The sequence below is a fragment of the Bos javanicus genome, chromosome 6, assembly GCF_032452875.1.
Source record: "Bos javanicus breed banteng chromosome 6, ARS-OSU_banteng_1.0, whole genome shotgun sequence".
NCBI lineage: Eukaryota > Metazoa > Chordata > Mammalia > Artiodactyla > Bovidae > Bos > Bos javanicus.
Window position 1 is genome coordinate 65,505,145 of NC_083873.1, and position 919,645 is coordinate 66,424,789.

The following is a 919,645-nucleotide window of genomic DNA, read 5'->3' on the forward strand; positions in this document are numbered from 1 at the left end:
GAGTGAATGAACTGAACTAAACTGAACTGAATAGAAATCAATATAATAAAACTGCTTGTAAGTTTGAGAACACATTGGTATATTGAATTAATAAACAGTACATTGTGGAATAAAAGCTATGACAAAACCCATACAAGCATATGGTTCTTCTATGACTTTCAACTTCTTCAAATGTGTACATAGCCCTATTCATTTAAGCTTCTCTATTGTTTTTATTTTTTATTTTTATTTTTTTTATTCATAAAGCTCTATTTATTCATTTTATATTTACATAAACAATCCATTAAATGGTACTTTGGGGGAGCCTTTCTTGATTGCCTGCCCTTACCTTATTTTATTAACCATAGGGCCTTATAGAAAATAGAAATTTTATTTATAGCACTTGTTCCACTTTATGTATTTACTTGCTTTGTAAATGTTACTCTCTATACAAAATTAGAAAAAATAGTTAACTTTACAACATTGTATTGGTTTTGCCATATATCAAAACGAATCTGCCACAGGTATACATGTGTTCCCTTCTCTCTTGTTCAAACTTTCCAAATGCTTAAAAAAAAAAAATTGTATCCTTCAAAAAAAAATTTTTTTTTTAAGTGTAAAAAAAATTGTTAAAGATCATTTAATAAATACTTAATGTGTGTTCAGTATTTCCCAGGTACTGGGGATTCAATGACAAATTTGACAAATTAGATTCCAGTTCTTTCCACTATTGGGGCTTTGAATTTATGGTCCCTATCTAACAGGAAGGGAATTAGTCTGCTCTTCATTTGTCTGCCCCTTCATCATTCAGTTCTCACTTAAAGTATATTTCCTGCTCTTTTTCGTGGTGCCTCGGAGGCTGTTGGCCACTTCAGAATGAAGCTGAACATCTCTTTCCTGGCCACTGGCTGCCAGAAGCCCATTGAAGTGGATGATGAATGAAAACTTCGTACCTTTCTTCAAGAAGTGTATGGCCACAGAAGTTGATGCTGACGCTCTGGGTGAAGAATGGAAGGGTTCGGTGGTCCGAATCAGTGGCGGGAACGATAAGCAGGGTTTCCCCATGAAGTAGGATGTCTTGACCCATGGCCGAGTTTGCCTGCTACTGAGTAAGGGGCATTCCTGTTACAGACCAAGGAGGACTGGACAAAGTGCAAATTTGTACGGGGTTGCATTATGGATGCCAATCTGAGTTTTCTCAATTTGGTCATCGTGAAAAAAGGGGAGAAGGATATTCCTGGACTCACTGATACTATAGTGCTTCATCGCCTGGGTCCCAAAAGAGCTAGCAGAATCCACAAAACGTTTCAATCTCTCTAAAAGAAGATGATGTCCACCAGTATGTTATGCGAAAGCCCCTAAACAAAGACGGTAAGAAACCTAGGACTAAAGCACCCAAGATTCAGCGTCTGGTGACTCCACGAGTTCTGCAACACAAACACCGGCATATTGCTCTGAAGAAACAGCGTACTAAGAAAAATAAAGACGAGGCTGCAGAATATGCTAAACTTTTGGCCAAGAGAATGAAGGAGGCCAAAGAAAAACGGCAGGAACAGATTGCCAAGAGATGGAGGCTGTCCTCTCTGAGAGCTTCTACTTCTAAGTCTGCGGCTAAGTCAGTTCAGTCGTGTCCGACTCTGTGCGACCCCATAGACAGCAGCCCACCAGGCTCCCCGTCCCTGGGATTCTCTAGGCAAGAACACTGGAGTGGGTTGCCATTTCCTTCTAAGTCTGCTGCTGCTGCTGCTAAGTCGCTTCAGTCGTGTCCGACTCTGTGCGACCCCATAGACGGCTGCCCACCAGGCTCCGCCGTCCCTGGGACTCTCCAGGCAAGAACACTGGAGTGGGTTGCCATTTCCTTCTCCAAGTCTGAGTCCAGTCAAAAATGAGATGTTCTAAGAGTAACAAATAAATAAGATCAGACATCAAAAAATAAATAAATAAAGTATATTTCCTTAGGCCCTCTGTGATCATCCTCTTTGATGGGCCACTACTCCATCCCCAATTTCGTATCACAAAACTGTGCTTGAATTTCATTACTTTTTGAAATTATTTTATTCACATTTTTGCTTACTTTTTTCTTACTTTTCTATCCAAGTAGAATGAAAGTCCCACAGAGTATACCTTTATGGTACCTCCAGTAATGCAGATTATACTTTGTGCATGGTAGAGTTTCAATTAATATTTCTTAAATTAATTAATCAATAAGAAAATAAATAAGTAAATGTTCCTGACAATATGAAGTTAACTTCTGTTGGGGGCTTTCATTCTAAGGAATGATTCATTTACAAAGGCTATCTTAAGATGCAGTGGCATGCAAACCATAGGAACAGAGAACTGACTGAATCCATTGGTCGAACAGAGCTTGTTGTTGTTCAGTCGCTCAGTCATGACCAACTCTTTACAACCCAATGGACTGTAGCACACCAGGCTTCTCTGTCCTTCACCATCTCCCAGAACTTGCTCAAACTCATGTCTATTGAGTCAATGATGCCATCCAACTATCTCGTCCTCTGTTACCCCCTTCTCTTCCTGCCTTCAATCTTTCCCAGCATCAGGGTCTTTTCTAATGAGTCAACTCTTCATATAAAGTGGCCAAAGTATTGGAGCTTCAGCTTCAGCATCAGTCCTTCCAATAAATATTCAGAACTAATTTCCTTTAGGATTGACTAGTTTGATATCTTTGCAGTCCAAGAGTCAAGAGTCTTCTCCATCACCACAGTTCAAAAGCATCAATTCTTCGGCTCTCAGCTTTCTTCATGGTCCAACTCTCACATCTATACATGACTACTGGAAAAGCCATAGCTTTGATTATACAGATCTTTGCCAAAAAGTAATGTCTCTGCTTTTTAATATGCTGTCTAGATTTGTCATAACTTTTCTTCCAAGGAGCAAGTATCTTTTAATTTCATGGCTACAGTTACCATCTGCAGTGATTTTGGAGCCCAGGAAAATAGAATCTGTCACTGTTTCCATTATTTCCCCATCTATTTGCCATGATGGAGATGGAAATGGAAACCCACTCCAATATTCTTGCCTGGAGAATTCCACGGATGAATGAGTCTGGTGGGCTATAGTCCTAGGTGTCACAAAGAGTCAGACCTGACTAACTAACACAACACACACAATTTGCCATGAAGTGGTGGGACTGGATGCCATGATCTTAGTTTTTTGAATGTTGAGTTTTAAGCCAGCTTATTCACTCTCCTTTTTTACCTTCATCAAGATGCTCTTTAGTTCCTCTTTGCTTTCTGCCATAAGGGTGATGTCATCTGCATATCTGAGGTTATTGATATTTCTCCGAGCAATCTTTATTCCAGCTTGTGCTTCATCCAGCCCAGCATTTCTCATGATGTATCCTGCATATATAAGAATTCTAGCCTTTTTTTCCTGACCACTATTTCCACAAGTGACCCTATAAAGAAAAATAACTATGTACAATCAGTTATTATCTAGCAGTCCTCATTCTTCTGAGTTTACTTCTGCCATTAAATAAGTTTCTCCATTCATTCTCTCAAAGAATGTAATTTTTGTGTGAGTTTGATATTGTGTAATAGGAGATAACTGTGGGATGACTTAAGATCGTAGGTTCAAATTGTATCCCATTTGTATCCCTCTCTCTAAGTTGTGGTCCATTATTCCTTCCTGCATGCGTGAGTGCTCACTCTCCAAGTTGTATGAACTCTTTGGAATTCATGTAACCCTTCAGACTCCTCTGCCCATGGAATTTTCCAGGCAAGAATACTGGAGTGAGTTGCCATTTCCTACTGCAGGGTATCTTCCTGACCTAGGGATTGAACCCACATCTCCTGTATCTCTGGCATTGGCAGGCAGATTTTTGATCACTGTGCCACCTGAGAAGCTCTTTTTCCCTCCTGCCTCTAACTTTTCCCAGTGATCTTATTTAAATGGTAAAGTAATAGATACCAAATGAAAACACGGGAAATGATTGCTTAATAGGCAACTTACAATATCTAGTATACTTGTGAAAGAATTAGCAGTTTCAGATAAACTCAAACTACTTCTACCATAATAAGCACTCACAAATTTCTCTGTAAGGTAATGAGTCTGCCCTGCCATTTGCAAGTTTATATACATTAGTGAAATATTACCTAAAAAGAATAAAAGTGGGCCATTTTCAACTTTACTTTGCCACTTTTAGTCTTTGAATTTTTATGGTTTCCTAATGTCTTCTGCAGTTGCTTAATTTCTTCACACTTCAGCAGTCATGGTTAATTCATGTCACATAGCTGTTGGGAATGGACTGACCTGAAAACTGCCCAAGTCATTTAATGAAGAGTAATTCTGTAAAGACAATTAAATATCAGAGAACTTTTCTCAGAGAGGGTTGAGTTAAGGTCTTCTACAGTGTCCTTGTAAGTTTAACTGTTCTTGGCATTCCAATGTCACCTAACTTGAAATGTGATGAGGTGTAGAAACTCTTTCCTGTGTGCACTGTATTTACATTGTTTTTCAAAACCATCCTTATAAATCTAATATGCTCTGTTTGGAGGGCTTAGCCATAGTTCTGTTGGTAAATTATTTGCAAAATATTTTTCTTATCTGTAAAATATTTAGGTGGCACAAGAGCCTCATGAAGTTCTAACATCCTGCCAGAGCACAGGTTGCTAAAACATGACAATCATCCTATTACTCCTACTTAAGAATCCGGCTTCCAGGTACCTGTGGTACAAGATGAAATCCCTTTATTTGTATCTCAAGATTCTCCACCTTCTACAGTTGCTCTTCCTCATGTTAACGCTCATATCTCTGATACACACACATGATCCACACTCACGGGGTGGTTCAGCATTTGGTTTACCTTTCAGGAATCATAACTAAATGACACTCAAAATGTGGCCCATGTTCCTGGGCTGATCCATGAACCATCTCTTATAGGCTGTGACAGTATAAGTTGAGGGACAAAAAGGGATTCAGACGTTTTTACAGTAATTTGGCGTGGCCATGACATTCAAGCATATGATCAGTGCATTTCTTTTTGCAGTTTTCTTACTTCCAAACTGGCTCTGTGGGTAGTATAAAGCAGGACATGCAGGCTGGTCACACTCACTCAAACCACATTACAGTCTGTAACTGAGTTTGACCAAATTTATAGAAATATGTGAGAACATCTCAATGTATATTTATATTTTTGACATTTTTAGAATTGTTTTAATTTTTAATCAAATCTGGTTTCAGATTTCAGTTTAATATTCTTAGCTAAATTAGGGAAGAAAATTTTCTGTTATTTTAAATTCTAATTTAATTATGGGGATGTAGGACATCAGACATTTTTGTCAAGAAACACCTTTTCAAAATACAGCAACAGTCATAAACTAAATTACGATTGTGAAGAAATGAAGATCAAAATTATTTATATTATACTATATATATTATTATATTATACTATATAGGATACTATATACTGTATTATAAAGCCTGTTTAATATCCATAATTGATGATGAAGTTCCAACATTAATATGTTCTACCTAATGTGTTGGCTAAAGGGGCAAGGGAAACAATGAAACTTAAATAGCTTTTAAACTCAAAACATAAAGAAAGATTAAAAACCAAAAGTGCTCTATAAAAAAAGAAATAGTATTGAGTTAAAAAGGTGATGGAAAGAATGTTTAATATTTTATATGTAACCATTAGTATGTTGTGAGTTTATTATAAGTAGCTCTGTGAATTGCTAACATTAAAAGCATATGTATACTTAACTGCTGAATTTTTAATGCAAGACCACTCCTCAGGCATTAGCATGAAAAACAGTGGGTGGAACTTCAGCAAAGAAGATAGTTCAGTACAAATTTTCAGTGACACTATACATCAACTTAAGAAACAAACTAATGACATGGAATACTAACTCAGAGGATAAGTAAAGCTAGTAAAGTACTTTTTAATGCAATTTTAAAAATCCAGAGATATTCTTAGCATTGGCAGTCTTTTCAGTATAAGTGCAATTTGCCCGAACACTTTTTAGCTTCATTGTTAAAAAAACACAACTATACATGAAGTGCATAAAAATAGTTTGGAGTTCAAATCTTGTGTAGGAATATGCTCTTGCTACAGTTCCAAAGCCAAGGAAGCATTCTGGAGTGATTAGCCAGTTTTTCTGGTTCTGGAGTATTAATCCCCACAACTGCCTTACTTCATTGGAATGTTTTGATAGTAAAAGAAAAATGTTAACTCCACTAAATAATGTGTTTGCATGTGTGCATGCTAAATCACTTCCGTCATGTCTGACTCTTTGAGACCTCACGGACTGTAGCCCTTGAAGCTCCTCTGTCCGTGGAATTCTCCAGGCAAGGATACTAGAGTGGGTTGCCCTGCCCTCCTCCAGTGGATCCTCCCAACCCAGGATTCGAACCCACGTTTCTTATTCTTCTGCATTGGCAGGTGGGTTCTTTACCACTAGTGCCACCTGAAGCCTTAGTAATGTGTTTAGGATGTAGTAAAAAATTATGATATTAGAAACTGAAATTTCACATTTCAGATTATTTTCTTTATTAGGAAATAATATGAAAGCTGATCACAAAGTATTGTTGCATTTTTCAAGTACAATGGCCATCAAGGAGAAAAGTTCTGTAGAAAATATTTGGATGACAGAAAGAAACAGTATACGGTATGGAAAAAAAATTTAATGTCAATATATTCAAATCATAAATTGAGCCTCAGGACATGTTACTTGTTTGGAATTTGGAGCTTTTAGTGATCTTAATACATTCATGCAATGGAAAAATGCAATATGTTTTTCATGGCAGATAAGTCTTACAGGTAAAAATCAAAGGTGAGAATCTTTGAGAAAAAAGTGTTATTATGTGGTCCAGCATTTAATAACAATTATTAAGCAAGCAGGTAATGATCTTGATAAATTTTATCTGTGGAAAGTTATCATCAATAAGGACCTTATGAATTTGATAGAATGATATAAATTAATTTTCCAGCAAAAGAATATTCACTTCTCAGTCGTATCCGACTCTTTGCGACCCCATGGACTGTGGCCTATCAGCCTCCTCCGTCCATGGGATTTTCCAGGCAAGAGTGCTGGAGTGGATTGCCATTTCCTTCTCCAGGGGATCTTCCTGAGCCAGGAATCGAACCAGGGTCTCCCGCATTGCAGGCAGACGCTTTACCATTTGAGCCACCAGGGAAGCCCTATCATATATTAATGGAATCTAAAATCAGTTTCTTTCATCATAAGTTAAATTAAGTTTTGCAATAACTTGCAGTATAAAATGTTGGCACTAGCTGCTGATGAAGCATTGAAGATGAGTTTTGAAAATATAGCATCCTGGATAAAAGTTAAAAATGAATACCTTGAACTTGCTGAAATTACTTTAAAACCACTTTCACTGCCATCAACATATTGTTGTGAGTCTGATTTCTCCACAGTTAGTTTATTTATTTATTTATTTTATTGATTGATTGATCAATTTTTGCTGCCCTGTGTGGCTTGTGGGATCTTATTTCCCTGACCAGGAATAGAACCTGAATCCCCAGCAATGGAAGGGCAGAGTCCTAACAACAGGACTATCAGGTAATTTCATTTATAATGAGTTGATAAAAAACTGAAATAGTTTATATATGTCATTCTCTATAAATAAGAGTTGTTTTTGAGAGAACCTATATTCAATAAATTAATAAGCAAGGAACAAATTTATTGTTACTTTAAAAATGTTATATTTTGATGTGTAGGATATTTCTTCAAAGGGTGAAATAGGTTCTCAATATACAGAGAATTTCTATTTTACTCATAACTTTTAATTTCTGTTATGACACTACAGGTTCAAGTGTAATAGTGATTTTCTATCTGAATCACAGTGATGCAATTTTCAACGAACAATGTACATATTTTTAATTTTTTTCCTTGTAATGCATTTTTATTGTATTTGTTAAATGTAATTTTTCTCTTGAATATAATAACAACTTGGCTTGTATTGGTTTTAATTTCATTTTCCTAGTAATTTATTTTATTGAATTTTAGAAAAGTATAAGTTTGCAACAGAAATGCAATTTTTCAAAAAATGAATTTTTTTGCTCTAAATAATTGAGCAGTGTCCTATATTTCTCTTCTTATCATGAATGATACAGCACTGGGAACACAGGAAATGCTCAGCAAATAACTGTATATATATAGATTTATATCAATCAATTGGGTTATATTTTCTAAAGGGAATAATTCCCCCTAGTGGATAACTGTACTATAGAGAGATTCTTTTTCTCTGCCAGTTTCCAGCACTAGGAATCATTAAAGTACACAGCAGGAATCTTACCACTGTCCCTGCTCTATTCTAATGCTTCAGCAATGTCAGCTATCTATTCCTTTCTGGAGAAAGTACCTAAGGCAAGCCACAGCATCAGGCTTCAAGCAAGTGGGAAGAACAGTATTTGGTAACCTCTTAATAGGGACATGGACAGGTGTACCTGGCCAATAATATCTTAACTGTGATATTGACCAACAAATGTCAACTCTGGATCCATGTAAGGGTTTGGCTCTTTAAGATACCCTATCAAATGAAAATAACTCTGAACATTTAGCTTGTCATTGTTTTATGATTTATGTAACTGTAAGGGTGAAGGGGGAAGTAGGGTTTTAGAGATAGGATTCATCAGCTCCATAATTTCTTTGTGAAAGTATATTACCTCCCACAGAATCATATGGCCCGATCTCATCTCCTAGTTCTATCTGTACTACACAATGAGAGGGGAGTTCCCTGTTTCTTTTTACAGCTGCCTCAATTATTTGTGTGTATCTCCTAGTTAAAACCAAAACAGAACTATCAGGATAAATTATATACATAGATACATGTATATATGCATGTGCATGCTCAGTTGCTTCCGTGTGTCTGACTCTTTGTGAACCTATGGACTACTGCCCACCAGGCTCCTCTGTCCATGGAGATTCCCCAGGCAAGAATACTGGAATGGGTTGCATGCTCTCCTCCAGGTGATATTCCCCACCCAGGGATCAACCCATGACTTCTGCAATGCAGGCAGATTCTTTACCACTGAGTCATCTGAAACAACTGTAAAAAATAAACAATCAAATAACAGTAAATTTCTGATACTCATGATAAACCTTAAACCTGAACAAAACTCATATTTGTACTTATTTTTCTTTTAGATTTTAAGCATCATATTAAATACGAACATGCTGTATTTCATATTAGTCTGATGTTAGACAAAGATTCATTCTCCTTCATAGTAAATTTTCACCTTTCTTCTTGAAGAATTGATTTCTTCCCCAGTGTTTTGTAATATTTTCCTACAAGTTGGAAACTTGGACCATGTGAAAATATTCTTATGAAAATTTGGGATTTCCTATATTCATGAATTTAATTCAGCTTTGCTAAATTTAAGAGAAAAACTTTTGTTCTTATTACCATGGACCAATTCCTGGGTTATTTAAGAGCTGGGTAGCTTTTGCCTTGAGAGACTATAATATTGGTATAAATTTTCCAATTTTTGCCATGTCCTATAACATACTTGACATCAGAAGTCACTGTCTATTTTTACTGCCAACCAAGATGCAATACTGGAAATTGTAATACCAAGGCAGATGTAGTAAAAGATACCAGTGTGTGAATAAATCTCAGAAAACTAGGTTCCTTTTAACCCTCTGGTGAGCAAGGCAGAGTACTTCTAGGCAAAGGAGTGGGATCTGCAAGGATAATGTGGTTAATTCTTCATAAATTCAAAACTGTGAATGAGCATGATGTCAAAGCAAACTGTACAAAGTTCCATATTCCTCTGAATAAAGCAAGCACAATTTCCTCTTTTTTCTAAATCCGTGTGCAACTAAAGCAATACCATAGAATATCTGAAAAGTATCAAAGACTGTGATGTGATCAGAACATTTCTTAAGAAGAATAAAAGCATGTAAGAATTCTGCTGCCTTTTGTATTTGAAGATTTAATGTTAGGAAACCAGTCAAGCTGGGATTTTGCTTGACCAAAGGTAAACAAAAGAATATTCATGAAAGGGCAAAATGAAACAATATTCCATCTCTGCATTTAATTGTTAGTTTCATCCAGAAATATAAAGTCAAGGTATCCTTATGGAAGTTCATCAGGGAAATGGCAAAAGCAAACTGAAACAGCTAATGGTCCTTGATCTCCTCTTTAATACCTGTATTACATATAATGTCTATACTCCAGTATTTGGGAGTTAGAGAAAACTTTTGCTTTAGACATTTTTGTGTGTGAAATCAGTCTTAGAGAAATCACTTTATGGTCTAGTCCAAATAAGAATTACTTTTTGTCTTTAAGACTTTAAGTGACTAGAACAATTATATTGCATAACATTTTAATCAAAGTCAGCTCTTTTACATAAAACTTGCAATCAAAGTCTTGATGTGTTCGACACCCTTGGGTTATTTCAGGGCTCCTATAAAGAACAATTGAGCGTGCTCATTTCCTTCCTGAAGTGACAAGGTAGATGCCATTACTATTTCATAGATTTCTTACCTTTCTTTTCCAATTGCATGAACCAAGTATGCACTTTCGGAGAAGGCAATGGCACCCCACTCCAGTACTCTTGCCTGGAAAATCCCATGGACGGAGGGGCCTGGTGCACTGCAGTCTATGGGGTCGCTAGGAGTTGGACACGACTAAGCAATTTCACTTTCACTTTTCACTTTCATGCATTGGAGAAGGAAACGGCAACCCACTCCAGTGTTCTTGCCTGGAGAATCCCAGGGACAGGGAAGCCTGGTGGGCTGCCATCTCTGGGGTCGCACAGAGTCGGACATGACTGAAGCGACTTAGCAGCAGCAGCAGCAGCAAGTATGCACTTTTTCTCTAAATGTGAATACTTATTACAGTTAATTTATTTGCGTATGTGTATAAGTGAATTACACATGGTTTTCAATAACCTACCAATAATATTCCTTAGGGAATGGCATTCGTTTTCTTAATTGTTCTGTTCAGTTCAGTTCAGTTCATTCACTCAGTCGTGTCTGACCCTTTGCAACCCGCAGCACGCCAGGCCTCCCTGTCCATCACCAACTCCCAGAGTCCATCCAAACCCATGTCCATAGAGTCAGTGATGCCATCCAACCATCTAATCCTCTGTCGTCCCCTTCTCCTCCTGCCCTCAATCTTTCCCAGCATCAAGGTCTTTTCCAATGAGTCAGCTCTTCGTATCAGGTGACCAAAGTATTGGACTTTCAGCGTCAACATCAGTCCCTCCAGTGAATACCCAGGAATAATCTCTTTTAGGATAGATTGCTTGGATCTCCTTGCAGTCCAAGGGACGCTCAAGAGTCTTCTCCAACACCACAGTTCAAAAGCATCAATTCTTCACCACTCAGCTTTCCTAATAGTCCAACTCTCACATCCATACATGACCACTGAAAAAACCATAGCCCTGACTAGACGGAACTTTGTTGACAAAGTAATGTCTCTACTTTTTAATATGCTGTCTAGGTTGGTCATAACTTTCCTTGCAAGGAGTAAGCGTCTTTTAATTTCATGGCTGCAATCACCATCTGCAGTGATTTTGGAGCCAAGAAAAATAGTCAACCACTGTTTCATCTATTTCCCATGAAGTGATGGGACCAGATGCCATGATCTTCGTTTTCTGAATGTTGAGCTTTAAGCCAACTTTTTCACTCTCCTCTTTCACTTTCATCAAGAGGCTTTTAGTTCTTCTTCACTTTCTGCCATAAGGGTGGTGTCATCTGCATATGTGAGGTTATTGATATTTCTCCCGGCAATCTTGATTCCACCTTCTGCTTCCTCCAGCCCAGCGTTTCTCATGATGTACTCTGCATATAAGTTAAATAAAGCAGGGTGACAATATACAGCCTTGATATACTCCTTTTCCTATTTGTAACCAGTCTGTTGTTCCATGTCCAGTTCTAACTGTTGCTTCCTGATCTGCATACAGGTTTCTCAAGAGGCAGGTCAGGTGGTCTGTATTCCCATCTCTTTCAGAAGTTTTCACAGTTTATTGTGATCCACACAGTCAAAGGCTTTGGCATAGTCACTAAACCTGAAATAGATGTTTTTCTGGAACTCTCTTGCTTTTTCCATGATCCAGTGTTTGTTGGCAATTTGATCTCTGGTTCCTCTGCCTTTTGTAAAACCAGCTTGAACATCTGGAGGTTCACGGTTCACGTATTGCTGAACCCTGGCTTGGAGAATTTTGAGCATTACTTTCCTAGCGTGTGAGATGAGCGCAATTGTATATTAGTGTTAATCACTATATAGAACCTGCCAATATTATCTATTATCATGTTAAGGTTAATGGAAAAGAGAAACAGGATAGGACAATTTAGATATAGAAAAGTGTTTCTATAAGAAACTCTGGAGAGTTTTGACTGAGAGAAGACACAGTGGCCTCTTTCCTCAGCAAGTAGATCCTTTTTAGATAAGTCTCATGTTTTAGCAAACTTTATAGTTTAATATCCTCTTTCATCACCTCCAGCAGCACTCCTCTGTAGTCTAATAACTGAAGTCCTTCTGAGGCAGGAGGCAGATGGACCCTCCCAGGGTAAAGTGATTGCAGATTCATTTCCTATGGACAAAAACTCCAAGACAAGACTAGCAGAACAATTAAGATGAGGAGGCTGGGCCCTGCCCAGACCACAAATTTTTTGTTCTGAAATCAAGAAACCTCTGAGACCACACATGCACAGAAAAAGGTTCCTTGCAGGCCAAACAGGGAACAATGATAAGGGATGCTATATCCAGATGCCTTTTTGGTAAAATCCATCTTGGCTAAGAGATGCATGTGCACACAAAGGAGGATCCTACGATATACCAAAAAGATCTGTGAACCAGGCAAATCAAAATGATTGGCCAAAGGAAACATGGACAAAATACCCCATAAAAGTCATTGAAACTGCCACAAGGATGCAACTCAGTGACTCTCTCTACCTCATGGTCTATCCACATGTACTGTACTTTTTTCCCCTCTTAATAAATACTTTACCTTCTTCACTACTTCCTTCTTTGGGGAAGTTCTTTTCTGTAAAGCCAAAGGCTTTCACTTGACACTTTCCCTTGTCACTGATCACTGGTCTAGTGGCTAAGATCTGGAACTATCACCACCTCAGTCTCTTGCTGGAAACCCAAGCCCTGCTCCAGCCATTGCAGGCTGAGGCCACCCAAGATCACTTCTAAAGAGGGTGTTATTTGGGGGCATGTGAAATGCTTTTTTATATCTAAGACTCTTAGTAACAACAACAAAATGTTTTCAATTAATCCAGACTATTGGATAAAGAGTGGGGCAAAATTCATTGTGCTAACATTACTTCCACATAATAAACCCATTCTCGATCCTTATCAATTCAAATTACCAAAAACAAAGAGTTAAATTATTTTAGACAATGCAAAAAGAAAATGTCTTGGCAATATTTAGAAAGAAATGTATCTATATTTACTGAAATGCCTAAGAGAATTTATGAAATTTATACACAACTTTTACTGAAAAATAATTGGATGCCACCCACAGTATACTATAAAAATTCTAATTTTCCAGTCTTTTTCATTCTGAAACCATTAGCATTCTTCAGTAACACAGAAATTGAAAAACAACAGTTCTTGCCTAATGTTTGACAAAACAGAATTCTGTTACATTATAAATTCTTATTTCTATTCTCTGAAAATAATCTAAGATTTCTTTTAAATAGCTAAATTTTAAAAATTCTCTTATTCATTTTATACTTTCAAAGACCATCCAAAACTAACATCAATCCATACCTTCCTATAAGTCAACACAATTTGAATATTTAGAGGCCATCATATGTCACTGGGCCACAATTTTCAACATATAAGCAGTTAAATCATAGTTATATATCCTATGGTCCTACTACTGAGAACAAAATTAAAAAATTATCAGGAAACAATATGAATTTGTTAATTAATCAAATGAATATGTATATTCCTTTCTCAACCAAAAATCTGATGTACTCTTGCAAATTACCAGTCCCTTAAGCATACTTAGGGTATATTGAAAATCTAGTTTATTATATTCTTTATTAAAATTATTGACTTGTCAAAATATGTGGTACGTAGTTCAGTATTAGGAAATATTATCTAAAACAAAATCCAGAAAGAGGAAGAGAGAACTCTTTTCTCTTATGACAAAGTTGTGGCTGTTCAGTTGCTAAGTCATGTCCGACTCTTTGCAATCCCATGGACTGCCGCATGCTAGGCTCCCCTGTGCTTCACTATCTCTTGGAGTTTGCTCAGACTTACATCTATTGAGTCAATGATGCCATCCAACCATCATCAACCCCTTCTCCTGCTGCCTTCAATCTTTCAAAATAGGAAGAATAATCACTATACTTTTAATTATTTCCTTCTCTGAACTAAATTATTTAGATTTCTCTTACCTGACAGACTAGATGCAAATGTTTGGTACTTTATAATAATTCCTCCAGTGTCCTTCAATTTGATTTCTGAGCAGATTTAGATATTTTCTTTTTTCTTACTTTGTAACAGAGCAGGAAGCTGTGCATTTCCCTACAGACAATTCATGGACAACAGCCTAGCTTGTGGCTCACTTTAGTCCTTATCCATCTGAATTGAAAATGCTCTCACAAGATTTCTTCTCAATCACCAAAACTAAGTTGTTTTCTCTCCACATTTCTACTGCCACTTACTCTGTACTTTGATGCTACAATACCAATTCAAACTTACTCCTCTGTTCCTACGCCTAATGAAAAAGATTCATCTATCAGTAAAATTGATAAAATCTGTCAGCAAAATGAGTATGGTCTTTCATCTTAATTTTTAAAAGAAATGAATCATAAATGAAACATTTGGATTTGGTTTATCATTTTCATTTTGAAAGAAAGTAACGTATTTGCTATTTACCACTTAAGAATAGGTTTAATATTCACACAAGAATTTTCATATAAAAGTGAATTATTTTAAGTGATATTTATGTCAATGTGAAAAAATAGAATGTTTACCAGAGGCAATAATTTGGAAGAGACCAATCTCCAAATATATTTGTAAGTGGATTGAGAGTTTTGTAATTAGAGTTCCCAGATCACAATGTTATTGGGAAGTTTCCATAGAAATCAATATTTCCACTTCAAGTCAATCAGATTACGTTGTCCACTGGCAAAATAATTACATTTGTCTTACACATGTTAGCTAGAGATAAAGTTTCTGAAACTTTAAAATAATAGTCACTCAAAATAGTATCATTTTATATTGGAATACTTCCATTAAAAAGTTAAAACTAGAAAAAAAAGAGACCAAATAAAAATAACAAAACACATAAACATATTTAGAGATTGTGATTTCTTAAAAACCCTGTCACGAATAGTAATTATATCTTAAAAAAAATTTTAATGCTTTTGGTTGATTTAAATGCAGCTTTCCTGTTTTTAAACTGAATTGACTTAATTGTGTGGTTATATCTATACATTTTCCTGCCACATATCATATTTAATTATATCCCAATCCACGTACTGGATTACATTTAGCCTGTATCTCTCTGTAAATAATGCCACAGCCATTTATTTCTGTGCCAGTATTTGGCCCTTGGGAAGATTTGTGAAAAGGAGAGAAGTGGTGAGCTACCCTCTTATTTTATCTTTTAAAGATTTTAATATCTATTTAGTGCAATGTGAGGACAATGCAACTATCCTTAAGGCTACAGTTCAGTTCAGTTGCTTAGTCGTGTTGGACTCTTTGCAGCCCCATGGACTGCAGCATGCCGGGTTTCCTTGTCCATCACCAACTCCCAGAACTTGCTCAAACTCATGTCCATTGAGTCGGTGATGCCATCGAACCATCTCATCCTCTGTCGTCCTCTTCTCTTCCTTTCTTCAATCTTTCCCAGCATCAGAGTCTTTTCAAATGAGTCAGTTCTTCACATCAGGTGGCCAAAGTATTGGAGTTTCAGCTTCAGCATCAATCCTTCCAATGAATATTCAGGACTGATTTCCTTTAGGATGTACTGGTTGGATCTCCTTGCAGTCCAGGGGACTCTCAAGAGTCTTCTCCAACACCACAGTCCAAAAGCATCAGTTCTTCAGTGCTCAGCTTTCTTTATAGTCCAACTCTCACATCCATACATGACTACTAGAAAAAACCATAGCTTTGACTTATACAGACATTTGTTGGCAAAGTCATGTCACTCACTGTTTTTTAATATGCTGTCTAGGTTCCTCATATCTTTTCTTCCAAGGAACAAGGGTCTTTTAACTTCATGGCTGCAGTCACCATCTGCAGTGATTTTGGAGTCCAAAAAAATTAAGTGTCTCGCTGTTTACATTGTATCCTCATCTATTTGCCTTGAAGTGATGGGACCAAATGCCATGATCTTAGTTTTCTGAACGTTGAGCTTTAAGCCAACTTTTTCACTGTCCTCTTTCACTTTCATCAAGAGGCTGTTTAGCTCCTCTTCGTTTTCTGCCATAAGGGTGGTGTCTCATCTGCATATCTGAGGTTATTGATATTTCTCCTGGCAATCTTGATTCCAGCTTGTGCTTCATCCAGCCTGCCATTTCACAGGATGTACTCTGCTTATAAGTTAAATAAGCAGGGTGACAATACACAGCCTTGACGTACTCTTTTCCCAATTTGGAACAAGTCTGTTTTCCATGTCCAGTTCTAACTGTTTCTTCTTTACCTAAATACATATTTCTCAAGAGGCAGGTCAGGTGGTCTGGTATTCCCATCTCTTTAAAATTTTCCACAGTTTGTTGTGATCCACACTTTCAAAGGCTTTGGTGTAGTCAATAAAGCAGTAGATATTTTTCTGGAACTCTCTTGCTTTTTCAATGATCCAATGGGTGTTGGCGATTTGATCTCTGGTTCCTCTGCCTTTTCTAAATCCAGCTTGAACATCTGGAAGTTCACAGTTTATGTACTGTTGAAGCCTGGCTTGGAGAATTTGGGGCATTACTTTGCTGGAGTGTGAGATAAGTGCAATTGTGTGGTAGTTTGAACATTCTTTGGCATTGCCTTTCTTTGGGCTGCAGTTAACTATTGCTAATTGTTGCTGGTATGATGCAGATCATGTTTTCTCTTTTGAATGCCAACTTTATGGTTCAAAAATTCAACGCAAGCTATATTTACTCTTACCAGTTCAAGTCTTAACTCTTCAGATCTACCATCAATCTTCATCCCTGTGCTAAAAATTGGTTTCAAAATATATAATTGATAAAATATAACTATGGATTTTTGGTCCAATCCTCCTGGATCTCTCTAAAAATTTTGGTTTTCACTAACCAGATTCTTAAAACAATTTCTTCTTTAGCTCTGTTTTAGTTCATTTTTGCAATTCCTTAATATTTTTTGTTGTTGTTGTATGTATGTTTCTGCATCATAAAAATTGACATTTTCTGGTCTTGTTCTTAATTTCCACATAGATTACTCCAAACAATTTTATCGCTTAAATTGCTGTTTTAGTGTAAATGATACAAATCTTTTCCTAAAGCTTCCTGATCACCAGATTAGTTACTCCATTTTATGACAATATATTTATTCACCCTTATTTTTTATTATTTTTTGTTAAGTATATTTCTGTTAATCCCCCTGACTTGCTATCCTTTCTCTTCCTTAACTCATTCTGTTGATATATCTATCCAAGATTTGTCACAAATGTCTTCATGTTAATGAAAAACACTTCTTGATTCTTCAAAATGAATATGATTATTTCTTCTGTATGAGTTTTGTTTTTTTCTTTTTTAATGGCACTTGTCTTACTCTACCTGTGCTTTTTTCCCCCCCTTATTATCTACTTGATTGTTTAATCCTGTCGGTAAAATTATAATCTTTTGTATGTGTCTTAGCTTGTCAAATATCCCCTTTGGTGTCTTAACTTTTGTTTTGCTAAAACTAAACACCATAGACTGGGAGGCTTATAAACAAAGGGAATTTATTGCTGTGAGTTGTAGAGGCTAGGAAGTGCAAGATCACAGGGTCCAGTTCTGGTGAAGGTCACTTCACAGTTTATAGCTGGCACTTTCTCTGTGTGTCCTCATGTGATGAAATTCAGAGTGAAGCTCTCTGAGGTCTCTCTTAAAATATCACTAATCCCATTCATGAAGGCTCCACCCTCACTGACCTAATTACCTGCCAAAGGCCCCACCTTCTAATACTATCATCTTTGAGGATTAGGATTTTAACATATAGATTTGGGGGAGGGCACAGACAAGAGCTTCCCTGTAGCTCAAATGGTAAAGAATCTGCCTGCAATGCAGGAGACTTGTGTTTGATCCCTGGGTTGGGAAGATCTTCTGGAGAAGGGAATGGCAGTCCACTCCACTGTCTTGCCTGGGGAATCACATGGACAGAGGAGCCTGGTGAACTACAGTTCATGAGATTGCAAAGAGCCAGACATGACTGAGCAACTAACACCACCACTACCACACCACAGACATTCAAGTCTACAGCAGCAGGAATCATGAGATACCCAAGTGGCACAGTGGTAAAGAACTTGCTTGCCAATGCAGGAGACACAAGACGGGGGTTCAATCCCTGGGTCATGGCAACTCACTCCAGTATTCTTGCCTGGAGAATCCCATGGACAGAGGAGCCTGGCAGTCTACTATCCATAGATTTACAATGTCGAACAGGACTGAGCATGCCACACCATGCAGTGAGGATGAGATCTAATATCTTAATGCCCTTGTTTTTCCTGCAAAGTCTAGGATATAGTGCCTTCAACATATTGAGTAGATAACTGAATTTAGTGTTTCCACCTTCTCACAATTTTCATTTGGAGATTTAAAAAAAGTCTCATAAAATAATCCATTAGACAGTTGTTTTTTATTTATTTATTTTTATCTTTGGTCTGGGCCATATGGCATGTGGGATCCTAGTTCCTCTACCAGGGATTGAACTTGCACTCCCAGCACTGGAAGCATGGAGCCTTAAACACTGGATTCCCAGTGAAGTCCCTATAATACAGTTGTGGAAGAAGGAAGAAGTTAGATAGCAGATGTGATCTACATTTGAAATAATTGGAAAAGAAAGCAAAGACATGCATCCAGCTGAGACAAAGAGGTAATTGGAGAGTTCAGCTTGCAATACATTGATACCAAGAAAATATTCATGATGAAACTAGAAAGGAGTATGGACGCCCCATACAGATATATGGCAACCTTTGACCTCTACAATATGATAAAATCTTTAGGACCAATTTTTCCCTACATAAAATATGTTTATCAGAATTAGTTGATTATATACCTTGATTTGCCCTGGGATAGTCCAGGTTTTCACTATTATCTTTAAACAATTCACTGACTCCTTTATCTCTCAAAAATGTACCAGTTTGAATGATGAATTACATGGTCATTTAACTAAAGCAATATACATACACACTATCATATATGAAATAGATAACCAAAAAGGATATACTGTATAACACAGGGAACTATGATATATTCAATATCTTGTAATAATCTATAAGTGAAAAAAATCTGAAAAAGAATAAATATATTTACCTATAACTGAATTATTTTACTGTACACCTGAAACTAGAACAACATTGTTAATCAACTATACTTCAATAAAAATAAGCAAAATTTAAAAAAATAATAAAAAATACACAAAGCTGGGTAGTTTGTCTAATCTATATCTCTATGGTTACCAATCTGTATCTTAAAAATTCACACATTGGTCACATTTCCAGCAAAATTATTTATACTGAATTTGACATGACTGGCATACTAATTAATTATAAATTAATGAAAGGCAAGAATAACTGTGTTCTTTCCTTCACTGTGCCTAACAGGGCCTTGCACTTTATTGGCTCTTCCTTGGGTTTTATGAAATTGGACACATGTTCTACCAGGCAGGTATTAAAAGCTCTCATTGAGAGTCATTGGTATCAAGGGCTCTTGATTAAGTCAGACACAATACTTTTTCAGGTGATTTTGTATGCTAGCAAACTGGATAGAGCTTTGTAAAACTAACAAACATATTAAAAAGAATCTACATGCCTAACTGAAAGCAGATTTGTCATTGACTCATAATAGAAGCCGGAGAAGGCAATGGCACCCCACTCCAGTACTCTTGCCTGGAAAATCCCATGGACGGAGGAGCCTGGAGGCTGCAGTCCATGGGGTCGCTGAGGGTCGGACACGACTGAGCGACTTCACTTTCACTTTTCACTTTCATGGATTGGAGAAGGAAATGGCAACCCACTCCAGTGTTCTTGCCTGGAGAATCTCAGGGACGGGGGAGCCTAGTGGGCTGCTGTCTATGGGGTCACACAGAGTCGGACACTACTGAAGTGACTTTGCAGCAGCAGCAGCATAATAGAAGCTACTTATTTGGGGGGAAAAAAGTGTTGAAAATAGTGATGTTTTTTCCAAAAGTCACATTTAACACCTTTCAAACCAACCCCAACCCAATAAGAGCTCATTTGAAACACAATATTCAGAATGTACAAGCCAGATTTTTTTTCGTTTAATTATTTGGATATTGAAGATTCAACTCATAGAATTGAAGCTGCTGAGACAAAATTAATGCATAGAAGAATAGAATTCTTTGGACTCTACTATCTTTCTCCTCCCTTTGAATAATTTTTGATACATCAAAGGGTGAAAATTTGAAAATTTTCTGCTTGCTTCATTTCAACTTTATCATCCACCTATTTCTTAGCCACACACACACAAAAAAATGTTTTTTCCTTAGAGAAAAGAAAAAGGCAGCAACTCTTTCCCATCCACCATAATTTTTAAGATCTCATTAAATAAAAACATAGATGTCATATTGAGTGTGCAAAATTAAAGCTACTCTGCTACCAAGTCCATTAACATCTCCAAGAGGACTCTCTGATGTTATATTTGATGGACAGGGAAACCTGGCATGCTACAGTCCATTGGGTCACGCAAACACCCTGTGAAGAAGATAAATGAAGGTGAGAACAGAGAAATGATAGAAGAAAAGAGAATTTGACATTTTCCTTCTAATCTGCAGCCCTGGGATTTCCTGGAAAATAAACACACAATCAGGCATGTCAATTAATCCACACTACACCAATCCCCAGCCAACGAATGGCAATCTCAGATGAGGGGAACAGAGGTATGAAGAGCATCAGTTCAGTTCAGTTCAGTCACTCAGTCATGTCTGACTCTTTGTGACCCCATGGACTGTAGCACGCCAGGTTTCCCTGTCCATCACCAACTCCCGGAACTTGCTCAAACTCATGTCCATTGAGTCGGTGATGCCATCAAACCATCTTATCCTCTGTCGTCCTCTTCTCTTCCTTTCCTCAATCTTTCCCAGCATCAGAGTCTTTTCAAATGAGTCAGTTCTTCACATCAGGTGGCCAAGGTATTGGAGTTTCAGCTTCAGCATCAATCCTTCCAATGAATATTCAGGACTGATTTCCTTTAGGATGTACTGGTTGGATCTCCTTGCAGTCCAAGGGACTCTCAAGAGTCTTCTCCAACACCACAGTCCAAAAGCATCAGTTCTTCAGCACTCAGCTTTCTTTAAAGTCCAACTCTCACTTCCATACATGACTACTGGAAAAACCATAGCTTTGATTATACAGACGTTTGTTGGCAAAGTAATGTCACTGCTTTTTAATATGCTGTCTAGGTTCCTCATAGCTTTTCTTCCAAGGAACAAGGGTCTTTTAATTTCATGGCTACAATCACCATCTGCAGTGAGTTTGGAGCCCCCCAAAAAATGAAGTTTGTCACTGTTTCTATTGTTTCCCCATCTATTTGTCATGAAGTGATGGGACCAAATGCCATGATCTTAGGTTTCTGAATGTTGAGTTTTAAGCCAACATTTTCACTCTCCTCTTTCACTTTCATCAAGAGGCTTTTTAGTTCTTCTTTGCTTTCTGCCATAAGGGTGGTGTCATCTGTATATCTGAGGTTATTGATATATCTCCCAGCAATCTTGATTCCAGCTTGTGTTAGAATCGAAATGTATACTTCTTCCAGAATTATGAATTATGAATATCTGGAAAAGACATAGCAACTTATGTCTCAGTCAGTAGTTAAAATGATATTCTCCTAGAATTCAAGATTAGCATCCAACCTAAACAGCTGATACTCATGCTGACCTCTTATTAAATATTTTGAATGCTACTTGTGGCCAGTGGTGTGTATCTACTTCAAGTTTATAAAGAACAAGTAAACACTAAGTATGTCTTAGTCCAAATAGTCCCTATACTCCATTCTTCCACAATACCAAGATCACCAAAATTATCTCCAATATATTCTTATAGTACTTGTATAACTTTACCTCTTTAAGTTTAGATTTTGATCCATTTTATGCTAATTAATTTTGTATATCTGTATGAGCCTATGTATCAAAGTCCTTTTTTTGTTTGTTTTTGATTACTGACATTTTGATATCCAATGTTTCTAGCACCAGTTGCTAAAAAAGATTCTTCTATATTGAATTACGTACAAAACTATTGCTCACTTTGCTTTAGATCTTTGCTATGGCTCATGATAAAGTAAAAATACCATATATTGTGTGCTAGCCATAAAAACATTTTTGATATAATATTTCACAGACATAAACTAAAGAGAGATAGTTATTTGCCTAACTGTCATTCTTGAAGAATTAAAGATATGCAAAAACAGCACATTGTCAGAGTGACCTCCTCTTTGCTCTTATGTATATTTTATAGTTCTGCCCTAACTGGTAAACTACACATTTGGGACAAATTGAAAAATAAAGTATGATAGATAAAAGAGACTAGAGTGCAGTAGTCTGTATGTGTTCTGTCCAATATAATCTCAACCTTACTAAGTAACTCTATTAGCAATTTGGAGATCTATGGTACACTGGAGAAAATAGCACAATTTAACTGAACAGGGGAAGGAAAATTTTCTTTGACATTTTCTAAGGGTTATTTCCCATTATATTAAGAAAATGTGGCAGCATTTTATTGTAACAACAAAAGAGGTAAATTTTTGCATGAAACCCCAATCTCTGGTCCCAGAAAGGTCTTTATTATTTAGCCTTCAAGAGAATGAAAGTGACATTGCAATTGTCAGTAGATACTGACTGCCTTTATGTTCCCCTACTCTTCTTATTCCCAATAGGATACGGAACTGATTACACTCTGACTCCAGAATGTGAAACCAAGAAGTTTCATAACCACGTGGGTGACTTTAGCACCCATGGTTGCCATGGAGATCAGAATTTCTTGAACTTGACATTATAATCTGCATTATCGTCTCTCAAAATGGTTAAATAGCTGTAATATCAGAAAACTGATAATTCCAGTTGTATGTTTCAAATCCTATAATTCACCCAGATTTTCAATCTTCTTAAATTTGGTTGGCTGTTTCTGTTTATTGCTACAGTATTCATTAGAGCAGGCATATGAGTGTCAATCTCATTGTCTATGTTAATAGATCAGCAAATAATTTTTTATGGGTTTTATCGTTCAATTCAGAGGATTCTAAACCAGAAATAGCTGGTATCAGCTTAACTAAAAAATTAGCAATACGTCAGGCAAAAGTTATGGGACACTCTTAAATGAAGACTTATTCATGCTTGAGGGCATTTCTTTCTTTTTCCTTCTCATGCTTAATTCAACAACGAAATCATATTAGTACTCTACTTCCTATCTATTTCTGGAGATTTCAGTTGGAGAGCTTTAGCACCTCAGTGCCCCTGAGGTTAATTTTGACAAGTGCTTTCAAGCACACTTTCCCAAGATCATTCGGTCAGTCAGGTAGGCATCTAAGGGATATGTAAGCATACTGTATTTGACCCTGGGATAAACAGTCACAGTACACCTAGCTGTGAAGTTACTCATTAAAAATCTGTACCTTCCACCCTAATCAACATCATGACTCTTCTTTGTAGCTTTTTGTGTGCTTAACTCTACATGCAGATAAGAAAGTTTTAACATAATAGGGGGGTTCTTTTGAAGATGCTTGGGTTGACCAGGGTTATAGTTTTACTACACAAATATAGGATCCTTTGATTTTCAGAAGAAAAATCATATTTAAAAGCCATTTCTAATCAACTGATTATGACTGTCCACTGATCTACTTCTATATCCAGCTCTCTGTTCTCATGGTATAACTGTGTCAGATTAGTTTTTTCACATGATTACTCTTCATTTTTATTTCCTGTCTAGATTCATAAGTTCTGTATCCTTACTATTTACTTTATCCTTTAGTGAAAAAATATATCAGGAAGCACAAGAAACTTCTCTATTTCTTGCTTTTCTTTCTGTACACACCATTTTCTGAATGGAAAGACAGGAAGCCACATTTCAAATACATGTCCAACTGTAGAGTACAAACATTTTAGGTCATAGTATTTTAAGGTTTCCATGATGTCTTTACTCAGATTCATTCCATTTGGTTCATAATTGGTATTATGCATCTTTAAAAAACTTTACTGAAATTTGGATGCAAGTGGGCCTTCGAGCTTCAGTGATGACTTTGTTTGTTCTGTCATGTATTGCTATGCTTGAATCTTCAGTATTGATTGCTTAATGACAAAGACAGGGGAAATTATGGGAAGGATAAGACTGACTAAAATGGATCTTGCTAAAATCTTTATTTCTTATGTTTTTATTCCAGTAGCAACTTCTGGAAGACCTAGAAGTTCCAGGGCATAACAAGTAAAGAGTTTTAGAAGCATAGGTAGTGATTTTAACAAAATTACCAGAAATTCCCCTGAACATATTGGGACTATGTCCTTATATTCCAGGTACACGGGAATATTATTTTATGTTCAGATGGGAAAATATTCTGACTCTAGTTGCCTGGAGCTATGTGTTGCAAATGAGGCTAAGACTTCAAGTAGAAGTGTGCTCCACTGGTTCTCAAAGTTTTGTCACTGATCAACTTGTTCGAAATGCAGATTCCTGTTGCACCTTCAGGCTATCAAATCAGAAACTCTGGCACTGGAGACAGCAATCTGTGTTTTAACAGGCTCTCCAGATTTCCCATACATCCTAAGCTTCGACAAACACTGCTCTAACCCATTCATTATTTCTGCTATGTGTGTGTGTGATGATAAACCAAAAGTCATTTGCGTGTCTGGGTTGGAAGAAATAAAAACAGTGACACAGTAAAGAATCTCTTAGCCACTGAAGTTTTAAAAAATGTGAAATGTTTCACCATCAGGAGCCTCACATTGTGATAGTCAGTGAATTTTAAATGAAATTTTAAAAAAGCTAGAGCAATAACTAGTGAATGCAGTAGAGCATTTACTCTTGTCCACACTCTCTTCTTTCTTAGAACAAGCCCTCCCTATGCTGTAATTCTACTGAGGCTGTCATTTGGGGCCCAACTATTTTAAAAATTGGTACCTGGAACACACTATCCAAAGAGATAGACAATTAAATAGACAAGTTGCATTGATACAGAGCCCCATTTTCCTGGCTGAAATTTGACAAAGCTTTCTTAAGTGGCAGCAAAAACTGCATAATGTTTTATCTGTTATATAAGATCCAAGCTCTGTGCCTATGAATGGCATACTTTCAGAAGGCTTAGCAGAAACACATGAGTATTAGAGTGTGCTGTTAACTTCTTGCAGACATCAAGAGGATTTTAGGAGAAGACTAAATTATTTTATCTAAGGTGGGAAATTTTTAAACAGAGAGTGTAGCATGCAGCTTGTTGGATGAGGTAATTGTCTTCCTATAGTTAGGGATGGCTGATGGTGAGGATTCAGATAGTCATGTATTTTGTGAAATCTCAATTTCCAGTAAAAGTTAATGCCAGCAAAGTCCAGTAAATGGGAATGTTTGGTTAGCAATAGTGGAAACCAGGGTCTTCACTTAGAAAGCTCATTCCCTAGATGTTTGTCTATTCTACCCTTCCTCTCCACACTCTGACTCAAATGCCAGCCTCCCAGTTAGGCCCACTGAGATTGTCCCATTTATAATTCCATCAACCCTAGACCCCCATCACCTCTTATTCCCACTTAGCCTGCTCTGTTGTTTTCCATATCACTTAACACTTTCTAACCTGCAATAAAATTTACTTGTTTATTGTATCTACTATTTTTGTCTATTTTGTCTGTGTTTCCCAGAGAGAATGTAACTTCTGTAACAGCAATGGGGTTTATCTGTTTTATTAATTTATGTATCCCCCAAGCCTAGAAGTGTATATGATACATAGTTGGTGCTCGCTAAGTAGTTGTTGAATAAAAGAAACCTGTGTCCATCTATTACAGGACCCTCAAATTGCTTTACAATAGCTTTGGAACTCTGACCTCATTAAGAAGTATAATACACCTTTAAAAATGTATTTGGCTTATATATATTGTATAAAAACACTATGTCTGATACAGGGATATGAGCTGTAGATTTCTTTCAAATATTACCAAGAAAGTTGGTATTATGGGTTGAATTGTGTACCCCACAGATTGTGACAATATTTGGAATTAGGGTTTTTGCAGAGGTAATTATGTTAAAATGGGATCATTTGAGTAGATTCCAATCCAATCTTACCCATGTCCTTAGAAGAAGAAATTAGGGCACAGACATGCATAGACAATGTTGGTCGTGTTTGATTCTTTGTGATCCCATGGACTGTAGCCCACCAGGCTCCTCTGTCCATAGAATTCTCCAGGCAAGAATACTGGAGTGGGTTGCCATTCCCTTCTCCAGAGAATCTTCCCAACCCAGGGATCGAACCCAGATCTCCCACATTGCAGCACATTCTTTACCAGCGAGCTACCAGGGAAGCCCTTAAAAGAAGATATTAGGGCACAGACATGTATAGTCAATGTCAAGACACAGGAAGTAGACAACCAACTACAGGCCAAGGGGAGAGGCTTAGAGCAGATCCCTTCCACGTGGTCCTCAGAAAAATTCGTCTTCCCAGCAACTTGTCCAGACTTCATATTTCTGAGAAAATAATTTTCTGGGTGCTTAATTCAACCAGTATGAAGTGTTTTGTTACAGCAGCCCTAGCAAATTAATATAGCAAGTTTACATATAGCATTAGAACTGGGGAAGATTGATAGATCTGCCCAGGATAGAACATATTTTGTTTTTACACAACAACGTTAGAGAAAATATTGATTGGTACATAACGCTTCTGTTTAGAGTTCTCCCGTGTGTGAATTTTTGTCTCTAAGGTCTACGTTCAGATTCTGCTGTTCTGAGGCCCACACCTTTCTAATAGAAATCCTAAATCACCCATAAGAGGAAAACTTTAGCAGGAGCTCAGTGTTCATAAGTTGAATTATGAACTGGCTTTGACCTTCCCCACATGCATTCAAACTCTGCTTGTACCTAGAGAGTAGTTGTTATGGGTCACCTAGGACAGTACTAATTGTAATGGTTCTTGTTAACCATAATAAGAGCAATCAATAAGAATGATGGTACAACAGTTACAACAAGCAAACATAAAACATATTAGTGGTATTGGGCTAATAATTAACCTACGTTTACGGTTCAGTTATCAAGGAGAGTAAATGAGTAGGCTACACACATTATTGAGAGTGTCTGCAGATTGGTTTACTTGTACTTGCATTTATATGGATTAAACAGGCTGAAAATTCAGTGGATTGGTTAACAACTGACCAAAGGGTCTTTCCCTTAACAAAACCAAAAGGCACCCTTGCTGATTTGGTAAGATTTTACCAAGATTTACCAAGATTTTACCACTCACTAAGTCTTAGCAGCCAAATAGAGAAAACATCTCTGCTAGAGCAAAGACCTTTGGCGATGGAAAGGATTTTCACCTCAACTACACCATATTAGCTCATTTGTAAACTAAGCATCTTCATCTCAAGCTCAAATATGTCTCAACTTTCCCTGACAACAATGGATCAAGAAGATATATGACAAAGGAAGGGATCTACTCAAGAGTCCTTGACTTAATCAAGAGGATTCTAAGAAGAAAGTTACTTGGAGATACTTCATCCATATTCATATTGATGTGCTGCTCTGCCTGGCAAAGTGCCAAGAGGGCCCCTTGAACAGGTATTTGTGTGACTTACACTGCTGGTGCAACTGAACAACGACCACAACAAACAGCAACTGAACAGCAACACACACTGTCAGTGCAGTAAGATGAGTGCATGGGTGTCTAAACACTTATGCTGCTGCTGCTAAGTCGTTTCAGTCGTGTCCGACTCTGTGCGACCCCATAGACAGCAGCCCATCAGGCTCCCCCGTCCCTGGGATTCTCCAGGCAAGAACACTGGAGTGGGTTGCCATTTCCTTCTCCAATGCATGAAAGTGGAAAGTGAAAGTGAAGTCGCTCAGTCGTGTCCGACTCTTAGTGACCCCATGGATTGTAGCCAACCAGGCTCCTCTGTCCAAGGGATTTACTAGTCAAGAGTACTGGAGTGGGGTGCCATTGCCTTCTCCGATAAACATCTATAAGGGTTGTTATATGTGAGTGCATATGTGAATAACATTGGATATGTATTCTCTTGAATATTAGTTTTATCTGTTCAGTGGTATGTAGTTTTATCTGTTTAGTGGTATGTATGAATTTAAGCTTTTTTCTAAGCACTCTCCATTATAAAACTATTTCTCTCTTTTTAAAAAAAATAATTTTATTTCTCTCACACATGGAAAAAGACCAAATGTATGTATTCAGAGCTGTTGAATGTTCCTTGGTCATCAAGTTTTTTTGTTGTTTGGTTGGTTGGTTGGGTGTTTCTTTTTTTTTTTTTTTTTGGCAAGGGCTGGGGGGCATGTGGCATGCTTTGTGGGATCTCAGTTCCCCACCAACGATCAAACCTGTGCCTCCTAAAGTGGAAGGGCAGAGTCTTAACCACTGGACCACCAGGGAAGTCCCAAAACTTTTATTTCACATAGCTCCTTACTTTGTGTCTTGGGTTGTCCATTTGCTTTAACCTTCCAGATTTCCTTCTCTGGCTCTGGCTTTCTGTTCATTTAATACATAATTTGCTCATAGCCTGATGTATTTTTGGTAAATATATTTCATCAACTTAGCATGTCCCCACTCTCATTGTTACTGTCAGTTATTAGCCCTGTAGAAAATTTCATTATATAAAAGAAGTCTCTCTCATTTTTATACCTAGGTTCAAGGCCTTAAAAAAATTTTATCTCTAAAAATAGACATCTATATATAATCTTTTCATTATTATTGACATTAGATATATGGAAAGGTAGCTAAGTAATGAGGTAGGTAGTGTGAAAAAAATCACATACACACATATATAAAATACAAATTAGAAAAAGTATTTCATATTTGTTTGTGTGTTGAACATTTTTGTAATTTTTGTATGGAGACTTTATCAAGAGCTAGAAGAATAGATCAAGAAAGGGATTCAGATATAACCTGAACTCAGCATACTGTACTCTCTGGATATTTGCCTCAGTCTAGCAAAGACACAGGCAAATGGTAATGGCTCCAAAGGACTCATTGGTGGTGATGCTAGCAGTGCGTTTTTAAGAAAAGCAGTCAGGGTTCATTATCGACGCATTATCATGCTAATCCACAAAGACCAATTGGAATTGCTATTGCTCTATGCTTTATCATCATGAGTACTGCTGCCTAACACTCTGCCAAATGGGAGAAATTTAAAAAGCGAGGAGGAGGGAGGGGAAAGTAATAAGCCAGGTTAAGAATTTGAAATAAACAAATAAGCCTTCAAGTGATGGTGTGAAAGCTATAAATATGCAATAGAAGGAGAAAAAAAATCATTATCCTATTTCCTATCCTCCCCCTTCAATAAATCTATACTTCAACAAGGAGATAAATAAATTGACAGCTACCAATAAATCTACCCATAAGTACAGAAGATTTAAGTAAAGGCTTCTAAAAACTTTTACCATTTGCTGATTACCTATGAAAGAAAGAAAGTGAAATTCACTCAGTGGTGTCTGACTCTTTGGGACCCCATGGACTATATAGTCCATGGAATTCTCCAGGCCAAAATACTGGACTGGGTAGCCTTTCCCTTCTCCAGGTGATCTTCCGAACCCAGGGATCAAACCCAGGTCTCCCACACTGCAGGCAGGTTCTTTACCAACTGAGCCACAAGGGAAATCCAAGAATACTGGAGTGCATAGCCTATCCCTTCTCCAGGGATTTTGTCCAGCGGGTCTTACTGACCCAGGAATCAAACCAGGGTCTCTTGCATTGCAGGCAGATTCTTTACCAACTGAGTTATGAGGGAAGCCCTAAAATCTTACAGGACTTTCTTTTCTTTATTCCTTATGATGTTTGAAACATTTTCTAAGTCATAGTTTCCAAGTCTAAACTCACTGTAATACATGCTTTCAATTCTTCTGGGCCTATAAGCAGAATATACTGTTGTGTTGATCTCATCCATCTCAGTGGCTTTAAATACTATCTATATACTCGTTCATTTATATAGTGATATAAATGAATCCAAAATTTATATCACTAGCCCCTACTATTTCTTGGGATACCAGTGATATATACACACAAATGCTTATTATTTATTTATCATCCATATTTAGATGTTGAACAGGCACCACACACTTAATGCCCCAAATTGAGTTGTTGATTTTAACTTGCTCTATTTTCAGTGTTCCTTATATCCGCAAATGTCATCACTAGATCCCTAAGATCAAAACTTTCACTTTGTCTCACATAGAAAATCCAGTTCACTGCAAATCCTATCGAGTCTCTTGATTCTACATTCAAAATGTGTCCCCCTCAATAGCTAGTCTCCTAGTTCACAATTCCTGACCTAATTGATCTCCTTGCTTTCACTCTTTTCCCCACTACAGTTTGTTCTCTAAACAGCATCAGCAGAAATCTTTTTATTTTTAATATTTATTTATTTATTTGGCTGTGCCAAATCTTAGTTGTGACATGGGGGATTCTGTTCCCTGACCAGAGATCGAAACTGGGCATTGCGGTCTTAGCTTCTGGGTCACCAGGGAAGTCACATGAAATCTTTTTAAAACATAAGTCTAATTATGCACTTCCCAGCTAGTAGCTCTACATTTGCTTCTTATCCTACTCAAATCAAAGTTAGAAACCTTACAGAGGCCCGCAGAGTCCTATATGATCTGGCCCCTGGCTACCTCGCCAGTTTCCCTTCTGTCCCTCATGCTGCGCCCCAGTCACACGGGCCTCTGCTTTTCCTTAGACACACACATGTGCATCCACCTCAAGACGTTTGCCTCTGTGGTTTCTACTGTTTCCAGTACTAGCACAGTTCATGCATCCTATTCTGGTTTTGCAAACGTCACTCCTTCACAGAGTCCTTTCTTGACCACCTCATCTAAAATAGAACCCTGCTGATCTTTAGTCTTATTCTAAAATATGGTGTATTAAGGTAATAGAGAGGCCAACAGATCAGGAGACAATTACCCGTGAAAAGATGGTTTACCACTCATAGTTCCCATGAGAGGGCATGCCATGAAATGGGTGGGCTGGCACACGGAGAGGCACCAGGGTTGGTCAGGAAACCAAGGGAACAGGTTGGGGGAACTGTGGGCAAATGCCTTTACTGTGGTTTTCTCAGGAAGGAACAGGTGAGACAGGGTAAGCAGGTCTAGGATTGCCTACTTTGAATAATTTCAGCATCTCTGGGTCACAAGGGCTGTTCCTAGCTGCCTGGTACTGGCCCTGAGCTGATTAGGGCAGGTGGATAATGGTCCAGAATGAGAACCTCATAGAGAAAGTACTTGAGGGTGAGACTCTCACCGTTTAGGTTGCATTTAAAAACACACTTTCTGGCAAGTTGTTTATACCACTAGGAACTGGCTACCCCTAGGAAGGACAATCACTCCAGGGTCAGAAATTCTCAGATGTGAAGATATTAGAATGCAGAAAATGAAAGACATTATTAAAATAATCCTCATACCAACTTTATTTTCTTCATATCATCTCTCACTACCTTACCTTATATTATGGATTACTTTATTTATTTATTCTATATTTATTCTTCCATAATAGAAGCTTTGTTAAGGTAGAGTCTTTTTTGTTTCATTCATTGCTGTATTCCTAGTGCTAGAATAGTGCCAGACATGGAGTAAACATTCAATATCATTTTTAAGTTGGTTGACAAATGAATGGATGGAAGTAGTATGTCAGATTCTCCATCAGGGTGATTTTATTTCCTAGGGACATTTGGCAATATTTGGATATAATTTTCATTGTCACACTAGGGGAAGAGGAGCCCTACTGGCATAGACAGGTAGAAGGTAGGTATTATGCTAGCGTTCTACATTGTAAAGAGAGCACCTCCCAATTTCATGAGTATCAAGGCTAAATATTGTGCTGTAGATAAACCACATTGCTTTGATGAATCTCAAAACCTATATCTTTTTGAAACCATAGCAATCAGATCAGATCAGATCAGTTGCTCAGTCGTGTCCGACTCTTTGCGACCCCATGAATCGCAGCACGCCAGGCCTCCCTGTCCATCACCAACTCCAGGAGTTCACTCAGACTCACGTCCATCGAGTCAGTGATGCCATCCAGCCATCTCATCCTCTGTTGTCCCCTTCTCCTGCTGCCCCCAATCCCTCCCAGCATCAGAGTCTTTTCCAATGAGTCATCTCTTCGCATGAGGTGGCCAAAGTACTGGAGTTTCAGCTTTAGCATCATTCCTTCCAAAGAAATCCCAGGGCTGATCTCCTTCAGAATGGACTGGTTGGATCTCCTTGCAGTCCAAGGGACTCTCAAGAGTCTTCTCCAACACCACAATTCAAAAGCATCAATTCTTTGGCGCTCAGCCTTCTTCACAGTCCAACTCTCACATCCATACATGACCACAGGAAAAACCATAGCCTTAACTAGACAACCTTTGTTGGCAAAGTAATGTCTCTGCTTTTGAACATGCTATCTAGGTTGGTCATAACTTTCCTTCCAAGGAGTAAGCGTCTTTTAATTTCATGGCTGCAGTCACCATCTATAGTGATTTTGGAGCCCAGAAAAATTAAGTCTGACACTGTTTCCACTGTTTCCCCATCTATTTCCCATGAAGTTGTGGGACCAGATGCCATGATCTTCGTTTTCTGAACGTTGAGCTTTAAGCCAACTTTTTCACTCTCCACTTTCACTTTCATCAAGAGGCTTTTTAGTTCCTCTTCACTTTCTGCCATAAGGGTGGTGTCATCTGCATATCTGAGGTTATTGACATAAGGTCAGTTTTCATTCCAATCCCAAAGAAAGGCAATGCCAAAGAATGCTCAAACTACCACACAATTGCACTCATCTCACACGCTAGTAAAGTAATGCTCAAAATTCTCCAAGCCAGGCTTCAGCAATATGTGAACCGTGAACTTCCTGATGTTCAAGCTGGTTTTAGAAAAGGCAGAGGAACCAGAGATCAAATTGCCAACATCCGCTGGATCATAGAAAAAGCAAGAGAGTTCCAGAAAAGCCATAGCAATAACTGTCAGAATTTAATGACTATGGTCACAGGAATATTTAATTCAGAACAAATCTTTCTCATGCAATCATTATGTTCATAAACTTTTATTAAATAGGTAAACATAATCATTAACTGCTGTTACTACTTATTGTATTTCAACAAAAATTAAACAATGAAAAGCAATTCATTCATTTGTTAATTATTTATTTGTATTCTACTTCACTCAGTAAAACAAAGAAGACTTGTAAGAACATCTTCTTGCTATGTTCTCACGTGGCAGAAGGGGCAAAGGAGCTTTCAGTTCAGTTCAGTTCAGCCCAGTCGCTCAGTCGTGTCTGACTCTTTGCAACCCCATGGACTGCAGCACACCAGGCCTCCCTGTCCATCACCAACTCCCAGAGTTTACACAAACTCATGTCCATTGAGTTGGTGATGCCATTCAACCATCTTATCCTCTGTTGTCCCTTTTTCCTCCAGCTTCAATCTTTCCCAGCATCAGGGTCTTTTCAAATGAGTCAGTTCTTTGCACCAGGTGGCCAAAGTATTGGAGTTTCAGCTTCAGCATCAGTCCTTCCTATGAATATTCAGGACTGATTTCCCTTAGGATGGACTAGTTGGATCTCCTTGCAGTCCAAGGGACTCTCAAGAGTCTTCTCCAACGTCATAGTTCAAAAGCATCAATTCTTTGGCGCTTTTGGAGTCCAACTCTCACATCCATAATCCATCTAGATGGATGACTACTGGAAAAACAATAGCCTCGACAATACAGACTTTTGTTGGCAAAATAATGTCTCTGCTTTTTAATATGCTGTCTAGGTTGGTCCTAACTTTTCTTCCAAGGAGTAAGTGTCTTTTAATTTCATGGCTGCAGTCACCATCTGCAGTGATTTTGGAGCCCCCCAAAATAAAGTCTGTCACTGTCTCCATTGTTTCCCCATCTATTTGCTGTGAAGCGATGGGTCCAGATGCCATGACCTTAGTTTTCTGAATGTTGAGTTTTAAGCCAACTTTTTCACTCTCCTCTTTCACTGTCATCAAGAGGCTTTTTAGTTCTTCGCTTTCTGCCATAAAGGTGGTGTCATCGGCATATCTGAGGTTATTGATATTTCTCCCAGTAATCTTGATTCCAGCTTGTGCTTCATCCAGCCCAGCATTTGTAATGATGTACTCTGCATAGAAGTTAAATAAGCAGGGTGATAATATACAGGCTTGATGTACTCCTTTCCCAATTTGGAACCAGTCTGTTGTTCCCTGTCCAGTTCTAACTGTTGCTATCTGACCTGCATGCAGATTTCTTAAGAGGCAGGTAAGGTGGTCTGGTATTCCCATCTCTTTCAGAATTTTCTACAGTTTATTGTGATCCACACAGTCAAAGGCTTTGGCATAGTCAATAAAGCAGAAATAGATGTTTTTTTCGAACTATCTTGCTTTTTCAATGATCCAGCAGATGCTGGCAATTTGATCTCTGGTTCCTCTGCCTTTTCCAAATCCAGCTTTTTCAATGATCCAGCAGATGCTGGCAATTTGATCTCTGGTTCCTCTGCCTTTTCCAAATCCAGCTTTAATAACTTCACGGTTCACGTACTGTTGAAGCCTGGCTTGGAGAATTTTGAGCATTACTTTACTAGCATGTGAGATGAGAGCAGTTGTACAGTAGTCTGAGCCTTCTTTGGCATTGCCGTTCTTTAAAATTGACCTTTTCCAGTCCTGTGGCCACTGCTGAGTTTTCCAAATTTGCTGGCATATTGAGTGCAATCCTTTCACAGCATCATCTTTTAGGATTTGAAATAGCTCAACTGGAAAGGAGCTTTATCTCTTTTATAAGGGTATTAATCTCTTCCCAGATGTCCTACCTCCAAATATCATCTCATTTGGAATTAGGTATCAAAATATGAATTTTGAAGCAATACATTCAATCTATTACAACACTCATTTCTGTCTTAAAGGGAAATAATTCAAAGCACCATTTAGTTACTGAACCCAGCTTGAAGTCTAGGCTTTTTAGGTAGTACAGTATCTTTTTTGAAGTCTTCTGTGTTTCCCTGTGGGAGTCACAATGTACAAACTAAAATGACAAACTTGCTGCATCTCTAAGTAATTAAACCAGCCAATATACAATGAGGGAGCAGGGGCAGAGTATGCCTGGAACAAGGACAGGGTGTGCCCAGTAAAAACTTCAGATCGACAAAGTGAAAATGGGAGACACACAGCAGTTACTGATCTATGGCAAAGACAGAATTCTGCTGAGCAAGCAGTTTGAAGAATCCTCCGCTGCTCTTTGCTTAGACTTGGATTGGTTACCTTGAAGGAACCAACTGTTCATTGTACTCAGTAATGCTTAGTCCTGCTCACTGAGCATGCAGGAGAGTTGGCCTTAGTTACTTAGGGAGTTGTGGAAAGTTTAGCTTTTTTATTCTACTTCCTAACAGGGTAAGTTAGAAGTGTGGCCTAAGAGTTGGCTCAAAGTCACCAGTTATTTTTGGCTGGGATCATAGTATCCTTAGCAGTATGGTTTTGGCAAAAAAAGAACTTCCCTGGTGGCTCAGACAAAAGAATCTGCCTGCAATGCAGGAGACCCAGGTTCAATCCCTGGGTCAGGAAGATCCTACCATATTGAGGCCTGCTGGCATAGACTGAAAGTCAATCCCTTTAATTTTATATGGTCTGAAACAACAGTTAGAACTGGACATGAAGCAACAGACTGGTTCCAAATAGGAAAAGTAGTACGTCAAGGATGTATATTGTCACCCTGCTTATTTAACTTATATGCTGAGTGCATCATGAAAAATGCTGGGCTGGAGGAAGGACAAGCTGGAATCAAGATTGCCAGGAGAAATATCAATACCCCACATATGCAGATGACATCATCCTTATGGCAGGAAGCGAAGAAGAACTAAAGAGCCTTTTGATGAAAGTGAAAGAGGAAAGTGGAAAAGTTGGCTTAAAACTCAACATTCAGAAAACGAAGATCACGGCATCTGGACCCATCACTTCATGGGAAATACATGGGGAAACAGTGGAAATAGTGACAGACTTTATTTTTCTTGGCTCCAAAATCACTGCAGACGGTGACTGCAGCTATGAAATTAAAAGACACTTAGTCCTTAGAAGTAAAGTTAGGACCAACCTATACAGCATATTAAAATGCAGAGACATTACTTTGCCAACAAAGGTCTGTCTAGTCAAAGCTATGGTTTTTCCAGTAGTCATGTATGGATGTGAGAGTTGGACTATAAAGAAAGCTGAGTGCCGAAGAATTGATGCTTTTGAATTGTGATGTTGGAGAAGACTCTTGAGAGTCCCTTGGACTGCAAGGAGATCCAACCAGTCCTTTAGAGGAAATCAGTCCTAAATGTTCATTGGAAGGACTGAAGCTGAAACTCCAATACTTTGGCCACCTGATGTGAAGAACTGATTCATTTGAAAAGACCCTGATGCTGCGAAAGATTGAAGTTGGGAGAAGAGGACGACAGAGGGTGAGATAGTTGGATGGCATCACTGATTCAATGGACATGAGTTTGAGTAAACTCCGGGAGTTGGTGACAGACAGGGAGGCCTGGAGTGCCGCAGTCCATGGGGTCGCAAAGAGTTGAACATGACTGAGCCACTGAACTGAACTGATGCCTCAATTACATTTTTTTCACCTGAGAGGCCTAGATGGTCTTTATGCCCTCAATGCCTTTTCAGTCTTATTTTCTATTACTTGAACTCCAGAAACTATTAGCTTTTATCATGATGTGAAATCAATGTGTTAGATTTTCCACTTGAAAGCTAGTCAATTACTATTTTAGAAGGAATTAACCAAAATATTCTAACTATCTGGATGGTTCTGACAGCTTTCCTAAGAGCTACCAGCTTAGTAGGCACTTGATCTACCTTCTAGGTCATCCAAGGTGACAATTTTATCAAATGTTTGCCATGGTAAACAAAGATCTCCAGTTCTCTAGCCACCTCTATTTGCTGCCCACAACCAGACTGCTAAGCCAGTTCAACAGATTTTAGTGTTTTTTCACTAGTAGCACTCCACTTCTGGTATAAATTTCTGTATTAGTTTGGGTGACCTAGCTGCAGTTATAAACAAGAACCAAATTTCAGAGACTTAACAGAATGTAAAAGTATTTCACAACTGCATAGCAGTTCTGCACAGACATTCCCGTTGCTTTCTTCTACATGATGAGTCAGGAGTCTGGTTGCTTCCATGTCATGGCTCTGCCTCTTTGCAGGCCTTGGAGTCCTCTGTATCAAGTTTATGGATAAAAAAGGAGTATGAGAACTGTGCATAGGAGGACAAAGAGGTCAGCTCTTTAACTTCTTGGAATTATTGATAACAGTAAATATCATAGTTGTCATGATTATAATTTTTATAGAAGTTTCTCTTCATACTAAATTCCTGAATTATATTTTACCCTATTTGTTATTGATGTTACTTGTTTTCCTGTTGAGGAATAAAGCAAGTTAAACATTAAGCTGTAAGTGTTGATCTTGATGACTTAAAACCATGATTCAAGAAAACATCTGACTCTGAGCTTTCCAATGTGGTTCTCCTTTCTCTGTGCCTTACTTTGATATCAGCTGCTACTGGCCTACTTTTACTAAAGCTTGGCAACTCTCCTATATACTTAGTGCCCAGTTTGTCTTATCCTAGACTCTTTATTTTTACACTGTGTGAAACCCTGCATCTGTATTTAACTTTGCTATCTTTATGTTAGGGATCATTTTGGTTCAGTTCAGTTCAGTCGCTCAGTCGTGTCCGACTCTTTGCGACCCCATGAACCACAGCACGCCAGGCCTCTCTGTCCATCACCAACTCCCGGAGTTCACTCAGACTCACGTCCATTGAGTCGGTGATGCCGTCCAGCCATCTCATCCTCTGTTGTCTCCTTTTCCTCCTGGCCCCAATCCCTCCCAGCATCAGAGTCTTTTCCAATGAGTCAACTCTTTGCATGAGGTGGCCAAAGTACTGGAGTCTCAGCTTTAGCATCATTCCTTCCAAAGAACACCCAGGGCTGATCTCCTTTAGAATGGACTGGTTGGATCTCCTTGCAGTCCAAGGGACTCTCAAGAGTCTTCTCCAACACCACAGTTCAAAAGCATCAATTCTTTGGCACTCAGCTTTCTTCATAGTCCAACTCTCACATCCATACATGACCACAGGAAAAACCATAGCCTTGACTAGACGGACCTTTGTTGGCAAAGTAATGTCTCTGCTTTTGAATATGCTATCTAGGTTGGTCATAACTTTCCTTCCAAGGAGTAAGCGTCTTTTAATTTCATGGCTGCAGTCACCATCTGCAGTGATTTTGGAGCCCCCCCAAAAAAAGTCTGACACTGTTTCCACTGTTTCCCCATCTATTTCCCATGAAGTGATGGGACCAGATGCCATATGATAGGGATATCATCTAACAATAAGTCTATCTCATTATAAAACATAATAGATGATAGTCCTTCAAACCAATCACTTTTGATCAACAGCTTTTTAATAATGTTTCCTATTCTATCACATTTGGCAACTTATTCTGAGTCTATTTGATCTAGCAAGAAATCATTAATTAGCATCATCCCAGCTATACTAGAGAAAAAACTTTTATAATTTATGCAAATAGAACTTTAAAAATTTAATAATCAGAAAATTAAAGAATGCCACTTAAGAAGGAAGAAATATGAAAACCTAAATATGCCATTGTTCCTTTGAGCCATAAGCCACATTTCAGATTCCCTGGTACCCCAATGGAAATGTTGTGAAAACTAATATTTTAGCAAGGGTTTATATACTCTTGAGTAAATTGCCTCCCCTTCCAATGATCTGGATGAGCATTTACAGCATCCTTCAATGCCTAACATCTTCACTGGGAGCATTTCAGAGCAGTAAATCTTAATCTTTTCAGAAATGTGAACTGGTTCAGATCCAATCACCAAAGTATCAGCTCTGAAAGAATACAGAATGTAAGCACACTTAAAGAATTTAGAGGCTCACCTCCATTTTCTTGCCTAGTGAATCCCATGGACAGAGGAGCCTAGCAAGCTACAATCCATGGGATTGCAAGAGTCAGACATTACTTAGCAACTAATCTACCACCACCACCATCACCTCCATTTAACCAATATGATTCAGAGCCTTATTACTCTAAGTGTAGCCCACAGACAAAAGCATCTGGGAATCATTAAAAATACCAAGTTGGAGGCCTCACTATATGCCTATGGAACAGGAATCTCATACCTATGGAACAGGAATCTCATACCTTTTGAACAGGAATCTGCATCTCCATAACATAATGGATGATTTATAGGATAGCAAAGTTTAAGAAACACTAGCCTAATAAAATATATACTCCAGTTCAAGGTCCAACAGCTAGTGTCAGAGACTATCCAAGACCCAATCTTTATGTCTCTTTTCAAAACATTTCCCATCATGGTCTACCCACCCACACAATGGCTCCTGGGTCCTCCCTTTCTACCACATTAGGTTTGTGCAAGATCCAGAATCACTGGTAGGCTCCATGCTGGGAGGCCACACCTTTTCAGAGAAACTAAAACAATGTTCCAGAGCACAGCTTGGTGAAGTTATTATAAACCAGCTTGAAAGGAAGCATAAGACTTTCCCATTGCTATCCAGATAGCCCCTAAACACAGGATTTTAAATAGTCAAGATGTCAAGGATATATAACGCTTTGAATAAGTTGACCTCTCTTTGTTAAAAAGGCCCTAGTTAATGGCACAGAAACCATTAAAGGACAGAAACAATATGGGCTTAACAGAGGCTAAAGATATTAAGAAGAGGTGGCGAGAACACACAGAAGAACTATACAAAGAAGATCTTAGTGATGGAGATAGCCACAGTGGTGTAATCACTCATCTAGAGGCAGACATCCTAGAGTGAGAAGTCAAGTGGGCCTTAGGAAGCATCATTATGAACAAAGCAAGTGGTGGTGATGGAATTCTACCTGAGCTATTTCACATCCTAAAAAATGATGCTGTAACAGTTCTGCATTTAATATGCCAGAAAATTTGGAAAACTCAGCCATGACCACAGGACTGGAAAAGATCAGTTTTCATTCCAATACCAAAGAAAGGCAATGCCAAAGAATGTTCAAACTACTCCACAATTGAACTCATTTCACATGCTAGCTAGCAAAGTAATGCTCAAAATTCTTCAAGCTAGGCTTCACCAGTGTGTGAACAGAGAAATTCCAGATGTTCAAGCTTGATTTGGAAAAGGCGGAGGAACCAGAGATCAAATTGCCAACATCCGTTGGATCATAGAAAAAGCAAGAGAATTCCAGAAGAACATTTACTTCTGCTTCATTGTCTATCCTAAAGCCTTTGACTGTTTCGAACACAGCAAACTGTGGAAAATTCTTAAAGAGATGGGAATGCCAGACCAACTTACCTGCCTCCAGAGAAATCTGTATGAAGATCAAGAAGCAACAGTTAGAAGTGGACATAGAGCAACAGACTGGTTGCAAATTGGGAAAGGAGTATGTCAAGGCTGTATTTTGTCATGCTGCTTATTTAATTTATGTGCAGAGTATATCATGTAAAATGCCAGGCTGGATGAAGCACAAGATGGAATCAAGATTGCTGGAAGAAAAGTCAATAACCTCAGATATGCAGATGACACCACCCTTATGGCAGAAAGTGAAGAGGAACTAAAGAGCCTCTTGTTGAAGGTGAATGAGGAGAGTGAAAAAGATGGCTTAAAACAACATTCAAGAAACTAAGATCATGGTATCTTGTCCCATCACTTCATGGCAAATAGAAGGGGAAACAATGGAAACAGTGACAGACTTTATTTTGGGGGGCTCCAAAATCACTGCAGATGGTGACTATAGCCATAAAATTAAAAGATACTTGCTCCTTGCAAGTAAAGCTATAACAAACCTAGACATAATACTAAAAAAGCAGAGACATTACTTCGCTGACTAAGATCCATCTATGGTCAAGCTATGTTTTTCCAGTTGTCATGTATGGACGTGAGAGCTGGACCATAAAGAAGGCTGAACACTGAAGAATTGATGCTTTTGAACTGTGGTATTGGAAAAGACTCTTGAGAGTCCCTTGGACTGCAAGGAAATCCAACCAGTCCATCCTAAAAGAAATCAGTCCTGAATATTCATTGGAATGACTGATGCTGAAGCTGAAACTCCAATACTTTAATCACCTGATGGGAAGAACTGACTCATTAGAAAAGACCCTGATGCTGGGAAAGATTGAAGGCAGGAGAAGAAGGGGACGACAGAGGATGAGATGGTTGGATGGCATCACCAACTCCATGGACATGAGTTTGAGTAAGCTCTGGGAGTTGGTGATGGACAGGGAAGCCTGGCATGCTGTAGTCCATGGTGTCACAGTCTTACATGACTGAGCGGCTGAACTGAACTGATCTGCATTGTACTGAAAAAATTAATGATGGGACATGTGCAAAGAACAGTCAATGCCTTGAGGGAAAAGTCCAGTTGAGGGAAAATGTAGAATAAAGCATTCTAGGGATTCTACCAGGAAAAGAGGTAGGTCAAAAATAGATCCAGATACAATGTGTGCTAAGTTAGTTCAGTCTTGTCCAACTCTTTGTGACTCTATGGACTATAGCCTGTCAGGCTCCTCTGTCCATGGGATTACCTAGGCAAGAATACTGGAGTGGGTTGCCATTTCCTCCTCCAAGGAAGCTTCCCAACCTAGGAATCGAACCCAGGTCTCCTGCATTGGTAGGTGTGTTCTTTACTACTAGTGCCACCCGGGAAGCCCCTCCTGGTACAATAGACCCTGAATATAGGTAACAATTGATTGAAAGGCAATAGGCATTCATAAACAAATTCAGTGGATGAATTAACTGTAAAATCTAGAGTTCAATTGAGTAGGACTGAGAACTGTTCCTGTTCTCTGACATGTTCAAAATAAATCACATAGCAAAAAACAGAAAAAAAAATTATGGACTTTGTGGCAGTATCAGAGTTCAGGAAGATAGCACTTAGTTTGATACAGCAGCAACAGACTCTGCTTTGATTGTTAGTTGTCCTGGTTTGTAGGTTTGCTGCTACTGCTGCTACTAAGTCGCTTCAGTCGTGTCCAACTCTGTCCGACCCCAGAGACGGCAGCCCACCAGGCTCCCCCATCCCTGGGATTCTCCAGGCAAGAACACTGGAGTGGGTTGCCATTTCCTCCTGCAATGCATGAAAGTGAAAAGTGAAAGTGAAGTCGCTCAGTCGTGTCCGACTCTTAGCGACCCCTTGGACTGCAGCCCACCAGGCTCCTCCATCCATGGAACTTTCCAGGCAAGAGTACTGGAGTGGGGTGTACGTTTGAGATGATACTAAAGACAGTTTTCAACATCTTCCAACATTGTTCAAGATCTGGTTGTTTTTTTGTTCTGTGCCTCTTCTATCCTTATTAATTTTTTTTTATCATAATAGATGCAAATCTTCCTATGTGCCTGGTTCTATAAAGGTCTATCAGGAAAAGCTTAAAACTTCTAAACCTTCTTTCCAGTTTTAGCATCCTCATATCTACAACAGACTGTGTATAGACATAAAGAAAGTTATACAAAAAATGTTTTTGTGTTTCTCAGTATAAAACATTCTACACACTGAAAGTATTATGGAATCCAAAATTTTGAAGCATCTGAACAAGTGATCAGCTCTGACATGATCTTTTTCCTCATGAGTTTAATGTTCTATTTTTAATAGAAACAAGAAATATACTTGTTTTTCATTCTATATTCAGCTGAGCAAGTATTAGACCATTTTTCTCTCACTTCAATAATGCATGCAATGTTTTATAGTTCCACCCATACAGAGCAGTCTTAAAATACAGTAAAGAAGGAAATTGCATGTGTTCATCATCATATAGTATGCATACTGTTTGTGCCAACTTGTGGGCACACATTAAATTGAAATTATTTTTTTAAGTTGCCTTTTACAGAAGCATCATTTTTCTTATTTTCCTTGAAGTAAGCCAGATTCTAGCTTTTTGAAATTAAAAATGAATTTTCTCATCCTTCCTTTTCAATAGCCCTTAAACAATAACTGTTGAACCTTCTTTTTACTCAATTACCCCAGGGGTTTAACAATATATTTAATATTTCTTGTGGAACCCTTATCTCTCTTCTACATTTTAAACAATACAAAATTCACATTTTGCATTCCCTGTAATGCTGTTTAAGTTTTTATTCAATTGTTTATTTCAAATGTAGCTTTTCTTTTGTAATAGCTAAACACTTGGAAATTGTTCACAATTACTTCCTTAATAATTTCAAACCCCAAATGATTGCTTTTTGCCTCCCAAATGCATTTCAAAATTTGCTATGTGTTAATGTGTTGAGTGAGTCAGACTACTGTAAGATAATTGACTAGACCTTTGCATAAACACATGATTTTTGTAATTAGAAATTTAATTCCACTTTCCCCTTGTCGTTATCCCCCAACTGCAATACATTTTTATTATTTCATAACCCTTGTCCCAAGGGATGAAGCCATTATCTCAAATTCTATCTAATTTTTTTTTACTGCTAAAATGTCATTGTTTTTCCTTTTCTTCATGTTAAATTCTATCACTGTTATTTATTTTCTTTTTAGAAATATATATCCAAGGACATTTGTCTTAAGCCTAACAATTCTGTGTTCCAGCTACATAATATAGTTTTTAGGAAGTCCATTAGTGACGGCCTCTTTTTCAGTGTTCTAGCTCTCCTCAGACCATTGTTTCTGAAAAATTTAGCTCCTTCAATTCTGCCTCTCCCTTTGTGGAAGTCATATTATACATCTCAGACAATCTGTGGTTTCTCTATCAAAGCACAGAGTGACTGACATGTCATCTTCTATTCTTGTTGATTATTTCTTCACATCACAAAAGTGGCAACATCTTTTTATGTGCCTGGTTTCAATATAATTCTATCAGAAAGAGGACATCATTGAAATCTTCTCTTTAGTTTTAGTTTCATGATTCTTCGTAGTTTGTATCTTTGGGAACACGGCTCAGAGATCTACCTGATTCCCAAAATATCTTCTTGGGGCACTCAAAGTAATGTCATTTTGAGCCTCACATAAAATATGCTGTGAGGTGTATTATTGCAGCATTTATTGGGTTTCCAAAACCAGAATGAACCTTTTGGCCAGCCCAATAATTTTCTTTTCTTGACCTAAAACAAATGGTCTATCAGATATCTCCCAGATATCTCTGCAGTAAAGATGATTTTTTTTTGGGGGGGGGGCGGCGGATAGGGATCACGAGAGAATTGCAATCTTGCACCTGCATGTGAGTGCCTGGCGAAGGAAGGAGGGCACTTTATAAAAGGGAAAGGAACTTGGGAGGGCTATAGGAAACAGAGTCCATGGGTTTTCATTTGGCAGAGTTATTGCCAGGAAAAAGGAAAGTCTTTCTTCTTCCTTTTGGACTCTGCTATCAATACAGTGGGGGAAAGCTACCACTTCCAGTCTCCCAGCTCTATTTAATTTGGGTTTCTATTAATTTTTTATACTTTTCAGAGTCTTAGAATGCAATGTTTTCTATCAAAGTGAAATAACAGTTTAAGAGAAACTAACCACATGATAGACAAAACCACTGGCTTTGGGTAATCTTCAATCACAATAATTAAATAAATTAAATATATCTATGTCTTATATTTTACACCAGATAATTGGAAGTTTCCTAATCATCATGTATCTTTAGGTAAATGAGAACCAACTGCTCACAGCAAATGCACAAATGGAGTTTTCTAGTACTAGTTTGAGACTTTGAGGAGTAAGGACTCATGTCTTATTCACTTCTATATTAGTTCTTACCAGAGTGCCTGGCATCCAAAAATACATTTATTGATTCAAACCAACGTTACTTATGTCTTTAAACTGATGATCCCTTAAGTTCAATGGTATGATTTTTGCAGATATTATGTTTAGAATTTTGTACTATAGTTGCTGCATATAATTCTCAGTTGTTTTAATGTTATAAATCATTATGTAAGTAAGATAGCAATGAAGAGAGAGAAATACGGAGCAGATGTTTTGCTTAATAGTTCTTGACTTGACTTGACAAATAAAGAAAGGTATCATAAGTGAAATCTTAAAAATATGAAACTAGCTGTATATGACTTTTAAAACATTACATTCAACTGAAAGTTCAGCATTCAGCAAAAATTGTATTTATTTTTTGTCTTCAAATTACTTATTTTTTATTTTTTAGAAAGAGTATTTTTAAGAGCAGTTTTAGGTTTTACAATAAAACTGAGAAGAAGGTACAGAGATTTCCTTTATGGCCCCTGTTCTCCACAAGCACTTACCAGAATGGCACGTTTATGACCAAGGATGAACCTATGCTGACACATCACCACCCCAGGTCCACAGCTGACTTTGGGTTTCACTTTTGTTGTTGCACATTCTACGACTTTGGACAAAGTATAATGACATATATTCATCATTATAATATTATACAAAGTATTTTCACTGCCCCAAACTCTTCTGTTCACCTCCCATCACCCTGCTTTTTCCTAGCAACCACAGATCTTTATATTGTTTCCACAGTTCTGCCTTTTCCAGAAAGTCATATAGTTGGAATCATATGGTATGTGGCCTTTTCATATTGGCTTCTCACTTAGTAATATTTTTGTTAACATGGTAAATCCTTATAAGAAGTTATTACAGTAATATTGTCTTTTCTTTTCAGTCATTCTTATGTGTTTTTACCTCAATATATTTTAGATTTCACATGAAACACCTGCTGTGGCATTTGAGCATGCTTGCAAAGCCTCAGGGACATTTCTCAGTGATTTTTAAAATACTCCAGAAGAATGGAAATCTTTCATTTCAGCAGTTTGAATGATGCAGCAATAACAGTCTCCATGGGAGAGTTAAAGAAGCAACAAACTGCAAAGTACGAACTCAGTTGGATCTAGAAATCAAAAGGGGTCAGCTTTGAAATGTAATATATCTGCTCATATTCCAATTCAAATAAAAACGTAGAAAGTCTGACTTACTAGACATTTATTAATTAAATGGCACGCAGCACAATTACTCATAGAAGTACTCTCAATGCTGGGTTACTTTAGAAGTTACCTCATTTAATAATCTCTAAACTGGGAAGCAACCATAGTTCAAGTAGGTTAAATAATTTGATCAAAGGCACCTAGCCAGTGATAACAAGAGGTGAGATATAATTGTAGACCTAATTAAAAAATGAAGCTGTTTATCATGTGTCATGCTATCTCTCAATTAGGACATATGCAATTGTCATAATTTTTGCCTTTTTTAACTCCCTATAAAAGCCCAGGACTGAACTCAAGAACTCTGAATTGCAGTAAGCCCTCTGCTAGAATTTGCTTGATGTTGAGCAAGTTAGTTCACAGCTTATTGTTTCCTCACCTGAAAAGTGAAAGCCTGAACTTTACAAGGACTTTAAAGATTTTTCCACCTTCAACAAGATGTATTGTAACTTTGGAGAGGTGAGGCAAAAATCAATAAGGACAGAAGAAAAAAAAAAAGGATACTTTTATAATGCAATTGAAGATCAACTATTTTCAGGAAAAAACATAAATATTTAATTTTATTCACTAATCTCAAAACTCAAAAAAATTTCCTTTAAGCATTTAAAACATGTTCTTTAATATGTATGCCCATAATTAAGGAATTCATAGTTATTATAAAAAATAGAAATTCAATACAAGATCTTCATGACATCAACTTACTCATTTCCTCAATTGTTTATAAAGCGTATTAAGAGGAAGTTTCCCTAAAAGTATAATAATAATACAAGTCTATAACGACGAACTGAGTGTTCCCTCTTTTAGACCTTCCTAGGATGTACATGCACTTTATCCATAGGAAGTGAATTTTAGGATTGCAAAAAGAACATAATGTTCATTACCAGAATTACCTGTGTCAGATGTACTGCTACTGCTGCTAAGTCACTTCTGTCGTGTTCAACTCTGTGCGGCCCCATAGACAGCAGCCCACCAGGCTCCCTCATCCCTGGGATTCTCCAGGCAAGAATACTGGAGGAGGTTGCCATTTCCTTCTCTTACCATAATTATAATCAAGCACTCTTGCCTTTGTCCCAGGGTCTTGAAAAGCAATCTCTTAAACTCTTGGAATTTCTCAAGTGGTAAGAATGTTTTTGTTATGTATGGTGAGCCCCTTGGATCACACCTGATAATTTATGCTAAATATTAGGTGACTAATGACAGGAAGTAACCCAGTCCAGTACTCTTGCCTGGCAAATCCCATGGACGGAGGAGCCTGGTAGGCTGCAGTCCATGGGGTCGCTAGGAGTTGGACAGGACTGAGCGACTTCACTTTCACTTTTCACTTTCATGCATTGGAGAAGGAAATGGCAACCCACTCCAGTGTTCTTGCCTGGAGAATCCCAGGGATGGCGGAGCCTGGTGGGCTGCAGTCTATGGGGTCGCACAGAGTCGGACACGACTGAAGCGACTTAGCAGCAGCAGCAGCAGCAGCAGCAATGACATGAAGTAAAGCAGCATTTATATATAACTTTTATGACTCTGCCTTAAATTAATTTTTCAATCTATTGACTGTCTCTGGTCATGAGTGTATCAAATAATAAAGTTTCCACTCCATACAAATCCATCCCTTCTCCAAAAATTAAGAAAAAAAGAAAGAAAACCACTATAATTCCAATATCGAGAGAAAAGCACCTTAACATTTGGATAGAGAAAGAGAGACACAGAGGAATTAATTTGCATATTTTAATTTAAATATAGAATATAGCCCAGTATTTTAATGGATGTACTAAATTTATAATAACACATCAGTGATCTCATGCGTTGAATGCTATATGAAAGACAGTTCCTTTGACATCTGGGGATTTTGAAGATGAGTAGTATACAGTACCTCACTTTGAAAAACAAATCAAATTTGAGAACAAGCATGTTTTGTTCACCTAATCACCGCAGGTAGGACAATAAAACAAGACCAACAGACACGATCCTCACACTCACACTTTATTTTACTGGATGAAATCAACAAGAAATATAAGTAAACAAGAATAATTTTCATAGTGGTTAATATTATGAAGACAAATATAACAAAAATAAATAGTGCACTATGAAAGAGAGTGACTGGCTTGCTACTATAGATTGAATGATGAGAGAGGGTATGGGGGGTAGAATTTGCTACCCCAAAATGTACCTCTTTGGCATAAAGATTATTTTTAGCTGCTGATTTTTAATAAATGACAGGCACTAGAGAAGAACTGAAAACCAAGAGGCAAGTTACTGTTTGTAAGAGATGTTTATGTTTGTAAGGGAAATCTTTGTTTGTAAGGGTGTCTCACTCACTGTGCCAGGAAGCGGGGGATGATTCAATCTCTAGAAACTCATGTCAGTGGAGAAGGCAAAGGCTTCAATCCATGTACACCTGTGAGGGTTACTTTAATGCTGACTTTCAGATGATAAGTAGCTAGCAGCCAGGCCAGTTATTTGTGAGGAATATTCCAGATATAATAGATAACTAGGAAAAGTACCATAATGTAGGAACAAACTTAATGTGTTTGATAAAAAGAAAGTCAGTTAGGCTAGAGTATTAACAACTGATAGTAGAATATATGAGATGAAGCCTGAGAAATAAGAGAACCTGATCAAATAGAGAGCTCAGCTTTTAAATGTGATGGGAGCCATTCAGGGCATGAAGAGCATGGTGTTTCAGTAGCTTTTAAAATTGTCCCACAGTTTTTTGAGTGTTCTGTTCTGGGTGTATTATTGGTTTATATTTGCATTTCAGTTTGGAAATGTCCTATCTTGAAGCTCACTAATTCTTTCCTTAACTATGTCAGTTTACTGATGAGCTCATCTAAAAGTATAATTTGTTTCTTTTATTGTGTTTTTGATTTATGACATTTCCTTTTGCTTCTTTATTGAGCCCATCTTTGCATGAAATGTTCCCTTGGTATCTCTAATTTTCTTGAAGAGATCTCTGCTGCTGTTGCTAAGTCACATCAGTCGTGTCCGACTCTGTGCGACCCCATAGACGGCAGCCCACAAGGCTCCCCCATCCCTGGGATTCTCCAGGCAAGAACACTGGAGTGGGTTGCCATTTCCTTTTCCAATGCATGAAAGTGAAAAGTGAAAGTGAAGTCGCTCAGTCGTGTCCAACCCTTAGCGACCCCATGGACTGCAGCCTACCAGGTTCCTCCGTCCATGGGATTTTCTAGGCAAGAGTACTGGAATGGGGTGCCATTGCCTTCTCCGTGAAGAGATCTCTAGTATTTCCCATTCTGTTGTTTTCTTCTATTTCTTTGCATTGATCAACGAGAAAGGCTTTCTTATCTCTTCTTGCTATTCTTTGGAACTCTACATTCAGATGCTTATATCTTTCCTTTTCTTCTTTGCTTTCACTTCTCTTCTTTTCACAGCTATTTGTAGGGCCTCCTCAGACAGACATTTTGCTTTTTTTTTTTTGCATTTCTTTTCCATGGGTATGGTCTTGATCCCTGTCTCCTGTACAATGTCATGAACCTCCGTCTATAGTTCATCAGGCACTCTATCAAATCTAGTCCCTTAAATCTATTTCTCACTTCCACTGTATAATCATAAGGGATTTGATTTGGGTCATACCTGAATGGTCAAGTGGTTTTCCCTACTTTCTTCAAGTCTGAATTTGGCAAAAAGGAGTTCATGATCTGAGCCACAGTCAGTTCCCGGTCTTGTTTTTGCTGACTGTATAGAGCTTTTCCATCTTTGGCTGCAAAGAATATAATCAATATGATTTCGGTGTTGACCATCTGGTGACGTCCATGTGTAGAGTCTTCTCTTGTGTTGTTGGAAGAGGGTGTTTGCTATGACCAGTGCGTTCTCTTGGCAAAACTCTATTAGCCTTTGCCCTGCTTGGGCTCGATAAAGGACAGAAATGGTATGGACCTAACAGAAGCAGAAGATATTAAGAAGAGGTGGCAAGAATACACAGAAGAACTGTACAAAAAAGATCTTCACAACACAGATAATCACGATGCTGTGATCACTGACCTAGAGCCAGACATCCTGGAATGTGAAGTCAAGTGGGCCTTAGAAAGCATCACTACGAACAAAGCTAGTGGAGGTGATGGAATTCCAGTTGAGCTATTCCAAATCCTGAAAGATGATGCTGTGACAGTGCTGCACTCAATATGCCAGCAAATTTGGAAAACTCAGCAGTGGCCTCAGGACTGGAAAAGGTCAGTTTTCATTCCAATCCCAAAGAAAGGAAATGCCAAAGAATGCTCTAACTACCACACAATTGCACTCATCTCACACGCTAGTAAAGTAATGCTCAAAATTCTGCAAGCCAGGCTTTAGCAGTACGTGAACCGTGAACCTCCAGATGTACAAGCTGGTTTTAGAAAAGGCAGAAGAATCAGAGATCAAATTGCCAACATCCGCTGGATCATGGAAAAAGCAAGAGAGTTCCAGAAAAACATCTATTTCTGCTTTATTGACTATGCCAAAGCCTCTGACTGTGTGGATCACAATAAACTGTGGAAAATTCTTCAAGAGATGGGAATACCAGACCACCTGAACTGCCTCTTGAGAAATCTATATGCAGGTCAGGAAGCAAGAGTTAGAACTGGTCATAGAACAACAGACTGGTTCCAAATAGGAAAAGGAGTACATCAAGGTTGTATATTGTCACCCTACTTATTTAACTTATATGCAGAGTACATCATGAGAAATGCTGGACTGGAAGAAACACAAGCTGGAATCAAGATTGCCAGGAGAAATATCAATAACCTCAGATATGCAGATGACACCACCCTTATGGCAGAAAGTGAAGTGGAACTAAAAAGCTTCTTGATGAAGGTGAAAGAGGAGAGTGAAAAAGTTGGCTTAAAACTCAACATTCAGAAAATGAAGATCATGGCATTTGGTCCCATCATTTCATGGGAAATAGATGGGGAAAGAGTGGAAACAGTGTCAGACTTGATTTTTTTGGGCTCCAAAATCACTGCAGATGGTGACTGCAGCCATGAAATTAAAAGATGCTTACTCTTTGGAAGGAAAGTTCTGACCAACCTAGATACCATATTCAAAAGCAGAGACATTACTTTGCCAACAAAGGTCCATCTAGTCAAGCCTATGGTTTTTCCAGTAGTCATGTATGGATGTGAGAGTTGGACTGTGAAGAAAGCTGAGCACTGAAGAATTGATGCTTTTGAACTGTGGTGTTGAAGAAGACTCTTAAGGGTCCCTTGGACGGCAAGGAAATCCAACCGGTCCATTCTGAAGGAGATCAGCCCTGGGTGTTCTTTGGAAGGAATGATGCTAATGCTGAAACTCCAGTACTTTGGCCACTTCATGCAAAGAGTTGACTCATTGGAAAAGACTCTGATGCTTTCAGAGGGAGGGATTGGGGGCAGGAGGAGAAGGGGACGACAGAGGATGAGATGGCTGGATGGCATCACTGACTCGATGGACGTGAGTCTGAGTGAACTCTGAGAGTTGTGATGGACAGGGAGGCCTGGAGTGCTGCAATTCATGGGGTCGCAAAGAGTCAGACATGACTGAGCAACTGGACTGAACTGAACTTTTGCTTCTTTGTTAGAATTTCCATATCTATACTTATTTCTCATCTATTCTTGCATGTTGTCTACTTTTTCCTTGAGAGTCCTTAGCATATTAATTATAGATATATAAATTCATAATTTGCTAGTTCAAATACCTATGTCATATCTGAGGCTGGTTCTGATAATTGTTTGTCTCTTCAATTCTTCTTTTCTTTTTGTCTTTTGCAGTCCTTGGACATAGCCATTCTTGTTGAAAACTGGATGCCTTGTACACAGCCATTCTTGTTGAAAACTGGATGCCTTGTACACAATAATAGGAACTAAGATAAATATGCCTTTATGTTAATCTGGCTAGGAATTTGTTGTTGTTCAGTCCCTCAGTCGTGTGCAACTCCATGCAACCCCATAGACTGCAGTACTCCAGGCTTCCCTGTCCTTCACTATCTCCCAGAGCTTGGCTCAAACTCACATCCATTGAATCGATGATTCCACCAACCATTTCATCCTCAGTCTCCCCCTTCTCCTCCTGTCCTCAGTCTTTCCCAGCATTAGGGTCATTTCCAATGAGTTAGAAGTATAGAAGAGTCTTGAGTTTGAGGAGTACCCTGCCTCTAGCGGAGATAAATCACTGGTAAATGCTTTTCCTCCTGAGGGAAACCTTTGTTATGGAGAAAGCTCTAGATATTTCACAGTGATTGCTCTTGTAGGCCCCTTAGCAGAGCTGGGAGGGGATCTTCTCCAACTCTTCAATACGAGAGCTTGATGGATTACTACAGGTTAAAACATGAAAATCAGAGGGTCCTTTAAGACAGAAGCTCCCATAGTTTCTCACTCTCTTGCTTGTTGTTGTTCGGTCACTCAGTCATGTCCAACTCTTTACGACCCCATGGACCACAGCATGCTAGGCTTCCCTGTCCTTCACTGTCTCCCAGAGTGTGCTCAAATTCATGTCCATTGAGTCGGTGATGCCATCCAACCATCTCATCCTCTGTCGTCCCCTTCTCCTCCTGCCCTCAATCTTCCCCATCATCAGGGTCTTTTCCAGTCAGTTGGACAGGACCTAGCAACTAAACAACTGATACCAAAAGCTCTGTCTCTGTACACCAATGTCAAATCAAATCTCACAGAGTTTTGGGTGAACTAGAAAAGAATACCTTTATTGCTTTGCCAGGCACTGGGGGACACAGCAGGCTCTGCCTCTCAAAAACTATGTGTCCCAACCTGGGAGGACTTGAGGAAGGGTTTTATAGCAAGGATTCAAGAGTGGGGTAAGATGAGGCTGTGTGCAGGTCTCTGCTCCTCTTCTCTGGTCTCTGGTGACCAGAGCTTCTTGATGAGTTACTCTAATTCCTTTCATGTAGACTAAGGTGGTCTTTCTCTGGTATGAAGAAGGCTAACATCTTAAAGAGACCTTAGGACATTTTTATCCTTGAAGTGGAACCAGGACCCTGGCCAAGGCTACACTATTGCTTCCTGGGCTGCCTCTCCCTTTTCTTTGCATCCCTTCCCTTCCAGGAGTATTGTTGTTGTTCAGTCACTCAGTCATGTCCAACTCTTTATGACATCACAGACTGCAACACGTCAGGCTTCCCTGTCCTTCACCATCTCTGGGAGCTTGCTCAAACTCATGTCAAGTCTATAATGCCATGCAACCATCTCATCCTCTGTTGTCCCCTTACACTCCTGCCTTCAATCTTTACCAGCATCAGGGTCTTTTTTAATGAGTTGGCTCTTTGCATCAGGTGGCCAAAGTATTGGAGCTTCAGCTACAGCATCAGTCCTTCCAATGAATATTCAGGGTTGATTTCCATTGTTTAAATCTGTCCTTTGGAACTCAGGGCAGATCATGGAGGCTGGAGTAAAAAACCTGGGGACAGAAAGGCTTCTGTGCCCAGGAGTCCTACAGAGTCCTGCTTGGTTTCACTACTAGTTTATGGCTCTAGTGGTTTCCACCTCATGTAAGGAGAGTTTGTCTGTGACTCTCTAGTTACACCTGTCCACCCAGATTTTGGGGGAGAAATTTACCTTACAACTTCAGCCTTGTGATGAATTTTAAAAAATTATTGACTTTTCATCTGTTCAGTTGTTTTCTTATTGGAAAGAAAAATAATCACTTCCAAGCTATTTTCATTTCAGAACCAAAATTGGAAGTCAAGAAGTTTCACAACAGACTGTTAATAAATTCTTTTAAATATGATGCTGACTAAAGAATTTAGCTAACCTAAAAAGGAAAGAGCAAACTCCTCAAAATTAAAAAGAGTGATCCTTTTTATCTGATTTCATATTATAGAATCCTTAACTAAATGAGAAACATTTGCATAAAGAGAAATGGAAATTTGGAAGAATAATTCTTCAAGACTCAAATGTCAAAATTCACACCATCAGCCCTTACTGCTTTATCTTGGCTCTCCACCCTTTCTCCTCCTTTGCTCCTCTTGCTTCTTCCTGAGGACCAGAATGAGCTGGTACTTCTAGATGTAACTTGATCCACACTGGGTGTTTCCTGTCTTGATTAAATGCCATCAATATCTTCAGTCATTGCGCTTCAAAGTAGAGATACTTCTTTATAACTTTCCTAAATGTCTATGCCAAACTTGTCACTAAGCTCTTTTGTAGCATTCTGATTCCATTTTTTGTGTTTGACCACTGACAGTTTTCAAGCCCCATCTATTTCTGTCTCTTGCCCCACAGCTAAGAAAGTCAGTAAGAAAGACTTCACCCACCTTTCCTTGGCACCAGCAGGACTTTGACCTATGCAAACCCAGTCCACACAGAAACTCTTACTCTAGACTTCATACTCTAACTGAAATAAAAACAGAAGTCCCTCCCTTTGCTCAAGTTATTGTACTTGACTACTATCAACAGATAGACCCATTATATGCACTAAACCTTTTCATAACTTCTTAGCACATGTGATATCACCAATTTAGACATATTAACCAATTTTGTTGGGGGCATGGATGGGTAACTACAAAAAAAAATATCTTTCCTTTTTCCATTTTCATATTCTTCCTTGTATTATCTAATATTTCCTCTTGGCTCTTTTAAAATAAAACTCTTCACTGTTCCAATTCGTCTACTCCCATTATCCCTTGAATGCAATTCAGAAATACTTTCACTCCACCTCCACACAGAATCTCTTCTTGTGAAGGTCAGCAAAGATCTCATTATTATTTAATCCAAAGGTCAGTTTTTAGAATTCTTGCTTGAAATACCAGCTGTGTTTGATTCAGTTGATTACTCTTCCAACTTTGAAAAAATTTCTTCTCCTGGCTTTTAAGACATTGTAATCTCTTAAGTTTCCTCCTATCTCACTCGTGCTGATTTTCAGTCTCTTTGTTCCTCCTTGTCTACCTTATGGCTTCCCAGGTGGCACCAGTGACAAAAAACACTTGCCTGCCAATGCAGGAGGCTCAAGAGACTCAGTTTCCATCCCAGGGTGGGAAGATTCACTGGAGAAGGAAATGTCTTGTTTTTAAAATGCTCCAAATGTCAGTCCCTAGGATGCTTCTCTTCTCTCTCAAGACTTTTTCCTTAGTGATCTCATCTATGGAACTGAGAACTGCCAAATTTCTATCTCAAGGCTTGACCTTTCAAACTCCAAAATTATAGGATTCAACCTCTTACTCAACATCTTTACTTTGATGCCTTAATATCCATTTCAAATGTAACCATGTCAAAATTAGACCCCTGATATTCTTCCCTCCAATTTTTTCCACCTGCAGTTTAACTCTTCTCTTTTAATAACCATTCCATCTTTCCCTGAAGACATCTTTAAGTCCTCCTTATCATTCATATATCACATCCAATTGTCAGAAACTTTGGTTGTCCGTATCTTCAGAATAGTTTAAGAAACTGATAATTCAAATTATTTCCATTGCTGTCACACTGTCCAAAATATCACTATATGAAACTGGGTTAATGCAATATCCTTCTAACTAGTCTTTCTCTTTCTTCCATCAACACTGTCACCGAGTCTATTGAAACAGCAGTCAGATTTATCTTATTGATACATAAAGCACAATGTGTCTTTCCATTTCTCAAAGCCCTTCTTGGTTTTCTATCACAGTCAAGAGCAAAAGACAAAGTTCTTATAAGAAACTACAGAGTTCTAAATATCAGGCACCCCACTGTTCATCTCACCTAACACTCTACTCCTCTCCCCATTACCTCTATTCCAGCTACAGTATCACGCTTTGCTGTTTCTAGGACACTTCCATGCTTTGATCTTTCTATTGATATGTTGCTCTCTGTCAGGAATGACTTTCACCAGATAACTACTTGGCTTGAAACTTCACCTCCTTCAAATTTATTTAAAATATCACTGTATCAGTAAAACCATCCCAAATCATCTTATTTAACCCCTCTCTCCACCTGGCACTGTATGTCCCCTTCACTGCTTTTTTTCCTCATAGCACCTAATCTGTCTATCTCTGTAAGTAATATGTTTATTTTATGTCTTATAGCAATAGAATATAACCTCCACAAGAGTAAAAAAAAATTTTTCTGTTTTTCTTTTTGCTGTATTCACAATACCTAGAACAATACCTGCTTATAGTAAGCATTTGGTAAATATTTATTGTGGAGAAGGCAATGGCACCCCACTCCAGTACTCTTGCCTGGAAAATCTCATGGACGGAGGAGCCTGGTAGGCTGCAGTCCATGGGGTCGCTAAGAGTCGGGAACGACTGAGCGACTTCACTTTCACTTTTCACTTTCATGCACTGGAGAAGGAAATGGCAACCCACTCCAGTATTCTTGCCTGGAAAATCCCAGGGAAGGAGAAGCCTAGTGGGGTGCCGTCTCTGGGGTCGCATAGAGTCGGACACGACTGAAGCGACTTAGCAGCAGCAGCAGCAAATATTTATTGAACCATTGAGTCTTCCTTGTCCTTCCAATTCTCATGCCATCGTCCCAACTTTGACCCTCATTAACTCTTTCTTGGCCATTTGCAATCATCTCCTAACTTGTTTCTCTGTGTTAAGTCCCAGATTTCACAAACCTATTTTTTCCTAAAGTAATCTTTCTGAAACATATCTCTGCTTAATACTTCTGTGCTCAAAACCCTTCATTGACTCTCCACTGCCAAAGATAGTTTCTTCCAAATACTGAAGTGCAACATCATCAGTTGATTCTTCAAATTACAGATTCCAAGGTCTCATCCAAAATCTTTTGAATAAGAATATTTACAAGAAGAACAAGAAACCTTAAAAAATTAAATAAAGTAAAATGTGAGGCACAACAGATTTCAAGGATCACAGGGCCAGAAATCCTAAGAATGCCTCCAAAATAATACAGAAATTTGACCTCAGCCTTACCTTTCCAATCTTATTTTTCTTTCTCTCTTCCATGTTATCCACCCTGTGCAAGTATAAGTAGCCAAGCAATGCGTGGCTTTGAATTATAGGTAGAGATTTTTACATATAGTAAAAAAAAAAAAAAAAGTAAATAAACTATAGAAGCAAATTAAATTTTTTTTTAAAAAACAGGAAAGTGAAGCTTGTTTTCTGAGAATAGAAAAGCATACATGATCTTCAATATTTATTTTGTCTAACTAATTCACTAAGTCCAAAGGGATAATTAGATGAAAAAAAATCCTGGTGATAAAAGCATGTTTTCATTAAAAACTATGATCATGGTCAATATTAAGGATTGGTAAAAATCAAATTACTTTAAAACTACACACATAAAAAGTTTTCTTTAGTAAGAGAGTTCTATTCTTTGATGTGAGTACCCTGATCCTGGGAAAGATTGAGGGCAGGAGGAGAAAGGGATGACAGAGGATGAGATGGTTGGATGGCATCACTGACTCAATGGACATGGGTTTTGGTGGACTCCGGGAGTTGGTGATGGACAAGGAGGCCTGGCGTGCTGCAGTTCATGGGTTCGAAAAGAGTCAGACACGACTGAGTGACTGAACTGAACTGAACTGAATCACTCTCAACCATAAACCACTAAATAGTTCAATTTTAGATGGTGAAAAGCAGAAGTGGCAAGGTATGCAATCATTTGTTCCTCCCATTGTTAAAAAGTGGTTAGAAAGGTAAATTTAAAACTTAATTTTAATATAGGAAAATCTATATATTTCTAAATTTGAAGTTTCCTATAGTAAACATAAAAGCACCTAACAAGAGATTTGTAATTGGGCCAAACAAGATGATATTAGTAAGCTTACATATGGGGGATTTCAATTTTTTATTCTATGAAAGAATTATTGAAGTTATAACACAATGTTACTATGAAGTCTGAAGATAAGATATTCATCATAAGACCAGTGAGGAAACAAAATTTGGCACCCTAAAATGTCTCTTTGGCAAGAAGACTAATTTAGCTGATTATCTTTGAGAAACAGAAGACCCAGGAAATCTTTTTTTGTCTACATAATTTAGATGAAGGGTCTCTTTCAGAATAGAGCCATCACCAGAGATACCTGCAAAGAATGTGGTCTAGATGTAGTGGAGGAGACTTGGCAGGGTTTAAAGATCAGAGTCCACTCCCTTTCTCATTGCCTCTGTATGGACCAACAAACATTGATTCACCAAATATGTGCTTTTCCATCTTCATATCAATTGCCTTCCTCCCTTCTGAAGTCTCAAAACACCTTCTGCAACATCCTCTTTTCTCTTTGGCTGAAGACAGTAAATAAGGTGAGAATTTTGGCTATTTGGGTGAGTAACCCAGTTTTCCTGGGTCTTTCCTGCAAATAAACGCTATGAAACTTTTACTTTATTTTCTCCATTAACCTCATGTCAATTTAACTCTTAGATCTCATGTCAATTTAATTCTTAGATCAGCCCAAAGAACTTAGACTGAGTGAAAGTCATTCAGTCGTGTTCACCTGTTTGGAGAATTCCATGGAATTCTCTAGGCCAGAATACTGGAGTGGGTACCTTTCCCTTCTCCAGGGGATCTTCCCAACCCATGGATCAAACCCAGGTCTCCTGCATTGCAGGCAGATTCTTCACCAACTAAGCCACCAGGGAAGCAACTTAGAAGGGTAGAGGAAATTTTTTTCTCTCCAACAGACCCAAGACACTTCTAATGTACTGAGTATGTATGATTTCTCCTGGGTAGTCCTGTCTACTTCTTTCCTTATGACATACTACCTCACTGCAGGAGGCATTTTGCTCCCTCCATGGGTTCTACATTTTGCTTCCTGTTACTTGCAATTTCATTAATTTATGTTTAAATTTCAATCCCATTCTCAAGAGGCCATTTATTTCCCTTCTGGCATTCCCTCTGTAATCTGGGTGCTTTGTCAGTACATGAATCACCAGCTCTGTTTAGGATGTTGTGCCTCAGCCAATCTGGCTTCTTCTAAAAATGCTTCATTTGACTATAGTATCCACCCAACCTTTATATTTTAACTCAACTATGCAAGAATCCCTGATGAGGGCCTTTCCATGTAGCATGTGCCCATATATTATCTAACCATAGATGAACAACTAGCAAACCATTGGCCCGAGAAGATTTTATCCACAGGCTAGTCTACCCATTAGATTTCTTTCCTTGGAATTTGAAGTTTGAATATTTAGAGACACTGAGACATCAGTTTCCTAACATCCCTTAGGAAAACAGCGGTGGGGGATGCAGATTCAGTAAGTAGAGATAAGTGAACATGAAGTCAAAGAAACCAGAATGAAGGCCCACAAAATCTAGTTGATGGGCTCCTGGAGCTATCCCATTTTTTCTTTTATTATATAAGGCCTATTTTTTCAGCATTTGCGTATTTTTGTGAAGATGCAACCTCCCCCTTCATTTGAGTAAGCTTGAGTAGACATCTGTTCCTTATCAACCAGAGATCAACTGAAGGATCCAAAGAACCTAAATTATCACCTGTTGTGTTGTGTTTGTGTGTGTGATGTGTGGATTTTTTTTGCTATATATTTTTGTATATTTTGAATATTTCTATACCTTACAAAAATAAAATTATTATATTTATATTTAATTAAATGAGCAGAAATAGCAAATAGTACAATCACTGTAATAAATAATAAAATTTTACTGTTTATTTTTGTTGTTGCTCTGGGGTTTTTGTTCATTAGTTTATTTTTTTGCTTTAAAAATATAGTGTCATTTGGTACCTTTTATAGCATACTAAAATATTTTTCAGAAAGCCTGAGCTTCTCCTAAATTGACAGAATAGAGTTTGTTTTATATGTCAATTCTTTTGTGTTTTATTGATACTTATCTCTTAAGTAATCAATGGCTAGAAACAACCTAACCGCAAAGCCTGCACCACCCTAAACAGGCGTAGGTGATGGCCTATAATTGAAATCATAGTAATTTAAAAATGATAAAAGGAAAAAGAGATGTCTTATAACCAAATCCTAAAGTCAACAATTTCCTGATATCTATAAACCTTGAGCAGTTTCTTTTAAAACAAGAATATTCTGAAGCAAATATCTTTGGGTATCATAGGATCTGTCAGTCTGACTTGTTTTTAAATTATTATTTCAACATTTCAATTAAAAATACAATCTCACTCCCAGTAAGTTCATGTAAATACATCTGTGTCAAAAGTAAAATGTAGAGTAATCAAAGCAATTGTCTACTCGATGCCATATATTTGGATACCTAAAGTTAGGTATAGACAACATCTACCAAATAACCAACATTGTCACTTTATATTCAGAGTGTTATATAAAAGTATCTCCATGTATACTGAAATTGTAAAAAAAAAATCAGTATAAATGTAATTCTACTGCTTATCTCATTTAGTCACTGGTATATTATTTCAACAATTACTATAATGAAAGAGATTCTCAGTGTGTGGTCCTTGGACCAACTGAATCAGTATCACTTAAAAACTAGTTCAAGATAAAAATTCTGTCTCTACCTCAAACTTAACTGAAGTAGAAACTATGGGGTCAGAGTTCAGAAATCCTTTTTTTTTTTTAAACAAGCCTTTCAAAGATTACAATGTCGCCAACATTTGCGAGGCATTGCTCTTGGAGAAAGATTGCTGAGTAATGCATATTGTACCAAAATATAGAAAATCAAATAATTTACAATATAATATATAATCAAACTAAAAGGTAGTATGAGGTCATCTTCCCGCAGAAAAACTCATTTTTTGGAGTTCATTTGGTGTTTTTAGATTGAGTGCTGCTCTGATGATGTACAGCTGCCCTTCACATCATGATCTGTGTGACTGGTCCCTCCACAGATGTAGAGATGGCACAGTTCAAATGACAAAACACTGAACCTGGTGTGAGCAGCACTTCATGAGCTCCATTCTTCACCTCTCTGAGTGAGGCACAGTATTAAACAACAACAAACTGTGATACACAGATGTGACATCATGTCATGTAATCAGTTTATTCTTTTTCAAAAATTTAATGCTAAGCCTGCTTCATGTTGGACTTCCCTGATAGCTCAGATGGTAAAGAATCCACCTGCAATGCAGGAGACCTCGTGTTTTTCTTTTTTTAATATAAATTTATTTATTTTAATTGGAGGTTAATTACTTTACAATATTGTATTGGTTTTGCCATACATCAACATGAATCTGCCACGGGTGTACACGTGTTCCCCATCCTGAACACCCCTCCCACCTCCCTCCCCGTACCATCCCTCTGGGTCATCCCAGCGCACCAGCCCCAAGCATCCTCTATCAGGCATCGAACCTGGACTGGCGATTCATTTTCACATATGATAATATACATGTTTCAATGCCATTCTCCCAAATCATCCCCCCCTCGCCCTCTCCCACAGAGTCCAAAAGACTGTTCTATACATCTGTGTCTATTTTGCTGTCTTGCATACAGGGTTATTGTTACCATCTTTCTAAATTCCATATATATGCGTTAGTATACTGTATTGGTGTTTTTCCTTCTGGCTTACTTCACTCTGTATAATAGGCTCCAGTTTCATCCACCTCATTAGAACTGATCCAAATGTATTCTTTTTAATGGCTGAGTAATACTCCATTGTGTATATGTACCACAGCGTTCTTATCCATTCATCTGCTGATGGACATAGAGGTTGCTTCCATGTCCTGACTATTATAAACAGTGCTGCAATGAACATTGGGGTACACGTGTCTCTCAATTCTGGTTTCCTCGGTGTGTATGCCTAGCAGTGGGATTGCTGGGTCGTATGGCAGTTCTATTTCCAGTTTTTTAAGGAATAGGAGACCCCATTTTGATTCCTTGGTCAGGAAGATCCCCTGGAGAAGGAATAGGCTACCCATGTCAGTATTCTTGGGCTTCCCTTGTGGCTCAGCTGGTAAAAAAATCCACCTACAATGTGGGAGACCTAGGTTCAATCCCTGGATTGGGAAGATCTCCTGGAGATCTTTGCTACCCACTCCAATATTCTGGCCTGGAGATTCCACGGACTATATATGCCACGGGGTCGCAAAGAGTTGGACACGACTTAGGTCTTTCATTTTGAATCTATACACTCTTTCACTCTGGATCCATACATGTTAATTTGTGTTCAACTATCAGGTATATATGCTGTGTGTGTCTGTGATGTATGTATGTTCCTTATGTATGGATTTACTGAAAGTTCTTTTCTGTCTTAAACACTTGGTAAGATAAAAAGAAATACTTCATGTGACTTTTCATTGTTTCTGTTTTGAGGATATTTTAGAATAATAATCAATTTAAGGGAGTGGCTGAGTACATTACAATAATCTATAATAGCATTCAAATAAGTCTTGGAATTTCTACTTTCTCTCAATAACAGTTTGGTGAGGACAGGATTTGGCTGCAGACTCCAACACTCCATATGTTTGATTTAGAATATTTTCCATGTTGTCACTATTTTTTCACAGATGCACAGATGAAAGGCAAAGTAGATTAAGCTGCCATAAAATACTAAGCTGTATTTTACAACAACCACACAATGACTACCAATGAATCCCTGCTCAAAATTGTTACAGATAGGCCCTTCCTTTTTGGCTATTTTGGTAGCATAGAAAGAAAGTGTTGGCAGCCACCCAGAGAACTTTTTCAGCATCTTATCCTATCTCTAATAAAGCCTATACTTTGATCAACTAGACAAGAAAGTTAACTTATGCTTTTGCTTTGAAGTACACAAAAAGTAAAACTTGACAACATTCCAGTTCAAAAGTACTTCATTTGCTTTCACACATATTGTTTGCCTCTGCTGGATTTGTACAAAGGAACTGAAGTCATGGTCCTTGTTCTTAAAAATCTTATAAGGGTCCCAAATCAAAGTAAGAACAATGAATGCCAAATGCTTTATACATTAAAGGGAGCTTCACAACAATCCTGTAAGATAGGTGTTATTATTACCCTCATTTTAGAGAAGAGAAAATTAATTTTCCTAAATATACATAACTAACTTTACAGAGTTGATATTTCTATCCAAGTATTCCCATTTTAAGGCTCATTCTTTTTCCTCTACTCTACATTTCAACTTAACTGATACCATCACTCTCCCTGTTTTTCACAGCACCAAAGATGAGCAGTGAGTTGGGTCTGGATACCAGCATGAGGTAGTAATAGTTCTTGGGTATGTCTGACTCTCCAAATGTGACTTCTGGAGGCACAGAGTCTAAAATATTCAATGAAAACATATACAATTATATAACTCAAGCATGATCTAATCCAGTCTACCTCCTGAACTCACAGCAGACGTTGTAATCAAGCCCAGCTTAATTAACTAGATGGGAAGACTTCTTTCACAAAGAATGCATGTTTCAAATCATGATGTGCACTTTAAATTGTTCATCAAGTGTACCTCAAAAAAGTTTTAAAAAATCCAGAAATTTATATCCTCAAATCTGTAATTCACAAAGAGATAATGGTGGTCTTTACCAGAGCTTCCAGGTTAACATACGAAATGAAAACTGCTATGCTTAGTCTAGTCTAAACCTTATGTCCCCAGGTTTATGGTTAAACTGGGCTTCTCTGGTGGCTCAAATGGTAAAGAATCTGTCTGCAATACAGGAGAACCAGGTTTGATCTCTGGGTCCAAAAGATCCCCTGAAGAAGGAAATGATAACCCACTCCAGTATTCTTTCCTGGGAAATCCCATGGACAGAGGAGCCTGGTGGGCTACATACAGTCCATGGGGTCACAAAGAGTCAGACACAGCTGAGGGACTAACTCTTCACTTCATAGTTAAACTGAGTACACTACAAATCCATGGTACAGCCTTTAGTATTATATGAATATTAAGTTACATGGCCTCTAGAATTTATTATCAACTCACAGCTTCTTTGTTTTGTTATAGAAGAAAATAATAATGGTATCATAAAATAAATTATTTATGAGAATTTCCAAAAATAAGTCCTCCTCTGATTCAAGTAAACTTCCATCCTTCCTTGTCTTAGAGTGGATAATTTCAACAAGAGATTAGAAGCAGAATTTAGGCCTCATCAGATTGAGCCACAAGTCATGGTTTTGGGGATAGAAGTATTGAGTATGGACAATATTATTCTATTTAGATACTTTAATCAGAAACTCTATTTGGAGGTGAACACCCACAAAACAGGTGTGAGTTTATCCAAGAATAATCAAATGTAAGAAATGTCACATTTTGAAACAAATTACCCTGGCTCACCGCCTTCCACAGGCATTTTGCAGCTATCCCCCACTGAAATCCTGCCAAATTACAGAGTATATTTGCATATAGGAAACTGATCTCAACATCCTTTAATCCTCACAGTCCAAGAATCTCATTATTTTGCCTAGATCAGGCTATCCTCCTCTCTCATCTCTTTGCCTACAACCTAGTGCTGTGCTGTGTAGTACAATGACCATGATCTCCATACAAATATTAAGTGCTGGTATGAATTAGGTGTTCTGTAAGAACAAACAAACAAAGAAGTTAAAAAAAAAACAAACCTGCATTAACCTGCACTTAAGAAATTAGTCTTAAGTATGTCATTAAAAATTTTATATTGATTACATGTGGAAGCAATAATATTTTTGATATATCAAGTTAACTGAAATCTATTATTAAAATTATGTTTATTCCTTCTCTTTATTTTTTTAAAAAGATTGTCACTGAAGTATTTAAAAGTACCTGCGTGATTCACATTACATTTCTGTTGGACAATGCTGCTCTAAGATAATTTCAGCTAAATTGTTGAAGAACTTGTAATACCCTGGATTATTATTCATTTTAGAGTGTTACACCACACAAAGAGAATCAACTATCACACATCCTCTCACCCCTAGAAGAACATAGAAAGACACAATTTCAGCTGTCCCAGGAGAGACAAAGAGAGAAAAACACTTATCTTTTTTTCTTGAAGAACTGAGAGAAGTACACAGGATTTCTCAGAAGTGTCTCAGAACTATCAGCAACACTGTAAGACTGAAACATGGATCCAAGGTAAGAAAACTAGTTTCTCCCTGTGTTACAATAAATTATGTGGCTTAGCATTTCTGTTCCGAGTGACTGTGGGTTTCCATTTCCATGTCTCAAACATGGAACAAGTCGTTAAGCTGTTTCCTGTCCAGATCTCCTATATTCAACGATTTTCTCCATGACTTTAAACAGAGAAATAATCATACGGTCATAAAGAGAACCAGGTTTTAATCTTATAACCTTGAAGAAAGTTTAACTTTCTATCCTATTTCTAACAAGTTACCACATACCATATCTAGATATATTGGGTAGGTGGATTATGGCAAAACTAAAGTACTAGATGATTGGTCATGACCCAGTTGGTTTCATCATCCAGAAAAGGCTTCCTTCTGTTTCATTTATGTTTTAATCTCCTTCACATAGAAGAGGGCTCTGCTTTGTACCTGACTCATTGGGTATCATTTCAATCCAGTGATCTTCACATCTCCGGTTCTACCTGTGAATTCTGTGCCCTCTTGGGTCTCACAGGAGAAGGCAATGGCACCCCACTCCAGTACTCTTGCCTGGAAAATCCCATGGACAGAGGAGTTTGGAAGGCTGCAGTCCATGGGGTCGCTAAGAGTCAGACATGACTGAACGACTTCACTTTCACTTTTCACTTTCATGCATTGGGGAAGGAAATGGCAACCCACTCCAGTGTTCTTGCCTGGAGAATCCCAGGGAAGGCGGGGCCTGGTGGGCTGCCATCTATGCGGTCACATGAGTTGGACACGACTTAAGCGACTTAGCAGCAGCAGCAGCAGCTTGGGTCTCATAAAAGGTAGGATGTTTGTGATCTGGGTGTTGAGAAGCACAATGTTATGATCTGTGCCAAAGTTAAATAGTATGGAAAATGACTCTTTCCTGAGATGGATGCTTTTCTTTACAACTAAGTCTGATGATAATTTTAATTGCCATCAATATAAAGTCAATACTCACTTTTTGAAAAACAAATAGAAATGGCTTTTCATTATAATTAGAAATGCTTGAAAAGTTTGATCTTAACTGATGTCTATAGTCTTTTAACTTATGCCTGAAACAATATGCTAGAAACCAATATCTTGACTACATTTCATAAGATCCAGGTAAAGGTTTTGATTTTAATTTGTTTTTAGTGCTTAATTTTCCAGAAAACATTACATTTTTAAACTGATATCCCATATTGAAAACTGAACCAAAATTGACATGACTTAGCTGCAATTCAAAAAAGATGCTATCCAAAAATTTCCTACTCAGGAGCTCTACAAAAGATATATGGCTCTCCATTAAATTAAACTGTCTTTTTTTTCTTCTGGCAAGTTTTTATAACTGGATAGTTGCATTAGTTTGTTTATTCATGCTTGATTTATCAACTCTAATGTAAATTTAATTCTAAAGATGTTTATTTTTAGATATTGGCATTTTTTTATTAAAATATTAAGGTCAGAGGTTATTAGTATTTCATAATAAAGAGAAGTAACACAAGAAAAATCTTCAATTTTGAGGGACTAATATAATCTTGAAAAAACTCTTCTGTCTTGGAGTTATATTAGAGAATAGGAGTGATTATACAAAGGCCTCCTCTAGCTATATTTAAGAATCAGGTGGGTTATGGGTTTAAGAATAATCTTGAAGAAAAATATTTTAAATCTGTCCTGCATTGCTTCACATTCCAAAGTTTTTTAATATCAAAAATATGAAAAATATACTATGCTGTGTCCGAACAAAAATGAACTAAACAGTATTTTAGTCAATAGATTGATGAATTATGCAGTTTTATCTGAAACAAATAATATATTTATTAAAGCTTCTAAATAGAATAATCTCTACTTTCTACTCAATATTTACCAACTGTTGCATCTGCCCCTAATCCTCTGATGAAATTATTTACAAGACCACCAAGTCACCATGACAGAGGTCTGGCTGCTCTTGATCCCCTTAAAGGTAGTATTCCCTACAGAAATATCAACAAGGTGACTTCCTCTAGCTTCCTAACAATAAAGTTTAGAATGCCTTAGAATCTTAATAATTGCCAAAGCTTCTGGAAAAGTATTGCATCCCCAAATTCCTGAGCACTGGAGCTATTTTTAATTTTACTTCTCCAGAAAATAAGAAAGCCATGCTGCTTCCACAACATTCTAAAATCATGAGCTACTCTAAGAGTATACCTGCTACCAGTATAAATACTGGCAGTTTTGTCTTCGCCTGTGTTCAGTTCAGTTCAGTGGCTCAGTCGTGTCTGACTCTTTGCAACCCCATGAATCACAGCACACCAGGCCTCCCTGTCCATCACCAACTCCTGGAGTTCACTCAGAATCATGTCAATCGAGTCAGTGATGCCATCCAGCCAACTCATTCTCTGTTGTCCCCTTCTCCTCCTGCCCCCAATCCCTCCCAGCATCAGAGTCTCTTCCAATGAGTCAACTCTTTGCATGAGGTGGCCAAAGTACTAGAGTTTCAGCTTTAGCATCATTCCTTCCTAAGAAATCCCAGGGCTGATCTCCTTCAGAATGGACTGGTTGGATCTCCTTGCAGTCCAAGGGACTCTCAAGAGTCTTCTCCAACACCATAATTCAAAAGCATCAATTCTTCAGCACTCAGCCTTCTTCACAGTCCAACTCTCACATCCATACAAGACCACTGGAAAAACCATAGCCTTGACTAGACGGACCTTTGTTGGCAAAGTAATGTCTCTGCTTTTGAATATGCTATCTAGGTTGGTCATAACTTTCCTTCCAAGGAGTAAGTGTCTTTTAATTTCGTGGCTGCAGTCACCATCTGCGGTGATTTTGGAGCCCAGAAAAATAAAGTTTGACACTGTCTCCACTCTTTCCCCATCTATTTCCCATGAAGTGATGGGACTGGATGCCATGATCATCTTTTTCTGAATGTTGAGCTTTAAGCCAACTTTTTCACTCTCCACTTTCACTTTCATCAAGAGGCTTTTTAGTTCCTCTTCACAAAAGAGTCCGAAATGCAGTACGTGGATGCAATCTCAAAAACGACAGAATGATCTCTATTCGTTTCCAAGAAAAACCATTCAATATCACAGTAATCCAAGTCTATGCCCCAACCAGTAACGCTGAAGAAGCTGAAGTTGAATGGTTCTGTGAAGACCTACAAGATCTTTTAGCACTAACGCCCAAAAAGATGTCCTTTTCATTATAGGGGACTGGAATGCAAAAGTAGGAAGTCAAAAAACACCTGGTGTAACAGGCAAATTTGGCCTTAGAATACAGAATGAAGCAGGGCAAAGACTAATAGAGTTTTGCCAAGAAAATGCACTGGTCATAACAAACATCCTCTTCCAACAACACAAGAGAAGACTCTACACATGGACATCACCAGATGGTCAACACCGAAATCAGATTGATTATATTCTTTGCAGTCAAAGATGGAGAAGCTCTATACAGTCAGCAAAAACAAGACCAGGAGCTGACTGTGGCTGAGACCATGAACTCCTTATTGCCAAATACAGACTTAAATTGAAGAAAGTAGGGAAAACCACTAGACCATTCAGGTATGACCTAAATCAAATCCCTTATGATTATACAGTGGAAGTGAGAAATAGATTTAAGGGCCTAGATCTGATAGAGTGCCTGATGAACTATGGAATGAGGTTCATGATATTGTACAGGAGAGAGGGATCAAGACCATTCCCATAGAAAAGAAATGCAAAAAAGCAAAATGGCTGTCTGGGGAGGCCTTACAAATGGCTGTGAAAAGAAGAGAAGTGAAAAGCAAAGGAGAAAAGGAAAGATATAAGTATCTGAATGCAGAGTTCCAAAGAATAGCAAGAAGAGATAAGAAAGCCTTCTTCAGCAATCAATGCAAAAAAATAGAGGAAAACAACAGAATGGGAAAGACTAGAGATCTCTTCAAGAAAACCAGAGATACAAAAGGAACATTTCATGCAAAGATGGGCTCGATAAGGACAGAAATGGTATGGACTTAACAGAAGCAGAAGATATTAAGAAAAGGTGGCAAGAATACACAGAAGAACTGTACAAAAAAGATCTTCATGACCCAGATAATCACGATGGTGTGATCACTGACCTAGAGCCAGACATCCTGGAATGTGAAGTCAAGTAGGCCTTAGAAAGCATCACTATGAACAAAGCTAGTGGAGGTGATGGAATTCCAGTTGAGCTCTTTCAAATCCTGAAAGATGATGCTGTGAAAGGGCTGCACTCAATATGCCAGCAAATTTGGAAAACTCAGCAGTGGCCACAGGACTGGAAAAGGTCAGTTTTCATTCCAATCCCAAAGAAAGGCAGTGCCAAAGAATGCTCAAACTACCGCACAATTGCACTCATCTCACACACTAGTAAAGTAATACTCAAAATTCTCCAAGCCAGGCTTCAGCAATACATGAACCGTGAACTTCCTGATGTTCAAGCTGGTTTTAGAAAAGGCAGAAGAACCAGAGATCAAATTGCCAACATCCACTGGATCATAGAAAAAGCAAAAGAGTTCCAGAAACACATCTATTTCTGCTTTATTGACTATGCCAAAGCCTTTGACTGTGTGGATCACAGTAACCTGTGGAAAATTCTTCAAGAGATGGGAATACCAGAACACCTGATCTGCCTCTTGAGAAATTTGTATGCAGGTCAGGAAGCAAGAGTTAGAACTGGACATGGAACAACAGACTGGTTCCAAATAGGAAAAGGAGTTCGTCAAGGCTGTATACTGTCACCCTGTTTATTTAACTTATATGCAGAGTACATCATGAGAAACGGTGGACTGGAAGAAACACAAGCTGGAATCAAGATTGCCGGGAGAAATATCAATAACCTCAGATATGCAGATGACACCACCCTTATGGCAGAAAGTGAAGAGGAACTCAAAAGCCTCTTGATGAAAGTGAAAGAGGAGAGTGAAAAAGTTGCTTAAAGCTCAACATTCAGAAAACGAAGATCATGGCATCCGGTCCCACCACTTCATGGGAAATAGATGGGAAACAGTGGAAACAGTGTCAGACTTTATTTTTCTGGGCTCCAAAATCACTACAGATGGTGACTGCAGCCATGAAATTAAAAGACGCTTACTCCTTGGAAGGAAAGTTATGACCAACCTAGATAGCATATTGAAAAGCAGAGACATCACTTTGCCAACAAAGGTTCGTCTAGTCAAGCCTATGGTTTTTCCTATGGTCATGTATGGATGTGAGAGTTGGACTGTGAAGAAGGCTGAGCGCCGAAGAATTGATGCTTTTGAACTGTGGTGTTGGAGAAGACTCTTGAGAGTCCCTTAGACTGCAAGGAGACCCAACCTGTCCATTCTGAAGGAGATCAGCCCTGGGATTTCTTTGGAAGGAATGATGTTGAAGCTGAAACTCCAGTACTTTGGCCACCTCATGCAAAGAGTTGACTCACTGTAAAAGACTCTGATGCTGGGAGAGATTGGGGGCAAGAGGAGAAGGGGACGACAGAGGATGAGATGGCGGATGGCATCACTGACTCGATGGACGTGAGTCTGAGTGAACTCCAGGAGTTGGTGATGGACAGGGAGGCCTGGTGTGCTGTGATTCATGGGGTCACAAAGAGTCAGACACGACTGAGCGACTGATCTGATCTGATCTGATCTGATATTTTTCTGCCATAAGAGTGGTGTCATCTGCATATCTGAGGTTATTGATATTTCTCCCAGCAATCTTGATTCAGGCTTGTGTTTCTTCCAGTCCAGCGTTTCTCATGATGTACTCTGCATATAAGTTAAAGAAGCAGGGTGACAATATACAGCCTTGATGTACTCCTTTTCCTATTTGGAACCAGTCTGTTGTTCCATGTCCAGTTCTAACTGTTGCTTCCTGACCTGCATACGGGTTTGTCAAGAGGCAGGTCAGGTGGTCTGGTATTCCCATCTCTTTCAGAATTTTCCACAGTTTATTGTGATCCACACAGTCAAAGGCTTTGACATAGTCAATAAAGCATAAATAGATGTTTTTCTGGAACTCTCTTGCTTTTTCCATGATCCAGCGGATGGTGGCAATTTGATCTCTGGTTCCTCTGCCTTTTCTAAAGTGTATAATTCAACCTGTTGAACCTTTATCTATGGCTTTATCTAGCCATAGATAAAGATGTTGCCTCAACAACAATATCAAAAGAATTTACAATAGTACACCCAGTACAATATTGCCATTTTCACTTTTTGAATAACAACCATCAGTGAACAATGAGAAGTCAACTTTACCAAATGAAATTTCCTGTAGATCATTATGAGGAGTCAGGAAGTGATCCACCAGATTTAAGCAGTTGTAATATACTCCTTTGGTGGCAGAGGAGAGAAAAGTAGCCAAGCTGAGGTTATTAAAATGTAAAATAGTTATCTGAGGGTCAGTTAATAAGAAAAACTTCATGCGAGGTAAAGTGGCTGGCTGAGAAATGTTGAGTATGTTGAAAATTCTGGAGAGTTTCTACTGCATGAGGTACAAAAATGATTAAAGGGGACAGCAATTTTCTCTTTGGTCTTAACCAAAAGGGCAGTGGCTGTAATGTCTCTACAGTAAGTGGAGTATCCCTGTACTACAGCTCCCAGTGATTGACTATAATACCGTATGGGCTGATGGTGGTCTCCTTTGTTTGAGGGTATGTACCCAAAGGTATTCCCTTTCTTTTCACATATAAAACGGGAAAAGGTATCTAATAATGGGGATACCCAGGACAAGTGGATTCATCAAACTCTCCTTTAAGGCCCTGTAGGCTATGTCATTCAATTCTTCCCATAAAATTGGATCAGACTTGTTATTGTTGAGTAAAACATATAGAGGTTTAACTGTAAGAGAAAAATTTGGAATCTAATTTTGGCAATAACCTACTAGCCTAACAAAAACTCACAGTTGGCATTGTTTTGAGTTTGGGGAAACAGGACACCATGAAGTCTCTCTGGATCTAGGTGTAGACTTTGTTCTAAATTTGCCCTAAACATCAAACTTGGGTTTGGGCAAATAGCAATTTTTCCTTGGTGGTGTTATAATTTTTAAGATTAAAAGTTAGCAAGTGGATGCAGCCTTGTTCAATAGTTGAGACGTGTTCGACTGTTTGCAACCCCATGCACTACAGCATGCCAGAAGAAGTTTGAGAAGGAAAGCAAAAAAGCAAATCATCCATATACCACAACAAAGTAGAACCTCTAAAGAACTCTTTGTCATCTGGGTTAGCCTTCAGGATTTGCAAGAAATAAGAACTCTCAGTAAAACCCTGAGGCATTACTGTTTCCTTCCAAAATGAAAGCAAAAAGGTACTGTCTAGATTCATCAACTGGAATACTAAAGACTGTGCTGCATGAATCAATTTAAAGAATTTACTTCCAGTAGGAATGCGTATTAGTAACACATAAGGATTAGGAACAACAGGCTATCAAAGGATAACAGTGTTACTCATTGCTTAGAGGTCCTGGACAAACCTCCATTATCAGCCCTTAGGTTTTCTCACTGGTAAAATGAGAGAGTGTGCGTGTGCAGGTGGGCAGTGGTTTCATTTCGGAGCCTTCATTTATTGGAGTTGAAGAAAAAATATTTTTGTGATTTTCTTTGGCAATAACTCACTTAAAGCTCCAATAGATGCAAACAGCCGACTCACTGGAAAAGGCCCTGATGCTGGGAAAGATTGACGGCAAGAGGAAAAGGGGGTGACAGAGGATGACATCACTGTCTCAATAGACATGAGATTGAGCAAACTCCAGAAGATAGCGAAGGACAGGGAAGCCTGGCGTGCTGTAGTGCATGGGGTCGCAAACAGTCGAACACGTCTCAACTATTGAACAACAACAACATCTAAAGTACAAGAGCGTTAGTTTACCAGATGAACTAAACCTGAAGTGGACATAATTTCCCATTTTACCCTGGTCCTCTTCACTAGAGGGGAAAGGCCCCAGTCCATTTCATTAATAAATATAGAGTTGAAAGTTACTTGGGTGGAATCAGCATTTGAAGCAAGATCAGAATTTTCTTCAAAAATAAACTGAAGTCAATTGTAACAATCATGACTATATTCATCAGACTTTTGTGTGCAGGCCTGAATTTTGTCCCAATTACCATGCTTTGGAAAAGCTCTAGAAATTTATTGATGAAATCACTCAGTGCTTGCTTAAGCCTGATTTTATAAGTTAGTCAGCTGGCCTCCCAGTTTTAATTCCAGAGACCTTTCAGAACTTTCCCAATTAGTGGTTTTCATTAAGTGCTAGGCTTGGTCTTACAGACTAGTGTATGAATTAGCTGATATAAGTCTGAGAAAAGAAACTGATAAGTTTGAGTGACTGTGTTAAATTCCTCAGAAATCTGTGAGAATCTCCTATTACTTTGGGAAAATCTTTGACTATGGCTTATAGTTCAGCTTTAGTCTGGGGAATATAAGAAATTAAGAGTTTAGTCTCTGGAGCCTCAAAAGGATTAACTTTAAATGAATAAGTTCTGACAATTCAGAGGAAAAGGGAATGGGGCAAGCTCCAAGAAAAGGGGGAAATAGTTTGGAAGTTTTTATGGGAGAACAATGGAGCCACAGGCGGTGTAGAAGGAAAGGAAGAAGATGGTGTCAGTGATGGTTCCAGGCCAAGAGAGAGACAAGATGCTGCTGGAGACAGAGCCTGAGACAAAGAAGCCAGGAAAGGCCAATCTGAGGCTTCAGGACTCATTTTACCTTTTTTTAATCATTTGTTTGCCTCAGTTAATATTAACACCTTATTTTGCAAAGAGGCAATTTTAGACTCTTGATAATGTTAGGAAGTCTCAAAATACCAATCACAATAAGCATTCCACTCAGTTCTGGAAATTTTTGAGTTTCTGTGGTTCAATTTAGTATTGAGGAAATTAAGTTTGGGGATTACAAAATTCCCCGTAATGACCAGTGATATTCTAAATTGCATTTGGTCAGGTTGGTCCATTTAGATAGTAATGCACATAAGGAAGGATCGTGGTTTTTAAGCATAATATTAGCCAATATTAGACTTTGTGGTGGGATGGATGGTTGGGGTTCTCCAATATTTAGATAACTGGGGCTCCATTTTCAGGGTTTTTTTCTTCTAGAGTAAAAACAATTTTCAAAAGCTCAAACAGCTTACAGCACAAATGATTCAGTTCAAACAGCTTGCAAGTCAACCCCAGCCAGTCCTAAGAAGACAGCTTGGTCCAGGAAGAGCCAAGGCAAAAGCTTTCTTTTTTCTCAGTCTGCAGAGAATAGTCTTTCCAAAGGAATAGTCTGAAAGCTAAAAAGCTCAGCACAGTTTCTTTTGAAGCAGTTCCTTCCTAAAAGAATTGGGCCAACAGCAATTCCAACCACTATCAGTTCAAACAGTCTGATTTCAAAGTCAGATGGAAATGCCAAACCAGTACTAGGACACAGAACAAGGTCTTAACCAGAAAGTCAAAACCCTTAAATAGACCCCAAACAACACCTGGAGAGCTTCAAACACAAACAGGTTGTAAACTTAGATCCAGGAGAAACGCATACATTTGAACCCCAGGGTTGGTAAGAAAAGCAATGAGTGACAGAGGGTTCAGATCTGCTCACCTGTCTCAGGGCCCTCAGGGGTCTTCTCTAGTTCCCAAATAGGTCACCAAAATGCTGACCTGAAACAAATAGACTGCCAGATATTTCCCCAGCAATGGGGAGTTTATTCAGGATCAGCAGAAAATTGTAATTCAGGTTCTGCAATGTGGCAAGCCACGTACATGTTCCCACAGGGCAAGGGAAGGAGTACACTTTTACAGAGGGAAAGAGGAAGTTCAGACAGCTCTAGTAAATAGTCTGTGATTTTCATTGGCTGAGTCCTTGCCAGGAAAGAAGATGAGTCTTTCTTTTCCCTGTTGGGCTTTGCTTTCACAGCACATGAGAGCTCCCCCTTCTGCTTTTTTGACTCTGTTTAGTGAAGGTCCGTGAGGTGCCTGGTAGGCTACAGTCCATGGGGTCGCACAGACTCAGACACGACTGAAGCGACACAGCAGCAGCAGCGGCAGCAGTGAAGGTTTCTCATTATTATTATTATTATTTTGTTTTTATTTTCTTTCTTTCCTTCATTTTATTTAACAGCAGACAGAAAATCACAGATTTCTGGTTAAAGTTAACAGAATCAAAGAAAGAAAGTGAAGTCGCTCAGTTGTGTCCAACTCTTTGGGACCTCATGGACTGTAGCCTACCAGGCGCCTCCATCCATGGGATTTTCCAGGCAAGAGTACTGGAGCGGGTTGCCATTTCCTTCTCCCTGAGATCTTCCCGAATCAGGTATTGAACCTGGGTCTCCCACATTGTAGGCAGATGCTTTACCATCTGAGCCACCAGGGAAGTCCCTTATAAACACACACACACACACACACACACACACACACACTACTCTACTATTCATTTATCCCTAGAAATAAAGTACTGTCAAATTGGAAGCTCTATACATATATATAAACTACTAAATTTTGAGTTGCCAAACTTTTCTAATTTGATAGTTAAAGAGTGGAATTTCATGTTAATGTTCATTTTGGAGTAAGGTTAAACACTATAGTTGTTTTTTTTTTTTCCTGTAAAATATTTACTGGCTTACTTTTCCATGTTTGAAAAGAGTTGTACTCCTTCTTATGAAAACATTTCATGATTAAATAAACCTTGTCAATTATGTTGGAAACACTACATTCTGCCTGTTACCAGAATGAATCACTAGTTTTTTCTTACATATTCTTTCAGAAATCTTCTATCCATATAGAGCCAAATCCGTGTGTGCCAATTTCATGAGATATATACTCTTTAATATACAGAGGAGCTTACAATTCTTCAGTATTTGCTTATATCATTAAAAAAATTTTTCATTTATAATATATTTTCAGAATATTTTTCCTTGTCGATACATATTGAAATCACTCTTTTTAAAGGCTGATAACTTTGTCTTTGTATGTATGTAATATTTCATTTTAAAGGTTCCTTTACCCCTGATTGTTTGTTTCTGGTCTTTTAATATTGTACATATCACACTGTACTTATATTTTTTAAATGTATACAAGACATCTGTAGGAAATTATTGGGTTGAAAGATATGTACAGTTAGACTCTTGAGAGTTCTTATCAAGTGGTTAATCAAATAAAAAGTGCCAATTTACATTCCATTAATGGTAAGGGAGTACCCGTGTTAATCAAACATTTTCATTTTTGCCAACATAATAGACCAAAAATGGAACATCATTGTAATGTTAATTTGCTCATCTTTGATTATGACTGAAGTTGGGCATGTTTCAAATTTTCATCAGGCATTTGTGTTTCTTTTCTTATAGACTATCTGTACATAAACTTTGCTGGTTTTATGTATATTTGTGTATAGGTATGTGTATTTCTATAAAATATATGTTATAGTTTTATTTACATCTTTCATATTTCAAAACTTCTGTTCACTTGATCTTTTGTGGTGTGAGAAATGTAGACAGATCAAAGGAACAGAATGGGGAGCACAGAAATAGAAGCAAATGCATATGGGGATTTAGCAAATAGCTAAATGTGGCATTTCACTTCAATAGGAAAAAGATGGATTATTTTTCTTTCTTAAAGTGTTCAGAATGACTGCTAGTCACTAGGAACAAATAGAGCTATATTTCAACATTATCATTTTAAACAAAATATACTTTAGATATATCAAAGTAGAAAATATGAATATATCATAGGAGATAGAAAAAGATGAGCATATTTATTCATTATATTAGAGTTGGTTATGACTTTCTTCATGAGAAACACTAGAGAGGAAAGGACTACAAAGGAAAATATTGTTAAATATTTTAATAATATTTAACAATTTAGAGAAAGCTATAGAGGAAAATGGGTTCCCTGGTGGCTCAGATGATAAAGAATCTGCCTACAATGCAGGAGACCTGGGTTTGATCCCTGGGTCAGAAAGGTCCCCTGGAGAAGGGAATGGCTACCCATTAGAGTATTCTTGCCTGGAGAATTCCATGGATAGAAGAGCCTGGTGGATTACAGTCCATGGGGTCGCAAAGAGTCAGACACATCTGAGTGACTAACACTTTCATAGAGGAAAATGTTGTTAAAGTTGTATATAACAAAATTATTAAATATCAGTCCAGGAAAAATATTATGAAAAGATAAACACAGCAAGTGATAAACTAAAAATAGGGCTATGTTTCCTAAAGATATAAAACATTTCTATACATTAGAAGAAAAACTCAATAACCCTACAGATACATGTATAGATTATATAAAGAAGAAACACCACCAATTTACAAACCTCTTTCATAATCAATAGGATGCACTTTAAAACAAAAATTTGATGCCATCATTATCTTCCAAGATTAAAAAAGTGAAAATATTTATGAACATTCATCTAAAAATTTCAAATCCTGGTGAAAATTGGCTATGTCTCTTTGGAGAACAATTTGGCAATCACAAAATTTTAAGGGCAGATATTTTCTGATTTAGAAATTTTACTTCTTGGAATATATTCTTACGTATACATGTGCACACAAATGTATGCACTGACATTAATTAACAATGTTGTTTTCTTTCAATATGTTGTTAGTGAGGAAATTAAAACATTGATCAATAGGCAGGGAAGGTTCCTGTTTGTGTTGATATGTGGGACCCAGACCTAAAGTGGAATGGAAAACTTCTTTCATTGCACATGTGTTCAAATGTTACCATTTGAATTTATTTAATTATCAATAATGCAGGTAATAATAGGACTTTTACTTTTTAATCCTGGTAATTCATATTATGATGGGATTTCACCAGTATCAGTTGGATTGATAATCCAGGAGTACTGAAATTTTAACCTACACTATATCGCCCTTCTCATGAGGCTATACACAATGAACAATGACAAATGGGAGAAAGAAGCTTTGGGCAAAAGCTATATTTGTCCCTAAACCTCAAAGCTTATAATCATTTTATATTGAGACTTCTGAAGTTTAACCTGTCACCTTCTCTATTTCAAACTCTCCTCCCACACATACCTCCTCAACCTAAGGCAGATTTTCAGTATTATCACATTCTAATTTCATGGCAGGAAGATGTAGAAGATATTCAAAGAAAGAAAAAGAAAGTAAAGTAGGCTCCAAGGTTGTTGAAATGGCCAAGTTCCTGAACTCCGAGTCGAGGAGGCATGAGAGAGATTTCAAAGGGAGCTGGCCATTTAATCCACAGATTAACTTCACTCATTGCTTGTTATGGCCTTTTCAGTATCTGACATCTGATACGCAGATTTCTCCTCTAGAAGAAAAAGAAGAGTGTGAGAGTAGAATTGTGAAATCTTCTTTTTCCCCCAGAAACTACAAAGCTAACAGCTCTTAAGTCTATATTGCAGATTCATTCCCATATTCAGAGGCCCAGACTACATTTCTAACTCAGCTAAATTTCTTAGTTTGACTATCCCACCATCTCAAAATTAACTTGTCCCAAACTGAACCTATAATTTTCTCCTAAGTCTGCTCCTCTTGCTATGATAATCCCTATCCTGGTTAAGAACCCACCAGAAGCCTAGACATTTAAGGTAAAATTTCACGGTGGTCCTCCAAGCATCACTGAACCAAGGCAAGAGAAACATCTATTCTGATCCATCCACTCCAGTATTCTTGCCTGGAAAATTCCATGGACAGCAGAGCCTAGTGGGCTACAGTCCATAGGGTCACAAAAAGTCAGACATGACTGAGCAACTGAATACACACATCTTTAAAAAAAATTCTGGGTTCTCTCTCTCATGCACAAACTCTCTCTCTCTCTCTCAAGGAAGTCATGGGCATCTCTGACTTTCTGGGTCTGGCACTCAGATTGGCACAAGGTGAACTGTGCCACTAATATCTTTTCTCTTGGCTAGTACCCTTCAGTTTCCACGACAACATTTCACATATCTTTTGCCCTATATTCTTGAAATCAAAGGGAATTACTTCTGAATGATGGGAAGGTGTGAGAACTGTGTCACTAATAACTTCAGAAAGGGGTCTTGCCAAAGAGAACGATGAGGATTTAAGCTGTGGATGTGTTAAGGTAAATGAAAAGACATATTAATGAACTTATCAAAATGTTCCTTCAGCAGGCATGGGTACAATGGATTCTTGCAATAACTTCTCGGGCTAAGCATCCATTTTCATGTTCTCTTCATGTTCCAATTTGTAGTTCCAGAGGTGCTCAAGCATTAGTATCGTGTTGCTAACTGTTCAGTGGAGACTGTGGAACATTTATCAATGTTAAGAATTCTTAATATTAAATTTGTATGAGCTAAAGTCTGGAGGAAACAGGCATGAAGTATGATACCAATTCTTCATATTGGCAACCAGGTAGACATTAAATGCTAGAATTGATCTTAAATAGAATATTCTTTATAATTTACATTTCGCGTCTTAATTTTAATAGATGATTGGGTTGCTTTAGGTGAAAAAAATCCTTCCCCAAAATATTAAAAGTAATTTTTTAAGTTTATAATTTTATCAAAAATATATTTAATTAAATATACTTTGAGCACAATTATATTTTAGCTTTTAATCCCTTAAGCCATTATTTTCATGAAAAAATGCTGACAAAAACATTCAGATATGCACTATATAGTAACTAAATTAATTATCATTGATATTTTACCAACATTGTTATATAAAAATCATAGATTAACCCTATAGTTAATCTGTCATTACAGATTTATATTTTTCAAGATGGGAGGAGAGGATGTGTTTTAATTACTGGATTGTCAACTTAAATAAATTTTTAAAACTTGTGATTATGTTGACCTACACTGACTCATGCACTGGGACCTAAAGGTCAGAGGCCAGTCTGCTCTTTCTAGTCCCCTCCTATTCTCTCACTAACCCCTCACCAAGTCTTGCGGGTCCAACTCCTTATTGCTTCTTGAATCCTTCCCCTCTCTTTGTCTACACACTCATGAATTTAACTTGGATGATAATAACAGTTCTCTAACTTATTTCATTTCTGCTACTCTCATCCTAATCAAATCCATTTTTCCCAATACCAAGAGTGTCTTTTCCACATACATATCAAATAAGTGGTGTCACTACTTTGCTTTAAGTATTTAAACACCTTAAGAACATTATGCTAAGTGAGATGTCAGGTGAAGAAAGACAAATACTGTATGATATCACTTACACATGGCACCTAAAACAGCTGACCTTGTAAAAACACAGTAGAATAGTGGTGACCAGGGGTTGGGGAGTGGGGGAATTGGAGGGATGCTGCTTAAGGGTACATACTTGCAACTTGTGAACAAATGGGTCCTAGAGATCTAATGCACAGCATAGTGATTACAGATAACAACGTTGGTGGTGGTGGTGGTGGTGGTGGTGTTTAGTTGCTAAGAATGCTGGAGTGGGTTGCACTCTAGAGCCTGGGAGCCGTAATTACCAAGCCCACCTGCCACAACTACTGAAGCCTGACTGCCCATGCACCTTGACTAGATAAAAGCCCACACAGCAACAAAGATCCAACACAGTGAAAAATAAATAAAATGCAAAAATAAATAAAATTAAGTTAGTAAACCTTTTTAAAAGACATCATGATTACTAGGAATCAGGTGCAAATAGATGTAAGAAAAAAATATGACAAACCTGTGTGGCGTGGCGTGGTGTGCTCTGTCATGTCCGTATCTGTGCAACCCCATGGACTGCAGCCCGCCAGGCTTCTCTGTCCATGGAATTCTCCAGGCAAGTATACTGGAGTGGGTTGCCATTTCCTACTCCAGAGGATCTTCCTGATACAGGGATTGGGCCCGTGTCTCTTTCATCTCTTGCATTGGCAGATGGATTGTTTACCACTGTACCACATGGGAATCCCATGACAAACATAGACAATGTATTAAAAAACAAAGACATCACTTTGCCAGCAAAGGTCCACATAATCATAGCTATGGTTTTTCCAATAGTCATGTATAGATGTGAGTATTGAACCATAAAGAAAACTGAGCACCAAAGAACTGATGCTTTCTAATTGTGGTGTTGGAGAAGATTCTTGAGAGTCCCTTGGACTGCACGGAGATCAAACCAGTCAATCCTTAAGGAAAGCACCACTGAATATTCATTGGAAGGACTGATTCTGAAGCTGAAGATTGAGGGCAGGAGGCGAAGGGGGTGACAGAGGATGATATGGTTGGATGGCATCATTGACTCAATGCACATGAGTTTAAGCAAACTCCAGGAGATAGCGAAGGACAGGAAGCCTGGCATGCTGCACGCCATGGGTCATAAAGAGTCAGTCATGACTTAGCAACTGAACAACAACAAACCAATTTCCACTGTAGCAGTTGTGGTTGTGGTCATAGTGGATGATGGAACTATCTTCTGTCATTTTTCTCATATTCATTATTCTTGATAATGCTAGATTCTGCCCCCAACCCCCAAAGGCTCTATTTTTTACAACAGTTTAGTTTCACAGCAAAGTTGAGCAGAAAGTACATTTCCTATATACTCCCTGACCACACACATGCATAGCCTCCCTAGTTATCAACAACCCTCACCAGAGTGGTACATTTGTTATAGTCACTGAACCTACATTGATATATTATTACCACCCAAAGTCCATAGTTTACATGAGAGCTCACTCTTGGTGTTGTACATTCTAGGAGCTTTACAAACATACAATGAGAAGTATCCAGCTTTCTAGTATCGTACTAGAGTACGATACTAGAGTAATTTCATTATCTAAAAATCCTGTGCTTTGTCTACTCTACACTGTCTCTTCCCTAATCCCTGGCAATAACTGATCTTTTTACTCTCTGCATTGCTTTGCCATTATAGAATGTCATACAGTTGAAATCATACAGTATGTAGCCTTTTCTGATTGGATTTTTTCATTTAGTAATATGTATTTAAGGTTCCTACATGTCTTTTCATGGCTTGATTTCTTATTTCCTTTTTAGTCCTGAAAAGTATTCCATTTTATAGATTTACCATAGTTTATAATCTGCCTGCAATGCAGGAGACCTGGGTTCGATTCCTGGGCTGGGAAGATTTCCCTAGAGAAGGGAAAGGCTACCCACTCCAGTATTCTGTCCTAGAGAATCCCATGGATGGTATAGTCCATGGGGTCACAAAGAGTCAGACACAACTGAATGACTTTCACTCACCATAGTTTATTTATCCATTCACTTACTGAAAGACATTTTGGCTACTCCCAGGTTGCGACAACTGTGAATAATGCTGCTATAAACATTTGTGTGCAAGTTTTTGTGAGCATGTTGTCATCTCATGTGGGCAATAACCAAGGGATTGTGACTTCTGAATCATATGGTCACAGTAAGTTTAATGTAAGGTCCCCCCTAAGTCTGGGTCTCCTTTAGTTTTTAAAGCTCAGGCTTGCCTACACTGAAACTCTAGCATTTTGTCAATTACAGTTTAGATTTCTGCTCTAGTAAACTGTGATTTTCTGTGTCTTCTTGTCTATCCTTCTAATTTGGGGGGGAACAATTTGCCCTATGACTTCAGTTCTCTGATGGATCTAAGAGTAGTGGATATTCAGTTTGTTCAGCTTTTTATTTGTTTTTAGAACAGAGTGACAACTTCCCTGCCCCTCAAATGCATTGATTTTCATAATGTGTCCTAGTATCTCTCTTACCTCTATGCCTTTATCCAAGTTCCACTATACATCTGGGCTTCTGTGCACTCACTGCTAACATCTGCATTAATCTGCACTGGGTGACAAGAGTTTCTTTTTTGTTGTTGTTCATTTCACTTGAAGATGGAATCTACATACTCAGAGTCTGCATAATGCATCAGGACACAGTTCTTTAACAACAACAACAACAAAACAGAAACCCAATCCCAATTAGCTTAAGCTAAAACAGAAACCTATTGACTCATTTAATAAGAAACTATATGTTGTTCTTGCTTTGGACTTGGCTGGATCCAAAGGTTCAAATATTATCAAGAAGCTGCCATCATTTCATTCTCAAATGGACTATTCATATCTCAACAAAGATGCATGGTCTGGGTTTGCTGTCTCCTTATACCAAACATTCCTGCCACAGAAATAGAATATTCCCTATACTATTAACATCTATATTAATCCTTTGAAAAGTTTTGGAGTAGTTAATATTCCTAACAGTACGGGCTATTCTTACAGGTCAACCTGGATTATTTTTTTCTTCTGTAGCCAGGAGAGGAGGTTAGAGAAGAGGAACTCACCCAAAGGAAGGAATATAGGCAAGATATAAAGGTCACAGATAAATTCCATGGTTTGTAACAAAGAGAGTCTCAAAAAATATTTATATAAAGACTTTTGGTAATAAAAATATCTGACTGAAATGATCCCTAACTTCATTTTTTAATTTAGTTTTTGCACATAGAGTTCAAATTCACTAAAAATTTATTTTCTCATACCTAGTTTGAAGTGTCTACAACAGCTTCTAGCAAATACATATCCCATTAACAGTTAGGAAAATGGAATGTAAATTAACAACAGGTGCACTTGAAGCAATTTTCCCTGAATTATCTTTAATATGATTCTGATATAGTTTTTACAATTAAAAAGTTTCAAAGGAAAAAATTCTTGCCAAAACAGAATAACTTTAAAGCATTATGAAGGTTGTTTTATTGCTATAGAAACAATCATAACACCTGCTATTTAAAGAAACACTAACTTTTGCAAGCCTATCTGTCTTGAATATGAATTAATACTCTTTCCATTATGTATGATATCTTGATAAGAACTGCTTGTATTTGCCTAATTCTGTTTTAAAGCGTTCAGACCACTTTTGAAAACATTATCAATAAATGCATCACCTTGGAGTGTTGTGGATATGATTATTTTCAGCAGTATAGAAAAACTGGAACAAAAGAATTCCTTATCAGCCTTTATATTTATCAAACCATAGAAAAGACTGTAAGGAGGAAGAGATGCCATCACCAGATGTGTCTTCAGTCCTCTGCTTGGCCATACTTCCCTGACTCATTCATTCACCAAATACGTATGTGGGGACAGCCTCTAAGCAGGCACTACAGTAGATACTACACTTCTCTGCATACTTTGCAATTGTCTTCCCTATTTCTCCTGAGCTAATAATATAACTGGGCTTCTCTAATGGCTCAGGGGTAAAGTATCTGCCTGCAGTGCAGGAGATGTGGGTTCAATCCTTGGGTCAGGAAGATCCCCTGCAGAAGGAAATGGCAACCCACAGTGGTACTGTGCCTGGGACATCCCATGGACTTGGCAGGAGCTTGGCAGGCTACAGTCCTTGGTGTTGCCAGGTGACATGACTTAGAGACTAAACAACATTAATAATAAAACTATTACTATCCTTGCCACAATTTTCTTTCCTTTATGCTTCTATTGTGTTTATGATTGAGTTTTAAAATTTGGCAACATGCAAAAGCATAAGTAGATAATTACAGTATTCATAGAAAGCTAAAAGTTGACTGAACATTCTAGGCATGGTCTACACTACAAAATTTCTAAAACAAAACTATTGGCATATAGAAGTAGCTTTTATATGGAACACATCTTGATTTATTACAAAATTCTAAAATGCAACCATTACATATCATGATTTCAAAAATCAGCAAAGGATCCAAGCAGATAACTTATGAAAAAAGAAACAAAAATAGACAAATAAAATTTTAAAAATTCAACCTTGTTAATGATGAAAGGAAAGCCAAGTAAAATAAGATGCAGCTTATATGTACGAAATTGGCATTTACTAAAAGTTAATATCATGTTATTTGGAGACAATGGTGTGATAGGTCTCTTATATACTGCTGACGAACACATTTTTTGGTAAAACAATTTGGCACATGAATTTTGAAATTTAATATTTTTATAGACTTTGATTCAGAATTTTTACTATGAAGATGAAATCCCAAGGAAACAATGAGGAATAGGGGCAAAGATTATGTAAAGAATTCTCAGTGTAGCATTATTACAATAGTGATTAAGGTGAAGGCATTTTAACTGTAACCATGAGGGAATAGTAAATTATATTATGATATATTCATGTACACAATGGAGAATTTTTTCCCTCAAAATTTGTTTATGAGTAATTATCATGTACATGAAAAATCCTTACCATACAATATTGTGATCAAAACTGGACCAAAGCTATAGTACAGCTATAGATACAGAAGTAAAAATATAGATTTGCAAAAAAAGTAGCAAAATGTCATTATAATTAATAATGAGATGATTCTTTATGGTTACTTCCTTCTTTATATGTTCCTGAGTATTACAAGTTTTCTTTAATGATTGCTGTTGTTGTTCAATTGCTAAGTCATGTCCAACTCTCCCTGTCCTTCACTATTTTCCAGAGTTGCTCAAACTCATGTACATTGTGTAAATGATGCCGTCCAACCATCTCATCTTCTGTTGCCCTCACTCTTTCCCAGCATAAGGGTCTTTTCGAAAGGGTTGCGTCTTTGCTTCAGGTGGCCAAAGTATTGGACCTTCAGCTTCGGCATCAGCCCTTCCAATGAATATTCAGGGTTGATTTCCTGTAAGATTAATTGGTTTGGTCTCCTTGTAGTCGAAGAGATTTTCAAGAGTCTTCTCCAGCACCACAATTTGAAAGCATCAATTCTTCAGCTCTTCTTTATGGTCCACCTCTCACACCCATACATGACAGGAAAATCCATAGCTTTGACCGTTTGGACCTTTGTTGGCAAATGATGTGCGTGTGTTAATTGCTCAATTACATCCGACTCTTTGCAACCCCATGAACTGTAGTTACATTATATTCCTCTGTCCTTGGAATTCTCCAGGCAAGAATACTGGAGTGGGTGGCTATTCCCTTCTCCAGGGGATCATCCTAACTTTGGTATCAAACCAGGGTATCCTGGACTGCAGGCATATTCTTTACCATCTGAGCCACAGTGCTTCCAAAGTGTGTTGGCAAAGTGATGTCTCTGCTTTTCAATACACTGTCTAGGTTTGTCATGGTGCTTCTTCCAAGTAACAAGTGCCTTTCAATATCATGGCTGCAGTCATCATCTGCAGTGATTTTGGATCCCAAGAAAATATAATGTACCACTGTTTCCATTTCCATTGTTTCCCCATCTATTTGCCAAGAAGTGATGGGATTGAATGCCACAAGCTTAGTTTTTTGAATGTTGAGTTTTAAGCCAGCTTTTTCTTCAATGATTATATATTTGTTTTTAAAATAAAATGCAGTAAAATTTATTTTAAAAAGTAACATGATTTCTGGTTCAGGACAGCTGATAAAATGCAAACACTTTTCTTCTCTTACCTTAAGATCGTCAACAAAGGCCAATAAAGAGTAAAAAATATATCAGTTCAGTTCAGTTCAGTCACTCAGTCATGTGCGCCTCTTTGCGACCTCATGTATCACAGCACGCCAGGCCTCCCTGTCCATCACCAACTCCTGGAGTTCACTCAGACTCACGTCCACCGAGTCAGTGATACCACCCAGCCATCTCATCCTCTGTCGTCCCCTTCTCCTCCTGCCCCCAATCCCTCCCAGCATCAGAGTCTTTTCCAATGAGTCAACTCTTCGCATGAGGTGGCCAAAGTACTGGAGTTTCAGCCTTAGCATCATTCCTTCCAAAGAAATCCCAGGACTGATCTCCTTCAGAATGGACTGGTTGCATCTCCTTGCAGTCCAAGAGACTCTCAAGAGTCTTCTCCAACACCATAGTTCAAAAGCATCAATTCTTCGGCGCTCAGCTTTCTTCACAGTCCAACTCTCACATCCATACATGACCACTGGAAAAACCATAGCCTTGACTAGACCAACCTTTGTTGGCAAAGTAATGTCTCTGCTTTTGAATATGCTATCTAGGTTGGTCACAACTTTCCTTCCAAGGAGTAAGCATCTTTTAATTTTATGGCTGCAGTACCATCTGCAGTGATTTTTGGAGCCCCCAAAAATAAAGTCTGACACTGTTTCCACTGTTTCCCCATCTATTTCCCATGAAGTGATGGGACCAGATGCCATAATTTTCGTTTTCTGAATGTTGAGTTTTAAGCCAACTTTTTCACTCTCCTCTTTCACCTTCATCAAGACGCTTTTTAATTCTTCTTCACTTTCTGCCATAAGGGTGGTGTCATCTGCATATCTGAGGTTATTGATATTTCTCCTGGCAATCTTGATTCCAGCTTGTGCTTTTTCCAGCCCAGCATTTCTCATGATGTACTCTGCATATAAGTTAAATAAGCAGGGTGACAATATACAGCCTTGACATACTCCTTTTCCTATTTGGAACCAGTCTGTTGTTCCATGTCCAGTTCTAACTCTTGCTTCCTGATCTGCATATAGGTTTCTCAAGAGGCAGGTCAGGTGATCTGGTATTCCCATCTCTTTGAGAATTTTCCACAGTTTATTGTGATTCACACAGTCAAAGGCTCTGGCATAGTCAATAAAGCAGAAATAGATGTTTTTCTGGAACTCTCTTGCTTTTTTGATGATCCAGCGATGTTGGCAATTTGGTCTCTGGTTCCTCTGCCTTTTCTAAAACCAGCTTGAAGAACTGGAAGTTCACAGTTCATGTATTGCTGAAGCCTAGCTTCAGCAATACGTGAACTTCCAAGAAGCTGTGGCTGCGCGGGTGCAGGAGGGCCTAGAGGAGCTATTCTGCGTTCAAGGTCAGAAGGGGCAGCCGTGAGGAGATACCCCTCGTTGAAGGTAAGGAGCAGTGGCTGCGCTTTGCTGGAGCAGCTGTGAAAAGATACCCCACATCCAAGGTAAGAGAAACCCAAGTAAGACGGTAGGTGTTGCAAGAGGGCATCAGAGGGCAGAAACACTGAAACCATACTCACAGAAAACTAGTCAATCTAATCACACTATGACCACAGTCTTGTCTAACTCAATGAAACTAAGCCATGCCCATGGGGCCACACAAGACGGGCGGGTCATGGTGGAGAGGTCTGACAGAATGTGGTCCACTGGAGAAGGCAATGGCAAACCACTTCAGTATTCTTGCCTTGAGAACCCCATGAACAGTATGAAAAGGAAAAATGACAGGATACTGAAAGAGGAATTCCCCAGGTCAGTAGGTGCCCAATATGCTACTTGAGAAATAACTCCAAAAAGAATGAAGGGATGGAGCCAAAGCAAAAACAATACCCAGCTGTGGATGTGACTGGTGATAGAAGCAAGGTCCGATGCTGTAAAGAGCAATATTGCATAGGAACCTGGAATGTCAGGTCCATGAATCAAGGCAAATTGGAAGTGGTCAAACAAGAGATGGCAAGAGTGAACATCAACATTCTAGGAATCAATGAACTAAAATGGACTAGAATGGGTGAATTTAACTCACATGACCATTATATCTACTACTGCGGGCAGGAATCCCTCAGAAGAAATGGAGTAGCCATCATGGTCAACAAAAGAGTTCAAAATGCAGTACTTGGATACAATCTCAAAAACAACAGAATGATCTCTATTCATTTCCAAGGCAAACCATTCAATATCACAGTAATCCAAGTCTATACCCCAACCAGTAATGCTGAAGAAGCTGAAGTTGAACGGTTCTATGAAGACCCACAAGACCTTTTAGAACTAACACCCAAAAAAGATGTCCTTTTCATTATAGGGGACTGGAATACAAAAGTAGGAAGTCAAGAAACACCTGGAGTAACAGGCAAATTTGGCCTTGGAATACAGAATGAAGCAAGGCAAAGACTAATAGAGTTTTGCCAAGAAAATGCACTGGTCAGAGCAAACACCCTCTTCCAACAACACAAGAGAAGTCTCTACACATAGACATTACCAGATGGTCAACACCGAAATCAGATTGATTATATTCTTTGCAGCCAAAGATGGAGAAGCTCTACACAGTCACCACTTCAGTACTCTTGCCTGGAAAATACCATGGATGGAGGAGCCTGGTAGGCTGCAGTCCATGGGGTCGCGAAGAGTCGGATACGACTGAGCGACTTCACTTTCACTTTTCACTTTCCTACATTGGAGAAGGAAATGGCAACCCACTGCAGTGTTCTTGCCTGGAGAATCCCAGGGACAAGGGAACCTGATGGGCTGCCGTCTATGGGGTCACACAGAGTCAGACATGACTGAAGTGACTTAGCAGCATACAGTCAACAAAAACAAGACCAGGAGCTGACTGTGGCTCAGATCATGAACTCCTTATTGCCAAATTCAGACTTAAATTGAAGAAAGTAGGGAAAATCACTAGACCATTCAGGTATGACCTCCATCAAATCCCTTATGATTATACAGTGGAAGTGAGAAATAGATTAAAGGGACTAGATCTGATAGATAGAGTGCCTGATGAACTATGGAATGAGGTTTGTGACATTGTACAGGAAACAGGGATCAAGACCATCCCCATGGAAAAGAAATGCAAAAAAGCAAAATGGCTGTCTGGGGAGGCCTTACAAATAGCTGTGAAAAGAAGAGAAGCGAAAAGCAAAGGAGAAAAGGAAAGATATAAGTATCTGAATGCAGAGTTCCAAAGAATAGCAAGAAGAGATAAAAAAGCCTTCCTCAGTGATCAATGCAAAAAAATAGAGGAAAACAACAGATTGGGAAAGACTAGAGATCTCTTCAAGAAAACCAGAGATACCAAAGGAACGTTTCATGCAAAGATGGGCTTGATAAAGGACAGAAATGGTATGGACCTAACAGAAGTAGAAGATATTAAGAAGTGGTGGCAAGTAGACACAGAAGAACTGTACAAAAAAGATCTTCATGACCCAGATAATCATGATGGTGTGATCACTGACCTAGAGCCAGACATCCTGGAATGTGAAGTCAAGTAGGCCTTAGAAAGCATCACTACGAACAAAGCTAGTGGAGGTGATGGAATTCCAGTTGAGCTATTTCAAATTCTGAAAGATGATGCTGTGAAAGTGCTGCACTCAAAATGCCAGCAAATTTGAAAAACTCAGCAGTGGCCACAGGACTAGAAAAGGTCAGATTTTATTCCAATCCCAAAGAAAGGCAATGCCAAAGAATGCTCAAACTATTGCACAATTGCACTCATCTCATACGCTAGTAAAGTAATGCTCAAAAAATATATAGATGACTATACTAAAATGAGATAAGAGCTTCAGCAGATTTACCAAACATGGACAAACAGAAGAGGACCCACCCACCCTAGAATTTAAGGAAGAACCCAGAAAAGCAGGGAGCTGACCTTCTAAATACAACACCTTAGTGTTAATTTTTAGAAAAGTCAGAACAGTCCCCATTTATCCTGACTTGTAAATAAAGCAAAATCACCCAAAGTGTTGGGGTTAGGAGGAAGAGGACTTCATTCTAATGAAACTTAAATGTCTGTGGACAAACTGAGATAAGTGGGTATTTGCCTCAAAAGCAAAAATTTTCAAATTCTACTATTCAGAAAAATTCCAGTTCCCTGCTCAATTATTCAAAACGAAGCCTGCCAGTTCACAGGCCCCAAGCACACACCTTACATTGACAGTCATTCTCACTATGAAAGAAATATGCTAGAAACTGAAGAAAAATCTGTAGCAAGGGAAAGATCAAGCTAAACAAATTTGAAAAAGTTACCAAAGGAAAAAGATCAATTATCAGGGAATTGAAGTGAGCTTTTTAAAAAACAAAGAATTTTAACCCTAGTACACAGATTTGAAAAGATTTTCTAATCCCCAAAATAAGAACAGAAAATTTTGCTAAATACTTATTTATCATTCCCAGGTGACTTAGGGGTGAGGAATCCACCTGCCAATGCAGGAGACGCAGGAGATGTGGGTTTGATCCCTGGGGCGGGATGATCCTCTGAAGGAGGAAGTGACAACCCACTCCAGGATTCTTGTCTGGAAAATCCCATGGGCAGAGGAGCCTGGTGGGCTACAGTCCATGGGGTCACAAAGAGTTTGGGATGACTGGACATGCACAGCATCCATCATACAAAGATATGCAGAGACAAAGGCTGAAATAAATTAATCAAGAAATATCAATGCCAGTTTATGATGTAGAGCTACAATAAAAATTAGCAAACAGAAAAACAATTAGAAAATGGTAAAAAGGTTATAATGAGAGAGAAACTGAAGATGGAAGGAAATTGTGTGGGAGACTAATTTTTTTTTAAGCCTTCTATATTGCTAGAGTTTAAAAAACCATGTACTTGTACTACTTTGTTACAAATAAAAAATAATGTTAAAAATGGGAAGAAATCTGTTTCAAAATGTTCCTTCTCAAAATAAGATTTCCAAACAAAAGTCAGGTTTCTAAATTCACACTTGCTTTAACTCTCATTCTGAGTAGTGAAAACAGAAACGGAGAATCATCTCTGAAGTTTTAATGGGAATGATTAATTTTGTTGCCATCACTGAAATTCTTTAGTCAAGTATGTACTTGATGTGAGTTTATTCAAAAGCAGAGACATTACTTTGCCAACAAAGGTCTGTCTAGTCAAGGCTATGGTTTTCCATTGGTCATGTATGGATGTGAGAGTTGGACTGTGAAGAAAGCTGAGCACCGAATAATTGATGCTTTTGCATCAGCCCTGGGATTTCTTTGAAAGGAATGATGCTAAAGCTGAAACTCCAGTATGTTGGCCACCTCATGCGAAGAGTTGACTCATTGGAAAAGACTCTGATGCTGGGAGGGATTGGGGGCAGGAGGAGAAGGGGACGATAGAGGATGAGATGGCTGGATGGCATCACTGACTCGATGGACGTGAGTCTGAGTGAACTCCGGGAGTTGGTGATGGACAGGGAGGCCTGGCATGCTGCGATTCATGGGGTCGTGAAGAGTCGGACATGACTGAGCGACTGAACTGAACTGAACTGAACTTTGGAATTTCAGTGCTTTAGATAAAGCTATGTCCCGGAATGAAAATCTCCAAGCATCTTGCTAAATATCTCCTATGCCATCATTAAAGACATGGTATGTGGTGGCGTCTGGCTGCTCCCTGCTCAAAATGCCAATAAACAGGCCAAGTTGGTTGAAACAAAAGTTTGCTTTATTTCAAGTGCTGGCAACTCAGTGGGGAGGGGGAGGGCCAACATCTGTCTAAAGGCTGCGGGGGCCGCATGCAGAAACAGCACAGTCATCTGTAATAGTCATCTTCCAGTTGGTCATCAGCTGTCTGACCAGTGTCATCTTCGTGTTAGGGACAGTCAATCTTCAGTTCCAGGGTCTATCTGTTCCCATTTCTTGTGGCCAATTCTCAGAATTGTGGCAGCTCATGTCCTGGGTATAGTCTAGTCAACATGTAGTTAACTTCTCCATCTGGTGTTTTAGTATCTACAGGATAGCTCACAGGATATGGTTCAGAATATTATCTAAAGGTCTTTGACTATGCTTAATGACTACATTATTATTATTTAGTCTCCTTTGACTGTTTTCCTTTGTTTCCTCATTTCTCACTTATCTGATTAAACTTTTTCTTTGACTGGTTTACCACAGACAAAAGGAAGACAGAAGACATGGGGCAGGTTAGAGGGGCAAGGACCACAGGATCCTGCTCCATTTCAGCAATGCCAACAAAAATTAAAACTTGCTTCGAAAATGTTGATTTTTTTCAATTATTTCTCCTCTGTCTTTTCTACTAAGGACCTATTTGCATCCAAACCAAGTGTTCACACTGAAAGGCATTGGTGATGCTCTCCTCTCAAGCTGCCTTCCATAGCCTTTACACTAATAATGCTCCTTGGCTCAACTCCAGAAACTTCCTGCTGAGATCAGGTACTTTGACAGCCAGGATTCTTCAACCAATTCAGACTACAAAACAGCCTTAGAACAAGTTGGTCCAGCTCTGCACTGCCTAGAGAGCAGGTGTTACAACAATGTTTTCCCAGCCTAAACTGGAAAAGAGCTTGACAGAGTCAAGGTTCTGAAAGGAAGTCAGTTGACTAGAGCATTTGGGGGCAAAGGGGAGAATAATGGCTCAAAACCTAACCAATTAGTGCACAAGTCTGTGAATGTTTCTCTGATGTGATCCCCAAAGACTGTCCAAGTGAAAAAGCTCATTGGAAAAGGTAAAAGGAAATGATTGATTAAATGATTAAATGATCAAAATTGGAAAAAATCAATTGATTAAATGATTAAATGATCAAAATTGGAAAAAATCACCTGTCAGAAATATCGTGAACAAATATAAAGAGCAAACACTAAAGTAAGAAAATATTTGCAGGACATATGACTGAAAATAACTGGTATTTTATGATTATCAGAAGTCTTAGAATTTAAAAAGATAAGAATGTCAGTCAAACAAACAGAGGCTTCCCTGGTAGCTGGGTGGTAAAGCATCTTTCTGTCCATGCAGGAGACATGGGTTCCATCCCTCATCTGGGAAGATCCCTCGTGCTGAGGAGCAGTTAATTGCATATGCCACAACTACTGAGCCTGTGTGCTACAGCCCAAGAGCCACATCTGCTGAGCCCACAGGCAGCAAATACTGCTGGATCCACAACAGGAGAAGCCACCATAACAAGAAGCCCACACACCATGAGTAGAGAGCAGTCCCTGCTCGCTGCAACTAGAGAAAAGCCCATGCAGCAACTAAGACTCAGCATGACCAAAAATAAACAAATCTTCATATAAAAAAACAGATGAAGGAAACTAATGGACAATACACATATACACATAGTCACATTACACATATACACAATATACACATTACACATATACACAAGTCACACACAAAAAATACACAATACACATATACACATAGTCACATTACACATATACACAATATACACATTACACATATACACAATACACATATACACAAGTCACACAAAATTATCTTACTTCAAAATGTCTTATACTATTAACAATCAAAGAAATGAAAATTAACATACAAATTGCATGAAACCTCTCAGGTTTCAACTGTGCTTTTTAAAAAATGAGATTACTAAGCGAAACTCAAGTGTACTGAACTCCACATAATACTGGAACTGTTATGTAAAACTGGTGGAAGCTGACAAAGTTTTTCTGAAAGGGATTATTAATCAATATACATATCAATATATAAAGTTTCAAATGTTTATACCTAGTAAATTTTTTCTCTTAAGATTCTTCTTAAAAATACCAAAAGTGAAGCTTCAAGATTTGTGTATAAGACTTCCTCATACAGTATTATTTCTAATAGGAACAAATGAGGAATTTATAGGTCTAACACAAGATAAATGTTTAAATAGATTCTGCATAGGAGACCCCGAAATCACACAAGCTTTCCAAGCATGATAAAATGCATTTAGCTAATAAAAGTTTTACTTCTTAGAATAGTCAAAGGTGTCAAATAAATACTCAAAGTCCTTAGAACAGTGCCTGGTACATAATGATAACAGACAACCAGTATTATTTAATAATTATTAAACATTAATATTAAAAGAACTTATTCACTGACAAACTTGAAACTGAAATTTTTACTACCTTTTACCACTAATTAGATAGAATGGCAGAGACGCAAATAGTTGTGAAGATACAGGTTTTGAAATCAGGCAAAATGGAAATACTTTTACAAAAATAAGTATTCCACATATTAACTGGGGAAATTTAAAGAAATAAAGCATTTAAAGTACATTTAAGCATCACAGTTCTCAAATGAAATGTTCATTGTCATTATATTAATCACTATGATTATCAGCAAAAATACTACAAATAAACATACTAAATTATTTACTTTTAATTTTGAAAAATGTAAAAAGTAATATATAAATATACAAATAGAATAAGAAAATGAACTCCTATGCACACAATTCTAAGTTTTAATAGTTTTCAACAAGTGACCATTTTCATTTCATTTATGCTTCCCTGCTCCCAACATGCACACTGGATTATTTTGAAGCAAGTTCTAGGTAGCAGTTTACTTAAAAGTGTCTCAGGGTATATTTCTAAAATACGAACATTCTCTTACTTGCAACACAACCAAAATATCATTGTTATATCTAAAACAAAATTCCTTAAAATCATCACGTTCAGGCCAGTGTTCAAATTCCCAATTGTCTCGTATATATTTTGTTTGAATCAAAATCCAAGGAAGGTCCATACATTGCAATTTGCAATTATTTTGTTTCAAGTTTCACTTTATATGTTCCCACCCATTCCCTCTTTTTTTTCTCTGTCTCTCTCTCTCTTTTTTTTTTTTTTTTTTCCTTGCCAATTATTTGCAGAGGAAACTGGATATTTGTCCAAGAGTTTCCCAGACTTGATTTTGCTTAGCGCATCTCCAAGGTGTTGTCAAAAATGTTTCTCTCTCTCATTATTTCCTGTAAATCGGTAGTTAGAATGACATTCAACTCTGGGAATTCTTTTGGTAAGAGTGGTCCAGAAATAGTCTCTGTATTCTCACCAGTAGGTATATATTGTCTGATTTTCTCTTTTCTGTGTGATATAGTGATAGTGATAATGAAGTCATTCAGTCGTATCCGACTCTTTGCGACCCCACGGACAGTAGCCAACCAAGCTCCTCTGTCCATGGGATTTTCTAGGCAAGAACACTGGAGTGGGTTGCCATTTCCTTCTCCAGGGGATCTTCCTGACCCAGGGATTGAACCCGGGTCTCCCGCATTGTAGGCAGACGCTTTACCATCTGAGCCACCAGGGAAGGATATCAGATCAGATCAGATCAGTCGCTCAGTCGTGTCCAACTCTTTGCGACCCCATGAATCACAGCACACCAGGCCTCCCTGTCCATCACCAACTCCCGGAGTTCACCCAAACTCATGTCCATCCAGTCAGTGATGCCATCCAGCCATCTCATCCTCTGTCGTCCCCTTCTCCTCTTGCCCCCAATCCCTCCCAGCGTCAGAGTCTTTTCCAATGAGTCAACTCTTCGCATCTGGTGGCCAAAGTACTGGAGTTTCAGCTTTAGCATCCTTCCTTCCGAAGAAATCCCAGGGCTGATCTCCTTCCAAATGGACCAGTTGGATCTCCTTGCAGTCCAAGGGACTCTCAAGAGTCTTCTCCAACACCACAGTTCAAAAGCATCAATTTTTCGGCTCTCAGCCTTCTTCACAGTCCAACTCTCACATCCATACATGACCACAGGAAAAACCATAGGCTTGAATAGATGAACCTTTGTTGGCAAAGTAATGTCTCTGCTTTTGAATATGCTATCTAGGTTGGTCATAACTTTCCTTCCAAGGAGTAAGCATCTTTTTAATATCATGGCTGCAGTCACCATCTGCAGTGATTTTGGAGCCCAGAAAAATAAAGTCTGAAACTCTTTCCACTGTTTCCCCATCTATTTCCCATGAAGTGATGGGACCAGATGCCATGATCTTCGTTTTCTGAATGTTGAGCTTTAAGTCAACTTTGTCACTGTCCACTTTCACTTTCATCAAGAGGCTTTTGAGTTCCTCTTCACTTTCTGCCATAAGGGTGGTGTCATCTACATATCTGAGGTTATTGATATTTCTCCTGGCAATCTTGATTCCAGCTTGTGTTTCTTCCAGTCCAGCATTTCTCATGATGTACTCTGCATATAAGTTAAATAAACAAGGTGACAATATACAGCCTTGATGTACTCCTTTTCCTATTTGGAACCAGTCTGTTGTTCCATGTCCAGTTCTAACTCTTGCTTCCTGACCTGCATACAAATTTCTCAAGAGGCAGATCAGGTGGTCTGGTTTTCCCATCTCTTTCAGAATTTTCCACAGTTTATTGTGATCCACACAGTCAAAGGCTTTGGCATAGTCAATAAAGCAGAAATAGATGTTTTTCTGGAACTCTCTTGCTTTTTCCATGATCCAGTGGATGTTGGCAATTTGATCTCTGGTTCCTCTGCCTTTTCTAAAACCAGCTTGAACATCAGGAAGTTCACAGTTCACATATTGCTGAAGCCTGGCTTGGAGAATTTTGAGCATTACTTTACTAGCATGTGAGATGAGTGCAATTGTGAGTAGTCACTAATTTGGAGAAGGCAATGGCACCCCACTCCAGTACTCTTGCCTGGAAAATCCAATGGACGGAGGAGCCTGGTAGGCTGCAGTCCATGGGGTCGCTAAGAGTCGGACACGACTGAGAGACTTCACTTTCACGCATTGGAGAAGGAAATGGCAACCCACTCCAGTGTTCTTGCCTGGAGAATCCCAGGGATGGGTGAGCCTGGTGGGCTGCCGTTGGGTCGCACAGAGTCTGACATGACTGAAGCGACTTAGCAGCAGCAGCAGTCACTAGTTACTTTGCTTAGATCCATTCTTTCCTGGTTATATTCTAACTCGTTTTATTCTTATTCATTAGCTAGAATAATATGAAAAGAGACTTCTTGCCATTTGTTTATCCGTTAGTTGAGTTCATAGAGAAGAGGCAGGATGAATACTAAAATTTTTTATTCCAGTCTTTGGAAAAAATGAGATGGTTTCCTAAATTCTCCAAAGGGAGCATTTGATTCCATTTTAGAGGTTCTAATTCTCATAGAGCAGCACATACCTGCTGATCTCCCCTCATTGGAGGTCTGGATGCCAGCTCCACAGGACTCGAAGATCAAAGACGCCAGTGCCATCCAAGTAGTGCCCTTCCTTTAGAGGTCTAAGTACCAGTTCTGCTACTTCCCTTTTCAGGCTTTCAAGTTCTCATAACTGCAGATTATTCACCCCTTTGTTTCCCCGGTCATTGGTTCAGTTCAGTTCAGTCACTCAGTCGTGTCTGACTCTTTACGACCCCATGAATTGCAGCACCCCAGGCCTCCCTGTCCATCACCAACTCCCGGAGTTCACTCAGACTCACGTCCATCAAGTCAGTGATGCCATCCAGCCATCTCACCCTCTGTCGTCCCCTTCTCCTCCTGCCCCCAATCCCTCCCAGCATCAGAGTCTTTTCCAATGAGTCAACTCTTCTCATGAGGTGGCCAAAGTACTGGAGTTTCAGCTTTAGCATCATTCCTTCCAAAGAACACCCAGGGCTGATCTCCTTTAGAATGGACTGGTTGGATCTCCTTGCAGTCCAAGGGACTCTCAAGAGTCTTCTCCAATACCACAGTTCAGAAGCATCAATTCTTCAGAGCTCAGTTTTCTTCACAGTCCAACTCTCACATCCATACATGACTACTGGAAAAACCATAGCCTTGACTAGATGGACCTTTGTTGGCAAAGTAATGTCTCTGCTTTTGAATATGCTATCTAGTCATAGGTTTTTTTTTCTCTGTAGTTACTACCTGTGTGACCCATAAGTGTTCCCATTTTCATCTAGTTATACAATTTCATTTTTAAAATATTTAAATCTCAGAACCATCTGGAATCAAACCTGTGGAGAAGGTCATAAATAAAATCAGTTTTATCTATTGTTCCTGTGGTTAACCAGCTAGTCCAACACAATTTAGTAAAAAGTCCAGGTTTTCCTGGATATTATTTGTTCTTCCAAATGAACTGTATTACCAACAAGTTAAGCTTCAGACAAAGCATTTACTATGTGATAAAGGCAGCATTTAAATCACTGGGGAACAAGTTCTTGTTGTTGGAGTGAAGAAATATTGCTGTTGTGACACTCAAAGAAACTGAAGGCAAATCATCCTTTAGATGTTTTGGAAAAGTTAGCATTCTTTATTTCCTTTTCTGAGTTTCTGTTTGTTATAGTGTCCCCTGCAGGCAGAGACTAACAGAAGCCATGGAGCAAACAGAACTGTGGACAATAGAGCCAGACTGCAAATCTGGTCAGTTATACACGTGTGGATTTTGAAGCTGAAAATAAATAAATAAGCGTTCAATAACAGGCTATTTTTTTTTCTCTTTCAAAACCGTTGCCATGAATAGCATGCTGTTTATACTTTTTCATGTATTTGTCAGTGCATTTTGAGATCCATTTCTAGAAATGAGATATCTGGATCAAAAGATAAATGGAAAATATAGCTAAATTCTCCTTCAGGAAATGTTACCATTTTCCATTCCCAATAGTAATCTATGAAAGTGCTTGTTTTCCCTCAACCTCATCAACGTTTCCCTCAACCAAACGTTGATGAGGTTGAGGGATTTTTGTCAATCTGATTGATGAGAAACAGTATCTCAGCTTAGCTGTAATTAGCACATTTCTCTTATGGAAAGTTGTGAATATTTTCATATATAAGAACTATTTGCATTTCTTCTGTGAACTATCTGTTCATATCTCTTTTGTAAATTGGCCTTTTATCTCTCTACTTTCAGAAGACTTTTATTTTTTAACTTTTTATATTGAAATATAGTTGATTAACAATGTTGTGTTAGTTTCAAGTATACAGCAAAGCGATTCAGTTGTATGTACACATGTATATATTCTTTTTCAAATTATTTTCCCACTCTGCTCAATATTATGTAACAACCTAAGTGAGCATAAGGCTTTTTTAGGGATAATAACTCTTTAAAATGACATAATTTTCAAACACTTTTCTCCTAATTGTCATTGTAATTTTTACTTTATTGGATTGTTTTGCAATGTAAAAGTTATTTCTTTATATCATTAAATTTATCAGCATTTTTTCTCATTGTATATTGATTTTGACTTATAATTATGAAACTTTTGTCACTCAAAAAAAATTTTCTCCAGATCCAAACCAGTTGGAATTTATTCTGTATTAAGTGTCAGAAGTAGACACAATTTTATTTATTTTCCTTGTGAGTGACTAGTTATCCCAACACTATTCATTAAAAATGCATCTTCTCCCCACTGTTTAAATGCTACCTTTGTCATATATTAAATTTCCACATAAAAAATCTATTTATGGGTTCCCTATTCCATTATATTGGTCTGGCTTCTATTTATACATGATGGCACACTGCTTTAGAAATTAAGATTATGAAAAATGTTTCAATAACTAAGAGAGACAGTCACTACCTTCCAGGATATTCATGTGTCCAGATTATTATCTGCTCTGCTAAATGAATTTTATAATTAACTTGCCAAGTCCTAAAGAAAAACAGTTTACTAATATTTCCTAGAAAAGCTTTAATGCTAAAATTATCTCAGGGAAGATTAAACTCTATGACACTGAAGTTCTCTGTCCAAGACCATGGCATGTGTTTTCATTCGTTCATATAGACACACATACACATGCTGTACATTTTTCTACATATAGCTGTTCTATGTGCTCATTATTTTTCCTTGGTAAGTGGAACTGTCTCAACCACATTATCTTTTCAAATGTTGACTCTATGATTTTATAATCTGATCTCACCTGGAATTCTTTTATTGTTTGTAGTTACTCCATCAGTTTTTTTTTTTTTCCCCCCATTTTCCACATACACAATTCTGTCATCTGCAAATAGGAGTTAACTCTTTCCAACTCCTACGCTTCTAATTGCATTTTTACTGACTAATTGTATATGCTACTTCCTGTAAATTAAAATTTTAAATAATAATAGAAGCTGAGAACATATGTGCTTTTTGCTTTATTTTAATCAGAGTCCCCAGTGCTTTTCCATTACATAAGATGCTGACTTTGGGATCAACGGTTGTAGGAGTGTGTGTGTCTGTGCGTGTGTATGTTCACACACATGAATATTTTTAAAATGAAAAAAAATTTATACATTGTTAAATATCATTATACATCTTTGAACCTGAGGATATCATTTACCTCCCTAGTTCCATTGATATAATGGGTTATGTAAATGTCAATATTTAACTATCATTGCATTCCTGGAATAAATCCACATGATCATTGTGTATTATTCCCACATTGATATTGAGATTGAATTTTAATTTAGGTACATTCTTTTTAATTTGAGGGTCTATAACTCATTTATTTCCTAAAATAAATTTGGAATTTTCATTTTTTCCTGTTCTATAATAGTTTAAATAGATTGAGGATTTTCTTTGAAAAGTTAGGCCAAATTCTCAACTGGGCCTATTCAGGGTTTTCTTTTCTTTTTTTTTATTGGAGTCATCTCTTTATTCTTAGGTAATTGGTATATTTATATATCCTTTAGAATAAATGAGCTTTGATAAATTATATTTTGCTAGAAAATTATTCATTTCATCTAGATTTTTAAATATATTGAATATATATAAATGTAAATAATATATATAAACAGAATATGAATAATCTGTTATATTTTTTCAGTTTGAATAAAACATTGCCATTTCTAAATTTCAGTATATGTGTCCTCTCCCACACATTTTTTAAAATTAATATGATTATTTATTGATTAGTGCTCTCTTATTGTGTTGATCATTTCAAATGAGTGAGTTCACCTTTGGATTATTAGTTAGTTCTTAATGATGTTTCATTATGTTTCAGTTTTAGAGTTGATTTAAATCTTCTGATTTGAGTTTTATATAATTCTTTCTAAAGTTTCTTGTTTACTGAGCTGCGAGGTGTTTAATTCACTTTTCACTTTTATTTTTATAAATATTTAATCTAAAAATTGTCATCTAATACCTAATTTAGCTGTATCTCATCAATTCTGATACATTGTGTTCTCTTGAATTTTGAGGAAGGTCTGAACTTTTGGACTCTACTTCCTCTTGAAACTGAGCAGGACCCTATGATCCTTGCCCCCCCATCCCACCGCCCCCCACTATGTCCTCGGCCTGCCTTTGCCTGTGGAAACCTTTAGTCAAAGAATAAGTTTAATCAGAGAATTGAGAAATACTGAAACAAAGGAAAACAGTCAAAAGGGGTTAAATAACAAACATAACATAAACAAAGTCACTAAACATCATCAGGGACCTTTAGTTCTTTCTCAAGGGTTGTAGGTAATATTCTGAATCATATTCTGTGAGCTGTCTTATAGATACCAAAACACCAGGTGGAGAAGTTAACTATGAGGACCAGGCTGTAGCCAGGGCATGAGCGGCCACAATTCAGAGAATTGACCGCAAAGAAATGGGAGCAAATGGACCCTGGAACCGAAGATTATTTAACTGTACCTAAAACAATAAAGATGATGCTGGTCAGACCACCGATGACCAATTTGAAGATGATGTTAGAGATGACAGTGCTGTGTACTTCCCCTCCACTCTGTCTATAAAAGCTGACACCCCCTGCTTATCAGGGGCGAGTCTGCCTTTGGACAGATGTCTGCCACCCTCCCCGACCCCCACCCCAGTTGCCAGCATCTGAAATAAAGCAAATGTTCCTTTCCACCAACCTGACATGTTCATTGGCTTTTAAGCAGTGAGCAGCCAGACCCCAAACACATACTCTTTCAGTAACACTCTTTGACCCATGAGCTGTGTGACAGTTAATTTCATGTGCCCATATATTTGGTCAAGTAGCATTACGGTAGGTCTGAGATGGTGTTTTAGAGTGAGATTAACATTTGAAATTCGAAATTCATACATTGAATAAAATTGACTGCCCTCCCTAATGTGTGTGCCCTCATCAAATCAGTTGAAAGTGTGAAAAGAATAAAAAGCTGACCTTCCTGCAAATAAAAAATCCTCTTGTTGTTTGAGCTGGGACACTGGCCCCTGGAATCAGACTGAAATATCTGCTCACCTTGGGTCTAGAGCCTGCCTGACTTTCAGACTGGAAATTACATCATTAGCTCTGCTGGTTCTCAGGCTGCTGGAATTTGACAGGAATTACACTTTTGTTTCCTGGATCTCCAGCTTGCCCACTCACCCTTCAGATCTTGGAACTTAGCCTTCATCATTGCATGAGCCAAACTATTCAGTTCAGTTCAGTTGCTCATTCGTGTCTGACTCTTTGTGACCCCATGTACTGCCTCACGCCAGGTTTGGCTGCCTATCACCAACTTCCATAGCCTACTCAAACTCATGTCCATTGAGTCTGTGATGCCATCCAACCATCTCATCCTCTGTCGTCCCCTTCTCCTCCCAACTTCAATCTTTCCCAGCATCAGGGTCTTTTCAAATGAATCAGTTCTTCACATCAGGTGGCCAAAGTTTGGTGTTTCAGCTTCACCATCAGTCCTTCCAATGAATATTCAGGAATGATTTCCTTTAGGATGGACTGGTTGGATCTCCTTGTTATACCAAGGAACTAATCTATACCTGATAATGAAATGCATATATATATATATATATATATATATACACATACCTATATATACATACATACATACACACACACACACCAAGTGGGCAGGGCTTTCTGTTTTAAAATTTGGGGAGTTTTTGTTTGTTTTGGTTGTAATTGCAGTATGGTCATAGAATTTATTACTACAATCATGCACACATACACACACAACCTTTCTGTTTCTATAACCATACTATTTTAGAGAAAACAGGGAACCTGCACTGCTTTGGTGTAAGAGGTGTGTTAATCTCCTTCTTACTGTGAATGCTTCCTATTTGTCCTTGAATTTCCAGTGGCTTCTGCTGTTGCTATGGTGTTGCTTAATGCCCTAAACGGTTCACCTGCACAGAACTGCTAAATCAGAAAGAAATAAATTTCAACTTTAAGCTTAGCCTTATTTTATCTAACTAACTACAGACAAATTGACCAAGTTTATAAAGTTTATCTCTGAAGAGACATTGGCTTAGTGACAGGTAACTTTACAAAACGGTCAGTTCCAACTAATACAAATAAAGTGTGGCATGCGTTTTGGACTAACTCATAAAAGAAGATACTTCTTTTTGTTACTTTGCCACTCTCTTTCCCACAATCATTTCAAATGCTAATAATTCTGTCCTACAGACTATTTAATTATATTGTATTCTGAGGAGATTTATAATACAACCCAATAAATTAATAATTTTGAATGAGTAAAATATACAAAACATTTGTCTTGGTATATTCAGGCTACTATAACAGAATCCCAGAGACTGAGTGGCTTATAAACAGCAGCAATGCATCTCTCACAGTTCTGGAGGCTGAGATGTCTGAAATCAAGCTGCTGTCAAATTCAGCGTCTGATGAAATCCTGCTTTCTGATTTAAATATAGGTTCTTCTGATTAAGTTCTCACATGTCAGAAAGGCAAGTAAACTCTTTGGGATCTCTTCTAAGGGCACTAACCCCATTCACGAGGGCTTCATCATCATAATCTAATCATTTCCCCAAGATCCCATTGCCAAATACCATTACATTGGGAATTAAGTTTCAAAATGAATTTTGGAGAGATACAAACATTCTCTATGATAGCAGTCTATTAATTAAAGAACTATCACAGTCTTGTTATGGCAAAGAAGCTTGTATAATGCAATGAAGCTATGAGCCATGCTGTGCAGGGCCACCCAAGACAAACTAGTCATAGGGGAGAGTTTTGACAAAATGTGGTACACTGGAGAAAACAGCAAACCACTTCAGTATTCTTACCAAGAGAATCCCATGAACAGTATGAACACAGAAAAGGATATGACACCAGAAGTTGAGCTCCCCAGGTTGGAAGATGTCCAATATGCTACTGGGGAAGAGTGAGAGACAATAACCAATAGCTCCAGAAAGAATGAAGCAGTTGGGTCAAAGTGGAAATGACACTTGGCTATAGATGTATCTGGTGGTAAAAGTAAAGTCTGATGCTGCAAAGAACAATACTGTATAGGAACCTGGAATGTTAGGACTATGAATCAAGGTAACTTGAATGTGGTCAGGCAGGAGATGGCAAGAGTGAACATCAAAATAAGTGAACTAAAATGTACAGGAGAGGGCAAATTTAATTCAGATGACCACTATATATACTACTGAGGGGAAGAATCCCGAAGAAGAAATAAGAGTAGCCATCATAGTCAACAAAAGAATCTGAAATACAGTACTTGGGTGCAATCCAAAAATGACAATGATCTTGGTTCACTTCCAAGGAAAACCATTCAACATCACAGTAATAGGTCTCCAGGCAAGAACACTGAAGTGACTTGCCATGCCCTCCTCCAGGGGATCTTGCAGACTCAGGGATGGGACTCATATCTCTTACATCTCTTGCCTTATAGGCAGATTCTTTACCTGTTGAGCATCAGGGAAGCCCATAAGATCATTTAGAACTAACACACACAAAGATATACTTTTAATCATAGAGGACTGGAATGCAAGAGTAGAAAATCAAGAGATACCTGGAGTATTGAGGCAAGATTGAGTTTGGAGCACAAAATGAAGCAGGAAAAAGGCTAACAGGGTTTTTTCAAAAGAAGACACCGGTCACAGCAAACACCATTTTCCAACAATATAAGAGAGGACTCTACACATGGACATCACTAGATGGTCAACACCAAAATCAGATTAATTATATTTTTTGCAGCCAAAGATGGAGAAGCTCTATACAGTCTGCAAAAACAAGACCGGGAGCTGACCGTGCTCAGATCATGAACTCCTTATTGCCAAATTCAGACTTAAATTGAAGAGAGTAGGGGAAACCACTAGACCATTCAGTTATGATCTAAATAAATCCCTATGAGTATACAGTGGAAGTGACAAATAAATTCAAGGGATTAGATCTGCTAAACAGAGTGCCTGAAAATATGGATGGAAGCTCATAATGTTGCACAGGAGGCAGTGACCAAAACAATCTCAAAGATAAAGAAATGCAAGAAGGCAAAGTGGCTGTCTGAGGAGGCTTTAAAATAGCTGAGAAAAGAAGAGAAGCAAAAGGCAAGGGGAAAAGGGAAAGATACACCCAACTGAATGCAGAGTTCCAGAGAATAATAAGGAGAGACAAGAAAGCCTTCTTAAATAAACAATGCAAAGAAATAGAGGAAAATAACATAATGGGAAAAGCTATAGATCTCAAGAAAATTGGCACTATCAAGGGACTATTTCATGAAAGAATAGGCATGATAAAGGACAAAAATGGTAAGGACCTAAGAAAAACAGAAGAGATTAGGAAGAGATGCAAGAATAAACAAACAAACAAAACTATACAAAAAAGGTCTTAATGACCCAGATAACCATGATGGTGTGGTTACTCACCTAGAGCCAGATGTCCTACAGTGTGAAGTCCAGTGGGCCTTAGGAAGCATTTAAACAAATAAAGCTAGTGGAAGTGATGGAATTTCAGCTGTGCTATGTCAAATCCTAAAAGATGTGCTGCTAAAGTGATGCACTGAATATGTCAGCAAATTTTGAACCCTCAGTAGTGGCCACAGAACTGGAAAATGTGTTTTCATTCCAATCTCAAAGAAGGGCAATGCCCAAAACGTTCAAACTACCATAAAATTGCACCTGTTTCACATGCCAGTAGGGTTATTCTCAAAATTCTTCAAGCTAGTCTTCAGCAGCATGTGAAATAAGAACTTCCAGATGTACAAGCCTGGTTTTGAAGAGGCAGAGGAGCCAGAGATCAAATTGCCAACACATATTGGATCATAGAGAAAGCAAGAGAATTCCAGAAAAACATCTCCTTCTGCTTCATTTACTATATGAAAGCCTTTGACTGTGTGGATCACAATAAACTATGGAAAATTCTTAAAAAGATTGGAATACCAGAACACCTAACCAGTCTCCTGAGAAACTTGTATGCTGGTCAAGAAGCAATAGTTAGAACCAGACATGGAACAACAGACTGATTTAAAATTTGGAAAGGAGTATGTTAAGGCTGTATATTGTCACCCTGTTAATTTAACTTATATGCAGAGTATTTCATGTGAAATACTGGGCTGGAGGAAGCACAAGCTGGAATCAAGATTGCCAAGAGAATATCAACCTCACATATGCAGATGATACCACTCTAATGGGAGAAAGCAAAGAGGAACTAAAGAGCTTCTTGATGAAGATGAAAGAAGAGAGTGAAAAAGCCGACTTAAGACTCAGTATTCAAAAAACTAAGATCATGGCATCCAGTCCCACCACCTCATAGCAAATAAATGGGGAAAAAGTGGAAGCAGTAGTAGACTTTATTTTCTTGGGCTCCAAAATCATTGGATGGCAATTGTAGCCATGAAATAAAAAGATACTTGCTTCTTAGAAGGAAAGCTATGACAAACCTAGACAGCGTATTAAAAAGCAGAGACATCACTGTACCAACAAAGGTCCATGTAGTCAAAGCTATGATTTTTCCAGTAGTCATGTATGGATGAGAGAATTGGACCATAAAGAAGGCTGAGCACCAAAGAATTTACGCTTTCGAGCCGTGGTGCTGGAGAAGACTCTTGAGAGTCTCTTGGACAGCAAGGAGATCAGACCAGTCAATCCTAAGGAAATCAACCCTGAGTATTCATTGGAAGGACTGATGCTGAAGTTGAAGCACCAATATTTTGGCCACATGATGTGATGAGCCAACTCGTTGGGAAAGACCCTGTTGCTGGGCAAGTTTGAAGACAAAATGGGAAGAGGGTGGTGGTGGATGAGATAGTTGGATAGCATCACCTACTCAATGGACTTGAATTTGATCAAACTCTGGGAGATAGTGAAGGACAGGGAAGCCTGGCATGTTGCAGTCTATGGGGTAGCAAAGAGTCAGACACAGCTTAGTGACTGTACAATAACAACAACAACATAATTATGTGACATAATTAAAGACAAAGCAAATAATCTTGCTTAAAATTTTTATGTAATATACCAGAATAGTTGTATAAAATATAAAATTCCTCTTTGCCCAATTCTCTTGGAAACTGACTTTTAAAGGCTACTAATAGCATTTTTTTTTTCATTTTACAGAAGCAAAAAGTGAAAGTATTAGTTGCTCAGTCCTGTCCAACTCTGTGATCCCATGGACTGTAGCCTGCCAGGCTCCTCTATCCATGAGATTCTCCAGACAAGAATACTGGAGTGGGCTGCCATTTCCTTCTCCAGGGGATCTTCCCGACCCAGAGATCAAACACAGGTCTCCTGCATTGCAGGCAGACACTTTACCGTCCGAGCTACCTGGTTTCTTCACTTGTGAGGTAATAACTCAAAAACTGAACACTGAAGTTGGATAATATTTAGCAAATAAAGAAACTCTATTTTTTTCTTGTTAGTCTGATTCTTTAATTAGTCAAGTTGTAATGCTGTTTGTCCCAACACAGTAAAGCTAAATTATTATTATTTTTAAATTTATGGAATAATTATCATGCTCAACAAATCATTCTATGTCGTCAGATTAGGAAAATAAAACATTTATTTGTATTTAAGTTATAATAAAGGAGTACATCGAGGCTGTATATTGTCACCCTGCTCATTTAACTTATATGCAGAATACATCATGAGAAATGCTGGGCTGGAAGAAGCACAAGCTGGAATCAAGATTGCTGGGAGAAATATCAATGACAGATGACACCACCTTTATGGCAGAAAGTGAAGAGGAACTCAAAAGCCTCTTGATGAAAGTGAAAGAGGAGAGTGAAAAAGTTGGCTTAAAGCTCAACATTCAGAAAACGAAGATCATGGCATCCGGTCCCATCACTTCATGGCAAAGAGATGGGGAAACAGTGGCAACAGTGTCAGACTTTATTTTTCTGGGCTCCAAAATCACTGCAGATGGTGACTGCAGCCATGAAATTAAAAGACGCTTACTCCTTGGAAGGAAAGTTATGACCAACCTAGATAGCATATTCAAAAGCAGAGACACTACTTTGCCAACAAAGGTCCGTCTAGTCAAGGCTATGGTTTTTCCAGTGGTCATGTATGGATGTGAGAGTTGGACTCTGAAGAAAGCTGAGTGCCAAAGAATTGATGCTTTTGAACTGTGGTGTTGGAGAAGACTCTTGAGAGTCCCTTGGACTGCAAGGAGATCCAACCAGTCCATCCTAAAGGAAATCAGTCCTGGGTGTTCATTGGAAGGACTGATCAGTTTCAGCTGAAGCTGAAACTCCAATACTTTGGCCACTTCATGTGAAGAGTTGACTCATTGGAAAAGACTGTGATGGTGGGAGGGATTGGGGGCAGGAGGAGAAGGGGACGACAGAGGATGAGATGGCTGGATGGCATCACCGACTCAGTGGACGTGAGTTTGGGTGAACTCTGGGAGTTGGTGATGGACAGGGAGGCCTGGCGTGCTGCAATTCATGGGGTCGCAAAGAATCAGACACTTCTGAGCGACTGAACTGAACTGACTGTGAAAATACACTGAAGATTAATTTTCATTCATATATGAAGTGGGTAGTTTCTTACTTATAAATTTAATTTATAAGTAACTTTTTAAAAATAAGTGTACAGTCAGTGGGCTCCCCTGGTGGTTCAGAGGTAAGGAATCCACCTGCAGTGCAGAAGATGCAAGAGATGCAGGTTCAATCCCTGGGTCAGGAAGACCCCCTGGAGAAGGGCATGGCAACCCAGTCCAGGATTCTTGCTGGGAAAATCCCATAGACACAGGAGCCTGGCAGGCTACTGTAAACATGGTTGCAAAGAGTCAGACATAACTGAAGCAACTGGGTATTCACTTATGGTCATAAGCCATTCTATTTCACTGGGGATAACAGCTTTTAGAGCTTTTCAGTATCATTAGAGGGTAATTTTTAGAGCTATCAGAACATTTTCTTGATATCACAATTTAGAGAATGCATGAAGTAAACAAACTTTGGCAGGATGTCATATAATCCTAGCCAGCATTCTCATTAAGTGATGTAAAAATTATAATGTCTTTATTGCTAAAGTCCTAAGAGTTAAAAACTCAGATTCACAAATTATTTAGTAGGTAGGTGAGGTAGATATATAAAGAAAAGGAAAGAAATTGGAGTAGTTTAAGGTTTTCCTATCATATGCCTTTTACACATATTAACATGTGAATTTATTTCATTGAGATAAAAAGGTGTGTGGTCAAAGGTAATGCACTGGAAATTGTAACATAACTGAAATCCTATCTTAACCTAAAGTAAGCAAAAAATTTTAAATGTAGGTCTTTAATGTACATGCTGTTGCTGCTTCTAAGTTGCTTCAGTCATGTCCAACTCTGTGCAACCCCATAGACGGCAGCCCACCAGGCTCCTCTGTCCTTGGGATTCTCCAGGCAAGAATACTGGAGTGGGTTGCCATGTCCTTCTCCATATTATACAGCTTATGCATGTTTAGTTATTTCCTTAGAAAGTTTGATCATTCTATAATCAATGAAATTGTGTGTGTTTAAAATACTTTTATGCATATCCATGACTTCTTAACTGACTTAACATGCATGTTCCTTTAGCGTTCCTTATTTTTGGAAAAATAAAAATCTGAAATCACCCATAGAAGTTTGTTTTATATCACTCAGCATGTGTTGCATGTGTTGCTGCTTAATTTTAATATTGCTTCCATGGTAATATAGTGGAGTCATATCATATATGTGTTTGATTTAATCAGATCAGCTTACAGGCTTGGAGACAAACAGGAGGACACAAAAATGGAAAGAGGCATGGGGAGAGATTAAAGAGACTGGAACACAGATACAGAATGACAGACACACACAAAAATATAGTGAATACACAATCTGTTTATTGTTCTGCTCAGTAAGCCTACGTGTTTCTGAGTGTTTTTTTTGGTTTCACTTTGCTCTCATAAAAGGACATGCCCTCACACTCTATGGAGGTATATTGTATATTTGTCATGTATATGTCTTGGTTAATATGTGTTACTGTGTATATTCTTTATATAACAGATCACATTTAATGGATACTGAATTTTACATGCAATTTAAGATACTTTTGAAAATATGATTTTTACCTTATGGGCTTATTTTAGGGCTCACTCCTATAATATGATGAAGTCCCTTCTCCACTCCATTCATATGACCCAAACTCCAAACAGCAATCTTAAAAATAAACTTTTGGAGATTATTCAAATTTTGAATTAGGAATAATCATTGTATTATTAGAATTAAATCATTGTCAAAACTCTTGACATTCCTATTTGGTCTCTTTCACCTATTTAGTCTCTTTTCACCTTTCATCTCTTAACCATTCAATAAAAGGCTGATATAATCCTCCTTCTCACCCTTATCAATACTTCCATCACTCATTTATTCATTTAACCAGTTAAAAATTCATAATTGCTTATTAAGCATTTGGCATAACCCATTAGCAAAGAAAACCTGTAAATCAGGTATTATTTTCCTCAACTTTATAATAAAAAAATTAGGAGTCAGAAGCCAGACAGCTAAGGGGCAGAGTTACGCTGTGAATACAGATCTTTCTGAATTCGAAGTCCATACTATTTTAGGAAGTTGCCTTTTATGCAAAAATCTAGAAAGAAAAATATTTAAATAGAGTGACAGAACATTGTTTTCAAAACTGTATTTTTATTTCTGTAGTTGGTATCACACTTACCATTTAAATGTCCTCATTTATGAAGTAGTTATAAAACTCTTCCAAATGTATTATCTAATAAAAATATCCGTGTACTTTTTGTTGGTGGTGGTATATTTGTCAGACACCCATCAGTTATGGTTGTGTCTGATTGGAATATCTTTCATTTCAAGAAAATGTGAAATGTTTCCATGGAGATCAGCTTGAGATAGCCCAGTGACGAACTTCTTTGCTGTAATTTCGCATTGGTTTCTATGGTTTCCAGATAGGAGAAGAAAACGAAGTTACAGATATTTTTTTTCTTTGTAATGTAAAAGGTTATTGGCAAATAACAGATAACTGCTCAAATTAATATACCTCCCAACTAAGGAAAGCAACTGCAGTTATTGCAAAACATGAAAGATTTTATGATGTAGGTCAAACGTCTATGCTATTTTCTATGCTTGTAACAAATGAAGAACTAACATGATACTTAAACAGTTCTAAATTTAGCAGAAATTTCCCTTAAAAGGGGGAATTTTCTACTGAAATCTGTTTTAACAATGGCTGTTAAGAACTAGCTTGTCATCTCCACTTCATTTTTCTTACGTCACATCTTTGAAGATGGCACACATTGCATCTGTTACATCAATTAATGATGTGAGTGAAAAACTTAGCACAGAGATATCTCTTTACTTATTGTTCATACTTTTTGGATAGCTTCTGTCATTTTTATTAATTAGTAAATGCTGGACCTCATATTCAAATCACATTAAAGTGGGTGCATGCACATAAATTAGACTGATCACACACACACACACACACCACCCTTTCAGTCCTGTTCTCCAGCCTGACTCTAACTTACCTATTTTCCCAATAGCTGGCATGCAGCCACTCCAGTTATTTATCAATTTACCATCATCCCAAGGGATGAGATCAGGGTTGTCTTTTCTTAGAAGCATGTGAAATTCTAATGAGACAGTAGACCAACGGCCAAGAGATGTGGGTTCTATCTCTATCTTTAATTTTGGATGACATGCAAACTTAACCAACCCATGGCTAATCACGGATATACATTTATTCAATAGGATACATGACAAGCTTACGTACTCTATAAATTTCAAATAAGAAAAATATTCAATGCTTCAACAACTAAAAGAGCATATAGAAATAGAAAGCTTTAATTATTCTATCTTCACTTATTATTCATACTTAAGCCCAGTATCAAAGTGTAGCCTTACTAGCCCAGTTTTTCAAAATAAATAGAGAATGTGTCAGAATGAAGTTCTCCTTCTTTGATGGCAGCAAGCAAATATATTCAGTAATTTCCAAGTAATATTTTCCTCATAATGATATATACAAGATGGTGGAGTAGAAGAATGTGTGCTCATATTCTCCTGTGAGAACACAAAAATTGCAACTAGCTGCTGAACAGCCATCAATAGGAAGATGTTGCAACCCACCAAAAAAAGATACCCCATGTCCAAAGACAAATGAGAAGTCACAATGAGACAGTAGGAATCACATTAAAAGGATGTTAAAATCAAACCCCATATCCACCAGAGTCTCTTGGAGGACACAAACAAACCTCATTCACACCAAGACCCAGGGGAAATGAGAAGTAACTGCCACAAAAGACTGAGCCAGGCTTGCCTTTAAGTGTTTGAAGGTTCCCTGTGGAGGCATGGGTCAGCAGTGGTCTGCCGCAGCACAGGAGAACTGGCAACAGCAGTGCTAGGAGGGTCGGTGTGTTGGCATAAGTCCTTTCAGGGGAGGGCGCCATTAGCCCTACCATAGAGCCTGAAGCGCTATCATAGAGGTGCCAGGTGGGAGACTCATAAACTAGAGAACAATTATACTAAAGATATTGTCACATACCTGGAGTAACAGGCAAGCTGGCCTTGGATTATAAAATGAAGCAGAGTAAGGGTTAACAGAGTTTTGTCAAGAGAATACCCTGGTCATAGCAAACACGCACTTCCAACAACACGAGAGCTGATTCTGCACATGGACATCATCAGATGGTCAATACTGAAATCAGATTGCTTATTATCTTTGTAGCCGAAAATGGAAAAGCTCCATACAGTCAGCAAAAAACAAGACCTGGAGCTGGCTGTGGCTCAGATCATGAGCTCCTTGTTGTAAAATTCAGACTTAAATTGAAGAAAGTAGCAAAAACCACTAGGCTATTCAGGTATGATCTATATCAGATCATTTATGATCATACAGTGGAGATGATAAATAGATTCAGGGGATTAGATCTGATAGACAGGAGTGCCTGAAGAACTATGGACAGAGGTTCATAACATTCTAAAGGAGGCAGTGACCAAAACTATCACAAAGAAAAAGAAATGCAAGAAGGCAAAATGGTTGTCTGAGGAGGTCTTAAAAATAGCTGAGAAAAAGAAGTAAGGCAAAGGAGAAAGGGAAAGATATACTCAACTGAATGCAGCATTCGGGAGATAAGTAAGAAAAGATAAGAAAGCCTTCTTTGGTGAATAGTGAAAAGAAATAGAGCAAAATAACAGAAGGGAAAAGACCTAGACAGAAATAGCAAGGATTTAACAGAAGCAGAAGAGATCAAGAAGTGCAAGAATACATAGAACTATACAAAAAGGTCTTAATGACCCAGATAACCACAGTGGTGTGGTCACTCACCTAAAGCCAGCCATCCTGGAGTGTGAAGTCAAGTGGGCCTTAGGAAGCATTATTATGAACAAAGCTAATGGAGTGATGGAATTCCAGCTGAGCTATTTCAAATCACAAAAGATGATGCTGTTAAAGTGTTGCACTCAATATGCCAGCAAATTTGGAAAATTTGGAAAACTCAGCAGTGGCCACAATACTGGAAAAAGTCAGTTTTCATTCCAATCTCAAAGAAAAACAATGCCAAAGAATGTGCAAGTGCAAGTGAAAGTCGCTCAGTCATGTCTGACTCTGCAACCCCATGGACTGCCAGGACAGAGAGCTGTCCATGGAATCTTCCATGCAGGAATACCAGAGTGGGTAGTATATCCCTTCTCCAGGGGATCTTCCCCACCCAGGAATTGAACCCAGGTCTCTTGTATTGCAGGCAGATTTTGTTATCATTTGAGCTACCAGGGAAGCCTAACAATACTGGAGGGGGGAGTATATCCCTTATCCAGGGGAATCTTCCCAACCTAGGATTTGAACTAGGGTCTCCTGCATTGCAGACAGATTCTTTACCAGCTGAGCTACCAAGAATGTTCAATCTACATTACAACTGTGCTCATTTTACATGCTAGCAAGATAATGCTCAAAATTCTTTAAGTTAGGTTTCAACAGTAGGTGAACCAAGAACTTCCAGATGTACAAGCTGGATTTAGAACAGGCAGAGAACAAATTGCCAACATCTGTTGGATTGCAAGAAAAGCAAAGGAATTCCAGAAAAAAATTAACTTCTGTTTCATTGGCTATACTAAAGCCTTTAACTGTGTGGATCACAATAAACTCTGGGAAATTCTTAAAGAGATGGTAATAGCAGTCCACCTTACCTGCCTCCAGAGAAACCTGTATGTAGGCCAAGAAGCAACAGTTAGAACAGACATGGAACAACAACAGACTGGTTCAAAATTGGGAAAGGAGTTTGTTAAGGTTGTATATTTTCACACTGCTTATTCAACTTCTATGTAGAGTACATCATATGAAGCGCCAGGCTGGATGAATCACAAGCTGGAATGAAGACTGTCAGGAGAAATATCAAAAACCTCAGATATATAGATGATACCACTCTAATGGCAGAAAGCAGAGAGGAACTAAAGAGCCTTTTATGAGGGTGAAAGTGAAAGTATTAGTCTGACTCTTTGCAACTCCATGGACTGTAGCCTGCCATTGTCCTTCGTCCATGGAATTCTCTGGGCAAGAATACTGGAGTGAGTAGCCATTCATTTCTCCAGGGGATCTTCCCAAGCCAGGGATCGAACCCAGGTCTACCATGTTGCAGGCAGATTCTTTACCGTGTGAGCCATCAAAGAGGAGAGTGAAGAAGCTTATTTAAAACTCAACATTCAAAAAACTAAGGTCATGGCATTCGGTTCTATCACTTCATGCAAATAGATGGGGAAAAAATAATAACAGTGGCTGATTTTATTTTGTTGGATTCCAAAATCACTGTGTATGCTGATTGCAGCCATGAAATTAAAAGACGCTTTCTCCATGGAACAAAGCTATGACAAACCCAGACAGCATATTAAAAAGCAGAGGTAGCACTTTGCTGATGGAAGTCCATACAGTCAAGCTATGGTTTTCCAGTAATCATGTATGGATGTGAGAGGTGGACCATAAAGAAGGCTGAGTGCCAAAGAATTGATGTTTCTGAATTGTGGTTCTGAAGAGGACTCCAAGAGTCCCTTGTACAGCAAAGAGATCAAACCAGTCAATCCTAAAGGAAATCAACCCTGACTATTCATTGGGAGCCCTGATGTTGAAGCTGAAGCTCTAATACTTTGGCCAACTGATGTGGAGAGCTGACTCATTGGAAAAGACCCTGATGCAGGAAAGATGGAAGGGAAGAGGAGAAGAAAGCAGCAGAGGATGAGATGGTTGGATGGCCTCACTGATTCAATGGACGTGAGTTTGAGCAAACTCTGTAAGACAGTGAAGGACAGGGAAGCCTGGAGTGCTTCAGTCCATGGGGTCTCAAAGAGTTGGACATGACTTAGCAACTGAACAAAAACAGTGACATTTTAATAATATAAATTAATCTTCCAAGAAGTGTATGAGATACTATAAAAAATTACATTGTGGCTGAAAATTTGATAAATGTATTCAAAAGTTAGTTTTAGGACACATGGAAAATAATAAAACAGCCTGAATTTGATGTTTTATGTCTGATCATATTATAATAATAATAACCAGATTTATTTCTGGGGGCTCCAAAATCACTGCAGATGGTGACTGCAGCCATGAAATTAAAAGACGCTTACTCCTTGGAAGGAAAGTTATGACCAACCTAGATAGCATATTCAAAAGCAGAGACATTACTTTGCCAACAAAGGTCCGTCTAGTCAAGGCTATGGTTTTTCCAGTAGTCATGTATAGATGTGAGAGTTGGACTGTGAAAAAAGCTGAGGGCCAAAGAATTGATGCTTTTGAACTGTGGTGTTGGAGAAGACTCTTGAGAGTCCCTTGGACTGCAAGGAGATCCAACAAGTCCATTCTAAAGGAGATCAGTCCTGGGTTTTCTTTGGAAGGAATGATGCTGAAGCTGAAGCTCCAGTACTTTGGCCATCTCATGAGAAGAGCTAACTCATTGGAAAAGACTCTGAAGCTGGGAGGGATTGGAGGCAGGAGTAAAAGGGGACGACAGAGGATGAGATGGCTGGATGGCATCACCGACTCGATGGACGTGAGTTTGCGTGAACTCCAGGAGTTGGTGATGGACAGGGAGGCCTGGCGTGCTGCAATTCATGGAGTTGCAACGAGTTGGACACGACTGAGCGACTGAACTGAACTGAGATTACAATCCAGTGGGAAAAGACAGAAATAGCAAAAAATTCAGTATTTCAATTTCTTGTAAGAGACCAGTGGTCACAAATTTTAATATGACTGAGCGACTTCACTTTCACTTTTCACTTTCATGCATTGGAGAAGGAAATGGCAGCCCACTCCAGAGTTCTTGCCTGGAGAATCCCAGGGACGAGGGAGCCTGGTGAGCTGCCGTCTATGTGATCGCACGGAGTTGGACTCAACTGAAGTGACTCAGCAGCAAAGCTTATTTATATGTATGAAAGTGAAAGTGAAGTTGCTCAGTCGTGTCCAACTCTTTGCGATGCTATGAATGGTAAGCCTACCAGGCTCCTTCATCCATGGGATTTTCCAGGCAAGAACACTGGAGTGGGTTGCCATTTCCTTCTCCAAGGGATCTTCCTGACCTAGGGATTGAACCCGGGTCTCCTGCATTGTAGGCAGACACTTTACCATCTGAGCCACCAGGGAAGTCCATTTATGTGTATAGACATTCCTTGAAATAAATTTTAAAAATATGTATACATCTGTGTATATCGATATAGATGTGTCTATATCTGTATACCTAAATATGCACACTCCACACCCCCCCACACACATACACATTCCCATTTATGCATGCCCATACTTACATATGCATATATAAGCCTAAAGAGATAGGCTTTCATTCTCATTTCAAATTAGAAAATATTCAAGGTGAACATAAAATAATAGTATTCATTGCATACCTCATGTATTCCTTATACCTGCTTCCTTGTTGATATGTGTGTGTGTTTGTGTTGATACATGTTTTGGACACTCAGTTATGTCCAACTCTTTGTGACCCCATGGACTGTAGCCCACCTGGCTCCTCTGTCCATGGAATTCTCCAAGCAAGAATACTGGATACTGGAGTGGGTTCCCATTTCCTCCTCCACCTTGTTGATATACTCTCTTGATAATGTTTTTCACCCCCTTGGTTTTCACAACAATCTATGATAACTCCCTATCTTCTCTAGCTCCAGCTTGAGTCCTTCTCTGGAACGTCCAAGCCGTACACTAAGAAACACTGAGAGACAGTGTAACTTGGAAGTAAAATAACAATTCTAAAGTTTGACTCCAGGTTCCACTGTTTACACATTGTAGGTTTGGGAAAGTCTCATGTCACTTCAAAATCTAGGATTTATAGGTTCATAAGCCATTTGAATGAGGAATAAAGAATTCAGATCTGGTTCTACAAAATATGCTGGCCCTACCTGAAAGCAGACAGCTTCAGCAATATAGTTTAATTACCAATTGTCCCTGAAGAAGGGAAATCTTGGTAGGCAGTACATGAAATAGTACACAGAGTTGTTGCTTAGTTGGAGGTACAACCGTACACCCGGTCATGGATACCACCTAATGGTTTGGTAAGCTGGTCAGGGAATTAGAAGCAACACTACTGGAAAATTGGTGACAAGTCTGGGAATGGATTATGTAACAGATTTCTCTAAATGAGTACAGAATAGGAAGATATTCAGACCCATATAAATGCTCACCAAAGGAAACTTATCAGAAGTGTATCTATCTTAATGCTCAGGTGGACAAGATGATCCCTTCTTGCGGCTATCACACTCAGCCACCCTGTACTTTCACCGTGGCTCAGAGACAAAGTCATCATGACAGCAGGTAGGGAGATTGTCTGTGCTCAACAACGTGGACTTGCAGTCATCAAGGTTAGTCTGGCTGTAGTCACTGTTGAGTACCCAATCTATCAAATGAATAGACCAACACTACACCTTTACTGGACACTAATTTCTTAGAGGAAAGGAAGGAGTCAGCTAGCTATCAGTGCTAGGTTGATTTCATTAGACATCTTCATCATGGAACAGGCAACATTTTGTTCTCATTCGAATACACACTTACTAACAAGGTCAATTTACCTCTTCTCTCTGTGACTTTTCTGTGAATACCATCATCCATTAATTTACAAAGTGTCTTACTTAGTACCATGGTATGTAACACAGCACTGATACTGACAAAGAAGCTTAATTTATAGCAAATGTAGTATAGTAATAGGTTTATGCTTCTCAGAGTCACTAATATTACCACATTTCCCATCACTTATGAAATGGTAATGGGACATTTTTGAAGTGTTAGTGACTGCAACAACTGGGCAACACTACCTTGCCAGCTGAAGTAATGTCTCCCAAGATGCTGGACTTGCTTTAAATAACCAATAAATATATGGTGCTATTTCCCAGAACTGAGCTTCACAGGCCTGGAAATCAAGAGGCGGAGATTAGAGTTGCTTTTCCACAATCACCCCTAGCATTACACTAGAGAAGCATTTGTTTCCTGTCCCTGTAACTTTAGAGTTTTGCTGGTCTAGAGGTCTAAGTTTCCAGTAGAGGTCACAGCAACGGTTCCACTAAACTGGCCCTGCCACAGATAAAGGGTCTTTGTGGTGTCCTCTTTTGAGGATAGGATTAGAGTATTAGTTTTAAAAGAGACAGTTGCATTGTGTTAGGTGAAAGCTAATTTTTGCTACTGTCTTTATTTCAAATTCAAGTACTGGCATGGATGGCAAGTTGACAAGTGGTGGATTACTGTAGCTTTTTAAATGTCAACTTAGCTAGGATTGAACTTTTTCCAGAATTCCCTCCCCTCTATGGTTTCAGGTTAGGACTGGCCACAGGAGAGAGAGATGCATGAGATAGGGATAGTAGACATGAACCAGCATCCATTTTACACTTGGAAGATTGGTGTAGAGCAAATCCTGAAAGATGATGCTGTGAAAGTGCTGCACTCAGTATGCCAGCTAATTTGGAAAACTCAGCAGTGGCTGAGCAAAATGGCTGTCTGAGGAGGCCTTACAAATGGCTGTGAAAAGAAGAGAAGCGAAAAGCAAAGGAGAAAAGGAAAGATATAAGCATCTGAATGCAGAGTTCCAAAGAATAGCAAGGAGAGATAAAGCCTTCCTCAACAATCAATGCAAAGAAATAGAGGAAAACAACAGAATGGGAAAAACTAGAGACCTCTAATTAGAGATACCAAAGGAACATTTCATGCAAAGATAGGCTCAATAAAGGACACAAATGGTATGGACCTAACAAAGCAGAAGATATTAAGAAGAGGTGGCAAGAATACACAGAACTATACAAAAAAGATCTTCACAACCAAGATAATCACGACGGTGTGATCACTCACCTAGAGCCAGACATCCTGGAATGTGAAGTCAAGTGGGCCTTAGAAAACATCACTGCAAACAAAGCTAGTGGAGGTGATGGAATTCCAGTTGAGCTATTTCAAATCCTAGAAGACAGTGCTGTGAAAGCGCTGCACTCAATATGCCAGCAAATTTGGCAAACTCAGCAGTGGCCAAAGGACTGGAAAAGGGCAGTTTTCATTCCAATCCCAAAGAAAGGCAATGCCAAAGAATGCTCAAACTACTGCACAATTGCACTCATCTCACACGCTAGTAAGGTAATGCTCAAAATTCTCCAAGCCGGGCTTCAGCAATACGTGAACTATGAACTTTCAGATGTTCAAGCTGGTTTTAGAAAAGACAGAGGAACCAGAGATCAAATTGCCAATATCCGCTGGATCATCAAAAAAGGAAGAGTTGCAGAAAAATATCTATTTCTGCACACTGTGCCAAAGCCTTTGCCTGTGTGCATCACAACAAACTGTGGGAAATTCTCAAAGAGATAAGAATACCAGACCACCTGACCTGCCTCCTGAGAAACCTATATGGTCAGGAAGCAACAGAACTGGGCATGGAACAATGGACTGGTTCCAAAGAGGAAAAGGAGTACGTCAAGGCTGTATATTGTCACCCTGCTTATTTAACTTATATGCAGAGTACATCATGAGAAACACTGGGCTGGATGAAGCACAAGGTGGAATCAAGATTGCTGGGAGAAATATCAATAACCTCAGATGTGCAGATGACACCACCCTTATGGCAGAAAGTGAAGAAGAACTAAAGAGACTCTTGATGAAAGTGAAAGAGGAGAGTGAAAAAGTTGGCTTAAAACTCAACATTCATAAAACTAAGATCATGGCATCCAGTCCCATCACTTCATGGCAAATAGATGGGCAAACAGCGGAAACAATGGCTGACTTTATTTTTCTGGGCTCTAAAATCACTGCAAATGGTGACTGCAGCCATGAAATTAAAAGACGCTTACTCCTTGGAAGGAAAGTTATGACCAACCTAGATAGCAACCTAGATAGCAAAGCAGTCATTACTTTGCCAACAAAGGTCCATGTAGTCAAGGCTATGGTTTTTCCAGTGGTCATGTATAAATGTGAGAGTTGGACTATAAAGAAAGCTGAGCACCAAAGCATTGATGCTTTTGAACTGTGGTGCTGGAGAAGACTCTTGAGAGAGTCCCTTGGACTGCAAGGAGACCCAACAAGTCCATCCTAAAGGAAATCAGTCCTGGGTATTCATTGGAGGGACTGATGTTGAAGCTGAAACTCCAGTACTTTGGCCACCTGATGCGAAGAGCTGACTCATTTGAAAAGACCCTGATCTAGGAAAGATTGAGGGCAGGAGAGGAGAACTGGTCGACAAGAGGAGATGGTTGGATGGCATTACCAACTCAATGGATATGGGTTTGGGTGGACCCCGGGAGTTGGTGATGGACAGGGAGGCCTGGCGTGCTGTGGTTCATGGGGTTGCTAAGGGTCGGACATGACTGAGCAACTGAATTGAACTGAAGTGGCCCTGCACTGTGGCAGCTTGCGTATGCTGTTACCGATCTTCTGGCTTGATTGATAAGAAATAGCACCTGGGCCTGTAACTGCTTAAATGCCTGTTTTTCTCCAGCTCTTTTGAGTCCTGAGCCAGGTTAATGTGCAGTTCCACTGTGAAGGGCTCTAGCTTCTCCCATAAGGCATCCTTGTCATCTCAATTAAGAGACAGTGAGAAAGAGGCATAGTTTCCAGTTTATAGCCATGGTTCAGTGCATCCTTCTCAATTCCTGTTGGCCCCAGCACTCCCTTTATTGATGTTCAGCTTTCTTCCTTTACTGAGAACTTGTTCAGTACCAAAGACAACAGCCTTGTAAAAACTTCTCTTCTAGCTCTAGAGTCTATACTATTCACACAGCTTCTGTCTCTCTGATTCAATCCTGACTGATATAATCATTAATAGTATGAAGAATATACAAAATTTTCTGCATGATTAAGGTAAATAATAAAAAAAATGGCAAAAAGGAACATATAGAAAGTTCACATACACAAAAAAATCCCAAACACAAAAAGCTAACACAAGATGTTTGACCTCATAAATTATCAGGAAAACAAAGTATGAGTTATGATTTCATGCTCATTAAAGTAGAAAATATTAAAATGTATGAAAACTCTTAAGAGTGAGTTTGGATGTGAAACAAGAAGTTGTACATATCATTGCTTAGGGATGATTTGGGAGAATGGCGTTGAAATATGTATAATATCATATATGAAATGAGTCGCCAGTCCAGGTTCGATGCACAATATTGGATGCTTGAGGCTGGTGCACTGGGACGACCCAGAGGGATGGTATGGGGAGGGAGGAGGGAGGAGGGTTCAGGATGGGGAATACATGTATACCTGCAGCAGATTCATTTTGATATATGGCAAAATCAATACAATATTGTAAAGTTAAATAAAATAAAAATTAAAAAAAAAAGGATGTAAACTAACCACTTTGGGGAATAACTTAGTAATACTAACAGAACTGAAAATGGGCATTCCTCAAAGACCTACAAATAACACACCTCAGAAAGATTCTAAAAAACCCTCAAATAGTAATAATAGGGAGGAATGTGTCCTTTACCCAGAGAATAATTATAAGAATATGTATTTGAGCTTGAGAACAGTACACTTACCTTGAAATTGATCATCCAGAAGTAGGAGGTGGTCTAGTCACTCTAGTAAGAGAGAGTAAGTCTCTCTCATAAGAGTTCCAGTGATCCTTGCCTTAAGGCAATCATGCCCTTGTAAATTTCCCTCCCCTTTTGCAGGACCTTGATTTAGTGTTTCACTTCTAATAAACAAAATATGGTGCAGGTGATGGAATGTTACTTACAAGATTAGGTTACAAAAAGACTGAAGCTTCTGTCCTGGACACCCTCTCTTATTCTGTTACATTATAAGCTCTATGGTGAGACCGACATGACAAGAAACTGATGTGTCCAGCCACAATCCAGTCAGGCCCTCAGACTAGTCAACAGCCATGTGAGTGAATTTAGATATGGATCCTCCCTCAGTTTGTCTTAAAATAACAGCAGCCCTGTCTGATACTTTGAAGAAGTCCTGGACCTGAGATATCCAGCTAGGTCATACCCAGATTCTTGACCCACAGCAACTGTGAGATAATAAATGTTTGTCATTTCAAATCACTAAATTTTAAGGCACTTTGTAAAGTAGCAACAGATACTAATAAAATCTCCAGTAATCACTGCAAACCCACCGTGGTAAACAAATGTATTATTTTCAGACTAAGAAGGACAACTGTGAATTATCTCAAATCAGTCATTAATTCATTAATTCAACCAGTAATTACTGAAGACCTAATTTATCAGGCCCTGTTGTAGGGATAAAGTTATGAAAAAAAAATACACAGACAATAAATAATAAAATATATCCTATGTGTCAGATGATGAAAATCCTATAGAGAAAAATAAAGCAAGTAGACAGGATAAACAAAGCTTGGTCTAAGCAGGGTTTGCAATTTTCGAAAGTGTAGTTAGAGACCTTCTCTGAAAAGACAGTATGCAAACAAGACCAAGAAAATGTGTGATGGAGTGAGTCATACAGGGTCTGGAGGAAATGCATTCCAGGAAGAGAGAAGGTACTCTGGAGGGAAGGGGGAGCTGCAGGGTTTTGAAGAAAGGAGTAAAATCACTGTGTTCTGCTTGTCGCTCAGTCATGTCTGACTCTTTGCGACTCCATGGTCTGCAGCCTGCCAGGCTCCGCCATCCATGGGGATTCTCCAGGCAAGAATATTGGAGTAGGTTGCCATGCCCTTCTCCAGGAGAGATTCTTGACCCGGGGATTGAACCCAGGTCTCCTGCACTGAAGACAGATTCTTTACTGTCTGAGCCACCACGGAAGCCCAACTAGACTAATGTTTTGAAATGATCATTCTTGCTGTTGTCCTTAAAATAGTGTGTGACTGGGTTGGGGGGTGTGGGGCAGGCTTGGGGGTCATCAAGTGTAAAGAAAAGGAGACAGGCTAGGAAGTTTTTATAATAATCCCAGTGAAAGTATGTTGGTTCAGATTGGGGAAGGAAAAATGGTCAATTATGAATTGTTTTAAAGTAAGATTTAATAGGATTTGCCAGACAAAAATTTGTAAAATTTGTAAACAGTATGTGTGTGCTCAGATGCTCATTCATGTCCTACTCTTTTGCGACCCCATGGACTATAGCCCAGCAGGCTTCTCTGTCCATGACATTCTTCCAGCAAGAATATGGGAGTGGGTTGCCATTTCTTCTTCCAGGGATCTTCCAGACTCAGGGATGAAACCCAAGTCTCCTGCAGCTCCTGGATTTGGCAGGGAGATTCTTTACCACTAGTGCCACCTAGGAAGCCCCTTTGTAAAGTACCTATGTATGTATATCTGCTGAAGGATATGTAAATTATTAAACCAGAAAAGTACATGTTTCATTAATTCTACTTTCACATATTTATTCTTCATAATGCCCTGGAATCTATACATACCACTACTGCCTTGCTTTCACGCACAATAATGACTATTTTCAATGACTTTTCAACAGTTTCACATGCATTTTATTTCTTCAATTATGCTATAGTTTAATGAGCAGCAGAGTGCTTAAAGAACAAATTGACCTTGAAACAATTCTGTTTTACAGTAACTGTGATGGCTACTCTTCATTCCACTCTTGTGGGGTGACTCTGCCAACAGGGGAACGGCCCCACTGTATGCCAATCTGTGTGACTAGAAATACCCATGTAACAAGACAGAAAGAGGTTCCACTGGCTAGTAGGATATCACCGTATTTGTCATGAAAATCTGGTGAGTGTTTCAAGTGACTCTGTCTAATTTGTTGAATCCTTCGGATCCTGAGACTACTTAGTGCATTTCTGACCAAGGGAAACATCATGAAGGTATGACAGAACTGAAGTTGATTGAAGCTGCTGGTCTATTTCCTTGTGAAGAAACCTGCAAAAACAAAAAATGGGCAATGACATCTGACCTACATTTAGTTCTTCCCAGTTTGAAGGTTTTACCCACACCATCTCCTGCAGTGTGGTCAGGCAGCTGAGTTTTCATGATGTCTGGATCTGAGTCTTAGCTCTGCCACTGACCAGCTATATGAACTTGGGCAGTTCATATAGTTCTTTTTGCCTTAATTTCTTCAATGGCAAACTGAGACAAAAATGTCCAGCTGATAAAATGGCTTAGATTTCCAACATGCCACACTAGTCCAATGACCTGCCTATGTCTACAGTAAAACTCTAATTTCAGTCAGAATTAAAAGGCATTCACAAGTATGTCATATCTCTTTTTTTTCTTGCTCCTTTCTTCCCTTCGAAACCTCCTCATTTCTTCTCCTCTACCTGTAATTCTTGCCTTGCACTTTGCTACAGGGCAACTTCTATTTACCTTTAAATCCTGGTCTAAAGGCCATCGGTTCTATGAAGTCTTCTTGAAACCCCTCTAGGCTGAATAAGCCCTTCTTCTCTGGGCTTCTACACTTCTTACAACCCTTCTTTCACACCATCTGGCATGATGCATTGGTTTAATCATTTTTAAAACAAACTTAAGTTCTTTAGTTTTAGATTCACAAAAAATTGAATAGAAAGTATAAAGTCTCCATATAACCTGTGCCTTTACCATCCTGCACCAGCATAGCACATTTGTTAGATTTGTTGCAATGAATCTACAGTCTTTTATCATATATGTCTTTTGCAAATATTTTCTTACAGCCGATGGCTTGTCTTGTCATTCTCTTAAAGAATTATCTTTATATTCTCCTCCAGTAATCTGAAAATCTTCAAGAACAAAGAATGTAATTTTGCATACCCAGTAGCTGACATGAAAATTAAGAAAGAACATTTTTGAGTCAATCTGAAATATAAATAAACATTGGTATTCTCATAAGAAGTTAAAACCAACTGAGAACAAGACCCCAAATCATGAAATCAGATGTACATGACCATAATAGCCCTAATAATTCTAATTTTTCAAACAGATAGTTACACTGAAAAGAGGTATAGAAGCAGAAATGCATGGAGGAGTCCCTTCTATTAATTTCTCTTCTCTGTGCAAGCTGTCAAACAGTGCTCAGTCTCTAGCAATGACATACGTTAACTGAACCCCAAATGCAGGCAACATGGATACAAAAGGGCCTGAGGTCAGTACTTGTGAACTTTCAACTGTTCACTGAGATTTTCCAACTCAAATTATTTTATTCCCAACTTAGAAAACAAGACCCTAAGGTTCTCTTTTATTTCCTACCAGATGGTAAAGTGGTACTCTTCATGACTGTGACAAACAGGGTAAAAACAGAACCAAATGCATTTCCTCTGATGTTTCAAGTATTCATAGCTTTTTTTTTTTTTTTTTCCTGTTAGTCATGACTCTCTTCACCAAAAAGCACTGCAGTTTTAGTCTGAGTGGCGTTCAGAGAGTTGGTTGAAGGTGAAATGGATCAGAGTATGACAGGTGCAGCCTTAATACAATACAAAAGCGCTTGCGCCACAGAGCTTTCAGTCTCTAAGAAGGCACGGAACCAGAGAATAATTCGTGATAATAGGCATCTCCTGTGGGTCATCAACTCATGCCTGCTGCTCTATGACAAATTGGTTTCACTATTCCTATCCTCTCAATGTTAAGTTGAAACTCAAATACTTTGTCTCTAGTGACACTTGGTTGTATCCCTCTGCTGCTTAGTTCATCCTCTGGCTATCACCAGATCTGTGACACTTTTTTCCATCTAGTTTGAATTTTCTTGTACCAATAAGTGTCCATTATTAAGAATTTCATATTAGGAATGCTTTCTGTAGCTTTATGTAGTTACAGTCATTTCATTCTATAATAAAAAAACTGCCACCTTTTCATTCTTTTTTTGTTTTTCCTTGTAAGCATCAGCTAAATCAGAATCAGTTGCTTTCATATCTACCTTTGATCTATTTTTGTTTACAAAACACATGTAAGAGCTGGGAACCTACTGATTAGAGAAATTTTCCATCTTGCTGAACTCCACATGACTTACTTTTACAATAAATTTTGTGTTATCTAAGAGCCTTAAGTCTATTACCCAAAGAACTGAAGCTATAGATTCTCATAACTGTATGAAAGCATAAAAAAGGAAAATTCAAAAATACAATGCTGGTAAAGAGAATGCTTCTCAAAGTAGATGCTTTTTGATGAAAATGGACTACAAAGAGAAGGAAGAAGACAGATTTTTCTAGGTAATAAGAACAAAGTAGAGGTTCTCTCATGCCTGTGGCAATAAAAGAAAAAAATATGTTCTGAATAAATATAAATAGTTACAGGGAGTGAGGTATCCTGTGAGGATGAAAAGGAAAGATGGATTGTCCCATCTATTTTATACAGTAAAGCAGAAGCACAGTGCAGGAAAATGTAACTAACAGTGGTCCTCAATCTAACTGTAATAAGGAGGTATATAAATCTGAAACTTCACTGGTAACAATAACAATTTTAAATACCTACAGCCCATAAAAAGAAGTAAAGCAATAACATAGGAAAGAAATGAACATTTATTGCATATATGCCTGTTTGCCAAATATTATGCCAAAATTTTGCACATCCGCAAAAAGAGTGTGAGATGGTGATTATCTCCATCTTACACACAAGAATAAATGACAGGGCAAGATGTGAAATCAAGTCCTTTGATTTTAAATACTGTGCATTTTCAACTATGCCATGTTTTCTTAAAGTACATTCAATTCTGAGCATTGGAAACAAACATACATACAAAGAAACAAAAGCTAGCCTGGTTACCAGAGATGGGTCTTCAGTTTAAAATGGGTCACTTCAGCTTACTATACATACATGCATACATGCATGCATATATTTCTGCAGTGATTCCTGGTATGACAGGACCTGGGCTAGTGGCACCATCCCTACTCTTACTGTAGCTCTGATAGAGGGAGGTGATGGACAGAGCACTGTCACAAGGGAGGAGACAGTTTAGGGAAGGTCACTGGGTACCCTTAATCCACAGAGGAGAGGTACATTTCACCCCGGGGTTCTAGAAATGGTTTTAGAGGAAAAGATATCTAGGCTTGATCTGAACGATGATTAAGAAACATAAAAAACAAAACTGGTAGGAAAAAAATGTAGACCAAGTACCACAAGCAAAAGCACAGAGAGGTGAAATAATATGGCAGCAAGGCAGTCTGATGAGCTCTGTAACACTAAGTAATAAGTACTAAAACAGCAAATACCATGGATGAGCCTGGAGGGATGAAAAAAGAACAGCAGTGGATACTGAAGACTTTACATGCCTTGCTGTGGCATCTGGACTCACTTCTATAGGTCAGTCTTTCCCACTGTTGAGGAAACAGTGCTCAAACACAAAGCCTTTCTGTAATTTACAAGAATTCTTAATTCTGTGATTTTTCCCTTTATAATAATACAATATAAATAAATACAAGAAAATAATATGAGAACTGGCTGATGTATCAATTTCTAGTACCTGTGTTTATCCTTGTTTTGCATTTCAATTGCACTAGTGTACATTTATCTGTCCTGGGCTAATATGAAAAGAATAGAGGCAGGTTTTATATTTAAATAATGCACTGATTTCAGGGACAGAATAAAGAATTAGATGAACAGTCACACCACAGCTTACCATATAGCACAGGCACTTGAAAATAACGAACACAAGGCCACTGAAAGCAATGCTTTAGTTTCAAGACAATATTAACTGTCTTACTGAGTTATATTGCAAATTTGAATTTTATTTGTTGAATAGTTTGGTTCATTTTTAATTTGAAAATTTGTTTTGGTTTCATAGTTGTGTTAAACGTTAAACATAAAGAAGAATTTGATTTTATGTTTATACATAAATACATGTGATATTACAATCAAATTAAGTAGATATCAGCTGAGATAAAATGATTTCTTTCCTCTTTATAAAGATTCCATATGTAATCCACAATTGAGAAACATTCTACTGATGGGGAGAAACTACCTATTGGTTTAATCAGGAAAATTTTAAGGTGGGGGAAAATCTGGAGGAAAAAGCACTTTACAAATTAGATTAGGTGAAAAAATGGTAAGAAAACAGCAAAAGTGGCAGAAAAGTTAAGAGGTTAGTTAAGTGTTTCTTTCAATGGTTTACTAAAAAGATGATGAGTATCTGAATTAAGTACTGAGGACAGAGAGGAGATAAAATTGAGACATATTAGGGGAAAAAATCATACTGATTTGAAAATAAGTTACTCTAAGTAAATTTGTATTCTATTCACTTTAGCCTTTAGGTTAAGATTATGCCCCAAACTGTCTCAATTTCTGTTAAAACTCAGCAGACATTGACACTGTAGCTTTTAGCTGATCCCATGGAATTAGAATTTGGGTGATCTAGATACAGAATGCAGAAAGGTCAAAGCAGACATAATTGAGGTGTACTAGGAATGACAGGTCTAGATATTTGAGTAGACGAAAGACGAAGAATCCTAAAAGGATTTTACTGTATCGTCCTAAAATTAAAAAAAAAAAAAGAAGAATTTCACCCAGCCTAAGAATAGCCTGACATGGGTCAATAAATGACCTGCTTAACTTTGGTATAAGACTTTCTATCTAATTTCAGGAAGAAAATTGGAAACTGTATCCTACTTCTCAAATGTGCCCAGATAGGCCTATTAAGTATCTCAAAGGGAGATAATGCTCAAGAAGCAATTAATACCAGGGTTTCCCAACTTGGACACTATTGACACTGTGGTCCACGTAATTCTTTGCTGTAGGAGGATGTCTTGTGTGTGGCAGTGTGTTTAGTAGCATCTCTGTCTCTATACACTACATACGAGTAGTACCTCTTTTTCTTTAGCTGTGACACCAAAGTGTATCTCCAGACATTGCCAAATGTCACCTGTGGGGCAAAATCATTCTTGAGAACCACTGTCGTATGCAGTCAAGTGTCTTCCATCACTACTGTCACAATCTTCTAAACAGCACTGTTCTATTCAATAAAGAAGGCTTAAATTTTAAGAAAATACATTTTCTACTATGAGATGCATGTAAGTTGCCCATCACAACTTTTTTCCTGAAATAATCTCAATTTTTCAAAATATTCTGTGCAGTATAATTTAGATGAATCATTTAATCTATCTAGGCATCTGCTTCTTCATCCATAAAATTAAAAAGTGGAACTAATTTGGCTTTTCCCAAACCCGCCTTAGTTATTTGGAATCTTCATCACAAAATGTAGATTCCTGGGCCCCATGTCAAATATATTGTAACAGAGTATCCAGGGAAGAAGCCTGAGAATCTATATTTTTGAAAACAAGTTCTCAGGAGAATCTTGTCATCATACAAGTTTATGGAACACTGAATCAGATCATCTCTAAGGTCCTATTCAGCCCTAACACTCTAGACCTTTCCAAAGAGAAAAACATTTTAGGAAGACCATTTATTCTTTTAGGCCACTGAAAGAGTACAGCAGTAATTGAATTCACCACCACGGTAATTTAGAAAGCAGTACCTGAGTGACCTGAAAGAGTTATACGGAACCTCTGGGAATAGGTTAGTCAACGAAACATTTGGTAGCATTTAAAAACATTAAAAGCACTAGTAACACGGGTGTTCTGCTGTATAACGAATAATATGCTTTCAAAGCTAAGGCTCCTAGACTCCATTACTCAACTGCAACACTTTTATTTCCACCTTTTATTTCTACTCTTCTACTCTTCGTCAACAACTTCAGAACATTGACGCAAAATAAGAAACAGTAAAAAGGTAATCGTCTTGAAATGAAAATGCACCAAATCGGCAGTGTCTTTGTTCATTTATGTATTTCTCAGAAAATTAGGCTGCTCAAGGAGGGATTAAGTGTACACGATGTGGTGTCACCCATCACAATTAAGCCTTCAGCCTTTTTCTAACAGATCTGGGAACCCTGCATGAAGCAGTGCCCCTGATGGAAATGTTGAACAATAGTCTACTTCATATGTAATGATATCGCCTCCTGAGTTACTCAATCGATGGATGGTGCAGCCATTTGTTTAAGGGTGTGGATTATGTCACTTTATTAAGCCTAAAAGTGACACAAATGAATGTCACCTGAACAAACACAAAGGCAGATTACAGTGGTGGATTATTGTGCCAGGAGGGAGAAATGACAGACTGGACAACTTGCCAGCCAATGCCCTCAAATGGCAAATGGTGCTTGAAGAGTGAAGGGATAGAACGTATATATTCTCCCTCAGGTACTTCTCACAGCCAAAGTGAGCAGACTATTTCTATCTTATATAGAATGCTGAAAGGATTCAATTCTATCCATCCTCAGACTAACCATGGTGTTCATTCAGGCAATTCCTTTTATGTAACTGATTACATTAATGTGCTTCTCTCCTGAAGTGCCCATTATATTTTCTTTAGTCACAAAGCACTCTCAACTATCCTCATTTTCTCCCTTTCTGATAGTTACGTATAACAGAACAAAACTGTTACACAGAGGTTGGGGGCTCTTCTCCACGCCATACTACAAGTCAATGGCATGACTGTTTTCTGTTAAACTTTATCTTGTTTTATTAAACTTTAGTGGGTTGCGATTTCCTCCTCCAGGGGATCTTCCCAACCCGGGGATCAAATCTAAGTATGCCACATTGCAGGCAGATTCTTTACTGCTGAGCCACCAGGGAAGCCCTTAAACTCTAGTAGATCCAGCAAAGTTCCATGTTATTTTTACCTTACGATCCATTTCAAACATTGGAAATAAGTGACCTTGTTATTTTAGGCAATGTATTAATGTCAGAAAGGAAGCTGCTGTGCTTACTCCCAAAAGATTTTATATTAAGTGCATTCCAAGGCTTGTAGGTTGTTGTAGAGTCAGGTCCAGCTAAAAGAGTCTATGGATTCAGTAAACTGAAACATCTGGAGAAATGTGTAGCATTTATCCAACTTAATCTTGGAAAGGAAAGAGTGGTTTCTTTTTAAAGAAAAAGAATGTGGTTTTAATAAATTCCAGAAATTTTGAAAATTTTATCTAGAAAATGAGCCATTGAGAGACATTAGGAACATGAGTTATGGGGTCAACATTGCACCTTAGACATTACTCTGGTGTGGGGAAGAGTTTGCAAGGGAATAATGCAAATGCTAATGATGAATGATTAGAACTTGGACAGTTCACCCAATCAAGATCTTAAAACATGCCAGTCCCTTGTTTCTGCAGTCTTCAAATTTCTGTATCCAGTCCTTTGCTCTGCAGCACTAGACCACAGTTCTTTTGGTTGCCATGGCATGTAAAGATGAGCATCCACCTCATGACAATGGAACTCTCAGAACTTGACATAGAAACCGGAATGTGAGAATTTATTTTCTAAACTTTAAAAGAATAATATCCCAATCCAGTGACTGGAATACATAATATATCTTTTAACTTGCCTGACACTGATTTCAGTAGTAAAGTAACCTTCTATCAGCATTTCCCTAAAGATATGCCTATTTCAGTATCTCTGTTTGATGCTAGTGAGTGTTATTTATTTAAACGACTTCAGTGTCATCTAAATTTGGTAAATATGCAGGTAATAAAGTCGAACTCTTTTTTACTGAAGTATTTCCCAAACCTGTATGGTGCTAACGCATACAGTGATTCTCTGAGAGGAACGCCATGTGGAGATTTCCAAACTTAGTTGAGCCAGCACGCTTTCTTCCTCTGGAGCGTATTTCCATATTAGTGTTTTCCAGAACGCACTTTGGGGAACACCAAAGGATGTCTCTGGTTCTCAATGCTGTTACATCACTGTACTCATTTTAAATAGTTTAATAGCTCCAGGAGGCATCTTGCAAACCAAATCACTTCCTTGTAGGGACTTGCAACATATGACTCAGGGAGTATAGAGTGTGTGGTAAGCCTGGGGGTATCTTAACACTCTCAGCAATTAACTCTAGCCTTCACTATGTGAATCTGACTTCTACAGTTTTAATATTTTGTGTGTATGTTTTTCCCTATCTACCTTTTTATTCATTAAACACTCTATGAGCAGAAAGATTGTATGATTCTTAAATGGCCATTAGAGTTGCATCAATGACCCCTCTTTGCATAATGTGAAACTTTCATTTAAATCTTGAAATAAAAGCGTGCAAGGTATTCCTGTCTTTAAGTATTTATTCATATTCACGTAAAAGTAGAGAAAAATTAAAATATTAATATTTAACTTTTAGATATCAACCACATTTTAATTTTGAAAGTGTCTCTACTTTTCATGAAAATTGTTTTCAGCTACTGGTCAAAAATTAGGGCAGTAATGGTCTATTCCAGAAGTTAATTCGGATCAAATCCACATTTAGATTGGAATATTGAGTGCTGCAGAATAATCCTTTCATCCTTGTTTCTGAAAAATCCAGATTTTATTTCCTACTTGGACTATCTCTGTCCTGCTAAACTCTGTTCAAAATATATCTGCAAATAAAACCTTTCAGAATAAGACTTTTGTTATTGCCATCACCTGGGCAACTTATGGAGCATTTGCAGAGAAATATCATTTGATGAGATGAGCACTTCACAGCCCTCAAGTAGTAACTGTGATCACTTTGCAAGTTGTTTTTTACCAGTTCTTTCAGTACAATTTATTTTTTTATTTTTGCTTTCATAAAATTTTGGAAACTTTTAACAAGATGCTGGTATTCTACTCCTTTTTCCTTTCCATTTAGAATTCATTATTTGGAAGTAAGAAAGACTTTGGCCAGAGGGGCTGACTTTAGTAAACTGATTTTTTTTTCCCTTGCAGATGCCTCAGAAGACACAGTAAGACAGGATGCATTTTGCCAAACCTTGGGGCAGGGTGCCTGCTTTAGTGAACTGATATTTCGTTTTAGTTTTTCTTTTAAATCCTTGAGGGAAAGAGGCTAAAGAAGAAAGCAAGTCTGAGGGAGGTTACCCATCCAAGCACATGCAACAGAAATTCAGAACACAGATTCTTGTTTTGAAATCTTAAGGTTTCCAATTAGAATTCTGGTTTCAAAGAGGTTACTTTCACGTTCTTTTTCTTTAATCTAACGGAGTCTAACATTTCACAGACTAAATGGGCATTCTTAAACTAACCTGGCATAATTTAAATTATTTTGAACATTTGTTAACTTGAAAAGTAAGATTAATATGCAAATAGGCCATAATTTGATTATACATATAACTTATGTGGGCTTCCCTTGTGGCTAAGCTAGCAAAGAGTCTGCCTGCAATGCGGGAGACCTGGGTTCGATTCCTGGGTTGAGAAGATCCCCTGGAGAAGGGAAAGATTACCCACTCCAGAATTCTGGCCTGGAGAATTCCATGAACTCTATAGTCCATGGGTCGCAAAGAGTCAGACAGGACTGAGTGACTTTCACTTTCACAATTTATATATAGCTTAGAACCTAGCTGATGAGGATCTGTGGGGCTTCTTATATAGACTATGTATTTTATCACATTCATTGAATCCAAACCATAAGATCTGAAAGACCCAGACATCACTTTAAATTGATAATTAATGCTTATAGTCAGCTTTTGGTGATTGGTCATTCATGACTTAGTACTATAAATAAATGTTGAGGAAAAACATGGGTAGAAATAGGAAGACAGAGTAGAGTAAATACAGAGATTAAACTACTCCTTTCCTGAATTCACATTCTAACTGAGGGAAAATCAAACACATGTATGTATTTTTCTAATATAAGTGAAGTTGCTCAGTCGTGTCTGACTCTTTGTGACCCCATGGACTGCAGCCCACCAGGCTCCTCGGTCCATGAGATTTTCCAGGCATGAATACTGGAGTGGATTGCCATTTCCTTCTCCATGTAATGTAAGCTAGTTACAAAAGAGGCACAAAGATCAAAGTATAGAAACAGGTATGAATCCTTTGCCCTCCCTTAGATCAGGACACTGAATAAGCAATGGGTTACTGTTACCAGAAGAAGGTGGAATGCATACTGAATGGGCAAGGGCAAACCAAAACAACAAACAAACAAAACCAAAACCAAAAAATATCTCCACTATACTGAGAGAAAAAGCTGATCCAAATGCAAGTCCATTGGAAAGGGAGTGGAAACACAGCAATGCAGTCATTAAATGACAGGGATCCATGGACTAGATTCTCTCCAGCTTTTTCCATCTATAACATTTTATTTCTATTATCAAAAGTTTCAAATAAATATGCTGCACTGGCAGAGAGAAATCAGTAAAAGGAGCAATTGAGACTGTGAGGATGGGAGCATGTACACTCTTCTTTCTGCCGCTTATTTACAGAACTGAAAATTTCCATTTCAAGATTTTTGCATAATGAAATGATCCTCTAGAAAATCCTAAATAGTATTATGACTATTCTATGCTTAAATATGATTCAGTTAAGCTCCTATTATGTGACCGCAGCCTGCTACACACTGGAGTTACAAAAATGGATCAGAAAGGTCCATTCTTTCCAAGAACGCTCAGTGGGAAAGACAGATAATGATAAGGTTTCAATATGAAAAGTTCTATAACAGATATGATCAAGATGCTAAGCCACCAAAAAAAAAAGGCATCTATGCCAGCCAAAGAGCTCAGTAAAAGCTTCCTGGAGTAATGGATGAGTGAGCTAAAATTCATAAATAAGCTCAACCAGATGTAAAGGAATGGTGGTGGAAAGCTTTATTGAGGGTTTTTCTCCAACTAGCAAAACTAAAATTTAGTTTTCAAACATTTCCTCTTTAAAGGTGATCTTCAGGTCTGATGATGTACAGATTAAGAGGTCTCCTTTAATGTCAAATTTATAACAACAGCACCGGTAATGGGAGCACATAAACATCATACCGGAATGAAGCTCCTTCTGACTTTTTGCCAATTCTATAATACATTTTCATCTAGACTGAACATCATATTGTAATCATCATAAAAACTTGTTAATGTTTCTGAGAAATAATAGCAGATAAGCCTGAGAGACTTGAGAACAAATACAGGCAATTTATAAGACTGGACAGACACAAAATAATTAGAATTAAGACTGTTAGAATCTAATTGTGTTTTGAATTAATAATATCCAAAGTGAAGCAAGCTCCTGCTTTTACTTCATAGTTCATGATTTTACAGGGTCACCTATAACTTCATAATTTATATTAAAGAGCCAGAAAGAATAACTAAGAAAATCTTGCAATTGATACCAGGATAATAAATGATAGCCATGTTTCATAGGCACTTGCTTCATCCAGGACTGAATTTAAGCTAGATTGTGAAGGTATTCCCTTTAAGTATGCCTAACATCCAAAGTCACACATTAGGTGAGTGCTTACAAATGGTATTTGTCAAAATATGAGGAAAATCCAAAATTACTGATACAACATAAACCCAGCAGCTAGATGATGCTGGGGATTTCCTACATAAAACATTCATTTATTTGACTGTAGAAAACAGTCCCAGAACAACAACAAAATGTGCTATGCTTAGTTGCTGAGTCATGTCCAAGTCTTTCTGATCCCACAGACTATAGCTTGCCAGGCTCCTCTGACCATGGGGATTCTCCAGGCAAAAATACTGGAGTGGGTTGCCACGCCGTCCTCCAGGGGATCTTCCCAACCCAGGGATTGAACCTAGGTCTCCCACATTGCAGGAAGATTATTTACCGTCTGAGTCACCAGGGAAGCCTTAAGCCAAAACAGCGATTTACATTATGTGAACTGTAGATATATGTGAAGGGCTTCCAAGGTGGTGCTGTGGTGTGCTGTGCTTTAGTGGTTCAGTCGTATCCAACTCTTTGTGACCCCATGGGTTGTTAGCCTGCCAGGCTCCTCTATCCATGGAATCCTCCAGGCAAGAATACTGGAGTGGGTAGCCATTCACTTCTCCAGGGGATGTTCCCAACCCAGGGATCAAACCCAGGTCTCCCACATTGCAGGTGGATTCTTTACAGTCTGAGCCAACAGGGAAGCCCACCTGCCAATGCAGGAGACATAAGTGATGTGGGTTCGATCTCTGGGTCAGGAAGATTCCCTGGAGGAGGGCATGGCAACCCACTCCAGTATTCTTGCCTGGAGAGTCCCATGGACAGAGGAGCCTGATGGGCTACAGTCCATAGGGGTGCACAGAGTTGGACATGACTGAAGCAACTTAGCATACATGCATGCACACAATGTAAGAATGTATAGAAGGACACAATTCCATGGAAGAGAGATCTAGTTTCAAACAATTAATGAACCCTGAAAATTTCCTGAGTTTCCAGTTTTTTTCCCTTGCACCCCATCTGGTTTACCCTCATTCAATATAAATAGATATTACAAAGAGCAATAATGGCTCTTCTGTCTCTAAAATGATATAGTAAATCCCTTTTCTTGACTTTTCTGCTACAATAAAATCCAATGATGCACCCCTCTTCTGAATACCTTCTCTTCCATTAGCTTCTATAATATCTCTTAAGTTTTCTATTTCTATGGCTATTTCTTCTTTACAAACTCGTTGTTCTCTAATAGGTCCTTTGTGAAGGAGTACTTCAAGGATATATATGCTTTCTCTCTCGCTAGGTACTCCTAGGCACACTAATAAACATACCATCAATGGGCAATTAGATGACTCCCAAATTATGTCTCCACATATAAGCTATCTTCTTAGATACAGGGCAATACATTAAACTGCCTTCTTAACATCTCTAAGATAATTCTAATTCAAAGATATTATGAAATAATCCAAAATAATTTGATGTCTACAAAATCAACAGGTCTAAGTGTATTTATTCCCTTCCACACTCAAACCTGGTCTTTATTAATGCTTCCTAACGTAGCAAAGATTACTTCCACACACATGGTGGAGTAACTTAAAACTTACAAATGATTCTTGACACCTTCAACTCCCTTGAAACATTTAATACAGCACTGGATTCTTTTACATTTTCATCCTAAAAACATCTCAAATCCATTAATTTTTTTCTATCCAAACTGCCTCTATCATAGCTCAACTTTTCCTCATAAATGGTGAATGATTTCCATAAATGGTGCCTCTGCCATCCCACATTCTCTATCTATTCTCCCAACTGCTCATAAGTGATTTCTTTTTGCTTGAGATTTTTGTGATTTTGTCTCCCCCAGTTTTATTGAGGTATAAATGACATATGGCATTGCATACATTTAAGTTACATAGTGTGACAATTTGATGTATGTGTACTTCGCGAAATGAACTACAACAATGAAGGTTGTTAACACATCCATCACCTCACATAGTTGTCATTGTGTGTGTGAGAGAGGGAGGGAGAGACAGGAAAAGAGAGATGAGGGCATTTAAGATCTACTTTCAAATTTCAGCTTTACAGTACAGAATTGTTAGTATACACAACAAGCTATCAATTAGAGTTTCAAAACTTATAACTGGAAATTTGCATCCTTGAATACACATCTCTCAATTTCCCCCATCCCCTGTGCCTGACAACTACCAATCTACTCTCTGCTGCTATGAGTTCAGTTGTGTTTGTGTGTTTTTTTCCAGTTTCCACTTATAAATAAGATTATGGAGTATTTGTTTTTCTCTCTCTGACTTTTTCATTCAGCATAATGCAGTCTAGGTTAATCCATGTTGGCCCAAATGGCAGAATTTCCCTTTTTGTTATAGCTGAACATATGCCACATTTTACTTACCTATTTGTCAACAGAAGGATTATTTCCACATTTTTGGCTATTGTGAATAATGCTACAATAAACATAGGGGTACAAATCTCTCTTCAAAACACAAATTTTGTTTCCTTTGGATGTATACCCAGAAATGGGATTTACTGGATCATATAATATTTCTATTTTTATTTTTTGAGGAACCTCTATAGTGTTTTCCAGCCCAATTTATATTCCCACCATCAGTGCATTAGTGTTCCCTTTTCTCCATATCTTCCAAGACACTTGGTATCTGCTGCCTTTTTGATAGTAGCCATCCTAACATGGGGCTTCCCTTGTGGCTCAGACGGTAAAGCATCCGCTTACAATGCAGGAGATCTGGGTTCGATCCCTGGGTCAGGAAGATCCCCTGGAGAAGGCAATGGCACCCCACTCCAGTACTCTTGCCTGGAAAATCCCATGGATGGAGGAGCCAGGTGGGCTGCAGTCCATGGGGTCGCTAAGAGTCAGACACGACTGAGCAACTTCACTTTCACTTTTCACTTTCATGCATTGGAGAAGGAAACGGCAACCCACTCCAGTGTTCTTGCCTGGAGAATCCCAGGGACGGGGCAGCCTGGTGGGCTGCCGTCTATGGGGCTGCACAGAGTCGGACATGACTGAAGTGACTTAGCACCAGTACTCTTGCCTGGAAAATACACATTGATGGAAAATCCGATGGATGGAGAATCCTGGTAGGCTACAGTCCATGGGGTCGCAAAGAGTCAGACATGACTGAGTGACTTTGCTCTCATCCTAACATATGTGAGGTGATAATTCATTATGGTTTTGATTTGCATTTTCCTGAGTGGCGACCTTGAACACGTTTTCATGTACCTACTGACCATCTGTACATCTTCTTTGGATAAATGTCTTTTCCGATTCTTTGCCCATTTTTTAACTGGGTTATTTATTTGCTATTGAATTGCATAAATTCTTTATATATCCTGTATATTAATCCCTTATCCTGTATATTACCTCTTATATATATCCCTTAGATATATGGTTCCCAAATATTTTTCTCCCATTCCACAACTAGCCTTTTCATTTTGTTCCTTTTGCTTTACAGAATCTTTTTACTTTGATATAGCTCTATTTTTTTTGTTGTTGTTGTTGCCTGTGGCTTGGTCTCAAAATTTAAAAAATCATTGCCAAGACCAACAACTTGGAGCTTCTTCCATATGCTTTCTTATAGGAGAGTTTCATGATTTCAGGTCTTACATTTAAGTCTGTAATCCATTTCAAGTTAAATTTTACGAGTGATATAAAATCAGGTTCTAGTTTAATTCTTTAGCATGTGAATATACAATTTTCCCAATACCATTTATTGAAGAGATTATCTTTTCCCCAGTGTGTGTTTTTTGTGCTCTTGTTAAAATTATTTGACGATATATGCGTAGGTATATTTCTGGCTTCTCTGCTCAGTTCCCCTGGTCTTATGTGTCTGTTTTTATGCCAGTACATATTGTTTTGATTACTATTTATAATACAGTTTGAAATAAGTGAGTGTGATGCATCCAGTTTTGTTCTTTCTCAAGATTGCTTTTGGTAATTATGGTCCTTATAGTTCCATAAAAATGTTAAGATTATTTTTCTATTTTTTTGAAAAATACTATTGGTATTTGGGAAAATTGCATAGACTATATATATCACTTGGTAGTGTGGACATTTTTATAATATTAAGTTCTTCCAATCCATAAATATGTGATATCTTTCATCTGTGTCTCCCTCAATTTCTTTCATCACTGTCACAGTTTTCAGAGGTCTTTCACTTCTTTAGTTAAATTTATTCCTAGATATTTTATTGTTTTTAATGATATTGTAAATGGAATTGTTTTCTTTTATAGATAGTTCATTATTAATATATAGAAATGTAATTTATTTTTGTATGTTGATTTCATATTCTGCAACTTTACTGAAAAAAAAATTAGGGGGGATTCTACAGAATTTTCTACATGAAGTACCATGTTATCTGAAAATAGAGACAATTTTACTTCTTGGTTTCCAACTTGTGCCTTTAATTTATTTACATTTCCTGTCAGATTGCTTTGGTTAGGACTTCTAATACTATGTTAAATAAAAGTGGCAAAAGAGTGCACCCTTGAATTGTTCCTGATCATGGAGGAAAAACTTTCAGCTTTTCACCTTTGAGTATGATAGTTCTGGGCTTCTCATACATGGTCTCTATTATTTTGAGAAAGTTATGACCAACCTAGATAGCATATTAAAAAGCAGAGACATTACTTTGCCAACAAAGGTCCATCTAGTCAAGGCTATGGTTTTTCCAGTGGTCATGTATGGATATGAGAGTTGGGCTGTGAACAAACCTGAGCGCCAAAGAATTGATGCTTTTGAACTGTGGTGTTGGAGAAGACTCTTGAGAGTCCCTTGGACTGCAAGGAGATCCAACCAGTCCATTCTAAAGGAGATCAGTCCTGGGTGTTCACTGGAAGGACTGATGCTAAAGCTGAAACTGCAATAGTCTGGCCACCACATGTGAAGAATTGACTCATTGGAAAATACTCTGATGCTGGAAGGGATTGGGGGCAGGAGAAGGGGACAACAGAGGACGAGATGGCTGGATGGCATCACCGACTCGAAGGACATGAATTTGAATAAACTCCGGGAGTTGGTGATGGACAGGGAGGCCTGGAGTGCTGCGATTCATGGGGTTGCAGGGAGTTGGACACGACTGAGCGACTGAACTGAACTGATGCTATACTCAAATGTTTTGAGAGTTTTTGTCATAAAATGATTTCAAATTTTGTCAAATGCCTTTTCTGCATCTATTGAGGTGATCATATGATTTTCATCTTTCATTTTGTTAATGTTCTGTATCACATTTTTTTGACTTGTATATGTTGAACCCTCCTTCATAAGCAATCTAAAAGCAGAAACATGACTGTATCACATCCACACTGACAAATCTTTATGAGACTCTCAGATGACTTACTGTTGAAACGTTTAAATAAAAATAGTATAATATATATGTAAATGATTTAACCTCAGTTAATATCCTAGGGGATGTTAGCATTTGAATTTTATTAATCAGAAATGCATGGGCTTCCTAGGTGGCACTAGTGGTAAAGAATCCACCTACCAATACAGGGGACATAAGACACGTGGGTTCGATCCCTGGGTTGCAAAGATTCCCCAGGGGAGGACATGGCAATCTGCTCCAGTATTCCCGCCTGGAAAATCCCATGGACAGTGGAGCCTGGCAGGCTATACAGTCCATAGGGTCACAAAGAGTCAGACACGACAGAAGTGGCTTAGCATGCATGCAGTCAGAAATGCACATTTCAGGAATAATTACATATGCACACAGCACATAACCATAGAAATATATATCAGAGGGCTTATTTAGAATAAAATATATTAGAAATAATTTTTCAATGAAAATATGAGTTAGACAGTGACTGCTGCCATGAAATTAAAAGACACTTGCTCCTAAGAAAAGGTATGACAAACCCAGACAGTGTATTAAAAAGCAGAGACATCACTTTGCCAACAAAGGCCTGCAGAGTCAAAGCTATAGTTTCCCCAGTAGTCATGTACAGATGTGAGACTTGGACCAGAAAGAAGGCTGAGTGCCAAAGAATTAATGCTTTTGAACTGTGCTACTGGAGAAGACTCTTGAGAATCCCTTGGACAGCAAGGAGATCAAACCAGTCAACCTTAAAGGAAACCAACCCTGATTACTCACTGGAAGGACTGATGCTGAAGCTAAAGTTCCAATACTTTGGTCACCTGATGCGAAGAACTTACTCATTGGAAAAGAACCTGATGCTGGGAAAGATGGAGGGCAGGAGGAGAAGGGGGTGATACAAGGTGAGATGGTTGGATGGAATAACCAACTCAATGGACATGAATTTGAGTAAACTCCAGGAGATGGTGAAGGACAAGAAAGCCTGGCATGCTGCAGTCCATGGGGTCTCAAAATGTTAGACACAACTTAACAACTGAACCACAACAACAAGATACATGGTTCACTAGAAATGTTACATTAGGTCTAATAATACTCTTGCACTGATGAAGAACGAAATTTTGGCGCACACAGTAGCCTGATAAACTGGAGATAGTACTTTCATTTTACAGTTCAACTTGTCCTGACTCTATCTACTGTAGGTCTCTATGAAGACCTATAAGACCTTTTAGAACTAACACCCAAAAAGATGTCCTTTTCATTATAGGGGACTGGAATGCAAAAGTAGGAAGTCAAGAAACAGCTGGAGTAACAGGCAAATTTGGCCTTGGAATACGGAGTGAAGCAGGGCAAAGACTAATAGAGTTTTGCCAAGAAAATGCACTGGTCATAACAAACACTCTCTTCCAACAACACAAGAGAAGACTCTATACATGGACATTACCAGATGGTCAACACCAAAATCCGATTAATTATATTCTTTGCAGCCAAAGATGGAAAAGCTCTATACAGTCAGCAAAAACAAGACCAGGAACTGACTGTGGCTCAGACCATGAACTCCTTATTGCCAAATTCAGCCTGAAATTGAAGAAAGTAAGGAAAACCACTAGACCATTCAGGAATGACCTAAATCAAATCCCTTATGATTATACAGTGGAAGTGAGAAATAGATTTAAGAGCCTAGATCTGATAGATAGAGTGCCTGATCTACTATGGAATGAGGTTCGTGACATTGTACAGGAGACAGGGATCAAGACCATTCCCATGGAAAAGAAATGCAAAAAAGCAAAATGGCTGTCTGGGGAGGCCTTACAAATAGCTGTGAAAAGAAGAGAAGTGAAAAGCAAAGGAGAAAAGGAAAGATATAAACATCTGAATGCAGAGTTCCAAAGAATAGCAAGAAGAGATAAGAAAGCCTTCTTCAGTGATCAATGCAAAGAAATAGAGGAAAACAACAGAATGGGAAAGACTAGAGATCTCTTCAAGAAAATCAGAGATACCAAAGGAACATTTCATGCAAAGATGGGCTCGATAAAGGACAGAAATGGTATGGACCTAACAGAAGCAGAAGATATTAAGAAGAGATGGCAAGAATACACAGAAGAACTGTACAAAAAAGATCTTCACGACCCAGATAATCACGATGGTGTGATCACCGACCTAGAGCCAGACATCCTGGAATGTGAAGTCAAGTGGGCCTTAGAAAGCATCACTGCGAACAAAGCTAGTGGAGGTGATGGAATTCCAATTGAGCTCTTTCAAATCCTAAAAGATGATGCTGTGAAAGTGCTGCACTCAATATGCCAGCAAATTTGGAAAACTCAGCAGTGGCCAAAGGACTGGAAAAGGTCAGTTTTCACTCCAATCCCAAAGAAAGGCAATGCCAAAGAATGCTCAAACTACCACACAATTGCACTCATCTCACACGCTAGTAAAATAATGCTCAAAATTCTCCAAGCCAGGCTTCAGCAATATGTGAACCGTGAACTTCTTGATGTTCAAGCTGGTTTTAGAAAAGGCAGAGGAACCAGAGATCAAATTGCCAACATCCACTGGATCATGGAAAAAGCAAGAGAGTTCCAGAAAAGCATCTGTTTCTGCTTTATTGACTATGCCAAAGCCTTTGACTATGTGTATCACAATAAACTGTGGAAAATTCTGAAAGAGATGGAAATACCAGAATACCTGATCTGCCTCTTGAGAAATTTGTATGCAGGTCAGGAAGCAAGAGTTAGAACTGGACATGGAACAACAGACTGGTTCCAAATAGGAAAAGGAGTACATCAAGGCTGTATATCGTCACCTTGTTTATTTAACTTATGTGCAGAGTACATCATGAGAAACGCTGGGCTGGAAGAAGCACAAGCTGGAATCAAGATTGCCGGGAGAAATATCAATAACCTTAGATGTGGAGATGACAGCACCCTTATGGCAGAAGGTGAAGAGGAACTAAAAAGCCTCTTGATGAAAGTGAAACAGGAGAGTGAAAAAGTTGGCTTAAAGCTCAACATTCAGAAAACTAAGATCATGGCATATAGTCCCATCACTTCATGGCAATAGATGGGAAACAGTGGAAACAGTGTCAGACTTTATTTTTCTGGGCTCCAAAATCACTGCAGATGGTGATTGCAGCCATGAAATTAAAAGACGCTTACTCCTTGGAATGAAAGTCTTGACCAACCTAGACAGCATATTAAAAAGCAGAGACATTACGTTGTCCACAAAGGTCTGTCTATTCAAGGCTATGGTTTTTCCAGTGGTCATGCATGGATGTGAGAGTTGGACTATAAAGAAAGCTGAGTGCTGAAGAATTTATTCTTTTGAGCTGTGGTGTTGGAGAAGACTCTTGAGAGTCCCTTGGACTGCAAGGAGATACAACCAGTCCATCCTAAAGGAGATCAGTCCTGGGTGTTCACTGGTAGGACTGATGTTGAAGCTGAAACTCCAATACTTTGGCCACCTGATGCGAACAGCTGACTCATTTGAAAAGACCCTGATGCTGGCAAAGATTGAAGGCAGGAAGAGAAAGGGTCGAAAGAGGATGAGATGGTTGGATGGCATCACCAACTCAATGGGCATGGGTCTGGGTGGACTCCAGGAGTTGGTGATGGACAGGGAGGCCTGGCGTGCTGCAGTTCATGGGGTCGCAAAGAGTAGGACAAAACTGAGCGACTGAACTGAACTGAACTGTAGCTCAGCTCGTAAAGAATCCTCCCACAATGCAAGAGACCTAGGTTCGATCCCTGGGTTGGAACAATCCCCTGGAGAAGGAAAAGACTACTCACTCTAGTATTCTGGCCTGGAGAATTCCATGGACTATGGTCCATGAAGTCACAAAGAGTTGGAAATGACTGAGCGACTTTCACTTTTTTTTTTTTTTTAAGTGACTAGAAACAGCTTTAAAAAGAACACTATGCCAACAGAAGCCAGAGGTCCCTGAAAAATAGCCCTTCCTTCTATTTGCACAACTTGCTTGTCAGCAGAACCAGTAGCAGGGGACCACCTAAATGGTAGCATCTGGAGTGCAATATAGTTCCCTGCAGTTTTCATGCGGCCATGGTACCCATTAAAGATCTGGCACAGCTACCAGAGGCACATTAGAAACGGCCTTTACCAAATACAGTCTCCTCTTCCTTCCACATATAGATTACATTGTGTTCTCCTGGTCCGAAAGGTGGGAGAGAGATGAACTGTTCCTCTTTGCGTTTTCGTATCACTGCTTCTTGCTGAGAAAGTATGAATAGAATTAAGGCTGAGAATGCATTTTTCAGAGACTATTAGTTCCTTTTAGTTTTACGTCTGAAATCAGAATGCTTGGACTCAATATCCCAAGCAGTTTGAAACTCAAAGGTTCATTGCTTTGCCCCAGGGAAATATGGATCTCTGCTGGCCAACATGATGAATTGCTTTCTGTTATGCCCTTCTCAGACCTTTGGAAACATTCGGGATTAAAAATCAAGAGCACCCAGGAGAGATCAGAAATTCTAACTATAGGTCAAAGTTGTTGAGAAGAGTGAAATATAAAAGACCTAAAAATTCCATCATTTATTAAGGCACCTTACTGATACCTTTAATCATGACTGTCATATATTTATCTACTATTTTTTTAGACTATCTTGCTGAGACTGCACATAACCACATGAATAGTATGATCCTGGGTGAAGGATTCAGGAATTTCTAGTCTCAACTCTGCAACTTTAGTAACTATGTGACCTTGGGCAGGTTGTAAACTTTCCTTGCTTAATTTTCCTAATATATAAGTAAGGATAATAATAACTATTGCAGTCTTAGGGGAAATAGTTTATAAAAGGTTTAATCAGCGTAGAAATAGGTGACAATGAAATACAGTGTCCAACACAGAACAAGAAGGCTCTTAGCACTATAGTTATACATTCTAAACTTTATTAATAAGGCCTGCCATCTGATATTTTCCCACTTAATAATAAACTTACTAAAAATAGGTAGTTTTCAACTCATTTTAATTACTCGCACCTACAGAGTATCTTGAATATAAAAGTTCTCAATAAATCCTTGCTGAGTGAATAAATTCTGATAGAGTTAAGTCAGTAAGTGTCCAACTATAGCACCTTAACAGAGATGCCAAGGAAGTGGGGATGTATACATTACAGTTTTCATGCCACCTCAGGAAAATGGAAACATACACATATAGACATATATAACAGCTGGCTTCAGTTTCCTTTTCTATAAAGGTTATAATTTCATGAGCTTAAAAAACATGTCCCATTTCCCCCTTTTTGTGCATATGTGATCCTTTCCATTAAATGGTCTTAGAGTAGACCCAAGGACAGAATCTTATTCTTACCAACAGTGACTCAGGTGGTCTAGTTGGACTTCAAACTGTCTTTGATATATTTTCTAAAGGACTACAACATTTAAATCTTCAAGCACAAAATAAGGTCTTTGATCCTGCTCCTGACCATTTCTACCAGAGTTCATGAACATGATCTTAATTCAACGAAATTTCACACTAACTTAATCAGACTCTATGTGTACCTCAGTAATTATGTCTCCACCCCTGCCAAATCATAGGAACTTAAGAGGCAAGAAATCCAGCCCAAGGCAGGAACGAGGTGTACACTCTATATGATTTCTTAAATGGAAAATCAACCTTTCAATTATATGAACTAAACATGAAGCCATCAGAGAATTCAAATGTCATATACCCATATATGGGTTTATAGATAAAATATATTAATATATGCATATACACATAGAAACAAAATATGTTTTTTTCACTTAAAGAAATGTCAAGGAATAGAATAGCAGTCAGCTATATTATGTGCTTAAGTGGAGTAATCACAATCCAGTACCTCATTTTCATTTGCACAGAAGGTCTTTTTTCTTTCCAACAACGTATGCAGATTGTTTAGGTTTCAGATGTTCAGGATGATTTATTGCCAGCGCCTCCTTAGTGCACTATTTAGAGTACCTGACTCAAGGACACCGAAATTACCTAATGACTCTGTGTCGTGAACTTTAAGTAAGATTGTTTTTTAAAACTTTGGACTATTGAGACCACTACACAAGGCATAGACTTAAACGTCCACAGAAGCTAGAAACATAATGGAAACATGGCAAAGGGTCTAAAGATTTTCATACGAATTAGGCAGAACATTTTTACATTTCAACAAAAATAACGTGGTGGTGGTGGTGGTTTAGTCGACTCTTGCAACCCCATGGACTGAAGCCCGCCAGGCTCCTCTGTCCATGAGATTTCCCAGGCAATAATACTGGAATGGGTTGCCATTTCCTTCTCCAAGGGATCGTCCCTACCCAGGGATCAAACCCGTGTCTCCTGCATTGCAGGTGGATTCTTTACCACTGAACCACGAGGGAAGCCCCCCAATACATGTATTCTCCATTTCCTTGTAACATATGAAATATGTTGATTTTTACACTGATTAGATTTTCCATTCTAGATAGAGATGTGGGCACAGAAAAATATTTCTATACTGTTACAAAGAAAATCCATGGTGTAAGCATGATTCAAATTCAGAACTGACACCCAGTTTTAGTGCTGGGGAAAAATAGGCTATGTTGGAAACCATGGTAAAGTAATGAAATCAAATCCTTTCCACAAATGGAAACTTTATTTCACTGTTGCCTTGTTAGGACTTGAGATGGTTTTCCAGATCTCATTTTTTTAAAGAGAAGCTGAACATCCAGATTATGAATGTGAAATATTCTGACTTTCAAGAGTAGGTTTAATTTTAAAAAATAAGGTGTAGGGCAAACAAAACACATTTGAGGGCCATATTCAGTCTATGGAGTGCCTCTGTAAGACCTTATCTAGAGGAATGTTGCTATTGTCTATATGCTTGCCTCCCCCAAAATTTCATGTTGAAATCCTAACCCCCAAATGTAACAGTATTAGAAGATGGAGCATTTTGGAGGTACTTAAATCATGAAAGTGGAGCCCTCATGAATGGGATTGCTGCTACTGCTGCTAAGTCGCTTCAGTCATGTCAGACTCTGTGCGACCCCAGAGACGGCAGCCCACCAGGCTCTCCGTCCCTGGGATTCTCCAGGCAAGAACACTGGAGTGGGTTGCCATTTCCTTCTCCAATGCATAAAAGTGAAAAGTGAAAGTGAAGTCGCTCAGTCGTGTCCGACTCCTAGCGACCCCATGGACTGCAGCCTACCAGGCCCCTCTGTCCATGGGATTTTCCAAGCAAGAGTACTAGTACCTTATAAAAGAGGCTCCAGAGAGATCCTCAACCCTTTCAGTACTTGAGGACATAGCACAAGAAGCTTGCAGTCTGCAATGCAGAAGAAGGCCCTTACCCAAAAATGCTTGTACCCTGATCTCTTACTTTCGACCTCTATAACTGTGAGAAATAAATCTCAGAACTTCTGATCTCTAGAACTATTGTTTATAAGCTACTCCATGTGTGGCACTTTGTTATAGCAACCCGAATGGACTGAGATGGATGTTTCAGTCAGACAATGAGTAAACTTAATTTCATGATCCTGAGAAGGCTGTATTGCCTATAGTAACTGGAAACATATAGCCTCCTAATTCCCTCATCCAGTTTTTCTCTTTAAACTGACCTGGATATTTGCTCTTAAGCATTGCTCTTTCAGGAATCTAGCCCATTAACAGTTTCTAAACAGTCTGTTACAGATTTGGTTAGGTTATGTTTTTCATAGCTGTTTTTCAGTTAAGGCTTTCACCTTTTATTGTTTTCAACAGTTCAAATAGCCAATAATCCCTTCTTGAAAGATGCCTCCAATTTTTGCAGATGATTTTACAGATGCATCCTTCCTTACTTGCATTGGCTAGCCATACAATTATAATTCATTATTTTAGAACTCAATTCTATTGAGTAGCTCAATATGGCTACTTTCAAAGATTCTGCCCTGGATTTTAAATTTGCCTGACCATGTCGTCATATGCAGAGAAATTATACTAACTCCCCATTAGTCTATGCAGTACTGCTCCAGTGCTTTAGTTTTATTAATTTTTCATGCCTATCACCAATTTTCCACTCTAAATCTTTTGTGGATAGTCTTATTGCTGCTACTGCTGCTAAGTTGCTTCAGTCATGTCAGACTCTGTGCAACCCCATAGACGGCAGCCCACCAGGCTCCCCCATCCCTGGGATTCTCCAGGCAAGAACACTGGAGGGGGTTGCCATTTCCTTCTCCAATGCGTGAAAGTGAAGTCACTCAGTCGTGTCTGACTCTTCTCGACCCCATGGACTGCAGCCTACAAGGCTCCTTCGTCCATGGGATTTTCCAGGCAAGAGTACTGGAGTGGGTTGCCAGTGCCTTCTCCAGATCGTCTTATTATGTTGGCACAAAATGGAATACTTGACTTTAGGAGGAAGGTGATGTCTATCTTACTCTTTTTCCATTGGTAGACTATTATCTGTTTCTCCAAATTCCATGTGAACTATGGTTTGCTGGACTGATTGGCTATAGAGAGTTATCGATGACTTTTCTTTCCTCCTTCTTTGTTATATACCCTACTTTCACATCTCCATCTATTTTGAAAGCTCCATTTTCACCAGAGCCTCTCCTCTTCTCAAATCTTATCACTGGTGAGTAAAAACAGTAGCTGATAACAAACTCTCTAGAGAGCAGTGAAGGGACTACTTTTCCTAAGGTTGATCTTGACTCCAAAAGGAGAACAGTTAAATGCATCAGAGATTTAACTACATGTAAAATTTACACTTTGACTATTCAATTCACACAGCAAGTTATTCACTCAGAAACACAAGGCATTAAATAATAAGACAGGTTATTTTTACTTGGAAATATAAATAAAGAGGTATCATTTACTGTCAAATATGCAATGATGTTTCTGCATCTTTGAAATAAAATTAGACTTCTGAAACTTTTAATATTCTGATTTGTTACCTCAATTACATAATTAGCCCTGCTCTAGACAGAAGGAAATGGCAACCCACTCCAGTGTTCTTGCCTGGAGAATCCCAGGGATGGGGGAGCCTGACGGGCTGCCGTCTATGGGGTCGCACAGAGTCGGACATGACTGAAGTGACTTAACCTTAACCTAGATATTATATGTGATACTGCTTGATACTTAAAAATATCATTTTGATATTTGGCAAAACTAATACAATTATGTAAAGTTTAAAAATAAAATAAAATTTTAAATATATATATATATATATATATATATATATATATATATATATATACAGCAAATATACAGGGTTTGCTAGTCATTCTTTATTACTATTAAAGAAAATGACTAAGAAAAGACAAGCTATATTCTTTATAGAAAAGTAAAAGAGGACTTCCAGTATGTTATGCAAAGCCTATCTTACAAGACTGTATTTTGCAAACCAGAGTATTGGGCCCTCTGGAGCCAAATTTTAGCACTATAGTCATGTATTGTTAAAGGGATCATCTCTATTCAGTTTGGTGCTCTAATGCGATTGCAAAAAGTCACTGTACTTTAGGATGACTTTAAATCTTTCATCATAGAAATCATAATGTCCACTTTTTAGAATCTTACATTTCCCTCAAATAGATTGCACATAACTGTGCACTATTTTTATTAGCTTAATATCTTACTGTTCAGTGATAAATATGTTATTTAAATGCTTTTTTCTAATTGGGTCATATTGCAATGAACCACGCCCTGCATTATGTATTGATGTATAATACGAAGCTCCTGAATAATGTCATTTTCTCCACATACAAAGTAAAATCTGTTATAGCAGCAAGATATATAGACAGCCAAAACCTTCCATTATTTATGAGGTCTGCAAAAACAGTAGATGGGGTTCAAAGGGGAAAAAGTAAGACAAATTAGAACAGAACTTTAGAGATAGATTTTGGCTCAACACAAGGAAGAGAATTATAAACATTAAAGCTATCTTTTGAGGAAACAAGAACCTTTGGAGGTAGTGAGATCCCTGTTTTCCGAGGTGTTAAAAGAAGCCTGAAGTTGATAGAAAATCCAAGCACTAAACAGGACAATGGCTATCATTATTTCCAAGTTGTTGGCAAAAGACTAGATGCAATTATTGGCAATTTTAGAAAAGACAGTAGAATGTTTATTTTAACTGGAGAAAATTTATCCAAAGATATATTTACTTTCCGTTAGGAATTCTCCTGTGCCCTGAAGATAAAACAGTGCTACAAGAGAAAAGAATGTGAAACCTTGCTGCAAGAACACAAAGAATGAGTGAGTGAGTGCAATAGTATAGTTTATCACAGATTATATATTTGTATTTAAAAATCAAGACTAGATGAGATCATCAAATGAGTATAGCAGCAAAAGAAGTAAAATTATTAGGAACTGAGCCCAGGCTCATTTTATCATTAGAAGGACGACCAGATGAAGAAAAACTGATAAGCGACTGAGAAAAAGCTACCACTAAATAACAAAACAGAAGAGTGTATTCAACTGGAAACTAAGTATAGAAGGAATTTCAAGGAGAAGAGAGTTATTATTTGTGCCAAATGTCAATAATAAGCGAATGGGAACTGACAAATGACACCTGGATTTAGGAATTCAGAAGCCTTTGGACTTAAGGAAACTTCAGTGTGAAATAAGAGTGATAGCTTGCATGTGATGGTTTTAAGAAAATGTGGAAGAAGTGCAATTGAATACAACCAGTATGGATTACTCATGAGAAATTCTGCTTTTAACAAAGAACAGATAAGTGAGTCAGTAACTGAAGGGTAAACTGAGGTAAAGAGAATGTGTGCCCATGTGCATGCATGCACAAGTGTTTTAAATAACAGAAAATAATAGAATTTATGTCTTCTAATTGGGAATGATCCAGTAGATCTAGAGAGAGAGTGAGAGAGGAAAATACTAATGCAGGAAAGAAAGGGGAAATTTGCTAGAACAAGGTCCTTAACTAGACAAGAGCAGAGGGATCCTGGGTACAAACGGAGGAAGTGGCTCCAGAATGGCACACAGAAAATTCATCTGTATCATTAGAATGAAGACAGACTATGTGGATAACAGATGCTGCCAGGGACAAACTTCTGTTTTCTCAAGAAATGAACAGGGCTGTAAAGAAAGAAGCAGTAGACTAGGAAAAACAGAATATCATGGTAGAGCAAGACACTGCAGGGCTTTAGTTCCTGGGTTCAGTCCTAAAATAGCCATTGCCTAAAAGATATGCAGAGTACATCATGCAAAACACTGGGCTGGATGAAGCACAAGCTGGAGTCAAGATCGCCAGGAGAAATATCAATAATCTCAGGTATGCAGATGACACCACCCATACGGCTGAAAGCGAAGAAGAACTAAAGAGCTTCTTGGTGTTCATATGTGCGTGGATTTATCTCTGGGCTTTCTATTTTGTTCCATTGATCTATATTTCTGTCTTTGTGCCAGTACCATACTGTCTTGATAACTGTGGCTTTGTAGTAGAGCCTGAAGTCAGGTAGGTTGATTCCTCCAGTTCCATTCTTCTTTCTCAAGATTGCTTTGGCTATTCGAGGTTTTTTGTATTTCCATACAAATTGTGAAATTATTTGTTCTAGCTCTGTGAAGAATACTGTTGGTAGCTTGATAGGGATTGCATTGAATCTATAAATTGCTTTGGGTAGTATACTCATTTTCACTATATTGATTCTTCCAATCCATGAACATGGTATATTTCTCCATCTATTAGTGTCCTCTTTGATTTCTTTCACCAGTGTTTTATAGTTTTCTATATATAGGTCTTTAGTTTCTTTAGGTAGATATATTCCTAAGTATTTTATTCTTTCCGTTGCAATGGTGAATGGAATTGTTTCCTTAATTTCTCTTTCTGTTTTCTCATTATTAGTGTATAGGAATGCAAGGGATTTCTGTGTGTTGATTTTATATCTTGCAACTTTACTATAGTCATTGATTAGTTCTAGTAATTTTCTGGTGGAGTCTTTAGGGTTTTCTATGTAGAGGATCATGTCATCTGCAAACAGTGAGAGTTTTACTTCTTCTTTTCCAATTTGGATTCCTTTTATTTCTTTTTCTGCTCTGATTGCTGTGGCCAAAACTTCCAAAACTATGTTGAATAGTAATGGTGAAAGTGGGCACCCTTGTCTTGTTCCTGACTTTAGAGGAAATGCTTTCAATTTTTCACCATTGAGGATAATGTTTGCTGTGGGTTTGTCATATATAGCTTTTATTATGTTGAGGTATGTTCCTTCTATTCCTGCTTTCTGGAGAGTTTTTATCATAAATGGGTGTTGAATTTTGTCAAAGGCTTTCTCTGCATCTTTTGAGATAATCATATGGTTTTTATTTTTCAATTTGTTAATGTGGTGTATTACATTGATTGATTTGTGGATATTGAAGAATCCTTGCATCCCTGGGATAAAGCCCACTTGGTCATGGTGTATGATCTTTTTAATGTGTTGTTGGATTCTGATTGCTAGAATTTTGTTAAGGATTTTTTCATCTATGTTCATCAGTGATATTGGCCTGTAGTTTTTTTTTTTTTTTGTGGGATCTTTGTCAGGTTTTGGTATTAGGGTGATGGTGGCCTCATAGAATGAGTTTGGAAGTTTACCTTCCTCTGCAATTTTCTGGAAGAGTTTGAGCAGGATAGGTGTTAGCTCTTCTCTAAATTTTTGGTAGAATTCAGCTGTGAAGCCATCTGGACCTGGGCTTTTGTTTGCTGGAAGATTTTTGATTACAGTTTCAATTTCTGTGCTTGTGATGGGTCTGTTAAGATTTTCTATTTCTTCCTGGTCGAGTTTTGGAAAGTTGTACTTTTCTAAGAATTTGTCCATTTCTTCCACGTTGTCCATTTTATTGGCATATAATTGTTGATAGTAGTCTCTTATGATCCTTTGTATTTCTGTGTTGTCTGTTGTGATCTCTCCATTTTCATTTCTAATTTTATGGATTTGATTTTTCTCCCTTTGTTTCTTGATGAGTCTGGCTAATGGCTTGTCAATTTTATTTATCCTTTCAAAGAACCAGCTTTTGGTTTTGTTGATTTTTGCTATGGTCTCTTTTGTTTCTTTTGCATTTATTTCTGCTCTAAATTTTAAGATTTCACGCACATATGGACACCTTATCTTTGACAAAGGAGGCAAGAATATACAATGGATTAAAGACAATCTCTTTAACAAGTGGTGCTGGGAAAACTGGTCAACCACTTGTAAAAGAATGAAACTAGAACACTTTCTAACACCATACACAAAAATAAACTCAAAATGGATTAAAGATCTAAACATAAGACCAGAAACTATAAAACTCCTAGAGGAGAACATAGGCAAAACACTCTCTGACATATATCACAGCAGGATCCTCTATGACCCACCTCCCAGAATATCGGAAATAAAAGCAAAAATAAACAAATGGGACCTAATTAACCTTAAAAGCTTCTGCACATCAAAGGAAACTATCAGCAAGGTGAAAAGACAGCCTTCAGAATGGGAGAAAATAATAGCAAATGAAGCAACTGACAAACAACTAATCTCAAAAATATACAAGCAACTCCTACAGCTCAACTCCAGAAAAATAAATGACCCAATCAAAAAATGGGCCAAAGAACTAAATATAGACATTTCTCCAAAGAAGACATACAGATGGTTAACAAACACATGAAAAGATGCTCAACATCACTCATTATCAGAGAAATGCAAATCAAAACCACAATTCACACCAGTCAGAATGGCTGCGATCCAAAAGTCTACAAATAGTAAATGTTGGAGAGGGTGTGGAGAAAAGGGAACCCTCTTACACTGTTGGTGGGAATGCAAACTAGTACAGCCACTATGGACAACAGTGTGGAGATTCCTTAAAAAACTGGAAATAGAACTGCCTTATGATCCAGTAATCCCACTGCTGGGCATACACACTGAGGAAACAAGAAGGGAAAGAGACATGTGTACCCCAATGTTCATCGCAGCACTGTTTATAATAGCCAGGACATGGAAGCAACCTAGATGTCCATCAGCAGATGAATGGACAAGAATGCTGTGGTACATATACACAATGGAGTATTACTCAGCCATTAAAAAGAATTCATTTGACTCAGTTCTAATGAGGTGGATGAAACTGGAGCCTATTATACAGAGTGAAGTAAGCCAGAAGGAAAAACACCAATACAGTATACTAACACATATATACGGAATTTAGAAAGATGATAACAATAACCCTGTGTTCGAGACAGCAAAAGAGACACTGATGTATGGAACAGTCTTATGGACTCTGTGGGAGAGGGAGAGGGTGGGAAAATTTGGGAGAATGGCATTGAAACATGTAAAATATCATGTATGAAATGAGATGCCAGTCCAGGTTCAATGCACGATACTGGATGCTTGGGGCTAGTGCACTGGGACGACCCAGAGGGATGGTATGGGGAGGGAGGAGGGTTCAGGATGGGGAGCACATGTATACCTGTGATGGATTCATTTTGATATTTGGCAAAACTAATACAATTATGTAAAGTTTAAAAATAAAATAAAATTAAAAATAAATAAATAAATAAAGAGCTTCTTGATGAAAGTGAAAGAAGAGAGTAAAAAAATTGGCTTAAGACTCAACATTCAGAAAACTGAGATAATGGCATTTGGTCCCATTACTTCATGGCAAATAGATGGGGAAACGGTGACAGACGTTACTTTTGGGGGCTCCCAAATCACTGCAGATGGTGATTGTAGCCATGAAATTAAAAGACACTTGCTCGTTGGAAGAAACGTCATGACCAACCCACACAGCATACTAAAAAGCAGAGACACTACTTTGCCAACAAAGGTCCATCTAGTCAAAGCTATGGTTTTTCCAGTAGTCATGTATGGATGTTGAGAGTTGGACTCTAAAGAAAGCTGAGTGCCAAAGAATTGATGCTTTTGAACTGTGGTGTTGGAGAAGACTCTTGAGAGTCCCTTGGACCGCAAGGAGATCCAACCAGTCCATGCTAAAGGAAATCAGTCCTGAATATTCATTGGAAGGATTGATGTTGAAGCTGAGATCCCAATACTTTGGCCACCTGATGCGAAGAGCTGACTCATTTGAAAAGACCCTGATGCTGGGAAAGATTGAAGGCAGGAGGAGAAGGGGAGGACAGAGGATGAGATAGTTGGATGGTATCACCGACTCAATGGATATGAGTTTGAGTAAACCCCAGGAGTTGGCAATGGACAGGGAGGCCTGGTGTGCTGCAGTCCATGGGGTCGCAAAGAGTTGGATACAACTGAGCGACTGGACCAAACTGAACTGTAAAGCAAATTAACAAAGTGTTAGTCTTGCCATCATTCCTACTCTTTGGGACCCCATAGAACAACTACAGGCCCACCAGGCTCCTCTGTTCATAGAAATCTCCAGGGTAGAATATTGGAATGGGTAGCTATTCCTTTGTCCAAGAGGTCTTCCTGACCCAGGGATCAAGCCTGGGTCTCCTGCATTGCAGGAAGATTCTTTACAATCTGAGCCACAGCATTGTGGGTTTCTTTTAAACCTCCATTTCTTCAATGGTAGATGAAGATAATACTGGAACCAAATGAATAAAGCGGAAAAGGATTAAATAACACAGCAATCTATTTTTCAATATATTCTCAACAAAATATAAGCTCTGACATGAATTTCCATCATTTTTCCTATTTTATGTTATATTCCTAGTTCTTAAATGTCCAAGACTTAGTAGGCACAGAACTAATAATGAATAAATAACACCTGAAAAGTGGTTACATAGTACCTGACACAGAATAAGTATTCAAAAAGGGTGACTTATTAGTATTACCACCAGTTACTAATTTTAACACTATCCTCATTGATTCAGAGTGAAATGATTCCTTCCCACAACAAAGACAAGACCTTCCCTGTGGTTAAAGTGGCTATGAGGTGAGGGGAGAGCAGGTGTGAGAGACATGATCTAAAAATCAAATTCTGTAATACATTGAAAAGGTCCAGATTCTTTCTCGGGAGTATCCAGAACAAGGCTAAAACCCTTCGTATCACTATCCTTACTGTTTGTATTTCTTCTAAAGGGATTTACAAAATCTGCTATTTTCATTAATTTTTCTCTCTCAATATAAAGTAACTATGATAATAACATGCATTTGGCAAAACAAGTTGTATTCTGAATTCTCTATGCTATCAGTATTTTCTCCTAGTAATACCATAGTTACAGGTAAATGCATGCAGATCTTAAGTTTCATTATTTTTCATGACTACCCTACCAAAATATTTGTTTACTAGCAGAACAAGAAAAATAAGCACTATATATCAATTGCAATTATGAATGACATACTTAAACAGCTTGCCACTGTTACACTCAAATTTAAAAATGTGTGGTGTTAATGTGTGAGATGAAGCATATAGAATTAGTAGACATTTTAAAATATCACTTACATCTTGCATATTTAATCACATCAGCTGACGATCCACTGAATAGTTTGATATATCAATTAGCTCCATCAGCATTAAGATATTTGCTAGTATTTATAGCATCTGTTAATTCAGCTAGCAGAATAATCAATGAAACCAAACTTTCACTGTAGTAGTTCAATGGTCCCTGTGCCTATTTTATTCAATTACAAGACTCATTCTTCTTATGTAACAATATTTTGTGCAGTAGGTATGTGTTCTTACTCAATAACACTGCATTTTTATAACTGCATACATTCAAAAATACTATATCAAACACAAGATAATACTCTTGCATTGGAGATACCGGAAATATTTACATTCATTGATATAATTTTTTAGACAAAAAAAAAAACAGCTTTTACCAAGAAGAATTAAATAACCATTCACTTAAGAAGCCAAAAATATTTATTGGATAACCAATGCTACTAACTATATTTCATCTAAAATTTATGTCAAAACTGTGATTAGGAATTTATTTACATTATCACACCTAATTCTTACATTACCCAAAGAGGCAATGTTATTCCCAGATCACATATAAAAATGTAATAAGCATGATTAGGGTCAACAATTTACTCCTGGTTACATGGCTCGAACTTGGTAAATCCAATAATCAAACACCTTTCACTAAAGCCAAAACTCATGTGTTATGTCTGTGACCATTATGTTCTGTGTTGTCATGTTCTGAACTAAAGAGTAGATTATGAGATATAGAAATGAATGACAGTCTCTGCCTCACCGTGTGATATGGGGACAAAGAACATAAAACCAAAAATTTCAGAACCAATATAATAAGTTACTCTAAGGAAAAAGTACAGAATTATTCAGGCATACAATCTCTGGCAGGATTTGGTTGGTTCCCTAAGAATTAAAACATCAGATCTGTGATTACCTATATCTGAAACATAAATACAACCCTAATTGTCTTGACTTTTTTTCTTTGTCTTCAGGTTAGCATGCTTACACTCTTTTGCTCCAATTTATCATCTAGTTGAACAACTGCAAAATCTTTTGTTTATACATTATAAGTAATTTGGAGGCAATCCATACTCATCTTCTCTATAAAATTAATAAAATTAAAATAGTGCTGCTGCTGCTAAGTCGCTTCAGTCATGTCCGACTCTGTGCGACCCCAGAGACGGAAGCCAACCAGGCTCCCCTGTCCTTGGGATTCTCCAGGAAAGAACACTGGAGTGGGTTGCCACTTCCTTCTCCAATGAATGAAAGTGGAAAGTGAAAGGGAAGTCGCTCAGTCGTGTCCGACTCTTAGCGACCCCATGGACTACAGCCTACCAGGCTCCTCTATCCATGGGATTTTCCAGGCAAGAGTACTGGAGTGGGGTGCCACTGCCTTCTCCGTAAAATAGTGCATTACTCCACAACTCCATATCATTTTTATTATGTGAAGTCAATGTCTTCATTTATTACACCTAGGAAAATAAACTTATAAACCATATGAAAATATTTTTAACTGTAAATTATCCTTGCAAAAGAGATTTTATAGCTTATGATGAATTTCAATATGATAGACAAAGAATGACTATTATCCTTTTGAAATTAGAAACAGTCACCACAGTAACAGCTAGATTTGCTTATCAATAGCTCAGATCATATGTTCAACCATATAGCTAGGAGAACAAACTTTCTATTATTAAATGGTGGGCAGCAGGGAAAAGAGGGAGACACAAAGGAAACATCCTGAGGAAGCAAAAGTAATAGCTACTACAGTCCAGTCCTTGGATGCCTAATATTTAATATACTTCTTTCTCCCCACATTTATCACAGAAGTAAGCACAGACCCAAACTAAGCCAACCAGATTCTCCGCTCCAGAAATGATAGTGTCTGGAAAAACACACACACAGAGAAACCAAAATTAGAGCTGAGATTCTGATGACAGTGCCTTAGAGATTCAGTCAGCATCATCTACTGTAGACAAAAACAGAACTGCTCTAGTTTCTGAACACCTCAAGGCTTGGTTTTCAAGTCTTCCCTTCAATCCTTTCCTACATATTCTGTGTTCAGTTCAGTCACTTGGTCGTTTCTGACTCTTTGTGACCACATGGACTACAGCATGCCAGGCTTCCCTGTCCATCCCCAGTTCTATGTTCAACTTAGTTCTTTTTGCACTACTGAAACAGTTATAAATTCTAACCTGGTACCTCAAGTGGGATTCATGAAAAGTCTAGGGAACCCAAGGCCTTGGTCCACTACATCCCTTGTTCCACTGTGAAGTCAAACAGAATATGAAAAGATGGTTTGTGTGGAATATTTTGACAATATTAGAACATTCAGGAAATTGATGAATAATGGCTCTGACAGAAACATTACAGGTAAGAAAACAAAACCAAATTCAAAATATGTATTTTTGAGGTTGTAGACTGTTGGCATTTTAAAATGAAAGAAATTCAATGTAGTTGACCCATAACTAGGTAGTTGGCTGATCTCCTAGAAATATCATTTCATATTAGGTGATGTTTGTCAACAATTTGGGAAAATTAGGCACTCTCGGTGGATGTAGCCAGGTCAGTCTTGGTATGGGGGAAGTCCATTTTATTGAGCACACCAGCATCTCCATACTCATTCTATTTTTCCACTTTGTAAATGAGCCTACTGAATAAACCCCAAATTGACAAAGGAAGCAGAATGACTGCATCTATAAAGTAGGTCATTCTATTTACCTTTCTTTGAAGTAGGGTCTTACTAATGAAAAGTCACATATACTGGGCATAAGCTTGGTGGCTCAGATGGTAAAGTGTTTGCTTACAATGCGGGAGACCGGGTTCAGTCCCTGGGTTGGGAAGATTCCCTGGAGAAGAAAATGGCAACCTACTCCAGTACCCTTGCCTGGAAAATCCCATGGATGGAGGAGCCTGGTAGGCTACAGTCCATGGGGTCGCAAAGAGTCGGACACGACTAAGCGACTTCACTTCAATGAGGTCACTCACATTTTGTATGCAAATAATATGAAACAAGCTAAAAAATAAATTACCAATTTACTTAACTGGGAAGGTTAGAAATGCTACCTATAACAGACATAGAGTGATAAGATAGAAATGCCAGGTCTCAGAATTTGTTAGCTTTCCTTTTCCTCATTCTTTATCTTTTCTACTAATGGTTGGAATCCTCTCTTTGGCAGAGGACATGACTGAGACAATATCATAACTTTTCTTCTATTTCCCAGTGTTTGTATATAGTATTTCATTCAGTGTTAAAAATGTCCTCATTGTAATCACAGCCAGATCTCCAGTACCTTACAAGCCTCCTACACTATCAAATTACCTTGGAGAATGGCAGTCCCCTCAGAACCTCATGGAAGAGAGGAGTGGTAAAGTCCAAAGAAGTTGGTACTAGTATTAGCAAGATTGATACTCGGTAGACAAAAATTGAACAGTGGATTAAAAAACATACTACACTGCAAAGTATAAAGTACCATATAAATTTAGCCTTACTCTCACACCCATCCATGACTACTGAAAAAGCCATAGCTTTGACTATACAGACCTTTATTGACAATAGATGTCTCTGCTTTTTAATACACTGTTAAGTTTTGTCATAGCTATTCTTCCAGGGAGCAAGCGTCTTTTAATTTTGTGGCTGCAGTCACTGTCCATGTTGATTTTGGAGGCCAAGAAAATGAAATGTGGAAGGACTGATGCTGAAGCTGAACCCCAATACTTTGGCCACCAGATGAGATAAGCTGACTCACTGGAAAAAAACCCTGATGCTGGGAAAGATTGAAATTAAGAGAAGAAGTGGGCAATAGAGAATGAGATGGTTGGATGGCATCACTGTTGTTGTTGTGAACAACAACAGCCATATAAATTCAGGCTTAGGTCGTAAAGATGGTTAGAATCACTAACTCAATGGGCATGAATCTGAGGAAACTCCAGTAAATAGTGGAGGACAGAGGAGCTGCTGTGCTGCAGTCCATGGAGTTGCAAAGAGTCAGACACAGCTTAGCAACTGAACAACAACAGTAAAGACTAAATAGACTTATACAAATAAAACGAGCTATGTGAATCAAGTGAATGACCTATTTCTATATACTAAAAACCAACTGGAGTGAAATTTTCAACTCCAAGATCTACGTTAGATATATAAGGATCAGTTAGGCCATGACAGGTTGTAATTCTCATGACTCAATGGGTATCTTATCCATATGCATTCCCTTCTCCAGGGGATCTTCCTGACCCAGGGATCGAACCCAGGTCTCCTGCACTGCAGGCAGTTTTTTTACCATCTGAGCCACCAGAGAAGCCCAATATAATATGCTTATTTAGGTACATGAAAAGAATTTGGCATAAAATTGTAAATATAAAAGAAATTTAAAATATTGCAATACATTTTCAGAATCTATTACTCTGATTTTTAAAAATATATTTCAGTAGCATTAAAAATCATCAGTTAAGGCACATATTTTATCACTTTATGTCTCATTGCTTGTGCAGCTTTTTGATTCTCCAATTAGTAGAGCTTCACTTACATGCCCATTAAATTAGTGGATGATACACTGTTAAGCAAAGTTATAGCCATCACTGAAATGGAAAATACTACCAAAGATGTAGAACTAACACAATGCTGCTTTCCTGAGAAATCTATCCCCTTGCTGGGAAACAAACATACATGAATTCCATAAAATCTAATGCAGCCATTTGTGTGGAAATTCCTCCACAGTTAAATTTTTAAAAATCAGATTTCTTCTTCTTACTCCATACTTAAAGTCCCTTCATCACCACATTTTATCCAAATCACAGCAAGTATGTTAAGATAATAATCATAGAGAAAGGAATAAAGAAAGCCATGGGTGGAGGGTTCTTCTTCACTTAATCACATGGATGGAGCAGAAGGGGGGTGGCCTGTGAGAAAAGAGCCTGTTACTATACAGCAACCCTGCCGAGAAGGAAACAGGGCTTTCCCATCTACCAATCTGATTAACACTTCCTCTTCTAGAAACAAATAAAGGAAATAAATAGGAAAAAATTCCATTTTATACCAATTCTTAACACTGGGGAGAAAAATAGAAATAATGTATGTAAAGTGCCTACCAAAGTGACCACACACAATAAACACTTACTAGATGGAAGCAGTTAGATCTTTTTGAAATTCAAAATTGTTCATTAGTTTTATTTTCATGGTTAAGAGACAATACACATTTCTTGGAGAAAAATTTTAAAATGCAAGAGAACAAAAAGAATAAAGCCGAAAACTGTTGAATTCCCACTAAATGGACTACTTAGTCATAACCACTGGTATAACATGGGTATGTATCTTGTTAATCATATTTTTGTAAACTGTATTTTGCATATAAATATATATTAATTTTCTAATGTCAATATCACCATCATTTAAATGCCCATGTACCCTTGCATGAACTACATCCTTTTACAGATGTAACTTTATTTGAACACTTTATTTGAATACTCTCATTACTGAGCACTAATATCTATGTCTTTTTTTCTAATAAGTGACTCTGTGATAGGCATGCCAAGCCATGCATGCTAAGTCTCTTCAGCTGTGTCCCACTCTTTGTGACACTGTTCATGGGACTTCCAGGCAAGACTACTGGAGTGGGTTGGTGATAGACATCAGTTCAGTTCAGTTCAGTTCAGTTGCTCAGTCCGACTCTTAGCGACCCCACGGACTGTAGCACGCCAGGCCTCCCTGTCCATCACCAACTCCCAGAATTCACTCAAACTCACGTCCATCGAGTCGGTGATCCCATCCAGCCATCTCATCCCTCTGTCGTCCCCTTCTCCTCCTGCTCCCAATCCCTCCCAGCAGCAGAGCATTTTCCAATGAGTCAACTCTTCGCATGAGGTGGCCAAAGTACTGGAGTTTCAGCTTTAGCACCCAGGGCTGATCTCCTTTAGAATGGACTGGTTGGATCTCCTTGCAGTCCAAGGGACTCTCAAGAGTCTTCTCCAACACCACAGCAGTTCAAAAGCATCAATTCTTCAGCGCTCAGCTTTCTTCACAGTCCAACTCTCATATCCATACATGACTACTGGAAAAACCATAGCCTTGACTAGATGGACCTTTGGTGACAAAGTAATGTCTCTGCTTTTGAACATGCTAGACATGCTAAGTCACTTCAGTCATGTCCAACTCTGTGCGACCCCATAGACGGCAGCCCACCAGGCTTTGCTGTCCCTGGGATTCTCCAAGCAAGAACACTGGAGTAGGTTGCCATTTCCTTCTCGAACGCATGAAAGTGAAAAGTAAAAATGAAGTCGCTCAGTCGTGTCTGACTCTTCGCAACCCCATGGACTGAAGCCTACCAGGCTCCTGCGTCCGTGGGATTTTCCAGGCAAGAGTACTGGAGTGGGTTGCCATTTCCTTCGCCAATGCTAGACATAAAGGTAACTTAATACTAGTGTGTTTGACTGTTTGGGGGAAATAAATCCTCCAAATTTATTAGGTAGCTAACGGTTCTATGAAGACCTACAAGACCTTTTAGAACTAACACCCCCAAAAAATGTCCTTTTCATTATAGGGGACTAGAATGCAAAAGTAGGAAGTCAAGAAACACCTGGAGTAACAGGCAAATTTGGCCTTGGAATATGGAATGAAGCAGGGCAAAGACTAAAAGAGGTCTGCTAAGAAAACGCACTGGTCATAACAAACACCCTCTTCCAACAACACAAGAGAAGACTCTATACATGGACATCACCAGATGGTCAACACCAAAATCAGATTGATTATATTCTTTGCAGCCAAAGATGGAAAAGCTCTATACAGTCAGCAAAAACAAGACCAGGAGCTGACTGTGGCTTAGATCATAAAATCCTTATTGCCAAATTCATACTGAAATTGAAGAAAGTAGGGAAAACCACTAGACCCTTCAGGTATGACCTAAATCAAATCCCTTATGATTATACAGAGGAAGTGAGAAATAGATTTAAGGGCTTAGATCTGATAGATAGAGTGCCTGATCTACTATGGAATGAGGTTCGTGACCTTGTACAGGATACAGGGATCAAGACCATCCCCATGGAAAAGAAACGCAAAAAAGCAAAATGGCTGTCTGGGAAGGCCTTACAAATAGCTGTGAAAAGAAGAGAAGCAAAAAGCAAAGGAGAAAAGGAAAGATATAAACATCTGAATGCAGAGTTCCAAAGAACAGCAAGAAGAGATAAGAAAGCCTTCTTCAGTGATCAATGTAAAGAAATAGAGGAAAACAACAGAATGGGAAAGACTAGAGATCTCTTCAAGAAAATCAGAGATACCAAAGGAACATTTCATGCAAAGATGGGCTCGATAAAGGACAGAAATGGTATGGACCTAACAGAAGCAGAAGATATTAAGTAGAGATGGCAAGAATACACAGAAGAACTGTACAAAAAAGATCTTCACGACCCAGATAATCATGATGGTGTGATCACTGACCTAGAGCCAGACATCCTGGAATGTGAAGTCAAGTGGGCCTTAGAAAGCATCACTACGAACAAAGCTAGTGGAGGTGATGGAATTCCAGTTGAGCTCTTTCAAATCCTGAAAGATGATGCTGTGAAAGGGCTGCACTCAATATGCCAGCAAATTTGGAAAACTCAGCAGTGGCCACAGGACTGGAAAAGGTCAGTTTTCATTCCAATCCCAAAGAAAGGCAATGCCAAAGAATGCTCAAACTACCGCACAATTGCACTCATCTCACACGCTAGTAAAGTAATGCTCAAAATTCTCCAAGCCAGGCTTCAGCAATCTGTGAACCGTGAACTTCCTGATGTTCAAGCTGGTTTTAGAAAGGGCAGAGGAACCAGAGATCAAATTGCCAGCATCTGCTGGATCATGGAAAAAGCAAGAGAGTTCCAGAAAAACATCTATTTATGCTTTATTGACTATGCCAAAGCCTTTGACTGTGTGGATCACAATAAACTGTGGAAAACTCTGAAAGAGATGGAAATACTAGACCACCTGATCTGCCTCTTGAGAAATTTGTATGCAGGTCAGGAAGCAACAGTTAGAACTGCACATGGAACAACAGACTGGTTCCAAATAGGAAAAGGAGTTCTTCAAGGCTATATATTGTCACCCTGCTTATTTAACTTATATGCAGAGTACATCATGAGAAACACTGGACTGGAAGAAACACAAACTGGAATCAAGATCGCTGGGAGAAATATCAATAACCTCAGATATGCAGATGACACCACCCTTATGACAGAAAGTGAAGAGGAACTCAGAAGCCTCTTGATGAAAGGGAAAGAGGAGAGTGAAAAAGCTGGCTTAAAGCTCAACGTTCAGAAAACGAAGATCACGGCATCCGGTCCCACAACTTCATGGGAAATAGATGGGGAAACATTGGAAACAGTGTCAGACTTTATTTTTCTGGGCTCCAAAATCACTACAGATGGTGACTGCAGCCATGAAATTAAAAGACGCTTACTCCTTGGAAGGAAAGTTCTCACCAAACTAGATAGCATATTCAAAAGCAGAGACGTTACTTTGCCAACAAAGGTTCGTCTAGTCAAGGCTATGGTTTTTCCTGTGGTCACGTAAGGATGTGAGAGTTGGACTGTGAAGAAGGCTGAGCACCGAAGAATCGATGCTTTTGAACTGTGGTGTTGGAGAAGACCTTTGAGAGTCCCTTGGACTGCAAGGAGATTCAACCAGTCCATTCTGAAGAAGATCGGCCCTGGGATTTCTTTGGAAGGAATGATGCTAAAGCTGAAACTCCAGTACTTTGGCCACCTCATGTGGAGAGTTGACTCATTGGAAAAGACTGTGATGGTGGGAGGGATTGGGGGCAGGAGGAGAAGGGGACGACAGAGGATGAGATGGCTGGATGGCATCACTGACTCGATGGATGTGAGTCTGAGTGAACTCTGGGAATTGGTGATGGACAGGGAGGCCTGGCGTGCTGCGATTCATGGGGTCACAAAGAGTTGGACATGACTGAGTGACTTATCTGATCTGATAACTATAATTATTTTTCTCATCTATAATAGTCATTTGTTCAATATCTGTCTGGGAAGTAAATTTTTGAGAACTTCAGCTATATTTTCTCTTTTCCCTTCCCCCATTTTACTGAGATAATCTGGCTTCGTAATTCTTCCCCTCGGGGTTTACAGCTGGGTAGAAAGCAGAAGCAACCTAAGAAGCATGTCCTTTTTAAAAAGCATAAAATCATTCAGAAAACTATATGAGATACCCTAGGGTGGAAAACATTAAGGTAAGGATACCTGCTTGTAGAAAAAGCTGTCTGTAGCCATGAAATTAAAAGACGCTTGCTCCTTGGAAGAAAAGCTATGACCAACCTAGACAGCATATTAAAAAGCAGAGACATTGCAAACAAAGGCCCATCTAGTCAAGGCTATGGTTTTCCAGTAGTCATGTATGGATGTGACAGCTGGACTCCAGAAAGCTGAGTGCCGAAGAATTGATGCTTTTGAACTGTGGTGTTGGAGAAGACTCTTGAGAGTCCCTTGGACTGCAAGGAGATCCAACGGGTCCTTCCTAAAGGAAATCAGTCCTGAATATTCATTGGAAGGACTGATGCTGAAGCTGAAACTCCAATCCTTTGGGCACCTGATGTGAAGAACTGACTCCTTGGAAAAGACTCTGATGCTGGGAAAGATTAAAGGCAGGAAGAGAAGGGGAGGACAGAGGATGAGATGGTTGGATGGCATCACCAACTCAATGGACATGAGTCTGAGTAAACTCCAGGAGTTGGAGATGGACAGGGTGACCTGGCGTGCTACAGTCCATGGGGTTGCAAATAGTTGGACATGACTGAGTGATGAGGTACCTCTGGTATTATAGACCATAGTTGGTCCCCAAGGTGGCCATATCTAAGAGAGTATCATTGCAGGATAGCATACCTTAGAAACTTGAATCCTCATAAAATATATGAAAACAGATAAAGTTTCTGGATTTCAAGTGTTTCTGTGGGTTTGGAAAAGATGATGATACTAACAATCATGACAAAGAGACCAGTCAGAAATCTTCTTCCATTTTCTAATAAGTGCAAATTCTCCTTTTTGATGTTAGGAGGGAACAATGTGCATGCGTACTCAGTCATGTCCAACTCTGTGATCTTATGGACCCTGGCCCACCAGGCTCCTCTGTCCATGGGATTCTCCAGGCAAGAATACTGGAGTGGGGTGCCATTTCCTCCTCCCAGGGATCAAATGTCTCCTACATGGCAGACGGATTCTTTACCACTGAATCATCTGGGAAGCCTTAGGAGGAAATGGGAGACCAATAAAAAATGACAAGGTATTTCCCAGCAGAATGTCTGAAACACTGTAGCCACTCAATATTTATTAAACTGAATTAGAAAGTAAAAATACAATGGGAATATTGGTGGAGTATTGAGGGGATATATTAATTGTAGCTTTGGGGATACCAAAGAGAGTGCATCGAAGAGAAACCATCTGAGATGAAAATCCTAGAAGGCAGTGTCTGGCTGAGCCAGACCTCAAAATAAGTAGAACTCAGTGCCTGCTCAGTAGGACTTCATTAAACTGCAGGGAAGCTAGAAATAAATTCTGAAATTACTTTCACACCCTGCATTGGCTCTATGTACTTGGTGTTCTCCTTATTTTCTTTCCCAGGATTTTAGTTTACTCTAGTTTTAGTGGCTTCAACCTAGCCAGTTCCTGACCACCCAGGTAATTCCATCACTCGAAGTGTATCCTTCTCTCTCCAAGACTCTTGAATGGCTTTTTAGTCCTGACATGTGTGACCTGTGATCCGCAATTCCTTTTTTATTAAAACTCTCTCCCTTCTGCTTTTTAAAAACTACTGTGCTAAGAATATTTAACATGAGATCTATCCTCTTAACACATCTATAAAGTGTACCATATTGTTTAAATATGACATCAACTCTATTCTACAGCTATCTCTCTTGTAGCTTAGGACTTACGAGACAAGGCTTTCAACAAACTGAGCTGGGCACTTGGACTTAAGAGAGAATACGTCCAAATTGTGAAAACAGCACAAACAAAAGCCCAGGAAAGAAAAGTAAAGGAAAAGTTATAGAACAACATTGTAGAACAAGGTATCCAATAAGAGAGAAGCCCCCAATTCCATAGTTTAACATGTTCCATATTCTTGGTCACCTACATTCAGTCTAGTTATATTTACATCAATATAAATGAAACCAAGCAAGGCTGGATAGTACATAATAAAAACTGAAATGAAAAACCAATTTTATTTGTCATACAATAAAAACATTATACATAACAGGATAACAAGAGGCAAAAGTTGCCTTTTGAGAGTTTTGATGAGATTAATGTGTCCTTGAAAAAATTTCTCTATTTTTTAATGCTGTTTTTTAAATACCAAAGAGTCATTTCTTAGCTAAAAAATCCATATCAAGTGAAATGGCTGTTTTTAAGGAGTCAAAAATCTAAAATAAGGAGTCAGAATTTCGAAACAGAATTTCCAACCAGCATGCTTTGACCTAAATGATACTTTTTAGGATCCTAAGAATCACCAGGATTGATTGATTCTTGTGTTAATTAATAAAACTTTCTAACAAAGTCACAAAAAATAATAGTAATCTATTAATAAATTCATATTGTTCCAATATGATCTAAATTCCAAATTGATCCAGTATGTTCCAACTCTAATAATAAATTCATATTGTTCTAATTTACTGAAATGATGCTTCCCCCCCTAAAAAAAATAATGCGTCCATGGAGAACATGATTTTGCCTATTCCCAGGTGGTGCTAGTGGTAAAGAACCCGCAACCAATGCAAGAGAGATGTAAGAAATTTGGGTTCGATCCCTGGGTCTGGAAGATCCCCTGGAGGAGGAAATGGCAACCCACTCCAGGATTCTTGCCTGGAGAATCCCAGGGACAGAGAAGTCTGGTGGGCTACAGTCCATCAGGTAGCAAAGAGTCGGACACGACTGAAGTGATTTAGCACACATGCAAGTGGAAAGCAGAGAAAAGTGTTGACCTACATCAGCCCATGAATGATCCACGGAAGAAAATTATTTATCCTCAGGATTGTAGAGACTTCAGTGTGGAGGCTACCATTTCTAATAAGCACTGCGATGACTCAGCTAGTTTCCCCAAATACCTGCTTTTCTATTTTCTGTTTTGGGTCCTAAGTCATCTCTGGTGTGTTCTTAGTATTCGATTTCTGAACTTCACAAAGTTTGTTACTGGGAAGCAAAAATAAGTTGAAGTTTAGTTAGAAAAACTTTACAGGACTCTATTTCACGCCTTGTGAATCCAATCAATTCTCAAAAATTAGGTGGATGATTAGCTAGTGTATGGATTATCAAAGCCGTTTACCTCTCTTCCTCTGCTTGCCTCTCCTTTAACTATTCAATTGTCTACTTGCATTTCTACCAGATAAGACGAAAATACAGAAAGGTCCAAAATAAGTAAACAAGACAACTGAATCAAAAAACAGATCAATACTGTGCCTCTCCTACCTGTATGTAACTACTGTTAAAAACAATCATTACAAAAAGCAAAATCTCACAACAGAAAAACAGGTTTAAAAACTGCATTCTCTTGGAATGTTGAAATTGTTTACTGAATAAGAACACCCTTTTGAATTATCTGTCAATTTCATTGATCTAACACTGTTTATCATTACTCTGAAAATTCTAGAATGAACTATTGCCAGTGGGCATATATTACTGTTCACAGCTTTAATAATGTCATGATCCTGAAACACTGGGGAAAACTACATAAAAAGAAATAAAACACATTGTTTTATTTCTTTATTTTATATAATCCAAGGAAGGAAAAAATTGTCATTCAGATGAACCCCTGAAGCTTAACCCCACTTTTTCCTCTAAATATTAAGCTGAGCAAAGGAAGACTTGCCGTTTTTCAGTGTTGTTATTGTTTTTTCCTCTCTCTCTGTAAACCCTGAACTGGTTTCTGTAAACTGGTTGTAACTATACTCTAGGGGAATTGCTTTCATAGATCCAATTAAAGGGCATCCTACTAGTACAAGTTCAGGTTTAGCAAGTGTAAAAGTGACACTTCTTGGAATTTTAAAGAAACATGAGGTAAGTGAGACCCTCTGTGGAACTGTCTCTTAGTAACTAAAATAAACTAAGGTTATCATATATTTTGCATCTAAAAACTATTTTTTAGGTTTGTTTTAAAAGAGGTAGCAATAATATATATTGGTTTGAACCAATACTATATCTTAAAATCAGGTATACTTTTGGTGAAAAGATGTAATGTCTTTAACTTTTACGTCTGTCATCTAAGCATACCTTTATACATTGTCTACTTAAAATCAGGAAACATTGGGACATTTGAGGCAGAAACAGAGTAAACAATTTATCTGTCTTCAGATCAGATCAGTCGCTGAGTCGTGTCCGACTCTTTGCGACCCCATGAATCGCAGCACGCCAGGCCTCCCTGTCCATCACCAACTCCTGGAGTTCACTCAGACTCACGTCCATCGAGTCAGTGATGCCATCCAGCCATCTCATCCTCTGTCGACCCCTTCTCCTCCTGCCCCCAATCCCTCCCAGCATCACAGTCTTTTCCAATGAGTCAACTCTTCGCATGAGGTGGCCAAAGTACTGGAGTTTCAGCTTTAGCATCATTCCTTCCAAAGAAATCCCAGGGCTGATCTCCTTCAGAATGGACTGGTTGGATCTCCTTGCAGTCCAAGGGACTCTCAAGGGTCTTCTCCAACACCACAGTTCAAAAGCATCAATTCTTCGGTGCTCAGCCTTCTTCACAGTCCAACTCTCACATCCATACATGACCACAGGAAAAACCATAGCCTTGACTAGACGAACCTTTGTTGGCAAAGTAGGTGTGCTCTTTGCAATTCTATTAACTTACTCAGCGAATATTTATTAAGCCCTGGCCTAAGGCTAAGCTCTATAGATGACTCATAGTTTGTACCCTAAATGTGTGGGTTTATTTCATTTGGAGGGGGCAGCTAAATAGCCCTTAAAGAGCCAGATTCCTGAGTCTTCAAGGTATGTATCTAACATTTGTAGTGTTTTGAATAATATTTTGATCAGCAGTTTGGTGACCTCATGTTCAAAATTCATATTACATATATATTATTTTATTATTGCTATGCCTGTCTTATTTTTGCTCCTCTTTCACTGTCACTACTTGATCCCAGATCAAGACTGTGCCATTTCAGACAAAGACAAACAAGGTCACCCCAAACTATATTCTCTGCCTTTGGTATCCCACTTCCCAATACATTTTAATTATTTTCAGCCCATGTCTGTTCTAGTTCCCTATATCCTCCTGGAATTTCTAATAAGCTCAGACTCTTACTATTCCTAACAAATCTGTCCAAAGAAAGCAATGCATTATCAGTCTCAATAGGGTCTGCTGAGACAAAGTCTACCAGATGAGCTCTGGGCACATGCCTGACCATCTATTATGGTTCCATCTACCATGTGGAACCATCTATTATGCCCCAACTCTGTTTATTAAAACACCCTATTTTTGTGTGGGAGACCTGGGTTTAATCCCTGGGTTTGGAAGATCCCCTGGAGAAGGGAAAGGCTACCCACTCCAGTATTCTGGCCTGGAGAATCCTATGGACTGTATAGTTGCAAGGAGTCAGACATGACTGAACGACTTTCACTTCTCACTGTCATTCTTGTTGCTTATTAAGCATCAAGCCCTAGCTTATTCTCATTTTTCTGTTCTTTTTTTTCCCTGAATGTCCTCAGTGAGAGTGAAATTCCATTGTACAAAAAAAGTTAAGTTTGCTCCGGAAGGATACTTCATCTCACCCTCAGTCCAATGGGGAAAAAAAAGAGAAAAGTGTTAGTCTCTCAGCTGTGTGAAACTCTATACTATATATTAATTAATCACCGAGCTTTTTGAGTAAAAATGCTTCCCCAGTGGCTCAGCAGTAAAGAATCTGCCTGCAATGCAGGAGACACAAGAGACGTTGGTCTGATCCCTGCATGGGGAGGATCCCCTGAAGTAGGAAGTGGTAACCCATTGCAGTATTCTTACTGGGAAAATCCCACAGAGTTTAGAGAGCTACAGTCCATGGAGTCACTAAGAGTCTGACAAACTGTGTGACTGAGCACTTTTTCAAGTGGAAACAGTATCAGGAAACACATATAATATTTTATAATTCTAACAAAATGATACTATTTTGAACAAGAGTGGTGGATTTTAAGTAGATTTATAGGTGAGTCTTGACTAACCTGCAGATATACATTTGTCTCTTTTACTTTGTGTTAGATAGGATAATCTAGTGAATGACACTGGGAGGTTCCTCTAGACTGCTTTGCAGTTAGGTAGCTAGGACCAAGTAGCTCTCCTTTTTCCAAATTAAAACTCCCAAGGGGACCAGGAGCTTCCTAGATCCCACAGGGCTGGGCATCTGGCTTTCTAACACTCAAATGCCCAGCACCTAAGCCCAAATTGTCCATTTCTTCCCATGCAAAGCTGTTCTCACATTTGCCCTACTGAAAGAAAACAACAGCTGTTAAGAGTCCCTCTCCTGGAATCCAAACCCACAGAGCATTATAGCTGCCCTCATACCCAAGCATTCCTTTCCACGGGACTCTGAAAGAACAAGGGACCTCTCTATCTGCTGACCCTCCTGCCTGAATTCCAGCTTGCACCCAGGAATGGTTATTGGTATCACCCAAGTCTTTAGACACTGCATGAAAAGATGATATGACAATTAACAGCTGTTTTCAACTCTGACTTTAGAACACACCAATGAAATGCAATAACACTGTTCAAATGCATACAAAGAGCACCTCAAATTCCCCCAATATTTCAGCTATCACAAAGATCCAGTGAAACATGCCTGATTAACTTCCAGAAGTAGGTTTCAACATGAGAGGCAGAACTCCTATGTGTGCTTGATAGATCAGGGATCCTTTAGGAGGGCAAATACTTTGCTTAGAATCTTCCAGTTTCCCAATCAGATTGCCTAAGACTGTGACCTTCAGATACTTAAACAAGAATCTAGTTAAAGGTCTTGAATCTATACTGACCCAGAGGAGATGTCATTGAAGTTGCTTCTATATTTTTTGAACCAGGTGATTTTGTAAGACATTCCCAAGACCTATTGTTCCTATCCCAGATTCTAAGAAGCCAAAGAGAATATGATTTATTAGACACTGTAATCTTTAATATATTGCATGCATGCATGGTATGCATGTATGATAAGTCACTTCAGTCATGTCTGACTCTTCACAGCCCCATGCACTGTAGCCTGCCAGGCTCCACTGTCCATGGGATTCTCCAGGCAAGAATACTGGAGTGTGTTGCCATTTCCTCCTCCAGGGGATTTTCCCATCCAGGGATCAAACCCACATCTCTTACATCTCCTGCATTGGCAGGCAGGTTCTTTACCACTAGTATCACCTGGGAAGCCCCATGTTTTAATATATCACGTAACCCAAATGAAGCATTTGGCACAGCCATCACACAAATCAGATTTTAAATACTCTAGCATCCATTGCTCTGCTGCTGCTGCTGCTGCTGCTGCTAAGTCGCTTCAGTCGTGTCCGACTCTGTGCGACCCCAGAGATGGCAGCACATCAGGCTCCCCCGTCCCTGGGATTCTCCAGGCAAGAACACTGGAGTGAGTTGCCATTTCCTTCTCCAATGCATGAAAGTGAAAAGTGAGAGTGAAGTCGCTCAGTCGTGTCCGACCCCCCGCGACCCCATGGACTGCAGCCCTCCAGGCTCCTCCATCCATGGGATTCTCCAGGCAAGAGTACTGGAGTGGGGTGCCATATAGCAGATATCAATGAGTTAAGAGTCATTTTGGAAGTTTAGTGAATTTTCTAACCTTCACCATCCCATCTGACATAGTCAGTTGAGAAGGCTGAGGAACAACCCAGGCCCTAAATTAAGTACTTAGTACTTTCGTTGCCTCTGAGTTCCCCATTTGTTTTCTTAACATAAAAGTATTGGGGCCTTTGCCAAGAAGATCAAAGAACTCATACAAAATTTGCCTCAGGAAGCTCTGAATATATCCCTTGTATGCACAGGTCTTTAGAGCTTAGAGCAGATATATTTATTTTAAGCACTGTGAGTTCCATACATGATGTTAACAGAGACAGCCCTTTATAGTTCTTTCCTACTTTAAGGGGACCTCTCAATAGAAAACAACCAGCATAGGAGTTACCTCTGTATTAGAGTTGAGAGTTCAGTTTAAGATGGTTTCCATTCATTTGGTTAGAACAAACCAGGCAGATATGTCAGTCTAAAGAGCCAGTGCTTAGATGAAGACGAGAATCCCAAGAGCTCAAATGATTGTTGTTGCTGTTTAATCGCTAAGGTCGTGTCCAACTCTTTTGTGACCCCCATGAACTATATAGCCTGCCAGTTTCTTCCGTCCATGAAATTTCCCAGGCAAGAATTCTGGAGTGGGTTGAGATTTTCTTCTCCAGGGGATCTTCTTAACCCAGGGATCAAATCTGCTTCTCTTATATGCAGGCAGATTCTTTACTACTGAGCCACCAGGGAAGCTCAAAGGATTGTTAGGGTTATAGTAAGTGATTTTGGCTACATGTTACACGGATAAGTCTATTAGTTTAAAGGAGATATGCAGGAGTAGACAAGGGAATTAGGTTGAATGTGCATGAAACATCTTGGAAGGTGTCCTTCAATATGACAAAAACTTGCTAATTTTAGCTAATTTCTATGGCTTCTTTCATGGAATGAGTAAAATGGTTTTATGGAAGTGCTGACATTGAAAAAATCACGCATAATAGAAAATTTTGCAGGATATTTTAAAATGTCCTTTTTCGGGGTACATGGCTTTAATTATAAGTCAAATATTCACCCCACCCTCATGCCCAGCAACATTACTATCATTTTATATGTTATTCAAGCAACAAAAAATGAATTACAGTTTGCAATCTATTGAACGGAGAAGGGAATGGCAACCCACTCCAGTATTCTTGCCTGGGAAATTCCATGGACAGAAGAGCCTGGTGGGCTACAGTCCATGGGGATGCAAAGTGTTGGACACAACTTAGTGACTGAACAACAACAAACTATTTAAGAGATTTCTTCTTTGAGTTAGTTCTTCAAAGGTTAGCCACAAGAGCTTCTAACCCCAGGAGAGGCTGAAAACTAGGCTGTCACATTTACAGAATGTCCCACGCTTGGGTTATTTTGTAAAGTTGTGGAAAAGGAAACTGGGGGGAAATGGGACTTGCTTAAATTATCCCCACAACTATCTGTAGTGAAATTACTGGAACTTCAGGGATCGATGAGCTGAAAAACTTAGTCCTATAAAACTGTGAAGGGATTATACGTCAGGGGAATTCTGGTAAGGCTTAAAAATAGGCTTCCAGAGCAAAAATGTACCTGGAGAAGTTTATCTTCCATTCCCACAAGCACAAGGATGAATTTTAAATGGTTTTGAATCACCTACAATAAAGGAGAATCCATAAACTTTCTTAGCAACCAATAACTGTGGCAAACAACTTTCTACATCATTATGTTCTGTCTTGGAGAAGCCAAATCATTCATTTTCCTCTTAAAATTAAGGACTTATCCAGATTTCACATAGGAGTTCCTTTCAATTTTGTGATTCTATGGATTCTAACTTAATAATCTTGAGAAAACCCCTGGAGTCAAGTCTGTAAGTAGTGTTGGGCTGTGCTGTGCTGGTAATTTCTTTCTTTCCTATTCCTTGTATAATAAGAGAGCAGGAAAAATTGACCCAGAGAGTCATTGGGGAAAAAAATTTCTAGAAGAAGGCTTTCTAGATAAAATATCTTATATATACTTATACTAAAAAATTATTCATTGTTTATCTAAAATTCACATTTAACCAGGTGTCCTGTATTTTGGGAGCTTCCCAGATGGCTCAGTGGTAAAGAATCTGTCTGCCAAGCAGGAGACACAGGTTGGGAAGATTCCCTGGAGAAGGAAATGGGAACCTCCTCCAGTATTCTTGCCTGGGAAACCCTACGGACAGAAGAGCTTGGAGGGCTACAGTCTATGGGGCCACAAAGAGTCAGACATGACTGAGCGAGTGAACATAACAAACTACTTCAACTTAAGTTCCACTCAATAATGATATAACGATGTGACCTTTACTTGAATACTTCTAGAGATGGAAGTTTCACTACCTTCTAGGCTAGACCATCAGATTTTCAGTTACTGAAAATTTATACCATGTTCCACCTTTCATGGCACCTCTTTTGAGGTAACTTTTCTACTGGTTCTAAATATGCTGTGTGGAGAAAAAGGATTCTATGTTTCAACCACTTCCTCTTTATAGGAGAAGATGGAATTCAAATAAAACCATGGTGTTATGACTTCTTGCTTCAGGTGCTAACACCATGACATCCATACCTAGAGTTAGAATCCTGTCCAACTTTCCTTAATCACAAATAAAATTTCCTGCTTCTTGAATTTAGCACTTTTCTCAAATTGTAGCTCAATCTGAGCTCTGTTTGGTATTCTTTCACAATGCTGTGGGGTTAACTGAGCCTCTTTTCATCTTTTCTCTGGATCTTTTTTAAAAATATGAGTTCAATTACAGTTCCTTGTCCAGTTACCATGCTTCCCATTTCTTCATCAAATACTTTATTTCATTAGATTCAATAATTTTAAGATTCTCATCTGACTTGAGCCAGTGTTCCTTTAAGAATCTGAGACAATGCAATTTCTTTACATTTTCTCCCACTACCCCCTACTCCAAATGTTTAGCATTTATAAATATAGTACAAATCTTTATTCTCAGATAAATTGGACACTTTCTTTCCATTTTCTTTCTTTCCTCAGTGCTTTCAAATCACAATCATTCTTGCTCTTTGTCCAAAAATTAAACCTCATTTACTTCATTGCTTTCTCTACTTTGTAACACATAAAGCTGTCCACAAAGTCAAGTATTCATTATAGTTTACACCCCCCTCATTAAAAAAAAAAAAAATCAGAATGAGACTTTCGTAAGCTATGTTCCCTATGAATCTTGCCTTTGTGTTACCTTGGAGGTCTCTGTTAGGAAAATATCACTACACTCCTTCCAAAAAAACTCAAGATGTTACATGTTAACCAAACAATATACTCCAAAACGTATGTACGTAAGACTATGTTATAGGTTGTAAAGTTCTTTCACACCCATTATCCTGTTTCACCTTCATTACAATCCTACAAGATAAATACATCAAGAATTCTGGTTTCTTTTTCACAAATAGGACTACTAAAATTAAGAATGGTGAAATCAAAGGTTATATGTCCAACAAATGGAAGGTGTAGGGGCTAAGCCTAGGTTTTTTAAGACTTCAAATATTATAATGGGATATTACTCAGCCCCCAAAGAAGAATGAAATAATGCCATTTGTTGCAACATGGATGGACCTAGGGATTACCATACTAAGTGAAGTGATCCAGACAGAGAAAGACAAATATCATATGATATGCTTATATGTGGAATCTAAAAAAGATAATACAAATAAACTTATTTACAAAATAGAAATAAGACTCATAGACACAGAAAACAAACCACGGTTACTAAAGGAGAGGGTGGGACAAATTAGGAGTTTGGGATTAAAAGATACACACTACTACATATAAAATAGATGAAAATCAACAAGGACCTACTGCATAGCAAGGGGAATGACACTCAATATCTTGTAATAACCTGTAATGGGGAAAGAAAGTAAAAAAAGGAATATATATATATACATATAATTAACTTGGTGTACCCCTGAAACTAACACCTGAAATATGGCTGTAAAACAACTATATTTCAATATTTTTTAATTTAAAAGACTTCAAATATAATATTTTAATGATGTCATTTGTTTCCTTCTGTCATTTCATGCTATCTTCATTTATCTTCTTGCAATGTCCTCTTTCCCCCCATATTTCCAGCCACTTTGTAGATTTTCATAGGTAAATAAGATCTTTTATGTTTTTACTCTTTATGCTTCTATTTGATGTTGTTTCAAAAAAATAAAATAAAATAAAAACCTTCCATGTCTTCATGTAATCTTTAAATATTTGAAGGAATGGGAAGATACAAGCTCTTTACCAGATGTCTTGAATAGCCTTATGTTTTGATCACCTGGAGTCCTGATCTTTTTCTTCCGCTTCCTTTATGTTTCTAATTCTTCATACAGCATATATGCTTAATCAATTCGGACAGGTAGGTGCAAGCATGCACATATCCACGTGTACATACATGCACACACACACATCTCAAGAGGCACTGTCTCTGCCTTTCTAATTTGCCTCATAAGAAATACTTGTTTGGTTCAATTTCAATCTTCCTGTCATTGTGTATTCATCTTATTTCTTTGCTGCTATTTTAGGTTACATGGGTTTCTGCTGGTCCTTAATGTACTGGCCCTAACTATGCCCTTACAATCATTCTCCTTTTATTCATCTCAATTGTAACAGATTATCTATATTTTAATACACCATTTTAATATGTTCTAATAACCAACCAAGTCAAATGACAAGAAGCATGGCTTAGGGCCTTAATTGGAAAAATAAAATCACAATGCTAATAACTGACTTTCCCTATCATGAAAAATAAAAGTAAGAGGAATACCCTTCCATACTTTCATGTAACCATCATCGGTTAGATCTGTTTGTTGTTGCTGTTGTTGCTCCTTTTAATAAATATGGACTTAAACTGTGCGGCTCCCCTAGCTTCAGTACTGAACCGAATAATATTCTATTTAATTACTACAATACATATTTATATGAGTTAGGATAGTCTAATGGTTATAACAAATATACTCCAAAATATAGTATGAGTGAAGCATATTAGAAATTTGTTTCTTGTTCACATAAAAGCATTAGATGGGTAAACAGTAGAGCTGACTTCCCATGCAAAATGGAGTCTCAATTCCAGGCTGTTGAAAAGAGTCATAAACAGGGAAGCACAAACATGAGAAGTTTAATTTCATTTTCAAGTGAGTAAGTGGCATGTTTTACTTTTGCTCCCATTCCACTTGGTGGCACTCAGTCACATGGCATGCCTATTCACAAGAAAGTTTGGCAAGCACTACCAGTGTGACTAGAAAGACAATTAAAACATGGATTTTGATCAGCAACCAGCAATGTCTATAATAGTACTATTAGCTACATGTGAATTTTGAGGTTAATTTGATGATACTTCTTTAAGCATATGACAAACTTTTTAAAATATTTCTTATTTGCCTAAACTATTAGTCTGTCATAAGATATTGTAGCCTTGCAGATTTCAGAAGGAAACTTCCACTTTGCTTTCTGTAGTTCACCAGAGAAGTTGCCATGTGCAAAGAAATACATCATCTGTTTTCCTTTAGTTGGCTCAACCTCAGGAAGTGACATGTAATATGTATCTTTAAGTGTATCCTTCCTGGACAGAATCATCTTCCTACTGAAAAATTACTACTAAAAATATATAGTTGATTTCAGTGCAAATTATGGAGTATTTTTAAAATAATATGTTTCTTTTAGGAAATGAACTAAGCCTACAGTGATTATTCAAAAAAAGCAACTTTAAGAGAGTCCTTCTTTAAAGGTATGTATATGTAAAGTTCAGTTCAGTTCAGTTCAGTTCAGTCGCTCAGTCGTGCCTGACTCTCTGTAACTCAATGGACTGTAGAATGCCAGGCTTCCCTGTCCATCACCAACTCCTAGAGTTTACTCAAACTCATATCCATTGAGTCAGTGACGCCATCCAACCACCTCATCCTTTGTTGTACCCTACTCTTCCCACGCTCAATCTTTCCCATCATCAGGGTCCTTTCAAATGAGTCAGTTCTTTGCATCAGGTAGCCAAAGTATTGGAGATTCAGCTTCAACATCAGTCCTTCCAATGAATATTCAGGACTGACTTCCTTTAAGATGGACCAGTGGGATCTCCCTGCAGTCCAAGGGACTCTCAGGAGTCTTCTCCAACACCACAGTTCAAAAGCATTGATTCTTCGGTGGTCAGCTTTCTTTATAGTCCAACTTTCACATCCATACATGACTACCAGAAAAACGATAGCTTTGACTAGATGGACCTTTGTTGGCAAAGTAACGTCTCTGCTTTTGAATATGCTATCTAGGTTGGTCATAACATTTCTTCCAAGGAGCAAGCGTTTTTTAATTTCATGGCTGCAGTCACCATCTACATTGATTTTGGGGCCCAAAAAAAAATAAAGTCTGCCACTGTTTCTTCTGTTTTCTCATCTATTTCCCATGAAGTGATGGGACCAGATGCCATGATCTTGTTTTTCTGAATGTTGAGCTTTAAGCCAACTTTTTCACAATCCTCGTTCACTTTTATCAAGAGACTCTTTAGTTCTTCTTCACTTTCTGCCATAACGGTGGTGTCTGTCATCTGCATATCTGAAGTTATTGATATTTCTCCCAACAATCTTGATTCCAGCTTGTGCTTCATCCAGCCTAGTGTTTCTCATGATGTACTCTTCATAGAAGTTAAATAAGCAGGGTGACAATATACAGTCTTGACGTACTCCTTTCCTATTTGAAACCAGTCTGTTGTTCCATGTCCAGTTCTAACTGTTGCTTCCTGACCTGCAAAGAGATTTCTCAAGAGGTAGGTCAGGTGTCTGGTATTGACATATCCTTCAGAATTTTCCACAGTTTGTTGTGATCCACACAGTCAAAGGCTTTGGCATAGTCAATAAAGCAGAAATAGATGTTTTTCTGGAACTCTCTTGGTTTTTAGATGATCCAACGATGTTAGCAATTTGATCTCTGGTTTTTCTGCCTATTCTAAAACCAGTTTGAACATCTGGAAGTTCACAGTTCACATACTGTTGAACTTCCTGGCTTGGAGAATTTTGAGCATTACTTTGCTAGCGTGTGAGATGAGTGTTCGTGCAGTAGTTTGAGCATTCTTTGGCACTGTCTTTCTTTCGGACTGGAATGAAAACTGATCTTTTTCAGTCCTGTGGCCACTGCTAAGTTTTCCAAATTTGCTGGCATATTGAGTGCAGCACTTTCACAGCATCATCTTTCAGGATTTGGAATAGCTCAACTGGAATTCCATCACCTCCACTAGCTTTGTTCATAGTGATGCTTCCTGAAGCCCACTTGACTTCACATTCCAGGATGAGTGATCACATCATTGTGATTATCTTGGTCATGAAGATCTTTTTTGTATAGTTCTTCTGTGTATTCTTGCCACCTCTTCTTAATATCTTCTGCTTTGTTAGGTCCATACTATTTCTATCCTTTATTGAGCCCATCTTTGCATGAAATGTTCCCTTGGTGTCTCTAATTTTCTTGAAGAGATCTCTAGTCTTTCCCATTCTATTGTTTTCCTCTATTTATTTGCACTGATGACTGAGGAAGGCTTTTTTTTTTATCTCTCCTTCCTATTCTTTGGAACTCTGCATTCAAATGGGTATATCTTTCCTTTTCTCCTTTGCTTTTCACTGCTTTTCACAGGTATTTGTAAGGCCTCCTCAGACAACCATTTTTTTTTTGCATTTGCTTTTGCATTTGCATTGCTTTTTTAATTTCTTTTTTGGGGCATGGTCTTGCTCCCTGTCTCCTGTACAATGTCACAAACCTCCGTCCATAGTTCATGAGGCACCTCTCTATCATATCTAGTCCCTTAAATCTATTTCTCACTTCTACTGTATAATCATAAGGGATTTGATTTAGGTCATACCTGAATGGTCTAGTGGTTTTCCCTACTTTCTTCAATTTAAGTCTGAATTTGGCAATAAGGAATTCACGATCTGAGCCACAGGCAGCTCCCTGTCTTGTTCTGCTGGCTGTATAGTTTCTCCATTTTTTGCTGCAAAGAATATAATCAATCTGATTTCGGTATTAACCATCTGGTGATGTCCATGTGTCACAGCAAACACCCTCTTTGCTATGTGAAGTCATAGTTATACTAACGAATGGTGATATGTTACGAGGTTGTTGGCAATGAATGATTTCAAAGATTGTATTATAAGTTTTGACAGTCTTTTTTTAAAACTGTGTGTTACTGATGTACTGACTGCCATTGGATTCTTTCAATGAAGAGATATCAGCATGAGTTATGATTTCCTACAGTAGTTATATTTTAGACGTTAGGGAATTTGGATGCATTGGTAAAACCAAATCTGCCAATCCTATCATTCTTCTATTTATTAGTATACAAATTTGGTTTTTAAAAATGTCATTGAGAGGCATATAAATTATTCAGATAGTGAGTAAAAATTATTTCCAGTTGGGCTAAGGGTAGACTCTTCTTTTAAATGATAAACAAATGGTCAATTGATGTAGAATGAGTGAATTTATGCCTATTAAAGTAAAATTATGCAGACTCTATTTAGATATCAATAGAAACCATGATAGTCACATTATGGCTTCCAATGTGATCATTAACAATCCTACTTGCTAGCAATTCTAATACAGCCTTTCCCTATTTATAGTGTACCTTTTGTACATCTTAGATCTGACTTCCCCATGCAACTCTTCAGTGCTAACCAAGAAAATTTCAGAGCTTAGCCTTTGAAATTAAAGACTGCCCTGACTCTAGTAAAAGAAATCTCAGCAAAGTAAGAAAATGGACACATTCTGCCTTCACTTACAACTGCAGAAATGCAGATTCAGTTCTGCTTAAACAGTGAATCAAGAACTTAAAATTTTTACTTTCTTGTTTAGGTGAGAGGAAGTAATCATGTTCTTCTCTAAATTCTCATAGTATGTTACTAGAAACTTTAAAATGATCTAGTCTGGCTTATAATTACTTAATAGTTATCCTGTTACTATACTGTAATCACCTTGAAATCATGTTTGGTATCTGGACTTTTTTTTTCTCTGTGAAATATCCTGTACATGGCAGAAATGCAAATCAAATGTTGAAAATATTATTTAATTTTAAGAAATATTTAATTTCAAAATAATATATTATTTCCATTAGGATGATTTTCCACAACAAGAAAAATTATTTTGCATAATAAAAATTCATGAAATAGCACAGTATTCACTTTCACTAGAATACTTCATATCTCACTGATTCATTTTCACCATAACCCTGGTTATGTGTGGGCTAGAAGTGGACCTTCATACAAGGCATCTAGTGTATTATTTGCTGTGTTGTGGTCAATTTACTGGCATCCTACTTTGAATAGCTTACAGCTTTTTTTGAGCCTCTGAGAATTTTGTTTTTCAAATGGGGGTTAGATTCAAGATTTTGCTTCATTTTGCCTTTTAGATTTTGTATGGAGAGAGAGAGAGTGATAAAACCTTAGCAGCACATATGGACACCTTATCTTTGACAAAGGAGGCAAGAACATACAATGGATTACAGACAATCTCTTTAACAAGTGGTGCTGGGAAATCTGGTCAACCACTTGTAAAAGAATGAAACGAGAGCACTTTCTAACACCATACACAAAAATAAACTCAAAATGGATTAAAGATCTCAACGTAAGACCAGAAACTATAAAACTCCTAGAGGAGAACATAGGCAAAACACTCTCCGACACACATCACAGCAGGATCCTCTATGACCCACCTCCCAGAATATTGGAAATAAAAGCAAAAATAAACAAATGGGACCTAATTAACCTTAAAAGCTTCTGCACAACAAAGGAAACTATTAGAAAGGTGAAAAGACAGCCTTCAGAATGGGAGAAAATAATAGCAAATGAAGCAACTGACAAACAACTAATCTCAAAAATATACAAGCAACTCTTACAGCTCAATTCCAGAAAAATAAACGACCCAATCAAAAAATGGGCCAAAGAACTAAATAGACATTTCTCCAAAGAAGACATACAGATGGCTAACAAACACATGAAAAGATGCTCAACATCACTCATTATCAGAGAAATGCAAATCAAAACCACTATGAGGTACCATTTCACACCAGTCAGAATGGCTGCAATCCAAAAGTCTACAAATAATAAATGCTGGAGAGGGTGTAGAGAAAAGGGAACCCTCTTACACTGTTGGTGGGAATGCAAACTAGTACAGCCACTATGGAGAACAGTGTGGAGGTTCCTTAAAAAACTGGAAATAGAACTGCCTTATGATCCAGCAATCCCACTGCTGGGCATACACTCTGAGGAAACCAGAAGGGAAAGAGACACGTGTACCCCAATGTTCATCGCAGCACTGTTTATAATAGCCAGGACATGGAAGCAATCTAGATGTCCATCAGCAGGTGAATGGATAAGAAAGCTGTGGTACATATACACAATGGAGTATTACTCAGCCATTAAGAAGAATACATTTGAATCAGTTCTAATGAGGTGGATGAAACTGGAGCCTATTATACACAGTGAAGTAAGCCAGAAAGAAAAACACCAATACAGTATACTAACACATATATATGGAATTTAGAAAGATGGCAACAATAACCCTGTATACGAGACAGCAAAAGAGACACTGATGTATAGAACAGTCTTATGAACTCTGTGGGAGAGGGAGAGGGTGGGAGGATTTGGGAGAATGGCATTGAAACATGTATAATATCATGTATGAAACAAGTCGCCAGTCCAGGTTTGATGCACGATACTGGATGCTTGGGGCTGGTGCACTGGGACGACCCAGAGGGATGGTATGGGGAGGGAGGAGGGAGGAGGGTTCAGGATGGGGAACACATGTATATCTGTGGCGGATTCATTTCGATATTTGGCAAAACCAATACAATATTGCAAAGTTTAAAAATAAAATAAATAAAAATTTAAAAAAAATAAAACCTTAGCTCAAGGCTTTAAGCTCATAACATAAATGGGAAATTAAAATGAGACAAGAAAGGGGATAGAAGGGAAGCAAGTAAATTTCAAACCTCAACTACACAGATTAAGTGGTTAACTAATAACATGTCATCAGTCTTTGCTAGAGTCTGTCTGTGTGTGGAAGGAAGAAAGGCAAAGTAAGAATCAGAGAAAAGTTAACACATTAGATATTAACAAGAGCCAGACATTCTGCTGAGTGATTTACATGAATTATTTTATTCCTTTCTAACATCTGATAGAATCATTTTCCTTCTTTTCATTGTTGAAGAAACTGAGGCACTAGGGATTTAAGTATACCTACAAGGTAAGTAGACAAGCCAGGTTCACAGTTCATCCCATCAGTTCCTCAGTTTATGATCTCTCTACTATAGTATGCTGAAAAAATCAAGTACAATCTGAATATTGACATTTTCACTGTCACTGTGCTTTTTCTATTAATTCTCTCTGACATTCTTTAATTGGGTGACTCTAATTCACTAACTACAAGCTCTAAATATTCTGAATAATCACATAATCAAAGCATAATCCTAGGTCACAGAGTAAAAAGCACTTTCTGAAATACTTTCCCATCTTGAGGAAACAGGATAAAGTTAAAGAAGCCTCAAAGAGGATTAGGGTCTGGTTGCAGAGTCAGGCTCAATGAAATTTAAAGAAAACCAGGAGACAGGGGGAAAAGCCTCAAACTGGGGCAGCTGAAAAAGCCTAGACACACTAATCATCTCAGTAGATTAGAGTTTAGGTAGTGAGCAGAGTTGGAGGGTCACCTTATTGAAACCCTCTTCAAACACATTTTATCCCTCAACTTCAGAACTTGCTTTGCACACGAGATGTCTGAATAACTCTTTGAACCTACGCATTTCTCAGTAGAACAAAGAAAAAGAACTGATTAGAAATTTAAATTTCAGAAAAATTCAAAATTGAAGAAGATAGACTTCTTCCCAAAATAGTGTACAGTGGCTTCCAGTGTCTTATTAAGCCCCTTACAAAGGATAACTGCACTGGTACCTGTGCCAGAATGGACTGTTTGAAAACATCCAGAAAGTTGTACAAGTGAGAATAAAGAGAAAAATTATGTCATTCTCAAATTATTCAATGATCTTGTATATACTCAGTAACCTTCTCCATGTGATCTTCCCGACTCAGGGACTGAACTTGCATCTCCTGCATTGGCAGGAGGATTCTTTACCACTTAGCCACCCTTGTGAAAAATACAAGAGCATAAGGCTCAGCAGTAAAGAATCTGCCTGCAGTGCAGGAGCCACAGGAGACATGAGTTTGATCCCTGGATCGGAAAGATCCCCTTAGTAACTAAACAATACCAACATTCTCTATGAAGTTCACTGGAATACTCTGAATAGAGTGGAACTCCAATAAAACAAACAAAAGCAAAACAAAACAAAAAACCAAACTGACCCTTCTTACCTTCTGCTGGAAGTACAAAGGATTAATAAGACAGTAAATTCAATAAAGGTTACTGAGTACTACAAGATCATTGAATAATTTGAGAATCGACGTAATTTCTCTCTCTATTTATTCTCACTTGCACAACTTTCTGGATGTTTTCAAACAGTCCATTCTGGCATGGACCAGTGCAGGAGAAACCACATGGACACAGGAGACTGGTGGGGTTGCAAAGAGTCAGACATGACTGAAGTAACTTAGCAAAGCATGGCAGACTTTAAGCATCTTTCAGTGTAATGGAAAACCAAGTAACAAAAATGTTCTCATTACTGTAAGTAGTTCTCTTAGACATGGCATACATATGTGTTATCATCTGTGTGAAGCAGACCACAGATTCCATATCTGTCTTATCTATGCCATAAATTTGGAGGCTCTGTTCTGTGATACTTCAGATATCTCAATGTTGCAGAAAGCCCCTCCTTTGTTTTACCTACTCATTTGGCTGTCTTTCTTCCTCCAAACACCGTAAGCTTCAAAAACGAAGTGACCATTATTTCTACCTATTAATTTACCTATTCTACCTATTAATTAATTTACCTGTAAATTAATATAAGTGCTCAAAACTACTTATATAAGTGCTCAAAAGCTATTTTTTAATGAATGACTGAATAAAATGAATACATCTTCAGTGTCACTTTCACATGTTCACAATCACTTCAAATTTTGCCCTTTTTAAAACAAAGTCTTTTTTCCCTAGCATGTTAGCTTCTCTTGGCTGACAAGTGACAAGAGTTCCTCGCATAATAGGGATTACTGAGTATTTTTGATAGAAAAAAAATGCAAAATTAGGTCAAATTTGATTTGGAAAACTTCTTGATTGAACTTTTCATCAAAAATGCCTTTGGTGGTATCATTTCATAGTCACACCTCATTCATTCTTTCTACATATGGAATTAAAGCTCCCATCCTAAGGGCTGAAAGGAAAACAGTAACAAATACCTCACTCTCAGGAATTTTACAATCCACAGGTATAGAAATAAATTAAAGCAACAAATAAGTGTTACAAACCATAATTAAATGCTAAAGTAAAACCGAGCAGTGACAGGAAATTCTGGTCTAGTCCCAGATAGAAACTAGATCAGGGTAGAATTCCAGATCTTTCCACTGTCTGCATTTCAAAAGGCAATTGCACTGTTTCTGCAAGATTGGTTGCTAGCTATTCAGCTTAATATAATTCTCTATCTAATCTGATGACTTGCTTTTTGCTTACTTGCTTTTGGCTTATACATAAGAGTAAGTTAGGTAGCACATCTCTAAAGGGTAAAAATTTAGATGCAACAGCCCATCACAGAAAGCCAACCAGAATTACTATAGTTGAAGGCTAGGAATCTGAATTTTAATTTAGGTCTGTCAATTAAGTTTTCCACATACTAAAATTAGATCCACTACCATATGCTGACTTAAAAATCAACTCTGAGTTTCATACCTAGTTGTTCTTGTTGAGGTTCTTCTGCTCTGACTTCAACTCAAATATGGATTTCTAATTATTCTTTAACAAGATGTCATAAATACAACAGGAAAATGTGAAGTCAAAGTCATGAGAGGCACTTTGAAAACTGTACCAGACAGAATTCAGTCACTCTCATCAAGAAAGTAATATCAGTTAGCATAGATAATTCCTTCTGACAGAAATTATTTTCCAGAAGAAAATATGAACTGTATTTAGCAGAAACATTCTTTGAAGTTTTCAGTGAATCCTTAAGTATTTTTGACTCCATGTTACAGCCTGTATGTAAACTGACAAATTAAGACACAACATAAACAGCCAAGAAGGGTGATCACATGCAGCAGTCTTTTTAGCAATAGCAGGACTGGGTTTGGAATATTAAGATCTGGTGGTTGCTCTACCATTCACTTTTTTATATTAGGGAGATCATTTAATCCCATCAGCATCAGATTCTCTAATCTTAGATACACAGACAACAGTATCTTAGCTCACACTTGCAGAAAAGAGAATCAACTGAATGTATAAGTAGTATAAAACCTGAAGTATTATTTAAATATAGAAGCTGAATAATCATCACTCTCACAAATATTTATTATCAAGGTCAAATACTTAGGATGATAATGGAATATGGAGGGATCTCTGTTGATTAACCACATGTGTGTGTGCCAAGTCGCTTCAGTCATTTCCGACTCTGTGATCCTATGGACCATAGTCTGCCAGGCTCCTCTATCCAGGGGATTTTCCAGGCAAGAATACTGGAGTGAGCTGTCGTGCCTTCCTCTAGGGGATCATCCCAACCCAGGGATAGAATCCACATCTCCTGCATTGGCAGGCAGGTTCTTTACCATTAGTGCCACCCGGGAAGTCTATAAACTAAGCCTGCTGCTGCTGCTGCTGCTAAGTCGCTTCAGTCTTGTCCGACTCTGTGCGACCCCAAAGACGGCTCCTCCGCCCATGGGATTTTCCAGGCAAGAGTACTGGAGTGGGGTGCCATTGCCTTCTCCGATAAACTAAGCCTAGGAAACAGAAATCATGAAGTATGTCTCTCTAACACTGCCAAAATAGATGTCAAGTGTTTAATATACTTTAAGAACTCAGTTTCTTCTATTTTTAAATAGAAATTATGAGAGATTCTGTCTTTCAACGAAAAGGCCACTAACATGAACTAGATCCTGTCCACAAAAACAACACGGGATATGCTTCAAAAATGACAAGGAAGGATGAAAAGAGCCCAGAATATAGCATGAAAACTACAAGAAACATCTAGAGAGACAAAAGATAACATGAAGGAGGTGCAGGTGGAGAGAGGACTATGGAGGGATAGGGGAAAATATCTATTTATGTGTTATTTTTCTTCCTTATGATGTAACTTTTGCCCAACCCCATCATAGGCAGGAAAACAGAAGCACTGTGCAAAATTGGAACAAAAATAGAAAAACTTACACAAAATGAAATTAAAGGAATGTCTTCCAACAATTTTAAAAATCCTAGATTTTCCACAATCATATTGTTTTTTATTTTTTAATTTATTTTACTTTACAATATTGTATTGGTTTTGCCATACATCAACATGCATCTGCCACAGGTGTACACGTGTTCCCCATCCTGAACCCCCCTCCCACCTCCCTCCATATTGTTTTTAAAAACAGTTAATATCTATGTCACATAAATTCTTACAGAAAAAAATGATTCTACCAACTTATATTATGGAAAGAACTGCAGCCATAAAATTAAAAGATGCTTGCTCCTTGGGATAATAGATATGACCAACCTAGACAGCATGTTAAAAAACAGAGACATTACTTTGCTAACAAAAGTCCAGCTAATCAAAGCTATGGTTTTTCCCTTAGTCATGTATGCAAGTAAGAGTTGGGCTACAAAGAAAGCTGAGCACTGAAGAATTGATGCTTTTGAACTATGGTATTGGAGAAGACTCTTGAGAGTCCACTGGACAGCAAGGAGATCCAACCAATCAATCCTAAAGGAAATCAGTCCTGAATATTCATTGGAAGGATTGATGCTGAAGCTGAAGCTTCAATACTTTGACCACCTGATGCAAAGGACTGACTCATTGGAGTAGACCCTGATGCTGGGAAAGATTGAAGGCAGGAGAAGGGGACAACAGAGGATGAGGTGGTTGGATAGCATCACCGACTTGATGGACATGAGTTTGAGCAAGCTCTGGGAGTTGATTAGGGACAGTGAAGCCTGGCACACTGCAGTCCATGGGGTTGCAAGGAGTCAGACACAACTGAACGGCTGAACTGAACTGACAATACATATTCTAAAACAGGATAAGGAAAGTATTTATGAAAGCAAACATAGATTACTAGATAACAATCAGTTCAGTTCAGTTGCTTCCATTGTTTCCACATCTATTTGCCATGAAGTGATGGGACTGGATGCCACAATCTTAGTTTTCTGAAGTTAAGTTTTAAGCCAACCTTTTCACTCTCCTCTTTCACTTTCCTCAAGAGGTTCTTTAGTTCTTCTTTGCTTTCTGCCATAAAGGTGGTGTCATCTGCATATCCGAGGTCATAAATATTTCTCTGGGCAATCTTGACTCCAGCTTGTGCTTCATCCAGCCCAGTATTTCGCATGATATCCTCTGCATATAAGTTAAATAACCAGGATGATAACATACAGCCTTGACGTACTCTTTCCCAATTTGGAACCAGTCTGTTGTTCCATGCCAGTTCTAACTGTTGCTTCCTGACCTGCATACAGGTTTCTCAGTAGGCAGGTCAGGTGGTCTGGTATTCCCATCTCTTGAAGAATTTTCCAGTTTGTTGTGATCCCCACAGTCAAAGGCTTTGGCATAGACAATAAAGCAGAAGTAAATGTTTTTCTGGAACTTTCTTGCTTTTTCTATGATCCAACAGATGTTGGATCTCTGGTGGTTCTGCCTTTTTTAAATCCAGCTTGAACATCTGGAAGCCCACAGTTCACACACTGTATAATATACTAGTACATTAAAAATAATAGTTTAGAGTTCAATAGAACTAGAAAGAGCCTCACTCCTAATTTACATGACAGAAACAAAAATAAGACAAACAGCAAATTAAAAATTATCTTTAATACACCAAAGAACTGAGGTCTCAACACAAACAGTTACAGGAATACTTCAAATATATTGATGGTTTGGATCCAGACCACCAGGCAAGCAAGATGACAATAGAGTGATATCTTTCTTGTGTTAAGAGAAAACAACACAAGCAGACAAAAACTTGCCAACAAAGAATTCTATACCAAACAAAAATATCACATTACAAGTGAAGTCACATACTGTAAGTCCATGGGCTTATATCTGGGTTTTTTATCCTGTTCCATTGAGCTATATAATGTATCTGTTTTTGCACCAGTACCATACTTTCTTGATTACTATAGGTTTGTAGTATAGTCTGAAGTTGGGAAGCTTGACTCTTGCAGCTCTATTCTTTTTTCCCAAGACTGTTTTGGTTATTTGCAGTCTTCTGTGTTTCCACAGAAATTGTAAATTTTTTCTTCTAGTTCTATAAAAAATGCCTTTGAAGCAAAAAGAGCACTCGTTTATTGAGAGTGGGAATTCAAAATGATACAGCCACTTTGGAAAATGGCTTGGCATGTTCTCATAAAGTTAAACATATATTTACCATATGATCCCACAAGTGTTAGACTAAACAAAACAGAATATTACTAACAATATACAAATTTTGAATGACACTATTAATAAACTGGGCTTCCCTGGTGGCTCAGAGGGTAAACATTATGCCTGCAATGCATACCTGGATTTGAACCCTGGGTTGGGAAGATCCCCTGGAGGAGGGCATGGCAACCCACTACAGTAGTCTTGCCTGGAGAATTCCATGGGCAGAGAAGCCTGGCAGGCTACAATCCAAGGGATCACAAAGAGTCAGACATGACTGAGAAAATTTCACTTGATCTAGATGACATTTATGAAACTTTATACCTAATCATTTTTTAAAAAATCATATACCATAAAACTAGTCATTTAAAGGGTTCATATCAAAAATATTATAGTCAGTTCAGTCCTTCAGTCGCATCTGACTCTTTGTGACCCATGGACTATAGCACTGAGGGATTCTCTGTCCATCACCAACTTCCAAAGCTTACTCAAACTCATATCCATCAAATCGGTGATGCCATCCAACCATCTCATCCTCTGTCATCCCTTTCTTCTCCTGCCTTCAATCTTTCCCAGCATCAGGGTCTTTTCCAAGGAGTCAGTTCTTTGCATCAGGTGACCCAAGTACTGGAGCTTCAGCTTCAGCATCAGTCCTTCCAATGAATATTCAGGACTGATTTCCTTTAATTGACTGATTTGATCACCTTTCAGTCCAAGGGACTCTCAGGAGTCTCTCCAACACGACAGCTCAAAGGCATTAATTCTTTGGTGTTCAGCCTTCTTTATGGCCCAACTCTCATATCCATACATGACTACTGGAAAAACCACAGCTTTGACTACATGGACCTTTGTCAGCAAAGTAATGTCTCCGCTTTTTAATATTCTTTGTCATAGCTTTTCTTTATAGGGTTTTCATAGCTTTTCTTTCAAGGAGCAAGTGTCTTTTAATTTCATGGCTGCAGTCACCATCTGCAGTGATTTTGGAACCCAAAACATAAAGTCTCTCACTGTTTCCATTGTTTTCCCATCTATTTGTCATGAAGTGATGGGACTGGATGCCATGATCTTCATTTTTTGAATGCTGAGTTTTAAGCCAGCTTTTCCACTCTCCTCTTTCGCTTTCCTCAAGAAGGTCTTTAAATCCTCTTCGCTTTCTGCCATAAATGTGGTGTCATCTGCATATCTGAGGTTACTGATGCTTCTCCTGGCAATGTTGATTCCAGCTTGTGCTTCATCCAGTCCAGCATTTTGCATGATGTACTCTGCATATAAGTTAAATAAGCAGGGTGACAATATACAGGCTTGACATACTCCTTTCCCAATCTGGAACCAGTCTGTTGTTCTATGTCCAGTTCTAACTGTTGCTTCTTGACCTGCATACAGATTTCTCAGGAGGCTGGAAAGGTGGTCTGGTATTCCCATCTCTTGAAGAGTTTTCCACAGTTTGTTATGATCCACATAACCAAAGGCTTTGGTGTAGTCAATAAAGCAGAAGTAGATGTTTTTCTAGAACTCTTGTGCTTTTTCCATGATCCAATGGATATTGGCAATTTGAGCTCTGGTTCCTCATGACTACAATACAATTAACTCAAAAATTATCGTAAAATTAAATAGCTCTATATATACTAGGGAAATTGCATTTGTAACTTAATAACTCCCCACAAAGACTACTATAGGATAAACTGCTTTACTGACAGTTTTACCAAACACATAAAAAAAAAAAAACAAAAAAAAACAGAAACCCTGCCAAAGCAATATTACAATGAGAGGAAGAAATAAATCTCTGCTCATTTTTTGACTCCAGAATTATCTTGAAATCAAAAGTAGATTAAGACATTATTAGAGGAAAAAAAACTACATAAAAATCAACATTAATACTTTAACAATATCAATCAAATCTAGAAATATATAAAAAGGGAAACAAATCATATATAAATTGATTTTATATTTGAAACTAACCAATGTAATGCACAATTATAAGATAATAAAGTAAAAAAATTATGTCAATAACTAAAGACAAAGCAAACAGACTGGTAAAAAGCTAACAGAGCCCCAGAATCTGAGTATAAACTCTGCACATAAGATATTTGATTAATTGCTAAACTTCATGCTCAGGTTAGAGCTGGGAGGCTAGACAAAAAGAGGGAAAAAGAAACATGAAGAGAAAAGGAAGAAGAACAAGGAGAGAATAGGAGGACAAAGAGGCAGTAGCAACAGCCAGAAGCTAAGAAAAAATCAGATGCTGATGAACATTGAAGGAGAAATAAGATTTCAAAATTTGATTCCAAACAAATTAACTTATAAGGGCTTTCTCCATTTTTTCTGATGAACAAAGTCATAATCACCATCACCATCATCATCAGGGGAAGAAAAAAAGGAGTTTCTGAGTCATTAAAGCATATTACTTACAATGTCTACTTTTCTACCAAAAATTAGTAGGCAAGCAATAAAATAACAATAAAAGCAGGAAACTGTGACCCCTGTTCATGAAATATTCATTTTAATATAACCTGACTTTGAACAGGCACAGGTGCTAGACATACCAGGCAAAGAATTCAAGGCAGCTATTACAAACATGTTCAAAGAATTAAAGAGAGATATGGTAAAGAATTCACCTTCCAATGAAGGAGAAGTGGAGCACACAGGTTTGATGCCTGGGTGGGGAAGATCCCCTGGAGAAGGAAATGGCAACCCATTCCAGCATTCTTGCCTGGGCAATCCCATGGACAGAAGAGTCTGGCAGGCTACAGTCCATGAGGTCACAATGAGTCAGACAGGACTTAGTGACTAAACATCACCATTCAAAACTTAAAGGAAAACACTTCAATGTGTGAACAGATATGGAATCTTAGCAGAGAAATAGAAACTATAAAAAGAATGAGATGGAAATTCTGGATTGAAAAGTAAACTGAAATTTAAATTTTACTAAATGCGGTCAATACTAGTTGAAGAAGAATCAATGAATTTGAAAGTAGATCATTAGAATGAATAGAATTTGAAGAGACAAAAACTTTAGAAAATAAATAAAGGCTCAGAGACTCTGAGTACTCACTCAGAAAGTGAAAAGTCACTCAGTCGTATCTGGCTCTTTGTGACCCCAAGGACTGTAGCCCACTGGGCTCCTTTGTCCATGGAATTCTCAAGGCAAGAATACTGGAGTGTATGGCCATTCCCTTCTCCAGGATCTTCCCAACCCAGGGATCAAACCCAGGTCTTCTGCATTGCAGGCAGATCCTTTACTGTCTGAGCCATCAGGGAAGCCCCAGAAACTCTGGGGTAACATCAAATGATTCAATGTACCAGGAGAATAGAGGCAACAAATGAAAGAGAAATATTTCAAGAAATAAGGGCTGTAATCTTCATAAACGTAATATAAAGGAAAAAAGAAAGAAAAAAGTATTATTAACTTACATATCCAAGAAGTTTAACAAACTCCCAGTGGGGTAAACACAAAGAAAATCACACTCAGGTACTGCACAGTCAACTTCTGAAAGCTACAGATTAAAAAAAAAAAGCTCTGGAAGCAGGGGAAAAATTGACATATTACATAGATGTCGATAGTGATTCAATCAACAATGGATTTTATATCAAAAACAGTGGATTCCAGAAGAGAATGATGTGTCCGTAGCACAAATGAAAAAACAATTCAGCTAAGAACTAATCTATATCGAGTGAAACTACTCTCCCAAAATAAAGTTGAAAAACATTTTTAATGAGTTAGCAGAGGTTCACTAAAAGAAATGCTAAAGGAAGTCTGAAGGATTAAAAAGAAATGATATATAAGATACACAAGAAGAAATATAAACTGTACATATATGTATAGTATATATACATCTAACTGTGTATGCGTACACATATACGTATGCATGCATATATGTGTATGTGTATGTATGTAGAGATACATTTTCTCCTTTTAATTTCTTTAAAAAACATGTTGAGTATAAGAAGTGAAAAAGAATGTTCACACTGCATGATCCCATTTATATGATATTTTAGAAAAAGCAAAACTAATCTTTAACAACAGAAAAGAGAACATTAGTTGTCTGGGGCTGGAGACAAAAGGAAGAAATTGACTGCAAAGGGTCACAAGGGTAGTTTCTGGTGTGATGGAAATTTTCTGTATCTTCATTGTGATGGTAAGCACACAGATGTATATACTTGTCAAAATTTTCATACTGTATCCTCAGCATAAGTGCATTTTACTGTATATAAATTACACCTTATTAACTTTGATTAAGATATATATAAAGCAAAAAACTACTAAATTTGACAAAACATGCAGAATTTCTGTTCAGTGAAGAGTACTATAAGCAAAATTAAAAGATATTAAAGACTAGATGTTGCAAAGTATTAATCGAGAATATATAAGAAGCTCCTAAAAATTGTCAAGGAAAACACAAGAAACCCAAAAGAATGAACAAAGGCTACATATGTGAAAAAGAGGCTCATCTTCACTACTAAGTAATACAAATTTCAAAATACCAATTTTCAAAGTGACAAAAATCAGGAAGTTGCATAGTACAAATGTTAGAAAATATAAGAGTGAAGTTAAGCTTCCAGGTTTTACTGTTAGGCCTATAAACTATTTCAGAAAAGCAATCAAGAAGGACTTAGTAAAATTATATCCACATGTGACCTATAGAATCCTCTTGGTAATACAAAGTGTCAATCATAAGAGATAAGATGAGTAAAATATGGTATATGCATGAGACGAACTCAAGGGAACAATCAGAAGAATAAAATTAGATGAATACTATTAAGAGAATTAATAAATCACAAGAAAAAACAGGGCTGATCAGAAAACCTATTAAATAGAATAAGTAAGTGAAAGTCATTCAGTCATGTCCAACTCTTTGCAACCCCATGGACTGAGTGACTGACTTTCATTTATTCTCTAGGCCAGAATACTGGAGTGGGTAGTCTTTCCCTTCATCCAGGAAATCTTCCCAACCCAGCCATCAGACCCAGTCTCCAACACTGCAGGCGGATTCTTCACCAGTTGAGCCACAAGGGAAGCCCAAGAATACTGGAGTGGGAAGCCTATCCCTCCTCCAGCGGATCTTCCTGATCCAGCAATTGAACTGGGGTGTCCTGCACTGCAGGCGGATTCTTTACCAGCTGAGCCATCCGGGAAGCCCACTGGTCATAATTTATGTAAACTAAAAACACATGAACACATACATGCAGAGTAACACTATACAATTTTCAAATATACATTCAACTCAAATCTAACATGAGTAAGAGTGGAGAGGAATGCCAATGGAGACAAGGAATCAAGTAAAGGTAGTAAAAGAAGAAAGATCTTACACATCTTGCTACTTTAAAGTTAATTAATTTGTAATTACCTAATTGATGAACTTGTTTCTTTCCTACCTGATGCTAAAGCGACCTAGAATGGTTCTGACAGTTTGTATCTTAAGCACTTCATTTCTTTTTCTTAACTCATAAAATTATTTTTTTGTTACATTTGAAACCTATTTATAAAATCATATTTTAAAAAAATCAAATGTTTTTTTAAAATAGGTTTACGAGATAAAACATAAGTCTTCTACTGTTTCTGCCCTGTTCCTGATTCTCACTCCTCTGAATACACTATTTTGATAATTCTAGTGCTTATTTTTTTATCTTTTCCATGCTTTTAATTTAGCATTTTATTTCTGAGAGTTCTATTAAGTTTTCATTTTATTTCTTCAAGTTTTAGAACAAGCTTAACTAACAACAGCAATAATAATAATAAATACAATTATGTTCCAGTTGATAATAGAGCAATTTTGTTTGCTATTGCTCTGAACACTCAAATCCACATACAAACACACAAACTCATGTCATTTTCACAAATACATTAATTTTCTAGGCTGTTACGGAAACCAGACTATATATATTATATAGCAATGAGATTTTATATGTGTATGCTTATGTGTATACACACTTAACTCAATGCCCAGCACAAAATAAGTACTATAGATAGAGCTCCATTTAAACCTCCATTAATTTTAAAAAGTAGTGTGCAGAATCAGGATACATCTTTAAATATTTTAGACTATATCAATCTCCTAAATCCTGTTTTACAAAATTCTTTCTCTAAATTAATGACTATTATGATGAATAAACACCTTTAACAGCTAAGATTTAAAAGTTTTTTCAAAAAAAATAAATAAATAAATAAAAAATAAATAAAAGTTCTTTCAATAAAATCATTAACTTGAATTATTTATCTATAATTCTCTATATTCCATTAATAACATAATGTGACAAATCACACAAAGGTAATGTCAGAGAGTCCCATTACAAACACTTATGGCTCTTAATCCTCATCCCTTGATAGTACTGTGGAATGAGAACTATGCTTCAGGGTAAAGTTTCCAAAAGCAAACAATTCAATTCTGATTACCTTAAGGGAGAGCAGATAAGGATAACATTTTACTGATGATAAAGTTGTCAGCAATGACTGAGTCACAAAGGACATTCAGCTCAACTTTTATCAAAGATCCAATTAAATTAGAACAATGTCTCTCTAGGCATTCTGCTTAACTACGTTTTTCCATATTTAAATTTAGCTATAGGATGTATCTGCACTACATTTTCCAAACATTCTGTTTCCTAATGGATCATCTTTTCTGTAATGCCTACTATTGGTCATTTGGTTACATTCTTTATTGAGGCAGCTCTAAGTTTAGTAGTCAACTTTAGTTAGAAAAAGGTATTTAAATTTTCAATTTGTTTCTGGCTTCCAATTCATACCATTAAATCTGTTCAGGCCACTGTAACACAAAATACATAGACTGGATTGCTTGAACAATACAATTTCTCACTTCTGGAGGCTGCAAAGTTTAAGATCAAAGTGCTGGCAGATTTGGTTCCTGGTGAGAGCTCTCTTCCTGGCTTGCAGTGTATCATAGATCACTGTGTCCTCACAGAGAGCTCTAGTCTCTTCCCCTTCTTATATTAATTATATTGATAATCCTCTAACATCTAACACTGTTCCCACTATGGGGTCTCCACTCTCATGACTTCATCTAAACTAAGGAACTCCGAAAGGCTCCACCTCCTAATACCATCAAATGAATTTTGATGAATGAATGAATTCTGGGGAAACACAAACATTCAGTCCACAACACATACTTTGCAATTATATTTAATTTGAAATCAACACAGAAACCTTAAACATATTTTTAAGTATATTCTCATTATAATAGTTTTCACTCTGCATTTATTGAGTATTTTAGAATGTTCTTATAATACTGGTGTGCATCAGACTTACCTGGGGAAGCCTGTGCAACATATAAGTGAGATCCAACCCAAACATACAAGTAGAGGCACAAATAAATGAAAACATTACCTTTGGTTTTCTATAGGTGAAAACTCTTGAAAGAAAAAAATATCTTCCTATATAAATAATCTAAGGAAGATACTGAGAAGTTAAAAACAAAATGCCTCTTTAAATAAAACTTCTTTGCAAATTCGTAATTAATTCCTGATTATTATATGACCTTGATCTCTTTTGGAAATCTAACGTAATTGTCAAGTTATATTCATCAAATATTAATGACTCACTATAATCATAACCTTGTTTATCAAAATCAGGAATATATTATTTGGAGATAGGTTTCATCAACAGGAAGAGACAGTGCTCTCAGAAAAGTAATGATGATTATATATCCACCAAGAGTTTTTTATAACATTCTCTTTTTTGTGTTTCTATATAGCCTCATGGGCTTCCCAGGTGGCTCAGTGTTAAAGACTCCACCTGACAATGCAGCTAATGCAGCAGATTCAGGTTTGATCCCTGGGTCAGGAAGATTCCCTGAAGGAGGCAATGGCAACCCACTCCAATATTCTTGCCTGGAAAATCCCATGTATAAAGGAGCCTGGCAGGCTGTAGTCCATGGGGTCACAAAAAATCAGATATGACTGAGCAACTGAGCATGTATGCACACATACAGCCTCATGCTGTTTGCTACATTTCAGAAATACTAAAAAGGAAGGTAAGGTTTGGTTAAGGACAATAATAGTAATAAACCATAGAACAGATTTATAAATGAAAAGACACCAAAGACCAAAAAGGTCAAAACTCCTCATTCTGAGACTGAGGTTGAAATAACTGAAGCTACTTCAAAAAGAGAAGACATGAATAAAGTGAACATAGGCATTTACTGAATTCTGGATGCCTAGAACATAAATCTAGAAAACAGTATACTCTTTGAAAGCACATTAGTGTTTCACAGATGAAGCAAAGCAGCCTGCCAACTACAAGCAAAATAGTTCCTAGAAAATTTAGATGAATTTGCATATTCTAGATAAGCATCAAATTATGAAGAAAAGGTAAAAGGTATTTAGGTCAAACCCTTATTCTGTGGCATTTGACATCATGCAAAATAATCATGCTTCCTCAGAGGCAGCAAGCACTTTAAAAGCTATTAAAAAAAAAAAATGAATGAACTATCTATATGTCTTACATTAGAAATAATTTAATTTGTAATAAATGATTTAATATATTTCAGATATAAAAATATATAAAATGAAATATATATATATACACACACACGAGAAAATCACTCTTGATCAAATTCCATTTTAACAAGGTAATTAGCATCCTTCATTAGATGAAGAATGCAGATGCAATATGGTCATAGAAGCCAAAATATCTCTTTATTTTTGTTAGTTATCCTCTTTTTTCTTTTTCAGGAAGACTGGAACTGTACCACAGAAAAGTGTCTATAATTTTCTATCAGACCCTGGGAGTCATCTATCAAAGCATAACTTGGTCCATTAATCCTGAGTAGAGCAAAAGTATGGAGTATTCTGTGATCACACAACATGTCTTGTTGCCTGATTGGTATTCATAGCTTCTCTCAAGTGTGTGGGAGACTAGAGATGGCCAGTCCTTATTATTCAAACCTGGATCACTGGCAGCTTTCCTCTCATTCATCTTCTGGGAAAACCCTGTGTCACAGTTAAAAGAAATAGTAACGTGCTCAAATTTCCTTCTGTAGTTTAGCCCAAGACCTGAGAATTCTGAATGGCATTTGGCCCAAGCCCAGAAATTTTATTCCACATTGATTTTTGCCTTTCCTGAACATTTTTTCATTTCAAAATCTGTACCAAAAAAACATCACTTCAAGATCAAGCACTGAAATCAATGCCAATGTCCCTGGACTCTCTTTTTGAAGCAAGTTCTTTGAATGTTTAGTGCTTTTCAAAACATTGACTGATTAAAATTTTTATGCTCTATTTTGAGACCGTTTTCTCATTTTAACTCCTTTGAGTGGCTGTAATTTTATAAATAGTGTCCTTATTATGATCTGTTTCTGGCTTTCCTCACAGACTTTGCCGAGAGTCCCGGAGAAGAGCAGCCTATTTTTGTGCTCTCTTGAGGAGGCTTGTTCCCTAGCCCTCCCTCATTGTGAGTTTGTTCCGGGCTGTTGGCTGCCTGATGTTTTGATGTCTCTCTCCATTAACTAACTCTTGCCTTTCAACCACCGAGCTTCAGTTCCTTGTTTACTGCCATCCTTGTCACAGCTCTTGGCTTACTATTCTGTGTCAATAGAATCCTTGGCAACTTCCTGTGTCATTTCTTGCCACTCCTTCTCCACAGATTGCTTTTCACCAATTTGACTTTCCAAAGATAGCCTGTCAGCAATTCAAAGTGTAGATTTTTATCTCTGGTTTCAGAGACTGTGTTCATTTTAATTATTAGTGAGAGTCAGAAGACAGACCCATAAAGGTAAATAACCACCCACACTGTCCTGTCCAAGGTGCCTGAAATCCCAGAAAAGAGGTTCATTTCTCTGATTTCAAAAATTGCAGCTTTGTTTTTAGGAGAGCTTGATCAAATTGTAAATACTGTCTTCTGTACACACTTAGGCTTTTTACATATACTGCTGAAGTGTTTACCATATTATATATTCTATTTCATATTCTATTGTCATAATTCATCATAGTTCATATATAATATCACAATTAATTTTATGTTTATATGCATCTATGGGACTGTAAGCCATCTACATAGGAATGGTGTTCTAGACCTTATACGTTAGTGTCTAGTGTAGTATATGATGACAATAGGTCTAAATACATGGCTGTTGAGTTACCAGATACAAAACACTTGGAACAGGTGAAAAACTTATACCACTAACTTCCAAGGCATTCATTTCAACTGTAAGAAGTATCAATTTGGGAACCGAGTCAGTTGATGCAACAGAAAATTCAAATAACAATGACTTAAACACAAAATGGTGACACTTGTCTCGCATAATAAGTTCAAGGGAAGAAGATTACTGATATTGATTTGGAAGTTCAAGTAAGTCATGGCTAAAATTTCAGCAATATTCCTAATCTTTCAAAGTAGCAAGGTTCCAGTCATCATGAGCACCTTCCAGGAACAAGAAAGAAAAGGCCAGAAGGAAAACAAGAAAATCAACATCAAGAATGCAGAAATTTCCCAGGAATTTCATCGGATTTTTGTTTATATTTCATTAGACAGAATTATGGCAGATTGTCTCCCATAGCAACAAGGAGAATGAGATAATGGGGAATTTGTGGGGTTTTTTTTCTTTCTCTTGACTCCACAAGTAAGAAGAAGAGAATGAGTACAGAACAAGTCACAAGAAATTGCTGTCACACAGGGGTACTGAGAAGTGCATGACTGCTGGGAAAAAGTCAATTTAAGTGAAAATGTAAAAGATTCAATGTAAATGAAAGAGAGCATATAAAGTCAGCTGATGGCTGCTTCACTATCCTGCCCAGCTGACAGAAATCAATCAGATCCACAAGCCTGACTGAGGCATGGGATCTTCATGGGAATCCTAACACAATATTTATTTTTCATCAAGCCTCTTTATGGGCTTTATAAATAAAGTAGTCCTGAGCATTTTCTAAATATCTGGCTCTGTGGTATGTTGAATAACATAACACAATATTTGCTTTAAAGCTGCCCTCCTTAATTTAAACTTTGTAACAACAGAAGTGAGCACAGGATCTTGCAATTGTCCACTAAAGAAGCACTTAGACTCTCTATGTGCTTGTGGGGTGAGTTTTGAGAGGGAAGGACTGACTGTCAGAGAAGAAAAAGTGGAGCTTACCAGATGAAATGCAGAAGGATGTTACCAGCATAAAGGCAAATGCATTAGTGCATAAAGGCTCAGGAAGACAAAGAAAGTGAAAAGCATTCTGGGATGTGTAACGTATTCAGTAGTGCAAAGCACAGAATTCAAAGAGTAAAGACAACGGTAGTGAGGCAAATCAGAAGACAGGTAAGCAAGAATCAAAGAGTCTTTTTGAACAATGAGACAATGAATAATTTTAAGCTGTTACTAGCTCTAAGTTTTCAGAAAATTATTCTGGTGCTACCGGGGACAATTTATAGAAGACAGGTAACACTGGAGGGAGAATTCAGTTAAAGGAGTATTCCGACTGCTCCAATGAAAAATATGATTGTTTCCATGAAAAATATGATTGTTCCAATGAAAAATATGAAAAATAAAGGAGTATTCCAATTGTTACAATGAAAAATATAGGATTTGGGGAAAAAAAGAGACTGGATTCCATGAACATTAAACAAGTCAAAGAATAAACTCACCAAATGCTGTGTGTGTATGTGTATGTAATGGGTAGGCAGGAGACTAAGTTCAGAAATGGGACAGAAATGAGGGTAGAAAACTAAAACAACTCCCATTTCTTCACTCATTCATGGATTCAATAATGATGATTTTCCTAGAGATAGTGTTCCAAAAGAACAAGCCTGTTCACACCGTTTCCTTACTGAGTTGTTTAGTAGTCTTCAAAACAACTTATTAGCAGAAAGAGAAACTTATATTAGCTTCTGTAGCAATTAAAGAATAAAATCTGGTATCTAAAACATGAGGGAAAATTCTTAAACCATAAGGAAAATGATGTAGCCTTCACAAAGCCATTCCTAGTAATTAGATACTTAAATACTAATAAGAACAATAAGGCACAAAGGAATAGATTATGGTTCCAGCTCCAGAGAAAACCAGCAGAAATGGTGAGTTGGAAGCATGATTAGCATTTATTACTTTATAGTATGCATAAACGTACCTCAAAGTTCACTAACCCAATAGTCCTTGTCACTACTATCAGCTCAACCATGCTAATAACCTCTTAATGCGTTGCCTGGTTTGAAAAAATTGTGTAGAAGAATAAATCCCCAAAGTAATTCTGATTTCCAAATATAAAGAGCATCCATATTAAAAGATCCAGCTCTTCTTTTTCAAAAGATTGGGTTCTTGTACGTTTGTATATTGGGAGATGATTTGACCTTAAGGACAATAAAATCAATGAATTAACAGAAATGAGTAAGTATGATTTAAACAAATACAAAGCATAGTGTTTATAAGCTCATTTTAAATCAGAAAGACAACAATAGAAATCTTGGCCTAAGCCTCATCAATAACACAGAACAGCACCCACTTCACAGAATTATTTTGAGAATGAAATGCTCACAAGGCATCCAGCCTTAAATCTGGCAGATAGTAAATCTTAAATGCATATTAATATAAATGACGAATTAACAATATTCTGCAAAGTAGCAATTTGCATTCCCCTTTTACAGAGAGATTAAGTCTCTGAGATGGATACTGATTTATTCAAGGTCACAATGCTAGTAAATTTCAACAACAGATTCAAATACAGGTCAACTATCATAGGTTCACTGTTCTGATTTTTTTAATTCTATATTTTAGAAAATATCCTTTTAACAGGCCAGGACATAATATAAATCCTGTGCTGAACTTCTAACTTCAGAATTCAATGAAAGAGGTACCATATAGAAGAAAATGAAAGTAAAACCAGTTTACTCCAAAGAGTTCAGTGTGATAGCCCTATAAATGATCATGTTTAGAACCTAAAAGAAATTGTTAAAATCATCATGATAATTTAAGTTTGGAGAAGAGACAGTAGAGGGAATATAACTGCAATTACCAAATTTACAGAAATGTAGTTTAGAATAATATACACATTTTCAGTTTGCAAGGATGGTTTAATTACACCCCAAGGACTAAATATTAAATGCAAGGGAAAATGAAGTTATAAAATAGACAATCTGTTGCCACATTTGAATGATAATTTACAGGAGTGAGGGTGATTTCAGGGGGTGGGTAAGAGTTCTGTTTATGATTCAAGGATGAATTATTATGTTTATATTTGGAATTTCTGTAGTTATAGGAGGGTACTAGAATATAAAAAAAAAACTTAGAACTTAAGATCAATTTTTTCACACAATGAATATTTCAAAAGTAAAATGTGATGTCTTAATTCTCATATTTAATTATTAAAATGTTCATGAGTTTACCAAAAAGAAACTGTTTATAGAACTAATCTCAAAAATATACAAGCAACTCCTACAGCTCAACTCCAGAAAAATAAACGACCCAATCAAAAAATGGGCCAAAGAACTAAATAGACATTTCTCCAAAAAAGACATACAGATGGCTAACAAACACATGAAAAGATGCTCAACATCACTCATTATCAGAGAAATGCAAATCAAAACCACTATGAGGTACCATTTCACACCAGTCAGAATGGCTGCGATCCAAAAGTCTACAAATAATAAATGCTGGAGAGGGTGTGGAGAAAAGGGAACCCTCTTACACTGTTGGTGGGAATGCAAACTAGTACAGCCACTATGGAGAACAGTGTGGAGATTCCTTAAAAAACTGGAAATAGAACTGCCTTATGATCCAGCAACCCCACTGCTGGGCATACACACTGAGGAAACCAGAAGGGAAAGAGACACGTGTACCCCAATGTTCATCGCAGCACTGTTTATAATAGCCAAGACATGGAAGCAACCTAGATGTCCATCAGTAGATGAATGGATAAGAAAGCTGTGGTACATATACACAATGGAGTATTACTCAGCCATTAAAAAGAATACTTTTGAATCAGTTCTAATGAGGTGGATGAAACTGGAGCCTATTATACAGAGTGAAGTAAGCCAGAAGGAAAAACATAAATACAGTATTCTAACGCATATATATGGAATTTAGAAAGATGGTAACAATAACCCGGTGTACGAGACAACAAAAGAGACACTGATGTATAGAACAGTCTTATGGACTCTGTGGGAGAGGGAGAGGGTGGGAAGATTTGGGAGAATGGCAATGAAACATGTAAAATATCATGTAGGAAACGAGTTGCCAGTCCAGGTTCGATGCATGATGCTGGATGCTTGGGGCTGGTGCACTGGGACGGCCCAGAGGGATGGTGTGGGGAGGGAGGAGGGAGGAGGGTTCGGGATGGGGAACACATGTATACCTGTGGCGGATTCATTTTGATATGTGGCAAAACTAATACAATTATGTAAAGTTTAAAAATAAAATAAAATTGGAAGATTTAAAAAAAAAAAAAAAAGAAATTTGGCACTGAACAAAGCTATCACCATCAAAGAATTTTATTACCCTGTAAAATTTTATCTCAGTATATAATTTAATATTTACCAAAGCATATATTACTGATCATTAACTTTAACTTAAGGAGTTTACGGCTTAGTATTCCCAAATTCTACATTCAGGTTCACCACTGATTCCAGATATAAAAATGGATAAGGGCAAGGAAAAAATTTCTTCAGATAGTTACACATCATACTGGTCTGGCTGGCGTAGCAGGAAAAGAAGTCCTATCACCATATAATAGAAAAATGAAAAAAAAAAAAGAAAAATGAGATTTAAAAAACAGTATATAAAAAAGGTAACAAAGGATATTGTACAGGACACAGAATTTTAAGTTTTATCTTTTAATAACTTATAATGGAGTATAATATACAAAGATTCTGAATCACTGTACTGTATACTTGAAGTTAAGATAATATTAAAAATCAACTATATGTATCAATAAAAGAGTACTCAATAAAAATGTTTTAAAATGAAAACGGATAGTGCCTAAATTTCTCATAAGCATGATTATACAATCACACCAGGGGGCGCTCTTAACACTGAAATGATGGATGGCATTTTAAAACAAATGGTGGTCTTAGCTAGCTAAAAAAATGATCTTTCTAAGCCTGTACAGTACTTGCAATAAGTGTTTACCTCTCCAAAATGTTTGCTGGCAATAAACACATTTTATTTTTCATCCAACTGCTTTCATTTTAAGATTATCAAATTAATCTCTCAAATAAAACATTTTTGACAGATAAGAATTAATCTTATTTTGGAAACATTTACCTATTTACATATGCCCCCCATTCTTTCTGTGGTGGGACTAATTCTGAATAATAAATACATTGCTTAGAAGTACATACAACTTTTCACCCCGACTTTGTTGTTAATTTTATTTGTTTATAATTTCTTACTAGCACTTTAGCTTTTTTTTTCCCCCCCATAAAAAAATGGGTTCCTTAAAATTATCTAAAATTGACACTCATAGTGAAATTCTAATCGTGGCGCTATGGGCCTTTTCCATATCTTATCATTACCTGACAGGAACACTGAAGCTCAGATGTTCTCCTCACAAAGTTCAAGATTCAGATTCCTAAAAATATAATTAGAGAATTAGTATGAGGTTTCAAGGAAACAGAAAAAGGCAAAAAGTAAAGAGTGAGCTATATTATCCAGAAAATCACCATAGAACTACTCCACCAACAACAAAATATTTTACACAAGCAACACCTGATTAAACAAACCTGAAGAAATAAAGTACAAAGAAAAGAATTGCAAAGCATATGAAAGGAAGGGGACATGGTTCCTGCCTTCCTATGGAGATACAGAAGGGAGTCTGTAAAATTTTCTAAACCCATGTAGTAGAGACCACACTCTTTTATCTGTCAGCTGCCTCCATGAGTCACCATTTACCTGTGTCCAAGCCCAAATAGGCAGAGTTCTGATCAAGGTTCACCTGATATGTACAAATATAGGCAGCTACCTCATCCATGCGAGTTCAAGGAAACAATTATGAACGTCTCTACTGTTTGTGCCCTAAATCCACTTTAATGCCTCAAATTCTAGTCACAGGAACACTTTTTTTCTATTCTATAAAAACACACCTGGAGAAAATGATATATTTATTCAATACTTTCAACCAAAGTGTAAATGGATGATGGGAAGCCCTACCTAACCAGAAACAGATAATAACAGTTTTCCAAAATGTGGGTATGAAAGAAAAACAAAAAGAATAATGGAAGAAAAGCAGGAAGGCCCAAGAAGAGAAAACCCTGAAGACAGAGTATATTAAGACAGGAGGTATGTGACTCCCATTACCTGCACCTCCTACTCTGTACTGAGAGGTTCATTAAGGCAAAAGCAGACCTGTTTGCTGAGAGGCAACTCTGGCACATTGTAAAATCACAAGAGTTTCCATCAGCAGCAAAGTCAGAAAGCTGAGGGGTTGGAGTGTCACGTGGTCCATCCCGGTAGAAGCAGGCGCTGAGCTGGCTGGTAGAAAACAGATAGAGGTTACTTCTCATTACGACTCCAGTTGCCAGAGTCGCCAAGGGACCTATATTTTAGATCAGGTCCCAGTGCTACCTGAACATAAGGATCAGGTCCAACTATTTGTGACCCCATGAACCACATCACATCAGGCTTTCCTACCCATCACCAACTCCTGAAGCTTGCTCAAATTCATATCCATCAAGTCAGTGATGCCATCCAACCATCTCATCCTCTGTTGTCCCCTTTGCCTCTTGCCTTCAGTCTTTCCCAGCACCAGGGTCTTTTCCAATGAATCAGTTCTTTGCATCAGGTGGTCAAAGTATTGGAGCTTCAGCTTCAGCATCAGCCCTTCCAATGAATATTCAAGACTGATTTCCTTTAGGACTGACTTGTTTGATCTCCTTACAGTGCAAGGACACTCAAAAGTCAAAAGACTCTTCTCAACACCACAGTTCAAAAGCATCGAACTTCAGTGCTCAGCTTTCTTTATGGTCCAAATCTCACATCCACACATGACCACTGTCAGCAAAGTATATCTCTGCTTTTTGATATGTTAGGCTTGTCACAGCTTTTCTTCGAAGGAGCAAGCGTCTCTTAATTTCATGGCTGCAGTCACCATCTGCACTGATTTTGGTGCCCAAGAAAATAAAATCTCTGTTTCCATTGTTTCCCCATCTATTTACCATGAAGTGATGGGACTGGATGCCATGATCTCAGTTTTTTGAATGTTGAGTTTTTAAGCCAGCTCTTTCACCCTCCTCTTTCATCAAGAGGCTCTTTAGTTCCTTTGCACTTTCTGCCATAAATGTGGTGTCATCTGCATATCTGAGGTTACTGATATTTCACCCTGCAATCTTGATTCCAGTTTGTGATTCATCACAAACTGGATTGTGATTCATCAAGTCTAGCATTTCACATGATGTGCTCTGAATATAAGTTAAATAAGCAAGATGACAATATACAGCCTTGATCTACTCCTTTCCCTATTTGGAATCAGTCTGTTATTACATGTCCGGTTCTAATTGTTGCTTCTTGACCTGCATACAGATTTCTCAGGAGGCAGCTAAGACTGTCTGGTATTCCCATCTGTTTAAGAATTTTCCACAGTTTCTTATGATCCACACAGTCAAAGGTTTAGAATAGTCAATGAAGCAGATGTTTTTCTTGAATTCTCTTGCTTTTTCTATGATCTAACAGATGTTGGCAATTTGATCTCCGGTTTCTCTGTCTTTTCTAAATCCAATTCGAATATCTGGAAATTCTCAGTTCACGTACTGTTGAAGCCTAGGTTGGGGAATTTTGAGCATTAATTTGCTAGCATGTGAGATGAGTGCAATTGTGTGGTAGTTTGAACATTCTCTGGCATTGTGCTACTTTGGGATTGGAATGAAAACTGACCTTTTCCAGTCCTGTGGCCACTGCTGAGTTTTCCAAATTTGCTGGCATATTGAGTGCGGCACTTTCACAGAATCATCTTTTAGGATCTGAAATAGCTCACTTGGAATTCGATCACCTCCACTAGCTTTGTTCGTAGTGATGCTTCCTAAGGCCCACTTGACTTTGCACTCCAGGATGTCTGGCTCTAGGTGAGTGATCACACCATTGTGGTTATCTGGGTCATGAAGATCTTTTTTGTATAGTTCTTCTGTGTATTCTTGCCACCTTTTCTCAATATCTTCTGCTTCTGTTAGGTCAATACTGTTTTTGTCCTTTATTGTGCCCATCATTGCATGAAATACTCCCTTGGTATCTCTAATTTTCTTGAAGAGATCTCGTCTTTCCCATTCTACTGTTTTCCTAAATTTCTTTACATTGATAAGCATAATCAAGAAACGACTAATTAAAAAGTAAGAGATTTAATAACTTGGGTCTTCGATAAGACAGAAGAAGAGTCAAGAATGACACAAGTTTCTTGATCTCAGGAACTGAAAGCATAGAATATAGCTGCCATTTAGTGGGACTGTGAAACCACTGGTAAAGCAATTATTTTTACTATTAGGGGAAACAATTATTTTGACTTTCCATATTTGAATTTTTTAGATATCTATCAGACATACTCAAAAGAAACAATATAAAGAATGCAGCGTCTTATCAGTGTGGAGTTTACAGAAGGATTTGTATGTGCTTGTGTATGCCAACTCAGTCACATTTGTCTCTTGTGACCACACAGACTGTTAGCCTATCGGTCTTCTCTGTCCATGAGATTTTTCCTGGTGAGAACACTGGATTCTTTACTGCTGAGCTACAGAGGAAGCCCCTTACAGAAGGATATCAAGTTTTAAATATAAAACAGGGTTGTAAACTCATTGATAGTATAAAGACATGAGATACAAGAGGAAGTGAGTACAGACAGAGAAGAAAGATGACAGAGACCAGCCTTAGGGGTGAGTAGATTCTTAAGGTGCCTCACTCCTTCCTGCCTCCTGGGTATCATGCTCTTGTTTGATTCCCATTCCCTAGAATGTGGGCAGGACCTGTAACTTGCTTCTAACCAACAGAATACATGACAGCATGCACATGATTGACACTGTGAGCACAGTATTACAATAAAGTATATAGTGCCCACAGTTGGAGATTTTCCCTTGCTAGCTGATTTCTGTGAAGCAAGAGCCATGTTGGGGAACCCACTAGGCAAAGAACCGGGGGCAGCCTCTATCTGGCTTCCTGTAATGTCTCTGAACTTCAGCCAAGAAATGAAGCCCTCACTTCTATTGCCTTAAGAAAATGTATTTTGCCAACAACCTGTTTAGCTTGGAAATATATTCTTCTCTAGTAAAGATTCAGATGTTACCTCCACACCAGCTGACACCTTGTCTGCAGTCCTTCAGAAGACTTACTTAAGCTGCATCTAGACTTTTGACCCAAAGAAACTGTGAGATAATATATGTGTGCTGTTTAAAACAATTGGAAAGTGTCAGTTGCTCAGTTTTTTCTGATTCTTTGTGACACAAAGACCAAAGACCCCAAGCAGGGACCACCACGCTCCTCTGCCCATAGAGTTCTCCAGGCAAAAATACTGGAATGGGTAGCCGTTCCCTTCTCAAGAGGATCTCCCCCACCTGGGGATTGAACCTGGGTTTCCTGCATTGCAGGCAGATTCTTTACCATCTGAGCCAACTTTGATGTAATTTTTTTATGCATCAGTAGAAATTTATGCAAGTCCTGAGCTACTACAAAATTTAGAGGCTAAGGAATTATGAAAAAGCCAGGGAAAAGACGAACGAAGAGAGACTAGTGAGGTAGGAGGAAAACCAAGAGAAAAGCATTGCTCCAAGAGAAATTTCTCCAGATTCTTCAGACAAATCTGACACAGAGATAAACAGCAAAGAGAAAGTTGAGTCCTCTGACCTACTAGGGGCACAGGGGGTAATCACCAATTACAGGAACAAGGAAACCAGGGGAGCCATCTCCATTCCAGCCTTGGAATCCTCTACTTAACACCTTGCTGGCAGAAAGGTAAGAGGCAGTGATTCTGCGTGGACATTGGTAGAAGCCAGTAAGCATTCAGTTCCTTCTGCCTTAGGAGGTCATTCACTAATACTACTAGTCCTTTCAATGAAAGACTAAGTTTTTTAAGCAATGATGAGTGTCCCTGCAGATGTTTCTGTGAAGAGGTGGGTCTTAGTGTTCTAGCCAGCTTATAGGTGATCATCATTGGAAGGGACACAAGAAGCAAAGTCCCAGCCGCCTTCACTCCAGCCTCCTTCTGAGGAGAAAGCACTAAGTAGCATTCCTAAGTAAAAGACATTCAGCCTTATTAGGCTCCCAGGAAGACCCAATTAGTGCCACAGTTGTGCTACTTCACTGTTTATAAGGCTTTCAAAGTTGGTATTTCAAAACTGGTTAACACTTAATATTAATCAAAGTCAGTTCATTTTAATTACTAAGTGGCTAACAACTTATTTTTAAACTTTTGTTTTTAGACATGCTCAGATTAGCTTTTAATGTGCATTTTTTAAAAATTAATACAACTAAATCTAATGAGCATGTATTATGTGAAAGGCCCTGAATTAACTAGGTATGTCTCAGTGAAAGAAACTGCCCTGCCACTTTTTGAACATCTATAATTTGTAAGCAAACTTATACTATTTATAAAACACTGTCACATAATCAAAACCTATGTTGTGCCCTAGTATCATTAATATTCAGCTTTTATCTACATTTATCTACAGTGAGCATCCTATTTTCCTATAATGCTTTGAAAGCAGTTTCTTTCTTGTTCATTTATTCACTGAAGATATATTGAGCACTTACTTAGTTAAATAGAGAGGCAAACTGTATAAAAGATACACAAGTATTCATTATTCCTGTTCTATTAGAAAACAATACTATCCAAAACGTGCAAAATGTTTCCCTTTTATTTTACATATGCAATATGTGGTATCTATATATATATATATATGTGTGTATACATGTGTTATATGTGTGTGTATATTATACAGAGTTGACTCTTTTAATCAACACAGGAGTTAGGGTGACAACCATCAGCACATATAAAAATTCTTCTATACCTTTACAGTCTGCCTTCTGAATTAATGGTTCCACCATATTCTCAATTCCACATCTGTGGATTCAACCAAACTCACATTAGGTAGTATTATAGCATTTACTATAGAAAGAAATCTGCCTATAAGTGGATCTATGCAGTTGAAATCTGTGTTGTTCAAGGGTCAATTATATCTGTAAACATATACATTATATACGCATTTACTCTGCCTAACACATATATATGCATATATATATATATATATAAATATATTTTATGTGGGTATATACATATGTATGTGTGTATATATATACTTATAGTATATTTCTCTATAGATATTCTGCTAAGCTAGCAATGCAACTCTCCATCTTGCACCATCAGCTCTTCCCAAGGTTTTACTCCATTATTAATGCTAAAAGTTAAATCAATTGCTGATATACTTCATTTTGTTTGGGTTAGCAGGTTTCATTATTCTCAGTAATGTCCTTGGCACCATGAAGCAAGGGGAATTATATCGTGGCATGGAGGCGTTTTCAACTTATTTTATTACTAACAGTTTTCCTAATTTTCTTTGTCCAATCCTCACTAGAATATATATCCCTCCACAGTATTTACTCCTATTAGCTTTTCACTGAAGTACTTTTGAACCCACAGTATGTGCTCGATAAGATTTACCTGACTGGAAAACTACTTTTCCAAATGACTGAGGTGGCTTGCATGAAAATGGAAATATGCATTTACACAATCAAATGGAAATACACCATTAGATAAACATATACAAACTACAGCTAAATATAAGGGCCTACAAAATGCTTAACCCATAGTTTTGTTCACTCAATAATTTGTCTAATGAAGACAATAATTGTTTTGAAAAATATGCCCATATAATTGTTTTGAAAATTAAATCCAGCCCTGTGCTTTCTCACAGCTATTACAAAGACAGAAATACAAGTTCTGTAACCTTATTTCCAACAAAAATAAGTATTTCATTTTATGAAAGAAAACATTTTTCCCTAGGTGATTAATTCCAAGAATTTATTGCAAAGATAATTAAAAATCAGAGCATGTCTTCCTTAATGATCTAAAGAAAGATGGATAAATGGACACAGCATTGTTAAAATGAAGATGTTGAATTGAGTGAGGTATACAGCTCTTTCCAGAAATTCTATCAACTGTGTGATTCTATCAACTATCATTCTTAGTGTTAATTATTCCTACATCCAGGGATAATTATTATTTATTAGAACAAGTTAGTGAGCATTTTCAAGAAAAAGAAACAGATTGCTAAATGAACATAAGTATCTTGTAAATTTCCCAAATACAGAATAATATGTATAGTATAGATATCACACATGGAAAACATATCTTAAGATCCATTTTCTATTCCCCTAAAATGTAATATGAAGTATCACATGAAATTATATAAGTGAACACAATTTTAGCCTATGAAACACTGCAGAAATGTAAATTAATTACTAACATTGTAAAAAAAAAAAAAAAAAGTATAGTTATTTACCAAGTCATATATTAGTGAGAATAAATTGCTGTTCTCCATAGGCCAAATGCATTGCTTGCCAGTACCATAGCAGGCTGCTGAAACCATTATTCCTGATGAGTGCAATTATTAGGCAGCCAGGCTTTGTACCACATTTCCATGTCCCCATAGAAACAGAAGTCAGTCATCTTGGGCTAGGCATCTAATCCAAGGACAGTGAATTCATTGGGTTGGCTTGTGACAATAAATGAGAACTGGTTCAAGTTTAAAAAATGCTGGAGCCAATGTACTTCTTTCTCTTTGGATTCAAACTAAGAAATGACAAGGAAATTGAGCAGTGATGGAATTGAAAATGACAGAGGAATAAAGAGGCAATAAATGTTACTTGGGAATATAGGCATTGAGGATAGTAGAGTTGCCATTGGAGGTGTTTTGGTTTATGACAGGATCCAACAAAGTAGGTAACCCCCAAGAGCACCTGCGTTGCAGTTCAGTACAAATTCATCTGTGTTCTAATAAGAAGATGCCTTTTTTCTCCCAGCTTTAGTGAGATATAATTGACATATAACAAAGGGTAAGTTTAATGGCTACAATGTGCCAATTTGGTAGATATTGCAAGCCTGGTGTGTGCAGAGTTGGAGATGACTGAGGGACTGAACAACAACAATATATTGCAAAATATTACCAGAGTAAGGCCAGTTAACACAGCCATCACCTCTCACAGTTACATGTGTTGAGGGCAGTGTGGGTGTGGGTGCATAAGAACATTTAAGATACACTCTCAGCAATTTTCAAGCACACAATACATTATATCCCCCTAATTTACTCATTTTATAACTGGAAGTGTGTACCTTTTGACCATTATCACCCAATTTCCCTCTCCCCACTGCAACTCTGTTTCTGAGTTTATTTTTTTTTGATTTCACATATAAATGAGATCATTCAGTACTTTCTCTGACTTAAGTCACTTAGCCCTCAAGATCCATCCTTGTTGTTTGAAATTGAATTTTCTTCTATTTATGGTTGAATAAGTTTATATTATTTAGAAAATATTATATAATAATTATATTACACAATGTTTATATATTAGTTATGAGTATCAATAATCAACATACTATATTAGTGCATACTGGGTGGTAAGTCGCTTCAGTTGTGTCCAACTCTATGCAACCCTATAGATTGTAGCCCACCAGGCTCCTCGGTCCATGGGATTCTCCAGGCAAGAATACTGAAGTGGGTTGTTATGCCCTCCTCCAGGAGATACATATCCTCCAGGATATATAGAATCCTGCTTTTTCAAAGGTTTGCTTTACACCAGTTGGCTTTTAGTACCAGTTTTTGTTAGTTAAAAGAAATCCAGAGAAGACTTTTCACATATATGAAAACAGGCAAAAAGTGAAAATAGCATTCAGCATCTGTTTTAGAGTGGCGCCACCAAGCTTCTTCCCCATTAACTACACTCAGTATCTTAGCATAAACTCATCATAGTTTGAACTGTGTGTGAGCATATGTGCTTTATCTAGATTTATTTCATGCATCTGTTAGTGAGATGTGTGTATCATAAGGTAACTGCTGCTTCACTTTAGGCCATTTCAGCTTAAGAAAGGTTTCATAGGAACATTCTGCTTTCAAGTAGTGTGAGAAACCTGTACAGGATATTTTCCTTATCCATTCACCCATCAACAGATACTTATTTCCATACCTTGGCTATTGTAAATAATGAAACAATGAACAGGAGGGTGCAGCTATCTTTCCCTATGGAAATGACTTCATTCCTTTAGGATATACACCTAGAAGTGAGTTGCTGGATTATGAAATGAAGTGAAGTTGCTCAGTCGTGTCCGACTCTCTGCGACCTCATCAACTGTAGCCTACCAGGCTTCTCTGTCCATGGGATTTTCCAGGCAAGAGGATTGGAGTGGGTTGCCATCTCCTTCTCCACGGGATCTTCCCAATCCAGGGATCAATTTTTAATTTTTTGAGGAATCGCCAAACCTTTTCCATATGGCTACACCATATACAAAAATAAACTCAAAATGGATTAAAGACCTAAATGTAAGACCAGAAGCTATAAAATTCCTAAAAGAAAACATAGGCAGAACATTCAGTGACAAAAATTTCCATAATATTTTTTTGGATCCACCTCCTAAGGCAAAGAAAACAAAAGCAAATATAAACAAATGGGACCTAATTAAACTTAAAAGCTTTTACACAGCAAAGGAAAACATCAACACAACAAAAAGACAAACTACTGAATGGGAGAAAATATTTGCAAATTATATGATTGATAGGGATTAACATCTAAAACATACAAACAACTCATGCAACTCAATACCAAATATAAACAGAATAAAAATTGGCAGAAGAACAGACTAGACATTTTTTTCAAAGAAAACATGCAGATGGCCAACCAGCACATGAAAAGATGCACAACATCACTAATCATCAGAGAAATCAAATAAAACCACAGTGAGGTATCACCTCACACCTGTCAGAATGGTTATCATCAAAAAGAATACAAATAACAAATATCAGCTATGACACGGAGATAAGGGAACCCTAAAACACTGTTTGTGGGAATATAAATTGGTGTAGCTACTATGGAAAATAGTATGGAGGTTCCTCAAAATTTATCTACCATAAAAATGTAGCTATCGTATGACCCAGCAATTCCACTAATACATATGTACTTGAAGGAAATGAAAACACTAATTCAAAAAGATATATGCACTCCAATGTTCTTACCAGCATTATTTGCAATTTCCACCATATGAAAGCAAGCAACCTCAGTTTCCACCAACAGATGAATGTATAAAGAAGATATGAGAGATATATAATGAAATATTATTCAGCCATAAAAAATAAAATTTTGCCATTTATAATACGGATGAAACTGGAGGGCATTAGGCGCAATGAAATATGTCAAGAAAGAAAGATAAGTATTATATCATTTATATGTGGAATCTAAAAAATAAAAAAAATAAATGAATACAGAAACACAAAACAGAAACAAAGTTACAGATAGAGAGAACTAGTGGTTACCAACAGGGAGAGAGAAAGGGGAAAGGGGCAAGACAGAGATATAGGACTAAGTACAAACTATTATCTACAAAGTAGGATACAAGGATATGATGTATAGCACAGCACATACAGCCATTATAATAATTTTAAATGGAGTATAATCTATAAAATTATTCAATCACTATGTTATACAATTAAAACTAATATAATATTATAAATCAACTATACTTCAATTAAAAAATGAAGAGAGAAGATGTAATAGCAGAATAACAATACACTAATCATCACAGAAGAAAACACGACAAATGCATTAAAACATCCTTTTGAGCAATACTAAACGTATGCAAACTAGTCATGCATTTCATGCTCCTCTGAGTTCTGGGCTAAGTGAGAAAAAGTGAACTAAAAATAAACAAATTGTACATAAACAATACGATCCTAAATTTGTTGAACATATATAATATAAAGGCAACAAAGAGATGTTTAAACAGTTAAGCACATAGACCTGGAAAAATAGAAAATTAACTGTTTACAATGGATTTCTCTGGGTGTTGGATGACAATATTTTTCTTCATACTTTTTTATAGTTTCTAAATATTCACAGTTAAGTCTGGTTTTGTTTTCTAGTCAGAAAAATAAAGTGTTACAAAAAAGATAGCCCAGAATCTTACTTATGTGCCTCCTCCAATTTCTTACAGATCAGTGAGAAATGAAAGCCAGGCAGAGGATATGACTACAGAACCAGAACGGGATGGTACTTTTTTCCAAAGCCCTTGATTAACATCACCTGACTCAATTGTGCTTTATTTCACATACTCTCTTTAGCTCAGCACTAGAGGACTAGAACACTGACTTTCACTGCTCAGGGTCACCTTATATGGATTTAAGTTATTTAACCAATTGTTCATATGTTTTAATTCTCAACTGTGAAGTCCAACTTCCAATCTTTGGTCTCCTACATAGTGCCTCATCCAGCACTGGATATAGCTTCTGTAAAAATGAAGACATTAACAAGTTGAATGAAAAACCCTCTCTTGAATAGAAAGTACACAGCTTTTCATCCCATCAGGCACTCTTTACATAAAAAGGGTGAAACTGAAAATTGAAGACCAAAATTATTTCTATGGGAAATGAGATTTTTTTGAGCAATCGAGAAAAGGCTTGAGGCATACTTATTAAAAGAATTATTTTGCTCATCCAAAGTCATCATACCTAAAGTGTTTTTGTTTGCTTGTTTTTAAAGTGGCAAACATCAGCAGAGGTATTTGCAGAGGAAGAAAATCACCACTATAGCAATTTCAGAATTTCACAGATAGGTGAAATGGTGAATCAGAACAGTAGCGATACAGTTTGATAGAACTGTGTAATGAAGGTAGAAATTTTTAACTTTAGAAGTTAACATTCAAACAATCACAGATAGACTGAAAACTTTGTCAACGTTGTATCAGTTCTTACACATGGACATGACAAATGCAAGACAGAATAGAGAAAATAAGCACATGATGACAAAGCGGGTGGCCTAAGTGGTTACAGACATGGAAGCTGAAGTCTGATGGCCAGAGTGGAAATCTCACATCCACCATCACTAGCTTTCTAACTCTCAAAAAGTCACTCAGATTTCCCTGCGGTAAGATGAGACAATAACAGTACATATCCCACACAGCTCTTGTGAAAATAAAATAAAACTACATACTAAGTTTAATAAATACTAGTTGATTTAGATTATGAGGTTGAAAACATAACTATTTCAGTGAAATCCATTTTATTTGCTTCACATCATCATAAAAAGCTGAATTACTATTTAAAATTTAAACACTGGTTGGAACAGGAGTAATGTATGCTAGGCCCTACTTGAGGTTCTTCAATCTAGAGGTGAGCTGTGGACATTTTCTTTCCAGAGCCCCAGTGGTGTCATGAGGAGGTCTGCTGGATAAGGTTTATATTCTCTGGCTGCTTTCAAATTCCTATGATCTATACAGCTGAGAGGGAAAAAAAAAAAGTGCTTTAATACTGCTGCTTACAAAATATTTTCACAGTAGGAATTGAAATAATGGATCATTTCAACATATTTATGTAACAGCTAAATTAAACAAAGAACAAGTAAAATTTCCCAGTGGGAGAGCTACAGAAGTAAAAACTGATCAAAACAAAGAATTTTCAGAATGTATGCGTACTAAAGTTTCAGTGAACAGAATAAAAACCCTGAAAAACCAATCCTGATGCTGAAAAGAAAAAAATAAATAAGTTTTTTCCCCCTCTGCATGTATCCTCCTTCATAGTTTCACAGAGAGATGGAAGGTACACTGATGATAGATAAAATTAACTCCACGGACACATTACATCTTTACACCTTTTAACCTTATACTATAATTTAACCAGTATTTATTAACTTATGATGTGACATAACAACCAGAAGCTGGTAGAGTTTTGAAGATTTTTTAAAATCTCATATGTGCCATCTAGGAATTTATTTATATATGTCTGTGTGCTAGTCACTCAGTAGTGTCCGATTCTTTGCAACCCCATGGACTGTAGCCTGCCAGGCTCCTCTGCCCATGGGATTCTCCAGGTAAGAATATTGGAGTGGATTGCATTCCCTTCTCCAGAGGATTTTCCCGACCCAGGGATCGAACCCTGGGTCTCCTGTATCACAGGCAGATTCTCTACCATTTTAGCTACAGGGAAGTCCTTAAACTTGCTCAGTCATGTCTGACTCTTTGCAACCCCATGAACTGTACACTCCATGAAATTCTCCAGGCCAGAATACCAGAGTGGGTAGCCATTCCCTCCTCCAGGGGATCTTCCCAACCTGGGATCGAACCCAGGTCTCCCACACTGCAGGCAGATACTTTAGCAGCTGAACCACAAGGGAAGCCCAGGAATACTGGAGTGGGTGGGTAGCCTATCCCTTCTCCATTGGTCTTCCCAACCCAGGAATCAAACCAGGGTCTCCTGCATTGCAGGTGGATTCTTTACCAATGAAGCTATCAGGGTAGCCCCATTTATATGTTTATAACATATAATAGAATAAGGCATACAATATACATTATATATAAAACAAGGTACATTAAAATACATGGTATTTTTAAACACTATAGACTATGATGGGCATCGCCAGTGGCTCAGCAGTAAAGAATCTGCCTGCAATACAGGAGACCAGGGTTCAATCCCTGGACCGGGAAGATCCCCCAGAGAAGGAAATGGCAATCCACTCAAGAATTCTTGCCTGGGAAAACCCATGGACAGAGAAGCATGGTGAGCTACAATTCATAGGACTGCAAAGAGTCGGACATGACTGAGCAATTGAGCATGCATGCACAGACTATGAAATATATATATACACATATAGTAAAAGACGAAAGGTAGAATATATTCAAATACAAAAATAAATGGCTTAACACTAGGATAGCAAATTCAAATGATAATCAGACCCAAGAAAGGCAAATAAGTGCACGCAATGGGCAAAGTAGATACTGAGCCACACTGAAACATGTTTTCTCAGAAAAGCTACCCATGGATTGCTGCCATTTAGTAACAGAGGTCGAGGGTTCCCAGATCTTCAAATTTTCTAAACAGAAACAAGAGTTTAGAGGCTTATTTAAAATATCAATATTTTTCTAGTGCTGGAAATTAATGTAAACATTTTAAAACATGGGTAAATCAAACAGACACAAGTTTGAGGCTTATGCATCTTGTGAGCTGCTACTTTGGATTATTAAATGCTAGAGAAAATATGTTAACACTTTATGAATCTTCAGATGTTTAGCATGTTGTAACATTTTTCTTATAAAAAGTGAGGCAATTATTACACCAACTTTATGATTTTATGGGGAAATGGAGGATCAGGAAAGCTAAAATTGTCTACACAGTCACATAAATAAGCAGACTTGGTTTCAAAACCAAGTTTCTGTTCAGCTCAGTCGTGTCCAAATCTTTGTGACTCCATGGACTGCAACATGCCAGGCTTCCCTGTCTATCACCAACTCCCGGAGCTTACTCAAACTGTCCATTGAGTCGGTGACGCCATCCAACCATCTCATCCTCTGTCATCCCCTTCTCCTCCTGCCTTCAACCCTTCCTAGCATCAGGGTCTTTTCCAATGAATCAGCTCTTCACATCAGGTGGCCAAAGTATTGGGAGTTTCAGCTTCAGCATTAGTCCTTCCAATGAATACCCAGGACTGATTTCCTTTAGGATGGACTGATTGGATCTCCTTGCTGTCCAAGGGATTCTCAAGAGTCTTCTCCAACACCACAGTTCAAAAGCACCAATTCTTCAGTGCTCACATTTCTTTATAGTCCAACTCTCACATCCACACATGACTACTGGAAAAACCATAGCCTTGACTACAAAGTAATGTCTCTGCTTTTTAATATGCTGTCTAGGTTGGTCATAACTTTTCTTCCAAGGAGCAAGTTTTAATTTCATGGTTGCAGTCACCATCTGAAGTGATTTTGGAGCCCCCCAAAATAAAGTCTGTCACTGTTTCCACTGTTTCCCCATTTATTTCCCATGAAGTGATAGGACCAGGCGCCATGATCTTAGTTTTCTGAATGTTGAGTTTTAAGCCAACTTTTTCACTCTCCTCTTTAACTTTCATCAAGAGGCTCTTTAGTTCTTCTTTGCTTTCTCCCATAAGTGTGGTGTCATCTGCATATCTGAGGTTATTAATATTTCTCCCAGCAATCTTGATTCCAAGCTTGTGCTTCATCCAGCCTAGCATTTCTCATGATGTACTCTACTCATGATGTACTTTAACATATAAGTTAAATGAGCAGGGTGACAATATACAGCCTTGACATCCTCCTTTCCCGATTTGGAACCAGTCTGTTGTTCCTTTTCCAGTTCTAACTGTTGCTTCTTTACTTGCATACAGATTTCTCAGGAGTTTGTCTACCTCTCAAGTCCCTATCCTTTCTAATAGGCAATACTTTTTGATTTAAAAAAAAAAAAAAAAGATGCATGAAAAAAGAGAACTTTATTTTAGACCCTGGAGGGTAGGAAAGATCTGGGTATCCAAAGGGGAGATATGAAATGGTTTTAGTTATAGGCAATATGCGAATACTGGAGGAAGGAATGAGCATGGTATTTTTAGAGATAAACTTGGAAACTGGACTGGTAGACATTTCATAGTTGGAACTAGGAAAAATCTATTATATATAATACATAGATAATATTTAATTTAACATTTGACACAAAACAGAACATCAAAAGCTAGGAAACTTAAATTATTCTTTTCTATTCCTGCTAATCTTCAGTGTCAAATAATGATCAACAACTTTTAATGTTATTATTATTTTAAAGTTACATTTCTTAATTTCATCTAGAGATTACCCAGTCTCCCCACAAAGTGTCTGACAATGGTATTGCAAGAGAGTATGATCTGTCCCCAGCCAAAAGTTTAAGAACTGCCTTGATCACAATGAAACTAGTCTACTTTCTTAAACAAATAATGTTAATTTCAAAACCACAAAAAGAAGGCACTGATCCCTTTTAAATTTGATTTAAAATAAAATTATACTATCTTCCTTAAAATTACCTAAGCTTTGTGGGAAAATCTAAAATAATATTCTCATGAGTAAGGTTATTTATCTCAGATCTAGCCTTGGAGAGATAGTCCAGTGTTGTTAGAACTTTTGATATTCTTTAAAAAAAAAAAAAAAAAACTGGAAAGCAGGGGTTTTTTAATGTAAAGTCTCAATTTTTAAAATCTTGGCTCAGTTAAGAAAATAACTTATAAGGTTAGAAAAATAAAAATCCAGAAGTCTGCAGACCCCCTAAAGGAAATTCAGAAATTAGCCATGATTGGGTCAGAGCAGGGAAGATAAGGAGTAATGTTCAAGCACTGCTCTAAGAAACTTTGTGTAGGAATGGCTTATGCAAAGGTGAGGAGGAAAGAGACTGCTAATTACATTTGGGAAACAGAAAAATCACTTGTTAAGTTTCTTTAGTACAATATTCTTTGTTCCCCTTACCCAATTTTCCATCAAAATGAAGAAAATATTGTAGCATCACTTAGATTTTAATATATTTTAATAAGCCAGCCCAAGCAGCATGTGGGTTTCTGGAAATTTTTCATTCATAAAAAGATTATCTCTGTATTAATACATTTAAAACAGAGAAAGAGAAAAGATATAGACATTATTCTAGAGATTTAAAATACTTCATCATGAATACAAAAGCAAGATTCATACATATGATGTCTCCAAGAGACCCACTTCAAGCTTAGAAACACATACAGACTGAAAGTAAGGGAACAGAAAAAGATATTCAATTCAAATGGAAGTCAAAAGAAAGCTGGAGAAGCAATACTCATATCAGACAAAATAGACTTTAAAATAAAGACTACTGTAAGAGACAAGAAAGGACACTACATTATGATCAAGGGATCAAACCAAGAGGAAGATCTAACAATTATAAATATATATGGATCCAACACAGGAGCACATCAATATATAAGACAAATGCTAACAGCCATAAAAGGGGCATCGACATTTATATAAATGGAAAGACCAACCAGACAGGAACTTAATAAGGAAATGCAAGCCTTAAATGATACATTAGATCAGATAGACTTAATTGATGTTTATAGGACATTCCATCTGAAAGTGGCAGAATACACTTTCTTCTCAAGTGCACATGGAACATTCTCCAGGACAAATCACATCTCCAGGGTAGGTCACAAATCATGTCTTGGTAAATTTAAGAAAACTGAAATTGTATCAAGCATCTTTTCTGACCACAATGCTGAGATTAGAAATCAATTATAGGGGGAAAAAACTGGAAAAAACACAAATACATGGAGACAAAACAATATCTGATTTAATGATCAATGGATCACTGAAGAAATCAAAGAGGAAATCAAAAAGTACCTAGATATGAATGACAATAAAAACATGACAACTCAAAACCTATGGGGCACAGGAAAAGCAGTCTTAAGAGGCAAGTTTACTGCAATACAATCTTACCTCCAGAAATAAGAATAGCAAATAAACAACCTATCCTTACACCTAAAGCAACTAAAGAAAGAATAGCAACAACAAAAATCCAAAGTTAGTAGAAGGAAAGAAATCAGAGATCAGAGCAAAACTACAATGAAACCGAGATCAAGAAAACAACAGCAAAGATCAATGAAATTAAAAGCTGATTCCTTGAGACAATAAATAAAATTGATGAACCTTTAGCCAGACTCATCAAGAAAAAAAGGGAGAGAATCCAAATCAATAAAATTAGAAATGAAAAAGGAGAAGTCACAACAGACACCACAGACATACAAAGAATCATAAGAGATTACTATAAGCAACTATATGCCAATAAAATGGACAACCTAGAATAAATGGACAAATCTTAAAAAGATACAACTTTTCAAGACTGAACCAGGAAGAAACAGAAAATATGAATACATTCAATCACAAATATGAAATTGAAACTGCAATTAAAAATCATCCAACAGGAGGTTCCCTGGTAGCTCAGTGATAAAAAAAATCTGCCTGCCAATGCAGAAGATACAGGTTTAGTCCTTGATTTGGGAAGATCCCACATGCTGTGGAGCAACTAGGTCTGTGTGCTACAACTACTGAGCCCTGTGCTCTAGAACCCAGGAGCCGCAACTACTGAGCTCATGTACCACAAAGTACTGAAGGCCATGTGCCTAGAGCCCATGCTCTGCCACAAGAGAAGCCTGGGCAATGAAAAGCCCACACCACACAACTAGAGAGCAGCCCCCACCCACCACAATGAGAGAAAAGCCCATGCAGCAACGAAAACCCAGCACAGCCAAAAATAAATCAATAAAAGTATTTTTAAAATCTTCCAACAAACAAAAGTTCAGGATTAGATGACTGGTACAGGACTAGATGGAATCACAGGCAAATTCTATCAAACATTTAGAGAAGTTAACATCTACCCTTCTGAAACTCTTTCAAAAAACTGCAGAGGAGGGAACACTTCCAAGCTTATTCAACAAGACCACCTTTTGCCCTGATACCAATACCAGACAGAGAAATCACAAAAAAATAAATTTACAGGCCAATGTTACTAATGAACATAGATGCAAGAATCCTCAACAAAATGCTAGCAAACTGAATACTCTGGTCTCCCATATTTCAGGCAGATTCTTTACCATCTGCTGCTGCTGCTAAGTCGCTTCAGTCATGTCCGACTCTGTGCGACCCCATAGACAGCAGCCCACCAGGCTCCCCTGTCCCTGGGATTCTCCAGGCAAGAACACTGGAATGGGTTGCCATTTCCTTCTCCAATGCATGAAAGTGAAAAGTGAATGTGAAGTCGCTCAGTCATGTCCGACTCTTCATGACCCCATGGACTGAAGCCTACCAGGCTCCTCTATCTATGGGACTTTCCAGGCAAGAGTACTGGAGTGGGGTGCCATTGCCTTCTACATTTGACCATCTGAGCCACTATCAAAGCCCAATTGAATCCAACAACACATTAAAAGGATCAAGTGGGATTTATCCTAGTGATGCAAGGATTCTTCAACATGCACAAATCAATGTGATACACCACATTAACAAAGAATATGGTACTGGTACAAAAACAATAGAACAGGATAGAAAGGCCAGAGATAAATACATGCAATTATTATCACCTAATACAAGACAAAGGAGACAAGAATATACTGTGGAGAAAAGACAGTCTCTTCAAAAGGTGGTGCTGGACTGGATAGCTACATGTAAATGAACGAAATTAGAACACATCCTAACACCATATACAAAAATAAACTCAAAATGAATTAAAGACTATATAACACTTTTAGAGGAAAACATAGAGAAAACACTCTCAGATATAAGTCACAGCAAGATCTTTCTCAATCCACCTCCTAGAATAATGAAAAAAACAAAAATAACAAATGGGACCTAATAAAACTTAAAAGCTTTTGCGTGACGAAGGAAACCATAAACAAAATGAAATGAGAACCCTCAGAATGGGAGAAAGCATTTGCAAACAAAGGAACTGGCAAGGGATTAACCTCCAAAATATACAAACACCTCAAGTAACTCAATATCAAAGCAACAAACAAAACAATCAAAAATAGGTGGAAAATCTAAATAGCCATTTCTCCAAATAAGATACACAGATAGTTAAAAAGTATATGAAAAGATGCTCAACATCACTAATTATTAGAGAAATGGCAATCAAAACTACAGTGAGGTATCACCTTACACAAGTCACCTTATATATCCAAAAATCTACAATGAAAGCTGGAGTGGATGTGGAGAAAAGTGGACCCTCCCACACTGTCGGTGGGAACGCACTGTTACAGCACTATGGAGAACAGTACGGAGGTTCCTTTTTGTTGTTCAGTCGCTCAGTTGTGTCCAACTCTTTGCAACCCCATGGACTGCAGCAGGCCAGGCTACCCTGTCCTTCACCATCTGCCAGACTTTGTTCAAACTTTCATGTCCATTGAGTCAGTGATGCCATCCAACTATCTCATCCTCTGTCATCCCTTTCTCTTCCTGCCCACAATCTTTCCCAGGATTAAGATCTCTAATGAGTCAGCTCTTCACATCAGGCAGCCAAAGTATTGAGCTTCAGCTTCAGCATCAGTCTTTTCAATAAATATTCAGGGTTGATTTACTTTAGGATTGACTGATTTGGACTGATACAGTCCAAGGGACTCTCAGGAGTTTTCTCCAGCATTACAGCTTGAAAGCACTGAGTCTTTGGCACTCAGCCTTCTTTATGGTCCAGCTCTCACATCCATACATGACTACTGGAAAAACCATAGCTTAGACTATGGCTATAGTTAAACCAAGTTAAACTATAGCTTAGACTATACAAACCTTTGTCAGCAAAGTAATGTCTCTGTCGTTTAATATGCTGTCAAGGTTTGTCATGGCTTTTCTACCAAGGAACAAGTGTCTTTTAATTTCACGGCTGCAGTCACGGTCCACAGTGATTTTGGAGCCCAAGAAAAAAATGTCTGCCACTGTTTTCATGTTTCCTCATCTATTTTCCATGAAGTGATGGGACCAGATGCCATGATCTTAATATTTTGAATGTTGAGTTTTAAGCCAGCTTTTTTCACTCTCCTCTTTCACCTTCATCAAAAGGCTCTTTAATTCCTTTTTGCCTTCTGCCATAAGGGTAGTGTTATCTGCATATCTGAGGTTATTGATATTTCTCCTGGCAATCTTGATTCCAGCCTGTGCTTCCTTCATCCCAGTGTTCTGCATGATGTACTCTGCATATAAGTTAAATAAGCAGAGTGACAATATACAGCCTTGACATACTCCTTTCCCAGTTTGGAAGCAGCCATCATTCCATGCCCATTTCTAACTGTTGCTTCTTGATCAGCATACATATTTCTCAGGAGAAAGGTAAGGTGGTCTGGTATTCCCATCTGTTTGAGAATTTTCCATGGTTTGTTGTAATCCACAGGAAGTCTTTAGTGTAGTCAATGAAGCAGAAATAGAGGTTTTTCTGGAATTCCTTTGCTTTTTCTATGATACAATGGAGTCGGCAATTTGATCTCTGGTTCCTCTGCCTTTTCTAAATCCAGCTTGTACATCTGGAAGTTCTCAGTTCAAACAGCTAAAAACAGAACTACCATAAGGAGTTGGCAACACACACCAGTATTCTTTCCTGGAGAATTCCACGGCCAGAGGAGCCCAGTGTGTTTGCAGAGTCCATGGGTTTGCAGAGTCAGACATGACTTAGCCATTATGACCTAGAAATCTCACTCCTGGGCATATACTCAGAGAAAAACCATAATCTGAAAAAATACATGCACTCCAATACTCACTGCAGCACTATTTACATTAGCCAGGACAGGGAAGCAACCTAAATATCCATCAACAGAAAGAAAGAGAAGTCGCTCAGTCGTATCTGACTCTTTGCGACGCCGTGGACTGTGGCTGACCATGCTCCTTTGTCCGTGGGATTTTCCAGACAAGAATACTGGAGTGGGTTGCCATTTCCTTCTCCAAGGACCTTCCCAATCCAGGGATCAAAAGGGGTTTCCCACACTTCAGGCAGACTCTTTACTATCTGAGCCACCAGAGAAGCCCCCATCCAACAGAAGAAAGGATAAAGAAGACATGGTACATATGTACATATGATGGAATATTATTCAGCCATAAAAAAGAACAAAGTAATGCCATATGCAGCAACATGGATATGCCTAGAGATTCTCATACTGAGTGAAGTCAGTCAGATAAAGACAAATATCACATGACACAACTCAGATGTGGAGTCTTAAAAAAAGGCTACAAATGAACTTTCCCATAAAACACTAACAGAGTCAAAGATGTAGAAAATAAGCTTATGGTTACCAGAGTTACAGTAGGCACTGATAAACTGAAAGACTAGGATTGACACATACACATTACTATATATAAAATAGGTAACTATTAAGGACCTACTGTATAGCACATGGAACTCTATTCAATACTCTGTTATGGCCTATACGGGAAAAGAATCTAAAAAAGAGTGGATGTATTTATTTGAGTAACAGATTCACTTAGCTGTACACCTGAGACTAACACAACATTGTAAATCAATTATACCCCAGTAAAAATTTAAGAAAATATAGAACTAAGAAAATAAATAAAATAAAATACTACATTTCAAAGTTATCTAATTATTTGGTTTGGTATAGTTAGATATGCTGTGCTTAGTCACTCAGTCATGTCCGACTCTCTTGCGACCCCATGGACTATAGCCGGCCAGGCTCCTCTGTCAATGGGGATTCTCTAGGCAAGAATACTGGAGTGGGTTGCCATGCCCTCCTCCAAGGATTGAACCCAAGTCTCCCGCAGGCAGCACTATTTACATTAGCCAGGACACGGAAGCAACCTAAATATCCATCAACAGAAAGAAAGAGAAGTCGCTCAGTCGTATCTGACTCTTTGCGACGCCGTGGACTGTGGCTGACCATGCTCCTTTGTCCGTGGGATTTTCCAGACAAGAATACTGGAGTGGGTTGCCATTTCCTTCTCCAAGGATCTTCCCAATCCAGGGATCAAACCTGAACCACCAGGGAATCCCACAGTTAGACATACCCAAGAGTAATACCTAAGAATTTCCTGGGACCAGGAGATTTTACCAAACAATACAGCTCTGTTTCCCTCAATTCTTAAAAGATTCTGATGGGTACCGTGTGTGTGTGTGTGTGTGTGTGTGTGTGTGTGTGTGTGTACCTTTGTTTGGGTTCTGGAGGTTGTAAGGATTGACAATCACTGTCCTAGACTTAAGCTAGTCATGACAGCAACTAACAGGTATGACACACTGACCACTTTCCTAAAGTCATTTCACAAACATCATTGATTGCTCCTTACTTCAACCTTGGAAGATGAATGCTGAAAAGTGTGTGTTTATGATATTCCGCATCATTATACAGTAGCTGGCAGATTCAGAACCTCGTCTTATATTTGCTGACTTAGGGTGGAAAAAACACTCATAGAGAGTGTCATAGAGAGTGTATTGTATTTAAAACATGTGGATGGATATGTTGAGAAATGCATGGTTAGATGAATTAGCCCTCGCACTGGACTCTATAAAAGGGTGAGATTACTAAAAGCCCCTGTCTCACCAGAAATATCTCTTCCTGCCAATGAGGTTGTCTCCAACCTAACAATCCATATTTCAGATCTACCAACTTCCTCCTTTTCCTTACTGCCCTTGCCACAGATATAGCATTTTATATTTTTCCTAAATCTTTATTCAGCTCCCTTTTATTTGGACTCACAGGTTCCTATTAAAAGGAACACAGATTTCTGGAGTCAGAGATCTGTGTTTAAATTCTGAATCTGACATTTACAAGCTCTGTGATACTGAAGAAGGTATATAATGTATCTGAGTTCTAGTTTCCTCATCTGGAAAATGGTGCTTGGGAAAGAAAATAAGTAAAAAGCTCTTACGTATGACAACCTAAGAAGTATGTCTAGTAGCTATTGCTATTATATTCTATGTCTTTAATGACATTTTGTATCCTCAAGTTATCTGATTCTAGGTAATACATATCTGTGTTTCTTATTTCTATCTCAGAAAGGTAATTCTTCACAAATTATGTCAAACAGAGAAGTTCTATAGCATGAGAAAAGGAAATGAACTCAAAGGTCAGAATGTCAGAGTTTCTGTCTTCACCTGCTCCTAGCTGTGGAAACTTGGACAATTTACTGACTCACTCTGTGCCTAGAATAGCAACAGCAATGCTACCCACTTCATAGAGTTGTGGTGTTAATTTAATTAAATAGAAAATAGAAAGCACTTAAATTATGATAAGAATTCAATAAATTTTGTTATTATTTGTTAGTAGAGATATTATTTCCTTGTTTATTTAAACCTCAGCCACATCTTTTTGGTCAGATTATCAGGAGACTGATACCCAGTTGGTAAATAAATTAAAATATTATAAAATATAAAGAGAAAAAAATATATTTTCCTTTCAGATTACATTTACTTTGTGTCCCAACTCAAACAGAAGCAAGTCTTTTCTTAGTTTGGAAACTGTAGCTTATCCATCTATTTTGTTGCTTTAAAAAAAAAATTTTTTTTGGCTCACGTTTCAGAGAAAACTAAATTCAGTGCATAATTTACAACCTACAACCAAAAGCCAACATTTAATTTTGTTTTATTCAAGTAAGAGCAACATACTTGGGGGGGGGGGGAGTTGGAATTTGCTTACATTTGAGATACTTTTAGGATTCACAAAATATACTTAAAGCAAATTTGAGGTTATTTTAGTTGCAGTCAAGATACAATAAGAACCAAATGAAATGCAGCAGTGAGTAGAATTTCACCCCTAATACCTTCACTGAGAATATATTTTTTTCAGTTGCAACATTCAATATATATATAACTAAAAAACAACTGAAAAGTAACTAGCCTTCATTTTATGTTTCATTTTATAACTACCAAATAATACATGGCCCATCACATTGATTCTTTGGGTATTATTTTTGTTCCAAGAATAGAATGTATTTTCATCTATATTAATATTTCAAAATAAACATTATGCTTTGATAAGTAGGTTGTATATAGTCCCTGATGCCCTCTGAAGCCACAGTATTTTTTCTCTATGTAGACTTCTATTCGAAGCTTAAAAGAAAAAAAAAAAAGAGAAAATTGTAAACTTGGCTGAATAGCTGCAAATGAAGATGTTTCCTAGATTTTCTCTCAACACTGATATTTTTCTGTATTTTCTAAGACTGACACATGCAATTCTATGCTGGTTGCTTCTCTTCTGTTGTGTGTTTGTTTGTACACAGATATAATCATATTACCATTTACCAAAGGGCTCCCAATCTGATATATCAGCTGGTCTCCTAAGTATTCTCTGAAAATTATGGGTTCAATCCCGCCTCCAAATGCTTATTAAAAATATTTCAAATCTCCCATCTGCTTCCAAGACTATGGCTGGGAACTAAAGCTGCCTAACACGTACCTCCTGTGGGTAACTGCTACACTGCATAAAGATATAACTTCTGTTCATGTATGTGTTTTGGATCATTCGTTACCAATTCTTTTTAATTTTCCTATTTTGCTTTTTAAAATCAACATTCTGCAGATTTTCTGGAAAGTCATGGATTAAAATAATTACTAAACAAGGAAGTTAAAGAAAAGCATTTAAATCCAATAGCAAGTGCAAAATGTTAGATGTTAATGTTTCTTCCAGAGGATGCAATGTCCGCTCATTTTGCCTGATGTCTTCCGAAGCCACTCTTTACCCTTCATTTTTCGGTTTGTTTCACTGTGTCCTCAGTTGTTCTTGAAAAGAGCTCTGAGTTGTTTCATCTTTTCCATCCTCAGTCTCATAGCCGAATTTTAGGCTCTGGACATTCCCAATTCATTTTTAACTGCCTAAGTGACAATTTTCCCCAACTCTAATCCACACAAGGTAGAAACAACCTCTAGATTAAATTTCCTGAAACACAACTTTCATCATGTCATAATACTGCTCAAGATCCCACTGTGGTTCTAGTGATTATGAAAAAAGATCATACTCTTTATTCTGACAGGTTCCACGGTGTGGGAAATAGCCCCCATTTTAGTTATCAATCTAACCTCCTATGACTTTCTCCTTTACTGTTGCTCCCATCAAAATAGATTTCTTTGCATCCCCCATGTGCCATGCTTATTCTACCTGTGATTTTCCTGATGTTTGCCTCTTCTTTTTTCCCCCATCCATTCATCTATCTGAATCCCATTTACTGTTCATAATCAACTGAAGTGATGACCCTTTAGACATTTCCTATAAGAAAATTCAACTGCTCCAGACCACAAGTCATATTTTTCTTGGAATTTACACCATACTTACCAACTGTCTAAGTTATTCACAGAAGTTTATATATTGTGCTGCCTTCTTTATCCTTTGGAACTACTGCTAATCCAAAAAGATCATGAGCAACTTGAGGTGATGAGATAGTACCCTATGCCATCTATTACCAATTTTTTTTTTTATTGCTGGAAACACACTAGATATATGAGAACACAAAGTGGACATGACATCATCATCTTTAAAAAAGGTTTACAAAATAAAATTCTAATTGTAGTGTTACTTATGGATTAATTAATGATTGCATATGATATGTGAATGGGGCAAATGTATTTTCTCTGAAAAAGATTAAGTAGAAATCTTATTTTTATAAACAGAAGAGGACCACCTCACATCCAAAGTTTCAGACAGGTTTCAGTCCTGTTCTTTTAAAAAAGAAAGCTTTTTTATTTTTTAAAGTAGGAGTTAAAAAAAGATACAGGAGGAAAGCAAAATATTAATAGATATGTCTGCCAGCTGTGAGAAGGGTACCAACAGAAACCCAGAGCAGTGTATCAGAGCATGAATGAGAAGCAAGGATATCCACAGGGAAAATCTCCCTCTGATGAAGTATCAGAGTCTGATGTGAGGAGGGCCTCCCTCATGGAATAGCAACCTGGAGTGAGTTAGGGAACATCCAAACAAGAGAGAAGAGGAGAGGCCAATGTAGGCACTAAGAACCAGAGTTAGCAGTGACTCCTGTGGGAAGCTGGACTGACGTGAGATGCCAGCATCAAAGCAAGAAGAGAAGGGTATCTCTTCATGGGCATAGCTTTGTGTGTCATGTCAGAGCTCCAGCAGAGTGAGAAGGATCTTTCTGTATAGACAGAGATTGGTCCAACAAGGAGAACCAGGAGCCCAAATGCAGAGAGGAAAATATTTGTAAGTGAAGGCAGTGTAGCACTGGGTGTCAGAATCCAAATGAGGTGGTGAGCTCCTTTCAATGAAGAATGATGTAAATGGGGATGGGGTATAAGATCCCTAGTGATGTGAAGAGGACATGTATACGTGGGAGTCCAAAGAAGATATACAAATGGCCAACGGGTATACGAAAGGGTGCTCAGCACTACTAATCATTCAAATCAGATCAGATCAGATCAGTCGCTCAGTCGTGTCTGACTCTTTGCCACCCCATGAATCGCAGCATGCCAGGCCTCCCTGTCCATCATCAACTCCTGGAGTTCACTGAGCCTCACGTCCATCGAGTCAGTGATGCCATCCAGCCATCTCATCCTCTGTCGTCCCCTTCTCCTCCTGTCCCCAATCCCTCCCAGCATCAGAGTCTTTTCCAATGAGTCAACTCTTCCCATGCGGTGGCCAAAGTACTGGAGTTTCAGCTTTAGCATCATTCCTTCCAAAGAAATCCCAGGGCTGATCTCCTTCAGAATGGACTGATTGGATCTCCTTGCAGTCCAAGGGACTCTCAAGAGTCTTCTCCACCACCACAGTTCAAAAACATCAATTCTTTGGCCCTCAGCCTTCTTCACAGTCCAACTCTCACATCCATACATGACCACAGTAAAAACCATAGCCTTGACTAGACGAACGTTTGTTGGCAAAGGAATGTCTCTGCTTTTGAATATGCTATCTAGGTTGGTCAAAACTTTCCTTCCAAGGAGCAAGTGTCTTTTAATTTCATGGCTGCAGTCACCATCTGCAATGATTTTGGAGCCCCCCCCCCCCCCCCCCGCAAAAGTCTGACACTTTCCACTGTTTCCCCATCTATTTCCCATGAAGTGATGGGACCGGATGCCATGATCTTCGTTTTCTGAATGTTGAGCTTTCCAACTTTTTCACTCTCCTCTTTCACTTTCATCAAGAGGCTTTTTAGTTCCTCTTCACTTTCTGCCATAAGGGTGGTGTCATCTGCATATCTGAGGTTATTGAGATGTCTCCTGGCAATCTTGATTTCAGCTTGTGCTTCTTCCAGTCCAGCATTTCTCATGATGTACTCTGTATATAAGTTAGATAAGCAGGGTGACAATATACAGCCTTGATGTACTCCTTTTCCTATTTGGAACCAGTCTGTTGTTCCATGTCCAGTTCTAACTGTTGCTTCCTGACCTGCATACAGATTTCTCAAGAGGCAGGTCAGGTGGTCTGGTATTCCCATCTCTTTCAGAATTTCCCACAGTTTATTGTGATCCACACAGTCAAAGGCTTTGGCATAGTCAATAAAGCAGAAATAGATGTTTTTCTGGAACTCTCTTGGTTTTCCATGATCCAGTGGATGTTGGCAATTTGATCTCTGGTTCCTCTGCCTTTTCTAAAACCAGCTTGAACATCAGGAAGTTCACGGTTCACATATTGTTGAAGCCTGGCTTGGAGAATTTTGAGCATTACTGTACTAGCATGTGAGATGAGTGCAATTGTGTGGTAGTTTGAACATTCTTTGGCATTGCCTTTCTTTGGGATTGGAATGAAAACCGACCTTTTCCAGTCCTGTGGCCACTGCTGAGTTTTCCAAATTTGCTGGCATATTGAGTGCAGCACTTTCACAGCATCATCTTTCAGGATTTGGAATAGCTCAACCGGAATTCTATCATCTCCACTAGCTTTGTTCGTAGTGATGCTTTCTAAGGCCCACTTGACTTCACATTCCAGGATGTCTGGCTCTAGGTCAGTGATCACACCACTGTGATTATCTGGGTCGTGCAGATCTTTTTTGTACAGTTATTCTGTGTATTCTTGCCATCTCTTCTTAATATCTTCTGCTTCTGTTAGGTCCATACCATTTCTGTCCTTCATCAAGCCCATTTTGCATGAAATGTTCCTTTGGTATCTTTGATTTTCTTGAAGAGATCTCTAGTCTTTCCCATTCTGTTGTTTTCCTCTATTTCTCGCATTGATCGCTGAAGAAGGCTTTCTTATCTCTTCTTGCTATTCTTTGGAACTCTGCATTCAGATGTTTATATCTTTCCTTTTCTCCTTTGCTTTTTGCTTCTCTTCTTTTCACAGCTATTTGTAAGGCGTCCCCAGACAGCCATTAGGGAATCATTAGGGAAACACAAATCAAAACCACAGTTAGATACTTCAAACCTGCCAGAATGGCTATTATCAAAAAGTCAAAAGATAAGTGTTGGCAAGGATGTGGAGAAAAGGAAATTTTTATATACTATTGGTGGGAAAGTAATTTGTTATAGCCATAAGGAAAATAGTAGAGAGGTTCCTCAAAAAATTAAAAACAACTATCCTATGTGCCACAAATTCTACTTATGGGTATATATCTAAAGGAAATAAAATTAATACCTCAAAGAGATATCTGCATCTCATGTTGACTGCAGAATCATTTACAACAGCCAAGACATGAAAACAACCTAAGTGTGCATCAAGAGATGAATGAATAAAGAAAATTATATATATAAACCAAATTTTCCATATTGTCATATATATATTATATACAATGCATAAATTTATCATTAATATATATTTCACATATAAGTATTATTATTTATATATAATATACAAATACATATAAAGATATACATATACATGCAATGGAATAGTATTCAACATGTCACCATTTGTGACAACATAAGAAATCTTCAGGACGCTATGCTAAGTGAAATAAGCCAAACACAGAAAGAGAAATACTGCATGATCCCACTTATATATGGAATCTAAAAAAGAGTTGAATCCATAGAAATGGAGCAGAAGAATGGTTACTGGAGCCTGGGGGTTAGGGAAAATGGGTAAATGTTGGCCAAAAGGTACTTTCAGTTTTAAGATGAGTAAGTTCAGAATGGTGACTACAGTTAATAATAATGTATTGTTTACTCGAAATTTGCTAAGGGAAAAGATACTAAGTCTTCTCACCATACACACACACACACACACACAAAGTTAGCTGTGGGGCAACAGGTATGTTAATTTTCTTAATGTAGTAATCATTTCACAAGGTATATATATACCAAATCACCTTAAATAAAAACAATTTGTATCTGTTGGTCATAGTTTCAATAGAGCTGGAAAAAAATGTAAAAGATAAGTCACAAAAAGGAAGTACTCAAATAATATGCATATCCTAAGAACAAAGAAGCCAGCTTAAGTAGGCTACTGCTTGCCAAATTGGGACAATTTGAACACAAAAATAAAATAGAAAGTCTCTAGTTTATATTGACCTAAATCAACAAATTAAAGAATAGATTTATGAGGAACAGGATATTTACACAGTTCCAAAGTAACTTTCCCGGAGAAGGCGATGGCACCCCACTCCAGTACTCTTGCCTGGAAAATCCCATGGACGGAGGAGCCTGGTAGGCTGCAATCCATGAGTCGCGAAGAGTCGGACACAACTGAGTGACTTCACTTTCACTTTTCACTTTCATGCATTGGAGAAGGAAATGGCAACCCACTCCAGTGTTCTTGCCTGTAGAATTCCAGGGACAGGGGAGCCTGGTGGGCTGCCGTCTATGGGGTTGCACAGAGTCATACACAACTCAAGCAGCTTAGCAGCAGCAGCAGCACCAAAGTAACTTCCCACAAAATATAAACAGGGACAAGAGTTGCTTTATAAAAGTGAAGGAATCTAGCAGATACTGCATTAATCTAGTAATCAAGGTGAATATCATGAGTAAAGGGTAAAACTGAAATCATGTACCACCTGATAGGCTGCAATGAAAAGAAGGAAGTATTTCTGTGGTTTCTGACAAAGATTCCTAATCTGAATCTAATCATGAGGAAACATCAGACAAATTCACATTTAAGGGGCATTCTACCAAATAACTAGTCTGCAATCTTCAGGAGTGTTAGGGTCATAATCAGTTCAGTTCAGACACTCAGTCATGTCTGACTCTTTGCGACCCCATGAATTGCAGCATGCCAGGCTTCCCTGTCCATCACCAACTCCTGGAGCTTGCATCAAAGGAAAAATCATGGAAATGTTCCAGAATAAAGAAGTCAAAAGAGGTAAAACAGCTAAATACAATATGAGAATTTTAGCTGGATTCTTTTGCTGGATGCTGGATGCTGGATGCTGAGATTTCTCTGATGTACCAAAGTTGATTTCTTGGTTTTGAAGGTAGTACCATGATTATGTGGGAGAATGTCCCTCTTTATAAGGTTTAAACACTAAAGTATTGGGAATGATAAAGAATCAATTCAGTAACTTACAAATGGTTCAGGAGAAGAAAGTAGTATTTGTACTGTGCTTCTAATTTTTCTAAGTTTGAAATTCTATAAGAAAAGTATTAACAACAGATACTTTGAAAAAAAATTACAATGTTTTAAAACAGGTTAATGTAAAGCCACATGTATATAAAATAAATTAGAGCAGGGAAGTTTGATGCAAGTACCCAAGAGGGTACTTGTGAAGTTTCATCTATGCTGAAAACATATCAGACATTTTTACTCTGAAAAGTCACTACATCTAATTAGGGCTAAATGCAACTGATTTTTATTAGAAAAACTTTGGTTGTTCACTGTTTATTTGTTAAATTCATCTTGGAAAGGCAGTTAGTCTAGCCTGGTAATGACTAAGGTCCAAATATGGTGGGCTGACTTTGTCTTCTGCTAACTAGAAGGAAAGTTATGACCAATCTAGATAGCATATTCAAAAGCAGAGACATTCCTTTGCCAACAAAGGTCCGTCTAGTCAAGGTTATGGTTTTTCCTGTGGTCATGTATGGATGTGAAAGTTGGACTGTGAAGAAAGCTGAGTGCCGAAGAATTGATGCTTTTGAACTGTGGTGTTGGAGAAGACTCTTGAGAGTCCCTTGGACTGCAAGGAGATCCAACCAGTCCATTCTGAAGGAGATCAGCCCTGGGATTTCTTTGGAAGAAATGATGCTAAAGCTGAAACTCCAGTACTTTGGCCACCTCATGCGAAGAGTTGAATCACTGGAAAAGACTCAGATGCTGGGAGGGATTGGGGGCAGGAGGAGAAGGGGACGACAGAGGATGAGATGGCTGGATGGCATCACCAACTCGATGGACATGAGTTTGGGTAAACTCCGGGAGCTGGTGATGGACAGGCAGGCCTGGCGTGCTGCAATTCATGGGGTCGCAAAGAGTCGGACACGACTGAGCTACTGAACTAACTGAACTGAACTAGAAGAGCCATAAAATTTTTTTAGATAAATAAAATACCATAAAAATACACATTCTTGATCTAATAAGAAATATTAGAAAAAAAATGGAGCAGTTCAAAGCTTCAGACCAACAACCGGATATAGAAATCTCTTAGCAGAGATTCCACTTCTAATGTATAGAAAGTTTCTCTCCTTTCCTTCCAGTGTCATGGGCAATACTGAACAAGAGGTATTCTGAAGAAGCAGCTGGTGCAATTGATTGGAAGCTATGCAGAAATTTTTTACTGAAAAGTCCCAGAATTTGAGATGTATGTATCCCAGGATAATAAAAATATCTCCTTGACAATCAAAGCTCTCTTCTTTCTAAACTCAGTATTTTAAAAATAACATCTATGTGAAAATTGAGAGCTTATCCCAAGTCACTCTAACAGAAGGATAGATTCTGGCTTACTTGGCTTTCATTCAGCACTACTCCTGCCACATCTCAAAGACAAAAGAGACTAAAGGATGACAAGGATTGATTTCTTTCCCCAACTCAATGTGTATGTGGTCTATATGACACTACAATTTCTGCCAATAGATATAAAAATCTGATAAATTACTCAGAACCATAAGCCATTTTAATGGATCCAATCGAACCTGGGTTGTAATTCAACATTAGTAAATTTATACATTAATATCTCAAGAGGAGTCCTGACAGAAAGCCTGGACCTATTTCTTTCTCTGCCTTTACAGTACAGCTTGAACAGGATATCCTGTAAGACGAGGTTTTCCCAATGTAGCATGCAGATTTGCAAAGCCCAAAGGATATTAGGTAGAGCCTAATCTTTTGAATAACACATGTGAAAAATTCTTAAAGAGATGGGAACACCAAACCACCTTACTTGCTTCCTAAGAAATCTGTACACTGGTCAAGAAGCAACAGTTAGAACCAGACATGGAACAACAGACTGGTCCCAAATGGGGAAAGGAGTACATCAAGGCTGTATATTGTCACCCTGCTTATTTAATATGTAGAGTACATCATGAAAAAGGCTAGACTGGATGAAGCACAAGCTGGAATCAAATGACAGGGATAAATATCAATAACCTCAGATATGCAGATGACACCACCCTTATGGCAGAAAGCAAAGAGGAACTAAAGAGACTTTTGACAAAGGTGAAAGAGAGTGAAAAAGCTGGCTTAAAACTCAACATTTAAAATATTAAGATCAGGTCATCCAGTCCCATCACTTCATAGCAAATAGATGGGGAAACAATGGAAACAGTGACAGACTTTATTTTCTTGGGCTCCAAAATCACTGCAGATTGTGACTACAGCCATGAAATTAAAAGATGCCTGCTCCCTGTAAGAAAAGCTATGACAAACCTAAACAGCATATTAAAAAGCAGAGATACTACTTTGCCGACAAAGGTCCATATAGTCAAACCTATGGTTTTTCCAGGATGTGAGAGCTGGACTATAAAGAAAGCTGAGCACCGAAGAATTGATGCTTTTGAACTGTGGTGTTGGAGAAGACTCTTGAGAGTCCCTTGAACTGCAAGGAGATCAAACCAGTCAATGCTAAAGGAAATCATCCTGAATATTCACTGGAAGGACTGATGGCGAAGCTGAAGCTCCAATACTTTGGACACCTGATGAGAAGAACTGACTAGAAAAGACCCTGATACTGGGCAAGATTGAAGGCAGGAGGAGAAAAGGATGACAGAGGATGAGATGGTGGGATGGCATCACCGACTTGACGGACATGAGTTTGAGTCAGCTCCGAGAGTTGGTGATGGACAGGGAAGCCTGGCGTGCTGCCCTCCATGGAGTCAGAAAGAACTGGACACAACTGAGTGACTGAACTGAACTGAATCTTTTGAATGCTTTTGATATAGTGCCTGCAGTGAAGAGTAAGAATCAAATTGTAGACTCTGTTCATTTCCTTGAAAAGTCCCATAACCTTGGTTCTTAATCATTTTTTGTATGCAATTATCATTATTATCACATATCTGTACTATTCCTAGTTTTGCAATGGGGAAAAGACATATAGTAAATATCCTTTACTCAGGGTTTTATGGGCTTCCCTGGCAGCTCATATGCTAAGAATCTGCTTGCAATGCAGGAAACCTGGATTCAATCCCTGGGTTGGTAAAATCCCCTGGAAAAGGGAATAGCAACCCACTTCAGTATTCTTCCATGGACAGAGGAGCCTGGAAAGCTACAGTTCATGGTGTACCAAAGAGTTGGACACGACTGAGTGATTAACACTTTCACTTTCACTTCACTCAGGATCTTGGGCAACCAAATCTGAAGGTTATAATAGTATAAAAAATAAAGTCAATTCCCTCTTATTTTTGATAGGTAGTAGGAAATAAAATCTCTATTTTAAATTTTTGGTAAAGAAAAAAATCAAGGTGTATTATATTTTCATACTCAGTTGAATCCTAGATAAGGCTAGTACCAATCTTGAGTATAATTAAATTTATATCATATCTGGATTAAAATTTTCAATTCTAGAAGAAAATGTTTAACCATGTGAAAGATGTTATCAATTGCTCTGACAATTCTGATTGTTTATTTTCTTCATGCTTTCTTGAAATTACTTCACAGATTTAATGGCTTGGCATATATCTTGGTTTTTTGACTTAATTTAGAATAGTATCTCAGACTTGTTCCTTGCAGAATTCCTCATCATTCCACATTTTTTCACACTAAAAATTTTCTCTAAAAATAATTCTTATCTACCAATTTATAAACACTTAATTGCATTGCCTGAATATCAGTTTAAAATTCTTATCAGGATCTGTCTTAGCCCATTTGGGCTGCTACAACAGACTACCATATACCAGGCGGTTTATAAACAATAAACATTTATTTTTCATGGTTCTGGAGGCCAGAAGTCCAAGGTCAGGTTGTGTGGTTGGCTGAGGGTTCTCTTCCTGTTACAAACTTCTTATTGTATCCTCACATGGTGGAAGAGGCTAGGGAGCTCTATGGGGGTCACTTCTATAAAAGCACTAATCTCATTTATGAAGGCTCCACCCTCATGACCTAAGCACCCTGCCTAAGGGCCCCACATACTAATACTTTCACATGGGGCCTTAGGATTTCAACATATGAATTTGAAGGGGACTCAAACATTCAGATAGTATAAAGGTCTCAAAATTCAAATCTGCTTTCAGAATGAAGTTTCCTATTTTCTTCTCCCTGTATCATCGTAGAACAGGATTATCACAACTAGTGTGGAGAATTTTCTAATCCCTGTCCTTATAAGTGCTTAAAGTATAGGAAGGCAATTTCAGTGTTATATAAAATAAATCAGAAGAGCTAGGTTTGAATCATTTTTGTAGCATATTATTGGATAATTTATATAATATCTTGTTCTTGATTATTTCTAAGTATTGTTAATCCCATTTTAGAAACTGAGAAACCTGAAGCTCCGAGAGGTTCAATGACTTGTACGGGGTCAGGCAGCTAATAAAAGGAGTCATGAGTCAAAACTGTACCTGCCTGTCTTGAAAATCTGTGTGTGGGTTTAAAAAATTTCTGTTTCTATAATGACATCCTTAATTATTCTGCTTAATAGAAGGTTCTAATTCAAGTTATTTCAATTTTTAAAGTAATAGAACACATTCTGTTCAGCTATACCTCCATGTTTGATATCAGATACTAAGATCAATATAAAGATGAGTAAGATACAACTCGTTCAACAAATTTATAAGCTAGAATAAAAACAGCAAAATTGCTCTTGATTATATAAGAAAAAGGTTGTCTTTTCTTTTTCTACTTATCTTTGACATTTTAATCTTTCACTGGAGGTGGAACATATATTTAAAGGCAATGAATTACTAGAGAAATTTGGTTTCAGATCACATGCTATCCTCACTGGCTCAGTCACAGAGAAATAGCACACAAAGGTTACCCAAATGAAGCTTTTCCTAAATTGGATTTCCATTTCAAAAGATTTCTCCTTTATGTTGACATAAAAGTACTGAATCAACTACTGTAATTTTCATGCATACAACATCTGTGTCTATAAGTACATGATATGATAAGATTTTCAAAGAACAAAGTAAGAATTTAGGGACAAAGACAGACATAACTTAAAATGAGAATTTGCACTTGTCCCAGAGGCCGTAGAGAAACTGCTAAAAACACCTGACTTCAGATCAGCCTAGGGGCAGTAATTAGTGGAAGTTTCAAGGACTGGCTTACAAATGACCCAAGTGCCAGATTACTTGTTGAAAAAACCATTATAAAAAGTATTTACTGCAGAACAAGGTGAAGAAAACAACTATGGAGACTATAAAGTGATTTATTATCATAACAAACGTAATTATTAGTCCTTGGTGTCAATTTGCATTAATCATGTATTTGTATATGGTAGTGAATATAAGCACAGAAATGCAGTTTAAGGGAATCCAGTGAAGATGAAGTTTAGTTACTGCAAAGAAGCTCTGACTTATAAATAAAAAATGTCAAGATATAGACTAAAACAAAAATGAAATTTAAAAAAATAACTAAAGATGAAGTCATTTCTCAACAGGAATAGGCAGTATTCCAGAATCTATTTTCAGCCTTTCAGAAAATAAATTGGTGAAATCAAAAGTTCAATATGAGGAAATGCTTTTTCACAGAGTTAAGGAACACTTGATTAAAGGAAAAAGAAAACCCTTATATGTTCATGAAGGAGTCCACCTACTGGACAGAACAGTTAATTGGTATGGGAAAAAACTCACAAGCAGGTGTCTTATACTCTAGGCAGAAATCCTCTCAGCAACATGAAAATATAATTTGCTTTTTAAAAAACAATTAGCATTACAATTCTAACAAGAGGCAGGAGTCATTAAGTGGACCTCAATCTAGGAGGGTTTAATACAAATCAAACTGAAAGGAAGGAAGGGAGAGAGGAAAAAAGAGAGAAAGGGAGGAGAGAGGGAAGGAAGGAATGAATCTCATCTCTTCTTTCTAAACTGTTCATGTTTCACTTTGTTCATTTTTTGCTGAGAAGCATTTTAGGGCATAGATTTTCATGTGCATTTTCCACAGAAAGATACTATGTCCTCCCAGCCCAAGAGTATTAACAAATAACAACATCAAAATGCAAATACATTCATTTAAGAAGCAAAACTTCATTCTAACCCTAACCAGTTTGACGGTCATGAGAAAAGGTTCTTATGTCCTTCATCTGTACACTGTCTGCCACCGAGGACTTATAGGTTTCATCTAAGATGTGTGTAAAATTACTTTACAAAGTAAATATCTCATACAGATACAAGACAGTTGAGGCTTGTGTGACAATTTTTACCAGCTAAGAAAGCAGTCTTACTATCTATTCCCTAATTGCCTCACCAAAGCAGAATTAGCCTCCACACACTGGAGGCAGCTTGAAGAATAAAAACAAAGGAAGCACTTAGCCTGGTCCAGGGATTCTTTCGCCACCTCTTGGACACAGCTCACTTCTGTTTGCAACTATTAATCAGGCCAGAACCAATTGGCTGCCGACCCCTGCAGAAGGCACTGATGTTCCAAAACGGAAGGCTTGCTTGCTGTGCTGACACCACTCTTAATGATTCAAACATCTGGAGAACAACATTTCACAGTGACAGTAAGGGCTTCTCTAATAAGCAATAAATCACATGCCGGGTACTGTGAATTCAGAGCACAATGAGAGTGACAAAGTGGTCCCAGCCACAAGAGCCCATCGCTTTCCTTTGAGGCAAAGACTTAGGTATCTCAGAAGGGTGCCCTCAGGTATTAGACATTGCATTCCACTAAGATTTCAAAGAAGTCTTTTAGAATTATAGGAAATAAGTAGCATTTAAATTCTGGTCTATTTCCACCTTCTTAATGCCAATTTATGAATTTAAGTGTTTTTTTAAATGTAACAGATTTGACTCAAATCACAAAAGTAATACATAACAAGTCAAGCAGCAGGGATGTACAGGTTACTATATTTATAAAGATGACAGATTACTATTTCTTTCTGAATGATTATATTACAATGATGTGTTTCCCTATTCATTTCTTAGTAAAAGTCACTCAGTCATGTCTGCCTCCTTGTGACCTCACAGACTGTAGCTCGCCAGGCTCCTCTGTCCATGGACTTTACCAGGCAATAATACTGGGGTGGGTAGCCATTCCCTTCTCCAGGGGATCTTCCTGACCAGGGATCAAACTCGGATCTCCAGCATTGCAGGCAAATTCTTTACCATCTGAGCCACCAGGGAAGCCCTACCTCTTCCAATTTCCAATTCTCTCTTTCTCTAATCTCTACCCTAGACATCACTAATATCACAAAGCAAGCACCAAGTGGACAGCTACTTAACTGCACTTTCTAGTGTTTCTATAATGATCATATAATAATAAACCCAAGGAGAAAAGTCCATTTGGTAGAACTAATTCATCTACCTCTATAAAACGTCCTCACATTTCCATTATACATTATGTTTACTATCTGCATTCTCTCTGGCTAGGACTTCACATCTTCTTTGTTAGGTCTGGCCTTAAACCTGCTATCTGCTCCCTGAATTTAGGTTCAGTCACAAATATTCCTTAACATTCAACTCTTCCCTATATCCACCAAGCCTGACACCACAATACTACTTGACTCCTCTTCAAGTCAATGACACTCTCACATACTTTTTTCTTGTTTTCACTGGAATTCTGTTTTCCAACACTGTTCCAACATATCTGAGCAGGCTTCTAGGGGTACTACCTCTCAGAGAGGGAGAGAGACTAGATAGATAGGTAACTAAAAGGACAAATGTACATTCAGCACAGGGTAATGGTAACGTGGAAAGACTGAAGTTTAATTTCATGTGAAAGGAATGCCTCCTGGAGAGTATTCATCTTGAGGACAGAAAGTCAAAACCCCTCATTTTTTTATTAAGATCATTAGGACAGGGACAGAAGGCTCTGAATAAAAATGTGTGTGTGAGTCACTCAGTCGTGTCCGACTCTTTGAGACCCCATGGACTGGGGCTCGTCAGGCTCCTCTGTCCATGAAATTCTCCAGGCAAAAATACTGGAATGGGTTGCATTCCCTTCTCCACGAGATCTTCCCAACCCAGGAATTGAACCCAGGTCTCTCACATTGTGGGCAAATTCTTTACTGCCTGAGCCGCCAGGGCAACAAATAGTGCTCAATAAATACTGTTGGCTTACCCCGACTGTGTAAACATACATACATACATACACACACACACACACACACACACACACACACACATATAAACAAACACTAAAATAAAGTTAATGAGAAACACAGCAAGTAGTGGAATTTTGAATAATTATTTCTCTACTTTTTTCTACAATTCTTATTTTGCCAATGTTTCCTCATTCATCTAGTCAGTGTTACTTTTATAACAAAGGAAAATTGATTTACACAAAGGAATAAATCCCAGCAGCATTTCTTACAGGAAGTCACTAAGCCTTGAAACCTTCAACCAGCACAGCCAGGTGTCCCTGCTCTGAAAATATGACTTATAGCTGAAGAGAGCAGGACAGCTATGAGCTCTGAAGCTCTGTTACTCTGGTGTGTCTGGGCAGAAATGTAGCCTAAGTCTAGGCCTTCCTTAGTGCATGCCATGTTTTCATAATCACTAGGATTTGGCATCTGTTCTAGTAGAGATTAGCTACTAAAAGCCAGGACTGGAAACTGGCTGGGAACTATAATGGACTTGACTACACAACAGAAAGGATGCTGCTCTAAAACAAATGGAGCCCCCCAAGAACATTAATGGTGACTTATTCATTCTCTCTCCAAATATTTACTTACTGACTACACTATGCCCGACATCTGACACTTTGGGCATATAAAAGAAGACAAATCAGACCACATCTCTTTCCACATAGATCTCACAATCTACTGGGAGATGCAGACAATAAAGATTTAAAGAAAAATAAAGCAGGATAAAGCTGCTTCTTTGAGCAAGACAAGCAGTGAAGTTTTCTCTGACAAGCTGACAAAGACTGAAAGAAATAAAAGAGCGAGCCACACGGACTAATATCATTCTGGACAGGAGAACAGCGAGTGCAAAGGAGCAGCAGAGCTGCTGGAGAACAGGAAGTAAGGACAGAAACTAGGGAGTCTGGAGGCACATAATCTAAGGCCTTCGGGTGAATAAGGATTTTCTACTTCATTGAGTATGATAGCAATGCACTCAAGGGCTTTACTCAGAGGGTCATAGCATATTTACATTTTAAATGGAACTTTTGGCAACGTAAGACATATAGCTAAATGGAGGCAAGGGAAGACATAAGAGGTAGGAGGATTAAGTAAACGTCCAGGCAATAGATGATGGTGGCTTAAATGAAAGTGGTGACAACAGAAATGGAGAGAAGTAGTCAGATTCAAAAGTGCGCAACCAACAGTTTTGCTGATGCGGGATATGAAACAAAGAGTGATGTCAAGGATGATGGCAAATTTTTTGACTTGAGCAACTAGATATTATCATTTGCTTGAAGGGGAATACTATGAGAGAAACAGAGTTGGTAGAGAAAAATCGAGAATTCAAGTTTGGTTACGTTAGGTTTAAGCAGACATTTGGATGTGGGGCTCAAAGACTCAGGCCATAGATGGAACCTAGGGAGCCTTCGGTGTCAGAGTGGTAATTAAAAGATCACCTAGGGAGTGAATGTGTCTAAAGAACAGGCACGGTCAAGGGACGGAGTCCTGGGACACTTCAACATTTAAGGCCAGAATGAAAAAGAGGATCCAGCAGAGAGGACTGAAAGGGAAAACCAACGAGACAAGGAGAAGATTAGAAGATGCCCCCAGAACCAACTGAAAGAGTCTAAGAGAATGCACTTTGTTGTTGTTTTTTTTTAATATAAATTTATTTATTTTAATTGGAGGCTAATTACTTTGCAACATTGTATTGGTTTTGCCATACATCAACATGAATCCACCATGGGTGTACAGGTATTCCCCATCCTGAACCCTCCTCCCACCTCCCTCCCCATACCATCCCTCTGGGTCATTCCAGTGCACCAGTCCCGAGCATCCTGTATCATGCATTGAACCTGAACTGGTGATTCATTTCACATATGATGAATAACACAACTATGTAAAACTCCCGTGTCTTGTCTCTGATCTCAGAGCCTTGGAGAAAAGACAGTAGTTTACATCAGGTCTCAGTTTCCCCAATTCTCATGGGGGAAATCTATGTAGTAGACTAGTAAATACTGTGCCACCTCGTTATGGATTAGTTTGCTTACTCTGAGCCCACTCTTGTTTCTTTCCCTTCTCCTCTTTCAACTAGAGAATGACTCTGGATTCAGCAAAAGCTGAAGAGACCACAGATTTTTCAGAATAACACATCCTGAAAGCCAAGCTTGATTGTGAGCGTTGTAAAATCAAATTAAATTTCAGGCATGTTATTCTGATGCAGTGAAGAGAAAATGAATCTCAGATATAAGTAGGTTTCTTTTGTTCCAGCTCTGTGCAACGGACCTCTTATGTATTCATTTTATTTCCTTACTCTTTCACCCTATTCAGTTAAATTTATTTTTAGCTATTGTTGGGCATCCTTTAGGAGAGACAAATACTAAGGACTATAATTGAGTACAACCCAAAGGTTCCAAAAACAGCCTGCTTAATGCATCAATGTCAAAGGAAAGAATACCTTTCCTCTCAGGAGGGTCAAAGACTTCTTGCTAACTCTGGTGGCCTGGGAGTCTTCTTCCTGACTTTGATATTAACTGCAGGGACTGTTGGTATTACTGTTACAGGTTAGAATATAGGCTAAAAAGAAAAGACAAGCAGTATCACATGCGGTATTGGACTTAAGTGATACTTTTCATAATGTTACTGGGAGAAGTCTGTTGGAAATGTCACATATAGGTAAACAGTATAGGTGAGCATCTTTGAAATCACTGTCACGTTACCTTTATTTCTATAGTTCTTTATGGACTTTATGATACATCTTACAAGCAGTTTATTGGCTTGGCCATGATTCAGGAAGTAAGGCAAAGACATGCATTCCTTGCACAAGAGTTACTTTGGGGACTTGCCACCCGCTTACATGAAAGGGAGAGCTCAGTGCTCTTGAAGACGTGACTTACTCAGTGGTGCCTGACTCATCCCAAACTTTACCCATCTTCCCCACATCAGTTCTCATTATCAGAAAAAAATGACTCATTAAGAGGAGAGAAAATCAAAGTAGTCCTACATCTTCAGAAAATCAGAATAGGTCACTGTATCCCAAGACCACTCATTATCTTGGAAAGGTATTCTTGTTGTTGTTGTAGAAAAATTTTTATGGACAAATATGATTGGTGAATGCCCAGTAAAATTTATTTTCCTGAATTTTGATGTATTTGTCATTTTTAAAGTATAATTATAAATATTCACTTTCTTACCTAAATGTATAGACAGTTTTGTATTTTTCTAAAAAGAGTCCTCTAAATTGCATAAGCTCAAGCTGTACCAACACCCAATCTCCCTGAGGTAGACATCATTCATTAAAATCACATAGATGGAAAATAATAAAAAATGGACTTGAAACTAGGGCTGCTTAGCATCATAGAGCCCCCTTCATCATTTAAACCCCAGTGTTAATGCATCTCATCTCCTCTTGAGAATAAATAATTTTGGAGGGGAGAGAAAATAAATGAGGCTTCTGGAGAAGGAAATATTAGTAGGTACACAAGGAGGAGCCTGCTGCTGTTAAGTCACTTCAGTCGTATCCGACTCTGTGCGACCCCATAGACGGCAGCCCACCAGGCTCCCCCATCCCTGGGATTCTCCAGGCAAGAACACTGGAGTGGGTTGCCATTCCTTCTCAAACTAGAAGCACCTGAAATTGAACTATTCCTACTTCAAAATTTTGCCTAGACTCGTGCCACCCACCTATTACAGGGCTAGCAATAAAGGATTATTTTGAGTGTACGTGAGTATGAACTTTTATTTTGCCCTTACCCATGCATTTCTATAAGTTTGACTACGGTTTCACAATCATCATGACCATGAGAATGTCTGATGGGGGAAAAGAAAAATCTGCAGTACGCCCTTTATTTATGGAACTCTCTCTCAGAGGCACCAACCTACTTTTATTTTTGGATGCCTTTTATTATTGTGGTGGTTGTGCTATTGGTAAATGTACCCAGTGGCAATTTCATGACTTGCATACCCAATAAATGCAATAAATAATTAAAGCTAGCATTAAGCATGCTAATAAATTTACAGGGTTGTTTCCTAAAATAATTACCCCAGTAAATGTGAAAAGGCTACAGTTAGCAGATAGGTAAGACAATCATATTTGAGATCTGATCATATTTCTAAAAAATTCACAGTAGCTCTGCTATTAAAGCTAGTGGGAAAACCTTCCTCTAGGGACTATTTTCGTGGTTCATTTTGCACCATGCTAGCACTGACCCAAAAAATGACTAGAGGCACAAGGTTCTGTAATAGGAATAACCACAACACACCTAAAACATAGTTTTGGGCAACTGAATATTGTATATTTGCATTTTTGGGCATCATGCATTGAACCTGGACTGGCAACTCGTTTCCTACATGATACTTTACATGTTTCATTGCCATTCTCCCACATCTTCCCACCCTTTTGCTTTTATTAATGCAGTTCAGTGGATAAGAGCAGACAGAATCGAAAGAGAGGAGAATGTGCTTTATCATCTGTTGCCAAATTTCAATTTCCTCTTTCAAGTACAGTTGAATGCATTTTCTTTGCAACCCAAAGACAGAAGATCTTGATTACTGTTGCTAGAATAATCTCAGCATTTGTGTGGAGAAGATAGGAAAAATAAATAGTCTCTCTGGATGATGTGTCAGCTTGTGAACTTACAAAACAAGATATATTCTTGGAGGTAGGGAAATTAAATTAAGGTGAAATGGTAGAGCCATTAAAATGACAATTGAAGGCTTATTTTGTGGGCCAGGGCTGGCTTCCCAACTGTCCTTTGTCTTTAGCCTCACCCCAGGGGCACAGACAACAAACCGGAAATGAACAGGTCAAGACAGGGGCAACTGTCTGGAAATACAGGTCACTCAAGCTGTGGGCCCTATTAAGAAATGCTAGTTTTTTCATAAAATTTAGTTTCCAGCTCTTTTCTCCCCTGTCTTCACCTACCCCCATGCTTGTTTCAGATCTTTAAAAAGAAAAGGAGGTGATATCTCTCCTGGCTCAGTTGGCATTCTTTCTCTCTATAACAAGAAAATGCTAAGGCAGAAAAACACCACTTGGACTTCTGCGAAGAAACAAAGTAGCTACCAGTACTACTAGCAGACACTAATTTAGGAAACAGCCTATTACTGTCCACTCTCAAGTGATGGGGTTCAAGGCAGGCCACCCTAAAATACAAAATTACATTTTATAATGTTGATTTTTATAACATTTTTAATATTAAAACATTAATATTTATATAGGGATTTTTCTCCTGTATATAGGCACTGACCAATATCCAACTGTATATCAAGATGAACTTAACTACTTCTCTTCCAAATTTCTATACCTTTTTACAAATCCTGAAGCTGAATTACCTCTTCCATTCATAAATTAAACCTAAAAGAACTACTGATTCTTTTGAATTCTCTGTTGAAAAAGTCAAAATTAAATTGTTATTATCATTTATTGCTTAGATTATTCTACTATTTCCCTAATTGGTTTTCCTGACTTACGTCTCTCTCCATTCAATTTACCAACAACCAAATTTTCTAAAGTACCATTTTTCATGCTTTCACTTTCTGGTTTAAAATCTCTTGTTGATCCTACATAATGCATAGCATCTATCCTAAACTCTTTGGTCTAACCTGGTAAGTTCATTGCTGACAGCATATCTCCTTTGTTCCCTAATCACAGGAATAATCAATAAATCACACTGTATTGTAAAATTACCACACTGTAAAATCAGGGAAAAGGGGCTGTTCATCACTTTTTGTTTATTGCTATATTTCTCTATAGTTGGAGAAGAAAGTTATTATATGTTCAAGAAATGGCTTTAATTCATATTAATATCCACACCCTATATGCTTTCTTTTTTTACTTATAAAACGCAAGGTCCAAATCATGTACCATCTCCTCCAATAAATATTATCAATACTTCAACCTCTATTTATCCTTCTCTTTTTTTCAATATGCCAGTAAATCTGGAAAACTCAGCAGTCACCACAGGACTGGAAAAGGTCAGTTTTCATTCCAATCCCAAAGAAAGGCAATGCCAAAGAATGCTCAAACTACCACACAATTGCACTCATCTCACATGCTAGTAAAGTAATGCTCAAAATTCTCCGAGCCAGGCTTCAACAATATGTGAACCGTGAACTTCCTGATGTTCAAGCTGGTTTTAGAAAAGGCAGAGGAACCAGAGATCAAATTGCCAACATCCACTGGATCATGGAAAAACAAGAGAGTTCCAGAAAAACATCTATTTCTGCTTTACTGACTATGCCAAAGCCTTTGACTGTGTGGATCACAATAAACTGTGGGAAATTCTGAAAGAGATGGGAATACCAGACCACCTGATCTGCCTCTTGAGAAATCTGTATGCAGGTCAGGAAGCAACAGTTAGAACTGGACATGGAACAACAGACTGGTTCCAAATAGGAAAAGGAGTACGTCAAGGCTGTATATTGTCACCCTGCTTATTTAATTTATATACAGAGTACATCATGAGAAATGCTGGACTGGAAGAAGCACAAGCTGAAATCAAGATTGCCAGGAGAAATCTCAATAACCTCAGATATGCAGATGACACCACCCTTATGGCAGAAAGTGAAGAGGAACTAAAAAGCCTCTTGATGAAAGTGAAAGAGGAGAGTGAAAAAGTTGGAAAGCTCAACATTCAGAAAACGAAGATCATGGCATCCGGTCCCATCACTTCATGGGAAATAGAAGGGGAAACAGTGGAAAGTGTCAGACTTTTGCGGGGGGGTGGGGGGGGCTCCAAAATCACTGCAGATGGTGACTGCAGCCATGAAATTAAAAGACACTTGCTCCTTGGAAGGAAAGTTTTGACCAACCTAGATAGCAAATTCAAAAGCAGAGACATTCCTTTGCCAACAAACGTTCGTCTAGTCAAGGCTATGGTTTTTACTGTGGTCATGCATGGATGTGAGAGTTGGACTGTGAAGAAGGCTGAGCGCCAAAGAATTGATGTTTTTGAACTGTGGTGGTGGAGAAGACTCTTGAGAGTCCCTTGGACTGCAAGGAGGTCCAACCAGTCCATTCTGAAGGAGATCAGCCCTGGGATTTCTTTGGAAGGAATGATGCTAAAGCTGAAACTCCAGTACTTTGGCCACCTCATGCGAAGAGTTGACTCATTGGAAAAGACTCTGATGCTGGGAGGGATTGGGGGCAGGAGGAGAAGGGGACGACAGAGGATAAGATGGCTGGATGGCATCACTGACTTGATGGACGTGAGTCTGAGTGAACTCCGGGAGTTGGTGATGGACAGGGAGGCCTGGCATGCTGCGATTCATGGGGTGGCAAAGAGTCGGACATGACTGAGCGACTGAACTAACTAAAGCAGATAGTGAAGACTGCAGTTTATCTATTAATATATTTTCTAGTACTGAATCCAAAATTATGCTTTTTCCCTTTTAGTCTCAGAAATAAGGTATTGGCGATAGTCCTTCTTCTACCCTTGTAAAACAGGAGAGCAGAGCAGCTTCCTGAAGACAGTTCAATTCCAAGAACAAGTGAAAATAAAGGGGTTCCTAGTTTCTCCTTATCAATTCAACAATCAAGTAACTCCCTGAACTACTTCAGACATGTTATGACAATGGATCTTACATGTAAAGGAAACATCAGAGGTGGGCAGGAAGCATTCTATGGTCCCTCCCATACACCAATATTCTGCAGCATTCTATTCTTTCTAAACCTCTAAGCTTAATCTTAAGCTTCAGCTCAGCTTGAGGAGTGGCTTTCCCCTAGAGAAAGGAATGAGTATCTTATCAAGACATTCCTGCTCCCACCATTGAGTCACCCACTCCAACTATGACTCTGGGTATCTTTCTAGAGCCAGTGTTTCCAGTTTAGATTTTCAAGCTCAGAATCCTTCAAAACAGGTCAAAAACCACATTAACTGAAGTAAATCTGTAGTCATTCTAAATCTAAAGCTGAAAATTTAATCCCAATTCTATTTCTTATCCCAAATTTTGACCAGCACATTCACCATTTTCATCAGCAGTCCTGTAATTTTATCAAAAGGCTGAAATTCTAAGAATAAAATTCTGACATTATAGACATATTCCAAACTTGAAAATAACCTCTTTAAATTATTAAAATCCCAAGGATAAATTAAAGTCCAAAAATTAGATAACCTTGAAAGTTTAAATACAAGAAATTTTAAGGTTGAAAGAAATTTAATGTCTACGGTCAAAGTCTCAGGCCTTTGTGAGCTGCAGTTTGAAAATATTAAAATCAAATTGCTAGTACAAAGTCCAAAACTCATGTTGATAAATTTATTCTACTTTTTCTCAGTCAGAGGTATTCTCAGTGTCTAAAATGGGTATAGTTTCCTCAAGGATTCATAAATTGTATCATGTTAAAGACAGGTAAAAAGACATGTTTTTACTACAAACATCTTAAAGAGTCCAAAAAGTAGTCATCTGAAAAAAAATAAAGTTGAATCTGTATCTTACTTCATGACCACTGACAAACTCAAAAAGAATCAAAAATTTAATGTATAAAGGAAAAAAAAGCAACCATAAAAGTACTAAAGAAAATAAATTTCTTTATAAACTTGGAGAAATACATTTCTAAATATGACTCCAAACTCATAAAATAAAATAGATATATTTTTACCACATTAAAAAAATTAGTAGGGTCAAAAGACAAATGACTGACATGGGAAAAACATGTGAAACTCACATCAGAGACAAAAGTAATATCTTCTTCATATAAAAAGAGCAGCTGGATATCAAACAGAAATAAAACACTAAGTGTTCCCTAGAAAAAGGACAAAAACTGAGAGCCAGTTCCCAGAAAAATTCAAGTGGCCCTTAAACAAATGGAAAGATATCAAACTCTTTTGTGTCCTATTATTATATGAATGCAAATTAAATCAACACTGAAGTAACATTTTTCATTTATCAGATTGGCAAAAATCTCAACCTTTCATAATATTGTTAATAAGGCTATTGTGAGGCATATAAGCAGAATGCAAAATGTAAAAGACTTATGAGATTTAGCAATATATAAACAATGCTATCTACTGCAAATACTGTAAGAACATCTATGAAATATAATTTTATTGCTCAGACTTCATGAGAAAAGTTAACAGTGGTCCATCAGACAAAAAAAATCATGTGAAGAATTGGATATTAAGTGCTTAAGTGTTGACAATATTGGTCTCTTGAAATGGAGAGCATTAGTTTCTGAATAAAATTCCATACGTAAGATTTGGATGAATTTGGTAGCTAAGTTTAACATATATTTGATGAATAATGGAACCTGTAACTGATTAGATATATGGTCCATTAGTAATATTTGAAATCATTTATTCATAGCTTAGTCGGTAGGGAATCTGCCTGCAATGTGGGAGCCCTGGGTTTGATTCCTAGGTTAAGAAGATTTCCTGGGGAAGGAAATGGCAACCCACTCCAATGCTCTTGCCTGGAGAATCCCACGGACAGAGGAGCCTGGCAGGCTACAGTCCATGGGGTCACAAGAGTCAGACACAACTTAGCGACTAAACCACCATCACCAAACAACGTTATATATGCATTTAACTTCTGATCCAAAAAATCAAGTCTCAGAATTTATACTATAGATAACTTGCCAAAAATGAGAAGTATATAAGCTTATTACCAAACTACTATTTTTAATTGCAAAAGAAGGGAAATCACTCAAGTGTCTATCAACAGGGGAATATTTAAATAAACTATGATACATTCACATAGCAAATATTCATGTTACGCTATATTAATATTTTATACCATGAGAAAGAAGCTCTCTACCTATTGATATGGAAGCATTTCTAGAATGAGCAACTAAGGGAAAAAACAAGATGTAGAACAGTATATAAAATTTGATTTCTTTTGTAGAGAAAAGGCAAAATTAAAAATATGTATTCATATATGCATACATTTGCATTTAAACTTTGCAACCCCAAGGACTGCAGGACACCAGACTTCCCTGTCCTTCACCATCTTCCAGAGCTTGCTCAAACTCATGTCCATTGAGTCAGTGATACCATCCAACCACCTCATCCTGTCATCTCCTTCTTCTGCCTTCAATCTTCCCCAGCATCAGGGTCTTCTCTATGAGTCAGCTCTTTGCACCAGGTGGCCAAAGTATTGGAGCTTCAGCTTCAGCATCAGTCTTTCCAATGAATATTCAGGACTGATTTCCTTTAGGAGGGACTGGTTGGATCTCCTTGCAGTCCAAGGGACTCTCAGGAGTCTTCTCCAATAACACAGTTCAAAACAATCAATTCTTCAGTGCTCAGCCTTCTGTATGGTCCAACTTTCACATCCATACAGGACTACTGGAAAAACCATAGCCTTGACTAGACTGCCCTTTGTTGGCAAAGTAACGTCTCTGCCTTTTAGTATGCTGTTTAGGTTGGTTGTAGCTTTTCTTCCAAGGAGCAAGCGTCTTTTAATTTCATGGCTGCAGTCACCATCTGCAGTGATTTTGGAGCCCAAGGAAAAAAAGTCTCTCACTGTTTCCATTGTTTCCCCATCTATTTGCCATGAAGTGATGGGACTGGATGCCATGATCTTAGCTTTTTGAATGTTGAGTTTTAAGCCAGGTTTTCACTCTTCTCTTTCACTTTCATCAAGAGTCTCTGTAGTTCCTCTTCACTTTCTGCCATAAGGGTGATGTCATCTGTCATACCTGAGATTATTGATATTTCTCTCAGAAATCTTGATTCCAGCCTGTGCTTCATCCAGCCCGTGCTTCATCCAGCCCAGCATTTCTCATGATGTCCTCTACATATAACTTAAATAAGCAGGGTGACAATATACAGCCTTAAGGCATTCCTTCCCAATTTGGAACCAGTCTGTTGTTCCATGTCTGTTTCTAACTGTTGCTTCTTGACCTGCATACAGGTTTCTCAGGAGGCAGGTAAGATTGTCTGGTATTCCCATCTCTTTAAGAATTTCCCACATAGTCTAACTCAAACCAAACTGCCTGGGTCTATCTCTCACACTTACAAATTAATTAAAGTCTTTTAGATGATCTATAAAATGGAAATTGTAGGAATTCTTACTTTAGGGATTGATACACAAAAATAATGAGTTAACAACTGCAAAGTACACAGGACAATATTGGGCATTTACTAACAATTACAGTAATGTTTGTTAAACAACTGCTGCTTCTGTTTAGTGGCAAAGTCGTGTCTAACTCTTTGCGACTCCCTGGACTGTAGCCTGCCAGGTTCCTCCATCCAAGGAATTTCCCAGGCAAGAATACTGGATTAGGTTGCCATTTCCTTCTCCAGGGCATCTTCTCTACACAGGGATCAAATCAGGGTCTCTTGCCTGGCAAGCAAATTCTCTGCCCCTGAAGCACCTGGGAATCCCATGTTAAACAAGTAAATATCAGTAAGTACAACTTGAAAGAAATATAACAGAAATTAGATTTATCAATGTATATTTTTTTAGTTTTTGAATTACAAGTTTTTGAGTTTGGAATGTATGGTTCAAAAACAAAAGTAAATTAACATATAAACTTAAAACTGGCCCCAGAGCACTAAAACTTAAATATAAGACATTCCCAGATTCTAGACTAGATATCCCCCTAAAACACTGTGTTCTTAAAAATCAGAATTGGTGGCACAAGCGGTAAAGAATCCACCTGCCAAAGCAGGAGACACAACAGATGCAGGTTTGATCCCTGAGTTGGGAAGATCCCCTGGTGTAGGAAATGGCAACCCGCTCCAGTATTCTTGCCTGGAGAATCCCCTGGACAGAGGAGCCTAACAAGCTACAGCCCATAGGGTCACCAAGAGTTGGACAGGACTGAGCGACTGAGTATGCACGAAAAGGAAGAAGTATACCTGGAAATATTATTGGTTTTAGCTTTATCTGGATGCTTGTAAGTCTGTGTGAGCAGTACAGATTCCAGGAAACTATTAGTACATTAATTATGACACTATGGACTCATCAATCTAGGCACAAAAATGCATTTAGCATACCACTGCCTCTCTTGGACTGACATTTCAGACATTCCTGACTTTCAGAAAAGTTTAAAATTCTGCAGTCAAGATCACCAGATTTTACTTGAAGTATAATTTTTCCCTCTGCAACATATTTTTAAAACCTCTTCATTTCTGTTCTCTCCTTTAACTTCCAGTTTTTGACACTCTGTTACTACTGGACGTGGAAACTCTATCTCATGAAATAAGCCTTACTACCTCCAGAAAGCAGATATTTTCAATCCTATATGACAGTGGCTCTTTCCACTGCCTCTTGCTACGGAATGGCTTAGCTGGTGAAACCTGTATCTCAGAGAGGGTTTCCTTTTTATCTTATTTATTTTGGCTGAAAAATCACTCTCAAAAGTTGATTCCTGAAGTGAAGCTGCAATTGATGTTTCTGAAGCCTGAGAGCCTAGGGGCCCACTGAGAACTAATAGCCCTTCCATATGCTCCTGCGGGCAGTGCCTTTCATCACTGAAGTGTTCAGGCCTTGAATAGCATTTTTTTTTCTGCTACACATTTTTCTACAGCAATAAAATATGCCTCTACTTTTTATCTTCCTATACCTTTCAGAAAGTTGGAGTTAATTTGTTAACCATTTAATCCATTTCAAAAGTTGAGTTTCTAACTGCTTAACCTGCTTATTAATTTGGTCTGTTCTCCAAAATATAACAGATTATTGCTGTTTGCTGGAAATGAATACTTGCCTTCCTTTTTATCTTTTCCAGACATCAGGGTTTGTGGGTTTTGTTTTGTTTTTTTTCTAATTTCTTCCTCCATTTCTTAAATTCCAGAATCATTTCAACTATCAATGATGAAATCACTACATTCTGAGTTTACTAAAAGTATCTACTATTTAAACAGATTTCTTATCCCCCACTTCTCTGAGATGGATAATTCCACAAAAAAAGACTTTTCTCTCAGACTGATATCAAGCCTATACAAGCTTAAATTTAACTCATCTTCTTGCCTTGTTCCTTGCAATGTGCCTTATCTTGCTGAGCCTTGTCTTCAGTCCTAATTCTTGGGCATATTCCTTTAAGGCACAAACTAAGTATATCTCTCTGCAAATCTACAAAGACTATAGTACCTGAAAATCACCTAATGATACTCTGTATATTCTACAGACCTTCCTACTTTTCTCACTATTTAAGATTCTGTTCTAATGCACTTTATATCATTTTCTTACCTCAATTGTTTCTTGACTCTCTTTGAAAGAGACATTCCATTTGAGACCCTGCCTCTTTCTCTTTTTGATTAATTTGGGACCTGGGGACCTATTTCAATCTAGTAACAACTAAACACCTCTCCCTTTTCTTATACTCTGTTGAACAGCATTTACATCCCCTTGACTCTCTATTTCTCCCTTATAGATGTCTACTGGAACTTCAAAGTGTAATTTTCTACGTCACCTTTGTCAATTCACTTCATAATTTCTCAAGTTTTCTTCTAAAATAAGTTTTATTCTCCGCCAGTTTTTCTTTTGTTTCCATTGTTCATTTGTTTCCATTGTTCTGTATTAACCTGAGCACGAATTTTAAATTACTTGAATACCTCAAACTAAGCAAATGCAATCATTAGAACCAGAGATTCCCAAGCACAAGCCTATCTGACTTGTTTTCTTAGACACTATTTTTGCAATCGTTTTATTGAGTTATTTTTCCTTCTGAATTTAGTAAGTTATATGGTCCTTATCGGCTTCCCTGGTGGCTCAGCGGTAAAGAATTTGCCCACAATGCAGGAGACCGAAGTTCAATCCTTGCATCAGGCAGATCCTCTGGAGAAGGAAATGAGAACCCACTCCAGTATTCTTGCTTGGGAAATCCCACAGACAGAGAAGCCTGTCATAAAAGAGTTGGACATGCTGAGGGACTAAACAAGATACTCTTTACAGTAAGGGTTCTCTTTTTTTTTTTTTAATTTTGGTATCCATCAACCTCCTATTGGTGGAGTCACAATTTGAATCTCAGCAGTGAAAAGTCATGGTCAGACTGTATGAAATTATCAAATTTAGGGCCACTTGAGATCAAGAGATAAGTGGTGGTGGTTTAGTCACTAAGTCCTGTTGCATCTCCCCAAAGAGATAGGAGAAACTTTTAAACATAGGAACAAGTCACATGACTCCTAGATTTGTCCCTCTGTTTCCTCTCTTGACTCTGAAAAGGACTCCAAACAATATAAAAAATAACCAGAATTTCATATTTTCTCTGCCACAACCTAAGCCTAGCACTAAATACATCCTGCAGATACTGCTGATTACAGTAGAAACACTTTGAGACCTAAAAAAGGCTGGTACACGAAAAGACTCTCTATAATCAAACCCTTGTCTCTGACAAGGCTACTTAGAAATAATCAAATATGTAGAATTTAAGGTCAAGCAGCAGCAACTATTTGGCTAGGATGCATTTAATAAGGATATCTCAGTGGTACTGGTCAGATTTTCTTGCTGAGCCCTTGAAGCTTGCCTACCTTTGCTTACATCCCAAAGTATGCAGACTTGCCCGCTACAGAAATCGGCGTCTGCTTATATAAAAACAGCCACTCTCCTGTAAACAAAATTGCCATAAGCTGGAACAGCCCCTTACCACTGAAAATACGTTGTCACAGCTCCCTACTGCTGAAAATATGTGGTCAGTGCCTAGTGCAACACTGTCCAATACCTCCCACTCCAACCATGCCATAAGCATGCACCCGAAGTGTTACTCCATAAACACTCTAAAACACAGATTTCTCTTTTTCGTTTTCTCTTTACTCCCACTCTATATTCTAGATGTCTGCATGTGAGAAGGGTCCCGTAAGTAAACTCTCTCTCTTCCCTTGAGAGAAATGAAAAAAAAAAAAAAAAAGCGGCAGGAAAACCAAAATATTTCCTTACAACTGCTAGAGAAGGTACTTAATTAAGTATGGCTTATAACCGCAGGCTTACTGATACTGAACTCCAGAATTAGACTTACCAAACACTGGCCAGACAGCGTCCAACGGAAGATGGCGCAGAAGCAAATTCGTCGCCTGTCAACTTTACCGCCTGGGGGCCTGAGTGCCGAGTGAGGTGGGAACCTATTAGAAATCGCTCCTCCCTAAAAGGAAATAAAGGGGCGGGTCACATCCCGACTTCCTCTTTCAGAACTGACCAATCAGATAGCTAATTGCCACAGGCTATACAGGAAGAAGTCCAAAGATCGAGAACCGTTAAGGGTGTTGTTCTTGTATGTGTCCCTCCATGTAAAGGAAACAGCACTGGGACAAGGGTTCCTGTTCCTTAACATAATGCATGGTCTTTCCGGTGGGAATCTTTTCCTTCTTTGTCACAGCGATCTTATGGCAAACTCTCCGGTTGTTTCTTTCAGTTATATCTTAATCCCACCTGGCCGTGAGGGAAATTTGAAAGAGCCTGTAATCAGAGAATGAGCCACAAGTCTTGCAGTGTATCTGACCTCTCCTAAGCATGCCAGGTTATTAATTATGGTGCTAAGTCACTTCAGTCGTGTCCGACTCTGTGCGACCCCTTAGACGGAAGCCCACCAGTCTTCCCCGTCCCTGGGATTCTCCAGGCAAGAACACTGGAGTGGGTTGCCATTTCCTTCTCCAATGCATGAAAGTGAAAAGTGAAAGTGAAGTCGTTCAGTCGTGTCCGACCCTCAGCGAGCCCATGGACTACAGCCTTCCAGGCCCCTCCATCCATGGCATTTTCCAGGCAAGAGTACTGGAGTGGGGTGCCATTGCCTTCTCCGATTAATTACAGTAACCATGTTTTCCAAGCTAGGACCCCTGAAAGTGAAAGGGGACAATAAAATAAATTTATAAATTTTTGAGATTTTATATTGGCGAATTTAGTATAGACAGCAATTCAAAATTCATTTTTTAAAATAAAATTATTTCTCAAAGTTAAACTATATTTAAGCAAAAACTTGAAGATGTCTTCATTAATATTAAAAAACAGCAAATGGTAATTCTTGGCAAATCTTAATGTATTTTAATTAGTTTCAGCCTTTATTGTCTGTAATACTGTCACTAATATTTTCCTGAAGAATACATTTTTAATATGGTGTTGCTGCTGCTGTTGCTGCAGCTGCTAAGTCGCTTTTGCTACTGTTAAGTCTGCTGCTAAGTCACTTCTGCTGCTGCTGCTAAGTCGCTTCAGTCGTGACCGACTCTGTGCAACCCCATAGACCGCAGCCCACCAGGCTCCCCCATCCCTGGGATTCTCCGGGCAAGGACACTGGAGTGGGTTGCCATTTCCTTCTCCGATGCATGCAAGTGAAAAGTGAAACTGAAGTCTCTCAGTCGTGTCTGACTCTTCGCGACCCCATGGACTGCAGCCTACCAGGCTCCTCCGTCCATGGGATTTTCCAGGTAAGAGTACTGGAGTGGGGTGCCATCGCCTTCTCCGTAAACTGCTTCAGTCGTGTCCAATTCTGTGCGACCCCGTAAACGGCAGCCCACCAGGCTCCCCCATCCCTGGGATTCTCCAGGCAAGAACACTGGAGTGGGTTGCAATTTCCTTCTCCAAGGCACGAAAGTGAAAAGTGAAAGTGAAGTCGCTCAGTCCTGCCCTACTCTTCGCGACCCCATGGACTGCAGCCTACCAGGCTCCTCCATCCATGGGATTTTCCAGGCAAGAGTACTGGAGTAGGTTGCCATTGCCTTTCCCAATATGGTGTTACTGTTTTAAAATTTTTTAATTGCCTTCAGTCTTGTCAAATATGTATCTTATGGTTGATATATGGGAAATTTTGACATCTTTAATTTACTCCTCACTGTAGATAATATTTTAAATTTAGAAAATAAACTCAGAGAAATTATGCTAAACAGAAAATCTCATTTCCAGTTTTTCTTAAAATATATAATTTCCAGTCCAAATATTTTCCCAAGTACTGTCTTTTTTGTCTCTACTCAAAGTAACAATCTTCAGCAAACATTTGTATGATACAAGTTTCATAAAATGTTTTCCATTATTTATGATCTTTTTGAAGGTTTTGCCAAACTTAGATGCTGCAAATTGGAGAGCCTCTTAAATTTCATTTATTTTCTCTAAGAATGCAAATTTATCCTGTTTTAATAAGCACTCCATCAAAAGATTCTTCATATGAGTTAAAATATCCCAAGAAATAATTATAGAATGTCAAAATTAAATCTTACATTATGCATCATTTAAAATTCATGTGAACTTGATTAGGTTATTTAGTTTGGAGAGGTAAATATAAATGTCTTTCTTGTGTCACAAGCACTTTTTCAATACCTGTAATATCTTCAAAAATCTGAATTCCATTAGCACAGCTTTTGAACTGTTTAAAATTTCTAAATGAATTTTAAACAATGCAACAAAATTTTTAACTTTGGTTTATAAAAACTTGAGTAGCTTTTTAGATAATTAAATTTATTTTAAAATGTATTTTTAAAGAATTAAATATTCATAAAATCTTATTAAGGAGAAACTAAAGAGAGAAAATATATGCTATTATGTTTGAGTGTTGTTGTTTTTTTTTTGGAGGGGGTAGCCAATTCTGGTTTTATCACAAAATGTTTTATAGTTTAATTCATCAAACTGTTATATACAGTAGTAATTCATGGATGCTCTAGTTCCTCATATAAAATTCCATAGAATATGCATATAACCTATGTACATTCTCCCATTTACTTTAAATTATCTCTAGATTACTTACAATATTTGAAGCAATGTAAACGCTATATAAATAGCTACGTGTGTACCACAAATTTAAGTTTTGCTTTTCATAAATTTCTGAAAATTTTTTTCAAATATTTTCAATCTTTGGTTGGTTGAATCTGTGGATGTGAAATCTGCAGATGCTGAAGGTCATCTATATACAGGCATATCTCAGAGGTATTGTAAATTCAGCCCAAGACCACCAGAACAAAGCAAATATCAAATAAATCAAGTTACACACACTTTTTGTCTTCCCAGCACATATAAAATTTATGTTCAAGTACATTGTAGTCTATTAAATGTACAATAGCATTATATCTAAAAAAAGACAATGTATATACCGTAATTAAAATTAAAAATATACCTTTATTAAGAAATATTTTATTGCTAAAATATACTAGCCATCATCTGAGCCTTCAGCAAGTCATAGTAGTAACATCAAAGATCACTAATCCAGATCACTATAGCAAATATAATAAAATGAAGAGGTTTGACATATTCCAAGAATTCCTGAAATGTGACACAGAGACACGAGGTGATCAAATGTTGTTGGAAAAATGTCTCCAATAGATTTGCCCAAAGGAGAGTTGTCACAAACCTCCAATTTGCAAAAAACTCAGTATCTACAAAACACAGTGACATGAAGCACACACACAAAAAAAACCAAGGTATATCTGCACCTAACATTATTTGTGAAGTTTGACAATTAATAGCTTACAAGTCAATTGCAGTTTGGATGCATTTATGAATTATGTACATACCACCACCAATTCTGAGGATATAGTCATTGCATATATTTCTCAGTAAGAATTTTTATCTTTTACTATGATCTTATGACCTGCCCAATTTAAATTCATATCACTGAAGATAAGTTTATTTTAAATATAATCCTTTTAACTTAATATAAAATGACATTCACAAAAATAGAAGATGTTTTACTTTTGAGGAATGAATTTTCAGGTTTTAATGTGATTCCACAAGCTGAATAGTAAAGAAAAAGCATGGGAATTTATCTGAAGCACCAAATAGCAATATAATACAAAACCGGCCTTATGTAATAGCCAATATATCAAACTGCATGCACTAAAATATTTGGGATTAAAAATATAATAAAAACAACTAGATAAATAGTCATTTGCTCTAAAGGAAAATATTTATTTCACAATGAAATGTATAGATGCACCTTCTGTAGCCATGTGTGGGTTAATTTCTTATCTTCCAGTACAGTCTTCTTAAAATAACTACTAACCTTTGAAGTAAATGCTGATGATTCTTTTGCAAATCTATCGCTTCTGGCTTTGGTAGTGATATCACTATGAACTTTCTTAAAAACAGAAATTTAATATTTAAAATCTCATTTAATATACACTTTCCTTTTTTTAAGTCTGATTGTTTATGAAAAGGCTTATTGCAAGTTAAAATTTTACTAAATAATAAAGTACTTTATTATAATATATAATAAATGACAAAACAACTGTGACAAGAAAATTCAGCTTATTCATGAGCTCAAGAGTAGTATAAGTTAGCCTCAGTTGCCCAGGCTTGTTTTGTGTGCCTTATCTGCAATGTTTCACTGAGTACATCCTTTGGCATCTAAAGGAGGACCTCTGTCTCTCAAAGGCCTATTGAACCAGGTCACAGCAGGATGGTACCCCAACAGGACAGTAAGAAGAACAGCATCAGAAAGCTTGCTCACCATGACCCAAGACCAGAAGTTAGTTCTCTTAGCTGCCCTAAGCTGCTAGTGTCCCAGATCATGTTGCTTTATTAGTATCTTACCTAATATTCTTAATGGAAAGATGTTGGTTATATTGGGTCTGGAAAGACAAGAACCAGAGACAATCTACTATTGGTTGTTTCTGAGGTTTGATCATGCATAACAAACAAAATCAGAATTTTGTTTGTTATACATGCTTCACGTTTCTAAATGAGACCATGGTAGAAGTCAGAAGAATAAGGCTAAGATCTAACAAATAGCTGACTTATTTTAGTACAAACATAAAGACTAATTTTTAATCAAAAATTTAAAATCTGGGATAAATACTATTTTGGACAAGATGCCAAGAAATGGGATATACAATCTTTTCTGTGGCACACTTCTGTGAGCCTGACACTTTCAGAAAGTCTTCAGAAAAGGTGTGGAAGCAATCCCTTTTCAAAAGATCTTCTCCAACTCAACTACATATATTTTATGTACTTTCCTCCCTTTATAGTTATTTCTAACCATGTAGATTTTTTGTTGTTGTTGTTCCATCATAGAGCTTAACTTCAGAAGTGAAAATTGGCACCCTGTATTACCTCTCTTCTTTTCCTACATTTTTCTTTTTTCTATCTCTGAAAACTGATCACACTACTCCTACTTCTAAATTTAGATCCATTCAGAATCCAAGTTGGAGAGAAGGAATGATCGAAATTCTCTGAAGAAAATTTTGTCAATTGCCTGATGGGTTATTTTGTTCATAATGGAATATGTTGTTGTTGTTCAGTCACTCAGTCGTGTCCAACTCTTTGTGACCCAAGGGACTGCAGCACACCATACTTCCCTGTCCTTCAATATCTCCCAGAGTTTTCTCAAACTCATGTCCATTGAGGCGATGATGCCATCCAACCATCTCATCCTTTGTCGCTCCTTCTCCTCATGCCCTCAGTCTTTTCCAACTTCAGGGTCTTTTCCAATGAGTTGGCTTTTCACATCAGGTGGCCAAAGTATTGAAGCTTCAGCTTCAGCATCAGTCCTTACAATGAATATTCAAGGACAAAACGTAGTCCGCTGGAGAAGGGAGTGGCAAATCACTTCAGTCTTCTTGCCTTGAGAACTCCATGAACAGTAAGAAGAGACAAAAAGATATGACACTGGAAGATAAGGCCCCCAGGTCAGTAGGTGTCCAATATGCTACTGGGGAAGAGGAGAGAAATAGCTCCAGAAAGTGTGAAGAGGCTGAGCCAAAGCAGAAACGATGACCAGTTGTGCATGTGTCTGGTGGTGAAAGTAAAGTCTGATGCTTTGTTTTAAAGAACAATGGAATATGAAGAAGAAGCAAACTAGAGAGTTAGGCAGAAAGCTGTAAAAAATGAGAGGTGAATGATATAGGTCCTTAAGGAGGCATTTATGAAGACTTTTGGAGGCAGGGAAATGGGAATGACTGTGGAATATGGGGAAAGGGATAGGACATAAGAGGAGATTTTAAGTGGTTCATTTTTATTATATGCATACACTTCAAGGTGTTTAAGAAATCCAAGTGAATAAATTAATTTACTTGGAAATTGATTTTTGAGTGCTGTGCTGTGATTCTACAACCACTCTACTGCAAGTGTATGATTGCAGTAGAATCATACACTTGAAAAAAAAATCAAAAAAAATTTTTTAATGAAACAAACAATGGAATTTAGTAGGAGATGTCATAAAATAATATATCATCATCAAGAAGTGATTCAGGTTAAAAATAAATATCTAACTACATTAGTACCACATGAATGCTTGAGAGATTATGTTTCCTGGCAAGTTTTTATTTTTATTTTCTTTATAGCTAATACTGTGCAGGATATTAGACAGAAATGACTTCTCCATTTATTTAGGTCATTGGAACCGCCTGTCTAAATTTGTGATACTGAACCTCAAAACGTGGAACAACAGGCTGGTTCCAAATAGGGAAAGGAGTCAAGGCTGTATATTGTCATCTTGCTTATTTAGCTTATATACAGAGGACATCATGCAAAATACTGGGCTGGATGAAGCACAATCTGGAATCCAGATTGCAGGAAGAAATATCAATAACCTCTCATATGCAGATGACACCACCCTTATGGCAGAAAGCAAAGAGGAACTAAAGAGCCTTTTGATGAAAGTGAAAGAGGAGAGTGAAAAAACTTAAAACTCTACATTCAAAAAAAGAAGATCATGGCATGGTATCCGGTCCCATCACTTCATGGCAAATAGATGGGGAAACAATGGAAACAGTGAGAGACTTTATTTTCTTGGGCTCCAAAATCACTGCAGATGGTGACTGCAATCATGAAATTAAAAGATGCTTGCTCCTTGGAAGAAAAGCTATGACCAACTTAGCATATAAAAAGCAGAGACATTACTTTGCTGACAAAGGTCCATCTAGTCAAAGCTAGGATTTTTCCGGTAGTCATGTATGGATGTGAGAGTTGGACCATAAAGAAAGCTGAGCACCGAAGAATTGAAGCTTTTGAACTGTGGTGTTGGAAAAGAATCTTAAGAGTCCCTTGGAGTGCAAGGAGATCTAACCAGTCAATCCCAAAGGAAATCATTCCTGAATATTCACTGGAAGGACTGATGCTGAAGCTGACACTCCAATACTTTGGCCACCTGATGGCAAGAATTGACTCATTGGAAAAGACCCTGATGCTAGGAGAGATAGAAGGCAGAAGGAGAAGTGGACCACAGAGGATGAGATGGCTGGATGGCATCACCGATTTGATGGACATGAGTTTGAGTATGCTCTGGGAATTGGTGATGAACAGATAGCCTGGCTGCTGCAGTCCATGGGGTCGCAAAGGGTCTGACACAACTGAGCGACTGAACTGAACTGAATTGAACCTCCAAAACTAATTTTAAAATTTCTTTGTTTCAAATTGCCACTTTAACTGGCTCAAGTGCCAGTTCACTAAGGTCTGGAGTCAGTTAGCTAAATAAAGGGATGGTTAAGGGGCTGGTGCAACAGGAGCAGAAAAACATATCTCCACTGTCACCATCCCAAACTTTGAACTCCCTTTACTTAACTGTGCTGCCATTTTTAGCTAAGGTTTAGGAAGAAGCCACCCTGCCCCAGTAATTCTTTTCCCTGGAACCTGAATGACCTCTAATTTTTATACCCTGTTGACAGCAACATATGTACCCAGTTCTCTCACAATCTTGTTTCATGTTTTAAAACAGAGAGATGTATCCTCAATGGATTTTATGGAAAAACAAATGTTTCTTCTCTGAATTGATCTTTAACTATTAGGTAATGGTGGTATACACAACAGCACTCCACATGATGCAAGCCAGTGGGGGATAAAGCTGGGGTTGTCTTTTTCATAGGTTGGAACTCTCCAGTGATTATAATGCTAATTGTTCAAATACCATTTTTTTTTAACATTGTAATATTGAGAATCTAGGGCAAATGTATCTAAATTCCACAGAGGTCATCAACTGCCAAGAAGTCATGAAATGTTGGTATTCATTAAATAGGCCACTGAATAATGTTAATATATGTGATAGATTAAAGATGGCTATAATCCTTTGACACACATCCCACTGAGAGGTAAGGTTTGAGTCCCCTCTTCTTGAATCTGAAAGGACTCCATTTTGACCTAGAGAACATGGCACAAGCACCATATTTGTGCCAGTTTGTAGGATGGACATTGATAGACGTGCTGCTTCTACTTCCTATCTCTTGGAATGCTTGCTCCAGGGAAAGCTAGCTGCCCTATATAAAATCTGATTAATGAAACTGCCTTGTCATGGGAAGGCACAAAATGGCCACATACAGACAGGAATCCTCAAATAACCACCATAATTGTGGTCCTCTCAGTCCAAGAATTAGGTCTGGGAGTATAAAAACTTCCTATGGCCCCATCTTCACCTGCCGTTTGACTGCAACTGTATCTGAGACTGCAAGTGAGAACCACTCAGTTGAGCCAAAAGAACAACAAAGGTAAATAATAAATTGATGTTTTTAAGCCACCAAATGTCAGGGAAGTTTGTTAGGCTCAATTGATAACTGAGAATAAAACCCATCATTTATTGAGCATTTAACTATGAGCCAGGTATTTTTCAAAACATATTCACATGAATCAACTCATGAGGTGAGTTGATTCACATCAAAATCACTCTTCAGGTGATTATTCTTATTTGACTGATGAGGAGACTAAACAGCAATGAGATTAAATGATAAGTCTAATGTCACACGCTACTAAGTGATCTATGAACCTAGAGCCCCTGAACTAGCACTATATTAACCTACTTCTAGGTAGTAGATTGTCACCTTAAATATCTTAGTTTGTTGTCTCTCATTTACAATATTGTGTTTGTATGTATATGTGTGTCCCTGCTTAATAATTTGTGCCAGCATGCATTGACTTAATTAAAAATATTTTCAGCTTCATCATATCAGATGACAAGACATATATAAACTCTGAAGACACTGTAAATCTTAAATTTAAAAGTAAAATCATTAGTATTGATACAAAAATATATCTATATCATACACAAATGTTTCCATTACTTACATAGTACCAGACATGTTTCTTTCCTCAAATGAGTAAAGTAAGTGAATAAAAATCACGGGTATATAAGTGCTCATCCATCCATATATCATGTAGACTTAAAAGTAATATAAACACATTGAAAGTAAAATACTGGATCAGCCTGGCATGCTACAGTTCATGGGGTCACAAAGAGTCAGACATGACTGTGAAACAAACATTTCATTTTATTTTCTTCTCTGCCCTTACTCTGTCTTTATTTCCACAGTTTCTTTTCTATCTTTGAGTGTGTGTGCTCAGTCACGTCTGACTTTTTGTGACACCGTGGACTGGAGCCTGCCAGGCTCCTGTCCCTGGGATTATCCTGGCAAGAATAATGGTGCAAGTTGCCATTTCCTTCTCCAAATGGGCAGCAGATCTGAACACTGTTTCAAACAAGATATACACATGGCCAACAGACACATGAAAAGATGCTCAACATCACTAATCACCAGGGAAATGCAAATCAAAACTGCAATGAGATACCACCTCATACCTGTTAGATTGACTATTGTAAAAAAAAAAAAAAAAAAAAACAGATAAAAAGTGTTGACCAAGATGTAGAGAAAAGGGAATCCTCTTGCTTTGTTGGTGGGAACATAAATTGGTGCAGCCACCATGGAAAACAGTATGGAGACTCCTCAAAAAAGTAAAAATAGAATGACCATATGATCCAGCAATTCCACACATGGGTATTTATCCAAAGACATGAAAACAAAAATTAGAAAAGACATACACACTCCTCTGTTCATTATACCACAGTTTATAATAGCCAAGACATGGAAGCAGCCTAAATGCTTATCAACAAACAAACTGATTTAGAAGATATGAGATATGTAATTATATATAGATACATATATCAATCTGCACACAATGGAATATAAGTCAGCCATAAACCATAAAAAAGAATGAAATCTTGCATTTGGTGACAACATGTATGGACCCAGAGGATATTATGATAAGTGAAGTAACTCAGACAGAAAGACAAATACTATATGATTTAATTTATATGTAGATTCTGAATGACAAAGCAAATGAAAAAATATAAAAGAGAAAAAAAGTTGTACGTACAGAGAACAAAAAGGTGACTGTCAGAGGAGAGAAACATGAGGAGAAAGGTACAAATTTCCAGTTGCAAAATAAATGAGTCATGATTATAAAATACACAGTATGGGAAATATAATCAATAACTTTGTAATATCTTTATATGGTGACATAACCACACTTTTCATGGTGATTATTTTGAAATGCATAGAAATATCAAATCACTATGTTGTATAATAGAAACTAACATGTTTCAGGTCAATTATACTTCAAAACAAGACTGAGAAACAAGATCAAAAGAAGGCAGAAAAAGAGGTCACATTTGTGGTTACCAGGAGTGGAGAGTGCGGTGGAGTGAGAATTGGATGAAAGCATTCAAAAGGTACAAACTAGGTACATTATAGAATAAATAAAATAAATAAGTACTAGGGATATAATGTAAAACATAATAAATCTAATTAACATTCCTATTAATTCATTATATTTATAGAAAATTCTTAAAGAGATGGGAATACCAGACCACCTTACATTCCTCCTGAGAAACCTGTATGCAGGTCAAGAAGCAACAGTTAGAACTAGACATGGAACAACAGACTGGTTCCAAATTGAGAAAGGAGTACGTCAAGGCTGTATATTGTCACCCTGCTTATTTAAATTATATGCAGAATACATTGCAGGATAGATGAAGCCCAAGCTGGAATCAAGATTGCCGGGAGAAATATCAATAATCTCAGATATGCAGATGATGCCACCCTTATGGCAGAACGTGAAGAAGAACTAAAGAGACTCTTAATGAAAGTGAAAGAGGAGAGTGAAAAACCTGGCTTAAAACTCAACATTCAAAAAACTAAGATCATGGCATCCAGTCCCATCACATCATGGCAAATAGATGGGGAAACAGTGGAAACAGTGACAGACTTTATTTTCTTGGGCTCCAAAATCAATGCAGATGGTGACTGTAGCCATGAAATTAAAAGATGTTTGCTCCTTGGAAGAAAAGCTATGACAAACATAGACAGCATATTAAAAAGCAGAGACATTACTTTGCCAACAAACATCTGTCTAGACAAAGCTATGGTTTTTTCAGTAGTCATGTATGGATGTGAGAGTTGGACCATACAGAAGGCTGAGTGCTGAAGAATTGATGCCTTTGAACTGTGACATTGGAGAAGACTCTTGAGACTCCCTTGGACTGCAAGGAGATCAAACCAGTCCACCCTAAAGGAAATCAATCTTGAATATTCATTGGAAGAACTGATGCTTTAGATGAAGCTCCAATACTTTGGCCACCTGATGCAAAGAGCCAACTCATTAGAAAAGACCCTGATGGTGGGAGAGAGAGAAGGCAGGAGGAGAAGGGGATGACAGTGGATGAGATGGTTAGATGGCATCACCAACTCAATGGACATGAGTTTGAACAAGCTCTGGAAGATGGTGAAGGACAGAGAAGACTAGCATGCTGCAGTGAATGGGATGGCAAAAGTCGGACATGACTGAGCGACTGAACAACACTGCTATTTGTTGTAGATCAACGTTGTTAAGAGTTCTCATCACAAGTAAAAATACGTTTTCTATTTCTTCAGTTTTGTGTCTTTATGAGATAATGGCTATTCACTAAAATTTTTGTGGTAATCATTTAATGGTGTATGTAAGTTAAATCATTATACATACACCTTATATTTATACAGTCATGTACATCAATTATACTTCAATAAAACTGGGGGAGAAGTTTTCAACATTAAAAAAGGGTGTTTTCATCATAGTACACAACCTTACATTGGAATTATATGAAGGAATTTGTTTTATCCTACTTTTTTTAGATAATTAAATATTTTATCATTATGTATATAAAAAGTGAAATCTGTTGTTGGCTTACTGTCCTCTTTGGCAATCAACTAATTCAAATTATTGAATGAAACAAATCTATCAGTTGCTGAGAGGAGCATTGGCAAACCCCAAGGGTTTAGCAATGACTTCAGCTTCTGAAGTTTGAGGAGTTTGGCAGACACCAGAGAAAAGCTCCTTTCATCTCTTGTTTGCATGCTATGGCAACTACAGCCTTAAAGACTTGAGAGTGAGGTTTGTTTTATGGCCCAGAATATGGTCTATCTTGAATCAAGCCCTGAGCCTTTGGAGTGGGAGCACTGATTCCAAGACCCTAGACTTCCAGAGAACTAACCCTAGGGAGTATCAAATATCAAAAGTATCACACAAAGGAAACCACTTCAATACAAGACCAGGCATCACCCAACCAAGACCTGCACATCACCCTGTGCAGGACTCCTCATGTAAACAACAAACAAAACAAAAATACAAATCCAGTCACCAGTAGACAAGATTACCACCTCACTCAGTCTTGCCCATCAGAAGAAAAACAAACAAACAAAAACTCAGCACAAATCTCACCCTATATGAAGCTTACACAAATCACTGGACAAACCTTAGGAGGGCAGAAACCAAATGGAAGAAAGAATTGAACTTTGAAGCCTCAGATAAGCAGACATCAAACACAGTAAGTTTTAAAAAATAATGAAAAGTCAGAGAAATACTACACAAATGAAGAAACAAACTAGAAACACAGAAGTCCAAATAAATGAAGAGGAAATAGGCAAACTCCTGAAAAAGAATTCAGAATAATGATAGTAAAGATGATTAAAAACATTGAAAACAAAATTGAGAAAATGCAAGAATCAATTAACAAAAACCTAGGAGAATTAAAGAATAAACATACAGAGACAAACAACACAACTACTGAAATTAAAAATACTCTAGAAGGAATCAATAGCAGAATATCTGAAGCAGTGGGACAAATCAGTCCGCTGGAAGATAAACTGGTGGAAATAACTTTTGAAGAGCAGAATAAAGTACAAGAATGAAAGGAACTGAGGATAGTCTCAGAGACCTCTGGAACAATATCAAATGCAGCAACATTTGAATAATAGGGGTCCCAGAGGAAGAAGAGAAAAACAAAGGGTATGAGAAAATTTTTAAAGAGATTATAGTTGTAAATTTCCCCAACATGGAAAAGGAAATAGTCAATCAAGTCCAACAGGCACAAAGAGTCCCATAAAGGATAAACCCAAGGAGAAACACACCAAGACATATACTAATCAAACTAACAAAGACTAAACACAAAGAAAGAATATTAAAAGCAGCAAGAGAAGAGCAACAAGTAACATACAAGGGAAATCCCATATGCTTAACAGCTGATCTTTCAGCAGAAATTGCAGGCCAGAAAGGAATGGCAGGATATATTTAAAGTACTGAAGGGAAAAAATCTACAACCAAGATTAGTGTACCTGGCAAAGATCTCATTCAAAATTGCTGGAGAAATCAAAAGCTTATCAAACAAGCAAAAGTTAAGAGAATTCAGTACCACCAAATCAACTTTACAACAAATGTTAAAGGGACTTATATAGCCAAGAAATACAAGAGAAGAAAAAAGATCTACAAAATCAACCCCAATTAAGAAAATGACAATAGGAACATATATATCAATAATTACTTTAAATGTAAATGGATTAAATGCTCCAATCAAAAGACAGACTGGCTGAATGGATACAAAAACAAGACCCATATATATGCTGTCTACAAGAAACCCCACTTCAGACCTCAAGACACATACAGACTGAAAGTGAGAGGATGGAAAAATATATTCCATGCAAATGGGAAGCAAAAGAAAGCTGGAGTAACAATCCTCATATCAGACAAAAAAGACCTTAAAGATTACAAGAGATAAGGAAGGACACTACATAATGATCAAGGGATCAATCCAATTGTAAATATCTAGGCACCCAACATAGGAGCAGCTCAATACATAAGACAAACACCAACAGACATAGAAGGAGAAATTGACAGGAACACAATAATAGTAGGAGAATTTAACATCCCACTCACACCAATAGACAGATCATCAAAACAGAAAATAAGGAAACACAAGTCTTAAATGATACATTAGATGAGATGCATCTCACTGATATCTTCAGGAGATTCCATCCAAAGCAGAAGAATATACCTTCTTCTCAAGTGCACATGGACTATTCTCCAAGATAGACCACATCTTGGGTCACAAATCAAACCTCAGTAAATTTAAGAAAATTGAAATCATAACATGCATCTTCTCTGACCACAATGCTATGAGACTAGATATCAATTATAAGAAAAAACTGTAAGAAACACAAACACATGAGATTAAACAACACATTTTAAAATAACTAACAGGTTACTGAAGAAATCGAAAGGGAAATAAAAAAATTCTAAAAACAAATGACAATGAAAACACAACAACTCGAAACACATGAGATGCAGCAAAAGCAGTTCTAGAGGGAAGTTTATAGCAATACAATCCTACCTAAAGAAACAAGAAAAACATCAAATAGACAACCTAACCTTATACCTAAAACAATTGGAAAAAGAAGAACAAAAAACCCCCCAAAATTAGTAAAAACAAAGAAATCATAAAGATCTGAGCCTAAACATCTGAAAAAGAAATGAAAGAAACAAAAGTAAAGATTAATAAAACTAAAAACTGGTTCTTCGAGAAGATAAAATTGACAAACCTTCGGCCAGACTAATCAAGGAAAAAGAGAAGAACCAAATCAATAAAATTAGAAATGAAAAAGGAGAGTTTACAACAGACAGTACAGAAATACAAAAGATTATAAAAGACTATTATGAACAGCTATATGGCAATAAAATGGATAACCTGGAAGAAATGGACAGATTCTTTAAAAAGTTCAATGTTCTAAGACTGAACCAGGAAGATATAGAAATCATGAACAACCCAATTGCAAGCACTGAAATTGAAGCTGTGATCAAAACTCTCCCAAAAAACAAAAGCTCAGGACCAGATGGCTTCACAGGAGAATTCTATCAAACATGTAGAGAAGAGCTAATGCCTATCCTTCTAAAACTCTTTCAAAAATTGCAGAGGAAGGAACACTTCCAAACTCATTCTACAGGATCACCATTACCCTGATCCCAAAACCAGACAAAGACAACACAGAAAAAGAAAACTATAGGCCAATATCACTGAGGAACGTAGATGTAAAAATCCTCAACAAAATTTTAACAAACTGAATTCAGCAACACATCAAAAATCTCCAACACCATGATCAAGTTGGGTTTGTTCCAGCAATGCAAGGATTCTTCAATATACACAAATCAATCAATGTGATACACCATATTAACATAGTGAAAGATAAAAAAAACATATGAGCATCTCAATAGATGCAGAAAAAGCCCTTGACAAAATCAGCACCATTTATGATTAAAACTCTTCAAAAGATGGTCATAGAAGGAACCTACTTCAACACAGTAAAGGCCATATATGATAGAAAGAAAGAAAGAAAGTGAAGTCGAACTCTTTGCAAACTCTTTGCAAAGTCCAACTCTTTGCAACCCCATGGAATGTAGCCTACCATGCTCCTCCATCCATGAGATTTTCCAGGCAAGAATACTGGAGCAGGTTACCATTTCCTTCTCCAGGAGATCTTCCCGACCCGGGGTTTGAACCTGGGTCTCCCACATCGTAGGCAGACGCTTACCATCTGAGCCACCAGGGAAGTCTCATAAATGATAAACCTACAGCAAACATTATTCTCAGTGGTGAAACACTGAAAGCATTCCCCCTAAGATCAGGAACCAGACAAGGGTGTCCACTTTCACCACTATTATTCAACATACTTCTGGAAGTCCTAGCTTTGGCAATCAGAAGAAAAATAAATAAAAGGAATCCAGATCAGAAAAGAAGTAAATCTCTCACTGTTTGCAGATGACATGATATGTACATAGAAAACCCTAAAGATAGTATCAGAAAATTACTAGAGCTAATCAGTGAATTTAGCAAAAGTTGCAGGATACAAAATCAATACACAGAAATCATCTGCATTTCTATATACTAATAATGAAAAATCAGAAAGAGAAATCAAGGAATCAATCCCATTCACCATTGCAAAAAAAAAAAAAAAAGAATAATAATTAAATATATAGGAAGAAACTTACCTAAGAAGACAAAAGAACTGTACACAGAAAATTATATGACACTAATGAAAGAAATAAAAGACTACATAAACAGAAGGAGAGATATTCCATGTTACTGGGTAAGATGAATCAATATTGTGAAAATGACTATAATACCAAATGCAATCTACAGATTCAATGTGATCCCTATCAAATTACCAATGGCAATTTTCACAGAACTACAACAAAAACTTTCCAAGTCATATGGAAACACAAATGACCCCGAATAGCCAAACAGTCTTGAGAAAGAAGAATGGAGCTGGAGGAATCAACCTTCGTGACTTCAGATTATACTACAAAACCACAGTCATCAAGACAGTATGGTACTGGCACAAAAACACAAATATAGACCAATGGAACAAGACAGAAAGCCCAGAAATAAACCCATGCACCTATCAGTACCTTGTTTTTGACAAAGGAGGCAAGACTATACAATGGGGAGAAGACAACCTCTTCAATAAATGGTGCTGGGAAAACTGGACAGCTACATGGTAAAGGATGAAATTAGAACACTTCTTAACACCATACAGAAAGATAAATTCAAAAGTGGATTAAAGACCTAAATGTAAGACCAGAAACTATAAAACACTTAGAGGAAAACAGAGGCAGAATACTTGAAGACATAAATCAAAGCAAGATCCTCTATGACCCACCTCCTAGAGTAATGGAAATAAAAACAAGTAAACAAGTGGGACCTAATTAAACTTAAAAGCTTTTGCACAGCTTTTAAGCTTTTAAAAACCTTGCACACCTACAAGCAAGGTGAAAAGACAACCTTCAGAATGGGAGAAAATAATAGCAAATGAAACAACTGACAAAGGATTAATTTCCAAAATATACAAGCAGCTCATACAACTCAATGCCAGAAACACAAACAACCCATCAAAAACTGGGAAAAAGACATTTCTCCAAAGAAGACATACAGATGGCTTACAAATACATGAAAAGATGTTCAACATCACTCATTATTAGAGAAATTCAAATCAAAACAACAATATATGACCTCACACCAGTCAGAATGGCCATCATCAAAAAGTCTACAAACAATAAATGCTGGAAAGGGTGTGGAGAAAAGGGAATGCTCTTGCACTGTTGCTGGGAATGTGAACTGATACACCAACTATGGAAGATGGTATGGAGATTCCTTAAAAAACTAGGAATAAAAGCACCATATGACCCAGAAATCCCACTCCTAGGCATATACCCTGAGGAAACCAAAATTTACAAAGACACATGTATCCCATTGTTCACTGCAGCACTATTTACAATAGCTAGAACATGGAAGCAACCTAGATGCCCATTGACAGATGAATGGATAAAGAAGTTGTGGTGCATACACACAATGGAATATAACTCAGCCATAAAAAGGAACACATCTGAGTCAGTTCTAATGAGGTGGATAAAACTAGAATCTATTATACAGAGTGAAGTGAGTCAGAAAGAGAAAGATAAATATCATATTCTAACACATATATGGAATCTAGAAAATGGTACTAAAGAATTTATTTATAGGGAAGCAATGGAGAAACAGACATTGAGAAACTTATGGACATGGGTAGAGGGGAGGAGAGGGTGAGATATATGGAAAGAGTAACATGGAAACTTATATTACCATATGTAAAATAGATAGCCAATGGGAATTTGCTGTATGGCTCAGGAAACTCAAAGAGGGGCTCCATATCAACCTAGAGGGGTGGGATGGGGAGGGAGATAGGAGGGAGGTTCAAGAGGGAGGGGATATATGTATGCCTATGGCTGATTCATGTTGCAGTTTGACAGAAAACAAAATTCTGTAAAGCAATTATCCCTCAATAAAAAAATAAGGTAAAATAAAAAAAAAACCTATGAATTACCAATCAATATGCTATGATCCTGTTTGTTATAAGGCAATAAGCATGTGTGCATGCTAAGTTGCTTCAGTCGTGTCTGACTCTTGGCTACCCCATGGACTCTTTGCAGGCTCCTCTGTCCATGAGATTCTCTAGGCAAGAATACTGGAGTGGATTGCTGTGCCCTCCTCCAAGGGATCTTCCCAATCCAGGGATCGAACTCACATCTCTTACGCCTCCTACATTGGCCAGTCGGTTCTTTACCTAGTGCCACATGGGAAGTCCATAAGACAATATACACATTAATTTTAATCCTGTTACACTGATGAGATAAGATTGAACTTGTGATCAAGGAGCCAAGCCCCTTCACACCATTATCTAAATGTAGTTAATTTATAAATTAAACACAAATTAAAAACAAATATTATCAAATAATCATAATTCCATATGAAAGTTACTACAAAAATAGATGTAGGAAATATGGGGAAGTGCCATGAATTAATTCTACTAATGAGAATGAGAAACGGACTTCCTTGTGTTTCTTACATGTATTTTTGATGTTAGAGCTAATACTTATAAGAGGTCATCAACAAGACAAGAGCATAAGAAAGGCAATCAGAACAAAGGATTTAGGTTGAAAAGAGACCAATGCATATATGTCCAGAGAATTCCATGTTGTCCTGGGTGGCTGGATGGTAGAATAGGTGGAAGGAGAGGATAAAGGCGACATCAGAACTGGAACCTGAATGTCATGGTCAGTATTAATATTTTTTCACACAGGTGATGAACCAGCCAATAGAAACTTAAAGTGAAGTGAAGTGAAAGTCGCTTAGTCGTGTCTGACTCTTTGCGACCCCATAGACTTTACAGTCCATGGAATTCTCCAGGGCAGAATACTGAAATGAGTGACATTTCCTTCTCCAAGGGATCTTCCCAACCCAGGGATTGAACCCAAGTCTCCCACATTGCAGGCAGATTCTTTACCAGCTGAGCTACCAGGGAAGCCAGAGGTAAATATAAAATGAGCTGAAATATTCTGACATCAGCATGTAGAAGGGTGAGACTATATAGACATTACAGACTATATAGACATTAAGATCAAGGAGCTTAAATAAGACCATCACTTAGGCAGAAATGCAAGGAGTAATTGTGTAATGAAAAATGGATTATGTATCACTCAACTTTTATGATGAATGCCAGCATTTTAGATCTTCTCTTTAAAGGATGTATTTAAATAATTCAGTTAGCACAAGTCTTTACAGGGCATTTTCAATTCTATGGTTTATTCTTAGAGTGGCCAGAAGGTATTATTCTATTCACAATGCAACCTTTTCCAAAATAAAAAGCGATAGCTTTCCCCCTCACATTTGCTTTTCTGCTAAAAGAAACATTAAACCAAGTTTTACTTCTGAATAAAAATGTATTGGTCTCATTTATGGGGGAGTATTATATGATGTATTGGTTAAACAATTATGCACACAAAAATAGAATGATGCCTATACCCTTTCCATTTTGCATTCAGGAGAAAAAGATATTTTTTTAATCTCTTCTCTCTATGACACTAGTCGGAACACCATAAACTTGAGGGAAGGAGTTTAGGTACCATAAATTTACAGTAACGAGCAAGGAGGCAAAATATAGGACACTGAAGGAAGAAATGGAAATGTATCAGAATGTTGGAGTAAATGCCAATTCAGAGATTTCCTTCTGTTAAAAGTATCTATGTATAAGTCTGTTTAGTTTTCAGCTGATAGATGCATGTGGGCATTTTAACAATATTATTATTTCAAAAGCAGACATAAGGGTCTTACTTAATAAATGATACCACTGATTAGCATTTATCTTAATGCTAATGATACAGATTCCTGAATTCATTTGCTTAGAATACCAAGTTGATGAATGTTACCCTAAAGAGTTTTTAAATGAGAACATAATCCAAAACAACATTAAATGAATGACATTATTTTACATTCTCTGGAATAAAATGAGAGGGATAACATTTAAGAACTCACATGATGGATGCATATTTGACATCAAGAAAACATATGAGAATATAATAGCAAGAATTTAATATAATTTTCCTCAGGAGAGAGATTAATTTTCAAAATGCACAGAGAATGATAATACGGATTAGGTAATATTGTAAACAAGCTCACAATTACTGAATTGCCCCAGGGTGTATTTTCATATCCACGTGGCCAGCATTGAGCTTCTGCTTCCAATTAGTCAGAAAGAAAATTAACCTTTAAATATAAGCTATGTAGAAATTATTCATAGAAGATTCAAACAAACAAAATTGGTATAATTTAAACTGATGCCATAACAATTGAAAAGTCATAAACTCTATATGTGGCATTATCACCTTGTGTTTCAGAATAGCTTTGTTTGTTTGATTTTGACTTTGACTTTTTTTACATTAGCTGTACTTCTCTATGATCAATATTAACTATAAAAGGCAGGTATTTTCTAATGCAAATTAATTTCAATTGGAAATCGGATCTGGTGATCAATATAACTTTCAATTTTTTTTTTTTAAAGCAGAACACAAATCACTACACAACAAAGGGGCTACATATTTAAATATTGGGCTTCTCAGGTGGCTCAGTAGTGAAGGATCCACCTACCAATGCAGGAGATGCAGGAAACATGTATGCGCTCCATCCCTGGGTGGGGAAGCTACCCTGGAGACGGAAATGGCAACCCACTCCAATATTCTTGCCTGGAAAATCCCATGGACAGAGGAGCCTAGAGAGTTACAGTCCATGGGGTCTCAAAGAGTCGGACATGATGGAGAGACTGAACAACCACTCACACAAATCTAAATATTAAAAATTTAATAGAAATATTCTCCCAAGAGTAAAGAATTGCCTTAGTCAGATTAGGCAGCCATAACAGAATAACATAGATTGTGTAAAGAATCTGCATACAATGCAGGAGACCCGAGTTTCATCTCTGGATCCCCTGGAGAAGGGAATAGCTTGCCCACTCCAGAATTCTTGCCTGGAGAATTCCATGGATAGAGGAGCCTGGCGGGCTGTAGTCCATGGGGGTCACAAGAGTTGGACATGATTGAAGAACTGGGTAGCTTAAACAACAGAGATGTATTCCTCACAGTTACAGAGGCTGGAAGTCCATGATCAGGTGCCCACATAGTCCAACAGACTGCCAAATTCTTAATGTATCTTCATGTAACAGCAGAGAGAGGAAGTAAACTCATCTGACTCTTATAAGGGCACTAATCCCATTCATAAGGGTTCCACTCTTACAACCTTATGTAAGCCAAATTCTCTCTCCATAACCCCGTCTCCTAACACCATCACATGGAAGGTCAAGGTTCAACATATGCATCTTGGGTGACACAAATATTCAGTCCACAACAAGAATCACATTTAACTGAATAAATACAGTTAAGTATGAAGGGACTAAATTAATATCTTGTAAAAGTGAAGGAGATCCAAACCAGTCCATCCTAAAGGAGATCAGTCCTGGGTGTTCATTGGAAGGACTGATGCTGAAGCTGAAACTCGAGTACTTTGGCCACCTCATGCAAAGAGTTGACTCATTAGAAAAGACCTTGATGCTGGGAGGGATTGGGGGCAGGAGGAGAAGGGGACGACAGAGAATGAGATGGCTGGATGGCATCACTGACTGCATGGACATGAGTTTGGGTAAACTCCGGGAGTTGGTGATGGACAGGGAAGCCTGGCGTGCTGTGATTCATGGGGTTGCAAAGAGTCAGACACGACTGAGCAACTGAACTGAACTGAAAAGTAAACAACCAAAACAAAAATACTATGTAATTTATTAGTATGCATTCAGATATGCACATGTGCTTGTACATCACGGAAAATTTGTGGTCAACTTTTTATCTCTCAGGTGTTCTCCTTTTTAAAAGGTATAATTCAGAAAGCTGAATTTTTCTTCAGAAAACAGTTGCTTTAGAGTAAGAAGGGTTACATAAAAAGTGCTTCAAAATACATTATATTTTTTAAAAATTTCATTAAAGACCATCAGAACGTTCAAAGTGCTTCATCTCATCAAAATAATTACACTATTATTCTGAGCTATATATTTAAAAACATAAACACACATATTTTTATAAGTTAGCATTGTTTAGGTTCTCAGAATTTTATTTTGTTTTCACAAGTTAGTATTAAACCATGGACAGCTATACATTATTTTGACTTAGAAAATTTGATACCTCTTTAATCAAAACCAGCTAGTTACAGGCTTTTATTGTGCTATATCAGATCTCATGGGCCTTATAAATTACCTTCAACCACATCACCCACAAATAAATTCCCCAATTATGAGAGCTTGGCAAAACTATAACCTAGATGATGGTATGGGTTATGCAGGGAATTAAAGGTAAGAAAAACTAGAAATACTCATGATACGGGCAGGGCTTCAAAAGTGACATATCTTGTCACTAACGGTACTGTGACCAATTTAAAGAAAACATTTACAAACAGAAGAAAAGTTCTTAAGCACCCCCCCCAAATATTCCAAAGATATTTATATTTATTGTTTTAAATAGAAAACTGCATTAGAGAGATACAATGTTTGTATTTTAATGATTCCAGAGTTCAACTCCAAAATATGTCTCTTAAGACATAAGTATCTGTGATCAAATTTTATGGAAATTTTAATCCTTAATATTTTAAATACTCACTCTCCAGTGAAAATTGAAAACTGAATTATTCACCATGCCATGCTCAAGTATATTGTTTTTAAGAAGCAAAGGAAAAGTACCTCTAGTAACAAGTTAAACTTTGAGAAGCAAGGGAAGTTTGCTTAAAGAGAGTTTTAAAAACTCATCTCCTGATGAATTATTTAAAATACTAAACCAGTATTTGATATCCCTTTTTCAAAAGAAATCTGCCCAAGCAAAATCATAATGACTATGTGCTCTTCCTTGTATTATACTCATTAAAATATATAATATGCTTACAGGAATAAAATCATCAGTTTCACAGGGGCAAATGTGGTTGCTAAAAGCTCCAGAACTGGGTACTTTGTAAGAAAACTGCATCCCCATGAAATCAAAACATGTGTATCTATTACAGAATTTTGAGCTGTTTTAAATACCACACTTAACTATCTGCTATTCTGATTAAAAAAGAATAATGAAGCTCAAAGGAGGACAAATTTAGTTTTTTATGATAAAATAAAATATGTGTTATTACTGTTCTTTACTTTCATGATAAGGAATATTTTCAATTGTACAATTAAGGAAACAAAATCAGTCAGAGGGCAAGCAGATAAGCTTTTATTCCTCAATTTGTGCAACATTCCAATTGAAAAGCCAGACAGAATACTTAATTTCTTCTTCAGTTAATTGTTAAGAGGTTTTCATCATTAAGGATAAACCAATGGAAAATTTAGCTTCTTATTTACTATGGCCATTCAGTGTCTTATAACACAGAGTACAGTTTGGCATGAACACTTTGGATTTTAATTCAATTTACAGTAACGCTTCCTTAAAATCATAGACCCTTACCTCATCGACCAATACTAATTTATATGTATGTTAAAAAATGAAAGCTCTGGTTTATTGTATATTAAATTGGAATACAGTGTATGGAATCAGTAAAATGACAACAAACATGTTCCATTATATCAGCAAAGCTGGAATGTAGACTACTGTTCACAAATATAGATGGCTGAGAAAGACTATGTCAGTCAATGGTTAACTGCAATAATATTTATTTTCTAGTATTATAGTTTCTTTTCCTTCCCCCAAAGGGAAGTGTTTTCTATCAACACTGTCATAACAGATTTAATGTAGGTTGAATACCTGCTTCCAATGACACCTGATAAGCAGAAGGGAAAACCAGGTAGCTCTGGTTGTCAGTAAATGATATCAGCAAATGATAATCTGGTCAACCTTGATCTAATGGAAATAAAAATGATAGATGGATTCAATTTAAAAGGGTGAAATACAGACATTTATAATGTACTTTGCTCCTAAGAAATCCTTCCCAAAAATATAATAATGAAAAATTAGGATGAAAAACACATCTATAATTACAAGTAATTGACCATAAACTATAATAAATAGCTTTCAAATGGAGAGACATTTGTACTTACAGTAGAAAGAATATTGACTAGCACACATATCTTGACAGGATGTGGATTTCACTGAATGTTACAGTCCTACACTGTCCTCCAAAGACTGAAATAACCATAATATAGAGTGTGAAAAAGTAAGAGAAAAACAATCCTGTCTTCATGAGTTTCCAGTTGTTTATTCCCAGATGGTAGAATATGGGGGTAAAGACAAAATTGCTGGTAGACTCTGATAGCTGTGACACAGACTGCAGCATAATACGGACCACTGGCATTACAGTGGGAAAGCTGGGGAAAGCAGCAATAACCACTAAAATACTAACAACATGGAGAAAGTAAAACCGAGAGTTCTACACTATGAGCCACATTGACCCCCGCAAATGTCAACAGCAGAGAAATAATATGGTCTCTAGGCAGAAGATAAACCAAATCTGGGGAGATGAGCTTGAAACCTGAGATTTAAAAAGCTGCTGTGGGCTAATCATTCTCCTACCACTTCCCACACTGCTGCTGCTAAGTCGCTTCAGTCGTGTCCGACTCTGTGCAACCCTATAGACAGCAGCCCACCAGACTCCCCGTCCCTGGGATTCTCCAGGCAAGAACACTGGAGTGGGTTGCCATTTCCTTCTCCAATGCATGAAAGTGAAAAGTGAAAGTGAAGTCGCTCAGTTGTGTCCGACTCTTCACGATCCCATGGACTGCAGCCCACCTGGCTCCTCCGTCCATGGGATTTTCCAGGCAATAGTACTAGAGTGGGGTGCCATTGCCTTCTCCAACTTCCCACACTATAGTTGGCTAAATACCTGACTTCATTCAGTGATTAACAGAAATCAGCCCAGAAGGCAAAGAACAAAAGCACAATGAAAATGCAGATGAGGTTCATACTAGAGAAAACATTTTTGGGGTGGAAATGAAGGAAAAGTTTGTATAAATAATTCTCTATAGCCTCAAATAAATTATAGACATGATCTCATTAAGAGAGTCAAAAGCTCAAAAAGAAAAATTTAACAGAGACTATAAAAACAAGAAGAGAGAAATGAAAAATTGAAATGACACAGAGTGGGAAAGGAAGGGAAAAGAAGAAAACCAAAACCATTATGAAGTTGAAAATTACAACAGAGGGTTAAAAAACAAACACAAACAAAACTAAACACTTTTAGAGAAACAAAAGAACACTTTGAAAAAATGCGATTTAGACCCATAATAGGGGGAAAAATCCTGAAATAAATTCTGAAATCTGGGGTAAAAAGATATGGTATCTTTCAAACCTTTTGCTTTGACTATCTAAATTTCAATAATTTCTTCAGTCTTATCCTTGTATTTCTATCTTAAGTTGAGATAAAGATAAACGGAATATTTTAAAAATTATTTAAGAGCATTCATTTATGGAACATTTGGCTCAAATTTACAGGATTCTGTCTTTTAATCGGTCTTTCTAGTCTTCAATACAAACACTTGTACAAAAGTATCTGGCACAATATTCATGAAATATTAACAATTTCTCTGCAGTGGGATTTTGAGATGGTTCTTAATTTTCTGTGATACCTATATTTATTTTTTAAAAATCACATATTTTTATGAATGACAATGAACTCATTGGGGTACAAAAAAAAGAATTAGAAGGCAAAGATTGAGAGAAAAGAAAAATGAGATATCACCATTCTGTTACTAATTCTAGATTTATGGCCGTCTATTTCATAGCTCTTATGGCAATTAGATAATTTCTCTGAAACAGAAGCATAGCATGTTCATTTTCATCTTATTATCCTGCAAGATTTTCATTAAACTCCCACTAATCCAGGATCATATCTATTCTCTTTAGTAATTTACACAAAACTCTCTCTGTCCCAGCAGGTCTTTCCAACATCAGCAACTCTCACTTCCTCATGTTTACCTTGCTTCCCAGTACTGTGAACAATCTGTTGAAAGAGTTTCCTCTTGAAGTTCAAAATCTGTATCTCTTTTCATGCCTCAGAGGGTGGTGAAAATATGCTTTTGTTGTTTGTGGGAGTAGGCAGAGGGATAAGAACTCCCAGTTATTCTACAAAATTCAGTTTAAGATCTCTGTGAAGCCTTCCCTGCCATCACTCTTTTTTTCTCTCCATCAACAGACATACAATTACTTGCATTCTTTTTTCACTGTCTATACCAGTGCCATGCCAAGCAATATTAGAGGCTGATGCAAAAAGATAAATTATTAATACCAATCCCATATTTATTTAAAATTTAAGCATTTTGTTCATCATCAATTTTTGCATTAATTTTGATTTTAAATGATGGAAAAATGACCTTTCAGAGTTCTTTCCAGCACTTTGCTTTTATCTTGGTCACTAACTTCTCTATGATTCATGTCCATTTGTAAAACAGGGTGATTCTACTCTCTGCCAACTCAAATTCAAGGTTTGTGAGGTTCAATTTAAAGTACACATTATTCAAATACTCTGTATATACACAAAATGCAAGCCCTTTTCAACTGTGGATTAATCATGTAAGTATATATTATCATCCCTAGTCATACCTGGAAGTTGGAAGTAATTACGTAGCAGTTAGTGAATATAGATCCTGTTACTGAAGGAAACAATTCTGAATTTCATCTTTAAATGATAGAGATAAGTACTTCCTTGGTGGTCCAGTGGTTAAGAATCTGCCTTGCAATGCAGAGGATGTGGGTTTGATTCCTGGTCGGGGAACTAAGATCCCACAGCCCGCAGCACACTGAAGCCTGTTTGCCACAAATGTATAGTCTGTGCACTGCAACAAAAGTTCCTGCACAATGCAATGACGATCCTGAGTGCCGCAAATAAGATGCAGCCAAAAATAAAAAGATAGAGACATAAAAAGGTACCATTTATAGTCATTCTTTTCCACAAACTGCCAGGATTTGGGCTCTCCTAATAACTTGTGATATTTTCTCATGGTGAAATGTGACTGGTTCTTCACAAGAATGTTCCATTAATGCATCTCTGAGTTATTGAAAAGATAGAAAAGATCATTTTAAAAAGTTAGCTTTGAATTAATTTGATGGAATTGAGTTAAGAAAAACAAACTGTATATTTTTACTACTCACATTGTGGGCAATAGAAATAATTCCTTTTCACAAGAATGATTAAACATTCTGGTCAATTTATTCTTCCATTTAACAACTAAGAATCTTTGGTTAGTTTTGTCCTTTCTCTTTGCTTGGCTACCTGAATTATTTTAAAAATCTTCTTCACATACAAAGGTAAAGACAAAATTATGAATCCACCTGTATCACTGATCTACAAATCTAAAACCATTTCTTTTTATTACCTAAAAATCTGCAAGAATTGATAGGAGAAGAATTTCTTTAAAAAAAAAAAAGAAAGCCAATGAACTATTCTTAAGAATAGGCCAACTGACAAGCAAGGAGCATTTTCCTCACCAAAAAAATACAGTCATTTTGTTGGAATAAAGAACAATCATAGCTTCTGACCACAATTTCAAACATCATCCTGAAGGCTATAAATCTACTCACATTCATGAAATAATTTATTATCAGCTTTTTTGTTATAAGTATTCTTTATTAAATATATACACATATACAAATTTTATTGGGCTTCATACTACTGGCATCAATTTGTAAGTGAGGAGTTTGGATTGGATGATTTCTAAAATATTCTTCAGCCTTAAAATTATTGATGATTCTAAGAAACACCTAGAGACATAGCCAAGAAGGAATTCTCAGATATGATTCAAATTAATATTTAGTATTTGCACGTTTTATAGGTCTCATATACAACCATTTCAAGGCAATTCAACAACTAAAAAACTAATGCAAATTAATATATATATTTTCTAAAAAAATAAGAAATACTGTTGACAAGGTGGCCATTTCTATCAAAATAGTCCCCAAACATCCAGAACACATTCATTCACATACCCCAGATCAGGAAGAGAGAAGTACAGAAGAAAAATCTTGGAAGTAACACAACAAAAAAAACTAGGCCTAGATTTAGAGGCATAGGACTGCTGAAAGAAAATTAATTAAGCTGTTAAGCCTACCTAATAAAAAAAAGGAAAATCAGCACATGAAAATCCTGATAAACTGCATAACAGCCTCAGTAGCATCCTACCCCCAAGTCATGATTTTTTTTCCCTTTACTCCATTCTTTTACTGTTCTTATAATTTTAAAATACTCACCTTTGTTATGAAACTATATAAAAACTCCCCCAAGAATAAACATAAAACTTCCCAGATATATGAACTATGGACACAAAAACTCCCTAGAAGCTTAGTATTTCACCAGCTGATATAGCTCTATGTTGGGAAAAGTATCTAAAAGGCTTTGTACTGAATTCCTGATTCTGATGATTCTGTGATTCTAATCAAATTCTATTCTGCTTCTATTCAAATTCTATATGTGATTCTGATCAAGTTTGAGACAGGTAATCTATAGGGTCCTACAGTGCCCAGATTACTACTTTGAGGTACACAGTGCTTTTCACTAAGAGAACAATCTTTACCACATTTTAAGTATACATTGAAGTCACTTGCTGAAGTTGCGTTAATGTGTACTAATCTCAAAAGTGGCTATGTGAATAATACACTTGTAATCCTCTATCAATATAGCAGAAATGAATATTATGTCATCAGACTCTAAATAAACCTCCTACACTAAAGAAAGCAATGTCCTCTGCTAGTTGATGGCTCATTAGCATGCACTCACTCTCCTATTTGAGTAAAAGTGCAGGTAAAGGTGAAAGAGCTTTTCTAGAGAGACAGTGTCTAACATAGTGCCTGGAACATGGTAGGCTCTGAATAACTATATGTTGAAAGGATATATAACTGAATGAACTATTATCAAAAGGAATTCATACAATAAGTTAAACTTTGGCTCAAAATACAGATTTTCTAGTCAACTGTTAACTCTTGTTTGGCCAGCACATGGCAGGAACACATTTCTCCTGGTCTCTGTCTTTGTCGCAGCAGAGGTTTCACTCTATTGGTCAGTATTTGTTGTGTTCCATTTGCCTTTTAAAATTGTTTCATATAAGAGGAAAAGTCCTTTTCTTGCAGATACTAAGAGGATCTCCAGAAGTTACTGTGGCATATCATATCCAACGATTCTGATTAAAAGCAGTGCCACTGGGAAATTTAGGGTGGTTGGTTGATATTCATAGTGTGCATTAGAAAATATCATAGACTATTTTCAAAATTCAATGCATAAATATGCACCATGGATCTCTAATAGCCCTGTTTTGCTTGTCCCAACTTTTCAGGATAGTCTGTATTCCATCTAATTTGAATACTGAATTGATTCTATTTAAATCATCTTTCTGAAATGAAAGATAGCTCACTTTCCCTTCACTAAGGAATTAATTAACTCTCCCAATGACTGGCTTGAATTTTTTAAATGGAAAAATTACATGGAATTTTTATTTTAGTAAAGAACAATTGTTTATCTTTAAAAACATTTAAAAAGACATTCTGTGTGAAGTTCATCATCTTTTAGGAAACTACTATAGCAACAAAATTACATTAGACTTTCTGATTTCTCCATAGTGTCCTTAGATAAGTAAACAACCCAATAGACCATATTAAATGCCCCAAATGTTACTGGAAAGAGAATGCGGGCATATTTGTCTATTTTACTTGTGCCAGATCCAGAAGGTGGTGGAGCAGAGGGAGTAGTAGTGGCTGATAACTTCCCCGAAGTCCCTATGCTATTAACTGTGGTCTTAATTCGCTGCAGTCTTGATCCAAACACATGCTGGGTAGAAGCAGATCCAACTGGGACTTGTCGGGGCACATACCCAGTTCTACTAGGAGTAGAAGGAAGAGCAGATGGAATTGCTCTTGCGGCAGATATAGTTTCAGCTGCATTTGCACGGCTAAATGGGTTTGGACTGGAAGCTAAGTAAGACTGTGGTGTGGCTTCAGAAGATCCTTGAACAACCGTGGAAGACTTGCTAGAATGGTTTCCCACATCAGTTCTGCTGCCAACATCAGATTCAGAGTGAACCAAGGCGTTGGCTCTTTTTCTCATGCTCAAATTGGCATTTGTGTTCTGAAAAGGTATATTAAAAATTATATTGGTTACATAATTTTATGCAATTATACAAAATTTAAATGGATCAAATACTTACAAATTAGCTGTTTTCATAAGCCTTTATTAATGTGCTACAGTCATTCAGCTTTTTGTGAAAGCTTAAGAATATCTAACTTAAAAAGGACACATATATATATTTGAAACTCTGAATGAAGCATCTTCTATTTCAAAATATTTTCCATTCTTATGAATAATTAGAGTTTAAATCTATGGAAAGATTAGGCTTTTAGAACTTTGAACTAGAGTTATACTTGACTTTACTTTAAGGGTTCATGATGATAACTGTACAACATCTTTCTACAGTTTTACTGATATGCTGTATACATTTCAATGAGTTTAGTAAATGTTTGCTTTATAAACAAGAATGATATCTATTTTTGTGCACAGAATAAAAACAATAGCCATCTATATGTGTATAATATTCCTTTAAAAAGACAGGAACTCCAAAACCTTACTTTCTAAATCTCTGGGCATTATTTTCATAATCTTACATTGACATTATTATATAAAATCTAGAAGTCCTAATGCATTTTAGTTTTTCACCACAATTAATAATGTGAATAGAAAGGAAAATAATTTTTAAATAAACTGTTGTATTATAATATAAATATCATCACCATATCATTCATTAATATCTGAGTTCAAACTATTTACCAATAGTGTTTAAATCAAAATGGAATTCACCATTTCCATAAAATGATTTTATGTATAGAATAAGACTGTATCTGAATACAGATGGTAAGCATTAAAATTCTTATATTTTGACAGGCATGATAAATAACCATAGAGCCAACTATAGATTGTCCATACTAATGAAGGAAAGCAATTGCTCAAACAATTCCCAAAATAATCATGTCTATCTTTAGAAGATACTGTGACTTTTTGCAACAATCTTTCCTCTTTGATTATGTTTATTCTAAGTTATACTAAAGGTATACTGTAATTGCTTTTTCCACCCTCTTTTCCCACCATTTTATGAAATAAATGGTGGGTAAGGAGATGGAGAAGTACAGAGGAGAGAGACACATGATGAAGAAAAGCTCACAAGTGGATGATTAGAAGGAGCCAACTTGCAAGAAACTTTATGGATAATATTATACAAAATTACTTGTGAGCTCCCTTTACAGAGAAATATTTATTTTACATGTAAAATATTTTTCCAATACTACACTTATTGAACAAGTTGAAAGCGTTCAGTCCATACATATCTCATAGACTTGTGAATTATGGCCTCAAGTTCCCTGAGTAGAGAGAGAAGAAAAAGCCTTGCAACAGGCAGAGCCAAAGCAGGATCTGAAAAGGTTTAGGAAGTATTTTTCATGTCAGCCTGGAGTATTCTTCTAAACAGGTTGCAGCTGAACTCATGAAAAACTGTAGTCTCACATATGTCACATAATTTGAGTGGAAACAAGTGAAACCAAAATTAACATCAACCTAAAAGCTAAAGGTATCATTATTTGCCTTGTGCTTTTCCTGTACAAGATACATTATAAACATCACCTGATTTGCATTTCTCTGATAATGAGTGATGTTGAGCATGGCATTGAAACATGTATAATATCACGTATGAAACGAGTTGCCAGTCCAGGTTCAATGCAGGATACTGGATGCTTGGGGCTGGTGCACTGGGACGACCCAGAGGGATGGTATGGGGAGGGAGGAGGGAGGAGGGTTCAGGATGGGGAACACATGTATACCTGTGGCGGATCCATTTCGATATTTGGCAAAACTAATACAATATTGTAAAATTTAAAAATAAAATAAAATTAAAAAAAAAATAAACATCACCTGATTAATCCTCAGATTTTGAATCCCTTTTTACAGAATTAATTTTAAGATGTTACATTCAAGATGAAAAATATAAATAATAAGGTATATCCACAACATTTAAAGAGTTTATACTATCATTGGGAAGATAATATGCACTCCCACACACATGATGCAATCAAAAATATAAGAAAAAGTAAAATAGAATGAAGGGTCAAGCTGTGGCAAAATATTAAATATACTAAGAAAAGAAGGGAAGAAAGTAATAAAGGGCTGATTGGAGAAGCAAGAGAGAAATACATCTTTTCAAATACAGCATGATATTTGCATACTGCCTTCTTCCACCAAAAATTGGGTTGCCCATAATCTTTAGAAACTCCTATTTTCCCTCAGACTAAATTCTAAGAATTGGAGATTTCTGCTTCTGGCCAAAATGGAGCAACAGGAACTGAATTTACTGTCTCATAGGAAATGACAAAAAAAAAATTTGTAAAACAACTGTTTTTTAAGAGATTGAGCATTAGAGAACACAGGACACAATCACTGAGAGAGAAAAAACAAAACTCAGTTTACATGCTGTGGTGGAGGAAAGAATACACGAGCAATCTGACAGACGCCCTACATTGAGGAGATGAAGCTGAGAACGTGATGAAATCAAGGTGGCTAGAATTCACAGGAAAAAATAGCAGAGAATTTGATACTGGGAAAAAAAATACCCCAAAATCCCGAAGAGTCCCCAGTGAGAATTTTGCTTGCACAGATCCACTTTTGAGCATGAGTTAACTACCCAAGGCAAAAAGAACCACCTGACAGGATTAGAAAAAACAGTGCACAGCACATACCAAGCCAGGAAGAGTGCATGTTCCCTCCAGACATAGTGGAAAATCTCAACATTTAGGTAGCATTTGGTGGAGTCCTCAGAAGAGCCTTGCCTCAGTAATATGGAATAGTTAGCTCCACAGACTGTTTCAATCCTGCCTAATGAATTTTAAAAGTGAGATCTTAAAAGGCGAAACTATAAGTGACTTAACTGTGCCTCAGAAGGAAGCACAAGAACATTTGTAGGACCCTGTCTTCCTTTCTTCCAGATTAGAATCCTTCTGAAATATTCTGAAATACCAACTGTGAGTTATGTTCTAATATAACTGATTGCTTCCCACGTGGCACTCGTTGTAAAGAACCCGCCTGCCAATGCTGGAGATGTAAGAGATGAGGATTCAATTCCTTGGTCGGGAAGATCCCCTGGAGGAGTAAATGGTAACCCACTCCAGTATTATTGCTGGGAAATCCCATAGACAGAATTGCTTGGCGGGCCCCAGTCCATGGGACACAACCGAGCATGCATGCAGCTCACAGCAGTAGAAAAGAATCACAGAAGAAGGGTTATGGTGCATGAAAGTCACAGAGTGAGTGACTAACTGAGTGTTCTGCCATGTTGTACAGCCTCTGGATACTCAAATATGGGGGAGACATTAAAGAACTTCATAAACTACACCTACAGGAGTTAGTCAAGTATTTGTAATAGTCAAGTATATTGTTTAAAAATTATTCAAGACTTGGAAATCAGAAAGGAATACAGCATGTCCCTGCAATGTCATTGTGGAGCATGGTTTACAAAGTCTGCCCAAGGATTATCAAGTCTTGTGGAGAGTATACTTGAGTTTGATTCTGCTATTTAATATTGGATTTGACCCCAAACACTGTGAGTTACATATTAACTTCTAGATTACTGTTCAGTAGAAAGGAGCACCAAAGGTTATGGTTTTGACTCCCTGAAGGATATTAACTAATTCTGTATCTAATCTAGCAGTCTCATTCTAGTATTCTTTTCAAATGACAATAATAATGGTTACTTATAGGCATTCCTCCCAAAAAGATTTTGAGCCAGTTTTACTAATAAGTGAAGCAACTTAGCAGCAGCAGCAGCAGCAGTATCCCCCTTAATTAATGAATTAGACAAAACCTTGACATAGATTAATTCCATATTTGTATGACTCATGTTTTTGATGTTTTGAAAATTATATTGACACTACCCACTACCTGGCAAGTTTTAAATATCAAAGTAATATAAGCACAGACTTGAAGAATATGTCTCGAGAAAACAGTGAGTTCAAGTCAAAGAGGCAGAATCAGTCTGTGACTGGAAAAAAGAATCAATGAAGCATGAGACTTTATGAAAGTAGAGGAAGCAGTATGAAGTATGCCACTAGGATTACCATCTGAAAAAAAATCAAATCTTTTTATTCCCAGTTTTACAGTATTAGTGAACTTCTAGGATAGAAAGCTATCTTATTAATCATAGTAAGCTAATGCACATAGCAGGCATCTACTTCATTTTTAATAAATTTCACTGAAATGGATATAATACAGAGTCAAGATTCCTTTTCAGATTAAAGAGCAAGTTTCAGAAACTTTCTATCTGACCTTCAGATGACTATCTCTTTGTTTATGCACATATGTCCATAATATTGCAGATAACACCTAAGGTGTATAAATTATCTGGACTTGAACCCAGGTCTGACTAAGAATGCCTAAGAAGTCTCAATACTCTAAATATCATAACCTACAAAAGCAGAGAAGAACTAGACTGATTCAAGGCTTAAATCTTTGCTCTTTGCCAGGCAGTCAAATGATACTGAAGTTATTTTGCATTGATGTCTAAAGGTCCTCAATGTAAAAAGTAGTTGTCATTTTCCCTGATGACAAACTCTAAAAGGATTGAGAAATCTGCTGACCTAACTGGCACAGGACTCGCTAGGAATAATATCCACACAGCCTTCAAGTATTGCAGCCACCAATGTGTCAGTCAGAGTGAGGTTATGTTTCATGCACAGGGTTGAGTATCTCTATCAGTATTCAGCAGATGTACAGTGGTTACAAACAAGAAAAGCACCTAAGCTTCACTTGAATTTTAAAAAATGATTTAGTTTGAGATCATTTTGTCATTAGTCACAATAGCCTGACGCAAGGGAAACTGTCGGATAGAGATGTGAGGTGGCAGATTTAAACATTACCAACAAATTAAAGCAGCAACAGGCAAACAGGAGCAAATCCAAGCAATTCGTCAATCATGACTGTGATCTGACACGATTTCTAAAGAAGTATTATCAACTGCAAAGAGAAAATTCATCTCAACTTATTACTCTAGCAGCAATGAGATAAAGTGACTATGCAGAACGCAAGCCACATTCATCTTGCTTATTTGAAAAGCTAATGAAGTTTAATAAAATGTAATTTCACCCTTCTAAATTAAAAACAAACAAGGCTAATAATGAACAGGTTTATCTTCTAGAATATCAATGAGTCACATACCAAAAAAAAAAAAAAATCCAATCATGCAAAGACATTTATTCAAGGCCTGTTCTGACAGGGCTTCAGGGGTTAGACACACATCTTATTTAATAAAGAAATAAACAATAAATGGTAAGAGCAGATGAAAAACTAAATCCCAAGGTAATGATTCATGGAAGACCCTCAGTAGTGTTTTTTTTTTTTAAATGTTACCGAATAGAAATGAAAAACATTCCCTACAAATAAACATGTTAAATATTTCATCAGTTGTTACCAGGGGATTCCAACACACACTGAACAACAAAATGTAGAAATGAAAATGCCGAGTTCTCTATTTATTGTATTTCATTTCCTCCCAATGTTAGCTTTTAATTCAGTGTTTGCATTTCCATAAGCTGTAGAAATATTACTTTCAATATCAGGCACTGGGATAAGAAATTTATGTTTTCAATTTGGAATTACCAGAGAATATGGTCTTACAGAATTCACTCATGTTGTCTTGCATATTTAGAAGTTGAAAGAAGTAGGGTTTCTTGAAGATAAGTGATCTTTGGTTAGTTTTATTTCACAGTGATTCCTAGTGCTTCTTTTTATTTGCCAAGACTTTGTAGGTTAAATAGATGGCTGTTGCTGCTGCTGCTGCTAAGTCACTTCAGTCGTGTCCAACTCTGTGTGACCCCATAGAGGGCAGCCCACCAGGCTCCCCCGTCCCTGGGATTCTCCAGGCAAGAACACTGGAGTGGGTTGCCATTTCCTTCTCCAGTGCATGAAAGGCAAAAGTGAAAGTGAAGTCGCTCAGTCATGTCTGACTCTTAGCAACCCCACGGACTGCAGCCTACCAGGCTCCTCTGTCCGTGGGATTTTCCAGGCAAGAGTACTGGAGTGGGATGCCATTGCCTTCTCCAATAGATGGCTGTAGGAGAGGAAATTTCTTGGTCAGACACTTCACCAATCAGAGCAGAAGTTCTCTGCTTGATCAAGTGGTCCTGGACTTGACCAGAATGCTACCTGGAATTGCTCCAGGAGATGTTTTCATCAATACTGCCAACATAAAAGTGGAGAGGGTAGAGGGCAAAGCATGATCCACTCACTTTTTCCAAATGCAAACACTGAACAGGATAGATCTTCTCTCGCTCAATGATGAAAGCAGCATTAAAATCACTCCAACTGTTCATAGGAATAACCTGGGATCTAGATAAAAACTCAGCATCACCCTATTTGGCTGCTGCTGCTGCTAAGTCACTTCAGTCGTGTCCGACTCTGTGCGACCCCATAGACGGCAGCCCACCAGGCTCCCCCATCCCTGGGATTCTCCAGGCAAGAACTCTGGAGTGGGTTGCCATTTCCTTCTCCAGTGCATGAAAGGCAAAAGTGAAAGTGAAGTCGCTCAGTCATGTCCGACTCTTAGCGACCCCACGGACTTCAGCCTTCCAGGCTCCTCTGTCCATGGGATTTTCCAGGCAAGAGTACTGGAGTGGGGTGCCATTGCCTTCTCCAATAGATGGCTGTAGGAGAGGAAATTTCTTGGTCAGACACTTCACCAATCAGAGCAGAAGTTCTCTGCTTGATCAAGTGGTCCTGGACTTGACCAGAATGCTACCTGGAATTGCTCCAGGAGATGTTTTCATCAATACTGCCAACATAAAAGTGGAGAGGGTAGAGGGCAAAGCATGATCCACTCACTTTTTCCAAATGCAAACACTGAACAGGATAGATCTTCTCTCGCTCAATGATGAAAGCAGCATTAAAATCACTCCAACTGTTCATAGGAATAACCTGGGATCTAGATAAAAACTCAGCATCACCCTATTTGGCTGCTGCTGCTGCTAAGTCGCTTCAGTCGTGTCCGACTCTGTGCGACCCCATAGACAGCAGCCCACCAGGCTCCCCCATCCCTGGGATTCTCCAGGCAAGAACTCTGGAGTGGGTTGCCATTTCCTTCTCCAGTGCATGAAAGGCAAAAGTGAAAGTGAAGTCGCTCAGTCATGTCCGACCCTCAGCGACCCCATGGACTTCAGCCTTCCAGGCTCCTCCGTCCATGGGATTTTCCAGGCAAGAGTACTGGAGTGGGGTGCCATTGCCTTCTCCGACCCTATTTGGAGGACGTGTTATTTATTAGTTATGCTACCGCCAGTCATCAGGGATTAGAAAATGGGAAACGTTGGCTAAACTGAATTGTGAGTCATCAAATCAGACTGTCCTGGACTCGAACACTGAATTTGCCATTTATCAGCTGTGGGATATTTGACAACTTACTAAATCTCTTGAAACCTCAAAGTTCTTATTAAAGCAGGAGTAATAATGGTCCTTCCTCATAAGGAATAAATAAGACAATGCATGCAAGGCACTCAGTACCTAGTAGGCATCAAAGGATATTGTATAGAAATAATTCAGAAGGCAGATAACAAGATCATGTTTCTGAAATAAAAAGATATGTCATTCAAGAACAAATCATTACAGACAACAAGATTTTAGAAAATTTTTTTTATGTTTCTATAAAAGTAATGTGCCTGCTTTGAATAATCAGAAAGGTAGAGGGAGCTGAAGACAGTCTGTGATGAAGTCAGCCATGAAAAGGATGTTGCTGGCAAAAATTAGAATAAATACAAGGAAATATAAAATGCAATAATGAAATTAAAACAGATTTTAGACATAATAAAGGTAAGAATTAATTCTAGAGTAAATCCTATGGTATAAGACAAATATAAAAAGCTCATCTGGGAAAACAGCAACAGCAGCAATAATGGTTAATTTTTACCGAGTGGTTCTTCTGCACCTGACACTTACCTAACATGCTTTTAATTAACCAACTACCACAACCAATCCTGGGTTTCCCTGGTGGCTCAGACAGTAAAGAATCTGACTGTAATGCAGGAGACCTGGGTTCGACCCCTGAGTCAGGAAGATCCCCTGGAGAAGGGAATAACAACTCACTCCAGTATTCTTGCCTGGGAAATCCCATGGACAGAGGACCCTGGTGGCCTACAGTCCATGGGGTCACAGAGTTGGACACGACTGAGTGACTCACACAGCCAATCCTAAAGGAAATCAACCCTGAATATTAATTGGAAGGACTGATGTGGAAGATGAAACTCCAATACTTTAGCCACCTGATGCAAAGAGCCAGCTCATTGGAAAAGATCCTCATGCTGGGAAAGATTGAAGGCAGGAGGAAAAGGGAGCGACAGAGGATGAGTTGGTTGAATGGCATCACCGATTTGATGGACATGAGTTTGAGCAAACTCTGGGAGATGGTGAGGGACAGGGAAGCCTGGCATGCTATAATCCTTGGGGTTGCAGAGTCGAAAATGACTTACTGACTGAACAACAACCACAAACACAACCATATGCCAAAGTTATATGTAAGAAAAACAATAGCCACAAGTATTTCAATGTCCAGAAAAGATGTGAATTATATTTTTTAAAAAGCGTCTCATGTATTAACATATCAGTTCACTGATCTCTTTCTGAAACATTCCAACTACCAGTAAAGTCTAGAAACTGGTAACCAGGGAAAAGACTGGAGGAACTGTTGTAATCCAACCTATAGGATGATATTCACACTTCACTATGCTATGAAAAGACATACCCAGAATGTTGGCTCACAATTAGAACTTTGGCAACTCAGTTTGGCTGGCCCACTTTCTCAATATAATGGAATATTAAAAAGAGTTGTATCTGTGGAAATACTGGTCTGGCATTATAGTATCACTCTTTTTATTTTTTTTTTTTTATTTAAATGACAGTAGCCAAAGGACTTTTTTCCACATTTAAATTAGAAGAAATGAGACAATGAAAGACACCAAACTGGGGATAGCAGAAGGCAACAAATGTCAAAAAAGGTAAAGAGTGAAACATTAAAAAGTTGTAATCATTGCTATGGACTGAATTATGGCCCCTCAAAATTCATATGTTGGAAGCCTAACTCCTCAAGGTCCTATACTGGAGATAGGATCTTTAAGGAAGTTATATTAAATGAGGTCATAAGAATGAAGCCCTGATCAGACAGAACTAATGTCCTTACGAAAGAGAAAGAGACACCAGCAAACCCTTTCTCTGTGTCATCTGAGGACACAGCAGGAAGACAGTCGTCTGCAAACAGAAAAAGAGCTCTCATCAGAAACCTGAATGGCCAGAACCTTGATCTTGGATTTTCTAGTCCTTAGAAATATGAAAATAAATTTCTGTTATTTAATTCAACTGATCTTTGTTATTTGGCTATGGCAACCTCAGGAATCTAAGATAATCATCTAACTTTAATACATTTAAGACATACATCTTAATATTTTAAAATAATGAATGTTAACTTTTTCTCATAGGAAAAAAAGAAAACAAAACCTAAACAGTTCTCTCTTCTCAGGTATTTTGTTTCTAGTTTGTTCTCTCTTCTCCACTGAGTGAGTATCCTCTTTTGATAACCCCCCAAATCCTAGGTTGAGTTAAGATATGTAGAGAAATTGAGATGCTTTTAACAGGAATTAAGCATGGATTTCTTTGTAACATTTTTAATTTTGTCCTTAACGAATGAAAACACTTCCATATATCCACCAGGGGGGCATCGACATCATCTTTCTAAACTGGTCAAAGTTGCTTAGATATGAATTCTCCACGATATCTCTTGAGTTCCTTTCAGTTTTCCTTAATCCTAATCAGAGGACTTGAGTCAACCAGGATTTTCATTTAAGCTTCTAATTTGGACTTAGCTCCAGGTCCTTCTTGAACTACTCAATATTTTTCATAAAATATTTTTATTTTCCTTTCAGATGATGATTTTCATGTGACAATGTATGTACATGTATCGTGGATTTCAAAACATACATGTGTTTAAGTATTGAAAAAATGTCATTAAAAATAATTTATAACTTTTGCTCATATTTTATATTAAGGATATTTTTAATACTTAAAATTAAAGGTAATATATGTAGATACCTGATAAAATATTACAAAAGAAATCTTACCATGGTTTTTAATTTCTAACTTGGGTGTCCAAACAAATTCATTTTTTTAATAAACCACATCATCCTATGAAAATGATTTGTTTCAGCTTGAAAATATTCAGAAAATTGTATTTGAACTTAGAAAACATTTGGACAATGCTTTTCTTAATATAGACTTCATATGATTTGATCAAAATGAAATTGTGCTATAATAAATAGCCATGCAGAAAAATTCAGATCCCTGCCAATCCTATAGGAGGCTGGCATAGCAAGCAGTCTGAGTCACAATTTTATCTGCATCAGCAAAGACAACAGGGGCAATGTCTAAAAAGAAATAATTTATCAGGACTAGATCTGCAGTGTACTTCTGCTTGGGGAGAAAGTTCTAAAGCTGAAGAATTAGCAGCCAAGTCATTTAGTAAAATCACAACCATTCTGCATTAAGGAAGCCTTTGATGAGCCAAGAGCCTTACCTAAAGGAAGCCGACTTTCTCTGGAACATTAGATAATGTTTACCCACTGAATCTAAACATTCATGATGACTTTAACAGATTTATTTTTAGGAAAAAAGGCTCAGGTTGCATGCTTCCTCTCTCGTTGGAAATGAGTAACAGAATATCTACATTTAAGTTGAAAAGCAATGAAGGACTTATCAAAGGCACTGATCTACCCAATTCATTCATTCATTGAGCAATATGTATTGAGTGTCTAAATTTTCAAGTATCTTGTTGGGCATGGGGAGTACAGAGGTGAAAAGGCACAGGCCTTACAACTTCTACCAGGAATTATTAAGAAGTTATAATAAGCAATAAATTCTATCATGGAAAAAATTTTTAATTAGGGAGTACATGACATAGCCTGACTGCTGGGAAAGTCTCTTCGTAAAAGTAACACATAAGCTGAAATTTAGGGATGATTAAGTCTTAACCACATTCCTGGATGGCAGTTAAGACTTGGTAAACTTTGGTAAACAATCCACCTGTCAATGCAGGAGACACAAGCTCAGTCCCTGGGTTGGGAAAATCTCCTGCAGAAGGAAATGGCAACCCACTCCAGTATTCTTACCTGGGAAATCCCATGGACAGAGGAGCCTGGCGGGCTACAGTCCATGGGGTCGCAAAGAGTTGGACTAGACCAAACACGCACGCATGCACAAGTATTAACCATAGGGAAGAGGGATGCTAGAGGAAGGAAAATTGGCCTGCCTGCTGGCAGGAGGACAATTTTCAAAGATTTCTCTCTATGGTGTAAGGATAAAGAAGGCCAATAACCTTCTTTGTCAGTTAAAATTTGAAATCCCTTGAGGACGTTCTAAAATCTTCCTTTTCTTTTTTTACCCTTGTATTTTCTTGAAATAGACTGTTAAAGCAATGCTTCACATTCACGGGCTACTCTAAATAATTAATGTCTGATATTAGCACTTGCCAAACAGAAGTCTTGAATCTTTATCAACATCTCTACCATGTATTGAGCACTTACTATGGACCAAGCCCTACACTAATAACCTAAAACATTATCTACAGCCACCCAGGTAATATAATAGTATTAATATTCTTATTTTCCCAATAAGGACACTGAAGCCTTGGAAAGTTGGTTACTTCTAAGACCAGACAGTCAAAATGAGCTACAGTCATAATCTGCATCCCAAAGCAACAATTTTAGCCACTTCAGGAAGTTGCTTACAGAATATATGTTAATTTGCCATGTTAGAAAGCTACCATAATGGAGTTGGAAGAAAGCATAACTTATCTGAAATATGTGCACACAACCCAAACCAGGTTAAGCAACATTTATAAACAGCTTGGTTTTTCAGATTTGGATTTTAGTTACATTAATCCAATTTCTATTATAAGGTAACTACTGTACTAATGTTTGACCCACATTATCCCACAAAAAAATCTTCCTCTGATTAATCCTTCCTTTCCAGTATGTGTAAAAATTGTAAAATTCTTACGAATTTTTCTGTTCTTCCTAATATTTGCCCTACTTCTTTGGTGCTTAGTTGTCATAATATGCTTACAGATAATAGTTTCCCATATACCTTCTATAGTCTACAGTCAGACCTAAATAAATATTTACAAATAGGTCCACATTTTGGTGATTTACTGTATAGAAAATTTTATCTTAACCACAAAGGTAAACTAGCAGTGCAAAATTTCTTTTTAATTGAAGAAAACTTCTCTTTGGGTTGTGTGAAAAATGAACCATCACCGTCATTCAAAATACACATCTTCTGCATGATGAACCATTTTTATGAAGTTCTTCTGCAAAAAGGAAGCTGTGTTCCAACTTCCTTCCATAGACTTTACCTTCGGTTTGAATATATAATTTTCGAAAGATGCTTATAAAATTGCTACTCAAAATTATGGAAAAACTAAAACATCTCCCCCTCGGGTTCATAGGACACTGCAATTTCAACTTTAATTGTAATCCAGGGAAGATATCAACATAAACACTAGCTCTAGTTTCTGACTTGAAAATGATTCTTCAAACTGTGCTTAGTTGTTCAGTTGTGTCCAACTCTTTGTGATCCCATGGACTGTCAGGCTCCCATCCCTGTCAGTCTCCTCTTGTCCATGGGGATTCTCTAGGCAAGAATACTGGAATGGGTTGCCATGCCCTCCTCCAGGGGATCTTCCCAAACCCAGGTCTCCCACGTTGCAAGCGAAATTTTTACCATCTGAACCACAAGGGAAGAGAACATGTAATTATCTGCAAATAATTAAAGTAAATGAAGTTCAACAACGCATGTGCCAAATTATATATAAAGTAAATGTGTGCGCACATGTGCATGTAGCAGAAAAGGACTCATTAAGTACCTATTGCATATGCTTTTGCATTTTAAACATCAATCCCATTCCCTAGACTTTATGAATGGAAGCACAGTCAATTGGTCATAAAAGCGTATGTTGAATTACCTTTTAAACACAATTCATTACAAATCTCCATCTATAGTAAAACAGCATATTCAGTCAGCAGAACAAATTGATATTCTACCACAACAGCAGTTGTCAAACAGATAACCCCACAAATCGCTGAGGCCATTTGGACTTTCTCCAGGAAATAATGTGACTTATCCTGAGGAGGAAGTGCCATGCTATTACCTGCAGTTTTCAATGAGGTATTAGCAAGACCATTTGGTGTTTAATAAGGCTCTCATGTTGAAACAGCTGTTCATCCAAAGTGAAAATTTTAAAACTTTCTCTGAGCCTAGATAATCTTACTTGAGCTAGAAAATAAGGTATTAGACTCTTTTGCATGTTCTACCACTTTAGGACAAGAAAGCCAATTTTGCACTTCAGTAAAGGCAGATTGCAAATTTAGCAGGAATTAAACCAGTAGCTGAGTTGCAATTTATGGTAAATGGCTCATCAGCACATTAATGTATATCACCAACATAACCACTTCAGCCTAGCAGGCCAGAAACTAAAAGACACAAATATCTGGTATGCAGCAAGGGAAATGTGCCCTTTATTTGTTGTTGTTTCGTTGCTAAGACGTGTCCAACTCTTCTGGGTCCCCATGAACTGTAGCCTACCAGATTCCTCTGTCCATGGGATTTCCCAGGCAAGAATACTGGAGTGGGTTGCTGTATACTTCTCCAAGGGATCTTCCTGACCCAGAGTTGGAACCCACGTCTCCTACATTAGCAGGCAGATTCTTTACCACTGAGCCACCAGGGAAGCCCTTGCCCTCTACAGACATCTACAAAATAAATTCTAAAACTGAAAGCTACCAAATATCTATCCTCATTTTTATCCTTGTTGGCAGTATATTGAAAGTTAAAAACCAATGTCAGAACTGTAGGTTCTAAATACTAGCTGGGTTACCTTGGAGAAATTATTTAGCCTCTCTGTGCTACATATTTCTCCTGGCTAAAATGAAGATAATAATGATAACTTCTTAGAGTTATTGATGGAGTAGTATTCATAAAGTGCTTAACACTTTACCTGAAGTTGGTAAGTGATCAATACTTGTGAAATATCATTTTGATATTGCTATTCATATTCTAGAACAAAAATGTAGATAGTCCCTGTGAGATAAATTATTATAATAGAAGTTTCCATTATTTCTATACTCAGATATTCATTGTATTTTTTCAATAGAACTAATGTTGAATGAATACTGTAAATATCTACCTCAGAAAATGTTGGAAATATATGGGAACACTACATTGGGTGTCCTTTTCAAAATTCATGCTATTTCCTATTCCTCGGTGAAGACAATCATCTCCATTCCTCAGAGCAATGCTGCTACTGCTGCTAAGTCACTTCAGTCACGTCCGACTCTGTGTGACCCCAGAGACGGCAGCCAACCAGGCTCCCCTGTCCCTGGGATTCTCCAGGCAAGAACACTGGAGTGGGTTGCCATTTTCTCCTCAATGCGTGAAAGTGAAAAGTGAAAGTGAAGTCGCTCAGTTGTGTCTGACTCTTCACAACCCCATGGATGCAGCCCACCAGGCTCCCCCGTCCCTGGGATTCTCCAGGCAAGAGTACTGGAGTGGGGTGCCATTGCCTTCTCTAAGCATCAGCTAAAACCCAATTTGCCTTGATCTGACAGTTGTAGGAAGAGATAAGTAAGGACTCCCATTTAAAAGGTTTCCTTCTGGGCTGATGGATGTTTGAGGAGAGCATAAAATCAACAATCCTGGGAATATTGTTTTACTTAATCATGCTAGCAATTAAAAAATATTTGCACTTTCCCAACATAGAACATACTAAAATTTATCTCATGTTACAAAGACGGGGATGAAAATATCAAGTCCCACAACTCCTTAACCTTTGATCCCTTCCAGATTCCACTCTATCATTGCCAGTTTAGGGAAACATCTTCTACACTTAATGTTTCCACTTCTCCATGGTCATTTACTCTTCAACCCACTGTTTATTAATTTCCCTTCCTATCTTTCCCTTGCAACTTTTTGTATTTTAATCCAATAAGAACTTTTAAATATCTGCATCTTACATACTGCCTTGGCAGCATCTAACACTGCTGATTATTTCTTTCTCTGTTAAATGGGTCCAATAAATTCCACAATCCAGGCATGTTCCATTTACATACTCTCTTCAGTGTGGAATACTCTTCCTCAAATACGAATCCTAAAATGTTACATTTCCAGAGGGCTCAACCCTCAGACATTTCAGTTCTTCCAGTCTTCAGGAAATGAATAAACTAGTCCAGAGGCTTAGATTACCATCTTTATATGTGTATCATAAAATCAATGTCTATTTCTCAAATTTTTATCCAACTTGAAGACCCATACAGCAACAGGATTCAGGAACATAACAAAGCTTTAAATTTATCCATTCATATATTCATTCAATTCAGTTCAGTTCAGTCACTCAGTCATGTACGACTTTTTGCGATCCCATGGACTGCAGCAGGCCAGGCCTCCCTGTCCATAACCAACTCCTGGAGTTTACTCAAAACTCATGTCCATTAAGTCAGTGATGCGATCCAACCATCTCATCCTCTGTCGTCCCCTTCTCCTCCCACCTTCAATCTTTCCTAGCATCAGGGGCTTTTCAAATGAGTCATTTCTTCACATCAGGTGGCCAAAGTATTGGAGTTTCAGCTTCAACATCAGTCCTTCCAATGAATATTCAGGACTGATTTCCTTTAGGATGGACTGGTTGGACCTCTTCTCTGTCCAAGGGACTCTCAAGAGTCTTCTTCAATACCACAGTTCAAAAGCATCAATTATTCGGTGCTCAGCTTTCTTTAAGTCCGACCCTCACATCCATACATGACTACTGGAAAAACCATAGCCTTGACTAGACGGACCTTGTTGACAAAATGATGTCTCTGCTTTTTAACAGCCCATCTATGTTGTCATAACTTTTATTCCAAGGAGCAAGTGTATCTTAATTTCATGGCTGCAGTCACCATCTGCAGTGATTTTGGAGCCTCAAAAATAAAGTCTATTCTGTTTCCATTGTTCCCCCATCTATTTGCCATGAAGTGATGGGACCAGATGCCATGATCTTTGTTTTCTGAATGTTAAGTTTTAAGCCAACATTTTCTCTCCTCTTTTACTTTTATCAAGAGGCTCTTTAGTTCTTCTTCGCTTTCTGCCATAAGGATGGTGTCATCTGCATATGTGAGGTGTTTGATATTTCTCCTGGCAATCTTGATTTCAGCTTCATCCAGCCCAGGGTTTCTCATGATGTACTGTGCAGAGAAATTAAATAAGCAGAGTGACAATATACAGCTTTGATATACTCCTTTTCCTATTTGGAACCAGTCTGTTGTTCCATGTCCAGTTCTAACTGTTGCTTCCTGACCTGCATACAGGTTTCTTAAGAGGCAGATCAGGTGGTCTGGTATTCCCATCTCTTTCAGAATTTTCCACAGTTTATTGTGATCCACACAGTCAAAGGCTTTGGCATAGTCAATAAAGCAGAAATAGATGTTTTTCTGGAACTCTCTTGCTTTTTCCATGATCCAATGGATGTTGGCAATTTGATCTCTGGTTCTTCTACCTTTTCTAAAACCAGCTTGAACATATGGAAGTTCATGGGTCATGTACAGCTGAAGCCTGGCTTGGAGACTTTTGAGCATTACTTTACTAGAGTGTGAGATGAGTACAATTGTGCAGTAGTTTGAGCATTTTTTGGCATTGCCTTTCTTTGGGATTGGAATGAAAACTGATCTTTTCCAGTCCTGTAGCCACTGCTGAGTTTTCCAAATTTGCTGGCATATTGAGTGCAGCACTTTCACAGCATCATTTTTAGGATTTGAAATAGCTCAACTGGAATTCCATCACCTCCACTAGCTTTGTTCATAGTGATGCTTCCCAAGGCCCACTTGACCTTGCATTCCAGGATGTCTGGCTCTAGGTGAGTGATCATACCATCATGATTATCTGGGTCATGAAGATCTTTTTTGTACAGTTCTTCTGTGTATTCTTGCCACCTTTTCTTAATATCTTCTGCTTCTGTTAGGTCCATACCATTTCTATCCTTTATTGAGCCCATCTTTGCATGAAATGTTCTCTTGGTATGTCTAATGTTCTTGAAGAGATCTCTAGTCTTTCCCATTCTATTGTTTTCCTCTATTTCTTTGAACTGATCACTGAGGAACGCTTTCTTATCTCTCCTTGCTATTCTTTGGAACTCTGCATTCAAATGGGTATATCTTTCCTTTTCCCTTTTGCTTTTCACTTCTCTTCTTTTCACAGCTATTTGTAAGGCCTCCTCAGACAGCCATTTTGTCTTTTTGCATTTCTTTTTCTTGGGGATGATCTTGATTCCTGTCTCCTGTACAGTGTCACAAACCTCCGTCCATAGTTCTTCAGGCACTCTGTCTATCAGTTCTAATCCCTTGAATCTATTTCTCACTTCCACTGTATAATTGTAAGGGGTTTGATTTAGGCCATACTTGAATGGTCTAGTGGTTTTCCCCACTTTCTACAATTTAAGTCTGAATTTGTCAATAAGGAGTTCATGATCTGAGCACAGTCAGCTCCCAGTCTTGTTTTTGCTGACTGTATAGAGCTTCTCCATCTTTGGCTGCAAAGAATATAATCAATCTGATTTCAATATTGACTCTCTGATGATGTCCATGTGTAAAGTCTCCTCTTGTGTTGTTGGAAGAGCGTGTTTGCTATGACCAGTGCATTCTCTTGGCAGAACTCTATTAGCCTTTGCCCTGCTTCATTCTGTATTCCAAGGCCAAATTTGCCTGTTACTCCAGGTGTTTCTTGACTTCTTATTTTGCATTCCTGTCCTCTAAAATGAAAAGGACATCTTTTTTGGGTGTTAGTTCTAGAAGGTCTTGTAGGTCTTCTTAAAACCGTTCAACTTCAGCTTCTTCAGCGTTACTGGTCGAGGCATAGACTTGGATTACTGTGATATTGAATTGTTTGCCTTGGAAATGAACAGAGATCATTCTGTCATTTTTGAGATTGCATCATCCAACCAAGTACTGCATTTCAAAGTCTTTTGTTGACTCTGATGGCTACTCCATTTCTTCTAAGGGATTCTTGCCCACAGTGGTAGATATAATGGTCATGTGAGTTAAATTCACCCATTCCAGTCCATGTTAGTTCTCTGATTCCTAAAATGTCGATGTTCACTCTTGCCATCTCCTGTTTGACCACTTCCAATTTGCCTTGATTCATGGACCTAACATTCCAGTTTCCTATGGAATATTGCTCTTTACAGCATCGGACTTTGCTTCTATCACCAGTCACATCCACAACTGGGTGTTGTTTTTGCTTTGGCTCTCTCTCTTCATTCTTTCTGGTCTTATTTCTCTACTGATCTCCAGTAGCATTTTGGGCACCTACCAACCTGGGGAGTTCATCTTTCGGTGTTCCTATCATTTTGCCTTTTCATACTGTTCATGGGGTTCTCAAGGCAAGAATACTTGAAGTGGTTTGCCATTCCCTTCTCCAGTGGACCACACTCTGTCAGAACTCTCCACCATGATCCCTCTGTCTTGGGTGGCCCTACACAGCATGGCTCATAGTTTCATTGAGTTAGACAAGACTGTGGTCCATATGATCATATTGGATTGTTTTCTGTGATTGCGGTTTTCAGTCTGTCTGCCCTCTGATGGAGAAGGATAAGAGGCTTATGGAACACAAGAGGCATTAGTCAACAAATATTTAAGTGCCTATTTATATCTCCTGTGGTCATGTATGGATGTGAGAGTTGGACTGTGACGAAGGCTGAGCGCCGAAGAATTGATGCTTTTGAACTGTGATGTTGGAGAACACTCTTGAGAGGCCCTTGGACTGCAAGGAGATCCAACCAGTCCATTCTGATGGAGATCAGCCCTGGGTGTTCTTTGGAAGGAATGATGCTAAAGCTGAAACTCCAGTACTTTGGCCACCTTATGCGAAGAGTTGACTCATTGGAAAAGACTGTGATGGTGGGAGGGATTGGGGGCAGGAGGAGAAGGGGATGACAGAGGATGAGATGGCTGGATGGCATCACTGACTCGATGGACGTGAGTCTGAGTGAACTCCGGAAGTTGGTGATGGACAGGGAGGCCTGGCGTGCTGCGATTCATGGGGTTTCAAAGAGTCGGACATGACTGAGCGACTGATCTGATCTGATTTGTATGTCAGGCACTGTTCTGACTCTGGTGATATGAAAGGTAGAGAAAAGCCCCAAATTCTTACCCTTAAGAAACCCTCGTGACCAAAGTCAAACCAGGTACAAATTTATTCATATCCAAGGAGTTCAGTGTATTTATCCAAACAAACACAAACTTCGTACTCTATGCTAGATCTTAGAGACTAGCACACAATCCAGTTAACTTTGCAAGCCACAAAACTTTGATTTTTGCCTCTCTCTGTGTTATTCCTTTCCATCCAACTTCCTCAGGATTTTTCCAATCTGCCTATTTTTCTTCAAAGCCACAGAATAGCATTCAACATCTCTCACTTAGCTACCACACAGGCTATTAAAGTTCTCAGAACTAACATCCTTATGAACCTATTGTTTTCCTGAAACAAGCACACTTATATAACAAAACATTCTCCCTGACCTGGTCCTGCCTCCAAGTCCAGGTACATCTCCCCATTTATTCCCAAACCCTCCTCTGGACCCACTCCAGGGATCCTGGTGTAGCATAGGCTATGAGTACCTGGTCTGTATTTGTTTGGTTTACTTAGACATCACTGATGGCTTCCTACCTTTTTCTGCTCTAAGTAATGATCTGTCTACAGGAGCTTGACTGGAATGGGAGAGAGGGTTTGACCAGAAGTTGAAGAAAGTTAATATCTCCTGAATAAACATAATGAACAAGAGGCAAGAGCTGATAAATAAGTACCTCAACTTCTCTGCCCTGCAACAGGACAATTCTGAGGTGTGTTCCACACATATTCTGGGAGAGCCTCTGGCGATGAGCACATAGTGGTAAATCTGTTCCATTAGTCATACTTTATTGGATTGTCTTCCTTGACATCTCATTTTCCTTGCAGTGCTTCTTGGGATCACCTCAAATATGAATTGCCTGCACACGAATTCTTGAAACAGAGTCTGGTCTGGGGGAAACCCAATTAAAACACCTGGGTTCTAGCCAGGATGTCTTCATTTAGTTCTACAAAGATGAGCTGTATTGTCTTGCTTCTGGGTCTTGGCACGTTTTCTTCTCACTCTGCTTCCTCATCTCCTTTGCCTCCATTCTCTGTTTTCTGATATCATACTTAGTCATTGCTTCCTCTGAGAAATTTAACCTGACAGCCCCACCACCCTCTTCAGAATCTCCCACCACAGAGATGGCTCATCTGGGCTGTGACATCTTCACACAGCATTTGATGTTTCTTCCCAGCCTAGCAATGCAGCATGCTGTATGAGAGCCCATCTCTACTGTTTCTTTGGGGTTGCAATATGGTCTTATCATTTTCTTCCCCCCAGTGACTAGCACAGTACTAAGCACTATGAATATTCAATAAAAATAAGTCCGATGAAGAAATAATAAATAATGAATAAACTGTATTGAAATAAATAAACAACATAATCATTCCCTCCTGTACACTCAAAACAGCAAAGATGAGTCTCACACAATATGTCTCGAGAGATAAGTAGTTGGCAAAGCTATATAGCCAAAAGCAGCCCATTTAAATCCACTTGAAAACCAGATGACAGTCATTTATTCTATCCAGATTATACTTCCTGGACCACTACAGTAGTTAATGGACTGCTTAATGAGTCAATCCTGGAATATTAACTGATAACCAGAATTAAATGCCTTTCCTCTCCCATTTCATGAATTTGCCTGTTTAAAAGTAGGGCTGAGTGATTGCTATGGAGCAGCAGAGTCATCTCCCAGATCCAGCCCCACCTTCTTCTTGCCTTCTGCTCCCACACAGAAAATGCATGAGGGCCATGGGCACCAACCTGCCTCTCTGGGAGCAAAGTGATGAGGTGATGTGAGCCTCTCTTCCTTCAAACGGTTTGAAGCATGCATCCAGTAGCTGAAATAGCTTGTTTAACAAGGACTGGATTTTTCCTCTCAATCACAGTTCTAAAGCTATCAGTTATTGAAAAGCTGATTTTCAAAGCACACACGAGAACAGCTTTTCTGTACAGCTGCAATGCTATTTAAATCTTCCATGAATATATCCACAAATCCAAGAAAATTCTAAGCTAAAATATTGCTCTTAGAGAGGGACATAGTAAAATAAGACCCTAGGGAAGAAGAATCCAGGAAGTGAAATTTGGTTTTTAATTTTAATGCTGAAATTATAAAATCAGCCATATGGCTTCAACTCCTTAGAGCTAAAAGAACACCTGAAATCACTATTTAGTATAGTCAGCCTAGAAGGCTTTTCCTGTGAGACTCTTTGGTGGACATTAGCTGTCTATTTCATAGTCATTCTTTAATAGGTTTCAGAAATGTGAATAAATGCACATAACCTTCTGCTGTGATGAGGTAGGGAGCGAATATAGAATTAGCAGGAAAGGCCACGTTCTGGAGATACTGGATAGATTAATGAAAAGCAAGATCATCCTTGGAAAGAACAGACTCTGGAATCCAGGTTTCTGTTCCACAGTCCTTCTCTCCAGCACCACTGTGGACAAATTCCCAGGAGCCCCTTGGTGATCCTGGCAGCATCGATGTCAGGCTTTAATCTCATGGCACCGGTGTATCATTCTCCTGCAGTGATCAAGCAGTCCACTGCAACGGTGTTGGCTGTCCCTGCAGCATTCTATAATGTTGATAACTCTTTGAATGTCATCAAGGTGGAAACTACGACTTTAGCCAGCTATATTGCAATCTGAATTTCCTTCATTTAAGACATTCAGTTTCATCAAATTACCTACCAAATGAAATTATATTGAGCATGAGTCACTATCATAAATATTTTGGAGCCATTTACTTGGAAGTTGGTGATGAAAACAAGCTGACTGCACCTAGGAAAGTTCCCCGAAATCACCGACCAAAGAAAAGCCATGATGAGATCCCATCAATAGTGTGAGGCCATGCGGTTCATTTCGCTATCTCTTAGCTCCTATGTAATAATAACCTCTCCAGGCTGAGGCTAAATGAATGCTGGCTAAATTATTGAGTCACTTCAAGCAAAGAACTACCACAATATCCCGTGAATATGGCAGAATAATGTCATAAGACGTAAGGCAAGGGGTTTATGGAACCTTAGTACCCAGCACAATGCCTGGCACAAATTAGACAGTCCACAAATATTTGTTGAATGAATAGATAAATGAACATGAATAATGCTGACATCCTAATGTTTATGAAAGACTTACTACACGCCAGGGCATTGAAACTTCCACACAAATGTTTGGAGTCATCATTTGATCACAAAGCATGAATAAAAAGTTCAGTGCGGTCAAAACAAATTTGGATCTCACTCATATTCTAAACCAGTAAGGAATTAATAAATGAAAATTGAATGCCACTTTGAGTTCTGGTTCTGCTGTGGAAGCCTGCTGGTCCCTCAGTTTTAAAATACTTTCTCAGCATACTAAAATCAGAACTCTTTTTCTCATGTTGTTCTTTCCTTTGTTTCCATAGGAAACAGTGACTTCCAGGCATCCGAGATGACACAACGGAGAGCGCCAAATTGCATGCCACCCTGCAGTTGCCAAGGAGATAATGTATGTCATTCCTACAAATAACATGTTGCTCATGCCTTCATTTCCTTTATCTAGCTTTTTAAGATATTCTTCGCCTGAACTGAATTCAGATAATGTTCACTGTGAACTGATGGAAACATTTCTTTTTTAAAAAATGTGTTTACCCCACTCCCCCAAGGCACTTGATCATACCACACGCACTGTCTGTGGAAGGTCTGAGCATATTTTCTGCCAATTTTGGAACCAGTGATTCAGCAGTTTTCACCAAAGAAAAAAAAAAAAATCCTGAATTCTGTCTGCTTGCGTTTTAAGTAAGGGTCCAATTAAATCCACACCTGGCACTAAGATATTCCAATCTAAAATGGCCTACCACCAAAGCAGCTGCACTCCGTTAAATTTACATGGTTTACATGGGAAGGAAAGGAAAGAAAAGGAGTAAGCAAGCAAAAAGGAAAAGATGGAAGGAAGACAAGAAAGAAGGAAGGGAAGGAGGGAGAGAGGGAGGGAAGGGAGGGAAAGAAGGGAGGAAAACCAGAAGGGGAGGTGGAGGGGAAACTCATGTTCATTGAACACCTGCAATATTCCAGATTAAACATCTGTAACAGGAACAAAAAGAATTAGAGAAACTTGAGATCTTGGCTGACACATCTCACTAGCAGGAAGTAGGGTCAATATTCAAACTTGAGTAGGTCTGACTTAAAAGCATGTGTTTTCTAGCCATTTAGAGCTGCATAACAAATCACTCCAAATGATCATGTCTTTCTTTAAACAATGGCAATCATCTTAACACCATCTTTCACAGGTTTGGAGGTTGGCTGGACTCAGGCTGCTCTCCGTCATTCAGCACCTCTCACCTGGTTTCAGTCAAAGCAGCTGGTACTGGAGTCTCCTTCCTCACATGTCTGGCCACTGATGCTGGGACTATCAGCTGGCAGGCCCTACCTGTGCTCTCTGCATGTGGACTGGATTTCCCTAGAGCACAGCATGTTGGCTGGATCCAAGAAAGCAGTCCCAAGACAGCCAGCCTCAGAGTCATAAAGCACCACTTCTACTGTGGCCACAGGTCCGCCCAGGTTTTAAGGAGAAGGGAACAAAGAGTCCACCATACATTGTAAGAAATGCATGTGGGATGGATGGCCAGTAGTGGGGGTGGGGAATGGGGTTCTCATTACAACCATCTTGAAAAATGATTTCTGGCCCAACACAATTTTTGCAATATTCATTAATGTCTCAAAAAGCCTGGGAGTGAGGCTTCACAGGCTCTTTTTGTCTGCATGGTGGAGTAATTAAGGATGGAACAGTTAAAATGACCAGTCTAAAAAGAGGAATGGAACAACTTTTAATGCCATCTTGATGAATTATGGAGGGAAGAAGCTGAACACTGAAATTAAACTTTGGAATGAGTTTCTGATTAATTTTTTTGTTCTTAACAGAGAGTCTTTTTGCTCATGCATTGTCACCTTTCAAAGCATTTGGATATAAACACTAACTGCACTAAAATTATATTGTGGCATATTTACATATGTTAGCACTCTACAACATTACCAAAAAGTTGCTTTTACCTAATTTAGCTTTTTGGGCTTTTTGGTACCTGAATAGATGTGAGTTTACTACATGAATTACAGGTATACCTGCTTGGCATAGGGCTGTCCTGGTGGCACAATTGTAAAGGATCCTCCTGCCAATGCAGGAGACACAAGAGATACAAGTTCCATCCCTAGGCCAGGAAGATCCCCTGGAGGAGGGCATGACAACCTACTCCAGTATTCATGCCTGGAAAATGTCATGGGCAAAGGAGCCTGATGGGTTATACTTCATGGGGTTGCAAAGGATTAGACACGACTGAGCGACTGAGTATGCATGCACTGCTGAGCTTGGGAGTGCATACATGGAAATGGTATCACCAAACGAATTGTTACAAAGGATAACATAGTCCACTTGGTCATTTGTTCTTGTCATCTTTATCATCTACCATCAATATATCAAGAGGCTTCTAGCTAATGTCTTTATCTTTTTAGCACTCTTTAACATGACTCTAATAGTGAACCTAGCTGGGTTTAGGCCATGAATATATCCAGCTGATCTGAAACAGCCATAAGACTGCCACTCAACACCAATTTGTACTTGAACCATTAAAGTATTCACATTTGTTTATCCTTTAGAAATCTAACAAACTATTATCATAAATAAAGAGAACCTCAGCCAGAAAATAGGATATTAATGACACCAAGAATGAACACCATGGAGTAAACACAATAACCAGATTGCACAAAGCATTCAAATTGGAGAAGTACATTATGGCAAGCTAGTGAAAAAACAACAACAAAATCTGTATCATTGCTTGTCTTGCTGAGAGTGTATGATTGTGCTTGCTTTACTGTGCTTGTAGATTGGCTGGAAAAAAAAACATATACAATGTTCATATTTAATACAGTTATTGCTAAAATGAGCAGCTCTATAACTAATCAGGCTATACTAAGTGCAAACTCAGGTCTATCTGACAGAATCCCAGAATCCCAAATAACAGCAGTGTTCTATCCAGAACATGACAACTGGATCTGTATCTCTCTCTTCCCAGTACAAGTCCAGCATTCCATTCTCATTCAGGTCAACACATATGCTGAAACTTTACGATTTCCTCAGTTAGTGCTTCAAAGGAAGAAAAAAAAAAAACTAAAAATGAAGTGCTCAGAGGGTAAAGCATCTGCTTGCAATGCAGGAGACCTGGGTTCAATCCCTGGGTTGGGAAGATCCCCTGGAGAAGGAAATGGCAACCCACTCCAGTACTCTTGCCTGGAAAATCCCATGGACAGAGAAGCCTGATAAGCTACAGTTCATGGGGTAGCAAAGAGGCGACACAACTGAGCGACTGCACTTTTACTTTAGGTAATATATGGGCAGCAGCCCAGCAAGTGACACAGAAGAGAAGATATTTTCTTCGGTAGTTCTCTTCTAACTTTCATACTCCTGATTTCACCCCACATATTTCAGCTCCAAATTTTACATCTTTCTCCATCTTTTTTCCCCCTAAAATGAGGAATATACTCTGATAACAAAATCCCTGAGAATAAAGCCAACAGTACCTTTTAGGACAATTGTTACCTCACTTACAACGAAGATTTGAGACTTTTTTTCCTCTTTTTTCTTCAATTCTTAGTTCTTGGAACATAGAACTAAGAATTTACATCACTTAGATACTATAATTTCTAATACTGTGAGTAGCTAGTTCCACTTAATGGCTTTAGAATGACTGGATAGTAACCAAGAAGTTAACTGTAGCCAATGATTATCTCAAACTGTCTCATCAGATTCTGAAATTCCTTACGGGTTGTAACTTTAACCTTTAACTCCATTTTAGCATGCCTATTATATTTGTTATACTGCAAGACCAAACCAGTCAATCCTAAAGGAAATCAATCCTGAATATTCATTGGAACAATTGAGGCTGAAGCTGAAGCTCCAATACTTTGGCCATCTGATGTGAAGAGCTGACTCATTGAAAAAGACCCTGCTGCTGGGAAAGATTGAAGGCAAAAGGAAAAGAGGGCGACAGAGGACAAGATGGTTGGATGGTATCACTGATTCAGTGGATATGAATTTGAGCAAACTTCAGGAGACAGTGAAGGACAGGGAAGCCTGGTTTGCTGCAGTCCATGGGGTCGCAAAGAGTCAGACACGACTTAGTGACTGAACAACAACAAAATACTAACTCAACATATGTCATATATACTAAGATTGCCGTTTGGTAACATTTAACTGAAATACATTACAAGTTTTCAATACTAGAGGAAGACTGCTTTTTATATTTGCTTTTATCATTAGGGTAACTATCCACTCTATTGGACAAAAGCCAGGATACTTCTGTCCTAAACAAATGTTAGCTGGTAGGTCAAAAGGTATAAATGTGGGTTGTTACAAGCAAAGACAATCTATCCATCATAGGTTAACTGCAAAAAATAATCAAAAATTCCAATCTATCACATGGAACTTGAAGGTCACACAGGAAATAATTGCAAGTTTCACTTAAAAAGTTATTTTTAAATCATCCCAAATTTTATAGAATTTGGTGCTTCTGTACACATCTTTAAAGTATATGTAATAATGAATTTGATCAAATAAATGTGACTATTGTACAAATCCATCTGCTGCTGCTGCTGCTAAGTCACTTCAGTCGTGTCCGACTCTGTGCGACCCCATAGACAGCAGCCCACCAGGCTTCCCCGTCCCTGGGATTCTCCAGGCAAGAACACCGGAGTGGGTTGCCATTTCCTTCTCCAATGCATGAAAGTGAAAAGTGAAAGGGAAGTCGCTCAGTCGTGTCCGACTCTTCACGACCCCATGGACTGCAGCCTACCAGGCTCCTCTGCCCATGGGATTTTCCAGGCAAGAGTACTGAAGTGGGGGTGCCATTGACAAACCCATCACACATGTGCAAAAATGAACGATTTATGGAGTTTTGAACCATGAATGCATATGAATTCAATAAAGAAAACTGAAAAAATAAGAAAAAAAACTTAAATATTGAAAGCTACTAAAGGAGAGAGTCTTTGTTTAATTAAAAAAAAAAAAAAGATTCACCACATAAAAATCTCTTCCTATTTTTATGAATTGCTCAGGGATACTAATATAACTTCCTGTCAGCAAATCAAGTCTCCATTGACCATAATCTATTTCAGTCCTGAAATGTATTCTTGTTCTGTGGATAATAGGTAACCTCCTTGGTGCCATTTTTAGATCAGCCCGTTGGCAAACATTAAGCAGAAAGCATGTTAACATTTTTCAGGATCAGCTAAGGCTTTAGCAAAGTGGTTTCTTGCCTGCAGAAGCAGCCAGAGTGAGTTAAGCACAGGGGAAAGTGACTGTTGAAGCTCCTCCTCTGCACAAGCCTGAACAGCTTCAAGTCAAAATCAAATAAACAAACTAACAAAACAATCCTACTGAGAGCATTAAGATGCCCACAGAGGATGTATCCCCATCAGCCCCAGGCACACTGAGTACAGCTCCAAGGTTTTGACATCCTTAGCTCCAAACTCAAGCTTTGTCCTAAAAACAAACTAATACATTTAAAAATGCTAATCACCATAATCACTAGCACAATTTCTTATTAATTACCTGTTTTGCTGTCAGAAAGAGACAGCTGGTAAAGGAAATTAAAAGCCAGATCTTGGCTTCATCTTCACTTCAAAAGATCATTTTTGACTTGCTAAAAATCATTCTGTTTTTTTAAATTTCTTTTTAATTGAAGGATAATTGCTTTACAATATTGTGTTAGCGTCCCCTATACAACAATGTGAACCAGCCATAAGTATACACATGCCCCCTCCCTCTTGAGCTTCCCCAATCCCTCAGCCAATCCTACCCTTCTAAATTATCACTGAGCACCAGGTTGAGCTCCCTGTACTATACAGCAACCTCCAATCAGCTACCCACTCCACACATGGTAATGTATGTTTCATTACTACTCTCTTAATCCATCCCACCTTCTCCTTCCCCAACTGCTGCCAAAGTTTGTTCTCTGTGTCTGCATCTCTATTTGTACCCTGAAAATAGGTACATCAGTACCATTTTCCTAGATTCCATATATATGCATTAGTATAAGAAATTTGTTTCTCTCTTTCTCACTTACTTCATTCTGTATAACAGGCTCTAGGTTCATCCACTCATGAGAACTGACCCAAATGTGTCCCTTTTTATGGCTATGAGTAATATCCCATTGTATGCATGGATCCATAACTTCTTCATCCATTCATCATCCATCAATGGACATCTAGGTGGCTTCCTAGATGTCCTAGCTATTGTAAATAGTGCTGCTATGAACACTGGGGTGCCTGTGTCTTATCTCAAGTATGGTTTTCCCAGGGTATATGCCCATAGTGAAATTGCTGGGTCACATGCAGTTTTATTCCTAGTTTTTTAAGGATTCTTCATACTGTTCTATCCAACCAAGAGGACCCCCTATTCTCCATACACTCCCTAGCATTTATTGTTTGTAGATTTTTTTTTTGATGATGACTATTCTGACCGGTGTGAGGTGAATCTCAATGTAGTTTTGAAAGCTATAGCAATCAAGACAGTATGGTACTGGCACAAAAACAGAACTATAGATCAATGGAACAAGTCAAAAAGCCCAGAGATAAACCCATACACCTATGGGTACCTTATGTTTGACAAAGGAGGCACAAATATACAATGGAGAAAAGATAGCCTCTTCAATAAGTGGTGCTGGGAAAACTGGACAGTTACATGTAAAAGAATGAAGTCAGAACACTTCCTAACACCATACAGATAGATAAACTCAAAATGGATTAAAGACCTAAATGTAACACCAGAAACTATAAAACTCTTGGAGGAAAACAGAGGCAGAACACTTGAAGACATAAATCAAAGCAAGATCCTCTATAACCCACCTCCTAGAGTAATGGAAATAAAAACAAAAGTAAACAAGTGGGACCTAATCAAACTTAAAAGTTTTTGCACAGCTTTTAAGCTTTTAAAAACCTTGCACACCTACAAACAAGGTGAAAAGACAGTCTTCAGAATGGGAGAAAATAATAGCAAATGAAACAACTGACAAAGGATTAATTTCCAAAATATATAAGCAGCTCATACAACTCAATGCCAGAAACACAAACAACCCATCAAAAACTGGGAAAATGACATTTCTCCAAAGAAGATGTACAGATGGCTAACAAACACATGAAAAGTACCCAACATTGCTCATTATTAGAGAAATGGAAATCAAAACAACAATGAGATATCACCTCACACCAGTCAGAATGGCCATCGTCAAAAAGTCTATAAGCAATAAATGCTGGAGAGGGTGTGGAGAAAAGGGAATGCTCTTGCACTGTTGGTGGGAATGTAAACTGATATACCAACTATGGAAGATGGTATGGAGATTTCTTAAAAAACTAGGAATAAAACCACCATATGACCCAGCAATCCCACTCCTAGGCATATACAAAATTGAACCCTAGGAACCCAAAATTAAAAAAGACACATGTATCCCAATGTTCATTGCAGCACTCTTTATAATAGCTAGAACATGGAAGCAACTTAGATGCCCATCAATAGATGAATGGATAAAGAAGTTGTGGTGCATACACACAATGGAATATAACTCAGCCATAAAAAAGGAGTGCATTTGAGTCAGTTCTAATGAGGTGGATGAACCTAGAACCTATTATACAGAGTGAAGTAAGTCAGAAAGAGAAAAATATATATTGTATACTAATACATATATATGGAATCTAGAAAGATGGTATGATGAAATTTATTTGTAAGGCAGCAATGGAGAAACAGACATAGAGAACAGACTTATGGACACAGGGAGAGGGGAGGAAGAGGGTGAGATGTATGGAGAAAGTAACATGGAAACTTACATTACCACATGTAAAATACATAGCTGATGGGAATTGCTGTATGGCTCAGGAAACTCAAAGAGGGGCTCTGTATCAACCTAGAGGGGAGGGATAGGGAGGGAGATGGGAGGGAGGTTCAACAAGGAGGGGACATATGTACACCTATTGCTGATTCATGTTGATGCTTGACAGAAAACAGCAAAATTCTGTAAAACAATTATCCTTCAATTAAAAAATAAATATTTTTTAAAATAATGAAATTAGAACATTTTGTAACACCATACACAAAAATAAACTCAAAATGGATCAAAGACCTAAATGTAAGACCAGAAACTATAAAATTCTTAGAGGAAAACATAGAATACTCTGACATAAATCACATAAATATCCTCTTTGATCCAACTCCTGGAAAATGGAAATAAAAACAAAAATAAACAATTAAATTTAAAAGCTTTTGCACAGCAAAGGAAACTATAAACAAAATGAAAAGACAACCCTCAGAATGGGAGAAAATGATTGCAAATTAAACAACTGACAAAGGATTAATCTTCAAAATATACTAGCAGCTCATGCAGCTCAATACTAGAAAAGCAAACAACCAAATCAAAAAGTGGGAGGAAGACCTAAAGAGACATTTCTCCAAAAAGGACATACAGATGGCCAATGAACACATGAAAAGATACTCAACATCGCTAATTATTAAAAATCATTTTAAACCAAGCAAAAACAGTGCTTTTACATGGTTCAAACAAATAAAACCTGGCTTTTCTCAAAACAAACCACAGGCTCATTGCTTCATGGAAGAGACAGCCAGGGAAGGTCAAGTGCCCAGCTGTCAACTCATTGCTGCTGTTAATGCTGCTTTAGTTAAGGATCAGCTCTTGAGACTATAGCTAGCAAGTTTCTAAATGGTTGTTAGACTCTTGCTCACTTTCCAGGGAAGTACCTTCCAAGCTCCACAGAGGCTTCTTTTTATCACTTTCCAAGCAAAATGCTCTTCCCAGAGCTTCTCCATTTAAACCAGTTCTCAGAAGAGTATTGATTATTCCCTTTTTCCATAGGCAACCAGAGAACATGCCTAATTTAGCCTAAACAGCAGAGTTGAGCACGATTCTCATCTCCCCTCTAGCAGCCCATCTACATTAGGACACAAAGAAAACCCAACAACAAAACTAAGAATCAAACAAATGGACAATTAAAAGGCAGGGATAAGCAGCTCCTTCACAGGGAAGAGTTCCAAAGAAACCAGGTAGTTTGAGGTCGTGTTATCCATTTTTCCTTCAGTAATCCCAAAGCTCTGTGTGAACCTCAAAAAATAAAAAAAGCAATGCTGGGATGGTTTTATGGGATTTTTCTCTATTATTGTTATCATCTAGGACTTCTCTTTCCTATCATTACTAGCAGTAACAATATTTCATAGAGACTATATTGCATTCATTCTTTCATTCATTAACTCAGTATACAAAGGTTGGAAGGTCATTTACTGGGTGCCAGGCTCTGTGCTAAGCATTTGTTTTATGATTTGTATTCTTCAAATTGCTTCTTTAAAAGAAAATCTGTTCAACAGACTAATCCCAGATGTACACAAATGTCCACAGTTTGATAAGCTGGAGAGGATAACATGCTTGTTTTTATATATGAAGAGTTGACTTTCTGCTCCTTGGCTACAGAGGTCTCACCACCTTTGGCTAAGTCCTCTTTGGGAATGTTAATCCTCAGGTGCCAACAAACTGGGGGCTTCCCAGGTGGCACAGGCAGTAAAGAATCTGCCTACCAGTGCCAGAGATGCGGGTTCAATTCCTTTGTGGGGAAGATCCCCTGGAGTAGGAAATGATAATCCACTCTAGTGGATTCCATGGAAAATTCCATGGACAAAGGAGCCTGGAGGTCTACAGTCCATGGGATCTCAAAGAATCGAACAGGACTGAGCTCCCACGCATGCCAACAAACTGGCCAAAAAGGAAATGCAGATGTCCTAAACAGTGGAGTACTCCCTCCCTCTTCCCTTTGTCTAATATTTTCATGGTATGAGATTTTCTACTTTTAAGTGATCCCTTGATATCTATACTAAACTGCCTGGACTCAGTAAAAATTTTTTAAGGAGGCAAAAATAGAAGCACTCTCAGGGAAACTAACCCCCATCCTTACTTGCAAACCCCTAACCTTCTTGATGAAAGTGAAAGAGGAGAGTGAAAAAGTTGGCTTAAAGCTCAACATTCAGAAAACGAAGATCATGGCATCTGGTCCCATCACTTCATGGGAAATAGATGTGGAAACAGTGTCAGACTTTATTTTTGGGGGCTCCAAAATCACTGCAGATGGTGATTGCAGCCATGAAATTAAAAGATGCTTACTCCTTGGAAAGAAAGTTATGACCAACCTAGATAGCATACTCAAAAGCACAGACATTACTTTGCCAACAAAGGTCCAACTAGTCAAGGCTATGGTTTTTCCAGTGGTCATGTATGGATGTAAGAATTGGACTGTGAAGAAAGCTGAGCGCTAAAGAATTGATGCTTTTAAACTGTGGTGTTGGAGAAGACTCTTGAGAGTCCCTTGGACTGCAAGGAGATCCAACCAGTCCATCCTAAAGGAGATCAGTCCTGGATGTTCATTGGAAGGACTGATGCTGAAGATGAAACTCCAATACTTTGGCCACCTCAAGCGAAGAGTTAACTCATTGGAAAAGACTCTGATGCTGGGAGGGATTGGGGGCAGGAGGAGAAGGGGACAACAGAGGATGAGATAGGATGGATGGCATCACCGACTTGATGGACATGAGTTTGGGTGAACTCTAGGAGTTGGTGATGGACAGGGAGGCCTGGCGTGCTGCGATTCATGGGGTCGCAAAGAGTCGGATATGACTGAGCAACTGGACTGAACTGAACTGAACCTTCTTTTAGAATTCCTTATAAGCAAACTTTTCTTTGAAAGGAATCTACAACTGTTTTCAATTAGCCAAACAAAAAGTAAGTAAAAAAGGTGGCTTCAGCAAAACTACTCCTAAAAGAGGGAGAGAGTTTGAGAAAGAAGCAAAATTCACTGGACTACATTGTTAGGGAGTCATGAGACTGGAGGGAATAAAGAAATGCCCAAGCTAGTTGTCTACATGAAAACATTAGATTTTTAAAAATTACTCAAGTCATAAAAAAGAACAAAATAATTCAATTTACAGTAACATGGAGGAACCTAAAAACTATTATACTGAGTGAAGTAAATCAGATGCAGAAAGACAAATATATATGATATTGCTTATATGTGGAATCTAAAAAAAGTGTATAGATGAACTTATTTACAGAACAGAAGTAAAATCACAGATGTACAAAACAAACTTAGGTTACCAGGCGATAAGCAAGGGAAGGGATAAATGGGGAGTTTGGAATTGATATATATACACTACTGTATATAAAATAGATAACTAATAAGAACGTACTGTATAGCAGAGAGAGCTCTACTCAATACTCTGTAATGGCCTATACGGGAAAAGAATCTAAAAAAGAGGAGATATATATATATATATATATTTGGATATATCTCATTAACTCTGCTGTATACCTGAAATTAACACAACATGGTAAATCAGCTATAGTTCAATAAAAATTTAAAACTAAAAGAAAACTAAAAAAACTAAAAAATTAAAGATAGAGCAAATGAAGGGGAAAGAATAGTTCTACAGAATAATTAAGCAAGAGGAATGTGAAAATTCAGGCTCACTAATAAAAGCACCAAAAAAGACATTGGGAAAGAATTTGACACATTATTCAAACAAAGAAGTTAGGTAGGGTAAGAGTCTCCTGGAAGATGAGATAGTAGCAAATATTAAGAAAAACACACCATCCCACACAATCTGAAAAGAAAATGCCCTCTCCTTTAATTGGCCAAAATACATAACAATTTTCCTCTACCAAAGACATTTATATGCATAATATCCTCTCATTTATTTAAATGAAATGAAACAAGTAATACCCAAACTGATGCATCTTGAAACTTCTAAATTATCACAGGCTGAGAGAAAGGCTGGAGATTTAGCGATGTATATTATGTTGTGGGGAAATTAGCCCCTCAAAATAGCAGAAGGGAAATTGGCCGCTTAGCCAAATAAACCAGAAGGAACGAATACTCTTACTCAGTAGCTGAGGGATGAGAACTTGCTGGATAATACAGCCAAATATTGAGGGAATTTGTTTCAAGCATCTGCATATTTTTGAAGCTGACAGTGTTCTCCCCTAAAAAGAAGTGCTGGCCCACTCACGTAGTAACACAGAAAAAGATTCACCAAGTTAATAATAATGGGAAACACCATTAAGAAAAAAACTGAGCAAAAATTTCACGTGGGGAAATGGATGGCTCCTTCATGTATTGCTCTCCCTGACAACTGAACACCTATCTCAGTTATATGAGAAGTGAAATATACCAGTAGCTGTTTCTTGAGCACCTGCTAGATTCTTAGCAAATCTGTGCCAGATGTACTGGAGAAGGAACAGAGTAAATGGAGAAGTAATAAAAATATCAACAACGTGACAGAAGTTTACTAATTATAGAGCAATTCTACAGCAATCCTTAAGCTAACGCATAAAAATCACAAACTAAACTAATGATATTTATAGTAATGAGGTGGCTCATTTCTTTGATACTCTCCTTTATCTGCTGACCATCAGTAAAATACACCTCACTGCCAGGCTAGGTTCTCTCACCAGCTCCTCCCAAAATTCACCACATTTTTTACATCTCTTGGCCCCTACAGAATACCTATGCTGTCACCTGACATAGTATAAATTCAGTAAGGGCAAAAACTCTCTTTTAAGATCCTTTAAAATTTTCCTCTCCACCTTTACAATAGAATTCTTTTGAAATATATTATAAATAAATATTGTTAATTGAATGTACTAGTACATATCAGGCAGGTTATTTCAAACCAAAAATTCAAAGACATACCTTTTAACATTTTTTAGATGTTTAAAATGTCAAAAAATTGGAAAAACTATGGATTGGCCTATAGTCAAAATGACTGAGCTAAATCAATTGGTGATTTTTAGCATTGAGGAAATCCACATATATTTTGTGCAAAGCTAGAAATTTGGAGAGTGTGTCTAATTTTCTGAGACTTTAGCTTCTATGTAAACTGAACTGCCAGCCCTGAACTGCTTGGGCTTCATTATAAATGGGATAGAGTTTTATTGTCTGGCTTACACTTTCAACAATATAAACATTGACAACCTTCAGAAAAGTGAGGAATGAGGTGGGGAGTGAAGCTGTGGGGGTAGGCACAGGAAAGAGTCACCAGTCGTGGTATTTGGTCACAAGAGAGGGGAGGGGAAACAATTTATACAGGTTGTAAATCTAGACTTTGGAGCCAGACTATTGGGTTTAAATCCTGGCTCAGTTATTTAGGAGGTGTGTGCTTGGACGAATCACTTACACCTCTCTGTGTCTCAGTTAGTCATCTATAAAAGAGGATGAAACTAGAACAGGATTGCTATGCCAATTATATAAGGTAATATATGCAAAATATTTAAAATACTCCCTGGTGCTACTAAACACAGGATCGGTTGATGTTCTTATTGCTTTTGGAACAGTATGGACTTTTGCTATGTAAGAGTACACAAAATAACCTGAATATTTAGTTTGACCTGACTCAGTGAACCCAAAAAGAACCATCCTTCTTTGTAGCCATGCTTATGAAAGTAAACATATGTTAAAGAGTATAAAGCAAGCTAGCATTGGTTACAGATACGGATGAGTTTGTAGTAACAGGTTTTTAAATTAGAAGGGAATTTGGATATAATCTTGGTTAACATCATCAGGTAACAGACAGAGAAATGTACACTCAGATATTAGGTTGTGTGATCAAAGAAAAGCCAGAAAACTGAGAGTAGAGACAAAAATCCCTCAATGCCTGGCTGGTTTCTCTAGTTGAGAGTCAGCACAGTGCACCTGAAAGCATCCAAAACACTTCACCAAGGCTCAGTGTCCTCAACCATAAAACTGTATATGTAACAACACGACTTATCTTAGGGTGTTTGTGGAAATCAGAGATAACACACGTAAAGTAACTAGCACAATATATATATATATACGGCACATGTGTGTGTGTGCTAAGTCGTGTCGGTTGTGATCAACTCTTTGCAACTCCATGGATGCATCTCTTATGTCTCTGCATTGGTAGGTGGGTTCTTCACCACTATGGCCACCTGGGAAGCCCTATAGGGCACAGAAGTAACAATGACGGGGACTTCTCTGGTGGTCCAGTGGCTAAGAATCCACTTCCCAATGCAGGGGATGTGGTTTTGATTCTTGGTCAGGGAACTAAAGATCCCACATACCAAGGGGCAACTGAACCCATGTGCCACAATTAAAACCTGACATCAAAAATAACTAAATAAAAATTTTAAAATAACAATGAGGATTATGATGGTGACAAGCTACTTACTAAATCCCAAAATTCTACATATTGTATAAATACACTTCCAGCTTCTTCCTTTGTCATATTTGCAAACATAGAATACATGAAAATAAATGGAAAAGTTTACTAGTAATCTATATCCATACCACATACACACACTCCTACATTGTATTATACTAGGTTTACAAGATGCCTTAATACTTCCTTAAATACTAGCTAATATATTAATATCTAGCCTTCCTAATGCAGCATTGAAATTATGGCATTTCCCCTTCTGGAGGAGAAAATAGCCTAAATTTTCAATTATGATGCTAATGTTGGCATTTTTCTTCCCATGTGATGTTATTACAAATAATTACCAAGATATGCATAGTATTACTTCAATAAGCTACTAAAACTGATCGCTTCTCCTCCCTTTGTCATTTTGAATAATATCTCTTACCTTGTCACTTTTTGCATTTCAAAGGCTAATTTGAAGTCTCAGCTTAACTCTTTCTGATTTAATTTATCATCACCCTCTCAAACATCCTTCAAAGCATTTTTCACTTTTATTCATTCACGTTCACATTCATTTATTCACATTCACATACATATCATTATTTAAATATTTGAAGTCAAGTGATGAATGTCACCCCCTACACTACCCTCAGAGTATTCCCAAACTACTACACTTAACAAGTGTTCCATTAATATAGCCATAAATAAATAGGTTCCCAGTAGGAAATTGAATTCATAGATCCATATTCCAGCACATAGGTCTAAAGTAGCAGTGAATATTTGAGAGTAAGCTTATACTACTACAAACATACTTGAATTATTCTAAAACCAAGATTCTACATATTACATATAGTCAATTATAAGAATAATATCCTGTCTCCTTCACTTTAAGACTATTCTCCCAGGTTTTCTATTCTTTGACTCCTCAGCACCTTGCATGATGACTAGTGCACAGCAGTTGCTCTGGAAACAGTTGTTAAATTGCTAACAGAGATTTGGCTCTCTTGGTTTAGCAAAACGACAATTTCTCATGAGTCAGCATGTGACACATAATAAAAGTAACAGATGAAAAACATGGTTGGAAATTAAACAAAATTCTGATACTCATGACACTTAAATCATCCAGTTTAATAATTGTGCGATTAAACAATGACTCATTGCCTAAAGAGCATTACTAACTACAGAACATTCAGTACAGAAAAAAGTATGGCTTCAGAGAGGTACAATTTATATAAGACTTAAAGAAGTCATTAAACTACTACTGTCACCAACAAACTGAAATGTCAAGTGGAATGACAGTACCTCTTCACATCCTTATTCAAACTGCCACGGAAAGAGATTTTAAACTAAGTTAAGAAGTGAAAGAAATAAGGATAAATGAGAAAACGAGGTGTTTTTTGTTTTTTGTTTTTTTTGCATGCTAGCCTAAACTATTTAAAGCACAGCATTTCTAAGAGGAATTTTGAGAATGATTGAGATGAAAATCTGAAACTGGCCTAGTTTATAGAGCCTGTTAGAATGCAATGAGGTTTGTGATTACCAAGCACTGGGAAATCATTGTACTTAACACTGGTGTTGCTCACAGACACCGATATCTGTGTGGGCTTCCCTGGTAGCTCAGCTCGTAAAGAATCCACCTGCAATGCAGGAGACCCCAGTTCAATTCCTGGGCTGGGAATGTCCTCTGGAGAAGGGATAGGCTATGCACTCCGATATTCTTGGGCTTCCCTGGTGGCTCAGCAGGTAAAGAATCCACCTGCAATGCAGGAGACCTGGCTTTGATCCCTGGGTTGGGAAGATCCCCTGGAGAAGGGAAAGGCTACCTACTCCAACATTCTGGCCAGAAGAATTCCATGCATGGTATACTCCATAGAGTCGCAAAGAATTGGACAAGACTGAGCGACTTTCACTTTCAGTGAAAGAGATGACAAAAATGATCCAAGAACAACAAACTGTACTCTCCTCATAATGCATGGCTGCACTTATAGATTTACAGAGACTTTTCATTTTGCTTGATTTTGTTTTCAAAGTGTCCTCCTCAGTTCCCTGTTGTTGTCCACTAGCTAAGTCCAACTGTTGACATGCATGTCTCAGAATGACTATCTGCTGTTCCTGGTCCTCACAGTGACCTGATTCTAGCTCACCACTTAATATCCACCTAAAGTTCACACTTAACTGTGGTAAGGAGGAATTTTACATAAAAATGCAAGTGCTTTTGGAAATTGGTGATAAATGTATTGGTTTTTAGAGGCACCACATTTCCTACTGTCTGATTACTATAGTTGGCTGATTATAATAAACAACTGTGACTATTAGACACTGTGCTATGTGCTGTATGGGAAGACAGAATGAAGCCATAATCAATTTTATTAAGGAGTTCACCATCCATGTAGGTAAACAAAGTAATCACATATGAAATAATTTATTCAAAATACTTTAGAATATTACAGATGATAACTTATGTGTGGTGCATGCGTTAGATATCAAAGATGCTTCAAGGAAATAAACAATGATAATGATCACAGCTACTGTGACCATCAGGGAAATGCAAATCAAAACCATCTCAGATAGCACCTCACACTTGTCAGATGGCTATCATCATAAAGACCACAAATAACAAACGCTGGAGAGCGTGTGGAGACCCTGTTTAGTGAGGGGCCCTGTACACCATTGGAGGGAATGTAAATTGGTATAGCCACTATGAAGAACAAGAAGGTTTCTCAAGAAACTAAAAATAGAACTACCATATGATCCAGTAATTCCACTCCTGAGTATATTTCCAAAGGAAATAAAAACACTAACACATGTATACCTGTGGTGGATTCATTTTGATATTTGGCAAAACTAATACAATTATGTAAAGTTTAAAAATAAAATAAAATTTTAAAAAAAAAGAAAAACTATATGTACCCCCATGTTCATTGCAGCTCTATTCACAGTTGCCATGATATGGAAGCAACCTAAGTGTCCATCAATAGATTAATGGATTAAAAAGATGTAGTATATATGTGTATGTTTATATATATATATATATATATACATATACATATATACACACACACACACACACACACACACAATGAAACACTACTTAACCACCAAAAGAATGTTGCCATTTGCTATAGCATGGCTCGGTCTGGAGGGTATTCTTAGTGAAATAAGTCATACAGAGAAAGACAAATAGTTCCTATTTTTTCTATTCTTTTTTCTCTTATTTTGTTATTACCCACATTATGTAGATGTGGACTCTTGCCACAATGTTCTTGAGATCCTTAAGTTTGGTCAAAATGATCCTCATCTGGGAAATAGGGCTAGAGTTTGACTTTGAAGAATAGACAGTAAAGAAGGAGATTTTCAGGAATGCACTTGAATTACTAAATTCAAGGTGCATCTTGAATTATTTATATACTCTTTTAATATCATCTTTTTCTTAAAGATTCTAAGTGGAGCAAATAGCTATTTAATTTACAAATATCCTTGTAAGAATCTATGAGCACTTTAACAGTGAAAAGTCCATGAAGAATAGCTACAGTGAAATGTAAACAGACAAAGCAATTAGGTAGATGGGACAGGAAAGGTGCACAGTGGAGATGTATGCACTTGTATTCAGAAAAGTACCCATTTACATTCCATCCTATCACGGGTTAGGAGAAAATGTCCCACTATGGAAAAGTCCACCTGTCTAAACTTGAACTAAGTATCGTCTTCATTAAACATGCTTCACTGCTCTTCTCTGTTCTAATGAATGATGCCACCACCATCTATCTCATCCTTCATTTCCCTGTCCCAACATCTAATCAGTCATTTAGATGTGAAATGAGAAGTTTGAGTTTTGCAAGCCCAGTCCTACCACTTACCAGATAAATAACTCTGGGCGGATTGCTTGATCCCTAACTAGCAATATTCTCATTGGTAAAACATGGACAAAAATAGAATGTATTTTATAAGTTGTTAAAATTAAAATGTATCTACAATGTCTGTAAAAGTTCTTACTAAAAGCATTTGGAATATTTTGCTGTTGTTATTTAATCATAGAAACACAAACAAAAGACTCTGTGTTAGGCTCATCATTTTATACACATGTATTATACACACACACACATACATTCTAATGTCTATCTGTATAGCTATATTATAAATTAAATACTATAAAACAGAATTTAAGAGAACAAACCCTACACTCAGACACAACTAAATTAAGCTAAATATTGGGTCTACCATTTTCTAGTTTTGTTATCTTGAATATATCACTTAACAACTTCAAGGGTCACTTCCTTCATCTGTCAAATAGTTATTGTGAGTTTGCAACTAATTAGCACATGTTAAGCATATCACACAGTACCTGACACAATATAAAAGTCCAAGGAATTTTAGTCATTGTATCATGGGATATTTTTAACAATATATAATGTGCATACATTAATGTATACTTTCTGACTGAACAAGAACTGTGAAATATATTTTCAAATAATTGTTAAAATATGATTTTATTAAGAAATCTCCACATTTTATAGTTACTTATTGTCCAAACCATCCTATTAGTCCAGATCACCTGTGTCAGCAAGCAAGTAGGTACTCTAAGAAGCAATAAGGATATGGAAAGATAGAACCACAAAAACAGAGCTCAGCTTAAATACTGGAAGGGCAAAGTCAAAGTCAGAATTATAGTAATGTCGCAGAAGCAAAACATCCACTTTCCCTCCTGAGATGCCTAAAAACATACTCAGGCTGCCCGTAGCTGCTCTTAGAGTCTGCCAATCGGCCTTTTCTCCTTGCTTCATGAATATTCCATAAAGCATAAGCTTTCCAATTCCCAAGAAATAAAAATGGTAACCATAATACTCTGCTAGGCCATTAAGAGTCCATAGGTCACATATAGTGACAATGAATCAAACGACTAGTGAGCTTACCCAAAGGACCGGTGAACTATCAAATATTGTGCAGACTGAAGACAATTTTAAATGAGGAGTTTAAACACATTTTAAACAAAGGCAGCATTATTCAAATAAGCAAACAGCTACACAAGTTGGAACACGTTAGAATAATAAAATTTCAACTTACTAAGATAATTAGAATATTTCCTACCAGGAACATATTTTAAAATTTTGCTCTTAACACACTCTTTCCCCTTCTTGATTTCCTTCTCCTTATTTATCTATGTTTTTCTCTGTCTCCTTCCCTTCCTCAATTTTAATGCATTCTCAACCTTCAAAGCTAAACTTAATACTGAAAGTATTCAATGACAACTGAAGCCCCAAAGCCAGGTGTGTTCTGGCAGCAATATGTACTCTGGAGGATGGATGGTCAATTCATTAATCACTGTCCTTACAACACAGATTCTTCAAGGAAACTGCTCTGGAGATCTAAGTTGTAATACATACATGGTTACACACTGTAGAGGATGTGAAACACATATTTTGATGAAATTTATTATAAATTCCTTCCAAACCTGTAAAGACCGTGACTCTATGCCCTTCACAAACAAATTTCATCATCTTATTCTTTATTATGCCATTTGCACACAGCATGAGGCCCATGCTGCCAAGAGGAGTTACTGAATCCAAGCGGACTTAGCCAACTGGACACACCAAACCTAGCATTCATCAGTGATAACAACTGTTACAGTCAAAAAATGTTTCAAGGAGGTATTAGTTCTCATCCCACCTTTGGAAATTCTGCAGAATAGTTTTATGCTAGTTAAGCAGTACTTTCAAGTAAATACAATAACACTATGCAAGGAGTCTTATCACCTTGCAAAAATGAAAAGAGAACCACATTAACTCATTATAAACAGAAAAAAACTACATATTTATATGTGTGTGTGTGTGTGTGTATTTTTATATATATGTCTCCAAATGCATAATCTTTACACTTTAGCAATCCTGGGATCAGGGCGAGTTAATAGCTACAAGGAAAAGTCAATATATTTAATAACTTCCACAATATTAGAAAATGATAAGTTGAAATATGTTGTTTTAAAAGTTAAACACTGGTTATAATAGGACAGATAGCTTTCAAAGTATATGAAAAAATAAAGAATGTGAAAATTAAGCAATAAAAATGTATTACAAAAGTTAATATTAAGAAAGAATGTAAAAGTTAATGAAATCAGACCAAATAGAATTCAAGGGGTACTATATGGAATCTCCCCAAAGAGGTTATTTTATGATCAAATTCACAGAGTTCAATGAAAATAGAGCTGTTATAAATCTTTGCATGTTGAGTATCATAGCATCAAGATGCATAAAACAAAACTAGTTAAAATGCAAAACTAAAACAATCTCATTTTTGGAGGATTTTTCTTAACGTTTTTGGTATTTGAAAGATCAAGAAGACAAGAAGTGACTAGAGGTGACATAATAATGTTTTAGGTAAAATTAGTAACTAGTAGTCAACTCCTTAATTTCCATCAAACATTTATAAGCTTTAGTATAATTCAGACCACAATGAAAATATCAATAACATTCAAATCTATACAGGTAACATTTCTGAATATAAGGTGGTTCAGCTAAAAATACAATGAAGCTAGATAAACAAACAATATTCCATTTGGAACTTATAATATTATCTTCCAAATAATTATGAGCTTATATAGAAAAATAGCAGCATAATTGCAGAATATTTAGCAAATAATTATGATAATACATCACCAAAAAGTTATGAATTATGGCCAAAGCTGTATGCAAAGGAAATCTCATTGCAATAAAGGAAACACTATTATTAAATAAGAAACAGTGAAAATAAATTAAGAACTAAACTCAAAATGCTAGAAAAAGAGTAACAAAATTAATCTGCAGAAAGATGAAATTAAAATAAATCTTAAGTCAACAATAAGAATAAAAAGCAAATAAATAAACACAGGATGATTTTTTAAAGGAACGGTAGATAGAATTATTCTACCAAGGCCTCAATACAACAAAGCAAAACAACAAACACAACAAAACAACAATAAAAGGCAGAAAGGACACAAAATTACTTATGGGGAAAGGGAAAGGGAATAAATAATGAGTTTTTTATCTGACAATAGTAAACAAAATTCATTTTAATAATTTTGAAAATCTTGATGAAATTGATTTCTTTAGAAGAAAATGTAAGCTATCCAAACTTACTTTAATGGAAGGACAATAATTTTTTCTATCAGCTCATATGTCATTCTTAGAGAACCAGTGCCCTTATCCCTGCACTGGGAAAGACAGCTATAAAGTGAAGGACCCTTAACAGTTTATACCTACCAGGGTAAAGTGAAAGTGAAAGTGAAGTCGTGTCCGACTCTTTGCGACCCCATGGACTGTAGCCTATCAGGCTCCTCCATCCATGGGATTTTCCAGGCAAGAGTGCTGGAGTGGATTGCCATTTCCTTCTCCAGGGGCTCTTCCCGACCCAGGAATCAATCTGGGTCTCCCGCATTGCAGATAGACGCTTTACCGTCTGAGCCACCAGGGAAGCCCAGGGTAAACAGCTAACCTAATTTGTTCTACTGGCATCTTCTCTGGGAGGACTTCCTGGTCCCGGAAATGAATTCTACTATTGTCACAATGCCCTAACATTTTCTTCCCACTTTGGTGATTCAGCGCTATCAAAGCAATGCACCATCTAATGTACCGGTTTTGCTATATATATATATACATTTTTGGTAAATTTTCTGTCTCCCCTGTCCTACATACTTAAATCTAAGTCCATAGAGTAAGATAATTGTCAGAGGGCTTTGTGTGCCCTTGTTTCTCAGATCATCAACAGTGTCTGGTGCATAGTTGATGCTAAATGTGTATTTGGTGAATGAGTGAAAAAAAAGAATGAATGCATGTTTGAATAATTAAAGGGATGAGTTATTACCATAGAGAATAGAGTTGATGACTTTCATACACTTTGATTTGGGTACATGCCGACAAAAGGAGCTTTTGACTCATTTGTGGCAACTACAATAAGGCTGTGTATAACTGACCATAGATACTTCTTTGATTCAGGAAAGAAAAAGAGAGAGAGATAGTAGAGTATCAGAGGAGGAGGAAGAGAAAGAAGAGAAGGAGGAGGAGGAAGAGGAGGTGATGATTGCTTGCTTTCTCATTTTCATGATGGTTTGCTATTTTTGTACAACTGGTATCCAAAAGTCACTTTTTAATTTTTTTTAATTTGCAGAATCACTCATGTGCCCAATGTAAATTACAGTAGCTCTTATATACTTTCATATCCTTTTAGATCTGTCTCTTTAGGACAAAAATTCTCAGTCTTGGAAGGATATCACCTGCACCTATGAGTCTTCTTGTTCATTGGTTTTCTTTTCTTTTTTCATACAAGGGCACATCCCCATGGGGGCAGTTCTAATGTGGAGCCATGCTAAGAATCACTGCTTTATTTTGTTCAATGAACTCTACTAAGATGCTTTTCCGACCTACTTAAGGGTATCCACAGGTTTCTCTTAAGTGCATACGTAAGATTTTGCCCCCTAAAAATTAAAAAATTTTAAATTCTGAACTTTCATTTGAACAGGTCTGTGTACATCTATCTCATCCAGAGCTGTTTAATTTTTAAGCCATTAATCATAGTTTCAAAGTTGAAATTTATGATTATCCTTTAACATTTTTTTTTGAATTTTTAAATGAGTTACAAATTGTCATTGGGATTTTCAACAACTTCCTAGCTTTTCCCCTGGCAATGGAAATTTGACCAAGATGCTAAAATCATGAGCTAAAGGATATTAAGTCAAATACCTGCAGAGGTGTTTCAGGATGCTTTTCTCTCAGCACTGGAGCAGCTGAAATTTCCTGGGGGGCTTTTGATGTCTTCCTTTTGGCTTTTTCCATTTGAACATTGGTAAAGTAGTTGACGGCAGCAAACTCAATAAGGGCCGAAAATACAAAAGCAAAGCAGACAGCTATGAACCAATCCATGGCAGTTGCATAGGACACTTTGGGTAAAGAATGCCGTGCACTGATGCTCAGTGTGGTCATGGTCAGGACTGTGGTTATTCCTTCAAGGGAAAAGAGCAAAGAGACAAAATACTTTATGGTTATTTCTACGCAAACAAACAAACAAACAAACACACAAAAAGATCTGGAAATTTGGTGGGATGGCAGTAACAAAGTTTATAACTCAAAACAAACCATCTTTGATATGATTCCAATCCTAATGGTTCAGTGAAAGTAGCACAGGCTTTGGAGTTAGAGACAGATGTGGTTCAAATACTTACTCCTCCAATCACTGGCTCAGTGTGAGTTGGATTAAGTTAGGAAAACACACTGGGTTTCACTTGATGCCCACTTACTGAGCTTACTATGAAGACTTAAAGTATGCAAGGCAACTAACATACACTGGGTTGATATTAGTACCCAGGCCAATATACCTGAGAAACTCAACACCTAACAGGAAGTGTGACTCACTGAAGCACTGATTCTCAACCAGGAGTGGGAAGATGGTAGCACTGAAAATTAAAGTATCAGAATTTCATGTCTGGGGTAGGCATGGCCCATGTTATTGAAACTCTCTACCAGAAAAATCACAAGTTATATACACTCAAAATCTTTACCTGAATATTACCTATTTAATTAAAATAATAAATGTACTAGTTATAAAATAGCTCAATTTATATAAAACAGAAGGATGCTCCCAAGAAATAGATTTCTAGAACAATTTGGTTTTAAAAATATTGGACATCTCAGTTCAGTTCAGTCACTCAGTGATGTCCAACTCTTTGCAACCCCATGGACTGCACCAAGCCAGGCTTCCTTGTCCATCACCAACTCCTGGAGCTTGTTCAAACTCATGTCCATTGAGTTGGTGATGCCATCCAACCATCTCATTCTCTGTCGTCCCCTTTTCTTCCTGCCTTCAATCTTTCCCAGCATCAGAGTCTTTTCTAATGAGTCAGTTCTTCAAATTAGGTGGCCAAAGTATTGGAGCTTCAACATCAGTCCTTCCAATAAATATTCAGGACTGATTTCCTCTGATTGGACATCTACTGCCCTTCAGTTTATGGTTGGCAGGAAAATACTGGTAACAAGAATAACAGTATTTCTCTCCCATCAATAAGCTTCTGAAGCATATCATCTCCAGAAAAACCTTTTCTGCAGAGCCTGGAAAAATGTCATTCCCCATTCTCAATGGAAAAATCCCACTTGCTACTGAAACTATAGAGAAATGCATTATTTAAGAATGCTAAATATTTGCACAATTGCCCCTTTCTGCATCTTTGTTTCTCTGTGGATCTAATCCATGTTATGTAGTTAAGTTTGGAAATTTATTTGGAGATTTACCATATCCATTTAAATCATTCTATGTAATACCTAGGAAATCTCCTGAATTGATACACTCAGATGTTTGGGAATGATGATGATGAAGACAATAACAATGATGAAGGCATAAACTATTTATTCCAATCCATGCCAATCCCTAGCCTAAAGTCACAGGTTAAACTGAAGGGACAGTGAGCCCCATGCAATAATGAAGGAATAAAAATATTTTGATGCAGGGAGAAATTACATTGTCTCTTCAACTCAGCACTTAATTATATTCTACCTTGTATTGTTTCTTAATTTTTCCATTTGTGTGAGCCCTGTTTCCACAACTTCATTAAGCATTGACTCCTTAAGGGCTGAAATATTTAACACCGCTTTGGAATTTACCGTATTTCACATAGTGCCAAGCACATGATAAATGTGTAATAAATAAAAATACATTTTTCAGCTCTTCAGGAATCCATTTTCTTTCTAATCCTTTCTGAATTGTCAGTTTTAAAACATGAGAAATTAGAACAACTTCTGAGCTATGGATCTTTCAAAAATATTCCATAAGCTATACAGAGGGAACAAGTTGAGAATTTGGTTGTATTCTTTTTGAAAAGAAATGTTTGTGATATTTTTAATATTTTATAAGTTTAAAACAGACTTAAAATATGTTTATTCAATCAAATATATAAATACCTAAACGCCTATGAAAATGAAATATTGTGAATTTATTAGACTTTGTTTTGGAAAGAGACCGCAGGACTTTTAGGCCTCTTTTTTATTTTATTTTTATTTTTAGGCTTCTATTTTATTTTATTTTTTTTAACTAATTTTATTTTATTTTTAAACTTTACAATATTGTATTAGTTTTGCCAAATATCGAAATGAATCCGCCACAGGTATACCTGTGTTCCCCATCCTGAACCCTCCTCCCTCCTCCCTCCCCATACCCTCCCTCTGGGTCGTCCCAGTGCACCAGCCCCAAGCATCCAGTATCATGCATTGAACCTGGACTGGAGTATACTAACGCATATATATGGAATTTAGAAAGATGGTAACAATAACCCTGTGTACGAGACAGCAAAAGAAACACTGATGTATAGGCTTCTATTTTAAATCTCAGGAAAATGGCACCATCCCTATGGTCATTATGAGATAGTGAATAAACCCTAAATTAATTCTGAAAACTTCTAGCTGCAAAATTTAAATATAAATCAAAGTTTTTCTTCTTATTCATAGCAGGTTAAATGACCTATTAAGAATTCAAAACTGTTCTACAACTTTATTAGGTACATTTCCTCTAATAGCATAGAAATTATACTGAAAGAGCTTGAAAATAAAATATAAACAATGCCATTTAACTAAGAATACTACTCAGAAATCAGAAAGTTTTACAGAGACCATAATGTAATCAAAAAGGTATCTGAAACTCAAATATAAGTTTATTTAAGACAATTTAAGATTATTTATTTAAGATTATTTAAGACAATTTAAGATTATTCATGTTGCTTTGAACATTTTTTTGGCAATAGAGCAATTTCTCCTGAGGATAAGCAGTAATGGTCTTTTTCTCTCCTGCAGTATGAGAAGAAATTTCATCATTAATGACAACTAAGCAGAATATTAATGCAATTATTGAGTTGTGAATCCAAAAATGACTTTCTGATTGTTAAGGAGGGTACATCACCAAGTTTATGAACATGTTCAACAATATATGGCTATGTGGCTGCTTTGCATTTCTTTTTTATTGTCTAGAGTACACTTGATTTAAAAGTTTGCAGAACGGTCTTTCAGATATTATGGTTCCTATTTTATGACTTGGCAAAATTAAGAAAGTAACTGGCATAAACAGTTGGCTGAGTGTTTGAAATTGCCATCCCTTTAGACATTAAAACGTTTCTCTGTCTGGAGTTCAATTCTAAGAAAGAACTAGCACGACAGGAATGGGCTTCTTACACCTGTGTCTAGGTGAAGCAGTTGGTCAAATGGACACCAACAAAACAGCAAACAGACGTAACCTCTCAGATAAGAAGCCATGCTCCTTCTGCATCTACGAAGGCAGTATATCTGTCACCACATCTATCCTGAAAATACTTTAATAACCATGGAGCTTTTTTGACAAGTTCAGATATTGATGCCAGGCCCTGTTTTCAGAATGCTGAATATGCACCATATTGGCTGGCCCAGGAGCTGGAAGAGGACATTTAAAAGTAGGCTAAGACTATACACAGGAGTGAATTTGGGGTTAGCTACTCCTAGAAAACGAACTAGTAATGATGTAGATGTGCCAGCTGGCATTTACGCAGATTTCATGTTTTACTATACTGGAATAATTAGAAAACTTAAGAGGCATACATCTTTAGTAATAGACCTTTCCAGAGAATTTGGCACATGCTACTTCTCATATTTACACTAATCTTTATTAGTTTTTCTTTTTGCGTGATCTCGAGTGACGTCTCTTACTCAGCAAATTCTTCCTTGAGTAAAGAGAAAAATGAGAATTGGGACAGATAAATGCTAGCCCAGAATTATTTCTTTTTATTTGAATCTCATATGAAATAGACTGTTCACTCCCCACTCCCCACATACTTAAAACTTAACTTCCTTAAGAAAATACCATTGAAAATCTCAACAAACAATTAAATAGTTACTGTTCTGGCACATCTTAGGTCTTAGAAGACTTCATTATTGGGCATAATTTTCCTGGTCAATCCAAACCAGTATCTTGGTGCCTGAGCACAATCAGAAGCAAATGGAAGAGTTCCCACAAAGTATGCAGAGCACACAGCCATACACATCCACTCAGCAGCTCTGAAATCATCCACAAGCTCCCAGGTCCCCAGACTGCCTCCCCCACCCCACCCCTACCACATAAGGACAGAATGGTAGAGTGGACATGAGGGAGTTCTCAAAGTCAGGCAGAAATTGTTTGGGGTTTATCACTTCAATATATGATTTTATACAAGTTTCTTAATCTCTTTGTGTCTATATCCTTATCCATATAAAATTACTAATGCCTAACTTGCTGAGTTATTCTGAAGATTAAATAAGATGATCTCTATCAGTACATGGCAAATTTTATTATCATTATTATTAGTGTTACCAGGGCTTCCGTCTATGGGCTCGCACAGTCGGACACACGACTGAAGCGACTTAGCAGAAGCAGTATCCTTACTGTATGATACATAATGTCCTTACGCTGGCTTATCTGGATAGGAAATATTGGATGGATACAGCTATAACTAATGCTCTCCCCCCACACACACATACCACTGGAAATTTCTATTATTTGGGGACAAATGAGACAGAACAGTGGCTATGAGTTTGTAATCAACCAAGAAAGCATTCAAAGCTCATCAAGCAATCACAATAACTATAAAATAAAGAGAACATTCACATGATAGTATCAAGTAGCGAGTCTCAAAATGAGAGAGAAGGCAGCACGGACTGTCATAATAGTCAATGACACTAACAACAGTATTCACTGTGGTAGTCTTTGTATCCAAATAAACTCATTGAATCCTCACAGCCACCTTATGCAGTAGTGACAATTCACCCTGTTGTGACACTTGAGGAAACCGGCAGAAATACCTCACTGAAGGCTCCCAGCTAATAAACGGTAGACTTTAGGTTACAACTTAGGCCATCTTGCTCCGAAGTCTGCACTTTTTGACGTGGATGCCTCTTAATCAAAGGCATCATTAATGGGGCAATATTTTCTGTTGCAGAAATTATTTAGGAGCATAAGATAAAGATGGTAATACATGTGGAAGTGATTTTATTTTTATTTTCAATGATGATAGTTCCGGAAACATTAATATTATTTGTACAAGGGAAAGTTCAGGGACTTTGACCTTATTCTCAGCCCCTAACTTTCTGCCCAGTTAGGTTGTCTTTATAGATGATGCATACAGCCAAGGTTAACTGAGTGTTCACTGCACTTAATGAGACAATAAACACCAAGCATTTAGCAAATTAATCTTTTGTTGGTAACACAGATAGACCTAGAGGTTATCATACTGAGGGGAAGTAAACCAGACTGAGAAAGAAAACTATATATTAATAGGATATCACTTACATGTAGAATCTAAACACTGATAAAAATGAACTTATTTATAACACAGAAACAGATGCATAGACAGAAAGGAAACTTATGGTTACCAAAGGAGAAGAAGATGTGGGAGGAACAACTTAAGAGTTTGGGATTAACATATACACTACATACATAAAATAGATAAACAACAAGAATTTATTGTATACTCAGTATTTTGTAATAATCTATAAGGGAAAAGAATCTAAAAAAATATACATATATATTTTTATATATGTCTACATATATATATCTGAGTAACTGTGCTATATAACTGAAACTAACACAATGTTGTAATAATGTTGTAATAATGCTGTAAAGAGCAATGTTGAATAGGAAGCTGGAATGTTAGGTCCATGAATCAAGGCAAATTTGAAGTGGTCAAACAGGAGATGGCAGAGTGAACATCGACATTCTAGGAATCAGCGAACTAAGATGGACTGGAATGGGTGAATTTAACCCAGATGACAATTATATCAACTACTGTGGGCAGAAATCCCTTAGAAAAAATGGAGTAGCTATTATGGTCAACAAAAGAGTCCGAAATGCAATACTTGGATGCAATCTCAAAAATGACAGAATGATCTCTGTTCATTTCCAAGGCAAACCATTCAAGATCACAGTAATCCAACTCTGTGCCCCGACCAGTAACACTGAAGAAGCTGAACAGTTCTATGAAGACCTACAAGAGCTTCTGGAACTAACACCCAAAAAAGATGTCCTTTTCACTATAGGGGACTGGAATGCAAAACAAGGAAGTCAAGAAACACCTGGAGTAACAGGTAAATTTGGCCTTGGAGAACAGAATGAAGCAGGGCAAAGGCTAATAGAGTTCTGCCAAGAGAACGCACTGGTCATAGCAAACACCCTCTCCCAACAACACAAGAGAAGACTCTACACATGGACATCACCAGATGGTCAACACCAAAATCAGACTGATTATATTCTTTGCAGCCAAAGATGGAGAAGCTCTATACAGTCAGCAAAAACAAGACTGGGAGCTGACTGTGGCTCAGATCATGAACTCCTTATTGGCAAATTCAGACTTAAATTGAACAAAGTGGGGAAAACCACTAGACCATTCAAGTATGACCTAAATCAAATCCCTTATGATTATACAGTGGAAGTGAGAAATAGATTTAAGGGACTAGATCTGATAGACAGAGTGCCTGATGAACTATGGACAGAGGTTCGCGACATTGAACTATAAAGAAAGCTGAGAACCAAAAAACTAATGCTTTTGAACTGTGGTGTTGGAGAAGACTCTTGAGAGTCCCTTGGACTGCAAGGAGATCCAACGAGTGTATCCTAAAGGAGATCAGTCCTGAGTGTTCATTGGAAGGACTGTTGTTGAAGCTGAAACTCCAATACTTTGGCCACCTGATGTGAAGAGCTGACTCATTTGAAAAGACCCTGTTGCTGGGAAAGATTGAGGGCAGGAGGAAAAGGGGACAACAGAGGATGAGATGGTCGGATGGCATCACTGACTCAGTGGACATGAGTTTGGGTAGACTCTGGGAGTTGGTGATGGACAGGGAGGCCTAGCGTGATGCGGTTCATGGGGTCACAAACTGAACTGAACTGAACACAGTGTTGCAAATCAACTGTACTTCAATTTAAAGAAAAGAATTTAGCAGAGTGTATGGCATTACATAATGGAAAGATGCATGTTTTCTTTTAAAAGCAGTTAATAATCAAGGCAACAAAGTCAAAGCAGAATTATTCTCCCCTGTATAGTAGAACATCTGGGAGTAACAAGTATGTGCTAAGTGTGCTATGTACCCTGTAATGACCACCACACATTACTCTACATCTTCACTAGTCTAGGAAGGAGAGACATTTTATCACAATGTTATGGATGGAGAAAATAAGTGGCAAATGTGGGTTTTAAAACCTGACCTACTGGAAAATAAACTTCACTACATTGTTTTCTCTCTTCATTTTCCCATCTATTTTCAATAGCTGAATTTTTCAACACTTGCAATGTGCAGTTATTCTTTAATTGAACCCTCACAACTCTATGAAGTAGACAGTCCCACTACACCTGCTCAACGCCTTCTTGGGGTCACACTCTGCCTGGAGCACTAACCCTCCTCTAAGAGTTTCCCCAGTAGGATTCCAAAACCTCCTTGAGTGAACCTAAGCTTAAAGCGGTGGGGGTGTCCGTGGAATATGTCCCCACATTCAGGTCCTCTGAGAACACTAAGATGGCCCTCATCAGAAAGTCTCTCAATGGATTGGGGTTGAGTGAGAAGTCCCCACGCTCTTCAGCTCCTTCTTACCAGCATTCTTTCAGCTTTTGTGTGATGAGGGGTATTATATCATGGCTTTCTACCAAAGAGAAAAAAGCAATGGGAAGTTGGCATCTTTCATGGGGACTATACCTCCATTCCAGAGCAATTCTGATCATTTTCTTTTTTGTCCTACAACTGAATGCCTTTTCCACTCACAATCAATAGAAAAAGAATAGAAAAATATTAAATTAAATATTATTATAACTAATTGTAATATTTTACAATCAGCCAAAAGCATGGCTGATATGCAAAGGCTTATTAACAGCTAAAAAAATTAAAACTCAAGTGTTCTGGATTTGATACAATGACGAATGATATATAGGAAGCCAGTATATAAACAAAAAGAAAAAATGTGGCATATTCAGAAAATAAAGTGTAGATAGACTACAACAATGAGTTAACAAACTAAGCATATAATACTTTCAATTCAATGCATTTAAACCTTTTGTTCCTCTTCATTAAAAGGCAAATATTTCTAAGGCTTTCATATTCATTCATCCATGACTTTTATTTTAAACTCCCGGTGCATTTCATTTTAACACCTAGACATGATTTTAATTCAATTACACAGCATTAAGCTAGGTACCCAAGAATATCACCCACAGTGAAATTATATCCAGATTCATACTTGGTCTTCACCTGCCAGTTTACAATAAAGTAAATCTGATAGGGACCCAAATGAAGGAATGGAATGCACTTATCCTCTCAAGCTTTATTACTTTGTATTAGCTGATAAGAATGAAATCTTTTGTGATTCTTTACTTAGCACAGCTAGATATATTACTGTTTAATATCTTCTCAGAGATGATATATCTAAAGGCTAGTCCCATGAATCACAATCAAAATGTAAAGTGAACAAAAATAACCGAGAAATGAATTATAATTACCAAATACAGTCCTAGCTGGAACTGATTCCTTATTTATCCAGAATGAAACTTGAGAAAGAATTACTGTCATAATACATGGAATGTATGTTTGAATCATAAAATAACCCATCTTCCGTCTGAGGTGAAAATAAACCGTCATAACAATATATTCACCTGTGAACGAAGCATGAGGAAAATTGTTATATTAATAGGTTCTGTGAGCAAATATTCAATGGTTTTATAATCATATTTCAGAATAACAAACAGTATTCTAGGCAAAGAAAGTATCTGCTCGGCATGACAGCACAAGCATTGAGAAATATGAAGTTCCCAACAAGGGGAAAACAATACTGAGCATCATTACATAGAAAAACATTTCTGTTGTTACATTGTGATTAAGCAATTTAGTAAGTTGGGCTATAATTTTATAAAAATTCTTGCAGTGCCTTCTATTTTAAAGATCTAACACTGCAAAAGCAATTAGACTTCATTTGCAGCATTTGTAAGAGCAGATTTTAGAGTTAACTTTTATGGAAAATCACTTGGAAAAAAACCATGAAAATACACACACCTGTACGAAAATATAAATCCTCATTTTAGAAAGAATTGTAATACACAGCTATACATTGTATATACATATATGCTTAGAGAAAGGTTGTCTTACTGTCTTAGTTTCAGGAAAAAACTTTCTTTCTAAATGTGATATATATGAAAAAAATATATAAAGAAACACATATAGACCCATCCATAACATTCCTGAGTTCAGGTATGTTTTATTAGCATTTAGACAAAAACCTAAAAAAGATAATAAGTAAATATATCATAAGATTTCTCGTAGCTCTTGATAAAATATTTAATATTACATCTGAAAGTAACATGCTAAGAAAGTAACTCAGGAAGCAGTAGCCTTATTCTCAGATTGAAGACTCAAATCTTCCCAAAACATATTTTTATAATCACTTACAGGCTGGAAAATAAATGTTTTCAAAAAATACTTTTCCTGGTGATACATATACATAAGGAATAGTTTAAGAACAAGCAATAATCAGCTATTTTTCTCACACTGAATATGACAAAAACTAAGTCCTATGATTCTTTCCATTCACATCCCCAAAACAAATACAGACCAAGAATCCTCAATAATAATCATCCATCTACTCACATGACAGCTTTAATATATGCCCTTAACATATTTTATAATTAAATTTTATATTTTGCCTTTATTTTTGAAAAGAGGATAGAGTAGCACCATAAAAATTGGCAAGATATAAAAAACAGACTTGGAGAAAGTACTAAAAAACAAAGAAAATTCAGTGTTCAAAAAAATCAATGATCAGATTTCCTATCTGAGAATTCTGTTGAAAATAGTTTTGATATATTTGATCATTGACTTTTTTTATGAAAAAGAAAACCAACTCATTTCTTGCATCTCACCAACTCAGAATTTATTTCAAACTAAAATAAGATTTAAATATAAATAAAGAGAATTCTCAACTGTGAGCTATGCATCAACTCTATTTCTGGAAACTTTTAGCTGGACCCTGAAAACACAAGATATTTCAATGAAGAAGCTAGTGCCAAGTTGCATATTGGTTTAAATTACTGAATGTCTTACCTGTGATGGATTTGATAGTTTCACTCGATACAGTTTGCCCAATCAAGTCATACTGAACTAAGCTGGAAGACTCCTTTGGAACTTCTACTGATTTCTCAGGACCTTTCGTCCAGGTATAAATCATCTCACTCTTCGGATAGGCATCTGGAGGACAGCAGAGAAGGTGGTTAGAGTCAGGGCTCCTTTTCCATCTGCACTGACAGTCAATGATTAAGAATATTACACATGTTCAAGAAAGATGGAATAAATGAAAACAAGAATCATTATGATTTATTCAAACATGTTTAAGATTGAGAAAACTGTAGAGATTAAATAAGCAGTCTTGCAACTGGGCATATTTCTCATTTTTATGCCAGAGGTTTACAGGAGGAGAGACTAAAACTAAGGCAACTAAAATGTGATCTATGCATCAGTGCCCTTGGATATGTTTCCATACTAATAGGATAAACAGGTGAAAAGCAGAAAAAATAACCCCCACCCAAAGTACTGTCCAACTGCTATTCCTTTCCCTTCTAACTCACTTCTAATACTTGACCAATATTGACATCTTCCTTCCTCATACAGCTCTCTCAATTAGAAACATACCAGATGCTGCCTATAATAATACAACAACAAAAACAAAAGCAAATCCTACTTTGGAAGCGCTCTCCATGGGTCACCTATTCCAGACTCTGCCTCTGGGCAATACCCATGCTGTTTGGGAACCATTCTGCGGGTGACAACTGGCTATGCAGTTTGTAAAGCTCTCCAGGGAACGTACTTACAGAACCAATTCCACTACCTTTAAACTCTCACAATCAGAACATTTTCCCTTCCATCTTCAGCAAATCCCTCCCAGCGGCAATTCAAGCCCATTTTCTATTATTTGGTGTTCAGTGCACATGGAGACCAGCTGCTTGCTTACCAGCCTACCCAGAACAGATAGCTTGGCTCATACACAAATGAGTTCAAAAGAACCAAGATGAATTGTGTGCTGCCCTCTGCAAAGATTCCTAAAATGGCTAGAGCACAGTAGGCCCTCAGTGAAAATGTTTAATTCTGCAAAAGAGGTTGGTACCTAGGGAGACTATCTCTACAAATGACTTTGCAAAACAAGCTATAAGGCTTGTGTTGTCATTTAGTGGTGTACAATCAGGTCTCAAGGTTTATCTTCTGAAGTATATTCATGCTTAAATTATACATTTAAAGTCTCAGAATGCTAAGACCCTGTCCATGATATTTTAAGTCAGGTATCCTTTCTGTCCGTGTATTTTTCTGTTTTTATCTTTTCTCATCAAATCACTGGTTGGAGAGCAAAGGACTCACTCTAGTTTCAAGTTAACCCAACTTGAATATTGTGATTACTGAGGGTTATAAAAAGAATGACGACTGCCAAGTCTCATTAAGTTAAGCAATAAGCAATAATAACAGCAGGCAACGGTTTCACAATCATTGTGACTGAGAATCTGAAGCAATAGTAAAAGTCAGCATCTATTTTTGGTAGCTTCTGATTGAGTCAAATATTTGAGGCAGACGTGAGAAGAGGCAAGCACATTTTGCTGCCATCTCTGAGAGGGGAGCTTGGGTAAAAGAGATTCCTTATTCTGTCCTACCCATTCATTTCATCCTTTTGCCTTCACCACCACAAAATATCCCAAATCCATGTGTCTTACACCTCCTCTGATACTATAATCTAGTCTACATCATCACCAAGACACAGCCTCCAGCTCGTCTCTGTTTCTACAATCCATTCTCCCTAGAATGAACAGAAAGCATGATCTTACTGGGGCCAGAACTGAAACTATTTGTACTATAATAATTTACATTTCACTCAAGATAGCTCTAATCTAGGTAAAGTCCTTTCTCAACCACCCTTAGTAAAACCTTCCAAAGGCATCCAATAGCACTTAGAATAATATCTAAACAAATTAATGTAGCCCATAAGGTACTATACCATCTTGTTCTGCCTACATATCAGACCATCCCTCCTAATCTGTGTTGGTCATGCTTCAGCCATTTTTGTACTAATAGCGCTGCTTATGTTATTCTAACCCATGTCATGTCAGGAAGCCCTGAACCTTCTTTTGCTTTTTTTCAAGTCTGCCATAAAGGTTTCTGGTTGTAACAGAAGCTGTTAAATTTAAAAAATGAAAAAAATCATTTACTCTTTCTCTGATACACTACCAACACAAGGAGTTCAGTGGTCCCTAAATTTCACCACTGATCACCAACCTATTAACTATGACTCAATCTACCTAGGCTATCTAGGTAGCAAATAGAAATAATTTTTGCTTCTGGTGAGGGGAAAGGGGTTGTTTTTACCTCTTAACTTAAATATATTAGGTAATAAACTGTCTCCTAAAAGTCAAACCTCAGACAAGTCATTGTCATGGACAATGATTTAAATGTTAGACTATGGAAAATCATGAACATACAAAAACATCAGCTTGCATGAGGTAACCATAAATCCTAACCACAATCTGATTGTAACTTACAACTCCCAAATTTCAAAGGGCAGGCATGGCCATCCATGGGGAAGTCCACCAATCTCATGGGACATTCTGCACTTATGGTGAGTCTATGATCGAAAAAAGGCAATTAAATAAAATCAAAACTAAAAAAAAATAATTTTATAGATTCCTCAATGAGGAAGAAGGAAGAAAGGAAGGAAAAAGAAAGACAGGAAGGAAGGAAGGGAAGAAAGAAAAAACAGTTAAAAAAATTTTTTTAAAGACTACCTCATTGTGTATAAAATTGTGCCATTTCTCATAATTCTAAAAAGTTTATTTGGAGCTGTCATATTATGTGAGACAGATTTCTTTCCATTCCTGAAGAAAGTATCAGGAGTCCACACTTTTGTTACCATCATATTGTTCAATCTCAAAATTTCAATGGGGCCATCATATTTTAGTCTTTTGTCAATCCATGTCTGTCTGAAGAACACATCCATTGTGTATTCCTAGGGAAGTTAGTTTGTGACATAATCAATCACAGATGATTACACATAAATATGCAGAAAAATTCATTAAATTCTAGATTTGCCCTCAGAAAAGACTACCCCAGATGAAAACAAATAAGAGCAAATTAAAAAAAAAAAAAATCAATGGAGCAAAAGGAGTGTCAGCAATTAAAGCATGTTATGTCCATCTGATACGTTAATCTTCTACATTTGTTAGATAAATAAATTATCATACATATTAATCATTCCAGAATAATTACTCTAATTTAATAAAACTGCCAGCCACCAGGTAATTACAGTTGTACTTTGTTTTAAATCAAGTGACAAAATTACTTTATGTGTAACAAATAACATTGCATAATTAATCATAAAATTATAGGCATCTCTTTAAGACAAAGTATGTAAAGTATGTAAAAGAGAAATCTTATATCCACAGATTTTATTAACGTTCACCTAGGGTCATTTCTTTGACCTGGAAACTGAAAATATTTAATATTAGAAAGCAAAACTGAATTTATACTGACCAGGGCTTAATGTTCTATGGAAGTGGGAGGAGGGGTGGTGAGCAAGAGGGCCAACAAGGAATTCTAAATGCAGTTAGGACTACAATATAGTTTCATACCAAAACTAATTACACTCTCTAATTGTCTCCTCTGCAATAACTTTCTAAGGGAAAAAATATTACACACAACATTGTATTGTGGGGACAGAATGTTCTTTTCTTTGTTGAGAATGACTCCAAACCAGAAAAAAACCTCAACTATTACAGCTGAAATGCAAATTAAATGTCTCACTTTTTAAAACTTTTTAGGCTGTTCTTTCACTTTCTAGTTCTGTGTAATCGATTATAAGATAAATGTTAATTGCCCTCTTTTCTGCATATTTTCTCCAAACCTCAAAAAGTACATTTAATTTCCCAGATACCTACCATTTCAACATCGGAAACAGGTCCAAAGCTAGTGACATATATGTCAGTTTTCACTTCTGTAACAGGACCTAGTAGGCATGAATTAAACAAGTGTGAAAAGATAATTACCAATCCTACAGGCAAGGAGGGTTTGATAATTAAAAAGACAGATAAATCATGTTTTTACAAGCATCTTATGTTTTCAGTGAGATTATGTATCTCTCCAAAAAATGTAGACAAAAGAACAACAAAACCAGAAAGCAATATTTACTTACAGGCAAAAAGAAACCCCAATTACTTACTGTGATTCTTAGTTCTTCAAAGATACATCACCCCCGGGCACTGTTACAACAGGCAGTGCAGGGAACAAAAGCTTTTAGCTTTTGTGATTTGTTTTTATAGCTCATCATCTGATTGGCTTTTAGTAAAGAAGTGAGCTGTTAAAAAGATGGAACTTAACCACAAGAGTAAAGTAGAGAAAAACCATAATGGCTGTAAGGAACACATTTTCAGTGAGTTGAGGATATTGGTAAATAAACACAAAAATGATTCAGGTCACTTTTAACAATAGGAAGATCATCCACTGGTAATTAGGATCAAAAACAAGCTCTCCTAAAAGTCAAACCCATGTATGTTCTGCCATTTACTTGTTGTGTGATCTTGGGCAAGTTACTTAACTCCTCAATGACAGCAACCTCACCTATCAGACAAGACTATTGATGGGGATCAGATGAAATTTCTCCTATGAGATCCTGAACACAGTTACACTTTCATGAAAGTATTTATCAAGTATTAGCTTTTCTTTGCAATTGAGGGTCTTTCCTACGTCTAAATAAGACTGTTTCAGGAACAAGTGTATGGGTGTGTTTGGCAGAAGCAAAATATGGGAGCATCATGACAATAGGGTTGACACAGATTCTAGAGGAAACTGCTGCAATCCAGGTTTAGCATGTTGCTTAAAATGAGAAATTCCATAGTTTAAATTTGGCTCTAATAATTTCTAATCGCATGATCTTAGTCAAGTCATACATCATCAGATACAGAGGAGGTTTTAATGGGTATTAGCTGAAATAATACATGTAAATCACTTGTCCCAGTCTCCAGAACATAACATGCTCAATAATGATAGTAATTATTATTGTACATAATAGCAATTTTAATTACTAATAAAAATTTTAAATTGCTGCACTCTTGAACATCATTTCTTATATGATGGTTTATAACACTGGATGGCCAGGGGCTACCTATTCCATACTGGAAAGAACAACATCTGTTATCAAGATGGACTGTTTCTCTTGAATACTGGGTAGGCAATTGGATTTATGCCAAAAAGAACACAGAGCAGTTGGAATAGCTTTATGCCCTAGGTCTAAAGTTATCTTCATAAAACAAATGAGAGTATTTCTCACTCTACATGGTGAAGACTGAACCACAGAAAGAAAAATAGTCTGAAGGAGAAAGAAAATTCTTTCTTAAATAAGTATCCTAAGAAAAATATATCCTTTGGAAGTACAGTGAGAGAAAAAGTATAAATAATGCTGATCTGCCACGAGTTTTCATTTTGTAAAAATAATATTTTCTAAAATGTTAAAAAATTTTTTCATTTTTTAAAAAGTAACAAAAAAAAACAGAGAATAAGTGTGAGAAGTTGACTGAGAAATTGAAAACAGCAACAACAAAAATATGATAGTAATAAGCTTATGAAAGCCAAAGTGCTTCAGAAATAGGTAATCCAGGAAGCAAATAATGTGTGTCAAACCCTACTAGATGGAGATTTCATCCAAAAAAATTCAAAAGTGAGAGAAATCACTCTGCTAGCTTCTTAAGGACAATTGCTAAAGTGTTAAAAACATTACTTCAGTGCAAGTCAGGACAAGGAGTGATAAGTTACCCAGAACAATTAAGGCTGAGTAGATCTCGACAATGAGACTGTTTGATGAGAATCTTGAGAAATTCAGTTACTTTGAAGATCAATTTAGGAAACTGGTTCTAAAACTTTAACTGGATCAGAACCACCCAGTAGGTTTATTAAAGCACACATGGCTGGAGCCTACCTCAGACTTGCCGTAAAGTAGGTCTAAAGTAGGGCTTGAAAATTTACATTTCTAACAAGTTCCTAGGTGATGCTGTTCACTTTAGTTCACAGAAAATGTTTATCTGTTTCCTAGAACAGTATTTATTTAGCTAATTGTGTCCTGTAAAACATTAATACCACAGGTGTTCTATTGACATGCAGGAAAGGTAGGAAAGGGAGGGATTAAGCCAATCATATTTTTCCTTATACATTTATTTTAAGGTGTGTGGGTTTATGCTAATTCTTAAAGTTATAATGACTCCATGATAACCAATCTTTTCAAATTCTGACATAACATTGTTACTTTTTCAATGATTCTTGAAAAATGCTTTATGTTCAGAATTACAACCTTGATTATTTGTGACATTATTCAGTATTTACACAATCAAAAAGGTCTTTGAGATTGAATGAGAGCCTAAAAATATATAATTGGTAGAAAAATTGCATTTGGACACCCATTCATTCAACATTTATTGAGTGACCACCTGATGTACACCATTCCATGCTAGGTTCTGGTGTTACAGTGGTAAATCTGAAGTTTCCTGCTTCAGGCACTTAACATGCTATTGGGGGAGTCAAAGAATAAATAATAAGGAAATGAATTAAATGAAAGAATGCTATCATTCATAAAAGAAACAAAACAGGCTGGTAATAGTCTGGGAAAGCCATTGTAGATTTTTTAGCCACTCTTCAATGCAGTGACTTATTTTTAATTTCTAAATTCTATTTTTCTATTAAGGTGTAATTGATTTCCTGTATAGTGGGCTTCCCTGGTGGCTCAGATGGTAAAGAATCCACCTGCAGTGCAGGAGACCTGGGTTCGATCCATGTTGGGAGGATCCCCTGGAGGAGGACATGGCAACCCTCTCCAGTATTCTTGCCTCGAGAATCCCCAGGGACAGAGGAGCCTGGTAGGCTACAATCAATGGGGTTGCAAAGAGTCAGACATGACTGAACGACTAAGCACACAGCACATAGTTGATTTACAATGTCATACCAATCTCCAAAGCAGTGACTTTCAAACAGAGCTGAAGAATGATCACAAGACATTGGAAGAGCTGAGAAAATGCATTTCAGGTAGGAGAACTTCAAGGGGAAAAACTCAGACAGAACACCTCCTTCGCTGTCCATATTCTGAAAGTGGTATCTTTTAAGCAACTTATTTATATGTTAAGTTCACTGTTTTAAACTTGTAGAAATCCCAGTGAAAGAGATTGTTATGAGCTGAATTATATTCTCCTAAAATCATATGTTGAGCATCTAGTACTTCAGAATGTGATTATGTTTTGAGATAGGGTCTTTACAAGGGGAATAAACTTAAAATGAAGTCATTAGGCTGGGCCTGAATTTAATATAACTGGTGTCCTTATAAAAAGAGGAAATAGAACACAGAAACACACAGAAGAAAAACTAAGATACAAAGAGAAGACAACCACCTACAAGCCAAGGGGAAAGAGCTTAGAAGAAATCAACCTTACTGACACATTGATCTTGGGCTTCTAGCTTAAGGAATTGTGAAAAAAATGAATTTACTGTTATTGAAGCCACTCTGTCCATGGCACTTCATTATGGCAGCTGAAGCGAATGAATACAGAGGTTAATCATTTGTCCTGTTTTTTTTCCCCCAAGTTTTCTCCCTCTGATAGGCAGTCCAGCTCTGCCTCTGTTTATAGGCTATGGTAAGAAGTTTGATTTGTATTCCTTAATCACTGGGAGACCACTGAAAAGTTTGATGTAAGGAAAATATATGATCTGAATCACTCTGGCATTTGTATGGGCACTGAATTATAGGGAAGCAGGAGTAGAAGGAGGTTTCCCTGGTGGCTCAGGCAGTAAAGAATCTACCTTCAATGCAGTAGTGCGTGTGAAGTCGCTCAGTCGTGTCCAACTCTTTGCGACCCCGTGGACTGTAGCCCAGCAGGCTCCTCCATCCATGAGATTCTCCAGGCAAGAATACTGGGGTGGGTTGCCATTTCCTTCTCCAGTGCAATAGACCCATGTTCAATCCTGGGGTCGGGAAGATCCCCTAGAGAAGGGAATGGCAGCCCACTCTAGTAACCTTGTCGGAGAAATTCATGGACAAAGGAGCCTGGCGGGTTACAGTCCATGGGATTACAAAGAGTTGGACATACCTGAGTGACTAACACACACACACACACAACCAACTGAAGAAATCTCTTCTAAGAGGCTGCTGTACTAAGTCAGGTGACGGGTGACAGTGTCCTGGACAAGGGATGTGGCAGTAGGGATGGAGAGTGGACGAATCAAGGGGCATGTATGTGTGGAACTGCTCCCAAGCGACCGGGCTGTTTCCAAAGAACAATAAGCAAACATACTAGTATTTATTTAAGGCCTACTATGTGCCAGTGGGCTACCCTGGTGGCTCAGTGGTAAAGAATCCACCTGCAATGCAAGAGATGCAAGAGATACAAGTTTGATCCCTGGATCAGGAATACCCCTGGAAGAAGGCATGGACCCACTCCAGATTTGTTACCTTGGAGAATCCCATGGACAGAGGAGCCTAGTGGGTTATAGTTCATGGGGTCACAAAGAGTCGGACACAAATGAGAGACTGAGCAGGTATGCCTGCATGTGCCAAGCAGGGTACTAAATTCTTCCCATATGCTCTTTCATTCAATCTTCATAATATTCTCCAGGAATGATATTTTAAGAGAATTTTATGGATATGGAAACTGAGCTCACAGAGGTTAAATGTTATATTCCAGAGCCAGAATTATAACCTTCCTGTGTTGATCTACAAGACATATTCTAGATTTACTATGTTAATGATGTCATTAAATAGTAAATCCATCGTTAATAATATACATATAATTTTCTATCTAGTACATAACATGCCATACCTATCTTTCTTGTTTTGTTTCATAAGTAGTTTCTGAACTATATTCTTGTAGCTCTTTGTATGCATTTGCTCTTCTTCTTATTACAGCCTGCTTGAGTCTTTCTGTCCTTAACAGCAAAGGTGAATCTTAATTCTCTTGGAAATCCCAAACGAGCACAGTGTTTTTCACATACCAGGTGGTGAATAACTATGTGTTTGATTGTGTTCCCAGTTATCACCCTAGTAGTGGTTTTAAAATCTCACCAAAGGAAAAAAATTCTGGGATTCATTCGTTACATTAGCTAAGCTACAAATGTTTCCTGATTAAAGTAGAATCCATGTTTTATTTATATTTGTATCCTCTTCCTGAACAGATTTTAGGCCTTAAATGTAATAGATTTCTAATAAATCAGTGCTCAATGAACAACGGTCGCTATGCAATTAAGAATAATTCTTAGAGACGCTTCCTCTAACACTGCAGTTTAGGATGTTCAGATCAATGTTCCTAAGAGTATAATTACATAGAAACCAGATAATTTTGATCTTGGAAGGACTTCTCATAATTTTATATGCATTTGTGTAACATAAAGGAATCTTTTAAAATCTTGCTTCTTTGATAATAAGGAAATAGTTTTTATTCCCCCCAACATAGTGGACAATTCCTAAGGCAAAGGGATCTTCAACAGTTTTGAAAGGAACCGAGACCACCAGGATCAAATTCATAGGAATACTCCCATCATACTAATGAATCCAACTTGCTTGGAAAGTGGGAAAGCAATTAACAAGGTCTTAGACAATTTCCCACTCTTTAGCTTTAGAGACCTGGACAAAAATATCACTTTTTAATTTCTTCTCTAGTAAAAGGGTCCAACTTGCTGTCATACCCAGGAAAAAACACTTAAGCTGTTTTGCAGATACATTTGAGTCAACTCCTGTTCTCCAAATCGCCTTCTGAGCTGTGCACTTGAAAGTTTTCTGGGTTTTCAGTCACCTAAATCCGTGCACCAGCTACATCTCATAAAACACTATTAATGTCTCCCCAAATCAAGAGACTTAAAATATTTAAGATGTATGATAACAACAATGAATCTCAGTGTAATATGTAAAGAAATCTCTAATTCTCTGTCACCTACAAAATATAGAAAAACTAGCCTTCCTGTATATTAAAGAAGGAACAGATGTCTATTGATACTGTTGAGAAAGCAAACAAGTATAGAGCTTTACTTAGATGACATTAAAGATTAGTGCCTCCTTTATGCTATGATCCTTCCATGAATCCAGCTCTACTTCTTAAATATTAAAGCTATCAAATAAACAAATAACAGTACCTAAACAAAAAAAATATGAGCAAAAGATGAAAATGCTATTCATAGAAGGAAAATTCTTGTGAGCAATAACATTTTGAAAAGATGTTCAATCAGAGTAGAAATCAGGAAAATACAAGTCATTTCACATTAAAATACCATTTCTTTTCTAAAGTGTTGAAAGGTTTGTGGATCCTGAATCTCATATTCACTGTAAATGGATTTGAATTTGTAAAACTACCACAGAAAACAGTTTGGCATTATCTCATCAAATTGAACTCCCACTTACACTAAGATCCAGAAAAATCCACTTTTGGATATATATGCAAAAGCAACTCTTGCACATTTACAGCAGGGAATTTGGGCCAGAATATTCACAGAAACACAATCTTGGAAACAAGCAAAATGCCTACTGCCAACAGAGCAGCAGATGAATCAGCTAGTTCCTATGCAATGGGAATATCACACAGCAGTTAAAATGAATGATCTATAGCAAGACACGATGGTAAGAATAGATTTTAGAAATACACAAGTGAAAAAGCATCAAAAGATAATAGCATGTTCAAAACAAATGAAAATTTTTAAATTTCAATGTCTTTTTATTAAAAGAGTAAATTTGAGCTAAAGCAATATTCAAATAAAGCTATGGAATAACTTAAAAAGGTCTCAGAATCATGGTTATTTTGGGTGGGGAAAACAGGCAAATAGGATGAGGGAGACCATATAGCAGAGTAAGTTATCAAGGTTGTGCTGTTTAGTTATTTAAGTGGGTGTTTATTTTATTAGAGCAAATGAACGAATAGATGGATAGATATAAAGAAGGCTATCTGTGGACCAATAATGAAAATGTATCATGAACCAAGGATTTTTAATCCAGAATCTTATTATGTGTAGCAGAAGCTTTTTAAAACAAATACATAAAAAGGCCTAGATAATAAAGCAGCTATTTGCTTAATGATATATAAAATAAAGTTGATGCAATTTTTCATCTAAGAGAAAATGAACAGTTATTAATAACCAGGTTTTTAGTGCCTATCTTAGGAAACAAAAAAATACATTTTGCATATTCTTGTCCTAAGGAACCTATGTGTATATTAGCACCAGTACATCTTTTTTGTTAAATCAAGAGCATAAGAAAGTAAATTTGTGATTTGGATTCTACAGTCTCTTGCTGTCTCAAGGGCATCTTTCTTTCAGTTATCCTTTCCCTCCACTCTAATATTAAGTTATTCTCTCCTTGTCTGTTTCCAGTGGTACACAAACAGCTTATGGTATTTCTAATTATTTGGAAAAGGTAACCTTCCCTCTTCCTCTTCTCTTTCATATGTAAACTTTGAGGGGAAAAGAAGGCTATGCTGACTGCCTGGAATTTTCTTTTTATTCACTCCATCATCTATTACAATCTAGTTTTCATGTTTAGGATCCACTAAAATTGCTTTTGTCAGTATTATAAGGTTTTTTTTTCCCTATCTACAGCATCATTCCCTCAAAGTTTTAAAATAATCTTATTTCTCTCATTTTTAAAAAAGATCTCTTGATGCTACTTCTCCCGTTTACCAGCTCATTTCTCTGCTCCCCTGTACAGATCCCAGAAAGAAACTCCTCTCATTCTTTCCAGAACACACGCAATCAGACTTTCACTTTCATCACGTCACCAAAGCTGCCTTTGTCAAAATCACTGGAGATGTAGATACTGCTAAATCTAGAGGTCCACTTGATGTTCTTATCTTTCTTTATCTGTCAGAAGCATTAGATATAATTGATCAGTCTTGCCTCCACTTTGAAATACCTTTTTTTTTCTTTACATCCAATCTAAACACTCTCTTGGATATTTTCTTTTGACCTCAAAGGCCATTCCTTTTCAGTCTTCCTGAGACAGAAATTCCTCCTCCTCTTTCCCTACCTCTTAACACTGGGGACTTTGGAGCTCAATATTTGTACTTCTTCTCTATCGCCATTAATTCCTTGGTTTTCTCTGCAGTCTTATGGCCTTATATACCATACACATTGACATATCCAATATCCCTGCATTCCAAGACTATCTTCATTTTACAGCCAATAAGCAGCTCAAATGTAACATATCCACATGCAAATTGTTCAACTACATCCCCAAGCTGCTTCAGCCAGTTTTGGCAGCTCCATTTTTCTAGCTGTTCAAGTCTAAAACTCCTGAGTCAGACCTGATGTGTCCCTTTTTTCTCACATCTCATAGCCTAGCTGTCACCAGTAGACTATAACTTTGAAAAATAGCCAAAAGCCAACCATTTCTTACAATTTTACAGGCTCCTCTGCCACCAACTTGGTCAAAATGGCCATCAGTTTTTGCCTGGTTGATCATAAAAACCTTTCTGCCCTTGACCCTGACTTACTGTTCTCAATCCAGCAACCAAGGTGAGCATTTGAAAATTAGCTAGTTCAGGTCTCACCCCTAGTGGAATCCTTCCAAATACTTCTGATATGATTAAGAGTAAAAGCAAAGCTCTCACCAGTCTGCGAAGCTTTATACAACCTCATCCTTGTATCACACTGACCCCTTCTTACTCCTCAGCCATGCAGTGACATACTCCACTCCTTCATGCAGTGACACTTCCATTCTCAGCAAGTCTGCATCTGTAGTTCCTTGTCACCAGAAGACCCCACCTAAAGACAACTTAGGCTCTTTTCTACTTAGGAGCATAGTTCAAATATCCACACATGATCTCTAAATTTCACCCTTCTCCCCTTACTGTTCCTCCTCCAATCCTCTCCAATTTAAATAACACTATTCCCTGTCCATTTTCTCAAAATAAAAAATCCAGGACTCATTTCTTGTTTCTCCCTCTCCTTTACCACCATTATAGGAATCCATCACCAATTTTTTGTTGAATTATACCTCCAATATATATCTCACCTTTATCTATTTATATTCATCTTTGTTGCATTTACCATCTTATTCCAAGCCATCATTAACTAAATGGAGACAACCAGAGAATAAAAGGTTTTTTTTTTTTCCCCCCCCATTGGTCTCCTTGCTTCTAATATCGTCTCAACTCCATATCTAGGCCTTTCTTTTCTTTATGCAGCAGCCAGAGATATCATATTACAATCTAAGTCATACCATGTCATTCCCTCTACCTAAAAAACTCCAATAGAATTGAGGTTCATAAAAGAAAACTCCTTTATGAAAGACCTTACATAATGCGACCTCCTCTAACAGCACTAAGCTAGGCCTATGAGATTCTTCCTCTTGCTTTCTGACTCCAGGCACACTGGACACCCTTCACTGTCTGAATCACATTATTATTTAACTTAGAATCTTTGCATTTGTTTTTTGTTTTCTTTTTTTCTGCCTGAGACAAGTTTTATTTACTCTTCCCAAGTCTGTCACCTTTAGGTCTCAGCTTAAACATCTACCTCATCCACTGTATCTGAAATAGATCTCTCACTCAACTTATTCTTTATCTTAGCATTTGGATTGTTCCATAGCATTATCTTTAATTATTTGTTTCCCTGTTATTTTTCTCTCTCTACACTGCTTAGCCTGTGTCTGATTCAGAATTATATCTTTACAACTTTCCATTGTTCTTAGCTCGTAACAATTTCTCACTATCTATTGATTTAACCAATGAATGAAAGTGACAAGTTTGAAGAGAATGAAGCTTTATTTTTCTTTTCCCCTGTGGATTTCAACAAAAGCCCCTAGATAAAAGTGAAAGAGGAGAGTGAAAAAGTTGGCTTAAAGCTTAACATTCAGAAAACTAAGATCATGGCATCTGGTCCCATCACTTCATGGGAAATAGATAGGGAAATAGTGGAAACAGTGTCAGACTTTATTTTTTGGGGCTCCAAAATCATTGCAGATGGTGATTGCAGCCATGAAATTAAAAGACGCTTACTCCTTGGAAGGAAAGTTATGACCAACCTAGGCAGCATATTCAAAAAGCAGAGACATTACTTTGCCAACAAAGGTCCATCTAGTCAAGGCTATGGTTTTTCCTGTGGTCATGTATGGATGTGAGAATTGGACTGTGAAGAAAGCTGAGCGCTGAAGAATCGATGCTTTTGAACTGTGGTGTTGGAGAAGACTCTTGAGAGTCCCTTGGACTGCAAGGAGATCCAACCAGTCCATTCTAAAGGAGATCAGCCCTGGGTGTTCTTTGGAAGGAATGATGCTAAAGCTGAGACTCCAGTACTTTGGCCACCTCATGCAAAGAGTTGACTCATTGGAAAAGACCCTGATGGTGGGAGGGATTGGGGGCAGGAGGAGAAGGGGACGACAGACGATGAGATGGCTGGATGGCATCACGGACTCGATGGACATGAGTTTGAGTGAACTCCGGGAGTTGGTGATGGACAGGGAGGCCTGGCATGCTGCAATTCATGGGGTCGCAAAGAGTCGGACACGACTGAACAACTGAACTGAACTGTGGACTTCAAATGTTCTTTTCATTTATATATTTTTAAAAATATATTCTCTGTCAACATTCAATTAATAAAGCTGGCATGATATATCAATTTAATTTTTAGCTTGAGATATAGGGTTGCAAAGATTCGGACACAACTTAGCGACTGAACAACAATAGATCATTTTAAAACATTTCAAGCATATTTGCATTTCTGTGGGAAAATTATTCCAAATTTACCTAATGTATATCAATCCTAAAGGATATCAATCCTGAATATTCATTGGAAGGACTGATGCTGAAGCTGAAGCTCCAATACTTTGGCCACCTGAAGCGAAGAGCCAACTCATTAGAAAAGATCCTGATGCTAGGAAAGATTGAAGGCAGGAGAAGGGGAAAACAAAGGACAAGATGGTTGGATGGCATCACCAACTCAATGGACATGACTTTGAGCAAGCTCCAGGAGATGGTGAAGGACAGGGAATCCAGGTGTGCTTCAGTCCATGGGGTCACAAAGAGTCGGACACAGCTGAGTGACTGAACAACAACGATATATTCCCCCAATGTTTACTTTCCCATTTAAAACTGTTATTAAGTCTTTAAAATAAAAGTTCTCATTTTACTCCTCTGGGGGCAATGGCGTTTTGCTTACTGTAATGACCTACTTTGTAACAGGAAGGTATGTTCATGAAAATTTGACTCTTGGTCAACAGAAGGATGCAAAAAATGTCTTAGAAGTGGTTGAAGCAAAAGACCAGCTGCCTGACTAAGGTTTTAAAGAGTGAAGTGTGAGTTCTGATCTTGTCTTGTCAACTATAAGACGCAGGATTCTTGGGTAATTCACTGCAATTTTCCCAGCCTCCTCTCTAAGAGAAGAAAAAAGCATGCCCTGCTTATCTTTTTGCATTGGTTGTGATCATCTTATTAGAAATCGTATGTGAAAATGTTTTCAAAAGTGCAGAAAACCCTACTCACATGAAGTCTTACAGTGTTGATGAACAACCTTGCAAAACCCTAGTGCTCCACTGCCGTTTCAGAGAGATTGTGGAAGATGAACCAAGGCAATTATCTCTATCTGTATGTCTCTGGAAGCATTTATTATTCCAGATCATGTGCCTCATTTATTCCAGATTTTGTGCAGAGATGCACGAAAGGATTGTGTAATCCTTCGATCAATGGAAGTGGATAAGGACTGGCTTCCTACAGGTGGTTAGTACCTTAGCTATGCATTTTTAAGAAGGTGTATAACAGTGCTGAAGTGGCTAGAGGCCCAGGGGATGCTCTTTACTGTGGAATGGTTTACTGTATGCTGCTTCTAGGTTGGTGCAAGCTCCTTCCAGATGGTAGCAGGCTGGAAGAACTCTGCCTTTTCAGATGTCCCAGTCTAGGTGCCCTCACTCTGCCCCCATCCTTCCCTTTTCACCTTTGTCCTTTCCTCTTCCAACAGAGACAAAGGAGAGGGAATCCTGGAGGGACGAAAAGAAAGAACCATTTCAGTTCCTTTTACTTCCCCATTGCAAGCTGTGCTGCTGAGTTAAAAATATGTAATTTCATTTCCAAGTCTATTTCAACCCTTGCCTGGCCTACTGAGCAATCACAAACCCTCCCATCTCAGTTCAGATCTTTGCTTTTAGCTTTATTTTAAAGGGAACACTGCTAAGCTGTATAAACAGATATAAAGTAAATGATCTACAAAGAGCAGAAGTAGGATTAAGGGAACCAGGAAGTAAATCTGTATTTATAGCACAATGGTCAAAATCTGAATTATTTTCATTTCATTTCAAAAATGCCAAATTTTCCACAAGATATAAGATGTCCAGGAAGGCATCAAACCTGTGGCATTCAAGAGTTTCTGCTAACAATGAATGTTCTTATTATTTTCTGTGATGCTCATTTATAACACCATGTAAATAGATTACACATTTTTCTGCAGGTGAGAATTACTGTTCCTCTGTTACATCTGGAATACTACATATTTACAGAGAATGACCCACTTCTAATTAATGAATCACATTTACCACAAATATTTATGAGCAACAACCCCCAAAATTGTGCTACATGGTAAATTATTAATAATGAATTGACTACTAACACTTAAAATAATGCAAATTCAACCCCTTCCCATAAAGCTATAAAAGAACCTCCAAGTGGGCAACGAATATCACTTGGCAGAGACAAACAAGATGACTAATGCCCTTGAAACATTTTAGCAGTCCTGCAGCTAACCAAAATCGAGCAATGGCTTCTATAGGTGGATTTCATTTATTTTATTGTCTATATACTATCATGGGAGAAGGTAGCTGGTAAAAAAATGATGCATCTACAATGGATCCCTTCTCCCTTTTGAATTACAACTTGCATTACAACCAGCTGGGCAGATGTGATTTTAATTTTCCACATTTAATAATAAAATCATACAGTTTCAATAATTTTGTGCTTTAATTTATGTTCAGGGACATCAATTCACTAATGAATATTTAAAGTACATGTGATTTGATACTTCTATTATTTTTTTCCTTTACTTAAAATGTCAAGTTTAAAAACTTTATGGGCAGATAAATCCTTTTTTATTGATATAATACAGCCTTAAATGGCATCACATCATCTGAAACTTTCTCCACACAGTTATTTTTGATCTAAAGTGATAATTTCCCAGTCACTTATGAAAGATCGTGCATTGACAAATGATTCACTTCTGTAAGGAAGCCTTTTTTCAGATTTGCATGAAGGCAAATGCAGGGCTAAGCATCCTACCCCTAGAGAGGCAACATGAGAAGAACTGGGAGAATCTTTCATCCTCTGACCCATCTTTATCACTGTCAAAATGCAAAAACAAACAAAAAAATGAATTAAATCCCTCAATGGCTCCCAGTAACCTTCTCAATAAAATCCAGGAATAAGGAATAAAGTGGGCTCCTGGTTTCAGAAGACTGGATTCCAGTCTATCATTAATATGCTATGCTAGTCTTTCAGTCGTGTTTGACTCTTAAGGAACCCAAGGACTACAGCCTGCCAGGCTCCTCTGTCTATGGAATTCTCCAAGCAAGAATACTGCAGTGGGTTGCCATTCCCTTCCTCCAGAGGATCTTCCCAACCCAGGGATTGAACCTGAGTCTCCTGTGTCCTTTGCATTGCAGGCGGATTCTTCACCACCTGAGCCACCAGAGAAGCCTAATATGCTGTTTCTCAGTATAAATCACTTTCTCTTTCAAACATTCTCCTTTGTTACATGAGAAAAACGGGACTGGTTAGACTCCTAAAACCCATACAATTCTCTTTTATTTTCAACAATTCTTTCTAAGCTGGGACCAAACACCTCTGGAATAATATCTAATTCTGTTCTTTTTCCCAGAAACATCCTGCTCCCATTTACCTTCTACACTCCCCATCCTTATCTCCTAAAACCCTCAAAAGGAAGCACAAATGCCTCAGTGCTTCTAATACTATGATATTCATCAGAAAGTATCTGATGGCATCCCAATCTTTGTGGGTTTGTCTTTTAAGTACACAACTTGATGTGGGTTCCAATATTGCCCATGCCATTTATTAAGTCTGAACTTGGACCAGTTGGTTATCTTCCCAAGCCTCAACTTCTACACCTGTAAAACAAGGATAGTAATACCTTTCTCTCGGGGTTGTTGTAAGGTTAAACAGTAAGGTTCCTTATCCTTTAAGGTAGAGCCTATGTCTTATTCGACTCATTTCCCAAGAAGTAACTAGATCAGACTAGTGGAAAGAACAGGAACTTGGTGGTCAGGAGACATGGGCTGAGGCTTTAGGTGAAGATTGTCCTCACTGAACTGGACTGAGAGGGTTTTTGAGGTTAAGAATAGTATCTTGAGATTTCTATGAACCTGGTGCCTAGCACAATGCTTGAGATTCTCATTACATAAGCAAAGGGACTATGAATACGAAAACGAGAGCAACGATGCTGTGAATGGATGTGCCTCTATTAGACCCTTTATACATATTTACTTTAGGAAGAAATATAGCAGAAACATCCCTGACTTCAAAGTCTTAGGAGGGAAGTAAACAGCCACCTCTCCAAATAAAGTAAAATTTGATCCCAGGGTAGAAAAGAATAGGCAAGGACTGGGTTCTCTAGGAGAGCAGACAGCTTCGTGCCCTAGATTCGTGTCCTAGGTAGAACAGGGTCGAGGTTTTGGCTGAGGAACTAACACCACGTGGGGGGACAGGGGACTTAGAATCAGCTGTCCAAGTGCAACCTGCTGGGAGCAAAGTGGCCAAGTTGGGAGAAGTCCATTCTCAGGGCGCAGAGCAGAGGGCCAATTGAGCCCCGGGTTCCCATTTTTGACTCTTTCCCTTCACCCTCCCCCGCCCAGCAGTCAGGTCCCAGGAGGTAATTAGTGTGGGGGAGACGCAAAGCTGCTGAGGGGGCAGGGAGATGGGAAAGTACCGGTGGGGGCGGTCTTCTTGTCAGAGGTCTTGTCAAACGAGGGGAGAGGGAGAGAGAAGAGACGGGGAGGGAAAGGCGGAGGGGGGGGGGGAGGTGGCGAGAAAGAGAGAGAGACTAACAGATTTTCCATTTTTGCATTCCAGGCATACCTAATGATATTCCCACAGACAGACAGGCAGACGCAGAGAGAGACATACACAGGACACACTTGCGCGTTTGAAATCGTTCATACCCCCAAATCCAGGACGCAGCCTGTTGTCATAACCATCGAGTAAACTGTCCAGGATGCGGGTAAAATTTTCTGGGCATAATTTCTCCTCCTTTTGGTTCTGTCCTGGGGATTCGTTTAAACTGCAAATGCACACGCACACACATACACACAAAAAAAACAAAAACAAAAACAAAAAAAAAAAAAACAGGCAGAGGGGTTATTTTAAGAATTGATCAACGAACAGGTGGAAACAGGTTTATGTTCTAGGAAAAGAGTCTCTCGCTCCAAACTATAGAAGTCAGGGCTGAGGGATGGAGGAGAGAGAAATGGCCCGGGGAGGCGCAGCCCGCACACACGGACCCCAGTATCCACACTCTTCTCGGACCCCGCGCCCCTGCTGCTCTTGGCGTTTACGCGTTCAGAGCAAAGCCGGGCTCCGCGACCCTGACGTTACAGCGGAGACCAGAGGGTCTGGTTCGCCTTGGGAGGCGCAGGTGGCCATAGGAGACCCAGAACTGGCCCCTTCTTCATCTTCCCCTGACCCCAGCACCCCGGGGAACTCACCAAGCCGCCAGGCACAGGAAGTGCAGGAGGGCGAAACTGACCCCGAAGGACATCGCGATCGCGGGTACCTTCTTGGCAGAAACCATCTTTGCAACATGCCATACTTTAAGCCTGTTCAGGTTTCCAGGCTCTCCAGATGCCCTGAGCAGGGTGCGAGGCGAGGGCAGAGGCTCTCCGCGGCGTGCGCACACTCGCGCTCACACTCGCCCGCGCTCACACTCGCCCGCGCTCAGCCAGCCCCAGCCGCGGTGGGCGCGTGTGTGCACGCGGGCCGGGGAGGCGGATCCTGCCTTTCCTCGCCCCCTCCTTTTCTCGCCGAGCTCTCTAGTGTATGAAGAGCTGTGTATACCGCTCACACTCTTTCTTGCCCGCACCCCGAAGCGGCCAGAGTTAACACCTGGAGCACTGATACCGAAAGGCTGAGCCGAGTTCTTTCCGACGTTTAACTCCTGGGCGTGAGACAGGGGCTGCAGCCTCTTCTCGAGCTCTGGAGCCCCGGCGCCAAGTGTGTCCCCGCCCACGGCTAAGCTTAGCCTCCGCTTCTCCCTCCGGTGGCATTTGGATTTAACCCCTGAAGCCCTTCTCTCTTTAGGTTGTCGAGGACCTGTCTGTACCCATTTTTAAGGCTGGAGGTGGAGAAATGGCGAGATGGATGGGCTTTCTGGGCGAAGGGGTGGGACATCTTGATGGGGAGGAGGAAATCAAGTCTGGACAGAAACAACCTCTGGGACTCTCCCCTTCAGGTGTTGTGGGGCGGCGGAGGAAAGAAAAATCTTCCCAGTAAAAGGGATTGCAACTCACTGGTGCTCTCTCGCCAAACTGTTAGAAGGTGGACTTGAGCCTCATTGTGTTGTCAACTCCTTTGCCAAGCTGTTGCTGCAAAGATAACAAATTCCTTTATGCTACCCGCCGCCGCCTGGCACGCGCATGCCCCCTGCTTCGCTGCTCCATCCTTTCCCTGCAGGGAAGAGAAGTGGAAACAAGGGATAGCAGGTCAAAATCACTTTCACTTTTTGAGACACTTGACACTTTTTCTTTCACTGCAGAGCTGACTCCACATCCAGAACGCATCCGGGAGGAGGGAAAGGATGTCTGGAGAAAGGGAGAGGAGAGAGTAGGAAAAGTGTGTGTGTGTGTGTGTGTGTGTGTGTGTGTGTCTGAGAGAGAGAGCCAATAATCAAGGGACGCCTCAAAGTTCACTCATGACTTGAAAACACTTGGCAGTATAACTTTAGTGTTGTATTGAACAGAGATAAGCACTTTCAGGAGAACTTTTAAAAACTTTAGTTATTGATTCCAAGAAGGAAAGGTGTCTGTCATCTTAATAGTGATTCCTATGGAAATACTTACATGTTGAATCAGTGACCTAAGTAAATTTCTGTATAGGTCCCTAGAACCACCAATAATTATGTTCTGTTTAGACCTTTGATGATTTGTTCACAATTTGATGACTGGTGGACTTATTTGATATGGAAACAATCAAACCAAGGGAGTTTGGGGTTTTTGTGTGTGTGTGTAAAATGCAAATTTCTCCTGCCATATTAATCAACAAGAAATGTCACAGCCATCAGCGACTTCTGGCCTCCAAATGAGAATGCAAGCTCCACTAGCTTCAAGGCTTTGGATGCTGCCACCCCCAGGGTGATTGCTGAGGAGCCCGGGAATGCTAGAAGCTAGGTGACTAAGGAAAACAGGATGGCTACAGATAGTTGAGATGCATATGAAAGGAATGAATTCAGGGAGCCTAGAGGGTTGCATCTTCCTATACGTAGAATGCTAAATTCCTTAATACCTGATCTTTGATGTTCAGACTGCCTGCTCCTTTTGTTGCAAACTAGTGTATAGACTGACTTTCCCCCTGCCCCCTTGGAGCAGTTTTCTCAGAGCTACTGAGATGCTGTCTCCTAGGATCAGAGTCCCAAACATTCCCACCAAATAAAATAACTCTCTAGTTTCAGGTTGTATTTATATTTTTTAAATACAAAACTGAAACTTGTTTGTTTCAGTCTTCTAGTTAAATTTTTTCTTACAAAGAGGAAGACTTTCTTGATTGCCAAAAATGCAGAAGAGCCAGAGGTATACACTCTCACTATATTCTGTACTACTTCCTTCCTGGCTTTTATTACATCTCACTCTAATTCGGTGTGTATCTTTCTCTTAAAGACTGTAATCTCCTGGAGGTCCGGAGCTGGGTAACTTTTCTTATCTGAGTTTACTTTTTTCTATTACAGTGAATGACACCTAGTACAAGGACAAAAAATATTTATTGAATGAACAATTAAATGAATGAATAGCTTGTTTCCAAGTCCATCTTAATTAACTTGGAAGAAACTCAAGTTCAGGCAAGCTCTTGGGGGAAAAAAAATGGAAATACTAGTGTATTTCCCAAATAAGCCATGAAAACATTTGTCTCCTCAGATTATCTACATAAAAGATGCTAATACATTATATTATTATTATATCAAACTGTATTATTATATCAAACTATATTACTTCTCCAATCTTAGTGCTTTCCTACACTTTCTAAAATCTAATTCAGTATTCTTTACTTTTCTTTACAATTGCCATTAAATATGCATATACAAAACCGCAGGGCTTCCCTTGTAGCTCACTTGGTAAAGAATCTGCCTGCAGTACAGGAGACCAGGGTTCGATCCCTGGGTTGGGAAGAGCCTTGGAGAAGGAAATGGCAACCCACTCAAGTATCCTTGCCCAGAAAATCTCATGGACAGAGGAGCCTGGTGGGCTGCAGTCCATGGGATCGCAAAGAGTCGGGCACGACTGAGTGACTAACACTTACTTGCTTATATATAAAATAAACAATAGAAAACTATGACCTTGGGGAAAAGAAGTTCCATATTGTTAAAACAAATCATCTTAAAATATTAATTTTAAGTACGTAAAACTAAAACCTCACAAAATATAAAAAGAAGATTTCTCCTTCATATAGCTATTTCCAATTTTATTTTTGCTGACTGACGTCTAGTACTTAAAATCAACTAAAGATAATAGTAGAGACATTTATATTTCATTTTTTTACATCACAGACTTTTATTTACACTATCTAAGGGCTTCCCACAACTGGGTATTGTTTTTGCTTTGGCTTCATCCCTTCATTCTTTCTGGCGTTATTTCTCCACTGATCTCCAGTAGCATATTGGGCACCTACTGACCCGGGGAGTTCCTCTTTCAGTATCCTATCATTTTGCCTTTTCATACTGTTCATGGGGTTCTCAAGGCAAGAATGCTGAAGTGGTTTGCCATTCCCTTCTCCAGTGGACCACATTCTGTCAGACTTCTCCACCATGACCCGCCCGCCCTGGGTGGCCCCACATGGCGTGGCTTGGTTTCAAGAGTTAAACAAGGCTGTGGTCTGTGTGATCAGATTGGCTAGTTTACTGTGATTATGGTTTCAGTGTGTCTGCTCTCTGATGCCCTCTCACAACACCTACCATCTTACTTGAGTTTCTCTGATCTTGGATGTGGAGTGTCTCTTCACGGCTGCTCCAGCAAAGCACAGCAACTGCTCCTTACCTTGGACAAGGGGTATCTCCTCCCAGCTGCCCCTCCTGACCTTGAACGTGGAGTAGCTCCTCTCAGCCCTCGTAAGCTCGCACAGCCACCGCTCCTTGGACCTGGAGTTGCACCTCTCGGCTGCCGCCCCTGACATTGGGCGTGTGGTAGCTCCTCTTGGCCGCCGCCCGGAAGTGACTGGTGATAGAAGCAAGGTCCAATGCTGTAAAGAGACATATTGCATAGGAACCTGGTATGTCAGGTCCATGAATCAAGGCAAATTGGAAGTGGTCAAACAGGAGTTGGCAAGAGTGAACATTGATTTTCTAGGAATCAGTGAACTAAAATGGACTGGAATGGGTGAATTTAACTCAGATGACAATTATATCTGCTACTGTAGGCAGGAATCCCTTAGAAGAAATGGAGTAGCCATCATGGTCAACAAAAGAGTCTGAAATGCAGTACTTGGATGCAATCTCAAAAAGGACAGAATGATCTCTGTTCATTTCCAAGGCAAACCATTCAATATCACGGTAATCCAAGTCTATGCCCCAACCAGTAACACAGAAGAAGCTGAAGTTGAATGGTTCTATGAAGACCTACAAGACCTTCTAGAACTAACACCCCCAAACGATGTCCTTTCCACATAGGGGACTGGAATGCAAAACCAGGAAGTCAAGAAACACCTGGAGTAATGCAAATTTGGCCTTGGAGAACAGAATGAATCAGGGCAAAGGCTAATAGAGTTTTGCCAAGAGAATGCACTGGTCATAGCAAACACTCTCTTTCAACAACACAAGAGAAGACTCTACACATGGACATCACCAGATGACCAACACCGAAATCAGATTGATTATATTCTTTGCAGCCAAAGATGGAGAAGCTCTATACAGTCAGCAAAAACAAGACCGGGAGCAGACTGTGGCTCAGATCATGAGCTCCTTATTGCCAAATTCAGACTGAAACTGAAGAAAGTGTGGAAAACCACTAGACCATTCAAGTATGACCTAAATCAAATCCCTTGTGATTATACAGTGGAAGTGAGAAATAGATTTAAGGGACTAGATCTGATAGACAGAGTGCCTGGTGAACTGTGGATGGAGGTTTGTGACATTGTAGAGGAGGCAGGGATCAAGACCATCCCCATGGAAAAGAAATGCAAAAAAGCAAAATGGCTTTCTGGGGAGGCCTTACAAATTGCTGTGAAAAGAAGAAAAGTGAAAAGCAAAGGAGAAAAGGAAAGATATAAGCATCTGAATTCAGAGTTCCAAAGAATAGCAAGGAGAGATAAGAAAGCCTTCCTCAGCGATCAATGCAAAGAAATAAAGGAAAACAACAGAATGGGAAAGACCAGAGATCTCTTAAAGAAAATTAGAGATACCAAGAGAACATTTCATGCAAAGATGGGCTTGATAAAGGACAAAAATGGTACGGACCTAACAGAAGCAGAAGATATTAAGAAGAGGTGACAAGAATACACAGGAGAACTATACAAAAAAGAGCTTCACGACCCAGATAATCATGATGGTGTGATCACTGACCTAGAGCCAGACATCCTGGAATGTGAAGTCAAGTGGGCCTTAGAAAGCATCACTATGAACAATGCTAGTGGAGGTGATGGAAATCCAGTGGAGCTATTTCAAATCCTGAAAGATGATGCTGTGAAAGTGCTGCACTCAACACGCCAGCAAATTTGGAAAACTCAGCAGTGGCCACAGGACTGGAAAAGGTCAGTTTTCATTCCAATCCCAAAGAAAGGCAAGGCCAAAGAACGCTCAAACTACTGCACAATTGCACTCATCTCACATGCTAGTAAAGTAATGCTCAAAATTCTCCAAGCCAGGCTTCAGCAATACATGAACCATGAACTTCCAGATGTTTAAGCTGGTTTTAGAAAAGGCAGAGGAGCCAGAGACCAAATTGCCAACATCCGCTGCATCATCAAAAAAGGAAGAGAGTTCCAGAAAAACATCTATTTCTGCTTTATTGACTACGCCAAAGCCTTTGTGTGGATCACAATAAACTGTGGAAAATTCTGAAAGAGATGGGAATACCAGACCACCTGACCTGCCTCATGAGAAACCTGTATACAGGTCAGGAAGCAACAGTTAGAACTGGACATGGAACAACAGACTGGTTCCAAATAAGAAAAGGAGTTCGTCAAGGCTGTATATTGTCACCCTGCTTATTTAACTTATATGCAGAGTACATCATGAGAAATGCTGGGCTGGAAGAAGCACAAGCTGGAATCAAGATTGCCGGGAGAAATCTCAATAACCTCAGATATGCAGATGACACCACCCTTATGGCAGAAAGTGAAGAGGAACTCAAAAGCCTCTTGATGAAAGTGAAAGAGGAGAGTGAAAAAGTTGGCTTAAGGCTCAACATTCAGAAAACGAAGATCATGGCATCCGGTCCCATCACTTCATGGGAAATAGATGGGGAAACAGTGGAAATAGTGTCAGATTTTATTTTTGGGGGCTCCAAAATCACTGCAGATGGTGACTGCAGCCATGAAATTAAAAGACGCTTACTCCTTGAAGGAAAGTTTTGACCAACCTAGATAGCATATTGAAAAGCAGAGACATTACTTTGCCAACAAAGGTTTGTCTAGTCAAGGCTATGGTTTTTCCAGTGGTCATGTATGGATGTGAGAATTGGGCTATGAAGAAAGCTGAGCACCGAAGAATTGATGTTTTTGAATTGTGGTGTTGGAGAAGACTCTTGAGAGTCCCTTGGACTGCAAGGAGGTCCAACCAGTCCATCATAAAGGAGATCAGTCCTGGGTATTCATTGGAAGGACCTATGCTAAAGCTGAAACTCCAATACTTTGGCCACCTCATGAGAAGAGTTGACTCATTGGAAAAGACTCTGATGCTGGGAGGGATTGGGGGCAGGAGGAGAAGGGGCGACAGAGGATGAGATGGCTGGATGGCATCACCAACTTGATGGACATGAGTTTGAGTGAACTCCGGGAGTTGGTGATGGACAGGGAGGCCTGGAGTGCTGCAATTCATGGGGTCACAATGATTTGGACACAACTGAGCGACTGAACTGAACTGAACTGATACACATGTATGTATCATCAGTTTAGTCGCTCACTTGGTTCTGGCTCTTTGTGATCCCATGTATTGCAGCATGCCAGGCTTCTCTGTCCATCACCAACTCCCAGAGCCTGCTTAAACTCATGTCCATTGTGTTGGTGATGCCATCCAACCCTCTCATCCTCTGTCGTCCCCTTCTCTTCTAACCTTCAATCTTTTGCAGCATCAAGGTCTTTTCCAATGAGTCAGTTCTTCACATCAGGTGGACAAATTACTGAAGCTTCAGCTTCAGCATCAGTCCTTCCAATGAATACCCAGGACTGATTTCCTTTAGGATGGACTGGTTTGTTCTCCTTGCTGTCCAAGGGACTCTCAAGAGTCTTCTCCAACATCATAGTTCAAAAGCATTAATTCTTTGGCGCTCAGCTTTCTTTTTAGTCCAACTATCCCACCCATACATGACTACTGGAAAAACCATATCTTTGACTAGATGTTGGTAAAGTAATATCTTTGTTTTTTAATATGCTGTCTAGGTGGGTCATAGCTTTTCTTCCAAGGAGCAAGTGTCTTTTAATTTCATGGCTGCAATCACCATCTGCAGTGATTTTGGAGCACACCCAAAAATAAAGTCTGACACTCTTTTCATTTTTTCCCCATCTATTTCCCATGAAGTGATGGGAGCAGATGCCATGATCTTAGTTTTCTGAATGCTGAATTTTAAGCCAACTTTTTCACTCTCCTATTTCACTTTCATCAGGAGGCTCTTTAGTTCTTATTCGCTTTCTGCCATAAAGGTTGTGTCATCTGATATCTGAGGTTATTGGTATTTCTCCCAGGAATCTTGATTCCAGTTTGTGCTTCATCCAGCCCGGCATTATATATATATATATATATATATATATATATATATATATATATATATATATAGTTGTGGTCTGGGGGCAAGTTGGAAAAGAATTTCCAGACAATAGACAGAATGAGAGGGAAATAAAGTTTATTACAGTGGGAGACTCTATTAGAACAATGGGCCAGCTCAAGTCAGAACCAATATTGAACAGGGGTCCTTAATCCACTTTTATGCCCAGGGTACAAGGAGTGGGATAGGGGTCTTGTGGGCCATTTGCTGATTGGATGAGGTACATATCCTGTGTTGGGTGGGGGAGTAAGGAAAATATCTTCTCCCTATGGGGTAGGAGGGGAGACAGGTTATACGGCTCAGGAGAACCTGAAATCTGTTCATAGTGACAACATGGGGAAGGGAAGGATGATAAGGGTCTATTTTTTCCATTCCTGCATTCCAAGACCGTCCTTGGTTTTATCTGCTCTTTCTTCCTTGGGTCCCCACATATATCTTGTCACTATGAACTTTAAAATAAATCCAGTATTCAAAAATTACAATTTACTCCTGTAAATATCACTCAATATGCTATTATTTGGGGCTTTCCTGTTAGCTCAGCTAGTAAAGAATCCTCTTGCAATACAGGAGACCCAGGTTTGATTCCTGGGTCAGGAAGTTTACCTGGAGAAAGGATAGGCTACCCACTCCAGTATTCTTGGGCTTCCCTGGTGGCTTAGACAGTAAAGAATCTGTCTGCAATATAGGAGACCTGGGTTTGATCTGAGTTGAGAAGATCCGCTGGAGGAGGGCATGGCAACCCACTCCAGTATTGTTGCCTGGAGAATCCCCATGGACAGAGGAGCCTGGAGGGCTACAGTCCACAGGGCTACAGTCCATTCTCAGTCGGACATGACTGAGCAAGTAAGAACATCACAGCACATGATATTATGTGCTATATTATGAACATGATATAATGTTCCTATCCATTACGATCCAGGCTGTAAATAATTTTTTCTTATAAATAGCTGTGTAGAAATATGAAGAAATTAAAATTATACCCATAATTTCCTTCTTTAAAGTTAACCTAAGTCTCTGATTGCTATATTCAAATGCACTACCCCCTAAACATCATGACGTTAAGCCAGCAACATATTATAAATGTATCATAAAGGTTTACATTTGGTATGGAGGGATGCAAATAATGCGTATCACCTTACTGTTAAAGTCTTAGGATGGATACTTTGTCTATGATGCCTAAAAAATGTCCAGAAAATTAATAAAAAATTTTGTATTCATGTAAATATGTGCATTTTTCTGTGTGCTCTTCATAACTTTTATTAGATTCTCAAAGCCTGTAAAAAACTACAGTATGGACTAATATTTTCACATAAGAGATGACATATATAATAGAAAAATTAACCAAAGAAATGAATATCCATTTGTAGGTAATGTGTGACAAACATCTCTACCTCATTTGATAAACAACAACCAGTTTCTATAGACTATTATATAGACTTTGAGTCTACATTGAAAGTGCTTGGCCCAATTTTTGTCAATTTATTCAATGGTCTTAATTGGTACACAGAGTTTTGAGCAATAATAAAATGTATAATTTGAAAAGTTTCAATCTGTTTCTCTTTCTTTCTGTTAATTATTTCTGGTAAAATACTGAACCAATTTAAACTATTTGAAGAGGGTAATGGTGTGAATTACTGTAAATTCTGAAGGAATGGATATCCACCTAGCTGAAACATTTCAGTTTTGAGAACATAAAAGCTATTCACTATTTTTACATTAATGCATTTCTCTGCACTAAATATTTAGAATAGGTGAGAAGAATTGTTTGATGCTCTCTGGTCATGTCTTTCCTTATTTGTATTAAAACAGTGATTTTACAAAAATTGACCAGCATGCTGGCCTGTTGTTATTGTCTAGTTGTAGATTTGTATTTCTGCTCTTAAGGCATCTCAAAACTGTGTCTATTGTTTTAATAGTTATTACTTTAAAAATGGCATAATCTGGGGTATCTTAACAGAATCTATTTGAACAAATAAATCATACAATTAATTGATTATTTCTCCCAAAATATTTATTTTTCTTTGCCATATAGTTAATGCAGGTTTAGTTGTTTCAATGTGATTACTTGAAAGAGAAAATAATTTAAGCAATATGTGTATCTTATCTGAATAATTTCTATACATGAAATTTGGAAAGTCAGCTATTATATTAAAATTATAAAATTATTGATTAAATATTTTTGTGATTGTCCATGATGAAGTTGGACAATGAAGAGAGTGTGCATGCATACCAATTGCTTCAAACCTGTCCCACTCTTTGCGACCCTATGGACCATAGCTGGCCAGGCTTCTCTGTCCATGGGATTCTCCTGGCAAGAATACTGGAGTGGGTTGAGGTGCCCTCCTCCAGGGGATCTTCCCAACCCAGGGAGATCAAACCTAAGTTTTTTGTTTCTTATGTCTCTTGCATTGGCAGGTGAGTTCTTTATCACTGGGGCCACCTGGGAAGCCCATGATAGTATCAATTAGTTATTAATAGTTAATCTAATTTGAATATTCAAAAAAAATTTTTGGTTAGGTATTATTTCCCACATCTTATAGATAAGGAAACCAAAGCTTAAATATGCTAAAAAATTTTGCTTGTACTTACATGACCAGAAAATGGAAAGGTCAAGATTTTATTCTATTTCCTTGTGGAACTACTTAATAAAATTTACTTTTGTAGTTTTATTTGATATATGTGTATATTGTAAAATGATTACCACAATGATGTTAGTTAACACATCCATCACCTCACACAGTTACCTTTTGTGTGTGTATGTGTGTGATAAGATCTACTCTCAGCATATTTCATGTATACAATACAGCATTGTTAATTATAGTTATCACACTATACTTTAGATCCTTAAAACATATTTTTAATTCAAAGCTTGAAATCCCTTTGACCAATGCCTTCCCATTTCCCTCACCCCCAGCCCTAGACAGTCACTAATCCACTTTGCTTCTATGAGTTCAATTTTTAAATTTTACATATAAGTGAGATTATACAGCATTTGTCTTTCTCTGTCTGAATTATCTTGTTTCAAGAGTAACACAGGATTAATGCAACAATTTGGGAAGTCACTTAGTGATACATATACACACATTGAACATGATCATAACGTATGATCAGGCCATCCCATGCCTATTTTATAGCCCACTGAAGCTGTGTATATCACAACATACTGGAAAATTCTTAAAGAGATGGGCTTCCATGCTAGCTCAGATGGTAAAGAATCTGCCTACCAATGCAGGAGATGCAGATTCAATCCCTGGGTCAGGAAGATCCCCTGGATAAGAGAATGGCAACCCACTGTAGTATTCTTGCCTGGAGAATTCCATGGACAGAGGAACCTGGAGGGCTATAGTCCATGGGGCTGCAAAGAGTCAGACAGGGCTGAGTGACTAACTGAGAAATATGTATGCAGGTCAAGAAGCAACAGTTAGAACTGCACATGGAACAACGGACTGGTTCCAAATTGGGAAAGGAGTACATCAAGGCTGTATATTGCCACCTTGCTTACTTAATTTACACGCAGAGTATATCATGTGAAATGCCAGGCTGGATGAAGCACAAGCTGGAATCAAGATTGCTGGGAGAAATATCAATAACTTCAGATATTCAGGTGACACCACCCTTATTGCAGAAAGCAAAGAGGAACTGAAGTGCCTCTTGATGAAGTGAAAGAGGAGAGTGGAAAAGTTGGCTTAAAACTCAACATTCAAAAAACTAATATCATGGCAGCCAGTCCCATCACTTCATGGTAAATAGATGGGGAAACAATGGAAACAGTGACAGATTTTATTTTGGGGGCTCAAAAATCACTGCAGATGGTGACTGCAGCCATGAAATTTAAAAATGCTTGCTATGACAAACCTAGATAGCATATTAAAAAGCATTGTTTTGCTTTTTAATATTTTTTGACATTATTTTGCTGACAAAGTCCATCTAGTCAAAGCTATGGTTTTTCCAGTTAGTCATGTATGGATGGGAGAGTTGGACTATAAAGAAAGCTGAGTGCCGAAGAATTGACGCTTTTGAGCTGTGGTGTGGGAGAAGACTCTTGAGAGTCCCTTGGATTGCAGGGAGATCAAGCCAGTCAATCCTAAAAGAAATCAGTCCTAAATATTCAATCACATCCTATATGTGATGGACAGAGAAGCCTGGCGTGCTGCAGTTCATGGGGTTGCAAAGAGTCGGTCACAACTGAGCAACTGAACTGAACTGAAGCTCTCAAACGAGACCTACAAAACAGTGTATTGCTTGTAACAATGAAGACTGTTAAATGTTAGTTGTTCAGTTGTGTCTGATTTCTGCAACCTCATGAACTATATAGCCCGCCAGGCTTATCTGTCCATGGAATTCTTTAAGAAAGAGTACTTAAGTAGTTAAGTACATTGTATTGTATTGGATACATTGTATTGTGGTATAAATGGAGCGCAATAAAGAAATTAAAATTAAGAAAATCAGGTGCATATATATATATATATCAATTTAGATATATGCCAAGAATATGTTGTATGCTGTTTATGAGTATGCATGTAGTCATAAACTTGCATGAAAAAATAAATACCAAATTAGAAATAATGGCTGTCTGTGGCGGAGAGGAACAGAATAGAACATTGGCTACTTCAATTATTTATCTAATAAAGCACATATGGCAAAATGTTACATATTGACAAATTCAGTGGTAAAGACCTGAGCCTCCATATTTTTACTTTTAGGTATTGTTCTGACCATCTATTGCTATATAAAAAACCATTACAGAACTCGTTGATTGGAAACAAGAAATTTATGACTATCTCTCAGCGTTCATGGTTTGACCAGGCTCATCTGGCAGTTCTCCCAGAACATCTGGCACTTCTGGAAGTGCCTCACCTTGTTGCAGTAACTGGGCTGCAGTTAGATTGCTAACTGGGGCTGTGGTTATCTAAAGGTTTGACTGAGCTGGCTATGAAGATAACTTATGGCTTCACATCACTGACACAACATTCAGAATACCTGAAGCAGTTGGAGGGCTGACTGGATCCCTCTCTTCCTCTATCTTTTGCTTCACTACTTACTTAGCTTGGATTTCCCCACAACATGATGGTCTCAGGACAGTCAAACTTTTTTACATGGCAATTGGCTGCTGTGAGACTTAAAAACAAGCCTTAGAAGACAGAGTGTCACCACAATTGCATTCTATTGGTCAAATCAAGTTACAGGACCAAACCACATCATGCAAATAGGATACCCATGGGAGGCATGGTTCACTGAATGGCCATCTTTGAAGACTAGCTACCATATATACTTTTCTCTAGGCCTGAAATAGTTCATGGAAAAACTGAATAGCATTTTACACCAGTGGTGAAGATTAATTTCCTGTGTCAACTTGGCTTGGCTACAATTCCCAGATATTTGGCCAAAAATTATTTTAGATGTTTCTGTGAAAGTACTTTTTAGATGAGGTTAATATTTAAATCAGAAGTTTTGAGTAAATCACCCAATCAGTTGAAAGCCGTAAAGAAAAAAAGACTGACCTACCCAGAGGAAGAGAGGATTCAGCCAGGAGACCTTCAAATTTAAACTGTAACTCTTCCCTGGATTGCCAACTTGCCAACCTATCCTATAGATTTTGAACTTGCCAGCTTCCATTATTGTGTGATCCAATTTCTTAAAATCAATCTCTCTCTCTCTCTCTCTCAGTTCCTATTGGTTCTGTTTCTCTGCAGAACCCTAATCTAACACAAGTGGTATGGTGATACAAGACTAAATGCTTGTTGAACCTCTGCAGTATGAGAAATATTTAATGTTGTATCCATTCAACAAGTAAACATATTCTTGCCTTTCAAATGCCACTAAATCCTTCCCCAAATAAGTAGTATGAAATGATTTTAGAGTCCTGAATATTATCTTATAATAAGATATATTATTGCCATTGTTGTTCTTAAGATGGAGAGTTTTTTTGTGATGCAGGTAAGGGTTCACTCGTGATATGTGAACACATATAAATCTTAAACATGCTGCTGCTGCTGCTGCTGCTAAGTCGCTTCAGTCGTGTCCGACTCTGTGCGACCCCATAGACGGCAGCCCACCAGGCTCCCCCATCCCTGGGATTCTCCAGGCAAGAACAACTGGAGTGGGTTGCCATTTCCTTCTCCAATGCATGAAAGTGAAAAGTGAAAGTGAAGTCGCTCAGTGTGTTCGGCTCCTACCGACCCCATGGACTGCAGCCCACCAGGCCCCTCCATCCATGGGATTTTCCAGGCAAGAGTACTGGAGTGGGGTGCCGTTGCCTTCTCCGAATCTTAAAAATAGATGAGTCATAATTGAGGCTTTAGATAAATCACTCTATTTGAATTTTGTCTTTTTGATTTTTAAGTCAGTCAAATAACACATGAAATTTTGGAGAATACAAAGAACTAGCAAACCCCCCCAAAATTATGTAAAATACAATTATTCAAATAAGGCACTTCTTAACTTGGTTTAAGGAAAAAAAGGGCTTAACTCTTTGAAAAAATTATTGCCATCTGCTTTATAAACTTTAACAAAAACTGTATATAGTGAATATATTTAGCAACTGAATAAGTCCAGGTAGTAAAGATGTGGAATACATTGTGTATCTTATGCAATTTATTATATGTACTTACATTACTTTTATTTTATCAATTTTTTACTAGTGATATGAGGAGACCTGCTACTTAAAATATATTCATAACTAGAAGAAAAATTAAATTAACCTAAAGGATGTATTTATTTTCACTAATCATTGTAGACACAAATATATTAGCTTTTTAAAATGCTTAATACCAAAAACCTTTGAAGACAGGCATAATGTCAAATATTTGTATGTCTTTTTCAGTGCTTTTTTAAACTTCAGTACAGAATCTAACACATAAATCAGATTCACACAAAGTAAACAATTAAAGTATCACAGGTGTATACTGACTGGCCATCAACCCAGCATTTGGAACTAAATTTTCCAAACAAACCTAGGAACACATAACATGACACAATAGCAATATTACTATATTTGGTCCACAGAAGACTACGAAGCTAGACTGCTCTTCATTACCATCTGGTGGCTACTGCATGGAGTGGCATTAACCATAATTTTAAAAGAAAGTTAGAAGAACTAAATACTTTAGAGAAAACCTTAGTATTATTGATGAATATTAAGAATGAATGAGGATAAAAACCAAAGAAGGATTTGGAACTTTCTTTACAATAAAAAAGTATACCATAAAAAGTTGTTTTTAGGAAACAATCTATAATGGACAAAAGTTAAATATATGCTAAATAATACTTTGAACAGCATAAGAACTCCATATCACCCAATTGTTTTACAGCACAAAAGACAATGTACTTTTTTTCTTCTAGTGGTAAATTAGATGTAATCATTTTTCTGAATTTGCTAAATATTTTGGTCATCCATGTATCTTCACATGCCATTTGCCAAGAAATACTCTTCTATTTTATCTACCTGGCAAACACTTGTATACCTTTAGAAATTTAGCTTAAATGGTACCTCACTGGAGAAGTCCATCTGTGCAGTCCTAGTTGAAGGCTCAGTTATCCATCCTAGAAACTGCTGTTGCTAGTCTGTTATCATTTACATAATGTTTTTATTCATGACTGGTTGACTTCCTCAGGAGAGGTGATGGTGCCCTACTTATCCTTTTAAGATCCGAGTTCTAAGCATTTAATATATATTTAAGTAAATATATCCAGGAAGGAATAAATCCAGGAAGGAATAAATATTCCAGTAAGGAATGAATCCAGGAAGTTCATTGTTCTTTAGGAAATTTAAACCAAAGGAAACCTTCCCCATTTTACACTCAACAGATGAAACAAGGACAGAAGGAGATTTTGGAGAAAGAAAATGGACATATTGATGTTTTAAATTTCCCACTTCCATCACAAATCACAAAGCCAAGCTAGAACCAGAAAATCACCTAGTTATGCTACAAAATTTTAAGTATGAGACTGAGGCTCAGAAAGAATCTTGGACTTTCCCAAGTTTCTACAACTAATAACTACTGGAATTAGTATTTGGACCCCCTATCAACTGACACTTCATCAGCGAGGTTTTTACTCTACTGGTTTAATCCCCGACTTCTTTTAGGAGAAATCTTAGTTCTAGAGAACTGGATTGTAAAAATTAAATACTCTTTTAGGGATCTGAATTCTGTACTTGATCCATGACCTGTGCTGTGCTATGCTTAGTCGCTCAGTCGTGTGCGACTCTTTGCGACCCCATGGACTGTAACCTGCCAGGCTCCTCTGTCCATGGGGATTCTCCAGGCAAGAATACGAGAGTGGGTTGCCATGCCCTCCTCCAGGGGTTGAACCCAGGTCTCCCGCACTGCAAGTGGATTCTTTACCATCTGAGCCACCAGGGAAGCCCTGATTCATGACCTAAACTATACATATTTACAGGCAACTTAAGAAATCGTTAATTATGTTATACGACAATATGAAATTCAGCTGAACCTTGAACAATATAGTGTGAACTGCACCGATTTTATGCAGATTTTTTTTCCATAAATACATTCTATAGTTCTGTAAGATCTACAGTTGGTTGAATCTGAAGATATGGCACTGCCATTAAGGAGGGCCAACTCTAAAGTAATAAAGGAATTTTTCACTACATGAGGGTGTCCATGCCTCCAAACCTCTCTACTGCATCTCATTGTTCAAAGGTCAACTGTATATTTAAATTTCTTAAGTGCTTGATTTTGTGCCAACTGTTGTGTGAATTTACCCTAAGGAAACAGCAAGTCATGCATGTCAAGATTATGAGCACAATAAGCATTAGGATATCATCATTATTAAAACCTTTTTCTTTTTTGGCCACACTGCACAGGATGTAGGATCTTAGTTCCCCAACCAGGGATTGAACCCATGGCCTCTAGAGTGGAAGCATGGAGTCTTAACCACTGACCCTCCGGCTAAGTCCCCATTATTAATATTTCTGAAAAGTATAGACTCTCTAATATAATTTCTGTTATCTTTCTTTGACTATTAAGGGATATCCTTTAGAGCTGAGTAGGAGGTTTTTGAGATTCTCCAAACTTACCTTGCTTTTGCTGTGGTTTTTTTTTTTTTTTAATTTATTTATTTTTGGCTGCACTGTGTCTTCCTTGCCACATGAGGGCTTTCTCTAGTTGTGGCAAGCAGGGGCTACTCTATTTGCAGTGTGTGGATTTCTCCTTTCAGTGGCTTCTCTTGTTTCAGTGGCGCATGGGCTATAGGGTGCTAGGGCTTCAGTAATTGTGGTGCACAGGCCCAGCTGCCCCATGGCATGTGGAATCCTCCTGATTCAGGGATTAAACTTGTGTTCCCTGCATTGGTAGGCCAGTTCCTAACCACTGAACCACCAGGGAAGTCCATACCTTGTTTTTTAACCAAATCCACAGAATGTCACTATAAAAATAAATGACATAGTCTTTTGGAATGTGTTTTTAATAAGATATGCAGGTTAAAATCCAGAATCAGTTTACATCTTTGAATGTATATTTGCTGCCATATCATCCAGTTGTTTTGTTTTTTTCTTCATCTTCGAAAACTACATTTCTAGGGAAAAAATGTTTTGGCATTTTCAGCCTTAACATTTATAGTTTCACTAATTTTGGCATTTCCCATGGTGTCTGGCACACAGTTATTTGTAATTTCTGTTAAAGTGTAAACATAAATAGTGGATGCTGAGAGGCCAGGAAGCAGGCAGAGCCAGTCACTTTGTTGGTCTAAGCCAAGCATAGTCCTCAGCTGAGGCCAAACAACATCTGACTTCGTGTTGCCAAGGGTTAATATCTCATAGACAGAAACACTCCCCAAGTGATTAAAAGTAAAAAAAGTGGTTCTTGGTAAAGAATAAAATTCACTAAGGTTTTAAATTTTAGTGAATGCTAGAAATGTAGCAAATGTGATTTGAACAGAATCTCTGGGAAGGAACTCTTTGATACTGAAAGAAACAGGAAAGTGAGAGTAGTGAAGCAGCACATTCGGTATTTATAAAGTAGAGACTGACAATGGTCCAGCTTAACTTATGCTCTGTGTTTGCTGTGCTCAGTTGCTCAGTCATGTTGGACTCTTTATGACCCCCTGTAGCCCTCCAGGCTCCTCTGTCCAAGAGATTCTCCAGGAAGAATACTGGAGTGGGTTGTCATTCCCTTCTCCAGGGGATCTTCTCAAACCAGGATCAAACCCAAGTCTACTGTATCTCCTGCATTGGCAAGTGGATTCTTTACCTGAGAACTCCTATCTTACCTTATAGTCAGCTTTTAAAAGGCTTTCTAAAGATGCAAGAACTAAAAGTGCCTTTTTAAATTTTCCGTCAAAGAGAACTTTACTTCTCCCTCTGCAAATTTTCTAAAATTAGGAGCCAATGTCTCTGTGATGACTATCAGTTCTTCTACCGAAAACTGACCGTGGGCAAGCTGTAGCATATAGAGCTCAGTTAAGAGATGTTGTCATTTAATTTGCCCTCTACTCAACTTATTTGCGGCTTCTCAGGTGGCACAGTGGTAAAGAATCTGCCTGTCAATGCAGGAGGCAAGAGACATGGGTTCCATCCCTGGGTCAGGAAGATCCTCTAGAGTAGGTAATGGCAACCCACTCCAGTATTCTTGCTGGGAGAATTCCCTGGACAGAGGAGCCTGGCGAGCTACGGTTCATGGCGTCACAAAGAGTCAGACATGATGGAGGACACACACACACACACAAAACTTATTTACAACTGCATTTTGGTTTTCTAAGAGTAAAGCTGGCTATTAACTCAACAATCAAAAATCTAAGATCATGGCATCTGGTCCCATCACTTCATGGCAAATAGATGGAGGAACAGTGGAGAAACAGTGACAGACTTTATTTTCCTGGGCTCCAAAATCACTGCAGATGGTGACTGCAGCCATGAAATTAAAAGACACTTGCTCCTTGGAAGAAAAGCTATGACCAACCTAGACAGCATATTAAAAAGCAGAGACATTGTTTTGCCAACAAAGGTCTATGTCTAGTCAAAGCTATGGTTTTTCCAATAGTCATGTATGGATGGGAGAGTTGGACTATAAAGAAAGCTGAGCACCAAAGAATTCATGCTTTTGAACTGCGGTGTTGGAGAAGACTCTTGAGAGTCCCTTGGACTGCAAGGAGATCCAACCAGTCCATCCTAAAGGAGATCAGCCCTGAATATTCACTGGAAGGACTGATGCTGAAGCTGAAGCTACAATAATTTGGCCACCTGATGCGAGGAACTGACTCCTTGGAAAAGACCCTGATGCTGGGAAAGACTGAGGGCAGAGGAGAAGGGGACAATAGAGGACAAGTTGGTTGGATGGCATCACTGACTCAATGGACATAAGTTTGAGTGAGCTCTGGGAGATGGTGATGGACAGGGAAGCCTGGCATCCTGTAGTCCATGGGGTCGCAAAGAGTCAGACACAACTGAGCGACTGAACAACAACAAAGAGAATAAATGTTCTCTCCTTTCTTCTTGCTGTTTTTTAAAAATTATTTGAAACTTGGAAGTATCTGATTCGGGGAGACTTTTGTTATGTTTTTTTAAGTCATCTAATAAAAAAGTAGTGATTTCTTTTTGTCTTCTCCTTCCTGGGTAAAATAAAAACTATTTTTCTAACTCCTTTAGATGTTCTTTGAAATGGAGTCCTTTCAATTGAGTTGTTTACAACAGAATTATAATAAAAACTGTGTTATTGCTGTTCCCTACCATATCGAATAATGACCATACATTTTTATTTTAGGTCAGAATTGGCTTCCAGAAATTTCATAAGGCTTCCTAACCCTCACAAACAGCCCCCTCATTATATTATACTGAAATAGTCTGGCTCTTGGAAAAGATATTTAACATATTATAATTTATTTCATTATTCCAGATTGTATATTCCCACAAAGTTTGCAGTAAAAAATGAAAATGTATAAAAATTACCCAGTTATAATCATAAAGATAGAATACTGTAATTTTATGGGTCTGGCACATCTACTATATCTATACTTTGTCTTGGATCATGAATACAAAATCAGTCCAAAATCAAATTGCTTCACTTGGTTCTGATTACATTGACTTTAGTTATGATAAAGCCTGTATCCCGTAGGCAAACGTCTTCTGAAATATGGAATTATAAAGGCTAAGTGTTAAAAAGTACTATGTATGTGTTTGGCATAAGATTCTATAATTAATATGTTGTTTTCAGCATATTTGACTTTGCCTGTAAAACAAAATTTTGTGACATGTGAACTCAAGCAGAAACATACAATATGTGAGGCAAATAGAAAAGGTAGTAAGATGTTAAATTTTAACCAAATGCTCCAATAATTACATTAAAATTTTAAAGTAAATATGGTAACTAAAAGATAAGGGTGCTGATTCATGTTGACGTATGGCAGAGGCCATCACAATATGTAATTATCCTCCAATTAATACAAACAAATATCTCTTTAAAAAAGATAAAAGTTGTTAGACTGAATAACAAAAAGAGCTTAAGTATATGCCACTTAAAAAAAAGGCTTACTTTGAAGGTAAAACACAAATAATTTTAAGGTAAAGTATACCCCCATGTTTTCAAGTGTCATTATATGAAATAAAAGAAACCTAATCTCCAAGAAACATCATTAGAAATAAAGGTGAATGTTTCATATTGAAAAAAGACATATACACACCAGAATGATATAATAATTCTGAATTTGTTTGTACTTCAATTTACAGGCTTAAAAACACCGTAGGAAACATTGACAAAATCAAAATTTTGAATCATAGTGGGAGATTTTAACATACTTTCTCTCCAAAACTAATGGAACTGACAAAATACATAATAAGCATGTAGATGATTTCAATAGCACACTTAAGAAACTGGATCTTAAAAACATAGGGGACCGTTTCACCTAACAACTGCAAAGTATATATTCTTTTCAAATGACATGGGACACCACCCCCAGTGGCCACATGCTGGGGTTTAAAGCAAACCAAAACAAATGTCAAGAGACTGAAATCGTATCAACTGTACTCTTTGATGGGTATGAAATTAAGGTAGAAGTTAATAGTAAATAGATAACTAGAAACTCCGTCTAGAGAAAGGAGAAAAATTAGGGAGACGGAACAAGAAACCAGAGAGATGGGCAGAATCTAGATTATAAGTAGGCTTAAGTCATCCTAAGGTATTCATATCCTAACAGCATTGGGAGAGCAATAAAGGATATATATCTTGGGATTGATGTAATCAAGTTTGCATTTTAAAATGGTCATTCTGGTTATGTCTGTGTTGATGGGAGGTGAGGGGAGTTAGACTGAACAACAGTTTGGAGTAAGGAAATGCTAGAGGCCAGGAGGCCTGTTGGGGAGTGCTTGCTATATAATATTTAGATGAGGCTGGTTTTCTGAACTAGAACAGTGGCATGGTACACCTCTCAGCATGACACCTTGGACCTTTGATGCTGTTTGCCTTTCAGCCTCACAAGGACGTCCCCTGATCACTTGTGTGAGGACACTCTTCTTGATGTTAGATTTCACTAAGATGCTATTTGCCGAGCATTACTATTTGCCGAGACTAGTTTGTTCTTTACACTTCCCAGTCTCCTTGTTCTCTTCCTGGTATCTGGGTTTTCTTTCCATCTCTGCCCATAAGCCTCTTTCCACTTTCAAGGTTTTCTAAGCTTTGATACTTCATTGCTGCCAGGTGAGCTGTTCTTAGCCCTTTCTTCTGGCTCCGGATGCCTCACATCTGTATACACACTATTCTTTCCAGAATTGAATCAGACAGGAGTCCCTGGGGGGCTCCAAAATCACTGCAGATGGTGACTGCAGCCATGAAATTAAAAGACGCTTGCTCCTTGGAAGAAAAGCTATCACCAACTTAGCATATTAAAAAGCAGAGACATAACTCTGCCAACAAAGGTCCATCTAGTCAAAGCTATGGCTTTTCCAGTAGTCAGGTATGGATGTGAGAGTTGGACTATAAAGAAAGCTGAACACCAAAGAATAGATGCTTTTGAACTGTGGTGTTGCAGAAGACTCTTGAGAGGCCCTTGGACAGCAAGGAGATCCAACCAGTCCATCCAAAGAAAATCAGTCCTGAATATTCATTGGAAGAACTGATACTGAAGCTGAAACTCCAATACTTTGGCCACCTGATGCAAAGAACTGATTCCTTGGAAAAGACCCTGATGCTGGGAGAGATTGAAGGTGGGAGAAGGGGACAACAGAGGATGAGATGGTTGGATAGCATCACCGACTCAGTGGACATGAGTTTGAGTAAACTCTGGGAGTTGGTGATGGACAGGGAGGCCTGGTGTGCTGCAGTCCATGAAGTCACAAAGAATCAGACATGACTGAGTGACTAAACTGAACTGAACTGAACCATATTGTACTTTTTATTTAGCAAAGTTCTTGTTTCTTCTTCCCCAAACCTGGAATATTATTATCTGGAATTTTGTAATCTTGACTCCCCCATTATCTAACAGTTTGACCTTGGGAACATTGCTTCACTACTCTTGGCTTCATACTCATCATTTGCAAAATAAGGACAATGATGGTGCCTATTTTATTGCTAACAAGGATTAAATGTGTTAATACATGTTAAAACAATTCAAACAGTGCCTGGAACAGAGCACTAACAACATGTTAGCTATGTTAATAACTAACATACTCGATTTTTGAAACTGACAGGTTTTTTTAACATTGCCACTGATGGAGAGAAAGTTTCTATAGCTAGAGGTTAAAAGCTTAAAAGTGTTAAAGCATTAGGGAGTTAACACGTTGGTGTGAATAACTTTTAGTCAAAGTGAAAATGAGGGCATTAGACAGTTTGCAGTTTCAATGGTATATGGAGTTCAAAGGTGGCCGAGGCACCTACAAAATGAAAGGAAATGAAACCAGGTGGGAAAAGTTTCCAGAAGAGGATGCAGGAGGCTCAGGCAAACTCCAAAGACTTTGCAATTTTTTTGGAGGAGGTCATAGAGATGACAGGACCGCCAGTTGACCCAGACTCCTCACCCCTTCCCTATCCTTGAAATGTACATTCTGCTCACTATGCCCACACTGGGAGCTGTTTCAAGGACATAGCATTGAGAGAGCAAGGGGCTGTTGAGACCTTTTCGATGGAATATGTACTGAACCCCATTAAGAACTCTGTATAAAGTTTTAAGATTCTCAGGGAGCAGGGGAGTATCTTGTATGGAAATCTACTCATTTTGCAGCCAGACAAGTTTTGCAGGTAAGTTCCCCTGCTTATTCACACAGTCATCTACCAATTTGGAGTGGTCAGCATTTTCTCCACTCTCTCCTTGCTCTCCTTGTATGGGGGCCATGAACCAACATGATTGGATTCATTGCTGCTGCAGGAATAAACCCAGAGGTGCGATTAAGGTACTCCTTTCCGACTTTATTGTGCAAACACACCGAGCCTGCAACTTTGATCCTGCCCTGGATCTGAGGAGGCTGAGATAGACATTCAGCCCAGCTGTGAACTATCTGGGCAGCAAATACTAAGAAAACTGGCAGCAAGACAGATGTGGGGCTGAGCCAAGGACATCTGCGTTATATGCTGCTTGCCTGGGGCTAAAAACTAGATGCAGGAATGGGTGCGAGCAGGTTCTAGATAAGACCAGATGGTCAGGCTTGACTGGAGAGCAGAGATGTCCCAGACACTGGGCTCAGACTGTTCCCAGGGAAATCTGTTTGGGGTATGCATACCTCTCCTCTGTGGTGAATGTGTTCCAATAACTTGTGCTGCGGTTTATGAATTTGACTCATGGTTGCTTCACTTTGTATTTTCAAACTGTTCTAACTCTAACTCTGAGGTAGCTCACAGATTTATATTTAATTTCTAAGTAAAATACATTTCTCGGTAAAGGGAAAAGACATTGCTTTTTCAAGTTTTTTGCTTAAACCTAATTTTAAATGTTTGATGAATATGTGCAAATTTTCTCCCCAACTATTTATGATTTATAGACTTCTGTCTAAACTCCTCACAATCATTACATGTTGATTTTTTGATATTTCAAAATACAGGGGAAAAAATCACCATAAAGTAGTATAATAAAGATCTACTGTACTTGGCTCTATTCTAGCATTTTGTCAAAATAGATTCAAAACTTATAAAATAAAAACAAAACAGAAACAATCAAAATTTACTGAGTACTCCACCATAGTAGTTCTTCCATTTTTTAAATGCAGTCATCTTTCCACGAATATTTGTGTATTGTTATATACGTATACCAAATAACTATTATGCTTTTAACATTTTATATATAGTAAATTATATATATATATATATATTTGCTTTTATATTAATATTATGTTTTGGAAATTACTCATTTTTATACATTGTTATGGTAATTAACCCAAGTTTTTATAAGAAACAATACTCAGCATAATAAGGTAAAAGTTTATTTCTCCCTCAGGTAAGGTCCAATGTTGTTTACTCATTTAAATTCTGAGTAGATTTTCTCCAAGAACTGACAGGGATCAGAGCTTCTTCCCATCATGTGACTCCTTGATCTTTTACTTCTGCTTTCTCTAGCTTCACTGAAGTGGGAGAAAGAGAAAAAGAATGAAAAGCACACAATTTATTTAGCCATCTTGGCCAAAAAGTAACGCCAAACTGTCTTCTTGACATTCTATTGCACTGAACATGTCACAGTCACACTAACTTCAAGGAAGACACTGAGTTGCAAAACCGACAATAAATGGTTTCAGAGCATTAGTCAGGAAATGTTGCCATTAATCGTGTGCTTTAATTTGTAGAGGTCTGTCTGCTATTTATCAACATACTATTATTAGGCATTGGTTAGTTTTGCAACATTTTTACTCTCTCTGATTAAAAGTAGAAAAGTACTCTCTCTGTAGAAGCTTTAAGCTTTTCTACTTTATTTATTCATTCCATTCTTCATTTGATCTCCTGCAGTCTACCAGTATTTTTTTTGCCATATTCTATCACAGATAATTTTCCTAAAGGACACAAAGTAGCAGAGAAAATTTATATCCAGCTACCTATAGAACTATGGGGAAAATGTTCCAATAGAGGTTTTAAGCACTGCTAAAAAGCCTGGAGTATTAGGGAGAATTATATCTTGACTTTTTCAAGGATGAGATGGACAGAGAAGTGCTGCAGTGATAGAATCCAACATGAAAGTCCTGCTTCTGTTTATACAGAAAATGGGAACATTTCAGCATTAATTAAATATCAAGTACACGGTGATGAAGTGCAATGAAAGTAAAACAATTTAAATAATACAGGTTAAGAGGTTGTGCATGCAGATATAGCATGTGGCCTTCAATGAAATATGCTCTGGGTTGCAAAAGTCAAAGATTCTTTTAAAACACTTCACATTTTGCCCTATAAAAATTCACATTCCTGACAACTGAGTGACAAGCCAAGCCTATTATTTCTATTATTATTCCACGTTGTTAAAAATTTTCAAACTCTTTAATAATGGTTTAATAGAAATTTTTGGAAAATTATGATCAATTCAAGCCACTTGAATTGATCATTAAGGTAACATGGTGACATTCAATGAATTACAAAACTGCTTAATGGTTTTCTGAAGAAAAGGAAAGCCGAATTCAAAAATTTACCTTTTTCTAGATGACAAAATTTCTATTATGCAGACAATTTAATGAACCAAAAGATGTTTCTTGGTTAATGTGAGAATAGAATCAGTTTTAAAACCAGGTGTTAAAATATCTGACCTCTTATTATTAGAAAATTTAAATCTTAATAAATAGCATGTTCAGTTTTAAAAGCAAGATTGAGAAATACCAGAATTAGTACAACTTTTGACTGGAGGAAGATGTCTGGAAAGAGTGATGATTGAAGTTAATTCATCTTGAATGAAATTCTAGGTCTACAACTTACTAGATGTGTGGTCTTCTGCATGTCATATAGCTTCTATATCTCTCACTATTTCTCACCTTAAAAAGAGAGTGTTAGGTCAGACTCTTAAATTCCCTGCTGGTGTTAACTTCAAGTGAATCTAAAAGGAGTATTTGGCATCATGCTCTAGATATGACATAATAGTAAGAAAAAAGTTTTATGACTTTGGCAATCCTTCAATATTATACACATCTTCAATGATACTTTCATAACTATGATGCTTTGCTGATGGTTGCATTATTCATGCATTTACTCAAAATCCTAGGAGAAGTGTACTGTGAAAACCACTGTAGTAATATACCTAAGGGCTAAATACAAAGAAATAAATAAGAAGCAACTAGACACAGAGAGTAATATGAATACGTAAAATAGGAAAGAATAAATGTAAATAGCAAAAAATAAAAAACTTTCAGTTCAGTTCAGTTTGGTCGCTCAGTCATGTCCAACTCTTTGCAACCCCATGGACTGCAGTATGCCAGGCCTCCCTGTCCATTACCAACTCCCGGAGTTTACTCAAACTCATGTCCACTGAGTTGGTGAGGCCATCCAACCAACTCATCCTCTGTCGTCCCCTTCTCCTCCCACCTTCAATTTTTCCCAGCATCAGGGTCTTTTCCAAGGAGTTAGTTGTTCGCATCAGGTGGCCAAAGTATTGGGGTTTCAGCTTCAGTATCAGTCCTTCCAGTGAATATTCAGGACTGATTTTCTTTGGAATGGACTGGATGGATCTCCTTGCAGTTCAAGGGACTCTCAAGAGTCTTCTCCAGCACCACAGTTCAAAAGCATCAATTCTTCGGCACTCAGCTCTCTTTATACTCCAACTCTCACATCCATACATGACCACTGGAAAAACCATAGCTTTGACTAGACAGACATTTGGTGGCAAAGTAATGTCTCTGCTTTTTAATATACTGTCTAGGTTGATCATAACTTTTCTTTCAAGGAGCAAGTGTCTTTTAATTTCATGGCTGCAGTCACCATCTGCAGTGATTTTGGAACCCAAGAAAATAAAGTCTTTCACTATTTCCATTGTTTCCCCATCTATTTGCCATGAAGGAATGGGACCAGATGCCATGATCTTAATTTTTTGAATTATCCAATTTAGTCTGTCCCAAACCAACTTACGACAAAACACCCATTCCCAAATTATCCTTCCACACCTTCCTTGTCTTGGATAATGGTCCTCTCAGCTCAGAGACTTTGGAGTCATCCTTAATTCCTCTCTTCCCCTCACACAACATATCTAATCTGTCAGAAAGTTCTGTTAACTCTAGCTTCAAAATGTATCCAGAATATGACCACTTACCAGCACCACTAATAAATGGTAGCATTTACTTTCCACCTGGATTAGTGACGCACCTCCTTCCACCCTTGCCCACCAGATGTCTACATTACAAAGTAGTTAGAGTCATTTCATTAAAAAACAAATCAGACTACGTTATTCTCCACATCAGATTCTTCCACTGACTTTCTGTCTTCTGTAACTCATCTCCTGTTGCTTTTTCTGCCTCTCATTTTGCTGTAACAGCTCTGGCCCTCCTTAAACATACCCGATACTTTTTTTACTGCAGTATCCTTACACTTGCTATTCTCTGTTGGAAATGTTTCTCCTCTCTAGCTTTACATCTGGCTCGCTCCATCTCTATCTATAGCTCTCTACCCAAATGTCATCTTTTCAATGTTATCTTCCTTGACCACTATTTCTAAAGTCTCAGCAAACACTTCCCCTCCCAAATTTTCATTTCCTAGTTTACTGTTTTTCCTCCTATAACTGTCTACATATACAGTATACTGTATATTTGCTTTTTTTTTTTCCGCTTATGATCCATTTTCCTCACCAAAATATAAATGTTAAAATAGCTAAGATGTATTTTTATCTATTCAGAGTTGTACACCCTGTATTTAGAATAATACTCTTGGATCATATTAGACAGTCAAGAAATATTATTGAATTTATTTATTTATCCATTCATTCAGCACATATGTATTCAGCAAACATACATGTATATATATTTCATGCAGACAAGATTCTAGATAAGGGATATACATTGATGAATTAAAGAAAAAGCTTCTTTTCCTCAGAGAGCTGTATTGTAAGAATGGGCATCATAGAGATGAACACAGAAATCTCAGCCACAACACTGGGCCATGTAAGCATACAGGAAATATTGAAATCCACTAGTAATAGCAGATACTCTAATGAAGTTGGAAATGTAAAGAATTCATGGCAGCTCACAAGTATGGCGGTATTTTCAGTTCCTCTGCAGGTGTGTAGATCTTCAAAATGTGCAGGCTTATCTCACTGTGTCTTACCCTCACTATTACTCAACTACTATTTCAGGTTCTGCTCATCTTTTAGGGGAATTCTTCATTATCTGTCTACCAACTTCTGGATGTTTCACTACCTGTGCTCCACCTTTTCTCCATCAAAAGCAGCGAATTATACTGGTTTTGGATTTTGACTTTATAAGCTTGGATCCTGGTTCTGTCATATCTAAGCTATGTGACCAACAGCAAGTTGCTTTTCCCATCAAAAAAAAAATCTGAAAAATGAAGACAGTTTTTTTTAACCAGAGTTTAAAGATGTCACATATAAATGACTTAATAAAAGACTTACCACAGTGCCAGACACATAGTAAGCATTAAATACATTGTAAGTTGATTTTAATTCATAATTTTTTTAAATGAAGCTTATTCAAAATATCTACTCCTTCCTATTTCATCACAACCAGTCAATGTCACAGCACCTTCTCTGATACATAAGTGTTTAATTTCTGCACCTTTTGCCTATAGCTTCATAATAATTTCTTAACAATTGCTTTCAATTTCACTGCATTTAACTTAAAAGTTAAATAATTTGTTTTATTCATTTATTTGCATATCACTTAATTTTATGTCTTAATTGCCTCACCTTATATTGATGTTTTTGTGTTGCTGTAGTAATCCTTAGGTAATTTTTGCCTAAAGGATTTGTAGGGGGCAGACTTATCAGTCTTTTTATGTCTAAAAACAAGTTTATATTCTCAACACAGCTGAATGCTAGTTTGTGAGAGTACAGAATTAGCACTTGAAAATCATTTTTGTTCAAAAAGTTTCAACTTCTTTGAAGTGTCTTCCCTAACACTACAGCGTAGTATGAAATGCTTTTTTCTCATGTATAGCATTTTTGATATTATATACTAGTAATTCATATGTGTTTACCTTGCTAGTTTTTTTTTTATCTTGTATTGTTTTATAATTCTGAAAATATTTTTTGAGTAAATGAATGAACCCTAACGCTATACATTTAGGTAGAAAATTGTTTACCTGGATAATAACCTCGCTATTTATAACCCTTTTGTCCTTCAGTTAATTCTAGATACATTTAACCTATGAAATAAGTAAGATGAAAAGTATAATAGTTCCTACTAAAAAAAAAACCTGTAAAATCTCTACATATAGCAAAGTTATGAATGGCAACATTTTTAAATGGTAGTTTAGTATCAGGCAATATCTCCCTGGTAACAACTTAATAGTAATTCTCTTTGATCTTCTTCTACCCACAGGCCCGCATTAGTTAGTCAGAGGTCACAACATGCCAAGCACTTCCAGCTGACACTTTACATTATACCACTTGGGGAGCACAGGTCTGTGGTGCTTAAAGAAAAGAATGTCTCTAATTCTGGCTTGTTCTAAAAATATAAATCACTCATAACATAGAATAAACCCAAAGTGCATTTAATTACCTAGCAGAACTTGCCAAAAAAAAAAAAAATCATGTAATTATATCAACAGAGGTTAAAAAAGCATTTTACAGTGGCAACATTTTTTCATAATTAATAGTGTACTGGTAAAAAGTGGTATGGAGGGCTTCCCAGGTAACACAGTGGTAAAGAATCCGACTGCCAGTACAGGAGACACAAGAGATGTGTGTTCAATCCCTGGGTTCAGAAGGTCCCCTGGAGAAAGAAATGGCAACCCACTGCAGTATTCTTGCCTAGAAAATTCCATGGACAGAGGAGCCTGGTGGGCTACAGTTCATGGAGTTGCAGAGTTAGACACAACTGAGGGGCTAAACATGCAAAGAGGAGTATAGACTGTCATCAAACTACCTAAATTGGAATTCCGTCTCTATCATTTCAGTGTTTGACCTTGGATATACTGTTTGACCTTAGATATATTAATGAACTTTCTCTGTCTCAGTTACTTTATCTGTAAAATAGAACTAATCATAGTATCACTACCCCAGAAGAATACCTAAAATCATGGAAAATGTCCAGTGTTTAGGATTGGTAGGTAATAAGTCTATAAAACTGTTTAACTATTCTTATTAAGCATATAAAATTAGTGTTTTAAACAAAATCAATAACTTAGAATAGCTCTAATAATAAGATTTTTTAAAATAAGAAGTCATATATTTGAGTAGAATTCCTTTTAAAACAAGAAAGGAATACCCTTAGAGTATTCCACTCTCAATACTGGAAATAGTAGAAATATTGGAAATAGCAATCTGAGAAGAAATTTTTAAAAAGTATAAATGTAATAAAAGGGTAAAATATTAATTTATTTAAAATAGCATAATTTATAAAATTGTTAGGACCTGATTAAAAAGTAAAATGAAAAAGAAATAAAAACATACCTGACTGTATCATATAAGATTTATTTTCAGAAGTCCACATTGTAATATATGAATAAGAAGAGTGAAAAATACAAAGTAGAAAAAAAGACATTTTTCATATTAGCAGCTAGAAATCTGTTAAATAACTGGCTACTAATATAGCCTGAAACACAAGACATTTTTATAAGAAAATAATAAACTTTTACAGAATAAATTTATATGCAAAAATGAAATGAGACTATTTGCATTAGCACAGATAAAAATGATACTTGTTAGTTAAAGGTTTATTGTAATAAAGTAACAGATTTTATAATCTTAATAAATTAATACATTAATCTAATAAATAAAGTGTGAATGCATAACAAGGGATACATATTTCATTAATAGTGTGGCTACCTTATTATTGTTGTTCAGTCACTAAATCATGTCCAACTCTCTGCAGTCCCGAGGACTGCAGCATCCCAAGCTTCCTTGTCCTTGACTGCCTCCCAGGGTTTGTTCAAACTTATGTCCATTGAGTTGGTGATGCCATTTAATCATCCTTTGGAGCATGATGTATTCAGCATATAAGTTAAATAAGCAGGGTGACAATATACAGCCTAGTCATACTTCTTTCCCAAATTTGAACCAGTTTGTTGTTGCATGTCTGGTTCTAAGTGTTGCTTTTTGACATGCCTACAGGTTTCTTAGGAGATGGGTAAGGTGGTTGATCTGGTATTTCCATCTCTTTAAACAGTTTGCTGTGATCCATACACTCAAAGGCTTCAGAATAATAAAAGAGTAAAACATATTTTATAATCTTAATAAATTGGGCTTCCCTGATAGCTCAACTGGTAAAGAATCTGCCTGCAATGCAGGAGACCCCAGTTCGATTCCTGGGTCAGGAAGATCCTCTAGAGAAGAGTTAGGCTACCCACCCCAGTATTCTTGGGCTTCCCTTGTGGCTCAGCTGGTAAAGAATCTACCTGCAATGCAGGAGACATGGGTTCGACCCCTGGGTTGGGAAGATCCCCTGGAGAAGGGAAAAGCTATCCACTCCAGCATTCTGGCCTGGAGAATTCCATGGGCTGTATAGTCCTTGGGATCACAAAGAGTCACAAAATAAAGTGTGAATGCATAAAAAAAGATATACATTTCATTAATAGTGTGACTACCTTATTATTGTTTTTCAGTTACCAAGTCGTGTCCAATTCTTCGCAGTCCCACGGACTGCAACATCCCAAGCTTCCTTGTCCTTGACTGCCTCCCAAAGTTTGCATAATCTCATGTCCATTGAGTCAGTGATGCCACTCAATTATCTGTGGAGCATGATGTACTCTGCATATAAGTTAAATAAACAGAGTGACAATATATACAACCTTGTCGTACTCCTTTCCCAAATTTGAACCGGTCCATTGTTTCATGTCTGGTTCTAAGTGTTGCTTTTTGACTTGCCTACAGGTTTCTCAGGAGACAGGTAAGGTGGTTGGTCTGGTATTCCCATCTCTTTAAGAATTTTCTACAGTTTGTAGTGGTCCACACATTCAAAGCCTTCAGCATAATAACAAAGTAAAACATTTTATAATCTTAATAAGTTAATGTTACTTAATCTATGAAATAAAGTGTGAAAGCATAAAAAGGATATATATTTCAAAGACAGTGTGTCTATCTTAGCAAAATTCAAACCTCACTAATAATGATTGTGATAAAAATATATCATAAATGAAAATTTGGACCCTTTCACCAGTTGTAAGATGAGAAAAATCTGGGAATACAATGTACATCATGGTGATTTGCTGTTGTTACTCTTCAGTTGCTTAGTTGTGTCCACCTCTTAGCGAACCCATAGACTGTAGCACGCCAGGCTTCTCTTGTCCTTCACTATATTCTGGAGTTTGCTCAAACTCATATCCATTGAGTCAGTGATGCCATCCAACCATCTCATCCCATATTACCCCTTCTCCTCCTGCCCTCCTAGCATCAGAGTCTTTTCCAATGAGTTGGCTCTTTGCATCAGGTGGCCAACGTATTGGAGCTTCCCCCTCAGCATCAGTGCCAATGAATATTAAGGGTTGATTATCTTTAGGATTGACTGGTTTGATCTTCTTGCTGTCCAAGGGACTCTCAAGAGTCTTTTCCAGCACCACAGTTTGAAAGCATCAATTTTTTGGTGCTCAGCCTTCTTTATAGTTCAACTCTCACAACCATACATAACTACTGAAAAAACCATAGCTTTGACCTTTTTGACTATAAGGACTTTTGTCAGCAAAGTGATGACTCTGCTTTTTATTTTGCTGTCTAGGTTTTTCATAGCTTTTTTCCCAAGGAGTAAGTGTCTTTTAATTTCATGGCTGCATTATAGATAATAATCATTGCATATATAATAATAATAATTATAGATAATAATCATTATAGATGATAATAATTCAATAATCATTGAAATCTAAGAGATTATATTTTAAGTGTTTTCATTACACCTACATACAAGAAGGTAACTATGTGAGATGATAGCTATATCAACTTGGTTGTGGTAAGCATTTCACAATGTAGACATATATTAAATAATTATTAAATATTTAAATTGAATGTGATCTGTGCATAATAAGTTAATATAATATACATGATATATGTGTGTATTTGTGCTTAGACTCAGTCATGTCTGATTCTTGGCAACCCCATGGACTGTAGCCTGCCAGACTCCTTTGTTCATGGGATTATCTAGGCAAGAATACAGGAGTGGGTAGCCATTCCCTTCCCCAGGGTATTATATGATATATACATATTATATATATATGTACACACATTAGGTTAAATCAGAAACACTGATTAATTAAACAGAATGAAAATTCCACAGGTAGATTCAGAAAATTGCATGTTGTATGACAATATTACAAACTGTCCTTTAAGATAGATTGTGGTAATTCAGCCCCCAAAGTGTATGAAATTATATTTCTCCAAAACATTCATGATAATTGAGACTAAATGTTTTTTAAAATAGCAAACTAGTGAATAAAAATAGTACTTCATACAGTTTTAAAAATTGTATTAATTTAGTTATTACTGAGGTTGATGTTTTTTAATATTATTTTTGAAACTTTCTTTTGTGAGAGTCCTGTTAAAATTGTTTGCCCATTTACTTATTAGGTTTGTTTCTTTCCCTTATCAATGTGGTTCAATATTTTAATAATGTATATTGCATATATATCTTACCAATTCATTACTTATTAGCTTAATGAATTTTTATAGAATATTTTAAATACCTTGAAATATAGAGAGAGCAGAATCATATCTATATATATATCTCATGTTTTGATTAATTTGCTTTAGATTTTTTCATTGGATTAAGTATTATAGATAGAGTTGAAGCATATTTTATAACCTAAAACTTAGTACCCTTCCTATTTTGTTATTTATCTTTACAGTATCTATTATCCAAAATCTGTATTATATACATGTTGCTGCTGTTGCTAAGTTGCTTCAGTCGTGTCCAACTCTGTGAGACCCCATAGATGGCAGCCCACCAGGTTCCTCCGTCCATGGGATTTTCCAGGCAAGAGTACTGGAGTGGGGTGCTATAAAGTAATATATATTCTGATTTTTTCACTTAATGTCTTTAACTTTACTTAATGTTGTCAATTTGTTTCATTCCATATCTAGCTCTTTTTATTTTGTTTTGTTTTTGCTTAATGATTTATGATGGGATTTATCTGTGTAAAAGCATATAGATTTTTTATATATTGAGTGTTTTATTGTATTATATAACTATATATTTATTCCCAATAGATAAATATTTAGGTTGCTGCCAATTTAGTACTATTAAAAGCTACACTGCAATCAACATTCTTAGATTGCATGAATATATCTCTAGGGTGTGTTCCTAGTGCTGGAAATTCTGAGCCAAATGGTATGTGCATCTTTGACTTTATCAGACATGCACAAATTTCTTTATAAAGTATTCAGATCCATTTATATCCCTCCTGAAAGTACTTATATGAGCATCTCTAACCAGTATTTGACATTCTTAAATTTTTCATATCTGATATATTTAGAATGGTATATCATTGTTTTAGGGCTTCCCTGGTGGCTCAGTTGGTAAAGAATTCACTTGCAATGCAGGAGACCCTGGTTCGATCCCTGGATCAGGAAGATCTCCTGGAGAAGGAGATGGCAACCCACCCCAATATTCTTGCCTGGTGAATCACATGGACAGAGGAGCCCGGTGGGCTACAGTCTATGGGGTCACAAAGAGTCAGACAACACTTAGAGACTAAACCACCACCACCACATTATTGTTTTATTAGCAATCCCTCATTTAGAGACACTCTTTGTCTTTTTTATTCTTTCTTTCTCTTTTATTGACTTCTAGAAAATTTTTCTTTTTTTTTTTTGATAATTTCTTCATACTAATATTTTGGCAGTTGAATTTGCTGAAAACACCTTTTGGTTGACTTTTCACTATATTAAAGGATCTTTTGATTTAAAGGTTACATTTTCTGTAGTTATCACTACTGGTCTTTCCTTTTATAATTTATATCATTACTTTCATTTATCTCTAAATCTTTGTGCTCAAGTGCTCAGTCGTTAGCACTCTTCGTGACCCATGGACTATAGCCTTCTGGGTTCTGCTGTCCATGGAATTTTCCAGGCAAGAATACTGGAGTGGTTGCCATTTCCTCCTCCAGGAGATCTTCCCAACCTAGGGAATCAAACCCATGTCTCCTGAGTCTCTTGCACTGGCAGGTGGATTCTTTTACCACTGAGCCACCTGGGAAGCCCCTTTTAAGTCTTTCCCTGAACCCATATCATAAATATATCTCTTATAAGATTTTTCTAAAGTTTTGATTTTATATTTCAGTTATGTATCCACCTGTAATACATTTTTGTGCATGCAATAATGTACAGGTTTACTTTTTTCCCCCTTTATGAATAATAAATTGTCCCCATAGCATTTATTGAATATATCATCCTTTCCTATCTTTCCTAAAATAGAAGAATATTTTTATGCTGTTTATTTGGCTGTGCTATTTTCTGTTTTACTATATCTAAATGAATTTTAAACTAAACAGAAACTGTTTTAATTTCAATGTCTCAAAAATCTTGATATTTCAAAGTCAAGTGCTCCCATATACTTCTTTTTTTCTTCCAAATTTTGTCTTTTTTTTTCACTCTTTACTCTTGCATTTATATTTTAGAACTGATGTCTTAATTTTCACAATAAATGTAGGAATTTCAATTCAAATTGATTATATTTCTTATATTGGATAGAATTAATATCTTTATAATATTGACTCTCCCCAGCCACATAGTTTTCATTTAGCTAGGTCTCATGTCCTTCAAAAATATTATATAGATTCTCTATAAAGCTCTTACACTTTTTTCTATTATTCCTAGATACACTAGAATTTTTCCTATTATTGTAATAGAATGTTTCCCATTTTATGTGTCTTTTTGGTAGGAGTTACATACAGGAATACTACTAATATGTACTTAATGTTATTTGATTTTGAAGCTAGAAGTCTCGTTTAACTCACTGTATTCTTATATGTTTGGAGACCTCATTGGATTTTTCTCTCTAGTTAAATGTAACATGTAGATATAAGGATAGCTTAATTTCTTCCTTTTTTATTCTTTAAAAAAAATTATTGTCTCTTTGCAATATCACACTTCTACTATAATTAGATTGCAATATCATACCTCTATATAATTAAGTAGTCCTACACTTCAACTGAAGTACCTCATAAGTATCATGATTAATTACTTTACAAGTATATGTTTTAAAAATAACTCTAAAATGATATATTCAGCTCTATCAACATTTTATTTTAATTGTTCAGCTTTTGTAAGCATACATCAAGATAAGAGATGTTTAGTAATCATTTTGTAAATGTTCAATGATTATATTATAGGTACTTATCCGTTATTTTTGACCTTTTGGCAAATACTGCTAAATAAAATCCTAGTTATTATTCAAAAATAATGATTGAGGTTTATAACCAACTGGAAAACATATATCCCAGTAAAACTATATAAGTTTAAAAAATATAGCAAACACCTAACCAATAACATCTTTTACAAATTGAATTTGACTACCAAGGATAACAATTTGCAAATTCCAATAGATGGGTCAGTTAACAAATTCCATGTGGAAGGAGACTCTGTATGCTTCCTTTTCTGCTGTTGCACCACCACTATAGAGTCTGACACTTAGTAAATGTTCAATAAATATTTGAGGAATAAATGAATGAAATAAACTCTCCATATATTTTATTTTCTCCAGTGCAGCTTTTGCAAAGAGTTGTGCAGCACAGAGAGGTTCTATGCTTCAACAAAGACCTGTAGCATAAACAAATCTTCTCCTTTACCCATTAAAAGCAGATCCACATGGATTAAAAAAAAGTAGACTACATACTTTTAAGTCAACTAAGAAAATTGATTGAATTAATGCTGGCCCCAGAAGAAAAGGCCATAGTGTTTAAAGTTGTCATGAGTCTCAAAGAAAAAAATGAAATTAATGTATACAAAGAATGTCAAGATCTACACATGTGTAAATGTATGTATAATTATTTAGGCCACTTTCAAAAGTCTGCAAATCCTGACCTTCACAACTACTTGATGATTCTATTATATTTCTGAAAACTTGTACTGGTCCATCACCTCCTTTCTATGCTAAACACTATCTGACTTCATTTCTTTTTGCTTGGTGTTACCGTAATAATTCTTCTTCCTTGTTTTCAGTATCTCTGGTTCTTTCTCTTGGGATCTATGCTTCATAGAATACAGCAGATAGGTCCATAGATAGTGAGTTAAAATGCTGATTTCATCATTTATTAGCAGTTTTGTATTAAACTAGTTATAATACCTTGATTTGTTCTTAGTATCATCTATAAAATTATAATAATAGTAATATCTAATAATACTAATAGTAATAACATTGGATTACTACCAGGTTTAAATGAGATCATCTATGTAATGTGCATGATAACCAGCAAATAGTCCACAACTGATGAAGGTTAATCATTCTTACCATGTTTATTCTATCAGAACATTTTAAAACCTAAATCTGACCCTGACCATTGCTACTTAAAACTCTCAGTGATTTCCAGAAGCTTAAAAGTGTGTAATGGAGAATGTAACTTTCCCTGTAGTCTAGCCTTGGTTTCCCTTTGCACCCTCACCACCCTCAGTTCCTCCCTCCCCCGCTCCTTCCAGCCTTTTATATTCTGCTCAGTCATTTCAGGGTTCAGCTACTCAAGCAGACCACAGGCTTTCAGGTCTCATAGTCTGTCAAAGTCTCTTTCAAGTCTCTTTGGCATATTCTCTTCCTTCCTTCTGGAATTACCCTCCCTCCCTGCTCTGGCAAAAAAAAACCTTCTTTCTCCAGAAACCTTATCTACCTCACTTTGGTAGAATTAACAACCGTCTTGCCACTATGTAAACTATATAGAGATATATTGAATTTACATATATTTACATCCATCTTCCCCAACAGCCTGTGAATTTCCCAACGTCAGAAATCCTTTTAAAGTTGTCTTTGAGTCCCAGAATTCCTAGAAGTTAGTAAAAGATTTAATATATGAACAAATTCCTAGCAAAGGGATTCCTGCCTAACATAGGCTCAATGACTTTTATCGAATTGTATTGACTGAATTGAATTTAATTCAAATAGCTTTTGTTCCTACAGAACCCCAATCTACTAGTAAACAGAGGTTAGACCCTCTCGGTGTTTCTGGGTCCTATTTTGGGTTACTGACACAAGCTTAACACTTGGCAATAAAAAAGATATTTTCGTTACTAGAACCTAGAAGAAAATACGACCAATGACTCTAGAAAAAGAATTTCCTGTCCGAGGTGCTGCCTCATGGTTGGCTTCTCTCACCTCTCTTGCCTGGTGAGACACGAAAGGGGGAGGGAAGACAAGTCGGGGGAGCAACTGCCAAAGTCGACCAGCTCCTCTTCCTCCTCCGGGAAAAGAAAAAGAGGACACTAAGCCAGACATCCTAAGAAGCCTTTCATGAGACCTGAACAATTAAGCCTGAGTTTCCTTCTCTGGCTCTCCCTCTCCACTTACTTCGTCCCCCTTACTCCCCTCACCCCATCACTCACACACACACAGACGCACAGAGAACCACCTCGCGTCCAGACGCCCAGTTCTAAGATTACCATGACTGTCAACGAAATATGCCAATCACAGGCAGCCTAAACCAGATCCCTGGGAATTGAGTAAAAAAACTGGTTTGGAGGCAGAAAGGAAATGAACATAGCAACCTCCAATGCACAAAGAGAGATTCATACTCATATGCACGTAGGATCCGAAGCAAAGAAACAGCAGGATATCTTTTACTATCGGAGAACGCGGAGCACCACAAACAGGAACTTTAAAGGAACTGAAATCTGTTGCCTGTTCCACTAGGAATATTGTTTGCAAGGCACAAGGTGTCTTTTGGTAGTGAGCACCCTCTGCGCATGCGCAGGTCCATTCGGGAATTACTGCCCTGCCGCCGACTAAGTTGCATTCCTTGAATCTTCGCAGAAAAGACAATTCTTTAATCAGAGTTAGTAATGTGGACAGTACAAAATCGAGAGAGTTTGGGGCTTCTCTCTTTCCCTGTGATGATTGCCATGGTCTGTTGTGCACACAGGTGAGCGGCTGTTGTTGAATGTCTTTTTTTTTCTCTAGGTGTTTTCTTTTTACATGCTTGCTGGATCATGTAGCTCGTTATTTGGGGGGGTAGGTGTGCCTGTCTATTTTTATGTCTGCTCGCAATTTGTGCTCATTCTGAATCCGGTCCCTACTTCTTCCCTTCAGCGCCAACGAGCCCAGCAACATGTCATACGTGAAAGAGACAGTGGACAGATTGCTCAAAGGATATGACATTCGCTTGCGGCCGGACTTTGGAGGTAATGCTTCATCTTTTTTTTTCAACCTGTAACCCATATCTAGTTCTCTTTTCCTGTCGAAGATAAATGTCAAAAAAATTAGAAGGAGAAGCGTGTCATTTTCATAAGCGTGCACTACGCCCTATGCTCTGGCCAAACACGCGCGCGCACACACACACTCACATTCACACACACGCCGGACCCCTAGGCTCAGGTGGATGAACCCGAGGCACAGCCGACCTTCCGTGGCTCAACACACCCTCTGCATAGTCACTGCATCATGCGTGTGCCCACACCTGTTCTCTCGGGCTGTCCCCTGCAACGGGGTGGAGGGATGAGGGTGGTGGGAACCCATTCAGAATGTAGTAAGCGCAGGGAAGCCCTCTGCCCCTCCCCAGCCTGTGGCCGCTCTGAGATTATGTCCACAATGTGCCCCTGTCCCCCGCAGGGCCCCCCGTGGACGTCGGGATGAGGATCGATGTCGCCAGCATAGACATGGTCTCCGAAGTGAACATGGTGAGTGGCCTCGCTACTGGCCCGGCCGCCGCGCTTACGCAGATGCGAAATGGACCGGTCCCCGTGCCCTCTGCGTTTGGTTGGCGGTCACCTCGCCCGGGCCCAGGGATCCCTCTCCAAGCGCGCTCCCTACTCTGGCACACACGCCCTGCTGGCCCTGGTTTGTATTTTCAACACACACACGGGCTACTGCGGGTGTTGAGGAGGAAACGTGCTCGGCACTATTTGGGGAAGGACGGGTGACTGTGGCGCCGCCGGAGCGGGTGGGGCGGAGTCAGCGGTACTTTCGCAGGGTTTCCTTGGGTGTTGCGAGGCGCAGGGCACCATCTGCTGGCGGCCGGGTGGCGTGCACCCGCGGGCCCCCGCACAGTGGTCCGCAGCCACCTCCTCGCCAGTCGCGATCCCCGCAGCGGACAAGCCAGACCCCCGCCCAGGGCCCGCCGCCAAGCACCCGAGCACAAACAGGAGGTTTCCTAGTGCCCTCTCCCTTTCCGGGCCCTAGCATACGGAGTGGCAGGAGCAACAGGCTGAGACCACGGTCCCTGATGGCTGGCTTATACGAAAGTACTCAAGCCAGCTTCTGGGGAGAGGCTTGCATTGTTCCCGCGTGGAGGTTGATGAATTTGTCTTGCTGCATCTTGAGAGTTTAAGTTGCAATCAAACGGTTCGAGTTTTGCTTTGTTTTGCCTTAGACACCGAAGCATGCGGAGGAAAGCATGATGATCAGTTACTGTGGAAAAGGGAGAGCAAGGGAGAGGGCGATAGTAACGTGTAGTGAACATAGCGCAATCTTTTCATTGCGAAGAGTTAACATTCTTTTATTTCATATTGTCTCCTTCCTTCTGAAGCTGTTTCAACATCGATTGAAATCATAGTGTTTCTTTCTCTATTGGCTGTTTCCAACCACTGTGGGGTAGCAGTTTTCTAGTTAGAGTTTCTAACTGTTGCTTCTTATAAGGTAGGGGGGAAAAGCCTGTTGCTTTTCTAGAAGACACCACCCAGCGAACAGCTAGATCTACCTGAGAAAAATGCCATTTTCATTCCACTTGGGAAATTTAGATAGCCTTAATAATTTAAAGACTAAAGCCTTTGGGAATTTTATCACTGTGTAGCTGTAAAGGCTATAGAGTGATAGGCTAAATGAATTGTCAGTTCATTTCATTTCATTGCTATTGTGTCATTTTATTTTAGCATGTTAAGGCTTAAGAATTTCTTTTTTTAGGGTATGTCAGGGAAGAAATATATATATTTAAAATATATTGAGTTGAAGTAGATTTAAAAGTGTGACTATTACATTTGGTATTTTATAGTTGTACCTTCCCCTGCTTTAAGTAGCTTATTTTAAACAGTATTTTAATCTGATGGTGGTATTAGAAAAACAATTTTGAAATATCAATGCACAATGAATATTCTCTGACTTGGAAAAGGTTTTTAATAGCCTCATTTATAATATTCTCTCATATACATGTCCCCGCTACAAAGCACCCCAAAGGAACTATTTACAGATACTGAGGAATATAATAACATGGGCACATATACAAACCATACCCAATCCATGTCATTGTGACTGGATAAACTAGGCAATGAATTAGTTTAACAAGCTGTTTGTATCAGGTAGATAAATGATGAAAATATTTTCCTTTTCAGTCATTTATTTGGCACCTTCTAAGTACCCACACAGATAATTTATAAAATAGGAGAAGATTGGGAAAGCTCAAAAGGCAAACAATGTCTTTGCTAGTGGTCTGCTTTTCAGAGAACTATGCTTTTCAGAATTTTTAAAATGTATAATTTTGTTAACTATGTTTACAAACAACTTTTCAGTTTAAAAACATAAACAAAACTGAATGGAATAGGAAGTTGCTATTTAACCAAAACAACCACCATAACAAAAAAGGCCTGTATAATCAGTTGTTCAATGGAATTTGTACAGAGGCTCAGAAAAAAAATATTGAATTTAATTGCTTTACCATAGGAAATAGCTCTTTATTATGGAATAATATTTTAAGAAAATCTATTTATTCACTGTACCATGTGTGTATGTACTTGATTTTTAAAAAATATTCACCCAACAGATAAACCATTAAAAAATACATTCTACCAGATTACCCATTACCTTTCCACAATGGTGTTAGAGACATGATAGGAAAATAGAAACCACTGGAGAAGGAAATGGCAACCCACTCCAGTGTTCTTGCCTGGAGAATCCCAGGGACGGGGAGCCTGGTGGGCTGCCGTCTATGGGGTCGCGCAGAGTAGGACACGACTGAGGCGACTTAGCAGCAGCAGAACATAGAAAAATAAAACTTCATTTACTTAATTTTTCTTCTGTCATCAATGACAAAGCATTGAAATGCATAGATTGCAAATAACTCCAAAAAAAAAAAAAAGATGGAAACGAGGAGGAGTTTAGGATCAAGCATTCTATAGAAACACAATCTGGATGGTTAGCCCTGATTAACAGCACTGTCTACGATGTGCTTTGATTTTTAGACAAGACAGTAGAGTTGAAAAGTCAATGAGCAATAAGACTTATTGCTTTTATATTGAGCATGTTTCAGAACCCTGATAGGCAATAACTTCTGAGATTATTTAATAGGGAATTTTCAATAAAATAACAACTAAGAATGGATATTGCATATAATAAAAATAGTTTTAAAGAAAATTCAGATTAAAATCCATTGCTAAAACATTACTCATTTTTATATTTTTTATTCATTACCATTATTACCCACCCATTTCCACAACTGGGAAAATAACATAACTGTACATTACATTAATGCTTTTGAAAACTATGTTCTGTTTTGAAAACTAGGTTCTTTTAACTTTTATTCTTTTCGTATGCTATGCTAAGTTAAATATAATTCCAGGTTGGTTTCTAACATTGTGTTTTATTAAAGACTAACGTCACATCAGGAGTGTTTTTGATTCATGTCCTTCAGGATTTAAAAATATTTTTCCTAAATTTAAAAAAGAGATAGAGAGCTCTGTTAGTCAAGAATTTCTATAATCAAGAATTGTTGGTTTTGAACAGTGAATGGAAAACCTCTGAAGAATAATTCTGATGCAGGGAAAAAATCTATACTTGAGAGCAGGACTTTTCTTTTCAGGCAAAAATATTATTGATTAAATCAGAAAGGACTTTTTCTTTTGGCATCATGGGATAGATTGTGCTTGTGATAGCAACTACAGTACGGTTATTTTCTAAACAGTCATCTTTAAAAAGCTACTTATTTCCATGTGTTTTAAATTAAATCTCTCAAACCTTTTTTTTTTTTTTAACAATTTCTGTGAAATTTTATATCTACACACATACATAAACACATACACAAATGGCTAATCAAAGAGGAATAAAGAGCAGTTGGAACAAAAAGAGATAGAAGTCCTCAGAAACTGCCTTGAAGTAACCACTAACATTTACTATTAAAAGTCCAATAAAACACAGATAATAATAAGCAAGTCTTAAAGCAATTGATTGGAAGGAACATGATGTTAAATACCTGTAACAAAAGGTTGAACCCTTGTATTTGATTCCAGTGACTAGCTGTTCCTTCTTATTAAAGAGGTAGCTCCTAATCATCAAAGAGGAGCTTCAACCATGCAACTCTCTGTCTCCCATCGAAAAACATGGTGGTCTGAGAGTGGCCACCCCCAGAAGATTTCACATCTATTGAGCTCTAATCCAGTGTAGGTCTCAACCCAAACTGTTCCCAGGATTGGATACCTATGGTGTGTTCGTTGTTTCCTTCCTTCATGCATACATAGATGCCACAGTGAATGCTATTATAGGCATTAAAATTGACATAAGAACACCTCCTCAAAAAACTAAAATGAGTTTAATTGTCTAAATAATACCCCAGAAAAAAAAAAAAACCTTATTTATGAAATACCCTCTATTGTTAAATCCCACTGTTATTTTAATAGTTGATTCCAGACGTTTCTGGTATACACTTCATTTATGTCTCACTTATGTCTAGTTACCACCCTCCTGATGACACCCAACAGTAACCACCTATCAGAAATCTCCCTCCCCCATTTCTCTAAGCCAGTGCTTCTCATTCTTTAATGTTTATCTGAACCATTCTGGGATTTCAAAATGTTAAAATACAGTTTCTTATTCAGAGGTCTGGGGTGAGGTCTGATATCCTACATTGTTAACAACTCCCAGATGCTATCAATTGCTGGTACATAGACAGCACCAGGATTTGCCTGGTGGCTCAGATGGTAAAACGTCTGCCTACAATGTGGGAGACCTGGGTTCAATCCCTGGGTTGGGAAGATCCTCTGGAGAAGGAAATGGCAACCCATTCCAGTACTCTTGCCTGGAAAATCCCATGGATGGAGGAGTGTGGCAGGCTACAGCCCATGGGGTTGCAAGAGTTGGACACGACTGAGCAACTTCACTTTCACTTTCAGACAGCACTTTGAAAAGCAAGATTGCAGTACATTATTCCAAGGCCTAGCATTATTAAGAAATGAACCTTTTTTTTTCTTTTAAATTTCTCTAAAGATGGTATTTTTCCAAGGTTTCAAATTAAGTTTCAAATTAATTTCTGGGTAGTCAAACAGGTAGCTGTGCTCAAAAGCAAAAATTAGTGTAGTAATTGATGATAAGGAACAGGATAAAGACAAGAGCCTTGTTGGTAGGGCTCGACTTAAAACTGATACGCAGTCCTGCTGTGTCAGTACTTATGAGTCATCCAACCTTAAATGATGGCCATGAAGATGTTACCAAGCAGAGCAACTTGCACAACACTATCCTGCGACTTTACAGAGCACCAGTGACTCTTCTTTTTCAGAATAAAGAACATTGCAAACTGGGTTTCCCCTCACTAAGAGCCTGCAATAGCTTTATAAAATAGCTTAAACATACTCTTGCTGTTGTCGGTAAATTTTCTGAGGTTATAACAGAATTCCTTTGCAAATAGAGTAAATAGGTCAGTACTATTTAAAGGCATGAACAGATATCAGCAGTTAAAGATATAAATATGTTTTTCTCTTATTAACGAGGTCTCACTTTTAGGTGCTGGGTTACAATATTGTACCATCTAGAGAAGTTCAAAGAGGAAAAACTTCCCTTTACCTTTCTGTTTGGAGATAACAGATCTTTTTATTCTCTAAGCTACATCAAAGCAAACCTATCCAGATTTTGTAAAGTTTGAAGTTACATTTGAAATACTATATTCCTAGGGTTACATGGCCAGACTAGGAATTAAAGTGTGTAGTACAATGAAAATAAATAATGGCATTTGTTGAATGCCATTTGTTGAATATCCTATGTAGAAGACATGGTTATCAAATCCTTTTATTAGTAACTCATTTTGTTTGTTGTTCAGTCGCTAAGCCATGTCCAATTCTTTGAGACCCCATGGACTGCGGCATGTCAGGCTTCCCTGTCCTTCCCTGTCTCCTAGAGTTTGCTCAAACTCGTGTCTGTTGAAGTCTCTGTAGTCACCATCCCCCATTATAGAAGGAGAAACTGAGGTTGAGAGAGGGAGAAAGTTAGGTTGAAAGAGATTAAATATCTTTAATAACTCAGAAGTTACAGATCTAACTTCTGTAGACCCAGGCAGCCTGATTCCAGAACCTGGCTCCTATTTGTGAGGCAAGTAAGAAAACATTGCTGGTATTTAGCTTTGGGACTTTGAGTAAGTTCCCTTGACTTCTCCAGTTCTCAAGTTTTTCTTCTGTAAAATGAAGGTAAATGACCCAGTTACTAAATCTTTTTCAGTTCAAATATCTACTGTAGAAACTTAGACTCTGCCAAAATGCAGATTCTTCCTCTCCACTGTATTCTCCTGTTAGATTTCATCTTATTCCATTTTGTTCTTCTGTAGATGTTTCAGTCAAAAAGCATTTATTGAATTCCACTGACTGCAAACTCCAGGTGTCACCTGGGAACATTGCTGTAATGATTGTGTGCAATCTGGGGCCCCTTGGATTGCCATTTTAATTGGTTATGACATAATCATCCATTTTTTCCCTAGTTAAACACATTCCTAAAGACAACAACAAGAAATGTTGAATCAATGGTATTCAAAATGAGATTTGAATGATGCTGGGTTTATATTGTATTGCACTTTGGAGCCAAGAGTGTATTTGAAGTGTTTCCATCCAGTGTTGTCCGTCGTATTCACATGGGGAACTTTGCTCAACTGTTGACAAACTAACAAATATTTCAGCACAATGTGAAACAGAAGGAGAACTTTACTTTCCAAGATATGGGTATCCCAAAGGATTTACCCAAATCACCTAAAATCTTTCCATCAGGTGGTCTGGGAGCAAGAGGTAAAGCCGAGATGTCACCTGAGCTGAACATCGCTTAGTATCAATTCTATAAATATTTGTTTTTGTCATGGCAGACCCCCTAAGTTCTTGATAGCACTCTCAAAACACACATGAATCAAATCTTGCATTATCAGAGAAGGTAAAACATGTCAAAAGAAAAATAAATGATATTAAATGTTTTTAACTGATTTGAGTTTTAACAACTCAAACGGCCATTATCATACTTGAGGATGGTGGAAAGATAAATGCTATACCCTTGCAGTTGATTAAATGTTAATACAATTTCCCCCATAACTTTTTCAAAACACTGAATCTTATTTTTCATAATAGCAGGATTGACTTTTTACATTTTAGAATACTTCTGTTTTCAGAAGATCATGCATTTCATGAAGTCTCTTGACTTCTGGTTGTTGAAAGTAGTTATAGTCAGTAGCATAAAACAATATATTACTCAGCACTTGACAGAAATGCTCAAGAAAGGTTTTAAATTAATTCCTATCAGTGGTGATAACTTAGGAAAAAAAGACTGGTCATAGATGAGTGAAAGATGAATAGGTTTTCTTTAGTGAACTCAGTATCCCCTTCTTAAAATCCTCATATTCCTTTCTGTTTTTCTGCTAATAGTTTTTTTTTCTTCTACACCTCCATTAAGTGCTGAGTGTATTTTGTCTCTTACAATCCCAATAAAACTGTCATTGTTTTGCATATTTAAGATTAAAGGCCTTTTCCCAAAAGCACGCATTCAACCATTTTAGTAATTAAAGCAGATAAGGTCTCTGTCTTTGTGGAGTTTATAGTCTTTAAAAAACAAACAAACAAAGATCTCTATACTTGAAGTAATTTTTTTTTTTCCTTTTTGGAAGATTTTGAAACACTCATAGTTACCTTGATGGTGGGCTGTTTTGGTTCAGCACATACTGAACAGTTAGTCTTTTACCGTGTCATGAACTCGGTATTAGGAATGGAAAAATGACTAAGACATGTACCATATCTTCAAATATTTTATAGTGTAGAGGAGAATGTAGAAATAGTGATTTTAAAACAATGCGGTAGGGGCTGTGATAGAGATGTGCATGTCCGTGTCCTGTGGAAGCATGGAGAAGTAGTTTCTAAGGAATGGTAAAGGGTTAATACTTGGGGTGAATCCTAAAGAGGACTAGTAGTGAGCACCCTGTGTAGGCTGCAAATGAGAATACTTTCCAAGCAAAAGGAAGGGCATAAGCATTGGCAAGTGTGCCTGCAAACAGCATGGAGTGTTCTCGGAACTACAGGTCATTCACTATTGTGAGAACTTAAAAGGCACAGGGAAGATTGTCAAGAGATGAAACAGGATACTCAAAACAAGATGTAGGACAGTGTTATTGAATGTTCTCACTTGTGTAAAAAGAACCCTCTTTAGAAGTGTGTGTGTGTGTATGTATGTGTGTGTGTATATATATATATACATATATATATATATGCTATGCTATGCTAAGTCACTTCAGTCATGTCCGACTCTGTGTGACCCCATAGACAGCAGCCCACCAGGCTCCCCCATCCCTGGGATTCTCCAGGCAAGAACACTGGAGTGGGTTGCCATTTCCTTTTCCAATGCATGAAAGTGAAAAGTGAAAGTGAAGTTGCTCAGTCGTGTCCGACTCTTAGTGACCCCATGGACTGCAGCCTAACAGGCTCCTCCATCCATGGGATTTTCCAAGCAAGAGTACTGGAGTGGGGTGCCATTGCCTTCTCCATATATATAGTATATGCACTGACCACTTCTGGAAGAATGCTCAGGAGATGAGTAACAGTGGCTGCCTCTTGGAAATGGAACCAGCACTAGGAGTATGAATTGGAGGGATACTTAGTGTTCTTTATATGCCCCTTTGAATTGTTTGATTTTTAAAACTTTTACACGTTTTACATTTTCATTTTAAAAACACAAAGAGAGAGAGAGAGAGAACGAGACAGAGTTAGAGAGGCAGAGAAACAGAAAGAAATGATGGAATGTGTGCATTAAGGAAATGAGTCCTAATTCTGAAACAGGAAACCTGCTACAGATTTTAACAGGTTGCTACATTTTATTTTTCAGATAGATCATTCTGATGGCTTCCTGGAGAGTAAAGTAGAGAAGGCTAAAACAGGGGCAAACATTTCTAGTTAAGAAGCATTAGAGGGGGGTTTAAACTTCATATCAGATGGTAAATGCCTCAAGTAGAACAGTAGCTTTAGGAATGGAGAGGAAGAGGAAAAAAAGATTCAAACAAGTCAATAAGAGGGATTTTGTGAGTGGTTAGATATTGGAAGTTAGAAAGACAGTGAGCCTAAGATGCCCTATGACTTCCATATTGAATGATGGGCACATATGGTACCATCTGCCCAGGGAGGGAAACAGGAAAGGAAGTACCAGCTATCTTGTTTACCACTAAAGTAGATGTCTTTACAGATTCTTTTAGAAAAAATATCAGAGCATGTTGTTACAAGATACTGTGGGAACGTGCTCAGTCACTAAGTCGTGTCTCCCTCTTTGCAACTTCATGGACTATAGCCCGCCAGGCTCCTCTGTCCTTGGAATTTCTCAGGCAAGAATATTGGAGTGGGTTACATTTCCTCTTCCAGGGGATCTTCCCAACCCAGAGATCAGACTCGAGTCTCCTGCATCTCCTTCCTTGGCAGTTTGCTTCTTTACTACTGAACCACCTGGGAAGTCCCTCTTGTGGAAATATAGAGGCAGAATATTTTGGAGGTTGGCCTATCCTGAGAAAAACTAGTTTCTTGGTGACCCTTCCAGTTCAGTTCACAAATAAGGCAAGTTCTACATGGAAAAATTCTGAGCCCATACATGTGGTGGCTGGAATGACCTGGTTAGAGATTTGGAGAAAAGGTGCTGGCCAAAGACAGAGAAATGTTCAGTGCAGTCAACTTTAATCTATAGCAACATTGTTCTTTATCTAGGAGGACCCAGACCCTGATAAGATTGAGAACTTACTTTTCAAAATGCCCTAGAGAAGTGACCTTTGTATGCTGTTTCCTTTGCTTTTATAAAACTCTATAGGCAGGGGAAAAAAAGATTTGTGTGGAACTCACTTACACAGCATCTGCTGTCTTCTCCATTGAGTCCGTAGAATGATTCAGAGTCCTTCTGGAACACTGTGTTTCCATGGGAAATCACATGAGAGCAGTGTGAGTTCTTGTAGAAAGTGCATTTGGCACTGAAATGAGACGGGGTATAATAGACAGCACAAGTGGGGCCAGCAGAAATGAAGCTTAGCTGCCAGAAAATTCGAAAGTGACTCCCAGGAGCTTTACAGAAGAGCAGAAACATTTGAATGGTTTGGTGGGGTTGATTTTAAACAACCTTGTTGAAACAAGGTTTCAACAGAGCCCTATCCCCACAAATGGTTTCCTGGCAAGTGGATACCTATTTAAGCAAAGGCTTATTCATAGATTGTGTCATTGAGTTCAGAGAAAGAAGGCAGAGAAGCAGATAGAGAAATAGACTTAAACAGAAGAGGGTTGAGACAGAAGGTAGCTGTTAGCAATCCCTAGAAAGAGTATGGGTTAAGGTCCTTGGGATGCAACCAGAAAGTTAGAGGCCCAGAGTCTTTTTCTGGTTGCTGAATGGATTCATCGGGAAGTTGCTAAGAGAAAATCCTATTTGAATGAGAAGGTTTATTTGGGAACCTTCCTGAAGGTAGAGGAATAGATTTGTTGAAAGTTCAGGATGTCTGCCTACTCTAACCCTCTGTGACTCATGGAGAGGTTGTTTCTTTTTCTTTCGACCTATTATTTTCAAGAGAATGATATTCGATTCTCTAGTCAAGAGAAACCCCTTTGTGGTTTCCATAGAGACAGTTCAATGACATTTATTTGAAATCCTACCTGTGCCTAGAACATTTTCTCATGTCAGATGCCATCATTTCTCCCTTCTCCCACCTGTAATCTCTTTCCACCCAAACGGATCTAGATCTACTTCAAAATCCACAAGAAATCATCTTTCTTCTATAGTCTTGTCTGTAGCCATACGGAAGAGGAATCTACTGGAGGAAGAATGTCTAGGGCATAGAAGCAAAACTCTGAAAAGTCTGAGACTCTGAAAAGACAAAAGACCCAATATAACAATGATTTTCTTTCAGTTCATATACAGTTTTTATTAGCCTTGTCTTCCACCTCCTACCCTCAGCATGATGTTAGCTACAGGAAGTTTAGGATTATACTCTTTATGCTCTGTATGTAGTTCTTAGCATATTATAGAGACTTAATAACATTTATTAGGATTATAAAAGAATTTTTCTAGACATAAAAAAGTGTTAGTAATAATTTAAATTTAAATTCAGCGTTTAAATTTTCTAATTCAGAAATTATTAGTTCCTCTGTCAGCTCTACCTTATACTTTCATATGTAATTTTCTTTTATGTTGATCGTGAATCATGAGCCATTTCCATAGAAACAACTTTATCAGGTGGCACAGCCAGTTTTAGAGACACAAAATTATTTCATGACAAATCTCAAAATACATGTATATGCATATATATGTATACACACTTAAGTATTCATTGTCTTTAAAAATTAGTGAATTCATTTCATTTTTCAAAATGTAATCTGTATGTTGGTACTGGACTTTCAATATTTCTGGAAACATTTAAGAAATTACAAAGAATAACTGGATTTATGACTACAAAGTGAATAGCATTTAAATAGAAGAAAAGTAAAACATAAAAGGAAGCATATGAAAAAGGTTTTCTCAGGCATTTGGGGTGATTTTAGAGGAGCCAAGTTAAATTTTAAATGATAACCAAGGAGCTTAATCACATTTGAAAATATAAAGTAAATGAAATACCTAATTCAGAAATATATATTTACTATGGAAGCATATAATATCCATTATATCTATCTTATCTAGTCATATCTGCTGTAAATGTATCCTTACCCTAAACATGAATATCTGCTTTGAAACATCAACTTTTGTCTGAAACTTCCACACCCACACAGACATTTGTCATAACCAGTAAATGTGTTAAATCAACTACCACATTAAATGGAGAAAAGAGATTTTTTTTCCCCCACTGACATCGCCACTTTTCTGCTCACCCCCACCTGCAACACACACACACACACACACACACACTATTCAGCACATCCTGAAAGAACACTCTAGAGAACAAAAATCCCAGTTCAAACTGACCTTGGAGTTGAGGCTGATGAGAGGAGACAAAGAAGATTCACTATGAAGATTCATGTTGGAGGGAACTGATTTTCAGATGTTTCAAAGTTGGAAACAGAAGGAGGAGGACAGGATGAAAAGTTTGAAGAGTGAAAGGCACTCACAAAACTGGAAAGTCATATTCCGTTTTTAGTGGGTTATCAGTGCATATCTCCTACATCCAGGTCTACCCTACTTTGGGAAACACCCCTGCAAGGTGTGCTATCGTGAAGTGTGAACAGAACTTCATAAACTGCTTCTCTGAAATTGTGGAAGGGAAAGACTTTTGAAATATTACAGACATCTGCCCTACTGTGTTCAAAATCCCTGTCATAAGACATAAGCATAACTTGCTGAATTATAGTTTTGCCTCATTCAGTTTCAGTTTAGTTGCTAAGTTGTGTCTGACTCTTTGCGACCCCATGGACTGCAGCACGCCAGGCCTCCCTGTCCATCACCAACTCCTGGAGTTTACTCAAACTCATGTCCATCGAATCGGTGATGCCATCCAACCATCTCATCCTCTGTCGTCCCCTTTTCCTCCTGCCCTCAATCCTTTGCAGCATCAGGGTCTTTTCCAATGAGTCAACTCTTCGAATGAGGTGGCCAAAGTATTGGAGTTTCAGCTTCAGCATCAGTCCTTCCAGTGAAAACTCAGGACTGATCTGCTTTAGGATGGACTGATTGGATTTCCTTGCAGTCCAAGGGACTCTCAGGAGTCTTCCCCAACACCACAGTTCAAAAGCATCAATTCTTTGGCACTCGGCTTTCTTTACAGTCCAACTCTCACATCCACACATGACCACTGGAAAAACCATAGCCTTGACTAGACGGACCTTTGTTGGCAAAGTAATGTCTCTGCTTTTTAATATGCTGTCTAGGTTGGTCATAACTTTCTTTCCAAGGAATATGCAGCTTTTAATTTCATGGCTGCAGTCACCATCTGCAGTGATTTTGGAGCCCAAAAATATAAGTCAGCCACTGTTTCCCCATCTATTTACCATGAAGTGATGGGACTGGATGCCATGATCTTAGTTTTCTGAATTTTGAGATTTAAGCCAACTTTTTGACTCTCCTCTTTCACTTTCATCAAGAGGCTCTTTAGTTCTTCACTTTCTGCCATAAGGGTGGTGTTATCTGCTTATCTGAGGTTATTGATACTTCTCCCGGCAATCTTGATTCCAGCTTGTGCTTCATCCAGCCCAGCATTTCTCATGATGTACTCTGCATATAAGTTAAATAAGCAGGGTGACAATATACAGCCTTGACGTACTCTTTTTCCTATTTGGAATCAGTCTGTTGTTCCATGTCCAATTCTAACTGTTGTTTCCTGACCTGCATACAGATTTCTCAAGAGGCAGGTTGGGTAGTCTGGTATTCCCATCTTTTGAAGAATTTTCCAGTTTATTGTGATCCACACAGTCAAAGGCTTTGGCATAGTCAATAAAGCAGAAATAGATGTTTCTCCGGAACTCTCTTTCATTTTTGATGATCCAGTGGATGTTGGCAATTTGATCTCTGGTTCCTCTGCCTTTTCTAAAACCAACTTGAACATCTGGAAGTTCAGAGTTCACTGAGTGCTGAAGCCTGGTTTGGAGAATTTTGAGCTTTACTTTGCTAGTGTGTGAGATGAGTGCAATTGTGCAGTAGTTTGAGCATTCTTTGGCATTGCCTTTCTTTGGGATTGGAATGAAAACTGACCTTTTCCAGTCCTGTGGCCACTGCTGAGTTTTCCAAATTTGCTGGCATATTGAGTGCAGCACTTTCACAGCATCATCTTTTAGGATTTGAAATAGCTCAACTGGAATTCTATCACCTCCACTAGCTTTGTTTGTAATGAAATGGCAACCCACTTCAGGGTTCTTGCCTGGAGAATCCCAAGGACGGGGAAGCCTGGTGGGCTGCTGTCTATGGGGTCGCACAGAGTCGGACACGACTGAAGCGACTTAGCAGCAGTAGCAGCAGCAAAGCCCACTTGACTTCACATTCCAGGATGTCTGGCTCTAGGTGAGTGATCACACCATCGTGATTATCTGGGTCATGAAGATCTTTTTTGCCTCATTGCCATAGAGCTTTCACACATTTTAAAGGATTTGTACTTTGGCTTGTGCAGAATGGACAGAGATATGTGAGCCCAACCTCAAACCAAACAAATTCCACTGTTCTTTTTCAATACTATTCAATCTCACTGACCGGAGGTTTAGTTTTGAGTGGAAATGTGGGCCCCTTTCAGTAGTTGGGTAGGAAACAACTATGGAAGGTGGTTTCAGAAGCTACCTGCTCGAAATACTGTCATCAGATCTCGATATCCTCTGTTTTGATTCATGATGAAAGGCAAATAACTCCCAGACAGGCACTAATCATGCTAGTATTTATTTCTTGTATTTGCACCAATGTGAATGAATGATTGAATGACAGAACAAGTTTGCTTAAGAGAAAGACTAGAAAAGAATAGGGAAAAAGTGGGGAAACAGAACTTACTTCATATTTTCCCAGAATCAGCAGTTTCCTTACTTTGGGAACCAATACAAAAGAGTTCAGCGCAGAGTGAGTGAGTTCAGTTGCAGAGTGAGATGTGCTGACCCAGCATTTCTGCTGTCCGCTCCTCACTCAGAAAGAATTGTGCTTTATCTGACAGTGATATTCAACATTCTGTAGCCCAAGATGTGAAATCTACAAATTCACTTCCATTGTCTGAAGGCATAGTATCTATGCTGACGGGGCCAGGTGGCAATAATATCTCACAGTTTTAATAACCTGATGAATTGCATAGTTAAAATCAGTGTCTAGTGGGCAGCACACTGGCAATTTTTTAAGTCCAGACACTCCCCATCTGGTGTACATAATTTCAGTTTTTCTCCTTAAGTACATTCCCCTTGAATATGCTTCTGTCAAGTTATATTTAAATAATTTAAATCACTTTAAAATGTCAGGATGAGATTGTATTCTAATTTATACTCTCAAGTATGAATCTCATGACTTACTTAAGCCCTTTGATTCTCAGTTCCATGTAAAATGGAAATAATAGTGTCTGTTCTACTTATTTCAAGGAGCAGGAAGAATCAAAAGAGATTAAATCACATACAAATATGTGCTCTGTATATGTGATATAAAACTGTAAACTATTATGAATGTTAAATACTGGTGTTTTTATTGTTATACTGTTATCTCTTAGGCTGGTAATGAATTTCTCCTGCTTTAATGCTAGGATATCAGGAATAACATTAATTCACATCTTGCATAATCAAATATAATGATATTTTTGTTCAGTGCTGGGATTTTTATCAGGCAGTTGAAATTCACAGTACTACCTCTAATTGTGAAACTATTCTGTGACATCTGACAGGAAAAAAAAAATGGAAAGAGTTTCTCACACCTTTCCTCCTGATCATTTTCTCTTGGTGCTCACTCTGAGACCTCTCACATTTTAAAATTTGTAAAGAGGTATGGTCCCCCATACCTCTCTAACTTTCACATTTTGTGTTACTTCCTAGTCTGTGAAAGAAATGGGTTATACGGTTTTTCCATGAGCTTAGCCGAGACAATGAGGGTTCTGGAGTTGATGTTATTTTAATTGCAGCCCCTGCACTTACAGGCCCTGTTACCTTAATATTTTTAACTCTAGAATAATCATATAGTTGATTATCCAAACATGAACCATTGAGAATGAAAAGGAGCACTATTAACAATACCTGGATCAAGAAGTGTAAACTGACACTGTCTTGGGAAAGCCAGGATTTATGATCACCCTATGCTACTCAAAACCTGAATTTCTTCATCTTTAAAATGGGGATAAATTATATTTTCTTCTTAAGTCATTGAAGGCTTAATGAGATAATATGTTGTCTGATTTGGGGAAATATCCGTTATTTTCTTCTTTATCGTTTTCATTTTCCTCCCTCTCCTCTTCTCCTTCCCCTTCCTTCACTGAACACATATTATGTACCAGTCACTGTTATGAGCACCTTATATGAACTTCAATAATGGATGTAAGGTAGAGTAAATAACCTAATAAGAGTTTTTATACTAAAGTTTGAGATAATCAAACATAAAAATATCATCAATCAGCTCACCTTTGTTTATCAAGAGTATTATAAGAGCAAAGAGATTTGCTAGGAATTGGGAAGTGTTATTAAAAATTGTAGGATTTACTTTATTCATTCAAGGAACAGCCAAGAATATCATTGAGAGAGTAGGTTATTAAAAGATAACAGTCTTCATGGGGTCATTATTGACCACAATTAACACTAAAAATGGGCCCTAATGATGAGATCTTAACTTATGACATCATAGAGAAAGTACTACCAAGCTGAGATGTTCAAGAGGAGAATAATCTAGGTAGGAAGGTGATGGATATTCCACATAGGGAAAATAGTACAAAGAAGTTTGTAAAGATAGTATTACGAAGACTAATCAGGTGTGAATCTTAAGGCCTAAAAAATCATCTTGGAGTCTTAGTAATAATAATAATACTTACTGAGTACTTCTACCAAGCAGGTACCACTCTAAGCATTTTACAAATATTAACCCACTTAATCCATAATGCAGCCATATGAGGGATGTATCATTATTATCTCAATTTTACAGATAAAGAATCTGAGGCATAGATAGAAAAGTTAAAAAAAAAAAAAAAAACTTGCCCAAAGTTGTACAACTAGTAAATTATAGAACTGTGATTTGCACCCAGGTAGACTGACTTCAGGGTCTATGTGTGGTAGTTAGGTCACTAAATCAATTAGATCATATAACATTGTTATTTCTGAAAACATTTTAACTAGAGAAGTTTTGAAGATTAGGAGGCATTAATACTTGACAAAATGGGTCCTAGGATGAAATGTATTAGCAATTAATATTATTTAGTCCAGAGTTAAACTTTGTAAAGGTTAAGGAGTAGCTTGATTAATGTCTTCAGGTTTACAAAAGCATTTGACCCGTTAACTGATTTAAATCACATTCAACCTATTTGCATGCAAGATATTACTTAAAGTGCTGTTAGATGCTCATTGAAAATAAGAAGAGAGCATGTATTTTATGCCTCTTCTGAGAAACTCTTAACTTGAAGAAAGAAGCAGAGTTTAAATTGGACATAAGGAAGAACATCTTGACTGTAATGAGTGAGAAGATGCTGGAAGCAGCTACAGAGAGTATCTGGGAAGTGTCCATCCTTAGAAAGCTTCAGAACAAGAAAAGATAATTATATCCGTCCTAGTTGGCTTATAGAGCTCTTTATCCAAAGGCAAGAGGGTGACCAGAGAAATAATGCTTCATTAAGACCCTTAAGAGTCAGACACAACTGAGCAACTGAACTGAACTAAAGACCCTTTCCAATTGAGGGATTTGAACTTCTAAGACTTTAACTTGATATTAACAATCTATGTAAGATCTTCAAAAATCCCCACATTTTGATCACCTGCTTCCCTGGTGGCTCAGACGGTGAAGCATGTGCCTGCAATGTGGAAGACCTGGGTTCGATCCCTGGGTTGGGAATATTCCCTGGAGAAGGGAATGGCAACCCATTCCAGTACTCTTGCTGGAAAATCCCATGGACGGAGGAGCCTGGTAGGCTACAGTCCATAGGGTCAAAGATTCGGACATGACTGAAGCAACTTAACACACAGAGTATATATAATTCACAAAGAAGGCTACAACCATACACTTAGAGATAGTGACGGGGCACTTGACTGGGCTATCATTAATTCAGTGGCTCTTTCTGGAGCAACCAACTTATTGACCTTATACTGGGCTTCCCCTTGGCTCAGCGGTAAAGATTCCACCTGCCAATGTAGAAGACACAGGAGACTCGTGTTTGACTCCTGGGTTAAGAAGATCCCCTGGTGGAGGGCATGACAACCCACTCCAGTATTCTTGCATGGAGAATCCCATGGACAGAGGAGCCTGGCGGGCTATTCCATGGGGTCACAAAGAGTTGGACACACTGAACTGACTGAGCGCATACACTGACCTTATCCTACTCACACTTATATCTTATTTTGCCATGTCACTAACCTTCATGGTGGTTAGTGAAGAGGAGATTCAGGAGACATTAAATCCTCAAATGCCAACGGTGTTCTGTAATGGGAGTGTCTTGAAGACTTTGCCTGATAAGTGCTTTTTGCATGGGGTAGGCTGTGTAAAATCATGTTGAACTGAATTTAAATGTAATGCATTCATTTCAGGTCTGTGTATACTTCTGTACTTCGTACAGGAAAAAAATCCCTTAATGTCAAGAATAGGAATAGTTATTAAAATATAATGAAATGTATTATGTATCAGGTTCCAAAATAGATACTTGACATCAGTTTTTACAAGAGCCACCTGGGATAGGAATATCTAATATCTCTGTTTTACAGACGGGACTTCCTTGGTGGCTCAGATGGTAAAAAATCTGCCTGCAATGCAAGAGACCCAGGTTTGATCTCTGAGTAGGGAAGATCCCTGGAGAAGGGAATGGCAACCCACTTCAGTATTCTTGCCTGGAGAATCCCCTGGACAGAGGAGCCTGGTGGGCTACAGTCCATGGGGTCAGATAAAGAATTGAGAACAGGAAAGCTGATTTGTTTTAGAGTTGTTTTTAGAGATCAAGCCTGTTTAAGAACCACACATCTAACCCTCTTTTGGGTCCTGGGACTTAATTCCAATGTGTGTGTATGGGGGGAGGGGACTGGGAGGCTCCCCAGCACATACAACAAGCAATATTCTGGACACTAGCTGAATGTGCTACAACACAACTCAATTCTGACACTGTTTATCCAGAGACAGCATCAGATTCCACAGGTTAAGTGTTCAGGTCTATAAGATGTCCCCTTCCCCACTTCAGATGCCAGCTGCAAGACCAGGTTGTTACCTGTACTCATGACTAACTAGCTGTAAATTAGAGGTTCCCACAATCTCCACCTTGGGTTTGATTATATTTTGTTAGAGCAGCTCACAGAACTCAGAGAAACATTTTACTGACTAGAGCACCAATTATTATAAAAGGATATAACTCAGGAGCAACCAGATGGGAGACAAGGTGTGGGGAGTGGCCACAGATCGTCCACACTCTCTTCAGGTCCACCCCTCTCCCCTGTTTCCAAGTGTTCACCAACTGGGAAGCTTTGAATCCCTTTCCTCTTGGATCTTTATGGAAGCTTCATTACATAGTCAGGATTGATTAAATCATTGGCTGTTGTAGATTGAACTCAATCTCCAGCCCCTCTCCTTTCCCTGGTGGTCAGGGGAGGGGACTAGAAGTTCCAGTCCTCTAGTTACTCAGTTGGCTGTGCTGGCCATCAGTCCCCAGCTTTAGATACTTTCTCAAAGTCATCTCATTAACATAACAAAAGACATTGTTCCTCCTCCCGCCACCCCCTACCCCCACCCTTCCTTGGCTTCCCTGATGGCTCAGATGGTAAACAATCTGCCTGCAAAGCAGGAGATACAGGTTTGATTCCTGGGTCAGGAATATCCCCTGGAGAAGGGAATGGTAACCCACTCCAATGTTCTTGCCTAGAGAATTCCATGGATAAAGGACCCTAACGGACTACAGTCCATGTGGTCACACGGATGACTGAGCAACTAACACTTTCACTCTTTATTTAGACATTTGGAGGATTTTTTTTTTTTTTATGAGTTGTTTGATAAAAGTTGAGGGGGGTGAGGAATAGGAGGACCAAGTATATATTTCTTATTATAAATCGCAATATCACACTCCCCTTATCTTTTTTTTTTTTTACTTTTTGGCATGTGGGATCTTACTAGTCAGTCCCCAACCAGGGTTGGAACCTGTGCCCCCTGCAGTGGAAGCCTGGAGTCTTAACCACTGGATCCCCAGGGAAGTCCCTCCCCTTGTCATTTTATCCAGCAATCATTTCTTTCCATTTCAGAGTTTACTCTGGTCTGAATTGTGCTGTTAAGAGATATCTTCTATTTCTTTTGAGAAGAATCCCACCAAAAAGAATTGAATTTTGAATTTCAGGCCTCAAAACAAGCAGGAGCATGAGGAGTAGTTGGTATTCTTGCTCCAGTTCTGTGGAATTACTTCCCTGGACAGAAATTTACCTCTTCATTTTTTTGTGATGGAAGATGAAAGAAAAAAAATGACTCTCACCAGAGGAGAGGGTTGTTTGGTGGGAGCCCAGGTTCTTGTTTCTCCCTCCCTTGCTCTCCTTGTCATGGTTCATAAAACAGGCAACACAGCATTTTTCCTGTCAGATTTGCTTGCAGAGGGGATTTGTTTGTTGGAGTCCAAGACAAAGACTCAGAAAATCTGAAATCTGTTATTTTTCAATTTACGGGATTTCCTGCCAGTGAAAAGAAAGAATTGTCCTCCACTTCAGAATTCTCTAACGGGGGCAGACATCAACCCCTGGGAGGGGGAAGCATGCCAGTTGTTTCTTGGTGGGGAGAGTAGGGAAGCTAATTAGACAACCCATTTCTGGTTTAGAAAAGACAGAAGAGGCTCAGGTATATTTAGCTTTTCTTATTTTTCCGACTGAACACTGAGAGAGAAATCAAACAGGAATGTGTAAAGGTCACATCATTTCATCACTGTCCTTTCAGAACTGGGGGATTACATTATGAAATGCAGATGGCATCTTGAGGTTAAAATAGCAAGTTATTATTATCACATCGCTTACAGGAGAGATTTTTCATTTTTCTGTCTCCTGAAGGAATATACATTTTAAAACTTTATTTAAAAAAATTAAAGGCGTGTATTAAAAAATTATAAACCTCTTTTTCTTCAGGCTTGGTTGGAATGATGTCAAAATAACAATCACTTAGCTTACTTCTATAGAAATATAAAGCAAAGGATTTACTGCTGAAGGATAGTATATTTATAAAGTAGAAGACATTCATGGGACATAGTTTAGGGAGAAGGAACTTGCTTGAAATAAACTAGCTTGCTGTATTTCAAAAAATGCAAAGTGAGGCTGAGAGAACACTAAATTCTGCTAAAGCCATTACAGGCTTGATTTTGTGTGTGTGTGTGTGTGTGTGTGTGTGTGTGTACTACATAAGGCATGGTACTGCTGATCACCAATATAGATCTTGCTGCATTTCTTTGTCCCTGGGGCTTCCCTGGTAGCTCAGATGGTAAAAGAATCTGCCTGCAATGCAGGAGACAGGGTGTGATCCCTGGGTTAGGAAGAGCCCCTGGAGAAGGGAATGGCTACCCACTCCATGATTCTTGCCTGGGAAATCCCATGAACAGAGGAGCCTGGTGGGCTACAGTCCATGGAGTCACAAAGAATTGGACATGACTGGGTGACTTCCATTTTTTTCACAGGTAAAGAATAATCTGCTTTTACGTCTCAGCGGGGAGTTAAGCAGTTAACTGTCTTTGTGCTGTCACTAAAGACTGAGTCCCACACAGGCTCAGCCACACACTGCTGCTGCTGCTGCTAAGTCGCTTCAGTCGTGTCCTACTCTGCTCGACCCCATAGACGGCAGCCCACCAGGCTCCCCTGTCCCTGGGATTCTCCAGGCAAGAACACTGGAGTGGGTTGCCATTTCCTTCTCCAATGCGTGAAAGTGAAAAGTGAAAGTGAAGTCGCTCAGTTGTGTCCAACTCTTCGAGACCCCATGGACTGCAGCCTACCAGGCTCTTCCATCCATGGGATTTTCCAGGCAAGAGTGCTGGAGTGGGGTACCATTGCCTTCTCCATCAGCCACACAAAGGTCAGGTCAAATCAGAACTTTATTATCTTTGGTTTAAGGATAAGACTAAGTTCTGGACGTAGAAGGGTGAGTGCAACACAAAGTCGGCTTCAAGGAAAGCTGTAATTTAACATCATGTATTGTGGGGTTTACTGAGATCTGAAAATACATAATTTCAGAATGGCTTTCATAATTGAAATCATCAGACCAATACATTGTTTTGTAACTTCTCAACCCCTTTAACTTCTGATTTTATTGGAGATTTTGTAGAAAAGAAAGATTCATGTTAGTCAGTAAATACTTGTATTTTTTTTAAAGATGCTAATTAGAAAGCCCCAAGAGGTTTGTTTGTTATGGAAATTCAGATACAAAGGGAAAAATAAAGGCCAATGAAAAAAAGTTCAGGGAAGCAAAAATAATTTTGATGAAATTTAATTTCAAGAAGAATCTAGAGACACTTGCCCATCTTCATTGTTGGAAAGCTGCTTTGGAAATGCCTTGCCAAAAGTAGAATATCACTGGGATAAAGACTGTTTTTCCCCAAACTGGCTCCTTTATGTTGAGGAGCAAATTAACAGCAAATGCACCATTCTATCTTCTGACTCCTCACATTCTCTGCTTCTTACTATACATTAAAAAAATTAACATTTCCATCTCAAACTCAATTTCAAGATCATTGATAATTCCTCTTTCTTCTTCTACCTTTTCTTCCCTTCTATCCTCTTTTACCCCATATTTCCTTAATTTAGCAGTGAATAGAGACTCCTCTGGCCACCATCTGTTCTGGAAAAGCAGCATGGTGGAAAAGGGATGGGTCATTACTTGGCATGCCCTGGTATGAATGCTCTGTTAATATCCTTATCTCTGATGTTGGATCAAGGAAAAAAAAAAAAAAGAGGCATTCACACATGCAAGCCACTTTCTTTCTCAAGCGGGGAGGCATAATTTATATTGGTAGGAAAATAAATCTTTGGGCTGCCCTTTGCACTTGCTGAGAATGGAGGGAAGTAGGGGAAGAGGGATTGGGATTTTAAAGGCTCTACCAATTACTCCCTGGTGGCTCAGATCATACAGAATCTACCTGCAATTCAGGAGACCTGGGTTCAATCCCTGGGTTGGGAAGATTCTCTGGAGAAGGGAATGGCAACCCACTCCAGTATTCTTGCCTGGAGAATTCCATGGACAGAGGAGCCTGGTGGGCTGCAGTCCATGGGATCACACAGAGTTGGACATGACTGAGCTGCTAACACCAATTACTCTGTGACGTTAAAGGATAAGACCCAGAATAACTGAAATAATCTTTGTTTAGGGGAAATATTAATGACTTTTAGGAATATATCAGATGTCTAGATTCAAGAAGGGAAAAAGAGCTAAAATTCTTGGAGTAATAAGTAATACAGGGAGCGTTGAGGACAGAATAGATAATAGAGGACTAGGATGAAGAGGAAGACTGGAACCAACAATGCTGAGAAACTAGACAAAAAAATTGAAGTTCTTAGCTAATAATTCCCAGTGTTAGAATGGCTGAGGGACTCAAACACAGATTTTATTATTCAATATTATAGTATTTTTCATTATTTTGATAGAAAACCTCATTGCTTCTTCACTTTTAAAAAAAAAAAAATCCTATTATTTGTAGAAATATTTTGTTGGGGGATTTTATAGTGCCAAGTTCCACCTCTGGGTCATCATGCAGTACAGGGAAGAGAACAGCCAGGTACTTAACAGCTGAATGATGATAAGAGTTCAGAGGAAATGAGATCTGAGCCAGAGGTGATCATGAAAATGTACCTGGACATGTACAGAAAACCCAGGGAAAACATTGGACTTTGAATAGTACAAGGATAAAGGGCTTGGGTTAATTGATTTCATTCTCAAAGGATGCCAGCTGACGTCTAGCTATACAGAAAATGTCATTAAAACCACCATATGGGAAGCAGAAAACCTGGTATCTAGTGGGTGCTGAATAAACCTGAGGCCCCTTCTTTTCACAGAAACAATATGGAAACCATGCCACTATGGGGAAGGAATATGGGAAGACTTGAATTAAGGGCAAAGAAGGACAAGAGCATGGTAGTAAAGCATGATCATTGTTTCCTCCTCTAGCTTCCTACCTGAACTCCCATGAAGGCTGCAGACTCATGATGAATATGGATGTGCCTATCCAGATATGGGGCTGAAGGGTTAGGTAGAGGGGCTATCCAGCAATTCAAACCCTGTAGCATATGCACACTTCATTCAAAACATACGGACCACCAATTAAAGTTGTTTTGCATAATTCTCGGAAGCATAAAGCTTCTATTCCCACAATATGCCTTAAGACTCCAGGGCTTCCCAGGTGGTGCTAGTGGTAAAGAACTCACCTGCCAGTGCAAGAGACATAAGAGACATGGGTGTGATCCCTGGGTCAGGAAGATCCCCTGGAGGAGGGCATGGCAACCCACTCCAGTATTCTTGCCTAGAGAATCCCATGGACAGAGGAGCCTGGTGTGTTATAGTCCATAGGGTCGCAAACAGTTGGAAGTGACTGAAGTGACTTAGCAGGGCATGGCATGGCCTTAAGACCCAGTTTGTGCTGTGGTCTGGTACTTAAAAAAGTACCAGAGGTGGTGAAGCAGAGGAATTCTGAACCAATGAGTGCTTTGAACTCATCAGAGGCACAAACCCTGTTCCTGGCCTCTTGCTGGTTCTGCTGATCCTTCTGATTGTATTCTGTGCCTTCTCATGTTCAGCTCAGTTCTCTCACTCTCTTCTCTGACTTTATCATAGCATTATGAATCTTCCTATCAGTGTATTTGTCCCTTTATGGATTAGCTTCCAAAGCATTCAGTGGACTTAAATACCATTTGATTAAAATTAGCTATCCTGGTGGAAACATAGCAGCTGCCCGGTGCCACGTCTGTTGCTGAGTGCTGAGTCCCCTAGCCAGACAGACTCTTTTTGACAAAGTGTTTAGGATAAAACAGCTTGCATCATTCATTAGGGGATACGCATGTGGACAGGAAGATGCAAAATGTTAAGATAAATCAAGGGAGGCAAATGAGAGAGCTAGACAGAACACTTTCGTATATAAACTGAACTAAATTGAAATGTCGAGAGAAGGCAAAAGAAGGGGAGGCAGAGAGCAATTTGGGACCAGGGTGAGTTTAGAGGGTATAGTTAACTCCAGTGGAAATCAGAAGAAATTTGAATATGAGAACAAGAAGAATGAGAAGAGTAGAATGTCACCCTGGTGCAGGTTGGGTTCTTCTGAAACAAGGAAATAGAAATTTCTGTTTATGGGATGTATTGAAGAGTCCTCCCAGGAACAACGTCTGTTGAGGAGTGAGGGCAGTAGCATTGATCAAAGGGAGAGGTGAAACTTTGAATTGAATGAAGATGTCATTGCTACAAATGGGTAACTAACTCCAGGGAGAACTTGGAGACTAGAATTATCCTTCAGAATGATCTAGAAATGAGGTATGTGGCTGAGTCTTCGTGTCCTACCCCCAACCATCCACTCCAACATCAACCAGCCATATGATATGGGCTGTCCATGAAAAGGCAATGGCACCCCACTCCAGTACTTTTGCCTAGAAAATCCCATGGAAGGAGGAGCCTGTTAGGCTGCAGTCCATGGGGTCACTAAGAGTCGGACACGACTGAGCGACTTCACTTTCACTTTTCACTTTCATGCATTGGAGAAGGAAATGGCAACCCACTCCAGTGTTCTTGCCTGGAGAATCCCAGGGATGGGGACGCCTGGTGGGCTGCCGTCTATGGGGTCGCACAGAGTAGGACACTACTGAAGCGACTTAGCAGCAGCAGCATTTGTGAAAAAGAGATGTGACTGACAGTGAGAAGCGCCAGTCTCCAGCTGGGAGACTGCTGAAGAGGGACTTGGCTAAGAACATCAGCCAGTCACTCCTGGAAGCTGGAGGAATGAATGTTTCCGCCCTGAAAGGGGTGTGAAATCTAAGCTGAGTCTCACAGCATCTCTCTCACAGCCCTAGAGTCAGAACACAACTGAAAAGGCTGACCTAAGGTGAATTCCCCTCTGAGACTCTACGGAGTTTATTCTCGTACTGCTCACTGATTGTTTCATGTGCATTGGTCTTGTCTTTTTACCTAAACTCTGAGCATTCTGAGTGCTGGTATCACATTTCACATATATTTTTTTCTATCCCTTAATAATTCCTTTAGCAGAGTAAGTGGCCTAATCTAAGACTGATGGAAAAACAAGCCCAGTGGCCTGTGGTGTAGCAAAATGATACTGAAATAATAAAAAAATTCTTTCCTCCGTATTTTGGAGAAAATAAAGTTGACCTCTTGTTTGCCACTTTTTTCCTATCATTCATTCCTATAAATGTTTTCTGAGTGAACTGTTATGAAGCTCTGTAACAGTTATAGGTAGTCCTCATCTTGAAAATTGAAAGACAAGGCAGGGAAGACCTACAGAATGTGAGTGTGAAAGTAAGAATCTAGGTAATTCAGTGGAAAAGGTACTAGACCAGAGTCTGGAGACTGGCTTCTGTTTCTTGCTGTCCTGTTCCTTCCATATGATCTTGAGAAAAATCAGTTGAGCTCTTTCAGTGCACTTCTTTTTTCATGTAATGATTAGGCATAAATCATTTGTTGTACCTTCTTTAATAGAAGTGGGTGTTGTAATGAAGGACTTGATGGGAATTGATAGATAATGCCTGCATTGTAGGTTTGATGTCTAAAAAGCCATTCAAAAGGAGCTTCATTTTTTCCCCAGTAATTACCTTTTTATTTCTAGTACATTTTTATAATTAGCAGTTTATAGATGACATTTCTAAAATTTGTTTCACACATTGTATTGTATTAGGTGATTTGGATTTTTTTTAAATCAATGACTATAATAGAAGAACTATACATAATTCATAATGGTTGACTCTGAATTGTTACACTGGCTTTTAGATTCTTCATTTCTATAGTGAAGGGTAGGGTGAGTAAGATGATCTCATATATGTTTGGTTTCCAAACTTCATAAACATGTGTTTTCAAAACTGACCTTCCCACCTATCATCTAGGGGAAACGAAATATTGATACTTCTTGTGTCTGTTTAACAAGGTGATTTGTTTGTGGGGAAAGAAGTATTATAGGTGAATATGAAGCATAGAATCTGGAACAGAGATGTTTGGGAAGAATTTCAAAATGTTCAAGGAAGAAAGGCTAACCTCAAATAATTTCAGGCTGCCAAACTTAATAAGGGTTGGAATTAAATGTTCTCCATTAATGCAGTTATCCATCAGTTGATATTGAAGAAGCTCAGTAGTGGGCTTTTTAATGACCTGTTTTGGTGTAGAAGGCACTCAAGTGGTAACCAAACAGACACCATTTACAGGGGCATGTACTTTCTCTAAATATTGTTTAGAATACTAATTACTTTCCCAAAATGGAATAACTTTTTTTTTTTTTTTTTTGCTGATCTTAAGTTAAAATATCCAGACCTCACCACCACATTCACATACCCCATAGCAAAGGCAGAGACTCAGGGTGGAAGGTGAGAGTCTCGTGGTGACAGAGCTGGGCATCATTTTTAGAATCCTAACAGATACCATTTGCCACAAGTCAAGAAAAATACCAGCTAGAAATCAGGTGACCCTTGAGCACAATTCTCTTTTTATTCCTACTTTCTGTTATCTGAGCTTGCTCTTCCCATCCTTCTGTGAGCACCTAGAGTTTTCATATTTTTATACCCCATCTTCTATTAAAGAAAAAATAAAAGCTTGCCTCCAAGATTGGATATGAAACTCATTTATAACCATATTCAACCCCCTGAGAAGGTTTATTCTATGAGTCTTCCTAAGGGCATATGGCTCTGACACAATGCAAAGGCTGAAGTCCAAGAATGGGATTTTAATAGTGAAATTTCTAATATTATTGAATTGTAGGCCAAGGAATTCAAATCACTGATGAACACAGCTTAAGTATCTTCCAAGGGGATGGCACTGACTATGCTCTGTTAACACATCTAGATTCCATCTCTTATTCCATCCATGACTAAGTCTGGGAAACAATGGTGGCATTTTTAAAAATTCTACCTAATCCCTACTCTTATTGAAAAATAGAGTTTAAATTGATTGGAAACAAAGCCATAGAAACATAGGAAGAACTATTCCCTCAGAGGTCTTCAAGTCTGTCTCCTTTATTTTGTTGAAGAATATTTAAAATCAACAATTTTCATTGTGTTCTTTTGGGAAGTCACCCTCTAACTCTTTTTAGAAAGCATTTCTTCAAAATCAGTGTTCACTCGAGTCCGCTTGGACTAATCGATACTGTATTTCCCAACGTTTCACAGTTTGGTTTCTGCAAGACTCCTGAGACCCTAACCTGTCAGGGGATTGAGTGAGGAAGGGTGGAGTCACTGATCACAGATGAAGATACATATGCCAACCAATTCCTTTCTCCTCACTTTAATCATCCAAGTCAAACATGATGAGAAAGAAAACCAGAGGAAAACACATTCAAAATGGACATATTACTTGGGATCAGTGCCCAGGACACTCAAGCTTCAGTATAAACTGATAAGAAGGAAGGTTGCTGCTTAAAATAATTCACAGAAGGACTGAAAGGAAAGAAAAAGATTTGAACTGGTATTCTAACGTGGTCTGAACCAATTCTGAACTGTCTGAAATGAAAGCAGAAAGGGGAAAGAGGGAGATGGAGTGGAGACTGAGAAATGGTTTATATGAGTGTAAGGCATGGTCCAAAACATGATTATTTGTTCTACTTTTATCTCCAATCACAAGAAGAGAGAGATGAAATGAATGAAGGAACATCATTCTCTCCCATTGTGTGTCTGATGAGTGTTCAACCTGGGAAGAAAGGGTATGATTCCTTAATGATTCCAGCCCACAGATTTTTCTATTAAATAGTGGTCATTTGTGGACTTTTGAAAATACCATGCAATTCATTGAAGAAAATTATTTGTTTGTGGGGAAAAGAGGTAATATAAATGAATACGAAGCACAGAATCTGAAAAAGAGATGTTTTCAAAGAATTTCAAAATGTTCAGGGAAGAAAGGTTAGCTTCAAATAATTATTAAGGTCATGATTATTACCACTTAAAATGATTTCTCTAGAATGTTGATGTTAGATGCAAAATAAAGGATTAAATATGAACATCTTACATAAATTTAAAATCATGAAAAAAGAACCTAGATAGGACAATTCTAGCACATTTAATGCTTAGGCTAATGATGAATTCCTTTGCATATTAACATAAATGGAACTTCTCTGAGAAAGTAGCATACACAGTGCACATCCAGTACCATTGAAATCCAATAAATAATAAGTTTAGGTATACAGTTTGTCAACATCTTGCACAACCACCCTGGCTAACGGCATCATAATTAAATTTCCAGAATCTATCTACATTCTGTCCTCATCTCTTATGATGACCTGTGAGTCTGAGGCCACTCCTGAGAGAAGTGAGTACCTTTGTGCAAATAAGGTCAGCAGTGTGGCGATGGTCTCACCCCCAAGTGCAATCACTGAGGGAAGTTATGCACGGTGTTTTTGCACAAGTGTACCACCTGCTGGAGATCGTATGCAGGATATCAAGGACTGAAGTAGATTCTTGATAGGGAGTGACTAGCTCTGGTGGGAAAGTGACAAGATAATGCTGCTACTGCTAAGTCACTTCAGTCGTGTCCGACTCTGTGCGAGCCCATAGACGGAAGCCCACTAGGCTCTCCCGTCCCTGGGATTCTCCAGGCAAGAACACTGGAGTGGGTTGCCATCTCAAAGGCAAAAACCTGAGCAAGAGACAGGAGTCTGGAACCCACACAATGCACAGCACAGATGTGTCATGAAAATAAGCAGCAGTAAAAACTACCACTTGAAAAACTACACAGAGCTATAGGTAGGTGACTCATGTAGGATATGGCCCGTGAGGTTAAAGAAGGCTGAAGATTCATGAGACATATAATGCTGATAGGATCTAGAGTTTCCATTTAGAAAACAAAACATTCATTTCTGTGCAGAAGGGTTCATCATCACTCAGGAAGCTCTTATTAATCACTGACCGGTACATAGAAGCCGGTCATTGCACAAATGAGCAAATAAGAATCTATCAGGAAAAAGTCTATACAGTTTCTATAAGCAGAAATCACACCTGACTAAAAAACCTGAATTTTTCTCAGGCATAAGCAGATCTTTTTTAAAAAAATAAACAGATGCCTTGGAGAGAAGGAACTACCAGTGGAAGTAATTTAATTAGACACATAGAGCCTTTGGCAAGGTAGACCTTGAGAGATACGTCACTAGAGGGACTTACACAATGTTGGCTGTTCATGCATCCATGCTGGGGGATGATTCACATGTCCAGTAGAAGGTAATATTACCTAAGAATGTCCAAACTACATCCTTTGAATTTTCATGGATTTGCCCTGTGGGCCATGCATGGCCAAGGAAGGTAATGGTGGATGCTACTTCAAAAGGGCAGTTCTAGGCTTATTTTATATATTCTGACTTCTACTAAGCTTTCATTCCAATGGCTTGAAAACAACTCTATCAGATTACCTTTGAAATCTCTTCTACTTTTATGAAGAATCTGTAATTGTCATTTTTATCTATCCCAATGGATATACATTTTTATTCACCAAGGAACTTGGATAAATTTTTGAAACAGAAAGCTGTATTTAAAGCAGGAAACAAAGTGCAGTAATAAGTGACATATTTTCTAGGTAGAAAATAAATAAATGGTGGTGCCTTCTTAAGATCAATGCTGAGGTCCCTCTTCTTAATTGATTAATCAGTTGTTTGGTGTATAGTTGCTATGTCGTGTCTGACTTTTGTGACCCCCATGGACTCTCTGTCCCTGGGATTTTCCAGGCAAGAATACTGGGGTGGGTTGCCATTTCCTTCTCCAGAGGATCTTCCTGACCCAGGGATCAATCCTGTGTCTCCTGCATTGCCAGGAGGAGTCTTTACCACTGAGCCACCAGGGAAGCCCAGATTAATCAATTCACTTGTATTCAATGTGAAGATTGCAATATTCAGTTTTGAAAGTGAAAAAGCGACCCCATGGACTATACAGTCCATCGAATTCTCCAGGCCAGAATACTGGAGTGGGTAGCCCTTCCCTTCTCCAGGGTATCTTCCCAACCCAGGTCTCCCGCATTGCAGGTGGATTCTTTACCCTCAGCTGAGCCACAAAGGAAGCCCAAGAATACTGGAGTGGGTAGCCTATCCCTTCTCCAGATGATCTTCCCGACCCAGGAATTGAACCAGGGTCTCCTGCATTGCAGGCAGATTCTTTACCAGCTGAACTATCAGGGAAGCCCAATTCTGTTTTGAAGTTGACTTTAATTTATCTTGGAGAAAAGTGTCAGTTCAGTCCCAAATAAATGTCACTTTAATATTTATGCTAAGCAAAATCAAGGAAGAGTGCTAGGAGCTAACTAGTAATGTAGAGCTTAAAGTTCCCTACATTATGGAAGATTTAGAACTACTCTAAATAGGAATCACTTCCTAGTCCTTCCACAGTGCAGTTTTATTCACCTGTGGCTGGCTGGGGTGAGAGAGCACACTATTGACCCCTAAGTTTGCTTTGCAGTATCTGACGTCCTGTATTAAGACTGAACTTTTTCTCTATTTTGTGTGGTAAGTTCCTAATGTGTGTGTGCATGCTAAGCCGCTTCAGTCATGTCCGACTCTGAGTGACTCTACAGACTGTAGCCTGCCAGGCTCCTCTGTCCATGGGATTCTCCAGGCAAGAATATTGGAATGGGTTGCCATACCTTCCTCCAGGGGATCTTCCTGACCCAGGAATCTAACCCAGGTCTCCTGCATTGCAGGCAGATTCTTTACCGTCTGAGCCACTAGGGAAGCCCAAGTTACTAGATTTTACTTCTATCAGTGTAGTTTCCTGCTGTTTTAGATCTAAAAGCTATTTAAGTGTAGAACCTTTGTGTTGTTCTAAAAATATTTTCTCAGTGCAACATAAAAACCCAAGAAAGCATATAAGAAATATCATGCCAAATAAAAGCTATGATACATCGAGTCCAGTTTTCTGTCTCTGATAGCCAAAGATACGTTGTGGAAGGCTAAGTCATCCCTCTGAAATATTCATTTTAGTTATCACATCCAGTTGAAAACTTACAATAAAATCTGTGTGCTGGTGACTTACAATTAGGTAGCTCTCACCCTGACCCATCCTTCACATATTTAGCCCTTTTTTTTCAGTTCCCTGCTAGTCATTTCCAATTGTAAAAATGACCAATTCTCAAATGCGCTATTCCACACATGGACTTATAAGCCTTTTTTTTTTTTTCCAAATTAGCATTTCCAGTATTCTCAGTTTCTGTTAATGGCACTGATCATGTACCAAAGTGTGGGCTCCTTACTGATTCCTCACATATGTTTTTTCTACTATCTTCTGCTGTCTTCCAATAAATACACTTCAATGACAACTCTCTGGGGTCAGCCCCTTAGGAAATGGTTCACAAACTCTGTGCTCTATAGTTCATGAATTTATATTTGCCAGAACTGTCTTTAAAAAATAAATATGACCTCAGTGGTAAACCTATATTCTACATAGGTGGCACTCTATAAACCAAATAGAACACCATGCAGAAAATAAGGGAACTGGAATATAAATACAGGCCCACCAGACTCTGAATGTAAGACTGCCTCTAAAGTCATCATCACATGCTGAATCTCAGAGCAAATAAACTGTTGTTTAGTTATCCAGAAGTGAAAGGGGGAAAAAAAAAAACCACAGGAATATCTCAGCTTCCAGGAGTTTGCCTTATAATTCCAGAATGAAATCAACCCTTTGAACATTTCTGCATATACACTGGTGAGGATTATTTGTTTTTCTCTCAGTGGAATTAATTTCCATATGTCATTTTCAGTTTTAGTAAATACAAGAATTATAAAGAGGGTTTGCAGTTTGGTAGAATGCATTTCTTCTTTTGACTTTTAGGTCTCTCCTGAAGCCAGTGTCATGCTTGTGACCCTTCAGAATTTCCCACCTTAACACTCATCTCTACAGGGGGCAGATTGCCAGGCTGGCATTAGTGAATTCAGCACCTTCAATTAATTTCCAATATGGAAAGGCCTTAGAATGAGTCGTGTAAGCTGCATAAGAAAGACGGCACTTTAAAATGAACGTCCATGGTTAGCCCTCACCATTTCCTCATTTGTTCTGTATTACATTATTCGTAGTTGGTTGGATAAATCATACTATTATTCATCTTAAGCATTTTGCTGTTAAAAGTAAATGTCCAATTTCAGGATTTTATGGTTTCAATCGAAGAATTAATGTCCCATGGTGAATCTACAATAAATATATTTAATCTTGTCTCCCATCATTATGAAACACAGATTACTAAAACATAGCTATAAAATCCATTTATTCAAAAATATTTTGCTAACAATATAGTAATGCATCATATATGCCTATTTTTCAAAAGGCTCTGACATGTGATTTGAATTTCCCTTTGGGTTGGAACTCTGTCCATCTGTAATTGAACTGTCAATTCTCCAGGGTAAAATTCAATTCTGAAAAAAAGACTTTTTCCTTATTTTTCCCTATTCCATTCATTCTAAGGAAACTAACAAGTGAACTACATGTATAGAGCTTTATTTGTTGCCTTACTGGCCTCTCCTATGAAAATAATTCAAAGGTTTAAGAAGTCTTGTAGGCAAGACAAAGAGTTGACTAAAATTGTTACTTTTTGTTTGCTAGATTCAAACTGTAATGGAAAAGGGAACAGGCTGGAATTTGGAAGCAGTTGGGCTTTCTTAGTAGATCCTACCAAGAAAGTAAGTTGTTTTTCTGCTACTAGCTGGGTGGATTATCTGCAGTTCCTCAAACAGAGTTTTGATGAATAAACTGAACTAAAAGAAATGTCATGTCTTGAGCAATGTATGCGTGCATGCTAAGTCGTTGCAGTCGTGTCCAAGTCTTTGCGACCCTATGGACTGTAACCTGCCAGGCTCCTCTCAAGGCCACGTATAAAACGCCTTTTCTTCATTCATTCAGGAGCTACATAGAAAGCATTTAACCCAATTCTGGAAAACATCTTATCTTCAGAGTAATTCCTCTGGAGAGGTGGTCATCTTAGAATGTAATCTGTAAACCCATGGGTTCTCCCCAAAATGGTCATCAGTCTGTGACTATGTTGCAGATAATTTCTTCTGATTCATTTTGTAATGTGCGCTCAGTGGAATTTGTCACAGGAGACTGCTTTCAGTTTAGCCCCTCTCAACTCTCAAATGGTAATATCCATTCTTATTTTTCTTTCCCACGTTGAATTCTGCATTCTGTAATAGTGACAGATATGATGCTGCCAAGGTAGATCAGAGTCATATTTATCTTCTCCTTGGAGACCTTATTGCATTAGTATTATGAGGTCTTTTCATTTCTGCTGCTTTGCCCCTTACTGGGTCTCAAAGTCCTGGCCAGTTCACCCTAATCTGATGTGACACAGCTGATAACATTTGAACTGCATCACATTAAGGGGGACTCATAAGCGATTTATACCAAATTCCACTAAGAATGGAGCAAAACCCAGACAGGGTCATTTTCGCAAAAGGATTTTTCCAGTCCTGAGCTATTCCCATCAGATTTCCAGTGACTCCTTCAGGTCAAGCTTAAAGCAATGTCTTTTTTTGACAAGCCAGAGATTAATTTAATGCTTGGTGTTTTTGCTGACATGATGGAAACCTGTTTCCACCAGAAAAAATACAAAGCCTTTCTTTGGAAATTTGGCCTACCTAGAATGTTCTTTGATGGCATGTATATTTTAAATGTCAATTTATGAAAATAGATGAAACAATTTATTATAAATTAATTATGTGACATGTGTGCTCAGTCCAACTCTGTGTGATCCCATGGACTGTATTCTGCCAGGCTCTTCTGTCCATGGGATTTCCCAGGCAAGAATACTGAAGTGGGTTGGCATTTCCTCCTCCAGGGTATCTTCCTGACCCAGGGATCAAAAGCATGTCTCCTATGTCTCGCACATTGGCAGGCATAGGAGCAAGTCACCTAGGAAACCCAGATATGTGACATAACTTGATTTAAATATTCAAGCATTGTATATCCTAGGAAGAGTATAATATTTTACTTTTCTTCCTCTAGAGCAAGATATTCTCTTTCCATAACATTCAGGAGATTTCCTTTTTACCTTTCTAATTATCATAGAAATTGTGTATAGAAAGAGTACTCTGCTTGAAGTCAAGAGACTTGGTGTTCTCCTAGTAAGCAATGAGTCCATGCCATATTTCTTCATCTCTGTATAGGTTTCATCACCTACCGATAGTCTTATCCAGTCCATGTCTTGAAATAGCAACAGTAGTACATTGATCACAAAATTTATGAAACCAATATCTTTTGGGTGTATGGAGAACATTTCAAATTTTATATATACAAAATCTTGAGTTTACTCCAAACTTCTTCCTTCAACTTCTTCCATTTGAAATTGTTCTCAATTTCAAAATATGGAAACACCATTGGCTTTGTGACCTAGGCCAAAAATCTTGGAGTAATCTATGACTCTCTCATACTTCACATCCAACCTGTCAAGAAATTCTGTCAGGTATGCTTTCAAATATATCTCACATTTGACCACTTTCACCACATTCATGACTGTCACTCATATCAAAGCTGTATCACATTCTTCCTGAGTCATTGCAAAATCATTTAACTGGTCTCCCAGCTGCCAATCTTGCCACCCTCAAATTCATTCTCTATATAGAATCCAGAGGGCCATTTCCAAAACACCATTCATCATATATTCCTTCTATCTATTTTTTGGGAGTCTCTTTTTATTAAATGAAAGACTTTAAATTCTATACTGCTTTACAGTCTTCAAAAGTTTCACACACATGATTTCTTATAATCCCATAAAAACCCATTTTACATCCACCCTTATACTGCCCCTCACCTTTCCCTCTCATCACTGGTAATCTCTGGTTTCTTCTCTATATCTGTGTCTGCTTCCTTTTTGTTTTATTGTAAAAAGAAGGAAATGTTGCCTTTTGCAGCAACAGGGATGCACTTGGAGGGCATTGTGTTAAGTGAAGTAAGTCAGATAGAGAAAGACAAATACTGTAAAATGACATCATACAATAAGTGAAAGTCACTCAGTCATGGCCAACTCTTGTGACCTCATGGACTATAGAGTCCATGGAATTCTCGAGGCCAGAATATTGGAGTGGGTAGCTGTTACCTCCTCCAGGGGATCTTCCCAACCCAGGGGTTGAACCCAGGTCTCCCACATTGTAGGCGGATTCTTTACCAGCTGAGTTACCAGGGAAGCCCAGTATTTAAAGACAAATACTGTAAAATAGTATCACTTATATGTGCAATCTAAACAATATCACTTCCCTCTTTAAAACCCTCTAATGGCTTACTCTCTTACTTAAACCAAAACCCAGAAGTTTTATACTAAGACCCTAAAAGGAATCTCCCTGGCAACCTCTCTCACCTCTCATCTTTCTCCCTCTTACTCACTTTTCTCTAGCCCTGTTGATCTCTCTCTATGTGGGTGTTCAATGTGCCAAGCACACTCCCTATTCAGGGTCTAATAAGTGCCGTGAGCCTGACACAGACAATTTAGGTGATGCTTTTTATATGCTTTTGTTTAACAAAAAACAAAAATTAGACAAAAAAGTGAATATTTAGAATAAAAAATAAATCACTGCAATTTACAAATTTGGATAAGCTGACAAACACCCTATCAGTGTTTTTATTAAGTAACTGGCTGCTATCCCTCAGTATAATGGATGTAGACATTAACTTGGATTCCTACAGGGGGAAGTTAAATATAGCTTATATCAATAACTTAAATCAAAAGTGACTGCAAACCACATGATCCCACTAAAATCAAGCTAAATTAGTCTCCTCAGGATCCCAGCAATGCTACAGGCTATTCCAACACTACCTGATGGGAAGGAGGGAAGGTAGAAGGAGAGGTAGGAATCCAAAGAGACAACAAACATAATCCATGTGGTCCACATTCTGTATTGTGCAAATATACAACCCTGTGAACAGTAGGCTAGGGCCCTTCCCAAAGCTTTGGCAGTAGTATAAAGTATTAGTCACTCACACATGCACACATGCTAAGTCGCTTCAGTCGTGTCCGATTCTGTGCGACCCTATGGACAGCAGCCCACCAGGCTCCGCTGTCCACAGGATACTCCAGGCAAGAATACTGGAATGGGTTGCCAGTCCCGTCTCCATAATGGTATCACTTCAGTTCAGTTCAGTCGCTCAGTCGTGTCTGATTCTTTGCGACCCCATGAATCACAGCACATCAGGCCTCCCTGTCCATCACCAACTCCTGGAGTTCACTCAAACTCATGTCCATCGAGTTGGTGATGCCATTCAGCCATCTCATCCTCTTTCATCCCCTTCTCCTCCTTCCTTCAATCACCCCCAGTATCAGGGTCTTTTCCAATGAGTCAACTCTTCACATGAGGTGGTCAAAGTATTGGAGTTTCAGCTTTAGCATCAGTCCTTCCAAAGAACACCCAGGACTGATCTCCTTTAGGATGGACTGGTTGGCTCTCCTTGCAGCCCAAAGAACTCTCAAGAGTCTTCTACAATACCACAGTTCAAAAGCATCAGTTCTTTGGCTCTTAGCTTTCTTCACAGTCCAACTCTCACATCCGTACATGACCACTGTAAAAACCATAGCCTTGACAGGATGGACCTTTGTTGGCAAAGTAATATCTCTGCTTTTCAATATGCTATCTAGGTTGGTCATAACTTTCCTTCCAAGGAGTAAGCGTCTTTTAATTTCATGGCTGCAATCACCATCTGCAGTGATTTTTGAGCCCCCCAAAATAAAGTCTGATACTGTTTCCACTGTTTCCCCATCTATTTCCCATGAAGTGATGGGACCGGATGCCATGATCTTCGTTTTCTGAATGTTGAGCTTTAAGCCAACTTTTTCACTCTTCTCTTTCACTTTCATCAAGAGGTTTTTTAGTTCCTCTTCACTTTCTGCCATAATGGTGGTGTCATCTGCATATCTGAGGTTATTGATATTTCTCCCAGCAATCTTCATTCCAGCTTGTGCTTCTTCCAGCCCAGTGTTTCTCATGATGTATTCTGCATATAAGTTAAATAAGCAGGGTGACAATATACAGCCTTGAAGTACTCCTTTTCCTATTTGGAACCAGTGTGTTGTTCCATGTCCAGTTCTAACTGTTGCTTCCTGACCTGTGTACAGGTTTCTCAGGAGGCAGGTCAGGTGGTCTGGTATTCCCATCTCCTTCAGAATTTTCCACAGTTTATTGTGATCCACACAGTCAAAGGCTTTGGTATAGTCAATAAAGCAGAAATAGATGTTTTTCTGGAACTCTCTTGCTTTTTCGATGATCCAACGGTTTGGCAATTTGATCTCTGGTTCCTCTGCCTTTTCTGAAACCAGCTTGAATATCTGGAAGTTCACTGTTCACATATTGCTGAAGCCTGGCTTGGAGAATTTTGAGCATTACTTTACTAGTGTGTAAGATGAGTGCAATTGTGCGGTAGTTTGAGCATTCTTTGGCATTGCCTTTCTTTGGGATTGGAATGAAAACTGACCTTTTCCAGTCCTGTGGCCACTGCTGAGTTTTCCAAATTTGCTGGCATATTGAATGTAAAGAGCAATATTGCATAGGAACCTGGAATGTCAGGTCCATGAATCAAGGCAAATTGGAAGTGGTCAAACAGGAGATGGCAAGAATGAACGTTGAAATTCTAGGAATCAGTGAACTAAAATAGACTGGAATGGGTTAATTTAACTCAGATGACCATTATATCTACTACTGCAGGCAGGAATCCCTTAGAAGAAATGGAATGGCCATTATGGTCAACAAAGGAGTCTGAAATGCAGCACTTGGATGCAATCTCAAAAATGACAGAATGATCTCTTCATTTCCAAGGCAAACCATTCAGTATCACAGTAATCCAAGTCTATGCCCCAACCAGTAATGCTGAAGAAGCTGAAGTTGAACGGTTCTATGAAGACCTACAAGTCCTTTGACAACTAACACCCAAAAACGATGTCCTTTTCATTATAGGGGACTGGAATGCAAAAGTAAGAAGTCAAGAAACACCTGGAGTAACAGGCAAATTTGGCCTTGGAATACAGAATGAAGCAGGGCAAAGGCTAATAGAGTTTTGCCAGGAGAACGCATTGGTCATAGCAGACATCCTCTTCAAACAACACAAGAGGAGACTCTACACATGGACATCACCAGATGGTCAACACTGAAATCAGACTGATTATATTCTTTGCAGCCAAAAATGAAGAAGATCTATACAGTCAGCAAAAACAAGACTGGGAGCTGACTGTGCTCAGATCATGAACTCCTTATTGCCAAATTCAGACTTAAATTGAAGAAAGTAGGGAAAACCACTAGACTATTCAGGTATGACCTAAATCAAATCCCTTATGATTATACAGTGGAAGTGAGAAATAGATTTAAGGGCCTAGATCTGATAGACAGAGTGCCTGATGAACCATGGAGTGAGGTTTTTGACATTGTATAGGAGACAGGGATCAAGACCATCCCCATGGAAAAGAAATGCAAAAAAAGCAAAATGGCTGTCTGAGGAGGCCTTACAAATAGCTGTGAAAAGAAGGGACGCAAAAAGCAAAGGAGAAAAGGAAAGATATAAGTATCTGAATGCAGAGTTCCAGAGAATAGCAAAGAAAGATAAGAAAGCCTTCCTCAGCGATCAATGCAAAGAAATAGAGGAAAACAACAGAATGGGAAAGACTAGAGATCTCTTCAAGAAAATTCGAGATACAAAGGGAACATTTCATGCAAAGATGGGCTCGATAAAGGATAGAAATGGTATGGACCTAACAGAAGCAGAAGCTATTAAGAAAAGGTGTCAAGAATACACAGAAGAACTGTACAAAACAGAGCTTCTCGACCCAGATAATCATGATGGTGTGATCACTCACCTAGAGCCAGATATCCTGGAATATGAAGTCAAGTGGGCCTTAGAAAGCATTACTACAAGCAAAGCTAGTGGAAGTGATGGAATTCCAGTTGAGCTATTTCAAATCTATATTAGTAAGTAAAAGTAAAAAGTCGCTCAGTCATGCCTGACTCTTTGTGACCCCAGGGACTGTGGCTTACCAGGCTCCTCAGTCCATGGAATTTTCCAAGCAAGAGCACTGGAGTGGCTTGCCATTTCCTTCTCCAATTAGTCGCTCAGTCGTGTCCAACTTTTTGCAATCCCATGGACTGATCCCGCCAGGCTCCTCTGTCCATGGGATTCTCTAGGCAAAAATACTGGAGTGGGTTGCCCTTTCCTCCTCCAGGGGACCGTCCCAGCTGTACATAAAGGAGACTTCATTAATGTGCATTAGAGGATACCCCAGGTTAACCTATCATAGAAAACTGCCTCTTGAGTCTCTAAATTTTATATCAGTTCTATACCTCTGGTTGGCCTATTGCTTGTTTCTTTACTTAGGTTTTAAGTGAATGTCCTGGGGCTATTTGTTTTCATCAATCTGATTGGTGGATTCATGTTGATGTATGGCAAAACCAATACAATATTGTAAAGTAATTAGCCTCCAATTAAAATAAATAAATTAATATTAAAAAAAGAAATGTCTATTTTTCTTGCTATCCTCAGAAGAGATTTGCTGCAAATCTACTCTATGATTCTCATTCTTTTCAGTTTACAATACAAATAGCTTATTATTTTTTGCAACCTATGTCTTATAATAAAGCAGTGCTGAAAAATTAAATAGAAGAAAGTTCAGTTGCCATATAGGCTACAAAAATGATTTGCTGGTGGTGACTTTTAAGTTGGATTCTAAATAGATTTATGAAGAAGGGCACTTGGAAGACATGGTTCAAATTTTACTATTTAAAGTATCTTGAAATTATAGGCTAACTCTCCCTAAAATTTCAAAAAGTGTAGAGCTTAGGCTCTTAAGGGTATAGCAGTGATAAAAGCTTTCATGCTGCTGCTGCTGCTAAGTCACTTCAGTAGTGTCTGACTCTGTGCGACCCCACAGACAGCAGCCCACCAGGCTCCCCTGTCCCTGGGACTCTCCAGGCAAGAACGCTGGAGTGGGTTGCCATTTCCTTCTCCAATGCATGAAAGTGAAAAGTGAAAGTGAAGTCGCTCAGTGGTGTCCGACTCTTTGCAACCCCACGGATTGCAGCCCACCAGGCTCCTCCGCCCATGGGATTTTCCAGGCAAGAGTACTGGAGTGGGGTGCCATTGCCTTCTCCAAAAGCTTTCACAGTCATTTCTAAAAATCAGCACTTCATAGTTTTCTCTCTCCAGTTGTTCTCTAATATACTTGTAGAAGGAAGGCAACAGAAAACCAAGAATAAAATGAGGGGTCTTAAAGCTTCAGCTCATTAGCTTGAAGGTGGGTCTGCATCTGACCTCTGCATTTGCTTTTTCCCTTCTTGGAATGAATGCCTTCATTTAGTTCTCTCTTTAAACTATCCTAGTTAAATGAGGACTTTCTGTCTTCTAACTGAAGCAGCAAGCCCTGTCACTGTCTCTTCTTTTCCTCTTCCTTTTCTTCATAGCATTTACAACTACTACTACTATTATACTATGTACCTACTTGTTTATCCACTTATAGTTTGCTTCCCCTGCTAGAATGGGAGCACCAAGACCGCAAAGACATGTTTTGGCTCACAGATGTATCCCAGAGTCTAGAATACTGGTATGTAATAGGTGTTCAGTAAACATCTATTGAATGAAATAATGGATGCATTATCTTTCAAAATGCTTGTGAAAACCAATGGGATTAGGGTATTTGAAATGGTATGAGAACAGAAAGGTCTCATTGTTATCAAGACATTAGTGATTCAGTTTTGGCATTGCCGAAAGCCTGCTTTCTCCCAGAAAGGATATTTAATTGGAAAATACACAAGAAGGACTTTGGCAGTGCAAGCAAAGATTTGGCTGAGTTTTAATTATGAATTTGTTAAAATTGGCTTGTACTCTGTGAAGTGGTTAGAATGCCGTTCCCATGGTTTTACCGAGCCACTGGGAAGAAATGGTGACATTTTAAGTGGCAGTAGATGTTGGAAAGACAAATGGCACATTAAAACCCACACACCAGCGAGCAGTGCTGCCTCCAACCAATAACAACCCTTAGTAAAAACAATGTTTCATCTCTTGCATAATGATGCTTTTTTTTTTCCCCTTGCACTCAAATCGACACTGTCTAGTTCATGCAGACATGTGATTTTTTTTGTCCCTTTAGCAATAGTTGGAAACCTGCCTCCTTGTTGAAGCTATGCAATTTCTCAGTTCTCCTAAGATAGCTAGGCAGCTCATCACTCATGATGATAGCTCCATTCACAAACTGACATCATAAAAACATGAAGGAAGATAAAGAAAGTATTGTGCAAAGAACTTTACGCCAAGAGAAAAATAAACCCCTTGGATATTTCAGAATAGAATCCCAATGTACAGTGAAAAGCAGTGTCTCAAGTGAGATTCTCCTGTTTTAAACTCCTGTTGATATGAGAAATCCAAATTGTTGGTTTCAGTCAAACTCTGCCAGTCTTCTGGTTAGCCAAATACTGAACGACTCTTGCAAACCAAATATCTGAGGGTTTTTCTGCTTTGCTACCTCTAGGCTAGAAAAGAGGGAGGAAAGGCTGGCCCCATTAAATTACATGGAAGAATGAAGCCATTAAAGAACCAGGGATCACAGAGTCATTAAGGCTTTTAAAACTAGGTTAACCCAATCGACAATGAAAAAGTTATTTGTTAAATAACTTTTGTAGGGAAAACCACTAGACCATTCAGGAATGACCTAAATCAAATCCCTTACGATTATACAGCGGAAGTGAGAAATAGATTCAAGGGCTTAGATCTGATAGAGTGCCTGAAGAACTATGGATGGAGGTTTGTGACATTGTACAGGAGGCAGCGATCAAGATAATCCCCAAGAAAAAGAAATGCAAAAAGGCAAAATGGTTGTCTGAGGAGGCCTTAAAAGAGCTGTGAAAAGAAGAGAAGCAAAAGGCAAAGGAGAAAAGGAAAGACATGCCATTTGATGCAGAGTTCCCAAGAATATCAAAGAGAGATAAGAAAGCCTTACTCAGTGATCAGTGCAAAGAAATAGAGGAAAACAATAGAATGGGAAAGACTAGAGATCTCTTCAAGAAAATTAGAGGTACCAAGGGAACATTTCATGCAAAGATGGGCTCGATAAAGGACAGAAATGGTATGGACATAACAGAAGCAGAAGATACTAAGAAGAGGTGGCAAGAATACACAGAAGAACTGTACAAAAAAGATCTTCATGACCCAGATAACCACGATGGTGTGATCACTTACCTAGAGCCAGACATCCTGGAGTGTGAGGTAAAGTGGGTCTTAGGGAAGCATCACTATGAACAAAGGTAGTGGAGGTGATGGAATTCCAGTTGAGCTATTTCAAATCCTAAAAGATGATGTGAAAGTGCTACACTCAATATGCCAGCAAATCTGGAAAACTCAGCAGTGGCCACAAGACTGGAAAATGTCAGTTTTCATTCCAATCCCCAAAAAAGGCAATGCCGAAAAGTCCTCAAACTACCACACAATTGCACTCATCTTACACACTAGCAAAGTGCTAATGCTCAAAATTCTCCAAGCCAGGCTTCAACAGTACATGAACCATGAACTTCCAGATGTTCAAGCTGGTTTTAGAAAAGGCAGAGGAACCAGAGATCAAATTGCCAACATCCATTGGATCATCAAAAAAGCAAGAGAGTTCCAGAAAAACATCTATTTCTGCTTTATTGACTATGTCAAAGTCTTTGACTGTGTGGATCATAAAAAACTGTGGAAAATTCTTAAAGATTTGGGACTACCAGATCACCTGACCTGCCTCCTGAGAAATCTGTATGCAGATCAAGAAGCAACAGTTAGAACTGGACATGGGAAAATAGACTGGTTCCAAATAGGAAAAGGAGTACGTCAAGGCTGTATATTGTCACACTGCTTATTTAATTTATATGCAGAGTACATCATGAGAAATGCTGGACTGGGTGAAGCACAAGCTGGAATGCAGATTGCTGGGAGAAATATTGATAACCTCAGATATGCAGATGACACCACCCTTATGGCAGAAAGTGAAGAAAAACTAAAGAGCCTCTTGATGAAAGTGAAAGAAGAGAGTTAAAAATTTGGCTAAAAACTCAACATTCAGAAAATGAAGATCATAGTATCTGGTCCCATCACTTCATGGGAAATAGATGGGGAAACAGTGGAAACAGTGACAGACTTAATTTTCTTGGGCTCCAAAATCACTGCAAATGGTATTTGCAGCCATGAAATTAAAAGACACTTGCTCCTTGGGAGAAAAGTTATGGCCAACCTAGACAGCATATTAAAAAGCAGAGACATTACTTTGCCAACCAATGTCCATCTAGTCAAAGCTATGGTTTTTCCAGTAGTCATGTATGGATGTGAGAGTTGGACTATAAAGAAAGCTGAGCGCCGAAGAATGGATGCTTTTGAACTGTGGTGTTGGAGAAGACTCTTGGGAGTCCCTTGCACTGCAAGGAGATCAAACAAGTCAACCCTAAAGGAAATCAGTCCTGAGTATGTACTGGAAGGACTGATGCTGAAGCTGAAATTCCAATACTTTGGCCACCTGATGAGAAGACTTGACTCATTTGAAAAGACCCTGATGCTGGGGAAGATTGAAGGCAGGAAGAGAAGGGGATGACAGAGGATGAGATGGTTGGATGGCATCACCAACTGAATGGACATGAGTTTGAGTAGGCTCCAGGAGTTGGTGATGGACAAGGAAGCTTGGCATGCTGCAGTCCATGGGGTTACAAAGAGTCTGACACAACTGAGTGACTGAACTGAACTGAACATTTAGTTATCTTTTAAAAGGGGGATTTTTGTTGGGGAGGGAAACACAATAGGTTCCAAGGTTCCAAATCATTTCTCAGTAGTGTGTGTGGCGTGCTGAGATTCATGGGGTCACAGAGTCGGACACGACTGAGCGACTGAACTGAACTGAACTCTGTGTTAGGGTAAGCATGTTAAGTAATTGTACTTGTATCTCAACAAAGTGCCTTCTATTTTGAGTCACCCTATTTAATAAATCAGCTCTAAAATTTATGGGTCAGCTGTCAAGGCTCTGAGAGCTGTTGCTTAGGCTCCCATAACAAAGAAACCCTAAATTTGGGAAGGTGAAGCAATTAACAACACAGAGAGATGCTGAGCCTGGCTTTCTTAAAAAAAAAAAAAAAGTCACAAAGATTTCTCCAAGTTTGCCTTTTTATCCCTCTGAATTTTTGTTTCAATCTATCTTTTTTCTAAATTTTGTCTTCTTTCCTCTCGTCTCTATTTTTGGAGTATGCATAGAATCTCCCTATGTAGGATTAATTTAGATCAGCTTTGAACCAGGAAACCTGGCATGAAATAGAACTCCACTCTTCCCAAACCCATATTTTCCTCTTCTGTTACCCAAGTTAAAAGCATTATCAGTCTTCCTAAACCCTACAGAAACTTTGGTCTTGTCATCAAACTCCTTCTCCTCTCAAACTCTGCTTTCTAAAATTTTCTCAGATCTGTCCTGTTCCTGTCTCCTAATCGAGGCTTCCATTCCTCCTCTTCAAAAATGAAGTCATTTTCTAATTATTTCCACACATTCTATTCATTCCTCCTATGTACCTTCCAATCCAAATAGTCTTTCAGAGTCACCATTAAAAATGCATACCTGTTGAAAAACCTCTGCGGAGTCACATTACATCTCTTATATGCTAAATTCCTCAGCCAATATTCAGTTGTTTCTACAATTTGACCCTCACCTACTTTCTTGGTGTTATCTTTTTCTTCACCCCAGTTCATATCCCCAGGAACCATACTCCCTAGACATGTATGTCGGGATGTTCCTAAAATATTTTTGTGCTTTAAAGATCCTCTTCTGACTAGAAAGTTCATCTTCCCAAGCCTGTCCATCATAATTCTTCATGCTGGGACTTCCCTGGCAGTCCGGTAGTTAAGACAGGGAGCGCAGGTTAGATTCCATGGTCAGGGAACTAAGATCCCCCATGCCTCATGGCAGGGCTAAAATAAATAAATGAATAAACACATAATCCATTGCATTGTCACCTTTTTAGAATCTTCCGTTTCTACTCTCAGGCAGGGTGGGGTGGGGAGAGGGGTGGCGGGGAACTTCCCTTCCCCTATTTTCCATGGTAAATTTTATCTGTAATATAGTCTCACATCTCCATTTCTCTTTACAACAAAAATTCTTAAATATATTAACTATACCCACTACCTCCAATTTCTCCCCAAACATTTGCTTTTTAAGCTGTTGAAATTACTCTGCTATTCCAAGACAATTCATATCTAGATCAAGAAAAACACCCTCCCTGCTGTACCTAACCGTAAGTTCCAGGACATCTTATTCAGCAAGAACATTGCATTTGCTCTTCTTGTTGAAATATTTTGTCCCTTTGCCTTCCAGGATAGCACTCAACCTAGGCTTCTCCCTACTCTGTCAACTACTTCTTTTCAGTTCCCTTTGGTGTTATTCATTATCTGCCATTTTTCAGATTTTTGCTCTTTTCAGCCTACTTCACCTAGTCTAATAGCTTTAAATATCAACTTCACTCTAAGGACTCTCAAAGTCAGAGATCTTAAGCATGAATTCCAGACTTTTGACTCAACTACCACTTGCTATCTCCATATAGAAGTCTAATGTGCATCTCAAATTTAACATATCCAAAAACAATCAAGATCCCCAACCCCCACTGTGACCTAGACTTCTACTCCTGCATGAGGCTGAAGCTCCAATACTTTGGCCACTTGATGCAAAGAGCCAACTCTTTGGAAAAGACCCTGATTCTGGGAAAGATTGAAGGCAGGAGGAGAAGGGGAGGACAGACAACAATATTGTTGGATGGCATCACTGACTCAGTGGACATGAGTTTGAGCAAGCTCCGGGATATGGTAAAAGACAGGGAAGCCTGGCGTGCTGCAGTCCACGTAGTCACAAAGAGTTGGATACGACTGAGTGACTGAACGACATTTTTTAATCTCAGAAAGAAGTAATGCCATTCTTAGCAATTTAAGCAATTGCTCAGATCATCCGTGGAATGGGATCATCTTTTCTTCCACATCCCCTATCAGATCCACCTGCAAGTCCTAAATGCTCTGCTTTCCTACTGTGTTCAGAATCTGATTGGTTCTTACATCTGCTATTCTTGTGAGTCCTGGACTATGACAAAAACTTCTGAACTAATTTCACTGCTTCTATACTAAACCTACTGATAGGTAGGTTGGTAAAGAATAGCTGATAGCTCAGTTGGTAAAGAATCCGCCTTCCATGCAAGAGAGCCAGATTTGATTCCTGGGTCGGGAAGATCCCCTGGAGAAGGGATAGGCAACTCACTCCAGTGTTCTTGGGCTTCCCTTGTGACTCAGCTGGGAAAGAATCCACCTGCAATGTGGGAAACCTGGGTTTGATCCCTAGGTTGGGAAGATCCCCTGGAGAAGGGAAAAGCTACCCACTCCAGTACCCTGACCTAGAGAATTCCATGGACTGTATAGTCCGTGGAGTCACAAAGAGTTGGACACAACTAAGCGACTTTCACATACTAAACCTCCACAATCCATAGTACTACACAAAGCAGCCGAGCTATCCTCTTAAACCCCAGGTCAGGTGATTCTCCTCTTCTGCTCCCACGTTTCAGTGATTTCCCTTTTCATTACAAATGAAATCCCAAACTTTAATGTAGCCAACAAAATCATTCTGGCCTCACCTGATTTCCTAACATCATGTTTGCCCACTCTTCCCTGTGCCCCTGTGGCCCCAGTCACACCTGCCTCCTTTCTGTTCCTCAGACATTCCATGTACTCCCTTCACAAGGCCTTTGTGCTAGTTTTCTCTGTCAGAAATATGTGTATCTGGATTCTTGAATGATTTTCTCTATCTTTTACTTCAGGTTTCTGTTCAAATATCATTTTCTCAGTGAGGCTTTCCCTAAGTGCCCTGTGCAAAATAGAACATCCTCCCCACCCAGCACCCTCTGAGCCCACCCAGCACTCCTTATCCTCTTTATCTTGTTTTTATGATATCAGTGGAACTTACCATCACCTGAAATGTTACATATTTGCATCTTTACCTGTTTTCCTTTCCCATCTCTCCTCAGTAGACAATGCTAGCTCCAAAAGGGCAGGGATTTGTGTCTGTTTTGTTCTTTGTTGTATTCCCAGTGCCTAGAACAGTGCAAAACATATGGGTGGTATTTACTAGATATGCATTAAATGAGCTCTGTTCCATTTTTAAATTCTTAACTTTCAAGCCAACTGGTAGAAACATACAGAGAAGGCAATGGCACCCTACTCCAGTACTCTTGTCTGGAAAATCCCATGGATGGAGGAGCCTGGTAGGCTGCAGTCCATGGGGTCACTAAGAGTTGGACACGACTAAGCGACTTCACTTTCACTTTTCACTTTCCTGCACTGGAGAAGGAAATGGCAACCCACTCCAGTTTTCTTGCCTGGAGAATCCCAGGGACGGGGAGCCTGGTGGGCTGCTGTCTATGGGGTCACACAGAGTCGGACACGACTGAAGCGACTTAGCAGCAGCAGTAGAAACATAATACACATATAACTAATTTTTCAACAAAGCATAAAATTCCTGTTCTATTTTAATTGGAGATGATGAAGCTGAGGTTAGACTATCTTGACAACCACTATGTGCTTTTAAATTACCTTAAACAGTTCTACAATGTATGCAGGAAGTGAAATCATAATCTCTCAGTCATGAGTATTTTTTTAAAAAAAGCAAGTTGAAGTAATACAAAATGTCATCTTGACTGGATAGAAACAGAACATTCCTGCTTTGAAAAAGATTCAAATTTCTTTTTTAAGTTGTACCCTCTCAAATAAACCTTGACTCTCAAGTATATTTATTCAATCAAAAAGATTGCTATTACATTGTAGTACTTAAGGGTAGTATCTTCCTGTGGGTTTACCATTTTAAGTAACTGATGACATTTACCGTAGAGATTGCACATGGACCACAATTCTGGAAAATAGATTGTTGAGGGTTTCCTTTGGTACCACAGTCTAAGGAAGAAAGTTAAGAGTTTAATATTTTGTAACTCACAGTAGGTTACATGGTCAAGCTAAACTTGTTCTAGTAACAGTGCTTCAAACTACCAAAGGTTATTGCTACCAGAGAAAAAGAAAGTGTTAGTTTGCTACAATGACTCCCAGCAGAGTCTAGCCTATATAAGCAACATCATAAAGGACTATGTTATTTTATTCCTATAATATTTAGCTAAGTACAACTTTTGTTCAGTCACACAGTCATGTCCGACTCTTTGGGACCCCATGGACTGCAGCACCACAGGCTTCCCTATCCTTCACTATCTCTTGGAGTTTGCTTAAATTCATGTCCATTCAGTCAGTTATGCTATCAAACTATCTCATCCTCTGTCACCCCCTTCTCCTCCTACCCTCAATCTTTCCCAGCATCTGGGTATTTCCCAATGAATCGACTCCTTGAATCAAGTGGCCAAAGTATTGAAGCTTCAGCTTTAGCATCAGTCCTTTCAATGAATATTCAGAGTTGATCTCCTTTAGGATTGACTGGTTTGATCTCCTTGCTGTTCAAGGGACTCTCAAGAGTCTTCTCCAGCACCACACTTCGAAAGCATCAATACAACTTTTATTATGTGATATCATATTTGATAATATTTCTCTAATGTCTACCTGAAAATATAAGTTTGCATAATGATCAGACAATGCCATACATTTTAATCTACTCATAAATTGGTTTCTAAGAATGGTATTTCTGCAACACTTGGTTGTATACTGTATCACATTAAAAAAAAAAGAAGATGGATTTAGTAAGCTGGTTTCTGCTTCATCTTGTGGTAGGTTTCTTGAAATCTTGTTATTTGTGTGTTGTCACCAATTTAATTAAATTAACATTCAGAAATTATACAGCCAATTTGGCAGTACTGTAAGTTGATATAAAAATTTATCTGGCATTGTTAATGTGCTTTTAAATGCTGGCATGGCACCATTATTGAATATTTACTACACATTTCTGTTATTTAGTACACTTACAACATTTTGTCTTTTTAATGTAGACAGTTTTTATTATAAACCTGTACACTATGACTTATCAGAAAGTATTAAAACACAGATACATACAGTTAATCTCAGGTCTCCAGAATTGAATTAAATGCATGCTCTTGATGGCAACAGCTGTTTTAAACACCTAGACTGCTTCTTTTATCCTTGTTTGCTTTGAAAATAGGTATCTCTGACTTTGTTTTATTTTGGGATTATTATTAATTTTAAGCTATCATTGGATTATTTCTAAATTACATAGACTATGTGTAAGATAAAACTTTCTTCAGATATAATTTTATAAACAACATTGTTCTTGTCAAAGATCTTTTAATGGTATTTTAAAACAGTCTTTTCTGCAAAAATCAGACAATGAATACACTTCACATAGAAATGCATCTTTACAAGCAATACACTAATAGTGTATTTTTTAAAACAATAGTGTATTTTTTAAAATGCTGGTATAAAAAACCAAATTAAAGAACATATACAGTATGCTCAAATGTATCTTTGAAGCTTGTGTCTAAAAGTGGCACAAATTAAAGAGCTTAAAGTATTTCGTAGCTCCTGGAAAATAGATCCTCCATGTAGCATGCAAGGCTAATGTTGGATTTCCTCACATTAAATTTTATAAAGTACTTCCTGAAAGATATCAAATAAGGAGTCAGGGACTGCCAGGGCAGAGAAGTTGGAGGCAAAGCATTTTCTATAAATCAAGGCTACTAATACTACATTTCTCATAGAATTCTTATGAAGATTAAGGCATATCATGGCTGTAAAGTGCTTAGTATGGCTCTTGGTGCATAAGAAGTGCTCAATAAATGTTAGTGATTGTTATTATTGGGCTTCTTAGGTGGCTCAGTGGTAAAGAATCTGCCTGCCAATACAGGAGATGTGAATTTGATCCTTGGGTTGGGAAGATCCTCTGGAGAAGGAAATGGCAACCCACTCCAGAATTCTTGCTGGGATATTCCCAAGTACAGAGGAGCCTGGCAGACTACAATCCACAGAATCACAAAAGAGTCACAAATGAGTTAGCAACTAAACAACAGACAACAACTGTTATTATTACTACTGTTACCAGTACACATACAACATGCAAAAAAGTCTATGAGGCAGGAGTAACAGAAAGAGGACTTCAGAAGAGGTGACATCTAAGTCTCATCTATAATATGAATATATATAGTTGTCATGCAAAGATGGAAAGGAGCTAATGCTGGAAGAATTATAATTACCAAAGAGGAAGCAATTGTTAATTAAATTTTAAACCACTTATCTTTTCTATGCATTGTACCTAAAGTAACTAAGTGGCAGATGTGGCACTGGGAAAATCTCAGGATTATCTCAGCATTTAAGGGCAAATCACTTAAAATAGCTACCTTACTGAAATGGAGGAATTTCCTTCCTCTCTTGCCAAGGTCTGGTGAGGAAGAGCTGTTTTTAGATAAAGTTTCTTCCAAAATTAACAATGGCTTCCATGAGGATTTTTGCTGCCAATATGAGGCTATAATAAGTCGTTTCTGTTTCACCGAGGAGCCACTAGCTCGCAGAGTGAAATTGGTTGAAATCAGAGAGCAAGGAAAGCTACTTGGGAATGTTCCTCTTGTGGCAGCAAATCAGAAGCATCCTGTGATTTTTTTCCTCCCTCTGTTTCAACTAAAGCAACCCAGATTCCACAGGTACCAGCTGAATTAACTTTTACGAATGTTATGAGAATTTAACCTTAGCTCTGAAACATACAGAAATCGGAGACAATACATGATGCTGTAATAGTCATTAATTTAGTGGTGCAATGGGAAATAAAGCCTGCAATCCAAGTAGAGTTGTTTTCATGAATGCCAGGGGTCTATGGTTCATCTTTCTGTCTATGGTTCATCACCTGTCACAACAGGTGAATCAAACAAGGGAATCATGTGTTAAGTGTCTCCAAATTAATCAAGGAAGGTATGAAGCTTGCACCCCATAATCTGACCAGCAAGTTTGTGATATATAGACATTTCTTTTGGGTGTTATATTTTATGGCTATTTCAGTAACAAGGGAGTTTATCTTTTGAAAGATGTTTGTTCACAGAAATCCCTATGTGCCACACCAACATGGGGTCCTATGCAATATTAGAAAAATGTGAAAACAGCCTAAGTTAAAATGGAGGGGAAAGTCAGCACTTCCATGGAGGCATCTACTGGCAGTAGATAAGTAATAATATTGGGATTGGGACTTCCAAGGGTTTGTCATCTCCCTTTCAAAAAATGCAGGAGTCACTGAGACCTGGCAGCCCATTCCCCACAGAGCCTGCGTGGGTCAATCCAGAAACTATAGCTGCAGATAAAAATCCAGTAGCCAGTGAGGTCTGAAACGAGTTTTAACTTCTTTAGTCTTTGTGTGGAGGGAGGAGCTAACTCCATGTTCTTGAGTGTTTCCCAAGCCATAAATTTGTCCTCGTCTTTATTATTTCCTTGAAGAGATGCAGCCTTGCATTGCTTGCTCTGTTCCGATGCTCCAGGTGGGACTGCCTGTCTCCTTCAACTGACTCCAGCAATGTAATGGACCCTGACCTCTTGTCTGGGCCTTGTCCTCCCTTTCCTACTGAAAGGCAGGTGTTGGTCCTTGTTCCTTCAGCCACTGGTGGAAGTGCTCCTAAGAAGCTTTTGACCCAATGGCCCACTTGTCTGGAAATTCCCATTGCTTTGTCTCCTAATTTAGACTGACTAGATGTCCCTTGAATACAAACCAGTTTAGATCAAATAGGAGTTCCATATGTTCTTTCAAATATGAACTCAGGCTGCTCCCTTTGGGATTCATTCCTACAACTGGATTGGTTTACCAGTCCCAGTTTAGGCTGTTGGTGTCCAGCCTAGACCACTTGTTGGGGTGCTGGTGGATTCACTCCCAAGCAACCATGAATGTTGCTGTGAAGGTTCGCAGCACCTCCTTTCTCTTCTCCTTTCTCAAGGGCAAGAGATTTTGCCCTTGCTCCAGTGGGATTCTTGCTTGAGAGCTTACCCACCACCCTCCCTGAAGCCAGCAGTCCATAATTTTTAAAGAGGAAATTTCCTGGCTTCAAGGTGGGACCAAATGTCTGGTGTAATTTGTGTTCCAGGGTATGGGGCGGACTAAGGCTTTTCTCCACCAGAGATAACACATTTGCTTAGCTATTCTTTTTACCAGTTCCCTGTTTTAATTGCTTCCTTTGTCTTAAAAATGTTTCTTTCCAAGAAGCCCTATTTTAGGTTCTTTGCTTTGGAAGCAGACCAAAGACCACTTGCCTTTCTGTTTGGGCCAGTGCTGGGATCCCAGGCTTGAGATCAAATCATGAGTTTGCCACCTCTCAGGTCATAAGATAGGCTTATAAAATTATCTCATTGTGGCATGCCATCTGCCAAGCCCACCAAGCCTGTTCTTTTTCTTTCTAAATATCACCTCCTCTTTACCCACTCCCCAGGCAAATCTTGCACAACATGAAGCTTGTTGTGTAAACCTAGAAGTACAATGGAATTCTATCAGAAATTGAATGTATCTGGGTCTGAAAAGTGTATCTTAACATAGGCATCACTGGATCCTGGTTTAAAGAACTGAGTTTCTGGAGTTAATATTGGCTCACTTATTCCTTAGCTTGTCAGGAGCTAGATTTGTTTTTTGAATAGACTGGTCCTTGAAAGACTTTAGGCCACCAATTGTTCTAAGAAATTTTACACACAAGATGCATTAATCTGTCCACATTGCAAGGGTGACCTCCTTACCACCCACCTGGACCAGGGAACATGAACTAATGAACTAAAGTAGAACATAAAATATCCATCAGTTCAGTTCAGTCGCTTAGTCATGTCTAACTCTTTGCGACCCCATGGACTGCAGCAGGCCAGGCTTCCCTGTCCATCCCCAACTCCTGAAGCCTACTCAAACTCATGTCCATCACACTGGTGATGCCATCCAATCATCTCATCCATCTAATAGTTATTTTCTTATTCCATGTCATCTCTATTATGTCCCTTTGAGGCAAATATATTTTGAGTAGAATGTACAATCAGCAAGTTTTCTATTATTTACAAATTGCTGAATATATCCTGTCAAAACACTCACTAAAAATACTTCACATTCTCTCAATCATGCTAAGAAAAACACAATCACTCAAGGAAGAGTTTGCCTACAGAGTATCACACCCTTCGAAATAAATTTTTAGAGAAACCATGTGAGATACTTCGCTCCACTTTCTCCTTTTGTTAAAAATTAGCTTATCAAAGACCTGCAGAACAGTTTTTTTCAAACTCTTATTGTTTTTATTAATGATTAGACATATTGCTGTATTATCAGTCACTGGAAAGATTTAAGAGATGCATGACTAATTGCGCATATAGGTGGCTCTTTGCCTTTTTTTTCTTTCACATTTTTGTCTTATCTCATATTCTTACTCTTTCCTATCAATTGCCACTTCCACACCTTAACTTTTCACTATTTACATAGAAAATGATCTTAATTTAATCCTTTCTAAAATAGTATCCTTGAGCAAAGTTGTAAGGTGGGTGAAAGAGGGCAATATATCAAGCTGGGAAGCCTGATTTTTATTTCAGCTCTTCTTTCCTTCCTGCATGTCATCTGGTTTGCTTCTTAGTCTTTCTTACAGCCCTCACTTGGATCATCTGTAAAATGAATGGTGAGATCAAGGAACCTGAGAATACCTTCCAGCTCTAATACCCGAGGATACTATAACTTCATCTCTGGAATCTCCTCAGAGAGAAGACTCTTCAGTGTCCTTTGGACTGCAAGGAGATCCAACCAGTCCATCCTAAAGGAAATCAGCCCTGAATATTCATTGGAAGGACTGATGTTGAAGCTGAAAGTCCAATACTTTGGCCACCTGATGCGAAGAGCTGACTCATTGGAAAAGACCCTGATGCTGGGAAAGATTGAGGGCAGGAGGAGAAGGGGATGACAGAGGATGAGATGATTGGATGCCATCACCGACTCAATGGACACGAGTTTGAGTAAGCTCCAGGAGTTGGTGATGGACAGGGAGGCCTGGCATGCTGCAGTCCATGGGGTTGCAGAGTCGGACATGACTGAGCGACTGAATTGAACTGAACTGGACCTCTCCTCCTTGTCATCCTAGATCCAGCTTTTCTTTGTCAGTGACTTATCAGTCACTTGCTCTGGCCCAAAGTCTCTGCATATTTTTATCCTCCAGCTCATCTGTTCCATCCTAAGTGTCCAGAGTTCTATTTCTTCAGGGCACCTACTCTCTGCACAGAAAGAGACATGGTCTCTCAGTAGAAATCTAGGGCCCTAATTAGCTCCACGTACATGGCAAATGGCAGACACACCTTGCTCCCATGTGTGAAATGAAACTAATGATAGTATCCTGTCAATTTTGAAATGTTAGGAGTTCAGATGATGAGAGAGAGAAGTGAGTGTGAAGTATTAGAGTGTCACAGAAATGCAGTGTATCATGAAAAATGAACACATTAGCAGAGCCTGCTGTGTAATCTCTCCTAGGTAACGCTTGTTCTTTTTTAATAAGACCTTCAAGAGACAAATTTCTTAATCAAAACCAATGACCCTGAAGGTCTTGTGAGTACTCTACCATTCTGGTGGAGGAGATGTTTAGGCTACTGGAGGAGCTGGAGACACCTCTCATGGGAGTTGTACTCCCATTTACAGTTTTGTGGTTAAACACAAAGGAATTTGCCTAGATGTCTGTCTTTATGGATCAAACTGCTCTAGCTATACTTAAAGTGAGTGTGAAACCCACTCAAAATGCAAAATCAGCACATCAGGTGGGCATATCATTATAGTTTGGACTGTATCCAAAAGCCAGGATGAAAGAGAACAGGATTTAGCTCCAATCCTTAAGATTATGTTTACAGTGAATGGTGATCCTGAGGAATGAAATATTATGAATTAAAAATCATCCCAGCTTAAGATGACATAAGGCAGCCTTTGATACCTCTGAAAAACCGTCCAGAACTAAGACCCAAAGTATTTAATGGATCAACCATAGCCAAAAAAATCAGGTTTTTCTTTCTTCAGATCATTATGGAGATAGAGCCATGGGGCCATGTTCATGCAAATATTGAGGCACTATTCAATGGATCTTAGGCCTGGCATTTAAATTCATTTTCTTCATTTGCAGAATTAAGATAACCTTCAATGAGGCAATGCATATTAAAAAAGCTTGTAAAACTTGACACAAGGCAGGTGATTAGTCCAATTCACACATTTATTGTTACATATAAATATTTTAAATTTTATTTATTTATTTTTGGGTGTGCTGGGTCTTGGTTGCTGCACGAGATTTTTTCTAGTTGTGGTGAGCAGTTGCTACTCTCTAGCTGCAGTGCACAGGTTCCTCATTGCAGTGGCTTCTCACTGCACAGGCTCTAGGATGCGTGGGCTTCAGTAGATGAGGCTACTGGACTCTAGAGCACAGGCACAATAGTCGTGGTGTACAGGCTTTCTTGCTCCTGGGCATGTGGGATCTTCCTGGACCAGGGATCAAACCTGTGTCTCCTGCATTGGCAGGTGAATTCTTTACCACTGAGCCACCAGGGAAGCCCTATTATTATATTTGCTTCTATTTATTCTCTAAATTTTATGCAATACATTTTCTCTGTGCAGTTCCATAACTATTCCAATAAAGTGCATGATTTTTGCGGTCAACATTCATAGGGTGAAAGTCGCTCTTATTATCCCAGAAGTTGTGCTGACACAGTCTTACTGCCCCCAGAAGTTAATCAACATCAAACTTCTCCTGTGTGGGGTACATTCACCTTCCAGAAACCAAGCAAATAAACAAACCCAAATAAACCTGCCCATGATGTCATCATCAAAAAAGAAAAGAATCATGTAATACTTTAAAAAGTATTGAATATATCTGTTCTTTAATCTCCCTCTTACTCAATGATTGATCAATATCATTTTCAACCCATTAAAATCCAATTTTATGGGTTGAGCATTTCAGACAGAATGTACTATAATGTCTAATGGTATTAGACATTAGAACACATGAAAATTCAACCAATAGCTACTGGCTCTTTTGTAGAACAAACTTCCCATTTTCATTGAGTGATGGGACAAGAGACCTTCTGCTACAAGACTGGGCTATGTGCCAGGCAGAATAACCTCTGGAGAAGATGAATTTAACTTTTCTTGGGGCTCTCTCATTTATTTGTTTTGTGACCATATATAAGTTGTTTTATTTTTCTTCCTTTATAAAATAGAGATGCTAATGTTTGCTTATTTTACAAAATTATTAAGTAAATGCAAATAACTTTAGATAGTATATGAAGTTATTAAAATACAGTAATTTATAAATTTAGAGTTAGCAGTATAAATGATATTGACATATATGGTTTCACTCAAGTCATCTGATGTCACTTTCATGATTTTTGCAGTGGCTGAGGATCACTTAAGCTATTATTTACATAATATTTTATATCAACTCTATTTTGTTATCAAAATTAATTTATTTTTAAAAAGAGACTTTATATTATTAATATTACCATTGTAAATGGAAAATACCACTTTGAGAAATAGAAGATGACTTCAAAAATAAATTCAATAAAAAATAATGTCATTAAGTTCTAGCTAGATGCTTCTGCCTACTATGCCTCTGGGGCTTCCCTGGTAGCTCAGCTGGTAAAGAATCCACCTGCAATACAGGAGACCCCAGTTTGATTCCTGGATTGCGAAGATCCCCTGAAGAAGGGATAGGCTACCCACTCCAGTATTCTTGGGCTTCTCTGGTGGCTCAGATGGTAAAGAATCCACCTGCAATGCGGGAGACCTGCATTCAAAGCTTGGTTTGGGAAGATCTCCTGGAGGAGGGCATGGCAACTCACTCCAGTATTCTTGCCTGGACAGAGGAGTATTCTGGACTCCAGTATTCTTGCCTGGACTTCCCATGGACAGAGGAGCCTGGTGTGCTACAGTCCATGGAGTCGCAGAGTCAGACATGACTGAGTGACTAAACTCAGCACGCATACTATGCCTCTGACCTATTCTCTTTGTTAAAATTAAAATTAACTATCACAGAGCATTAAAATTACACTCGTTTTATACAGAGGCTTTCTACTAGATGTAAACCAGAAGTATTGCAGACTATTTAAAAAGAGTCATTTTCTGTGTCATTCTCTGTTGTTTCTTAAATGACTTAAAATGATCTTACCACCCATCTGTATGGCATGCCCCTCATTTGGAGGGAAATTAGTGCAGCAGGAAGTGTAATGAGCAATAGCAGTCTGTGCTCTGCCCCAGACCTTGGCATGTCACTAATATCCATGAGCCTTATTTTCTGAATTTCAAATACAGGTATTGAGATAGAGTATTTCTGAAATTTCTATTCCCTAAAATACTGTGCAGTATCCTTCATTTGTACATGTAGAATAGATAGCACATCACTTAGTAAATATCTGAGAATGTCTAGATTCTCATTACTAAAAGAATGATCTTGTTCATCACAATGTTCTGTCTTTATAAATAAGGTCAGTCTGAACTTCTATCGACATCACCAATTCAAAAGATGGTCAAGCTTATGGGGAAATTGGGGAATTCACTTTAATATTGCCTGTAATGGAAGATTAGGTGCAATAGAGTATGTGAAATTATCAGATATTCATGAATAATAGGCTACTCTGATCTCTCCTGCTAAAGTGCTACAGAAAAGTCTTGATTGATAGTACACTATTACAAAGGAAAAGAAAAAAAGACAGATATTCCTGCTTCCTACAAGTCATTTGAAAGCACACCTGAATAAATACAGCCCTAGATGAAGTGAGGAGACCATTAGTCTTGCAATAGATGGATTCTCAATGATTTAATGATGACTCTGGCCATGATCCCTGGAGAAGGAAATGGTAACCCACTTCAGTATTCTTGCCTGGAGAATCCCCATGGACAGAGGAGCCTGCCAGGCTACAATCCACAGGGTCGCAAGAGTCAGACATGACTTAGCGACTAAACCACCACAGGCCATGATAATGTCCTCATTTCTGCACAGCATAGAGGGCAACACCAACTTATGCTTCCCATTGCAAGTTTTACACTTTACATTTTGCAGATTGTCATTAATTATACACATGAACACACACACATGACTTATGTATAACTACAAAGGAGTAGTAACTTGTGATTTGTAACTTCCAGCATTTCTCAATGTCTTGTTTTGTGAAATGTATGCTCTTCTAAAGCTGATGATTACATATGCCACCTGATTTTCCCAGTGAGTATCATAATAAAGTAACGAATGTGCATCAAAAGCTTCACATTTAAGTCCTGAGATTAGAGGCTTACCCAGGCCAACTGATCAGGAGCTAAAGTGGGGCTGTCCTCTTTCAGATCTTCACTGTGTCTTTGGTCAGGCACGCCAGAGTTGGCCAGTGCGGCTTCACATTGCCCATCCCTACCCAAGATTCTTCATCTTCTTGCTTGACACCAGAACTTACTAAGAGCTGGCTTACTTGTCCTTTGGAATTTTGGATCCCACCCTGGGAATCTTGCTGCCCTGTGCTCATTCTTACTACTTACCACTCAATAATTGTTCTGGATTTTCTCTAGGCCTCTATTCATCTTATTTTTTGATCAGAGATATACCTCAATAGAGAGTCTGCACAGCCAGCCACCTGCTTTAGGTCTCCAGTCAATTCACTCTTGTCTCCCAAGCCCAGAATATGGACTGTAACAAAGTATCATCTCATAGGATAAAAATTATCAGCTGCAAAGGAGAAAAAAAAATTAGAAAAGAAATACAGTTTGATTCCTTTAAATTAAAACTGATTATTTTTTAATTAAAAGGAATTCTTAGAGTAAGTTATCAATATGAATGTAAAGTAAGTAAAGTTTCTTTCATGGAGGATAAATTAAATTAAAAGTCTCAAGGACAAACATCAATAACAGCTTAAATAAATAGAATGTGTTGAACTGAAATGTCATGCCATTTCTATTTCAGTCTTCTGTGGGAATGTTTCTGCCAATATGTGGTTTTGGCTTTATAAGGCAAATACAGGGAGGCTGTTTTTTGTTTTCTAGATCTTTAACTGGTTATCAGTATAACCTAGCACCACTGAAACCTGATCCTATTTTCACATATGCCTTCAAACTAGACTTCCCTCTTTCTGCATTTCAAGGTCAACATCCCATAAAAGTAAATGCAAGATACCAAAACATCTCTGATGCCTGTTCTCTCTCTCTTGATGTTTTAATGCACTGAATAACCAGATCTGACATCAATAATCTTTCCCTAGAGTCTGTTTATACAATTCATAGAAGCATTTAGCATAGCACTCGGCACAAAATAAAATTTTGTAATGGTAGCTATGATTAGTTTGGGGCTTCTCTCACTGCCTGATTCTGAGCCTCTCATCCCTCAGGCTTAACTGTTTTCTTGTTCTAAGGGATTTAGAATGAGTCATAAATAGCATAGCTCAGACACCCAGAGTGTTCCCTGGCAGAGCCAGGAAAAGTCCCCTTCAAGATGAGGCAGGACAGTGACCCTCCATTTGCACCTTTAAACTGGCCTCTGTGCCCTACATGGGTTCTACATGGACAAAACTGATTTCAGCTGATATTGTCAATTACCAGCTTTGGGCAATTTATAAACAGTGCGTAATTTATAAACCCGTGAGTCTCTGCTTCTCTTCATTTGAGATAGCTATAGTAACTTATTAGATGATCTGGGGTGAAATGCCTAGCTGACTCTTCCTCACTTTCCTCATCACTAAAATGGAATTGGACTTGTCACTATTAGATAATCTCTAAAGTTCCATCTAGATCTAAAATTTTGTTAAATTTTTGTTCACTGACAGATGATTAAAAATATCTGTAATTAAAGTCAACCACTTATATCATATTTTTCCCCTTTTGAGATTGGAAGTTTAATGAAAATAATCTATGGTAATATTCTGTATTAGATTTTGTGGCTTTTGTCTATATTTTAATCTGTGAACACTTTTTTGGCTTCCAAAACAAGTGAAAATAAGATTCACAAGCAGACAAAATTCACTCTGTATTAATGCAACACTTAATTTTCTGTGTTCCTTGATTCACAGATCTCTTATGACAATAAAAGCATGTTCCATATTGGCATTTGAGAGAGATGGAAACAGTATATTGAACTAGTGTAAATAACAAATTTAGAACAGCAGATTCTCTGCAAAAAAGAAAAAAAATTCTCACTTCTCAGATCTTATTTTTCAAGGGAAGGACAGATTATATTGAATTATTTTAGTTATTGTTGCTGCATAACTGCCCAAAATCTGGTGTCTTAAAACAATAGTTCTTTTTCTCAAGGTTGTCTGGTGGGTTGGTGATCTGAGTAACTCTTTGGCTGATCTAATCCGGAGTCACTCCCTTGGCTGCAGTTATCTGCTGACCGAAATGAAGGCTTCATCCACATTTGCAATTTGAGTTGGCTCTACCTGTCATCTCCGGCTGGCCTGTCACCTCCACAACCTGGTAATCAAGGGTTCTGAGGAGGCTAGAGCAGAGGCTTCAACCTCTCTTAAGGCCTAGGAGAGCTTGCATTGTGGCTTCTGACACATCCTATTGGTCAAAGCAAGTCACAAAACTAGCACGCCAGATACAAGAAAGTGAAGAAATAGACTCCAGATCCTTAAGGGAGGAGTAGCAAGTCACACTGTCAAAAGATGGGACACAAGGAGGAGTCATTTACTGTAACAATCTGTCATGACAATATACTGTTTCCATAAAGACACTTTGGAAAGAACTCTTTTATCCCCATGGTCTTAATACCCTTGATTTTACATACTATGTTAAATGAACAAGAGTTCTTATCATTAGCGAAACTCAACTCTCAGACCACCATATCTGACCACCTTACCTGCCTCCTGAGAAATCTGTATGCAGGTCAAGAAGCAAAAGTTAGAACTGGACATGGAACAACAGACTGGTTCCAAATCGGGAAAGGAGTACGTCAAGCCTGTACAGTGTCACCCTGCTTATTTAACTTATATGCAGAGTACATCATGAAAAATGCCATGCTGGATGAAACACAAGCTGGAGTCAAGATTGCTGAGAGAAATATTAATAACCTCAGATATGCAGATGACACCACCCTTATGGCAGAAAGCAAAGAGGAACTAGTCTCTTGATGAAGGTGAAAGAGGAGAGTGAAAAAGTTGGCTTAAAACTCAACATTCAGAAAACTAACATCATGGCATCCAGTCCCATCACTTCATGGCAAATAGATGAGGAAACAATGGAAACGGTTACAGGCTTTATTTTGGGGAGCTCCAAAATCATTGCAGACGATGACTACAGTCATGAGATTAAAAGATGCTTGTTCCTTGGAAGAAAAGCTATGACCAACCTAGACAGCATAATAAAAAGCAGTGACATTACTTTGCTGACAAAAGTCCATATAGTCAAAGCTATGGTTTTTCCAGTAGTCATGTATAGATGTGAGAGTTGGACCATAAAGAAAACTGAGCATCGAAAAATTGATGTTTTTGAACTGTGGTGTTGAAGAAGACTCTTGAGAGTCCCTTGGAAATCAACCCTGAATATTCATTAGAAGGACCAATGCTGAATCTGAAGCTCTAATACTTTGGCCACCTGATGTGAAGAGCTGACTCATTAGAAAAGACCCTGATGCTGGGAAGGATTGAAGGCAGGAGGAGAAAGGGATGACAGAGGATGAGATGGTTGGATGGCATCACTGACTCAATGGACATGAGTTTGAGCAAGCTCCAGGAGACAGTGAAGGACAGGGAAGCCTGGCGTGCTGCAGTATCTGGGGTTGCACAGTCGGACATGACTGAGTAACTGAACAACAGCAACGTATTCAGATGGTACAGAGACATAATAAAGATAACTACTTTCCATTTTTCAGATGTTGAGGATTCTTAGTCAGACATTTAGTTGCTTCAAGATAAATTTGTGGTCTTTGGGAATTGGCTAGTTGTTCTCTTGTATTGTAAATGGAATTTCCTTCCACCAAATCTTTTTTAGTTTCCTTCAGGAAAGTCATTGGTTACATAATTCTTAAGCTATGTTATCTAAAACAGCCCATATTTTTAAAAGAAAATTAAATTTTTAATACATTCTTTTGTATTAGAAGACTTTTTTTGTGCTGTGTGCTATGCTTAGTTGCTCAGTTGTGTCTGACTCTCTGCGATCTCTTGGACTGTAGCCCTTCAGACTCCTCTGTCCATGGGGCTACTTCAGGCAAGAATACTAGAGAGCGTTGCCATGATTCCTCCAAGGGATCTTCCCAGGCCAGAGGTCGAACCCAGGTCTCCCACATTGTAGGTGGATTCTTTATCATCTGAACCACCAGAGAAGCCCCAGAAGACTTTTTTTTTTTTTAACACATATTTAAAAGGCAAACAATACAGAAAGGATAGTATTGTTGAAAATGATTAGTTTATAAAGGGAAATTACAAGCATGCAGCTAATCAGAACTTCAAACTCCATCAATGAAGAAGTCAAATGTCATTGAAGTATCAATAACGGATGTGCTAAGCCAGCCTGAAAACTAGGGCAGAAATTCATAGCACAGGTCTATGGATTGAATATGAATCCTCCTGTACCTGTCAGATTATACCACACTTAATTCTCCAGCTCATTACCCACCTCTGTGTTGTGTGATGACCTGTAGTCCACAGGGGTGTCTCACGTCATCACTCAAATAGGTTCTTATTTCTTTCAAGACAGACCTCTTAGGTGATCTTTTCAGGAAGGGAGACATTTCCCCTCTATCTCTCGCTTTCTTGTGACTGGACTAATAATAGAATTGACATATGACAGAATAAAAGAAACAGATTGTAATATATGTGCATAGTGGTCTCATAGAAATGGGAGCAAAGAAGTGGGCAAAGCAGGCAGCTTTTGTATTTTCCAGACAAAGGAACAATACAGTTGTAGGGAACTAACAGGAAAAAGAAACCTGAGTTTGGGGTAGTTAATTTGTGAATAATGCGAACAGTATTTGGGTTTAGGGTAGTAAACTGAAGGAGTAACAGATTCAGCCCCCAGTCCCCTATTTGTGGTGGAAGAGTATCCTTCTGCCTCCAGATGCAGGAAGTGCACCTTTCATGTGAGAGACTAATTTTCTGCTTTTAAGGAGACAGGAAGGAGGATGAGAGTGTCTCTCTTGCACTGGTTCTTAAGTAACTAATTCAAAGTAATCAATAGCCCCTGAAGCACATTTTGGTGGGCAGCCTGCTCTGGGTCCTGTAGTCCTCAGTGCCTGGAAGCCTACTGCATTAGCCTCAGTCCTGCTTCTAACATCTCCATGGCTTTCGTATTCAAAGTGCCCAAGTGTTCCGAGGTTTCCCTTTGTCCTTATGGTGCTGGGACCATGCTTGATCCCACGTGGAAGTGCACAAATGCCGTTTGCATAGCTCATAAAACACTTTATGGATTTTCATATCACTTCAGTTTTGGTTGTATTAATTATCTCTGAGGGGTTTATACTTAATCCATGAGGATAGCATAGGGTCTTTGTATTAGTCATGGTTCTCCAGAGAAACAAAGGAAAGAGGATGTACATACATAAAAGTTAGAGGAGATTTCTCATAGGAATTGACTTGCACATCTATGGAGGCCAAGAAGTCCCATACTCTGTCATCTGCAAACTGGTTTGGAGACCCAAGAAAGCTGGTAGTAGCATAAGTCAGTCTAAAGGCCTGAGAACTAGGGGAGAGCCTTGTGTATATCTCACAGCTCCAAGGCTGAAGAAACAGGAGCTCAGATATCCAGGGGTTGGAGATGGACAGTGCAACTCAAGAAGAGAGGGAATTCTCCCTTTGCCTTTTTGTTTTCTTGGGGCTCCCAATGTATTGGATGATGCCTACCCACATTTGAAAGGGCAAATCTCTTCACTCAGTCTACTAAATCAAATGCTAAACTCTTCCAGAAACTCCTTCTCAGACACACCTAGATATTAATATAACACCTCACCAGCTCTCCATGCATCATGAGCCCAATCAATTTGACACTGAAAAGTAATCATCACAGTAACGAAACCAGGCTTTTGTTCCCATTGGCCATTTTAATCTCTATTTAAGGAAGCACACAAGAAACCCCTCTTCACACAAGCGAATTTTTTTTACTAGAAAAAAGCAGGTAGATTCCCCATAAGAAAAGAGACATTGAGGAAAAATGATTACTGGTGACCTCACCAATCCATGAGCTATGCCAGAGTTGATCTGAAGTTCATTCAGTTTAGGCTCAGCTAGAACACCAGACATATGACATAATAAAACATGTTAGAATTAATACTTGATTTTCAGGGTTTCCCAGACAGGAAGGTCAAATTCTAGAATGTCCTGTTTTAAACACTGTGATTATTAATCCTATATCATCCCATAATATTATAAAACTTTCCATTGAATAAACTTTTTGAAAGTGCCTTGGAAAAACAGCATAGTATGGTGAAAAGAGCCTGCAGTCAGACAGATCTTTATAAACAACCATTCTCTCAAATTGGCATCATGTTTTAAGGCTTGTTTTCCTCATTTGAAAAATGAGGACAATAAAATTTAATGTAGGCTAATTTGAGGGACTGAGGAAGAAAATGTGTGTAAAGCGTTTAGCATAATATCCAATAGGAAATAGCTGACTTTGTTACAAAGAACCTATCATTGTTTTCTGAAACCTAGGAACCTACTTAGGACCTTGGAGAAGAGGTCCTCTCTTGATTTTCAGTTCAGTTCAGTTCAGTCACTCAGTCATGTCCGATTCTTTGTGACCCATGAACTGCAACATGCCAGGCCTCCCTGTCTATCACCAATTCCCGGAGTCCACCGAAACCCACGTCCACTGAGTTGGTGATGCCATCCAACCATCTCATCCTCTGTCGTCCCCTCCTCCTCCTGCCATCAATCTTTCCCAGCATCAGGGTCTTTTCAAATGAGTCAGCTTTTTGCATTAGGTGGCCAAAGTACTGGAGTTTCAGCTTTAGCGTCATTCCTTCCAAAGAACACCCAAGACTGATCGCCTTTAGAATGGACTGGTTGGATCTCCTTGCAGTCCAAGGGACTCTCAAGAGTCTTCTCCAACACCACAGTTCCAAAGCATCAATTCTTCGCACTCAGCCTTCTTCACAGTCCAACTCACATCCATACATGACCACTGGAAAAAGCATAGCCTTGACTAGACGGACCTTTGTTGACAAAGTGATGTCTCTGCTTTTTAATATGCTATCTAGGTTGGTCATAACTTTCCTTCCAAGGAGTAGGTGTCTTTTACATTCATGGCTGCAATCACCATCTGCAGTGATTTTGGACCCCCCCCCCCCAAAATAAAATCAGCTACTGTTTACACTGTTTCCCTATCTATTTGCCATGAAGTGATGGGACCAGATGCCATGATCTTAGTTTTCTGAATGTTGAGCTTTAAGCCAACTTTTTCATTCTCCTTTTTCACTTTCAAGAGGTTCTTTAGTTCTTCTTCACTTTCTGCCATAAGGGTGGTGTCATCTGCATATCTGAGGTTATCGATATTTCTCCCAGCAATCTTCATTCCAGCTTGTGCTTCTTCCAGCCCAGCATTTCTCATGATGTACTCTGCATAGAAGTTAAATAAGCAGGGTGACAATATACAGCCTTGACGTACTCCTTTTCCTATTTGGAACCAGTCTGTTGTTCCATGTCCAGTTCTAACTGTTGCTTCCTGACCTGCATACAAATTTCTCAGGAGGCAGGTCAGGTGGTCTGGTATTCCCATCTCTTTCAGAATTTTCCACAGTTTATTGTGATCCACACAGTCAAAGGCTTTGGCATAGTCAATAAAGCAGAAATAGATGTTTTTTTGGAACTCTCTTGCTTTTTCGGTGATCCAATGGATGTTGGCAATTTGATCTCTGGTTCCTCTGCCTTTTCTAAAACCAGCTTGAACATCTGGAAGTTCATGGTTCACATATTGCTGAAGCCTGGCTTGGAGAGTTTTGAGCATTACTTTATTATTGTGTGAGATGAGTGCAATTATGCGGTAGTTTGAACATTCTTTGGCATTGCCTTTCTTTGAGATTGGAATGAAACTGACCTTTTCCAGTCCTGTGGCCACTGCTGTTTTCCAAATGTGCTGGCATATTGAGGGCAGCACTTTCACAGCATCATCTTTTAGGATTTGAAATAGCTCAACTGGAATTCCATCACCTCCACTAGCTTTGTTTGTAGTGATGCTTCCTAAGGCCCACTTTTCACATTCCAGAATGTCTAGCTCTAGGTGAGTGATGATATCATCATTATTATCTGGGTCATTAAGGTCTTTTTTGTACAGATCTTCTGTGTATTCTTGCCATCTCTTCTTAATAGCTTCTGCTTCTGTTAGGTCCATACCATTTCTGTCCTTTATTGAACCCATCTTTGCATGAAATGTGCCCTTAGTATCTCTAGTTTTCATGAAGAGATCTCTAGTCTTTCCCATTCTATTGTTTTCCTCTATTTCTTTGCACTGATCACTGAGGAAGGCTTTCTTATCTCTCCTTGCTATTCTTTGGAACTCTACATTCAAATGGGTATATCTTTCCTTTTCTCCTTTGAATTTTGCTTCTTTTCTTTTCACAGCTATTTGTAAAGCCTCCTCAGACACCTATTTTGCTTTTTTGCATTTCTTTTTCTTGGGTTGGTCTTGATCCCTGTCTCCTGTACAGTGTCACAAACCTCCGTCCATAGTTCATCGGGCACTCTATCAGATCTAGTCCCTTAAATCTATTTCTCACTTCCATTGTATAATTGTAAGGGATTTGATGTAGGTCATACCTGAATAGTCCAGTGGTTTTCCCCACTTTCTTCAATTTAAGTCTGAATTTCACAATAAGGAGTTCATGATCTGAGCCACAGTCAGCTCCCAGTCTTGTTTTTGCTGACAGTATAGAGCTTCTCCATCTTTGGTTGCAAAGAATATAATCATTCTGGTTATACATATATTAAAATGTTAATTTCTATATATCATGATGTTATATGGAAATATTAATATGGGTATCATTTTAATTCTTCTTTATTATGGTTGTTAGAGGGAGTGATGGAGGACAAAAAATATGAAATTCCATAAGATATCCACTCCATGAATGCACTCAAATTTCAGAAGTACTACTTTTTCTACTTTTATAAAAACTTGAGACTTAGAATTCCTTCAGCAGACACTGTTGAGCACTAAGGGAGCATAATCCCTGCTCTCATGGAAGGGGACAAACAATTAACAAATGCAATACTGCACATAGGAGACTAAGATAGGAGCATCCAAGTCAAAGAAAATAACTGGGGAGATGAGGAGTTCTGTCTAAGGAAGTGACTCAAACTGAGATCTGGAGAAGGACTCAGTGAGAATGACATACATGTGACATATTAATATGATCTAGCAATGTAAAGACATATGGCATATGATCATATGACATATGATCTAGCAATGTACAGACCAGGAGAACGAGGCTAGGAGAAAATCCAATGACAAATCCAAGTGGAAGAACCTGGCATGTTTGCATGGCCAGGCTTAGGAAGAAGAAGAAAAGTGGAAGGAATGAGGCTGGCAAAGCAAAAGCAGCTGTGGAAGAACAATGTGGGCTTAGACTTGAACCCAAGGAAGAGCTTGTTTCTTTTCTTTGCAGCCTATGTCATTAAGAAGGTCAGTTGATATTACAAGGACCCACAGCATGTGGAATTCTTATTGCACTTAATATTTAACAAATGATGCATTAACCACAGAACCACCAAGTGCTATTGCCCATCCAAAGACTAAGCTGCTGACCGTCATTCCATCAGCCTTCATGCTTTTGAAATGAGCAACTAACCATAGTCTTTCCTAGCTGTAGCCAATGTTTGCAGAATCTGTCTTGGTAAAAAAAATAAAATTTTTGTATTTCAAGAAAGATAAGGCAATATGGTTATCCGTGAAAAGCATAGAAAGCTTTCTCTGCTCCTCAGCCTCTCAGTCCTTTCCCAGACCTCAGCTGACTTCTTTACCTTGTATGAAAACCAGAGACACCATTCTCTATTTTGCTTTTCTTTTCTCCTTTTAGTTCCCAATTACTAAGTTTTGTTTTGTATTTTTGCCGGGAGTGCGGGGTGGTAATCTTTATCTTCAAGCCTAGATGATGAATATGATCTTCTCTAACTTCTCTAACTTTCTTAACTTAGTATGATAACCGCTAGGTCTGTCCATGTTGCTGCAAATAGCATTATTTCTTTCCTTTTATGTCTGAATTATATATATATATGTAATTATATTATAATTATATTTATAATTATGTTATAATTATATATATATGTATCTTTTGAATTAGAGTTTTTGGTTTTACTAAGTGTATACCTAGGAATGGGATTGGCAGATGATATGGTAACTATAGTTTTTTCTTTTAAAGAGCCTTTATTCTGTTCTCCACAGAGGCTGAATCAATTTCCATTCCCTTCAACAGTGTAGGGAGGATCCCTTTTCTTCATACCCTATTCAGCATCTATAATTTGTAAACTTTCTGATAATAGCCATGTTGACCAATGTAAGGTGAAACCTCATTGTAGTTTTGTTTCACATTGCTTTAACACTAAGCAGTATTGAGCATCTTTTTGTGTGCCTATTGGTCAATCTGTCTGCCTTCTTTGGAGAAATGTCAATTTAGGGTCTTCTGCCAATTTTTTGATTGGGTTATTTGTTTTTTTGATATTGAGTTTTCTGAGCTGTTTGTATATTTTGGGAATTAGGCTCTTGTTGATCAAGTTGTTGGCAAATATTTTCTTCCAGTCTTTTCATTTAGTTTATGGTCTCCTTTGCTGTGAAAAAGCTTGTAAATTTGGTTAGGTCCTATTTACTTATTTTTGCTTTTATTTCTTTTGCTTTGGGAGACTGACCTAAGAAAACACTGCTCTGACTTACGTCAAAGAATGTTTTGCTTATGTTCTCTTCTAGGAGTTTTATAGTTTCATGTCTTGTATTTAAGTGTCTAATCTTATATTTAAATCTTTAATACTCCAGTTTTTCTTTTTGAGGCTCAAAGAAACTTTCATGTGATTGATTCACTACTAATCACACTGACTGACAAACACTGGGATGGGGAAGAGGTAAAGGAAAGATCTTTAAAAACTTAGATGTTTTTACCCTCTGGAGATCTCTGGTCTCCAGGTGCTTTGTACTACTAAAGTTCTGAGATAATTTAGTGGACTGTGTACTTAGATTTTATTTCTGAAAGTTGAGTTCACTATTCTCCCCTCCTGCCTTAATAAGTCTCCATAATCTTATGGGCGAAAGCTTTGACCTTAGGAACGAAAGAGCTGTGTTCTAAGCCAGCTTCACTTCAAAGTGCCAGTCTGAAGTGGGCTATTTGTAACTATTTGAGACTATTTTCTCATTACAAAAGTGAGAATAGTAATCCCTAATCTTTCGTAAAGTTTGGAAGGAGAATATATGAAAATTATATATATATATATAATTATATATATATGTTAAAAATATATAGCATAAGAGGTTTTAAACAGAAGGTCTGAAGCATACAATATTTTATAAATAAAGGAAAAAATTATAAATTAAGAGTTCCAGTATTACTTATAATCAGATAGTCAACAATGAGATGCATGATCAATTTTGTCTGATGGATAAAAAAGAATTATTACTATATATACTATGGTAATTTTTTTATACTGTTACAATCTGGGAAGATGACAGAAACTATATGGAAGTAGGTAGTATAAAAATAAAACTGTATAAGTAATTATAGTTAAAATATATATATCCTAAGCTTTTTCAATCATAATAAGAACAATTGAAAATATCCCAATTGTTATCAAGTTATTTGCAAGTAGTGAATTTAGAGAAGAAACCACACTTCTTCCTTTGATAATTCTAAAGAATAATTTCTGCCTAATGTCATTTTAGTTCTATCATATTTGTGACTGTTATTCCTTCAGTACATTTTTTCTCAGGAAACTGCTAATGTTATCAGACTTCTTAGTTGAACATAAAAACAATTGCTGCTATGACTGGGAAAGTTATTAATGCCATACATGACCCATCTGGGGATAGGAAATTGAAAATAAGTTGTTTACTTTTATATCCTGTTAGCAAAGAAATTTGAATGACATGCTATTAATTTTATGAAATAGAAAATGTCTAATACAATCAATTGTAACCAGCCTTTCCCACAATGGACTTATCCCATCCCATCTATTTTAAATTACAAAATTGCATAAAATTTATCATACAAAGTCATTTTACAGTGTTTCCTTTTAGTCATCTGAACCAGTAAAAAGCCAGAAATTGTGCAGAACTGGAATCTGATGGTAGGAGGACAAGGTAAAGTGAAGAAGCTGGGTGAAAATCAAACTGATGGATATTTCTTGCAGCTGATCTGGACAGACACACCACTGGGCAAATTATTGAGGCATTATACATCCCCAGTGGCTCAACAGTAAAGAATCCACCTGCAATGCAGGAGATGTGGCAGGAGATTCGGGTTCCACTCCTGAATTGGGAAGATCCCCTGGAGTAACACACAGCTTAGTAAACTAACAACAACAAATTATACAGCCATAGCATATTGAAATATTTTGGAGTTGGTATAACCCTGATTATATTTTCTCTCCCTCAAGAATTAAGGACAGAAACATTGGCTTGTGCTGACCCTTTCTATTTTTTTTTAGGTTTCTTTTTAATTAAATTTTTAATTTTTTAAGAAAAGTTTTTGGCCTTGCCAAGCAGCATGTGGGATCTGGGTTCCCCAACCAGGGATCGAACCCATGCCCACTGCATTAGAAGCATAAGGTACCAACCACTAGACCACCAGAGAAATCCTTGACCCTTTCTATTAATCTCAAGCCTTCAGGGAAATAAAAAGTTCTGCCTCACTAACTATTAAAAATTAGAGAATTTAATACAATGAAAGTGTGGATATAAGCAAACTTTACCTCCAAAGTAGGAACCTCCAAAAGATGAGTGGATGGAATTGAAAGTATGGACCAGTGATTACTCACCCCTATGTAGTCAAGCATTGTAAATCAACTATTGATGTTGTTGTTTAGTCACAAAGTTGTGTTCAACTCTTTTGTGACCCCATGGATGGCAGCCCACCGAGTTTCTCTATCCATGGGATTCACCAGGCAAGAATACTAGAGTGGGTTTCCATTTCCTTCTCCAGGGGATCTTCCAGACCCAGAGATCAAACCCAAGTCTCCTGCATTGGCAGGTGGATTCTTTACTACTGAGTCATCAGGGAAGCCCATATATCAACTATACCCCAATATAAAAGAAAAGTTTTTAAAAAGAAACCTTTCTTGTGACTCTCTCCTGTAACTAGGCTCTTGGCCCAATAAGTGGCACAACTGTCCATTTATTCTGCTCCTCAGGACTATGTCTAGTCACCGTGGTCTCTTCTCATTTCCCTACTTCTAGTCCTGCATATTTGTCCTGCTTTCCTCACATCCTTCCTACTAGGCATGAGTTATTTTTTTCCTCAGGATTTTGGCTGCATTTAGGATAAAGACTAAATTCTTCCAAGGCATTTCATGTTATTTTCATGTTCCTCCCTTGCTTCTCCACTAGGCTCACTGTACAGCCCTGGTCTATTTCTGCCCTCCAACCACATAAGCCTGCTGTTGAATTCTTGGGCTGGTATTTCCCATCTCTTGGCCTTCCTACACACTCTAGTCTCAGTTTGAGCTTTATTTCCTTTCCCTTTTTTCCTTGATTAAATCCCATTCATCATACCTATCTCTGTTCAATTATTTCTTCCTCTGATATGTTTCTTCTGGTCACACTGAGTCTCCCCATAGTCCCTCAGAATTCCCTTCTTTGTAGCACTTGTCACTGTAATTATACTTTAATTTGCATGATTATATTTGCTTTTGCTCACCATTAATCTCCAGAAATTTGGAAGGGCCTGGGATGTCTTCAAAATTTATTAAACTTCTATTGAATGAACAAATAAAGAAAGAAAATAATATGTGAATCTGAGGTCATATTATAGATATCAGTTGGCAAAACCAGTTTCTGACTTTATTTACAGTTTAACTGTAATTGCCCTGTTAGTAGTAGTAGTAGTAATGTAGTAGTCATTGCCCTGTTATTTCCAATAATAACTGAGCAACACAAAAGGAGATCAGTGATCCACCACAGGTCTTACCGTTATCTTAAACAACTGGTTTTATAGAGAATTGTTCTCTTTTGAAAATTTAATTCATAATATACATGCTGAAGTTTGTGGAAAACTTTTTCTTAAAATGATACATGTTTCGATTTCATTGTAGAGAAGCTAAATTTTTTCTAATTTCTGGTGTTAAAGAAAATGTGTAATAATTTACCTGCCTTAGAGATATGTTAACAAGAAACCTCTGAAACAGATTCCACAAAGTCATCTATTTCTTAATCAAAATCCCCTTTAAATAAAAAATAAAAATACTTCTTAGAGTACCTCCTGCATAAAATACTAAAAGTTAAGTCATTTTTATTTATTATATGTTGCCATGGTTGCCCATTATTTTCACATTACTTTTCAGGCATCAATTGGCAATGTTCCTCATAATCTGTACTATCATCTCCCCAATGCAAAAAACAACAATAACAACAAAAGGCTATAAGCTTGACCTTTAGTTTTAATTCCACCTGCTTCCATTTGCTAATTGTGGGTAATTACAAAGTTGTAGGCAGTAATTATTTACACCACCATTTTTTCATGTGTACAAAAGAAAAAAAAAATCTCATGTGTTACTTATCACAGTTCCAAATTATCACTTAATTGAAAAAAGCAAGGGAATCTAAGACTCAAACATGACTTCCTAATCAAAAACTAGGAAAACTGAAGGAAAAATAATTTGTCTTTTAATGTGTATATTAGAATCTTAAGAATTGATAAGCCTTTGCAGTATCACAAATGTGCATTAATGATTATGATAAAATTTCTCTCAAGACACAGATGAAATAATTCTGTGAGACAATTTTATGTCCTAAAATTCCTAATGGTAATAAAAAGATTTTCATGAAATCTTTTTTTAGTATGGATACATTCCAATGAAAGGAAAGATTTATACATGTGCTACCATTTCTACCTTGATTCAGAAGCTATTAAAAAGTACTGATCAAATTGCCTTCCATCTGTCCCTGGTGTTTTGTAGTGTCCCCTGGGGGGATGTAGGTCTGGGAGGGAGCAGGTGAACACACCAAGCAGGCAAGATCTCTGTCCCAGCCTTACCTCAACTAGAGGAGTTCAGTGCACTGTAGTTGAAAAAACCTGCTAGGAAACGAAACAATTTTTAAACACTATTTTGAAAAAGTAGGAATATAAAAATGTTTTATTCTAACCCCATCAGTGTTAAGACTTCACTGTTTAATTAATCTAAGTCTTTTACATGTATACAGGTCCAAGCTTTAGCCTAAGCTGTAGCTCCTAGTAGGACTGAAAGTCTGGAGTGCCTCTGTTGAACTGGTAAAACCACACCTGCTTGTTCAGTTCAGTCAATCAGTCATGAGCGAGCCCATGGACTGCAGCACATCAGGCTTCCCTGACTGTCGCCAGCTCCTGGAGCTTACTCAAACTCATGTCCATCGAGTTGGTGATGCCATCCAAGAACACCTGCTAGAGGTTACCTTGAATGAGGATTTGAGAAAATGCTTCAAGGAAAAAGAATATTAAGCAGAAAAACTTAGCCTAGAAAAAAAAGTCCCTGATAGATCACAAGGGTTTGTCTGAGGGTTTGGTCAAGAATGGGTTGCTAAATGTAAACTTTAAAGTCATTCCACTAATCGAAGTAAGCCATAAGGCACAATGCTGTAGAACCCCTGCAAAAGAATATTTAACAGAGTTTACATAAAAAGGAGGAATAAATGCAATTTCTTATGTTGATAGAACTCCAAACTCTAGGAACTTGAATGTCCCAGAAGCGGGACTAGGCAGGTGCCAGCAGAAGTGAGAGACCAACAGAAGCACCACAGGAACCTGGTGGCCGTACCTGACAAGGGCGACAACAGCCTGTGGATGGGACAGCACGTGAACAATTCTACGGTTCCCAGAAAAGAGGACCAGAACAAGAAAAAAGGAAAAGTACTGTGCTTAATAAATGAAAACTATAGCTGAGAAGCCTGGTTCAAGTGCATGTGTGAAAACTATTTAAGGGAAGGGGGGTGTCGTGTACATGCAAACAGGGAGCAAGAGCCTCTGGAACATGATGACTGCTATGAACCATTTGTACCTGCAGGCCGGCAAGGCCTGGGGGAAACACTGTGAACACTTATGAGTCATGAAATTCATAAACTGATTCTTGATTCATACTTATCTTTTAATCTTCACATTCTTCAGTCACTTTCATTAGCTGTCACTGTTGAGTCACCCTCTCTTGAAATATCACAGATGTGTATATTAATGTATTATTTGCAAATTATGCTTAGTCTTCAGTGGAAGTGACTATTATCTTTGATAACTTAATGAGAACTTTCATTTCAAAGATCAATCACATGCATCAAATTCCTTAAGTCATGGGTCATCCGAACCTGGAATTTAAATGAGAATCCTTACTTTATATAAAGCTGTATCCTGGGGAAATAAAAACATCTGATAGACTAACCATATGTTTGAGGAACAATGAAAAATCTTTGAAAATGTTTAGAGTAGACTAGTGACTAGTATTTCACTTTGTTTTTATTGAGCCCATTTTTGTTCTATTTAAGGGACTTTTGTTATGGAGTCATAGAGCTGGAAACATATCTCCATATGCCATATAGTCTGTCCTCCTACCTTCACACAGATGGTGGTCTAGCAGACATTCAAATATTTTCAGGGATACCTTTCTATACTCATGCCAGTGTGAATATAAAAATTCCTATGTATGGAGAGTAAATATAACCTCTTATATTGATTTTAGATCCTAGAAGTCTTTGCAGTGGCAGTGGTTTAGTCATTAAGTCATGTCCAACGCTTGCGACCCCATGAACTGTAGCCTGCCAGGCTCCTCTGTCCATGGGATTTCCCAGGCAGGAATACTGGAGTGGGTTGCCATTTCCTTCTGTAGCGGATCTTTCTGACCCAGGGGTTGAAACTGCATCTCCTGCATTACAGGCAGTCTCCTGCATTGCAGGTGGCTTCTGTACTGTTGAACCACCAGGGAAACCCAAACGTCTTTGAGATTCCATCCTTATCCTTTGTTATTATTATCCATTATTTTCCCTTCCCACTGATTAGAATGGAAACTCCAAGCTAAGTAACAGTGAGACAGGCTGGCCAAGAAGGGACAACGGATTGGAAACAAGACATGGATACTGAGGTGAGATAGACCCACCAAGTCTAACCCTGCAGAGAATGAGTGGTTTGGAAAGGGAACAAAGTACATGCACGCTTAAGAATAATATAAGCAAAAAGTAGATTGTGGTAAATGTCTGTGGTAGGCAGAATCATGTCTTTCCACCCTGTTTCCTAAGATGGTGAAGTCTGAATCCTTAGAAGCTGCAGATATATTACCTTAGGTGGCAAAAAGGATTTAGCAGATTAAGGACTTTGAGATGGGGACATGATCCTGAATTACCCAGGAAATGCAATCTAATCACTGGATCCTTAAAACTGCAGAACAAGAATGATCAGAGTGAGCTATCAAGAGAGATACAGCTTTGCAGGCTTTGAATGTGGAGGAAAGGTCCATAAGCCAAGGAATGAGGGAAGCCACTCGAAATTGGAAAAGGCTAAGAAATGGATTCTCCCCTAGCACTTCCAAAAAGAACCAGCCCTCCTGACAACTTGAGTTTAACCCAGTGAAATGTATGCACTCTTCTAACCTACAGAACTGTAAGATAATAAAACTGTACTATGTTAAGCTATTAAGTTTCTTGCCATCCATTTAGCAGCAATAGAAAACCAATATGACTAATAAGTTTAGGTCTCCCTTATTCTGCCCTTTACTGCTTACATTCTGTTCTCAAAACAACATCCAGAGTGATCCTTTTAAAACAAACAACAGAGCAAGTCTCTTTTCTGATCAGAATCCTCCAGTGGCTTCCAGTCTCAATCAGAGTGGAAACAAAAATCCTCATCATGGCCTCCAAGGTCCTATGCCTTCTGTCCCATCATTTACTGACTTTATCCCCCATCTCCCTCTCGCTTGACCGACTACCTTGCTCTTCCCAGAACTCACCTGGCATACTTCTTCTTTAGGACTTCAGGACTTGGAACTTGGTATCCCTGTGATTGAAAATCTCCTTTGATAGCCACATGACTCACTTCTATGCCTTGTTTAGGCCTTTGTTCCAATGCAACCCATTGAGAGAACATTCTATGATCACAAATAAATTGGATTTGAAACCTCCCACTTTCACCCATTTCAATTTTCTTGCTTTATTCTTTGTCACATCACTTTTACATATAATATACAAAACCATTCTACATATATTGTACTTATTTACATTATTCATTACCTATCTCTCCATTAGAACTGAAAACCTGTTAGTTCATGGAGTTTTTTCTATTGTATTCATTGGTGATCCTCCAGTGCCTAGGATGTTGTCTGGCATGGAGTTAGTGCTTAATACATATTTATTAAATAAATATGCTTGTGCACTGGCTGGTGCACTGGGACGACCCAGAGGGATAGTACAGGGAGGGAGGAGGGAGGAGGGTTCAGGATGGGGAATATGTGTGTATACCTGTGACGGATTCGTGTTGACATATGGCAAAACCAATACAATATTGTAAAGTTAAAAAATAAAATTAAAAATAAATAAATAAAAAAATAAAAGTAAAAAAAAAAGTAAATGAAAACGATATTAGAATTAAAAGAAGGAATAACTTTAGTTGTCTATTCTCTTCTTGATCTCATAGTGACATTTATATTCGATGGAACCCAGATAAAAGATTTTTTAAAACAACTTGTAACTGTACACAAATCAAGAATTTTATAGTTTATCTTGGGTTACTTAGATTTAGGATTAGTCTTTACTGGTTTTTCCAGTAGTCATGTATGGATGTGAGACTGTGAAGAAAGCTGAGCACTGAAGAATTGATGCTTTTGAACTGTGGTGTTGGAGAAGACTCTTGAGAGTCCCTTGGACTGCAAGGAGATCCAACCAGTCCATTCTGAAGGAGATCAGCCCTGGGATTTCTTTGGAAGCAATGATGCTAAAGCTGAAATTCCAGTACTTTGGCCACCTCATGCGAAGAGTTGACTCATTGGAAAAGACTCTGATGCTGGGAGGAATTGGGGGCAGGAGGAGAAGGGGACGGCAGAGGATGAGATGGCTGGATGGCATCACTGACTCAATGGACATGGGTTTGAGTGAACTCCGGAAGTTGGTGATGGACAGGGAGGCCTGGCGTGCTGTGATTCATGGGGTCTCAAAGAGTCAGACACGACTGAGTGACTGAACTGAACTGAATCCAAGATACCTCAGTACTTCCAGCTTAATTCTCAAACTTAGCAATGCACTAGTGACTGTGATTATGAAATTTGCCTTGGCACATTGTTTGTATCACTCATTTGGTTTTGTCAAATTGGGATATGCTTAGTGGCACATGTGCTGTATTTCCACAGCCTCTTCTTAAGTTAAAATACATTGGACACAACTGCTGTAACTCATGGTCTCTATCACTAAAAATTAGCACGGTAATCTGGAATGTAGTTTGTCAGCACACACACATGCACATAGAATTGTTTTTCAAGTGAATTTCTTTCTTCTTTCTTCTTTCTACCTTTATTTCCATGTAAGCTTCATTAAAATTTGCCAAGCCTTTCCTGGAGTTGTCTCCCTGTCTCACCCTAAATCGATAATAGTTATCATTTACTTTGGGGAGCGGGCTTATTGATTCACTGAACCTACTTCAAATAATTTATTACTTTGAATTTTATCATAAAACTTTGCTTAAGTGACTGTTGTCATCCTCACAGAGGAATAATCCCAAACTTCTCTGCTATCTGCCATTTGGAACTGTTTCTTTCCCTAATTAGGTTTTCTACCAAAAGTTATTTTATTGCTTTATTTATTTTTTTCCAAGTGAGAGTCCTAACAAGATAAGATATTGATATTGATTTTGTAACATAAGGCTGAAGATGCATTTTATTTCTTTTTAATTTTTTTTTCTCTTTTGGCTACACCAACCAGCATGAAGGCATGTGGGATCTTAGTTAGGGATGGAACCTGCATGGCCTGCCTTGGAGGCCTGAAGTCTTTTTTTTTAATATATATAATTATTTTATTTTTTATTATTTTTTTTACTTTACAATATTGTATTGGTTTTGCCATACATCAACATGCATCCGCCACAGGTGTACACGTGTTCCCATCCTGAAGCCCCCTCCCACCTCCCTCCCCATACCATCCCTCTGTGTCATCCCAGTGCACCAGCCCCAAGCATCCTGTATCCTGCATCGAACCTGGACTGATGATTCATTTCTTATATGATATTATACATGTTTTAATGCCATTCTCCCAAATCATCCCCCTCTTCCCTCTCCCACAGAGTTCAAAAGACTGTTCTATACATCTGTGTCTCTTTTGCTGTCTCACATACAGGGTTGTTGTTACCATCTTTCTAAATTCCATATATATGCGTTAGTATACTGAATTGGTGTTTTTCTTTCTGGCTTACTTCACTCTGTATAATAGGCTCTGGTTTCATCCACCTCATTAGAACTGATTCAAACGTATTCTTTTTAATGGCTGAGTAATACTCCATTGTGTATATGTACCACTGCTTTCTTATCCATTCATCTGTTGATGGACATCTAGGTTGCTTCCATGTCCTGGCTATTATAAACAGTGCTGCGATGAACATTGGGGTACACGTGTCTCTTTCCCTTCTGCTTTCCTCAGTGTGTATGCCCAGCAGTGGGATTGCTGGATCATAAGGCAGTTCTATTTCCAGTTTTTCAAGGAATCTCCACACTGTTCTCCATAGTGGCTGTACTAGTTTGCATTCCCACCAACAGTGTAAGAGGGTTCCCTTTTCTCCACACCCTCTCCAGCACTTATTGCTTGTAGACTTTTGGATCCCAGCCATTCTGACTGGCGTGAAATGGTACCTCATTGTGGTTTTGACTTGCATTTCTCTGATAATGAGTGATGTTGAGCATCTTTTCCTGTGTTTGTTAGCCATCTGTATGTCTTCTTTGGAGAAATGTCTATTTAGTTCTTTGGCCCATTTTTTGATTGGGTCATTTATTTTTCTGGAGTTGAGCTGTAGGACTTGCTTGTATATTTTTGAAATTAGTTGTTTGTCAGTTGCTTCATTTGCTATTATTGTCTCCCATTCTCAAGGCTGTCTTTTCACCTTGCTTATAGTTTCTTTGGTTGTGCAGAAGCTTTTAATTTTAATTAGGTCCCATTTGTTTATTTTTGCCTTTTTTATTTATTTATTTATTTATTGCTTTTATTTCCAATATTCTGGGAGGTGGGTCATAGAGGATCCTGTTGTGATTTATGTCAGAGAGTGTTTTGCCTATGTTTTCCTCTAGGAGTTTTATAGTTTCTGGTCTTATGTTTAGATCTTTAATCCATTTTGAGTTTATTTTTGTGTATGGTGTTAGAAAGTGTTCTAGTTTCATTCTTTTACAAGTGGTGGGCCAGTTTTCCCAGCACCACTTGTTAAAGAGATTGTCTTTTCTCCACTGTATATTCTTGCCTCCTTTGTCAAAGATAAGGTGTCCATAGGTGTGTGGGTTTATCTCTGGGCTTTCTGTTTTGTTCCATTGATCTATATTTCTGTCTTTGTGCCAGTACCATACTGTCTTGATGACTGTGGCTTTGTAGTAGAGCCTGAAGTCAGGCAGGTTGATTCCTCAGGTTCCATTCTTCTTTCTCAAGATTGCTTTGGCTATTCAAGGTTTTTTGTATCTCCATACAAATTTTGAAATTATTTGTTCTAGCTGTGTGAAAAATACCTTTGGTAGCTTGATAGGGATTGCATTGAATCTATAGATTGCTTTGGGTAGTATACTCATTTTCACTATATTGATTCTTCCAATCCATGAACATGGTATATTTCTCCATCTATTAGTATCCTCTTTGATTTCTTTCATCAGTGTTTTATAGTTTTCTATATATAGGTCTTTAGTTTTTCTAGGTAGATATATTCCTAAGTATTTTATTCTTTTTGTTGCAATGGTGAATGAAATTGTTTCCTTAATTTCTCTATTTTCTCATTATTAGTGTATAGGAATGCAAGGGATTTCTGTGTGTTGATTTTATATTCTGCAACTTTACTATATTCATTGATTAGCTCTAGTAATTTTCTGGTGGAGTCTTTAGGGTTTTCTATGTAGAGGATCATGTCATCTGCAAACAGTGAGAGTTTTACTTCAGAGGCCTGAAGTCTTAACCATTGGACCACTGATGCATTATATTCCATAGCATCCAATGGGACCAGCTTCCAAAATGAGCAATAATATTCATTATCTCACACTGTACAGGCATTGCTGTTGTTCAGTCATTAATTCATATCCACACCAGGCCTCCCTATCCTTCACTATCTCGAGGAGTGTACTCAGACTCATGTCCATTGAGTCAATGATGCCATCCAACCATCTCATCCTCTGCCGTCCCCTTCTCCTCCTGCCCTCAATCTTTCCCAGCATCAGGGTCTTTTCCAACGAGTCAGCTCTTCGCATCAGGTGGCCAAAGTATTGAAGCATCAGCTTCAGCATCAGTCCCTCCAGTGAACATTCAGGGTTGATTTCCTTTAGGACTGACTGGTTTGATCTCCTTGCAGTCCGAGGGACTCTCTCTCTAGAGTCTTCTCCAGTACCACTTTGAAAGCATCAATTCTTTGGCACTCAGCCTTCTTTATGGTCCAACTCTCCATTGATACATGACCATTGGAAAAACCATAGCTTTGACTATACAGACCTTTGTTCACAAAGTGGTGTCTCTGCTTTTTGATATACTGTTTAGGTTTGTCATAGTTTTTCTTCCAAGGAGTGAGCATCTTTTAATTTCATAGCTGCAGTCACCTTCTGCAGTGATTTTGAAGTCCAAGAAAATAAAGTATCTCACTGTTTCCATTTCCCCCCATCTATTTGCCATGAAGTGATGGGACTGGATGCCATGATCTTAGTTTTTTTCAGTGTTGAGTTTTAAGCCAGATTTTCCACTCTTCTCTTTCACTTCATCAAGAGGCTCTTTAGTTCCTCTTCACTTTCTGATGTTAGGGTGGTGTCATCTACATATCTGAGGTTATTGATATTTCTGCCAGCAATCTTGATTCCAGTTTGAGCTTCATCCAGTCCACCATTTTGCATGATGTCCTCTGCATATATAATAGCAGCATGACAGTATACAGCCTCGACATACTCCTTTCCCACTTTGGAACTGGTCTGTTGTTCCATGTCCAGTTCTCTTGCTTCTTGACCTACAGGCAGGTTTCTCAGGAGGCAAGTAAGGTGGTCTCTTAGTCCCATCACAATACTATACAAGCATGCATAGGTTAAAAATTGACTGAGTCACTGTGAGTCAGGTTTATTTAAATTGACTAAGGTTAAACAGGGCTTCCTTGATAATTCAGTAGTAAAGAATTATCTTGCCAATGCAGGAAACATGAGTTTGATCCCTGGGTTGGGAAGATCCCCTGGAGAAGGAAATGACAACCCACTCCATTATTCTTGCCTGGTAAATCCCACGGACAGAGGAGCCTGGTGGGCTACAGTCCATTGGGTTGCAAAAGAGTCAGACACGATTTAGTGACTAAATAACTAAACAACAACAACAATTAAGTTAAAAAATAGTTTAAGAATTTGATGTGATGGTGAGGGAGGTGAGGTACTGTGAGTTTGTATTGTATTGTGGCACTTAGTATTGTGATACCAATCTAGAGTTTTCCCAATGGGCCATGTTCTTTTTCTATAATTACCCCAGGCAGATGTCACATAGTATCTTCTTATACATTTTCATTGACAGACAGTGCAGCCCTACAGAAGCAATTCTTTCCATTATTGGTTGGTCTTATTGTAGAGCAGCTTTGTATAATCATGGGGGAAAATGCTAAGTTCCAGTGCTTTTCATTGACTGGTTCTAGTTCTGGCTTCTGGGGCAACCCAAAGAATTAATACTTCCTACTCTTCTTCACATTTGACAATATCAGTAAAAAGACCATATAGGTACAGCTATGTTAAATAATCTCCATCATGGTGTGACAGGTCCATCAAAGAAGAAAACATTTAAATAAATTATAGAACGGTGTTTCTCAAGTAGTAAGAACACGCCAACATCATGATCTCAAGCCACTCTGCTAATGTGCTCAGTCGTGGCTGACTCTTTGCAACCCCATGGACTGTAGCCCACCAGGTTCTTCTGTCCATGGAATTTTCCTGGCAAGAATACTGGAGTGGGTTGCCATTTCCTATACCTGGTGGGAAATAGTTTGGTCATATTCCTCAGGTGTATTAAATAGAAGAAAGAGTGAGGTCACTGCAATAGTGAATGATTTCTATCTCTCCAAGGACAGAAGATGAACTATATTGGAATTTTAATTACTCTGCTTTTGAGGGCTGTCAGACATATTTTTGAAATGCTCCTGATGGCAAGGTATTGCTACCCAGTTCCTTGCTCTTCCCTTGAATTAGACAAAGATATTTACCTGCTGATGGAAGTTCATAAGAATCATTAAAACTGTACATCTCCTCTTTTGTTTTTTTTCTTTTTTTTTGATACTATTTTTATTTATTTATTTATTTATTTTAAATTTTATTTTATTTTTAAACTTTACATAATTGTATTAGTTTTGCCAAATATCAAAATGAATCTGCCACCAGTATACATGTGTTCACCATCCTGAACCCTCCTCCCTCCTCCCTCCCCATACCATCCCTCTGGGTCGTCCCAGTGCTCTAGCCCCAAGCATCCAGTATCATGCATCGAACCTGGACTGGCATCTCGTTTCATACATGATATTTTACATGTTTCAATGCCGTTCTCCCAAATCTTCCCACCCTCTCCCTCTCCCATAGAGTCCATAAGACTGTTCCATACATCAGTGTCTCTTTTGCTGTCTCGTACACAGGGTTATTGTTACCATCTTTCTAAATTCCATATATATGCCTTAGTATACTGTATTGGTGTTTTTCTTTCTGGCTTACGTCACTCTGTACAATAGGCTCCAGTTTCATCCACCTCATTAGAACTGATTCAAATGAATTCTTTTTAATGGCTGAGTAATACTCCATTGTGTATATGTACCACTGCTTTCTTATCCATTCATCTGCTGATGGACATCTAGATTGCTTCCATGTCCTGGCTATTATAAACAGTGCTGCGATGAACATTGGGGTACACGTGTCTCTTTCCCTTCTGCTTTCCTCAGTGTGTATGCCCAGCAGTGGGATTGCTGGATCATAAGGCAGTTCTATTTCCAGTTTTTTAAGGAATCTCCACACTGTTCTCCATAGTGGCTGTACTAGTTTGCATTCCCACCAACAGTGTAAGAGGGTTCCCTTTTCTCCACACCCTCTCCAGCATTTATTATTTGTAGACTTTTGAATCGCAGCCATTCTGACTGGTGTGAAATGGTACCTCATAGTGGTTTTGATTTGCATTTCTCTGATAATGAGTGATGTTGAGCATCTTTTCCTGTGTTTGTTAGCCATCTGTATGTCTTCTTTGGAGAAATGTCTATTTAGTTCTTTGGCCCATTTTTTGATTGGGTCATTTATTTTTCTGGAGTTGAGCTGTAGAACTTGCTTGTATATTTTTGAGATTAGTTGTTTGTCAGTTGCTTCATTTGCTATTATTTTCTCCCATTCTGAAGGCTGTCTTTTCACCTTGCTAATAGTTTCCTTTGATGTGCAGAAGCTTTTAATTTTAATTAGGTCCCATTTGTTTATTTTTGCTTTTATTTCTAATATTCTGGGAGGTGGGTCATAGAGGATCCTGCTGTGATGTATGTCAGAGAGTGTTTTGCCTATGTTCTCCTCTAGGAGTTTTATAGTTTCTGGTCTTATGTTTAGATCTTTAATTCATTTTGAGTTTATTTTTGTGTATGGTGTTAGAAAGTGTTCTAGTTTCATTCTTTTACAAGTGGTTGACCAGATTTCCCAGCACCACTTGTTAAAGAGATTGTCTTTAATCCATCATATATTCTTGCCTCCTTTGTCAAAGATAAGGTGTCCATATGTGTGTGGATTTATCTCTGGGCTTTCTATTTTGTTCCATTGATCTATATTTCTGTCTTTGTGCCAGTACCATACTGTCTTGATAACTGTGGCTTTGTAGTAGAGCCTGAAGTCAGGTAGGTTGATTCCTCCAGTTCCATTCTTCTTTCTCAAGATCGCTTTGGCTATTATTTATTAATTTGGCTGTGCTGGGCCTTCACTGCAGCATGCAGGCTTCTCTAGTTGCAAAGTAGTAGTAGCATTCTCCGCTTGTGGTGCACGGGCTTAGTTGCCACAGGGCATGTGGGATCTTAGTTCCCCAACCAGAAATCAAACCCGAGTTCCCTTCCTTGTAATGCAGATTCTTTACCACTGGACCACCAGGGAAGTACCCACACTTCTCTTCTTAAATAAAAATAAAGTTCATGATAAAAATAGACTAAAAAACATTTTTTGAGTGAATGGATTGCTCCTTATCTGAGGCTCTCAGAAACCTTTATCCTTTAGATGCTACAGAAGTAAAAAATATTTCAGACCTAGATTTAAAAAAAAATTTTTTTCACTCACCAAACCTGATAAAATTATTTCTTAGGGTTTCTGGGTAGTTTTTGAGTAAGAAACTTGAGGAAATCATTACAGGATGAAGAAAGAATTGTGCACACCTCTGCAAGTGTGTCCAAGACTGAGATGTCTAGTGTGTCAATACTTTGATTTGTTTTTAAAAAGTCAACCAAACACTTTTATATAAATAAAATTCTAAGTTATATGCCTTATTTAGTGATTATAAAAAAAACATTTAGTTGTAAATTCACCTATATGGTTTGATTTAATAATATTTGCATTCTATTTGGCTAAACAGCAACAACAAGAAACAATATTCTATTTTACTCTGGAAACCACATTTGGAGATTATAAAAAGATGAATCTGTTAAAGCAAGTGGATTGTAGAGATACATTTCCATAATATTTTGTATTAAGATTATATGCTCAGTTTCAAAGACTTAAGAGGCCATTCAAGAGACTGCTATTTATATTTTGTTTTCTATTTTCAGAGAATGGGGACTTATTTCTAATTAAAGTGCAATAAAATCATATAACGATAATATTATTTCTAGATAATTTTTATTAAAGAAAACATTTAATAACATTTTAAAGATAACTCATGCAGAATCATGTCTAGTGTCTATTATTAATTTATAAAACATATCTAAGAGCCTAAACACACTGGTATAGGTTTCAAATATGTTTTTATTTCAGGAGGCTGTTTGGCTCTTTAAGATACAGGGTCTGAGCAGAAAAATGTCAAGAAATGGTGGTTCATGAGGAAAAGGGGCAATATAGCGTCATTTCCCAGGTCTTTTAATTAATATCATAAAGGAGTCTGAAATATTTTGATTACCTTTGTGTACAAATAATTTTGGATTTATTTTAAAATTTCAATGCAATTTTATGTGAAATAGGTCCCTTTCTCTTTGAAGTATTTGTTAATTTTTCTTCTAGAATCAATTATTCATTTCTATGCCCCTGTAGCATTTCATTGATTTAAATAAAATTTTAGTTAGCTCTGTACTTTGTTTTTGAACCATATGTCATAGAAAGCAGGGATGGGAAGAGTAAGGGAAAGGACCAATTAAAAATAGATATTAAAGAATATACAGATAAATAATTACTTGTATATATATAACTACTTGTATATATGTAAATAATTACTTGTATATTTATATAAATAATTACTTATATATCTATATAAATAATTACTTGTATATATGTATATATAATTACCTATAGTAAAGTATAAGAGAGAGAATCAAATATATATTTATTATAGTACATATATATGCATTTTACAGTATTTATAGTAAAATTAAATAGTAGAAAGATGAAAGTGAAAAAGGATAGTGAAAAAGGTGGCTTGAAACTCAACATTCAGAAAACTAAGATCATAGCATCTTGTTCCATCACTTTATGACAAACAGATGGGGAAACAGTAGAAACAGTGACAGAATTTATTTTGGGGGGCTCCAAAATCACTGCAGATGGGGACTGCAGCCATGAAATTAAAAAACGCTTGCTCCTTGGAAGGAAAGTTATGACCAACCTAGACAGCATATTAAAAAGCAGAGACATTACTTTGCCAACAAAGGTCCATCTAGTCAAAGCTATGGTTTTTCCAGTAGTCATGTATAGATGTGAGAGTTGGACTATAAAGAAAGCTGAGTGCCGGGAATTGCTGCTTTTGAACTGCTGTGTTGGAAGACTCAAGAATCCCTTGGACTACAAGGAGATCCAATCAGTCCATCCTAAAGGAAATCAGTCTGAAGATTCATTGGAAGGACTGATGCTGAAGCTGAAACTCCAATACTTTGGCCACCTGATGTGAAGAACTGACTCATTGGAAAAGACCCTGATGCTGGGAAAGATTGAAGGCAGGAAGAGAAGGGGATGACAGAAGATGAGATGGTTGGATGGCATCACAGACTCAATGGACATGAGTTTGAGTAGGCTCCGGGAGTTGGTGATGGACAAGGAATCCTGGCGTGCTGCAGTCCATGGGGTTGCAAAGAGTCAGGCATTACTGAGCGACTGAACTGAACTGATAGTAAAAGTGAAGAGTAAAAAGTATCAACTCTTAGCTATGGGAATGCTCAACCACTCATGGCCTCTCGAGGCCAAATCTACCTAAAGATCAAAGTCAAAAAAGAAACCTTAAAAGAGGTGACATTAAGTTCAGTTTAGTGTCATGTTTCAGATCTTAGTTTTCGGAAAGTTGAGTTTTGAGCCAACTTTTTCACTCTCCTCTTTCACTTTCATCAAAAGGCTTTTTAGTTCTTCTTCGCTTTATGCCATAAGGGTGGTGTCATCTGCGTATCTGAGGTTATTGATATTTCTCCCATAAATCTTGACTCCAGCTTGTGCTTCATCCAGCCCAGCATTTCTCATGATGTACTCTGCATTTAAGTTAAGCAAGCAGGGTGACAATACACAGCCTTGACGTACTCCTTTTCCTATTTGGAACCAATCTGTTGCTCCATGTCCAGTTCTAACTGTTGCTTCCTGACCTGCATACAGTTTTCTCAAGAGGCAGATCAGGTGGTCTGGTATTCCCATCTCTTGAAGAATTTTCCACAGTTTATTGTGATCCACACGGTCAAAGGCTTTGGCATAGTCAATAAAGCAGAAATAGATGTTTTTCTGGAACTCTCTTGCTTTTTCCATGATCCAGTGGATGTTGGCAATTTGATCTCTGGTTCCTCTGCCTTTTCTAAATCCAGCTATGTAGGTATTATTGTGGACACAGCAGGGAAAGGAGATGATGGGATGAACTGAGAGAGTAGCACTGAGATCTATATATATATACTGCTACTGCTGCTGCTAAATCGCTTCAGTCATGTCCAACTTTGTGAGAACCCATAGACGGCAGCCCACCATGTGTAAAATAGCTAGCTAGTAGGAAGCTGCTGTATAGCTCAGTGAGCTCAGCTCAGTGCTCTGTGATGACCTAGAGGGGCAGAATGGGGTGGGGGTGGGGGCAAGGCTCAAGAGGGAGGGGATACATTTATACTTATAGCTGACTCACACTGTTGTACAGCAGAAACTAATACAACATTGTAAAGCAATTATCCTCCAAATTAAATAATAATACTACCAATAAAGAAATAGGTCTTAAAATATAATACAGGGGACTTGCAAGTATTTCTGAGACATGTCAGATTGCATAAAGTTATAGAAGCATATACATATGAGGGGATCTAAACATTGGACACTGTATCTGTAACATAGATACATACAGGGATGGAGTTAAGTGAGGCTCAAAAGTTAGGTTGCACCAAAGTTCACAATTTCACACCCATGCTTAGAAGTTTAGATTTAATCCTGCATATAAGGAAAGTTTTACATGGTATTCACCTGCAGTAGAGTAGACTCCCTTAGAGCAGAGACTGAACTCACATGTTTTTGAGATCAACACCGTGTCCCAGCATATAACACAATGCACAGCACATGATTAACACCTTGTAAATATTTGAATGCATGAATTGTGCACAAAACTAGATTATTGCCATAGAGTTAAAAGCTAGATTGCAAGAGCCCCAGAACAGGAGGAATAAAAATGCAGAGTTAAAAGAAGTTTTGCTTTGTAGGTGATTTTTATGTGGAAAAAGGGGGTTATTAGAAAAGGAGCTTTACATGGAAATTACCATTACTTTGTTACATTTTGGTGGAATATGTAAAATATACAGGGGCTTCCCAGGTGGCCTGGTAAAGAACCCACTTGCCAATGCAGGAAATGTAAGAGATGCGGGTTTGATCTCTGGGTTGGGAAGATCCCCTGGAGGAGGACATGGCAACCCACTCCAGTATTCTTGCCTGGAGAATCCCATGGACAGAGGAGGCTGGCAGGCTACAGTCCATAGGCTTGCACAGAGTTGGACATGACTGAAGCTACTTAGCATGCACGCACACACATACAATATACAATTTCTGTAAGCTGCATTGAATTAAGATGAATAATGCCTTTATTTTAACCTCCTTTCTTTGGGCTAAATTCCTCACTGCCACGGAAACCAACAGCTTCATTTAACAGTAGAACTAACGAAAAAAATCACTTCTGACTGAGATCATCTCTGTTGACCCCTATCCGCGATGTTTAGCAGCTATTGTTTGGTTCTCTCTAAATGCTGTATGTAAAAAACCATGCAGATGTCATGGCAGCAAGCATCACAGCAAAATGAAGACACATTTCTATTTTAAGAGCCAAAATAACCAATCAAATGATGGGGAAATGTACAGGTACAGAGTGTTTTATATTCTGGTTTTGAAAATTTGGTCCTTACGTGTGGAATGCTTATTTCTGAAAGACAGTGAAATAGCAGATGGGTAAACTTTTTTTTTTCTTTTAAGTTAGGAAGACATTTTCACAAAAGCACCTCCTTCATCTCTGAAGTGTATTTCTAGACAGGAAGAGGGAGAGTGCCATTCTTTGTAGGAACTGCAAATAAACTCCAGTCTGCCATCTTAATTAACAGAGAACCTAGCTTTTACTGCAGAAATGGAAAAAATAAAATTCTCAAGAGACAACCAACACTTGGCAAGTTGTCATAAGGACTTGGCTATGAAGGTACATGATAAAAGAACTCCACAGTTTCATAAACCTTGCTAATCTGCATTTACAAATAGGGTTGGCAGTTAAGGGAAGCAAATAGGGAGGGAGAATTTGGGAATTTAAGTCAAAGTATAAAATTTTGCTTATTTTGTGTGTTATTCAACCACAAACCATTAGTAACAATTAACCACGTGGTATTTACCCTCAAGGATACTCTTCCAAGAGATATAAATCTAAGAACGAACAAGATCTCACCCCTGCCCTTAGGAAGTTTAAGAGATTCTTGTGGAGATGAACAAGTTAATAGGTAAATTAGATTGCAGAATGAATTACAATAAAAGTCAAGATTATAGAGAACCATAAGAGTCGCTATAAAGAGTCAAGATATCTCAGCCAATCTCGGGTTAAAGAATCAGGGGAAGATGCCAGACAAGTGAAGTCTAAGCTGAGTCCTAAAGATGGGTTGGGATTATCCATTTGAGGGAAGGAAGTAATGGCAAAGCGGAGAGGAGTGAGAAAATGGCAAGCTCTGAGAACTTCAAACTGTAGAAATGCGGCAGAAACATAAAGGGTCAGAAAATGCCAAGAGATGAGAGTCAAGGAAAAAGCAGTACATGGAGGACAAGCAGCTTAAAACATCAGAGTAGGATAATCAGATTTGTAGGCAATGGCACCCCACTCCAGTACTCTTGCCTGGAGAGTCCCATGGACGGAGGAGCCTGGTGGGCTGCAGTCCATGGGGCCGCGAAGAGTCGGACACGACTGAAGGACTTCACTTTCACTTTTCACTTTCATGCATTGGAGAAGGAAATGGCAGCCCACTCCAGTGTTCTTGCCTGGAGAATCCCAGGGACAGGGCAGCCGGGTGGGCTGCCGTCTATGGGGTCGCACAGAGTCGGACATGACTGAAGTGACTTAGCAGCAGCAGCAGCATACTCCTAAAACTGGATTGAAAAAGGCCAAGGCTAGGGTCAAGGAGGGTCAAGAGATTATTGCAGTAGCTTAAAGGAAGAATGTGACTCTCAGTCACATCCATGGTGGGGAGATCTTCAAAAATATAAGGGAGGTACCTTGAGGCAAGGGGGAGTAGAAGTTCAGGATGACTTCTAGTTTTCCTTGTTGACAACTGGGTGAGTGGTTGTATGTTCTTAGAGGTCTGGAACAAGGCAGATGAGCGTGGAGGCTAGTGTGTGGAGGTGAATGGAGATAAGGAGGGAGGGGCTTAGCTGAATTTGTGAAATCTGTGAGATATCTGATGAAGAAATTCAGACAATGAGTTTAATGTAAATAGTTTATACAGACATATGACTAAATATGTAGAAACAAATGAGGGAAAGCATATTCTTTTTCTAAAGTTAATTAATTTTTGGTTGCATTGGGTCTTTGTTGGTATGAGTGGGCTTTCTCTAGTTATGGTGAGCAGGGGCTACTCTTTCGGTATGTGTGGGCTTCTCTTTGCAGTGACTTCTCTTACAGTACATGGGCTCCTGGGAGCATGGGCTTCAGTAATTATGATATGTGAGCTTAGTTGCCCCATGGCATATGGAATCTTCCCAGACCAGGGATCAAATCTGTGTCCCCTGCATTGGCAGGTGGATTCTTAACCACTGGACCACCAGGGAACTCCAGGGTCCCCTGTTCTTGATATTCTAGAGTCATTTTTATTACTTATCTGTCAGTATCAAATGTGAAAAACAAACCTATGGCTTCCAGGAATATTACAGAGGTATTTTATAGTCTTTTGGTGCAAATATTTTCCAAAGTGGTAGCTTTCTATAGGTATCTTGAAAAACTATGAGGCAAATTTATTTCAGCCTAGATTATTTTATTGAACTCATTTTTTGTGTTAAAACTGTTGTGCAGTGAGTTTAATACTTACACTCAAAAATAATTTTATTAGATTATTTTGTTACTCTATTTAGCTGTATCAATGTATGTATGGTTAAAGCAATTATCTTTGCACAATACTGTTTTTATTCAACACAAGACAGTTTACTAGTTCAAGCTGTTTACTGTAAAATTCAAATCATATTTTATATTTCTATATAGAAGCTGCTGCTGCTGCTAAGTCACTCAGTCGTGTCTGACTCTGTGCGACCCCATAGACAGCAGCCCACCAGGCTCCCCCATCCCTGGGATTCTCGAGGCAAGAACACTGGAGTGGGTTGCCATTTCCTTCTCCAATGCATGAAAGTGAAAAATTAAAGTGAAATCGCTCAGTCATGTCCGACTCTTAGTGACCCCATGGACTGCAGTCTACCAGGGTCCTCCATCAATGGGATTTTCCAGGCAAGAATACTGGAATGGGGTGCCATTGCCTTCTCTGATATAGAAGCTAGTCAATGGCTAAGACCAAAAATCATATGAATTAAATTAGAGTAGTAATAGAAGTGTTTAAAAATATAATTTCTTTGGGGTATAAAAGAATGCTTGAAGGAATTGTACATAATTACCTTTGGAACTTCCCTGGTGGCTCAGAAGGTAAAGAATTCTCCTGCAATGCGGGATACATGAGTTTGATCCCTGGGTTGGGAAGACCCCCTGGAGGAAGGCATGGCAGCCCACTCCAGTATTCTTACCTGGAGAATCCCCATGGACAGAGGAGCCTGGTGGGCTATCGTCCATGGGGCTGCACAGTTGGACACGACTGAGTGACTAACACACACCTTTGCAACTATAACACGTAGCACATGTGCAGAGAAATAAGCCAAACTTCTGACTAGTGGTCATCCTACTCCTTGTTATGTCTTCTATTCTCTTTCACACAATGGTGACTGGTTGCTTTTTAGTAGTCAAAAGACCTTCCTGCTGGGATATTACTGGGAAAAATCTTCCCTGGGGAAGGAAAATAAACTGTCATTTACCAGCTAAAGAGCATGTGCGGAACTGTAAGCTTTTCAAGGCAGCCCATTGTATGTATACCACAAAATCTGGCCTGAGAACATCAGCTCAGCAGAGAGACAAAATATTCTCTATTGCTTTTACTTATGATGAATTCTATATGCAACTGACCATCATCAAAATTTAGTGAGGTACTTAGAATCTTAGTTTCTCAGAGTTGGATAGAGCCCCCAGGATCCTTACTACACCAGTTCTCATGAGTTGATGTCTGTTGCTGCTGCTAAGTCGCTTCAGTCATGTCCACTTCTGTGTGACCCCATAGGCGGCAGCCCACCAGGTTCCCCTGTCCCTCACAGGAACACTGGAGTGGGTTGCCATTTCTTTCTCCAATTCATGAAAGTGAAAAGTGAAAAGTGAAAAGTGAAGTCGCTCAGTTGTGTCCCACTCTTAGCAACCCCATGGACTGCTGCCCACCAGGCTCCTCCGTCCATGGGATTTTCCAGGGAAGAGTATGGAGTGGGGTGCCATTGCCTTCTCTGTGAGTTGATGTCTAGTGTCTACCTGATGCCTCTCTCAACTACTCCTTGACTTGATTACTTGCCTCTGGACAAATTCCAGTGTATTTGTTCCACTGAGATTATCAAAATATCAATTGCACTCATTTAAATTGGGAAAAATAAGGAATAGTATTTTCAATGGGTTCATTGTTTTCAGCTTAACTATAACGACATCTTGACTACAGTACTTTCTAGTGGTGTGACATTAGGAAAATCACTTAACTGTGTTTACTCATCTATGAAATGAGTCAATGATTTTAGTTTAATTCTTATAGTAATATTTTAGGTTTGTTGTAGGAAATAAATGAGTTAACATAAATAAAGCCTTTAGAACAATGTTTGGCACATAGTGATTTAGAAGAATCAGCTAATGTTTGTGGAGTAGGATGCAAATCAATATGGAGAAAAGACATAAGTAGCTTTCTATCAGTGATTCCAAATATCCACAGATTTTTTTCTTAAAGCTTAGAATTTTCAAAAAACTGGAAAGACACCAAATTTCAAAAGAGAATAGCTTTTGGGTAGTATTGTCTTATCTTTGAAAATAACAGAGGAAACTAGAAGAAAATTAATTAAAGCTGCTAAAGGTCGAGATATTTTTGATCAGTAATATTTTGTTTTTGTTCTTATTTTCCACTATCTGGAAACCAGAAATTATGTTTACAATAACCCAAATCTCCTCTCCTTTCCAATTTAAATGAATCCACTTTGAATCCACTTCAGATGCATGGTTTTATAATTTTATATTCACGATATGCTATTCATCTTCTCTGAACTTGCCTCACTACCTCTGACAATCAGAGTCCCCTCAGATGAATTTCACAGACACTTGAAAATTAATTCTGCAAAAAGGTTAAGGAGGCCATTGAATTTTTTAAAGAATACTTTTAACTTAGATCTCAATAGTCATCTGAATAATATCCAGGCTTCTTTCCCACTTTTTGAATAATAAGTGTATCCATGAAAGAGATGGGAAAGGATCAATAGAGAAGAAACTTTGAAAAACCTTCTGGAGTAGATGCCTCATGGTTTTACGTTGAAATAATTCTAAAGCCATCAGATAAATACAAATCTTATAAGAATCACATTGATATAAATAGTAGGCTATAGATTTTTGACATTTCATTGCTTCTTTAATAAAAAAAGCATTTATGTTTCTGGCTATGATTTTCAGAGATTCATCCACAGTTATAATTATTAATTACAAAGAAAAAGCTAAGAGAATTTTCCATCTAATAAAATTTTAACAAATAATCTGTTACTCTTCAGCCATACTGTCATATTAATTAGTTTAGAATTACATGTTATAATCATTGTGATTATTGCTTTTGGCTTGGATGAGGGACCTTTTGAGTAATAATTAGTTTTTTTTCCTACAGAAAGTAGTGAAACGATGGCATGATTTCCTTTTAGGTATTACCTTAACAGTCTTATTTTTTGACAAGTTAACATCTGACAAAATGGATACATTCCTATAGTCAGGACACTAAAGTAGATTGTGTGAAAAATAAACATCATTTCCCACAGAGTTCAAATGATATACCTTCTCTATTATCTGCAGAGATTCTTTTAGCTGTGGAGTCAAGTCTGATTGGCTTTTTAAAAAGCATTTGCTTTCTGATGTGTCAGGTGAGAAGAAACTGTTTATATCTTTGAGCTACTTTTTTTTTTTTTATATATCTTTGAGCTACTTTGAGTATTAAGATTGCTGAGTGAAGATTCCAATGAAATAATATGTGAAAGCTCTTTGTAAACATTAATGCACTCGAAAATGCTGTTTTTGTTGGCTTATGGTATATCATTAATATTTTTAGCAAAGTGGTGATAAAATCAGATTTATTTTTGGATTTATATGAATGTAGGTTAAAGGATGTCCTATAGTGAAGGAAGACTACAGTCTGGGTGATGAGATAGAAAATTATTTGTAATAAAAATTACTGGCTTGTGAGCAAATCAATGGCAACAGAAAGGCCAGGACAAATAATATGGAGGTAGGGAACTTAGGTGGATATTAAAGTTCCTTTTAACATTAACATTGAATTAGAATTTGATAAAAAAAAAAAAAAAGATAAAAAGATGGATGCCTTGCCATCCATATGCTGCTGCTGCTGTGAAGTCTTTTCAGTCATGTCCAACTCTCTGCGACCCCATAGACGGCAGCCCACCAGGCTCCGCCATCCCTGGGATTCTCCAGGCAAGAACACTGGAGTGGGTTGCCATTTCCTTCTCCAATGCATGAAAGTGGAAAGTGAAAGTGGAGTCGCTCAGTCGTGTCTGACTCTTCAGACCCCATGGACTGCAGCCTACCAGGCTCCTCCGTCCATGGGATTTTCCAGGCAAGAGTACTGGAGTGGGTGCCATTGCCTTCTCTGAAGAAAATACTACTCAGATACAAAAAAATGAAATTTTGTGGCAACGTGGATGGACTTGCAGGGTATTATGTAGGTGAAGTAAGTCAGAAAGACGCATCCTGTATGCTATTACTTATATATGAACTCTAAAAAAATACAACAAACTAGTGAATGTAAAAAAATAAGAAACAGACTCACAGATATTGAAAATAAAGTGGTTACCAGTTGAGAGAGGGAAGAGAGGAAGGACAATATAGTGTTAAGGGAATAAAAGGCACAAACGATTAGACACAGAATAAGCTATAAGAACATATTATAAATACTGAGAATATAGCCAATATTTTACAATAACTATAATCAAGTATAACCTTTAAAAATTTTGAATCAACTATATTGTATACCTGTAACTTACATAATATTGTGTCAACTATACTTCAATAAAAAATAAGAATTAAAAATAGAGACTGACAAGAGAGCGTTTGGGGTGGAATATAGGGAAAATGTGATAAGTAATATTTCAGATTTTTTTTTAATATTAGAGGCTAAAAGGATATAAAAGGGGAAATATCTATCAGGCATCTTGCTTGGGGCCTTGAAGCTTATGAGGGTGGTAGATTTAGAGTGAACTCTAACTTTTAGAGTTGTCTGCTTACAGAAGATGAAAGTTGGGATTTGAAATCTCCTGGAGTATTTCATGTCTGATCTTATGAGAATTTTATTTCTTTCAAAACCAAGAATAAAACCACGGCTTTGGTTGTGCATTTCTAGGTCCTTATTAGTAGTGGCATACTAGTTTCCAGGGCTCGTGTTGATGTGCAAGGCCCTGTGAGCTGAATTACAGCAGCCAGAAGCAACAATGAGTTAGTGCTGTAGTGAAGAAGGAAGCAGGAAATCAGAGGTTAAGGACCAACAGAGAGATTCAAAGTATCAAGAAAAAAGCTGCTAGTTAAAAATGAAATTAATTAGTTCAGAAATAGATGGGAACCCAAGGGGTCTGTAAGTTGAGGTTAATGATTCTGGACTACTTCTGGGAACACAGCAGGTTGCTAGGAATCACCTTTTAAAGATAGTGGGCCAAATCTAATAGTATAAAATATTTACCCAGATATTCAGCCAATCTTCCATCTTCCCTATGTTCCTCTTCAGCGTATCCCTTAAATAGATTGTGAATTATGTACAAATTTCAAGAGACACTGCTAACCTTACCTACTGTTATCTCAAAGCCTTTTCCCAAAAGTAGCGGTAAATTCATTTTCCTAAACACAGACTATGCTCTTTTCTTTTGTTAACTGAATTATAATACAACAGGAAAGACGTACAAGGCCTAAGTGTACATATTTCAAATAATATTATTTTTGCTACATCTTTGTCAAATATTTGCTTAATCAAAAAATTTTTTTAAATATTGTGTTAATTAAACAAGTTTATTATAGTCAATTGTAATAAACCATAGTGATATATTTTGTTCCAAAAGGCATTAAAGGGAATCTGTTTTATAAGTGAGAAATATTTTTGTTCATTGTAAATAAGATTTAATGTTCATTCAATAAAAAATATTCTAAAGTATTAATGAAAGACAAGTTTGGGAAATCATATCTGCTTTGATACTGGTAGAGTGATGGTTTAATAAATATAATCAGTTTTATCAGTGGAATCTAAAAGATGAAACAACATTAATTCCTTATTTAGAGAAACAATTGCCAAAATATGAAAGTACATGAGTTTCAATTTAGTCAACAAATATTTGCTGAGCTCTCACCATATGTCAGGGACTTTTTAACCTATATTTCTCTATGGAAGCTGGGTGAGTTTCAATTATGAGGCAAATGAATTCTGACTATAAATACAAATAAGGTTTACAATAAAAGACACTATAACATGAAGCAAAAATCTTTTATTGTAACAAGAACAAAAATAGATTAGATCTAGTTACAGATATTTCTCACTATGATTTGAAAAAAATAATATGTTTATTTCCAGTTGTTCCTCAAAAGATTGTATGTCTGAATACTAAACTAGAAGAATTCTAGGTAAAAATTAGTTTTTCCTTTAGTATGTGATCTTATAGCTCTATGACTTAAAGTGTGGTAGTTTAGTGTTAGAAGCTCAGTCATGTCCGACTCTTGTGACCCCATGGACTGTTGCCTGCCAGGGTCCTCTGTCCATGGGGATTCTCCAGGCAGGAATAATGGAGCGCGTAGACATTTCCTACTCCAGGGGATGGTGGTATAACTGACAGATAAAGAACACTTTTCACAACTTCTCACAAATGATTTGGCTTTATTAAAAGTTTCTGTGGCAAAACAGTGCAAAGTGAGATGTGCTCATTTAAAAAGTAAGTTGTGGGCTTCCCTGTGGCTCTGCAGCAAAGAATTTGCCTCCAATGCAAGAGACACTGGTTCAAGGGCTCGGGGAAGATCCCACATGCTTAGAAGCAATTAAGTCCGTGTGTCACAACCATTGACCTTGTGCTCTAGAGCCCAAGTGCTGAAACTGCTGAAGCTTGTGAGCCCTAGAAGCCATGCTCCACAACAGAAGAAGCCACCATACCAAAGTCACCCTGCACACCAAAACTAGAGAGTAGCCCCTGCCTTTCAAAACTAGAGAAAAGGCTGAGCAGCATGAAGAGACAGTGCAGTCAAAAGTAAATAAATTAACTAAAACAAAACAAAACAAAAAAAACCTGTAAGGGCCAAAATAGAAATGTAAATTTCTGATACAAAAAAATTCATGTTTTTAAGAATATATATCAAAGTTGATTTCAAATTAGAATTAATCTTTCTGAATCTCAGTAAAGAAACTGGCAGTAAAACTGTACACTTGAAATTGGTACCTAGGCTGGCATTCCATTGCCTATCATTTCCTTCTTAGAAATCTAATGCAATCGAACAATTATTTGGAATATTGGATGTCCTATTTTCTCTTGCTTTCTTCAGTGAACAGTATTCTACTATTTTATTACTACATAGCAGAAAGCATATGACCCCTGAAGGGTGTCAGGCAGGTCTTGTTTGGATTGTAAGATCCTTCCTATGATCTTGGTCCAGTTATTTAAACTCTTGAAGCCTCATTTGTTTAATAGATATTCATAAGCCTGAGGATGAAAAGGAGATAATTCATAGTCCATAACAATGTCTGTCAATTCTTTTCCTTTTCTGTATTGGGTATCCAGTATCCATGATTCATCTATTTGTGTATCTATTTAACCAAGGAATTCAGTTTAATCAATGAACATTGATTAAAGGCACTGTATTAAGTATTGATTTTTAAAGACTTCCCTGTAGCTCAAATGGTAAAGAAACTGCCTGCAATGCAGGAGACCAGGGTTCGATCCCTGAGTCAGGAAGATCCTCTGGAGAAGGGAATGGCAAACCACTCCAGTATTCTTGCCTGGAGAATCCCATGGACAGAGGAGCCTGTCGGGCTACAGTCTGTGGGGTTGCAAAGAGTTGGACACAACTGAGTGACTAACAGACATTAGGTATTGAGGGGGCAGCAGTGAAATTTAAAAAATCCTACCCTTATGGAACTTATCTTCTTACTTGCAAAATGTAACTGCATCCTTAAGAAAGTTAATTGCAAACTTGCCTCTGAATCTATAAACATATACAATTATATGTTAAAAAAAATCCTATCTCTGTATCCACCTTTCTTTTATCTCTTACTCCTTTCCTAGATTTAGCCCTTTCTGTCTTCTCTCCAACTACAAAACGTTTTCCAGTGTCTACCTCCACATTAAGTTTAGATGGGGCTGAAGAGATGCGGGAGCAGGGAATACAGAAGAGAGAGAGAATCCCTATCTTAAAAGAAGGTGAATGTCACAGCAAGGAAAGAAAACATAAAATTATGAATAGTAGCCTAATCAATCCACATGATAAAACATAACCATATGTTAAGTGACAAATGGCCATAAAGCCAATGAAAATTCAAAGAAGGGAGAAATAATTCAACCGAATTTGTCAAAATAAACTTAAAAAAAAAGAGGTGAAAATTAAGCCAAATTAAAAGATTAGTAAATTTTAATGACACAAGAGGAAAAAATAATCATGAAAGGGTAACATTTTTTTCTCAACAGCAAATGCCCAGGTTTTTAACTAGCATCATTATTCTAGTTGTGACAAATTTCAGGTAATTTTTTTAAAAAAAAACTTGTAAATTTAGCAAAGTACAACCTGCAAATCAGGATTTTTTGTTGGCTTAATCAAAAGTAAATCCAGATTTCCCAAGTATCATTTCTGATTACTTAATTTATTCAGCCATAGAGGAGAGAGATACCCACAGTTCTGTTTTTCAATAACAGGATACATAGAGTGTCCTTATACCTCCTGTGGTCAGTAGGATTCACTCTCCTCTACTCTCTTTTCCAAAGAGTAAGGTCCACAGCTTTTTGGCAGTTCGTTCTGATGGCCTTCAGTCTCTTCTACTTCAATGGTTAGGGTTGTCTACCTGAGTTAGAGATGCACATGCAGTCTGCAGTTATTCTTTCATTCTGAAATACTCTACCCCATCTCCCCAGCAGCAGTGTTCCCGTCATCTTTACCCCATTGGCAATAGTTTCCTTAGGCTAAGCCATCCAGGGTGTACCAGAAGAGGTGTCCACATCTCTCTTGCCACCCTCTACTGCCAACACAGGTCATTCTCAGAATGCTTCTGGAGTACACACAGTGTTTGGGAAAAACTATTTGGCTCAGAAAGTGTAGGCTCTTGCTTTAGTTCATTTTAAAGATAGTTTCTAAATATTTAGGGCAAGAAGGCCTGTTTCTCTCTAGTCTTGTCAGCCTCTTCATACCAAGGTTAAGTACTAAAGTGTCAATGAATCAAAATGTCCATCTCTATCCCTACCTATATTTTTTGTGACCATCTGCCTGACCGTAATTCTGGGCATGCAATGCTAGGTATGTTGTCCAACAATGTGCTTTTCTATTCATCTTCATCAAGGAGGCAGATAATTGAATTTCTGCCAAGATTTTTGGCAGGTGGCTTTTCTTCTTTATGATTTTGTCTCAATATTGCCAGTTTTTTTGTCTGTTTTCTTGTAATTTCATGAGAATTCTAGGAGACATTGATCAGTTCCTCTCCATCCTGACTGGGAAGTTATTCCAACTTTGCTTTTTGAAACTGGACCAGATACGTAATTTGCAAAGGCCCAGTGTAAAGTGAAAAATGCAGGGAACCTTGTCCAAAAATTCTTGACAAAAGACTATGAAAACAGAGTGTTAGACCAAACAAGGCAACCTCTTAAGTGCTAAGTGAGGCCTGCATGACTGCACACATCACATACCCATAAAGCTGGCCCTGATGGAAACTTTCTCTAACTTCAGGTTTGATGACATTGCTGGCTCCTGATGTTCCTTTTCTCTCTCCTAGAGCTTCTCTATTACTTGACCGACTTCTCCCATCTTCTTTCTTAAGCCCTCTAAATAAGAAGAAATCCAAGATTATGTCTTCAGTTCTCACTCTTTTTCTGCTATGTAATTCTCAGAAATCCCCACTATTTTAGTGATCTCAATGACTACTTTCTGAAGATGGTTCTCAGCTTACTATTAATATTTTCCATTTTGATGGATCTTATCTTATTTGAGGTACAAATCTCTAATTGCAAACAGACATTTACACTAATAGCTTATACACCTACAGTGGAATCTTTCATCTCATCTCTCAACTACTGACACTTGGATGTGAATTTTCTTTACTCTGACTCTTTGATTATTCCCTCTTCTTGGCTTCACAATCTAAGTGACAGTTAACGTTTGATTTTTTTAGAAATTTGGAGAATTCGTTGATTTATATATTTCCAGAGTTTTTTCACTTATTTCATTTCTCACATTGTTGGATGCTGTAAATACTTTTAATCTCTCTCTTTTTGAGAAGGAGGAAAGTAAGACTTCATATAAATAAGATCTTGACAAAAATGAGTTGGAAAAATAGATTAAAACATCAAAAATACTGCTTTTCTTTAAGAGATGTTTAACTTACCTCTTCTTTGCTGCTGCTGCTAAGTCACTTAACTTGTGTCCGACTCTGTGTGACCCCATAGACGGCAGCCCACCAGGCTCCTCTGTCTGCAGGATTCTCCAGGCAAGAACACTGGAGTGGATTGCCATGTCCTTCTCCTACATCTTCTTTCAGTTCAGTTCAGTTCTGTCACTCAGCCATGTTCGACTCTTTGCAACCCCATGAATCCCAGCATGCCAGGCCTCCCTGTCCATCACCAACTCCCAGAGTTCACTCAGACTCACGTCCATCGAGTCAGTGATGCCATCCAGCCATCTCATCCTCTGTCATCCCCTTCTCCTCCCACCTTCAATCATTCCCAGCATCAGGGTCTTTTCCAATGAGTCAACTCTTCGCATGAGGTGGCCAAAGTACTAGAATTTCAGCTTCAACATCAGTCCTTCCAATGAACACCCAGGACTGATCTCCCTTAGGATGGACTGGTTGGATCTCCTTGCAGTCCAAGGGACTCTCAAGAGTCTTCTCCAACACCATAGTTCAAAAGCATCAATTCTTCGGTACTCAGCTTTCTTAACAGTCCAACTCAAATCCATACATGACTACTGGAAAAACCATAGCCTTGAGTAGACAGACCTTTGTTGGCAAAGTTATATCTCTGCTTAAATCTTGACAAATACACCTGATTTTCATTTTTGGCATAAAATTCTAGGAAACAACCCTGTTTCAAAAAATCAACTGAAAATTATTTTCACATAATGCTTTTTTCATATGTTGAAAAAAGGCATAATTTTTATAATGTATAAATAGTGAACTGAAAAGGCTCTTTCAGATATATCAAAAATTTTTAATCATGCAAAATTATTGTGTTAACAAGATGTCATAAAACAAAATTATAACAAATGGAAATTTCTCTGATTATTTGGGACAGGAATGTCATTTCTAATTTCCTTATATATTTGATTCAATTTCACATTAATGCTGAAACAAGCCACATGGTACTATGCCTTTATTTGTGTTGTACTTTCTAGCTTCTTGTTTTGTTTACCTGATTTTATTTTTACTATGAGTAACCATAATAATTGGTATGTGTCACCTTGCCAAGGACAACTTCAAAACATTTTCTACATTTAACCACTCATAACACTGGTGGTGAAGAGGAACTAAAAAGCCTCTTGATGAAAGTGAAAGTGGAGAGTGAAAAAGTTGGCTTAAAGCTCAACATTCAGAAAACTAAGATCATGGCATCTGGTCCCATCACTTCATGGGAAATAGATGGGGAAACAGTGGAAACAGTGTCAGACTTTATTTTTCTGGGCTCCATAATCACTGCAGATGGTGACTACAGCCATGAAATTAAAAGATGCCTACTTCTTGGAAGGAAAGTTATGACCAACCCAGATAGCATAAAGCAGAGATATTACTTTGCCAACAAAGGTCCATCTAGTCAAGGCTATGGTTTTTCCAGTAGTCATGTATGGATTTGAGAGTTGGACTCTGAAGAAAGCTGAGCACTGAAGAATTGATGCTTTTGAACTGTGGTGTTGGAGAAGACTCTTGAGAGTCCCTTGGACTGCAAGGATATCCAATCAGTCCATCCTAAGGGAGATCAGTCCTGGGTGTTCATTGGAGGGACTGATGCTGAAGCTGAAACTCCAATACTTTGGCCACCTCATGTGAAGAGTTGACTCAATGGAAAAGATCCTGATGCTGGGAAGGATAGGGGGCAGGAGGAGAAAGGGATGATAGAGGATGAGATGGCTGGATGACATCTCTGACTCGAAGGACATGAGTTTGGGTAAACTCTGGGAGTTGGTGATGGACAGGGAGGCCTGGCATGCTGTGATTCATGGAGTCGCAAAGAGTTGGACATGACTGAGTGACTGAACTGAACTGAACACTAGTGGTTTGTCTTGCTAATTTGAGGAAAAGCAAGCATCAGCATATGAAAATATTTTTGCAAGTTTTTTATTTTTATTTTTTACCTTTTTATTTTATATTGGAGTATAGCCGATTAACAATGTTGTGATAGTTTCGGGTGGATAGCCAAGAGCCTCAGCCATAGGTATATATGTATCCATTCTCCCCTAAACTCCCCTGCCACCCAGACAGCCACACAACATTAAGCAGGGTTCCCTGTGCCATAAAGTAGTTCCTTCTTAGTTTTTCATTATAAATAGAGCAGTGTGTACACACTTGTCAATCCCAAACTCCCTAACTATCCCTTCCCCTGTATTCTTCCCACTGGTAACCATAAGTTCATTCTTAAGTCTGCAAGTCTGTTTCTGTTTTGTAATAACTTAAACTAATTTGAGCATTTTACAACAAAATGAATTGGCTGGGTTGGTATATTCTACAGCTAGTTACTTAAGGCAGTCTTTATGGTCTACACAAAGACAACGGTTTGTTTTGTCTTCCTATTTTTCTGTTCTGCTGGGAAAGTGTTTGAAAGTTCATTTCTAGCCCAAGACATTCATCTCAATTATTTGAATTGGCTCCCTGCTGCTGCTGCTGCTGCTAAGTTGCCTCAGTCGTGTCCAACTCTGTGCAACCCCAGAGACGGCAGCCCACCAGGCTCCCCCATCCCTGGGATTCTCCAGGCAAGAACACTGGAGTGGGTTGCCATTAGTTGCCACACATGTGCCAGTGCTCAACCTGGCAGCAAAGATGTATAAAAAACTTTTCAAATTATGTTTTTGGACACACAAAGAATATCACTGTAGTATAATGTTTAGTGCACTGATTTGTCTCCATTCAATCTCTCTACTTATCTGTTCTCCAAAGTCAGCAGAATTGTCACAACTAAGTATTTTGAAACATGTACTAGTGAATTAGTTTGGTTGGTAAAGTTGGGAGACTAAACGATACATGTTTACTAATTTTTCCTTGGATTTCTAATTAGATATTATGACTCATTGGTCCTATATTTCTTACTATTTTGATGCTGATGTTCTAGAACCTTTATCTGGACAAGTAGAATCAAATGTAAGCTGTTCAAAACTCAGAAACTACTGCTTTTGTCTATTTTGGGAGATCACTAAAATTTTTTTATGTTTTTTTCTTATGAGAGAAACAAGCTCTCTGAGTTTTCTAGAAAAATAGTTGAGTTGCTTTTAAAGTCCATGTGCATCAAAGTATGCACATTAGAGATGGGGCTCAGTCATACAAAAGTACTTACAGAACCCATCTGACCTGCCTCATCAGGTGTCCAGGTCTTCCCATGAGAAAGCGTTTTTGCCCTTGAGATATTCTGATTGCTGGTGGTGGTGCTGTTTTTCACTAGATGCGTCATTCGTCAAAATTCTGTTCAGATACATTCTCCTCTATGCAATCCTTTTGAATATCAGTATCTTTTTATCATCTACACATTTCAACTCTCAGACTTTCATACAGTAATCTATTTAAGATCATCTTGAGCTCAGGGAATGACAATAGTTTTGCAATATCTCTGGTTCTACCACTGAATAACACTAACATTAGTAACTATAAGGGTTGCTTTTCGGTGTTAGGCTCCAGGAAACATCCCTGTTACAGAACCACCTGATAATTCTTCTTAAATAATTAGAGTTGGTTATGAAATACTCATATTACGAAATACCTTTTATATAATAAAGTTTGATTATGAAATGCATTGGGAGAAAATTATTTAGACTACTTATGTTCCAGATTCATCAGTTGTATGTTAAGGGGAACATGTGTATAGAATTTGGAATATTTTAGATTAAGAAACATCAGAAAGCTTCTAGCATAATCAATGAATGTTCACTATTATAAAGTCATCTACCACATAGTCTAGATATTTGTTTCCATTTCTTGTGAAATTCATGAAGGTGATCTATGACTTACTCACCTACATATTCACTGCAACTAGAACAACACCTGGCAACCAGGTGATGCTAAATAATATTTATTAAAATAAAATATATAAGATATAAATTATAGACCATAAGTAACTTTTTTATTACTGATTATGGGCTGAGTCCCAAAAAGATGTTTTAAATTTAGTCTTGGTATTTAAGCTTATGTGAAAAAGGATGAAGATGAGTTCATAGTGAAAAAAATCATAGAGTTAAATGCCAATGAGTTTAAAGGACATTTAGCTCTTTAAAATGTTAGTTTGCTTTCATGTTCGCCTACTAACTTCAGTGACTACAGCTAAAGAAACTCATCATTCACGGGACTCAATGAACAATTTATTGATGGAAAGGATTCAGCCTAAGGTCATAAAATGCTGTGCTTCTTGCAGTTATGTAAGCAACTTCATTCCCTTTCATGTGATGAAAGTATTTGGTATTTTTAAAACTACTTTTGCTGTTTTTCAAAATGAATTAAAATCTTGTCAAAAATATTATTGATTTTCCAGTTGCTATATTGTTCTCTCAGATGTAACAAAAAATACTTTGTCTGAAATAAAAGCAATATTCAGAATTGTGTACATAACTCTTAGTTACGCACATGTGACCTCTTATGAAATACCCCCCAAACCTTTTCTAAAAATAAATGTTCTATGATTATTGAAGTAGTAGCCTCAGAATGCATGTAAATACACACATACACATACACTCACACAATCACACACCCTAAAGTATAGATGAAAATATATGCATTTACCTGTTTCCAAGCACATCCGGAAATAAGGATCAGAAACTTGTGCCAACAGACTGACTCACTGAACAGAAATATGCCAGGTAGGTGATGCATTTCTAAGTCAAACACCTGCCTCAGATAATTACCAACCACAAGTTACAATTTGGGAAGGTGTCATATACACTGAAAGATAAGAAAGAGAGAGGGTTAATAAAAATAAACCTGGGACTGACTGGAGACGAAATGGCTAGATAAGTGTTTGATAAAAAAGAAGCATTCAATTTTTAGTAACCCTTGCAAGATGTAAAGGCATATGAAAACATGTACTACCAGATTTTAAACTTTATAAGATTTCTGAATTAAGACAGTGTGATATTAATCTCAGAAGAGGCAAACCAAGGAATGAAAATATTTGTATATATAAACACATTTATCTACACATGCTTGGAAATTTGTTATAAAATAAAGATAACATTACAAATGAAAGAAAAAAGATTGAGTAATAAAAGATGCCTAGAAAACTGATTATAAATATGAGATAGTATAAAATTCTATTTTAATTCATGGTGTGTGTGTTGTGTTTAAATGGCCACACCAATGCAAAGCAATCTAGAGATTTAATGTGATCCTTATCAATTTACCATGACATTTTTCACAGAACTAGAACAAATAATCTTAAAATTTATATGGAACCACAAAAGACTCAGAATTAACAAAGCAATCCTGAAGAAGAACAAAGCTAAAGGCACAATCCTCTCAGACTTCAGACAATACTACAAAGCTATAGTAATCAAAAGAGTGTGCTGCTGGCACAAAAAATGACATACAGATCAATAGAATAGAGAGCCCTGAAATAAACCCACATACCTATGATCAATTAAGCTTTGACAAAGGAGGCAAACATATATAATGGAGAAAAGTCTCTTCAGCAAGTGGTTTTAGAAAAGCTGGACAGCTGACAGCTGCATGTAAATCAATGAAGTTAGAACAAAAATAACTCAAGACATACAAATACCATTAAGCAAGATGTACTTTGATATTTATCTATGAAAATATATGTTGCATGTAGAAATTTCATCTCCAAGGATGTATTTGTTGTTGTTCAGTCGCTCAGTCACGTCCAACTCTTTGCAAACCCATGGACTGCAGCATGCCAGGCTTCTCTGTCCTTCACCATCACCTGAAGCTTGCTGAAACTCATGTCTATTGAGTCAGTGATGCCATCCAACCATCTTGTTCTCTGTCATCCCCTACTCCTCCCGCCTTCAATCTTTCCTAGCATCAGGGTCTTTTCTAATGAGTTGGCTCTTCAAATCAGGTGGCCAAAGTATTGGAGCTTCAGCTTTAGCATCAATCCTTCCAATGAATATTCAGGATTGATTTCCTTTAGGACTGACTGTTTTGATCTCCTTGATGTCCAAGGGACTCTCAAGATTCTTCTCCAACACCAAGTTCAAAAGCATCAATTCTTTGGCACTCAGCCTTCTTTATGGTCCAACTCTCACATTCATACATGACTACTGCAAAAACCATAGCTTTGACTATATGGACCTCTGTTGGCAAAGTAATGTATCTGCTTTTTAATAAGCTGTCTAAGTTGGTCATAGCTTTTCTTCCAAGGAGTAAGCATCTTTTAATTTCATGGCTGCAGTCACCATTTGCAGTGATTTTGGAGTCCAAGAAAATAAAGTCTGCCACTGTTTCCATTGTTTCCCCATCTATTTACCATGAAGTGGTGGGACCAGTTGCCATGATCTTAGTTTTTTGAATGTTGAGTTTTATGCCAGCTTTTTCACTCTCCTCTTTCATCTTCATCAAGAGACTATTTAGTTCCTCTTCCCTTTCTGCCATAAGCGTGGTGTCATCTGCATATCTGAGGTTATTGATATTTCTTCTGGCAGTCTCAATTCCAGCTTGTGCTTCATCTAGCCTGGCATTTTGTATGATGTGCTCTAAGTTAAATAAGCAGGGTAACAATATACAGCCTTGATGTACTCCTTTCCCAATCTGGGACCAGTCTGTTGTTCCATGTCTGTTTTTAACTGCTGCTTCTTGACCTGCATACAAGTTTCTCAGGAAGCAGGTGAGATGGTCTGGTATTCCTATCTGTTTAAGAATTTTCCACAGTTTGTTGTGATTATATACAAATAAATTACCTAAAGTGTATAATATTTAGTTATTTTATGTAAGGTAAAGAAATTAGTTTGGTATTTTGCAGTAGATTTCTTACAGTAGAAATTTATAAAAATAAATAATTATGCAAAATAAACATGTCATTTGACTTCAATATATCTCAAAACATTAAATTTCTTAGAGATTCAATTTTTGACAGTTACTCTAAATTTGTTAGGCATGATCTTCTTGTGAAACAAAAAGAAAAATAGATAGGCATTTTTCTCTTCTCTGGTTTTGTCATCCATTTCCATGATGTCTGTATCTTCAGTTCCACTCCTGACTACTGTTTGGCTCATGGACTCCACAAACAGCCTAAAGCAAACCTTCTGGGAAAGCCCCGTCAGCATTTAATATGTGATCATCCTGTCACTGTAATATTGCCCAGAGCTGTACCTCCAAAATCACATAACTGGATTTATGCTTGAAAATGGAATCATCAGTGGGCAAGGAAACACTGTTGTGCACAGAGGTTTAAAATTTTAGTTGACAATATTGAATCTCAATTTGTTGAACTCTTTCTGGGTTAAATAACTCAGACTGCTTGATTCTCTTTTTTTTTTTTTTTTGCAAAGTCTTCCTTTTGAGTTTGATAATTAGGCAACTGAAAGAGTAAAAAGAGATTTCTAAGATATTATGAATGTAATAATTTCAGGAGGCAGCTATTACCCTCATGGTTGGTGAAATATTCAGACACTTGGAGGAGGAGTCCCATGGAACTGAAACTTAAGGCCTCTGAAGAGCAGGCCCTATTCAGCCCGAGCTGGTTTCTCAGAGAGGCAGCATAGTAAAGCAGGTCTACAAGTGTTGGAAAAACTACAACAGCTGCTGTCACAGGACAAAATCGTCACTGCTGGAGTGAAAAAGGCTCACTGAGATGGGGCTCAGAGGAAACAGAATGGACAGGGAGATCACAGGAAACCCATAGAAAGGGCACATTTTTCTCTTCCTGCCTTGCAACCTCTTTCTGGCTCCCTCTACTGGCAGAGCTTAAGATGAATGCACTGGCCAAGCTGAAACGTGTTTAGTGGAGTCATAGTCAGGAGCCTGGTAAGCTGCAGTCCATGGGGTCGCAAAGAGTCAGACACGACTGAGCGACTTCATTTTCACTTTCCAGTTTCATACATTGGAGAAAGAAATGGCAACCCACTCCAGTGTTCTTGCCTGGAGAATCCCAGGGACAGGGGAGCCTGGTGGGCTGCCATCTATGGGGTCACACAGAGTCGGACACGACTGAAGCCACTTAGCGGCAGCAGCAGTCTTAAGTAAGGAAAGTTGGGGTGGGAAGTCCACTACATACTAAACCTAATATCTATCACACTGTCCATATCAACATACCAAAGAAGGAGGCTGTCATTCTACAATGGTCTGAAAGCCAATAGATGGATTACCCAGAATTCTCCTAACTTCTTCAAATCCTTTGCACATCATAAGAATCCCAATTCTCTATTCAATAAATCCCAGTATTTTTTCAAATATGTGGTCATTTGTTTGGATGCGTCCGGTCTTAGTTGCAGTACATGGGCTTCTCTAATTGTGGCACATGGACTTAGTTGTCCCACAGCATGTGGGATCTTAGTTCTCCAGCCAGGGGTTGAACCAGTGTCCCCTGCGCTGGAAGGCAGAGTCTCAACCACTGAACCACCAAAGAAGTCCCTATATCCAATATTTTTTAATTCACTTTTTAAAATGAAATTTATTTACAACCATTTTACAAAAGACATTATTCTGGGCTAAAGGTGAAATAAACTTATTTCCTTTTTTCAAAGAATTTAAAATGTGAAAAGCAAGATAAAAATACATATGTATAAATCAATAGGAGAATGAAAAGCTATACAGTCTAACTACACAGCCTAAGATCACAAGGGCTTCAACTAGGTCTATCAATTCTTTCGACTACAAATGACTCAGGGGTCATTTGTAAAAGACTTTGTTGAAGAGACCACATGGTCATGATGAGTGGGTAAGAGTCTAAAATTAGCTGTTGGCATTAGAAAAGCTTTACAGAGAGAGTGGCAGGTTAAATCTGGACTGGCAGGAAAGCAAAATTTACATTTTAAAATGGCAAAAATCACTGGATGTACATTGACTATGATGTTGATGTAATAGAATATTGAAAGAGAAGTCTGGAAAGGAAATTAAGAGTCAGACTGTGAGCTTTTTAATGCTATGCTAGGAAGTTTGTTATTTATTTAGTGGATAAGCTCCTGGAAATTTTTGAGCAAATAGGTAAAAAGCTTCACAAGATTAAGCTAATGGCTGTGTACAGGTTGAGTCAAAGGAGGAAGAGCACACTGGCAAATATTGTAGGAAGATCAGCAATGAAGCCAAACCATCAGAAAGGAGGGAATAAGGGTTCTGAACAAAATATGAGTTTTCTTTCCACCTATTTTTTTCTACAGTGAGCTTCCATTTCTGCATAAGCTAGATGAGATGCTAAAAATGTTTTCTATGTAGGTGGTTAGCCTCTGCTTCCACGTTCAGAATACAGCTGTCCCTTTCCATGGTATTTTTAAGAATTATAAAAATAAGCCAAAATCAGATACAGTTTGAGTAGAAAGAAAAAGAAACACAGGAATACCTTTTTATATTGTCTCATTTCCTAATTACAGTACCTTGTATGGATTAAATATTTATAGTATTAATTATGAGAATAGTAGACCGAAGAACTTTATTTTGGCCAAGCATATAAGGATGATAGCCATATGTTCATATTGATCATCTTTTATAAAGGTCTAGAACTGGACTGAAAAAGAATACAACACAAATAAGTATGGAGATATGTCTGAAATCATTTAGTATTAGAATACTTAGCTATACAAATTAAATTGGCCTCAACTAGTTTCTATGACCAACATTGCCCATAAAAATAAACAGAAATATATTTAAGGAAATGTTTTCTCTATTGGTATCACAGTTTCTAAGACCTTATCTTTTCTTTATGATTTAGTTCATTAGCCATGAAAGTACTTTGCTATGTATTTTCTTTCCTCTACTGTTGTTTATAGATGTTTTCTCACTGTCCCTTTGCTTATATTCTGTTCTGCACATAAATTACCCCATCTAAGCTAAACTCTATATTTCTGTTTCAACATTTTCTTTTTCTCTTACAAGCTGTATGATCTTGAGCAAGTATATAAAGCTTTCTGTGCCTCTAATCTTTTCATATGTAAAATGAGATTTAAAATATTGCCTCCCACTGTGACCAATTAAAGATGCACATTATACTATACAGCATCTTTATAGTAACCAATAAAAAATTAAATGAGGATGACTAGTTAGTAATACAATACTGAAATAAATAGAATACTAAAAATTTAATTAATTAACCTAATTAAGGCAGGGAAAAAACAAAGAGGAAGAAACAAATAGAAATCAAATAGCAATAAGATTGATTTCTACTTAGCCATATCATTAATCACATTGAATATAAACCATGTAAAAATATGCCAATGAAAAGGCTGAGAGTTTTAGAAAAATCTCTATGAGAAATCTATTTTAGATATAAACATACAAATAGGTTAAAGTAGAGTAATGGGAAAACATTCAGCCTTTACACTCTGAAAGTAACAAATCCAAAGTAGTTGTATTTTAGACTACATACAAATGAAAATTCCACAAATCAAAATTATTAAATCAGCTAAAGTAGTGCTGAGGGGGAAACTTCAAGCTTTAAATTCTTAAGTTGAAACAATAGAAAGATCTTGCATCTGTGATCTGGGCTGCCATCCTAGGAAGCTAAGACGAGAAGACAAAATTAAACCATATAAAGTATAAGAAAGGAAATAATAAAAAGAAAATCAGTGAAATAGAAAATAGCTTAGTCTGTACCCAAACTAAGCTACCTAAACTAACCAAAATGAAAGATAAGACACACATTATCAATGTTAGATAATAAAAGAAGATCCATTACTTTGTCCCCAAAACATGCTGAGCAGAAGAGACAACACAAAAACTGGGTTGTATAATTCCATTTATATGAAATTCTAGAATCGGCAAATCTAATCTAGTGTATATAGAAACCATGCCATGGAGCTGATTTCATGAATATGTTTATTGTTTTATCATTATTTTAGATAGTTATCATATTTCAATGCTTTCTCCCTTCTGGGATGTTCAGACATAACTGGGAAGTGGGACAAAAACATTTATTTCTTGGAAAGGGGAGCAGTGTCACAAATTAGTTCTTTCCATCACTCTGTGGAGCTCAACTTTTCTTTCTCTGTTGATCTTAACAGCTGCGAGTCTTTCATCTGCTGTTTTTAGTCTGTATCACACCAGAGAGGGTTTGATTGTATTGACTTGATTAGGTCAGTTGCTTGAGTACAAAACTTAAATGGCAACTCACTCCAGTACTCTTGCCTAGAAAATTCCATGGATGGAGGAGCCTGGTGGGCTACAGTCCATGGGGTCACAAAGAGTCGGACATGACTGAGCAACTTCATGACTTCATGACTTCACGATTGGCAAACACTAAAGCTATTAAAGAAAAACAAAATAGCACTAGCAATATTAATATACATAATTAACTAAGACTTCTAATGCACCACAAAAATACTGCAGTACATTTTTCCTAGCATTTGGGAACAGAGATTGAGTCAACTCTTCTTAGACCAGCCATAGAATTAATGATTTCCTGATGCTGGTCATGAATTTCCTCAAGAATAGAATATGCTTTAATAGACTACAATATCATAGTATATTTCTCACATCTCTTATAAATATATATTCAGTGTTGTTGTGATGGATTTTATAACCAAAAAAAAATTACTGATTTCTCATATTTTTAAGAGGAAAGTCATACATGAATAAAATCTGCCTAACTCCAGTAAAGAGTGACTCTGGGGGTTCTTTAGCTAAATTTCAACTCTTAGCACAATCATCAGTTTCTACAAAACAACCACAGCATAGCAACAGCTCTAGTGTGTGACAAAGATGGACGATCTCCAGAAGAGCTAGTATGTCTCATAACTTTAAGCCTTAAGCAGAGCTATTGGTAGTGATCCGATTTTCCATGAGGGTAGCTTTGCCAAACAGCAGATCACATGTACACAGTGACAAAACCACTCCATAGACAGTGAACTTGAAACATCACTTATTTCCAAATATATTACTCCTACCCACCTACTGCTCTCTCTCCTCTCCCATCCAACAATACAGAAATTAAATATCCTCTTCGATTAACTGCAGGTCCATGCTGGTCTGCTCTCTAGAGTATTTACCTGAAAAGAAGCATGATAGACAATCACTAGTGAAGCAGACTCAAAATAGCTCAGTTAGTAAAGACTCTGCCTGCATGCAGGAGACCCTGGATGATTCCTGGGTTAGGAAGATCCACTGGAGAAGGGAAAGGCTACCCACGCCAGGATCTGGCCTGAAGAATTCCATGGAGTCGCAAAGAATGGGACACAACTAAGTGACTTTCACTTCACTCACCAAAAAACCAGACCAAATACCGATATTCACTGTCAAATATCCGGCTATTTCAAAGATAAATGTGGATTTCAGTTCAGTTCGGTTCAGTCACTCAGTTGTGCCCGACTCCATACAACCCCTTGGACTGCAGCAAGCCAGGCCTCCCTGTCCATCACCAACTCCCGGAGTTTACTCAAACTCATGTCCATTGAGTTGGTGATGCCATCCAACCATCTCATCCTCTGTTGTCCCCTTCTCCTTCCACCTTTAGTCTTTCCCAGCATCAGGGTCTTTTCAAATGAGGCAGCTCTTCACATCAGGTGGCCAAAGTATTGAAGTTTCAGCTTCAGCATCAGTCCTTCCAATGAATATTCAGGACTGATTTCCTTTAAATTGGACTGGTTGGATCTCTTTGCTGTCCAAGGGACTCTCAAGAGTCTTCCCCAACACCCCAGTTCAAAAGCATCAATTCTCCGGTGCTCAGCTTTCTTTATAGTCCAACTCTCATAATCATACATGACTACTGGAAAAACCATAGCTTTGACTAAATGGACCTTTGTTGGCAAGTAATGTCTCTGTTTTTTAATAAGCTGTCTAGGTTGGTCATAACTTTTCATACAAGGAGCAAGCATCTTTTAATTTCATGGCTGCAGTCACTATCTGCAGTGATTTTGGAGCACCCCACCCCAAAATAAATTCTGTCACTGTTTACACTGTTTCCCCATCTATTTGCCATGAAGTGATGGGAAGAGATGCCATGATCTTAGTTTTCTGAATGTTGAGTTTTAAGCCAACTTTTTCACTCTCCTCTTTCATTTTCATCAAGAGGCTCTTTAGTTCTTTTTCACTTTCTGCCATAAGGGCGATGTCATCTGCATATCTGTGGTTACTGATATTTCTCCCAGCAATCTAGATTACAGCTTGTGCTTCATCCAGTCCAGCATTTTTTATGATGTACTCTGCATGTAAGTTAAATAAGCAGGGTGACAATATACAGCCTTGATGTACTCTTTTCCTGAGTTGGAACCAGTCTGTTGTTCCATGTCCAGTTCTAAGTGTTGCTTCTTAACCTGCATACAGATTTTTCAAGAGGCAGGTCAGGTGGTCTGGTATTCCCATCTCTTTAAGAAGTTTCCACAGTTTGTTGTGATCCACACAAAGACTTTGGCATAGTCAATAAAGGAAAAATATATTTTTCTGGAACTTTCTTGCTTTTTCAATGATCCAATGGATTTTGGCAATTTGATCTCTGGTTCCTCTGCCTTTTCTAAATCCAGCTTGAACATCTGGAAGTTCATGGTTCACATACTTTTGAAGCCTGGCTTGGAGAATTTTGAGCATTACTTTGCTAGCGTGTGAATGAGTGTAATTGTGCAGTAGTCTGAGCATTCTTTGGCATTGTCTTTCTTTGGAATCAGAATGAAAACTGACCTTTTCCAGTCCTGTGGCCAATGCTGAGTTTTCCAAATTTGCTGGCATATTGAGTGCAGCACTTTCACAGCATCATCTTTCAGGATTTGAAATAGCTCAAATTCCATCACCTCTATTAGCTTTGTTCTTAGTGATGCTTCCTAAGGACCACTTGACTTCCCATTCCAGGATGTCTGGCTCTAAGTGAGTGATCACACCATTGTGATTATCTGGGTCGTGAAGATCTTTTTTGTACAGTTCTTCTGTGTACTCTTGCCACCTCTTCTTAATATCTTCTGCTTCTGTTAGGTCCCTACCGTTTCTGTCCTTTATTGTGCCCATCTTTGCATTAAACGTTCCTTTGGTATCTCTAATTTTCTTGAAGAGATCTCTAGTCACTTCACTCACAAAAAAAACATAAACCAAATACCAATATTCACTGTCAAAACTCTGGCTATTTCAAAGATAAATGTGGATTTAGTCTTGTCAAATAAGTTTTATTTTATTGCATTCATTTAACAAATAAATAGTTTTTTCATGTCTATGAGAGGCTATAAGTTTGTAATATAAAATGATGATAAAATAAACAGAGTTACTGCCTTCAAGACACTTACAGCTGAATGAGAGAAACTAGAATTAAATGAGCAATTATATGTAAGCCCCATGACCTATCTGGTACAATGGGAGTCACTGTGAATGTGTTCAGTAGCTACCTTGGATTTTGAGAGTCAATTTAAGGCTTCCTGGAGAAAGATGTTGACTAAAAAATATAGTCACGACCCGAAAGCAGAGAGTTGTTTTATTTGGTGGGAATGTTTAGGACTCTGAGACCAAGAGACAGCATCTCAGTAGCCCTGAGAAAACTGCTCCAAGGAGGCAGTGGGGAATATAAGCTATATACAAGTTTGCAACAAAGGGAGTAGGCATTCTGAACATCAAAGATTAGGCATCAAGTTAAGGAATTTAGCATTCTATGTATGGGAAGATGCAAGCCTCTCTGGCTCACTGAATTCATTCTTTCACATGCATCTCAGCTAACTGGGAGCAATCCTGTTTCCTTGTTCATCTTGCTTCTTGCATTCCCCTGACTCCTCAGTAATCAGCATGGGGGTGGCAGCATCCGCTGGATCTTGGTTTTGGGAGCTCTCATTCATATTTGGAGGCCAGAAATTGCTGATGGCCATAACATTTCTTGTTGATTAATATGGCAGGAGATATTTTCATTTCACAAAGATATACTTAACCAGGTGTTGGAGAAGACTCTTGAGAGTCCCTTGGACTGCAGGGAGATCCAACCAGTCCATTCTGAAGGAGATCAGCCCTGGGATCTCTTTGGAAGGAATGATGCTAAAGCTGAAACTCCAGTACTTTGGCCACCTCATGCGAAGAGTTGCCTCTGATGCTGGGAGGGATTGGGGGCAGGAGGAGAAGGGGACGACAGAGGATGAGATGGCTGGATGGCATCACTGACTCGATGGACGTGAGTCTCAGTGAACTCCAGGAGTTGGTGTTGGACAGGGAGGCCTGGTGTGCTGCGATTCATGGGGTCACAAAGGGTCTGACATGACTGAGCGAAATGATCTGATCTGATCTGATGCTTAACCAAGGGGTTTCCCAAGTGGTGCTAGTGGTAAAGAACCCACCTGGCTATATAGGAGACAGACTCAGGTTTGATCCCTGGGTCAGGAAGATCCCCTAGAGGAGGATCCATGGCAACCCACTCTGGAATTCTGGCCTGGAGAATCCCATGGACAGAGGGACCTGGCGGGCTGCAGTCCATGGAGTTGCAAAGAGTTGTACATGACTGAAGCGAATTAGCACACACCCAGCACACAAAGAGTGATTCGAATAAAATTTTTTTTTCTGAAAAAGCATACATGAAGTGTTGTTCAAGGACTCACTCTAAGCCAAAAAGAGATAATCAACCTTCCAGGAATGGAAGAATATAAAAGAAAAAAAAATAAAGCAGGAAAATAAATGTAGAAATAGGCAAACAGATAGATATAAACAGTCTAACTTTACTTTTCAAGTGTATAAATCATTGTCTCGTTTTTAAGCATCTGATTTTTGAAAAGTATATTGAAAAGCCTGCTATAATTTTCACATCTCTTGCCTGGATGATTGTTTCCTATATAATCTCTTAACTGATCTCTTATACCTCTTGTTCCCCCACAGTCTCCCCCTCCACATCAAGCTTGGGTTTTCTTTCAAAAATCCAAATTTGACCATATCACTCCATTGATTAAAAGAATCCATTCCCTCAGGATAAAGACCACAAATCTTAACCAGTCCTGTGTGGACTGGCCCCTGCTCATCTCTGCAGCCTCAAGTCACTGCATGTTCTTTTCCCCATGATGTCTGGCTCTACCTACTATGGCTTTTCTTTCAGTTTCTGGGAAATGTATTGTGCCCTACTGCAACATGGCTTTTGGACAACTTGTGTTTTCAGCCAGAAGCCTCCTTCTTCCTTACTTTTATTTACTCTGCTACTGCTGCTGCTGCTAAGTCGCTTCAGTCGTGTCCAATTCTGTGTGACCCCATAGACGGCAGCCCACCAGGCTCCCCTGTCCCTGGGATTCTCCAGGCAAGAACACTGGAGTGGGTTGCCATTTCCTTCCCCAATGCATGAAAGTGAAAAGTGAAAGTGAAGTCCCTCAGTTGTGTCCGACTCTTAGCGACCCCATGGACTGCAGCCTACCAGGCTCCTCCATCCATGGGATTTTCCAGGCAAGAGTACTGGAGTGGGGTGCCATTGCCTTCTATTCTGGTTCCTGTCAAATATGCCTTCTTTGTGAAGTCTTCCTAACACCCACATCCCAAACCAGAAATGATCAAATCCTCCTATTACATGCTTTTCTAAAGGCATACAGCTTTTCTTTCATGACACCAACTACCATTTCATTTATCTATTTAGCTGTGTAATTATTAATTAGTGCTCCTCTCTTGCAGTAGGTCATGAGTATAATGAGGGCAGGGACTCCATATGCTCTAAGGGCCAAAAGGACAGGGATTCTTTTATGTTTTACTCATTACTGTATCCCCAGCACTCAGCACGGTGCTTAGTTGTTGTTCAGTCGATAGGTCATGTCCAATTCTTTGCAACCCCATGGACTGCAGCATGCCAGGCTTCCCTGTCCTTTGCTATTTCCTACAGTCTGCTGAAACTCATGTCCATTGAATTGTTGATGCTTTTTCTATGAACCAACAGGTTGGCAATTTGATCTCTGGTTCCTCTACTTGGTGCTCATGTTCACTCACTAAGTCGTGTCCAATTCTTTGTAACCCCATGGACTGTAGCCCATCAATCTTCCCTGTCCATGGGATTTCCCAGGCAAGAATGCTGGAGTGGGTTGCCATTTCCTTCTCCAGGGGATCTTCCTGATCCAGGGATCGAACCTGCATTTTCTGCACTGGCAGGTGATCCTTTACCAGTGAATCACCTGGGAAGCCCCCCCCCCCCCCACTTGGTACTGTCAATGAAGAAAAAAAAATGTTGCCTGGTCTTTTCAGTAAAGACAAGATGTTACAGCTATCAGGCCTTCACATACAGATGCCCTGAAGGTGAGCCCTGAGGGAAGTCAGGATAGAAACAGGATCCCACCATCTAGCAGTCAACTGCTGCAACTACCACCCGCCTTCCCCTCCCCGCTCCTGCCTCCAGTGTGTACCCTGAAGAGACTCATTATGAGAAAGCTCAGGATACTGGCCCCAGATGACTGAGGTACATATCAAAGTAATGATTTCAATGATCCCAAACTCTTGCATCTTCCCATAAGTGCTAAATTCCTTAACATGAGATATCTGGTTTTCTTTAATTAACAGTAATCTTTGATGTTCTGACTATCTGGTCTTTGTTGCAAACACTCCTTATCCTGGCTACTTCCTCCCCTCTTCAGGGTAGTCTATCAGAGCTATCAAAGAGGTGGTTTCCTGAGCTTATGTCCTCAGTTTTGTTGGCTGAATAAAACATCATTCTCTTTTCTTTCTGTCAACAATATGTAGTTCAGTTCAGTTCAGTTCAGTTGCTCAGTCTTGTCCAACTCTTTGCGACCCCATGAATCGCAGCACGCCAGGCCTCCCTGTCTATCACCAACTCCCAGAGTTCACTCAGACTCACGTCCATCAAGTCAGTGATGCCATCCAGCCATCTCATCCTCTGTCGTCCTCTTCTCCTCCTGCCCCCAATCTCTCCCAGCATGAGTCTTTTCCAATGAGTCAACTCTTCGAAATGAGGTGGCCCAAGTACTGGAGTTTCAGCTTTAGCATCATTCCTTCCAAAGAAATCCCAGGGCTGATCTCCTTCAGAATGGACTGGTTAGATCTCCTTGCAGTCCAAGGGACTCTCAAGAGTCTTCTCCAGCACCATAGTTCAAAGGCATCAATTCTTCAGCGCTCAGCTTTCTTCACAGTCCAACTCTCACATCCATACATGACCACAGGAAAAACCATAGCCTTGACTAGACGAACCTTTGTTGGCAAAGTAATGTCTCTGCTTTTCAATATGCTATCTAGGTGGATCATAACTTTTCTTCCAAGGAGTAAGTGTCTTTTAATTTCATGGCTGCAGTTACCATCTGCAGTGATTTTGGAGCCCCCCAAAGTAAAGTCTGACAATGTTTCCACTGTTTCCCCATCTATTTCCCATGAAGTGATGGGACTGGATGCCATGATCTTAGTTTTCTGAATGTTGAGCTTTAAGCCAGCTTTTTCACTCTCCTCTTTCACCTTCATCCAGAGGCTTTTTAGTTCCTCTTCACTTTCTGCCATAAGGGTGGTGTCATCTGCATATCTGAGGTTATTGATATTTCTCCCGGCAATCTTGATTCCAGCTTGTGTTTCTTCCAGCCCAGCGTTTCTCATGATGTACTCTGCATATAAGTTAAATAAGCAGGGTGACAATATACAGCCTTGACATACTCCTTTTCCTATTTGGAACCAGTCTGTTGTTTCATGTCCAGTTCTAACTGTTGCTTCCTGACCTGCATACAAATTTCTCAAGAGGCAGGTCAGGTAGTCTGGTATTCCCATCTCTTTCAGAATTTTCCACACTTTTTTGTGATCCACACAGTCAAAGGCTTTGGCATAGTCAATAAAGCAGAAATAGATGTTTTTCTGGAACTCTCTTGCTTTTTCCATGATCCAGCGGATGTTGGCAATTTGGTCTCTGGTTCCTCTGCCTTTTCTAAAACCAGCTTGAACAACTGGAAGTTCACGGTTCACATATTGCTGAAGCCTGGCTTGGAGAATTTTGAGCATTACTTTCCTAGCGTGTGAGATGAGTGCAATTGTGCGGTAGTTTGAGCATTCTTTGGCATTGCCTTTCTTTGGGATTGGAAAAAACTGACCTTTTCCAGTCCTGTGGCCTCTGCTGAGTTTTCCAAATTTGTTATTTCTTGACTGAAGGAATAAGTGTCATATTCAAGAAAGCTAGTTTTAAGTCAAGTTTTTAATGTCCTTTAGGATAAATTATAGGAAACAAGGTTGACCCATGGCAGACTGACAAGTGGCCTAAAAACAGAGCTGAATTTCTGTCTATGTTTCTGCAAAACCAGCTCCACTCCCCTGGTTAATGTCTCTGTGTGTTCACATTCGTGCAAAAACCCTGCTGTCCTTGGCCCTGGAAGAAAACTGAGAGGACTGTTTTCTGATTGTTTGAGTCCAGAGTTCCTTCTGGAGAGTCTTGCTATTTTTGAGTGCAAGTCAGTTTTATGTAATATATCCATTACTTGCAATTTCATCATTACCTGTCTGAAATGCTAGGGAGGGAGTAGCATTGGATGTAGAAAATATTTATTATTTTCAAATAGGTCATGTGGTGTTATGATGCAATGAGAGAATCAATACCTGGGGTTTGATGGCCCGGTTTATACTGATATTTCCATTATGCCACTAAATCTCCAGAAGCCTGTGCAAATTACTGAACTTTCAGATAAGGTTAACTATCAAGAGGGATTTCAGGCCACTGCCTGTCTTTGAGTTGAAAAGTATAATACCTGAAAACCATTACTGAGTTCTCTGACAGAGCAAAACAATCTTATAGCTCACAGAATCAAAATTCCATATTTAGATATAATGGTTTCCTTTTTTCTTTTTTAAAGTTTATAATTTGATTTGACAAACAGCCTCTGGACTATTGCCTCAGAAATAGAAGCTTAATCAGTTTTCATATATTTGAAAGTTAGGTTTATTTTATTTGCTTTGATTTATTAAATCATATATTTATTGAACCTTTAATTATGGTGGTACTGAGTAAGGGTAAAAATCAGTTTATAAAACATGGCATTGAGTTGATTTCATTGAGAAAGTATCATTCAGTTTTAATTCTTGCTTTTTAAAAGAAATTTGTTTTATTTCCTTTTTTGACAATATGAATCACTGTTTCTACATTATATGCTAACCTTCTCTCTTGATATTTTCCCACTGATGTGAGAGATAGCTTAATGACACAGATCCTCATCTTAGCACTACTATTAAATCCTACAGTACCCTTAGGCTGACTTAGAATTTCATGTAAGTGTTGCCTCTTTTTGGTTTGTTTTGAAATTGCTTTTTAAAAAAGGATGAGACCATTTTAAGAGAGGTTTTAGGTTTTTAATTTAGTTTAAGATGGTAATCTGAGGCCACTCTGTTCCTAAAGAGTTCATTAAAAATTTTTATAAACTAAAATTTTGTGGCAATGAACAAAGAATGGAGTCATTAATGAGCTAAAAACTCAACAAAGTTCTGGAATGAAGGAAAGTACATGAATAAGAATAGTTGATGAAACTAGATGGAAATAGCCACTATCTAGAATATTTTCTGGGAGAAGGCAATGGCACCCCACTCCAGTACTCTTGCTTGGAAAATCCCATGGACGGAGGAGCCTGGAAGGCTGCAGTCCATGGAGTCGCTGAGGGTCGGACACGACTGAGGGACTTCACTTTCACTTTTCACTTTCATGCACTAGAGAAAGAAATGGCAACCCACTCCAGTGTTCTTGCCTGGAGAATCCCAGGGACGGGGCGTCCTGGTGGGCTGCCATCTATGGGGTCGCACAGAGTCGGACACGACTGAAGCGACTCAGCAGCAGCAGCAGCAGAATATTTTCTGAAGACCCCACCACTGAGTAAGTAATCAGCATGCCTGCAGGACTATAGAGAGATTCCAAGGCAAGAAGGAGAAGTGTCTATAACTCCTTCAGGGAAAAATCCCATTTTGCTTTGCATTCTTGATGCGATTGCTTACCACATACTTCCTTTTAATGTCTTTGTGTCTACCTCATTTCTCTCAAGTCCCTATCCAATACCATTCTATCAGAGATACTTCTTAACCACTTTATGTAAACAAGAACTATCTCTAGCCTTTCCCTCAAACTTGTCACTCTATATCCCTTCTATTCTTCTTTAATTTTCTTCACAATACCTAGTATGTTCTAACATGCTCAATGCTTCTTTTACGAAAAAGGTAACTTTGATAAGAGCAATTTGTCTGTTTGGTTAGCTAATTTTATAGACCATCAGTACCATTCTGGGGATTGATTAAGTGAATGAATGATTGAACTGTGGCTATAAATTTTTGTTGTGCTCTTCACCCCAACTTCATACTTTTCCATTACAATATTTAGAGTATTTAGTAGCCAGATATTTACTCCTAATTTGGTTGTGTGGAAAAGGGAGTTCTCTAAAAAATGAATAAACTATCAAAAGCAAACTGGCCACTGGTGTTGATGTTTGTGCTTTGTGCTTTGTGTATATGAGAGTTTCCCAACACAATGGCCAACTCCTCATCAATTTACCAAAGTCCCCCATTGCTCTGCCATCTTACTTACTTCGTTCTTAAGCAAAACAGTCAAAACTTGCTGTATAATTAAAGAAAGAATATGGGAAAATAATGGTCAAGCAAAACAAACAGAAACATCTTACTCTAAAAGAAACAAAGAAAATAAATTTAAAAATTTTAACAAAAATCTAACTCATATCCTTAGAGAGGTTTGAGAAGATATTACATCCTCAGCATTAGGACAAAATTCTGTGAAGGAACAAAAACAATAAAAAGCCCTTAGTAATTAAAAATAAACCAGCTAGAATTTAACAAGAAAGCCAAAACAAGGAAAAACAAAATCAAGGGAATCCCCCAAAATACAGTTAAGAAAGAGAGGATAAAAGGTAAAGAAGATTAGCCCAAAAGATTCAAGTTTCAACTATTAAAGATTCCAGAAAATAAAATGAAAGAAATGAGATTCTTAATTTGAAAAATTAACATTCTAGAAATGAAGAAAAGCATAGACCTTTAAATTAAAAAATACTAATATATATAAAGAAGAAAAAATACAAAAGTATCATATGTTAAAGTAGCATGTGGAACATCACTGTGAAGCTGCAAAACAGTAAGAATAAAGAAAAATTCTCCAAAGCCTCCACTGAAGTGAAAAATAGAACAATGGCAACAATAAAAAAAAAAGTGGTCACCACTAGAGAATGGGAATTGTAAGAAATCATAAAATTCTCTTCAACAGCACAAGATTCTGGCATACATAGATAATAGACTCTATAAAAACTACAATGCTAAAATAAAATTTGGCACAATTTTGAGTCAGTGGTGCTGTGTTGGAAAGGAGAATCCATTGGGCATTCCTTTGAACTCTGGAGATTCGATACTTAAACATGAGATAAGGAAACATAACCATAGTGTACTACTTGCCTCTGCTTTTTCTTATACTCATGAAAGAAAAGATACCGTTTATCAATTTTTAATTTTTAGATTTGATCCATAGACAAAGTAAAAAGATTTAATGATGTCTATCAAATGTAATGTAAATAGAATCAAATCAGCCCTGTCTATGCTATGCTAAATCACTTCAGTCGTGTCCGACTCTGTGCGACTCCATAGACGGCAGCCCACCAGGCTCCCCCGTCCCTGGGATTCTCCAGGTAAGAACACTGGAGTGGGTTGCCATTTCCTTCTCCAATGCATGAAAGTGAAAAGTGAAAGTGAAGTGTCTCAGTCGTGTCCGACTCTTAGCGACCCCATGGACTGCAGCCTACCAGGCTCCTCCATCCATGGGATTTTCCAGGCAAGAGTACTGGAGTGGGGTGCCATTGGGGAGAGCAAAACTACAACTGACAAAGATTGGAGGGTAGATAGAGGAGACATGGAGATAAACACAGTGTATACATACCCCTATTTTACAAAGTGGAGTCAAGAGACACTGTGTAGAAAGTACATAACAGAAATATAAGAAAACATTTCAATTTCAAAGATTACTAATAGAATAAAACAATTTCAAAATTACATTGTGAGGAAGGGGACATGAATGTGAGCTAAATCTTCATCTACAATAGCAAGAAGTCTGTAGAGGGCATCTAAATTGATAAATTAAGAGAGGAAAAAGATAGGCATATTATTTAGAAATTAGGAAGCATCAACAAAACTAAAAATTGAAATGGTTAAAAATTTGGGAGGAAACAAGACAGGGAAAATACTTCCATATTCAAAACTTACATGGGTACATTTTAAATGTATTTAAATTGTTGACAAATTCTAATTAAAGTAAAATACAAACAAATAAAGCATGCAAAGGCCTTTCACCAAGTGCTAGACTACTAGAAAAGCCAACATTCTTTTAAAAATAGAAAAAAATTATGATACATAAAAGGAAATATATTTGTGTAGTTTTTTATTTTGATATAATTTCAAACTTACAGAAATATTTCGAGAATACTACCAAGAATTCCTATTTTGTTTACATTTTTCCTATCTCCTCTGTTATTTGTTCTTTACACATACATGCACACGCACTTTTTTCTGAGCCATTTGTGAATAAATTTCAAACATTGTGTTCTTTTACTAAACACTTCAGTGTATATTTTTTTTAAGAACAAAGATATTTCCTTTCATAGTCACAGTACAGCTATCAAAACCAGGACATTTAACATCGACATCCTGCTGTTATCTATCCCAAAGGTCATATTGTTTCCTTGTTGTCACAAGCATTCCCCAATTCAACTGTCTTTCTTTGCTAACTATATTTTTCACATTCTAGTTTAATCGAGGATCACAGATTGCAGTTAGCGATCATGTCATTTTAATATGGGACAGCTCATCAGTCTCTGAATTTCATGACCTTGACATTTTTCAAGAGGCAGGCAAGCCTACTTTATCTCTCACTTTGAATTTGTTTTATGTTTCCTCAATATTAAATTCAGGTTATTATTTTTTTGGCAGAGATATTACAGAAATAAGATTGTGTTCCCAACAAGCTCCTACTGTACAGCACATGGAATTCTGCTCAATGTTATGTGGGTGCCTAGATGGGAGAGGGTTTGGGGGAGAGTAGATACACATATGTGTATGGCTGAATCCCTTTGCTGTTCACGTGAAACTATCACAGTTTGTTAATTAGCTATATCTCCAATACAAAAAAAAGATTATTTATTTTACAAAATTACTTACAAAGTAATTTATTTTACAAAATAAAAAGTTAAAAAAAGAAGTCTGTGTTCTCATTGCATCCCATCTGAGGCACATGATGTTGATTTGTTCTGTTACTGGTAACATTATCTGTGATAATTTGGTTAAGTTAGAGGACTCCAGATTTCTCCAGTATAGATTAGATTTTTCCTTTCTACAATTGCAAAATAGTTGTTTGACACTATATAAATATCCTATTTCTCATCAAATTTTTATCCACTAGTTTTAGCATGAAAAATGTGGTATTTTACATGGAAAGAATGTAAAAGAATGTTTTGGGGAATATTAATCTTTGATTTTTATTTCTGTATTCAAGAACCTTTAGTAAATGTCTCAATACTTCAAGAAAATTATAGGGAGATTTAAAACCACCAGTGTTGATTTCACATATTCATTGCAATTTGTAATTTTTAAAAGGCATTTCTTTTACATGTATGTTTAGTAATTTAGGCTTTTTCTAGCAATAGGTTAATAATCAGTTGTTTCTAATAATACTCCACTGAATCACTGAAAGTTGAAAATAAGGTTATATTACAAATTTCATCTGTACTTTGGAAAGGATTAGTGCTGTTTATCTTATCAGCACAAGCACTGGGTAATTGTATCCTTTATTTACTAATAATTAGGGGGTAGATTTATATCACAAGAAATATGCACAATAAAACCAGCCATAGCTTAGCTTGGCTTGTGAAAAAAAAGAAAGGAAAACAAGATAATAGATTGATGTCACCAATGTATGAATTTGCCAGAAGCAATGGCAATTAAAAACAAAATTCTCAAATACAAGCAACAAAACAGTGATAGATGTCTTTGGAAAAAAGAACAAACAAAATTTAAATATATAAAACTAGATTTATTGTACATACACAATTGTATTTGATTCTTTTAGTAAGCATACATCCTACAAACTTTAAACTATTCTTTCAAACTTATAGATAGATGTGATTTGACATCCTAAAAATTTGGAGTTGCCATGAAGTAGTGATACAAAGTTTTCCATTTTCCTAGTGTATAACACACTATGTAGAAATGGGCAGAAAGGGACATTACCAAAAAGATTTGGCTGGAAATGCAATAAAGGACAACTAAGGCTAGAATGCGTAAGAGATGTAATGAGTAAAGGCGTGTGTGTGCGTGCTTAGTCATTCAGTTGTGTCAGACTCTCTGCGACCCTTTTGACTGTAGCCTCCAGGCTGCTCTGTCCATGCAGTTTTCCAGGCAAGAATACTGTAGTGTGTTGCCAGCTCCTACTCCAGGGTATGTTTACAACCCAGGGATCAAAGCTGTGTCTCCTGTGTCTTCTGCATTACAGGTGGAGTCTTTACCCACTGAACCATCAGGGAAGCCAAAAATAGTAAAAAGAGCAAAATATCATCATTCTGGAAAAATCTAGAGCATGACTATTGGATTTTACTTTTAACAGTAATGGTGAGATGTTACTTTTAGGGGGAAGGTGCTGAGCTTCATTTCTATCATGGTAAGCTTCAGAAACTGGCAGCACAGTCCTGCGAGGTAGCCTACCAGCAGTTGGTTAAAGAGACAGAAAGATTAGTCTTATTAACACTGCATCATTTCTGTGTGTGTGTGTATGATTCTTTTTTTGTTTGTTTGTTCATTTGTTTATTTTACATGTATCCATGCTTTCTTAGATTCTTTTCCCATTTAGGCCATTACAGAGATCCCTGTTCCATAGAGTAGGTCCTTGTTATCTATTTTATATATAGTAATGTGTAAGAAAAAGAATATCCACAGTTATCTGAGATGGCTATTTAAATACCTCTCCCTTTGCCAACTATCTTGGTGAAGCCAAATTTTCTTCAAATAATTCAACCAAAACAATATAGTACAACACACCAAATGCAGAAAAAGAGATGAGAACCCAGTTTTCCTTTATTTAGCCAGAATTGAAGACACAGGCAAAAATGTAAAACAATGTCAGTCTTCTCACTATTTTGGTTCACTTTTTAAAGTACAGCTAGTTTTCATTAAAAAAAAAATCTTAAAAAACACTCATTTTTCATGCAGACAAATCTGTGGCAGTCCAGACAACTTCTAGGGGAAACAGACATAGAAGGAGGGCACAACACCAGGGATTTCACTTTCTGCACAGCTAGCCTACGTGTAGAAAAGAGAAACCACTGGATACACTCCAGTGGTTGGAAGAGAGATAAGTCAGATCTTCGGTCACTAAAGTCCAAATGATACTCCTTTCTTGTATCTCTCTCATCTGTCTCATTTCTTCATCCCTACTCCCTATTCTTTGGTGTAAGCCTGAATCATCTCCTGACTCAGTCAACTAGTGGTCTCTGCCTCTAGTTTCTTTGACCTCTCTCTCTAATCTATTTTCTGCCCCACTTTGCTACCACAGTGATCTTTATAAAATGTTCAGCTGACCAAAGCTTTCCTCTGATAAAAATTATTTACTAGCTCTCTTATGCCTTCAGTTTTAAATCTAAATTATGATTCAGACAAATTTACTTCTAAAAATTTTCAAGTTTCCTCTGTCATTAAACACCATGCTGCTGCTGCTGCTAAGTCACTTCAGTCGTGTCCGATTCTGTGTGACCCCATAGACAGCAGCCCACCAAGCTCCCCTGTCCCTGGGATTCTCCAGGCAAGAACATTGGAGTGGGTTGCCATTTCCTTCTCCAGTGCAGGAAAGGGAAAAGTGAAAGTGAAGTTGCTCAGTCATGTCCAACCCTCAGTGACCCCATGGACTGCAGCCCTGGCTCTTCTAAAAATGCTGGATACTTTACCTGAAACAGCATCTCCTCTCTTCCTCACCTTATTAATTCATACTAAATTCCTTTTTAGGCTTACTTGTATCAAATGCCACCTCTAGAAAGCCTTCCTTTTCCCTAAAATAGGTGTCCTTCCTAAGTGTTGTTGTAACTTTATAGGCTTTCCTCCGTCTTACCTTCAGTCACACTGTGATTACCTTGAGTGACTTGCACAGCCTGAAAAATAATAATTCTCAGTAGCCTTGTTGAGTGAAAGAGGGAAGCTAAAAAATAAAAGAATGGATAGAAGGCAATCTTGGGGGGGGGGGCCTGAGAACAGAGGGTATTTCTGTGTTCCAGAGATTAAAAATAAAGATAGCTGATTAAAACAAAGAGTAAATCAAAATGACTGCTGAATTTATCTAGAAGATCAGGGAAGACTATTCCAGCTTTTCTGAAACAGAAAGTATAGCATATTCTATGGAAATAAATTTATGGTAGAGACCATCACAACATCATAAAACGATTATCCTCTAACTTAAAAAAAAATGTGCTAAGTTCCCTCTAATATGGCTCAATCATAAAATCTTGTTGTTTAATTTACAGAATCTTTTATACTTGTAATAATATCACACATAGTAGCCATATGGATATGCATAAACCCATCTGTACATACTTTATCTCTCCAAACTAAAATATCAGAGCTATTTTAATCTGGTCTTCTGTGTTATCAAGCAATTGGAAATGAACAAAAAATGTTTAGTGTCTATATACATATAAGATTACTAAGAAGTACATCATGATAGTAAAGCCTAGAGTGTAGAGGGCAAAGTTTCCAACCAATTTTTCCCCCAAATCAACCACCTGTAAGGAAATAATCTAAAATTATTATGCAAAGAGAAAATAAGATTAACTTTATTATATAAAAAAATGGGAGAAGGGGATATAGGAGGTTAACATGCCATGAAGGTTAATTTATAATCAAATCCTGCCCTAGAGTTAACTTGGAGAGCCAAAGCTTGGTGACCCATTCCAAAATGACCTTAAGAAATGTGAGAGAAGGAAAGGTTTCTGATAGATATCAGGAAGCGAAGTATGAAAATGTAGGCCAACCAGGGATCAAAGAGCTAGGGTAGAAGAAGGAACAGCAGGAGAGAGGGATCTGGAGGTTGACTGGTGAGTGCCAGGGAGTTTCATGAGTGTCCACTTCACGCCTCTGCTTGGTTTTTAGCATGATGGCTGTGGGCTGACTGGACCGTTTAAAGAACTGTGATCAGAATGGACAGGTGATGGGGTATCTCAAGTAAAATTTTAGAAATAGTAGATTTTGTCAACTAGAATGGAATGTTATATTTACTATTGTTCACCAAACTGTCCATCTAATAGAGAAGTCTATGTCCTATTGAGATGCATTAAGCAGGCACCATTAACTAGAAGTTGTCATGAATATGATTGCCTCTCTACTTTGAATCATTTAATGCTATTTGGAAATTAAACAAAATTCTTTGCTAATAATGAGAAACAACATTTGATTCCTAATTCCATATAGGCTGTGACATCCATAAAAGACTTGTCAACCTTTCTTACTTACTGACAAGAATTTAATGCATGGTTATTTGACCAATCTTCTTGAAAATTCTACTAAAATTTGAACTGGTTACAGTAATATGTAACCAGTAAATCAAATGAAACTTTGCAACTGAAATGAATTTAATCTATCTTACTGCAATATATGTATGTATAAACAAAAGAATGCAGAAACTAATTTGACTCAGAAAACTACAGGAATAGAAATATCCGTATACACCAAAGCAACTGTGAATAAATTACTCAGGTCCATTGTATTGAAGTAAGTTGTCCAGAAAAAAATGTTGAAATGTTCCTGGAACATAAACGGTATGTAGTCAGTATGGATTGAAGTTTGCATGGATAGTAAGTTGCAACTTACTTATTGAACTAACTTTCTCTATGAAACAAAACTGATGAGACTTTATGGTCTTCAGTTTTTAATAAAATCCCTGCTGGGCACTTACAGAAGTAAATTTATGGATTCAGGAGTAACACAGTTGATGCTTCAAAAGTAAAAGGAGTGTGTCTATTAATCTGAGACTGATTTGGAATCAGTGTCTTAAGGGTGACCTTCATCGATTAGTATCATATGAATTGAGACAGTTCCACTGCAGTTGACATACATATGTTTATCCAAAACTCCTTGGTCTTGGGGAATCACCTGCCCCTCTGATTTGGTAGTCCTTTTTATTTCATGCGGTTTTAATAGGACTGACAAAGTAAGGCTTTAAAAGTAAGGTCCCAGACCTGACCAATCTGAGTTCTTTCTCAAGCTGATCAGATTGATTGTTTGAGACATCAGAGTATAACTGAAGATGGACAGGTGAGAAGCTTCCTAGGGACTTTTGCCAGAGCTGTCTGGAAGAACACTCCCCTCTTTGGGAATCACAGGCAATAAGGACTTCATATTGCTGGTGTTGCCAGAGCCATCTTTCAAACATATGAAGTGCTGTCATTTGAAACTGAAGACAAGCAGAGATGAGCAAAGCTGAGAAATGGAGCAAGGCCGAAGTATGACATCATTTGATACCTGAATCTAGCTGAGGTCTACATAGGAAGAAATTGCTTTTGGTCCTCTCAGCCAAGAAAATGGGTGAATTTATTTAAATTTAAATGAATTTGAATTGGATTTCTGTCATTGAAATTAAAGGAGGCCTGATTAATTCACCATGAATGGCTAAAATCAATGGCTCCCAAACATTTATAGTATAACAATAATAATAGTTCAAAGACCAACTTCCTTGTACTTCATCTTCTGAAAGTGTAAGTCACTCAGTCGTGTCCAACTCTTTACGACCCCATGGAATGTAGCTCACTAGTTTCCTCTGTCCATAGAATTCTCCAGGCAAGAATACTAGAGTGAATTGCCATTCCTTTCTCCAGAGGATCTTCCTGACCCAGGGATCAAACCCAGGTCTCCTGCATTGCAAGAAGATTCTTTACCATCTAAGCCTGCCCAAATATTTTTACTCTTTCATCCACTTGTGCATCTGGTTTCTCTGCAAAGGTAAATTAATGTTTTCAATTGATCAGGATTGTGAATCTATCATTTTCCCCACAGACTTTGAATCCTTCATGGAGACCTGCAAGTATCACTGAGAATGGACAGTCTTCAAGACAGTGATGATTCTAAAACAGTTCCCAACAGTAAATAAATACATCAGGTCTAGCATCCCTCACTTAAGCAAATCATATATGTAGTAAAGGCCTGAGACAATGGTCTCTATCACTTGTAGGGTCCCTATCATCTCAGTCTTTTTGTTACTGAGCCCAAGTTTGTTCTGCTCACCACATTATGAACCAATGAATCAGAGACGAGATGTTGAGGCAAGGAATACAACTTTATTCAGAAAGCTGGCTGACCGAGAAATTGGAAGACTAATGTCTCAAAATAACCATCTTCTGAGGTCTGGATGCCTGGTTCTTTTACAGAACACAGAAAGGGAGAAGGTGAGGAAATAGAGTAAAAAGGCCATTAATGTTGCAAATATCTCTTGGAATGGCTAGCCTCTGGGGGAGAGTGTGTTAATTTCTTCCTTCCTGTAGCCATCTACAAGTGGACAAGGTCATGAACAAAGGCATTTTGGCTTAACCCTTAGGCAAAGGAGCAAGGTTCCCAGAGGTAGGCCATTGTGGATAAATGGTATCCTTTTAGTAAACAAAAGCAATGGGAAATAAAGTTTAAGTAAAAGAAGCTGATCCCACCGTGGAATCAGTTTTCCCCTGTAGCACTTTTGTTTATAACTCACCACCAATTTATATATGTACATTATTTATCCACCTCTGTTTATCCATCTTAGAAAAACTGAGGAAGCATTATAGTGGTTGATGTTAAGTCCTTAAGTGATTGACATGAATACATAAGGTATTTTGACAACATATCCTTGAGAAAGCAAAGATCTCTTAAGGCTTAAGCCTGTGTTTCAATCCCAGTCATCAGAAGAACTTAAAATGTAGGCTCCAGGGTCTCAGTCTGGCCCTGCTGAATCAAAGTCTCTGAAGCTGAGGTCTAGTTCATTTTTAATCAACTCCCCACTTGGCTTAAGTCCATAATTTGAAACTACCAGTACTGAAACCAGTACGTAACTTTGACCACCAACTTAGATAAATTTAAGTTAGTTTATTCTTAATGCTCTACTCAGATATTTTCTAATTTTAATGTCAATATGAAACAATTGAATCTTGTTACGGTGCGTGTGCAACAGCTCTGAGGTAAGGCCTGAGATTCTGTATTTTCAACAAGTTCCCAGGTAATGCTGATAGACTTTGTCTAGGGATATGAAAAGAATCAACAAAAATACATACAATTGAAAAGAATATGTAGCACTACTGTTTGGGATTAACATATACACATCACTATATATAAAATATATAACCAACAAGGACCTACTGTATAGCACAGACAACTCTACTCAATATTTTGCAATAACTTATAAGGGAAAATAATCTGAGAAAGAATATATAGATATAAATATCTGAATCACTGTACTCTACACTATAACACAACACTGTAAATCAACTATACTTCAGTTAAAAATAAAAATTAGTAAATCTGGCCTATGGAAAAATTAAAGTAGAACAGAGATAAGAATATCACATGAAAACACAGTTTACCCTCATGCTATGCAGTTGTAGAAGAAGCCTGCGATTCTATTTTCCTGGCAGCTAAGTCAAATAAGAAAAAACACATTCTTACATTCTTCCCAGGATGCATAAAAAGCAAAACAAGCCTTAAAAAGAAGCACACATTCTGTGAACACTGTGAGATGCAATGTATATGATAATTCTTTTATCTGTCTTTTTCGTACTTTACCTTTCATATCAGGTCTCAGGGCATAATAAGGAAATGTAATTGAGAAAGAATAGTTCCATTGAAGCCAAAAACTTCTGATCAAAATATGTAATTCTCTGGTGGCTTTGCTTCATACAAACGTAAAATTTATAATAGCTAGAGAAATGGATGGGAATGCCTTCCAAGTAGGTTAGGTGCCAGGAAAATTTGGTAAATCCCAAAAGGGCTATTAAACTCATTTTTTCTACCATGAAAAAGAACACAGAATTGTCTTAGCACATTTGATCACATTGGGCCAGTATAAGGTAAAAATAGTACATTGGCAGTGACACGTAGAACAAAATGGGCAATCAGATCACACAAGCTTTAAGTTACTTAGCTCTGATGTTCAAGTTTCCCACTCCTTTTCTTAATTCACACCAAAAGAAGGGACTGCCCTCCTCTTCCTCTATTTTGGGTCATGTATACATTCCCCTATTATTTCTTTTATCTGAACTGTGTGATTAAGAGATCTTTTGTTCTAAAAAACCAGAGCCAACTTAAGCTAGTTTATCAAAAAAAGGGCTATTTTCTATATGAATATAGAGACACATCTGCTATTCAAATTATTTTTATGTCCTTGTTCCGTAGGCTATAAATCAGAGGGTTTAACATGGGAATCATAAGGGTTTAAAACAATGAGGTCATTTTGTCTTGATCTAAAGAGTAGATTGAACTTTGCCTGAAGTACATAAAAAGCTCCTGCTTCATCTCTTGTAATTGTTCCTGTCCACCTGCCTTCTTTTTTTCTTTTCTCTCTGTATAAGTTTCTGCTTCTTAGTCTGCAAGACATGTAGAGGATGAGCATGCACACATTCTCAAATTAAAATCTCCCACATAACAATAACTTCTTTATTCAGATTCAGAATTTCAGAACAAAATAGTTGGTCATCTTTGCTTAGGCCAGATTATTCTTCTCTTAGTACAGTCAAGTGTGGCTAGAGATGCTGATCATATTTTATTTTTAAAAAGGCTACAAAAATTTCAAGCGGTTATTATGCATATTGTATTCTACATACCATGAAATTTATTTCTTGACCTATTTTTATTTACTACTTTTATCTTGATTTATTCACAAGCCTATATTGTTATTTTATAAAGTTCTACAATCTTCCCTGATTTTTCTGAAGTTGGTAATAATATCTGAGAAACACTTCCTATCTTTATTAATAGCTTTTAAGCTAGGACTGAAGAGCCCATTTTCATGGATACATGTGAATTTCACATGAGATGCATGTTAATTTAAGTAAATACAAATATCTGTCACACTGAAAAGCATCCCAAGACCATGTGTTAATAAGTAACCAATCATTTAAAGATTGTCCTGAGCCTATACCTCAGACAACACAGGAGCAGATTCTATAGCCATCTGCCCCCTTAAAAAGTGACTTGTTTTGTTTGCCTGACTTATATCTCAATTAATTCAGGAGATAGTTCTTGAGGACGATAATTATGAGCTAAGCATTGGTTAGATGCTAGAATGAATGGCAGTAGGGGAATCTATATTATAGACAGAAGATATTAAGGAAATAGGTAATTTCAGTAAATGTGATAAATGTAAAATAATGTTAAGCACAGGGTGCTATAAGATCTCCACTCTTGTGAGGTAAAGATGTTATCCCCATCATCAATTTAGAACTAAATGATGGGAGATGGAGATGAGGCACAGACAGAGTGTAGTTTCAGGGTTGGGGCACAGACAAAGAGAAGTAGAAATGCTAAAAGATGTATTCAGAGTGTTAGTGAATGAAAACAAGAGAGAGATGGTATAAGAAGAGCATGGTCCATTCAATAGATAAGTAAGATTTCATGACCAGAGAATAGAGTTCATGATGGAGGAAAAAAATGAGAGACGAGACTGGGCATATAAATAGATCATACATGGTCTAAGAAATCATATCAGGACATTTGAATTTACTCCTGAAGGCAACGGGAAGCCATATTAGAAAAATGAGGACCTGATTGATTCTCCTTGTAGAACATGATTACTCTGACAATAATGTGAAAAAAGAAATGAATTTGAAAGATGGGTGAATTGAAGGCAGGAAACCACTTAGAATTGTACAGTTATTCAGAAGAGAGGAGACTGTGGCCTGAACTAAGATTTTGGCAGTAAGTAAGAGAGAAAGGAATGGTTTTGACGTGTACAGTTGACCTTTGCACAACATGGGTTTGAACTGCATGGTTCCACTTTTATGTGGCTTTTTTCAGTAGTAAATGCCATGGTACTACATGATCCAAGGTTGATCGAATCCAAGGATGCAGAATGTGGATACAGAAGAACCTCGATACAGAGCATGGAATGTAAATTATATGCTGGTTTTTAATTGCATGGAGGGTCAGCACCCCAACCCCCAGTGTTGTTCAACGGTCAACTGTGTTTAGAAGTTGTAAATGAAAGGAATTCATAATTAATTGGATTAGTGGATGACCTGAATACAGGAAGAGAAGACAAAGTCAAGGATGATACTCAACTAAATTGACAACAAAGATGGTGCCTGAGATGTGAAAAGTAAATACATACCATGTGATGCATTGATGTTCAGTCTCCTTAATTAGCATTTGCTTGTACATTATAAAATAAATACATTTCATCTTTATCAATTTCCTCCCATTAAGATCATCTCAGCTGCGTAATGACCTATTCCTCATGGAAAGCATGATTTCTTTGACCTTCCTGATGGGAGCCAGAATTGCAATGTATTTTTCATTAAAAACTAAAAATATGCTGTAAACTACATTCAGAAATTCTGTACAAAAACTTTTAGTAGCAATAACCTGATTGTACTTTTCTGTGATGCCATGGAATAGAAGAACCAGATAAAATTCTTCCTCCACCCCAATGTCTGGCAGGTCAAAACAGGAAGTAAGGAGGATGTCACTAAAAATAAGGATTCCACATTTTTTCCTCTATTTTAGCTTGTCAATTGAGTGAGCCGTACCCTTCCAGCAGTGCTTACCTCAGGCACAATGTGAATTGTATAAAATTTGTCTTCCAGAGTAGCAATCATTTTCTTTCTCTATATTATTTCCCTTCCTTTTAATTTTTTCTTTCTTTCTTTTTAATTGAAGGATAATTACAAATTGTGTTAGTTTCTGCCATACATCAACGAGGATCAGCCATAGGTATACATATGTTGCCTCCCTCCCACCTGCCACCCAATCCCACCCCTCTAGGTTGTCACAGAGCCCCAGATTGAATTCCCTGAGTTATACAGCAAATTCCCACTGGCTATTTATTTTACATATGCTAATGTATATGTTTCCATGTTACTCTCTCCATTCCTCCCTTCCCTTTTAGAGTGTCCTGTTCTAAAATGTCAAGGGTTTCTTTTGATTGCTCTATCTGGACAGGAGGAATACATTTACACACAAACACTTTTAGGTAAAGATTTTAGAGTAAACCATAGGGACAAAACAATGTAATATTGTATGTTCATATTTACTGTGATTTTTTTCCCCCTAGAATACTACATATAGGGTGGATATACACATATACATGGCACATGGATGGAGAAAATATTTTGAGATGCTTGCCACATCAGACCCCATAAGCAATTGCCTGGTTCATTGAGGCATTCGACTGACCCTGTTTCTTAGTGTTTGCAGTTGCATATTAAAAAAAAAATTAACATTGGGTTATGGACATGAGTTTGAGCAAACTTCAGGAGATGGTGAAGGACAGGAAAGCTTGATGTGCTGCAGTCCATGGGGTTGCAAAGAGTCAGAGGTGACTGAACAACAACAACATTGGGTTTTGGTCAATAAATTTTAAATATACCACTTACATACTAGTTGGGTGAAAAATATTAACAATAACAATAATAGTGTCAACTCACATCTATTGAAAGATTTAATAAGAGAGAGGTCTTTTTTTGTTCCTCTAGCCCACCAAGCTTGTTTCTGCCTTAGAATGTGAAACTACCCATTGTTTCTCTCTGGAACCTCACTGAGAATAGGGAAGTTTTCTATCTTGTTTGTTGCTGCTTTAGCACCTAAAACTATTTTTGCTGCATAATACATACTGAATATATATCCCTTAGAATATGAATGGGTACTATTCATTAATCGTTTTGTGTGTTTCATCTTATCTCCCTGACCACACTGAAGGTAGGAGCACAATAACTTCTATATTCCACATAGCAGCTAAAATTCTAGACCCTAAAACTCTAAGTGCTAAAATATTACTGATGAGGCTGACAGAATGACTCCATATATTAGTGAATATCCAAAAAATGTACAAAATTCAAAAGAGCAGATTAAGAAGGTATGTTAGTTTCCTACACCTGCCATAATAAATGACCACAATTCAGGTGGCTTGAAACAACAGAACCCTCAGTTCTGATGGCCAAAAGCTTGAAATCAAGATGTCAGCAGAGCTGTGCTCCCTCTGAAAATTCTAGGAGAGAATTCTCTCTTGTTTCTTCCAACTTCTAGTGGCTCCAGGCATTCCTTGGCTTGTGGGTGCATCACTCACAGCTTGGCTTTCATCCTCACATCATCTTTTCCTCTTCTCCCTTGTATCTCTCCCATGTATGTCTCTTACAAGGACACTTATTGTTGGCTTTAGGGACCATCTGAATAATCTAGAATGATCCTGTCTCAAGATCTTTAAATTAATTATATCTGTAATATCCCCTTTTCCAAATAAGGTTACATTCTAAGGTTCTCGGAATTAGGAAATGGATATATCTTTTCATTTGTCACCATTCAGCCCACTATAGCAGGCAGGGTATAGTAGAAAATGCACAACCTTGATATCAGGTATGAAAGTGAAAGTCACTCAGTCATGTCTGACTCTTTGCAACCCCATGGGCTATACAGTCCATGGAGTTCTCCAGGCCAGAATACTGGAGTGGGTAGCCTTTCCCTTCTCCAGGGGATCTTCCCAACCCAGGGATTGAACCCACGTCTCCCGCATTGCAGGTGGATTGTTTACCAGCTGAGCTACCAGGGGAGGCCTGATGTCAGGCATACATGAATTCAAACTCAGCTCAGACATTTACAACTAGCTTGTTAAATCTCTTTTAACCCTGGTTTTCATTATCATTATATCTGCTTTCATGAGTTGCTGAGACCACTACGTGAGATATTGTATACAGAATGAATAGCTAAGTATCTGATCCACTATGAATGCTCAAGAAATGTTCCCATTCCTTCTCACTTTGTAAGCTCTTTAACCAAAAGTACATCCCTAGTTTAAGGCTTTCTTCTAAATACCAGTTCTTTACTAGATATTTCTATTGTCAAAATATTCTCTGAAATCCATTCCCTATTGAATCTTATAATCAAATTTGTCAAATAATGCAATCTTACAATGAAGTACAACAAAAGCCCTTTGTATGTATGTATGTATATATTTGTCACTCAGTCATTTCCAACTCTTTGTGACCCCATGGACTATATAGCTTTCCAAGCTCCATTGTCCTTGGAATTCTCCAGGAAAGAATACTGGAGTGGGTTGCCATTCCCTTCTCCAGGGGATCTTCCTAACCCAGGGATCAGACCCAGGTCTCCCATATTGCCGGCAGATTCTTTACCATGTGAGCCACCACAAGTTTGAAATCTACATTCATTTTCAGATATCTGAAGAGAATTACAAGTGGTGGGTTTGGGCCATTGTTCCTTGATGTTGCTGAGTGGAAAAAGGATTATAAGTGTACCATAAGTACATCACTGTGTCTTCTAAGGCAGTGTTTCAAAAGAATAGTTTCTGTGAAATATCTGAGATGCTTGCCTCACATCCTATTTTGACTATGCCAAGAAGTAAAGTCTGTAGTCTTTCTTAGAACAAAATTAAATGAGTATTAGTGAGGTTAAAGGCTTCAATAAAGGGGCATGATATGGAACTCTTGGACACACAGAACTTCAAAAATCCTTATTTAAATGCCAAATCAATTAACATAAGAGCTTGGATGGTGGGGGAAGGGTGTGTGTTCACAACTTTATAGCCAGAAATAAGATAAGCTGAATCTTTATAACTGTCTTCAAAAACTTACATGTGTCACTAAGGAATCACTCAGCACTGTTTGATCAGTTTATTCATCAATGCAAACATCCAAGATTGTTAAATAATACCTATTCTATTTTGGACGTTGTGCATGATGTGGTAAACACACACACACACACAAACACACACATAAACACTGCCTTCCTGGAAGGCAGCATCTAGGAAGGGGTACAGACATGTACATAGAGAAATGCCTTGTGGTATATTAGGTTTAATACTAAGGCATAGGAGGAGCATAGAGGAAAGAGGGAGTAATTCCCTGGGGTTCCAATGTCTAGCAGAATGCCTGGCACATAGTAACTATTCAAAAAATACTTCATAGATGAAAAAGTGATTGCCTTCAGGTAAGTTTCAAATGGTAGACATGTCTAAATCAAAAATTTTGAGATCCTAAGTGAGGAACAGTCAGGCTGTGAGTTCCTGTTATTTGAGTTGATAACATGTGGCGGCATCTATAAAAATTGACAGCAGTGTTAGCACTCACATAGTTGAGCTTCGCTGGGAAACGGAACCCAGATCAAGATCCATGATGAACTCCAGAGATTTCCAGCAACATCTTTCAAGGAATTCAGCTGCATGATGTCTTTGCTTTATCTCTAAGCACTGCTTTCACCAGCAGTTCTTGCTAGTCTCTTTTATCCCTTGCATACTGCTTCCTCTCTGTGTGTCTTTGTTTCTGCTCCATGCTACTACCTGTGTCCCTTTCTGTGTGTTTTAACTTTCAAACTCCAGAGTCTCTATCCAATAGAGTGTACATAATGTGTAGAATGAATATTCAAGGACATTTCATAGCCCACTGCCCAGGTTTTTTTAAGTCTTTCTTTGCATCAGAGTGTTGTGGCTAGCCTGGGGAAGTCTTGTGATCAGAGTATGGCCAAATAAGTATAAAATATAATGGCCGTAGACATGACGCACCCTCATAAGACTATTTTATGCACAGTATAACAATTACAAAGGGGTATCCAGTGGTATCATGGAAACAGTTGAAATGAAACAACCTCTTGGGGGTGATCTCTAAGTTATACTTGCAGTAGTTAACTATATGTTGAATGCATAACTGTATATTAAGTGCTGTCATAAACCTTTCATTTTACTATCTCAATTAATTCTAAACTCATGGGGAGAAAGCCAGACCTCCGAAGATTAAGTGAACCAGTAAGAGAGCTAGTAAAAAATAAAACTGAAATTGAATTCAGGTCTATTTGACTCCAAATCCTATGTTCTTTCAAATAATTGTGATACTACATGACTATAGTTTCTAGAAGTGCAACTCAGCCATGGATTTTAGAAAAAATTACCACAACTGACAGCACATCATACTTAACTCAAAAGTGGACTACTCATACAGAGTACTATACTGTATGAATACTCCTAGACAGTACTCACAGACACCAGCCTATGCACATTATGACCAGTTTGTTATGTCATGAGCAACCAGAACCCCAAAGCTCCTCAGTTGGCTGTTTTCCTGAGTGAGCATTATTTATTCAGTTCACATTTATATATTTAAATCTAGTAAACATCTACTGGTGTCTATGTGCTAGATACTGTGGGCATACAAAGATGAATGAGGCATGGGCTACACCCTCAAAAGCATAGAGTGAGGATCCAGGTGAAAAAGCCAAATTATGACCATTCTGAGTAGAAAAGGTAAATGCTGTCTGTAGTAGAGAAGTTAACAAAGTAACAAAGAGCAGAATAAGGGGAAGATTAATTTGCCTTTGAGAGGAGATTAGGGAGTTCTTTGTAGAATTCAACTAGCATCAACTTGGGTCTTGGAGATAAGTAGGATTTTGATTTTTAAGAAGAGGAAAAAGCACAACCAAAGACAGAGATATGGAAAAATACAAGAATGTTAAGGAAATAGCCTTTCGTGTCAGCAGGAGGGTACACTTGAGTGGGCAGGTAGTCAAGGGACAAATGATTTTGGAAAAGTAGGTTGAGATAGATTATTGAGAACCTTGCTTGACAGTCTTGACTTCTCTTTTGAGAGGTATGGCAACCACAAGCAATTTTATTCTGCCAAACAAATCTTCCCTGGAATATGAATCAGGAAACCTCACAAATGCTTCCCAAGGTGACTCCATACTCAACTACAGCATTATCTGCCTTCATGTACAGTTGTATTGTGGCAACCTGCTAATATTTTCAACCACTCCCTTGGAAACTGGAGCTCATGACTACCATCTAGAGTGTCCTTTTTAAATATTTCAAGTATGAAGGCCACTGATTATACACATACATGCACATACACACTTATACCTAAGGAAGGGGATGGAGAAAGAGCGAGCGAGAGAGAAAGAGATGTGCTGTGAGCACAGGAAGAATTTTTATAAGCTTGTCTTTCATCTTGTAGAAGAAACAAATATGATGTAGCATGTCTATTTATAGATCTCTAAAAATGGTTTCTAGTCAGGTAATCTTGCAAAATCAGGGAATGCATATATAACATAATGAATATTTAAATGTAATGGGAACTTCAGATCCTCTTGAAACTAGGGTATTTCAGTGGCAACATCAGAAAGGACTGATGCCAAGGGGATGAGAATCGTTACCATGGCAACTCCCAGGCTGACTCACTCATAGATAACGCCTTAAACTTGTGACATGAGATTGCTTGAGGATTTTTAACACTGTACTAAAATACACATTGCTTCATGCAGATGAGAAAATATATCAGCATAGCATTCCCCCTGCTAAGGCTTTCTATGACATTTCTAAACAAGACCTCTCTTGTCCTTCAGTCTCTCCATGTTTGGGATGGAGAAATGGCTCCAGAGGAGGTGTGGAGAATTGAAGGAAACCTAAACTGCTCTTCAGAAAATTCTGCATTCTGCTGGCAGATATCATTTTAGTGGTCATACTACTTCCTGATCTTTGATTTCTACTCACATCTGAGCTGGGGGTTCCACTTCCAATATACTTCAGAACTACATGTTGTAGAAACAAATGTGTGAAGCCAGACGTAAGTAAGTTGGAGGGATAGGAAAACACACAGTACCAGAAATTAAAGATAATAGAACTCTCGCTCTCCCTAGTCTTCTTTTCCTCCTTTAGTATTCATGAAAATGTTTTTTAGGCAACATTAAGAGAAGGTTCCAGGTTTACATTCCTTTTGCTGCAATGGAAAGAGAGGACTGTAGGAAATTGACTAAATATAAAACGACATACATAGAGTCAGGAACAGATTTTATAGAACTAATGAAAATATAGATATTGTTCATTTAGGATTTTGAAGAACACCAAGGGAATATCGAGGTCACTGTTTCTCAAATTAAGATCTGAAAATTAACAGCATAATAATCCCCTTGAAAGCATCAGTCAAAAAAATGTAGATTTCAGAACTGTACTCCTCGAAAATCAAACTCAGTGGTCCGAGCAGTCGTGGTGGTAATTATGTACACTGAGTGTGAGAACTGTTCATCTAGTCAACCTATTCATTTTGCTATGCTAAGTCACTTCAGTCATGTCCGACTCTGTGCGACCCCATAGACGGCAGCCCACCAGGCTCCCCTGTCCCTGGGATTCTCCAGGCAAGAACACTGGAGTGGGTTGCCATTTCCTTCTCCACTGCATGAAAGTGAAAAGTGAAAGTGAAGTCCCTCAGTCGTGTCTGACTCTTAGTGACCCCATGGATGGCAGCCTAACAGGCTCCTCCATCCATGGGATTTTCCAAGCAAGAGTACTGGAGTGAGGTGCCATTGCCTACTGCATGTAAAATCTCCCTGTCTGAGAGTTTGATTTGCCAAAGATTATCCACAGGTCTAAAACTCACTTCTCCAAATCCTCAGATTCATTTTCATTAATAAACCAAGTTTCCCACATGAATCTTTTAAGGAAATGTGTTAAATTTTTACATTTTTATTTTATTTATTTATTTTTAGTGAAATATAGTTGATTTACAACATTGTGGGGGCTTCCCTCGTGGCTCAGATGGTGAAGAATCTGCTTGCAATGGAGAAGACCTGGGTTCAATCCCTGAGTCAGGAAGATCCCTTGAAGAAGGAAATGGCTGCCCATTTCAATATTCTTGCCTGAAGAATTCCATGGACAGAGGAGTCTGGCTGGCTACAGTCCATGGGGTCACAAAGAGTTGGCCATGACTGACGACTAACACTTTCACACTTTCACTTTCATTTTACAACATTGTGTTAATTTCAGGTATACAATAATATGATTCAGTTTAGATAAATAGATGGACAGATGTAAATATTCTTTTTTGAACTTTTTATTGTAGAATATTACAATATAATGTTTTTAATAATATAAAACTTATTATATGACTGCATTAATACCCTTTAAATATCTTTAAAATGAATGTAGTGGAGTGTGATACCACAGTTTAAATAGAATTTTGATTGACTGGGTAGTGAATTATTCAAGATTTCTTTTTGGGATTCATTTTGTTGCTGAAGACTAACTTTGAAATACATACATCCCTTAGTGGGTGGATAAGGCACACTAAAAGTAAGTAAAATAATATAGTTTAAAAAGTGAGTCTTACTAGTCATTTACATCATATTTTAAGTAAGAAAACAGTTTTCACAGCTAAAGATTGAAAGTTCATTATCGTAGTTTGGGGATTCATTGATAGATTCTGATACTGAGACTATTCAGTGTCACTAATACCCCATTCCCTCTTTTGTGTGATAATGGATCAATTGCTTGGATTCATACACTGAAAGAGCATTTTGATTCTCAGCCAGTACAAAAAGACTGATATGCACTAAGCTTATGTCTTAGGCCCTTGTCTTGCTTCAATCTCTGAATTTACCTTGATAACCTCATTTAATCTCATAGCCATGGTGTTGATGAGGATTCATTAATCTATATTCTCTATATCTTTCTACAACTTTATAGCAGCTAATATATCTATATCTGCACTTCAAGTACTTCAGAAAAATATCCAATCCAAATACATCAATTTTCCCCCAAATTCCAGTACTTCTGTAGTGTTTGCATTTTCCCCTCATCTCCCATATCTACAACGAGTTTAAATCCATTCTCTTTCCTTTCAACATTTTATCTCTACTCCTCTTTTCACCTACCCCTACATTTTTTGCCTTCATTCAGGCTCATAGTATGTTACACTTGTATTGCAAAGTTTAACTGTTTTGTAACTTAGCTGTCTGTCTCAGGCTTTTTCCTCACGCCAATCATTCAAAAAATAGTTGTTTTGTACTTACTTACCTGCTGGAATAGGAAATGGCAACCCACTCCAGTATTCTCATCTAGAAAATTCCATGGACAGAGGACCATGGTGGGCTACAGTCCATGAGGTCACAAAGAGTTGGATACAACTGAGTAACTGAGCATATGCTCACTAATCCGCAGGCCCCGTACTCAGCACTAGGGGATAACCAGATAGATATGCCCTCATGAGACTCACAGTCTAGTAGTGGAGGAAATAGACAGGCACCAACTGTGGTGTTGGAGAAGACTCTTGAGAGTCCCTTGGACTGCAAGGAGATCCAACCAGTCCATTCTGAAGGAAATCAATTCTGGGTATTCATTGGAAGGACTGATGTTGAAGCTGAAGCTCCAATATTTTGGCCACCTGATGCGAAGAGCTGACTCATTTGAAAAGATCCTGAATCGGGAAAGATTGAAGGCAGGAGTAGAAGGGGACAACAGAGGATGAGATGGTTAGATGGCATCACCAACTCAATGGACATGAGTTTGGGTAAACTTCGGGAATTGGTGATGGACAGGGAGGCCTGGCATGCTGCGGTTCATGGGGTCGCAAAGAGTTGGACATGACTGAGTGACTGAATTGAACTGAACTGAAACCAATTTCCTTGTAGAATGATTCAGGCTACAGTGAGAAGGGGCTATGAGAGCAGAGTGGCAAACTCAGACTTCCTGGTTCCTGATTAGGGAGAAAAAGGTATAATTAGGCTTCCAATCTGAGACCTACACCAGTTAGGGATAGTCAGGCAAAGAAGCAAGAGAGAAAGAGTGAGTGTTCTGGGCCCAGAAGAAGCATCATGTGTCTGAGGAACTGGATGAAAGAGTCAGAGGAGTCAAGTTAGAAATGTGGCTGGAAAGAGGAACAGATTCATTTGCCTTAGGGAATTTTTCCTCATAACACTGAGGATCCATTAAAGCTTAAGTTGGAGCAATATAATCATAATTGTAATTTTTTTAAAAATTGGAATATCCATTTATCAGCCATACAACAAATGATCTAGAGAAGAGCTAAATGCAGATGACTAGTCAGGAGCCCTATTGCAGTAAATCAGGTAAGAAATGATAAAGGCCAAACTAGATCATAGCAACTATAAATAGAATATAGAGATTTTTTTTATGGAATAGAAAGACCAGGCTTCATTGATTTATTTAATGTGGAAAGTGAGGAAGAGAAAAGAATCAAGACTCCTTCCAGCTTCTGATTTGGTCCACAGGATAGATGACTGTATCATTCACTAGGAATAACAATGGAGATGGGGGACCAGATTTAAGTGCGGATGGGAGTGATTCTACTGGGGACCATGGATGGTTCTTTCATTCAGCATCCTCTCATATTGGTGCTGGAAGCGTAGAAGTAAACCATAATATCTCTATTCTCAATGAATTTATGCTCCCCTTCTCCTAGAGGGTTATCATGCACAATGTTAAATAAAAGACCCTTAACCTGTAGGTAATGCCCATGTTTGCCATTCATCTTACTGTCACTTAGAAATAATTTCTAATTTGGGAAATATGTTTCTGTTGTTGTGTCCAATTCTTTGCAACCCCATGGACTGCAGCACACCAGGCTTCTCTGTCCTATCTCCCGGAGTTTACTCAAACTCATGTGCATTGAGTCAGCAATGCCGTTCAACCATCTCATCCTGTCGTCCCCTTCTCATCCTGCCCTCAATCTTTCCCCACGTCAAGATCTTTCCCAATGAGTTGATTCTTCACATCAGTTCAGTTCAGTTCAGTCGCTCAGTTGTGTCTGACTCTTTGCAACCCGATGAATTGCAGCACAGCAGGCCTCCCTGTCCATCACCAATTGCCGGAGTCCACCCAAACCCATGTCCATTGAGTCAGTGATGCCATCCAACCATCTCATCCACTGTCGTTTCCTTCTCCTCCTGCCCTCAATCTTTCCCAGCATCAGGATCTTTTCAAATAAGTCAGCTCTTCACATCAGGTGGCCAAAGTATTGGAGTTTCAGCTTCAGCATCAGTCCTTCCAGTGAACACCCAGGACTGATCTCCTTTAGGATGGGCTGGTTGGATCTCCTTGCAGTCCAAGGGACTCTCAAGAGTCTTCTCCAACACCACAGTTCAAAAGCATCAATTCTTCAGCACTCAGCTTTCTTTATCATCCAACTCTCACATCCATACATGACCAGTGGTAAAACAGTTGGCCAAAATATTGGAATTTCAGCTTCAGCATCAGTCCTTCCAATTAATATTCAGGGTTGATTTCCTTTAGGATTGACTGGGTTGATTTCCTTGCTATCCAGGGGACTCTGAAGAGTCTTCTCCTGCACCAGTTTGAAAACATCAATCCTTTCACACTCAGCCTTCTTTATGATCCAATTCTCACATCCATACATGACTACTGGAAAAACCATAGCTTTGACTAGATCGACCTTTGTTGGGAAGATAATGTCTCTGCTTTTTAATACTCTGGTTATGTTTGTCATAGCTTTCCTTCCAAGGAGCAGTTCAGTTCAGTCGTTCAGTTGCGTCTGACTCTTTGCAACCCATGGATTGCAGCACACCAGGCTCCCTTGTCCGCCACCAACACCTGACTCTTGCTCAAACTCATGTCCATTGAGTTGGTGATGCCATCCAACCATCTCATCCTCTGTCATCTCCTTCTCCTGCCTTCAGTTTTTCCCAGCATCAGGATCTTTTCCAATAAGTCAGTTCTTCATATCAGGTGGCCAAAGTATTGGAGTTTCAGCTTCAGCATCAGTCCTTCCAATGAATATTCAGGACTGATTTCCTTTATGATTGACTGGTTGGATCTCCTTGCAGTCCAAGGGACTCTCAAGAGTATTCTCCAACACTATAGTTTAAAAGAATCAATTCAAGGAGAAAGTGTCTTTTAATTTTGTGGCTGCAGTCACTATCTGCTGTGATTTTGGAGCTGAAGAAGATAAAATCTGCCACTGTTTCCTCTTTTGCCCCATCTATTTGCTATAAAGTGATGGGACCAGATGCCATGATCTTAGTTTTTTGAATGTTGAGTTTTAAGCCAACTTTTTCACTCTCCTCTTTCACCCTCATCCATAGGCTGTCTTCACTTTGTATTTTTAAAGTGGTATCATCTGCATATCTGAGGTTGTTGATATTTCTCCCAAGAATCTTGATTCCAGCTTGTGATTCATATATATGGAAAATATAGCTGCTACCATAACTCATGACTAAGGAGGTTTTTCTTTGAAAGTGGTAAAATGCTTTAGCAGGCTTTTGAATGTGAACGCCATCCCACCAAAAGAAAATTATTCTATTTCCTGTGAAAGTGAAGTTGTTCAGTCATGTCTGACTCTTTGCAACCCCATGGACTGTAGCCTATCAGGCTACTTCATCCATGGGATTTTCGAGGCAACAGTACTGGAGTGGGTTGCCATGTACTTGAGGATTATTATGGAATAAACATGTTGTCTTTCCTTCAGCTAACATTTGAAGACTCATCCAGGGAAGTGATGAATGATTGACTGTATTTAGCATTCCCTGGGGTTTTCAACAGCACACAGATAAGAGTATGGCAGCTGTGTTCATTACCAGCTGATGAAGGGGAGCTCATGGATAAAATATCAGAGGGCTGAAAAGTCTACATTAGAACTGAATGTTAGTGATTAATAGGTATCCATGAAACAGCAAGGCAGAAGTTAGCCTTAGGCAAGAGATAACCCTTGTCCTAGGAGGAAAATTTTTTGTGCTTGTAATGCATGTTTAAGCCCTTGTTTATTATGTGGTACAGTGGAAAGAACTAGGAACTTAAAGTCAGAGAGATTTGGGTTCAAATTACAGCTCCAACTTTTTCTAGTAGTCATTTTGGGCATCCCTTAAACTCAGAGTCTCTGCTTTATAAAAAAGGAATATTAATTTCAACATCCTAGAGCTGTTATGAGGTTTAAATAATATAACATGTTGAAAGCACCTAGCAAATTGCTGGTCTTATAGCTAAACATTTGGCAATAGCTCTTGTTATTCAGTATTTAGTGGAGAAAAAATCAATAACTTAGTTAAAGAGAAGAAAAATATATCATAGGCATTGCATTGTCCTATAATCTGCTTTAGGCTACTTGATTTTCCTTATTTATTCAATTACAGTTTTACAGTTTTCTGGGACTATTATATACATAATTTCAATTAATCTTTTCAACAATCTTGTTGATAGCTTTCCTGCCCATCACACAGGTAAGGAGATTGAGTATCAGACTAGCTGAAAAATTTGCTCTTAGATACCAGGACTAATGAACAATAAATCTTTATAACTAGATTCCAACTCTCCCAATTCAGTTTTACTTGTAGACTTAATTGATAGCTCTGTTTGTTTTAACATGGTGTTAGCCTAGAGGTTTTATTTTTGAATGGATCTAGTCTATATACTTAATGCAAATCTACTAAGATATGCATGTTTGTTATAGGTCCAAGGATGATTTTGAAGCTATATAAGAGGAAAATTAAGCTTATCAAAATTATTAGCTTTAAAATTCACAAACCATTTTTTCTACACTGCCAAAGGAATTCTTAAAGTGTTTTTTTTGGTCATTATGCAGTACAAGGTTGCCAATGTCTTCTGCAGAAGTATGTGCCAAGTTACTTTTTACCCAGATCCAGTCAAAGATTAATAGAAGTTTGAACAGATGCTCAATGAGGTTAAGCCACTGGAGATGGCCAATATGGATATTTATGTAGCTTTTGGATTCTATAGACCTGACTTTAAGGCCTTAGCTAATGCTTTCTATAAGTTTAAATTTAATTCAATATTTAGAAAGTTATTGTACCAAAGGAGCAGTCTATGATTTTATTTTTATTTACCTTAGCAAGTTATTATATTAAGCTCCAGAGTATGGCATCATATAATACAAAGGATGCAGTAAAACACCAGTACTTGTGGTATTTATATCTCTATCCGTCTATCTATCTGCAGAGAGAGAAGAGTTATTGCAACACTATTTTTAAGTTGTAGAAGAACCTGAAACAACTTCAATTACCATTAACATAATAATGACTAATATGTTATTCTATACTGTGTAGCCACTAAATGGAATGAGTCATATCTTTACCCATTGATTTGGAGGAAGTTCTGAGTTGTCATTAAGAAAAGAAGATGCAATAAGCATGGATTGATTTCAGAGAGCTTTCATAAATATACGTTTTAGGGAATTGAATTAATGGCATAGATATCAAAGGTAAGCTGTTTTGATTTAAAATATTTTTTGTCAGACTGCATCAGGGAAAAGAAAGCCAGCTCTCTTTCTATTTTTACCTCTTCCTTGAAAACTCATGGATTCCAGTTACCAGGTCCCAGAATTTAAGAGCATACCATTCAAACATCTCAACCAATTTATGGGTAAACTAACTTTTGAAGACTGACCTAGGAATACAACCACTCATTATTATGTTATCACTACAGAGACGTTAATGTCTGAAGTCTACATAATCTATTTACAAATGCCGTGTTACAATATTATAAACAGAGCACCAGGGAAATTTGTATAATATTCAGTTTTTGCATTGCACAGACACACCTTGTCCACTGAGTGAATGATGTGGAAGTCTAATCTCTGCTTCCCACCCCCTCAAGCTGTTTGCCCTACTGTGGGGCTGAGATAGCAGGAGGAAGAAGAGCTATTGTGTAATTCCTACAAATAGATTTTTTTTTTTTTTACAGTCTCCATAAAGGTAGATAAATGAGTCAAAGTATAATGGAGAGTCATGGAATAGCAAAAAGGTAATTGGGAAAGAAGACAAAGGAAAATCTATGCTTTTCTGAGGAAAGGCAGGTATAGATTATGACGGCCTTAAATCAGTGGTTATCAACCAGGGGGAATTTCACCTCCCCTCCTGCCATCCTGGGGACATTTGGTAATGTCTGCAGCCATCTCTGATTGTCATGGCTGCAGGGCTGGTCTCGGAATCTAGTGAATAAAGGCCAAGGGTGCAGCTAATGCTACATCCTAGAATACACAGATGCAGCCTCCCACGTAGAGTAAGTATTCAATTCAAAGTTTTAATAGTGCTGCAGTTGATAAGCCAAACTCTAAATGAATACACACTCTGTTTAAAAAGAGACTAAAATGTTAGGAAGGATTGAAGGCTTGCTGAAAGGAGATTGACACTAAAATTGCATCTTGCCTGATGCATTATTCTTCCTGAAAGTTAAACATTTTATTTTTGGAGCCATTGTTTCATGCTTCTCAATAAGCTGCCAAGTAATGTGTTTTTATTTATTTATTTTTCCTTTGGTTTGTTTCATTTTTAAAAAATTTTTTTAACTTTAAAATATTGTATTAGTTTTGCCAAATATCGAAATGAATCCACCACAGGTATACATGTGCTCCCCATCCTGAACCCTCCTCCCTCCTCCCTCCCCACACCATCCCTCTGGGTCATCCCAGTGCACCAGCCCCAAGCATCCAGTATAGTGCATCGAACCTGGACTGGTGACTCGTTTCATACATGATATTATACATGTTTCTGTGCCATTCTCCCAAATCTTCCCACCCTCTCCCTCTCCCACAGAGTCCATAAGACTGTTCTATACATCAGTGTCTCTTTAGCTATCTCGTACACAGGGTTATTGTTACCATCTTTCTAAATTCCATATATATGTGTTAGTATACTGTATTGGTGTTTTTCTTTCTGGTTTACTTCACTCTGTATAATAGGCTCCAGTTTCATCCATCTCATTAGAACTGATTCAAATGTATTCTTTTTAATGGCTGAGTAATACTCCATTGTGTATATGTACCACTGCTTTCTTATCCATTCATCTGCTGATGGACATCTAGGTTGCTTCCATGTCCTGGCTATTATAAACAGTGCTGCGATGAACATTGGGGTACACGTGTCTCTTTCCCTTCTGGTTTCCTCAGTGTGTATGCCCAGCAGTGGGATTGCTGGATCATAAGGCAGTTCTAGTCCCAGTTTTTTAAGGAATTTCCACACTGTTCTCCATAGTGGCTATACTAGTTTGCATTCCCACCAACAGTGTAAGAGGGTTCCCTTTTCTCCACACCCTCTCCAGCATTTATTGCTTGTAGACTTTTGGATCGCAGCCATTCTGACTGGCGTGAAATGGTACCTCATTGTGGTTTTGATTTGCATTTCTCTGATAATGAGTGATGCTGAGCATCTTTTCATGTGTTTGTTAGCCATCTGTATGTCTTCTTTGGAGAAATGTCTCTTTAGTTCTTTGGCCCATTTTTTGATTGGGTCATTTATTTTTCTGGAATTGAGCTGTAGGAGTTGCTTGTATATTTTTGAGATTAGTTGTTTGTCAGTTGCTTCATTTGCTATTATTTTCTCCCATTCTGAAGGCTACCTTTTCACCTTGCTAATAGTTTCCTTTGTTGTGCAGAAGCTTTTAAGGTTAATTAGGTCCCATTTGTTTATTTTTGCTTTTATTTCCAATATTCTGGGAGGTGGGTCATAGAGGATCCTGCTGTGATGTATGTCGGAGAGTGTTTTGCCTATGTTCTCCTCTAGGAGTTTTATAGTTTCTGGTCTTATGTTTAGATCTTTAATCCATTTTGAGTTTATTTTTGTGTATGGTGTTAGAAAGTGCTCTAGTTTCATTCTTTTACAAGTGGTTGACCAGTTTTCCCAGCACCACTTGTTAAAGAGATTGTCTTTAATCCATTGTATATTCTTGCCTCCTTTGTCAAAGATAAGGTGTCCATATGTGCGGGATTTATCTCTGGGCTTTCTATTTTGTTCCATTGATCTATATTTCTGTCTTTGTGCCAGTACCATACTGTCTTGATAACTGGCTTTGTAGTAGAGCCTGAAGTCCGGTAGGTTGATTCCTCCAGTTCCATTCTTCTTTCTCAAGATAGCTTTGGCTATTCAAGGTTTTTTGTATTTCCATACAAATTGTGAAATTATTTGTTCTAGCTCTGTGAAGAATACCATTGGTAGCTTGATAGGGATTGCACTGAATCTATAAATTGCTTTGGGGAGTATACTCATTTTCACTATATTGATTCTTCCAATCCATGAACATAGTATATTTCTCCATCTATTAGTGTCCTCTTTGATTTCTTTCACCAGTGTTTCATAGTTTTCTATATATAGGTCTTTAGTTTCTCTAGGTAGATATATTCCTAAGTATTTTATTCTTTCTGTTGCAATGGTGAATGGAATTATTTCCTTAATTTCTCTTTCTGTTTTCTCATTATTAGTGTATAGGAATGCAAGGGATTTCTGTGTGTTGATTTTATATCCTGCAACTTTACTATAGTCATTGATTAGTTCTAGTAATTTTTTGGTGGTGTCTTTAGGGTTTTCTATGTAGAGGATCATGTCATCTGCAAATAGTGAGAGTTTTACTTCTTCTTTTCCAATTTGGATTCCTTTTATTTCTTTTTCTGCTCTGATTGCTGTGGCCAGAACTTCCAAAACTATGTTGAATAGTAATGATGAGAGTGGGCACCTTTGTCTTGTTCCTGACTTTAGAGGAAATGTTTTCAATTTTTCACCATTGAGGATAATGTTTGCTGTGGGTTTGTCATATATAGCTTTTATTATGTTGAGGTATATTCCTTCTATTCCTGCTTTCTGGAGAGTTTTTATCAAAAATGGATGTTGAATTTTGTCAAGGGTTTTCTCTGCATCTATTGAGATAATCATATGGTTTTTATTTTTCAATTTGTTAATGTGGTGTATTACACTGATTGATTTGCAGATATTGAAGAATCCTTGCATCCCTGGGATAAAGCCCACTTGGTCATGGTATATGATCTTTTCAATGTGTTGTTGGATTCTGATTGCTAGAATTTTGTTAAGGATTTGTGCATCTATGTTCATCAGTGATATAGGCCTGTAGTTTTCTTTTTTTGTGGGATCTTTGTCAGGTTTTGGTATTAGGGTGATGGTGGCCTCATAGAATGAGTTTGGAAGTTTACCTTCCTCTGCAATTTTCTGGAAGAGTTTGAGCAGGATAGGTGTTAGCTCTTCTCTAAATTTTTGGTAGAATTCAGCTGTGAAGCCGTCTGGACCTGGGCTTTTGTTTGCTGGAAGATTTTTGATTACAGTTTCAATTTCCGTGCTTGTGATGGGTCTGTTAAGGTTTTCTATTTCTTCCTGGTCGAGTTTTGGAAAGTTGTACTTTTCTAAGAATTTGTCCATTTCTTCCACGTTGTCCATTTTATTGGCATATAATTGTTGATAGTAGTCTCTTATGATCCTTTGTATTTCTGTGTTGTCTGTTGTGATCTCTCCATTTTCATTGCTAATTTTATTGATTTGATTTTTCTCCTATGTTTCTTGATGAGTCTGGCTAATGGTTCGTCAATTTTATTTATCCTTTCAAAGAACCAGCTTTTGGCTTTGTTGATTTTTGCTATGGTCTCTTTTGTTTCTTTTGCATTTATTTCTGCTCTAATTTTTAAGATTTCTTTCCTTCTACTAACCCTGGGGTTCTTCATTTCTTCCTTTTCTAGTTGCTTTAGGTGTAGAGTTAGGTTATTTATTTGACTTTTTTCTTGTTTCTTGAGGTATGCCTGTATTGCTATGAACTTTCCCCTTAGGACTGCTTTTACAGTGTCCCACAGGTTTTGGGTTGTTGTGTTTTCATTTTCATTCGTTTCTATGCAAATTTTGATTTCTTTTTTGATTTCTTCTGTGATTTGTTGGTTATTCAGCAGCGTGTTGTTCAGCCTCCATATGTTGGAGTTTTTAATAGTTTTTCTCCTGTAATTGAGATCTAATCTTACTGCATTGTGGTCAGAAAAGATGCTTGGAATGATTTCTATTTTTTTGAATTTACCAAGGCTAGCTTTATGGCCCAGGATGTGATCTATCCTGGAGAAGTTTCCATGTGTGCTTGAGAAAAAGGTGAAATTCATTGTTTTGGGATGAAATGTCCTATAGATATGAATTAGGTCTAACTGGTCTATTGTGTCATTTAAAGGTTGTGTTTCCTTGTTAATTTTCTGTTTAGTTGATCTATCCATAGGTGTGAGTGGGGTATTAAAGTCTCCCACTATTATTGTGTTATTGTTAATTTCTCCTTTCATACTTGTTAGCATTTGTCTTACATATTGCGGTGCTCCTGTGTTGGGTGCATATATATTTATAATTGTTATATCTTCTTCTTGGATTGATCCTTTGATCTTTATGTAGTGACCGTCTTTGTCTCTTTTCACAGCCTTTGTTTTAAAGGCTATTTTATCTGATATGAGTATTGCTACTCCTGCTTTCTTTTGGTCCCTATTTGCACGGAAAATCTTTTTCCAGCCCTTCACTTTCAGTCTGTATGTGTCCACTGTTTTGAGGTGGGTCTCTTGTAGACAACATATGTAGGGGTCTTGTTTTTGTATCCATTCAGCCAGTCTTTGTCTTTTGGTTGGGGCATTCAACCCATTTACGTTTAAGGTAATTATTGATAAGTATGATCCCATTGCCATTTACTTTATTGTTTTGGGTTCGAATTTATACACCGTTTTTGTGTTTCCTGTCTAGAGAATATCCTTTAGTATTTGTTGGAGAGCTGGTTTGATGGTGTTGAATTCTCTCAGCTTTTGCTTGTCTGAAAAGCTTTTGATTTCTCCTTCATATTTGAATGAGATCCTTGCTGGGTACAATAATCTGGGCTGTAGGTTATTTTCTTTCATCACCTTAAGTATGTCTTGCCATTCCCTCCTGGCTTGAAGAGTTTCTATTGAAAGATCAGCTGTTATCCTTATGGAAATTCCCTTGTGTGTTATTTGTTGTTTTTCCCTTGCTGCTTTTAATATTTGTTCTTTGTGTTTGATCTTTGTTAACTTGATTAATATGTGTCTTGGGGTGTTTCGCCTTGGGTTTATCCTGTTTGGAACTCTCTGGGTTTCTTGGACTTGGGTGATTATTTCCTTCCCCATTTTAGAGAAGTTTTCAAATTATCTCCTCAACAATTTTCTCATGGTCTTTCTTTTTGTCTTCTTCTTCTGGGACCCCTATGATTTGAATGTTGTAGTGTTTAATATTGTCCTGGAGGTCTCTGAGATTGTCCTCATTTCTTTTAATTCATTTTTCTTTTATCCTCTCTGATTCATTTATTTCTACCATTCTATCTTCTAATTCACTAATCCTATCTTCTGCCTCTGTTATTCTACTATTTGTTGCCTCCAGAGTGTTTTTAATTTCATTTATTGCATTATTCATTATATATTGACTCTTTTTTATTTTTTCTAGGTCCTTGTTAAACCTTTCTTGCATCTTCTCAATCCTTGTCTCCAGGCTATTTATCTGTGATTCCATTTTGATTTCAAGATTTTGGATCAATTTCACTATCATTATTCAGAATTCTTTATCAGGTAGATTTCCTGTCTCTTCCTCTTTTGTTTGGTTTGGTGAGCATTTATCCTCTTCCTTTATCTGCTGGGTATTCCTCTGTCTGTTCATCTTGTTTAAACTGCTGAGTTTGGGGTGTCCTCTCTGTATTCTGGCAGTTTGTGGAGTTCTCTTTATTGTGGTGTTTCCTCGCTGTGTGTGGGTTTGTACAGGTGGCTTGTCAAGGTTTCTTGGTTAGGGAAGCTTGTGTCGGTGTTCTGGTGGGTGGAGCTGTATTTCTTTTCTCTGGAGTGCAATGAAGTGTCCAGTAATGAGTTATGAGATGTCTATGGTTTTGGGGTGACTTTGGTCAGCCTGTATCTTGGAGCTCAGGGCTGTGTTCCTGTGTTGCTGGAGAATTTGCTTGGTATGTCTTGCCCTGGAACTTGTTGGCCCTTGTGTGGTGCTTGGTTTCAGTGTAGGTATGGAGGCGTTTGATGAGCTCCTGTCAATTAATGTTCCTTGGAGTCAGGAGTTCCCTGGAGTCAGGGTTTGGACCTAAGCCTCCTGCTTCCAGTTATCCGTCTTATTTTTACAGTAGTTTCAAAACTTCTCCTTCTATACAGCACCATTGATAAAACATCTACATTAAAGATGAAAAGTTTCTCTACCATGAGGGTCACCCAGAGAGGTTCACAGCGTTACATGGAGAAGAGAAGAGGGAGGAGGGAGTTAGTGACCCGAATGAGATGAGATAGAATCAATAGAGGAGAGACTGGGCTAGCCAGTAATCACTTCCTTATGTGCACTCCACAACTGGACCGCTCAGAGATGTTCACGGAGTTATACAGAGAAGAGAAGAAGGAGGAAGGAGACAGAGGTGGCCAGGAGGATAAAAGCAAGGAATGAAAAGGAGGGAGACAGATCCAGCCAGTAATCAGTTCCCTAAGTGTTCTCCACCATCTGGAACACACAGAAATTCACAGAGTTGGGTAGGGTAGAGAGGGGTTAGGGAGGAGACACAGGCGACCTGGTGGAGAAAAAGGAGAGTTCAAAGGGAGAGAGAGCAGTCAAGCCAGTAATCTCGCTCCCTAGTGAAAAATGGGTACTGAAGATTGGGTTCTTAAAGGTACAAAATTGGTAACAAATACATAAAAGCAAAAATTAAAAATAGAGTAGAGTTTGGAATTTCAAAAATATGATGTTAAAGAAAAGAAGAAGAAAGAAAGAGAGAAAAAACAAACAAACAAAAACAAACAAGGTCGTGAAAATTATAAAGAAAATATAGGTATAAAATTGATAACTAATACCAAAAAGCAAAAGTTAAAAATCTAGAGTAGAGTTTGGAATTCAAAAATACAATGTTAAAAAAAAAAGAAGAAAAAGAAAGAGAGAAAAAAAAAAGTTGCAAAAATTATAAAGAAAATATAGGTACAAAATTGATATCAAATACCAAAAAGCATAAATTAAAAATCTAGAGTACAGTTTGGAATTTCAGATATACAATATTATATAAAAGAAAACAAACAAACAAACAATGTCAAAAAAAATTATAAAAAATATATATATGAAGTTTGCTTTAAAAAAAAGGGTCTTTTTTTTTTTTTGCAATGTAATAGGTTATAAAAGTGAAAATTAAAGGAATAATAGAGGACTTAAAATTTTTTTAAAAAATTAAAGAAAAAGAATGATCATAAAAATAGTAAAAATATATCTAGGACTTTCTCTGGTTTTGTTGTGAGTATTGTGGGTTCAGTTCATTTTCGGCCAGTTCCTTGGTCCGACTTATATTTCTCAAGATCTATAGGCCCCGTCCTATGTAGTTGGTACTAACCACAGGGTTTTAATCTATTGCCTGTAGCTTCCAAGGCGGTTCCCTCTGTTATAGCTTCTTTTGTTTGCTGGTCTCTTTAGTGCCTGGTTTCCGCCCTGACACAAAGGGGACGGTGGAGGACACTTTTTTTTTTTTTTTTAAGGCTCACTTGTTCAGTCGCGCTGTGGAGAGGGAGGGAGGGATGCTGCAAACAAATAACACTGGCATGTGCTTGCAGTGCCTCAGCACACTGGGTCTGCCCCTGCTCATGGCGCATGTAGCCTCCCTGCCCACACTGCTCAGGTTCTAGGTTGCTCCGCCAGGAACCATCTGTGGCCGGCCCTGGGCTGCCTGTACCTCCCAGGTCGAAGCTGCTCAGGTTCAGGCACTCGGGTAGTCCTCAGAGGCCCAGACTTGGTTGGGCCTGCGTTTTGTGCCCTTCCCAGGTCAGAGCATCTCAGGTGATGAGGTGTTTGGCAAGCGCGATTGCTGCGACTTATCACTCGGTTATCTAGGTGTACACCCAGCGCACCTTCTCAGGCAGATGTTGACCGTCCAGACCCCCAAGAAGTTTTATTTAGCAAAGAAGCCTGCTTACAGTTTTATAGATAATGTCTCTCTGGGGCTGCGATTGCCCCCTTCTGGCTCTGGCTGCCTGTCACCGGAGGGGAAGGTCTGCAGCTGGCTATCTCTGTTCAGTCCTTTGTTCCGTGCACGGGCCTTGCGGTGTCTTAGGTTAGGGCTGGCTTTTCGCGTGGTAGATATCCCACAGTCTGGTTTGCTAGCCCAAATTATTTCGCTCAGATAGCGCTCAGGGTATTCAGGCCAGATCTTTACTCTAAGCGATGCAGCCCGCGCCGCACCTCCCTGCCCAACCCCCGCTTGCTAGTGGCGTGTGCAGGCGTCTGCGCTGCTTCTCCACTGGGGGAGTTACCGTAGGGCTCGTAATCTGCGGGGTTTAATTGTTTATTTATTTTTCCTCCCTGTTATGTTGCCCTCTGTGCTTCCAAGGCTCGGCACAGATTAGGCAGTGAGAAGGTTTCCTGGTGTTTGGAAACTTCTCTCTTTTTAAGACTCTGTCCCTCCCTCTTTTGTCTCTTTTTTTGTCTTTTATATTTTTTCCTACCTCCTTTCAAAGACTTGGGTTGCTTTTCTGGGTGCCTGATGTCCTCTGCCGGTATTCAGAAGTTGTTTTGTGGAATTTACTCAGCGTTTAAATGTTCTTTTGATGAATTTGTTGGGGAGAAAGTGTTCTCCCCGTCCTACTCCTCCGCCATCTTAGCTCCTCCCTCCAGTAATGTGTTTTTAATGTGGAAAAAAAAAAGTCTCCTAGTTCCAAAATTTTTCTTTCTCAAAAGTAACATTTTATCTGATTTGAACTTTTGTGTGCCATTTTCTAAGATTTCTGCACAAATAAGAAATCTTAATCTCTAGAGAATTTTTTCTTGATATTTTGTTCCATCCATTATTTATATCAAACTGTTACTGAGAACTCTTTCCTGAACTTCTAAATTTCAAAATATGGAAGTCAAAGAGGATGCTGTCCAAAGATTTTCAGTTTCTTATACAGACACAATGAATGTTTTTTAAAAAAGAATGATTCACAAAAGTGAATATAATATACCGCTATTTTTAAAAACAATGACAAAAGTTCTGGAGTCCCTGGAATAGGAAGTAACAACTCACTCCAGTATTCTTGCCTGGAAAATTCCATGGACAGAGGCGCCTAGCAGGCTACAGTCCATGGGTTCTCAAAGAGTCAGACCTGATTGAGCAACTGAGCATGCATGCATGTATATATGTTCCTAGACAGTTGCATCAGCAAACATAAAATGTTGCCCACCAAGTTACTAATTAGTGAAAGAAAGTACAATGGAGGAAGCAATATCGCTCAACAATAAATAGGCAAATAAATAAATAGCTATGGAAAAGGTAACAATGTTTATGATAAAAAGTAGGTTATATAGAATGATTTTTTTTTTCTTTTAAAGCTGATGGAAAAAAACTGGATACTAAATGTTGATGGTGATTATCTCTGAATGGAAAATTAAAACAAACAAAATCCAAAACACCAACATGGTACAGAAAAAAGAGGATGGAATAAAAGAATGAATGTGATAAAGTTGACATTTGGGCATTATAATTGGCTACCTATTCTATTTTGAGAGTTCCCCAGGGACTCCCCAGAGATCATTACCTACCATCTCTTTAAGATGATAATTTGATGGAAATCAATCTTCCTGTTAGAAAAATCTAAAAATAAGGTTTCTGAGAGTGTGCTAACAATTCCTTTCCAGGAAGGTAAATTAAAGTTTTAAGAGATATCAGAAGTGCTTGATTCTAGAGACATTACTATAGCCCTTTTAAGAATCCCTCTTATTCTACCCTATTAAATTTTTTTTATTATTTTTTTATTTAGTGAATACTTTATTAGTTTCTGTAATCAAACCCATGTAGATAAGACCTTACATATTTAATACAGTGTGTTACCCCTGTACAAATGGAAAAAATTATGTTTAACTTTTCTAGACCAATATGGCTGTTAATTTCTGTACAATGCCAACCCAACATGGTACAACTGGGATACTTTTATCCCAGGTACCCTATTTAATAGGGTACCCTATTAAATTTAAGCTAAGAGTTCCTAAGATCTCATTCTTCTCCAACAAAACAGTACCAGACCTAAAATTTTTGCTATTAACTGTGCTCTTTACACTCTTTATATATTACAAGATCACAAATCACAAGAGAAAACTACCTTCCTAGGCTAGAAAGTGCTTACAAATTTTTTTTAATCTCGTCTAAGTCATGTGTTCTTGATAACATCTTGGTTTAATCCTGATTCCCATATTCTTTCACAGTTTAGCTCAGTTCATAGCTCGACTTTTTCAAGTTGTCATGCATACCACACTTTGATTTCTATTCTGGTCATGGATTCATAGTCCAGCTCAACGTGGTCAGGCAAATCCACCACATTCTGCATTAGATCCTCCATGGAACTGATTTTATTTCTACTCTTACTTCAGTATTGGGGAAAATAGAAACAGTAATTCTCTTTGAACCTCTCTGGAACTCAAGAACTTTGAAAAACAGTGTGTCATAACTCATTAATTGTGTGGTTTTAAATGTCAGTGGTTTATGAATCATTCTCCTGATAAATTAATCATTAATATAATATTTTATTGAGAATTTTGAATACTAACTTGTGAATGAATTTGAAAGTTGTTCTGAATAGAGATCTATTTTTAAAGCTTTAGTATACATAGGCTTATACTTCCAAAATGACTTGTGATATAATTCAAAATATGTCTATTAATACTTTATAGAAAGTCACTATTAATTCATTCCTAAAGAGTAAGTTTGTTTCAAATGTCATATGCTTTTGTCATCTCCCAGAAATTCATCAATTTCTAAATTTGTGGGAATTATGGGCTCACTAGGGAAGCTCACTCTATGGTTAATCTTGAATGGTTAGAGAATGGAAACTCTGGGTTATTAATTATTTTGCCTAACTGAGGGTGTCCATGTATTTTAAAAAGATAACCAATATTTCAAAATTTAAGATGAGTTTGCACTAACACAATTAGTGCTGATATCAAGTGCCCCAAACAGCACTACTTAATTCATATTCAGCTAATATATTTGAGCTCTTGCTATCATTGGTGCACTAAGCTGAAACCTAAAAATATAAACTGTTGCCCTTGGAGGAGCTCAAAATCTAGTGGGACTGAGAAATAATTACAATATAAGTACTACAATCAAAGTAGAAGAAGACTATTCTGAGAACTCAAAGGAGGATTAATCCCAGAATCAGATTTCCCAGGGGTGCTGTCCTCTTCTCACCTTCTACTGTCTCCATGGTGCGTTAATCCATTCCCACGGCTGCATCTATCATCATGACTCACTTAGCTTTGTTCCTCCCTGAGCGCTGCCTTCTTGTATTTTTTTGGCTCATAACTACTTACTTGGCACCTTACATGCAACTGCCACTGACACCCACAACACAAAGTAGCCTGTAAATGAGTAAATGAATCATCCTCAGTCCAAATCTTCAATTCTTACTATTTTTATCCATGTACTCATTTGGGTCAGAAACCCTATAGTCATCCTTGATGCCCTCTTCTCTCTATCCTCCTGTATTAATGTCACCAATTGTAAAGAAAAAAAGCATTTTCATTTTTTTTAATAATTAATCTTTATAGCTTATAAAGTAGATATTAGATCACAGGTGCTGAGATTTTTAAATTGTACAGTCTCAGTTTTGTATGGTGAGAGTCTCCTGCAGTTCATGGCCTTGGAACACAAGGTCACACTCCAGTTGTCATGTTAGTGTCCTGTGTGCCCATGTGACTTCCTTAGATGACTCCCATTGGTAGAAACCTACAGCTCTCAACGTTTTTGTTCACCCAGAAGATCACTTCATTCCCAGATTATTCAGAACACTACACACGACTGGCAAAAATCTGACGATACAGATGGATAAACCAAATGGGCTATTAGGATGAGACAAAGGTAAAGGAAGATTATGAAGCATAGTACAAGCTGCAGCTGTTGAAAAAAATCAATAAAAAGAAAAACATGGCCTTTGAAAAAATGAGATTGTATGTATTTTAAAGATATTAAAACAAAAACATGGCTAAGGAGTAGGCACAACAAATGTGTATTAATAGCATAATACTAGATGATAAGATGAAAGATTAGAAATGAACAGAAAATCTGGAAATACAGTGATGCATTTCTGCTGCGGAATGTACTTCATGGTGACACTGATACACAAAACATTCATTTTAAGCAGGAGTCTCAATTAGAAACAGATGTTGTGCGATTCTTTTCAATTACAACCTAAATTGGCTTATTTATCAGGCAATTTTTCACTAAAGTTTGTTTTTGTGAGATGAGTTTGTTTTGTTTTCTCATCCTTATAAGAAGTACTGTTTGTTGCCATCTTATGCATTTAGTCTCCAGGTTACATTTCTGGATAATTGTCATTGTTTTTGATAGAGAATTGTCTCCATAGAAGTAAATATATCTTCTATCACTTTCCTTGCTCTTGGTTAATAAACAATATCAAATATGTCTCTTCCTCCTTTTTTCCAGTCATTTAACATCTCTGAGTGTCAGATTTCTCATAATACCTCCCTTTTTCAAAATCAACAAGATGGGCCAGATGAATTTGATTTTCTTGGGTTTTAACAATATGTATAATTATTGCTTAGTGAAATTCTCATATGGACATCAATCTGCATAATCATTATGGCTTCTTTTGGTTTGAGGAAATAAAGATGAAATCAATTTAGCACAAGGAAAGCGAAATTTGTTGTAATAATACAAAGGTTTATAAGAAGTATAGAAGTTTATATATAAACTTTATATAAGAAGTTTATATTGAAGTATAGAACATTTCCAGAGCTCAGGAGAGCTACAAATAGGAAACAGGAAGTTCTTTATGAACTTGGCCATTCGTTCTCTGACAATGGAAGACTCTTTCTCCTATGGCTCTTTTCTGCATTTTTCTCCATTTTCTTTCTTCTTTTGCAAGCTGGCTTCCTCCTTTTTATTCAAGCTCCCCTCTTTTTTACTTTGTACTAGCAGTGTAGCCCTAGTTCTATGTCATGACCTTTGCACTTGGTACTACAGCTGCTGTATCAGATCCTTTTGTAGTTGTTGAGTCACTAAGTCATTTCTAATTCTTTGGGACTCCATGGACTGTAGCCGAGCAGGCTCCTCTGTCTATGGGATTCTCCTGGCAAGAATACATAGAAAACTATACAAAAAAGATCTTCATGACCCAGATAACCACAATGGTGTGATCGCTCACCTAGAGCCAGACATCCTGGAATACGAAGTCAAGTGGGCCTTAGGAAGCATCTCTACAAACAAAGCTAGTGGAGGTGATAGAATTCCTGTTGAGTTATTTCAAATCCTAAAAGATGATGCTGTGAAAGTGCTGCACTCAATATGCCAGCAAATTTGGAAAACTCAGCAGTGGCCACAGGACTGGAAAAGGTCAGTTTTCATTCCAATCCCAAAGAAAGGCAATGCCAAAGAGTGTTCAAACTACCACACAATTGCACTCATCTCACATGATAGCAAAGTCATGCTCACAATTCTCCAAGCCAGGCTTCAACAGTATGTGAACTGTGAACTTCCAGATGTTCAACCTGGATTTAGAGAAGGCAGAGGAACAAGAGATCAAATTGCCATTTGATCATCATTTGATCATCAAATTGCCGCTGGATCATCAGAAAAGCACGAGAGTTCCAGAAAAACATCTACTTCTTTATTGACTATGCCAAAGCCTTTGACTGTGTGGATCACAGCAAACTATGGAAAATTCTTCAAGAGATGGGAGTACCAGGCCACGTGACCTGCCTCCTGAGAAATCTGTATTCAGGTCAAGAAGCAACAGTTAAAACTGGAAATGGAACAACAGATGGACTCCATATCGGGAAAGGAGTACGTCAAGGCTGTATATTGTCACCCTGCTTATTTAACTTATATGCAGAGTACATCATGCAAAATGCCAGACTGGATGAAGCACAGGCTGGAATCAAGATTGCTGGGAGAATTATCAATAACCTCAGATATGAAGATGACACCACCCTTATGGCAGAAAGTGAAGAACTAAAGAGCCTCTTGATGAAAGTGAAAGAGGAGAGTGAAAAAGTTGGCTTAATACTCAACATTCAGAAAACGAAGATCATGGCATCCAGTCCCATCACTTCATGGCAAATAGATGGGGAAAAAATGGAAACAATGACAGACTTTATTTGGGGGACTCCAAAATCACTGCCGACGGTGACTGCAGCCATGAAATTAAAAGACGCTTGCTCCTTGGAAGAAAAGCTATGACCAACCTAGACAGCATATTAAAAAGCAGAGACATTACTTTGCCAACAAAAGTCCATTTAGTCAAAGCTATGGTTTTTCCAGTAGTCATGTATGGGTGTGAGAGTTGGACTATGAAGAAAGCTGGGCACCGAAAAATTGATGCTTTTGAACTGTGGTGTTGGAGAAGACTCTTGAGAGTCCCTTGGACTGCAAGAAGATCCAGACTATCAATCCTAGAAGAAATCAGTCCTGGGTATTCATTGGAAGGACTGATGCTGAAGCTGAAACTTCAATACTTTGGCTACCTGATGCAAAGAACTGACTCATTGGAAAAGACCCTGATGCTGGGAAAGATTGAAGGTGGGAGGAGAAGGGGATGGCAGAGGATGAGATGGTTGGATGGCATCACTGACACGCTGGATATGAGTTTGAGTAAGCTCCGGGAGTTGGTGATGAACTGGGAAGTCTGGTGTTCTGCAGTCCATGGGGTTGCAAAGAGTTGGACACAAATGAGTGACTGAACTGAACTGAACTGAGCCATTCCCTTCTCCAGAGGATCTTCCAGACTCAGGAATCTAACCTGCATCTCCTGCATTAGCAGACACATTCTTTAGTACTGAGCCACCAGGGAAGCCCATCAGATCCTTTATCCAATAGCAAATTTCTGGGAGAGGATTCTGATTGGCCCATCTCATCTTCTTGAGTCAGGCACAAGTTTATCACCTGCCTATAAATCATCTGGTCTTAGATTAGGTATCTACTCTTCATTCCAAAGGTGGGAGGAGGGCAGAATCATGTGATATAGAACATGGTCACACTCAGTTAGCAGGAACTCTAGGCAAGGCAGTTTCCACCAGAAACAGATGTTTCTGTAGAAGTGATACACAGCTCGGCTACAATCAGTTTTGGGGGAAAGCAACCTAAGTTTTGGAAAGAGTGGATCTCAGAGTTCAACTAAGATGGCATAAAAGTTTTATAAGGAACAGAGAGGTGTGCTTGGGACCCTTTGTGATGCATAATGTACAATCAAATCAATGGAATATAAAATACAAATGTGTGCAAGGGCTTTGGTTCATATATATATATATATAAGTTCTCCCTCTTTTGAAAAGGAATTTGAAAAGGAGGAATTGCTCATATGATCCTTCTGGGTAGATGCAATATTATTAGATGTTAAATCAATATTCTGTCTCTTCACTATTGAATTAGTTTGAGTTGTGTGCTAATTGTGGAGGCAGCTAATAAGAGACTTTCACTTTTCCAGCCCACTATGCAGTCTTCTTAGAGCTCATTTTATTAAAATATATATCTCAATATATTTGCCAAAACCATATAACTTTTTCACTCTTCTGATGCTAGATAATTAAGGAATTTTTGTCAATGATCTCTTATGTTAAAGTGGCAAATTATGAACCATCAAGTGTTAGCATTCCTTACACAAAGTTTTAAGAAATATATTAAAAGTTTGAGTAGACATGTTGAAAATATTATTTTACTAATAATACAGTTATCTTACTGATACTAGAAAAGAAGATATTTTCATTTAAGGCAGAGTTCATAACCTTGACAGTATTGACATTTGGAGTCAGTTAATTCTTTGTTATAGGGGATGCATGGTGCAGTGTATTAGGCTGGGGAGCATACCTGGCCACTACCCATAGATGCTAGCGTTACCAAGTCCAAGTTCTTACTGGTCACAGCACAGCAAACCAATAAATCAAAAGGTGAAGTATTAGGGCAAGGAATAGTGGCTTCATTTAGAAAGCCAGAAAACTGAGAAGATGGCAGACTAGTGTCCCAAACAACCATCTTATTCGAGTTAGAATCCAGGCTTCTTTTATACTAAAAGGGGAGACAGTGGGGCTGGTTGTTGTAGACTTCTTGATTCCAGAATCCTTTGTTCTTTCAGCTGTCAACATAGGTCTTGTCACCATGGTTCCTGTAAACCTCCAACAAGACAATTGTTATGCTCTGCTCTGCAACTTTTCATCTCAGTATAAATGGAAAAGTGGTAAACCTTCAAAGGTCAAGCCTATGAGGCAGATCAGGAAGAAGGGCTATTATGTATGTTTCATGCTTTACGAAAAAGTCTTTTACAAAGGCACAGAGCCAGCATGACTAAGCACCAGCAGCAGAGCACAAAGATTAAAGCTGAAAGAATAGATCCCGTATGGAGTCAGGTTTGTTCCTCTCTGTGCCATTAGCTGCACACACAGTACTCTCAGTTGTTACAACTAAAGCTGTCTTCAGATATTGTTAAATATTCTCTGGCTGACAAACTCATCCAGAGTTCAAAACTACTGCTCTAAAATGAATATTCCCCTTTTCTATCTGACTCGTTTCACTAAACATAGTACCTTCTAGGCCCATCCATGTTATAAATGGCAAAATTCCATTCTTTTTATGGCTGAGTGACATTTTATATATATATATATATATATATATATATATCTCCATATCCATTTATCTGTTGATGGACACAAGTGGATTACATATCTTGGAAAGACAAATACTGTATGTTGTCACTTATGTGTGAAATCTAAAAAATAAAATAAATGAATATAACAAAGCAGAAACAGACTCACAGATATAGAGAATAAACTAGTGGTTACCAGCAGGAAGGGAGAAGAGGGGAGGGGGCAAGAAAGATAGGTGCAGGGGATCAAGAGGTACAAACTTCTGTGTATAAAATAAATAAGATACAAGGATATATTCTGCAGCACAGGGAATATCACAAATATTTTATAATAACCTTAAATGGAATATAGTCTATAAAAATTTTGAATCATATGCTGTAAACCTGAAACTAAATTGTGAATCAACTTCAATAAAAATAAGTATATAAAAGAATATTACGTTTATTCTCCAAAAGGACTGCTTTCATTTATTAGAAATATTTTCTTATTTCTTTAAGCATTTTTAGATTTAAAAAGGATAGGTTTTGGAGATTACTGACTTGATATTGTTTATCCTGCTTTTCTTCAATGAATCAAATTCTCTCATGCCGAATTAGCCTGACCAATTTCGTTAGGAATCTCATACCAGTTAATCCCATTAATTTGCTTCAGTGTCAAAGAATCTCCTATGGCCCATAGTTGCTAAATATGTCACACTTTCTGTCAAGGAGTAGCTTGCACACTTGAGAAAGGTAGTTGAACAATATCATACACTTGGAAGAAAAATGATTTTAGAGTTCTTGGCCAAAGTATCAAAACCTTTCATTTCTTTCTGAAAACTTTCCATCCTCCCTGGAGTGCCTGCACTTTGACCTAATGAAAAATTAGTAGAAAATCTGTTGTATCAGAGGAAAAAAAAAAAAAAATACAGCAATTTTAACCCTTTCTTTTCCATCTAAAAAATAGAATACACCAAAGAATATCTTAGGCTTTATTATATGCAGATATGACTGTAAATATTTATACTAAAGTGCAGATAGAAAAAAATAGTTTATTTAAAATTCAGTAAGTAGTTTCCTAGAGATGTAAACATAAATTCTCTTAGGGAGAATTTGCCTATCTCATGAGGTGGTGAGAATGAAATGTAATAATAGATATGAAGCTCTATGGAAATCACAGAGTATATAGCATTTTCTAGAAGGAAATTATTATCATGCTTGTGGTAAAATATGCATAGGAAGGAGATATTACTCTGTTTTAAGTCTTTCCACATTGTGCATAATTGTCATCACAATTATCATTAGTTTCAAAAAGTTTTTTGAAGGTTATCAAACTCATGGATCCATATTTCCATTTATCAAAGAATCAGGTCCTAGATTAAGATGATAACCCTAGAAATGCATAAGAAGAAAAGTCCTAAAAGGTACTTGTTCTGCATCACCCACTTCCTAAAGTAAAATACTAGCATCCATGGACCAGAAAGAAGGCTGAGCACTGAAGAATTGACGCTTTCCAACTGTGGTGCTAAGGAGAAGATTCCTGAGTATCTCTTGGACTTCAAGATCAAACCAGTCAATCCTAAAGGAAGTCAACTCTGAATATTTATTGGAGGGACTGATGCAGGAGCTGAAGCTCCAATACCTTGGCCACCTGATGCAAAGAGCTGACTCACTGAAAAAAACACTGATGCTGGGAAAGACTGAGGGCAGGCAGATAAGGGGGCTACAGAATATGAGATGGTTGGATGGCATCACTGACTCAATGGACATGAGTTTGAGCAAACTGGGAGATAGTGAAGGACAGGGAAGCCTTGGGTGCTACAGTCCATGGGGTCACAAAGAGTCAGATACTACTGAGCACCTGAACAACAACAACGCAAATTTCCACTGAATGATTTCTTATTGCAAATAGAGCAAATTACTGCTTCAATTGGGAAACATGGTGTGACATTTAGTCAATATTTATTGAAAACAGAGTGAGTTGTATAGAGCAAAGATCTCAGTACATGTGTATAGTTCTTTCTTTTACAGGAAACAAGAGTTTCCAGAAAGGGAAAGGGAGAAGTACACACACACACACACACACACACACATGCATGCAGGCACTTAATTTATGTGGAGGTTACTCAAGATGACGTTATTTTCTCCTTCCACTCTCCATTGTTTACTTACCACAAGCATATTTTAATTATAACATTAGTTAATAGAATATTATTTGTCATTATAATCATTTGTACTTTACAATAAGTTTTTCCTGATCATACATTAAAACTCCTTTTAATGAAGAGAATGTAGTGTAAGGATTTTGCCTCATAGTCTTATTGTGAGGAAATCCTCTGTGGCACTCGAGAGCTGGAGGTTAATGAGTATTCAGCATGAGTAGTGAAACATGTAACCCGTTGCTGCTCATGCTGATCCCAGTGACAATGTTTACAATAATGTATCTTGAGATAGTTATTAATTTTATTACATTGTCTGAATTACAAACAAGACCCCAACAAGACTTACAACACAGACAAATGCTTATTTTCATGGTTACTGGGGTCTTTCTGCTTACAAGTTCTTTTATAAACATCTCTTTAAAAGTGGCAATGCCTATGAAAATAAATATGTACATTACAAGTAGTTTGGAAGTATATTAATCTTTAAACAGCAGTCAATAATTTTGAAGATGATTTATTTGTTTAGCATTCTAGTTTCTAAAATACCTGCACCCTAATTTTCCTAAGCAATGTTTTCAATAAGCTAGTAAAATCCATAATTTTTATTTTAGAAGTGAGATATTGGAGATAACAATGGGTTAAGTTAGTAGCTCACGGTTACATAGCTCTACAAGTGGTAGATTTTGGCATCAAGATGTTTTAGAATCTAAGGCTCAGACTCTGTCCAATCTATTGTACTCCAAGAAGGTATGATGTTTACAACTTGAAGAGGATGCAAATGAGAATGTTAGCAATTGAGAAGAGACGTGTACATAACCCTGTAGGTTCTCTTTTTCTGTTAAGTGAAGGTAAGGTGGAATGAAGTTTCAGACCTGTAAAAGGGATATTGTATGATTAATAGTGAGCAAATGTCCTTCTCATTGAACATGAAAGAATTAAATTATTTGTTTCTGAGTAAACAATGTAAACATTCTTGAATATAGTGGTTAAAGGACATTGGAACTCATTGTCCAGAATAAATATTGAAGACAATATCATTTAAGATATTTCAGAAATGCATTAATATCCATATAGGGATCTAGATGAAGTACAGTTGACCCAGATGTAAGACATGAGCAGAGTCAGTGAACCCGTGAAGTTGCTCAGTCATGTCTGACTCTTGGCGATCTCATGGACTGTAGCCTACAAGGCTCCTCCATCCATGGAATTTTCCAGGCAAGAGTACTGGAGTGGATTGCCATTTCCTTCTCCAGGGATCTTCCTGACCCGGGGATCAAAATCAAGTCTCCCACATTGCAGGCAGACACTTTACCATCCAAGCTACCAGGAAAGCCTGATCAGAGTCAATGTTTCTCAAATCAGTTCAGTCACTTAGTCGTGTCCAACTCTTTGCGACCCCATGGACTGTAGCATGCCAGGCTTCCCTGTCCATCACCAACTCCTGGAGCCTACTCAAACTCATGTCCATTGTGTTGGTGATGCCATCCAACCATCTCATTCTCTGTCATCCTCTTCTCCTCCTGCCTTCAATCTTTCCCAGCATCAGGGTCTTTTCCAATGAGTCAGTTCATCACATCAGGTGGCCAATGTATTGGAGTTTCAGCTTCTGCATCAGTCCTTCCAGTGAATATTCAGGACTGATTTCCTTTAGGATTGACTGGTTGGATCTCCTTGCAGTCCAAGGGACTCTCAAGAGTCTTCTTCAACATCACAGTTCAAAAGTATCCTTAGCTTTCTTTATAGTCCAACTCTCACATCCATACATGACTACTGAAAAAACCATAGCTTTGACTAGATAGACATTTGTTGGTAAACTAATGTCTCTGCTTTATAACATGCCGTCTAGATTGGTCATAACTTTTCTTCCAAGGAGCAAGTGTCTTTTAATTTCATGGGCTTTTCTTGTGGCTCAGCTGGTTTCTCAAAGAGTTGTGTGTGTGTGTGTGTGTGTGTGTGTGTGTGTGTGTGTATGTATATATAAAACAATAGCAGTATACAGAATTGTGCAGGAGTTATATTGTGTTTTCTTAATTGTTGCTAATGCATTCAGCTAAAGCTATTGACAGATAAATGTCCTTTAAAATAAAAAGTGAACCATCTTTTTTAATGATATTGGGACCCACAACTTAAGCCTTTATGATGTTACTGTGACCTCATATTCTTTTAATGGACAATTTGCCTGGTGGCTCAGATGGTAAAGAGTCTGCCTGCAATGCAGGGGACCTGGGTTCCATCCCCGGGGTTGGGAATATCCCCTGGAGAAGAGAATGGCAACCCACTCCAGTATTCTTGCTTGGAGAATCCCGTGGACAGAGGAGCCTGATGGGCTACAGTCCTTAGGGTGGCAAAGAGTCAGACAAGACTGAAGCAACTGAGCAAGCACACACACACCGCTCATGTCTGTTCTCAGGCCAAATGAGTATCTCCATCCACATGTTCTACATAAACTGCTTTTGACGACTGATAGACAAGTCATAATTTGCTAGAAAAATCCAGATAATGGAAACTGATAACCTTTATAAGGCAAATAACACTGTTCATTCAGAAGGTATTTACAGTTTAGAGCACATCTTTTCCTTTTAAATGCACCCATTTTTAGTTATTATTTAATAAATACACTCCTTCAAAATAGTTCTATAAATACAATGTCCAGAGGTAGATATTTGTGAACATAAATCTCTAAGTACAACTTCTCTTTACGGCCTTCCGCATGACTTTATCTTCAAACATTAAAATTCAATTAATGGATTTATCCTATATTGGTACAAATGATTCTGCATGCTCTAGTACTTCTAACCTGTTGGTTGCCTTATACTTGGAGGTGCAACTCACAGCATATTCAAATGTAACCTCATAGCAGGCCTGCAGAATGCTGAGTCTCTGGGCATCCACAGTACCACATACTATCAGGTTCTTAACAAAAAGGCTTTTAGCTGAAGATAATGATGATGATGATGGTAAAATTCTTTTTTTTTTTTTTTTTTTTTGGTTTCCTTTTTTTTACAGGATTATACTCTCACCATGTATTTCCAGCAGTCTTGGAAAGACAAAAGGCTTTCTTATTCTGGAATCCCACTAAACCTCACACTAGACAACAGGGTGGCTGATCAACTCTGGGTACCAGACACCTACTTTCTGAATGACAAGAAATCCTTTGTGCATGGGGTTACAGTGAAAAATCGCATGATCCGCCTGCATCCTGATGGAACAGTTCTCTACGGACTCCGGTAAAGAGCTTTGTGTTTCATATTTTATTGCTGTTGTGCGTGTTGTTGTTGAACTTTTACTTTTGGAAATGGGCAGAAGGGAGAAAGGCAAGTAGGTAAATATGTAGACTCTCTAATCTTGATAATAAAATTATATTAAAGTTCAGAAAAATCTCTTTAGAACTATTTGAGCTAAAGCTAGACAACTTTGTCCATCAAAGGTAAATGATTTGTTCTTATCTTTAAATAATAAACATAGTAATAGGAATATGTTTTTGTTAGACAGATTTCACATCTAGTTTACTCTTGGTTACATCTTTTTTAGGCAATTGCTTGATTATCTCAGGTCTACCCAGACTCAATGTTTTCTGGGTATTCTGTGTAGCTACTTGATTATGAAATTATTATGAATTTAGAAACAATATTCTGAAGAAATTGGAAAATATTTTGTTGGTGACTCTGAGAAGATTCAGTGATTTCATTCCCTTAAATGTATGTGTTTTCACTTTTTTTATATATATATGATCCACTTTAAGTTAATTGTTCTGTTTCTTATGAGGTAGGGGTTGAAGTTCATTTCTTTTCCATATGGCTATCCAGTTATTCTGGCCCTATTTATTGAAAAGTCCTTGCTTTTCGCATTATATTGTGTTGGTACCTTTTGAGGATGAGTGGGGTCTATTTTTAGGTCCTATTCTGTTCCTTTGTTCTCTATGTCCATCCTTAGACAGTATCACACTATTTAATTACCATATCACACTATTTAATTACCATATCTATAAGGTAAGTCATGAAGTCACATAAGTCTTTCAATTTTATACTGACTGTTTAAGATTGTTTTGGAAATGCTAATACCTTTGCATCTCACTATATAACTTCTAGGATCAACTTCTCGATTTCTACCCAAAAAAGTCTGTTGGAATTATAATTGAGATTGTATTGAATCTCTACATCAGTGCAGAGAGAACTGACAATTTAAAGTTATGAAGCTTTTTAATCCATGAATATATCTTTATTTATTTATCTTTATTTTTCTCAGCAATATTTTTCATCACACTGTGTTTGTTTATGTTTTTAAGAATCAAGTATAAAAGAGGTCTTGTACACTGATAGAGGTCTATTACTAACCTTCAGGTAATTAAAAGTTTACTAAAACTTTTAGGCTACAATTCAAATCAGCTTCTAGTTTTACCAGAAAATACCTGAATTGTAACATATTGTTGGAGGATATGAAGCGTGGTGGTTCTTTAACCTTTGTTGTCACCTTTGTGATCCCTTTGAGAAGCTGATGGACTTCTCCTATTGTTTTAGAGTGGTCATAAGCCCCCTGAAATCCTTTTATATAGTATCAATGCCAAGCTAAAACTGTACTTAAGGGCCAAAAGTCTACAATTAATGTGTATCTGATATCTGAAAACATATGCAAGTGAAAAGAATGCATCTGCGATAAAACTTTTGAACTTAACCTACTGGTTGGTTATTTAGTTGATAGCTTTGGTCTTCCTGTGCACAGTGACATAGTATCAATTGATCTTGGCAAAATGATCTTTGGAATTTTCCCACCCTTTCAGTACTCAAGGAACTGTCAACTCCAGTTAAAAATCTCTGACCTAAAGTCCTCTCAGAAAAAATGATGAAATAAGTTAACAGGTGTCTTGAGTATATTGATATTACTACAGATACAATCTACTAATGCAAGAGCACAGTGGTAGTCATTAGTGATGGTCATAACACTGGACTGGAAGAAGCACAAGCTGGAATCAAGATTGCTGGGAGAAATATCGATAACCTCAGATATGTAGATGACACCACCCTTATGGCAGAAAGTGAAGAGGAACTCAAAAGCCTCTTGATGAAAGTGAAAGTGGAGAGTGAAAAAGTTGGCTTAAAGCTCAACATTCAGAAAACGAAGATCATGGTATCTGGTCCCATCACTTCATGGGAAATAGATGGGGAAACAATGGAAACAGTGTCAGACTTTATTTTTCTGGGCTCCAAAATCACTGCAGATGGTGACTGCAGCCATGAAATTAAAAGACGCTTACTCCTTGGAAGGAAAGTTATGACCAACCTAGATAGCCTATTCAAAAGCAGAGACATTACTTTGCCAACAAAGGTCCATCTAGTCAAGGCTATGGTTTTTCAAGTGGCCATGCATGGATGTGAGAGTTGGACTGTGAAGAAGGCTGAGCGCCAAAGAATTGATGCTTTTGAACTGTGGTGTTGGAGAAGACTCTTGAGAGTCCCTTGGACTGCAAGGAGATCCAGGCAGTCCATTCTGAAGGAGATCAGCCCTGGGATTTCTTTGGAAGGAATGATGCTAAAGCTGAAACTCCAGTACTTTGGCCACCTCATGCGAAGAGTTGACTCATTGGAAAAGACTCTGATGCTGGAAGGGATTGGGGGCAGGAGGAGATGGGGACGACAGAGGATGAGATGGCTGGATGGCATCACCGACTCGATGGACATGAGTCTCAGTGAACTCCGGGAGTTGGTGATGGACAGGGAGGCCTGGCGTGCTGCTATTCATGGGGTCGAAAAGAGTCAGACACGACTGAGTGACTGATCTGATCTGATCTGATGTAGCTTCCATTCTATATAACTAAGATACAAAGTGATGAATTATCCTCATAAAGTTTTCTGGGAGAATAATTATATAGCCCATGACCCAACTTAGTAGGCTGATGGGCCCCAATGTATATGTCCACTGTATGTGATCTTTCAACCATGTATAAAAAGTTTGTGTTTTTTTTAAAGCAACTAGATTTTTTGCAAGTAAGAATGTGTGTGGCAATTTCAAATTTTTTTCTAAATTATTGTCAGTCTCTACCAATGGCAATGCTGCAAAAGAAGAAAAATAGTTGAGAACCATGAAGTTGAACATTTGAACCTCATTTTAAATTAAGAAAACTGAGGCCCAAAAGGGGAAAGGGCCTGATCTAAGGGACAACAAATGATAGAATTAGGATTAAAGTCCAGATCTTGATTCCCATAAGAATGATGTGCTTTTCTCATCCCACTGTCTTTCAGATACACTTAAAGTCAATACCTTCTTCCAAGTTGCATAGCATTGCTCTGTCCTCTTTGGAGCCAACCCATGACTTTGTAGCCAGGAGCCTGGCAACAGATCTCTCAAAGAAAACACAAATCCTTCATCTATTATTTGATCTCTGATCTCTTTCTGGCATCAGTTTTCTCCGTAAAAGCCTCACATTAGTTCTAATATATTCCCCCTCCTCTGTCTTTCTATCTCTTCCCTCACAGATTAGGTTTTCTTTTCCCTAGAGGTTATAAATGTCCTGGAGAAACCATAGGTATAACAAAGAAAGCATGGCAATCTGGAGTCAGAGGATCAAAGTTGGGTTCATTCTCTGACTGCTTGACCTTAAGTTATAAACTGAGCCTTACTTAGTTTTATCAGGTGCAACAAGGGGCTAATAACATCTGATTCATTATTGGGAAGTTTTTATGAAATAATGAATATGTTGCTGATGTTAAGTCACTTCAGTCATGTCTGACTCTGTGCAACCCCATAGACGGCTGCCCACCAGGCTTCCCGTCCCTGGGATTCTCCAGGCAAGAATACTGGAGTGGTTTGCCATTTCCTTCTCCAATGCATGAAAGTGAAAGTGAAGTCGCTCAGTCGTGTCCGACTCTTAGCGACCCCATGGACTGCAGTCTACCAGGCTCCTCCGCCGTGGGATTTTCCAGGCAAGAGTACTGGAGTGGGTTGTTAATACATGTAAATACTAAGCTATATTTCTTTAAAGTTATTGTGCCTGATATAGCCTTACTATGTTATAAGCCTTAGTGGAAAAGCTGTACAGTAAGGGTGTTTCTCTAACTCCTACATGTGTCAGTGACAGAGATACAATTGTTCAATTAAGAAAGCATTCACTGAGTGCCTAGTATGGACAATATACCTATTATTCTGTCCCTGGGATTAGGTATCCAGAAACTGGGTGGAAATTTGTCATTGTGGCAGAGTGGAGGCACCTGGGACTTTGAGTCAAAGACACATGTGGCCCGACTAGTTCGTACCCTTCAATAAGCTATTTCCTCTATGAGTTTCAGATTACTCAGCCTTAAAGAGACAGGGATTGGACAAAATCATTCCTAATTTCTCTCAAATCTCAATTTCATTGCTTCTATGATTCTATATCATGGCTTATTCATTTTCAATCCTCTGATATAACATTTCCTAGGCTTAGACAGGACAGTCTTCACTTTTTTCTTTGTAGTTGCCTTTTCAGGAATAATTGCCATTGTCACTTCCTAAGCCCATGCACCAGAAAATCCTTGTAGTATAACATAGGTATTGACATAGTTATGACCATACCAATTCTAGACAAAGAATCAGGAGATTGAAACTTCTTGCCTTATCCATAAGTCCAGCTATAGTCATCATGAATTGAGATCATGTATCAATGGGGTTTTTTTAAGCAATTATGGTGTCAGTGGGATTTTCTGAATGTACCTAAAAGGCCCTTTAATCAGGAATTCCAAAGTCATAAGACCGTGTCATTAAATGGATTCCACATTTTGCTATATTCAAACTCAATGTGAGATGCTATAACTTAGTTTATGTAAAGACCCAAGAATAGAGTCTGTTTGCTATTTTTGTGAACTATGTCAAATCATATTTTACACACCAGAGATGGCACACGGTTCTGTAAAACCTCTAAAATAAGAGAGTGGTGTCTGAAGAGGTCTGCTGCTACTGTGCAACAGGCATTCAGCACAGAGAAAAAACTACTTTCTGTTGTGCTTCTTAAGCTCAGATTTCCTTGCTGCAACAACATGTGTCATACCAAAAAATAACCCTGCAATCATTATTACTTCCTCTTCCACTTTTCCAGGAATCCGTATAAAGGATGGAAGTCTGTGATGTGCTGTAAGATATGGCAGGCAATGGGATTTGTCCATGAGCCCTGAGCTCTCCACCCTGCTCCTCTCAAGGCATATAATGTCACTTCTTTTCTTACTCAAAGTGAAGACAAAATATCAGCTGCCTCAATGTCACACATCAAATCCTTAATTCTGTCTGTGCTCCCTTTCTTTCATTTAACTCTGAGGAAGTTTCTCTCTCCTTTCTAAGGCTTATCTCTCCACATCCGCATTTAATCTTATTGTTGGATGCTCTTCAGATTTTGCTCTCTTCTTTATTAAATCTTCCCCTGCTGGCACCTTCACTTTTCTTTTGTCTTCAAGCACGATTCCTCGAATAGCTTTGGTTTCCTCTATTTCTTCACCATCCATCTATTCTGTAGTCTCCAAAGGCATGGCTCCCACCTGTGTTCCATTTCCAAAACAGCTCTGTCAAAAATTACCAGAACTATTGCTGGTTCTCAGTCTATAGTCTTGACCTCTCTGGATGATTTTAAGAGTATTAAATTGATTGACCTTGACTTCAGAATTTCCAAGCGCAATTTTTTCATTATTCTTGTTCTTGTGTCTTTTTGCTGTTCTATCAATGTTTTTTGTCTCTGGTTGTGAATTAGATGGGTTCCTTGAATTTTGAGCAACTCGTTGAATTTAACAGCTTAAATACCTATATTATGAAATCATTGAGATTAGAAAAATGTTTTTGTTTGCCAGGCATCTGTATGTGGAGGGTTGCCCTAACAGTTATTACTGACATGATGCCTATTTTGCATTATCTGTTTTCCCTAAAATCAGCTCTTCCTCCTTACTCAACTACTAACAAAAGGTATCAGCCTCATAGTCAATAGACATAGACGTGTAGGCATCTTTGACTCTCGACCTCTTTTGTCCCAAGATACAATCTGATGCTTCCTCTCTATCTAGACCATTGCCATTTCCAAACCACTTCCATCACCTCAGTTAACAGCTCAACTCTCTGTTACTCCCTAGCCAATTTCCTATTTTAATTTTACTTGTTCTCATCATTTTCATCATATTCTTCCTACTGTGCATGTCAGATCATATCAATCCCACATTTAAAAAAAGATAAAAACAAACCAAAAATATCTCTGCAGTCCCCATAAAATTAAGTTTTCATTCTCCTGTCTGGAAGCTGAGACCCTGTGCTTCTTCATATGACCAAAATGTCTTTCAAACATTTCCTTTCTTTATGAAGCCTAAACTTTTATAAAACAACTATTTCTCTAAACACATCTAGTGCATTTCAAATTCAAGTAGATCACAAATTTTTTATAGATCATACTTATACTAAAACTATTAGTTCTTGACTTGAAATTCACATTTAACTGGGCATCCTGTATTTCATGTGGCAACCCTCCAGCCCTGCTGAAATGTCCTCTCTTCTTTATTCCCATTTAGCTTCCCCTACTCCACCACTTCTTCATCTCTCTTCTTTCCTTAGAAGCCTCTCTCAAACCCCATTTTTTTTCATGAGGACTTTTACAGTATTCTCAACCAGATAAAAACTTGTTCTCATCTGATACCTTACTTCACTTTAATCTCCTAAAGGCCCATGAGATTTATAACTCTCTTAGGATGTATTATCTTTCTGTGTCTTGTTTTCCTGTGATGCAAACAAGATTGTATATTTGTTGAAAATCCAAACTGTATTTCTTTCAGCTTTGTATCCTCTTTCTCAAACCAAATAAATGTTTGAAAAATTGAAATGAAAATTTGTAAGATGCAGTGACTTAACTCACGATAGTGGTCAGCTGCAACATTTCCTATGTCAAAATGATGGCTTTTAACCAAAGGGCCATTATCGCTATTAATGACCAGATGTGTTCTGCCTCTTGTCCAAACATGATCCAGCTGGCTGAAAAGCAGATTGCCTCTGAGGCCTCGCCCTGTGGGTGCTTAAAGATTGTGTTTATCTTTCCTCAAAGATAGAAGGCATAGAACAGCCTAATTCTCAGAAGACATTTAGTGGTGTACTTAACTGCCTTAAAATGCTCTTTGCCTCCCTCTCCTAACCCTTGCCTTGGCTTTTCTTTGAGACTTTTGCAATGTTATTTTCCTGCATCTCCTATCAAAGGTGACCTTTCAAGGGCTACATGAGAATGAGGAATGGAAGGGGTAGCTTAAAGTCTTCCAGCTCCATGTGGGCTCACACTGAGACTCCGTATGTTGCAGAGTGTGGATGTGGGCTTGTGTGCACCCGCCGTAAGCACATACAGAGTAGGATATGCGTGTCACATCATTCTAACTAATACTGATAACAACTGTGTCAGGAATTCAAAGAATATCCAAGTATATATAAATAATTGAAGTTATCCTATACGTCAAGCACTGTGCTAAGTGCCCTACCTATATTGTCATATTTAATTTTTACCATAACACTATGAACTTTGTACTATTATTATTTTAACTTTACAGATATCAACAGTAGGAGAGTGAACCTAATTTTTCCTGTCTCATAATTTGTTATTAACTTTTTAAAAGCAGGCCCAAACATGTACACACCTTGCATGTGGCTGGTAAATTTATCTAAATTTTCTTTTGCTCTGCTGCTAAGTCACTTCAGTCGTGTCCAACTCTGTGTGACCCCATAGATGGCAGCCCACCAGGCTCCCCCGTCCCTGGGATTCTCCAGGCAAGAACACTGGAGTGGTTGCCATTTCCTTCTCCAATGCATGAAAGTGAAAAGTGAAAGTGAAGTCGCTCAAGTCGTGCCCGACCCTCAGTGATCCCATGGACTGCAGCTTACCAGGCTCTTCCATCCATGGGATTTTCCAAGTAGGAGTACTGGAGTGGGGTGCCATTGCCTTCTCCTTTCTTTTGCTCTAAATGTTTCCTATTCCTTTATTTTCTCCCTAGAAAGTTTTTTTTCTTGAAGATCTGTGCTGTTTTTTGTGATTGTTTCCACTTGTTGTACATGTGTTCTTTTATGCCCCATATATGAGGCTTAATCAGATCCAGATTAATTATTTTGTTGTGCTTTGGTGAGACTGCTTCATAAGCCACGCATAATATGTACTTTTATCAGAAGACACAAAATGCTTGCCTATCTCTGTTTTTATGATGTGAATGAACTTTGATATGCTGATTTAGGCAATGACAATCTGAAGTACCCATTATCAAACTTCTCTTAATTTTATGTAGCAGCATTTGTTTGCTAGGGCTGCTGTAACGAAATGAGTGACTTAGAAATTTGTCATCTCAGGCTGGATGAGGCAAGCACGTGACCTCACATCCGGCGCGGGAGTCCAGAGCTAGCAGCTCTCGCTCTCCTGGCCGCTCCCTGGCATTTAAAAAAAAAAAAAAAAAGAAATTTGTCGTCTCAAAGTTTTGGAGTCAGAAGTGTTGCTTCCTATCAAGGGCTGTGAGAGATGGATCTACTCCAGGTCCCTCTCCTTGGCATACAGATAACCGACTTCCGCCTGTGTCACTTCCTTCTGGTGCCACCGTGTCCCTTTTTATATAAGGACCCCAGTCATATTGGATTAGGGCTTACCCTAGTGATCTACTTTAATTTGACTACTTCCGTAAAGACCTTATCTCCAAATAAGGTCACATTCTGAGGTACTGGGGATTAGGGCTTCAACATACGAAATTAGGGGGACACGATGCAGCCCATAACAGTAACAGTTTTAGCAGCCACTGATCGTCTTTGCCCAAACCTATTTAGAGCTTACATAATGACAATATTCTACCACTCTTTCCTTATTTATTAACTAGATTATTCTCTAAAGAACTTCCTCTCACCAACTGTTTGACTGTCTGGAGGTCAAGTTGGTTCAGTGAAGGTAAGATCAATGCTTGATGGTTCCCTTTATTTAGCAGTTTTCAAAACAAGTTGTTTCTCTAGAACTCCCCACACATGACCACTAGGTGTGGCGTTTTGTTGTTTGTGTGTTTATCATTATGAAGGCACTGGTAATAACAAGTATGTCTGTATCAGTCCACTGCAGCTATTGTTCTTTTTGATCCTGTTTGTCTTACCTTCAGCCAGCAGCAGCTGCTTTGAGTTGGCACCTGCATTCTTTCAGCATGACCTCAATAGTCATTGATAGCTTCCTTGCCTTCTGTCACATCAGCTTGTATTGATAATTCTGTGTCCCAAAAGAGGATAAAATACATCATGAGTTCATATTGATGTTTCTAATTCAAATTTAGAATTTCAGGCCTTCTATTCAGCCTCTTTGATTTTATTTTTTGTTTCTTTTCTTTTCTCTTCATTGAACATCTTGATTCTTAACATAATAACATGATTATTTACTTTGTCCTGCTATTTGTAATTATATCTATATATGTATGAAAGTGAAAGTTGCTCACTTATGTCCGACTCTTCACAACCCCATAGACTGTAGCCCACCAGGCTCTTCTGTCCATGGAATTCTCAAGACAAGAATACTGGAGTGGGTAGTCATTCCCTTCACCAGAGGGTCTTCCCAACCCAGGTCTCCTGCATCTCAGGTAAATAGCATAGCTATTTACCATCTGTGAATAGCTAATAGTATGTATAGTAGCTTTTAAACAGAAATATCAATTGTTACTGTCCTGTATTTAGCATTTTTTTCCTGAAGATCATTTCTAGGAAGACAGTTGTCCATAGAAGATGCTTTTGTTGCTTACCATCGTAGAAATGGAAATAATTAGAAGGGGCACACAGCATAAATGGGAACAGTTCTGCCAAGTGTGTGCACTTTATGAAATGTACACAGCTTTGTCAGGTTCTCTTAAACATATCAATGACTCCAAACTCCAAAGAGATGCTTCTTAAGCTTCAGGTTTCAGAAATGAATCAAATGTTTACCCAAAACTTGTGGCCTGATGTGGATTTTGGGAACTCCATTGCTGTATTTGCTTACTAGCTCTACTCTGAATCGATTTTTGTAATGTTCTTGACACTCCCTGACCATGAGCTATGCATGAGAGTAAAATCAATGGCTACGCTTAATGAATATAAAAGAAAACAGGGTTTTCGACTATTCCTTGAGGGATCATCTCTTCCTGCCTTGTTTTTCATAATAAAGCCAGGTGAAAATTAGAAGCAGTTATCTTGATAATATAGATTAAAAAACAACAATTCACTACTATTTATTTTTAAAGCAGTTTGGGGGTCCTAAATGTTTCATATTAACTTTGTATATTGATTGTACACCCTGAAAAAAGAATCTCTTTCTTATAGACTTCCCGTGTAGAAACAGTTATGATTACATTCTAGACTCCTGGGTAGATCATACAGGGATGACTGTGAGATAGGCTGGGAAAAAATATTGTTGAGTCGACTCCAGGGAATGAATATGTGGGCTGATGCAGTGTTTGCAGAGGAGGACTGGTTGATATTGACAAATGCGTTCTGTTAAGAGAAAGAAACGAGTTACTTCAAATGGAAAAGAGAAAAAGCAGGGCATGCATAAAGAACAGGTAGCTCACTTTATTAGAAGGAATGCCTGCAGACTCTGTAATTCCCACTGAGGAAGACAGTATTGTTATTCCCCTCACAATGTGGTTGACTTATATTTTAGAATTTCATCAGTGGAGTACAGAGAAAGCTACTTAAAATGTTCTCCAGTGTATAGGCTCTTATTTTTGCCTCTCAAAGTTTTTATTTTTAATACTCTTTATTCACTTATATATGAAAAATTTTATGATTTAACGATTTTTGTTAGGGTCTCCTTTTTAATAAATATGGTATTATGACTGATTCAAATACTAAATGAGCAATTTAAATAATTATACACTACTGATACTATTTTTTGGTCATGTGACCTGTAGACATGCCATTATGATTAAACCTCCATCATTAAATTGGTGTAAAAGATTAAGTAAAAACAGTGACCATAAATTATCTAAAAAAGAACTACATCTCCTCAAATTCTTGATCTTGATTGAGTCAAGATTAATGTGGAATAATGTTAAATGTATATGCTCAGGAAAGAAGAAAAAATGAAAGAAAGAGTGAAGGAAAGGAGAAGGAAGAAAGGAAAGACGATAAGAAGGGTAGGTGGGAGGGTGGAAAGGGAGACAAAAAAGGCAAGTAAAACCCAATATCTTAGAAATATGTCATGAACTTTAGATCTTTGCTACAATGTTACCAATGACACCAAGAATGGTGGAATATTAGACTTTGACAATCCCGCTTCATTTACTTTGGAATTTTCTACCTGGCTTCTTCTATTCTCTTCTCTTAATTCTGTCCTGCAGCCCACTAGCAGATTTTTTTTTTTAAATAAAGCACCATTGTGTAACACCTCTCTCCTGCTCAGGAACTTATTGACTCCCAGTTACCCACCACGCCAAAGCTTCTTTCCAGATATTTGTGACACTTTACAATTAGATTACCCTTGCCACACAGCCTCATTTAAGATCTTGCCCAAGCATGAAGCTTTACACTACAGTATGCGTTTCATTTCACTTTCCCTAATTATTAGACTGATTCTTATTTCCTAGCCTCTGGTCAGTTGTTCCCCTTCTTTTTAACTCAACAATGAAAAGTATTTCCCTTTATTTTTAACTGTATATTGCTCATAGTCCAAGACCCAATTGAGAGATCACTTTTTTTCATAAAATCTCTACTTTAACCCTCATAGGTCTCCTTCTCCATAGTTATACAGATCTTGGAACCTCTTTTGATATAGCAATTATGAAATGTCCTCTCCAATTATTAACACATTGTTTCACATGTGTTAATCTCATCTCCTCCCAAGCTGTGCAATATTTTTTTAAATAGTCCATTTTTTTATATTTCTTTCCCCACAGTGCATACAACAGTTAGCATGTACTGAGGTGTCTCAGTGGTAAAGAATCTGACTGCCAATGCAGGAGACACAGGTTTGATCCCTGGATCAGGAAGACTTCTTGGAGAAGGAAATGGCAATCTACTCCAGTATTCTTGCCTGGGAAATCCCATGGACAGAAGAGCCTGGCGGGCTACAGTCCATGGGGTCGCAAAAGAGCTGGACACGAATTAAACGACATCAGAGCAAATGGTACACTTACCATTTTACTTATTTATTTTTAAACTTCAATCTTGCTCTTAACGCTGTATCTCCCTAACTATGGTTTTGTGTAGTCAGGTTTGCTAACTTGTAAGGAGAAAGCTTACCCTTATATGAAAATAGGAACAGTATGAAAATGAAATCTTTACATGAAAAAGATTAGTTTTAATGCTTAAGATTCTGCTGTACCTCATGCGCAGAGGGCATCTGGCTAAGAGTGAGTGTAAAGCATGTTGAGATATGTTGAGGAATATATACAATATTATGGGTGATATTTATTCTCTTATTGCCAACCGATAAGTATGTGCATGGATGTTTTCTCTCCAGAATATTTCTTTTAGAAAGCTATATGTTTAGTCCATTCTAAGAAAATATTCAAAGTATTTTCACAACTTCTCTTTAGGAATTTAATTTGAACCCTTGTCTAAATTTAAAGTAGTAGCAAATCATGACCTTGAAGGTGATTATTAGAAATAAATAAGAGTGGGAATAAGTGAAAGTGGGGCTCCCCTTGTGGCTTAGCTGGTAAAGAATCCACCTGCAATGAGGGAAACCTGTGTTCCATCCCTGGGATGGGAAGATGCCCTGGAGAAGGGAAAGGCTAAAAGTAGTAGCAAATCATTACCTTGAAGGTGATTATTAGAAATAAATAAGAATAGGAAATAAACTTGTAAACAATATTGTTGGTCAAAGCTGGGTGATACACACATAACTAATTTTTGTTGTATTTCATTAAATAGCTATAAGTAGCTATATTCCATGGAGAAGGAAATGGCAACCCACTTCAGTACTCTTGCCTGGAAAATCCCATGGATGGAGGAGCCTGGTAGGCTGCAGTCCATGGGGTTGCTAAGAGTCGCACACGATTGAATGACTTCACTTTCACTTTTCACTTTCATGCATTGGAGAAGGAAATGGCACTCCAGTGTTCTTGCCTGGAGAATCCCAGGGACGGGGGAGCCTGGTGGGGTCTCTGGGGTCACGCAGAGTCAGACACGGCTGAAGCGACTTTGCAGCAGCAGCTATATTCCAAATGAGAATTTAAAAGTGTTTTTAGCTAAGGAAGTACACAAGTCAAATAATATTGTATTTCATCAATGGGATCAATTTTTTTGAACTTTTAATTTTATATTGCAGTGGTAAGGGACACACCTGCCAGTCCAGGAGACATAGGAGACTTGGGTTTGATACCTGGGTCGGGAAGATCCTCTGGAGGATAGCATGGCAACCCACTCCAATATTCTTGCCTACAGAATCCCATGGACAGAAGAGCCTGGTGGGCTATGGTCAATAAGTTTGCAAAGAGTTGGACATGACTGAAGCGACTTATGTGTACACACATAGCTGATTAACAATGTTATGCCAATTTCAAGTGGACATCAAAGGAACTCAGCCATATATGTACATGTAGTCATTCACTCCCAAACTCTTCTCCTATCCAGGCTGCCAGATAACACTGAATAGAGTTCCCTGTGCTACACACTAGGACCTTGTTGGTCATCCATTTTAAATATAGCAGTGTGAACATGTCAATCACAAACTCCTTAACTATCTCAATAGGATCAATTTAAGAGTCTAAACTTAACTGTATTTATTATACTCATTCTTTGCTTCCCCAGTAGCTCAGGTGGTAAAGAATCTGCCTGCAATGCAGGAGACCCTGGTTCAATTCCTGGGTCAGGAAGATCCACTGGAGAAGGGACTGGCTACCCACTCCAGTATTCTTCGGCTTCCTTGGTGGCTCAGCTGGTAAAGAATCTGCCTGCAATGCAGGAGACCGGGGTTCCATCCCTGGGTTGGGAAGATCCCCTGGAGAAGGGAAAAGCTACCCACTCCAGTATTCTGGCCTAGAGAATTCCATGGACTATACAGTCCACGGAGTTGCAAAGAGTCAGACAGGACTGAGGAACTTTCACTTTCATACTCATTCTTTAGCTCACATGATGTAATATGACCAGAACCAGATAGAACTATTCAACTTCTATCTTACTTCTATCCAATCAGATAAGATAACTACTAGAAATAGCAACTATTCTAACAGAAATACAGGGTTCAGCACAAGGTCAGGTCTCATCTAGACTATTTTTTTCAGTCCTCAATAATTCATTTTGAGAACAACATTGTCAATCCAGAGAAACAGAATATGATGGCAAAGGCCTTGGTACTCTGTCAATATGCAGATAATGAGGTTTAAATATGCTTTGAAGATTATCACTCTTAGATCTTTTTATCTTTAAAGCTATAGATGAAATGCTAATATAATCACTTGTGTTTAAAAATGCAAAAACACAGAAACTACGGTTTTAAATAATATTTGAAGAAAACAGGAGAAAAACGTAGAAGGTACTAGGGAGGAAACTCATTTCACCCACGCTGAAAATAAGCCTAGATAAGGAAGAAATATGATAACACACCTGAAGTATTTGAAAATCTGCTATTTCAAAGAAAGCTTAAATTTACCATGTATTGCTTCCAACAGAAGATCAATGGTCAACACGTGAAACTTTCAAGGAACATGTCAGTTCTATTTGCCTACCTTGTGAGCCTATGTGGAAAAAGTTCACTATATATTCAAAAATGGAATTAATGCCATGTTACTAGTATTTCTTCAGAAGTAGGTAGGCTAGTGGAAGGAAAAGACCTTGAGCTTTAGAACCAGAAGAACAAGCCTTACCATTTACTGATTGCATGCCTTAGGACCACTTACCCAACCTCTTTGAATCTCTCAACTTCCTCATTTATAAAATGTCTGTGGTGGTACATCTTTCAGATTTTTGTGAGAATGAATATGTAAGGTGATACAAACAGTGTTTTGTGTGTGTGTGTGTGTCTGTTTTGTTTTTCTCTTTCCCTTCTCTCACGCTAGCGTCTCCATTACTAAAAATGTTTAGACAGAGCTAAAATAGAGTATAAATACATGTCAAAGATACTACAGATGGGGTTCCACCCTGAATGTGAGATTGATTAAGTGGATTACTAGGTGTATCTTGACTCCACATTGTTATAGAACTAAGGGAAACATTATTCATAGAGATTAAAAGCATCGGTGCTGGAGACATGCGGTCCTTGGATAGAATCATGTACTTCTCCTCATTATTCAACCTTGGACATGTCAATCAACCTGTCTATGCTACAGTTTATCCAACCGAATTATAATATTTCTAATGGGGCATGATTGTTGATATAATTAAATGAGAAATGCATTTAAAATGCATAACAAAGGGCTTGTCATATAGTAAGCACTCAATGAAAGTGAAAGTGGCTCAGTCATGTCTGACTCTTTGCAACCCATGGACTGTAACCTGCCAGGCTCTTCTGTCGATGGAATTCTCCAGGCCAAAATACTGGAGAAGATAGCTGTTCCCTTCTTCAGGTCATCTTCCCAACCCAGGGATCAAATCCAGGTCTCCTGCATTGCATCTGACCCACCAGGGAAGTCCAAGAATACTGGAGTAGGTAGTCTATCCCTTCTCCAGAGATCTTCCCAACCCAGGAATCAAACCAGGGTCTTCTGCATTTCAGGTGGATTCTTTACCAGCTGAGCTACCAGGGAAGCCTGAAGCACTCAGTAAATGGTATCTATTCCTGTGCAGGTTCTTTACCACTAGCGCCACCTGGGAAGCCCATTCCTATCCTTAGGGACTGCTCCATGGGCTAAGAACCTATCTGTTTAAAGTCTTGTCCCATTTCCTCGGGAGGTACTGCTGCTTTTATGATTAAAGGGAAAACTCTTTCATGGCTCTAATAGAATCATTTGGATTAACTTTAGTGATATCTGGTCCTGGCCCTTTAGAATCTAGGTTTGTTCAAACGACAATGAAGAGGCATTTCATTCTTTTCTATGCTCAGAGTTTTTTGAGTCATTCGATTAGTGGAGCCAGGGAAGAATGAAGCCATTATCTTCGTGCAGGAAACTGTTATTGCTCATTATTTTCAGTATTATGTACTTTCCTCTTTTGTGTCGCAGGATAATTCTGTACCAAGGATACTGTATGTGCTGAAAATATAGAGTCACGTTTATTCACCCCATATAAAAAGGCAATGAGGGATGCCATTTTTAGAAAAAGATAATCTTTGAAGATCAGCCTCCTTTGTGTCTTTTATCTAGAAATACACATGCCAAATGAGATGCCAAAAGATTTGGTTTCTGCTAAGAAGCTTAAGAAAATTAGGCACTACGGTTGAAAGTATATAGCATTTATGGTTTAATACAGAGAAAATGTAGTGTAATGAGTTGCTTTGTTTCACACTCCACTTTCATGTTCAATTTCATCTCCAACTTTATTGCAAGAAATTTAAAATATTACTACTACTTCATGACTGTGAGAAAATAGACCATAGTCTTGTCGTTTGCCTTCTCTTAAATGGATGTTTTACTTGTTTTCAGTGTCTGAGGAGGAGACAATAGCAAAATAATTAGCCTATATGATATGCCTTAAAGAAAATGGACAACTAATGTTCAGTCAAGTAGGTGTGGTACTAACAGAGCCGTCTCTGGAATACCCCAGGGTCTGAAATGGTTCTGACCTTTAGGAGCTGCAAGAACAAATTTGGGAAGAGGTACCTAAATGCTCACCAGTCTGTGCACTGATTCAGTTCCCTAGTTGTCTTCCCTTTCCCTAGCTCTATTAAGGGAATCAAAAGTTGACACCGGGATCAAATAAGCCTAGACTCTGAATCATGGTGCATCTGCTAGGACTTTGGGATCCATCCACTAAGGGAAGATCATGAATTCAATTTCAAGTTTGGAATTTAAGGAGATCTCAATCCTCCTCTATAAGCCAGAGCCACTGATGAACACCTGGAACACAGCAAAACATGTTCCCTCCCTGTTGTATATTCTGTATTTTCTTTCTATTCGAAATGTTGTAGAAGCGGAGTTAAAGCTCCTCATTGTTCTAGCAGCGCTTCAGGAACAAAATCATAGGTACCAGTGGTAGGAATGTGGCTCCCTCTGGAATTACAATAGAATACCACAACTGGTATGGCAAACGAAGTCGAAGGTAATTCTAATTAAGTTATCTGGGCCTCTGGGGGGACCATGCCCCTGCTTATTGCTATGTGCCTACTTTTAAGAACTGGGAGGGCAGCATTCAGCAGAAATTACAAGCAAACCCTCAGCAGAAGACGCAGAAAGGTTTAACTGGGCCTTGCTGCAAGCTAGGTGATCAGCTTTTGGCAATATTCTCAAACTTTATGAATCTCAGCTTTCTGCTTTGAAATGTGGAAACTGAAAATAGCAGCTACTTAATCGGGCTTTCCAGAGAATTAAAGGTGAAAATGCATGTAAAACAGTATATAGCCTGGAACGTTAGTAAAGATTCAACAAATAAGTATTGTCATTATCATTAGCTGGTTTATTATTTCCATCCTAAGATTGTTCAGTGGAAATAAGAGATGTGCTTATCCATTAGCTAGTCAGTTAACCTATGCATTTGTTTAATACTTCACTCTCCAGATACTGTTGAGAAATCACTGTACTAAGTGCTGTCATAACAGAAAGTTTCAAGATCATTAAAAAGGAGAGGAAAAAAAGAGTGAGGCATATTGTTTCTAGGATGCCTCTTCATCCATCACCCAGCAGCATAGGAGAGATGCTCCTCTTGGTTAAATCATCTCTTCCCCACAAGGAAAATGCATCGAAATGCCAAGACTGGCATTAACATCTCTGATGCTCTGAACAGACACTCTACTCCAACCCATGCAGTAGAGGCCAGGGTATATTATTTTTTTCTTGAGAATTCAGGTGCTAACAAAGAATGGCTAACACGTTTTAAAAGGATCTCCTTTCACAGATACACACAACAATAGCGCAGAAGCACAGGGCTTAAGTCACAGTCATTTGTTCTGCTTAAAATTTTTTATGCAAAGAAAGAGACTCCCTGATAGAGGGAATGTACTTTTATACAAGTGCGTTGTGGTCACAGAGCTGCTGACCCAGTAGAAAAGATGTCTTCCAGCAAACACTGTTTCCAAGTAAATTTCTACTGTGGATACTCCGCTTTCTCATTGACTTACTTGGCTGGAAATATTATTTTTTGGATGTAGTAAGCATCATGTTAAAATTGAAGCAACACATCAAGATGTTATATGTTCAAATGGAGAAAAATACTTCTGATAAAATAATATTAATGTTAAAAAATGACAAGAATATCATAAGGTATTCACATCACAAGACAAAAAATAATAACAACTATCCTCTAAAAAGTAGCCATTTGACTCATATTATTTTCATACTGTTTCTATTCTAGAGAAGGCAAACCTCCAAACAGTTATTTGGCTGTCTTTTACCTAGCATTTGGAAGTTTACATTTAAATGGGTTTAACTTTCAGAGATTTCATTTGAGCTTTATGATATCATTCTAAATATCTTATTAAATTTTCTATAGTTTTGGATGGGAAGTAATAACTATTACAATAGTAACAGCTACTTTTATTAAGTGATATTAATTTCAAAGCACAATTATAATTTCGTTAATATTTGCACCAGTTCTAGGAGGCAATATTATACTTCCTCTTACAATGAATGAGGAAACTAGAGTGCAAAGAAGTTATATAACTTACTCAAGGACACTTTACTACAAAGCCCACGAACTTTACCAGAATAGTATCTGGTCTTGTATTGGAGGTTTACCCCACTGTCTGTGAAAGTATCATTACCTGGCTATCAGCTAGTATACGTCTGAAAGACTACAGATGAATAATTTATCATAGATATCATCTGCTCTCTTTCTAGTTTAGTTATTAAGCTATTGAGCAGTGTTTTCATCAGGGATTGTTAAGACCTCACACATTATTAATCTTATCAAAGTTCATTTCATTGAAGGACATTAGCCAGCTTCTAGAATTTGTCTGTGATCAATCACTCCAAATGCTGTTCAGTGCTGATTCTTTAGTTTATTCTTTTAGCTCAGAATCCTGAATTAAACCATCCAAAACTAAGTGTAAAATGTTCCAAAAAAGGCAATTTATACACTGTATGTCAAACCTTCAGTACTCTGACAATCAAGTCTCTTTTGATTTTAGGAAAGTTTGTGAAAATAACAGAGTTTTCTATTGCTCACTTTGTAAGCATCTGTGAATGAGACATTAGCATGGTAACTGTCCTAAGATCACTGCACATATTTGTTATATTATTATTAATTTATGTTGTGTTCACTCTTGCTTCTTTAAATCCTCAACTTCCCTTTTATCTTATTTTTCTTCTTACTGGAATATAAGCAACAAGAGTCTGGTTTATACATCAGGGAATATCTTTATTTCATCTGGTTCCTTTGGGTATAGAATTCTACTTTTAAAGATAATTTTACTTGGAACTTTGGAAGTTCTTTTCCTCTGTCTCTTAAATTGTATTACTAATTATTTTAAAAGAAAACCTCATTCTTTCTATTATACTTTAGAATTTTCTCTCTGTCATTGATTCTACACTGCTTTGACTATAATGTGCCTTGGTATTAGGGTTTTTTGGTGATAATTTATTTCTTTTTAAGCACACTCACATTCTAAGATATTTTGTGTTGAATAGTTTATTAATTCTAGTAGGTTTTCAGTTATTTTATCTCAAAATATTAGTTTACCACAACTCTCTTCATTCTCTCCTTCTATAGCTTTTATCAGGCTTATGATGAAGTTTCTGAATTTATTCTATTTATGTTTCTTAATATTTGTATAATTTCTGTGCTTCTATTTTGCTCTGAATTTATTCTATTTATGTTTCTTAATATTTGTATAATTTCTGTGCTTCTATTTTGCTCTGAATTCTAGAACATTTCCTCAACTCAATTTTTTAATTCAACAGTTCAGGCCTCAGTTGTGTTCAATGCTCTTTGGCTCATTATTTGGAACTTTCATTTCAAAATCAACATATTTTTAATTTCCATTTTTTCTAATGATTCTTTTCCATAATAATCTAAACAATTTTTATTACTCCATCTATCCTTTTTCTCTTTTACCTATTTACAGTAATAATTTTATATATATATATATATACTAATTATATAAATTGAAGGCCTTTCAGACTGTAGTAGAACACATTGGCTAAAAATATGAACAGTAGACTTGGATGCTGTGTTCTAATCTTGGTTCCACAGTTTAGAATCTTTCCCCTCTTGAGTAGTTCCCTTTCAGTTTCCTCATCTATAAGAGAGTGGAAGTAATAGTATCTATCTCATATTATTGGTAGGACAAGGACACACACATACACACACATTTATATATACAATACAGTGCTTGGTACATAATTAGTGCTCACGACTAGCTGCTATTGTGTTTATTATGGGATTGCAAAGAGGTGGACACAACTTAGTGACTGAAGAACAACAGTTGTGTTTATTATTATGGTTATAGTTACTGTTTCCTCAAGTGTAATCTATTTATACTATTTATGCATAGTATTTGTTTTCTCTGTTTTTAGTTAAGTTTGAGTGTTGGCTCATCTTCCAAGGAGGAGTACTCCTTTAAGCATCTTGGGTTTGAATGACCTCACAGAAAGAAAGGCATGTGGAAGCTTCAGTCCCAGACTTAATAGAGGGGAGTGGCTATATCCAGAAAGTTATCACATTTCCCTCTGTCTTCTGGACCAGGCACAATCTGCTTCTCCTCTAAAAGCATGGAGAAGAGGCAAATTCTTCTTCCATTCATGTCTTCCATGGAACCCCCACCTTTCCTCATTCTCCTAAACTTTGGAAATGGAGGGCCATGTAAATATTTTCCTTTCCCCCAAATGCTGCTTCTAAATAATTGGATGGCTGCTCTCTTTCTATATCTGTCTATACCATCTTTTTTCAGTCCTTACAGGCATTGACATATTCCCATGAAGTTATGGGTACTTTCCAACACAACTCACATAAATCACAATTACAATGTTTCATTCTATTCTACCTTCAATCCAATGGGTTCTACATCCAAGTAGATAATACTATGGACCAGTTAACTTCTAAGTTCGTTGACCTCCACCTCAACTCATATCAAAAGCATACCAGAAAGTCTATAATTGATCTACATCCCTTGTTACTTTAATCTCTTCATCCAGTTTTCTACAAGTCCTCAATTGGAAGTTCTGCCTTAATAGTTATTCTAGTTCTTGGTCCCTTCCTGATTACTCACATCAGACTCTTATTCAGTCAGGATGCCATGATTCTCCACTAAACCTTCCACCCTATCCAGAAGGCTAGTGGCCAACCTTGGTTACTCTAATAATCTACTTCCTTTGTTTCCATTCCTAGATACCAAACCAACATTGGAGGAAACCACTATTTATCATCCACTTTTTCTATAACTCCCCCACTCTACCCAAACAGGAATCCTTTTACTCGTTAGTCATCTCATAATATGTTATGTTTCCAACTAGATTATCCAGGTTACTGAGAGCAGAGACTCTATTTATACACATCTCTATCTCCTTAAGAATTGGTATATTAAAATATATAATATTGTTTTTAAATGAATAAATGAGTGGTTACATGGATGAATGAATGGTTGGATGGACAGAGGAATAACTGGATTTTCCTCCAAAACAATAAGAACTTTGATGTTTCACCTCACCTTGCTTCCACCTCACTGTGAGTCATGCACAGTAGTGGTAGAACAGCTTTTAGCCCTACACAAAATCCATGTCAAGCCCTGCTCAACTCAGCCCTTCCTCTGATTTAGTTTGGTTCCTTTTAACAACTTTGGTTGTACTTCTGTGAACTAGATCAGACTACAGAAGCCAGTCCCAGTTCAAAGGGCCAGATAGAAGATAAGCTATACTCAGCTGAGGTTACCTTGACTTGGTTTTGCTCCTTGATCAGCAAACCTTAAGGATATGGCTTGGTATAACCATGGCTCCCAGGTGTCTCCCTTAACCATTACAATGATATAAAGCTTGGTGGCCTCAATGGTCCATGATGTAGAAGAAAACATAAGACTAGAGAATCCCAGACATGCAGGGATTTAAATATTACATCTCTTAGGCAGTGTAGTTGGAGAGCATGTTAGGACTTGAAGATCCATCCTGTTACCACAAAATAATTACTTTCCTGCATTGTAGTTACGTGTTTCACTTTTTACTTCTTCCTGAGCCATTGCTTGAGTTACAGGGCAGACAGACAGACCTGCTTTCATTCCTCTAAGCATTAAATTCATTTTCACATTTTTTTTTGGTTTATTTACATGGTGTCTAAAAGCATGTTCTGCTTATGTTCACAATGTTCTTTTCATTTTCTTTTGCCAAGGACTCATTTTCTTAATGTTTATCTCTGTGAATCTCTAATGATGACCAGTCCTTTGAACATAAAAGTTAACAAGATCCTTCTATTTTTCCACTGGGCACAATTCCTCACAAAATCATTTACACTGTAGAGCTCCTCCAGCTCTTGCAGGATAAAAAGGGTTATCTTCCTTATCTTAACCCCTTTCCTTCCTAAGTAAAGTCCTAGAAGGAAGTAAGAATACTGCTTCTTGGAGAATGTTTATACCTCCATTCCACTATCGAGTAAAAGATCATGACTTCCATGAGATCAGTCATATAAAGGAATGAATTCAATTTCAGTCTCAAATCTAAAGAAAAACATTAAAACTTTTTGATAATATATGGATATATAAATGGAATCACCCACTGTTCACTCTTCTTGGTGTAAGAGACAGTGTAGTGTATTACTAAGCACTGTGATAGAATCATATTAAGCTATGTTCAAGTTTTAATTCTTATTACCTGTGAAACTTCTGAGCACAGAAACCTGCTTTCTTTTTTTTTTATATATATATATTCCTAAGTATTTTATTCTCTCCTTTGCAATGGTGAATGGAATTGTTTCTTAATTTCTCTTTCTGTTTTCTCATTATTAGTGTATAGGAATGCAAGGGATTTCTGTGTGTTGATTTTATATCCTGCAACTTTACTATAATCATTGATTAGTTCTAGAAACCTGCTTTCTGAAAGTAAAATGTTCCTATGAAATCTCTCATAAGCCAGGAAGCAATTATCTTAGGACACATCTTGCTAATGGATGCACAAAATAAATCAAGATAGAGCACAGATGTTCACACACACACAGTTAAAAGCGATGGCAGCCTGATGCTGAGTGTAGTTCCCAGGAAGGGGCTTGGTGTTACCACTCTCTCTACTTAGATGTGGCTGCCTTTATAGGCTGCTGCAAAACCTTTGCTGAATGCTGTTTTACCTTTTTGCCTTTTTTTGTAAAAGCAAAAATCATCTTCAAATTTCTTTTGGTTAGTGAAAATAGGAGTTGATCTTTAATGAAGTAGCATAAAATGAACTTTTAAAAAGTGGGAAATACCTGTATTCATTCTCCCAGCACTTCAGTTTTCTCATCTGAGGATGCTAATAACATCAGATCACAAGATCTTATGTTATGTATCATGTTCCTTAGAAGAAAAGCTATGACAAACCTAGATAGCATAGTAAAAAGCAGAGATATCACTTTGTCGACAAAGGTCTGTATAGTCAAAGCTGTGATTTTTCTAGTAGTCATATATGGATGTGAGAGATTGATGATAAAGAAGGCTGAGCGCTCAAAAAAAAAAAAAAAAAGAAGGCTGAGCGCTGAAGAATTGATGCTTTCCAACTGTGGTGATGGAGAAGACTCTTGAGAGTCCCTTGGCTAGCAAGGAGATAAAACCAGTCAATTCCAAAGGAAATTAACACTGAATATACATTGGAAGGACTGATGTGAAGCTCCAACACTTTGGTCACCTGATGTGAAGAGCCAGCTCATTGGAAAATACTCTGATGCTGGGAAAGATTGAAGGCAGGAGAAGGGGCAACAGAGCATGAGATGGTTGGATGGCATCATCAATTTAACGGACATGAGTTTGAACAAACTTCAGGAGATGGTGAATGACAGGGAAGCCTGGCATGCTCCAGTCCATGAGGTTGCAGAGAGTTGGACATGACTTAGTAACTGAAGAACAACAACAATCATATGTAAAACATCTGGCAACTAGTAAGAGTTCCATGAGTGGTAGTTATCAACCCCTCTTTTAAAAAAATGTCAAGGGATGAAAACAGTGATCAAAAATTGGCCTGCAAATCCCAGCTCTTAAAATGGCCTGGCAGAATTCCTGAGAGCTGACAGCAGCAGCTTGCTGATCTCTTTGGAACATGGTCCTTCTGTTCAGATGCCTCAGAAAGGAGTATCATGCATGAATATGCTGTACTTAACCAAGGGAAAGCATCAACTGGTCATGACTGGCTTATATATAGCTTTTTACAGAAGGTCCCCAAAGTATTTAACTGAATGTCTTTCAAGTACTGCATGAATCCCTAATATTGCACCAAAGCTGAGTATATCTCTCAAAATGTCATAATAAAAAGTTATTGCTGAGCCATGAAAGGTGCTAGGATTCTTGGCCTCTGGAGGAAAGGAATTCAACCTGGGGCCAGTGATGAGGCTTGATCGCTCAGAGCTTTAGTGTAATAAAGTTTTATTAAAGTATAAAAGACAGAAAGCTTCTGACATAGACATCAGAAAGGGAGCAGAAAGAGTGCCCCCCTGCTAATCTTTAGCTGGATGTTATATAGCTACTGCTGCTGCTACTGCTGCTAAGTCGCTTCAGTCGTGTCCGACTCTGTGCGACCCCAGAGACGGCAGCCCACCTAGCATGCTGCTAATTAGAGAAAGGAAATGTCTCAAAACTCAGAATGGCACAAGACCCCTCACCCTCATGCATTTTGAGATAAATTGGCACAAGTTAAGTCATTCCGGGCCATAAAATGATTGACATGAATCTTGAAGAAAGGCAGGTTTCCATTTTGAGATGCATTTTGAGATAACATTGGCACAAGTTAAGTCATTCCAGGCCATAAAATAATTGACATGAATCTTGAAGAAAGGCAGGTTTCCAACCAAATATATGGTTTCATTAACACAGATTAGGAGAACAATTGTATGAGTGAAACATACTGGTTGGTCAAGTCGGTTTTGAGTCTTAAGTGGAACCAACTTGAAGACAGAGTCTAGTTCATTAACATAGCTTAAGAAAAATATTTCCATAAGAAAAATGCATTGGTTAGCTCAAGGTTTGAGAAAAGTTAAGTTCAGGTGGAACCAGATGTCCTTATGGCAACACAGACTTTTAAGAGAAATCTTTTAATTTTGTATAGAGAAGGGAAAAAAATCTGACACTTGTAGTTTGTTTTTCCTGCTGCTTAAGAGGGAGATTAAAAAAAAAAAAAAAGAAGTCTGACACTTGCAGCCTATTTCCTCCATTTGGAGATCCCTAGCTTTCCTGCCTGTTACCCTCTTAATATCATCATTAAATTCTATTCCAACAGTAGAATTTTTGACCAAAATTTCCTGCATGTACCTTCAGTTTTACAAAATCAACTAACTAACTGGTGGGAGAGTGTTTCAAAACATACATCACTAAAGTAAATCTGGGAAGTCAGTTCTGACCTCTCCTTGTAATCACTGTGCTTAGATGATGGTTCAGTGGTATGTCAGGAGGTCTTGTATCCTGAGCACACTAGTTTGCTTACTAACCATCGGAACATGGACCCCAAGTTACAGAAAGGTCCCTCTTTGTAATTTTCAATTTGGCTAAAATTAGAAAGGTTATTTGATGCAGGAAATTTGTCTGAAAACTTTTTGGTGGCCTCAAATGTACTTGAAAAAAATTCCTAACAATTCTGGGGGTCTCATGTCTAATAACAAGAAACATCAGTGAAAATGGTCACAGATAGTTTGGAGGTCTCATGAAATTATGCATATTTCTAATCAAGTTACTTCTATGAATCTTTAAAGAACCCCACTTTTCCCAAAGTGACAGTTATACACAGGCAATAACCATGGAGCTCAGAAAATTATCTATCGTGGAAAAGTAATTTAAAAGTAACATCCTACTTAACAATAACATTTTAACTAAAGAAGACAATATTAACTCTTTTATATTACTTATAGCAAGTCCCCTCATTAGAGAGACACTTTTGACACGGTTGTTGATTAGCTCTTAGAGATGCTTTACCCAAACTATGAAAGCATAGTAGCTAACAACTGCATAAAATATTAGAATTTATAAAATGCTTGCCATATGCCAGACACTATAAAAAAAATAAAAACATTTATTTATTGCATTCTCACAAAATTCCTCTGAGGTGAACTAATATCCTTACTTTAAATGAGGAAATAGAACATTGTAGCTCACTCGGTAAAGAATGTGCCTGCAGTGCAGGAGAGCTGGGTTCGATCCCTGGGTTGGGAAGATCCCCTGGAGAAGGAAATGGCAACCCACTCCAGTATTCTTGCCTGGAGAATCCCAGGGACAGGGGAATCTGGTGGGCTGCCGTCTATGGGGTCTCACAGAGTGGGACACAACAGTAGCAGTAAGGTCTTACTGTATAGCACAGAGAATTATTTTCACTGTCCTCTTATAAACCATAATGAAAAATAAAATTAAAATAAGAATGGATATATGTGTATAACTGAATTACTTTCCTGTATAGTAGAAATTAATACATTACAAATCAACTATACCTTAATTAAAAAAACGAAGAAGTAAAGGCTGGAGGATTATTAAATAGCTTTCAAAGGTTGTACATGTGTGCTAAGTTGCTTCAATCATTTCCAACTCTTTGCAACTTCATGGAACCTCGTGTCCCACCAGGGTCCACCGTCCATAGGATTCTACAGGCAAGAATACTAGAGTGGGTTGCCAAGCTCTCCTCCAGGGAATCTTCCCGACCCAGGGATTGAACCTGTGTTTCATGTCTCCTGCATTGGCATGCAGGTTCTTTACTACTAGAGCCACCTGGGAAGCCCTGAAATTTGCACACGTAGTAAATATTGGAAGCACTGCTACAAAGATGTAGGAACTGTGAGATTCCAGTGCTTTCAGCACTGCATTCAACCTCTATACTAAACAACTTCTCCAGTCTACAAAGCACACTTACCTGTAGGTTACACATGTTTCTCATATCAACCCAGTTTATAGATAAGAAAGTTTATGTCAATGGATGTTAGGGTCACACAGGTTGCCAGGGATGAAGACGGACCCAAGTCCAACTTTCACTTCAAGTCACTCCAAATTATTAAGAAATTGGACTTGCCTGATACTTGGCACCCCACTCCAGTACTTTTGCCTGGAAAATCCCATGGATGGAGGAGCCTGGTAGGCTGCAGTCCATGGGGTCGCTAGAGTCGGACACGACTGAGCAACTTCACTTTCACTTTTCACTTTCCTGCATTGGAGAAGGAAATGGCAACCCACTCCAGTGTTCTTGCCTGGAGAATCCCAGGGACAGGGAAGCCTGGTGGGCTGCCATCTCTGGGGTCACACAGAGTCGGACACGACTGAAGTGACTTAGCAGCAGTATCAGCAGGCAGTCTAGTGGTTAAGACTCTAAGCTTGCACTGCTGGGGGCTTGAGTTCCATCTCTGGTTGGGGAACTAAGATCCCACATGCCTCATGGTGTGGCCAAAACATTATTTTTTTTTAATTTAAAAAATAAAAAAAGAACACCTTTTAGAAACAAACAAGTGAAAAAACAAGTTATTAAGAAATTGAACTAACTAAATCCATAACCCGGGTGTCCTGCTTCGCAGGCAGATTCTTTGCCATCTGAGCCACCAGGGAAGCCCAACTAAATCCATACTAGGAAATAAATGCTTCTTTTTAGTGGGACGCACTGCATATACACATTAAGGATGACTGTAAATTAGGTATACCCTGAATGAATCCATCTACATGTTGTCACATATCTTGTATTCCCCTCTTGTTGGAACCACCATCATTTCTCACCTGAACATGGCTGCCACCCGACAGCTGCACTCCTTTAGAGACATAGATACCTCTGAGAAGCTGGTATAAGAAATAAACTTTGCCCTCCATGACAATAAATGTTTATACATTTTCACATATACAGGTGTGTGCACAAAGTAGCAGGGCATTTTATGGAGCTTCCCCAGTGGGGGATCCTCCTTGAGGATTTCAGCCCCCCTCCATCATCTATTAGATGTACAGCAGCCATGGTGGTGGTTGAAACAGAAATCAGGTCATGTCATTTCTCTACTGAAAACCCGCCGATGACTTACCTCACTCAGAAAAGAATCCAAAATGAGACACCACAGATTCAGACTCCACAGCTCCTCATTTCCTGGTCCTTTCCTTCAATCACCTTATACCAGTCACAAAGGTCTTCTTGCTTATATACATCAAGCTGACTCCTGACTAGCACCCTGGCTCTTAGCATTCCTTTTGCCTTGAAGGCTCTTTCTCCAGAAGTCCACAAAACTGATCCTTCGTCCAGATCCCCTAGTTTCATCTGATCACAGAGGTCCTCTAATCACTCTCTCTCCCTTTGTCTTGATTTTTTTTTCTGTACTAGCAATTACAACCATTTTTCAAATCATATCCTTGTTTCGTATTCTGATCTTTTTCTCTGTACACTAAATGATTTGTACCCTGAGTACCCAAACTTTGTTTTGTTTACTGCTATAATCCCAGTGACTAGATCATGGTTGGTATATGCTGAGTATTTGTTGGATGAATCATGAGGTACATAAGCAACTTAATAAAAATATGACACAAAATATAAATATAAATGAGCATCTTCACAACCAAGTTAGCCACATTTTTTAAAAAGACACTGTTATGTACTTATCTTCAAAACTAGTTCAGAATTGGTTCACAGACCATTCAATGAGGTTGATTTCGTAACTTTATAGTCACCTTTAGAGTTCTTAAAAAGTGTAAGATGGTATTTTTTTTTAGATTGATAACCCATTCAACTCACCAGCTGTGTGTCTGGTTGATTTTTCACCTGAAATCTAATTGACCTTCTAAAAAGAATATTGTATTTTGCGTACCTGGTTAAATGACACTGTGCTTGTTCAATCTATGATCAATAGTTTCCTCTGAAAATTCATATATATATAAAAATATTGTTACTCTTCAAGTTTGCTGTTTGTCAGAAATTCAATATACTTTAGAAGGAAAATCAAGAAATCATTCCCTCTGTTCCCTCTGCTATGATGTGTGACATTGAAGACTTATCCAAGAGTCTTTAAAAAGTATAAAGTATACTATTGAGCCAAGGTAGACTTCATCAAATAATAAAATTTCATCAATTAAACATGTTTAAAATCAGTGATCATACAGAAATAAAATATGCAAACTTCCTTTGTGCTGAGATCAGTAACTTTCTCACTTACTTAAATTCAACCCGCTTTGTGTTTAGGGGTTACAATGTGTCGATCTATATCAGGGAAATACCCTATGTAGTTAATCTCTGGTTATCCATCCAACAAACTTATGGAGAATCAACAGTGTGCCAGCAGCATTACCAGTTGCTAGATATATGAAGCTGAGTGATACACATATTTTAGAGAGAAAGAGAATCTAAAGATGAAATAACTGCAGTGCACTGTCAAAATATCCTGGAAACGTAAATGTACAAAATGGAATAGGACCACAAACAAGCAGGAGCCCGAGTCTTCCAAAGGAAATGAAGAGCATAGAGGCTTTTAAAGAAAGTAAAATTTGAGCTTAATTTTGAAGGATGCTGAAAAGCCTCCCCAAAAAGAAGAGGTCGAAGGAAGGAAACAGCTATCCAGGCAATGGACGTGCTTGGAAAATCTTGGAGGAAGTGGAGAATACATTGAATGGGTGAAGTGCAGGAGTCAAGCCTACAAGGAGAAGTGCTGTCCTTATACAAAGTGTTATGGCCATGATGAGCAATCCAAGTTGAAGAAATAGTCTAATGACTGTTTCTGAATCATTTTTGAACAAAGTGCTTTCTGGGAGCAACATGGGCGCTGCAGTATAGGAAGGGTAAGGCTTTGTTGGAGTTTTAGTAGTCATTACATTTTGAAATAGGAGTTTTGTTAGGAGCTAGACATTTTTATCCACAGACTCAAAAAGGTCTGCCTCTTGTAAAACATTAAATGATGAGCTTCTCGTGGTAGAGTACCTAGTCTTATTCATCTTTTTTTCCCCAGAACCTGGCAGACAGGAACCACAGATGCTCAGTAAATAATTTTCAGTTGAATCAGACTGTGTTCTGTTAATGCAGCGAGCTTTCAGGCTCTGTTGCATAACACACTCTAATGCAAAGGTGGAGACATCCATAAGCCTTTCACTGGTGTCCAATGGCCTATCTTTGGTAAGAAGATCTCTGCTGGCACTCATGATCCAAGACAGCTGCACTGGAAAATGTAAGAAAGCACTTCAGTCCACCTCGCTCTGCTCTCCCTTCTTCATAGGATAAAGCCAGAACAAATGTTTCAACCAGAAAAAAACTTTGATTTCCTATTCGAACTGAATTCCTTAATCTTCTCCACTTATTATGTTCAAGGAATAAAATAGCATGGATATACCTGACAAAATTTCTCCGGAAAAGCAGCTGGAGTCATCATTGGGAAAATTTAGTTAAAAAAATAATTGTATGTGTCATATGGCACTTCTTCCAGCAGCTTACTGCAGCTCAACAACTGCAGTATTAATTACTGCCCACCCATTCTTGGCTAACCTTGTTCAACTCTATTTAAATTAGTTAAATTGATAGTTAATTTTTAATTGATTTAGCAAATAAGAGACATTTAACTATCATGTATTGTGCACATGCTGTAAACCAACATACATTATGTGTTAATAGTTTTATGCATGTTATCTTATTTAATCTTTCCAGCAGACTTGATCATTGTCAATGCCCTCGCATATTCCCCTGTGTGTGCTTTTGAAAGCCATCACAACCATTTTCAAAAGGTTTTGAATCTTTTAACTTTAAAGCATAGTGAATATATTCTCTTGAGAACAAAAGAGAAAGGATACGAAACTATAATTTAGAAAGGTTAAGGTGTATAAGGCCACCTAGGTGATAAGAAGTGGGACTAGGATTTAAACCCCAGCCAGTCTGACTCCCAATCCCCTTGGTTCTCAAAACTTACCTTCTTTCTCAGTTTTATTGAGAAATGACTGACACACAATGTTATATTAGTTTGCAGTTGTCGTTTTTGTTCAGCCGCAAAGTTGTGTCCAACTCTTTGCAAGCCCATGGACTGCAGCACGCCAGGCTTCCATTTCCTTCACTTTCTCCTGCAGTTTGCTCAAACTCAAGTCCTTTGAGTCAGCGATGCCATCCAAGCATCTCATCCTCTGTTGCCCCCTTCTCCTCCTGTTTTTAGTCTTTCCCAACATCAGGGTCTTTTCCAATAAGTTGGCGCTTCACATCAGGTGATCTAAGTATTGGAGCTTTAGCTTCAGTATCAGTCCTTCCAATCAGTATTCAGGGTTGATTTCCTTTAGGATCATGTGGTTGATCTCCTTGCTGTCCAAAAGACTCTCAAGAATCTTCTCTAGCAACACAGTTTGAAAGCGTCAATTCTTCAGTTGCTAAGCCTTCTTTTTGGTCCACCTCTCACATCCATACATGACTACTGGAAAAATCATAGCTTTGACTATGTCAAAGCTTTGTTAGCAAAGTGATGTCTCTGCTTTTTAATAGGCTATCTAGGTTTGTCATAGCTTTTCTTGCAGTGAGCAAGCATCTTATACATGATGATGTGATATTTGAATACATTGTAAAATAATTACCACAATTACTTTACATCCATCAGCTCATAAATGTTTCAATTTTTTTTCTTGTGATGAGAATTTTTAACATCTACTCTTCTAGCAAGCTTCAAGTATACAATATAGTGTCATTAACTATAGTAACAATGCAGTACATAATATCATTAGGACTTATTTTATAATTGGAAGTTTATACCTTTGACCACCTTCAGCCCCACCAAGAACCCTGGCCTCTGGCAACCTCCAATATATTCTGTTTCTATGAGTTTGGTTTTTGTGCATTTGAATAACCTCAGGATCTTATGAAAATACACATTTTGACTTAGGAGTCAAATGAGCCTAAGAGCCTAAGAGCCTATGAGCTTAAGGCGAGGCCAGAGATTCTGGAGACCATATCTTGGTTATAAATACTAAACCACTATGGTTCTAAACTATACTGGACTTGAGCATAGAAAATTCAGCTTGTGCTAATGCCTGTAATAGATATTTGATTGTTAGCTCTGCAAGTTCTGAATTTATATAGGTCTAATTTATACATGCAGGTTTTCCTTGTCCTGACGTTGTATATTTTATTCCCTGAATTTTCAGATTTTTAAAACAAAATTCAGGTCTTTTTGAAGCATTAAACTCTCAGCAAAATATGATCCACTTAATGTTCTTCTACTCTCCTGGAAAGAAAGTGTTTGCATAGAAGACAATTGAGAATTAAAGAAAAGATGATCAGATAAGCAATTTCACTGTTGGGTATATAGTCAAAGAAAACAAAAACATGAATTCCAAAGAATACATGAACCCCAATGTTCATAGCAGCATTATTTACAATTGCCAAGATATGGAAGCAACTTAACTGTCCTTCAACAGATGAATGGATAAAGAAAATATGGTGCACATATACAATAAAACATTATACACATATATACATAAAATGCAATATTACTCACCCATAAAAAGGGATGAAATTCTGCGATTTGCAGCAATGTGGGTGGTCCTAGGGATTAAGCACTATGTTTAGTGAAATAAGTCAGACAGAAAAACAAATGCTCTGTTACCACTCAGTGTTAGTTGCTTCTGATTTAAAGAAAAGAGTCATTAACTAATTCATTAATTTAATAAGTGAATATTAATTCATTTAATTTTTATAGAAATCCTATGCTGTGAGTATTGGAGAAGGCAATGGCAACCCACTCCAGTACTCTTGCCTGGAAAATCCCGTGGACAGAGGAGCCTGATAGGCTGCAGTCCATGGGGTCGCGAAGAGTCAGACACAATTGAGTGACTTCACTTTCACTTTCATGCATTGGAGAAGGAAATGGCAACCCACTCCAGTGTTCTTGCCTGGAGAATCCCAGGGACGGGGGAGCTTGGTGGGCTGCCATCTATGGGGTCGCACAGAGTTGGACACGACTGAAGCAACTTAGCAGCAGCAGCAGCATGCTGTGAGTATTAGTTTTATTTCTGTTTTACAGATAAGAAAAATGAGAGTAAAGACAGTTAAATAGCTTCCAGTTTACATGGCTAAGCAAAGAAGCTAGAAAGTCAAAAGGAGATGCTAAGGCTTCAGAGCCCACATGACTAACCATGTATGGAGGAAGTTTGTAATCCACATGGTACCAGCATGGCATAAAGAAAAATGAACTTTTTATGCAATATGTGATGTTATCCTATTTTACAAATGAATGAATTAGGACTCAAAGTCAAGTTCCATACAGTCTGTTAGCACTGACAATTATTCTCTCAAAGGTTCAGTTTCCTCATTTGTAAAATGAGTTAATCTCAAATAACTCCTAGAGTTTGGAAGGAGAATTAAAAGAAAGCATATATATATATAAGGTGTTTACCAAGTAATAGATTCTCTAAATATGGCCTTATATTGAAGGTGTTATCTGAGTGTCTCCCCAGGAATGTCTTCCTCAAGGACCTGGGAGCCATCCCTTTGAAATTGTAATCATCCAAGAAAGAAAGAATCTGCCTGCAATGTGGGAGACCTGGGTTCCATCCCTGGGTTGGGAAGATCCCTAGAGAAGGGAAAGGCTACCCACTCCAGTGTTCTGGCCTGGAGAATTCCATGGACTGTGCAGTCCGTGGGGTTGCAAAGAGTCGGACACAATTGAGCGACTTTCACTTCACTTCACTTCACTTCAAGAAAGATAGGAGCCCTAATCTCCCAGTCTCTGTGGGAGGGTGAGAGCTTACATAACTTCCATAGGTGTCAATTAGGAAACACCGATAGCTTAAACACCTCAGACAACCCCACCAAAAAGGTCCTCTCATACTCTTCCACTGATTCACCTGGTCATTTAAAAACTCTCCCACCTTTTCTTTCAGTGGAGTAATAGTCAATCTCTCTCCCCATTGCAAAAGTATTGAATAAAGTCCTCCTTGCCTGTTTAAAATCAACCAACCAACCTAAGTGATTTTCATGATGAAATAGTCAACATTGAAAGCATTTAGACTATATCAATATAATAGTTTGTACAAAGGGGCAACTGCATATATATGTGTGTGTGTGTGTGTGTGTATTTGTATAGTTAATTTAAATTAAACTATTTACTTATTCCACATTTTTTTCATTAGAGAGTCAGGATTTTCATCATTTGACCATGATAAGGCAAGATTATGCTAAATGTGATTGGTATCTTAGTGCCATTTTTATGACCAAGAAAAAGTCAGCAGCTCCTTTTTATCAGCTAAATTCCATGTAAAAATGCATTATTTCACTTACAATATTCAGGAATGAGATACAACAGATGATTATTTTGAAAATGACAGCATTAAACTGCACTCATATTCTCTTAAATTTTCACTAGTTTCATTAACTACAAAATGATTTCTTCTTTGACTCTGGCACTCTCATCTCAAGCTCATTAATGTACCTCTTTTATTTCTTGTAAAACTCATGTCAAACTGATTAAACCAGGACATAAGTTCAACAATGCAGAATAGAATTGACATCATTTTATCAGATGGCCTCCTTGCCTGGAATGAGAAAAGAGCCTGAGCCATATATTCCAAATTTGGGATGTGTTTCATTAGCCAGCCTTAGGACCACACAATAATATGCATATTCTTTTAAACACACCTACACTTTTTTCATTGGCTAAACTCTATTTAGAATAAGTAGTTGAGCTAGTCTCCTTGTTTTGCCTTTCCCGTCTGCCATTTCTGTCATTAAAAATGAATGAAAATAGATAAAGCTATCATTTGTATTTATTGTATCTCTTCTCCTCATTCCAGAAATGTTGTAGTAAACTTCAAATTTTCCTTTGGCTTGCTTTATTTTAATAATACACTGAGAATTCTAAGTTCTTATGGCAAATACTATTTTTCCCATAATGAGTCACCAGGTAGGTGTTATTCAAACAAGCACATCAATGTACAAAAGTTACCGTATAGAAGTATATTCTTAAACACTTAATAAAAGATTTTATTGAAGATTTGCTCCAAGAGGGCCTTTCCAAGAGTCTCTGTAGAACTTAATAAATATACTCCAAAGAGAGAGGATTTGGTGGAAGAGAGAACTTGATCTGTGATTCTTTAATATGTGATATACTTAGCATCTCAAAGATATAGAGACCTTTGAAAAGCCACAGACACAGACTAAGAAGAGGCTTGAGACTAAGCTAGGCTTTAGGAGCCCCAAAGTTGTACAACTTGATACATAACGCTAGGCTCTTTCTAGGGTGTTCGAAAGGGTCCAAAGAAAGTGAGCGACCTTAAGTGGCAGTTTCATTAGTTTCACTGAGAACCTGTCTCTTGATTCTTTACCATCTAAGCCACGAGGGAAGTCCAAGGTGGGCAAAAGTGGGTGGTAATTATGCCTCACCTACATAAATTAATATCCCAAATTATGATTCCTCATTTTTAAATATTCCCATCACTTACTGCTTTAAATTGTCTAAATGTTGGCAAAAATTAAAATTTTGGATCCTAATATTTAGATTCCAATATTCTATATCAAAGATCTCTATACACTTGAGATGCTAAGGGACTATTTTCATAGAATTCTATATTCACTAGGGCTCAAGCCTCCAAATGTAACACAAAGATTCCATATATTTTGCATGTATGCACTTATTTATGCGTACATACCAAAGTGCAAGCATTAAACACTTAGTAGGTTCAAGACATTGTCAAAGACTTTACCAAATTATTTCATCTAATTTTGTCAGTAATAGATGAGGAAACATGATTTTTTAAATTTTATTGTTGAGAAATTAAGACAAACAATTTAGATAATTTGCTTGTGGTCACCAGTGATTCAATGGCAAACTCTATCTACTGTCAAAGTCTATTGTCATGCCTTCTCTGGCCCAAAAGGCAATAGTGTTTCTGTAGTACAGAGTGAATAATGAAAGTAAAAGCAGACGTTGATAGGCATATTAGTTGTGTGGAAAGCTCAAGACGTGTAATAGTAGTGAGTGTTTTAAGACTTTTAGAATAAAATTGATTTCATTCACAGCTGTTTAGGGCTTCCCTGGTAGCTCAGCTGGTAAAAAAAATCCACCTACGATGCAGAAGACCTGGGTTCAATTCCCGGGTTGGGAAGATCCCCTGGAGAAGGAAAAGGCTACCCACTCCAGTATTCTGGCTGGCCTGAAGAATTCCATTGACTGTATAGTCCATTCAGTCTCAAAGAATCAGACACAACTGAGCAACTTTCACTTTCACCAAATAACAAATCCTAAGAGATTCCCCACCTCACCTCAAACTGGGATGTAACCTTGGAAAGCAAAGGACTATGGATTTAAATAATTGGGATGATAAACTATCAAATATTCATTCCCTAAGAGGTAATTCTTAGGTTAAAAGTAGATGTTTTGTCAGAGTGAACAACTCCTAAGTGAAGTTTAAGTGAATTCTCATAATCTGAGTTGTAAGGTCAGCTTCTTTGACAGTTTATTTTCAAAGACTTTCAGAAGTGTGCAGAGTCTATCTAGACCCAAGTACTTGGGGCTGGGTCTTCACAGGCTTGTACACTAATCACCATGTCCACGGCAGAAGCACCCAGAACTAGTACTGGTTAGATCCAGCCTAGAATCTTGCAGGCTGACACAGGAATGGAGCAGGTGGAACGTGGAGGGCTCTGTGCATATGCAAACAAGAAAGCGAAATGGGCACAAAAGAAGTAGTGGAGATCTCCTTTCTCTCCCAGAATAGACCCAGATATTCCCCCAAACCTCTTGGGATTCTAGCTTAGCAGAGAAAAGAGGTATCTTGAGGAGAAAAGGTATGTGTATAGGGACTAGAACAAAGTTCAGATATGTTATTAGAGTTCTAGGAAAATATATGTCCAAATGAGTAAAAACTTATTTAATAAAAAATTATTAAACATTTTTATCAGAATGCTATTATTTAAATAAAAATTTAAGTACTTAAAAAAATTTAAGTACTTATTAGATTATTGTACAGTCACAATAAATATACTCTCAGTATTATTTCTGTACTTGGTACATAGATTTTACATAAAGCTCATTGTAGAACATTTCTTTGTTTCTTTGTTTTCACTCCCACGGGAAGTCCTTGAGGGCAGTGTTCACAACTCCATATTTATAGCGCTTATGTCCTTCACCTGTAAATTTTCAGTGTGTTCTTAATGAGTTACAGGCAAGAAACAGGCACAGTGATATCTAAGCATATTTATATTTATTGATATTTATTCAGGGTGGTAAATTAGAACTTGTTAGAACAAAGCTTATGACTCTTGGCCTGGGGTTAGAAGAGTCAGATTATTAGAAGATGACCTGTGAAAAGAGCTGGCTGTCCTCTGGAGGTGGCCAGATGTCACTAAGAAGAGCTAACATTATCTGCAAAAAGTGAAAGTCACTCAGTCATCTCCAACTCTTTGCGACCCCATGGACTATACAGTCCATGAAATTCTCCAAGCCAGAATATTGGAGGGGGTAATCTTTCCCTTCTCCAGGGGATCCTCCCAACCCAGGGATTGAACCCATGTCTCCTGCATTGTAGGTAGATTCTTTACCAGCTGAGCCACAAAGGGAAGCCCAAGAATATTGGAGTGGGTAGCCTATCCCTTCTCCAGCGGATCTTCCCGACCCAGGAATCAAACAGGGGTCTCCTGCATTGTAGGCAGAACCTTTACCAACTGAGCTATCAGGGAAGTCTGAGGCAACCAGCATCATGAAATGTGAAAACATATGTACTGTCTTCTACGCAGTTTGTTTTGCTGCAAAACCTACGACTTTCTGTATTCATGCTTCTTCCATAGTTGGTTTTGCATCATTTGAGTGTATGTGTTCATTGGATTTTATTCTTCCTGAATTACTCCACAGGCTCTGATCCCTTCCACTCTGCCCCCAATTCATTGATGGCAATGTGGCACAATAAATATGCCCCATCTGCTGGCCAATTTTTGTTGACCTAACCGAGAGGCTCATTAGATCTGTTGATGGTCCTTAATATTCACAATTTAATCCATTGAAGGCAAATCATGCTAAATTGTTCATTTTCCCAGGCTGAATCAATAGGGCTGCTGCCATATTACAGGCTCTAGGCTCATAACTCTATCACAGTGCTTTCCAAGTCATATTATTGATACCATATGTCTAAATATAAAAGCTATGATTTCCCCACTAAAATATAAGCTTTTGTGAGGTAAGAGATCATGTCCTGTTTACCTTATTATTCCTAAGCACTAGCCTAATGCCTGGAGAAGGAAATGACAACCTACTCCAGTGTTCTTGCCTGGAGAATCCCAGGGACAGGAAGCCTGGTGGGCTGCCGTCTATGGGGTCGTACAGAGTTGGACACGACTGAAGTGACTTAGCAGCAGCAGCAGCTAGTGTCGGAGAAGGCAATGGCACCCCACTCCAGTACTCTTGCCTGGAGGATCCCATGGATGGAGGAGCCTTGGTGGGCTGCAGTCCATGGGGTCGCTGAGGGTTGGACATGACTGAGTGACTTCACTTTCACTTTTCACTTTCATGCATTGGAGAAGGAAATGGCAACCCACTCCGGTGTTCTTGCCTGGAGAATCCCAGGGACGGGGGAGCCTGGTGGGCTGCCGTCTCTGGGGTCACACAGAGTCGGACACGACTGAAGTGACTTAGCAGCCTAATGACTAGCCCATAATATGTATTATGTGTTTGTAGAGAAAATTTAATATCTTACTATTTTGTCCATTTTGTGCACGCATTCATGATAAGTCATTTCAGTCATGTCCAACTTTCCAACCATTTGGACTGTAGCCTGCCAAGCTTCTCTGTCTATGGGATTCTCTTTGCAAGAATACTGTGGTGGGTTGCCATGCCCTTCTCCAGGGGATCTTCCTGACTCAGGGATTGAACCCTCATCTCTTAATGTCTCCTGCATTGGCAAGTGGTTTCTTTACCACTAACACCACCTGGGAAGCCCTTACATGGTGTAATTCAATACAAAAGCCTCCTATAATCTTATGAATTATTTTATTTGTGAAAGAATTTGTGATATTTTTCTCATTCTGGGTATGTCACTCAGTGTGCCTGTCGTACCCTCAAGCCTTAATTTTGTATAGCATATATTTTCCAATATAAAATGTCACCATTAATAAATTTTAATCACAGCACACCTCAATTCTGCTTTATTCCCCCTTCCCAACCTCCTATTCACATAAATCTGAATATCTGAGAAGACATAGAGAGATGTTATCTTGAGATCAGAAATATTGCCTGGACAAGAGGGCAGGATAAAGGATATAAAAATCCCTATCTTTGTGTCAGTTCAGTTCAGTCCCTCAGTCGCGTCTGACTCTTTGTGACCCCATGAATCACAGCATGCCAGGCCTCCCTGTCCATCACCAACCCCCGGAGTTCACCCAGACTCATGTCCATCGAGTCAGTGATGCCATTCAGCCACCTTATCCTCTGTTGTCCCCTTCTCCTTCTGCCCCCAATCCCTCCCAGCATCAGGGTCTTTTCCAATGAGTCAACTTTTCACATGAGATGGCCAAAGTATTGGAGTTTCAACTTCAGCATCAGTCCTTCCAAAGAACACCCAAGACTGATTGCCTTTAGAATGGACTGGTTGGATCTCCTTGCAGTCCAAGGGACTCTCAGGAGTCTTCTCCAACACCACAGTTCAAAAGCATCAATTCTTCGGTACTCAGCCTTCTTCACAGTCCAACTCTCACATCCATACATGACCACTGGAAAAACCATAGCTTTGACTAGACGAACCTTTGTTGGCAAAGTAATGTCTCTGCTTTTGAATATACTATCTAGGTTGGTCATAACTTTCCTTCCAAGGAGTAAGCATCTTTTAATTTCATGGCTGCAATCACCATCTGCAGTGATTTTGGAGTCCAAAAAAATAAAGTCTGACACTGTTTCCACTGTTTCCCCATCTATTTCCCATGAAGTGATGGGGCCAGACGCCATGATCTTCGTTTTCTGAATGTTGAGCTTTAAGCCAACTTTTTCACTCTCCATTTTCACTTTCATCAAGAGGCTTTTTAGTTTCTCTTCACTTTCTGCCATAAGGGTGGTGTCATCTGCATATCTGAGGTTATTGATATTTCTCCCAGCAATCTTGATTCCAGCTTGTGCTTCTTCCAGCCCAACGTTTCTCATGATGTACTCTGCATGTAAGTTAAATAAGCAGGGTGACAATATACAGCCTTGACGTACTCCTTTTCCTATTTGGAACCAGTCTGTTGTTCCATGTCCAATTCTAACTGTTGCTTCCTGACCTGCATATAGGTTTCTCAAGAGGAAGGTCAGGTGCTCTGGTATTCCCATCTCTTTCAGAACTTTCCACAGTTTATTGTGATCCACACAGTCAAAGGCTTTGTGTCACTTATATTCTATTGGAAATATTATGTATTAAACTAAATAATAAAGCAAAAATATTTTGTATAATACATAGGAGTAAATGCTCAGGAGAAACATAAAGAAAGGGAACTTGATGATAGCTAGAAGCATGTTTATTTGCAAATGGCAACATCCTGATTCTGAAGGAAAAACTGATGATGGAGGAAAAATAAGGGAGTAATGTCTTCACTGTAGATGAGGAGGGCTGGGATCCACTGCTCAAGTCTTAGGTAGCTGACATATACAGATCATCTGCAGTTAGGAGGTGAGATAAAGTCCATGAAACAGAAGCAGATCAGAAGGATATGTGGTCTGAGAGTGTGCAAGTTCTCTTCTGATGGCTTCTAGTTACCAGGTGAATAGGTAGGTACATCATCAATTGAGAGAAAGAATTGGAGGTGAACTTTCAATGTTGAGAGAATAAAGCAGAAAAAAATTTGAATCATCCAGAAAAAAATGGAAAGTACTTAGACTAGATAAAGAGAGGAGGATTGGTTAGGCGGTATAATTAGGCCCATTCTGTCATCATGAATTTCAAAGGAGATTGATCAACTTGATTGTTGTTTTTCTCTATCCATTTTTTTGCTGCACAGAATGCATGGAGTTAGCAGATAGAAAGCTTTAACCAAAGTTCTACTTGAACCAATGCAATTCAACAAAGGGAGACATTGGGAAGAGAGTTTGAGATGTATGTAAAGGAATGATTATAATGACTGAGCTTAAAAATTAAGTTGAGCAGAGAGGAAAATGAAGATGTGGGGGAAAAAAACATACTGAAAAGGATCAGGATATTGTTGTCCTTCCCAGGTGGCGCAGTGGTAAAGAATCTGCCTACCAGTGCAGAAGATGCAAGAGATGCAGGTTTGATTCCTCGATTTGGAAGATCCTCTGGAGAAGGAAATGGCAACCCACTCCAGTATTTCTGCCTGGAAAATTTCATGGACAGTGGAGCCTGGCCAGCTACAGTCCATGAGTCTCAAAGAGTCAGACACGACTGAGCTTGTACATCATATCACATCAAGTGGATGGTGGCTATTTAAAGAAGATGGAATTTGAGTCTTAGAAAGGGTTTAATCCAAAATGGCAGGTTTTTTTTTGGGGGGGGGGTGTTGTTTTGTTTTTAGTAAAGGCATTCAACACTCCACAGCAAAATGGCTTGTATTTGACTCACTTTATTTACAATTATTACAGCCAAAAACCAAAACAAAGCTTTATATCCGTAGACTGCTGGATGAATACCATTAATAATAGAAGCGTCACCCCTGAATTCAGAAGCTATTTCCAAACAATTGGATGCCCAGAGCTTTACACAATGCCAGGAAGTAGTTATCCAATGAATATGTGCTATTTTAATAAAAGTATGTATGATGTACCAAAAATCTCAACTTTAGCTAAATTTATCTCATGTTAACCACATCTTTAGAAAGTCATTGCTAGTACATTAATTTAACATAAAGAATTTGCATAATGCAATGCACATACTTAATCTCCCTGTTACTTGCATTTCAAGCACTAGGCTGGTTAATAATGTATTAGTCAGCTAGTGTAGTCATTAGTTTTGTCATTTAAAATCATGTCTATTATTAGACATACTACATTTCAACAAATATAAATCACTGATATTTAATTAGAGAAATGTTTGTCTTACACTGAATAAAGTTGATAGGTAATCATTCTTCATAAAATACATCTGAAATCACCTGCTGTAAATCATACAATGTCTTTTAAGTATGTTAAGTCTTATGAAAATGAAATTATGCAAATTTTGGAAGGATTATAAAATACTGAATAATAAAGGAGACCATCTCATACAGCCTATTATCTTGTATTTTTGAGTTGAATTTATCAAACAGCCAATAGAAAAAAAATTTTTAAGTCATTAAAGTTTAAGGAGAAACTCCATCTGCAAGAAATTTAAAATTAAATCTGCTTTTGGACACTCACTGCTTTTGCATAGCAAAGATAACAACTGCTTATCTGGATTGACTGTCTCACCAGATTGAAAAATTGACACTTTTTAACATAGAGCCACTGAAATGCCATTTATTCTTCTGTATTCTTTCCTATAGACCAGAATTATGAGGAAAATAATAGAGAACACACTCCTCGCAATAGTTACCTCTTAGGAACAGACAGTGGAGTCAACAGGTGGCTTCAGTCAAATTGGAAATTTGCTGTTTCTTAAGCTGGGTTGTGGGTATAAATGTTTTATTATTATACTAATAATACATAAATGTATAAATAATAAATAAAGTATGGTTTGTTATAAATATTTTAAAATATATGAACTATTTCATAATTTAAAATTGTAAAAACAAAAATAACATAGCTAAAACCCTAGACATAATAGATCAAAGAAGAAAAATTCTAACCAAAAATAGCATATGTACTTGTTTTTGGTGGCCTATAATAGTGCCCCTTCTGTCCTGCCTGTTTCAATCTTTTGGAAGAGTATAAGCACCTTCTGCCTCATCCTATTTTAGACTAACTGGCATAGAAGAGTATCCTTATAGCCTTGAAGGAATTGACATGGGTCCTCCCATCCTAATCTAACATTTAATGCCTTCATTCCATTAAGGTTGCTCTTTCTCTAGTCTCTGTACTCTCAACACCTTGGGTTCAAAATAGGTGGTAGAGATCATGACTCAACCTTCATCCATTTAATAAATATTTATTGAAAATCTCTCTCTTTTTTTACTTTACAATATTGTATTGGTTTTGCCATACATCAACATGAATCCACCACAGGTATACATGTGTTCCCCATCCTGAACCCCCCTCTCACCTCCCTCCCCGTACCATCCCTCTGGGTCATCCCAGCGCACCAGCCTCAAGCTTCCTGTATCCTGCATTGAACCTGGACTGGCGATTCATTTCACATATGTTATTATACATGTTTCAATGCCATTCTCCCAAATCATCCCCCCCTCAAAGAGTCCAAAAGACTGTTCTATACATCAGTGTCTCTTTTGCTGTCTCGTATACAGGGTTATTATTACCATCTTTTTAAATTCCATATATATGCATTAGTATACTGTATTGGTGTTTTTCTTTCTGGCTTACTTCACTCTGTATAATAGGCTCCAGTTTCATCCACCTCATTAGAACTGATTCAAATGTATTCTTTTTAATGGCTGAGTAATACTCCATTGTGTATATGTACCTCAGCTTTCTTATCCATTCATCTGCTGATGGACATCTAGGTTGCTTCCATGAAAATTGCATATGGATAAGTAAGCACAAGTTTTGAGATCCTTTCCATCCTATGTGGATAACCCACTTTGGGTTTAATGACTGTATAAACTGTTTTAGCAGCCAACTGATTCCAGCAGAAAAACGGGACAACTGGAATACATTCTGAGAACAGAGCTAGTGACAGAAAAAACAAGCACATAATCGACAAACTGTGTCAAACAGGTCATTTCCTTTGGGTGAGGCAAGCACTTAATTTCCAAGGAGTGGTCTGCACAGCCTTCTCAACCAGTGTGAATAAAACACTTTCTCAGTAATGGAAACATCCTATCTTAGAACTCTCCCAGGAACTCTCAGTGTTACATCAACACTTGTTCTTTTGAACTGACCACCTCTTTACAAAAAAGAGAGGCAGACAATGGCTGACTGGTGGGGTGTCCGTCCATGTGAGTAGGACAAGCCATGGTGTCCATTAGCACCAGCGTCCAGGGCCCAAAGGACAGTTACTCCCCTCATTCTCTCCCTAACAGGACACATGTCATTGGTCTATGAAGTGGGCACACACAAAACTTGGAACAGAAAAGAAATGAGACCTCTGCTCATGTGGATACCCTATCTAGGCAGATTTTCCTAGAAAAAAACATCCTGGCCCTGTAAGTATGTCATCCATAGGCACTCCCTGGCCTAAGATTATGTCATTTCCGAAAATAAACAATCCCAAACACTCCTAACTATGGATAAATTATTTTCTCTGCCTCTCCACTCCAAGTCATTTAATGAGCTTCAAAATCTACCCCCTGTCCTGCCCTCTCACTACAGGAAGCAATTTGTGTGTTTCTCCTTTTTAAGGAGTTGTTCCATCTATAAAGTCATGGTAATCTTCACATCTGTTGGGCAAATGCCACTAAGTGCCTCTCCCTAAACCTGATCAGGGATGTCTATCATTTTTATTATTTCAGTCCGTAGCTGAGTTCTCCAACCCCAAATCCATTTCTTTGCTGAATACCAAGACATGTACAATGATGATGGGGTGGTGCAGGAAGATGAGGAGGAATTTCTGAAGCAAGTGAAGAGAGAGAGAGGTAAAGAAACGGGAATGTCTGTTCCCGCTGTTACAACCATCATTCCTTCCCTTCAGTGGCTGTGTTAATACAGAGGTGCCCTGGTTGCTGGTGGCAACCCTTCTTTATGCCACAGTGATGGCATGCAGCGTTATCTTCCCTCCACAGTCCCTTGGGCACAACACCAGATTGTCATACATATTGATTTTTCTCTCATCCCGTGGAGACATCACAGCTGCCCCCTCAGAGCGTAGGTTGGAGGCGAAACCTCATTCCCCAGCAGGACAAATGCATGCTCACAGCCCTGCTTTTGGAACATCTCCATGGTGCTCTGAGTCTTTTCCATTTGCTTCTTCTGGGGTTCAGAAAATGAAAGCAAAGACCTCAGAGGACCTTAGACAGGTCTGAAGCATAAACTAAAACAGCTGGGTTGAAACCAGCTCACTCATGCATCACTTTGGACTCTCCTCTTGAAACTATGGCTGTGGAAGACACTGAGAAAGAGAAAATGGAGTGTGGCCTTGAGATTCAAAGGAAGTGGTTGCATGTGAATTTAAGGGGTAAATCACTGGGGGCTTCTTTATGAGATGACTAAATTATCCAAAGTGGATGCTTACATAGTTAGTGTTAGAACATGCCGGGCCCGGATCTGTGGTTGCATGCTTGGCAGCCATGTGGTCTTGTGTCTCTGCTTACAGCTGGCTGCATATTGTGATTTCTGTGTGATTTCTTGAAGATCAAGATCAGAAGCACAGGCAGGGAATATGGTGGCAAATGGTACTGATTGGTCAAGTCTTTTAGCCTTTCCAAGGCTACAAAGTCACAGTGATGTTTGGACCTCAGACCACAGACCAAATATTTAAAATTATTTTGGGGTAGTTTTACCCTGATTAAAAGGGATCTTGAGAGGCTAGTTCTTCTCACTCTCCTTCCATGAGAAGTCCCCAAATATATCCAGCAAGAAAATTGTTCATCTCATCAAGCACAACAAATCAAGCAAGCCCTTCTCTTATCTCGGGCTTTAATCTGTTGATAAATCAGTAGCCTCACACATAAGTGAATAAGTGAAGTAAATGAGCACCTGATAGACTTTAGGGACAGTTTATCTGCATTTCCTCTACTCACCAATTTCCATGCACACAGATACATGTGTACACACATTCAGGCACACAAAGGCAGTGTTAGGTTGCTAGTGTATGAAATCCCTTACCAGGGGGCTTCCCAGGGAGCCCTAGTGGTAAAGAACCTACCTGACAAAGCAAGAGACATAAGGGATGCGACTTCAATCCTCAGTCAGGAATATCTCCTGGAGGAGGGCATAGCGACTTACTCCAGTACTCTTGCCTGGAGAATCCCATGGACAGAGGAGCCTGGCGGGCTACAGTCCATAGCGTCACATAGAGTCCAACACGACTGAATCAATTTAGCAGGCACACATACATATGAAATCTCTGTAGTTATAGACTCTACTGTCTATTCCAAGGCTTAACTTCTAAATACTCCTTAGAAAGTTAATGCAAATTTACACTGATTGATACTAGATTCATTCATGAGAATAGTTTTTATAGAAAGAAAGCTCCAAGATTATAACAGGATAGAGAAAAATGTGGCAGAGAAGATAAAAGCTATTTCCTTATTTTCTAAGAAATACACAGATCCAAGAAACTATGATCAAGTCACATGTCTAGATTTGGTTTTATGTCATTTTCATAAAGTATGTTGGCTTGTAAGAATTATGAGACATCTTTGATGTCTAAGTATTCAATTTTCCCTTAACTTTTATTTTCCTTTAATGGTTTTGTGTAAATCAAACACTTGAACACATCTTGATACTACTTCAAATTTTAACAAGAGATCCAGATTAAGGTTTCTGTATATTCTGAAATATCTTCTTAAATTCTACAAAATGCTTTGTGGGGATGATTCTGGAAGTTGTGCTCTTAAATTTTGGTATCACAGCCTCTTGACTGTTTTCAAATCCCAATCACCATCTAGAACAGAGGCTAGCAGTTTGCCTTGTCCTTACCACCCAGTTCTTCTTTTCTTTTTGAGCTTCTGCAATTTTGAGGCCAGGAAGAGTAATGCTAGAAAAGAAAATATCTTCTAATGTAGTGCTAGGCCAAACACTTTTAAAGGAGTTCTTTAAGGGAAATTTGCTAAGCAAAAGGTATTTGGGGGAGATGAATGATTTTGATTAGAAGTGTCTTTACTGTTCTCCAGATTTTTGCTCACTTTATCTGTGACTGCCTCAAAAGACTAGCACGGAACATATTCCCAAAGCTAGCTAAGATCTTATAGGCTTAACTATAAAAGAAACTTGGGGATTTTCTTTCTAAAAGACCACATGTGAGCATTAGGGTCACTGGATTAAAAAAAAAAAAGTCTTAAAATCATGAATTGACCTAGAGGCTATAGGTTTTCGCTTTGTCAGGATGGGGCTTGTTCAATCTTTTTTTATTCAGACACTCTGATGAAAAAAAAAAAAAAAACACACAGCTAAGAAAGAAGGATTAGTTAACCTGGCAGGTGTGAAAGGGGTAAGGTGAAAATGCTTGGTGCTAGGCTTTTGTTCATTGTTTGTCTTAAAATTCTTGGAGGCTCTAAATCCTGTCACAGTCTAGAAATAATTCTAGTACAGAGTGCCAAGGGTAGAAATGGATTTCTCTACATAGAAGATGGTTGGCATTTGACCCTTTTAAATACACAATGATCTCACATGTCTTTCAAAGATATATCTAGTCCCGTTCAACTTTTACAACTATGCTTAAAGACCATGACCAAAAAGACATCTAAAATACATTGATTTAATCCTTATTTTCAGGTGCATCTTCAGTGAATATTACCGCTGAAAAACAAAGGAGCAAACCTTGTTTTTACTGCTTCCTGGGTACTTCCCAGGTAGTGCTAGTTGTAAAGAACCCATCTGTCAATGCAGGAGACATAAGAGATGTGAGTTCGATCCCTGGGTCGGGAAGATCCCCTGGAGGAGGGCATGGCAACCCACTCCAGTATTCTTGCCTAGAGAATCCCATGGACAGAGGAGCCTGGCTGGCTACAGTCCATAGGGTTACAGCGTCAGATATGACTGAAGTGTCTTAGCATGAACGCATACGTACAAAGCATAATGTTTACAACACCAAAGATCTAGGTTTTTATTATTTTTCTCATTTAACTGAGGAACCTGAAGGATTGGGGTTACTTACCCAAAGCTACAGAGCTAATGAAGAGTAAATATACCACCCATACAGTCTAACTTACAACCAAACACACAAACATTTTAACACAGGGCCAAATAGTCCACATTTTAGTTCACTAAGAGAATAGATTTTAGTTTATTGAATTGTAATTTCTATATATGTACTTCTCAGGTTACAACAGAACAAAAAGTGTTCGGAATTTAAAATTCTATTCAGAAGCCTGAATGGCATTAAGCCACCATGACAACATCTTCTGTGAGTTGATTTTCCATCTTCCCAGCAACCTATGATTCTTTGAGATGAATTCAAACCTAACTCTTTCTTGACAGGGAAAGGAGGAACAAGGTTTTAATAGAGTTGATTAGAATTCACTAGAATATACCAATTTTTTTGACAGGACATGCCAAAATTTGTTGCATCCTGACACAATTTGCACAAAGCCCATGTAAGTTTAAATCATTTATCTACATAGGCAACCCATTAACTTGATGTTAATATGGCATTACAGTAACTTGTGAATTTTTTCTCTCTCTTTTCTTTAAAAGGCCAGCTTGTGAGTTTGTTTACTTATTAATATGTGAACCCTGATTAGGTAATAGGAATAAAAAGCTATGCCAAGATAATGATTCTCCCAAAGTTAGTTGCTATCATTTACTTTTGGCATAATATTCTGCATCTTATACAAGTGAGAAAAGCAAGTGTATTTCTAAATTGTATGAGCTTTCACAGTTCTCATACTCTTAATGCTTTTTAGGCTCTACATACTTCTAAGAGCTTCCCAGGTGGCTCAGTGGTAAAGAACTCGTCTGTCAATGCGGAGACATGGGTTTGATTTCCAGTCAGGAAGTCTCCTGGAGAAGGAAATGGCTACCCACTCCAGTATTCTTGCCTGGAAAATCCCATGGACAGAGGAGTCTAGCAGGCTACAGTCTATGGGGTCACAAAAGATTCAGACACGACTTAGCGACTAAACAATAACAACAGCTGACTAAGAACTGGCTAGCAGCCAACCTTTGTTTTATAAAATCTGGATATGCAGTTATTGAAAGTATTTTGCTGATGCTTTGATCCTGTGATTTCAAATGTGTAGTATTTTTACATTATGAAAGTTTTCACAGCAGCCTGTTTTACACATTGATTTAGAAGGGGTCTCTCTTCACCTACTTGGCCAGATATTAAAGTGCACTTAAGCAGCTTTCTACTATAGGTCACATCTCTATAACACATGGCACTCTAACCCATTTTGCCCCAAAGCTTACCCAGGTAAATTTAATTGTGTATTTAACCTAAAAAGAGGTCAATCAGGTTGAGAAAATGGAGTGCAATAGAGAGACAGTCTTCAGATACTTTTCCTGGCTATGCCTCTTCAAGGACCTTGAGAGAGTTACTTAACTTAACCTGTTGGGCTTCCCTGGTAGTTCAGCTGGTAAAGAACCCGCCTGCAATGCAGGGGACCTCGGTTCAATTCCTGGGTTGGGAAGATCCCCTGGAGAAGTGATAGGCTACCTCTCCAGTGTTCTTAGACTTCCCTGGTGACTCTGGCAGGCTACAGTCCATGGGGTTGCAGACTTGGCCACGACTAAGCATGCACACATGCATAACCTGTGAAATCTATACATGTACGTAAGTAATTGGATAATGGCTATAAAAATGGATTGTTCTGATTTGTACAACAACATTCATAAAATATTATTCACAAAGTCCAAAAGATAAAAACAACCCAAGTATCCATTAAAAGATAAAATATGGTATATACAAACCATGGAATATTATTCAGCCATAGAAAGAAATGAAGTTCTAGTGCATGCAACAACATTATGAGCTTTGAAAACATTATGCTAAATAACCAAGGCAAAGAAAGACAAGATATTATATAATTTGATTTCTACATTAGGCAAATATAGAGATAGAAAGTACATTAGAAGTCATCAGAGGCTGAAGAGAGTGGGCAGTGAGGAATGCAGACTTAATGCTTAATGAGTAGAGTTTCTATTTGGGATTATTTAAAATTTTTAGAAATAGTGGTGATGGTTACACAAAATTATGAATACAATTTTATTGTCACTGAAGTATACACTTTAAATTCTTCAAATGATAAATTTTATGTAATGTACAATCTTACATAATTTTTGTCACTCCAAACATTTTAATTCATATTATAAATGTTAATATCCATCACCAATCACTGTTTTAGCTTCAAAATTAAGGAGCAAGACAATTAAGGCTTTGGAATTTTCTTTGGTTTTAACCCTAGAGAGTTCATATCACTTTTTTATGTCCCCTTGGATTGGATGTATAGTTTTCCCACACAAATATTTTTTATCATTGACCATACTGCCTCTATTTTTAAAAGTTTATTCCTGATCTGATTTTTTTAATTAATAATGTCATATGCAAACACTTATTGAACTGTACACTTAAATAAATGAATTGTATGGTATGTATGTTGTATCTCAATAAAATGCTTAAAATACCAAAAAATGTATAGCTCTAAGGTTCAGGTGAATGTCAGCCACTAAAAGAGAGAAAGGGTATGAAAGGATTTAGGGACCACACGGAGAGGTCAAAGTAGTACTTGAGTGAGAGTTGACACAGTCGTAATCCCATAAAAAACTTGGATTTGCCTCCAGCTCTTTTCTGGGTATGCTTTATATTCTTGTGGCACTTTCATATCTACCATCAAGATAGGTCCATTCTGGGGAGGCAATCATGACCTCATGGCTTAAGACCAACTACTTTGCTAAGCTCTTGGTACCATCCATGTTATACCTTATTAAGAGTTGAGGAACTGACTCGATATTGACACCTCCTATCTCCTCAGATGTAACTGTCCTGAAAGCAAGGATAACATTGCTCAGGCTTGCCTGCGTGTCCCATCAGTTATTCAGACCTCACTTCAGACCACAGACAGAGTTGACCACCATCGAAACTTTGACAGCATTTGTTATATTTTTAGACCTCTCCATTTCCTCCCTTAACTGAAATATCCCTGGATACTTTATAACCTGACAGCTGCAACTCTTTTCACTAAAGAAAGAAAATGTCCAGAGCTATTAAGTCTAACCTCATATTTTATGCATTTGGAGTCAACTTTGATTCTATATTCCAAGTTGTTCAGTAATCCATTGTTTCTAAGTTAACAACACCTCCTGCCACTCCCTTCATTAGACTATTTCTATACCATGTAACATTCACGATACCATCATAGTATTCATCTCATTGCACAATTTTTGACATATCTGTCAGTCTCCCCTAGTAAACCATGAAATTTACAATGGCAAGGCTCATTTGCTTTTTATCTTCTCACTTGAGAGTAATGGGTCTGTAGTAGATGAACAAAAAAAGTGTTAGCTAAATGAATCAGAAATGATCCAGTAAATGAATGGTATTGAAAGACCCCAGTAAATAAAATAAATTCTTTACTGATTTTAAAAAAAGGCATTTCAGTGACAAATGTGTTCAATTTTGTGACTAGTAAGACCTTGGCCTGCAGTGGTTTAGAGTGGGACTTGGGTTCCTAGCCAGAGACTGGGCTGGGTCACAGCAGTGAAAGCAGCAGACACTAGCCACTAGACCAGTGGTCAGTGACAAAGGCCTTTGGCCCTTTGGTTTTGCAGAAAAGAATTTCCACAAACTGAAAAGTAGGGAAGCAAGTAAAGTATCTATTCAGGTCAGCTCAGTTCAGCCACTCAGTCCTGTCTGACTCTGCAACCCCACGAATTGCAGCACGCCAGGCCTCCCTGTCCAAGACCAACTCCCGGAGTTCACTCAAACTCACATCCATCGAATCGGTAATGCCATCCAGCCATCTCATCTTCTGTCATCCCCTTCTCTTCCTGCCCCTAATCCCTCCCAGAATCAGTTTTTTCCAATGAGTCAACTCTTCACATGAGGTGGCCAAAGTACTGGAGTTTAAGCTTTAGTATCATTCCTTCCAAAGAACACCCAGGACTGATCTCCTTTAGAATGGACTGGTTGGATCTCCTTGCAGTCCAAGGAGGGAAAAAAGTATAGTACGTGTAGATAGACACACAGGCAGACTCAGAGGGCGAGTCCCTGAGTTGTGCTGTTATGGCAGTTTGAATTACTTTTATGGAGTACTTCTTTCCAGGTTTCCTTTGGCCAATCATTTTGGCTTGCCTGGTTTGCAATCCATATTTGGTATATCTCAGGATCCTCCCATGTGTGTGCACGCATCTCTCAGCCGAGATGGATTTACCAGAAAGGCATATGGGTAGGGAACATCTCTTGACATAACTCTTCTTTGGCTTCCAAGGAGTTTTTCTGCATATGTGCGGTTGGGGAGATCTCCTGACTTTAAGAATAAGAAATATGTGGTCTGGGCAGGGCCCAGACTCTTTCCTTAATTGGCCTTCAACTCTCAACTTGGAGTTTCAGTTGGTAGGAAATGAATCCCCAATCACTTTACCCTGAGAGAGCCTGTCTATCTTCTGCCTCAATTTCATAGGACAATCATCAGTCACATGTGTAGAGATGTATATATACATAAATATGCTTTCCTGGTACCCCTTGCAGCCTCTGTAACTACACTATGCCTTCCTTACTGGTTGTGTACACAGCTTTACAGTCCAAAGTTTGCAGTCATATTAAGTAAGAGCAAAGCATTGTCTTTCAAAATAAGCATAATTTCCTGCTGATGGCATCACAGAAGTGGATCAAAGTCTAGTTAACTACTTTTTTCCAGGTCCATTAATGGTGTTTACCGTACCCATTTAAACTAGTACTCAATTGATGTGCCACTAAGTATAAACCAGGAAGGATAGAATGCAGAACTCCTGATAAAACACTTAAAAATCCTGTCACTCTTGTCTAAGAAATACTGCATATTAACTATGTGCTCCAGATTTTTGGCCCACTTAATTCCAGTAGAAAATCTATGCAAGTTATTCAACCTTCTAGCTCGAACATTCACTAAAGCCAAGAGCTGAGATATACACAGAGCCTGTAAAACATGTGAATGAACCAAAGCTGGAATGTATTTATAGAATGACAAATTATCCACATTAAATTTAGATAGTGGAAGGGGAGTCTCTCAGGGATCTACAGATTTTAGATTTCATATGAACATTTGTTTGATTCTGATGTCGGGCTGTTCCATTTAAGATAACTATTTTTATAATGTGGCATTTCCCCAGTATTATTTTTGTTCTATTGAATAAGACTACTTGGGGCAATTAAAAACTGTTAATGTCAACTCCTGAATGGATAAAATTTAATACTGGGAATAGTGATGCTTATTGTGTAAATACTTATTTATACAAAAATGATACAGATTTAACTTTAGATGTTGCTTAATATTCACTCACAAAGAATTTATTAAATATTTATTGAATCTATTTGCAAAGCAGAAACAGAGACAAAGACATAGGGAATAAATGCATGGGCACAAATGGGGTAAGGGGGGTTGGATAAATTGGGATTAACATATACACACTACTATGAATAAAATAAATATTGAGAACCTACAGTATAGCACAAGGGAAAAAAGAAGGTATCAATACGATTTGTTCATAGGACATATATTAAGTTAACCTTAAAAATGCATTCCAATATACTTTAGATGCAGACAAATACCATTTGATTGCACTTATACAAGGCACCTGCTGCTGCTGCTGCTGCTAAGTCGATTCAGTCGTGTCCGACTCTGTGCAACCCCATAGACGGCAGCCCATCAGGCTCCCCCGTCCCTGGGATTCTCCAGGCAAGAACACTGGAGTGGGTTGCCATTTCCTTCTCCAATGCAGGAAAGTGAAGAGTGAAAGTGAAGTTGCTCATTCGTGCCCAACTCTTAGCGACCCCATGGACTGCAGCCTACTAGGCTCCTCCGTCCATGCGATTTTCCAGGCAAGACTACTGGAGTTGGGTGCCATCGCCTTCTCCATGATACAAGGCACCTAGAACAGTCAAATTCACATTGTTGGGCAACTCTTACCATCATCCATCTCCTGAATTTTTCACCTGCCTAAACTGAAACCCTTTCCACATTAAACACTAACTACCCACCCTCCAGGGGTGTGGAAAGGGTTTCAGTTTAGGCAGGTGAAAAATTCAGGAGATGGATGATGGTAAGAGTTGCCCAACAATGTGAATGTACTTAGTGCTCCGAACTGTACAGTTAAATATAGTTAAAATAGTATGTTTTATATTGTATGACTTTTACCACAATAAAAAATTATTTACTGAGACTTTACTATGAACCAGACACCATGTTAGGTGTTAAGGACATGGGAGATAATGGACATAGTTTTATTCTGAAAGGAAAGAATTCACAATGTACTGGGGAGAAACAGGTAAAGTAATAGTTCCAGTATTTGATCAGCAAAGTGGAGATAATCACAGGAAGACTAATAGAACATTGCAAGTGGACACCTAATTCAACCTATGGATCATGGATGGCTTCCAGGAGGAGGTGGCAAATAGGAATTCGGAGCAGAGAAGAAAACAAGGGCATTCTGGATAAAGAGACAGCATGGAAGAAACCCAGAGACATAAGCAAACCATCACCAGTGGCAGAATACGATCCTTTTGGTCACTCAAGAGGTTCTTAGTGTCAAGCATTAGTTAAATCAGCTGCTGTTTTCTGCGCTTGGGCTTGATTTCTTTCCCACATCATCAGATTAATTTGCCTTTTGAGGTTTGTCCTGAGAGTCTTAATCAAATCTATTCTTGTGATTTGGATCTGGGCCTAATATGAGCAAATGACACCTTTATATCTATTCACTCTAGCTTGATTATCTATTCCAGGTGACTATCCAAGCAAGTGGCACCCAACAGTATGAAGCATGCAAAACATTTTCAGTTGAAAAATCTACATTACTTTACAACTTTAAATCATGTGCTTACCTCATCAACTCATTTGCCCTCACAGCCATCTTGGGTGATAGGTATTATTAATGATCATACCCACTTTTAAAAGTGAAGAAAAAGGAAATTCATAGAGGTTTCTCACAGAAAATATATGGCACATTTGAACTGGGTAAATCAAGATAGTTTAACATAAAGATTACTTATAAAATGTGGACAAAGTTTAAGATCACCAACAAGGGAGAATGTGCTACCCTGGGCTATTGAAGCCAGTAGAGAGCCTTTATTACCCTAAGCCTGGGTATTAGTATACTACTGTTGCTGTAACAAATTACCACCAATTTAGTGGCTTAAAATAACATGAATTTATTATCATACAGGTCTGCTGCTGCTGCTAAGTCACTTCAGTCGTGTCCGACTCTGTGTGACCCCATAGACAGCAGCCCACCAGGCTCCCCCATCCCTGGGATTCTCCAGGCAAGAACACTGGAGTGGGTTGCCATTTCCTTCTCCAATGCATGAAAAGTGAAAGTGAAGTCATTCAGTCGTGTCTGACTCTCAGCGGCCCCATGGACTGCAGCCTACCATGCTCCTCCATCCATGGGATTTTCCAGGCAAGAGTACTGGAGTGGGGTGCCATTGCCTTCTCCATGGTCAAGGAGTCAGAAATACAATATCATCATGCTAAGTCATGAGGTCGACAGAGACGAGTTGCTTCTGGAGGTTCTAGGAGAGAATCCTTGTTCTGGCTTTTTCTGGCCTTTAGAGGCCACCTGCATTCCTTGGATCAGGTCCTCACATCATATCTTCTTTTCTCCCTGTTTCCAGGTTTCCATAGTTTCTATGGTACAGCAAAGTCAGTCAGTTATACATGTGTATATATCCTCTCTATTTTTAAATTTCTTTCCCAGTTAGGTCACCACAGAGCATAGAGTAAAGTTCTCTGTGTTATACAGTATGTCCCCATTAGTTATTTATTTTATACATAGTATCAATAGTGTACGAAGTCCCTTTTAAGGTACAAGGCAATGGTCATGGGTTCCAGGGAAGAAGGTTATCTTTGGGGGCTGTCATTCAGCCCACCATGACCGAAGAGACAAGGGAAGGGAAGGTGATCAGAGCTCAGAGAGAGATATGTAGAGAGGTTACCTGATACATGATGCCTGTCTTCTTCAGAGAGAGACAGCTGAACATGCAGACCTTCCAAGGAGGACCTTGAAGAATAAATACCCTGTGTTCATGTGCTCCCACCTCTGACCTCCTTCCTAGGTCTCCCGTTGGCCAAGCTCAACCAGTAGCCGGAAGGCAGTGAGAGCCCACTAATGACACCTGTGCACGTCGGGCTCTCAGAGGCACAACCCGGTGGAGCAGAGTGAAGAGAGGTCCTCAGGGCAAACGAAAGACATCCAACAATCTTCCTTCTGTAAAACTCTTCTTAATTTTCACTTGTTCTTGTAAAAGATATATGTGCTCATTAATTCAAATGCCTAACAGTAAAGGATAAAAAATAAAATAGAAATCCTACCCCCAAACCTACACCAACATCCTCCATACCCACTTCCTAACTCAACCTCCCGGTGGCAGATGTCTGCATCAGAGGAAGAGTAGGTGTGAAAAAATTGATTACATACATAAAATCTTTTTTGACCTTTTGCCTGATGCAAAATATGCAACAATGCTATTCTTTCTGCCTGAAATTCATCTCCCTTCATTATTGTCTGCTTAAGTCCTACCCACTTCTCAGGTCTCATCTCAAATAGTGCTTCTTCATGAAAGCTGTACCTAACTTCCCAATATAGACACCCATCCCTATATACTTTATACTCTTCTTCAGGATCTGGCATTTTCCTTTAGTCCATAAAGGTACTTTTACTTGTCTGTTTAATTGATTAATGCAAGTATGTTTATCTCCCCATCGGTTTCTGAGCTTTAGGAGGACGATACCCTGTAGCACCAGCAGTGGTTGGCACGTACCAGAAATGAAATGCTTTATGTCTATGTGTGTATCTTAAAATTTCACATCTACAGCAAAAGTTCAAAGTTAAGTACAAGCAAACTCATCAATATTTCACAAATTTTCACATCTGTTCTCTGTCTGGTTTATTCCCTCTTCCTTTCTCCCTCCCCCATTTTTGTCTCCTTCTCTCTCTTTTTCTCTCTTCTTGTTGATTTATGTTCTAAATATCTTGATTTCTAACTCATACTCTATTTTGACATCTGAAAATGTGAAATAATACTTAACTCGGGCTGGGGAATTTTCTTACTGTTTTCTTCTGCTTCATGGTGGGTTTTGGGGAGACTGTTTATCAGCTGACATTGTATGATTCACATTTCTGTTTTCTTCTTTTATTAGCTTTGATTGCCATCTTCTGTTCATTGCGATGGAGAAGGAAATGGCAACCCACTCCAGTTCATTGCAAAATGTCTTCTATTTTTCCGGGCCAGAGAAATAGTGGTGTGGGTGGCTGAGCTGAAGAGAGCTTTTTTCTGTCAGTCGGGGAAGCACAGTTTCTAAAATCAATAGTGCTTTCTTTTGTTCTTTATAGAAAGTTTCAGTGTATCTTCTTACTTTGTGATTCTTTTATATTTTGGTAAGACTCTTGATTTTCATTGTTTTTTTCCCTTTTTTCTCTTCATCAGCAAACCTTCAAGGTTGCTCCTCATCTGCAGATAGTGTCTTAATGAGACTCCAGCCTCTAGTCTTGTATATACTTTCAATCTCCTTACCTTCAGTGCTGTGAGCTATCAAGTGTTGGTCCTGTCCTCAATATTCCCCCTCTTACGGTGAGACTCCTTTTGTCCAGAGTTAGTAATATTTGTGTTCTGTCAGCCCTATGCCCCTGTCACCTCCTTCTCTCTTCCTTGCAGCATTCACATGACTCTCAGTTGCAGCATGGGCTCTGTCGCTGGTCTGGAACTATTTCCCTACTTACGTGTAAATTGTGGTTGTGGCATTCTCTGTCTCTAGTCAGATTATAGCCATATATCCTGAGTAATTTTCTCTGTTCTCCTTGGGAAACTGTATTGTTTTTGGAGAATGTCTAGAGAAATTTGGATTTAGAAGCACTCCTTATATCATGGGAAATGAGAATTTCAATTGTGTTTTGAAAACACAATTTGAAAAAATAGTTATTAACTGCCGCTTTAATGCCAAATATGACCATGAATTCAGACTTCCCTGATAGCTCAGTTGGTAAAGAATCTGCCTGCAGGAGACCCCGGTTCGATTCCTGAGTCAGGAATATCTGCTGGAGAAGGTATAGGCAACCCAGTCCAGTCTTTTTGAGCTTCCCTTGTGGCTCGGCTGGTAAAGAATCCACATGCAATGAGGGAGACCTGGGTTTGATCCCTGGGTTAGGAAGATCCCTTGGAGAAGGGAAAGGCTATCCATTCCAGTATTCTGGCCTGGAGAATTCCATGAACTGTATAGTCCATGGGGCCACAAAGAGTTGGACACAACTGAGTGACTTTTACTTTCAAACGGCCAGGGAAGTATTCAAGTACCAGATGTTGGGTTAACTCATATTTTTATTAGTAAATTTAAGAAACCCTTTCCCCCAAATTGATCTCTTACCTAAAGACCAGCCACATCAATAGTAGTATCTTCTCCAACCCTTATTTTTTCTGCAATCCTTACAGAATTTCTCTGTAATGGTAGAGAGCTAATCAGTGTTGTTGTTGAGACTTGTAAAAGTCCCCACATATCTGTTCTTTACTTCCTTTTTTTGTGAACGGAAGCCTGTTTTAGCTAGGCATATGTCTGTGCTAAGTAAAGACTACACTTCTTAGCTTCCCTTATAGCAACATAGGGTCATAGAACATGTACTCAATGGTATGTAACTGAAAATATCATGGTGTGACTTCTGTAGAGATCCCTAAAAGAAATGGGTACACTCTTATTTAGCTTTCCTCATTTTTGCTGGATGGAATACCAACATAATGGTTGGAGCTCAAGCAGCCATCTTAAACTAGGAGGTGAAAATCCCACATGTTCAATATAGAAGAATTACAAGATAGAAATAACATGGTTCATTGATAATTGTAGAGCTGTCATATCATTTTAGGAATGCTAAATTGTAAGTTGCATTTAAGGAAGGGAAAACTAAGTATCTGTGAATTTAAGCTACTGTAATTTTGTATACCCTGTCATTTTTAGCCAGACCTAATTCTAAAAGTAAGCTGGAAATCTAAAAGTAAGCAGATATACAGATATACAGAACTGCTCTGTATCAACTGTAGCTGCTAAATATAGTACTAAAATTACCTTTGGCTCATATAAGTGTAGTTCATTTCTGAGTCATCAAGAATAGCATTGCTTCATTTTACACATGGAACTGTTTATATTATGTATAAATTTTCTCCATCTTCTTGTTTATGAAATTGACTCTATATTATAAGATACTTGACCTATTATCTTTAACTTATAATTACCATAATTTCTCCAACTTTGTTTCTTTAAAAAGCTCATGGATATTTTGTAAGATTGAGTCTTGAGTACTTTATAGTATATGTTTCCAGTGAAAATGAATGCTTTTTTCATCTATTTTATAATTACTTATTGCTGTTGCTTTGTATAAGTTGGTTCAATATCCAACAACCTCGTTAAACTCTCATATTAATTCTAAAAGTTGCTTGTAGATAACTCAATTCTGTTTTTAAAGTGTTTAGGAAACATCACTGTAAATTAATTTATTTACTGTGCAATAGCCAGTCCAAAAGACTAAACTAGGTCAATGGACAAAATTAAGAGATGGATAAGTAAACAAGGTATACCCTGAATCAGTAGAAAGTTAATACACTTTAATGCACCATAAGATATTGAATTTCTCTATTTCTATAAATTAGCATAAGAATAAAAGAATCAGTCATGTCCGTAAAATAACCATTAATTTGTATTCCTCATGGATTTCAATAAACTGATCAACTTAGTTTTTGGAATTTCTTTAGGTCAATATAGCAGCTTATTTATAGGGAATAAGCCCACTTTGGGAGAAGGCAATGGCACCCCATTGCCTGGAAAATTCCATGGGCTGAGGAGCCTGGAAGGCTGCAGTCCATGGGGTCGCTAAGAGTTGGACACAACTGAGCGACTTCACTTTCACTTTTCACTTTCATGCATTGGAGAAGGAAATGGCAACCCACTCCAGTGTTCTTGCCTGGAGAATCCCAGGGATAGGGGAGCCTGGTGGGCTGCCGTCTATGGGGTCGCACAGAGTCGGACACGACTGAAGCGACTTAGCAGCAGCAGCAGCAGCAGCAAGCCCACTTTAGAAGTTTTGTTGACACTGGATAGATGCTCAAACAGCCTAAAATAGTCTTGGTGAAGGAATGAATACTAGCACTTCAAAAGCCAGCTCAGTCAAATTCTTCATTCATATTGGATGACACAGTTCTTCTAAAATTACTCACACAGGAGATTTGCAACAGCATAAATTATTTTAAGTGGCTGATATCACATTCTATGAAATCTTTTACCATCAATGAATGGCTGGTGCGCCTGTCTGCTCTTGACAAATGAGAATGGAATATATTAGTCATAAAGAAGAATAAGCTCTCCAAGTTAAAAAATGGAAATAAATAAGAAAAGCAAATCATGAATAAATATCAAGCTTTGAGAAGAAAGTTGAAAAACTTTGCCAGATTTCATGAGAAACTTTTCTCTGCTTTACAGTTCAAAACAAGTCTTTACAGTGATTCAATTGTTTTTCACCCTTCAACTCATTCAGAGTCCATTTTATAATCTTACATTGTTAATTTAATTTTATTATATTTTCTATTTTAGCATTGCTCTAGCAGAGAAGAAAAGTTATCTTTGGCCTGTGTCTGAGACCAATCATAAAGTGACATACTATTGTTTTATATTCCATTAAGAAAAAAAATCATGGTGATTGTAGAAAACATGTGATGGAAAGTAATCACTTATCTTCTAAAACAATTTTCCTTAGAATTAACCTTGGTGATAATATTGACCTGCAGAGGAACCACCTTGAGCCTCATTCAACATCAGTGTTTTTTGTAATGTATAATGTGTAATTTGCTGCTACTTTTATTCATATAAATAATTCATTATAATAATAACTGTGATCAGAGTCATATCTAGGTCAGGAGTCAAAAATCACTAGTAGATTCCTAATGAAAATTAGAGAATTCCAATGGCAGGTGGACACGCAATGAAAAAGTCAACTCTGCTAGTAATTGAGGAGTTAACATTTTATACCCACTTGACTGATAAAGTTTTTGAAAATTCTGACAATAATATGTTGGCGATAGAGACTCTCAGGCATTACTGAAGGGGATATACCTTTGGGACAACCACTTTGATAAGCATCTAATTCATACCTAACAAACTGAATTTATGCACTCAACCCATGAATTCTAGCCCTAAATTTGTCTTCTCACATATGTTTAAGAGCAAATGCAAAAAAAATGCTTACCACCAAACTGTTTAAATAGTGAAAAAAATTGTAAACAACCTAAACATCCATCAACAGGAGACTGGAAAAACAAAAATGTGATATAATCATTCAAAAAAAACCACTGCACTAAATAATAAACAAGCCTGCTGCTGCTAAGTCGCTTTAGTCGTGTCTGACTCTGTGTGACCCTATAGACGGCAGCCCACCAGGCTCCCCCATCCCTGGGATTCTCCAGGCAAGAACACTGGAGTGGGTTGCCATTTCCTTCTCCAATGCATGAAAGTGAAAAGTGAAAGTGAAGTCACTCAGTCGTGTCCGACCCTCATCGACCCCATGGACTGCAGCCTTCCAGGCTCCTCCGTCCATGGGATTTTCCAGGCAAGAGTACTGGAGTTGGGTGCCATTGCCTTCTCAACAAGCCTAAACAGATAAAATAAACAAACAAGGTTTACAGATTATGATATGTATAAATATTACTTTAAAAACTCTTTGTAAAGAATATGTTTAATATGAAACAATTTTCATATAAATTTTAAAAGGTAAACAACATACTATAGTTTATGATTGTATACTTGAAAAATGAAGACATTCTAGAAAATTATAGACACCAATTCCAGCAATGGATAAAGAATAGCAGTGTGATAGAAAACAAGTATACAGGAATTTTCAACTCCTGTAGTATTACACATCTTGGAGAAGGCAATGGCACCCCACTCCAGTACTCTTGCCTGGAAAATCCCATGGACGAAGGACCCTGGTAGGCTACAGTCCATGGGGTTGCTAGGAGTTGGACACGATTGAGCGACTTCACTTTCACTTTTCACTTTCATGCATTGGAGAAGGAAATGGCAATCCACTCCAGTGTTCTTGCCTGGAGAATCCCAGGGACGGGTGAGCTTGGTGGGTTGCCGTCTGGGGTCGCACAGAGTCGGACACAACTGAAGCGACTTAGCAGCAGTAGCAGCAGCAGTATTACACATCTGATATGGCAAATGAATGAATACATGCCTGTTATTCTCTATAATTCCTCATATTTGATTATAATTATAATAATTCATATAGCCTTTATACTTCATGCTGATAAGAAGCAGTATACATCTCAGAACCCTATACCCCATTGAGTAGGGTATAGGGGTTCTTTTTTTCTAATTAATTTTTATTGGAGTATAGTTGCTTAACAATGTTGTGTTAGTTTCTACTGTACAAAAAAGGGAATCAGCTTCTTTGGATTTCCCCTCTTCTTTGGATTTCCTTCCCATTTAGGTCACCAGAGAGAACTGAGTAGAGTTTCCTGAGCCATACAATATGTTCTCATGATTTTTCTATTTTACACATAGTATCAATAGTGTATATATGTCAATCCCAATTTCCCAATTCACCCCACTCCTCCTTTCCCCTCTTGGTGTCCATATATTTGTTCTCTACATCTGTGTTTCTTCTATTTCTGTTTTGCAAATAATATTATCTGTACCATCCTTCTAAATCCACATATATGCACTATTATGTGATTTTTTTTCTCTTTCTGACTTACTTCACTGTGTATGATGTCTCTAGAACCATCTACATCTCTACAAATGATCCAGTTTTGTTCCTTTTTATGACTGAGTAATATTCCATTGCATATGTGTACAACAACTTCTTTATCCATTCCTCTGTTGATGGACATTTAGCTTGTTTCCATGTCCTGGCTATTGTAAATAGTGCTGTAATGAACATTGGGGTGCATGTGTCTTTTTGATTTATGGCTTTCTCTGGGTATATGTATATGCCTAGTAGTGGGATTGCTAGATCATATGGTAGTTTTATTTTTAGTCCATTAATGAGGTCTCCTGGAGACCTCCCCCTGGAAGATGAGAATTCCCAGAGGAAAGGAGGGGATATTACTTATTTAGACTCTTCTACCAGCTCAGGCCACTCTCTAAAATCTACCTAGAAACTTGACTTAGAAGCAACATAGGAACACCACAAACTCCATGCTTGAGTTCTAAAGCTCAAGCATTACTTCTATAAGTAAAGAGTAGGAATTTTTCCCATGCTTCTCTGTATTTCCTCATTTCCATCTCTGGATAACTTGTTTTCATATCTGCTTTACTTACTTTGACAGGAAAGAGTGGCTTTTATTTTCTCTATAGATGTGATATGTTTGGGCATAGAGAAACTTCCGTTTGTGCACTCTATTTTTCTAATGTAGAAGGAAAGTAGAGTCTACGGTCAATAGAACTGGTTTCAAAACTTGGTGCTCTATGTGATTAATGAGCTGAGTGATTTCTGAAGTTTTTAACAACGTCTTATCCTGCTTCATTTTACAAAGAAGAGTGGGAAACTACTCAGTGTTCTGTGGTAACCTATATGAGAAGAGAATCTGAAAAAGAATAAATGTATGTATAGGTATAACTGAATCACTTCGCTATACACCTGAAATGGCCACAGTATTGTAAATAAACTATACTCCAATAAAATTTTTGAAAACTTAAAAGGAGTAGTATTTGTGGGATTCTTATGAGAATCAGAAGAAATTAAACAAGTATTTATTAGAGAATATATTTTAAAATATTTTATGGTACCTTGTATAGTTGTGGTGACCATGTTTATAATATTAAAGTTCAATTCACTGAACACAATTTTATAAGAATCCAGCTAAGCTAATAGTCATATAGCTTTCCAGAGTTCCACAAATATGACATTCCCATACTCCCTGCAGAAGTTAGGTACATAAGTACTTAGCCTAGTACCCAATTAGGTGCAGAAGTACCTAGCTTGAGCTATGTATTCCACAGATGTATTATAAATATGAAGCACAAAAAGAAGTTATAAGTTGTTATTATTTTCATTCCTCTCACTTGCTCCTATTAACTGCCTTGTAAAGCTTGTGAGCTATCATGCCTGAACTCATTCATTACAATCAGCCACTGTAAAATCTTTTGGATTCAGTGTTGATCACTTTTGGCCTATGATGCTCTCCTCAATTCTCTTTCAGTTGTTGTCCTTTACTAATGGTCTTAATGACTTCACCCTGTATGTTGTAACCTTCCCTAAACCCTGGTCTCAAGTTCTTCAATCTAGTGTCTGTCATCTCTATCTTATTTTATATGCACATCAACATACCTGGAATTACTCTACTTCCAAAATCAAAACCTAAGAAGTGTCCTCTCTGAATCAACCCTCAGGCTTATAGTTTTTATTTCTTTTTCTTGATCTCACTGAGTCTACTCCTTATCCCCAGTGTGCCTTTGATCTGGGTCTCTTTCAGTTCTTTCAGACTATCCCATCCATCAAGAATTACTGATCTTCCTACCCCAGCCTCAGTTTCATGATCACTCATTTCAGAATTGCTCTCATCAGAAACATAGAGTTATTTATAATCTTCATGTCAACTTTTCACTTTCTAAATCTGATTAAACCCATTATGTTATTCATCCTCTTCTGTCCTCAAACCACAAAATATATCTTCTACCCTGCTTCTGAAGGAATCACTTTCCTAAAGAAGCTTCCTCAGTTGAGCTGCCATACCATCTTTTTTTATTAGACACCAAATATTTCTCAACCTGTTGCAATCTGACCTCTCATTCCAGTATTCTTAAGCCCACTTCTTTATGGTTTTCAAAGACCTTGTGCTCATCCAATGTTTCCTGGGTAAACTGTAATAACTTGACACTTTCCTACTCTTTGGCTGTCTTTTACTTTGATGCCTCTATTTCACATTCTCCTGCTTCCTTCTGTTCAGTGAAGGCATTCTTTATACATGTACTCTTTATCCTCTTCTGCAATTGCTCCAATTTTGCAGATCATCTGTAATCATGGTCTCACTAACTGCCTCTCAACAGATGGTTCTCAAATCTCTGCCCCCAGCATAATTTCTCCTGAATTTCCTACTTCCTAATGATTCTCTCTTCCAAGAGTTCTACTAGCAACACAAATAGGCATCCCCCTCCAGATCCTGAAACTCTCTTAAGACCTCATCTTCCCAACTTCAGTAAATGCTGAAGTTGAGCCTGTTATTCAGATAAGCCCAGAGCCTCTTGTTTATCTTTTATTACTCTCCTATTCTACCTTTCATCCTCAGTTTGTGCATTAAAACTCTTCATGTCTGTGGAATTCTCACCCTTCTTTTGGGTTCTAATGCCCCTTTTATCTCTTTATCTGGCTCTTAGGATAATATGCTGTTTGCTCCTTTCCCTGACCCTCTTGTGGAAACTTCTTTCCAATTACATCTAATACAACCTCTGCCAAAGGGAACTTTTGATCAAAGCATGGCTCTGATTAGATTACATCTCTACTCAGAAATTATCAGTTGTCTATGTATTACAGGTGACTTTATTAATTATGGAATTGAAAACCCCTCATGATCCAGGTCCAACTCATCTTCTCTGGCTTCCTTATGCAACTCCTCTCTGAAGTTGTTGTTGTCCAGTAGCTAAGTTGTGTCTGACCCTTTGCAACCCCAAGAACTGCAACACACCAGGCTTCCCTATCCTTAAATGTCTCCCAAAGTTTGCTCAGATTCATGTTCACTGAGTCAGTGATTCCAATCAACCATCTCATCCTCTGTCACCCCTTTCTCCTCCCACCCTCAATCTTTCTCAACATCAGGGTCTTTTCCAATGAGTTGGCTCTTCACATCAGGTGGCCAAAGTTTTGAAGCTTCAGCTCCAGCATCAGTCCTTCCAATGAATATTCAGGGTTGATTTCCTTTAGGATTAACTGATTTAATCTCCTTGCTGTCCAAGAGATTCTCCAAAGTCTTCCCCAGCACCACAATTTGAAAGCATCAGTTCTTCAGTGATCAGCCTTCTTTATGGTCCAACTCTCTCACATCCTTATATGACTACTGGAGAAACCATAACTTTGACTAATGGACCTTTGTCAGAAAAGTGATGTCTCTGCTTTTTAATACACTGTTTAGGCTTGTCAAAGCTTTTCTTCCAAGGAGCAAGGATCTTTTAATTTTGGGGCTGCAGTCACTGTCCACAGTGATTTTAGAGCCCAAGAAAATAAAATCTGTCACTGTTTTCACTTTTTCCCCTTATATTTGCCATGAAGTGATGGTACCAGATGTGATGATCTTAGTTTTTTGAACGTTGAGTTTTAAGCCAGCTTTTCACTCTCCTTTATCACCTTCATCAAGAGGCTCTTTTGTTTCTCTTCACTTTCTGCCATTAAAGTGGTATTGGTTTCAGTCTTGGCTCTACTACTTTACTGTTGTCTTACGTACTGATCATATTAGTCAACTCCTTATAGTCCTCCAGAAATTATTTGGGGAGCTGGAAACACATAAGTGAGCAAGAATACAAGGTTCCTGCTCTCACAGAACTTGTACATTCTTTCAGTAAGTATTCATCAGGAATCTACTGTGTGCCACAAATGTCTATTGCTATTTGGGTACAGGGGATATAGTGGTGAATAAAACAGACAGATAAGTAAATAAATAAATGAATGGCTGAATATACAAACACAACTATATAATGGATAAGTAAAAACCACTATAATTAGTTTCAAGATTTGATAGGCCAAATAGGGGAGGCCTGTCCAAGCTGTGGACACTTGGGTTGAAAGCTGGGGAAAGACATTCCAGAAGAGGGATTAGCAAGTGCAAATGCCCTTGGCAAGAATGTCAAGAATGAGCTTGGACGTATTAGAGAAATAGGAAAGGATTATGTGAGGGAAGGGTGCTGTGACTTTAGGCAAGTTATATTGTCTATGCCTCAGTTCCTTCACCTCTGCAATGATACTGTACTGAAATGATACCAATACTGCACTTCATCATTTTTTAGTGAGAATAAAATGAAATAATACATGTGACATGCTTAAAAGGTGGTATTAACTGCTCAGTAAGTGGTAACTGTTACCACTTTTGATGCAACCACTGCACTAGGACTTCATGATAGTCACCCCTCCCAAGTGCTCCAGACTTCCTCTCCCCATTTCAGCGTATCTTTTGTTCATGATGTTCCTTTCTTTAATACAGAAATTTCATTTCCCCTCAACTTTCTTTATGAAAATACCATCCATATATAAATACCATCTCTTCCATGAATCCTGCTCTGGTTTCACCAGCCAAATGCATTTCTCATTTCTGGGCTTCCTTAATACTTTGTGAACTTTCTTTTCTAGCCTAAATCACATTCCCTACTGCCTCACTTCCGTCACTGGATTCTGAGCCTCTTTAGGATAAACCAAGTGTTCAGTGTTGTCCTTACTCTAATACCCACACGTGACATCACCTTGCCCAATTTTGTAAATGCCGCATAAATATTTATCAAATTGATTTGGAATTGAACTAATTCAATTCACTTTGGGCTTGTCACTTGATCTTTTTCATTACTGCTTAATCTATCAAAAGTAATTTATGATTTGTACTTTTCTTAGAAATAATATAGGCACACTACTCTACACCAGATAGGAACGAATACACTGTTGTGTATTGTAAATCCTCATTGTTCATGGTGGTTATGTTCTGTAAAGTTCTACAAATACCTGGTTAGCAAATACTGAGTCACTGCTCCTAGAAGTAATACAGGGTTAGGTTCTTGTGAATCTCTAGCTACAACCTTTTTGTCAGCCAGTTAATACATAAACTTATTTAATGTGGATTGATGATTAAAGACACCATAGTGAATATGTATTATTGGCTCATTAGCATTCAACTCACAGCCAACATTATAATGCATGCCTGGATGAAGTTTCTCTAGCGCACCTATTTTTCCCATAAAGCACCTCACAGCCTTCTTGCATTTAGGATTGCCAGACAGCGCTTCAGCTGTGTGATTGAGGACCATGTTAAACAGCAACATCACCAGTGAAACACAAAAATATGAAAGATATGACACTAAATATATTACCAAAAAACACACTTGTTTACAGTATAAGCTGAAATGAAAAGACAGTTCATCGACTTATTGAACCTAAACTGGGACTCAAATTTTCCTCTGTTCTGCACCAGTCCACAAATGATCACGAAAACACTGTGAGTTTTGATTTGGGGGTTACAAACAAATTTTTACAAGTTGGCAAGTTCACAAATACAAAATCCATGAAAAATGAGGTTTAACTAGATTGCCTCTGTGGTATGTTGTTACAGTCATGGTCCCACATTAATTCGTGTGAAGAAACCAAGACTATTGTGCTAGAGAGGAAGGACAGCATCCCTCACAAGACCACAAAATGACTGCAGCATGTAAGTCACTCCAGGACACTCAGTAAGAGAGTTGACCAGCTCAGACCATTGTAAATTGCTGAGTCACAGACTGTAAGCAAATAAAATGCTGGGTGCTTTAAACCATTAACTATTGCAATAAGTTGTTAAAAAATTGTTTGTAATAGATAACCTGTACAGCCTCAATATTCTTCAAGTCTATAATTTTAAGAAGATTTTTTAAATTGCATATTTCAAAGAAATCTGAAGTTTATTTGGAAACATCTCAAATAATCTTAAATAATTTACTTCTCTCATACGTTGCATATTAGAATGCTTCCTTCTAGATTTTCAAAGAAATCAAATGACATCTTGCCATCCAGATTCATCTTAAGCAATGTGATTGCCCAGGTTCACCATAGTTGGCAAGGAGAGCAACATCCCCAAGGCAATCGCTTATTCTTCTGATATCTCCCACTGGGAGCATTTCTGCAGTAAAGACTGCATCCACCCTTCTTCCTTCCTTCTTCCCTTCCTCCTTTCCTCTTCCTCCTCCTCCTTCCCATCTCCTCTTCCTCCTACTTCTCTCTCTTTCTTTCTATCTGCAACAGTAAGCCAAGCCTCTCTGACTTGTAAGAGCTTTTCTTTTTTAACTTTCTTAACTCCCATCCAAGTCAGATTGTTAATTATAGACCTAACAATGTCTTGTTTTACTATAGGACTTCCTGCAGTGCCTACACTAATGATTTTCATTTGTTATGGATGCATGAGCATGCATACACAGTCAAAGTTAAGAGGAAAAAAGATCTAGGACTTCCTTTTCAAAAATGGAATTTGGAATGTAGGTTGATAAGAGGCATTGTGACATAAAATCTATACATCTGTATCTGACCATAATAGTGAACTGTTATTTAAAATCTTGCTTGTAAACTGTTCATACTATGTTCTTTATTTTGACTTTTAAAAATTCTTTGATATTAAGCCTGACAAACTACAAACCATACTAAAGATTGCTGTGCTTTTATGCTCATTTCTTGTAAAGAAAGAGCTATGAAGGGAATTAAGAAGGACATGATGTTTGAAACACTCAAGAACAGACTTGTAGGCTTTGGAATTTCAGGACTCTGTAAGAAAATGCCCATGGTATAGGAGGTTGGGGTTCTAGCCCATGTAGTTATGGATTCAGTTTTCTTTTAATACTCTGTGTTTAGACTATGACATTTGGAAGTCAACTCGTACATAAAATGGAGAAAAGTGAAAAATTATAGAAATAAAAAGAAATAAAATAAAAAAATAAAAATTATAGAAATAAAATTAAAATTATAGAATAAAAAGTTGAGGAGTCTGTCCCTGACAGGAGTTTCCTTTCTAGTAAAGCAAGACATGACATTGTAAACCATAACAAATTTCTTATAAATCTCTCCTCTGTAGTCACTATATTATAGTTTTGAGAAGAACATATGACACTTAAAAAAAAAAAATCTCCACATAATTTCTACACAGATTGGCTAAATCTATAAAACTTGGCTAAATCTATAATATTGAAAGTTGAATACTCATAGGAACAATTTAAAGACTTCATAAATTGAAAGTATCGAATGTACGCGAATCCTGTCCTTCCAGAAAAGAACAATCATTGAGAAATCTCCCCATCATCATCTTGCCTTCCAAACTCCTCTCACCATTTTTTGCTTCAGGAAATGGTCAATGATAAAGAATCCCTCCCCATGTGACTCAAATAAGACTCACTGTCCGCTCTTTCTCATGACTCCCTAAATATTCCAGATGACTCCTTGTTTATCTGCCTATTTTTAAAGAAAAAAATTTTTTTACACTTTGAGATAAGACTTTATCACAATAGGAGTCAACTTGATTGTGATAAGGAAGAGAGATTGTGCTCAACTCCAATCCAACAAGGATAAAGGGAGATTTGTAGCCAACAAGCACGGTGAGAATATCAGTAGATGTAAAATTACTAAGAGGAAATATCAAGGGTAGAGGGACTCATGGGGAAAACTGGCCTAACAGTATTCTTGCTAAGAACAAAACAATGAATTATGCATCAAAGGTGGGATGAGAAACTTGATCAGATATCAAGGATGCTCTGATATCCAGGTTGAGATATTCTGCTTCGCTGACTTAGCAGGATTCTTACCAAAACTGGACTCAACAATAACAAACAGAGGCAAAGGTCAAGAGTCTCCCTAAGAAGAGGGCTCAGAGGAGCCTAATTCAAATTTGGTCAAGGAGTATCTTTGACGCCATACAAAACTCCAGACTGCCCTTCCTTTTCTTTGAGGCATATCTCATTAGTGAAATTTCTCTGCAGTATCATAACCTGAATAAAACCCTCTCCCTGATCTTTCCATTAACTTTGTTTTTAATGATAACATTGGCATGTTTATCTGTTTGTATTGGAGCATGTTCTCCTTGGAGCAGAGATTCTCAACTCCAGCTCAGCGATAAGCTTCAAGAGTCCCTGGCTCCTGGAGTTGGAGACTTGAGCTATGTGAAGATGCAAATTTGGGGCAGTAAAGGTGTCGTGCATAGTGTTCATCAAATTTTCAGACAAATGTGTGTCTCCATAACAGTTTAAGAAATACCAATAGATGGGTTTATTAATGTTTTGGTTTGAGTGTGGGATGGAATTAGTTCTGTGTGATTTAACTCAGAATGGAAGAGATGGGTTCCCTTTCTCCCTCAATTCAGTTTAGTTCAGTCCCTCAGCCGTGTCTGACTCTTTGTGACCCCATGAATCGCTGCACGCCAGGCCTCCCTGTCCATCACCATCTCCCAGAGTTCACTCAAACTCATGTCCATCAAGTCAGTGATGCCATCCAGCTATCTCATCCTCTGTCATCCCCTTTTCCTCCTGCCCCCAATCCGTCCCAGCATCAGAGTCTTTTCCAATGAGTCAACTCTTCGCATGAGGTGGCCAAAGTACTGGAGTTTCAGCTTTAGCATCAGTCCTTCCAAAGAACACCCAGGGTTGATCTCCTTTAGAATAGACTGGTTGGATCTCCTTGCAGTCCAAGGGACTCTCAAGACTCTTCTCCAACACCACAGTTCAAAAGCATCAATTCTTTGGCACTCAGCCTTCTTCACAGTCCAACTCTCACATCCATACATGACCACAGGAAAAACCATAGCCTTGACTAGACAGACCTTTGTTGGCAAAGTAATGTCTCTGCTTTTGAATATGCTATCTAGGTTGGTCATAACTTTCCTTCCAAGGAGTAAATGTCTTTTAATTTCATGGCTGCAATCACCATCTGCAGCGATTTTGGAGCCCCCAAAAATAAAGTCTGACACTGTTTCCACTGTTTCCCCATCTATTTCCCATGAAGTGATGGGGCCAGGTGCCATGATCTTCATTAGCAAGGCTCAAATTCGCAGATATCTCTTTTCTCTTTTATGGAGGAAAAAAATTGAAACATTGGGTAGGAAAATAAGTTAATTGCATAAATTCTAGGTGTCTCAGTCACAGAATTAATGTGTATGCTTAGTCACTCAGTTGTGTCCGACTCTTTGTGACCCCATGGACTGTAGCCCATCAGGCTCCTCTTCCATGGGGATTCTCCTGGCAAGAACACTGGAGTGGGTCGCCATGCCCTCCTCCAGAGGAATCTTCCCAACCAGGGATCAGAGCCAGGTCTCCCACAAAGTCAGGTGGATTCTCTACCATCTGAGCTACCAGGGGAGCCCAAAATTAATAATTCTGTGCTAATTCTAGGAGGTTAAATAATCCTCATAAAACACAGTTTAGGTGAAGCAAAGGTGAAAGTAGCTCTCTTCAGGTTGCTAGACAATAGAATTTCATTCCACGTGTATGGTTATCATCACCCATTTAAATTCTCATTGGCCCTGTTAATTACTGTGAACTCTTTCAACACAATTTAATAGTGCAGGCAAATTTATTTCACCCTTCCACATAAGGTTCTTCAACTCAGTGTTTATGCAGTGGGTCTCAGTATACAACCACAAATCTTAATCATCAAAAGTTGTCAAGTATTTTGTTTTCTTCAAATCGGGATAAATCTAACTCAAACCCCCATCCCAGTGGACTGGGTGAGGATTCAGTCTTGTACATTTCCAGGGCTATGCTCACTCCCCAGGGATGGACAACAGTGCAGGGATTATGTCCCTTCATTCAATACCTGCAATTAAGCCTGCTACCAAATATAATGTAATCCTCACTATCCAGACTGCATGTTCATGAAACACTTTTTCTCCATGGTATTTATTTCAATCTGACAATACCATATACTTCATTTATTTTTATGACTTATTTCCCCACTCTTGAAATGTAAAGTCTTAAGACTAGAAGTGTTTCTTATTTTGCTCTCCATTGTATCCATACTACTTGGTAGCAGGCTTAGTAGCAGTATTGAATGAATGGGCATAACCCCTGCATTACTGTCCGTCCTTGGAAAGTAGAGATAGCCCTGCAAATGTATGAGTTTGAATTCTTACCCAGAATCTGACTACAAATTCAGTTGCAACAGAGTAATGAGTTCAGCTCATGGAGCCCTGGAACTGAGATGGCCCTGAGTTCAGATTTGTCCAGAGTCATGCCAATGGGTTTGGGCCTTTGTACCTCCTGGTAATTGAAGGACAGACAGTGTCTTAGTTTGCTAGGACTGCTATGACAAAATACCACAGACTGAATGGTTTAAATAACAGAAATTTATTTTCTCACAGTTCTGGAGGCTGGCAGTCCAAGGTCAATGTGTTTGCAGGTTTGGTTCTTCTTGATGCCTTTCTCCTTGGTTTGCAGGTGGCCACCCTCTAACTGCCTCTTTCTGTGATTGTACATCCTAGGCACATACATCTGGGTGTGTGTGTGTGTGTTATAATCTCTTCTTCTTTGGCCCAATTGGATTAGGGCCCACCTTAATAGCCTCATTTTAAAATGATTACCTATTTACAAACCTGACCTCCCAAAACAGTCACCTTCGGAGGTACTGGCACTTTAGGGCTATGACATAAGAATTTAAATACAACCCAATTCAATCCATAACAATCAACTATGTGTATTCCCCAAATTCACATCCTTCTCACATGAAAAATAAATGCATTTTATGCCAACAGCCCAAAATCTTAACCCATTCCAGCAACACTAAGTCTGAAATCTCACCTAAATATCTAAATGGAGGATGGAAGAGACCCATGATTCCTCTTGAGGCAACATTCTCCAGCTGTGAACCTGTGAAACCAGACAAGATATCTGCTTCTAAAATACAATGATGGGACAGGCATAGGAGAGACAGTCTCACTCCAAAAGGGAGAGACTGGAGAGAAGAAAAAAGGGCATGGGTCCCACGTGTGTGGAATATGTCACCTCCAGAATACAGGAGAACCTACCAAGTATTTCCCTTCTTTCTCAGTGATGAGAAATGCTAGATGAATAATCCCTCTTAGGTTGGAGGGGATGTCCTTGCATACTAAACTAATAGACCTTTAAAGCTTCACTGATGTAGTAGCTCCCTGGATATTTGTAAGTCTGCCAAGGGTGTGTATCTTATGAAAGTCTCCAAAGTACTCGCTACTTGTCACTGGTTAACATGATATCATAAAATAGGGCTGGGCAGAGGAGCGAGTTGAAATGTGGGGCAGTTGCAAGAGTGGCTTCAGCTAATTCCACAGGATAATCCGTGTTGTAAGGGCTTTCAGAATTGACCTTATATCTTCCCATGGTGTTGAGCAGTAATTAGAAGCTTCTGGTGAGGGTAGTTGGAGAAGGCAATGGCACCCCACTCCAGTACTCTTGCCTGAAAAATCCCATGTACGGAGGAGCCTGGTAGGCTGCAGTCCACAGGGTCGCTAAGAGTCAGACATGACTGAGTGACTTCACTTTCACTTTTCACTTTCATGCATTGGAGAAGGAAATGGCAACCCCCTCCAGTGTTCTTGCCTGGAGAATCCCAGGGATGGGGGAGCCTGGTGGGCTGCCGTCTCTGGGGTCGCACAGAGTCTGACACGACTGAAGCGACTCAGCAGCAGGTGAGGGTGGTAGAACCTTGGGTCACCCAGTTCACTTTCTGAAGATCAGTTCCTGGTGGGGGACCTATGGATGAGTCCCTTGGTCCTAAAGGAACATCTCTGTGATGCAAATGTATCCACTACAACATGGATTCATGCTCTTACTCTTTATGGTCAATGTGAGATAACAAACCATCATTTTAGTGAGGCTAAATAATTTGTCTCAGGCTATGCAACTAGTAAATGACAGAGCTGAAATCAAGCTAGGAGATTTACACAAGCTTCATTACCCCTGAACCTTCTACTCTAACACCTGAAAAAAAAATAAAAATAAAAAAGGAAGACAGAGCAAAGAGGGTACAAGGATCAGGTATTTAAAGGAAAAAAGAAAGATGAACAGAATGTTTGTGTGTGCCCAGTCATGTCCAACATTTTGCCACCCCATGGACTGTAGCACACCAGACTCTTCTGCCCGTGGAATTTTCCAAGCAAGAATACCAGAGTGGAGTGCCATGCCCTCCTCCAAGGGATATTCCTGATCCAGGGATTGAACTCATGTCTCTTGCATCTCTTGCATTGGCAGATAGTTTCTTTACCACTAGTGCCACCTAAGGAAACACTCAAGGAGGGTACAAGGACCAGTATTTAATTGGAAAAAATAAAAGGACAGAATACTTTCTACCTATTCCCACCATAATGTTTTCACTATGATGAATCTTTTCACATTATTTCTCCTCCCACCTCAAACCCAAGATCCTTTTTCAGATTGTGGCTTAGGGCTGAGCTAATGTGTTTCTGTTGCAGACACAGTTTTATTAAGCTATATCTCAAGAAAGAGAACACTGGAGATCAGAGGATCTTCCTTCAAGCTAAGAAATCATCTGACTATCCAAGGCCCTTGCTCCACCCTCTGGAGCAGCAAACACTTAGATAATATTTAAATGTTCTACGTCAGTAAACAGCACATTCAATATAGGTTATTTGTAGAGTTTAATTGAGGGACTCTTCAAAGATGAGGCAGAGTTAAGGAATGTGTTAGTCGCTTAGTTGTGTCCAACTCTTTGTGACCGCATTGACTGAAGTTCTGTCCATGGGATTTTCCAGGCAAGAGTATTGGAGTGGGTCGCCACTCCAACTGGAGTGGGTCGCCAGTTCTTGCCACTCCAATTGCAGTGGGTTTCCAGTTCCTTTTCTACAGGATCTTTCCAATTCAGGGATCTTCCTGACCCAACGCTTTACCATCTGAGCTACCAAGGAAGCCAAGAGTTAGGGAAACCAACATGCAAATAGTGCAGTGCTTGGGATTAGCAGTAGTGGGGACCCTTACACTTCAAGGATGAGGTGAGGGAGAGAGGCTTTATAAAAGGGCCACCTGACACCATCAACCAGGGAGCCCACAGGAGGGAGCTGGAGTGACACATACCCTGGCTTCACTACCCTCTTCCAGTCTCCTGTGGCTGCCACCCCTTAACCAGCCCCAGAAAGAACCCCACGGGGCGTGGGAGCCCTCTGAACAGTTCATACAGGGTAGCTTCCTGGAGCATGGAAAAGGGTAGCAACTGGGTTCAGAGGAGCAAATGAAAACTATCAAACACACTTTTTAACTCTATGATAATGTGCCTTAAATATCATCAGTTTGGGCATAATGGATCTTACAAGCCTAGTCCAAGTGGAGACACACCTAGAATTTTCTCACGGCCAGCATAGGTGTATGTGCACATAGTGTGGTAGGGGAGGGAGTGTAGGAGGTATGAAGGAGAGGAAGAAGAGCAAAAGGAGACATCAAAACTCAGATACACTATACTAAGGAGAGAATTGAGATCAATGTACGCTTAATTCAAGAACAAGTGTCTGATCGTTTATTTTTTAAAGGAATTGTCCTTGACCAGAGATATTCGTGTAACTCTGTGATATTTTATGATATAATATAGATTCTTCTGGTCCTTGGACTGCAACCCACAGAAACACTCTATCAGTGATATTGAATCTTAATGAGATTCTTCTAGAGTGATACAGTGAACAGAGCAAAGGCTTAAGGTAGACACCTCTGGTAAAAATTTTAAGGTAAAAGTAAACAGATCACTTAACCCCTCAAATGAGCCTAATTCCTTCTCCAAACGAGTGTAACAACAGCAGTCACCATTTATACGGCATAGCTAGGCACTTTGCTGCAGGAGTGGATGTTCATATGTCCACCTTACACATGAGAAAACACACTTGCAAAAGTGAATTAATTCTCCCCTGGCTAGTAAAGGGTGGAGCCAGGATTTGAATCCAGTCTGTCTGACTTAAAAACCCTAGATCTTTCTTTTTTTAATTTATTTAATTGGAGGCTAATTACTTTACAATATTGTGGTAGTTTTTGCCATACATTCACATGAATCAGCCACGGGTGTACATGTGTTCCCCATCCTGAACCCCCCTCCCTCCTCCCTCCCCATCCCATCTCTCAGGCTCACCCCAGTGCACCAGCCCTGAGCACTCTGTCTCATGCATCAAATGGGACCTAATTAAACTTAAAAGCTTTTGCACAATGAAGGAAACTAGAAGCAAGGTGAAAAGACAGCCTTCAGAATGGGAGAAAATAATAGCAAATGAAGCAACTGACAAAGAATTAATCTCAAAAATATACAAGCAACTCCTGCAGCCCAATTCCAGAAAAATAAATGACCCAATCAAAAATGGGCCAAAGAACTAAACAGACATTTCTCCAAAGAAGACATACAGATGGTTAACAAACACAGGAAAAGATGCTCAACATCACTCATTATCAGAGAAATGCAAATCAAAACCACAATGAGGTACCATCTCACGCTGGTCAGAATGGCTGTGATCCAAAAGTCTACAAGCAATAAATGCTGGAGAGGGTGTGGAGAAAAAGGAACCCTCTTACACTGTTGGTGGGAATGCAAACTAGTACAGCCACTATGGAGAACAGTGTGGAGATTCCTTAAAAAACTGGAAAACCCTAGATCTTAATCACTACACTGATCAGATCAGATCAGATCAGTCGCTCAGTCATGTCCGACTCTTTGCGACCCCATGAATCACAGCACGCCAGGCCTCCCTGTCCATCACCAACTCCCAGAGTTCACTCAGACTCACGTCCATCGAGTCAGTGATGCCATCCAGCCATCTCATCCTCTGTCATCCCCTTCTCCTCCTGCCCCCAATCCCTCCTAGCATCAGAGTCTTTTCCAATAAGTCAACTCTTCTCATGAGGTGGCCAAAGAACTGGAGTTTCAGCTTCAGCATCATTCCCTCCAAAGAAATCCCAGGGCTGATCTCCTTCAGAATGGACTGTTTGGATCTCCTTGCAGTCCAAGGGACTCTCAAGACTCTTCTCCAACACCACAGTTCAAAAGCATCAATTCTTCGGTACTCAGCCTTCGTCACAGTCCAACTCTCACATCCATACATGACCACAGGAAAAACCATAGCCTTGACTAGACGAACCTTTGTTGGCAAAGTAATGTCTCTGCTTTTGAACATGCTATCTAGGTTGGTCATAACTTTCCTTCCAAGGAGTAAGCTTCTTTTAATTTCATGGCTGCAGTCACCATCTGCAGTGATTTTGGAGCCCAGAAAAATAAAGTCTGACACTGTTTCCACTGTTTCCCCATCTATTTCCCATGAAGTGGTGGGACCGGATGCCATGATCTTCGTTTTCTGAATGTTGAGCTTTAAGCCAACTTTTTCACTCTCCACTTTCACTTTCATCAAGAGGCTTTTGAGTTCCTCTTCACTTTCTGCCATAAGGGTGGTGTCATCTGCATATCTGAGGTGATTGATATTTCTCCCGGCAATCTTGATTCCAGCTTGTGTTTCTTCCAGTCCAGCGATTCTCATGATGTACTCTGCATAGAAGTTAAATAAGCAGGGTGACAATATACAGCCTTGATGTACTCCTTTTCCTATTTGGAACCAGTCTGTTGTTCCATGTCCAGTTCTAACTGTTGCTTCCTGACCTGCATACAAATTTCTCAAGAGGCAGATCAGGTGATCTGGTATTCCCATCTCTTTCAGAATTTTCCACAGTTTATTGTGATCCACACAGTCAAAGGCTTTGGCATAGTCAATAAAGCAGAAATAGATGTTTTTCTGGAACTCTCTTGCTTTTTCCATGATCCAGCGGATGTTGGCAATTTGATCTCTGGTTCCTCTGCCTTTTCTAAAACCAGCTTGAACATCAGGAAGTTCACGGTTCACATATTGCTGGAGCCTGGCTTGGAGAATTTTAAGCATTACTTTACTATGCTGAACTCTGGTTCAAATGGCTTTGGGGAAGATTAAGTGAACTAAATTTTTTCAAGTACTTGACTCAAACCTGACATGTGATTGATGTTCAATACATATTTGCAAAAAGAAATTTAATGAATGAATGGAACTCATACTGAAAGCCCATTCAGTATTGTTATAGTTTATTCAGTAGGAAAGGCCCAATGCATGACGAGGAAAGTGGGTAGAGAAAGTAATGTTTACTTGGCACTGATTGCACTACATGCATTAGATATGTGCAGTTTATTGAAAGGTTGGTGTGACCCAAGTGTCAAATAATTCTGTATTGATTTCTGGCAAGAAAGTGAGTATGTCTAAGTAAAAATTGGTAACCATAATATCTATGGTAGGCTGCAAGTAATGCCCCCTCAAAGATACAGTCACTTCCCAATCCCCCAACCTATGAATATCACCTTATTTTGCAAACAGTGTAACGAAGTTAAGGATCCAGAGAGAAATTGTTTATCCTGGATTATCTAAGTGGGCCTGAAATGCTACCACAATGTAGCCTTATAAAGAAAGAGACTGGGAGTTCTGAGATAGACACACAGAGGCAGTGTGAAGAGAGGGTGATAATACCACAAGTTAAGGAATACTTGACTCCAAGAGCACCAGAAGCAAGAAGACATAGGGAATGAAGTCCACACTAGAGCCTCAGGAGGGAGTATGGCCATGCCACCACTTTCATTTCGAGATTCTGGCTTCCAGAAATGTAAGAGAACAGATTTCTGTTGGTTTAAGCCACCAAATGTGTGGTAATTGGTGATCACAGCAGTAGGAAGCTAATACACTGTCTTTCCAAATGACTAGACTGTGCTAGCTTTCAAAGGTAATATTTGGCAAAATAAATTATTGTCACTATAATAAAGACTGAATTCTTCAGAAAATGTATTATTAATTGCTATAAAACATAGACAACCCAAATATTTTGTTGAACAACTGCTTTTCATTTCCCCAGAGCTTTGAGGCTAAATGAGAGAAAGATGGTGCCACCCATGAATTACATAAGTGTGTGTGGTGTGGGGGAGGGTTAGATAATAGGAAAGAAGGAAGTTAAATCTTAAAGTAGGCAGGGCCAATGGGGAGCTAAATGGAGGGGACTGGGCATTAAATCTTTCCATCAACCATGGCCAAGAGCTCAATTCTGTGGTTATCTGTGGAAAGTGACAAAAAGATATTGGTCCATAAAACCAGAAATTTCCTGGTTGATATCTGAAACTAACCCCCAGACATGGTAGGCAAGGAGAGACCAAAGACACAAAGAGCCAGACCACTTCAGATTGGTAGGGGACAGTGTTAATAAGCAAGGAAACTTACTTATGAAGCTTGTCTTGGACAGCCACAAAGTGAGTAAATGCCTGCACTTGTCCACCAGAGTCTTAAACATTTGTATAGAGGTCTTAACTGGATCCAGTCATATATTCAGTCCAGATGGTCCCAACAACTCCTTGCTCTCTCAAGGCTGCATCTGTGAAAATGCAAATGGTGAGAAAAACAAGCAGTTCAAGGATGGGGAGGGGGAGGAGTCTCTGCATGCCTGGGTCCAGTTCATGGGTCAACCAGCAGCCACATCCTCTCAACGACTTCCTCCAACAGAAGACCACCCAGATTCATGCAAAGAGATAAGAAGAATCTCAAGCTTTTCAGTGATGGGGGATGGGAGCTTGGGGAGATACTCTGTCAGTGACTCTGATGACACAGTTTTAATTCTGATCTGAGCAGAGAGATACCATTTGGAGGAAGTTGATCAGGGGCACAGTTTCATGAGTCAAATAAAAGAAACCATGTATACCAGTGCTTAACATTGAGCTTGCTGAGTATTTTCTCTCATGAGCCTCTTTATCCCATATCAATGGGAGGACTGCTCTCCATTCCACTGGTTAGACATAAAGTGAACTGGAAGTCACTCAGTTTTGTCCAACTGTTCGCAACCTCATGGACTGTAGCCCACTAGGCTCCTTTGTCCATGGAATTCTCCAGGCAAGAACAGTGGAGTGGGTTGCCATGCCCTTCTTCAGGAGATCTTCCTGACCCGGGAATCAAACCCAGGTCTCCTTCATTGCACACAGATTCTTAACCATCTGAGCCACCAGGGAAGCCCTGGTTAGAAATACCAGTGTCTAAAACAAGGCTTGGAACCTGTAAGCATTCATTAATTATGTGTTGATGGAATGAACTTCCAATGGAATCCATCTTGGGAATTTGTGTTACTGGGATGGGGGAGGAGGTTCTAAAAAGAACCTCAAATGAGGGACCATTATCTAGAATCCGGCCTTTATTTTCTTAAGAATACCTTCTGAATATTCAATGGAAGGCAGTCAAATTGCTGTCCAATTTCATATAATGGACCCTCATTTTGAGGGTTTTGTCAGACTAGGACTCTTATCAGGGCTACATTTATAAGGTAAAAAGTGTTTAAGATTTCCCATTCCTACCAGTTCAGTCTACTATTAAAAAAACAGAATCTCTAGAACTAGGGATAAGCATTAGAATGCTGAACCAGAAACCAAAGTCCTTGAGTCCCAATCCTTCACTCCATCCTACAGCCACATTGGCATTGGTGAAGCTCCTGGAAAATTACAATCATTTTACTAATAATTAAGGCCTTTTATGTTAAAACAACAGGGCATGATGTTTAGTAAAACTAATTTTTTTCCATAAGAAGTTTAAAATAAATAGGTATTTCAAGAGATTTATAGAAATAGTGTGTGCTTAATTCATATCACAGTAATGCTCTGTTAATCATTTGATTTCTTTGGATCTCAGTTCTTTCATCTATAAAATAGGGAGTTTGAAAAAATAATTATAGCCATGTTAATAGTTGCCAATGGTCTAGAATCTATGACTCAATCACTAAAAACTGGAAATATTCTGATTTTATGATGATAAATCACTTCCTTACTGCTGTAAATATACTTAGAAAGAAATCAGAATTTCTTGGATGGCAGTGGAAATTAGTCCTTTATGTGGTGCTTTTTATTATTTAACAACACAAAATGACAAAGCAATAGTTATGTGAGAGGTGTAAGCCTGGGAGACTGACAAATCCAATGATTTGGGGGATTGGATTAGCTTTTCATATTGACCAGAGAAATACCATGAGCTCTTTGAGTACTTGAACCATGTCTGCAACATACCTGAAACATAATAGCAGATATATTCATGTTCACTATGACAGCCTATTGTTAGACTTTATTTCCAGACACAGGCATGATAAGGAAAACTATAGTTTCTCACAAAATTTTGGCATTGTACCCATGCACTACTCTGTTCTAGTTATAATAAAGATTTTCCATGGCAACACATAAGGTCGTCCCTGGTAGCTCAGCTGGTAAAGAATCCACCTGCAATGCAGGAGACTCTGGTTCAATTCCTGGCTTGGGAAGATCCACTGAAGAAAGGATAGGCTACCCACTCCAGTATTCTTGAGCTTTCTTGGTGGCTCAGCTGGTAAAGAATCTGCCTGCAATGCGGGAGACTTGGCTTGGATCCCTGGGTTAGGAACATCCCCTGGAGAAGGGAAAGGCTACCCACTCCAGTATTCTGGCATGGAGAATTCCATGGACTGTTGCAAAGAGACATTGATGATAGTCATAATTATAGCGCATTGTATTTTTTAAATATTGCATCCAAGTATCTTCAAGTTCTGTGTATAGAGAATCTTATTTTTCCAGCAATTACCAGGAAAGTAATGGGTATTATTCTTCTAGTCTACAAAAATGGAGGAATCAAGCTTCAAACAGAACTGTGAATTTAAGTTTTGTCCATGGTGTTGAAGTTAACTGAGCTCTCATCTGTCACAAAGGCATCAGTACTAAAGGCCCTCCTGGTGCTTTCACCAAACATTCAGCTCTAAGACCCCATAACCAGAACCACTTTCCTCCAACCTTCAACATAGTAGTCATCAGCTTGGTCCTTAAAATGTGATAAGACTGACTTCTGATAATTCTTTCACTGAGGTCACTAGGGGCTCTTAATTTCCAATCCAGATAGCTATTTTTAGTTATCATTCTTTTAGGCATATTTTAGACATTTACATATTTATCTATTTTTACCATTCTTTGGCTTTTGAGGTAGAACTTTCTTATTTCTCTTCTTTATTGCCTATTTCTCATCCTCATGGCTCAGAGGTGCGGGAGATCCAGCTTTAATCCCTGTGTCGGGAAGATCCCCTGGAGAAGGAAATGGCAACCCACTCCAGTATTCTTGCCTAAAGAATCCCATGGATGGAGGAGCCTGGTAGGCTACAGTCCACAAGGTCACAAACAGTGACCTCACACTACTAAGCGACTTCACTTTCACTTTCATCCTCTAACAATCCCTCAACTGTTAATCTTTTCCAAGTTTCTTACCAACCCTCTTATCTGAGCCCTCTACAATCACTTACTTCTGTGATTTTGAAAATCACCTTTTTGCTAAAAATTCTGGTCTGTCATATGAACCCCAAACTTAATACACATATCCCCATCTGGACTCCTTGCATGCATTTCAGATTTAGCACTTGATGTACACTGTAAGTTCCAAGATGGAACTCTTAAGTTTCTCCTGCAAGCCTGCTCCAACTCTAGCAAAATACACTTCTAATATGAGTACTGACCGCTATCCCATCTTCTAGACATCTTCGTCAGAAAAACTCAACTCCTCATGGCACATCCCATGGATAATCAAATTTTTCAGATTCTATCTCAAAAATTCTTCTCAAATTACTTTTATTGTCTCCATTCCCACTTCCTCTGCTATAACTCAGATTATCATCTCTGTTTTTATGTTTTGATAATCCCTGTCTTCTCATTCTCTCACTATACTCTTGACAATTCTCCACACTGCTAACAGTCACTGTCCTACAAAATGAAGCCAATGGCATTAGTCTGTTACTCAAAAACATCATAGAACCTTCAATAATTTGGAATAAAACTCTTCTGCTGTTGACATGTGAGGAGGTTGGCAATCTGGCCCCACCTCTTTCTAGCATCTACTTTTACTGCTCTGTCAAACAGAACTACTAAGATTGAACTTCTTTAACTTTCCACTCATAACAAACTTTTTCAGGGTTCTACTTCTTTGAACAATGTCTTTGTTCATGATGCATCTAACTTCTCAATAGAGCATTTTCTTATTATTTTGGGAATGATCTTATTATTTTGGGAATGATCCTCTAAGTTTTTGGAGCTTTTTTAGCTCTTAAACATATGTAAGTGCTAACTCACCAAATTTTACTATAATTTCTTCATTTATGTCAGGTCACATGACTAAATACTGTTAATTTATCAATATCTATGTACAAGATTCTTAACAAATCTAAAAAGTGAAATCTGATATGCAGTATCTTTTAGAAATTACATGCTAATTATATTTTATGCTGTTTTAAAAATACTATGGTTTCAAATGGGACTTGATTGAACTTAAAAGCTTTTACACAGCAAAGGAAACCATAAATAAAATGAAAAGGCAGCTCACAGAATGGGAGAAAAATATTTGCATACAATATAAACCATAGGGGTTAATTTTCAAAAGATACAAACAGCTCATATAACTCAATATAAAAAAAAGTGGAAAAAAATGGGCAGAAGACCTAAATAGACATCTTTCCAAAGAGGACCTACAGATGGCCAATAGGCACATGAAAAGATGACCAACATCATTAAATATTAGAGATATGAAAATAAAAATCACACTGAGATTTTACCTCACCAGTGAGAATGGCCATCATCAAAGCATCTACAAAAAATACTTGCTAGAGAAGACGTGGAGAAAAAGGGAACTTCCTACTCTATTGGTGACAACGGAAATTGGTGCAGCCACTGTGGAAAACAATACGGAGGTCCCTTTAAAAACTAAAAATAGAACTACCATATGATCCAGCAATCACACTCCTGGGTACATATTGGAGAAAACTATAATCTGAAAAGTTTCATGCACCTCAATGTTCATCAGATCAGATCAGATCAGATCAGTCACTCAGTCGTGTCTGACTCTTTGTGACCCCATGAATCGCAGCACGCCAGGCCTCCCTGTCCATCACCAACTCCCGGAGTTCACTGAGACTCACGTCCATTGAGTCAGTGATGCCATCCAGCCACATCATCCTCTGCCGTCCCCTTCTCCTCTTGCCCCCAATCCCTCCCAGCATCAGAGTTTTTTCCAATGAGTCAACTCTTCGCATGAGGTGGCTAAAGTACTGGAGTTTAAGCTTTAGCATCATTCCTTCCAAAGAACACCCAGGACTGATCTCCTTCAGAATGGACTGGTTGGATCTCCTGGCAGCCCAAGGGACTCTCAAGAGTCTTCTCCAACACCACAGTTCAAAAGCATCAATTCTTCAGCGCTCAGCCTTCTTCACAGTCCAACTCTCACATCCATACATGACCACAGGAAAAACCATAGCCTTGACTAGACGGACCTTTGTTGGCAAAGTAATGTCTCTGCTTTTGAACATGCTATCTAGGTTGGTCATAACTTTCCTTCCAAGGAGTAAGCTTCTTTTAATTTCATGGCTGCAGTCACCATCTGCACTGATTTTGGAGACCAGAAAAAAAAAATTCTGACACTATTTCCACTGTTTCCCCATCTATTTCCCATGAAGTGGTGGGACCGGATGCCATGATCTTCGTTTTCTGAATGTTGAGCTTTAAGCCAACTTTTTCACTCTCCACTTTCACTTTCATCAAGAGGCTTTTGAGTTCCTCTTCACTTTCTGCCATAAGGGTGGTGTCATCTGCATATCTGAGGTGATTGATATTTCTCCTGGCAATCTTGATTCCAGCTTGTGTTTCTTCCAGTCCAGCATTTCTCATGATGTACTCTGCATATAAGTTAAATAAGCAGGGTGACAATATACAGCCTTGACGAACTCCTTTTCCTATTTGGAACCAGTCTGTTGTTCCATGTCCAGTTCTAACTGTTGCTTCCTGACCTGCATACAAATTTCTCAAGAGGTAGATCAGGTGGTCTGGTATTCCCATCTCTTTCAGAATTTTCCACACTTTTTTGTGATCCACACAGTCAAAGGCTTTGGCATAGTCAATAAAGCAGAAATAGATGTTTTTCTGGAACTCTCTTGCTTTTTCCATGATCCAGCGGATGTTGGCAATTTGATCTCTGGTTCCTCTGCCCTTTCTAAAACCAGCTTGAACATCAGGAAGTTCACAGTTCACATATTGCTGAAGCCTGGCTTGGAGAATTTTGAGCATTACTTTCCTAGCATGTGAGATGAGTGCAATTGTGCGGTAGTTTGAGCATTCTTTGGCATTGCCTTTCTTTGGGATTGGAATGAAAACTGACCTTTTCCAGTCATGTGGCCACTGCTGAGTTTTCCAAATTTGCTGGCATATTGAGTGCAGCACTTTCACAGTATCATCTTTCAGGATTTGGAATAGCTCTACTGGAATTCCATCACCTCCACTAGCTTTGTTCGTAGTGATGCTTTCTAAGGCCCACTTGACTTCACATTCCAGGATGTCTGGCTCTAGGTCAGTGATCACACCATCGTGATTATCTGGGTCGTGAAGATCTTTTTTGTACAGTTCTTCTGTGTATTCTTGCCATCTCTTCTTAATATTTTCTGCTTCTGTTAGGTCCATACCATTTCTATCCTTTATCGAGCCCATCTTTGCATGAAATGTTCCTTTGGTATCTCTGATTTTCTTGAAGAGATCCCTAGTCTTTCCCATTCTGTTGTTTTCCTCTATTTCTTTGCATTGATCGCTGAAGAAGGCTTTCTTATCTCTTCTTGCTATTCTTTAGAACTCTGCATTCAGATGTTTATATCCTTCCTTTTCTCCTTTGCTTTTCACTTCTCTTCTTTTCACAGCTATTTGTAAGACCTCCCCAGACAGCCATTTTGCTTTATTGCGTTTCTTTTCTATGGGAATGGTCTTGATCCCTGTCTCCTGTACAATGTCACAAACCTCATTCCATAGTTCATCAGGCACTCTGTCTATCAGATCTAGGCCCTTAAATCTATTTCTCACTTCCACTGTATAATCATAAGGGATTTGATTTAGGTCATACCTGAATGGTCTAGTGGTTTTCCCTACTTTCTTCAATTTAAGTCTGAATTTGGCAATAAGGAGTTCATGGTCTGAGCCACAGTCAGCTCCTGGTCTTGTTTTTGCTGACTGTATAGAGCTTCTTCATCTTGGGCTGCAAAGAATATAATCAATCTGATTTCAGTGTTGACCATCTGGTGATGTCCATGTATAGAGTCTTCTCTTGTGTTGTTGAAAGAGGGTGTTTGTTATGACCAGTGTATTTTCTTGGCAAAACTCTATTAGTCTTTGCCCTGCTTCATTCCATATTCCAAGGCCAAATTTGCCTGTTACTCCAGGTGTTTCTTGACTTCCTACTTTTGTATTCCAGTCCCCTATAATGAAAAGGACATCTTTTTTGGGTGTTAGTTCTAAAAGGTCTTGTAGGTCTTCATAGAACCATTCAACTTCAGCTTCTTCAGTGTTACAGGTTGGGGCATAGACTTGGATTACTGTGGTATTGAATGGTTTGCCTTGGAAACGAACAGAGATCATTCTGTTGTTTTTGAGATTGCATCCAAGTACTGCATTTCAGACTCTTTTGTTGACCATGATGGCCACTCCATTTCTTCTGAGGGATTCCTGCCCACAGTAGTAGATATAATGGTCACCTGAGTTAAATTCACCCATTCCAGTCCATTTCAGTTCGCTGATTCCTAGAATGTCGACAGTGTTCATAGCAACACTATTTACAATAGCCAGGATATTGAAGGAAACTCAGTGTCCATTGACAGAAGAATGGATAAAGCAGATGTGGTGTGTGTGTGTGTGTATATACATACATATATATATATATATATATATATGCACACAATGGAATATTCAGTCAGTTCAGTTCTCTCTCTCAGTCGTGTCCGACTCTTTGTGACCCCATAGATGGCAGCACGCCAGGCCTCCCTGTCCATCAACAACTCCTGGAGTTTACCCAAACTCATGTCCATTGAGTCGGTGATGCCATCCAACCATCTCATCCTCTGTCGTCCCCTTCTCCTCCTGCCCTTAATCTTTCCTAGCATCAGGGTTTTTTCAAATGAGTCAGCTCTTCGCATCAGGTGGCCAAAGTATTGGAGTTTCAGCTTCAACATCAGTCCTTCTAATGAACACCGAGGACTGATCTCCTTTAGGATGGTGTGGTTGGATCTCCTTGCAGTCCAAGGGACTCTCAAGAGTCTTCTCCAACACCACAGTTCAAAAGCATCAATTCTTCAGCGCTCAGCCTTCTTCACAGTCCAATTCTCACATCCATACATGACTACTGGAAAAACCATAGCCTTGACTAGATGGACCTTTGTTGGCAAGGTAACGTCTCTGCTTTTGAATATGCTGTCTAGGTTGGTCATACCTTTCCTTCCAAGGAGTAAGCATCTTTTAATTTCATGGCTGCAGTTACCAACTGCAGTGATTTTGGAGCCCAAGAAAATAAAGTCTGACACTGTTTCCACTGTTTCCCCATCTATTTCCCATGAAGTGATGGGACCAGATGCCATGATCTTAGTTTTTTGAATATTACTCTGCCATAAAAAAGCCATAAAATTTAAACCATCTTATTTACAAAACAGAAACACTCATAGACATAGAAAATAAACATAAAATTTCTCTGGTGGCTCAGTGGTTAAGAAAATACCTGCCAATGCAGGAGACACAGATTCAGTACCTAGTCTGAGAAGATTCCACATGCTAGGGGCAAGTAAGTTGTGCACTACAACTACTGAGTCCGCATGCTGCTGCTGCTGCTAATTCGCTTCAGTCGTGTCCGACTCTGTGCGACCCCATAGATGGCAGCCCACCAGGCTCCCCCATCCCTGGGAATCTCAAGGCAAGAATACTGGAGTGGGTTGCCATTTCCTTCTCCAGTGCATGAAAGTGAAAAGTCAAAGTGAAGTTGCTCAGTCGTGTCCAACTCTTAGCGACTCCACGGACCGCAGCCCACCAGGCTCCTCCATCTATGGGATTTTCCAGGCAAGAGTACTGGAGTGGGGTACCATTGCCTTCTCTGCTACTACACAGTGCTGTATATAAAATAACAAAGTCCTACTGTGTAGTCCAGGGAATTATAGTATCTTTTAATAACCTATAATGGCAAAGAATCTGAAAAAGAATATAAAACTGAATCACTTTGCTGTATACCAGAGGCTAACTCAACATTGTAATTCAGCTGTGTGTGTGTGTGTTCATCCAGCTATATATCAACTTTAAAAATACTATGTTTTCAAGTAGTGTAATTAATTTATTAGACATTTATAGCTTATAAACCTCAGACAAAAGTATTTAATGGTTAATCAAGAAATTACATTTAACATTACTAATGTACTCTTAAAGAATAAACTCCATTATCTTCTTTTTTCCTGAAATATTTACTTTTTGAAACCTATAATTGCTACAAAATACTACTTGAAGTGTGACTTAATAATAACATTTTAACCATAGAACATCTTATTCCCTGGTTTTAATAGAAGATCTTTGAGAGTTATAAACTACTTTGAATGCTAACTGCAGTTATTCATAAGAACATAATAAAACTAAAAAGTGCTGAAGCATACTGCAATGTGTCTTCACTCTAAAACATGACAGAAACTCCATCATTTAAGGTTTGCTTTGCTTCTCCAAGTTCAAAAACAAATGCTCTATTTAATTAATAGACTTCATTTTTTTTTAAAGAAGTCCATTTTCTATTTCTGCAAAATTTTTCTTTGCTTTTTCTATTTTGTATGACATTGTTGATGGTAAAATTGCTGGTTTACCCTTAAGTTACCTAATTCAAAGTATCTGAAAAGGAAGAAAATTTTTCTCTTTACCCCTGTCAGCATCTTAGATTGGAGAATGTGTTTTGATATTGCCAAGACAAACATCCAAAGTCACCCACAGATGATTGATGATAGATTGACTCTTAATTTTACAAAATATCTCAATATTGTAATAGAACCCTACGTGCTGTTAGACTTTAAAAAATTAGGAGGAAATGTTTAATGGAATAAGAATCAATATTTTAAATATATTCATTCTTTTATCAGCATTTCAGCAAAACTGACATAGCAGTGAATAATATTACTTTGTAGTTTTTGTATAATTGAATATTCATATGGAGAGTAATTAATCTGGATTCATATTTCACATCTTACATTACAATAAATAACAACTGAATCAAAAACATAATTAATTTTGTAAACTATAGAGGGAAATATAATAGCATGCTTAAATGATAACAGAAAAAAGAAAAACTCAGTCTATTCCAGACATGAAGATTATTAGAGGTAAAATTTATATGACTGTACATATAAATTTTTGTAAGGCAAAATGCCATAAAATAAAATAACAGAATAAAGAAATTGTAACAGGTAAACATAGTTGGCAAACTTTCACTATTCAAAGTATAGAGAAAACTGAGATTAATGTGTGTGGTAAAAAAAATATCTATTTAATAAATGATCAAAAATAGTACATTAATGATAAATACAGAACTGTAGCTTATAAATTACCTATGACAGCATGACTAGAGCCCTTTAGAAGTGATATAACATTAAAACAGACTCTCAGCATCCACTTATGACCTTTGTCTGAATAGCTCTACGTCAGAGAATATATACCTAAAGAGATAAGCTGAGAACGGAAAACCAATGGCATCTGTTTATTCTGAATGAAAAATTGAAACATTCTAATAAGCATGTGTGTGTGTGTGTGGCATGCGCATATGTAGGTGTGTAGATATAGGTATCACACACATATATGTATATAGATATATATTTGAAAAAAATTATTTTAAAGAATGTCTATACACAGAAATAAGCTTCCCTGGTTGCTCAATGATAAAAAAAAAAAAATGTGACTGCCAAGTAGGAGATGTGGGTTCAATCCCTGGGTCAGGAAGATCCCCTGGAGAAGGAATGGCAACCCACTCTAGTATTCTTGCTTGCAAAATCCCCTGGACAGAAGAACCAGGCAGGCTACAGTCCATGGGGTCTCAAAAGAGTCAGACACGACTTAGCAAAGCAACAAAATGACACACAGACAGTAAAATGCATACATACAGTAAAGCCAATAGCAAGTATTTGACATGAAGCAGTTTTACAGATGCAAATGTCCATATATCCACACTCAGATCAAGATATTGAATATTTTCAGCACTATAGAGCATGCATGCTTTGTAACCCTTCCCAAACAATACTCCACCCAAAGAAGTATCCACTATTTTGACTTCTGGCACCATCTGTTGGTTTTACTTGTTCATGAGTTACTTAAATGCAATCATATAGTCATTAATCCTCTGCATTTGTTTTCTTTCAAATCAGCATGTCTATGAGAGTCATTCATATTATTGAATGCACAAGTAGTTCATTCTTTTTCATGGCTGTTTAATATTTCATGACTGTGTATGAATATACCACATTTTAATAATCCATTTTACTATTAGTGAACATCTTTGGGTTAGTTCCAGGTTTTGGTAATTATGAATAAATCTGCTTTTTAAATGGCTTTTGGTGAACATAAAGACATATCTCTTGGATATTCACTTAGGATATGCTTAGGAAAAGAATAGTTAAATGAGAGCTAGGTATATGTTTTGATTTAGTAGTAACTGGTACATTGTTTTAGGGGAAAGAATTAGCAATATTGCTAATAAATAAATTTCTAATGGGATCCATTGCTAACTGGCATTACTTTATTTATTTACGGGTTTCTTTGTAATAGTTTACTTATATTGCTGAATCAAAAAGGCTTTGAGCTTGCAATTTCTAATAGAAAAATAATTTAGCACACTGATTCACCTGAAATTATAAGCATCACATTTTCAGTGGTAATGGCTTATAAGTACTTCAGTTTGAGAAAAGTGAATTTTTCCAAATGTGGTCAATCCATCTTCTCAGGAGCAAGGTTACCTCAAAGACAAGAGCAATGGTTGTTTCATGTTCCCAGCGATGCGCACAGAGTAGATGCAGTCCTGTGCTCTGGAGCCAAGCCTTCCTGCGGCAGCTCAGCCCTGGTCCTCGCCCTGTACTGTGGCACTGCCTGATAAGCCAGCCGAATTGGCCTTGCTCAGACTGTACCGCCACAGGGCTCAGTGCCTAGGCCAAGGCAATCATCTTCGTGCACATTATACTGCAAGGATCTTTCCTTTTCTTGTATTTCACTTAATAAAATTAGTCACTACATATGGTGGATTATCAGCAACAGCAGCTCTGCTTCCTTGGATTTACATGAATTTACTCTCAGTGGAGAGATCAAGAAGCAATTTATTCAGTTCTTGGCCTTGTTAGGAGCTGTCATCATCCAACCCTGCAACTCTGTCTGAATAGCACGTTTGTGATTATTTATTATAGGGAATGATGATTCTCACTTTATCAGGCAATCATTTCCAGATTCTAGAATTTTCTAAGCTATTTTTTTCAGAGGAAGAGGGAGCAAGAGCATAAGAGGGAAAAGTTTTAAAGAGTGGGCTAAAATGTCAAAAATTTGATCCCAAAGCACTTCTGGAAGTCTCTATTTTTGCCAAAGCGACTATCAAGATATTTCTGTGAGTGATGGCAGCTGTTTTCAAAGAGACCATGTCTATACCCCATGCGTGAATATTTAATAAATGGGAAATTCAGCTTTTCAAGAATGGCAGATGTGTAAATATTGTATAGCTAAAGAAGGAGCAGCCTCCCTGAATGTCTACAGCACATAAGAACTAGACGGGAAGGAAAAGGTGATAGAGCATCCGTCTCCTTTCCTCTTGCACACCTAAAGATATTTCTGTAGTGAAAAGAGCTGAATCCAGAACCACCAAGGACTAGATTATAAAGGTGCCTCTCCTTTCACAACTTCAGAATATACAGAAAGGCAGGCAAGTAATTTAAATTTTGGTGCCTTACTCTTCTCACGTGTGTATATAAAAATAATACCAACCCTATAGAACTGATGGAGATTAGATGAGGTCAGGCCCTTCAAGGACAGAGCACAGGCCCTGGTGCTTAGTATATTCATAGTCTAATATTCAGTAATATTAGCTGTCACTAGTCTTGTGACTATAACTGTCCTTGCCTTTCCTTCCCATCCCCCTCCTCCCATTCCTGTTCCTCCTCTTCCAGTCTCCAGTTCCTACATAAAAAAACCATGAATTGTACATACTCATTAGAAAGGTCTGTATGACTAGAAAGAACCCAGATATATAAACTCTAGCTTTGGGGGGTATATAATGAATCCAAATCCTTCATATCCCTTCAAACCAGTTTCAGACTTTTGCAGTTCAGAAAACTATTACTTTCCTTCTTGTGTTTTAGCTCTACAGCATTATTTATGGTTTTACAGATTATCTTTCTAGTGAAAGGGACTGAAAATCTGTGTACAGTGATTTCTGGTGGTGGGTGGCAACAACAGAGCTTTCATGTTGAAAATGACATCTTATTTTTCAAAAGTAATTTGAGCTAAGAGGGAAAGTGCTAAAATGTTGTAGGATGGCATTGGCATTTTCATTCCTTTTCCCTTCCCCTTAGAGTGTGTTAACCAATTTAAAGGATTATTGTGTGCTTAGTCCTGGCTAATGAGAGGAATGTTCAATTGCACAGTCTTGGCCACAATTCTATGCAAGGCCACATATGTTCCCACCTGACTGTGAAGTCAGCAGACTGGCACACGATAGGTATGATCTCACCTTGATGCACACCATCTCTCAGGCTTCTTCTTTAATCTTCATTACGTAAAGTATATTTGTTTAAGAGTACAGAATCTGAATCCACACAAGTTCTAGCTTCAAATCATGGTTCCCCGCTTCCCAGCGGTGTGATTGGAGGCAAATTATTTAACCTCTTTGTGCATCACTGTGCTCATATGTAAAGTGAAGATAGTCATTGTAAAACTTTCTGAGGTTACTGTGAGGATTAAATAGTCAATGTATATTGACTATACTAATATATACTAAGTGCTATGAAAGTGTTTACTATTATTATTTTTTTATGACATTGTCTTTGAGTTTCTCCAAGTGATTTCTAAAAGTCTCCCTTTTTAAATTTTCAGTAAAAATAGTATGTGGACACTGTAAGCAATTTGAACAATAAAGAAATATGCACAATTTAAAGCAAAGGCAACCACTGGTAATAGTTTCTCAGATATTCTTCCAGAGTGTTTCTGTGCTACCTTTTTCTTCCTTTCTGCCTTCCTTCCCTCCTTCCTTCTTTCCTCCATTCCCACATCTTTCCCTTCCTCGCTTTTTTTTTTTCTCCTTCTCTGTTTACTGTACAGTAATGGAGATAGAAGAAGACTGAAAGGTGGCAATTTTCATCCTTATGCACATGAGGAATTTAAAAGGGAAGGAAATTTTATTGGCTGTTTTTGTCCACAGAGAACTGCATTTGTAATACATGAGCTCTAATTAAAGCATAAACCAATGAATTTTATGTATGAAAGAACTTGTCAGATGAAGAAACTCTGGAATGGCAAACCAAGAAGGTGACTTTGAAAACATAGCTTTTTTATTATTAAAAAAAAAAATCTCTGTAGAGTAATTGCGGTAATTAAACTGCCCATCCTCACCATTATCATTGTCTTTTGGGGGAAGCAATGTGCCTCATCTTCAAATTTCATTTCCTTAGTTTTATTTACAAATTGTTCCCCTCCAATGATCAAGTATATTCAAATGCCTTAAGGGATAACATCTCGAACACTACCCACCTTACTTTATTATAGAAACAATTTCATTTGATTGGCCCCATTACTCTTGCAAGGATGAAATTAAGATGATTAAATAAAACATGTAAAACAAAATCATTAGGGAAATCTATGTGAAGTACACACAGGAAAACTAATAAAGGGATATGTGAAGCTCACTTTTTTAGGACACAATTTTCCAGTATATAAGGAAATGGTTACAATAGTCATGTTTTCAAAAAACATATCATAATGAAATCTATTTAGTAAAAGAGCCAATGGAGTGGTCATTGTATGCCTTATTGAATATACTTTTCATTAATGTGAGCCACAAAATGAATAGTATCTGACTTTATTGAGATTTGAGTAGTGAATGAGCTAACAATGTTAAAGAAAAACACAGACTATTGCATTGACAGTCAGTTCCGTCGCTCAGTTGAGTCCGGCTCTGCAACCACATGGACTGCAGCATGCCAGGCCTCCCTGTGCATCACCGACTCCCAGAGTTTACCCTAACTCATGTCCATTGAGTCGGTGATGCCATCCAACCATCTCGTTCTCCGTCGTCCCCTTCTCCTCCTGCCCTCAGTCTTTCCTAGCATCAGGGTCTTTTCAAATGAGTCAGCTCTTCACATCAGGTGGCCAAAGTATTGGAGTTTCAGCTTCAACATCAGTCCTTCCAAAGAACACCCAGGGCCGATTTCCTTTAGAATGGACTGGTTGGATCTCCTTGCAGTCCAAGGGACTCTCAAGAGTCTTCTCCAACACCACAGTTCAAAAGCATCAATTCTTCGACACTAAGCTTTCTTTACAGTCCAACTCTCAAATCCATACATGACTACTGAAAAAACCATAGCCTTGACTATAGATGGACCTTTGTTGGCAAAGTAATGTCTCTGCTTTTGAATATGCTGTCTAGGTTGGTCATAACTCTCCTTCCAAGGAGTAAGCATCTTTTAATTTCATGGCTGCAATCACCATCTGTGGTGATTTTGGAGCCCAAAAAAAAATCATGGTTTCCACTGTTTCCACATCTATTTGCCATGAAGTGACAGGACCGGATGCCATGATCTTAGTTTTCTGAATGTTGAGCTTTAAGCCAACTTTTTCACTCTCCACTTTCACTTTCATCAAGAGGCTCTTTAGTTCCTCTTCACTTTCTGCCATAAGGGTGGTGACATCTGCATATCTGAGGTTATTGATATTTCTCCCAGCAATCTTGATTCCAGCTTGTGCTTCTTCCAGCCCAGCGTTTCTCATGATGTACTCTGCATATAAGTTAAATAAGCAGGGTGACAATATACAGCCTTGACGTACTCCTTTCCCAATTTGGAATCAGTCTGTTGTTCCATGTCCAGTTCTAACTGTTAAGGGGAATTTTTTTTTAGAAAGAGGAACGTTTTGAAACTGTAAAGTTTTGCAAACATGATAGATCATTTCCTCTTCTGATTTTCTCTAGGGCCCATGATCAAGATGGTTGAGTCATGCCATTTCTGCGCCAGAGAAGGTACTATCAGAGAATCTCCCTGCCTTTAGTGAGAAAATAAAACTGAGCAAGGTTTTCTCTATAACCCTGACATCCCTGACCTCCACCCTATTATTTCTGTAGCATCATACCTGACATTTTCCTCTTGCTGGAACAAATGAATGATGGATTATCCATATCCATAGTGATGGATGCTGTTCCTATGCCCACAAATTGGCTGTAATTTTTGCACAATACTTTACCCAATACCTATACTGCCAACTTCTCTTTCTTCCCTTTACAAAAGCATATTGAAATGCAATAATCTGGGAAAGACATTATTTTATAGATAACCTTGAATCCTTCTCAATGCATACAAGGCTAAGTCATAAACAAAATCTACTATTTTAAATATTTCGTGTAGGAAATCTTATATGTAATCATTTGAAAGAACTAGTCTGTCATGCGGAGAAGGCAATGGCACCCCACTCCAGTACTCTTGCCTGGAAAATCCCATGGATGGAGGAGCCTGGTAGGCTGCAGTCCATGGGGTGGCTAAGAGTCGGACACGACTGAGCGACTTCACTTTCATTTCTCACTTTCATGTGTTGGAGAAGGAAATGGCAACCCACTCCAGTGTTCTTGCCTGGAGAATCCCAGGGACGGGGGAGCCTGGTGAGCTGCCGTCTATGGGGTCACACAGAGTCAGACACGACTGACGTGACTTAGCAACAGCAGCAGCAGTCTGTCATGACACTGAGAGTGACCACATCTTAACAAGTCACCATTTGCTTAGTGATCAACTGGAACTATAATCCATTGCCTGCAAGAGAACAATGTTCTTTCTCTCTCTACTTTGCTTAAATTAAAAAAAGGACACCTTGAGAGAAAAATGGAGGCAATTTCTCTCTCTGTATTTCAAAGATAATGTGTTTAAATACCTGATCTTGGAGGTCAGAATACCTGAGTTCCAGTCCTAGCTCTGCTGCTTGTTAGATTTGTAATTCTGAACAAGTTATATAACCCCTCTGAGCTTCAGTTTCTTCATCTATAAAATAAGGCCAATTAAATCGAGTTCAAACCATTAACTGTTATTAGTAAGAAAAGAAGTAGTTATTCATCATTGTCTGGCATGTTTTCAGAAGAAACCTGATTACATAAAAGCTCCTTCTTTTTTTCTAACAAATGTATCAACCCTTCTGAATAAATATTTGTACAAAACTATCTGCTTAAAAAGTTACCATAAGAGTTATGTTCATTCTTTTTAAGCATAAGCATTATCTGAATAAATTAGTTTGATTCAAGGAAACTAACATTAATTTGTTACCAACCAATGAGTAAGTCAATCCTGGAGTCTTTGACATCTGAAATAAGTCTTGAACCTGGAGTAAGCAGAATAGACATTCCAATAAGAGATACGAGCATGACCGAAGACAAGAGGCATGGCAGAAGCTCTTAAACCCAAAGGTCCACCAGAATCACCTGAATGGCTTGTAAAAACACAACTTTCTGTGCCTCTTCTCCAGAGTTTCTGATTTAATAGGATTCAGATACAGTCCAAGATTTTACCATTCTAACGCTTTGTAGTTGATTTTAATACTGCTGGTGGGGACAACACTCTGAGAACCACTGGAACAGGATGATGCATGGGGGACTGCTGGGACTGTGGTTTGTTACCGATGAAGCAATGCAGTGAGCACATAGCCAGAGATGAGCTAGAAAAGAAAGGACCCAGACCATCAAACAACTTTCTGAAATGGGTGTAAGTTTAATCCAGTTTAAAAGGATCAGTACTGTAGGAATGGATTGGGGAATGGGAAGTTGGAAATCCAATTGACCCGTTGAGAAGTGGGTGTAATAATCCAATGGAGAGATGACAGAGACTTGAGTTAAGTCAGAGTGGGGATGAAGAGGAAAAAGAACTTGATGAAGTAAAAGGACGGAAGAAACATAGCTTGAAGATGATCTTCAAGGATTCATAGTGGACTCAAAATCTATAATAAACCATATTAACCATAATCTTTCTAATATACATTATACATTAAATTTGTGTTGAATTATTTCCCATATTTGAATTTATAATAAAATAGAACAGGTTTGAAAGAATTTACTAGGCTCCAATCAACTACTGACCGCTGTGATAACATTTATCCATTTGGTAAAGAATTCCTGAAGAATAAGAATGATAGTTAATGAGAATTCAGTACTTGCTTTGCACTAAGAATTGTACCAAATACTCTAGTCTTAGTATTTTACTTAATTCTCATTTTATAATGTAGGTCCTATAGTTAGCTCCACTTTACAAAGGGGTTTCCTTTTTGGCTCAACTGGTAAAGAATCTGCCTGCAGTAGGGGAGACCTGGGTTCAGTCCCTGGGTTGGGAAGATCCCCTGGAGAAGGGAAAGGCTATCCACTCCAGTATTCTGACCTAGAAAATTCCATGGACTGTATAGTCCATGGGGTCCCAAAGAGTCAGACATGACTGAGTAACTTTCACTTCACTTCACTTACAGACAAAGAGACTGTGACTCACAGATTAAATCATTTGCTGTTTCTTCCATTTGTCCTTCCACTGCCCCAGGAAGCTGACCTGTGTGGTCAAGCTTCCAGTTAGATATAGCCAATGAGAGAACTCAGCAAGGGACTAGAGGTATGGAACAGAGAGAGGTCAAGTTTTATTTCCTCCTCAAATGTTGTCTCACACTGGCTATGTTACTCAATATAATGTCATGGAGCCTCTGTATGTGGCCCTGTCTACACAGCTTTCTCCTTCCTAGTCCCAGGAACCAACTCTTCCCCTCCAGTGACATCTCTTCTGTTACTAGGACGGGGGTACTCACTATCTCTCATAGTTTCCTTACCAGATACTTACACTTTAATATCAGTCCCTTTATGAATTTCTCATCAAATTGTTCTACTTTGAGCTTTGAGTGTATTATCTCTTGCCCACTGGAAGCCTGCCTGATGTAATTGCTCAAAGAACACAAGGAAAGGGTAGGGGAGGCAGGAATTAGAAATCCCACAATCTGACTCTGGACACCAAGCCTCCAGAAGTCTGAATGAGGGACAGGGGAGAGGAAAATTAGTAACTCTCCCCTCTTTTGGAATGAGTACAGAGGAGGGCAAAGAAGTATCATCTAGCTGAATGGGTTTCTGCAAATTAAGAAAATCTAAGCTTCTGAAAAGATACTGATGAAAATCCTCTTTTTGACCTCTTGACCGGCTCATCCTAATTGGGAAAAAAAAAAAAAAGAAGACTCTGCTCAGTCCTCAACACCTTTATATGAGAATAACAGCCTGTTTAAAAATAGATAAGGTCTAAAGTACTGCCACTGGGAAGATAATAAGTGGCAACCCTTGCTTTTCTCAATCTCACACCTTGCTCGGGTGCCTGCCCCTTCCATCAGCAAGACAAGCAATTAAAATAGTGTGGTGAGCAAAATGAGGCGGGATGGAGTCAAAGCTTCTGTGAGGTTTTTGAAAAGGCTGTTTAAACTAACAACCTGTATATGATGTAAGTGACGATTTTTTAATGGGTGGAAGTACAGTTAGAGGATGAAAAGCAGCACTCTGGATTATATCCTTCTATCTTCTCATGTTCGTGTCCTGTTCAGTTCAAAGAACTCATTTTCTTAGAGTGTGTGGCATCTTATTCTCGATTATGGAGCATCGCATAGAGTGATATATACAGTTATATGGAACAAAAGTTAATATACACAAAATCATCAGAAAACAGATCAATGTTTGATTTTCCAGAACTGATTAGAACTGTTAATCAGAGTTCAGAGAGGAGTGAGGGCAGTCTCAGCCAAGATAACAGTTCCACAGGTTTGTGATAGGTTTCGTAACAATATAATCCTGTTCGAGCCAGAGATAAGTTTAGGTTATGTGCCTACCATTTTACATTTAAATATATTAGTTCTTTAAACTATGAGGCTGTTGCTGTAAAGTTAAAAGTTAATATTGAAAAACGGCAATCATGACCACCATTGAGAAAATGATAAGGACTTGAGAAAATGAAAACAGATGAAAGTTACTCAATGTAGACAATCTAATTTTTCTAGGAAAATTGTGAAGTGAAAACAAATATATATATACGAAAGAAGTTCAAAAATTAAAAATTCAAAAGAATGGCAATTTACTAGTCTAAATGATTTCCTAATGAGTTACAATATTTAGCACATTTTTGTGCACAAAAAATTCAATTTTCTACAAAAACGCTGTGATAATCATTATGCATATGTATATAGTCATAAATAGTTGAATTTTTTTTTCTCAGAAAGCATCTTGTTAAATTGGAAATGAGTGATAACCAGTGCACTATTAACACCTAGGTTTAGATCTCTTGCTTTCTATTTCTATTCTATTCTAACAGATAACACAGAAACAATTAACAAAATGTCTTTGTTCCCGTATCTTACTTAACTTTCTGCCTGTTCCTCTAGTTCTAATCAAGTGAATCTATTCCATGTCATGCCCATATGCAGCTAGCTTAAGTGGACTGCAGCCTTGAACATGACTTTCATTGCTTTCAACACTGTAATCAGTTCAGTTCCCAGAGCCAAACTGATCATGTAGCAACGGACATCCATCTCTGAGACGGTCACATTTAACAGCAGCAGCAGCAGCAGCAGCAGTAGCAGCATGCCTCTGTTTACTGTCAGCCACAGATAAGTCTGACCTTCACATGGGCAGGAGGTTTATGTAGCAGGAGAGATAGATGCAGAGTTACCCCCAAAGTCTGAGGTTAACAGTTTGGATGATCTACCATGTTTACAAACATAAACATGGCAAATGAGGGGGGAAAACACAAAAATTGTAAGAACAGTGAGCAAACCACATCTGGTTTCTGAAGTAGCAAGTAATTTTTTTTTCTGCAAAACTTGTAAGGTATGTTTGTACATTAGAAATAGCTAATATATAATGTACCCTTTTGGGGGGAGTTTTGTCACTTATAATCGTATTTAATTTTCTCAACATCCTAATGTTTTTCATTATTTCATTCAATCTGCTCAACATCCTACATAGGAGGCATTATTAGCACCAATGTATGTTGGGGCTAATGGAAGGTTAAATAATGTGCTCAAGGTCACATAACAAGTGACTGGGACTGGATTTAAACCCAGGTCTGAAAGGTGCCAGAGCAACATTGGGTTTTAGAACCGCAAACCTCCCATCATAGCTGAGGTCACCATACACACCACTGTTTGTGGCTCACCTTCTTAACACACTCAACTCCAACTCCTACCAAACTTTGTAGAAATGTTGGAGTTTAACCCAAATTTTAAATAAGGGGAGGAACATAAATGATCAGTAAGATTCAAATTTTTAAGGCAAAATTAAATCTGATGTGAAGTATGGATAGAGAGCTTTAATGGAGGAAAGGAGGATATCCTTGAACTGTTAAAATGCCCCATTGGGTGGTCTTCTTCTCTGGTATGAGAACAAGTAAAAAGATGACTGGGAAGGGAGGATGATTAGTATTTCCTTGAAAGGACAGAGACCAGTAAATGTATGTTTGACTCAGCACTTCACTTTGAAGACATCCTAAATATCAAACCACTGTTGTTGGTGTTCTTCAGTCACTCTGTTGTGTCCAACTCTTTGCAACCCTATGGACAGCAGCATTCCAGGCTTTCCTGTCCTTCACCATCTCTTAGAGCTTGCTCAAACTCATGTCCGTTGAGCCAGTGATGCCGTGCAACCATCTCATCATCTGTCATCCCCTTCTCCTCCTGCCTTCAATCTTTTCCAGCATCAGGGAGTTTTCTAATGAGTTGGTTCTTATCATCAGCTGGCCAAAGTATTAGAGCTTCAGCTTCAGCATCAGTCCTTCCAATGAATATTCAGGATTGATTTCCTTTAGGATTGACTGGTTTGATCTTGCAGTCCAAGGGACTCTCAAGAGTCTTCTCCAGCACCACAGTTCAAAAGCATCAATTCTTTGCACTCACCTTTCTTTATGGTCCAATTCTCACATCCATACATGACTACTAGAAAAACCATAGCTTTAACTAGACAGACCTTTGTTTGCAAAGTGATACCTCTGCTTTTTAATACACTGTCTAGGTTGGTCACAGTTTTTCTTCCAAGGAGCAAGAGTCTTTTTATTTCATGGTTGAAGTCACCATCTGCAGTGATTTTGGAGCCCAAGAAAATACTAAATCATTTCAAAAATGTGGATATTTCTTTCAAATTCTGGTTAAATATGGAGAATGAATACTTGAATCTACTTCTGCCTGTTCTTTTAATATCACCAAAATGAAAGAGGAGAAATAAAAGAGTAAAAATCTTCAGTGACAATGCAATAAAAATCTGGAGAGGAGACAACAGCAGGAAGGAAGGAAAGAATATGGATGAATATTCTGTAGGTAGGAAGCTGATGAAAGATAGCTTACTGCCTTAGCTGAGAAGAGAAAGCTAAACTCTGTGTGTCTATACAAGGAGATAATGATGAAGTAAAATATACAAGCCCTCAGAACCCAAAATGGAGCTCAGTGTTCCATTAAATGTTACGTAAAGCTGAGGGCTGAAGATAGCAGAGTAGGTGGAAAGCCTTCATAAAGAGTTAAACCTAGATTTCTTCCTGCAACTTTTGCAACCAGTCAAATATTCATTCTCAACTCTCAAAGGCCAGAAGAGTTTTAGTCTCTCAAGAAAATGAACCAGAAAATTTAGACTCAAGATCCCTGTGTGATGTCATAGTGATGTACTAAACAAAAAGCAGGGAATTAAAATGAAAGTCTCCATAGCTTCATGCTAGAACTCCCAGCCCCATTCTCACACCTCTGCTCATAGGCCACTGGCATCCCAAAGCATATATACTGCTTAAGGATTTGTCTCTGAAAAACTTCAGAGAAAACTTACAATTAGTAACGTGTAGAATGGTGTCTGAATCCAAAAGGCAAGTCTCATATGTAGACCATTTGCTGAGAAGCCATGGTTTTAAAATGAACAAGCAGCAAAGAATAAGACAGCAATATGCAGAAATTCTTTTACATTAGAGACAGAAGAGAGAAATGGAATTTAGAAGAAATAGGCAGCACAAGGGACAGAAAATAGTTACAAAAAGAGAGGCATTTAAGAAGAGATTGTACTCATAAGACAAGAATGGGGGGGGGCTATTTTTTAAAGAACAACAACAAAAAAAATAGCTAATATAAACATTGTGTGGCTCTTGGGAAAAAATACCAGTAAAAGAATAGAAAGAACATTCATGAAAACCTCAGAGAAAGTGGAATACGAAGCAAAAAAGAAAAAGGAAGAAATGGACAATAAGACAAAAAGAAACTCAAGTGTTGAGGTCAATCATCAAAACAATCACTCCATAGAGAATGAAAAAATAATGGAATGAAGCAAATTATCAAATTAATTCAGGAAAGTTTCAAAGACTAGAAAAAAATAGTTTTCAGTTCTCCCAAATTCCCAGATCAGTAAACAAAAAAAAGACGCATTCCAAAGCCCACAAGAATGAAATTACAGCCTCCTGAAGCTAAATATAATCCCTGAGAGTTCCCATGAAGGAAGTTTAAATCATATGCAAAGAATAAGAATCAGAATGACATCTGATTGGTATAGTCTATGGGGTCGCAAAGAGTTGAACATGCCTGAGCTACTAACACTTTAACTTTCTTTAGACAGTTGCTATAGCTCCAGTGCTAAGTCCCTTCAGGCCTGTCCGACTCTGTGCAACCATATGGACTATAGCCTGCCAGGATCCTCTGCTCATGGGATTCTCCAGGCAAGAATACTGGAGTGAGTTGTCATGTCCTCCTCCAAGGATCTTCCCAACCCAGGGATCGAACCCTCATGTCTTAGATCTTCTGCATTGGCAGACAGGTTCTTTACCACCGGCACCAGCTGAGAAGCCCTAAAGCTCTTGCTATGGAGAAGTGAAATATCTAAAATAATAAAATGAAGTGCTAATGATAATATAATAATAGCAATAGTGGTTTAGTTTAGTTTAGTCGCTCAGTCATGTCCGACTGCGACCCCATGAATCACAGCACGCCAGGCCTCTCTGTCCATCACCATCTCCCAGAGTTCACTCAAATTCACGTCCATCCAGTCGGTGATGCCATCCAGCCATCTCATCCTCTGTTGTCCCCTTTTCCTCATCCCCCTAATCCCTCCCAGTATCAGAATCTTTTCCAATGAGTCAACTCTTCGCATGAGGTGGCCAAAGTACTGGAGTTTCAGCTTTAGCATCATTTCTTCCAAAGAAATCCCAGGGCTGATCTCCTTTAGGATGGACTGGTTGGATCTCCTTGCAGTCCAAGGGACTCTCAAGAGTCTTCTCCAACACCACAGCTCAAAAGCATCAATTCTTAGGTGCTCAGCTTTCTTCAGAGTCCAATTCTCATATCCATACATGACTACTGGAAAAACCATAACCTTGACTAGACAGACCTTTGTTGGCAAAGTAATATCTGTGCTTTTTAATATGCTATCTAGGTTGGTCATAACTTTTCTTCCAATGAGTAAGTGTCTTTTAATTTCATGGCTGAAATCACCATCTGCAGTGATTTTGGAGCCCCCAAAAATAAAGTCTGATACTGTTTCCACTGTTTCCCCATCTATTTCCCATGAAGTGATGGGTCCAGATGCCATGATCTTCATTTTCTGAATGTTGAGCTTTAAGCCAACTTTTTCACTCTCCTCTTTCACTTTCATCAAGAGGCTTTTTAGTTCCTCTTCACTTTCTGCCATAATGGTGGTGTCATCTGCATATCTGAGGTTGTTGATATTTCTCCCGGCAATCTTGATTCCAGCTTGTGCTTCTTCCAGCCCAGCATTTCTCATGATGTACTCTGCAATAGTGGTAAAATGATAATAATAATTTAAAAGGAACACTTGCAATATAAGTGAGATAATAGAACCTGATAGGAAAGACTAAATGAAATGTGAGAAGTCTAAAGATGACTGGTTTGTGCCAAACCTGGAAAGCAACTGGCCTACACTGAAACAGAAAGAGCTTTGAGAGGGACTGACTGGGATGTGGGCATGCAGAGGGAAGTGCTATTTGAGTATTTAAAAATAGTATAAATATTCATGGGACAAATAGTAATGGAATTTAAAAAATATAAAAGCAGAAGAATTTTTTTTTAATGAGGCAATTAATAAATCAAAGAAGAACACAACTTGTACAAGAAGTGAACAATATTTTTATTATTTATAAAAATAATACAAACACTAACCTCTAATTTAAACTGATGTGTGTGTATATATATATGTATATGTGTGTGTGTATACATATATATACACATCAGTTTAAAAATAATGGAGGTGGGTATAAAAGCTAAATAGTCAACTATGATAAAAGGAAAGAAATAGAAAATCAAATAGTATAAATATATAAAATATATTATACCATGTAAATACATAAATAATAGATAAATAGGTAAATATAAATATTCAGCCAGTAAAGAATCCACCTGCCAGGAGACCCTGGTTGGATTCCTGGGTCAGGAAGCTCCCTTGGAGAAGGGACAGGCTTCCCACTCCAGTATTCTTGGTCTTCCCTGTTGGCTCAGATGGTAAAGAATCTGTCTGCAATGCAGAATACCTGGGTTTGATTCCTGGGTTTGCAAGATCCCCTGGAGAAAGGAAAGGCTATCCACTGCAGTGTTCCTGCCTTGAGAGTTCCACGGACCGAGTAGCCTGGCAGAATACAGTCCATGGAGTCGCAAAGAGTCAGACATGACTGAGCGACTGTTCACTTCAAGTGATAGAAGTGTCTTTTGTTACTCATATAAAGCCTTTTTCACTCATCCCTGAGTTTATGCTAATTAGACAGATTTCCTAAATAGCTTTGAGATGGGGCTGGTTGGCATAAAAAGCAGCTAAGTAACTAGAGCACTAGAACTTTCATTCCCATCTCATGACCTCCAAAACAGTTTAATCACATGACTAGTGACATTAACCAATCATGCTTCATAAGGAAACTCTGATAAAAACTCTGGTCAGTGAGGCTCAGGGAGTTTCTGGGTTGGTGACCACATGGATGTGCTGGGAGGGTGGTATGCACAGACTCCATTAGAAGAGGGCATGGGGGCCCTGGGGCCTCCCTCCACAAGACTATATCCTGTTCATCTCCTCCATTTGGCTATTCTTGAATTTTATCCTTTATAATAAAGCTGCAGTTGTAAGTATGACATTTTCAGTCAATTCTATAAGCTCTGATAACAAATTTTCAAACATACTGGAGAGTTACGATACTCTCAAATTTGTGGTCAAATAGGAAGACATGCAGGGACTTGGGGACATCTGCAAGTGGGAGCAAGTGAGAGCAGTTGTGTGGGACTGAGTCCTTCAACCTGTACTAATTCCAGATTTAATTGAATTGTGAGACATTAAATCAATGTCAGAGAATTTCCTTTGGAAATGCAGCGGTAGAAGTATATTGTTTAGAATATGAAAGTTAGCACCAGAAGAAAAAGATAAAATGGTTCAAAGTTATCTCTCAAGAGAGCTGAGCTAAAAGATGGAAAATAATGGGCAGAGGCTGCTTTATTTCCTTAAAATCTTTAAATTTGTTTTTACTATTGTATGTATTACATGGATAAAAAGGAAGTTTGATTTAAATAAGAAGTGAAAGTATCATTTCTAAGAAGTGAGAATATCACTTTATTATTCACTAAGCTCGAGTCATGATGCTTATTACATAGCCCTTCATTCATTCATTCATCATACCATATTTATTACTGGACATCCTGTGCTCAGTGGGAATAAGGAGATTTGAGGAATGTGTAGTTTGATGTAGAAGAACCATGTGAAAAAAGTAAGAGAATAAATGCAGAGTATATGATAAATTATATACTATAATATTATAACACATTAATACCATTAATTATTGTTATTATTATTAACACATTATCAACTGCCAGGAGTAGGCATTTTTTTCTACCTGGAAAACTTTTCTAACATATATTGGCATAGCATGATTGATTAAGTCATGAATAAAATTTGCATTATACAGATTATAAATTATTATTATACAAAAGTCTTCAAAAATTATCAAAATGTGTTTATGAAAAATCATTTTATGAGTATAGGACAATTTATGTTTCATAAAAATCATGAACCCAAGCTATTTTATTTTCATGCCTAGCTCCTCATTTGGCATCCACTTTTTAGTTTTATGGGCTTCCCTCATAGCTCAATTGGTAAAGAATCCGCCTGCAATGCAGGAGACTCCAGTTCGATCCCTGGATTGGGAAGATCCCCTGGAGAAGGGAAAGGCTACCCAGTCGAGAATTCTGACCTGGAGAATTCCATAGACTCTATAGTCCATGGGCTTGCAAAGAGTCAGACACAACTGAGTGACTTTCACTTTCACATTCTTTTAGTTTTATATTGAAATTGTGATTTGTGTTACAATTTCTTTTGATGGTTTCCAAAATCATTGAATTTGATCTGGTTTTGTGCACTCTTCAAGGTTACTCAGTGACATTTATGCTGCTTTCTTTTTTATCCATTTGCATCAGTCAATTTATTACTTTTAGCTTGCAAGAATGTACAAATGTATTTTTCTTCACTGTTTAAACTCCCAGAAGAAATATAACTCTTTTATGATAAGGCTGAAACTCCCTAATCCCAAATCTCTTCTGCCCTATTGAAAACAGTGGTTTTTGTTATGCTCTTCTTTATCACCTCAAGGTGTCATTGGAAAGAGTACAGAACAGGCATTCAAACATTTAGGAACACAAAGCAGATAATGAAATAATGGGTAATACATTAGATAATGAAAACCACTGTGTTAGTCCAACAAATTTTGTCAACTTGTCTCATTTAGTTGCATCCGGTAAGAGATGGGATGCAGTTGGGTCTAGAGCTGGGGCAGAAATTTGGGCCACATCCAATGGTTGAGGTACCTGGTAATGACACTGCCTTATGCAAGATGCACCTCACTCTTCCATGGTCCTTTCCCTCTCTTTGTTTTCAATACTATCTTTTATTCTTTGTTTCCCATTACTCCTGTCTTCCCCTATCCCCTATACCTTTATTCTGCCAAACATTTCAGTTCAGTCACTCAGTCGTGTCCAACTCTTTGCAACCCCATGCACCACAGCACACCAGGCCTCCCTGTCCCTCACCAACTCCCAGAGTTTACCCAAACTCATGTCCATCGAGTCGGTGATGCCATCCAGCCATCTCATCCTCTGTCGTCCCCTTCTTCTCCTGCCTTCAATCTTTCCCAACATTAGGGTCTTTTCAAATGAGTCAGTTCTTCGCATCAGGTGGCCAAAATACTGGAGTTTCAGCTTCAACATCAGTCCTTCCAATGAACACCCAGGACTGACTTCCTTTAGGATGGACTGGTGGTCAGGGCTGATAAGGAGTATATATGTATTAACTTATTAATCTTCACTACAGCCCTATGGAATACGTATTATCAATTTTCCATTATACTGATGAAACAAGAGATTAGATGAACTCCCCAAATTCATGTAGCTGGAAATCTCATTTTCTTGATTATCATGCGTGTGTGTGTGTGTGTGTGTTTAGTCATGTCTGTTTGTGACCCCAGGGATGGTAGCCCGCCAGTCTCCTCTATCTATGGAATTTTCCAGGCAGGAATACTGGAGTGGGTTGCCATTTCCTCCTCCAGGGCATCTTCCCGACCCAGGGATCAAACTCATGTCTCCTGTGTCTCCTGCATTGGTAGGTGGATTCTTTCATTGTTACTTATACACTGCTTAACAAGCCAGATATTGTAAGGTACCCTTTCAGCTCCTTCCCCCATATATACACAAGGCTTTCTGTGACACTTACAGAAACCCAACAAATTCCAGTTTTAACTAGTTCATTCAAAGTGGTCAGTCCTTTCCTGCAGTGCAGTTGTTAGTTTTCCAATCTGTCTCTGGATTCTTAGACCACTTCTATCTTCCAAAGGAATGTGATGAGCTATTACAGACAAATAAGAAGTCAGGTTTGCTGAATCTGAATTTACCCATGTGACGTGGCTGTTTTGGTTTTAGCCTTAGGGTGCCTATTTCCTAAAGCTTACCTGTGCTTTATAAGCTAGTGTGGGCAGACTGTTGCTCCTAAAATGAGGAATAATTCCTGCCTATTAGCAAGTGAGTTTACTCCAGGAAACCACTGAAAGTCAGCACAAATCAGAAGAGTTTCGGCAGGAGTCTAAATTAACCTGCAGGAGTCTTTGAGAGCTGTGAGCAGTATTACTCCCAAGCACAACAAGGTCAGCCCAGTCATGATTTTGACTCTGCTTCTAAAGTGGGAATGATTTTTGAAAGAGAGCTTGCCTGTTGCTTTATGTTGTGGAAAGGAAAAGAAACATTAAGAATATGTGACTAATCGAGGGCTAGAAGACTTGAAAACAGAAGTTTTCTGATTAGTAATGCAAAGCTGGGATCATGTCTTTTTGTATTTGTCAAAGTGGGGAACATAAAATCCTGATAACCTATTCAGCTAGCTAAAAAGGTTTCCATGACAACTGTGGGAACATGGAACATTTGGTACTCTTATCTTCAAAAATAACCTTTCTGTATAGGCAAGAGATTGTTAAAAGCACTAACCTGCTTCACCTTTCTAGTCCAAGGTAACTACCTGACCATTACATTGGTCTCTTCCTACCCTGGAAAAACTTCAAATGTTCTGTTTGCCCTACAGCATAGGGATAAAAATTCAGATAAGTAGCCCAGGATAAACTGTGTTTAATCTCAGCGGTTATAGCCTTTTATAATGCACTCATTAGTTTTTCCGGGGGAAAGTGAACTTACTTCTGTGCAAGGTATTATAGATATAAAGGTTGTTCTTCCTCTCCTTTTAAAGCCAATCAAGTTGAAAATAGAAAATATAGTTATCTTTTATAAAAGCTTTTTTCTGAAAAACCAGCAATACATGCTCATTATAGATAATATAAGAAATATAGAAAAAAGCTAAGGAAAAAATAAAGCACCCATTCTCTCACAACCTAGAGAACCTAACCATTGCTAATTTTTTTTTTACATATTTTCTTTTAGTGTTTATATCATATCTCATCTCTATTTTGTTTGTTCACTGTTTTAACTGAACTGTTCTTTAAGTTAGACCCACAGAGATAATGGAGGGTTGATTGCAAAAACAAAACGAAACATATAATAGATGGTCACTTGGGTGGCAGTGCCTCTAAGACTGACTTCTTAAGAAACCAAACCAATAGCTTTATGAATCAGATCAGTAGCTCAGTCATGTCTGACTCTTTGAGACCCCATGAATCGCAGCACGCCAGGCCTCCCTGTCCATCACCAACTCCCGGAGTTCACTGAGACTCACGTCCATTGAGTCAGTGATGCCATCCAGCCATCTCATCCTCTGTCGTCCCCTTCTCCTCCTGCCCCCAATCCCTCGCAGCCTCAGAGTCTTTTCCAATGAGTCAACTCTTCGCATGAGGTGGCTGAAGTACTGGTGTTTCAGCTTCAGCATCATTCCTTCCAAAGAAATCCCAGGGCTGATCTCCTTCAGAATGGACTGGTTGGATCCCCTTGCAGTCCAAGGGACTCTCAAGAGTCTTCTCCAACACCACAGTTCAAAAGCATCAATTCTTCGGCACTCAGCCTTCTTCACAGTCCAACTCTCACATCCATACATGACCACAGGAAAAACCATAGCCTTGACTAGATGGACCTTTGTTGGCAAAGTAATGTCTCTGCTTTTGAACATGCTATCTAGGTTGGTCATAACTTTCCTTCCAAGGAGTAAGCGTCTTTTAATTTCATGACTGCAGTCACCATCTGCTTTATGAATACTCAGATGTAAATAACGTATCTTATTGAGGAATGACATTCGTATTTTTCTAGAAACAGGTTCTAATGGTCCATTGGCTCTTATCCAGTATGGACTATCACTGTCTTTGGTTTATTCCATCCTTGTCCAGATCACATGTTTAGTGTCAGATATCACAAATGGCACAAGCTCCAGACAACTCATGGACCATCTGAGACTTCGTTATGCAGAAGGGAGACTCCAAGGCCCCTTACCAGTGTATCTTATATATAATTTTATATCCCTTTCCCCCCTGAGATTTATCATCCGTGGCATTTCAGGAGGGGAACTATAGAAGTGGTTCACTCCAGGTGCAGGTAACAAGGGAGTGGGGAGGGCATAACAGAGAAATTAAAATTAATAATTAATAAATAAAACCTACTAAAGTTTCAGTCAGTTCACTTGCTCAGCCATGTCTGACTCTTTGTGACCCCCTGGACTTCAGCCCACCAGGCTTCCCTGTCCATCACCAACTCCCAGAACCTACTCAAACTCATGTCCATCGTGTTGGTGATACCATCCAACCATCTCACCCTCTGTCATCCCCTTCTCCTCCCACCTTCAATCTTTCCTAGTATCAGGGTCTTTTCCAATGAGTCAGCTCTTTGCATCAGGTGGCCAAAGTATTGGAGTTTCAGCTTCAGCATCAGTCCTTCCAATGAATATTCAGGATAGATTTCCTTTAGGATTGACTGGCTTGATCTCCTTGCAGGCCACGGGACTCTGAAGAGTCTTCTCCAACCTTGCAGTTCAAAAGCATCAATTCTTCAGTAATAAGCTTTCTTTATGGTCCAACTTTCACATCCATACATGACTACTGGAAAAACCATAGCTTTGACTAGGTGGACCTTTGTCAGCAAAGAAATGTCTCTGCTTTTTAATATGCTGTCTAGCTTTGTCATAGATTTTCTTCCAAGGAGCGAGCATCTTTTAATTTCATGGTTGCAGTCACCATCTGCAATGATTTTGGAACCCAAGAAAATAAAGTCTGTCACTGTTTCCATTGTTCCCCACCTATGGGACCAGATGCCATGATCTTTGTTTTTTGAATGGTGAGTTTTAATCCAGCTTTTTCACTATCCTCTCTCACTTTCATCAAGAGGCTCTTGAGTTCCTCTTTGCTTTCTGCCTTAAGGATGCTGTCATCTGGGTATCTGAGGTTATTGATATTTCTCCCTGGAATCTTGATTCCAGCTTGTGCTTTATCCAGTCTGGCATTTCGCATGATGTACTCTGTGTATGAGTTAAATCAGCAGGTTGACAATACACAGCCTTGACATACTCCTTTCCCAATTTTGAACCAGTCCATTTTTCCTTGTCCAGTCTGTTACTTCTGGACCTACATGCATATTTCTGAGGAGGCAGGTAAGGTGGTCCGGTATTCCCATCTCTTTAAGAATTTTCCACAGTTTGTTGTGAATCACACAGTCAAAGGCTTTGGCATAGACAATAAAGCAGAAGTAGAAGTTTTTCTGGAACTTTCTTGCTTTTTCTATAATCCAACGGGTGTTGGCAATTTGATCTCTGGTTCTTCTGCCTTTTCTAAATCCAGCTTGAACATCTGGAAGTTCACAGTTCACATACTATTGAAGCTTGGCTTGGAGAATTTTGAGCATTACTTTGCTAGCATGTGAGATGAGTACAATTTTGCAGTAGTTTGTTTCTGTCCTTTATTGTGCCCATCTTTGTATGAAATGTTCCCTTGGTATCTCTAATTTTCTTGAAGAGATCTCTGGTCTTTCTCATTCTATTGTTTTCCTCTATTTATTTGCACTGATCTCTTAGGAAGGCTTTCTTTTCTCTCCTTGCTATTCTTTGGAACTCTGCATTCAGATAGATATATCTTTCCTTTTCTCTTTTACCTTTCACTTCTCTTTTCTCAGCTATTTGTAAGGCTTCCTCAGACAACCATTTTGCCTTTTTGCATTTCTTCTTCTTGAGGATGATTTTGATCACTGCCTCCTGTACAATGTTATGAACCTCCATCCACAGTTCTTCAGGCCCTCTGTCTATCAGATCTAATCCCTTGAATCTATTTGTCACTTCCACTGTATAATCATAAGGGCTTTGATTTAGGTCATACCTGAATGGTCTAGTGGTTTTCCCTAAAGCTTAGCCTGCTTTATATTATCACAATGATTCAGCAATTCTAAATATCAGGAATAAAATACTTCTCCCAAAATATGTTTTGTTGGCCTAATTTCTAAAGAATTAGTGAAGACAATGATGGATTTTGCTTATATAATATACACTTAAGCTTCAGATTAGCACATTTTAGTTCTTACACTTTAATTAACTTTGTGATCTACATGGGAGTTAATTCAAAGTATTCCCTCTGTGGTCCACGACAGAAAATTAGTTACTATGTTCCTCTCCTCTCAAAAATAAGTTTTATAGTGTTCATAATCATTCAAGCTTACTTGGAGGGCAGTTAATGTATTCAAGTCTTATGCCTTGTACACTTCTGCATTCAGTCAATAGATTTAAAATTAAAAGGGGTAGCATAGTGGCTGTAAAAATAAAGTAATAGAACTTAAGTTACTTCCAGTCTGCCATTCTATGTGCAAATCATCCTCTGAAACAAGGAATTCAAACTTCTGGAAGTATTTCTCCATGTCCTTTGCCCACTTCCTTCCAAAAAATAAAACTTTAAAACTATTAATTTATTACTTTTTCTTCTTTGTACTATAATATTCATTTTAAATTATATTTTACTCTGCTCTCTACATTGGGGTGTAATCATATAAACGTCAATATTAGAAGAATTTTACTGTTCATATTTCTGGCCATTGTTACTGTTTGCTACACTTTATGATTATGACTGAAAATAATTTTGTCCTATAGAGGAGGAAAGGTATTTAAAATGATTCACTGCAGATGTCAAGATAGTCCATTGTCTATCATATTTTAAGCATTTAATCATATTAGGTTTTCATTATAAACACTATTTTATTATATAATATTCCTTTATCCAGAGATGCCAAAACTTATTTATTAATAACAATTAATTTATTATTGGACAATTAGCTTGTCCAGGTTTCACTTTTATAAATAGTGCTATATTGAATATCTCTGTACACATTTTATTTCTACCTTCTGCCTTTACCTCAGTCTAATTTTATGGATTGCTTAAAAACCAGGACAAGAGGCCCACAATCGATTATCCTCAAACTAGATGATATGACTCATCACTGCAGTGAACTCTAGCTTATTCAATAGTTAATTATCCACAAGCTTAGTATCCATAATTCATATGACCTACCTACAGCATCATAGAAAACAGCAAAAATATAAAAACAAAAAATCTGATGGTGTATTGTCTTTAAAAACCCTTAAGAATCTCCCTTTTTTGTATACACATCTATTATTTATGTGCAGTATTCTTGAACATTTCCATCTATCATATTATGCAGAGATTCTGCCGAATAAAATCCTCCCAGGCAGCTCCTAGTCATCTAGGGCATCCTAATCTGCTCTATTTATTCATGTTTCGATGCACATGCTAAATAAGAAACTGGCAAGATGATGCAAGAAGCTATGGATACTTGGCTTTGTTCTTGTGCTCAGAGTCAGGCAGCATTTCTCTGGATAGTTTATTCCCTACCAAACTTATGTGAAGAATATAAAGAGAATCTGATGTACACCCACACCAAAGAAGCAGCCATGCCCTAAAATCACTATTCAGTGCATTCAGGAGAGGATTGTTCTGTAAGAGACATGACAAAGTCATGGGTAAGAGTTTGGCTCTAGTGCGAGATTGCCCGAGTTTGAATCCCATTGGCTGGTTGGGTGACCCTGGGCTGGTCAGGGGCTGTACTAAGCTCTGGGATAAAAGAATAGACAAGTTATACTCACTGCCTGATGGAAACTTACAGTTTGGAGAGAGAGTCAGACAATTAAAAAGATCATTATATAAGAGATCGTAGTCATTTCATCCCTCTAGACTCAGGATATCTGCCGTTATTATTATATTGAGATTGATGTTACCATCTACAGAAGATTAAATCTCTTTGAAAGCAGACCATAGATTCACAAACATTGAAGAGAGCTCTCCTCTCTCCCTCTTTCCATGTATATGCTGTGCTTAGTCGCTCAGACTCTTTGCAGCCCCATGGACTGCAGCCCACCAGGCTCCTCTGTCTATGAGAATTCTCCAGTCAAGAATACTGGAGTGGGTTACCATGCCCTCCTCCAGGAGATCTTCCCAACCCAGGGATTGAAGCCAAGTCTCCCGCACTGCAGGCAGATTCTTTACCATCTAAGCCACCAGGGAACCCCAAAAATACTGTAGCTTATCCCTTCTCCAGGGGATCTTCATGACACAGGAATTGAACCAGGGTCTCCTGCCTGGCAGATGGATTATTTACCATTATTTACCAGGAAAGCCCAAAATGGAGTAGGTAGCCATTCCCTTCTCCAGGGGATCTTCCCAACCCAGGGACTGAACTCAGATCTCCTGCACTGCAGGCAGATTCTTTACTGTCTGAACCACCAGAAAAGCACTGAAGGTCCATGTATATATATTTGTATATATAAACACAGATATATATATATATATATGCTTGTGTGTGTACATACATACATATTGAAGAAAGAGTCTCTCTACACATGCACATACACATGTGCACTTTTATATACATATACACATTTATATGTATACAAGTATTTACATACACACAAAAATACATTTTTTTTCTTCAGGAAAAATGGATGGATACTCCCATCATCCCCCTTTACTATGTGACCTTCTTATTCATTATTTTTCTCCTTGCTCAACCAAGACTGCCTGACTCAAATCCAAATTCAGCCTCTGGCCAGTTTTCTGACTTCTGCTAAATTTACATGTCTTTACAAATCTTCAGTTTCTCCATCTATAAAATGAAAATTAAAAGCAACATCATCTCATAAGGATTTAATGGAGATTATAAGCAATAATCTATATAAAACGTTAAGCATAATCCCAGGCACATAGTTAAGAATTCAATTGATGTTATCTGCTTTTACAATTAGTATGTAAATTACCTTAGTCAGTATAAGATCATCCATAGACTTGGGCTCATTATTATTACCCTCCCTCTGGGACCTTACACTTATTAGAAAATAGTTATTGAGCATTTAGAGGGAATATAAAATTATCTATGCATGGAAGGGATTATCCTCAATGACTGTTTATGAATTATTAGATGCTGCACACTGGTTCCAATCACTGCACATTACCTAGACAAGAAGTTTGTTTCTCCACGCAACTTCATCACACCTGTGAGTGTCACATGATGTCAGTGCTCAATTCCAGCATGTGGAGAAGATTTTCACCCACTCAGTTCAGTTCAGTTCAGTTAAGTCGCTCAGTCATGTCCGATTCTTTGCAACCCCATGAACCACAGCATGCCAAGCCTCCCTGTCCATCATCAACTCCTGGAGTCCACCCAAAATCATGTCCATCGAGTCAGTGATGCCATCCAACCATCTAATCCTCTGTCATCCCCTTCTCCTCTTGCCCTTATTCTTTCCCAGCATTAGGGTCTTTTCAAATGAGTCAGCTCTTCATATCAGGTGGCCAAAGTATTGGAGTTTCAGCTCCAACATCAGTCCTTCCAATGAACAGATGGACTGGTTGGATCTCCTTGCAGTCCATGGGACTCTCAAAAGTCTTCTCCAGCACCACAGTTCAAAAGCATAAATTCTTCGGCGCTCAGCTTTCTTTATAGTCCAACTCTCACATCCATACATGACCACTGGAAAAACCATAGCCTTGACTAAATGGACCTTTGTTGGCAAAGTAATGTCTCTGCTTTTTAATATGCTGTCTAGGTTGGTCATAACTTTCCTTCCAAGGAGTAAGTGTCTTTTAATTTCATAGCTGCAGTCACCATCTGCAGTGATTTTGCAGCCCAGAAAAATAAAATCAGCCACTGTTTTCACTGTCTCCCCATCTATTTGCCATGAAGTGGTGGGACCAGATGCCATGATCTTAGTTTTCTGAACGTTGAGCTTCCAACTTTTTCACTCTCCTCTTTCACTTTCATCAAGAGACTCTTTAGTTCCTCTTCACTTTCTGCCATTAAGGGTGGTGTTATCTGCATATCTGAGGTTATTGATATTTCTCCTGGCAATCTTGATTCCAGCTTGTGCTTCCTCCAGCCCAGTGTTTTTCATGATATACTCTGCATATAAGTTAAATAAACAGGGTGACAATAGACAGCCTTGACATATTCCTTTTCCTATTTGGAACCAGTCTGTTGTTCCATGTCCAGTTCTAACTGTTGCTTCCTGACCTGCATACAGGTTTCTCAAGAGGCAGGTCAGGTGGTCTGGTATTCCCATCTCTTTCAGAATTTTCCACTGTTTATTCACCCACTCAAGTTAGCCAAATGGAGAGGTGAACACATCTTAGGGACATAGGCAGGCATTGCTCTAACAAGAAATTCAAGACAGTACACTGGCTGCTCTCTCTGTGGAATTCTCACCAGTGGGAGATGAGAAGAGGAGCTGAAAGCCTGGGTTTTGTCCATGTCCACTCACAAGGCTACAGAGTCTCATCCCAGTGTTGCTGACCAACTGTACCCACTATGCAGAGTTCAGCGATTCTTCCTTTTGGACTGACCAAATGGCTACCCTCATTCAGCCAAAGAAGACTCCTTTTTCAGTCTGAGGAAGAAGGTCAAAGACTAGATTATTGTTTTCAAGTGAAGTGAAGTGAAGTGAAGTCGCTCAGTCGTGTCCCACTCTTTGTGACCCCATGGACTGTAGCCTACCAGGCTTTCTGTCCATGGGATTCTCCTGGCAAAAATACCGGAGTGGGTTACCATTTCCTTCCCCGGGGGATCTTTCTGACCCAGGGATGGAACCCGGGTCTCCCGCATTGTAGGCAGATGCTTTAACCTCTGAGCCACCAGGGAAGCCCCTAAGTTCTCAAATCGTTTTCACATGGTACTTAAGATAAAGTCTTTGAAAAGTCCAAGAGCTAAAATTTATGCAACTTTGTTCTCTGCATCTATTTTGACAACTTCCTTTAAAACCAATGAGTGGTTGTCATTCAGCTACCTGCCCAAAGAAGTGAGGAAGGACTAGGCTACAATTCAGTGAAGCATGAACAGAAGAAACCACGAAGGGTACTATTGGCGTTTATTTCCTCTTCACATCTACAGTTACCCTTTGTAAGAGAAGCAATCACTCCAGAGTGGTCGAGCCCCTTGCACCCTTAGTCCAGCTGCAAATGCAGTACCTAAATAGTCACAGCATTGCTGGGGCAGGGAAGAGACATAGGGTGAGATTAGGAGAGGTGGTCTCTAGTAGTGGTCTTATGTACTTTCAAACCAAAAAGATCTGGGTTCGAATCCTCCTTCAGCTACTTACAAACTAAGTAACCTTGGGCAAATTACTCAACGTCTCTGAGCTATGGCTGCCTCAACTGATAAAGTGGTGATAGTTCTGACTTAACACGGTTATCCTGGGAACTAAATAATAATACAATCTTGGCATAAGGAAGCCATCAGCAGATGCTAGCTTCTGCTACTCTTAAGGGAGGTAGAGGGAGATTAAGTCAAGAAAACTTCACAGTATCTGTGCTTGGCTGTGTCAACTCTGCGTCATTAGGTTTCTGAGATTAGGAAACCACTGGATGCCTTGTCTAATGTCAGCAACTCATTTTTGTTGTGCAAAATTCACATTTGCAGACCTCCCAGAAACCTTTACAGAATGAAGCACATAAAAGATTCATACGCGTTCGGCAGCTACCTCCCCAATAACACTTCTCAGGGGATTGATTAAGGAATTTAATTTAAACCAACAGAACCAGTAGTATTTCTGCTGATCCCTGTGTAACTGTGTTAGTGAACATAAATATACATGGACAGGCTTTGGGTAGTCTGTGATTCTTACAATTATCTAGTTCAAAGGAAAGCAAACTGATTACCATATGCATGAAAGGGAGAAACAAAGTTCTGTTCTGTGTCAGCAGTAGGGGAAAAAGGTGGTTTTGAAATATGAATGTCTTGCTACTTTTATTTGATGTGTTTCCAGTGCTTGTAAAAGAAAATAATCACCAAAATATGACACATGGAAGCAAATTCAGAGAGTAGTTTTCTTCTCAAGTTGCTGTGTTCAAACTTTGAACAAAAGTAATGCTAGCTAACGTAACCCTTGCAATAGTATGTGCATCCCAGGGATTAAATGCTAAATAAATGATCCTTTTCTTATATTTGGTTATCATGATATATTTCATAATTATGTCTATGTTCTATGGGGCTGTCCTGCACATCATAAAATACTTAACAGCATCCTTGGCCTCTACTCACTGGAAATCAATAGTCTGCTATTCCTGAAATGACAATCAAATATGTTTCCAGACATCACCAAAGGTCTCAGACACTGGGATGAGGGGACAAAATGGCCCCATTGGAGAACTAACACTCTTAATCTAGAGTTCATGGACCCTGGAAGAGCCCATGGATAAGACTCTAGGGGTCCTTGAACTTGGTGGGAAAGATTTGAATTTCATTTTCACCAACCTTTATTAGAAATTTAATATTTCTTTCCATAATATATGTAAGTAACAGACCCTAATTTTGAATCATCAAATATAGAATTACCAGTATATGTGAGTTTTAACCAGATAAAAAGCACTAATACACCAGATTTTCTAACTATCGTTAGTACAGGTAATTCAATATCATTGAAAATTGGGGTAAATGTCATGACATATTCAGTGCAAAAAGCAGTTTCCAAAGTATACTTTAAAAGCATTTTGTTAAAAAAAAAATCCTAGCAGGTTATACAGCAGAGTGTTAATAGTTTTCTCTGAAAGATGAGATTATAGATAAAATTTCCAACTTCAAGATTTTTGTATTGCTTGAATTTTAAAAAAAGAATGTATTATTTTAAGTGTGAAAAATCAGTAAAATGTTTCTATTTTTTAAAAAAGAAAATTCGGCTTAATTGTTCTAATTACTAGTTCAAAATTATGCTAGATATTTGACCCTCTGCCTGATCTTATTTAAAATATTACCAAAGGAGTACATATATTACTATATTTCTTAAACTTTGCTAATTATATTTTACAATGATTGTTACAATGATTCTTTCTTTGCATTTTTGCACCTATACCTTTTCTGAGAAGGTGTCCACAGGTTTAACCTGACTGTGAATAAAGTCCACAACACAGAGTTTACCAAGTCCTACTCTAAAACTTCTGCACTTTACCACTTATATTTGGGAAGACATGTGGCAAAGTTGTATAGTGGCTCAGAGCACAGACTCTGTTCTTCCTTCACTCAAATTACTGGCTGTAACCTTAACCAGATTAAGTAACTCTCTAAACCTCAGTTTCTTCATCTGCAAAATGAGATTAATACTAGTATGTGCCTTATACCGGCTTTCATAAGGTTAAGTGTTTAGTAACACTGCCTGGCACATAGTTGACACTTAATAACTGCAAGTTATTATTATTACTGCTTTAGTATCTTACAACATGGCCTCTTCAGAAATAATTGTCTAGTAAGTATTTTGCCAGAGGCAGGGGCATTGACAAAGCACAAAAATCTCTGAAATATATGCCAGGGACTATAAAATACTTAGTCTGTCTCCTGGCCAGTGGTGCTTAGCATTTTTCGTTTGTAGGAGATATGTAAGAAATTCATTTTCTTTAAGAAGGATTTGAAAGTGCTCAAAATTTCATTTGTTCCTGGACACTGTGAGGATGGAAACAGCATTTATTTCAAGTGTAGGGCTTGAAGGGTAAGAATGCAACAGGAACAATGAAGACAGAAGTCAGCTAGGAATTGCTGGACTGGGCGGCGTTTTAGTCCCCAGGTTTCTGCCTTTTACCTGCCCCTCAGTGCCAATTACCAACAAACCCCCACTGATCACACTTTTCCATCCCTGCTCGATTCACACTTGAAAGAATTTCTTTTCCCATGTGATGCCAATTCATGATAAATGTTCACAAAGGCATGACAATTTCAATTGCCAGACCATCTGGCTACTGGATATTTTACCGTGGTCTTTAGAGCCAAGAGCTTTACCAGTTGCCCTGTTTCTAAGGAAACAGAAGCTATGGTAACAATTCGTGACTTAGATGAACTGTCTCATTGCTCATTAAAAACGGCCTCTGGGGGTCAGCAAGCACAAGCTGTACTCCTGTTCCTGCAGCCAGAACACTAGGTACTATATTGCTCGTTTTCATTATTCTTATTTGCATCTTCTTTTCTGAATCACTTGCGGAACCAAGCTGAAGTGGGATCTGAGCATAGAAAAGTCCATATTCTACCCACTTTTTCTGGGATCTTTGGTTGGGTGGATGAATAGATGGATGGAAGGATGGATGGATGGTTCAATCATTCATTCAGTTAGTCAACAAACAAATACTAAGCATTTGAGTATCAGGTCACGTCTATGCTTAAACATTTCAGGGTGAAAAGTCCAAGTTTCTTAGTTTAATAATAAATAAACAAAACCCAATGTGGGTCAAAATGCAGCCATACATTGATGAGTAATACTAATTTAGTCGGTGATGAGAAGCATTTTTACAAATGAGTGAAATAGGCTAGGACAGAATAGAGCGAAGTGCATTGTAAGTATTAAGGGTAAATGCTGCTTCATGAAACTTTTCTTAAATATGTTTTGTGTGTTTTATTGAGTTGAAAAGTAAAATGCATTTCTTATTAGAAAGTCAAGTTATGAAAAAATTTTAAAGTCACTGACTACAAAAGCCCTTTTACCTACCTCCCAGTCCCAACTCTAATTGGTACATCAAAATTCATTTTCTAATCATGCTGCACTGCTCCAGTTCTCTAAAAGCACACTTTTTTTTTCTTTCATAAATATCTTCAATGTCCATCTTAATAGAATATGGTTGGGTTCTCAAACTGCTTCTGCTTTTTTAAAAGTTATTTATTTGAATTTTAAAAATGTATTTCATTGAAGTATCAGTTCAGTGCAGTTCAGTCACTCAGTCATGTCCAACTCTTTGCGACCCCATGAATCGCAGCACGCCAGGCCTCCCTGTCTATCACCAACTCCCCGAGTCCACTCAGACTCATGCCCATCGAGTCAGTGATGCCATCCAGCCATCTCATCATCTGTCGTCCCCTTCTCCTCCTGCCCCCAATCCCTCCCAGCATCAGAGTCTTTTCCAATGAGTCAACTCTTCGCGTGAGGTGGCCAAAGTACTGGGGTTTCAGCTTTAGCATCATTTCCCTCCAAAGAAATACCGGGGCTGATCTCCTTCAGAATGGACTGGTTGGATCTCCTTGCAGTCCAAGGGACTTTCAAGAGTCTTCTCCAACACCACAGTTCAAAAGCATCAATTCTTTAGCGCTCAGCTTTCTTCACAGTCCAACTCTCACATCCATACATGACCACAGGAAAAACCATGGCCTTGACTAGATGGACCTTTGTTGGCAAAGTAATGTCTCTACTTTTGAATATGCTATCTAGGTTGGTCATAACTTTCCTTCCAAGGAGTAAGCGTCTTTTAGTTTCATGGCTGCAGTCACCATCTGCAGTGATTTTGGAGCCCCCAAAAATAAAGTCTCTCACTGTTTCCATTGTTTCCCCATCTATTTCCCATGAAGTGATGGGACTGGATGCCATGATTTTAATTTTCTGAATGTTGAGCTTTAAGCCAACTTTTTCACTCTCCACTTTCACTTTCATCAAGAGGCTTTTTAGTTCCTCTTCACTATAGTTGACTTATAATGTGTTATTAATTTCTGCTATACAGGAAAGTGATTCAGTTTTACATATATATATATATATATATATGTACTCATTTTCATATTCTTTTCCATTATGGTTTATCACAGGATATTGAATATAGTTCTCTGTGCTATACAGTAGGACTTTATTGTTTATCCACTTTCTGTATAATAGTTTGCATCTGCTAATCCCAACTCCCAATCCACCCCTCCCTCATCCCCACCTCCCTCCCCTTTAGCAACCATGAGTCTGTTCTGTATGTCTGTCAGTCTATAAAACCACACACGGGTGTGGTTCTAGATGCTTGCACAGGGCACTTTTACTTTATGTTACAGTGTATCCATCAGTTACTGCCTCACTGTTCTTTGTCCCACCTACAGCCTCCTCCAGGAAGCCTCTCTCACATACCACTCCCCTCCACCACCCAGCCTGGGTCAAGTCCCCGTCTAGAAGTTTGTAAGATCCTCATGCATACCTTATGACTGATGTTGGCTTGTCTTTCATCTTTTCAACTATATGTCTCTTAGAAATCACAACTAAGTATAATTGGTTGTTGTAGCTGCAAATTTTAACTTCCAAAGGTGACCTAAAGTGCAGACAACCCTGAGAGATAGTATCCAGTTCAATGTTGTCACAGTGTGAGCTGCTTGTTAGTGGTGGTGGACACTGCATGACTTTAGTCTGGAGAGTGAATTCTAGAAATTAAAGGACAATAATATTAAATAGTATTGAAACACTCAGTAAGGAAATTTTCCCTTTGCAAGACTTACCCATCTTTCTGATAACAAAAGGGAGAAAAATCTGTTTGATGTGTTGAAGGACAGATTTTGTAAAAAGTAAAATGATGACTCTTCTACCAATATTAATGATGCCTTTGAACTGTGTGCTGAAGACTCCTGAAAGCCCCTTGGACAGCAAGGAGATCAAACCAGTCAATTGTGAGGGAGATCAACTCTGAATATTCACTGGAAGGACGGATGCAGAAGCTCAAGCTCCAGTATTTTGGTCATCTGATGTGAACAGACAACTCATTGGAAAAGTCCCTGATGCTGGGAAAGATTGAGGGCAGAAGGAGAAGAGGGCATCAGAGGATGAGATGGCTGGGCTGCATCACCGACAAAATGAAGATAAACTTGGACCAACTTCGGGAGATGGTGAGGAACAGGGAGGCATTTCGTGCTGCAGTCCAAGGGGTCACAAAGAGTCGGACGTGACTGGGCAACTGAACACCACCACCACCAATATAAAATGAATGTATGTGAAAAATTTAACTTAGTGATTAATAAGGGAACCAGTCAGATGCTACAACCAGTTCAAAGGAATGTTCAAAGAACTCCACATATATAGACAAATAAGGAGTGCTGAAATGAAATTACAAGTAGAAGAAAAATGGGTCTGTTCACTAGGCAGTAATCAATTTCAATTTGCTCGACACAATCAATTTGTGTTTCTATGGATCAGAACCATTTGCATTATCATCATTTTCTACAATTTATTAAGTTGTAAAGTAACTGAAAGAACAATACAAGGCTGAGATAACACAGAAAGGTTATCTTTTTGGCCGATTTCAGTCTTTTGTAATTTTTCCCAACCTGCACAAATCTTTCATCTCCCTCCAACAATTGCTAATCTTCTTTGTAATAAGTAAAAAGCAAGCCACTGTCTCTGAGCCTTTGGTATATAGCATTGACTAGCTGCTGCTGATAAAGATTGAAGGCAGAAGGAGAAGGTGACAGAGGATAATATGGTTAGATAGCATCACTGACTCAGTGGACATATGCCTAATCAACCTCTGGGAGATACTGAAGGACAAGGAAGCCTAGTGTGCTGCAGTCCATGGGGTCTCAAAGAGTTAGACGTGACTTAGCAGCTGAACAACAAACAACAATTGGCTAGCTGGAATTGGATAATGTCGTTATTTTTATAATGATCACCTTACACTTACTTTTTATTATTTAAACTAACTTGTTTTTATTCTGTGCAATGGTGTGAATTTTTATTAAAAATGTATTAATATAATGCATCTATTAAAAGAAAATAATAAGAAAATCACAGCACAGTGATACAAATATTAGGAGGCCATATATACACTGGTTAGGACAGATTTCAAACCAGACTCCCTGGGATCCAGTGACTTTAATAAGTTATTTAAACTCTCCATACCTCAGTAATTTTACCTGTGAAATGTATTTATCTGTAAAATGGACACAATAATAGTATCCACCCTGGTAGCTCAGCTATTAAGGAATCCGCCTGCCATGCAGGAGACCCCAGTTTGATTCCTCATTTGGGAAGATCCCCTGGAGAAGGGAAAGGCTACCCACTTCAGTATTTTGGCCTGGAGAATTCCATGGACTGCATAGTCCATGGGGTCGCAGCAAGTCAGACACAACCAAGCAACTTTCACTTTACTTTCATAATATTATGGTGAGGATTAAATTATTTAAAATTTAGAATAGTATCTGCATATAGCAAATACTGAATACAAATTATCACTATTATTATTTTTATTGTTATAATTATATGGCAAAAACTGTGAAGATAGTATGCATGTGACTATCAGATCAGATCAGATCAGTCGCTCAGTCATGTCCAACTCTTTGTGACCCCATGAATCGAAGCACACCAGGCCTCCCTATCCATCACCAACTCCTGGAGTTCACTGAGACTCACGTCCATCGAGTCAGTGATGCCATCCAACCATCTAATCCTCTGTCGTCCCCTTCTCCTCCTGCCCGCAATCCCTCCCAGCATCAGGGTCTTTTCCAATGAATCAACGCTTCGCATGAGGTGGCCAAAGTACTGGAGTTTCAGCTTTAGCATCATTCCTTCCAAAGAAATCCCAGGGCTGATCCCCTTCAGAATGAACTAGTTGGATCTCCTTGCAGTCCAAGGGACTCTCAAGAGTCTTCTCCAACACCACAGTTCAAAGGCATCAATTCTTCAGTGCTCAGCCTTCTTCACAGTCCAACTCTCACATCCATACATGACCACAGGAAAAACCATAGCCTTGACTAGACGAACCTTTGTTGGCAAAGTAATGTCTCTGCTTTTGAATATGCTCTCTAGGTTGGTCATAACTTTCCTTCCAAGGAGTAAGGGTCTTCTAATTTCATGGCTGCAGTCACCATCTGTAGTGATTTTGGAGCCCAGAAAAATAAAGTCTGACACTGTTTCCACTGTTTCCCCATCTATTTCCCATGAAGTGGTGGGACCAGATGCCATGATCTTTGTTTTCTGAATGTTGAGCTTTAAGCCAACTTTTTCACTCTCCACTTTCACTTTCATCAAGAGGCTTTTGAGTTCCTCTTCACTTTCTGCCATAAGGGTGGTATCATCTACATATCTGAGGTTATTGATATTTCTCCCAGCAATCTTGATTCCAGCTTGTGTTTCTTCCAGTCCAGCGTTTCTCATGATGTACTCTGCATATAAGTTAAATAAGCAGGGTGACAATAGACAGCCTTGATGTACTCCTTTTCCTATTTGTAACCAGTCTGTTGTTCCATGTCCAGTTCTAACTGTTGCTTCCTGACCTGCATACAGGTTTCTCAAGAGGCAGATCAGGTGGTCTGGTATTCCCATCTCTTTCAGAATTTTCCACAGTTTATTGTGATCCACACAGTCAAAGGCTTTGGTCAATAAAGCAATAGTCAATAGTCAATAAAGCAGAAATAGATGTTTTTCTGGAACTCTCTTGCTTTTTCTATGATCCAGCGGATGTTGGCAGTTTGATCTCTGGTTCCTCTGCCTTTTCTAAAACCAGCTTGCACATCAGGAAGTCCACGGTTCACATATTGCTGAAGCCTGGCTTGGAGAATTTTGAGCATTACCTTACGAGCGTGTGAGCTGAGTGCACTTGTGCGGTGGTTTGAGCATTCTTTGGCATTTGAGAAATGCTGGTATCTATAGCAGCAACCAGTTTATAGGATTTTGTCTCTACCTGAGAGGGCTTCCGAAGAGCATCAAACTTCTTAGAGTTTCTCTCCACTAGTTAACAAATTCAGTAACCTTATCTCTCTTAATTCCTCCCAGCACTCCAATAAAAACTCTTCAGTAATCAATCCCATTGACCTTCAAATTCATTGAGCCTCCTCCCAACAATGAACTCAATTTGCTTCTTACCAAGCTTAGAATTCATTGTTCATCACTCTGATCATTCATTTGCGTATGTACTCAACTCCCTTATTCCTGTTCCATAATATTTGCATAGAAAAATCTCTAACCTTGAATAAACACAATTACCCCACACCTGTATGAATGAAGAAGCGTGACTTAGAGGGAAAACCTAAGACTGATAACTAAATCATGAATGTCTAACCGAACTCTAAGAAGCCTTCAGCGCCATCCAGCAGTCCTACTGCTTTTTCTGAAATGCCTCTTCCTTGCTCTGAGACTACTATTTCACATCTTTTCTTCTCTCCTCAAGTCTTCAATATTTACCCACTTGTAGCACTTCTTCTTGCCTATATTTCACTGATAAGCAAATTAAGAAAACAATGACCACATTTTTTCCAGCAGCAAATTGACCAAGTCTTTGAAAACATCCACACATAGACTGACACCCTACAGTTATGAGGGATGAAGAGTATGGGCTTCAGTCATCTAAAGACAAGGGCTCTACATAGGCACTGGCTCCTATCCCCTCTGTCTACTCAAGGACTTTGATTCTACAGTACCCCCCCCTTTTTTTCCTACATTACCAACTTTTCCATTTTTCTACTGGACTACACCTTACATAACACAGAATGCTGTAAAATATTTTTGACTCCCCGCATACTCCAACTAGCACCTCATACCGTATAGCCAAAAAAGAGTTGCTTCCACTTCCTCTGGATATTCCACTCACCCACAATCCACTTATCAAAGTGATAGTGAAACTTCATCTTGCTAATGTCAGTGGAATGCTATCCATCTTCTGACTAGACCTCTGAGGAGCATTTATTCAACCTCTTTCTCTTAAAACGTTATATTCTCTTGCTCTAAGGATGTCATACCCTCTAAACTTTAATTATATCTTTCTAACTGACTCACCACTTCTCAATATCCTTACTGATTCTGTGTCCTCTGCCAGATCTGTGAATATTGAACTCCCCTTCAGTGCTAAATGTTGTTCTCAATCTACAACCGGTTCCATTCATGGCTTGAAATATCACCTACCCTCACCTCTCTCTGAGACCCAGATTTGATGATTCACCAGTTTATCTCAAATCTCCACTTCAGTGTCAGTAAGCACCTCAAATCAATATGTCCAAAATCATCATCATCATCATCTGATTAATAAAGATACAGATTAGACTCATGTATCAAAAAAACTCAAAAATATACTGCTTTAATCAAGAGAAAGTTTATTTATCTCTCACATGAAACTCCAGCTAGGTGATGATGTCCAACAAAGTATAAACAAAGTTATGACTATTTGGGAATAAGGGGTTTATTAAAGGAATAAGACCTTACTCATTTCGAGAGATAGTGTGGACGTTAGATTCTAGATGGGAATGCTGGAGCATCACAGAAGTCTCTAATAGGGTCTCCTGAAGCACTACTTGAGTTGACAAGTTGAAGATTACTGGGGAATCTGGGAAGCCAATGTGGGACAATGAAGAGGAGCTGGTGAAAAATGAGATTGAAATATGTTATTTCTGCCAAAATATTACTTCCGTAGTTCCAAACACAAGTATTTAGTGGTGGGCCTGTGGCCACTATTGGTAAATATGGCCATTAGTCAGGAAGAATGGCCAAATGCAGGGCAGGGGAGAGCAAGTAGAAAATCAAATCTACCACTACTTAGAGAACAGATGTGTACAGGATGAGCAGTGGGCCTCAGAGGACACTGAGGGCAATGTCATCATTTGAGGAATAGACAAAACAGAGTGAGTTCACTGAAAAAAGTAAGAAAGAAATGGGAAAGTCATAAAAATGGGAGGAAAACAATAAGAAAGCAGTGGAATGTAAACCAAGAGAACTGAGAGTTTTGTGAAGCAATGAGTCATCAAGCAAGTCCTGTCCTTCAGAGAGATTCATAAGGTAAGAACTGGAAGGTGGCCTTGGATTTGGCAGTAAGACAGTCAGTGGTGACCTCTGAGTGCAGAAGGCCAAGTGCAGTGATTGAGTTGTGTGTTAGGAGAGTTACTTCTTCCAACTGAGAAGACAGTCTTCCAAGAAGGGCAGGAAAGAGAGAAGGCAGTGGCTAGGCCAAGAGGCATGGCCAGGAGAATAGTTTTGTTATCATTATTTGCAGGTGTTTGTTTGTGTGTCTATTTGCTTGTATTGCAAAGCCTGGAACATGTTTATAGGGTATAGTGAAAGAACTATTTCAGAAAAGGGCAAGTAGAAATCTGAAAGACAGGATAAATAATTGACTGATTAAAGCCCTGGCGTTGGTGAGAGGCGGTAAGAATTCTGGAAACAATTGAGGGTTTTAACTCAAACAAAAAACTAAAAATGAGTATGCAAGCATTGTCGGGGAAGGGAAGAGGATCCCTTTTCTGGTTGAGAATATCTGATAGGCAACATCCGCATTTAGTGGCTATCATCCAGGGAACTTAAGAAGAATAAAGAAGATATGGAATAGCCTCTTGAATGCAGTAGGAGAGAGTTCACCAAACATAACTAAAAAGAGTATAGAATGGATTCATGGTCTGACTGAGGTTGACAAAACTGTAGTGGAACTGTACTGAATAATTGTGCCACACCGTCCTTCAGTATTTGATCAAAGTGTACAGATGGATCTTCATTCCAAGACTAGTATTCTTCTCATGGTGGGTTCAGTCAGTTAGGATGGATTCTTCTTGCAAGAAATAGAAAATGGAACTAGGTTTTTAAAAAAGTGAGTCTGTTTTTCTCACACAATAAATCCTAAAGGTAAATGGCTGTGGACGCTGGTTTTAGCAACTCAGTGAAGGTCCTACAACTGTTCTCTGTAATTCTTTCTCCTTTTTGACCACATTTACATTTGATCCAGTAGGAAAAGAGTGAAGGAAGTTGGTGCCAATTTATCACTGCCTCAGTCGTGTCCGACTCTTTGCAACCCCATGGACTGTAGCCTACCATGCTTCTCTATCCATGGGATTTTCCAGCCAAGAGTACTGGAGTGGGTTGCCATTTCCTTCTCCAGAGGATCTTCCCAACCAAGGGATCAAACCCAGGTCTCCCACATAGTAAGCAGATGCTTTACTGTCTGAGCCACCAGGGAAGTCCTTTATTAGGAAGGCAAAACTTTCCTAGAAGTCCCAGGCTTGCTGCATCTCACTGACTCTCTTAGAGGAACTAGAGTACCTCCAGCGAGTCGGGGAGAGGCTGGCAACAGGTTAAGTGTGTACCACCAAGCAGTGTCTACTCTAGGATTCAGAGTTGAGTCTAGATGAAAACAGTCATTCAAATGATAAGTAATAAGATCTGGATAAAAAGAGAGGTGGACAGTACCTTAACCAAGTGATCTCACTTAGCACCAAAAATAATAATATAAATTTACACTAAGTGACTTTTAGTTTGAAGCAATGGGAAGTACATATCCCTCAAGCTGTTTTCTTACTAAGAGTGTGAAAGCTGTATGTAATCTTGCAAAACAATAAAATCAATCCAGATTATGAGACATTCTATAAAAAAGCTGACCTGAACTCTTCAACTATGCCAATGTCCAGAAAGGAAAAAAAAAAAAGGGTGAAGTATTAGACTAAACTAAAAAGACTAAATTGGCAATAAAATACAATATCTGATCCTTGATCCAATTCTGAACTGTTCAAAAAAGCAACAGTTATAAAAGTTTTGAAGTAACTGGACAATATTTAGTATAGATGAAATATTCAAAGTTAAATTTCTTGGCTGTAATAATGGTTGTATTATTTTGTATAGTGTGAAATATATTTATTCTTAAAGGATTCATGCTACTGCATTTAGGAGTAAACCATCGTGAACACTGCAATTACTTTAAAATTGTTCACAGATATACTATATATATTTGATTAGACACATACTCACACATACACACAGGCATAGAAAGAAAGAGAATGAGCAAATGTGGTAAAATGTTAACAATTGTTGAATCTAAGGGAAGAGAGCAGGTGTTTGTTGTACTGTTTTTTTAACTTTCATATAGCTTTTTAATCTCTCTAAAGAAAGCTAGAGATAAAAGAGAAGAAAAGAGCATTTTGGAATTTCCAATTTATTAAATGGAGTGCTACTTGAATTATTCTTGTTGTGAGCATGAGTATGAGTGGTTTAAAGTAAAAGTAAGTGTTAAAAGCATTTATATAAAACATACTCAAGACATAGGTCTTGGGTTCAAATCCTGGTTTGGCAACTTGTGCCCAGAAAACTAGCCAGCTACATGTAAAAGAATGTGATTAGAACATTTCCTTACATCACATTTAAAAACAAACTCAAAGTGGATTAAAGACCTAAATATAAGACCTGAAACCATAAAACTCCTAGAAGAAAAGAAAGAATAATCTTTGACATAAATTGTATACTTTATTGGATTTGTTTCCTAAGGCAAAAGAAATAAAAAGGAAAATAAACAAATGGTACCTAATTAAAATTAAAAACTTTTGCACAGCAAAGGAAACCAGGAACAAAAGGAGAAGACAACTAATTGAATGGGAGAAAACATTTGCAACTAATATGACCAATAATGGTTAATATTCAAACTATATAAACAGCTGAAAACAAAACAAAACAAACAAAAAAAACTAATTTAATAAAAGAGCAGAGAACCTGAATAGACATTTTTCCAAAGAAGATATACCAACGGCTAACGGGCATATAAAAATATGCTCAACATCTCTAATTATTAGAGAAATGCAAATCAAAACCACAGTGAAATATAACCTCACATCTGTCTGAAAGGGTATCATCAAAAAGAAAACAAATACCAAATGGTGGTGAGGATGTGGAGAAAAGGAAACCCTTGAACACTGCTGGAGGGAATGTAAATCAGTGCGACCACTGTGGGAACCACATGGAGGGTCCTCAAAAAACTAAATGTAGGACTACTACATGATCTAGCAATTCCACTTCTGGGAACATTTTTCAAAAAACCTGAAAACACTAATTTGAAAAGATATGTGTACCCCAATGTTCATAGAGGCACTATTTACATTTCCCAAGATATGGAAGCAACCTAACCTAACCTCAACAAGATGTCGGTCTGTCAAAGATGGTGTGTATGTGTGTGTGTGTGTGTGTGTGTGTGTGTGTATTCAATGGAGTAGAATTCAGAAAAAATGAAATTCTGCCATTTGCAACACAGACATATTAGAGAATATTATGCTTAGAAATAAGTCAGACAAAGAAAGACAAATACTGTAGGTTATCACTTTTATGTGGGATCTGAAAAATAAAACAAATGACTGTATATAATAAAATGGAAATAGACTCACAGATATAGAAAACTAACTAGTGGATACCAAAGGGGAGAGAGTAGATGGGGCAGGGGCAAGATAGGGGTATGGGATTAAGAGATACAAACTACTATGTATAAAATAAATAAATAACAAGGACACACCATACAGCACAGGGAAATATAGTCATTATTTTGTGATAATGGAGCATAATCTATAAAAAATACTGAATCACTATGTTGTATAGCTGAAACTAATATTCCAAATCAACTATATTTCAATAGTAAAAAAACAATGTCATATTTATAATGCAGTAAATTATCCATAACTGTTGCCAAATTCCTTTTTAAAAGGTCCCAACTGTGAGGTCAGAGGGTAAGAAGTGACCTTATGGCATCTTGTGACAGGCTGCATTATAACTTTCACAAAGACATCCAGATCCTAATCTCCATAACTTATAAATCTAGGAATATATCATCTTCCATGACAAAAGAGACTTTATAAGTGGAGTACAATTAACTTTGGAGAAAGAAGTGGCAACCTATTATGGTGGTCTTGCCTGGGAAATGCCATGGACAGAGGAGCCTAGCAGGCTACAGTCCCAGGGGTCACCAAGAGTCAAACACAACTTAATGATTAAACAACAACAGTGACTGAATTTAGTTCAATATTCAACCTGCAGAATCCATGATGATGATACGTTTGTCACCCAGTCATGTCCAACTCTCAAGACCCTGTGGACTGTAGCCACCAGGCTCCTCTGTCCATGGAATTCTCCAGGCAAGAATACTGGAGTGGGTAGCCATTCCTCTCTCCGGGGGATCTTCTCAACCCAGGGATCGAACCCAGGCCTCCTGCATTGAAGGCAGATTCTTTACTGTCTGAGCCACCAGGAAAATCTCAAAATTCATACCAGTCCTCAACACCCTACTATTTAGGCAAGAATATCTATAATTTTTATTTCCTTTCTTCCAAGCAGGAACTTATTTTTCCCTTTTGTCTGTATAGTTTTGTATCATATAATTCTGGATGACTAACATTAATTTTCTTGTACCATTAATGTTGCTTTTTCCAAGAAAGTCTAAAGACCAGAGCTAAAGTGGTTTTCCAGCTATTTTCCTTTGTCAAGGCCTTACAACCTAAGCCAAACAGCAACCATACTTGGTATTCCCTCTTGTTTCCTGTCAGTTCTTTGAATCTAAATCTCATAAAGATTAGATTGTGAAAGCACAAAATAAACAGTCTCATAATTAAACAAAGATATTCTTAGAGCAGACTGCTCCCAAAGGCTAAAGAAAACTTTTATTTTGTAATGAAGAAAAGAGTTAATTGGCTTCAAAAATACTTAACCAAAATGTATGAAACAATGGCACTTTGCAAGATGTGTCATATGGTAACATTTTAGAATGGACAACAGAATTTGGAGGTTGGCGTCTCACCAAACAAGGATTTCTACCATCAGCATGTGTAAGTAGGTCTCCCTCTTTCTGAAAATATCTTGTAAACATTCTGACACAATGTAAGAGTAGCTGCAGAGAAGATTTTGCTCTAGGTACTAAAATAAAAGTAGCCTAGGTTTTTTCTTTTTAATTGAGATTATAAGGTCTTCCCTAATACTTCAGTTGGTAAAGAATCTGCCTGCAATGCAGAAGACCCCAGTTCGATTCCTGGGTCAGGTAAATCCTCTGGAGAAGGGATAGGCTACCCACTCCAGTATTCTTTTTTTTTTTTTTTTAATTAATTTATTTTACTTTACAATATTGTACTGATTTTGCCATACATTGACTTGAATCTGCCACAGTGTACACATGTTCCCCATCCTGAACCCCCCTCCCACCTCCTCCCCATCCCATCCCTCTGGGTCATCCCAGTGCACCAGCTGCATGCACCCTGTATCATGCATCAAACCCGGACTGGTGATTCATTTCACATATGATATTATGCATGTTTCAATGCCATTCTCCCATATCATCCTGCCCTCGCCCTCTCCCAGAGTCCAAAAGACTGTTCAATACATCTGTGTCTCTTTTGCTGTCTCACATACAGGGTTGTTATCATTACCTTCTTTCTAAATTCCATATATATGCGTTAATATACTGTATTGGTGTTTTCTTTCTGGCTTACTTCACTCTGTATAATAGGTTCCAGTTTCATCCACCTCATTAGAACTGATTCAAACGTATTCTTTTTAATGGCTGAGTAATATTCCATTGTGTATATGTACCACAGCTCTCTTATCCAGTCATCTGCTGATGGACATCTAGGTTGCTTCCATGTCCTGGCTATTATAAATAGTGCTGTGATGAACATTGGGGTACATGTATCTCTTTCTGTAGTTTTTCTTTTAAAAAATAATCTGTTGTTCTTACAGACTACAGTTTCATATAGTTTGTCTAGATTTTTTTTTTCTTTCTTTTTTTTTTCTTTTTTTTAAATATATTTATTTATTTATTTTAAATTAAAAAAATTTCAGGTATACACGTGCTCCCCATCCTGAACCCTCCTCCCCCCCTCCCCTTACCATCCCCCTGGGCCGTCCCAGCGCACCAGCCCCAAGCATCCAGCATCGTGCACTGAACCTGGACTGGCATCTCGTTTCATACATGACATTTCACATGTTTCAATGCCATTCTCCCAAATCTTCCCACCCTCTCCCTCTCCCACAGAGTCCATAAGACTGTTCTATACATCAGTGTCTCTTTTGCTGTCTCGTATACAGGTTATCATTACCATCTTTCTAAATTCCATATATATGCGTTAGTATACTGTATTTATGTTTTTCCTTCTGGCTTACTTCACTCTGTATAATAGGCTCCAGTTTCATCCACCTCATTAGAACTGATTCAAATGAATTCTTTTTAATGGCTGAGTAATACTCCATTGTGTATATGTACCACTGCTTTCTTATCCATTCATCTGCTGATGGACATCTAGGTTGCTTCCATGTCCTGGCTATTATAAACAGTGCTGCGATGAACATTGGGGTACACGTGTCTCTTTCCTTCTGGTTTCCTCAGTGTATGCCCAGCAGTGGGATTGCTGGATCATAAGGCAGTTCTATTTCCAGTTTTTAAGGAATCTCCACACTGTTCTCCATAGTGGCTGTACTAGTTTGCATTCCCACCAAGAGTGTAAGAGGGTTCCCTTTTCTCCACACCCTCTCCAGCATTTATTATTTGTAGACTTTGGATCGCAGCCATTCTGACTGGCGTGAAATGGTACCTCATAGTGGTTTTGATTTGCATTTCTCTGATAAGGAGTGATGTTGAGCATCTTTTCATGTGTTTGTTGGCCATCTGTATGTCTTCTTTGGAGAAATGTCTATTTAGATCTTTGGCCCATTTTTTGATTGGGTCATTTATTTTCTGAGTTGAGCTGTAGGAGTTGCTTGTATATTTTGAGATTAGTTTGTTTGTCGGTTGCTTCATTTGCTATTATTTTCTCCCATTCTGAAGGCTGTCTTTTCACCTTGTTAATAGTTTCCTTTGATGTGCAGAAGCTTTTAAGTTTAATTAGGTCCCATTTGTTTATTTTTGCTTTTATTTCAATATTCTGGGAGGTGGGTCATAGAGGATCCTGCTGTGATGTATGTCAGAGAGTGTTTTGCCTATGTTCTCCTCTAGGAGTTTTATAGTTTTTGGTCTTACGTTGAGATCTTTAATCCATTTTGAGTTTATTTTTGTATATGGTGTTAGAAAGTGTTCTAGTTTCATTCTTTTACAAGTGGTTGACCAGATTTCCCAGCACCACTTGTTAAACAGATTGTCTTTAATCCACTGTATATTCTTGCCTCCTTTGTCAAAGATAAGCTGTCCATATGTGCGTGGATTTATCTCTGGGCTTTCTATTTTGTTCCACTCCAGTATTCTTGGGCTTCTCTGGTGGCTCAGCTGGTAAAGAATCTGCCTGCAGTGTGGGAGACCTGGGTTCAATCCCTTGGTTGGGAAGATCCCCTGGAGAAGGAAAAGACTACCCACTCCAGTATTCTGGCCTGGAGAATTCCATGGACTGTAAAGTCCATGGGGTCGCAAAGAGTCGAACACGACTGAGCAACTTTCACTTTCAGGGAAATAAATGATGTACAGTAAAGCCTGAGACTCTCCACAGCATAAGAGTTGTAGCTGACTGATGTGCTGTGCTCACTGCCATCAAAGACCCTTGGCTTACACAAGAGACAAATGGTCCCCAGTTCTTAGAAAGATAAAAGCTTGTTTTTCTCCAGATCACATTCCTGTAAGAGTCTCATGTTTACTATGCATTGCTTTCTCACAAGATTTTAACTGAAGTTCTAGCTCTTATTTTACAGATTTTCTTATTGCCTTAGAACTCACTAAGATGGCTTTAAAAATCAGTGGTTACATTTCCTTATACATCATATGAAGGATTATTTCACAATGTATTTATAAGCATCTTGTTAATTTTACTTTTGTCTTTCAGTTTATATAAACCTTTTAATAGCCAGCCACCAACCATTACTTTCTTAGACCTCTTCACCTTCTCTTCACTTCCACTGCAGCACCAACTGTGGAAGGTTGTTTTCCACAGGGATTAAGGGCTGGACTATACATCAGACTAAGTCCAAATCCCTACTCTTGCATTTCCTGATTCTGTGATCTCAGCCAGTTCACTAGATCTTTTCCATCTTCAGGTTCTTTGGCTGGTTGTGAGGATTAATAAGATATACAACATCTTAATACACCTGGTACATAGTTAAAAGTGTTTAATGTTTTTGGAGGTCCATCTTTTACCTACCTATCCCCAAAATAGTTTTGCTTTTGTTCAGTGAAAATAGTACTTTGCATTCAGATTCCATTGCTAGGAGAAGGAAGAAGTCAGTCAACTAGTCAGAGTCACTACTTAATTTACAACACACATGACTTAAATTTGGGCTAAGTTAGAAATTAACAACTGGAATAAATCCTTGTTATCTCTGGGGAAAGTGAAGTTTCTCAGTCGTGTCTGACTCTTTGCAACCTCATGGACTGTAGCCTACCATGCTCCTCTGTCCATGGGATTTTCCAGGCAAGAGTACTGGAGTGGGTTGCCATTTCCTCTCCAGAGGATCTTCCCAACCCAAGGATTAAACCCAGGTCTCCTGCACTGTAAGCAAGACGCTTTACCATCTGAGCCACCAGGGGAGTCTTTCTGGGAAAAAACGTCAAATTCCAAAGAAAACATAGACATAAAACCATGATGGAACAAATAAGAGAGTTATTTACAGAAAGAAATAGAAAGATGAAAGTCTTGATCATCAATTGACAACTACATTTCCCCCAAATTTGCCACCCATTAACACTCTAAACACTTGTTTTGGCCCCACATGTGCTCTGTTCAAGAAATACAAATAAAACTCATGTCTGGTCAAGGAGCTAATTACCATGACATGGTTGTAGCAAGACACAACTGTGGAGATGTATATGTTCTGTATCTCTCCCTCTATCTCATTGGCCCAGAGTACCTTCTGAGGACTACCTTGCTCATACCTCAACTCTGTTCCTCATAGTCACACCACTAGTCGGGGAATCTGAGGTTGCAAAGAGAGAGGGTATATATGAACACTATATGTTCCATAACTCAGATAGTGAAATTCTTACACTTACTTACACCCTAAGTGTAGGTTGCCCCATTTCTTTCACTGTGATTTTCACTTGTATTTTAAATTGATTTAATATGTCATGTAACTCAAGTATTTTAATTTAGCTGTTCCATGACCTCTGGGAAGTTTTCTTATTAGCAAATGTCAAGATAATCTCTCACATGATATTTGATCACATAACATTCTTTCATATGCTTTTGTGAATGTTTTATTCTCAGTACTAAAATGCTTCTCCCCTAAATCTTTTCGTGAATAATAACATGTGCTTTAAAACCCAAATCATACTGGCCTTACATTTAAAGTCTTGCCAGCTCTGATTTTTGTTTCAACACTGTACTCTGTGCAGACATCCTCTAAAAGGAATCTGAGTGAGTCTCAGTTCCTAGTAAATGACATCATGTATAATTCCCTTCCCTTGAGTATGGCCCTACCAAGTGACTCACGTCAAAGATAAAGAACATAGCAAAAGTGAAAAGATGTAAGTTTCAAAGTAGGATTCAAAAAGACTTGCTACTGTCCAGCTGGCTCTTCTTGCTATTTCTCACTTGCTCTAAGGGAAACAAGTTGATGAGAATTACCTCATCAAAATGTCTTTTTGACAAAGAACTGAGGAAGCACTCCAATGAACAACCAGGAAGGAAGTTGAACCCTTGATCCAGGAGTATGTGAGGAAACTGAATCTTACCTACAACAATTTGAGTGAGCCTAGGAGTAGCTCCTCCTTCAATTGAGCTTTCAAAGAAGACCAAAGTCCCAGCCAGCACCTTTATTGCAACCTTGTGAAAGGCCTAGAAGCAGAGACATTAAGCACAGATTTCTGGCCCACAAAATCCATGAGATAGCAAATGTTTGTTGTTTTAAGCAACTAGGTTTTGGGGTAATTTGCTATACAGCAAGAAATAGCTAATATATTCCCTATGCAGCAGACCTGGATATGGCATAAGCCCTCTTGGAGGAGGTCGCCATAAACCCCACCATAGAGCCACCAGAACTTACACAGGACTGGGGAAACAGACTCTTGGAGGGCACAAACAGAACCTTGTGCACACGAGGACCCAGGAGAAAGAAACAGTGACCCCACAAGGGACTGACCCAGACTTGACCGTGAGTGTCAAGGAGTCTCCAGAGGAGGCATGGGTCAGTGGTGGCCTGCTGCAGGGTTGGGGCACTAAATGTAGCAGTGCCTGCATGGGACCTTTTAAAGAAAGTTGCCATTATTTTCATTACCTCCACCATAGTTTGGCCCCAGATAAATAACAGGGAGGGAACACAGCCCTACCCATCAACAGAAAATTGAATTAAAGGTTTACTGAGTATGGCCCCGCCCATCAGAACATGACCCAGTTTTCCCCTCAGTCAAGTCTCTCCCATCAGGAAGCTTCCATAAGCCTCTTATCCTTCTCCATCAGAGGGCAGACAGACTGAAAACCACAATCACAGAAAACTAACCAATATGATCACATGGACCACAGCCTTGTCTAACTCAATGAAACTATGAGCCATGCTGTGCAGGTCCACCCAAGATGGACAGGTCCTGATGGAGAGTTCTGGCAGAATGTGGTCCACTGGAGAAGGTAATGACAAACCACTTCAGCATTCTTGCCTTGAGAACCCCATGAACAGTATGAAAAGGCAAAAAGATAGGACACTGAAAGATGAACTCCCCATGTCGGTAGGTGCCCAACATGCTACTGGGGATCAGTGGAAAAATAACTCCAGAAAGAATGAAGAGACAGAGCCAAAGCAAAAACAACACCCAGTTGTGGATGTGACTGATGATGGAAGTAAAGTCTGATGCTGTAAAGAGCAATATTGCATAGGAACCTGGAATGTTAGGTCCATGAATCAAAGCAAACTGGAGCTGGCAAGAGTGAACAGTGAACTAAAATGGACTGGAATGGGTAAATTTAACTCAGATGGCCATTATATTTACTACTGCGGGCAGGAATCCCTTAGAAGAAATGGAGTAGCTATCATAGTCAACAAAATAATCTGAAATGCAGTACTTGGATGCAATCTCAAAAATGACAGAATGATCTGTATTTGTTTCCAAGGCAAACCATTCAATACCACAGTAATCCAAGTCTTTGCCCTGACCAGTAATGCTGAAGAAGCTGACGTTGAATGATTCTATGAAGACCTACAAGACTTTCTAGAACTAACACCCAAAAAAGATATCCTTTTCATTATAGCAGACTGGAATGTAAAAGTAGGAAGTCAAGAAACACCTGGAATAATAGGCAAATTTGGCCTTGGAGTACAGAATGAAGCAGGGCAAAGGCTAACAGAGTTTTGCCAAGAGAATGCACTGGTCATAGCAAACACCAAGAGAAGACTCTACAAATGGACATCACCAGATGGACAATACAGAAATCAGATTGATTATATTCTTTGCAGCCAAAGATGGAGAAGCTCTATACAGTCAGCAAAAACAAGACCAGGAGCTGACCGTGGCTCAGATCATGAACTCTTTATTGCCAAATTCAGACTTAAATTGAAGAAAGTGGGGAAAACCACTAGACCATTCAGGTATGACCTAAATCAAATCCCTTAAGATTATACAGTGGAAGTGAGAAATATATTCAAGGGATTAGATCTGATAGACAGAGGGCCTGAAGAACTATGGACAAAGGTTTGTGACATTGTACAGGAGTTGTACAGGAGGCTGTAATCAAAGAAATTTTTCTTGTATCCCCAAGAAAAAGAAATGCAAAAAAGTAAAATGGTTGTCTGAGGAGACCTTACAAATAGCTGAGAAAAGAAGAGAATTGAAAGGCAAAGGAGGAAAGGAAAGATATACCCATTTGAATGCAGAGTTCCAAAGAATGGCAAGGAGAGATAAGAAAGCCTTCCTCAGTGATCAATGCAAAGAAATAGAGGAAAACAACAGAATGGGAAAGACTAGAGATCTCTTCAAGGAAATTAGAGATACCAAGGAAACATTTCATGCAAAGATGGGCTCAATAAAGGACAGAAATGGTATGGACCTAACAGAAGTAGAAGATATTAAGAAGTGGCAAGAATACACAGAACTATACAAAAAAGATCTTCACAACCCAGTCACAATGGTGTGATCATTCACCTAGAGCCAGACATCCTGGAATGTGAAGTCAAGTGGGCCTTAGGAAGCATCACTACGAACAAAGCTAGTGGAGGTGATGGAATTCTAGTTGAGCTATTTCAAATCCTGAAAGATGATGCTGTGAAAGTGCTGCACTCAATATGCCAGCCAATTTGGAAAACACAACAGTGGCCAGAGGACTGGAAAAGGTCAGTTTTCATTCCAATCCCTAAGAAAGGCAATGCCAAAGAATGCCCAAACTTTACTGCACAATTGCACTCATCTTGCATGCTAGCAAAGTAATGCTCAAATTTCTCCAAGGCAGGCTTCAACAGTACATGAACTATGAACTTTCAGATGTACAAGCTGGATTTAGAAAAAGCTGAGGAACCAGAGATCAAATTGCCAACATCTGTTGGATCATCAAAAAAGCAAGAGAATTCCAGAAAAAAAAAACATCTACTTTTGCTTTATTGACTATGCCAAAGCTTTTGACTGTGTGGATCACCACCAACTGTGGATAATTCTTAAAGAGATAGGAATACCAGACCACCTGACCTGCCTCATGAGAAATCTATATGCAAGTCAGGAAGCAACAGTTAGAACTGGACATGGAACAATAGACTGGTTCCAAATCAGGAAAGGAGTATATCAACACTATATATTGTCACCCTGCTTATTTAATTTATATGCAGAGTACATCATGAGAAACACTGGGCTGGATAAAGCACAAGCTGGCATCAAGATTGCCAGGAGAAATATCAATAACCTCAGATATGCAGATGACATGACCCTTATGGCAGAAATCAAAGAAGAACTAAAGAGCCTCTTGATGAAAGTGAAAGAGGAGAGTGAAAAGTTGGCTTAAAACTCAACATTCAGAAAACTAAGGTCATTGCATCTGGTCCCATCACTTCACAGCAAACAGAGGGGGAAGCAGTGGAAACAATGATACACTTTATTTTCTTGGGCTCCAAAATCACTGCATATGGTAACTGCACCCATGAAATTAAAAGACACTTGCTCCTTGGAAGAAAACCTATGAGCAACCCAGACAGCATTCTAAAAAGCAGAGACATTACTTTGTCAACAAAGGTCCATCTAGTCAAAGCTATGGTTTTTCCAGTAGTCATGTATGGATGTGAGAATTGGACCATAATGAAAGTTGGGCACTAAAGAACTAATGCTTTTGAACTGTGTTGTTGGAGAAGACTCTTGAGAGACCCTTGGACAGCAAGGAGATCCAACCAGTCCATCATGAGATTACATCATGGAAAGGAAATCAGTCCTGAATATTCATTGGAAGGACTGATGCTGAAGCTGAAACTTCAATAACTTTGGCCACCTGATGCAAAGAACTGACTCATTTGAAAAGACTCTGATGCTGGGAAAGATTGAAGGCAGGAGGAGAAGGGGACAACAGAGAATGAGATGGTTGGATGGCATCACCGACTCAATGAACATGAGTTTGAGTAAACTCCAGGAGTTGGTGATAGACAGGGAGGCCTGGCACTCTGCAGTCCATGGGGTCACAAAGGGTCAGACATGACTAAGTGACTGAACTGAACTGATATACAAATCCACTACAACACTAATCACAGAGCACTGATGTAATACGGCTGTACAACCTATGGTATTATTTGTACCCCAAAGCTAGGCTTTCCATCTTTGTGATATTTTCCTAGGGTCTAGCAGTTCCTGGAATGTATTAGATCCATGACTGTGATGTTTATGATTTGGAAGCTCTTTGTGGTAAGTAATTTAACCATAACAACAATAAGTATTTATTGTGTCCTTTTAGAAGAGGAAATGAGAACACACTCCAGTATTCTTGTTTGGACAATCCCGTGGACAGAGGAGCCTGGCAGGGCTCCCTACAGTCCGTGGGGTCTCAGAGTCAGACATGACTGAGCAACTGAGCATGCACACACATTCAGTCCTTGCCTTTCAACGCAATTCATTAAATATTTTACAAGTATTATTTATCTGATCCTAATTTTAAACCAGCTTAAAAAGAAAGAAACGGAGTCACAGAAAAGTCAGGTAGCTTGTAACATGCCCAGCATCAAAAGCTAAAGGAGCCTAGCTATAAAAACAGACAGTCTATGTAGAGTTCACATTCTCAACCACAAAGATTACATAGATATCTTATATTTCTAATATCATGTATCCTTTTTATTCATCTTACATGTTTTTATTTCACACACATTCAGCAGCACAATGCCTTGCACGTGTGCTTGTGCTAAGACACTTGGGTCGTGTCCGACTCTTTGCAACCCTGTGGGCTTTAGCCTGCCAGGCTCCTCTGTCCATGGGGATTCTCCAGGCAAGAATACTGGGATGGGTTGCATGCCCTCCTCCAGGGAATCTTCCTGACCCAGAGATGAACCTGAGTCTCTTACATCTCCTGCACTGGCAAGTGGGTCCTTTACCACTAGCACCACCTGTGAAGTCCCAGTATCTTCCATAGAAAGGATCAATAAATATGAGTGAGTAAAGAAATCAATACCAGAAATTTTCTGTTCTGGCTAAGTTTTTATCTTCTGAGCCAAGGAGACAAGCACATCAGCCACAGAGGAATTCTCTGACTGTTCCTGAGGATCCATTATCATCTGTGATGATGTGAAATAGAGACCAGTGTTCCACAGAGACCCTTTCAATTCCCCATTCTGTCTGAATGGAAAACTAGAGAAATGCTACATGTTTTCACTAGCCTTTATTTCTGCTTGTTTTCCATCCTGAGACCATTGCTTTAAGTGAACTCATTCAGGAAAAATAAATAAATAAATAATGCATTATCTCTGAAAAAAGATGCAAGTGCCATGTAGCAATTTCATAGCATCATAGTTATAAGTCATATCTGAAGTGGTGGAAATCACAAATCAAAAACTTTTGCTGTTACTGTTAGGGATGGGGACAGTATCTCATAGACTGTAACAGATCAAATGATGTGTGCAACCTACGCATTCTGTTCTCAACCTTCATTCTGGTTCCTGTTGCTACTAAGTCGCTTCAGTCGTGTCCGACTCTGTGCAACCCCGTAGACAGCAGCCCACCAGGCTCCCCCATCCCTGGGATTTTCCAGGCAAGAACACTGGAGTGGGTTGCCATTTCCTTCTCCAATGCATGAAAGTGAAAAGTGAAAGTGAAGTCGCTCAGTCATGTCCAACTCATAGCAACTCCATGGACTGCAGCCTACAAGGCTCCTCCATCCATGGGATTTTCCAGGCAAGAGTACTGGAGTGGGGTGCCATTGCCTTCGCCTTCATTCTGGTAGTCTGGGAAATTAAACTCCACCACAAGGAATTCATTTTCTGTTGCTCTTTTATCTGTGACCACTATGGTAAATTGGCTACTGCCTAAAATAGTATATAGCCATCTATGGGGTCACACAGAGTTGGACATGACTGAAGTGACTTAGCATAGCATAAAATAGCTCAGTTGGTAAAGAATCTGCCTACAGTGCAGGAGACCTGGGTTCAATCCCTGAGTTGGGAAGATCCCCTGGAGAAGGAAATGGCAACCCACTCCAGTATCCTTGCCTGGAAAATCTCATGGACAGAGGAGTCTGGTGGGCTGCAGTCCATGGGGTCGCAAAGAATCAGGCACGACTGAGCGAGTTCACTTTCACTTTTCACTTTCCTGCATTGGAGAAGGAAATGGCAACCCACTCCAGTGTTCTTGCCTGGAGAATCCCAGGGATGGGGGAGCCTGGTGGGCTGCCGTCTCTGGGGTCACACAGAGTCGGACACGACTGAAATGACTTAGCAGCAGCAGCAGCAGCAGAGCAACTAACACTAAAATAGTATACACCTTGTTTTTAGTAGTTTAGTTTATCAAATTAGATGCAACTGTCAAAATTATAGAGAAATACTAAGTGAGTGATGGAAGCCTGGCTGTGTCATATGACAGTTTACTAGTCTCACTGCTTCTCTACGTGACTAGGTCGGTGAGTTAAATCATAACAAGAGACAAAGTACCTGAAAACCTGACCCCACCAGTGCTTTAATTCTTTTTGTTTTGAGGTTTTTTAAAGATATCCAATTTAAATGATGCTACAGCTTTGCACTGCCCAGAAACAGAAATGAGACAGCAATGAATATTGGGAGCCTTTAAGGAATGAGGTTTCAGGGAACGGGACTCAGTTGTGCTGAGATTGGGATGATCTGCCTGGGAGGTATCTGGCCTCCAAATGCAGTAGGAAATGCAAAAAGACTGTCATCTCTGCTTGACAGTTTTGTCTAGGAGAACATATCCATAGCACGTGCAGAATCAGAATGAGACCTTACTGTCTAGAAGATGCTTGATTAAAATTAAAGAAGGAAGAGTGTGGAAAAGTAAACACTTGTAAATAATACTTGAAATTATGACTGAAAATACTAAACTTTTGTTATTTAATATCTTCAGGCAAAGCACCATCAGGACTCTGGTAAAAGTAGGAAAACTGGAGAGAGCTATTTGGTAAGAGTTTTAAGTAGTGTTTCACCTGAGGTTGATATATATTATGGAAAGTGCGGGCACTGACAAAATTCCAGGGTCTTACCATTAAGCCTACGCTTTCTGAAATATTTATAGTAATAACATTTTATCTGTAAAAATTTAATTGGGGACAGAATGAGAATATCCTGTTACTTGACACCTCTTCACATGTGATTCCTACAAAATTACTCAGTGGTTTTTTTCAGAGGCCCTCTGGGGAAACAAGATAGTTTTGCATATAAAAGATTAGATATAGGCATAGAGGATATAGATATAGACTAGTTTACATTATATAAAAGGCATTAAATCAGTAAGTCAAGTAAGCAAACCCATCAAGATCAGTCAAACTGCTAAAATTTTATTACGTTTCACAGCTTATTTTCAGACTCAGGTATTATGAATAAAAGCAAATAAAATTCACTTTTTGAGTTTTCATGCTCTTTATTTTCTGGAATGTACATAGAATTCACTTTAGTATCGTGCTTCTTTTTTGTTTGTTTTTTCTTCTTTCTTTTTTATTTTTTTTAATTATGAAAGTAACATCAGATCAGATCAGTCGCTCAGTCGTGTCCGACTCTTTGCGACCCCATGAAGCACAGCACGCCAGGCCCCCCTGTCCATCACCAACTCCCGGAGTTCACCCAGACTCATGTCCATCGAGTCGGTGATGCCATCCAGCCATCTCATCCTCTGTCGCCCCCTTCTCCTCTTGCCCCCAATCCCTCCCAGCATCAGAGTCTTTTCCAATGAGTCAACTCTTCTCATGAGGTGGCCAAAGTACTGGAGTTTCAGCTTTAGCATCATTCCTTCTAAAGAAATCCCACGGCTGATCTCTTTCAGAATGGACTGGTTGGATCTCCTTGCAGTCCAAGGGACTCTCAAGAGTCTTCTCCAACACCACAGTTCAAAAGCATCAATTCTTCGGCACTCAGCCTTCTTCACAGTCCAACTCTCACATCCATACATGACCACAGGAAAAACCATAGCCTTGACTAGAGGAATCTTTGTTGGCAAAGGAATGTCTCTGCTTTTGAATATGCTATCTAGATTGGTCATAACTTTCCTTCCAAGGAGTAAGCATCTTTTAATTTCATGGCTGCAGTCACCATCTGTAGTGATTTTGGAGCCCAGAAAAATAAAGTCTGACACTGTTTCCACTGTTTCCTCATCTATTTCCCATGAAGTGATAGGACCAGATGCCATGATCTTCGTTTTCTGAATGTTGAGCTTTAAGCCAACTTTTTCACTCTCCTCTTTCACTTTCATCAAGAGGCTTTTGAGTTCCTCTTCACTTTCTGCCACAAGGGTGGTATCATCTGCATATCTGAGGTTATTGAGATTTCTCCCGGCAATCTTGATTCCAGCTTGTGTTTCTTCCAGCCCAGCGTTTCTCATGATGTACTCTGCATAGAAGTTAAATAAGCAGGGTGACAGTATACAGCCTTGACGTACTGCTTTTCCTATTTGGAACCAGTCTGTTGTTCCATGTCCAGTTCTAACTGTTGCTTCCTGACCTGCATACAAATTTCTCAAGAGGCAGATCAGGTGGTCTGGGATTCCCATCTCTTTCAGAATTTTCCACAGTTTATTGTGATCCACACAGTCAAAGGCTTTGGCATAGTCAACAAAGCAGAAATAGATGTTTTTCTGGAACTCTCTTGCTTTTTCCGTGATCCAGCGGATGTTGGCAATTTGATCTCTGGTTCCTCTGCCTTTTCTAAAACCAGCTTGAACATCAGGAAGTTCACGGTTCACATATTGCTGAAGCCTGGCTTGGAGAATTTTGAGCATTACTTTCCTAGCATGTGAGATGAGTGCAATTATGCGGTAGTTTGAGCATTCTTTGGCATTGCCTTTCTTTGGGATTGGAATGAAAACTGACATTTTCCAGTCATGTGGCCACTGCTGAGTTTTCCAAATTTGCTGGCATATTAAGTGCAGCAGTTTCACAGCATCATCTTTCAGGATTTGGAATAACTCAGCTGGAATTCTATCACCTCCACTAGCTTTGTTCGTAGTGATGCTTTCTAAGGCCCACTTGACTTCACATTCCAGGATGTCTGGCTCTAGGTCAGTGATCACACCATTGTGATTATGTGGGTCGTGAAGATCTTTTTTGTACAGTTCTTCTGTGTATTCTTGCCATCTCTTCTTAATATCTTCTGCTTCTGTTAGGTCCATAACATTTATGTCCTTTATTGAGCCCATCTTTGCATGAAATGTTCCTTTGGTATCTCTGATTTTCTTGAAGAGATCTCTAGTCGTTCCCATTCTGTCGTTTTCCTCTATTTCTTTGCATTGATCGTTGAAGAAGGCTTTCTTATCTCTTCTTGCTATTCTTTGGAACTCTGCATTCAGATGTTTATATCTTTCCTTTTCTCCTTTGCTTTTCGCTTCTCTTGTTTTCTCAGCTATTTGTAAGGCCTCCCCAGACAGCCATTTTGCTTTTTTGCATTTCTTTTCCATGGGGATGGTCTTGATCCCTGTCTCCTGTACAATGTCACAAACCTCATTCCATAGTTCATCAGGCACTCTATCTATCAGATTTAGGCCCTTAAATCTATTTCTCACTTCCACTGTATAATCATAAGGGATTTGATTTAGGTCATACCTGAATGGTCTAGTGGTTTTCCCTACTTTCTTCAATTTAAGTCTGAATTTGACAATAAGGAGTTCATGATCTGAGCCACAGTCAGCTCCCAGTCTTTTTTTGCTGACTGTATAGAGCTTCTCCATCTTTGGCTGCAAAGAATATAATCAATCTGATTTCGGTGTTGACCATCTAGTGATGTCCATGTGTAGAGTCTTCTCTTGTGTTGTTGGAAGAGGGTGTTTGTTATGACCAGTGCATTTTCTTGGCAAAACTCTATTAGTCTTATCACTGCCTCATTCCGTATTCCAAGGCCAAATCTGCCTGTTACTCCATGAGTTTCTTGACTTCCTACTTTTGCATTCCAGTCCCCTATAATGAAAAGGACATCTTTTTTGGGTGTTAGTTCTAAAAGGTCTTGTAGGTCTTCATAGAACCGTTCAACTTCAGCTTCTTCAGTGTTACTGGTTGGGGCATAGACTTGGATTACTGTGATATTGAATGGTTTGCCTTGGAAACGAACAGAGATCATTCTGCCGTTTTTGAGATTGCATCCAAGTACTGCATTTCGGACTCTTTTGTTGACCATGATGGCCACTCCATTTCTTCTGAGGGATTCCTGCCCGCAGTAGTAGATATAATGGTCATCTGAGTTAAATTTACCCATTCCAGTCCATTTCAGTTCGCTGATTCCTAGAATGTCGACATTCACTCTTGCCATCTCTTGTTTGACCACTTCCAATTTGCCTTGATTCATGGACCTGACATTCCAGGTTCCTATGCAATATTGCTCTTACAGCATCAGACTTTGCTTCTGTCACCAGTCACATCCACAGCTGGGTATTCTTTTTGCTTTGGCTCCATCCCTTCATTCTTTCTGTAGTTATTTCTCCACTGATCTCCAGTAGCATATTGGGCACCTACTGACCTGGGGAGTCTCTTTCAGTATCCTATCATTTTGCCTTTTCATACTGTTCATGGGATTCTCAAGGCAAGAATACTGAAGTGGTTTGCCATTCCCTTCTCCAGTGGACCACATTCTGTCAGATCTCTCCACCATGACCCACCCGTCTTGCGTGGCCCCACAGGCATGGCTTAGTTTCATTGAGTTAGACAAGGCTGTGGTCCTAGTGTGATTAGATTGACTAGTTTTCTGTGAGTATGGTTTCAGTGTGTTTGCCCTCTGTTGCCCTCTTGCAACACCTACTGTCTTACTTAGGTTTCTCTTACCTTGGGCATGGGGTATCTCTTCATGGCTGCTCCAGCAAAGTGCAGCCATTGCTCCTTACCTTGGACGAGGGGTATCTCCTCACCGCCACCCTTCCTGACCTTCAACGTGGAATAGCTCCTCTAGGCCCTCCTGCACCTGCGCAGCCACGGCTCCTTGGATGTGGGATTGGTCCTCCCGGCCACCGCCCCTGGCCTCGGTGTGGGGTTGCTCCTCCCGGCAGCCGCCTCTGGCCTCAGGCATAGGGGCGTGGGGTAGCTCCTCCTGCCCGCTGTCCCTAACACGGGGTAACTTCTCTCATCACCCCCCCAACCTCTGACGTGGGGTAGCTCTTCTCTGCCGTTCCTGCGCCGTCACAGTCTGAAAGTAACATAACAGATACTTATCAAGAGACTTGGAAATTACAGAACAAAATTACATGTAGTTCCACTATATATGACAGTTATTTTTTAAGTAGATTAACTAAGAGTTTATAGTTGGAATTTTAATATCAAACTCTCAAAAATTAATAGAATGAATATACAGAAGAATATAGTAGACCCAAAAAGCACTATGAACCAATTCAACGTAATTAAGATTTATACAATTTTCACACAATAGTAGGATACAAATTCTATTCAGGTTCCCATAGACTATAATCCAGAAGACACTGGAACATATCTGGGAATGTAAAATAAGTTGCATAAATTTCATGATCTAAAGGTATTGCTGGAGAAGGAAATGTCAACCCACTCCAGTATTCTTGCCTGGAAAATCCCATAGACAGAGGAGCCTGGTGGTCTACAGTTCATGGGGTCACAAAGAGTCAGACAGGACTGAATGACTGAGCATGTGAAAGTATTGAAATCATACAGTGTCTGTTCTCACTGTGGAATTGTGTTATAAATCAATATCAAAAGATATTTAAAAATAACCCACGTATTTTCAAGTGCTGTGTGACATTTACCAAAAGACATCTTTGACTTAACCACTGAAAGCCTCAATAAAGTCAAAAGAATGAAAAAACACAGAGGGTGATTTCAGAGAAGAAAGCATTTAAATGAGAAATTGATAACAAAGATACTTTAAAAACTCCATGTATTTGGAAATTAGATATTCACTTTTAAATGATAGGTGTATCTAAGAAACCATAGAAAGGAAAATTAAGAAGTATTTGTAACAGAATAAAAATGAAAAGAGAATTTATGAGAATTTCTTGTAGCTGAAAATGCTCACTGCAACTAAATACAATGTGGAGTCTTGACTAAGGTATGAAAACAAATAATGGGCCCTAGTATATATCACTTGGTGAAATTTGAACAAAATTAGTACAGTGCTTCTTTATCAAGAGGTCTATACAGTCAGAACTATTCTCATAATAACACTAAAACTTTAACATGCAATGCATTCATCATTGCTCATGAATCAGTAAATGCACATTAAAATTTTTCTTAATTTTAATTTCAATTATAGTAAATACTGATGAGATTTAAGAGTGTAAATGGATCAGGAGACCAAAAAATTTGAGTACCATGGCTTTAGGATAAAACTAATTTTTTCTTGAATAAGACACACATATACATGTGTATTTCTTTGTCGCAACCTAGATGTCCATCAGCAGATGAATGCATAAGGAAGCTGTGGTACATATACACAATGGAGTATTACTCAGCCATCAAAAAGAATACTTTTGAATCAGTTCTAATGAGGTGGATGAAACTGGAGCCGATTATAAAGAATGAAGTAAGCCAGAAAGAAAAACACCAATACAGTATACTAACACATATATATGGAATTTAGAAAGATGGTAATGATAACCCTGTATGCAAGACAGCAAAAGAGACACAGATGTATAGAACAGTCTTTTGAACTCTGTGGGAGAGGGAGAGGGGGGGATGATTTGGGAGAATGGCATTGAAACATGTATAATATCCTATAAGAAATGAATCGCCAGTCCAGATTCGATGCAGGATACAGGATGCTTGGGGCTGGTGCACTGGGATGACCCAGAGGTATGGTACGGGGAGGGAGATGGGAGGGGGTTCAGGATGTGAAGCATGTGTACACCCATGGTGGATTCATGTTGATGTATGGCAAAACCAATACAATATTGTAAAGTAATTAGCCTCCAATTAAAATAAATAAATTTAAATTAAAAAAAATTAAAACTTTTAACTCAAGGAAATGAGGTTGTATTTCACAAGGAAAAGTAGAGAGTGGAAAATTGACAGCTGTGGGTCATTTTAAATGACTACATGAGAGTAGCAGAGCTCATAAACACATATAATACAACTTTTACAGACATTTGCATTTTCTTTAACACTGAAGAATTTATGCTTTTGAACTGCGGTGTTGGAGAAGACTCTTGAGAGTCCCTTGGACTGCAAGGAGATCCAACCAGTCCATCCTAAAGATCAGTCCTGGGTGTTCATTGGTAGGACTGATGTTGAAGCTGAAACTCCAATACTTTGGCCACCTGATGCGGAAAGCTGACTCATTTAAAAAGACCCTGATGCTGGGAAAGATTGAGGGCAGGAGGAGAAGGGAACAACAGAGAATGAGATGGTTGGATGGCATCACCGACTCAATGGAGTCAACTCCAGGAGTTGGTGATGGACAGGGAGGCCTGGCATGCTGCGGTTCATGGGGTCGCAAAGAGTTGGACACAACTGAGCGACTGAACTGAACTGAACGTATTTTTAAAGTGGGAAAAATGAACACATTTATTAACATCCCTAAATCTGTAGCCACTCCATTGCACAAAAAATAAGAAGTAAAGGTATGTTCTGTGCTGTGCTGAGCTGTGCTATGTTAAGTCGCTTCAGTTGTGTCCGACTCTCTGCAACCCTATGGACTATACTTCACTGGGCTCCTCTGTCCATGGGATTCTCCAAGCAAAATACTGGAGTGGGTAGCCATTTCCTTTTCCAGGGGACCTTCCCAGCCCAGGGATCAAGCCAGTGTCTCCTGTGTCTCCTGCATTGCAGGATTCTTTTTTTTTTTTTTTTTAATTTATTTATTTTAATTGGAGGCTAATTACTTTACAATATTGTATTGGTTTTGCCATGCATCAACATTACCACTGAGCCACCAAGGAAAGGTATATAAATTTTAAATTATGCTTAGTAACCAGTGTTTAAGTATCTACTTAGAAATTATATGGGTATTCAATGACTACTCATTAATTAGCTCAATTTAATGTCAATCCAAGGTTTTAAGCTAGGTATCATGAAAATTATCTCCAAGCTGACATATTACAGAACATAATGACTGTTGAAGAAAAGTTTGTCAGAATAATGATACAATTTATTTGAACACAAGTTGCCATTTTTATAATCATGTTTAAGAAATACTATGTAGTGTTAATGTCAGCATATTTGATCTGGATAAAATGTATACTTGTGTTATATTTAATACTGATAAATTGAAAAAGACATGGCTGTTTATATTAAACCAAAATTATTAAACTAGGTCTATTTACCAAAGGTTTATCTTAATTAGGTGAACTTGCATCTTTAAAATGTATCTGAGTTAGCTTATATAAGAAAATATTTTATTTAAGTCTAGAACATTTAAAGTATTGGAAGTACAGTTTTCCTTTTTTTGGGAATTTAGGAGCATTTGATTTTTATTAACACTTATTTATCTAAACAAATCAATTAGAATAAAGCACTATCATATCAAGACTTTGTACCCTAATTTATTAATACTCTCATGCAATGAGTGATAAAGCCCTTTCTGAATTATAAGCACAAAGACAGAGTGTTTATAAATTCAGATCTACACTTTTGCCACAGGTTGAAAGCAAATATAGAAACACACAAAGTTATGGTCCAGATATTAAACAGCTGCTTTCCATTCCACTGGACACAATGCTCTTAATTGACTTGATCACAAAATGGACAAACTAAAATAATAGATAAAATAGATAAAACAAACTAAAAAGACTAATAAACCAGACTCTCTGTCGTCCCTCATCCAACACAGTATAGAACTCTAACTCTATTATTCATTAGCCTATTTACAGAAATCATTGAATGGTCAGACCATGAAATTAAATCCTCAATCATTTGTCACCACTGGGGAATAACTGGCTGTAAGCAAACTAGAAACAAAAACAAAACAAAAACATCCTAGATGGTGGTGGTGGAGGGGGAATCAGAAAAGTTATCTGCTTAGCTTCACCTTAAAATCAATCAATAGATATTGAAATTACACCCCTGGGAACAAAGAAAAGATATGCCTAAGTTTAAGTGACCTGTAAGGTACACTTTTCTGGCAATATATTTTCAGTTCAGTTCAGTTCAGTTGCTCAGTCGTGTTCGACTCTTTGCGACCCCATGGACTCAATGTATTTTATGTGTCTCTATCAGGTAAATTCATCGGGCATCTGATAGATTATCTCCAAAACTATTTAAGGGCAATCATTCAAAAAAACGATAAAATCATGTAAAAATGTAAAACAAACGTGGGTCAAAGATTTCAATAACTCATTAATTAATGAGAGAACTAGTGAGATGTTGTAACTAGTTTCAAGGAGTATCCAGGGGGTGAAAGTGAAAGTAAAAGTGAAGTCGTTCAGTCATGTCCAACTCTTTGGAACCGCATGGACTGTAGCCTACCAGGCTTCTCCGTCCATGGGATTTTCCAGGCAGTGGGTTGCTATTTCCTTGTCCAGGGGATTTTTCAGAACTAGGCATCGAACCGGGGTCTCCCATATTGTAGGCAGAAGCTTTGCCCTCTGAACCACTAGGAAAGCCCATGGAGTAGATATACTGAAAGGCATACTATAGCGTAACTATATCACAAATAGATGTAAACTGGCAAAATTGGTCAGTATTCACAGGGCAATATCAATACCATTGCAATTCTATGAGTAAGAATTATTTGCATTACCATCACTTTTCTACAGTGCACAGTATTGCAAAATAGGTCTCAGATGATGAAAGGTGAGATGACCCTAACCACTAGGCAACACTTTCAGTAATCTTTTTGATTCATTTCAAGTGTTAGTCACTCAGTCATGTCCAACTCTTTCTGAGCTGATGGACTGTAGCCTGCCAGGCTCCTCTGCCCATGGAATTCTCCAGGCAAGAATACTGGAGTGGGTAGCCTTTCCCTTCGCCAGGGCATCTTCCAAACCCAGGGACTGAACCCAGGTCTCCTGCATTGCAGGCAGATTCTTTACCATCTGAGCCACCAGAGTTCATTTCAAAATCTTTCACAATTTTCTCTACAAAAGGAGAGGTAGAGTCCTTTCTGAATTATAGATACAGATACACATAGAGTGCTTATAAATTCAGATCTACACTTTTGCCACAGGTCAACAATAAACTTAGAAACACAAAACTATGGTCATAATACATTTGCCTCCTTTGACGGAACAGGTTTCTCTTCTGAATCCCAAACAATTCCCAACATAGAGGGATACTGGGAAGACCTGAAGAGATATATATGCAAGATGGCTAGTGCTGTTCTTTGCACTCTCATATTTCTATTTGCACTATTAAGTGTGCATTAAATTTATCTATTAAATATAGCAATTTATTTGTGGAAACTTGAAAGTGAAATTTAAGAAATGATTCTTAAGAGGGAGCTGTTACTTATACCGTCTTCTATTTATATTTGTTGTTGTTCAGTCGCTAAATCATATTCGACTCTTTACGACCCCATGGACTGCAGCACACCAGGCTTCCCTGTGCTTCACTATCTTCCGGAGTTTGCTCAAACTCATATCCACTGAGTTAGTGATGCCATCCAACCATCTCATCCTCTGTCGCCCCCTTCTAGTGGGCTACAGTCTGTGGGGTCACAAAGAGTTGGACATGACTGAGTAACTAACACTTTCATTTTCTATTTACAGAAGTGATATTAAAAGTTGTGAATGTTTTCAAATGCACCACTTACTATGTTATTGATAATTAATTAGTACAACATTCAGAAATAGTAAGCCAATAAACTGCATTCAAACATTTAAAAATATATAAAGTTCAAGAATTGTTTACTATGAGGCATCATGTTGTCTAAACCTGTTATTATTGTACATATGAAATATTCAAAATTAGGTTTTATATGCTTTTTGCACAATATTTTCTTAATAAATAATCAGAATTTAAATACAAGATTTATTGGGTGTAGCATTTTGAGTTTATTCAGTAGGATAATGGTCTCTACTAAAATGCAGTTCTAATTTACACAGTTTATAATAGGGATAATAAGACTGTACTATTTGTTTATTCATTTAAATGGTCAAGGTACCAAAGCAGCCTTTGTTCAGAGTAACTAATTGCCAAAGTTTATTGGAACACTCAGGTTTTTCATAAACCTGAAAATGGTCGTAATGAATTTCATTATTCTTGAGGGTAATGGTGACAGGAATTACTTTGTTGAATGTAACATAGGCAAAGCTCTATAGATCATTTCCCTTGTTTAGGAGAATATATTTTAACTTCAACCATCTATATATATGCTCACGTATGCTTCCTGAATAAAGTGTATTTAGAGGGGTTTTGTTTTGTTAATTTTTAGTTTGTGGGGTGGTGATGGAAAAGGAAAGATAAGAAGAAATTTACATTTATTGAATTTCTAGTGACTAAAACTTCCTGTACTTAAAAGGGGACTATTCTTAAAATGTAGGTAATTCACAGAATTATACAATTTGCTTGCACCTGCCTTAATTTAAGCGTGCTTCATGCAGCTTCATAACCCTAGAAATTACCTAACTGACAATAGTCTGTGGTTGTTTTTCTAGAAAATGCACTCAAGATAGTCTCTAGTAATAAACTGAATTCAGTGGAGGAAATGTATCTTTATCTTAAATCTATATTCCAAGCAACACTGGCATAGTTTTTTAATAAAGGCAGCACACTGTTCTTTTTCTGTCTTCTTTAGGGAAGTAATGACTTCACTGCTTCCTTAAGTTACATATTAATATCATTAATTTACACATTAATTCTATGCTAGACACTGGTTTGGACACTGGTAAGTGGCTCATTGTAAGGTTACTTCTCTTTCAGTATTTACCATCTATTCAAGAAGCACACAAGAACAAGTTATCAAACAAATATATAGTTGTGATGAGAAATGTATATATATTTCTATATATATATCATTTATAAGGAATGATACATATATATATATATATATATATATATATATATATATATATATAAGGAACTATATATCATTTTCAAATACCAAGATCCATCCTGTTTCAACAATTTAGGAATAAACCTGACCAAGGAGGTGAAAGACATATACATGGAAAACTATAAAACACTGGTAAAGGAAATTGAAGATGATTCAAAGAAATGGAAAGACATTTCATGCTCTTGGATTGGAAGAATTAATAATGTTAAAATGGCCACTCTACCCAAACCAATCAATAGATTTAAAATAATCCCTATCAAAATACCCATGACATTTTTCACAAAATTAGAACTAATAATCCTAATATAGAGAGAACATGAAAGACCCAAATTGTCAAAACAATCTTGAATAAAAAGGACAAAGCCGGAGGCATAACCATTCTGGACTTCAGACATTATTACAAAGTTATAATAATCAAAACAGCAAGGTATTAGTATATACCATACAGATCAATGAAACAGAATAGAGAGCCCAGAAATAAACCCAGACATCTACAGTCAATTAATCTACAAAAAGAATGCAAGAACATAAAATGGAGAAAAGCCAGTCTCTTCTACAAGTGGTGCTGGGAAAGCTGTACAGGGACATGTAAATCAATGAAATTAGAAAATTACCTAACACCATATAAGAAAAATAAACTCAAAATGGTTTAAAGACCTAAATATAAAACATGACACCATTAAACTCCTAGAAGAAAACATAGGCAAAATATTCTCTGCCATAAATCATAGCAATATATTCTTAGATTAATCTCTCAAGGTTAAAAAAAAAAAAAGCAAAAATAAACAAGTTTGACCTAATCAAATTTAAAAGCTTTGCACAGCAAAGGAAACCATCAGCAAAACAAGGAAACAATCTGCAGAATGGGAGAAGATATTTGCAAACTGATGAAACGGAAAGCCTCTTAAATGTCCATGATGATGTAGTTTTCTACTGAAAAATGTGCAATCCTGACATATTAAGATTCAAAGGGAAGAAGAGAGAACTCTAAACCTAGTTACAAGCATGCAAAAATCCCACAGCCATTGGGAAGAGGCGATGAAAGTATATATACCACAATGCTGTTGGTAGTCATAATAGGGGTAATATTTCCCTACTAATTTCAAAATATTTTAATGTTTACTTGTTTAAAGAGGAAAAAAAACGATTTCACAAGCAATGCTCTTAGTCTCACGGGGAGCTAGAAATTTCACACAATTTATGCCACTGCCTTACTTGTATTTAAGTGGGGTTCTGTTTTGTTCCTCTACAAAAAGCCATTGTCCTAAGACAATGCAGTATTTTAATGCTCTATCACTCTTGAATCTTATTTCACTCCTTCAATAATATTTGGAAATTACTTTGATTACCTTTCACTAAATGTGTCAATTCTTTGTTCTGAGAGAAATCGTCATGTGACAGAGCAACAGGGCAGTTTTGCAAGTAAGCCCAAAAAATGAATAGCTGTGAAGACCCATATATTTGCTTTATCTTGTAATTCTGAGTCCTTATTTAACTATCCTGCACTTATTGATTACCAAATCATGGCATTCCATCAAAAGTAAACTTTTTCTTTGAATTTGACTTTTACTATAATTTCTAAGTCCATTTCACTTGCAATTTAAGGGCTTATTATTTTAATTGCTCACAGTCTGTCCACTACAGATATTGCTGATTATCAAGATAATGACAATAAAGATGTTATAATTTTGAAGAAGTGACCTTGTTTTTTCTGCCACCTAACACATATCTCAACTGACTGTTACTAGGAAACATTAAGCATGGTAGAAATTTAACATATGCCTTTATACTCCACAGATAAGTGAATATAGTGATATACTTTGAGGGAAATAGTCTATTTTGAATTCAGCAATACATCTATGTAAAACATAACTGAGATTATCACTGGGTCCTTGACAAGGGTCTATTAATTACTATTGCCCTGTGAGTACTTTCTGTTATTGCTGTTCCCCTGCCCCAGGCTGCTCTGATTTATGAACAGCTTTTCATATTCACAAAGTGGCTCATGAATCACTCTGGCCCAACAGAAATGAATAAAAATGAGCCCATTTACACAACATTTGGTATATAGCTAATTACCTGAAAATGACTGCTTGGGATTGCACAGAGAAGAGTGTTATTAACATTCAGCACAAAGAGTACAAAACAGAGGGAGAAAAGAAAGCAGAATCAAAAAAATAAAAATATAAGAGGAGCAACAAGAATGCTGTTGACACAGTGTGAGTAAAGTAAAGTGTTAGTTGCTCAGTCGTGTCTGACCCTTTGTACTGTAGCCAGCCAGGCTCCTATCTTCATGGGGTTTCCTAGGCAAGAATACTGGAGTGGGTTGCCATTTCTTTCTTCAGGGGATCTTCCCCACCGAGGAATCAAACCTGTGTCTCCCACATTACAGGCATATTCTTTACCGTCTGCGCTACCAGGGAAGCCTTCAAAGCATCACCAAAGAGTACCTAATGACATCATCCAAGAGAGGGATGGTTAAGTAAACAGCAGTAGATGTAAAGGATAAATACAGTGTAAGTTCAACTTATTAAACAATATACTTAGAAAAAAGGAAATTACTAATCAGATTGTGGCAATGAGACTGTGGGTCATCTTTATTCTGTGTATAGTTTTCTGTGTTTTTCAGATGCCTTACTATATTGTTGTTTAATCACTCGTCATGTCCAACTCTTTGCCACACCATGGATTATAGCCTATCAGGCTCCTCTGTCCATGGGATTTCCCAGGCAAAAGTACTGGAGTGGGTTGCCATTTCTTTCTCCAAGAGATCTTCCTGACCCAGGGATTGAACCCACATCTGTTGCTTGACAGGCGGATTCTTTACCACTGAGCCACCTGAAGTCTTTTATTTTACTATGACCCTGCATTAATCTTACAATGTACTTGTGTTAGTAATCTTACATATTATTGCTGTTGTCCAGTCACTAAGTCATGTCTGACTCTTAGAGACACCATGGACTGCAGCACACCAGGCTCCCCTGTCCTTCACTATCTCCCGGAATTTGCTCAAATTCTTGTCCATTGAGTTGGTGATGCTATCTAACCATCTCATCCTCTGCTGATCCCCTTCTCCTTTTGCCTTCAATCTTTCACAGCATCAGGGTCTTTTCCAATGAGTCATCTCTTTGCATCAGGTGTCCAAAGTACTGGAGCTATAGCTTCAGCATTAGTCCTTCCAATGAATATCTTATAAGTATGTATGTATGTATTTAGAAGCATACAGTTTAAAAATAATGGGGCTTCCCTAGTGGCTCAGATGGTAAACAATCTGCCTGCAATACACAAGACCCAGGTTTGATCCCTGGGTCAGGAAGAGTCCCTGGAGAATGGAATGGCTACTCACTCCAGTATTCTTGCCTGGAGAATTCCACGGACAGAGGAGCCTGGTTAGAGTTAACTGAGAGATTATTATGTACCAAGCATTGAATTTGACTATTCATGTGATAACCCTCTTCTTCTTGCCTGTTCCATTCTATATTCACTTACATAATACCTCTGTTTGTGGAATACAACAAACTTAAGGCATCCAAAAGCTAACTAAACATACCAATCAAATAAGAGTAGGATTGAACCATCTCCTTCCTGAGTGATTGTCATGCTTTTGTGATAATGTATACATTTGTCTAAGGTGATATATTTGTATTTCTAGAAAAATGGCAGAGCTAGTAGTCCCAATTGAGACATAAGCATGTTCTCCCTAGCTATTTCATTAAAGCAATAGACAAAGGCTCTGCCTTCTATCTTCTGCTACCTGACAGTATTGAAAAACAACAACAAAAAATCGTGACAGCAGAAAGGTGCAGCTGGATATTTTTAACTGCTGTAACTTCCATGCTTACAGTATTGCCTGATTCCTACTAAGTCTTCTATCATTTTTATACCCATTATTGAGTGGCTAAAAGATGCCCTAAATTAGTGATAACTAAATGAATACTAAAAATATATAGGAAGGTCAACTCTTAGTTGTTTTTTATGTTTTACTGCTTATGGGAGAAATTTTACTGAACCAATTGTTCTCTGCCTAGATTTATCTGGCCTGAATATAATAACTGGAAATATTATAAAATTTAGCTCCTGAGTCTAGAGTATCTGAATTTGAATCTCCTTTACAGACTGTGTCAACTTGGAAACATTTTCTAACCTCATCAGATATCAGTTTCCTTATCTTTGAAACTGGCATAAAATGGCATCAACATAATCTGGCTTTCATAAATAATAAATTAAATAATGCTTATATGGTAGTCAGAATAACAGCACTCTAAAGAGGTCTATGTCCTAATTCTCAGGACCTGTAAATATGTTTCCTTAGGTTTCAACAGGGATTTTGCAGATAGGATTAATATAAGGATTTTGAAACAGATTATCTTGGATTATCTGGGGTGAGCCCAATGTAATCACAAGAGTTCTTATACAAGGAAGGCAGGAGAGTCAGTGGAGAAGGAGATGTGAGGACAAAAGCAGACATTGAAATGATGGAGGAAGATGGAGGAAGGGAACCTGAGCCAAGAATGCAAAGCAGCCTCAAGAAGCTGGCAAGGGCAAGCAAATGGATTCTCCTGGAGGGCCTCTGGAAGGAACACAGCCCTACTGAAACCTTGATTTTAGAACTTCAGATCTCTAGAATGTAGGAGCATAGGTCTGTGCTGTTTTAAGCTACTAAATTTACAGTAACTTCTTGCAAGAGCAATTGGTAACTAATACAGTAAGTATGGTGCTTAGCACAGTCCTGTCATGGAGGATTCTAACATAGTATTATCTGAGATCACTCTGCCTCTTAAAATCTAAATAAAGGTAGTTTAAACACACAACCCATTACTTGTGGGAGTCCAACACCTTCTGCAGGGTTGCCGAGGCTTCCCAAAGGGCTTCCTGATTTGACCATCTCTGGCTTTGAAGTTCCAGTTTGGCTGAATTGATTTAATTTATAGAATACTGTTTCATGAATGTTATCAAGATATGGAATTCAGTCATTTTATAAGAATGAAAATAAAACATTTACATAAGACTTTACTGGGCTGGGAGGTATTGGGGGAAAGCTTTATTTAGATAAATAGAGAAAAATTTTATTATAATAGCAATGTAAAAATCTTAAAGTTGAATACTGTCCTACAAAATGCTTTGCTACTCCATCATTTTGCTTTTCCACACCTAAATTCCTCATAAATCTCAGAGCAGTTTACTTCCTTTTGTTTCTTTGTCATTCATGTCTTTTTTTCTCAGGATTTCATCTTTAAACACCAAGGTATTTTCCTAAACATAATATCTTACCAAAAGCAAAATTTGATGCCAGTTATGCAGATGGTGACTGCAGCCATGAAATTAAAAGACACTTGCTCCTTAGAAGAAAAGTTATGACCAATCTAGATAGCATATTGAAAAGCAGAGACATTACTTTGCCAACAAAGGTCCATCTAGTCAAGGCTATGATTTTTCCAGTGGTCATGTACGGATGTGAGAGTTGGACTGTGAAGAAAGCTGAGCGCCGAAGAATTGATGCTTTTGAACTGTGGTGTTGGAGAAGACTCTTGAGAGTCCCTTGGACTGCAAGGAGATCCAACCAGTCCATTCTAAAGGAGATCAGACCTGGGATTTCTTTGGAAGGACTGATGCTAAAGCTGAAACTCCAGTACTTTGGCCACCTCATGCAAAGAGTTGACTCATTGGAAAAGACTCTGATGCTGGGAGGGATTGGGGGCAGGAGGAAAAGGGGACGACAGAGGATAAGATGGCTGGATGGCATCACCGACTCGATAGACGTGAGTTTAAGTGAACTCCAGGAGTTGGTGATGGACAGGGAGGCCTGGCATGCTGCGATTCATGGGGTCGCAGAGTCGGACATGACTGAGAAACTGAACTGAACTGAACTGATGAAGATAATACATATTCTTTTCACCACTCAGTGTTAGTTACAGGAAAAAATCTATGCACACAGTGGTCATGACTTAGGCTAACCCATCCATCATCTTTCATTGGTTTCTTTGGGTGATGAATCTAACATGGATTAAGGGTACAGCCTAGAGGCCAGAGGCAGCCATGGGACATTCTCTAAACAAACTTACAGAGGGATACTGATATCAATCTTATACTGCTACTCACTATCATTCTCAACAATCTTAGGAGTATAATTAGGAAATAGAATTTTCAGGCTTTTTTCCTCTCTACTTTTTCATATTCATTTTATATGTGCATGTTAAGTCACTTCAGTCATGTCTGACTCTTTGCGACCCTGTGGACTACAGTCGTCCAGGCTCCTCTGTCCGTGGGATTCTCCAGACAAGAATACTGGTTGCTATCCCCTCCTCCAGGGGATCTTCCCAACCCAGGGACTGAACCTGAGTTTCCAGCATCTCTTGCACTGGCAGGTGGGTTTTTTACCACTAGTGCCACCTGGGAAGCCTCCTTTTATATAGATTATGTTAAGTTGTACAGTTATGCTCTACAGAGATCATGTTTAAAACCTGGAGCTCCTCCCTATAAGATTGATGATTATAGGAAAATCTCAACATAATTCATTCATTTACTTAAGCCTCCATTCTTACTTGCAAAAATGCACACTCCATATGCATATATGTATACATGCTTGTGTGTGTGTGTGTGTGTGTGTGTGTGTGTGTGTGTGTGTAGCTAGGTTTTAAGCTACTTAAGGACCAGGACTTCCTGGATGTCTTATCAGCAATGAGAGTCATGCTGCTCTTGGACATCAAATATACATGAATTTTGATTACAGTGATTCTTGGTGTAAATGACCATACAGCACACAAATTAATACATAAATACTATAGCAACATGATTTCCCTTCATTCCAAAGTATCATGGGGCCATAGTTTCTAACTAACAGCCTATTATAGTGTTCTGACCTAACCTTCAAAATGTCAATAAATTGGATTATAATGTAAGTCATTCTAAATGTCTTTGAAAGAAGACAGATGAATGTTATGCCATCATGAATCTGTACCTCTGGACAGTCTGAGTTCAGAAAAACAATTATTTGATACTTTTGCCTTTTGTTAGTTCTACCCTATTGTACTTTCATTTGCCGATAGCCAATAGTCATATCTTCACACACTGAGAATGAATGATTGAGTGTGAACATTTAAAAAAATTTCAAAAAATGCTTCAATTTCAAAGCCCTCAACCTATCCAGTTTTGTGATCTTTGGCACCTTTAACTCCACAGAAGATTGCTTCAGCCACAATGTTGGGAACATTTCCATGAGGATGTGTTAAGTAGCTATAGAGGTGACTTAACCGCTGCTGAGCAATTGCAAACAAATGGAAACATAGAGAACAGTCATTTTTCAAGATGTTCATTGTTGCCTCACACCCGGAAGACAAGAGCCAAACAGCACTCTGCCCAACAAAATGACATCGTTTTGTTGATGCTCCTGAGAATTCTTGCTGAGCAATTTTTCTCACAAAGAGCTCAGGATAGTCAATTCACTTAGCCATATGTATTACAAAATCTAGAGATACCAAACTCTTAAATTAGCAGAGACCGACATTCTGTTGCATAAATTTCTATGGGTCACAACATGAATTTATGAGTACCTGCTTGTATAGAGGTCCCTGTCTGAGTTTTAGTAATTCCTCTGAGAGACCCTTTCTGGTCCCTGGTGACAATATTTTTGCCTAGCTTTCTTTCCTGCCCTTAACAATAATTTGAGGAGTGTTGGCACATAATCCAAGTTGAGCCAGTGAAATCCTCTTGAAAATTCAAAATTTGGAACATCTAGATTTGAAGAAGGACGTTGTTTCACTAATGTCAGTGTTCTGTAGAGGAAGTCAGGAATTTCGCACAGCTCGAGTTCTGGAAGTTGCTTTGATCACCTCTTTCTGAATTGTGATGACTCAGTTCTCTTTGGTATCTTAATGGGATTTGGGGCAGGAGAAATGAACTTGCCCAAGCAATCACAGTTGAAAACTCATCAGGTTATAGGCAGAGTTCTGGTGTGGTATACAGATTTCCTATGTGATATCAAAAAAATTCTCATATTCATTGATTGCTGAATGGATTGATCATAACAGATAGCAATGGTCAATTCCATTATGCTTTCCAAAATCCATTTTTTGTCTTTTTTTAATCACGCACAACTGTAGTACCCATAAGCATGAGACATGTTATTCATTTTACCAACAATGCTTTCTTGGCCTTTCAAATTCCTTTGTAAAACCTCCACAGCCTTACAATGTGTGAATCAATCAGTGGTTCAGCATGTCCTGATGTTGATATGATGTGGTAAACTAACCATATGACATGTTGAAAAATGATGTCAATTAAGTTAGAAAAGCTGACAAGGGGGTTCATGTAGTGTTCTTAAGTATCCCAAAAGTTGCTTTGTTCCACACATATCTTATTTAAATTTTATTTAAATATTATATTTATTCTAAACTATAAGCATGTACACTGTAATGTGTCCTATGCCACATTTTAATGCATTCAAGGCCATCATAATATCCACTTGTGCTGCCAGGTTACTTTACGTGGAGCATGGAACACCAAGTAAAGTTTCCATTTTTTTTTTAGTTGGAGGAAAATTGCTTTACAATATTGGCTGGTTTCTGCATACACAAACTGTATATATACATGTGCCCTCCCCCTTGAGCCTTCCTTCCCTTCCTCCCATCCCACCCCCTGGACCATCATCACAGAGCACTGGGCTGGACCCCTTGTGATACACAGTAGCTTTGCACCGGCTACCTGTTTTACACATGATAGTGGACACATGTCAATGCTACTTTCTCAGTTCATCCCACCCTCTCTCTCCTTATCATCAGTTTCTAAGTCACAATAAACTGTGGAAAATTCTGAAAAAGATGGGAATACCAGACCACCTGATCTGCCTCTTGAGAAACCTGTATGCAGGTCAGGAAGCAACAGTTAGAACTGGACATGGAACAACAGACTGGTTCCAAATAGGAAAAGGAATACGTCAAGGCTGTATATTGTCACCCTGCTTATTTAACTTATATGCAGAGTACATCATGAGAAATGCTGGACTGGAAGAAACACAAGCTGGAATCAAGATTGCCGGGAGAAATCTCAATAACCTCAGATATTCAGATGATACCACCCTTATGGCAGATAGTGAAGAGGAACTCAAAAGCCTCTTGATGAAAGTGAAAGTGGAGAGTGAAAAAGTTGGCTTAAAGCTCAACATTCAGAAAACGAAGATCATGGCATCCGGTCCCATCACTTCATGGGAAATAGATGAGGAAACAGTGGAAACAGTGTCAGACTTTATTTTTGGGGGCTCAAAAATCACTGCAGATGGTGACTGCAACCATGAAATTAAAAGACGCTTACTCCTTGGAAGGAAAGTTATGACCAACCTAGATAGCATGTTCAAAAGCAGAGACATTACTTTGCCAACAAAGTCCGTCTAGTCAAGGCTATGGTTTTTCCAGTGGTCATGTATGGATGTGAGAGTTGGACTGTGACGAAGGCTGAGAGCCGAAGAATTGATGCTTTTGAACTGTGATGTTGGAGAAGAGTCTTGAGAGTCCCTTGGACTGCAAGGAGATCCAACCAGTCCATTCTGAAGGAGATCAGGCCTGGGATTTCTTTGGAAAGAATGATGCTGAAACTGAAGCTCCAGTATTTTGGCCACCTCATGTGAAGAGTTGACTCATTGGAAAAGACTCTGATGCTGGGAGGGATTGGGGGCAGGAGGAGAAGGGGACGACAGAAGATGAGATGGCTGGATGGCATTGCTGACTCGTTGGACATGAGTCTGGGTGAACTCTGGGAGTTGGTGATGGACAGGGGGGCCTGGCGTGCTGTGATTCATGGGGTCGCAAAGAGTCGGACATGACTGAGCGACTGAACTGACTGAACTGAAGTATCTATTAGAGATCATCCACCTATGAATGTATCTAAAATATCTGCAAAGCTGTCATTGATTATAGAGGTGATTACAAAGTAAATGGATATTTTTTCTCTGAATTCAGCGTAGCCCATGACTGGTAAGATTTTAGAGGCAAGTGTTTCCATATTTGTGAGGACTTTCTCAATACCACACAAATAAAATACAAAACAAAAATAACTGGCGCTGAGGAAGATTGAAGACCATAATTCTCATCATAATTCCTGCTTTTATGTGTGCTCACATTAAGATAGATGTCAACATTTGAACTTGTATAAGAAATCTGCATTAACAACATATGGCTTTCACTTATTTCATTTGTATTTTATATACTGAGGTTCTCTGTAAGTTTCCATTTTGCTAAAAGTCTCCTTAGAGGAAAAATGTTTGAAAGCACCATTGTAGCAGGGTTTTTCCACTGTGGCACTACTGACGTTTCGGAACAGATCATTGTAAATTGTTGGGGAGGTTCTGCGCACTGTAGGATATTTAGCTGCATCCCTGGTCGTACCCCTACTAGACACCAGTATCAACCCTCCACCCCAAGCCTGATAATCAGAGCTGCCTCCAGATGTTGTCAAATGTCCCCTGTTGGTAAAAACAATTCCTGGTTGAAAATAATTGGCTAAGTCATAGGATCATAAGGATGGCTGCACTTTAGTAATTCCTAGAAAACATTCACATTTTCACAATCCTTTTTATTCATAAGCAGCAGTTAAACAAAGAATATGGTAGAGACAGGATGTTTTTAAGTGCTTTTAAATATTTATTGTGCTGTCTTATTGAGGATGTTTGAAACAGTGTTAGTTTCTCAGTTGTGTCCAACTCTCAGCAACCCCATAAACTATCCCCCAGACTCCTCTGTCCACGGAATTCTCCAAGCAAGAATACTGGAGTGGGTTGCCATTTCCTCCTCCAGGGCATCTTCCTGCCCCAGGGATCAAAGCCCGGTCGTCTGCATTGCAGCCAGATTCTCTACCATCTGAGCCACCAGGGAAGCCCTCACTACACAGACCAAAAAAAGAATGTGATGTAATTGTATTTTCAGACAATGAAAGCTATTCATGACATATTGTGAAATGAGAAAAATCAATCAAGTCACATGATTATGGGAGCAGAAAGCAAAAAGTAATCTAGTAAAACCCTTTTATGTGCTAATTCTAGAATACATCCAATCTTCAAACTTTTATAAAACATTTGAAATTCTTTAAATTAAACTTTAAAATTCCTTTTATTCTTGCCTAATACTCAAATGGCACCCCACTCCAGTACTCTTGCCTGGAAAATCCCATGGATGGAGGAGTCTGATAGGCTGCAGTCCATGGGGTCGCTAAGAGTTGGACATGACTGAGCGACTTCCCTTTCACTTTTCACTTTCATGCATTGGAGAAGGAAATGGCAACCCACTCCAGTGTTCTTGCCTGGAGAATCCCAGGGACGGGGGAGCCTGGTGGGCTGCCGTCTCTGGGGTCGCACAGAGTCGGACACGACTGAAGCGACTTAGGAGACTTAGCAGCAATACTCAAATAAATCTGATTAACTGACCAACATCTTATCTAAGAGAGGCTTAAAAAGAGAATCTTCACTTTTAACTTTCACAACAAAATCCAAAGAAAAATTAGGACGGTCTAAGGTTTATGCCTAATACTGTTTTTAGGAAGAAGGTGCCTGTTAGTTTAACACAAATCACCAAAACAATAACTTGCCTTGACAGCTTCACAAAACATAGGTATGAGAAGAACTTTGTCAAATTTACATACACTGTTGATGAGCAGTAATGTTGCAAAATTTAAAATGCATATACCTTTTTTTCTAGAATTCCCTTTTCTACAATTCCCTTTCTAGAAATAGCCAGTCAACATACTCAAGTATCACAGAGTATACCAGTATATTCAGAGCATCTTTATTTATAAAAGTAAATGATATTAAACAACATATATACCCACTAGAGGGTGATGAGGAAAATAAGTGATGGTATTTCCATACAACTCAATACATTATAGTAAATTTTTTACAGAGGGCTTATTATTTACTAATATAGAACCAAATCCAAGATGCGTCATCAATGTAAACTTGCTAGGTTCAGAACATGGTGTGCAGTACTCTTCTAACAAAGAAGTTCCCTGATAAGAAGATATAGCTGGACTTCTATTTATATTTGGGAATTTTCCAATGCTGTAGCTCCTGGGCCTTAAGGTACAAAGGAAGCTTATTATTAAGTCCGAATTTTGAATTTTTAAAAAATCATTATTACACCTTATTTTGTGAAAGAGGACAAGGTAATTCACTTTTTTAAGAAAAGTATTTTGTCAATCCCAAAGTGATATCAAATGTTTGTGTGAGTGGACTAGCCATAAGATTTAAGTTCCTCTCAAACACTCAGCACAGTCCGCAAAACCAGCCCAGCCATGAGAAAATGGAGGGATCGTGGAAGCCAGGTAAGATATCTAGAGTCAGGATCCCTGGGTTTGCATAAATACATAAGCCAAACTGTAGTTGGTAAATAGGGTGTAAGCTCTAGGATAGTATTTCTTTACTGGCTATATGCTATGGGCCAGGGACTCAGAGATGAATCTAACAAATCTCTCAATAGAGAGACTGTGGGGAGTACGAGGCATTAAAAGTCATGAAGGACAAATTTTGTTGTTTTTGTTGCTTTTGCTGTTTTATCATTAGGCTGTAGCAGGAGAGGGAGGTAGGCTTTGATGCATAACGTAGATAGATGTTCTTGTAAAGCCAGCCTTGCGGCAGATATTGACAAAGACATTGCTAGGATGCTAGTGAATATAGGAAGGGCTGTGGGATAATTTATAGCGATAATAACAGCCATCCTTCACGGGGCACTTACTAAGTATGAAGCACTGGGTTAAGAGCTTCATACCCATTACCTCTTTTAATCTTCACAGCCATTCTATGCAGTAGGTGTTTTGATTGATGGGTGGACTGAGGCTCCTGGAGACATATTAACTAGCCCAACCTCACATGGCTAGTGAGCAGCAAAGAAAGACTCAAATTCAATCTGCTTGTCTTTAATTTTTATCTTTTATTTACTTTTATTAGTTTAGATCATTTTAGTAGGTTTCTTTTTTTAATTTTTTAATTGGAGGATAATTGCTTTACAATGTTGTGTTGGTTTCTGCCGTTCAACAACACAAATCAGTCATAACTATATATCTCCTGCCTCTTGAGCCTCCCTCCCACCCCATCCTCATCCCACCCCTCTAGGTTGTGATAAAGCACCGGGCTGGGCTCCCTGTGTTATATAGAGACTTCTACTAGCGTATATTGGAGAAGGCAATGGCATCCCACTCCAGTACTCTTGTGTGGAAAATATATATGAAATCTAGAAAAATGGTACTGATGAACCTATCCCAGGGAATGAATGGAGATGCAGATTTAGAGAATGGGGTTTTGGATACAGAATGGGAGGGAGAGACTGGAACAAATTAAGAAAGTAGCATTGCCTGTCTTTAAAATTTTTAATCGCAAAGCTTTGATGCCATCTAGGAGGCATGATTCAGGGCTAGAAAGCCTGGAAATGAGAGTCACCATCTTTACGATGTTCTTTTCTCTCTCTCACCCTGACAGGATCACAACCACAGCTGCGTGCATGATGGATCTACGAAGATATCCTCTGGATGAACAAAACTGCACCCTGGAGATTGAAAGTTGTGAGTTAACTTGGACAGGGGGACAAAAAAGAGGGATGTTTGCTTGACCTAATTAAGTGCAAACTCGTACTGAGTAATTGGCACTGGGATATTTTCAGCTATACTACCCTGCCAACTTTTCAAAGGGTTCACAGTCTAGTAACATTTTCCTCTGTATTGGCAGTTATCTTTTTGAATCATTAAGGAAAGTCCACTCCTTTTAGCTGGACAATTTATAATTTCATGCTTTCTCCTTCTCAAAATCAAGTTTCTTCCAAGACCTTCTAATACCCAAGCTGCATTAAGAGGAGGGAAATATTTAGTTTGAAAACACTTTGTGAGATTGTCTTTGGTTCTATAGTCTGTCTTTCTGAAGGACTGTGAATTGTTGTCTAGAAAAACACTATGGTAAAGTCTATCTTCATGGAAGAATGAGATGATAAATGGTATTGTCTATTTCTCATCTTGTGGCTTGTAGTGTAGGTTTGTCCTCTTGGGCTGTTTTTCACTGATTAACAACTAGAATATTTTAGTCACTAAGAGTTAATCTGATTGATTATCTTTGTTTCATTGTTTCCCAGTCATCAACATGCAGACATTTGATTCCATTTGTTGTGAATATAAGGCCAAGGCCATTTCCTGGTTTTCAGGGACAGGGAAAGTTCAGTAGGTAATTCAGAGCATTGTAATACAACTTAATGTAATTTAAGAATAGACAGATATTTATTTAGATCATTTAAAATGCTTTCCAAATCTAAACTTCAAAATGGTAAAGAAAAATGGGAAAATCCCAGGTGATCCTCTAGTATTATTGAACAATAAATGCATTCCCCATTGTCTGACTATTGAGTAATTACATTCATTTTCTAGTTTTACTGAATACAAACATAGAACTAGATAAAGAATGCTTATGTAGATATAGATTCAGATATAAATATTGATCTATTACCCCTAGAACCTGGAATGAATAACATTCATCAGCTATTCTTTAATTAATATTCTAATTTTAAAATATATTATATAAATATGTTGGCTGAAAGGTATTAATATATGAAAGTATTAATAGTGACTTTTGGTTTAAATGCGAATGACAAGCAAATTCAAACTATAGGAATGAAATGTAAACCCAGTTATTTGTTATTGGCTAATAATGTTTTACAAATAAGACAGAACTTTAGCTAAGCAAATACACCGTTAGCTGTTGGAACTGACATGGAAAGAGAAAGATGCTCATTAATATAGGTAGCCTTTTACCCTCGGTTTCCTTTCACTGATTGTGATTTTTTTTACCTTTGCTTCTGTTGGATCACATTAGGATATGACAATCTGTTAAAATTCTAACATGTTTACAGCATGCACTTTAAAAAGCAATGAATTTTGACAAGTACTGGAATTGATTCTGTGGATAAATTGCAAGTGCTAAAGTTATCAACATTCTCTCCCCCAAAATATTTTATTTTATAATGCATATTGAGTCTTTCTATTATTACAAGTTTACATTTTTAAGTAGGCAATTTCCTTTATTCCTATTTAGAAAATAGATTACTTTTAGGACCATTTATTATATCATACAATGAGCCAAACCATAACTATAAATGAGGCAGAATTAACCATAACTTTTGTGGGGCAAGGATTGGGGAGGCTGAAACAATCAGAGAGTCCAAAGTTATCATAAGACATGATGTCAGGCAATAAGTAGTGACCCAGGCATATGATAATTATTGAGGCAACTCAGTAAGATGCAATCAGTTGTCTGGGTAGATGGATGAGGCATGGTAACTGAGACCCTAAAATTGGTTAATATATAGGACTGTACAGAATTACCATCATCAAAAAAAATCTACAAAGAATAAATGCTAAAGAAGATGTACAGAAAAAGGAACCTTCCTACACTGTTGGTGGGAATGTAAAGTAATACAGCCATTTGGAGAACAGTATGAAGATTCCTTAAAAAACTAGGAATAATCTACCATATGACACAGCAACCCCACTACTGGTGTATATACCCTGAGAAAACCAAATCAAAAAAGACATATGTGCCCCAATGTTCATAGCAGCACTATTTACAATAGCCAGGACATGCAAGCAACCTAGATGTCTCTTGAGAGATGAATGGATAAAGAAGATGTAGTACATATATACAATGGAATTATATACATATATACTCAGCCATAAAAAGAATGAGTTTGAATCAGTTCTAGTGAGGTGGAAGAACCTAGAGCCTATTATACATAGTGAAGTAAGTCAGAAAAAGAAAAACAAATACAGAATATTAAAGCATATATATGAAATCTAAAAAAATAGTATTGATGGACCTATTTACAAGGAAAGATTGGAGATGCAGATGTAGAGAACAGACTTATGGACGCAGTGGGGGAGGGAGAGAGTGGGACCCATGGAGAAAGTAGCATCAACATATACATACTGTCAAGTGTAGGATGGAGAGCTTGTGAGAAGCTGCCGTGTAGCACAGGGAGCCCAGTCTAGTACTCTGTGATGATGTGGAGGGATGGGATGTGGGAAGGGGAGGGAGGCTAGGGAAGGTGGGCTAGGTGTATATAATTATGGCTGATTTGCATTGTTGTAGGGCAGAAACCCAGCTTCCCAGGTGGCGCTAGTGGTAAAGAACCCATCTGCCAATACAGGAAACATAAGAGGCAGGTTCGATCTGTGGGTAGGGAAGATCCTCTGGAGGAGGGCATGGTAACCCACTCCAGTATTCTCACCTGGAGAATCCCATGGACAGAGAAGCCTGATGGACTACCGTCCATAGGGTCTCAAAGAGTCGGACACAACTGAAGCGACTTAGCAGGCATGGTGGCAGAAACCAACACAACTTTGTAAACAAATTTTTAATATTTAAATTAAAAAAAAAAAATAGAAATAGAGTCACAGATGTTAAAAAAATAAAAAACTTAGCTTACCAAGGGCAAAAGAGGGTTAGGGATAAACATGAGATGTTTTGCTTCATTAAAAGTAAGTCAAAGATGTACTTTTTTTATTCATACTAATTACAGAGAAGGCAATGGCACCCCACTCCAGTACTCTTGCTTGGAAAATCCCATCGACGGAGGAGCCTGGAAGGCTGCAGTCCGTGGGGTTGCTGAGGGTCGGACACGACTGAGCAATTTCACTTTCACTTTTCACTTTCATACATTGGAGAAGGAAATGGCAACCCACTCCAGTGTTCTTGTCAGGAGAATCCCAGGGACAGGGGAGCCTGGTGGGCTGCTGTCTATGGGGTCACACAGAGTCCGACACGACTGAAGCGACTTAGCAGCAGCATGTAGAAAGGCACCCTCATCACTCCATCAAGGAAGACACAAAAAGGTAGGTCTCAAATTAAGGTCATGGTGAGGATCAGAGTGCAAGTCCTTATACCTCCTTTTTCTTGAGATGAAGTTAGACCTTCAGCACATCATAAAAGATAATCAGTTATGACCCAGAATCATCAGAAAAGAATAAATGATTTTAGAACTCTCTACTGGGAAAGGTTTGCATCAAAATAATTAAAATAAAGTCTAGCAAACTTGGGTTCCTCAGAATGACTGGTTACATCTCAGATCTCTAGACAGTGAAGGTGTAACTATATGCTCCTTCCATGAAGACCTCTAGTTTGCAGAAATGAAAATCAAATAGAATAGTTTTCATTATTTTTTCCTTCATTAAAGTTAAACCCTAAGTAAAAAAAAATATATTCAACAAATTTTGTTTTTAATGTAGGCTTAAAAGTACTAATGACCTATATTACACCTGGGAATCTTCCATATATTAAAGAGTAAGCCAGGAATGTTACACACCGGGTGACTACCAGCAACTAAGCTGTTCAGATTTCAGTGTATGGGAAGTATTCAGGTCATCTGAAAATGACTTTTCTGCCCCAGTTAATTTAAAACAAAAATCTTGAATTAAGTGCTGAGCAACCACTGTGGCAATGGCTAATTATTTAAATTTCAGTAGGAAGCAAACGGACTGGGAAAGAAGATTGAGGAGGAAAACAGGTGAGACAGGGTTTTCTGTTTTTCTTTTTTGTTTTATTAATTTTTACGGGCATACAGTCACTTTAACATTGTGTTAATCTCTGCTGTACAGCAAAGCGATATACATACATCTCCTCTTTCTTGATTTCCTTCCCAGTTAGGTCATCACAGAGCACTGAGTAGAGTTCCCTATGCTATACAGTAAGTTTTCATTAGTTATCTATTTTATATATGTTGTTTACTTGCTAAGTTGTTCCTGACTCTTTTGTGACCCCATGGACTGTAACCTGTGATGCTCCTCTGTCCATGAGATTTCCCAGCTAAGAATACTACAATGGGTTGCCATTTCCTTCTCCAGGGGATCTTCTTGACCCAGGAATTGAACCTGTGCCTCCTGCATTGGCAGGAGGATTCTTTACCAATGAGCTACCTGGGAAGCCCATTTTATACATAGCAGTGTGTATCTAGGGCTTCCCAGGTGGCACTAATGGCAAAGAAACCCCCCTGCCAATGCAGGAGATGCTGGAGACTTGGGTTCAATCCCTGGGTCAGGAAATCCCCTGGAGGAGGGCATGGCAACCCACTCCAGTATTCTTGCCTGGAGAATCCCATAGACAGAGGAGCCTGGAGGGCTACAGTCCATAGGGTCTCAAAGAGTTGGACATGATTGAAGTGACTTAGCACACACATAATGTGCATATATGTCACTCCCAATTTCCCGATTCATCCTGCTTCCCCTGCCTCTCTGGGTATCCATAGTTTGTTCTCTATACTGATATCTCTATTCCTGCTTATTTCACTGTATGACAGTTTCTAGGTCCATTTATGGCTTTGCAAATGGCACAATTTCATTCCTTTTAATATTCCATTTTATATATGAACCACATCTTTTTTTTTTTTTTTAATTTACTGTGGATTCCTACTACTCAAAGTGTGGTCCGTAGGCCAGTAGCTCTAGCACTACTTGGGAACATGTTAGAAATGCAGACCCTCAGGCCTCAGCCCAAGCTCATTAAACCAGAATGCATCTTAACAAGATCCCTGTAAAGGCATGGCCATTTGACAAGCACCTCAGGGAGCATATCAGACAACAGATGGGTTTCCACTCTGACAGTGTTTAAGGCAAGAGCAGGCAGCCTTTTGGCTCTACTCAGTGAGACTGCGTTTCTGAACTGTAGATGTACATACTCTCAGTACTTGGGAATACAGTCTATTTGGAATCAACAGTCATCTAGTGAGAGCTCTGTGACAAATGTGCTTGTTCACACAATCAAATGAGGACAGTCAGTGCCTGTGAGACGGGGTGTGGGAGATGAAGATGAACACCAAACTTGTTATTTCATTTTTTTTAAGTTTGAAAGAAATAGACTTTGCTCGATTTTGGTTTTCTAAAACCATTCTTGTAAAAATCACCATATGATATTGCTTATCATGTAAAATCTAAAAAAATACAACAAACTAGCGAATAAATCAAAAAAGAAGCAGACTCACAGATACAGAGAACAAACTAGCGGTTACCAGTGGGGAGACACAGGAAGAGGGGCAATATAGGGGTGAAGCCAAAAGGGTTATTATGAAATTGTATGAAATCATGTATGTGAAACTTTTGAAAATTTTAAAGCACTACAGAAATTTTAAAAATCTTTCATCTGATTAAAAGAATAAAATAAAGAACAAAACAAAAACTATATTTCTGTAAAACCTGTTGCTATGTATTCATTCAAGAGTAAATTGTTAAGTATTGTAGCTTATCTTTTGACATGACTGATAATGTTATGAAAACAGCTGATACCCATGCATTTCTTTCCCAAGTAGATAATTCCATTTACCACAGCATCATAATACAAATTAAAGTTTCAATGATTGCATTCATATGCATGTAGTATATATATATCAGGGCTTTTAAAATAGAGTAGCATCTTGCTATTGCTTATTATTACATGGATTTGAAAATCTGATTGAAGTACTTAATTCCAGTGAAAGACACAGTCTATTGGTCACAGATGGTGACTGCAGCCATGAAATTAAAAGACGCTTACTCCTTGGAAGGAAAGTTATGACCAACCTAGATAGCATATTCAAAAGCAGAGACATTCCTTTGCCAACAAAGCTCCGCCTAGTCTAGGCTATGGTTTTTCCTGTGGTCATGTATGGATGTGAGAGTCGGACTGTGAAGAAGGCTGAGCACCGAAGAATTGATGCTTTTGAACTGTGGTGTTGGAGAAGACTCTTGAGAGTCCCTGGAGAAGACTCTTGAGAGTCCCTTGGACTGCAAGGAGATCCAACCAGTCCATTCTGAAGGAGATCAGCCCTGGGATTTCTTTGGAAGGAATGATGCTAAAGCTGAAACTCCAGTACTTTGGCCACCTCATGCGAAGAGTTGACTCATTGGAAAAGACTCTGATGCTGGGAGGGATTGGGGGCAAGAGGAGAAGGGGACGACAGAGGATGAGATGGCTGGATGGCATCACTGACTCGATGGACGTGAGTCTGGGTGAACTCTGGGAGTTGGTGATGGACAGGGAGGCCTGGCGTGCTGCGATTCATGGGGTCTCAAAGAGTCGGACACGACTGAGCGACTTATCTGATCTGATCTGTTGGTCTACCTATTTATTTTAAGGCACATACTTTGAAAGAAAATTATTGTAGCCTTATGCCTGAGGGAAGAAAGGAAAGAAAAGTTTAAATTTTTTTCCTGTGATCATTTCAGTGATTTTTTTTTTCTTTGAAAGAAATTGTGCTATTTTCTGTTCTTTGGTCTACTTTCTTCTTTCACGTCTATGTTTCCATCTGTTTCCCATTTAGAGGACTGGGTCCACTAGAAGCGATGGTGAAAGAAAAAGAGAAAAGCAAAAATTTAAAGCATGGCAACCTTAAAGCAGTGACTGTTATACATGGGGAAAATTAAAATTAAAATCACCTGGGGAGTTTAAAAAATGCTGGCAGAAGGGCTCAATTCAGTTCAGTCACTCAGTTGTGTCCGACTCTTTGTGACCCCATGAATCACAGCACGCCAGGCCTCCCCGTCCATCACCAACTCCGGGCTCACCTTCTGTAAATTCTGTTATTGGTCTGGGGTGGGGTCACAGTATCAGTAGTTTTAAAATATCTCCCTTCTAAAATCTTTGATCTTAAGAATAAAGCAATTTAAACGTGGATATTGACACTGAAGTGAAAATTAAATTATCTGTATTGATATAGGATTTCTATATGGATGTGGTTCACAGAACAAACCAAGTCAAGACCTCTCAGGAGAATATGTCCATTTTCAAGGTTATAGATGTTCATGCATCACACAATTATGAGTAATGAATGGACTTTTTGAAACTACAGCACCAGTGCAGTCAGTCAAGCCTAACAGTGTACTAAAATGATTTTGGGAAGAGTATCTGTAGACATCTGGAAGAGAAAGGATCTGACTATTGTATGATCTATTGTAATTGTAGAAGTGACCTGGTAAAATAAGAATTGTTCTTGAATTATATATCAGTGTTCAGCTTCATTGACAGGAATGTCAGAAAATAAATGCTCATGAGGAACTGAGTTTAACTGATTCAGTAGAGAGGGGAAGGACCAATTAAAACCTGCTTTGTTCCCAGGTGTCTGCTTTGCATTCAGATATAGCATCCTCCCAAGTCACCCAACTCCCACATTTTGGAAGTTAGAAGATGAACACAAAAATTGTTATTTCATTTTTCTGTTCTAAGGACACCACGGGGTGGCAGGGGAGGTGGTACGGGTAGCGCTGGTAAATCTTAGAGGTTCAAGTCAGATTGCTTGAGTTTAAATTCCTTTTGGACCACTACAGTTTTGTGACCTGAGTGAGTAACTACCATGGTCCTTTGATTTCCTTCACTATGAAATGGAGTAAAGCAATTGGGTTTTGGTGAATATTCTATAGGAAATTTCTGTTAAGTGCCTGGTCCATAATATATAGTCAGTAAATATTAGCAGTCATTATTATCAAGTTTGGATCCTAAGTGAACCAAAGCCTTTGGTTTAGCATGGGTGTGCAGTTCTAGAAGATCAAAGTTCCCATCAAAATTGTGTCTTTAAGTGTTTGGTTAATACCTAAAACCTTTAGACAAAACAATGCACTGTATTTTTACTTCCTCTAAGGAAGGAATGATGCTAAAGCTGAAACTCCAGTACTTTGGCCACCTCATGCGAAGAGTTGACTCATTGGAAAAGACTCTGATGCGGGGAGGGATTGGGGGCAGGAGGAGAAGGGGACGACAGAGGATGAGATGGCTGGATGGCATCACTGACTCGATAGACATGAGTCTGAGTGAACTCCGGGAGTTGGTGATGGACAGGGAGGCCTGGCGTGCTGCAATTCATGGGGTCGAAAAGAGTCGGACACGACTGAGCAACTGAACTGAACTGAACTGAACTGAACTGAAGGAAGTTGGAAGCAAAATGGTCATCCATCAGAGCATCAAGAAGAAACTTATGGAAATCTAACTATAAATCTGAGATCTCTTCATCTATCTACATAACCACTTAGCTATGCATGGAAAATAGTCTATATGGTAGAAGTGAACAACTATAAGGCTAACTTTATAGACAACTTGATTATGAAACCAATTTTCATAAAAGGAAGTCCACTTTCCATTGCCTTTTATTTTCTAACTTTTAAAGATCAGAGAGTTTTCAGAAAGACTGCTTTTCCACAGTTTCAGAAAAGCAGCCTGGAAAAAGGAATAAATTAATTCAGGAAAGATTCCCTTCTTCCTACACCCACCACTCTACAGATCAAAAAAGCTACGGGCACTAAAGTTCATTAACATTTCTATGAACATAAATGTGAAATATTCATTTTCATTAAGTAGTCTACTGAATATAGCAAAATCAAATTTATCTAAGGAGATATCCAATGCTGCTAATTTCCTTGACAATAGGGACATAAAGCAAGGGAAGCCATGAATCATTCATGAAGTTCAATTTACTTCTGTTATTTTGGGTGTTTAGCATCCATGAATAGAAATTGTGCAGCATGTTGTAGGTGCTATTTTTAAGTTATTTCAGATCAGAATTAATGATTTGGCAGGCAGCAATAAAGTAAGAATGATTCAAAGGCTTTGCTTGTAATTGTCCTACATTGCATATTTTTTTGCAAGTATATGTTCATGTATTCATAACTTTTTTATTGGTTCAATGTCCTTGATAAATCAGAATCACTTTATAACCAGTACTTTAGGCAAGCACATAAAGCAATTCACTGGTAATGTTAGTAAATTAAAGAAACTCGTAGAGTTCTGGATTTTAGGGCTGAAAGAGATCTTCAAGTTTATATAATTAACAGCCCTCTGCATTAAGACTGGTAGGTGGCCATTTAAAATTAATTGAAGTGTCTTGTAGGAGGGGAAATCTTTCTTAAGGAGAGACTAGTTCCGTGAATGGGCCCTTCTGCTCATTAGAAAGGATTTTCTCTTTAGTTCCACATCTACCTTCTGGCCACTTCTGTTACCTGTCAGCTTGGTTGCTGCTGTATTATTACCAGCACTTACTTATTTGCATACAGAGTGGCTTGTGGTCACCACTAAAAAAGTGCTATTTGAATTGAATGGGTTCAAGTCTAGCACTCTGGGTGTGATGATTCATTTTATGTCAACTTGACTGGGCCACAGGGTGCCCTGATACTGGTCAGGCATTATTCTGTGTATTCCTTAGAGGGTGTTTTTGGATGAGATTAGCATTTAAATAGGTACACTGAGTAGATTGCCCCCCTAATGTGTGTGGGCCTCACCCAGTCAGTCAAATGCCTGAATTAAAAGGAAAAGACTGACCCACTACAGAGTAAGAGAGACTTCCTCTTGCCTGTCTATCTTTGCATTGGGACTATCAGCTCTTTCCTGCTTTCAGACTCAGTTTGAAGCATCCACTCCTCCTGAGTCTCAAGGCTCCTGGCCTTCAAACCTGAAGTGTATCAGCTCTTTAGTTTGCTGACTCATCCTGCAGATTTATGGTTTATCAGCATCCATCATCACATGAGCCAATTCTTATAATAAATCTTGTTTTCTCTATATATCTCATCGGTTCTTTTTCCTCTGGCGAATCCTGACTAACACACTGGAAAACACCAAACATAAGATTTCTCTTTTATGATAGCAATCAAAACATTCAGAAATGGTTATTATGCCTCCCTAAAATTTTCTTCCCAGATATCTTGGTCTCCTTCTCTGAAGCAAATTATCTTTATATGGCATTACATGTGGGTTTGATCCCTGGGTTGGGAAGATTCCCTTGGAATAAAAAATGGCAACCCACTCCAGTATTCTTGCCTTGAGAATTCCATGAACAGAGAAGCCTGCTGGGCTACAGATCATAGGGCCACATGGAGTTGGACAAGAATTAGCATCATGCATGCATGCACACAAGAAAAGGACACAGTTCTACACATGTGAATTTACAAGGGCAGACTTTTGTAGAACAGCTCCTGCCTCATGTCTGGACACTATACTTACATTATTTTCAGGTGATAAGGTAACATATTATGTAAATAAAAATCAGCATTTCAACTCTGTAAATAACACATTTTTTTTTCAGGGAATTTTCTATAGTTAAGTTAGACCTATTTTCATTCTGATCCCAAAGAAAGGCAATGCCAAAGAATGCTCAAACTACTGCACAATTGCACTCATCTCACACGCTAGTCAAGTAATATTCAAAATTCTCCAAGCCAGGCTTCAACAGTATGTGAACCGTGAACTTCCGTATGTTCAAGCTGGATTTAGAGAAGGCAGAGGAACCAGAGATCAAATTGCCAACATCCACTGGATCATCAAAAAAACAAGAGTTCCAGAAAAATATCTACTTTTGATTTATTGACTATGCCAAAGTCTTTGACTGTGTGGACCACAACAAACTGTAGAAAATTCTGAAAGAGATGGGAATACCAGACCACCTGACCTGCCTCCTGAGAAATCTGTATGCAGGTCAGGAAGCAACAGTTACAGTTGGACATGGAACAACAGACTGGTTCCACATTGGGAAAGGAGTATGTCAAAGCTGTCTATTGTCATCGTGTTTATTTAACTTATATGCAGAGCACATCATGAGAAACGCTGGGCTGGATGAAGCACAAGCTGGAATCAAGATTGCCAGGAGAAATATCAATAACCTCAGATGTGCAGATGACACCACCCTTATCACAGAAAGCGAAGAAGAACTAAAGAGCCTCTTGATGAAAGTGGAAGAGGAGAGTGAAAATGTTGGCTTAAAGCTCAACATTCAGAAAACTAAGATCATGGCATCTGGTCTCATCACTTTATGGCAAATAGATGGGAGAACAGTGGAAACAGTGACAGACATTATTTTTTGGGCTCCAAAATCACTGCAGATGGTGACTGCAGCCATGAAATTAAAAGACGCTTACTCCTTGGAAGAACAGTTATGACCAACCTAGACAGCATATTAAAAAGCAGAGACATTGCTTTGCCAACAAAGGTCTGTCTAGTCAAAGCTATGATTTTTCCAGTAGTCATGTATGGATGTGAGAGTTGGACTATAAAGAAAGTTGAGCGCCAAACAACTGATGCTTTTAAACTGTGGTGTTGGAGAAGACCCTTGGACTACAATCCTTTCGAGTGCAAGGAGATCCAACCAGTCCATCCTAAAGGAAATCAGTCCTGAATATTCATTGGAAGGACTGATGTTGAAGCTGAAACTCCAGTACTTTGGCCCCCTGATACAAAGAGCTGACTCATTTGAAAAGACCCTGATGCTGGGAAAGTTTGAAGGCAGGAGGAGAAGGGGACAACAGAGAATGAGATGGTTGAATGGCATCACCGACTCAATGGACGTGAGTTTGAGTAAGCTCTGGGAGTTTGTGATAGACAGAGAGGCCTGGTGTGCTACAGTCTATGGGGTCACAAAGAGTTGGACATGACAGAGTGACTGAACTGAAAAGTTCAGCATAGAACTGAAAGTGAAAGTGAACTCACTCAGTTGTGCCCGACTCTTTGTGACCCCCTGGACTGTAGCCCCCCAGGCTCCTCTGTCCATGGGATTCTCCAGGCAAGAATACTGGAGTGGGTTGCCATTTCCTTCTCCAGGGGATCTTCCCAACCCAAGGATGAAACCTGGGTCTCCTGCATGGCAGGCAGATGCTTTATCCTCTGAGCCACAAGGGAACTCGTTGAACTGAAAGCTGAACTGAAAGTTCAGGGTACAGGTCCTTTCTAGAAATGTATATTTATAATTCATGAGCTTCTAGATGTATGTAAAGCCATGCATCTAGATGATGCCACCAAGGTAATTAGTGTAGCTAGAGAAGAGGTCCAAGTGCTGACCCTTGGCCAAATTAATACTTAGAGTTTAGAAAAATGATAGAAGCACAGGTATGGCAATTACTATGTGCAAATACTTTGCATATAATAATTCATTTAATCTCAACCATGACTCCTTCATTAGGTACTATTATTGTACCCATTTTACCAATGAGGAAACTAAATCACAGTGGCATTACCTCATTGGTCCATGTTCACATCTAGTAAGTGGGAGAATCACATCACTAAAGGAGCCTAAAAGGGGTGATCAATGAGGCAGGAGGAAGCCTAAGAGAGAAGAGTGTTCAGGAATCGAAGTAAAAAGCATTCTAGAAAAAAAGAGGTGATCATCAGAGTCAAATACACATGATAAAACAAGCTAACTAAGAACTGAGAATGGACTATTGTGTTTGGCAACATGAAGGGCTGGGAGTGAAAATCTAAATGCAGTGGATGTAAAGAAGGATAGGAGAAGAGAATGTGACCTTACTTGTAACGTGCTTGGTACAGTGCTTAGCATAGTTTTACTACTCAATAAATAGGAGTCACAACCATCATCAAAGTACAGAGCAATCAGCTATTTGCTCTCAGAGAATTCTGAGCTGCTCCAACTTTTGTATCAGTTGTAAAGACTCTTTTCTTCAGTTTTGTCACATTTATCATCACTCTGTTGTCACTGTTGTCAAAGTCATCATCACTTTCCCTTCTTCATTTCCAACCATTTTCTCCCATCTCTTGGTTTTCACCTTAAAAGCTGATTTTGTACATCACTAGCCAATCAAAGCTCTCTTCTCCTCTCCTCTTGAGCTGATTGATGACAGAGTGCCAGGAGCAACTGCTTGTCTCACTCTTGTTGGCTCTATTTGTCTCTTTCTAGGTTCCTAGAGGTTTCTGATTCTTTCATCATAGCCAAGTGTTTATTGTTCACATACCATTCCTGACACTGTCAATACTTCTGGGATGGCAAGCAGACTATATCATAGTCCCCCAAGGCTCATTCCTAAAGTAGCATTTGTATAAATGCATGAATGCCATTCTTGGGAGTTTTCAATTATTAATAGAAACTAGATCATTCACCAGCAGCATTCTGTTGCTATTCTAACTTAGCATCAAAGTCCAGTACATTTTTCGTCAGATTCATAGTCCAATGACTCAATTCCTTTTAGATTAAGTTGGGATCACTTGAAAAGACTCTGTGGGCACCTCTCTCTCCCTAACATTGGCAGTTTAAACACAGCTACTGGTTTCAGCATACTCCTGTGCACCTCATTGCTAAATAGAATATTTTTGAACATTCTTTTGTGTGAACTATGGAGCACCATACAGACAATTTATCAGCCTGCTTTACAGACAAGGAAGTGATGTGGCAAAGAATTTGGCCCACAGTTCCTCTCCCTAATTCTCAGGAAGGAAATCTCCATTATCTGTTGCATTTGAAAAACTGTGGCCGCTGTACAACAATAGGTAGAGTCTCCATTTCCTTAAGCGAATAAAGGGGTGGCCCAACCACTGGTAAACTTTCCAAAAATGTCTTTTTGTTAGTTTAACAGTCTTTACCTAAATGTTTGAGGAATCAAGCAGAACATCAAAAAAACTAGGTTAATAATTCAAATGTTTATTCACTCACACACTTGCATCATTAACTATCCCAGGCAGAACAAAGTCTCTCTCCAGATGTACCTTACAGTAGATTATAGAAGGATGGGGAAAAAATCAAAACAAAGTCACTGATGTAAAATATAATGCAGGAGTATGATATGCTGTGACAAGTATGCTGAAGAAGAGAAAGATGGGGTGGAGGGATGGAGAGGCATGTGAAGAGAGACAGACATATACACATGCTGTTTGTGGATCAGGAGTTATACAAATCCAATAATGTTAGCACAAAGAAAAATAAGCCAGAGTGTATCTATATTTCTTAGGCACAGCTGTTGAAAGATCTGTTCAATGCCAACAGACTCTCAGCCATTACCAACCATGGGCTCCTGTCTTCCCCTGGCTCTTGTCCATTGCCCTGTCTTGCCTCATTGCAATGAATTAACTGGGTCCACTTTTAATAAATCACATGTGTGAAATCCTAACCATGATCATTCAATAACTTCAGGATAGCATAATTGCCAGTAAGGATGGAAAATTAAAAGTTATCTCGTTGGTTTTGGGAAACTGATTTGATGTATTCCTTCCCAATACTCAAGATCAAGTATGACTACAGCAGTGACCTTCTGAGTGGAGAGCAGTTTGCACCTCCACTCTATGGGGTCTGAAAACCATCCTATGCTGAAGCAATACATATTTTCTCAGTTTTTCCATGGATTCTCAGCCCCACAGTATGACACCCTGTCTCAGTCACTGCCCTGTTTGTTGACAGCCACGTTGGGTTAAGTCTCCCAGAGGTGGGTGTGCATATGATTGCCATATTTACACTCAGGCATAGTAGAAATGCTTTAGTTCTCTAGAAGTTACTTTTATTGAACTTTTATCAATCTCCATTATTATTTGCATTTAACTAGTATGTGAATGTGGTTCTAGAGAATAATAACATATATACACAATGCTTTCATACATTTTCATTTGAGTCCCCCAAAGACTACATTCCTAAAGAAGCATTTGTACAGATGCCTGAATGCCATTCTCAAGGGGTCTCAAGAAATATAAGACAGATGTCATGACTCCCGTCATGGTGATACAGTCACCAAGCCCAGGAGAAGTTAAATGAATTTGCCAAATATGCAGGGTTAAAAAGCAACTGAGACCAGACTAAATTATGGACAATATGAGTTGAGAATCTGTTCTTTTCACTCTAGGAAATTGTGCCCTTTCGAACCGAGTTCTTCTAAGAGAGCAAAATAAGACACTTTTGAAAACTTTATCAACTTTCTTAGGCCTCAAATGTATTGCTGAATGTTGAAGAGCAATCGTTTACTAAATAATGCCTAGTACTCTGTTGCTCAGTCACGTCCGACTCTTTGCGGCCCCATGGACTATTATAGCCTGCCAGGCTCCTATGTCCATGGGCTTTTTCCAGGCAAGAATACTGGAGTGGATTGCCACTTCCTACTCCAGAGGATCTTCCCCACCCAGGGATTGAATCCACATCTCTTACATGTCCTCCATTGGCAGCTGGATTCTTTACCACTAGAGCCACCTGGAAAGCCCAAATAATACCTAGATGGCTTGTTAAAAAAAAAAAAAAAAAAAAACTCATGGTTTTCCCCCAAGGTGCTAACCAAGTATATAAATGCATTTAGTTGAAGCTTGAAAGTGAAAGTGAAGTCGCTCAGTCGTTTCCTACTCTTTGGGACAATCCCATGGACTGTAGCCTACCAGGCTCTTCTGTCCATGGGATTTTCCAGGCAAGAATACTGGAGTGAGCTGCCATTTCCTTCTCCAGGAGATCTTCCCAACCCAGGGATTGAACCCGGGTCTTCTGCATTGTAGGCTTTACCACTTTACCGTCTGAGCCACCATGCTCAAATTTAACATTTGAGATTCTATTTCAAGTCAAGTTTCTATCAAGAAAACAGAAGAGCTATTTGATGTATTCAAGATAATGTAGGTTTTAACATAAAGAACTAAGAGCATACATGAAGACTGGAAAAGCTGGTGAGCCAAGGTGAAAGAAATCAACTGCAGCAATTTCAGCCTGAAGCACCCAAGCAGAAGAAGGTGTTGCAAGACTAAGGATCCCCAGGAAGACCCCACCAATTATCTCTGACTCTTTATCAAGGTAGAAGTACTCAAGAGCTCCCCAGCAAGTCACTGAATCTTGCATCCACCCATGAATCTAGCAGCAATTCTCCCCAGAAAATAATGGTCTCTCCTCCGTCTTCCAATGCTGACATGAATGCCTCTCTTTGGTAAACTCAAGGACAGAAATGGTATGGACCTAACAGAAGCAGAAGATATTAAGAAGAGATGGCAAGAATACACAGAAGAACTGTATAAAAAAAGAGCTTCACGACCCAGATAATCATGATGGTGTGATCACTCACCTAGAGCCAGACATCCTGGAATGTGAAGTCAAGTGGGCCTTAGAAAGCATCACTACAAACAAAGCTAGTGGAGGTGATAGAATTCCAGTTGAGCTATTCCAAATCCTGAAAGACGATGCTGCAAAAGTGCTGCACTCAATATGCCAGCAAATTTGAAAAACTTAGCAGTGGCCAGAGGACTGGAAAAGGTCAGTTTTCATTCCAATCCCAAAGAAAGGCAATGCCAAAGAATGCTCAAACTACTGCACAATTGCACTGATCTCACATGCTAGCAAAGTAATGCTCAAAATTCTCCAAGCCAGGCTTCAGCAATATGTGAACCATGAACTTCCTGATGTGCAGGCTGGTTTTAGAAAAGGCAGAGGAACCAGAGATCAAATTGCCAACATCCACTGGATCATGGAAAAAGCAAGAGAGTTGCAGAAAAACATCTATTTCTGCTTTATTGACTATGCCAAAGCCTTTGACTGTGTGGATCACAATAAACTGTGGAAAATTCTGAAAGAGATGGGAATCCCAGACCACCTGATGTGCCTCTTGAGAAATTTGTATGCAGGTCAGGAAGCAACAGTTAGAACTGTACATGGAACAACAAACATGTACAAACTGTACATGGAACATCCAAATAGGAAAAGGAGTACGTCAAGGCTGTATATTGTCACCCTGTTTATTTAACTTCCATGCAGAGTACACCATGAGAAATGCTGGACTGGAAGAAACACAAGCTGGAATCAAGATTGCCGGGAGAAATATCAATCACCTCAGATATGCAGATGACACCACCCTTATGGCAGAAAGTGAAGAGGAACTCAAAAGCCTCTTGATGAAAGTGAAAGTGGAGAGTGAAAAAGTTGGCTTAAAGCTCAACATTCAGAAAACAAAGATCATGGCATCCGGTCCCACCACTTCATGGGAAATAGATGGGGAAACAGCGTCAGACTTTATTTTTCTGGGCTCCAAAATCACTACAGATGGTGACTGCAGCCATGAAATGAAAAGACGCTTACTCCTTGGAAGGAAAGTTATGACCAACCTAGATAGCATATTCAAAAGCAGAGACATTACTTTGCCAACAAAGGTCCGCCTAGTCAAGGCTATGGTTTTTCCAGTGGTCATGTATGGATGTGACAGTTGGACTGTCAAGAAGGCTGAGCACTGAAAAATTGATGCTTTTGAACTGTGGTGTTGGAGAAGACTCTTAAGAGTCCCTTGGACTGCAAGGAGATCCAACCAGTCCATTCTGAAGGAGATCAGCCCTGGGATTTCTTTGGAAGGAATGATGCTAAAGCTGAAACTCCAGTACTTTGGCCACCTGATGCGAAGAGTTGACTCATTGGAAAAGACTCTGATGCTGGGAGGGATTGGGGGCAGGAGGAGAAGGGGACAACAGAGGATGAGATGGCTGGATGGCATCACCGACTTGATGGACGTGAGTCTCAGTGAACTCTGGGAGTTGGTGATGGACAGGGAGGCCTGGTGTGCTGCGATCCATGGGGTCCCAAAGAGTCGGACACGACTGAGCAACTGATCTGATCTGATCTGAACCTGGATAAGAAGATTCTGGGGAAATTGTTCTAGCTTCTCTTCTATGATACTTGGTGTTGTGATGTCAAGTTGACAACAAATGAACAGATACTGGCATTTTGAAGTGATCTCAGAATTCTATGTCTCACGATGTATAAGTTTTCTGAAACACAAGCTAGAATCCTGTGCCCTAATTGACATAGGAAAGAAGCAAGACACACAGCCATGGAGGGTACCTCATCATTCATCCAGCTTCCCCTTCATGTAATCAACAAATATTTGACTTGATCTTTTATGTCCAGTGAACAAAATAAACATGGACCCAGACTTTGTGGTGTTTATATCTTGATAAGACTTTGTCCTCAATTCCAGTGAAGTTGCATTGGGAAGCAGGGAGATTTATATGTTGTTGAGTCATTCACAAATTTGGGAAACACCAAGAATCTGAGATTGGCTCAGCCATCTTAACCACCAACTTTGCAAAATCATCCAATTTAGTCATAAAAGCAATCCAAAAATACAGAGTCATCAGAGGTCATCTCTTGACTCATGGCCATGCACACACATACAAATGTATATAGCATTTTGTACTTATTGAATGGGGTTATCTAGCACTGTCTTGCTTGACCCTCACAAATCATCTTGCAGGTATGGGCAGATAATTTTTCTCTTTTCCTTACTGAAAAATCAAGGACACAGAGTCAGGCAATCCATTGTTTCTTTGATTAATGACTGGTGTTGGACTTGAAACTAGGTCTCCATTTAGGATCCCTCTGCAACATCCCCCAGCCTCTTTTCTACTAAAAGAAGTGGAATCTGCACTTTCTAGGTATGAAACTACAGAATTAAAAAGACCTAGGAAAATCCCATGGATGGAGGAGCCTGGCAGGCTGCAGTCCATGGGGTCGCTGAGGGTCGGACACGACTGAGCGACTTCACTTTCAGTTTTCACTTTCATGCATTGGAGAAGGAAATGGCAACCCACTCCAGTGTTCTTGCCTGGAGAATCCCAGGGACGGGGGAGCCTGGTGGGCTGCTGTCCATGGGGTTGCACAGAGTCGGACACGACTGAAGCGACTTAGCAGCAGCAGCAGGCCTTCTAAATCATTTTTATTACCCATTTGTAATTATTCTTCCAGCTTAAATTCTGAACCAAAGTGTCTGGAAGTGTCCTCTTCTTTGTTAATGAAAAAGCGAGTAAATCTCCCTTACACAGAGCCCTTCTCTTTATGGACATCTTCTGCAATAAATAGGTCACTTGGTCATATTCATATCTGTGAGTAGTTTACTAAGTCAGATCTGTCTTTAAATATCTTGTGTCAAGAATGTTTTTTTAAGAATTCACGCAATTGTGACAGAATCTTAGGACTAGAAGAGGTCATTGAAGATTATTTCAGGCCAATTCTGCCAGATACAGTTGAGGAGAATGAAATTCTTCAAGTCTCAACGACATTAAGGTCAAGATCACACAGCTAGTTACCTAGAAGCAGACCTTTATCTGGAAGTCTGATTTAAAGATTCAATGAGCATATGCTATGCTGCCAGTGTGTGGAGGGAACATAGAAAAATTTTAAGAATATAATCTGGATTAAAACCAAATTATGGAGACATAAAACAATGAAAGAAAAATATAAGTCAGAAAATAATTGAGAAATAATGATCTGTAATTTATAATTGCTATAATTCCCTAGAGGAACAGATCAAGAATATATTTTTAATCTCCTATTCTACTAAAGATATGAGACACTTAACAAAACATAGTTTTGGTGTAAAAGGATTGTAGTAAACAGCTGTGGTGACCAGGACAAAGAGAAACTATAGGTGGAAAAATAATAAAGCAAAACTTGTTACTAAGGTGGAGCATACAGTTGAGAGAAATGAACCTCAAATTTATCAGTAAGGTTTTTAATGGCCAAAGCAAGGAAACACAATCAACTTATAAATTTCAAATTGTCCATAAAACCAAACCTAATTTACTATTCTGTAGTATTTCTCCAGTAGATATTCAAAACAGGGGCTCAGAGATTTATCTAGTTCTTTCTTATGCAATCCATCAGTGTGGTCTGCTGGCATAACAACAAAGTACAACTCAGTAAGGCAATTCTATTACATCTAAAATGATGCTGCTAAAGGATCCAGCAGCGTGGTGTGGCTTGATTCAAAGGCATTGTTTACGGCATGTAGAAAAAATGGATCAATTACCTGATTCCGTAGTATTTCTTCCAAAACATTATTTATGTGATATGGAAAGCAGAGAGCTTATGGTATATATACTATTTGTCAAAAGCCATTGGTGTGTTTAGTCTGTCATGCTGGTTTGTGGATGCTTCACGAGCTAATCAACCAAGAAGAGTTTAGTATCATTAAGAGCATCTTTGAAAATGCAAGAGATGAATTATGTTTAATGCCTTGTACAGAGCCAAATAAAGTCAAAACCACACTTAGAAAAAGATATATAATATATTTATTACATTATAATATATCATACACACACACACACACACACACACGTATATAAATGTCCTGTTCTGGGTCAAGAGCAAAGAAGACCAGAGCCCAGGGATTAAGTAATTTAGGAATGACTTACTAAAGGAAATGGGACTTCAGACTTGGACAGACAGAGAGGAAAAGTGAGGAAATTTTAGACTGAAAGAATCACATGATCACATGGTGAGGGGGTTACAGATAGGAGATGAGTTGACTTGCCATCAAAATTTGTGACCTTAAAATGTAGCAACAATAGAGCCAATCTAAACATAATTTAGCTTCACTTTTTTATGGAGATACTGCAAGTAGAAAGTGCTTTAATTTAATACAACAGCACTGGTTTGATAGGATTTCGAGCCAATGAATTCAGTAAGTGGGTTTGTTTTGATGACCTTTGCTAATTTGTTGAATGCCGTGAAAAATCCCCTGCAGCTTTCTAATGGTTCCAAAGCTAAAAATAATGACCTCACTGAAGATTCTGTCAGCTGCTCTGATTCAGAGAATGGCTGAGAATGACTGATAGACTTTGGTTGCAAAATGAGGCTCAGAAATTTGCAGCCTGACGCAACTCATGGATACCAGAAAACGAAGTCTGTCTTACTGGAGAGCAAACAAAGGGTCAGAGGAGCCATGAACACTATCTCTTTTAAATAAAAGTTGTAATTACATCAGTGCTTCATTGTAGGCCAGCTCTGTACCAAGTATTGTGTTTCACCTGTATTACGTATTTAATATTATCCTCACAATGTCTCCATGAAGAAAGAAGCATCACTAGCTTCTAGATATAGTAACAAAGAGTCATAAGCTTTAAAGTAACGTGCTTAAAATTACACAGCTCATTAATGCCAAAGGTTTTGAACCCAGGTCTTTCTGATTCAAAAGCTAGTGTTTTTCACCTCTACATAATACAGAGTCTCAGTCTTGTAGGGGTTGTTGCTTTAGATTATATCACAAAAGCACTTTGTTTGGCAGTGTGAGGCATAAATTTAAAAAAATAATAAAATAAAATCCTTGGTGAAGAATCAGGGAATTTGAAGGTTAACTAAGGGCCCCTAGAATCATTAACACAATCCTCTAATTTGGGATTTGAGACACCAAAGGGTAATACCCAGTGTGAGCTGTCAAAAAATGTGAGGGCTTCTCCATTTCTAAATAGGTTTAGGAGATTCACATGCTTCATTTCCAAAATGTTTCTGCAGAGATTCAGTTGACCTAAAAAAGATGGCAGAGTAGAAAGACATGTGCTCATCTTCTCCTGTGAGAACTCCAAAATTGCAGCTAACCACTAAACAACCATTAACAGGAGAATGTTGGAAAGGAAAGGAAAGAAGTCGCTCAGTCTTGTCTGACTCTTTGTGACCCCCATGGACGGAGGAGCCTACCAGACTCCTCCGTCCATGGGATTTTCCAGGCAAGAATACTGGAATGGGTTGCCATTTCCTTCCCATCCAAAAAAGATATCTGACATGCAAGGACAAAGGAGAAGCCCCAACAAGACAGTAGGAGGGGCAAAATAGTGTTTAGAATTGAACCCATACCTTCCAGAGACACTCAGAGAACTCAAAGAAAACCTTGTGTGCACCACGAACCCCACAAGAGACTGAGCCAGACCTGCCTTTGAGTGCTTGTGTGTCTCCTGCGGAGGCATGGGTCAGCAGTTGCCTGCTGTGGGGACAGGGGCTCTGGCTGCAGCAGACCTGGGAGCCATGCCATGTGATATAAGTCCTCTTGGAGGAGGTCACCATTAGTCCCACCACAAAGCCACTAAGCAGACGACCCCCAAACTGGAGAACAATTCTACCAAAGAAATTCTCATACTATTGCGAAAGTTCTAGGGCTCACAACAGATTTCCCAACCTGGGGATTCAACAAAGGGACTGAGAACCCCCAGGGAATTTGACTTTGAAGGCCAGTGGGATTTGATTACAGGACTTCCAAAGGATTAGGGAAACAGATTCTTGGAGGGCACACCAGGACACAGGAGAAAGGAGCAGTGACCCACAAAAGACTGAACCAGACTTGCCTGTGAATGTCCTGGAGTCTCCAGTAGAGGCATGGGTTGACAGTGCCCTGCCTTGGGATCAGGGGCACTGAATACAATAGTCCTTGGAGCCACAGCATGCTGGCATAAGTCCTTTTGAAGGAGGTCGCCATTACCACCATTACCCCTACCATAGTTTGCCCTCAAGTAAAACTACAAGAAAGCAACAGAGCACCAACCATCAATAGAAAATTGAATTAAAGATTTACTGAGCATGGTCTCACTCATCAGAGCAAGAACCAGATTCTCCTGCAGCCAGTCCCTCCCATCAGGAAGCTTCCATGAGCCTCTTATCCTTCTTCATCAGAGGGCAGAATGAAAACCACAATTACAGAAAACTAACCAAACTGATTACATGGATCACAGCCTTGTCTAATTCAATGAAACTATGAGTTATGCCATGTGGGGCCAACCAAGACAGATGGGTCACGGTGGAAAGTTCTGACAAAACATGGTCCACCGAAGAAGGGAATGAAAAACCACTTCAGTATTCTTGCCTTGAGAATCCCAAAAACCATACGAAAAGGAAAAAAGATATGACTCTGAAAGATGAATTCCCCAGGTCAGTGTGTGTCTACTATGCAATGGGAGAAGAGTGGAGAAATACCTCCAAAAAGAATGAAGAGGCTGAGCCAAAGCAAAAACAATACCCAGTTCTGGATGTGACTGGTGATGGAAGTAAAGTCCAATGCTATAAAGAACAATATTGCATAGGAACCTGGAATGTTAGGTCCATGAATCAAGGTAAATTGGAAGTGGTCAAGCAGGAGTCAGCAAGGCTGAACATCAACATTTTAGGAATCAGTGAACTAAAATGGACCAAAATGGGTGAATGGAATTCAGATGACCATTATGTCTACTACTATGGGCAAGACTCCCTTAGAAGAAATGGAGTAGCCCTCATAGTCAACAAAAGAGTGCAAGATGCGGTGCTTGAGTGCAATCTCAAAAACGACAGAATGATCTCTGTTCATTTCCAAACCATTCAATATCACAGTAATCCAAGTCTATGCCCTGACCAGTAATGCTGAAGAAACTGAAGTTCTATGAAGACTTAAACAACCTTCTAGAATGAACACCCCCAAAAGATGTCCTTTTCATCATAGGAGACTGGAATGCAAAAGTAGAAAGTCAAGAGATACCTGGAGTAACAGGCAAGTTTGGCCTTGGAGTACAAAATGAAGCAGGGTGAAGGCTAACAACACTTTACGGAGAGAACGCACTGGTCATAGTAAACACCCTGTTCCAACAACACAGGAGACGACTCTACACATGGACATCACCAGATGGTCAACACTGAAATCAGATTGATTATATTCTTTGCAGCCAAAGATAGAGAAGCTCTATACAGTCAGCAAAAACAAGACCAGAAGCTGACTGTGGCTCAGATCATGAATTCCTTATTGCAAAAATCAGATTTAAAGAAAGTAGAGAAAACCATTCAGGTATGACCTAAATCAAATCTTTTACGATTGGTTATACAGTGGAAGTGACAAATAGATTCAAGGGATTAAATCTGATAGAGTGCCTGAAGAACTATGGACAGAGGTTCAAAACATTTTACAGGAGGCTGTAATCAAAACCAACTCTAAGAAAAAGAAATGCATAAAGGTAAAATGGTTGTCTGAAGAGGCATTACAAATAGCTGAGCAAAGAAGAGAAGTGAAAGGCAAACGAGAAAAGGAAGGATATGTGCATCTGAATGCAGATTTTCAAAGAATAGCAAAGAGAGATAAGAAAGCCTTCCTCAGTGATCAATACAAAGAAATAGAGGAAAACAATACAATGGGAAAGACTAGAGATCTCTTCAAGAAAATTTGAGATACCAGGGAACATTTCATGCAAAGATGGGCACAATAAAGGACAAAAGTGGTATGGACCTAACAGAAGCAGAAGATCTTAAGAAGAGGTGGCAAGAATACACAGAAAATGAAAGTCTCTCAGTCATGTCTGACTCTTTGCGACCCCATGGATTGCACAGTCAATGGGATTCTCCAGGCCAGAATACTGGAGTGTGTGGCCTTTCCCTTCTCCAGGAGATCTTCTCAACCCAGGGATCCAACCCAGGTCTCCCTCATTGCAGGCAGATTCTTTACCAGCTGAGCCACAAGAGAAGCCCAGAATACACAGAAGAACTATACAAAAAAGATCTTAATGACCCAGATTATATGATAGTGTGATCACTCACCTAGAGCCAAACATCCTGGAGTGTTAAGTCAAGTGGGCCTTAGGAAACATCTCTATGAACCAAGTTAGTGGAGGTGATGGAATTCCAGCTGAGCTATTTAAAATTCTAAAAGATGTTGCTGTGAAAGTGCTGCACTCAATATGCCAGCAAATTTGGAAAACTCAGCAGTGGCCACAGGACTGGAAAAGGTCAGTTTTCATTGTAGTCCTAAAGAAAAGCAATGCCAAAGAATTTTCAGACTACCGCCCAATTGCACTCATCTCATACGCTAGCAAAGTAATGCTCAAAATTCTCCAAGCCTGGCTTCAACAGTATCTGAACTCAGAACTTCCAGAAGTTCAAGCTGGATTTAGAAAAGGCAGAGGAACCAGAGATCAAGTTGCTAACATCTGTTGGATCATAGAAAAAGCAAGAGAATTCCAGAAAAACATTTATTTGTGCTTCATTGACTACATTAAAGCCTTTGACTGTGTGGATCACAACAAACTGTGGAAAATTCTTCAAAAGATGGGAATACCAGACCACCTTATCTGCCTCCTGAGAAATCTGCATGCAGATCAAGAAGCAACAGTTAGAACCAGACATGGAACAATGGACTGGGTTCAAATTGGGAAAGGCTGTATACTGTCACACTGCTTATTTAATTTGTATGCAGAGTACATCATGTGAAATGCTGGACTGGATGAAGCACAAGATGGAAGCAAGATTGCCAGGAGAAATATCAGAACCTCAGATATGCGGATGACACCACTCTTATGAAAGAAAGCAAAGAGGAACTAAAGAACCACTTGATGAAAGTGAAAGAGGAGAGTAAAAACGCTGGCTTAAAACTCAACATTCAAAAAACTAAGATCATGGCATCCAGTCCCATCACTTTATGGCAAATAGATGGGGAAACAATGGAAAGAGTGATAGATTTTATTTTCTTGGGCTCCAAAATCACTGCAGATGGTGACTGCAGCCATGAAATTAAAAGGTGCTTGTTCCTTGGAAGAAAAGCTACAACCAACCTAGACAGCATGTTAAAAAGCAGAGACATTACTTTGCTGACAAAGTTTCGTCTATCAAAGCTGATTTTCTAGTAGCCATATATGGACGTGAGAGTTGGACCATAAAGAAAGCTGAGCACCCATGAATTGATGCTTTTGAACTGTGGGGTTGGGGAAGACTCTTGGGAGTTCCTTGGGTAGCAAGGAGATCCAACCAGTCAATCCTAAAGGAAATCGACCCTGAATATTCATTTGAAGGACTGATGCCGAAGCTCCAATCCTTTGCCCACCTATGTGAAGAGCCAACTCATTGGAAAAGACCCTGATGCTGGGAAAGATTGAAGGCAGGAGGAGAAAGGGACAACAGAGGATGAGATGATTGGGTGACATCACCAACTCTATTGTAAATTAAGTCTGAGCAAAATCCAGGAGTTGGTGACGAACAGGAAGCCTGGCGTGTTGCAGTCCATAGGGTCACAAAGAGTTGGACACAGCTGAGTGACTGAACTGAACTGACTAAGCCTCCAGAGCTCTGCAACTGGTTAATCAGGCCATCCAGTTCACAACAGAGTGCTCCTGATTTCTGCCTCCTGCTGTCTACTCTCGGGCAGGTCAACAGTAGTGCAACATGAGAAAAGAGATGAACCTGAGTGTAAAGGGAGACCTACACTTTTACCATACTCAGGTGCCACTGTCTAGTATTATATGGTTAGAGTACTATACAGTTTTTATATTGTTACGGTACTACAAGTTGGCTTTCTGCTTTTTCACTGAAAACACCCTGAGGATCGAGAGAATACTAAAGGATAATTGTAAATAATTTGGGTTGGGGAGGGGGGAACTCACATACGGAGAATCTTATATAACCTGGTTAAAAACTAACTTACTGATCTGCTTCAGGCCTCCACGTCTTTGAACTCAGCAGTGAACATGAGCATAAGTGTTAATTTTCATGGTTGGACTGAAAAATTCTTAAAATCTTCTTAAGTGTCAGTAGGGTATCTCCAACCTGCTCCTGTTACTCAGCATTCTCATAAGTGTAACCCTCAGTATGTATATAGTCTTTCAGTGCCTGGTTAAGCTTTTATCTACATTAATAAAATGTACATCTGATCTTACCAATGTACATGACTTCCTTCCTTCTCTGAACAATTGAATATCTTCTCTTAGAAACATACACAGTTTCTAGAGTTGGTATCAAACAATCAGAAATGTTTGGTTAGCTAGGAAATCATTTCAGTAATCCATTCAGCAAGTACATTGCAGCCTGGGTGGTACCCAGCACTGTGCTAGATAATGCATGCCTGCTAAATGGCTTCAGTCGTGTCCAACTTTTTGTGACCCTGTGGACTGTAGCCCACCAGGCTTCTCTATAGGATTCTCCAGGTAATAAGACTGGAGTGGGTTGCCATGCCCTTCTCGAGGGGATCTTCCTAACCCAGGGATCAAACCCACATCTCTTACGTTCGTGGTGAGCAAAAGTAAAGAGGGTCCCTACCCTCTCTAATGGAGCATCTAGGCAAGGGAGGGAGAGAACAATAGTTACTTTTATCTCTGTGTTTGGTAAATGCCTATGCACTAGTGATAACTTTGTGTTATTAGAGGGCAATGAGGGGGGATGGACTTATGAAGGTCAAGAGAGTTTCCTTGAGGATGTGTCTATTGTTTATAGGCTGAGTAAAGAAATAACAAGGGTTTCCTTGGTGGCTCAATGGTAAAAAATCCACCTGCCAATGCAGGAGACACTGGTTGGATCCCAGTGTCATATTCAAGACTCTGTAGCAGGAGGAATGCTGGCAAACATGGTGCCCAGAAGTACATTTAATGTGGCTGTAGCAGCAAAAGAAAAAAGACCACGGTATGAGTGGAAGCTGGAAATGTAGATAGAGGACTTACTTTGGAGGCTCTTATATTAAAAAAAAAAAAAAAAACACAAGTTTTATCTTTATCCTAGGAACAGTGGATCACTGGTGGATTTTTGACCTGGGGGAAGGAGGGCTGACATGGTAAGATTTGTGTTTGAGAATCACTCTAGCTGTAGTATTGAGAACAGACTGATGCAGGTAGAGAAAGGAAGTATACCGTTTTGAAGACTATCAGAATGGATCAAGGAGAGAAAGATGCTAGCTTGGATCAGGATAGAAGTGGAAAAGAGTAGATGGATGCAAGGGAGAATTAGAAGGAAAAACAGATGGGATTTAGTGAAAGAGTCAATATGAATGAGAAAGAGAGGAATGAAAAATTACCCTTATGATTCCCAAGGATTTTTGCTTGGATTAGTACATAAATGAGGATGTCATTCACCCAAAATGAGAAGAATGAGAATGTTTTAGGTTCTGTGCATGTGCGTGAGTGCTCAGTTGCTTCAGTCATGTCCGACTTTTTGCAGCCCTATGTACTATAGCCCACCAGGCTCTTCTGTCCATGGGGATTCTCCAAGCAAGAATACTGGAGTGGGTTACCATGCCCTCCTCCAGGAGATCTTCCCAACCCAGGGATCGAACATGCGTCTCCTGCAGCTCCTGCATTGCAGGCAGATTCTTCCCATCTGGGAGGCCTTTAGATTCTGAGTGGAGGGCAAGGAAGAAATCACAAGTTTAATTATTATTTCTTGATGTATGATACAGGTCTGGAGCACACACAGAGCTCTACCCTGAAGATATAAATTTGTGAATCACTTGAATATTTTGATAATTGTAACTATAGGCATATGTGAATTTCCATGAGGAGTTGATGCAGAGTAAGGAATGAAAACTTAGGAGGCCTGAGAAACTACAATATTTAATGACTGGGTAGAATAAGATGCGAACAGAAAGGAGACAAGAAAGGAACAGCCAGAAAAATATGAGGAAAACTATGCAGTGTAGAGCTGCAGAAGCCAAAGAAAGGAAATAAAGTAAAATCCAGGTTCAACAAACTCTAATCTAAAAATATATATATTTATATGGTACATATGGCTTTGTCTCCTTAGGAACACTGCACAAACTTCTAGTCAAGTTCAAAGCGGAATAGAGCAGAGGGTGGATTTTTAATCCCAGTTCTGATACTCTCAGACAGTTCAGTCTTTGTGATATATTTCTCTCATTGGAATTATGAGATATGTCAGAATACGTTTACACAAATACACACGTCTTATAATCCTCTCATATGTAGTGATCTTTGCTTCTGTAAGTTGTCTGTCAACTTTAGAAATACTCCTGACCTTGTGTCCATGAAAATGCTGAGGATGGAATATAATAAACTACGCTTTTCAGAATATAAGAAACTCTTTTGCAAGATGACTACAATATGCTTCATTGGTCTCACCTAACTTAATGCTTGAAAAAATATATTTCATTTATTACTTTACATCAGTTCTTAGGTTTTCACTTAAAATGTTTCCCTCTTGGGCTTAGATTACATATATACATTATGTAATCTAGATTAAATTACATATATATATATGAGCTTCCCAGGTGGTGGTGATAAAGAACTCGCCTGCCAATGCAGGAGACACAAAAGACCCAGGTTTGATCCCTGGGGCAGAAGGAAGTGGCAACTTACTTCAGTACTCTTGCCTGGAGAATCCCAAGGAGAGAGGCGCCTGGTGGGCTACAGTCCGTAGGATCACAAAGAGTCGGACGTGACTGAAGCAACTTAGCAAGCACATACACACACACACACACACACACACACACACACACAGGTACATATATATATATATATATGCGCTATGCTAAGTCACTTCAGTCGTGTCCGACTCTGTGCGACCCCATAGGCGGCAGCCCACCAGGCTCCCCCATCCCTGGGATTCTCCAGGCAAGAACACTGGAGTGGGTTGCCATTTCCTTCTCCAATGCGTGAAAGTGAAGTCTCTCAGTCCTGTCCGACTCTTATCGACCCCATGGATTGCAGCCTAACAGGCTCCTCCGTCCATGGGATTTTCCAAGCAAGAGTACTGGAGTGGGGTGCCATTGCCTTCTCTGATATATATATATATAAATGAGGTTTTTAAGGCATGAGTATATATATATAAGTCTTTTAAAGATAGGGTTTTCAATATATATTTCTTTTTAAAAACTTTTTTATATTACTGTGTTTTACTTTTGTGCTAGCTTCAGCAGCACATATACTAAAATTGGAACAATACAGAGAAGATTATCCCCTGCACAAGGATGACAGGCACATTCGTGAAGTTTTCCATATCTTGGGGTCTTCCTTTGTAGCTCAACTGGTAAAGAATCTGCCTGCAATGCAGGAGACCCCGTTTGATTCCTGGGTCAGGAAGATCTGCTGGAAAAGGGATAGGCTACCCACTCCACTATTCTTGAGCTTCCCTGGTGGGTCAGTTGGTAAAGAATCCACCTGCAATGTGGGAGACCTGGGTTCAGTCTCCAGGTTGGGAAGATCCCCTGGAGAAGGGAACGGCTACCACTCCAATATTCTGGCTTGGAGAATCCCATGGACTGTATATCCATGGGTTGCAAAGAGTCAGACATGACTGAGCGACTTTCACTCACATAGCCAGTTAACAATGTTGTGATAGTTTCAAGTGGACAGCAAAGGGACTCAGCCATAGGTATACGTGCATCCATTCTCCCCCACATGCCCCTCCCAACCAGGCTTCCACATATCATTGAGCAGAGTTCCCTGTGCTATATAGTAGGTCTTTGTTGGTTATCCATTTTAAATATAGCAGTGTCTACTTGTCAATCCCAAATTCCCTAACTATCCCTTTCCATACTTCTTCAACTAACTCAAGCTTTTGTGTATAATTTCAATATATCTGGGCTTAATTTATTACAAAATCACAAGCCCTATAGGCCAACTCCTATGGATCATAGTAGAAAAGGCATGGGATAAGAATCTGACATCACTGGGTTTCGTTCCAGATTTGCTACCTGGACAGGTTGTCAGTATACCACCCTGTACCATTTGCTTCTTCTGTGAAATATGGACAATACTACTTACCTCATGAGGCTGCTGTAAAGAACTGTCTACAACATACCAGTACTCAATAAATGTTAATGCCTTCTTGACATCACAGTGAAAATATAGTGCTAGAGTAGCTGCCACCTGAAATCATAACCAATTATGACTCTAGTGTAAGCTGTTGAACTAGCATACATGTCATCCAGAAAAACAATCCCATGTTTTTCAATATATTCAGAGTGCGATGAACTCTGATGATGTAAAAATAACAAATCAACCTTGGGTTTATGGTCATCTCATAGCTTATGAATTGAAACATTTCATGATCCTTGTCAGTGTAGAGAGTTAACTTCCCTACGATTTGAGAGAAAAAAGAGATCATTTCTCCTGTACTAGTTTTTAGTAAAAAGATGCCCAACTAAGAGGCTTTCACAGAGAATTCCTTCAATAATGATGTGCTGAATAAATGAATAGAGTAAAATGGAAGAAGATAAAAGTTCATTTTTGTGTTTTAGGAAATGTATTGAAATTAGAGATTATGATTATTTTTGTAAATTAACAGTTCTCTGGAGGAATTAGTGTTATGCTGGGCTCTGCAGTCATTTGTTTACTCAATAGATGAGGTACTTTACTATGTTGCTATGATATAAGGTTCTATGATGGTCAAGAAAAGAGTCATGTCTATAGATCACTGCCCTACAGATTTACAGTGCCAGATAGGAAAATCATGAACCAGATAATCATGAGATTATTTCCAAAACTAGTCAAATAAAGTAGTCCCCTCATCTAATCTTCATCTAATCCTTCCATTTTAGGCCAAGAGTGTCTATTGTGTTTCCCCAACAAAACAATATTCAATCCAACCAAACCAAAAGTCAAGATGAATTGTTGATTTTCTCTTTTAACTTCACCATATGTATCATCCTCTTTAAAATACAGTTTTCTTCTAGATTCTGAGCATATACATACATTCTAATTTGCGTACTGCCTAGGTGCTATATTACATTCACATTTTTTTGGCTCACGTGTTTGGAATTGCTTATTTTGGATATTTTGTTTATTTTATTATAGTAGTAAGGGGGAGAAAATATAGATGGTTCAGAGATCTTTCCTGTCATACTTCTCAAACCAGTTTCTTTTCAATGTTTTTTATTTAAGCAAAAACTACTAAAAATATAAAAATGTAATACGGAATTCCATCAAAGCTCCTCCCACTTAAGTATTTTTTTTCCAATAGTGATGAAGGTGAAACTACATTTCAGAAGTTTTCATGTTAAGTGATTCCTTTGATATATCCATCACAGGAACATAACATAGTTATTACTAACTTACTTTAAGGTGAATCAAGATCAATCTTCAAGTTAATGCTTTTGTAAGCCTTCCTGATATAAATACCTTGGATTTGTCTTCTAATATGTAAAAGAATATTCCCTTTCCTGCCTTTATTGTCAGTAAAAATAAAACTCTGTCTGCATTACTCTCATCTTAGGATCTCTGTTCAGATCATCCTAAAGGGTGTCTTGTCTGTCTTTTGAATGGGAGCTTCTGTTTTCTGAGTTCCACAGCATCTTCTTCCTTAATTTATGTCTTAGTGGAGCCTTCTCCTGTAGCTTCCTGGGAGTCGCTGAGGGAAGATAAATGTTTTGAGATCTTGCATATCTAGCAATGCCTTTATTCACTCTTGACAATTGAATTTTTATGTATATATACTCCTGTGTAAGAAAACAATTTCCCTTGGGTTTTCTAAGGCAATATTTCAGTGTCTTCTAGCTTTGGATATTGCTCCTGAGACAGTCAATGCTGTTCTGATGTTTGAATTTGTACATATGAATAGTTTCTACCTTTGTGACATTTTGGAATAGTCTCTGCTTCCTAAGATTCTAAATTTCATAATGGTAAACCTTACTGTGACCCTTTTTTATCATGTCAAGTATCAGATTGGACTTCCAGTGTTGACACACCTAAAATGTCATATGCTTGGAGTCATAAATATTTCAGTCCTTTGGGGTGCTTTAACAAAATACCATAGACTGGATGGCTTACAAACAGAAATTTATTTCTGATATTCTGGAGAGACTGGCAAGTCCAAGATCATGATGCTGGCTAACTTGGTATCTAGTGAGGGTCTGCTTCCTGGTTCAGGTGGCCATCTTCTCTCTGTGTCCTCACATGGTGGTAGGATCAAGGGAGACCTTTGGAGAATCTTCTGTAAGGGCACTAATGCCATTAATGAGAACTCTGCTTTCATGGACTAATCACCTCCCCCAAGCTTCACCTTTTCCTACCATCACATTGGGCATTAGAATTTCAACATATGAATTTTGCAGGCACACAATCATTGAGCCTGTAGCTATATAGCATGTAGCCTTTCCAAATTTGCTTCTTTCACTTAGCGATATTGGCTTGACAGCTCATCTCTTTTTAGCACTGAATAATAATCCATTTATAAACATACCACAGTTGATCTATTTACCTACTGAAGGACATCTTGGCTTCTTCCATGTTTTGCAATTACAAATAGAGTTGCTATAAACATATATGTGCAGGTTTTGTGTGGATGTAAGTTTTTAGCCCATTTTGGCAAATATTGAGGAGTGCAATTGCTGGATAGTATGTTTAGTTTTGTAAGAAGATACCAAACTGTCTCCCAAAGTGGCTGTACCATTTTGCCATGAATACAAGTTCCTTTGCTCCATATCCTCACCAGCATTTGGTGTTGTCACTATTTTGGATTTTAGCCATTTTTGTAGGTGCAGTAATATCTCACTGATGTTTAAATTCGTAGTTTTCTAATAACATATGATGTTGAGCATCTTTTCATACAGGGCTTCCCTGGTGACTCAGATAGTAAAGAATTTGCCTGCAATGTAGATGACCCGGGTTTGATCCCTGGGTCAGGAAGACCCCTGGAGAAGGGAATAGCTACCCACTCCAGTATTCTTGCCTGGAGAATTCCATGAACAGAGGAACCTGGTGGGCTATAGCCCATGGGGTCACAAAGAGTCAGACACAACTGAGCATGAGACTCCTTATCTTTTCATACATCTATCTGCCATCTGTGTTTCTTCTTTGGTGAAGTCTTTGAGATCTTTTGCTCATTTTTTAATTGAGTTGTCTGTTTTCTCAGCATTGAGTTTTAAGAGTTCTTTATGTGGAGAAAGCAATGGCACCCCACTCCAGTCCTCTTGCCTGGAAAATCCCATGGACGGAGGAGCCTGGTAGGCTGCAGTCCATGGGGTCGCTAGGAGTCAGACACGACTGAGCGACTTCACTTTCACTTTTCACTTTCATGCATTGGAGAAGGAAATGGCAACCCACTCCAGTGTTCTTGCCTGGAGAATCCCAGGGATGGGGGAACCTGGTGGGCTGCCATCAATGGGGTCGAACAAAGTCGGACATGACTGAAGCGACTTAGCAGCAGCAGCAGCAGCAGCAATTCTTTATGCATTTTAGACCACTCCTTTATCAGTAATGTTGTGCACCACTTTATTTTCAAATTTTTTAAATAGTAATGCATTTACATAGCTAAAATATAAAAATGAAATTAAAAGGTAAATATTGGGAAGTCCCACTGCTCCCACTCCTTCCAAATTCATCCTCTTCCTTCACCATTTTTATTTGTTTCTGACTTATCCTTCTCAGGTCTCTATATTGTGCTGTGCTATGCTGATTTGCTCAGTTGTGTCCTACTCTTTGTGACCCCAAGGACTGTAGCCTCCCAGACTCCTCTGTCCATGGGGATTCTCTAGGCAAGAACAGTGGAGTGGGTTGCCATACCCTCCTCCAGGGGATCTTCCCAACCCAGGGATCAAACCCAGGTCCCCCACACTGCAGGTGGATTCTTTACCATCTGAACCACCAGGGAAGCCCTCTCTTTATACAAGTACAAGCAAATACAAATATATAGTTTACTTTTCCCATTTCTTAACAAAAGTGGCATTTCACATACATTATTCTGAACCTTGATTTTTCACTTAACACTGTATCATGGGCATCTTTCCATATCTTATCATAGAGCTCTTCCCTATTTTTTAACAGCTGTATAATGTTCCATTGTGGGGATATACCACAGTTCAGAAATTCCTTGTTGCTGGACACTTATCACCCTGACTTTTAAAGGTACCTGGTGCTCTCTTACAAATTTATGAGATTGTAAGGCTCTATAATGAAAAGTGGGTGCTTCTTAACTTTCTTCCATTGCCACCTTAGGTTCTGGTTTCTTCTGTTATAGGACACTTTCCACTTAACTCTCTGCTTTATAGCTTCCAGAATTTATTTTGTTTACCACTCAGTAGCATAGCACTATCATCTTCAAACTGAAGGAACAATTCCTTGATTGTCTAGACTCTGTAAGTAAGTCCTCTCTTACCTTGTATACTTCTATTGTACCTTTCCAGACTTTAGTCACACCCTTTCAGAATAAAGACACTCAGTTTTCACAAATGAAAATAATCTTGGAAAGAGCTAGAAGGTGGGGCATAAAATTGTTTCCTTTTTCAGACCCCACCCCCTCAAAAAACAACCCCAACAAAAAGAGAAACAGTATGGTCTAAAGACCTCCTGGAATCATTTAATAAGGCAATGGATTTCTATGTTTTTTTCTCCCTTCTATGGCGGTAACTATTACAAAAGCATTTCTGTCCCTGGGCTTCAACTTGGTAGGCCTGATGACTGTTTTCCTAATTTATAGGCACCGTTAGCACCATCAGTCCTGGTACATCAAGGGCCCTGAGGGGTCAGCAATTCTCCTGCTGTACACTTCAACTGATAGAGTCATTTGTTTCATCAACTGTATGAGTCACAAGATGGACCTCTCTTGTAAGGCTGTAAAGCAGTGATTGAGATTTGTGCCCTTCACTCAGAGAGAACCCAGAACTATTCCACTTTCTATTTATGTAACCTTCAGCAAGCTATTCAACCCTTCTAAACCTGTGTTTCCTCATCTATAAAATAACGTGCACTTCATAGGTTTGTTGTGAAGATTAATCGCATATAAAACAACTAGTACAGAGCCAGGCAATTCTCCAACACCAGCCAATGTCCTACAACTCAATTCTGACACTATTTCCCTGGAGATACTGCAGATCCCAAGATGAGGAGCTCTTCAACACCAGTCCTTTCATGTTTTTTTAGAGGCTTCATTACATAGGCATGACTAATCAAATCATAGGCATTCCTGATTGATTCAACTTCTACCTCTTCTCTTCTCCCCAGAGGTGGAAGAATGGGACTGCCTGAAATCTCCAACCCACTAATCTTATGGTTGGGCTTCCCTGCTGGCTCAGACAGTAAAGAATCTGCCTATAATACAAGAGACTCTCATTTGATCCCTGGATTGGGAAGACCCCCTGGAGGAGGGCATGGCAACTCACTCTAGTATTCTGCCCTGGAGAATTCCATGGACAGAGGAGCCTGGTGGGCTACAGTCCACGGGAATCTGCAGCAAGCACAGAGTCAGAGAACAATTTAAAACTGAGCCCTACGACTAGCAGAGAAGCAGCGCAGACGCCTGCATCCGCCATTTTGCATCGCTTAAGAATCTAATACCCTGAGCGCTATCTGAGCGAAATAATCTAGCAAACCAGACTGTGGGATACCTAATGAAAAGCCAGTAACACACATGGAACAAAGGACTGAACAGAGATAGCCGGCTGCAGACCTTTCTGACAGGCAGCCAGAGCCGGAAGTATGTTATCTAAGAACCCAGCTTGAGAAAACTGTCTTCAACATCTGCCTGAAATAATAGAGACGCTCGCATTGGCGCTCGCCTTTGGCGCTCGGAGGGTTCTGCAGGAGAAACCTGAGCGGCTTGGACCTAATGCAGCCCAGGGCCAGCCTCGGAAACAACCTAGAGTCCGAGCAGTGTGGACAGGGAGGCTACATGAAAAGACCCAGGGTGGCTCACTATGTTATTTGTTTGCTCCCTATCGCGACTGAACAAGTAAGCCTAAATGTCCTCCACCGTGGAGTCAGGGTTACTGAAGAGACTAAGAAGAAGATAGGAAACGCCTTGGAAGCTACAGGCAATAGATCAAAACCCTGTGGTTACTACGGACTACATGAAGGGGCCTATAGATCTTGAGAAATATAAATCTGATAGCCAAAAATGAAATAGATATTTTGATCATTCTGAATGTCCTCTATCAATTTTCACTATGCATATTCTTGTTCATATATATATATTTTATAATGACCTCATTTGTTTTCCTGATGTATTTAAATTCCAAACTCTACTCTAGATTTTTAATAGAGATACTGTCTGTATTCCTCCTTTTGTCTCCCATATAACATTGTAGAAATTCCAAAGATGCTTGGTATCAATAGAAGACAATTGACGAATATTCATTCCAAATGACTCAGTTTTTAAGGAATGAGTAAATAGATGTATCTCTTTCACATTAATTCTCAAGATACAAAAATTTTGTAACTTTCTTTATAGAAACATCGTATGGAGTTCATCTATCTAGATAATTTTTGCTTTTATGTAGACCAATTTTGTACCTTTAAGCCCAATCTGGACCCATTTTTATAGGAAGATTACTGGCTATTCCTCTCCCTTTGGATCCTTGGTCTGTGTCAAACCCAACTCTTCTGTGTGTTCCAGACGGTGGAGAACACTAAACTGATTACTGGCTGGATCTGAAATATTTCTTGTATAACTGACATCAGTGGCCAGTAACAGTGACTACTCTAGCACTCTACTATTGTCTTCTGCACCTCTATGTCCTCTCTATGTAACCCTGTAACCTTCTGAGTGACCCTCAAGATAATCTTTAATGTAGATGTTTTAATGGTGCTGTATAGTTTTGAAACTACTGTAGACCGATAATCGGAAGCAGGAGACTTAAGTCCATGAGGTCCTGAAAGGATGACAGGAGCTCATTGCCTCCATGGTTTGGGCAAGACATGCAAATTCTCCAGCAGGAACACAGCCCTGAGAAGATGGCTGCCCAAAGTCATATAGACATCTTAACTCATTACTGGACATTTCATTGCACTTGAGGAGATGCTGATTCTAACCAGGAAACCTTGATCATTTAAAGAGAACTTGCCAGAATTCAGCAATTTAAACAAGATGAAGAGACAGAGGAATACTCAGCAGATAAAGGAACAGGATAAATGCCCACCACCAGAGGAAGAGATTCTACCTGATAAAGAATGTAATGATAGTGAAATTGATCCAAAATCTTGAATAAAATGGAATCACAGATCCAGACAAGGATTGAGAAGATGCAAGAAAGGTTTAACAAGGACCTAGAAGAAATAAAAAAGAGTCAATATATAATGAATAATGCAATTGAAATTAAAAACACTCTGGAGGCAACAAATAGTAGAATAACAGAGGCAGAAGACAGGATTAGTGAATTAGAAGATAGAATGGTAGAAATAAATGAATCAGAGAGGATTTAAAAGATGAGGACAATCTCAGAGAAGGACAATATTGCTACAACATTCGAATCATAGGCCTTAAGGAAAATACTTCCCTGAAGGAAATAATCTGAAAATCATTACCCAAGGAGGACACATATTTCAAATTAACAAAGATCCCAAAGTCCTAACACTTCATGATAACAGCTGATCTTTCAATTCTCACAAACAAGACATACAAAATGATGAAAGAAAATAACCTACAGCAGTTTACTGTTATTCCTGTTTTACAAATAGAGAAACGGAGACCCAAGGTTTAAAGCCTAAAGTGCAACACGATTACCTTAATGTAAATAATGCAGACAAAGACTGGCTGAGGATACAAAGACCTACATATGTTGTCTACAAGAGACCCACCTCAAAACTACAGACTGTGAAGGGCTTTTTCCATGCAAATACTTAGCAATACTCATATCAGATAAAATAGACTTTATGTGGAGACAAAGAAGGTCACTACATAATGATCAAAGGATCAATCCAAGAAGAAGATATAACAATTATAAATATATATGCACCCAACATATAAGACAAATGCTAACATAGAAAGGAGAAATTAACAATAACACAATAATAGTGGGAGACTTTAATACCCCACTTACACCTATGGATAGATCACTAAACAGAAAATTAACAAGGAAACACAAACTTTAAACGATACAATAGACCAGTTAGACCTAATTGATATCTATACATTTCATCCCAAAACAATGAATTTCACCTGCGCACATGGAACCTTAGGAGATCAAGATAAAGCTTTGGGATAGAAATCATGCATCACCACAATGCAGTAAGATTAGATCTCAATTACAGGAGAAAAACTAGTATGGAGGCTTGCTGAATAACCAACAAATCACAGAAGAAATCAAAAAAGAAATCAAAATTTGCATAGAAACGAATGAAAATGAAAACACAATGTGGGAGGTAAAAGCAGTCCTAAGGGGAAAGTTCATAGCAATACAGGCACCTCAAGAAACAAGAAAAAAGTCAAATAAATAACCTAACTCTACACCTAAAGCAACTAGATTTAGTAGAAGGAAAGAAATCTTAGGCAGAAATAAATGCAAAAGAAACAAAAGAGACCATAGATTGTAAAGGATGACAAACCATTAGCCAGACTCATCATCAAATGAAATGAAAATGTGAATATTGAGTACTATCTTATATTGGACAACGTGGAAGAAATGGACAAATTCTTGAAAAGTACAACTTTCCAAAACTGACCAGGAAGAAATAGAAAATCTTAACAGACCCATCACAAGCATGGAAATTGAAACTGTAATCAAAAATCTTCCAGCAAACAAAAGCCCCGGTCCAGACGGCTTCACAGCTGAATTCTACCAAAAATTTAGAGAAGAGCTAACACCTATCCTGCTCAAACTCTTCCAGAAAATTGCAGAGGAAGGTAAACTTCCAAACTCATTCTATGAGGCCACCATCACCCTAATACCAAAACCTGACAAAGATCCCACAAAAAAAGAAAACTACAGGCCAATATCACTGATGAACATAGATGCAAAAATCCTTAACAAAATTCTAGCAATCAGAATCCAACAACACATTAAAAAGATCATACACCATGATCAAGTGGGCTTTATCCCAGGGATGCAAGGATTCTTCAATATCCGCAAATCAATCAATGTAATACACCACATTAACAAATATAGAAGGAACATACCTCAACATAATAAAAGCTATATATGACAAACCCACAGCAAACATTATCCTCAATGGTGAAAAGTTGAAAGCATTTCCTCTAAAGTCAGGAACAAGACAAGGGTGCCCACTTTCACCATTACTATTCAACATAGTTTTGGAAGTTTTGGCCACAGCAATCAGAGCAGAAAAAGAAATAAAGGAATCCAAATTGGAAAAGAAGAAGTAAAACTCTCACTATTTGCAGATGACATGATCCTCTACATAGAAAACCCTAAAGACTCCACCAGAAAATTACTAGAACTAATCAATGACTACAGTAAAGTTGCAGGATATAAAATCAACACACAGAAATCCTTGCATTCCTATACACTAATAATGAGAAAACAGAAGAAATTAAGGAAACAATTCCATTCACCATTGCAACGGAAAGAATAAAATACTTAGGAATATATCTACCTAAAGAAACTAAAGACCTATATGAAAACTATAAAACACTGGTGAAAGAAATCAAAGAGGACACTAATAGATGGAGAAATATACCATGTTCATGGATTGGAAGAATCAATATAGTGAAAATGAGTATACTACCCAAAGCAATTTATAGATTCAACGCAATCCCTATCAAGCTACCAACAGTATTCTTCACAGAGCTAGAACAAATAATTTCATAATTTGTATGGAAATACAAAAAACCTCGAATAGCCAAAGCGATCTTGAGAAAGAATGGAACTGGAGGAATCAACCTACCTGACTTCAGGCTCTACTACAAAGCCACAGTTATCAAGACAGTATGGTACTGGCACAAAGACAGAAATATTGATCAATGGAATAAAATAGAAAGCCCAGAGATAAATCCACGCACATATGGACACCTTATCTTCGACAAAGGAGGCAAGAATATACAATGGATTAAAGACAACCTCTTTAACAAGTGGTGCTGGGAAATCTGGTCAACCACTTGTAAAAGAATGAAACTGGACCACTTTCTAACACCATACACAAAAATAAACTCAAAATGGATTAAAGATCTAAACGTAAGACCAGAACTATAAAACTCCTAGAGGAGAACATAGGCAAAACACTCTCCGACATACATCACAGCAGGATCCTCTATGACCCACCTCCAAGAATATTGAAATAAAAGCAAAAATAAACAACTGGGACCTAATTAACCTTAAAAGCTTCTGCACATCAAAGGAAACTATTAGCAAGGTGAAAAGACAGCCTTCAGAATGGGAGAAAATAATAGCAAATGAAGCAACCGACAAACAACTAATCTCAAAAATATACAAGCAACTCCTACAGCTCAACTCCAGAAAATAAACGACCCAATCAAAAAATGGGCCAAAGAACTAAATAGACATTTCTCGAAAGAAGACATACAGATGGCTGACAAACACATGAAAAGATGCTCAACATCACTCATTATCAGAGAAATGCAAATCAAAACCACTATGAGGTACCATTTCACACCAGTCAGAATGGCTGCGATCCAAAAGTCTACAAATAATAAATGCTGGAGAGGGTGTGGAGAAAAGGGAACTCTTACACTGTTGGTGGGAATGCAAACTAGTACAGCCACTATGGAGAACAGTGTGGAGATTCCTTAAAAAACTGGAAATAGAACTGCCTTATGATCCAGCAATCCCACTGCTGGGCATACACACTGAGGAAACCAGAAGGGAAAGAGACACGTGTACCCAATGTTCATCGCAGCACTGTTTATAATAGCCAAGACATGGAAGCAACCTAGATGTCCATCAGCGGATGAATGGATGGAAACTGTGGTACATATACACAATGGAGTATTACTCAGCCATTAAAAAGATACATTTGAATCAGTTCTAATGAGGTGGATGAAACTGGAGCCTATTGTACAGAGTGAAGTAAGCCAGAAGGAAAAACATAAATACAGTATACTAACGCATATATATGGAATTTAGAAAGATGGTAACAATAACCTGGTGTACGAGACAGCTAAAGAGACACTGATGTATAGAACAGTCTTATGGACTCTGTGGGAGAGGAGAGGGTGGGAAGATTTGGGAGAATGGCAATGAAACATATAAAATATCATGTAGGAAACGAGTTGCCAGTCCAGGTTCGATGCATGATGCTGGATGCTTGGGGCTGGTGCACTGGGACGGCCCAGAGGGATGGTATGGGGAGGGAGGAGGGAGGAGGGTTCGGGATGGGGAGCGCATGTATACCTGTGGCGGATTCATTTTGATATTTGGCAAAACTAATACAATTATGTAAAGTTTAAAAATAAAATAAAATTGAAGAAAAAAAAAAAAAAAGGCAGTATGTTAACAAGAACCCAGCTTGAGAACTGTCTTTTGTAAATAATAAGACACTCATTTCACCTTTAGGGTTTCAAGAACTGACGACTAAACACTAATTATTATAATAAAAGATGCTCCTATGGCTCTTATCCCTCAGGAAATTCCATGGCTTTGGGGAAGTAGGAGCCAGATGTGAACCATGAACCATGACAAAAAAATGTATGAAATATATTTGATCATTTGAATGATCAAATATGCATCTCTTGTAAATAACATTATTGTCATTTGTTTTCCCGACTGGTCTAAAAACTCTGTGAATAGAGATACTGTCTGTATTCCTCCTTTTGTCTCCCAGGTGCCAAGCAAAGTGCCTGGTTCATAGAAGAAATTGACAAATATTCATTAAATGACTCAGTAAAGGAATGAGTAAATAGATATATCTTTTTCACATTAATTCTCAGGATACAAAAAAATTTTTTTCAAGAAAACTATGGAGTGCATGTATATATTTAAGAAAGTCAGCTTGTTATTATAGGAAGATCTGCTATTCCCCCAAATTTGGTCTGCAAACACCCTTCCAAGGAGTACGTAAGATAAATGGGAAAATGCTGTGTTTAGTAGTTGGAAAGTATCTGTCATAGGTAAGATGACCTTTGTGCTGGTTTGACTTGGCAGGGGAGAGTGGGTCATAAACCTTAATAAAAATGCCTTGGGAGATGTTGATCTAAATGTTGATCATTTATTTTTTAAATGGAATTTTTAACCAGAAAGATTCCATCATGTAATGTTCAATAATAATGCCATCCAGAAAAAAAAGAAACCACTCAAAATAATTGACATTTATTTGACCTTATCTTGTGGGTAAAAATCTGATAAAATCAGATTTAAAATATTGTTTCATTGGCCTTAAAAAGTACCCCTGAAGGCTGAAAATCATTACAATAGGTCCTGTTTTTGCCCAGTCCTACACTTCATGATTATGTCTGATTCTCACAAACATGCTTCAAGATCAGCAGTTTACTGTTATTCCTGTTGTACAAATGCTAAGCAGAAAGGCAGGATACAAAGCCTGTTCTTTCTGACTAGTCAACACATACAAAAAAGATATGTTTAGGAGTAAGAGTTTGGGAGTTGTCATAGGTGGTAGTGGTTATAGAAGGAAACAGAATTAGAAAGCATTGTGAAAAAACAGAAGAGTTTCCGTGATTACAGGTCACCTGATTGTAGTGTCCATTCATATGTGGTGAATATTGGTCACTTTTTGAATATCCAGCATTCCTATGTCTTATGTATCCCTGACTCCTGTGTATCAAATAGAGCTTGTCTCTCACTATCAAAACAGAAAACACCAGATACCTTCCCAGGACTCCTTGCATCTGGCCATGAGACAGACATAGGTTCCACCATTCATTCACTCATTATGGCAACCATCACATCAAAAGTTAGTGATGTAAAGAAGAAAGGAGCACAGAGAAATCCATCATGAAAAGACTAGCACCATAACACAGCTGATGGAGTGGTTCTGGTCTCCAGGCTCGGTGCTGTTGACTATAGGAGTGATGTCGGGGTAGAATAAGCAGCGGGGCCTCAGAGAGTCAGTTTTACAGCACTGATTTTGGCAATGGTTTCTAGCTTTATGACCTCAGAGCCTGGATCCCTGATACTCTCAGGGAACCTGTGACGTTCCCATCATTCTTTCATTAAATTACTTTTTATTTAATTTAGTTCCTACTGCCTAAGAATCCTGACTGGAAAAAAAATGTATAAATAATAATAATAATGACAGTAACTAGCATATCTTGAGAACTTATGATTTAATTCTGCTAAATGCTTTAAAAACCTTTTACTTCTTAAATTCTCACTGCAACCCAGTAATTTCTATATTACAGATAAAGAGATTAAGAGATTAAGTGGCTTGATCCAAGACATCTTGCTGGAAAGAGGCAGAGTCAAGATTTGAACCCACCATCTCTATCTATCCCTGGGTCAGGAAGATCCCCTGGAGAAGAAAAATGGCAAAGCACTCCAGTATTCTTGCCTGGAGAATTCCAATCCATGGGGTTGCAAAAGCGTCAGACACGACTGGGCAACTAAACATCAATTCTAGCTCCAAAACCTAGTCAGTTCAGTTCAGTCGCTCAGTCATATCTGACTCTTTGCGACCCTATGAACCATAGCATGCCAGGCCTCCCTGTTCATCACCAACTCCCTGAGTTCACCCAAACCCATGTCCGTCGAGTCAGTGATTCCATCCAACCATCTCATCCTCTGTTGTCCCCTTTTCTTCCTGCCCTCAATCTTTCCCAGCGTCAGGGTCTTTTCAAATGAGTCAGCTCTTCATATCAGTTGGCCAAAGTATTGGAGTTTCAGCTTCAACATCAGTCCTTCCAATGAACACCCTGGACTGATCTCCTTTAGGATAGACTGTTTGAATCTCATGCAGTCCAAGGGACTCTCAAGAGTCTTCTCCAAAACCACAGTTCAAAACCATCAATTCTTTGGCACTCAGCTTTCGTTATAGTCCAAATGTCACATGCATACATGACCACTGGAAAAACCATGAACCTTTGTTGGCAAAGTAACGTCTCTGCTTTTGAATATGCTATCTAGGTTGGTCATAACTTTCCTTCCAAGGAGTAAGTGTCTTTTAATTTCATGGCTGCAATCACCATCTGCAGTGATTTTGGACCCCAGAAAAATAAAGTCAGCCACTGTTTCCACTGTTTCCCATCTATTTGCCATGAAATGATGGGACCGGATGCCATGATTTTAGTTTTCTGAATGTTGAGCTTTAAACCAACTTTTTCACTCTCCTCTTTCACTTTCATCAAGAGGCTCTTTAGTTCTTCTTCACTTTCTGCCGTAAGGGTGGTGTCATCTGCACATCTGAGGTTATTGATATTTCTCCCTGGCAATCTTGATTCCAGCTTGTGCTTCTTCCAGCCCAGCGTTTCTCATGATGTACTCTGCATAGAAGTTAAATAAGCAGGGTAACAATATACAGCCTTCACGTACTCCTTTTCCTGTTTGGAACCAGTCTGTTGTTCCATGTCCAGTTCTAACTGTTGTTTCCTGACCTGCATACAGGTTTCTCAAGAGGCAGATCAGGTGGTCTGGTATTCCCATCTCTTTCAGAATTTTCCACAGTTGATTGTGATCCACACAGTCAAAGGCTTTGGCATAGTCAATAAAGCAGAAATAGATGTTTTTCTGGAATTCTTTTGCTTTTTCCATGATCCAGTGGATGTTGGCAATTTGATCTCTGGTTCCTCTGCCTTTTCTAAAGCCACCTTGAACCTCTGGAAGTTCATGGTTCACGTATTGCTGAAGCCTGGCTTGGAGAATTTTAAGCATTCCTTTACTAGCGTGTGAGATGAGTGCAATTGTGCAGTAGTTCGATCATTCTTTGGCATTGACTTTTTTTGGGATTGGAATGAAAACTGACCTTTTCCAGTCCTGTGGCTACTGCTGACTTTTCCAAATTTGCTGGCATATTGAGTGCAGCACTTTCACAGCATCATCTTTCAGGATTTGAAATAGCTCAACTGGAATTCCATCACCTCCACTAGCTTTGTTTGTAGTGATGCTTTCTAAGGCCCACTTGACTTCACATTCTAGGATGTCTGGCTCTAGGTGAGTGATCACACCATCGTGATTATCTGGGTCGTGAAGATATTTTTTGTACAGTTCTTCTATGTATTCTTGCTACCTCCTCTTAATAGCTTCTGCTCTGTTAGTCAGCCACTAAACTTGAATATATAATTTAGGAGTAGTTTGTACTGTATATTTTTTTTTAGAATATAAACATCCAAAGGTAGTTGTTCAAAGGTTTTCCAAAGACAACAAACTGGATGTGTACATATATAAAAGAACTGGTTTATGAAATTTTGAGGGCTATCAAGTGTGAAATCTGCCAGACAGACCAACAAGGCCAAGGCCCCAGGGGAGGATTCATATTGCAGCTCAAGTCCAGAGGTGGTTTGGAGCAGAAGTCCCTCTGTAGGTGTCTATATCCAAATCTCTGCTTCTTAGAAGGACATCAGTCCTATTGGATTAAGATCCACATTAATGACTTCACTTTAACTTAGTTACCTCTGTAAAGACCCCTGTCTCCCAAATTCAATCACATTCTGAGGTACTCAGGGATAGCACTGTAAGATGTGAATTTTAGAGGGGACATAATTCAGCCCCTAGCAGTAGTAATTTCAATACAACATTTTAGAAAGTGCCCTGTATGTACATGTAGTCTCAGGGACTTTCTAAATTTGCATGACACATCTTTAGAGTATTTGAGGCCCTCTTCAATTTTTAAAATACCAGTCCTGCCCATAGCCAACATCAAAATGGTAACCATAGTATTATCAGTAACCAAAGTCTCTTATGTCTTAGCTTAAAGATGATGATACCCAGCTACAAGGAAATTTTAGGTTGTGTTTCCCACCAGAAGTACAAAAACTAGTTGCACTACAGTTTCCCAGTACTTAAACTCATCAAAAGAATCAAATGAAATAAACTGCCCCATGGTAAAGTGACACAGCTCCTAAAAATATTCTTCTCCTTCAAGGACTGATGGGTTTTGGCTGTACTCAGTTTTTGCAAAGATTTCAAACCTTGAGGGGGCCAGACAGCACTGTGAGGTCTGCAGTGTGCCTCTTGGCAATGAACATCATAATGGGAACACTTGTCATTTTTTTCCACCTGGAGATTGATTATTCAATGGTTGAAAGTGAAAGTGAGTGCTTGGAAAAGCCATCTTAACTCCTCCATCAGTTATTTAACAGCAGTCACACCCTCTTGCATTTGTAGAACTCTTTGTCCTTCTTATAGTACTTATACATGGTTTAGTTCATTTCATCTAAATGGTCCTTGATTGGCCTAAAGTTTAAATCAGCTTCCCAATGTGCCTAGCAATCTTAGAGAGCACTTTATGAGCTTAAAAAAACATGACCCAAAGTGGAGAAATTGCTCGGAAAGCATTCTGTAAAATCAAGGCACCTTTATTCTACACATTCGTAAACAGTGAAGCTGAGTTAAATCCTTAAAGGAACTGTGGGGATTATCCAAAGATTCTCAATCCTTTACAGTTTACTTTGTTTTCAACACCATTTTCTATAGGGCTAAGCTCTTAAATCCAATATTACCTTATTAAAAATTTCAGACAAAAACATGCCTCCATTATCATTCTGTCTTTCTCTTAAGAGTCAAACCTACATATTCCCTTTAAAGAAAAACTGAAGGTAATTTGTTGTCAAAAGATCCTGAACTAAAAATACATGTCACAATTAGACAGGGCCTGAATAGTTCTCCCTACACAGAGCAGATGGTAATCTCTTTTTAAAATAAAATGGTGATCTGTGTTTCTGACTGTGTGCCTTCTGCATCAGGCGTGAAGTAAAAATGAATTTCTATTTTGTTTCATTCTGGGAGCCTATTACATTGACCAACATGGGTGGTGGGGAGGGAGGGAATCACCTAATTTGTTCAAATATAATCATACAGTAACAACAAAAGCATTGGCTCCTTTGACTCTCTGCAGGAAAGCTTTTTAAAAAATGAACAGATGCAGAATAATCTTGAGAATGCTCTTGTTATTCTGCTGGTAATGTCTGTAGTTAAGGAGACATCTGTGATGGGGGATAAAGAAGATCATTTTCTTTTCTGAAGTACAAAGTGTAGAGTAAAAATATCATTTTGAGGATTTAAAACATAAGAAATAACCTGATTCTTTACCTATATGTTTTTTAAATGATTGATTGTAGGAGTACTGCAATTCAGAGTTGATTTTTTCCATTAATATGGTGTTAGAAAGTAAAAAATGAAACTCAATCTCCTAAAATATGTAAGGAAAGAGCTAGGTTCATATAAGAATGTGGAATTAGCACACTGCCTGTGCTAATACAATATAATGATATATGATGTTAATATAATATGGTGGTGGTTTGGTTGCTGAGTCGTGTCTGACTCTTTGCAACCCCAGGGACTATACCCCACCAGGTTCCTCAGTCCATGGGATTTTCCAGGGAAGAATACTGCAAGGGGTGTCATTTCCTTCTCCAGGGGATCTTCCCCACTCAAGGATTGAACCTAGATCTCCTGCATTGCAGGCAGATTCTTTACCAACTGAACAAGCCCATAACATAATGACAATAAGATAATGATAATATAATGTGTCTCTAATCCTGGTTCTAAATTAGGGTGTGCAGCCATATTTCTATTGTGGCAGGAGTGTGGATATAACCTTACTTCAAAGATATTTTCTGCCTGTGTTTTGATTATACAGTTCTATGGAGCAAACCATTATGCCTTTACCGTTAGTCCTACAAATAGCATCTCTCGCATTTTTTCATTTTTATTGGAATCTAGTTGCTTTACAGTGTTGTGTTAGATTCTGCTATACAGCAAAGTGAATCAGTTATATGTATACATATATCCCTCTTTTTTAGATTTCCTTCCCACTTAGGTCACCACAGAGCATTGAGTAAAGTTTCCTGTGCTACACAGTAGGGTCTCCTTATTTATCTATGCTATACATAGTACTATTGTGGGGAGAGAGCGAATTAGCCAAGATGGTGTGTTCAGGCTCTCTTGACCCACGTTTTGTAAATATTGACCATATAACAGCTGAGATCACTGATAGCACTGCACATGCACATCACGAGATACTCACTTGGTCATGGGTTACTCTGTGCAGTATGCATATGGGAGTTCCACCTAGAAAGTGGTGGCATTGCTGCTGCATCACGGTTGTGTCCACTGGCTCAGCCATGAGAGGAGAGAATACTGCTACGGCTGCTGTGCCAGCCAGGAGAGAATAAATGTGTCTGCAGTTCCTATGGCTCTTTGTGTCTTCTTCCAACCTCTTAGCTTGCGCATTGCCTACTCTGGATTCAACAAACAGTGTGCAAAGTGTGAACAGCAAGACAGTTGGCATCATGAACAGGATAAGCAATACAAGCATATATATGTCAATTCCAATATCCCAATTCATCCCTCCCCTTACCCTCCCTGGTATCCATAAGTTTGTTCTCTATATCTGTGTCTCTATTTCTGCTTTGCAAATATGTTCATCTGTACCACTTTTGTAGATTTCACATGTAAGTGATATTATATGATATTTGTTTTTCTCTTTCTGACTTACTTCACTCTGTATGACAGTCTCTAGGTCTATCCACATCTCTGCAAATGGCACTATTCTGTTCCTTTTTGGGACTGAGTAATATCCCATTGAATGTATGTATCACATCTTCTTTATCATTCTTCTGTTGATGGACATTTAGGTTGCTTCCATGTCCTGGCTACTGTAAATAGTGCTGCAGTGAACACTGAGATGCATATATTTATTTACATTATGCTCTTCACCCAGTATATGCCTAGGCATGGGATTGCTGGGTCATATGGGAGCTCTGTTTTTTAGCTTTTTGCGAAACCTCCATACTGTTCTCCATAGAGGCTGTATCAATTTATATTCCTGCCAACAGTGTAGAGGATTCCCTTTGCTCCATACCCTCTCCAGCATTAATTGTTTGTAGATTTTTTGATGATAGCCATTCTGACCAGTGTAAGGTGATAGTTATCACATTGAAGTGTTGATTTGCATTTCTCTACTAATTAGTGATGCTGAGCATCTTTTCATGTGATTGTTGTTCATCTATATGTCTTCTTTAGAGAAATGTGTATTTAGATTCTCTCTCCATTTTTTTAATTGGGCTGTTTTCTGGTTTTGTTTTGTTTTTTTTTTTCCTTTTATATAGAGCTTCATGAGCTGTTTGTATATTTTGGAGATTAACCCCTTGTCAGTTGCTTTATTTGTAAATATTTTCTATCATTCTGAGGGTTGTCTTTTTGTTTTGCTTATGGTTTCCTTTGCTGTGCAAAAGATTTTAAGTTTAATTAGATCTCACTTGCTTATTTTTTTGTAATTTTTATTATTCTAGGAGGTGGACCAAAAAAGATCTTGCTGCAATCTATGCCCAAGTGTGGTCTGCCTATGTTTTCCTCTAAGTTTTCATGCCCAGTCTTACGTTTAGGTCTTTGATCCATTTTAAGTTTATTTTTGTGTATGGTATTAGGAAGTACTCTAATTTTATTCTTTTACATGTAGCTGTCCAGTTTCCTGCACTACTTATTGAAAAGACTGTCTTTTCTCCATTGTATATTCTTGCCCCTTTTGTCATAGATTAGTTGACCATAGGTGTGTGGCTTTCTATCCTATTCCATTGGTCTATATTTCTGTTTTTGTGCCAGTGCCATACTGTCTTGATTACTGTAGCTTTGTAGTATAGTCTGAAGTCAGGCAACCTGATTATTCCAGCTCCATTTGTCTTTCTCAAGATGGCTTTGGCTATTTGGGCTTTTTGTGTTGTCATACAGCTTGTAAAATTTTTTGTTCTAGTTTTGTGAAGCATCTCTCCTATTTTAATATAAAATATCTATTATTATAATAGGGAATCAAATGTATTTCCTTAGAATCTGAATCTGAATTATCAAAACTATTCATCAAATACTATACATGTTATTACATACAAAGTATAATAGAGCTTTGAGCCAAGAATTCATGCATTAAAACCCAAAAGTCATTTTCACATGAAGCACCCTAGCAATTCAAGCTGTGCTGATATCGGTTCAGTTCAGTTCAGTCACTCAGTCATGTCTAACTCTCTGCGACCCCATGGAATGCAGCACATCAGGTTTCCCTGTCCGTCACCAACTCCCAGAGTTCATTCAAACTCATGTCCATTGAGTCAGTGATGCCAACCAACTATCTCATCCTCTGTCATCCCTTCTCCTCCTGCCTTCAATCTTTCCCAGCAAAAGGGTCTTTTCAAATGAGTCAGTTCTTTGCATCAGATGGCCTAAGTACTGGAGCTTCAGCTTCATCAGTCCTTCCAATGAATATTCAGGACTGATTTCCTTTAGGATGGACTGGTTGGATCTCCTTGCAGTCCAAGGAACTCTCAAGAGTCTTCTCCAACACCACAATTCAAAAGCATCAATTCTTGGGCACTCCAGCTTTCTTTGTAGTCCAACTCTCATATCCATACATGACTACTGGAAAAACCATAGCTTTGACTAGACGGATCTTTGTGGACAAAGCAATGTCTCTGCTTTTTAACATGCTGTCTAGGTTGGTCATAGATTTTCTTCCAAGGAGCAAGCATCTTTTAATTTCATGGCTACAGTCACCATCTGCAGTGATTTTGGAGCCCCCTCCCCAAAATAACATCTCTCACTGTTTCCATTGCTTCCCCATCTATTTGCCATGAAGTGATGGGAGCAGATGCCATGATATTAGTTTTCTGAATGTTGAGTTTTAAGCCAACTTTTTCACTCTCCTTTCACTTTCATCAAGAGGCTCTTTAGTTCTTTGCTTTCTGCCATAAGGGTGCTGACATAGGAAATATCAGCTGATATATGAAATAATAAAACAACTAACTTTTATTAAGTACTTGTAATGTATCAGGCACTATTTTAAATGCTGTATACCTGTTAATGTATTTACTTCTCACAACAACCATTTGAGAATAAATATTGTTTCTGGGCTTCCCAGGTGGCTCAGTGTTAAAGAATCCACCTGCAATGCAGGAGATGTGGGTTGATTCCTAGGTCAGGAAGATCCCCAGGAGAAGGAAATGGCAACCCACTCTAGTATTCTTGCCTGGACAATCCCATGGTTCAAGGAGCCTGGAGGTCTACACTCCAGAGGGTCACAAAGAGTAGGACAAAACTAAGCAACTGAGCACCCACTCATTATTATCTCTATTTTATAAATGAGAAAATAAAATCATAGAAATATTAAGTAATTTGACAAAAGTCAAACAGCTAGTGAATACAGGAGCCAGAATTCAAATCTAGTTAATTTAGTTCCAGAACCCAGGCCAGTAACCATTACCCAGTGCAGACAATGTGAGAAGCTAATGGCAGCAAGTAAACATGGTACATTTCATGATTCATCATGTCTGCAAGATTAAAATAAAACAAGCATATTGAGAGAACTCCAATGATTTTAGGGAGAAGAGGGCTTAATAGCCAAAGAAACTTCTCCTGGGGACTTAATGAAAATTTGCCTATGAAAATATCTTATGGCTTGATAGTAACCTAGCCAAAGGGACCCATAAAAATATTCCAGATTCAGATATAAACACCAGCATGTGCAAAGGACCTGTGGCAAGAAGAAATGTGGGTGTTTGAGGAGCTGAAACTGAAGCCAGAGTGGCTAGAGGCAGAGGGAGGAGAGCCTTAGGAAGAAGAGGCTGGAAAAAGGGAGAGCATTTCACCCAGGGGTTTGGGGGCTATGTTAATGGCCTTGATCTGTGTCCTGAGAGAAGTAGGAAACCACTTAGAGAATTTAAGCAGAGGGCTAATGTGAACAGATGTGCATTTGAAATCAGTCACCTGGCTGCCACCTTGGAAAACAATTTGGAGAAGTCTAGAGTAGAAGTTGGACTTCCCTCAAAGCTCAGTTGGTAAAGAATCTGCCTGCAGTGCAGGAGACCTGGGTTCAATCCCTAGGTCAGGAAGATCCCTGGAGAAATAAATGGCAACCCACTCCAGTATTCTTGTCTGGAGAATCCCACGGACAGAGGAGTCTGGCAGGCTACAATCCATACGGTCGCTAGAGTCGGACAGGACTTAGTGACTAAAGAGAGAGAGAAAGAGTAGAAGCAAGTAAACCAGTTTTAAAAATATTGCAGTAGCATTAGCTAAAAATAATAAAAGCAGAGGTATGAATGGGGATGGAGAAAACTGAACTGATTCAAGAGATGTTTCTGTGTTAAAGTTTTTAAATGATGACAAATTAGATATTGGAGACAGGGAGGAAAAGGTCAAAGATGACTCTCAAATTTATGACCAGTGCCACTCTGTGGATGATAGGTTTACATGAGGCAGCTAAGAGGTCCTGTTGAAGATACCCAACTTGAGGTGACATTAGTTATCCAATGAAGTCAAGTTCACAGTGATACTATGGGTCTAAAGTTTAGAGGAGAGGTCTAGGCTGTATGTATACATTTGGAGGTTATCCAGGCAAAGAGAAATCCACTGGCCTGAATACCTCATCCAGGGACAAAATACAAAATAAGTGAGAAGAGAGAAATGCCTAAGACCAGTTCTGGGGAGAAGGTAAGTCTACAAAGAATTATAAGACAGAGGTTCCAGATAAGTAGGACCATGACCAGCAGAAATGGCATCGGGGAACTTAAAGAAGTAGAATTTCAAGAAAGAAAACAAAGACAATGGGGTCAAATACTGCTAAGAAATCAAGTAAAAATGAGGACTGAAAAAGTGAAGGTAGCAAAATGAGGGTAAGAGTCATGGTTGTATTAACATAAACTATTTGGAGGTGATGAGGCTGGAGGTCAGACTAGAGTGGGGTGAATGGAAAGGAAAGCAATGCAGGACAACTGTGGACAACTCTAGAAATTCTGCTGTGAAGCAGAGAGAGGGATTAGAGTGGCAGCAGGAGAGAGATAATAGGATACAGAGAATGACCACAACCACCAGAGACGGGACCAGAAGAGGCTTTACTGCTGTAGATTGTTTTCTTCTTGAGAATTCTGGAGTGAGGCTTTGGGGAGGGTCATCATTTAATGAACTGAGAGGTCATTAAGGGATATTAGTAGCAGAAAAGTAGCTGCAGGGCAGGTGCAGGGAAGAAAACCATTCAATTTATTCTACGGGTTTTCTTCATGTCGCCAAGCTTCTTGCCTTCTTGTGATGACAAAAGCAAATTACAAAATGAAGTAAGAAGAAGAGGAGGAGGAAGAGGAAGGGAGAGGAGGAAGTTGGAGAAGAAGGAGAAAGAAAAGAAGAGGAGGAAGGAAGAGAGAGGAGGAAGAGAACTGATAGCTTTACAGTAAAATGATGAAGGCAGAGGAGAAATTTCAGGGGCAAATCAAAGCATGAAATTAAGTCTAAGAATAAAATTAAAAGAATAAAATAAAGGAAAAATTAGCCTAAACAATATAAAGCTCAACAAAGATTAAAGGCTAGAAGGAAAGAAAACCTAAAACCAGTGAGATTTTTAAAAAAATCAAAACATGAAAATAAGAGGGATAAAAGATTAAAAATAAAACCAACATAAACAAAAAACATAAAAGGGCTAGAACCAGTGAGACAAAAAGCTGAAAACATGAAAGTCAGAGAGTTGAAAGATAAAAGCTAAGACAAGTAAATCCAAGTTAAAAGGATTACTTAGAAGTTGAGCATAAAATTCTTTTAAAGACTGTTGAAAAGTTATTTTCTTCTTAGAATAGAAAAAAAAGAATTTGAAATAGAAAGTGAAGACAAGGGAAAAACAAGAAATCTAAAGAATTCAGCAAAACAAACTAAAATAGAAATAGGGAAAAATTAAGTAATCAACATATACCATGGCAACAAGAAATTCTAAAATAATATTGAGATGCTGATTTATACCTCAGCATATGTTCCTGATATAATAAGGAAATAAAAGTAATCAGCCAAAGAGAAAGAGATGAACTTCTATAACCACACCTCTGAAAATTTATTCTTGGTTCCTGTCCATTCCTCCACCTCTCCAGTCTTCATCTGGGGGAAAAAAAAATTACTATTTTTCTTTTTTTTTTTTCCAGCAGCAACTCCTTTCCTTTATTTCTTCCCCTTATAAAGGGCAATTCAAGTTCAGGAGCATTCCTTTCCTGTCCCCAAGTCCCCCATCAGACCAGATACTGCAGGCACCAGATCCTGGGTGGCAGGAGCCACAGCAGCTGTTGGTATCCATTAGGTCAGCACTGAATCCACTGGAGAAGGGCAGCACCTTTCAGACCAAGGGGCAGCTGCACCTGAAGCTTGGGGTGGCCCAGAGGCAGGCTTTCCCGTGAGGACAGAGGCTCAGACAACTGGCTGCGTGAGCTGGCTGGATGGAACTCCATGATGACAAATGTCACCTCTGCCTGTAATCTTCAGCTTAGCCTTCACATCTGCTTACAATAAGAAACACAGACTGATGAAGTATGGCTAGCCCTAGTAAAATTGCAGAATATAGAGTCTGTCTTGATTTTTGTTTGTTTATACTTTGAATACCCTCCAGTCCTTTAATCTATTGTTCATTCTTTCATTAATTACCACTTAGCTTGAATTACTTTAATTCTATCATTTCCAGGATAACTTTCACTTTAAAAGAAGGCCCATTGGATAGATATTTTGGACAAGTATCCCTCCTTCTTATCCTGGTGTTTGGTGACTAGCAACACCACAAAGATTTCTGTTAGATGTCTTCCCTTTTGCTTTACCCTCAACACCCACTCCGACCTCCCACTCTGCTCTCTTTCTCTACCCTTCTCCACTGTGCTGTGTGTTCTGGGAGACTGACTTTTATGGACTGTTTCCATGGATTTGCTTACTCTCAGCCTTCTGGTTGACTTTACCAATGGGAGGCATGGGCAGGATATCACAGAATGAGAGAGTGAGATGAAGGTATTTACTCCTGTGGTTCCCTTACTGCCATGGATTGACTCCATTCTCCTGCAAGCCCACAGATCCTGCCTCATGGCCTTTCCCTACAGCTCCTCCCTCTGGATTCTACTGCAATATCCAGAACATGTCTGACTTCCTCCTCCATCTAGACTCATCTGTACATGTGTGCTAAGTCGCTTCAGTTGTGTCTGACTGTTTGTGACCCTATGGACAGTAGATAGCCAGGCTCCTCTGTCCATGGGGTCCTCCCAGCAAGAATACTAGAGTAGGTTGCCATATCCTCCTCCGGGAGATCTTCCCAACCCAGGGATTGAACCCACATCTCTTACATCTCCTGCATCATTTCTTTACCACTAGCACCAGCTGAGGAGCCCCAAAACTTATCTGTATATTGAGCCATTTTCCTAAGACCCAGATCTCTTTGGCATGTAAGCTGATGAATCCATAGGACTAATCTCTGTTAGAAAATGAATTTTCTCTTATCCAGGTAAGCAGAATGTTTCCTAATGGCCTTCAAATTACCTCGGAGTGAATTATTGCAAAAAAAATTTTAACTAGCATTTCTTCCTCCAGTTTTGTCCTCCACTCATTTATTCTAAGCAGTGAAACTGGATTAATTTCTCTATAAAGACATTCTCATTATGCTCCCCACTGATTTTAAAAGCCTCAATTGTTTCTCATTGTCCACGGGATAAATTCAAGCATTTAAGATCCACAGTCTGGCTCCAACCAAATCTTCAACTTCATCTATCACTACAGAGCATCCTAGGGTGTACTCTGAATAGAAGAAGGTGGGGACAGGAAAGAATCTGAATATCACCCCCAGTTCCCCAAAACATTTTCTCCTTGTTTTCTTCAGTAACAGAAGAATAATTATGTAGCAGGGATGGACTCCTCCATGAGATGGAATTCATAATTTTTCTTTGACTTTAGTTTCTATCATGAAGAAAAGTTGTAAGGTTTATACTGCCATGGAGCAATACTTCACAGGTTATCTAACTGATTCCATGTACTATCAAGTTTCAAATTATATTGTTTTTTAAACTGTTTTTTATTAAACTGTTTTCTGAGATTTCATGACATTAGGTTGGCATTATAAGGGAATTATAATCTGTGGTACCAAGGTTGTGTGATGTCTCCCAAACCCACCACTGCATAAAGTCTTCTTTCAGCAAAACCTGGACATACCTATTAGGTGCATTCTGACATCCTTCCTTCTAAGACCTGACTTGTATTATCTACTCCTCAGCTCCGTGGGCTCAGGCCTAATACTCCAGGCCTGTTGTTGCTCAACCAGAGCACTTTTGTGTGCTGCCCCCACCCCCTGCCACCCCCACCAGGGGACATTTGACAGTGTCTGGAGACATCTGTGGGTGTCATAACTGGAGAAGGAAAGTACTACTGACCCAGGAGGTTGCTACTGTACATCTTACCATATACAGGAGAGCTCCCCCACAACAAAGACATATCAAGCACAAAATACAATGGTGTCGAGCCTGAGAAAACTTGCACTAGGATAATTCTGATCCTTCCCTGATATCTTACAGGGAGCTAGGCCCATGTTCCCAGCACCATAGATTCTCGCAGCTGGCAATGTGCTTTTTATCCACACTAGGGCCTGCTTTTCTCACCATACATTGCTTCAGACTTTCAGTCTAGGTTCTTACAAAAGCTAATAATCTCAGTGGTCTGCAACAACAACTATGAAGTAGGTCCTTTTTAGTTAAATAAAATTGTATTATCTTTTAGGGAATATTAAAATTTGTCCTCGGGGCTAACAAAGAAGGAATAACAGTTTGGTTAGTGGATAGAGCACAGGTCTGGGGGCCAGGTTCTTGAACTTGTTCTTCTATGAACCAGCTAAGTGATCATGAGCAAAGCGTAGTCCTTCTGAGCTTAAGTTTTCCCTTTCAGTGAAATGAAGGGATGGACTCATTTAAGACATCAAATTATTCTTACAGTGTCTAGTCCCCAGTTGCAATAATTACTTCTTCACTTCTCTTTATTTTCTATTTGCACAAACACACACACACACACACACACACACACACATCTTTTCTACAAAAGAGGTTAATTTCCTCAGTTAAGTTTACATACCCTAGAATTAAACCAGCAGCAGTTTGCAGCAATAATTATTAAAGCAACAGGCAAGGCTACCCATATCCTCATCTGATTTTTCTTTTTTTCTAATTTCAAACTTACCATTCCTTAATTTAATTGTGTGAGCTCAGTCAAGTCTTAACTCTCTCTCTGGGCCTTGGCTTCAGTGAGAGAGTTAATTTCCAAAGTCCCTTCTAGTTCTAATATATTTTTCCTACCCAGAACTTCTTCTGGCTTAACCTTGCACCCTCTTAAGTATGTGTGATGATTAGTGCCATGAAAATATAATAACACAAGTGAAGATAGCAGCATTCTATAAAATGGTAATAGAAAAAAATGCTTATTTTTCCTAACTTCAAGAATAAAGACTGATCATAAACAGGCAAAAAGAGGTAGCTATTTTGTGACTTGATCTTTTCAGTTTTTGTTTTCCTTTTTACTGTATTTTACAGCCCACACTAAAGAAACAGCAAAAATTCAAATTTGAGTACAGACATATCTTAGAGATGCTTCTCTTCAATTTCCTAAATAACTCACCCAAAACTGATTTCCTGTATCATAAAAAATGACACATATATAATTTTATTTCTGTCCTCAAGCTACACAAAAACAGTTGTTTCAAATTTGGAAAATAAATCTTTTGCATCCCAGTAACTCCCCTTTAGTTTAAAGCTATATCACCAAATCCCTGGGTCGGAAAGATCCCCTGGAGAAGGGAATGGCAACCCACTCCATATTCTTGCGTGGAGAATCCAGAGGAGCCTGGCAGGCTATAGTCTATGGGTTTGCAAAGAGTCAGACACGACTGAGTGACTAACACTTTCATTTTTCATATCACCGAAAGCTTCAGGTGATGCTAGGAATAATGATTAAGTAAAGGTTAAACTGGCTAAAATTAAGGCTAATGACAAAAGAAACGTCACGATATTTGTGACATCTGGGTTTCTAGGAGGTTTCTGGGTACATCTGGTAATGAGCAGGTGTGTTCTGAACTCCAAGGTGGGTAAACATCTGGGATGTTACAAACAGACAGCAGTACTTAACAACTTCTTTCAGCTTGTCTTGGTCCAGTACAATTAGGCTGTTGCCTCTTTGGGGGCTTGACCTCCCAAGGACAACCGCAAGCTTAGAAGTGGGTCATAATCAGTGAACAAGAATGAGTTCTCAGATGTTCCCCTAAGGAGAACCCAAAAGTTTCTTCCACATTCCCCTGATTCCATTAAATTCACTTCATGTGACGCAACCCAGGCTATCACTTTAAGTCTGCTTAGGTGCCTAGTTAGATGAACAGACAGAACTTAATTGGATACAAAGGAGAAATTCTATTTTCCTCCCCCAGTCCTAGCCCCCTGCATGCTAATAAAGCTCTCTTTCCTATTCTTGCATCTCAAGCCAGATCCGTAACATTCCAGCCACTTTCAGTCATTTACCAAAAAAACTCAGTCCTGTTTAAAATTCAAATTCTCTCCCCACTCACCCCACTTTTGCATGCTGTAGCTGAAGGAACTTCAAGAGGGAAAGGGGTGAGGTCTGTCAGCTTGCCTTCCTCCCAGGACTCCAACTGTTTTTGGTCCCATGGACTACTCCAGGCAAGAATACTGGAGCCGGTTGCCATTTCCTACTCCAGGGGGATCTTCCCAACCCAGGGATCGAACCCTCATCTCTTGTGTCTCCTGCATCGGCAGGCAGATTCTTTACCACTAGTGCCACGTGGGAAGCCCCAGAGGAAGACAATAGCCATTGCTTAATGGCTGAGTGATTGCAGTCCTGTGCCAAATATCAGTGCTTCTCCAACTAACCCTGTCTGATCAAACATGCCCTTTGTATGGCAGGCACCCAAGGACTGGATCTGTCTTTAGGTATGTGAGTGAGCTCTGGACAGGTGTGCGGCTTCCCACAGTTTCTTTACATGAAGATGAACAGCTATTGCCACCAACTACCACCTTCCCCAACCTACTCCCCATACATACTCACACACACACACACACACACACACACACGCACACTGACCCTAGGAATCACCAAACTTCTTTCTACTGTGTCCACTTGCCCTGCAGGGCAACGTTCATAGATGGACCATTTAAGCTGCTAGAAACCTAACATTGCCAAATAGTGGAGGACAGGCTCCTCCCCTGCTGACCCTCTTTCTTTCTACCAGGATAGCAAGCTCACAGCCTTTTCCCTGCCAGCACAGGGGCAGGTATATCAGCGAGTCTGTGCCTAAGCAAACAATCACTACAGGGAAATGAGGTGCAGAGTGTCCCTGACTTGCAGGTATTCCCAATCTTTAAATGATTTTCCCTTTTCTCTCCTTAATGAAGTGAAGAGAAAGCCAACACTTTCTTTACTAGCTAACTCACACTCTGACAATTTTCTCAGTCTTTCCTTTCCTCCTATACTTCCTCTTTCTTCATACCTTCTTTCTTCTTCCTTCCATTCTATTTATTTGGGCTGGTGTAGCTATGGTAATTAAAATTACAATCAGCTGCCTCCCAGGAGACCCAGGAATGGACATGCAGTCCCACCTGCTTGTGGTTATCTTCAGAATGTTAGATCCTTTGTTCCTCTTTTTGCCCCAGTTTCAGATTCCATTCACCAACTTGGGGACAAAGGGAAAGTCTCATTTGCATGAGTTTTATTTTCACATCACCAAACCATTTGGCCCATCACAGACTCACTGACTGAGCAGTTTATCCATCTACATATAAAGATGACAGGCTTAAGGGATATACCTGGGCCATGATCCAGTTCTGCCTCTTAACATGTTGTATGGTCTTAAGGCAGATTGCTCAGTTTAGGTTCAAATTCCTCATCTCTAGAACAAGGGACAATACCAACCTTGTGGAGCCTTGAGCTGTGGTTTGTAAAAGTGCTCAAAAGATACGTTATTTAATATTTTCATCAGATTCACCGGCAGCACTGCAGAAACACGGTGCAGGTACTGGGTAAGTAAGGTCTGGTGTCCGACGTCAAGGAGTTCACACTCTAATATAGCGACCAACACATAAAGACACAGTTACGATGAAATGTGATATGTCTAAAGAAAAATACATACAAAGTGCTAATGGGGCCAGACTGAACTAGACATGAAATAAGATTGAGAGGAAGGTCTCTGTTTTAATCGCCTCCTATTCATTCTGTTGGCAAGGGAGATATTCCTGCACTAGGGCATGAACATGTGACATCTGACAGAAGACTGAAGACATCAGCAGCAGCTGATCAATCACTTAGGGGAGGACACCATATGCCATGCAAGGCTGCATGAGGATTTCACTCAGGAGCATCAGTTCACTCAGTGAACCATCAGGGGCTGTGGGAAGCAGGCTTTGTAGTATTAGGAGGGTGAGATGCCCCTGGTTTCCATAGGGTGGTATGGACATGATTGGCTTGTTTAAACAACTCCACAGGCTGACAGGGAGCCACAACCCATTACTCAGGGACGCGTACGACCTTGCCTGGTCCCCATGATGAAGAGGGTTATTTGTCTAGGGGATCTTATCCACAGGAGCAGATCAAAGCCCTCCTGATTTCATGAGATGTCAAGGCAACACACAATATAGAGCCTTAATTTTAGGTCTTACATGACATCTTCCTGCAGCAAACATCCTCTGAACTCAGTATGAAAGACTAACCGTGAGATATGTGAGTGACTGGCATGGGGTTGGGGTTGAAGTAAATAGCACTGCCAAATGCAAACTTCTTCCATGGACAGTGTGTGCAAGATCTGTACACATTCAATGTTGCTGAAACATAAATGGTGCAGTAGAAGGTGGTAGAAAAAGACCCTCAAGGCACAGACAGAGGGTGATCATAAAAAGCCTTGAAGCTGGGGAAAGAGCTTGGATAATATTCTGCTACTCTGATGCTAGAAGGTATTCTAAAATGATTAGGGGTCCAATAATTGGGGGAAAGGACTATTGAAAACAAATTATACTAATGTCTTCATGATATTTTAATTTCCTACTGCAGTACATTTGTAAACCTGTAAGATAATGTGCATTACCACACAATCTTCTTGAACCTAGAGACATAAGTCTTTTAGGAATTTTTTTTCCAGATACCAATTAACTGTTCCAGGGAACAAACTTTTTAAATTACTGTTATAGGTAATGAGGGATCATTAAAAGATTCAAGCTGCAAATGACATTGTCATATTTGTATTTTAAATTAAGCACCCTGGTAGATGTGTCGAAGATGAATCTGAAAGGATAAAAATTTGACTATTTAGTGAAGCCAGCTAGAAGGCTGTGAAAGCTATCCAAGAAAGCAACGGTGAATAGAAGTAAGATAATAGAGACAGGAGAGGAGGAAATTTGAAAGACTTTTTATGTATCAGATGAGGTAAATGTATCAGTGGGAAAGCTAGGTCATGCCGCAGTCAGAAACACTCAGCAAAATTTCAATGACTTACAGCAGAGGCTTCTACTCTGTTTACATTGTCTATCATAAATTGTTATGGAAGAAGGGTTCTTTTCCACAGAATTACTCAGGGACCCAGCAGATGGAGATTCTATAATCTTGTAGCAACACCATCTTGAAGAGCATGCTTCTTGGGTCATTACTGAAAGGGAAAGACCATTCAGACATTGGCCTGAAGAATACGTATCATCTCTTTGTTCTTGTTGGTATAGCCCACTGACTAGAAGTAGTCACGTGGCCCTGACTAATTGCAGTGGGTCTGGGAAATATGACCTTCTATGTGTCCAGGAATGGAAAAAAAAAAAAAAATTTGTAGGATCATTCACAGTAAGTGACAAAACAGAATCAAGGAGGGCTCCCACAAGTGACTAGTTGAATGGCAGTGCCATGAACTGGGAATGTGGGGGTACCAGAAGAGGGACAGAATGTTTAGGAGATGAGGTGATAAACATTTTGAGTTTTATGGGAGGAATTTTCATCTGAGGATGACAGGTGGATTGTGGGAAGTTTGAAGTCTAAGTCTCAAACAAGAATTATATCCTAGAAATATTTAAGGTTTAGAAATCATCATCAGTAGTTCAAACCAAGAGTGGAAGCATTACCCAAGAAGACTAGGATGTTCTCTAAAGAACATCACAGTTTTTGATTTGAGAGAAAACCCCAAGAGGGAGAGAAACTGTCAGAGACAGACAAGAAGAGAGCACAGAAATGAAAATTCAAAAAATTGAGAAAAGGTGAGGTTCTGAGAGAAAGTAATCAGCAACAATAAGTACACCTGAGAGATCAGGTAAGCTAGAAACTTAAAAGGGCCCAGCTGATTTGGGAAGTAAGCCATTAATTCCACATGTAAGTGAGATCAGATGATATTTGTCTTCCTGTGTCATTATTTCATTTAGCATAGTATCCAGCAGGTTCATCCTGTGCTCACAAATGGCAAACAGTATCTAGGTATGTGTGTGTGTGTACAATGAACATGGGAATGCAGATATCCCTTTGAGATAATGAGCTCATCTGCTTTGGATAATATCTGAAAGTGAAATTGCTGGATTGTAAGGTAGTTTATTTTTTTTATTTTTTGAGAAAACTCAATAATATTTTCCATATCATATGTATCAATATACTTTCCCATAAACAGTGCACAAGAGTTCTTTTATTCCCCCCACATCCTTACCAAAAGGTATCTTTCTCTTTGATAATAGCTATTCTAACAGGTATGAGGTGGTATGTCCTTGTGATTTTGAATTGTAATTCCCTGGTAATTAATGATGTTGAACACCTTTTCATATACATGTTAGCCAATTCTATGTCATGAGAAAATGTGTATTCAGGTTCATTGCACAATTTTTTAATTGGATTATTTGGCATTTTGCTATTGAGTTGTATGAATTCCTTGTATATTTTGGATATTAACCCCTTATCCAGATATATGATTTGTAAATATTTTCTCCCATCCTGTAGGTTGCCTTTTTTGTTCTTTTGTTTTCTTTGCTGTGCATTTGAAATATTTTCCAGTCTTGCCAGTTTAAAATCATACCAGGAATACATTTTTCTTCTTTGTTGAATTACCATAAAACATAAAACAAGCTATTGCAGAAAGAAGTTCATGAGAGGAGGAGAGAGACACCAGTTAGGCTGACATGATTTGACTAGTGAGAGGGCAGTGAGGATATGAAAGAGGCAAAGAAAAGTTCTATTCCCAATCTTCTTCCTCAACGTCCATGAATCCTTCATTTATTCAACCAATATTTAGTAAAAAGCTTATTAGAGTATGAACATTCAAAATCACTGCAAATGGTGAATGCAGCCATGAAATTAAAAGACAGTTGCTCTTTGGAAGAAAAGCTATGAGAAACCTAGCCAGCATATTAAAAAGCAGAGACATTACTTTACCGACAAAGGTCTGTCTAGTCAAAGCTATGGTTTTTTCAGTAGTTATGTAAGGATGTGAGAGTTGGACCACAGAGAAGGCTGAGCAATGAAAGATTGATACTTTTGAACCACGGTGTTGAAGAAGAGTCTTGAGAGTCCCTTGGACTGTAAGGAGATCCAACCAGTCAATCTTAAAGGAAATCAGTCCTGAATATTCATTGGAAAGACTGATGCTAAAGCTGAAGCTCCAAGACTTTGGCCACCTGATGCGAAGAGCTGACTCATTGGAAAGATTGAAGTCAGGGGGAGAGGGGACAACAGAGAATAAGATGGTTGGATGGCATTACTGACTCGATGGACATGAGTTTGAGCAACCTCCAGGAGCTGGTGATGGACAGGGAAGCCTGGCGTGCTGCAGTCCATGGGGTCGCAGAGAGTTGGACATGACTGAGCGACTGAACTAAACTGAACTGAATGACACATGAGCTTTCCACACTCAAGTTGCTCTAGTGGATGACTGTTACATTTCCTCCTTGCTGCTTCTGTAACATTTTGTACATTCCATTATTTTAGCACTTTTAACATTATATTGTATTTATTTATTTCTCTTATCTCTGAAAGTGATGAACTCCTTTAGGATAAAAGGCAGAGTAAAGATTTTATTGATCTGTGTGCACCAAAAACTCATCCCAATGCCTGGGCATAGTAAGCATGCAATAAACACTTTTGTTTTTAATTAAATTTTTCAGTAATCACATCTCTGTGAGATCATTATGATTAGCCTCATTTCACAGAAAAGGTAGCTGAGACTCAGCATGGCTCCACCTTAGGAGAGGTCAGAAGCGGTAAGTGGCAGAGCTGAGACCAGAATTCCATGTCTGTTTCTCTCCATCACATAAGAACTGCTCTGACATCTTTTCCTTCTGGGGTGATGGATTCAAAATGACTTACGCATATCCTTTCAATTCCTCATTCTATTCAAGATTACAGATTAGCAGTACAATCTGAGATACGAATGGGGTAATAGATCAAAACCAGTCCACAGACTCTCACACTTTTTTACCTGAGCTGAGCCACTGCATGCTGCACTATAATAAGATTACACACATGAAATTGCTGGCTTTGGTCCATAAAAGGTCAAATATCAGCACTTTCATAAGCTTCAACCTAGTAAGGTACAGAGTCATTCTTTCTATAGCATATAACTAGAAGTATAAATTAGTAGTATAAATTAACAAGAATAAACCTAGGTAGTGTGGTAGGGAAGAAAGATTTTAGAAATGCTGCCCTAACATAGTTTGTGACTGTGTTCCCTAAACAGACTAAACCTCAGCATCCTAATGATTACTATGGAGATAATAATTTCTTCCTAACTGGCTGTTGTATGAGTTGAATGATGTATATTGCTTGCCTCAGAATTAAAAGGTCTTACTGCATGGAACATCTAATCAGGTATCAACAAACAGTTGCTTACTAATACTTTTTTAGCAAAAGATAATCTTCAACAAGAAAGAAATAGGCAAGCTGTGGGTTTTTAAGATGAATATTGATATGGAATTTCTCAAAGAATTCTGAGGAAGATAGACTGGTTTCATCTCTAGAAAAAAAATAACCCAGCTAAAGACTTCCTTTTGAATGAAAATTAATAACCAGAGTACCTGCTTAAAAGCAATCTAGATCAGTGGACACCATTATCTTCAGTTTCAGGGTCTTTTGGGCAGCATCATGTGGATTAAACCAAAGTACAGCTGAAAAATCCAAAAGTATAGCATAAAAAAAGACTATGCTAAAGGATTCTTCTAGTACAATTTTAAAATACTTATTTTGATATCATGAACTTCTGGAAATTGAGCACCAATTCATAAGATTGAAAACATCTAAATGGAGATTCTTTGGGAAGAAATTTTCACCCATTCCAGTCTTACAGCCCCAGCTATGTTGTTTTATGAGATGCTAATTGTGCATCTTTTTGCTCAGGTTCTAATATGGCCTTTAGAGACTGTGTAGAGAGTAGGAACAAGACGCTAGACTTCGTAATCTCTATACTTTTTCCCCCCACAGATACAGCTAATATAGGTAAAATTTTCAATCTATAAACTAAAATGTATCCATTTAGTTTTAAACTGTGTAAATTTAAAAATTTATTTTAAATGTAAATTACTCTCATAATTTCTACATAATCACTCAAGTTCAGCTCTTCCTCAAACCCTCAGGTGTAGACTCAGGAACACCAGGACTCTTTCTTTCTTCATGCTCTTCCCTGGGTGTTGACGGTGAGCTCAGAAGACACCAGGGTAAATGCCAGGGGGGCGGAGGGGATGTGACTTGGTCTGTGGGCAGTGTCGCTCTTTTGTGCCACTCCTCCCCCTGGGGCTGATCCTAAGCTCTGGAATTACTTAGGGTGCATTGCACAGGGGGTCAGAGAGGAGCTGTTCTTCTTTTATGCTCCATCGTTGGGTCCTAGGCCAGCCTCTGACCTCAGAGATAACTTTTCCTGTTTGCATCACAGCACAGGTGAAATCAGGTCTCACTCTAATGGCAACTAGGCATTCTGTGGGTGCCAGTCCAGATCCCACTGAACGCTCGCAGCACTAGCAACATGCCCAAGACTTAACTGGGTTTTTCAGCCCTGTCCATGCTGTATCCTTCCAATGACGTAACACTGAGATGTCTTTCTCGACCACAAGTTTTCTCCCAGGGCACATCTGCCAACCACAACCCTCTGGAAACCTCCCCCACTATTAAAAACCCACAAGAAACTCAGATGGAGCTGTCTCTAGCACTCTGCAGCTTTAACAAAGCAGCCGTTGTCATAAATAGTGGGATGAATAATGCTTTCTGCAATACTTGCTTGCCTTCAGCATAAAGCACAGGCTCCACTCCTATCCAGAACTTTAAAGCAGCTGTCTAGCATCATACCCCCACCATAGAACCCAGCATGAAGGGGCAGAGGCAACCGGGGCTTCCCAAATTCACATCTGATTCTTCCTTCCTCTCTGCTCTTTTCCCCCTGTTCTCTTCCTTGAAGTCTCTTTAAATTATGTTATGTGTTGGGAGAGTTGAGGGTGAAAAGAATTATACATCCTTCTTTCAGGCTGCTGCTGCTGCTGCTGCTAAGTCGTTTCAGTCGTGTCCAACTCTGTGCGACCCCATAGGTGGCAGCCCACCAGGCTCCCCCGTCCCTGGGATTCTCCAGGCAAGAACACTGGAGTGGGTTGCCATTTCCTTCTCCAATGCACAAAAGTGAAAAGTGAAAGTGAAGTCGTTCAGTCGTGTCTGACTCTTCACGACCCCATGAACTGCAGCCTACCAGGCTCCTCCATCCATGGGATTTTCTCGGCAAGAGTACTGGAGTCGGGTGCCATTTCCTTCTCCTCTTACAGGCTAGTGTCTTTTAAACCAAAGAGTCAAGAATTTGCCTTGCTTGTTAGTCAGGTTACCCAAGGTCAATTTTCCCTCTACCCAGCCCCCAGTAGCATGTAACCACAATCTTACTGTCTTGGTCTGAGGCCCTTAGATTATAAGAAACTGTATTTGTGATTTGAGGACAAAAGAAGTCTATGTCTTCCTTTCATGAAAGATCTGTCTGCTTAGAATGAGATCTAAGTAAATTATGAACCACTTGCCATATCATCAATACAAATAGCCTTTTCTTTTTTTACCTCTTAAGAAACTTTACTATTAGCTATGTGCTAGACAGTTCTTGGAGAAGGCAATGGCACCCCACTCCAGTACTCTTGCCTGGAAAATCCCATGGACGGAGGAGCCTGGAAGGCTGCAGTCCATGGGGTTGCTAAGAGTCGGACACGACTGAGCGACTTCACTTTCACTTTTCACTTTCACGCATTGGAGAAGAAAATGGCAACCCACTCCAGTGTTCTTGCCTGGAGAATCCCAGGGCCGGGGGAGCCTGGTGGGCTGCTGTCTATGGGGTCGCACAGAGTCGGACACGACTGAAGCAACTTAGCAGCAGCAGCAGCAGAATTTGAGATTCCTTTTCATATTCTTTTCCTGTCTAAGTTAGTATTAATACATAATATTGAGCAGAGTCCCCTGTGCTATACTGCAGATCCTTTTGGTTATTCATTTTAAATATAGCAGTGTGTCCATGTCGATCCCAAACTCTCTATCCATCCCTCCCCTCCCCCATAGTCTTAATATGACCTTCTACCAAGCACATTCTACCCTCTAGCTATGGACCAAAGTGTCCCAACATCAGCATTACTGGCATGCTGGGCTGGATAATTCATGCAGAGCATGGCCCTGACTATTGCAGAGCATCAAGCATCATCCCTGGCCTCTAGTCACTAGTATAGCATCCATCCCGCACGTTGTCACAGCCAAAATGCCTTCAGGTGTCGCCACATGTCCCCTGGGCAGAGGAAGCCACCCTTGGTTGAGAACAAGGCTACAGACCTATCCAGAAGCAACAGGTGATGCCTGTGTAATGCTTGTAAGTATTTTGAAGATAGATTGCTTCTAAGAAGCACTCTGTAGCTGTAACTGCAAAAACAATCTTTTTTACCTTCCCTATGAGTCAGGTACTGCAGATTATTGGCCCCTTTTCCACAGATAGAAACTTGGAAACATTCAGCTTTCCCAACCAGGTCATGGAAATCTGTACTTTCATTTCCCTCCTCTGAAATGAAATGATACTCACCATTTTTCTTCCCTGGCCTGAGATCAGGCAATAACATTAGAACAATGCCCTTTCCTAACTGCTGTTCTCAGACTTCTACGTCAAGCATCTTCAAAGATAAATTTATATTTGCCTATCTCCTTATTTCATGGACATCAGAAATAAAACTCTCAACATAAATAAAATGGCAGTGAGCCACATGTTTCATCAGTGTAACTGCCAAGTTACAGGGAGTGAAAAATCAATTCCAGCAAAACCAGTAATAATCTGATAGGGTTTTTTTTTTCCCCCGTCATGCCCAGACAAAATGCAATTTTTAAAATACAGATATTAATGTGCCCAACAAGCCTGCCACAATAACCTCCATGACACCAATCTAGCACTTGGGAATGAGCACAGATAAATTGTAGATACAAACAACTGTGAACTGTCAGCTCTTCAACATTCTATTCACAAGGATTTCAAAAGCCAAGAAATTATACAAAAACATATAATAGTTTGTGAGCCACAAAAGCACATGGCCTTCTAGTTGCTAGAGCTATCCAACTTGATCCTAAAGGAAATCCAAAAGAACATGGGATATTCAAAAATGGTTGAGAATTGCAAGAGAAAAGCCCATTTATTGTCTTGTCGGAAAATAAAACCAACCACCTTTAAACGCTAGAGCTTGGCTGTTGTTGTTGTTCAGTCACTCAGTTGTGTCTGACTCTTTGCAACCCCATGGACTGCAGCATGCCAGGCTTCCCTGTCCTTCACCAACTCCCAGGGCTTGCTCAAACTCATGCCCATTGAGTCCATCTCATCCTCAGTCATCCCCATTTCCCCATGCCTTCAATCTTTCCCAGCATCAGGGTCTTATTTCTAAAGAGTCAGCTCTTCACATCAGGTAGCCAAAGTATTGGAGCTTCAGCTTCAGCATCAGTCCTTCCAATGAATATTCAGGGTTGATTTCCTTTAGGATTGATTTCATTTAGGTTTTCCTTTAGGATTGATTTCCTTTAGGTTTGATCTCCTTGCAGTACAAGGGACTCTGTAGAGTCTTCTTCAACACCGCAGTTGAATAGTATCAATCCTTCGTCACTCAGCCTTCTTTATGGTCCAACTCTCACATCCATACATGATTACTGGAAAAACCATAGCTTTGACTAGATGGACCTTTGTCAGCAAAGTAATGTCTCTTCTTTTTAATAGCTAAGTTGGTCAAAGCTTTTCTTCCAAGGAGCAAGCATCTTTCAATTTCATGGCTGCAGTCACCATCTGCAGTGATTTTGAAGCCCGAGAAAATAAAGTCTGTCACTGTTTCCATTGTTTCCTCATCTATTGCCATAAAGTGATGGGACCAGATGCCATGATCTTTGTTCTTTTAATGTTGGGTTTTAAGCCAGCTTTTTCATCTTCCTCTTTCACTTTCATCAAGAGGCTCTTTAGTTCCTCCTCACTTTCTATCATCTGCATATCTGAGATTATTTATATTTCTCCCAGCAATCTTAATTCCAGCCTGTGCTTCATCCAGCCTGGCATTTTGCATATTGTACTCTGCATAGAAGTTAAATAAGCAGGGTGACAATAGACAGCCTTAACGTACTCCTTTGCCAATTTTGAACCAGTCTATTGTGTATGTCTTGCTCTAACTGTTGCTTCTTGACCTGCACACAAATTTCTCAGGAGGCAGATAAGGTGATCTGATATTTCCATCTTTTTAAAAATGTTCCACAGTTTGTTGTGATCCATACAGTCAAAGGCTTTAGCATAGTCAATGAAGCAGAAATAGATGTTTTTCTGGAATTCTTTTGCTTTTTCTATGATTCAGTGGATGTTGGCCATTTGATCTCTGGTTTCTCTGCCTTTTCTAAATCCAGCTTGAACATCTGGAAGTTCTCGATTCATGTACTATTGAAGGCTAGCTTGAAGAATTTGAGCATTACTTTGCTAGCGTGTAAAATGAGTGCAATTGTGGGGTAGTTTGAGCATTATTTGGCATTGCCTTTGGGATTGGAATGAAAACTGACCTTTTCCAGTCCTGTGGCCACTGCTGTGTTTTCCAAATTTGATGACATATTGAGTGCAGCACTTTCACAGCATCATCTTTTAGGATTTGAAATAGCTCAACTGGAATTCTATCAGCTCCGCTAGCTTTGTTCATAGTGATGCTTCCTAAGGCTACTATATTTATTACTGTATGTTGTGTGCAACGTATTTGTGAAAATCCAGGCAGGGACTACATACTCTTCATTCACAAATGTAGAAGGCATCATTTAGAAACTGAATGGAATGGGTCTCAGTAAACGGTGTCTGAATGTGATTGATATGGTAAATGAAACTAAAAGACATAGCTTATAGATAAAAGAAATTAGGAACTAGGCAAGTTAGTTAACATAAATTAAAATTAACTTTGACCTGATAGAAGGCTGATTTTTAGTTCAGTGCATTTTATTGCTACGAGTTGCATAATAATAATAAGATATGTGAAGGATGGGTCCATTTTCTACACATAAATGTTTGTTAACTCATGTACATGGCTAAACTAGCATAGTCTGTACTTTTGAAGATGTAGTGAGATTACAACTTAACCATTAAATATACCGAAACAAGTCATTTGTTATAGTCATTCTAGTAGCAATTAGAGTTGTATGTATTTCTAGCTAAAACTATGAATCTGTGACTAGATATATTAATCAGAATTATTCTAGTGTTATTTAACATAAATGAATTTTAAAATAAAACCTTGTGGGAATCAGTTATCCAAAGCTAAAATAGTCAGGAAAAATGTAAAACTCCTGCAATTGAAAATAATCAACTGTTCAGACACTATCCTGTCTCTGCCTATAAATCTGGAAGGTCTTGACTGCCCTCTACAGGGCATACAAATAATTTTCACAGATTTGAACTTACATTTAGGCATTTTTTAGAACATAAAAAAAAATAATTTACTGGGGTTCTATTTTTAAAAGATTTTTATATATTCACATGTAAGTTTTTTAAAATAAAAAAATCCATTGTCAGCACATAAAGAGATACCACTATTAACTACATTGAAATTTATGTAAGTTAAAAAGAGATGGATAAGAATTTTTTGAGATATAAAATATTCTCCTTTGACTATTAAGACAATAAAATGCAGATGGCTAGTAGTTATCTGTACTGAGTAACTTCCATTGGTAAAAAAACACATAAGACAAACACTTAATAGTAAGATTTTAGCATTTCCAGATGTGATTATCTTCTACTTCACCAGTGATTTTGGCCATACAGTAACCCTGATTCTGATCTTTAACCAATAATTTGCCTAAAACATATGCGGCCACATACATTAATTCAATATAGCTCCATTAGCTGGGCATTGTGAAGGGAAAGTTATTATCATGAGCCTACACACCATTAGTACACTAAACAAGTATAGTGTTGACAGAATGGAATACACCACTCCACGTTCCAGAAGGTTCGAAGACAAATTCAAAGACACTTAGGCTGATAAAGCTGATTCAGTCTGGGAAAGATTCTAGCCCCAGATCCCATAGAAAAGTTCTCAGTAATCCACAGAAGTAGCTTGATTTCTCCAAACACAAGTCAAAATAGACTTGATACTGATACATATGGAGATAGAGACTCAAAGCTAAAACCATTAGGTGAATATTTAATGAATAGATGATGATGCCACCCTGAAAAATGCTGATTAAAGATTTTTTATATCAATCTAAAGGAATATTGCCAATAGACTATAACAGAGCTCTATCTTTGTCTCTGACATCCCACATTTGTCTTAATCAAGAGAATAATGATAAAAAGGCATGTTTATCAAATCTGAAGAAAACATGAAGCACAGGTAAGCAAATAAATATTAAAAAAAAATCTCAACAGCAAGTCAAATTGAATTAGATCAATTTAATGGGGACTATATTAGATCCTATGTTTGAATCCAAAGGGAAAAAATAATATGACTGTCAAAAAGCTCATTTAAACTTGTGCTGCTTTAACAGGTGACTAGAATAAGAAAAGCATTGCTCTTTGCTAGCTAGCTATACCAAGAAGACTGTGATTTGGACAGGTATGGCAGAAAGCATGTGGGAACTTCATCAGTATGAGGCCAGAAAAAATGGTAGGGGAAGGAGGTCAGACAGGGTCAGACAGGCTCAGCCTGAGAGAGGCACCTGAATCACCCACGGGGAAGGCTAGTGCATGCAGTCCAACCTGCCAGACAATTTCATCTTGAGAAATTCCGGGTGGGAGCCAGTTTACATGTCAGAACAAGCCACAGTCAGGATCAGAAGATCTGATGATGGCAGCAGAATTCCCACCAGTGGTAAATTTAGGAGAAACTGAATGTATTTCAAATAAAGAAAACATAGAAGGAGATCTTAGGCAGTGTACTAGAGCCCAGTTGGTATCTAGGCTCCAGCAAAATCATTTCACCATCAAGTACTATAGGCAAAATATCTACATACTATGAGTTTATCAAAGATCTTAAATTATTGGATCCAAAATACATAAAGGAAAAGTGAAAGTGAAAGTCACTCAATCATGTACAACTCTTGGCGACCCCATGGACTGACTCTTAGTGACCCCATGGACTGCAGCATGCCAGGCCTCCCTGTCCATCAACAACTCCCGGAGTTTACTCAAACTCATGTCCATTGAGTTGGTGATACCATCTAACCATCTCATCCTCTGTCATCCCCTTCTCCTCCCTCCTTTAATCTTTCCCAGCATCAGGGTCTTTTCCAATGAGTCAGTTCTTCGCATCAGGTGGCCAAGGTATTGGAGTTTCAGCTTCAACATCAGTCCTTCCAATAAACACCCAGGACTGATCTCCTTTAGGATGGACTGGTTGGATCTCCTTGCAGTCCAAGGGACTCTCAAGAGTCTTCTCCAATACCACAGTTCAAAAGCATCAATTCTTTGGTGCTCAGCTTGCTTTATAGTCCAACCCTCAATCCATACATGACCACTGAAAAAACCATAGCCTTGACTAGATGGACCTTTGCTGGCAAAGTAATGTCTCTGCTTTTTACTACACTGTCTAGGTTGGTCATAACTTTTCTTTCAAGGAGTAAGCGTCTTTTAATTTCATGGCTGCAGTGACCATCTGCAGTGATTTTGGAGGCCATAAAAATAAAGTCTTCCACTGTTTCCACTGTTTTTCCATTTATTTGCCATGAAGTGATGGGGCTGGATGCCATGATCTTAGTTTTCTGAATGTTGAGCTTTAAGCCAACTTTTCCACTCTCCTCTTTCACTTTAATCAAGAGGCTCTTCAGTTCTTCTTCACTTTCTGCCATAAGGGTGGTGTCATCTGCACATCTGAGGTTATTGATATTTCTCCCAGTAATCTTGATTCCAGCTTGTGCTTCTTCCAGCCCAGCATTTCTCATGATGTACTCTCTATATAAGTTAAATAAGCAGGGTGACAACAGACAGCCTTGATGTACTCCTTTCCCTATTTGAAACCAGTCTGTTGTTCCATTTCCACTTCTAACTGTTGCTTCCTGACCTTCATACACATTTCTCAAGAGGCAGGTCATGTGGTCTGATATTCCCATCTTTTTCAGAATTTTCCAGTTTGTGGTGATCCACAGAAAGGCTTTGGCGTAGTCAATGAAGCAGAAATAGATGTTTTTCTGGAACTCTCTTGCTTTTTTGATAATCCAACAGATGTTGGCAATTTGATCTATGGTTCCTCTGCCTTTTCTAAATCCAACTTGAACATCTGGAAGTTCTCGGTTCATGTACTGTTGAAGCCTAGCTTGGAGAATTTTGAGCATTACTTTGCTAGCATGTGAAATGAGTGCAATTGTGGGGTGGTTTGAACATTCTTTAGCATTGCCTTTCTTTGGGATTGGAATGAAAACTGACCTTTTCCAGTCCTGTGGCCACTGCTGAGTTTTCCAAATTTGCTGGCATATTGAGTGCAGCACTTTCACAGCATCATCTTTCAGGATTTGAAATAGCTCAACTGGAATTCCATCACCTCCACTAGCTTTGTTTGTAGTGATGCTTTCTAAGGCCCACTTGACTTCACATTCCAGGATGTCTGGTTCTAAGTGAGTGATCACACAATCATGATTATCTGGTTCATGAAGATCTTTTTTGTACAGTTCTTCTGTGTATTCCTGCCACCTCTTCTTAATATCTTCTGCTTCTGTTAGGTACATACCATTTCTGTCCTTTATTGTGCCCATCTTTGCATGAAGTGTTCCCTTGGTACCTCTAATTTTCTTGAAGATATCTCTAGTCTTTCCCATTCTATTGTTTTCCTCTTTTTCTTTGCACTGATCACTGAGGAAGCCTTTCTTATCTCTCCTTGCTATTCTTTGGAACTCTGCATTCAAATGGGGTATATCTTTCCTTTTCTCCTTTGCTTTTTGCCTTCTCTTCTTTTCACAGCTATATGTAAGGCCTCCTCAGACAGTCATTTTACTTTTTTGCATTTATTTTTCTTGGGGATGGTCTTGATCCCTGTCTCCTGTACAATGTCACCTACCTCCATCCATAGTTCATCAGGCACTCTGTCTATCAGATCTAGTCCCCTAAATCTACATCTCACTTCCACTGTATAATCGTTAGAGATTTGATTTAGGTCCTACCTGAATGTTCTAGTGGTTTTATTTTTTTATTGGTGACTTTTTTAATTTGGAGAAGGAAATGACAACCCACTCCAGTATTCCTGCCTGGAGAATCCCATGGACGGAGGAGCTTGGTGGGCCACAGTCCACGGGTCGAAAAGAGTCGGACACGACTGAGCAACTTCACTTTCACTTTTTTTATTAGTACTTTTATTAGTGACACATAAATTAAGTTTAACATGAAATGTGAATACATTTTAATAATTGAAAATAAAGTGGGAAGCTGTCTCTAAAAGCAAAGGCACTTGGGATCTAAAAGCCTTTAAAAGTGGATGACCAAATATAGACAACATTAATGGATTATGCCGTATTAAACAATCAGATATGAAGGAGCAGGTCTTTTGGAAAGTCATTCTTGAAATTTACACATTGGGCAAACATAGGAACTGGCCAGGTTTGACCAGCATGAGAAGAAGACTGAGAATCCTGACTCTGCTTCTTGAGCATCTTAGATCTGGCTGGAAATAGCATAGGACCTCTCAAGGAATGCTTACAAAACCAGCAACCTGGACTTGAAGATTTCAAATCTAAGGATGTGACATAATTCCAAATCTGATGCTGCTGAATTTCTAAATCACTCAGAAGTGGATCAATGACCAGGGCAGGTTTAATCGTGGGGGTGAGTCAGTTCAACAGGAAAAGTTGCCAGATAATGCAAAAGGAGGGGTAAGGGATGAGGTAGACATGGCCACCCCTCAGTTGGGGTTCCCATGGTTCAAGGAGTATATCAGCAACCTGGCAACTACTGAGAGGAGAGGTTTCATAGGTTGAGTATATCCTGGGAAGGACCAGAACCTAAAGAAGGAAACAATGAAAGGGATGACCAGATGTGTGCTCAAACATAAGAGGTACTGTCACATAAGAAATGTAGTTGGCTTGTTTTCTATTGGCACAAGGGGTAGATAAAGATCAGATGGTGAATGCTCTCAGAAAAGATGAATTTTTACTTATTATACAGACATATTTTCTAATGATTACCTAGAAATCTAATTAACTGTTGGGTTGACTAAGAAAATAGTAAGAGTGCCATTCCTAGGGACAGGATGACAACTCAAATGGTGAGTCATCAGGTAGGAGTCAGTTATAAAGTGGCTTGTTGCCTAGATTTGTACCTACAGTTTCTTAATACTTGTGAGAATGCTTTAAAAATCTGGCTTCCCTGGTTGCTTTATTGCTTCTTAGGATACAGAGATAAGTGAGAAAGGAATCCCAAGTAGCCTTTAGAGTAAGTGCTACAATAGACTTGGAGCCACTTAAAGGATTAGATCCAACTAGCTTTCTAGTCGGAGAAGGCAATGGCACCCCACTCCAGTACTCTTGCCTGGAAAATCCCATGGTCGGAGGAGCCTGGTGGGCTGCAGTCCATGGGGTCGTGAAGAGTCAGACTCGACTGAGCGACTTCACTTTCACTTTTCACTTTCATGCATTGGAGAAGGAAATGGCAACCCACTCCAGTGTTCTTGCCTGAAGAATCCCAGGGCCAGGGGAGCCTGGTGGGCTGCCGTCTATGGGGTCACACAGAGTCGGACACGACTGAAGCGACTTAGCAGCAGCAGCAGCAGCAACAGCTTTCTAGTGGTTTAGATGGTAAAGAATCCGCCTGCAATATGAGAGACCTGGGTTCGATTCCTGGGTTGGGAAGATCCCTTGGAGGAGGGCATGGCAACCCACTTAAGTAATTTTGCCCATGGACAGAGAAGCCTAGCAGGCTATGGTCCATGGAGTTGCAAAGAGTTGGACATGACTGAGTGAGCGGCTAAGAACAGAGACAGGAAAAAAAAAAAAAAAAAGAACAGAGACAGATTTCTTATCTGCTTCAGAGATGCACCATTACAAATATCTAATAACTTTGTAATAGGAAGGATCTACATAGCTCCTAGACCAGAGATGTTGATAAATTCCTAATATTTTGGCCCTCATGTGGAAGGTAGCATGAGGGGCAGGTAGAGAGGGGCAGACTACTAAATCTATTTCAATAGGTCAACTAAAATCTTGATCACGAGTGATTTCAATTAGGTGCTAATAATGACTGGCATAAACAAGAAGGGAAGAAACCGGCTTTCATAGCTAGACTGGCCACTTTCCACTGAGCATTTCTTACTTACCTACAGCTAAAAGAGAAAGGGAGAACTTCTCTCCTCCAAATTTTAAGCACAATTCCTAGCTTTCTCTAGGACAGGATCAACTTGGGTCACACACATATTTCCAAGCAAAAAAGGTGGCCAGGAGACTGCTATAACCTAATTGTTTTAGACATGACTTATTGCTTAACCGTGAGCCAATCACCATAGCAAAGAGGATGGAGTTTTAACAACTGGCTTAAACCAATCAAGCCCCACACTGTGAAACTTGCGATAAGGCTGTGGCCACGCCACAGAGGAAAATACATTTACTTATGTCCACTTGTGGATTAGAAGCTGAAATCTCTCTATTCTCTAAAACACAGTTCAGTACAATTTTAGACCATCTTCCCAGCTCTATTAAGCACAGCAGGGAGTAATTTTTATTTCCTAGTTAGAAAATGCATCCAAAATAGAGTGTTTCAAGAAGTAAAGAGAAATACTAACATCCAGTTCCTTGTACATTTGTACTAGCTCCATGCATCTTTATCCACTGACATCAACTTAATTTTATCTGTACTTTCTGCACCACTAAGAAGTCCCCAGGGGCTGAGAGGAAATTCTGAGAGCTTCTGCGTGGTTATTGTTGCTAGGAAACAATATCCTTGGTTTCCAAGTGTTCAGGCTTTGAGACACTGTGTGAAGTCACTGGTTCATAAAGGGAACCTTTGGTAAATAGGTTGTTTGGGTGTGAGTAAATTGATGTTCGCTCTCTGTGGCAAAATGTCCTCGTGTAATCTTTGAATAATAGTTTATTTCTAGGCCTCTCTTCTTTCCTTTGGATCCGGCTGCCATTATTGTTCCCATGAGAACTCACACTTCTACCTAAAATGGAGTGAGCATTATTTTTTTCCCCCAAAATCATCTGTAATTATCTCAGTGCCTTGAACACTCAGCCTACGAGGTTCTAGTTAAACAAAGTCAAGGGAGCTTGGGAATACAGACCCAGACCACTGACTGTATAAATCATTAAATCCTATTAAAACTCACAGTGACTGATAGCCGTACTCCTGCTCTGCTATTGGGCCTGGCACTGAAGGGTTCTGCTGCCCTGCAGAAGAGGGGGCAATGAGAAATTTTAAGCTCACTACTATCTTCTCCCCTCTCAATTCCAAACTGAACCATCTCTGGTCCTTCAACTCTAGATATTGCTTACATATTTCTCCCATAGAATCCCACAACTTGAAGATCAGCCTGAGGTTGTAATTTATCACCTAGTTACTCAATAAGCCTAAAATTAATAAGCAGCTTTTTCCATTTCCTTGGGGCCCAGACCCACCTGTAATGCTCCTGTAGGCAGAATCACTGTAATCAAAAGTGTATCTGACTCAAAAATGCTACCAAATAAATTATATATCAGGTTACCAGTTTGAGACAATAAATGCAGACCCCTAAGCAGCAAACAGCATTCATAAATTCATTTATTCACAAATACATATATTGGATACATAACTATGGGCAAAATGTGTTCTAGGATTCGAGAATTGCTTTAATGAATAAAAGAAGGTCTTTGCTCTCAAAAAGTACATAATATAATGAGAGATGGAGGAGACAAAAGGCAGAGATAAACACAAAACTATGTAAACAGATAAAATATTTGCACAATAAGATGTACCATGTGTTGACAGAAACTCAGTGGGAAAGCAGAAACCACTCAAGGTTTTTCAAAAAGGGAATGAGGTGGATGGAACTGGAGCCTATTATACAGAGAAGTAAGTCAAAAAGAAAAACACCAATCCAGTATATTAATACATATATGGAATTTAGAAAGATGGTAATGACGACTCTATATGCTAGACAGCAAAAGAGACACAGATATAAGGACAGACTTTTGGACTCTGTAGGAGAAGGTGCAGGTGGGATGATTTGAGAGAGTAGCATTGAAACATGTATATTACCATACGTGAAATAGATAACCAGTGCAGGTTTGATGCATGAAACAGGACACTCAAAGCTGGTGCACTGGGACAACCCTGAGGGATGGGATGGGGAGGCAGGTGGCGTGCATGCAGGATGGGGGACACATGTACAACCATGGCTGATTCTTGTCAATGTATGGCAAAAACCACTACAATATTGTAAAGTAATTAGCTTCAAAATAAATTCATTAATTTTTAAAAAGGGGGACTTAATAGAGAGAATTGATTACAAAGACTGGATGAAAGAGCTGGAAAAGCAAGAGAGAAAAAAGAGAAAAGGGTGTTAAGGGAGCAAAAGCCAGAGGCAAGCGCCATGAGCCTGCATCTGTTGGATCCTATTAGAAATGCTGTCCTGGTTGTTGGTGGAGCTGCCAAAAGAGGTGCTGCGAGAGTCTGGAATCACCCCACTGTCCCAGCAGCGACTGCCAGCAACGCAACCGCCACCTTGTCGGAGACAGAATCAAGGGCCTTTCCTTCCCCTTCTACCTTCTAATCTTCAGCCTGTTCTTCCTAGGGGCATCTAAAGGAAGCAAGAGAGACAGAGTCCAGCCCCAGAGGTACAGAACAGAGTTTAGAAAGCAGGATGTGAGACACAGAAACAGCGAATGAATGACCAGCAGAGGCCACGGCAGAGGTTTTAATGGAAGCTCTGGTAATCCCAAATCTGGAGGAAATAATTCTTCCCTAGAAGACAAAGACAATATATAGATCTAGATTTTTGTTGCAGAATTGTTATAGAAGCCCATTTGGCAACAAGCAGAAAGAGATTTAATAAGGAAGTGCTGCTTACAAAATTAAAAAACAGAAGTAGTAGGCTAGGCTAGCCCGGGCAACTAGAAATGACTCCCAGCACCACAGTGCAGACTGGCCCTACCATGGGGCCTGAGCACTTCACCGCAATCAGGAAGCTGGTGAACAGGTAGCTCCTGCCATCATGTTGACTCCAGAACCACAGAAAGTTAAAACCAGGATTCCTGGTTCCAGAGCCCGCTCTATAATGTACGAGCTGCACCAAAATGAATGCTCAAATATCACCTTTGACATCACTTAAATTCATTTAATAAGGGTACCTAAATCTTTTACCTTGGCAACTGTAGTTTTAGCTTTCCTAAATATTAGAACATGTACTAAAGGAAACCAATCCACACAGAAAGATTTAGAAAGGAATTTTGTGGTGAAATATGTAACATTTTACATGAAATATGCAATCTCCAAGAGGGCAGGAGCCATGTCAGTTTCATTCACTACTGTAACCATGGTAACTTTCCATTCCCAGCACATAGTCTGCACTCAATAAATGCCTACTCATCCAATGAGTAACACACACACATAAGTTCGTGCCTGGTTGTCAAGCTAAGGTTAGTAGCACAAAGTCAAGAGTCTTAATTTTTACAGTTGTCTTAGATTGTCTAATCTATTTATTTTAATTTTAGAATCACTTTTGTCTAGTTCCTCCCCCTCCAAAAAAAGCCCATTGGTATTACTAGGCAATCACATTAAATTATAAACGAACTTATGATGTTGAGTCTTCCTATTTGAAATATGGTATGCCTTTTTATTTGTTCAAGGCTTCTTTTGTGCTTTTCAAAAGTGTTTCAAATATTGCTTTATGTAAGTCTTGCCTGTTTCTAAGTTTATTACTAGATATTTCTTGTCTCTATTTTAAAAACAGTCATTGTAAATTTTTGTTTTATATAAGAAAACCACTCATTTCTGTGTAGTAATTTTGTACCCCATAATCATACCAATTCTATTGTTTGTAATAGTCATTCAGTTAATTCTTTAGGGCTTACTGGATATGCAATTGTATAATTAATCTTAATACTTTAACCAGCAGTTTTCTTTTTTTTTTTCTTTTTTTTTAAATTTTATTTTATTTTTAAACTTTACAATATTGTTTTAGTTTTGCCAAATATCGAAATGAATCCACCACAGGTATACATGTGTTCCCCATCCTAAACCCTCCTTCCTCCTCCCTCCCCATACCATCCCTCTGGGTCGTCCCAGTGCACCAGCCCCAAGCATCCAGTATCATGCATTGAACCTGGACTGGTGACTCGTTTCATACATGATATTATACATGTTTCAACGCCATTCTCCCAAATCTTCCCACCCTCTCCCTCTCCCACAGAGTCCATAAGACTGATCTATACATCAGTGTCTCTTTTGCTGTTTTAACCCTGTGTACGTAACCAGCAGTTTTCGAACTTTGTAGTTCAAAATTTTCATTCACTTACTTAATGGCTAGTGTTTCCATAACAATGTTAAAAATAATAGCACTAACAGTGGACACTCTTATTTTGTTCTTAACTTTCATGGGAATAGTCCACTATTTCCACAATAAACATGATTCTGGTTTTGAGACTGAGAAAGTTATATCTTACCACATTATGGAAATATCCATATAGTCATATTTATTGGTGGTGTTTGTTTTGTTAAAAAAACAGACTGGCTATTAAATTTTGTCAAATGCCTTTTTAGCACCTGTGGTATATAATCATATGCTTTTTTTCTCCTTAGATCTGTTAATATAATGAAGTATATTACTAAATTTTTCTAATATTGAATATTTGCACTCCTGGAGTAAACATTGTTTATTTAATTATGTTATACATTGTTATTTAATGTCCTGCTGGATCTTGTTTCACTAATATGTTCTGTTTATGAAAATAATTTGAAAGTTTTTATTCTTAGCTTATACTTTGGAATTGTTTAAGTAGAAACAGAATTCTCAGTTCTTAACTGTTGGAATCTGGTGCTTGTTTGTAAGGGGTAATATCAAGCTTTTTGTTTGTTTGTTTAATTAAATTATTTTATTTTATATTGGAGTATGGCTGTGATAGCTTCCATGGACAGCAAAGGACTCAGCCACACATCTACATGTATTTTGATCTTCTGCCTCCTGATTCAAGCTTTAGCAAATGCTTTTCTTATAACAAAATTATGTTTTATTCAAATTTTCAAATGCATTTCCATAGATTTGAGCAAAGTTGTCTTAAAATTCTTCCCAGCCCCCCTGTTTCCAAAGTGCTTTCCCTGATGATATCCTAGTTATCCATCCTGATTCCTTTGGTTTGACTGGAGTCCTCTGTAGAATAGTTTCCTCAAATAGGTCCCTGGGTAATGTTCTCGGATCTTTATATATCTTCTCTGGAAGGAAGTGGTATTTCAGCAGAGAATGGGACTCTTGAGTCTCTGAGTTGCTGCCCTTTTGCTTTTACACTAGCTGTTCTGAATTGTTATTCTATAATCCCTTCCTTTCTAAAGCTGTATATCTGAAGTCCAATAGCTTTTCCTGTGAAAACACCCTCTATTTTGTGTCTGGAAGATTGTAAAATTATTATTTTACCTTAGAGTTCAGGAATGATATCAGGGTTGTCTGATATAATGAGCCCCTCAATAGACAAAATAGTTTAGTTATTAAATTCAGGGAAATTTGTCTTTGGTTTTGTGTGTTACAGCTCCTCTTCTTCTTTCACTCATGCCCACTATTCATATATTGGCCCTTATATTTTCCACTTCTCTGTAATTTGTTCAAACTGTCATCCAAGCCACTAATCTGGCCTCATCAGTGGCATCTTCTCATCAATTCATCTAACACACATTTCTATTAAAGCCTAACCTGGTAGGCTGCAGTCCATGGGGTCAACTAAGAGTTGGACACGACTGAGCCACTTCACTTTCACTTTTCACTTTCATGCATTGGAGAAGGAAATGGCAACCCACTCCAGTGTTCTTGCCTGGAGAATCCCAGGGGTGGGGGAGCCTGGTGGGCTGCCGTCCATGAGGTCGCACAGAGTCGGACACGACTGAAGTGACTTAGCAGCAGCAGCATGGGCTAAGAGTCGGACACGACTGAGTGACTTCACTTTCACTTTTCATTTTCATGCATTGGAGAAGGAAATGGCAACCCACTCCAGTATTCTTGCCTGGAGAATCCCAGGGACAGAGGAGCCTGGTGGGCTGCTGTCTATGGGGTCGCACAGAGTCAGACACGACTGAAGCGACTTAGCAGCAGCAGCAGCAGCATGGGTTTCAGAACAAGGAAGTAAGGAACTTTTTCCATGCTAATCATATATCCTTATGTGTTCCCAAATTTTGAATAAGGGTGGGAAATGAGAAGTTCATACTCTTGTCTGCTTTCTCCAACACTTCTTCTCATGAGATGACATCTATTTTGAATGTTCTGGTTGTTTTGCTTCCCTGGGATGACTGGGTTTTCTTACAAATACTGTTGTGTTTGTCTTGCATATCCCTTGGGGTTTGGACCCAATAGCCAGAGCACCCTAAATGGAAACAGTGTTCTAGGTGGAAAGCATGGTGGGCTCCAGGCAAGCTGTCATTCCCCTACTGATGCACAAGAGGTAGTCATCTCTCTCTCTCTCTCTCTCTCTCTCTCTCTCTCTCTCTCTTTCTCTCTGTTTCTCTCTCTCTCTCCACTTTTAAAATTCTCCTACATCTTATTAAGGGAATGGCTCAAATGGTAAAGAATCTGACTGCAATGCTGGAGATCTGGGTTTGATCCCTGGGTCAGGAAGATCCCTTAGAGAAGGGAATGGCAGTCCTCTCCAGTATTCTTGCCTAGAGAATTCCATGGACAGAGGAGCCTGGCAGGCTACAATCCATGGCATCGCAGAGTCGGACACAAGTTAGCAACTAACACGTTCATGTTACCTCTTATTAAGAGCTTCCCAGGTGGTGCTAGTGGTAAAGAACTTGCCTGCCAATGCAAGAGACATAAGAAATGTGGGTTAGATCCCTGGGTTCAGAAAATCCCCTGGAGGAGGGCATGGCAGCCCACTCCAGTATTCTTGCCTGGAGAATCCCATGGACAGAGGAGCCTAGCAGACTATGGTCCATAGGGTTGCAAAGTGACTTAGCACACACACACACACATCTTATTAGAAGACTGTGAAAGCAGCAGTTACTCTAAATAGTCACACAAGTGGTAGCAGCCTTCATTAAATAGGCCCCACCAAATCCCCACACCCAGCTTTCTTCCTTAATCTCACTGTTCTAACCCCTATCCAAGTACCCAAGCTTCTAGTCCCCCGGTTCTCTCCTTTCTAAATGGAAAAGAATTGGATGCTTTTTTATTTGAGGTGAATATAAATAAAAAATAAACTTAGCAGGTAAACAGATTTATACACAGACCCCTCCCCACCAAAAAAAAAGCTCAGGAATTGCCTAATAAAATAGCTTTGGCAGGAGGGATGTAGGTGGGACTATTAACAGAAAAACAGAGAGTCTAATCAATTAAATCTCCAGACCCCTAGTCCCACACCTCCACTCCATGACCAGAGGCTTCTCCTCTGAAGAGGGGAGAACAGCAGGTCTTTGGGATAGGCGGATATCAGTGCAGAGCTTGAAGATAAGAATACAGGCTGAAAACAAAAGGATTGAATAAAAAAGAAAAGAAACTTAGAAAGACTCTCTTTGTCTCTAGAAGATAGATACAAATATAGCCTTCTTTATGTCTTAAGTGAATTTTAGACTTTTGGATATATCAGTTCATTGTTTTTATGCAAGGTATTCTAATATATGATAATATATGGTCTATTCTATAACCTTAAATAGACTACTGGGAAGTGGGAGCAAAAATGAAAGGGAGAATAGATTTCAGGATAGACCCTTCTGCCACAATCTATAATCCTCCTCATGTTCTCCTAAATTACTTAAAGCTCACTCTCATAAGTATTAAGATATAAAAATATCATCAAAAAATCACATGGTTCCTAAAATTTTCACATATATATATACATATATATTAGCTATAATCAAAAGATATAAATAGAAGCTTGCCTAAGTTTATTTTTTTTAAAAAAAGAGACTGCTATCTTGAATGTCTAGATCATTTAACAGATCTGAACCAATTTGTTCTTTCATTATACTTCATCCCTTTATTCTTTCTAACAAGAATTTCTAACAAGAATATATTTCTAACAAGAATATTCTTTCTTTCTCTCTTAACAAATATGTGCTCTATTATTATACTTGTTGTGATTAAATGTTGTTCAGTCACTAAGTCGTGTCCAACTCTTTGCGACCCCAGGGACTGCAGCACACCAGGCTCTTCTGTCCTTCACTGTCTCCTGGAGTGTACTCAAATTCATGTCCCTTGAGTCAGTGATGCTATCTCACCATCTCATCCTCTGCTCTCTCCTCCGTTTGCCTTCAATCTTTCCCAGCATCAGAGTCTTTTCCATCATGTTGGATCTTTGCATCAGGTGACCAAAGTGTTGGCGCTTCAGCTTCAGCATCAGTTCTTCCAATAAATATTCAGGGTTGATTTCCTTTAGGATTGACTGGTTTGATCTCCTTGCAGTCTAAGGCACTCTTAAGCGTCTTCTACGCCAAGACACGTAGAATCCCGGCATCCTCCAATCTACACTGGTAGACACAAGGAGAGTAAATATGCAGCAGTGATAGAGGATATCACTGAATGATCACAGAGCCTATGTTCACCGAGGCCAGCGGTGTCCATCTGCTCAATGCAACCACAACCAGCCTATCAGAAATAGCACTCAACAAATCTCTTTTGTCATCCTGATTTAAAACATCATCTTATCATCAATCACTGGGAATTTTTTCTCAGATCCCCAACTGTCTTCAAAAGGAATTTCTAGGCCAACTGAACTCTATCTAACTATGCTGTTTCTTCGTTTCAGATGGCTACACCACTGATGACATTGAGTTTTACTGGAATGGAGGAGAGGGCGCAGTAACAGGAGTGAATAAAATTGAGCTCCCTCAGTTTTCAATTGTTGATTACAAGATGGTGTCCAAAAAGGTGGAATTCACAACAGGTGAGAAGTTTCCCCCAAAATGTACTAGGGGTGCTGAGAAGGAAGATGGAGCCAACCAAATGACCATCTGATTTTTTTCTTTTATTTTTTTCCATTCAGGGGCATACCCACGACTGTCACTAAGTTTTCGTCTAAAAAGAAACATCGGTTACTTCATTTTGCAAACCTACATGCCTTCCACACTGATTACAATTCTGTCCTGGGTGTCGTTTTGGATCAATTATGACGCATCTGCAGCCAGAGTTGCACTAGGTAATGCATTCCAGCACCCCAGAGGGCTGGTGGGATTTCACCTCAAATAACAACCAATGAGAAGCATTACGGGCAAGGGCTTCTCTCATAGAAAGCCAAAGGATGAGAGTGCCCTAAGGGTGCTTGGTAATAAAACATCTACATGTAAGCACTTAACAGAGTGCACGTTTTACAACATAACATCTTTTTATCACTTTACCAAAATTAAAATAAATAATAATCTTGGAGTACATTCAACCCTATATAAGTGCTTCTTAGAACATATTTTAAAATTCTCATTACACTAATTTTTACTAACTTTGTGATTTCTTCCTTGGTTCCTGCTTTCTTTGGTGGAGAACATTATTACATTATCTCAAATGGACCTGAAGAAAGCTAAATCTTGTAACTATTCACAAGCTATGTCAATACTATCTTTTGAATATTAAATGTAGTTAAATTGTATCTATCTGAATTTCCCTTAAATGGAGCTTCTTGCACTTGAGAAAGGTACAGATATTCATCAGCTGTATTAATGATCTATAATCAGGACAGAATAAAAATGGTTTCTTTCCTGAAGAACAAAATTCAGAATTAATCTTGCCGTGACTGAATAATTGCTCCAAGCTGAAGGGCTGTGTTTAATTTTAAAGGATTCCTTGGAAAGTTAGAATATGTATGATCTGTCTGATGAATCTGGGTATGTGTGGGTCAGCCTTATTATTTGACCCAGAACAATTTCATTTATCATCTTCTGGGATTATTCATGCACGCGCACACACACACACGCACACACCCACACACACATGCATATGTTCATGCAAAAGAGCATCATTTGTGACTAAGCTAACATACCTAGGTCTTCTGAGACTACAGAACTGGATTAAATAATCAGCATAACCTTTCACCCCTAGACTAGTCATCATGTCCACAGCTCATTTCTATTGGTTGAGTATCTAAGGCTCACAAAGTCAAGTGCTAGCAGCCCCTCATCAACCATTGAACATTCCAAGACTAAGGAAACTAGACAAATACTTTATCATATCATACATATGTATGTGTACATATTATTTGAATGTGAATATGAATACATATATATGCCATGGTTAAAGAAAAACATTGGACAATGTCCACAGCAGGGAATATGAACCATCAAGGTCATGAGTTGCAGTTCTTTTTTACACATCTCTCCTCAAAGCTAACAATATTTTGATTAGAGATGTCAGCATATAATGAATAAAACTGTCTTTTGAAATGTAAAACCTAAGGTAGTTTAAAACCTAATTAAGTAGAAAATAAATGTATTTACCAACCCCTCCCCCTTGCTTAAAAAAAGTTAAGCCAAGGACTAGAAGCAGAAGTGGAATTGATGTATTTTAAATGAATTGTTTGTTTCTGTATCAGAGGTTAGGTAGAATTATGAGAAATTTAAAATTTTATTCAAAAAACTAAATAGGACCACTCACGAGGGCATTTCATATCAGTCCAGACATTTAAATCCATTACTGATGTCAACGATTTAAACGTTTTGTACAGTAGTTCTGACTACCTCTATTCTCCTAAAGCTGGGCGGTCAAATCAGGGAATCCAAATAGAATAATCTCACTCGCAAATGAAGTTGAAACTATTTTGTTCCCTTATCATTTTCGAACTTCTGTTCCCTTTGCCAGTTCTCCTTTGTCTTTAGTATCCATTTTACATCTCTTGTCTTTATTTTTGAGGAACTCCATCGAGTTTTAGGTTTTGCTTTTATTTTAAATGCCTTTGCTTCGTACCTCCTTGCCTTTTTGCCCCTAGCTCAGTGATCTACAGTAAAATAGCTAATCTCAGAGTCTCTGTTTACTTAGCTATAAAATGGGAACAATATACCTGCCCTATCCCACTCAGTAGGCTGTTACGACTGCATAGAATTCAGAGATGTGTCCACAACTGGAAAATCACAGTGTGTGTATATTAGTCACTCAATCATGTCCAACTCATTGTGACCCCATGGACTGTAGCCCACCAGGCTCCTCTGTCCAGGCAAGACTACTGAAGTGGGTAGCCATTCCCTTCTGCAAGGGATCTTCCCATCCTAGAGTTCAAACTTGGGTCTCCCACATTGCAGATTCTTTACTGTCCGAGCCACCAGGGAAGTCCTATACAGGTGTGCAATATCAATATTACAGCATAGTTTAGGATTCAGTAGGCATATCACTTCTTATTTTCCCCAATCATTGTTTTATCACCATCATCAACACAAAATGTTATACAGACACACAAAGATTATACTGTTAAGAATGATACATTTAACAAAGTAGACAACGCAAAAATCTTCCTTCTAAAAGACTACAGTCTTAAATTTCTTTAACAAGTTGAATTTTTAGGAAGTCTTTTCCCGACTCCAGGGAGCTAACTCACTCTAGTCTCTGGAATCAAGGAACTAGAGGTAATATTTTAGGGGGAAAAGTCAGTAAGATTTTATTATATTTTAAAATACATGTATCAAATACTTGATGCAAATCATGAACTTTATTAGTTTCTTCTTTCCATGTCAACTCACTATGAATGTTGCATTATACTTTTAAAAATCAATACTGACCCTATGACCTGGGTATATTAGTTTCATGCAATGAAATAGTTCTGAAACTGGTCATTGACTTTCAGTTTGGTAGTGGCTGTCATGGGGATTAGTATTACAAGAACAGATTTAGGATGGACATGACAGATGCTGAGAGAAGGAAGGAAAGAAGGTGGCATGTAGCAGAATGAGGGACATGTGACAGTGAACAGTGGGTGAATCAATGAGATTTTAATATTTCCATTTACCTTTCTTTCTCCTTTGTGCATTATTTTTTAAAATACAGTTTTCAACCCAACATTCACAAAGCATCCCATTTTATGATTCACTCACGAACTATGTAAGGAGCCTGCAGCTTTGTCTTTTAAACCATCTGCTCTTTTCACCCCGTGGTTTATTGTATTACTGCCGTCATTCTGGGATACTAACAAGAGAATGGCATCTGTCATCTGTCTTCAACAGGAATCTTCACAGTGCATTCAGCTGAGCTGTGTTTTTCTGTTTCATAGGAATCACCACAGTGCTGACAATGACCACCATCAGCACTCACCTCAGGGAGACCCTGCCAAAGATTCCTTATGTCAAAGCGATTGACATTTACCTGATGGGTTGCTTCGTGTTTGTGTTCCTGGCTCTGCTGGAATATGCCTTTGTAAATTACATCTTTTTTGGAAAGGGCCCTCAGAAGAAAGGAGCTGGCAAACAAGACCAGAGCGCTAATGAGAAGAACAAACTGGAGATGAATAAAGTCCAGGTAATCTATGAAATAGGGCTTCCCTGGTAGCTCAGCTGGTAAAGAACACACCTTCCATGCAGGAGACCCTGGTTTGATTCCTGGGTAGGGATAACGGATAAGCTACCCACTCCAGTATTCATGGGCCCCCCTGATGGCTCAGATGGTAAAGAATCCTCCTGCAATGCTGGAGACCTGGGCTCAATCCCTGGGTTGGGAAGATCCCCTGGAGGAGGGCATGGCAACCCACACAAGTATTCTTACCTGGAGAGTCCCCATGGACAGAGGAGCCTGGCAGGCTACAGTCCACGGAGTCGCAAAAAGCTAGACGCGACTGAGTGACTAAGCACAGCACAATCTATTAAATATGCCTAACAATCTTCTTCTGCAATTTAGCAGCAGTATGGTACTCAGAGCTCCCACAAGAAAATAAAATATCATAAAATACTAGCTTATCTTTAATAAGGCTCAAAGTACCCTTCATGTTGCATAACTGGAAACTGAGAATCGGAGATGTTAGGTGGAATTTTACATAGATGAATAACATACATGGGCCTGCAACTCAACTGCAAGTCCATGATTCCTTATTCTAAACTATATAGTTGTGAGACTATATGCAAAACAATTCCAGATCTACTTTATAAATAAATGAGAGAACTAAAGAAGTGAGAACAAACTCTTACTCCTAAGTGGCAATGAGGCACTACAGCACAGCGGTTACCACCACAGAATGGAATCAAACTGCGTGGGGTTAATTCCCAGCTCTGCCACTTACTGGCTTCAGAAAGTGAAAGCAGAGTTGCCCAGTCGTGTCTGACTCTCTGCGACCCCATGGACGATAGCCCACCAGGCTGCTCTGTCCATGGGATTTTCCAGGCAAGAGTACTGGAGTGGGGTGCCATTTCCTTCTCCAGGGGGATCTTCCTGACCCAGGGATTGAACCTGGGTCTCCCGCACTGTAGCCAGATGCTCTTACCATCTGAGCCACCAGGGAAGTCCAGTTACTGGCTTTAGAACTCCAGGCAAATCAACCTATGTTACTCCTTATCTAACTCCTGTTCCTAATGTTATCAACCAGAAAATGATGACTATAGTATACCTATCTCTCAGTTACCATAAGGACTAAATGAGTTTTGGTATTTTTTTTCAAAGTCTAGTATTTGATAGTTTATATTCTAGTATTTTTAATGTCTAATCTAGTACACAGTAAATACTCAATAAGTATTAAAGCTCCAGTATTTTGGCCACCTGATCCAAAGGGCTGACTCATTGGGAAAGGTCTTAAGGCTGAGAAAGATCAAGGGCAGGAGGAGAAGGCAGGGAGAGAGGATGAGATGGTTGGATAGCATCACCAACTCAATGGACAAGAGTTTGAGCAAACTCTAGGAGATAGCAAATGACAGGGAAGTCTGGCATGCTGCAGTCCATGGGGCTGCAAATAGTCTGATACTAATGAGCAACTGAACAGCAACAATTATTATATTCAAGACACTGTCAATATTTGTCCTTTGCTTTTCACTGGTAGATCCTATGACCTGTGCTCTCAGTGTGTAATTAAATTGAAAATAATGCTTTGTTTATTCCTTTGAAAAATCCCTAGTCCCTAGTCCCTACTTTCATGCCATTTATCACTAAAACCATTTGACAATATGTGCATTGAAATACTGGATCCATGACAAATTGTTTTGAAGATGACACACAGGGTGACAACTCAATATTCATTCACAGTTCTAAGCATTGAGGATACTGCTGTTAATGAAAGGAGTTTTTTCCTTGCCCTCCTGGAGTTTAGACGCTAACATGGGAAGACAGCCAGGAAGCAAACAACCAGCTATTGAGAGAATAATTTCAGGTAAAAGGAAGTGCTACAAAGAAAGTGGGCTTTCCTTGTGGCCCAGCTGGTAAAGAATCTGCCTGCAATGCAGGAGACCTGGGTTTGATCCCTGGGTTGGGAAGATCCCCCGGAGAAGGGAAAGTCTACCCACTCTAGTATTCTGGCCTGGAGAATTCTATGGACTGTATAGTCCATTGGGTCACCAAGAGTCAGACACAACCGAGTGACTCACTTTCACAAAGAAAGTAAAACAGAGTAATGGGCAAGGGAATGTCAGGGGAGCATTGTCTTGAACAGGGGAATGTTCAAGGGAACAGGAAATATTGATCAGGTGATCCGGAAAACCTCTCTGAGGAATTACCATTGGATCTGTCAGCTGGGTGATGAAAGTGGCATGTGCCATGTCCATTCTAGGCAAAGAATTGCATGATATGTAAAAGTACTGAAAGAAGACCAATGTAGCAAGAGCATAGTAAGTGAGGGAGAAATAAAGTAATATGTGCTATGGCTGAAGAATCAGGCAGAAGTCAAATTACTAATCTTCAAGGTGCATCTTCGTGCTTTTTAGTAGGATATCAAAATTTGACAATGTCAAGTAACTAGAAAATCATAAATTAAGAAAACCTACAGATTCAGCCAAATGGTCAAAATTCAAAGCAACACACTCAAATAAAATGTTGCTGCTGCTGAGTCACTTCAGTCGTGTCCAACTCTGTGCGACCCCATAGACGGCAGCCCACCAGGCTCCCCCGTCCCTGGGATTCTCCTGGCAAGAACACTGGAGTGGATTGCCATTTCCTTCTCCAATGCATGAAAGTGAAAAGTGAAAGTGAAGTCGCTCAGTCATGTCCGACCCTCATCAACCCCATGGACTGCAGCCTACGAGGCTCCTCCATCCATGGGATTTTCCAGGCAAGAGTACTGGAGTGGGGTGCCATTGCCTTCTTACTCCTGTGTAAAGCACTATGTTCAGTCCTACAAGGAAAGGGGTTGTCATGATCCTTGCCCTCAAGAATCTTCTGATCTGGCTGGAAAGAAAACTATGATTGAAGTATAAAATAAGACAGGAGAGCATTTATCTTGGATATATCTGAAAGGAAAAGCTTCCTATTATCTGATTGTAGCCAGACCAGCTTTAGAAGTATCTTAGCAGTGGTTTTCAAAGCCACCTCTTTTCTACTCCCATTCCCAACTCAGTTACTTCTAATCTACTGGTTGGTCCTCTGCAGAGCTTGAAATGTGTGTGAACTGATTTATCATGAGTAAAAACCCTACATAGACAAAATGGTAGAGATTCCTTGGTAGGAATGTTCAGACGATATGAACAGGATGAACAGTCAAAGGTACATAGCATTTGGAGTAATAAAAAGAAGAAAACAAGGTCTTTCAATTGGCTAGAAAAGCAACATTCTCTAGAGAGAGTAACTAGATGGATAAGTCAAGCAACCTTAAGTCAAATTATTCAGATAAAAGAAAAATATTATAAAACGAACTTTAACCACACTCTGCCTTGATTCTATCCCAGGATATCAAAGAATTTTCTAAGGTGCTAAGGTTTCCCAGGTGGCTCAGGGGTAAAAAATCCACCTGCCATGTAGGAGATATGGATTCAGTCCCTGGGTTGGGAAAATGCCTTGGAGATGGACATGGCAACCCATTACAGTATTCTTGGCTGAGAAATCCCATGGACAGAGGAGCCTGGCAGGCTACAGTCCATATGGTCTCAAAAGAGTCTGACACAACATAGCGACTAAACAACAAACGGACAAATAAAGGCTGGCAGAAAGGCTCATATGCCATATCAAATCTAGAGGTATAACATATATTGCTCTAAAGTGGATTTACTGACTACATAAGAAATAAGTAAAATGTTTCCATCTAACTGATCTTTATCTCATAAGCAGGTGTTTTGAGCAACACAGGGCTTAGACAAAGTAAGGTTTCATTGAATCTCAAATAAACAAATGTTTATTTGATTTTTAAATTGACTTTTTAAATTTAACTTCCAAGAGAAATAACAGAAAAATCCCTCAGTTGTCAGAAGACAAAACATGTAAAGAAAATAAAGATGTATTTTTATCTATGGAAAGCTAGACTTGGAATGCCATAGATGCTTTTCATAGAAACATGAGTAAACACATTTATGCCAAAATTCAAAAACAGATCATGTTAAGTAAAACATGGCAGAGTTGTTTAAATCAAATTGACTCTTTGACAGATTAAAAATCATAAATCCTGAGAAAAAATAACTTTTTTTTAATCTGCTTGAAGACATGAGAGAGTAACTGAAAACAAGCAAAAACTAGCAGAGAGTCAAACTCCAATGAAGGGAATCTCACTGTGTAAATAGTGTTTATACAGCTTCCTCCCTGAGGGCTACTCCCCAGTCTGGAAGATGCAGAGCAGGGAAATATCAGCAAAAAAAAAAGTGCAGTTTTGTTGATCTGATAAATCAGAGCATGGAGTTTGATGCTTCCAGAGTTCCTAGAAATTTTAGGAGGAAGTGAAGCCACAAGAGAAACTCAAAATCTAAGTATAAACTTCCCATGAGTCCTTGGTTAATCCTTGAATTACAAATATAGGTAAAATGCCAAGAATGCCAGAGAGGAAAAAAAGCAGCTGAAAGGCTAGGAGATGGGGACAGATGAACAGAGATTTCAGCTGTTATCTGCCGTATGGAAGTCAGGTTGGAGTCTGAATCCAGCCATTTAGGGCAGGTTGGTAAATACATTAAGTTTTCCATTAAAACCCCAAAAAGATCACACATTAGAAGACTAAGTCACTAGAATAAGAAATTCCCTTTGAGTTAAGGGAAAAACTAAAATAGACTCAGCCTAACAACATATAAAATCAAGTCTACACATTCTAGGGGATCTGTTAGTAATTTAACTTAATTTCAAAACAAAACTCAGGATTTGTCAGGGAAGATAACAAAATCCAGTCTCTACGGTATATCACCAACATGTCTAGTTTAATAATAAAAGATTTCTGGACATGAGAAGAAATAGGAAAAAAAAATGCCCATAGTCAAGAGAAAGAAACTTAGTCAATAAAACATCCTGCAAAAATCTCAGATGTTGGGTTAAAAATAATGGTTATAATTAATAATAATAACTATAATTAATATATTTAGAAGTTCATTGGAAATAGCCAAAATATCCTATAAAAGCTAAGTAGTGTGGTAAAGAACCCACCTGCCAATGCAGGAGACGCAAGAGATGTGTGTTCGATCCCTGGGTCAGGAAGATCCCCTGGAGGAGGGCATGGCAACCCACTCCGGTATTCTTGCCTAGAGAATTCCAAGGACACAGGTGCCTGGTGGGCTACAGTCCATAGGGTCACAAAGAGTTGGACACTGAACAACTTAGCATGCATACAGGTGAATGGTTAAACAAACTATTATACATTCACACTGTAAAGTAATAGCCCAGTAAAAAGTAAGAATCATTGATACAGGCAACAACTTGGCTAGATCTCAAGGGCATTATGCCAAGTGAAAAAAGCCAATCTCAAAAGATTATATATGTATGATTGTATTTATATAATGCTTCTGAAATGACAACATTATAGAGATGAAGAACAGATTAGTGGTTTCCAGAACTTAGTGACAGTGGTGGGGAGGGGTCAGTGGATGCGATTGATTATAAATCGGGAGCAGGAGGGAAACCTTCACAGTGGTAGAAGACTTTGTATCTTGGTTGCAGTCGTGGTTACATGGAACTAATGTGTAGTAAAATTACATAGAACTATACATACTTTATATTCATATCAGTTTCCTGGTTTTGATATTGTACAACAGTAAGATGTGCTCAGTGGGAGAAACTGGGAGAAGAATACATGGGCTCTCTCTGTGCTATCTTTGCAACTTTCCAGAAATCTACATAATTTCAAAATTAAAAGTTTAAAATAAGGGCCATAGGAAAAGTTTAACATAATACATGAAGAGATGAAAAGTATTAATTTCTCAGACTCTTGTGACTCCATGGACTGTAACCCGCCAGGCTCCCCTGTCCATGGAATTTTCAAGGCAAGAATACTGGAGTGGGTTGCCATGCCCTTCTCCAAGGGATCTTCCCAACCCAAGGATCAAACCCAGCTCTCCTACATTGTAGGCAGATTCTTTACTGTCTGAACCAAATAAAGAGATGGGAAGTATCCAGGTAGGAATTAGTTTATATTGGTGCCCTTGTGATTTGTTTTCATGACATTCTATACTTTTCCACCTTAAGACTTACCACAATATTGAGTATGTGTATAATTAATTGGAGAAGGCAATGGCACCCCACTCCAGTACTCTTGCCTGGAAAATCCCATGGACGGAGGAGCCTGGTGGGCTGCAGTCCATGGGGTCACTAAGAGTCGGACACAACTGAGTGACTTCACTTTCACTTTTCACTTTCATGCATTGGAGAAGGAAATGGCAACCCACTCCAGTGTTCTTGCCTGGAGAATCCCAGGGATGGGGGAGCCTCGTGGGCTGACATCTCTGGGGTCACACACAGTCAGACAGACTGAAGTGACTTAGCAATAGCAGCAGTATAATTAATTCATTTGTATAATTATTTTTATAACCTCTGTCTCTTTATTAGACTCCAAGCTTCCCCAGGATAGACACTAGGGTCCAGTCTACTATGTTTATTGTTCTTTCCTCAGTGACTAGAATTGAGAAAATACCAAATAAGTACTTTTTGAATGAATGACTGACTGCCAGAGAAGACTTTTCCAGTCAAGATGAGTTCTTAGTTACCACACAGGGTACTGAGTGTTATATCATAATGTTTTATAAAGTTCTTATGTGTTTATAATAAGCAAGAAAAAGACATTATCTATGGTTCATTTTAGCTTCTACTCCAGACTTACTTACTGTTTCTATCAGTTTGATTTTTAACATTTCTTCAAGTGTACTTTCTATCAACCTCTGCTATTCTTTCTGAATCACAGCGATATAACATCAGAAAAATAGAATCTTCAAAGGAGTGTTATGGATAAGATTTTATAAACTTCTTCAGATTTAAGTGGAATAATATTAGGCCAGTACTATCTCAAGGAAATTATAGGCATCCCTGTGGCTACTTGGGTTTTCCAGTTCCTAACTTCCTTGTCCTCTTCTAAAATGGGCACAGGCAGACAATGTGTCAGTAACAAAGCAAGTCTGTTCAGTGCATCATCTCCAGCAGTAATGTTAATAATACAACCTGAATGGTATTTTAAAATGTTACCCCCTGGTTAAATTTAAAAAATAGAAAATATTAGATTTTTCCTTTAATATAATGGTTGAATGATCTCCCCCTTTCCTTTTGCTTCTGCTGCTGCTGCTAAGTCGATTCAGTCGTGCCTGACTCTGTGCAACCCCATAGACAGCAGCCCACCAGGCTCCCTCGTCCCTGGGATTCTCCAGGCAAGAACACTGGAGTGGGTTGCCATTTCCTTCTCCAATGCATGAAAGTGAAAAGTGAAAGTGAAGTCACTCAGTTGTGTCCAACTCCTAGCGACCCCATGGACTACAGCCTACCAGGCTCCTCCACCCATGGGATTTTCCAGCCAAGAGTACTGGAGTGGGATGCCATTGCCTTCACCCCCTTTCCTTTTAGATGCTTATAAACAGTTGCATTCAAATTAAATATATATTTTAGTCCCAGACAATTTTTATTTAAGGGATCCCTAATAATGGCCTTGGTACCCTAGAGCATTGACAGGCATTGATCATTTATCACACATTACTGTCAGAGTTATGGCTGGGCAGTACTGTCAAGGAGTATCTGTATTGAAGCTTCAGAAGTACTTGCTTTATCTTGATTTATATCTCTACCACTGAACTTAAGGATCTTTTCATATGAGTACAGATGCTCAATCCAGACATTAGGAGAGTTTCAACATGTTAGGTGATAAAGACTGCAGATTCATAAACCCCTCAGGCATCATTTGAAATAAGAGATGGTATTTAGAGTTTTGAAGGATAGATTTCTCAGTACAAAGAAGTTGTAAGTAAACTACTTCAGAGCCACTTTTACACTAACTTGGAACAAATACGGTTATATTGCTAGCCACAATGCCCATTTGCAAATAAATCCACCCAAGATGGAATGATTGCATGGGTGGTCTTTGATCAAAAACTGATTCAGAATCATTCTAAGCCATGGAGGACACTAGTGGAATCTGCCAGAGTCTTGCCCAATGGGTAGGTGGAACTCTAGTCAAGAAAGAATTTTTCCCTTCACAGTCAGATGTTGATACTGTAATCTGGCTTCTTTCCTCCCATTCCTATTCTCTACAGTTAATCCTCCCATTCCTATTCTCTACAGTTAATCTATACTTTCAGACCACTTTCTAAATGTAAATAAGCTCTGTACTGTGATTAATTCCAGAATATAAAATGCATGTGAAAACAGGCTTCATAAAGGTAAACAGCTCTCCTTGGACCAGTTTTATATGCATATATTAGCCTTTGAGCCAGGGCCCCACCCCACATCACTGCCTTGCCCTCAGCCTTCAATGAAAATTTAACTATTCCAATTTAGCATCTTGGATTCTAGAGAAATCCAGACAAGGCCTTTGATTTCTGACAGTTCATATTAACAGTTCACTAACTTCTTTAGCCCTCAGACCCCTGCCCAAATCTGGTGTGGTCCATACTTTGTTCTCTAGTCTTGACTTGACATACCTAATCACCAGATCCTTCAGCAGTTTAACAGTCTAATTTTCTCCAGAAATCTCAAAATCTCTCTCTCACACACACCTTCTTTCTGGCATCTAGCCTCTAATTTCTTCTATACTCAAACAGCTAGGATTCTTCTGTGAATGAGAGAGAACTCTAACTTACTGGCTTAAGAAAATCTAACTGGCTAAAAAAAAAATAAAAAGAGGTCAGAGGACTTTGGGGGCCCACACAACTGGAAGGTCCAGCAAAGGTTTGAATTTTACATGTGGCTAAGTCCAGATGTTCAAACAATGTCATCAGAGAGCATATCTCTTCCTATCTTAATATTTCTTTCCTTTATGTTACTTTTATTTTAGTAGATCCTTCTTTCATGGTGCCCCCAAAGTTTATAGTATCAAAGATCTTCAACCTCAGTGCAAAAGTACTTTCTTATACCAAATAGTTCCAACCAAAAACAAAGTTCCAGGATTAAGTCTTTTGGGACCAACTTGAGTCACATTCTCATGCAGAAATCGATCCCTCTGACCAGGAAGATAGAAAACGAAATACCCAGGCTAGGTCACAGGTCTGTCCCTAGAGCCTAGAAGATGCAGTCAGGCCCTCCTCAGTCACACGCAACAAGTGACTGTCCAGGCAGTGTAGTCAGAGGAAGGTGGAAAGGACTCAGGTCAAACCTACAGGCAGCCAGCAGCCCCATCCGGACCCTTTGCCTAAAGAAAATACCCAGACACCTCAACATGGAGTCCAAGACCCACAGTGATCTCCTTCTGCTTTCCTTCTCTGCCATACTTCTCTTTCCTCTTCTTTTCACCAACACACTCTTTGCTCCAGAAGAACAGCTCACAGTTTTTCCTAAATGCCTTGTTTTCACTCTTCGGAATCTCTTCGTGTCTTGCTCCCTAGTGAACTCCTGGCTGAGGGTTTTCCTCATTCCTCAGGCTGAGTTGGTTCTCCTCTCCTATCTTTCCACTGCACTTTATGCTTAGCTATTTTTAAAAACAAATATGTTTTAAAACATATATTTTATGTAATGACTTTCTACTATATGAATACTCTGTGCATTGGGGATATAGTCAGCAATGAATAAAACAGAAGCTTACATTTGGATGAGGGAGATAGGTAATCTCACACACACAACTATATCACCCATCAACAATGAACACTGCTGCTGTTGCTGCTGCTAAGTTGCTTAAGTCGTGTCCAACTCTGTGCGACCCCGTAGACAGCAGCCCACCAGGCTCCCCCGTCCCTCGGATTCTCCAGGCAAGAACACTGGAGTGGGTTGCCATTTCCTTCTCCAGTGCATGAAAGTGAAAAGTGAAAGTGAAGTCGCTCAGTCAGGTCCAACTCTTAGCTACCCCATGGACTGTAGCCCACCAGACTCCTCCATCCATGGGATTTTCCAGGCAAGAGTACTGGAGTGGGGTACCATTGCCTTCTCCGAGAGCCACTGCTGCTGAGTCACTTCAGTCGTGTCCGACTCTGTGCAACCCCACAGACGGCAGCCCACCAGGATGCCCCGTCCCTGAGATTCTCCAGGCAAGAACACTGGAGTGGGTTGCCATTTCCTTAAAAACACACACAATGCCAGGTAATAATAAATGCATAAAGAAAAAAAAAGTAGGCCTTGATGCAGATACTATGTCTTCTATCTTTGATATTCCAGTGCTTGTCACTGAACCTGCACAAAATAGGCATTTAAATGACTTTTAAAATAATAAGCGAACTAATAAATTTATTTTAAAACCAAACAGGCATGACCTTAGAATTCATGTGTAATTGGTAACTTTTTTCCTGTTATATTCCAATGATTACAAAAATAAAAATTAACCCTTTCCCAATATGAGCACTACTTGGTACTTTGTAGAATTTATATATATATATATATATATATATATATATATATATATATAAAATATTTTAATGAAGGACCTTTATTCTAATGAGGAACTTAGTGGTAACAATAATGTATGGTATCAGTGGATAGTGTGGACCTGTGTTGATACTTTAAGTGGCCCTAACAAATCTTTTCCTAGCAATTTCCTTCTCCTGAAGTCCTTATTTAGAATCCAAGCTGATTGATAACTCCTCACTGCCTTTATTCCATTGTCCTCTCTGATTGGGAGGAATAAAGTGGAGAAGTGGTGGGTTGATTGCCTTAGGCAGCCTTGGCTAATGCAGGAAGAACATTCTATCTGATGAGATGCAGTAACAAGGACTTATCCACTTAGATGTCATATCCACAAATCCCAAGATGTTCACACACATATGGATATTACACACTCTAAATATCTCCTTTACAGCTGTGTGAGAAACAATTATTACTCTGGCCAAAATCACTTAATCACTCTCTTCTATACCGGAAGAGTAAAATACTATCCTTGACATTTTTAGTGAATATCTAAAGGGGGTTCACTGAAGATGAATTAAAAAAACGGCCCTTATTTGCATCATTTGAAATTGCCTGAATTTGCTGGTTATAAATAATTTTATATTTAATTGTAAAAAGCAATCATCTCAAATATTGGGCTCCCTAAGCAATCAGTGAACACTTTATCTAGGTATAAAATGCTTCCATGTATAAAATAGTTTATACTTTCTTGTTTCCATCATTTTCCACTCAAAGCTCAATAAATTCCCACTAACATCAATTTAGGAAATCAATCCCCAACCTTCATATCACATATCCCTCAGGCTTGAACCATGCATGTATGCTGCATGCATATCTGCATGCTAAGTCACTTCAGTCATGTTCAACTCTTTGCGACCCTTGGACTGTAGCCTACCAGGCTCCTCTGTCCATGGGATTCTCAGGTAAGAATACTGGAGTGGGTTTCCATGCCCTCCTCCGGGGGATCTTCCCAACCCTGGGATTAACCCATATCTCTTACATCTCCTGCATTGGCAGATGGGTTCTTTACCCCTGGTGCCACCTGGGAAGCCCACTGAACCATGCATATTTGTAATTAATTCCTGGTCACCTGGAAATAAAATAGCTTCTGTGGATTATCTATCTGCCAAGACTTCCACTAAAGCCAGGTACACAAGAGCTAACTAGGACCCTTGAAATGTGTGTGTGAGATGCAGATTCGAAAAGTCTTAGTCTAAACCAAAATGAGCTCAAACTCATAAATTTTAGCAAGTTTCCCAATGGATTTGGATACACAGTAATGTCTGAGAACTACTACTCTAGAGATTCTAGCCACTCAGGTATCCTTAGCCACTGAACTCAGAACTCAGAGAGTTTCTCATTAATTACCCAGCCCCTCCTTAGGACTATCTAAGGTTCTGTTCTGAAAAAGCAAGGAGGATATACAGTAATTACCAATAGCAACAAAAAAGCAGCTGTTCTCCTGGAGCTTACATTTCAACTGAGATTACTGACAAATGTGTAAATAAATGCATGATATAATGGCAGATAATTATGGTGAAGAAAATGATGCAAAGCTAGCCAGGTAGCAATCTAAGCAACAGCATGCCAGGAGGGAGGAACAGCAGGTGACAATTGCCTGAGGATGTAGGAGCATAAATGGCAGCCAACCAAAGGCCAACGTGGCTGGAACAGAGAGCTAAGAAGCAGAGTAGCAGGAAATGAGGACAGAGGTACCTCTAGTAGCCAAGTCACATGGTGATTTGTGGATTTGGATGAGAAAATTGGCTTTTATTCCATGACTTGGGAAATTGCTGGTGCTGCTAAGTCGCTTCAGTCGTGTCCGACTCTGTGCGACCCCATAGACTGCAGCCCATCAGGCTCCACCGTCCCTGGGATTCTCCAGGCAAGAACACTGGAAGTTGCTAGAAGATTCAAATAGAAGACAAGTTTTGTTTTACATTTGAAAGGATCACTCCAGCTGCTTTGTAGAGAAAAGACCACAGGGTTTTGGTCCTAGAAAAAGGGAAGATAAATTATGTGGCCAGAGGTGATGTGGAGAAGTGATCAGAATCAGGATGCATTTAAAAGCAGACCCATTACAACCTGTTCATACACTGGATGGGAGAAACAAGGGAAAGAAAGGAATTGAGAATAAAATTTATCAACTGAGTAATGTTCTGGAAAATTTGCCAATTGTTTCATTTGATCCTGATCTTTTCCTTTCTCCATTTCCCGAATTACATAATGTTTAGATTTATGTAGGTTCATACCTAACCTTCTATTGCTTCTTGAAATCATATTTCCACTTCTGCCACTATATCATTAGAAGAAGCAAAGAGATATGCAGATCATCTCCAGCAAAGCTCCCATCCCCCAGCTCCCCTCAAAGAAAAAATGTTACAGGAATTTGAGACCAAAGAACTGGGGCTTGGCAGCTCTGTTAAGAGCTAATGGCTGACAGTGATATCATAAATGCGGTTCATTATATGTGCAGGGTCAGCAATGGAGGGTGTGGCTGTGTGGCTCTCCATGCTCTGCAGGCGAAGGCAGCCGAGCACGCTGGACAGTTTCATTCAGTCGACTGTAGGCTTCCAGTGGGCAGCCCACTCTGTGGCCAGCATCACTTCTCTTGGCCTCCTCCCCTGTACTTCAGAACCTCTCAGTAAATGGAAACCTAATTGAATTGGTTAACAGTAAGGCAATCACTTTCTGTTTGCAAAGTAGATTGAACCTGGAGATATTTCTTAAAGGAGCTTTTAAAATTGCCAGTGAAAACAAGATTATACTTTATTCCAACTACACTGTAATGAGCTCAGTTATTGAAAATATCCTGAACAGTTCAATTCAGTGAGTGGCAATGTTTTTAACAGACCAAGGGACTCTTTTGGAATTTGGGGGGCAGAAAGAAGCAGAGGGTGAATGAGATGAAAGGGGTAGGATAAAGGTTAAACCCAAACTAGAAAATGAATGTGTACATTCACTTGGGGTTTCTGCTGAGAGAAGAAACACAGCCAGCATGTCAGTGTTTCCTGGGCTATAGTGCCTCCTGACTTTTGTCATCCTTTTCGTATCAGTCAGGGTTTTCCAGAGAATTGGAACCAATAGAAACAGAACCAACATACTTGCAAAAAGAGATTTACTTTAAGGAACTGGCTCATGAAATTGTGGAGATTGGAAAGTCCGAAAACAGGACAGTGTGCTGAAAACTCAAGCGGGATTTCTGTTTCAGGTTTGAGACAGAATTTCTACTCTGGGAAACTTCCATTTTCACTCTTGAAACTTTTAAGGGATAGGATAAGCCCACCCAGATCATCAAGCTGAATCTCCTTATTTAACAGTAGTTGGTTGAAAATGTCAATCACATTTACAAAATACATTCACAGCAACATCTAGACAAGTGCTTGACCAAATAACTGGGCACAACCTAGATAGCATGTTAAAAAGCAGAGATAGTACTTTGCCAACAAAGGTCCATCTAGTCAAGGCTATGGTTTTTCCAGTGGTCATGTATGGATGTGAAAGTTGGACTGTGAAGAAAGCTGAGCGCCAAAGAATTGATGCTTTTGAACTGCGGTGTTGGAGAATACTCTTGAGAGTCCCTTGGACTGCAAGGAGATCCAACCAGTCCATCCTAAAGGAGATTAGTCCTGGGTGTTCATTGGAAGGACTGATGCTGAAGCTGAAACTCCAATACTTTGGCCACCTCATGTGAAGAGTTGACTCATTGGAAAAGACTGATGCTTGGAGGGATTGGGGGTAGGAGGAGAAGGGGATTACAGAGAATGAGATGGCTGGATGGCATCACTGACTCGATGGACATGAGTTTGAGTAAACTCCGGGAGTTGGTGATAGACAGGGAGGCCTGGTGTGCTGTGATTCATGGTGTCACAAAGAGTCAGACATGACTGAGCGACTGAACTGAACTGAACTGATAGACTGATCAAGTTGACACATAAAATTAACCATCATTCCCCCTTATCCCCTTTACTATCATCCATTCATTCAGTAGATATTTACTGACCATGCATATAAGTGCCAAGCCCTTTTCTCAAGTCTAGAGAAACAGTGAATAAGACAAAGTCCCTGCCCTCCTGGAGTGATATTCTAGTGGGACACTGGGTGGGGGGAACCAAGAAAAGAGAGAATCAAGAGTTCTGCTCTAGCCTGAGATGCCTTTGAAAGTGAGAGTGGAAGTCGCTCAGTCATATCCGACTCTTTGCGACCCCATGGACTATAGAATTCTTCAAGCCAGGATACTGGAGTGGGTAGACTTTCTGTCTCCAGGGGATCTTCCCAACCCAGGGATCAAATCCAGGTCTCCTGCATTGCAGGTGGATTCTTTACCAGGTGAGCTACCAGAGAAGCCCAAGAATACTGGAGTGGGTAGCCTATCCCTTCTCCAGTGGGTCTTCCTGACTCAGGAATTGAACCAGGGTCTCCTGCATTGCAGATGGATTCTTTACCAGCTGAGTTATCAGGGAGACCCTTTAAACATACATAAGCTGCACTATGAGGAGGCCTTGCAACCCATTCCAGGATTCTTGCCTGGAGAATCCCATGGACAGAGGAGCCTGGGCTACAGCCCATGGTGTTGGACACGACTGAGCAACTACCATTTTCACTTCACAGGAGATGGGGGCCAGTCACAGGGTTTGTAAAGGAGAATACAAGATTAAGGAGAGTTATTAGTAACAATTTTTAAATTCTAAAATGTGGGATGTGATGCTCTATTGCTTGTGGAGGAACTGATTCCTCCATCAGTGTCTGGAATAGTGCCCAACACAAAGTAGGCACTCAATAAACATTTATTAGATAAAGAGCACAGTAATGTTGATTTAACTATATAGTAATGAAATCTGCTTTCAATGGGTAGCTACAGAAATGGACTCAATATTTTATATGTCAAACCACTTAAAGCTATGATTTCTAGCCGATAACAGAATACTTAAGGGATATGTACAAACTAATAAGCCTTGTGCAATTTAAGTGTTAATACCTTTGAGTTTGCACCAAGGTTAACAAAATATCTTAATAAAATTGTACCTTGTTTGCAGTGACTTGTGCTTAATGAGCTTTGGAGAAGGCAATGGCACCCCACTCCAGTACTCTTGCCTGGAAAATCCCATGGATGGAGGAGCCTGGTAGGCTGCAGTCCACGGGGTCACTAGGAGTTGGACACGACTGCGACTTCACTATCACTTTTCACTTTTCACTTTCATGCATTGGAGAAGAAAATGACAACCCACTCCAGTGTTCTTGCCTGGAGAATCCCAGAGATGGGGGAGCCCAGTGGGCTGCCGTCTCTAGGGTCACAGAGAGTCACACAGAGTCTCTAGGACACAACTGAAGCGACTTAGCAGCAGAAGCAGCAACAGCAGCAGTGCTTAATGAGCAGCATCTGTATGCTTCACTGGCTGATTCTAAATTCTAGAAACTTGTTTACTTTAAAGGGATTTCATAATAATGTAACTTAATGATGCATACAATACAAATCAAGTGATTCCATTTTACAAAAAAAATTTTTTTTTAGAATGCTGTGTCTTCTGCCTGGAATATTCTCCATAATCAAAGTCTGTCAAAAATTAGAAACAAGCCATGAGATAACCTAGTGAAAACCTCTCATTTATGGATGAGGAAACTGAGTTAATAACAAAACCAAGATGAGAACAGTTTTCAACTTCTAGTCCTTTGTTCTGTCCTCTCCCCACCTTCTAGATTCAATACAAGCCCCAGGTCCTCATGAAGCCTTCTGTGAACCCCAACATTTCTCACTTGTATGAACCCCTAATCATGGTCTATTCTATACCATTGAGCATTTGCTTAAAAACTTTTGTCACTCTCAATATTATGTCTTATTCTTGTATCTCTAAGGAGATTATTATCTCAAGGACAAAATGCATGTTTGATGATTCTCTTGACTGTTTCACAATCAAATCACATGCATTACCTTATTTTCTAATGTACTTGTCTCTTCTTTAATGAATCCAAGATTTTTCTGTTTGTCACTTCAACCCTGCTATCCTCTTTAGTATCAGAAACTTCCACATGCATGACTTTTTCAACCATACATTTGCACTATATTATATATATATGTGTGTGTGTGTGTGTGTGTGTGTGTATACACACATCCTTGACACCTAGCACTATAGCTGGCACATAGTAAGCAATCAATAAAGGTTGGGAGAAAGGGGGAGAGAGAGCATTCTTGAGGTTACTATCACAGCTACACAGAGGAAGTAAAATTTAAATTGAGCCTTGAAGAAAGCAGAGTTGGACACGATTTTGTGACTGAACAACAACAACAATCTGTGAAGAAGAGAAAAAAATGTTTGAGATAAAGAGTATTCTATGTTTTAACACTAGATTGGTTGCTTATTTTTTGTTAAATCTTAGGCAATTTACTTAACCTGAGTCTCAGTTTCCCCATCTGCTGAACTAGGAAAATGTTATATATTTCATAGTATTTTGAAAAATACTGAGATAAGTTACACAGTAGGATTTAACAAATAATAGTTACTAACAACAATATCAAAACATAATAATAATTCCTTGAATAAAGAAACCAATAGATGTTCTGGGTGAGGCATAGTGGGGAGCCTCATTATACTACAGCAAAATGCTTCACAGAGAGAAGTGATGACAGATGAGAATGAGAGTGAAACAGAGACCAGATTCAATCACCATTTCTCTTTCCAGCCAACTAAAAGCTTAAATCTATCAACTGCATTACTAAATTCACTGCAGGATGTGATGATGGTCAAGGACTGTGAAGTGGTTCATACTCAGCAAAAACCACATGAACTCTGAATCAGACAAAACATGGGTTGTAATCTAAGGTCTGGCACCTACCAGGGTGTAAACTTGAGACTGTTGTTGTTGTAAGACTACATGAGTAATATACGTGAAGCATCTACTATAATGCTAAGCACATCAGTTCAGTTCAGATTAGTCACTCAGTCGTGTCCAACTCTTTGCGACCCCATGAATCGCAGCACGCCAGGCTTCCCTGTCCCTCACTAACTCCCGGAGTTCACTCAGACTCATGTCCATCAAGTCAATGATGCCATCCAGCCATCTCATCCTCTGTCGTCCCCTTCTCCTCCTGCCCCCAATCCCTCCCAGCTTCAGAATCTTTTCCAATGAGTCAACTCTTCGCAAGAGGTAGCCAAAGTACTGGAGTTTCAGCTTTAGCATCATTCCTTCCAAAGAAATCCCAGGGCTGATCTCCTTCAGAATGGACTGGTTGGATCTCCTTGCAGTCCAAGGGACTCTCAAGAGTCTTCTCCAACACCACAGTTCAAAAGCATCAATTCTTCAGCACTCAGCCTTCTTCACAGTTCAACTCTCACATCCATACATGACCACAGGAAAAACCACAGCCTTGACTAGACGGACCTTTGTTGGCAAAGTAATGTCTCTGCTTTTGAATATGCTATCTAGGTTGGACACAACTTTCCTTCCAAGGAGTAAGCGTCTTTTAATTTTATGGCTGCAGTCACCATCTGCAGTGATTTTGGAGCCCCAAAAATAAAGTCTGACACTGTTTCCCCATCTATTTCCCATGAAGTGGTGGGACCGGATGCCATGATCTTTGTTTTCTGAATGTTGAGCTTTAAGCCAACTTTTTCACTCTCCACTTTCACCTTCATCAAGAGGCTTTTTAGTTCCTCTTCACTTTCCGCCATAAGGGTGGTATCATCTGCATATCTTAGGTTATTGATATTTCTCCCGGCACATGGTGGACACAATAAATCTTAGTTATCTTGTCTGTGATAAACCACGATCACATCTCACCTTCTGTACTTTTCTTTCTCCTGTTTGTCTCTGCCTCTTCCCAAGGTTTTCTCTATCTCTTTCTTCATCACCAGGTTCGCTGCTTGCCTACTAAAACCTTTCAACAGTGTTTACTGAGATCAATGTCATTGATAGAGCATTTATAGAGCACTGATTGTAAGTCAGGCACTGTGCTAATAACTCTAAATTTAGAGTTTTTATTTATTTACTTATTTAATTTATTTACCTGCTATATTGTCCTTGGAGGTACTTTAGACTCATCTGCATGAATGAGCCATGTCCCCTTCAGGTAAGTTAGTTTTCAAGTACATCAGCTTAAAGTTAAAGCCACAACATGTTAGGCCAAAGGTACTCACAATTCTTGTAGTTTCAAAAGTGTGTGTCTGGGCATAGTATAGAGAAAAACCAGGAAACCTGGATGAGGTATCAGTGGAATGCTAGGAAGCAACAATGAACAACAGTGGAAAGATAAAAGTAAAGTATAGCCAAGCATGTCTTTTTGACCAGTGAATTCATTCTACTTCTGGCAATTTAGTCTGAGGAAATAACAATGGGTATGAACAAAGATTTAGCTAAAAGGTGTTCTTTGCAGGCTTACTTTTATTTATTCATGTTTTATTGGCATATAACTGCTTTACAGTGTTGTATTGGTTTCTGCTGCACAACACTGTGAATCAGTTAAATGTATACATATATCCCCTGGCTCCTGAATCTCTCTCCCAACCCCCAACTATCCCAACCCTTAGGTCATCACAGAGCACCGAGTTGAGTTCCCTGTGCTATACAGCAGATTCCCGCTAGCTATCTATTCAGGTTTGTTTATTTAATAGTATGAAAGCAAAGCAAGCCTTAACATCTAAAAATAGATTGATTCAGTTATGGTTTATCCATATAGGCTATGAATACATTATGTCACAGAGGGATATTTATTAACATGAAAAGATGACCAGGTTATACTATTAACTGACAAAAGTAGATTACAAAACAAAATATACTGGCTGAGCTTGTGTCTGTAAGCATAAATGAATTAAAAAAAAAAAAAGACTAAAGGTTTAGCAAGATATTAAAAATAATGGACACTGAAGGTGAAATTATGAATTTTTAGCTTTTAATTTATTTCTTGATTGCTTTCTAGTTTTGAATGTTTCCATGTATCACTTTTGTAACAAGGAAAAATGCCATGTATATATACACATATATGGTATTTTTTCACATACATATGGCATTTTTTGTTTTATATGTAGTGTATTTCTATGGATTCAATGAATGGTAGTTTTGAAAAACAAAAATTACATAATTTATATATAGTGTATATATAATATATATTCTATACACACATACTGTTTTGTGAGTCCAGATAAAAGATGGATGGATGGATGGATGGATTAGATTAATCATAGAGGCATGATGGATCATAGACAAACTGTAGATTATATTGACTGATAGATGATGGATTCGATAAATAGCTTCAGCTGTGTCTGACTCTTTAGGACCCCTTAGACTATAGCCCACCAGGCTCCTCTGTACACGGGATTTTCCAGGAAGAATACTGGAATGGGTTGCCACGCCCTCCTCCAGGAGATCTTCCTGACCCAGGGATCAAACTCGTCTCTCTTAAGGCTCTTGCATTAGCAGGCGGGTTCGTTACCACTCGTGCCACCTGGGAAGATTAGATAGATAGATAAATAGATACTACTAGCGCCAGTCAGACGTGACTGAGCGACTTCACTTTTACTTTTCACTTTCGTGCATTGGAGAAGGAAATGGTAACCCACTCCAGTGTGTTTGCCTGGAGAATCCCAGGGACGGCGGAGCCTGCTGGGCTGCCTTCTCTGGGGTCGCACAGAGTCGGACGCGACTGACGCGACTTAGCAGCAGCAGCAGCAGCAGCAGCGCCACCTGGGAAGCTTAGATAGATAGATAGATAGATACCCAGGGGACATGCAGAACCAGATGTCTAGCAAGACAGTGTAATGAGCCCGACGCAGTATCATCAGTTACAGGTTAACTAAAACAAGCGAATGTCGTGGCAGCTGTGCCTGAGGCTTTTTTTCTCGGTCAGGTCGACGCCCACGGCAACATTCTCCTCAGTACCCTGGAGATCAGGAACGAGACGAGCGGCTCTGAAGTGCTCACGGGCGTGGGAGACCCCAAGACCACCATGTACTCCTACGACAGCGCCAGCATCCAGTACCGCAAGCCAATGAGCAGCCGCGAGGGGTACGGGCGCGCGCTGGACCGGCACGGCGCGCACAGCAAGGGGCGCATCCGCAGACGCGCCTCGCAGCTCAAAGTCAAAATCCCCGACTTGACTGACGTGAATTCCATAGACAAATGGTCCCGAATGTTCTTCCCCATCACCTTTTCTCTTTTTAACGTCGTTTATTGGCTTTACTATGTACACTAAGGTCTGTCCCAATGGTTCCTAAACGACTTCTTTCCTCTTCTTTTGGTTTTTAACCCCACAGGTCCCTAGCAGCGATACTGCTGTGCTTTTTGAGGTAAGAGATTCAGCCATCCAATTGGTTTTCGGTCTTGCATATCAATTTTATTACTGCACCATGTTTACTTCAAAAAGAAACGAAAACTATTTTTTTCCAGTCTACTGTGGTCCAGGTTATTGGCTCTTTCAGAGCTTTGTTAATTGCCATGTTTACAAACACACACACACAAAGAGAGAAATTAGATAGGTAGATCTTTAGCAGTTCTAGTCGCCCTGGATTTTATTATTTTTTAAATGCAAGTGAAAAGAGGGCTTAGCTCTCGGTGTGCATGGCCTCCTGGTAAACTGTAACAATCTCATGCTGCCAAAAAACAATACAATTTCCAGGATCTCAGAAGAAAAAAAAACAAAGCCATTGATAAGTTACAGATTTCCAGGAAGAAGGGAAAACAAAAAGGAGCCCAGAAGAAGAAGGAAGATTCCTTTCCACTCTCCATCTTCCCCAGGTCCATTGTAGGAGTCCCTGCTCCACAGAGAAAGAGGGAGAGATAGGCAAGCTGGAACCCAGGTTATACAAACTCAGCCTGCCATCTTCACCCCACCTTTAAGCCGGATATTCTGAAAAATGCTTCTTTCTCAGACTTCCAGGGAGATTTTAAAAATTAACATGAGAATCCAACATGGTAGCCATTGGGAACATTTTTCTTCTCTTGTTAAGAATGAGTTTGGGGGGCAGTGATTAATTTTGTAAACTATTTCAAATGAGCAGCCCTGAACTTATTTCCTTAGCCTGGAATCACTTGACCTCATGCCATGAAGCTATGGCGTCACACTGTCCTAGTTCCTCCTTCAGAGATTAAGAGAAAGGGGGCTGGGGCAGGTGGGCTTTGAAGAAGGGAATGGTAAGAATTTTTGCTTGAGAAAAATATTGCCCTTTCCATGAGGAAGGCAAGACTTACATGCTGTGAAAAGGGTGCCTGGGCAGTTACCTGAACTGCCAAATCTTTAATCAAATAGTATATATTTATTTCTTAGCTTTCCAGAGAGCAGTATCTAATGGTGACAAGCTAGTTGCACAGCGCTAGTTTCTCAGCTAGCACAGTATGCCTCTGCTCTCTGAGCTCTGCATTCCAACACATGAAATGAATGCGTCAGGAAATGCACATATACCCACTTTAGTATCATTTCCCTTCAAGGCCAGATTTCTGTTTTAAAGAAAACCTTCAAAACAGCAAAACCACAGATAACAACATCACTGAGCCTTCAGACATTTACAACAGCCCCCAAATGACAGCCCTTCTCTACCATCATTACTGCTTCTGCCTTATCTCTGCTCATGGGTTACTTTGCTCATCATAGAAGGAGTATTCCCTCAAGAGCTCAACACACAATTCTAATCAAATCCAACCAACTACAGTTGAGATTCACCTCATTTATGTCAATAAAGCCTCATTATTTTTTTGCAGTGTGTGTTCAGCCTGAGTATGTATATAAGAATTCTATATATTCATTTCCAAGATTGAATGAAACCTAAAGTTGACAGACTAGTCATAAAGGCAATTTGGGACCTGATCTACGGATGTGGTATGAGTTGAGGTAATAATAGGGAGGTTTGCCTCATTTGATGACCTGGCTTTCTCCCTAAAGCTGATGAGGGCCCCTGTTTACAATAGCATCAGCTGCTAGAGATTATAATCTTAACTGAAAAGAGGAGGCTGAATTTGCACTGATAAATCCAAGGAGAGAGAGTTATAAAGTGTTCTTTTAGAAAGCAAGAGGAAAAGAGAACCCTCAAATAAAAAAACGGTTATGCTATAGATAATATATGTTAGTAAGAAAATAAAAACACTGCTTTAGTTGGACAAATAATTTCAGTGGTTTCATGAGAAATGAATCAGGCATGGGGACCAAATTTCGTTTGTTTTCAGTTGTACAGTCATAGTTCCCTGGTCTAGGAAATCTCCATCCTCTAGGGATGAAGCGATCCATTTCAGAACTCTGAGTAGTTAGTTCCTTGACAGGGTGATGTTTTTCCATAGTGCAATGCCCAGAGTAGGATGTAGCCATACCAGTGATTGTAAGGTTAATATTCCCAATGACCACCCAGGAACCACCATGTAGTCATTTATTTAAAACACAGGAAGGAAGACTTTTGGCTGATACCTAACAGGAATGAATCATTTTGATGTAAAAACTCTTTTAAAAAGTGTTTAAGGATGAAATGCTAATTCAGAAATGAAGTATCTGTTGATCCATGTTCCATAGCAGAACAATTTCTCTGTATTTACTTGTGTGGCTCACTCTTCTTGGAAAAGATTGAGTAATTTATAATTTTATTATTATGATCTTGCCTTAAAAGTCTGAAGAATTTGATGCTTGTAGTTTTAGATGTAAAGCATCTCGGAGAGAAAAAGAACATTTTGAATTCTTATCTCTTATCCTTTGTAAAATGTAAAACTAGTAAGCCTGAATTCATTATCAGGCACAAAATGGTGTCACAGTATGCCCCTCTGGATGTAGACAGGCACACAAGTAAGACACAAATCCTGTTAAATATCTCTGATTTTAGAGGAGATGACAGCCAGAAAAATTGAAAAGCTGCCCTATTGCTAATTAATAAACTCTGTCCCCACTTCCTTCATCTGGATACTTCCTAACCAAATCCTCTCCTCCTTGGCCCTCACCCTCTCTCTTTCCAGGCTGAACAGTACACAGAAAAATATTCTTCTCTGCCTGTCTGCCTTGTCTCACCCAAACTGATGGACATAAAACATAAAACTTGCTAGACTTTCTTAAGTACTCTCAAACTGGCCCCCATTCCTGAAAGATTCAGATCATTACCTTTTAGCTGTGTTACTGTTTAAAGTTTGTTTTCTTTTAGCCATGAAAATAGCCATAATCTCCTAAGTTATCCAAGTGGCAGTAGAGGCTAAATATTGCATGAACTCACTCTCTCATGCCACAGTCATGTCCAGGGGACCCCATGTTCACAAACTGTGATATAAACTGTCATAGACTCAAGCTGTGTGGACCCAGCAGAGATCTCATCATTCATTTGACAATGATGACTACACACTCATTTCTACCAGTCAAGTTTCATGACTTAAAATACCAGGGGTGACACGTGCGTTACACTCACCAGCTTTGCGAGGCAAAGACCCAGGTAAAGACGTATTTTGGGCTTGAATTATCCAGGATTGTTGCCTCCATCCTCTCCATTGCCAAATAGAAACAGCAGACTGGTTGGTAATTCTGTTGACGAAATGATATGTGTTTTCATATATGCCATGTTTATTGTGCATTACAATCAATGAAGGATCTTGAAAACGCAAAGAGAAAATGTGGTGCAGAGAATAAAGTTTGGTTTATGGATCCAAGGATAGGCTTTCCTTAAAAAGCACTATGTACAATACACAGAAATGTTGACTAAATTCCATCTTTCTAAAATCAATGACTACTTTATAAATATTCATTTCAGAAAGAGCTCAATCAAAATTTGCCAAGTGAAACAAACAAACAAACTAAAAAAAAAAGATCTATTTATAATGCTAGAAGGAAAAGATCTCCAAGATTTCTTATATGGACCATTTTGAATAGTATTTTACAAAGGGTGATGTGCCACAGGTTGTTTTTTTTTTTCCTTTTCTGAACAAAATGTAATCAAATATTTATCCCAGGAGCTAGGGTAAAGAAATGGGCAAGCATTTGTTCATGTTGGTTCAATCAGCAGTTACTGGGATGAGGAGGACAGAAAAACAAACAACAAGATCAGATGCTTGAAAGCAAACAGTCAACACTGAGGTGAAGTTGTTAATGGAATGTAGAATAATATGTAAACTTCCTTGTAAATTCTGTACATAGTTCATTGAACTGTTCCTTGTGGTGTGGTGGTCCTCTGCTTCTGGGTGGATGTCTGAAAACTCTGAGCATTGTAAATAATGTCAGCTTAAAAGGCACTTGCTTTTTTTTTCATGAAGTGAAATGACTAGTGATTTGGGCCCAAACCAGAATCCTTTTAGCTCTTGCTCTTTCTCTGCCATTGTGTGTATGCAGTTGTATAATTCTGCCTGGTGTCTCTGATCACTGCCTCATGCTCCAACCCCACTGAAAGGGATTGGAGCTGCCAAGAAGGCTGCACCCCTATGGGCCTTGGGAATAGCACACCAGCAGAACCTTAGTGAGCCACTCCTGGAACTATGCCATGAAAAGTAGACGTGTGTTTATCATCCATGGCTACTCATATATTCAGATGCCGAATTACCCAAGCTCTTGAGGGAGTCAGGAATGGAAGATGTGGTCAAAATCCGCAGGGAATCCAAAGCTTCATTTGCACCAATAGCTTTAGCTTCTACCTTCTTTCCTTCCCAGAACTTTTAACAAGAATATAAATGGACGGATGGTTGATCAGGGTAAACAGTGAAATGTACAAATGATGGGAAGGAGAAAAGGAAGAGATAGCCAACAACATTGATAACACCAACTGGCTGACTCAAGCCTGAAAGATCCAGAGGTAACCACATCCCTGTTTTTGAAAGGTAAAAAGGAATACTGGTATAAATGGACTGGGTATTAAGACAAGTCTTTTTCAGCTGTTGTGTCAAAGTTATGTTTGGTATGTGCTAGTCAAATTTAAGAGAGAATCTGGTAATTAAACGTTCTCAGATATATTTCTCCCAAGTCCTGGTGAAATATTCTTGAAAAAGCCTTCAGAATGGTGGGATATTATGCCATAAGATGTGTTTCCATGCAAACTGGCAGTCCCATAAAGGGTGATGGTGTCTTCAGAAATTCCGAGCAAGGAGGGGCATAGCTTGGTTTCTTGGCAATATTTGAGGGCAAACAAGGTTTTTCTTCCAGGTAGGAATTTAGCAAGGCATGGCTTTTATTGCCAGCATTTTGAGTGCAAGGAGCTATTGTGAGACATTTTGGCTCCAAAATGTGCCACCTAGGATCCACCATCAATGGAGTAAGAAAAATGCCCTATTGAAACTAATCAAGTCCATTTCTAGGTCCAGAACACATTATGATTTTGCCTAAATCCTGCTTTTTCCAAATAACTGAAATCAACTGAACTGTCAGAAAACTGCATTATTAGAGGCTGCAATTTCACAAACATTTGAAAAGGAAATCCTTTTCCATAGACAAATTGCAAACTAGAAAATACTAAGTGCCTGTAAGGATAAGCATCATTTTGTGTTTGTTTTTATTCTTCCAAAGCAAGAATTCCCTTATTCAAACTGAAGAAGTCTAACAGTTCTTTGTTTTGTTTCATTTTTCCTACTTCAAAAGTTCTTGGTACATCAAGGGACTGGCAACCATTCCTAGTTGGCCTCTGTACTTTGCACACCCTAGAGCAATTAGCACTCATCACCAAGGCTTCAATAGGAATTAAGTGTGGGGAAAAAGGAAGTACGTTTCTGAATCAGTTGGATTAGAAGCCAAAGGATAAATAAGAGCAACCAGTATTGTAGTCTGACTCCTACTTCTCCCTGGGTTTCCTTTTGAAGAAAAGCAGGGAAGGGGGAACATTTTCTACTATAATTTTTTAGAGGTGAAATTTATTCAAATATAATATGTTTATGCATTTTGGAAGTCTGGCAATGAAAAGCAGATTACCTCTTTTGTGTCCATTCCTTCCTGGTGCCATTGCCATCATGCTGCATGCCTTAACCCAATGAAATCAGTTCATTTATTTTTCTTTTTTCATTTCCAAATCCTCATAAGCTGTCTTGTCAGTAAATAGCAGAAAGCTTAAGCTTCTTTGGACTTACACTGCAGATCTTCAATGAAATCTACAGAAACAATGAATGTTAATAATTTCCCCAAATTCTGACTCTTATTGCCTTTGACAGGGCTGTAGAGGTAGGCTACATAATCACAGCAGCCTCTCCTGAAATGCCTTGGATCATTTCTCTTTTCTGCTTTCCTGCCCCTTATATTCGGAGAAGGCAATGGCACCCCACTCCGGTACTCTTGCCTGGAAAGTCCCATGGATGGAGGAGCCTCGTAGGCTGCAGTCCATGGGGTCGCTAAAAGTCGGACACGACTGAGCGACTTCACTTTCACTTTTCACTTTCCTGCATTGGAGAAGGAAATGGCAACCCACTCCAGTGTTCTTGCCCGGAGAATCCCAGGGACAGGGGAGCCTGGTGGGCTGCCGTCTATGGGGTCGCACAGAGTTGGACACAACTGACGTGACTTAGCAACAGCAGCAGCCTCTTATATGAAGAGTACACGTATTAACCTAAACCTTCTCTCTTACAGTTTAAAATAAACTGTAAATAAAAATCATTGGCTCAAACCTAGAAAAATTATCTACACCAAAGTTTGATGATAAGACCATCTCCTTATAGTTGTAATGTGGTGAATTCACACTATATCAATTTTTTTAGTATCTATTTATTTGGCTGCATTAGGTCTTAGTGGGCAGCACTCGGGATCACGCGATCTTCACTGTGGTACAGGGACTCGCTGGCTGTGGCACATGGACTCAGTAGTTGCGGCATGATGGCTTAGCTGCCCACAGGCATGTGGGATCTTAGTTCCTGGGGCAGGGATTGAACCCATGTCCTCTGCATTGCAAGGTGGCTTCTTAACCACTAGACTGCCAGGGAAGTCCCTGTATCAATTCTTTTACACCAAACTTGTTTATCCATGTACTTCTTCAGTCTTAATTGTACACCATTTAAAAATCTATTATTATTCCTCCCAGAATGTCTAAACATTTACATAGCATACCACCAGTTACAGGCTATTCTCTAGGAACTTGACCTACTTCCTCCCTTCTGTATCTGATTCCTGTTACAGATTTCCACTTCTATGTATTATCCTACCTTCAGCCTCCTAACAGATATTAAATATAGTTAGTAATTGGACAGGTCATATGCAAACCGTCTAAAGCGGCCTGATAAAATATGTAGAACATCTTTTTCCTCCAGACAACATTTCTACATTTTGAGAACAGAAAGTTCTCCAAAACACATACCAAGTGATGTGTAGCCTGACATTAAAAAGTTAAGTACAAATGAGCTGCATGCTGGGGAGAAGGAAATTATAATGAACAGAAAATACCTTGGAATTAGGATTTTGTGACCTTGACTTTATGCTGTCACTATTACAGCCCAGTTGTGTAACTTTGGACATATTACCAGATGACCTCCAATTCCCCTTCCAGAACTAAATTTCAAAGGGAATTTTAGGGAGGTGCATTTGTACAAGAGGTTACCAGAAAGTTATAGGAGTCCCATGGCCCCTGCTAACACAGCCCCACAAACTCAGTAATATTCCTTGTCTCATGTCTTTGGGAGTAAGCCATCTGGTGTAAAGTGAACTGAATTCAAAACTTGTTTATATTCCTCTAAATATATATATAGAGAGAATATACAGTTAAATTTTCAGGCAAGTGGCAAAAAAATATTTTATGATTTTAGTAGTGTTCTCCACTACAATATTGCCCTATCATAGCACTGGAGAGTCTCAGATAACATAAATCACCATGGTCTCTATTTTCAGATATCTGGAAGATGTTGACTCCTTAGACCATTCTTTCTAATTCAGTCAGGAAGTGGTCATGAAATGCCCCTCCTGAGTGGAAAAGCCAACTTCTAAGCAGCATCTGAGCAGAAATACTGTTACAGCGCCCATCAGTGTCCCTTCCCCTCCTAGACACCATCGCTGTCATGTAAGGGGAATAAGAAGATAGGGCTGAATTCTCAGGTGAGAAACAGCTGCTCATCTGTTGGAAAAGATTTCAGGTCTGTTATCCACTCTCTTTGCCCCACTTCTCCCACCTCTTCTCATCCCCCACTTAAACAATTAAATCTGCCAAATGTTTTAGGCACAGCCATGGCAAAAACTGAAAGTTTACTTACTGAATTGCAATCAGCATTTTAGCTATTCATATTTTTTAGAGCATGCATCGTCCCCATTCCAATCTCTAAACAAGATCCTCATTGAGCTTTCTGCACCGGGATGTTCTTAAGTTTTTTCCCCTATTTTATAAGATAACTTTCCACCTCTCAACTTCCCTGATTCTCCTGAGAGCCCCTGGCCATTCAAAACTGTTAAGACTGCCTAGAAATTCTTCCCTTCCATCATAGGCCAGTCTATGAAGGAGACAGTCTCTTTTTTGTAAAGTTAACTTAATATTCTGCCCCTCAACCTCATATACCCTATAAAAATTTCCTATGTGCAGGTGTACTCGTCACTGGGGCTTCCCAGGTGGCTCAGTGGTAAAGAATCTACCTGCCAAGCAGGAATTGTGGGTTCAATCCTTGGGTTGGGAAGATCCCCTGGAGACGGAAATGGCAACCCACTCCAGTATTCATGCCTGAACAATCCCATGGACAGGAGCCTGGCAGGCTACAGTCTATGGGGGTTGCAAAAGAATCAAACATGACTTAGGGACTAAATAACTACAACAACTCATCACTTCTCTTAAAGAAGTGGGAAAATACTACTTTTTCTGGTTTCCCTACTTTTTACCTAGAGATGGTTTCATATTTAATTTTATCTTTTTCAAAACAGAGAAGCAGTCCTAAATCTTCACATTTTCACCCAGTTGAGAGTAGTACTTATTAACATGTATATCAATTAGAATTCATTCAGAAGCAAGTTAACAAAAGATACTAAAAGTAACTTTAGCAATCAAAATGTTATCTCATATAACAGTAAGTTAGAAGTAGGGTAGTTACTGGATTCATTGTTTCAATAGCCCAATGGTGTCATTTAGGACCCAAGTCTCTTCCCTAACCAGTTCTTCTTAACCCTGTATGTTATCAGCACCCATTAGGGTTGCAAAGTAGCTACACTCATGCACTCATCTCAAGTGGAAGAAATATAGGAAAGCTCTGCTTTGGGTTTCTTTTTAAGAGCAAGGCCATCTTTCCCAAAACACTCCCCCAGCAGTTTTCTCTTTTGTCCCATTGGCCAGGGTTAGAGTACACGCTTATTCCTGGACCAGTCTCTGGTAAAAGGAATGGGTTTATCATGACTGGTTTACAACATTAACCACCCCTGCTCCCACCCCCTACCCTACTCCCACCCCCTCACCACACCCCCGTCTGGTGCTTGGGGCAAAGGGATGGGATGGAAAATATTTAACAAAAAGATGGAAGAATGGCTTTTGGCTACATACCTAATGACTGTTACACATTGGTCTAAGGCATCAGAAAATACTTTCCCACCCACAATTTCCTAATATGACCTTCACTACAATGTTGTGAATATGATGACAATACCAGGATCTGGAAATAGAGGCTCAAATAAGCTAAGTGATTAACCCAAGATCTGATAACTAGTTACTGATGGAATTAGTATTCAACCTGTTTTTCTTGGCTCCAAAGGCAAAGATTTTTCCACTCACTACACTGTCTGGAATTAATCTTTTTACCATGATGATGCAGTTTGTGGGCAGTCCAAAGATAGTGGAGAATAGGGGAAAAGAGTAATTTCCCCTCTCAACAGCTCTATACTATGCCCAGTAAACATTCTTGCTCTTTTTTTAATCCTTCTCCTCCATCCTCCCTCCATCCCTCACACTAAAGCCTTTCATTATTCTCTTGAGGGAACATGCAGGACTAGTTTGTGCCACAACTAAGTAGCCTGAAGTGTGCCCATTTGCTTGAGATAGTGCCAGCATATAATTATTAATAGATCATTTCACTCTCAAAACTGTCCATTTAGATGAGCTATATAGTCATGCTAATTATGAGGTCTCATAATTCCCACATCTGGAGGATATGGGAAATATTAATGTTAACATTAACACCTTGGAGAAAATGTCCTGGCTCCCTATGAATCCTTCATTCATGATTGGCCTCAGTCTTCTTCATCACTCATGCTCATTTCTTTTCTCACCATTCCCCTTCCTCAGCTTCAAGCAAGCTAATCCTCAGGCTTTCCCTTCCTTTCCAAAGCAACAGTCACCTATCATCCCAAAATGTTCTCATTGCTGTGCTTGAATTTTTACATTTTGCCTTCAATGCCCAGATTTGCCTCCTCCCGGCTCCTCCCTTATGTTGGAGTATGAATCGGGCCAACATCATCCTACCATCTGTCCTACCGCCTGTCCATGGTAGAGTCTGTACCTGCTAATTTAATAACTTATGTTGCTAAATGCAGCCATAGAGAAGCACATTTCCATAATGGATGTTACTTCAGGATTATATACAATACCTGTGAGACACGTGTCACCTACACCCTCCCCCAAGTTATTTTTAGTCCCATAGAGCCTATGTCTGCAACCTCTAAATGGATTTTTTTTAATGCAGTCAAAATTGCAATTGAATCCATGTTAGGGTCTGTGCCAAGTGGTCATTGAGATTTTTTTCATTGCTTATGACTATACACATCCTAACACCACCATTCTTGATCCTGCCAGCCTAGCAGATCTTGACTTCCTAGGCTAATTACTGCTGCTTTTCCTTTATGGAAAAAGAATTTTTATTCAGAGTTTCATTTTCCCCTAATTTACCCAAGGCTGGCTTATTAAAATCTTTGAATTTAGATTCTATGAGGTGTTTACTCTTGAAGCTGGGACTATACTGCATAACCAGAACATTCTGATGTGAATTCTAGAGAATCCTCCCAGAGTATGGCATACCAAATTCCAAGAAATAAATAGAAGGTTTAAAACTGTCTAAGGGGGATGGACAGTTCTTGACATGCACCACTGTCCCTCAAGACTGCATAAAATAGATATGCAGAGAAATACCTTTTCTGCCCCTCTCCTTTCAACTGTTAACTTCCCTGGTCTCCTGTTACATATAGTATTTACTTATTTGCATAAAAATACATCTTCAAGCCTTACCTCAGAGTGGCAACCAGCCATCCCAGTTTTACAAGATAATGTATTTTTCCACTTGATATTTCCCCAATTACATTGAATTGCAGCATATCCGCTTTTTTTTTTTAAGCTAATCAATTTCATGTTAATATGTTTCCTACATTTTTGAAATACTCACTGGATAAAGCTTGAACTATTTTGTATTTTGCAACAATGTCCCCGAGACACTTAGGGTTAAGTCCCTTGATGATGAATATATTCATTGACTATGTTGCTCAACTCATTATTTTAGAGAGGATCAATAACTCCCTTGATAAAAATAAAGTGGCATTCTTACAAAGTCAAGATTGCATGAGGGTTTTGGAAATCCCAAATGATATTAATGTTTACAGGGACTTTTTTTTATATATATCTTTAAGTAAGCTTTTTGTTTTTGACCACCAGACAGCATTTTGTGCCATTGTGATGGAATCCTATTAACTAATGTGAAATAATGTGTCATGTCATTTAAAAGGTTAATGAAAATGTAAAGTGGAAGCTTTAATACTGTCTCAATACAAATAAAACTGTTTTTGAGAGAAACTCATCTGGGTTAGGGTGGCTTGCTTGAAAATTCTCCTGGCTGTCGGTCATCTCTGAATAATTATTTCACTCCTCTGATTTTAACCAAGGAAACTCAACTTGAGGCAAAGGTCTTTATATGATGATTCAAGAGGTTTAGGAAAGCAGGACTCACTAGGGTAAAGACTGTGAAAATTACTATCTTGCCAGCAATGGAACACCTCTTTGGCTACCACCCTACCTAAAACTTGATTGAATCCAAACATGAGCTGAACTTTCCTGCTATTTTAATTCACAGCACACTGTACTACATAACTGGATCTTTCAAAAGCAGGTGCTACATATATACAGAAAGAAATGCATACCTTCTGTTGCCTCTCAAAATCCATTATGCTAAACTCACCAAATATGTTAGAATATGTTAAATGTTTTGATCCTTGTGTTTTTTCAGTCTCCACTAATCATTTTGCTGAATTGTCTACTACCCTCCTATTGAACAGGAATTAGCTAATTCATTTCTTGAATGGCATTACAGTTCTTGTAAATAACCTCTTTGTCCATCTCTATTTTTCAGCTGGCAGAACTTTAATTACAAAGGTATATAAATTATACTATTTTAATGTTCTTTTGGTCTTTCGACATAAGCATTTGCTTTCATACATAAGCAGATATTTTGTATACCTACCAGACCACTAAAAAGCTAAATGGCAAGAATGAGTATTTCTGGAAACTTATAAAAATCTTAATGCAATGAGACAGGTTTAACCAATGCCAAGAAAGAAAAGGTAGACTCCTTACTTTTATAATTCAACTTTCTATTTTGTATCAGTATATGCTGTATTTTCTGACTGAAACTGCTGTTCTAATGAAACTTGTGATTTTCTGTAGTTTGCTTTATACATTTGAAACCAAACTTTCATACAGTGTGCTTGATTGTATACCCTTTCTGTTAGGGATTTGATTAAATATCGTAACCATTTCCTTAATTCCTTTTTACATGCTTAAAGTATTTGACGTTAGGCTGTCTCAAAAATGATCTCTGGACAAAATCCATGAAGCCTGTAGACTGTGATTTATACACATGGAAGAAATAGGTTTTCCTCTTAGCAGTGAATCAGTGACTAAGAAGCGGTTCAGTGTCTTCTGATTCCTGACCCTTCTACCCTTCATGGCCTTTTTTCTATTCATCACTCATTGAGTAATCGTGTATTCTTCTAAAATGCAAACTCAACTTCATGCAATCAGGTATGGACACAAGAAATGCTTGTGCTCTCGATTTCAGGACTAACAGTCTCATACCCTAGCTGTCACGGGACTGTAGTTTACTCAATATTTTGTTAATAATGTGGCTTTGCTATAAAATAAGTTGCTGTTTGCTTTGCTTTGGTACTACAAGGTTTTCAATGTTGCAGCAAATGAAAGGAAGAAACCATGTTTGAAGGCTGGTGTCAAAAACCATCAGCTATACTTAACAAAAGCCGTCGTGCAGCTTCTGAAATGTAGTTTACTGCTGTAAATATGTACAATTTATGTTAGCCTGTTAATTCCTAAAACACAAATAAAACTTTTTTTATTAAAAATGCCTACATATAAAAAGTTTACTTTGTACTGTTTAAAAACATGCAAGATTTCAGGCATATCTTTTTATAATCCTTAAAAATGTTTTGAATTCTGAATCTATTGTTTAGGAGCTTTTATTATAAAATTTAATACAAAACAAAATCCCTTTATTTGGAAGAAATTATTTGCAGTATTATCCAACAATTGGGGAAAAAATACCAGCACTTTTCCAGGAGTTTATTTCTATACCACTTTGATTTTTTTTTTAATATTCTTTAAGATAACATGCCTTACAAACATTTGAACATATGAAGTGTTTATATATTAGGGAACTAAAAAGAAGAAATGAAGTTTCCTTGTATTTAAAAAATGATGCCTAAAATGAATTTTAATAGCATCCATTTGTGAGGTGCATTATGTCATTTTTCTTTTAAAAATCTCCACTGTAAATAAGAATAGTAGAGTCGGCCTATTTGTCAGTCTTTCCTAATTTGAAGACTTCCAACCTCTGAACTCATTCTCTCCCTTCACAAATAATAATATGTTGACAATAAAATAATGAACTGACAAAAGGTGTGAAGCTCATTTATCCATTAATTGGTGATTAGTAGAATAGCTTTTCAGTAAGAGTCTAAATTCCAGCCTAGAGATAGATGGCTTTAACTTCCGTCCAGCAAAAACTGAGCATCTGCACTTGTATCATCAGAGATTTGACCTGCAGAGTAACAGGGTTTGGACATTCAACACTTCGCTACTATTTCCCGAAGATGACGTAATACAATGGGAGAAATAAATGGCCATCCAGTTTTAAACTAGAAAATCACAAGCATATATGTAACATGTTTAGGAGCTACTATAAGGATTATAGATATAAGAAGCTAGTGAAAGATAGGTATTTGTGTGTGTGTGTGTGTGTGTGTGTGTGTGTGTGTGTGTGTTGTCACTAGTACCAGCCAAGGATATGGAGAAATTGGAACCCTTGTGTACTGTTGATGGCAATGTAAAATTATGTCATGGTTATGGAAAACAGTATGGAGATTTCTTAAAAACAGACCTACCATGTCATTCAACAATCCCATGTCAAGGTTACTTATCCAGAATAATTGGAAACAGGCTCTCGAAAAGATATCTGTACTCCTATGCTAACTGCAGCATTTGTCACAATAGCCAAGAGGTGAAAACCCATTTAATTGTCCATTGATAGACAAATGGATTTTTTTTGTGGTATATACATATAATAGGATATTATTCAGCATTTCATAAAAGAAGGAAATCCTGGGGACATTATAGTAAACATATGAAATATGCTAGTTATAGGACAAAGGCTGCATGATTCCACTTATATGAAATATCAAAAGTAGTCCAATTCTTGAAGCAGAAAGCAGAATGGGGATTGTTAAAGACTGGAGGAGGGGGAAACAGGGAGCTGCTGTTCAGGGATAGTGTTTCAATGCTGTGCAACAATGCATGTAGAGTTAACAATACTGTGAAAAAGTGAGTCACTCAGTCATGTCCAACTCTTTGCAACCCCATGGACTGTAGCCCACCAGGCTCCTCGGTCCATGGAATTCTCCAGGCAAGAACACTGGAGTGGGTAGCCATTCCTTTCTCCAGAAGATCTTCCTGACCCAGAGATCAAACCTGAATCTCCTGCATTTCAGGCAGACTATTTACCATCGACATGTATTGCAAGCTTAAACATTTGTTAAAGAGAGTAGACTTTTTGTTTATGTTTTTTAACCACAATTTTTTAAAAAAAAGAAAAAAATGCAAAGTGGTATGGCCACTTTGAAATAGTTTGACAGTATCCTACAATATTAAATATGGTTGTGCAAAATGCTTGAGCAATCACATTCCTGGGTATTAGTTTGAAAACTTATGTCCACATAAACACCTGCCTGTGCATGGTTACAATGGCTATATTCATAACTGCCCCCCAAATGAAAAGAACCAATTTCCTTCAATAGGTGAGTATAAATGGTGGTATATCTATACAATGAAGTATTATTCAAAGGGAAAACAGAAATGAATTATTGAGGCAAAAAGACCTGGAAGAAAAGCATACTTACTGCTAAGTGAAAGAAGCCAGTCTGAAGACTATACACTATATGATTCCAATTACATGACATTCTGAAAAAGGCAAAACTATAAAGACATTAAGAAAAATCACCAGTTGTCTGGGGAGCAGAGGAAGGTGAAGAGGGATGAATTGATAAAAGCATTTTTAGGGTGTTGAACTATTCTGTAGAGTCAGAAGATGTGTTAGTTCACAACCTCAAGGGCAATCTGAAACCAGCCCCCCAACTCCCATCCACATAGGGCAAGGAGAGAACTAAGAAAGAGATGAACCACTCCAGAGTGGCAGGTGGTGGCTTTAACAAACAAGGCAATGTACGAGACTTGTCTTGGGCAACTAGATCTCTGCAACCCGCCCAAATCTTAAAAGTTAACACAGAAGCTTTAACTGAGTTTAGTTAGTTTAGTTTAGTCTCAATAGCTCATTATTATCTCAGGCAGGATCCTTGGGGCAGCTTCTGGGAGTAGAAAAAGCAAGCAGAATGCATATTCCAAGGGCAGGGGTGGGGATAAGGAGCCTCTTGTTTCCTGGGTCCAGCTCTCAGGTCAACAGATGGTCACATCCTCTTGATGACCTCCCTCAACAACATGACATCAGGCATTCGTCACAACTCAGAACCATTCAACACAAAGAATAAACCTTAATATATGCAAATTTAAATTTAGAAGTTGGAGGATCCCAGTAAAGAAGATAGATTATGGCCAAAAAAAATCTAACAGCATTACAAATGTATACAACCACCTCAGGAAGGCAGTGGGAAGAAAAGGTCTTGACCTCAGTGACTTGGAAATGAGTGAAGTCTGTAAGACTAAAGGCAAAGGAGTATATCCTTCTAAAACACCAAAGGGGTACAGATTAACAATGTCAATACTGCTATGTACATTCTGGAGTTGAAAAAACTAAGCGAATGGCTGGTGGATGGTGGGAGTCAGGTTTCTCATGGCTGGAATGTGAATTTATAGATAAGGAAGGGTAGCCAACTAGAACCATCCCTGTGGTAATGAATTAGAGTTGGAGGCATCAGGATGAACTCACATGCAGCTTAATATACAGATGATTAAATAAAGAAATATTTCTAGATATGTGCATATACCTAGGTTAGTTTACATGCCTGTAGTTCTTGTTCGTCAGCTGAGAGGACCCAAAAGAAACAACAGTGAGCACACACCTCGTTCGGTTTCTAATACCATTCTTCAGTGAACTGAACCAGTGCTTTTGAAAGAAATGGTTGATTCTGGGACTCAGCAGGTCACTGACAAGATGAATGTGGAGCATCTTGTATTGCCAGAAAGTTAAGGAGATAATATAAAACAAATAAATAAAATCCACCTCCACTGACAGGAGTACATCAAAGGGACAAAGGAACCAAGTGGAGAGCTCCACATGGCCGATGCTGGAACAATTTCAGTAATAAAATAAGTGATAATCGGATTATAACCCAAAGTGTAAAATAAATATCCATGAGTCCATACTATATAAGTAAATGATCAAATTAACAAATAGGAGAGAAGAGACAAATCTAGGTAGAAGAAACCCAAAAGATTTATGTAAATATTCTGACTCAAGGAGTTCAGTTCAGTTCAGTTTAGTCACTCAGTCGTGTCCGACTATTTGCGACCCCATGAATCAAAGCACGCCAGGCCTCCCTGTCCATCACCAACTCCCGGAGTTCACTCAGACTCACGTCCAGTGAGTCAGTGATGCCATCCAGCCATCTCATCCTCTGTTGTCCCCTTCTCCTCCTGCCCCCAATCCCTCCCAGCATCAGAGTCTTTTCCAACGAGTCAACTCTTCGCATGAGGTGGCCAAAGTACTGGAGTTTCAGCGTTAGCATCATTCCTTCCAAAGAAATCCCAGGACTGATCTCCTTCAGAATGGACTGGTTGGATCTCCTTGCAGTCCAAGAGACTCTCAAGAGTCTTCTCCAACACCACAGTTCAAAAGCATCAATTCTTTGGCACTCAGCCTTCTTCACAGTTCAACTCTCACATCCATACATGACCACAGGAAAAACCATAGCCTTGACTAGGCGGACCTTTGTTGGCAAAGGAATGTCTCTGCTTTTGAATATGCTATCTAGATTGGTCATAACTTTCCTTCCAAGGAGTAAGCGTCTTTTAATTTCATGGCTGCAGTCACCATCTGCAGTGATTTTGGAGCCCCAAAAATAAAGTCTGACACTGTTTCCCCATCTATTTCCCATGAAGTGATGGGACCGGACTCAAGGAGAGAGAGCCCAATTCCTTTAGTCTGAGCAACAGTGACTTCCTTCCAAGAAGACAATATGGAAGGAGGAGAAATAAAGAATAACTTAACAGTGAAAAAAACTTAACACTACCTCAGCCAGGTGATCAAGGTCAATGTCAAGTAGTAAATATTATTAAGAACCCTTGAAATGATATGGTGTAAATGGCGTTTTACCTCTGATCTTCCTCCCCAAAACCCATAACTGCAGTGTAAATAGGAGAAAAAAATTAAACTCCAATAGAGAAGCATCCTGCAAAGTATCTCAGCCATAGTCCTCAAACTGTTGAGGTCATCAAAAATAAGGAAAGTATGGGCAGTTATCAAAACAAGAGATGCCTAAGGAGACATGACAATCATGAAATGGAATTCTGGAACAGAAACAGGATATTAGGTAAAAACTTAGGAAATCTGAATAAACCATGGAATTTAGTAAATAATAATGTATTGATATTAGTTCATCAACTATAACAGAAGGCAAAAGTTGCTCAGTCATGTCCGACTTTTTGTGACCCCGTGGACTATACAGTCCATGGAATTCCCCAGGCCAGAATACTGGAGTGGGTCGCCTTTCCCTTTTCCAGGGGATCTTTCCAACACAGGGATCGAACCCAGGTCTCCCGCAATGCAGGCGGATTCTTTACCAGCTGAGACACAAGGGAAGCCCAAGAATACAGGAGTGGGTAGCTTATCCCTTCTCCAGAGGATCTTTCTGACCCAAGAATTGAATCGGGATCTCTTGCACTTCAGGCAGATTCCCTAAGCTACGGGGGAGCCCAACTATATCAAATGTATCACACTAATATAAAATGTTAATAATAGTGGTGTTAATAACTGGATGTGGTGTATATGAGATCTCTTTGTAATATATGCTTGATTTTTATATATATCCAAAACTATCCTTAAAAAATAAACTATTAGAGAACAAGATGGAGGAGGAGCAGGTAGACGTGGAGTACATCTCTCTCCACGGATACATCAAAAATACACCTTCAGACACAGAAGTGCATGCAGAACTCCAGCTGACAGGAGACAGGAATACTTAACCAGAGGAAAAGAATATATAGACCCACACAAAACTTGGTAGGACGAAAGAACTAGGGGGAAAAACAGGAGTGTTACTAGGACTAGACCTGCCCTCAGTGGGTGGCAGAACTGAAGCAGGGGTCTGATCCCCACATCAGGGCAACTGTCTGAGTCAGAGGAGAAACATTTAAGGCTGAGAGTGAAACAGCTGATCTGTGGCAGCCTAAATGGAATGAGAATCAGACAGTCCTAGCCGCAGCCATATGTACCCAGGGATGCAGGGCCCCTAGAAGGCGCAGGGGCTGGGAGCTGGAGCTGAGATTGAGGAGCAATCCCAAGGCAAGGGCTACTGTTGACTGCTGAGAGACAGACGGAGGGGATGTGAGGGAGGAGATTGTGGTGGGAAATGCCTGTGGAGGAAACCAGACAGCCAAGGAAGCAAGGCAATACTGCTGAGTCACAAGTAGAGGATAGAGCCGTCACCATAGCCTCTCTGTCCCCACATGCCAGCACTGGCAGCTGAATAATAGAGGCTGGTCCCTCAGGAGTCTGACACCCAACTATAGACTAGGACCCCACCCAGTTTAGTTCAGTTTAGTCCTTCAGTCATGTCCAACACTTTACGACCCCATGGACTGCAGCACAGAGGATTCCCTGTCCATCACCAACTCCCAGAGCTTGCTCAAACTCACATCCATCTACTCAGTGATACCATCTAACCATCTCATCCTCTGTCCTTCCTATCTACTCCTGCCTGAAGTCTTTCCCAGCATCAGGGTCTTTTCCAATGAGTCAGTTCTTCACATCAGGTGACCAAAGGATTGGAGTTTCAGCTATAGCCGTCAGTCCTTCCAATGAACATTCAAGACTGATTTCCTTTAGGATTGACTGGTTGGATCTCCTTGCAGTCCAAGGGACTGTCAAGAGTCTTCTCCAACACCACAGTTCAAAAGCATCAATTCTTTGATGTTCTTTATGGTCCAACTCTACATCCATACATGACTACTGGAAAAACCACAGCTTTGACTAGACGAAACTTTGTTGGAAAAGTAATGTCTCTGCTTTTTAATATGCTGTCTAGGTTGGTCATAACTTTTCTTCCAAGGAACAAGTGTCTTTTAATTTCATGCCTGCAGTCACTATATGCAGTGATTTTGGAACCCAAGAAAATAAAGTCTCTCTCTGTTTTCCCTGTTTCCCCATCTATTTGCCATGAAGTGATGGGACCAGATGCCATGATCTTACTTTTCTGAATGTTGAGCTTTAAGCCAACTTTTCACTCTCCTCTTTCACTTTCATCAAGAGGCTCTTTAGTTCTTCTTCACTTTCTGCCATATGGGTGGTGTTATTTGCATATCTGAGGTTATAGATATTTCTCCCGGCAATCTTGATCCAGCTTATGCTTCTCCCAGCTGGCATTTCACATGGTGTGCTCTGCATATAAGTTAAATAAGCAGGGTAACAATACACAGCCTTGACGTACTCCTTTCCGATTTGGAACCAGTCCATTGTTCCTGTCCAGTTCTAACTGTTGCTTCTTGACCTGCACACAAACTTTTCAGGAGGCAGGTCAGGTGGTCTGCTATTCCCATCTCTTTCAGAGTTCTTCACAGTTTATTGTGATCCACACAGTCAAAGGCTTTGGCATAATCAATAAAGCAGATGTTTTTCTGGAACTCTCTCGCTTTTTTGATGATCCAGCAGATGTTGGCAATTTGATCTCTGGTTCCTCTGCCTTTTCTAAAACCAGCTTGAACATCTGGAAGTTCACAGTTCACGTATTGCTGAAGCCTGGCTTGGAGAATTTTGAGCATTACTTGACTAGCATGTGAGATGAGTGCAATTGTGTAGTAGTTTGAGCATTCTTTGGCATTGCCTTTTCTTTGAGATTGGAATGAAAACTGACCTTTTCCAGTCCTGTGGCCACTGCTGAGTTTTCCAAATTTGCTGGCATATTGAGTGCAGCACTTTCACAGCATCATCTTTCAGGATTTGAAATAGCTCAACTGGAATTCCATCACCTCCACTAGCTTTGTTCATAGTGATGCTTCCTAAGGCCCACTTGACTTCACATTCCAGGATGTCTGGCTCTAGATGAGTGATTACACCATCATGGTTATCTGGATCATGAAGATTTTTTTTTTTTTTTATAGCTCTTCTGTGTACTCTTGCCACCTCTTCTTAATATCTTCTGCTTCTGTTAGGTCCATACCGTTTCTGTCCTTTATTGTGCCCATCTTTGCATGTAATATTCCCTTGGTATCTCTAATTATCTTGACAAGATCTCTAGACTTTCCCATTCTATTGTTTACATCTATTTCTTTGCATTGATCACTGAGGATGTCTTTCTTATCACTTCTTATTCTTTATAACTCTGCATTCAAATGGGTATCTTTCCTTTTCTCCTTTGCCTTTTGATTCTCTTTTCTCAGCTATTTGTAAGGTCCCTTCAGACAACCTTGTTGCCTTTTTGCATTTCTTTTTCTTGGGGATGGTCTTGATCCATGCCTCCTATATGATGTCATGAACCTCTGTCCATAGTTCTTCAGGCAGTCTGTCTATCAGATCTAATCCCTTGAATCTATTTCTCACTTCCACTGTATAACTGTAAGGGATTTGATTTAGATCATACCTGAATGGTCTAGTGATTTTCCCTACTTTCTTCAACTTAAATCTGAATTTCATACCCTTTTAGAGCACTATTATTTCCTGCTGCTGAGCAGCCAACTCCCTTGAGGACCTAGTGCTGCTAGATCCTGTGACCCAAGTAGCTGCACCACCTCTGCACCTGGCCCTCACTAGGGCAGACCCAAGTCCTCCAGGGAAGTCTCTGGAGAAAACCCCATTGGACGACCCACATGCAGAGGTGGAAATAAAACCACAACTGAAACCCAGGTGCAGTGTGGCTAAGGAAGAAGACCCAAAACTTTCCCACCAGCTGTACAAGCTACAGATTAAATCCACATGATCAACTAGGCAGACTGTGTGTTTACAGAATATATAAAAGAACACTGAGAGCTCACACAAAAGAAAATGCACTTGTTCTGATAGCTGTGCGCATTGGAGGCAAGAACACACAGGAGTACGACTAGCTTAGAATCTGAGCTGCCCCTCAGCAGGTGCAGAGACCAGCAGTGCTGGAGGGTATCCTAGGGAGGCGAGGTGGACTGTGACTTCCAGCCAGATAAAGGATCCTAATAGCAGTGACTCAAGAAAAACATTTACTATTCTTTTGACTTGTTCTATAGTTTCTTTTGGATTTTTTTTTTCCTTTTCCCACCACCCCCTCTGTTGTATTTGTCAATTTTATTGGCACTATGAAATTTAATTGAGTTCTTGAGTTTTTTTTTTTTTCTTTCAATTGCATGTTTTATTGTTATAAACCTCTGCCTCTACATTGGGCTTTTGTAGTTTTGTGGAGTTTCCTTTTTTTCTTCTAATTTTTTTAAACCTGTTTATTTTTTACATTTATTCCTTTGTTTGCTTTTCCTATTGTTCTTTTCCTCTTACAGTTAATCTTTTATGTGTATAAATCTTTATCTAATTCGATTTAACTTTGCATATCTATTCTCTCTTTCCTTTCTGTTGAACATATTTGTTAGTTTTGCTTTCACTGCTTTATTCCCCACTCAGCACCTTGCTTTAGTTTTGTTTTCCAGTTGGTGCTTTAGTTAGTTTTGTTCTTAACTGGTATATGTAAATTGGGGTTTCCTTTGTTTACTGGGTCAATCTACTGTACTTTATTTTTGTTGGATCGTTTTGATTTTGCTTATGGATGTATATGTGTATATTCCATTATTTTAATTATTATTTGCCTGATTTTCTGTTATTTTTCTGGGGTTCATCTTTGATTTCTCATTTTGGGTATTTGTTTTAATCTCACTTAATGCCATAACAAACCATTTGTGAAATCTTCATACCTGACCAGAGATCAAGCCCTGACCCTTTGGAGTGGGAGCACTGACTCCAAGACCCTAGACTACCAGAGAACTAACCATAGGGAGTATCAAATAGTGAGAACTCATACAAAGGAAACCACTTGAATACAAGACCCTGCATAACCCAACCACAAGTAGCAACCTGTACAGGACGCCTCACCAAAGAACAAAACAAAAATACAAGCCCAATCATCAGCAGACAGGATTACCACCTCACTCAGCCTGGCTCATCAGAAGAAAAACAAAACAAAACAAAAACTCAGCACAAATCTCACCCTATACAAAGCTTACACAAACCACTGCACCAACCTTCAGTTCAGTTCAGTCATTCAGTCGTGTCTGACTCTTTGCAACCCCATGAATCGCAGCACACCAGACCTCCCTGTCCATCACCAACTCCCGGAGTATACCCAAACTCATGTCCATTGAGTTGGTGATGCGATCTAACCATCTCATCCTCTGTCATCCCCTTCTCCTCCTGGCCTCCATCATTTCCAGCATGAGGGTCTTTTCAAATGAGTCAGCTCTTCGCCTCAGGTGGCCAAAGTTTTGGAGTTTCAGCTTCAACATCATTCCTTCCAATGAACACCCAGGACTGATCTCCTTTAGGATGGACTGGTTGGATCTCCTTGCAGTCCAAGACACTCTCAAGAGTCTTCTCCAACACCACAGTTCAAAAGGATCAATTCTTCAGGGCTCAGCTTTCTTTATAGTCCAACTCTCACATCCATACATGACTACTGGAAAAACCATAGCCTTAACTAGACAGACAATTGTTGACAAAGTAATGTCTCTGCTTTTTAATATGCTATCTAGGTTGGTCTTAACTTTCCTTCCAAGGAGTAAGCGTCTTTTAATTTCATGGCTGCAATCACCATGTGCAGTGATTTTGGAGCCAAGAAAATAAAGTCTCTCACTGTTTCCACTGTTTCCCCACCTATTTGCCATTATGTGATGGTACCAGATGCCATGATCTTAGTTTTCTGAATGTTGAGCTTTAAGCCAACTTCTTCACTCTCCTCTTTCACTTTAATCAAGAGGCTCTTTAGTTCTTCTTCACTTTCTGCCATAAGGGTGGTGTCATCTGCATATCTGAGGTTATTGATATTTCTCCCGGAAATCTTGATTCCAGCTTGTGCTTCTTCCAACCCATCGTTTCTCATGATGCACTCTGCAAATAAGTTAAATAAGCAGGGTGACAACATACAGCCTTGACATACTCCTTTTCCTATTTGTAACCAGTCTGTTGTTCCATGTCCAGTTCTAACTGTTGTTTACTGACCTGCATACAGGTTTCCCAAGAGGCAGATCAGGTGCTCTGGTAATCCCATCTCTTGAAGAATTTTCCACAGTTTATTGTGATCCACACAGTCAAAGGCTTTGGCATAGTCAATAAAGCAGAAATAGATGTTTTTCTGGAACTCTCTTGCTTTTTCGATGATCCAGCAGATGTGGCAATTTGATCTCTGGTTCCTCTGCCTTTTCTAAAACCAGCTTGAACATCTAGAAGTTCACAGTTCTCGCATTGCTGAAGCCTGGCTTGGAGAATTTTGAGCATTACTTTGCTAGCACATGAGCGTGCAATTGTGTTTGAGCATTCTTTGGCATTGCCCTTCTTTGGGATTGGAATGAAAACTGACCCTTTCCAGTCCTGTGGCCACTGGCATACTGAGTGTGGCACTTTCACAGCATCATCTTTTAGGATATGAAATAGCTGAACTGCAATTCCATCACCTCCACTAGCTTTGTTCATAGTGATGCTTCCTAAGGCCCACTTGACTTCACATTCCAGCATGTCTGGCTCTAGGTGAGTGATCACACCATCATGATTATCTGGGTCGTGAAGATCTTTTTTGTACAGTTCTTCTGTGTACTCCTGCCATCTCTTCTTAATATCTTCTGCTTCTATTAGGTCCATACCATTTCTATCCTTTATTGAGCCCATCTTTGCATGAAATGTTCCCTTGGTATCTCTAATTTTATTGAAGAGATCTCTAGTCTTTCCCATTCTATTATTTTCCTCTATTTCTTTGCACTTACCATTGAGGAAGGCTTTCTTATCTCTCCTTGCTATTCTTTGGAACTCTGCATTCAAATGGGTATGCTAAGTCACTTCAGTCGTGTCCAACTCTGTGCAACCCCATAGACGGCAGCCCACCAGGCTCCCTGGTCCCTGGGATTCTCCAGGCAAGAACACTGGAGTGGGTTGCCATTTCCTCCAATGCATGAAAGTGAAAAGTGAAAGTGAAGTCGCTCAGTCATGTCCGACTTTCAGCAACCCCATGGACTGCAGCCTGCCAGGCTCCTCTGTCCATGGGATTTTCCAGGAAAGAGTACTGGTGCCATTGCCTTCTCTGTCAAATGGGTATATCTTTCCTTTTCTCCTTTGCTTTTTGCTTCTCTTCTTTTCACAGCTATTTGTAAGCCCTCCCCAGACAGCCATTTTGCTTTTTTGCATTTCTTTTTCTTGGGGATGGTTTTGTCCCTGTCTCCTGTACAATGTCATGAACGTCCATTCACAGTTCATCAGGCACTCTATCAGATCTAGTCCCTTAAATCTATTTCTCACCTCCACTGTATAATCGTAAGGAATTTGATTTAGGTCATACTTGAATGGTCTAGGCACAAACCTCAGGAGGGCAGAAACCAAAAGTAAGAAACATTTCAACCCTGAAGCCTGGGAAAAGGAGAGCTCAAACACAGTAACTTTAAATATATATATATATTGAAAAGACAGAGAAATACTGCACAAATGAAGGAACAAACTAGAAGCACAGAAGTCCAAATAAATGAAGAGGAAATAGGCAAACTACCTGAAAAAGAATTCAGAATAATGAGAGTAAACATGACCAAAAACCCTGAAAACAGAATGGAGAAAACACAAGAATCAATTAACAAAGACCTAGAAGAACTGAGGAATAAACATACAGAGAGACTAACAACACAATTACTGAAATTAAAAATACTCTAGAAGGAATCTAAAGCAGAATATCTGAAGAAGAACAAATCATTGGGTTGGAAGATAAAATGGTGGAAATAATTTCTGAACAGTAGAATAAAGTAAAAAGAGTGAAAATAACTGAGGATAGTCTCAGAGATCTCTGGGACAATATCAAATGCAACAACATTCAAATTACAGTGGTCACAGAAGAAGAAGAGAAAAAGAAGGTATGAGAAATTTTTTGAAGAAATTATAGTTGAAAATTTCCCCAACATGGAAAAGAAAATAGTCAATCAGGTCCAAGAGGCACAAAGAGTCCTATACAGGATAAACCCAAGGAGAAACACACCAAGACACATACTAATCAAACTAACAAAGACTAAACACAAATAAAGAATATTAAAAGCTACAAGGGAGAAGCAACAAGTAACATACAAGGGAAACCCCATGCACTTAACAGCTGATCTTTCAGCAGAAACCCTGCAGGCCAAAAGGAAATGGCAGGATATAATTAAAGTACTGAAAGGGAAAAATCTGCAACCAAGATTACTCTACCTGTCAAGTATCTCATTCAAAATTGAGGGAAAAATCCAAAGCTTTTCAGACAAGCAAAAGTTAAGAGAATCCAATACCACCAAACCAGCTTTACAACAAATCTTAAAGTGACTTATATAGTCAAGAAATACAAGAGAAGAAAAAGATCTACACAATCAAAACCTCAAACAATTAAGAAAAATGGCAATAGAAACATATATATCAATAATTACTTTAAATGTAAATGGATTAAATGCTCCAACCAAAAGACACAGACTGGCTGAACAGGTACAAAAACAAGACCCATATATATGCTGTGTACAAGAAACCCACTTCAGACCTAGAGACACATATAGACTGAAAGTGAGAGGATGGAAAAATATATTCCATGCAAATGGAAAGCAAAAGAAAGCTGGAGTAGCAATCCTCATATCAGACAAAACAGACCTTAAAATAAGATTACAAGAAATAAGGAAGGACACTACATAATGATCAAAGGATCAATCCAAGAGGAAGACATAACAATAGTAAATATCTATGCACCCAACATAGGAGCAGCTCAATACATAAGACAAACACTAACAGACATAAAGGGAGAAATTGACAGTACACAATAGTACTAGGAGACTTTAACACCCCACTCACACAATGGACAGATCATCAAAACAAAATTGATAAGGAAACACAAGTCTTAAATGATACATTAGATGAGATGGATCTCATTGATATCTTCAGGACATTCCATCCAAATGCAGAAGAATCCACCTTTTTCTCAAGTGCACATGGAACATTCTCCAGGACAGACCACATCTTGGGTCACAAATCAAACCTCAGTAAATTTAAGAAAATTGAAATCATATCAGCCATCTTTTCCTACCACAACGCTATGAGACTAGGTATCAATTACAAAAAAAAAAAAAAACTAAAAAACATGAATACATGGAAATTAAACAATACGTTTCTAAATAACCAACAGGTTACTGAAGAAATCAAAAAGGAAATTAAAAAATTTCTAGAAACAAATGACAATGAAAATATGACAACTCAAAAACTATGGGATGCGGCAAAAGCAGTTCTAAGAGGGAAGTTTATAGCAATACAATCCTACCTCAAGAAACAAGAAAAACATCGAATATACAACCTAACTTTACACCTAAAACAACTGGAAAAAGAACAACAACAACAAAAAAAAAACAAAATTAGTAGAAGGAAAGAAATCATAAAGATCTAAGCAGAAATAAATGAAAAAGAAATGAAATAAACAATAGTAAAAATTAATAAAACTAAAAGCTGGTTCTTTGAGAAGATAAAATTGACAAACCTTTAGCCAGACTCATCAAGGGAAAGAGAGAAGAATCAAATCAACAAAATTAGAAATGAAAAAGGAGAGGTTACAACAGACAATGCAGAAATACAAAGGATTATAAGAGACTATTATGAAGAACTATACGGCAATAAAATGGATAACCTGGAAGAAATGAACAGATTCTTAGAAAAGTTCAACCTTCTAAGACTGAACCAGGAAGAAACAAAAATTATGAACAACCCAATTACAAGCACTGAAATTTAAGCTGGGATCAAAAATCTCCCAAAAAACAAAAGCCCAGGACCAGATGGCTTCACAGAATTCTATCAAACATTTAGAGAAGAGCTAATGCCTATCCTTCTAAAACTCTTTCAAAAAATCGCAGAGGAAGGAACACTTCCAAACTCATTTCTACGAGGGCACCATCACCCTGATACCAAAACCAAAGACAACACAGAAAAAGAAAACTACAGGCCAGTATCACTGATGAACACACATGCAAAAATCCTCAACAAAATTTTAGCAAACAGAATTCAGCAACACATCAAAAAGTTCATACACCATGATCAAGTTGGGTTTATTCCAGGGATGCAAGGATTCTTTCATATATGTAAATCAATCAATGTGATACACCATATTAACAAAGTGAAAGATAAAAACCATATGATTATCTCAATAGATGCAGAAAAAGCCTTTGACAAAATTCAGCACCCATTTATGATTAAAACTCTTCAATAAATGGGCATAGAAGGAACCTATCTCAACATAGTAAAAGTCATACACGATAAGCTTACAGCAAACATTATTCTCAGTGGTGAAAAACTGAAAGTATTCTGCCTAAGATCAGGAACAAGATAATGGTGTCCACTTTCACCACTATTATTCAACATAGTTCTGGAAGTCCTAGCAACAGCAATCAGAGAAGAAAAAGAAACAAAAGGAATCCAGATGGGAAAAGAAGAATTAAAGCTCTCACTTCTGCAGATGACATGATATGGTACATAGAAAACCCTAAAGATAGTGTCAGAAAATTACTAGAGCTAATCAGTGAATTCAGCAAAGTTTCAGGATACAAAATCAACACACAGAAATCACTTGCATTTCTATATACTAACAATGAAGAATCAGAAAGAGAAATTAAGGAATCAATCCCATTCACCATTGCAAAAAAAAAAAGAATTACGTATCTAGGAATAAACTTACCTAAGGAGACAAAAGAACTGTACACAGAAAATTAGACACTGATGAAAGAAATCAAAATGACATAAACAGATGGAGAGATATTCCATGTTCCTGGGTACAAAGAATCAATATTGTGAAAATAACTACACTACCAAATGCAATCTATAGATTCAATGTGATCCCTACCAAATTACCAATGGCATTTTTCACAGAACTAGAAAAAAAATTTTTCACAATTTATATGGAAACACAAAAGGCCCCAAAGAGCCAAAGCAGTTTTGAGAAAGAAGAATGGAGCTGGAGGAATCAACCTTCCTGAGCTCAGATACTACAAAGCAACAATCATCAAGACAGTATGGTACTGGCACAAAATCAGAATATAGATGAATGGAACAAGATAGAAAGCCCAGAAATAAACCCATGCACCTATGGGTGCCTTATTTTTGACAAAAGAGGCAAGAATATACAATGGGGAAAAGACAGCCTCTTGGGAAAACTGGACAGCTGCATGTAAAACAATGTAATTATAACACCTCCTAACACCACACACAAAGATCAACTCAAAATGGATTAAAGACCTAAATGTAAGACCAGAAACTATAAAACTCTTAGAGAAAAACACAGGCAGAACACTCGATGACATAAATCAAAGCAAGATCCTCTATGACCCACCTCCTAGAGTAATGCAAATAAAAACAAAAGTAACCAAGTGGGACCTGATTAAACTTAAAAGCTTTTGCACAGCAAAGGAAACTATAAGCAAGGTGAGACAGCCTTCAGAATGGGAGAAAATAACAGCAAATGAAACAACTGACAAAGGATTAATTTCCAAAATACACAAACAGCTCATACAACTCAATACGAGGAAAACTAACAACCCAATCAAAAAGTGGGAAAAGACCTAAACAGACATTTCTCCAAAGACATACAGATGGCTAACAAACACATGAAAAGATGCTCAACATCACTCATTATTAAGAGAAAAGCAAATCAAAAGTACAATGAGCTATGACCTCACACTGGTCAGAATGGCCATCATCAAAAAGTCTACAAACAATGAATGCTGGAGAGCGTGTGAAGAAGAGGGAACGCTCTTGCACTGCTGGTGAGAATGTAAATTGATACAGCCACTATGGAAGACAGTATGGGGATTCCTTAAAAAACTAGGAATAAAACCACCATATGACCCAGCAATCCCACTTCTAGGCATATACCCTGAGGAAACCAAAACTGAAAAAGATACATGTCCCATTTTTCATTGCAGCACTATCTACAATAGCTAGAACATGGAAGCAACCTAGACGTCCATTGACAGATGAATGGATAAAGGTTTGGTACATATACAGCATGCAATTATTATTTAGCCATAAAAAGGTACGCATTTGAGTCAGTTCTAATGAGGTGGATGAACCTAGAACCTATTATACAGAATGAAGTTAATCAGAAAGAGAAGAATAAATATTGTATATTAATGCATATATACAGAATCTAGAAAGATGGTACTGAAGAATTTATTTGCAGGGCAGCAATGGAAAAACAGACATAGAGAACAGACTTATGGACAGACACAGGGACAGGGGAAGAGAGGGTGAGATGTATGGAAAGAGTAACATGGAAACTTACATCACCATATGTAAAATAGATAGCCAACCAGAATTTGCTGTATGACTCAGGAAACTCAAACAGGGGCTCTGTATCAACCTAGAGGGGTGGGATGGGGAGGGAGATGGGAGGTTGAAGAAGGAGGGGATATATGTATACCTAAGACTGATTCATGTTGAGGTTTGACAGAAAACAACAAAACTCTGTAGAGCAATTATCCTTCAATTAAAATATAAATAAACTATTAAAAATGAAAAAAAAAGATAAACCACAAATTAGAAGAGAATACTTAAATATTTTCAAGGCATATATGTGATAAAATTTATATTCAGGCTATGTAAAAAATTTCCCCAAATTCAAAAATAAGAAAACAACCAAATTTTAAAATGGCAACAGATCTGAACAGAGACTTCACCAAAGATGCACAGATGACAAAAAAGCACATGGAAAAGACATTCAACATCATTAGCCATTAGGGAAAAGAATATTATTAAAACCACAATGAGATACCACAACACACCTATTCAGTTCAGTCAGTTCAGTTCAGTCGCTCAGTCATGTCCAACTCTTTGCGCACGCCAGGCCTCCCTGTCCATCACCAACTCCCAGAGTTCACACAAACTCAAGTCCATCGAGTCGGTGATGCCATCCAGCCATCTCATCCTCTGTCGTTCCCTTCTCCTCCTGCCCCCAATCCCTTCCAGCATCAGAGTCTTTTCCAATGAGTCAACTCTTCACATGAGGTGGCCAAAGTACTGGAGTTTCAGCTTTAGCATCACTCCTTCCAAAGAACACCAAGGACTGATCTTCTTGCAGTCCAAGGGACTCTTGAGAGTCTTCTCCAACACCACAGTTCAAAGGCATCAATTCTTCAGTGCTCAGCTTTCTTCACAGTCCAACTCTCACATCCATACTTGACCACTGGAAAAACCATAGCCTTGACTAGACGGACCTTTGTTGGCAAAGTAATGTCTCTGCTTTTGAATATGCTATCTAGGTTGGTCATAACTTTCCTTCCAAGGAGTAAGCGTCTTTTCATTTCATGACTGCAATCACCACTTGCAGTGATTTTGGAGCCCCAAAAATAAAGTCTGACACTGTTTCCACTGTTTCCACAGCTATTTCCCATGAAGTGATGGGACCAGAAGTTGTGTTTTGTTTTGTTTTTTAACACACCTATTAGAACAGTTGAAATTAAAAAGACTGACCACACCAAGTGTTAGCAAGAAGGTGGAGGTGGAACTCTCATAGACTGTGGCATGCAATGTAAGATGGTAAAAATTAGTTTGGAATAGTTTGGAAGTTTCCTGAAAAGATAAACATACACTTACCACATGATCCAGTTATTTCACACCTAAGTATTTACTTCCAAAAGAAAGCATATGTCCATACAAAGACACATACAAGAATATTTACAGCATTCTGTGTATTTTAATAGCCAAAAATTGTAAACAATGAAAATATCCACTAACAGGTGAACAGATAAACAAATGATGGTGGAATTCTACAACAGAACAGTTCTCAAAAATAAAATGGAAATCAACTACTGATAAATGTTGCAATATGGATGAACTCAAAATCAAAATGAAAGAAGCGAGATTACACACAAAAAAGAACATGCTCTATGATTCTATTTAAATTCTGGAAAATGTGAACTAATCTATAGTGGCAGGAAGTAGATTAGTGGTTGTCTAGGAGTAAAGTGGGCAAGAAGCAAGGATTACAACAAAATAGGATGACACTTTCAGGAATGATTGGTTGCTCACCATCTTGATTGATGTGATGCTTTCCTGTGCTCACGTGCTCTGTCGTCTCCGACTCTTTGCAGCCCTGTGGACTGTAGCCCACCAGGTTCCTCTACCTGTCGTATTTCCCAGGCAAGAATACTGGAGTGGGTTGCCATTTCCTACTCCAGAAGCTTTCCTGGGTACGTATATGTCAAAACTGCTCAGACTGTCCACTTTAAATATGTGTAGTTTATTTCAGTCATATTTCAATAAAGTATTTAAATATGCTGATATAGTAAAATGTAGTGAGAGGACTAAGAAGAGTAAGTTTTTTTTCCTTCTCAAAGGAAGGACTGTGTGGAGCGTTGAAATCCAGGACCTTAGATCAGTCAGTATTATTGGACGTGCTTGTCTGCAAGCTGTTACTGGTGGTGGTGGTGCTTTAGTCACTAAGTTGCATCTGACTTTTGTGACCCCATGGACTGTAGCCCACCAGGCTTCTCTGTCCGTGGGATTCTCCAGGCAAGAATACTGGAGTGGATTGCCATTTCCTTCTCCACTGTAACTGGTACATAGCATCATAAGGAATTTGCTGCTGCTGCTAAGTCGCTTCAGTCATGTCCGACTCTGTGCGACCCCAGAGACAATAGCCCACCAGGCTCCCCCGTCCCTGGGATTCTCCAGACAAGAACACTGGAGTGGATTGCCATTTCCTTCTCCACTGTTACTGGTACACAGCATCATAAGGAATTTGCACAAGAAGGTAAATCAACTACTACCTCCCTAAGCACACTGGTTAGTTCAGCTGATTTTTTTTTTTTTTTATGGCCAAAATTTCTCAATGAAAAAGCAGTATACTGAAGAACATTCTGGCACAAACTCCACATCTAATCACCAAGCTGTAACAAACAGTTCACAGAGTGGCATTATCTAGACCACACTCACATTTATTAATCTCCCTAAATCTATATATTCATCTGTATGAGAATAATAGGGATTGCTCTGGACACCTCAAGTAACAGTCTGATGCTCTAATGAGTTATAAAGCTTGCAAAACAGCAGGTGCCAATGATGCATCATACTGCATTATGTAGGAATTAATTTGAAAATACAGCAAAACATAAAGATAATATATTTTTATGTGCTCAGAATGCTTGTTTCTAAAGGTCACTGAAATGAAAAATGGTTTGCTTTCCAATGAAGTTGTTAACATCCAGAACTTCATTAAGTTTACACCCAAATAAGAATTCACAATAAACAGGAACCTATATAGTCTTAGCAGATATTGGAGTAATAAAGTATACACCATACAGTGACACATATTCTTTTTATCAGAGCATAGTCTCCTGAACAGACACAGAAATGCAGAAGTAAGTAACAGTGTTGTTTTCACTTTTATCTATGCTCAAATATAATATTTTAGTTCCTAGAATTCAAAATTCAAAATTGTTCACCCAGATTCAGTTTTTTTTTTTCCTTCCAGTTCAAGTCTGGAGAGCTTCTCTATAAAATTTTACATTTTATAACTTATCCTTTGAAATATGAGAAAAGCATGGAATCTCCTGAGTTAGATGCAGCTTATACATTCTTTAAAAATTATTTTTAAAAAAATATCACAAGTGAACCACCAAATATATCCATAATAAACATCCTTGCTATTCACATAGTTCTTTAAGCAATATTCAAGTATATTTGTGCTTGTATGTTTACATTACTTTAGAGTCTATTTTTAGCTTACCATAAAACTCTATCTATAAAGCCTTTTCAAATATTTAACAAGTGAAGCAAAACAGTCATTATGAAAATATAAACTGTGTTTACACCCTTTTCATCTTTCATGTTTTTATGCATTTCCTGTCAACCATATAACTTCCTTTTCTTTAGGGATGCTGATAAATTGTTGTCTTTGTAATCTCAACACTGCTGCTTTCTCAGCTGGCCATTCAGATTTTCTGAACACATGGTATTCTCTCTGTGCATCAGTTGTACCAGTGGAATCTGATAATGTTGGTATTCATCATTTCCAGTTATTTTAACTGCAGGACCACCTTCAAACACAAAATGGAGGAAGGGCAGCAATCAGATTATACCAGAATGATGCCAGTAGATGCTGAATGAGATGCTTTGAAATCTCTGAAGAAGGGCCTGGAGAATTGACAAGAATAACACAAAAAACACAGGCATGCAAGGATCCACGGTTCAGACTCATTCAACATTTACACCAGAACCTGCCACACACCCCTTCAGACATGCAGCCCCATCAAAAGGCAGGCCAGGCTACCAGTTTATTACTGGGCACGTGGACAAGTCATCAAGGCACTGTGATGCCCAAGTGACTGCAGAAGATGAAGTATACCGGGGTTTCAAAAAGATGGAGACAAGATGGGTCAGTGTCAAGAGAGGTGGAAAGAATAACTGACTTTAGTCCTTGAGACACAATCACTAGAGATGATGCTCAGCAAGAGGGAAAGGAACATACATAATGCAGATAAGTATTTTTTATGTCTTCACAGCAGCGGTTTCTACTGTTTAAATATCATTGTTCTCATTAGTTAAACATCAGAACTGTTACTGTTATTTAGCCATTCCTTTGTAAACGCAAAGCTTTTGGTCCTTCATTAGTTTGTCTCAAACTGATATTTTCGTAACTATAAATGATATTCTGTCTCCTGAGCTTAAATTATCTACCATTTGTCCAGTTAAATAAAACAATCTTTTCTTCAAAATCATAACTATTTTTAATCATTAAATCTCTTTAGAACTAGCTAATTTCACAGCCCCAAAATAAAAAAAAAAAAATTTTATCATTAATGGGGACTAGAGCAAAACAAATTTAGCTTTTATTCCTTAAAATATAACTACTGGACAAATTATGTTCTATTAAGGCAAATCAGTAATAAATGTAATATCTAAAATGAGAATGCAGAACATATCAACAAAACATCTTTTGTGCTTGACATAAAGTATCAGGAACAAAACAAACTTTAAATGGAAATGATTAGCTTTTCTTATATAGCTCCAGTGGTATCAATCAAAACTTAAACATTTTGAAGCACACAACAAAATTAAAACACATACCTTATTAGCTGCTTCCAAGGAATTGATTAGCTTCTGCAGCTCTTCTTTACTCATTTCAACAGAATATGGCTTGACTTCACCATTTTCTTTTACATCCAGATAAAGGTTTAAAAGTGGCATTTGTAATGAAGCAATCTTGTCACTAGAAAGTGCAAGCTGTTTAAAATGAGAAAAACAGTAATTAATAAGTAGTTTTAAAAAGGAATATACTAAAAATGCATCAGAGCTTACGAACACCACATTAAAGAAAAAAAGAGTACTCTTGTTTGCTATGAAGTACAGGGAAATATGAAAGGAATAAAGGAAATTAAACTCATGCCAAAGCAGCACATATCTGAACAGAAAAAGAAAGGAGAGTGAAGAACATAGTTTAGGGACAACTAATTGGGATTTGTAGTAGGAGTAGATAGCTAGAGCAGTGCTATGGCTCAGAAGTACCAAAATGGGTCCAAGAAACAGAGAATTCTTAAAGAAGTGTAATGACACCAAGAGGACAAAAGTCCACATACAAAGATAAAACTAAAAACATAGTGCAGCTCAGAAATTAAGATGTGTAAATAATGAGCAGTTAACTCTCCATTAAACTAATGACAAATGTTATCAAGATACCACCTTCGATTAGAGTCAGTCAACAAAAATATGACACTTTTCCCTCTTACACTCTGTCTAAAATCAGTAGCTGAGAGGAAATGGAAGAACCAAATGTTTATGATACTGAAGCTTTTTGAAGCAAGCATCATAGTTTCACTGGCAGATGGCAAAGAGAAACTCAATTTTCCTGGAATTTGAGCCAGGAACCCATAATAACTGAATTTTGGAGTGCCAGCACTTGTAAACATTGACTGGGGCAATGGTAAAGGACTCCTTCTGTGTGGTACATACACTGCTGCCGCTGCTGCTAAGCTGCTTCAGTCGTGTCCGACTCTGTGTGACCCCATAGACGGCAGCCCAGCAGGCTCCCCGATCCCTGGGATTCTCCAGGCAAGAACACTGGAGTGGGTTACCATTTCCTTCTCCAATGCATGAAAGTGAAAAGTGAAAGTGAAGCCGCTCAGTCGTGTCCGACTCTTAGCGACCCCATGGACTCCATGCAGCCCACCAGGCTCTTCCGTCCATGGGATTTTCCAGGCAAGCGTACTGGAGTGGGGTGCCATTGCCTTCTCCGGGTACATACAATAGAGGACCAAATAAACCTTCACACAACTCCTCCATTTTCTCTCTCCAAAATACAGGACTCACCATATCTGAGATTTGAAAGTATCAGCTTCAGGTTGCCCACCTCATTGTTAATTATCTTCAGTATTTCCAATAAGTGGTTTCTTAGCCTATGCTTGAGTACCAGCAATGAGGATGAGTGTGCTAACTCAAAAAGAGATTAGAATGATTTTCAGACACTCATGGAATGAGTGAGTGAAGTCGCTCCGTCATGTCTGACTCTTTTCGACCCAGTGGACTGTACCCCACCAGGCTCCTCCGTCCATGGGGATTCTCCAGGCAAGAATACTGGAGTGGGTTGCCATTTCCTTCTCCAGGGGATCTTCCCGACCCAGGGACTGAACCCAGGTCTCCTGCATTGCAGGCATACACTTTAACCTCTGAGCCACCAGGGAAGCCCCAGGGGGTTAGATTATTATTTCTTAGGTTGAAATTATTGCGTTGCATATACTTTAGCCTTGTCCTATCCCCCAAAGCCACAAAGCACATATCTATTCCTTCATCCACATGTCTTAAAACTTCATTTAATTAAATTTATTATAACTCTAATGTTGTTATACATGTTTTAGAAGTCCACAGTGCAAGTTAACACAAAAGATGTAATTTTAATTATCTTTGATACATTTTTAAGAAAATGTATCTCAAAAACACATTTTAGATATCAGTTCAGTTCAGTCGCTCAGTAGTGTCCGACTCTTTGCAACCCCATGAATTGCAGCAAGCCAGGCCTCCCTGTCCATCACCAACTCCCAGAGTTCATTCAAACTCATGTCCATCGAGTCGGTGATGCCATCCAGCCATCTCATCCTCTGTTGTCCCCTTCTCCTCCTGCCCCCAATCCCTCCCAGCATCAGAGTCTTTTCCAACGAGTCAACTCTTCACATGAGGTGGCCAAAGTACTGGAGTTTCACCTTCAGCATCATTACACCATCATTCCTTCCATTCTGAAGAAATCCCAGGGCTGATCTTCAGAATGGACTGGTTGGATCTCCTTGCAGTCCAAGGGACTCTCAAGAGTCTCCTCCAACACCACAGTTCAAACGCATCAATTCTTCCGCGCTCAGCCTTATTCACAGTCCAACTCTCACATCCGTACGTGACCACAGGAAAAACCACAGCCTTGACGAGACGGACCTTTGTTGGCAAAGTAATGTCTCTGCTTTTGAATATGCTATCTGCTGCTGCTGCTGCTAAGTCGCTTCAGTCGTGTCCGACTCTGTGTGACCCCATAGACGGCAGCCCACCAGGCTCCCCCATCCCTGGGATTCTCCAGGCAAGAACACTGGAGTGGGCTGCCATTTCCTTCTCCAATGCATGAAAGTGAAAAGTGAAAGTGAAGTCGCTCAGTCGTGTCCGACTCTTAGCGACCCCATGGACTGTGGCCCACCAGGGTCCTCCGTCCATGGGATTTTCCAGGCAAGAGTACTGGAGTGGGGTGCCATTGCCTTCTCCTTTGGTCATAACTTTCCTTCCAAGGAGTAAGTGTCTTTTTAATTTCATGGCTGCAATCACCATCTGCAGTGATTTTTGGAAACCAAAAAAATAAAGTCTGCCACTGTTTCCACCGTTTCCTCATCTATTTCCCATGAAGTGATGGGACCAGATGCCATGATCTTAGTTTTCTCAATGTTGAGCTTTAAGCCAACTTTTTCACTCTCCACTTTCACTTTCATCAAGAGGTTTTTTAGTTCCTCTTCACTTTCTGCCATAAGGGTGGTGTCATCTGCACATCTGAGGTTATTGATATTTCTCCTGGCAATCTTGATTCCAGCTTGTGCTTCTTCCAGTCCACCATTTCTCATGATGTACTCTGCATGTAAGTTAAATAAGCAGGGTGACAACACACAGCCTTGACGTACTCCTTTTCCTATTTGGAACCAGTCTGTTGTTCCATGTCCAGGTCTAACTGTTGCTTCCAGCCCTGCATATAGGTTTCTCAAGAGGCAGGTCAGGTGGTCTGGTATTCCCATCTCTTGAAAAATTTTACACAGTTTATTGTGATCCACACAGTCAAAGGCTTTGGCATAGTCAATAAAGCAGAAATAGATGTTTTTCTGGAACTCTCTTCCTTTTCCCATGATCCATATTAGATATATAATACTACAAAAAAATAACGTATTCAAAAAGTGAAACAGAAAGTATTCTCCTCCTGAAAACACTCCTGTCTGACTCTTTGCGACTCCATGGTCTGTAGCCCACCAGGCTCCTCTGCTCATGGGATTCTCCAGCAAGAATACTAGACTGGGTTGCCATTTCCTTCTCCAAATAAAAAATATAAATACTCACAAATAAATATATTCTCACCTTTATCTGCCAATCGAAATCCTGTAGTCGTGCAGAGGAAATATCAACTATTTCTTCCAACAGAGTCTTCTTGATTTCATCTTTCCTACTTTTTAAGCATTTCATGATAGCTTCTTGATGAGATGAATTCAACTGATTCAACTGTTGAGATATCTATGCAAATAAAAATAAATGGTTAGAAAATAAGTGAAAAGGCCTTTCTGTTTAAAATATAAACAACAGTTACATTGTCATTTCATATAATCTTTAAAATGGTAGTAAATGGGGAAAAAGTACTACTATGACTATAAAAAGAATAAGATGAGGATGCATAACCAGGAAACAAGAAGTTTTAACAAGGTTTTGTAAAACTGAAAGGAAAAGGGCTGACTGATGAACCAACATGGGAGTGAATACATTGGAAACCACTAAAGCTGATTTACCGATATTAACATATTAGACAAAATAGACTTTAAGGCAAGAAGACTTACAAGAAATAGAACAAGATAGTACTGGGGTTGTTCAACAGAAATACACAACAATCATAAATTTGTGTGCACCTAGTAACGTGGCCTCAAAATATATAAAGCAGCAAAACTTGGCAGAAAAAGCAAAACGGGTAAATCAAGTTTCACAGAGACGCTGACCCACCTCTCAGTAATGGATGGGAAGAGAAAGCACTGTAAAGACACAGCACTGAGAAACACTTCTACTTAACCTAACTGCACACAGAGCACTACACCCTACAACCGAAAAATACATATCATCTTCTCATGTATATGGAACATTACCTGAAAGTGAACCATATGCTGAGCCATGTCACAAACCACAACAGATTTCAAAGAACTGGAATCATAGTAATTATATTTTTGAGTCATTGTGTAATTAAATAAGAACTGAACAAAACTTATTCAAATATTTTACAATTAAGCAGCATGGTAACACAGTACTAAGTGATGCAAGAAGTAAATCTTGCATAAACTCTTTCATAGGAAAAAGAAAAGAAAGTAAACAACAACAACTTCCTAATTCATTCCACAAGATGGGAATAAAACCTGATATTTTGATAAAAACATTATAGGCAAAAAATTATGGGCCAAGATTACTCAACTATAGATGAAAAAAATCCTAATGAAATACTGGCAAATCAAAACAAAATAAAAAAGAATAATATATCATGACCAAGTTGGATTTATTTTGGTAAGGTTACTTTAACATTCAAAAATCAATGTAAGGCATCACATTAACAAAATAAAGGCACAGATATAAATTCAGGAAAAAAAGAATTTTATAAAATTCAATACCTACTAATTCTCAGCAAAGTAAGAATCGGCGGAAGCTTCTTTAATCTAATAATTGATACCAATAAAATCATACAGCTAACATATTAAATTGTGAAATAATGAACACATACATTCTCCCTTAAGACAGACAAGGCACTGGTTTTTTCCTTCTTTTCTAAAACTGTTCTGAAGACATTAGGCAGTGCAATAAGAGGGAAAAAAGAAATAAAAACTATTAAAATTGAAAAAGAAAATGATTACATACCAAAAAAATTCCCCCTCAAATTTATAAACCATTATATATAGTAGATAGGGGTTTCCATGGTGGCTCATATGATAAATAATTTGCCTGAAATACAGGAGACTTGGGTTTGATCCCTGGGTCAGGAAAATACTCTGGAGAAGGGAATGGTTACCCACTCCGGTATTTCTTGCCTAGAGAATTCCATGGACAGAGAAGCCTGGTGGGCTACAGTCCATGGTGTCGCAAAGAGTTGGACAAGACTGAGCAACTTACACTTCTATATAGTAAATAAATTTAAAAAGATTGTTGGACACAGAGTAAGTATACAAAAATCAACTTGGGTTTCCACATACTAGCAATATGCAATTGGAGAACAAAATTTAAGAACATCCAAAACATCAGTTACTTAGAAATAAATACAACAAAACATTTGTGAGACCTCTACACTGAGAACTACAAAACATGAGAGAGAAACTGAAGCTAATCTAAATAAATAAAGGTAATACCAAGTTCACAGATCAGAAGGCTCAATACTGTTGTCAATTCTCTCCAAAATAGTCTAGAGACTCAGTGCAACCCATGCTATGGACTTAATGTCACCTCAAAATTCATATTAAAACTCTGACCCTCAAGATGGGATCAGTTCCCTTGTAAGAAACATCAGAGAGTTTGCTCCCTCTCTCTCTGCACCTGCCCCCCGCCCCCCACAGCCATCAGAGGACACGGTGAGAAGGCAAAAATCTTCAGCAAGGAAAAAGCCCGCCCTCATCAGGGACCAGAATCAGCCAGTGCCTTAATTTTGTACTCCCTAAACTCTAGAACTGTGAGAAATTAATTCCTATTATTTAAGCTACCCATTTTAAGGTATTTTGTTGTGGCAGCCCAAGCTAATACTCTCCATCAAAATTTCAGCAGGTGTTTTGGTTAAAATTGACTGATTTTAAAATGTACCTGAAACTATGGAGGATATAGAAAAATCAAAGCTATCTTGAAGAAATATAAGGTTGAAGGTCTTCTACTATCAGATATCAAAATTTAATGTAATGCAGCTCTAATTCTACAGTAATTTAAGCCATTGTGATACGGGTAAATACAAGCAAACAGACTAATGGAGTAGAAAAAGAGTCCAGATACAGACCCAAACATTATGGTCACCTGCATTTCCAAGAAAGGCTGCACAGCAATTCTATGGGGGTAAGGACGGTCATTTCAACAAGTGGATATCATATGGAAAAATCTTAGCTTGATACTTACTCCATATACAAATAGTAATTCAAATATATCACTGACATAAATAAAAGCTAAAACAATCAAACTGCTACAAAAAAATATATGAAAATGTTTTCATGATTTTGGCACAAACATTCCTTAAACACAGTATTAACATCACTAACCATCAAAAGAAAATATTGACAAATTGGACTTGATTAAAATTCAGAACTTCTATTCAATAAAAGCCACTATGAAGAGACTAAAAAGACAAGCAACATAATAGAAGATATTTAAAATACATATATCCAACCAAGAACTCATATTCAGAATATCATCCAAATCAAAATGATAAATATATATAACTTCATTTTTCCCCAAGTGGGAAACCTACACAAACATGCCCAAATTACTTTTGACAAAGGTACAAAAGCAGTTTAATGGAAAGATACCCCATGACCCTGCAGTTTTACTTTAAGACTGAAAAGCTGACCAATTTGTATATAACAAGACACATACAAAATGTTTGCAGCAGCACTTTTCATAATAATGAAGAGGCAATGATCCAACTGGTCATCCGTAGGGAGACAGAAAATAAGTCTTACTAATGCCTCTCATCAAATACTACAAGGAGATGAAACACATAAACCAGATCAATACTTTTCCACATTGATAAATCTAAAACACAGTACTGCTGAAAAAATTATAAATGGATACATACATTACCACTCACAAGTTACACATTTAAACAGCTCAAATGATTATATGTATTGCTTAAAGATGCAAACATTCATACATTAGAGAACATGAAACATGCATACAAATTCACTAGTGGTTTTTTCTATTGGGAGGGTGATATTTACATGTATCTATAATGCCTTGTTTCTAAAACACACACACACACACACACCTGAAATACATAAAGTAAAATGTTAACAGTTGTTTAATTGTGGTAATAGGAACATAGGTATCAGTTATATACCTTTTAATTTTCTTCCACATGATTTAAATGTTTCACAATTTAAAATAAGACAACCAATCAGAAACAAAAGTACAAAAACCCAAAACTTCCACAGATTTTTCCACTTACAGTTACTAGGTGTTTTTTTTTGTTGTTGTTGTTTTGGTGCTCAGCTTTCTTTATAGGCCAACTCTCACATCCATACACGACTACTAAAAAAACTATAGCTTTGGCAAAACCAATACAATATTGTACAGTAATTAACCTCCAATTAAATTATTAGGTTTTTATTGCTATCACAAAGAGTCGGACACGACTGAGCGACTGAACTGATTTTATACACTTGGACCACCTGGTGGCTCGGATGGTAAAGAATCTGCCTGCAATGCCAATGCCGGAGAGACGTGCGTTTAATCCCTGGGTCAGGGAGATCCCCTGGAGAAGGGAACGGCTACCTACTCCAGTATTCTTGCCTGGAGAATTCCATGGGCAGAGAAGCCTTGAGAATTGAAGGCCATGGGGTCGCAAAGAGTCAGATATGACTGAGTGACTAACACTGTCACTTTTCATTATACACTTACTGAGGATGTATTACACGGTACCCTAAACACCAAAATAATAATAAAAAAAATCTGAACATGAATTATAAAGGTATCAAAATCTGGAGCAAAGTTACCTCTTCATCAGATAAATTTTTACCAACTACAGCTTTGAAAAAGGTGGTAATGTCTTCTAGAACATGCATCCATTCTGCTGAATCCCAAACACTGTGATAATCCTGGTAGAGAGGATAAGTTCGGCCACAAATGCCATCAATTATTTTGTGAAGAAGCTAGAGAGAAAAAACAAGAGAGTGATAAATGTAATTATAAGTAAAAGTATAAAACAGATCTATCTTCCTTGTAGCAAATAAATGTTATTGGCAGAAGTTCATGTTATCTGCAGAAAAGCTGAGGCTGAAAAGCAACTATCTTTAACATTATTTTGTTAACTAAAAGTCAGAGCTACACACACACACACACACACACACAGACTTTCCATAATTTTGTCCACCTTAAAATAATTTTACAGATACGCTGTTGTTTCTCCAATGTTCCTAAAAGGAAGATGGTGAGTGCAGCAGTTTCTCCTTGGGATTCCTTAGACTTCATATTTATACCAATAACCAAAAAACAAGGTATGAGTCTTAGAGCAAAGTCTTACAACTGTAAATCTACAAACCATCCACACTTCTTTCGGTCCACTCCAAAAAACCCCTCATTGACTTACTTCCTCTTTTTCACATCTCTCTCTCTCTACCCTAGCTTAATGCCAGCAATGGAAATCCTAACACATATATAACTGAACATGTGATTAAGTCTGTGGCTTTTGGAACAAAACTGGCTAGTCTGAATCTTATTCCCACTATTTACTAGTTTTGCCAAGTTACTTACAGATTCTTTGCTGTTTCCTCATGTGTAAAACAATGATATCATCGACCCCCATAATGTTGTTTTAAGGACTGAAGAAGGATACATGCAAATCACTTGGCACACTCCTGACATTAAACATTGCTTCCCATTGTTATCCTCCTCCTTTTTACTAGCTGTAATTATCATCATCACTATTACTACTGGTACTAACATATATCATAACATAACATCCACACCTCTAACATATATTACCTGAGTACTACTGCTACTGTATCAGCACTACTCTAGGCAAGTGATCAATACGTTTTCTTTCTCAAAGAGATATTTGTGTGTTGTAAGAAGAGTACCTGAATCCAAATAACTTGGAAATGCATTTAAACAGCAAGGAGGCTTCCAACTCTTTTCTCCTGGATCATGTTCCAGTGCATTTTAAGCAAAAACTCCTTCTCTGTAACACCATACTTTTTGGAACAGAGATGACTAATTGGTGACCCTAATTCCAAATGATGGCTAATACACTATGTGAACAGAATTTTATTTACCATAAATGAACGAAAAACATTTTCAATTTAAAATCATTCAAAATTCTCTACCTACACTTCACCTTATTCCAAACTGTCCCCAATGCTAAAGTAAAACCCAGAACTCAAATTGAAAACTAAGAGCACTACGTTTTTGGAACATAATCTTTTTAATTAATTCACAAATATGCAATGAGCACTTCATTCCAGTTAATGCACATACAAAGAAAAAATAACTATAATAGCTAGCATTTATAGAGCCCTAATTATATACCAAACACTGTGCTGACCTTCACTACAACCCTGTGAAGTCTTGCTATTATGCCCATTTTAAAAATGAGGAAACTGAGGATAAATAAGATAAGGTCCTATCATATCAGAGCCTCAGGCCATTAGAGAAAACTAATATAATCAATAAGTATATGCAATTTAGGATGACAGGCGTTATAATTAAAGTTTACAGAGGGTACAAAGGAGCACAGAAGAGAAAAGTATGTCTTAAAATAATGAATAGTTAGCCAAACAGGAGCAGGGTATTTCTAGTCACAACAGCTGCACGTTGACAGGATAAAAGTGTAAAACCGCATGGCGCAGTTTGGGAGATGGCAGCATACAAAGCTGGAGAGGTGGCAGAGACCAAACCATAAAGGGGCCTTGTACACAATGCAGAAGAGCCCAGACTGTAATCTGTGTTCAACAGGGAAGCAACCTCTTCACATATTTGCATTCAGTTCAGTTCAGTCGCTCAGTCGCTTTGCGACCCCACGAATCGCTGCATGCCAGGCCTCCCTGTCCATCACCAACTCCCGGAGTTCACTCAGACTCACGTCCACCGAGTCGGTGATGCCATCCAGCCATCTCATGCTCTGTCGTCCCCTTCTCCTCCTGCCCCCAATCCCTCCCAGCATCAGAGTCTTTTCCAATGAGTCAACTCTTCGCATGAGATGGCCAAAGTACTGGAGTTTCAGCTTTAGCATCATTCCTTCCAAAGAAATCCCAGGCCTGATCTCCTTTAGAATGGACTGGTTGGATCTCCTTGCAGTCCAAGGGACTCTCAAGAGTCTTCTCCAACACCACAGTTCAAAAGCATCAATTCTTCCACGCTCAGTTTTCTTCACAGTCCAACTTTCACATCCATACATGACGACTGGAAAAACCATAGCCTTGACTAGAGGGACCTTTGTTGGCAAAGTAATGTCTCTGCTTTTGAATATGCTATCTAGGTTGGTCATAACTTTTCTTCCAAGGAGTAAGCGTCTTTTAATTTCATGGCTGCAGTCACCATCTGCAGTGATTTTGGAGTAAGCATAGTAACATATTAATAATAATACAAAGCATGAGTCAGTTCTCTGAAGTCAGAGGGCAAAGGACCACAGCTCCCAGAGCTCAAGCTGAAACTCTATTTTGCATACGTTGCCTTTTTTTTTTTTTTTTTTTTTAAACAGGGCTGGCAAATTTCTTTTGAGTCTCATACTTGGGGCACCAAGGGTTTTTTAACTTGAAAGTTCAAGGGAGAAAAAACACTTCTCAGTTAGATTTTCCTCTTACAGTAACCACTGGGTGTTCTTCTGTTCACAGTTCACAGACAAAATTTCGTTGTATGTATTTACTGTCTCCACATTTCTCTCACCCTTCAAACTAAAAATCTGCTGCTGTCAAGAACAATTATAAACTGCCAGTACCTTTGGTATTAAGGCTAAACCCAGGAGTATAGTACACAGAGGCTCCTGACTGCTCCTCACTTGTTCAGCCACAGTCTCCCTGCTCTACTTCTCACTCTTAACTTTGGCCTCTAAAACTACAGCAGGTCCTAAAGCTCCCCGGGGGCTGCCTTTCTTCTAGTCTTCATAAGTGCTGTCCCTTGGCCTGAAACACTCTCTCCCCTCAGCCCATCTGGTTCCTACTCATCCTTCAGGAACTCAACGTAGAAACCCTAGGCAGATGCTCTAGAAAATGTTCCCTTGCCCCTTATAACCAGAGTTGCTACCCCTCCTACAAACTGATTACTAGATAACTCATTAATTCAGTTATCCATTTATTCAGTTTGGTTTCCTCATTAGTTGACAAGGTCCACCAGGGTATAGGCTGTCTCATTCACCCTTTTACCTTATCCCATAGGGCATTAAGCACATAGTTCAGTGAAGAGTTGGCTGAACAAGTGAATAAGGCTGCTTTTTTCCAGATTCTCGTAAACTAGGTTCCTTCCTAGACTGGAGGGGGCAACGTATATGTCACGTCTTGAAGTACGGTCCACCTTGGACCATCCTACCTGTAAGTGTCCCAGTCTGGGGTAACACTTACCAGTTTTTTCTGCCACCCACAAAGAATTACGGCCTGCCTCTCTAGGTCGCCACGGTATTCCCAGCACCTAGCACCAGTGTTCCTGGTGCATGGGGAATGCTGAATGAATGAATGAAACATATACAAGAGGTTGTAAACCACCCCCTCCAGCTTTCAAGCTGGCGACTGCGCACTCCCCAGTCCAGGTTCACTTGGTCCCGGCCGCTCCCGGGAACGGATAAGTGGTCCCCGCTAGGGTGCGGGCGCGGCCCGGTGGGCGTCTGCGTGCAAAACCCCTGGAGGGGCCGCTGGAAGCCAAAGCTCCGAGCCTAAGCTCGTCCCAAGCCTAGGAATTCTCCACTCTCCAGAGAACACGGGGTGGGGCGAGGGAGCACCCAAAATCACACCAGGTCCTCTTCCCCTCCCCAGGAAGCCGGCGCGAGCCTCCCAAAGGCATTGGGATGAGGCCTACCCGTCACGCCAAGCCTTCCAGGAGCCTGGCCCGCGCAGCCGGCCCCTGCGCCCTCCTCACCTGCAAGCCCCGCTCTGCGGGAAGCTTCTGCAGCCGCCACAAGGGTGTCCCCTCTTCCGGCTCCATCCCTGCGAGAAGCTCGGGGCTGGGTCACATGACCAGTCTCGGCGTAAGAAGTGCTACGGCTCGTCCACGTGATCAGCCGGACGGGTGGGCTGGGCGGGTTCGGAAACGCTGGAGCCTTTGTGCGCGTGCGCAGAGGTGGAGGCTTCGCTTTCTCCGTAATAAAAGAAAATCCTTTACGCCTGCGGCAACATTGGTTAAACACACATTACAATGAAAATGCATTCTCAAATCTCTCAGAGCAATTTGGCAACTTTATTCAGAGTTATATTAAACTTTCTATGCACACTTAGAATGCAAAATAAGGGTAACTACATTTGGAAGGCAAATTGATTTGGAAAGTATCCTGATTTGGAAGGTCAATTTGCTTCCTACCGTGCGCGAGGTTCTTCATAGATTATCCTATGAAGTTACTATTTTCATCCTTATTTCCAAATAACAAGACCAGAGAAGTTACTAGGGTTGTCAGATTTAGCAAATAAAAATACCAAATTCCCAGTTAAACATGAAATTTCAGATAATATTTTCTTATAAGTGTGTCTTAAATATTGTATGGGACATACACTAGAAAAGTATTCTTTATCTAAAATTTAACCAGGCATCTTGTATTTTATCTGTCAACCCTAAAAGTCCCCCCAAAATCCGAGCTAAGAGCTCAGCCTGAAGTAAATGAAATCAGATTCTAGAGCCAGACTCAAAGTTGGACTAAACCTAAAACCCAGAGCACCTGTGATTACTCTCATTCTAGCTTTTACTTACGCTGGAGAATTCGATAATAAATAAGGTAGCCTCCGCAAGCCAGAAGTTTCCAGGAGCACAGTAAATAAGGGACAGAAACAGGAATTACAATCTAAACAATAGCAAAAGTGGTGCAAGCTGCTAAAGCATACCACTGGAAAGAATTTTAATCTGTGGATTATACAGAAGAAGAACTACTCAATGACATCCTTCAAAGGTTAGCACAAAGGCTCTTTCTCTGCTTTATGCCCACCTCTTGAATTTCACGGCTGTCTCTCTCTTTCAAAACTTAGCACTTTCTAGTTCTTAATATAGGTAGACATATATAACCTTCATTGTCCTAGCTGAAACATAATTATCTTAACACACTTTGTCTTTATGCACAGGTGCTCCCCAAGTAATAGCTGATAAGTCAGAAAGAATCTGGAAAATGGGCTCATATCCATCAATTAGTAAGTCTTCTGAGTGTGGGATCTGTTTCCTAAAAAAAAAAAAAAAAAAGACTAAATTTTATATGTTGTAACAGAATAAAAATATTTATCAAGCATCTACTATATACCAAAAAAATTATATATTTCATATTATTAATCTTCCCTACAACTTTGTGTTGTAGATACTGTCCCAGTTTTAAAAATGAGGACCCAATATTGGTGACATATCAACCCTGTTCAAGGTCACAAAGGTGGTACTCATAACCTATTATGTATCCATGGACTGATAAGTCCTATGACCTTGAGTTATAATCCTAATGGCATAGAATAAAAAGCAATATTATAAATATAAAATATCAGTGAAACTTTGAAACAGCATTCCCACATACTGCTGTTGAAAATATAGATTAGTAGCATTTTTCTGGAGGGTTGTGATTGCATATATAAAGCCTTCAAAATGTACCTACTCTTGGACCCAAGAATTCCAGTTTTAGAAATATAAGACAGAAATGTTTCACTCTGAGGATATTGGTCTGTTAGTTACTATAGTAATAAATTATTGGTCTAATAAATTACAATGCAGCATAAAAATCCACAGAAAAAATGGTCATGTAGAAAAATCTTTGGTAAATTTGCTTGCTCTACACTACTGGGAAAAAAGTTTAGTTTCAAAACTACTTGTACTGTACAATGGTATGGTATGTACAGTATATGGTATGGCATGGATACTTGTAGTGTATAAATTCCTGGCATAGGAGTATACTAAATATTAGTTATGGTGATCTTTCATTTTGGGGATTATGGGTGACTTTCACTTTTAGTTTTTCTAAACTTTTAATCAAAGTTTTATTTAAAATGTTTTAATGGTAACTATGATAAATTATAATTCCATCTATTCCCTTTAATTTTGCCTTGAAAATTAGCCAAATCTTACCAGAACTTATCCTCTTCTTTCAGCATCTTGCTAAAATACCACCAATATACCTTGATAGTAAAGTTTTCCCACCTCATTGCCTAGAACAGTCTCAGTTGGCTCAGATTCTGCCTTCCAGATTTTCAAAGACACTGCATAACATGAATCATAGCTTTTCAGCCTGCCGCCATCCACTAACCATAAATCAAATATTCTAGCTTATGTTACAGTACCTCCGGGGTCTTCCCAGGTGGTACCAGTGGTAAAGAACCCACCTGCCAGTGCAGGAGACAGTAAGAGACTCAGGTTCAATCCTTGGGGCGGGAAGATCCCCTGGAGGAGGGCATGGAAACCCACTCCAGTATTCTTGCCAGGAGAATCCCATGGACAGAGGAGCCTGGCAGGCTACAGTCCATAGGGTCTCAAAGAGTGAGACACGACTGAAGCAACTTACACACATGTATAGTACTTCCCGCTCCTCATACCGATTTCTGCCTTTGTCAGAGTAGGTTAATTACTTTAACAAAACAACACCAAAATTTTAGTAGTTTATCATAATATTTATTTATTTCTTCCTAAATGTAGGTCAGTTTAATATAGGTATAGGTGGTTAGGTGGCTCTTTTATTCTCTAAAACCTCAGTTCTGTCTATTCAATCAATGGGGAAAGAGCATATGAAAGATCACTGGAGGGGGTTGCCATTTCCTTCTCCAATGCATAAAAGTGAAAAGTGAAAGTGAAGTCTCTCAGTCGTGTCTGACTCCTAGTGACCCCATGGACTGCAGCCTACCAGGCTCCTCCGTCCATGGGATTTTCCAGGCAAGAGTACTGGAGTGGGGTGCCAGTGCCTTCTCCAGAAAGATGATAAAGGAAATGTTTATGTGCCAGATTTAGAAATGGGAAACATCATTTCTACCCATTTCTATTAGCCAGAACCCACCCAGTTTCATGGCGACAGTTAACTGTAAGAGAATCTGGAAAATATAGTTTAGCTGTGTGCCCAAAAAGAAATGGAGTTTGGCAAACAATTTCTCTCTACTATAATCATGCTTTTTAAAAGACAGCTGAGAATTTCTAATAGATATGTCAGCAGTGTTATCATTCTCCTTCACATCTTTATTTGGAACAATCATGCTTGATAGCTTCCTGTTAAAGTGGAATATAAAAGCAGGCTCCAACTGGCATCTTTACCTGCCTCACATTAGTATGGATTCGGGTTCATATTAAGAGGAGGATCTGAGAGGTTAATAATTCAATCGACTCCTTTTTGTGTTATTGCCACAATCAGGTTAGATTAAAATCTGTGATTCTAGAAGTTATATCTGAGAGAAATCAAGGAGGTGAAACTGACTAGTTGGCTATTAAGGTAAAGCTCTGGGTTATACTTATTTCAAGTCATTTCAAGAAAAGTTTCAGTCTTCAATTTTTTTGAAGGTCCCCAGACTGTATTTTGTCTTTTCACTCAGAAGATACTAACTTACTCTAACTGAACTCTCAAGAGACTGATAAACCAGAATGTTACACAATAGGAATTCCTTCTCCTCAGTGTATTCTCTCTTGAAAAGAAAATTTTTTTCTTTGGATCTTCTTTCCATTAAATGCCATACCCTTATCATTGCTTCTTATAGACTCTTAACGAAGATTTAGGAAATACTCTGTTCTGAGAGTTACTCTGGGAATTTCTATTCCCCATCATTGTGGGTCAAATCTTACTGGTAAATTTCAAATCATAACTTTCTATTGTCCCTAAATTCTGAGCTCCCTACTTTCACCCATGAACTAACATTAGCTTCAGTAATTACAATTCCTGAAAAATGTTTGAGGAATCAAGAAAAGCAATTAACTCATTATCCAGAGTTGATGGCATCCTTATCCTTTAATAAGAGACATTGTAATTTTCCACATCTATTTCTCAGCTCATACCTGCTTTTCAAGTTATCCATGCCTTAAAGTTGACTAATTTGTTCATCTTAATTAAACATGTTGCAGTATAGATGTGCTTAGTGATTTGCCTTGCAATCTGTGTAAAATTATTCCTGTTCATAAATTGCTGAGAGCAAAGAGGCTTTATGTTTAAATACGTTTAATTACTACCTTATAACTATACAGGAAATATTTAATTGTTATGTTGGCATTGGTTCTATTACACTGAAAGAAGTTATATATAGCTAATTTGAAAGCTATTGGGTTTCATTTTGTCTGTATAAACTCAGATTTGACTGCCTAGAAAAAGTTTCTTATACGTCAACTTAATAAATGTCTAATCTCATTCTAGTGAATGAGCTTAATAAATGGAAAGTGTCTTTCTTTTTGACCTTTATGTAATGAAGAAATCCTTTTTTGTGTTAGTCACTCAGTCTGACTCTCTACAACCCCATAGACTGTAGCCTCTATGCATGGAATTCTTCAAGCAAGAATACTGGAGTTGACTGTCATACCCTTCTCCAGGGTATCTTCCCCACCCAAGGATTGAACCTACCTTTTCTATGTCTCCTGCCTTGATAGGCAGGTTCTTTGCCACTAGCACCACCAAAGACATGCTTTTGTGTGTTAGTCACTTAGTTGTATCCAACTCTTTTCAACCCCAAGGACTGTAGCCCGCCAGGCTCCTGTGTCCATGGAATTCTCCAGACCAGAATATTGGAGTGAGTTGCCATTTCCTTCTCAAAGAAATGCTTTTAACACTTCCTTATAACATATTTATCAAAGAAATATTCTGGTAACTTAAGTCATCTGAGTTCTCCATTAAAGTGATCTTTGAAACAAACAGACATTTCATTTGAAATAGGGCAATAAAGATTGTACATAACAGTTATTCCAGTGTAGCACTAAAGGATACAGTAGACTAAAAGCTTTGAAATCATTCTGTTGAAGTGAAATATTTGAGTGAACTGCAATTTTGGAACTTAGACGTAATACACTGTAATCCACACTTTGTCCTCAAGGGTTGGCAGTCTTAGAATGCCATGTCAAGTGCTCCATTAGTCTTTCTGATGAAGCTTCTATGCCTGCGAGAGCTCCCTCTTCTCAGTTGCCACCTCTTTTAATCACTGTGCTGAAAGCCTCCACATCTGTGAGCTGTTATGATTTTAGCCAGTGATTCTTAATCAAGATAGCTCGTTAGAGTCACCCTGGAGAATTTTTGAGTGATGCACTTTTTACTTTAAATGTGCTATACTTTTGTTTTTGAAATAGCTTTGTCACTCTCATACCATATATTTTGCCACAGTTCACTGGGGCATTCCAAATTTACACAGGTCTGCAATCATCACCACAGTTTAGTTTGAGAACACTACCATGGCCCCCCAAAATGTCCTTTGTGCCTGTTTGTAGATAATCACATGCATGTGTGCTCCATCACTTCAGCCTGAGCTGGACTTTTTCGACCCCATGGACTGTAGCCCACCAGGCTCTTCTGTCCATGGAATTTTCCAGGCGAGAATACTGGAGTGGGTTGCCATTTCCTCCTCCATGGGATGCTCCTGACCCCTGGATCAAACCCACGTCACCTGTGTCTTCTGCATTGGCAGGCAGATTCTTTATCCCCAGTCATCTGGGAAGCCCGGATAATAGTGTGAGGGCTTTCAAAAAAATAATAGTCAAACCTAACTCCTAGACCAACAACATCAGAATCTTTTTGTGGGTAAAACACCAACATTATTTTGTTGTTACAAAACACCCAAAAGTATTTTAATGTAAATCAGTAAATTCACTGATTTGAATAAAACTTAGTAGAAGAGGTGAGGAACTGGAAAATGTAATGCATGCATGCATGCTTAGTCACTTCAGTTGTGTTCGACTCTTTGCGACCCCATGGACTGTAGTCCGCCAGGCTCCTCTGTCCATGGGACTTCTCAGGCAAGAATGTTAGAATGGGTGGCCATTCTCGTCTCCGTGGAATCTTCCTGACCCAGGGATCGAACCTGGATCTCTCGCGTTGTGGGCAGATTCTTTACCATCTGAGCCACCAGGGAACCCAGAAAGTGTAGACATGACCGCATACTAACCCAGAGATCTGGCCAATTTAGACCAATGTTGTCTCAACAAAAGCAGCAGCACAGTAGCAAAAAACCTTTAGAACATCAAGGGACAGGTGTTTTTTTTTTTTTTTTTTTTTGATCACTCTAGTTTTGTTTTTGTTTTTTTTTCTATTGTTTAGTTTGCTTAGAATCTTCTCTCCATCCACCTGCAGCTCCCTCCATGCATATTTAAGTGCACAAGATGAAGTCAGACACATTCCCCAGAGAATTTTAATTGCTGCCTCATCTGTGTTTCCGTAACTCTTTTAACAAACTTTGATTATCATCTTTAGCAGCTGTTTGTATATAGTCTGCTTCTCCCATTGTTCCCAGAGCTCCTTGAAAAGCAGAGGCCATGACACATTCATTTCCATATTCCAGACAGTGTCTGGCATGAAGCAGACTCCCCATAAGTGTTGAATTCAGAAATAGAGGAGATTAAAAAGAGAAAGTGCAAAAAGCTTAGGCAGTGATTCAAGGGAAACTTGACTGCAAATTAGAATCAACTTAGGAGCTTTGCAAACTCCCTACGACCAGATTGCACCCAGACAATTAAGTCAGAACCTCTAGGGAGGGAACCGCCTGTTCCCCCAGCAGTACTTTTTTCAGCTGTGCATGTGATTCTCCTGATGTGTAGCTGAAATTGAGAACATAGGTTAAAGACTTAAAGCAGCAGTCCCTAACCTTTTTGGTACCAGAGACAGGTTTCATGGAAGACAATTTTTCAACAGACTGGGGGTGGGTGGAGGGAGATGATTTGGGGATGATTCAAGCACAAAATATATTTATTGTACAATTTGTTTCTATTATTATTACATTAGATCCACCTCAGATCATCAGGCATTAGATCCCAGAGGTTGGGGACCCCTGCCTTAAAGGATGGCCCAAAATTGCCCCCTTGACCAAAATAGGCCGCCCCATTGCCCCAGATGCTTAAATTATTTGCTGCTAGTTTACCAGAAGAGAGCTCAGAAATATAGGTGGATTAATAGATATCTGTTTAAAATACATAAAAACCCCTAGCAAGCCCAGGAAATAACACTGGGATTCATATAAATTACTAAAGTCTGAGTGCTTCCCACCTGACATCTCAAGAACCATTATGAGACATATAGGAGTCAACTTGGGTAGAAAATTGAGAGTGTCAAAGCAAAAACTGCACGGAACAATGTTGAGCAGGCAAGGAAGACTTTATTCCGGGCTCTTACAATAGGAGAGGGAGAAACCAGAATTCAGCTCCACTGACACAAAGGGCAGGAGGATTTTTAAATGCTAGAGTGAGTCAGAACACACAGCATCTGTATTTGCTAACGGGCTTTACCCAAAGGAAAAGTAAACTTTCTTGTATCTTTGCGACAAGAGGCAGTTCTCGAAATTGGGCTCCTACCCTTTTACAGAGAAGGAGAGATAGTAATACTGTTTCTTTTAATGATTATATCCCAGAGAGATGGCTCACAAGCTGTTGAGAATGATATTCCTAAAATGTAAAACTGGCAAGAGACTTTTTCTTTTTTTTAATTACTTCTCAAAGGGAAGAGAGAGTAACTACAATAACAAGTTTTCTGAATAAAATTCTCTCTGAAAGTGGAAGTCAGGGGCTTCGTCAGGAGGAAGCTTCTCTCAAGCTTAGCCAAGCTGGGAAATTTTAAGGCTGCTGCTGCTGCTGCTGTGGCATTATGTCTAACTTCAGTTGTATCCGACTCTATGTGACCCCATAGATGGCGGCCCACCAGGCTTCCCTGTCCCTGGGATTCTCCAGGCAAGAGTACTGGAGTGGGTTGCCATTGCCTTCTCCGAATTTTAAGGCAGTCTTGGTCAAAAGACTAATAGATCACTTTGAAACATGGAGAGTGAGAAGCCCAGAACGGCTGCCCAAGAAATGCCTCCACACAGAGCTTGCAGCAGCTAAGTGTAGCAATGAGAGTGTTGAACAATCGGAAGAACCAGGGGAGGTTCCCTGGTGGCCCAGACAGTAAAGAATCCACCCGCGTTGCAGGAGACCTGGGCTTGATCCCTGGGTTGGGAAGATCCCCTGGAAGAGGACATGGCAACCCTCTCCAGAATTCTTGCTTGGAGTATCCCCATGAACAGAGGAACCGGGTGGGCTGCAGTTCATGGGGTCACAAAGAGTCAGACTTTGCACACAAAAGGGAAAACCAGAAAAGGACTTAAGAGACTTTTGGAAACAAAATATTTTGCAGTTTTCCTCTCCCTAATCTGGTTGATATCCAGCAAATGCAAAAGGAAATGCTTCCTTCCTCACCTCCTCCTTCTTCTTGAAGGAACTCTCAAGTTTACATTCCACCCTGCCCTTCAGCTGTGCAGGAAAATACCCACAGCTGTAGTCACCAACTAACCTGAAAAGGTCATTCTAGCTGGTTAATTGGTTTACTTGGTGAGGTCCATTCAAATGTTGTATCTGTCCCCATACTCATTCCAAGCTTGGTTTGATAAACGAGGAAGTCATAGGGAAGTCTGCTCTACACTTGTTCCAACAGTGTGAGCTGTTGGGGAGACTAATTTTGGTTTTATCCCAGAATCCTTGGAGTTTTGTTTCTATTTTTTGTAGGTTCTAATTTTTTCCCATCTTCTGTCTTCCTGATTCTCCTTCCTCATGGATGATTCATGATACTACCGATACATACTCTCTTCTGCCTGAGTACATCAGTTTTTAACCTCTAATCAGCTTAACTCAGCAGTCCTCAAACCCAGTTGTATGTCTTCAGGTGTATAATCTTTTAAGCCAATTTACTATTCTTCTTATTTGCACTTAAAGATATTTTCTCATTTTAGTTCAAGCTAGATTTAGTTAGGGATTCCCTGGTGGCTCATTGGTATAGAATCTGTCTGCCAGTGCAGGAAACGTGGGTTTGATCCCTGGATCAGGAAGATCCCCTGGAAAAGGAAATGGCAAATCATTGCAGTATTTTTGTTTGGGAAATCCCATGGACAGAGGAGCCTGGCAGGCTACAATCTATGGGGTCACAAAAGTGTCAGACATGATTAGCAACTCAACAACAACAAACAACAAATTTAGTTAAGGAAAACACTATTTTTGTTTTTCTTCCTGGGAAAAATAGATTATTCAGCATATTTTTAAAACTCAAGGAATTGTAGTAGGGGAGTTTTTGTTTTGTTTTAATGAACTAATTACCACGATATAAAGAGTATTTCATCAATAGAGGAATTATAAATTAAATAATGTATAGTCATATACGAGAATGCTGTATGTACTTTAAAAAATGAACTTATTTATTACATCAGTGAGAATAGATGTAGATTTTTAAAATATACTGTTCAGTTGAAAAAAAAAGGATGTGGAACTTGTTTACATACCACATAACCATCATTTACAGTAAAGTACAAAAAAGTAGCAACATATATATATATAAAAGGATCTGGAAGGTTACACAACACATACATGTAGCTTCTGGAAATTAGACTTCAAGTAATATTAAAAAGGACTTTAGTGATCACTATGAAAAGAACCGAGATTAGAAACACATAATCCAAAATGGTAATTATAATTCATTCTGAAAGGTAGGATAGGTAAATTTGTTCTACCACCTTTGTATTTTTCTAGATCACTTAAATTTTACAAAAAGAAAACCAAAATGAAAACAGAGCTCATGTGATAGATCTAAGCCAGGAGCTCAGAAAAAGGGAAACTCACTATCAAGATGACCAGAGACATTCTGGTAATGGAATAAGCAGGATTTGGAAGATGGATTGAATATCCACAGGCAGAAATGGATGAACACAGCAATTTGGTTGCAAGGAATTATACGAACCAAAAAGGCAGATAATAAAATCGCATGTCAGTCTATATCCAAAAATTAGTAATTTTTAAACCAAAATTTGATACTAAAAATAAAGAAATTTCTATATAGAGTATTAGGAATATTTAGGTCCAAAGTGAAGCAGATAATTTTCTAAGCAAAAACTTCTGTTCGCATTGTGGCTAAATTATAGAGCAGAGCAAGAGGAAACAAGAACTCAGATAATTATAGTGTTAGAAGCCAAACTAACCTTGGAAGGCATCTAATTCAACTTACTTTTACAAAAGAGGAAATGGAGGCCTTCAGAAGTTCAAATCACCCAGTGGTCCAGCCCAATACAGACTCAAATAATAACACCAACATCAATTGAACACAGTTCAATAAGGCTAATCATGTCTTGACTGTCTTTGATGGTAAAGTAGTTATCCGCTTGACATGCTGGAATGTAGGGAGAATGATGAGGAGTAATTGTAGTGTATGCCATAGTAAGTCTTAAAAGTTTATGGATAAAACAAAGACACTTTTATAAATTCAATTTTGTTAAATTCACTTTAATCTATTTTAGGCAAAGAAAGATCATTTTAAAATTCAAAGAGATTTTAGCATAGATTAAATTATGTAAATTGAGAGAGAAAAAAAGGGTCATAATATAAGCCCTCTGTCTTAGCATCTATAAAAGCTCATTTAATGGAATTATGTACATTATACAACATTTTTAAGAATTCTTATAAAAACTCTATACCAATGACAGCAAACGGATTTTATGCAAACAGTAATAACCTATCACAGCTTTCCTGGTGGCACAGTGGTAAAGAATCCACCTGCAATGCAGGAGAGGTAGGTTTGATACTCAGGTTCGATCCCTGGGTCGGGAAGATCCCCCTGGAGAAGGAAATGATAACCCACTCCAGTGTTCTTGCCTGGGAAATCCCATGGATGGAGGAGCCTGGCAGGCTACAGTCCACAGTGTTGCCAAGAGTCAGGCATGACTTAGCAACTAAATCACCACATAACCTATTGAGGGACCATGTGAAAGATCACTCAGAACCTAGCAGGCCTGAAAGGCACACTGCACATCATTAGCGCCTTCTTTTAAGAAAAGAAGCACTTAAAAATCTGATATAGTAATAGGATTCATTACCAGGCTCCTCTAGTAATGAACTTCTCTAGGGTACTTGAAATAAAATTTGACATACGGAAATTCAATAAACACAATTTTTAAGAAACATTGTTTTGGTAAAGAAATAAATATTGAGAAGGCAATGGCAACCCACTCCAGTACTCTTGCCTGGAAAATCTCATGGATGGAGAAGCCTGGTAGGCTGCAGTCCATGGGGTCGCTAAGAGTCGGGCATGACTGAGCAACTTCACTTTCACTTTTCACTTTCATGCATTGGAGAAGGAAATGGCAACCCACTCCAGTATTCTTGCCTGGAGAATCCCAGGGACAGAGGAGCCTAATGGACTGCCATCTATGGGGTCGCACAGAGTCGGACCCGACTGAAGTGACTTAGCAGCAGCAGCAGCAGTACTCACTGTGGGTTCAGTATGTGTCTCCTTGATGAAAGATGGTTCAAATTAGTCTAACATTAAACACTATACCTTGGGTGAACTTAAGCAGTAACTATTTTCAGAGGAGTCATCAATGCCAGCATGTGTCAACAGAAGCTGTCTCAGGCCCAGCAAGGGAGTGAGCCCCTTGACGGTCTAGCCAGCCTTCTTTCTGCCTCTCAGTTTTGCCCATTTCATCTACAAAGGCAATTGTTAGGGTATTTTTTAGATTCTTCCCTTCCCTTCCACTAATATTTCAGCAGATGCCCTGAACTTCAATTGGTAGCTCATTAACAACCTTTTGAATCAATTAGAGATAAAGTAAGGGGTCAGATCCAGCCTGTGAGAATAGAATAGGCCTGCCTATACCTTGCTCTTCTGTTTTAGTAGTGCTTGTTTACATATCTGATCCCCTTGCATTCCACAGGGCCCTTGATTTGCATATCTTTAAAGTCTATTTTCTTACTGTTGGTCCACAGGGGCTCTCACAACTGTCTTGGCCAACCTTAAGTAAGATCTTATGTTCCAAACTGTAATCTCACTGTCCAAGAGGAAGAAAGATACTGATTTTGTTTTACTTTTTAATGTATATTTACAGTTTAAAAGCAATAATAAAAGGAAGACCCATATACCCACCTGTTAGGGTAAATTTTATGTGTCAGCATGGCCAGGCCACAATACCCAGACTCTAGGTCAAACATTATTCTAGGTGTTTTTTTCAAGATTATTTTTTAGATTTGGTTAACTTTAAATCACCTTACTTTCAGTGAAGCAAACTAACCTCCATAATGTGGGTGAGCCTCATTCAATCAATTGAAAGCCTTAAAAGAAAAACATTGGTCTCCCGCAAAAGAGAGAATTCTGGAAGCAAACTGCCTTTGGACTCAAACCTCAACATCAACTCTTCCCTGGATCCCTGGCCTGCCAACCTACCTTGCAGATTTGGGATTTAACAGCCTCCACAATCACGTGAGCAACTCCTAAAAATCTTTCAATCTCTCTCTTTCCCTCATCATGTATTTATATCTGTTGTATTGGCTCTGTTTCTCCCAAGAATCCTAACACAGCACCACTGAGTTTAAGAAACAATAAAACATGCTCAGTACCTTCAAATTCCACTGTGTGCCCTCCCCCTGCCCCAGTTTTGACTTTCTGTTGTAATTTTGCTTAGTAATGGGAAAAAATTTTTTAATATATTTAATTTTTGGCTGTGCCGGGTCTTCATTGCTGCATGGACTTGTCTCTAGTTATGGCAAGTGGGGGCTACTCTGTAGTTGTGGTTCAAGGGCTTCTCATTGTTGTGGCTTTTCTTGTTGCAGAGTACGAGCTCAAGGGCACAGAGGGTTCAGCAGTTGCAGCGTGTGAGCTCCGTGGCTGTAGTTTGCAGGCTCTAGGACACAGGCTCAGTAGTTGTGGTGCACAGACTCAGTTGCTCCATGGCATGTGGAATCTTCCTGGATCAGGGGGCCCAATCGGTGTCCCATGCATTGAAAGGCAGATTCTTAACCACTGGCCCACCAGGGAAGCCCCAGTAATGGAGATTCTTCATCAGCAAAATCACTCAAGGAAGGAATTTGCTATTTTATCCAGTAGATGACAGGAATGTCACTAGATTCAGCATGGAAACTTGCACTATTTAACAATATTGTGTTAGTTTCAGGTACATAGCAAAGTGATTCAGTTACACATATACAAGTATATATTCTTTTTCAAATTCTTTCCCATTTAGGTTATTACAGAGTGTTGGGCAGAGTTCCCAGTGCTATACAGTAGGACCTTGTTGGTTATGTATTTTAAATATAACAGTGTATACATATCAATCCAAACTCCCAATCTATCCCTCTCCCCAACTTCCTCCCCCCTCACCATAACCAAGTTAGTTCTCTAAGTCTGTGAGTCTGTTTCTGCTTTGTAAATAGGTTCATTTGTATCATTTTTCTTAACAGATTCTGCATATAAGCAATATCATATGATATTTGTCTTTCTGTCTGCCTTATTATAATAATCTCCAGGTCCATCCATGTTGCTGTAAATGGCATAATTTCATTCTTTTTAATGGCTAATACTCCATTTTATGTACGTACCACATATTCTTTATCCATTCATCTGTTGATGGACATTTAGCTTGCTTCCAGGTCTTGGCTATTGTAGACAGTTCTGCAATGAACATTGGAGTGCGTGTATCCTTTTGAACCATGTTTTTTTCCTTTTGATAATGTCACTTTTTAATCACCACTTAAGTTGTGTATTATCTGTCAGACCAAAAATTCAGCAGCTAGGATTCTGCTTGTCAGCCTGCCCAGGTTGGGTTTCTTCCCAAGGGCTCAGGACCCTTTGAATGACCCCATTACTCAGAGCAGTATCATCCCTGCAGGATACACAACCTCGATTGTCAGCTGGAGCTCTGACAAGAAAGAAACAAGAAAGGTTGGACCATGCAAAGACTCTTGAATGCACCACTTCCTTTCCACACCACTTCCTTGTTTCAGGACTCCGTTTCTTTTCTCTCATTCTGCAGTATCTCTCCTCATCACTTTTAGATCAGCTTATTATTGCACAGGTGTGACCGCATCACTCACTCTTCTTGAAACCTTCACAGTAGAGTCCTAATTCTCTTTCTCTCCTTCTCTGCTGGTCACATAAAACTTAAAAAAAAAAAAAAAACACGAATGTGCCATATATGCCATTGTCTTTGTGTTTTTCCTCTTGTTTGCTTTGTATTTTGTCAGAGGCGGCATTCCAACTCATGATATCCATTCAGATGACATCCCATATAAAATTTTTGCTAGTTACCTATCATTTGCACCCCCATAACACCTGAATCATACCTCCGTTATAAACACTTATTCTATAAGCACCTTGAAATCTGGTGTTAAAGTTCTGTAGTGGTATTTAAAGGGTGAGGGTAGAAGGTGACCCTTAATGAAAAACATCATGCTCTACTTGGAATTATCCAGCCCTTACAAGGGTTTATTTTATTTTTTTCTAGGCCAATCAAGTGGGCCTGGAATTTTCTTTTCTAATGATTAGTCCCAAGAGGTTCCAGAGTCTCTTGCTAATCAGCTTCTAGTGTGCTGCCCCACTAGTTGCCAGAGCTGCCTTGACATGAGTGAACCCCAGCTGTGGGCAACTCAAAGCCTGATAGAGATATGGGAAGGAGAAACAAAGCAGCAGGGTAGAAAGAAGGGGACACAGCCTTGGAGGTACCAGGACGACTTTGCCATCAGGAAGAAGTTATGGGCTGACAACTGGAAATGTACATATAAAGCTCAGTAGAGGGCAAAAGAAGTTTGGAAGTCCTCGGCCTAGAGACCAAAACTAAATTCATGAAAATGAATGAGATCATCAGGGTAGTCTTTAGAAATATCTCTTTGCTTTTGTTGTTGTTTGGTTTCTAAGTCCTGTACAACTCTTTGTGACCCACCCCCCACCACCCCCCCCCCCATGGACTGTAGCCCGCCAGGCTCTTCTGTCCATGGGATTTCCCAGGCAAGAATACTGGAGTGGTTTGCCATTCCCTTCTCCAGGGGATCTTCCTGACCCAGGGATCAAATCCATGTCTCTTGCATTGGCAGGTGGATTCTTTACCACTGAGCCAATGGGGAAGCCCCAGAAATATCACTTATATCTAGGGTAAAAGAAGATGGGCCAAACAAGTCTAAATTTTTTTGTTTAAAGTGGGAAAGAACACCAGAAACTCGTTGGGGGAGGAGTTCCTGTAATGTGGAATGGTTATCAGTGAGTTCTGACAATGGAGACTGTGAGAAAGACAGTGAATTGGACCATTGGAATTGTGACCTCTGATAAGTTTCAGGGGAGAAAAAAGAAACCAGACCACAAGGGCTTAAGAAGTTAGGAAGTCTTTAAGACACGTTACAGTGAACTTTGGTAAGGTAGTAAAGAGATTTAAAAAAGAGATAAAAATCATAGTTTGTTCTGAAGGAACAGCAGAATCAAGAGAAAGTTTTTTTTTTCTCTCTTCTTTCAATAAACTTCCTGCCTTCTCTTCCTCTTTTTTCTTTTTTCTCCTCTTCCTCCTTCCCCTCAGTGTAAAGAACCTATATATTCCACCTCTAAATTAAATATTTGTAGGCTGATGGGAATAATCCAGAGAAAAAGTAGTGATTGAAAGAGAGATAATAGTTGATAACATAAATCCCTGGCCAAGAGCTGGCAGCCAGAGATAATTGACTTCTTTCTCTAAATAAGGAAGGATGCCTTACACTGAAATCTAGGAATCAGCAAGATTCACACACCAAGGTGTCTTAGATCCATTTCAGTACATTGCATAATTGCATGTCGTGAATGAAGATGGTGAGACTGAGTTTAGGCTGGTGCCTGGCACTTGATGGTGCTCAGTAAATATTTGTTAGAAGAGGAGGGCTTGGCTCAGAATGTGATAAGGAATTGTTTAAAGACAAAAGCAGAGCCAAAAGAGTGTGGATTCTATTGAGTTAACTAAAGTTTTCAGAGGAGCCATTTGGCTTATTTTCATCATGTTCTCCTGCAACACAATCCAGATTCATACAGGGAAAAGCAGCTGGTAGTCTCCCCAGGGTTGAGGACTGACAAGGTAGATTTGTGTCAAAGAAAAGGGGTAGTGGAACCAGGAGCTGACTGTGATCCTGTAGGAAGTCCTTGAGATATGGAGCCAAAACTGTGAAACCATCATGGAGATGACCAACTTTGTCAGACCAAAGTCACCAATACCTGTAAAAATCTCCATGCTGATCACATGAAGATAAATGTAAGTCCTACTCTGTGGGAGAGGGCGAGGGTGGGATGATTTGGGAGAATGACATTGAAATATGTATAATATCATATGTGAAATGAGTTGCCAGTCCAGTTCGATGCATGATACAGGATGCTTGGGGCTGGTGCACTGGGATGACCCAGAGGGATGGTACGGGGAGGGAGGTGGAAAGGGGTTCAGGATGGGGAACACGTGTACACCCATGGTGGATTCATGTTGATGTATGGCAAAACCAATACAATATTGTGAAGTAATTAGTCTCCAATTAAAATAAATTTATATTTAAAAAAATAAATAAAATATTCTGATCAGGGATTTAAAAATATGCTGGAATTTTAAAATAAAAATCTACATTAAAAAAATGTAAGTCCTAAATATGACAGCCATTTAACCTACTGAATGTTTCCTCTATCTGAAACACTTCCTCTTATTTCTCCTTTCATTTGGCTGATTTCTTTGCATCCTGCAGATATCAGGTTAGGTATCATTTGCTCCAGGATGTCTTACCTGCCCATATCTAGCACATAAACTTTTCCCATTATAGCAGTTTTCATCATACATTACGATTGGCTGACAATTGCTCTTGTTTTTGATGAGGCTACAAACCAATGACATCAAAGACTTCTTTTACTCTTGGGTCCTTAGCACCTAGCCAGCCACACAGTAAGCTGTTGGTAAGTATTGAATAAGTATACAAACCCCCTGCACACTTTTTGCTAGCTGGAAAAGATAGTCAGTGATAGGCTCCCAGAGAGGAAGATATTTTAAACCAGGGGTAATGAAAAAAGACTTATGAGGTTTAGACATCCTCCTGGATTGTGGCTCAGTCTCTGGCAGTGTAAAAGAAGACCTCTTCCAGGGTAATAGACTCCAACATAGAATTGTATAAAAGAAGACCACTTCCAGAAGGTCTCCAACATGGAATTGAAGTCCATTTTTTCATTTTCAAAGTGCCCATCTCTCAGTGGTAAGTATAAGAGCTTGAGTTTGAAGAACAGGGAATCCCTGTTAACTTCACAAAGCCTTGTCAAGAAAGGAAGGGGTATGGGTGAATTTGGTCATCTTTCTCTCCTGCTAAAAGTGGGATTACCTTGCTATATCTCATTTTTAAAAATTCTGGTATTGAGGTATATAAATATAAGTCAGTGTATCTGGCCCTCTGTTTCATTTCTGAGCATCTAACTTTAAAAAAATTTCAAGATGTCTGAAATCTACATTTGTCCCCACAATACTTGTGCTTTGAATGTGTCATTGAACTGCCTGATGAGTGTCTAGGCTGGGAAGCAAGTGAGGTTCTCAAAAGGTTAATAAAGGAGCAGGATCTATGAGTCTGTGGCTACAGAGGGTGATTTTCAGAGTTCCAGAACTTGGATCTTTCCACCTCCAATATTGACAGATGATGGAAACTAAGGTTGTGGGTGACAGTTCTGCAAACTTCACTTTGAACTTTGAAATCATTTTTAAATTTTGGTATATTTTACAAGATTCGGTAAAGATAATAGGTTTAGTTGCTAAGTCATGTCTGACTCTTGCAAACACATGGACTGCAGCCTGCTAGGCTCCTTTGTCCATGGGATTCTCCAGGCAAGAATACTGGAATGGATTGCCATTTCCTTCTCCAGGGGATCTTCCCAACCCAGGAATCGAACCCAAATCTCCTGCATTGCAGGCATATTCTTACTGACTAAGCTATGAGGGAAGTCTTAAAGATAATTAAAGACTGAAGTATTTCTTAACTTACTAAAGTATATAAATGAGAGATAGAAGGCAAAGTAAAAATTTACAACTATATAATAGGCAATCCCAGCTGGTGACACTGCCTCATGTCTATCATCTTTTCTCTGGTTGCCTCCTCTCAGGCATAGACATTCCTCTTCAATTCCCCTGATTCTATTAAAATAAGCCAGTGAACATAACAGACTTTTTTTTAAAAAATAAAGGTTGGAGTACAGATTTTTGTCACTTTTCATGTGTTGCATACACAGAAAATAATACCTGTACAGCCTAATGAGATAAAATAATTTGATCTACATAGGGCTTGGTATAAAATTCCATTGCATTTTAAACTATAACAGAATCATAATAGATTTTAAAATTCCAAGTATTGGGGAAGATTTTAAAGATTTGACTTTATATAAAATTTTTATGAAACATTTAAAATTTTTATTGAGTATCTCTTGCTTGATTTGAACCTTTTTTTCCTTGTAGATATTTTTTAGTTGGGATATAATTCAGGTAATATAAAATTCACTTGTTTAATGTAAATATCCCTTTTAAGTATTTTTAGTAGACTCATACACTCACCATCACTATCTATTTTCAGAACATTTTTTTCACCCCAGTTAGAACCCTTGTAAGTCATTGGCAGTCACTGCCTATTCTCCTCACTTCCCAGGCCCTGGCAACTAC

General features: G+C 38.4%; 4 protein-coding genes, 1 long non-coding RNA gene, 1 other non-coding gene and 1 pseudogene across 9 annotated transcripts; 3 read left to right on the forward strand and 4 right to left on the reverse strand.

Moving 5' to 3' along the window:
* The first annotated feature begins 829 nt into the window (after positions 1-829).
* On the forward strand, positions 830-1,916 carry LOC133250099 (small ribosomal subunit protein eS6-like; annotated as a pseudogene).
* A 122,052-nt stretch (positions 1,917-123,968) lies between these two features.
* LOC133249510 (cytochrome c oxidase subunit 7B2, mitochondrial) lies at positions 123,969-124,326 on the reverse strand. Its single transcript, XM_061420068.1, has one exon. It carries the CDS (start codon positions 124,324-124,326, stop codon positions 124,087-124,089), a length of 240 nt encoding a protein of 79 aa, XP_061276052.1. The 3' UTR covers positions 123,969-124,086.
* Positions 123,969-365,878, reverse strand: GABRA4 (gamma-aminobutyric acid type A receptor subunit alpha4). Of its 3 annotated transcripts, XM_061420066.1 has the most exons (11): positions 365,154-365,829; positions 364,611-364,729; positions 349,384-349,451; positions 348,235-348,455; positions 347,992-348,074; positions 345,518-345,661; positions 343,924-344,076; positions 335,141-335,400; positions 260,126-260,248; positions 206,810-206,865; positions 123,969-124,385 (listed from the first exon to the last, which is right to left on the reverse strand). In XM_061420066.1, the coding sequence occupies exons 1-10, from the start codon at positions 365,237-365,239 to the stop codon at positions 206,851-206,853; spliced, it is 1,272 nt and encodes a 423-aa protein (XP_061276050.1). In that variant the 5' UTR covers positions 365,240-365,829; the 3' UTR covers positions 123,969-124,385; positions 206,810-206,850. The 3 variants fall into 3 exon arrangements, with proteins under 3 accessions (XP_061276050.1, XP_061276051.1, XP_061276049.1); XM_061420067.1 differs by lacking the exons at positions 123,969-124,385; positions 206,810-206,865 and adding an exon at positions 218,076-218,745 and having other exon boundaries at positions 365,154-365,878; XM_061420065.1 differs by lacking the exons at positions 123,969-124,385; positions 206,810-206,865; positions 260,126-260,248 and adding an exon at positions 283,236-290,080 and having other exon boundaries at positions 365,154-365,853.
* A 23,094-nt stretch (positions 365,879-388,972) lies between these two features.
* Positions 388,973-403,479, reverse strand: LOC133249512 (uncharacterized). The gene is made up of 2 exons (XR_009736991.1): positions 403,341-403,479; positions 388,973-389,124 (listed from the first exon to the last, which is right to left on the reverse strand). It is a non-coding gene; the product is annotated as an uncharacterized LOC133249512 (long non-coding RNA).
* On the forward strand, positions 403,451-867,417 carry GABRB1 (gamma-aminobutyric acid type A receptor subunit beta1). Its single transcript, XM_061420069.1, has 9 exons — positions 403,451-403,687; positions 403,855-403,946; positions 404,374-404,441; positions 575,691-575,911; positions 744,626-744,708; positions 830,224-830,361; positions 830,461-830,613; positions 833,662-833,906; positions 854,107-867,417. The coding sequence occupies exons 1-9, from the start codon at positions 403,608-403,610 to the stop codon at positions 854,449-854,451; spliced, it is 1,425 nt and encodes a 474-aa protein (XP_061276053.1). The 5' UTR covers positions 403,451-403,607; the 3' UTR covers positions 854,452-867,417.
* On the forward strand, positions 774,246-774,347 carry LOC133250175 (U6 spliceosomal RNA). The gene has a single exon (XR_009737279.1). It is a non-coding gene; the product is annotated as a U6 spliceosomal RNA (small nuclear RNA).
* Positions 867,418-885,655: 18,238 nt separating the features above from the next.
* COMMD8 (COMM domain containing 8) lies at positions 885,656-901,125 on the reverse strand. 2 transcript variants are annotated; one of them, XM_061420071.1, is made up of 5 exons: positions 900,990-901,125; positions 896,921-897,076; positions 892,569-892,721; positions 889,050-889,205; positions 885,656-888,116 (listed from the first exon to the last, which is right to left on the reverse strand). In XM_061420071.1, the coding sequence occupies exons 1-5, from the start codon at positions 901,053-901,055 to the stop codon at positions 888,051-888,053; spliced, it is 597 nt and encodes a 198-aa protein (XP_061276055.1). In that variant the 5' UTR covers positions 901,056-901,125; the 3' UTR covers positions 885,656-888,050. The 2 variants fall into 2 exon arrangements, with proteins under 2 accessions (XP_061276055.1, XP_061276056.1); XM_061420072.1 differs by having other exon boundaries at positions 885,656-888,019; positions 900,990-901,118.
* Between the last annotated feature and the right edge of the window lie 18,520 nt (positions 901,126-919,645).

Excerpts from the sequence above, each read along its gene's own strand:
- COMMD8 (XM_061420071.1), bottom strand. The coding sequence starts at position 901,055 with ATGGAGCCGGAAGAGGGGACACCCTTGTGGCGGCTGCAGAAGCTTCCC. Across the intron at positions 897,077-900,989 it reads CCGCAGAGCGGGGCTTGCAG|CTTCTTCACAAAATAATTGA; the intron begins GTGAGGAGGGCG and ends TTTTCTCTCTAG. Across the intron at positions 892,722-896,920 it reads AAAATTTATCTGATGAAGAG|ATATCTCAACAGTTGAATCA; the intron begins GTAACTTTGCTC and ends TTATTTGCATAG.
- LOC133249510 (XM_061420068.1), bottom strand. The coding sequence starts at position 124,326 with ATGATGTTTCCCTTGGTCAGAAATGCACTAAGTAGTCTCAGGATCCGA.
- GABRA4 (XM_061420065.1), bottom strand. The coding sequence starts at position 365,239 with ATGGTTTCTGCCAAGAAGGTACCCGCGATCGCGATGTCCTTCGGGGTC. Across the intron at positions 364,730-365,153 it reads TTCCTGTGCCTGGCGGCTTG|TTTAAACGAATCCCCAGGAC; the intron begins GTGAGTTCCCCG and ends GTGCATTTGCAG. Across the intron at positions 344,077-345,517 it reads AACTATCAAATCCATCACAG|GTGAATATATTGTTATGACG; the intron begins GTAAGACATTCA and ends CTTCGTTCACAG.
- GABRB1 (XM_061420069.1), top strand. The coding sequence starts at position 403,608 with ATGTGGACAGTACAAAATCGAGAGAGTTTGGGGCTTCTCTCTTTCCCT. Across the intron at positions 575,912-744,625 it reads ACAGTTCTCTACGGACTCCG|GATCACAACCACAGCTGCGT; the intron begins GTAAAGAGCTTT and ends TCACCCTGACAG. Across the intron at positions 830,362-830,460 it reads AAAGGTGGAATTCACAACAG|GGGCATACCCACGACTGTCA; the intron begins GTGAGAAGTTTC and ends TTTTCCATTCAG.